The 1145159-nt window shown below is 40.6% G+C and overlaps 15 protein-coding genes and 3 long non-coding RNA genes across 35 annotated transcripts; 6 read left to right on the top strand and 12 right to left on the bottom strand.

The window, feature by feature from the left end:
• Positions 1-44690: 44690 nt before the first annotated feature.
• Positions 44691-94071, bottom strand: LOC126639845 (uncharacterized). The gene is made up of 3 exons (XR_007628893.1): positions 94036-94071; positions 46270-46430; positions 44691-45705 (listed from the first exon to the last, which is right to left on the bottom strand). It is a non-coding gene; the product is annotated as an uncharacterized LOC126639845 (long non-coding RNA).
• Positions 94072-102249: 8178 nt separating this feature from the next.
• Positions 102250-114377, bottom strand: LOC126639846 (uncharacterized). Its single transcript, XR_007628894.1, has 3 exons — positions 114247-114377; positions 107793-107836; positions 102250-102361 (listed from the first exon to the last, which is right to left on the bottom strand). It is a non-coding gene; the product is annotated as an uncharacterized LOC126639846 (long non-coding RNA).
• Positions 114378-132704: 18327 nt separating this feature from the next.
• RNGTT (RNA guanylyltransferase and 5'-phosphatase) lies at positions 132705-312758 on the bottom strand. The gene is made up of 16 exons (XM_050315090.1): positions 312528-312758; positions 305963-306072; positions 300946-301049; positions 300724-300812; positions 297149-297224; positions 293728-293977; positions 287160-287269; positions 286248-286349; positions 267666-267801; positions 261462-261533; positions 244336-244500; positions 224796-224864; positions 193875-193975; positions 165956-166022; positions 138337-138460; positions 132705-135518 (listed from the first exon to the last, which is right to left on the bottom strand). The coding sequence occupies exons 1-16, from the start codon at positions 312589-312591 to the stop codon at positions 135355-135357; spliced, it is 1803 nt and encodes a 600-aa protein (XP_050171047.1). The 5' UTR covers positions 312592-312758; the 3' UTR covers positions 132705-135354.
• Positions 312759-326999: 14241 nt separating this feature from the next.
• Positions 327000-330276, bottom strand: BORCS6 (BLOC-1 related complex subunit 6). The gene is given in 4 exon segments (XM_050315712.1): positions 327000-329896; positions 329898-330092; positions 330094-330172; positions 330263-330276. Coding segments are annotated over 4 exon segments (1095 nt in total). The 3' UTR covers positions 327000-329089.
• On the top strand, positions 330092-332365 carry PNRC1 (proline rich nuclear receptor coactivator 1). Its single transcript, XM_050315098.1, has 2 exons — positions 330092-330655; positions 331230-332365. Exons 1-2 carry the CDS (start codon positions 330275-330277, stop codon positions 331668-331670), a joined length of 822 nt encoding a protein of 273 aa, XP_050171055.1. The 5' UTR covers positions 330092-330274; the 3' UTR covers positions 331671-332365.
• A 1194-nt stretch (positions 332366-333559) lies between these two features.
• LOC126639844 (uncharacterized) lies at positions 333560-354311 on the top strand. Its single transcript, XR_007628892.1, has 3 exons — positions 333560-333617; positions 334160-348250; positions 352296-354311. It is a non-coding gene; the product is annotated as an uncharacterized LOC126639844 (long non-coding RNA).
• A 313-nt stretch (positions 354312-354624) lies between these two features.
• On the top strand, positions 354625-371991 carry PM20D2 (peptidase M20 domain containing 2). Of its 3 annotated transcripts, XR_007628891.1 has the most exons (8): positions 354625-355119; positions 355199-355347; positions 358933-359075; positions 362021-362175; positions 364525-364660; positions 366360-366495; positions 368859-368966; positions 369804-369840. XR_007628891.1 is itself a non-coding variant. In XM_050315097.1 (7 exons), the coding sequence occupies exons 1-7, from the start codon at positions 354691-354693 to the stop codon at positions 370004-370006; spliced, it is 1323 nt and encodes a 440-aa protein (XP_050171054.1). In that variant the 5' UTR covers positions 354660-354690; the 3' UTR covers positions 370007-371991. The 3 variants fall into 3 exon arrangements, 1 of the variants encoding a protein (XP_050171054.1); XR_007628890.1 differs by having other exon boundaries at positions 366360-368966; positions 369804-369844; XM_050315097.1 differs by lacking the exon at positions 366360-366495 and having other exon boundaries at positions 354660-355119; positions 369804-371991.
• Positions 371992-375245: 3254 nt separating this feature from the next.
• LOC126639838 (gamma-aminobutyric acid receptor subunit rho-1) lies at positions 375246-404842 on the bottom strand. Its single transcript, XM_050315096.1, has 10 exons — positions 404552-404842; positions 392684-392737; positions 390860-390966; positions 389444-389511; positions 385849-386072; positions 382555-382637; positions 381286-381426; positions 380688-380840; positions 378839-379035; positions 375246-378001 (listed from the first exon to the last, which is right to left on the bottom strand). Exons 1-10 carry the CDS (start codon positions 404671-404673, stop codon positions 377717-377719), a joined length of 1434 nt encoding a protein of 477 aa, XP_050171053.1. The 5' UTR covers positions 404674-404842; the 3' UTR covers positions 375246-377716.
• A 27402-nt stretch (positions 404843-432244) lies between these two features.
• GABRR2 (gamma-aminobutyric acid type A receptor subunit rho2) lies at positions 432245-465389 on the bottom strand. The gene is made up of 9 exons (XM_050315100.1): positions 464582-465389; positions 456505-456611; positions 447691-447758; positions 443806-444029; positions 439654-439736; positions 438187-438327; positions 437769-437921; positions 436134-436330; positions 432245-433123 (listed from the first exon to the last, which is right to left on the bottom strand). Exons 1-9 carry the CDS (start codon positions 464998-465000, stop codon positions 432815-432817), a joined length of 1701 nt encoding a protein of 566 aa, XP_050171057.1. The 5' UTR covers positions 465001-465389; the 3' UTR covers positions 432245-432814.
• Positions 465390-466612: 1223 nt separating this feature from the next.
• On the bottom strand, positions 466613-492904 carry UBE2J1 (ubiquitin conjugating enzyme E2 J1). The gene is made up of 8 exons (XM_050315442.1): positions 492744-492904; positions 483405-483478; positions 481641-481772; positions 480977-481061; positions 480015-480120; positions 477500-477629; positions 473521-473652; positions 466613-467648 (listed from the first exon to the last, which is right to left on the bottom strand). The coding sequence occupies exons 1-8, from the start codon at positions 492772-492774 to the stop codon at positions 467379-467381; spliced, it is 960 nt and encodes a 319-aa protein (XP_050171399.1). The 5' UTR covers positions 492775-492904; the 3' UTR covers positions 466613-467378.
• An 11400-nt stretch (positions 492905-504304) lies between these two features.
• On the bottom strand, positions 504305-524229 carry RRAGD (Ras related GTP binding D). Its single transcript, XM_050316786.1, has 7 exons — positions 523964-524229; positions 517033-517328; positions 516423-516622; positions 515340-515454; positions 509471-509613; positions 507515-507663; positions 504305-505601 (listed from the first exon to the last, which is right to left on the bottom strand). Exons 1-7 carry the CDS (start codon positions 524106-524108, stop codon positions 505450-505452), a joined length of 1200 nt encoding a protein of 399 aa, XP_050172743.1. The 5' UTR covers positions 524109-524229; the 3' UTR covers positions 504305-505449.
• ANKRD6 (ankyrin repeat domain 6) lies at positions 523071-620725 on the top strand. Of its 6 annotated transcripts, none has more exons than XM_050316782.1 (18): positions 523071-523092; positions 529192-529324; positions 573743-573898; positions 586264-586520; positions 595139-595237; positions 603432-603530; positions 604061-604159; positions 607480-607578; positions 608649-608747; positions 610351-610449; positions 610686-610763; positions 611573-611677; positions 611924-612058; positions 612296-612472; positions 614234-614386; positions 614950-615063; positions 616811-617153; positions 618481-620725. In XM_050316782.1, the coding sequence occupies exons 4-18, from the start codon at positions 586401-586403 to the stop codon at positions 619053-619055; spliced, it is 2394 nt and encodes a 797-aa protein (XP_050172739.1). In that variant the 5' UTR covers positions 523071-523092; positions 529192-529324; positions 573743-573898; positions 586264-586400; the 3' UTR covers positions 619056-620725. The 6 variants fall into 6 exon arrangements, with proteins under 6 accessions (XP_050172739.1, XP_050172738.1, XP_050172740.1 ...); XM_050316781.1 differs by lacking the exon at positions 523071-523092 and adding an exon at positions 528729-528842; XM_050316783.1 differs by lacking the exon at positions 523071-523092 and adding an exon at positions 528752-528852 and having other exon boundaries at positions 573743-573884.
• A 1547-nt stretch (positions 620726-622272) lies between these two features.
• LYRM2 (LYR motif containing 2) lies at positions 622273-623948 on the bottom strand. Its single transcript, XM_050316787.1, has 3 exons — positions 623865-623948; positions 623587-623727; positions 622273-622662 (listed from the first exon to the last, which is right to left on the bottom strand). Exons 1-3 carry the CDS (start codon positions 623907-623909, stop codon positions 622582-622584), a joined length of 267 nt encoding a protein of 88 aa, XP_050172744.1. The 5' UTR covers positions 623910-623948; the 3' UTR covers positions 622273-622581.
• Positions 623949-624061: 113 nt separating this feature from the next.
• Positions 624062-719144, bottom strand: MDN1 (midasin AAA ATPase 1). Its single transcript, XM_050316778.1, has 102 exons — positions 718994-719144; positions 712442-712668; positions 711619-711843; positions 709957-710064; positions 709685-709877; positions 707596-707808; positions 706243-706374; positions 704663-704766; positions 702938-703052; positions 701021-701214; positions 699895-699976; positions 699114-699209; positions 698051-698163; positions 697365-697513; positions 697199-697259; positions 696503-696714; positions 694983-695086; positions 693842-693986; positions 693209-693305; positions 692649-692762; positions 691883-692030; positions 691612-691722; positions 690780-690931; positions 690170-690348; positions 689609-689817; positions 688615-688761; positions 687727-687868; positions 687465-687599; positions 687250-687388; positions 686165-686303; positions 685940-686070; positions 684772-684916; positions 683713-683842; positions 682939-683169; positions 682323-682520; positions 680657-680865; positions 680002-680124; positions 678800-678997; positions 678601-678708; positions 677829-678017; positions 676967-677056; positions 676592-676852; positions 676180-676450; positions 675502-675661; positions 675081-675197; positions 673699-673907; positions 672983-673128; positions 671922-672124; positions 670113-670333; positions 668648-668761; positions 667965-668097; positions 667214-667323; positions 666437-666570; positions 665730-665890; positions 665254-665374; positions 664618-664828; positions 664245-664476; positions 662987-663113; positions 661938-662108; positions 661580-661794; positions 661100-661481; positions 660784-660893; positions 659057-659753; positions 658487-658648; positions 657498-657771; positions 656415-656650; positions 655672-655767; positions 655361-655455; positions 654549-654673; positions 653286-653432; positions 653001-653110; positions 652494-652567; positions 652112-652307; positions 651155-651314; positions 650818-650964; positions 649740-649866; positions 648718-648823; positions 647505-647620; positions 645819-646298; positions 644939-645165; positions 644461-644607; positions 643627-643799; positions 643092-643253; positions 642823-642964; positions 642452-642589; positions 641144-641319; positions 640768-640911; positions 639985-640120; positions 639017-639336; positions 636944-637105; positions 636477-636578; positions 636116-636317; positions 635466-635636; positions 633808-633965; positions 631884-631973; positions 630868-630983; positions 630156-630330; positions 629780-629853; positions 629572-629686; positions 628595-628658; positions 626405-626547; positions 624062-625018 (listed from the first exon to the last, which is right to left on the bottom strand). The coding sequence occupies exons 1-102, from the start codon at positions 719108-719110 to the stop codon at positions 624830-624832; spliced, it is 16737 nt and encodes a 5578-aa protein (XP_050172735.1). The 5' UTR covers positions 719111-719144; the 3' UTR covers positions 624062-624829.
• Positions 719145-719292: 148 nt separating this feature from the next.
• On the top strand, positions 719293-740500 carry CASP8AP2 (caspase 8 associated protein 2). 3 transcript variants are annotated; one of them, XM_050316400.1, is made up of 10 exons: positions 719293-719714; positions 720870-720945; positions 722078-722158; positions 723441-723541; positions 724630-724704; positions 725802-725917; positions 728454-730945; positions 731945-734888; positions 736424-736523; positions 737838-740500. In XM_050316400.1, the coding sequence occupies exons 2-10, from the start codon at positions 720897-720899 to the stop codon at positions 737892-737894; spliced, it is 6015 nt and encodes a 2004-aa protein (XP_050172357.1). In that variant the 5' UTR covers positions 719293-719714; positions 720870-720896; the 3' UTR covers positions 737895-740500. The 3 variants fall into 3 exon arrangements, with proteins under 3 accessions (XP_050172357.1, XP_050172359.1, XP_050172358.1); XM_050316402.1 differs by lacking the exon at positions 719293-719714 and adding an exon at positions 720082-720096; XM_050316401.1 differs by lacking the exon at positions 719293-719714 and having other exon boundaries at positions 720591-720945.
• Positions 740501-747752: 7252 nt separating this feature from the next.
• GJA10 (gap junction protein alpha 10) lies at positions 747753-749318 on the top strand. Its single transcript, XM_050315711.1, has one exon. The coding sequence runs from the start codon at positions 747753-747755 to the stop codon at positions 749316-749318; it is 1566 nt and encodes a 521-aa protein (XP_050171668.1).
• Positions 749319-760615: 11297 nt separating this feature from the next.
• BACH2 (BTB domain and CNC homolog 2) lies at positions 760616-949061 on the bottom strand. Of its 6 annotated transcripts, none has more exons than XM_050316405.1 (9): positions 948698-949061; positions 906492-906578; positions 904483-904660; positions 863903-864011; positions 844677-844824; positions 809402-809656; positions 779271-780815; positions 770083-770289; positions 760616-763648 (listed from the first exon to the last, which is right to left on the bottom strand). In XM_050316405.1, exons 6-9 carry the CDS (start codon positions 809642-809644, stop codon positions 763169-763171), a joined length of 2475 nt encoding a protein of 824 aa, XP_050172362.1. In that variant the 5' UTR covers positions 809645-809656; positions 844677-844824; positions 863903-864011; positions 904483-904660; positions 906492-906578; positions 948698-949061; the 3' UTR covers positions 760616-763168. The 6 variants fall into 6 exon arrangements, with proteins under 6 accessions (XP_050172362.1, XP_050172361.1, XP_050172365.1 ...); XM_050316404.1 differs by having other exon boundaries at positions 904559-904660; XM_050316408.1 differs by having other exon boundaries at positions 863907-864011; positions 904559-904660.
• Positions 949062-1041499: 92438 nt separating this feature from the next.
• Positions 1041500-1087124, bottom strand: MAP3K7 (mitogen-activated protein kinase kinase kinase 7). 4 transcript variants are annotated; one of them, XM_050316410.1, is made up of 18 exons: positions 1086970-1087124; positions 1075670-1075780; positions 1073682-1073747; positions 1072728-1072773; positions 1071931-1072069; positions 1070668-1070792; positions 1067002-1067130; positions 1064999-1065129; positions 1064519-1064600; positions 1063266-1063417; positions 1062466-1062625; positions 1059791-1059871; positions 1053442-1053506; positions 1047866-1047974; positions 1045908-1045994; positions 1045032-1045093; positions 1044385-1044500; positions 1041500-1042337 (listed from the first exon to the last, which is right to left on the bottom strand). In XM_050316410.1, the coding sequence occupies exons 1-18, from the start codon at positions 1087057-1087059 to the stop codon at positions 1042157-1042159; spliced, it is 1932 nt and encodes a 643-aa protein (XP_050172367.1). In that variant the 5' UTR covers positions 1087060-1087124; the 3' UTR covers positions 1041500-1042156. The 4 variants fall into 4 exon arrangements, with proteins under 4 accessions (XP_050172367.1, XP_050172368.1, XP_050172369.1 ...); XM_050316411.1 differs by lacking the exon at positions 1059791-1059871; XM_050316412.1 differs by lacking the exon at positions 1045908-1045994 and having other exon boundaries at positions 1086970-1087121.
• Between the last annotated feature and the right edge of the window lie 58035 nt (positions 1087125-1145159).

The following is a 1145159-nucleotide window of genomic DNA, read 5'->3' as shown; positions in this document are numbered from 1 at the left end:
ACACTTTGGTCAGAGAGCAACTGCGAGCTCAGGTTTTGTTACTTCAGAATATTCACCTTAAATCTTGTGGCACTTGTGTGACAGAGAGGTCACCTAGCACTCTGAGCTCTGTAAAACAGTGGGGGTGCACTCGTGTGCTTTACAACTGCTTGTTTAAACAACAAAACCCAAATCACAAAGCTCAAGCCTATTCAACATTGTCTCTACTAGGGCAAGGGGGAACTCAGTGCCATCAGCTGTTCACATCCCCACACTGTCGCTGGATCCACTGGAAAATAATTTCACTTTAATGGCAGTGAGATTCTGGACACAGATCAGCCTGGGATCAATCCATGCAACTTGACTTGCAGCATTAACTCAAGAAAAAAAATGGGACCAACAGCCGGTGGAACAGGGTTTCTTCCAAGGAAACCTTCCTGTAATTGTGTTTTGGCACAATCCCATCTTGCAGCTCTGTTGAAAAGAGTTAGATTTTCTCACATCATTTTGTGGTTGAGAAGGGAGAGTTGGCTTCCATAATAAATTCACTAAAAAGATTAAGGGACACAATATGTGTTTTGTCACATGGAAAATCAAGAAAATTATATGTCCCTAAGAGAGCACTGACTTGGAAGTGTCCTTTGTGGTTGGCTGGGGAAAGTTGATGTCTGAACTCCAACCTGGGAAGCAGATTTAGAAATGAAATGTGTTTTTTTCATAGCTACTGAGTATTTAGATTCATAGCTCATATTACAAAATATTAGAAAACAACAGGGCCATTTAAGGACTAGGATATGGACTAGACTATTTTATTATCTATGATACAATTTTCTTTTTGTATTTCTGAGGCGTGAGCTTATCTTCTGTTCATCTGTATTGGCTCCAGCTCAGAGTCATATAACCAGCTGAGTCAATAGCAGAGCTTTTAGCACCAGCACCAGGAGCCATCTTGGATAAAGGGAATCATGGATAAAGTCTTCAATTTCCCCACCTCCCTCAGCCATTTATAAAAGCTATTTTTATTAAAACCTTCTTGAGTACTTCTGCTGCAGCTGGGAGACCATGTGATGACCTTTTTCTGTTAAACCATAGAAGAAAGAGGCAGAAGTGCTTTGTTTACTTCAGAGTTGTCTTTTCTTTGTTTCTGCAACGATTGTTTCCTTGGGGGTGACCAAGAATACTAGAATGTGACAGAAAAGCCCTGACAGATGCTGCAGCAGCAGAATTTCTCTGTTCAGACGGTATTTTTAGATGAAAAGGTGTAAGACACGTTTAGCTTGTTTGTCAGGAAATTGTTATTTTGTTAACTCTTTTTAGGAGCAGCACAGAGAGACCATCTGTTTTAGCCCATTGGGTTACTTAGGAGGCTAGCGTGAGGGACCACACTTGTCTATTGCACAGAATAAGACATGAAACAGTGTTGTGAGGTGTATTACTCTGTCACCACAGACTAGAGATGTCTTCTCTCATTAGCAGTGATGCAGTTGTGGTTAAGTTAATTCAAGACCGAAGAGTGACAAAAGACATAAAGCTTCCTCACCTATTCCCACTGTCTAAAATGTGAAAGAGTCTTAGCCTGCACACTAGCTAAGTTAGTTTTCTGCTGCTTTCAGTGTAATCGGATGACCTTAAAAAAAGGAATTTCTATAGCAAGGATCAAAAAATCAAATTCTCTTGTGCCTGATTTTGTCCTTTATGCAAACCGGTGTAACTGTGCCTCCCATTTCTTTGTACTGTCCCCCCCAACACACACATACCTTCACCCCCTTAGAATGGGTATTACTATGGAAACAATTGTGTCCTTGCTATTGTTAAGGGCAGCTGAGTGACATCCAGAAATCCCATATACCCACAGAAAATTGTAATAGTAAATCATCTGACCAGCTATTCTTAGCCATTCTTTTGCTCATGTAAGAGAGGAATGATATATAAAGGGAGATTATATGAAGGAGCTTTCTTTTTGCTTGTAGGAATTTATGACCACTCAGCTGAAGCATAAGAGTAAAGGTAAAAAACCCAAGACATTTTATGAGTAGCAGAACTAATGAAGCCTAGTTGCCTATGGATTTGCACCTGTGGTTGGATTCTCTGATGACTAATACAACGCTGGTCATCTGAACATATCTTTTCTTTTAACAGGGACATTCAGAATGCCTTTGTGCCATGTGGATCCTCAGGTATCTAATAGCAATTGACTTCAAACTGCAGCTTTTTGTCAATGAGGGTACTGACGATGCGCTCTCTCTCATCTGCCCACATAACAGTTTTCATCAGACTTGTACAAATCTATTGGAGATTGGTATACTCCATCATACTTGTTTGAAACAAACTATCAGGTTCAGAAAGTATCAGTGGGGAACAGACAGACATAAAACCATTGAATATGTCATCTTTGGAACCTCTTCTCCTTGGGAAATAAACCTAAAATGTTGCCATGTTCTTCAGGCTAGTGGGCAGTCTTTTTTTCAGTCTTTTTTAAAAAATGGTTAAAAAAGGCAAAGTTGGAGCAAGGGAAATTCACATGAAATATATATTTAGAGAGAGAGAGTGCATGTAGATACTCAAAAGTTACCTAGTGAAAGCCCGGAGCTACCTTCTGTAATGTCTGCTTTGAATCGGGACTGGACCAGATAACCTCCAGAAAACCCTTTCAGTCTAGAGTTTCTGTGCTTCTGTATTATTTATTACTTTAGATTTCATTTCTGTAGGCCTCTGTTACCCAGGGAGAACCACAGTCAAGGTCAAATTCTTCAGGAACATGATGTTCTGATAAACCTGTGTATGCTGGCATGAGTAAACCCTCCATGGAAAGGTTCAGATTTTATTGTCTGAGACAAACTAGAGCTTTTCTGTTGAGCCTTCAGTGTTTTTCTGAATATCAGTGTCCTCATTGTTTTATTTTAACTGTGTCTAAAGTCACTGTGAAGCATCATATTATATAAAAAACCCCTCCAGCTCTTGACACCTCCCTTCCTGATAAACTGGAGAGTGCAATACAGGCAGCAAGACCACTGGAGCCAGTGTCTCTTGCAGGAAACAGTTATTGCTTTTATTGCATAATTTTGGATAGTATGCTCTGGAAAACTTGGCTGAAGTAGGATGAAGTCTTATTTTTATGAAACACAACATTTTGTAATGTGATTGCCTGTCCCAAGTGTAATCAATCTGTCCATTGAGTTGGCAGGGTTTAGAAAGTGTCTACAGATCTGATGATTCCAAACGTCCCAGAGCCCAGTATTGGGAATATACGACACACAAACTTAAACAAAAATGCATACAAAACCATTATAAATTTATTATTTCTCCTTACTTTTTTTCAATCCATTGACATTAGTGCAGTGAGAGATGGTGAAACAGTACATCAGTAATGAGCTGCAGGACCATAAAAAAATATGTCCAGCGACAAATCTTTCCAACAGAAATCCAGCTTTACTTAGCTTAAACCTTTTCACCAACTTCTGCAGCACTGCTCCTAAAATAATTGGGTGCCTCATTTTTGCTCACCCTGTGATAGCACACAGGGGCCCTGTGGCAGAGTTGGAGAGAGCACACTGGAAAGCAGCAGCCCTTTAATACAGGGTTTAGGAGCTCAGACCAAAGGCAACAGGTGGATACAACAAGCAGCCAGAGGCAGCTTGAGGTATCAATGGGGTGATTATGAACAGCATGACAAGCAGCTGTCACAGCACACCAGCTGCCTTGTCACCTGATGTCTCACACTGAAGAAAGGCAAGAAAGGAAACAAACCCCCAATAACTGACCCTCGTTCCTGAACCTCACTGGCAAAGCCAGTCTAACTGGAGGTGTTACATCACTGTGTTTTGGTGACTCATGTCCTTTTTCACCCCTACCCACTTCCTAAGGATGTTGTACCCTCATTTGCCTGTCATATCTTCTATTTGGAGGCTAGGCTGTTAAACATGAAGGGCATAAAGCAAAACTTTCCTGACCTCATCAGGAAGGAGAGGGAGATTTTAGATAATGGTAGGTGAGGGAAAGGAACCAACACATTAAGGGCAGGAATAGGGTGGTAATTTTTCCCTATAGTACAGCCTAAAACTATGTGAGCATTTGCAGAGGTGAGGTTGGTAAAGATCTTGGGGGCCCCAGGGGGAAGGAAGGGGGAAGAGTGAAGTACCTTTATTTGTGTACTGAGACACTGCTGTGGACCAGAACAGGAAATCACTATGGTCTGGTCCCCAGTGCAGGCTGAAGTGTACATCTATCCTTTAGGGTCATCACTGTGATGTACTTCATAATCACAAACTGGGAGTAGTGGACACCTCCACATTAAGACACCTAAATGTAGCTGACTATTTGTAGGTGCTGACCTCCCATGGTAGTCTGTGAACATCCATGGCAGTTTGTGATGATCCAGTCAGTACAGTCAGGAGATCGAGTCAAGTGATCAGGTGACCCACTACTGAACACAGATAACGACACACCTCAGGTGCAATCCGGTATATAAATTTTTAGTGTATCCCATTTTGCAGAAGTGCATGGATCTTCTGAAGGTCCTGATCACACCAGCTGCTCCAGGGCAGACATTTCAAATGCACCCAAGTTTTGAGCACCTGCTCAAGCTCTATGTTTGTCAGCTGGAGCTAATTGAAATACTCTCCAAATTCAACTGATTGCAATGACTACCTCTCTGCTGAGTTACCCTGAGGCTTGGACACCTATGGTTAACACCTAAACACCTGCATGTATGTACCAAAACATAGGTGTCTTAACCTAGAGCTGATTCCATTTTGGCTTTTTTTGTAGCGAGACTCTAGAAAACAACAGGTAGAAGTCATAGCAATTAGTGCAAGGACACAGCTGTTAGCTGAGAAGCAACTTGAATTAGTACATGTAGAGCTCAGTGCCTCTGCAATGAATCAACTTCCAGTACTTGAGCTAAGGTGCTTATAGCTGTGTGATATCCTCATGCTGCATTGCTGCCTGCAGTGGAAGTGCCCTTGAAGTCTGGTGGTCCTTAGGCCAATGTTGCTGTTGATCCACCTTCTCCAGAGTAATAAGGTTATTGCATTCTGCAGAAGTGAAGATTAATTTGGTGATATAACCTTGAGTTTTTACCTGGTACTGAAACTATCAAACATGTAAGGCGAGATTCAACCCAAAGTGTCCTGTGTTTCTCCTGCAGTTTCTTTTGGAAAGACAGAAGGAAAATAAAATAAAATAAAAAATATATTAAAAAAAACCAAACCTGCTACTAGCATGGAAGGTGTCCCCAGCCAGAGGCAGCTGAGGAACACCAGCTCTAAGATTAACTTCAGGTTTAAAATAGCTTAAAAACTATATGCAAAAGGACAAAAGATGAGCATTTAGTGATGCTGGGGGAGAGGTTAATTCAGAACTTGAGAGATGGGGGAAGGTAGAAACTGAGGTCTTTACTGTTGGGGGTTTTAATAAGACTTATATGACAGAAATAAGGTAACAAATGCTCCCATACTCCCTGTAGATTAATGAAGGACAAGCCTAGCCCTGCAAAGGAGTGTGGTATGATTTGCCCATACTAATACTTGCGCTGGATCAAAGAGCAATACAATACATCAATAAAGCATGGAACCAGAATAGTGCACATGGGCTTTATTAGGCACTGGGGTGCATAGGGTGGCTACTTCATGTTTTTGACTCCAGCCAGTGTCTTTGCTGTGTAGGAAGAAGTTCTTCAGACTTCTGAATCATCATTGATTTTGAAGGAGTCTCTGCTGTGGGCTCCAATGTAGACATAGCCAAAGCTCTTACAGGTGAATAACAATTAACATGTGGCACACATACTGACCAGAAGCAATATATCGTGTATTTTTGATGTATCTCAAAGTATATACATCAGTCACACAGAGACGCTAATAAATGTGGTTTCTGAAGAGGCAAGATTAGGGATTGAAGGCTATAAGGGCATTTGTAAATGACTTGTAAATGTCAGCCATTATTTGCAAAAACTAATTTTCAAATCAGAAATAAACAGGTTTTGTTTGGCTAAATTAAAAGACTTAGGAAAAGAATATGAGAAAGGAGAAGCATTTGAAAAATGTAGTTGTACACTATAAAATCCATGAACATCACATAACAATTCACAAATCAGCCTTGAATTACTAGTTATTGGAGACAAGCATTTTGAGTTGTTTTGCTGAAACCCTCATGGAGTTTGAAAATAATTTAAGAAAGATAATGGTGGTCTCAAAAATTATGTTTGAAATGCACCCCAATATTTCAGTTTGTAAGGAACCTCTTAAAAATAATTCCCTGTCCTTGTTATTATTTGAAGTAGAGGAGACAGAAGGAAATCTTTCTTGGAATCCATGTAGGTGGAACTACGAGCAGAACTTTACAGTTTGAAGGTCAGACCCTCAAAATGTCAGTCTTAACAACTGAACTCTCATCAAAATTCCTGCTACCAGCTAAAGGACATTTGGTTGATGGAAAAAACTCTCCCAACTCTGAGAAATTTCTGTCTTGTACTTAAAGGTCCAGATTACCTACTGATTATCTGAAAGAGAAGCAGTCTCAAAAATTATACTCTCTCATTAAGCAGTGGGTCTTTTACTTTGAAACACAGGCTCTTTGTAATCAGTTCTTAGTTTTCTTTTGGCTGCTTCCTCTGTTGTTGTTGGGTTTTTTGTGGGGTTTTTTTTTTGTTTTTTTTTTTGGGGGGGGGTTTTTGGTTGTTTTTTTTTTTTGTATGTACCACATTGAAATCTTCCTTCTTATAACTGGATGTAATCCCAGTCCCAGTTTATAATTATGGTGGCCACTGGTGGTAAGCAGTTTTCCAGGGGAATCCATTATCTAAGTAATTTATAACTGGGCTGAATAAAATGGTCAAAAGTGTATAGGAGGGAGAGGGAACAATTCCACAATGCCAGGGGTTGGGTTGGATGACCAAAAGGGTATTTTCTATCTTGGATTTCTATGCTAATCATGGAAGCATGCAGTCTAATGAGCCAAATATTCAAACATCTTTGGGCAAAGCATTTTGGAGAGGAAGAATGTGCATTGGATGCTCAACTTGATGCATCTGAAAGAAAATCAATAGTTTTCCAAAGGCCATAATAGCACAGAAATAGTGCTGGCAGTTCTGGGTATTTTTCTGTGAATATTTGTACCATCCGTTATATAAGCAACCAAGTATTTTTTTGCATCAAAGGCTGTAGTGAGCAATTTTAGTTACTCTTCCCTTTAGATCTTAGACTTGCTGTCTTTATATGGATGATATTAGCATAGCAGCACTCCAAAGCCCTTTTTTTCTTTAAAAGAAGTCACATGGTTTCCCACTCAGTGGAATGAGTATGAATTCCTTGTATTGCAGAATGAAAAACAAAGGACCTCCAGTATTGGAAACGACCATGACTTATATATGAGAAATTAGGAACAACCTGTTTGATGACCCACCTGTTTTTACCATGTCTGACTTCCTACAGCATTAAATATCCTAGCTGAAAAGCAATCTTGGGGAATGTTCTGCCATGTCTACAGGGTGATGTGATGTTCAGATGATTGTTCAAACAGGGTGTTTTGAAGCTGAATAACAAGGAAATGCTCTTTCAGGGACTATGTCCAGGGTATGTCAAGTGGGTACTATTGGGTCTGGGTTTCAGCAGGACTAGGTGAGCCATGGGGCTGATCTGCTGCTCTGTGATTACACACATACTAAGACTTCTTAATAAGAGGAGAGAAGACCCCTCACTCATTTCCCCTGTAAACGTAGTTCAGCAACAGTTAGGATTTTCTTCAGTCAACTGTGCTGATGCCATGGGGTTGTGAGTGATGTAAGTGGCTACAAAATTGCCTGTGTAGCTGGGGAGATGCTTGACCACATTATATTATCCCACGAGGGCAGCAGGCAGGCGGCACACCAGCTCTGTAGCAGGTTTGAGTGTTGATGCCGCAGAATGGTAGAGTTCAGCCAATCACAAATACTACAGGAGAATACTTATTTAATGGAAAATAACTATTTTCTGAACTTGAAATATTGAAAGGACCTTATTGATGTCAATAAATTTCCATTATTAAAAATAAGTCCTTAAAATTAGGCATTTTTTAAAAAACATTTTAGGAAGAGCTTTTTGGTTTGAAATCAGTTGATTACGAGTTTTGTAAATTAGATTTAATTTTAAAATGTTACCTATTTTACATTTTTTAAGAAATCAGTGTGTTTCGATCACTTGTTTTGTACTTTCTACAGTGCCAATTGCTGAATCAATTACCAAACTAATTATCTATTACAAATGACCACTTCGTTCTGTTACCAATGAGAAAACCAAATATGAGTTACCAAACCAATTAGAATATCAATTAAAAATTTCTATTGTAATTACCAGTTACTAGTAAGAATTATCCCAATGGCCATTTGGAACAGCAATTGCCAATTAAAATACCAATTACCAAAGCAAATACCAGTTACAGTAACACTTAACAATTAGAATACTAATGAATTATTGCATTACCATATCTCATATTGTTTATAATTAAAATCATTGTTATGCTCTATTCATATATAAAAATTAAATTACGAAATTTAAAAAGCTCTCCAAATCAAAACGGAAACAAAACCTTTTGATTGATGGCAATTATATTTCCGTTTTCTGCACAGAAATATGCAAGATAGGAGGTTTAAACCTTGGGGCCATTTGTGCTAACGATGAATGAAAAAGGTTAGAATTCCCCACAGAACGGATATTTGAGGTTACCATTTGTAGCAGCAAACTCCGTATCCATTGGAAAGCCCACCTGCTCCTGGTGCTGAGGCACCAGACCTTGGCCTTCCTAGTCCCAAATCCCAGGAGCCACTTACCATGGGGAGATCTGGGCGGTTGGGTCACAGCTGTCACAGCTGTCACTCTGCCCATGCATGACATAGAGGTGCATGTCTTATGTCAGCACCAGCAACCCACAGAGAAACACTCCCCCTTCTAGAAAAACAGCTGCTGGAGGCATTGCTGTTCACTGTCCCTGCTTTCCTGTGCCAAGGTGGGGCTGCAGACCTGGGGTTAGGACAGATTTAGCTGTTTGGTGCTCTGTGTGTTTGAGTGCAGAAATCCCCAGTTACAGGATAATTTTGTGGGTGCTGGGGTGTTAGCAAGGTGAGGGAATGCCCTTCGTCGTGCTGGTGGAGCAGCCTAATTTAGGGCAGTGTAGCTCATCAGGCAACTGCGGGTGGGCACGGAGGAGCTCCAGGGCTGAACCATGCTGATGCTCCCATGCTTTAATCCCATGTGTATGGAATGCCAGGTGCATAACTCAGAGCAATTAAATTCTTTGCCCTCACAGTGACCAGCCATGAGAGAAGTTAGGCCTGTGTCAATCTGTGACCCTGGCCACTGTCTGGAAGAGCACATTTGACCCACATCAAAACCTTTTCAGGGCCCATACTAACTGTCTGACAATGCTAAGAAAAGCATGAAACTCCTTGTGCCTGTGTCCTGGGCCTCTTTCACTAGAGGAGATGTAACCTATGCCAGTTTTTGGTTAGACACCATGTGGAGCTGGTGTTTATCACTGCTGTTTCTAGAATGGACTCAGGGACTTAATGTACAAAGACCTAAAATTGGTTATTTATTTCAGTTGTACAACTCTGAGCAGCCTCACAACCAGCAGTATCACTGCAGGGCTGCAGCAGCTCCTGTGTTTTTGGTGAGCCATATAAGCTGAGGGATTGCCACATCACACTATATGAATATATAACCTACTCCCCAAGCTATAAGAGATCCCAAAAATACAGACTATTGCTCATTACATAGAATTTGAGAGTCCATATGTTCAAACAGTGATGTGTGATGTATTATTCACTCTTGCAATTACTTTATAATTGCATATGTTTGGCTTGCTGGGGCACATAACTGTTCCTAGGTACCAGTCAGTGGGTTGGAGGCTTCTCTGAGAAATCCAACATATTGGAGTTTCATGTAGCTGAGCTGCTCCATTGAGGTATTTGATACAAAACATAAGCCTCAACAAAAGTCTATTGGTGCCCCTGTCTCAGGGAGCTTCTTGGCAGATGCCAATTACTGACAATTATAATCATCCATGGCAGAGCTTGGGAAATGACAGACAAGTCTGTGTGTCCAACTCAGGGATTTAGGTATTAAAAAAGTGTCTGAGCCTAATGTCACTTGGCATGAACACAAATCGCAGCACAGTGTGTGTGGGAGGCAAGGAGTGGTGTGGGAGGGAAGTGACCAGTATGGTTACAGGTTACACTTCTGCCCTCTGGGTACTTGGCTGCCCTGGAGAGCGTTAAGGTCCTTGGCAGTGTTTTAGCACTTCTGGAGGGCAGTATGGCATCATCTTCATGCTCTACTGTGGCTTCAGCCCTGCCTTGAATGCCCACAGCATCTGAGCAGAGACATTGAGTACGTGGCACAGACACCTTCTGGTGGTCTCTGCAGCACTTGAGCTGGGAGACTGCTCCAAGAGAAGGGTAAGGGACTTCTGAAGCCCTATAGCACCACTGTATAAAAAGTGGGAAAGGGTAGGAGCAGAGCAGTCACCTCCAAGTCTCGAAGTGTTTAGTAACTCCTGGAGAAAAGTATCTAAGAAGAGAAAGATTTATTTGGATTGGAAGTGAATGAGTGCCAAAAAAAAACAAACAAAAAAACCAATGTTCTACTGCTGTTCTGCCTTCACAACAAGTACATAATCTCTCTCCTAGAGTTTAAAGAACCTTTGTCTCTTTCCAAAAAAGAAAGTATTATTCTCTTTTTTTTGGTCATTTCCTCCTTCAGAATCTGAACCTTCTGAGTAAATTCTGGGACTCCTGAAATTCAGCAGAACTTTGATTTTCCCTGTGCAAATTCTAATTGTGACCAGCAAGTCAGCAAAGCATTTTCCTGTAAGCATTTGACCAGGAAGAAATACACCATTACCTTTTGCTGTCATAGTAACTTTCATCCAGCGTCAGTGATGTACAGTAGTAACCTGGTGATATTATCCACATCTTCATCATTAAAGACAGAGATTAATTGTCTGGTCCAATCTCTCATTAAAAATTAAAATGTATGCCTATGCAGTATCTCTTCAGCAGAGCTCAGCCAGGATAGACCTTCCCTGGACTCCTTAAATTGAGGCATGAACATATATATTTTTATCTCCGCAACATCAGAGTATGGTCACTTAAAAGAAGTGTTTACAGTGCTCTATTATTTCCTCTCCAGTTTATAAAAAGATGGTTTGGGATCTACAGAGCAGCTGGCCAGCTCAACTAAGTGATTCTGCAGGATTTTTGGTGTCTAATGGTCTGCTTCCTCTCTGCTTTTAAATATTTCTTTTAGAAATATAAAAGGAAGTGTAATGGATTCTTGCTGCTAATGGATCCATTCTGGTCTGCTCATTGTTATTGTGTCTCTGAAAGACTGGCCTTCTTTGTCATATTTGCAACTACAGTGCCGCCTAACTTCTTTCTGAGGTCTGTATTTGAGCATCTTTTTTCATTAGAGAACCAAAAAAAATACCTCTTGCCCATCTCTTGTTTGGCAAAATGTGGGATTGCCCTCTAGGTTTATATACTGCAAGATGATTTATCAGACTGAAAAGAAAATATTTTGCCCTTAGAAGGACCATACACTGTGGGCTTACCAGTTTACAACACAAGCATTTATTGTATCAGTGGCTTTGAGGGCAAAATTTAATTCAGCAACTTCAATAGACTTAATAAAACTGATAGGTGGTGGAACCCTATTACTGTGCAATGAATAGGGCAAGGCTCAAATCTGGAAAAGGATAAAGGCAAATTCTGGTAACCCAGTACAGGAGTAAGAGCCTGTGGATGCCTAAAATCTTTTGCTACATTTATTACAGCTGTGTTCTCTGTACCTGAGTACCTTCCCACAGTTTAGCAACTCAGCCCTTATCACATGCTTAGGCCCAGTGACATCCACAAATTATGTATTTTCCAGATGGTCCAGACTAGAAAATGGTTTCTTAGCATAAAGTGGGGATAGGAATAGCAGTCATATTATTTTCCTTGTAGCCATGTGGTGAAGGCACTTACTCTAGCTGCAGCAAATACAGGTTCGGTTTCCTCTCCTGCCTTTGGAAGTTCAAATCCACATTTTCCCAACTTCGTAGGGATTACCCTGCTTTTGAATCTTGTCTAAAAAAAGAGCCTCTTGGAGCAAGGACTGACACTCACATGTCCCCATGCTAGGAGAAAGTAAAATTTAATAGATTTCATATCTGGTTTTGAAGAGTGACCAGTTTTAAAACGAAGGAATGGTGATTCAGAGAAAAGGGATTTTTGCTTGGGATCTTCACCATCCCAAGTGCTTGTCATGAGGATACTGTGCAAGAGGGGAGGAGGTAGGAAGAGGAGAAGATCCCAAATGGATTTTATTCAGAGGCGCAGGGAACTCAGCACCTTGTCTCTGCTTCTGGATGCCACCCCAAGAGCCAAGCACCTCAAAATCCAGCATCAGGATTCATAAATCATCACCAGCCCTAAGCCTTTGCCTATGTCTAGCAGAGCTCACAGCCGTTAAATCAGAATCTAGGTTCATGCCTACAAGGGCCTTGCAAGAGTCATAGCAGAAGAGAAACCATGCATGGGACTGAGCACCAACACTACCAGGAAAGGGGCTGTCCTTTACACTTGCTTTCCCTGCTCCTAATGTCTGGTTCTCATCCCAAGTAACTAATTCTGGTTCCCCAGCTACCCAGGAAGGATTTAATAAGCTGAACCTGGAGCAGCTGCCAACAGGGTTTGAACCTGTGCTAAGAATATGGGTCAGCAGAAAAGCATGATTATACAAATGCTATTTAAGGCTTTTCACTAAAGTACAAAGGCCTTGGAAGAAAGGAAATGAATCTGCTGGGTGAAGTAGAGAGCTGTCTGTCCATCCATGAAATAAAAAAATCTGTTAGAGTTAGAAGTTGGTGCCAGCAGCTGACAGGCGAGATGCCATGTGTGAGTGGTGTGTCTGGCCAGTCCTGTGTGCACTTCCCAGGAGGTGACAAGAGCTGTCAGCACCTGTGAGCTCCTGCAGCACTTTGCAGGTTTGGGTGTGGGGTGCCTGGTGCTATAAACACCCACTGATGGCAGCTGCAATTGAGGAACTGTGAAGTGTAGGACTGACTGTGCCACACATCCACCCCCTCATTTCACCACTACCCACCAAGCACCCTGCAGCCAAACTTGCAGAGAGCAGCAGGATCACAGGCACGATCTCCAGGATTGGACCCTGCATCAGCAGGCTGCTTCTTCTCTGCCTGCCTTTGCCTTCGCCTTTGTGGCTGATGGCCTTCCAGAACAACAAATGCCACTAATTTTGTACTAATTTCTTACAGGGACCCTGCCAGGGTCAACAGGGCTAAAATTTCAAACACATGTCCTACCCTAAAACCATTTAATTTGGTGTTTGTTCTTTTTTTCACATCCCTATTATCAAGGGGGAAAAATACCACCTTCCAAAAGGAGGGATGCAGCCGTATTAAAATCCCAGCTGGGTGAACTGCTCACAACAGATTCAGCAGATGTGGGCATGCTGATGGCAGGGTTTTGCATGCCAGCTGTGCCCTCTCTTGCCTCTCCATGTCAGTTCTGTCACTGATAGCTGGCAAGGGATGCAGGATGCTGTGTGCAGAGTTGGAAAGACTTGTCTCCAGGCGAGTTTCTGCTGGCTCACATTGGGTACCAGGAAGGAGAAGACGACCATACCACTGAGGCTTGTCAGCAGCATAACTGTGCTAACGGAAAACCCAGTCTGCTGTGACTTAACTCATCAGCACCAAGCTGATGAGCTGGAGTTTTTTATCCTCCTGCAGCCTCAATCTCACTACATCGTTCAGCCCAAAAGGGGATTCTTTCTCCTGCTGCCTCAGCTCGCACTTAGAAAAACCCAGCAGGTTGAAGGAGGATCAAATTTTGCTCTTGTCAACCTTGAAAATGTTCCTTTAGCTTTCTCACCACCCACATGTGCTGCATGTATTCATACACATATGCAAATAAGCAAATGTGGTCATATGCAAGTGCATACACACAGAAAGACATATACTTGCATCTACATGGGTTTTGTATAGTAAGCATAACATTAAAGCACAAAGGACTTGTATAAAGCAAGAAAGTCTCTCAGATCAGTGCAGGAGATTTAAGCCCACCAGTCTGCTTTTTATCTTAATTCTCCAAATTTTTCCAGAAACTATGCTGCCATCTTCATTCCTTTTTTTTTTTTTTTTTTTTCCCCCAAAGGTCCTGCAGTTACCTGTGGTGTGTACAGGTAATTACAAATATTGACTGGCTTTAAGGTAGAGAGCAATAAAACATTGCCTAGGGGATAAAAACCCCTGCTCCTCAAGTTGTCATACACTGCCTGAAGGCAAAGAGCCAGCAGAAAATACACAATCAAAAGGAACTATTTTTATCCAAAGACAATTTCATTTCCCACTCTTATCCGCAGAGACAGTCACTATTTGCAGTTATTACCTGAAGGTTTGATGTGCCCAAAAGCCCAGTCACATCATGGATACACTGTGCAAGGCACTGTACAAAATATAGTAATGCTGTTGATTTTCTTTTCTCTGAAGATTACCTCCTAAAGCAGACTCCAGGGATGAGGGCAAGCCAAGCCACGAGGTCTTATCCACTGCCAGGAACATCCTGTGATGAGAAGAGGAATAGCTGCATTTATCTAATACTGCCCTCTCACTCCTTTCCCATGTGGATGAAGAGTCTCTGTAGTTGCAAGAGGGGAGCAAGAGGGGATCAGAGTTTTTGGATCCATCTCAGAAGGGGCAACCCCTTCACTCTCATTGCCACGGTTCTGTGCTCCAACTGCAGGTTGAAGAGCGTGCAAGGGGACCTGTGGAAATGGCAAAGAAATTGTGTTTTCGATCACCAGTGGTTCTTTCTGTTCCCAGTTCTGGTCTCCCCAGACAGCTGATACTTTGCAGTCCCACAGAGCTGCTATTTCTTAGAAGCATCTTCTTGCTGCTGGCACCTGCACTTTATGTTCTGAGTCAGACATCCATGCTATATTGGCACACACACTACCTTTCTCTATGGCCAATAAAAATGTGTTTGTGCCTGTGTTCTTGGAAATGAGTCCCCATCTCGCCTCGACAGCTTTTAGCTTCTGAGTTAGTGTTCAGATGGGAGGTAATTAGGTCCTACCGAGGGTCTGCATTTACTGCTAGCTCTGAAACCAAACAAATCATGACACATAACTCATGTTCTCCATTTCTGAAAGCTGTCTCCAGCATTTACCTCTTCTCCCCTCGGAGTGGGTACCACCAGTCTCTGTGTCTCAGCTGTGGTTAAAGCACCTGGGAGAGAGAGTGAGCAGGATGTTGGCATAGATCTAACATATGTTGTTAGCACAGTACACAAGCATATCCCTCAGGCTACTTTACTGCCATCTCTAATGCAACCAGTGAAGTCTTTTATAACAGAAATACCATGCTTGTTCCCTTAGCCAGGCAGAAGGAGTGCAGGTGCATTAGCAAGGTTTGCTCTTTCATCTCTCTGTCCAGGTTAAACAGAGATCCCACAATATGCCTGTGATCCTGCAGCGTGGTCTTCGGATCAGAGAAGTATGGCAAACATCCACGGACTGTAAATCCATGGGATATCATTGGAGGCCTACCGTGAGTTCCCAGACACCTCAGTGGTGAGTTTAAGTAGTCTAAGTGCTTGATAGATAGAGATCACGGTCCAGGCAGCTAAACAATTAAAAGCAAATGCAGAGTTATTACTGTGAGCATGTGAGAACACTATCAGGAGTAGTGGATACAAAAGAGCCCTCTCGTGCACTTTAATTCCTCTTACACTCATCGTGTATGCCTGTCTGAACTCCCACAATAAATTCTCATCAGCTGATGCTCAATAGCTTGTCCTGCCCTAATGATGCACATTAACATTTTTTAACCTTTCTGATTCTGCTTTTGTAATTAACCCAGCATTTGAAGCCTCATTTGCCAATTCTGTCTGATATGCTCATCAAGTAATCTAAGTGCTTCCTATATGAATCTGCAGAATGTGGCAACCAGAACAAAACATTATTTCAGCTCCGTGTACAGTTATTCTCTTTAATTTTCATAATGTATAATTGCGAATATTCACCTGCATATTTGTGCACGTTTATGCACATGCACATATTTACACATGCATGTGTACATTTCTTAGAATGGATGCTGAGGGATAGATAGACAGATACGTGGTGTATACAGAACCTACTATCCCAGGAAACCCAACAGGCATATTAAATTCCTTGCTGGGGGAGACAGCTTAATCAAGACCTGTATTTTTTGAAGTTAGAAACTACTGGCCAGATAACAAGCCCATAATCTCCCTCTTTTGCCACTGAAAGAGCAGTGCTGGAGCTCTGACATAAATACACAAAAGCAGAAATATTTGAAGTTAAAGCTTCCATTCTCTGGATGTGTGCAATATATCATACTTTAACCTAAAGATTGCTGCAGTATCTAGACATGGCTAACAGAATTAAGGTCACAACAGACAATGAATCTCAGAGGATTTTTGTACTGGGCTTAAGACAAAGAATATTACTGACTTTTCAAAAGCAGAACTAGTGGGGCAAGATATTTCTTTGTATATATCAAAGAAAAAGAGATGCCCTTGCTTTATATCTCCATGCATATGTGCAGAGACATGCAGACACACACAGACAGACACAAAGAAACATGTGCTTACACATAGAGAGAACATAGATCTATATTTTTAGCCCACTGTATTTAAATCTGTATTTTTTTAGGACTATTGTGCGTCAGCTGAAAATTTGTTAGCCTATTTTTTAGTCTATTGTATTTGTGACTGCAGATTTTAGTGCTGTTGTGCATGCATTTAAAATGTGTTCTTAAGGGCCATTCACAGACTTTTTTCCCCAATCCTACCATTCACCTACTTCTGAAATTTTTCCTATGAGGATACAAATTTCTACCACTAAATTATTACTTGCGTGGTATATTCCAGCATTATACTTTAGTGCCCAGTTTGATGTCAAATATTTAAGAAGTGGGCAGGCATGATGATAAAGGATTGACTCTCCATACCCTAAATCTATCAAGGGAGTTCTCATGGGAGCAATACAGCCCCATACGTTTTGAAATGTAGCATTTCTTATTCATTTCAATCATTTCACCTTTCACCAGTTGCTAATGATGCTTAATATCACATTCAAAGCATTTACCAGCTAACCAAGAATGAAAATAAACATCTTGGGCACTTTGTTTAAATTTGGGAAACTGTCCACATTTCAAGAATTAAGAGAATCTCATTTGACTGACTGTTCAGCTCATACAGTGTTGACAAGTTGCATGACTAGTGCTGAAAAAAACAATCCTCTAGGATCTCCATCCTGCTGAAAATGCAGATATCTTGATGCTTTTTTAATACTGCAATGAAACAGAAAGTTTTGCCATGAAAGTGTTGATTGAGAAATATTAAAGGTTAACTTTCCCCATGCTGCAGAAGGTCAAATGTACCCTCTTCCTGGGGATTAGCTCTTTGGTAATTCAAGCTACAACAAAACATATGCCTTTGCCTTGCTTCTCCTCCAAACCTGGCTCTTCTTAGGGTTTCCTGTGGGACTCCCATCTGTTAGACCAGTCATTTTCCTGGTGTGTATATAGCAAAATCTATAATTATCTATAGATATGTAAAAGATAGATGATACATGTAAATGATACAGATACATGTATTCATACACACATAACTCCACATTTGTAATTCTGGACTGTTTGAAGCCTCTGACAGAATCATCACTGATTTCAACAGAGCCCAGATGTGTGACTTTATTTGCAGGTGCAGCTGAGCAGTGTGTTAACCATAGCATTGATTTGAAATTTTCTAACAGAATATTTTCCAGTTAGAAAATGCCAGTTTGACCAAAGGAAAATATTTCATGAAAATGTGCTAATTGCACTGACATTTCTCTCGCAGACAGAAATTTTTAAAAAAACATTGATTGGGTCAGATGTCATCCCATTTTGGACATACTTGGAATGGAACACACCGATTCTTCCTCCAAACTATTTTGCATGCATTTAGAAAAGTTAGTGTAGCATTTGGTAGTTTTTTTATTAATAGAAGAGAATATTGTTAGTTTACAAAAATAAAACCCATTAATAATTTTTTTTTTCTTGTGGAGAGATTTGAGGGAGGTTTTTTTTAGAGTTTACTGCAGCTTAAGATATTTTTTCTTTTTTTTTTTCATGATGCAATTCTGAGTGAACCTCAGTTCCAAAGAAGCTAGTTCAATCTCAGCCACATCTAACATGGATTTTCCATGAGATCAGGCTTGAAACATCTGATATGAAATTGAAAGATGAAGAGAAAAACATGGTCATGTGATCATCAGTCCTGCCCAAGGCACTGTAGAGATGTCCTGACTTTATGCTCTATGCAGCCTTTGGATACTCTGGGAGCAATCTCCAGAGAACTGCTGACACCAAAGGGAGCCTTAGGGTCTCCACCTTGGCTCAGAGTATCTTATAAAACCTTCAGTGTATTTTCAGTGCTTAGCCAATATCAATATCATATGAACAAGAAAGAAAGAAAGAAGCTGCTTGCAGTGCTTTTTTAAAAATGGTATAATAAAGCAATGGTCATCTTTTCTGAGACAACAGCCAGTAAAAGACTATTATATTTTTCCCTCTATCCTTTAGAAACCATGTGAATAGATTACTTAAATCTCATTTGCTGTGAAATGTGCTACATGGCCCTTTGTAAGTGGGTTGTGTTCAATGCTGAATAAAAGAACAATATGTCATGATCCTCTCATTATTTTAATTTTGAAACCTATAGTTGGCATTTCAAGTTAATGAAAGACATGCACTATGCACAACAAGATTGTATTGTTTTACTTCATTTTGAAACATTTTTGCAGTGAAAAACATGACCATATTGGAGTCCTCAATTTTCCATTAGAGATAGACAACTTCATTGTCAGGCTGATAGTTATGGGATTATGTCTTTTCTGAAAATGTTGAAAAACCTGCCACATTGTAGATAAATTTCAAACTTGCTGGCAGCAGAAATTCCAAAATAGACTTCAGGTGATGCTGCTATGAACAGCAGAATCAATCCAGTAGTTCAGAAGGAGACAGGATTAGGGAAAAAAAAAATTTAAAAATAAAAGAGCACTGCTCACATATGGAAATTGAAATAGTCACTGATGACTCCACAAAGAGACAGCTCAAATTATCCTCACAATTATCAGGTAGAAGACTGCAAATTATACTCCCAGTTCACAAAGAAAAAGCAATCTAGAGGAGAAGTGCTGATTTACATAATCAATATCATCCAAATTCAGGGAGGCCGCCTTTCAGCACATACAAAAAAAGAAAGCAGAGTAGGAGACAGGATTTGCACCAGGCAGATAATGGAAGAAGAACCCTGCCGAGAGAAAGCTGAGATAAAAGAGAAAGGACTTTAGAGAGAGGAGGCAGGACAGCACCACATTGCCCGTGTGCCAGTCCAAGTGCCAGCTCTAAGAAAGCTGAAGTGAGGGAGGATGAGTTAAGACAATTTTTAAGTTTCTTAATGTCGTCTGAAACAGAGAGTAAGACCTTGGGCTGGCTTCTTTGAGTCTAAAATTTGACTTTCATTCTGGAAGTTGCAAGCACATGAAGGAGTTATAGGTAGATCCTGAACATATCTTTTAACTGCAATATTGAAATTCTAAATTATATGTTCAGCTGGAAGCGTAATGTTCAATTACAATATTCAGAAGTCCTTTGAACTGTGATGATACAGTGAATCGAACCTCTGTTTCCCACCCACCTCTTTTTATGGTGCAGAGGCTCCAGGATGTGGGTCAACAGGTCAAGCAATTGAGAAGTGTGCCACGAACTCAGTCACACTAAAAGAGTTCTTCCCCTGAGCATCAGACCATCCCCTGAGCAAACCTCTCACAGGTGTTCTCATATGGATATTTCAACCTGTAACATCTTGCTGCTGGGGAGAAGTTGAGTGTTCCCAGACAACACTGCAGCCGACACCCGCTTTGCAGATGTGACCTAAAAGTTGATGAAAGCATTCATTTGGGTTTGTAACTGTAACTGCCAGACCTGTAAATGGAACAGACTCAATTACATGGGTCCTGATCACACTTGGCTTGCTCCAAAGGCTCAAGGTGATTCCCATGGGACTGTGAGCATTGATTAGCAGAGAGCTGGTCCTGCAAGATAGGCTTTGGACTCTGTCCACATTTTAAGAAGGGCTTGGACGCTTTTGTAGCTTTGAGCATATTTTCATGGCTTAACAGAGTCACCGGGACCTGGTGAGCTCAAAATTGGGACCAAACCAGAGGAACTTCTGGAAAGCAGTAGTGATGGGAAAGGGTACGACAAAGCAGGATGCCAGCACCAGGATTCACTGCTTTACTGCTGTGTGTGGATGGAGAGGCTGTAGCCCTTGCAGGGTCCTCCCAGAAAAGCTGTCACAGGACAGAAGGTGCAGGAGTGGAAGTGTGTGCATGTGCAGATGGATCACTGCTGTCGCAGCACAGAAGCACATGTGGCCGAGTGCAGGGCATCCACTTCTGCTCAGCTGCAAAGACATTGTCCTTGTTAGGCTTCTTCCTTTGCTCAAAAGCTGAAATGAAGTGCTGGAGTCAATAGACTGGGCTGTGAAAACATATTCCAGTGCTGAAACTTCCTCCTGCTTCCGTTGGCAAAACTTCCTCTGACTGCCATCGGGGGGTCCCAGCCTGAGCATGGCATGCTGCATCCTCTGGAGTGCTGAAGCAGAACCAGGGCAGGCTGCCAGCCGCCAGAAAGCTGACCACAGCTCTCTGCTGCTCCAGGCCACAGTGAATAATGCAATATCCACAACCTTAGAAGAAAACTAAAAATAAATTTACAGGGAAATAACACACTCTTTCTAATCTCAGTCAAACCTAAAAATTAAACAGCTATAATTATCAAACCTAATTTAATTAAAACTAGCTGCTCACCATCTGGCGTTATTTGTAAAAATTTGGAAATCTACTATTTCATATTAAATTCCTCCATTTAACAAATTATGTTAGAGAATATATTTCTCCACTATAATCATTATGTAATTGATCATTCTGCAAATTATATTTCCGTTCCACTTGATAGAAATATATTTGGTATAATAATGGGGCAGAAGATCAGCTACTTTTTTTCGTGAAAACTGGATTTAAAATTAAGACTTGCAACATCAATAAAAAATAATTCACTGAAATAGAAAGATGTAGGATGAGGTAAGATTTTTTTATTTCTCAGTTTGGTCATCGAGAGTGAAAATGAGAACTCCATGGAATTTTTTCTGCAGATGCAAGTGCATATGAAGACATATAATACTATATGCCTATTATGTTTATGCATACATTCTGTCATAGCTAGTGAAGAACAACTTTGATTTGAAGAACACTGTGCACTTTCCTCGGTTAGTGTGGAAATGTACCATTGAAGACATTTAAAAATGTATTGTCAAAAATGTATTTGCTTTTCTCTCCAAAGACATGTAATGATCATTTATACAGCATTGTGTATATTGTTGTAGAGACTGGTGCTAAAATAATGAGAACACCATGAGAACACCACACGTTGGTTAGCACCTAAATATGAGCTAGTATGGGAGTCATGGATTTGTCAGTGACTTCTTATAAAATTCCCCTACTTTTTGACATGCAGGTATTTCTGTAAGAAAGCTCTTCTGTAAGAGCAAAGTATCATAAAAAATAATCCATTGAAAGGGGCTCAACTGGATGTGTTCACAGAATGAAACAAACAGTGGGCATCCATAGGAGGCCACAGGATGGAGAGGAATCACAGCAAAGTGTTGAGGCAGCAGAATGGAGACATGGGGTTTATTCCAGTTTGCCTGCTGATCTGCTGTATGAATTATGTTAGGAATGAATTAGCTCTGTGAGTTAGTCCATTCACATTTATGCAGGCTGCAAGCAGGTCTGGGCAGTGGAGGGTTCTCCAGTTGCATTTGGATCAAGAGCCAGGAGCTCTTAGTGGTGGCCTCAAGACAGCATTGTAAAAATAAATAAATAAATTATAGCAAAACACAAAAGACCTAATGAATCATTCAGATTGGATGGTGAGAGAACAGAAAGGAAGCAATGAAGAGAAAGCAAAGGAAAAAATCCTCCCTAAATCTTAAAAAGACACATTTTTCAAAAATGTTTCCACCCACAGATTTGGCATACTATCACCTGTGGCTGCAAAAACATGAGTTAATCTGTAAGTCACCTATTTGCAATTCCCTAAAAATAAATGCAGGGAAGTCCCTAAAAGTAAATGCAGGGACATACCTGAGCCACCCTCAGTGACCAGAGGCCTTCTTCAGAGTGAAGCATTTGTTAGTCACACTGGCATTTAGAAACAATAAGGGAAATAGCACTCATGTTTACCTTGTTTGATATACAATTAACTTCCACATAGAAATCTTGGCTTGTCTAAGTTTCCTGGGGCTCACCAGCAAGCAAGATTCTTTAACCCATCTTTCCCTTAAGGAGCACCCAGGCTTTTCCCTCACCAGCCCTGGCTTTGCCCCAGATCTCCCTCGTTGCAGTGGGCCACTCCATTATACAATAACTCTTTTTCACTGACAAAGACTTGCAAAGCTTCACCCCCTTTTGACTCATCAGTATTTATAGATTAGCACACAGCAACATCCATTCCATCACATTCAGTACTGTGCTTTTAAACAAGCAAACAAATCTAGAATGGCTGAATTTTGTAGTTCAGCTGCTGTTGGATTCTACCCCGATGGGAGCCTAAACCCACTGATGCTCTTTGAACAGTGAGCTGCTTGGTAGCAGAAGGGGACGAGCAGAGGAGCACAAAGTAGCCCGAACGCAAGATGCTCAGATGTATGCAGAGGATGCAACATGACAAACTGCTAGGTTTGGTTAAATCAGGACTGTTAATTATAGCAGTTTAAATTGGGTTCTGACTCAGATTTTGAATTTGTAGTGGCAATATGACAGCCTGGAGAAGGTGTTTGCAAATGGCTGACTCAGAGGATGATGATCAGCACGACGATGCCTTCTGCCTGTGCTAGTACTATGTGTTTATGGGAGCGATGTTATAAGGTGACAGTTGCCAGTTCAGCTCCACCCCTTGATCTGTTCACCAGAGATTATGGAGACTGGAAAGAGAAAGGGAGCAAATGGAGGAAGGAACATATTAATTGGGTGAGTACAAAATGGCAATCTGCCATCTCTTTTGGTGCTCTCTCCTCTTCTGTCCACATGTAATGCTGGTTTTCCAGATTTTTCTGTAGGCATCCAGCTGCTTCTGACTTGACTTGATGAAATGGCTTCTAAGGGAAGAGTGACTGGGAGCCCGGTGTCTCCCTATAAGGGCTTCCAAGAGAATGGACAACTGGGAGAAAAGCTTTCTGATAGGAAGGATGGGAAACCTGCTTCAATCTCTGACTGAATGATGCAAAAACTGAACACTGGTCCTGGAAATACCAGATCTCCAGTGTTGTGTCTCCTTTCCCAAAAGTGCTTTTGTTTTTTTTCTACCAGTTGTCCTTGAAGTCCTTTCATTCATGCTTTTATGCAAAATAAGAATGTCCAAGATTCCTTTCCCTGTGTACTCATGGTACAGATTAGCTCAACTGTTCAATCGGCTGTTGAAATTCATTTGCAAGTGTTGTAGGTGACTAAGTTTTTTAACTGTAGTGTAACCTGAGTTACAAACAGGTATCAAAAATCTAATACCACATGAATAATGTAGCTAAGCCATGCTTTGATCTTAGAAATCCTTATACCTCTTCTTGGCTGAGTGCACTGTCAGCCAGCCTCCAAACTGCAAGTGGGGAGGATTTGTTACAAACTACTTGTGACTGAGCCAGAAGCCAAGAAGTACATGCACCAACCCCACTTACCAGTTGCTTGTAGAAATTATGTATAGCTCCTGAAATTATTGTCTTCAGATCTCTAACTCTGCTCCAATAATTGCTTGAATTGAGAGACTAATATATTCAGTGAATTACTTTTTTCACCCATTGAATAGCTGAGAACAGGTTGTGATTCTCCAGTCTATTTGTTATTCAAATGAATTCAACAGATACCTTTTCTAATCTTTAGCTCTGTGGACCGAGAGCAAATATCCATGGTATGTAGTTGCTGGTGTCCTGATAAATCATATACATTGCTGCTGTTTCCTGACAGGAACATTGTGCAGATACTTAGGCTGAATCCTTGTTTATGCAAACATACAATTGGGTTTTCAGAAGAACTTCCTTATGTGGCTTTAAAAACTGTTTCCTTATGCCATTTTTGTGTTGTTGTTTTGGTGCCAAAGATCTATTTCCCAAACTGGAACCGAACACAACAGGAATTTAAATGGGACCAAAGCAAACTTATTTACTTTTTTTTTTCATATGAAGTATCTGATAACAGAATGTGATTGAGGCCCTGATGCAGAAAAGTATTTATGATAGGCATAAATATGCTGTCCTGCTCCCATTAAATTCAGTGTGACTGTGCAAGCAAAAAATGAAGAATGAGCATTGTCTTGAGAAGATCAGGACCTAAGCAAAGATTATCTGAAAACTTTCTGAATTATTCAGCTCCAATAACCACTGTTTGAATACTATGCCTGAAAGAACTAAGTCTCCCATCACAGTTTCACTGTCCTCTAGACAACCTGAACACTGGAATATTGACACTGTTTCCCTGTGCAAACAAAACAACAAAGATACCAGTGAGCATCCACAAGTATATGCACTCTGTAAAGGAACATGCCTGAGAGACACAGGCTCTGGACAAAGGAACAGTCATGGATTTCCAGGAGGTGGCCAATGGTATTTTTTACAATGTAACTTATTTCACCAACAAAGTCTTCCTTTTGTTTGTTTCAGAATAAATTATGTATTTTTTGGAAATAAGCAAGAACATGTAGCTGAGAGGAGGAGAATGGGCAGAGACCTATCTGTCTGAGATCATGCCATCCCATTTATTAATCCACAGCAGAATACCTGCTGGTGACATCAGGGACCCTGACTGCTGGCAAAGTAAAGACACTGATCTTCATGTGTTAACTGAACTGTAATTATAATTTCCACAGCAACAACACACAACTTCCTGAGAACTGTTCTTGTTTTGGATGAACTCTTCTTGGTGTTTTTTGTGCCACTGCTTTGTGTTCTGGGAGCCCATCCTTACAACTACACAGACACAAATGCACTGCTTTCAGGCTCATGCTCTGTAGACCCTGCTCTGTAGAGAAGCCGTACATACAGATCCATCAAAGAAACTCAATCCAGTTCTCAGCCCCTGCTGTGAAATAGGTGTTCTGAAGATGGGGAGATACCCTCTACCAAAGGCATAAAATCAGAGCGTCTTTCCACAGACACAAGCTTATGCTTAGCCATATGAGAAATGTTCTAACCTACATTTGTGCCTGAAACAACTTAGCTGGAGGAAGGAACAAGGCGTAGTTACAGAGATTTACAGTTTTTTATGTCCTCCAGTGTAGAGATGTAGTGACAGCTTTACCAGCTGGGGAGAGGGCTGGGAGGGATGGAAAGAAAAGGCAGGGTGTTAGCACCTTCAGCTTGCAGCCTGGATGAACAGCTCCGTTACTGTCTATGGCCATCTGTTTTTTTTTTTCTCCTACTCATACTATCCATCCAGTTATGGTATATCCTGTTGACATGTCCTGGTAAATCATCTCTGCCTTTCCTCTCACCACTCTGAATACAGTTATGCCTACATTTGTACGCAGAAGACACTCATAGGTTATTTAAACAAGGGATAGCCAAGCCCTTCCTCTTAGAAGCTACAATCAACATTGTCAAACTCCAAACTGAAATGCTTCCACCAAAGTCAGTAGTTTGAAGCACTCTGGGAATGGTTCCCTGTGCCTGCTGCAGGCAGGGTTACTCCTGCCCAAAACTTTGCTGTGGCAAAGAGGATCCAAGTGGTGGTGGGCCTTGAGAGAAATCAGTTTCTGACCACTCACTATGATGAAGCAGTGAGGTGAATTGGGGAGGCTGATTAGCTCCAGAAGCTGAATGCTGCTCTGGAGAATATAAAAAGGCAGGTAGGCAGGGGGCAAATAAATAAAAAAGAAAAAAAAAAAAAGCAGATGGTTAGGAGGCAAATGGGGAGACCGCTGAGAAGGTTTGGCAGGTGCTGGGGGTGGTGTGAGGATGCTGGAGGGCACACTGTCAACTCTCAGTGCTTGTTGCACCTTCTCGGGGCTGATAGCCTTTAGCAAAGCAGCTGTAAAAGTGGGCATTGTTTCAAAGTACTTACCCAGTCATGTACCTGTTTGTTAGAGGTTGGAGGGAAAAAATGTAACCTAAAAAACAGCAAGCCCTCAGGGTACCCTGTGAGGAAATGTAATCTTGTCCTGCTGCTGAACAGCTTTGCACCTGGTTTACTCTAGATCAGAATGAAATTATATAGTCAGGAGTTATTATTCATGACCCCAAACAAGAGCATAACCTTTCTATCTTTAGTCTCTATTGAAATGGCAATACCCTGATTATGGAATTTTTCTCAGCTGATTAGGAATGCAGGCTCTACAGGTCACTGGGAGTTCATACTATTCCCTTGGCCTAAGCAGATGTCTTCAAGATAAACTAGTACTAAACACATCAACAGCTCAGCACTATCTACTGTGCACTAGGAAAAAAAAAAAAAAAAAAAGAAAAAAAAAGAGAAAGAAAGAGAGAGACAGCCTCTTTCCAAAGGCTAAAGAGCCAGATGACTCCAGGAGGTGGATATTAATTTTTGAACATTAAATAAATGCCTTTCAGGTAGTGGCTCCTGGGCTCTGTAGTACATGGCTACCAATATGTAAGCAAGACTTACTGGAGAGGCGCAAATCTGAGGCCAGGAAGGTATGCTGCACAGCCTATAAGTCCTGCAGGGCTGTGCTGGATTCATGCAGGGCCATTGTGGGCATCTGTGCTGTGCTTACAGCGTGGAACTGGTGGGGAGCACAGCGCATGGGCACTCGGGGAACCATCATCGCAAGAACCTGTGCAAACTTCATGAAGCAACATCTTCATTCCTGTTTCTATCTGCCAGGGTTTTTTTTTCTTTTTCTTCACATTTTTCCCCTCTCAGACCTGCCACAGGCTTTCTGATTGCCTTCTAACTGCTAACCAAATTCTCCATTCCCCTTTATACTTCCTTCATCTTTCCTTGCCTACCTTAAGCGAATCCTCTCATCTTCTCTAAACATTATTATTTACTGTTCCGCTCTTTTCCTGGTCTGTTTTCTCATTTCTCATTCAGAGGTTTGCCTTATTCCAGTTGCAGTTTATCCAATATACTCTTCTACTTGTTGTTCTTGCTATAATTTGCCCTTCTATAGCAAAGTTCTCTCTTTTCCAAAGACAACCAGCCATGTTCCCTGGTGAAGTTACCTCCCTCTGCGCTCCCATCAATCTTCTTTGTACCAACTGCTATGATTCAGCTAGCAAGCACCACACAGTCCTAGTAGCCTCTTCCCCTCCTCAAATAGGTGCTCATGGGAGGAGAGTCCTGCTGGCATTGCAGTGCCAGTAGAGAAGCTGAGTAACCAACTCTATTTCTCTCAGCAGCCACTATGGCTGTACCATCAAAGAACTACACCTTTAGTTTCCCAACAAACAGCAAGTATTTTATTTTGTTGGCCAAGCAGGAGAGCTGAATCTTTCTCATCCACGTGGCTTATAAATCTTCATGTGACAGGTCATGATGGTTAAGGCATCTGCCATGCTTTGCTCTTTGGGAAGCAACTGGCTGAGTTTCAACTGCTATAGTACAGAGTGCTGTTTAATATGAAGATAGCTGATCTCAGAGTTGCTCTCCTGCCCATTTTCTGGAAGGATGATAAACTGCCCAGCTACATCTAGCCTGCAAAATGGACGTTGTAAGCATACTCCATGTATGATTTTATCCTGCAGGGTACTAAAGAATTTGCACTTAGAGAGATGCAGAATAGGATCAGCTATCCTTCAAGTACTAAACTGGGATTTTGTCTGCACTGCTGCACAGCCGTTCTCACATGAAAATAAGTGATAAATAACAGCCCTTTATGTGTCTCTGCCTGGAGATTCATGGGTCAATCCTCCCCACACGTCTGTGGCGTGAGCAAGACTTAGATACACAGGGGGATACATAAGAAGGCCCCACAGGGTAAGGGACCTACGCAAAGTCAGTGTTAGTTGTGTATAGTGGGCACTGTGCCTGTGAAGTGGCAAAAGAATTGCCACAATGTTGGAATTACCATTCTGCTTGAGCCATAAAGAAACCGGGACTTTGTGTGCCATGAAAATGCTGATGTTTTTGGTGGGGCCAGGGGAGCTGGCAGCAGAGGGTAGGTGACTACAGGGAGCCATGCACCGCTGCCAGAGTTGGGCTCAAGCAGATTTCTACAGGCTGGTAACCCCAGGGTGAATACATTCACTGCCCTTTCCCTTTTCCATGCAGATGAACAGGCTCCTCTGTCACCATACCTCTTGCTCAATCCGGCAGATACATCTGTAGAAAGCCGGTGGGGAGGCAGGAGGGACAGCCAGGGATTTGCTGTGGTACCTGTATTTTCCTTTTCATTAGCAAAAGCACCATCCCTGATTCCTCCTTTATCACCTCGATTTCCTTAATACCATTGCTTGTATGAATGATAACATTGTAATACCAGCAGTATTGAGGCACTGCTGTAAATAGGGGCATTTTTAAGTCTGAGCACTTTTTCTGTCTTCACCAGGACAGTTAATGTATTGTTCAAAACAGGAAAAGAAAAAACGAGGCAGGAAACCGATTTCTCAGTGGCACCTGTGATATCTGTTAAAAATGCGTTAGTTACTGAAGGGGAAACATCTTCTCATCTGCTATGTAAAAGAAATTCAGAGATATCCTCCTCTGAGAAATATGACCCAGTCACTGAACAGGTCTTATTCTATATCCTCAGATATTTACAGGATACAGTGTAGTGGCAGAACTTTTTCCAATTGTTATATTTATATATGTTATCTCTTTAAACATACACAAATACCTTTTCACAAAAGATGACTGTGCCTCTCCTTCTTTACTGTTAAGAAAGACAGATCTATTTTGAGAGGCGTAGTCATTCAGGTGGGGAGGGACCCCAGCATGCATCATGACGGCCTCCTCACGGGTGGTAGGTGGCTGTTAGGTGCCCCCAAAGTCATCTTTTCTTCAGGCTGAAAAAGCCCAGCTCCCTCAACACATCCTTATGGGGCAAGTGTCCCCAGCCATTTTGCTGGCCCCCTGCTGAATTTGTTTCTGTTTCCTGGTGCCTTTCCGGTGTATCAGGGAACTCAAAACTGGATTCAGTAACCTATGTGGTCTAACGAGTAAAGAGGGATAATCCCTTGCCTTCACCATCTGCCTCCCCTGCAGCAGGGAGTGACTCACTACTATCACCTGCATCACATGGAAATGTATTTCCATGATATATGCAAGTAGTAGGCAGATAGATAATGATGTACCAGTGATTTGTTTGTTGCCCTCAATGGATTCCCACTTCTCAAGGCCTCTGCATATTTTGGGGGGAAGCATAAATGTTTTTTTTCCAGGGTCATGTTTGTCTTTTGTAGACTGCCATCACTGTCTGCTTTTTCTGCCTCAAAGGGAAACTGCGTATAAAATATCCCTCCTTTTTCCTTTGGTACTAATAGCCTTAAATAGCCTTTGGTATCACAGTACTAGGGTAGGTTACAATATTTAATATCGTTTACTTTTCATAGTGGTCCCATGAGACAATAAACTAGTTTCATTTTGAATTTATGAATATGCAAATGAGGCATAGGGAAACTAATAGACTTGCCCACAGGAAGGCTGTCACAGAACAGGAGCCTGAACTCATACCTGCTCAGCTGCCATGCTCTGCGTTCTGGCTATTCCTTTTTTTCTGCTTCTATTTTGGTGTCCTGTTGCCTTTGTGGATGAGCTGACCTGTATCAACTGCACTCTGTTGAGATGTGTTGCAAGATACAATCTGATCCCACACACCTATGGAAGTGGGAAAGCACTTAGGCTAATCTATCAGCTCATCAAAACTGAGAGCCCCAAGGGATGCTGAACTTTAGCATCTCTTTTTTTTCTTACTCTGTCTCAAAATGAGCTGATTTTTCATGCTCTAACATGATAATACAAAACATTGCAGAAAGTTAATTCTTCAAATGCTGATTCAGGAATACTAACAAAATAAACACAATATTCCTTTTATCTATTCTGCTTTTCTGTTTGATTTTGGCATTGAACTTTCTCTGTCCCTCTTTGCTTTTTCTCAGTGCACAAATCATACATGGATCCCTCCAGCCTCCACTCCCCATTTCATTAAAAAAATGGGATATGAAAGGTGTGCAGAAGCCCTGGAGGGAAGTGACACAAACCCAGATGTTGTACGATCTATGTCCCAGCTGCAACGAGCCTGCATGTGGCAGCTGCTTTTGCACAGCCATCAACAACAGCAGCTGGAGGGGCTCTGCTGTTAATGGCTCATCCCCCAGGAAGGAACTAGTGTGAGGAAAAACAGCAGGCTTTATCTACAAGATATCGCATCACTACACTCTATGTTTCCTTTTGTTATAAAACAAACAAGAACACAGTGAAAAAGAAAACAAAATTGGATGTGTTCCCTTGCCCTAGAAGTGCCATGAGACAATGCCTCCCCCCTGAAATTCTGCCCTTCTCTTTCTGATTGAGTCCATAGGAGATCAAGGTATTTCTTACTGTGTAAACTACTCTAAATACCCTTCCTAAGGTAGTAATGACAAAATTAATAATAAAAAAGTGGCCTATAAGCAAAATGAAAATGAAAAAAGAATCGCGAGCTTTGGAGCCTGTCCAGTAGGTGCATATTCTTAGTGGGTTTTTTTCTCATAACCTGAGAAAAAGACATACATTAGAAGAAATAAACCAAAATAGAGGTTTATATCCTCACTAAAGAAAAACTAGTTTCTATGTTCATTGTCACTGTGCTTTGATATATGTTTCCTTGTATTATGTCCTAGGATCATCTAATTTCCATATAAAGTGTAGGTACTTTCAGTTTTACTATATAGTGTTCATGGGAGACTTTGATTTGTGTGCCCTAGGGTAGACCTGGGAAATGCATTATTTTCTTTAAGTCCCTTCTGTCATGCACCATCAGTAAACTCCTGTACAGATTACAACATGGATGTTTAGTCAGAGGTCTGCACTCCCACAGAGGAGAGTGGGAGGGAATAATAAATGTGTGGACCAAATTGGAAAAAAAAAGGGTAAAAGAAAAGAGAGGAAGAGAGAGAGAAATTCCATTAAGAAAGGTTACTGAATCAAGAAGAATTTATCAAAAGTAGACTGGTGAGAGTGGCTCTTGAATTTTTATGAATTTGTGGGGCACACAAGTCAGTCTGCTTTGGACTGTAATTTCAGGTAATAGCAGAATTGGGACCACTGGGGCATACTCTGTCACTGTTTCTAATCTCCACTGCTCTGGAACACCAGTTACACATCAATTCAATTAATCATCGGTGATAACAAAAGTTGTTTTTTTCCCACTTTAGAAATGTTCCTTTTTTTTTTTTCTTTAGTGCAGAACTTTATCAGACATTTCTTTTTCCCTTGCGAAGAAAAGCTTATGAAGTTCATTTATACAGAGAGCATAAATCCTATCTCCTAGTGTTTTTCCCCGTAACCCAACATGAAATATGGCTTATGGCTGCGCTAATTCTCACCATTTAGTGCAAACTGATGAAAGTAGTTCATCACTCACAGGGGTGCACCAGGCTTACAGCAGCACACACAGACCAGGAGGCACACATATGTCAGACCAGCAAAGGTGCATATAGCAGTGTTGTGGCATGACATGTACACTCTCAGATATACCTAAAAAGCCAGGTATCTTCATGCTGCTCGTTGGGGATACATAGCATTAAAAAATGAGTGCTTCCCATTTTACAGCAGCACTCTTTCCTGTCACTCTTCCCCATCCACAGATTTATCTCCTTCTCTTAATGACTCCCTTTTTTCAATTTGTGTGTCTCTCTGACAGATTATACTTTGTCTCCTTGTTCTCCTGGCTTGGTGTGCCTCTTGCTTTGTTTGCTGCTCATTATTTGCACTATTTATTTGCAGAATGTATATACAAGAACTTGCCCATAATCAGTTCAATAATTCCACTTCAAATCCAGCCATTCTGCTGCCACATATAATCCTGACAACTCATTATCCACCAGCCCGGGTAGGTCTGGCTCTTGCATATTAGCTGTACTGTGACCTCAGCCTCTTTCCCTTGCCTTCTACATTTTAATTCACTATTAAATCCCTCTTGCCAAGTTTTACCCTGAGTTGCATCAGTGCAATGGGAAGGAAAGGAGCAATGTGGCAGAGATGCCTGGCTCTTCCTGATTCCCAAAATGCTACTTTTCCCGGTGGGAACACATGAAACTGTATTTCCAACTTGTTACTTAAATTATTAGAGCTGACATTTACAACATCTCTCATCTGAAGCCTTAAAGATAACATTTGCCAGCCCGCAGGCAGGCAGGTGTGATCATCCCCATGTAATTGAAAGGTAAACTGAGTCATGGAGTGAGGACACGAACTTGCCAAAGGAAGTCAATTCTGCACGGTAGGTTATTATGAGCAGCTCCAGTATCCAGTGGCATTGGAGTGAGATGCACCTCTGTTGGATTGCAGGTGCACTCCAACACCAAAGTCCCAGTGCCAGCCAGTGATCCCAGCTGAGCAGGCAGTGTGGTGTTTTACACTGTCTAGAGATTGCCCGGGAGGACTGACTAGGACCAGAGCAGTCATGGCCCCACAGGGACCTCCAGGCGCTCCCTGGAGGGGAAAGTTTCCTTGCTGCAGCACGCAGGAGGATCTCAGCTTGATAGATTAGACAGGGGTTGGTCTCCATGGCAAACAGAATCTCTTGCTATGTTCTTTAGCAAGAGACAGGAAAGTCAGACATTTAATAAGGTGGGCAAGTACCTAAACATATCCTTCATAGAGAAGCAGGAGCATACACATACAGTTACTGTATCAGTGTGAAAGGAAAAGGTTGAAAATGAAGTTTATGAGGCAGCAAATAGGTCTGTCTTGTATCTTCCCCTCTCCTTCAATCAGGAAAGAACAAGTCTATTTCTAGTCATGGAGACCCTATATATAACTAACCAGAATGTTTCTTCTCGTGCAGTAGAGGACAGGGAAAATTTCACAGCCCGATTGCTCTCAGATGGTTTGTGTAAGAGTCAAGCGTGAGTTTGAAGCTGAATGTTCACATATAGCTCAGAAGATGAATCAGGGTTTTGGCTCTAGTTCCTCTGTAGAGACAACAGCCCTAGTGATGACCAAGGTGATGGCTCTTACATCAGCTCCTCAAAGTGGAAATGTCTCTGACTCAGTGTTTGTGCCAGGCCATACAGCACCACCTGGCTCAGGATTCAGGCACTGTCACAGCGTAAACAACGGAAAGAGGCTCTAATCTTCGGACAGGCATTTCAGCTATCATCACCCTGAGATGCCTGGGAAGGTCACGACCACGTGCTGTGCACTCCAGCACCTTAAAACATTCAGCGCATAGAAAACGGCTCCCTTTTGTAGCACCAATACATGTGTCACCTTCTCAGCAGCCATTCAGTATCCTGCCTTATATAAAGGACATGCTATTTGACCAGCACCATTCCTCTTCATCCCCAAAAGTGCAGAGGCAGCACTTGGACCATCATTTCCAATTCACCACTGATGTGTGACCCCTGCAACAGTGCCCAGCATGACAGGAAACCCCAACACTTCTGACATGTCAGTTCTGTGCAATCCTGGGAAACGTAAGGCAAGCTCCAGACTTGCTTCAGCCTGTCCTTCAGCACAGATAGGCTGCAACTTACATCTGGAAAGGTGGGAAACAGCTTTCACTGTGCCAATGAAACACTAATCGCTGGTGGGGCACAAGTCCCATCATGAATTGCATATACATAATTAGCATGATCTTTTCTAAGAGGGCCCTGCAGCTCTTAGTCCATTTAAGCAGAAGCTGCAGATACCCAACTCCAAGACATTCACTACATCAGCTTTTACCATTCTTGATGGTTCCAGGAGCCCTTGTAGCACTGACAGCCCATACCACGTTGGGCTCAACTAATTACATAAGCTGCAAGTGCCTGCTCCAGACAGTGTCCCAGGCAGATAGGTCTCAGGAGGAAAGAAAAGAGGTGGTATTTGCTCTGTAGCCCTTATTTTTAAGGGCTGCAACTGACAATTGCCTTTAAAAGTAGATTGATTCACTGGTGATTGGAGCCATTGAGGCACTCAAGCCAAGGACACTCCTCTTCTTGGCTATGTGTCTGCTGGGGACAGTACCGCCTAATTGGAGATAAAGCTCTTTGTTCTGGGAGAGTGCAGGCAGATGACTTTAGGACACCTGTTCACACCTCTTTTATACCTTTGAGTTCTGTTTGTTGGGTGCTATTAGCTGGATTTGGTGCAAATGCTTGGGTCAGAGAAGACCTGCTGGGTGAAGAAATGTTCTCAGCTCTTTCAAAGTGATTCAGTTCCCATTTGTTGCTCCTAGAATGGGAGGGTCTGACGGCACAATAAAAGTGGTAACTTGAACAATTGGACAAAGCTGTGCCTGCATTGAAAATGCTCTCAGAGGGCAATGATGTCTCCACTCTTTCTGCTTCTTTTCTGTCTTAATCTTTTTGCACCATGGACTTTTATTCTTCTCTCTAACTGCTTCCTAAGCAGTGATATGTGTGCCAACTGACCGCAATTTTCTCCATATCTTCCCTCAAATTCATAAGCTGTGTTTTCCTAGGTCTCTCTTGTGGTTGTTCTTGCATGACCTTTACAGAAAATGTATGCAACAAGAAAGGGCTTTATACAATAAAAGAGCAGGGCTGCTCGCAGCAAAAGGCAGTAAGTCAGAAGGCCTGGAGTGGTCAGTGGCTGGCTTCACATGAAAAACAAAGCAGGATATTAAGCAGAGAGCAGCAGCAACAGCTGCCTGCAACAACTGTGGCAGGGCTCACCACAGAGTGGGGCTGCGGCTGTGGCTGAGCATCAGGCAAGCTGAGAGCATCTTGCTGTGAGCTGCAATCAACACTTCCTGGCCCAGCCTCTACGCCTCTCCCATGGCAATACTGCTTTGTCCTACCCTCCCTTTCTTCTTGGGGGTGCATCTGGCTGTGTCCCCTCCCCAGAGGAATAGGGCTCATCACACCACCAAGGCACATGCCTGACTCTGGTTAGGGACCTGCTGCCACAGTGCTGACTGCCCAAAGGATGTCCAAGGCTGACTAGACCTACCTTTCACAAACAGAGGCTTTTTCAACATTTTGCTCTTGTCAAGTCAATGAAATATATTTTTATGGAAAGGTCAGAATAGCGCCAAAAAACCCTCTTTCCCACCCCTTCACATCAGCATCTCACTGTAAATCTTGGTGATGTGCCTGTTTGTGTCCTCCATCCTTCCTCTGTGAAAGTGGTTTCACTAACCCATATGTCTGATTGAATTCTGCAGCTCACCTCTCTCTCTTCTTAACATTGCCTACCACCTCTGCCTTCCCCATTCCTCATCCCCACCTAAGGGTTAGGCTTCCCAGGCATCTCTCAGAGGCCTGGTGTTTCTTGAGGTGTCTAAGAGAAATCTATGGGAAGGAGTGAAAGAAATATTAATATAGAAATGACCCAACACTCTGGCATAGTAGTTAATAATCTAGGAGCTACTGCAATGACCTGCATGAATTAGAGGAGCTGTGAGGAAGGAATGAAATGTAACAAGTATAGGAACAGCACAGTTAAGAGAATTGCAAATGCAAATAGAAAGCGGGGTATCCATGAGTGGACAAGAGCAGTGCAGGAAAAGAACCTGGGGTAATCACTCATGAAGAGATTAGGATGAGTAGCTAATAAAAAGCCATAATTAAGAAAAGGCAAATACAGTATTGGGATGGATAAGAAGGAAAATCATTTGAAAAATATTACCCACAGTGTTTTGCCAGAGCAGCTATTATCAGCTGAGATGCAGCTACCGACAGTGCTGGGTTTGTACCTCTGAAAGGTGAGGGCAGGAATCTGTGGCTGAGAAACTATGCTCGAGACCTCTCTTCCCTCCCTGAGCCAGCAAAGCCTCTGTTTGTGAACTAACACACGCACTGCAAGGTCAGTCAATGTTCAGGAGCTGAAAGAGCAGGCAGAGCTTAAACCTTCTCTTCTCGATCAGGTGGCTGTTTTCACATCTTTATACTTGATGCCCATTTTTCAAAATCTCTTGCTAATGTATGGGGAGGTGAGCTGTAGAAAATGTGTGTGGATGAAGAGTTTATCTCCTATTCACAATATGCTCATGTACACACTGTAGAAATTATGATGGGCAATGCAAAAGGAGATGTGACATTGCTGAAGTCAGCTGAGCTGCAGCCAGGCAGCATCTAATGTCTGACTCCTAATGTTGACTTCTCCAATTTTCATGGAATTGTTGCATCCAACAGCTCCCATATTGCATGACCAGCAGGATGAGGAGAGACAGCAGAAGAGCTGGCAGCAGGCAGGTTGTCAAGCCTGTGAAGGTAGCTGATGGTTGGAGGAATTAGAAGGTGGAATGTCCAAAGTCCATAGCTGGCTCATTGCAACTGCTTGCCTGCCTCATCTCTTCTGGAAATCCTCTCCACCCACAGGAATAATTAGGCGATAGGATCTTTGGCTACCTGAGCCAGCACTCTGGGGTTGGTGGGAGACTGACCCATAGCATGCATAGAAAATGTGACTCAAAGAGAAAACAGCTACTAAACAAAAAAGTAATGGGTTTATCATGAAATACATATCACTTGAATTAAAGTAAAAGCAGTATGCGTTATGGAGAATGGGTAACTGGCAAGAGAGGTGCTGGCTGGGTCCCAAAAGCAAATAGACAAGGTCATCTAAGAATGCAACTGAAGTGAAGTGCCAACAACACAGTGAACGGAGCAGGAGTCTGTCTGTCAATGGAAAACTATTGCTGCCATCTGACTCGGGGGGAGCATGCACATTTCCCAGATGTAACCACGTTCAGCTATGCAACCCTATGAACCCTTTCAGCCCTGTTCCCTGAGGACACTATCCTGGGCTGACTGTGTCTTGACCACCTGTCCATCACTTGCATTGAATCTGGAGTTGTGCTGGGACATGATGATAAAGAAGAAGGGCAAGGGTGCCTCAGACCATATTGCAGGAAAGCCCATGGGACTGATTTTTCTTGCTCTCTTCCTTCTCCCTGTGTTGCCATGTCAATCTCCTCTAAGGAGATGAAATGAAAAGAAAAGTAGTCAGTGCTCAGGAGAAGAGGAAAATTATGAGGAAGACAAGGTGACCATCTACCTACCCCACTTCCTTAATCCTATACAGGCAAGAAGCTACTTTAAAAGTCAATATTCCCTCTGTTTCCTCACCCACCTGTCTTTGAAGTGAGCTCTTGCATGAGTTCTTTAAATCCTAAAAGGGAATGGAAAGGAATAGGGGGTTGTCTTACCTCAGGAAAAACATCCATGCTGATAACTGTCTTCCCTTTGATGTAGTGAAACTTGGGTATCTAAGTACCACTGCAGTAAAACTGGACATGTTGGGCCCTGTGTCCATTTTAATGCCTTGCTTTGCCTGCAGCTGTGGAGGGGCTGGCATGACAAAATGTTGCTGCTACTAAACAGGAGGTAGATCCTGTTTTTCCTGTCACATATGGGCTACAGCAGCTGACATTGTCATCATAGTAGTGGCTTTTTGCCCTTTGGATGTAATGAGTCCCTACCCTCTCTGACATGCAGAAGGGAAAACTCAGATAAGTGTTTGCACATCTGAAAAGCAAATATGATTCATTATTAATACAATTCTGTTAAAAGTGTGTTGCACTTTGGAGACATTAACTGATTGACAGGACCCTGACCTAAGGAGATTTCTTCCTGTGTTTAAGCATCACAGGACAGGTAAGCATGGCAAACAAATGAAGGGTTTGATGGAAGAGGCAGAAGGGCTACAGAATTAATAGTATATGCTACCATGGTTCATTACACATGCTGAAACATTGCTGACACCAAGAAGTCTGTAAAGTTCAGGAAAGGATTCGGTGTTTTACTGTTATGAGGAAGTTTGAGTGGCTCCTAGGGAGCCTGTCTAACCCCAAACCTTGCTGGAACAACTGGAAAGAGCAACAACTTTTCATGAGATGTTGATTAAGTACCCCTTTACTCAACAGTAGCTGACCAAAATGATGGGCTTATGTGACAATCAGGGCACATAGTGTGAGGGTTTAAAAGCAAATATTTGAGGGCATACTCTGGGACAGTGAGTCAAAGGTAGAAAGATGACAAGAAATCCTTCAAGAAGCTAGGGTCTGGAAAGAGAAGGGGAGCAAACCACTGCATGGCCTGAGGCAAAGGCAACAAGGCAGGCAACCTCTTTGGGCAATATGACAGCTGAACAAAGAGGTCTCAAATTTTGCTCAGGAAAATGCTTCCTGTGTTCATGGTGCCTAAATAAAAAAGCATGCTTCAGAGAAATATCTGATCATATATCTATATATATGGTGGGGCAGATCATCTGCAGCAAATAAGAGCGCAGAAGCTGCAGGAATTAATCAAGGAGATATCCAAGTAGCAAGGTAATAAAGTCTGTCTGAAGTTATCGCCACACTGCACACCCACCTAGGGCTCCTAATCATGCTTTAGCTCCAAATTACCTATTATTCATATACAAAATCCCTAGAAACCTGACTTAAGCTCTTAGGCTCTCCATGGCTGAGGATATAGCTTAAATCTGTTGGGATGCCTAAACCAACTGGCTTTGAAGTGGGGAAACATCTCCTTTCCATATTGCAGATTTTGTGCAATAGTCAGTGGGAAAAAGCAGATAATGTTGACTGTGATTCTTTCAGCTCTTTTAAACTCTTACCTTAGCATGCATGAATCAGCCTCTAGAGTGGCTCATTCTTTTCTCCTCTTCATACTGAGACCCTCAGGTGCTCAGTTCCAGTGTACAACTAACCTTTGCTAATGTGCAGACCTCTCAGCCCTGTGAGGCAAATCCCACCGGAGCTTGGCTGGCCGGGGCCAGGAAGCCTTTTCAAATCTGCTGAAGAGGATGTCACACACAGGGGTGTTCTCTCCTTGTCATGGGCAGCTTTCACTCCGTCCTGTACCTTTTATGTTCTCTGTCTATCTAGTCTTCTGAGACACACATGGGCATGTTTTATTTTCATAAGCACAAACCACTTTTATTAAAAAAATAAATTTACCTTTTTTTAATGGGAATCTGAATGGAATCACACTATATTAACGTGGTCTTAATTGCCCTTACAGACAATACAACTGTTTTTTCTTTGCTTATTTTGTTTCATTTTGGTGGTGGGTTTGCTTTTTCTTTTCCATACAGCTATATTATGAGGAAATATTAAGTCTACACAATGTATGCAAACATATTTAGTGGTTTGAGCAAGAGGAATCACAGTTTGGTGACATACTGTAATTCATCAAGAGGTCTGACACTGTTATGAAAAGATACTTTTCTGTATCTCGGAAAGCCTTTTTCCCAACAAACATTGAAGTGCATTTTTTGATCAAGCAATAACAACACTGTAGTCTACCTTGTGCACTCCCTTCAAAATAAGAGGTCAGAGAATAATAGTTCTCTCTGGTTTTAAAATGAATCCTTTTACAAATGCTTTTAGATGCAAAGATCTGGTGGCAGAATATTTTTTACTCAGAGAATTTAATATTTTACTGGAAAAGAAACCATCTCCTTGGAGTCCAAGATGACAGATAATGGAACTTATTCTTTTGTTGTCACAGATATGCATCCCACACAAATGTACTGTTCCGCTGTCCTTCAGCAGAATCACTCTTGAATCAAGGTCTGATGAAGTTAGCCCTGAACTTCTCCACTGATGCCAATCACCTCTGGATTAGGCCTTCAGAGGATAAAGGAAGAAGTGTCTGACCCTGACTGTTTGTTTGCATTCTGCCCCCTACCCCAACTCCCCTTGACTTGATATGAAGAAAAGGAGACTTGGCACATGGTACCAGGAACTCAGTACCTTATATAGAAGGAGTGAAACAAGCTGGAAGGTGGCTAAAATACAGCTGTGGAGCAGACAAAGCACTGTGGAATTCACCAAGTTCAGCCTCATTCACAGATCTAGGGTAACATGTGGGTGTGGGAGGAGACCTTGATCAAGCTGGTACAGGATTCTCCTGTTCCTCACCTACATGTTCAGCTCCTGAAAATGATTGCCACAAAATATTGCTGATGTCAAGCACTGATTTAGGAGCATTTCAAAAACCTGGATGTTTCCACCAGTAGCAAACAATCATGATCCTTTGTTTCTTTTTTGTCAAATTGGTGCTGGGATTAATTTCTCCCAGATTTTGAAACTGAAAAGTGCCAGTTCTAACCTAGTTCTTCTGGACTCCTTCTGTTGCTACCAGGCAGAAATGGATATTTCACAGACCACTCCATCCCACCCATCTTCCATAACGCCCTCAGAAATGTAAAGTACTAGTTAAGGCTTTTAGGTGGGCAACAGTGGGTAATATAAATGTCTCCTACACTGACACTTTGCTTGATCAGGATTTCATTTACTGTACACTGTTAGCCTCAAAACTGCATAACATAATTCTTTCTCTCTTAGCTGTTCCTCTGAAAAAGATTAGATTCCTGGCGGTTTTCAAATTCATTTACAAGTCTAGAATGCAGCCAGATAGCACAACAGTCAATCATGACTGTTTTTATCAGGACCTCATCTGTTTCAGGATGTCAGTGGAAGTTCTGCTTAGCCAAGCAGGGCAGAAGTTGCCCTATGCATTCCCCCCTCCCTCTGGCTATTATGCTTCTTTGTCAGAAGCTCCTGTATTTCATCTACAGTTTTAGGAACAACTTTTGCTGGAAATAAGAAAAGTGAAAGCAAAACCTGGAAATTCAAGGATAAGATACTAAGGATAATTAGGCAATAGTGTAGTAAGGCCACCATTTGTCCAAATCAAAAGCTCTGGATATATATGACCATATTAGAAAAGGCAACAGTCAAAATAATATAATATAGTATTCTGTAAAGGTACGGGGCCAATGTGGAGAGCCAAGATGATCTTTTTCTACCTGTGATTTTTAAGTGGCACAGGATTTTTAAAGGAGATGGGGAAAAAGGATCTTTCAAGTTTGCCATTTGGCAGACATTACTCAGCTGAGCTAAGCAACTTACAACTGGAGCTGACAAAGTCTATTATCCTCAGTGATACGATTTTTTTTCTCTTTTATTTTTAATGAACAGAAGAAGGACCCAAAATTTTTCCCACAGAAGACCACATCTGGGGATTTGCCAGAAAATTCAGGGTCACTGATTTATTTAAGGTGGAGCAAAATAGAGCTACCTTAATTTTTAATGAGGAAGTAAGATCTGCACAGACCACAGTTCCAGCATGCCATGCTGAGCTGCTACCATTGCTCCTCTTGAGGAGCTGCAGCCTTGGATTAAACCTGTGTGTGTCTGCAGGACTCAGCGGTACAGGCACAGTGGTACCATGAAACATCAACCTTGGCTAATCCAAAATCTATTTCCACTCAAAAAGTTGTTCTTTAAAATTAAACCCGACTCATCAAAATTATTTTTCTCTTTATATCTTTCAACAGAAATGAGCAATTTTTTTTTTCCAAATGGACAACCATGATTCTAGATTCTACGCAGCATTTTAGGTAAATTTCCATCCCTTCCATTCTGTGGAATACGTACTCCTGGAAGGACCAAGTGGAGATAATTGAAATAACTACCATGAATAATTTTATGAAGCTGAAGTTGATTAAAAAACAAGTTCTAAGGCAAAAGCACCAATGCACTCAAATGTTTGTGAACTTCAGGTTAATTTCCACATCATTGTTACTGGTGCTGCATATTGCCATTCTGAGATGGCCTCATGTCTCCTTGATGTTATTGATTGGAGAAGGTGCAAAGATGAGAACCAGGCTCAGCACTTTGCGTTTTAAGGTAATTTTTAATAACTGAACTCATTACCATACAAAACTATGCTATAACATCTTACCATAACAAACATAATAATAACTGTAATAAGTAAAGCCCCTTGAGTGACTTTCAGGCATGGGGCAGTTGACCTTTTTCTATAGACTTCAAAAGGTTTGATTGTGTAGGATCTTCGTGCCTATCTGCTAGACCATACCTGAGGATCAGGACCAACTCTTCCACCAGCCCTGCTCAGCAACCTGCTTCTTCTCTTCTGTCTTGTGTTGCTGGGGGCCACATCCACTTCCTGCTAGCTAGGCATCCTATGGATGTTGGGAAAAGGAGAGCAACCAGCCACCATCTGGAGCTGATCTCAGAGCTCATAAAGCTTCCTCACGTGTGCAGGATCTGGGTAATCACACGCAACCCTATACACAGATGGTGCAAAGCAGCAGGCATTGAAAAACCCAATAGCACTCAAGGAAAACCAGGGATTTTTAATTTCAAGTTGTTTATAAGAGCACATGCATCTTGGAAATTTCACAAATGATGAAGTAATTTGCATTTAACTGAGTTATTATGTTGTGGGATTCACCAGAGTTCTTCAATTTAGGTTACAAACTGTATTTTCCTAAACAATCAGGACAGGCTGCATGTTAATCACCAGTCGATCTCATGAATGCCTGGACCTGGCTGGAGAAGAAGAGGCACCTGCACAGTAGTCCCATCTCACAGGCTCCATCAGGTAGCTCCTTGGGACTAGTGGGGATTAACAAACAGTATCAAGCTGATGAGGTGGACTGAAAACTGTCTAAAAAATGGGGCCAAATGTAGAGAATTGACTAGCGGTGCATCCCATGGGTCTGTACTGGGGCCAGTACTGGTTAACATCTTCATTAGAAACCCAGATGACAGGAAGCAGTGCACCCTCAATAGCTTCACAGACAATATGGAACTAGGGAGAGTGGACAATACATCCCAGAGGTGTGGTGACATTCCAAGGGACCTGCACAGGCTAGAAAAATGGGCTAACAGGAAACTTATGAATTTCCACAAGCAGAAAAGTGAGTCCTGCCCCTGAGGATGAACAAACTCAGGCACCAGTATATGAGGAGAGCTGATCAACTGGATGGAAAGATGCTTTGCTGGGAAGGACCTGGAGGTCCTCTTAGACACCAAGCTGAGCATGAGGCAGCAATGTGCCCATGTGGCAAAAACCCCCAACAGTATCCTGGACTGCATTACTAAGAGCATTGCCAGCATGTCGAAGGAGGTGATTCTTCCTCTCTTCTCAGCCCTGGTGAGATGCCTGTAGTTCTGGGTCCAAGTCTGGGGTCCCCAGTACACAAGATATGTTGACATACTGGAGTGAGTTTGAGAATCATCTTTTTGTCCTTTTTCTGAACTCACTGCAGTAAAGCCTGGTCAAAGGAAAGCATCTCACCAGCTAGGGAATCCAGTTTCTGCTATAGGGACAGGACAACCTATCTTGAACATCAATGCAGTTTTCCAGACGGCATGGACCCTTGAAAGTTGTTTGGCATAATGAACACAATCTGCATTTCCCAGATGGATGGTAAAGAAAGACAAATGCCTGACACCAAGAATCTACATTTTTTAGAGCTAGAAGATTGTCTTTGTTAGAAGAAATCCACACACACTCAATCCCCAGAGATGCCCCAGCTTGCCCAGGAGATCCCAGCTGGCAGCAGGAGCCCTACTGCCTCTGCGCCTCCCTGAAATGATGACTTGCTTCCAGTGTCAAGGTGTCCCCAGGTTAGCAAGCATTCAGCTGGGCCTTCCCAGCAAACCAGGACCTTTGAGGCATCTCAAAGCAACAGACACTCAGACAAAACCTCCTGGGTGTTAGCAGAGGATAGAGCAATATCTATAAAAAGTTATGAAAATTTTACCATGTAATAGTAATTCTTGCCATGGCCCATAACTTTGCAGGTATAGTGGGGTGATGGGGTCACTGTCAGTCTGGGGTAGTGATGTGTCACTTGAACATGTGACAAAGCAAGTGTTGCCTTATTTTCCTCTAGCTAAAAAGTATGATGACCTCAATATTTGCTGTATCATAATGGCCTTGTGTCCCAGTTTCCATTTCCACTTAAAAAGATGGTGAGTTGGCTGCACTTACTGACAAACTGCGAGTTTCACTGCTACAATTACTACTACTACATCCTTTCCACTTAGAGGTTCTGCTATTTACTTGTATTTATTTTAGATTTCATTCCTCTTATCATGGGAATTGTTATAAAAATTCTAAATGTATTTGGTATTCTCTAGTTTGGTAATACTAGATTACATCTGTGGAACAATACATAACCTCTTTCTTATAAACTTAGAATAGTGCATCTAGGCAATGTATCATCCAATACATTTCTTTGTTTGTCTCTTCCCAGTGATGAATCACTTTCTTCACGCCACTGTACTCTAACCTCATAATGGCATTCATTATCACAACATATTCAAAACCTCTGCTTGTGTACGTAGTAAGGAGCAGTTGTTATAAGAAGGATAAATAGCACAAGAAATCTGGTGGTTAGTGCTGAGCTGAGTTACTCTTTAGGATGAGAGTTCTGCATTCATTTGGCCATTGGAAATTAATACAGAGTTTGGATTAAAACCAGATGCTAACATCTGGGTTTTCCCAATTCTATTCTTAAAGACTGCATAGAATCATAGTAGAGTTTGAGTCAGAAGGGATCTTTAGAGGTCATCTAGTCCACGCCCCCTGTAATAAGAAGGGAGGGACATCTTCAACTAGATCAGGTTGCTCAGAGACCTGTCCAACCTATCCTTAAGCATTTCCAGGGATGGGGCATCCACAACCTCTCTGGGCAACCTGTTTCAGTGTTTCGCCACCCTCATAATAAAATATTTCTTTCCTACATCTAGTCTGAATCTACCCTCTTTTAGTTTAAAAACATTACTCCTTGTCCTATTGCTACAGGTTCTACAAAAAGTCTTTTGCCATCTTTCCTATAAGCTCCCTTTAAGTATTCAAAAGCTGCAGTAATGTCTATCCAGAGTCTTCTTCAGGCTGAACAACTCTCTCAACCTGTCGTCATAGGAGAGATGTTCCGTATCTCTGACAATCTTTGTAGCCCTGTGGCATCGTGCCCCCAGCAAAGATATTTTTCATCCCAAATTCAAACTTTTCTCTGTCCTGGCCTTTGAGATGTGCCCTACCCTGCTATAATGACCTCTGCGTTTGCTGTATCATGACAGCCTCGTTTCAGAGGCTGACGTGTCTTCCCTGCTGCAGACATCAACTATCTTGTGATTTTTAGCAATGTAGTAATGGAAGTAAAGACAAATCAGGCTGCTGAGGAGTCCAGTTAAGCAGGAGGAGGTTTTTGCATTTGATGTAAGGAATTGGCTTATGGTAAAGATGATGTATGGAGTAATTTGTTCTCTACCCAGAAAGGGCAAACAGCTTTATTTCAGCAGAGATGTTCAAGCCAACTTTGTTTTAGCTGGGAAAGAAATCATAAAAGATACAAATGCTTAGTAGTTTGGGATGTGTGCAGAGTAAGTTCTGGCATCATTTTGCTTTAGGGAACTTTGGTAGGATATCTGCAATAGTAATACAGCAACACATACATACAATAATGATAAGGTAACCATGGCAATGATGATAAGACAGAACTGATTCCAACACATACATGTAAGCCATCGAGGAAAGAGCCATGAAAATATACAGTTTGAGGAAATGAATATGTCCAATTCATATGCTCAGGCCTAAAAGCCACTTGTGCAAAGGCTAGTTGCTTTCCCCATTGAAGTTATCTTCTACTCTCTTGTTCCTTTGCTTTCTCCTGCTAAACTGTAGACATGATGGACCTGGAGGGGATAACAAGTTTTTTGTTAGTTTTGCTACCTTAATTTTAGCAATAGAGTGAGTTAACAAGGATTTTGGCTTCTGAGAGAGCCATACAGATACCACAGTAGTAATTTCTTTTTGACTAGACAGGTGAAGCAAGTACAGAACAAAATGTTTGAGCGTTTCTACTTTTATCTGAGAGTAAAGCTCAAGTCAGTCCCAGAATTTCCTTGAAAATTAGGGGCAGCAGTTTTTTCTGGGAAGCCTGTATTATCACCAGAAGTGAATCATGAAGTAGCAGGTCTGGGCATGGGGATGCTGGTAGAGCCATGGGCTGTGTGAGCCAAGCTCAGGCACATGCACGGCCTCTTACTTTACAGCTCTCAGTCATAACACAGTATATCATCATCCAACTAGCACACTGATCTTACAGAAGTAAAGGAGAGAAGCAGGTAAAGAAGAGGAACCCATTAGTGAGGGTCTTTAGGGGTGAAGTAGTTCTTCAAGCAGTAACAAATCCTATAAAACCTGATAAGAAAAAAATCTCATTGATTTTAGAAGGGATTTCTTATGTTGGACTTAACACTACTCAGCCCACTGCAATGCATTTCATAAGCTTTTGGTTGCAAAAATGGTTCACAGGTCCACAAGCTTGAATTAGCATCGTTAAAGACATTGAAGTTTCCATTCCTCCATCTTTCAGGCTTACAGCTTCACGGCAGTATCAACTGTTGCCTTTTTCCTCCTTGAAACAGAAAGAAAAAATACAAATTTGGAACATTACAAACATGTTTTGCATAAGTCCTTGGGCTAAAGCCATCTCTGATGGAACTCTGTTGCCTTGAGTTGTATATGTTTCCTTCCTGCATTTCACTCCAGTAGTGTCGTCACTGTAGGCAGTAAGGTGATTTGGGGAGAACGATTGCAGGGATTATCACAAAGAGATCCTGATCTCAAATCTAACCAAAATCTCTGTCTAATATTCTACCCAGTAAGTCCAAGCCTGAAGTACTGTGCACTAAATGATGCACTTGGCATCTCTTGGACCAGGCAGCAGAAGTAGGAGATGAATACGTATAACAGAAAATGGATCGTGGCCAATTAGTGGTGCAGAAGCTGTGGCAGGTCATTTCCAAAATAACAAATGAGCCTGGCAGGCTGGCATGCCTTTGTGCAGTGACCTGAGTCGGGTAAGTGTTGAAGACCTTATCTGCATGGGCTGTTTTTGGTGCTGCAAGACAAGCTTAGGAGGCTGTGCTAGTCTGCAGGCACAGAGCAGCTGGGTAAGGGAGAGAACAAGAGGAATTTGAGATGTAAGTCAAACTTGTTACTGCAAGACATTTACAAATCATCTGAACTATGGTCCCCATTACTCAGATCCTGCTTCTGTCCAAGGGGGATATCTATCCAGCAGGGAGGAGGGAAGAAAAGTCAAAGCTCAGATTTCAGCCAGTTCTTTTCCCTTTTTTTTCCCCCTCAGCTTTCAAGAGATAAAAAAAGGATTTGAGGAGCTAGGAACATCTGGTCAGTTAGACGTCCATGAGCCCAGCTGAGCTCAGAGCCCACCAGGCCAGGCAAAACCCAAACAAACCACACAAGATGCTTCCTGCTACAGTGGGGCTGCAGCATAAGGAAGTGAAAGGGCAGAAGGGGAAACAGAAGCAAAGCATGATGATGGAATTTACCTTGGTTTGCCGTTAACCACAGCTCTGGGCACTGACCTCCCCGGAGGAGAATGGTGAGACAACATGACACCCCCAGCTCATGGCTGTCCTGGTGGGCACACAGTGGTTGGTAAGAGTAGACACCCCGACATTCAGAGAGAAGAATCTGTTCTCTAAAAAACCCATTTAGTAACAATAACACCAGGGTTTTAATGTTAAATGAGAATGATCAAATTAGTCCATTGTAACTTGAGGTCAAGGTGAAATAGCATAAAAGATGAAGGGATCAGAAGCTCTTTTTTTTTTTTTTTTTTGTGACGCAAGAGAGCATGTACAAGAGAGGCAAAAAGAGTGAAAGAGAAGAGAACAGGGAATAAAGACACTTCAAAAGCTTTTCTTTGCAGCTTTTGTTTAAAAGAGAGCTATGTGTTTTATGTACTTAACATTTCTTTCTTGTTTTCCGGGCAAAGAACAGGGAACAGGGAACTCAAAGAATTGGCTACTTAAGTCTCATTATATCTGCTTTCTGTTTTGAAATCTTATTAGTTTTGTTATGTGGCTCAAACACATTTGAAAACCCTCTTATAACAGCTGTTCTTTATATTTCTTTCCATCATCAAGGCTTTCAGCAAATAGTTTTCCCCACAGAAACAATTGGGGACTGGGAATTAAAACCTTTGATTTCTAGAGTCTGATACATGAATTGGTAAGCTATAGGTGGAAATGAAAAAAAAAGCAACCTTCTTGCAAAAGAGGGAGTTGAAATCACAGCCTGGAATTAGTCTGTACGACACGTATTCCTGACATCAGACAAGTTTTACTCATTCTTCTTTCTGTGCTTGTTATTGAGTCTATTACAAATAAATATGTTGACAGCTCGTCTTAGGAAAAATAACATTCCACTCTGCAGAGAACCACCTGCAGGATGGGGTGTGTGAATGCACAATCTATACAAATCCTAGAAAACTGCATCTGCCTAGACAGACAGGCAGAAAAATCTTCAATATTATTGTCTAGATCTTCAAGTTTTCACTAGGAAAGGGACCCAGGACTGCATTTTTGTGTTAAGATTGAAGCTGTGCAAAGAAAAGAAATTCTGATTAATGTAAATTTTCAAGGTCTTCATGTAAATGATCACCATGGTTAGGCATGAAACCCTTATGCTTCAAAATTCTCCACAAAAACTTTTAGAAGATTCATTTTAAGTTGCTAAAAATATATTTCTGCAACGATCTGAGAAGCTGGGACACATCACCCTGGGAATGAGGATCAGGTTCAGCTTTCCAAAAGAGTGGGTTAACTGAAGGGCTGTGTTAACTCACAAGCTAGGTGAACAGAAACAGGGAGAGGTGTGATAGCACACAATGTGAGTTTATGCACTTAAAAAAACAGCTGTGAATTGAAGTTTGCTAATTGGAAATGACAGAGAAGAAAGAGCTGTGTGGACTCAGTTAACCATAGCTATAGTTGGCACCTGGACAAGTGATAAAAACTGGTCATGAGCAAATTTAGTACGGAAATCTGAAGCAGGATTTTTAGCAGAAAACTTAATTGATTTTACAGCTTCATCAAACTGGAACACAATTAATATTTTAAAGGAATTTCATGGCATAGCTCTCTGAAATAATAGAGATCTAGATTCAGTGATCCAGAACACTGTTTTTAATTCTATCTTACTAAAATACAGCTATAAATAATATGCCCAGAAAACATGAAAGACGACCAAAAAAATCCTCAGAAAAAAAAACATAATTAGGAAAATAAAAAATAGGTGCAAAGGGCAACATCATGGTCCTATGGGAAAGGAGAATCTGAACTGGATAGAAGATGCATAGGGAAGGGAGAAAGCACTAGGCAACACAACAGAGCTACCTAGTAAAAAAAAAAATTCTTAGAAACATTGTGATTTAGGGTCCTTATTAATAATCTATAGGGAATATTAGCTGCACACAAAGGGCTCTCACAGGTGACCCTGGCTTGGGACGAACTGAAAGGTAACTCAGGACACGGAAATAACATGAGTGATCTACTGAGTCCGAGGACGTTACAAGAGAAAATATTACAAGATGAATTTCCACTTGTAAGCATGAAAACATACCTGAGGCAAAATCCTCCAAAACACTTGTAGTCAATGGCAAACTGCTAGCAGGAATACTGAAACACTTTACAATGAGAGTGGGTGGCCAATTGAACATAAGTGCATATTGCAGTTTGGCTGCAAAAATGCTGATGCAATTTCAGGGTGTAGTTCCCTCCCTTGATTTTGATTCAAAGGCAATAGAGATCTATTTTCTGCATCATTTTGATGCAAATGTATCTGGAATAATACATTCAGTTGGGGGAGTTGCTGCGCATGGACAAATGGGACCGAGGAGGGTGTGAAAAAAATAAAAAACATCAGGAATCTCGACAGTCTTGCAAAGCAGATTTAAAAGACCTGTGTGTAGCAACAGCAAAGGTCCTTTCAGCCCTGTTTTTCTGTGACTCCATGCTAAGCAGGCATAGAGTCAGAAAACGTGAATGCCAAATGGAAGGTAACAATTCAGACTGCTACATAGATACAGAAGTGCCAAATGGGGTGAAATTAGCAATATGAAACCACAGGCAGACTAGAAGGAAAATCTTTCAAGATATATCCAGCTGCAGAAAAGCTGCTGGGGGATCTGGTAGAAGGCTGGTCACTCATGATTTTTACAACAAGGCTGGACAAAACACTAGAAAATATACCACAGGGGAGCAGTTCTCTGCTGGCAAAGATTGGTGGAGCAGATGATCTAACAGGCTTCTCGCATCTCTAACCTCTACAATTCTATGATTTCTTACTGTAAAGCACAATATTTCAAGAGGAAAAAAAAAAAACCACAAGGTAAAATATTAGATGGTAAGAATAAACCCCCCAAAAAGCAATAAATACAAAAAAGATGGAGAATGGATGGAGTTCTGTCCTCTTGTTTTTCTGTATTTAAAGGAGTTGCTTCTGGCACATTGTTTTCTTGTCAGAGGCATTTCATTTTCTCTTTCTCTCACTTACCATTTTCTCTCTCACTACAAAAGCACAAATAGCCACTTGGGACTGCTGATGTCTTTCTAAGGAAAGATGCTGCTCTCATGCTGTGGAAGAGCATCAAGGCTTCAGTCAGTCAAAACATAAAAATCTCATTGTTTTCTTTGGAACCAGATTTCTTTTTAAATCAAGCCCCAAGCAAGTGCATGCATCACAGTATACGCCCCAGCATAGCAGCCCTGCTCCTCTCCCACATTCCTTTCTCCAGTCCCCCTTCCCCCCACCCCACCCCGTTCCACTACAGACTCTCATTTTACCAGGTTGTTCAGACCCTGGTTTTTGTGAAAGCTGAGCATTTCACAAGTCCATATTACCTTCAGGGAAAATTATGTGCAAAAGTCCAAAAAATAAGGACAATAGTTCAGTTTTTTCAATGTGCATTCAGACTCATCCCATTCATAATTAGTGGGAATTGTGAGACCTCTGGTGACTTTGAAATCTTGATCAGTATGTACGTCATGATGACAGCCAAATGCACTTTCAAAGAGAATAATATACTGATTTGCAGAAGTCATGGCAGCTTTGACATACAAACGTCATCTAGATAGATATGTAACACAAGACTATGCACCTCTGGTCTGCCCTGGGGCACTTGCACACAGCATGTGGTCTCCCTCAAACACCAGGGCACCATCCATATAAGTTCAACAGGGTTAGTGAAACCTTCAGGCACTGTTTTAAAATGCTGTTTGAGCAGGCTACTTCTTTGCTGAGGTTTGATTGTTGGGAATTTTTGGAGAGAAGGAGCAGTAAGGGTGGTCAGTATGTGAGGGTCATTTGTAATCAAAGGTGGCAGAAAGGCTTGCCCAAAGTGGAAGCTTCACCACACCTTCTAGAGACAGTCATAATATTACTTCCTCAATAACAATCTAACTGTGGTTTTGGTCATGGCAATACCTGTAAATTGGGTGGGCTTTTTTATACAGGGAACTATTACTTTTATTTCTTGTGCAAATCACACTTATGTTCCAAATGTAGACTAGAAGTACCATATCTGTCAACAAACTGCATCCAGCTTCTTCTGAGTAGCTGTGATGTACCACAGACCAAGGCTGCACTCACACCATGAGAAGGGAGCTATTCAGCCTAGAGACATTATCAGAGTGGAGTTCCTGCCTTAAATTGCCAAGCACATGCTGGGATAGGTAGCCTGTGAGAACCAGCTGCTTCCTGGAAAAATGCTCTCCAGCACATGGCTAGTTTTCAGAATGTAAGCAAACCCAGTAGAGGTGCTGTCAAGTAGCAGGAGGTGTCCATGCCCTGGGTCCCAGTTTCATTCTTCCCTTTGCCATGGGTCAGTCCTTCCCAACCTACTTCAGTTCTTTAACAGTTTGATATCTGAAGCTGGTGCCAGCCCCACTTCATCTCAGGTCATGATGGGAAAAAAAAAAAAGAAAGAGAGAGAATTAAAATCAAGCTGAACGCTGAAGTAGCCTACAAAAGCACTTGTCACTGGCTGTGGAAGCGTGGAGCCTCCTTGGTGGCAAGCTTCTCATCAAAGAGATGTATCTGGAGGAGGGATCTGCCTAAAATGGCTGCCTTACAAGACATAGGGGAAAAGAGATTCCTACTTACCTTGGAAAATCACTGTCAGCACATACAGATTTATCACAGTTTGTGATATTAATGACAGCAAGGGAATGCGGGACATTTAGATTTTACACCTCAGCTTCACATCAGTACCTTGCTGATAGCTCACTGCTGACAAAGTAGCTGGCTCTGTTCCAGTTTGGGGGATCCTCTCATCTATTTTTAGGTACCTGAAGATTTGATGTGTGGTCTGAGCTTGTCATTTTCCTTTCCTTTAGAATCAGTGAGAGGGCCATGACTGGTAAGTTACCCCATCCTGCCCTGCAGGACTCTGGGCTTGGATGGGGATGTTACACTGCGGACAGCAACGCTCATTGATCTAAAAGCAAAGGTGCTTGAAACAGGCTGTGAAAGTGGCTTTGCTCAGGCATTTTGGGAATCTGCTCTTGTGCTCAGCTAAAGCACTGTACGTCAGTGAGGGAAGATGTGAACCATGTCTTCACTCTCAGGATTGCCCAGTGTCTTTAGCAAGTACAATGGAGTATCTGGTATTTTTATCTAGGCATGCCAAAGCACGAACACCTTGTTTGCTCAGAATAATTACAGGCATACAAAAAACAATACAAGCCAGGAAGATAGAAACACTTGCAAATATCTCTTCAGTCAAAATGGAAAAGGAAATGTACTGAGTCTGGTTTTTAAAATCCTCATTTCCTCACTCCTGACTGGTGTGAATAGGATACCATCCTGTTTAGTGACCATCCCGTAAAGGAAACACATGCAGTAAATGAACCCTGATTTTAAGTTAGGGAATTACATGCATCCAAACCATCTGGCTTGCAATACAGCTCCAGCCTCCCTTTTTTTAAAACTGAGGCTCAACGTTTTTTTGTTGCTCTGTGCACTGTCCTTGCTCCTCTTCAGGCTATGTGGCCCTTGCGTTCATACAGCCCTTGGGGAAAAAAAAAAAGTAAAAATTTAAACCACAGTAAAACAACCCAAAATTCAAATATATCATCCAGGGGATAAAAAGGAATGTGTTGGTGACTCGTTACACCACACAGAGTGCCCATTACTTTTGTTGACTTCAAGGCTGTAGTCACTCACAGAGAACAGGGCGATAGTATTTACATTGGGATTTCAAGGAAGACTGCTCTTATAAATTAGTAAAAGGCATGAGTCATCCCAGCACAGTGTTTGATCCAAGAGATGCAGTTATCAGCCCAGCATAACACTCTAGCATCTGTCCAAAACACTGCACACCCTCATTAGCACACTATTCCTGGGAGCTAAGCAGGCTGAAGGTTGCAAAGAGGTGCTATTGTTATACCAGGAGTAATTCTTATGTTTTATTGATACCCAATAAACTGTGTGTTAGCCTGAAAGCAGAGAGAGAGAGAGAAGGAGCAGAGAGGTGGAGTTGCCTGTTATATAACATTTGAACACAAGGAGTAGAACTGACCAAATCCTTTTCAATTACTTTTTTTCAGTAAATGTCAGGTCTGGGGAGGAGGGCCATCTGAGCGATTTAATAATTAATAAGAATGTATTCATCCCGTGTACAGCTGGACACATCACCTGTGAATAAATCCCCCAGATAATACATTTGTGATCTTCATAATATTTTCTTCCTTTCACTTTTTTCACTTTTTTTTTTTCCTTTTAATATCAATCCAGTCCCAATTGCCCTAGGATTTTCTTGGAAAACCAACCAGAGAAATAACCAACAGGAGGAAAGGGAACAAGCCTGCCTGTTCAGGAGCTGAAGTGATGTTTGCAGTGAGTAGGGCTTATGGCAGTGCAGGGAACCTGACGGGTGAGCTGCACAGATGAGGTAATGCTATGGGACCCTGTGAAAGACAGAACAATATGGGTGCTGTGAGCAAGCTGGGAATTACTGTGGGTGTCAATTAACCTAGCAGATCACAGGGTTTATTAGGCTGAATTATTTATCCCAAAGATAAAACACTGAAAGAAAGAAAGGCATCATTAAACAGCACAGCCTTGCACAGAGTTTAGGTAGTGAACCAAGTTTCCGAACAATTTAATTTATTAGGGACTTAAATTGTACTAGATTATCAAATCAAGCAGAATAGAGGGAGGCAATGCATTTTATGTTCAATGCCCAGAATGTAATAAATGTGTTATTCCATTCATGCCATGTCTCAGCCTGAGTTATGAAGAGAAGGGGATATTTCCACTGTAGGGTAATTTTCCATTTTTTATCCATTTTAAAAAACTGTCAAGCAGTTGTCATGAAGGCAAAACATTTTTAGTTTATCACTGAAGCTTGAAACCTGTTAAATGTTAATGTAAAGTGGAGCACTACATGTAGTCCCAATACAATGGGAAGAAGCTTAACTGTTTGAAGTCTGTCTTTGTGGAGATTATACCCTGGCAGAAAAAGACAATAGGAGAGTTTTGCCTTGGGAAAAGGGAGATTGACAGGTCTGCATGTTTTTCTGCAATCAATATTGTAGACTGAGCTCTTCTTACACGGTGGGGTTCAATTAAAGAAAAAAACACGAGAATTTGGGGGAATTCCCTAAAGAGTTCAAATCCTTCCCGGGAGGAGAGAATGTTTTTTTCAAGATGAGCTTCCATGAAAAATTAATGCAGTGGATGGATACATTCATACAAAAAGAAATTTGATAAATAAATAATTGTCTTAATTCTTACTGCCTCACATAGCAATTGCACGTCCATGCTGACCACTTCAGTTTGCAGAACTAGTCCTTAGTGTAAACACGTGTAAAATTAAATCATCCAGAAAAACAAAATAAGGCAAAAGGTCACACATGTTAACTGAAGCAAGTAGTTCATACTAAAGTCTCTCACAACATCCAGGAAATAAGATATTGCCACATGAAGCCAAGAAGCTGGTACAGGGATGAACACAAAGAGGCAGACAAAACACAGCATGAAAATGGGTGATAAGCAGAGATTTGCAGCCATCAGGAAGGAGAGAAGAGGAGGCAGCTGCAAAGACAGGAGGCCGGAAAAGATAGACGAATTGAGCTGGAAATATATACAGTTATGATAACGACTATGAAAGCAATTGCATGAAGCTGCAATTAGCTAGCTGTTCTCGACTGCTATTCAGTCATGCTTGCATCCCTCTCCTCCTTTTTCCCCCTGTATTGACTGCATGGGAAGTCAGTTTCCTTTGCTGGAGAAGACTTAGTTACAGAACACTCAGGTTAGGCAAATGAAGTGCCAGCCTGGTCTAGGGTCTCTGCATATCCAGGCCATGGAGAAATGCTAGAGCGCAGGACTTCAGGGGAAGATCATCACCAAGCCCAGCCTGCATCTCCACTGCACTCCTTTCCCATTAGGAAAACAAAATCCAAGAGGAATAACTGCAACACTTTTTTCTAGTCCTTTCTGTGACTTTGGTCCATGTCAGTTCCTCTTGCTCACCTTTTTTCCACTTTTGCGTGGTTGTTTTCTGTATTGTCCCACATAATTTTCTTTCCTCAGCCAGTTCTTTCCTCAGATACTTGCAGCTCTGTTCATAGTCCTGGAAACCTCTGGTTTATTTCCTTTTCTGCACCTTGCCCCACCTGCCTTCTCCCCTACCCATGCCCAATGCTAAAAGAAAGCTTCTTTTGTGTTTCTTTCACAATCACTCTCTTCACAATCATCATCTTTGGTTATGTGATTCTGTTTGCACTAAGGACACAAGGCTGAAATGGCCTTTTCTTCAGTCACCAAGGTGAGCAGCTCCAGTGCTGGCATGACCCTGAGAAATTATTATGAAGAGGCAGATGAAAAATTCTAGCAAAAGTCTCACAGTTGCTGGGCCTTGTTCTCAAAGGGCACTTCGACTTATCACATGTCTGCTGGAAATATAATACTGGGCAGAGGAAACAGTCTAGGAGTTTCCTGACACAAGTGGTGAGTGAGCCAGCTGGGGAAGGTGACCATGAAATGGTTCAGGTTTTGACTGCTGCAGAAGGAAGAAGGGGAGTCAGCAGAACTGCTAACTTGGATTTTCTGAGGGGCAAATATTGGCCTGTTTAGGAGCCTGGTTGAGAAAGTCCCCTGGGAAGTAGGGTCCCGAGGGCAAAGGAGTCCAGAAGAGTTGGACATTCTTCAAGAAGGAAGTCTCAGAGGTGCAGGATCAGACCGTCTCAATGTGCCAAAAGATGAGCGGGTGGGGCAGTCCAGCCTGGCTGAGCAGAGAGCTTTGGACAAAGGAACTAAGAACAAAAATTACCTTTGGAAGAAGTGGCAGCAACTTAGGAGGACTACGAGGATGTCATGAGGTTGTGCAGGGAGAAAATAAGAAGGGATAAAAACCACCTAGAACTTAGGGATAGTTTACTGGTGAACTTGGCAGTGCTAGGTTAATGGTTGGGCTCAAAGATCTTAAAGAACTTTTCCAGCCTAAGTGATTCTATAATCCATCTTATTTTCCCTTCTCCGAAGGGGGCTCCCAAAGACTTGCTCTGAGTGTTTCTCTTGAACTGCTTCCAGTGACAATGACCTTAGCTTCCCAAGCAGACCAAATAAGCATGAGGAAAGTCATGCCTCCTCTCCTCCCCCCTGCAACAGGAAATCATCTTACAAAATAATCTTTTTTCTATTTTTTTAAAGACAAAACAGAATCATCTCTCCTTCAGCCTATGGTGCTACAAAAGCCCATGACTGGGTTAGTCACCCTCAAGTGAGAGAATAGCACTATGTAGTAGAAAATACTAATTTTTAAAGAGTAATCTAAAAACTAGAAGCTGATGGCTCTGTTTAGTTATAGGATACATTCAAACTGCATTGCCTAATCCCAAACTATGTCCCTTACTACACTACATGTTTCACCTCAAAAGAGCTCCTCTGGGAAGGACACTGGTGGGTAGGAGACCTGTATGGTCAATGCAGTAGTGAAAAGAGTTTTTGGCAAGTAATGCTTGGGCAGCTAGCTTGATTTATGTGAAAAAACTTGCATATCTGGTTTATAAATCTGTAAAATTCATCCTTGCAATAAAAGGAGAAAACTCATGTGCTTTTTAAGGTCTTGTCCAAAAGACCCTACTACAGAAAACCCATTTAATCTACCTTAGAGGGATGAAGGGCTCAGTCAACCCTGCCAGGATTTGAACCTATCACTCCAGGGAGCCTAATTATTGCAAATGTGGTGCTAAGGCTACTAAGCCCTTCCCTCCTGCTCTAATCACCTCGCAAAGAGTCCCTTTTGATCCTGGAAGTTTACGCAGCACCTGTGATAAAGGCAAAGTATTTAACAAAGTCTCTGTAAGCGGAATGTAGCATTATTCATATTACAGCAGGCTTAAAAGAGCTGGGAAAGGATGAGAACATTGTGCTGCAACAAAGATTATAGTAGCAGCACTGTGCTTCACTCAGCTCCGCTCTTTCTTTTCCTTCTGCTACACAATGGAAAAATGGAGCAAGAGAAGAGCTGAGCTAAATTGCGTTTTCTCCCACCTTGTCGCACCCTAATCACATGTTTACTCGAAGGAGGTTTCATCTCGCATAGCTCAGCCACAGGCTAGTGGGCTGCATGGTTGGAGAGTGACAGCTGAGCGAGTCTTGTCCTCCTCTGTACGCATGCCAAGTGTCTCCAAGAGCCATGCAGCTGGGAATGTTCCTGATGTGGGCTTATTCTTGCACATCTGTGCTGCAGGAGCACAGGAAGCTTGGTGTGTGGGCACTGGAAAGAGCACAGGTGCTGCAGGGTAGGAGCTGAAAAAATATCTGTAACAGGGAGTGCTAAAGACAGCTCCTTGAGTTTCTTTGCTTATCTCAGGCTGTTGGTAGTATTTCTGCACAGTTTAGAAGGCGGAAGTGAAAGCTGATGAGAATCTCTTGACAAGCTCCTGGTTGGAGGTGGAAGGAAAGCAGGACTGAAGAATAAAAGGAAGACATTTTTTTTCAAACTCTGAGCTTTAAAAAAAATATATCCCGTGCTCCTCCTCGGTGATAACATTGCAGCTAATGATTTTGCCTCTTATTCCCTGGGAGAAAAGGGAATTTTTGTCCCTCCCTTCCTCCTTCCATTACCTGAAGGGTATACACTCCTTCTACTGACATGCAGATAGACTAAATCTGAAATGCTAATGGACTGGCAGTGTTTGCAGTGGGGTGAACAGTTTTCTGCTGGAAGGCTGGTTGGCAGGATACCGTCCTGCAGTCATTGAATCATTGCACTGAATCACAGCCATGCTGGCAGGATCCCATTCTGAGGAAGTTCACAGTACTGTCAAACACCTGCTGTTGCCATTGAATGGTATTATGCAAGATCTGAAATTCTATTTATCGAGATCCCTATTCGATTTCTTCCCCCCCCCCCCCCCCCCTTTTCAGTCACCAGTTTCAAATGACTGCAGCAAAACCTATTCCCAAGAGCATTTTAACAGCCTGATGCCAGGATACTAGTTCCCAGGATATATAGGGTGAAAATCTGTTCTTTTTTGTGCTGATGCAGAGATGCCAAGGTAGCACAGGATACAAAGACATGCAAGCATTCCTACAGTATATGCTCTGTAGTGTTACTCAGGAGAGAAGACCAAACAGACTTTGACTCACAGAAGCCCAAACATCTTTTTTTGCCCTTGAAAGCCCTGGTTGTACAGCCTGGTGGGAGGGTGCACTACTGTAAATAAGTTTCATCTCCTAATCTTAGAGATAGTGATTGTTCCAAGTTTGAGCCACCATGATGGCAAGCTTGGTTTATGCACATCTAGGAAGTGAAGAATGCCAGGTTATGAGAGGTAGAGAGCAAGCATATTCTACTCTCTAATAGCTTACAAGACATAGCAATTTAAAGTGATACTTCCCTGGCTTGACCCATACCTTCTGTCCTGCCATACAGTCCATTTCACCTTGATGTTTTGGGGCCCTATCTCAAAAGCAGAGAATCCCATCTCCAGCCTGTCTCTTTGGCTTTACTCTCAGCTCAGCTGACATCAAGCACCTCCAGCACATCTAAGCTCCAGGGCAACACCAGCCATCCTGATTCTCCTGCAGCCACCCGTATCTTGACCAAATCTTCTATTTTTTGTTCCTATGGATCTGCCCTCCTTTTTCCTGCAATCCTCTGATTTTGGATATTCTACTCTGCAAACACCACTCCCTGGCTCGTTCTTTCCTCAAGTGACTGATCTCCTCTCTTCACAAGAAAAGTCTCTTCCTGTCCAAACTAAAATATCTGCTTGGGTAGCAATTCATTAGGGATCTCAGCAAGTTATGCCAGACTGCAACAGAGCTCTTCCTGTCAAAGCCCAGTCCTTCCTGCTTGTTCTTGCTTAAGCAATTGGATAACACTGTTACCTTGCATCAAGCTCTCAACTGGGGTGTGAGTTTCTCTTTGGCTTCTCACATTCAGAGCCTAGCTTAAAGTTTCACCTCTTTTTTTTTAAAGTAAAATCAAAATTCAGACTTGCTTATCCAGTTACACAATAAAAGTCTCATTAACTTGGGTCTTGGTTCTTGCAGCATCCTTTTCCTTAACACCAATACAATTTTGCTTTGCCAGTATTCCTCTGAGCACCACTGTAAAGATCCTTTTCATACACTGTCTGCTTGCCCGTGTCACCTCTGATTGTCAAACCTTGTACTGGCTGCCCTTTCTCTGTTGTGTAAAGATATTGTTTGTCCATGTGCTGTGATTTTCTTTTTAACGCTTAAAAGGTGATTTCTGTCTCCAGTTTGCCCATAGTTGTAGTCTCTGCTGCCCTCCTTGAATCTCAGACCAGTCCCTTTTCTTTCATACCATGTTCTCTCCCATGATAACCCTTGGAGTTTCAAACAGCATCCCCCCAAACAGGTGTAAAAACCACCTTATTGTTGTCATTGAAATCCTTCCTCTACACTCACCTTGTACAAAAGAGTTACAAAAGCCTTCACACATGTTAGGTTGGCAAAAAGTTCTTCCTGATGACCAAGAATCCCTCTCCAGCTGTTCATTTCCCCCTTCCTTCCTTTTACAAGAAGTCAGAATATCTACAGCAGATTGTGACACAATAGTATTTAATGACAAAAAAAATTTCAAAAAGGTATCTTTAAAGCAACCCAACCCAACCAAACAACGAACCAAAAAAACCCCTATGAGAAACTACAAGTCACACCCACCATTTTATATATATATTTTAGAACACAGCCCCGCAATTAGTTTGTGTTTGTTGGGATGTGACTGAACCTGCAGCAGGAGTAACAGATATCACTTGCTGGGTTATCAGCAACTAAGATATCAGCAGTGCAGAACTGTGCCCAAAACCATTTGCTCCCCCACAATCATGTGTAGGACCTGTGGCAGTGCAAGGACTTGAACCTCTCTCACAGATCCCCAGTTAGTGACAAGCACTCAGGCATTAATCATCTGCAAACTTGCTGCACTGTCTTCAAGCTCATACAAGCTATTGACTTCTAAGTAATAGCTAGGAAACAATGCCTTTTAAAACCAGGAAGCAAGATGGTAATTAACATGACCTGTCTATCACCCAGATTATTAAACTGCATTATAAATGTTTTGTTGCTGAAGATTAATTATGTAAATCTTCACAGGAGTCTAACACAACTGAAGGAAATATTGATATTTTTCAATCAGCTCTCGTTTTTTCATCTTAGCTGCTTCCTAAAGGGTGTTGGAGTTCTAGTCTGCTGTCAGCATCACACAATTGCCATTAACAATAGCCACAATACTTTTTGCTGCAAGTAGCTAACCTCTGCAGTGCACGTGGCTGACTAGAGCTTGTAATGCTGTTTCAGGCAAACACTGCCTGAATCAAAGCTCTGGCTATGATCTCATCAACTAAAACCTGCTCCTAACTCTATAACCTTGATTTGCCAGGTGATGAATGGAAAATATTGATTTTTGAAGAATAAAAGACCCTGAATGTTTAAGACCATTGGAACATTAAAAGATTTTTTGATTACTTTTTCACTGTGTAATATTGATGCCATTCAGAAAAGCAACTCTGAAGGCTATCATGGACTTCTCAGAGATTTTTATGGGCTGCTGGCCAGCAGAATCAGCTGAGAAGTATTATTTCTGCTGAAAGTTTCATAAAGTTTCATGCAATTAATTTCAGGATGTGCAAAACTCATAGGCTCAATAGAAAAAATATTTTGACAAGATGGTATTTTGTAAGCTCTAGCTTAAGTGAATAAGCAGAGCAACAATGCTTCAGTTCATAAGTTCTATATCCATAAACTATTACTCTAAATATCATTCACTAGAACTCTTTGAAAATGCTAAGGCAGGATTCTGGCCTCAGAATTAGTGGGTTATGTATATGACAACTGGAACTCACCTCATTTAACATTCAATTTCCATCATGCAAAATCCATGTACAAACAAGCTCCCCCAAGCCAGCAAGCCTCTCCTTGTACTCAGGAGAGATACAGGCACCCTAAAGGTCTGAAGCCTTTAGGGTGAGATGAAATGCCTATTCCAGACCATTAGTCTTAGAGAAAACTGAGATGTGAAAAGCAGATGTAGATATTTACATTTGGCTAGAACAGCTGAGCTGTTTTAGTCATGGACTATCAGGAGTATACCAGTGTTCCAAAGGACCACAAAGCCCATAGTTTATACCTACCTTCCAGACAAGGCCTCTTTCTCAACAACAGTGCTAACATGCCGTGTTTTGGGACTTGTTGGAAATGTGCTAATGAGTTCAAGCTCCAGCTTCAGTTTTTGCCACCAGCACCTCCACTGCTCAAAGTTACAGGAATTCGCAACCCAAGAAGAGCTCTCCTGGACAGAAATGAAGCGGTAGGAGGGACAGCCCATTACAAAAGCACAGTAAATGCTATAGCATGAAAACAGCATTTCCACTCATCTGGAGGGGACCTCAATTCCTTTCTGATGTTAGGAAATAAGGGAACAACTCTGCATTTTAAGTGACAAGGAAAGCCGAGCATAGTTGGCCACACAGTTTCAGATTCAGGATTTCTCTTCTGTGCTCTAGACCTCACAGCCGTATGACAGTCTATCTTTGCTGCAGAATAGATCTAAAACATGAGAAAATAACATGAGAAAACTGTGGGTGATCCCATGTATCTCATTACATTGTTGCCTCTGAAACATAAGGACAGAAATAAAAGATATCATTGATTTTCAGTCCTTCCCTAATGATGATGTTAACAGAAAAACCTAGCTACCCTGTTTGTTTTATATAATCCCCAGGCACCTCCATGGCTCCTCAGGTGCCAAACCCAGCACTTATTAACACCCTGTTCCCCCGGGCTCCTTGAGGAACACTTTGTCACTGCTGCTTGTGGCTTTCAGGCATAACGGCACAAAATTAAAAAACAAGCGTGTTAAAAAAAAAAAAAAAAAAAAAAAGAAAGAAAAGGCAAAATTAACATGTGAACAAACAACAGGGGCCACTCAACTGATTAGATTTTCACTGTCATGTTGTATTAATTAAAGCTTCCCATCCCTTAATTAAAACGAAGCAGCCAGAGAAACTCCACCGTGTTACACAGAGTGGCTGAATCAAAGGGTTGCTCTGAGGGGTTTGTAATTATGCTGCCAGGTAGTACCCAGGGCTTTGAGTGAAGAGATCATCCTGATCAATGCCATTCAGAGCCTGGATCCAAATTTCCCCAAGATATAGGCTTGTGACCCAAGGTTTTGGTCTGGTCCTGTCTTTAATTAGAACCTGCTTTGGCTTTCCCTAACTCAGCTGCAATAGTTGGCATGGACCTCCTGCATATTTAGATGAAAACTAATGAGGATTTTTATTAAACTTGAGCCTCAGCCAGGTGGGAGGAGAGAACAGCTTTTTAGCATCAGATGGAAAAGACTTTTGCCTCTGGAATATTTCTCAGCACGGAGCAAAGAACTGGGGGAGGAGATGGTGATAGGAATGCTGTCAGTGCCTCCACTAATGGGGTCTGCCTGGGGCATGATGTTCGGTATCCTTTGGAAGGTGACCTTGACTGCTAACATTTACATTTTAGCAGCCATTTGGCATATTTGATTGTGTCTACAGCAAAAAACCACACAGTTTTTGGAGACACATGTAGCTCAGATCAATGTCTTCAGAGCCTCTGTCTCCTCTTGTCCTGCCATACTCTGATGTTTGCTCTTTAGTCTGAAAGTGCATGCTACACCGTGGCACTGCCCCTTCTTATCAGTGCAGGTAATCGATCTCATCAGGCACTGTCCGTACCAGCTGACTCAAGGTACAATCTGCAAATAAAAGGACTTCTCAAAACAATTAAGTCATTAAAATTGGTAAGAATAGTGATTCTTGTCCAGTCAACCAAACAGCTGGCCATTATCATTTCCATTTGGTGTGATTTATCAGCCTTGGAAGTGTGGGAGAGACTGTAGGTGTCTGCCAGAGGTATTGGTGGGTCAGATCCCAGGAAGCTTTGTCACTGCGGCTCCTGTCATTTCCTTACCCCACAGAATCTGTCTTGCATAAGGTGGAGATTTGACAATAGCTCCCAGCCCTTATTGCCACATGTTTCAGAAGCTCAGCAGATGGCCGAGTGCTCCTACCACCTGGACAAAGGGTGCTGTTGCCCTTCCAAACAAATGGCATCAGCACCTCTGAGGGACAGGCCAACCCACTGATGCTGATGTGCTCCAACTCACGATATAAGGATGGCTAAGAGCACACTTGGGGCTAGATATGATGGCTTACCAGATGGGTGGTAATTTGTTATGCTGCAAAAGCTTTCAACTGAGTAATCATAAGGTAAGATCTTCAGCCAACATTTGCTTTGTCTTTAATATAATTCTAAAAAATAGGAAATGAAATTTTTAGGCCACAGTGTGTACCAATCCTTTTATTTACTTTGAAAATAAGAAAGTCCCTCTACCTTTCCTCTCTGCTGATGGAAGTTCAATCACTTACCAAAATAGTGATGCCCTTTGTCCTGGCACATTATTGTAATGCTAAAACATATGTTATATTAAATATTAGCTGACTGGTAATTGGAGCATCATTTGGCCAAGAAAAGGGGTGGCTGCATATTGTCAGTGATCATTTTCAGTCTTCTCAGTACTTTGTTCTACAGTCAACTTACCCTGTTACTCTGCCTCTGTCAGCCTTGAGCTTGAGGAACATTGTGGCATCTGAAATCAGTTTTGTGCTCCCTTTTGCATTCCAATTTATGTACATTGAGAGTCCCTGTTGTAGGCAATATTGCCTGGGCTGTGAGCTGGTGGATTTAGCTCTGGATTTCAATTCAGTGTCAACTTTCCTCCTAAGTGAACATAGGAAAAACACTTAATTTACCCTGTGCTTCTTTTTCCCAAGTATAAACTACAGGAGGAGAAACATTAATGTTGAACTTATTAAGGTTGTCCTCTCACTGCAGGTCATAGGAAAAAATGTGTTGTAAAATGCTTTAATAGAAAATCTTAGTCAAAATCATTGCATCCAGTTACACTGTTGACAAATTCTTAAATATGAGATTAGTTCATTCAACATACCTTGAGATGATGAGTGGCTTACAGGCTACAATTACAGTGTGAGATGAATAACTGACTGATTAACTGAATGGAAGTGATTTTTTCAGAACAAGATGCATAACACACCATTCTTTGCATGGCAGGAACCTCAGGCCTTAAAATAGTTTCCAGATTCCTGAGCAAAACAGCCTTCTCACTGAGAGCTGCAGTTGGGACAGCCACAGGGAGCACCTGGTGGGAGGATCTGCATTGTTCAAAGGATGACAGAAGTTCAATCTGCTAGGGGAAAGCAAAGTGCACGTTAGGAACTCTGACCCTACTGCATCAGAGACAAGATGCAAAAGTTAGCAGTGGAACTAATCATTAAAATTCCCCAAGCTTCTTGGATATGATCCTGGTTTTTTGCAGCTCCACATGTACCAAACTGGGCAACCTCTAGTCTCACAGATCTAGTCCCTGTGGCCCATGTTTCACCATAATCCTAATGGTGCAGATAAAAACTCTGAGGCTACAGAGCAGAAGTCAATCACTGGCAACCCAAGGTTGGAAAGAAACTCTCTTTATAAAAAGTTTGTCCCCCAACTGGGAGCTGTCCTTCAGGCACTAGATACCTTTCTTAGTAAGATAACTGAGTGGGGTGGACAAGGGTTCTCTGTCTCATTTTGTCCAAAGTCCTCTACTCTGAATTAGAAAGAACAGGCATAAGTTGAGCCTCTCTGTCTTCACCTCCCTCCTTGCTGCCCTAAGGCATGGATGAGAGAAGACCCACTGAGGCATCTCTGTTTAGGGCAGGAGCCTGAGCTGACCATCCTGGCCACACAGCCAGGCTTGGCTATCAGTTCAGAGCTGAGCCAACAAAAAGTGCTGATGGCTGTAGTCAGGAAACTGTGAGGCGTTATGGTCTGAAGAGTTATCCCTAAGTTAGAGTGACTGAGGAGCAGCTCAACCCACAGAGTCTGTGTGGCCAGTTCCACTATTAGCCCAGCTCTGGGTTTGCTTACTCAGCACAAGCTGTTATAGGAGGGCAACATTAAGCATTAGCCTGGACACTTCAGCGTCTAGAAGACCTGGGCTTTTTTTTCTGTTGTAAAGAACTCAGAAGTCCAGTTCTGTTCCTGCAAAGGGTTAATTCTATGTTAAGAAAAATAATGGATAAAAAATATTTCCATTGTACAGGCCCCAGACTTTTGAGGTAGTTCAGTGGGCTATTGGGAAATGTCTTTGGGATAGAGTCTGGCTGAGCTGTCAGATTGACTGCTAGAGGCGCAGTTGGGTTTCGAATGGACGAGCAGTGTGCATGCAAGACACATCCCAGAAAAGGAAGATGTTTGACAAGTGAAGTGGGTTTATTTTATGATGGAGAACGAGCAGGAACATCAGACACGTAAATCAGCCTGCCAAGTATGAGAGTTTCTGACTGACAGTCTCATCACCTGCCCTGACTGCGCAAGAGGATCCAGCATTCATTCTACTGGAAAGCAAATGTTGAAATTTCTATTTGCTGACTTTTCATTACTGATTATAATTGCCATATGCAGGTTCAGAAGATCAAAGGGAAGCCTTTGCTTTGCAGTCAGGGGAAAATGGGAAGTGACTCTTCTTGAATCAAACAGAAATGAAGGAAGCTGGAGCGAGTAAATAAAAAGCTGCAAATGGTCAGAAATTGAAACCAAACAATCTGAGGGAGAGAAGCAGGACTAACACTGACATTTACCAAAGTTTTCAATTAAAATCACAACATACCAATTAGAATATATGTCAAGGATTGACTCCTACTAATACGATATGCTCTAGCAATGCAAGTATCTTTATATCAGAAATTTTGAAAACATAGCTCTGTAATTTGAGGTTATTTACTACCATGCTACGATAAAAACATGTCTGATTTCATATTTTGCTGAATACTACAATATAGGTGTCCAAATAAACAAGCAGACTAAAAGGAGTGCATGAGGACATTGGATAGTGTGGTGGGAAGTTGTTTACCCAGCTGAATGTGAGATGTCTTTTTTAGTCACAAGTAGCAAAGCCACTAGTGAATGTGTACTTTCAGCCCTGAACGAGTGAAGAAAAAACCATGTAGCACAACATCCTGTATTTTGTACGGACTGTATTCAGCAAAGTGTTTAAACATGTGCTTTAATCTATTACTATTCAGCAGTTAAGTACTTAACTTGTACTAAAATCCAGGAGAAAAGATGTGCTGAATCAGATACTATGCACTGAATATTTTGAAGCAAAACAATTTTGGCAATGGTTGTAAACACAGTAAAAACTTCATTTGGACCACTTTGAGATCTCAAGCCCTGGTTAGTGTAAGGGGAACTGTACACAGCTCAGAAGGAAAGAAAGATTAAACTTAATCAATCCGAAGTGATTCAGAAGATGTCCAGAATAACTTTCCTGTATGTAGGAAAGGGTCTCAGCTTTGGAGTCTGCTGTATGGAGAATACTCAGGGCTAAAGGAAAAAGCTAAATACCTCAGTAGAAGTCTTTGAAGTTCCCCTTTCCACCACTTTATACAGTTCACATTTCTAATCAGTAAAATTATAAGGTATTTGATCCTCAAGCAAAGCTTGGCTCAAAACTGAGCGCTGCATGTAGCAGCAGTGAAAACAGAGTAACCCCAGGGATGAGAGCAGGGAGGATATTTGGAAAGAAATAAATAGGCAGGATATCCAAAATGGCAGCAGCTGGAAGCTGCTCCGAGGTGGGATGTCAGGGTGAACCCCCTGGGAGATGTGATACTGCACACAGGGCAGGGGAGGAGGTCAAATGTGCAGGGCCCTGCAATTTGTCAGAAGGCTAACACCATCATTACCTGTGTGTGTGTGTGTGCACGCGGGCATGCTTCCCTATAAATTACACTCACAAATTTGCAGGCTAAATGTCCTCTTATTGGCATCAGAGAGTACTACACCACTACCCCTCAGCCCCCCTAGACCCATGAGGACATATTGTCTCATAGTGAGAAATAAAAGTTAACGGTCTCAATGTGAGCCTGAAGATGAGTCACTGCTGAAATCAGCAGTGATGTCAATAGTTTGGATTTTCCTGCAAACTGCATAGTTTTTCTTTTTTTCTGACATCACTGGGAGGAAGAGCATAGGAGAAAGTGTAGGCTTGAAAAATGACATAAGAAGCCAAGAAGAGGTCTGAGGGTGGAGAAAAGGAAATAGACATCCGAGAAGAATAGGTCCATTTTTACTGTCAATACCCCGTGTCAGGTTCAGGAGGGAGACATTCAAGAGCCAGATGTTTCTCAAGGCTGCTTGGTGAGCAAATTTCCTTTCTGGAAAGAGCCCTGTTATTAGAGAGCAGCCAGCTCTTGGTGCATCAGCTCTTCATGCATCATACACCAGCCTCAAACCATAGGCACCACTGGCAGAAGCCAACTGTTTAAAGACATCAGTGGAATAAAGGAGGTGAGAGGATATGGAAAAGAGACAATTAGAGTCTTCCTGTTTCCAGTGGAGACAGGATCAAGCCCAGAAGGAAGGAAAACCAGAAGCCACTTCCATAAGGTGACTGCAGAGAGATTTGTCCCACTGCCCTGCTGGCTCCAAGAGCATTGCAATTGTATCGCCTTGGCTTTCCCACAGCCATCCTGGGCTCAGGATGAAGGCTCTTTCTTGCAGCTGGCAGCTGCCACTCGCAGCACTTCCAGAAGTAGAAAACAAGGAATTGCAGAAGATGCCATTTACCCAAATTAGATAAAGCAGGAAGCCCTGGCAGTGGCATTGTCACTCCTTATGCACACTGCCATGCCTCAGTGAGCCTATCAGGAGTGGGAATAGGAGAGGCTGGTGAACACAGCAAAAACATCAACACTGTGAAATGTAAATATGTTTAAAATTTCCTACATAAACTGCACCAGTGTGCTTTCCTAAGAGTCCAATACTCCCATTTCTCTGGACCTCTGCCTTGTTACTTCTGAAATGGCCATTTCTTTATACCTTGTTGAAAAACATCAGCCACTGCACTGGTACCTCCTCTGATAACCAATGAGGAGAACCGGCAGATAACAACTGCAAAGTAATGCACACCGAGAGACACCATTTGTATTACCCATATGCATTGCTGGGTTCTGAATTAACTGTAACCATTTAGAAAAGAAGCCCAGGCAGCTCACTGAAAACTCTGCTGTTTTATGCTGGTCATTTTCTCCGACTCTATGGGGGAGAATTTTTAGTATTATTTTTGTGCCGTTATATAAATTGAAGACCTTTGTTCCATTCTGGTTATTTCAGATCCAAAAAGAGATACTGTAAAAATAGCAGGGGCCTGGGGACAGGTGACAAAGAGGATTATAGGGATGGAAAAGCCAGTGTGTAGAAGAGATTGAGACATAGGATTTGTCACAGTTCCAGGGTTAGCTGCTCCTCTGACCTCTTTCTAACATTAGAGGCATGCTCTGCTTCTTCAGGCCCCTGTGGGAGTCTGTCTATCTGCCTGTCCCTTCCCTGCTAACAGCTCCCTGACAGCTTAGTGAACATGTCTTTCAAGGAACTTGCTCTTTAATGTTCAGCATCCTTGGGATCTTTTGACTCCTGGCCTTGGCAAAAGAAATCTATAGCTGAACTCTGCAAATAGCATCCTCCCAACTCTGGCTATCTTGTCATGACCCCTGACATGCTAATTGGTAACCTGGAGGCACTGCGCAGACTTCCAGCTATTTCTCTGCTATCAAACTAAGCCAATGTTTGCATAAAGTAATCTTCACTGCCACCTCACCACATACACACATTCTTGGAAACTTACAAAGCAAACCAGCATCCTCCACAGGGTGGTTCAGGTGTGGTGACCCACAACTGAAACTTTTTGTCCTTTTTAAAAATGGGGGTTATGTTTCCACTTTCCTAGTCAGTGGGATCTTCACCAGACTCCCATGACTTCTCAAAAAGGATGTACGCTGGCTTAGCAACTTCCCCCTCTAATTCCTCAGGACCCATAGATGCATCTCATTAGGTTATGGAATGATGGAATCATAGAATAATAGAATGGTTAGTGTTGGAAGGGACCTCGAAGATCACCTAGTTCCAACCCCTCTGCCATAGGCATGGATGCCATTCACTAGATCAAGTTGCTCAAGGTCCCAATCCAACCTGGTCTCTAACACTTCCACAGATAGGGCACCGACAACTTCCCTGAGCAACCTGTTCCAGTGCTTCAGAACCCTCTGAGTAAAGAATTTCTTCCTATCATCTAACCTAAACCTACTCTCTTCCAGTTTAAAACCATTGTCCCTTGTCCTGACACTATCTGCCTGTATAAAAAGTCTCTCTCCCTGCTTAGGAGCCCCCTTAAGATACTGGAGGACTGTAATGAGGTCTCCTTGAGGCCTTCTCTTCCCAAATCCCATGGACTTGTGCACCTTTGAGGTCCTTAGGTGGTCTCGAACCTGATGTTCTACAGTGGGCAGGTCGTCATTCCCAATCCGTGCCTCTGCCTTCTGCGACTTGAGTGGTGTGGCTGGATCACTTCCCAGTGAAGATTGAGGCAAAAAAGTTGTTGAGTATGCCAGTGTTCTCCATGTCCTGGGTAACCAGGTATCTAGTTTTGTTCCATAGAGGGCTCACATTTTCCCTATTCCTCCTTTTATCACTGATATACCACTAGAACCTTTACTTTTTGCCCTTGATATTCCTGCCCCAATTCAATTCTATCAGGGTTTTAGCATTCATAACCTGATCCCTGACTGTCCAGACAATTTCTCTGTATTCTTCCCAGGCTACTTGTCCTTGCTTCCTGTTTTGCGTTTGAGTTTGTCCAAGAGCTCCTTGTTGATCCATGCAGGCCTCCTGGCATCTTGGCCTGAATTCTCCTTGTCAGCATGCATCTCTCCTGAGCTTGGAGGAGGTAATCCTTGACTATCAACAAGCTTTCTTTTTTTCTTTTTTTACTCTACCAAGCAGACCCTGAAGAGGCCAAAGTCTGCATCTGGAAGTCCGGGATAATGAGCCCTGAGGAGCTTGAACTCCACAATTTCATGGTTGCTGCAGCCAAGGTTGGTCTTAACCTTCACATTCTACACCAGCCTGTCCTTGTTAGTGAGAATAATGTCCAGCATAGCATCTTTCCTCATTGGCTCCTGTATCACTTGGAGAAGGAAGCTGTCATCAGTGTATTCCAGGAGCCTCCTGGATTGCCTGTGCCCTCCTGTGCTGTCCTTCTGATAGATATCAGGAGACAGTCATGGGGCAGAGATAAGGGCAATGGAGGACTGATATTAAACCCATATCTCAGAATGAGACAAGATGCATTTATCTCTTTATGGATGTGGAGGGAGGCCAGATGATTAGCCAAGGTCAAGGTCAAACTTTTAATAGAGCAGAGTTTATGTATAGTTAAATTTCTGTATGGGTATCTGTAGGTGACGCATGTTCATTCCCATCTCCTACAGCCCTCAGCAGGGAAAGGGCAGAGTTTCATACTGACTGCATTGGAAGGCTGCAGGACTCAGGGTCAGTCACCTCCATCATCTAAGATACGGACTGTCACGGCTTGAGAATTAAATCTGAAGGCTTAGGAAGTGACAGACACATCCATGAAAAGCCTGGTTTGGGGGAATTACATATCCTCTGCTACTCCTGTGTAACAGGACAGGTATTGGCAAGCAGGCAAGGGAAATTGCTTTGCTCTTGCCCACTCAAAGCTGCACGGATGAATGAGCATGACCAGGAGAAGCCTGCCTGAGGCTGTTCTGGTCCACATGGAAGGTGGACTTGAGTACTCCCAAGACACTAAAAGACAGCCACTAGGCTTGTTTCAAGCAAACCTAGAGGGCTGAATCAAAACCACCTAGTGCCTCTTATTGACCAGGATGTTCCAGGTAAGCTGACTTTACCATCAAAGGTAAAGCAGGCACTGAAGAGTGAAGAAGTGTTCAGTAATTTTGACAATATATAAACTTTCTAGATCTAAATGCCCTGGTCTGTAAATGATTTTGTAACCTGACTTGGTGTCAGTTGGTCTCTCAACCAGCCCAAGAGAAAAAGCTGTGTTGTAGGTCCACTTTCAGATCCCAGTTGTTTACATGTGTCAAACATCAACCTGACACCACTGAGGTGTTAGTGGCTGTCTTCACAGGAAGGTAACCAAGAAAAAATTCAGAAGAGATCTTCTTGTAGGGTCAACCAAATCCTTATGAAGAATTAATAGAGAAAGATGTTACTGTAAAAAATAAAGAATGAGTTGTGCCTTCAAATGTCTTCAACTTTGGAAATGTAAAATCTCATTTTTCATTTTTTATATTAATAAACCTGTTTTGCAGAACTGCCCTTCTTTTATACAGACACTTACCATGGTACATACCCTTCCTTCCTTTGCTGTCATAAATCATCTTGTGGATGCTCCCTGTGAAGTTACTAACTGCATTTTTGCTATTAGTCTTGGCTCTAGCTTTTTCTGGAGTGCATCTCCTTTGCCAATCCACCTTAGGCAAGAAAGACAGAGCTTTGGTAAGGGTTCTTCTCCCCTCAAGGGAGCATCACTCTGTTAGCTCTAAAGTGTCCATAACACTGCGCCTTTTAATGATGCTTCCCCTTTGGATTTTACTGGGCTCATTGCAAGACTTGTACTCCATTTTCCTGTAATAACTCAGTTGGTGCTCCTGACAGTTAAATCCTTACAAAGACTTTGCAGACTTGCCCCATCTGGAGCAGGGAGATGCAAAGTGACTGCCATGCTCTGGGGAAGTGATAAGGGCTCACCTCTTCAGTGACCTGGAGGATTTCCACTGGGGATATGATCGGCAGCAGCCAGCAGAAGAGCACATGAATCAATGCTCCCTGCAGCTCCCTGGGGTGGTGTTATTCACTCGTTTTCCTACACATCTTTCTGCAGTCCTGAGCACATATATGGTTTGTGCCATGTTTACCACCTTAACCTCTTCCTTTGGTGGACAGTATCAAAAAAAGAAGTCAAAGAAAATTCATGCCCTATACTGGATGCTCAGATAAATAAGGGAACTCTTCAGTTTAGTGATTTCAGAGGGTAAAATAATTGGTGTAACTCTAGGTGGGATAAATATATGCATGCAGGATGCAGTCAAAATATTTATGCCCTTTACCTCCAAAGGACACATCTCAGCACAATAATCTACAAGAACATTTTTTCAGCTCAGCCACTGGAAAGAACTGATAAACACTTGAGCAACCCTCATGTATATTTAATCCGGTAGGCAAGGGTGATGGGTGTGCATGTGCACACACACACGCTCGTACGCACCAGCTGGTACCTAAAATTCTTCTATTGCTATATAGCACCTCTGAAATATTTTAAAATATTACAGACTATACAAGCACCTCCCTACCTTGCATACCAGCATGGAAGAGGCAAGGAGGAGCATCATGATAAGGCAAAGGCCACGTGTGAAAATGTAGTCTCTGGAATTATGTTTTATTTCCACAGGTCAGTGCCTGATTTTGGTAAAATATGTTAGGAGGTTAGTGTTCTCCCAGATGCAAGGAGATTCAGGTATGTTTGTTTCAGAGATGAAGGTAAGGCCTGCAGGGCAGGATGGAATTGAACAGCAGCCATATCAAGAACGGAAACCAGTATTTTTTTAAAAACAGAACAGAGCAAAACAAAACATTCTTTCTCTGAACAGCAAAACATAGAAATGTGAGAAAATCCCTTCCTGGAAACATCTAGCTTTTGTGAGTCCAGGATTCCTGTCCTCATCCAGAAAATTTCTGAATCCACCAGTTTGGCATTAGCAGACTTTCTCCCCCTCTTTTGCTCTTTCTCCATCACTCTGTATAACAATTAATCACCTGTATTGCAGGGTATGTTACACCTGTATATTGATAAAGCAGGCAATATCCCATAGATGTTCCTCACCTTCCTGTTGCCTTAATATGAGCTCTCTAAAAAATCTTGAAATTCAAAGTGGTGTGCTGAGACTGTACACCACCGTGGCTGCCATAGAAGTCGTGTGGCTGACTGAGGTCACAAAAGTGACCTCTCAGACTTCCCCTTGCAAGGCCAAATCACCACCCTCCTCTATCACATCCTACTAAGCAAGGTAGGTGGTCAACCATAAGTGAAATATAGAAACTCAATGCTTAGGACAGGGCATCAGTAATGTTGGGAACACTACAGCATGATGCTGAGATTTTGCTGAAAGAGGAGGGTGTTCCTGGAGCAAACTGAGCTCCTTTCCTTTGCACATGGTCAATGGAGGAATGACCCTGGTGAGCCTTCCTTCACTGGCCTATTCCCTGGTGACCCTGTCAACCCATAGTATACAGAGAAGGGCAGTAGCAGTTCCTGACTTGTCAGTGGTTACAATTCTTCCAAAGTTTTATAAACCTCAGGGCAAAATTTTTCCCTAATAACAGATGAGTGCATGCAAAGCTGGTAGCCTTCAAAACTAAGAGTGTGTTTCCTTCCTACCAAGACTCAGTTGGCAGCTGCAGACACAAGGTGCAAATTTTAGGGAAGTTCTCCCCAGAAAAATCCAGAAAAACTGAAGTGCACTTTCTCATGTTTGAAGAGCTGAATCCATTGCAAATGGGGATAAAATTAATGATAGGCAATATTCTTTTTAAAGGAAGAAAAAAATCCACCCTGACAAGGCAGACTTGCAATAACTAATTGATAAATATATCTGGAGCTTGAACAATTTCAGTCTTCTGGAGGAGGCCAGTGGGTTGCTTTTCCCATCATGCTGTAACCTTCCCTCTCAGTCTGAGACTATTAATTTTTCACAAGGTGCAAGGCCTGATTTAGACTGATCTGATCTGATGGAGTGACTTATTTCTATAACCTGCTCCCTCACTCCTCCTGCTGCTCACCTCTCTGATGGCCACTCCAGCTAACTCTCACAGCTCTGCTAACAGCTTTTTTATTTCAGCTGTTGAAAGAATATCCATAGTGGTGAGAACTGAACATAGTTTCTTAGCTCACAGGAATTTTTAAAGCCATTTCTCCTGTCTCATACACCTCACAGGAAACTCTTACACGATATCTTTTCCTTTCTTCACTTCATATTATCACTCACTGTAGCAGAAATGCCCCTCAAACATGTAATGCAATCCAGCTGCCGGCTAGCCCACCGGTTCTTTACACTTCTCCTCCCTTCCCTCCACCTGGGACCAGCTGAGGGTCACTTCTCCTGTAGGATCCGTACCTGGGAACATGGAGGGGATGCAGGAAGCACAGTGGGATGAGGGTGTCTTTGCTCTTTACTTGGACTACTGCAGGCTGCACACATCTTGGTAAGTTTTTTTCTAGAATGACTATGCAGCATCCTGTCAGGCTGTGAACTTGACAGAATGAGTCCATTCTTGGACTTCTTTTATGACTCATTCTGAGAAACAAGCCAAAAGCTCCAGAATATCTGGGATTTTGCAAATCCCCCCCTTTTTTTTTCTTGGTTTTTTTTTGTTTTTTTTTTTTTTTTTTGGCCTGGGATTAATCTCCTTTTATTTGTTTGTCGTTGGTTTTTTGTCTGCACTCTGCAAGCTATTGCCCTTTTCAAACTGCTTGACAGAACACTGCTCCGTGACCCAGTCTCCACGAGCAAAGTATTGAGTGGTTAAATGCTATTTTCTAAAACAATATGGGACAATTCACCACCAGAAAATGGACCATGGCCAGAGACACTGGGAGAAACACCATCATCCCCTCAAGTCAATGCTGGCACTTGATATAACATTGGGATTTTTTTTTAAGTGTCTTAAAATGGGATTTTGAGTCCTAAGAGATATCATGGAAAGGTTCAGTTTTTTCATATCTGGTCTTCAAAATAAGACAAGCTGAAAGAGCTTTGTTATTGATTATGACCTAAAGTGATATTGATGTGAATTTTAAATGCTGTGTGAAGATAGAAAGGGTGCAATGATCAGTTCAAATATAGTTTATTAATGCTACTTCAGGCAATTTTGTATTGTATAACATGATAAAAATTGGACAAGACCTTATCTGGACCTTATCTGTGTGAAGCTTTAGCAGGTATGTGCTTTTAATGTTCTCATGTCTAATCAATATATCCTGTTTTTTGGATGGGTCACAGAGTCATTGCCTAAGGACTGATGAAGCTTAAATGCTGAGACTTAACTTCATACTGCTGTTTTCCCTTCTATTTCTGTATAATCGTTGTCATTCTAGAGAGATGAGGTATTGTATATGGAGGAGCATATTCACAGATCTTTTGTGTTTGCCTTCCTAATGATAATAACAATAACAAAAGTACTGGTGGTAGCAATAATACAACCAGTAATAAAAATCTAAATGCTTGTCCTGAATAGCACCCTATTGTGTCTGTGCTCTAACCTTTGTAAATGCTGATCATCTTTTGTCTTCCTAAAGCTAGAAGATACTTTACACTTTCAAGTTTTCCTTCACAGAAACTCCTTTCAAGGTTGAGGCATTGTGTGGCTAACAACAGTGGCTTTGAAATGTATCATTTAAGCTGGAGAGTGACAAACACTCTACTCCCTGCTCCTGGGAGAGTAGCTGTGCTTTCATTTAATGAGGTAGCTGAAGACAACTCTGGTCCTTTTCCTACTTTGAGCCCAAAAGCCAGAGGCAAAATGGTGAGCTTTCCTTGCATGTGTGCAAAGATTTCAAGGTCTGTGTCTCTATGCAACTTGCAGCTCTTGTCACCTTTCTGGAAAGGTCATTTTGACTTGCATAGTTATTAAATCCCACCTCCTTTGTTCTACCCAGATCAATTCTAGGCCAACGCATTGATGAAGCGAGGTCTGATTCTTTGTAAAATGGAGTATGATGGTGAATACTGTTGGCAGGCAAAGGCAATTTAAGCTTGACTATATTCTGCTCCCTTTTGAGTGCATGGGATCTCTTGGTGGTAGGGTAGCTGGGTCTCTGTGACCATTGTGCCTGTTAGTAACATGCAGAGTAGGAAAGTAGGAATACAAGTGTGCCAGTTCAGTGGTAGCAGGGTGGGTCAGTGGCAACAAACACCAGCAGACAGAGAAGTATCACTTAGTGATTTTTGCATGCATGGTAGCAAGGAACTCTCTGTCTACCCCAAAAGATGCCTTGACTTAAAAAGCTCATTTGCTTCGTAACCATGGCTGTGTCTTCTGCACTTCTTTACAATACACACTTCAAATATTTGCTCCAAAAAAGGCTCCTGAAAAGAGACCTTGTGTAGCATCTCTCTATGTTACATTCAGAGCATACACCCAAAGGGAATTCTTGTAAAGCCTTCTTCATGTAGCACTTGGATATGAAGTATGCCTGAAACTCTAAATATAGGGTAAATGTCACATGCACATGGAAGAATTCATCCATGACATATGCTACAGATTTACGATGCACAACATATTAGGTTTTGTTATCGGATTCACCAAGGTTTCAATGAAGACAGATTGCCAAACAGAAAAAAGAGGCAAAGAAAATCCAGTCAATTTACTCTGAAGGATCCATTCTTTCCATAGGACATTGTGTTGGAAGAAGCCTGTTTTAAATCAAGGCCTATGCAATTGGTTTATGCCACAGTTTGATTTGATGGTGCTTGGTTGTCCTTATCAAATGGTATTTATTTCATCAAAGCAAAGGAAACAGAAACTTGTCCAGAAATTGGAAGCCTCACTCATTAATCTAACGAGAGCTGTTCTTTCTTCCCATTTGACTTTCATGCCTGTTGGGGACAAGAAGGCTCATCGTTTTATCACTGTTGTCCATACAGCTATCCCACACCACAGAATCCATGATGACTGCGTTTTTGAAAGAGTATCTCCCCAGGGACTGTAATTATTCATCTTTCCGGAGACACAAGATCTATAATACACAAGTGCTGCAGACAAGAACTAGTTTACAGGTTTATCTCATGACTGAAAGTATAATCCATCTTCCCTGGCATGATTTAGGAGGTGCCTCATAAGAAAAGAAAGAAAGTGGGTCGAACCCATTTCAACTTGTATTTCCCTGTTCACATAGGTCTTATTTTTTTTATTTCTCATTGTAGAGAATTAATGCTTTAGTGAGCAGAAGAAATGGGCCTTATTTCCTGTATCCTTTAATATACCTCATAACCATCAGGGCTATGCCTGCACCAGGTTAAGACTCCCAGTGAACTTTCTTGCCCCAGCACTGATGCAGCCTGGGATCTGCTCTGGTATGAGCAAGAAGAACAAGAAAGCCCTGCTTCTGATGGAGACAGTGGCTTGAGATCTGGAAACCTTGACATCTTCATGAGGTAAGAGAACTTGAGTGTATTAATGGAATTTTCCTAATGATTACATGGTAGGTCTAAGCCTCTGAATAGGGATTCCAAAATTTCCCATATTTCCTCTACTGAAGGATACCTTAAGGCACTTGCTTGTGTCTCATCCTTCCCCTTTTGCTAACAAGTCAGTCATTTTTCACTATCACCACAGAACAGCCCTACAGCTATCAGTACGACTCCTTTCCTGGGAAAGTTTGTTCTGAAAGTGGGACTTAAGGTAGTTTAAGCTTCTTGAAATGCACTTTAGCACCTAAAGACACAATATTACCATCTCTTCATGCATCTCAGTTTGGAAGTCCAGGTCAGCTGTTTAAAATATGACCTGAACAGGCGTGGCTCCAGACTGAGAATTTGTCTGCGTAATAGTATGATATATGTGATCATATTTCCTCCTAAAAACTTTTTTATTCACCTTCATCCCCACGTATTTCTAATTTCCATGTATACTAAAATCCTCTTTGGAAACAACCCATTCATCTGTGTTTGTTCTCCCCACACCCTACAATAACCATCTGTTGTTCCTAAAGGGTAAACATAGCTTGTCTTTTTCATTGAGACATAAAACATTGCTCAAGAACCCTAAAAGATGTACATTTTCTACAAAAACCTTGGTCAGATCTACCTTCTGTAGTCTTGTATACAGCCTTGCCTGCTCAAAGGGCTTCAAGTACTATCCAAAAGCTAATAAAGGAGTGTTACCATGGAGAGCACAGGGTCTCTAACACTGGGTACATTAGGAAGGAGGCAATAGTCCTGGGTGCTCACACTGCAAAGTATTTCAAATATCAGAGTAAGACAGGTAGGAACAGCTAAACTGTGCTCCAGACATCTAAATTTGAAGATCTGTGTTTCAGCTGGTGTGGTAGATGACATTTTTGGTTCTGAAAGCAACAGAAGGAGCACACCTCTCTGCCTTGCTTTTGCCATTAGAGATTAAATCAACTCTGCTGTGTCTTTACAGATAAAAGAGACCAAAAAACTCTTGACGAACCAGTTAAAAATTACAAACAAACAGCAGTCTTAAAGGGCCTAAATCCAAAAACTGCAACTTTAGCTGCAGTTTGTAAATACCTCTAAAATATACTAAAATGGATGGATGGAAAACTTAAATCTAGGATTCTTTGAACATGTAAATCCAAATATCACTGTTACTCCTTGAGGCTGTCTCTGATTTGGAGCCTGTTCCCCGATTAAAGCCATTCTAGGTAGACAGTGCTGGTATAGTCAGCAAGTCATCAGCCACCAAGCTTGCCAGCAAGCCACCAGTCATTTGTGAGGCAGAACGACTGCTTTAAGTAGGGAGTCATCCTTTGAAATCAGTATCATGATCTGGGCAATATTTAGGAAGAACATTCTCATCTCTAATATTTCTCATTCAGTTACTAGCAGCTGAAGTGAACTAAGTTAAAAATAAACATTATTTATTTTTTACCATTTCACAACAGTGAGTGAGCTGGGTGATTTATATGATCACTGCTATCACTGTAATGTCTAGGAGAACTTGCTTACAAATACCTTAACTTTCCTGGCTCATATGGACTATTGTGCAATTGGAGCTTGCAGACACTGAAAGGAAAAAATCACAGGAAAAAAAAAGTTAATTAGACATTATTCATGAGTCCTGAGTCTTGCAAGATACAAAACCAATGCACAACTAAATGAAATTTGTGGCTTTACCTACTCTGACCATGTCCATTAAACTGTATAGTTCTTCCAAAAATCTTATTTTAGGTTTTCAGCTCACCTTCATTTTCATACCATTTTAGGATGGTAAATTGTGGCAGGAATTGATTTGTCTGGACTCATACATTGCCTCCCATGCTACTATAGTTTCTCCCTGATACCTACCCTTCTTTGACATTTTTGCTGAGAAGCTGACCACTGTGCTTCAATTTATTAAGCTCTTTCTATGAAGATATCAATTGCTTCCTGGCAACAGGACTATTATTATGTGTCTTTGGGGGACAGGCATTTTCAAGAAAATTTTCAGAGTGAGGGACACCACTTGCTGTTAGCTCTTTACAAAGGAGCACACTTTTACCCTTTATTTTATGAAAATTATTCAAAGGCAGAAATACTATCTTTTCTGTCAAAATGGTTACTCAAAGAGAGGTGAAGAGTCAGTTTTAGTGCAGGTGTGTGTACAACAGCTGAGCCCTGTTTTCCCAGCGCATAAAAAATCTCTTCAAGGGGAAAAATCATACATGACCCTGTGCCTCATACTTTATGGTTTTGGTCGTGAGATTTGCCTGAAGCCCTCCCTGATACAGCCCAGGACACCCAGACACCAGGGGCATGCTCACTGGCTTCTACATTCTGTCCCTTGTTTACAGGAAGGAAACCAGCAAACTTTAGTCTTACCAATGATTTTAAAGAAGTGAACTGAGGTGTTTGGGTTATCATTAAAGGACTAGACACTAATTCATTAACAAACATGCTCTTGATTCAAATCTGTTAGTGACAAGATGGTCCAATCATTGCAGGGTTGAACATGTACATTCACATGACTATAAATTACAGAAGATAATTTTTTAAAGACTATACATTGCAAAATTGACACTAACTGGACACCTTAGTTTTTGGGCACCAGGACACAGAATGAGCAATCAATGGGCAGAAGGGAAAGAGAGAAGATCAATAACAAGACAAAATGATGTGACACCACATCTGGAGAATTTTTAATCCAGGTATGGTGTCATATAAAAACTTATATATAAATAGAGCTGAGACAGAAAACATCCTGGTAGACATTAACTTCGAAATCATAAGCCTGCTTGTCCCAAAACTGCAGGTCCCACCCCTTTAGGACCATTGGCACACTAAACCTCCCTCACAGCTGCCTCCATTGTCCCCTTATTGCCCTGATCTCTTGTGAGGATATCCCCACGATGTCTGGCAAAGAGCAGCTCCTTGTCTGTGCAAGGTGTTGTTCAGCTGCAAGTTTCCCCACTCCTGTGCAGCTTGCAATCACATTTAAAAAGAAATCAATGTTGTTATAATGAACAATAGTGGGGAGACAGCAAAGGTGAATTGTAAACCCAATGCTTTTAGTGCCCAATGCAAAAAATTTCTTCCTGTAGCACGTTTCTACAGCATTGAGCAGGATGGAGGCCAGGATGAGGACAGGATATTCTGCTAAGGTTGTGACAATGGGGAGGAGCACAGGAGGAGCTGCCAGATGAGGTGAAATCCCTGGAGAAGCAACAAGAGGGAGACATTGTTTCTTCTCAGTAGCAGAGTGGCATGGCAGAGACTCTGGGAACAGAGTGGGCAGTGCCACACTGCAGATGAAGAAATGTCTATGTGGATAGAAAGGACTGCCTGTAGCAGGAAGCAAAGCCTAAATCTCAGTTTGAGCTTGTAGAAGAAAGGAGACTTTCCTAAGAATCTAGAGAGAACCATAAGAAATTCATAGATCTTGAGTAAAAACTGAAAGTTACTGGACAGAGTGAGGAGTGAGCACCCCTCTGTTAACCAGATATGCTTTCAATCCTTTTATTTAATTTGTCTCACCCATCAGTATCCTGGTTTGTTCTGCCACTTTTTTCTTATTGCGGTTCAATTTGTTTCAGGGATGTATTTATTTATTTATTTGTGCACATCTATGTAACAAAGTACAGCTTTGGATCCCAGTAACTTTTCTGCTTGGTTAATAAGCTCGCTTAAAAGAAAATGAGAGGTGGATCCTTCTGAAAGTGTCAGCTACTTTGCTGGGCCAATCCAATGATACAACTGATGGAACCAAAAACAAAGACAAATCAAAACAGCTTTGCAAGGCTGTACATCAAAGAACAGATAGTAACTGGTGTGTAAAGCTTTTCAGTAGCTTGCCACTGTGAGTTAACCCAGTAATACACTAAATCTAGAAATACCCTCCTTTTCACAGGCTATTGAATCTGCTTTAAATGGCAGCTAACTGGAAAAAAAAATAAGATGAGATGAGGTGTCCATTCATGCATTCTTGGAAGAGATAGTCCCTGAGTATTAAGTCAAAGGCCCTACGTGTGATGGTACAGTGAAAGTGATTTCTTAAGACAAAATGCGGGCCTAGATATCTTGCTGACCACCCATTTGTGGTTAAGTGAAAGGACATACATCACCGGAAAATATTAATAGCTAGTCTTCAGGGAAAAACTGTGGAATACAGTCAGCATTAATCACATCCCTGACTTTATCTCAGGAGCCAAGAAGAGGTCATTTTTTTTCCATCAGGAACATCTTGGTACTTAAAAAAAAAAAATGCATTCACACTTAAAGGTTTCTGTGGTGTAACCATAGAGATGTGTTAATGTAATAATCACACACAGCCATGTAGGGGCTTGTGCTGTTTTGTGCAAAGAGAGTTAGCAAAGTCCAACTTTTCTCTACACAAATGCACCTTTTATAAATAAAGATAAGGAAATATGCAAGTTTTATAAAAGTAGAGGTTTTATTTAAAATTTAATAAACTTAGTTCCCCAAATAATTCTTTTCTTTGTGGTCTAAAACTGTGCCAGAATCTCCACATGGTGCAAATCAGTGCACTCAGGGTAGCTCTGGGGATTTACTTCTGCTGAGAAACCAGTCCATCACTTCCTCAAGGTTCTGACATTTTGAGGACCGTGCTACAACACAGAACAGCGATTCTGAAATGCCAGAGCAATCCCACTTTATCACTACATGATCCTGCTGAGCACAATAACAAAGCTCAGTTTCTCTGTGCGCATGCAGTGTATATTTGAGCATGCAAGTTTATTTTTCTGCAGTGAGGGTTTTCTTCCTCCTTTAGTTTCACCAGGAACTACTATGGTCCTGCTTACTCATCAGGTGATACTGGCTCAGCAAACTGATTTGTTACCTCTTCTGGATGGAACCAAAATTCATTATACTAATCAGGTTCCTTGATAGTTCCATAGAGTACTGCTCTCAGGTGTGGTGTGGAACCATAAATACCAATATTCTTAGTGTCCAGGAGCTTTATACTATGGTGAGATATCTTAATTGACAGTTTCTTTGCCAATGTGTGCACGTGTACTGTTACAGTGAGCCATACTGAGCAGGCATAGTAAAACCCGCCAGAATGTGTTATTTTCCATATTTGTAAGAAGTGAGCCCACCTCTGCGGGAATCCATCCCCAGCACAGTACAGAGACATCTGGTAGTTAACAGCAATGCCACAAATCATCTCTAAACCCACCTAAACAAAGACACAGATGATCTAATTTATTGTAGGTGACAGTCCTGCTTTGAGTTGCTCTAGGTAGCCCCTAGCAGCTCTCTAGCAGTCAACAGGAAACAAAAAATCCCTCTAGAATTGAAATGAATGGAAGGTATTTGGGGAGATGAGTGGAGAAGAAGTTTAAGATTTAGACAATTACACAAAGATTTCCAGTTCGACCAGGAATCTCTCCCCTTTAATCTTGAAAACATACTTCATTTTCAGCTCACTGATGTTTTAAAAAAGCATTATTTCTCTTAAAAGTGAGAAAATAATTGCCTATCTGAGCATGAAAAGGTATTGTGATACCTTGAGCTGGTTTTTATTCTGTATATCCACATAACTCCTGTGAGTTTGGGCTTGCTGATATATATGGTGCACTGCAACAATGTTTTATTGGGTTTCTGCTACTAAAAGGATTGTTTGTTGTTTCTTTCCTGGATATATTCCCCACAATATACATACTGTACTCAGTGGCAGGCAGTTCTCTGATCTTTCACCATTTCCAGCTTATAGTAGCACTATTGGCTTATTGCTGTATTTCAGAACTGTGCATGCATGAGCCCTGTGTCTGGAGCTGTCCAGAGAAGGGCAACAAGGCTTTGAAAGGTCTAGAAAGCACGTCCTGTGAGGAAGGGCCGAGGGAGCTGGGTTTGTTTAGTCTGGAGAAGAGGAATCTTGAGGGGGGCTCATTGCTTTCTACAACTGCCTGAAAGGAGGTTGTAGTGAGGTGAAGATCAGTCTCTACTGTGCCTGAGAGGACCAGAGGAAATGGCCTTAAGCTGAGGCAGGAGAGATTCAGATTAGATTTTAGAAAAACATTTTTCACTGTTAGGGTGGTCAGGCATTGGAATAGGTTGTCTGGGGAGGTGGTGGAGTCACCATCCCTGGAGGTGTCCAAGAGGCATCTGGATCTGGCACTGGGTGATCTTGTTTAGTGTTTTAGGGGTTACAGTGGTAGTGCTGGGTGGGTGTTCGGACTGGATGGTCTTAAAGGTCCCTTCCAACCTTGATGATTCTATGATTCTGTGATTCTACATATACAAGACTGCACTTCTATATGGGTCCAGCTTGCTTGCCCTGGCTCTGAAGTTTGCTTGATTGCTCATTAGGGTTGCAGAGTGAGGAAAATGTGGATAGTTTTCCAGAGACCAAGAACATGCCCTACACAGGGGTCTGCACAGATAATCCCCTCTAACCCAGATTGTTATGTCCCCACTAGGAACATAATTTGTCCAAAGCTACGGTCATAAAAGGTCAAAGCTCTGAAAGACCTGCAGTTGAATTGCTCCCAGCAGTTAGGAACAACAAGGAAAATCCTACTTAGTGTTTGTACTAAAGCTGGGAAGCTTTTCCCGAGCTTTATTTTCACAAAGGTGTTTGAACTCCTAATAGTGGCACCTGAAGGACTGAAAAGGGAGAGAACTTCCTTCAAACATAGACATATTTGGGAATTTTGTACCGTCGCATTGTTTCAAGAGAACTGCTTGACAAATGAGAGCACGGTGAATGCTAAACAAAGGTGATCTGTTCCAATAATGTCACAGCCTGAAAGAAAACACCACCATCAGAACCAGTCAAGTGTGCATCCGTCACGACTAATGGCTCGTGTCAATCCTCTCTGAGTGACAAGCCGTGTGCTCTGGGGCAGGCGGAGCAGCACACCAGCCCAGCGGAGGCTGGAATGCTCTGCACGGCTGCAGAGAGGCAGCACAGCAGCTGGGACCCTCCAGCTGGCTGGGGCCCTGCTCTGGCCCCCCGGCTGTGCACGGGGAGCCATGGGAGCAGGAGCTGGGGAATCAGAGCGCTGGTAAGGAGCCTGATAAAGCATCCTTGAAAATATGGGTCACGAGCAACGCTAAACTGACATGAGGAACCAGTTCATTTATTACTTGACAGCGGTAATGGGTGGGGTTGGAGAAGAGTGAGATCTACTGGCCCCTGAAGAACTTACGCTTCTGCAGTCCACAACAGTATGGATCATATCAACAAACACACAAGTATTAATGACACTGAAACTCCAGTAACTTTCATTAAAACATTTTCATTAAAAACAAAACAAAACAAAACAAAACACAAAAGCAATCAATCAATCAAACAAAAATTAAGATAAAACCTTAGCTGAAAAAGATACAGTGGAGAACTGTAAAGTTCCTTCCTTTTCTTGGTTTAAGTCATGCTCAGGACAAGCTATGTGAACACATGTATCTTGGATCTGTAAGGGTTTTGTTGTGGCTACCAAGAAAATAGGGAGAAATTACTGTTCTGGTGATTTTTTTCCAATTATAATACAAAGAGTAAATGACTATAAAATATGAGTGACTTGTACAGAGAATATATGATATCTTTTCTCCTTGTCCTCACTACTGCCCTTGTAATCAAATAAGTAGTTGTGCAGAGACTGCACCAGCCCTTATAATCCTCCTTCAAGGCACTTAGAAGAGATGGGAACTCATTTTGTTTCATTTTCAGAAAAACTTTGCAATTCTGAAGGTTCCTATCCTAGAAAATCAGATTTATGAGATAAAACAACCATAGGGGGAATGTGAGTCAGATGGAGGAAAAAGGTTAATGGTTTGTCCACAGTAATAATAATGTTTAAACTGGAACTGGAACATGGCAATGTCCTTAACAGGCCCCCTTGATCACTCCCTCTAGAAAGAAAGTGGAAGCAAGGGAAAAAGATACAAATTCAAGGAAGGAACATGGCAGAAATAGCGTAGAGCAAGACAAAAAGAGAAAGGAATATGGGAAGAGGAAATGCTTCACCAAAAGGTAGGTAATGAACCGCACAATTTCCCACATAATAGGGATAAGTCAATCCAGCACACAGTTTGTTCTTACACCCCTCTTAACTGCACAAGGGTGCCTGCTCAGTGTATTACAAAATGAGATGTGTTTCTGCATTTTAGGTGAGTTTTTAAGCTCAAACCACCTTTAAAGTGTATTAGCAATCCTGTAACATCTGACAAAGAGGAAAGGCTGGGTACAGTTCTTCCTCCCCAATACACCCAGTCTTCTGCACTGCACTCTCTGCCCCCAAAAAGACATGGTAAGAAAGAGGCATTCTATTCTTTACGGACCATTGACTTCAATGGGCTTTGGATTGCGTGAGCCCTTCACTTTTGTATTCTAAAGAAACCAAGAGAAAGCTCGTGAAGATCAGAGGCAGCTGAATGTCTTTATGTGTAAAATAACTTGAAAGGCAGAGCTTAACCCAGCAGAAGAGAGAGAAAATTCACAGTCCACCTACTCTATCCAGCCATAGATTTGTAATTGTGACACTTGTGATAAAACTAAAAGAAAAAATGTTAAAATTACATGGGGAAGGGAGAAGAGTCATGAGTCTGAACTAAAAGCCTGAAAGAAATAATTTCAGGACTTCAATTGTCCCTAGTGATTTCCTCTAAAGACTGACAGCATGTGGCACTATCTTACTCTAATTTTCTCCAAAGAGAAAATGTGGCATTGTATTAACATTGAATTAATCAGAGAAGCCAAATATATCTGAATGCACAACATATCTGTATCTCTCTATCTCAGAAAACTTTCTACCCCATCTAAGCACCAGCTGGAAGAGAAATTTTTACAGTGGAGCCCTTTCTATTTAATCCCGTAATCTTCTCAACAGTAGGGGTTCTCTCTTAAACCCGACTGGAAAGTAACATATGCACTTTTGAAAGAGAGGAAGCACCAGAAGGCAAGCCACAGAGGTCTCAGCTCCTTCTCTCCCACTCAGTAGTTTTCTCTTGAAGATGCCTGCTTAAGGACAGTTTACATTTAATGACACAGATCAGCCAAAACCCAGGGGTTGAAATATTTTCTGTTTCTGAGCAGTTATGCCTCCCCATTTTTATGCTATGGCAAAGGCAGGGGTTAACTTGAAATGCCAAGGAGACCACAGAGATGGATTAACCCACAGGGACGCATTAACCTGTAACTGTTGTTACACCCTGGAAGTTACTACCTTTCCTCCCTTCAACTATCCCTTCTTATTATTCATGGTTAGTATTTTGACAGCTTAAACCACAGTGATGTTCCTGTCTGTAACACATCCTGACTGTCAGTCCTGGGGCTTTATTATGGGTTTCAATGTCTCTTCTAGATTTGAGGCTAAGTGACATGATAGCCCAGATTAGCTGAGAGGCTGCTTCCCAAATGCTAGGTCCAAGTTTCATGGGTCTCCTGGTTAACCCAGCCTCAACAAAATTCCATGAACAGCCAGACACAGCACTCACAATCTAAGTCTTCTTGCAATCATCTAATAGAAAGGGGAAAACATTCTTCTCCAATTAGAATTAGATGTAGAATATATATTAATGTATAGAACTCCTATGTATTAATGTCTCTGAAATCTCAAACCACTATAAACTCAGGTTACCAGATGGGCCATCAGTGTCACTCACCTCATTCTGTTCTCTCTTTGAATATCTGTCTTGTTTCCTCCCTGTCCCTTTTCCCTCCCTTTTTAAATTCTCATAATGCCTCAGTACAAGTATCTGCTGCAGAAAGGAGAGGTGATGGCAGCTAGTTTTATGCTGTTAGACTGGCCTGTTTCTGAAACAGCACTCACAGCCAATTATAAAGCAAACTTTTTACCAGTGGCCAAGAAAATGTTCACAGGAATTCTTCACACTTACTTCTTTTATAACCCTTCAACTTTATAATATTAATCACTTCCTCTGGAGAAAAGAGAGAGCCTGACCCAGGCGATACTTTAGGTCAAAAGCTACTTTTTGGAAGAAAGATGAAATTGGGAATCCAAATCAGGCATATGCTGAAAAAGGCAGGTGCACAGTGATAAGAATGCACCTTTTTGATCTTTGACACTTTCGTTCTTCCATCTGAAGTCTGTAATTTATCATAGGTTGTACTGGATATACTGTGACTTCTGGTGAGGATTAAGCATAAAGAATGCCCTAGTTTAGCTTTCTGGACTCAGAATCTGTGACTTGTTTCATGATTGCAGAAAAATTGGTGCACAGGCCCAGAGGTTCCTTCAGTCTCAGATGGAAGCTTCTGGCTCCTCGCCAGGGTGAGACCTGCCCAGGAACCACTGAGTCACCAAACTGTGACACTACAGTAAAGATGCTCAGGTGAGACATTAGATGGTACTGCAGTTGTGGACCAGAAGGGGACCTAAGCCTACAAGCACCCCTGGAGCCCTGTGAGCATATGTAGGGCATAGTACCTGTGTGTATTCTCTTTATTCAAGTGATGCTGTTAATAGCAACCACCTTCTCTATTGAACACACCCTACTTTCTTTCCATGCTGTGTGTGTCCAAAATGGACTAGAGCCTTGAAGCATACCTTCCAATCTCCTCTCTTCCAGCTGAATCCATCACACAGAAGATATGAGATTATCCCAGACTCTCACAGAATTAGGTTTAATAAAACATACAAACAATCACGCAAAGATAGGTACATTATTTCAATAGGGAAAATTTAGGTTGAGTGCCTGAAAAAGGTTTACTAGAAAGGCTGGTAAACAACCTTCCCTTTACCCACTGGGTCCTGGAAAGGTAGGCACATTCCTCCAGTGCTTGGTCAACTTTCATTGGCTTTCTGAGCCAAAAAAATCTCACCAAGGTTTGGCAGTAAGCCTGCTCCCCTGTCAGACAGGCCTCCTTCTTCTCTCACATGCTTCTTAGTCTGCTCCCTGCTTGATGCCCCTTTTGGCCACTGCATATCCTACCTTCATTTGGGAAAGCTGTACCATGCCCACCTTTTCTTAGGGAAAAAGCAATTGTCCTCCCTTCATCTCCTCCCCCGAGGTTTTGGCTTGACCCAGAAGGCAGCAGTAGGAAACTTCTCACTCTCATAACCTCTACAACATAATGTATAATATACAGTAGTGGGCAACAAATAAATTAGAGAAGGAATAATTCTGTTCCAAGGTTGTGGTGTACTCTGGTGGTTTTATGTCTGCAATGTTTCTGGTGGGGCCCTTTAGAAAGCCAGAGTTAATGCAATGGTTCATGAGAAACGGAGTGCAATTAGTGAAGGCCCCTGGAAGCATGCAAGTCAGGAAAATCAATCTTTGTAAACCTTGGCCTTAGCCTGGAAAGAAGTGGTTTATGAGCAAGATGCTTTTTGACCTGTCAGTATCATGGCAATATATTACAAAGGCTGTTGTTGTTCCTCCCTGAAGCTGCATTGGAAAAAGAGGGGGTTAAGGGGCAGAGGGCACTGTACTGCCCCCTCAACTGCCCAAATACAAAAAGATATATGCTGCATGTTCAAGAAGAGTTTGTAATGTAACAATTTAGCCCTGTTGTTGAGACACCAGCCCAATTAAGATCCCCCATGCTGTTGCAATCTGAAGGTCAGGTACCTTCCCTCACTGTATCTTAAGCATGAGGGTCTGTGGTATACTCAGGTTTGTGATCAGCATTTTTCATCTCTGTTTTGATGCAAATTCTGATTTTTTGCTCCTAACTGGCATGAGATTGCAGGGATCAAAGGCCATTTGCTCTATTGTTGGCAGCTAGGTACAAGACTATCCATGGAGAGGTGATATAGAGGTGTAGCAGAAAAAGACAAGCCTCAAAAATAGATACCTTTACCTGGGAATTCCTAAAATGCCACAGTGTAATCAGGTGGTCCCAGAGACACTCAGTACACTGCCCTTGGGAGCCAACAGCTCTGCTTTGCTCAGAGCTTTAGTGGAATAGCAGCCAAGTAGGTAATGATGTAAGCACATGCACATCTCGCTTCCAGTTCTCTCGATCCCATTGCTTCGATTTGTGGGTTCAGTATTTTGAGGCTGAGGATAGAAAAGAACAAGTTGTGAGAATATCTTCCTTCCTTCATTCCTTCCTTTGTTCCTTTCTGCCTTCCTGCCTGCCTGCCTCCCTGCCTTCTTTTCTGCCTGCCTCCCTGTCTGCCTTTCTTCCTGCCTTCCTCCCTCCTTCCTTCGTTTCTTCCCTCCTTCATTCCCTGTCAAAATCTCTGCAAGTGTGCTGAAAAGTGGGGGGAGGGGGGTGTCTACTGCAAGATTATTACTGAGACCACTTGTGACACTTTCTCATTAGCCTGTGTAATGGGAAGCCAATCTGCTGCTCAGGAAGCAGCACTGCAAATTATTTTCAGCCACAGATGATGCAGCCTGGCTTTGAACTGCTTAGGCCTTGCTGTAACAGAAGCACCAGTAACATTCATTTAATGTGTGTTGACCTTACCCTGACCTAGGAGACAGAGACAGCTCCTGCTCTGGCTTATCAAAATGCCTTTTCCTGTACAGGTTTCTGCTTGGCAGAGTACCAGGAGGAAAATATTATATTCTGTCTGCAGAAGGGTGGAAAGTTTGTTTGGCTTCCACGTGGCTGGGGGGAGAAGAAAACGTGTTTATTTTTCCCCTCCTATAACCCTGCTGATGACACATGCCAACTTTTGAATCTTAAAGGGCAGTGATATGGGGTGAGGACAAAGGACTAATCTGGACAAAGGGTGCCCCCAGGGCATTAAAAATAACTATTCCCCTCACCTTCTGTTGCTGCAGTAGGCTGACACCACTTGTCACTCAGACAGAGACCTGTATCAAACAGGATGAAACTGCAGATGACGGGAAGTCCCTGAATGTAGACAAACCCATCAAGTCTCACACTTTGGACATGAAACTCTGGACCACCGCCTGCTCCTAAACTGATATCACTTTCATATGCAGTCATAGAGGCACAAGCTTTTCATTTTCCATGACTGCAGAAAAGAGACTGCGGATGTGCCAGGATCCCCCCTGACCCCAAAGCTTGACATACTACACAGCAGCAGACCAGCACAGCCAGAGGACCCAATGCACCAAAATATGAGTACCCAGTCATAAATGAGAAGAAGACGAAACATGAGAACGATGTGGAGGGGCATGACAAAAACATGTCTTCCTTGAAAATCAGCCAGAGCTCAAGGGAAGAGATTGTGAAGAAGCAGACCACAAGATAAAAGATTACTGCTTGCTCAAAAGTGTAAGACTTCATACTTGAGTTAGCAAAGCCTTTACTGACAATACTCTGCAACCATCGCAGTGCCCAACTGGGTCAAACGTACCTCAAGACCTGGTCACAGAATCACAGAAACACAGAATTGTTAGGGTTGGAAGGGACCTCTGGAGTTCACTCAGTCCAACCCCTCCCTCAAGGCAGGGTCACCTAGACTGGGTTACACAGGAAGTCATCCCAGTGGGTTTTGAATGTCTCCAGAGAAGGACACTCCACGACCTCCCTGAGCAGCCAGTTCCAGTGCCGTGTCACCCTCAGTGAAGTTCTTCATTTTGAGGTGAAACTTCTTGTGTTTTAGTTTATGTCCGTTGCTCCTTATTCTGTCACTGGGCATCACTGAAAAGAGTCTGGCATCATCCTCTCAGCAACCATCTTTGAGATATTTATATGCATTAATGAGATCCCCTCTCAGTCTTCTCTTCTACAGACTGAACGGGCCCAGCTCCTTCAGTCTCTCCTCATAAGAGAGATGCTCCAGACTCCTCATCATCTTTGTGGCCCTCTGTTGGACCGTCTTCAGTAGCTCCTTGTCTTGTACTGAAGAGATCAGAACTGGATACAGTGCTCCAGATGTGGCCTCACTAGGGCTGAGTAGAGGGGGAGGATCACCTGCCTAGATCTGCGACCTGCTGTCCACACTCTTCCCAATGTACCCCAGGATACCACTGGCCCTCCCAGCTGCAAGGGAACACTGCTGGCTCATGGTCACCTTGTCATCCACCAAATACTACCAGGTCCTTCTCTGCAGAGATGCTCTCTAATAGGTCAGCCCCTAACCTGTACTGGTACTTGGGGTTATTCCTCCCCAGGTGCAAAACCCTACATTTGCCCTTGTTGAACCTCGTAAGGATTCTCTCCGTTCAACTCTCCCACCTATCAAGGTCCCACTAAATGGCAGCACAACCTTCAGGTGTATACCTAATGGTATACTTTTAAATAATTTGTCATTAGAAGGCAATTTTTGTTCTATTTATTAGCACTCCACCTTGTTTTATGCCTCCTTGCTCTACAGATTACTCTGAAAGAAAAACATACTGCAGTTTTAGTTGCCTCACTGGAAGAAGGTCATTATATTTCCTTTGGCCTTTCTTGCTTCTCCAATTTATGGATTGCTGACATATTCACGTGGCCTTTGTTTTGATCTCTGCCCTATATGCCAGGGCTTGAGAGAACTCATCCAAGTAGCAAATGGACATTTGTCAGAATTATTTATGAAAAGACAGAACAGGATGAAGCCAGTGATGTCTCAGAGACCCTGCCCTGGATGTGAAAGGGTTGTGCCTTGTTGAACTGCTCTGACACTGGTTGTCACCTTGGCCAATCATGCAAGCAAATGTTGGATTGGTGCCCACTGCAAAGGAGCTGTGCTGAAAGATCTCACTTTTCCAAAGTGCTGGCCGATTAACTGCAGGGCTGTGAATCCTTCCTCTAACAAGTTTGCACAAGCTGTGAGGTTTAGATGGGGTAAAGGTTCCTTTCCACTATTTATCCCATGTAGAATCAGAAACCCAAAGAGATAGAGATAAATGAGTTTCTGGTTACAGATCAGTTTAAACAAATTACAGTCGCAGGACAAAGCCTTGCTGCGTAGAAAGCCCAAGAGGGGACAATACTAGAGCCAACTGCAGTTACCTGCCAGTGCTGGCAATTCTAAAGCTCAGTACTCATTGCTCTTGCTGGTTGCTTTTTATTTTGACAGCAAGCTTGAACGTTTACATTGAATTAATAAAAACCAAATGTTTGTGCCATTAATTTCTGGGCTTGGTAATTCTGACATCTCTGGTATTTCTTCTCCAGCATGCAGAAAGAGTTCCCCCTCTCCCTCCCCCACCCCTGCTCAGTTCTGTAAATGCTCCAAGTAGCTCGGTATAATAATTTCTACCCTCTGTTCTGAGATCCCCTCACGGGTCCTTGCCCCAATTTGGGATGAATCTGAACATATCCTCTGACAAAATTACTATACCCAATCTCAGCACACTCCTGCTCCACATTCTGCTAAGTTGATTATACAGCTAATTGGACACAGGGAACAAAGCAATTTAACTTCCCTAGAAGATGACAGCACTGAAATGCCCAAAGCCGTTGAAAGTAGCTCTATGCAGGAGCTAATTCTTCCACCTCACTTATCACAGGCAGCTTTCATGCACTGGAAGTTTTAGGGCAATACTTTCCATCAGAAAAGAAACCAAGTGTTCAGAAGCACCCTGCATCAGCCAGGGACATTAATTTTCTTATTTTCTAATCTATATTCAGGTGTGCCCCAAATGGCCCCTTTTACCACTGGGAAACGTAAGAGCCAGCAGCATTACAGCTCGTAGGAAAAATGATGCAGAGGATGGAGTGAGGTGCTATTCACTAAAGACAGATGAGGAAAATGGGATGAGAATGGACAAAATAAGAGGAAAGACTGAGCATTTGGAGAAAACTAAGCAGAGGAACAGGAAAAGAAAGGCAGACAAGAGGAGAGGCCTCTCCTTCACTGGAGTTTCTCCGTCCTGGACACATAGAGCAATGGAACTTTGGGAAAGGATTTCTGGTCTCCCAGCAAGAGCCTGCTGAGAAAGAGGAGAGCTGAAGGCTGCTCCTGATATCCCTATGGTTTTGAATCCTTTCAAAGGAATTGTTTCCTCTTGGTACTCATCAGTGCTGGTTTCTCATGGTTGTGACAGGGAGGGGATCCCCTTTTAAAATGTTTTAGCCTCTTGAAGGTCACCTCAAGCACCACTCCGAAGACAATTACAGAGGTGAATGTTGTTTCAGCCTCACCTGTGCTCCAGTAGAAAGAGGAGAAACCCTGTTGTTTTCTGTGGTACCAAAGAAGTGCTCCCTTGTGAAAACAGGAGAGCCCATATATACAAACATTTCAGATTTTCACGTGACTTGAGCCCCACCAAATGACTAATCCCTGTTCATAGCCCTCCTTCCACGACGGCGCAGGGCCCTGTGGTGGGGACAAACAAGCACTGCCCTTGGAAATGCAACCTGTTGTGTGACAGCACGCCACCCCGTTTCCCAAACAAAAAGCAGCTGGGAGAAAACATCTACCCCCTAAATGTAGATTTATTAACACCCGGCACCAGGAAAGTCAAGGTCAAGGGTTAAAGCTCGCCTTTATCCATCACCTCTTGATATGACCTTGGTGGGGCTTTTTGCAAAGGGCAGGGACAGTTGATGCGGTAATGAGCTGCTCTTCCCAGGAGACCCAACATGATGAAACAGTACAGGACATCCACTTTTATGTATCAGTGCAAGAATACAGGTTTGATTGGTAATAAGTTTCCCATTAAAAATACATGGGAACTTACCTCAGAGAGACAGGGAGTAGACCCCACAGGATAAAGACTATTCAGCCAGCTTTTAATGAAGGCAATTACATGCATGTATTTGAAGCTTTCCTTCCTCATTCTTCTCCAAAGAAAACAGGCTCATTTCATGGAGGAAAATTAGAATGAAAAATAAATTCTCGATTGTTGTTTTTTTAACTGGGTGAATTACATTTTAGTATTTGAAAGACTGTGGCTTTAATACAACTGAGATGATGCATAATAATATTAGCTTACATGCAGGTATAATAGCCACTTTTCAGAATAAAACAGTTTTTAAATTCTGAGGAAATTAGTAGTTTCAAAAGGAACAAGAAAATGCAACTTGGGTGTTCACTGAGACCTTTCATTTTAATGAGTCAAACAATATATTGAATCATACAGCAAGGATTTAATTCTGTTTTATTCTGAGGACCTATTGAGCTATTTATTCATCTCTCAATCAAGACTGGCTGTCACAAGTTTTGTCGTTTGTTTGAACTTATATTACAGGCATAGTAAACAAGGTGCTCCTCAGTGCTCTCCTTCACTTTTTCCTGTTCTCTCCCTCCTGCTCCAAGCACACATGGAGAACCTGTAGCACTTTGCTCATTGGATCTTTGGATTTTGCCCAGTGGATCTGTGGAGTTTGCTTCATGTATCTGTATTTCTGAACTTGAATTCCAATCTCATATGCATAACAAATGGATCTCGAAGCATGGAAATTCACAGCAAACAAAACATTCTCTACTGGTCCACTGGTGCTCTGATACCATTGACACTGTCACAGAGTCTTTATATTTATGCAGGTAAAGGACAGGGGAGAAGGCCACTCAGTCATCAATCCAGTCTGGAATAGTGCCAAAAATTACTGGCATTTCATGTGGGATAAAGGCATAAAGACTATGCACAGAAATCAGTTTACACCCCTGTTTTTTAGCAGATCTGACATAACAGGATTAAATTGTTGTCATCTGTGAGCATGCACATTTTACCTTCTGTGCATGACAGCATCTCCTGAGGTGAAGTTAGGGATGCAGATGGAGTTCAAGCATCAGTCTGAGAAAAGAGAGTTGCTTTGGAGTACTCAGATCATTATACCTTTAAAGATGCCCAACAAGTTCAGAGCAGACACTATGAAACTGTCTCCTTTAAAATTGCCTCCAACAGGGACTCCTTTAAAATTGCCTCCAACAGGGAACCAGAAAACAAAGGAATCATCGTCACCAGCATTTTTAAAAATTTCTGGTCTTGGTTTAAAGAGCTGAACACTGAACATGGTGTCATGTGGACCATAACAGCTTCATAAACTTGAAGCAGACCTGAATCTGCAGTATACCTAAAATGGCCAGGGTCACAGGGCCAGTCCTTCCTCCATGCACCTCCAGTAGCAGCACTGGTGAAAGCAGAGGCACAAACATCTGCCACAACACGCACACGCTCCCATCCCAGGAACCATCACACCAGATGGTTACAAAAAACATTACACAGCCCAGGCAAGACCCCATAGCCAGCAGACACTACAGAAGCAGCAAATCTCAGCTAACTCTAAAGCTTGGTAGATTTGGACAAATGGTTCTTCCATTCACTCTGCCTATCACGCTGCCCTTCTGTGAAGCAGCCACAGCAGGCCACCATCATGGCACTGGGCTCTGTTCTCCTCCACCACCAGAAGCTGCAAGAAAGCCCCACAGGGGAGCTCCCTTGATAGCACCCACCAGTGCCCAGCCCTGCCAGGACAGGCTTTGTGTTCAAATAACATTAATCTGCAAAATCCTTTGATTTCTCTCTGGGTGCTTTCTGTGTTGTTTAGGCAATGTGCCTCTTGTAGAATACTCTATTCTTTCTCAATATTTCATTTATAAGAGGAATTTCCTTACCCAGAACTAGCAGATACTCCCCCTGCTCCACCCTCCATTATCCTCCTCCCTGCCCCCATAAAACTATTATTTAAAACCAGGAAAAAATACTCTGGCCAAACAATCTTCCCTCCACCCTCCCTGCTATCTGTTTAAATATCCTTGACTGCAAGACATTCAGTACAGAACAGTCATCAATTTTTAATTCATTTAATCTCTTGGTAACAGTGTTCTCGTGAACCGAAGGGCCCCTGAGGAAGCTTCAGAGAAACGTCAGACTAGCATCTTTCACTGGATCCAGGCATGAAATTTTGAGGATAGAGTAGACTCTGTGCAACTGTATGGGTTAATGGAGGAGAAAAGATACTTAAAACTGAATACCTTTCACCCTCAGATAAATCAAAACGCATTGTAAACCAGGCTCTGTACCCCTAATGCAGCACAGATTGAAACAAGCACCAGGGAGAGAATTCCCTGCGTCAGAGTAGTTCATGATTCAGCAAACTTGGGAAGGAGCCCTCTGAGTAAACATGTGGGTTGTCTGTGCTCCTGGTCCTGCTACTGCTTCGTTCTTGTTCCAAGAAGCTCAGAGAACATCCTAATACGCTGTCAGTAATTAAATTCTGCCTGCTCAAATGCCCCAGAAGTCTCAGGAGAGGATAGTTTTTCTCCTCAAGCCTGTAAATGGCAGGGAATCTAATACTCTGTGTAGCCGCATTGTTCTGCAAAGAACAGTCTTTCAGGAATGGACCAAATAGTACCTGTGCACAACGTGAATGTTAATTGGCTCTGCAGGTGCTTTAGGGGAGGGAGCAAGAGGGTTTTTGGTTGTATTCAGTCATGTCGTATAATTGTAGCATCCAAAGGCCCCAGTTGTGCTGAGAGTTGCATGAAAACAGAGAAAGAGCAAAACCTGTCCCCACTATCTTATCGTCTAATAAAACAGGTTAAAAATAACCTATAGCCCTAGTTCTGTGACAGCTAGAAATTACACATTTTATCTGACCCCAAGTCTTCTCATCATGGGGTGTATAAGAATTGCAGCTCTCTGAGGAGGCTTTTGGAGGGAGAAACAGGTTTGATCACACTATGTATGATACTGAACTTAATGCATACATACAGCATCACCTCTACAGCATCCAAGCAGCAAGAAGTGTGTATGCATGCACAGCTCCAGATATCTAAAGGGACTGCCCTGTGCCGCTGGCCATCACAGAGAAATGCAATGCTAACAAAGGTGGTGGAACAAAGAAGCCTCTCTCCCCACCTGCCTCAGCTCTCCTCCCTATCAGAGATCCCTGTCCAGTATTTCCTTACCCATAATACCTGGCAAGCTGCTCTGCAGGGGTGGGTATGGCCAAGTCCTGCTTGGCTTCTAGAGGTTGATGCTGAATAACTTAGTCAAGCAGACGCAGTTGTAAAGAGGCTGTGACTTGTTACACTAAATCACACCATTTCCTGTCTTCCCACATGCACCTTAACGTAACAGGCAGGCTGCTACTGTAATGACAGGTGGCACAGGAACACAAGGCATTACGCTGCAGAGCTACTCAGTAAGTCAGTATGTTTTTCACAAGATTATGCAACGTATAGGACATTTAGGGGTCTATTTTTCCAAAAATGGTGAGCAGAAAATCGTGATGCAAAATGTAGCCTCGATGTTTAGCACTAAAGCCCTTTTCACGACACCCACTGGCAGCACTGCAGCTCAGCCAGACACAGGGGTGCTGGGACAATTTGCATAGTTGCTATTTCTCGCAGAGACTTTCCCTAATTTGCGATGCCTTTTTCTAACCAAGTTATTTGTCGTTAGCTGTCAGCAACCCCTAATTCTTTGCCTCTGAACCTCCTGTTCTCTTTCACACTATTAAGAACATTATTTTCTATTCTTCTGTCAGCGGAGAGTGCTGGTGATTATCACTGCAATGTCTGGTCCCCTTTATTGAAAATGTTAATCCTTCCTTTTTACAGGGTTTCTTTAGCCAGAGGTGCTAATACTTGGTTAATAGAATCAGGCTGCCTTTTTCTTCATCTTTTGTGTGTATGTGTTTTAGGGAGGGAATTCTTTTTTATCTCTTGGTCAGAATTTATTATAGTATCTTTTTTGATTCTTCTTCTTCTTTTTTTTTTTTTTCCTCCAGAGAGGCTTCTTTGACTTCTCTTGCTTTTTTTGCTGTGGTTATTTTAATGCTTTTCTTACATTTATCACCCAGAACACTCATTACTCTGTGTCTTTTTTGGTTTCTGTAGTCTTAAAAGGGAACTTAAGAATACGTCCTTCAAAGAGGAGTGACCTGTGTTCATCATCAAGAAGAGGACTGAGAGCTGGGAGTCTTTCCTCACTCAATGCACAGAGAAGGCTTTCTTTGGCATTCCACACACTTCCCTCCAACCTGAAGATCTTTTCAGCATTTAGGTAGTAAACAGCACCAAATATTACCACCACCCCCCACTGCTCATAAGACATTCTTCCATGAAGAAAAGCATGATGTGCAGCATGGGTCACCTGTCGTAATTTCAGGAATTACAGATTCTGCCCCAGGGGAGAGGTGAGGTTGCCAAGATTCAAATGCAGACCAGAGTAGGCTGCAGAATACAGTGCAGGTAACTTTGTGTTATGTTATAGTAGTACAGTCTTTTAATGCTGATCAGGTAGCAGTTCAGCGAAAACTCCTCTTGTTTTGATGTGAAGAGCACAGATCCCATCTTGCACAAACTGCTGTTGTGATGAGTTTCTTTAAAAGGAAAGACTTCACCTGGAGCAATGTAATTACCCAAGAGAGAAAAGTGCCAGGTCATCTGAAACTTTGTCTCTCCTGATTGCAATCATATTTTATTCTCAGGTAAAGCAGAGCTGCTGTGGCAATGAAACTAGGAAGCAGTGACTGTTCAGCATGTGTCTATTGTGGACAGGGGACTCCAAGACCATTTTCAAGGTTGCCCCAATACACAGATGTCCTCCCACTGGAGATTGTTTCAGCAGGCATACCTAAAACTGGATGGAGCTGTTGGAACTGGTTGACTCCCTCCGTCTTTCCATCCATCCAGCCAGTCAACCAGCTGAGGAGGACAGTGGGAGGACACCAGGGACCTTCCTTGCATCTTCTACGAGCTAGAGCATCAGGCTGGCAGAGCTCCAATTTGACTCCTCGCTTCTAAATTCCCATTAGTACGCCATCAGCGTTGCAAAGGAAAGGGCAGCCCCGCACACGCGAGGGTGAGGAGGGAGGCGCTGCAGCAAAGGGTCCCCACCCGCCCTGCCGGGCCCTTCGGGCGCCTGCATGAGATGCCACCCGGTGGCAGCAGGGCCGCATTGCACGAGCAGGCAACGAAACATCCCTGGAAAAGTTGTTAACCTGGTCGCGACTTCACTGCGCAGTCGAAACACCCAGGATGTCCGTGGGCTGTGGTGAATATTTGAGTGACAGCCATCTCCAGTTATGTTAATTGGACAGCTTTTTGCCTTTTTTTTTTTTTTTTTTTTTTTTTTTTTTTTTCCCTCTCCAGAAACCCTTAGGCTTTTGTTTGCAGGGAATAAATAAAGAGGGATTAGTCACGTTTATCTGTGTTTTCCTAAGTCTTTACAGAATAACTGTTATGTGCAATTAAGTAATTTGTCTGTCTTTGACCAAGCTGATAGCAAATTACCAGACATTACTGATGAGGTTCCATTACATTTTAAGAATAGATTACACGGATCTGGAATTTATTGATTTTTATTTATTTTTTAGGCAAGAACAACTGGCAATAATAGTATTATGAAGGTGTAAATTCAATGTGCTTTGACAAGTTGTCTTTATCTAGCAGCATTACTTGGCTACATGATTGTCTTCTCCACAAAGGATCTGCATTGAGCCAGCTGCATAGCAAGATTTTCATTCACAGCTTTCCCTCGCCCAGTGTCAAACATGTGCTGGTGGGATATATTCAAGTAACCTTTGCTAAAAGCAATATCATCCTGGATTTGCTCTCTGTGATCCTGTTAACTGATACTTAAATAATTCAGACTCTTCAAGGATCCAGCTCAGCTGCTTCCCCTATGCTTTGCTGCATTTCAAATCACAAATCCATAAGTGATTTTCTTAAAATCCACTTCCAGTGAGGTTTCCCATATAATTATCACCACAAATTGATGAGTTTCTCTTCAGGAACCATGAAGCATCGACATGCAGAGAGCATGTAATATCATCCTGTCTCAAAATAGATTATCTTGTCCAAGATACAGGTATCATTTAATTTAACTACTTTGAAAGTACTTTACTGAGCATGCCAGACTCTTACAGATTCCCAGGAAATATGTTCTCCTTACAATTGAGACCAGATACTTCACATTGAAATGAACCAATCTTACTACACCTTTGGTTTTCAGGTATATATTAACTTACTATAATCACACAAATATTGTTCATACTAAACATATGCACCACTCAGCCAACAGAAGGCTTGGAAGCACGTCCACAGCTCCTGACAAATGGCAAAAAGAAAAAAATCTTCCAAAGAAACACTGCACTGATACATTTGCCAAGAGGCCTGGCCAGACCTGATTACAACAACCACCGAGCTCTACAAAGTGCGGCATCAAGGCTAGGTCGTCAAAACTGAAAGGCAGCAACTAATCTTAATTAAAGGGTGGGGATTTTGCTTTTTTTTCTTCCCCTGAGAAACAGCACTCAGGGTGGAAAATGAAACTCTTTCACTAAACCCTGTTGCGTGGCTTTGTCTTCCAAATGCACTGGGGAAAATAAGGGGAGGAGATTCACTAAGTACATCCAGGAGAAACTTGGGATACAGCCAAGAGTCGTGATCTGGACAGTGCCAAGACCGTCAGCAGCACAGAGAGGAGGGGTTGCTTCCAAAAGACTTTTTGCTGAGATTTTATCCCTGCCAAACTCTCCTCCCAGTGCTGTAAGTAAGCCATGATGGCTATGCCTGTTTTTAGAACATGCAAAACCTCTGTTACCAGAAATTAGAATGTCACGATGCTTCTCTTTCTTGAGGAAATCTAAGTCGTTTCCTCAGAGAAGTAGGCATCACTCAAGGACAGGTGCCAATGCACAGAAAACATTTTGGGTATATTTGGTCAAGGTGGGCATGGGTCAGCCCATGTCTGTAAATACATGGACTAAACTGCTCTAGCTTCCCGGGACATGGGATTTCAGGGTTTGTTTCTCTGACAACCTGGCCTGGCACACAGTCAGCAGAATATGCTCCAGGGAAGGCAGCTACTTTCAACAAGAGAAGTGGGAAAAGGTGGGAGTCCCTCAGCCCAGTCTGAGGAACACCCAGCACTGGTTACCTACCCCCTGCTTTCAGTGAGATCTACCAAGGGGGCATGAGTTGACTCTACCTGCTCACTGTTGTGGCTAAAGGGCAGTCGTCCTCCCTGCTCCTGTCCTCCTCCCTTCCCTGCTTGCATTCGGGTGTGTGTCTGGCTACTTCCTTCAAAACAGCTCTTGATCTCAGTCTGCCCTTGGTGAACTGATTCAGCTCATTAAACTGCATGAAAGATAAATAACCATACCTGTGAGGGGAAAAGGGCAGGACACCCTCCTCAGAGACAGAAAGAAGTGGCCTCAGAGACATTTCTTCAGTCTGTGAGTGGCTAGTCTTGACTAATCCTCCCTTTTAGGTGGGCCAAGGAGGGACAGGCAATCAGAATTCTTGTACAGGTTAGCTTTCTTGAGATTACATGCCCTGTCCCCCTGCCTACATCCATGCTGGCAGCTAGAAGCCACCAGGAAAATTTGTGGGCCACTCCACACTAGGCAGACCACCTTCAGCATGAAGGCACCCCCTCTCTTTTACATGCAGCATCACCAGCCCTTACAGCTTGCCAGGAGTCCATCAACAAAATCTAGTAGTTGTGCCACCTTAACCTGAATAGAAAAGACCAAGTTTTATTCCCACTGAGATGTATGTGAGGGTTTCACACGTGCCCCTAAGGAAGGATATTTGTCTTAGTTTGTCTTATTTTAGGGCGTTTTGTAACACTGGCCTATCCTTTGTCAAAATCACACATCCCACAGGTCATAATATTAGATATATTGTCATTTTTCATCAAAGGGAGCACAAACTTAGTTCAGTTTCTTTTTTTCTCTGCCGTGGAGAGATACAAAACTTGTAGCCCAGTCATTGCCTCTTTTGTCCTGTTTATACCAAGCAAAATACAAAGAATTCTGAAGAAGCAACCAACCACACTAAACTATTTTCATATTCTTATTGCAAAGAACAAGCATGTCAGAAACCTTTTGGTTTTTTCCCTTGGAACCTATCTTTTTATGTAGGCACTTCTTGAAAGAGCATAAAAAAACCAGTAACTCCTCACTTCATTTCCCTTTCCATTTGGATTGGGCGGAGAGTCATACAACAGAAAAGGACTGTTCATTTTCCTGAATGTTTTTTTACAACCAGCAGCACAGCAACTTAGAGCCTACACTGTCCCTTCATGTCTTCGGGTGCTGTCCAGTTGTCTGTAGAGAAAAAAAAAAAAAAAGCCCAATAGGTCTGGACTCCTTGCAACAGCTTTTCTAAGTGGCTGCTCCTGCTGTTCTGCAGCTGCTGCCCTGCATGTCACTGGAGAGCACTGATATCCCAGGAGCTGCTCACCTGCTCCCCTTCCCTGCATGCTCAGCCAGGCAGCCTGGCAGTCTTGCAGGAGCGCTGGGCAGTGCTCTGGTCTCCTGTGGGCTTGCCCTGACGTCACACATTGACTGCCTCCCCAGCGTGCAAGGGGACATGGACACGGCACTGTGCTCAGGTTTGGGTCTCCTGGACGGTGCTCCTTTCATCTCTGAACCCCTCAGACAGCAGTCTCATTCATAGTGGTACCCACTGGGGGTCACTGACTGCTGGCTCAGGCTCTGGTCACTGATGGGCCTGGACATTTCTCCCTGGGCAGCATTTACCAGACCCTACGCTGTGGGGTTCATATCTGCTCCTTCACCTGGGGGAAAGATCACTGAACCACAGCTCTGTGTGAGCTTGAGCACAGATGTAAGCTCAGACTGGTCAAAAGCATTCAAAAGCACGTCACTGTGCGTCTCATTCTTATCACACAGGCTTTCTTTGCTTGGCTGCCTGAGAGCCTTGCAGAGCACAGCAGTTAGGCTTTAGTTAGTCCCTGTGTCTCCACACTGCCTCTGAAAGGTTCCGAAGCTGGGAAGATGATGTGGAGCAGCTCTGTCTCTCCAGACACCTAACCTGGGTCTCTTGACCTCATTATCTGTGGAATAGAGGCCAACTATAACAGATTTTTCATACATCTGATTGATGACCGTGTGGAAACTCTTCCTGTAATACCATCTCCCCACTTGATTTTTAATAGATTTTGACAAAATTCCATTTTATTCAGAGATCCTTCTGAAATCCTAGGTGTTTGAGCATAGCTTTTAATTTGCAGGGATGCATAGGCTCCCTCCTGGTTTTGAGATTTCAGCTGGTGCAGGGGATCAGGAACAAAAAACAAATGGATAAATGCTGAGTTATGTGCTTGCTGACTGAGCCTCTCTCCTACTTAGAAACAGTTTCATCTTTGTAAAGATTTTGTTCTTGACAGAGATGCTTTTCTCTAACACTGTTAATGAGTATTTATTACAATAGTTGCATTTGTCAGTTCCTAGTATGCACTGGGCACTGTGGAGATTTGATGGAGAGAAAGGAGATGATTGACTGAATTTCTGGTGAAATATCAAATACTTTTAGTCTCCTAAAAAAAGAAAACTTCATTTAGTTCTTCAGTTTTTCTTACATGGCAGCACCCATTCTGTTTTACGTGGTGCCAACAAGACACTTTATAATTTCTGGACATAATACCCCCTTCTACCTTGGCAGCTCAGCAAGAACAGTTTCTCTGAAACATCCCGAATCAATTGACTTTGCCAAGCCTTTTGCTAAACAAATCTGCAGTTGCTTCCAGCATTTTCCCACAAGTGATACCAAATTAATGGATTTGTAGCGTCTTGGTGAGTCTCTTGGCTTTTCATTGTCTGATTAGGCACACTCTGGCCTGCTGGGAGAAATGTACTGCATTGATAAAGATGCTGGATGAGGTTCATTTCATGCCCCACTTTCCTGTTGCATTCTTGGACTCATGCATGTCAAAATGTTACAATGAACATGGATAAGATTAAAAAGCTCGAAGTCCATCAATATGGACACATCTCATGTCATGATTAATCCAGTACCCTAAGTGCCCAAGGAAGTCACGCATGCTATTCCAAATCTGTCTTGCATTTAAAATCTTGCCTCAAATGCATAAGAGAATATTCTTAAAATATATTTGGCATTTAACTATCCATGCAAATAGAACATTCGTAAGAGTAATCTAAGAACCCTATAATCTAACTCAATGCCCCTGTCAAATGATACAAAACAAATCTATGTATGAAATCCCTACATTTTTAAGTAATGATATTTTGAGCACACAACTGCTTTCCAAATGCCATTTTCTCTGTCATATGTTTACAATAACTGTCCTTAAACAACAGACTTCTCTTAGAAAGAGCAACAAACAGGGTTTTGTTGTTTTTCTAAACAGTTTCAGTTCCATTCCTGCCTTGTACGAGAAATTGTTTATTTTCCAGGTAATTCAGTAAATCTCAGAAACAGCTAATGATTGCACTCCCACTGCACATGAGAATACTCACACTTCACTTTCCACACTCTTCCCTTGACCACCAGTCATGCTACATATATTACAGTGTTCACATCATCTTTCACAGAATCTGTGTTCAGACTGCTAATAATTTCCAATTCCCTTAATTTGGGAATGCCCAACCTAACTACTCCCTTAGAGCTGGCAGGTTCCTCTGACCCTAGGCTTCCCTTAGGGACAGATAATGATTGTTGGGCTGGAGAGGTGCTCTAGGACCTGAGGATTATGAAATCACCCTCTTCAGCATCCTTGGACAGGAATTCCACCACCAACCTGTTGCACACCCTGGGCAGGAAGGCTCCCCACACCTTCTTGCGTCACTGAGCCATCTCACAACCAGGAGTACAGCCACGACACAGTGAGAAAGGGCATGCAGAAGATACTTTGGTCAGCCCAGTTGCTGAGGTACCAACCCAGGAGGGGAGAGATGCAAATGTCCTGGGTTGTTCCTGTTTAATTTCTTTCTGACAGTAGTCCAATATGTACATAAGAACGCAGCAACTGATACTCCAGTTCTGGTGTTTTTGTGGATGTCACCTGCTCAAAACAATCTTGGATAAGATGGGAGATATAAACCACAACATTAGCTTTGCATGCTAATCATACATTCACAGATCATAAACTCTGATTTTAAGTCCTGTTCTCCAGCACTCGTCAGTCAGCAAATTACTTCATTCTCCCTAAACCATTGGGCTGGAGAAAATAGGGATTTGAAGCACTCACAGGTACAGCTGTAGGCAGAGTATGTGAGGTAAATGTCTCTATTCTGTTAACAGCTCCTATGAAACTGATCACTCTTCTTTGTTTCTGGAAGTTGGTAAGACTGATAGAGCTTAGCAGCTCTTGATATTGCTATGAGAAGTTTCCTTGGTTCATCGGGGGTTCTTTTCTGATTTTTTTGGTTTTCTTCCGAAAGGCTTATTTCTTCTGTTCTTATCCCATCTTCTCCAACACTCTTAAGAAGAACACCTCTGAGCAAAAGGGACCTGACATCATTCTCTCTTGGCATTATCTACATTCATCCTTGGGCACTGACAATATTAGACAATCACTGTAATCACTGTCACATCCTGAACAATGTCTGGCATCACAGCAGAGCAGCACCAACCCAGGCAACTCTTATGGCCATTGGGACTTAACAGGTACATAACCAGGACAAGAAATGTCATTCAGTCCCTCTAGCCATGTATATGTCTCCTTCCTGTTGTATTTCACCATGCAGGATATCAGGGTTTGCTTCTGGCACCAGGGCAAAAGAAAACAGGTTCACCAGAACCTTCCCCTCCTCTCTCAATATGTGGAGAAAGGAAAAGATAGAGCAAAAAGGAATCCCACTGAAGGCATCAAGATGCCCTTTCTATTGTCAAGACTGTTGATGCCTGCATGTTCTGGCAAGACAGGAAAATCATTTTAACTGCTGGATATTTCTTTCCAGTCACTGGCTATTATCATGCCTTGTGCCTTCTTTGTACTTCAGGCAGCTCCATGATCTATTTCTATGTGTTTGTGATTTGTTTGGTTTTTTTTTCTGCAAAGATATTTCAGATTATGTGCAAATCAACATTACTGGACTATTAATATTTGCTCTAAACTTTAATATGAGCTAAACAGCTGCCCTTCGTGCAAGAGGTTTTGGTTTTGTTGTCAAGTGTTAATTATCTTTACAGTAGTACTTCTTTGTTTCCCACTCTCACTATCTTGGAAGTTGAAGGGTTTGGGGGGACTTTTTTTGCTACAGATCACAGCCTGCTGTTTTACCAGCTCTGAAATTACAAGATTGACTCAGAAACCTTAGATCAATTACAAACTGTGTTAGACCTTCACCTTCTCTTTACATTATCAGTTTAAAAACATACTGCTCATTTCAAAGGCAGTGCAACGTTTTTCAAATATCTGTAACAATTTAGTGGATAACTGTCTCTGTCTGAGTGGATAGAAAATGACTAAAAACATCTTCAGGATCACCTGTTGACAAAAATAAAGCTGCCTACTGTCTTCTTTTTCCTCTGCAGAGATGACTTGCAGACTTTGTACTTTCCACAGTTATCTACCATTTTCCTGGAAAACTCAGCACTGGCAGTGCTTCTCTCTGCTTTATAATTCCAGAAGTGCTGGTTCATGCAGCTGATGGTGTTGTGTGCTGTCTGGACAGTGCTCAGAGCCAGGGAGTATCCCAGAGGCAGACTACCTCTGGCATCTCAGGCTCTAGCTGGTCAGTATGGGGTTAGCCTGAGAGTCCGAAACACACCACAGTTTGTTCTGTGTGGTTCTTGGCAGACTCCCTCAAAGCTATCATTTCTTCTTGCCTTCCGTGATCATTTCCTGGTCAGATTGAACGTGTGCTGCCACCTCCAGACATACTTTTCTGGTATCAATCTCCTCTCAGTTACTAGCATTCACAGTTTTGTCAGTGTAATGAAAGTCAGCTCTCTGGTGGAGCAAACTGGCCGATCCACAGCACCAGAGGAGACCACGTTAATTGAGATCTTCCGGGACAAGAAGACAGAACTTCAACTGTGGAACTGTTTGTTGTCTGTGCCATTTCAAAGATGCTGCCTGTCTTCCTGCATTTGAGTTTTCCTGTTAAAGATTTCCGGTAACTTTTTCCCTGTCCATCTTCTTTGATCCAAGGGATAGAACATCTATGTATTTGTCCATTGACACCAGTTTCGGTCACATTTTCAGCCTAACTACAAAAGGTTACAAAATGGAAAACCTGAGCAGACATCTGTGGATGCTCCAGACATAAACCCCAAATGGATTTTTCCCAGCATATTTCCCTTAGTATGAAGAGATGCTCTCCTATGTAGCAGCTGACGTGCTGCTCAGCCAAATGGAGAAAGACATAAGTACACGTTACTGTCAGCAGAGAAATCTTAGACCATTTAGCTCATTACCAGTTACGAGTTTCACAGCACTGCATCCCCTGTTCCCTGCAGAAACAGGACTGGGATAATGTTAGCAGGCTGAGGAGAACAAACCAGAAGATTTGGAGCACTACAGCAGACTTCAGAAGTAAGAATCAGGCTTTCAAGTATCAGGTTTTCGCCTGCTCAAAACATCAAAATGTTGGACCTTGAAATAGCCAGCAGCTACACTGGGTCATATGGTGAAGGTTCTGTCCTGGAACTGTGACTCTGAACAGGTCACTTTGCTCTGTTACCAGCAAGGTCTCGGCACAGCCTCTGCCCTGCTTTGGACCCCAAATGCCAGCTGAGTCTGGTCAAAGAATGACTGAGGAGGCTTACCTGATGCACATTGTCACAGAGCAGTGAAAAGTCCCAGTCTTCAGCTGCAAGGGAATGAGAAGCAGGTTTGCCTACCATCCAGCACAGAGTTCAGAACCAGCTGTGTGAGGCTCATGTCCAGCTCAAGAGACCTTCCCTATTTACTGAGATAGAGGAGCGGTATGTTATCTCAGTAGACTTCTGAAGAGAAGAACTAAAAGCATTTTGGGTTTCATCAACCCATCAATGTAAGAGGACTTTTATGCAAAACACCCACTGACACATTTAGTGATAATGGTTGTATACCTGACTTATAACCTACATTTCTGAATATTTTCTTGTGTGGTTTCATTGCAGTTCCACGGAGCTGCAGCACTAGAAAAATCTTATGCAAGTGTGTGCCAGGTTTACAATTCTACAAGTCCCAGCTGTTGAAGAGGTCAGAGAACTTCTAAATGTAATTGAAAATCCAGTTCAGCTGGGAATTGCCAGCAAGCTAAATGAAAAAATCCCAGCCCCTGTAGCATATTCCTTACTAAGTACTGTGACATATCACCTTCTGTAAACTTCTGGTGTCACCAAGTCTCATCTACAGGAAAAATAGCCGGAAAAGTACCACAGATTCTTCTAATAAAATATTATTGTGTTTAGAGTGAACTCCAGTATCAGGAAGTATTTTTCAAGAGTGTCATGAAAAATAAATTTCTTGCAATATTCCCTAATTGGATTGCATTTTAATCTACCATTTAACCAATAATGCAAGACATTTATATTTTGGGATTTTCTGTCTCAAAAACAACTCCTTCTCGCAGATCCCACTTCTTCATAGTCATGAATAATGACATCACAGTCATTTCCATGGAAAGACACTTACCTCACAATCTTTATTGTGTTATCAAACAGAAGCAGCTGGGTAATGTGGGTGAATAATCCTGTTCTGTATATTCAGCAGTAGAAAAATGAATACCGAAAATTACTAACAAACTAAATAGCTACTTCTATAAATACTCCCCTTCCAAAAGTTCACCCTATTTTAAAAGCCACTTGTTAAATGCTATTTAGTATATATATAAAGACTAATGGATGAAGACCAAAGTCCTTGAAATAGACATAGAAAAAATACTTCATAACTAAGTGTAAAGCAAACATCTCTATCTGTTTGCCTTACCTGTATGACTTTTTTTGTTCCCATCAGCCATAAAGAGGTATTTTGCTTTCTATCACTACCAGCTGCTGGGGCATTTTGTTTAAAAAAAAAAAAAAAAATGGGGCAAACAAATGTCTTGTACATCAGTTACCATAGCACTTTCCACTACTGCCTTTCATTCCATTCAATCTCGAGAGGCAAAACTAAGCCCTATTTGGACTTAGAAACACCAGCTTTCTCCACAACAGTGGAGACAAGTAGACAAGTAGACAAGCAGTGAGTGATGAGCACAAAAAGTCTTCTCTGGAGAGCCAAAGAATTCTGTTTAATCAGTATCAGTGGAAAAGGATGTGAGCTACAGTGGGAAAACACCCCAACAGTTTCAAACCAACCTAATTTGGGCCAAATTTAAAGCCAATACCAGTGAGCACAGCAGCTTGAAATGAAGAAAATTTCTGTACACCATGACCTGAATTGCTTGGATGCTCAGCAAGGTGACCCACCCTGGTGTTATGACTGAACAATAGCACTGTTAACAAAAGAAGAGAGGCCAACAGCATCTGGGCATCGTGATACCGCTCATCCTTTATCCTGTCTTACAAGTGGACTTTGTGCTACCAAGACTCTCTTTGCACTTTAGATGGTAAAGGAATACTATCCGTACAGCATGCAAATCCAAGCTGTAGCCAAATGATTTGTCACTGAAGGCAAATCTGTCTAAAAGTGGATAGAAAATGTGCACAAGTAGCACTGAAAGCTCTGGAGGAGATTTTGGATAATAGCTATTCCCCTTCCTTCACACTGAACAAGTAAATGGGATCTTTTTGCCCTCTTCTCTCTTTAAAATATTAGAAATCATTACCAAAACTTGTCTATTATATTCCCTGTGCTTAAAAGCATGTTTTCTTCTTCATGTGAAAAGAACGTTGAATGCATCACATTTGCAGCTGAACAAATACATTCACCAGTTCTCTTAAATGCCAGCACAATTGCTTTAGTAGAGTTAATAAGGGGGGGTGGTAACGTGAACAGCCTTATTTTTGTCCTTAGCGCCCCAAAAGGAAATGTGTTTCTTACTAATAATAGTGCATGTGACAGAAAATACCAAGTACATGCAACTGTTCTCATTCACTTGCCAAGATGGATAATTCACATCAGGGCTTTAAAAAGTAAAACAAAACAAACAGCAAAACACCCCAAGTAAACAAATTAACCCTTCCCCTTCTACCAGCAATTCCTCTAAACCAGAAGTTTTAGTCTAAATTATTTTGCTAGTGACCAGAGGGTGAGTTAAAGGGAAGAAGAACAGAGCTCGTGTTTAAATTCCCTGAGGAGCTTGTAAGAAACCACCCTGTCTGTCACTTTTTTTTCTCTCCAGTCAACCGTTAAGCACACCCTGCCAACGTAAACCAGACCTGCAGAGGAAACAGCTTATTCACACCCAAATTTATTTCTAGCCACCCCTTTTTTTGTAGCACTCAATACAATTCTGACAGGCTCAAACATTAAACAGTCATAAATCTACTTTCCTCCTGCTTCCCCCTGGAGAAATCATGTAACTGGGCTTGAAACCAGGGAGACTTAACTGAAATTTATTAATAAATGTTGCAGGGTTTTGTTTGTTTTGGTTCCTGATTTTTGAAGCTACATGTACTCATAGTCACACATCCAGGGTTTTCTGTAACCACAATGACAAGGAGTGACGTTCTTTACACCCCCTTATTTCCAGTGGCTGAAGCTGTAGGGGGAAAATAAAAGTGATTCAGTATCATACAACTCCAGATGGAACAGATGTACCAATGCTGCTGCCTTGTTAATTCACTCCCAGTATGCTTAAATTTCAAACTCCCATCACACTGCCTTCAAGAGTGCTGGAAGTGAATGCCACACCTAATTCGAGGGAAAGAAATGGTACAAGATTGTTGGATCAGGGCATATGCCTGCATCTCATTAACATCTTATCTCAAATTAGCAAAAAACTCTCAGAGCAAAGTGCACTGCTGAAAGTTTAACAGATGATAGCGTTCCCTCTGCGACGTGACCTGGTGTTTCTTCCCTGACTTGGGAGACTTCACCACACTGGGAGAACTGTGTCGATGGAGAGCAGCTGGGGGACCCCGTGCCTGGGATGCCACTTGCAGTGCATGTACTGTTTAGCAGGAGCCTGTTCTCACAGGCTGGGACACGGGTCTGCTGTGGGCTTGGCTCAGGGGGCCCATGGCAGGGCAGGGCAGGGCTGCAGGGAGCCAGGGACAAACCCCACTGCAGCCTTGATGGGGCAGGGGCTGATGGCCCTGGGGGGTGACATGGGGACCTGGGCCTGGGGTGGTGGTGGGAGCCCCAGGAGTGGGCAGGGCAGGCAGGAAGGGAAGGTTTTGGTGTTTTACCCCGTGCCCACAGATTTCTGCAGATCTATAAAGCCTTCCCCGAGCCACTACAGATACCCCTGTGCAAAAGATAAACTCCTTCCTAAATAAACCCTGGGTTTAGAGAGGGACCACAGGCTTAAAACAAGTACACCAAAGCCCTGCTGTTTGCTCCAGGAAGCTCACTTTGTGTCTTTTACTCACCTTCTGGCCCAGTGTCCAAAGGGAAATTGTAGTCAGTATTTTCATCCATGGAGCAAGGGCTCTCTAAACCCTCACAAGCCTCTGGTTGAATCCACTTAAGGACCTGAGGACAGATCTTTCCTTTCCTCCCGCTTGGTGGTCTTTGGAGGGCAAGCATGTTCTCTGGGACTAGGCACCCCTTCCTCGCAGGAGCCCATCTGCTCTGAGCATCAGTGGGTCTCTACCTGCCCACCCAGGTTTTTGGAATGGCAGGTTTGCAGTCAGACCAAGGCCCACTTTTCAGCTACCCTCTGTCTGGAAGCTGGACACTGAATCCACACTATTCTTCTCAAAGACTTATTTAATTTGTGCAGCAGGACCCCAAAGGCTGACCACAGCACAGGTCTGAAGCCTTCTAGTTTCTGGTTCCTATGATATATTTATTCCCTGTTGGAACACTGCTTTCTAGTTTAATCTTTCAGGAAAAACATACCAAAATAAATGACAAGTAAAGGCTTACTAAATAAAACTCTTAATGTTGTCACATTAATCTTCAATAATGGAAAGTATTATCAACCAGTGGTAGGAAAAGAGCTGATCCGAATCTTTCCTCCTCTCCTTGCTTGGACGGAGTCAGTCCAGGCAGTGCTCAGGCCTTCTCTTCTTTCCAGGCCACTTCAGAAACATTTGGCTGCGATTCTGTGATAATGACAGTTTTAAAAGAAATTTGTTCTACATCATGTTTTACATCTGCCTTACAAAGTATGGATCTGAAGGCTCTCTTAGCTTGGCACACTTGGATCTACTCTGCTACAAGGCTGGAAAGGCCACTAACAAACATTCGAAGGCATGGCCTGTGATGGCACGCTCCCTCTGAGATCTCTTCGGGGCATCCCACACATCATTTTGAGTGTACAGTGGACAGAACAAACTGACACCATGTAGACTGGATTAACACCTAGGCAGAGGCAGCCTTGCAAACTACACGTTGCTATCAAAATAGCACTAATAGTCCAGCAGAGAAGTATCTCCATCCATCAGAAATGGACTGTCTTATTTATTCACCCTTCGTTGAGCTCCAAGAATTAACAAAAAACAGACTGATCTCAACAGCTGCCTAGATTTTGGGGGAGGTGGTGAGGATCTGAGATCTACCGGGCTAGAGATATGCCTGTGGGCTTCTGCGTAGTGTTAACAGCCCTCCTTCCAAAAAGCATGGGGTACCAAATCCAGCAGTGAAAAAAATGCCCTTTTCTCTTATGTATTTGGAATAAGAAGTCAGCACAACTGACAGCTTTCTGGGGGCCCATCTTACATCAGCCTCTTTAGGCTTACGATCATTCCCAGTTTACATATAATGCTAACTAGTCTAATAATTTTCATTGTCAAGTGTGAAAATGCAGTAATCAAAGCCACCTTCTTATTTAAGACTGAGAGTGTGAAACGAGGAAAGTGCTAAGAAAAACAAATCAAAACAAAACAGAAAGAAAATTAAAGCTTTGTATGTCTTTTTTACAATTACTTATTTTCGGTTGCTGAGGGTTTTACAGACTCTCTTTCATCTTTTTTCACCTTCAGAGACTAGCCTGTTTTTTGTTGCATTCTGAAGGTATTCGTTCAATGTGAAGTAGTGGCAGGGCTCCCTGGGCAGAGAGCTGTCAGCAAAGCCAAAGAAATGCCATGCAAAACCAGGCCCACACGAAAACTTGCCACACGTCTCAGGAAGCTGTCTCAGGGAGCAACCATTTTCTGAGAGGAAGGTTTCCTCCTTTCCCCGTTACTTTCACAGCCCATATTTTTATCTGAGCCCTTTTAGCACAGTATTTATTTCTGAGTCATACAAATCAACTCCAAAGCTTGGGTAATGCCAAAAATGGGCTATTCATATTCATTCACGCTCTTGTACACATCTCTGCTCTCATAAAATGGAACATGTGTCTGATGAGCTTATTTACTTTCTAAATGTGTGGCAGAGAAGGATAGAGAGTGTGCAAGAGATAATGGCAGTAGCACTGGAATAACATCAATAAGGCATTTGCAAATACAAACGTCACAGTTTGCCTGACCTCTGCCAAACTCTGTGCAGTTTGGTTATAATGGTTTGTAAGAAACTCTTTGGTGCAGAGTTCATTGTTATCCCTTTAAAATAGGCACATGCTCCGTTCGTGAATTCCCAAAACAAAGATGCTGCTCAGAACAGAGATAACTCATGCCTAAGATGCCTCTTGACTGGTTGCTGTTCACTTCCACAGGGAAGAAAACCATTAATGTCATCACCTGTGCTGTCCTCTTAGGGTCCAGGGCTTTTAGAGTACCCCCATCTGCAGCAGGTTGAGTCTGCTGTGACTGATCCTGCACACAAAACTCCCAGTCAGCTCCCATGTCACAGCCCTGATGGATAATGCAACACAGAAAATGCTTGGGGAGCAAATCTCTGCACTCCCTGGTGCACACACGACATACAACACCTTGCAGCACTGAGAGACTACCCCAGTGTACACGGGGAGTGCTCACCATGCTGGCCTGCAGCCAGGAGGCAGTCCCCCTAATAAGACCCCATACTCAAAAGGAAGATGGTCCCCACCCAGCTGTCTTATGCACATGGGACAGTGCTTAACTGATCAGCCCTCAACCCTTTCTCTCAGACCTCTCTTTGCAATAAGCAAGCAACCTAGATGAACCTGTGTCTACCAAGTTACTACAGCAAAAAAATTACATTACTGTCCTTTCTTCCAAAACCATTAAACATGATTTCAGGTTTTAGAAGTGTGTTCCTTACCCCCATTCCTGTCATGGTGTCCCTCGTGTCACAGGCATTCTTATATTTATGGTAAAATTATGATGGAATTAAAGTGCAGGATTCTAGAGTACCCTTAGGGAATAATTTTGTAAATATGCATTCAGTGCTATGAGTCCACTTCAAAAGTAAAAAAGAAGAAAAAAAAAGAAAGGAAAAAGAGAAAAAAACCCCTCAGCTCTTCAGAAGTATTTTTATGAACCTCAGGGATGAGTCATCTCTGGCAGAGGAGATTTAACAAGATGCAAAGAGGGGCTGATTCCACACCAAAGCAGGGAAATAACCATTCCTTCAGTTTGGTGGCTGATTTTTTTGACTAGAGCCCCCCTTACCACCACAAAGAGCCCCCCACTCCTCATACACGACTGACAGACAGTCCTCTCTGTCAGTCATTGTTCATGGACAGCCCTGCCCATAAACCTGGGCTGGAGGTGTTGAATAACAGAGACAAGTACCCTCTGCTACCTTGAGAAGGATCCAGAAAGGCTATTTCCTTTTTCTTTTTAGCTTCCCAGAAAAATGCATCTTCTCCAATAAACAACCTCCCCTTTCTTCATCAGGCGTGAGAATTCATATCATATGGAGTCATCTCTAATCTCTCAAGTACCTTTCAATTTTACTTGCTACTTGGGCACTAAGATTCCCCTCTCTCTCTGTGACAGATAAAACGTTTTCAGGGGTGGAGGTCAGTTCCCTGATATATCTAGACAGAAGCCTCTAATCACTTGAGTTTTTATCCAAGTGAGAGCTGAGAACATGCTGCATTCCTAAAATCTACTTATTAACACGATAACTAATCTAATGGATGCCTTCAGATGCTTGAAAGTTGAAGGCAGAAGCGAGCATGCATACACATCAGGACAGCTTCTACATTTTTAAGCCAATTTACTACTCGCCTAGAATTAAAAAGAGGATGACAAGCCCAGATCTGCAAGGAGTTTAGTGGGAGTTAGCAGACTCTTAACTGCAGCTGACAGGGCAGAGTTGGATGATGTCTTCCCTACCACACACAGGATTTTCTTTTGTGCTCTTAAATCTTTTGAGTCTAAATTTTAAATAATCTATTACTCTCTGCCATTTTAATGTTTGCATACAGATTGCTGTGACAGAGTTGCAAAAATCCATTCTGCATCATTTTTCAATTAACAGGTAAAAGAAAAGACAAATTGTTCCCATCTACTCTTTCACTTGTATCCAGCATTTGTAACAGCAGAAAGTATATTCTAGGAAAAGCCCTGGTTTTGTTGTGGGCTCAACAAAATATTCCAGCAGCTCACTCAAAACAAATTGGTAAGAGGAGTTTGCTGAATGAAGAGTAGAACAGTTTCAACTCCTTTGGCGGAAGGACCCTTTCCAAGTGTGAGTCAGGAACAGCTTTTCTGTTGTTCTCAGCGCTGAAAAGCAGACATCCACTTGGCTTCCCGTGAGTCCTGGCCCAGAGTCGACACTGGACTGTTACCTGCATGACACACTCAATTCAGCAGGAAGGGAAGAGAAAAGATCCTTCCTAACACCAACACCACACACACTTTTATACAAACACGTCGGTTGAGTTGAGGGTCCTCGGGTTCCCAAGCCTTCTCAGTTTTAGATCAAAGTTCTACCTCTGGGGGTAGAAGCAGTGTCTCTCCTGCCCCAAGTACAGCTATAGAGTGCCATATGAATAAACAACAGAGCAAGGCAAGAGATGAGAGAAATATAACGCTGCTCTGGCACCTCAAGTTTGGATTACTTAGAAACTGCACCAATTCCTGGCAAGGCTGACCTAACTTGTGATCCTGAGAGCTCGATAAATTGAATTCCACAGAGTTCACCATGTATTGGTTTTTGATGAAAACTTTAAAAAACAGGCTTGGTTTTTTTTTCTCTCCACAGCAGTATAGTTCTGACAGTGTTGTATAAGCATCGTGATTTCTCTTGCTGCTTTGAGACAAGTTTCTTTCCAAGCTCTCACCATGCTAGGCACTGAGTTTTCCTTGGCTTTTCTCTCCACCCCAGAGGATGCTATGTTTCCATGATGTATTATTAAAGTGTATATGTTGTTTATGAGCTACCCTGGTATCTTTCAGTAGGGAGACACAATCTAAATGTAAAGTAGCATCACTGTGATAAATAAGGAGAATTCAAAGCTCTGGCACCTTTACTGTATGTATGAGATGTGCTTGGATGCTAAAAGCTACCCTCTTTTGCATGTAAAACACTAGTACCTTGTAGTTTCTTCACTGAGATCTGTAAGTACAGAAACAAAATCTGACTTCTAAAGGATTAATGCATGCAACTGCACTGCAGACCCGAGAAGATTCTTCCACAGCCACCTGAAAACAACTGAGTGGTTCGTAGCAAACAGTATTTAATAACAAGAAGAACCAGTATTTAGTAATGAGAGGGAATTGGAAAATTACCCTACCCCATCAACTGACAGGAAGATTATGAGGTGTTTTGCTGATTCATTGCACTCAAAATGCGAGAACTGGGAGAGACAGAGGCACAAAACCTAAAATGCCTCACTGGCATTAGCCAGGCGTATTGTAGCACAATGGGTATAATTCCCTCCCCGAGAGAGTTCTTTCAGGACCATGTACGAGAGCCGCCGAAAGTGAGGTGGCAATGACCCTGCTCTGCGGCACTCTTGTGACTTAATAGGAACAGCTGGTCAGTGAAGTGTTCACTAGAAATTTAACAGGGCTCAAACAGTGAGAAACGTCTGCCAATAAATCAAAAGTGAGCACCAAGCTAAATGAGGTTTAATTTAAATTCGTACCCAGGGCTGACAGATGAGAGCTTTGTGGCTCTTCTGCATTGCATTAGCACAGGCAGGTCTGTGTCCACATCAGCAGCAGCAGCTCGGGGAAGATGATTCTGAGTGGCAGCCTGGGGTCTTGGGTTAAGTGTACGGTAGTCGTGTGAAAGTGTACATCAAATGCAAGGGGGGCCAGTGGGGAAAGGCAGTGGGAAGTCATTTCTCCCTAATGGCACATTTTCCGAGCCGTTTGAACACGATGAAAGCCACCTCGGCCACAAATATTTTCAGCTCTGCTGTGCCCCATTGCTGCCATCAGCTTGGTTCCACTGTTCCCTGGCAGAGCAAGATGCCAGATCAGAAAAGGCTGTTGCCATAGGGGCAGTACCCCCACGACGACAGCTGGGGACAGCCAAGGGAGGGAAGTCATCTAGCATTTCTGTTTCCTTGCCAGAGGAAGCCCTCACAACCTTCAGTGAAAGGCCAGCTTTCTCTGAGCCCCCAGGATATGGTGGGTGTGGGCAGAAACCTCCAGAAGGTCACCTTGCAGTGGGTCGAAGGTGGCCATCACTGGCACCAGGGGTTCATGCATCCATCCTGCTTCACTGGGCAGTTTCCAGTCTGGCAGCAAGGACTAGATTTCACTTTGAGACACTTTGAGGCAGACTAGGTGCCTTTGATTCCCTGGGAGATCAGGAGAGTCATGCCAAGAGAAGCATGAAGGTTTGCTGGTTGTGCCCACATGTTGCTCTGCTCTACCGTGAGCAATGCTGACTTATTTTCAGGCAAATGCTCAATCACACCTATGTGACTTCAGAGAAAAGCTTTTTGGCTGCTGGTGGGCGACTTCAGCAATTGCAACAGTGGCAATGTCACTTGAGGCTTGGTGCTGTAGCCAAACCCATTTGGTACCCATGCCTGGTGTTTTGCCTGGAGAAGGCTAGAATTGGATTTCCAGCTATGCTGCGCTTCATCAAACGGGCTTCCTCGCATTTGCGCTGGAGGGAACTGAATCTGCTGCTGAAGCAGCATCCCATTTGCCAGGAGGCCTTGGGGTGCCATCAATGGAAATAATCACTTTTCAGGCCATTGGGGTAATGCAAGCAGCCACTGCAAAACTGCACAAACAAGAACAGTAAATGGGATGTTGCCGCACCACAGATGTGAGAGTGATGGACAGGTGCCAGGGTGGCTACCTGTGTGACTCCATGAGACAGAGTCCTGGGACCAGTGCAGGGCCAGGCAGAGAGAGGGTCCTCTCCCTCCCCTTCTTGGCCTCTGCCCGTGGCTGGAAAGCACTGCAGAGGTACATGGGCAGCCCACTGTGCCTCGAGGGGTCATTTGTGTTGCCCGGTGTTGGTTGCTTTGAATCTGCTGGAGTGTTTGCTCACAATTCTCAAACCAAGACACAGGGCTGGTTGTCCCTTAGTCTGAAATGTGGCATAACTGCAGGGGCAAAGGAGAGAGTGAAGGTGGGGAACAGTGGAAGGATGAGCTGCAAGGTGAATTTCTTTGGGCTGGGCTGTCTCTGCATTCTGCATGGCTACTCTTTGCTTAAATGGGGGAATCAGTTTTGCTCTTTTTTTTCCCCTTCAAATGAAATTAGAGATATCCAACGCATGACACATGCTACCAAACGTACCAGGGGCTATTTCCCGTCTATGAACAAATCTAAATAAATGCATCTGTATGAAAAGAACTGTGACCATTTCCTCACATACTCACTGATGTTCTGACTTGAAGAAACCTCAACAAACTTCTTGTTTTTAACGTTTTCCAGAAGTTTCAAATAAAAGAGACTGAAAATAGCTCACAAAATGCAAGAAAGAGGAAACTGGGAATAACTGACTTATACAGATATACTGGTATATTCCAGTTAGCATTTCACATCCAAATACTAACTTGAGTGCATGCACACACACATATGCACACATAAAATGGATTAGATTAGTTCTGCAGCTTTTGAAAACCACAGCTACACTTTTCACAAGACAGAGGCAGCCATATTCCCTTCAGAAATCATCTGGTAGGAAAATATCAAAAGCAGAATGTGCAGGCTTTTAAAGAAATGTGTAGGAGCAAAACAAGCTTATTTCTGTTTTAATCCAAATTGAATCATATGTCTTATGTCAAAGCTATAAAAAACAAGGAAGGTAAAGAGGTAATTCATGTACTACAAACTTAAAAAAAAAAGTATTAAGTAATTTCCTTCTCTTTACACAAAAGAACAACAAAAAAAAAAAGTATCAGTTCCTAGCAAGAAAATTTCACCTTCTTCCTACCATTAAGAAGAAACTAAGGAGACACATCCTCTTCTGGTATAGTCTGCTACAGCTCCCCAGGATTCAAAGAAACTAGGACAGTTTCTGACAATGGAGGACATGATCCTCAGATCTTTAGTAAGTGAAAAAGCATCCTGTCTGAAACTATTCTGGAGACGAAGCTTCTCCAGAGACAGCTAATAAAATACTTTCTGGGCTCTGTAAAGGAGATCAGTTGAGCATGAGTAAAGGCCGCCACCATTTACTGCCCGCTGGGAGAAGTGTGGTGTCCCCTGGCCCTTTTCCCAAGCCCCAGTGGCGCAGTGTGTAGGTCAGATGAGTTGTCCAGCTGGCAGCAGTCACCATCTGTCCCGTTGGCCACGTCTGCCATTACATAATGGCCCAGATATGGTCATCTGACCGGGAGGCCCTGGAGAAGGAAAGCTCCCAGATGGCAGTCTGCTGCCACCACAGGTACTTATTACATTGCTCCCTTCCTCAGGTCTGGGGAGCTTGGAGGAAGGATAGTGTCCAGAATGGGGGTGCATGAAGTCCTTAGGTACCAGGAGCTTGCTTCTTCCCTCCATTTTCCCTCAGATCCTATTGGAGCAAGGGCTGTGCAACAGACTTGGCTCTGAAAAATTGCAGTGAGCCAGGTGGTTCTGGAAAGTACAACACACTCTGCATGCACATACTCTCTGCATGGACTCAACATGCCTAGCCAGGATAGTCAGACACCACACAAAGGAGCCTGAGACTGAGCTAGGACACAAGGAAGGTAAAAGACCTAAAAATCTGCTGGCAAGCTGAAAAGCTTCCAGTAGCCTTGGAGCCATATTCAGCTGTATGACCTCAGGCACTGATGCAACAAAAGGATGATGTCTGATGCAGAGAGGATTTAGAATGTGTAAATTAGGATCCTGTGGGAAACACACACCTCCCACTGATATTACATACAGTTTCAGAGCAACCAGGAGGCTGAAGGCTCCAACAGGGAGCCATATCCATGCAAACAATACAGACTCTCTGCTGCCTGCTTGGTACTTGTGTTGGTACATGAGGCAGGACATGCAATCTCTCCCTCCGTTGCTGCAAATCAAGGTGAATCCACTCATTTCTCTTGACACAGTGTGGTGAAAGTCCATGTCATTTAAATGGCACCACTACTTTGTTTTTACCTAGCCTCCTTCCCTTCTTAGAGCAGGCTGAGAGCTCTTCACAACACGACTTCTGTCAATGGGTCCTGGGCCTCAATGGGGGCTCCTAGATACAAGATCAAAAATTTATAAAATAATAAAAAGCCAACAACAGTTCTTGCAACTACATCCTCCAACCTCTTGCTTTCTCATTCCCCTCACTCTTGGGTTCTGCAGCAGTAGAACTGAAGAGTGAACAGAACAATACTGCAAAATTCAGGTTATCTCTGGAAAATCTTCCCAGAAGAGCCTGAAATGGCCACATGATTTTAGAGGAAGTGAGAGGATGTCACTTTCACTTGAAGGCCAAGACTAATTGCTGAGCTGGATGCATTAATCCTACCTGAGCTGCACAGGTCTCCAAATCTCCTGCTTCTTCTGGGAACATTGAAATATTAGCAAACTAATATTTCAAAAACTATCATCACCCCAAGCCATGTTCATCCAGTGCTAGGAAAAGATCGTTTGGCAGACCAGAAAACTGTATCAAATCACTACCATGATGAGAAAGACATTTCTGAGCTGCTATGTATTTATTTTCCGCATATGGAATCAGTCATTTTGAATGCTTGATAAAATCAAGAACAATTAAACGAAATTGCTTTAATTTTAGATTGTAACATACATCTACAGCTAAGTATTTCTTTCTTCAGTGTCTGGAATTACTAATCAGCACCACAAGCTAAGTTCAAATATCAGACAAGGTGGGAATAAATTCATTGTTTGCCAAAAAGCAGACAAAAAAGGTGTTGGTATACTTTGTACTACTCTCAGAACAGAAGAGTTGAAACAAGGTCTGTATTCCAGTCTGGTACATATTTAGGATGAGAATAATGTTTCAGGAGTTGAGGAGGGACAGGACAAGGTCAAACAGCAATGACCCAGCTAATGAGGAATCCCACCATTCTGTACAAGAGGATGAATGAGCCCCATTGAGGGCTGAGCCCTCAGTATTTATGAACAGCATCACTAGCTGTGCTCTCAGCTTCCTATACACTCAACATCGCTTCTCTGAGCTGCACCACTGGAGATCTGTGGAGAAATGATTCTTTATTGCCAAGGGTACAACTGCAAAAATGGCTTTTAATCCCAGTCTCAAATCCAACTTTCATATCTTAGAAAAGCAAACCTATTTTTCCTCTGTTTTTTATAATGTCTAATGTACCTTCCTCTAGCAGGGTGTGGCTCTTCTCCTCCAAGCAACTAGTGCTTCCCTGTGAACTGACCAGACAATGGATCCTCCTGACAAGGTCTGCTTGTGCAGCAGCCTTTATTTCCACTGCACATTAGTTCTCAGTTTGACTCCAATTCTGAAAGTTCCCCACTCCTACACCTCTGATGGCATGTCTGGGCTGGTTGTTAGCCTGGCACAAAGTGCTGTGCCTGCGTGATTTTATCTTGTTTTGCTCTCAGATCCTCAGATGACCTATGAGAAGAGCAATGCTTTTCCAAGCCGAGCAGATGGCTTGCAAGGTGATACTTGTTCAGGAAGGGCAGGCTCTGTTAATGACTTCTCCAAAGTTCCACTGTCCCATTGCCAACGATGTCATTTCCAGAAAGCGAAACCTGTGGCAAGACAGCAAGAAAAGATGATTTTAACAACACTATCCTGGTCTATTTTAAAAATCTGTAAAAACTTTATGGCCATACAAACATCAATCAAGCTGATTTTTCTATAGGTTCTGGATGGACGAAGTCCTACAGAGGGGGGATGAAGGGAGATGACTTGTACTTTCTGGAAGAGTCAAGTCAGTTGAGACCAAAGAGGTTAAATGAATCATTTAATTAGAGACCACATGGAGTAAGAAAAGAATTTTGATACCATCCAAACCTCCACTTATCATAGGAAGCTAAAGAGAGGGATATCACACAGCTTAGGGGGAAAAACTAACACCAGTATTTTTATGAAGCCCCTCATTTGTGGAAAATCCATTCAGCTCAGCCTCTGAAACACAATGGCTGGCTTCTCAGCAAGTCACTATTCAAATCCTCCCCATCCAGTGGCAGCTGCAGAGAAGGTGTGAGACGTCTTACTAGAGGTTGGCAGAGCAACTTACACAGGGAACCTGTGGGTCCTACCATTTCTCCCTCATCTCAAATGAACACTCATGTCTAGAACGTCTCTTGTTAGTGATCACTTGCAAAGAAAAATACAGCTTGCAAGCAGTAATACCTTCTAATGTTTATTTCCATCTACCTTTGTAATGCAGACTGGTACGTGGGGGCAACCAAATGTCCTAGTTTAACCTCTTAGATGGTTATCATATCAAAAGGAAGAATAGTGAGAAATTCAGCAAATCAAAGGCTTCTCAAGAGGGTTCAGGGACTTCAAAACAGCTTCTTCTCACATGCAATACTTGCATGGGAGAACAGGGGGAAGAAAACACTCCATCCAGATCTTCAGTCAGTTTAGGAGTTATTCCTATCACTTTCTGACAGCTTCTTGTATTATAACAAAATTTGATCCACTTCACAGAAGTGACTTATTATCAGTTTTGTTTACAGCACAGAGTGCTAAGCAAAAAACTTTCCTACCCAGAGATCAGCTTCCAGTCTCCATTTGCAATAACTAAAGTTACCAACAAAATCTTTTGACAATAGGAATTTTTTCCTTTTTTTTTTTTTTTTTTAAAGAGACGGAAATGCTATTTGAATTATTAGTTGCCCAAGTACATCAGAGAAGAGAAGATTCACTTGTGAAATAGGAGGTAGAGCCAGGCACACAGAATATGTCAAAAACGATTTTAAATTATGTTCTATTTTTAAAGAGTGACAAAACCATGCCACTGAAGTCTGCAACCCAAGTATCACAGAAGTTTGCAATTCAGTAAGGTTGCAAAAAGTATTTAATTCTGCACTATGCACAGATGTGGTTGAGAAATTACTCCAAAGATTTGTCAAAGAAACATCAAAATGAAACATCAACTGCAATCACGTTTTGTTGGGACTGATACTCTCATTTCCAGAAAGTTTAGGGAATTAACAATGGTCTGGGCAACCATTTATTCTGATAATTTAGTAAGCAGTCCTCCTAGTTATAACAAGAACACTTACTCCCTATATCTAAGTTTACACATCATTCTATCTTCCCAGAAGCATTTTGGAACACATCCTTATGTGTTGAGGAAGTTACAGCAATAGAAAATGCTACCCCCATACCCAGTCACATGGATTTCATGAAGCTCAACTCTTCTTTATCCAAAGGATAAAGAGGAGGAACCAAACAAAACTAGATCAGCTCAACAGGATGTTTGTAAGGTCCTGCTGATCCTGTTTGGAAAATATCACACCTTGAACTTAGTTGAATGATCTTCCTTTCAAACGGATCCATCATGATCACCCTGTTTAGGACAGTCTTCCTTCCTTCCTTCCTTCCTTCACGTCATCAAAGCCCTAGACCAAAACATGACAACAGAAGATCTCACCTTCACATCACTGTCTTTTGATTTTAGGTAATTCCCTATATCTGGAGCAAGTGATTTTTCCTCAGTACTGAGCAAAACAGAAACAGGTAGTCTTTGAGAGCCACCAGAAGCTTTGAGCTCCCATTTAGGGAAAGTCAGATGTGGCAATGATTTAGGGATGACAGCTATGAAGGAGTAAGGCTGGGTTCTTATTTGGGAAATTACAGTGCTTTAAATATACGCTGAGATTGGAGATATTTTTAGCAAAATCATCTTCTAATTACTCCAGGCTCTATGTATGTGTACTACAGTCCTCATGTCCTTGAAAAAAAGCAGAAGAAGATTCTAGGTTGTCATGGAGGATAATTTTGTACTCTGTCACAGGAGCATGGCTCGGCAGTAGGTTTTGCCATGGAAATGGCATTCTGTAGTAACACCTCTGACTTTTTATCCCCATTTTCAAAACAGGACAAGGACCATCTTGGAGGAGCATAATCCAATGCCGCTACCTTGGTGGCCCCTGGATGGGGGAGTACTCCAGAAACACAGAATATTATTTTAATTTTATATTTTATATAGTTATATATAATATATAAATATACATTATATAAATATATAAATATAATTTATATACTATATAAATATATAAAATATATATTTATATATTTTAATTTATATTTTTATTGCCAACAAATGTATTTGAGAGACCAATTAAAATTCCCTAAAAGATCATTGGCTTGAAGAACTCTGAGCTATGATGAACATTCACAATGAACTTTCAGATTTCATCTGCATGTGCACAATGTGGCATGTGCTGCTGTCCCTAACACTGCACAACAGCCATTCACTTTTGTGAGGAAGCAACTGCAGTATTCTGGATGATGATTTGTTGACTAGTTAATGGCTGTCACCGAACCTACTGTATGTACATTAGCTGTCCTCTTTTAATGAGGAACAGAACTCTTTAACGTTCCTCTTCTGCCATTTTTTCATTTTTAATATGCAATTAAAAAATGACAAATGCAACCCTTGAAAGGGGTGGGACTTGACACAATCTCTAGAGGTCTCTTCCAATCTCAGCTATTCTGTGACTCTGTGAAAATATCTTGAAGTCTTTAAAGAGCGTTAGAGGGCATATCATCACCTGTGCATGAACAGATAGCTGAGACACTGACATGGCTGGTAACACAAATGAGACTGTAGTGAGTTACTTTTGTCTCACACTGCAGCAGAATTGCCTTTACTTCACTACAAAATGTGAACATGAGAGCTCCCTGAGTGCCATTTCAGACAGGTGCTTGTACCATGTAACTTGTTAATACTTCTCCTGAAAAACAGGTCTCAAAAGCCATTACTTGGCTGGATTTCAGCCGGTCCCATCTTCCTGTGCCTTACTGAACACCAGCACACTAAATGTGCTTCTCTGTAAAGGACTGAAAGAAAACTGCACATTGCCATCAAAAAGTGCACAAGGCCAGGGCTCAGGCATGTGTGTCTCTGGGGAAGCTTACATTCCTGTCGCTGCCTGCCCTCTTGAGCTCCTGGACTAGTGTGGCTTGCCACAGCAACAGTGGTGATACAAGCTGTGGTCTGCTTTTCTAAGTCTAGGCTTGGTGTTTCATTTGGCATGGCTGAGGTTTGACATCCTTCTCCAAAAAAGGGAAAACAATATCCTCCTCTCCCCTGTGGTTTCATGAGGACCACATGTGTTAGGAAAAGACCAGTCAGTGACACATACGCTTCAGTTACCTGGAAGCTGCCTTGGTTGTTGCTTACTAAGACTTCTGCTGTCCTGTAAACTCACGTCAACATGATCATCTGTTCCATGGAGTTCATTCTGAGTAAGTCTGAACAAAACTTTCCATTGTATCTGATAAACAAAATTGCTGTTGTCTGATTCGAAATGGCTTGGCTGGCATCCCACGGCCTAGTCCAATTCATGCAATCTTGTGTTTTAAGTCACCTTTAGCTGGGATCACAGCACTGATCACTAGCCTGAATCTCAGACTGAATCTTTCCACTAAGCTACTTGCATCTGGGTAGGAGGGAAGTGATGTGACACATCTGATACCATTTCTTTTAACGAACAACAGGCACTCTTTGGATGTGAATTGACTTCCATTGTCACTTAGAATTTGACAAGGAACTTGAAAACGAGAGTCTTAACACTTCCAGTATCTGGGCCAAAGTAATTTGCACGGAGTATTGCAAACCATTTTCAAGGCACAGCTACCAAAGCTGAAAAAATAGAGCTTATGAAAACTGTAGAGAAGGTTTTCTGAATTCTACCTGCTGACTGTTGCTACTGCAGAGCACATTGTGTTTGTGGATAATCTTGACGTTGCATTGCCATTGCCAAACATCATTTACCCCACAGACTACCTGGCCAGCATTTAGTTAGCAAACAGTCATCACACGCTTTTTGTAGCACAAAAAAACTGGACTCTACGATCTTAAAGGTCCTTCCCAACCTTAATTACTTTATGATTCTAAGGCACAATTCAAGAGATTACAGTTCACTCAGCAGTCAGTTCATTTGCTTTAGGAAATGCTAGAGCAAAAGAGTGGAGAGGGAGTAAAGGACCAACAGCAGTTCACTCAGGAAAGGCAGCTCTGCTGCTGTGAGGGGGGAGGGATCCATAGTAAGAAATTACTTCTTGAGAAAAGAGCATAATTGTGAGACATTTTGTAGTTGTAATGCCTCACAGATAGAATTGCATTTGCATATTATACACTAACCAGTCCCTCGTGCGTCATTGAAACTCTCTTCACACAGGCAATGCTCTGTCAGTTTTCATGGCCCAGCTGCCTGTACAGGAATTGTTCTGTTTTCCTTCCCAAAACTGTGTGTGAAAGCAGAACTGTTCTGTGCTCACAACTGGCTTTAAGAAATGGGTATTTTTGTCAAATCTCCACAAACTCAGAAAATATTTTGCCTATGGATTGAACAGGAGCTACTACATAATGCAGTAAATTTTGAATTTCATACTGAGCGAGAGCTGATTATTTTTCCTCTTTGAAGCTATCATTAGCAGATGTCCCAAGCTTTTGGTATCTGCTGCACAGTCCTCAACAGAGACATGGACACACAGGCTCAACTCTTTTCTCCATCAATATGGTGAGGAGTCCCAGTGACACAGGTTGCTGTTCTCATTCCCTTTTTGCAAGCCTTATGATCACTCACATGTTCCTTCACAGCTCTAGGCCAGCATAACCAAGTCTTAATGAGTGTGTCTCTAATTTTCTGTAAGCATCAAGAAGCCTCAGTGACACAGACAGACTCCAAAGGGACAACACTTATTACATACAAGGCCTTAGTACTTGCGCATCTCCTCCATGTCCAGGGCTTTGTGGCTCCTGTAAATTGAAGAGATACAAGAGTTACAGGAGTTAGTAACTACAGAGCTGTAGATAACAGCGACTTCCTTTTTGCTTCAGACCTGTGTGCCCGCATGGTTGTTACTGGCAGACTGTCAGCCCATTTCCACCAGTCAGGATGACTCAGTCATGCACTTCACCTCTCACTGGAGCTAAACAGCCTCCCTTGCTGCCCTGGGACCAACCTGCCTTCCCTGCTGATAAAGTGGTGCTCTCTGGGGAAAGGAAAATGGGTATTTTTGCCACCCCATCAGACCAAAGCACCCCCTTCAAAAACCTGTGCCTTTCTTCTGTAAAGTCTTGAGCCCTGGTCTGGGGGACTGAAGAGCATTACCAAGCTGTGCAGTCAAAAGCTGTGCAGTGGGGGAACACGCACCCGCCTGGCAGTATCCAAACGTCTCGGCTCACCTCCATGGGGCAACACTCTTCTAAGGTCATGCTAGAAACGGCTGAGGGGAGTGGGGAATGCCTAGGGAGAAAGGCCATATCCAGGCTCTCTAGTCCTTCCACTGCCCCAAGTTCATTACCATCCCCAGTAAAATTCCGTGGTTAAACTAAAAGCCCCTTGTGAAAAGGGAGGTGGTGAGCATGCCCACGTGCAGCTACAGTGCTGCAGGAGTAGCAGTGCACGCCTTCTCCATCCTCCCTGATGGGGACAGGGATGTAGGGAGCACAGAGCAAGACCTTCCCTGCAGAGCCAGCAGTACAAGGCCAGCCACAGGGAGTGTCAATAACAGTTTCAAGCCATTTTCTGCTTTTACTGCTACTAATGCTGGAGGGGATTGGGATGGATATGTATGTCAAAAGGCTAATTTCAGATATTTGAGGAAAGGAGGGTGCAACACCAGCCTTTTCCCTAACACGCTGCTCTCACTGTGCCTGGGAGACTGCACCAGGCAGCTCGCCCCACACAGAGGGAGAGTCCAGCACTAACAGGTAAGCCAGGCTCAGCAACAGGAAATCACCATCCTCATTTAGCTACGTGCACTCTTGAAAAATGACTTGGCTGTGACACAAGAACCGAAGGAGGGTGTGCTTTAATGCTTCACATTTGTAAGAGGAAGCAAATGGCCAGCTGCTAGTCACACTGGCTGGCACAGCCTCTTCTTAGTTTCAGGGATAAAACAGCTTTGATGTAAGCAGCAAACGGTGAAAAGCACAAAGCCAACCACAACTGCTTCAAACTTCAGCATTTATCTGCTGTAGATTATTTTTGCAGAATACCAGCAGGTCACTGACTCACACGGGTAAGTATTACCTGGCAGCAAAATTATCATTGATTTCATACAATTGATTTCTCAGCCAAAGAGTAACATACTAAATCTTTTCTTTTAAGAGAACAAACTACCATAGCAGGAGAAAGTAAATTATTCCAAGAGCCCACTGCTTTAAAGACCAGAAAACGTTTCAGAGATGCTTTTCACTGCCTGACAGAGGAAAGAGACTTGTTTTCCTCCTGAATGCTTTCCAAGCAGTTATTTTATGGGTCTCAAACCTCCATGTTGTCAAACCAGAATTCTTCATTAAAAAGATGTTGCATACAATAGTCTATAAACTGAACCAAAGGAGAGGATTATAAGTACTTAAATACACAATGAAACCCCATCAACTGCCAAGCAAACTGAGAGGGGGAATTCAAACTAAGATTGTTTTTCTATTCTTATCTTACCTCATTATAAGTCAGAGTTTTTGTTTACCCTAGAGAAAGACATGTTTCTGGTTTTGCACTCCTGTGGTGCCACTCTTAATCTACCCCCTCGTCCCTGTAATGCCAGGGCTCTCAGCAGACTTGCTTCTCTCGTGGTCCACTTGATCAGAAAAACTGCCTAGGCATGGTTATGGCCTGTTTGTGAGGTTTCTTAGTCTAGAGTTCACCAGAACAGTGTTTAGCAGAGACAGCCCCCTGCTATTTATTCTCTTACCTCTCCAGTCCTGGAGTCTGTTCAGTCCTAAAGCCTAAATTAACAAGTACACAGGTAAAACCCATGTGTTTCTATTGGCAGGATATGAGGTAAAAGGAAAGTGGGGTGTGTAATGCCCTGGTTCCACATGCCCCAACTCAGAGTGCAGTGCACCATGCAAGCCAAGGGCACACCCAGCTGCTGCAATACTAAAATCTGTTAACAGGGAGCTCTATTGGCACTGCACGTGCGTTTATATGGCACTGGTTTACCTAAAAAGGGCTCAAAAGTGCCCCCATGCCCCTGTCCTGTGATACAGGGATGTGTCTCCTGCATCTGCTACTCGCAGTGATCTGGGAGCATGCGCATGCCTGAGCACATAATTGTACCCCAGAGCTTTTGGAGCTCAGGGACAGTGCAACTGTTAAGAAAAGAAAAATGGCTTACCTGTTACTCTGCTCCTCTGGGACCTCAGCCCATACAATTCGGCTCTTGGTCCTTGGCCCCCTTGAGAGGCAGTGCATCTGAGTGTCCTGGCTGAAGGGTAGGTCCTCACCCTCACACCAGCCCTTGCTGCCTTCACTTGTTCTGCCTCCTCCAGTCACCACCTTCTTTTCTTGTGTAAAAAGCCCCTTTTCTCAGTGAAACTAATGTCTGCTCTCCTGTCATCTTTCCACTGGAGTTCCCTGTTCACAGCACCACCTCACCACTATTCCACCTCTTCTGTTCCTCTTTGGTACACCACCTACCACCAGTCCTGGCTGCCTTTCACACCTGTTCCTCCACAAGAGCTAACCTGTAGCATCTGCATGGTGTCCTTTGCGTTGCCGCCTGTCTCCAGTCGTTCCCACTGTAGCTCCTCGCACTGATGACTTGCTGGCCACAGAAACACTCAGCATCCCCTTCCCAAACCCACAGCTCAGTCTGTACTCTTTTCCCAATCTTTTTCTGTCTTACCTTTTCAAATGGAATTTTTTACTATTTGGATTAAAGTTTCCCATCCATTGATGATCATATTAGTTCAGAAACTCTTTGAAGTATGTTTTGATACTACCAAAATACTGTTCATCCAGTGTTACATACTTGGCATTTATACAGACCTATTTAATATAACCTTATTGCCTTCCCACGTTAGAGGAAGTTCTGAGTAGAAGAGTTAATAAAAATTTAATTTTCTCAAAGTATCATAGATGAATGCTCCTGAACCCAACTTGTGTGCTTTCTGCTAGTCAAAGAGACAGAAAGATACTTAGGGTGGAGGAGGAGGGAGAAAGAGGAGATGAACAGTACTTCTGATTAAATAAATTTCCAACATGGGAGTCAATTTTACTATAATTTGATTTTATTAAAAAATACCTATCCTTTTTATATCCAGTGCCTTCTAATAGAAGTGGAAACAGGCTGCACTTAGATTTTATTTTAGTTTCTTTACAAACTGAAAAAACCTGTCGTTACTGTTCCCTAATCAAGTTCAATAACTGTCTTCCACATTTTCACACTTCTGGATGCACCAATATCACTGAAAGGTTTGTACTCATGTACCCCCACCTCTACTGCTGACTATGGATTGAAATAAACCAGATTAAAAGGAGCCCCGACTGAGGGAAAACTGTTTGGTAAATATCTCAATCAACCTCCAGCCTCAGCCCTACAGATCTCTGCAAAAGCTCAGCAGACTCTCTCACCAGGGAAGCAGAAAGAGCACTAACCTATACTCCCACTGCAAACATTAACTAATTTATCCAGATGTCAGTGCAAAGAGTACGTCTTGCCTTTGTTTGTACATGAAAATAGGGAGACAGGGTCATGAGGGAGGGAAGGGAAAAAAAGGCTTCTTGCTCATATGATGAATACTGTCACAGCTGGCAGATGCTGCTTTGATTTCCCTGTGCAAGCATGACTTACAGGGACAGTACTGCCCTACCCATCAGTTCTCAAGGCTGGTGTCATACAGGGATGAGCATACGGGCTTGGAGTGCAGCCCTGCCCTCAAAGAACACGAGTGGAGGGTCAGCCACAGGAAACAGTTTCTCTCAATCTCACATCTGATGGTGGGACAACTGGAAAAGCAGATAGGTGTAACGGAGCAACACAAGCTTGAAGAACTGTGCTGTAAGCACACAGGGTAGAAATTTGACACTGAAAACACTGGGATACAAGTGAAATTTAACCCCTGCCGGGTTTGTGAGCCTTTGAAGGTGCAGCAGCTCCCAGGCAAGGTGAGATCAAACCTTATACTATAGTGTAGGAGGAAAGCGGTCTGGCTACTTTTAAGGCATTTCAGCCAAATGTTACTCCCACTCAACCTAACAGAACTGCTTGGATTTAGGATTTGATTAGAGGTCCAAAGGAAAGTAATTTAACAGACGGAAAATAAATATTTTCAATGACCTTATAAATTTAACTGACTACTGCAAGAATTTTGATGCTATGAAATTTACCCTAAATAAAATATTTAACACTTTGATCACAAAATCCTAATAACACAGGGGAGTAACATAAAATAATACATCATATTCACTGAAAAACAACTGAGAGGAAGTACTGTGGGACAGACAGAAATCTGCAGGAGAGGTGCAAGAGAAACAAACCTGTCTTTGGCTCTCATTCTATAGATGAATCCTAGGAAATCAGATTGCTGTGCCATCACCTTTGTGAATACTCTGAGGTCGTAAGAGACAAGTAAGCCCTACACATTATGAGAATATAAACTCACACCTCTTAGGCACAGAACCAGGGAACTGCCATGCAGAGAGGTGGGGATCCTGAAGGACTGCTTTAGAGATCATGCAAACCAACACAAACTACACAATGTGATGTGCTGTCCCAGGCGCATCAACCGCCTTCGCTAAAGCACGTGGAGAGGAGCACTGAGGAGGGGTTGCAGAAGTTAACCATACCTCTCCTGGTGTGCTCAAATGCCAGACCTGGTTTGCATTTGCACTCAAACACTGCAAAGTCAGAAACGCTTGAGACCAGCCCCACAAGAATTGCACACGTAACAAGAACATACCAGGAGTGGAGGCGGGATCTTAATTAGAAGGAAATTTCAAAAATCAAGATGGGCTTTTTTCGTTCCTGAAAAATGCCAGCTACACAGTTGCAACCTGAAAAAGGAAACTGCCTTATTACAACTCGAATCCAGGAGCTGGTCCAAACAGTTGGGCTACCAGCTCTAGGGTCATGCTGAATGATAAATCATCAGGGAAGACTTGTGCAGACCTCTTGCACAACTTTTTTATGCAGTAGCACTAAACACTGAACGGGATAAGCTACATAACTGTTAGACTGTCATACAATAGTTACTTCAGGCACCATTTAGTTTCTTTCTGGTTCTAGTTGCAGGAAGAGCAAATTGGACTTAAAAATGGTATAATGGATCATGGCCACCACCAGGCTGGGGGGGCTCCTACCCGAGAGAAAAGCCACTGACCTCTGAAAAGTGTGGTTCCTTTTCTTGGAGGACAGAACAGCAATAGCAATAACACTGTGGTATCCTGGTGCGTGCACTCGTACCAGGAAAGCACAGGCATCAAAAGTAAACACATCTTTAGGAAAAGTATTTTAAACCATTGACTTTATTAAAATACTTAATACATGGTTTGTAGAGGAATGTACTTACATTTTCTGGAAACTCCACTGAATCCAAATTTTAATTATATATTTAGCAAATGACAAAACAGTGGATGAATTCATGCTGTACACCAAAGAATAGACAAGTTAGGGGTTTTTTTTTGTCATCATTATTTTCCTGGCACAGACTCTTCTTTGCTTTTTAGCTTCAATCTCTTGAATATCTAGTAACAGAGAAAGGAGGTTTACGTTTCTCACAGCATTAAACCCATCTGATCCAAGCGAAAGTCCATTTGTTTTCACCAGATTCTTCATTCAACCCTTCCTCGGGAGCTTCCTCTTCCAGAAAAAGCAAAAGCAATTGACCTCTCTAAAACGCTACAGGTCACACTGCAAGAAGAGTTTGACACTCAAATGTGAATATGGAGCTCTAAACCTTCTCAGAGTCATTACTCTTCCAAAATATCCATTTCAAGCTGAGAGTAGAAAAAAAGACACTTTCAAAATACAGGGGCCACAACACATTCGTGGACTTGGTGGAATGCACATGGAAGACAGCTTGCAGTGCTGCAGCTCCGAAGTAAAAGATAAACCAGAAGCCAGGTCTTGTTGAAATACAAAATGCAAAGGCTGGGAAGGAGAAAGACGGAAATAACCCAGACACATCCTTACAAAAATGAAATGCCCTAAGATCAGAGAGAAGGCTGGAATCATCACACACATTGCAACTGCCATGAGCCATGAAGATCAGTGACAAAGTGTATGTTATGACAATCTGAATGACAAGTATAATTTGCGGGAAATTATTTATACTGAGTAAAGAAATAATTGACCGTGTGTTTCAATGCAAGATGCACAGAGGATGCATAGGTTTTCACATCAAATTAATAAGGCTCTTTTTTTAAGAGATCATTTTGCAACCTTGCATAGGTGATTTAATATTTTTCTATAGATAATGTGCAGAAACTATGTACAGTTGAAAATAAGAACACTGATGAACACATTATTTTCCCCTCGAGTTTTATCATAGTATAAAAAGTAACTTATATAACTCCTTCAGTTCTCTAAAACACATATGGAATATCCCAGAAAGAAAAGCCAGGAATGCCATCTAAATGATGCCGTGTGCATTTATACAACAGGTTGAAACAACCAGGGAAGCCATCACAAAGCATAGTCGTAAAGTTTCCATACAGAAAAAAAAATGCAGGAGTAAACTTTGCTTACCAACATGAAAACTCATTTGAACAGAAAAGTATTTTAGTTATAACAAATTAATGACCTTCACCAATTAGACTGCTGAATGGATGGATGACTCACAGGCTAAGTAAATGATACAAAGAGCCAATTCAATCCCTGCTTGATAAATGTACAGTAAACTTTAAAATCTGCATTTGGTTTCCAATTAATCCCAGAAAAGAACAACTCCTCCTGTAGACAACCAGACGGCAGCTTCTCAAAATTAATATTATGAACATCTGCCAGTGCACTGCAACAAAAGCCATCAAGGCATTCATGCGCTTCTTCATTTGGTAAGAAAGTCAGACAGAGGATGAGTACGGTACCGCAGGACAGCCAACCCCACATTTGAAAATGAGTGTCCTGTTCCCTGGGACACTCATCCACCACCCCCAAATGACTTATTTTTGTCCTGCAATTACCTAAACCAGGAGACTCTCTGTCTGATGTGGCTCTCTTCCACTGAAACCACCTTCTCTTTTACACAGGAGTTGCCTGGCATTTCTTTTGCCGTTTTGTGTCTGGATGCAAGACATCATTATTACCACTGCTTATTATTCTTGCATATCACAGTGATGTGTACTTTTTAGTAGTATTTACAATAGTATCACTGTGGAGAACTAAGCCCTGTACTAAAAAGTCTCTTTAACAGAGACCTTAATACTAAGGATTTGGTATATTTCCCATCTACAGACAAACTTAAAAGGCAAAGCTAAAATTAGCCCACTATACATTTGGCGTTAGGTTCAAACATGGGGAAAAAGCAAACACCCACCACATTCCCTTTCAAAGGGATGCTATTTACAAGAAGGATTCACCTTTTAATATTTCAACAACAAAAACCCAGCTAATTTTGAAATTATTGTGATCTAAGGCGGCTTAGTTTTCAATCAACAGAGAGCACAAACAACGTTGCTGTTTGCTGTTAAACACAAGTCTCAGAAATGCAGGGAAACTATGATCATAGTTATACTATGGGTGACAAATCACAACCAGTTGAATAACAATAGTAAAAAAACACTTCTGCTTTTTTTAAATACAGCTTCTAAAAAGTACAGCATCCCAATGTTTCCTCAGTTCCAGATCGCTGACATTATAAATTAAAGGTGAAAAGAGATCCATATATAAACAAGGCAGCTTTCCACTGACTTCATTGTACTTGGTTCTTGTCTAAACCTTTGGAAATTTATTCTTCAAATACCATAAAGTAAGGTTGAATTTAGCACTTACAAAACAATGTCCATTTGTATGTGGAATTTGGAAAAACAGAACAAAAACCAAACTCAAAAAACACACACAAGTATTTACAGCAAAATCAGATTTCTTCTTTTCCAGCCTTCACGCTTGCAGATCACCTTCAGCAGAACTGTAAACACACCATCCACTGAGACCATGGCCCTACGTTATAGTACGTGGCCTTTTGGGTGGTGGGGGTGGCATAAGTTCAGTGTCAGGATCAAGGTGGTGTTTTCGTGTCTGTCCTTGAGAAGCTGCTGCACATCTGTCAATGAACTCAAACAGCATCTCCTTCGTGACTGGATTCTGGATGCTGTTGCATACAGCTGGGAACAAAGAACATATTCTCAAGTTACGAAACCAATTTGTAGTAGTTGGCACTTCAATAATTTTATCCCCTCTTTGCAAAATAAGTAACATATTCTGGCTCGAGTATTCAGCCTTATACATACACTTTCACAAGATGGTTGCGTCAGGAGTCACGAATCTCTGCTTTGTCCCCCAGAGAGCAAAGCAATGTCATGGGCCTTAAGATCATGGAAATCTCTCTTTCTAAAACTAGCAAAAGGCCTGTGTGTGTAAGGCTTCATGAAGCAACTATAAAACCACCAAGAACTGACCTCCTACTGAGGCCAGCAACAGCAACAAAGGCCTTGTGAGACACGGCTTTAAAACATGCATCAAATCCAAGTAGATAGAAACAAGATAGGTCTAGTACTGAAAAACCTCTGAATTATGGTAACTTATTTTTAATCATCAGTAAATCCTATAAATACCACAACCCTGCAGTGCACAGTCATTTTTTTTAACCTATATACTTTCATGAGACAGAAAAACTTGACACCAAGCAAGCAGCATGTCTAGCACACCGGGCCATATGATGGAGAAGAATCCATGGTGCCAAGGCACACACGTACAAGCACCCCTGGAGTACTGAACTGACTGCTCAGGACACAGTTTGTAAATAATGGCCCATAGGACTTTATGGAAGACATAAAAAGGCTTGCTTCACTTAAAAAAAAAAATTTAATATTTTTCCTATGTAACTTTATATTCCCCTAATTAATCCTCCCGAGAGAAGGAGAGGGAAAAAATAAGGAGAAAGAAATTCAGTAGGAATCCTACAACTATCTTGGAAGAAAGCACAAAATGATTAGAGGATAATTGATAGCATGTAAGCACAGATGTAATTTTCATGCAAAACAATCTACTGACACCCTAAAGTACTAAACAACATTAAGACTCCTTAAAATGTACTTAAAATATTGCATTGTTACGAATAACAATGACTCTCAAAACCCTTCCTCTCTATCTGCAGAACTCCAGAATCATTCAAAAGATTACTTTGTAATTAATAAAACACTTTCCTAGCATTATTTACAATTATCTCATTACTTTTGGTGAGAAGGTGCTTTAAGAGTCGCACTGTATTTGACTGTAGCGTTTGGGAAGCATTACGATTACCAGAAGTTTAGGAACAGAATTTGTGCCACAAGGGAGCTGGTATAGATCTACATCAACTTTTAAGGGCTGCCCTAGTGTAATCACTCAAAAAGCCCTTTTCTTTTCAATTTGACACTATTGAAGTCCAAAGCAAGACACAAATAGGTCCTTATTTTGTTGCTATTTCAACAATAGGGAAAAATAAATAGTATTTTTCATCAAGAAAAAGCAAATAGGGGAGAGAGGATCTAGAGAAGGACACAATGGAAGTCTCAAATAAGAAAGTACAACCTTTGGAAATTTTGAAAAACCAGTCAAAAGTGAAAATTTAAAACCAAAAGAAAATTTTCTGGTTTGAAAATTTGTATGGAAAAATTGAAATACGTCTTACAAAAAAGTTCTTCCTGTAGCATTTAATTTTCTTTTAATTTTAATTTTTAGGTAGTTCATTATATTTTGGCAGAAAAAAGTCAGTAATAACTGCTCTACAAATGGAGAAAATGAGAGAGAAAAAAGGCAGATACATAGGCTCTTAAGAATGAAGGAAAGAAGAATATGCTACTCAGCAAAGAAGAGAACACTCCAAAGGAAACAAACTATTGAAACACTAAGATGAAACAGAGAAGAGAAATTTAGGTCATGGTCACAAAGAGATGTTGTTGTTTCTTGTGGCCCCATTCCTCCTTTACAACAAGACTGCTCAGCAAGCATTTCAGCTACATTGTGTGCAGGTCCCCTAAGGTGCCAACAGATTTATTATCTCCTGGCAAAATGACCACATTGTGTTTATTCAAGAAAATCTACTCACTGCTCAGGTAGAAATACAAGGAGAAGGTTTCAGAGAAAATCCTACATCATCTATGCATGCCCTAGGAATTAGCATGGTCTTAAAAGTGATTAAACTTCATTTTGAAACTAAACAAATTTAAGCATCAACATGACTATTGTTATTCAGCCTTGCACACACTTCTCAAAACTTTTACACTTCACCTGAAAGTAAGTAGCACTTAATTTAGAGTATTTGAGAAAACATTTTTTGGTAGATGAACATAAAAGTCTCACAATTCTGCAGGGATATAACCCCACTTTTCATTTGTTTTCCCTCTTCATTGTTTTACAGCTATTGCTGAAACCTAAGATGACATTTTTCTCCTATTAATTTTCTAGCCCATCTGCCAAATAATGGTTTTGGTATTTTAAATAGAGGTGGAATTATAGCAGATTTTTTTGGTTCAACAAATGCCACTCATAGTGTGCCAGTTTGCACTGCATCCCAGCAAGCCAACACAATGCTAGGAAAGGATGTTAGCTAGTTAACTGCTGTTGCAACCCCACTGTAAATACAAACTTTCTTGGCTCTGACTTAAAAGGCATGCCCTGCCATTTAAAGTTGTCTTTGTGCAAGTGTTTGCAGTTCTACAAAGACTTAGGCACTTGTTTCTGTTTTATCTGTTAAATACCGAATCAGAGTATTGGTTTAATTGACTTCCTCAAATAACCCTGCAGTCAAAGGATTTGTGCTATATAAAAGCTAAAGCTGACATAGCATTTGCAAAATGAGGCATTACTATAATAAGTTAGGGAAGCCAGGAGTCACACTAGAAATGAGAACACCGAGTGCCTTTCCTCCTTAAACCGGAATGGGGTTAAAACTTTAAAATTTCAGCCCGAGAAACTTTCAAAGCAAATTATTCTACTCACCCATGGCAGTGCTGTAGGCATTTGGAAAGCTTTTGTCTATCCTCTGTCTCATGAAGACCCAGCTGTTGTTCTCAAACTTGCACTCTATAATTTTATTGTCATACTGTTTCAGTTCTTTTGTCACCTGCATTAAAAAAAAAAAATTGTTTGGGATAAACAGATTTTAATTAATTTTTTTTTTCTTTCTTTTAGGGATAAATAATAGAAGATCAAAAGCTGCCTTGCATTTTTCAGCAACATGCCTCCATCCTACACAGAAAAACTGCACAGACTACATCTCCATTATACATATGCTCAGCTACTCAACATTTTAAAAATACTTTTCGAATCTGCTGTCAACATAAAGCAATTATATTATGCTAAAACATCAGCAGTGCTAATAGAGGGGGAAAAAGTCACTTCTGGCCCAAATGCAAATAGGTTTCCATGGGAATAAACTGCTTCCAGTATAAGTGATACTGCCAGCCTAAGTGCACGAAATGTATTATCCATGTTTTATCAACCTTCTTTGTTGAAGGTCTCACAGCCAAATGTCAGATTTCAATACCAGAAAGAGCTTAGGGAAAATCATTCCACTCTTTACATTACTGAGTTTTTTTATTTTCTTTCCTTTTTTGTTTTTTCTTTCATTTCTCTTTAAAAACTAAGATTGTAACTCCAAAACAATGCAGGATTTCAGATTACATATATTCCTTCAGGCCTCTCTTCATTGATTCATAGATTTGTCAGCAGTCAATATTCTGAGCTATCTGTCTTTCTATTTGTCAACACTGTGTGCTTTGGAAATGTAGTTTATATGCATTGGACTTCCTAGTTGTTTTGGCTACTTCATCCTATGCATCATAATCTACAATACAATGCAAATTTTTCAAGTAACCATGGTAACCCGAGAACCTTATCTAACGCTTTAACAATTTTCCCCATATACTTCACTTTGTTCCAAAGGGCCTCTTCAGCAGTACAAAGCTGTATTTAACTGCTAGCTGTGTTTAGTTGCTACAGTTTACTAATGCAAAGCTGTACAAGGTAATATATATATAACACTTTGGATTCAGGATCTTATGCATAAGCACTCTCATAAAAAGGGACAGGTTATTGCAATTCATTAGCATAATTTTTCACCTCTGTTGTCTACTTGCTCCTGAGTGGTGACACGGGAATTTACTACTGTCAGAGGGATGCAGATTTGAAAAAGGCCATAACTGTCTCCAGACAGCTTAATAGCACATACAGTGGAAAACCCCATGAACCTCTTTTCCATTAATTCCCAGATAAAACCAAGTAATTAATGAAGTAGTCCTGAGCATGGATCAAGCCCTCCTATACCACATAGTACTATGTATGTATTATACATACATACAGGATTTATCCCTAATTTGATAAGCAGAATCCTAACATTCTTCTTGGTGTTTACCCTGAATACTTGTGTTCACTCCTGGACAGGAAGCACTGGGATTTTACTTGTCAAGTGAACATAGTACTATAAGAAAATTTTGTTAAACTCGCTCCCAACTGAGTCCTGTCCCGCTTGCAGGACTGACAGAGTTTGATTCAGGTTTTCGTATCACACGCTATTCCTTCATCAATTCCATCACCTGCAAAAATGACTTTTTCCTCAAGTGATTTACTCTTTAAGTGAAGTTGGTGTCTTTTGCTGATGATCACTTGGATGAAATCAGCCGACTGCCGAGATCAGCAATCTTTCCCTTTACAGCACAGCACTGCACTTCTTCCAACCATGCTGAAAAGCTATATACAGTCCAGAGGTTTGACTGACACACATTCATTTATGTTCCATCAGGTGTACGCAAGAAAACACAACATCCTTTTTCAGCACACTATGGAAACATAAACGCAGGAAGTAACTCTTGGCTGTGCAGTGCATTGGGAAGACACATTATTTTGAAAACAGCTGCTTATTGGAAGTGGGGGCAACAGGGGGTACAGCCATGCCTGTTTTTTAGCCAAAGCAGGGAAATGTTAGAAAGATCACCTGCTAGACAAAGAAATGTATAAAACTGCAGGTAATGACTTCCACTAACCACCCAGCTCATAAGGCTTTCTCATGGCTTATCATTCTTCTAATGTTCAGATGCTCAGAGTAGCAATAAATTAGATGGCAGCTTTATCTGACTGTGGCAATTAAGCAATATTATTAACTATCGAGAGACTTGCTTGGCCATTCATTAGCAATCTGGAAGATACATCTTTCCACAAAATATGAACACCTGCCAAAGCATTGACTTAAATGAATTTTCCCTTTAGAAAACTGGTGATAACAGTCTTTAACAATTGCAAGTTGTAGTAATTACTTTACAAAGGAAGAAATATAGCACCTACTTTTCCATGTACTTTGTTAAGTGACCTTAGTCTTGTAAAGGTACTTACTGTAATATTAAAGAACATTTTAGGAACTGCTGGTCATTTGACTAAGACTACAAGTATTCTGAGCAAAACACACTTTGCAGCATTAAAAACACTCTTCCCCTACTGCATCCTGGTAGATTTCTAAACAGGTATTGTTTACACAGGACTGAACCTGTCCATAGTGATACTTGTATCCATAATTCGCACCTTACATCTCCCTGTCACGCCCATGCTACTCTGTGGTATTGCAGCTTCAAAGTGAGACAGGAAAGCCATCGAATTTAACTTGTCTTGAAATTCCTTCCCTTTGGGAATTCATTCTGAGCTGTTTAGGGCAGTGTCTTCTGGATTCTGCTTTTGCAGTATGGAGTTCATCCCTTCTTCTTCCCTTAAAGTATTACACTCCACAGCACTATTTGAATAGTGCACCATCACTTCTCTTCCCGAGAAGTACTTCTCTAGCTAGTGCTTCACAGAAAATGAATTAGGAACGATGGTTGTTCTCAGCCAAAATGCTTATCCTCAGTTCTGGTACAGTGCCAACGCTTCTGCCATACTGTTGATAAAATGCCTTGAACCAGCATTCAGCCATTTCAAGACGGAAACTCCCACACACTAAGGACTCCATGGAGCCTGCCTTTATTAAATATTTATTCCTTAGCCTATTTTCGGACAGCCAGTCAGAATTAGAAGCCCAGAGGATCAGGTCTTGGACACAGGGTTGTCAGAGGTGGCGTGCATCGAAACAGTATCATTGGTCAGGGCAACAACTGTATCCTCGGCAAGGACAAACACCAAGCTGTGCACCACTCTCTTTTCAAACGGAAGGAAATTGTTCCTCAGCAGCAACGTTCACTGTTCCTGCCTGTATTTGATCGAATTATCAGGAGCCAGCCTATTTGCACAACAGAAATAATTTCAAAAAATACAGATGAGCATCCTCTTGGAAGCTTATTCACTACATTACTGCTAGATCGCAGGATGTGATTGGAAAAAAATGGGCTTGAGCTGCATCCCCATTTCAGCAATAGTTCATTATCAAATCAGACTGGATGTAAGACAAGACATTGCCTAAGAATGTCAGATTACATGAAGATGACAGCTATCTTCCTCTCCCTGCTGAGAAAGGCTTCCCACTGCTATCATCATCTGGGCCATTCACTAGGAAAACCTTCAGTGGGGTAAGCTTATTTCTTTTTCTAAAAATGATGACACTCAAGGCTTAGGAAATCTCCCATTTTGCAGTCTCCTTCCATCCCCTATGTTCTGAAAGAAATTCAAAATATATTAAAAAAGTAAAATAGCTAACCCATCTCAAATTATCTTGCCTGGCTGAATAATGGAGTCATTTTGAGATGAGTAACAACATGCAGCCACATTTTATGGTAATTTAGAGTAAAATGTGAAAAAAACCCAACCAATATATCCAGGTGAAAAAAGAGAAGAAACCATTTATATTGAATGTAGTCAGCTCTAGTCCCCTGAACATGCCTGTATTATCTCTGCTGACTACCAGCTACTACTCTGCTAACACTTTTCTGTGTATATCCACAGTGCACCTGATCATTAGACCTGGTCCATCATTCCACTCTCCTTAATTCCAAAGGAGAATGAAATTCCTGGCCAAGCTGCTACTTTATATATGAGGTATTAACAATAAAAATTTAGATTTTAAGGTAATTGAGTTAGTATTTCAGGAAGCATGTCTACAATGGACAAGTTTAAACTTTACAAATACATCTACCTTCCCCATATCTTCAGAAAGAAAAATGGAGATAAACTTTTAAATAAATAAAGACTTGGCTGAAAGAAGCCCTATGTTTCCATACCGAGGGTTTTTTCAAAGCTATTGAAATGATTTTAGCTTAGCAAATAATCCCCTTTCAAAAACGTGATGTTTGTAAGCAAAACCTTAAAACATTCTATTTCAAATGCTTTCTTTCTTTAAATGTCTTTTTGCTGCACTTTCCCCTCTATTACCAAACATTTATAGAAAGAAAAATGTTCTTCAATTCACCTATTTCTATTCTTATTCCACATCCCCAGTCATCAGCCTATTTCTAAGATCCCAGAAGATCATAATAGTAGACACAGAAAATGTTAACTTCCATGAGAGAACAAATGAAAGAAGGCAGCAGTTGAAATCTCGTGAAATTTAAAAGTTCTTTATTTCTAAATACAGAATTCAAAATTAAAGGGAACTATAGCACACAGGCAAGATACATTCTAAATGTAATGGCTTTCTATTTTCTGAGAAAAATCTGTCTTGTCTTTTTATAGCTGGCATGTGCAATGAAGGCATTTCTTTTTTATATGCTCAAGTACACAAACTGTTTGTTTTCTTTTTTTAAAAACAACTTCCAATGCCTGGAGGGGAGAAAAGTTTAGAGCTGCTACATAAGGCCTGGAAAATAATTCTTCCTCTCTCTGATATCATAACTATATTTTCTCCATTAAGATACATTCTCACAGCCAAAGCAAACAAACAAGTGAAAGTTGCTTCTTGGTCTCCTATTGCAGGAGAACTGAAGTCCAACACTTCCCCTAGTAGGCCACCCTGCAAAAATTAAACCACACTTTTCTAAGAACTATCCAAAAACATGACATTTGTGATCTCCTTGTCCTGAAGGTATTGGGATACATTCAGCCACAAATGAAAGTGTAGAAAATAAGCTAAACAGCACATCTCAAATCCTGATTTCTGCATTAGTCTCCAATGCTGTGACTGCCCACAACTGCAAAGTACCACAGACTTTATCTCCAGACTTCTCCAGTGATGTGGAATGTCCAGCCCAACAGAAAGAATTAAGCTCCCCACTCGTACTATGATTCCACGGAACTAAGAGCAACATCTGAAGATCAGGAAGATGCAATGACAACAGTCAGGGAACAAAAAGTGGAATTACATGGGAATTTGAGGAAACCAAGAGGTGTCAAGACTTCATGATGGAATAGGATGGAGACAAAAAAAATAAAGAAGCAGCAATAACAAACAGCTTCTGAAGATAAAAAGATAAACCAAACTCAAAGCAAGATCATGCAGTTATGAGAGCCCCAACAGTTACAGGGCATAGGGCAGCACCTAACACACATCCCAAGTTGTTCATTCAGTGCTTCTTCCTAATTATTGGACAGTTTGTTCAGATGCTTTTAAAGAACTTTTTTCCAAACTCACATAAAGTATCTCTTGACATGTTTTTCAGAGTCAAACTTCTCAAAAAATATAAAAATGTAAGAGATAGTTACTAAATGCCTGTTTACATCATTAGTGTACACTGAACCACAAATATGAATACTGTAGACTGCAAAAAGTTAATCAGTTAATCTGCATCTGCATTTTTGTTCAAGCCCAAACAGATTGTGGAATGGACTGCCCAGAGAGGTGGTGGATTCTCCATCCCTGAAGGTATTTAAGAAGAGACTGGACGTAGCACTTAGTGCCATGGTCTAGTAACCACAGTGGTAGTGGATCAAGGGATGGACTTGATGATCTCAGAGGTTCTTTCCAACCCATCCAATTCTTTGATTCTAATGCAGCTTAACATCTATTTCTTAATATGATTCAAGAGATTATTTTACCAAAACCATAGATTTGTTGCTAAACTAAACACACTGATTGTGTTTCCTTTTAAGTAATATATTACCCAACAAATGATTATCAGCTTGGGTAAACAGAGTGCAGTTGATACGGTTATTTAACATTAATGAGGCCTTCTAAGTGTAACTACATTGCTTCTTGTGTACATAGGAAATGGAAATGCTCCAATTTTGAGATGTCATTCCTGAAAAGGAACATTAAGAAATACAGAAATTTTAGCATTTTTGTTCATGCCTAATTAAACCACAATGCTAACACCAAGTACTGGAAAATCAGGGGAAAAGCCAAAAAGAAAAATCACGTTTCAAAATCATGAGAATGAGGCTTTTTAAAATTGTGGACTTTTTTTGTTTATTTTTGACTTCCAGGGTCTAGCACTCTCAGTTCATGATTTAGTCTTTCTTTTTAACATACAATATTTTCTCAAAGAATCTCTCATTCTTACAGGTAGCAATTTAAAACACGGATACTGTTTTCTGATACATAAAATGGGTTGGAGTCCTGGGGTTTTCCTGACAACTGACTGATGGAAACATCAGAAATAAAAAGCCTTCCTCTTATCAGTGATATTACAAGTTTAATGACTTCCAGTGCCAGCTGGAAATAGATTTCTTAATGTATCCTGGAAGATCTCCGGTACACCCGACCTTGCAACACCATTTGAACTATCTGTAAGAAACCAGTGTTTCAGCAGAGCACTGGTATCTCCAACCAAGCAGGTAACTGCTTAGACCATGACGTGGAAATAATGATGTTGTTCAATGACCACTCTTCTAGATAATGGTTTTTTTTATACTTTTATACTTCTTTCAGTCAATGGTAAAGCCATTTGCCACAGCAAACCAATAAACTCTGAACACTTTTGGGCATTACAACTCAGGCATCTACATTACTCGAAGAGCAGCTGACCTCCCTGCTAGACGTTATCATCACCTAACTCCTGAGGGAACTTTGAAGCTTTAAAAAGTCCTGTTTTCTTTTAATCATCATCAAGAATGGGAGGCAGAGGTTTAGGGATCCATACACATCTTGAACACTTCAATGAAAAAAAGCAATAAATGATTGTCCTCCTAGATCGATATCCCTTGCCCTGGCATCCTAATCATCACAGGTTTCTGTACTAAGGAAAAAGAGATCTCTCTGCACAACTCCTGTAAATACTGAGAAACAGAAAAATTCTGTGCTGAGGACTTGTGAACTTGGCATACCTTTGCTGTGATGAGTTCTTAAATAAAGTCTTATTTGAAAAGTGGCTCATGTAATTCTGACCCTCAGCATGCTGATGAAAGAGGAAGAAGCTCTCAGGGGAACTGCAGAAACACCCAGGCAGTAAGAGAACAGCAACAGAGTTCTTAAAGCAAGTTGTCAATGTGACCTTATTGCAGAGAGGATGCATGTTTGGCACGAAAGAGCTTCACCTGCTTTACTACTCATGAATTTGCAGGTAGAGGTAAAAACAATGCTTCTCTGTAAGCACCTGGGTTAACTTTGCAGAGGCCAAAGACAGCCTCCTTGGATTTGGCACATCATAAATAACTGTGCCACTAATAATCCGTGGGCTCAGTACTGAATCTTGAAGGTGTTTGTCTAAGGGGAAGAGAGAGCTACGATATACAGTGTAAACTGATCGAAAAAATCATAATGTAGAAATGATTCTGTAAGAAAATATTCTATTCACAGCCTAATATATTTTGAGGACTGTACCCCTGCTTGCTTCTGAAAGCCAGACTTAACCCTCATTTGTGCTTTATTCACACTGCTTTTGCAAAATGGTGGCAGCCCCAAACAGAGAGCACTGCATGGTGAGACACAAAAGATCCAGAAGACAAGAGTTACACATCACTAGTAAAGAATATACTTTGAAAACACCACTTAGCTCATCCATAAATTATGAATTTCGTAAGGCTTATTATTCTCAGTTTGCAAATGGGGAAGAGAGATGGTTTGTGGTCACACCACAGGGAAAGCATTTACCCCCCATTAGGTTCTCTAAACCCAATCTTAATTACCCCTCAGGTATTTACAGTCATGCTACCAAGAAATCTTGTGACACAGGGCAGCTGAGATCTCGTTAATAATTTATCAGTAGAAACCCAAACAAATCTTCCAAAGATAAAGCAATGCTATCACTATTTTACAAACCTTGGCAACACTATTTCTATACCTCAAAATAAATGAAAGAGAGCCTAGATGATTGTATCAGAATAGGATGAAAAGTTTTTCTGACATTAGCTGCCTTTCACATGTTGGACTTCACCTCGACAAGGATGGCTTTTCTGACAAATGTTTGTGCTTACCATACATAGATTTTACAGTGTACTTTCTCATATGACTTTTTCATCTGTTCTCTGTACCCAAGTTATTGCTACTGTAGGAGTCTAAATTAATCTTGTTTTACCTGTACTTCTTACACCCTACAGGGGTTCTGTCACTTGCTGTCACACTGCTGGGGAGGGGTTAGAGGGAGACTCCACAGGGCTAGGCTATCAGGAGCTTCCCAGAAGCCTGTGTCAACTGAGGAAAAACTACTTTTACAAGTTCAGGCAGTATCTGATGGCTATTCATGTAGGATCCAGGTCTACAAACTCTTATCTTGTAAGTTACACTCCTTTGAGCAGCTTCAGAAGATCAATTAGCCTGCACCAGTGTTATCAGGATGAGGCCCTAAACCTGATTCTAGTAATTTCTTATCTGGCTTCTGAAATGTTCCTAGAAACCATGGGTTTCTAAGATGCTAAATGACATCAGAATAAACCAAAAGAAATTTAAAGTAGAATCTAAAGTATCAAGTAATTGCAAGTGAGACTTTTAAACCCTCTTTTACTGTGAACAAAATACAGTTTTCAAATTACAGCTGTTAAGAATCATATTCCTTCCTTCCATTCAGATCCCAAACAACCATTTTGATTATGCTTAAAGTTTTTTTCCCCATAAATCAAAATTCACCACTGAGAAGAACTGTGTCAACACTATAAGGAAATTCATTTGCTGTGTTAAATTGAGCTTCAAAAGCATGAATTGAACGTACATTTGTGATTACAAGTAATGCCTCTTCTTATATCCATTCAAAGTGTTTACTTTATTGCAGCTTATTATAAATGTACTGTCTAAAATGCAGCAGCATGACTGTTCAATTTCCAGGCCATAATTTTATGATAATCATATGTAATATATTCATATGTCTACTTCACTGCCTAACAAAGCCCAAACTGGTTTGTTAGCAGATCTGCTTCCCCCATGGTTCAAATTTCTTTGCCTCAGAACATTACTGAATAACAACATTAAGAAAGACATAATCAAAATTTTACTTTGTATTTTGCACTATCATGGGCAAACAAAGGAAAATAACATTGGAAGCTGAATTTATCATACTGACTTTATCAAATACTGGTATCTAAGTGATACGTAAATTATTAAACATGCTACGGAAGCATTATTAGAAAGATGGGGGTAGGGAGAAAGATTATAAATTTATAAATGTTTTTAACATCTAGAAATCCTATTAATACTTGAAAACATGGAGATGTACAGAGAGAATGTGCATATAAATTAGGACCAGAACAAAGCAAACTTGCTTTTAATCTTCTGTATTTAACGTGTTTCAGTTTTTGCCTACAACATATTTACCCAAAATAGTAAATTCTTTTCTTCATAAATTTCAGAGGCAATTCTTAGTTACTCATAAATATGATGCTAGAACATAAAGAGATTTACAGGACTTGCAGGAAATACAATTCTGATGACCCCCAACTACTTCATTAGGCTGAATAGTTTGTTATCAATCACGTCTCCTATGAACCAAAGGGTTGAGCCAGAGAAGAGCTCAGTCTTGCTCATCATAGCTTTTATACAGTCTGTGTAACAGTTTTTTTAGAAGAATATCAGATCTTAAAATCACACAAGTCTTTTACAGCAGAATAACATCTTATTTTTAAACAAAATTTTCAGGGTTTGTATTTGTGCTAGTTTTGGCTGGGGTAGAGTTAATTTTCTTCACAGTGGCTAGTGTGGGACTGTGCTTTGGGTTTGTGCTGAACACAATGATCATAATACAGAGATGGTTTTGTTATTGCTGAGCAGGGCTCACATAGAGCCAAGACCCTTTGTGCTTTTTGTACTGCCACACTGGCAAGAGGACTGTGGGTGCATGGGAGGTTGAGAGCAGGCACAGCCAGGACAGGTGACCCCAACTGACCAAAGGGATATTCTAGACCATATGACATCATGCTCAGTATATCAAGTTGGGGAAAGAAGAAGGAAGGAGGGGTATGTTCAGAGTGATGGCGTTTATCTTCCCATTACATATGATGGGCCCTGCTCTCCTTGAGATGGCTGAATACCTGTCTTACCAAGGGAAGCAGTGAATTAATTCCTTGTTTTGCTTTGCTCATGTGCATGGCTTTTGCTTTTCCTATTAAAATGTCTTTATCCCAACCCACGAGTTTTCTACCTTTTACTGCTCTGATTCTCTCACAGATTCTGCTGCTGGGGGAGTGAGCGAGTGGCTGTGAGGGGCTTGGCTGCTGGCTGGCTTAACCCACGACAATAATAAAGCATGAACTTCGATTTTTCTAATACAGGATGACAACAAAAGACAAACTACAATGATTTTTAAAACCTTGCCATTTTGAGGGGGCATTTTTACACCTGATGGCCGAGGTTCGACATCCCAATCCTGCTGACTCAACCTTCATTTTCGTAGCTAATTACTTTTAATAGGATGAGTTTTAGGTAACTGTTAGAACCACTTGAATGAGGAAGCTGATGAATACCTTGACGAAACACTGCAATAATACAGAACACAAAGCCAAGATGAGCCAAACAACAATAACAACAACAACAACAACAATAATCATCTCAGCAGTGCTATGAAATCAAAATAATAGAGTAAAGATGTGTTGGGAAAAAAGCTGCAAAAGTCATGTTAGGGATTTTTCATCCTTCTAAGATTTCAATTAGAAGGAAAATAATCTTTTTTTCCTCTTACTGATAATACACCACAACAAAAAGATTAATGGCTGCTGACTTAATGCAGACTTTCAAAAATTAGCTTTGATCAAAGCAAGTGCTGTAGTGAAAGTCAACTGCCTTAACCCACTTCTCAGCTGCCTTTATAGCATTGAGCTGGCTTGAACTCCCTCCCCTTTCCTGAATGGTTTCCTTTAAACTTCAAAGCCTAACTGGCTTTGAGGCTTAAGACACAGAAAGCTTTTTTCCTCCTCCTTCAAAAGCAATTAAAGACGTGAAGTATAATCTGACCTATAATCTAAAATCTACGCACGCAGGTCTTCTTGATCACTGTGGGGTTATAGAATGGAAGAGGCTCCATAGGGAAGTTAAGAGTGGCTCAGAAACTGCAGTTTTACAATGCCTGCCAGCTGATGAGGTCAGTCTGCTGAAAGAAAGGTAAGCAAGGGCTAATCTATCAATGGCAACATTTGTCAGTACCTTTCATTGCAGGCCCCTCCTTCCTTTCCATTCCTTGTTATTAATGAATCTGCAGAGTTATGAAGCCAGATTTCCCAGGACACCACAGTAATGGATGTGGGGTGGAGCAACAGAGACTGCAGTAATCATGAGGCAGAGGAATGGACAATATTCTTGAACTTGGAAGAGTCACAACTGGCTTCAGAGGATATAACAGATTTTGCCAGATGTGGTCTGAGAAACTTCTTGGCCTATTTGGGCAGCAGTGTTTCTAAACAGATCAATAAGGACAGTAGAACAAAAACTTGTGTACAATTAGCTAAACAGGACTGCAACTTTCAGTGGTGAATGCTGATAAGAGGAAATAATGGTTTGATAATTGGTCTTGCCAAAGCCAGAAAGATAGGAAAAGATAGGAAATCTGGGAAAGCCCACTGCACATGAGCACACTTTTCACGGCTTTGTCCATATATACTTTGTTATTGTATGGCAGATGAATAACAAAATAAGCAAGCAACAACATTTAGTCTTCATTTATATTTCACAAAATTTACCCACTTAGCCTGCAAAAGCTAAGGAAGCAAAGCCAAGAAAAGTATCTTGAGCTTTCCAACCATATGACCACTCCAAAAAAATTCTTGTCATAAAGCTGTGGCCTGCAAAGACCTTCTGCATGGGCCCATTCTGAAATTTCAAGCTTAATCTGAGCACTCTGCTCAAGTGCTACGCTTGTGTTTGAGTCCTGGACCTTATCTGAGGTCCAGGACTGAAACAGCCTTAGTTCCCTAACAAATACAGCCAAAACCATCTGGTTTGCTTTTCACATGATGTCACAGCATTGCAAATAACCTCATAAAACCCATTCTAGAGCCAGCCAATGACACCAGCAATTCCAGCCAGGACAAAATAAATCCTTATAGGCTCTTCTCTAAAAAGAATAAGGAGTGGGAAAGAGAGATAAGAAAAGAAAAGAAAAACCAGGTAACAGTAATGGCAACTCTGTAAACCTGTTGCCCAATAACCTCCAAATGTATTCTTATTCGTTAAACCAACTTCATTAGCTTGCTTTAGATAAAAGAGCTTTCCATACATAATTCTGCAGTTGAAAAGCCCAAGGTAAAAGAGAGCTCATTTGTCAAGCAAGAGTGCACACAGTGGGGAAATTCATGAACTGAAGCAGAAAGCCTTGGTTTGCAGTTTCCTGCTATAACTGCTAACACTAATTACTAATTACAGATTTTTTTTTCCTTTAAGCTCTGAATGAAATATTAACAAGCTAGTAATTAAGTAATTCAGGGTCTGTTTGCTTTAGTGTTTGCATTAGTGTTAACTTTAGTATTGTAAATCCAAAACCTCTGACTCATTGATCTATAAATGTCCTGCTAAATTAATCAGAAACATCCTTTGTTTTCCTTGTACTGAAGTTAAAATACTCTGAAACCTCTTTCTATGCATTAATGGCATCCAAAGTGTAACAGGTGGAAAGAGAATGTAATGATGCAGTAAAATGCAGTAGTTGTATCTTGCATTATTGTCTAAAAGAAAAAAAAACATTCTCGTCTCTAAACCTGAATATTCTTCTTTTGCATATTCCTTTGCATTGCTGCTACCATAGACCAGACTGTTCCCTATGCCCCACACAGGTTTAAAAGAAATGCTACAGCACAAAGTTAATCTGCTACTCCAATGATCACCAATCAAGCACGGCTAACCATGACCCACTAATGAAATGAAGCAGAAGCTGGGTTGCACTTGTCTGCATTACTGTTAAATCACAACTGGGTAGTTACCATACAACACTAATCAGGCATTTTATTTCTTGTGTGGTTCAGCATTAATACACAGGTAATGGGCAGCTCCTCAGGGCAGTGAGGACTATGGTCAGTATTAACCACCACTAGAAGAGTGTCTCGAGTCCTTGCAGCTGGATCAAGGGGCTCAACAGCACTGTTTTGCTATAGCCTCTCTCCCTCACAGCTGGAGCATTCTCAGGGTCTCGGCTGACCCAGGGGAAGAGAGTCCGTGGATGACTTCTGCAGAGTTTTAACTGAGACCATTGTCTCCAACAGAACCCAGGTCATTACTTCTGTTCTGTACCAGTGCTGACTTCTCTACTTCAGGCATGAAAAATAGACAAAAATTTCACATCATTGCCCATACAGAATCCAGCACAGCATCTCATGAATCTACCACTGAGAACATGCTCAAATATTTTTTATTACAACACATTAAGCTAAAAATCAATAGATTCATTTACCGAAATGGATTTAGTACTTCAGCTAACCAAGGGAAAGTAACATTTTTTTAAAAGAAGTGACATTTCATTATAGCATTCGGCTGTAAAGTCATTGGCAGAAATTTTTCTGTATACCAATTAAACAGTAACTCACTGAAGTTAGCAACATAAAAAGCAATGTTGCATATTTACAGTTCCCTTCCCAGTAAATGAAAACATCTACGGTTCTCAGCAATACAAATAAAGTGTCTGCACAATGGTCCTAACAATGCTGCCGCATCTCTGATCTTTTCAAATCTTTCTAAACTGTTTTCCCCAAAGATATAACATGCTATTGTCTCTACAATCAACCTTCTTTTCCTTTGGAGAGAAGCAGAAGTGGCATTTTGAAAACTTCAATTTGTTGAAATATAGTGGCACTACCGAGCTCTATTGTTCCTCACTTTTATTCTCACTTTATGCTGGAAAGATAAAACTGCAGTGGTTTTACTATTGTCAAACAAAAAGTAAATAAATAATGGTTTTGTTGAATATTATATAAAAAGATACTGCATCACTATTATTCAATTGAGTTTCAATATCTATTTCTCTCTCAAGTGTAAAACTTTACCAATACTATAATCATTCTGGAGTACTGCCAAGCAGAGATATATGTGACCCTTGCCAGGAGAATTGTGAAACCCGATTCGATGAAGAAATAATTTAAGTACTTCACTGTAAATTATACAAATAGAAAAACAAATTAAGAATGAAACAAGAAATAATCTTACCTGATTAACTGTATACAGCATCATTTTCCCCTAGGATTACTGCTTTCTTAGATACCAAGGGCATTCTTTGAACTGTGCTCATGATATTCATCATTACCTTGGGTAAGAGATCAGCATCCTTCTGCTTCTACTAGTATGGAATCTCATCTTCTTGCCTACAGGCCAGCCTTTCCTGGGCACCATCTAGTTTAGTTCCATCTTCCTCCTTATTTGCTAACCTTCTGTAAGAGCCACCAACTTCCTCATCAGAGGTCTAATGGAGCCTAAGCTTGTAGGACTTATCTGGCTTTAAAGATCTTATTTGAGGATAGAAATGGTGGAAAAATTAGATATCTGAAAATCAATTACCAGTAGCTGAAGTGACAATTAAGCCACAGTGCTTGTCTGTGGGGAATACTATACTGGAAATGCTCACTTGCAGTTAAAACAGCTGCACCATAAGAATTTGGTTTTACTCCAGCCTTTAATCTCATAATTAGAAAAATCCAGAGAGAATGGCAAGATGAGTATTTGCACCATTATTTTAGTTATTTAAGATAAAGGAGCTAGTTTCCTAAGTAATCCACAGAGAAAGACTAGCACCTCTAGAAAGCAATTTAAAAGACTCAGTGAGGCAACCATCAGACTCTCCTTAGAGGTTCCCAGATTCCCCCCTGGATTCAACTGTCTTCTACCGCCTATACAAGGAGTCAGTGGGGTCTATGCGGCTGAAATTAGTTCATGTGACTATCTTTCTTTATAGTTATTCTAATGAGACAGGATATTATCCACAACCCCTTTTCCTTTCAAAGCTGATGTCCTGCATAATTATCTCATTTGATATTTCTTCTACCTTCTGTGTTATTGTTTGCAATCCTATTCTTTTTCATTTATCTAAATTTAATCTGCATTTGCCTTTTACTAGCCCTAAGCCAGCACAGTACCTCTCAATACGATAATTTTTGCCATCAACTGTTTTTCTCCTTATCTTATCAGTATCTGACATTTAAAATATTTCATGATATTCACTATGCATTTTATATATGCTATAAAGAAAGGTCTCAGAAACAATTTCCTAGTCAAAGAATTTCCCTGTTATACCATCTCTCATCCTTTGCAACTTCAACATCTTGATTTATTCATGACTAATTTATTTTAAAGACATTATCATCTGCATTTCACAAAGGTACTACATGTTCAAGCTCATTTATCAAGTTCAACCTCATTTCTTCAGTTCAGATTCAAAATAATTCACCTCTAAAAAGCTTAATAAATTTAGATATACTCTGCCTATAAACTGTACAATAACAATTTGCTTTCTTTTCCCCCTCAAGCCTGATTTTTGCTGGTGTTCTATACCTTAAAACAATTAATGACTAAGAAATGGTTAAAAAAGGCCTAAAATGTCTTTTGTTGTCTCTTTTGATTAGAATAAATTTCTAACAGGGTCTGATTTTTATAATTGATTTAGAATCTATTTTTTGTATCTATTCTTTCACTGTTATCCATTATACTGCCTTTATTTCACTTGCCTCCACTACCAACTAAAGCCTCTGATACAGAAAGAAAATACGAAGAATTATTTCAAAAATCAGAACAGACTAATAAAGAACAATTATGATCACAAACATGACATGAAATGAATAATTTCTGAAGGAAACAATAAAGATATGCAACTTTAAGACACTACTTCCTCCAAGAAGATAATTATCTACGAGTTTCCTAAATTGCCTAAAACTCCAAGAAGCTTGAGCACACTGCTACATGGTTTGGGTACAGTCTTCTAGTCAAAAGAAAATGCAAATGCAATCACATTTATGGAAACTAAGCATGGGGATGTCTACATCAAAGGAAAAAACAGTCCCTGCTGCCACTCAGTCAAGCACGGGAGCTGGCCCCACAAACAGCTGTTGTCATCAAGGTATCCTCAATTACTCAGAACAAATTATGCTCTCTATGTGCAGAGGCACACCCAAACCAGGTTTGACAATGCAGCTATAACACAGGAACAGCTGCAGCAACAAATTACCATGTTCAAGAGCTTAAAATCATCATGGACAAATCATTCTCTCTGCCAGATGATTTTTGTAAAACATAAGAAAGCAAAACAAAAGATGGTGCCAGCCCCAAATCACCCACATACGGGAGCCAGAACACTCTCAAACACTGAAGCCTGAGGAAAGAACAAAGTGACAAAGAGGACGAGGACAATAGCAAAGCACAACTTGCACTACATCACAAGAAATCTGGCAGTTTTACAATGACCTGATCAGTTATTCCACTGTGACAAGTATGAAGGCTCAATGCAATGCAGATGAGAAATATCTGCAATATCTATGCTCATTTATTGCTAAAACAAACCTCTCATTCTCAGGATCTTTCTCAGCAATTTTTAGTTGGTAGTAAGCAATAACTTTATGGTTCAGAGACAGAGCTTAAGCCTTTTGTTTTGCTCTCTCTTCAGTATGGAAAATAAACTGTCCATTAATGTGTTATTTTAATGAGACATAATCTGCATGTCCTAATGCTCACATTTATCACAGTATGCTTTCATACCACTGGGCATAGGAAAGCTACCAGAAGCACAATCTGCTTATCGCTTTGTAAATACAGTTTTCAGTACGACTGTGCCTCTCAGAATGGTGTCTGTAGGGGGTCAACGGTAAATACTTGGAAAATTACTAGGAAGGTAAGAAAGCAAATGAATTCAAGACGAAGGAATGCTAGGTAAAAAAAGAAAATAATGAAAACTAAGATCTGATGGCACATATATTAGCTACTGCTGGTTTCAAATCTCATTATTTATCAAATGAAAGGAAATAGGAAACTCCAAATCAATCCCCTCTAATGTGATAAAAAATTGCTTGTTGGCTTAATCATTGTAATTATGACAGAAGTGCCCCGAACAAAAGAATCGAAGGAGAAAATAGGAATGGTCTTCAGGGATTAACTTTGGAGGCTTTTCCTAAGAGTCATAGTAGGTCAGCACTGCTGCTCAGACAGGGGCAGCAGACAGGACTGGAGGGGAAGGGAAGGTGTGAATGTTACATAACATGACTGTGACTTCCCAGCACAGATGCAAGTCTAGTTTTGTCAGGTGTCCTGTGCTGTACGCTGTTACCCATCTTCCCTTACTCGTGCACAAGAGTTACACCCCATTTCATGCATTTACAGAGTCTCTTGGCTTGTTTATATCCAGCAGCTACCTAAGAGCAGCACTGGCCGCTCTTCTTCCAGCCTGTTAACTCCTGAGCTTTGCTACTAATGTAGCCATTGCTGCCACTTTCTAATTTCTTTTCTTCTTTGCTATCATTGTTTTAAAATTAGTTATATGGCTCTGAACAGCCTATAAACCTTTGAAGTTTTAGAGGTGTTCCTAAGAACACCAGCCTCTCTCAGTTCCAGTTAGACTCACAAATTTTTAGTTTAAACCAGAGATGCTTTATTGTTAACATATTACCACACACACCATTAAAAAATCCATACTGTCATTACAGGAAAACAGCTGAAGAATGACTTCAAAGAAAAAAAACCCCATCTTTCTTCTTCTAAATTAATATTTCAGTGAAGAAAACACAGCATGTTCTTTGAAAGAGGACCACAGCATCTCTGATATATAATGCAATTCTACCCCTTAATGGAAAAAAAAAAGATGCATCTTTTCATATTTTTTTGTATTATGAGGAAAACAGGCACTTTCAAGGTAAACATTTAACAAGAAGAAAACCAAGATACTAAGAATGGAAGTACTGAAAGCCTTGTATAATGCAAGTTGTGGTCACAGCCATAGGAAAAGATAAGAAGGAAGAACTGACTGGAATACTGTATGTTAGTATTACAGACTGAAATTAAGCTCTATGCAATCAGTAACAGCAGAAACTCAGAAACATCCAACTGTACAATTTCCCAATAGACACAATAAATGATGCAGTTTTATATATCCTTATGAACTAGTTAAGTCTTACAGCCATGACTGCTTGTACTCTAAAATGTTATAAAACCTGAAAAATTCAGGTCAGAAGGGCCACCCAGCCATCACCCATCCAGTCTCCTCCTCTCAGCTGGATCAACTTCAAGGATGAGTCAGGTTGCTCAGGGTCTTTTCCAGTTAAATTTTGAAAATCTTCATGGACAGAGATTTTATAATATCTTCAGGCAACCTGCTGCTGTGCCCAAACAACCTCACTATGAAATTTTTTTCCTTACATCCAACTGGAATTTTCCCACTTGTCTTTCCTCAAGCCTCTCTGAGAACTGTCTGCCTCTCTTTTTTTCTGCCATTTCACTTTAGGTGATGGAGGACTGCAATTAGGACCCCCTCTACTCTTCGTTTCTAAACAAACCCAGTCTCTTTAACCTCTCTTCATAAGTCAAATGTTCTACCCTTCGTCCTGACCCCCACAGGAATTGCTCCAGCAGGGTGACTTCTCATGCACCAGGGAGCCCAGAGCGGTGCACGGTTACCCCAGATGACTCTCATGAATGCTTGAGCAGAGAACAGCGACCTTCCTCAGCCTGCTGGCAATGTTCTGGCTAAGACAACAACCCAAGGTGTGGTTGGCCTTTACCAGTGCAAGGGCACAAGGCTGGCTTGCATTCAGCTTGTGGCCACTGGGACCTTGGGATGCTTCTCTGCAGAGCTGCTGCGCAATCACTTAAGGCTCCAGCTCACCCTGTCCCTGATGCACAACCCTGAACTTGCCTCTCCTGAACTTGTCAAGGCTCCTTTGTCAGCACTTGTTTTCCTAAGCTTTTTGAGAAATGAGGTATTATCATACTGATTTTGTATTGCTAGGATGTATTTGTAAGCCCAGGAAATGGAAGGCTTACAAAGCTTCAATCTGTTCATTTTTACAATACTCATTAAAAGCATTTGAAGTTTTTTTTCTTATATAGTTAATCTAGAGGTAAATAGAAAACCAAAACCCCTCAATAAATGAAGATCTACAATCAATTAGCTATTATTTTAACCTTCCCAAAAGGCTTCATTTACCCTATGCTTAGCAAGAACAAACTTGGATTGATTTTCAAAAAAAACCTACTAGGAGCTGAAATAACAAAAGCTGTCCCCACAAAAAAAATCATAGTCCAAAACCAAGCATCAATTATTCTATCTTATTGGCAGCAACAGAAAACTACAAAGGTAATCTTCCTAATTATGTGGACTTCTGTGGAACACCACATGCTTTACAAAGAACAATTTTTTAAACTGAATTTATAGGCATAATCATGACAAAAAGCAAAATGGGTGGGGACTGATCCATCAGAACACGGAAAATTTACAAATTATAGCTCATTAACATTTTGTTCTTAGGGGCAGTAATTGTGACAGCATACAAAATCACTGCTTCAGTTTTTGCAGTGCTAATGCACATTTTCTAGCTATTCTCTTTCTGTTTACATCGCCAGTTCCAAGGCTAGATTTTTTTTATATATATATATATATATATATTTCCCCTTAATATGTCCACAGGGAATAAATATGCCTACTGTATGCTGGCTTTTACTGTAACATAAATGCACATATATACAATATATTACTATTTTATTTATGCTATTTATACTGTTGGTACCAGGCAGGATTGAGGGCCCTAATATTCCAGGGTCTACACAAAAACACAGGCAGTCAAGATCCCTTGCACTTAAAAGAGTTAGCAAGTGCTACTGAGAAAAGCTGCAACAAAGAATGTCAAGATGTAGAGAAATATAAGGAAGAAGTCAAGGGATAAAGAATATGCTTGTTGTCTTTCCTAATTAATTCTTAATGTAATGGTTCAAAAGTGACTTATTTTCAAAATGAGCTAAATTTAACAAACATATAACTTAGGAATGAGCAGTGGGTGATTTCTTGCTAGCACCTTACAACATTTTCTAACTTGCAGTTTGTTCAGTAAATTCTCTCTAGCACCTCCCTCACCTTCTTACAAGATACCCACTGCGTGGGTAGGGTAGAACCTCTCAGATTCAGTTACTGCTCTCACAAATTCAGAATTTAGTTACTGAATATGTTCAGATTATTGTTTAGGACACAAAGTCCTTGAACCCGAATTAGAAGATTTCAAGATGCCTAAGCACTCCAGGTTCTATCAGGTTCACATCAAGTCCCAGGATGCCCTCCTGAAAACTCTGCTGAGAATTAATTTTATTTTTTAATGTAAAATATTCCATCATTCCTGCCGGAGGCAAACACCATCCGTAACCCTGTGCCAGATAACTTTTCATGTATCTCAGAGTACCCTGAAGATAAAAAAATAGATGCTGAATTTTACTCAGTACTTTATGTGGAATCAGTGCAGAAGAAAGGAATGAGTGGAAAAGAACAGATTCAGGCTCCAGAAGGGATTATTCCACCATTGTATGACTTGTCATGAGAAGACTGTACATTGTCATCTTGTACCAATAAACACAGGGAACAAATCCTAGATTCCCACTACATTGAGAAATTTCTTTTGAAATCAGCCCCACTTTTTAAGTGTTGGTGCTAAAACTGTTTCCACATGTTGACTTCTGCATGACACACAAATATAGGTTTCCACAAAAGACAAAAAGAAAAAGAAAGAGAGGGATTTCCTTATGTAGCTTCTCAACAGCCCAATATTAGTGATTTCAACGATGCCCAGTACAGTTTCCACAACTAAAAAGAGGTTATGAAAATCCTACTGCAACATCCCACAAAACTCTATAAAACATAAGAGCAACCCACCAATTCTGTTAGAGGACTGTTAACAATAATAAATATATATAATTCATGTTGATTACTTTATCCTAAATATGCAGTTTGAAGTTCAGAAAAGGTAGAAAATTATAGAACTTTATCCTCATTTTGTGCCTTTTAATTTAGAATGACTGTGTTTAACGAAGTGTAGAGAGACAGATTATCTGAGTTTATCTTCTTTCACAATCATTAAATCATACAATTATCACATTCCTTCTCAACGGTGTCAATGTGTTTGTTCCTAGTGGGTGTTGGATCTAGATCTGTAGCTCTGAAAGTGCTCTTCAGTTTTCAGAATAAAATTATTTCTGTCCAGCATAACCCATTTACTCTCCCATCATCGCTTTCCCAGCTTAAAATCATCTTCCCCCCTTCTTCTTCCCCTCATTACCTGTGTTAATTCTGCTAAAATGAAGATAAAACAATCCTCCTCTGACAGTATCTTGCTAAGCTAACCAAGCAAGTTACCATTTGTCTTTGACAGGCCTCTGTTCCACCTGTGAAGTCTCTTCCAGTTTGAAATTATTTGTCTTCACTGTGAACAATCAGAATCAGATACATCTGATAGATCTGTATTTCCGTTTTCTCAGAAACATCTCACTTCAGAAATTCTAGGGCTATATTTGTTGTAATTTTGAAGCTGAAGACATGATATCCTTATGTCATATTCTACAGCATTTCACATCTCAAAGAATACAATTACAGCACAAAACAGTAAGAAAGGGAGATAGGCAAGAGAAACACAATTCAGATTACAACTTCACTACGATAAATGCGTAATCCTTTCTTGCTATGGTAATGAACACAAAATCCTCTGTCAATACGCATGAAAGTCCAGTAAACAAAGCATCAAATAATTAAGGCACCAACATACTCTTAGTGGCTGCCAACAGGCACAAATGGAGAACTTTCAAACTTTTTTTGCTACAAGACTGTACAGAGCACACGGTTACTGTGGAGCTATGTCACGACAACAGCTGAGCATATGGCGAAAGTTGGACTAATTCTCTTCCTAAATTTGGAGTGGTCTGAAGAGCTGTACCCTAAGCAAGGGTAACCCAAGCTTTGGGGTCACTAACTGGTAGTAGAAGTCATTGTCACTCAGGGAAGAAAAACATGCCAGCTTCAGTTGAGAAATCAGTAGCTTATCCTAGGTTAAAAAATAAGCTCTTGAGAGTAGCAAGATCATAAATTCATTCCTTTTACCTCTTCCTTCAGGAAAAAATTGTTTGGTAAATTGTGGCCAATCACTTCAGTAATCAGCTACAGATGTTTGACACTGCCGAAGGAGTCACGAATAATGATGTCTCGCCTGGTTCTCAGACATCACTTCAATTCAGCCTGTGTTGTGGACAAAGGTAAAGCAGCTGTGCTGAAGATGTTTCAGCTACTGGGAATATTGCAGTAAAATCTCTGAGGTGCTGAAAAGTTGCCCTGCAGATCTTAAAGGTGGATGAATTTGTATCTGAAGGGTCTACAGGTTTTGATGTGATATGATCAGAGAAATAATTTTGGGGTGATTGCCTGCTGCAAGGCCTCTTTCTGGCAGAATTCCACAATGCTTTATCATGTTTCAAGTTAACAGTGTATTTGCTGAGGGAAAATGAGGCAGTTGGGCAAATAATAGCCTAGAACCAAACTGCATTCCAAGAGTGTAGGCAGTAAGCTTAGCTGCCTCAGCAATCAGTAATACTGTTCCCAAGTTTAATAAAATCACAGATAATGGCTACTGAGCTGCAGGTCAGAGAAGAGACCTTGATTTCTTGCTAGTCCTTGACAGCAAGGCTGCTTTAACTACAGCAGCAAATCCCTCAGAAGCAAACTTAAAGCTCAGAATCTCTCCACTGGGCTCCTATCATACTAAGAAGCAACTACTATTTCCAAAATATTCTATTTCAAAAAAACTGTCCTCATATTCTATTAAACTGAACAATTCTATTCTGAACAAAGTAGTCTTTATTATGAAACTTTTTAATAACTGCTCTTAAAACACTAAAAATAAAAGAGTAGTAATTAATCTTTATTTAAATGGTAATGTTAAGAGCCCAAAAATGAAACTAGTCATTAGCTTATAGTAAAGACTGCCAGAAGCTTCATTACTGATTAATAATGGAGAACACAGTGTACTGAACAGTTTCCCCTAACCCCAGAAGCAACCAGGAACCAAACTGCAAAAACTTACAATCCTAATAAATTGATTAAGCAATATAATTTTCTGTACAGATATAATTACTGCATATAGTGTAGCTCAGTTTTCACAGTAATCTACACTGATCAAATCTCTAGTTTAAAAACAATGTGTCACGCATGTTACGAAGAACTCTTTTTCTGTGAACAGGTTAAAAACTCAGTAAAATACCCTTCCATTGGGTGACTATTATGTATGCTGGGATAATAAATTTATTTACTTCTAATAAACAAAAAATTTCTATGTTTTTGCTTTAATAGATTCACTCTTAGTAGAAGAATACCAACAATATTTAAGGAAAAGACATTGAAGAAAGATTTCCAGTTAATTCCAGCTGATATCAATACTTTATCTTGCTAATCAAGATTGTCACTCAGACAAACCTTTCTCATTTCATCAAATTTACAGGAGATATTTAATAAATACAACCACTTAAGATATAAAGTGATGCCAAAGAAAGCTACAAATCACTGAATTGCTCAGAGTTCTTCCAATGAAAGCAGACGTGTATGACAGTAACTACTATTAATGCTACTACTAACATAGCTTAAATGGAAAAAGATACAGAAAGCAAACATTTATGGTGAAACTGTTCTACAATACTTTGAACAGACACTAGAACTGAACAATAACTTTGAATAATTTTATTTAGAAACAAAATTAAATTATTAAGAGCAACTTCTATATAAGCTTAAAGAATAATCCCCTGGAAATAAAATGATAAGCCATTACCACAACAGAATCTGAATTAAAGGATGAATTAATTTAAGAGTCTCAGAAGCTAAGTGAAACAGCCATCATTCTTTTAAGCCACTGAACTTATTGAAACTCATTAAATATTACCCTAGAACAAGAGCAATCACAAACACAATGCAAAACTTCAAAGTTTTATCATGAACTCTGTTCAAAGTAGCAACATAAAAAATCCTGCAATACCTATGAACTGGAACATTATTAGAAAGTTCCAGGCAGATCCCTCTAGCCAGAAAAACACTGTTTATTTCCCATTTCTTCTACCTGCTACCAAATGCAAGATTCAAAAGCTTGAGGAGTGAATGTTTCACATTTCTTTTGTATAATGAAGTACAGAGATCAAACACCTATCAAGCACAACCACCAATACCACCTAAAGCAAGTTGAAGAGGAAAATCAGGTAATTTCAGTTAATCTTACCAGTGCAGCTATGTCTCAGAAACATTATAAATATTAATATATATTAATGAATTATTAATATGAGAACGAAAGACATAGAAAAATCATCCTAGAAGAGACATTAGTATTTCAGACTCTTTTCCCAGAATTGCCATCTACAGTCTTCATCATCAAAGACACCAGTGCAATTATCTCCCGCACAGTTCTGGAAAATCAAACTTGTTTGCTTTTGGGAAGGGATACTTTGATAAGGAGCTTCTCTTTTGCAGTTTTGTAAATGCACATAAATTGAAACATGAATTTATGAGTACTAGCATGGCAGTTTATATGTTTACTATGAATATTTCAAAGCCCTGGTAACATTCTTACTTGTGCAACTGCAAGTGCACTAAAATGCACTGGAAGTACTACTGTCTAATAATGGTCCACTTTGAGTAATAAATCTACACTGACAGAGGAGTGCAGTGGTTTGGGGCATTCCTTAATGCACACTTTTAGCAAAAAATGCTGTATCTTAATAGAATATATAATACCTGGGATGTTTGCAAATGAACATGAGTGGGTAATTTATAAAATGAGAGAGATCGATCCATCACACAGTGTGTAAAAGCATAGCTGAACTAAAAGGTTATAAAGACTCTGCCTTATATATATTCCAAGACAAAATGTGTTTCAGCGGTCTTTTAAATGATGGAATCATTGGTAAATGTGTATTAAAGACCTGAAGAGCTGCTGGAGGAAGAATGAAAGAAATGCTTTGAAGACCTGAAGAACCGCTGGGCGAAGAATGAAAGGAACTTGGGTGTCAACAGTTACGAAAGACCACTGTATATCTTCAGATTACACAAACTCCTTTTCCAAGTGCCAACTCTCAATGTGAATTAATACTCCCTTTCTTTTTGGTGCTGAAGATCTCTACGACATTGTGACCCCATCACTCTACAGCAGTTCCTCCTGCTGTTATGCAGACAACATCCTAGAATCTCAAGCAATCAGATAGGAGCCTCAATTTCAAAAGCTTTTTGGTTTTGCCAACTATATGCCACTTTCCAGTTAAAATTAATAACACAAACAAGACAGTTTACAACTTCAGCATTGCCTTTAGCGTCAGAAGCAAAGCAACAGTGTGCAAACATACATTCACTCATATATATGCCCATAGCTACAAAAATAAAAGTTATGTTTTATGGAGTACAGCTCACAGAATTATCTTATTCAAACTTGGCTTATTCAAACATACCAATGTAATCTACAGTAATTAATTACCTACTCAAATTTAATGTATGTCAGATACTTATCAAGCATTGTACCATATGTAAGGCAAGAACTGAGAAAGAACAGAAAACATTATTGTGCCCATATCTTCAATACTGTGCCATCCCCTACCATAAAAAAGGCATCAATAGAAATACAGAAGGGTATGTGGAACAAAAAAAAAAGGGGCAGTGATTGGAGATACAGAATGGTTGGATACAGAAAGCAATTAAATAGATTAAGTTTCTGTAGTTTGAAAGATGCAAGACTGGGGTAATGTGGAGGAGAAGATAAAAGTCAGATTTTTCACCAGTTCTCTTGACGTAAGGCCTAGGTTAAACCAAAAAGTTTCGTTGGGCAACAGATTTAAAGTAAAATATCTTGTGATAGTATGGCTTTGTATGTTGAAAATTTAGTGGAAAGTCCCTTAGGCACGCTCAGAGACGGAAGTCCAACCGAGTCTACTAAGCAACAGGATGCATCTGTTGCATCTGATGCATCCACAACTTCCAGCAGAGAAGACCCTGCATGCAAATTGCAGGAAACTGCATTTGATCTGGCACAGCAGCTGCTGTGCAACTGTCTCGTGAGCAGAAGGGCCTCTCCCTGGTTGCAAGTGATAGGAGGGGCACCACTGCTCACTTCAGGTGGCTGAAAATGAGTGCAGTATTCACCTCTTCTCTCACACACCCACCCAGTAAACTTAAACTCTTCCCAGCCACAGGGAAAACCTCCCATTTTGCTGCTTATTATTCTTGGAAGTGGATGGAGCAGGCAGAAATGGGCCTCATTTGGAACAAGAGAACAGTTAGAGAACTTTCAGAAAGCTTTTAAAGAAGCACTATTCTGAAGAGTTATCATCACCAAAAATATACAGTCATATTTTTGATGAAACTTCTGGCAATACGTTTCATAAAAGAAACATCTCAATTCTTTGATTATTAGCTAAACTGAATAATAAACATGTAGGAACTGGGAAAATGAAAGAAAGGGAAATAGGAAGATGAAAAGCATGCATTTGTTATTTTAAAGTAATTTTAATACAGTACCAAGGTTTAAGCTATAAAAAGTATTTGTTAGATATGGTTGGGAGTACTGTTGTTTCGTAACATAGTTAGGGATGGTAGAGGAACACATCTGAGTTTCAGAAATTGAGTTTCATTTTGATGTGAAACAAAACCAGGCTTTTAAAATTCTGAGAGGCACAAGCATATGCACACGATGGAGGGAACAATGCAGCCAAGAGCACAGAATATGTAGTAATTACAGGTATCAGCTGGGAGATGGGAACATTTCAGCATTCTAAAACAGATACCACATTTCCACATCCCAGTGTAATGACTGACATGCTAATGCCTCCCTCTCTTTGTTCTAATACAATACCCAGGAAACTCATCAGAATTAGTCCATATATTCTTGCAAAACATTTTTGTTTGCAAGTGACATGACAATAATTAATTAGTAACTGGCAATTAGAAACACGAAACCATTATAGTACCACTGAAGGAAAAGAAACAGTAAGTCATAAAAGACAAATGATTTTCCAGCAATTGTATGAGTGTTTCATAATAAATCTAATAATACTGGGAAAACAATCTGTGCTTTTTACTGTAGTCTCTTCCCTGTCAAGGATCACTTAAAGAATTACAGGGCTCCAAAAGTGGCTTTGTTTTGAAATGTCTCTGACAAGACAGCCTAAACCAGAGTCAAAATTAATCAAAAGATGATAGGAAAAACTAAACTTCTTTGACAAGTTAAGTGCACAGATTAAACTAAAAGCAAACCCAGAATATGGTAAACATAATCAAAGTAGCACTATTTCCCATTATTTTTCCTGAAGCCATATTGATAACTTGAAGCCTGAAGTTTTCTAAACCATACAGAAGTGAAATAACTGAAATAGCCACCTCCCCCCCCAGCTTATCAATCATACCTTAATTTGTGCAAAAGGTCTGTCAAAGTTTCCAACATAAAGAAGACCAACATTCTGGGTGAGAAGCCTAAAAAAATGAAAAAAATCTTTTAAGATATCACTTTACATCCATAAGTTTTTTTCTGCATCTCCAGTAGTTGTTACCAAACCCTTGCAGGGTAACAAGCTTCATCACGACAGCAAGAGCTACCTTTGCAAATCTGATTACACAACCTTTTCTGAACTACTACAAAAAAGGAAGGATGTGAATTACAGATGGATGCACACTAGTAATTTACAGTGCAAGCAGCTCTTCAATAAAATCATTTCACAGGCTTCCTTGTGATGGATATCACTCAGTAATGTGGAAGAATGGCAGGTATGTGCTTCTTTTATTTATTAGAGACCATTAGAGACAAAGAGACAGCAAGAGAAAAGACTAGTAAACACACAGTTGGAGAGCAGGCCCAAAAGCTAAAACAGATTAGGACATGTAAAATTATGCACAGTAAGACAAAAATGACATCACTACAAGTAGAGAAATAACACAGAATCTCTGCAATATTGTCTAAGAGCTTGGTAAATAAAAAGAGCCCCAGATACACCTTGTGCCTGCTGTTCTCTTCAACTCTATAAGTTGTTGCGTACACTGCTAAGATCCAGAGGGACAGTGGCATAAGTTGACTCAGCTGACTGTTGATACTTCTGGAAAAGAGTTTGATTCCTGCAAATACCATTCAAGCCAATGCTATCATTACACAAACTCCAAATCTCAGAGAAGCATTAGGGCACTGCTGTTACAAACAGGTTGACAAGAACATCACTGGCCAGCAAAAAGGGCAGGAGAGCACTGTGCTGTTCCAACTGGACAACCACAATTTTCCTCTTGCCCACTGGTCATTCACTCTGACAAAGTCAAAACATTCACATATATAAAATGAGTAAGAAGGGGTGTTGAACTACCATCTTCAAAAAACCCTTCTGTAATTTGATATGGTATACAAAAATTTCCAGGACACTTACAGAAATACCCTGAGGAAGGAAAGAACAGTAAGGATGAGACCAGATCAGCCACAGTACAGACAAGCAAGTGGTTTTCTCCCTTTGCCCATCAGTGTGCCGGACTAAATTGGGAAGACTTGTACTGTTTTGCAATGGTTCTGCAGTATACGGAAGTCAGGATAAGCACATCAAACTTATTTCCAGGCAAAATTAGTCAAATTTATTCAGAACTCAGGTGTCTGGAATTGGAATATCCAGCATATTGATCAAACCTTCTCCTAGGACTATAACGTAAAATTAGAAAATAGTAAAGGGTTTTCTAAAGCGAAAGAAACATATGGGAAGTAATTAGTGAAAAATGTTTAAAGAGGATCTGTAAAAAGGATTCAGGGTGTGTCACCATATTTCAGAGAGAGGCATCTTAAAGCAAAAAAGTATTCTTAAAAAGAACTGCACCTAATTATTATAAAACAAAAAAGAAAAACAAAAAAATCCACTAGCTGTATTTCTAGTAAGGGACCTTAAGAAGAGAAAACATACAATGTGATTATTCCCACACAGTTATTCTTCATGTTTCCTTTACCAGATAAAAACATAGGACCATTAAAAATCTAAGTCTTTGGATGGCTTTAGTTAGAAGTAATGAACATCCAGGGAACCTTAAGACTGGTCTTTCCAGGAGACTACCCACCTATCTACGCTGTTTAACTTGCTATCACTGCTGTACACTCCAAATGAACTGCAAAAATTGGCTTCCTTAATCAGACTGATATTGACACAGTACAAGCTGATTACTATTTATTCACCTTTCACTGCCTTGGCCAAGTATTTTACACATACCTTTTTATTTGTATTTGCATGGCACTTCGAAAAAGCAATGTTAATTCAATGCAGTGTAAGCAAAATTTTTACGCCATAGAGTTATTTGTAGCTCTCCCTTGTTTAAATAAAAGGCTGCATTCTGTGTTTCTCTATTTTACCCATTCCTCTTGAGTTATGAAATTCAAAACTGTATCACCAACATGCAAAACCAGTCGGTTTTCACATAAGAACTTGACACAGTTAAAATGAGCATCCCAATATGATGATAATTTAATGTCCCGAAATACTCTGGTTTCCTGCCCCTAAATGGTCTGAGCAACTAAAAAATTCCAAATCTCGTCACTCGTATAAACTCTTTTACTCAGGGTCTTTCATATGAGCATAATCTCTGTATTTCAGAGACTGAGGTCACACAGAAGAGTCTGGAGAGGTAAGCAGGCTGTGACAAGAGACTGCTGAGGCTGGGGATAAGCCAAGCTACTGCAAGAGTCCTATGAAACAGTGGTGAGAGCTTCACAGTAGAATTATCATATTTGAATTTCACTTCAAATAATTACTTTAAAATTATGAAAAACAATTCTTAAAAATGCAAATGCCTACCAGCACTTCAGTACGTTTTTTTACTTAAAAATATGTAGCAATATACAAAACTTCCTAGCTTTTTTATTTGTAGTCCCTTCCATTCAATATATTATCAATACAAGTCCCTTTTTTCTGGTAAGTAGATGAAAAGAAATCTCACTCCAAGAAGCAGTAGTTCTTCAAGATGTGCTGTCTATATGCAACACTACACTCCATGCATTCCTGTCCTATACACCTGTGAGCAGACTTCTAGCCCAATGTGCTTACTAGGCCTGCACTGTTATATTTCACAGAAACAGCATAAAAACCCAAAAAGTATCAGGACAAACCATTTCAGAGTTTTGCCAATATAATATCAAGGTCTTAAAGGCCTTTCTAGTACCAAGAAAATGCTGCCACATAGTTATCATTAAATTTCCCCAGATTTGGTCTTTTCTGGGATGTAAATGTACTCAATGTTTTCAAAATCAAAACTGCAGGAGGGAGGCACTGCTGCTTGTGGGAGAAGTTGACCATAGGAGTGAGCATGGTCAGACACAGTGTTCTAAAAAATGTGGTGGCCACAGTGATGTGAGGGTGGTTAAGGCAAATAAATACAGGACAGGACTAAGAACCTGGGTAAAAGCAATCTTGGAGTAAGGCACTGTGAGATGTCAGGGAATGTGGAACACAATGAGAAAAGTATAAAGGAGTGACAAAGCAGCCCTCTATGCTGGAAAGCACTGGGGTAGAACTCTGGGCTGGAAAAGAATAGTGGATTATGGAATGTGAGCAGCAGAAACCAATTTATCATGGAGTTCATCTTCCCTGAGCACAGCCAACCTTGTCTGGGGGCTGGGACATTCCTAGTACCACTTCCTCCTTCCTATCGTCTTTGGCCATGGGAAGTAGAGTGACCCTTGGCTATGGACTTTATTAGGGTAGCATATTTCAAAGAGGCCTAATCATTCCCTCTTCTCCACACACAGGTTGCGTAGTAACTCACATGTCTGTTAAGATGAACTGTCCTTCCAGTACCTAAAGGGGAGGAGGCAAGAAGAGCACTGGAGAGGGACTTCTTACAAGGGCAAGTGATAGGACAAGGGGGAATGGCTTCACACAGAAAGAAGGCGGGTTTAGATTAAATATTAGGAAAAAATTCTTTGTTGTGAGGGTGGTGAGGCACTGAACAGGTTGCCCAGAGAAGCCGTGGATGCCCCATCCCTGGAAGTACCCAAGGCCAGACTAGATGGGGTTTTGAGTCACCTGGTCTAGTGGAAAGTGTTCCTGCACATGGCAGGAGTGTTGGAACTAGACGATCTTTAAGGTCCCTTCCAACCCAAACCATTCTGTGATTTCAAGACAATATTGACAAAGATTCAGGCACTGCTCACCAACACGTCAATGCTCCAACCATTAAGCAGTATTGGAAGGTAGAAAGCAGCCATCAAATAGTTCTTCTGTATTTGTTGGGAGGTATATCTTGAGGACACCACTGCAGCTTGATCTCACCCCTTAAAATTCAAAGACTGCCTTTGAGGTCCATTCAGGTTATCAAACAGGGCCACGCAAACTAGAGCTGAAAACATAGATTTTGGAGCAGTTCATACACAAACTGATTGTGAGTTTCCCTCTAGGCTACCTGGATCCTAGTGCAGTTGTGCAGATTATGGAAGGAGGTTTCCAGAAAGGAGCATGCATGGAAATAAAGAAGCAGGGTGGAGCCAGGAGCCGCTGCCTCTCACAGGAGCAAGTTACTGCAGATTAGCTGAACGCAGTAACTTGCTCCTGTGCGAGGCAGCAGCTCCTGCGCTTGCTCTGTTGCAAGACCGGCAGCACATCGTGCAGGAACACAGATTGAGACTTGCAGCTCTAGCCAACAGCACAGAGGCCAGATAGGTTTGCAAAGCAGGGAATACAGCAAGAAAAATGCAGTGTGTGCAGCAGAATGGCTGAAAAGAGGTGACTGGCACTGGAAAGATGAAGTGTTCTGAAGGAAAACGATGAGCAATGAACAGGCAAATAGGTTTGAGGTGGCTGGTTTCTCAGGAGGAACGCTGCCCTGCAACAGGCAATGGCAGGAAGCTTCCAACAGCACTGCTTCAAGTTATTCACTACCCCCATGAAACAGAGCCTGTAACTCCTTCCTTAAATTTCAGTAAGAATGCTCACAAAATCCCAGAACTGATGACAATTTATCATATAATAGCTTGCAGTATTTTGGGACACAAGGATTAAGATGCACGGATTACTTTCACTTTACAGTCAGAAGCAGCAAATAGCAGCTACAATGGTGCTGGGAACTGATCTAAGGACTTTATCCTTCATATGCTGTGGGCAGATTTGCAGTCTTCAGAGAGGCTGCTGGTGAAAAGATTTCAATCCGGAGAAGATGTGTCTCAAAAGTGGAATAGTTGTGAAGCAAAATGGAAAGAAAAAAAAATCCTGACACTCAGTGGGGCTACTGACCCTTGTGCACGGTTACATCTTTATTGCTAAGAACAACTCAGCATACACATTAGTGGCTAATTAAGGCAAAAAAATGGAACACACACTGTTTAAAGTATACACTAGAATCAGGATAAAATTTTAGGAAAATCTCTGTGACCACAGTTACATTTTAAATTCCCATATTTAAAATAGCTTTATAATAGGGATTAGTATTAGCTATGGTCTGAATGTTTTTATGTTTCATTTAAAATATACCTTTTGTGTAATAAGCATATACAAATGCTTCCACTGATATGGTCTGTATGTGCTTTTAACTGTCTCTAAAAAATCACTCTGGATGCATTTGCATTTCAGGCAGAAATGACTGTTAGAAGTCATGAACACAGATGAATGACAGCCCTGAGAACAGAAGCAACACCTCTGTTAAGTTCAACAGTGGTATTTTCAAACTTTTGAAGTTCTTCACAGATAGCTTTGAAGGTAACTTTCATACCTAGTTTTACAAATTTTGTATTTAATTATGCAAAGAAATTATCCCAGAATGTCATTATTGCACACGATGACACAAGCACAAATAAAGCACTATGACACAGCAGAAAGGCCAGTAAATTCGTGTGATGCAGTTGATGTCCTCTTAAGAATATAATAAATATTCTGCATTTATCCTGTGGTCACTTAAACTGGAAGGGGAAACTGTGCAACTGTACTGCAATATCATAATCCTAGAAAGAGAAGCTGCTTCGTAAGTAGCTTCTTGAACAGTCACTTTAATCCCCCTACAGTGACATTCCAATTATATTTTGCTTCTTGCTTATGATAATCATTCCCCATTGGTTTAAAATAGAGAACGATAAAAAATGATGTTAGGGTCAAAAGAATTCAGTTCTTATATTCAATTTTTTCCAAGATCATTAATTATTTCATTAATTTAATTCACTGACTATTGTAGGATAAGAGTAAGATAGTGAAAATAATACACTAGCTATTATGAAAGATAAAACTACATAAAAGGATCCAACAAGTTCCAGAAAAAGGCTAAGAACAGGGCTTGTGAATTTAGGCTGACATGTATATATGGTCTGCAAACAACATGTATTTCATTTTGTTCTGGAAATACAAAGGGTCAAAGAACTTGACAGTTCACAGAAGCAGTAGTGAACCCTGCATGCAGAATATTGACAGTGGCAACACAGGGGCTTCCCAGGCAAGACAGAAGAGCTGCCTTCTGTTTTCCACGCTGCATTTATCAAACCACTTTTTCAGGCTATGAAAATATTCTAACAAAATTTCGTACTCATCAGTCAAACAAGGAAACTTTTTTCATGGACAAATATAAGCTATTCTAGTATAATTATCTTAGTAAAGAGTAAGTAAATAGACTGTATGTCTGATTTAGGACATTCTCCCTCAAATTAGAGCACAAATTGAAAAAAGTTATGAGGGAACTGGAAGAGATATTATGCACGCTGGTTAAATAGTAAAGATGCAAAAAACCCTGGGTTTGAACATGAGGTGGAAAAGGTTGGGAAACAATACAATAAAGTGCAAAAAAGACACTGTAAACAGTTTTAAAACGCTAAATTAACCTCTGCAATAAACTACCCCACAGAAATGTAAGCAAACACCTTTCATTCCATGAATTCTGAATTTGCAGGATAGTCCATGACAAGTTAATTGTGATGGCAATTAACATAAAAGTGTATTCTAAGTAATATTCACAGGGAAAAATGCAGTAGATTGCACAAACTGCAGATCTGAATTTAACATCCTCCTCCTTCCAACAACAGCACTCCAGCAGTGTGTTCCATTAGTCATATTAATAAGCATGGTGCTTTCATACACATGAAACTCAGGCAAAAATACCAGTGTTATGTATTAATTGCCCTTCAAGCTCCTATGTGTGATACTTGAAAGGCTTCAGTAAACTACCTCACTCCCTACAGTAAATCACTATCTGTCACTGACTATTGATAATGGGAATCTAGGAAGTAACTGATCCCTGAAAGACATAGTTCCACTGAATAACGTCACCACGGTTATACACCAAATCAAATAAAAATTACATTTAGAGGGCTTGAAACTGCAAACTGAAATGACCTCATATATATGGTAATGGCTTGAAAGAAATTCTAGACTGTCAAAAAGAACAAACTGACCAATATCAAGGTTTACTTTGAGTTAGTAGGATTTGTGTTATTTTTTGAAAAAGTGTTCAGCTGTTATGCTGGTTATTTGGGGGAGAGAGGGAGAGCTTGTACCAAACACTTCACTAGAGACAGGGAGATTTTTCAAGATACATTCTTTCACTTGATAAATAAAATCACAGACATTTCCAAAAAGCACTTCTTTTTGTTTGCTGCCTTTATGTCTAGTGCTGATAATATTTTAATGTTTGTCCAAAGCCTCTGTGGCTTTGTCTTACAGGAAAATCACATAAAGCAACATTTTGACTACATTTACATATAATCTATCCATAAAACATATAAAGGAAAAGTAAGTAGAAACAAAAAGTACCTATTAAATAATCATGCCCATTCCTCCACCAATGGAATATTACTCCCTGTAGTATAATAAGCAATTTGGCCAGGCTGGCCATAAATTATCTGGAAAATGAGGCTGCTTGACTTCTCCTTTGAGAGATTATTACGTAGTTCAAGAGATTTCACTATTAGAATCTGTTTCTAACAGTAAACATCAATTTTCCTTTCTGAACATCATCCCTTTCTCCTCACTGAAATATGGGACAGGAGTTAGGAACTATTCCCAATTTGCTGAAAGACCTGCCAGACACAGGCTGTGCTGTAACTCTGCCCAGATTTATCCATGTATCACAAAGCAAGAGCACTCATACAGCTCTGTACTCACTGGAACATTATAAATACACATTATAATCTAAGACCCCATAGGGTCCTTTCACCTTAGCCCTCTTTAAATATAACAGACACCAACAATATCAGCAAATTCAACTACCAGAATTAAGTGAAGAATTGACACCATAATGTGAAGCTTTGTATCTGGAGACTTCAATAAAGTAAGAAGTGTCATTACCTGTATTTTGAAGTCAAAACAAAGACATTTTCAGTGTCTCAGGACTTACTTCAGAAAACTGTATTTCTAACTAATAAGATATAGAAGAAATAAATGAGATAATGACAAAGAAAATCTCAAGCATATCATTCAGTAGATTCACTTGATCATGTGGAAATACAGGAAGCAACTAAGAAAGACAGGGAGATTGCTAAAAAGCTAGTGGATTTGTTTGTATCCACTCTAAAATTAAAGGCATCTAGGCAGGAACCTGCGGGTTTTTTAGTTACCAAAATGAAATGCCTGAAGAAACAGAGGTACTAAAAGAAAAGCTCTGGGATATATTGATAATTAAGGTGAAATAAAACACCAAACCCTGTATGCAACATATCCAAGACTTCGGATGTTTCTTAATACGGACGGTCTGAATTGCTATTAAAAGACAAACCAAGCCAATCTTTAACACCCAAATAGAGTAATTTCTGCAAACTTCTCGGAGTCCTACCCTTTAGCACAGCGCTGTTCAGCATGCCTACCTTGGCCACACATGGCAGTGCTACTTAGGAGGTTGCACATCCCCTGCACTCACACTGTGGCTGCATCTGCCTCTCCTTTGATCGTTTTAATGAAAGAGTGCTTAAAAACTAATGGGGGACAGGCGGGACACCACACTGACATAATCGATTCAGACTGCCAAAAGTCTTCTGTTACAGTCTTCTTCCACAGTAATTTATTAAAAAAACCCATAAAACTAGGCAGTAAGTACTTTTATATGGAAGACACTACTTACTGTTATGGATTGAACCCTGATTAAGAGCCTGGACAGGCAGAATAAATGGTCAGTTTTCATCCTGGCAAAGGCCAAGTAACTAATCAATTTATGTAAGAGACTGTTTAATATATTTATTAGTAATCAGAAAAAGTCGTGAACAGAAGAAGTCTGCCGATGCAGCAAGTTATGAAGCAATGGCTGGCAACTTTAGCTAGATTACAAAGTTTATCACTTTGAAAGGAAGCTGATATTGTATTTAGAAATATCCATACAACCTCAGCATTACTTTCCTCTGTGGTGAAAGATACGTGCTCTTTTGTGTATGAATAAGCGAAAAGTACTTACACCATTTAATTAAGGAATGTGTCATAGTGTGTATGAGCCTGGCAATTAGAACCCTGTAATTTCCTAACATTTAAATGTTTGACTTCAAAGTTCACTGAAATTTCTTTCAACATAAGGTTTTGTCATTCCTTTGTCCTTGGTCTTTCTAATTAAAAAATCAAACCAAACCAAACCAATCACAAAACCCCTGCAAAAATCCAACAACCAAACAAAGAAAAAAACCCCAACAAAACAAAACACAAAATACCTCCAAACTCCCAAACTTCTGTCCTGCACAACTATTCTAAACCACCTAAGCAGAGCTGGAAATTTAAATATTCAGAAATTTTAACACAGGTTGTTACCACTGAAAAACCATGACAAAGAACTGGCAGGGAAGCTATGATGGGGTGATCTCATCTGGCTATAATTTCCCCCACTCTGGCCTTCATTTGTCAGCACAGATGCTCCAACAGTTTTCTGCTTTTCCCAGTGCCCTGCATGCTGCACCACCGGTGGTAAGACCTCATGGTTACCCCGAGTAAAGCAGTTGGTACCAGTATCCTTTGGACAATGTAGGGCAAACTAAAGATCGATCAGGTGATCTGTATTTAATTTCTTGAAACAAAAGAATTATGCCAATTGAGTGAGAATTCAAATCTGATAAATACTTAATCACTGTACACATAATTAGACTGGAACTCATTGATGCCGCCCTCGTGTGCAAGAAAAACAGGGATTGAACATGCATGTGCATAATAAAAATACCTAGAAACTAAAAATTACCCCTTAAAATAAAACAGTAGAGAATATAAAATTCACTTGTCTACATGGATCACAGATATAACCAGTATGAAAATTCCCGTATTCTTTATAAAGATCCTCCATGGGAAGGTATAATGAAAAAGTACCCTTAACCATACATATGCACACTGCCAGACCACTCCAACCAATTTCTTTTTCTTCCTGTTTCTCCACATCACTTTAATAATTTATTCAAAATAAATGCTTTATTAATTAATCATGCACAACCAAAAAAAATCATTGAATTACAGTCTACAAACCATTTAGGTATGAGTTCATGGGGGACTATGCAGATCACAATCCCAAGGTGAAGCCTGTAATGAACAACGAATTGTTTGTCTGGAATTAGGATATGCACCCAGCTGCCACTCTATCCAGACAAAAGTGCCACCAGCAGAATGCATGAACAGCCATCTGCTACAAACCTACCACCCAAAATAAGGTAGGAAGGCTGTCAGAGACGTCAAGAACTCTATTGAATGCTTCACTCTCATTAATGAAACCTGTACGGATGGTGCAAGACTTAGCTTCTCTGTTCATTATAAAACTAAATCCCTCAGCATATTTATTACACAAACTTGTAAATGAAATTTCTTTTACAGAAATCATTCAGTAGTAATAGACACAAAAGTAGTATTCTGCTTCTAAAGTATTAAGAAATGCAGCTGAAGTACTTTCCTGGGTGTGACAAAAGAAAGGACTATCATCTTGTAATACCAACTACCAACACTGTAATGCCGATTATTGCATCTGTAATCTGGGAGGCATTTGCAGGAAAGCTGTCCTGTCTCTCTGGTGTGTCTGCTTAAAAAAACCCCATAATCTGTATCCTTATCCAAAAGGCTCCTTTCTCTAAAAGGGAAATCACTGCTTTGCTATCAGGAAGCTCTGCCTCACTTCAGAACTGCCACATATCCTCCATTAACCCCTTACTCCATTTCTCTGTCTTTCCTTTATCTCTGACTCTAATGCTCAGCTGCCCTTTGGGTTTTTTTTGTACAGACTTTTTAAGCTGGTTATCTCACTCCAACAAATTTCTCCCTTCTCCCTTCTTTTTTCACTCTGAACTTTATCAACATTTATCCAGATTCCTAAATTTAGAGGGGAAGCATCCTTTTGTCAGAGCCACCAGGAGGGGAGTGGGAATGCACTGGGATGATAGGAGCTTGGACAATGCTAAGAAACGGAAGGCAGACAGGATTAGGAACAGAAAAAACACCTCTGCAATGCCTCTGCTCCACACACAGCATTTGCTTCACAGCAACAGCTCCCAAGTTGACCACTACTGTTCCAGTTTCTTCTGAGCAGCTGTGATCTCCAAGCCAACATAAACCTGAGGCAGAGACTAAAAACACACAGGGCACTAGCCAGGCTCCATCTTCCCAGGCACTTGGAGTTCGGTCACATCCAAGTTCACTAACACTCCAGAAAGTCCCAAGCAGCCAGACACACTTCCCTGTTGAGGGTTGAGGAGCAGGGCCAGGAAGCATCACCTCTCCTAAGAAGCTGCTTCTACAAAATTTTTCATCCAATATAATCATATTGCAAGCTTCTCATATGCTAATCAGTACTCTTCTTTTCCAATGCCAGCTTTTTAGACTTCATTTAAAATTATTAATCTATTTTGTCACACACACTAAAAGGTCTAAAAGCTGAAGCGTGCGTGAAGAGCAACTTGCAAAAATGTATCTTTTCTATAAACTGTAGAAAAAAATTATTGAATTGTTCATAAAAAATGATGTATTATTATTACAGAAAGAGAGCAGCTTTTAATTTACTGTCCCGAATGATGAATTTTTATTATGTAGGGCACAAGTGAAAGAGCAATTACGATTAAATGCAAACTGCACAGGACAAAAAAACTAGTTACTTCCAGATCCTGGCTGATAACTACTACTGATTTAACTGGTATCAGGACCTGCTCTGTCTCTTCTTTCACCTCTTTCTGAGAAGATTTATGTAACATAAATTATTAAGTTATTAATTAATAAAGGTACAGTAAAGCAGGATTTTTTTCCATTTTGCAATTTGCCTTCAAGATAACATTTTTTACAGCAAGCAATTTTCATGTTTCCTTGGACTATAATTTACATTGGCCACAAATGCCTGCTTGAAAAAAATCAGTGCAACATGGTTCGGTATATTTTGATTTTTCCAAGTAGAAAATCCTCATGGAGGTTTATAAGCTACCTGCTTGGATAATAAGCCTTTTAAAGTAAGCTAACTGAAATTAATTACAGGCATTACAGAAAAAAAAAATTCACCTTGTGCATTATAAAACCTGTGAACTTCATTCAGGTCTTATTTAAGGTAGGACAAAGTCTCTAAGAAAAAGCAGTATGTTTCCTTAGACTAAGTGATAGAGCCAGGATAAAACAAGGACTGGAGCACACAGGTAATCTCGAGTATGAAGAAAGACTTTGATGTTTCAAAATTTGGCTATATTTTTAATACCTATATGATAAGCACAACAAAATAACACAAGCTATTGCCTTTCCCCATATACCCAGTTTTAGCTACATCTTCAGACCATCCAAGAGAAAAACTTATCAATCAGCATACAGGAATGCAATTTCAGCTATTTCATGGAAATTCTATGCATTTTAACCAGGACTTTAATCACTTTGGAGTAGTGACTGATAGCAAATAAAAAATAATCACCTTAACTTGGAAACCAACCCTCAAGACTCACATGCAAATATGGGTGAGAGAAGTAAAGCAGAATGAATAAAACTTGAGCAGGAAGACAAAACTGAATCTATCTGGGAATAGTAACACAGAAATGAGAAGACATAGAAGAGAGAAAAGGGCAAACTGGTAGAGCACATATTACTGTAACAGATGAGGGGAAACCTACATTTTAACATATCCCTCCTGTCAAGTTTTATACCAGCTAGGAAACCCAACAGCTGAGTGTCTCATATCTTCTTTTACAATCTTGTTTCTTAAAAGAAAATTTAGGAGTGGTTGCAGTTACTCTGTTTACTCAGTTACTACAGATCTGTGCTCTGGGTCTGCCTGTCCCAGCAAAGCCCCTGGGAACAATTCTTTTTGGAGGAATTCAATTGCTTTTGGACATTCTTCTGCTACATTTTACATGCACAGATTAGTGACATTGGGATTGCATTGACAATTTCTGCAATTCTACTTCTTTTTGGTCTAAATATTTCATTTCAAATTCATAATATTGCTTTAATTTTTCACATGCGACACCTACACTGGAAGAAGACTTATCCATGATTGATTTAAAATGCACAGAAAAAGAATTAACTCTAGGTTAACTTTATATGCACACACCTTCCTGAAACAGTAGAAAAATATCTATCAGACAACAATTAATACAAATGCTGCAAAATCAAATTTCAATTGTTTCTTCGAGGAATCCTTTATCTGTTAGGCCATTCCTTTTTTGAAGCTACTTTCAACACCACCTTGTTATTATGGCAGAGAAAATTTATTATCAAACAGCAAACAGGCATTTCATTCTGGTATAAATCACTTAAAGTTAAGACAGAATGTAATTATTGTATTTGACATTTGAAAACTAAGAGAAGGAAAAGTGAATTGTTCTCCTTAGGACCAGAATATAAGAAGAGGTGTTTTTAGACAAGTTAGAGAATTCTTGATCACTGTTAACGTTTTATGAAGATACCCTGGCTAAACTAATCTGAGGGAGAAAAGAGTGTGCAACCTTGTCCTTGAAAGCTTGTGGGTAAGAAAAAATTTCTCAACTTTCAACTTTCTCAAGTTTGCACACATGGTACAAACAGAGTTTTTTACAATTGCTCCAATACCCCAGCCAGTTCTGTAGGTCCAAGCTAGCCTGTTTTCAATGCAGTTGAAATGACAGTTATTCTAACTATACATTATCATTTCTCCATTCATAGGTTTTAATAAACCTCACCTTTCTCTAAGCTTATCAGTGGTCTTGCATATACAGAAAACTGGTTGGCATGTACAGAAACTCAGAGTTATGGGGGTCAATCGTGTTTTTGTTGTTAGTTTTGTTTCTGTATATCAATCTCGAGGAGAAAGCTGCCATAGTTTGCGATAAATAAATTGCAGATTATCTAAAATGAGAGTAGAGGAGGAAGTTACCTAGAATTAGGTTTCCTCCACCCCACTTCTTCCTTCAACTTACCTTTCCCACTGCTAATATCATTCTATAACTTTTGTATTTCTGCCTTTTCAAGTCCCCTTGTTGATTAAACTTAAGGATGAGACTTTGTCACAAAAATCCAAACAAACCTGCCAACTTCTCTGTTGACAGAGTTGCTGTTTTAGAACCTCAGAAATCCATTTCATTTGTTGTAAGTTAAAAAAAACCAATTGTGATTCTGGAGCTATTACATCAGAGGAGTTAATTTTAAATAACTATCAAATTCTTGCCCTTTTGTCATATCCATATCAGTTTTTCTGTCTATCTTCTGTACATCTTCTATGCACTTTGTTTTGCAATAAATTCATATGAATCCAAACTGAGTGAATCAAAGGAGTAATTCAGGCTGAGCAAAAGTAGAGATATATTTTCTGCCTTAAATGAGAGTAAGTACTAGACTGCACTGTTTAAATATTGGTAAAAAAAAATGCAAAACAGAAGTAATTTTGCAAAGTCTATATCTATAGCATCTTTATGTTATGTGTTTCTGGATTGTTTAAAAAATCTTTCTGTATGAAACTTCCATTTTAAAAGAGTCATCAGTTTCATAACATAGCTTTCAGCAACAAACACAAAAATTTGGACCAAATGCTGTATAAAATCCTTTGGGAAATGAATGATCCTCAGTCTGTGCAGCCGAAAGCAGCAGAACAGACAATGCTGTATAACTTCAATAACTTCTTTTCTGCTGTCCTTAGGGTTCATACCTCTTCCTCAGGCTTGCCCAGTGAACTTGTCAACACTCTTAAGTTTTTAAGTAATTGGTACAGGACATGTCGTGCTTTTTTTTCACTCAAATGAAAGTGTTTTACAAGTGTAAAACACTGGACACTCCTCTTGCCACAGTCTGCACAAAGGCATGTCTTGACAACAGAGGCTCTATCAAACCACAAAAATTTACCAGCCAAATAACATCAAAGAATCTTAACTTTATCCCTGAAAAAGGCAGGATATCATCTTCAGAAGACACATGGAAAATTCCTCCATGCTGCATGTATCTGAATATTACAAAGAAACAACAGGCATACGATATATGAAAAAAAATTAACTGCGTAATAGCTTCCTCTTATTTTTAATATGAGAGAGAAACTAAGGTAAACAACAGAGAAATTATCCTCATGCAGAAACATTCATCATATCTTATTATATGGCTGAATAAAAGAGAAAAATTATCAGTTTTGAATATCTCATTTTGGTGACATAAATAACTGAAGCTTAATACTTCTGCTGTTAAAACAAGCTGTATTTATGACCTATCTTAAGTGGAAGAAAGCATTTGCTTGTTGTACCATTGTCTCTTCTAAAACCAAAATATTTTTCTAGTTTATCATGATACAGAATTCATCTTTTGAAACACAATTTTCTTAACACATAAGTAATTTGTGAAGATTTTTATCAAAGTCAGTATTGTGCAGAAACCAAGTGCAAACATCCTGCTCAGGAAGACTTGAGAGCCATTTCTGCTTCTTTTCTTGAATAAGAGCAGAACGACCAACAGTGAGTCCTGAATCAGAACTGTGTAAAGGTCATTTTAATCACAAATCAACAAGTCAGAAGTGTTATCGATGCATTAGTTGAGAAGAGTTAACCATGCCCATACCAAATCTCCCCTTCTGGAAGGGACATAAAAGTTCAGAGCCTTCATTAAGAGATATCCAATTCACTTGTGAGTGTACCTGTCTTGCTCTACTCCACAAATCCAGCAATCTCCTACAACCGAATATCCACTTTCATGCAGAATTCTGTACTCCTAAGTAAAAAGACTAAGAAACTGATAATTTGAGATTTGATGCTTTAACATTCACCAAAAGAGTGAAGTGCTTTTATAAACATTTGTGCAAATGACGGTTTTGATATGCAGACTTGAGAGGGAGGGAAAAAAGTAAAATAATCAAATTCACTATCTAGTTGCACTCTCCTCATTCCAATCTTCTCCATCCTATAATTAGAGATATACATTATATTTCATTTATAATCCACTGATAAATATTTGCTCACAGTGCAATCTTTTAATACTTTGTGGAAAAAAAGGCTTAAAGTATGAAAATAGCCCAAGATTATAGCTTTGAAAATATTTAGTTGTCGTAAGGGGGAAAAATGCCATCTGCTGGGTACAGCTGAGGACTGTCCTTTTCTTATTAACACACCATGATGCCCTGAGAGTTTTCTCTTCACTTCAGAATTCATTTTTCCCCATCTTGAAAATTGAAACAGATACATGCATTGCCTTTGAGGAGTATGTAATGGCAACCTCGTTAAAATTCTGTAACAAAAACTTCTTACTGTCACACCTCTCAGAGGTTGGGAGGTCTGACAACAGATAGGATTACTAGCATAGGAATAATAATGCTTTTGATCTTTCAAGAACATTACAATTGTGTCTAAGCACGTCCCCAAAACACTTTTTTATCTTCAGATACTAAAATTTTCCAGTTAGGCGATTAAAAAATTATTCAGCTTATACATAAAAGCAGAGCAACATGCTGGCATTCACTTCTCTATTAGTCATATACAACTTTTCTACCATTCATAAGCCAGCGATGGAACATTGGTTGGTGGAGTAGAGATGCAGAATCAGTTATTTACCTAGTTCAAAACCACGAAACCAAGGCACTGAAAACCACATTATTAAGGCAGTAAAATACCAACAAAAAGTGTAGAATGTCCAGTTAAGAAATATCCTTGTATGAAAAGACTTAAAAATTAGAAATAGCAAACTCTAATTTAATAAAATGGGTAAGTTTATAAATTAAGAAGTATGACAAAAGGTGAATAGGGTTTCCATACATAAACATGAGGAGGAAAGAGAAGAGTTATTTTGATTCATAACATAAAATGTGATTCTTTTACAATTTTGTTTTTGTTTTTAATTTTATAACAAAGTAGCAGCTGTCACCTGTGTGTGTATACACATACATATGCATATAGGTATATATATTTATAAATAAAAAATTCTGATTCATTTCATATGAAGCTGAACCAGCTTACAGTCTAGGAAATCTGGGTTTCGAAGTTAAAATAAAGTCCTATTTCTCACACATGCTAAAAATTAAGTAGCTGCTGTGAATGTACATATCTTCTTGTGTTTAAGATAAAAGCCTTGAAGTTGATTTCAGAATAGAATTCAGTACAAAAACCATGTTTGTATTTCACACTCACTGTCATAAGACTGCTTTGTAAAAAGTAAGGGAGCATAAAGAGCATGACAATAAGGAATTTTGGCCTTTTTAAGATTCTCTAGCCAGATGACGTGCTTACATCTGTGTTAGATGGAAACAAAATTACTGGAAATTGTTACATGCTTTCTACAAATTCCTAGTCAAAGTGCAGTATGCACACAAGATCTACACCTCACACTTACTGTTCTTTTCCCTATCATTTATGTAAGTGTGAATTACCAAGCCTAAGGTAGATCCTAAGTCACTAAACAGATACCAAAAATTCAATTTATTTCCTCAAAACACAAATGTTCCTTAAAATGCTAATTTTAACTCATCATATAGATATATAGAGAGAGAGATATATTTAAATCAATCATCACAACTTGAATCCCTACAAAACCGGAGATACTGAATAATTATCCTGAAAAATAATTAATTCGGTTTCTTTTCTAATGTCTCTGAAGTTGTAAGATAAGCATGTGTACCAAGACTTTCTTTTCACTATCAAAGAAGGAAGGTGAAACTGATGATAATCTCCCAGTATTTTAAAAGCCCACAGTTGCATGCATACCATATTGATAATACTGTCATGGCAGAAATGCAAACCATCTGCATCAGGGTCATTTATTTTGTTGACACATTTTGCTGATTCCTAAGTACTGGTGAATTCAGGAAGACACAAAAAGCTGGGCTCCTAATTCCTAAACCAATTTCAAAACATTCTGATGGTATCAGAGTAAACAGAATGGTACTCTTGGAACTCTGACTGTCATGAATTATTTTTATCTTTAATATATTCATTATTTAGTACTTATATCTGTTCTTTTATGATTTGTGAGTTTGGCATTATCAGAAAATTAAGTAATAAAATGCTCAGAGTAAGACTGATGAAGAGTAGAAACATGTACAGTATCTTTGTCTGTCCAGATTGTTTGCTCTACTCTACCATGGTGATAATTTATTTTTCCTCTTAGTTTGCTTTATTCTTCTTTGAAATGTACCACAGCACACAAGGAAGCCATCTGAGCTGGGTTTTTTTCTCTTAAATGCATGTTCCATAGAACCACAGAATGTTTGGGTTGGGAGGGACCATAAGATGATTTAGTTCCAACCTTCCTGCTATGGGTAGGGACACCTTCCAATAGACCAGGTGCATCAAAATCCCATCCAACCTGGCCTTGACCACTTCCAGGGATGGGGCATCCACAGTTTCTCTGGGCAACCTGTGTCAGTGCCTCACCACCCTCACAGTAAAAAGTTTCTTCCTGATATCTAGTCTAAACCTATCCTCTTTCAGTTTAAAGCCACTCCTTCTTGTTCTATCACTACCTGCTCTTGGAAATAATCCCTCCCAACTCTCTCAGCCTGGGTTCACAGGAGAGGTGCTCCAGCCCTCTGATCATCTTTGTGGCCTCCTCTGGACTCATTCCAACAATTGTTTCTTTAATTCCAAACACCATGGAAAAATACTTACTTTTCAGATCTGTAATAATTCTATAATAATGCTCTCTTCCAAACATGGTTTAAAATGTACTAATCTATAAACTCAAAAAATAGACTATAAAATCTCGTTAAGCAACAAAGAAAACCAAAACACAAACACACATTTCAAAAAAACTCCCAAGCAACAGAATATTAATTCATATCATAAACAATTAATGGAGAAAAAATATTCTACATTAAAATACCATTCAAGCCATGCTCACAAAATCTAGAAAACATCCCTTGTTTGAAGAAGAACAAATAGTCACTACACACGAAAATGCAAAAAATGTATTTCAAATAAGCTCACACCAATTTCTAAAATCCATTTGAAGTATTTTGAACAGGATGTTGACAAACACTCTCTAACAAGTCCTGTAATTTAAAAAACTTATATGTACTGGTGGAAAAGAAAAATATGTTCACAACTGAGTTTCAGCAAGGCTGAGAGCAGCATATCTACTGTTCAAGCTATACCAAAAGGAAGATGAACATTTATTGTCCTTATTTAAATTAGACAGTGCTTAAATTACGTATCTGGCAAACCTTTACAGCACATAACAAAGAACAATATCAAATTCCTGTTTATAAAAATGCATGCTATTTTACTTTGCAACTCAAATATCTTTTCAAAAAAGACAATCCCACAATTTATAAATTAAATACATGTACAGTGAGTATTCTGAAAAACCTCTATTTAAAGTAAGGAAACCATGAAAAAAGAAAAAAATGTTTTAAAATATGTAGTAGTTAAGTGTCCAAGTTTTATATGATTTGCAAAATAAATTTAACATCTGATCTGAAAATAAGCTTAGAGTAATTCTGATTAGCAAGGACCTTTGCAGGTCATCTACCTCATGCTCAAGACAGGGTCAGCTTCCAAGTTACATCAGGTTGTTCACAGGTACATCCAGTTATTATCTGAATGCCTCTGAAGATGAAACCTCCACAACTTCCCAGACTACTACAGTGTTTGGCCTTTCTCACACTATTTCTCCTCTTGTCCTCCTACAATTTGTGTCCTTCGATTTTCCATTTTTGCACGAACCTCTGAGCAATGTGGCTTCATCTTCTCTATAACCTGCTGTTAGGGAGTAGTAAACAGCAGTAAAGTATTATCTAGCCTTCTCTTATTTGGACAGAGGAAACCCAGTCCTCTGTCTCTTTCTTTGTATGTCATGTTCTCCAATCCCCTCACTGTTTTAGAGGCCCTCCACTGGACTTGCTCCAGCACATCAATGTCTTTATCAAACTGGGGAGCCCAAAACAAGATGCAGAACTCCAGATGCAGTCTCACAAATGTTGAATAGAGGCCAAGAGTCATCTCCACTGTCTTTGCCAACAAGGGCTAACTGTTGCCCCAGTTTCAAAGTTTTGCCTTCCAGTATCCAGAGGTCCAGTTTGAATAAGCAGTCCCTAACTTAAACTTCCTCACCCAGTTTCCCAGCACTCTGCCATGAGAAAAGCCTAAGAGCAGACCTGGCCAGTCAAGACCAAAGCAAAGGTGGCAGTGTGTACTCTCAGCCCTTTTGTATCTTATTCACCCTCTAGTGCTGCATCAGCATCACACCATTTCTTTGAGCCTTCCTTTCATTACCAAGGTACCTGTAGACATCCCTGCAACTCCAGCTGAGTTTCAGCTTTCCTAATTCCTTCCTTCTACACACAAACATTGTTCTTATGTTCTCCCACGGAGGTCTATCACCGTTTACAACTTCCACACATTTCACTGCTTGGGTGAGTTGACTTAAAAATTCCCCATTTGAGTAAGCTGTATCTGTCTGCCATACCTGCTTGTCTTTTTGCATAGGGAAAAGTACGTTCTGGTACATTTTGAGGAGGCTGTCCTTGAAGATCAATCAGCTGCCCTGGTTCTCTCTGCAATTCAAGGGACCTGCCATGAGATACTGCCTCTGTTCCTTGAAAAAGCCAAAGCCAACAATTCTGAAGTCCAATATAATGTCTCCACTGCCTGCTTCTCTCACTCCTCTCAGATTATACCACCTTACAGTTGTTTAACTGGGGGTGGCATCAGTCCTCCATTTCCACATTCACAAGTAGCAAGAAACCTAAGCTACATGGCCAAATAGGAATACAACATCTATCCAAATGTAAATTAGGAGAGAGAAGTACATGGGAGATAAGAAAATTTTAAAGACATGGTATCTAGGAGCTTTTCTTGATCTCACTTAGAGATAGAAGTGGATCCTTTAACAGAATGGATAACCATTATGATAGCTTACACGAGCAACTGGAAAGACTAAGGCAGCAGTTAGTTCAAAAAAAAAGGAATAGGGTCTATAAAACGTACAAGGTTACATTTACATCCTAATTTGCAAGCATATAGATAATTTTAGGATGATATGAGGCAAAGCTTTTAAAAATCTGGAGAAATGAGTAGCTAAAGTAGAATAATCATCTGACAGATGGAGATTGCCCAAGGCTGCCACTTGAACACATAAAAAGATGAGGCTGAGTTCATTTTTGAAATTCAACATTAGAAATTCCAAGAGCATCCTTAGTATTAGTTGTGGAAAGTACAACATTATGCTCAGTGTAAGAGAGGTTAGATTCAAAGCCTTAGGTTGAAAATAGTTTTTAAAACCTGAAGCTTTACAAAAAGGTTTTAAATATCCTCCTATAAGCAATATAGCATAAATATTTACAGCATAGCACCCAGGTAAAATGTCTGTCTACCAGTTTCCATTGCAATGCCAATAGTGTAAGTAGCACATCCGTATTTCTACCATGGTGGTATTTGGGTTTCCCCCTCCTGTGCCACCACACTGTTCTTTCTACATATAACATCCTCTTCAATCAATTTGCACAACCCTGTATTTTTTTCAGAACCAGTAAGATCTACTCTGGTAACAGCTGAATGCCTAAAGGTAATAGCTAAACAAATTACTCATTTACCTTCACTTGTAACTCTCACAGTTCCACAAAAAAGTAAGCAACTTTGAAGCACACACGCTTCTTTTAACAACAGTACAGCCATAAACACACTTAATATATTCAAACCTACACTCCTCCTGCTGTCATCCCCACACTGCACATCTCTGCCTCTATTTGCAACATCTTGTCCTTATTTGTTCCACTACTGCTGTGCAACATCATCTGCACTCTGCCTCATGACCCCACTGTAATCAAAAGCAATCCAGCTGCGATATTGAGTGTGATCTATGGAAACTAGAGGAATATGGGATTATTATTTTTACTGCTTTTACTATTTCTACAAGTCCCTTTCTGTGACAGATGGCACGTCTAAGAACAAGTTTGTGCTCTTTGATAACCGACATTCTGCAGATAGGTGAGAATGTAAAAAGCTCACAGCCCAAACCAACAAATTGAGAATCTCATAAAAGTGGGAATGGAAAGAGAGAAGGAATCAACAACGTATGGGCTAAACTGTCATGTCAGTTCTGTTGATCTTAGCTGATTCAATTAACTTGAATGATTTTTCAGCCAGTTATCAATTTTTTTTCAAAGCAAAACAGTAAGGAAGACTAGCTTGTAAACAGGATAAACTAGCCTGTGACAGACAACATAGTTATATGAGAGCAAATCAAGAACATCACAGTCATTCTGAATTAGTTCTGAATTAGTTGCAGCTTTCCTTTAACCCCAGTCCTTTCTAGTTTACAAAAAAAAAGGACAAGATCAGTTCTAAAAAGAAAAAGAAAGCATCCACTTGCCTGTAGTCATGATATCTATATCTTATTGTTGATTTGTAATTACTACCGTATCCAAGAATTTAAGCCCCCACTGTCCTTGAATTTACTGTATTTTATCTCCCATTTTTTATTACTTGACAATGTCCAAGCTAAACAGAACTTTGCCTAAATACTGTTTGTTTGGGGTTTTTCCCCATGTGGTCTAGTTAATCACAGATACAGTAAAAAAAAGGCAATACAGACTTGACACTTGCAAATAGTCCATGTCTACTTCAGATTACTAACTTTTTAAAAGAGGAGTGCATCTTAGAAGATGAGGAAAATCCTTGATGCTTTCCAATACTTCAAGGTACTATATAAAATGTATATTATCCTGTGATTTGAAATGGTATCAAATTCACTTGGTTAAGATACTAATTCAAAACCAACAAACCCAAAACTTTGCTTGTAATTTGATTTTAGCATCTCTGATTCAGATAAAATTAAGGGACTTGCACAAGCTAATTAAAAATCTGTAAAAGGAAGCATGGACATTTAAGAAATTCTGGTTATGGAAGCTACCAGAAATCTGGCACTATGTGACATTTTCAGTTGATATTTGTGACATTTAAATAAGACTCAGAGTTAGTTTGGGGTTTTTTATTTTTTTTTAAAGAAATATTCTTAGAATCAGACATTTTGAGAAAAAGCATCTCTAGTATTTAAAAGCAGTCTTCCCTCTAATATAAGTGCGATGTTGCACACAGCAATGAAATATCCTCCACATTCTCTTCTGGTATGGTCACTTAACCTGTACATTATTTGGAAATACAGTTAATGTGTTTAAGTCCCTCTTGTTTTATTTTCTGTGAGTATCATGATTTGGGAAAAATACAAGGTACTGTTATATGATCAAAACGGCTTCACCTTGCATTGCTTATGTGAGAACATTATACTAGTAAACCTGAAATGAAAAAGAAGTGTTTTACCAGAGACAAACAATGAAGTACTCTCCTGTTTAGCTGATTTAATCAGTTCCAGTTTGTTATTGGGGAGGTTGTGTGTTTGATTCTTGGGTTTGGTTTGGTTTTGATTCTTTTTAACTAAAAGTAACTATTCTGATGCAATGAGAAGAGACTGAGAGAGAGCATAAGCTGAAATTCTTGCAAACACAACGTAAAAAGAGTTAATTTAACCATTATCCTGATGCTTGGAAAGGTTGGACTATGATAATACACAGGGGACAATTACCAAGGCTCAGCTGATCAGCTGTAACTCAGTAAGGTGCAATAATGCAATTTTTTTCAAGTATGTGCACTGAACAGGAGTGTCAGTACTAGGTTACTGAGGTTACAGAAACCCTGCCTTTCTTTGGGATGCAGTAGTATCTTTTCTCTTTATGTTTATTCTTTGTTATGAAATCTTCATCTTAATAGGGCTTATTCTAAAAATACTTCACAGATTGTAAACCCAATACTTCTTTCTAATTCAGTGGCAAAACTCCCTCCAATATCAATAGTGAAATAACTGAACCCTAGATAAAAACAACTGGTCATTCATCCGTAACTGAACTACATCTGTGGTGAAACAGCAGCTATTTTGCAGTTAACATTTCTATTGTACACTAATCTGTGGATGGCAATGCTCAACTCAAAACACAGGGGAATTCACGTAGATGGAAAATAATCATATTGACTAAAATCTGGCAAACTCCCTGGAGGTAACTCTTGTATTCAGATGAAAAATGCACAAGATTGTTTACAATTGTTCAGGATCTCAATTACATATGCTAGCTAAAAGACATGTCCAACAGCTGACAGAGCTCTAATCTCATGCTACTGAATAAATAATGCTCCTATATGCTTTTTTCACTATTTGAGTGAGCAGGTAACTATAAACACAAGGGCTGCATGGTTGGAGTTTTGCAATGCAGGTTCACTGTATCACTACTGACTAGGCTGTAAGCTGTGGTAAGATCACACATAACTGTAGCACAGGTTTAGTTGTCTCCATTTCAAGTTTGAAAGATGAGCCTGTAAATCAGAACTGAGGAATTGGAAACTACAGACAATCCCTGTTCCCATTATTTCAAGCTGTTAAGTATTTGAGATCAATACTTTAACTTCAGTTCCTCATTTGTCAGTAAGAGAGCAATACAATGGCATACCTTCTACTTTCATAAATATTACTTGCTTAACTGTGCCAAAACAACACACAAATGCAGTCACATCTGTGTTACTCTGCTATCAAATGCCTGACAAATTTACAATATCAGATCCCACAGGGTCGTGATCAACGGCACAGGGTCCAGTTGGAGGCCTGTCACTAGTGGTGTCCCCAAGGTTCAGTACTGGGCCCAGTATTGTTCAACTTACTCATCAATGACTTGTACAAAGGGGCAGATGCCTCCTCAGCAAGTCCATTGACAACACCAAGCTAGGAGGGGTGGCTGATACCTCAGAAGTTTGTGCAGCCCTTCAGAGGGTTGATAGGTTGAAGAGATGGGCAGAGAGGAACCAAATAAAGATCAACAAAGGAAAATGCGGAGTCCTGCACCTGGGGAAAAATAACCCTGGGCACCAGTACAGGCTGGAGACTGACCTGCTGGAAAGCAGCTCTGCAGAGAAGCACCTGAGGGCACTAGTGGACAACAAGGTGTTCCTGAGCCAGCAGTGGCCCTGGTGGTCAAGAAGACCAAGGGTATCCTGGAGTGCCTTAGAAAAAGCACTGCCAACAGTTTTAGGGAGGTGATCCTGCCCTTCTGCTCAGCCCTGGTGAGGCCTCATCTGGAGTGCTGTGTCCAGCTCTGGATCCCTCAGGACATGAGAGACTTGGACGCCTGGAGCGGGTCCAGTGGAGGGCAACATAAATGATTAAGGGACTGGAGCATCTCCCTTATGAGGAAAGGCTGAGGGAGCTGGGCCTGTTCAGCACCGAGAAGAGACTCAACCGAGAGGGGACCTCATCAACGTCTACAAGTATGTCAAGAGACAGTGTCAAGAGGATAGAGCCAGGCTCTTCTTGGTGGTGCTGAGCAATCAGACAAGAGGCAATGGGCAGAAACTGATGCACAGCAAGTTCCACTGGAATGTGAGGAAGAACTTTACTGTGCAGGTGACTGCACCCAGAGAGGTTGTGGAGTCTCCCTCACTGGAGATACTCAACAACTGTCTGGACGCAATTCTGTGCCATGTGCTCCGGGATGACACTGCTTGACCAGGGAGATTGGACAAGATGACCCACTGTGGACCCTCCAAACCTTACCCATTCTGTAATGCTGTGACTTCAGATTACTGAAGAAGAAAGCTTTTTTTACCTAAAAAGTTGAAACCAGTATCAATGCTTGCTTTTAATCTTAATGTGGTGGGAGGAGGCAGGAAGCCTAATTCATGTTAGAATTGCCAGTAGCAAAACATTCAGTTCATCAAAACAGATTTTTTCGTTATATCACAAATCACTCATTTTATTATGGCAGTGCTCAGAACTCAGGAACTGTCTTTAGACAGTCTAAAATTAAAGATGCTTCTTTTAAAACCCTAGTCAACAACTTAAAAATCTGTATAATTCTGATGTTTCTTCAAATGAGTTAAAGATTTTACCCAAATTAAAAACTGAAGCAGGCAAACCTGAAGTGTTCCATTCACTGTTTGTGTTTAACTGGGTAGAAGCTACTATTTCGTAGGTCATTATTTAAGATAAATACCTCTCTCCCAACAATAGTAAGTTATTATTTTCTACCCCATACTTCACTAGCTTTTCTTTTTGTTGGATGAATGCACTTACATTACTAGTAGCAGCCAACTGTCATGTGAGATGAAGTAAAACTTATCTGGAAGAACACTACTTTATCAAATAGCAGATTTCTAAGATTTTTTTAAGGCACGTGAGAGTAGCATAAACAGTGACATATTTAAATATTACAATAATTACAGACTAATTCAGGCAGTTATTTCTGCAATATGAGCAATGCACTTATTTTCACATAGCTGAAATATGATAGAACTTTTCTAAAAGCAAGTGTTTCCACTTCCACAATGGATCAGCCACTTTTTAACAACTTGCTACTAACTGCTACTAACTTTTTAGAAATATTTTTTGCTGATTAATGTTTTATAACCTTTTCATGTTCCAATATATTACATCTATGATGTAATATATTAAACATAACACAATAGCACTGACAATTTTGTATTTTAAATCAGTCATAACTAATCAACCAACACTCATTTATTAATGGGAAATAAAATTGTGTTGTGTTTTACTTTTGAATCAGAGGCTACTACTGTATATTTCTAAACTCCAGCAGAACTAATAAGAATACTGTAATAAAAATAACTTCCTATCAAATAATGGATAATTAAAAAAAATTTTTTACATAAATCTTTCATATTACATTATCCTATGATTTAAATAAAAGCCAAACAAGCATGAAATGTTTGTAATGAGCTGATTCCCTGAAGTAAAACTTAAAATATTCCTGTATATTTTCTGAAATAGCTATGTTGTTACTAAGGACTTAATACTGCATTTTCAAACAAAAAAATTTGAACGGATAATTATGACCTCATGAAACGCTGAGACGTTATCAGTTGAGTACATTTTGCAGAATAAATCCCATATTCTTAAGATTGTCTCTATTCACCAAATATACTCATTAACATGACATGCAGATGTATTAAAGTTAAATGGGCCATTATTAGGACACTGGAATATGCAAGCAATATATGAATTAATTGTTTAATCATATGGAGTTGCCTGTGGCACTAAGAAAAAGAAAAGCTAAATGTCAGTATTTCACACTGTCAACTGAAATTGAGTCCCAGATGTTAAAAGACTAAGCAACCTAAAAATCAATTAACTTCATTTCAAACAGAATCTTTTCCAAAGCAAGCTTTAATCTAGTGATTTAATCTTCCCCTTCCCCTCCCTGGCACAAAAAACCATGGAAATTGCCACTATTTAATATGTGCAGTGACTGAACTAGGCAAATAGTATGTAGAACCAATGTAAAATTTTCATGTCTTCTGCCATTACAATTTACTGTTTTTGACTAAGATTTTAATGGCTTTTAAAGATAATACCAAAGAATTTTGGAATGGGCTGCCCAGGGAGGTGGTGGATTCACCGTCCCTGGAGGTTTTTAAGATGAGACTGGATGTGGCACTGAGTGCCATGGTCTAGTAACCACAGCAGTGTTGGATCAGGGGTTGGACTTGATAATCTCGGAGGTCTTTTCCAACCCGTTTGATTCTACGATTCTATGATTCTATGAATGCCTAATGAGTAAAATGTCAGACATTGTTTTTCTCTAAGAAAACAAATGCCGTTTGTCACTGTGCACAATTCTGAAATAGAAGAAAGCTTCAGTTGTTATTATTTTGAATAAAATCAATGAAAAATAGTTATTTTGTATTAGAATTTAGGCTAATACACCCTGCCTACTCTAGAAAACATGTGGGTTAGTGCCAATCCCAAATGTGACTTTTTTTCAGAAATTTTATGAAAGTTAATGTAAGAATGAGTAAATTCACCTTATAAGCATCTGCCATTGTTTTCAGTACAACACTAATTACAACAGTTGCTTGTATTTTGAATGAACAAGATCTAGAGAATATAAAAAGGCTTAGCCCCAGTAAGTGTCAAGAAAAATCAGAGGAGAGATTAACTGCTAAGGGACATTCACACGAGTGTTATAAATTTAAAAAGGGAAGAGATTACATACCCCTCTCCACCAATTCTTGTTATCTTTAGACGAAAATCAACAGAGTTCAGGCTGGGTGGCTTCCATTTCAAAATATCGTCACATCGACCAGGCTTGTATTTCTGAAGTAAATTAAAATGCAGTTTAATTATGTTTATTGGTTTTCACTGGTTTTAAAAGTAACAATTCAGCCTTTCAGACTATATTAGTTGTCTCTAATGAATTACAATACTTAGTGACTGAAACAATAAATTCCATTACCATGGAGGTAGTTGTGCTTCACTACTTTATTTGTTGCTGCCTTTTGAAACTGCTTAGCACTGTAGCTACACCACTGAATACAATAAAAAGCTGAAAATGGAAGTAAAAATTAGCATACTTCATTATCTCTCTCTGCCCAATGGAAAATTTCAAAAAAAAGAAAATAAGAATGCACAGAAAGAAATGAAAACACTGGCAGGACATACAGAAAAGACACATTTAAATTAATCTCAGCATTGTTGAACAACTTTATGAGTGGTATTTTTGTTATCCATGTTATTGGTTGACGCAGCATGAAAAGCCAGCAGCCACCATACTGCCACCTATCAGAAAGGCCCATCACATGACAGAATGAGAAATTTTACTTTTTTGATATTTATTCATCTACAGTGAAAAAATACATCCAATTTTACATGAAAAATAAACCAACTATGAATATTCACTATCTTTTGGAAACACAGCAATCATTAGTATCACACTGCACCTAGGCTGTGTTCGGTATTCTCAAAACACAAAATTTACAATGACAAACCTAACAGTTCTAGATTTAAAATGACAAAAACAGATGAGTTTTCTGTTTTCTGATGTAAGAATGTAAAGTTATTCTTCCCAAAATAAATGCTGCACATCTTACCATTTCTTGTTGAAAGGACAGTGTGTGACTTTTGCTAGACATAAGCAAAGGCAAGCTTCACATAATCGACACTCAAATCAGCTCTAAACATTTTTAGCCACAGTTCTGCTACGTCATGACAAAAATAAGCCACTAACAGCTTCTTCTGGAATTTGAATGTGGCTGGCTAGAGTGCATTATCTTTTCATTTTTGATCATCACCCTTAGATCCTTTAAGAGCAATGGCTTCAGGAGTTCAGTTCTGGTTACAAATTCAGGGCCATATAAACCCATCTCCAATACCAATATTAGAGTCACCTGCCCAACTTACTATTCTAACCAGAAAACCAGTAAGATACAGTGTGATAAAGTTATGAAAGTTTCTTTCTTTTTCTTTCATTTTTTCTTTCTTTTCTTTCTTTTCTTTTATTTCTTTCTTCTCTTCCCAATTTCCCCCCTGTATGTTTCTGTGTATAGTTACCTATACACCTTTCCAAAATGGATTTAGAAAGGTAATGTTTAAGCATTGTACAAACCCCAGAAAATCTTTCAACAATAAAGAAATATTCCTTTAGTTGCTACCATACTGCTGTTCCCTCCCTCTTTTCTTTGGCTCTTTTCCAGTCACCTGAAATATCTTAGAATTCCAATGATCTAATCTTTAGATTTTTATAGTAATGAAACTTATCTTGCTCTTTAGTTCTTTCCTCTACATTCCCAAACTAAAAATCTGCTATCATGCAGTATGGAGTTCAAAATATTCAAGGACTCATGGCATACATACCAACTGATATTAAATAGATAAATCAGAATAGACAAAACATGATGCTTGGTAAAGCAATTAAGCTTTTCTCATCATCATTTTTATATATATGATGTTTTAAATACAGTTTATGCACTTAAATATATTTTGAAGTATTTGCTTTCAATTTTACAGAAAGGCAGATGGTACTGAAAATTCTTTTTCAGCTAACTTTTCATGCCATTTTCTTGTACTTATGCCTCACATAGAGAGAATATGGAGTTAAACCCTACATAAATTTTATTAATGAAATATGTCCCAGGAATAACAGGACAGAATACAATGTTTGCAAAAACATTATTTGCTTTCTCTTATCTGTAGTTTCTAATTTGGCTAAAGACAATTACAACTACTAATTATTTGTTAAGTAGTTTTATGAAGAAATACAGGGAACAATCCTATTTGTGACAAATTTCTCCACAGATACTGAAAATTTAATTTATGAAACAACTGCCACAGCAGGTATGAATAAACACAGAGTAGAGCTGAGTAGATGAATTTGCTGAAACAGGTGTGATTTTGCTGAATGGAACAAAAGATTCATCTTAATAGTTGCTCTTTGGTCTTTTAGAATGACTGAGGACTTCAACCAAAGGTGGTATTTGTCAATCATACACAAAAACTAAAATCTTATATTAAGCCTCTGTGTTGCAAGGCTTCTAATTTATTGGCTTTACTGTGAGGGTTCTGAGACACTGGAGCCGTTCGCCCAGAGTAGCTGTGGATACCCCATCCCTGGAAACATTTAAGGCCAGACTGGATGAAGTCTGAGCAATCTGATCTAGTGGAAGGTGTCCCTGCTGATGCCTTAAGAGTTTTTGATTTTTTTAAATTTTTGTAGATTTTGGAAGTAGTTGTGTAGCGAAGGTAGATTTTAATGTAGCTGTGCTTTCCCACACACTGTAGCCTAATGTTTACACATACCCAAGCCAGCTGCTCTATTCCATATCAAGTCCTCTAGCATGTTTTTGAGGTAGAATGGCGGGAAAAGCCTCCTGAGGCCTCTACCAGGAGATATCACACAGGCACAGTGACCTTCAAGCCCAGAACTTGGAGGAACTCTGAAGACTGCATGTGCGGCGAAGAAGATGAAGATGAGGAAGAGGGGGTCCCAAACTCCCCCAGACTCAATTCCTGAAGGGGCATGTCAGGAGGCAGAACAGGGCAGAACCAGGGGGTGGACAAATTTGGATTGGATGGACATCATTATAAAATCATAGAACCTGTGTCCGAGGCGCACACGGCCGTTTGTATTCCTGGGGCCTGGAGGCTCATTAAAGCTTCTGCTCTCCTTACCTTATCTCCTATACCAAACTGGCTCGGAGTCTTTTTCTCCGCTGTCTTTTAGGCAATGCTGCCCATGGCAGGAGAGCTGAACTAGATGATCTTTAAGGTCCCTTCCAACTCAAACCACTCTAAGATTCTTTGATTTGCAATAATCTTCCAACTAAGATTACTGGAGTGTTTACAATTACTGATTTATTAATATACACTCAAGTAATTTCCTTTTAAGCAGTAGGCCATATTTTAGTTATTAAGACTAGACCAAGTCTAAACTGTCTTCAGAAAAAAATCTCAGCTGGTTTACTATATGACTCCAAGCTATTCTTTTACATATCATTCCTTTAAAGCAAAGATAAAGAGAGGTATTAGTCTTCAAGACAGAAGAAATTTTCTCTTTTGTACCAAAATATCACTCTCAATCAAAAACCACCTCATATTTTGTGTCCAAAAGATAAATTTTAACTGCTTTTGCATTCATGAGTACTAAGTATTTCCATAAACAGAAGCCTTACTTTCTGGAGGAAGAGATAACAGGATTAAACATACCCCATCTTGAAAACTAGAGGCCAAGATTTCCCCTCAGCAATATGAGAAAAATCAATGGCCTTGAAGAGAGGACCAAAGGCTTCTTTCCAGATAGCAGACTGTCCTATTCATATTTGCTTCTGCCTGGACCATATACCCTGAAAACATTAGACATCCCTTCAGGAAATTAGTTCTTACCGATGCAAACAGAATGAACCAATCTCTATGAGTCATAGCACTGAAATTCTGAGGAAGACCAACTTCTGATCTAACAACCTTACCTGCTAGAGCTCTAGTGTCCTGACTCTGACAACAGCCAACAGCATGTGCTTGGGAAAGATGAAAAGCAGGGCAATTATATGTGGTATTTTCTACTACTACTCTCTGAGAAACTATTCATTTTCAAGCTCAGAGACTTCCTGATATGGATGTGATTCAAATATGATTCCTATGTGTTTAGTGATTTTCAGTTTCTCTGCATGAGTTTGTACAGCTCCCCAGTAAGACCTTCACCAACGTGGCACAATGTTTCACACACAGCCCAACTACACTGTGGGGAAAAAAACACCACCTTTTGTTTATTTTGAACCAGTTTTTGTTGGTTTCAAAGACTTGAACTCCACAGGGCTCGTAGTAAGAAAGATGCTGAACAATCAAAACCCATTGTTTCCACGCTACTCATAGTTTCATATGCGTCTCTATGCATGGAAATACACTCAGCTCAGAACCTATAATTTTATATATGCAGTTACAAAATTTTTCTCCACTTACTTTACTCTACATTTATCTATACAGAAGTTTACGCACCGTTTTATCACTCAGCCCCTCAGTCTTGTAAGAGATTACTACAGTTCTCCACATTTAGGACCAGCCGTTGCTGATCCATCAAGAAAACAACACTTTACAATTCATCCAATTTTCAGACTTGCTTATGTGCAGTACTGGCGACTCCCTTCCCTGGTGGGGAGTGAATAGCACCCCCATCCCTTCACTCCTACTTTTTAACTGATTAGATATCTGTGCAAGAACCTTTTAAGTCTCACATCTACTTTAGTTTCTTTAAGAGTCTTTTATCAGAAATTTTGACAAGAGGCTTTCTGGAAGTCTTAAGGAGGAAAGCCATATGATCCTTACTCAAATGAGTTTTGAACCCTGTGCTGGAAAGGCATAATGTTCCTTTCAATAATTTATGTAATTTTCACCAACGATATCATGTTCACCCAGATATCAACTACGGTATTCCTTATTGTTGTTTCTACTCCTTTTTCCAGTCCAGATACCAAGCTTACAGAACTTATTTCTTCCCCATTCTTTCATGACACCTGCCCCCACCATCATTTTTTTTTAAATGATATTGTATTTTCTACCCTTACATGCTTAGGCAACAATGTATATTTTTTATACAGGATCTACTATCCGATTTTTTCAAACCACTTCCCAGACTGACAAATTACACCCTCCTAAAAGTCAATAAGAAACCAATTTCACAACAGACAGGGACAACTATTCCAAAATCAGTAGTGAAAAGCAATGTTTTGACAGGATATATCTGCATACCTGTAATTACACTGCTAGATCCACAATTTTGACTCAAGTTTAATTATAAATTTAATTGGTTGACTTGCTTGAAGGGCAGTGGGGGAGGATTTGCTCTTTAAGATGGAGATATTTTCTTTACCTCTAAAACCAGCACAGTCTGAAACATGCCTCAGCTAAACATTTTGTCCTATCAATAAATAAACTGAGGAAGGATAATTTCTACCCCATTTCAAGTTAGGCAAAAAGAACTTACTTAGAAAGCAATGGCAATAAATATACTCTTTTGACTATTACATTTAATTTTGACCATTATCAAACAACACCCTTCTCACTTGACAACTATTTGTTAATACTGAACACCTAGCAAAAGTAACAGGTAATTTACAGGTATCTTTCAGAAACAGTTACAAAGGCTTAGATAAGCAATTAAGATTTCAAAACTCATATTAAGAACAAGCTACCCAGCTCCCCCCTGCCCCTCCCCAACTTCTGTTACCAAGAAAGACAGAAACTCGCAGAAGTCTAACTTAAAATGAGAATTCATCCGAAGGATTAATAGTCCCTGAGAAAAAGATTACTTTTTGTAAAAGGTGAGTGAGTCCATACACACAGTACAGCAGTAATAAGTTATTGAGTTTGACTGCTAAGTGCTAAATCAATTTCTTTAAACATGAGCTGAAGCCAAACAAGAATTCTGCTTGTTAAGTATGTGAAAACTTCACCTTAGATGAATCACTGCATACTGCAGACCTGTTCTGCCTGAAGTTATTCTTTATTTTAATTCCAAACCAAAATGTGAAGCAATCTGTTTGAGATCAAACTACACCCTAGCATTTTAAATATAGCATTCATAGCAATGATATCCTCAACACCACCCCCCGACAAATATGTATGTACATGACTACTTCTAAAACATGTCAGATCCCCTATCATCTCAAAGTTCATGTTTCAATCTGAAACCTTTCAACCTAGTCTAAACACAAAAATTAGAACTCCACACCAAAAAAGGTACATCGATAAATCAGAAACTACATCAAATAGCTTTAAAGAATTGGACTAAGTGACCTCCTGAAGACCTTACCAACCTAAATTGTTCTACAAAACTGTATCTCTCTTCAGTTGTTTGTTCTTTTAGCAACCATGCTGGGTGCTAAATTACACCAGCATTTTAGTTGGCCAAAGTAACAAGCTTTCAACACAAATTCCCCACTTGCACCTACTAAGTACAGGTTAGTTGCAATAGCCCGGCAGCTCTTGGTGCACGCAAATTGGATTCCATTAATGTAAAACCAAACTTGAAGTTTCACCTCAGGAACACACCTAATGCACTTCACACCAAAGTACAGACTCTGGAGGCCAAGGCAAAGGCCGTACCATTGCTGTGCCACCTTACACCTACACAGCACCGATGAACCTGAGCTGTGAAGATGTCCCGTGCCATCCTGAAATGCTGCTTCAAAGAAATAAGGGTATCAGTGCTTTCAGTTAGCTATGGACCATGAGCTCTCCAATTTTTACAGCTTTGTCACTCACTCACCATCTACCTAACTTTTCATTTATCTTTGTATTATTAAGTAGTATTATAAATAAAAATGATGGATTGTTGGTCATACTGAACCTCATTCCCCTCCCTCCTCTATCCCAAAGTACTAAGTCTAGTTCCACCCTTCTTTCACAGCTGCCCATAGTGGGAGAAACTCTTTTCTCCTCTCCCCTCAGATCAAGAGAAAGACTCCCTCAAAGCCCCAAGTTCTGTTATTCGAACTTTTGCTGACACATTTCTTATTTGTTGCAGATAGTCTCACACACGGGTTTTGGTTTTGCCTAATCTTTCAGCATTTGCATTCAATGGGTGGCTCTGAAGAAAGCTGAAAGCCTGGGCAATGGAGATGTTAGCGGCCCACTAAGAGGATAAAATTTCACTCCAAATAGCTTCTTCTGCATGGGAGAGACGTTTCTGCTTTGTATTTTGTAGGAGGAAGAGTGGGGTTGGTTTCTGGGACTGCATTCTGGGCAGACAGTCTGGGCTGTGGGGTGGTGTTGAGTCACCATGAAGACACCCACCTGGAAGATTGAGTAACTTCAGTCTAAGTCTAGACACAACAAATGATTTCTCCTAAGGACTGAAAAGGAAGAGGTGGTGGGATGATCAAGAGAGAAGTTCGTGCCTCATCAAGAGGAGGAAGAGAAGGTTTCCTTGACAAGGGTGGGTGCCTTACTATCCTACAAAGCCTAATCAGCCAGTTCTACCTCCCTAACCCTTAATAAATGCAATCCTCCAGAAATGCAAGCAGCAGCTAACACAGGCCACCTTGCATTTCCCTTCCTCCACACCTTCCCTCACTCCTTCCAAACGATAGGAAGCCAGCAAACAACCCAGCTCTTTCTTTTCTCCTAAATGACACAGTGCTGCTACTTGTCAGCTGTAATTTACCCTCAGTAAACTGGTCAGACCTAGCCCTGCAAAGTATCCAAGAGTTGCAAAGCTGGCAGCTGCAGGCACACACTAATTCAGAAAGGAGGCTGAAAAAAAAGGGTACAGAGAGCTCAGGGAAAATTTGTTTGCACAGCCATGCTTGCCCAAGAGGTATGGAAGGCTGAGTACCTTTGAGGGGTGAGGGGCAAAGCAGGTAGGTAGGGATGAGTTAACAAAGACAATTACTGGGAACCTACCTGAGTTCTTTTAAATCATTAAATGTAGTTTGCCATGTTGCAAATGGCATTACCATCTAATTGCATCTAAATGCAACAAACTGCAATTAAGTATACCTGAACATGAAATATACATATTAAATACAAAACTTTACACCTCTAATAATGTAAGATTCAAATAACATATTTTAACACCAAGAAAAAACTTCTGCCATTACATCAATGATATTCTCATATTTAGTTAGACCTACCAGGAAGAAGACATTAAAAGCACTTTCAAAACATTCTAAAATGCTTCAGGTTCACAAACCATAAGAACGACTTGAGCTGTTGTAAAATTCACCCATATCCACTATCAATATTTTTCCGTATTTTAATTAAATGGTTTGCAAGCAATTTTATTCCACACGATGCTTAAGTTTTCAGTTGAAAGCAAAGAGTTGACTATAGCAAACTTATAATAACAACAACAAATCTGCTTCTCTTTCCCACTCAAAACAGCGTTAAACGTTTTCTCTGAAGAGCTCTATTTAATTCTGAGGCCTCTTAATCCATAGATCAGCTGCTGGCCTGCCCAACCTAATAGTTTGCATTCAGCTGGGTAAACATAAAGACAGAATAAATACCCAAATGTGTTTTTATTTTCTTGCAGTACAGACTTTGGATCATTTTAAAGAACCAAAAGGATCGATTAAAATCAATTATTTCAAGCTAGGCTTTATAAAGAGATGAGCCAAAAACACAGAAGTTGCTAATATTGTTGACAGATTATGTGAGTCACAACAATGGATCACGAAACCACAAGATCAAAGTCAACCATTGACTTCAATTGTATATTCATAGATTTTTAAGACTGGAAACTATTACTGGGATCATTGAGTCAGCTCTCTTGCATATAGGATATAGGACAGAGAAACTTGAAGAAACAATAATGTTTATATCAGGCTTATACCACTCATCCAAACTACAATGATGTTTCAATCAAATTTGTAATTCCTGTTCAAAACCAGCACCCCTTTATGAAAGATATCAAGTGATGAAGAAATCACAACACATATCTAGGGATGTTAACACAGCTATTTATTACACTTGTGCTTAAAAATGCTGCATGCTTATTTCTACACTGAGTCTTGTTAATGCCTTACTTTAAACTGAAGCCTGGCTCTCCATGTAATTACCTCCCTTTTTTAAGACAAAATGAGTAAGTCTCAGTCTTACTGCATGGGTAATTTTCCAGTTGGCTGATGTACACATCCTCATAGTGTAATTGCACAAAAGCCTTTTGAAGAGTGGGCAAAACAACTGAACCTACTATTCCAATATTCTTTTCATTGCTTACATATACACCAGTACACAAAAATAAAGCACATTTGTACTTTGTATTCTTTTGCATTGCACTGAAACATTAAGTCCCTTGAACCGGGACTTAATACACTTGCTCTTAGATATATTGCCCACATCTGGCTGTATTCAAGCATCACTTGAACATCATAAGTTTAAATGATTCAGGTTAGCCTACATAATTGATTCTTTTGGGAAAATATGTAAGTTTACTGAAAAAGTTCAAAACATTAACATGACCATAAAGACATATGCAAAATCCCAACCCTATCATTAAAACCTTTCATGGCAACATACTTCTTTAACTGTCACAAAAAAGAAAAAAAAAAGAAAACTCCAAACACAGGACACTAAAATATACTTGAGGAAATAAGCAGTTACACTGTGACCCTTCAAATATTCTGCTTTCTGCAACTCCCAGCATCCCTTCTCAGTTCCAACTCCTGTTCCTCAGAGCACCCATACAAACAACTTAGATTCTCCCTATATTTCCCATGGACCATCACGGCAATAACCTCCGTTCTTCTCCATGTATTCTAATTTTTTTGTCTAGTAAAAAGCTAAACAAAAGGTAACACGGCACCAGAAGTCTCTTGGTCATTGATAGGTAAATGTGATTAATGCTTGTTCTTGCTGTATAGTGAGCAGCACACTGCGAACTGGAAGAAAGAGATATACTAGTCTGATCACAGGCTTATAACACTCCCTGGCTGAGGAGCAGAAAGTCCAGATTTTCTTACTGAAGTCTGAGGCAAACAGATTCTTTAAGAAGTCTACTTTGGGAGTACTGGGCTCATCCCTAACTCACATCCCTGGAGGTGAAGGCAAACTGTGTTGTACACTGCGGCATTTATGGTGTTTGGTGGTGATCACTGGTGAAGCAGCTTCAGAGACTATTCATCATACCCACACAGAAAACTGCTTTGCATGTTGATTCTAGGAGACAAAGGAGATTAATGTCTAAGAGTAAAAGCCTCCAGGTTCAAACAATACGTGCCTGACTACAAAGGCTGATGCACAGAAAAAGTGACTAAATTAATGTATTGATCTAAAGTGGACAATGGAAATAAACATCTGGATAACACTATTGACTAAGACCAAATATCAGAGAATAACAGAGAAATATAATTGCTTATTCTTGCATTAAAACCATCTTATTTAAAATACTTCAGAGCTGGCCAAACTGACTATCTGTTACACACCAAAATCTCTGCAGATGTCAACATTTGCCAAATACATTCCACATTCAACAAGAGGCAGGAAAAGAACTCTTAGAAAGTCTTTCACTGGGGTCTGAACATGTGAAAGGACACTGCACATCCCACAGACACTGGCCACACTAGTTTTCACCTGGCTCCACTCTTTAAGTAGCTAGGAATAATCACCAGTGTATTTATCACATCACTGTTGTCCCATCCTGCCCTTGTGCTGCATCTCCTTCCTAGAACAACCACTGTACTGCTCACAAAGTACCACTTGGCTGTCCATTGTGCACATCCAAAGACTCTGAACTAGGTTCACAAACAGCTGAATTACAGATTAAAAAACCAGGTTAATTAAAATAAAGTTCTACACCATAATTCTGCAGTTTAGAAAATATTACTTAGCCTCACAAGAACTAATGGGACTAATGTAAGTAACCATGATTGTTAAGGAAAAGAACTTCTCAAATTGTTTCCAATTAGAAATGTATCTGCAACTGCTCCCAAGAGAAAGTATTTTTCCTACAAATAGCTTGGAGACATTCAGACATATTAACAAAATGTTTGATACCTCTGAACCCAGCTGAGACAACTTATTTCGACTTCTAGAATGCCTTTTATTAAAAAAAAAAAAAAACCACAACAAAAAAACCCAAACATTTTTTCACTGCATAGGAAAAAATTAATTCATATGGAGGGCTTTCAAGCCTACAATGGCAGTTGCTATTGAACTGAAATGCTCCTTATGTCTTAAGATTGAGAAACATACTTTGGTGCTTAAAATGTGCACTTAGGAGCAGCACAAATTATTAAAAGGCAGTAAAAAAGAAGAGATGCTAAAGCTGAGATATGAAGTATTGGTTAATCAAGTTTGGAGCGTCAAGAATTCAGAGGCACCTAAGAAATTTCTATGAATCAGTGCAGTAGATGAAACTTTGACAAATGCAGGTCAGCAAGGGAAGATGTGTAACTTCCAGCTGAGAAAAGGTGCTTTAATAAAATCACTTCAGTGGCACTTAGTGTCTCAAAGACTATCAGGATTCCTTTGTTCTTTAGAAAACCAAATCAAATCTACCACGTACTGATTTCTTTCTTGTAGATGTTGGACACAATTCCTGTATAAAGTCTGGAAATTTTAAAGCAGGCTTTTTTAATATATATAACTGTCCCTGTATTTATAAAGAAAGACAGGTAGATGTGATTTTAAGTACTTCTAAGAGTGCTCAGGCCAAGAGAAACTCCTCGATAAATACTGGACTTCCAAACACCTGTCAGTTGTGAAAAGCATTTCCACAGTTGAGAGAAAACAGAAGAATATAAACACTGAATGGAAAATGTACAAGAACATAAAATGGTGCAAACTTTGTATACCGCTCCAAAACACAATCCAAATGCTTTCCAACTTCATGCAAACAGTTTATATGTGTTGTATTCAAGCCCCTCACCCAGCACAACTTGTGCCTAACTATGGAGAGAAGGTCATGACGCCCGGACTAAAAGATGACAACAAACAAAAGCAAATTACTTCCCTTCAAAAAAACTCTTTTAACAAAAAGAAATTAATAAATGCTGCTTTTAATGCTTGGTGTTCTAAATTACTGATTCAAACCACCTGAACAATCAAAGACCTGCAGTCCTCACTAAACATCAGCTTTTTGCCTGGTTCAGTGATTTGATCAGAATAGAGACACATTGATGGTCAATAAATATTAGATCAGCTTGAAAATAAAGTTGTTAATGAATTCCAAATGTTACACAATGAAATGCTGTCACATCATCAAAACCAAATTTGTAGACAGTAACTTTAGAGGCTCAAAGAGATGGGGAAGACAGGTCCCTTGGTTAAGTTCAAATCCTTTAGTGTCAACAGTCAAGTCAGAAGGATGATAGAGCCAACTCCAGGTAACACAGCTTTAAATAACTCATTTCTTGACAGTGAAGTCACCATACTGCTTTAATTCTATGTAGTCAAACAAGTTTGTGTCAATTCTTACATTCCTCTGCTTTAAAAATCAAAATAAAGAAAAATTAATGTGTTTTAAGGCACAATCACATCAGTGTATTCCAGAAACTTTTCCTTTAGAGAGCTAAAGAACTAAGTAGGAATGACACTTCTTAATATGTTAGGTTAGCCAGAAGCAGCTGATTTTATTGTAAAAATGTTATACCATGATTTGCCTTTTATGAAAATGTGACTTGAAGCTATGTGAAGTAGAAAGACAATTATTATAACCAAAATTACTTCTGAAATATTAAGCTTAACTGTCATAGCAGACTGAGAAGCAAAACATGCTACTAATGTGCATCCATTTTAATAGTGTTAGATTATGTCCCATACTAAGGATTTTAACACTTGAATGCAAATCAGGTTTAGAAGGTTAACCTGTATACAGAAATTAATCTCTTAATATGTTAATAGAAAACTGCTTTTTCCAAAAGTGCCTCTGAACTTCAAGTTAATGTAATGCTTATATTGGACTTCTTTTGTAATTATTGGGCTAAACATCCTCTCCTCTTCCACTTTAATTTAGCTTTATACCTCCAGTTTCATTAAACATCTTGTTTCACAGCTGTACTAATAGCTTTTCTCAATATTCCATTAAGCAAGGAGAAAAAAATGAGGACATTTTATTCATAACTAACATAATTTACATATTAATCCTATTAATATTTGATAAATGAAGTTCAGATTACAGCCAAAACCCCATGTTTATAGCTATCAGAATGTAGCAGCTCCAAAATTACTCGATAGTCTTTCCTCCTCTACCCGCCTGCACATTGCTGTAGGCAGCAGAAACCTATTCTTGGTCACTTCTGTTTGTATTTGTCCTTTAACTCAATATTATGATCTCGAACCAGAAACTTCACCACTTGGGTCTGAAGCAAAACCTCAAATTGTTGGCTAATGTGTATATGATCCAAAACGGACTAACTAGAGTCTGCCTGTGATTCTAAACTCTACTTTTGACAAACTGAAGTAACTGTTGAAAAGCTACATACTCCTACCTTCATGACAAATAAATCCTCTAACAACAGAGCTATAGCACCCATGGACAAAGGAACTGATGATTGTCCATGGTTGCTACTTGAGATATTAGATTTATATTGGTATTGATTATTTTGGAATTCTCTCATCTTTTTACCATCACTATCTACTATTTATAATCTCATTAAGTATGTGCTGTGTAATTCTGAATTCTGAAAAATTAACACAATAATAGAAACAATCAAGATACTCCTGTTGCTGTATTTCACTTTCTATGATTAACTTGAACTGAGATGGCCTCAGCATGTACCAACAGTGTAAGCTGTCACCAGGAACTATTGTATTTACTCCTCTAGATGAAATTTTCTTTCAAATTAAACTTCACAACTCATAAACAGCCTTAAGTAGAAACTAATATAATGGAAAAGCTCATGCCTATAAAATTTTTCCTCAGCCATACATTGTTAATTTCCACCTGTCTAGAAACACAGATAAACCCAGAGGTAAGAACTAAATAGCTTCAACCAACTGTCCAGAAAGATTGATGAGAGTTAGGTTAAAGTAGAGTTTCACCCTGATCTCCAAAAGGCCCTAAAAATATGGACTGAAATCAATCTTCCTTCTTTTCCATCCACCTTTTTGCCCAAAACAATCAGTCATTTCCTCTTGTGTGATCAGGAAACCTTTCTCTTCTTGAAGTATTCAACGCAATCTTTGCTAAAAAAATTAGCTTAGCACTAAGTCCAAAAGTTATGTTTACCAATACAGACTGTGGTGAAATGCAGTCTAAATTAGGCAAAACAGCAACATGGGTGCTCCTAGGTGCTTAATAAAGCATCTCTCCAAAAAGCACCTGTTTCCCACGTGGCAAATGGAGACAGATTTGAAGCTCTGCATGTATTTACAAAGCTAATTTAGGAGGACAGGACTCCCTATCACTTGCTCTGCTTCACTGAATATATATAGTACTTGGGCACTTCCAATACAAGTTCCCTTACAAGATTATACACTGCTCTCTATGTTTTCAGGTTCAGACACCCTTCTTGAAGTGATTACATTACCACGTATTTGAAAAATTCAAACATTCCTTAAATAAGAACATTTGAGGTCATTAATGCTGCTTCTTTCTGCTATCCCTTCAGACTTCTCTAGGTATTAATACATCTAATAGAAATGCAATGTTTGCAATAACAACCCACAGTGTGAACTGGGAAAGGCAGAAGGAATTTTAACTCTGGTTTATTTATTAGATTATTTGTATCGTTTTCAGTCAGCACTAATTAAAATTTAGAAAACAAAATAGAAAAACCTTTGGACAACTGTATTGCTAGATACCATGACAATGTTCAGATGATGCTTCCTCTGTGCTCAAACAATAACCTTTTAAAAACTATTCTACAGTTGATAACATTTCAAATTTTAAAGTTTAATACTCTCCTTTAATTGTATGTTTAACACGACACTATCCAAATGCATATCCAGGGAGCTGTTTGAGACATCAGTTCTTAATTCACAGCTACAGAAGTTGCTGACAAAGGCTGAAGGGATGAGTCTGAAGTAAACTGCTGGGGCAACTAAGACAACACAGAAGCACTCCTGGTCTGCTCCTTTACTAGTTTTTTGTTGTTTCTTTTTTTCTTTTAGCCTCCTAAAGCGATGCTTATTATTCTTCTCTTCCCCCCGTGACACAACAAATCTTTGAAAGACTCTTAGGGATATAATCTTCCTTCTAATATTCCTTTCACACTTTTACTGTGAAAAAAGCTGTGGCTGCATGAAGCCAGTGATGTTGGAGAAAACATTAATTTTCAATGCATAAGGTGCTAAATGTAGTTTCTTCATTGCATTACTTGTTTTATGAGCCTTACTGTTTATGTCTCTTTACATGTATTGTGCATATCAGCAAAACCTTCTCTCATTTCTCAAACCTGAGGGCACCAATCTCTCTTCACCTTTTGTCCTTTCATTTTTACTACCTCTTTCCCAACTTGAATTTAAACGTAGTGATCATTGAAACCAGAGAGATCACAATTTACACCAGAGAGAGAAGGAATTCAGTCTCTCAGAGGACTTATTTCTGTGGATAGATAGTTTGTGATCAAAGGCTTCTAGAAATCCCACAAAAGTTGGGTTGGATCAGCAGGAAGTATTCAGTGCTTGAAGTCTGACAGCAGAAGCATCCCTGGTGTAACAAAAGAACCTCCATGAACTGAGCAGCAGTGCTCTTGGCTGACTCACTACGATAACCCAATTTGGAAACCGGGTAATTTATCAGTATTAGAGAGACCACATTTGCAGAAGCTACAACCTGTAAATTTAAGGCTGCATTATAACATTGGTTTTGTTAACATTTTTCATAAACTATGATGATAACCAGTATACCAGGAATAACATTTCAGCAAATAACCCCAGAGCCCAGCATGATTAATGGAAACTATCAACCCTAAACAGAAAGATGCAAAAATATATATCAAAATTCTTCTTGATAAATGCCAATCTTGAAAAAAAGAATGAAGCCTTACACCAAAAGGCAATCAGTAGGCCAGAGCTTTAAGCTTATCTAAACATAAGAGGAAATGTACAGGTACTAACTAAGAAATTGCAGCATGCTGGTCTCAGACATAGTCTAATTTCTCTTTATAATTTCAGAGCTAAAAAGCCCCTAGAGCTGAACAGATATGCATGAAAAATGATGCACAGAATTGCCGGCAGGATTTTTTTCTACATGTTGCCAAACGTATGTTACACAAAATTGTCATTACGGGCTAGCTTATTACATTTTACAGGGCTACAAATCTCCTTGAATTAAATATTCATGAGTCTTGCTTGGAATACAAAATACTGGGGTATTTTGTAAGAAACAGAAACTAGTCTTTTCATATTTCATATTGTAGTATATAAATTATAAAATTATGATTTTAAATCATATTAAATTCATTATTAGCTATGGACATTAAAATAGCAAATCACATATTTTACATCCATAGTTTCACAAGAAAATATTTATACAACGTGAGAATAAGTTCAACCAGTAGAACTCATCATGTGGTTCATTGTGCTTTTACTTTGCAAATAGCAAGCTGATGTGCTTGGAGATGAAAAGCAAAGTGGGAAAAAATGTATATTGAAAAAAAATCAGTATGTATTTTCTCTTTCAAGTCTGCTACAAGACTAATACAACTTAAAACTGCGTTTTCAGGAGAGTAATTTTGATAATGAACAGGGAAAAATCCTCCTCTAAGAAATAAAAGTATAGCATTCCAAAGGAGAAAATGAAAGGATCCTGCCCACTCTTTGTAAGAAATTAATCCTTGTAGTTCTCACTTAGGAACAAGGAAGTCAGTGGCTCTGGGTAAGAACAGATGAAGTTGAATAGGGTAGCTTTTTGCTGAGCACTGTAAGTAAAGAGAAAAGAAATGTAGCTTGTATTTTAAAAACATTACTCAAAAAACTCCAGTTACTGTGCAATTAGCTGTTATCCTTCTTAGGAAGCACATCCTCCCATTAAAAGCAGTTGTTCTGATATTGGTTGTTAAAACTGCCTTGTAACCAATCTGAAAACAGAACCAAACAACGGCTTCTGCCTCATCAGATTTTTTTTTCATCTCTTCTACAGAGCACGACCACACAAACAACAATCACACACGCAATGCAAGATCTCTGCTGCTGGAAGGGAGCTTTCATTCTGTTACTGGCAAAAGGGTTACAGACAGACTTTTTTCTCCTTTCCCTTTTCTTAAATGTTTCTTCTTTAATTATACCAAATGTTAAAATGTTAATAGAGCTATGCTTTGAGCAGGAAAGCAGCTGAAGGGCCAAAGAATTAGGGGAGGGGGTAAGAGACAATTACCATTTACGAAAAACAAATGTCATCAGGTTTAGCTGCTATTTAACAGTTTAACATTTTAACAAGGGGGAACAGAAAGAATGGTTAAGCACAGCTTTTCCATAAACAAGTATAAAATGTATTTAAAAAAACAGAATTATACTTCATAAAGAAGAGAACTGCAACTCATGGGTACAATTCACCAGCATCTATCAAGTGAATTGAAATGTCTGATGTGCAGTCACTGGAAAATTCTGGAAGAAAAAAGCAGACAAACCTGAGCCAATGCAGAAGAAGCTTCTTTCAAATCTGATATCCCTCTAAAAGGTTTTATGACTTATTTAGTTTCTCATGCATCCTTTTTGCTAATGTCATAAAATGATAACAGTCCATTCTTTAACCTCTAGAACATAAAGCTTTGTGTCTCTGTCACAACTGGGAATGACATAGAGAAAAAAATATCATCATTGGTTCAAGAAAGAATCTGTGATGCTGTTTGAAAAATAGTTTACAAATCTCTTCCCACCTCCAAGATTTAGCGAGTCTATCATTTCAATGTGTTAATAAAATGTAGAGATAATAATAGGCATGCTAGTATGAACTCTAAGCTAATAAACTAGATTACTGTCAAGCTCCATCCTACTTGTAATACAACTTCAATAGAATCCTTCAAAAATTTTCTTATAGCAGAGTGAGAGGAGAGGTACAGACATGGCAGCAAAGTGAACAAATCCACCAGTCACTGATCCAGTTGGTACTCCAAAAGAAGAGCTACACCTCACTTGACACCAAGAACGGTAAGTACCATGCTCATTCAATGAGTCACCTTTTAAAAACCTTTTCTATTGTATCCTCAGCAGAAAGAGAACATGATTTCTATAAACCAAAATCATTCAATCGGCTATTTGTTGAAATAAATAATTTTAAAGTGGGGACAAAGAACATGACCCTTAGAGTTAGCAGATGGGGTGTCAGTGGTACTGGTTTTGGCAGAAAGATCTAGAAATTCAGTTCAAGTGGAAACTAAAGACACCTTAGCTAAAATAAAGCTGTAATAATCATTATACTGGAAGCTGAGGTGAAGCACCATTCCTCATTTACCAAAACACTAAAATAGGTGGACCAAAGTTTTAGTTGCATTAAATAGACAAAACTTAGGTTATTAGGCTTCTGAGAATATTTTCCCCTCTGTTGCACATATGAATTTGTCCTTTCAAAATGCGTGAAATTAGTAAAAGCTCTGAAAAGGTGGATTTCAAAAGAGGTATCAGCTGAGGTCCTGACAACCGTTTGTAACTGTTGCAAACACATTACAGAATAATATGCTCCAAGAAGGTATCACAAAGAATCTGAAGTTTTAGACTCCCACTTGCAACTGGGGGTAAAAAAGAAAGACCATTAAAAGTACAAACCCACTCTAGGATACTAAAATCTAATTAGAGCATAAGAGTGGTGTACAAAGGGAACAACAGTCAGCTGTTCATTAGGAACAGAAGGAAAGCAATTTCGTCTTAGAGGTGGCATAAGAATACTGAATGGTGTTTAACTCACTGCATCCCTCCTCTCCAGCACCCTTTGTACAGGAGAGAATAGGTCACACCATGGCGTTCAGCAACCAGCATTGTTCCCTAACTCCTTCTATTCCAGCACCTGGGGATCATACCCACCTGTATTTAAGTAAGAACAGTCTTGCAGAAGAGAACTGTGACCATATGTGACCACAGTTAGAAATGCAGGACTGCAGTCAAAAGCTGCCTGCAGCTGACCATGACACTGCCCTAACAGTTACTAGAGAAACTCCCCTTCATGAATAGCTACCAAGACTTTCATGTCTCAAAAGCACTTCTTTCATCCTAGGAAAAATTAGTTTTTGCAATTTACCCCTAGGCCAATAACTGATTCTTAAACAGTGAGCTACATCGTGACTTGATTTAAAATTTTACTGCTATTCAAAATTCCACTCCAGTATAAGGCAGTTCTCAGAGTAAAAAACCATTAGCTGTACAGCTAAACATAATCTTTTTCTAAAACCAGCAAAATTCTGCTTTACTTCTTTGACAGCTGTAGGCTTTTCTAAGCAACTATAACGTATACAAACAGACCTGTATATATGCAATTAACATCAATATCTATTCTAGTAAATATCTATTCTAGTAAAAAAATACTATTAAAAGAAATTGCTTTATGCATGATACAAGTTCTAATAACTTTTTCCCCCTCCACTTTTTTCCTGGTCAGTCACCATTAATATTCTTAAGAAATTAATTCATATACGTTTGCAGTGAGACACTGCAGAGTTTCAGAAGTAATGGGATAACATCAACCAAATTTGATAGAGGACAGAACCCTACTTCTTTTGAAGGCCTAGCAAAATATGCATGCAAATGTCATGGAAACAGAAGCTCTCTCCATAGTAACATCATCTGTGGTACTGTAGCTAACCACTTTAATTTCTAACACGCTCCAAGGAAGGTATTAGCTTAAATCCAGTTTTCATTTAGTATTTGTTCCATAACATTCCACATATCTAGCAGCTGTAAAGATTTATTAAAGACATTAATAGTTCACAAGCATGCAGTATCAAAGCCAAAGTCAAACATAAGTGTAAGGGCAAACTAATTAACTGTGACAAAGCAAGTCTGACTAATATGGTCTTTTGAAAAAAAAGCCAAGAGACTGATGGTACCATAAAGAATAATTATATTAGAGCTGGTTCCCATTATACTCTCCGACTTCATGCAACAACTGTCAGATGTGCAAGAGCATCTTGCATGAAACCCATTGAAGGAGCTACAGGATAAAAAGACACACTTCATAATTGGACCTAAGCAACCCTTGTTACCTGCAGCTATACAGAATCTTAAATTTTTTACCAACCAACCCAGCAACCAAAATTCTCAAAACCAGCTGAACAAAGACTCTTACTAGCATTGTAGCTGCTCTCCATGCAGATGGACCAACATAGTACATGGTAATCAGAGCCATGGGAATGATTTTCAATGAACAATTTATTTGACAAATTAGGTCTTGTTTGTGCACTACCTGTGCACTCCAAAAAAAAAAAAAAATCCTGATTTATTCTACAGCAATGCTTACCAGCCCATTTTCTGATCTGATGACCAATGCTAGGTTTCACTTCCCTGACAAGGCATCTGTGCCACCCAGAAACTGAAAAGGGTCAGTAGTGCAAATATACAAAAATATATTACCCATGACATTTCTGCAAGTAAAATACCAGGTCTTGCATAAACAAGTACAGCAAGCATAGAAAATATAGCTTATCCTGCAGTTCTTTTAAAATGTGAACAAACAATCACAAAATTACCTGGTTGTTCTTGTTCATATGCAAATTATAAAAAGTTGGACTCATGTTCTTTACTGGTTCCAATATTTTAATGAAATGTAAAGTTTAAACCAAATCTGTAACAATGAAGAAAGCATCATGACTGTATTACTTAAGCTGCCTGAAAATAAAAAAAAACCTTTACCAATATCCCATATCTGAAAAATTACACAGAAAATCTTCAGGTTTGTTTTTACACCTTATCTAATAGAAGGGAGAGGTGTATTTCCTACAGTCTTCATACATGGAAATAGTAGTGTGCTCTATATTTTAAAGACTAATCCTGATTCTACTTAAAAAAATCAAACATATTCTTCCAAAAGCATGTTAATCTGAAGCTCTGAAAAAAAAAAAGCATGGAAGGTTTCAGAAATACAATATAGCTGACATAGTGCACTATATAAATACATATTTGTCTAACAGAAAAATCTGTATTACTTAAACCTGACACTTTTTAAAGTATTCTCTAAATAACACACAAAGCAATAACAGGTGTGCCTACTTTCTTTGTCTATTGGCCTTTGAGCCATCTGGGGGCAGGAAGAACCACCCCCAAAAGCCAAATCTGATTTTGCTTTGCTTGACTTTAGCTGATGCGAGGACAGCTACAAAGGAGTATGCTGGCTAAAAACTAGCAAATACTGACCTCTGCCATTCTCATCTCTAACTAAACTTACATTTTTCCTCACCATCATATGCATCACACATCTTGCAGAACAGATTTAGATAGAAAAATAAACTTTACATTTTACACATGAAGGCCAAAGGAACAACAAAAGGCTTTGTTAACCATGCAAGGGGTTTTTTTTCTGTTTTTTGAACTCATCCTATGAGCTCTGGATCCTGTGATAAACTTATGTTTGTTAAACAGTTGAGTGTTTCCAAAACTATTTAGAATTATCTTTCATTCCTCTATGGTTCCTTTTCCTCATTACCAGCAGAACAAGCCATATTTTCCCTTAACAATGGCAAAATCAATTCACTGTCTGACAAGTCCCAAAGACATATTTTAATTGCTCTCATAAGTTAAAAATTCTCTCTAGAGAATCTTGTGTTGCATAAAACACGTTTCATTACAGTGCTTGAATGAATATACAGATACTGGATTTCTTGGGATTTCTAATGATCACTGCTTGGAAACAAACACTTTGGAAACATTGTTTGTCAGTTCAAACTTGTCAAAACTTTCAGATAGAATGTAACAAGTGTACTAACTGTTTCTTTAATGAACAATTCAAAGCGTACACAACCTCTGCAAATTCGAAATCTGGGATATTTCCAGCTAAGATTCCTAATCATTTTCCCCTTCTGGAATGAACCAGTAGACATGTTGCAGTTGTACATTCCTCTATTTCACGGACAGCTTCTAAAGTAACGTGGAGAAAATGTGAGTTTCATTTCAGAAACACAAATAGCAGCCTTAAAAGAAAGTAAGCTTTTGCCTTAGGAATATCTGCACTAATTACATAAGAAATTTTCATCAGGTTTCTGATCTCTGACTTCTACAGTTATGGCACGAAGTCCATCACTGTCCTTTTAACTGTACTTAATAGATTATAGAGTACTAACTTGTATGATACAATCACATTTAAATTATTCACACGCATGTCAGTGGAAGAAAATGAAGTTTTCTTAAAAGCAATTTCTAGCTTTCATATCAAGCTCAAGACTTGCACTCTTAATGGACTTGGTTCTCTATCTTGGGAATGTCAAAGGCTAGGAGAACTAATGAATGGAACAGGGAGTACAATCACAACTGAAACTAAAGTTACTGTCAGTCAAAACAAGACTGAACTATCACAACTGTGTTCTGATGTACTTCTTCAGTACAGAACACTATTCTGCAGGTACCTCTGAGCCTTGCAGAGCTACTGTTTTGCACAGGACCATGCATATGAATACTTTAATATGTGCTGTCACCAAATATACAGTTACCTTTAAAGGTTTATCTAATAATAAATGCTACCTAACAGAATTATTTTTATAATTAAAAAATTCAGTTAATTTCTTTGTTATACTTATCATCCATTTTCAATTCCACTCATTTTAAGAACAGTGACCCAGTAAACGTTGCAAATTATGAATAACAGAGCAATGTAGAGCAAAACATTCTACTATTTAAAGGAAGTGTCTTTAACTGTTTTGTCCAGCCAGATACCACAATACAAGTGCTGATACACCTCTGAAAGCCACTTTGCTTTCTCACATCTAGGGTACAGGTGTCATTTTCCTGAAATGCTTGGCTACTGCTTACACCAAAAGATCAGGACGAAGATCCAGCAAATATTCTGCCTTATTCAGATACCCCTAGTTTTGTTTTACTACTATACTCATGACTAATAGAAAATAAAAACATTGTATGAAGGACCTTCATGGAAACTTAAGAGGTTAGTTGGTTGTCATGTTCTAAAGACAGTACTGGGAGAAAATAATCACAACAACATAGTTCTTCCAGATACTTTGCCGAATCTTTTCAGTTTGACAGAAAAAGTATAAAGGAATCACATGAGGCACTCTTGTTTATGGATACCTATGCTGGGATCTGAAGAAAAGAGAGTGTTGACAAAACACGTACCACTACATTGTCCGGTTTCCAAGTCATTCCTGATCTAATAACTTCTCAATCCTGGAAAGATTACTGTAAAATTCAGGATGAGTTGAAACACTGCCATGAAGACAAGTGGCCACTTCATTAGCCTATGTTAACCATCAGGAGATGAATCAACTGCTCAGATGATTCAGTAAAGAGTTCTCACTGATGTAAAGTAGAACCTCTCCTAGATTTCCCTATCTGGCCATAAAAGAGATTGGTTTTTCAAAACTGTTGCACAACACACATAAATCAATACAATTTGTGGAACAGAGACTTACCCTTTTATAAGCAGGTATGTTTTGCAAAAGCTGAATGACTGTGTTGGTATTCTCACCCAAAATCATATTTACAGTATATATTCCAAACACTTATCTACTTTAGTTAGAAAGTATGTCCAATCTGACATAATTAGGAGCACGATAGCAAGTGCACTCATCAAACTCCCTGACATCCAGCTTTGAGATGAAGAAGCTATGCAAAAATCGTATTTGAAAGCCTTTATGAATGACAATTCTACGTCTTTAATTTCCCAACATTCAGAACAGTAGCACCCAGAAAAAGCCTTCTATTTTTCTTCTCCTAAACAACACATGCACAGACACCACCATATTAATGTCAACTGACAATCCTGAGGATGACTAGTACACATAATGTAAAAAAGATCTTTCCTAATGCCACTGGCAGGCAGAATGATTAAACTGCACAACAGAAGTTCAAGAACCTATTTAAATGGGGCCCATAAACGCAGCCTGAGAAATCAGAGAATGTCAGGCGGTATAGGTCATTAGCAAACAAATGAGATAACATACCAATTAAAACTAACACTCTCTTTAGGTAATCAGACTCAGGGCAGTGACATCTATTCAGGCAGACACAAAAAGGAAGTCAGGTTAAACAATTCTGGCAAACACCAAATACCTTTGCATCTCAATCTAATGTACTAGAGGACCAAGAGCAGAAAGCTAAACAAGAAAAACTTTTGTTACACCCCAACCTCCCTATATTCAGAGCTAAAAATTACTCATAAAGGTGGGGGAGAGGAGGGGATGCGCTCTTTTTTTGTCCATTTTTTTTTCAACCATGGATATAGGAGTTTACACCTGTAAGAGATGTTCAGATTTCCTGAGGTGGAAATTATTTCAGGTTCTTTGAAAGTGGAAATCATAAAAATCTAACGTGTTTAAAAATCATGTTACTTGTATCTAGGAGTCTAAATAATTAAAATGAATGAGCTGTAATTAAATTATTAGACCTTACTTACTGGTGTTTAAGTTAGCATTTCTGCTGTTATTGTTTCTTAATTTTCTTCTCTTCTCTTAAAAAAAAAGCTAGAAAACAGATCACCTCAAGACAGCAAAGACAAATGTGACTTGGTGTAAAAATTTTACTTGCATGGTCACAGAAAATCTCTCAAAGAAATACTCTGTATCGCTAATAAATTTTGAGTATATTCATAAAGCAGATGATAGAATGGTATATTTGAGATAGGACTAGCTATTTAAGAGATGAATTGCAAGCAACATTGCCATGGAAATTGAATATAACAACTATTCATAGGCAAAAAAGAGTTGCAAAGCTCAGTGGCATTTCAGGAGATTGACAGCAAGTTCTCTGTTAAAGGAAAACCTACAACTGCACAAAAAACACACTAACATGACAACAGCATACCCTGACTAGTTAACAGATTCAGTCATGAACATTCCTCTTACGGAAGAAATCACATGTAGCAAAGAGATATTCTAAAGATACATAAGAGGTTTTAGTAGAGTGGATCAGCACAAAGACTGATGAAAATTTTTCTCTCTAGATTCTCCTTCCTTCTGCTGCAAACTCTAGAGAAAAACAAAATATTAGCATCTGGTAACAAATTGTATTTGTATTCCCTGGTACGCAGTGATAGGACATGTGGGAACAGCTCAAAGCTGAGCCAGGGGAGATTTAGACTGGACATCAAGAAGCATTTCTTTACTTCAAAAGGCTTCCTGAAGAGGTGGTTAATGCCCCAAAGCTGTGAGTGTTTAAGAGGTTTTTGTACAATGCCCTTAACAGCATGCTTTAACTGTTGGTCAGCCTTAAAGTGCTCAGACAGCTGGGACTAGTTAATCCTTGTAGGTCCCTTCCAACTGCAACAGTCTATTCTATTCTACTGTATTCCATTGCCTCCAAATCTTACATGAATCAATGCAAAATTAGAAAGCTAAATCCAGAAACATATATATTTCTTAGAAGCGAAAATATATGTTATTATATGATTCTTCCTAAGCCTTTATATATCAGCTTTAGTACTGAGACTATATCTGAGACTATCTAAAGCCATTACTTGCTACTGCAAGAGAAACATGTAACAATGATTGATGCCCCTTCACTGGTAAACAAGATGTCTGAGTTTCAGAAATAAGCCAGCAACTGGCTTGGTCTATGTTTAAAAATGCACAGACCACTTGATAAAATATATACTGTGGAAGAAAAGGCTTATGAATTGTACAGGATTTTTTAGGAAAAGCTGGCACTGCTTAATGAAAGAAATAATGGAGATACTTTATTAGGTGGCATCTATTGGAGATATTTCATTCAGTGTTAACTTCAGTGACTTCGGGTGAACTTTTACAGTGACAGAAAATAACACAGCCTATTATACAATGGTAATAGCACAAATAATTAACAGGCAATCAAGCATTTCAGATCACCACAAAGTCTGCCAAGGGGAGGGAAGGAAGACATATTAACGACTCATGCAATGTTAGTCAGTTATAAAAACCTGTCCATTATTCTTTCATTTTAAAGGCTAATCTTTATACTAGTATTCAGTATGGAAAGTTATGTGTTAAATAACTCTGCAATTATTTAAAATAACATTTATCCTAGAAGAACAGAGCTTAGCAGCTGCCCTTCATCCTTCCCTGTAAAAATCCCAAATCCACATAACTGGACTTAATTTCACATCCATAATAAAAGCACAGCAAAGTACCGAAACAGAAATCAGACTGAGCCAATGCAAAAACATCAGAGAGCTCAGGAGGCAAAAACAGAACAGAAGATAATAAATTGTGATACAAGCTTTCCACAGATGTTCAAAAACTGTCATTAGGCGTTCCTAACTGATGGCCAGCAAACCTTCTTTTAGTTGGCTAGAGTAAGAAAATAATTCCTACACGCTTTTAGGGAAAAGCAACAGTTTAAGCCAGAGAGAAAGCTGGTTATTAAGAGATTACTAGCATAAAATCAGACAATCTGAGATGTCTAGCAAAGGTATGATTTACAAGGCACACAATAAAATTAATTTCACTGATGAGTGAGCATAGGTCAGAAAGCCAATTCTGCCATCAGAGGAGGCTATTTCAAAGATTTTCATTAAAAACCCACAGGCTGGCAAACTGAAGTGTTCTAAAACAAATGCAAGAAGTTTGCTGTTTTAAAGTAGCCTTTCAAAAAAAAAGGACTGGAAGTTTCCAGTCTTTACGGAAGCACAGGCTCTCAGAATCTGTGAATAAGGCATTTGGATTTTACCTTCAAACTAATTCACTCATTGTCTGGGGCATGATCCCAGAGTGAAGTTTCCTGCTGGTCTGTTTCACTCCTAATTAGCACTCAGCTTTGGTCCCTGCCCTGCCAACCCGGTACAGGCACAGGGATCAGAAATCTGATCAGATGGAATGGGACTGACTTAGGCATATGGGAATTATAGTGGTAGCATCTTAGATGGGTAGAAAATGAGGCAAGGAAAAGAAGTGTTAGGAAGATGCAACATAGAAGGTAAATCAAACAGAATGTGGGAAACAGGCTGTTGGATAATGAGAATGCATGACAAGAGCATTAGGACAAGAGGGCACAGGTTTAAGCTCTGCCAGAGGAGGTTTAGGTTGGATATTAGAAAGAAGTTCTTTACAGAGAGTGTGATCAGGCATTGGAATGGCCTGCCCAGAGAGGTGGTGGATTCACCGTCCCTGGAGGTTTCTAAGATGAGGCTGGATGTGGCACTGAGTGCCATGATCTAGTAATCACAGTGGGGTTGGATCAAGGGTTGGACTTGATGATCTCAGAGGTCTCTTCCAACCCAGTTAATTCTATGATTCTATGAAAAGGAAAAGAGGAAAGGAAAAGACTACAAAGGGAATAAGAGAAATAATAGTAAGAAAACATTTGGAAGTTGTTAAAGAGTCTGGTAGGAGATGCATAAGAAGCACACATCACATTAAATTACCTACAAAGCATTCTTAAATCATAAACAAGGCAAAAATTTCCATCACTTCCACTAAACATGCTCTCCTCATGATCTGTGAAAGCTTTCAGACTGAAAAGGGAGGAAGGGGGAAGAAGGAGGCCTCAGTCACTGCCTTGCTACTGTCACTGTGAAATTAGGCACTTGTATACCCCAGGCAACAACCAATGTAAGGAACTTGAGTAACTGGTTAATTAGTTAGGAATAATACTGCTCAGTATTATTATCTCCTCATTTATCGTTGCTTCTACCATCACCAGTCACAGTGCAAAACAATTTCTTCTTCAGTATAAGAACCTTGCTATTCATAATATGAGTTCAGATAGAAAGACTAAGAGAAGAAAATAAACCCTCTTGTATCCAAGTGAAACCCTATATGCAGTAGTAAAACTTTTTCACAAATCCCTTTTTATTAAAACATGCCAATTTCTCAAAGCTGAACTAGTATAGAGGCACTTGATGTCAAATCTCTTCAAACCAAAGAGAAAAGTGAGAAAACCCAGAGCTCTTAGAGGCTAAAAGCGTAATTCCTATTCACAGATCATTTGAGGCATTTTTATTTTTATTACAAATCAAAATTAAACCAAGCTTAAAATCAACAAAATATTTTTTCTCCATCCATGTTGACTCCCAGTACAAATGCTGCCTATAACTGGTGGAGAATACATCCATATACTCAGGTCTAGATACCTTTGCATAAGAGCACAGACCAAGGGGAACATCTCTGAGTAAATGGGGTAGGTGGGGAGAGGAAACACAGAAAAGACTTTCAAACAGACTAAACTATTAATAAGCTCAATATTTTTTATATTAGATAGCTATGTTCTGCATTTTGTTTCAACTATTAAAAATATGGAAAGTGTGGGTATTTTACAAAAAAATTTCTGTCTGTAAATGGTGACATTTCACTCATCTTCCTCTACAGCCACTTTATTGTTCTTTGTGATTTTACTCCGATTCCTGTCTATTTTTGTGTTCGTCTCCTCAAAACACACGTGAGACTTCAGGAGCTCTCAAAAGACATTCTTAAATTTCCCTGATCTTCTAAAATGCAGTATCATTTCTGGGTTTTTTTTCTGTAGGATCAATTATGTCAATAAAAATGGTTGTTAAGAACCGTTTGCTTCTGGATTTGCCATGGTCTCTGTACTTGAGACAAACTGGTTTCTACCTCAATCAACAAAAAGGGGTTGTTATTTTCTCTGTGAAAAGTAATACATCATGCATTTAATTGCAACAAAAAATTATTTCAGTTAGTATTCTCAAGAGGTCATTTATGCACCGTTATACTGTTGCCCTTGTATTGTTGTCTATTAATTTATTTCCTCTGTAACACACAAAATAAAAAAGCAGTATCAGCTATCTCTATCAGCTTCATCCTTTTCCTACTTATTTCCCAATTAACAGGTCTACAATAATATCTTTCACTCTAAATATATTATTTATGCTTTGTGAACTACAAAAGTCACCACACTGAGAAAACTGCATATTGTTTCATCCAGGAAAATCAGGTTTATTAATAACAGATGAAACAAACTTACATTCCATAAACTGAGAAATACTAAATTTTGAACATTAAATTAGACTAAACAAATACATTAAAGATGAAAAACCTTTATAAGTATCTTTCAGAAGGAAAATTAGGTTTTAGTTGGGTTATAAATTTTTCAGTATGTTAAATGAGAAAACACAAGTTCTAGAAACACAAAACATATCGCATATTGATTTCCTGTAACAACAGTAAAGAGACACATTCTTCAGAAAGTCCATCTGAACTAGAAAAGGCAATTTCAGATTTATGTGTAGTAACTCTGCATGGCTTAACCTCTAATATCCAGAGAAACCTTTACAATTGCTTTAGATTTTAACAATATCATCAGGACTTCCTATGAAACTATGAACTTTCTTTACCCTAGCAATTTTGCTTTAAATTTGAAATAGCTACATAATAAAAGAAAAAAATAATATATGTGGTCTAATTGCTCCATTGGTTTGTGAATAATCAGCTGATATAGAACTTGAAATAGAGAAGTTAATCTTATTTCCAGATTGGAGTGTCACCATTCCTTGCTAAGATCTACAATATAGGAAGTAGACCAGGAAAACTGTTTTAACTGGAAAACTAAATACATGTATTTTCCACAAATAATTGTGGAAAGGATAGAAATATCTGCCAAATTTGAAATAATCAAAAACAATTCTTTATTTGATTCAGTAGACACGCTGGAGGGAAGGGATGCCACCCAGAAAGACTCTAACAGACTTCAGAGGTGGGCCAGTGCAAACATCCAAGTTCAACCAGGCCAAGTGCAAGGTCCTGCACCTGGGTCAGGGAAATCCCAAGCAAAGTATAAGCTGGGTGGAGAAAGACCTGGGGGTGTTTGTGGATGAAAAGTTCAACGTTAGCTGGCAACGTGAGCCTGCATCCCAGAAAGCCAAACACATCCTGGGCTGCACCACGAGAAGCATGGCCAGCAAATCAAGGGAAGTGATTCTGCCCTTCTATTCTGCTTTCAGAGATCCCACTTGGAGTGCTGTGTCCAGGTCTGGGGCCTCAACAAAGAAGGACATGGACCTGTTGGAACAAGTCTAGAGGAGGGCCACTGAGATGATCAGAGGGCTGGAGCACCTCTCCTACAAAGACAGGCTTAGGGAGTAGGGGATGTTCAACCTAGAGAAGATAAGGTTCCTGGGAGACCTTATAGCAGCCTCACAGTACCTAAAGGGGTCTACAAGAAAATGGAGAGAAACTTTTGACATGGCCATGTAGCGATAGGACAAGGGGGAATGGCTTGAAACAGAAAGAGGGCAGTTTTAGATTAGATATCAGGAAGAAATTTTTTACTATAAGGGTGACGAGGTTCTGGAACATGAGGTTCCAGAACAGGTTGCCCAGAGAAGCTGTGGATGCCCATTCCTGCAAGTGTTCAAGGCCAGGTTGAATAGGGCTCTGAGCAACCTGGTCTAGCAGAAGGTGTCCCTGTGTCCTTTTGTCAGGGGTCTGAACTAGGTTATCTTTATGGTACCTTCCAACCCAAACCATCCAATGATTTACAAGCTAAGAAAAAAAAGTCAAGATGGATGATGTTACAGTCATGATCTCTGCCAATAAACAACACACACTGCAGTGTATCCCCTGTATCAGACTCAACAGGACCAGTAATAGGATGAACGAGGCCAGGCTACTGACTTCCTTTAAAGCCACCTGTGCATCTTGAGAACCATTTACCTTTTTTTTTTTTTCTGGTTGTCTACAGTTCTTCTGCTGACTTTTCCCCAGCTCACTCATATACCTGTATACTGGCAGACACGGTTCAAGAATTTATCATGCTTCAATTGCAATTAAGACAACATAAGTCACAAATTTTAATGAAATTTTTATGTCTGAACATCCTTGAGAAAGCAAAATAATATGATAGCTCAAATCAATGTTTGAAAAATTCATGGAACTCATGCAGTCATATAAAAATCTGCCTTATTTAGCAGCACATCATAGTATATACACTAAAAAAACATGAGCTGATTCCTGAAAACTACCACCATGAGTTAATAAGGAGTCACACATACTACAAATGAGATAGAAACCAGTTGAATTTTAGTACTTTGAGGAACTGGAAAAGTCAGAAACAACACTGCAAAGTGATCCTGATCGAAACAAAGATGAGGGAGTAGATGGGAGGATGAGTGGAGAGGGAGAGTGGGAATTTCATCTGTGATGAAATGAAGGGAAAAAAAATCCATTTTTACGCTACTTACTCCTGTAGGCTGAAATATTAGTCCATCCACCTCATGGCTAACTTCTCTGGCAAAATTTCCTTCCAGGAGCTGTAGAACAAAAGGCAAAGAAATCTTTTTTCCATAGAGAAATATTTCATTTGTGATGACTGCACATCAAAGCAGATTATACCCTTCTACTGCAATCATTTGCTAGTAAACTCTACCCAAACTAAAGCATGGGAAACGGCTATGTCAACAAAGTAGCAGTTTTTACAAAGAATACTCAAGGCTAAAACAAATTCAATTCAAGGAAAACACCACTGTCCAAAAAGAAATACTTAGAAACCAAGATGATTCTATACACTAAGAGATGAAGAAATATCAATTCTGATACAGGACACTGAAGTAATTTGTGGGCAAATTAAAAAATCCATTTGCCACTTTAACACACAGGTAGCACTTACTGTAGACTGACATTATCTACTGAAAAATATTTCAGGGCATCATTCATGTTTCAGGACATTCATGTATGATAGACTTCCTAACTAGGGCATAACCCAGTAACACAGCTACACAACTGTAAAACAACTCTGAGTTAATTTGAATCTTGAATATTCTGATTTACACTTTCAAAGACTGAATTCCATATGGAGGTGAATACATCCATCAAGATGCATTTACTAGAGGAAAAACATCTAATTAAACAAACTACTGAAACCAGCTAGTCAACAGTTATGAGAATTAATGATATACTTCCATAATAAATTATGACCTGCCTAAGGAAAAGCAAATAAAGAAGAAGAATTACAATTGACAAGTAACAGTAAAAATCAGTTGAATTACCAAAATACCTCTTTATTAATTTCTATTTATATTTTACTGTAGAGACAAAGAATCTATCCTGAAGTTGTAGGTGCTTTTAGTAACATTTGAAAAAGCTTTGATGTATATGTAACCACAAAGTGATAAAACATAGCAAATACAGAACTCAGTAAATCACAGTCAATTTTAAAACCATCATTTTGGCCTGGTCTGCTAATTTTGTGCTGTTTCCTCTCTAGAGTCCAATTTAAACTCAATGACCCACTGACCAAATTATGACTAAATTATTCAAATGAAGTCAGTAAAGAGCAAAAGTATGAAAGGAGTTGAGAATTAACATTTGTATCCTACTATGGCTGTACAACTAAAAGTAATGCACTTATATGTTTTATGGATCAAAGGCGATGCCCAAATATTTCAAACAATAATAATTTAACATATTTCACTAAAACCCATAACTGCTTGCACAGATCATTTTGCTATTAAAAAATATTTTTTCTTATGCAGTCATTAGCATATTTGTGCCTATAGTTCCAACAACAAATAAAGTTCTCACTATTCAACATTTAGATACAACTTTATTGAAAAAACACACTACAAAAGTACTCTCAAGTGATAAAATACTGTAAGAATATTTGATTCGGAGTAAGAAATCTCCCAATGAAACACTAGAGAAAGCCTCTACTTGGAAGCTGTAGTTCACGTTTATCTGTTGTTATTTTGAAATTTACAGCAGAGGCACACAGTGTAATGAATCTGCCACCATATGTCTACATAAAATAACAATAAATGATCCAAATTCTTTCATATATTCATTGTAGTCCTTGCTTCACCAGAGCAGTGAATGCATTGGAAAAATACTTAAAGAAATGTAAAAAAATTTTTAAAAATGTGGGGTTTTTAATTTCTACACAAGCTAAGTTTCTGTAGATCACTTGAAAGGTGACTTTGCAGTTCCAAGACTGACTGGGCAGTGAGAAACCTGTAATAAGAATATGCTTCAAAATCAAAAAAACACACCAAAACTATTTCATCAAATTCAAGTATCAAAACACCTCTCTCTGAATAATAATAACAATATTTAAAAATTAAAACACAAACTTCAAATTAGCTGAGACTATACTTTTTATAAATTTCTAGCTAGCTCATTAAAAGGCCCTAACCAAAGGGGCAAAGAAAAACCAATCACCTCTGTTTCTGCTTATTTGAAGTTATTAAGGGAACTGTAACTTGAGGACACAGTTAATTTGGTGTTGGAGCTTACACAACTGAATTATGCATTCCTTCCCAAAATAAAACTGAAGAATATAGAAATAATATTTTATTTTGGAGCACATGGAAAAGCATAAAATTATTATTGTGCACTGTTTGGCCTGTAACTCTCTCCACTCTGGTCCATATGCAGTTTTAGAAAACTCCATTTAGAAAACTCCTATTACAATTTGATAAATGGAGAGGAAAATATAAATTCAAAATTTACCATTGCAGAAATACATTCCGATACTCCTTTTCATTCACTGCTTCACCTGAATTATAAAATGCAAGGCAATCCATCTCATCAAGCTGCCACCCAGTTTCGGACTAGAGCATGTACTCAATTTGGAGGTCCACACTGTTGTCACTCAGACAGCTCTTCTGAAGTGTCAGTTAGATATCAAAGAAAAAAGGATTTTAAAACCAGAACAAGCCTCAACAGGTTTGTTGTAGAAGTACAACACTTCTTTGTACTCCCAGTTATTCTGCTTTCATTCTCAGTTATGTTACTTTCATTTTCATTAGGACAATTACATGTATAACACCCTAGAAAGGAATTTTGACTAGAAAAGATGTGCAATTTGAGGGAGGGAAGGAAGGGATGGAAATTTTCTCTAACCCTCTTCCCATACAAATTTTCTTGAGAATTAAGCTACTGGGATGTTGCATGTGAACAGTAGGATACATGGGTATTGAATATTGCATAAAGTTTGGAATGACAGGAAAATGAGTAGAAAAGGAATATTTGACATACAAGCAAGTATTTTTGACACTAAAAAAAAGGGGGGTTGGTTTATGAACTTACAATGCAAATATCATGGTTGATCTTTTAAAAAATGTTGTTCAATGTTCCACATGTTAAAATTTCTAATTAACTTGAACAGAACACTCTTTTTTAATTGGTGCCATGATAAATGGCACACCTGCTTGACTGGGATGACTGCCAGGGATCAGACAAAGTGCAATGCATCCCAATGACATTTTATAAAAGATGGGTAAATGATGCATGTGAACCAGTTCTTCTGGCATCCAATTCCTTCTAACCTTGTGGCATCTATTTCCACTTGTGACTCCCTTTGTTCACATCTGGCAGTTTCCTGCTTCTCCGTGAACACTGCAATAAGTCATGTACTCGTACTACAGCTTATTATTTAAAACTTTTTACTTTTTAACAAAAACGAAAAATCACTGCTACATCTAATAACATTCCTCTAAGCAAAAGAATGGTATAATTGCATGGACTGAGTAGAGCTGTATGACAAGTAACAGGATTTATCCTTGCTCTTTAACCACTGAGATGAGGAGCAGCAGTATGTCACCAAGGCAGCACTAAGAACCGGCTTTTTCCTTCCCCTTATGATAAAAACCCCAACTCATGGAAACTCAACACACTGTGAGAGCTATGTAAATTCCAAAGCATAACAATGACTCTGCAAAGTCATACTGACTTCCTACAAAATAATTTGGCCACGGGCCTTGCACGCAATGATTATCGATCTCCTGTGTCACAATATGCAAATATCGCTATCCATTTTGTCCATATTCTGATTCAAAACTGACATTGCTTGTTAGCCTCATGAAATACTTGATGGTACAAGAATAAATCCCTTGAATGCTATAATACAAGACAAACATATGTCCATTTTCCACGCTTTTTCAATTTCAGAACTGCTATATGCTTCATTCAGTTCCAAGTCAATCTAGAGCAACTCTGCCTGCACCAGTCCCCACGCAGTTTTCCAGAGCCACCTTCAAATTACTGATCATCTTGACCTGTTCACTCTATGGAGAAAGCTGTGAAAGAGAACATAGTTCACTCAAAAGTACTAGTTACAAATAAACTACAAACCAAATTGTCAGTTAGCCAGGATGTAAAAACACCTTCAGACATGAGTATACTGTCATTCCCAACTTCCCAGAGCCAACATCTTCATCGACTTAGGTTTTAGCCTGGCTTAAAGGACAGACTTCACCATCAGTGACAAAGTAATTCTCACACACTGGCAACTGTTGAGTTTTATAAACATGAGGTCATAGGTCCCTCTAGACACTACACATTCTTTAAACTTGTTATACAGTCTTCAGAAAAAGATTCACAAGTTCACCTTTTTAAAAAGGAAACAATTATCACCCCTTTCCTTACCCTTCTCTAAAAAGAGATGGACTACTCTGATTTTAAAATAGGATATCACTTCTCTTTTATTTTTACATGAATTTGTTTCATCGTTTTTGACAGTTGCTGTATTTTTTATTTTTACATGACAATCTCCTCAACAGCCCTGTCACATCTCAGTATACACTCTTCCATGAGCTCCTAATTATCCAAGTTCAATATAAAAATGATTTACTTTAAAACTGGTTGATGGCATATTTAAGACATCTCAAAAAGTTTTACACACAAAGGGAGACGTACGAGGGCTTTCAAATATACAGTGATTTAACAACAGTCAGTAATAGACACCTGAATTTAATGCTTCTGCTATCAAGAGAAATATTTTAATCGTATTTCTGCTAATTCACAAGACAGAATTTATCTCTATTGTTACACAAAGAAGTGTTTGAAGAAAGGATCTACAAATCGCAAATCCAGCTGAAGATCTGTTTTTCTATTGGGTAACTCTCCTGGATTTAAGTTAAAAAAAAAAAACACACACACAAAAAAAAACCGAAAAACCAAAACCCAAACAACTAAACACAGAAAAACTAAACTCCTTTTGAACAAAACTAATTTTCTTAAAAATCAGAATTGAAATCTGGATCTCCCCTGCTACGGTAGAAAAAAATATTTTGAAAATAACCTACAACATAAATCTTCATAAATCCTGTTTTTGAATTACATCAGAAATCCCACAGAATGATTTCTATGTTAAGGTCAGTTAAAATAATGTAAAAATTGTCTGCCTCAGGTTCATCCCAAATATAGTGTTTCCCCCTCAAAAAAATCAAACTGTATCAGGCAATGATGGAGCCATCATTCAAAGTACTAACGTTCTAAACTCCAGCTTTCAAACATTACATTTTGAAAAGGAGGCCTCCTGGAAAAGAATTAAGCATGCTGTCAGTGGGATATAAGCTTCTGTTCAGATTATAAACAGGTTGCTGTGCAATGCTCAAAAATATTATCAAAATGCAGCTTAATGTCAGGTGAGGGAGGATGGTCCTCTAAGCTATGGCTGTGGTCTCCGCTCCTTCCTTCTCACCAGAATCTTTCCCCTGTCCTGCAGAATCGTGTCTTTTTTGGTTTGTTTTGTTTCTAAAAGCAGAGTAGGTATCAAGAACTGAACAGCTGCTTTCAGTCTCAAAACAAAAAATACCATGTGAGTAACTACGTAAGCAGGGGAAAAGGTTTCATATATTACTTAAAAATAAAACTCAAAATCTCAAAACTTCCCACAAACAAAAGTTGGGTAATTCATATTTTAAGAGAAATAGAGCCCAAAACAAAGCATTAAGAGAAGTTTTGATTTTGGTTCATTGATTGACATTACTACAAATATACAGCAAAACTTTCAATACAGCCCTTAGTGAGTGTGGGGGATTCATGGTTTTTGGAATTAAAGAGAACACACAGCTTCTGAAAAATGGAGGGGGGGAACCGACAAACACACTTCAAACTGAATCCACACAGACTTTTATCTTTTTCATACTCAGGATGCCAATCACCTCACCCAGCACTGCATTACAAGTAGAAACAGTTAACCTAAACAAACCTAATGTAAATTAACAGTTTGGGGGCAGATGGGGAATGATCAAAGACGTATCTCTGGCAGTTCCACTGCTTGCTTCCCTCCCTGCTCCAAACCAGACATAGCCTGGATCACCAGTTCAGACTAACTTTCAGACAGCTATGAGGATGAAACCCTCTCCTCTCATGCATATTTAAATTCCTCTTCAGGTGATATGTTCAAGTGACAACTAATTTTTTTTGGAAAATTGTGCAATCTCAAATTACACCATGCTGTGATGGGAGAACCACAATCTTCATTAAGCTGTCCTATGAAGTACTGCATGTGTAATTTAAAAATTAATGCCTATTTCTCAGTAATTCTTTTCATCCTTCAATTTTTTTCCCTTTTTCCTCTATTTAGACACTGCCCACGGTATCTCTTCGAGGTTTTTTCAGTAAAAGGAACAAGCTTCACATTTCAAACATTTCACCAGCAGATGTGACTATTCAACTATTTCAATAATGTCTTGAAATATTTCAATAATGTCTCATCAAAAGTCACAGATACCATTTATTAATCAATTGAAACCATCCCATCTAGAATAGACAGAATACTCTAGAGGAGCCACAGTAGCAAGAAAAATATGCACTCCCTGTTTTCCTCCAGGGGAGTCTCCTTTCAAGGAGATCTCTGGATACATGAGCACTTGTCAAAGTATTTCACCAGCCAATGGCTCATTACAACTTGCTGCTTTACTCAAAGAGGCTCCTTCCAAGCAACTGTGAAGGTCCTGAAATCACAGCCCATGGTCTCAGGAGTATGACAACACTAAGTCATACAAGTAAAGATTTCTGCTTCAACATTAACATTTACTTCCCTCATAAACCCATGAATAATCTGTCTCTCATTTATACAATTTTCTTCCAAATCATATATCAAAATGATGAGGAGTAGATTTTTAATAATTTAACATGACTCAGTTTCCTTTGCATTAGTCTGATTTCCTAATCAAAGTATGATATGCTACATTAGGTCAAATAAGTGAGGTAAAAATGTATCTTCACAGCAGAGTAAACTCCAATTCTATAATTCATCCTCTATTATTCACTGTATTTGGCTATATTAAAAGACTTTGCATTTTTGTTTGCTAAGAAACCAACACCAAAAGGCAAGAAAGGAAATGCATCATGGTAACACAGTACAGTCAGAAAACCACAGCTTATATTAAATGTTATTAAGCTAATATGCTAAAAAAAAAGCATGAAGTTATAAAATATTTCCTGACCCACGCTAATGGTCTAAAATATGCATAAAGGAAAAGCAGGATCAAAAACTGTAGAAAATAAATTAAAAACTGAGCTCCCTAACAAGTAATCGCTAAAAGAAGTGTCCTATGCTAATTAGGAACCAACACATGTTGAAGAATAACTGCTACGTTTTCAGCAAACCAGTGAAATTATCTACTTTGCCCTAACCGCAAAAGGAACACGGAGTACAAAATTCTCACTTGCTTATTACTTAAAAAGAAATTTCATTCTCTTGGGCTGTAAAATCAGGGCTGGAAAACTGGATGAGAATCCTTTAGAAAAATTTATGCTCAAAGCTCAAATCCTAGCTTTCAAACAGCCATCCACTCAAGATGCTAATTCAAGATAAAAACAGAAAAAACGCTGCAAACTGTATGAATAAGTACATTTTGAAAGCACTTGATGTCACCCAATAACTCAGTACTAAACAAGAAGAGAAAAAAGTAAACTTGAAAGGTTCACCTGTTTAACAAAATCCCAACTATTTTAAACTGTGTAATCTGTGGCAACAGCTGAATCATACTGCGATGAAAAATATACCAAATGACTGTGTAAAGACATGAGAATTTTTTTCAGTTGATAAAATCTAAAAATATCTACTTTTTATAAAATACTATTTTATGGAAAGCCTTTGGTTTGTTAATTTACTAGAAGTTCTGAAATCAATCATCCTGCAAGACTAAAAATAACCTCTTTGCCAAGTTAACCATACAGAACATATTGGTTCAAAATACATTAAAAACACCTAATTATTGCAATGGATTTTTTCCCTGTAAGAATGAGAGCAGATAATGGCAGCAATGTGAGACTGATGTTCACTAATATGATCAAGAGACTAATTATTATCAATGAATCATTTGTAGCATTCAAAACTTGATTAATGTCAGGTCAAGTTTAACATGTGATAGGTTTTATTAGTAATGCTTGGCTATCCCACAGCTTGTCAGTGTACGTGAGTGCCATCTGTTAGGTGTAGGAATAGCCAACAGCCACAACAAAAACACAGTGGCTACAATTGGTCACTGAAATACGATTTAAGAATTCCATAAGGGAACTACCTTAATAATTTTAAACACACTAAACCAGAACCCAGCACAAAAGACCTGCTAAGGATGGGAAATTTGTAGCCCAAAAAAGAAAGAGTTCAAGGTATGTTTCTCTCATTTTAAAGCTTGACCAAAGGCACGTTAAGTAATACTGAATTTAGCTTCACAGACTGACCAGTTTCTAGTAACAAAGAGGAATATGCATAGCTTCCTCTCTACACTCCTTTATCAACCTTTAGCAAGCATTCCTGTACTGAGTACACTGCTTTACCCTTTAGAGCATCACTCATGGTATTCAAATACATATGGTCCTAACAGCTCATGTAGCAAAACACTGTTAGAAGACACTGAATCTGAAATTCATATTCCACAAAAAATGTTTATTGACAGTTTTTTAATTTGTTCTAACCAGAGATAATGGCAAGAAGAAATCCTTTCACAGTAGGCTCACTTGTTAGTATTTCCCAGCACTTTGTGGGTGGCCAGCTTTACCAGGAGTCACCTCTCCCATGTACAGCTTTTTGCAGCAGGCCAAGAATTCACCTGGACACTTCCACTGAACCTCCACGAGCTCTGCACTAGTAACAGCGTGAGCAACAAGGCTGAAATAACATGAAGTGGCAACAGACAGGTGCATGCACAGAGAGGAAGGAAGGTGACCTAATTCTACCTGGGTTTGCTCCGGCAACTACGTACTCTCCTCTGGTCTACAACTAGCTAGAAACTCAGCAGGAGCATTGAAACAAACATTTATTTACCTCATAGCTACAAGAGCCCTCTCAGATGTATTATAAACATGTTCTCATTTGATGGCCCTCCTGCATTCTAAGTGGATGAAGTTGAAAGGCTGCAGATTCAGCTAGCACTAGCACCTGCGATCTGTACTTCAGCTCCAAGTGTTCTGATTCCTGGCTAAGAGTGTGACCTGCAGGGCTCCCAGGCTCCTTGATGTCTTGATGTAAAAGCCAATATTCTGAAGACTTGATGCTAGGAGGCCACAGACCAAAAATAACATCGTAATTCAAAGAACCAGAACTGCAGAGTGTCTTCCTCAACCATTTGCCCATTTAATTTCACAGCTGGCAACTGACAAGGAACCAAACTACCACTGCCTGGTCATTAGCATTCTAATAATGACACAACACCTCATTATCTTTTAGAAGAGCAATTCTGCAGAAAAGTCTTTACTGAAGTTTATATATTCTTTCCAGAACAGGATGGCAATAGAAATCCCAGTTTATACACATCTGATAGGGAATGAGCAACACCTTCAAGCACTAAAGCCAAAGAGATTTATTCCTTCTGTCTGCAACTTGCTTTGTGTCATGACTGATGCACCTCTGAAAAAAACAAGTTACTCCACATATTGGACTTTCAGTGCTTTCCTCATCTCTACTAGAACTGCTGCCAGTTTCACAAGGGAGTGTTATAGTCTGCTTTCTTCATAGAGAATTTAAGAGAAGCCATATATATCATCTGAAAGCTGCTTCTTAAATCTTTTCTACTATGCCTCTAAAAGACGTCAAAGAAAAGCAACTGCCAGATACATGTTTAGCTGGAAGTCACTGTAGTCTGTGTTAGGATGCAACCTCCAATGTTAAGGTCTAAGAACCACACTAGCTTGCTTTTATTACTCATCCACACGGGAAGAAATGTCATTGTGAACAACAGTAAAATATATTGTGAGGGTGGCAGAGAATCAAGTTGGATGGTTTTAATTTTTTTTTAATATCTTTTTGGTTTTGCAGCTAATTCATTAACTGCACTCTTTCAATACAAAATAACACTAGCTTCATACCATGTCTTTTAATTATTTGGATAGAAACATTTTAGAAAAATGTAGAGCACACTGAGTAAGAGCCCCACTGAGCTATCATCCGTGTGCTGGTTCTGAGTGAGTAACTCCAAAGGTCAGGTACCTAATATATTCAAAACAATATCCAAGAATAACACAAGCACTATGTGTATTAATGCTTAATTTGACAGCACATCTGCATTCCTGAATTCAAAATAAGCATGAGGCATTTCTCATTGTCAATCTCTTCTCAAAAACACAATTGAGAAACTGACATCAATTAACTACGATGTTTTCAAATGCTTCTTTCAAATAAGAGAAATAGGCTGCTTCAAGAAATTTTAATTGACTTTTGTGATAGCTTCAAAATAAGAGAGACATGGACTCTTCAAAGCTGTGTGGTAATGCCCGTGCCAAACAGCAATATTTCATATTTATTTTACCTGATGAAGAAACAGAGCAAACAGAGCAACATATTTCATAGCTTGACCATTGTCTGTGCTCTTGACAGTTCTCTATTTCAACCTGCAAGGTACTTTCTTTTTTTTTTTTCTTTTAGGAATTGGGATTACGTCCACATCACTTTCCCATGCTCTCCTACCTGGCAGAACACACCTGTCTGAGATTACAGTCCTGTTGGAGCTGAAGGAGATTTAAAAGGTTCCATTAGCACATTCTTTGACTTAGTTACAAATTATCTGCAATCTATGACATTCCTGAATGGATGGAAGACACTCAGTAAAGTCTATTACAAGCTGTCTTCAACTGAGCAAGGTTCTAACACTGCTGTTTACAAGCTCCCTAATGTGCTGGGTTAGACCAAATACTACATTCAGTAGTTCTGACGTCAAAGGAAAAAATTACACTGACTTGAGTGCAATGGGACCAAGTAAATTTTAATATGTTCTCTAAATGATCTTGCAATGTTAAAAACTTGATAAGGTTTATCTGTTACCCAGCCCCTGTGTCAACTGTTACAACATAATCTAGTCTCTGGTTGTCAAGAATGTGGACAGGTCTGTTTTAATTAAATCAGATAACTAAGGATTTTTTTAAAGCATTTCTACTAAGACCTAATAACAAAGACAAAACTGTATATACCATAATTCAATTAGACATAAAACAAATATTCAAGAATATAGTCTTCATATATTTACCGTTACAGTGCCTGACTCAAAGTGGGCTAATATATTGCACTGGGAACCGATGATTTTAACACAAAAATTAAGGTTTAAGATTATATTCTGGACGTTTAATAGCATCTGATTCTTCTGCTATGCAGTGGCACTTGAGGGCTTTATTTGCTACAAAGTCAAAACTAAAACTGAAAGGCCATAAGAGTAAAATGCTGAGATTTTATTATTTCTTGATTTTAAGGATGAATTCTGTATAGGAAGGTTTTTTCCAAAATTGGGTATATCACAAGAAAAGGGAGAGCTAGCAGCAACGTCCTATAATCTTGCATCATAATAAATTTCTTTAAATGTCACCCTCATCTTTACAATTTTCTTTGTGCTTTTATTCATTTTATCCAAATTAAGCGCATGTCTCTTGCACGTCATTCCAACAGGAGAAGGCTGATGGCTTCCCTGCGGAGCTGCATTGCCAGGAGGCAGTTTGGAAAGTGACAGGCTGTGAAGTGGCACAACGGACAATATTAAACAGTTGCCCCTCAATTAATGAGTGGAGTGACCCACTTAGTCACCACAGCTGAGTCCTCTAACTAATTCAGAAGATATCAAATATACCAATTCAATTGCCCATACTGGGATACCAACTGGCAATTAGGTCCAAACAGATTTGCATTTCCCTGGTTTGGTAATACACCAGAAAACTGAAAGTAGAAATCGCTGTTAAAGACACTATTAAAGGTATACAGTATTTCCAGTGCACAAAATACAGGAGAAGTTCAAAGCTAAAGTTTAAATGCTAAAAGCTAAACTGAATATGTACTGTCCTGATGTTTCAACTTACAACGTGCACCAAGTGTAACACTTCATCCATATGCCTTTATTTTTCCACTAGTTTCTTTGTTTGCTTTCCCACACTATAGTTGGGCAACCCATAATTTAATTACATATTCCACATCTGAATTATTCTACATTAATTTAATTTGTACCAGTAGCAATATCTAACACGGGTCACAAGTTATGAAAATAATCTTTCATGGAAATCTTTGAAACTGTTTGTTTTAACTTCAGTAGATCACTTTCTGAAAAATGTGAAATGTAACTAACGTGTGAAAAATTTCTTAAACCAAAAGCAAAAAAACTTTTTTCTTTTCCTAACCTAAATTATACTGTGTTGAAATATTATACCTGACCTTCAACACCGCAAATAATAATAATCAAAAGCAAGTAGCCTAATCCTCTTTTGCTTACACTAGGAAATGAATACACATTCCTGTGTGTGAATGGGTCTCCTTAAGTGACTCCACCAAAGCAAGGAAGCTGATAAGTTTGCCATAGCTGAGTCAGTATTTTCCCTAGCATGAGGGAAAACTTTTGGGTGTAAACCAAATCTAAGCAAGTAACTGCAGCCTTCCTGCCCCACAGGAAGCAAAGGTACAGTCAGAGGCAGTTGGACACCCCACCAGCCCCAGCCTACAAAGTCTGTGCTACCCTCATCCTCCAACTGACGGCAATTATATTTACTAAACAGTATCCACATCATTGCAGTGCAGCAGCTGGTTGCATGAAACAGCACCAGTTCAAGCACTGAATTTCAAGTGGCAGTAACCTACATTCAGATCAAGAACCACAGTTTGGTCATCTATTCCATATTACAATTTCAAAAGCTTCCACTTGGGCTGGCTGGCTGTACTTACCTTTACAATTCGTATGCTAAAACCATTTCAAACAATGAACAAGACAGCTGCCAAGTGAAGATTTCAAATTCTAGTATAAGCATAAGGTAATATTTTTCCAGCTTCTTATTCACTACTTACTTAGTAGGTGCCTGAGCTCAATAATTATTTGCATTTACTGGAAGAAAAGTCACTCCAAAAAGAAGATTCAAGTGAAGATAACCATCAGCACAAAAGAATCTAAGGCAATAAGGCAATTTTGGAATAAGGCAATAGTGCCTTTACACTATTTAACTTTCCATTCTTGGGGAGATGGAACTGGACAAAGTGAGGAAGAAATTTAAGAAATAAAGAAATAAAACAGAAACAAAATGGTAGAGGGAAGGTAGGTTAGAAGATAATTAAAAGGCAATGCGATGATAAATAGGCCAAAAACCTGGAACAGAACAGATGGAATGAGGACTATGGTGTAGGCCAGACACCAAAGAGTGACTGCCAACTCTAGGTCAGGAAATGTAGGATTGAAAGGTGAGCCAATTAAGCTACTCCTTAAGGCATAGAAAATCAAAACAAAAATAAAAACAAAAACAGAGAAAACAAGTCTTTTTGGCATTAAAACCTCTCCAGATGGTAACATTCCCTCTCCACTGAGATGAGGAATTCAAGATCTCCAATAAACAAATTATTTGACACTTTTGCTTCTGCCATTGCTGTCATGGAATTCTTCTGTCTTCTCTCCCATGACAGCAAAGCTTCTCCACATTGTTGTCTGTAGGAAACTTGGAAACACCAGACAGGGCTTTGTGATCACTTCCAGTCAGTTCTGGGTTAGCAGCTCTCTCAGTAGACATGGATGAGCTCTGTCTGCATATTCTGCCTTTAACTGGGGTTCATTCTTTCAGGGTATGCAAATACCAGCTTACAGCTGCCTTAGCTGCCTGCAAAATACTTCACATCAGCATCAGCAAGGCATGTACTTGGAGAATCTCCTGCACCATCAGAGGTTCACAGACACTTAAATATTCAAAGCAAAGCACCTCAACAGGCGTTATACCTTTGGTATAACTAACTTCTAAACGTTACACCTCTCTTAACTACAACAAAAGCAGTTTCAAGAAGTAAAAGTAAAAATCCAAATGTCAGGTAAACTAAAAGAATAAAATAAGTCATCTGTCAGTTCACAGATTTGACTGAAAACTTTAAAGAAGATCTTAGACCATTTAATCTTCCAGCAGAGATAACCCACCTTCTTTCTAATCTCTCTAGGACAAGCTGTCATTTTAAAACTAGATAACAGTCTAAGAACTGACAAGGCATTGACACCCAGAGTGCTAACATTTGAAAAGCGTTGTTCATTTGACCTGTATCATTGTTTAACCTTTAGCCTTATTGTTCCACTGAGAGTGATGGGCAATTCTCCACGGGACCACAGACTGCACAAAAAGGAACTTTTATCCTACTCATGCTAGACAGCATTTTCATTAGACAATGGGCTTTAGTGATGACATCCAGACTGAGGCTGTCCACACAAAATAGCCTTGCAAAAGAACTGTGGGTTGGTTTAAGCAATGAAAGCCAAGAGTTGAATCATTTCCAAGAATTCAATTATTTCCATGTACCTGTACTTTCTGTTCAATATAATGAAAATTGTTGAAAATCCTAAAATATTCATATAAATAAAAGGCTAAGGCTCAAAGGCTACGAGTATGAAGCATTTAAAGCACTAACCTCACTGGTCTTTAATACTTTAGTATCAAGGAAGCCTAAAATTCAGATTCTCTCACTGCTGCTGTCCTCTCACAATGGGTGAGAGACCCGGTAGATTTGACCACCTCATCTCCTTGAATTCCGATGGGAACCAATGAATGAAAAGAAAGCAAGACATGAAACAGAAGTGACCAGTTATGCAAGTGTAATGACAAACACCAAAAATACATCTTTGCCCAAAAATGTTTTTCTAAAAGAACTTGGAAGTTACATTAAGAGGTCAAATAGCTCATAGAATACACATGCTACCAGCTAACAGTAAAAGAGTAATCTGTGTTTATTAGATTATGGAGGAAAAATAAATTTAGTGATACTGCTTTCTTCATCAACATTGAAGTTCAACAAGGCAACATTTTTAGATATTCTGAGACTACACAATGTGTCCCACAGTGACAATCCCTTTCTTTCCTTCCTCTTACCACCAAAACCCAGTCTTACAAAAAATAAAAAAGTCCATCAAAACATCTTAAAATAATGTACAAGGCAATATTATAGAGATACAGTCCCTTATTTACAAAATCTAGTACCAACAACAAATGTGAAGGTACAACTCTAAATGCTACCATACTTTATTACTGCACTTTAAAAATGCATTTCATTTCACAGTAAATTGATCTTCAGATTAGAAAAAAATCAGTCAGTATACTAACTCTGATATTAAAGTCCCAAATCCATAACTCTAAGAACAATTTCATTATTGGACATATTATATAACACAGTACAAAGTTTACTGCTGTTTCAAGTAATTACTTTCACTTTTTCACTGAAAAATAACTAATTCTATGTGGACAACATTCATTTTTCCCGGTATAATTAAAAGTTTTAGCCATTTATTCTGGTATTAAATATTGTGCTGAGACTCCTTGCCTTTTGAGTAATCTTCCTACAGTCCACACAAGCTAATACACATGTACTGATACATTACTGTTAATAAGAAGAAAGAAATGGAATGTCTTAACTCCGGTCATAGAAAGGAATGATGAAGGGTGGCTGTGAAGAGACAGGTCTACAATATTTATTTTTGTGAGGTTCAAACTGCATCCTGGGAATATTTTTCAAAAATTGAAGCTCCTCAAAACAAAAATGTGATGAAGTACACTTCATTCTTTTCTTGACCCTAAGCAAAACCCAGTTACACTTCAAAAAAACCAGAACTCCAAAACATACTCCAAATATTTTGATGAAAGACATTCTAACCAGTGGTATGGGGATTTTCAGTCTTGAATATGCTGATGCAATCAGAGATCCATCTTACTGGTGGCCAAAGACTGTTATCTCCATTGATCTTTGAAAACAACAAGCCTTGAGCGTGGTCTGAATGAAATTAATGACTCTCAATGAAACACACTGAGAAGAAGGTAGGGAAGAAACCCACACTTAAAAAAACCCTCCCAGTTTCTCTGAGACCACTCAAGGGTGTAAATCTTTAGGGATCTTGTCACAGTTTAACCCCAGCCACTTACGAGGCACCACAAAGCTGCTTGTTCCAGTCAAGAATGGAAGGATCCTGTTAGATCCTTTCCACTGTTCTTGGAAAAGAAAAACTAAGAAAAATGGCTAATTAATCATAAGGAAAAGAACTACCTAAGCAGGTCCCACTTGGCAGTGCTTTAGCATCCATTCAGTGCCCCCCAGCTCTGGAGAGAGATTGGTAAATACACTGAGTCAATCTTAGGATAGCAGATCTTCCTGCAGACCTTGCTGTGCTGTACACAGAGCTGGTAAACTCTGTCATGACATTCATCACTGATGCAAAAGGAAGTCATCCTGCTACACTAACGAGGTATTCATCACTATATTTGTTGCTATAGTTGCAGAGATGACTGAATAAAAACAGGATAAAGATCCTTTGGGCAAAGCAACACTTTTTAAATAGTCCTCTCTCAGAATAGGGTAATGCTTCAAACAAATAGCCTATTCTGACCATATATAATGAAAAATTCACAAAGTTATGATGAAATATGAAGATGCAATCCCTTTTTGATTATCTTACTGAAGTGTTACAGGATCCACACTTATCAAGTTCACAGAAGTAATGAAATTAAAAAGGTATTTTTGAGGAAAATAAGAGCAACAATAATCCTTAGTCTAAATATTATTCTTTTCATTATTCTTGTGAGAATATATTTTTAAGAAAATTACTTTTTGGAGCAGACATATATTTGAAATCTCTTTTGAATCTATAATTATTTCTCTTAAACATTTACCAATATTGTCTTAGATTAAACTTCACATCAATAAAGGTACTACTACCTAAATCTCCTTACAGTTATCACAGGGCACACAAACAGTTCCTAAATATTGACGTAAAACTTCTTGTTGAAAACAATGATTAGATTTTAAACCTCCTAAGAAACTTTCTTTTATGACAGTAGTAGTAAAAAGAACATGTTTCACTAGGTAAGAGGACAAAAAAAATCTCTACAATCTCTTTTGTACATTGTACAAAAAGAAAAATGGGAAATTCATGGCTATTTCAAACCCAAAATGCAGAAAGCTTCAGTCTGTCATGATTACCACTTAAAAAACCTACCCAGACCAAATAGGAAAAAAACACCCCAATAAAAACAAACAAACAAAAACCAAAACAAAACCCACCAAAACCAAACCAAACCAAACAAACAAAACAAAAAAAAACAAGGAAGCCACATCAAACCCAAATTCCCCAAATAATTAAAAATGTACAGATACTCTTATCCCAAAATGTTTTTAAGGTGATGATAACATATTAGGGTGACAATTTATTGACTGAACTGCATTTGCAACATAATAATCTCAAATGCAGACTGCAATGTCCTTAGTATTTTAGCCAGAACTTCAAAGCTACCATTATCTTCAAATACTGCTTTTAAAAAGCACGAGATAAGTAACAAAACCAGAAAAGATAGCTGTGTTTCACACTTTCAGATGGCTTGCTTTCTCAAACTAAGTGACCACTGTATCTGCTTGAAGGATATATTCACTGCTCATAAAAAAAAGCAGCAAAACTCTCTGAGGGAAAGGAATCCTCAGAGAAAGAAAATGTACTATAAAACTGTAGTGGAAACCAGCCATTGACTTTTATTCACTGTAACTGGTGGAAAAATTTACTGACAAAAAGAAACCTAGATCAAAAGAATCTTTCAAAACATATAATTTGATAAAACCCAGGATGTTACTCCTACTTGCTTTATTTTCCTACCAATTTGGGCTAATACATGTACAGAGTAGGGAAAGCATAAATGTTTGAAATTACTAATGTAAGAGAAAAATAACAATAGGTATTCACTCTGTGTTGCAAATAACTCTACCCCTCCTGCTCTTTATGTCCCTCCTGCTGCATTCAGGAATATTCTTTACAAAAATCAAGAAAACTGGCCAGGTAACTACTTCATTTTGTAATTCACAAGCTAATCAAACCTGATGGCAAAGACAGGAACAAAACGAAAAAATATTGTAGAAATCTTATGTTAAAAGTAGTTATAAATTTATTATGAAAAAACAATTCTAGCCATGTGTAATTTTTTTTTGCCATCACCAACATATTTGATGCTTTACCGCTGGGTAATAAGACAGTCGCTGTCTTAAAGTGCTTATGCTCAGAGTTTGAGAAGGACAGGAAAAGGCGAGTAAAAAGCATAATTTCATTTCTGACTTTAAAAAGTGCCTCAGTCCAAACTGTTAAAATCCCATACAGTGGAATGCACATGGACAATTCAGAAATCTCCTTCAGACTGAAAAAAAAGAGAGCCGTTGAGAATAATTTTTATTTCCTAGGTTTTGGCAAGTGGAGGATCATTTCACTAGTCATGTGCTGGCAATTAGATTTAACTAGCATGACATTTGCTCACAGATGTGTTTCACTAGAAGTTTTTCTAAGAACGCTTCCAATCACATTCTTTTTGCAATTTTTAAATGAGGTTACACAACCTGGAACTTCACAACTCTTCAAGAAACTAAAAAATCATGTAAAAAACCTTTTGCAAGACATGTACCTTTTGTTCTAGTTTCCTTTAATTTCCAGCTCAAACTTACATGTTCCAGACAAACAGCCTTCCTCCCCACCCCATGAAAAATTTACTTCACATTCACAGTGTTGGTCTGAAACAGACAACCCAAAATGCAACAACACAGAGAAGTGATCACAACATTTATAGTGCTTTATCTACACAAACCTCTTTCATGTTTGTTGTTCATGACTTAAATTTTCCAAAGACTGCTAATCTCTGCCTTTTTTTTTTTTTTTTTTGAAAGTTCAGCTTATGCTTTATCTCTTTATTTACTTTTCAGCCACTCCTGGTTATCCAAAATACAATTACTGCTCCTCTTGGAGCAAGATTCATTACCTGCAACAGGATCAAGGAAACAACAAAAGGAAATGAAAACCGACAATCTGCTGTTCATTGCTCTGTGCTAATGAGACACGGGACTACTTATAACAGCATGCTGAGAAAAACAGGTTCTTCTAGAAGAAAGTATTATCCAGGAGCCATTTAATTCACAGAAGAGAACAAAAGTATTTTACAGAATGTTAGGACATGTCTATACTGAAGGGAGCGCTATGAAAGATAGGAACTCATATATATGTATCTGCAAGCCATATGCATTACTTCAGAAGACCTAGGGCAGTATTTTAATAAGTAAAATGTGAAGACATGAACTAGAATAGGTTCTTAATCATCACTGCTGAACATGAAGCAGGAGTTCCAGCACAGCTCACGATTCTTATCCTATGGCCAAATGGGGACTGGAAGTAAAAAGAACATTATATTCTTACCTAAGAAGGCGGATCATGTGAACAATATAGCTCTCAGACATTCCCTTGAGCACAGAGACATTTCCAACCTAAAACTCTTAAATTCTATATCATCATTCAACATTATGAAACTAAAGAATCAGGTTTTGCCGAAGTACCTGTTTTAAATATGAGAAAATAGCAGTTGAGCGGGAAGAGGTAGCCTAAAACCACTTCTCAAAGAATCCTAAGCTGCCAGTTGCCCCCAGTCATAGCTGAACACTTGGTTAGCAGAGGAATTGGCTGGAAACAACAACAAAAAAGTTGAGGGAAAACCTATGCCTATCACTGCTTTGCTGCCTCCAGTGCCACAACATAAAACAACTGAAATCAAGCTTACCTTTCTTGAAGTGTAGATGTCAAAAAACGGTTTGTTTCGAACACTGAAGGGTTCCTGTGCTTTGTCAATAAGACCACTTTTCATCTTTTCATGTCGTGGAAATATAATCTCTTTCTCTATACATGAAAGTCGAACATTAAAATCGCAGTCTCCAACAGGCTGTCCCTGCCAAGTTACAAAAACCACTATTAAAACAAAACACCAAATTATTTGAACAGTCTAAGTTTTCCTCACTCAACATTTAGAATCCTACAGATACTGTCGTGGGTTTGCTGACCAGCGCCCGCCCCAGGGGCTGAACATAGTTTTTCCAGGTGAATTTCCAGAGCAAAACCAATCAAAACTTTTAGTAATGCCTCTGCCAATTACACATTTCAGAAAATGGAAGAGAAGGTTGTGGCGCAGAAGAAAACAGGAGAGCCAGTGTAGCAGCCAGCCCTGTTGGGCCTGGGTGAGCACCCCCCACCCTTGGCCAAGTCTGGCCCGGGCAAGGGGGGACCAGGCCTCCTTCTCTCCTGTAACAGAGTAGAGGAAAAACTTTAATGAAAACGCAAAAATGGTATTTACACAGTTAAGTGAATTCCTTGCTTCAAACATAATATATTGATGCCTTGAAAGAAACATTAATTAAATAAATGTTCATTTTTTCTGTCATAGAAAAGAGAAAAATATAGCTGCAGTGGGAAAACGTGCCAGTAAACAATGGTTACAAAGACCTGCAAGATATGTGATGGCTCAGGCACAAAAAGGTAGTAAAAGCCCTTTGCTAAGTCTCAGTAGCATACTCTGACCTTTCAAGATGTAAAATAAAACAGTAGCTTTACATTCTCTTAATACATTTGATGTATTGCGCCAGATAAGTATGAGCATTCAAAATGCGCATTTGTCAGATTAATAATGGCTTGTAATGGAGTTCATTATATTTTGAACATTAAATCGTAAGGAAAACACACTGTGGATATCACTAGAACAAAATAAGTAACTGTCAACTTATAAATTCTAAAGCTCTTTTCAATCAGACATGCCACTTTTGCAGCAATATGGCACAAAAGTTGTAGATTTGCATTATTACAAACATGATACAGCACTGAAAGTTATTTACCTGAGATTATCCTTCATTTAGCCCCCCCATTCACAGAAGAAAATAGTTTTCAAAACCCATTCCTTTCACAACTGATAGGGAATAAGCTCAGAGAGCCTTGGCTTCCAAACCAGATTTTTCAAAAATTGAAAGCAATGAGTACAGGAAATTGAGGAGACATGGGACTCAAATCATTAATGGTAACAGTACAGCTGAGTAGGAGAATTGGCACCCAGGTGTTTTCTGCAGCTAGAAGACAAAAAGCCGTGCTCTAACATGCATAAGAAAGGATCTGAACTGGTCAACTGGAAAGAATGCCAACAAAATAAATGGCAAAATTGCATTCCAATGAGGCATACAAAAGTAAGAGATATAATAAGTAATATCTGAACAGATATCTCAATTAGGAGAAAAACAGAGTGCCAATTTTAGACCAACACGAATTTTATCAGTTCTTTCCAAACTCATGTTGGTTTTCACCAGAATCTTCTGCATTTCATGCTCCCAAAGGGGCATTAAGTTTGTCTTACATTTCTTCCCTAGCATTAGGTCCTTACAAGACCTCTAACAAAAGTCCTCAGTTGTTCATGACAATAGCTTTAAGAACTACAAATTGCTACCAAACTACATGTAATTCACAACCACTTTCTTTCAGGACTCTGCTTCAGTCTATATAGGAACAGGCAGAAAAGCCAACATCACTCTGAGGGGGAAGCACGTCCTGTACAAAGCCTGTGACAGACAACATGGGTGAAATGTCTCCTAATCTCTGTTCACTGATCCATAATTGTGAAAAAGAAAGCTTAGCTGGTGTTAACCACTGCCTTTAGCATTGTCTTCCTTTCAAACATGAAGGTGTTGTTAGTAAAGAGCCATTCAAATAAATGGAAAATTAGAGTATGGAAAAATCCCAGGCGCAGGAGAGTGGCTTACTCTTTACTCATTTGCCACAGAATACAGCTGCATGATCTACAGATTTTTAAGTGCCACAGACAAATCTTTCCTTCTTTCTTTCTCCCCCCATGTACAGCATATTTGAGTACTCATCTGTACAGTGACTGAGCTTATCCTGGTTTGCACATCTAATTAAAACACAGAAAACATATCTTGACCCCTGTAACAACTGACCGAAGAACTGATTGAAGAATTCTTTCCTGGGAAATGTGTATACATATTTTTTATTACTTCAAAGAATACCATAATTCTCTAGGTACATTTCAGATCTAGTGCACATGCTCTCATTCCTACAGAAGCTTTTCCACTCAGCTGTAATTTATTAGTAGGTCTGAAAGAGTAAAATTAACTAATTAGTATTTCATATATTTGAGCTTCCAATAAGCAGTAAAGTTATTTAGAAAGCTTTTTTTACAATGACTCATTCGAAAATGCTTCTGTACAGTGATTTAAATTTATTTCAATCTCTTAACAGTTAAATTAAAAGCTAGGATGACTTCATACGCACCATAAACCAGCTGAATCACTTTCTTTTCCTTTAAATAATCCTTTTACTTTTTTCATCTGCTTGGAACTAATTATTTCCTGCAGTTCTGTCAATCATATATTTCTATTTCAAAGGTTGTTAAGCAGAAGGGTATATTACAGCTAGGTTCCATCACATAAAGGTCAGAGCTAGGTTGACATAAGATTGTAGGAGATGAGAAAACACAGACAATGCTGCCGAGCAACTTCTTCATCAGCCTAGAAACTAAGAAGTCAAGGAGTAGTTAATTCTCACAAAAGCACAGGACATTAACAATAGGAAAATTAGCATAGCATTGAATTTAAGTGAAGGACATACTGAATAAAAGTAATATTGGAGGAGGGCAGCTTTTTCTTTGTTATTAGACAGTTGCCATAATTTTGAAAAATGTTGCTAATAAAAAATGTATTTATCCCAGACATATCAAAAAACTTGAAGCGATAAAATTCTAGCTTTTAGAAAATAAGTAGGAGGGTAACATAGGCTGTAATAAATAATTCAGACCTTGACAAAAACAGGAAGAGATTATTTAGTGTACAAAGCACACATTTAAAAGTTGTCAAAACCTAAGACATTGATGCATGTATAATCTAAACCCATCCATTACATAATAGCATGTTTTTAAGCAATATTGATGTTTTATTAATTTAAACGTTCAGATGTTTGAGATTTTATTTCAGTATGTAAGTTTTTACTTGTTCAAGAAGGATGAGGGTCACCACTGCTCAAGTGCATAGTTACTGGAGTACGTTACATGATAATTCCGGTTCTGGACATTTTTAACCTAAACCAAGTTTTTTTAGCAAAGGGTAAAACAAAATTAAAAAATAGCATCTGTCTCCTATCTATGCTAGAAATTTACACGTACCTCTCACTGCAAATTAAATGTATCCTAAAGCAAAATATCACTTATACAAGACTTAAGAGAAGAGTCATCTGTTGAATCAACACCTTTTCCTTGAGCAGCTGAGCTCTTTTCACCTGTTTAAACACCATGCATTGCACTAAGGTCACAGCATGGAGTGGGCTTACAATAGATGTGGCACTTTAAAATATGGTTTTGATTTTAAACACAATCCTCCACACAACTTCAGAACATAAAATGAGATTCCTACTGAACTTCAAAATCCATCCAGGACTCAACATTCTAAATTTAAACTTATGTTCTTGAAATTAACTTCTTAGCAGAACTCACACATAATGTCACATAAGAACCTAGTGTACCACCAAAAAAATACATGTTTAAAATCACCAAAAAACAGGGTCTGCAAATCATTTAATATCCATTGTGTTGAGCGGATGGCAGAAGACAGGAGATCAAAAAGAAACAAAGCACAAACAAACAAATAAACAAACAAAAAGTCCATCACCAAGAAAAACACACCCACCCACCAAAACCACAGCTCCTATAACAATGTTTCAAATTGCTGAGAGACTGAATTTGTACAAGTGTCAGACTGTGCTCCTGCCCTCCACCAAGTTCACAGACACCTTGACCTTGAAGTCACAACCTCGTGCTACATCTGGTGAGTAACTCAGATCCCAGGTCATTATACATAGGAGGACGGTAGGAATTGCTGAGACAGAGGTAAGATGATAACATGATTTCTGCTGCACACCCCGCCACTCCCTCTTCAAGGAGAAAGGAGGATCTACTATTACCCCCACGTTTAAGTTTCCCTTCCCCTCTCTCTATGGCTGACCTGGTGGCTACAGCTCAGCAAATTCCATGAGCATTGCAGAGAAAGTCCTTTATCTAATGGATGCAGACAACGTGCTGTGTAGGTGCTACATACCAAGAAAGTACTCTCTCTTTGATATTGGTATTTATCTGGCTTTTTTCCCAATGCAGCTTTATTAAAAAGAAAAATAACACCTGGGCCTCTATATAGGCAGATAACTGGCACAGTCTGGGATAAACTGAGAATATTTATTCTTTTCCTCACTGAGATATGGTTGAAGCCTACCTACCAGCAAAGCACGCTCCATTTGCTTCTCCAGAGCAGTACCTGAGACATGAATAATTCAGAACACACGCATATATACGTTCCATGCACATCTTCACTTATTGAGCCATAGCAGAACATATGTCACAACTGCCTTGGCTTTAATGATTTTGAGAGAAGAATAAAGGATAAGTTCAGCCTGATATTCTACCCTGTGTTTAACACTATTATTGACAATTCCAGGCACCCACAGCTGACATCTGCATTTCCAATGAAAGCCCATTATTAGTTCTCCCATCTTCTGAAGACCACGCAGCCTAATATTTTGCATTTTATATTAATGATCTGGCACTTATTTCTTCTGATCATCATTTTATTGATGCAGATTTTTTTACATGCATAGTCTTATATAAAAACAATCTGAAGCTGCTGTTTGAGTTTCCAAATAATATTACTATATTCAATCACCTAAAAGGTTTTTTTCATTTCCTGTGAATCTTTCTTTTTAAAGCAGGATTAAAAGTAAAGTATTAGAGAAATTAAAAATTTTATAGAATTATGATCCTTAGGTTTTTCATTTCTAAAAGGCAAAAGGCAGGACAATCAATATAATCTAAAAATAAATTTTAAAATTTGGGGTTTTTTTCTAATTTTTATCACTCAAATATTCAAATCCGATATGACAATGGCAAGGTATTCAGCAGTCTCAAAATGGTTTCTAAAATTTATCTTGGCATCAGTGAGGTACAACATGTGAAATATTGTTTCAACTGTAACAATACAACCAACGTGCAGCAGGACCATAATTACTATTATATGCTGATAGTCTATAAAATGGAATATCACTTTGATTTACCAAAGAACAAAGATTGTTTGGAGGATCAGATCTATTAAAAAGATTGCTTATGACATATATTAAATTACTGGTATTTCCTTAAAAAAATAATCACTGAATATAAATAACGTACAAATCAACAAAGGAAGGAAGTTTGTAGACAATGGTTAACACTAAGGTGCAACAGAACATACAAATACAGCTCCACAGGGGTTTTTTATTAGCAAACATAAATTGAATGAAACAGCAGGACTATCAAAGCTGTGAGTAAAGAGATAAAATCAAAACAGAAAAAGTAGATTGTAATACAAAACATTTCTCCCTTCCTTACTCTTCTTGGATTGCTCAAAATTCAAAACAAATTCGAGAAAAAACCCATAAAACTCTGTAATTTCAAGTGGATGATAAGTTTGCATCACCAGTGTAAAGGTAACATATACAAAGCAGAATATTTACTATCATCAGTTGAAGTGACTAAATCATGATTCTCACCACTAACAGTGGGCAATACAAAGGCAGACTTATGGAAACATGCATCTAGCATGCATGAACCCTAAGCCCCATCTTTTGATTACAAAGCCCCAGTTAGGCAACGAAAGCTTAGTAGCTTCTATTTTGGGAGCATAGACATCTCAGTCCAATTCATTGCTTGATTGCATGTACAGTGACTTCATTTAGAAATCTTTCTGAGCCCTCAAAAACAGAACTCAATACGGGGATTTTACTGAGACATAAACGATTGGAAGCAAAAGGAATTCTGTTCTGCCTAGACCAGCTGCCTCCCCCTCAGGTAATCCGAGGAGTAGATGAACTTCCCATTTCAATTATAGAAGTAAAAATCATAGTTCTAATAGCCCGTAACTATAAAATAGACATCTCATCATCACCATCGTATATTTACACAAAAAAATATTGAATATGAGAATATAAATTTTAATTATTCATTTTACACTGAATTTAGGCTACCCGCAAAGTCAAACAGGATTTGACTCTTTCTGTTTTTTCCAGTTGTTCTTCCTAGTGCTTTTGTTGCATATAGTATGGAGGCATTTTTAATCTTAATTGCAACAGATGATCCAGTCACTATTTTCTCTGTCTGCTTCTACTCACCTCACACTGCCTTCCTTTCTACCAGCCATTCACAATGACTCTTCATAGGAACAGATACTATGGGTTTTCACACGGCTGTCTTTAGACAAAGAATTATCACTCCAGTGAATTAAAGAACTGTGGGAAAATTCCTTCATCTTAAAGACATTATTCAAGGTATTTCATACTTGAAAAGATTCTGGCACTGATGTTTTTAGAATATAAATCACTTCACGGTATTTAAAATAAGAGTGTCTAGTACAGTAAGTATGAAGGCTCCTAAAAACTAGAAATGAGAACAAAAAAAAGAGCAGTAACAATCAGCACTTATTCACAAATACTATCTTAGGAAAGGAACTACCTATGTTTCCTAAATTGTGATAGAACTAAAAATTAAGTACCAGCTTGTAATAGATGTTATACTCCTGAAGACTTGCAAATATCTATCATTTCAATACACAACCTTCCTTTAAGAAATGTGTGCATGGTTAGCTTATGAATAAGAAATACTGATTAATATAATACTCATTTCAAAAGAAAAGTAGTCTTTTTCTTCATATTTCTTTTAAGTAAGAGAAATATTCTAGAAAGAATGAAGATACGGCCTTCACGTTCTCTCCTAGATCATAACACTCAGTCAGGCTATTCAAACGTATTAGAATCACAGAATGGTTTGGATTGGAAGAAACCTTAAAGATCATCTAGTTCCAACCACCCTGTCATGGGCAGGGACACCTCCCCCTAGATCAGGCTGCTCAAAGCCCCATCCAGCCTGGTCTTGAACACTTCAGGGATGGGGCATCCACAGCTTCTCTGGGCAACATGTTCCAGTGCCTCACCACCCTTACAGAGAATAATTTTTTTCCTAATATCTCATCTCAACCTACTCTCCTTTAGTTTAAAGCCATTCCCCCTTGTTCTGTCACTACAGGTTCTTGTGATAAGTCCCTCTCCAGCTCTCCAGTAGGCCTCCTTTAGGTACTGGAAGGTGCTATAAGATCTCCCCAAAGCCTTTTCTTCTCCACGCTGAATAATCCCAATTCGGTATGGAAAAAAAAAATACTAGAGAGGTCCTGTTTTCACCTTCATAAAACCTACCTTGAACACTATTGCTATTTCATATTTAGTACATCATTTCGATTAACTTTGACTATTTTTTTCATCTAGTTTTTTTCCACTAGAAACAAGAAGAAGATGGGAAGGTAAGAGACAGGGAGAAAGATGAAAAAAATGAAATGTTATGGCTACGTTAATTGCAGAAAAGGAGTAATTAAAACAAAGTTAGGAAAATAAGATATGACAACATTTGAACACACTCTCACTGCTTCCATACAATATATTCCCAATCATACTCCATTTTGCTTATAGTTTTTTTCTGTTTTGAATTATATTTAACAGGAAAAGCCCTGTGTTAGACTTCATTCCCACTACATAGAAAACTGGACATGATAATGCAACTGCAAAACCTGCCCCACTGCAAATTTTTCACACTTTCCACTTCAGCTGTGATTACTGCCACATTTTTGAGAAATCTGTATATATGTTTGAGACAGAAGCTGGGTTTAATTCCACTTGGCAGTTCCTATGGGAATGACTTCTAAAATGCAAGATGAGGGAGACAGTTTTTCTATTTAATCATAAGCAGTTCCTAAAATAACAACAAGATTAAAAGATACTGCAAATAAAAGTGAGGGGCTTTTAAGGCTAAAAACATGAAAGGCAAAAAAATGTTTAGCAAAGACACTGAGAAAAGTTCTTTAAGGAGATCATCTAAGAACAAAGAATTTGTTTGTGGACATTATTCTCCAAACTGTGTTTATTTTCATTTACAATGCAACTTAAACTTTCAGGTCTGACTTTAGATTTTTCGGAGCACGTTTCATGGTTTCCTGAGAAAGTATCACATCAGAGTAACCAAGTAAAACATACAGAACCCAAACACCTGAAAAATATAAAGGATTTAATACCATGGTAACTTCTAAAGTTACTCTTGGACAACTGCTTGTCCTGTATCTCTCTCCCAGAAGCAACACTTTGTGTCTCTTCCTCTGACAATCGTACTAGTGATAATCTGCCATTCAAAAAGGTTCTAATGAGAGTAACACTTACATTTGGAGAATGAAACGAGACATGACAAAATTTAATACGCTCCCTTTGCTTTTATATAATATTCTATTAAGCATTCTTTATTTTGGAAAATGTGGAGAACAAACCACCTTCACTGTGATCTACAGTGCCCCCTGGGTCAGGAAAAGGAGGATCGGAGATGCAAGGGAAAGGAAGAAATCAACGTCTTTTTCACACAATCTGACCAGCAAGTAAAACAGTCAGGTTTCAAACTACTTACAACTAAACAATGCTCCCCAACAACAAGCAACTTATTAGACAAAAAATACAAAATTAAGAACATGAAAACAGCAAAGACATCCTGTTCAGCATGTACTAATTATCACTCTTGAGCAATAGTTTCCTTTATACATGCATCATAGCAAAGGAAACATTTTTTAAAAAGAGATGCAAAAGTGCATAGAAATGTTACTTTTCAGTTGCAATGCACTTTACTCAAGCACAAAGAGGAACAGTGAAGAAAACATAAGTTAAATGTCTGAGTTTACAGAAGAGGTATGAAGATTTGCAACTTGTGCTGCTCAGACATTCAGGTCAGGTTTTTAATGATGGACAAATAATGATGAACTGAGACTCTGAAAAGACAACTAGCTAAGATGTATTTCTGCCAATCCAACTCCATAGACCCAAAAGCATCACTCCCTTACCGCGTTGATTCTCCATCCTACAGGCCCACCATTTGTTGCTCTTCCTATACTGCAATGCTACCCTTTCAGAAATTGCACAATACTGAAACACATTACCTGGCCAAGCTGCTGTTGCTCTCAACAAACAGTATCACAAAAACCAGAGGAGGAAAAGAAAGCAAACTTCTCCCAGAATGACCAGAAGGCAAAGTGAGACACAACTGAGTGGACACTCATTTTATTTACCTGACATCCCTGAGACGTGAAGGAATGAAGCAATATATACAGATGTCTAGAACATAACACACAGTAAGAGAACCACTACAAACATTTGGGTGTTTGTTAGGTAAGTCTCTGCAATAAATAATTGAGAGGGTGCAAAAGCTAACATGAGTATGGCATCCTTTTGAATCTGTATTTTCAGGTGGTACCTTCTGAAATAGAACCTCAGAATTAAAATTAAGAGTGGAAGGGTGACTGGCAGCCAGGTGCATTTGTAAACAGAAAAGACATAATTAAACACCTGCAGCTCTTAATTGTGCCCTCAAAACTTTCACAGTATTTTTAAGATAAGGCTAAGAGGCTAGCAAGTAAGAGACAGCACATGCTGTGATTCTTACATTGTTTTAAAATAAAGTTCGTAATGGAAAAGTCAGACAGGGTAATATTTTACTGGGATTTAAAACAAGCATTTTTCATGCATTAATTCAATGAGCACATTGGCTGTAAGCAGGATTTATGACCAGCATACCTATTTACCATGACAAATTTTATCTAATAGCAACAGCATTGCTATGTATAATGACAACCAGAGGAATCTTGATCTTAAGTCAATGCACAGAGTATTAAGAAATCAAATCAAAATTCTATCTCCTTTCTAAACATCTGAATAATTATTCTTTTTCAAGCATTCAGTCTATTCTTACCGTTGCAATCTGGTCTCATGAAAACTTGGCTAGAGTTTAAAAATTTAAAGGCCAGGGTTAGAAAGGAAAAGTAGTATTCACTTCCAGCATCTTTGCTAAGAATGCACTAATTAGATCCTACATCGTGCCAGTGTTACTTTTTATTACTTAACTAAGGAAAAAAATAGTTGCTTAAGTTTAGTGTCTATACATTTACATGTAGCTACTGAATATTATCTCAGAAAAAGCTTCTCAAAACAAGGTTTTTCAGGAAGAGCTCTCTCTAAGATGACTGGAGAACGAAGACACCTTCTCTTGTGGATTGTTTCAGACAAAAAGGGATTTGGATTTGCCTGTATTTGCTTCTGGGGCTATTAACTGTCAGTTTCCTCTATTACACTAGAATTATCCATCAAATTTGAACTTCTTATTCACTATTCAGGTGAAAGAGCTAGTGCAATACAGCTACTCTGAGTTCACATTAATGAACTCAACTATATACAGAGGCAAATCAAGAAGTTGAAAAGTAACATGCACTGCAGGGATTTAGCTCTGAACTCTGTTAAAACTAAACACCATATGGAATGTTGGGTGCCATTAGCCTTTTATGTTCAGAGGAATATGAAAAATCCAGATTTCAAGTGTGTGGAGCTCACACATAGCCAGTTACATGAATGTGGGGAGAAACCCACCTCAATTAGAATATTAAAAGCTAAATAAACATAAGAATTTTTATTAAATACTTTGTCATTTTTCAGTGAGAAAAAGATTTTTCTTAGGAAAAAAAAAGTCAATAAGTTGTAAGAAAAGATAAAACTGTGTTATAATTGATTCCCACTTACAGAAACATTTCACGTGCCAAAAGTGATTTGAGATGACAATGACATCTTTCCCATACTGGTACCATCCTCTCCATAGGCAAGCAGAAGTGGCATACCAGTTTTCATTCTTTTTGGATCTTCTTTAACTCTCCACAACAGACTTCTACTGTCTGTTATATCAAAGTACATCATGATATAATATTATTTTTTATTTCACCTTATTCCCTCTCTTCTTTTCCATGGAAGGAGCCTCCATGTCCTCTGCCCTAAGCACCTAAAGGCACATTAATAGCAGAATACCTGATATTTCACAAAACAACACTTTCTGAACTTCAGAGAGGTGAGCCCCAAGAATGTAAACTAGAACACACTCTGGGTGCATCCACACTGGTGAACCAACAGGGCAAAGGCCTCATCTCCATCCCTGAAGCCATCAGCTATCTGACCATGTTCATACTCTCTAAAAAGAGAACTGTGAGATCTCAGAACATCTGACAAGAACGGTTCCTGAGCAATGCTAAACTTTAAACTACTCTTAAAAACTGCTCAGTAGTTCCTGAGTTCTTGAGAAGCAGCCAGACAGGACCAAAACTGTGCCAGGGACCATTTTAATTACTTTAAAACAGGACAAAGACTGAGTAGTAGGATCCTGCCCCTCGCACAGTTTCATTTAACAGCCTCTCAGAACAGACTTCGGTTACGTGTATAGACTGGGAATGAGATGTTCGAAAGCAGTGCTGCAGAAAGGGAGCTGGGGGTCCTGGTCCAAAGCAAGTTGAACATGAGTCAGCGGTGCCCTGGCAGCCAGGAGGGTCAACTGTTTCCTGAGGGGCATTAGGCAGCCAGTCGAGGGAGGGGATTGTCCCGCTCTGCTCTGCACTGGGGCAGCCTCACCTTGAATATTGTGAGTGGTTTTGGGCACCACAATATAAAAAAGCCATTAAGCTCTTAGGGAGTAGTCTAAAGGAGGGCCAGGAGGATGATGAAGGGTCTAGAGGAGCAGCTGAGGTCACTTGGTTTGTTCAGCCTGGAGAAGAGGAGATTGAGGGGCGACCTCATTGTGGTCTTCAACATCCTCACGGCAGGAAGCAGAGAGGGAGGCACCAATCACTTCCCTCTCATGATCGATGACAGGACTTGAGGAAATGGCATGAAGCTGAGTCTGGAGAGGTTTAAATTGGCTATCAGGAAAATGTTTTTCACCCAGAGGGTGGTTGAGCACTGGAATAGGCTCCCCAGGGAAGTGGTCACAGCACCAAGCCTGGCAGAGTTCAGGAAGCGTTTGGACAAAGCCACCAGGCACGTGGTGATTCTTGGGGGGGTCCTTTGCTAGGCCAGGAGTTGGACTCTATGGTCCTGATAGGACCCTTCCAACTCTGTATATTCTATGATAATTTTATATCGTCTCAGTTGTTCTTTAAAGAAAGAACCCAACAAAACAGAAAAGAAAAATCAGTGATTGCTCCATGGCCTCTCAAAGAGTTGAGGCCAGAGGCAGGCTTATTTCACTAGGATACAGCTTCCTTTCCATGAATTTGATTTTAGCATGTGAGATGGAAGTGGTGAGACAGCAATGTCAGATTTTGAGTTGCTATTAATAACAATCAACATCACAGTTCAGACTGAAGAAAGTTACAATTAAAAAAAATGCTTTTAAATGTCCTGAAGCATCATTTGTTTTTCTTGACACAGGCATCTCTTGTAACACAATGGGAAGTGTTACCACTTTCTAGAAACCAGATGTCACAGAAACAGTAAGTAAAAGACACTGAGTTAAAGGATTCCATCAGCATTCCTGAAGATTGACTTTTGCAGAAGCTACACATGATAAGCATCAGAATTCAATACAAAATTTATCACGGAAAGAGACAACCAAGATTGATTATTGGCACGTTTTCCTAAAGTACTCCAGTATAAGTCTCTCCCAATCACTGAAATTCAATTTTTATTTTCCCTTCCTCCTAAGACTTTTCCTGTATAGACATCTAGAGCCATATATACACTACGTATATCCATCAGTCTATTCTCTTAGTTTCCTTTGGTTCTTTCTAAAATGCTGCTGTGGTTTATTCTTGATAGACTACAGCAAAATCAAAAAGCTAAGTAACAACAAGCCTCACTGATAACAATGTGGATTAAAATTTGTAAAAGGTAGGTCTTTGCCCACTCAGTTTCTTTTATTTTACTCCCTTACTTTTCTCCTTGATTTGTTTCTACAGCCTTTACTCACCATAAACTTTCCATTACCATTCTCTTGTGATGGACACATTACCCCTGACTTCCTTACCTCCTCTATGCTCATGCTAAGGTGAATTCCTAAGAATTGAAGAAAGATCCCATGATGTACTGTGAAGCTCCATGATTCCATGTCGGATTGCTCTCCCAAAATCACAATATTGCACATCAAATGAAAACCACTATTTTTACTCACAGCTGATTCATTACTAGAAGGCCACTGCTCCTTAAATCTCAAATTGACACTGGTCTCTTAAACACTACAATTTTCAAATGCCAGAGCTCCAAGGCAGAAACTGGACACAACTATTTATAATTTGAGATCTTTGGTTTTTAGGCTGAAACTTTAAACATGCAGCTTTAAGAATAAAAGTACCCTCTCACAATTTCTGTACACAGAAGGCAACAGTGTTTAGTTAACTTGGTGTTTAGTTAACTTGGACACAGAGAAGTCATGGTAAGCATTCTGGGTTTCATTTAGGTGTTAGTTTTCAGTCCAACATATCCTCTTAGTAAAAGCTTGAGAAATAGGGTGTAGAACAGAGATAAGGTTGCCTGGTCTCAACTGCTACACTTCCAAACAGGAACTTTAACACTACTTAGCCACCTAAGGCCAAGATAATGAAGAACTCAAATAAATACAAGAATAGAGTACACTGTAATTTTGAAGCACAACAACAATGCTGGCCAAATACACTGAGAATCATTCAAAGTGATATTACAGAAAATTACATTGGGAAATTTTAAATTATATGACATTATTTTACTGTGACCTGAAACTTAATTCCTTTTTTTTTTTTTGTATACATGTTAATAGCTTTCACTGTTACATACATTATTTACAGTCATCTGGAGGGGTATAAGTTGACATATATCTTACTATACTACATGATGCATTCTGAAAAACTACACATTTCCCTATTTCAGGACTAACTTCTGTATTTTTGTGTTAGTACTGGTCATCCTAGCACACAAATTCTCATCAGTATTAATAGTGCACATAAGTCTTTGGGATGTACTGTAAAATCTGTGAATGTAATATTTCAGAAGGAATATTCTGACAAAGCCAGAAAACTTTGCAACACTCGGCTAGCAAAATAGGTTGAGCATTTGAGAATAAGCTCAGGTGAAAATATCTCTAGTTTGCTATATCTGACTAAAACATGAGGTTTGCCTCAGCAAAGGTGTTCATCAATGGGGTTTGCATGTGTATTTCCACAGACTGCATTCCATGAAGTTACATTTCCAAGAGCAGAGTATCTGGTCACTGTGAAGGGTGAGATGGGGGACTTGCTGGAAATCTTGTCACATGATGGATAGTGAGTACAGTAATTCCACCATTCACCCTCAAAAAGACTCAACTACTTTCATAATCCAAGAGAACACTATCAAATTTCAGACCAACCTCTTACGTCAAGTTGGTTTTGGGGATTTTTGAACCAGGGGCAGGGGGCATTGTTTGTCTGAGAAGACAGGGACAGGGCGGAGGAAGAATGTTTTGCTTTTGAACTGGACTGGTGCTTTGTGTAATTATCTGATTTGAAGATCTGCTAGAAAAATGAACACAAATCTAACTTACACAACTGAAACAGGAATTTATCCTTTCTCACCAATTATGAGTTAATACATTTTACCTCTCTTGGTGATAAAATTCTGTTGATCATTTCTTGCCAAACCAAACATCCTTGGGTGCCCATTTCTATAATTAAGTTTCTAAAATTAACCTAAAAATCGCTGTGCTTTTTAATCTTTGTAGTAGGGCCATTGCTAATGACTTCCTGCAGCTAAAGTCCTGCTTGTACTCATACTGATAACATTATCTTACTTTGTCCTTCACATTAAAAAAGTGTTACGTAGTAACTAAATCCTCTGTCTCATTCCCAGTGCATTTAAAAAACCAACAAACAAACAAAACCAAACAAGCTTTAAAGCACTTAAAGCCCTGCTCAACAGAAGACTTTTCCCAAAAGTTGACAATCCTCTGCTCATTTTTCCTGTTTGCCAAGTAGGATTCATCATGGTAAGTCTGGGCACTTCATTACAAATGTGGGTTTCCTCCCTTTCAGCCAAAAAAAAAAATCTCACCAAAATAATTACAACTCCAAAAAGTGTTATTTTGCTAGAAGAAACTGGCGGACAGAGGAGACTGTATGCTTCTTAACCTTGCATGTTTATTTTAAAGGAAGCGCAACAGCAGTGAATGGCAGGTTAGACACAACAGAAGAGCAGAAACAAGGAAAGACAGGAAGGTAAAGAAACATGGAGTCACAGGAGGAGGAACAGGTAAGAAAACATAAAGGAAAAATGAGAAATAATCATAGGAGGAATCCAGGAAACTAACACCTACTTTACAGGAAAGGTTAGAGAAAGGACATCCAGATACAGAATTTAAATGTGTTAACAAAAAGCATCTAGTCCTAATCTAACACTTATTCCCACAAACTACTACTTTTAAAAGCAGCTGTCCTAATTCACAGTATGACTACACTTCCAAGAATACCAAAGTAATTTGTGGTGACTAGTACCATGCCTACATTTGCAATTCCCACTTACACTGAGTGATTGATGTGACTAGTACCTTACTCAAGACTGTAGTTGAGAAAGTCTGAAATGCACTGTGGTTTACTAATACTGTTTTTATCCTGTTTGGTGCACTGAAATAATAATTTTGTTTTTCCAGAAGCACTACAAGATACTAGAGTGTTTTCTCCACGGGCTATTTAGTCACAGGTCTAGTGACTAAATTTAACACATTGTTGTGGGTTAAATATAGCAGGTGGCTAAGCTTCCCACAGCTGCTCACTCACTCCCCTAGAATAAGAGGGAGGAATAGAAGGAAAAGGATATAAGTGAGAAAACCCAAGGTGGGAATAAAGAGAGTTTCAAAGGTAAAACAAAAGCGGCACATGCAAAGAAAGACAAGTAAGGAATTCATCCACCACTTCTAATGGTCAGGCAGGTGTTTAGCCACCTCCAGGACAGCAGGGCTCCATCACACACAATGGTGACTTGGCAAGGCAAAAGCTTTAACTCCAAACATCCCCCTCTTTGCTCTTCTTCCCCCAGGTTTATATGCTGAACATGACACCACATGGTATGGAATGTCCCTTTGGTCAGCTGTGGTAAGCTGTCCCAGCTGTGTCCCCTTCCCAACTTCTTGTGCACCCCAAGCCTTCTCACTGGCGGGGTAGGGTGAGAAATAGAAAAGGGCTTGAGGTTGTGCAAGTGCTGCTCAGCAGTAAAAAAAACCATACCTGTGTTATCAGCACTGTTCTGTGCTGATTTGCAAATCCAAAACACAGTAACATACGAGCTACGATGAAGAAAAAAAATAAATCTACAAAAGATGCCAACAAGAGCCCTTTAGTGACATTCAAACCTTAACCATATTTGAAAGCTGGTTTACAGAAAACAAATTTCCTATTTTCAGTGCTGTTTAACAGCTCTTTCTTGTGACCACAAAGACTTTATTCTCCTTTTCCACAGCTTCCACAATATATTTCTTTCTTATATACTTTTCCTACAGCCTGTGCCATCAGGAGAGCCTGCTGTTGAGGACTTAGCAGAGGACCAGCTGCCTGGTTTCAAACAGAAATTTGAGAAGGAGGTGACAGAGCAGCCTAACAAGTACTGTGATGCTCTGGTAACAAATACACCACTTACAGGCTAACTTCTTCATGGCCTATTGATTTCACTGCTTAAATAGTTCAAACATGCTCTAGAAATGGGAAATATTCCTACAGTGTTTAGCAGACTGTTTCAAACCACCATTTTTTTCTTGAGCAGGTGGAAATAAATTGACACATCCTGTAAGGCTGCTTTCAATCTTAATTCTGATGCATTGCTTGTTATCGAGTTGCAAAACCACCCAAATGCTTTTGGTTCTCAAATTTACTTTGAAGCTCTTACTTATATAAACTAGATTAAAACTAAAGTAAAAATCAATACCTAATGATAACCAATACAATTCAAAATACTTACATTAAACTTGATAATGTCATATATCAAGTACCGAGGGACAACCTGTCCATTAACCTTGTCGATGATCATTTCCTTAAAAGAAAAGAGATGACACGGACATTTATTTCATGAATATAGAAGAATGTCAGCACATTTATACTTAGTGCACATACCTGCAAGCGTGATGTAATCAAACACTGGCCACACCTTTATTACAGAAAATATTATACAATAGGATAAGATTATAAAAATATTATTGTAGTCTTAAAAGCCTCTCATGAAGCATACAAAAAAACACCAGGAAGCTGTACTAAGGCTTCTGATCTGCAGCATTTATACATTAGTTTCCCCCCAGCTTTTGAAATCACTACCTTTCTTGAGTGAATGAGTTTTGAGAAATCGCAGTAAGAACTGCAATCCTTAATCAACCAAGCACTATTGGAAATCTTGACCACAATAAGAAGTACAACAGCAAGGATGTAAACAAGCATTCACATTCATTCTCTATGCTCAGGTTGGACCTTTTCATTTTAACAGCATCCTTGGCAGCAGTGAGAGCTGCAATTTGCTTAAGCATTGCACTGTGACTAAACAGTATGGTTCCTTCAAATGGAAATATCACAGACACTCTCTGTGTCACATGGAGTTAGTTAACATTCAATATGTACTGGAAAATCAACTTGGAAATATGTCAGCTAGGGAAAGAATATTGACAATCAACATCCAAACACAAAAGTGTTTCCTGAATTTAATAGTACATACAAAAATATAGACACCCTACATGCTGGTGCTTACATCTATAACTCAGTCTTCCTATGATATGAATTAGACACAATTTATTAGTTTGATAAACTAATACAGAATATTTAGTTTCATATCAATTAGTCATGATTGAACACAGTAACAATCAACCCTAGGTAGTTGTCTTTTCCAGACAACTCCAAAATATTCACTTCTCTAAACGCAACCAATCTTCTCCCTGCCCCCCTCCTCCACCTGATTCTTGGCTAATAAGTTAGCCAAGTTAATAATCTGCTAAGAATTTTTTCCTGAAAATACCAAGTTAAAATCCAAATTCACACATAAAAAATAAAACAATTCAAAAACATGAAAACAGTTCACTGTAACAAGATGAAAACCTGAGATCAAGAATTATTCCAAAAAACAACATTGCATCAATTCAAATTACTTTTGTTTAGCCAGTTTCTTGATAGGTTAGTAGCAATTTTATGCCTTACAACCTTTTAACTGCTCTTAGAATCCATACATTTTACAAAATAAACCCAAACAAGAGTCTGACTGACTCATGCAAGATTGATTTTCAGTCTGCACAACAATAACAAGCTTCTTCAATTGTACCTAGTATTTAACCGCAATTTGCTTTGAAAAATAAGCAAGCAGTTGTAAAAACATAGATTTGTTTTAAAGAAAACACAAAGCTTGAAGCATTTAAAACTACACTAGAAGACACAAACATGTTGTTCTCAAAAAACCATTAGGAACTTTAAGTTGCCTACTTTATATTTTGGAATCTCATCTTCTATCAACAGAACACTGAGACAGAGGTTGAGCTTTCACAACCAAATGCTGCATTCACAGGTATCGTGAATGACTACCTGAACTGACCTTACACATCTTAAAAAATTCAGAATAAAAAAAAAAATTCAATGACTGAAAAACATTCATTTGTAACATTACTATAGCATATTCTTGACTCTAAAAAATATTAAGTCACAGGTACTATCAACTATCAACTAACATTTGCAAAAGAAGTTCCACATAGAAGTAATGTAATAAAACACCATTCTGTTAGTTTCCACTGGTGAGCTATCAAATGAACAGCTGATGCAACATTGTAATGCCTTCTTTGACAATAAATTTTATAACTAAGTGCAAGAACAGATGGACTAGGTACAACTCAAGAGACAGAAAGGATAATGTGCAAACCTGGAAGAGTGAGTAAAGATATAATGTGAGGGGTATGTGCGTGTTGGGGGGAAACAGGGGAAAAAACCCACCCGATAGTAATCAGGTGAAACAAAGTAAAACTAAAACAAAAGAATGCAATTTCCTTAATGTTTCAATCTAATTGACAGGTGAAACAAATTTTTGAAACATATTTAATTGAACACGTAGTTAAGGTTTAAGGACTCACTTCCTCGGCATGCACATTCAGAGCCTCAGTTTTATGCAAAGTTAGCATTTGTACACAAAACCCTGAAAATATTTCAATGCCTGGTATTATGAGATTTTATGCCTGACTTTCAAAATCTGAATCTCTGGATATTCAGTTTAAGAAGAATTATAAAATACATCCAAGAGGACCAAGAACTACTTTTAAACATCTTCTGGAATGTTCATTTTTAATACAGAATTAATTTTATAAAAAAACCTTTTCTCTACTCCAGACATGTAAACCTTTTTGATTCTATTACCGATTAATAAACTTCCTTCCTCACATACCCACTTTTCTTCCTCCCCTGCCTCTTGTTTTCTTTGACATCCTGACTGAAATCCCGGCTACCAGAACAAAAAAGCAATAGCACAATATGTCTTAGAAGTAGGGATGACAAACTCCTGCACTGCTCATCTCCATCATGACAACAGCATTCCCTGCTCCATTAGTTACGCCAATACAACTGTCATAAAGCAAAAGCTGTAAAGTGAGCATAAGGTTCAGACTGGAAATGCTCTAACACATAATTATTTTACAGTCTGATTTCAGAATCTTCCTTGAAATTATCAGAATTGAAAAATACCCCAGGGAATAAACCTCCTCAGAGGCCAGTTCAGAGAGGATGGGAAAATGCAGTATTTAAGGACTGACCACAATCAAACTTACTCATTCTGATCTGAGAAATAACCTGACACTGTAAAACTACATTTAAGCCAATTTTTAGATAAGTCAACACTTAAACCCAAATCCACTCACTTGACAAGTTAATAGAACATAAAAGTATCCATGAGGCACACTTGCATCCATGCATTCCCTTCTCCACGTTGACTCCATGTAGATTTACAGCCAGTTTAAAATTTCCTCTGTTAGTCAGTATGATCTTTACCACTTGTCCATTAGCTGCTAGTTTAGGTATTCACTTAACCTGTGGGCCTGCAGAGATTCTCATCACTGTTATATTTCAGGAATTAAAACAGCTTTTTTTTTTTTGCCTTTTTTTTTTTAATCTATTTTGCACAAATCTATTTTTCACCAGCTTTTGCAAACTCAAAAAGTTTTAAGTTATGCCATTTCTCAGAGAGCTTAAAAATAAGTGAGGTCCATACTTATACTAAAACATAAATAAATCTCTACCTTGTTCTCCATTTTTTGAGTTCTTGGCCATCCTAAGTCTTCAAGTGTGAACAATATTTTATATATGAATACAATAGATTAAAAATTGTATTAAAATTATAAAATGTAATTCAAGCCAAAGAATGCCTCTGCATTTTCTACTCAACTGTTTCAAAGCTATGCAGAATGCCAAGAAAGCTCCTGAAAATAACTAATTAGTTTTCTTGCATGACAGCCAAAACAGTTGAACAAAACTCTATGCATTCCCTCCAATAAACAAATGGATACAAAACACTTGGCTTCTACAGGAATAATTCATATTATAGTAGTCACCTGTAAGTAATATTCAAATTAGCTTTAATGAGCTTTGCAGAAAACTTTCTTCCATGCCAGGAGAACAACTGAAACTGAAGAGCTGGAGATGAGCACGGAGTATTGCAGGAGAACTGTCATCATCAAAGATGTAACTGATCACACTAAGAACTGTTCGCAAGTAGTTTCAGCCTGAAGTGAACCATAAATACATTTGAAATTCTCAAAGACAACCACATGAAAGGCTGACACCAGAACCGTTAAAGCAAGTTAATAGATCCCTGAATGCATGAAAATTGCCTTTATGAAAGTTTCATATAGACTGTCATTCTAAATCAAGTTAGGCGGAATGACCTAATCTTAAAACCAGTGGTTTTGCCACATGGCACTGATATTTCTGTTTTCTCTTTCCTTCTTTCTCATATTTTTAAGATTACTGTAAAGCAATGTCAATTGGGCTACCACATTCTATATTCACTTCCTGACAGAAAGAGAGCTACTTCAAGGACAGTAAGAATGAACTACTTCAACCTGCAGTTAAAGAATTAACTCCAACAACCCTTCAAGCACTAGTTAGTATAATACGTTAATACAGAAAAAGACATCTTCTTCTCATTGATTTAAAATATAAAATAAAATCAATCACGCCTATATCCCAAGTAAAGGATCATTCACAGAAATTGTCATTTGGCACCAACATTCAACAAACATTCAATTACGAATTGAAGTTAAGCTGTTCTGATGCTTCAAATAATAGACAAATCTTATCCTCAAATCTGTTGAAAGGAAATTCAATTGAAAAAAAAAAATTCTATCAACAGTCAGTTTTTATTTAACTGACTATATTAAAATAAATTTAGAAATCTGTACTATGAAAAGTATTTATCCATTGAAAGGTTTTAGTTTTATCTCAGAGTACTTCATTCAGAGTACTTGTTGATTTAATGTCATTTTACTTTCCACTTTATGAAAAAAACATGGAGGGGGGAAAATCTGACTGATTTTATGCCAGTAAATACCAAAATGCATTGTTACAGTCAAACTTTAACAGAACAACAAATTAATCAAAGTTATAATTCATGTCCTGGGTACATGACAGAATTTATTCTTAAGACACTTAAATCTGGGAAACACAACACACCAGATCAGAGACCTTCTCCCATGCCCCACAGCCACATAACACACATATCTCAATACCCTCATCTTCTACCACATCCATATTCACTACCTTCACTAAAATATCTGCTTTGAAATACAAATAATCAATAAATAAAAGAAGAGCGATTTCCCTCAAGAACACCTAGCATTGCACCGTATGGACACCGGCAAGTCATTACTTTCTCAAGAGCCTTAGAAGGAACATCATAATAAAAAAAGTTCCAGCCTTTTTATCTCAACAGTATGGGACTTAATGTATGTCATTAAGAATAATATTATGTATGTCCTTAGGAAGCTGCCTGGCTGAAGAGGCTCCTACCAGACATGATAGCTTGTGCAACCACTTCTGAGCTGACAGCATTGCATTTCTTGCATTATGCTCTCAATTTTTCAGTGAAGCAGAGATGGTGGAAAATATTCCATTATCTGCTACTCTGTCCCTCAGACAGTACATCATTCCTCGCAGTAATTATCCTCGCAGGTTCAATTTACACATGCTTCACATGTAAATGTGTGTTCAGTAAGACAGATCATTCACAGAAGTGACATTTCAAGAAGAATATTGACATTAAAGGCCTGACAAAGGAAAAAAAGTTAATAATGACAATATGGTCTCCTGTGTTTGAGAAGTGCACTAGGCTTCAGAAGACCAATATGGAATATCATCTCAGGTATTCAATACTTCAGAGCACGAAGGAGTTACAGCAATGTACAGAGCCTCCAATACTACTGAAACGTAACAGGAAACCGCACTGATCTGCACTGAAAGGGATTTAGCGTAAGAGCTAATGAACTTCTTTTGCTCATGTAAAGTAAGATGGTCAAGAAAGGAATAACCTCTTTTTGTGGCTACTGTTCTGAAAAGCTTACCATGAATACTCCACCCCAGCCTTCAAACAAAAAATACAGACATTTTCCAGCTTGTTTTACAACTGTCTCAAACAGATCATTAGGAAGTTTAAATAATTTAAATTAGCATGACAGCTTAGAAATGTTTTGGTCTTAAATAAAAGCAAGCCATTTCTAAATAATTTAATAATTCAGATCAGCTGAAAATAAAGGTGACAGAAACAAAGACATCAATTCACAAGTCTAACAAAAGATTATGAAAATTTTAAAATTTTAGAAGTATTTCTATGAGCTGTATGAAATAGACCATGATTACTGTTTAAAAATATAAAGCTGTAGCAAGAGATGACGTTCTGCAATCACCTCTTTAGATTCTCTTCAAACCTTTTCTCATATTCAGAGACTGTCATCTCAATACCTTGATTTATTTCAAAGACAAACAGCTCCCCCCTGAGCAGTCATCGCTGCTATTCTGCAGGTAATTTCTTATGGAATGCTATTCCCACATTCAGCCAGTGACTGAATCCATATTCCTCCTGAAATCCTATGATGGCCCCGTTTGAACAAAAGCAAACAGCACTGAAATTGTTACAATAGCTATACAGTATGCTCCTTACCCCATCCAGAAGAGTGTTTGTTAGATGTGTGCGAAGATCTTTACGAAATGGAAATTCCAGGTTAGATACATGAAAAATGGAATTGTCTCTATCAATCATATAAACTTCATTCTTGCCATCAATCAGCATCATGTACCTGCAAATGCAATTTTAAGATATTACAGTTAAAGGTACATCCCCAAAATCTCTATTATTTTGTTTTATATTAAGTGCTAAAAATAAGCAATAATGACAGATATTAAGCCTGTTAAAATAACTTTTTTACACTTAAAAGTTTAAACCTATTGCCTCAGGAAAGCAGATGATTTAGCTCAATGCAATTATCACAAAATATATTTCAAAGATAAAAGTTCAGAATGTACATAAATACATGCACGTGTATATACATATATATATGTAAGAATTTTGCTGTGTCCAGCTAAAGTTATGCCTGAAAGTCTATTAAAAATAACAGAGTTTTTAATACTGTAAGAAACACATGAGGCTAACTCAGATTTCAAGCAAAGATCTTTTACTCCAGCTTTTCCTTTATTAAGTGGACTAGAACTTTGCCAGGTATAAATCTGGAGAATTTCAGTGAAAGAACCACCCTTCCTTTGTATCGCTGGCTATCTGTCACTGCAGCATTGAAAAGTCCCAGCCAAATACTGAGCCACTTCTCATTAAAACACCAACAAATTTAGCCACGGTACATTTCTCTCACAAAGAAAACCCCAAACCTTACTACACTATCACCAGTAGCTTGTGAGCTTGTTTCAGTTGCAGACATATGCATTTTCTACAAATTTCTTTACATTATGACAGCACTTGGGAGCCCAAGTCATTAATTTAGACCTCTCTGTGCTAATCTCACAAAAGATTGTTTTATACAGGTCTACAGGTACTATATAAAAAAAAATTGAACAAATAAACAGAGAAAAAAGAAGGACAAAACCCACAAGGGATGTTAAACAGCACAATAGCTGTAACACACCTAAGTTACCTTTGTAAAGTTTTCTTTGATCTTTGCAACAAGAGTACTAAAGTAGAGTTTCAGGAAGAATAACAAGGCAGCTGTGCAGACAAAGGTCTTCTCAAACTTGTGCAGCAGCCTAGGAGTACATACACCTTCTGACTGGAGACAGGAAACTGAAGAAATTTCAGTGGAAACCAGTATCAAAGGCCAAGTGCAATAAGTCAACATCTTGGCAGTGAATAGAGAACTAATAAAGGTGTTGAGCGTATTCTCTGTGAGGGTGATGAGGGACTGGAACAGCTTGCCCAGAGAAGCTGTGGATGCCCTATCCCTGGAAGTGTTCAAGGTCAGGTTGGATAGGGCTCTGAGCAACCTGGTCTAGTGGAAACTGTCCCTGTCCACGGTAGGGGTGTTGGAACTGGATGATCTTTATGGTCTCTTCCCAACCCAAACCATTCTGTGATTCAAATACCACAAGTGTTGAAAGTGAAGACTAGCACCTTGAATCTGATGTGATCAAGATAGAAACTGTTGTGGGACTCGAAAGGCTCAAAACAAAAAACACCAGAAAAATGCCTCTTAGGAACAAACAAGATGCTACTGCACTTAGTAGGATCAGTGAAAAGAACAATCTATCTCTGAATATGTGTCTAAATGTTCAGACAGGAAACACCATGTCTGAACAGCAATGCAAAATATAATCAGACAAGAGCCAAAGTTGACATGCAAAATTCAAAGTAGGTCCAAGTTCTGTGTCTCAGTCAAATCTGAGTTATGTCAGTTTTACTAATTATCACCTGAGCTGCTGTAAACAAACTGATGCCTGATCATGCCATAACTGACCATGTTTGTGTTCTACACCAAAACTAAGAGTGTGACCCTATACTGAGCTTATTCTTTTAGTGATCCATTCATTTCACCCATGCCAAAAGCAGCAGTGTTATTACACAAGTTCTATTCTGCAAAAGAAATCAAAATCACGGAAAACCAAAAATAAAGAAAATAGGAGCACTACGGTCAAGATAGTTCAAAGGTTCTAAAACTTCTCAACATTTAATGTTCTTAAATAGCCTCTGATAAAAATAGGGAAGGGACACAGATCTTCCCAGAGCAACTAACACATCCAGATTGCAATACAGTTGCTTTGACAGTACAGAATAGAAAAATATGTGATTAAAAGTAAAAGATTATAGTAGTTTCCCCATCCACACCACAATATTGTGAAAGCTAGCAAGCATATTTTGAAAACTTATTTGGCAAAGAACTTTTCATACTTTGGACATATGGGGGGGGAACAGTACTTTTCATAATTTATCCATTTCTCCTTGGAAAGTCCTGGTTATAAAGAAATAACAAGCTATCAGTAGTTGTTTCTAAAATTCACCACTGCTCTTACAAGTAATGCCCACAGGATCTCTGCTGCCAAAACAAAGCAGCAAGCATTCCCCAGAAGCCCTGCAGGCAAATGGTCTACACAGGCAGCTGTCCTGTTGTCTGCACAGATCCTCCCTCTAGAAATCAGAAGATCTGACTACAGGAGCGCAGGACACCCTGTGCCACTTAAATAAATAATTTCTTTCAGTATTACGACTGTTATCATAATTCACTATATATCAGTTCAACTAGTGTTTTTCCACACACAAGATGAATACTTCAAGATGGCACAAATCAGTTGGGAAAAAACAGACATATATGAGCAGAAAACCTAAGCGGAGGGAGTAGCAACATTAGAAGAGCTGAAAGTTGTACATGAGATGCTTTATGGAAAAAAACCCTAATATACATTCAGTTAGAAAACACAGTACCAGTTCTTCAGAAGCAAGAATACAGAATACATTCATTTTTCAAACCAAGCTAATTTATTCAAAACTAAAACTAACTAAAAAGAACGTGTGTTTTTCTCAAAAATAAAAGAAACCATGGGAAGAGAAGAAGAGGTGTGTAAATAACAGAAATAAAATCACTCTGCTTCGATTTTAATTTTATATATAAACTTAAGCAGCAACCTCTGGACTCTCATATTCTCTGTTGGTTTAAGCACATGCTTTCATTGTAACCTGCTTCAAAGAGAAAATAGCATCTAAAGCTTCACAAGACCTAGCACTTCAAAAAACCCCATTCTTGTATCTTCATTGCATTTGTGGTGCAATAAGTGATCTTTCAAATGCTTTGAAAAAAATGAAAACACAAACAGAGAAAAGTTTTGTTTTCAGCCACCTAAAGCATCTACGGGTTGAGACAAAAAGATTTACTCAAAATCTATTACTTGAATATTGAAATGAACTTACCACCCTGTCTCTAGTCTAGATCTTTCACTGAAAATAAAATCTATGGGAATTTACTTAGAAGTTGGTAGCTGGATACCTCGACCAACCACTAGTGGGAAGATCCCTTCTCTCTGAAACCACAGCACAAAAGTTACATCTCTTCTTCCATGATTCCTCTCTTCTTTAAAATTTGTCAGTGTTAGCCGTTTATATCATAAATTCTAAATAAGAAGGACAATGGTAAGTCTTATAATAATAATAATAATGGCCAGTCTTCGCGAGCGAAGATCCGGGGAAGGTCTTTCCACCTTCCAGCCTGCGCATTGGATTTTTTAGGTGAGACACAGTGTGCGCGGAACTGAGCCCACCCTTTAATCCTAAGGTTCATCTGCCGGGGCCAAGCGAGCTTGGACAGTGGCAGCGAGGTCCTTAGGACGTAGGTGGGTTGCCTTTAAGGGCTAACGAGCCCCACCTGCCCGGGAGTGGCCCTGACCGGGAATCGAACCCGGGTCTCCGCGGTGATAGCGCGGCGCCTTTACCCCCTAGACCACCAGGGGCTCCTAAGTCTTATAACTGAACACAAAAGACTCCTAAGCAAAGATCACCAGGAATCTCAGTTATGTAACTCAGAGGATGGTGAGGCACTGGAACAGGTTGCCCAGAGAAACTGTGGATGTCCCATTCCTGGAAGTATTCAAGGCTAGGTTGGATAGGGCCCTGAGTATCTTGACCAAGTAGGTGACATCCCTGCCCCTGGTGGGTGGGCTGGAATTAGATGATCTTTAAGGTCCCTTCGAACCCAACACATTCTATGATTTGTACAATTCTATATCTTACTTTAGAGAGCTACTGAGAAATGGTATATGCTGATTTGGAAGACAAAAAAAAGAAATCGGTATAAGCAGATAAGCACTTAGATCAGAATACAGAGCATGCCTCTGGGCAACACCACACAGGCAGAGAAAGAAGAGCCATGATTTCTCAAATACATTTACCAGAGACAGCACACAGGAGCTTAACTGTCATGCATTGTGCTGCTCGATGTGAACGATACTTGCTATTACAGCTGTACATTTATCACTAATTACCTCTATTATGCGAGCACCCAAAAGCTCCAATTAGTAACCAGGCCCTATTGTTTTAGATTCTGTGCCAGTACACAAGATGATGTGCTCCTGTTTTAGATGGCTCGATCTGAATATAAAACCAGATAAGTGAATAATAGAGCAAAAGCAGAGCAGCAATAAGAGCAATAACAGAACTGCTCATTCACCTTTGAAAAATATACATGGAAGCACAGAATCATGTTTGAGCTACAACCATCATCTCTTCAACTGTCAGTCCAACCACTACAAACCAGTTTCCACTGAAACAGAAGTTCTGACAAGTGAGTTAAAGAAAAAAGGGTCACACTGTCCACACAGATTAATCTCACAAGCAGATAAAAATGCTAAAATCCGAAGTTTCATTGGAAGATACTTTTCATTCAGTTCTGATCCTGAGGCAAGGTCCGTTACTAATTTTAATTGGACATTAGTATTAACATGATAATTCAGGAAAAACGATGAGAACTTCATTAGCAAAGAACTACAGCTCTTGGTATTAGACAAGCAGATCTCCAAATCACCTACCAGAGTATTAATAACTTTAATCTTTAAACTTTAAAAAATGTCAACCACCAAATAAAGTTTTCTCTTTGGAAATCAATTATTTTTAGCATACCCAAATAAAGACAACTCTTTCAAAGGCTCATCTGCCTCCACATATATCCTGTTCATGCAGTCCACATCAACTGGGCCCCAAATACATGCTATAAAAATGATTTTATTAGACTTCCATTTTCAGTGGAGTTTGTTTTGGTGGTAGTTGTGCATTTTTAGTTTTTACACAATTTTGAAGCTGACATGAGCTACAATAAAAATGCTAAGTTAGAAATCTAAGGCTTCTCCTTATGTGAATCTTTAGCATTTTTCATCATTAAATTTGAAAGTACATTTCAGGAAAATATTATTTAATGCAAAATAAGGCAAATTACTTGGTGTCCCATAACCTAGAGTCATTGAGACTAAAGAACAAGAACAGCACTGTATCTCCCAAGCTCCAAATCCAATCCTGTACCCACCACAACACGTGTTCTCTACCTCCTTTCCCAGATTCTTAGGATTCACAATACTGGCTCTGAAAATACCCCCTCCTGGCGCAGTACGTAGCTACACTACATGGTGTAGTGCCTGCCAAAACATATCTACAGTGAAACTGATCTCCTACAAGTTCACAGAGGTTTCGTCCCTGACTTCAATTTTGTGATGTGTTTTATGCATGTTGAACTTCTTTCTCAGCCAAAATCACAGCAACCATCTTAGCAATAAGGTTATATATGTTAATTTGGTGCTTTATAGAAGTTTTAAAACCTTAAGTATAATATAAAAAAAAAAATACAGCACAGTTTCCTCAAAACTTTAAGACCTCATCTTCTGAGTTTAACACAAAAGTAATTTTCTGAAAAAAAAAATCTAGAAGTAGAAAACGGATTAGAAATATTGTTTTAAAGGAAGATTAAAAATTCAGCTCCTTTAGGAGCTTTCTTTGCCCTCAGTATTTCTTCAGACAGGCTATATCAAAGAAGATTATTTATTTCGACACAGTACCGCTGTTGCTGCTTTTTATTCATTTTCCTTTTTAAATATGCCTGTGTCTGTATTATCACATTAAAGAATGCAAAATGTAAGAAATTCCATCATCAACTCTGAGCACAGAATACACGGCAGCTCTCCATTCCCAAGTGAGTTCATTACACAGCCTAGAATTCAGTCTTGTGAAAGCGCTGCCCTCCCACACAAATAAGCATTACCCAACTCTGAACAGCAATTAGCATCACTAATATGCTCGCTGATGCAGAGGCAACAGCAAAATCCTGTTGCAGATATGATTCTAATTTCTTAATTTCTTGTTATGACTGGCAACACATCAAAATCATGAGCGTGTCGCCTCTCTGGAGATTGATCACCCAGGATGAGTCCAAGCCACTTGAGCACTTTACTTTGGACCTGCCACTCCCTCTGGCAAGTAAGCATTGACTTCTGGCCAGACACATCAAATGCTGCAGAAAAGGCCAGGAGAATGAAAATTAATGACTGCCCTCTACCCACTGACAGTAGGAGATCATCTGTGTCACTAAGCCACCGCAGTTCCACGTCCTGACCCAAATCCGGACTGTGCTGGATCTAGAGTAAGTTTAAATTAGACAAGTTTGAAGTTGGCTTGAGGCAGATGGAACAATACACACTGAAGTCCTGATAAACTGAGGAAGGCTCAGCTTCCTTTCTTCTATTAATTGCTGCTAGCAATGGTTGCTACCTCAAACTCTGTCTCCTGGAGGATGACAAAGCCTGAATACAGGGACACAAACACAAGGAACTTACATGACAACTTATAATATTATTTTCAATGTGTAAACAAAAGGAAAGCAATGTCTTTTTAATCTGCACACTGACAGCTATCACAAACACCTTCTCCAAACTTGTACATGTTTTCATTTGCACGAGTACACAGTGCATCAACCAGCAAGAAACACTACTCACTACACAAAAACTGCTGCAGAATCTTGTATTCAGCTTGACAGTTCAAATTCTAAACCATTCTTTTTAAAACCACACACACAGGCCTTTGGAAGTTAGTCTGTGCTAAGTATTACAACACTTTATATTTCTCTCACATATTTCTAGGTTAAAGTCTGCCATCAACAGTCTCCACAGCATTTTAAACCAAAAAATCCTTTAGATTCTGACTGACAGTCAGTTACCAATTAACAGCCTCCAGCTTCAATATTTCTCATTCATGACCCTGCATTTTCCACAACTAAATATCCTTCCAGTTTTATTATTCTGCTCCTCAGTGAATTCAGTGGCTTATCTCCCTCATTTGTCAGAAGATATTTGGGTTCTGTTTCAAAATTCTTAATGAAAATACAAAATTAATATTCAAGATCTCCACTTGGGGCTTTTTATGTATTTTCTTCCAAAAGCATCCACTGCCATTTTCTTTCAATCTGTTCTTTACCTCTCTTACAATTCTAACAAATGTCTTAGAAAAGAAACACAAGAAAATCCCAAAATTTTGTCAAAGTGCAGAAGTATGAGATCTACCAGTATTCCTAGGTCAAAAACTCAATATTCCCTTATACAAACTCCTACCAAAATGGTATATTGAACTCAGAGGAAATGCCATTCCTCATCTACATTTCTGACTGTGTTCCTCAGTCTTTCTATTAACTACTTCCCTTAACTAAATCTGTCATTTTATAAAGAGAAAACACGCATTACTGATCTATTTTTGTCTCTCGTTACAATCATGATGTTTTAAATTTAAAGCAAAGCGTTTTCATCTACAATCGAGATGTTTTTCCCCCAATATTAAAATAGTGTTACTAGGCTGCTGTTTAGTAAGTAAATGTACCCTTGTGTATCTCTTGCTATGTTCAGAAGCACCTGTATCTGTCACCTGTCATAATTCTCCACCAATTCTCCACCCTCAAAAGAGTTCAGCCTCTGGTTAACTTTCACAATTGTAAGGTGTCTTCTTGGGGTGAAATGATCACTTCCCTAAGGCTTTAAAACTGTCTTGGCTAAGCTCTTATTATGGAGATCACGCATTCAGCTTGCATTAGGTGTTCAACTGTGCTCACATTGACAACTCTGATCAGGTTGAGTATCTGCAGCAGATTTAGCAGTAGCCCAGAAGTTTATCTTAACAAAACTGTAGTGATTTTTTTCAAAACCTGAACTCTCTAACAATTCTTTTATTCTTCAGCTTATTAGGAAAATAAAATGTTATTCCTCATATTTTATTTTGCATCTTTCCTAAACAAAATTAATGCTTTCCAATATTCATGTTAGAGTCATGAAAGTTATTCTAGTGCATCTGCTATGCCAACATCTAATTTCATGAGAAATCAGAAGGTTTCCAACATTCAGCCTCATGTTCTGAATCACTTGTTCAATATATCGCTGCCCTGACTCAATGCTAGTGTGGGAAAAATAATTTCCTTGTCTCATGGATCACCTCATGTATCACAGTGGAAGGGCTATGCTCAATTCTGATGTTCAGTTGGAAAAGACCTTTAAGATCATTGAATTCAGCTGCAAACCTAACACTGCCAAGTCCACCTCTAAACAATGTTCTTAAAGGTCACATCTACGTGTCTTTTAAATAATTCCAGGCATTGATGAATTGACATCCATCAATTCACTCTGCTTATCTGAGAAAAAAGAACTTGATTTCCATAAGATTTGTTTAGGTGGTATTCCCTGCATATGGTGTAACTTTGTGCAGATAACCACTGTAGGATAAAAGATACCACACAGCTTATACAGGTATTCCGTCTCCATAATTTTATTACTCATCAGTCTCCTCCACTGTTACCTCACTCAGCAGAACAATCTTTTTCTTATTTTTGCCTGACACCACTCTCCTTTAAACTCTGAATGCAAGTTTCCCCTTTCATTTGCTCCCCTGGACAAGCCAAGGTCCAGAGAGAATAATTAGTGACTGTTATGGCCCTGAACATCATTAAAAGTGAGGCAGTGGATCTGCAGATGACATTTACTACAGAAATCATCAGAATGCCCAAAACTACAGTAATAAACAATACAAGCTTTGATATCTAAAAGGTACCACAAGCAGGAAGAGATGTGACCGCACTTCCCCGCCTTACAAGGTTCTAAATTAACTCTGTTGGGTGAGAAAACTCATATAGCAGCTACTTTTCAGCGGTCAGTGAGAGCAAAGAAATGTAGCTGCAGCCAAAGAAAAACCCCAAACCAGCAAAGAGCATGAGTCACATAACTAACAGGTTAATGCAAAAGACAGAAATACAACTTTATGGCATCCCCTCACCAGGTATACAATGTGCACCAGCATTGAAAGAGAAGTCAGGTTTTGAACGAAGGAGACAACAGTAATACCAAGGACCATGGAAAAATGCTTACGAAGTGTGGAAACTAGTATCATTCCTCCTAATAAAGTATCACAGTTCAGACTTAGCTCAAACTTTATTTTTTTCTGTTTCATAATTCAAAGATAAAGATGCCTTTAATTAATTTAACAGATGGCAAATCCAAAACTAATGTAAAACTACATTTTCTATCTAAAATATTATTAGACTGTGAAACTCTGCTGGTAAACCCAAAAATTTAGCAAGGTTAAAAAAGAATATCCAGTTACAGTGTTTTTCTTGTCTGTCTTCCAGGGTTTTAATTAAGTTAGAGTGCGGGGGGGGAGGGAGGGATGTTTCTTTATTTCTAGAAGGATATTAAACATTTTGGGTTAAATTTCAAGTTGCCTTGTAATCATGATTTGACCTACAACAAAGGGTAAATTAATCTAAAACTACTATATATTGAAGAGTTCTTAGAGCATATTATGACATGTCTGGTGTAAAACAAAAGAATTATTAACAAGCTAGAAAAGATCTGACCCATCTTCCGACCCAAAAAGATCTGACCCAAAAGATCTGACTCAAAGATTCTCTTTCTTTCACCCAAAATGTAACAATCTCAGGTGCTCAAGTGTATATTGAAGTACATTTCTAAATTAGCGATTAGAACACTATTGGAAAACAACTTACAGTGTAATGCTCTGATTACTTTTTGTAAAAAGCTTTAAGAGTAATGGAACAAGTTTGATTGAACTATTGAATTCTTTCATAATTTCTTATTGTTGCTACTATCACCTTCATTATTTATTACAGACAGACATTCAAGTTTGCTTGAACTTGTTTGACCCCACCCCTCTCCACAAATCTTAGAATCTTAGTCTGAAAATATTTTGGCAATTTACAGAGAAATTCAGAAACAGGCTAAAAAAAAGAATATATATATATATGAAGGAAAAACAAATTAATTTCACACCAGATGACAAGTAGTTACATTCCTTCTTTCCCAAACAAGAGAACTGTAAGGTCTCTCACAGAGGGCTATAACGTAGCAGTCAAGGAAAGAGTAATACAGCTTTGAAAAAGGAGATTCCCTTAACTATGAACTGATTTATGCCAGAATATATGCTGGGTCAATTCTGTCTGCATCACCGGCACAAGCCTCAGAAGGAACACAACTACCATTTGTGCTCACAGAGTAGAGGATCAGCTCCAAGGGCTGCCCTAGATATTTGTATAGTTAAACTTCGCAAACTGAATGTCATTCTTCCCTGAATGAGCTGAAGCCATTGCACTTCATGGATGTGTTTGTAACCCCTCCCCAGGAGAACCACAAGCACAGGATGCACCGTTCCACTATTGGAAGTGGTCTGGTAGAAAGGAAAATAAATAAATAAAGCAGTAATCACTGATAGTGGTCGCTTGAACATCAGGTACCCATGCAGGCACACCATTTACCTTGATCTAATTAGAACATTCTAGGACTACAGCTGAATATTCTAGGATTAGTATTCATAGCACAAGTTGCACAATAAGCATTTTAATGCATTAACTATTTATAAACAAATGAAAGAGCTTGCTTAGAAGACAATCTGTCCAAATACTCAAATTGTTATATATGAATTATCAGTTAGGTAGTACTTTTCAAAGAGCTCAGAATTGTGACCATAAAACTGTCAAAAGCCTCCTGCTTCACAAAATATACTTCCTTTATGGTATCACATTAGCAGTGCTCCTTAACCACTTAATAAAGGGACACAAAAACAACAGATCCCTTCTACCCCTTCTTTTCAGAGTCCTGATGGTGCTGCTGACAGAGAAACCACAACCTAGAGAAAGAATGCTTTATTTGGCCATTCAAGTAAATCTGGATCCAGACAAGGGATGACATATTCTGTCACACCTACTTACTCATTTCACTACTTTGATTCAATGATTTTACAAACAAGACTTCATGAGATGGAGAAGCAACGAAGTGATATGGACATGCCTTAGTAACAAACACATAAATACACCATCATCACCCCAAAAAATCCCACAAAACCCAGCATATTTTTGTACCCGATGGTTCCAGATATTAGTCTAACACCTTACAACATTCTGTGCTGCCTCTTTTGACCTACCATCTGCCACTCAGGAGAGACCTCCCCTGGTTCCTAATTAATAGTTAAACAAAACTGAGGAGTTATCCAGTGATGCCCATGAGTCTGGCTATCAAAACCTGACAGCCCCTTTTCTGCTGTCAAAGTCAGTCTGCTAGCCAAAGTCTAGACATGCTCTCATTCCTGTACAGTAGGTAAAACAGGAGAAGGGGACATCAGGTCAACAGGTGGAGATGATGAGGCTGCCTTGTACTGGAGCCTCTTCACCTTGGGCTACGACATCTTTACCTAGAAGGGAGGACATGCTAAACAAGCTGAAAGTGCCCTTAATCCGAACTCAATTTATCAAAGCTTTGTTTTTTCATTCTCAAATGAAAACTAAAGTAAGCATGCCATATTCACAGGTTTAGATGCTGTGGAAAATAGGCTGGTATCAGTCTTGTAACTCTAAATTTACTGCCCAACATGACTGTACAGGATTATTAAGATCCAGAGTGAGTAACAACTCGCATCTTGGCTCCTAAACACATCATTTCTGCCTTCCCATCCCATATCATATCCTCTTTCCCTTCTACCTAAATACACAAAACAAAACCACGAATTAGGCATCTGTTTTTTAGAAAATAAGGAGGAATGATGTTCAGAGTGCTTAACATCTACAAACTGCTCTTTTCAGCCATCATTAGAAAGGCAGTTTATACATTATAATCCATAATCACATATGTGACTTTTATATACTTTTGCAGAATCTTCTGACATTATGTTATCACTAAACACTTCAAAAGTTAACCTGCAGGTTCCTAACAACTGACTAGTATGGTAGTCTATAAAAACTCTTTATTTATATAACTCTTTTAATCTCGACTGGAGGGGAGTAAAAGCTTTATTACAATCATTTTAATAACTTGCACACCTTCAGTTTCCAGCCAAAATATATACTATCTCCAGTTAAGAATATTATTCTAAATATAAAGTCAGTCAAATAAATTCCACAGGAACTGCAGACTCCTCCTAAACCAAAATTCTTCCAGCTGTAGAGGTGGATGTACAGAACTAGTTTGAAAACAGGTGAGCTTCTTTTCCCTTAACGAATAGGCAAAATAACTATAAAGAAGTACCACAAAGGACTAGGCCATGTAAACAAAAACTGCATTTCTTTTAAAGACCTTAAATACATAGCATAAAACAAGACACTGCAGAGACCGAAGGAGTGGACTAGCAACAGTCACTTTAATCTTTCAACTGAGGTTTTTTGTCTCAAATGTCTTCTTTAAGTACCATACCATTTTGACAATTTCACGCAAATAATAATGGAAAAACCATTACAACTATTTTTTTGAGACTTTCAATGAAAATAATAACAAACGTCAGAAGAGTGGCTGTCCTACACACACAAATGATGTATAATTACCAATTGAGGCTTTGCCCATTGCTGATAGTTACATAAGCACGATTTGAATAAAGCTCATTTAACTTGGAATCAAGTAACTTGGGTTGTTCACAAAACCTGTCACTCCTATAAAAAAAAACCCATTTGGTCCTGAAAAGTCTATTTGGTACATGTCCATCCCCTGAATATTTCTGTCCTTTAAAATTTCACACCGCTGAAGTATGCCACGACCGCAGAAGAAGGGATACACAGAATTACCAACTGATCATCAAAACTAACTAATATTTCAGTCTCTTTCTTTAGATAAGTGGGGTGAGGAGGAAGGGAAAGGAAAGGAAGGTGTGGTTTAAAAGTACCCAGACCATTCCTGTGTGGTTCTTCATCCCATCCGATGGTTAGGAGGCAAACATTTCTTCCTTACTCCAAGACCATAAACACGTATTAACCCTAAACGTGACTCAAAGACGAGACACTCAAAACACAATTTGTAATTCACCTTCTCACTAGCTATCTGGGTCAGAAGGCAAGGTGCCCAGGAAGCGAGTATTCATATCTTGAGAAAAACCCTTTTACTCATAAATGCTTTCCAGTGATTAACAGCCCTTAACTTCTCTCCTAGCACCTTTTCTGAAGATGTCTGAAAATCCCAACATCCTACATTTTTGTCCCCCTCCTATAAATAAGAAAGAATCCCCTAACAATTGTGCAGGCCTCCAATTCAGGCACTTCGCCCAGTACTGGGCATAAAACTCCACATCCATGACAATCTGGTCATGTCATTTGTACCAATCTAAAAATTAATCTATGGTTTCTTTCTCAATCTCAATAGAGTCTCCTTCAAGTTCAACTCCACATTAATATTCTTGCTCCCAGGAGACAATCTTTCCATTCTCTAGGTCTGCTTTCATGACAAGCTGGTCTCTTGTTCTTAATAATGAGATCTCAAGTGCATAGATTTGTTTTTTAATTGGATTAGTACTACTCTCCAATGTTCTCTGTCCTCCATCATTCTCGTTATTATCCCAGCTTTCTCTATAACCTTCGCCTGTCTCTCAGGGATAATAGATTTTCATGAACCTATTCAACAATCTTTTCTTTAATCCTTTACAGAGAGGCAACCATTTTGCTATCTTGCCACCTAATTTTGAGCTAGTATCTTTTACCTCTTAGTTTCATAAACAAACAAGTAAAAAAATCTGTTTCTCAGTTCTCTTAATATTTTTTAGAGTTGTTCTTTAGCAGTGATCATATTTTCACTAATTACTCTGGACCAAATGACTTTTGGATAACTTTTCATATAAGGAATCTGCAATTTCTGTTATGTATGTCAGCTTCATCTCATCACATATAGGAAAAGAAAAAGTACCGAGCCATGGAAATTCAGGGAGAAACTTCACCCTCTTCCTCATTACGTTTTAGGAAGATGCATGAAAAGTTATCTTAAAACATACTGACTAGACTTCCTTCTAGTAAGGGCCACACATCTGTTTCTGAAGAGGCTGCAACTGCCAATAATTTTAAGGTTCTACTTCTAAAATCTCTAAAATCTAAAAAAAAATCAAAAAAAAAGCTCTGAGGCATCAGTAAAAATAGAAATTTTCTTCAATTTGTACAAAAAGCTGAACTGAAAAAGCCTAGGAAGCTATCACAAGAATGATAATATAGTAACTAAAAAAAAGAATTATATTCAATATAAATCAATATTATATATAAATATTGATTTATTGGTTTATATATTTGAGATAAACCTATTTGATTAACAATCAAATAGTTTTATCATACAGTAAAGTGTAGCTTTACTATTTTTATTCTGTATTGTGATACCAACAAAATGTGAATTATTTAGGCAACAGGGCTTGTTCCTAAAATGTAATTTGCTAATCATGAAAAAACAACGAACTTCAGAGATGTTTTTAACTATTTTGTTACAAAGACAAAATTTTAGACAGTTAGCAGCAATTCTCAAAGAGCTGTTTTACATTCTGCACCTCCTTATTCACATTTAGATATCTGTAAGCCATCAAACTTGCACGAATATTTTCCAAATTTAAGTCTTTCACAAGAGCTACCTGTTCTGCATTTTTTTAAATAGCTGCCTTACCATAACTGAAGAGCCATAGTATTTAGGTATTTATTATTTTTTACTAAAACTGCATGTGTACAGATGTGAAAAATAAAAAAAGGTATTCATACAAATGTAGGAAAATAAATTACACCCCTTAATGGTTTGCATTTAGTGCAGGTCACATTGTATCATTATAAAACCTAGTCTTGTCTGATTGTATTGATTTTAATTATTCCACAGACATTTTACAACTTTTTATTATTCTTAGTGGTAGCAGTCCTTTTTTCAGTACTGGTGTCTCATTACTTTACCAGCCCTACTCCTGTCTGAACATTCAGCTCCACTCATTAGAAGAAGCATCTGCTATAAACAGCATTAACGAGACACATATGAAGGGACACAACGAGCCCTTACCCACCTGGGTTAATCATTTTAAGAGTACAAAGCTGATAATACAGAATCACGCAGTAAACGCCTTGGACATGCTGTTACAACTACCTTATTCAGATAGTAACTACTATTTCAGAAACACAGTACTGCAAAAAAGTAAAGTTGTACCTACCTTGTAGCTACTGTTACCATACAACGTATATTTCGTCTCAGCAAAGCCAAAAGGCATGATTTTAGTAGCTGAAAATTTGCCCTTTGGATTTCTGTGCCTTATGAATAGATTAGCGTTAAGATTATTTATAAGACGCCAGAGGTTTGACAACTGTTCCAATAAATATACAGGATAGAATTTACACCAAACCAGACAGAATAGCTGCAGAACTCAGTGACTTTTTAAAAAAAATTTTAATAGTAATAATTTAAAGCACTATGATTTTAGAGGTGTTTTTCCCCAAAACGGAGTGACTTTGCATATAGTATTTTCATATACCCAAATAGCTGGTACAAAGGAAATATTTTACCAGAAAGTGCCAATGCTAAGTGAGCTTCACAGATATTTTAACTTAAAGTTCACTTCTCTAAATCTAAGATGAAAATGTACACATCTTTACACATAGGCAGTTATAAAAGGGAGGGGAGAAGTATTTGTTCATGCTGCATCTTTCCTTTTGGGGCAAACATGCTCCAGAAGCAAAGCTGGAGTGAGAACAAGGAGGTGTGCCCTGCTAATTCTTACGGAACAAGGGCCCTGGAAACCAGGTACAGAACAAGCAAGACCACAGCGTAGGAGCAAACTCCTCAAATCAGGACAGACTAAGCAAGGATAAGTAAAAGGACTTTGAACTCAGGACTCCAAGAGAATGGAGGAGGATGAGTTTTGACCCAAACCACACTCAGAACCCACACATTTACAAAAATATATCAGATACTAAACGCTCCAATAACTTTCTCCAAAATATTTCATACTGGAAGTATTTGACAGAATTCTAATCTATTTTACAATGTTTAGTCAACATAAGATGATAAATAATGCTTTTTTATTTAGAGAAATACTTTCTCTTTTCATAAAATCATGGGTAGAAAAATATAACAACACTAAGATATTAAGAAAACATGAATTGTTCTACCAATTGAAAAAAACAGACAAACAACAACAGAGGAGAAAAAAAACACAAAAAAACAAAACACCACCACAACAACAAAAACAACAACAACACAGCTCTTAAACCAGAAGGGTGAAACTTCAGCTCGGGTTGAAATCTAGGAATAACAAACACTTTTGTAGAAAAGTAAAAGTCTTCAAAGAAATTACTGCCACTGCGTATCGGTTAAAACAATGTGCAAATAAAGGCTTCAGTCATGAACCCCCTAGAGAAAACTACTGCTGCGGGAATAAAATTCAGATATTTAACAAGGATGAAATTCAAGAAGTTTGGCTAAGCTGAGCAAATATTGCTATTAACTGAGATGAAGGTGTTTTATTTCAGTGAGAGTATAATAGAAAGTTATTAGTTATGCATCTGCTTTTCTCTAAGTCCAATCAGGTCGATGAAACAGCAGCAAAGAGAGAGAACAAAACAAACCAACCAAAAAAAAAAAACCTGCATGCCAGCCTAATAATATTCTAATAGGCTAAGTCTAGACTACTGCACCTAAGCCACAGTTAACAGAATAGCTTCAGAGATCTCTGATGACAGGGGCTTCATCTCCAGACAAAGTAAGCAAGGGATCCATAAATGGGTCTCACTAACTGATGTCTTAATATTAAATTCAGGAAGGTCACGCCTGTCAACACAAGCTTTCAGAATAATTAATGAAAATATGTTTAACTGCATATGGAGTCTGGATCGTTGAAGAACAACTAAATAATTAGAAGCGTGTCCAATGTAAAAACTATCACAGCCATTTTTCATTGTTGATTAGGGTACATACCATGCACAGTGTCTAAATGTCCGAATAATAGCTCAGGTTTTCATCTTTAATCTCTCTCATTACCTCGGCTCAATTTCACTGACACTGGATCTTTGTAGCTCCGTTTTCTTCTCTGAATATACCTATCAGTCTGTGTATCTCCACAATCAACTGCAGGTTATTATGTTTTAAAAAAAACCTAAAATTACTATTTAGTTCCTCCTCCTCCCCCTATTTTATTCTTCATCCATTCTGTTTTGTCACAGTTCTAAAACATGGGATAGAATGTTCAAAATTCTGAAAATTCCTACAAGAAATTACATGTACATTTTTACTTTCTTTCACAAAAGGTTATTTTCCAGGTGCCCTACTATCTTCTATGTAAGTGCTTCAGCACTCAGAATATAGGCATTCCATCCATACATTTGAGTAAGAAAATGAGAATATTCCATAATTTTCCAAATTAATAACATAGGATATGACAAAGCAAGACTTTTCAGGTCCACTGAAGTTGGCCGAGTTCACTTGTTCAGGTTCAGCAGCTTTTGAAAGCCCTGTACTGCTCTAAGGATATGCTTTGATCTCCCAACACCACCTTGCTGTAACTTCCCACCCTGGGAATACCTGAACTGCACTACCCAAGTGTTTGTGTGTATATAGCCAGCCAATATTAAGAAGCCAAATAATCCCACCCATTTCTTATGTCATACAGAGTGCAAGTTTACTTTGTCTTTTCACACCACGCTCTGCCCGAGATAATAAACCCTCGAAGCACAAACTCCACAGAGGAGAGACATCTGAAGGGTTGTTTGGGGTTTTTTTTATAGGAGACAGCTTAATTCTGGCTGAACTGTGCTGAATCCTGACTGACTCTATGTGGAGTCACTTGGTAATTCTCGTAAGACACCCAATTCCCCCTATATTTTCCAGGATTTTCAATGTCTAGGATACTCCACTCTATTACTAAAGATAACAAACCTAACAAAATAAAGAACGCACAAAAAACTTTAGAAGACGTCCAATCAGTCCAATCAGGTTGTAGTTTGTTATTTAAAAAAAAGGCACCCCTACAACAAATGTAAGAGAACTGGCGAGGCAAGATAAAACTACCAACTCTTTAGCTGACGTGAACTACGAGTTTGTACAAAGGATCACAGTACGAATAAAAAACCCTATGAAATTTCCACTACTACTTGATCTTCTGAAGGATCAATTAGAAGTTTTAATTCAGCTTTCATAAATAAAGTCTTCAGCTTAGTGTTATTTACCATCTTACTACTGTTTAAGATTATTCTAAGACCTCGGTGGCAAGTCCTGGCTGACAGACAAGCAAGGAAGGGTTAGCGAGAAGAATTACATTTAACAATCAGTCTGCAGAACAGCTGCTAAAAAGAAACTTGGCCTCAAACTTCAGCAAATGTTGTGTACCAAGACAGAAAAAAATTTCATCTCTGAAGCCAGTTTTTTTGTTATGCTTTGTCCTCTGTACAAGCAAATTCACTTTCCTGAGAAAACACAAACTGTCTACCCAATTTACTGTGTGGTTCTTTTTCATTTAAAATTAACTTACCGAGTGCCGTCTGCTTTCCAGCTAACTTTGTATGGCTTCTGCTCCAAAAATTTAATATTTTGCTTGTCCATGGAAACAGGCTGTGCTCCAGGGAATCCAGACCTAAGAAGAATGAACCATGTTTATTAATGTTCTGCAATAAATAGTCACACAAGGCAATGCATTTTTTACATTACACTGAAGTCACACCTCGTATCAGGCTTGTTGCAAGGTGAACTCTAAGTTAGAACATCTTCTCCAAATAAGTATTTTGCATGAGAAATCAAATGCCTATCTGATAAGAAAAAGGATATTTGCTTATGACAAAACACTAAATTATGTGGAACTTCGAAGTATCAACTTTGGAGGAAGAGATATCTGAATTCAAAATTACAGGCACTAGAAGAAATAAAAGCATCAGAAAGTTAGGAAGCACTGTGAGCAACTCACTGCATCATCAGCTTCAGAATGGAGAAGGTCAGAATATGAGACGTTAAAGCCAACATTTTAATTAATATTGGACACGAATTCAAGTTGGTGATAAAAATGAGTATAATACCTAAATATTGAAGTGAAATACCAGTTGTATAAATAAATCTACTGCTTGAACAAGCACTAAATTTTACACAAATACCTACACTAGGTTACATCTGGAATTTGCCCAGCAGTAAGTCATCTGAACACATCTTGTTATCTCAATGGAAAAGAAATTCTAGAATCTTGCTTCTTAACATCAACAGTCGATCATTCCACTTCATAGTACAATGCAAGACTGTTTCATTGCCAAGTGTGTTTGAGGCTTCCTTTATTTTAGAAACAGCCCATTAAAAAACGGTCACATTTTTTCTCATTTTTAAAATGAGCTGTGTCCTTCTGCAAAACATAACACTTATTTCTAGATAGTACAAATAAACAAGTTCTAAGTTTTCATACCCTTCCCATCCACAGAATTGCTGACATTTTTGCTGTATTCCTCCTAACTTTGGTTGTGTTGTCACTTGGGTCACACATTTAACTGTTATTCCTTCCAAGAAAATTGCACCCTAAATAAATTAAAAGAAAAAAAATTAGTATTTAAGCATTCATAAAAGCAGATCAGAATGTGTCAATACAAGATTAAGTCTGTTTTTACAACCCTCCCAAGCAATACTAGCTTAAATATTCCTTAAAGATTTATGCATAATAACAAGATATATCAGCTGAGCTTTGCCAGTAAACTCACAGGTGAGCCATATTATAAACGCAGTAACTGAGTTATTCATGGGAGAAAAAAATAATTAAAATACAAAGGAGGTAATAGTAAGGAATAGCTAGGTACTTAGATGTTTACACTGTTTAGCTAATACTCTCAAGAGAGTTCCCACATCAAACTACAGCATCAGTCTGACTTATTTTTCACTTGTAACTAAAATGTTGTTATTTAAAAATAAAGAACACCAGTATCAGGTATATAAAAGTAAATTGGTCACATATAGAATTTGCAGGGATTAAATTAATCATCCTTAGTACACAAACTATTATATAATAATAAGATAGTGTAAGACATCTATTTGTGGATGAGAATCTGAACCTAAAAACCAAATAGTATTGTAAGCCTGGAGCAAATCACTGTACATTAAGGGTCACAAAATTCTTTCTAGCAGAAGCCTTCATAACACCACTTTTAAGTGTGTCAAAAAGCATGGCCAAAATAAGTAAACAGGGAACTAAGGAAATAATTGACCTATGAAATGTTAAATAAAATTTCTTAATATATAAATAGTACTTCAAGATTAACAATTCCATGTTTACCCTGATTCATGGAAAGAAAGAGCTGCTCAGTAACAGTAGAGATGTGAGATAAACATATGTAGTTTAATAATTAGTGAATTAAAGTCACTGGGAAATTTAGACATGAGTGGCTTGATTCTTTTTTTTTTTTAAACAAGTATCTCAGCAGATGAAGATGTTAAGTCCTACTTTTCTCCTTTCAAATGTTTGAGATGCCTATTTTCACATAGTTATGTTAATTTTATCAGTCCTAGATGGCAATTCCAGTATAAGAAGTTCAATTACACATATTTCACCTCCACCTCAGTGATCTATCACATTACATGTCTCAAAGCTCAAGCTTACACTTGTAGGGAAAGCAACTGAAAGAATGGAAGTGCTTATGCAGCAGCAAACTTAAATGGTTCTCAGTCGAGCTAGGACAAACTTTTTCACAAAAGAAAACTATAAACAGCAGGCCTTTAACAAAATATTTGTGTAAAAATATATTTGCATAATTTTATTCTCAATCTAAACCAGGTTACTAAAGTGGAGTTGTTATCATGAATGCCACAGAAGAGGCTAAGTAGAAATCACAATAGAATACTGAAAATAAAACTTTAAAATAGCTTGTATATTCCAGAAAAAGTTTGATGTCAAACGGAATAAAAACAAATCCTGTATAACAGAACATATTAAAGCCATCAAGTCTACAAAGCTACAAAATTAAAGATTTCTACTGAGACCCCAAATCAACCAGAATTATTTCAACAGCATCTCAAATAAATTTTCAATGCAGACTAAGGAGATCAAACCATGACTTTTCACTTGAGCTATGAATCCTGCAAATGAAGATAGAAGTATTTTGTGTCTGTTCCCTAAAATACTTGAACCTAGCCTTAACAAATCCAGCTGCATACTGCTGATGAAAGGAAACTTTAAGCTCCCTTTCCTTTCTACGCACTGTGGCAGTCATCTGTTCTACTCTTGAGCAAGTCTAGGAACTAATTTAGCAAAAATAACATCACAAATTAGTAATTTTCCGCCAAATTAGTATCCTAAACTAACTCACCATGGGATGACTCAGCACTAGTGCCAGCACAAGGGAAACAGAAGGAACGCAAGGAGTGCAGGGAAAGTAGGACCACGGTTTTCAGTACAGCCTGCATTTAGTTAAGATTAGCTCAGTCACATCACCAAATGGTATTCTGAGAGCAGCACATCCTAAAGAAATATACTGGTTCATAACCTTAATTACTTTGAGCTCCCCAGACTTTCAGTGTGTCGCTCTGCCGATATTATCCACGTGGGCATCAGCAGGTGCAACGGCACACAGGTGAGTGGGCGAGGGAGGCAGACAGCTACTCGTGCCTGGCCAGCACATTGTCTGAATTCTGATAAGTGTTTAAGAGCACCATGAAACAAAGGAAGATGGTTGTGCCTTGCTTCTGACAGTAACGGCAGAGTGCAATGGCACTACAACTGCTAAGATTAAAGCAAAAGGCCAGGAACAGGAAAGATTTTCCAGAAGAGGAAAAGTCATAAACACAAAATTCATGCCTGCCATTTGAAAGTGTCTCTTGCAGATTATCTGCTTCAAGTATAATCACTAGCTAAGGCACAGCACTATGAAAACAAGGTGAGTCACTTGGCATTTGTGCTCGGCTAACTTAGCACTCCAGGTTGCATGAGGATATTCCTTGGATAAGGTGCTAAAACTGAGCCAGACTCGTGTAATTTCTGCACCACTGTTCAGCTAACAACCCCTGTGAAAACAGGACATCGGAAAACATGGTCCAGATGTGCCACGGCACTCAGATCCCCAGGAGTAACTCAAGTCCTCTGCTAATAAGCCAAGAGTTACAATTCCTAAAGGATCCAAGGAAACGACATGCACTTAGTAGTTACACTCTGCACAACCTTCATACCATCTGCACTAATCAAGTTTGCCCCACTTGCCACTGTATTTCTCCACCCATCACTTCATCTGAAGAAGTAGCATTGTGCATCATCTTGTGTTGGTTCAGATCCTTAACACCATCTGGAGGAGTGGGTGAGTGGGAACAGCCCCACACCTTCCTGAACCCAGTGGCTATCACCAGCTACTCAGAGTTGACCCAGTGCCAATATGCTCTGAGACTGCCTTTCAGAAGACAAGAAACATTCCAAAGCGTGTCAGGAAGAGATATCTTCTAAAAGAAAGGATGTGAGAGATAGGGAGCTACGTTAATCAGCTTAGATTTAATACCAAAATACAGGACCAAATCACAGTAACTACCTCTAGGCATGTACAAACAAAAAAGACACAACAAAATCACACAGTAACAAAGGTGTTCAACTAATCATTTGGTTTTGGTGATGAAACAGGCTTCACAGAATTGGAATTGCTTGCATTTGTCTTGGTTTGTCTTTTGTTTGCTTGTCTTGTCCTCATAGTGGGAACTCAGAAAACATGGGATAGATGTAACTTCTATAAAATAGACGAGCAACTGTTTCAAAACCAGGTTCAGAGGAGTTAGCATTTCACTAACACAATGGAAAAATTATATTGAGAAGGATCTCCAAGGTCTGGTTTAGGTATAAGATAATTAATTTATTTCCCCTAAACCTCCTAGTAGAATATTCTTATTTTTGTGACATCTGTGACTTTAGTAACAGGGATATAGACTGTGATGGTAGCTTAAGAAGTTATTGTTACCCTTAAATTTTAAGAATGGGCTGAAAACGACTCAATGCAATTCAGTATAAATGAAGTTATACACTTAATAAAGGGTAAGAAATTATACAAACACAAACTGGTAGATAATTAGAGAAAAAGATATGGAGGCATCGAGAGACCAAAAGCTGAATTAGTATTGTTCTGTCTTGTAAAAGGCAATTATGTTGAGATATATAAACAGAAGTATTTAGCCTTAAGACATATGAAATTATTTTCTCCCTATTAAACCCTACTAGGATGGCCTCTACTAGAGGCTTGTGTTCAATTATAGGAACCACAGTCTCAGAAAAACATGATTCAACATGACAGAACACAAAGAATGACAACAAAGGTCAGAAGTACAAAAAATATGGACTATGGGGAAAAAGTGAACAAATTAGCATTTAATGTGGATAAGGAAAGGATATTCATATTCAAGTACATAAAATGGTGTTGCAAAACCAAAAAATAATCTTTTTCCCATATCCATCAAGATGCCCATGGGCAGAAAAATAAGTGCAGGAGTTATCCTTTGCAAAAAAGAGCAGGTTAGGCAGAAAAAACCCGAAGGCACTAATATTTAGAATTGGTTTAATCATTTCCCTCTGTCTCAGAGATGACTACAAGACAAATGTACTCAAAATCATGAGGAAAATCATTAACAGCCACTGTCTCTTCCAGACTGTTTGAGATGACCTCTATTCATTTTAGAAGCACTACATATTACATGCTGTACTATGACACGTACATGGGACTAGAGGAGAGGGCATTCCTTAATAAACACTAAAAGTTGCATCTGATACCTGAAAAGTTCAAAGGCTCTTGCTCAGAATTATAGCTCTTTGTCCTATTTGCAAAATCAAGTATTTTTCCGTGAAGTGAGATTCAAAGTATCAATTAACAATGTTGCTTCGATGCTACGAGCATTACAGCATGCACTGGTAAAGTCAAAAGTGTTTGGATTTCCAGTGGAGCACCTCAGACTGCAGCAAACAGCTTTCCTGGTACCTGTCAACTGTGTTCAGGCGATGACAAAGGAAACTGTAATGGCTTTATGTTCTAATGGTTCCCACACTTTCTGTAATGCAGGAAAGAATGTCAAGATTTTTTGACATCAAAATAGAAGTTTTACTGAGAGATGCTGCAGTAAAGTTTCTCACATCAAAGTTTCTGAAGTGGACAGCATGCTAACTTCACAGGCTAGCTAGTAGTCGCTTCTGACTATTCATTATCCTAGCAAGATGCCTGGGGGATGTCTCCTCCTCTACTGCTAAACTTTTCTTCTGTCTCCACAAAGATTTGAGTCAAAACGAAAAAAAATTCAGAACACTGCTATCACTACAGCTACCTCTAGTTTGACTCTGCCTACCCCTAAGCGTTTAGAGAAAGAAACAAATCAGAAAGCTGAAAACATCTGCTGCAGGAAATCAATATAAAGCTGAAAATTTAGCCCTTTAGACAGTAAAATAAGAATATCTGAGCAAGAGGTATTTACCTGATACTCACTCCCCCTGTAGATCGCATATTTACAGGGAATCACAAATAGATTGTATCCATCTCTACTGAGTTAAGAAGCAGTCCAATTTGCCAGCCAAGAACCATGGTAAAGAATTCTGCCCGCTCCTCCTCTTCGTGTCAAAGAATGTTCCTTCAGAGCTGCAAAACTCAATTATACGAATATGCATATTAACTGGATGATTCTTTCTTTCATAAATTCTCTAAATCATAATTAACTTTTAGTTATTAATATGCTTATTCGTATAATTTAGCTTCCAGCTTTCAAAAAAAACTATGGTGGCAGATAAGACAGAGCCTGGGAAGTCAGAATCATTCCTGTTAAACTGACTGGTTGAGTTTCATACTTGATGAAAAGAGGTTGTCCCTGGAATTCATCATAACATTCAAGTTTCTAGTGCATCAAAAGGCACATCAAAAGAACAGCTTTGAAGTTCCAGCCAAAAAAAAAATTTTAGACATCAATGTTTTACTGCAAGGCTAATGGAGGCAATTGCCATACCCCTGAATATACTTTTACTATGGCTTTTTACAGTGTGGGAAATTTTTTATTCCAGCTGAGGGACAATTTGAGTTTTCAAAGTTCATGTTGCTTCTTTAGATTGGATTTTGTATTCCTTTCAGGCTAATATTTTCCACATTCCATTTGTAAAGCATGCTGACCAGCTGCAGTAATAACAAAATGCATATTCGCAGCATATTTCAATATGAGGATTTCCAAGTGTTTGCAAACAAATACATCTCAGCACAAGTAAAATAATTCAGGATTATGAAAAAAAAAAATCTATTTTTTCACTCAGAAACAATCTACTTTATTTATTTTGCAAATAAAAAAGAGAGTAAGGAATTTGAAGAGAACGGAACCATTAACCTTCAGATGATACAAATATATTCTTTGTACTTGAGTATTAGTTCCATACCATGGTAACACGAGTAATTTATTTCATCAAAATTATGCAAATGTATGTCAAAAGTCACAAAAAGTGATCAGCCACATTTCTTAGACAGTTAAAACAGCTTTGAACAAAATATGATTTCAAAGCTCAAGCCTTGGGTTTTTTAAGGTCATACTGCTTTTTGCTAATCTAATTCTCAATCCTATAAAATTTCCAAAAGTAAGAATACTTACCAAAATGAGAACTGAATTAAAAAAATTCTGAATTTCTTCCACACGGCTACAAAAAAATAATTAAGAGCTGTTTCCATACAACCTCAATAACACTTAAATCTCTGAAAACAAACTGAATAACTAAAAAGAGCTTTTAATATCTCAACTCAAACTTAAAAAAAAACTGTTATTTTAGAAATCTTATAAGTTGCTTTTACAACTGGAATAGTTGAAGTGTTGATCATTAAAATTCAAGGTTTGTATAGGAAACATAGGAAAGCTTGCAATGATGGTTCTACCAGTTTTTCCCAGTTGGAAAACAACACTTCCAGTTCCCCTTTGCACAAGCAAATAAGTATTAGTAACTGATGAGTATGAGGTTATGAAATTATGTTTGGCAATTAAAATACTAAATTCCAAATCAAAATTACCAGTTTTAGGCGTTCTTTTCTCCTCTTGCCAAAGGAAGAGCTTGATGATCCAGGTTCTGACTCTTGGCCTCCAGTTTTACCATTGTCATCATCCTCCTCTTCATCGTCATCAAAGCACCATTCTGGCAGCTCTGGTGGTGATGGTGCGTCATCTTCATCGCCGTAACGACGAAATAATTCCTTCAAATAGTCACCTTTATAAATACCTGGTGGTCGAGCCTGAGCAAAAGTAGCCACTGCAGCCTCGATACTGTCAAATAAAAATTCAAAATCACTCTGGATGCTTAATTTACATGTTTTAGTCATGTCATGCCTTACCAAACATAAGATTCATTGGGCCTGAGAAAACAATTTCCAAAGTGGTAATTGCAAAAACATCCACTATACTGGAAACATCATGCTTAGATTAGTCTGCTAATAGTTGCTCTTGTACAAGATTCTGTATAACTCTGTAGGGACTGCATATGTTTGTTCTCAGAAACAACTGCAGCTCACGCTGCTTCAACTCCTTATTGTAACTCACAGTGGTCTGCTGGTCATCTAAGTAAAACTTTTGTTATTGCTACAGAGAAGGAATGGGTGACACACAGGTATGTACTTAAGGACTGAATGAAGACAAAAAAAGACCCAAGAAAAATATCAACAAATGTTATGAAGAAAAACACAAATGCTCAAATTCAAATATGGCTACATTTTTCCCCCTTAAGAATTATCTTTCCTCTCATTAGAGGTTTTGCCACCGTACTGGGAAAAATCATCCTAATCTTTTAAAATTACTTCTCTTTCCAGAAGTTTCTCACAAAAACACTGTCATTCAGAAGCCTTTTACTACGCAGTTAACACTTAATTTTAAGTGCTCTAATAAATTGGAGATTGGATCGCAAAAAAATTAGAAACCAAAACTAACAGTCAAGCACCTTTACCAGACAATAGGAAAACTCTAAGAATGTACAACAGCAAGCACAGCACAAGGGGTTTATTGTTGCTATTTCCATAGATCCTATGAAAATGCTTAACAGAAAGCATTAGACATAACAGAAAGCATTAGACATAATTCTCTTCCAGTTATTATGGCTATGCAGAGCAGTAATGGTCCATGGATCGACACTTAGAAATCTTGCTAAATAAAAGAGAGGAAAAATCACAAAAGGTAGATGCCCTGGTCAGGCTTCTTGACAGGCACATATCTTAAAACTGGAACAAAGCACATACTACATGCTGTGAAAATTTTTCAGATAAGAAAATAACCTGCCACTGGAACAAGGAAAGCATATAACTGAAATGGAAAAGAGAAATTAAATTTAAAATGCAATTTTTTTTGTCTGACTGTAAACTACGGGAAGGAGCCTAGAGTTTTATGAGGCAAAATTGCCAGAATAGACAGAAACACTGCCTAAGAACCAGTAATTGATTTACTCTAGTCTTTGATAAGAGGAGAAAACAAAACATTTTCCAGAGTAAGACTATCAGATGGTCAGTTTAGAAGGAGCTTTCTTCCTTGTTCTGTTTTCTAACTATTTCTTACTCACAAGTTTTCTAACTAATTTCTTACTTACAAGACATTTTTTACTTTGCTATCTCAGATTATTTCACATCTCCTGTAATGAATGGGACTGAAAGCACCCAACAGGCCAAAATAGATGGGGTCTGAAAGATGCACAGATTTGTCCATGATGATATGAGAGGAACGCTATAATCTTCTGGAAAAGATGGCAATGAAAGCCAAAAGAGGTGGAAGGGACTTCAAGTACAGAAAACTAGCTGGAAGAAAATAATTTTCCAAGTCCTAGAAACACAGCAGTCTTTGGGTAAAACGAGTTGTTGAAAATCAAATCAAGTAAGGTTTCTGATCACTAGCTGGAGAGCTTTCAGGCTGGGTGACCTTTCTTAAAACTAACTTTAAAATGCACCTCAGTGTTCACAATACATAGGAACACTCCTACATCGTATCTTAAGGAATGTTTAAAATAAGGTACTGTTATTTGTTGATCAGGAATCCATCTATATTCATTCCTCATCAACAAGTAACAGTGCCTTATATTAACGAATGATACAGCAAATTAGATTTATCTTGATACAATGCTTAGCATTAACTAGCACCACGCCAATATTCTTTCTTTTGCTGTGGACATTTTTCCCTACCAGGCGATATCTGCATGTTATGTCAAAAAAATCTGACAGAGATGAACAAACTTGATACAATTAACTACCTGAAGCAAAGGAAAAAAAAAAAAAGTTGAGTTTTAAGGCTTTTCCCACAGAGGTTTGAAAATAGAGATTGCATAAAGGCAGGAGATTCAAACAGATTCAAGTGCACTTCCTCTTCAAAACAAAGGACCAATTCTAATTATTGCACGCTACTTTTAAATTGTTAGATTAAAAGCATCCAAATTTGCTAGTTCATAAGAAAAACTAGAACCATACTATAAAGATATCCATGTCTGTGTCTACTTCCCAAACTCAGCTGGGATTCTACAAAGATTCAACCAGCCACTGCTAACAGTGTTCTGTCTCCATTACTCCAACATCTTCATTCCAAGTTTACTAACAGACAGCAGTGACCGAGTTCTTTGCAAACAGTTTGCATGTGCATGCCAAGAACCAAATAACTGTATGTCCAGACATATGAATAAGCTGCAACAGGTGCAGAATTTTCTTCCCTTAAAGGACCACACATGAGAAATATCATCAGAATGCTTAAGGGGCTTGCTAAGAAATATGACTTTCACAGGAAGCTGTCAACAAGGAAACAGAGTTTTGTGAATCCTATCCAACCTGAAAAAGTTATGTCCACCAGCATGGTACAGGCATTGTTCTGCTCTTTTATGACAATGTTGTTTGAAAAACATAACTATTCTATATGAAGGCATCAACATTTTTAAGAGAGAGAAAAAACAGGTAAGTCTGCATAGAAGCATGCTGTAGACTTTGGTCAAAAAACAAGCTGGAAACAAGGACTTTGTCTGCCCCGATCCTTCCGAAGTAAGTACGTTGCTCTAGATAACCTCTTCAGATTCAAAAAAATAATTAAAAAAAAAAAAACCCTACATGCAAACCTACATGAAAAGGATGAAAAAGTAAGGGAAATAACCTTTCAGGCATCTCTGAACTCTACATTCTTACTCAAAATGTGGGACAGGTCAAGCAGAAGAGACACAATACAATAAATGCACTACTAGAAGCCCAGACACAGCAGGTACAGCTGACCTTTGACCTACCAGACCTTGCTTGATCATAACAGGCTAAGTACCCAGGGATATGAAAAATGTTAATTATGGGCTGTTTGCTCAAGATTATTAGGCAGTTTTGAAATAACATATAGTGAAGACATTAGGATAGCTGTCAAGACAATGAGTGAAACATACTGAAGATGCCTTCAGTTACTCTCCACAAATCCCTAGGAATTAACATTCAAATTTACCTCCAGTCCAACTTCTCAACCAAAAAGGCACAGATCAGAAATCCAGTTCTATTGAAACCATGTGTACAATGGACACCTAGACAAGACAAGAAAAGGGCATAATCACTCGCAAACAGTTTTAACAAACATGAGTTAGTAGCACAAGTGTGGGTGTGGATCCTTCCACCTTCATCTGTAACATTAAAGGGTTATCTCCCTTCCCATTACGGCAGCACAGACCACATAAGGCACACAAGCCTAAAAAGGCAGTTTATTACATTCTTTCTGCAAATTAGCAGCAACAGGAGTATAGGATACTTCAGTTTATCCCAATCAAGAGCACTAACTTAATGCAACTGAAATATGGCTAATATAGATAAGATTCACAAATCTGCTCAAATGTTTATCAAAAGGCAATACAATCAAATTCAATAATTGTGCTTTCAGTGGATTCAACAAGCATGACATTCATTTCACACTATCAGGCAGAAAAATCATACCCAGATTACCCTACCTCAAACTTGAAAGCAGTGCCAATAGACCACAATTCTGTCTCAAATTTGCTATTATCATGCTAACATCAGACTTATTAATTTTGAAAAAAAAAAAAAAAACCTACAAAAAGAAAACTATACAACAGTACCTTGAATTACTTATCTTTTCAATGTAAGAAAAAAAATAATTAAGTCTTCAGCCTCTATTTTACTGAATTCATCCCCCGGTGAAAGCAGGGATGCCCTGTCAAATGCACTGGAAAATTTTTTTTTCCTCAAGGCAACAGCACCACCTAGTGATAAAGAGATCAGCCCGAAAATTTGTGCTCTTAAAAATGTCTTGAAGGATTCAGGCAAAATATTGTCTCTTTTTCCTACTGAATTTTAAATTTTTAAATTATAAATATCATTACAGTTTCCACTAACAGCAAGCTCAATTATTCTTCACATATTTTTCAGTTGTTACCCTAGAATCATAGAATCGTTTAGGTTGGAAAAGACCTTTAAGTTCATTGAATTCAACCACTGGCCCAGCACTGCCAATTCCACCACCAAACCATGTCCCTAAATGCCACATCTACACAGCTTTTAAATACTTCCAGGGATGGGGACCCAACCACTTCCCTGGGCAGTGTGTTCCAATGCTTGAAAACATCACCTTTTGGTGAAGAAATTTTTCCTAATATCCAATCTAAACCTAATTCTTTTTTTCTAACCAGAGATCCAAAAAAAAACCACCTACAAAGAGTAGAGTGATAAAACCCAGAAACTTTAAATGGGTAAACGGAAGCATGTATCAACTGCAGCAGGATCAGATTTCATGCGTGCCCCACCAACCTTCCCTTCTTTATAAAGCAAGGCAAAAATTACTATGAATTTCTTGATTTCATCCCTTCTAACCATTTAAAAATATTAAAAACTGTGCAACTTGCATAAAATTGAATTAATTTTAGCTTCATTATAGAATCTGGTTTTAGCAGTTTATTTCTCCTTTGTTTTCTTCTGAAGCAAAATTTTTGCATTTTGCTTCCTTAAAGTTGGCAGGCATACTCCAGTCCTTCAGGCTGAAAAAATAGTTTCCATCCTATATTGTTATCGCTGAATAGAAAATCTGGATCACTTATCACTCACATTTCAGTCTCTTTTCCTATCTAATCTTGACACCAGGAAAGAAATTGCACAGAATTGCCATCAATAAGTCCTGCAGCTGTTACTGCTACCGAGAAGGTTAAGTCAATAATTTTATACACATGACAAAGATAAGCATCTCAGCAATGAGACCAGTGGCTTGGAAGGGAAAGGTTACACAGGGTGCAGTACTAGCACTGCTGTAGATTGCTTTCACTTCTGATAAAAACATCCTCCACACCAGTCCCTCTGAGGCTCTATCAGAGGAAACAAGTGTCCCAAACCAGAAATTTCAGTAGTTCATAAAAGGGAAACAGAAAGTCCCAACATTTCTCTTTTACTAGGAAAGCCTAAATCACATGCTATTCAAAAGCTTAGTCAACATATTATTTTTTCCTTGACTCTTGTTTTTTTTTCCATAAAGGTGAAACGTCTACCTGATAGAAAAACATTTCAAAATTCATCGAGATCAAAAAGTTATTGAGTCAACACTGAAAATGGCACTTTATAAGTTGAAATACCTATTAAATGTGTTTGCTATTTATAGGATGTCACCATGATACCCATCCTCCATATAACTGCTGACCATAACCAACATTTTAAGTTCTGCAGTATTATTGGGGATCAAATGGAAGAACTATGAGAGGAGAGTGATAAATGAGGAGCTGCTAAATGAGAGTGCACCAGAACCTGAAATATTGTTGGTGACTAATCCCACTCAGTCTCATTTAGCAGATTCTCATTTTTCATATCACATAGTTGCATTACAGTTAAGAGAAGAAATTACAGGTCTCAAATTTAAATTGCATTCTGTGTGAAATAAAGAAATAAGAAAGTACCTAAAAGAAACTTATGTGAAAAAAATACACACCCATATTAAATCTCCCAAGCACTGAAAAAAAAAAAGATTCTCAGTGGTCTCTTGGGACAAAACAAGAAGCAATAAATACAAACTGAAACACAATAAATTCTGTTTAAACATGAGAAAAAAAACCACCTGTATATTTTAAGGGTTATCAAATACTGCAAAAAGTTGCCAGATGATGTTGCGGAGTGTCCAAGCTTGAAGGTTTGGGCAAGCTGCTTTAGCTGGCCATGTTCTAAGGAAGGGAAGCTGACTAGCTGATTTCCACAGGTCCCTTCCAACAACTTCAGCTAATACTGTGATTCTGTACAAATCCTAAACTGCATGAACATACCAGCTTAGTTTACCAAGTTCTTAGCAATGACACCTAAACAAACAACTGTCCCATGAACTCCTAAGTCACACAGACACTCAGACTCAGGAAGGCCGCAAAAATTACCATCCAAGAGGACTGAGGACAACACCCATTCTGACTCTGGAAACTCATCTGCAAAGTAATTTCCTGTGTCTGACAGTTTGCTGATAGAGCTGAACATCAATACGCTTAACAGACATCAGACTAAAACGGTTTTACCTAAAACTAGAAGCAATACAAATTAAACTGAGAACTTATATCTCTCTGGGTAAAAAAAGTACCCTTCAAACATTCAAATATGCACTGCAAGCCAGTATACCACAGAAGAAAAACTTAGCCTAATATCTACTACCAGTTTTGTGAGATTTACTGAAGAACCTCTAACAATTCAGCTGCCAAATATGACTTCAAGTAACCCAGACCATCAAATGTCAACACAGTACCTGCATTTGTATCAGCAGAAGTTAAAAACCACAATGCAAGTATCATGTATTTGTAGACAGTTCTTAAGCCTGTACATTTTTCTGCATTAAGTCAATAGCTGTAATCAAAGTGATGGATGCAGAAACATACTATTTCTGCAAAAATCAGAAACATACTAGTTTCTGCAGTAGAAGCAATCAAATCTAGTATGCATAGACATTGTAGGGAGGAACTTCCTTTGCTCAGACTTTTAAGACTACGAGACTGCAATTATGAGTAAATATGAAATAAACTAAGAGTAAAAACTAACAACGGATATAATAAGATGTACCTATAAGCTCTGAGGGATTCTTATCACTGAAGTGTTCACATACACGGATAAATGTTTCTGTATTCTCAGGTGTAGGGCACTCACCGTGCCTGAAAAACACAAGAATACACAGATCAGAAGACAACTGGGGGAAAGGGAAGAAGAGAAAAAAAAATTAAATTCTTCAGTGTGATCTTTCAAATTAAAAGCCGAAGAAAGGTACAAAAAGTGCATACAACTTACCCTTTACACTGGAGCTTTATGTATTTAATTCCCTCTTTCTCTATATCATTCCTATCGTAGAATCTAGTGGTGTTGGTCAAGTCTACCAGCAAGCCCATTTTAACCTTAAAAAAAGCAAAAAGTTAAAACCAAACTTATATACGTGGTTTAAATATCAATGGGTAAACACTAAACAGCTAATAACATCCAAATTAAAAGCAAGTACAGGCTACATTTGTAAGTTCAAAAATTCTTGAATATTGTATTTGTTCATAAAATCTGTGTTTTACCACCATTACAGACATCTGTGTTTCTCTGTGAAAGTTGGTGTCTAAATTAGCACTAGCCATTAATTCAAAAACTTCAGTTTTCAATTATTCTAAATAAGAAAGATCTGCTAACAGCAGGAAAATATCTAATAAAGAATTATTTTAACATGCTAAAAAGATAAACAAGGTGGAATCAGGTGCACTTACACTTTAATTAGAGCAATATTAAGCACTGGCACAGTCAAGGCACCATAAGAAAAATTAACTACTGACACATATTATATATAAGTACTTTCAGAAAAAATAACCCATTGTAATTTACCCATTTATTAGAGTGAAAAACAGTGCAAAACAATGAACACATTTTCAAGTTTAAAACAAAAATTCCCTAAATTCTCAGAAACATCTTATTTAAAGCTAAATAAAATGCAAAACAACAAAGATGTTGTCAGTAATTATGGTGGCAGCGTCAACCACTCAGATGTTACAATGTACCTGAATCCAGGCTCCCTTGCTACCCTAATGTGATCCCTTGTGCATTAACTTACTTTTTTTATTGTTTGGGGTTTACAGCTTTTAAAGAGCCTTGTGGAAGTTACTAAGTTTTTAAAAAGAATGATGGAAAGCAGAAATTCCACTGGGTGGCACAAAACACACAGAGAACACGGGCAAAGCATATTCTACTGATCCCTGGTCCAAATAAAAATTCCACCAACAATAACCTCACAGTATCACTGTGCAAAAACAGCTCACTAACACACCTGTGTACTGAAAGGATTCCTGGTTTTCTGTCTTGTAAGTGCAAACAATTTCTTTTGGTCAAAATGCTCGATGTCCTGCTTTCAAGTAGGATTTTCCACAGTTTTGTCTTTTTTATAGATACATCAACAGTGCACTTAAAAATACATTAAAGCTGAAGCAAATTACATATGAAAAATTCATAGAAGAATACTCCACCTTCAATATATTTAAAACTCCAGCATGTACTCAAAACCAGGATTTTGATCAAGTTTTATTTAGCTTAAGGTCAACAGACTGGCAACAATTCAGCAGTGCAGTTGGAAGAATTACAAAGTAAAACACTGCTTTCACACAGTTTGGAAAAGGTAAATTCCAATTATAACTAGAATACAGTTCAGAAACAGTTGTTACACATAAATATGTTGTTCAGTAGACCCCTAAAGGAAAATTTCCAATTATCTACAGAGATAGATGTATTGAAAGCTCTGATGATATACTTTGGTAATACTAACATACTTTCATGTTACTTTTATTTATCAAATATTAAAAAGCATCATGATGTTATGTTAACAGTATTAAGCATTTGTAAAGTAATATCCAAATCAGTTCTGAATTTCTCCTTGTTTACTTTAGCTTTGTATATTGTATTCAGAATACTTTATTTACTCTTATTACTGTGTTTTGCAGAAATGCAAACTACCCCAGAAGGGGGCCCACCTGAAAACAACGTTGCATCACCTGAAACTTCAAATATATAGTTTCAACCAAGCTGCTAAATATACAGACTGACAGCATCCTAGCCAGGAATAATTTTGTAGGAAGTACGCAAGAAGCAATTAATTCAATTATTACGTTCCTCCTTCTACATTCTCCAGAGCATTTTGCAAATACCTCCAAGACTACTTAATTCAGGACTGTAGGACTTCTGGAGTGCTCTTCTTCTGCCATTATTATGAATCATTTCAATCACAGACAACTGAAGATCTTGTGAGGTGGCACTTCCTCACACATTTCAATGGAGCACAAAATCAAAGAGGCATCCAGTGTAATTTATCCAGAGCTTCAAAAGCATGTATGGCATATAGAGCACATAAGGCCTGAAAGCAGTTTTCTTGCTGTTACAGAAAGCATAAACATTTTCTCTCTCAGTCCATGGGGCTGGTTGCACTTAACACACTACAATTTAGAGAGTGCAAGGCACAAGAAAATGATAAAGAAATTTCTAAAAAGCAGGTGGATCATGTAATATACCAAAGTATACAGCTAGGATTTTCAAAAAATTAATACAAAAAAAAAACAACACTGGTACCACAAACAAAATAAAAGCCTTCCTCCTCACTTTCTCACATTCCAGCTATCCATGCCTTATGTATGTGCTCTTCTGCTGCTGTGCAACTAAATGGGCTTAGCTAGGTTCCCCTGTATGGCCACAGAAGTTTCTCTTTAGACATTGGAAATTGAAAACATCCTCCCCAGGAAGGAAAGAGCACACTACAACACACTGAATGATCTCCAGTTTCAGGATCTTTTTCTTGCATTTCTTATTTGAGGACAGTAGTTTAGATCACTAACTGAATTTATCTGCAAAAATAAAAATGTGGCTGAAATATGACAAAGTAGTTTTCCTAACAGGAATTCTATAACTTGAGCATACTAATTGCCCAAACATCCTTTTGAGCTAACTAATGTCCTAGCTCTTTGTGATAAACTACCTTTATAAAGCATAAACTGTACTAACCTACATACTCAGGAAAGAAATTAAAAAATAAAAATCATTCATACAGTCACCAATTGCTCCTGTAAATTTCTGAGACCATTAAGATACAATGTCAATACTGGCAATCAGAAGAAAAATGGGGCTGCCATGCCTAATCAAATCAGTTTCTAACATTCAGATTTTAAGCAACCAGTTCCATGAGAAAAGGAGGAATTACACAGGAAGCTTGTTAGAGAAAGTTTTGTCCAGACACACGAGATGAACTTGTACCTTCAAAAATCTGTGGTAACAGCAATATCTCACTAGTACCAAAATTCAGTCTGAAGTCTTTTATTTGGGAGATAAGTTACATGGACTCAAGTAATATCCAGTTTTCAGAAGTGATTCATTCTCCAAAGTATTAGCAATAAAGCCCACTGCAGTAAAATGATGAGAACCAAGTACAGTGAGCTATTTTTGCCTTGGGAAAATCCACTTTTTGAGGTCGCCTCAATTTCACATTTATTTCATTGCTGACTTGTTGGTAAACTGCTATTCTACAAATACAGCACTCCAGTAACCCACTACATATCTTGGCAAATAAAAAATCATATGTTTTCAAACAGCAAACATTAAGTAACAGTACCAGGGTTCAATACAATATAATAGATTTGACAAGAACAGAGAGTTTGAGAGAAATTGTATGTTATGCATGTTAATCAAAATTACCAAAATATAAGTGGGGATCCTTATGCTACTAATTTTGATATCAGATTCTAATAATCTGATGTCACTCAAGACATGATGAATTTGTAGCATTGCAACAGAACTGACAGATCTGACAAGTGGAAAGAAAGGCTATGTATGAAGGTTCACCATGACTTCTTTTTCTGGTGGCAAATTACTGACAAAGTCAACATTTAGAAATTCTGAGTAGGTCTCTGAAGTTCTCTATAACTTCAAAATATGCGCAGAATTTTAAATTACTTTAAACCATGCGTAAGATCGGTTTGAGAAAATTTCTAGGGATGCCTTTCAAAGCTGGTCAGAGTCAAAAACAACATAATGCACAAAAGAGGAACTCAAGTAGAATTAAAACGCACAGATCCAAGAATTCAAACAAAAAAAATCCTACCAGTTCAAGCACCTGAGAACAGGCACGTATGTTTCACTGGTAGTACTTTATTATCACATTACTGCACAGGTACTTCTACTCTGCTTCACTGAGTAGTTCACCACCTACTTCATACCTAAGCCTAAGTAAGATTCATAAAATGAGGATTCCCATCTTTTAGTCACCTGATTCTTCTGATGTTCAAGGTCTGTTACTGTTAAGCGAATTCAGAATTAATTTAACTTAGATCAACAGCAAAAAATAATGAAAAAAAAACCATGAAAAAAGGTCACCTGCATGATTTGTTTTATAAAACACACAGTCAAAACAAATGCTGCTAAACTTCTATATAAAAGTTTAATAAACTGATTAAAAGAACTAGGTGGTAGGCCTTTCTTTACCTGGTAGGTTCAAAATCTCATTTCCCACATCTCCAGATGCACTGGACTGTGCACAACATTTCAGAGATCTACATGAAAGGCTGGAAAGATCCTGTTCCCCACCTTTACTGTCACAGTTGTGCTACAGTGCAGAACAACAGGCAAGCTGAAGTACTCAGACAGAAATGGGTAAAACAGAGAATGATGAAATAAGCTAGAAGCACAACTCTGTAACCCAACGATGGAGGCATCCACCCACCTTCCTGGGTCCCAATCCATGCTCCTAAAGTTTTTTTCTATTTATGCAATTTTTGTTTTCCAAGAAGTCAATGGATAACATTCATAAATTGTTTTCTTCTATAGTTGAACCTGATGGGTTAGATACCATAAAGCATTCTAGACATCAAAAGAAGAAAATTTTGCATGGAAACTACAGGAGAGTTCAGTGAAGTTCTCCCTTCACTTTTAAATGCATTCACTCCTATAAGCAAAATCACAACTTAACATATCCATGCACAAGAGTCACCTATAAAACTACAAACTCAGACCACCTGAATTTTGACGATAACATCTCTCCAAGATGCAACAGTTATAACAGAGAAGAGTGAGATTCTTGCTACTAAAACATGAATGAAGAGTGTGCACAATTTGCATAAGAAAGGTTTTTTGTAAATCTATGAATCACAGAGAAAACCTGAAAATGTAAACAAAAAAAATTTTCTGTAGACATGTCCCAAAGGAAGCCATCAACCACTTTTCTCTTAAATCTGAAAAGCAACACTTGAATAAACATTAATAATGAAAGTTATGTTTCAATTACTAGAAAATTTAACTTTACCTTCAGACTCTTCAAGTAGTTGGATAACATACTCGGGTGAAAACGATTTTCTTCAGCAACCTGTTCATCATATCTTGGTCCTAACATTGTCTTCAAAGGTAAAAACTTCCCTGTGAATGATAATCAAATTTTACAGTATTTTATGCATACTCATGTATGTACACTTACAACTTAGCAATTTCAAAGCAACATGCTGAGCAGATTTAGAGGTACACCCTCAGTAAAAAATAATGGTAGGAAAAGTATTAGCAGCAGTTGAACTGGAATATTTTTTAGTTATGAGTTCTCAGAATTCACAAGTAAGTTTAGAAGCTTAAAGGAAACACAGGTCAGTTCATCTAAAACTGAGTAACTCAACATTTTTAACTAACTTTTAATGTGATTTAAGCTGTGGAGCTACAACGCACAGAATACAGAGAATTTAAACTCAGTACAGACAAAAACATGTAAGTGGCATTTAAATGACAGTTTGCCACCCAACCAAGATTGCTGCAAACTGCTCAAGAACATCTGTGCACTGCAGATCTTTCTGACATCTTTCTACACTTGCTCCTTAGGCTTATTGGAAGAGTCCTGCAGCCCTCTCCAACCTTCTGTCTCAAATATAACACCTACATGTGCTGCAGACATCAGGGAAGCTACAAGCTGCAACTAAAACTTGACCTGAAGTAGTACTTACCAGACTACACCCATTGCTCCCTAGAAAACCCAAATTTTTTTTAATATTGATTTTGGTTTTCATCCATCACATCCACCACAGAAAATCTGAAAAAATTTCATTAGAGATCTCTAGCTCTTTCTTTCTGAACCCCAGCAATCTTCCATATAAACATAGAATGGTTTGGGTTGAACAGGTCTCGAAAGATCATCTAGTTCCAAACCCCTGCCATGGGCAGGGACTAGACCAGGTTACCCAAAGCCCCATCCAGTCTGGCCTTGAACACCTCCAGGGATGGGGCATCCACAACTTCTCTGGACAACCAGTACCTCACCACCCTCACAGTAAAGAACTCCTTCCTAATAACTAATAACTCCTAATAACTCCTTCCTAATAACTAATCTAAATCTCCCCTCTTTCAGTTTAAGACCATTATCCTTTATCCTATCACTAGGTGCCCTTCTACAAAGTCTCTCTCTGGACTTCTTGCAGGCTCCCTTCAGGTACTGGAAGGCTGCTATAAACTCTCCCTGGATCCCTCTTTTCCCCAGAACAACCCCAACACTCTCAGTCTGTGATTTCCTCATAATAAAAGAAACAAACTCCTCTTGTTTTCAGGAAAACAAAACTACACAGAATGAAAAGACACTAAAACATCCATTGTTTTCAGCTAGAAATCAAGATCTGAGAGAGAAGCTCACTAGTTTTGTAAAAATAGAAAATGCATACCATTTCTACTACATGAGGTTTCTCTATACAATCAAGTTCAAGTTTGGTGTAGCCTTAATTTCTACCAAATGCCCTATATAGTCTCAAATAATCATTTACCTTCCATGAAAGAGACATTATAAACCACAAAAGATAGACAGATAATATGAAAACTAGGAAGCTTTACACAACTTGTTAGGTCAGGTTTGATGTTCATGAGAAACATGAGAAACAACATCACTCTTATACTTGTCTGAGACTCTTCCAAAATTGACAGCTAAAGGGAAAGTTATTCAGTCATATAGTCAACATACACATTAAATGGTAATAAATTATAGTCACTTCAACTTGTTTGACTGTTGGAAAAAACCTTCACTTTATTGCCCTTTGCCTTTTCATTCCAACAGCTGCACATCCATACGCTGGTAAAGATTGTTGGGTTGGCACCTCCCCTCCATTTCCCCATTTCTTCAACTATCCCATTTTCTTGCTTCTTTGTGTTCCTTGTCACTTCAACACTATCATTCAGATTCTCTTTCTATTAACCCTTCCACTCTAACTTGTAATCTTCCTCTATACAGGCTGATTATGCAAACACTAATTTTAGATGATCTTAACTCTTAGGAGAAAAGACAACGCAGAAAGAATCGCGTCTTGTCGATATCACTTGGGGAGTCTTTCTGCTGTGCCTTCTGCAACCGGACTTGTCTATCTCGCATTGGCCTTTTTAGCCATCAGCGCGCTTGTAGCAAGCGTGGGTAGAGCCCTTCTCAAATCTTCGTTCGCGAAGCCTCGCCATGATGATGCAAAAATCTATCACCGCCATAAGTTTTGCAAAACGTCATGCTTGAAAGTTTTTTAACTTCTCCACTTGTCACACCCATACTACACCCACACATCCATTACAGAACATGAAGAATGCAACTAAACTTTTTTAGCCAAAGCACTCAATTAAGAAAAAGAGCTGCACTGACTAAGAGAGTCAATGGATTCATAGGAAAACCACCATCCTTTATAAGATACTGGGAAAAGAGAACAGATTTGGAAAAGTGCCTGGAGGTTATGATTGTTTCCCGTAGCATCTGATTAGAGCCTGTACAGTTGCACTGAAGACTCTCCTGTTCTCCATCTTCTAGAACAGAGAAGTTCTAGAACAAGTTCATTCTCTTCTCAGTAGCAGACCTTGATTTAGCATCTGATTTGCACTCCGATTTCCCTCTGAGCAACCAAAATGCATTCCTGTTCATTGCCAGGGAAAGACAAAGTAGTCTAGTCAACATCCCCGGCAGCATTTGAATACCTTCAGACAGCTGTGGAAGTGATGTGTATTTCATACAGAACCCATTTACTACCATTTCCAAAGCTCAAACACAGGACTTTGGAAGTATTTAGGTGCTCTGCTTCTACAAATTCCACTTTGGCAGTATTATTGAAAAACAGAGTTTACATGGCAGCAAAAAAGTTGCCTGCCAAGGTTAGAAGAGAGCTATGAATTCATGTAATTTGGTTCCAATTTAGGGAATTTCGTAATTGATTACGAAAACAATAGCTCTGAGGTTTTGGTTGTTTTCTTTTTCTTTGTGGCTGTTGGGGGGTTTCTGTTTGGTTGGTTGGGGTTTTTTTAATAAATTAATTTCTCTGCAATATAATTTCACATTTTCCCATGCAGGAAGCATGAAGTTCTTCCTAGTTTACATTCTTGTTTTTTCCAAATTGTGACTGACACACACGTATTAAAGATCTTGAATATGATCTTATATTGTGTTCCTCTTATAACAGAAAAGCAAATTTTCCCACTTGACAAATTTGCTATTTGGTCTTTGTATACAAGCTTGAAAACCCTCCTTCCCTGCATGCATACAAGCCTCTCATTAAGTGTCATTAAAAGCTACCGAAAATCTAAGCTTTAATTCTAAGAAAGATTTCTAACCTTTTTGAGTAACATGGAAGAGTATAAATGAGGCAGTAGTTACTGTCTCTTCTACACTTTTGCCATACATCTTATGCTAAAGAAGTGATGTAGTAACAACAGACTGCAACTCAACCTAAGCCACCATGCATAAACATTTTAAGATTAAAAAATCATATGTTGAATTAAGTGATCTGATAGTGACAAAGTGATATTTCACATGGATAACAAAGCATCCCAAGTCATTGGTGTAACAAAACTACGTTATGACAACAATTGCAACTCCTCGATAGAATTTTCAAATTAACTTCTAAGTGTTACTGGAACTTTGACAACTGACTATTACCTACTTCCACAACTAAGTTCAAATTTGTTAAATAGTTTTGGAAAGTGGCTATGAAAAACCATTTTTCAAATTAGTTACCTGTCTAACAGATGGGATTTCTTTAAGTTCAAAAAACAGGAAAAAATTCTAAAAACAAGAGCCCAGTATGTCAGAGCACAGACATCAAATGGATAAATCCGAGAGAAAAGTGAACAGCACATGATGTCACATTTTTTACATGTACATGCTCTAATTTTAGCACACATCTTCAAATTCAAATTCTAGATCATATCAGTGAAAAAATACTCTTAACTTAGTATAATTTTCTGTGACTATCAATACGTGACATACATAACTAGGTATGACTATGGTATGTTTAGATTGAGCATTGATTAGGAAGGATAAACTGTGTAAAGTGGTCAAGGTTAAGAAGAGAAATTGGAATCAAATTAAAGAATAAAATCCACAATTAAAAAACCCCTAATACTTCCTCTAAAAATTAAAAGTTTTCCAGCTCAAGAGAACTATGCTGGGTCAAAGCATCCATTTCACCTAGTATCTCATTACCAACACAGGTCAATAAAGACCACTAGGAAAGAGAGTAAAACAGTGACAGCCCATTATCAGACTATTCTCTCCAACTACAAGCTATAGTTCAGCAACTTCCTGAACCTGAAGCTTTACTCTTATTTAAGGTGCTTTCTCAATAACTCTTTTCATCAAGTACATGACTGAAGTGCTACTACAATGCAATTAATGTGAAAATGTGCCATTCTGAACAACTGCTGTACTATCAGAAGACTGATGGTGCCCTATTACTTCTGGTAAGTTGCAAACACTATAAAACTAGAAGTCAGGTGAACGAGGATAAGAATACATTCTGATAAAGCAGTCAAAGTAATGAACCAAGCACTTTCCTTTTTTTCCACTGTGCATTAACTTCCTGTGCACAATCACACGAAATGGAAAAGAATTACCTTGCAGTTCCTGAATAAACAAACACACAAGTAGTGATGGCACAGCAGATGACACGCTGATGACCTGCATTCTTGCTTACTCTAGGTTGCTATTTCTGAGAAGCCATGGCTCAAAAGACAGACAAACAAAAGCCACAACTAACAGAGATCAAGAACTTGCTGAGAAGAAAAACAAAGAATAAAGAGTCATTACTCTGTATTTGTCATGGTCAAAGGCTAAAAAGATAGGCTATGAAATCTCTCATTAGATACAAAGCAATGCATGTGCCAGTGATCAGGAAAAAGAGAGAACAGAGATGAGCAAAATCATAGTGGTGTTATTTAACTGAGTCAAGTTCAGAGAAGTCTAAGGAACTCTAGGGAAACCCACAAAATTAACAACTGAAATTAAATACTGGTAAATGCCAAATAACACATACTGACGATGACTGAAGACTAAGCCTACTGAGATGTCTCACCAAGTTCTAAAGGGTCCTCTGTGGGATAAAAAATGCAGGAGTTTTAACTACTATGCAAATGATAGCACAATGCCATCTAAAATAGCCAGTGAGTAGCAAGTGTTGCTTTGAAAACATACCTTTAAATTATCACAGATAGGGAGGTGAAAGGAATGAAAACTAGAAAATAGTGGAGGAAAGGAAAAAAGTGGGGGTTGGAATTGTTAGCATTATAAAGGAAAGAAGAATTTGAGAAAACTGAGAAGAGAGACATTTGTTTACTCTATCTCATACCAGGCAGCAGGGAAAACATTCATCTGAAATCAGTGTGTTGGTTAACTCACAATCAAAAATGTGTCTACTCGACACACAATCACTGCTCAATTCACTGCCACTAGATGCCAGCAAACTAGATATTTAGAACAACTGAGACTGACAGCAACTTTTAAGCAAGAACATCCAAGATGACAGCAATCCCTGATAAACCCTGAAATACATGTGAAACACTGGAGTACAACACTTAAACTCATCCTCCAGCTAAGCAGCTCAGGAAAAGGTTGGTGGCTGGCAGGTCGCTGTCAGCTGGCTAAATAACAGATCGACAGTGATAGACATCTGAGCCTCCAGGAAAAAAAGAACTAAATGTGGAAGAGACTGCACAGAAGCCTGGCATCACAGAATCAGAGTGGAAGGGACCACACCGGGTCACCTGGTCCAGCCTCCCTACTCAAGCAGGGTTATCCCAGAGCACATGGCACAGGATTGCATCCAGATGGTCCTTCAGTATCTCCAGTGAGGGAGACTCCACAACCTCTCTGGGCAATCTGTTCCAGTGTGAGGTCACATGCACAGTAAAGATCTTCCACATGTTAAGGGGGAGCTTCATGTGCATCAGTTTCTGCCTGTTGCCTCTTGTTCTATTGCTTGGCACCATTGAGAAGAGCCTGGATCCATCCTCTTGAAACCACCCCCCTCTTTGGGTACTTATACACATTAACGAGGTCCCTTCTCAATCTCCTCTTCTCGAGGCCGAGGCCTTTCCTCGTAAGAGAGATTCTCCGGACCCTTGACCAACTTAGTAGCTCCAGTAGGCACCTTACTCACGCCCAGCTGCTGCCTGTCTCACCAGATGTGACAGACAGTTAAAGTTTTAGCCCGAAACTGAAGCAGTGCAAAGCGAGAACCCAGCCCTAGGGCTGCGGCGAGCAGGGGAGGGACTGTGCCCCTGCAGGGGAACGGGGCCGGGTCGGTGTCAGACGCGGCACGGGCCGAAGGGACGGCGAGCCCGGCGCTGAAGGCAAAGTGCTGCTGCGCGCCGGGCTCTAAGGAGAACCACCGCCCTAGGGGAGCCGGCTCCGGGACAAACACCGGCCAGGAGCTCGGGGGGCACGGCACCGCCGCGGCCCCGGCACAAAGAGCCCCCTGCCGGGTCAGAGGGCGAGAGGCCCGCGGCGGTCCCCGGGGTGCGGAGGAGCGGGACCGGGCAGCGCCGCCGAGGGGAGGGGACCGCCCCCGCTGCCGCCCCGGGGCCGGGCAGGGCCGGGCGCTCACCTGCCACGGGCTGTCCCCTCCTGGGGCAGTGGAGCCAGCGCGGCGGGATCTTGTTGTAGGACATGGCGGGGCCCGGGCGGCCCCGGGGGGAGGGAGGGAGGAAAGGAGGGAGAGGGCAGTGCGGGGCGCGGGGCGGCCGGGGCGCTCAGCCGCGCCGGGGGCCCCTCGCCCGCGGCGCCTCCATTCAGACCCGGCTCCGCCTCGGCCGCCACCGCACACGGAGCGCCGGGAGCCGCTTCCGCTTCCGGGTGCCCGGGACCAGGGGTGGTGCCCGGGCGGGAGGGGAGCAGCCTAGGCTGGGGCTCCTCAGCCTGCCCAGAGCGGTGGGCTGGGCTGGCAGAGAGGTGGTCACGAACCGCTACAGGCTCCTCCTCTTGGTCCAGAGCAGGACCAGAGGACACAGTAGTCTTAAGCTGCGCCGTGGGGGGCTGGATTGGACGTCAAGAAGGGCAGACTGAGCAGGTGCTTGAAGGAAAAAGTTACTGAAGGCGACTAAAGTAGTAGACTGTGTCAGGCTCAGGAAATGTCCCGAGCTGAAAACAACTGGAGGCTTGGACAGACGTGATTCCTCTGCTTTTAGTTTTCACCGGATTTTCCCTTATAGCCAGAAGTGGAGGTAGAAATAGGTGGGTCCCTGCTCCAGCTATCAGTGCAACTTAACTCTGGGTATAACAAGCTTGTTAGTGTAGCAGAGATGCCTCTGTGCCGGACTTTCTGTTTCTTTTGTAAGAAAAAGCACAGCCAGGAAGACAGTGTGCAGATAGATTCGCGTAAGCAAAACTGTGTTTCCATACAGAATGCCAGCGAAAATTCTCCATGGGCTTTAAGAGATCTATTTACATGGACTTGTTTGAAGAATTGTAGCCTGGCAGTGTTTGTCCATGTGAAAGGAATACTGAAGGTGTGGTGTGTTTTGACTCCTGTAGCAGCTAAGTCACTCACAACCACTTGCTTGCTCCCCCCTGAAGTGGGACAGGGGAGAGAATGAGAAAGGTAAAAGTGAGAAAGCTCATTGATTGAGGTAAGGATAAGGAAAAATTAGGAATACATTCAATACTTCCCCATTGGCAGTCAGGTGTTTAGCCATTTCCAGGAAAGCTGGGCTTCATCATTCACATTGATGACTTGGGGAAAAAAAAACACCACAACTCCAAATGTCCCCTCCTTCCTCCTCCTTCTCCCAATTTTTATTGCTGAGGTACCATCATAAGGTCTGGGATATCCCTTTGGTCAGGTGCAGTCAGCTATCCCATCTGTGTCCCCTCTCAAATCCTAGTGCACCTCAAACCCGTTTGCTGTCAGGGCAGCGTGAGACACAGAAAAGGTCTTGACACTGTGCAAGCCCTATTCCGCATTAACTGGAACATCCCAGTGTTACCAACACTGCTTTGGTCACAAATGTAAAATACAGCATCCTATGAGCTACTCCTACAAAGAAAATTAACTATCTCAGCCAAAACCAGTACAAGTGGCTTCAGTGAAGCATTGGGAAACAACAGCAACAGATTACTTTTGTAATTTATTTTCTGGTTACTTATGTTTCAGTACTGTTCTGTGTGAACAGCTGTGCTGTCTCTGCAAGTCAGTGGGTGCCACAGCTTGCAGAACTAACCACTGTTATACATACAGGTACAATAGGAAGCCCTTAGGTTCTGTGAACACATCAAAGCAGTGGAAATAATTTCATTTGTCTAGAATTTATGACAAGCTTAATTATACAGTTACTGCCTTTCATCCTGCATTTTATCATTCTAGATTTTATTAGACATATTTTTTCCCTAGAATATCCTCTCATAGTAACTAAGATAGTCAGTTAAGTAGTTTGCATAACTGACTCATTAGGTTCTCATTACTACATTAGAAGTTTCTGAATTTTGTCCTCTAAGGTTTTTGCCATTATCAGATATTAATCTTCTCATCTTGCTAAAATTGAAAGTCTTGCTACATCAAAAGACTAATTATATTATTTTCCCTGTTAAACGCACTGCTGTTAAAATGTAACTTTATAATATTTGAAATAAAGTGACGATTTTTCCTCTGCAGAACAAACAGGCATCAGTCAGACACCAGGTGGTGCTGAAGACCAGCCAGAAAAGAAAGTGAAACTGGAGTGCAAGGGATGTTCAGAAAGAGCAAGAAGCAAAGAGAAACTGCAAGATACTCAGTTTCTAATTTCCGTAAATTAGGAGCAACATACAGTAAAGTCAGCAGTATGGAAAAATTAGGAACGAAACCATTTGCAGAGGGGGAGATTAGTACAAAAAGATATCATGAATGAGCAGTTATCTGTTCTCGTCACCTAGATTTAAGATTCTGATATGGTTTTAAAACAAGCTCAAGAGATGCAGATCAGAAATACTGTGTAAAGATGTATAGTTAAACTGGGAGGGTATGTACAGCTGTTTTTGCTTAGCAATGCACAGGGCAAATAATTCGTTACAGCTGATGTTGCACATCGTGCATATATAGTTTTCATTGGACTTTGCCACGTTAGACACTTTGAAACTATTTACGCAGGCAGAAGGTGATGTTTGCATGTGACATCAAACAGTCTTTGTGAAGGACCGTGTCCTGGTTGCCTTTGGGACATTATTAACTCTTAATCTGACTCTCCTGGTGTACCAGCAGAGGAATCCAGAGTCCCTCAGGTCTTCCTGTGACTTCCCAAAGACAACATGGCAGTGTCTGAACAAGGAGCTTGAGGGCAGCCATAGTAGTCATTTCAAGGATTGCTTTGAGAGAACAACTGCAAGTGTTTTAATAACCTATGATAAAACATTTCCTCTTTACTGTATATTGATTCTCTTTTATCTTAGATGTATTTAGGTGCCCGTACCCTTACTCTGGTTTCTGCTCACCAATTTAAATCCTTTTCGTGTCAGAGCAGACGCTACAGTCAATAAGTCATTTTCCCAGGATGCAGGTCATCCTCTGTATCATGAGTATCACTACTTTGGTTTCAGCTCAGACACATTGTTTTAGGTAGTGGACAGCTGAGTTTATGTTTTTCCTTGACCTAAAACCAGTACAAAAATACCACACAGGAAACCCCACATGCACACTTTAAATCTTTTTCCTAATTACAAACTTAATACATTTGGGTTTGTTACTTTTACCCAAATGGTTGCTGATGAATAACCTTATACTTTTAATGTCATAGATTATCTAGCTACTTACAACGTTAATGTAAGTTACTTGTTGTACAGGAAATTGATAAATTAGGTATTTTGCCTGAATAACATTATTTTCCATGTGTTCATAAAGAAACAATGAATGTAGTAAGAAAAAACAGAGACATTTCTAACTCTATCTAGTAAATATACTTTAACAAAAATAAACAAACAGATTATTTGCTAAACTGAGACTGCAAAGGAATTTATTTAATTTAAAGTAACTGTGAAAGATGCTAACTGTATAAAAGCATGATTCACATAATATTATTTTTCCACTTCTTCATATAGGGATTCACGTAGAAAGAAACTTGATGCCATAAACTTTTAAGTTATTGTATATAGAACATAGCAAAATATATTTTTTATATACTGATTCAATTAATTTATTACTTGCTTATTAGGTTCAATGTTCAGGGCAAACTGACTTAGAACAAAATTAATGACTAGTACAAGGTTCCTTTCCGACTGATTTCAGCATGCATGAAGTTTTTGTGGGGACAGGTGAATACTGTCTAAATCTGAATAAATATTTTAACTTTGTTACTGTAGTTGTATTCTATTCCGATAGTACTTACATTCTAATGGTATTAAGAAAAAACTCTTAAAAATAGTAAAATTAAAACGTACTTTTAGATTTCAGTGAAAGTTAATATTTTGTTTGCCTGTAGTTATGTTGTCTAACACATGTAGGCTTCTACATTTAAGACATTTGAGAAAATGCCATTTGAAGTGTTCTTCCTGTAGAGAGCTTTTAGAAGAACTGAGAAACAAAATTACCAGTCTTTAGTCTTCAGGACATTAGGGGGCACCACGACCTTACAGACTTAGAATGATGTAAGTTAAAGTACAGTTACTCTTCCTGTCCAAAGTAAATAGGAAACAGCATAAAATAGGAAAACCAATTCCTGGACTCATTCCCTAGTGCAAGGTTATGGCACAGTTCTTAATAAAATTTCCAACAGAAGACAACCCAGACATTTTGTAGTATATAGACTACACCTTCCTTTTTCTAAGAGTAGTGAAACTAAGACTAATGGATGCAATATATGCAGCCTGCTTTCATGTCTATTTAAATTTTAAATTTTCATTCAGAGCTTCATTCTGGGAATATGACTTCTTCAGCTCAAGCCTCTAAGGTATTACAGTGTTAGTTCAACATGTGGAGTAAATCTCTCTATAGTCAGGGAGCATACAGTGAGCTTGGGATGGAGCTGCTTTAAATCCAGGCCCCTGGATTGGGTCTCATGCTCAGGATAATCACCATAAGCTATCAGACTACACCACCAAACACGTGTGTGCTGAAGTAATGACGTGTAAATCTCACACTACTACAGGGGACATGAACAGTCTTAGATGCAGACGTGGCAGATGATTTACTTAGCAGGAGATTTCCTTAGCAGATCTATCCGGGAAGGAATCAGAAAGACGTGTCTCTGCGCAGAGGGAAGAAGGTGTCTATCCAGAGGGTTGGTGCCCTTGAAGAGGGATGACAGCTGTGACTTCAAGCACTGATTTGCAGGCCTGAGAAACAAGGTGTCTTGCTATTGTACCTCTGCAGCTGAAATGATGGTGTGTTTGATGTAACAGAGAGAAGGAGCTTGACAACAAGCTTATAAGCAGGATGCCTGTCCTGGAAGACTAACCCTGGTCTCCTTAGCGTTTTTATAGTTTGACCTGGACAACTGAGGCCTTACTCACATCAACTCTGGAGGATGATTTTCAGTGGAAATCTACACTGTAAAAAATACCCAGATGTAACATTGAAGAATGTATGTTCTACTGCATAAAATGAAATCATATGGTATTAGTGTGCTTTGAGTATGGATGAAGTAATCAACCAACTAAAATGTCACAATGGAAGATGACTAGCAGTAGGGCAAAGTATGACATAATATATGAGAACCTCATCTAATTTATTTAAGTGGAAAGTATGACTCACAGTCTTTGGAGCTGGGCTGGGGAGTGACTGGATTCCACAAAGTAAAACAGCGTTCCGTTGCTACACTTTCTAGTTTCTCCACTGCCTGAACATGGACACCTTAGTAAAAATCTTGCCCTGACTGGAGGCTGTGGTTAAAACTAATGGACTAACTGAAGTCCTGGTTAGTGCAGTCAGTAGCTGGGAAAGGGTTATGACTCCTCTACAGCCTGAAATAGCCAAGAGAGGGTCAGTGTTTCAGCCTACAAAACCTGCTTGCATGATGATTAAGTTCTGGGTTGCTATACTGGCAGAAATCTTTTTCTCATGTGATTGGTCGCATAAAGAAAAGAATATTACTTGTAAGTACTTTCTCAGACTTTCTGCATCATACTTTTGTGCCTACAGACACATATACTATGATTTTCTATGTGTATATAAAGCCCATGAAGAATATGACATGTATGAGCTCTAACAACGTACCTGAGAAAACACATACAGACCTGATTCTGTTTATATGGCTTTATTATACAAAATACACGTAACATACTGTACAAACATAAAAGAAGACCACAGTCTCTCTCCCAAGATGCCTGCAGTCCTGAAATACCCCAAGAAACTGGCCAAAGGCAAAGGAAGGGAATACGGAGCAAAGCAAAGGGATCAGCGTGGCAGCCCCACAGGCTTTTAAATAATCAAATCTGAATATATATATTCTATATAAATTAAATTATGGTAGTATATATGGTTATATATATATAATCAGATGCTTAAATGTTGCCCTTGTGAGGTTAGTTCTGCTTTCTGTTGGTATGCATTGTGGAACAAGCTTTACAAGAACACATGCTACTTGTTCCCAAAAAAGCCTCACTCGAAAGTAAAGAGAGGGAGGAGTATCCTACAATATACATCTGCAGCATCACTGATCTAGACAACCTTAAGAATAAATTGGCATATGTTATTTTAGATAATTACGTTGAATAGGCTGTAAATTCTTGTCATCCAAGCATTTCTTAGAGAAAGAAAATGAATTTTATTTTTGTTTGAAATATGTTTGTAATTTCCTAGAAGTACTCTTTTCACATTCTTACCATTTTAGGCTTAGTAGAACAATGTCAACTTGTGATGGACATGATGGAATGGACTTTGCTTCAGAGAATGTAGTGCTTGTGGTCCATTGGTGTTCATACACCTACAGTTGAAGTTGATGCCACTTCTTTCCACTGCTGGTTTTACTTGGTGTGACTAGGTTAAGATTAATGAAAAACAAAACAAAACAAAAACAAAACAAAACAAGACAAATATTATCCTTGTACTCAACCTTCACTTAATATGGGTATGAAACTGTCCTTGTCCAAATGGACTTCTAGGGAGTTACTCAGAGAGATTAAGGTCCTCAGGAAGGGGAAGGAGGTACAAAAATGTCTCTGTACTTGCCTGAAATAAATTTCCTAGATCTCTGAGTAGTTTAAAGTTTTGAGTTTAGATAGCAATCTTTATACACTGAAAGTGTGCAAGCTATTACTGGAAAATGTTAACACTTCTTCAGAAAAGTTGCTTTGTGAAGTCCTGTTATTCTAGCTGTGATCTACGGAAACCGCTCCTCAAAAAAATCCCCTTGCTGAGAAAAATCTTCACATGTCCCTCCACTTACTGGGAGTTAGATACACTAAAATGAGTTTAGTATTGTTTTTTTCTACTATAATTAGATGTTTTGTCAGAGATCCACTATGTAACACATTCTAGGCTTTCTAAACTTCAGTGAAAGACCTACCAGTCTTGGTGAGCTCAGGCCCTACCTCTACATGCTCTCTAACAAGGAGGATTAGAAAAACATGCCAACATATGTTGGTACCCAAAGGGACAGAGACATCAACAGAACTAAAAACGATTAAATGTAAACTGTTGAAAAATTACACTGAGATAGAGAGGCTCAAATGAATATAAACATCATGAACACAATGCTGGTTATGGACAAGGTTATGCTGGTTTAAAATAGGAAGCCTATTTTGATCATTTGTATCTCAGATGCAAAGTTATATTACCACAAAGGGACCAGGGAGAATGAAAAGACAAGACATTTTGTCCTGAAACACAACCCACTTCATTATTTTCTATTCATCTCTGTACTGCAGTTGTATCAGTTTGTTGCTAGGTAATCTTTACCCACTTGGTAGCTGAAATTTCAGCCACACTAAAAAGAGTTTTTATAAATCTAACAGCATAATATTAAATTATAAGGCATTAATAACTGTTTTCAGCACAAGCCTGCTTCTGAGTATGGGCCTCTTTCCTGGGAACAACCCAACTACCAGCACAAGCAAAGAACTTTTGTAGGCTACAGGTCAACATGATTTAAATGGTAGCAGCTGCAAGCCCTCCCTGAGCACTTCCCTTATCTCAGCTGTGCGCATCAGGCTCACACACCCTTTCTTCTCCACAAGGATTCCTCCCTCGTGCTGAGCAACTGTCTGTGCAGTGAAACAAGGCTGGGAAGCAATGCAGCCAAAAAGCAAACAAGTCTTCCACGCCCTTCCTGCTGGGCTCAGATGGGTTGAGTTCCTCACTTTGTTTTCTCTTGTGGCTGCACAAGGAGTGGATAAACTCAGAAGGAAATGCAGCGGATGGCCAGGAACCAGTGGGCAGGGCTTGGGCATAAAAGGGGCTGTTCTGGCTGCCTTAACATATGCCTGGCCTTGCTGCCAAGCTCTCAAACACAGCCTCAGATTTTCTTAGGTTTTTGATCTACCAAGGATATGAAAGAAATTTGAGTCAGCTTACGTGTAACGTGGAGCTAATTAAAGTACACAGTTGGCATTATTAATCCCGATCTCAAACACTTCACTTCAACAGAAAAACATGTCGTAATTTTATTGTTGTGTCTTTTAAGATTTCCAGTGTAGAAAAGACAAGTAAACTCGGGATAGCTCTCCCGTAACTACAGTCAGCAAACTATGGTTACATCCCCTGTTGTTCTTGATCTAGCTACATTTTGTTCCATCTGTAACTGACACCCACTGTCACCATGAAGAAGCTTTTTTTTCCCTCTGGGTGGTAAAACCACATCTACAAAATTTGGTAATTGCTTTCTAAAAGGCATGGCTCAGTTCCATTCATCATCTGCTTAATGTCAAATGTTATTCTCTTTCACATGAACCATGGCATCAAAAAGCATGGTAAGTAAATGTGTATCCAGTTTCGACAGCATTAATTACCTCAGAGATAAAGCCATTTCTGTCACTGAAGGAGATGATGGCTGCACTGAGTACCTGCCAGCCCCAGCAGATCCACTCCAGCAGATTTAAGGCGATACAGTGAACTTACCACCTGGCCTATTTATTCTTTCTTCTTACTTTTAGAGAAGCAACCTGGAGCCAGGCTTGCAGATCTAACTGTGGGATCGCGGATCTTTTTCTGCCCTAAGGGCATGCTGCTTCTGCAGCTACTCATAAAAGCTCTTCTGCTGCAGTAAAAACTCACTTTCAACCACGCCTGCTATTAATAAGTTTCCAAAATACAAGTATTTCAGCCTACTAGCACACTGGCTGTGCCAACATGATGTATGCACAAAGTATATTTGTTAATTTACTTTCTTAGAAGTTGTTTAGAGCAGCAGTGCAACCTAGAAGAAAGGATCCACTAACCAGGAAGGAAAGATGGGAACAGAAAAAAAAGGCCTCTGTAGTGGCATTCCCTGAAGGAACTGATAAGAACTGAAAAGGGATCGGAAAAAAAGCCCAAACCCTAACACATAAAACTGTGTCACAGAGAAACCATTTGATATGACTCCCCAGTGTTTGCATCATCCAGCTGCCCTTTTGCAGAAGTGATACGTGCTGTTAAGATAGGCTATCTATCAGGCAGCAGTGACAAGTCATGCTGCTGACCGTAGGTTGTGTGACGTGAACTTGATTGCCTATGTTAAACCCAGGAAGCTTTTATTTCCAAAGTATTATGCAAGTGGCTATCAGCAAGATAATTAATTCAAAGTCTCACAGATTGGTAGAGAAACAAATACAGTTTTGTCCCAGTGTTGTTTTGTCTGTTAGCCAAACTGAACGACTGAGACAAAGTGTTCGTCCATATCTTGAAGCAGAGCTCATAAATAATCAAGGGCAAAGAGTACAGGCATGTGATTTCACAACCCGTAAAAGCTGATGAATGAGTGCTGCAACCAAAAATTCCTACAGTGCTACATAAATTCCCATAGTTATCAACAAGTTACACAATTTTTCTGGTTTATATTAGCACATAGGGGAAACATGTTCTATGACTCCTACTCTGTTGAATATCGAAACCAGTTATGTCACCTACAATATAGTTAAAGTGTAAGAAACAAACGCTAATGCTTGGCTGAAGTCTTTGTAATTGTTGCTGATATGTATTTTAATGAAAAGATTGTACATACTTACTAAGAACTGCCTAGCTGACCAATATTAAAACCTGAATTTTAACAACTTTTATGCTTAACTTTTTACAGCTGTTCAATCCAGTACAGTCCAACATTAATTTTTGTTTCAAAACAGATGTTTTAATACTTACGTAGAATTAGTCCTTTGGTCATGACTTGCATTTGTCCATTGAATGTGCAGCACTGACAGGAAGAATGATCTTGTTAAAAAGGAATTTATTTGCCATACTAAAGTATGTACATGTGAAACTTAGTGAACAAAAGAAAGGAACTGTTTTGGCACATCCTGTACTCCTAACATTCCATCCCATCCATCCCATCCTTCTTTACCACTATTCCTTTGAAAATAAACCTAAACCTTGGAAAGGTTTATTGCAAGTAATAAATATAACACATCACATTTTGGTTTTGTAACTTCCACAAAATACATACAGCTCTTCATAAAGTCAGCAAAAGCCCTGTGTGCATGCATGCCAAAAGGAAGGCAGGGAGACCAGAATTTCATTTAGCAGTAGCCTTACTACAGTATTTACTTAGTCTTTCTATGATTAAAAAGAAAAACATATAGTTTGCTTTGGGAGCTTGCCTGTATTGCATCACCTCACTGTGTCACATGCTATTTAGCATTCTATAACCCTGTTCCCAGGAGCCTACGTAAGCAGCAGGTGATTGATTTTCCTGTCTCTTGCCAGATACATCACAGCATTCACAGTTATTCACGGTATTATTTTGCAAGCAGTTTGTTCATTTTTATTTGCATTTGTTGGCATATTATGAAAATAGATCAGAATCAAATAATGAGACCTAGCTCTCTTCTGTTAGAAGTGTTTAATTTTTCTGTGATGCCTCCTGATTAGTGTAATAATCTGCTATCTGTGTAGTTTCTGACTTGGCAATGCCTAAGGGTTGATTTTAAAACAAAACAATTGGTGGTGGCTATTCTGGATACAAGAAGCATTGCAGAAGACACCAGCAAGGAAGTCACAGAAAAAGAAAGCATAAGGTAATTCACGGTGATATTTTAAAGGATAAAGGGATGGATGACATCAGAAGAGAACAGGTCAGGTAGGCAGCAGAAACCAGGACCTGCAGATAACCATTTTGAATCCGAGGCATAACAGGAATCAAAAACAATGACAGCTAAACAAGGATGTAACTGAGCTAAATAAGAAGGCTGATGCCTTTGGCAGTACAATAACGCCAATGTAGTAAGTCATGCAACTGAAGACAGAAGATAAGTGGGATCAAGGAATAGCATTTAGAACTGATGAGGTCCAGAACAAGGTTTTGCCAGAAGAAAAGTGGTACAGCTGGTGGCTGTCAAAAATGGTGAATGGGAGGGACACTGTCGTAACTTTCCAGTTGCTCTCAGCAGAGAAAAGAAACCTGATGGCATCAGAGCAGGAGAGATGAAAGGCTTTTAGTTGCACATCTCTTTCTTTAAAGAGGGAAACAAAACCAAACTGTATCAGTATCATCAACTATAAATGGCATGCGGGAAGAGTATTGGAAAATGGAAAATCACAATGTTGCTCAGTGGTGAGAAACTTCCCTCTCCCTCCAGCTGAGGACACGTCACTGGAAAGTCCCAGCCTGGAAAAAAAAAATGCAATGAGTAAACAAATTGCGTACGCAGTTAAAACAGAAAGGGGAACAAAGTCAAATGATACTTTGACTTTGAAGGAGTTTATTTTCAGGTTAGCATTTCCTTGAGTGGCATCAGTTCAAGTTCAGACAAGAAAAATTTCGTTAGAGTGAAAATGGCTGGCAAACACCATGGCTGCTGATATTAGACCATTGAAAGAAAGCTCATTTTTAAAAAATCTAAGATTTCAATCTCTGATTTTTTGAATTTTCTGCTACTGAGTGTAGTCAAATGATCCCAGTGACAAACCAGATACTTAGGATTATTACATTGCTGAGAAATTAGGAATGATTGTCTGGCAAGTTTGTGGAATTTTCTTCCCTTAATTTACATATACTTCCAGACAAGGAAGCTGTCCTTAACAAAACCCTTCCCAACAACTCACTGGGCATGTTTCTGTTTTACAAGCAAGATCAGTGGTGAGAATTTTTCCAGCACTGTCTATAAAGAAAACAAGGAAAAACCATCATTTGTCACACTGAGACAAGAAATACAGTGTTGGATAAAATTATAGGATTCTTACTTCCCTAACTAGCATTCACAAAAATTCTGACATAAATTAGCGTTTTCTGATATAAATCTACTTACAAGAAAGGTACTTCATACTAATTAATCACAACGCTGTTAACTCAAATTCTGGAAACAATTACAGTGACAGTATTTTCCAGCTGTAATCTAAGAAAATAATCAAGATCGTTTTAACTCTGCTTTTCTGTTCTCCCAGTTAATGAGTGCTGCTGCACCCTGACTGATGTACATGACAGTCCAACCCTGATGGCAAACAACAGATGCCAGCTGTGCAAGTGTTGCATAGACTATCCCCTTTCCAACCCTATCAATAACATAATAAAAATGTAGTATTTCATTTTCTTTAAACTCAGGTTCTTTTTAAGTCTCATAGGGACTCAACACTACTGTGAAAGCCATCTCAAGCATGTTATCCTTGACAGCCAGTAACTATTACTATGAAACTGCCAACCTGTTCACATCCTCTAAGATTTGCGAAGAGGATCAATAAATAGTTTTTTGGGGGGAGAGGGTTATGGGGTTTTGTTTGGGTTTTGTATGGCTTCTAATGTGTATAACTAGTAGAAGAGAACAAGAACTTCAGGGAGGTTTGAAATTTTGATTCTTTATCATTTTTCCTGTTACAAGATAAGAGTGTAATGTTACTGCTGTTGTAACAGGGGGCACAAGATCTTGAACTGTTAAGGTGGAAGCTCAGGGCCCAAGTCCATTGATCACATCTCTAATTCTGAAGCTTTGAACAGAGAACCACAATGACAAAAGCATTCCCCAGGCACCAAGCTGGAACAGCAAACTTGAAAACCGGATGAGTTTCAGTTCCTGCATCTGCTGCAGTAACTGCACTAAGCTTTCTAAAAGAGAAATGTCATGGCAGGAGGTTCCAGAATGGGGCCAGGCTGGGGACAGAAGTAGAGGCAACGCTAACAAAAATGTACTAACTGGACTAATTTATTATTTTTATAGGAATGTTCTTTTCTGAAAGTAATTTCCTAGCAATAAAAGCAGATTGTGACAGCAACATAAACATGATCTGCTGTTCTTTAAAAGTTGTTCTTTTCATGTGCACATACCAGTGTTGGTCAGGACAAGGTAGTGTGGCATCTGACAGCCAGAATCTGTCTTATGTTGGATGACACCTATTGCAAGAGGTCTCTCTCTTAACAGATGTTTCAGTTGTGGCTAACAGAGTTTGCTAGAAGAACTTATCTTACTCGTCTGGAAAGCTGCTGATAATTTGGAAGCTTTAAAATTGTTTGTCTTCTGGCAGTAAAACCACACATTTGAAACCATTTCAAACCAGTTGCATCTCTAATGCTAAGAGGTTTTCTCTTGGATTCAACTCACATGCTGTTCCTCATACCGGTAACTCGGTCAAGAGCTTACTAATGAAAGTGCCATCATAAAGTCGGACATGGCAGCCAAAAGTCTTGTGTATTTCAGTGTCTGGCTGGCAGCAAGACACACACAAAGTTGATGTACTTACTTACTGAACACCTCATGCAATTAAGTGACACTGAAAAAAAAGCCTTAAAGGTGAAATGTTAGTTCGTGCTTTGGGTGACTGGTTGTATTTTTTTTCAGCTGCAATTAAGGTTTTATCTGGTAAAGCTCCCATAAATAGCATGGATATGGAACTGGTTTGGAGTCAGGGAATATAGAACCTCACGAGTCAGGGAATACAAAACCCCAGAAAGGATGGAAGGCTAGAAATTATCTGAATGAAGCAGAACCAACCACACCTTGATCAGAAAAGTAATTTCCACAGTCAGATCTTCCACTTGAAGAAAAATTATCAAACTTAGATACTTCCTAAGAGTCACTGGTGGTTCTCAGAGCAGAAAATTCTGTATCTGGCTTTGCTTAGTGCTCTGCGTGTCATTTTGTTTTCTTAATTTTGTTCTTTGCCCTTGCCCATCTTGTTACAATGAAAGTTCACTTGGCAGCTGATGAGGAAAGGAAAACAAGCCTGTATGACTAAGCAAGAAAACATATGCAAATCCATCTGAAGGTCTTGGAAAACCCAAACATGGTTTTACAGTCCTCACTGACAGGTTAAGCAAAAAAAGGCTAAAAGAACCTGAAAGCTTTCAACATCCAGAAGCTGGAAAATGCTAGAATTAACACAGAACATGCACAAGAAGGCCTGGACTAGGATCAAAAGGGCAGCACAGAAATCTATGGCTGCTGGACAAACTTCCTTGGAGGCTACAGAGCTGCACGTAGCTCACAAGCAGTTCACACAGGACACCAAGGGCAGGGCTGGCACCAGAGCTGCGCTGACACAGACGCTGGCAAGTGGCATCATTCCTCCAGCAACAGAGGTTAGTATGGTTTCCAGGGGCCTGGAAACCATAGCAGCTATGCAGTTACATATCAGTACAGATTGTGGTAGCACAGAACAAGCTGACAACACTTCAGCCATGCCTGCCCCAGGGATGCCAAATGTACAAGGCAGACACCTGGGAACGGGAGCCACTTCACCAAGCTCAGCTAAATAGGCCCTTCAAACAAGCTGATGTGTTCAGACAAATATTAAAAAACAAACCCCAACAGTGTAATTATGCTTTCTTCATGCTTGCAATTCACTAGTCAGCCATTCCTTTTTCATCACATGAATGACATCACTGTCAGAAATTACTGCCTGAGGACCTAGACTGAAACCGGCTCTGCAATCACATTAAAGGGTCTCTGTGCAGATGCAGGAGCGGAGTTTAAATTAGCTTTCAAATTATTTTACCAAATACTGAATGCAATAATAAAGAAGTGGAACACTTAAACAACCACCAATCACTCACAATTAAAAACATAAAAGTAATAATTTTATTCTACAGACCTGACCATTTTAGCAGGGAATTAGCATTGAACGTAGATGCCTACAAATAAATTGCTGTTGGAAAACGAAAGCATTGGTTTAAAAGGCTTAAAGGCTTCACCTCAGCTTGCATGAATAAAGCGTAGCTGTACATATGTGGCTATACAAAAAAAGGTTGCAGGTCTTTCCTGTACATTTCAACAGTACTCAGAAGTTGAGCAAGATCAACCTTTGGTTTTCACTCTTGACATATACAAAACATACTCAGCAAAGCTACTGCATCTCCATGATAGACAAGTTCAAACTTTCCCAAGAACAACACCCCAAAACTACTAAGAGTAAAGCTGTTGCTGTGGTGTTAAGAAATCTTTAGTGTTTTCTAGGCTCATGGACAGGGGCAGTTAAGTTCTTTTTCTCTCCCCTAACTTTCGTTAAGCCTCTGCTCCCCCTCTGGAGCCACAGCTATTCCCCAGCAGACAGACCAGTACAGCAGACAGAGTGCTACCTTGGCACTGCTCTACTTCCAGATTTCTCCCATTTGTTAGGGCAGCAAAGCCACACATGAAAGACACCTCTGTGCTGAGGGGGGAAAGGCGTGGCCATGCTGAAGAGCCCAAAACAGGCCAGAGACTGGCATTATGCAAACCAAGGTGGCATTAAATTTAATTATTTTGTTACAATTCAGTATTGTCTACATGCAGAAGCACAGGGTTTCACGGTGTCCATTCCTCACTCAGTGTTTTCAATGAGATTACAGTGGGGTAGCAGCTCTGCCTATCATAAACCTACCTGCTCTTCAACCAAAGTTACAGGACTTGAATAGTATTTTTGGCAACCTGCTCTCCGAGGTTTTTGGGGAGCTGCTAGTAACCAAAAGCACCATTACACATACGTAATATCACAGTGATCATTTCTCTGCTGAAATCTTATTACAGGGACATTTGTGAACTAAATGGATTGCTAAGAGCATCATCTAAGTGGCTTGTTGCATAGGAACCATAGTGAGCAGATAATTCGGCTACTATCAGGTCTCAAAGGAAACACTTACTGATACAGCAAAATCAGTTCTGCACACCTTCATGCATATACAAAAGCTTTAAGTTACACAAATAAATTATCCCACAGTACCCATTTTATGTCAGTCATACACCTACATAATGTCATCACATATTCGTGTGATGTTCTTCATGTAATTAAACAGATATTTTCCCAATTGGAAGGAAAAGAAACAACAACAAAAAAAAGCAAACTATAAACCCATAGCATCATTTCACAGTGATGCCATTTAAACTTTTACACTGTGAAAACTACTGTAGACTAATAAAAACAAAGCGTATTTCATCTGAAGGCTTTTATTTAGAACTTTGCATATGGATTTGTTCTTATCTGAATCTCATTTATTCCACGGATTTTATATTATTCTCGGAAGGCAAATGTCTTTGTTATAAACACGTTACATTTCCTCTTATCTTCTCTTACAACTGTGTCCTGTAGGAAAAAGTAGCGTTCTGCGTGTCTAGTTGCTGCAACAGCAGAACTTGAGTTGTCAGGCAGAAAGTCAACTACAAATAAGCACGTTTGCCTGTAAGCGTCAAGCAAGTATTCACAGCAATTTCGAGTCTGGCTAAAAAAAAAAAAAGGATTTTTACAGCTACTTTTAATTAAGATCGATCCGTGTTTTCCTAGCCCTCAATAAATAGAAAGCGTAAGGCATGTGGAATCCAAATTCTTTAATGGAGCTGAAGCTTAAAAGCACCATCTACCATTTACCCCGCGATTTCAACTAGGACCTTTTCCTTTATCGGTCGAAGAATTTCGCTTCCTCCAGACTGACAGCAGCGATGCGGCCGCTGCCGCGGCGGGTCACGCACAGGGGCAGCGAGCGGGATGTGCGGGGGGGGCTGAGGGCCGTGCGAGGAGGGGCCGCGGGCAGGGCGAGCAGCAGCCCCGGGGCCCCGGGCAGGGCGAGCCCCCGCCGGGCCGGGCCCCCCAGCGCTGCCGGCACGGCGGGGGCAGCGCCCAGGTCCGTGCAGCCCCAGCGGCTCCGCGCAGCGTCCCGCCGGCGGCGGGAGCAGCTACTTGCAGAGCCCCTCCAGCCGCTCCAGGGTGCCCTTCATGTCGCGGATGCGCTTGGCCAGGGCGGGCACGGGCTGCATGGCGCGGTCCAGCTCCTCGCAGCGCGCCACCAGCGCGTACATGGCGCGGATGCTGAGGTCGGCCGCCTCGCCCAGGCTCTCCACGCCGTCGCGGTAGGTCTGGATGCAGCCGACGCTGAGCGCCGTCAGCGCCTGCAGCCCGCAGTGCACGTTCCGCAGCAGATCGTCCACCTGCGCCGCCACCTGCCCAGCCAGGGCCACCACGTCCTGCAGCGCCCCGGGGTCGATGGCGGGGATGGACGACCCGCCGCCCCCCGCCGGGGGCTCGCCCCGCGGGGCGCCGCTCAGCCGGATCCGCCGCTCCAGGTTGTTGGCTACGAACTGGGTGAGGCGCCCCTCGCGCAGCACCGTGCCCTCCAGCTCCAGGGCGCTCGCCAGAGTCGCCCGCCGCCCCTCCGGCAGCTGCCGCCCCGCCGCCGCCGCCTCGCCGCCGGCGGCCAGGCTGAGCGCCTCCAAGCTCCGCTCGTCTCGCCCCCGCCCCTCCGGCAGCCCGGCGGCCGGGCCCGGCTCCGCCATGGCGGGCAACGCGTGCCCGCCCGCCGCCCCCGCCCACCGGGGGCGCGCCGCCGCCTGTTTACGTCCCTCGCGATTGGCTGCGGGGCGCGCGGGGGCGCGGCCGAGGCTGCTTGCGCGAGCCCGATTGGCCGGCGGGGCACCGCCCGCCCGCCACGCACGGCGAGCCCGTGACTCGGATACCGGGGCGGGCCTGCCGGCCATGCCCGCCCGTGATTGGCCGGCCCGCGGGAGCGGGCGTGGCCCCGAGTGTTTGTGTCTCTTCCGATTGGCCTGGGCGGGGGCGGAGAGGGCGCTGCTCCGCCGCAATTGGCGGCGAGCGGTGGAGAAGGGCGGTGCTCGCGCCGTCGGCGCTCGGCGGTTGGCGCGGAGGCGGAAGGGGGCGGACCCCGCCCGGGTAACAACACTGGGGCGCTGCTGGCGGCTCTCCTCACTCCCCCGCCATGTTATCCTAGCGGCGGCTTCGCTTGCGCCACCACCTCCTCAGCCCTTCACAAAGCCCGGGCAGACACTCCCCAGCGACCCGACCTGCTCGTCCCCGCCTGGGCTCGACCCTCTCCCCGGCACAACTCTGGGTACCCACGTCCAACCATGGTCACCACCACGGCGCCGCCGCCCTTCCTGGCTCGGATCTCGGCAGGCACCGAAGACCCGCGGCGGTTGCCGCCCTCCGCCCTGCTCCAGCGCCTCAGGCGCGGGGACAGCAACTGCGAGAACCAGCCCAGCTGCTGCCTTGCGGGCCCGGGGGGCAGCGCCCGCCCCGCGCTGAAGAGAGTGCGGCGGAGGAAGGGAAAGATCCGACCGGGCCCCGCGGGGCTCCTGCCCAGCCGCTACCAGCAGTACCAGCAGCACCGCGCTGGGCTGGGGAGAAGGACGCCGCTGGGAACCGACCTGGTGACGGACCCCCCTCCGGAGGAGCCCCCCGCGCCCGCCCCCTCGAGACCCGCGCCCGGCAACCCCCTCAGGAAGGAGGTAAAGACAGGGCTGCGCTACTTCTGCTCACTTTTCCGTCCCCCCTCAGCCCCCCTCCCACACCCCCTCCCCGGCGCCCGGTGAGCCGGGAGGCCGCTCCGCTCCCTCGGGGTGGCCGGGGGTGGGGGTGGCGGGGGCGCCCTCAGCGCGGTGGGGGGGAAGGGGGGCGGCAGAGTTTCCGTTACGCTCGGACGGGGCGGGGCGGGGCCAGGAGCGGGGCCGCGGGCGGCGATTGGCTGCCCGGCGCCCACCAATGGGCGCGCGCCGCTGCGCCCCAGCAACAAGCCGGATTTAGCCCTGGCGCTGGCCGCGCGCCATCCCCGCCCCCCACCCCGCGCGCGAGGCGGGACGTGCGCGGCGCGCAGCGCCCCATGGCGGCCGGGGGGGGCTCCGCGCCCTCAGCCCGCCCGTGCCGGCGGAGCGGTGGGAAGATCGCTGGGATAGTGGGGAGGGCGCGGCTCGGTACCCTCTCCCCTGCCTGGGGCGGCCCCGTCGCCTCGCTCCGTGTCTGAGACGGTGAGGGATCGCGAAGGAGAGGGGTCGTGGTTGACGTGACTCTTCTTTGTCTGCGCAGTTTTTAAAGAACAAGATGGGAAAGACAGAGAAGGCGGCCGTACCCTACGGCCAGCCCGTTCACGGTTTACACCTGTGTGAACAACCAAAGATTAACAGGCAGAAGAGTAAGTGTAATGCGCCGCTGACGAAGATCGCCTCGGCGAAAAAGATAGAGAACTTTTGGCAGGATTCTGTGTCGACGGAAATAATTCAGAAGCAGGAGAAAAAGCCACTTAAAAACACAGAGAACTTCAGAAATGCCAAGTCCAAGAAACCTGTTGCCCTAAATGAAGCGAACCAAAAAGAAAATTACGCTGGGGCAAAGTTCAGTGACCCACCATCTCCCAGTGTCCTTCCAAAGCCTCCCAGCCACTGGGTGGGTGGCACAGCTGAATCTTCTGACCAAAACAGGGAGTTGATGGCAGTCCATTTGAAAACTCTCCTAAAAGTTCAAGCATAGTTTCTAAGATCTCTTGAGTAATTGGCAAGAAAACTCCATCCAGGAAACTTAAAACATGCCTTGTTGCAACAAAAATTGCAAAAGACTGTCAAGTCTTATAAACACATAAAAAAAAAAAATCCTTGTATTATATTTTTTATGGTTGTGTAAATAGTGTACATCATGTATTATGTGTATATTCTTGTTCATACTTTGAGAGGTACATTTTAGTTTTGTTATGAAAGGATGTATTTTGCACTGCCTGATTGGTAGATGTCTTGTATATAAAATATGGACAATTTTACGTGTGTGCTTGACACATGAAGACTTGACTTGCTTTGCACAAGGTAATGAAAATTTTGGAAGGAGAGTACAGCTTTCTGATTTTAAGGTTCCAGATCAAATGTGAATGTTTTATTCATGCACTACTGACAATAGTTTTACGTTCTGTCTCCTAGTTAAGTAAAAACATGGAATTTTCATACAAATGTGAAGTTTTGCTCTCTGCTCTGGAAACAATCTGGAATTCTGTTCATCTGTTTGTTTTCAAAATTAACTGGAATTTGAGTAAAATTCCAACCCATCAATTTGAGCACTGCTGATTTCTTTAAAGAGAAAAAAAAAAAAAAGGAACAAAAAAGGAAAGAGCAGAGCTTTCTGCCAAAAATCCAATTGGTCACTAAAAAATTAAATAAAATAATTTGGCCTCCCCTTAAGCATGTCTTGGTTTTCTTTTGTGACTCTGTGTGTGTGTGTGTGTGTGTGTGTGCGTGTTAATTATCTGATTGCCTTCTAGTGCATCAATAGAAATACTTCATGTTTCTGAGCTTTTAACTGTCTCAGCCTTAATTAAGAAATTCAGTAGCTCAGAATTTCTTGTGTTTCAAAAAAAAAATTTCCTTTTTGGTTTGGTAAGTCATTTTACATTCTTTTTGTTTACTGAAAATTCAGATTTCAAGAAAGTTGGGCAATCACACATTCAAATTCATACTTTGATGCTCCTTAAATATTTTCATAGTAAGCAGATATTAAACTAGTTAATAGTGAATAGTAGCAGTGACAAAAAGGCATGGATGGGGCAAGTTAAACTTCATATTTTGCAACAGATTTGTCTCTTCCTGATAGCTGTGTCAGAAAACACATTCTGACATTTAAAATTCTAAAGGAATTGGATTGTAGATTAGTCTTGACGTGATGAGAAGGTAACGCAGATTTGCAGTTACTAATCCAGTGTTTTAAAAAGTAACAAATTTAGGAAATGTGTGAAATTTATGTAAGAGAGAAAAGCATTTTACTGGAAGAAAAGAAATCTCTGCTCTAGTGTACTGAGAACAGTACATAGGAAGAAAACGCCAGCTTGGGTCCCAGCTGAGGTGGCTCCGCAGTGTGGATGATGTTTTCAGAGGTACATGTTCAAGTAACATCAGCCGTGTTTGTGCCTTGTGCGCTGCAGCTGCAGAGACAGAGCAGCACAGCGACCCGTGGGGGGGAGGATAGGCAGTATCCATTAACACAGCCCTGGAACAACATGGGTCAAAAGCTAATAAGAAGTAAGGGAGGGTTTCTTGGCTTATTTATAGAAATTGATTATATAACTGCCAAATTTTTCATTATAATGCTGCTAGGCTATTTACATGTTCTACACTCAAGAGTTCATACAAAATTTGTTTCACCCCAAAGACTTGAAGGTTCATTGTCTTGTAAAATAGACCCGTATTGATGCACTTGAGGTAAATGTGTGGCCTCAACAGCCCAGTTTCTTGCCTAATCTAAATACTCTATAATTTACTGTGCCCTAGCTTATCTTCTAAAAATGAACAAAACCACTCCTCCACTCCTCTTTTTTTTCTTTTTTCTTTTTTTTTTCTTTTTTTCTTTTTTTCTTTTTTCTTTTTTTTTTTTAAATAAACAGTATTTGGCCAAAGAAGAATTCCAGTGGCATCTCACCGAGGATGACTCAAGTAGACTGTAAGTCCCAGTTTACTATATATGGTATATGCAGTATTGATCTGCTGTTGTACTTCCCTTTTTTTTTTTTGGCCTGAGTGTCACTCAAGTGCAAAGGAAAATGCCTTAACGATTCCCCATAGCTTTAGGCAATAGTTAGTTTTGGCTAGTCATCTTGCCAACTAGCTTGACAAGAGCGAGTTTCCATCAGACCTGTGGGTTGGTATTATTTAAAAGGAGTGTCCTTTTCCCATTGCTTATTGTCTCATTACCATCAGCCTTTCTTCCGCCCCTTGCAGCTGATGTGAAACTTCATAGTTTTAATGCTAGCTCTGATCCTCTGTAAAAGTTACCAATGTAACACACTTCTTTGTTTCTGCCCTGTTTTACCCATACATCCTCAGGATTACAGAATTTGTTAAATGTAAAGTGCTGATAACTCTCAGCTCCTCTTTTAAAGCTGTTGGATGAGACTTCTGAAGCCTTGAAAATTTAAAAATTCCCATACCTTGTTGCACTATGAAGGGTAAGATGACAGTGTTCCATCTGGTCTTTCCTAACAGTGGGGAAAAAACCAAAGCTTACGCACCATACCTTGGTGTCAGTGTCGCTGGTCCTGTGGTCATCCAGCAGAAGGTCTGGGGCACTTCATGCTTCTGGCTTCCTGAGATCTTTGCGTTGAGCCCCTTCCTGCACAATGGACTGGTTTGTGAAATTAGACCTATGTGCAATACACACTGCAGCAGGATCACTTGAAAATCCAGGACGTCGCCATCTCTTAGGACTATATTCTGCACTTAATTTGTCACTTGCCCGCTTTTGTCTTTCTACAGTATCATCTTACAGGGATTTTCACTTTCAAGGTTTCCTTCACTTTGACAGGTTTCTCAGTCGAGTTCCCTGAAAACAAGGCATTGTATTACATGAACATATTGTTTGAGTTTAGAGCCAGGAAATGACAGCAAAACATCAGTGTCATATTTGGAGGACTTCCTTGCAAAGTAATATAATGCCTTGTGAAGTGAACAGCCTCAAAGGAAGAAAATTAACAAAATTAGTGGATATGTTATCAGCTAGTCATGTGTCTGCTGTACAAGAATTAAATAAAGTGGTTATTAAATCTTGTGAGATCAGGAAGGAAACAAAAGATACTGCACTTTGGTTAGGTAATGAAAATCTTTTCTGATAAAAATCTTTGGTGCAATGCTGCGCAGAACTGCAGAGGGATCAACTGTGCGAGTTAACTACCAGCTTACTTTTAAACAGTTAAATGTCACGTGATGATGGTCCTGCAAAATTAGCTCTCTTGGAGCGCAGAAGTATCTGTTGTTGCGTCTTCATGGGTGGCTGAGTCTCAGCCCATTAGACACCTTCATTAATAACAGCTGGCTTGGTGCTCTACGAAAGCTAAAATCCTTCTGTCTCCTGATGCAGCAGAAGATAGAAATCCTCTGTATTTGAACTCTGTTACACCAGCATCTCTTCAGAGATGATACTGAATTCTTAAGCAATCTGTATATGAGGCTGTAAATTTAATTTTATTGGATTAATATTTTATCCAAGGCATATTATTTTAAACAGTTCTTTTAATTCTTTTCAGAGGCTATTTTTTAAGCTTTTGCATTATAAAGCATTTGATACCTGCCACACATTAGGGTTTTCTTTTCTTCTTTACTCAGTTTTGAGATCTAATATGAAGCCCTATAGATTATAAGAAGCCCAAAGTTTATAGATATGTGTTTCATTGTGATTTTGGAAATAAGTTTATTTCTGCATAGAAGGTCTTGACACTTCCACCACACAATTGAACACATTCCTAATTTTCTTCTGCAGTCTATTGTGCTCTTTGAATTTTGATTTCACAACATGTCCTTTAAATATTTTTTCATGATATACGCCTGACTGTACTTTTTAAGGGGAAATATTTTCTGTTGTAATTTCTAAGATGGTTTTATGTTGTGGATAGGCTGGTGCTTACCCAAAAGAAGCTAGGAGGTAAGCAAGAGGTAAAGGTTGTAAAGTATTAGCATTTACCCTGAAAAACTGACACTAGCTCGTTGAACAGGAACCAGAGTGTTGAATATTTTTGATAGAAATAAATATTTAGCAGCTGTTTCACTAGAAAAGATAGATGAAGGGCACATAAATTAAGGAGAAATACATTATCCAATAAAGGGACCTAACTACTAAAGTTGAGCAGCAGTGTTATCAGCAATTTTAAGGCTGTGAACTTTTCTGTTTTGCTTTGAGAGCATAGAATAATATTATCAGAGCTAAGACAGGAAGGTCAAGAATTCCGCTGAATTTGAAAAATTTTCCTGAGGAATTTATTTGTACAACAAACATGTCCTAGCAGAGGTACTTCTTCCCTTGTGTTGAAGTCAGCATTCCTCTCTAACATTTTTTCCCATGAGGTAATAAAATCTCATTTGTTCAACTCCCAGAAAGGAGGCCTTCAGATCTCACAAAGCCCTGACTCGGTTGGAAGGCTGCTTTCGTACTTTTGTTTAACCTTAGCTCAGTGACACAGTGTGTGGCAGATGCAGTCACTTCATCCGAGTGGTTCATAAACCCTTTTCTTCAGTTTGAGAATTTCACTGGTTACGTGTACTTACTCTGTAGGTTGTCACTGGTCAGTGAACTGGCGTGATTTCTCTAATTTATACCTGAAAGAGGAAGTATTTGGGAATCAAGGATTTTTTTGTATTTATATGATGTTGATGAGTCTTTAGTTGTAGTTCAGTAAGTGGCTATATGTATTGCAAGAAGTGGTGTAATCATCGTTGCCATTTTGCCATTCTTAAGGTCGTGAAACAAGGTTTTGAGTAGATGTTGTTTCTATTAAAGATGTAATTTGCTTCTTTAATGAAGCAGTATGCTTTCATCAGCACACTTTAATTTGCAAATGTCCTTATAAGCGGTGACGGCAAAGGCCATGAAAATACAAAATTTACTTTGTTTTTTATTCCCTGAAACAAGACCTGGAGCTACATTCAGTCAAGGGCTTAATATACGGAATCAGGCTTTTCTTTTGTTTTCTCTCACCACCTGAATCTTGTGTTCTTTAGTGCCTGGTGACATAGCTGCACAAGAAAGAATAAGGTGTGTCCTTACTTGAACTAAGATACAACTTGAGATGTGTAATTTGCTTTTATGTGTATATAGCATGAAGCTTTTGTAAGTTTAATTCCTAGCATCAGAATATTCAGCAATTACATCTTGTCATATCTAGAATATCGATAGGTCATTGTAGGAATTAATGAAGTTGTAAATTGATAGACTTTGTCCAAATTTTAAACATTCTTTGTTTGCGTGCACTAAAGAAAGTGCTGGTATTTTTTGTGCCCTATACTAGGAGCAAAAGGAAAACAATTGACCAGACGGGTAGAAAAAAGTACCCTGTAAAATAAGGTCAACTACTAGAGCAAAGCAGCATAGATGTCACCATGAGTTTATGTTGGAAGGAAAGATACTGCAAGAAAAAATATTATCTCCTGAAGTACCTGAAGTCTCTTTAAGAAATTTAAGGGATTTTAATGACTAGATGAAACACAATTTGCTTCTTGACTGGGACCATCTGGGAACTGACAATGTGAGTTGACAGGTCTTGCAACTGACTTTTCCTCTGACTGATCAGTACCTCTGTATATTACTATAAATTGCACCTTGGCATAGCATTCTTAATGGCTAGCGCTGCTTCAGGAGTCACAAACTGCTGTATGAGCACTTACTGCTCTCAGGTTCCCACGAGTTTTTAGAAGTAGCCAGATAAACTATGTATGTGCATGTTAGCAGCCTTCATGTTTTACAAATGGGAAAACAGGCATGCAGAAGTGAACTAGCTTGCTTGAGATCCCCCACCCAGGAAGAGAACCATAGTGCCTGGAGCTCCAGCCATGTTTTGCCTTTGCTAGTACACATGGTTGCTGTGTGATCTGCAAGTCTTCCTTGCCCTGCTGTGCAGCATGTAAAATGCAATTAATACAACGTTCTGCTTTGAAATGTTTGTAGTGTGATAGGACAGGTGAGGTAAATCAGGCTGCATTCAGGTTTTGTGTTGTGTACAGTGTTATTACACATAGTTTCAGTAATTTGCACATGAAAGATGACATTTTTCTCCACCCTTTTTTTGGACCCTTTGATACAATATATAATCTATACACACCACTGTCGTCTCCCCACGACCAGCAGTGGGGAGGCTGATGATAAGTCAGCAGCTTCTGCTCTCCATTGCTGTACAAACATGCTGCAGCCAGCAGCTGGCTGAGAGGGCCAGGGACATGCATGGTATCTTCATAGTTTCTTGAGTTTACATTTGCTTTATCCTTAGGCTTTCACTAGATATTGAAAGAAAGAGGCCCAGTCTTTCTCAAGAGAGGATCTTCCTCCAGGAGGACAGGAGGTGAAGTTTACAAGTGCCCCAGTCTCTCTCTACTGCCAGCCAGTCCTTCTTAACCCCTCAAGCCATCCCTTCCCCAACTGTTTTCTTTACTCTTCATTGCACCTGTGTCTTTTCTTTTGGATTTCCCCCTAGATGTATTTCATAGTTCTTAGTTTCCCTCCCTTTGCTGTAAATGTTCATACATGTGGGATTTTTTCACCTGAAAAACCAGTATACCTACTGTGTTCAGGGTACACTTCCTCTGAGACAGTATGTATTTTTTTCTAATGGAAAGCTAGATTTTTACAAGATGCAATAATTCTCTTGAGATTTCTCCTATCAACCAGGTATGAATTGAACTGTCAAGCCTCAATAACCGTAACATACCTAACTTGATGTCCTGGAGGACTAGAAATGACTGATGTTCAGGCCCACACAGATACCATAGAATTTATCTGTCAAACACCCAAACAATTAAGAGTTTAAGAACTGTTTTCTCAGAGATCAGGAAGTCTGAGAAGTCTGACCGTGGCTGGTTGCTGGCAGAAGGACATGCCAGGAAGATGTAAGTATGATCTGCAGCTTTGAGGCTCATGAACCAAGGCATTTTGTCTAATTTGCCAGGCTGGGTCTGCTGTTTGGGAGCCTGTCAGTCACAGGTACTGCCTGCTTGCTGCTTGTGTCCTCCTCAGCCTCCAGCTTGTAGGAAGGTGCCTTCCTGTGTGTCCAGTGGTAGTTCAGTGGTTAGCTATACATTTCTGACCTGGTTGTGTCATAGGCAATTTAAGGTAAGAGTTTACACTGCTCCTTTGAAAGTTTCTTATGTTTTATAATCCTTTTTTAAATTCATTACCACATACCAGATTGGTTCAGTAGTACGTACAAGGTCTGCATTCCCCTCAGGTACCGTGGCAGAGTTAGGAAGTGCCTTCCCCAAAGCACTTCCATACATTTTACGGCAAAAAGAAAAAGAAGTATTATACACGCCACAATATGCACCAAGCATACTGTTTATGCTGTTCATAGCCTGCAAGGACTGTTCACATCTGCAGGGTGATGCTCTGTACCATTTGTGCCATTTTCCTTCCTTCACTTCTCAGTCTCATTCATCAGTTTAATGATAAGGGACTTCCTTTTCCAAGGAAAGTTTAGTTTATTACCCATGTGGCAGTTTAGTTAATTACCCACTCACCTTCCCATAAAGTAGATCTCAGATAAGGTTCTGTTTGCTTTAATATGTATCTATATTTTCTGTCATATGTTGGTAAGATAATCTTTTAGTTTCCAAGACAGCTCTTATAACTGAATTCCAAGGGGAAAGCTTCAGACCCTTTCAAGAGACCCCCCAGTACATACACAAGGCAGGGGAGATGGATGCATCTAAAAGCCAGATATAAGTGGGAGAAAAGTGTCAGCCCACTTACTCCCCATACCCTGGGCCCTAAAATTGCAGCATCCAGTGCCACATCTCTTTGTTATATTCCTCCTGACCTGTGCCACCTATTTCTTTGGCCTTCCCTCTTAATCCATAGTCCTCATTTATGCCAAATTATAACTGAAGGAAATTGTTCTCCCATAATACCTTATTCAGCTGCTCTTTTATCACACACTGATCTACATGCATTTCATTAATTTCAAAATTATTTCCAATGTCTTTTGAACTCTTATGCTGAAACTACATTTCCTCTGCATAAATGAAAACAAGTACTCCAAAGGCTTTAACATGGAACCTGCAGAGTTTTCTCCCATTTTGATCAATGGTAGAATTTCAAATTTATAACCACCAAGACTGAATTCAACAGCAGCCATATGACTGACTTCTTGCTGCATGTAAGTTAATGTCCATAAAAAGAAAATAGTGACACAGGCACCGTTACTTTATCCACACAGGAAACTGATCAATGAACTATGCCTGTGCAGAACTAAACTCCTGTTTTCAAGACTTCATTTTCACTCTTTATTTTTCAATAGTGAATTTTAAAAATATTTATTTTTCTTTATTGTTCTGACTACGATGCTGTTTGGGTTAAATGTTGAAGCTCTGGAGACCATAGCTGGGTACACAAGAATGAACAAGCAGCATAGGCATTGAAATTTCTGTCTCTAGAAGTGTTGGGGTGAACGAAGGAGTCAGGTAAGGACCCCCAGTTCTTGTGAGCCCCCACCTGGATCACACAGTCAGCAGCCTCTGTAATCTTGTGAAACGTGCCAGCACTGATGGCAACATCAGTGTATTTCAGAGTGTTTAGAGACGGCAGCCTTCCAACAAAAATGGGGTTTCCCTTCACAGCATCAGAAATAGCACCAGTGAGAGGGCAACCTTCACACCTAAACAGCCTTGAGACAAAACAGAAACTTCTGTACAGGCAAGATGGCCTGTTTTAATTCCTTCCCCCTGTGACAACACCGAAGAGTTAACCTGTATTGCTGTTACAACTGATTATTTCCACTTTTGTGGAATGTTGCATCATTTTTAACACAAACATGCCCTACTTTTCAAATACTGTAGGGGCACACTGTGAACATGTCGGGGAAAGTAAAAGTAGTCTTGATAAAGTCTTGCAGTCTTGATCCAAATACCAGCTCAGTAACAAATTTCTTAGGAAGGGCTTTGCTTACTTTTAACATTACTGAGATGGTTATGTGGGTGGAGCCCTTAGGACTGTGAAGGATGGTGCTTTCCCTCTGGGCTTCATTTAAGATGCTGAAGAAGGAATGGGAAGCTGATACCTGATGACTAAAGGAAGGAACTCTTTGCTGACATAGAAACCCATCTCCATATTGTTTTCCTCAGTTACAGCCAGCCCCCCAGTCCTTGCTTTTCAAGGACCTCTAGCACGCCTCCACCCTTCCTTAACTTCCTACTGCCAAGTCCTGTTCTTGCTAGAAATGCAAGGAACTTTTAAACACACACTAGTAACCAGAAGCACATTCAGTATCTTTTTGTTTAATTTCCAGGGAGCACTGACCCCATTTAGACAAAGAGATGATGAGGAAAGAAAAGAATTAAGAGATAAAAGGTTTAAAACCCCACATTACTACTAATGTAAAAGATTAAACATGCTATGTGCATGTGCAACACAGAAGAACACTGACTGGTATATTTGCTTTAACAGATGGAGTTACTGTGGCAGGTGTCTTTAAAGCATATGCATATAGTTTTAGTTATGTTATCCATTGCATATAGCTTAAATGTCCAAATAAGTGAATAGTAGGGAAAGTCCAGTGCCAAGGCCTCTTAGGGAATAAGCTGAGTTCCCTCTAGTGGCTTGCTGTGGCATCTCGGAGGGGTGGCCCTGAAAGGACCCGTTTGGGGAGCAGCAACTCATCTCTCCCTGTTACAGCTCTGCCCAGAACCCATACTTGTATTAGGCAGCTGAAGGGTATAATCACTGAGTAATTCTTAGTGAAGGCCTAATTGCAAGTTAATTTAAAGTCAGTTATGTAAACAGATTAAATCAATCCTTCCCTGTATTTATTTTTCATCACGTCACAATCAGATTCAATGACCCTTCAAAATTCTCTCTCTGCTTTACTCTACTGCTGCATTGAGTTGATGTCCACTGCTAATATTTGCTGCTGCTAATACCTGTGTTAGGCAGAGGCTTTGTGAGATGACAGTGAGTCATAATCATCTGTGTGATGTCATCAGGCACTCTGGGGGAAGGCTCTGCAGATGGAAAACACAGCCAGCAGTAGCTCAATCTGTATACGTGGCCCAGTGTAATACACTTATTTGTAGTGAACATCAGGCATTAATTTATTAGGCAAAAATATTTTTGAATTATTGTTGTACTGGTGCGTCATAACACTGAAAGGATAGCAACCAAGAAAGAAGAAAGCAAAAAAGAAGTTAATATTTTTGTTTTTCTTCAGCTCATGTATTACCAAAAATGCAGCTGGAGATTAGGACAAGTGAATTAGGCAGGAAACCTTTATTTGTAAAAGAAGAAATCCGGTGCACTTTTGGCAGTGCTCAAAATATTCTAAAAATAGTGTCTTTTGTAAAACATAAAGTTATGATTGGGTCCCTGGGGTTTTAAAAATACAGAAAAATCATATTCCCTACTCTGAACTTATGAACTTTGGAGGAAATTTCAATAAATAAAACTGTATGCTGTTGCTCTCTATCCTATGCTTTTATCATAGGAAGCACAGTTTAGAATATGTCATAAATCAAGGGCCTAAAAGCTAGACACCTATGTCTAACCCCAGGTAATTCATGTCCAAAGAAACCTCCTACTAAGCTCTTACAGAGTAGTATAAAATCTGATGCTTTTTTCATCTCTCCTCCAAACTCTTCTTTTTTAAAAATATTTATAATTAATTTGGTTAATTATGGTATTCATAAATGCAAATAAATTACAATACTTTTCAGGCCTGCTGCATTTCAACTTCAGTGATATTCTTCAACAATATATTCCATAGACTAGACAACCATTAAGTGACAAATTAAAGATTCACTGCTACATGAATGTACAGGATATGTACATGTATGGCATAATGAAAGCTATGACTTGGTTAGCAAAAATATTTAAGACAAAAGAATGAGTCCTTTTAAAGTCCCTTTTTTATTAAAAGCATCTTAATTGCTGAAAACAAGTTACTTGTAGTATACCATCTCACTCTGTATGAAGTTAGAACTAATAAAATTGTATTCTTGGACTGTGCTCACACTGTATAACTAACACCATCTTGATCAACACATTTCAATTAAAAGCCATACATTAGCACAACTGAAAATCCTCCTCTACTTAGAATAAAACAAAAAAAATACTACAGCTTATCAAAATGCCCTTAATGCTTTTCACTGAAGAAGATTCCAATATTTCTTATTTTCTCCCAAAATAACTATCCAATTGGTCAAAACTAAGGTGAGGTTAAGTGTAAAATTTGCTACTGGGATGAATTCTTTCCCAGTATGTAGACGTTTGCCTTCTAGTGCAACATACTTTCAAAAATACAGTTATAATATATTGAAGACATCATTCAGCAATATGTAAAAGTGATGTGTTCAGATACCGGCAAGGCTTAATTGCAGCAAAATATGAACTTATATGCATAAATACAGTTTTTACTTAATTTTGACTTTTAAAATAGAATTTCTATATGACATTCCAGATGATTACTGGGTTTAGTGTACCTGTGCCTCACCTTTCACTGTGTTTAACCTAAGCTTTTTAACAATGCCCTATGAAATTAGCCTGACTGTTCACCTAACGTGAATGAACTAATTGAAGTTCAGAGCATGGATCACATTTCAGACTCAATCAGCCCAGCCTTTTGCCAAGTTAGCTATCATTTGGAATTGGCAGAGCATTAGACAGGTTTTGCAAGACTTGACATTTTAGCCTCAGCTCTGTTCTGGAGGCCCGCATGACATGAACACATCATCTAGGTTCAGAACATCAGAAACTGAAGTTCCCCGTCAACTCTGCTTCCTCACACGAACAGTCATTCTGATTTAATGGAGGTCTGGTAGCATCACTGTGTCAGGCCAAATTTTCTCTTGCCAGTGGAGAGACCTGTTCCTGAACTGGAGGACTTTTCTTGGAAGCTTGACTCTGAATTTTCCATATACTTTGCCCTTCCCCATAATGACTCAGACTATGACTTTGTCCTTGATCACTGTGTTGATCTACAGCATCTTGGAAGCGATCTGTACTGAAGGAACCGAGACTGTCATCTCAGTTCACACATCTTAGCTGTGAAAGCGTCATCTATACTCTGATAGGCAAACCTGACACAGTATTACTGCAGCACTTCTTCAGGAAAACTACAGTATTTTTTATTGCAGAAAGTACATCTTTGGCATGCATCCTTGAGCTGTCTTGTCAATTCTGTAAACTGTGTTCATTTTTATTGCTTGGTCTCATATCTACATACCCCAGTACACCATTTTTCATATTTAACAACAGCTTCTTTGCATTCAAATTTCTGGTAGCTCTGGTTTTGTGTTACAAAATTAGTCACGTGAAGAATAAAAAATATTGCTGTGAGTCGAATGATCTCATCAGCAGAATAAATATAAGAAAACATTTAAAAGATAGTATTACCCCTACCATCTCCTCCAAAGAAATTAGATACTGTCATATTTTTGTGAATCTAGAGCTTTGTTGAAAGAAACTTTGTAAGAACTTTTAAACATTCTGCATGCAAACTGAGTATTCCTGTCTAAGCACAGAATCTGCAAGAGATAAAAGCAAAGGAGATATGTAACAGATGAAAATTTAGGGACATCTTAGCCATGAAGCTAAATGAAGCTTCATTAATGATTTAATCCTTCATAATACTGAGATAAAGTGCCCCTCACCCTGGGATCTCGACCATGTGTCCAGACCAATCTCCTGCCCTGGCCGCTTAACTAAGTGTGGATCAGACAGCAGGACTTCTGCAGTACCCAGGAGAGGAAGGTCGAAGTGCTGGGAGAGATATTTCCAAGAGAAAGCAAGCACAAACATGCACTCCATATGCAATCAGTCTCAGAAAACTGTCACCACAGGTCTAAGGCCTGACTCTACAGACACTTGCACACATGCCTATTTTTTCTGTTAGTGAGTGGACTTAGTGATGTGGCAATTCATAACAAAATTAAGCAGGTACTGAACCTTTGTTCATGCCCAGGACCTTACCAAAGATCCATGTGTGCCCATTAACTATGAAGTTACTAATAATTTCTCCACAAACTCTATATACCCCTTCATCATTTTCATTCCCACTACACAGTGTGCATCCCACAAAGGGCACTAAGGAGACAAATAGTTATATTATAAAATATAGATGATGGTCACCCCATGGACTAGGGCGAGACCTGCCCCGTGAGAAGGGTGTGTTGTTCCTCCACCATCACCTCAGTGACGCACTCATGCAAAGGACTGTTTGTGCAGTCTTTCAAGGCAGGAAGAAACATGGTGTGAGCTGCAGGCCTTTATTTGTGAACTCTTCATGGTCTCTAACCCTCCCCAGCCAAGGAGGTGATATCAGTTCTGCTACCATGGGAGGACAGCAAGGATTTGTGCCTGCTTGATGGGAAAAGACTGTGCACGGCATGACATGGCTACAGTGCCAGTGTGCTTCTCTGGGAACTCCAATGGTGATGGCTGATAGCTTGTATTAAATGAAGGAGCAGAAAGAGATGTCACAGCTGGTGCAGGAAAGTGAGATGTAGATTCTGAGGACACAAGAGGAAATAATTTCTTTTCCTTCAAGGCAGGTGTGTAGTTCCAAGGTGGGATATCTGAGATGTTTCTCGTGTAAGCTGAATAACTACACCATGGGGAGAGCTGCACACTTGGAGGTTTGGAAAGTGTCTTTGGTACTCCAGAAAAATTGCTTTGCTAAGGCTCACCATATTAAAGTCTAATGCAAACAGTAGTTCCCAATACCTGACCATAGAGCAATCCAGGCTCAAAGGAACCTTGGGAGTCTTCTGGCCCCACCTCCTTCTCACAGCAGGGGCAGCTACAATGTCAGACCAGGTTACTCAGAGCCAATTCTGATCATCTGAAATGGAGCCTGGCAGAGGGTTGGATGGCCGAATGCCTTAAGTCTTTTCCTATCATACAGGATTCTCCCTGTCAGAGAGTTTAAATATAGCTCCATAATTCTAATGGTTTGGGAAAGCTCTGACATCAATCTGTCCCTGTTATCTGTATGTTGAGTTCAAAGGGCTGAAAGGTCTAAAATGTTTAAGAATGAGCTAGAGGGATTAAAAAAATCACAGTGGATCTTGTGTAAAGTCTTTTAATTCTTCAATTGTTGTCTAAAAACAAATGGTTATTTAGTCCAGTGTCCCTAGAGAGAATTTGTCCCAGATTCGTGGGAAAGCATATCCTTATGTTACACACAGGCAACCAAGTACACACACTGTATTCAAAACTGAACTGAATGTTTATACGGATTTAAATTGTGAAAAATTGAACAGATGAGAAAAAACTAAGTGATCCATCTTGGATAATTAATTGGTTATACTGTTCTACAAACAGAGTGCCCAGCAGGCTTAAGATAACCCATTACGTTTGCCAGGTGGCAAATTTTGCATTAACCGTTCATGAAATCAAGTGAATACATGCTGGAACCACAAGTTTCACATATATGTTACTCCACAAGCAGAGGTCAGTAAAGCATCTGACCTGTCCGTACATTGTGTCCCACAATATGAAACATTATCCAGTTTATTTTTGCTTTATACTTTTGAAAGGATCTATATGCTCTTTGTTTAAGAGAAGTTCTGGAAAAGGCCAGATAGGATAGTGAAGATAGGTGGAATTTACAAAATAGCTGGTGAGCAGAGTAAAGACATTTGATGTTACAAAAATAATACAATTCAGAGGGTTTTTTCCATTAAAATTAGCAGTATACCTTAAAGCAAATAGGAGAGTGGAAAAAATATGACAATTGCTTTTGTCTGTGGTGTTGATTAAAAGTACTTGACTGTATTCTTTTCTTTGGAGAATGAAGTAATTTTTTCTTTACTATCTATTAAAAGTAAAAAGTGATACTGTAGAATCAATACTCTAACTCCAGAGAAGACATTGCTAAGGTTCGAAATTTAATTTTGCTCTCTCAAGTCACTTAAACCTTGGACTTCCTGCCAATTTGCAAACTAATCAGCCTAGAGAATCTTATGATAGAGGCACCTGCTGCTAGGGAACACAGATTAATATTACCAGCACATATTGAGTAAGCTACAGAACAGCCAACACATACTAATGATGCCTGGGCTGCAAAGTCAGCTGGCAGCCTCGAAACATCCCATTGTCAGTCCCCTGTGCTCCACAGTTGTCGCAGCTTCCCAGTACCAGCACAGGCACTTCTTGCCAGAGCAACTTTAGCCTCTCTTTTTTTTTTATTTATTTATTCCAAAGTAGGTCATGCTGTGCCATCTGTTGACACTTAAAACCCACAGAAGTTTCCAGATTCCCTATGGTATCCCACAGTTTAACATGTATTTTTACTACCCTGTTGCTCTACCTCGCTGTTGTATGTACTGAGACTACTAACCACAAGAGCTCATTCAATCCCCTAATGCAACTGAGCACAGGTCTTGAGGTAATACACTAGAGATAAGTATGACTGAGAGGGGAGGGAATACAACAAAAAGGGTCTGATATTTTGCTGATGGTGAATCCTGGACAATACTGCTTTCAACAGAAGTGCTCATGTCCACCTGCTTTCTACTCTTCAGCAGCCTTGTTGAAACCTAGGGAAGCAGTCCTAGAGAGGTATATAGTAGGTCTTGTCAGGCTGCCATTAAATCTGCTTCTCTTGTTTTCTAAAGGTGAGCACGTGAAATGAAGAGCATTTCACATCCACGGTTGTCTCTGCCTTACTTGCACAGCACCTTCAGCATTCTGCCATGTGCCTGTTCATTATGAATTAATCCACATACTGCAAGGATGATTTTTTTTTTTTTCAAAACTAGTGGTCTTGATTTTAAGTAATGACATTCAAGAACGGCACATTGCCATGTGGGCGAATAGGGGATGCATCACTGGCATCGCACACAAGTCCTAACAAGTGCCTTTAGTATGTAGTACAGTAAGCAGCATTGGTAAAGAAAGGTGAGCTCACACCCATATGATATAAAACATACACAAAACACAGTACAGGGCACACAGACATCTGTTGGTGCATGAACATTGTGCATTAGAATATAGAAGATGAACTTCTAATTAAAAGAACTAGTCCTGGCCACCCTGCTACTAGATAACAGGATGCTTTTTGAGGCATACCCACCTTCTACATGATAACACTGAGCCACCTCTGTCTCCTGTTTCATGAAAAGATTTGGGATAGTAGAATCAGAGTCAGATCTCTATAAAGTGCAAATGCACAGACCAGATCTGAGGTTTATAACAAAGTATTATAAGGTAAGTAATAAAGTACCCAAACAAACTGCAATGCAGAATCTCTAATATGTGCTTAAAAACAAAATGCTTACCTCTAGAGAACAACAAACAGTCTGGAGTAACTGAAGATCAAGCTCTCTTGGGCTAGAAACAACTAGAACTCATCACTTAAGTTTGCCAGATGGCATTGGGCAATGTATGACTTCACCTTAAAATCGTTTTAACCATTAGTGGAAACCAAAATTGATTGGACTTGCTTGTTCAGCAATACAGTTTGACCTTCACAGTTTGCAATTGCCAGTACTTGTTCCCAGGTCTCTGCCTATACTGCATGTCCTGGTTTCCTCGAATTTTAAGAATACAAAACCATCCTTGCTTAATTTCACAGTAAACCCAGGATTATATATCGCCCAGTATATATGGTGAGTGCTATTGCCACTGTGTTGTTGCTTTGTGTATTCCCACTGTGAATAAAGTATAGTTTTAAAGTATTATTTTGAAATTAATATTTTAATCAAATAATCATTATTAATGAATGCCCATAAGGCATGTTGTGGTCATATTTGCATAACTGGTACAAATGAAGAGCAAAAATAATTACTCTTTTTAATGTAATTTCCCAAGGTATTATGAAAAATGTCAACACTTAATACAAGTGTATTTATGATTATGCAATGTATCATACTTCAGATTTTGAAAAAATAAGAACAAAAAACTTTGAGGGTAAAGAGGTTTGCAATTAGACACAGTAGGCTGCTGGTTTTCTGTCTCAATAGCTCCTCAATGCCACTCAATCCACAACAAAGTACTTAATAGTAATTTGTGATTCCTAACAGAAGTAATCCGTTTAAGATCCCTGTGGATTGCAAATATATCATAATTTTGCTATCTGCAAAATAGTATATTCATATGAAACAAACTAGAGGCTTTCACATATTTTTTTATAGATGAAAATTTCCATCTATATTTAAATTGAAATTTAAAAATAGAAAACTGGATATTGAATTGTTTGAGTGGTCATCTTCTGTCTGTTTAACCCAGAAATAGATACTGTCTGTGAACCAACAGCTGTTATACTTCAAGGACACAATGTATTAAAAATAAAGAACTTTAAGACCTGCAAAATACTTTCTTCATTCGAGGAAATAAAAGAGCTGGGGTGCGACGGTGGTTCTGTTTGAATCAATAGCAAAATAAAATTGTTTCTAACAGCATAGGATGTCATTGTAAATTACTAGTGGCATATACGTGCGAGTAAAGGAATATTTTAACATCAGGAAAGCTTTGCAAAGTTTAGCCCAGTCTAGATTTTGCTTTTCACTTACATTTGCATTGTCATGAATACAAAAAACATTATCGACCATTTTTAAATTGGGAGCTGAGAGGAGCAATTAAATGTGTGGAGATTTGTGGAACAAGTTTTTACATTCTCTTCAGCTCTAAAGGATTTTACCAGGGCAAACACTTGGCCTTATCTATACAGAGGTGGATTAACTGTCTTTTACTGGTAGTGGGGGTGAAGTTAACACCAGTGACAAAGTGATTCAAATACATACGTAAGTGTAACTGTGTAGGACATAAAAGAGCATAGTTGAGGCAGGAATTTTTATTGGAGGAGTGAGAGGGGTTCAAGACATTTTTAGCTAAGATCTCTGACACTTTTCTTACTGTTACAAAAGTAAAATTTGAGTGGGAAAGAGAGAGCAAGTTGTCAGTAAGTTTTGTGTTTTAAGAGTCTTGGATATCAGTAACACCAGAAATTTAATGCTCTGTTTACACTCTGCTGTGCAAACCTCAAGGAGCCCCATAACAGCTAGTAAGTTTTATGTAACTCTTCATAGAGCCAAACCAAAGAAAGAAATGTAAGTTTATCTAGCCCTGTCTTTTGCACAGCTAGCTGCTCTAATTGGCGGTGTTTAAGTCAGCCGATTTTTGAACTTTTCTTGGATTTAAATGATGTTTCTTGTTAAAAAATCTCACCCCAGATGGAAAAAAAAGTTTTAAAAAATAGCAAAAATACAGAATACAACTAACCCCTTGCTGTATTTTTGCAGCGTTCAGAGTGCAAATGAAAATATGGATCAGATAGAAAAGCACTGTTTGTTAAACCAGTCTAAAGCTAGCAAAGCTTATACCAGCCTCTGTGGCTAATGGTGCATCAAAGTGATTGTTTTGAAAATAACTGTGTCGGTTTAAAATATTATTGCCTGTCTCCCAGAGGATACCACCCACATAGTGGAGTCAGCAGACTGAGAACACAGATAACTAAGCTGCTTCAGGATAAACCCCAGTGTCTAAAGCATAAAATGCAAAGAGGGGGTGGGGACAGCTTGAGTTAAGCTTTTGGACTTTGCCCTGAAACAGCTCAGAGGCAATTGTGTCTAATTCTGCCACCAGAGCTGGGGCCAGCATTTTTGGCAGGCATAAAGAGCTAGGGCCAGTAGCATCTCAAAGAGCCACAGCTGCCTTCTCACTGAGAATCTCTGCTGACTTTTACCTTCTCTTCTTTGGTACAGGTTCACAGCATTAGGGCAAATGGTGAGGCCTTAACCACATAGCTAATAAAACATGCTGTGTGAGGAATTTCAGATTTATTTCCAAGTATTGTACATGATGTAACCAAATCTGAAGGGAACATTAAGCTCATGTTTTCTGTCTCAGTCTGCTCTGAATTTTGCCCATAGCATAATTAACTCTTAAGTGACGGGAATGATTTGTCTATGATTTGTCTATGGGGAGAAGGCTTCACTTTTTTGAACACACATATCCTGTATTTCTTTTCCCTTAATAAGAAATGTATAAGACATATAGTGGCATCCTTAATCCAGTTAAAAAAGGCAGTATGCTTCAGCAACTTCAGCCTTTTTTCTTCCTTAGCTCTTCAAAATTTTTCTGCTCTATGTTAACATTGATACTGTGATCTGACCAAAGAAGCCCTTATCATGCTTTCTTTTTAAACACAGAATTTGCTTTTGTAGCATTGTATGTCTTGACACATACTTCCTGATATAAAACTGTTTGTAAACCAGGTTGGAATGTTATTTTAGGCAAGCCAGCGTATAGCTCCTACACACAGCAACAGACTACTTTTGTTTTTGATACTCACTGTGCTATTGTTTTTAAAGCTTTGGATTTTGGCTTGAAATCCAGGCCACCCGGAATTTAACAGCAAAACTTTCACTGAGTTCAGTCTGATCTGGATTTCAGCTTCAATGCCTAATGTTGCTAATGTGGGATGTGGTAAACTTGATCATTGAGTTTTTTATGGCCACAACAGATGTTCCTTCTCTTAGACCAATGGAAAGCTAGCAAGCCTCATCCACCCTCTAAAACAAAAATAAAAGCATTTGTTTATAGCTTGATTCCAGGAATATGAATTGAATTAGCAGCTGTGAGGTTTGTTCCTGTTTATTTACGAATAAATATATGGACAATTCTTGCTTTTCCCAAAGAATCACAATGTTGCCTGGATTGTATTTCCTCTATCTAGTAACAGCATTTTAAGCAGTCTTATAACTGCATTATAATTTGTTTAGCACAATCAAAATATCAGCATAGTATTTTTGACCTAGTTTTTAAAACATGCATTTTTTCATGACCCAGGCACAACCCATAGAAAATGAACGTACTGCATATAAATGTTTTCTTACTCCTGATGACATGCAATGAATTTTCAAAAGGGCATAAAAGGTTGAAAGACTGGTGCCTTCTCCTAAAGTAAGAGAAAAAACATGATAGTGTAATAACTGAGAACTGAAGCTTAAGGAGCAAGAAAATTATTGTTAATTTAATACATACCATCCCATCTCTGGGGTAAATATCCAGTCTGTTCTTCCATACAAACAGTACATACTGAGGAGGAGACAGGATAGGAACAAGATTAGAAAGGCAAGGGCTCTTTATTAAAGGAATGGAAGCCTCATTTAGCATGCATCTGGTACTTATAAACAAAAATACCTCACACCTTTTCCTTTGCCTTTCCTGAATTGGTCTGATTTCAGGAGTCACAGCACTGCTTTTATTGTGACAAAGAAAAAAATTCTTGCAGCCTTGCTTAGTCTTCAACTTATGTGAATATGTTCCCTTGCTTTGCTCACAGTAAGACCCCCACTCTGCTCTAATACCTGCAGCAGCTGTAAATGTTTGTTTGCTCACTGCTTCCACACACCCAGTCTCACAACACCCTCCTTGCCCTGGCTCTTCATGGAACCTTTGCCCAATTTAACTCACTAAAACAGTGGGACCTGACCCAACTTTTTGGATAAGCTATTTTTGTGCCACTTTAATGAATTGCATAAGCTCCGGTAAAGGTCCAATAAATACCAAAGGGTGAATAGCAAGTAGGATAAATTTTTTGGCTGGGAGAGGGAAAATCATGGTGGAACTGGGAACTTTTGGAAGCAGGGACCTACTGTGTGTCTTGTGAAACCATATTCCACTGAAAAATAACCATTTTTCTTTTCTAAGATGACTTTACTGACTGAAGTAGCTCACTGAAGACAACACGGTTGCCAGACCCTCCACAAGAGAAGCAACAGCAGGAGCACATGCCAGGAAGTATGGAAGGAGGTTCTCCCAGTAAGCAAGACCCTCTAAAGGAACCACACTTACAGGTTGTGCACAGAGTGTGCAAATTATCTGGGACTGTGAATTGGAAAATGAAAAACAACATACCCATTATTATGTTAACTGATGTTAGTGCTAATTATGTTACATATTACCAGTTTTCAAACATGCAAGTTGAAACTCTTAGGCTGGCATAAACTCTGTAATGCTTAAATTTATAAAATTATTGGGTATCTTACTGCTGCATGTTTCATAAATCCTCATGGCAGACAAAGAGGATTCCAAGGATATCTTAAGTGGTCACATAAGTAAATCAACCCTCTCATTATCTGAGAAGTCTCAGTTGGAAAAGAAAACAGCAAGCTGTGAGTAGATAACATAATCCCTAAAAGTAATTTAGCTGCTCCCCGTGAGTGGTAAATTTTCCTGGATGAGCCAGAGCTAAGTTTGTCCCACTTTCAGATGCTGACATTCCTGTGCACTCCACGCTCCTTCTTCAGCCTTCCAAACAAGCAGCTGGGTTGTTTGGGGGCAGCTGCCACAGTGCAATTTGCTCTGTGGCCAAGCCTTGCCATTCCTATTAGCTGTGGCTTGACATCCTCAGTTGTAGTGCCAACACAGCCTAAGCCAGTCGTTAGACTAGAACAAGGGCTTTGCCCTTTGTTTCCCTGCACCCTGGCCATGCTCTGGAATGTCCTCTGCAGCACTCTGTGCTGACTGCTCTCACCTGACCCCCATTTCAGTGATCCGGCAGAAAATAACTCAGCCAAAAAGCCCCTCGGTTTTAAATTCTGTAATCACAGGCTGCATCATACGGGGCATTCTCAGAACCAGGTGGAGGAGAGACTGCACAAAAAGTACAGGAGAGGTAGGAGCAAGGAGGAAAAGAAAATAAGCTTTAGGGAGACTGGGGCAGGAAACAAGTGGAGAGGTGAACTGTGCTGGCTGGGCAACAAACTGGGATTGCAAAGACAGAAAGTTGTGAGAAACAGACTGGTGCCTAGTGGAGGCAGAGAATACAGCTATGAAGAGGAACAGGACAGGAGAATTAGGATCAATTAGGTGAGGAGAATGGGACTGTGAACACTGGTTTGGAGCCTGGTGGGGCAAAGTAGTACTTTTTGGGATGATGCTGAGTAGTGAAGACTAGAACTGGCTAGATGTGGTAAGTGGGGCTGTTACAAGCACCCAAGGAAAAGGCAAAGACAGACTGGGAGGGCATTAGTGGAAGGAGGTGATGGGTGGGGAAGCAGGGGCAAAAGAGAGTCCTGTAGGGTTTGGGTAATCAATAGGAAAAGGACCTTGCTCATCTTCTTTGGAGAGGGGAAACTTGCAGTTCAGCACACCAAAGCACCTCTACAGGTGACAGAAAAGTTGTGGGGAAAGGGTACAGTGGATAAATCATGTCTAAAATGAACAAAAAGGGAATTTCTGGTAATTAAATGAATACCACCAGAAATTTGTCATTTTGTTTCTGTTGACTTCAACTTTTGTCAGGTATGGGTTGGTTCAGTAGGCACGGTCCCTGCTATATGGTTTGTATCTAAAATCTCCCAGTGAGCACTTCACACCCATTCCAGCTTCTGAAAAACCACTGTTAGCGCTATGTGCACACAGGATTTTAAACAAATGTCATGTCACACAACACACTACCGACGGGACTGGGGGGTGAATGGGAAGCTGGGAGGAGACACAGCCGGGACAGGTGACCCGAACTGGCAAAAGGGATATTCCAGACCATAGGACATCATGCTCAGTATATAAAGCAGGGTAACATTTGCAGTGATGATGTTTGTCTTCCCAAGTCCGTGTTACATGCGATGGGCCCTGCTCTCATGGCGATGGCTGAACACCTGCCTGCCCGTGGGAAGCAGTGAATTCATCCCTTATTTCGCTTTGCCTGTATGCATAGCTTTTGCTTTTCCGAGTAAACTGTCTTTATCCCAACCCACGAGTTTTCTACGTTTAACCTTCCGATTCCGTCCCGGTCCTGCTGGTGGGGGAGTGAGCGAGGGGCTGTGCTGGGGTTAAACCAGAACCCACCGGGACCTAAACCAGAGGACACGGCGGGATCCAGCACCGAGCACCGCCCGCCTCGGGATACGGGCGGGCCCCCAAACTCCGCGGGCGCCGCGCTAGGCACGCTGGGGCGGCGAGTTCTGGCTGGGCGCAGCCTGCGGGCCGGCACGGGGTGACGGACTACACTTCCCAGCATGCCCCGCGGCGCGACGGAGGCGATAAAAGGCGGCAGGGTCGGGCGGGTGCGGGTCCGGCTGCGGTGCCGCGGCAGGTGCTCATGGAGCCGCAGGAGCCGCCGCGGGGCGGCCCCGCCGCGCTGGAGGCGCTGAAGCAGCGGGCGTGCGAGAGCGTGGATCTGAACGCGGCGCGGCTGGGCGCGCTGAGCCGCGACATCTGGAGCCGGCCCGAGCTGGCGTACGCGGAGCACCAGGCGCACGACACCCTGACCCGCTTCTTCTGCGGCGGGGACCTGCCCGGCGCCGCCTGGGCCGTGCAGCCGCGCTACAAGCTGGGCACGGCGTTCCGCGCCGACTGGGGCGCGGCCGGCCCGCGGGACCCGCTCCGCATCGCCTTCCTGTGCGAGTACGACGCGCTGCCCGGGCTCGGGCACGCCTGCGGACACAACCTCATCGCCGAGGTGGGAGCCGGCGCCGCGCTGGCGCTGAAGGCCGCCCTGGAGAGCCTGGCGGAGCCCGCGCCCGTGCAGGTGGGAGCCCTCCCCAGGGAGGCGGCGGAGTCCCCCCTCTGGCCGCCCCTGACCCCCTCTCTGTGCGTCTGTGCTGCAGGTCACGGTGCTGGGGACGCCCGCGGAGGAGCAGGGAGGAGGCAAAATCGACTTGATAAAGGCTGGAGCGTTCGATGGCCTGGATGTGGTTTTCATGGCGCACCCCTCGCAGGAAAACGCGGCTTACCTGCCCGATGTGGCTGAGCACGAGTGAGTGAGGGGGGTCAGGTGGAAAGAGGTGGTTTGTTATTAGCCCTTCGTGCCCTCCCTCAGTAGAACACCTGCTTTGGCAGTGTCTGAACATGGGGACCTTGCGGATGCCCTTCAGACAGAGTATTTGCAGTCAGCTAAGGAGCCAGGTCTCTGGTACTGAGTGGCACTCTGAGCCGTTCTTCTAAAGTGCAGTGTTCAGCATGGTGCTAAAACCCCTGACTGCTCTGAGGTAATCTTGCATGTGTCCCAAAAACCGATTCTGTGTTCTGGTGTTTCTAAGTGTTTCCTTTTAAACATCCATGTGATTATCCCATCAGTTAAAATAAAAATAGAATTTGAAGGTGCAACTGGAGGGTGACAAGAATCATAGTTCCATGCTTTCCTAGTGGCAGGTCATGTAATCCTCTGTGCATTTTAATCATTTTGGAAAGTGTTTCAGGTTTGCTCTCCTGCTTTTGAAAAGATCTGACCAGCTAAGCTTGACTGCAGTTTGGATCCATATTAACTTCCACCCTAAATTTAGTCATGGCCATGTTGTGTGTACTAACTCTCATGTCAACTTTTTTTTTGATCCACAGTAGTTTTTGGCTTTCCTGGCCCTCAGTATCTATCTAGACAGCAGTCCTACCCTCACATAGCTGCTTTTCTTTGCCAGCTAACCATATAACTCTTTGGAAATTATGTCTTGTCTTCTTTTTAGTGACAGCACTTGCTCGTTTGTACTTGGAGTCACTTGTCTTGTGTTGAAGTACACGTTGCTGACTGTGTATACCCAGAATTGTACACAGTACATGAGGTGCAGTTTCCTTAGACCTTACTCAGCTGATGCAGGCACCATAGTGTTTCCTTGTATTTTTGGAGATAGCCGGCATGTTTGGGATTTCCTGCTCAGTCGTTTTCAAGCAATCAACTCTTACACAAACGCTTAGTCTTTAAATACGTGATTTTTTTAAAAAATACTTTTGAGCTTCATTCTTTTTGTGCTCTACCAGCTGTAAGGCCATGCTCTTCTTCTTTTGCTCTTATAAACTTTTTTTTCCATGGTGTCCCAGCAATAGTGTATCAGCAGGTTTTGTTACTACGTTTTATGTCACTGTTACTAATGATTCTTGATCCTAGGATCTTTCCTTGCAGAGACCCCACTGTTAACCTCCCTCCAATGCAACAGGTTTTTCAAGTACTACTTTTCCAGTCTCTGACCACATTCTGTAACATTTAAATAACTGTTTTTCTAGTAATTTCTGACTTGATGTACTGAGAACTGTTTTCAGCTTGGTTGTGCTACCATCCAGCTGCAATGTTCTTGGGCATTTTGCTTTTGTCAGGGTTCTTCCCAGTGGATAACTTGCTTCTGTTACTGCCAGATTTTATGGTAAAAAAGACAAGGTTAGCAACACCTAGGTTTTATTAGCCATAGCCTCTGCTATATTCCTTTATTGTGTTTCTAAAGAGTCTTTACTGGTTATTGCAATCTCTTTCAAGACTTAGCCCAGCTTGCCTTTTGGTTGCTGTACCTTAAGATTATATTTATAATGTTCAAGATTCAGTTTTCGTTGATAGTTTCGCTTTTCTGCTTGCAATAGCCTTTTGAGTTTCATACAGTAAGATTTGGAAGCCTCTCTTCAGAGGTGATGATCTGCTGTAGGATGGAAGTCCCAGATAGCCTTTAAACCGTGGAGGAGGCACGAAATTGAAGTTCTGAGTGAAACAACTTACTATCTTCAAAACCTTGAAATACTCAGTTTGTGTCATGTTTTATGTAATGATGAGATTCCAAAGGTACAAAGACAGTTTTGCCAGTTCATATTTGTCTTTGGTTGTTCCCAAGGAGTTTAAGGACTGGTGATCACTAAATTGCTAGTATAACTGTATCTGCAACTGTGAAAGCTGGTTTGTGCCCAAAGTAAGATTAGCATAGTGGGATAACTGGTGAACACATTCCAAAGTTTGCTGATTCTTATTCATTTATCCTTCACTTAATCAGCCTATTTATTGTTGGTCAAACAGGATCCACATTCTTCTGCTGGTATTCTTAAACTGGCTTAGGGTGTTGTTATTCTGCAAAATCTCTTGGGTTTCTCTGAGACTCTGTGACATTAATGTAGCAATAGAAGTACAAATAAAGGAATGCTGAAAGAACTTTTTTTTAATAAGAAACACATGTTTCTTGTGGAAAAAAAATATTGCAACATGGCATTCTGCTGTATTTCGTGTTCTTCCCATTTTTTGGAGAATGTCGAGGGATCTTTGTGGGTTGTTTTGAGGAGTTGCAGTCTAATAGTTGTGATATTAACGGATAAGTTTTTTTATATTGATTTCTTAGCGATAATAAATTTTAAATAAAACTCGTGCTCTAGAGAAAGGGATCTGTGGTTGTCTTTGAGGATGAAGGAGGATGGAAAAGGGCGTACTTCGTTTGGGTTGCTTCAGTAGTAGTAGATATTTCCTGCTGCAACAGTGCACTCCATTGTGCCCCTCTTTGCTATCAAGTATTTAAGTACTGATATTAACTTACAGCTGTGTCGTGGTTTTGAGCATGGGGGGTCAGTTGAGGATAACTGGTTAAGTTGGCATTTGTGCAACACAGAGGGACAAGCAAGTTACCATGGCTGGGTAAGAGGCAGGTTGTGCGTGCCGGGGTGGAGGGGAGTCTTTGAGCTTCAAGATGGATTTTTTGGTGTAAAGGAATGGGTATGGAGTACAAACAGATGTAGTTAAAATCTCTACTCTTGGCAAAAAAATATTTGTATATTTTATAATAGTAAGACCTTATGTAGTTGTCAGTATTTAGTATTTTTCTCTTGTGTAAAGAGTTTTCATATAATCCAAAGTATTATTTTGTAAGGCTAATAAAAATGGCCCTCAGGTGAAGCAAAGCATGAATTCTTACTGGGTATGTTTAGGTATATTTTTTAATGACTTCTATGAAATTGGAGGATAACCCTTGCACTAGGTTTCCTCCTTGTTGCAAACCTTTCTACCACTTTTTTTGAGGTATGCAGGGGAAGAACATCCTTGCTGTAGCATAATAATGTGTATTTAATACTAGGCTATACCATTACTACACCTGTAAAAATTGACTTTTGGTAGTTAGATGTGGGTTGTGTGTGATCTTACGTGCTTTTGCTGCCTTACTGTACACATTTTGTTTGACAAGAATTAGGACAGTCAACTTCTAATTTTGAGTCGGAGAAAAGGGTTTGTTGTTCTCTGAGAAGAATGTTAGTAACTTTAAGTCTCAGAACAGTCAGACAGTGTAAAAAAAAAGTGTTGGAGAAATTTAATTAATATATGAACCTATACTCTTCAGGAAAAGGCTGTGTAGTGATATGTTACCAGTAGCATTCTTACCTGACTGGCTCTTGACATCATTCTATTTTATTGGCTTTCTAGAAATCTTTCAGCAATTTTCTGTACTCAGAGATAGTTTAACTACGCAACAGTCTAGTGCCAGGTAAATTGTTTGGTGTTCTGCTGCACAAAACTTAAGTAACGTATTTGTGTGAACAAAAGGAACTTTTTTCTTTTAGGGTTTTTTTTCGGTGAACAAAAAACAAATAAGCAATGCCTTTTATTTCCTAGCGTGACTGTGAAATACTATGGAAAAGCTTCTCATGCTGCTGCTTATCCTTGGGAAGGAGTTAATGCATTAGATGCTGCTGTTCTTGCGTACAACAATCTGTCTGTTTTAAGACAGCAAATGAAACCAACCTGGAGAGTTCATGGTGAGATCTTCTTTAAATCTAATGTCCAGCAAGTAAGAGTTTAGGCTGTTGAAGTACTAACTTAGGATATCACATATTTCAAAATATTGCATTAATGCCTTAAATTAGTATAGTCACTTCAAATATTATGAAATAACACCATTTCATTTAAATGGTATGTCAGTGTTCAGAACTAACTGCTGAAAATACACTTGTAGATCAGATTCAAAAGAGGACTCGGGTACCTAGATAGAGGCAAGACAAATTTTAAGTCTTTGGACTTGCAGTTGCAGTTCAGAAAGGAAGAAAAAAGTGCCAAATTTATTTTGGTATACGACCTCGAATTCCTTAATCTGTGTGTTTTTGCAAAGGTGTAAGATTAAACGTTTCTGAAAAGTGAAGTATTACTGCATCACTTTTTTTAATAGGTATTCCATTAATTAGATGACATATATGGGAAAGGTGTAGTGGTCTGGAGTGAAGTTTATTTGCTGAAGTACAAAAAACAAGTGATGGCACAAGCTTATAGTTCTGGTTAGTAGCCCAATTAACCAGATGTTGACTGGATTCTAATATTTAATATCTAGTAGGTTTTGGATTAGAAAGGTCATTTTGCGCTGAGCTTGACTTGGGCTCCATCAGCATAATGTATCAACATTGTCAAAGGTTTCATTTGAGGTGAAGCTGCACTTTAGCTATAAACCCAGCTTTCCTTATTACACCCAACACAACTTTTTCCAAGTTGAAGTTAATAAACTTTGCCAATTCTACAGGACTTCTGAATGTAGAGCTGTTTATTTGGAGTACTTGTTTATGAGCTTAAAACCCTTCCAAAAGTTCTGAGCTAACCATTATATGTCTTGGTTGCTTGTGCTGTATGTAATACAAGTGTGTATTTCTCTCCAGGATATCTGGGTAGAGTCCTAATAATTTTGGCTCTAGATGAAGCTGTTTGCAGTTGTGCTGTGCAGCATGCCCAAAAGAATTTCAGACAGTAGGCATAGCTATTGCTCTGTAGGAAACAAGGCACATAACTATGAGTTTTGGTGTCTGAAATGCATGTGTTGCCATTTTAAGCTTGGAGGTGCCTAAGTCTTCTGTTGAATCTAAGCCTAAACCCCTAAATACTGTTTTCTTCATAGTTCCTAAAGGCTGCATGGTAATGTTGGCAAAAAAACTTAAGTATCCAAACAAGCTTCCTACAGATAATACTGCCTGAACAACAGCAAAACTGAAATTACTGTGTTGATAAAACTGCTGTCATAAACCTGGTTTTCAAATTGGAAATATTGAAAATACTTCAGGGAAAGTATAAGCAGACAGAATGAAATTTAATTTTAGGAATACTTTCTTTACAACAGTGTGTTGCAGGTCTTGTGTTGCAGACTTGCAGTATAACCAGTGGCTGAATTAAGTGATCCTAAAAATGGTAGTGTTAACCCACTAACAAAAGCTAATTTCCCTTGTTTGAAGTCTAGGATTTCTAACTGATGTTTCATGTACTGAAATACTGTTGGTTTGAGTTCCTCTGAGATTTTGATATTACCTTTCTTCCCTGCTTATGAGTGGAGTAGATGTTACCTTCTTGAAAAACAGGAATGTAGGGTTTTTTCCTGTTCAAAAAGTTGTATTAAACAGGTTGTAAAAAAGCCCAAGGTTTCCCTCCAGAAGGGCAAACTGGCTGCTGCTTGTACCGTTTAGGCAGCCTGCTTTTAATCTAGGTCTGCTGTACAGTCCGTATTGCAGTTGCTTTGAAATTTAACTGTAGACAGACTCAGACTCTGTCCAGTTCCATTTACAAATGTGCTGGACAAGACAGATGAAAGTTGTTTACTCATGAAGCTGCTTGTTTTGAGAAAGCGTATTACGGTATGTGTCATGAAAATTTGCACGATTACTTACTCACTGGTTCCTTTCCTGTGACGTCTGTCCCTCTCATCTGAGCTGTTCCTTTTGTTACAGACAAATACTGAATTATTTCAGCACTTTGTTTTTTATTTTGTCTGTATTTGAGACTGGAAAGGTTTTTCTTGAGGTGGAGCTCACAAGAGGTTTTCAGCACCAAAAGTAAAGTTTTGTTGCCCATTTGCATCCTGGTAGTGTTGTCTCTTCAGGCCTCAGTGCCACACATCAGTAACTTGTGCAATATTTCCACTTAAGGTAGAGAGTTTCTCAGGTTCTGCGAAAAACAAATCTTATTCCACATACATGAATTGATGGTAGGAGGCCAGAGAAACAGCCTCTTGAAAGCGCCTAGCTGTTAATGCCTTAAAATCTAATGTAGAATTGGGCTCTATATTGTTTTATTATTGAAATATCTAAATATTATTGTCTTTTATGGTAATACCTGTGATGCTGTAACTAAAAAATATGTAGTTATCACACATTTCCTTGAGGGAGCCCTTTCAACTCAGACTGTACTTGTGAACAAAACTACTTATATTATACATTCCTGTATTTCAGAAGAGTTACTATGAGGCATCTAATGAACTTTCCATGCACTGCCACACACACATTACTGTAGTAGCTGCTGAGAAATGCAACTTAATTTTTCTCCAAGCTCACAAAGTAAGCTGGAAGCGTTCTAGCTCAGGAAATGTTTAGAGGTTGGAATCCAAGTTAGCCTTTATAGCAATTTTTTTCTTACTGGCAGCCGGATTGGTTTAGGACTCTGATGAACTGAATTTCAGGGGATTAATTAGAAATGCTAGTTTGGCTTGTTGCCAGATTTATAACAGATGTCTAACCAAAGAATGCAGTGAAATTGTGCTGAAAAACACGTACATGCTCCACTTAATCTGATGTGATGAAGAAACTTTGTCCACATACTGCATTTTTTTAGTTCTCTGTATTTCATGCTCAGCTGATGTTTCGTTGTTTTCCTTTCGACCAAGGAGTTTCATGACAGGGCTGAAGGTCAAGTTATTGCATTTAACACTGATAACACAACTTTTCCCTTTCTGCAGGTGTAATAAAAAATGGTGGTGTGAAACCTAACATCATTCCTTCTTACACTGAACTAGAGTTTTACCTGCGTGCACCTTCAATGAAAGAGCTTTCTGTTCTGACAGAGAAGGTTGAGAACTGCTTCAAATCTGCTGCACTGGCCACAGGATGCAAAGTAAGAACTGTGTTTCTATTACACAGACTAGAATAGGAAATTGAGGCTTGCATTATTTGTCTGCATGGTGTTTAGCCAAAGTAAATCTACATTACTATGATAATCTTTGCTGTTCCGTTGCTTTGTGTCGTGAAAGCAAGCTTTGATTTATAAATAGAACGCTGCAGAATCCTAGAGGAATCTCGGTTGGGAGAGACCTCCAGAGGTCATTTGGTCTAATCCTATGTTCAGAGCAGATTGCTGAGTGCCATGTGGACTTTTGAGTACTTCCAAAGCTGAAGTTCCGCAACCTCTCTCAGCAAGTGAGGTTCACCTCATGGTGAACAAGGGTTTTCCTAATGTTTATGCTGTGACAAGCACTAGCACAGGTTACCTGGAGAGATTGTGATGTTTCCATCCTTGGAGATATTCAGATTCTGCTTTGATGTGGTTCTGGGCAACCAGCTCTAGATGACTCTGATTGAGCAGGGGAATTGGGCAAGATGACCTCCATAGGTGCTTTCCAACATCAACCATTCTGTGATTCTGTTGTATCTAATGGGAATTCCCTTTGTTGCCTGTTGGCACATGACTTTGACCTCCAAGAAGTCTGGTTCTGTCTTCTCTGTACCATCCCATTTGATAATGTAGACAGCAATAAGATGTCCCACTAACCTGCTGTTCTGAAGGCTCAGCAAATCTAGTTCTTTCAGCCTGTCCTTGTAGGTCATGTTCTCCACCTAATCATCTTGATGGCCTTCTGCTGGCCTAGCTCTCACATAGATCCAGTCTTGATTGGAGGAGCACAAATGAACACAGCGCCAGATGTGGTCTCACAGGAGTTGTCTACATCAAATAATAGAAATATTGAAACAGTAATGGCACCGGTATTGGTTGCAGATGACTGCTAAGGTAACAGGCAGCGATGTGGATTTTTGTGCCACTGATCATAACACTTGGAGTTTGCACATCTCGTGTCATCTGAGCCAGACATGTTGTCATGAAAAGCTAAGCTTGGTCATGCACTCTCTGCTCTTCCATGAGTGTATACATGATCCCCTTGTGATTCATGAGCCTGGATGTGGGTCTCAGGAGGATTTATTTCGTTTGTAATCCCTCTGGGAACTTGAGGATAGGACAGTCTGACGAGTATGTAATTTTCAAGATCCTCCTCTTGGCCCTTCAAGGTGGATGTGACCTTTAGCTCTTTTTCAGTGAGCTGGAGAATTCCTATATTTCAATGACACTTAGAAAATGATAGGTCCCAGATTGCATTTCTGCTTCTGTCTTACTCTGCATCCTTGGATGCATCCTTCCCAATCCCATGTACATACGATTTCCTTAAGTGCCCCACAGTTTTTTTTGTTTTGCTGGGGGTGATGTTTCTATCCTACAGACAGTGCTGCCAGGCTCAGAGACCTGGGAGGCTTGATGGCAAACCTTACTGGTAGGGACAAGCAAAACAGGTATTGGGTGTTTTGTCTTTTTTTTCCTTTTTTGCTATTTTCTTTGTCACTAGATCCTTTGCCCCACTGAATAGCAGGCTCACGTAGCAATCAAATGTGGAAAAATTGAGTGATTTTTTTCAGTTAGCATTCCCACTTTTTTTTTGCTTTTAGTAAATGGAGCTATGTCTCCTCTAGCTGGTTGTGACGTCCTTGCATTGTATTGCTAAGGTGGGTGGTTCTACCTAGTCTGTAGTTACAGCTTTATGACTAATAGAGCTATGAAAAGAATGTATGTGCTCATCAAAACAAATAGATATGGTGTATGTGAATGTGAGCTTGTCAGTGTTGTAGTCTGTTTGAGGCATTAGATGCTGTTTTCCTACTGTGGCCTTCTCACTCTATTTAGGAAAGGGTTTCAGAAAGTGTACTTTACGCAGAATGAAAGTTAAAATCTCTTTTGAAATTTGACATTGATAGTTTTTTTTCCCATTTGTTTTCAACTTCTCGCCTGTGTGAAGTCACTTCATGAACGGGGCTGTAGTTATTGGAAGTGTGCTAAACAAAGGTAAAATAGAATTTGGTAAAAGCCTAAATTGATTTCTGTGTAGTTTAATAGTGTCTGCAGTAGGAATCATTAGACACTTACAGGAAATGTTTGTTTCCTATTTTTGGAGAAAATTGTGACATCCTTGCTTCTGGAATTTGACTGTCTAGTGCAAGCTGAACAGAATGCCAGCTGTGTTTTGATCAAGGGTAATATTTGGCAGAATGTTGTATTTTTGAAAGGAACTTAGCACTTATGTCTGTTTTGCCTTGGACTTGAAGTATGAATACGTAGGGGTTTTTTCTAGCCTTTAGATTGCTTACATTGAACTGGCTTATGTTGGAGAAAAACTTAAAATAATTTGGTTTTTTTGTCTAGGTGGAAATAAAAGGTGGTGAAAATGATTACTACAACGTGCTTCCAAATAAGAGCCTCCAGCAAATTTACAAGGAGAATGGAAAGAAACTTGGAATAGAATTTATATCAGAAGATGCTATCTTGAATGGTTTGTCAGGTAACTCCATCTGTGTTTTTCATTATGACTGAAGCTTAGGTTGATCAACCCTAAAGTGTGTAAAACAACGAAATAGAGCTAGGTTAAACACAGGTTGGTCAGGAGGAAAAGCCAAATTACAAAAGTGAAGTTCTGTAAAAGGTTTGTATCTCTGGCCTGTGTTTTTGTATTTGTTGTAGAAGCTGAGAACAGGTAAGAAAAGCATTAATTGTTTTCTGATAATAGTTCTGAAAATATTTCCAGTAGTAATCAGTTTGATTGGGGAAAGGTTGGAGAGCTAAGAACTGTTTTACTGAGAACATGAGAATGTGTAATGAGTTGTGTTTCATTCTGTGGCTTTGAAATACAGAATCCTCGTTTCCTGTGCATGGGGATGAGACTTTGTTTCTAGGAACCTTGTGTAATACTATTTTACAAGCTTACATGTAAACAAATCTAATAGAATCTAACAAATATTTCAGAGGGAATTTTTTGAGGGATTTATAAATGGAAGTTTAAGCATCTCACCATAGTTTAATCTTTTCATTAACAGGTCTCTAATTTTGGTTCATCAGTTCAACAGATTAGTTTTCCAAAGGGTGCTGTTCAAGTAGGTGTTTACTTTTGGGTCTGGACTGTGTCTCAAATGATTTAACTTTCTTGGTCTCAGAGCTGTAACAGGAATGTGAATGCTTAGGTGAATTTTTCATTATACTTAACAGGTTTTTTTTTCACAGTGTTCCAGCAGGAGCTCTGTTCAAGTCTTAACTGCTGCTCTTACTTTTAGCCTTCACTACTCATCGTAACTCTATGTATGGACATTTTTACTCCACTTATGCTAATGGTTTTTCTCTTAGAAAGAAAATACTTTTCTTGGTAAAAAGTTACTCTAATTAGTTTGACTGTGGTATTTATCTTCTCTATATTAAATGCATATTATATTTGGAGTTTGGATAAGCTTGATGTTTGGGAACAGATCTTTCCAGACGTTTTTTTTGTGGACATGAGAGACGTCATGTCCCATGGTATTGTGGAGGGTTTTTTTCTGTTTCTTACTTCTCCTCCAAATTAAACATATTTTTTTCAACTGGTTCATTGTCTTGTGTTTAAAAACAAATTATAACTAAAGGCAGATTTCTTTTTTTTCTTTGATGCAGTACAAATAAGATTTATTACTTTGCTGGTTTAGCCAAAGAAAGGAGCAGAGGAAACTTAGAATGTTTACTGTGGTGCAGCTTTCTGGAGCTCTGCTAGTTGCTTCCTTTAAACCATTGTATTAAGAGTGATCGTGAATATTGATGATCTTGCTTTTGTTCAGAGGACTTCAAGTAAACTTAGCACAGACACCCACTTGTAATGGGGCTTTCATATGTAAGTTACATGATTTACTAAATGTGTTAACCGTTAACTTGCATAAACCAAAACTTCCCATATGCCTGTTCCGTCCTTGAATTGCTTGTCAGATGTCAAAATGTGCTTGAGCAATTGCGTTTTTATCTTGCACTGCAGTAGGTTTTACTGAATTTTCTTTCCACAGCTTCTCCTCTGACTTTTTTGCAGTGGGAATTCAGGAGTGATACAAAGCACAATCTCCAATGCCATAGGAGTGGAACTTTGTATGCTACCCTTTTTTTGGGGGGGTGTTCAGTGTTTTGTGTCATCTTTTTCAAGACCTCTGTTTCTGTTTAGTTTTCATATGGTTTTCAATGTTTTCTTTTAGGATATCAGTTTCTTCTGTTGAAAGGGAAGGAAGATAGCTCAGTTGCTTCTCCATGTCTGTGCAGCAGAAAAGTCGTAAACAGATGAGCAAACTCGCTGCCACCTCTACATGGGTATTGGTATCGGTCTGCTCACAGGTATCGCTCTAGGCAGCTAAGCGTTGCAAAGAGTCTCTTGAGCACATCAAATCACACTACTCCGTGTGTGCCTTGTGCCCGCTCTGCTCACTTGGCACACAGCCAGGGTGACATAAATAACGTGAAACTGAGTTAGTTCGGACCAGGTGCCTTGGCCTGTTTCTCCTCCTACCGGCAGTAGGGCAGCTTTACTACAGGATGCCAATAACCTCCCAAAGAAGATGGCTTAGTTGAGCAAGCCTTAGATGAGGCACCCACACTTGTGATAACTTTGATGTTTTTAGCATTGATGGGGTTCATTGGCTCCCTGTGCACAAGACCGATACAGGCAATATTAAGAAGGAGCCAGTATGCTTTGAAAATGCCGCTCTTGAAGCTTGGGACTGTATATAAGTGTTTCCTGGAATCTTTTGTATTTTCCCCTCCATTCATGTTTGTGGTAATACTGACTTCTAGTAAGTAAATATTCAGTGACTTGAAGAGGCTTCAGTATTAGCTTCAGGATACGTTTTTGAGTGGCTGGAGATCCCAATACCTCTCTGTTGAAGATAGTGCAGAATTCTGTATATTGCAACTGCAATTATTTATACTTGTAGAAGGAATCCTGATCTGTATGTGTCTGGCAAGCATACAGTTTCAGATGCTTTTATGGAAGCCATTGGAACACCTGATGTTGTAAACGTGCATCTAGTTTATTACCACTAAAGGGCATTTTTTCTGTTAGAGGGGAGAATTTGACTGTCACATTTTTATTAAAAGCTGCCTGGATTTTGGTTCTCTATTACTAGAAAATACCCAGTTTAAATCCCTCTATTCAGCAAAAATAATTTGTAAACTGGAATTTTACATGACTGAGAACTGTGATGCACTGACATTTCTGATGTTTCATTCATTAATTAAGAGCAGGGAAAAGGGCAGCACAGTCTTTCCAGTAGTTTATGTATTAGGACTTAGTAAGGCAAGTCTAGAACTCTTGGTTTAGTCTGGAGTATGCAGAACTTTTAGACTTCTGGTTTGTCTATCCAGGTTGACCAAAGAACGAATCAGTAGTGTAAACTACTGGAAATTGAAATAACTTGTTACTGTGCCAAGACTTGGGTTTTCTTCAAATGCATAATCAATTTATTGGAAAAGATGTTTTTGGACAAGTCTTGCTTCTTCCGTTGTCTGTAAGCAAGGCAAATAGCAAACTCTTGTCCTCATAATGTCGGCTCTGTGGACTCACTTTTAATAACTGTATACTTCCAAGTAAAATCTATATTCTTCAATCATTTTATTATTAAATCTTAAGGCATTAGCAATATCTTCTCTCCACAAAGTATCATAATGTGGAGGCTACCTGATAAAAATAATTTTAAGTCTTTGGAACGGTCATTTTGTACTATAGAAACAAATTCTTGCATCTCTGGCCTGAAAATAGTTAATTGAGATTTTAATTATCATCCCAGTTTTTCCCTGCTACGACTTCCTCTGATATCTGGATATCACAAAATGTCATTTTAACAAATAATGAGTGGATTGCTTGTGTGGGTAAAAAAAAAAAAAAAGGCACTTCAGTTGTAGTTGTAGACTCTTTGTCTACAGATGAAGGATCTACTACTTTGGGATGGTATCATTCAACAGTTAAGGCAGTATTGTGAGATAGATCCTATCACTAGATAACATACTGAAAGTGCTAGTCAGACATGAAAGAATCATCATTAAAATCTGAAGCAGGTTTTTTTTTCTTTTTATATCTGCAAAGCACTAGCATTTTGTCTGGAGTTTAGTTCTGATTTTATTTCAAGAGTGCTTGTGCTGTTAAGATTTCCATAACTGAGAATAATCAAAGGGCATGGGGGGAAGAACAGTTGTCTTCAGTCTGGTTTTGTTTAAAGATAGATTGTTTCTACTTCAGAGTCCTCTGTCTAATCCTGAATGTTTGCATGTTGGTGAGAAGTGGGAAGTTTTGGGCCTAATTTGAAGGGCTGTAACAGAAAAATTGCTGAACTGCCAGAAATGCCAGGGTTTGCAGCTTTCATTGTTTTCATAATTAGCAGTTTACTATTGGGAGATGCTTGATAAAAAATTAACAGTAAAGGGAATGGGAACATGCTGATACATCTTCTGGCAGTCTGGAACTGATCACTGATCAGAAGCACACTGGAGAGCAGTATCTGGAGATGACTAGTTAGGGAAAGCACCTTGGAGATGGGAAGTATTTATGGATAATGACTCATTAGAAATACTTTTATTTTGTTATTTGGGGCAAAGGATATTCTGTTTTAGAAACAAGCAGGAGGTAATGTCTTTCAGGCATTTTCTTACAGCATTCAGAACTGTGCAACACTTGTTCATGAAGAAAATCTCCATGCTCCTTCTAGGTTCCACAGACTTTGGAAATGTTACATTTGTGGTCCCTGGGCTTCATCCTTATTTTTATATTGGCTCTGATGCGTTGAATCATACTGAGCAGTACACAGAAGCTGCAGGTGAGTGAAAGTGAAAAAGGTTAAAGGTTTACATTTGGAACCCTTACACATTGTAGAGGCTGCTTGCTGACTCTTCACTAAAGCAAACCTAGAAATAGAGAATATTTCAAATTACAGAGAATTAAAGGTTTCATGTGTTTCTGTGGTATTCAGGGGTACTGTGTATAATGTAGCTTTGTATGTGTAATGTTTAAAAGTGTGAATACTAGATATGAAATGGGCTGCATGTGTGAATACATTATAGAAACAAGGTTGCTTTTGTCAAGCATGATTGAATTTGAGCTGAATATGGCCCCTGAAACTGTTTAACTACATTAGTAGTAGAGTTGCAGAAAAAGCTGACAAATGTAGAATTTCTGGGTTTGTGTCTAAAGTTAAATGTATGTGGGAAGGATGATCACTTCTCATATGAAAAACCTGACTTGGTATACCATCTAAACACAAGAAATTAGAGGGATTTCCCCAAGCAGCATATTCAGAAGAGTTTCTAAACGTGAGCCAAAAGATAAAATTTTTACTCCTAAAGCACAGTGCTTTGGAAACATAACAGTGCTAGCTGGAGAAAACTCCACATTGTCTAAAAAGCAAAATGCAAACACTCATTTTCCTGTTTTCAGTCTTAGTTGTTTATATCAGTATCAGAAAATTAAGTGCTTGCATGTGAAAAATTGTTTTGAGGCATGAGAAAATGGGCATATACTTCATACAGGTAGATTGTTAAGAAACTATTCTTGCCATTGAAACTTAAAGATCTTATTTTACAGACTATGCCTTATGCAGTAGGATAGTGGTTTAATATTAGTAATCTAACCTGAAATTCCTCTTTGTTTTCTGCAGGGTCACAGACTGCTCAGTTCTATGCTTTGCGCACGGCAAAAGCTCTGGCAATGACAGCACTGGATGTCATTTTCAAGCCAGGCCTGTTAGAAGAAGTCAAGAAAGACTTTACAGAGACGAAGCTAAAAGAAGAGGGGCAAATAAATCCAGTAGAACCTAAAAAGGAATCTGGTGTTGGTGTAGGAGCGTGTGCATCACACTAAACTTCATCAAACCTCTCTCAGTAGGATTCAATTAATGGAGATGCTGTATTTAAATCCTCGTAGGGGCTGGATAAATGTATAACTGAAGAAATGTTGATTTTTTAATTTTTTTTTTTTTAACTTTCTAGGAAAAGCAAATAGTATTGCGTTCAAAAATGTGCAGTTTCATCTAGCTCTAATGTTTGTGTTCAATATGGTGATGAATTTCATAAAGAGATCTCAAGTATGTTGTCTTTCATTTGCTGTGTTGAATGAATTATAGTGTTTAGATCCCTTGTCAGTGATTTTCTGTGCATTGCTAAAGTAATATTCCTTACAGGGGTAATATGGCAGTTTTTCTAAAATAAGTACAGTTCATTCAGTAATCTTAGGCTGAATCTGATCTATGAAGTATTTCTCTCTGGTCGGTCACTTTTCTTGGCACAAAATGGAGATGTAAAACCTGAGCTGGTTTCACTGGAGAGAAGGGGCTGTGTTTGGAAACATGCCTAGTTATGACAATAATAGCTTCTAGCAATGGAAGAGAACTGTTTGTATGGAGATGCAATCTGTGAAGCTTGATCTTCCTGTAATGCGTTGATCTTCCTCCTAATAAATTTTGGAGATGTTGTGGAGAAGTCATGGATCACAAAATTGGAAAGCAACTGAATGTTTATTTGTTTAACACATTGAAACTACTGCAGGAAAAGTTCTGCTCTAAGGCAATACAAGTGTTGCACCAGCTTAACTGATCTGAAGGATGTGTCTAAATTTAGCTAAACCAGTGGAAATTTTTTTTACGTACCATACAACCATACAAGTGTGGTACCATGAAGCAGGAAATGAAGGTCACCTTAAACTGGTTGCATGCAAACCCCTCTAGTAATCTCAGGGAAGCTTGGACTGAGGATTGCTGGTGCAGTAACTGGCTTCTTAAACATGTTTGTTCCCATATCCTAAGCACAGATCTGTTAAATCTTGTTTCCGTGTCCTATGTGGCAGATCTGTTAAGTCTTGCCAGTTGTCCTTTCTGTGTGTTGTGTGGTTAGTCTGTTTAATCCTTGTTATTTTGCTTCCCAGAGATTTAAATACTGCAGATTTTATCTAGGTGGTGTTCTGTGTGCCCGAGCATGTTATGATTTTTTTAATTCACTTGTTAAAGGGTCTCATGAATCAGTGGAAAGCGGAGCCAGTGGACAGACTGAGTGAGAAAGCAGGTTACTGGTTAGTGTTTTCCTAAGCATAGGTATTACAGTATGATTCAGAAAAAAGTCAGATAAACTGTATTCCCCAGGAAGTCATAATGCACAAGATAATTGCAGAAACTTTTTTTTTTTAACAGCACTAGTCTCTAAATGATGAAGTCTAAAATTCTATTCAGAATTTATAGTTAGTTAATTTCTACATTTAACTTCCAATTTTACACCAGTATCCTTTCTTACATTAGCAGACAGTTTTGACAGATGAATGCATGAAGCAGATGAGGCTTGGACTGGGAGCCGTAGGTACGTCTGGGATTGTAAGTTCAATACTAAATCCAACTGAAATTTGTTCCAAGATTTGTCTAAGGAACTTTCTCCTTAACTTTAAATTTACAGTCTGCCTTGCCAGGCACAGTTGCAATTCATTAAGATCTACTGGGTTAACAATCCAGTTCATTAATTTCCTTAGCACATGTTGCTTTTTATTTCTTCCTGCATGAACTGCTTGGCCAGTTGCTTTCCTGTTTTTAAGATGGGATCCCAGTGTTGGGATCCCAGTGATGGCAATACATGCTGTGTCACTGTTTCCTACAAGCTGATGTGCGTTACAGCCTTCTCAGTTCTCTTTGTCCAGACTTGCTGGCTGCAGCGTGTCCAAGATCAGTTAATTAAACTTTTCTGCACTAAAAGCATATCTTCATTTTGTTGTAATCATTGCTGGAATTAAAATGGAATTGAAGTACTGATTAAAGATGAGTTGATACTAATAAAGCAGTTTAATTGTGATTGAATTCTTTTGTCCTTTCCTTAATATTGAGATGCTGCATGGCTTCATTTGATTTTTTTGTCCCTCTAGTTTGTTATGATTATGTAAGAGTGAGGTTGTTTTAAGTTTTCCGTTTTGGTCTGCCTTAGAGAGGGTTCATGCTTTTCCAATACAATATTTAATGTTAGTCTTTATAATCCTAGGGCTGTTTTAACTGTTAAAACATGTTAGAATTGATAGAATAATAGGAATGGTGCTTGGGAGGGCTCTCTGTAGGATCTCTGTCAGGCTAAACCTGGTCCACCCTCCTGTTTGAAGTGGGATTAGTACCAACACTAGATCAGGTGATCTTGGGTGCATTTGCTGAATGCTTGAATCCTCATTCAGCCTCCTTGTTCAACTCCCCATGTGACCTAATCCTGATTTGTGTCTCAGGATATTTATTCTTGAGGTTCAGAACTAAAGCAGTTTGAGAATTAACATTGCAATTATACTATCACAGTGATACTATATATGAGAGAAATTCCTTTCCTGTGGGAATAAAACTCACTTTGATTTTCAGTCATTTGTACTCATAAATCACATGTATATGAAAATATCTGGCATGTTTTTTAAGTTGCCCTAACTGCAGTCTTCCCCAGACTGATTATAATTCAAGAATATTGGAATATTTGTCAGGAATAGTATTCTCAGCAATGAATCAATGTGTAGGTAATAAACTGTAATGGCTGAAATTATTCTGAAAAGCTGATGGCAAATCACAGATACATAAAGATGAGCTGATTATACCCAGATGATGTGAAGAACTTAAAGCCTCTGATGGTCCACCAAGCTACTGTATTTCCTTTTTTAATATCTGTCCTAGAATTTGAGTGAAAGATAACACCTGGTTTCAAGCAAAACAAAGCATGAAATGCAATTAATTTTATTTTTTTTAATGAAAAGGCTCAAGGAGAGAACTTGCAACCTGCTGTGTTCCTGGTATACAAGGGCCCAGAAGCCTTTTCCCAAACAGTAAATGGGAAGCAGGTTTATGTTCTTGTGAATCCGATTTCTGTAATCATTTCCCTCCCATTGTCTGAGTGCTCTGTACCTGATCCCATGGCAATCACAGGGAGCAGGACTGTATTTCTGTGAAGAAGGGTCATGACACATCATTGAATTAAGTCTGGCTAATATTCACTGAGTGATCTCATAACTTGCTAAGAGCATTCTTGAAAACAGACTGTGGTTTAGAGACAAGTGTTCAGGATTAAATAATATTAAAATAATGTAGACTGACTTTTTATTTCCTTTTCCCCCATAAGGTTCGCAGTTTCCTTGCCTTAAGGTAGCAGCTCTCCACGGAGCCTTTGTCCACCAGCCTGTTTGGTTGGCTCGTGCTACCTTTTGTTCTCCTAAGGAACAGAAGTGCGTCTCATGTAAAGAGTTCTTACCCAAACTCTGCTAAGCTAAAGTTGGGTAAGACTGCTGCCAGTTTAGATTCCTTTAAGCACTAATGGAAGCCAGAAGTGTCTGACAAACTCCTCCAGAATTTTTCTCAACTACAACTACATCTGAATGTTCTTATGCTTCGGTCCTGGAAAGAATTAAGCTCACATGGTTGAGGGTAGTGTAAACAGCCATTTATATGGTGCTATAGTTTGTGATTATAGCTACAGAGTATCATAGAATAGTTTGGGTTGGAAGGGACCTTAAAGATCATCTTGTTCTAGTCCCTGCCATGGGCAGCGACACCTTCCACTAGACTAGATTGCTCAAAGCCCCATCCAACCTGGGCTTGAACACCTCCAGGGATGGGTCATCCACAACTTCTCTGGGCAACCTGTTCCAGTGCCTCACCACCCTAATATCCAATCTAAACCTACCTTCTTTCAGTTTGAAGCCATTCCTTCTTGTCCTATTAAAACAGGCCCTTGTAAAAACTCTCTCTCCCATCTTTCTTGTAGGCCTGCTTTAGGTACTGGAAGGCTGCAATTACATCACCCAAAGCCTCCTCCGGTTTGAATGATCCCAGTAGCAACTGCTATGTCTGCTACAATCCAATGAAAGACTTAGGCACTCCCTACAGCCTGAAGCTTGGATAGCCACATGTTTTTTTGGGAGCTCTGTCTTGGTCGCCACATCCTTACAGTGAGCTGAGTAGATACCATGGCTGAGCTCCTGGCTGCCCCTATGCAGTTATCTTTTCAGCTGTTTAGTCTCAGAGTTACCTGGCAAGTGTAATAGTGGCTCATCTCTTCCTAACTTCCCAAGAAGCTGTTGAAGGATAAAAGGACACAGCTCTGGTGCATGTTAATCATAATTACAGTACTGGAGTCTTGTTTAATAAAATTCATCAGAAGTTGTAATTTTCCATAGTTTTCCTGTTTATATATACTTTTGGTTCTTGGAGATTGAAATACGCTTCCCACTCTACCATTTGTTCAGCTTTCACAGATTTGTTTGAGATCTGAATGACCTCATGTTGTACTGCCATGAAGCTAGTGTGGAACGTGCAGTGCGTGGGGTCTCACGGTTTCTTACTCCTTGATTCTTCTCTAGGGCTCCCTCAAATACCACACTGCCATATGAGCAGATGCAGGAGAGGGAAGTCCCAGGAGTTTCTACTTGCTCATCAGGACTTGCAGGGAATTTGGATCTGTTTTGTACTGCATCACTCGATTGCGCAGCATGTAGAAAGAAACATCCATTGATTTGATTACTAGCAGAATTTTCTTTTACTAGGGAAGAAATCATTTATCATTGTTCACACCTTCTCAGTGTTCGGTCTGTGACAGACTGAACTTTGCCTTTTTGCTGCTTTACCCTATCAGTAATTAGCATATCCTTAGAAACTGCTAAATGTCTCAGTCTCCTGCCCTCTTCATCTAGACATAGATCTCTTCATTTGCTCATAGGCAGAACTTGCATCTATCCAAGATCCACACAGACCTGCCCATACTCTTCAGCTTCTGAAAAGAGCATCATCCCAGGCCGGGCTTTGGGTTAACCACTGAGAAATGGATCTGAATTATTTTGCAAAATATCACCCAAAGCAAGAAGAACAAGGACTGTAATGTACACAGTCTGGGGTGGAAAGCTTAGTGTCATCATCGTGGTGATTGTGAGTTTGCATGCAGGCTTCTTATCAGAGCCCTGCCTGTGAAATCACAGGGATCTCCAGCCCTACCAGCATAACCAGATTTGAGGACATTTTGTACTTGCCTGCATCAGGTCCTGAGCAAAAAGGTCTTACATACATCTATAAACTCATGGAGATCATTCTTTTGAAGTTAGAAAACACGCAGTTCTGTACAAATGTGAAGTTTTATTGTGATTTTGAGTGTTTCTAGAAATAAACAAAAGCAAACAAATCTCTCTGATTTATTGTGGAAATGGAAAGCAGCAGAGTTGAATGATTGGATACAAAAAAACGTACACTGAAAGGTTAAAAGCCAAAAAATGTGTATGTAAATATGTTTAATGAGTACAGTTGTTGATAGCAAACACTGACTGTATATGACATATCCTGTACTTATAGAATACATCTATATACACATTTATATAAGACTGAAAAGGCACTAGAGTTTCCCAAGTAAAACACAAGTAAATTAACAGTGTAAATCCGAATACTGAGGTTGGGGAATCTGGTTAGGGAGTTGTGCTGCAAGGGAAACTTTGAAAAAAATCACATGGTAAGTCAGAAACCAGGTTCCCACTAAAAGCCAGGGAATCCAGAAGTCCAGCTCCCATTTGTATCTTCAGAGTCTCCCTTAATATACTGATCAGATGCCAAATAATGTATGTAGGATGAGATTAATGAGTCTCTAAAGGAATGTACAGTACTGCAGCAAACTACATAACATTAAGCTTCTTATGAAGCTGAAGAGCTTACTATGAAATCTGGCACTCCTGTTCATGCTATTCTTAAATTGTAGAAATAAATGAGTTCTTAAAATACTGAGAATCTAAATACATTCCTGTGCAAGTAGTGCCCAAGAAATCTTATAGTTACTGGTCGTGGAGGGTGCCATCAGAATAAGGGAGGGTGGGCAAACCCGGTGGCCAGCCTTTCATCTGCTTTTGCCAGAGTGACCTTTCCACTTTCATTTGATTGAAATGCTTGTGGTTTAAAAGAAAAAAAAAAAGGTATTTTTTTTAATCTAGTGGAAAAACTAACAGGAGAATGATATAAAGGGAACTTGATAAAATAAAGCTATGACAGTTTATGTATGTGAAAAAAGCAACTCTGTAGAAATGAGTAGTAAAATCTTATGGATGGGTGTGTCTCTTAATGATTTTTAGCTTTTGTGATTTTACTGCCTTACCTGTGGGGTGTGAGCTATAAGTGCGAGATGAGTGTAGGTAGTTTTGCTGGTCATGGTTTTAGCAGTTGTAAGAAATGCCGAGTATGTTTGCATGACATTTATTTACATTGGAAGTGAAAACAACAACCAGCAGCGTTGAAACAACTGCAATGTCTGTGTCACGCGCCTGATGGCAGTGGCAGAACAGGCAGGCCACGGCAGATGTCATGTAAGAAGATTCACTCTCCTTTTGGAGTCACAGCTGCTTTGGTCTGATGCTCAGAGCAGCTCCACCTGTAAAAGGCAACAGCGTTTGCTGTGCAGGGAATAATTCTGCAATTGTGTGCAAACTGCATCTGTAATTGAGCTGCTGTCCTATGGTGGAAGCTTTTTCTTACTTAATTCCAGAGTTTTTGGCATAGTATCTCTAGTAACTCAAATAGAAGGTCCTTCCTACTGCTTTGCCAGCTGTTGAGCACCTTTCTGTTATGCTTTTACTAAGAACAGATGAACTTAGCTTTTCCAACAAGCAAGTACAATTACTGGTAGCTTTACAGGCTGCAACAGGTTCTCAGGCTGTACAGACTGGTAATGCTCAGGCTACCTCAGAGGAGAGAGGCTTTTCCTGGAGTAGTTTGGAAGGTTTTTTGTAGACACATGATTGTCTTCATTGGATCATTTTGTAGAGAGATCTGTATCCCCTCCCAGGAAAATCAAGAGCAAAACTTCCAGTGACCCAAAGAAGCACATCCAAGGACAACTCCTGTGTTTCCCAGAGGATTTGGTTAGCATTGCAGAAGTCTGGCTTTTGTTCATCCCTTATTAAATGTGCATTGCAAGTCATATTTTAAGAAGTTACTCAAAGCAGTTTGGAAATATTTCCTTGTTTTAAATACAATCAAGACAAAGCACAAATCTGAAAGTATTCCTACTTGGACCTGTCAGTGCAGTACTGTTAATGCGGCATGCATTAAGCTGTGGATATTTTGTGTTTGTAATTACCATTTCTGACCTCATCCTGCAAACATGCAAGGATTTGCAATTCTTTTATTTATTGGTATCAAACGTGGTAAGTCTGCTGAGTTGAGAGATGTATGCATGCACTCAGGTACTCAGAGAATTAGGATTTCAGGGGCACAAAATGAAGGATGCACCATATATAAGCAACTGGCAATTATAGTCACTTGTTAAAATAGTTTACAGTGGCCTGTGAGGCACAAGAAGGAACATAGCACAACTTCAAATAAGTATAAAATTTTAGATTGTATATCCTATATTTTGCTGTCAGTGAAACTTGCACAGTTATTTATGCCACAGATGAGTTGCCTCTAATAAAAAAAAAAAAAATTAAATTTTGAAAAAAAATCTATCTTCCTTCCCATTAAAACAATTCTCTATTTTCTTTCAGTTAGCCTATGAGACTGTACTTTCATTTAATGTCACAACGCTCTGTGACTGCAAAAGTTATGAATATCTATGAAAAAATGGACCAGTATATCAAGTTAAATAGAATGTATGCACCAGGGAATATTATCCTGGAGTACTTGTCGATGGCATGGGTGTCAATCCGCATGCTGATGTATCTCTGGTTTTTCCTCCTGCCCGAGCCCCTCTCAGACCCCAGTGCCAGCTGCACCATCATTCGGTCCTGTTTGTCTCCATTCTCCGACATGTAGTGCCCCAGCTCGTTCACGTCCCCATCGTTGTAGCTGCCGTCCATCATCATGGCCTGAGGCTGAGGGCTGCTGGCACAGGCAGGCTGTGGGCACAAACAGGGGCAGGGTGGGTTTGGGTTGTGTCCAGATACACACATATCCTTTCCTCCTGACAGAAGCAGAGGAGGAGGGGGAAAGCTGGGAAAACTCAGGCAGCTGGGACCCAAAATGGAGAACAAGAGGGTGGAGCTGAACAGCAGCCTTCTCTGTCTCTGTTTTCATGTTTGCAAGACACAGGCACAGTCAGGGAGAGAGCAGGGTTGCCTGTGGAAAAGCTCATTTGGCTTATGCAGAGGTTTTCAGGGTGTAAATAAAGGTTGGACCTGTACCTTGAACTGAGAAAACCAGAGAGGGAACCCACAAGAAGGAATGTATGAGGCTTGTCCCATTTGAAGAGAAGATTTTAGGCTGAAATTTTAGGTGGTTAAAATTTAATGTAGTGTGGGCAAAAGGGGGAAATTGGGGCAACTGTGTAAGTTTAGACTGGGCATGGTGAAAGGTGGACGATATCTGCAATGTTGTCTGAAACCCAAAATGAAGTATCCAACTAATTCTATTCACAGGTTTGGATCTTTGGTATAAAAAAGTATCTAAAGGTAAAATCCTCAAACCTATCCCATCTCTACAGGCAGTGGAGGACTGTGTGTAGAGGGAGTTTGTGTCCTTAGACTCCAAAGAAAGAACAGAGAACTTGGTTGTGGGTGTTTGTGGCAAATGTTTATAACCTGGAATGACTTGCTGGTGGTGTTTTTACAAGCACTGCATTCTCCCCCGGCAGCTGAGAGCAGCACACTGTAGTTGCAAAGTTTTGAATATTTCCAGACTTTTGCCACACTTTTTCCCAGGGGCATGAAGCTTTTTGGAGAAATAGAAAACCTCACCTTGTCCCGAAGTTTTCTCTCCTTCCACTCTTGCACCGTGGTCAGGTAATTCACAGCTGCGTATTCCAACACCGAGAGGAAGACAAACACAAAACTGACCCACAGGTAAATGTCCACTGCTTTGATGTAGGAAACACGAGGCATGGAGGCATTCACCCCAGTGATGATCGTGGACATGGTCAGCACTGTGGTTATCCCTGGGAATACACCAGCAGAGAGACCACTTTCAAACCAGACTCTTCAACACAAATACAACTGTTGTTACGATTTCCTGACATCTGAATTTACTTTGCAGGATTGTTTTTCTCATTTGGGCGATAGGTTTCACTGCCTGAGGACGGTCCAGGCAGCCCTAATCTCTAACTGGGATTTTCTTGTCGTTTTGGTGAGCACAGCTCTAACTCTGGTCTCAGGGTTGTGCTAGCCTGGTTCCTCATCACACCACCAGCCTCCCACCCCATGTCCAGGCAGCAGCACTTTGACCCCATGCTGACTTCACTCCAGGCTCTGGACAGTCCCTGGAGGGGTACAAGTACATGTATTTGAACTCAGTGATCCTTATGGGTCCCTTCCAACTCGAGATATTCTATGACTGTACAAGTCTGAGTATCTCATATTCTAGTTCAACTCCTCCAGAGCATGGACACAAGCAAAGCTGCTGCTTCCACCAGTTTCCCCTGTGTTTTCTATATGCTGGACTTCTCCTGGGAAGTCCTGCATCATGGGAAGTCGCAGAAGTCACCAGCCAACTCTCACACTTGGTCTGTGCCCTCACTGGAGCAAAAGCAAAGAATAATGGTGCTCCACATGGCAATGCTGCCCCACATTACCCCATAGACGAGCACAATGAGCCCATCAGCAAGGACAGGAGCCACTGTAGCTCAGTATTATCCTGGCTCTCAGGGAGGCTCTCTGTGGCCCTCTTATTTCAGAGGCTAATTATGTCACATTAGTAATCACTTTTAAAGTTGAAACACAAACAACTGATTCTACAGGAGTACCTAGGTGCTACAAAGCTGCTAAGGCAGTGCCTGTATCTTCTGAAAGACCGTGGCTAAAAACCTTAAACTCCTTTTATTGTCTTAAGGCAATAGGTGCTGTTTCTAAACTCAGACATGGACAATTGCCCTATCTGTTATGCCTCTATATATCCTCTCCATTGAAGAATAAATAAAATCCTGAGGTGTGTTGCCTAGAACAAGAGGAAGCAAGCTTGTGCTGAGAATCTGCAAAAACACAAACAGCACTTTGGTAAGGGCAAAGCATCCACTTAAGAAGAAGATTTCTGCTTCCATGATGACTCCTCTGACATACAGCTTCATCTGTCTGAAAGATGCTGCAAAAGGGGAGTCTGAATCCCTCACATTGCAGTGCGAACTCATTTAACACATTAATTGGCACAGCTCAGCTGGCTGTGTTACCTCCACCCTCCCTCCTCTAGAAAAACTCAGTAAACTGAAATTTTGTCAGGGATGCTGATACTGATTTTCACCTTCTCGTGCACTGAAGTCTCTGAAGGATACTGAAAACCTTGTCTCTGTATGTGCCCTGTCTCTGCTTACAGGGATCTTTGCTCTCTGATTGGTACCATGTGCCTCTAGGGCTTGTGTGAACAGGGGAAGCAATTCCCTTGGCACCTCAAGGCAGATGGAGAGTTTGCACCAAGGGCAGTTCCCTGCCCATGGAAGGACACGTGCCCTGTCCCTGGGAGAAATGTGTGACATGGCTGATTTCTGTGCCACAAGGCAACATGGGGGCAGTGCATAGCACAGGGCATTTCATTTTGGTGGTCAAGGCTGTGGTTGCAGCAATTGTCTCTTAGATCTGCTGACTCCAAGATTGTTTTTACCTAGCGGTACTCTGGCAGGGACTGCTCGTCGATCGATCCAGAAGGACACCCAGGACAACATGACCATGAGGGTGGCAGGGAAGTAGGTTTGGAGCAAGAAGAAGAAGATGTGTCGACGTAAAGTGAAGTTTATATAGAGGCGATTGTACCACCCTGTATGACAGAGAGAATGAAAACATCAAACTATTTTCAGACAAGGTGATGTTGCATCAGGAGAAAAGTGTCTCATTTTCTTTTAGAAAAACACAGTTAATGACTGCAGATCATGGCAATTTACAGAAAAGACTCCTTACTGAACCAAGTATGAAAGCCAAAGCATCTCTCAGGACAATATATTCAAGAGAATATAGCCTGGGCAATTGGAAAGTTTAATTAATGTTAAAGCTTGGTGTGATCTTGAAGAAGGATTGTCTTTCCAGACCACAACTGTCAAGATGGAAGTCTGTGGCAGGGACAGCCACCTTGCCATAGAAGAGCGCCAGGTCTGATGGGCCCCAGAGAGAACTCCCAATGGACAATCCTCCAAGACCAAGGTCAAGAAAGACAGTTTGCACCCCTTCTTCCCCCAGCCTACTCTGGCAGGCACTCTGGTACCCACCTGTGCTGCTGTAAAAGGCAAGCTTTGTGGTAGTGTGAAACTCCTGAATCAGGAACTGGGACAGTGATATCCTCTCATCTGTTTTTAAGGAATCGTTCCCATTCTTCCAGTAGAGCATAAGGTCATCTTCAGTGTAGGCATCTAGGGGAGCAGAGCAAACCTCAGTGCCCTGAGACAATTGCTGTCACCCCCACATCCCAGGGTGTGCCCACACAGCCCTCCCAGCTACCTGAGAGCTCCTGGCTCAAAGGGTTAAATGCCCAAAATGCCAGTCACCTAGGTGGTGGGGATGGTTGTGGCAGGGAGAGGATGTTTTGTAAACCCTTCTGTTTCTCACACACATAATGTGAGTGTCAGGTAACCCACTGCATCAGAACATGAAAAACCATCCCTTACAAACCTCCTAAAATCAGAAATAAAAATAAAAATAAAAAGGAAACGTAGAGGAAAGAGCCTGCTTGGGGTAACATGGTGAACAATCTATCAATGAATGGTCTGAGGCATGCAGGAGGAAAAACTCTTGGGCAAACTTTCTGCCTATGATGCAAACACGAACATTAGAGGTCTTGTTTTTTTAATGCAGAAATAATAGGAATGTTAATCCTTTCAGATGGGTTTAGTAGCAGCTTTTTACAGACAGGGAGAAAAAAATCACATGTAAATGTATTAAAACCAATTTAAGATTATAATTTCTTATTACAAGCTTAAGAAGAAGAAGAAAATCACTTGTAAAAAGCCAAAAGTTTAAAATGTTGTTGTATGAAATCTAGGCAATTCATATGTGCATTATACTTGGGACAAGGGGTATAAGCTTGGTTTTATCTCAAATAGGAGTAAGCAAAGCAAGAGGAAGGTGATTAATGTCTCTGCCCCGCTGTGGTTTCTGTACCACGGAGGAGCAGACGGTGGCGTAGGGCCATTTATCTCTGTGTTTGAGGGCACCTGGACAAGCGGGTGCTATTGGAGATTCCTGACCTGCAGGCAAGTGGCCCAGGTCCTCGTGGTGTGGGGAGGCAGCTTGACTGGCACTCAGGGATACTGGCAAGACAGTGCTTACAGCCGGTTTTTAAAATCACTGTGTTGGTACAAAGACTATCCAGTTCCAGTGAAAAAATAGAGCCAAGGAGTTTTCTCAGTGTTGAAGTCTGCCGACTTTGGTTAGAGCTCCCATGAATGTAGCAGCAGTTTGATTAATGATATAATTAGTTATTGGTATAATTAAATGCAGTTTGGGTGCCCTTGGCTCCTCAGCATCTCCACTTTACTTACAGCTTTCGATCTCCAGGGAACATGTCTGCGTGTCCAGGGGAAAGCGACTGAAATCCATGTTGCACATTGCTGTTACTGTAACTCTAGGAATAACAAAAATCACTTCATTAAAAACTTGTCCTCTTACATGACTAAAAAATAATAAAGCTGTGAGTTTGGTCTTTTATTAAGTGACTACGGCCAGTACCAGTGAACTGAATATATCTCTGCAGACATCTTTCCTTTCAACAGATGCTTTTTACAATAAAATAATTTCCATTTATCAAAGCCATCCTAGTGCCTTGAGGGATCCAAGTAATTTTCTCCACACATCACGAATTTCCAGCTGCTCGGTGAGAACCCGGTAATCATACATGGGTATCAGCCACCAGAGGGCACAGACAGTGCCTCGAGTTAAGGCTGGAGCTGGTATGCTCAGTGACCACCGAATGCTCTGCCCCATCAATCAAAAGCTCTGATCTTGCTATAGTCTGATTATCTCATTTTTAATAGCATAATTTTGTGTTTGAACTGGAAACATCCATAAATCTTGACTCGACTGGCTTGAACTCTGGGGAAGTAAATGAAAAGAATCATTCATAATGGGGAAAGAATTAATGAGTTACAGAAGGGCTAATGGCAGACAGATGTCTCTCACATAATGATAAAAACACAATGCAGTCCCTTATGTTAGTAGTCCTGCACATGTGGGTTCCATCTGATGTTGCTTTCCTATTCAGATTTAGACTTCGAGCAAAATTGCTTGGCTCAGATTCATTGTTTAGGTGCCTGTGAGGTCTACAGTGGTATCCAAGAAAAGAGAAAACAAAGTCTGGCAAAGAACCTTAAAAAGGCAGGCACCAAGGAAAGATATAATCTATAGGCAAAGGTATCCAACAAAGGCAGACAGGCAGTAATGAAGGACCTGTTGGCTCTTAAAGAGAGACAGCCTTTGTATTTCCCCAGCATTCATGAAGCACTGCAACTTGCAGTTGCTGCTGAATAAAAATACTGACACTCTGCCAATTTGCTATTGAAGACATCCGTGACCATTTTGTACAGAGCAATTGTTTAAGCACAAGACTGTGCATGGTAGGATCTGGGTAGTTTGGTGTTCTTCTCTTCCCGTCTTCTTTAGATAATCATAAATGCTTGCAACACAGATGCTTGATATCATGCAGCTAAATGAAAGAGTATATAGGCATGCATGCTATAGCTGAATGTTAGGTCATAATATTGTCCTTTTTTTATTGTACTGATGACCTGAGCAAACTTTGCAAAGGCCTAAGGAACACCTGAACCTTGTCTAATATGCTGAGTGAAGAAAAAGCTTTGATAATGAGAAGGTAGACACTGTTCAGGCTGTGAATCCAGTGAACAGTAAGATAAAAATATCAGAGAACAAAAGAATTCTTGTCAAACTGGTGCTCCCTAGGGAATCAAGAATTTCTTAGCTTGACTTACTTTCCTAGAATCATAAAACAACCTTGGCAGGCTGAGAAGTTGACCTCCTCACTTCGTGGCAGGCTCAGCTCCACCTTTGCCACTACTAACATTCCCTAAAGACCCCCACAGATTTCACAAGCAGTATATTCTGCAGCTTTATCACTAGTTAAATCTATGAAGCTTGCTGAAACTGACCTCCTATCAGTCAGATTTTCCTTCTTTTTGTCCTTCAGAATATACTATCTATCATCTGATGTTTTCTTTATCTATCAGGTATTTTGTTATTTCAATGTTGTGGAGCTGATGTCAACATTCTTGCATCAGAATATTGTACAGCAATTTCCTCTCTGGTAGGTTTTTATGGGTCATTTGGCAATACTTGTTTTCTAACTGGATGGAGCTGCAGCCAAGAAAAACAGAAGCACAGGTTTTAGTTTTTTTAGGAGAGACATATCATGCTGGATTTGTCTGGGATAGAGTTAATTTTTTTCACATTATCTAATGTGGGGATATGTTCTGGATTTTTGTTGAAAACACTGTTGATAAAACAGGGATGTTTTTGTTATAGCTCAGCAGGGCTTGCACAACATCAGGGCCTTTTCTGCTTCTTACCCCACACCATCAGTGAGGAGACTGGGGGTGCACAGGGAGTTGGGAGGGGACACAGCTAGGATAGCTGACTTCAACTGATGAAAAGGACATTCCACACCACATTGCATCATGCTTAGTATATGAAGTGGGGGAAAGAAGAAGGAAGGGGTGGAAGTGTGTAGTGATGGCCTTTGTCTTCCCCAGTCACCGTTATGTGTGATGGAGCCCTGCTTTCCTAGGGATGGCTGAGCACCTGCCTGTCCATTGGAAGTGGTGAATGAACTCCTTGTTTTGCTTTCCCTGTGTGTGGGGTTTTTGCCTTACCTAGTAAGCTGCCTTTCTCTCAACCCACAATTTTATTTCCCTTTTACCATTTTAATTCTCTCCTCTATCTCACCGGGAGGGAGTGAGCCAGCAGCTACCTGGGGCTTAGTTGCCAGCTGGTGTTAAATCACGAAGCAGATGCTCCTCACATAACTTTTCCAAGTATGAAAGTGTTACTTATTAAAAAGAAAAAAAAATCCTGGTTTAATAGTGTTCAGACTTACATCAGCTGATTAACCAGTTGGAAAATAAGGGAGAAATCCAGGCCTGGGATCACCTCTCAAATTAGAGGACAAAACAACGTTTACAAAAAATATCCCCTTCAAGGGGCTTTCAGGCATTTCACAAGAAAAGCGAGAAAAAAGCAGGAAGAGCCAAAGTCAAGTGTTTGGGTTGCTGTAGCCATACATGCAAGTTACCAGGAGCTATATACCCTTGCTCTGAATCTCGTCTCTTCACGTGGAGGATGTTCCTTCTGTTTTGTTGCATACCATAAAGTTGCCCTCGGTATAACTTATATTCTTTATAATTGCCTATAAGAATAGAAATTGCATGTTTTGCTGGGCACAGAGGCTTGTTATATAATGAAGTGGATAACTATAGCTGCCCCAGACTTCTCTTTGTTACCAGACATTGCCCTTTTATTTAGATTGTGCCCTGCCTCTTCAGCATGCCCCATGGGGATTGCAGCCCCCTGCTCCCTGTTGAGCTGCCCCAAGAGACTCCCACGTTTGGCTGCAGCAACATTGGCACAGAAATTGGAACAGAAATATTCCTGCAACAGGCACTTAAATGAACTCAGACAGGCACTCAGATGTCTGTGGGTTGTCAGCATATTCATTCTTCTTTATGCTTTTTTTTTTGGTATGAAGTCATGCAAAAACACAATACAGGAATCAATTAAATCACTTTCTCACTCCACTAATGGCTTTCATTGACCAATTGCAGCTTTACCTGAGGCTATAAAGTACCTTCCCATCTGGCTGGACCCGCAGCATGACATTGTCTGTGGTGGTGTCATGGATGAAGGAACGCTTGGAGTGAACAAAGAACATGTCGGGAACCCAGATCTTCTTCACCAGTCTGCCATCAAAGGTCATGCTTTGGTTGTTGGTGCTGGGGAAGGACAGCCGCTCATCCTTCCAGTAGTGCCTCAGATAAAGCGTCATGGTGAAGTCCTGCAACAAAACAGGCTTGTGTCACAACTTATACCTTGTCAGCATAGTAGTGATTGCTTCTCTCTGGAACAAACCATGAACTGGAAAGCACCACTCCCGAAGGCACATCCACTCCCCAACTGCAAGGGACATGACCGACTGCAGTTTGTTTATTCCTCAGGTCAGACAGACTCTTGGGGTTCAGAAATCAGAGGCCATCCAGGTGGCAAATCCACCTCTGAAACGCAAATGTTGCATTTTAGTGTCTGTGAGCCACTCCAGGGGCAAAAGTGCAGACATGTCAAGGCAGCAGTGGATGTGGAGTGCTGCCAACTGCCTAATCCCCCAACCATGAGATGCTGTGTTCCTGGAACAGGGAAGAAGCATTTACTGCCTGCACTGCCATCTCTGCTGCTCCAGCAGCTGCCTTACCCCAGGCAGCTGGAATAATGTGCTGCAGTGGGAGCTCTTCCTCCAGCCTTGACTCTGAAGTCTTTTTGACTCAATATTTGACCAAAATGCTTTGGGGTTTTTTTGCTCTTTCTCCCCACGTATTGTACTCTTAGATCTGAGGCACGCTCCTTGTCTTTGAGCTCTATTGTATTTGGATTCAGACCCCGGGGACATGTATACTTGGGTTTGCCTTTTCCCTTGTTTCAAAGGAAGCTGTCACATATCTGAAGATAAGATCACACAGTTGTTTATAAATATGTTCTCTTTGAGTGTAGTGTAATATGTTGCCCATAAAGTGGGGAAGTGTCGAAGTCTGAGCAGTCTGCCCTAGCGTCTGGAGTAGAGGAGGTGAGATGGGTTTGCGGTGGAGTTTTTTGACATTTGATTTTTTTTTTCCCCCACAATACTTTCCAAACATTTTGAAATATGGGGAGTTTTGTTGTCTTTTTTCAATAGAAGTGATTTTTACTTGCCGCCTATGGTACTATTATTACACTAGAGGCCAATATAAATCTTGGGAATGCTTTACATTGCATCTAACTCAAGCTCCCAAAGCCACTGACCATGTAATTTCTTCTTTTTCATTAGATTCATTCTCTAGCACTTGGCAACAACTTTTCCCTGTTTAATTTAAAGACTTTTGATCTGGGAAAGACTTAAATTTAAAGACATTTGATCTGGGAAACCTTTTACCCTGTCTCCTGTGTGTTAGTGTGTCCTTTAAACAGCAACAAATTGGTAGATATTTGTTCTTTAGTGAGAAGCTAATGCCTGACTTTTTTGCATAAATTTGTAATTATAGTTGCTGTGGAAAAATCTGGTATTGTCAGCTTTCATTAGGAAAGATTTATTAATACTAGTTTTAGGCTATTGAACTGGGAACCACAATATTTTATAACACATCATCTGAAAATCCCTCAAGCAACAACCATGTATCTCCCTTCTTCTTTTGATCCAGTTCTCAGCGACACTATAACTCTTCCTGTTATGTTTGCAAATGGATTTCCAAAGCTGAGTGACGATCTCTTTTTTCCTTCTTGTCGTCTTTCATCCAGATAATACAGCTGCCCCACACAACATGCAAAAGCTCTGTAATTTCAGGATCATTAGCCTATAATAATATATAGGCTACCTATAATAATACATATTTATATTATTTTAAAATGGGTTAGGAAAAAAATTGGTTTTGTGACATCCTAATGAAGTTTTTATAACATCCTCTATTATTTTATCACTTTCTTGTAAATAGTAAGAAAGTAACAGAAAAAAAGAGAAAAATTGATATAAGTAACTTCTCAAGCTTAAACTTAGTACAGAATAGATAACTGTCACTGATGTCTCTTCATTTTAAAAAGCAAGCAATGATCTTGCAAAGCACCATGGCTTTTTTTTCCTATAAAGCTGCACGAGCGGAAAAAAATTTATTCTGACAATATCAAGTCCTCTCCATCATTATTTTTCAAAGAGCCAAAATTGACCCTGAATGGGATTTTTTTAACCCAAGGCCATACAGTGTTGCTGAGTATTGAAACATGCTGTTAGAGGAGGAGCAGGGGCAGTATGCGAAAGCCATGAGAACTATGTTTGTCCAAAATGTTTGTTTAAAAAGAAAGAAAAGGTTTGTGGTTTGGGTTTTGTTTGGTTTGGGGTTTAGTTTAGCTTTGTTTTGTTAGGTTTTTTTTACTTCAAAATTCTCAACACTAAATTCTTTCCCTTTAATCAAGTCCCAAAGCTTTTCAGGTGCTCTCTGGCCACCTTCAAAAGCTTTCTCCTCAACCAGATGGGTTGGACCCATCCCAGGAGAGGTGAAAGCTCAGAATCACTGTGGCTATCTCTCAGGGTGCCAAGAGCACCAGAGACTGGGGGATCAAATGGAAGGTTCCCCAGCACTAGGGAGAATGCTCACCCCCTAAGTGCTGTAATCCTGCTATACACAACAAGTGATGGGATGATATCCCAGCCCACTCAAAAGCTGAAACAGCTGCTGGGAGAGGAGCCTGGTCTGCAACCAGTGTGGCTGCTGAATGGCAACTGTGCTGCTACACAGTCATGTTCCTGGCTGAGACATGGGAGGTCAAGTGCAGGCTCTTTAACCCTCTGTCTGTTAATTAGGAATCCAGAGAATCTGGGGTTCTCCAGAGAAACCTTCAGAGCTATTCGGTAAATCTATTGAAGGATCAAGACATTTTGAAAAGTATTCTGTATTGGGGAGTGATTTTTTTTCTCTTTCAAAGCAAAAGCTGAGCTATTGAGAGACCCTGGGCATCACAGAATGGTGACTTTAAAGATCATCTAGTTCCAACTCCCCAACCATGGACAGGGACATGTTCCACTAGATCAGGTTGCTCAAAGCCCCATCCAGCCTGGCCTTGACCACTTCTAGGGATGGGATATCCATAATCTGGGCAACCTGTTCCAGTGCCTCGCTACCCTCTGAGTAAATTTCTTCCTTATATCTGCTCAAAACCTACCCTTTTTCCATTTAAAGCCATTCCCCCTTGTCCTTGGGAGCTCTCTGGCCCCTGACCACCTCAGAACATGGCCAAAGTGAGACTATATCTACAGTATGTAAAAGTGCCTTAAAGCTAACACATTAATTTGCATTTTCAGACCTTTTAACCTTGTTATCATTTTTAAAGAAAATATAAACCCCCAAATCCTTTGAGACAGTCTTAGTAGTGTTCTATCATTTTGTCCTAGAGAAAAGAAAGTGGCAAATTTCTTCCTTCTGCTTCAAGGGACATGAAATGGTAGCATGAGGTCAATAGAATTCATTGTCAGCAGATTCAGATCAAGCCTAAATCTGCCTCCTGGAGGCTGTGGAGTGTTTGTCCTTGGAGGTATTCAAAACCCATGGACACAAGCCCAGCTAGCCTGCTGTAGTTGGTCCTGCTCTCAGCACAAGTTTGGTCTCCAGAGGTCTCATCTGTGACTCTTACCATGTCCACCTCAGAAATGCTGTCCAGACTTTCAACTTGGACATCCACCCCAACAGGAATTGCAGGGCCTGAGGGGAAAAAATTAAAAGTTGACAAAGTACACACCTAGGGAGACAAAGTAATCCCCTGGCTTTAGTATCTTAGAGATAGAAATAGATACTTGGTCTGAAATAGAAACAACAGTTAACAAATTGAAATTAAAAGCCGTGGAATTAATAATAAAAGCCTCTAATAACAATTAAAGTCAGTAATGTGGCTGACCTATTAATGGCTTTTTCTTTTTATTGTGTCCTCCTGCATGTGTTCCTTTAAAATTTAAAAGCAACTTTAATTACTTTTAGCTCTAGTGCTTGGGTCCAGGACTGGTGAGACAGATACCTGGTGGAGCATCCATTCTGAGGGAAAGCAGTGGCAGCACAACTGAGGAAATGTGTGAGAGTTACTCCAATTTTTCCCTCACTTCTGCTCCCCCTGTAGGCTAATAAATCCATGAGAGCTACTCTGTGTATTTGACTCAGTGCCCGGCCATGGAAAAGACAGGGTGACAGGAGGGTATGCATTGCAGGACACAGGCATGTGCCACTGAGCTTGGGGTTCCCAAGGGGAAGGATCCAACTGTGACCCCCCGTAATAGGGATTTTGATCTTTTTTCTCTCCTCGGGGCTTTGACTAGTCCCTCCTATACCTCTGGCAATTACAGTGGAGGAGAGCTGTCAAGACAAATAATGCACACATTAGCAAACTGCTATGAAACTGAAACGTTTTTAAATTAATTGAACATGCTGGCATTTGGTATATTGAGCATTTAGCAATAAAATCTTCTTTCATCAGAGTATATAATGGTATCCTGGATTTGAATGACCATCTGTCAGCCAGAAAGGATAGATAAATTACAACATTCTCTAATCCGACGGGCTGAAAGAAAACGTGTTCTCCTCCATCCATTTCCCTGAAAGCTTAGGTTGGTCTCGCACATAGCCACAAAACTGTAAGCAAGCATTAACACAGGGGAGTCAAAATGTTTTCTTTTGGGTTACAAATGAAATGGCCAGTCAATAGGTGTGGTACGTCATTTGATTATGCACACACATCATGCATTTCCGCATCATCCAGAAATAAACATGAGGTGTGTTTGCAGATTTTTGTCAGAAGAAAGTGTCAGTCCTGAATACCAGGAATATTATGTTGCCTGTAATCACACTTCCATGCCTTTGACTATGCTTTTTGCTCATCCAGAAGGCTATTTCTCTGCACCCTGTCCCCCTGAGCATATCATGAATTCACAACCCAAAATAACAGAAATTAGAGGCAGAAAGGGCTCTGCTTGCCAATCTGCTTCTTAACCTCAGTACACGTTACAGTACAAAGAAGTGACGGTGTGAAACAGGAACAGTGACAAATGTGCACGTTTCATACCTCCGAAACCTGGTCTCATGCTGAAGTCGTGGTCGTCTATTCGCAGCAGCTGCTCTGACTTTGTCAGGGGAGACTTGGTGATGTCAGGGCTTCGTTTTAAGATTGGGCTACCAGGAGGAGAGAAGCACAGCTATGAGCCCTGAGTAGTGCCTGCGAGAAGTATGCGCTCATTTCACTCCATTACCCCTTAGAACATTCAGAACATTTGCTCCTTAGACCACGATCACGCGATTGCTTGCAGTGGTCAGTAGTGTGTCATTAAACAGTGATTCCTGCACTCAGCATACAGCTTAGGCACCTGTGTGAATTCTGGCAGTGAGAAAACCTTCTTTTGGTGACTTTTTGTTGGTAAAATTATCTCTGCTTACAGCAGTTTGGAGACAGTCATTCAAAAGTGTGGGCTGGAGGAACGGTACGTATGGATAAGTGGGGAAATAGAAATGGGGGGGAGGCACTGCTGACATGTGATGGAGTGTGAGGCTAGGAATTAGGGAAACAATATATCAAATAAGCTACTGGCTGTTGCCCAGGAACAAAATGGAGACAGTCTGGGAACCAGGCCAGGAGGCAGGCCATCCCGTAACTGCGGATAAAATTATTAGCTCCTGCCCCAGATTTCTATCAAGGATAAAAAGGAGCATTAAAGACCTGGGAGGTCTCTGAGCGTTAAAGAGCCTGGGAGGGTCATTCCAGAAGCTGCTGGAGCTGCACCAAATGCTGGACAGAGGATGCTCTGTTCCCCCTCCACATCCAAGGTGCAAACTGTTCAGCCCTCCAGTGCTTTGGCTGGGATGTTGGTGGCAGCAGCTCCTTGGTTCCTCCCTTGTGCAGGCGGAGCCTTTGCTGGCCTCAGAGCTAGCTGCACACCAGCTGCTTGGGTGGCAGGAGGGCTCAAAAACAGGAGGAAAGGTTTTGCTGGTTCTTGATTTTAGAAAAGATGGCACACTCAGAGAGGCACTTGTCATATACACAAGACAAGTAAGGAATAGATTCAAGGAAAGCAGGTCAGTGGAGAAACTTGATGGGAAATATATTCCTAAGATAAAGCTTCTCCTAAATGAGACTGTTTAGCCATGCTGTAACTCATGGGCAGTTGTACTACAAGAAGCCAATACAGCAATCTCCTAACAGAGGCCAGCAGTGTTATCAGTGACTCCTCTCTCAAACCCAGACCTTTATCTATGAAACATCTTTGAAAGATTCTTAGTCTCAGTCCATACTTTCTAGGAGAGGTGAGTTGTCTACCTCCACCATTGAGTTCTTCTAGTCATGAATCATCCCTTAGGCATTTTAAAATGTGGACTCTGCTCCTTCTTTAGATTTAATTCAGCCTGTGTGAGACTTGTGAGTGTACTTTGGGAAAGGTTTATGCCTGTCTGAGACTGGGAAACAAAGTTAGCAGGCTGCTGACGAAGCCAACATTTGTGAGCAGGTTTGACTGTGCTCGGAAAGGTGTTTTTTCCCTGGTAGTGGCAGTGGGAAGGACGAGTGGAAAGCCTGTGGAGTGGGCTCAGCTCTGCAGAATGGATTCTTGGAGGGAAATGCCCACTCACACAGCATGGGCAACACAAGCTGTGTATCAGTGCCACATGAAGCCCAAAGGAATGCGGCAGATGGCCATAGCAACCCACCTCACCTACATGAGAGTGTCAGGCCACAGGACTTTCTCTGGGGCCTGCTGGATCCTACTAATGGCATGACTCCTACCTAAAGACAATTGGCATGCTCAAGGGGTGCCCCCTTCCCCTGCCACGGCGTCAGCCCAGCCACGGGGATGTGGCTGGCAGGGCTGGGCCAGCAGCAGCCACCCAAGGTTTTGCTTACCTGCCTTGCTTGTGCCCCTCGCCGTGGGCTTCCCGTCTCTGCCGCTGCGGCCGGCTGCACACAAACGACAGGAAAAGGGAAAGCTGAGACAGGTGGACACGGACAGTAAAAAACTGTGAAAATATTTGTATCTGATTTCGTACTGCCTTCCAGCTGGCTGTCAAGAAAGGTTCTCGCAGGTCTTTGGCCAATATTTTATTTAATCATCAAAGGTAAGAATATTGCTTTTGGCAATGTAAGTGGTTTTGGCTCGCTCGAACAAAAGTAACATTTCAAACATTTAACACTTCTAACTCATCTTTAATTAAAAATGAAAGAATTAGCTCCTCTCTGTAATAAACACTAACTCTAATCAACTCTACTAATGAGGCTTTTTGCCCATTAGCATATATTTCAAATCCCTTTGTAGAGATTTACAGCAGCAAGACTCCTTTTGCAGTAATGGGTGTCACCACCTGAGAACCATAATCCCTTTGGTTAGCGGTGTAGGAACCTCAGGCCTTGCGGGACAGTTCCTCCCTGGGCTGGAAATATTCTGAAAGCCAAGAGTATAAGAGGAAGATTCATCCTTCTGCTGCCCCAGACAAGCAGACAGCCAGGCTAGAGGTGGGCATGCAGGGCTGTATCACTGACTCACCCTGAAGTAAAGCATTGGCTGAGTGGGATTGTTTTTTCCAGAATCTGCTCTGTGATTCCCAGAGGAAGGCTGGGAATAAGCCCACAGGCAGACCACTGTCTGTGGGAGAGCCTTGGACCGTGCAGCACCATTTCCACTACAAAGAGTAGCTTCTTTGGCACTGCTTGGACCTGGGCAACACACAGAAAAACACTTGCAAATGCAAAATGCACTTTCTGGAGTCTTCTGCCTTGGGCTGCTGCTGCTATGTCTCACTACTGCCTGTGTCTCATCTGCTGGCTATCAGGAAGTAATTTCTCATGTTTTGGGCATAAGCAGATTCTGGTAACAAGCTGACCGATTTACAAGACTTTAAAGTGCCCTAGTAAACTCTTGGCTGTTCAGGAGTAATTCTGGTATTCAAACAGGGATGAAGCAGGCCATGTTCTTGCAATTTCTAATTTTCATTTCCTTTGTAGAGCTTATCTAATGCTTCATGAAAGGCCCTGGCCCTATCCTGCCTGTCAAGGGAGACTTCAAGCCATGGCCATCAAAGATTCATGGCCAAATCCTCCCCATCCTGAGCACTCAGCAACCCTGGGTGGTTCCTTTTATTTCCTTCAGGTGTTTCTCACCACCTCTAAACCGAACTTTATTTCCTTGTCAAAAGCAGGCATGAGATGTCCACTGTACTCCAGCCACTGTGAAGTACTGTGTTCATTTGAGCTTTGGTTCAGGTACTTCACTTCTCTTTACCAGTCCCATTCCCCTTGTCACAGCTCTGGGGTCACAAGTCTCTCCCACTTTCCTGCCTCTTCCTATGGCAGCAAAACATTTTTACCTTTTACCCAGTTACTGCAATATGAAACCCCATTTCTTTCTACTCAATAAATAGCTTTTCTAGTCTGATTCCTAGGGAGTGCTCTGCTGGCTAATTGATTGATGACAGCTCCATCATGGGCCCCCATTACCCTGCCCATTTGAAGGGTGAATCAATGGAAAGCTGCCATGGCTTCCCTCACATGTCTACTGTCCCTGGGTGTTTGTGGTAGACATTGGCACTTGGGAGATTCAACCCAGACATTGCTCACAGATTGCTCAGCACAACCCTTTGCCACTGTGGCCACGCACTGTGACAATGTTACTCCTGCCTTCACTGGGGTGGCAGGCTGTCTTTAAAACTAAACAATAACTCCTGAGGTAAAATATACTGAATAATGAACAACTTTTTTTTTTTTTTTTCCCGAATGTCAATATTTATCTCTGAACTGTTACAGTGCCAAAAGGCGTTTCATGTCTCATGAAGATCACAGAGACGCTTTGTGAAAAAGCAGCAACTGGAGCAGGGTGGCATTTTTTCACAGTGCTCCTTGAGCATTGCTCGAGTAGCTCTCAGGCTGCTGTTGGCTGCTGGGGTGATACAAGCTCTTCAAAGTCATTGTTCTCCCCCAGATCTACCCACTGCTTCAAGGGATCTTGAGATGCCTCTGCCTCAAAGGCTGAGTCTTGCTGTAGCTGGGAAGCAACAAGGCAACTGAAGTTTAGGATAGCTAGGGAAAAAAATCAGCAAACCCAGCTTTTGATCACTATTGCTACAGACACAAGGCAAAAAGCAGTTATTCTTATTTGCATTTTAAAGCATGAGATTTCCTATGGCTCTTGTAGTGACTCCAACACAGCAAAAAGGGTTGCAAGGCTAGGGATAACAATGTCTGATTTTCAGAAGAAACAGTCCAACCATGACATCTGAAGGTCCCAGCAGGCATTTCCTAATGCCCAGCTTCACAGGATTTGTGCCAGAGGAGCATCACATCCACACTTGCAGTGTGTGCCAGAAACCCCACAGTATCCTTCAACTTTGAAATAAGAGCTTTTGGAAGCAACAAAAACAAATGTGAGACAAGTCATCACCCATTGTAGCATTTTAATTTGTAATTACTTATGCAGCACACATTTCCCACCTATAAATCGTACTCTCTTTTCTCTGTGGGAGGTAATATACCTGTAGAAGACAGTGACCTATTTTACACTCTTAGTAGGATAATCTGATTAGGATTTTAGTACACTTCTTCTTTGAGGAGTTAAATCAAGATACAGTTTAGTTCAGAAAAAAAGCAAGACCAGTGTATTTTCCTTGAGAGTAAGGTGAAAGTTGCTGAAGTAATGCAGCCAGGTTCACTCAGTCTTTCCTGGGTCCACGGGCTGACATACTCGAGGAACAATGCTGGTGGGTTTGGCAGACTGGGCTAACACTAATGTTGTTATTATTATCAGATTTCATTAAAATCTGGGACATTCTGCTCTCTCCTTCCCTTTTGGTGTTCTTAGGTCTGCACAAAGGATAGCAGATCAGATTCTGTCTCAGGAAATATTGTTGAGATGCGGCTATTGCATAACCTCTGTCCCTTCATTTACTTGTGTCATTAGCAATATTTTGGCAGGGGGTGTAGCTGCAACTCACTCCTACCCTGAGCGAGGTGCCTACTGCCCCAGAAAGCCTGGCAGCCAGCAGCTGGGGCTGAAACTCCCAGGGAGCCCATTTCCTATCTGCTTATCTCAAGCTTGGGAGATGCCACCACCCCTTCTCTGGTGCAGAGACTGTGGAATCCCCATCATCACCCTTTGAGACAACCACATGCTTAATTTTGTGAGGTATGAGATCACTCTGTGCTGCAGCGCAGCTGACCCACGGCCTCTCCTACCACTGACACAAAGCAACAGGGTGGGTGGAGCTTGCTGAGCTAATTTTCAGCGGGACTTCTAATTGGAAAGAATTAAAGTGATCTGCAGGGGGAATGGGGTGAACAGCTTGTGTGGTGCTCCCTGTCCTACACTTGCTGTGTTTCACAGCCCCCGTGCCTTGCTGAGTAGGGGAATGGCAGGGGCCATGTTCTCCTTGGTTTTTCCATCACATTATATCTGGGCAAGACAGGAGAGAGCAGTGAAGGCAGCACGGGTCCCTGCAGAGGACAAAGTCTTTGTGGGGAGGACCTGGGATTGGTGAAGGTGTAATAAAGAGCTATGATAAGTTTAAATGTCTTATTATTATTAAATACCTATACCTACATATTTGACTAGGTTTTGTTTCTCCCTCTGTTTCATGAGCAGTTAGTGGCTTGGGTTCATACCACATCAGCATCATGTTAAAGGCAGAAACCAGGTGGGGGATGCCTTGATGTCACAAATTAATTGGCAAGACCTTCTCTGCAAGCAGGAGATGCTGACGGACAGGTGGTGCAGCAGGTCCAGGTGAAGACTGAGAAGCAGTCTAGAGCCCAGAGAAGGAGGAGGAAAAGTGAGGTAGCTAAATGGAAAGAAAAACCACCCAGCACTTAGAGCAAACTTGCCATGGGAGGAAGCTGCTTTTACCCAGTGACATGCACTGCATGGGACACGATCCAGTGTGTTACACATTAATTCCCTGGGATGATGTAAGATAGAAACCCACTTATTTGTACTCAAATTGAGAGACTTACAAAGTTGTGAGCTGTGTCACAAAATGTATTCTATTTTGGCATTTGTCAAGCCCTTGTTTGTTTGTAACTATGTTGGGTCATATGTCCTTATGATTAGTAGGTTTAAAGATGGTGAAGAAAGATGACCTATTGCTATTACAGGTTGTTAAAATTATGAAAATTAATTAGAAAATAACACTATTTTTGATGTTTACATCACAAAGTCTGAAAAGCAATGGGATTTGGAGCTCTTTTACTATCTTTTTGAGTGATATAGAAAATTCAGCGAGAACTCCTTTTTAATCCATTATTACTTGAATATAGGTCAGTCCTAGAATGCAAAATATGCAGAGGCAGGAGACATATATACACCCTTTACATTTTGGACTTCTTTTGTTTGTCTGGACATAAACACTGGAAAAAGAAAAAAAATGGAACAAACCTACAGATATTGATTATTCACAGAAATGTCATGCCACCTGGGGTGTTTTGGCACAGGACCTGATGTTGCAAAAATGGAAGTGCCCTTCTGTGGAAGGAATTGCATCCCATGGGTGGGTGTTTCTGGGGGTTTTGTGTTATATATGTTGAAAGGAAGGGTTGGAGGAAGCAGAGGGAGAATGACTGAGGTCAATCCTGCCAGCCAAGGAGGAGGCAGGTGTGGTGCCAGGGCTCAGTCAAGTGAGAAAGGGAAATGGATGAAGGGAAGGGGAGAACAGATGGGGTGATGCAGAACATGCTGAAAGGTTTCATGTCTACCCAGTCTTTGAAGAAAAGTTGACTTGTAAACAGATATCAGCACAGTGCAGATAAGGGAAGGAAGCTGGAGTTTTGACATTTGGAAATAAATTGTGACAGACTCCAATGATCCATTTGTCTGCCCCTCCCCTGGGGAATAATGAGATTATAAAGATCACTCAATGTGAATCTTTGCAATAATTGACGTCAGTCCGGTCTAACGTCCTGTCTGACGGTGTAACTGGCTGCCTTAGTGTAAGCAAGACGAAAAGTAGATTTGAGTGAGGCTTTTAATATTTCATTACTAAACAGGGGAAATACGGTTGAGGTGAAACTGTGACTTTGAACACAGTTTATATTGAATAGGAGCAAGAGGCAGTTTGACTTTTCTTTGAAGGATGTTATGCACTACAGAATCAGAGAATAGTTAAGACTGGAAAAGACCTTTAAAATCAAGTCTGACTGTCAACCTAGCACCACCAACACGTTCACCAATAAACTATGTCCTCAAGTGCCATATCCACATGTTTTTGAGTACTTCCAGGGATGCTGACTACACCACTTCCCTTGGCAGACTGTTCCAGTGCTTTATAACCCTTTCTGTGGGATTTTTTCCCCCTAGTATCTAATCTAAGCCTCTCCTGGCACAATTTGAGGCCATTTCCCCTCGTCCTGTCACTTGTTACCTGAGAGAAGAGATTGACACCACCACTACAAGCTTCCCTCAGGTAGTTGTAGTAAATACAATAGCCTTCTCTGAAAAGCTAATGACCATGTAGACAAGGGTGAGCAAGATGATACACTGCACCTCAAATTCCAAAAGTGTGTTGACAGGTCCTTCTTGTAAAGCTCCCCAGATGTGAATGGTTGCAAAACAAGAAACGGAGGAATAATTGAGAGGTTTCACCGTGAATAAAGTTCTTCGGTATAGTCCCATGAAACCTATGAAAGGATCACTATTGTTCAGTAGCTTTATAAATTATTTTGGATGAAAGAATAATTACTGTAACCAGTATTTACTGAGGATATGTAACTGTTCAAGGTAGTTAAAATCAGTACTCTGGATCGGGAAATGCAGCAGAATCTCACAGTGCCAAGGGACTTTACAAGAATTCAGTGTTATCAGATTCAGAAAAGTGTACATTGTTTTCCACTGTGCTTTCAGAAACAATGTTAAGATGCTGATGGCCTCCAAATCAACTGTTACTGCTGAGGAAGGAGGTCTCAGCATCATTGTGGTATTTCTCAGTAGACATCAGCCTAATGCTGCACAGTGCTCAACAAGAGAAACAGGAGCTCAGGCATTATTGGGAATGGAGAAGCAAAATAGAAAGCATTTCAATGATGTTGGTAACATCAGGGCACGTCTACATCTCACATATCCAATGTCCAAGGCTGGAAAAAACCGCAGAGCGAGAGAAGAGAGCTTGGAGGTGGGGAGATCTTCCAGGCAGCCTGAGCAGGGCTTTCTTAAGTGGGAAAGGAAACGATGGCCAAGTGATACAGTGCAAGGATTATATCCCGATTTTATATAATCAGGAGAAGGTGAACAGGAATCTGTTCCTCAAGACATTCCACAACACACACCAAGGAGAAGAAATTTGAAACAAAGTGCAGTATGTTTTCACTCACTCTCACCAAAAGCTTTAAGTGCTAAAAACTAAGTGAAAGACCATCACCATTTCAGATATGAACTGTGCTGCACACAGGATTTTAAAGCCTGTTATGTCTTCTCACACCAGGTCATAAAACACATTGCAATAATGGTGGGCCAGAAGACAATGTGGAGCTGCTGATTCTTAGCAAGTTACGTGGTGGCAATGTTGACTGCAGATTTTATCACTGTTGTCCCAGTAAAGTTGCACAGCACATGGGTTTATGAACACAGCTTCAGAAGTAGCAGTAGAGACTATGTTCTGCCATGAATCCCTTGAAGAAAAGTAGGAAGCTACGTGAAGCATAGACCCAAAGTAAGTTCTAGAAGGGATAAAAGGAACCTGCTGATAATGATGAAAGTAGAAAACGTAATTTTCAAGGCATCATCATTTCCAGTGATAAGCAGAGAGAGGACAGTTTCGGTTGGGCCAAGAAAAGTTGTCATGCAGGCATGAATTTACTTGAAAGAACAACAGAGGTGGAAAAGCAAATGAGAGAAATATCAACACAGTAAAAAAAAAAATAATGTATAACAGGATAAAGAAGAGGAGCACTGTTGGATAGAAAAAAAGGTTTTGAAGGAAGCCACAGCGTAATGTGAAGTTAAAAGCAACAGGACTAACCTTGGCAGAGATGTGTGACAAGGGCAAGAGATGTGGCTAGGGGCAGATAAATGAGGCAGATGAAGCACTGGGATGAAAAAAAAAAAAGAAACAGCTAATTGGAGAAGAGGAGAAACCTTGAATGAGGAAAAGAAAAGGAGTGAAGGACATGAAGGTAAAAGGAGGAAAGGCAAGTTACCAGTGGGAAAGATGGAGATACCAGTTGCACTGGCCTGAAGCCCACAATGGGCCTCTTGTTGCTCTCCTGAGACCCAGCACTGCTGGAGCAAACGTTGTCCAGCCACAGTGCCAGCTGCTGATCTTAGCCAGCAGGTGGTCGGTGCTCACTGGATCTGGTTCAATAATGACAAGGTGCCTCCACAGGCAATGCTTTCATCGGGCATTTTTACAGGCTTACTGTGCTCTCCCAAGATCTGATCTTGCATTAGTAAAATTTATTCGTGCAAATGAATGGTATCAGGATCAATCCTGAACGTACAAAAAGAAAGTCTAAGACAAGAGAGTAGCATAAGGATTGCTGGGAGGTAAAGGAAGAAATCCTGTTAGGAATGAGTTTATAAGGCCAGAGAAAGCATTAGGAGGGCAAGAAGGTAGGAGCTGCCCTCCATATAAGGGGCACCCTCAGGGAAGGTACCAGGATAGCCACATGTGATTTACAGACCACAGACAGCTCGCACCCAGTGTGGCCAGGGTACAGAGGAGCTGGCAACAGGGAAGTCCTATCCAAATTCGAAAAAAGCAAGAGAAGGTAACTTTAATGTGACAAGTGTTTATTATGATGCAGGGTAGCTCCTATCACTTAAGAAGAGAGTCACTAATTGTAATAACATCTGAAAATGTCATAAAGAGAAAGATCTTTAGTCATGAGAAAGACACTGTGATAACAAGCCCAAGGCTTATTGTAGCAGTTGCCATTCAACTCCAGTAAAAGATGGCTCTTACTGACAGAGATATAGTCAGGGCACTCTAAAGGAGCAGAAAAAGAGTTACTGTTTGGAGATTAAAGTGAGGTAAAATTGTTATAACACAACTAAGGAGTGGTAGGAATATGACTAAAAACATGAAGTCAGTCTCTTAGCTAAGATTAAACAAACATGTTCCTTAGATCTTTTACAGTGAAATTTCTTCTGCTGAGAGCTGTTTGTCTGAAAGGTGGTTTTAATGCTGTCCAGGGAGATTTTAGTGTTAAAAGAGATTTTTTTTCCCCCCAGGAGTTAGTTTCTGGCAGAACAATGTGGCTCAGCTCCAGGTCAGTTCTTTTCCTATCGCTCATCCTCTCTAGCAGATTCTGCAAGTCTAATTAGCAACACAGGCTTTGGCCCTTTTGTTGGCACAATGATGTTGTGACTTTTAGTGAGCCTTTGCATCATTCTAGTGACCCCCCTGCAGCCTGGTGGCTTTACAAGAGCCTGAGCAGTTGGGAAAACAGCAGACAGCCCTTTTGCCAGTGCTCCGGATCTCAGCTCCTTCCTGTAGGAGTTTTGGCACTTTGGATTTAACAGGAGTAAACAGCCTTGCAAACACTGCAGGATTTGCACATGGCTGACTGCAAACTGCGAACAGGTCTGCAAGGTGAGAAAGCTTTTATTTTTATATTGCTTCTCTTTGAAGTGAAATTCCTTTGAAGTGATTTGTCCTGGAGATTAGCAAAAATAAGTAGTTGAGTACTTGACTGGCACACAGACATTTTTATAGTGAATTACAATATTGGAGGGCTCTGCAGTAAGTCCTATACAATAAAGCTATCTACTATGCTGCTTTCACTGACTTTGAATAAGACTGGTTTGCCATTTTCTCTTCACACTCTGCACTATGTCCCAAAGCCTCAGCAGCTTTATTTAAGGAATTATTTGTGACCTTTTTCAATATTCCTGTCATATTCCTGTCATGCAAACCCAGTCCCCATAAGACTGTGGTGCATGCATGAACTCTCATGGGGAAAACCGTGCCTGTCTGCTCACACTTCTTTAGGGCTCTTGTATCTCATGATAGAAAGGCTGCCTTGGGGTACCTGCCAGAAACTGTGACAGAGATGTCTGACCCTGTGGGGCCTCATTCGCTCCATCCACCATATCAGCAAGGATGCAAAGACAAAGTGAGCGTGGGCTCAGCTGGATATGAGCAGGTAAAAGACAAGCCCTGGGGCTGAAAACTGCACATCCAATAGTGAGTTTTAATTAGAAAGCAGAGTTCAAAGCAAGTGAGTCTCCTTGGAAGAGACTAATACAGAATCCAAAGAAACAAGCTGAAAACCTATGTAAGTCCTCGAGAAGTTGCACCATGAGAATCAGGAATAAAGCTGGACATGTCTTTCAGGGACAGCAGGATGCTGGCAGCACACCTGGTGTGGCAGGTCTCTACAACAGGTGCCTTTGCCACCTGCCAACACTGGTGGCTGATGCCGGGCCCTGGCAGTGGGGCATATATGGATGTTCTCATGGCCCTTCTGAAGGCCCTTCTGGGAGAACATGGGTGCAAATCAAGCCATCCTGAGCATCCTGTGGCAGTGTGGAGCCAGCCTTTTCCACTTCAGGTACACTTCCCCATCAGTCTCCACTGAGGTCTGTGGCTCTCTCAGAAGGTAAAGGCTGCAGTGAAGGAATGGAATTACTGGTCCTTACCACAAGCCTTATGAAGCAAGAGGTAACAGTGTTCAGAGAGGAGTAACAAGGTCAATTATTCACACTTCTCCTTCTGCATAATAGCTATTCAGGGCTGAGCGTTGAAGGGAGGGGAAAGAGAGTCAAACCCAAAATGTTCAGGAGCAATGTTCTCTGCAAGCTTTTTCTGGTGTTATATAGCATCTCTCCTTATGTGTTTTGAAACCAGGATCTAACTCTATAAATTAGGGGCTTTGTCTGTAATTCACACAGGTTTTGTTGTTTGTGCTTAGCAGGAAATTAGATGGATGACCATAATCATCCTTTTTTTGCCTTACAAATTATAAGACTGTTGAAAACATGGGTCTCTTGCAGCCTATCCCATCACAGGGCGAAGTGAGCACTGGGCACCACACCACTGATGGACAGCTACAGCCACAGGCCAGCTTTGTTTCTCTCTCCCTGTCAGCCCTCCTCAACGTGGCTAGTGCTTTATTGAGGGAGAAATAGGCCAGAAATCATCTCCCAGGCCAGCGTGGGCATGCTGGGAGGGCAGTGGAGCCAGCTTCCCAGAGCCACAACACCTCAGGGCTTTCTGATGGGCTTATCCTGGCACAATTACACCTTATATGCAAAGTATGAGTGAAGAGGCAGTTCCTGCATTAACCAAATAGGTATTTCTTTTCGATTTTCACACATTTTTAACACTTTGCCGCTGTGATTTGTTATGTTGTCACTTCATTGCACTGATACTGTTAAGCGTTTAGTGCAGTGGGAGTTTTTGTTAAAGATGCATTTCTGTCAGCTGGATGCTTTACAGCTCAAATGTTGGTACCTTGCTTCTCACCCCTTTCTTTTGCTACAGCCAACATCTGACCTCTGCTGCCACTGCCATGAAACCTCAATGAAAACAGGGCTTTGTGGCTGTCTTATATCCATACTGTCTCTGGTAATGCGTCCCCTGGGTGCTGCTTATGAACAGAGCCACTGCATTAATTTTGCCAGTTATAATTCCATGAAGGTGATGTCACTGCTAAAGCCACTTCCTATGTACAAAATGGTTCATGTACCCCCAAGTGCCAACCAGGACGCTGCAGTCACTCTGCAATGTAGCCCTCACTTGCTACAAGGGGCTGCAAGAAAATAAAAAGGTACTTTCCATCCCTTCCACCTTTCAGTCATTTTTCTGAAGGCTAATTGGGGTGGTTTTAATTCCTCAGGACTGTGACATTCCTGCATTTCCAACCTCATACGTTTTACGGTATTGATGGTGATAGTCATTACAGAACATACATTATAGCAAAGCCAAAACTACATAGGTTCAGTCTGTCACCAGAAGTATGCAGCCTTTGAACAGAAAGATTCATGTGTGAAACATGATAAACATGTCAGCTATACTTTTACCAAAAAATAAAAAGTATTTTTACTCCAGTTGTACCTTGCTGTGTACCTGAGTATAAAAATCCTCATACAAAGTTCCAAATATTCCCCAAAGTAGAATATAAGTAATCAGAACTCAGCTGCAGCAAAAAACCTTCCTTAACTCAAAACCTCATAACATGGCTGTCTACAAGATAGTGGGAGCAAAATATCACATAGTCTTTTTGTAAGAAAGAGAGAGAGAGAAGAATAGAAAATAAAATTATTTTAAATAATTTTAATATTTTAATTCAGTAACTGAATGCTCTTTCTGTTTCCTCTGATAACTGAGCATAGCCTTGAAGCTCGCTGAGAGACTTTAATTTTTTTCCTCTGAAAAGCTCTATAAAACAAATGACATGGAAGCAATAAAATAAATTCTGAATGTTTTCATCTGAGATCTCAAGTCAGTCTTATCTTCAGTGAATGCAACAATTCTCATGGACCTAAATTTCATCTTCACTGTCATGTAAATACTCTACCACATTTTAACCACCAGAAATATAAATGTTTATTTTTTTGCACCCTTAAAAGTTTGAGATATCTCACAAAACCCTTTTTTTGAGAGAAGCAGTGATTTTCACTGTAGAAAATGCATTAAAACTTAGTCATTGGCAAAAGCAACAACAGAAAATATTTTTGCCTGAGAGATCACAATCTGCAAATGCAAGCTCTAATTATCTATTAGTCATTTTATCATCACCCAAAACATTGCACTTGTCCAAACTGTAGCCATTTGAATGTAAAAAAATGAGACTCACCTGCCTTTTTTGTATACCTCATGTATTTCTTTTCCTTGTCGGTGGGTTCTGCATTCAGTGGATAAAATCCATCCCCACAACAGCAGGAAGATGCTAAAATGCATTTTATGGACAGTCAACATGTTACCTTAAGGTCCTGTATCCAGAAATAGTCCATACAAGAAGAAGAAAACCTAAATGTAGATCCTTTTCCTCTTTTTAAGACATTATCGGTCTGATCGTTATTGGAAGGATGTTTACTCATACAAAAAATCATCCTGCAGTATTTAATCTGGACAGTGGGGAAAGCAATTTCCACTAAACCTATAAATCCCTCTACGTCAGATGGCAGGGATTTTCTAGCAGTGTTGAATTCACGTATTCTCAGAGAACAATTATTTTTTGTCCAAACAGGCTATTTTATTAATTGGTTTAAATTGATCCCTATTCAAATACCTGTGATATGTATATATCTTTCTGCCTTTTTAAGCAAAGTAGTGTAGTTGGTCAGTCAAGTGTCAAAAGTCATTCTTTAATAACCAGACTTACCTGTGTAGCAGTAATAATTTTTACAAGCATTGCAATAAATTGAAAAGTGTTAATAAACATGTATCAGTTTCCAGCAAATATTAATTTTTATTTAGCTCTACAAACTGAATTTTCCTTTGTGTTCTTCTACGTTACTTTAATATACAGTGGTGTTGTGGCCAGAGGAGTTGGTGCTTGCAGGACTTGTGCTCTGCTGAGCACTGTGTCTGGAAAGTATCCCAGTGTGCAGAGGAGTAGGAGAGGACGGCATGGGGGAGATAACACAGGGCTGTTTGGAGGGATCCTGCCAAAACAGAGCAGCAAACACCCACCAGAGCTGCAGGAGAGCTCAGGGGCCTGCTGTGCCAGACAAGATCCTCATTGGTGGTAAAGACAGTAAAAGAGCACGGGCAGAAATATGTGGTCAAGCCAGCCACTTCACCTATCAGTTTGGAACTCAACGCCTCCCTGCATAACCCACAGCTCTGTGTTTACCCTCCTTCTCCTCTGCACCTTCTCTCAAGGCCTTGCAGCTCTGGTCCTACTTGTGCCTTATCATGGAGACCTTGCCCCCATGCCCTGCTGACACCACCAGCCTTGTTCCACCCCTTTGCTGCAAAGGCTCTTCTTCCTCTACCTGTTACCCATGGATTTCTATTTCAGAGCAGTTTGTCAGGTCACCCACCTCTTTCTAAATACCCTAGAAAGCAAATCTCTACCTGGTCTAAGCTACTGTGGCTTTATTGACTTCAGTGAGCATTTACACTGCCTTGGGATCCACAGAAACAACACGCTGAAAATCAATAAAATTGCATTCAATCAAACAAGATTCAATTTTGTGATTTGCTGGGGTATACAAAGTCATGCAGGCCTCAAGAGATGGGCAATCGGTCACCACTAGTTTGTTGCAAGGATTAATTGATGCTGCTGTTCAAAGAAGTTGCACCCATCTTATATTTGAAAGTTTTGTGCATTCCGTTTCCACTGATTCCTGGTAACCTTCCCAAAGAGAATAAAAGGTACCTTAATAATTGTTCTTTTCACCTGTGGTGGTATTAGATATAGTCTTCTTAGTCTTTGCAACAGTCTATATAAAGTTTTATGATGTCTTTCATCAAATTCTCTGAAATACATTTTTGTTGTTTCATATACATAATTAAAAAATGCAATAATTAAAAAAACCCCTTTCTTACGCAACAGGGGAGCAACGGGGATTGACAAGCAACGGATAACTATGAATTCACTGAGCCGCCCTAGAACAGCTGGAGGTCCCTTAGCACACATGAGAGGGGGGAAATATTTGTCCTCTCAGTGACAGAGGGAATTTGCTAAAGGAATATATCAAAAAAGCAAAAAATGCATTCTATTTCCCTTTTTTTGAATAGTTGCTCATAGAAAAGTCCAAATATGGGCAATTCATAGAAAAATCCTGGAACAAATCATCAGACAACTTCTAAACTCCTGAAAGAAAATGACTAGATGAAGATGGGCTTATGAAGAATAAACATCTTGATCAAACTTGTTTCTCTGACAGGCCGACAGGTTTCAGAGCTTGAGAAGAAGCAGCAGGTTTAGGTAAGCTTTCAACACCATCTCACGCAATATTCTTACAAGCAAGATGGGGAAGCATGGTCCTGGTGAAGTATTTATAGGACTGATGCAAAACATTGCTCGTTCAGTTTATCTTGCTGTACCTCAAGAGCACTTACCTGTGACTCACTACGGATGTGCGAGAAGGTAACACGTGTAGCAAATGATCTGCAAGGGGGCTGTGAGCCAGCTGGGTTCATAACCCAAAGTGAAGGCTTGAAAGGGTGAAAATGGCACAGTACACCTCTTCAGGAGGGTAAAAGTCACTTCAAAGAGAAAAATACTCTGCTCCAAATGGCCATGGTATAGAGAACAATAAGTAACTGATAGATTAGTAAGGGAAAAACGAGGTTAAACACTCGATTAGATACTAGGAATATTTTCTAACAATAAGGACAGGGAAGCATTGCAGTAGATTACATGGAAAGGGTTTGCAATTGGTGTCATTAGAAATAATTAAGGCAGTAATAGCAGATCTTGTCTTAGGACCAAAGGTTAGACTAGATTACTTTTCAAGGTCACTTTCAGCACTATTTCTTTCTGGATTCCCAGAGAAAAAATTATGGAAAGTTCACATATCAAAATTAGAAAAAAGTGTCAATTCAAATATCCAGGAACAAGAAAAAAAAGAGGGCTATGTGCCTTAGATATGACAAATAAAACAGAAAAATTGAAAAAACCATCTTTTTTAAGTTTGCCCTCAAATTTTGGCTAATCTTGAGCTTGAGTAGATGGACAGTTAATTTTGTCTGCTTCCTCCATGAGAACAACTAGAGAGTAAAGATACAGCACTATTTCAGTTCGGTAGATAGAAACCCTCTAGGTATCAAATATGAAAAGAATTAGTAATTTTCAGTGAACTGTATTTTCAACAAGTTGATCTGCTTTTATGGTTTGTGGGCCAGCTGTGAGCTGGCTGAAGTCTCCTCAAAAGACTTTATTATTTGTCTTATCAGCTGATATATTTTGGGGGAAAGATCCTAGAGATTTGTGTCAAAATCTTTTCATTTTGAGTTATTATTTGTTTTATTTGTTTTGGGAATCCCTTGGCATTTTTTCCTGTTCACCCATCAAATGAGTGTTCACGAAGATAAAATTTAACATACACTCCACTTTCCAGATACCCAGCTAGTAATAATGTAAGTACTAATTTTTCACCCACATCTGACATTCACCAGAATTCAGAGCAAATTTTAAAATTGAAAAGCTGCAATAACTTTCACTTTCCTAGCTTACCCCTTACTTCCCTAATTTTAACACCAGTTCTATGGATAAGAGGCAGCCATCCAATTGCAAAATGATTTCACCAAATCCCTCACAGACAGACAGTGCTGATCCAGGAAGAGATCAAGAAATGGGGACGGACCATAGACACGAAGTCAATGGAGCAATCTTGAGTTTTGCAGTAGGAAAGGACAGCTATTTCCATTTCACAGCTGAAGCCATCTTTCCTGGAGGGCTTTTGTGCTTGAAACCAGATACCTGTACTTTCAGTGCCCAAGAGGGCAAGGCACAATGTATTGTAATTGTCTGCCACAACCATAACTCCAGTCAAACCATGAACCAGGCCTTCTCTTGTTTAACTAACCACTCAAAGCGTCAAATAGGGCAGAAATACACAGCATGTATCACATAAATACCTCTGGAGTTACAGCATGAATACATAAAAAAGCCCATAGTGTTTACATTTTCTAGCCTGTTCCTAGCAGGTATCTTGCCTTTGTCTAAAGGCTTTTAATGCAATCATGGGCTCGTGTATCTCTGTTGTGATTTATGTTTTCAGGAGCTGGAGGAGCACAAGGGTGCTAACAGATAGGACACTGCTGTCTCCAGGGCACAGTGGTCAGAACATAGTGTTTTACTTCTTTAGTGTCTTCCTTCAATCATGGCTGTTATCAGAGACTTTAAAAGTCAGGCTCAATATGAAGTTAGTGAGGGTTCCATTACTTGTGTCCCTTTTTAAGAAGTATACTTCCATTGTTTGGAATGTTCACGGAAGATCCATGCTTGCTCTGTGGAAGGTGAAATTTTTCAGCTGGATTCAGGGAATAAGCAGGAAAACACTGAGTGTCATTGTGGTGGTGTCACCAAAGCTGGTGGCTATTCATAGCACTCATAGCTCTGTTCTTTTATTACTCCCAATCAAACTCTCTGGGAAGCTGACAGGATGAGAGAAGTATGAATATCCAGATTTACACTGAAATGATTAAAACTAAGGAAGCCCGCACAGAAAGGGACTGTAATAACAGCTGTAATAACAGAAAGTTACTTCCTTTGCAGGCACAAGAGGCAAATACACTCTTTCCCAGTCTGTAACTTACTGTAACTGTAACTAAAATTTTAGTTTTCAGTGTTAAAGATCAGTGTATGATCTGGCCTAAGGGTGTACCAAGATGGAAATCATGTCACTTTGTACTGGCCAAGGTTTATGCCACAAATAACTTTTGAACTTTGTTATCACATTTGTTTTTATGCCCTTGCACCCTTCTAGTCTCTGTTGCACCCCTTGCTTATAATATCACATCAGAGCAGATTCACATGCTTCTTGTGGCAAACCCTGGAACTTCTCCAAGTGGTGATGAGGACGTTGGTGGGCCTCAAGAAATCATAACAATTAATGAATAATTAGATTTCCATGCAATTTGAATGACAGGGAGGAGACAAGTGCCAGTGAACCCATGACCTCAAGCCTTCTTATCACAGAATAAAAATCAGATAGAGGCAAGGCAGTGTACATGGGCCTCTAAGCCGCTATAAATCCCTAAATGGATTGTGCACTGCATGAAAGGAAAGGGAAATAGGCCAAGCCTGCACTGGGCAGAAACCTGAATGGCTACAGCAAACAATGTGCCTGAGTGAAATACACTGCTTCAGGACTAATGCATTCAGCTGCCGCTCCTCACTGCCAAAATGAATAACAATGCTACAGCACCCCAACGAGGCACATCTTTAATACCGCTCTGGTTTCATTAGAGCTCTTACCTCAGGGGTGTCTTTGTCCACCAAATGCATCTTTTCTCCTCACATGATGTGTCGTTGTTGCCTGTGGAGACATATTTGAGTTTGCAACTGTCTCTATGTGGCCTTACACTCTGCCTGAGAGATTATGTGCATTGCGTGCTGAGCTGTGTCCTTTTGTTTCAGTCCCTTCTGCAATTTCCCCAAGCTGCGCTAGCTGGATTAGGCGGCTTTGTGTGGACTTGGCTCTGGGGCACCTGGCCTTTTTGCATGGAGGTTCTGCTGCTAAAACTCAAGAAAAGACATCCCCTAAAAAATTAAAGATAAATTAAAGATAAAAAGACACTTTTAGAAGTATACTTTGCTGTTAGGAGTTTAACGAGGCTGAATTAAAATGTTGAAACATGTACTAGTCCCTAGTGCAGCCTGGTAGAAAGTATTTTTGTCTGCTACTAGCAGACAGATTATACTAGGGAAGGCAGACGTGGGATGCTACGGATGTCAAGGATTTCCCTGATGCTCCTCAGTCCAATCCCCACAGCACACAGCACATTCATTTACCAGGGGGAACTGCTTCCTTAAAGGGATCTCGGTTGGAAGATCCAGAACTAAAAGATATGAAAGCATTCAAACTGGATTGAAATTATGCTCTGGACATCCAGGCAGGGACTAGTTTCACTCTGCCAACTAGGTTCTCGTCCTTACCCCTCCTATCCAGCCCATGGCACTTCACATCTTTGCAATAAATACATTTCTTACCCATTCAATCCTAGCTAAAAAGGCTTTCCCCATTTCCTCTACTGTTCTCACATCCCATCTGCATCACCCCACAGGGAATTTCATCAGTAATACACTAAGGGGCTCTGCCTGTCCACCTAGAAATAGTTCAAAATGCTTTTCAGAAGAGAGCAACAAAGTGGAAGAAAAAAGAATGGTGATGAGACTGAAATTCTTACACACAGAAACTCCAGTGGGGCCATATCAAGGCAAAAGCTAACACAGGTATGAATAACAGCTACAGAACTGTCAACAGCAATTCAGAGAAGGCAGTAGTGCTTAATAGGAGAGTTGTTCTGCCAATATTCAGAGGGGATTAAAGGAACAACTGGACTAATTACAGCCCTTAGCCTGACAAAATATTGGAAAGGCTGATATGGCACTCAATAAATGAAGAGTTAGAGGGTAATTTCATTAATGTCAATTAGCATGGCTTTAAAGAAAAATAGATCTTTCCAAGTTAATCCCTTTTTGATTAATTTAAAATGTGTTTGCTGGAGGAAATGAAGCAAAGAGATGTGCTTCTGTAAGGCGTTTAATGTTGCAGCACATGGCATTTTTATTAAGGAACTGCAACAATACAGTTTCAAGATAAAAAAAGAAAAATATTTTCAAAATGGATAAAACCCTCATATGGAATATGACTGTAAATGGCAAATTTCCATCAGGTAATGTAATTATCTCCCCAAAGAGATTGGTTATTTATACTGCACTGTTCTTGACAATAAGCAAGAACTAAAACGTAGGCTGCTTCCTGTGCATGCAGTGGCATGAAGGAGATCAGAAAAACTGAAGGATCGCTGACAAGGAGCAAGTGGAATATCATAGGGGAAGGCCCAGAAGCTACGAGTGTCATTTCACTACAGCTTACTGCAAAACTATCCTGTTTGCAGATACTAGACTGTATCTAACAGTCAAAAATGTGGCTCATGATTTTAGGATAAGGAGGAGAAATTCTGGACACCGATGGAGAGTTCTCTTGGAAAACTAGCTGATCAGTACCTTTTTTTTTCTCTCTATCTCTTTATATATATATATATAAGAAGGCCAGAATTTACTGGTTTTTGTGTTTAAAAAAAAGGAATATTGTAAGAGTATGAAGGCTATATTACCTCTTTATGTGCAAACTGACTGAATCTTGAAAGTGAGAGTTCTCTATCCATCAAGTTAAATATTCATTAAAATATCCTTATTAAATCTTACAACATTCCAGTGGCTGGAAGACCACAGAAGGCAAATTTGAAATATAATTTTTTAAATTATTTTTAAAAAGTAGCAGTGAAATTTGTTTCATTATGAGTGTATTTATTAACTGAAGATAGTATGATTTTCTGGAGGATATGGGCTACTTCTCAAACAGGGATAAAGCTGGGGAAATCCAATAGCCAGTGGCATAAGCTAGAGCTGATTAGATAATCAAACAGTCAGTGAGGCAGGCTGAGAACTATCAATTATTGGCACCAGTTAAGTGACAAATCTGAACAATGCTTCGAAAGACAAATTTGTTTGGATCTGACATCCTCTTCTGAATTTGGCAGTGAATTAACTTCATGTGTTATAACAGTTGAGTTTACAAAATTATTGGTCAAAAGGCAGTTCTTAAATAAATGATGGATTATAGGAGTGTGTATTTTTTTAAAACAAAGACAAACAAATATTACAAGATTCCCCCTTGATCAATGTGCTCTGAGACACACAGTGGTTTTCAGTAAGCTGCTTCTTGGAGTCACCCACTTTTGTGGGTGTCCCTCTGGTGGACCCACCAGCCAGCCATAAATGATGTCTGGTCATTGTGCAGAGGACTCACACAGTTCATATATGGCTTCAGTGCCACTTTAACACTTTCAGCCAAGCACTCAGCATCTGTATAGCTTAGCTTGGATTTATTCAGGGATGAACAAATGAACAGGAAAACTGAGACACTCAATTTAAAGCTATGTAGTCTCTGGTACCTCTGGACTGTGCCCGAAGCTCCCTGCACATCCCAGTGTGTAAGGAATTGGGGGTTTGCCTGTCCAAGTTCCTTACCTGCAATATGGACAGCTTCATTTGAGCCAGCCATCAGGGGCTGCTGGGGAAGTGTTTCTAGGAAACAGTGAGTTTTATCAGGATGTATCAGCTGGGTGCACTGCCTTTCAGCAGAGGCTCTCTTGTTGGGGAGTGCAGTGCAGCAGGCTGGTGTACAGACTTATGCCATTGGATCCTCCTCAAGAGTCTCTGAGAGTACTTTTTTGAAGTGTGCAGAATCGATGAGTCACTGCAACCTTCTAGTTTTGGCACAAAGAAATCCAGTAGCTTTTGGTTTTCTCTGTGAGTACGTTGCAGCATCTCCAGCTCTGTCAGTTCTGAAATATTTCACAGTTTTTCCACTAACATCAGAACATGACTGCAGACTGGGACAGCTCTAACAACAATATTCCTTGAATTTCAGAGCTGAAATGATGTTAGCTGGCATTTGGATGTGCTGAAGCTCTGTGAATTATACATAGTCATTTGGAAAATTACCAGCTGGCTGCTTTTCCTCTGCTACTGATATTCACTATAACAATGATGCCTCAAAATAGCAATAAAAAGTAAGCTGAAAAGGTATTATGAACTGCATTGGCACAGCAGGAAGAGAACAGCAAACAGGAGCCACAAATCTGTCTCATGCAATTCTGGTTTCAGTGCCCAACTTCTAAAACCTGCTAAGTGGGCTGTCACAAATAAACTTCTCTGATACAGTTTCATCAGCAAGTCTGGTTCTGTTTACTGCCTCTAGATCTCAAACTGCCTGCAGTCCTTCTAGGTCTTCAGGTCTGTGATGAAACAGGAGTGCCTCAGCAGACTTTTCTCACTGTGTCACTTTTTAGCCTGTTGCTAAACGTAACCCCCTGGTGCTCAGTTGCTCTGTCCTCCAGATTTACAGAGGCGGAACTGGAGTTACTTTAGACCACTTTCTCAACCAATGAATTCCCTGTCAAAAATTCTTGTAGAGGATACAGCTGGGATTTGGATTGATTTTTAAAATTTTATTTCATTGACTTCCTTATTGTCTCTCAGGATCCCGATTTAGCAAAATATTTACTTACTCAGTTTGTCTTACTGCTGTTGCTAGTGTCTTTATAGAAAACATGGGTTGAATCCACAGTGAAATACTTTGTGTTTCTCCACCAGATCAGCTTCTGCCTCTTGTCTGCAAATACCATATGATGTAATATGGGAAGAGACATGACTGGACAAGACTGTAATTAGTGGACCATTAGTCTGATTACAATATTTAACTGAAATAACCTGCTAAGAAGAGGCCTTGTTTTGCAGCAAGAGACCACAGGTGTACAGGAATCAACAGATGGTTGTGTATCATAGAAGCTACTGCCATTGGCAAATGGGCAAGTGTAGTACATCTGTAAATAATCCTGAGTATCAGAGCATCTTACCTGTCCCTCTGCAGAATGAGAGGGTTCCTCTGGTGTCAGCACAGACCATTCTTGGAAGTGGCTCCTGACAGAGAGAGAGACAAAACAAAACACCCGAAGAAACCAACAGGTTGTTTGGCCAGTGATGTAGGGAAAAGCTGCCTTTCAGATTACTGAACTTATGATCAGACTAGTCCTGCGCACACATGAAAAACTCATCAAGCAGACACTTAAAATCTTTCCAGGACAAGTCTGAAGGGGAGTTCTCAGTGCCCGATGTCCTGCCCCCATCTGTCGCAAATCTCCACTTCATTATCAGAAAGAAAAAAAGCAAAGTCCCCCTGCCCTTTCTCTCTCCCAAGTTAAATGTATGAAGAAGAGTAAGAGTGGTAGTGTCCCAGCCTTTGAAGGCGACTGGATCAGTACTGAAATATGTGTCTTAAATCCATGTAATCCGAACAAATTACAAAGATCAGTTTCCCTCACCAGCAACCTTCCTTGCAGCACCTTGTAAAGTAAGCAAGCAAATGGAGGGATGTGCAGAGCCTACAAACTCACCTCCATAAACTCATAAAGCCCCATCTTATAACACTTTAGCTTCTCTGATTCACTTCTTGGTGGGTAACACAGGTCCTTGACACTACTGCTAGCTAGAAATCTTCTGGTTTACAGTTTTGTATTATTCAGTCCTATTCATTTGAACTATACCCGTTTACACTTAGACATCAACAGTTCTTCTTGTCTGGTATTTATCCTTCCTGAAGTGTCCACAGACTGCAATCATATGCCTCTATAGACATGATTTTACAAGGCTCAACAGGACAAGTGCTTTAATTCTTTTCTTGTACAACAGTCTCCCTAACTATCCTAGGAGTCCTTACCTACCCCTACACCTGTTCACATGCATATTTCTTCAACACAGGTAACCAGAATCATACAAAAATGAGGTACTACTAAATACTTTACACCTAGTGACAATATTTTCTACCTTTATCACAGAAGTCACCTGCTAGAGCATCATTAGCAGTCTATTTAGTATTTAATTTTTCCAGTGTTCTATTAGTAAGGAAGGGAGAGCAACTCACACTGCTATTAAATGCATGGAACCTCTGCTTGACCAGCACAGTCATTCCTCTCTTCTCAGCACTCAAGAGTGGTGTATCTGCCTGTCCAAACCTTGTGTGGGTTTTCCAGGTACACAAGTTTCATCAGAAACAGCAGATCTAAGCCTGATGCCACACACTGGTAGTAGAAGAGTATGTAGAAGTAGTAGAAGTAATGAAACTCATCTGGGCTCTCAAAATGACTCAAATGGTGAGAAGGGGTTGATGAAAGAAATACTGTGTGGCAAAGCCCTAGACCTGGATGGCAGGGTCTGTTTCCACTGAGGGTTTCCACTTACAGGTATCTCTGCTTAAGGGTGATGTGCACAGTGCTGTCCAACCCTTACGGGTGCTCCATCAGGGTGGGTCTTCTGGTGTTGGGAAGCTTTACTCACAGTTAGGAGGTGTCCCTTTGCCCAGCCCAGCCTCTTCTGCTCCTAGTGTTAGCTCCACGGAGGCTGCTGAGATTTCCCAGGGATTCAGCAGAGCTACCAACTCAAGACTTTTAATCCTGTCATTTCCCAGACTGCATGGTCAGAAGCAACTACTAATTGTCAAGTCTTAGTGGCATAATAGATTTGTATCTTGTAACAGAGCTTTTATTAATTTTGGTCTTCATATAATTTGTAAATTTTTATTAGTGTAATTTTGATGTTCCTTTTACAGCACAAATTATCATTGATCTCTTGAGATACAATTGAAGGATTTGATAGGCTCATTTCACATCAAAGTAATAAAGCATTGGGGTTTGGGTGTGAGACTACCAGCCTTGGTATGTGGTTTCTTGCTATACCAAGAAATTGTTTGGGACACAGGCTTGTTATTAACATAACCACTGATTAGAGCTGATGTATTTATCCCATGCCATTCTCCTTTTGGTTTGCAAGAATATTTGAATTTAGTATTTAGTTCAGCATGAACCGAGCCTTAAGAGGAAGTCTTGATGTTTGCATTTCTTTTCTGATGAACATACAGTGATGAACAGTCTTACTTTCCTGTACAATCTTCTAAAAAGTTTTGATGGTACTTTCTGGTCTTCAACCCAAGGTAAGTGATCTAACTTAGACCAGGTTCCTCAGGGCCCTGTAAAGTTGACTTTTGGATACGTCCAAGGGTGAAGTTTCCACAGCCTCTCTGAGTAGCCTTCTCCTTGTGCCTTGCTGCAGCTTGTGACTATTGCCACTTGCCTTTTGCTGAGCATCACTGAGAACAGGTCAGCACCTCACAAAAAGCATAAAAGCCTCCTAAACGTGCTGTCACCATTACTGGGTGAAACAGGGCTTCCTGCAGTGACCTGGTAACAGTGATTAAGCAGTGAACGTCCAGCTCAGAATCACAGAGTCACAGAATGAGTAAGGTTGGAAGGGACCACAGTGGGTCATCTGGTCCAACCCCCCTGAACAAGCAGGGTCATCCTAAAGCACATGGCACAGGCTTGTGTCCAGACAGTTCTTGAATATCTCCAGTGAGGGAGACTCCACAGTCTCCCTGAGCAATTCCAGTTGTGTGGTCACCAGCACAGTAAAGGAGTTCTTCCTCATGTTCAGGTGGAACTTCCTGTGCACCAGTTTCTGCCCATTGCCTCTTGTCCTAGTGGTTGGCACCACCAAGAAGAACCTGACTCCATCTTCTTGGCAACCTCTCTTTAGATATTTATACACATTAATGGGGTCTCTTCTCAGTTATGTCTTCTTGAGGCTGAACAATCACAGTTCCCTCAACCTTTCCTTGTAAGAGAGATGCTCCAGTCCCCCAGTCATCCTCATTGCCTTCTGCTGGACCTGCTCCAAGAGCTCCATGTCTCTCTTGTGCTGAGGAACCCAGAACTGGACACAGCACTCCAGACATGCCTCGACTTTCTGTGAGCAGAAATTACATAGGAAAAATAAAGAGTCAGATGTTGAAAAAGAAGGTGTACAATGTTGGGGTTGTAATGTTTGAGGTGAGCTGCATTACAGAAAAAGTCAACCCTTTTTTTTTTTTTTTACCTTTTCTGCATGATTTCATCATTTTTTCTTCTTTTCCCCTTCCAAACCAGGTCAATGCCAATTATATGAATCCGTGCATGTACTACTAAAGTCATCACTTGTGCAGGCTATTGAAAAGAGTCAGTGAAGTGCATGAGCAAGCATAAGGCACAGTGCTGGGGGGAGCAGGGTACAAAAGATCTATCAGAAAGGTCCCAGCAGCTCACTGAGGGGGAACAGACAGAAGAGGTAGCATTTATTTTACACGGTTCTATTTCCAGATAAAATAGAGAAAGCTGGATGTGCACTTCATTGCAAGCACACTAGCAGAGTGGTAGAGTTTAAAATGGATTAGATAGACCCATAAAAGAGGAAAGCCTTCACAAAAGTAAAAACGTAATTAATACAGTTTTTTCTATGACCATTTAGGTTTCTCACATCATTGCTTTCTGCACATTTGTCCTTTTCCAGCATGTTTGTCCTCTTTAGCCTCTCACAACCAGCACCTCCCCTTCCTAGTTCAAGCTCATGCTCTCATTTTGTTGCACTTTCAAGCCCAGGTAAGCAGAAGCAAACAATCCCCATCCCCAGGACATGTGTCCTCATTGTGGCTGCTCCAATTCTGTCACCAGTGCTGTTTGCTTGGGTCCCACTTGGGACGGGCCTTGGGGACCTTTGGTGATGAGACAGGATGGGAGATGGGCCTTACACCCAGCACTGCAGTCTGTGGCTGGTCCTCTAATTGCAGCCAGGGCAACAGGATCATCTGCAATTTTTATTTCCATTGGGGTACAGGGACATAGAGGATCAGCAAAAGAGAGGAGATATTTTTGTTATTGCTTACTCTATTTTTCATGTGCTTTTCCATCTGGAATACCAGCTTGGGGTTTTTTTGTTTGCCAGAGCCTCGAGCCTTGCCATAGGCAGCTGCACTGGGAAGACGACACCAACCCAGGATGGGTCTCTGTCTCTTGGAGAGCAATGTGGGCAGTGGGACACCCAGGGGCATGGGAAGCAGAGGGGACAAGGTGATAGGCAGGCAGGCAGTGGTTGGGGCTACAGAGCTGAGTGGTGCACGCAGGCAGGCAGTGATGGGGACTGTGGGGAGGCAGTCATCCAGGCAGGCAGTGTTGTCGGTGGGTAGTGGTATGAGCAGCCCTGTGGGCAGCAGAGCAGGCAGAAAGCGGTGCAAACAAACAGGCAGCAGAGCAGGCAGACAGCAACGCAAACAGGCAGCAGCGGTGCAGGCAGGCTCCCACCTGCTGGAGACAAGCAGCTCCACAGCTACTTTTCCCGGCTGCCTGACACGACGTTGCCCAGCAGATGGGGGCCTGGCAGGAATGATCACGCTGTGAAGCCCAGCGTCATCGCCCAGGGAGCCAGGGTGGGGCACGGAAGAGGTTTTTCTCATGCAGTTTGGTGTATCAGGGAGTTTAACCCCCAGCATGAAAAAGACCATAAACAGATGTGTGTTGTATCTGGAAGGAAATGACACCTTCCTGGTATCTTATGAGGAAGGGAGAGGACTGGGGAGGTCCCTAACTGCTCAGGGTGGGGTAAATGTAGAAAAAGTCCTGGTTGCTACAGTTATGGGGAAGATTATTGTGGGAAGTATTGAAAAACACCTGAAAGGCAATGCTGTTACTGGTCATAGCCAGCACGGCTTCATGAGAGGAAATTTCTGCTTATCAAACCTGATTTCCTGCTAGGATGAGGTAACCCACCCAGCTGATCAAGGGAAGCCAGTTGAAGTAATCTTTCTGGATTTCAGTAAAGAGTTAGCACTGTCTCTCATAGGATCCTTCTGGACAAAATGTCCAACACACAACTGGATAAACACATCATGTGGTGGGTGAGCAATTGGCTCACAGATCGAACACAGAGGGTAATAGTGAATGGGGTGACATCAGAGTGGGGACCTGTCCATCTTGGGCCCTGTGCTCTTCAACATCTTCATAAAGGACTTGGACACAGGACTGGAAGGGACACTAAACAAGTTTGCAGACGACACAAGACTTGGAGGAGCTGTTGAGTCCCTGGAAGGCAGGGAGGCCCTGCAGAGAGACGCTGACTAGGCAATCACCAATTATACGAAGCTCAAAAAGGGAAAGTGCCAGATTCTGCACCTGGGATAGGACAGTCCTGGATGTTTGTACAGACTGGGGAATGAGATGCTGGAAAGCAGTGCCATGGAAAGGCATCTGGGGGTCCTGGTCCAAAGCAAGTTGAACATGAGTCAGCAGTGCCCTGGTAGCCAGGAGGGCCAACCGTGTCCTGGGGAGCATCAGGCAAAGCATCACCAGCCGGTTGAGGGAGGGAATTGTCCCGCTCTGCTCTGCACTGGTGTGGCCTCACCTTGAATATTGTGTGCAGTTTTGGGCACCACAATATAAAAAAGCCATTAAGCTCTTAGAGTGTCTAAAGGAGGGCCACAAGGATGGTGAAGGGTCTGGAGGGCAAACCGTATGAGGAGCGGCTGAGGTCGCTTGGTTTGTTCAGCCTGGAGAAGAGGAGACTGAGGAGAGACCTCACTGCAGTCTGCAACTTCCTCTTGAGGGAAGCAGAGGGGCAGGTACTGATCTCTTCACCCTCATGACCAGTGACAGGACTCAAGGCAATGGCATGAAGCTAAGGTTTAAGCTGGATACTATAAAGAGGTTCCTCATCCAGCGAGTGGTTGGCACAGGCTGGAACAGGCTGGAGCAGCACTGGAATAGAGTCCCCAGGAAAGCGGTCACAGCACCAAACCTGACAGAGTTCAAGAAGCATTTGGATGATACTCTCAGGCACATGGTGTGACTCTTGGGGATGATCCTGTGCAGTGCTAAGGGTTGGACTCAATAATCCAAGGATGGGTCCCTTCCAACTCAGCATATTCTGTGATTCTGTGGTTTTGTGATGCATGGCTAACTGGAGACTTCAGGGGAGTCAGCTGAGCACTTCCCATGGGTGGTAAAACTCACCCAAAGATGCAAAAAACCCCAAAATATAATATACCTATCCCTTCTTCCCCAGTTCCTCTTCAAAAGGCATCATCCTCTAGATACAGAAAGCTGCCTAGCATTAGTAAGTTTGGTTTGAATGACAGTTTCACTGAACTCTCAGGCACCTGAAAACAGGCTCTGATTTCTTAGGCCAAATCCTTTCCACTCCCTCTCTGGCAACGGTGAATTTGTTATTGGAGGTTTGATACTAATAGCTTTTGAATGGTTTATCTTTAAAGGAAAATAATGTAATTATTTCACAGAGAAATCCAGAGCAAATAGAAGAGGAGACAGTGGTTTGAGATACTCTGGGCAAGGACCCAAAAAGCAGACTATTAGCATGTGCAATAGCAAGTTTATGGCTTTGCAGCACAGCGTGCTGATGTCAGCCCAGAAACAGTCCAGGAAAATCAGAAATCTTCTCCAGAAATTCAGTCCATGGTATGTAGGAATACAGTGGGTGAATTTTGTGCTGAATATATAAAGCATATTGTGCATAGGAAAACATCATGACCTTGCCATGATTGTCATCAGTGGTCAGTGCATAGTGTCCTATGCTACCACCCAGAGCCGAGCCTTGAGAATGCTGCTTCTCCAACATTAAAAAAAAAAAAAAAAAAAAAGGACAGAAATCATCTTCCCCTCTCCATTAAAATATTTCTTTTGAAGCTTTTTCCTCAAAATTTTTCAGACTTTTTCCTTCTGTTCACTTCCCTAATTTCCCTAGCTTCTTTTAATAGTAAGGCTGAGGAAAGAATTTAAATAAACCAAGAAAAATCACAAAACAAAACAAACATTTCTAAAGCAGCATGTTTTAAGACACAAAATGTTGGTGAACTTCTCTTTAAAACTTTATTCTTTTAAAACCCAAAAGCCCAATAATGTATTGGGATTTCTGCAAAATGTTGTCTGTCCTTTTTTGTCTCTATTTAATGATGGAGCAAAGAAAAAAATAATTATTGTTATTAGTCTGTACATGTTTTTTGCACATTTGTTTTTGCATATAGTTTCTGTAGCTCTTTGGAAGAGCTTATCTCTCCATTTGGCATTAAAGACATTGTCCAGTGTGCAAGAGCCAAAAAAGCCATTAACAATCTCCAAACTGGCATCCCTTTAACAGTAACTTCTTTCATAGCCCAGATAAAGTATTAGAAAACACTCAGCATTTTTGAGAGATGATTAAGATGATCTAACGGTCCTGTTTCATCTCTGATGTCAATAATCAGATGTTTTCATCTTGTCTCTCACTTTGTATTGGTGTCGCAAAATTTTCTGTTGTATATAAATGTGCTCTGTAATTTCCATTATAGTACATGCAGAGCTGTCCATGAATAAAAAGCAGTTGGATTTTGCTTTGTGCTTAGAAGCTGCTCGGGGACTTTAGTGATAAAAAAAGGCTCAGAGAGGGGGTGATGACCATTTTCTCTGCTCACATTAGTATGTAATCCCCATTGCTTGCATGGCAGCCTGCTGGGAAGCCTCATTTGCATAACGTGAGTACTCTCAGCTGACAGACCTTTGGTTGTCAGGAATTTCCCGACATGTATTCCCTGGGCAGCAGCCCCATGGAGTTTCTTTTCACCACTCCCATCTGCCAAGGGGGGCTAGCTTAAGCTGTGGAGACATCTGGGAGTGCTGCTGGCCAGGCTGTTGCACTGGAAGCACAGTCCCTCAGTGGTGATGCCCTTGCCCTCCCATCCTTGGGAGCTGAGGATATGGGAAGCCCCTGGGGGAACATCGCGCTGCCAGACAGCACAGGGCTCTTCCAGGTCCCCTTAACACAAGTGTACATAAATGGCAAAAACTCTAAGGAACCATTCCAAAAGAAATTTGCAGAGTTCAGCCTTGCTCTCGCAGCCTGTGTGCCATGCTCTGGCTGTGCCGATTAGTTGCAAATTTAACCACCTGCTGTGTCTCTTTTGAAGTCTCTGCCTGTGACAGTATCTACACCACCAGTCTTTTTCCCCTTTTGAAGTCCTTTGCCTGCACAGAACTTACTTTGTTCTCACACTTCTTACAGATTTAATCTGCTTTCTGCAGCTTGGTATCACTGCAGAAAAGCAGGTGAAATGGAAAGGAGATGAAATAAAACCTCAGCACCTGAGAGATCCCATTTTACCTGCTGAGCATCCATGCTGCTCGGGAGATACAGGTCTCCTTTGCCTTTTCCCATTCACGTGCCACAGCTTGTGGGGCTTCTCCTGCTTTATGTGCATTTATTTTGTGTAAGTCCATAAAATATAAAATGCTCGAGTAAAGCGGAATAATTCTTGCTTTAAGCCATTACTGTAAAATGCCTTCCATTTTTTTTCTGTAAGAACATCAGTAAATCAGTAGGAAGATTCCTATGAGATGATGAGTAAAACTAGACACAGTAAAAAAACAGTCCTCACAAGTACAAGTCATGTGAAACAGTTTTATTATATCTATATCCTTAGATCACAGGATAAATAGAGTGATTTTTCTTTTTAACAGTAATTACTGACACTATTTATTGATATTCTAGTGGACTTAGCTTTCCAGTGAGTTTTGCTTTTGGTCTCATGACTTTGGGACAATGTCTCTGCTGGGGTGGGGTGCTAGTGCCTCTGTAAGTTCCTCCTACAAGGGTGATGCTGGCACAGCCTGGAGAGAGGGTGTCATCTGCAGAGGAGGCTGGGAACCAGCTCCTAAGGCCTCCTCTCAGGGAATGTCTTAAGGGAAGGAGAGGAAAATCAGTGAGTCAATGTGGAATGTCCATGGAGACTCCTGATGGCTGTGAGTGTGAAAATCTGCATGTGTGCATCCATCACAGCATTGGCTGCTGGGATCCAGGCAGCTGCACAGTCCCCTGCCAAAACCCCTGCTGCTTAAGCTGGGTTTGACCTCCTGCTTTTCACAGCTGGTTTCATCCTGGCTGATGGAAGGTGAGGGCTGGATACCCCGGCCTCTCGTGCAAGCACAGCCTAATACAGTTGCAGCCCTGCTCCTAGCATCTTCCCTGGACAACTCCCTGCAGTGCAGACACACGCTGGCAGAGGTCAGGGAGTCGACATCATCCCTTCAGATGGGAGAGCCCTGGTGTGCCTGGGACTGCACAAGGCCATCTCCTGCAGCCCTGGGGCGCAGGGTCCACACAGTGGCCCCCTCCCTCCTCACACCACCTCCTCTGCCACATTTGCATCACCAGTCTATGGTGCAACATATTGTACTCTTCAGGAAACAAGCTCAGTGCTCCTGGAATTAGGATCTGAGTGACGCTGGCTGAATCATAACCTTTAAAAAATAGCAGATTTTTTTTTTTGTTCTATTTTTCCCACAGTGGAACAAAGCCGGATTTAAAGGTCTGCTGTGGGTGGATGATTGCAACCCTTGATCCCCAGCCAGAAGCATTACATTACATAAAGAGTTTTTTTCTTCATTAGGAATTAATCTGTGCTAACCAACTGTCAACTGCTGGTAACGACCGTTTATTAACATGCTGCCCTCCCCGGACTTAGGGGCATTTAACTGACTTATTACATTAGATGTAATATGAAAATGCACTTATCCATGTCCCGGGCATTCACGTAGCCCAGTTTTCTGCCTGCCTGCCCATGCATGTGCTGGGGCAGGGGAGCGAGAGCAGCCGGGCAGGGCAGGGCAGGGCAGGGCAGTGGCTCAGCCTTCCTCCTGCCTCTCCGCTGCCTGGCTGTGGGATGTAGCCTCAGCTCATCAAAGCCTTCCCCGCTGAAGAGGTGAGCTGATGAAACAGACCTGCCTGTGAAAAGTCCTGCTTTGGATTATACAGGGAGGAAAGTTTGCAGAAATGCTGTAGGCATGGAAAAGCCCTTCTATGCATTTATGGAATGCATGAGTTCACTGATGATTAAGTCAGGAGAAGGGTTTATTCTGCCTCATTGGATTTTTGTAAATGTTCAAAACTAGTCACTTCTAGGCTAACAGGTAATTTTAGAAGGTGTTACAGAAAAGATGGAGCTGTTGTTCATGAAGGAGTTATCACCTCTATGCAGCTTAATGAAACATTTCAAGAAATAGCTGAAAAATATATAACCCCACACACATACACAAAAAATCATGCCTCTTCTTCTGCAGAAGGAAATGTTGGGTGCAAGCAGGGCTTTTATGGTTTGATAGTGGTAGGACAAGGGGTAACAGTTTTAAACTAAAAGAGGGTAGGTTTAGTTTAGATGTTAGGAAGAAATTCTTTACTGTGAGGGTGGTGAGACACAGGAACAGGTTGCCCAGAGAAGCGGTGGATGCCCCATCCCTGGAAGTGTTCAAGGACAGGTTGGATGGGGCTTTGCACAACACGGTCTAGTTGAAGGTGTCCCTGACAATGGCAAGGTAGTTGGATGGATGGGCTTCCAATGCAAACCATTCTGTGATTGCAGTAAGGCTGCCCTGAGGTTTTTCTGTAAACAAACTCGGGGGCTCTGAGGAGGGTCACAGAGTGGAGGTCACTTAGTCCAGGAAAGTGAAGAGGAAACCTGAGATATATCTGCACAATCTTAGGTACATAAACTTTGCTTCATATCCACAGGGCTTAACAGATCCAGCAAGGGAGATTCAGCCTGGCTGCTGGTAAACACTTTCTAATTTTAAGGCTGGTTAACCACTGGTAAGAAGTCCCTGGGGGAGGCTGTGGGGTTGCAGGTTCTTTGAGAGCAGTCTGCACAAGCACCTGCCAGCAAGGGTTTAAATGCAGTCAATGATGCCTTCAGGCACAGGAGCGATTGGCTGCCTGGTCTCCCCGTGGCCTGCTAAACCCGATTCACCTGACTGTTGTGGCAGCCTTGTCCTGGTGGTGGGGATGTGCCCCAAGATTATAATTTCTTGGCCAGAAAGGTGTCATTGCTGGAGCTGGGTTGAGCCTCGCTGCTCTGTGCCAGAGATCTGGCACACACTGAGCCCTTGTGCCATGTGTGTGCCCTCTGCTCAAGCCCTCAGGGACCCAGCTCAGCAGCTTTACCCTCTCCAGCCCTGAAAAACATTTTTCAGCCTTTGTATCTCTTCTGTGACTGCCATTAGCTTCTTTCTGGGTGACTCCTGATCTCCTCTCCCAGCCTTGTGGGGAGCAGAAACAAGGATCAGGGTAGACATTGGGAGACTGTTGGAAGGGTGTCTGCCTGGCAGCGAGTGTGAAGTCTTTGACTCCATTACCTGCTCTAGTGACAGCAGAAGATGGGGAGGCTGAGCTGGGAGATGGGTGAGGTGCTTGAGGTGTTGAGGCACATCTGGGTTCAGGAGGTAGCTGGGAAATGGCATCAGGGTCAGTTTAACATTACAGTGCTGAGCAGAACTGGACAGACAGCTGGGTGCCTGAGCCTGGAGGTTCATGAGAAATGAACTTCAAGGCATTTGGCTCCATATAGGCTGAGCCAGGGACCAGAGACGTGCCTTGGAGTGGCCATGAAGCTTTGGGACAGGCTCCATACCGGGAATGGATGTGCCTGGAAGCAACTGTGAGCATTTCAGGGCTTAGCATCCTATGCTCAGCAGCATGGGATGGAGAGACTGAGGAATGACACTGGGTCTAAAGTGCATCCTGAGTTGCTGCTCCAGTCCTGGGTGTGCTGGTAGGTCCTCCAGTGGGCAGCCTCTTGGACCTGCACCCAGTCAGCTGGGTGTCAGTCAGCTGGGCCATGATGCCTCTCACAGCTGTGTGTCATTCAACTGCATGGCCTTGATAGATAACTGAAGTGAGGGTAAGCCTTGGACTGCTTTCTGAGGCTGATTTTTCCTCCGTGAAATCAAACTTTTTTTTCTTTTTCTTAAATTTGTACCAGGCTGTTTTACCTCTTCCCAAGTAGATTGCTTCAACTAGTTGATTTGTTGGATTTGCAGGGTAAGTAAACATGTTACAGACAGCATTTGCACTTGTAAAGCAGCCTCGGATGGTTCCTTCCTTTGGCAGAGCACCAGCACAAAGGTGGTTTGCATGGGAGTTGTTAGTCACTTATTTTCATAGCTTTTGTCACCAGCTGAGACGTGGGAAGAATACTGACATGCTGTAATGTTTATGTCAGCTGCCAGAGAACTAAGGGAGAGAAAGCACAAACATTACAGCCGTGATTTAAGGAGAGCTGGAGAAGTGAAAAGCGGTTAATGGCTTGGTAAAATACTGCCTTTGGCACAGTCACAAAAATGCTTTAATTTTGGGGGGACTTTTTACCTCTTCTTGCCTCTTTCCCTACTTTTCCCTCTTTTTAAAGGAAGCCTTGTCCTGCATGGCTGCATCTGCATGAGGGTGAGCAGGACATGGGGAGAGCCCTTCTATGGGAGGCTGAGAAGGTAATGGAGAGCTGATGGCAGCACTGTTCCTAGGCAGCATCACTGGTGGGTACCATTATCACCTGGCTTATCACTGGCAGGCTGCAGGCATTCCTGTACACGTTAATGAGGTGCAGAAGGACACACACAGTGCTCCTGCCCCAGCCTTACTGTGTGAGTGGCGGTGAAGGCTCTCAGCAGCTCTGCCAGAGCCATCTCCATTTAGCAGCTCAGTTCAAAATTGAGTTGCACAGTTATTGTGTCCTCTGTCACTTAGGGCACAGAGTGCCCAAGAGCCTGGCAAAAACCATTTGGTCCCAAGTAATCAGCAGGGCCTCCCATTTCAATCCTTTCCTTTGTTTTCTGTGCATACACCAGCCCTTCCCCAAACAAAGGAGGCCTTTGAAGCTGGGGCTCCTCCTCCTCCTCTTCCTCCTCCCCACCCCTCCACCCCCCTCCCCGGCTCACCACTGGGATTAAAGGGAGGTCTGATGTGGCAGGAATCTGGCAGGAAAATCCTGAAAACAGACACAACCTCTTCATACCAGAGCACCAACCACCGTCATGGACAAAACACACATGGAGAGCACCCATCCCAGCCCCAGAGTAAGAGAAATACTTCATTCAGTGTGCCCTCCTGGGGCCAGACCAGAGCCCTTTGGGGCAGGGGGGCACTGACCCCATAAAAAAAGTGTCTTATAGAGGCACAGAACATGGAGCAAGGCCTGAGGAAACATCCTTTGTCACCTTCCCCAGGGTGGCAGTTTTCATCCATGACACCATCATCGATGGGAGTGACGACCACCTCAGTGACGACCACCTAGTGTCTCCAGATCTGGCCCAAATGGCAGTTTCCTTTTCTCCTCAGATATTCTTACAAAGTGCCCCTCAGCACCGCACCTGAGCACCCAGCAATATGTGTTAGATGTCAAGGTTTCTGTCTGGTGTGACATGGTCTTTCTCTTGTGCAGCTCCTCAGAGAGTGTCTTGTCTCCCTGCCTAGAAGCTGAACAACTCTGCCTTTCTTGTTCTGTAGAATGGCAGCTCTCCTGAAACTCTGGATGCAAAAAGAGCAGCAATTTTACTTGGAGGCTGCTGCAATTACAATCTGTGCACAGCACTGAAGGTCTCCTCATGACTGACCCTATAAAAATGTGGTCATTATGTACCTTAATAAGAAAGGTTTAAAATTTCATGGTTGAAATTAATTTGGATCCCAGCAAAAATCCAGATAAAATGGAAACAGCCAGGAGGCTAGAGAGTTTTACAGCTCCAATGTTCTGTCCCATTTCCCAAAATATATTTGTTCAAGTAATTCAAACTGTCGTTACAATTAACTTGTCCTTTCATTTCCCTCTCTGAATTCCCTCTAAGCTAAACACACAATTTTCTTTTATAAATCTGCGTGACAAGTAGAGCATTAAAATCTTTCCTTTTTTTTTCCCCCACATCATTTGTATGCATTTTGCAGAGGTTGAGTTGCCAGGCGCTTTTCCTAAGCTAATTTCTATGGTTGCAAGTCATATATCCACACTCAGAGACCCTCTAAGAGACTTGTGGAAGAAGTCCAATTTGGGCAACTGGCCCAGAGGAGTCCTCAGTATTTTCTCAAAAGGAGGAAATCTTAAAATTCAGGCACCAAATTGTCTGCTAAGGGCTTTGCTGCTTGCTCCGAGGAGCGGGCAATGCAGGGCTGTCCTGGTTCCTGAGTACCTTGTAAAGGGATGGCTGTGGGACACATTTCATGGCATGCCAATGATCTCACCCATCTCTGTGGTGCTGGCCAGATGAGCCAAGAGGTTGGGCTACATCTGGGAGCTGTGCAAGTCTCTTTGTGTTTGTGTGCAGGGGACTCTGCCCGTGGCTGCCACAGGATTTGGCTCCCACATGAAACTCTGGCTAAGGACCAGCTAATGACTCACATGGCCAGAGGTGAACCCAAATCACTAGCCAAAATGGCTGTATCACCTGCACTGCGCCATCTCTCATGATTATGCTGCAGCTGGTGGGGATCCCATCGCTTCTGGCAGAGGATAGCCTTCTCATGCCCAAATCGAGGATTGCCACATGGTGATGTGATTCCCAGGCACTGAATGCCTTGGAAAAATTGAATCCTCTGACTCTTGCCACTACAGCAGGCTCTGCTCAGCCTGGCAGTTGCTCCTGTCCTGCTGCAAGAATTGGATGCCAAGAGCAGCACCTTGCCCTTGTTCGTGCATGATTTCCCTCCCCACCCTTCTCGCTTCATCTGAAATGATAATACCTCTGACCAGGAAAGTAATGACCCTGATATATAATTTCAAATGTCATTTTTGCAAAGGCATTAATCAGCTTAGTATGAGACTGGATTACACTTTAATTTTAATAGTGCTAAATTCTTGCTGTTTTTAAAATGCATTTCCTGCTCTTTAAATTTCAGCAGGGCAGTATCTCACTTCGTTAGACTGTACCTTGCTGTAATCTCTCCATTGTGGAAATTTGACAGACAACAGCCATTATTAAGCCTCAGCCATGCGCATTTACTTCAGTTCCATTGTCTGCATTAGGGATAATAGATGAGATTGGGCAGATGGAACCTCAGAGCGGTTTTATCTTCCATCGGGACGTGTGGAGACAATATTTTCAAAGGCACAGAGGAAGAATTAAGTGACAAGTTCTTGTTTGTAGTCAAATGGAGATTGAGATATATACCTGTCATTTGGGCTTTTGAGAATGTGCCACTAATTGTAAAGGAATTATTACAATTTCTTCAGCTGTGGGCTGCAGTTTTCACAAAATGTCTCCATAGTTTATATCTGTAATTAACGGCTCGTTTTTCCCCGAGGAGCTTTGCATACTTCAAAACCCTTGCAGGTTTGCACTACATTTCTTCCACCTTTTGAGATGCTTTTTACTTAAAATCAATTACAAATGAGGTGTTTATTCAAATCTCCAAACAGAATTAAAATAAAATTTAAAGTTCAAACCATTAAATGGACTCTTTTCCACCCTTTCCATCTGTTATTTTATTACCAGGTTTGATTACAGCAATCAGCACAGTGTACCCATCGTACAAGTTTAGCATCAGCATTTCTTGTATCCTTCTCAACACCTCCTTTTTCAGAAGGAAAACGTGAGTGAACTCATATTTTTTGCTAATACCTCATTTCTTGGGACTTGGCTGACAAAAAGAGCCTCTTCTCCATTCAACGTAGTAAGTTTTCTGGGCATAATAAATAGTAATTTACATACAATATATTACAATTTCGCATATGTACACTATTTAACATAGGTACACTTCCCAGTGTCTTCCTATGTTATACATTACACCTGCATATACATTATACATATGTGTACATATCTATGTAGTTACTTTTTTTCAGAGACATGATTTGGTTAGAAGTAAGTAAAATGACAATGGAGCCGGATGTAGAAATAAGCAGAGCTGACATTTTCTCTCTTCAGAGTTGGACAGCGTTGTCTAGAGAAGGCATATTCATCACTGACCCCAATCTCCTCTGCTCAAATCTCCTGTGCACTTCTGAAAATCCTGCCCTTCAGCAGGTTCATTGTCCAGATGCTCAATGCTTCACAGAATTGGGTTGTATCCATCAAAGAGTATTCAGAGCCTAGGTTCAGGCACTGTTTCTCAAAACATTGGTTGGATCTTGCAACTGGAAGTTAGACAACACTCATGGAGTCTCTTGTAATCCAGAGGAAATCAAGAGTGAAATATATTGTCAATCTGCACTTCAAATATTTGTTCTACCTCCATGTCTAGCCAGTCTTCTCTTAATAAGCAAAAAAATACAATTCCTAATGCTGCCTGAAGAAGTCGTGGCTTTATTTGCATCTATATTTTTCATCTGTTGTTTTAATGAATAACAAGTGTAAGCAGTGCCTAAGTTTGAGTATGGATTTTTTTTTTGCTTTAATGGAAAAATGCCCCCTTGATGATTTTATAGGCTGTGTAATTTTGTGTGGCAGAAACAGATATCAATCTCTATCACTTATGTGCACATGCAAATAAAATAACAGTAAGATATCCTCTCCAAAAGATGCTTATTAGATATTTAAACTACAGGCAATGCTAATACAAAGAAGGGTTGGATTTCATGATCTCAGAGGTCTTTTCCAACCCAGCTGATTCTATGATAGATCTAAAGGACATCTGTTGTCGTAACTTCTAAGGGAACAGGAGGTGTAATAAAAACAAATGGCAAAGTAAAGCACTAGGACTTCCTGTTTTTTGTATGCCAGGAGGCAATCATTGACAGCACTCGCTATTTGGCTGTTTGGCTACATAATAATGCAGGGGAGTTTTAATAGCATTATAAGGCAGGGGAGAAACCTGCTTTCTTCCACCTGAACTGATTCAGAGGATGCATTTGAAGAACTTGCTGGTAACTAAGATAAAATCGGATTCCCACTGGGTGACCCACTCAGAAGTCATAACCACGCCCCACACGTGCTAGCTGAGCAAGTTAAGCCCCTTGGCATCTTATGAGGTAGGTAAATCTTACATCTCCTCACTTTCTAGATGGAGGAGACGAGGCACTGAGAGGTTAAATGGCACGGGCCATGGGCAATGCAGAAAGACTGGCAAAACAGGAGGGCACAGGAACCAAGTTTCTCACTCCCTGTGCTCTCTGGTGACTTCATGGTGCAGTTCTGCTGCCTTTCCCCAGCAAAGGTCCCTTTGCTGCACTGTCCTGCTGCCAGCTGGGGCATTGGCTCCTGTTTTGCACTCCAAACTGCTAATGCCGAAGAATGCACTGTTATGTCCAAGCTTTAACCTCTCAAAAAAAGGAGTGGTCTATTTCTTTAATATTTTTTACCTCCTTCTTGCAGTAATCTCCACCTGTCAGTGTAAGAAGTATCCAGGTTTCAGCTCCAGAAGTGATGGGTGGTAAATGCACTGACCTGGTGGATCAGGAGACAAGTGGCAGGCTGGGGTACAGTGCAATCCATCCTCTCAGACACTTCCATGTCCTTACATGGCTCCTCTTCTTGCCAGCAATTTCAGGGACGTATTTTGTCACTTTCATGATCAGACAGAACTCCATTTATGTCAGTTATTAACAGGGCTGACAAAAAGGGAACATGGTTGTTAATTTTAGTTTCTCTCATTAATTTTGTTTTCAGTAAATCAGTGCCACCATCTGCTTGACTTAGGCAGTGATATTTGAGGGAAAAAGTGGGTATTATTGACAGCCAACAGGGTCGTTGACAATTCTCTCCCACCTTTTACATCCCTTGAGACTTAGGACATAAGAATAACTGCTATGGTAAGCAAAAAATTTCACATGCTGACAAATAGTTACGGCTGCATTGGTATTTTTGCTTGCTTTTTCTTTATTCTAACCTTCACGTTTCAAATTCTGTCCCTACTGCTCAGTTTCAGCTTGGTAAACAAGTATTTTGATGTACATAATCTCCAACACAGCCAAAAAGTCATTGTGTTTTCTAAAAATAAGGAGCACACAAACCTGAGCATTGTTGTCTTGTTGCTATAATATTTCTACATTTGGATTTTGCAGTCAGTATTGTTAGCAAAGGAAGGGGAGATATCATAGGATGAGAAAAGAACTGCCAAGCACATAAGCTTGTTACAATGCTTTGCAGCAGCTTCAAAGGCCTTACATTGACCTTGGACCCCACGATATTATTCCTGGCCATTTAATCTCTGCCATACCTCTGTTTCTGCAGAGAGAGGTTCTGGCAGACACGTCTCCCTTGTGATCCCAAATGCCTGAACGCATTCAGAAGAAGGGCATTGTGTTGATTGGGAGAGGCACATACACAGGAAAACCTTTGAAAGCCATGTGTGCTGCCCTCAACACTGTTTTCTGTTTCTTGGGAGGGAATGTGAAGGTCCCAGTCCCAGGGGCGCTGCCCACTCACCATGTGTGTGAATGCTACACATCAGTTCCCCTTCTTGTTTTAGAGAGTAGGTGCTACACGTCATGAGCTGTGCTCCATTGATATGGAGAACACGTGCCTAAACCTCCCCACTTCCATTAGCCATGTACCCTGGGAGCCATCTTCTGTGAGTCTGTGGGCTTCTTAGCTCTGCTTCATCATTGCTCCTTATAATCTTACCACTGACACAAACATACCACCTGCACTCTGAACCTGTCCAGCTGATCTGGGACAGTAGGCTGCCCTAATGGTGTTGATGAAGGTCCTGTCCAGAGAAAGCAGAGTTTGGACCCTGAAAGGAGGCGTTCTTCATAAAACAATTGAAAAAGCCACAATGCTAATATGCCAAAGAAAAATAAAATAATTTGCTCCAAAGCAGAGATTTTGAAAAGGAAAGGCTTAATTCAGTTCCCCTACAGGAGGTGCGCTGCCCAGACCTCCCATTGCAAGTTGCATTTATCTAATTCCTTACAGCTCACATGAGCACTGTTTCTAGTTGTCCATTGCACAGCAGGCACCACCAGCATGGCCAGCCCCAAATGAACATACAGCACTTTTGGGGTGTAAGGTGAGCACATATTTTCAAGTATGAGAAATGGCATGTGTCTTAAAGCGAACAGGAGCTGGGGTGTGGGTTGAAAATCAACCAGCACAGCAGGTTCCTCCATGATGCCTGTGCATGGAGTTGCCTACTGGAGTCCTCCCCTTCGCCCTTCGAAGAAGCAATAAAAGAATCCGTTTATTGGCTTTGCATCCAGATTAGACTGAAAAAGTAAAGAGAGTTTTGTAAATGTCTTCTGATTCAGTCACTGCTGTGCCAGCATGCCTAGCTAAAGACAGACCAATATATCAAATTAAAAAATATATAGGTGCCTGGGAATATTAATCTTGAGTATTTATCAATTGCATGAGTGTTCTGGATGATGCGCAAGCCCACATGACCCTTCAGGCCTCTCTTCCTTGATGAATTAGATTCATTGCTCATAGCCAAATGCACAACTATCTTTTCTTGTTTTTCTTCTTCTGGTACCATCTGGTTTCTTGTATATCCTGCCAGGCTGTTGGCATCAGGTTCACTGTAGTTTCCATCCAGCATCATAGTTTTCGAGTGAGGTATTCCACACGAACATGAAAACTAGAAGCATAAACAAGAAACACGGCTGAACACAGGAAGAACACATGAGCAACAGAAATTATGTCTTTCTATTAACAGACAGCTTGTAAACAGTTGAGCCTGAAATTTTAGTTGAGACGTTGTTTCTCTTTGAACAAAAAAAGTCACTTTGGATTTTCGCTTTTGTTCCAAAAGTAAGAAATAGGGCTTAGCTCCACTGCTTGGACAAGCAGCTTCAGAAAAGGTTTAAAAAATGCTTAGCAGACATTTAATCTAAGCAAAAAGTTTTCTTAACTACCTCTTGTTCAGCCTTCCTGTCCTGAGATTCCCTATTTTTCCATCTTGATGTTTATAAACACTCAAGGACAAGATGCAGTTTTATCTGTGGAAATAGCTTATGCAGTAAATGTTATGCAAAAAAACCCCACCCAGTTTCTGGTTTCACAGATACACTTTTTCTTTGTAAATCTGATTTTAAACCAAAGAGATGACCTGCTAAAAGCCTAACGTAAAATTCCAGCTCTGTTGAAGTTAATGTCAAAACTTGCATTGACTTGAGCAGCACCACCATACATCCCACAAGCTTTTTAGACTACAGGTAGAATTTTGAATGGCAAATGCCATGTTCCACTATTTAAAATCTGAAGTTTTCCTGTTCTGGCAATATGGATGATGCATTTGTATGCAATGAAAATGGACTCCCAAACCTTCCTGCCTCTGATTCCCCACAGACCAATTTCCTTACCCAATAATCGTTTGCACCCAATTCCCTCCTCCACCAACTCTGATCTATGGTTTTTCCAAAGACTTGTTTTCAAGGATATGTTCAGCTAAAATAATTAAATATATATGTAGAAATTTATATATCAGAATATATAAATATGTATATATTTATCAGTATGGAATATTCAGGATACCACTGAAAAACTCTTGCAGCCAATGTTTTTTTTTCAAATTATTTAACCTACAGATCACAGGAGACGGTGTGTGTGTCTAAGGGACAGTAGTTAATGACAGTAAGTTAATTGCTGCAGAACTCAGCAGAGAAAGAAATTCTGCAGGTTTGCTCTCAGCCTCCAGGTCAAATTAAGTGTCCCATGGCTTCATGGGACAGCTGACAGCCACTTGCTGGCAGCCACCTCTGTGGACAAGAGACCCTAAGGTGCTAGCAACCCACCTTCACAGAACCTAAAATTACACTTATCCTCAAAATAGGCATGTAGATGGAGAGGCATGCTATATAATTTCACCCTATGTAGTCTGTGCCTACAATAACAATTCAGAGACTGCCAAAGAGCCTCCTCGGTCATGGGAACTCAGCTGACAACACTTTTATAAGTCAGAAATTTATCTAGCCTGAATTTTGTCCAGCTGAAAAAGCACTGTTTCTACCACTGTGAATTAATATTGTCACATGTTGAAGACTGGATAGAATATTTTCCCTCGGGTAGTAAAAAGGCATTTGCTGAATGTGGAATTCAACATACAAGACTCAACAAAGGGCAGATTTATGACATAAATAACAAGCTGGATGTGGGAAAACATTCCTGAAAACTTAGCAGACAGTAGCAAAACCATCTCAAGTGCATTTTATCCCTCCAGTATAGTGAAAGACAAAGGAGAAGGGTTTTCATCTTTAAAAATACAGGTTTATTCTAGGCAAGTCAAACCTAGCAAGGATGTTTTTTGTTACTTCATATAAAGTGTAAGATGATGTCCTTTTTGGACACTGGATGTCTGAGCAGGGCTGGCTAAAATGCCTCATGTGCAGCAAGTCAGACACACTTGACTTACTGTGCTTGCACAGAGCATCTCTATCTTATGTTGCAGAGAAATACTGAGCCTCAGGTGGGGACTAGGATGGGGGATAGATAAAGTTACTCAGGACCTGTTCGAGTAGCTTTCCAGAGTCACACTGCTGTTGAGAAGGCTTTAGAGAGAGGTAAACATTTAATCACAGAAGTCTGTTAAATTTATTCCAATTGCTTTTAAAAATATATCTAATTACATCTTTTATGAGATGTCATCTAGGATTGGTGCTGGGCTGTTAGGTGGCCTATGCTGTACTCAAGGAGGTCATAGGAAGAAGAGAAAGGGGAAAAGAAGGACATGCAAAACCAACAGAGTAGTTCAGAGAGGGAAATATCATTCTCAAATCATATGAAAGATGATATCAGCGTTGCCGTCACCAAAAGGCTGATACAAATTTATCCAGAAATCAAAGGCAGCAAGTGACCAATGGTACCTGTGAAATAATGGGGAGAGTCCCTCCTGGGAAGAAAGAAGCTGCAAAACATGGTGATGTCCTGGGTGTATGGGGACTGAAAAACATGTGGTCCCTAAGCCTTAGTATTGAAAAGCTGATGGTGTTTTGCCTAACTGCAGAGAAAAAGGGCTTACAGGTCTAAGAGATCATTCAGATTGGAAAAGATTTCAGGGTGTCTCTAATCTTGTGTCCTGCTCACAGCAGAGCCAGGCTGCTCAGGACTGTATCTGGTCAGGTCTTGAAAAACTCCAGGCACGCAGGATGAGACCTTTCATACCGCATTAAGAAGTACAAGCATAAACTTGGCTGACTGTTGTTTGTGCTTGGTAATGGAGAACACCTCTACTATTAGATCCATTGAATCCAACTTCCAGAGTGCAGCTGTCTATAGAGAGAGGAAATTAATTTGCTGCAAATAACAGCTTTAGCTTAAAAATACAGGAATCGTGGCAGCTGCAGTGGAATATCAGATATTATACTTCCCTCTCTTGCCTATGACACCACTCCCTCACAATTCCAGGTTGCAGTCTTCTCCAGCTCAGGTCACATTATCCTCTTCTCTGATGTTTCTATGAAGACCCATGAGGCCAAATCCTGTTTTTCTGGGGCTAGCAATTCAGTCTGAGGAGGAGCAGTCTAAACAGACCCAATTACACACATGGTTGTCGGTGTTTTCCCACTTACAGACACAAATCAGTCAATACAAAGAGCAGATCAGCCACAAGGGAAAAAAGGAATAAACGGATGAACAAAAGTTTTTCTCACCCTCTTCTGGAGTTTCCTCTCCTTCCGCTCTTGCACCGTGGTCAGGTAATTCACAGCCGCGTATTCCAACACCGAGAGGAAGACAAACACAAAACTGACCCACAGGTAAATGTCCACTGCTTTGATGTAGGAAACACGAGGCATGGAGGCATTCACCCCAGTGATGATCGTGGACATGGTCAGCACGGTGGTTATCCCTGGCCAGAACCAAGAGAAATAAATGTTATTGACTGATAAAGTATATAAGGCTTTTTGTCTCTAGAAAAAAACCCGGAAATTATGGTTTACATGATGCTCTCAAATATGTTTAATATCAAATAAATATGTGTTAAGTATCTCTTTTGCCAATGCAGAACTGTTCCACTGTTCTACTTCTGTGCTCGTGATGGGTTGAGTTTCGAGGGGCAATGATTTCTCTAGGAAGAGGATTTAACTCTCTTCTCAATCTCCAGGGTTTATAACACAGTGCTGCTAAAACACATTTTTAACACACCTAACCCTAACGTCAGGTCTGCTAAAACCAGTGGTGACAGGGACCTCTGTTTCCCAGCTGTACCACTCTGTGTTACAGGCACTGCCAGGAAGCAAATTAGTATTGACTTTTGGTCACAGCTAAAGAGGACTTGATGTAAATCACTGATCTTAAAAGGGACAGGCAATAAGGATAAAATGTTCCACATGAAGACATACAAAAGAAAAGCTTTATGCTTTTAACTCCAGAAATATTTGTCTCCAGTTAAAGCTGTGGAAATCAAAACATTTTGAACAACCACCATTGTATTATATAGATAAATGTGTGCATATGTTTATAAATAAATATATGTGTTTATATAGGTGTGAGTATGTATATATATTCACACATGTGCATATGTATATATACTTAGATAGGTATACATATAATCCTGCAAAATAATATATCCTTTGCATTGTCATGGAGAGAATATTGACACGTTCCCAAAGCCATTTAAACAGAGAAAACAGAGTCAGAAAGCATTCATCGCTACTTAAGCCATTTCAAAACAATGACTGCTGTGAACACAGCTAATTTTGTTCACTTTTTATCAGGATACAATTTAAAAAAAAAAAAAATTGAAAACGAACACATTTCTTTCAATGGAGCAGACTTCTGACTCCCTCTTCTCATCTGTTTTCTCCACTGTGTAGCTCTCTAGGGGAAATAAACTTGTGGGCTGGAATACTGTGTTTATGCTTCTAGTATTGGAAGCCTTACATATTAATATTCAGAGATTTTTTCTATTATATTTTTGCCTTCCTTTAACCTATGTGTGGAGTGCTAAACAAATCAGTGCCTGAACTCCTGTGAAACTCTACCCTCACTAATGGGAATGTGTGTCTTAGAACTGCAGGGCTGGACAACAGGGAAAAACTCTTGATTCATCAACTCATAAGTACTGAAATGTCTCTGCTCTACTATACTTTTAAGACCACAGCCCTTTCTGTTCTGAGCAAAGTGTAAGTCAGGAAGACTGCTTAATGAGGAAGGACTTCAGACAAACTGCAAGTTTTATATTACATTAATCATCAGGTAAAACCAACACTTGATTGCCCAGTCCTGCCAAAATTTTCACTTTCAAAGATTTTCACACAGTCATGGCTTTTTGCATCTCTTCTCACCCAAAGAGACTCTGGCAGGAACTGCTCGGCGATCAATCCAGAAGGACACCCAGGACAACATGACCATGAGGGTGGCAGGGAAGTAGGTTTGGAGCAAGAAGAAGAAGATGTGTCGACGTAAAGTGAAGTTTATGTAGAGTCGATTGTACCAACCTTTGAGAGGAGGAAACCCAGAATCATTGAAAAGAGCCTTGACAGTAGGCACAGAGAGGTAAAATCTTCCTTTTGTTATTTTAACTCTAAAGAGTAGTGAAAAAAAGAAACTTAGCTTTCAAAACAGGTATTGTCCAGACCATGTAGACTACATTTCAGTGACATAATCCCAAGAGCCCTCTCACAGTTAATTAACTGCCTTAACAGTTAACAGTTAATACAGCATTAGTTTTAGCAGTAGTATTAAATCAGAAAAGATCAATACCTGTGCTACTGTAGAAAGCCAGTCTTGATGTAGTGTGGAATTTTTGTATCAAAAACTGAGACAAAGAAATCTTTTCATCAGTTTTCAGAGATTCATTCCCATTTTTCCAGTACAGCATCAGATCTTCATCCGTGTAAGCATCTTAGAGAAAGAAGAAACATGATGTGAAGTGACTTTAGTTGGGAGGTTCAGCAGAAGCTAACAGATGCAGTCTTTGGCATGAAGTAATGCCACAAATAAGTTTGCTAACAGCACTGAGTTAAAAAGATCTCGTCATACAATATGTCATGACAAAAACAAAGATCCAGGTCATCCTGATTCAAGGAAACACATCTGCTTTTTACTCTACATTGATGGAATGGAAGTTAGAATGGTGCTCTTCTGAACATCACAGATCAAAATTAATTGACAAAGTATTGCTAACTGATAAGAATAGTTAAGGAAATAATCATGGGTAACACACTGGAATTTAGAGGAAGGAGGAAACGCAGACACCTCAAACACAAACACTCAAACTGTTTTAGAATGATAAAAGCAAAAAGGATAGGTATGATCTGAAGCAAAAGTCTAGAAATATTTTTGAAGTGTATGTGAAAAACTTACAGAATTTGTTATCACACTAGGTATCGGGAATGGGGAATGAGAAAAGGGTTATCAAGATGGTTAGGGGCTGGAGCACGGGGCATAAGAGACTGGGGGAATGGGGTTTGTTCTGCTGGAAGAAGAGCAGTCTGTGGGGTGGGGTCCAGCTCCTGCCCTGCTGAGGGTCACAGAGAGGATGGCAGCAGGCTTTTCTCAGACTCTTCATCAAGATGGAGAATGAAAGGACAAGAGGCAAGGGACGAAAGTCACAGCAGAGGATTGTTTCCAAGCAGGTAAAAGTAAGCTTTTTCAGGATGAGAGCTGTTAAATATTTGAACAGGTTGCACAGAAAAGTTGTGGAGCCAGCTTTACCTTGTTCAAAACCCAACTAGACACAGCCCCGAGCAACCCAGCATAGAGATCTCCCTGCTCTCAGCAGGGAGCAGCTGAACTCAAGGAGCAGCTGACCTCAATGCCAACATAAATTACCCTGTGATGCTGTTGTTTGTAGAGGAGTATTTCAGTTAAATAGCTGGGGGGACCTCAAAACAACTAGATGTTAGTCTACACTGGAGAAAGTTTACAGAACAGCCATGAAAATTTTACTGTTCACATCACTTTCTCCACAGAACAAATCCTTCCCAAAGAGGCTTAACCCAGGTCACAGTGTTTGCAGGATCAGGATTATGTCATAGGATGTTTTTCTTGCAAATTCCCTTGTCTAGCAGCATAAGGGCTAGACACACAACACTGTTGAGTCAATAGAAAGTCTCTTAGTAACTCTGGTGAGCTATCTTTTCAGGCTCTGAAATAAAAAGTATTCTCAAATGTGTTTGTGCAGCCAGCCATGAAACACATCTAGCGAGAAACACAGATATGACATACAGCTTTCCAGCTCCAGGGAACATGTCTGAGAGTCCAGCGGGAAGTGGCTGAAGTCCATGTTGCACATTGCTGTCACTGTGACCCTGGAAGTCGAAAATGAGAAGAAAAGTTGGTTTCTATGAGGAGCAATCAAGCAGAATGTTATTGCAGATAAGTGCTCTGCAGCTTTGAAGCCAGAAATTATGCATGATGTTAGCATAAAATCCCCAGGAAAATTCCCAATTATCCAAGTTCAAGCGAGACGGATTATACACAGAAGCTCCAAAGGAAGATGTAATTTCAATATCTACAAGGAACTAAAGCACTATCTTGAACATTACAGTTATAGTAATGTCAGTACAGTCAGTCCACTGTATTTTATATCCATGTATTTCCCTGCAAAGCAATAGCATAAAATAACTTCACCATTTATATTTGAAGTTTCCCTTATGTACAGCTTGATTAAGGTTTCCTCATTTCCCCCATTGCTCAGTTCCCTCCATAGTCACCCCAAGAATGACCCGAGTCTGAGGAACATGACCATCCTTACTGCAAGCCACAGAACTGCTCCAGTACATATATTATTAAGGAAAAAAGCAGTTTATTTCTGTTCTCAATCAAATTATTTTAATCTGAGGGGTGTATTTCTGGGGCAGGGGATGTAAAATGGATGCAGCTGGTTTTCAGGAAGTGAGATCTGCCTGCCTCTGTTAAGTTTATGTCTAAGCTAAAGAGCTGAAGCAATCACAGCTCCAGTTTTTAAATTAGTCCAGTTGTGCACGTTGTTACATAAGAAATTTTCCAGTGGGTCAGTGAACTTTCTCTTGCAGACGGATTTGCAGTGGAGCTCTCAGTTTAGTAGGCGCAAATCAGCTGTGACTCATCGTTTCAGAAGCCAACTTACGTTGACTGTGACCATTTTCTGGATTCATTGCAGATGTTGATAAAGAACTCTTCTTCTGTTGCAGGGATTGAGATCCAAATCCTACCCTGACCTACACACCCATCACCCCTGAGAAGCTCACACTGTTCATTTTTACCATAAAACTACAGCAAAATTTTGCCTTATGAGCAAAATTTAAAGAATGTTTCTGGGGACATGTTCCAGGTGTACTGAGGCAACGACCTCCCCTAATTGTGTGTAGCATTTAAGCATTGTATAACTCAGCCTCATTACAATGTGTTATTTTCTTTCCTCAGCATCACCTGAACTACGACACAGCCTGTGGTCAATAATAATTCATTAGTCAGTGACAGCACAGAAAATCAGCTCATCAGTAAGATATTCCTCAATTAGAGCGCAGTGTTTAGATGCTCATGAAAGCCCAAGGCCGAAATGAGGAATGAAATGTCCCTCAGCCCAGTATCAACCCCTTGCAGACATCTCAAGACATCTGAGGGCATTTCCAGTACCACCAGACACCCCATGTTTTGTCAGCCAGATCTCGTTTTGGGTGTCCTAAACACCACTAGACCCAAATGCCATGAAGATTATCATTCTTCTTCATTTTATGTATTAAATTATCCATTTAACTCTTGTGCAGTCAGCTGGGGTTAACTCACAGTCTTTTCTCTTGTGGGTAACATTAAAAATTCACATCACCTCCTTGACAGATCACAGAAAATTTTGAAAGTAAATACTCTGCACCTGTGCAAATGAGCAGATCTGAACAGAATCAATGTTTGCCATTAAAAATACTCATTCCTTCATTCTGGTTGTTGAGCACTGCTAACAAGTGTTTTGCTCCTGGCTGCAGAACACAAGAACTGTAGGGTGTGAGGAATGGAAAGACATACTCAGTTACACGGAGAAACAGCTGTCAAGAAGGTCCCTACCCTCCTCCTGGTCTTCGCCTCTCAGTACTGACCCAAGCTTCCATCTAACCTCATTCTTTATTTTTCTTTCTGCTTCTTGTCTCTCCTGCTTTATGGTACCTTCATCCTGCCTGAGTTCCAATAAAATACACAGTGTCTTTAAGTGCTTAGTTAAGGTGTGAGTAATCAGACCTCTCATGCAATAAATGGATTTATTAAATGGGTTCACAACAGGGAAAGGGCTCTTAAGTGTTTGGTAAAGTTGGGACTTTCATCATTAAATCAGGCAAAACAAAGTAGCTGTATGACACATAATCTCTTTCTTACACACACACACATATTTCTTTGTGATTTTACAGGTTTGTCCAGGGCTTTTAAAATAAATGCAGTAGAATTTTCTTTGGACTATGAAACTTTGCTTTAGAGTGAACTTTAGGACACCCTGGTTCTGTGGGATATTGTCCTACTTGGGACAATATTGCCCACTATGCTTATTGCTCAAAGAGAAAGAGCCTCCTGAATCAAAATTTATAGAAACCCTCTCCTAGTTTTTGAGAATCATTTTGCCATAGCTGAAGTGAGTAAGTTCCAGAAAGATCCTAGAACAGAAATCCTTGGCTACAAAACATTCCAAGGTCTCTGTACATTGACAGCATGTTTTCTGTCCTGGGGAAATATCCTTTTGTTTGGGCTCTTTAGCTTTTCTCCTCTGGAAGTGTATTTTTCTCCACTTCTCTTTTTGCCTTCTTTTGAAGTAAATGAAATCTGCTGGGATGCTGATGTGAGCAGCCATAAAGGTGGCCTGGTTAGAAGGGGAAACTACTGAGCACAAAAACTGTCTTCTGAAAAATATTGACAGAGAAAGGCCTGCCAGCCTGGCAACCAGACACATCCGTGAGCAGCACAGCTGGCCTCTTTGAAATGCAGACATATGTACCTAGAAACTGGAAACGTCCTGGAACACTGTCAACAACTGCAAAAAGAAAGGGATTTAAAAGGCAATTTATTGTCTGGAAAATAAAAATTTGTCTGACAGAACAGAAAACATCCTTATCTATTGGCCATCACAGGTGAAAAATAGAAATTAACAACACCTATTGGCTGCTCAAAGTGGTAGCATCCTACACCCCCTTATAACTCTTTATATAAGGAGGACATGACTTTTACCCAAAATGAGGCCTTATTCTCTGAGACCTTTTCATACTGCACATACTTTTCCATTCCTAAATGGGTTGAATTCACTGCATGAACTTTCTACCAGGTCTTGGGCTCTCACTGGGGATGCCTGGCTGACTCCAGACCCTATGACTCAGAGCATCTCTGAAGTGCCACTCTGTCTGTTGTCTGGTTGGTCCCCTCTGGGCCCACTTTGGAGGCTGTTTCAGTTTGTCCTTCATTCATAGGATGACTTGGTTCACCTGATGATGTGGAATCACTTGATATCAGTATTATGCATTCATACAAGCAATCTATCCTAAGTGCACCTGCTGGTATACTGTTGATGAGTTGCTCCACTAATGATAAGTAACCCGTGAAAGAATATACCTAGTTAGTTATTGCTGTTATTGACTGCTGCCACATGATTTATGGATACTAAATTATTGATTGCTGATGGTAATTTGCAATAGCTTGATAGGTATATTAGTGTTCACTTTATTAATCATAGGTAGTGGTGATTTTGTGGTAGTTTACTTGCTAGCGGTGATTTTTGTGGTATTTTTGGTAATCTGTAATAAGGTAGAGAAGTTTAGAGGATTAAGCCTCCATGTCCTTGTGTATTACAGAATTCTGCAAACCCACTGTCACAATCTGTGTACACCCACAGGATGGGTAACCCTCCAGGTCATGACAGACGAGCCTCAGGATTCTTCCAGCCAACAAATCTACTAGAAAACCAGGCTGTCTTTAATACTGCCATTTCAGTGTCAATAAATTTAAACCTTTACATCGACATGAAAATACCACCACAACAACAACAACAACAAATTTCCAGACAAATAGGAAGAAAAATAGGATAATTATGGAGGTCACCATCTGGTATATCAGCAGCTTCCAGTTTAATCACAGACTGACCCTGGGATGAACACTCCTGCTTGACTAAGCCCTCCACTGACTGCAAAGAGTTGAGGGCATGCTTGCCCTGGGAGGAGATTATCCTGTTACTCCCCATAGCATAGTTTCTTGCAGTTTCCTGCAAAGCATTTTGTACTGCACATTCTGGAAACAGGGCTCTGCATCTGCAGTGTGAGTAGCAGGATTGGCCGTAGCAGTCCTAGTGATCACCAAAAGTCAAGCCAGGAGCAAAATTGACAGCAAAGCCGCAGGGAATGCTCAGGAGCAGCAGGACTGCACCGTTACCTCATGCTGTAGAGGACATGACCATCAGGGAACACTCGCAGCATGATATTGTCTGTGGTGGTATCATGAATGAAGGACCTCTTGGAATGCACAAAGAAGACATCAGGGACCCAGATCTTCTTCACCAGCCTGCCATCAAAGGTCATGCTCTTGTTGTTGGTGCTGGGAAAGGAGAGACGCTCGTCCTTCCAGTAGTGCCTTAAGTATAAGGTCATGGTGAAATCCTTCACAAAAAATGAAGAGAACCAGGGAGAGGTCTGTCAGTGCTGCACTCTACAACCGGGACACATCAGAAAGACAGCTCAGTCCTACCAGGTAGATGAAATCTCTCCACTCTCAACTCCTGATTCTTTCCTAGGCCAATGCTCTCTGTGAATAGATTTTCCCAGCAAAATAATTTCAGCCAAAACAGGGCATAAACAACCAATGAATATATTACAGCACACGTTCAGTCACAAAAGGGATATAAATATGCCCCAGGTGAAATAATGCCCCACAGAAACAATTCTCCAATCCTGGCAAAATTATCTTTCAGGACTATGGAATCAATGGCATGATCTAGAGGAAAAACTGTAAAAGTTACCTTAATGATGAGGCTAAACATTAAGCAATTTATCCCCAAAGGAACTAAATTGTTGCAAACAGCAACCAAGTGACTACCATACAAGTGTATAAATAAAGTTCCCTTTTTAAGCTTGTTGAGTGGGCAGGAGCTTCAGTCACATAAAGGAAAACATCTGTTTGTTGATCCCAACCTGACAGCTGTTGCATTCAGAGCTGAATCTACTCTCATTCTGAGAGATCAAATACATTTTGAGAGATCAAATACATTCTGAGAGATCAAATTCTTTTCTTTATATTCCCAATTAAACGAGGGGTTTTGGGAGCTGCCAAGCCTGAAGAGGCAGCAACACAGCCCAGGACCTCTTCCTAACCACTTTCTAAAAACAAAACCAAGCAATCAGTTTGGTGAAAAACGGTAACAAACTGACTGTCAGTGCAAGTTACAGCAGAAGTCAAAAAAGGGGTAGAAAAGAGCCTGGATGTTCAGGGTCACCAGTCCCTTGCCCATGACATGAGATGGAGGGACGTGAGCTTCCAGGTGAGGAGGACCATTGTTGTAGTTTAACCCCTGCAAGCAACTAGGTACCATACGGACACTTGCTCACTCCTCCTTCCCCCCACCCCTAGACAATGGGATGGGGAAGTTAATCAGAAAAAGTTGGGTTGAGATAAGAACAGTTAATAATTGAAATAAAGTAAACAATAGTGGTAAGATTAATGGAAAGGTTCATAAAAAGAGAGAGTGGCAAAACTCCAGAAAAAAACAAGTGATGCACAATACAGTTACTGACCAATGCCCAGCCCATCCCCCAGCAGCAATCGGCCCCTCCTGGCCAACTCCTGCCAGTTTATATACTGGACATGACCTTCTGTGGTATGGAATATCCCTTTGGCCAGTTCAGGTCAGCTGTCCTGGCCATGTCCCTTCCTGTCTTTCTGTGCTCCTCCTCACTGGCAGAGCATGAGACACTGAAAAGTCCTTGACTTAGGGTAAGCACTACTTAGCCACAACCAAAACACTGTGTTATCAGTATTATTCTCATACTAAATCCAAAACACAGCACTGTACCAGCTACTAAGAAGAAAATTAGCTCTATCCCAGCCAAAACCAGGACAGCCAGGCAGCTGGAGGTTGCAGCTGCAAAATGCCTCTGGGCAGCTCCATCATCAGAGCGCAGGGGAACAGGGACCGATGTGGCATCAACCACAGCAAGGCTTACAGCCACCACAGAGGAGGTGGAGGAGACTGTGTGTAGGGACAACATGGCAAGGGGCACACCACATTCCAGGTCACCCCTTTCCCTGTTCTACCAGGCAGGAGCTTCTGCTCTCTCATCCTCATCCCCTTTCTCTCTCCAAACAGGCCAACACAATGGTCAACTCTCCTCTCTCTCCAATGGTCAACCAAATGCTGCAAAGGCACCAAAGGCAAAGTGACAGCTGACAACAGCTTCTAAGTATAAAATCTAAATTAAGGAAGTTTTTCATGTCATGAGTCAAACAAGGCAGTTTGTTGAAAGCTTGTTCCTTTCTGACCAGCACACATGCTATTTACAAGCAAGAAAAGGGGTTTATTTCAGCACTCACAAGTAGGAAAATCCCTTACAAAACAAGTTTTTAAAAGAAACTGAGAGAAGGATAGTGTATGCCGGGGCACAGCAAATCAGCATACACAGTTACCTCAGTTTTGCACAGAGCAAAGAGCACATTTCGTGTTTGTGCCATGCTCCAGGCAGCCCCAAGAGCATGCCCTGTCAGTGCACACAGCAGCAGCCCATCCATGCTGACCAGACAGGCATCAGTTTTAAACCCAAGTGCCTTAAACATCCCCTGGGCTGCTCCCATTGACATGCCCTGCCTTGCAGATATGGTGGGTTGTGGCTCCTGACAGAGCTTCTGTCGGATGCTTCTTTGGAGCACCAGGTGCTGCTCAAGCAATGAGCACGTAAAGACTGCCCAGCTGAGAGTACCTGATCTCCAGGGCCACTCACCCTCCAGAGAAGTTTGAGATAAGCCCTGCCTGCAGCTTGGCCCTGCCTGCAACTGGCAGCCAAGGAGGGCACCCTGCTGCAAGCACAGGTAGCCCCGGTCCCCTGGTCATGCTGACAGCTTACTGCCCTCTCTCCTCTCTGCAAACACCCATGCCAGGACAGTCTGTTGGAAAAACAAACCAGCTTAACTCAGACTGACCTGAGAGACCGTTCTTCCACCCCAAATACGTGTCAGAAACTGCTGTAGGAAGTGCTTGTCACGTGCTGGGAAAATAGGACTACGGAGCTATCAACAGCCAAGGGAGAGAACTGACCTCAAAGCTTTCTGACAGGCAACATTTTTGTTGAAATCAGATGCTCCTGACAGAAATCACTGTGAATTATTTACTAATTAGGTCACTTTGCTGCTCTGACATTATCTTGATGTACTAGAGCTCCAACACTCCTTGTGGGGGCCATTCCCTGTGCTGACACCTCCCTCCTACACACCTCATTGCATGCATACCCCAAAACCCTCTCTTTCAATATCCAGGCAGCCAAGTTCCCTTCTTTAATCCTAGAACATAGAATAGTTTGGGTTGGCAGGGACCTTTAAAAGTCATCTAGTCTGACCCCTCCAAAATGGGATGAAGACGAAGATGTAATTGCACCGTAGTAAAAACCACTCAAGCAAAAGCTCTTCCTTTGTGTTTCGTCTAGACCAGAGAAGATACCCAAGAATAGGGAGGAAAAGGCAGAAGGAGGAAGGAACTAAGAAGCTTCCTCTTCTCCTCTATGTTCCTCTTTCCACTTCCCTTTCCAGTGTTTTTATTCCATTTCCTAGATTAAAAAACAGAACAAAACAAACCCAACAACAACAACAAAAAAAAAGACCAACAAAAGCCAAACCAAAACACAAAACTAAACCAAAACACACACACCCCCCACAAAACCCCAAAGAAACAACATCCCTCCCAAAATATGAACATTCATGTGAACTCAATGTTTTTCTAAGGAAAAAACTCCTGCAGCAGTTTATGTGAACTTCACCTTATACCTTCAAACCTTTATATGCAGCTGTTTGTATTTTTCATTGTGATAGATCTTTCATAGCACTGATTATTCTCCCATTCAAGGTCGTTTTTTTCCTTCATGCTTTTAATCTTTATCTGGAGATACAGAGCCTTTGATCACCTGGTTTTATCAAGTCTGCTTCTGAATATCAGTATCTTTGAATTTCACATATGCTGCTATTACTTTGATCTGACCAATAATTTGAAGCCCACAGGTTGCAGGTGGGAATGGCATTTTATGACTAGAAGTAATTGAGGCTTAGAAGAGGATTACATACCATGTCAACTTCAGAAATACTGTCCAAGCTTTCAACTTGCACATCCACCCCAACAGGAATTGCAGGGCCTGGAAGAGAAGGAGATTAAGATATGAAAATAACTGGTCTTTCATATCATCTGCATTTAATTAGCATTATAAAGTGCAAAACATTTCTAAATTAAAGTTATACACTTCTGTCCATGGCTCTTTATGAGGGGGCTGGGGTAAGAGTCAGTGAATAACTGTGTAAGGCCCCTTTTGAAACATTTATTATCTTCCACTTGGCATATACTGCAATGTTGACACTCTGCCCAGTTAATCCAGAGCTTGGATGAAACATTTGCATATGTTTTTAAAAATTGAGTGATCCTGTCTTAAATTTTAGGCTTTTATGAACAAATTTAGCTCCAAGAAGAGGGGACTGAGACGAAAAAAATGGCAAGCAATGAACACTTCCTTGAAGGTTTCTCATTTTTTACCAAAAAGACAAGCTATATTAATCTCTCAAGAGCCCATCACCATTCATATGACTCACTGATGATATTACCAGTTTTCCACAGCAGCTTCAAAATTAGCAACCAAAGAATTCAGAGAGTAAATAAGAAGAAAAAGTCCCATAACAAATGCACACTATTCTATTACTAGAAACCTTGTACCAAAACTTCACTGTAGACTGATGCTCATTAATGACCAGGACCTGCTCGATCCAGGTTACTCGATGCCCACAGGGCGCCCTCATGCAGCTTTTTCCCATTTCTCGTGGTAAGTGCCTACAGAGACGTGCACACCAAGCACAACTCACCAGGGCAGGCCAACAGGAACTGCTGAGGAACAGTCCAGGTGTATCCACTGCCACCTTGTGCTCTCGGTGTGTGGCACTCCCAGGGCTCACACTGATGAGCCGATCCAGCCTGTCTCCAGCCTGGGCTCTGCCAGTGAGACAGACCGTGCCAAAGGAAGCAGAAGCTCTGCAGTCACGTCTGGGACTTGCCCAGCAGAAATGAATTTTCCAAGGACCATAGTGGCCTCCGTGAAGATTTGTGAAGATTTGCCAAGTTTTTCAGCACCTAGATTTTCAATCTGATTAGCAGTCAGATGGTATGTAAAAGGCACCACAACCCCTTTGTAGACTCAGACCCACACGTAGCAGGGCCAGCTGCATGCATGAATTTAGCTAGAGTAGCATCTTCCTTGAGACCACAACCAAGCTCTGAGTACACCATGAGCCTGACAAGACAGCAGAAATGCTGTTCTGAGAAAGAAGGGCACTTTTACAAGCTGCCATCCGTCCTGCTCTGGTACCTGCTGCCGCTTGTACACACTCTCACACATCTTCAGGGCTTTTGAACACAGCTTTAGGTTTGCCTCTAAACGGAGGAGAAAGCAGAACCAACTCAGCTTCAGTAGGGAAAGGCTAGTCACCATGTCCATGAGACAAGCTGCAACTGGCCCTAGTACAGGTTTGGTAGGGCTTTGATAAGCCAGCCTTACCAAATTACAGTAGAGCGTGCTGATGGTGACACTGTCCCCCTCCCTCATGCACAGCTCCAGACTGCTGTGCCCACACCCTCCACCAGTGGCTGTGCTGGGTACAGGCACCCTGAAGCAGGACCAGGCTCCTCAGAACCACCAATTCCAATTTAAGTGACTGTTTCCCCAGCAACGGAGCTGAAACATGGCTAATCAGCACTCCCAGATGCTCACAGACACTTACATGTCACGTTCAGACACACAGCTGTGCACTTCATACATCAAAAAAGTTGCCAGCAAGCATTTGCAACTGAGAGAAAGAATTTCTATATAGCATCCCTCCTGCTCAGTAAAACATGTTTTGGTTTGTTTCTTCTAAACAAGGTAGCAAAAAGTGCTTTATGTGTGGTGATAACAAGCATCTGTTTGTAGCCAATTTTTGGAGGGTTTTTTTGCCTTTTTGCCTTTTTTTGTTCAGATACCATACCAAAGTCATACAGGGTGAAGAAGAGTCATACATCAAGAAGAGCCTGGGCAGTAATTTAAATACTTATCTATTTGCTTAATGTCTTTAAATACCTAATACCTCTTCAGTGGGGTTATGTTTGTGACACTTAACTTGGGCCTCTGCTGCAGCAAGGCTCAATGCTCAGAGAAAAGTCTCTTCAGAAAGGCTCCACAGTCCAACACAGTCAGGGCAGGCACAAGGATGCCCCCAGCACTGCCTCTGCCTTTTACTGGAGAAACCATGTGTCATTAATATTACTTATTGTCATATACAGGTGGGGACACTGCAGTAGTGCCCACAGTGCTCCCAAAAAGCCGTGTCATGGTAGGCACAGTGCTATTGGAGGAGACATGGTGTCTGCCAGGATGGCTTCGCTGTGCAATCAGGTTGTGCCAGAAGAGGATGGCAGGGGTTGGCTGTGGCCCTTCCCACTGCTGCTCCCTGGTGCCGAGGGGCTGTGGGCCCAACACATGCTGGGCAGCCCCCCACAGCTTCCAGACTGCAAGAGAGACTCTCAGTGTCTGAATCCTCAATTTAGTCTTGATTCAGGAAATCAACACCCACCCAAAGTCTATTTACTGCTGCAATTTCTATGCCTGTCTGAAAAATAATCACAGATTAAAAACAAACAAGCAAATAACAAACAAACAAAAACCAAACCCACAAACATAAGAACACTGCCAAGCTGGCATATGTCCTGCTCTCCTACTCCTTCCCTATCCACCCTTGAAGATAAAAGACTGTGTCCATGCTCTTTTTTTTGTTCACGTTCCTGCATCAAATGCTCAATAACCAGCAGTTACCTCATTCAAGGACAAAACCTACAGTTCAGTCTGGACCTGCCATAAAGCTTTATTAAACCCAAAATAAAGGGTGTTCTGTGTTAAGCAGGATGGTCTAGAAAGATGCCTTGAGAGAAGAGGCACTGCTAGGTGTCTGGTACATCAGTGAAACTGAGGAAGCAGTGCTACTTTGCTCGAAGACTGCAGTCCAGCAAAGCTTTTCAGCTTATAGTTTAGAATATCTGAAAAGTATCAGCCAAATTCATGGCATTATTCAAATTAAACAAGTATTTACAGATCAAGGTCTAGAGGTAACTTGTATAAACTTCAACTAGAGCATTTCTTCCAGAAACGGCAAACATGTCAGCATTTATTATCTCCATCATTGTCCACAGAAATGTCTTGCAGAACACAAATCCTAATTCAGCAGGACTGATACAACCAGAAAACAAATGGTGAACTCTTACAGCTTCATAAAAATCACAGGCTTCTACTTACAACACAGAAATGAACCAATAAAGAATTCCCCTTGCACCTCAAACACAGAACAGTGGCAGCTTCCAAGTAAGCTCAAGAGACTCACACAGTCATTAGCAAATATGACAATATAAAAATTGAAAATGGAACATAGGAGATTTTCCTTTTGAAGGAGATATTTGTGTGTAGAGAGAGGATTTAAGTGACCTGAAGCACAGACCGAGGCTTATGGGAGTGCTTCTGCTTTCTCCCTTTATTGGACAGTATCCATTAGCCCCACAGTTTCTGCATGGGGTTTACATATAACATGATGGAGCATCCTTGCAGCTTCTCACTGTAAAGGTACCGCCTTCTGAAAATGAATTCACATTTGGAATCCACTCACAGACATACGCCATGCCTTATTATTGTAAATTCCTGCACATCACTGTTCTAGCCTCAAATCAAACTTTGATATCGAAAAGATAGTTCGGAACCAGCCTGTAAAGGTGTTTGTGGCTTCATGTGTTTATTCATTTATTCCTTTGCCAAGTTCACAACTTGGTGTGTTGAGAATCAGTGGCAAGAGTGTTCCCTCATTTCTTTTTCCCCTGCAGTAAACTGCTCTGTTTTGAGACCTACTCTTCAGTGAAAGCCACCTCACATTCAGCTTAGGTGCTGCACATAGAAAAGGTGGTGTTCAGAATACCTTCACGGAAAATGCATCTGCATTCAGTGGTTGTACAAGGAGAACAGATGGACACGAAAAATCTTCATTTTGTGTGGGTTCTGACTCAAAGAAGAGTTTGTGGCTTGTTTCACCTTGCAGAAGCTTCCAGTTTGAATATCAAACTATGCCCTAGGTTGAATGGGATGCCTGGCCTAGGGCTAACCTGTCCAGGGAACCCAGGAGGTTTCCACAAGTCCTGTTCAGGAATGACTTCAGAAGATGCCCAACACTAAACTCAGTTGCACCCCAGTCTCTGCATCTAAAAACACTCACTGAGAAGAAGCATGAAATCTTCAAAGTCTGAGGCACTTCCCAGTCAGAACTGGGCACAAACATGGTTTTTATTTCTGAACACTTGAGCAGGCTTTGGAAGATAGGGAAGAGCGTGCTACCATGAAGATGCCTGGAGTCAGTTTTCCACCCAGCTCTGAGACTAAAGCTTTATGACATCTCTTTATTTTTTTCTCTTTGGCAGTACTTTCAAAGGCCCATTGTTTCCCTCTGAGACAGTATCTTTGTTCGCTCATCTATCTGTGGAGTAGTGAGGCAGATGTAGGCCCTGGGATAAAAATATCTACATGGGAAATGAGTAGGTTTGAGACTTCTTTACTGACAGACATCTCGTGCACACCCAGGAGGGCTGCAAACGTCCATAAGAGATCCCATGCCTGCAAGCTGCAAAAACAGTTCTCAGTGTATCTTCGTGTGTGTGTGTGTGTATTCCTATACATATATATTCACTTTTTAATAAATGTATATATGAATGGGACCTCTTACATGTGGGCAGCTTCCAGGCAGCCACCACCAGGATATGTTCATCACCTGCCTCGTGACTGCAGAGAGTTTCGTTCCTCTGCATCTCACTGGCAGCTGTTCATTAGCAGAGAAGCAAGTTTTATTCTGGCCCTTGATTGTAACGCTACGTGAACTACTTATGCCTTATTCACCCCACCATTCATCCATCCTGGCAAAAATACTGCCCAGAAAGTGAAGCAAGGACCAGCTGAAGTTAGGCTACTAAGCTACGAGCAAATATAATAAAAGAAAAGCATTAGGCTAGCCCTCAATAAAGAAGATACAGCTATTTTAAGTATCAACTAAAGCTGCTTATTCATGGGCTCCCTGTAAAATATGAGATGTCATAGATGAAACGCTTAAAATGGGTGTTTAAGGAAGGCAGCAAAACAAGCATTTACATAATCTTTAAAAATTAATAATAGTAAATAATACCTGAACATCTGCTAGCTAGAACAAGGTCACTGACATGGAGATAACTCCCGAAGGGTCAGAAACCCTGCAGTCTCTTTTAGCTTATGGAGGCTCTCTTTGACCATCAACAAAGCAAAAAAACTTTGTCATTGCCTCTGTACTCAATCGCCTGTCTCTAATGGGCTGGGAGCAGGCAAGACAACCATGCTTATTGGGCTGTTAATAACACAACTTACACAACATTTGTTTGCTCACTTGCTCTTTACAAAGGTACTTCTTCTTGGAAAACCTTTCAGCTTTCTCTAATGTTGTGTTGGTTTTTTTTTTCATTTCACCTTGCATAACCCTACCCTGCTGTGCCCAGTGGTCACAGCTGTGTTGGGCTGGCAGCTTGCTGACTGTCCTCTGCACACCACCAAGAGTTCCCATGGCCACCGTTAAGCACGTCACACCCCAACCCCTTTTTCGCTTAAAGTTCAATAATGAGATTGTAAACTGGTCCACCAAACTTGGGAACCATCACGTTTACAGTACTGGGCTTCTCTTTAGTCTGATGTCACTCACAATTTCCTCATTATATTAGTTATGTTTTCCAGAATTGAAGTACCTTTCCCACCTGCATCACAACATCACAGGCCCAGTGCAACGCCACAAGGCTGGAATCTCTACTAGACGATGGTCCTTGAGCTGCTCTCAGAGAAGGTCTTAGGGCAGCGACCGGATACAGCCACATGCCATCCCAGAGGCTCCTCCTCTCTGCTTCCACAATACAAAAGCCTTTTTTTCTATGCAGGTCAGACCCCATCAGTTTGACTGACATTGCCACAGCAAAAAAACTGGAAGGACTCACAGTGCATGACAAATCACTGTGACTGCCTGACGAATCACATTACAGATGGAAATATGAGGATTGCCTCTCACCAGATTTTTTCCCATCAGGCTTATCATCTGTCACTAAAAATACAGTGCATAATTCTGCAGGGGTGCAAGAACTTGTAGCACCCTCTATCTCCGTGTAAGCCATGCTTTCCAAGGTTGGAGCCTCAATGAAACTGTTTCCATGCTTTGTTCCTTGTCACATGCAACTTCAGCACAACTTTGCTGATCCCACACCTTTGTCCCAAGAACCTCTGGAAATTAGAGAGGCTTTAAGCAAATATTAAAAAAGCTTCATGTTTTTCCTTTATAAATAAAGGCACCTTCTCAGTAAAGGCTGTTAGGATATATCTCAATTTTATAAATATTAGTCCAAGGCTTTTGGCTCTAGAAGTATCTTATGCTGTGATGGGAGTTAGCATGGGAAAACAAGAAAAGAGGGAGATTAAAATGTAGTTATATTAATGCTGGAAGAGTGACTCTGTAATTATGTATGTATGTTTGGTGTGATGTGCACAAAAGTGTTCCTCACAGGCTCTGTGATACTGATGAACATAGTAAAGATTGGATGTGTTTCCAGAAATATAGTGCAGTGGTGCCACTGAGCATCAAAACCTAAACCATCAGCACAACAGAATAAATCCCCACTTCTGAGCTTTTAGCCGGGCAGGGCATACCTGACATTTAGGGAGGCACATACACTTCAGTGAACTCACTCAGCAGAACAGAGTATCTGCTTTTCAGTGCCCAGTCTGTTAGGGAAGTTGAAGCACGGCAAATTAGCAATCCCTCTTCCTGTGTGTGAAACGACACAGCTGCCTATCCACCTTCAGAACACAACATACTAGTGAGAGAAATCAATGAAGTGTTGATCAAAATCAGTGAATTGTTGATACCACCATTGCAAGTCTTCAAGGTCAGGCTGCATGGAGCTTTGAGCAACCTGGTCTGGCAGAAAGTGTTCCTGCTCATGGCAGGGCATTTGGAACTAGGTGATCTTTAAGGTCCTTTCCAACACAAACCATTCTGTGTTTCTGTGGCAAAGCACTGCTGTGCCAGGCAAGCTGTGTGGGGTCACCACTATCCATGAAGGAGCAGCGTGCCAACAAAACAAAGCCAGACTGAAGGCAGTGGACATCCAGCCAACGCCTCACAGGTCCAGGCTTTGCGGACAGAAGATTGAAAAAAAAAGAAGCCTAGAAAGTCAGGTAAAGAAAACAAAGACCAATAAACCAAAAAACAAGGGGTTAAGCCAACAAGGTGGTTGGCTGGACACTCCTGACAGTGACCATCTCGTCCTGGAATCAGGAGGATATAGGTGAGTCCATGAAATCAATCTCATATCTCCCTGGTCTTTTCATTTTTCAGAAGTCAGGTTCCTTCCCAAATCCACTCTGCTGAAAGGCTCACCTTCCCAAAGAAGCAGCCTGGCAGGAGAGGCCTGCCAGGCCTTATCTCCCTTTCCCCAATCAGAGACTGGTGCAGCAGTACCACTGGGGTATCACCTGCTCCATCTGGAGCAGGTGGAGGACCTCAGAGCAGCTCATACAGCATCATTTTTACAGCTGATTCATAAAGGAGCAGGAGCAGGTTTCACGTCCATCGCCTCTAGAGCCAGCTCCCAGACATCAGCCCTGAGCCTCAGCTGCACCCTATGGTTTGTCAGGTGTATTCACACCAATCCCAAGGAGATCTGCCTATGCTCCACCCAGAGGGCAATTCAACCCCAGAAATAGCAGATCAAGTTTCACACTGATTAGCAAAAGAAGTTTTACCTCCAATGGTCAGGCTGGACTGCAACTTGCTAGTGAATAACAGTGGGGGCTGGGCAAGAGTCACTGGTGATGGCACATTTGAACTCTGGAGTCTGGAGATATATACATATAAATTGTGAGAAGGGGAAAGCTCTGTGCTCTTAGAACAGCACATCTACACTGTGGGGAGAGAAATATCTTTCAAGTCACACCAGGGATGAGCAGGTCCAAGAAGCTCTGTTCTACATTTGAGGTGCAAAAGACAAAACATCTATGTGTCTCACTGGACAGGGAGAGGTAGCACTTCACCCTAGATGGCCAATTGACAAAGGATGCAGTATTAGCCATTCAATGAAAACTGCAGAAAACTGTCCTTAGCTCTGAAGGGGCTTGGCTATTGGTCTAATCAGAAGAAGGTTTTCCATACTGGTATTCCAGCACATTTTTATTCAGGTACTCTCTTACCTCTGCAGTAGAGAGCCTAGAAAGGTCAGCCAAGCACATTCCTGTAACTGGGTGTGACAGAAGAAAGAAGTGAAGGACACAGAGGACTCTTCTCCCACTCCTTTGGTTGCTTTAGAGAGTTTGAGACAAGATTTTGTCTGGACGAAAGTACTCCATTTTCTCCTAGCAAGGATGGGATGTGATCCACCTAATGAGTTCTTTATTTTGCAACTTGATAACATCAGCTGAAAAACTCACTGAAACTTCACAACTACAAGTGAATGCTAAAACCTGCAGTTTGTTCCTCTTCTCAGTAGAGTGAAACACTTACTGGCAGGGTCCATCCTGAGCTCTGGCGAATGACAGCCAAAAAAAGCCAACTGCAGCAACAGGAAGGAATGTAGGAACTGTTCAGAGCACAGAAGGCTACAAGATGAGCATAAGGCCTCTCTGAATTGGCACCAAGTCCCTTCCCTTCACACTGATGCATTTGGTCAGAGGTCTGGTGTTTTGCTTGTTTCTTTTTAAATGAGATGATTAATTAGATAATTAGATTATTTTTAATTAAATGAACATGAAAATAAGAGAACCATTTTATTCTCACCTCCAAAAGCTGGCCTCATGGTGAAGTCATGTTCATCAACTCTGAGAAGCTGCTCTGTCTTTCCTTTCCAGGCTTTGGTCAAATCATGATTCTTCTTAAAGATGTGACTGCAAAAGACAGCAATAGCATTGGTCCAATGTCTCTGTGCCTGAGCTGCAGCCAACTTTTGGACCTGCCAGCAGTTTTGGACCAGCAGGAGCAGCAGCTTTGGAGGCACAGTCCGAGGGAGGGAAGCAGGGAGGCTGCCAGAACCACGGCATAGACACAGAGCCACCTTTCCACAGCATTTTGTGCCCCCACAGGTGCCCTGCTGTCTCTGCCCCACTCCAAGGTGGGCACGGTGCTCCCTCCACCCCAGACACCGTGGTTCCCAGGGAGGCACAAGGCTGAGAGCACAGCATCCCGTGGAGGAGCTGGGATGCAGCAAATCTCACAGCTCAGAGCGAGCAACAGCAGAAGCAGCTGGCTGCCCCACATTACCTGGCCAGGATTTGGCCAGGTACCAAGGAACACGGTCATGAGAAAGCTCTTTTCGATGGTGGTCACGCAATGTCATACACTATACTGAGACCATCTGCTCCATGAACTTCAGTTCAGTGGCAGCAGTTTGTGTGGACAGAGGATTTGCTTTTTCTTCTGGCTTTCAGCAATAACAAAACCACTTCATTCCTCCCTTCAACAGTGGGAAAAGAGGAGTTTTAGCTAAAGAATTCTGCAATCCTTCACTTTTCTGAATATTAAGGTAGGAAAAATTCTAACCTTTTATTTGATACATTATATGATAACAGTAGAACAAGGATGTCAACAAACCCCTCAGAAAAGTGCAAGATAGTCACTAAAATCATGTTAGGGGATAACTAACCAGCAGATAAACATACATTTCTGGAATAAAATCCAGATCAGCATCCCTGGATGTTCTCCAGTGGTGCAGGATGGAGAACTTGGACCATTAAGGTTCCTCAACCCTCTGCTCTGGACATAAGATCCGACAAAGTTACAAATATTGCTGCAATGAGCTGTTTGTCAGTAACTTACTAAAAGTAATAATGATAAAGAGAAAGAACTTTATACAAAAGCGTTCAGATTCCTTTGCCTGTGTGGAAGAAATATTACTGAAAATAAAGAAAAAAAACTTGGAGAAAAAATAAAGAGACTACTTAGGCTTAAAATCTTGGTCAAAAATTCAGAGTTTACAAAACAATCACCACACTCATAAGCATGGCTGAGGAAAGTGATGTGCTTGGCCTTGTTAAAATACAAAGCATGATGAGTGTGAGGCAAAGGAAGCAAAAAAACCATAAATCACAAATCAGAAAAGTTTCCCATCAGAGCACTCATTTCAGGAAAGAAACTAAGAAACCTAGGGGGTGTTGATATCTGCTGCTAACATCAATAACCCATTTACTTTAATAAGGAGGAGAAAAGGAAGCAACAGAATTTGAAAATAAATATGTCAAATGGATTATTTGAGGGAATATAACCCCTTGTGCTCCACGACACATGCTACATAGAAAACGTTGGACCCCTCTCTCATCACTTTGGGCTCCTGTTTCAGTCAGGATGTCAGAGCATCTCTCTCCCTGCTGGCTGTGAAAAAGAGCCAGCTGGAGCAAGCGTGCTTGGCACAGCTGCATTAATGGTTACCTAAAAGCAGGGTGTCAAACCAAGCACAGCCAGTAATGGGAATGGTTGGAGGCAAAAGTTTAGCTTTTAACTGCTTGCTGCAGGGGGAAAACTTTGCTTCCCTGCAAAGGTTAGGGCTGCTGCCAAAGTGCTCCGCTTCGCCACCCGCAGTACTGCCCCTATGCCTGAAAAGCTGGAAGTGGGGAAGCAGGATCTCCCTGTGTCTGCTTGATTTTCATTATCAGGGAAAGGCCAAAGTACCACTGAATGTTCAATCAAGTCTCTCTCCTCAAAGAATGGGGAAAAAAATCTAATTAAAAATCCAATAAAACTTTGGATTGCCCTCTGTATGAGGAATTAGTATGGAAAACCCTGGCAGTATTACAGTGCCATCTCGTAAATCGATGTCTCAGCCTCACTGAAATGCTCCGCTTTGATCAATTCTTTTAAAAATCATCAAACAGCAAAGAGCACACGGGAGAGCTGCTGAGAACAGTCTGTGGCCACAGAGGTTTCAGAGGGCTGGCTGGGGACACAGACACTGCCTGAGGAAAGAAACAGGCTTTCAGGCACTTCCTTCGCCAGGGGTTGCATTTAATAGCCAGCATTTAATCACCAGTTCATGCCCAATCCTTCAGGTATGTGATGGACCCTCCGGCAGGTACCCCACGCCTCCCCCATCGCTGACTGGCATGGGGAGCATGTCGTTACCTGCAGCAAAGGTGGCAGCAGCTGCCAGTGCTTCTGCAGAGCTGAAGGATGCACTGAATCCTGCTGCCCATCGGGCGCCTTTACTGACAATCTGATCACCGCTATCTCAGAAATCCTCCCCGATGTAGTTACGGTCTTTAGCATTTCTGGTTACAGATTTCTCAGGGTTTCTTTCAGCTTTATGCACTCTCTCCTATTACCCACTACTCATTTAAAGCCACCCATCACCCCAACTCTTTTTTTGCCAAGTTATTCGTATATCATTTTACTGCTGTTTGTATTTCGTTCAAAGGGGATGAATTTGACAAATCTCACTTTTGTGAGGAATTATTCCTGTTTACAGAGGAGAGAAGGGGACAGGTATCTCACTGAGCTTCAGTAAAGACTTCTCTATTATTGCTCTATTTTTTTTTTATGTTTTCCTTTCCAGTCACTTTTATTCAGAATTGAATAATAAAATGCTTCTTATATTGCCAAATACATCAGAGAAAATTAATTATTGATGGCATGAGAAATTACAGGTAACAGCTCAGCAGGACTCAAAAACCTGGGTATCTATGCAGACATTCAGATTTTTCAGAGCAAGATAAAAAAGCTTATCAAATTGGAAACAGTCCTCATGGCATAGTGTGTAAGGCATTGGCTAAGTGGTGAGCCTGAAAGCAAATGTGATCTTCATCATGAGCACGGCACAGTTGTTGGCAGCCAGAGTCAGTGAGGTGTCTCCACCTTCCTCTGGGAAATTCAGCGTTGTCTTTGGTCACGAGGTGGTATCTCATGGTCATGGGACCTTGGTTCCAATTACCTCTTGGGATTCAGAAAAGTATTGCTACAGTTTCAGTGAAATCTTACCTCACTTCAGTATATTCTCTGGGGAAAAAACGTCCCAAAATGCATTAGTTGAAGGTGTCATTTACTTTGTGTAGCAGCCACAGCGAGCTGGAGGAGACCCACACACTGTGTAAACTCAGCATCAAGAAAGTCTCAAACCTCCTGTTTTTCTAATCAACTAAGCATGTGACTGCTGCAAAGATCTCTTAGAAGCTAAATGAAAAACAGAAGGTAAAAGAACAGTTTGTGACTGTCACAACCACCAGCTCCCTCCTAGATGAGAATTCCAAATTTATTGTCTCCACTGTGCTGTGAGTGTATCCCACATAGATGTGTATCTGTAATTTTAATGTACATGGATCACATGGGATCGGATGCAGCTAAGAAATTTATGACAAGTTGGAAACCTCAAGGTCCTCGATTTTGTCAGTCTCTTTCCATTGCCTGTCAGGGCCAACAATTCAAGTCCTTGAGAAGCCCTCGCAGCCCAGGAAGCCCTGGCATCTCCACAACAAGACAGGTCTATCTTGGTTTGCATGGATGGCCACACCCCATTGCTTCAAGAGTCCCAGGGGAGAGAGACTCTGTTGCCCAACTTTTGGATAGAACACTTGACTCATCTGCAGGTTTATGTCCAAAGCAGGAAAGAAGGTGACTTTCCTTGCCAGCTTTCTAGAAAAACTAAACCAGACTCTGGAAAATGATGACACAAGGTCAACAGGTGTGCACAATCACTGCTATCATGCCCATTCTCTCCCTCCTTTTGTTTCACTGCTGTGATGCTGCAGTGTTGGGGAAAAGATCCCAGGAGACATCAAACCTCGCACAGCTAGAGGTTCTGCAATGCCCTGAACTTGAGTCCCAGACGAACAACACACTTCCAAAAAATGTTTGTCAACATTTTAACCACTGAGACACTCAAAATTTTCTGAGAAACCACCATGGAGCAGAGAGATTCTGTAGGGGCTGGGAGGCACCAAAGACTACAGGACATGCCTGCATTATCTGGTTGAAAAATGTGATTAAAAATGCAGCTCTGCAAGGAAGCAGAGGGAAGGCACTGCCAGCAGCAGCAGTTTCAGCAGGGATCACTAGACAAGTCCACTCCAGTGGACTGCTGTTTGGAAAAACAGTCTGTGTGTGCTGAGCCTTGTGCTGCCGTGCCCTGATGGTTGTCTTCTGCTTCTGGGTCCCAAATTGGGACTTGCATGTAGCATACCCTGAAAATTGCATCTCTAATGAGATACTCCAAATCCCTGACCACTTCCAAAAATCTTGGCAGGAAGTCTTCAGCTAACAAAAGCTCAAAGCCACTTCTATTTCAAAGGCACGATGTTTCTGCTGTTTGAAGCATGAGGCTTCGCACAGCTGGTGGGAGAGAGGAACAGGCAGACTTTGAGCTGGCTGGGTGTAGGTTGCTGAAAACATTGCATTCACTGGCACAATCCAGGTGGTAAACTGAGTTCTCAATTTATGCAGAGCAATACGCATTACCAGAAACATTATCAGAAAATTTTATAGAGAAATAAATATTAACAAAAGTAGAAATTCTCAGAGCTTCTTTTTCTCTGCGCGGAAATTCAGTCCAGCTGGATAATCTAGGACTGCCAGCACTTGTTTGCAGTTCCTGAGGGGCAGCCACTGCCAAGCTACTGAAGAGTACCCCAAACTGTTTCAAAAACTCAGCGTTGGACATTCCAGCAGCACTTGCTTGGCACTTACAGTAAGGTCGATGTGCTGAGGAAGCTCCAAGCATGGATCCATACGCTGTGTACAAGCTGGTACTACTCATAGCAAGTCGGACATGCCCTGGCAGCATCAGCCTAGACTGTGTACCCAGCTCTCTGGCAAATCCCAGCCCCATGGCAGCAGAGACCACCCAACACCTGCAGAGACCACCCAACACCATACACCTGCACCTTTCCACACTCACACCGTGTCTTTCAGCACCAGTCTCTTCTCCCTCTCTGGAAATTTATTCCCTGGTGCGCAGGTAAGGCAGGGGCCAGCCTGCCCTGCCCAGCAGTCACCCAGGGGACTCGGACAAAAGGCTGTGCTTTGAGGTTCACTTATCACTTGATTTTTCCAAACAAAATGAAATGCAAAAAGTTTTAACCAACATAGTTGTTAGTTATGAGCCCTTGGTTTTGTGCACCCTTTGTCAGCTTGCAAATCAGCAAGAATGCCCTCAACTTCATAGAAACCACTGATATTCTTTGGGGTTCACAACGTAAGTGGCAGAGACAGCACATCCTGGAAAATATGAAAAACTACTATCAAAGTACAAAGCCAGGACCCGCTACTTGATGAGCACAGATCAATTTCCCATGCAAAGCCTGGGCTCTCCAGAGCATAACATGAAGCTGCACTGGGCAATGATCAGGGCAGTGATGCACAGAAACAGTTGTTTCTTTAGGTTATACCTCAATTTGTAGAAGAAGAGATGTGTTATCAGTGAGGTGGGGGATGCAGGATTAAGAAAATATTAAGTGCAACACAGTTTCTAATTAAGCAAGGATTATCCCTTCTGCACACACCACTCATAAAAAAAAAAGTAATGCGTTGCAGTTCAGTATTAAAATAAACCAAGGGGAGTAATTGAGGTTGCAGAGGCAACCCTTAACTTGGAATTTCTTAATTTGGTTCCTAACCTGACTCACCCATATTCCTTTCCCATAAGGCACAGGCTCAAGCACCTCCCTGCATAACCTTGGCAGACAAGTGTCTCGGCACCTGAGCGACAGCTACCCCGAGCCCTCAGAGCTCTGGGGGTAAGGACCTCTATAAAACGCGAAACTCTATACAATGTTCAAGTGATAAACTGCATATCTGAAGGTATTCTGCACTTGCACGACCCCAGCCATCTTCTTGAAGCCAGCACAAAGATCTTTGATCAGGTTGATTTATCCTCTTAATGGATACAAAATATCAAACTTATCATGTAGATTCCCAAATATAGGAACACGTTTTTCTTGATTATTATGTTTACTGTAAAATTTACTCTGTTTCTTGTGGTAAGTCAGCAAGAGAAATGCTAAGCAGAAAATGTGATGAAATTATTCAAAAGATCATTGTTTTAATTTCTTTTACATGATAGGGAAACCAGCACAAGAACTAGCTTTAGTTTCCTTTTACTGGATGAGTCCACCATTTATTGCTGGTTTAGAGACAACTAAATTTTTTCTACGTAACTGGAAATTTAAAATATTAATGACACTGTTCCATACACTACTTTTTGTCCTAGCATTGCAGAGCTCTTTGTATTAAAAATATCGTTCACATTTGATAATCCCTACAAATTCCTTTTTTATACTTTTAAATAACCACATTGCATAGGAATTGTACGTAGGGGTGTATGTGTGTGCATATAAAATATATAATTGTGTGTATATACATATATATATAAAATATATATATATATATATAAAAACTATATATAAAATATAGTTCCTCAGGTTCTACCTGACTGGAAAACTGTTCATGAAAACCATTACATCACAGAAAACTAAACAGTATCAGTTATTCTTTGCAGTATATTTATAAAAATAATTTTAGCAGTGCTTTGACTGCCACTCTACTGCAGCTCACAAAAATAATGGCACTGTAAAAACAGTAAATTATTTTGTCCATGTTCAAATGAAGTGTAAAACTTTTAACCCAGAGAATGGCACTACTTTTGGGCAGAGTCATATTTAAAGGATTTATACTATTCTGTTACTTCAAAGCAAATGATCTTTACTACACACAAGCAGTTGGCAAGGAAATGCTACTGTTGAATCCTGCAGAGTCTTTGAAGGTAGACTTTGAAATATTTTCAGTTATATGAAAGATCTCATTCAACAACTGAGATTCAGTAGTAAAACTTCAGTTGACTTCAGGACCTCAGGATCAAGCCCTGGTTGTTTCAGCTTTATAACATTAACGTCACTAAAAGCATATGCCACTGCATTTTTGAATAACTAGTGTAAATCTGACAGCATATTATGTATTCTTTGCTTCCGATTACCTCACATTTATTTGCAAAACATTCAAATAACAACATACCTTATAGGTGTTGAGTGTTAAACCAAAAAGCCCAATAAAATAAATGAAAATATGAAAGTTTACAGCCATAGTGAGGCCATTTAATAAGATGGATTAACCCAATTTTATTTTTGAGCCCTTCAAACAATGAATAGTCTTGTAAGATATAATTGCCACTGGATGACATAACCACAAAAAAGGATAACATACTTTGGACAGTCTGGCAGGTTTGGAAGATTATCTTTTCTAATGTAAACCTCCGGACAAATCTCAGCAATGGTAAATCTAATAAACTTTACTAATACCTTTAACTCTTTCTTGTGCCTTTGCTTGACTTTAAATTTTTTTTTTTTTTAAGGATTCCATGTATTTCTTCAGAACGTATTTTTAATTTTACAATTCCTGTGTAACTTTCAGGGTTTAATTTACCACTAAGTACCATAATGGATGCTCCCCATCTCAGATTGTTAGAAAATAACAGGCGATTCCAAGTAAGTAGCACAGACATTCCAGCGAGCAGGTAAACAACCTGCTCTTGAAACAGTGCTGAAACGGTATGTACATGTGAGCATCTCTATGAACTGCAACTCTGAATTCTCTCAGTAATTTGCATATATGGCTAAGGATAATTTTACAACAATCCATGCTGAGGTGGTCAACCTCTCTGCAAAACCTGCCTCGCTCAGAGTTAATCAATATTAGCATTAGAAGTGTCCACTTACAGTTAAAACTGATTATACTACCAGAGACTGGTATAAAAACATTATCTATAAAGCTCTTTACACACACAATAGGCACCGAGACATTGACAGAGTAGGTTTTTATGTCCGTGTAGTTACGTATTTGTAACATTCCAGGAAAAGAGACACAGTGTTTTAGTAACGCTTACCTTGCCCTCTGCACATCCAGCTGGTTTGTCCACCTCCTCCTCCTGTGTTTTCTGCTTTCCACAAGAAGAACTAAACAAAAGATTAATAAAAGGAGTTTTGCAAAATAAGGCATCTTGCTGAAAATGGGAGCCGGGCACTCTGCACTCCAGTGACCTCCTGTAGTACAAGTCCCCCCGGGCTTAAACATTGAATCAACTCCAATTCCGGCGTCGCGCGTTGGTCGGCGATCAGTGGCAGAAACGCTGCTTTTCCCGACGTGATGCTTCCGACAGGCTTTCAGGGGCTTCGCACTCAAAGCTCTTCCCTCATCACCGCCTAATGATTGGCCATTACTCACCAAGTTTACCTCATAAACATTTCCACTGGGTCCTAAAGGATACTTACTAAAGCCATTATATAAAGACCCGCAATTCTGCATGCGGCTTTTTGCTCAATCCCCTAATCTCAGTGCTATCCTCCTGCCAGACTGTAAAACCAGGCTGTCCCTTTTCATTAGGCATTCCACGTTTTTTGATCCTTTGTATGGCATCTCTTTCAACTGGAAAACACCTATGCAACATTTCAGACACGTATCTCATTTGTAAAATCTATGTACTTAGATGCATTATAGCAGTTGAGGGTTTATTTTCTGATTTAGTCTGGCTCCTCATGCCACTGAACGTAGAATATGAGCTATTTCCTCTGAAAATGTTGACTTTATTTACTGTTAACTTTTAAAGGAAAATTAAAACAGTAAATCCCAATCTATGCATGCAACTGACTTTACATAAAACAAGCTGCCATTAATGTTTTGTTGTGTTGTTTTTTTTCTTTAATGGATATTTTGCATAATCAGGCATTTGAACTCCTATCAAAGATTTAAATGCAAATTTTAAAGTTACAAAGCAGTTACTTCTCTAACTTCAAGGAAGAGGGTGTTTACAAAAAACCATTGGGGGCTCATTTCCTCACAGCTCAGCCGCAGGACAATGCTGACTGTCTCTCTGTCAGTCAGGAGGGGAAGGGGAGTTGTGTATTGGGGTTTTCTTTTTTTTTTTTTTTTTTTCATTTCTAATGAAATAAAAAATTAGGTAAAAAGATATTAATGTATCAACAACAGATTTTTCTACGGCAGAATGTGTAAGTAACTGCTGAACAAATGACATACTTTTGTCTGAACTTCTAAAAAACCCTATTTTTTCATCCTTGTTCCATTGCACCTGCAAAGAAGATTATCAACAGTGCACAGAAATGCTAAAAAAGAGGTCAGATTTTGGGTCTTAGAAATGGTTATAGCTATTTTAATGTAATATATGCTATAAAAAACAAAATCTAGGAAGTTATAGGTAGCTTGATAAATACTTGCTGAGAAACGGGATGAGAATCTCCCTTAAGTCAGTGCTATCGTCTTTGGCAGCAACAAAATGAGAGCTAGCTAAATTTCCTTGTCTTTGAAACAAACACGTTAAACAATACTTTGAACAATAATACCAGAGGAAAACTATCCCACCCATCGCTTTCTTCTACTTCAATCCAATATTTAAACAGTCACAGACAAAACCTCTCAAAACCCTTAAAAATTATAGGTCTACTGCTTGTATATCCATTTTCACAGTATTCATGAATATTACCAGTGACTTTTTAAATACACTTAAAATGAGAAAGTCTCTGGGTCCAATGTAGATTTTAGGTTGAAAAAAACCAAAATAAACCAAAACCACTAACCCCCCCAAAATAAGAAAAATAAACCCCAACTAACCAACCAAACAAAAAAACCTAAACAAAAAACAACAACCAACCCCAAAAAACAATCCCCAAAAGAACACCAAAACAAAACAAGAAACAAAACCCCCAAACCAAACAAGCAAAAACAGAATAAAACAGGCAAACAATAAACAAATGCCATGTGATATTTGAAACATATCCAAAGAGTGGCTTGAAACTTTATTATTAGTAGGACTGTAATAAATACTTCTCTTAAGCATATTCAAATATATAAGTGTTTAATAAGGTTTAAATTTTCTTTAGTAAATAAAACCACATACGAAACATTCAGTTCAACACATTACGTATATTTCTGGTATAATGAAAAGACCATAGCTCTGGGTAAATAATTATAATACATATTTATAACTATTGCAAGAATAGACATGTTTTGTAGTATTGTCAAATTTAAAAACAAGATATACAATTGAAAATACTAGAAGAGGACATTCAAATTTCTCAAAAGATTATCCAATCTTTCTTCCAAAAAAACAAAAATCAAAATAATAATGCAAGTAGTTTTCTGGCCCCTTCTTGCCTCCCTTTCTCCTTTCCCCCTTCCACAAACACAAAGCAGCTTCACAACTCATATGTGTTCCCCCTCTAGAAATGTGTCAGGGTAAATAAAAGTGGTTACGGAAGAGTTCACTGGACACAAACACATAGTACTGTTTCATTTTATAATTCCTTCTCCAATTTAAAATCTTATACTAACTTAGATGGGTGATTAATTGCATTTATGTTCCATAAAAAAATTAATCAACCATTTTTTAAAAATTGTCTTTTTTCTAGTTTATAAATTACTCAAATTTAGGCCCATACCACATGCCTTAAACATTACTATTCCACTGCACTGTTTCTCTAGTGGGCATTCAATTGACACATGTCCCACCTTGCTTTTCTTACAAGTAATGTATTTGTAGGTACGTTAACAACATTCGTAAGGACTTAAGCATAAATACAAAAAGTAGCCTTTGTAAACAGTTCTCATGTCATACCCAATACAGAATGTTCAATGAAGCATTCAGGTCCCTGTTGTTAGGACAAACAACCTTATAACTCGAATATATACTCGTTAGCCAAACATATTCTGCGAAATATAAGAGCTGCCAACGCAAAGGTCAGCAGGACGATCAGAACAGTGGATCCAGTGTGGTTGGTGTTGACTCTCGGCTGCTGCGCCCGGTTGAAGTCAGTGGAGGACGGAGCCCGTCTCTGACTCTGCTGCTGGGCACGGCGCTGCCGGGGACTCAAGGATGTGTTAGTGGACACAGCTGAAGTGCGCTCCTGGCCGGCCGCTGCACTGCTGTTCTGAGTTTCAGACTGAAAAAGGAAATATGGAAAGTTCTGAGAGAAGACATTGCATAAGATTAGCAAGAAATAAAATCAAAAGGACTAAAATGTACTCTTCAGATTGCTTTTAATACTTGAAAGCCTGATAATACATGTCACTAATAATTACAAGATTGTTATAGTTGTCCATTTTGTCCATACACTATCTCAGAAGTATATTTCAAGCTGCAAACTGGCAGTTCTATGGACAAGAAAAGGCTGAAGAAAGACTGTTAAACATTATTTGTCTTAAAAGGATTTCAAATATCTTTGTCTAGGATTTGTTTAACTCTTTGTTGTTCAATAATCCTCCTTTAATAATCCTCCAGATAGTTATGTCTCTGAGCGTTTGTAATATCACCTACGCTGAAAGGGAAACAAGCTGGGCAGGCCAAGAAAGGAAGAAGTCCAGAGAACTGTAATTAAGCAGTGCTGCCCTGCTTCCTGTGGACAGCTGGGTCCAGAAGTCTTTTCTCATCACCACCAACACCACTGGAAACACAAAACAAAAATCATCCCAAACACAGACGGCCTACGTGATCCCAGCAGGAGTTCCCAAGCACTGCACATGTGCAGGCACTCACCTATTGCCCTCTACTGGGCAAACGTCGGTCTGACATTACAAGTACTAAAAAAATAAACTTCGGCAACTGATGTTCATTTTTCCAGTTTGTAAGATTGAAACTATGATCTCTGATCTTCCACCGGACTAATCCTGCTTGCAATACTAAAAGGCTCAAATTTCCAACGTTTTAGTATTAAAAATAATGATACAGCACAGTCATTAGAAATAAACATTTTGACAAGGTTCAATTTAAAAACGCTTAAAAAAATAAAAGCTGCTCTGAGAAAAAATTGCAGGGTTTTTTTAAGTCTTATTGTCAGTTCTCAGAACAGTTTGCTAGTGTTCCTAACTTAAAGCAACTTACAGCTATTTTCCAGAGTTAGCTTTCTCCCCTTTTCCTTCTAAAAGATTGATTATCATCACAGCAGGTAAAACTAGAATTCTGGACATTTTATATTTGCTTACAAGCAAAAGCTCTGTAATGGACACAATATCCATAACCTCAAAGCACTGTTTCAGCCAGCCACTATATCCACAAAAGACACCCATTCCACATGGCCAGATAGGGAATGCCCTCAGCTGTGTATCAGGTTTGAGGATCCATAACACAGGAAGCAGCACTTGGTCTCCCGACTCTTTGGCCTTGTATTCTGCAAGTGAGAGAAGAATTCCCCCACATTTACAACCAGTCAGCGATTTGACCAGCCCAGGAAGAGACCTTCCTTTCCTCATCATTACTATTTTCCCAGTTTATCATCAGAAAGGAAATACTGATGCAATAACTCGCCACCTTTGACAACTTGCCTGTGTACACAGGTTTCTTGCCTAAGTAAGCAAGCAGCTGGGGTAGCTTCAATGAGAAGTGTTTTTAAAAGATACATTTTATCAGCAGAGACATCAAGAATACCATGAGCAGCCTGCCATGACTTCCACTACACTGCAGAAGAAAGTAATTCTGCTTCATTTTGAACTCACTTGAAAGCTCCTCGTGCCAAGGAAAATAAAGACTAAGAGAAGTCAAGTCTTTGAAAAACTAAGTTCCTAGATTCATCATCCCATCTTCCAGAAGGGGAGAGAGAGAGAGAGAGAGAGGAGTGAATTCAGGACACAAGAACTGCCAATTTAGCAGGCAAAGTCCTTTCCTCTTCAAATAGTTTTAAAGAAATAAAAAGGAAAAAGAAGTCTAGAAATATTCCTGATCCTTCATATTACTAACAAAAACAACTAGCACTGGCTGCCACACACATCTTTCCAACACTGCAAATTTTAAATTTAAAAATGAAACAGAAAGGTCATCTTCTGAATAAAACAAGGTGTCATACACTGATATGAACAGATCTGTGATTCAAGAGAAACCTCACTGAGAGTTTCAAGGCTTTAAATTATTTTTTTGAGGAAATTATAGATGGATCATGGCAGCAGCAGACCAATTGTTTCACCCAAATCTCAGCTAATGCACTGCCTTGGGATTCCCAACATAATCAATGACATGCAGAACTAAGTTACATAAGAAAGGAGTGATCATTACCTGATATAAATCTGGGACCAGATGCTACAGTATCTTAAATAATACATACATGTATCTCCAGATAAAGATTTGTTTTGTTTGAACACTTAATTGTTAAGAATCCCAAAAGTGGCAGATGGGCTGTATTATAAATTTCTTAAAATATCGCAATCATCTTGTTTTCAACGTAACGGCAAGTCTTTAAATTCTCCTTAAGTAAAAACGTCAAGATTTTTAGAGTAACACAACACCTCACATGACACAACTTCCATTAAATATTAAGTCATTTTCTGCCAAACCACACTGGAAATGTTGTGGATGAGGGCTCAGTAGACTAAAAATAGAAATATTTAGTAAGACCTGCATTGTAGCCATCTTTGTGGTCTGATTTTTACAGCCATTTAATACAGATTCGTGTCATGTTACTTATAATTTGAAGCTTCTGAAACTGTTAGGACTAGTAGAAAACTTTGCTTTAAGGACATTTGAGTTTGATGAATAAGGCTATTTCAGTAAAATATAGTTATATTAGAATTAACAAGAAGTTATATCATCTAACAAAATGCAGCTGAGGAAATTTGGACTATGTTCAGTCTACTGAAGAATGGTAACATTCACTGCACCCTTTACATCTCCAGGCCATTATTTTAAAACTTTTTATCAGAACGGTGTAAGTATTAAATCATCTTAGAGGAGATGTTTTAAAAACATAACAAACTCTAGGAACTCAGAACCGTATAAATCCTCTGGGTTACTGAAGCCTCTTTCAGTTACACTCACGATCTCGAGAGAGACACAGAAATAAAACAAGAGGAGAGATGGAATATTTGTCTGTATATCTTCCAACTGAAGAAAAGATGAAGTGTGACACAGCACAGCTTAATGGCTGATATGAAAAATGTCTTTTTTTTAATGAACCAAAGTTAGGCCAAGTACTTCCGACTGCCAAGACATTTGAAATTGTTGCTGTAGTATTAAGAAACTTAAGACACTATTTGACAGCGATAAAGGGAAACACTTTTTACCAACATATCATTCAGAACACATAATTAAAAATAAGGGCTTCTATAAGTCTCATGCACCAGAACACAGCCTTATTTTCTGACAGAAGCCTCTTTCATCAGTTGAAGATTAGCTGGTTTAAGTTACACCATTTATTTTATCACTCCTCATAATGCTTCATCCAGCCAGCACACTATTGCAGGTCACTACTATATCATACTGTTTAAAAACAGGTGTATTGAGGTTTGATGTATTCCCGGCTTATCAAGAAAACAGTCTAACCACAGCTTTTACCTTATCACTTTGTAAGTCTTGCCAAGTATCAACTTTATTCATTAACTATAAGCACCAACGTGGGCCATCATTCCACATCAATACACCACGTGTGTTTCTGCAGCTTTGGTAGGAGTTCAGACACCCAAAACAGTCCACATGGATTTAGTCAAAGCAATCGTGGGGCAGACAGAGCAATGCAGCCCACCATCTTCTCAGTAAGCTGCAGTGCTCCCCAGCCTCCACTAACAAGTCCCACAGACTTCAAAGAGAGTTTTGCTACCTAAATTTAGGTGACCACTAGCATACCAGATGACTTCATCTGGACCCGAGTCCAACCTCAGTATCTATAATATATTCTTTCAAAAACATTCTTTTGCTCAGATGTGGAAGGATCTCATCTTCTTAATACTAAGGGCAATTACTTTTATCAAGTCAACTCTCAGCAGTACCTTGCTTGCAATTTGAATACTCAAATAAAATGTACCATTACTTTGCCCTGAGTACACATCAACAGCTACTACAAATTTAAAAGAATAAAAAAATATATATATTGTCAGAAGTGTTCTCTGTGCTGGCTTCAGAGTCCTCACAAGTTTTATGCTGCATAATGCTTTAAGTAGCTGTTTGTTATTAATGCCTAAAGACTGTTCTTTGCAGCTCTGTATCCTTTTACACAAGTTGCTGTGGCAGCATTTTCCAGAGCCTTCATGGTAGCATTGTTCCTTTTCTTGTTCTCACTCTGTCGGACTCGATGATCCTTGCAGGTCCCTTCCAACTCAGAATATTCTGCAATTCTGTGATTTGACTTGTACCTGCAAACCTCAATAATATTGTTGTGGCAAGTTTTCCTGGGAAGCAGCTACCATCGGTGTGAGAATCAACCCCTTCCCGCCTTTTTTCTTCATTCAAAGGTAAGCCATTTAAAGACTTGATAAACATTCTCTAATCATATGGGTGCACAAAATCTTAACAGCCAATATGGAATATTTTATCCAGAAAAAAAGGAAAAATTAGTTGTGAAGTTACCTACATCTAACACAACTTAATAAGGTAGAATTAGCTCTACACAAGAACAACTAACCTAATAAACTAATTTTACACATGCAAGAACCCCAGTCAAGTGGAAAGGATCTGATGTTTGCATGGATACTCTTTCACACCTATTAGCAGATCAAGGCCCACAGTTCCCTACTTTGAAAAGATTTCTATTAACTTTTGCATGAATAAGAAAACAAAAATACCAAGATCGAATTCCTTAAGATAGTCTTTCCTGTTACACATTTCTTTTTCCACTGTGTGACTGTTTTCACTCCCAAACAGCTCCAGATAATTCCTAAGACTCAAAATGTGACAGCTCAGAAACATAGCTATTGCTTCAAATTAAAACTAACAATCATTAATGAAACACTCTGATCCCTTAACACGTGAACCTACATATTTATAGCAAACCACATACAGAAATGTTTTTAAGTACATTTATACATTTAAAGATCTCATTTCCCATAGGACTGTTCTGCTGAAAATTAAGGTAATCATTACTTATTCAACCAGCATAATCGATTAAAACAATTTTCTTTAAAATGGGATTAATCATAAAAAGTCTGTTTTTTCTCAAGAAAATGCCAGCAATGCCTTTGTGTGTCAGCTAGTTCTAGTATATTAGCCAGGATTTGTAGTAAGAAGAATAAAATACAATGGTTTTAAATCCTGAACAATCTGGAAAAATCCTTATTTTGGGGGGGAAAAAGTATGCTATTAGCATGTTTATATTTCTACATAGCTTGAAAATATGTTGCAAACACGCAACAGATGGTCTGATGTTATTTGACATGTTTTAGGTTTTTTAACCAATCTGCAGCCCTGTCCTCTCTCTAAAAAAGGCAGCTTAGCTGGGATTTGCCTGCAATTTATCAGTGAATTTAGATTGCATTTGCCACAGTCGTAACAGCAGCTGCCTTGGCCCACCACCAAACCTCGGTCACTTCCGAAACCATTATGTAAGCCCTACACCTAACAGTATTAAAACATAAGCGTCACACTTCAAATGGTAAGAGTATTTTAGACTTACTGAAGAGGTTATAAAAAACAGGAAGACAATCTCAATTAATATTTAAAAGCTACAGGTTATCACTGAAACATTGTTTGCCTCTGGCTAAGAACTCTATCAAGAAAACCTGTGCTACGTTATGCAGATGGTAAATTGCAGTACTTCAGACACCACAGTATTTTAATGAACAGTTAACCCATACATTAAAGGAACTACTGGGAACAAGAATTGTTAAAAGAACATTACTTATTGCTTTTAAGAGAAGGAAGCCAAAGTAGAGATGGTTATTTGTAAAAGTGATTCAGCATACTCTTTGATAAAGTTTACACAAAGATTTCATATAAAAGTATGCAGTAGTTCTATAGAAATGTATGAACTACATACTTTTAATTAAGACTCCAATCAGCTTGATAGGACCAATTTCATGTTCAGGCTATGCCCAGTAAAGCTCAAAGATGGACCATACCATTGCACTTGTTGGATCCTGGGATGCTCTCACTGCACCTTCCTGCTGGGGCTCACGTGAGGCGGCAGAGTGGTTCAGTCCTGACATGTTTGAGGGTCCAGCATCAGACTTCCTGGATGAATTGACTTCTGCCTACAAGAAGTACATATGTACACTTCAGAGACAAGATCAAAATTGCTCCAAAAAGATCTGGCTTATTTTGGAATGTGTATTTCAATGTGAGAGAAAATGAGGCTTACCGAAATGTAATAATCAGGTATGCCAATTGCCTTTCAATCACACACCAACCGGTTCAAGAAATTTTCATTCTTTAGAAATAATTCTAAATGTGCAAATATCAGTAAAAGCAGTTTTAAGGTTTTTTGCACATAACAACAGATCTGACATTCAAAAAAATGCACAGATGTATAGAGGGGGAAAAAAAAAATTCTTTATAAGATCCAGGATATTACGCCAGAAATAACACCCTTTTTTAAAACTTCTGTTTCGCATGTCCTTAAGACAGTGCTGATTGCACTGTTCCTGCAAGTGAACTAACACTGCCTGTTCCTCTGCAGGACTAACGAGCCTTTGGTGAGTGCTAATTTAATGTGGCTATGTTGGTTCTAGTACGAAGTTGCCTCACAGCCAGAGTGGGCATGTATGCATGACACTACACTAGGGTCAGACATGCATATCAGCTTCCAGTATTTAAATTTCAGCATACAACAGAGTAAAAGAAAAATTACAAGTCCTTATAATACTGCTTCCATACACATTTATAAAATGTCTATGAGGCAGTATTTCCCAGAATTTAGGTTTCACGCTTTGGGAAATTTGAGGCAAGACACAAGTAGGGAGGTAGAAGAGGTAGAAGAACGTGAAAACCAATTTATGCCTGCAACAATCTCGTGGGAATGGAAAAGGACACAGCACCATAGTGCTGACTGAAATTCATACATGTCAAAAAAAAAAGTCATGATCGGATTAATTTTTATCAGTAAGCACATCACTTTCCCAAGTCATGTATCTATATCCCAATTTATTATAAAGATGACAATTCCAAATCTAGTAACTGTCTTCAAATGCAGATGTAAGTAGTAGTGGTAGCAGCAGTAAGAAATAAAAACAGTGTATTAGAAACCAACCAGTTATGGCGATAACAAACTGATAAGATCACAATATAATATTCTTTCATGATACTATTTTGTGTGGGGAAATTAAATTCCCTGTTTCTTGACTTGTATTATCTCAGGAGAATCCAAAAAACGTCACTGAAACAACCTGAAGATGAATTTAAGACTTAAAACCAGAATCTGACAACACTTCTCTCCCTTTGCACTTGACTGTTATGAACTGTAATATTAGACAGGATAAGTTGTGACTCAAACATGGATCATCCAAAAAGCAACACATAACTATGAATAATTTAGACTGGAATGGACCCAACTCTCACTAGAGTCATGTCCAGTCAAGTTTTGAGCATCTCCAAAGCTGGAGATTCCACAGCCTCTCTGGGCAGCTTGCTCCAGCATTTGACAACCCTCAGGGTGAATTTTTCTTTCCTATATCCAATTCTAAGTTCCTTCCCTCAAAGGGACCCTGTGACCACTGCTTTTCATAATTCTCGTTTTTCCAAGATGAGTTTATTTCATCTTTACTGTTAATCTCTACAAAGCACATACACTACAAAATGTGCATTTGATTTACTTTAGTTTATGAAAATATTAAGTCTACTATCTAGGCTGAAGTCAGACTAACATTCAAAAAAATGACACTTGAAAGTTCCAAAACTTGAAATATTTCTTGTCACCCTGACTCTCTTTACTCCAGCCCTTACCTCTACTTCCAGAAAAGCTCAAAGGAACACAGACATCAAGGAATGATGACAAACATATTTATAATCAGGCTGAGTGGAGAATTAATTTTACTGTGATGGCAACGTGTAGGTAAAACATTTGTTTTACAATGATACGTATGCTATTAGTGCTACTAATCATCTCTCTTTCCTGTTGGTTTTTTTTAATGCAAAATGGAATTTATGGTATATAGCACCTAAAATGTACAAAACTGTTTGCAAGTCAATACAAAGCTGATAAAAAATGTAATTTTCTATTAAAGCAGACGGGAACAAAGGTGGAGGCTCACAGAAGAAGAAAAGTGTAATGACAAATGTGTTGGTTTTTTTTTTCCCTCCTGAATTTCATATTCCTATCTCAATATCACACTGGAGCTTTTAAGAAAAGTTACCATTTTGCTTAAAGCTGGTATGAAACAACTTCTCATAACACCAGAATCCTCTAGAAAAAGTTAGGAAATCTCTTCTTTAAGGACAAAGCTAATGCAGATGTTGCTAGTATGTTTGCCAGTAGAGAGACTCTCTCAAGTTATACACTCAATCAGCAATCTGATATTAAATCTTATCCCATAAATTGACATGGAATGTATCCAAATTATTTAAATCCTCTGTATTCCCTGCTAGTGATTCATACCATTAATTTACTACAAACACATCAAGTGAATACCTCAACCTAACATCAAACAAACAAAAGTCAAGAGAAGCAGAGAAGTAGGAAGTTTAAAAAAACACCAGTCTCTAAAATTTGATTGGAGAAGGGAAGAAACATGCAGGACACAGAACTGATTTATCTTGTAAGAAAAGTTGAAATGGATTGTAAAAGGCTTGAGGTTTTTTGTTCATTTTTCCCTTGATAACTGCTTGTTCTTATGGATACATGGAAAGCACCAATATTCTTTAAAGACTGATGTCCCTAGGTCTTTAATTTTAAAACTGAAGATATGAAATGTAAGTAAAGAGTTCTTTCTTAAAAACAAACAAACAAACAAACAAACAAAAACAAACGAAAAAGAAAAGGATTTGATATTTCTAGAATTTCTTTGATGAAGATTAGGAGTTCTTAACTGAAAATCAATCCTACGTTTGTAACCCTTATATATTGTAGAAAAGCCAGGAACAGGTAGTCCACTGCTTCTCCAAGTGGCTCATCTTAAAACTCTGTCCCTAAACTTAAACTATCTCCTCATCTTTGTAAAATATTTGTAGATGTTTTAATCACAAGTGTTATTACACACAGATCTAACCATGCCAACAAGATGGCACAGGAATACCCAAGTCCTGCAAAATTGGCAGTAATGCTCAGTAGAAGGCAATCTTTAATTTCATAGCACACAAAAAAAGTAAAAGTAGTTCTAAGGAGAGTGTTAGGAGAACATTGGTGATAAAAGGGGACATATGAGCATCCCTAACCTTAGTGAGGACGTGTGCTGTACCAATGCCACACTGTCATTATATATTTCACTGCATTTCCCTGCCATCATGCACAGAAGTCTTCCTTAGTGGTTGATTTAAGAGTTTAGTGGAAAACCCAGTGAGAAACAACACTGTGCATGCAAGACATGCAATTCTCTAAGGAATGTATTTGTCTAAACAAACCTTGCTTTCACTGAAACACAAGCTAGAGAACACATTTTTCGGTCACAGCAACTTCCATACCAGAGTTCAACTTTCAGTATCTTCAGATAGTAGCAGGGTAGTTCAAAAGAATTTGCAATCATTTTTCAGTAGTAATATGTTTTATTCCTTCCATAAGCCAAAAGGAGGGAAAAAAAAATCACAAAGGAAAAAAATTTAGGTTAGCTTTGCCCAAATTTTCCTAACACTTTTCTGATAAGACTAATTCTGGAGAATTTAATAAAGTTATTAGTGTCTGAAAATGTGGAATTAAAAGCAACATAATCAAGAAGTTTTTACCACAGTGCTTACTACTAAAATTAAAACTGATCAATCAGTGCTTGAGATGTGCAGTTTATTAACTGGCAAATTGCAAGAGATCCACTTTTATTTTTCTCTTTCAGACTGTACTAAAAAAAGAAGCTTCTACATAGCAACTGATGAAGGTTTCTGTGGTTTACATGTTCTTCCTCAGTATTTTTTCTAAATTCTATACAAGAGAGATAAAAGTTTAAACAGTGACTTCACCTTGAAGCTAATTTGTCTGGCAAGTTCTTTAGCCTCCTTGTCCGCCTGGCTTGACACGCTTCTGGATGTTAGTGGTAAGAGGGCTGTCTTCATAGATGTGCCACACATTTCACAACAGAAGTCTTGTGACCTGGCCACAAATGACACAGCTCAGAATAGCATGTTCTCATAATGTTCTTGTGTGCTTGTTTAAACAAACTACTTGCAAAACAATCCACAGAAAGACAAGTGGTGGCAAGACCAGTGGCTTAGAAGTACTTCCCCCCCCGCCTGCTAAAAACACTGTCTTGAAAAAATATTTTGGGAATTACCTACACTACATACACATATTCTCTCATGTAATTTAGGAAAGTATTAACAACTGACTTACCTACTACTATTATTTATACTTTACCAGTAATTTCTTACAATTTAAAAACTTATTTATACCTATAGCAAATTAAAATTATAAAGATCTAACTATTATTACAAATACTATGTCGGACCCAGGAACTTGCACTTCAAATCCAAGAATTTCAGCTTCTGTGACAGCATTTCCTTCCCTCTCTCACACACGTGATTTGTCTATAGGGCACACTGCAGGCTGCTCTCCAAACCAGTGAGAAACCACACAACCTTGATAGCACAGTATCAAGGCCAACCCACTAACCCTACCTCTGAGCAGAGTTTATTAGCTTTGACTCAGTGCCATGCTAACAGGAGAACTGCAGCTTCCAATAGCTCAGAGTACAAGTGCAATAAAGTCACATCTGCCCGCAAAATAACGTATTAATTACCATTTGGAATTCAGTAACTTTGCCCACCGGGAAGGGATATGGCCTTCCAGGTACCTTCTCCTTCCCAGATGGGAAAAAGAGAAAGAACAAAAAAACCCCCATAGGTATAAGATCATGTAAGGATAATCCTGCGTAGCTGAGGTTGGGATGGTCCTCTGGAGATAACACTGAGTTATGTGAGCAAGCCTCCTTGCTCAGAGCAAGGTCAAGTAGAGCATGTTGCTTATATCTTTCCAGTCACACTTTTAACACTCCCAGTGAGAGAAGACTCCACCTCTACAGGCAACCCGTGCTAGTGCTTTGGTCACCTTCACAATAAAGATTGTGAAGATGGCATTCAGACGGATTTTTGTGGGTTTAGTTTGTGCCTATTGCCTCTTGCATCTTGTTACTGGATGTCACTGAGGAGACCCCGGCTCTTCTTTACACCTTCCTTTCAAATATTAGGACACATGGACATGATCCCCTGAACCTTCTCTTCTCCAGTCTGAACACACCCAGCTCTTCTAGTCTCTCCTTGTATGAAATATTCCCAGGCCCTCAATCACCTTTGTGTCCCTGTACTGGATTTGCTCCAGGAAGTCCTTCCTTCTTGTACCCTGACCTGGACCCAGGACTCTCAGTGTCTCATCAGTGCTGAGTACAGAGGAAGGATCACTTCCCTCAACCTGCTGGCAATGTTCTTCCTCATACAACCCAAGATACCATTAGCCAGGATACCACTGTGCCCTTTGCTGCAAGGGCACACTGCTGCCTCATGATCAGTCAGCTGTCCACCAGGACCTCCAGGTCCTCCCCCTTCCAACCTCTTCTCCAGCTAGTCAGCTGGTGTTATTCCTCCCCAGAGGCAGGACTCTGCTCTTCTTTGTTGAACTTGATGACATTCCTCCAGCCACAGTGTCCTCCAGTGGCAGCACAAACTTCTGGTGTATCAGCTACTCCTCCCAGTTTTTTATCACCTGTCAACTTGCTGAGGGTGCACTTTGTCCCAGCATCCAGGTCATTAATGACACTGAATAGCACTGGGCCCAGTACTGACCCCTGGAGTGCACCAGCCTGCAGCTGGATTTCATGTTGCTTATCACAATCCTTTGAGCCAGGCAGCTCAGCCAGTTCTTAATCCACCTTACTGTCCTCACTTACTTAGGCTATACCTTAGGAGTGAGGACGGTAAGGGAGAGAATGCCAAAAGCCATGCTGAAGTCCCTATAAACAATATCCACTGCTTTCCCTTTCTCCACTAAGATAATCATTTCATCATAGTCACAAATCTAATCCTAAATTAATTTCCCGAAGATCATTCAGAAGCAGCTGCTTCAGAATTTTGGAATAATTTCATTATTATAATTTACTAAATTTAACACAATGATACACCATTATTTTGGTTTTCTCCCCCATTTACTCTCAATTCCATCATACTCCTTTTCCCTCCATGCTGCAATTATTGCTGTATCACAGTGTTAATTACAGATCCGAGCCTGCATTTTAGTCAAACCTCTAATATGACTACTACACAATGCTGGAAGGAACACAGCCCTCTCACTGTATTTTGTTTGACTAAGTTCCAAGTTCGCACAATATTCAGAGAAAAAAAAACCACTACATATACAAGGCATTGAACTTGGTTTATATTTGGAATAAATGTAAAAGAACAGACTGAAGTGGCTTACTCTACTCAATGCATTACCCTAAAAGTGAGTGCATATATAGGTACCTATAGCAACAAACTTAGTACTTACTTCTTTGCAAGAGCTTTTCTTTCTTCTGGTGTGTAATCTAGAGATCCTATTGCTCCTTCACCTTTGGTTGGCATAAATCCAATAATGGCCAGTAAAGCTGTTCTTACTAAAATGGGAAAACAGAGTTAAAAACAAGGTGGCAGAAACAACTGTTATGTCATCTCATTCTAAACTCAGAAAAGTTGCAGTTCCTACTGCAAAACTTCATTTTGTCCAAAGGAGCAGTTTGAATTTCATACAATCAGCGCTGGGGTTTTTTTGTTACACTGCTAGTTTTTCTTAATTTTTTGTAATGTCATATTGTACACAAAGGTAAGGCCATCAGCCAACACAGAGAAGAAAAGACAAGTTGCCACAAAAATGTTGCATCACTCTAAAGACTAGAGTTACAGACTTTAAAAATAGGTTCTGAAGATAAAATGGTAAGGCAGAACTAACATATAAATAAGATGTAATTGTGCCAACTCCTAATTTCTGTGATAATACTTTAAAAAAATAAAGGTAGAAAAGTCAGTTATTCTGAACTCAGACCACAATGTCTTTCCTCATGAGTGTTCAGAACTACAGCATTAAAATTTAAAACCCCCTCAATTAATATTCAAGCGGTTTTAGTGATTATACAAAAACAGGGTAAAGTAATAGGATTTATTTTCATAAGAACAACTATAAAAAAACCCACAAAGAATATTCTAATTAGTCTGAAAATTCTTAATGCTTATGCATCCAAATAAAGAAGAGCTCACCACAGCCCCTCAGTTTATCAACCTTTTCACCCTTTATTTATTTAATACCATGCCCAAATCCTCCTATGTTACTCTTTCAAGACGTTACATTTCTCAAATTCTCCCATACTTTTATGCCTTAAAATGTCTCCTTTCCCACATTCTTTGAGATTTTTTTTTTCAGTTTAAAGACCAAGTTGTTTGACAGGGGGTAACATTTTCCAAATAATTGTTACTTACTACTCCATGAAGGCTGCCATGTTTCAGGATGATGCCCTGAGATGCTTAAACAAATTTTCTTTCCCACTTCAAACCTGCCATTGGCCTGCAAAGGAAGAGGAAGGATACAATAAAATATGCTGGAAGTTAAATATTGAGTTTTGGCACAAGTTGTAAAAATTGTAATAAAAAAAATTCTATATGCTAACAATAAATGATAATTATATTACTACCAACCTCACAAAATTGGCATTCACCTTTCTGAACAAAGAATTCTGTCATCTGACTCCATTAATGCACGAAGAAAACCACCTACAAAACTATGCACAAAGGAGAGCCTTTGCCTCAAACTACAGGTCTGCCTTCCTACCTTTGAGTAATGTTTCCAATAGAAAGCAAGAGGGCTCATGGAGAGCACAGAAGGTTAGACAATCACATCAGCAATTGATGTGATTTCTCCTGGAGAAAAAGTTTCCATTTATTAGGTGCAAAGCTTCAAGCAATTACAGATTATCAAAGCCACTTTGGAAGACTTCTGGACTTCAACTGATAACATGAAGTGTACTATGTCACCTTTCCTACAAAAATAACATTACGTTAAATGCCAAGAATCTCTCTCTCTCTCTGACACCTATGGTTAAATTGATGACATAAAAAAGAAAAACTAGTAAGCTTGCTTACTTACCGTCAGCAAAATAATGCTGGGTGGTTTCATGGGATATTCAGGTGGTAGCACTATTCGCCCATGATAAATCCCTCCATCAAAATCTGAATCTGGAGGGCCTCTAACAGTGAAGTGCCATTCAAAAAGATTATCCTAAAATGCCCCCATCAATGGAAGAAGAAGAAAAAAGAAGAGTTTGTCACAGAAATAGTCAACTAAATGCCATTTTCTTGAACAAGGATAGGCTGAAGAAATGGTGCACAACAGAAGTTTTACGAAGCCAAAATCAAATGGAAGGTTAAGAGAAGCAACACAGCACTGAGAATAAAATATTGTAACTTTCTGGCAATTTGCTTACACAATGACTTCACTGAAACCCTCAAAATGATTATCCAAACTCCTCACTCTAGTCATATCAATTATGACAACAGTCTTATTACCCGAGAGATGGAAAACTGAGTCAGTTAAGAGAAAACTGGATCTTTGCCTCAGTAAACAATAATTTCTAGAGAACAAAGGGGATTCCTACCCCAAGAAAGTACATCAATGACAGTCTCCCCAAATTCCCTTCCATGCACAGGGACTTGACTCACATCGCAGAGAATTCCACACCCTCTTTTGCTTCTCCACTAACAATCCTGAAACAGCTACCGTGCCTTACTGCAAGAGGAACACTTTGAAATTTAGATTATTTTCACCGGACATATAAATAATTTCTCATTATTTCTCTGGGGTTCTGAGTTTGGCTTTGTGTATCAGAACCCATGCTGCCCACAACTTCCCAAACATTTACAAGCAGAACAACTCCTCCTGTTAGGACAGGAGTCCAAATGAGGCTTGCTGTCAGTGAATGACATCTCTCAACTAAAGCTGAACCCTGGTATGACAGGGTTGGGACTGCCCACCCAGTTACAACGTTTTCAAGTACCCAAGGTGACTGTCAACATTTCCAGCATTTCCTCTTATCTGCTGCTGTTCTCTTCCCAGCAAGTCACTGTTCTAATACAGAAATAAGACCTTCACGTAAGTTACAAATAGTAAGGGTACAGATAAAAACTAGTTGATAGTATGGTACATTTTACAGCACCTTGGAACACACATTATTATGCAAGCAAATTAAGCGTGTTCTGCATTTCTGTGAACAGTTAAATCAAACCTCCCAACTGAATACCCCAGAACACTGCCCTTTTAATTAATCCTGTGAAGTCAGAAGGGGTTTCTGTTTAAGCTTCTATCCACCAGAACATCATTGTCCTCTCAGCCCAAAAACTTCTGTGGGTGTTAGGAGGACTTCCAGAAGCTTCTGCTTAAGTGAAATTGATGTCTCTTACAACGCATCCAGAATCATACTCATTTACATTTTTCACAGGGTTTTTTTAATGTAAAAGAGCAAACCCTCAGGGATCACCGCGGGTTAGGTGTTTCAGTGAGCAACTCAGCAACTGAGCCAGATGTCAGGTTTGGGTGTAAAAAGCTTAATTTAAATATTATGCATTTAACTAGTCTCAGGAAAGAGATGGGAGAATAAAACATACTCATGCCATAAAGCCACTCAGGTGTGAACCTGGTTTTGTGCACTTTCACTAAAAACTTGGAACTATAATATCACTAAAGTGGAATTCTCCTGCTGATTTCCCACACAGGAAAAAAAAAAGGAAGGTCTGCTAGCATTTAAATATGTACATTTTAAATACCTATGCAGTACAGAGAGGTATATATTAATTAGAGTATATATGAGTAACACTGCCTAACTAAAAGTTCTTGCAAACATATAGAGAAACAAACCTCCAAAGGCTGTGCATGATAATGATCTGTAGGATCCTTCAGTTCTGCAGCCTCTTTCATCAAACGTTTAACAGCTGAAAAAAAAGAAAGTGTAAGACATGGAAATTAACAAAGTAAATTAATATGCATTGCATACAAAAATACATAAACATGTCACTCTTTTCCACTAACTAATCTTTTCCAGCATATACCGGCTTCTTCACTAGAGTTCATAGTTCAAGACACAATATAAAGTATTCACAATTAAAAAACCTTAAATTAGTTATACAAGCATAAAGTTATGAAAAATATGTTGCATGATCACAGAGTTTCTCAACAAGGAACTAAACACTGGGACTAAAGTAGTTTTATATTAATAATTGCATCAAAGACTTCAGGAGAAACATAGGTGTTGCTAATGGAGTTTCAGACTACAAGATGTACAAGGTTAACAACCTCAATATTTTATTATAAAGGACATCACGTGAATCTTTAAACAACTGCTGAAAAGCTTTATGCTGACACCTCCCATAATAATCACACGACCACACCCTCACAGTTGTTCAAAAGGAGGTCACAGCAAGATTTGAGAGAAACCGACACACCAACAGAAGAAGGAGATGAAGTTTTATAATAGATTTGAAAACGCATATGCCTTGCCAGAAAAATTTACCCAGGGCCTTTTCAGTTTGAAACTGCTACTGGGTGTGGACAGACAGGTGTCCTTCTATTCAGGATAGTGATCAGTAATCCTCTCTAGTCTTCCACTTCAGAGATATCAGCATCATCTGTATCTTCTGCATCTCCTTTTTCTGGAACTTTAGTAAGTTCCATTACATCACCTGTCCTGCCAGGTGCCCTAATGTGCATCATATGTTAAGAAAAAACTCAGCCAAAGTGAAGAGCAGACTGAACGTAAGAACTGCAGACAAGAAATTCAAGGATGCCACCTCGTGAATAAAGTTAGGTAGAAAGTTCTTCCTCCCTCCTACATACAGGAAAAAGTGCAAACACCAGTTACCTCTTTAATCAATGACATAGGAAGAGGATACCTTAATCCATCCTCCACATTCAATTCAAACACTGGATGTCGCTGCCACTTATGTAATTATTTAACTACAAAGAACGAGAAATACTGCTTAAATTTCCTTAAAGTGTAAGCATTAAGATATATAGTGAAAGTGAACTGCAGTTCCTTGATTTACAAAGCCTCATATCACCAGATGACTGTAGGCTTTGTAGCATGCTCAGACTCCAGGGCTTTACTCACTTTCATGATGCTGTGAGAAAAGCTGCTCTAACCTAGCCACTGAGGAATTTAATTCCAATCTACTGTGAAAAGTTCTTTTCCTCCTTCACACTTCTCGACAGCTATAAACAACAGTTCAAAGTTTAATAATTTCCATTATTACAACCCAAAAAGAAAACAGATTATGTGGAAATTTGCTGCTTCAAGTTGTCCCAATTATGCTGCTGCCAGGGGGAGGTGTAAATCAAACACCCTGCAGAGCCCACCCTGTCCTGTGGATCCTCTGAATAACAGTTTGTCTCCTTCATCTTCATGAAGGTTTATCGGTTCATTAGCAGGGAATAAGAAAACCAGACTGGACCAGAAAAAGCTTCAGACCCAGCACGCTTCATAGCCAACAAGCCTAGGCGTTTGCCTTCAGAAGAAGAGTAGCATGCACCAGGATGAGCTAATTCAGGAATGAACACTCAGTGAAGCAAAAGGGTAACCATGAGAAAACTGAGAACACACGTAACAGAGCCTAATGAAGATAGAATAGTCATGGACAAGGCAGACAACTGTTACTGAGATTTCCCAGATCAAGAGGGACCAAGACAGAAATACAGTCCCCCATATCAGCATCATGTGCAATCACCCATGGTAACTGAGGGACAACTATCACAGCAAAGTATTATTCCACTCCTGGGGCGTACGATACAACAAAATCTAACTTAGGTTTTGTATATCATAGAGACAATTTGCTTATAAAAAGTTTTCAGTATTAACCAACCTAGGGTATCTTAAGAATGTATCAGGTGACCCAATTGCAGCCTTCCAGTATCTGAACGGAGCCTAAAAGAAAGACGGAGAGCGACTTTTTGTAAGAGCATGTAGTGACAGGACAAGGGGAAATGGCTTCAAACTGAGAGTAGGTTTAGATTAGATATTATGAGGAAGTTCTTTGCTGTGAGGGTCGTGAGACACCGGAACAGGTTGCCCACAGAAGCTGAGGGTGCCCCATCCCTAGAAGTGTTCAAGGGCAGGCTGGATGGAACTCTAAGCAAGCTGGTCTAGTGAAAGGTGTCCCTGCCCCTGGCAGGGGGGTTGGAACTAGCTGATTTTAAGGTCCCTTCAACCCAAGCTTTTCTACGATTCTAAGAAGCATATGTATATGAAAAAAGGCTGAGAGGTGGGGTTGTTGAGCCTGGAGAAGAGAAGGCTCTGGGGAGACCTTACTGTGGCACTTCAATACTAGAAGGTGCTTACAAGAAAGACACTTTCTACCACAGCCTGTTGGGACAGGACACGGAGCAATGCTTTTAACCTCAAACAGAGTAGCTTTAGATTGGACATATGGAAGGAACTCTCTGTGGTGAGTGAGGTGAGGCACTGGAACAGGTTGCCCAGAGAAGCTATGGATGCTTCATCCCTGGAAAGCTGAAGGTCAAATTGGATGGAGCTTTGAGCTGTGATCTAGTTGAAGGCATCCCTGCCTGTAGCAGGAAGGCTAGACTAGACCTTTAAAGATCCCTCTAAACAAAAAACATTCTGTGGTTCTCTCTCGATATTGCTGAAAAATGTCAACTGACAGGATGCAGGAAAAGCCTGGAGCGATAAAGGTGCGTTATGAGAATGTGTGATCCAGTGAAGAAAGCATTAAATTGTTTCTTCTTTAAGCACTGCTGCAATATTCATGAACACAGTCCCTCCTTTGGCTACTGAAAACCTCGTTGGAAGAAACAAACAAAATTCACAGTCTGCCTGCAACAAGTACATGACATACTTATCCAAACATCATTAAAAAGAGTTCTGATGCAAAATGTGGTATTTCAACCCACCTAAAGTCACACTGAATCATCTGAGTAAATGTTTGGCAATGGCAATTCTGAAAAATGAGAATGGTTTGGGCCCATTCAAAATAAAAAACTGCAAACTGTCAATAAGTCAAAGCAAAATGCAGCCCCCCAAAAAATTTAAACCAAGATATTCAGTTTATAAAAGACAGGTTTTAGAGACATTACAATCATGTTATTTTTTAATGTGGCATGATCATCAGCATGAAAAATAGCCATGCTTTCTCAGGTACACTCAGCAACACTTTATCATAGTGTTCATCAAAATTAAGTCTTCAGGAAACTTAGTGCCTGGACTAACACTAGGGACAAATTAGAGTTCTCACTCTGCAGGAAGTGTGGGAGTCCTCCACTGCTCTGGAAGGGAAAGGAAAGAAAGAGTGGGTGCTATGGGTCAGAGGCTCTGCCTGACAATCTGCCTGTTCCATTACACTGAACTTACCAAATTTTTCCAAAAAAGCAAAACATGGATATTAAAATCTGAGAACCAAATTTAAAGCCTCCAGCTTGCTTTAGGATTGAGCGGTGGTGGAATAATTAATGAGCAAAAATTGCACAATGTATGCATGTCTGATTTGTAGACTTATTTCTAACAAAAACTGTGTCTTGTCAAATCTCACTTTTATTATTGTTTACTTTAAGCTATCCTGAAACTTCTGTTCCCACAACTGTTTCCCTTGGCTATCTCTTGAGGTCACGTTCAGGTACTTCTGCTATTGTGCACAAGTCTGCACCACGTGGCTGGGAAACTTCTGTATACAGAAAATTCAAGTGATCAGTCTTCAAAAATGCCAGTGTCACTGCTTAAAGTAATTTGAATGTGGGACATGGGTGGTGCTCTCTTAGTAAAATATTATGTCTTTAAAAAAACCACAAAGGTTGTGAATGACAGGATCTTCCTCATATGGACAGCAACCAATTCATTCTACCAGTTTTCACTTTTACTGTTTGAAAAATACATAATGAACAAATAAATACAGGAACCCAAAACAGCTGGCATACAGCTAGAGATCTCTTAATCTTTCAAGCTGACTTATCTGATCTAGGAAAAAAGGAATAAAACAACCTGACAGCTTTTACTGCTTCAGCAAATGCTTTCTACCTTTTTTTTAATGTCTGCTATCATATTTTTTTCTTCATTTTAAGCAAGATTTAGAGGTCTACTCAGGAGAAAAACAGAAAAAGTAGAAATTTTTTCCCATGGCTCTGCTGACCAGCATTAGTAAGGATGCAGTTTACTTGCTGAACACAGGTTTTCCAAAAGTAAAATTCTTATAAAACCCTTCATCCCAGAGAAATTTTTATAACTTCTCAGTCCACTTAAGTTATTACTAAAATACAAGCCATCTTTATTACGTGTTTGGGTATTAATGATCTTACTATCTACAACTAGGAAAAATATCAGGCAGTAATTTTAGAAAAATTAAAATTGAAACATCACAAAACAGTGTTTCCCCCTCCATTCTATATCTGACCACCGAGCCAAGAGTGCCTGACCCATGGCTGGTGTAACCAGCATATGACTTCAGAGCTCACAGTGCAGAGTCACCTGCTGAATCACCACCACCAGTCCTCCCAGCAGACCAAAGCACCCGGAAAACAGTTTCAACATTATTCTAAACGTCATAAAGTATGGAACACAATTCCACACACTAAAGAAATCACACTCCTCTGTATAAATGAAAGCACATTAAGACAATTAAGTGGTTCATCACTGAACATCACTGCTTCTGTGATGTTCTCTCTTAGTCAGGCTCCCATTTTATGCCGATCTCATGTAACACAACAAAACAATTGTCCTTACAAACTGAAAACGTGTAACTGCAGAACTATAACAACTGTCTGGGGTAGCCACAGGTTCCAAAATTGCTTTTATTTTCAAATTTGGTGTCTTGGTTTAACCCCAGTTGGCAACTAAAGACCATTTCCTTCCTGTGCTCTACCCTGGTGGGGAGGAGTATGGGGGAAAAACAGTGAAACTTCTGGGTTGATAATTAATTATAATTATGGTAAGGAAAAAGAGAGAGAGAGAGAAATAAAATCCCAGAAATAAAAAACAAGGGATGCTCACTACCCACTAACCAATGCCCAGCATATCCCCAGCAACAATTGGCCTCTCCTAGGTTTCATACTGGGCATGACATTCTGTGGTATGGATAGTTTGGGTCAGCTGTTCTGCCCTTGCTCCCTGACTTCTTGTGCCCCTCCTCACTGGCAGAGCACAAGACACAGAAAAGCCTTTGACTTTGGGTAAGCACCACTTGGCCACAACCAAAACACCAGTGTGTTATCAACATTATTCTCATACTAAATCCAAACCACAGCACTGAACCAGCTACTAGGAAAAAAAAAATGAAATCTATCCCAGCCAAAAATGGGACATTTGGTTTGGCAGTTCCTTTGACTTCTGCTACAAAACAAATGGAAATGCCATTTGCCAAGAAACAGGCCAGCTGCTTTCCACCCTCAGGGTCTCAGATAGACCCATTCTCAAGACCCTAAATAGCTGCTTTACATCTTCACAGTTTCACATCCACTCTTTCACAAGACCCACAAACCTCCTGTACTCACATAAAGTTTAACAACTACAAAAAAAAGAATGCTTTTAATTAGTCTCATCCTGCTTTCTTCTCACCCTCAGAAACAATCGACCTTTAGTCCTCATTTCCCTCAGGGCAGCAGGAAGTACAGCACTCTTCTTGTATTTACAATTCAAAGTAACTGTTCAGTCAACACAGAAGGAGATAAAACTTACCAAATGTAAGGTGCTTACTGAACATGCTGAGATCAAACAATGTCTTCAGTCTTAATAAATTTTTAACACCTGTTCAACTTCTTATTTTTAAACAATCTATCCTTATTTCATACACGGAAGGTACTAAGCAGCTCAGTAGCTACTGGCTATTTGCTATCAACTGTCTTATTAACAAAGAATAGATGCACGCTTGTTGTCAAGGAACACTTGTACAAAGTACGGAGTGGAGAAAGAAGTATAGTTTGTAGGAAAAGCAGCAAATGTATTGAAGATGACAGCTAAGTGGATCACAATCTCGGCATCGTTATGTTCCCTGTATATCCAAGATCCCAAAGCACTGCAAAACAAATGCAGGATGCATGTGCCACGCCTCCCTCCATGTGCTCCCCCCAGGCCTCCAATGCTCTCCCTAATCAAATTCTCGATGAGGTGGTCTGCTGAAAACAAAACCAACCCTGCCCACAACAAAATAAAAAGCACTGTTGTTTGTGGGCTCTGTGTGAGGCACTGTAAGGAGCTGGTCATATTTCTTCAAGTGTCTGTGCTAATACCTGCACAGATGCCTGGTAACAGCCTACGTGAAAGAGAGAGACTGTCACTACAGAAACAGTGACTACAAGATTTGGTGTCTGATCTTGCAGCAGGCTAAGGGTCACAGCTCTCAGGGGAAAAAAAAAAGTAAAGAGATTATTCCAAGTAGCTGTCTTATAAATTTCAGAAAATAGGGATGTTCCTGAAGCATGAAGAGGATGAAGTCTGTGCTTTAGTCAGCTGAGCTCTAATATTGATGAGAGGTTTATCAACCATATGGCAGCAGGCTGATATACATTGACTAATCCATTTTGAAATCCTAAGACAGAAAATAGCTTGCCCTTTTACAAGTGCCAAAAATACACACAAAAATATGAAGCAACAGCTTACAAGGCTTTGCCTCATTGTAGCAATACAAAGAAGCCTGAAGTGCGGAGTGTGAAATTTCTTCCCTTCCAAAATTAATGGCCTTTTGGGGAAGAAATAAAACAGGAAATCCAAGTTCATAGGCAGTGTTAGAAAACAGGGTCAGGTGAACGTCCCCATAGCTTCTTGCCCTTATAAAGGGTAACTGAGAGGAGCCAGCAGCAGCTTGGCTGTGCCCAGACCTGCAGAGGCCATGGGCTATACCTATGGCAAACCCAGACCTGCCAGAGCACCAGCCGTGCTGCCTCTCATCGACAGAGACACAGTGCGCAGGGGAACAACTTGCTTTGTGTTGTGGAGAGTTACCATCTTTTAGATATGTTGGGATGAACTCATACAGCCATAGAAACCAGGATAAGGAAGGAGATGAACACACTGCCTAGGAGCAATCAGCAGCAGGACAAAGCTGTGCAGCACTATTGCACTTTACGTGGTCTGCTTGAGAGAACACAAAAAGCACAGCACCAGAGAGCCAAACTGATCCCCATTCATCAATGTGGTCTAGCACACCCACCTACAGAAGAGGGATCCATATATAACCACAGATGAACTTCAATTCCTGACATAGCTCTGCAGCAGATTTTGGCTTAAAAATGAAGATCAGTAAAAGCACAAGTTGATTTTAACAAAATTTTCCTATACAAAATTTGTTTTCCTCTATGATATTTCAGCTAAAGCCTACTATAATCATTAAAACAACTTATACTGAAATGAAAAGTAGCATTTACCCTCTTTAAAACCGCTGAGCAAACAGGAGTCACCATTTGGAAACAGTTTGCTCAAGTTCAAAAGCAGATTTCAACAGGAAAAGCCTCTTGTACAGGTACAAAATAATCACTTTTTCCACTCTGTCTCAAGATAGCACATTCCAAATCCCTAAAGCTGACCTAAAGGTTAGCAGCTTGGGTCTTCCTCTATTCAAGTCAAGGCAACAACAACAGGCACAAGGACGGCTACCCGTTCCAAAGCTGTAGAGGGCTCGAGGTATCAAAATAATCCCTTTAGTCCACAGATGACACAACTACTTTAAATAGGAAATATGGTGGATTTTTTTCATGTATTTTCAGTGCATTTACATTAATTGAAACCATCTTAATGTTAGAATACTCTACATTCATTTTCCTATGGAACAGCACGGGTGCTGAAAATCAATTCCAGTAAAGGCAGTTTTCTCTTGAAACTAAGGGAAACTAGTAACAACAGAGAAAAAGAACATTTCTAAATTAAACCACAAATATTCATCCCCTCCACCCAGATCTCAGGTGCTTGTCACACAGCACACCAGCACTGTTTCCAATGACGTGGCAAACCACAATTAGTGAGCATGTTTGTGTGGCCTTGTAAATTCACATATGCCACATATCCAGCCCTAAAAAAAAAAAAAAAAAAAAAAAAATCCTTCCTGGTATTTTAAACTCATAGAAGTTCATTATTTGCTTAGTGATCCTTCTTATCTCTCAGTTATGCAACTTGGGTGTGAGGGTAAGGGACATAATTTAGCAACAGACGCATCATCCACGTGAGGCACGTTTGTAAACAAGCCTGTCATTGGCATATGTATGGTACAAGTCACCACAGCATTCAGCTTCTCCCCACCTTCCATGCTCCCATACAGGACAGTATGATTAAGGAATAAAGCCACTATTCCAAGCTGATAACGCCTATTTTTTAAAACCAGATATGGGGTGAGCAAGGGCAAGACAGTGAGTGACACACAAACCCAAATGGACTTTACAAGCTGCGGAAGAGGTTTTGCTCCAGCAGTGTCAGCCCTTCAGCTGCGCCAGCAGCTCCCAGGGGGGGAAGCCCTAACACAGCTGGTCAGGGGCCACTGATCCAACACAGCCATACAGGAGGGACACGACCTGCCCTCCACTCCCTTTCCTGGGAAGCAAAACCTTCCCCTCCAGCACTATTTCTCCTGGCATCGCCCCCATCTCTTGAGGCATCCCTCTCACTTCAAGGATTCAAAGGAAAGCCTAGGAATTGTAGGCATGAATTCTAAAATGGATACTTGTCAAGTCAAACGTGTGAACACACACACACACACACACGTAAATACAGCCTGTACAGCAACCCTTCAACAAAACACACTGACGCCACACAGTCTAAGTGACCCTTGGCGATCCGTCCCCTCAGAGGCACCTGCTCGGACAGGAGGTGATGCCAGGAGAGCAGGGCACACACAGCCATTTACCTCTGACTGAGGGTTCAAAGGTACGTTTCCAGGAACCAGCAAAAAAAAGCGTGGGCACACACACGCACACAGAGACCTGGCAGCTGGGGTATTTCGAACCGAATTAAGCTCGGGAGGGCGGTTCCAGCGCCATCGCACTGCGAAGGAGAGGAGATCGGGCCATCCTCAGCCTGAACGCCGCCGCCTCCCTGGCCCAGCGGACCCACCACCGCGGCACCGCCGCGGCCCCCTCCCTTCCCTCCGCCGTGACCCCCGTCCTTCCTCCCCGCCACGGCCTCGGCCCCGGCTGCGGCCCCCGAGCCCGGCCGCATCGGCCCGGGCAGCCCGTCAGGCACAGCCGCCGCCGCCCCCGCCCGGCCCCGCCGCCTACCCGGGCTCTTGAGGTTGTACCGGGCCTCCATGGCAGCGGGCACCGCTCGCTGCCTCTGCGGCGGCGGCTCCGGCGGCCGGGGAGGAGGAGGAGGAGGAAGCCGGGCCCGGCCCAGCCCGCCTCGCCTCGGGAAACTCCCCTGACGTGGCAGCGGCGGCGACAGCCCCGCCGGGCCCGCGGGGGAGGCACCTGCCGGCCGGCACCGCCCCGGGCCCGGCCCCGGAACTGCGGCCGGCAGGGCACGGCTGCTGCGGTACCCGGGCCGCGGTTCGGCCCTGGAGGCTGCGGGAGTGAAAACGCCCCCTCTGCGTGCCCGGCTCGTCTCAGCCCCCACCCACAGCGGTGATGGGGTGAGGTGCTCAGGACTTCATGGTTTGAAAACCGTGGGTTTGAAAACCGGGAATTTAGAAAAGGGGCTTCCAAGACCCCACAGACCCAACGCACACCTCCGCCCGAAAGACTTAACCGTACTGTAAGACTTAGTAGCATCTTGTTTGTTGGTTTTCAGGATCGTGAAAGACTGAAATGGTGTCATACGCCAATGATTGTTAGTTTAGGCAAGAATTATCAGCAAGAGCTTAACTTGATTGCCCCTTTGCTATGCCACAGTGCCAGAGGGATATTTGTTTGCATCTACAACTTGATTGCTCTGTCACCTGGTTACAGGCACCTCAACTTGGATAGCACTTTTAAGAATTTATAGCTAAGGAAATATCTAAAGTGGTCAGAATATCAGCAGTCTCAGTTTCCCTTTGATTCAGTACAAGCTGTAAATAAGAAACCTGTCTGAGCTCTTATGTTTGTTTTCAATAGCATAAACTTGAAATTCACATCTAGCTCGTATTGTCCTTAATTTCATTAATGAAATGAATTGTCCTTAATTTCATCTATGTTACTTTTATATTCTTCATAATAATTTTAAATATTTTTTTTCATGTTTTGATATCTTAGTTTTATTTTCCTCTTTCCCTCTATGATTGAACAGAATGGAAAAGAGTTGTAAACAGAAACCTTTGAGCAGGCATATTTTTTCACCTCCTTATGTTCTCAGAATTTCAAAACAAGGCGTTACTCTTCCCTTTCCTGTTCTGTCACAGAGTGATTTAAGTAAAGAAAGCAACTTTATTCCACCTTAACAACCACCAAAATTTTTGAAGGGGCAAAGCGATTGTCCTTTTTACAGGGCAAAGCGCTGTGAATAATAAAGAGCATCAATAACGGATAGCATCATTAATGTGTAGCAGAAGGGAAGGGACGATGTTAGACATTGGGGTTCCCTCCAGGGTACATTTAATGGCCAACAATTCTTTATGACATCTCAGCATTTCTAGCTAATGATGGCTGATCTGACCACTCCAGATGAAGAGCTGCAGGCACTGGGTGTCATGTTCACAAAGTATTTTGGTTGTTCTTGGCAGATACATCCATCCCATCTTTCCTTGTTTCCGAGAACCATCTTGATGTGCTGCGGGAGAAGGGCTCTGGGCCCATCTGTCACTAAATTGTGCCCTTCCCTAAAGCAGGAGAGCAGTATTTTGCATTCAGAAACCTGGATTTCCATGGAGAAAGTTCTGGGATCCATATTGGTAGAAGATAATTTTTGAAGCGGTTTTATAACATGAAAAATATAAAGTGATAGTTGTTACAAAATTCTTAAGGGCACACTGTGGAGTTCAGCTTTGCCTTCTGGTCTCTGACCCTGGCTGCCCTTACAGTGTCACTTTATATAGTTGAAGGAGGAAGCACCTGCAGTTAACATGAAACTTGGGTTTTTAACTGAGAAGGATATATAGTTGCTGTAATTGCGTGACAGCTAAGCAGTATTGAAAATAAGCTGAATAGACTTAAAGCAACAGAAATTCACTGGGAGGAGGTGCGCATTTTCCCCCTTTAAGTAACCTACAGTGTGGCCTGGCTGGGCGCTGGGAGAATCACCATGAGATATTGTGCAGAGCTAGCAGTACAAGTCTGCTTTCCTTCTCAGATGTACTGTTAGTTGAAAGTCAGAGCTGCAGGATGTGAACGCTGCCAGATGAAGCTGCTGATTCCTGTGAGATAGTCGGCATACGGGTAGAGATCTGGGGATTAATTCCCAGCCCCACTGTCAGCAGCTGCTTGGGACAGACGAGGAGCAGGCACTGCAGAGCTCTTGCACAGTCAGTGTTGCCAGTCAAGAAGTAGCAGCCTCCCTCCTCTTCCTGACTCTGGTTAAAAATGCTCTTTGGATTTGTGTTTTCGTCTGCGTTTTGTTTAGACTTTTGCAGGAAGGAGCCATTTTGTGCTAGAACTTGTGGGTTTTTAAAACCAAATGCCAAATATAGTAGCAAAATTGCAGTCAAATCCTACATGCTGGCAGCACTTCATGTAGCTTGTGTATCCTGTCATATGATCTAACTTGGTGAAAAAATAAACACTCTCAGCTGAAGCACATAGAAACTGAAAGTTTGCGTGAACACTGCTGCAACAAAAGATTTTATTATTTAATACTGCACTGAATCCTTGCAGAAAGATTTCGTACAACTTCATCAAATTGGTTGCAGCACAGCAAGAATCAGCAGTTTTGATAACTCAAAATATTAAAATTGTGTGGTTTTGTTAAATGCTTTACACTGAAGTAAAGCTTCAGTCTGACTGAAAATAAATCACTAATAATTTCTAAATTTTTAAATTTTCTGTTTTCTGAGAAGACGGTTTTACTCATGTTTCTGTTTACTTTTCTGTTTACTTTACTTTCCTTGGATGAAAAGAGAGACTCTGATAGACCCACTTAACTTCAGAGCAAAGGAGCATATAGGCCCCTCTGTTGCAAAAAAATTTTCGAAATTAATGACAATCATAAGGTTTGATAAAATGCATAATTCTTCAATTGCAGCCATTTCCACTGTGAAAGAAAGGCCAGATCATTTGGGCAGGATTCCACTGAACACTTGCAAAATATGGATATACATTACTGAGCTGATTTATTGAGGCTTACTTTATACCTAATGGAGAGAACTAGGAGCTTAAACACTAAAGTTCATGTTGTCTGGAATAGATGTTAGCTGTATATCCAACAAAACATCCTTTAAAAGTTCCCACCCTTTTCAGTTAGCTGCAAAGGGAGCTTAACCTAAGTCATCTGTGTTCTAGACCACTCTAGTTAGGCATTTTTATATGTGTATATATAGCTCCATCTGATATAGTTCTCTATATCTGAGAGAAATATATCCTGCATTTCCCCTCAGTTTAGAAGAATTACAAGCCTCTTATTTTAACAGTAAGATTCTAGATGAACTGACTTTAGAGGTTCAAGAAGGGAGCTCAGCTAGTAGGAATGGGAATCACAAAAGTCAGCATGTGAAGTTGGGAAATGGACACCAAGAAGACGGAGTTACTCTCAAAACCTCTCCTTTCTCTGGGAGGCAGGACCTCTGTGTGGCACAGGGTTTCAGTATTTGCACAAGGGTCTGATGCATCAGTGAATATTCTTGCAGATCTCTGGAATTATGCTAGTTAATGTGACACTGAACATTTATTTATTTGTGCAGGTCATATGGCTGTATGAAGTAAGGTACATTTCAACAGTGCTGAAATCACTAAACTGTGTTTAGTGATTACCTAAAATCAGTTCAGAGTAGGGTTTGTAAGCTTTGTAGGCTGTCTCATAAACTCAGCTACAAATTATTTATTCTAGAGACGGTTTGAGATCACAAAAGCTTATGATAATACAGTAGTTCTTTGTACAAAGCAATCACACCCTGCTTTTACCAATTCATAAAATGTAGAGTGGTTTGCCTCGTTTGTAATGCTACCCTTTCAATACAGGCAGTTAGCTGGACAATTAAACTCTAATGGAATTAAAGAATCTAATGTTAATATGCCTATATTGTCAGTAGGAACAGATATGACTCACTTGTAAGATAAATCATTACTGTGCTCATCAGTGACTAATACAGTCTCAGCTTTTAAAATCCTTTATGAGAATTCAGACCTTGTATGTCTGGATTCAACAAGTGCACCTCCTCCTCACCGATGAAAACAAGCATGGCATTGTGTAACCGGTGCCCTGTAGCAATTGCACAGATGCATGGTGCTTCTCAGGAAAGCAATTACTGTCTGTTCTTCAAGCTTAGTTCTAAGGCAACCGTCTCACAAAACCAGTGGCTTTGCCAGCTGCCTTTCTAAGTGACATTATTTCAGAAATGGAAGAAAGAGAACGGGGAAAGAAGTTCCTGGATTGCTTTAACTGCCCAAGCAAGTGAGTGCCCAATCTGGACCATTGGTGCAGAGTTGGTGTGCACTACTGCAAGATGTTCCACAATGTGAAGTCAAAAGAAAGGTACACATTTTTCGTCTTTTTTTTTCCTCCCTGAGGAACAGAAAGAATCACACCAGTTACTTGACTCACAGCCCTCTGGCATCATTGCTATAATAGTTCGGATAGCTTCCTGATTCAGAAGACATGTGCAAAGGCCCAAGTTAAAGCTGAAGCTGCTATCCAAGTGACAGCTGTTTGTGGCTCTGAACTTCCCTGATCTAATTACTCTAGCAGCTATAGATATTAGCAGAAATTTTCTCTGGTGCATACTCTTAACCATGCAAAATGCAGAGCATGCTAGATAGTGGGAGAGCAGTTGCAAACTACTCAGATTAAAAATATAATCTCCTGTATTAGGATAAAAGGCCAGAAAAACCTTTGAGTCATTCAACCAGTTTTTCACAATCCTTCCTCTTCAGAGCTTCAGGCCCCAGATTTTCTTTTTGTCACTTTTTCCTTATGTGAGTTGCTCCCTATGCCCCTTCATTTTAACTTATTCCCATAAGCTTCCTTCTGGGAAGGGAGCACCTGTCCTCACAATTACTCATCAGGCAGAGGGAAAGCAGTCAGGGTCACATCTGTTGGACTGCCATCAAGTAGTCTTTCCACCCCATCCATTCCAAAAACGTTACTCACTACTTTAATGGGAACTTGCATGTTCCTGCTTACATACAGCTGCTTGCATACAGCTCCTACTGACTCAGCAATAGCAATAAAGGACTGATGATCAGGCTCTTAATTTAAAGCTCCTCAAAAAGTGTTTACCCATTGGTGTAAGGATGATTAAAGCTTACTGTGTCATTAACCAAGATACACTGAGGTAACAGCTGTCCTCACCAGTCAGTAGGTATCTGGGACACGCAGAAGTTTCTTAAGTGGTTAGTGGAAAACTATGGCTTGATTCAATAGCACACACATAAACATCAGATGCCATATGAGGTATCTAAGGTATGCCAGATATCTGTATGGAGCAGAAAGGTGTGATAGGGGATACTGGTGTGGATCTGAACCAAGCAGCAGCACAAGGCCAGGTGAAGTGCTTAGAGCACCTTCAGAGGCATGAGGAACCCATGTGGGCACCTGGACTAAAGCCCTACCTAATCACAACAGTCAAGAGAGCCCAGAGAGTGGCTCTGCTGTCAGAACATGCCTTCCCCCTGGCAAATTGCATTGTTCTTTGGGCTCCAGCTAACTGTACTGAGCTGATCTCCTCTGACTGGTAACAAGTCACCTCCCTCTGCAGTTTCAGCTACGTGGGCTCCACAGCCCAGCCCTGATAGGGCTCAGCCCCATAGTCCTGGCTCAGCACACTCAGGGGATTACTGACTCTGCTCCATGAGAAAGAGCTGCACAGCATAACCAGGCAAGATAAGGCAGAACCAGAGATAGAGGTAGGGCTGTTGAGATGAGGTCCATGGAGAAAAACAATTATGTGAAAAGGCATGAAATTCTGGAAGGAAAAAGCAGAAAGTCAGACAATTAGCAGTTTGGTGACACTTGGGCTGGGGAAGACTCATTTGGTATCTTACAGGGGGAGGTGAGCATGTTAATGCTTAGTCTAGTGGCTTACTAGCCATAGCTACCTGTATTAACCAATAAATTATTACTTTACAGTCTTAAATTGTCTGTATCCCATTGTAGGCTTTTTTTTTCCCCTGGCTGAAAAGTTGTCTAGCACAGTGACTCACAGGGGTGCAGACTGGCAGGGGGTGCAGGCTGCAGAGGAATTTGTTATTCTGAAAGAGAAATAACAAAAGCTGCAAACACGTAAAATATCTATTCAGATTAGAGGTTTATAGCTTGGATTTTATGGGGGCTATTAATAGTAGTAATACAAAAAGGGGAGATAAGAAAGTAACAAAATTCTGCCATACTGAGGAACTTTTATGAATGCACTCACTTCATAGAAGTGGGAAGCTTTCATGGGAGAGGGTGGACTGAGTAAAGCAGGAAAGGCATTTATAATCTGTCAAAAAACACTAAATTTAAAGCCAATACTGAAGTTTCTGCATAATGGACTTCATGAAGAATACAGAATTTGGAATAACTGCTGCTTTACAGATAGAAAATGCGGAACTGAAATATGAAATTACTGAAGGAACAGAACTGGAAGGAGTGCTGAGCAAGGGCAACAGGCCTGGTGGGAGTGAGCTGATTTGTGTGCCTCTGCTGCAAAGCTTTCATTCAGCACTTAGGATGTGAGACCAAGACAGCATGATGAATGGCACACTGACAGTCTGAGGAAGTTCAAGCAGCTGCAAACGAGTATTGAAAGAGAAACAATTTGCAGATCAGACCATTTGGCTCACCAGAGGATAATTTGGTCTTGGAAAAGGGCATTGTAAAGAAGAAGAGTATGGTTCTACCTCTCAGTGCAGAGTTGAGACAAAGGCGTTGGCCCCTCTGACCTTTTGATCTGGCTCTGCTGGGTTTCCCAGAAGGCACACCCCTGCTCTCTCTGTATATTGCTTTGCAAAACGAGTTGAAGCAGATTACTGTTTCCACGGCCCAGATGGCTCTGGTTTGTATTAAAAACAGCCCCCCAAACTGATGTGGATGTGCATGAATAACGGGGAAATTCAATCAACAACTGACTTAACCTAGGAACAAACTGGAATTTTATCACTGATATCAGGTCCCTTGAATGATACCATGCAAAGTGGATGGTGGGGCTTCTAGAAACCCCAGGAGGCTGCTGAAAGATCTTAACTTTATTGCTCGGGCATCCACCACATCATCCAATTATGCAGTTTTATCAGCAGCATTAGAGGAACCCCAGCTGCAGAAGAGTGATTGGAGTACCAGGTGTGAAGGAGTCTGAAAGCATTACTGGCTCCCAAACTGTTGGATGATTGTTTTATCTGGCTAACAGAAAGCTGAGGAACAACTAGGGTGGTATTTCTCAAGGAAGCGTGCACAAGGTATGAGATGTGGGGTTTGTGTGGGAAGGAGTAAGGAGGCAGCCCAGTTCTGAGGACCAAGAACATAAATTTGTGGTGATGCATGGATTGAACTGGCTGAATGGACACCTACCTGACATCCACGGCAAACGTCTAAATGCAAACATTGAGTTTATCTGGGTCAGAAACAGTGCTGATGAGAAAGTGAGTTAAAGACTATAGCTATTCCCTGATGCTAGCACTCTCGATGAACGGACACACTCACCACAACTTATACCCCTTTTCACTGACAAGCTGAGGTTCTGTTTGGACATAGTCAGGCTGTTTGCTCTTCTTGCACTGAGCAGACTCCAGAACATTACTGCTCTCTTGCTTTACGGTTCACTTCCCTTTAGAGTGTGAATGTGTTCATGTGATTTATACTTGCATTTGTACCCTTTAGCTTAGCACAGTTCAGAATGGCTTTTTGCACTGAGCGGAGATGAAAACCTATACGAAGGGTAAATCCTGCTAAATAGCAAAGGCAGCTTTGATACTGTCCTGACTCCCTGCCAGGGCACTACTACATGGGCCTTTGAGGGCCATAGGTGGAACTGAGCTCACCCAGACCACCTCCACGTGGTTGCATCCAGTTGTAATAAGCCCATTGTTTTTCCTTGGTCTACATTTTGTGAAAGGCAGCTTGAATACACTGAAACATTCTGGCCTACACACTAAGTGACTCGGTACTTTTTTCTTGTCTCTCACCTTTGCACTCATCTATGAGGTGTTTAATCCCAACTCTTCTCAATTTAGGCTAATGCATGTTTAGTTGTTGGCTTGGTTTTGGTTTTGTTTTTGTAAGAAAGGACATCACTGTAGGTTTGGGGTTTTTTCCTGGTATTCAGTAATTCTGAAATAAATAGTCCTTCCTTCTTGTAGAAGGTCCAGTATTATTAAGGAAAATAATTTAGTGGAGTATCTCCTCTGACTAGTCTCATGAAAATCTCTTACCTTATCAAAAATGTTAGTTTAGTGCAAGAGATTGTGATAGACTGCTGCACTAGATTTTTTTCCTTGGCATATTTATCTATATTAACCTTTTCTTTTAAAATATCTTCTGGAGATGATTAAGAAATGTTTTAAACCTGATTGCCAGTATAAACTGTAACTCGAATTTGAACGTGTATTTTATGGTGTGCATACATACGAGGAATACAGAGATAAGCTGAATCTTTTTAAGGACGTTAACAGCATGTAATGGATTTTATATGGTTTACATATTTTTCTACTCAGTAATTTTTCAATGGCTTTTTCCTCAAGACCTAGCCTGTAGTTCATAATGCTTATTATCCAAAGACAGTAGGCTGGCAGGAATCAAGGAGACCGGGTATCAGACCTGTTTATGACGAAACATGAAATACGGAGATAGCAAACTGAGAAAGGTAACACAGAAAATATCAGGGAGAAAACAAATTAAAATGAACAGTCTGATAGAGTCTTTTTAAAATGTAGCTACTTGAAGATATGTGCATGAGCTAACGTGCAAATATTAATACAGTGAGTAGTAAAGTGGGATGTCAATCATATGCCACTGTATCAGAAGAGCCCCCAAAAACTTCCCAACTAAGCTTGTTTCTCATTTTCCACACAGCTGAAACAGGTGAAATTGATGTGTTTATCCGTAATTGAATCGATTCCCATGTGGCTATTGACCAATATTTAGAATCAGAATAAGAAATTTTGGTGTTAATGATCTGCCCACCGAACAGGACAGAGATAAAGCAGCAGCATGATGTAATAGTGTCTTGCACATCATTCAGTACAAAAATGGAAACCCCTCAATGCTCAATTTAGAGAAAAAAATACTCCTAAATGAATACTGCAAATGACAGGGACAGTAAATATGTTGTTTAAGCAAACAGTCACTACTGTATACGATGTTTAGGGTCGTTTTCTTTAACTCTTCAACTTAACCTGATGATGCATATAAAAATGGAGGGAGTTGATAGGTTCTTTAAATTTTCTTTTAAAAATCACTGCAGTGCTTTCAAATAATGAACTCCCTTAGTATAAAACTATCAGGAGTGCAATTTCACATTCAAGAAAACCCAGAATCTTTGCTTTAATGAGAAAAAAAAATTGTTCTATCACAAAACATGAGATCTCAAATGATCAATTTGAATTATGTTTTATCAGAGTAGTTTCTTCCTGTCAGTTACACTTCCATGATAATGCACAGCACGTCTGTAATCACAGATTTTTAGAAACACAGTCCAGCACTGTAACATTTTAAATAGCCACATTCCAGTGCATGCTCAAGGATGCATTTTAACTTTTCACAGAATACATTACATACTCTGGGCTGCTGCCTCTTAAATTACTTATAGAGATTTCCTCAATTATAACAAGTTGTTTGAACCAAAGCGTTATTCAGGTCTTGACTTTAAAATGTCTACGGGATACTAAATTGGTCTGTGTTTATTGTAAAACAGTGCTTTTAAAGAGACGTGGTTAGCTCAGTAATGGTCCCTACAATTTCTAGGCAACTCCAATGATACGTAAAAAATGGGGACTCATGGATCAGGCATTTTAGAAATACTGGATTATTTGGGAAGTAATTACTTCTTGCACAATTTCTAATTTTAGAAAAGGTATCTCAACACTGCTTTGTCAGAAGTGGGTCTTGTAGCATAAGGGATATTTCATTCCTTTAAAATAAAAACTAGAATCTCAATAAAATTTAAAAGAAAAAGCAAGAGTTTTAAAATGTTTTTAAAAAGAAAAGAACCTTACATGCCTCACTCAGTGCTCAATCACTTCAGCTAGAATGTGAAAATCTGAGGTACTAATTAGAAAAATACTCAGAAGTGAAACATGTGAGTTATTACCTAACCTGAACATAACAAAGTTCAGTAGTAAAACTAAAATGCATTTTTAGCATTCAATTTTATAATTATATGTGAAACATAACTAATCTGATAAAAATTATGCTTATTCTGATAATATCCAATTAGAAAATGTTATACATTAGCTAATATCACCTTCACTAAATTATGCAACATAGTCTATTCCAGATTCTAGAAGGGACTACAAGAGCTAACTTCACTCTCTTAAGTAAGTTGATAATCTCTAATACAAGGTTATGCATGACTATAGAGAACTCAGACCAAATATATGGAAGCTACATTCAGTTATGAGTCATACCATAGCCATTATGATGAGATACTTTGTTTACACAGAGGAGAAAAAAAGAAAAGAAAAAAAAAGTCTGGCCCCGCCTGGTAGGTGTTCTTAGTGCCACACAGTCACCTATACCTGAAGGAATGAAGGGAGAGGACAGAGACTATGACCAAGTGGTAGATCTCAAAAAATTGAAAGACAAAAGCATGGCCAGAAATTATGGCAGCCTTTCAGTGAAAGTCCTGTGGACTGGAAAGCTGCCAAAAGGTGGCTCTTACCCACCATTGCTTTGGTGAACTCTGAAAACAGCTTTGCATTACTCTTAACTGAAGGGCTGGTCAGAAGAACCGACCTCAACTAAGTTGACGGGTGGTAACGGTTCCAAAAGGAATTTGAACTCTGTAGTTTTGAAAAATTCTGATTTCTCTACGGCCGCTGTCACTATCCTTCACACTGGCACCAGGACCAGTACGTTTCACTATTATCAATGTTTCTGATCTTCCTGAGCACCTAGAACTGCATTACTTATCAGTGAGTCTTGATGGAGCTACTGATTAGCATCTTTTTCTAAGAACTCCTCATATATGTAATAGACTCATGCCAAAAGACCCGATTTGTTCCTAAAAAGCAAAGCCATGTGAATCAGGCAGTGGTAAAAGGTTTGGAAACTACTGGTCTCCCTTTTGGCAGATGTCTGTTTGGAGAGCTTTTGCATTCATGCAACTGGCTCTCCCAAACTGTGTATTCAGTATGGTACTAGAGCTTCCAGGTGTGTCCATATAGCAAACAGCAACTGTATCTGCATCCAAACAACTCAGCCTTGCCTACCACAGGTTAAACCCTTCTTTGTTCAACAGAAGCCAGCAAACTGCTGGGGGCTCATGACTCACTGATAGACACAAAGCATTATGCCTCACCTTGGCTAAGACAAAAACTTTCAAATTCAACCTTCCCCTGTCTCCAGAGCTACCTCGGCTGGTGGCAGATCAGCTATGAAAGAGGTATATCTCACGTTACCTGTTTCTGGTGTACAGAAAGCTGCCTCCATTCACGTCAAGTTCTTCCCACTCTCAAGAGCTGCCACCACCACCACTGGACTGTGCATGCAATTGGTTTGTAGCGAGACTGGTAAAAGAAAAGAGCTGCTCTTCTGACTAGAAACTATAGTTTTGTATCACTAATTAAACAAAAACACTGGATAATGAACTTGGAAAGCATTACTTCTTTTTATGTTTGAGAGTGCTCTGCTGTCCTGGGCAATCCTGTGGTAAATCTGTCCATATTCAATTTTAAAAGTAGTGATGTACGCTGATTACTACAGCAGACAGATTGTCCAGTCCTCATTTTAATGGTCTCTTCTTGATTTCAATCACAGATGGACCCCTGTTAGAGGGAATCAGAACCCAGTACTCACATCTTTACGACTTCTTATCAGTACATCAGAACGTCAGAGTGGAAATACATACAGAGTCTTCACTGCGCCAACTGTACATGTGCAGGCTCTCAAGACAAACTTAGCAAGTAACTTCAACTTACAAATACAACACACTTCTCTGAAGCCTTATAAAAATACCAGTGCAACATAGAGCCATTTTACAAAACAATTGTCTTTATAGAAAGGTATTTTAGTGGTATATGCTGAGGTAAATAATAAAAACAGACCCAAGAAAGGGCATGACCAGTGTTATGGAGAACTCCAGATGAAATTTGGCCAAAAGCCTGTTTTATAAAAGCTAGTATTTACCTACCAGTTATGATTCCTGGTAAGGTGCTTATTGCTGTAATACTTCAAAATTATTCTTCAGTTTACAAATTGAAAAATATACGAAATTAGATCTGTATGAATGTTAGGTATTAGCTGTCACAAATTTTAAAAGGCATTGTACCAAGTTTTCTTAATTGTTTACTAACCAATTTGATTGTAGCAGGTAAATAAACTACAGCATACATTTTACCTGACACCATGCATCAAAATCACCATAAAAACTAAGTTTATCAAAGTCCAACTCCACAAGGAAAACATGAAAAAGTGCAAATTATGTACCCAGTATTTCTGTCACAGCTGTTTTTTCTTAATATGGCATGAAAAAGGTTTACAGCATATATTAAGAAAATTCTTACAAGTGTTCACCTCAATGTTTATATACACAACATTTTGCTCAAAGTGCTCACTATATGAAAAAAACTGATTGAATAAAAATATTTAAACAGTGCTTTCTGAACGTTGAGGGAAAAGTCTTATAATACATCAGTCCCATTTGTTTTCCTCTTCACTCAGTGCAATGAGATGCAGAAGTCACATCAACTTCATGAAAACTTCGCTTGCCATATTGCCAGAAAACCGCAGTTACAGTGGCATTCTCGGTGTCCCATTGGGAGTGGGTCTTTTATTTTTTTGCATGTGGCTTTGATGTTTTCGAGATCTTACTACTTTCATTCTTACTTCAAATACTTCTTGTATGGCTTTTCGAAAACAATGGAAATTGTAGTCTATTAATCCTACAGAGAAAGAAATGTTTTACATATTAATAAAGAGATTAATACAAAATAAGTAATGAAAAAATTGCTCATATTCTATATTTAGTGAAATACCATACTCTCTGGAGGTCATACTCAGTGAACTGTCCAGGCATTTTTTAATACGCTAAGCAAAAGCACATTTGATAAATACAAATAACTCAGTCAGCATTATAGCTTAATACTATGTCCAGTATTAAATATACTTACTAATTATAAGAGAAAACAAAAAGAAATTCATTGGCAGATATTAAGCTTTAATTTAATAAAGGGCTTTGAAGAACTGCTCAATACACTAGAAGAAAAACCGAAATATTTCATAAAATATGGTGCCATGTTGGAAATCTGCTTTACAGAATAACTGTGATAAAAATAAGTAGCATCTAGTAATCAAAGAATTTTCATTTTTTGACAATATGTGAGCTTTGAAATGGATACTCAATAGAAATATTACCAAATCTCAGCCATCTATACTTCATCTTACTTTGTAATCGAAAAATAACGCAATAGACATGCTGTTAGATTACATACATACGTAACAGGCAGATAAGATTAGCATGTGAGTGGGCTGAATGTGATCCCACAGAAAAGCTGTAAAGCCATACTGGTAGTCAATTGGAAGACTTACTGAGTGCTACAATTGTGTAATACCACAATAAAATTTCAGAATTTTGGTACTGAGCTCATGACCTCACTCAACGTTAACGCCATAAGCTTTCGTAAATACTGCAGCGCTTCTCACTTCAGTTTCCCTAACAGGAGATGACAGGTATGTAAGTGGTTAAAATCCACTATATTACACTTTATGACTTTTTTCCCAGGAATTATTTTCCCTCTCCCAGTCAAAATATTATTGGGAAGTCAACCAGGCACAAAAAGTTATGATAGAACTGTACTGTTATAGAGTGCAAGCTATGAAGTGTCCCAACTATGTAGACACAACAACCTGATGCCGTTTTGGACAACCCCCAGTGGGTGTTTATTGAGCATGGTGTCTTTTCTCAAACAGAACTGTCAGTAGGTATGTGGCAGTAACACTTATGCTTAAAACAGAAAAAGGAAGTGACCACATCCCACATTCATTTGTAATAAAAGGCCGTAAGGGTATGAAAGAGACATTTGACCAGTTGAAGTTTTATAAAAAGCTCAATGGCCTGTCAAACAGCCCAGCAGACATGGTATGAGGGCTGCGTTCACAAACACACCAACACTGACTGGTGAATTAATATCACAAGATGGGGAACATAAGCCCAGATCACAGCTTGTTCTTCTGATGAGTTCTGATCTCAGGGCATTTCACTAAGACCATTAACTCAGTGAACATCTTGCCAGTGAGCAGAGAGATCGTGAACTAAGCTTTCAGTATTCACATTGACCCATGTCAGAAAGATAAGCAAGGAATTTTAAACACTTAAACTGCAAAATATGAAAGCTGCCTAGTCCTAAACATGTGACTTTCCAAAAGGTTCCTTTCAGATACAAGAAAAGCAAGAACAAGTTTCTTTCTATCAGCCAGTTTCAATAATGTTACTGTGTTTATGGCACACAACCTGTTCTAAATGTGTATGCTGATGTCAACAGGTAAAAATCAATGTCAGCCAAGAGAAACTGAGACATTCTGCTGTTGCAGATAGAAATTTTACTGCACTGGATGTAAATTTTCAAATGATTTCTTATCAGAAAGTTGTCGAATACATTTATGATTTCATCTTATCTTAATGCCAGCACAAATTCTTTATGCTTTTAAACATGTTATATAAACTTCATCAGGCTGTACTTATCTTTAATATTTATGATACAGGTAGAGAGTATTGTTGGCTAATAACAACCACAGTTATTCATTAAGTTGCTAATAGAAGGGAAAAGCAATGCATTAGTAGAAAAAGGAAAAATACCTTTTCTCTCAAAGCTTTCTTCTCTGACAAAACAAACAAGAGCGAGGAATTTTGTCACCTCTTTTAAATAAAGGACAGTTGTATTGTTCAGTTTTATGATTGCCATTGACTCTTTGTCATAAGGAGTTCCAGTGCCATCATCTTTAAGCCTAAAGAGCAATATTCAAACAAACAAACAAACAAAAAAAGATAAGCCACCAGATGAGCTAACAAAAGTACTCCTATATTGGTTCTTTCCCCAAATACTCAAAATTTATGAAATTTTCACTTTAACCTTTCAGGGAGATTCTTCTTCAAACTACACACTCTGTAAACTAAGACAAAAAGAGATTAAATCGTTTATCCAATCACACACCAAATCTTAGATCTGTAACTAGAATCAGATTGTTTGACTGCCAAGTACCTGAACTGGAGCCTTATTTTTACCTCTGTTAGATACCAACCATTTGCCATACCACTTGCCATAATGCTGTTTTTTTTCTAATCAATGCACTATATTATGGCTTATCTAAAACACATGAAACAGTGAGTCTGTACTGATAATTCCAAACCCAGAAATCTTGCTTGAGCAGGGGCAACTGACTGATAGTTTAAGGCTCATGAGACTTTGCCCATGAGATGCTGTCTTTTGCAACATCATATAATGAAAAGGGATTTCCCCTTCACAGATGATATGTCATAATGATCAGTGTATTAGTTTTTGTGCCTTGTAATTTTATCCTCATTCCTGAATGCACACACAGATATTGTTAAATGGATAGTTATTACCAACCTCACAGAACAATTAGTCTCAATATGATATTAAAGTGACAAGTTCCACAGATGCTCCAGGAATACAGGACAAAAATGAATTGTAATATCACGTCTTTAGTCTGTAGCTAAAAAAATGGCGAGCAGATTTGTGGTGATAAATGATAAATGACTACACATTGTGGTGACATGACATTTTGTGAATAAAGAAGCCCATGAGTGGTGCTGAACAGATACTTATTAAATGCACAGTCTTTTGAATTACACAGCATCATCCTTCTCAGTACAAAAATCAGCATCCTTTATTTTATACCTCTGTAAAACACAAGTTCCTATACAGTTACTGAAGTGACTACTACAAAATCTGAAACACACAATAGAATGTACAAACTTGAGAAATTTTAGAAAGGTATTCAACAATTCGTTGTTCTTTTGAAGTTCTAATGCTTATTGCACATCTGCACCAGGACTCTCCCTTCTACCTTCTCCAAGAGTGCAGGAAGTCTATCAATGGATACAAATGCAAAGCTACCAAAGCCTACCACACTCTAGGCATGCTGTGCTTGGGCTTCCAAGTGTATGCAACTTAATGCACTAATTCTTAATATGCCCCTGCCTTTCCCTGGAATGGCTGGCATTGCATCGAGGCAAGAGCCAAACCACTGAAAACATAACTTGCAAGAAAATATACATGACACCCCATCTCCAGTTGCTAATGTATTAGAAGGAGAAATTGAAAAAAACAAAACAAAACAAAACAGAAAAGTCACATAGGGAAAAGAGGACAAACAGAGAACTGAAGCAAAGAGTGAAGCAACTCTGTGAGGCCATTAGAGGCCACTAGCTATTAAACAAAACTAAATATGGCCCCATTTCTTTTAAAACAGGATGCATCCTTCTGTTGACTTTGTCCCTGCGGAAGAAAAAGATAATGTTTCCTTTTATTTTAGGTTGGTTTCTTCCAACTCTTTCCTCCAAGTAAAATTATTAGCATAGAAAGAAGAAGATATTCACAAAAAAGGCTGAGAAGGAAGCTGTGTTTGTTGCTGGGAAGGGATCTCTACCTCAGAAGCCTATCGTTTGTTTTCTGCTTCTCCCTTGTCCTGACAAATTGCACATTGTTGTTTATGCCCACATCACTCTAATTTTGAGGCTATTCAGATTCCAGGTACACAGTTTTATGGAAAACATTCACAATTTACTTACCCATATATACAAGAAATGTCAATCACAACATCTATCATATCACAGCAGAGCTCATAAGTTTGCATATCCACTGGAGTACTGTCCGTTGCAATATAGATCTTACTGACTACATCAAATAAAAATGCTTTTTCAATCCCAGAATTCTATTTAAAAGAAGAAAAAAGAAAAATAAAGTGGGAGCCAAGTCTTCAAATTAACAACAAGCTTTTTTGTTCCCTTGCTTAATACACAAAAAGCTAGGCTAAAGAAGTAGAAGTTAAACTGCAATCAAGCTCATTTTGAAAGAACTGTACATAGAGCACTGTCATATTTGTAGCAAACCATAATGCTCACAGACCTTCCAATAGTTTCTGCCTCTGATCACACAATGCTTACTTACACTCCCAAACTTCCCCTCTCAGGAACACACCTGGAGAGGTTACATTTATTTTCACTGGAAAATGCAGGGGTAGGGAAAAAGTCTTCCAATTTCGAGCTTTTGGATTTTTGATTGCAGCAATGGACATAAAAAGAGAGCTGCAATTTAAAGTTCTTCTAGCTGGACAAGTAAGAAGGTAAAAACAAAGGAAAGAAAAAGCTGATGCATAAAGAAGGCAGTTAATGTTCAGGAACAAATTTCTCAAGGAAATTAAAAAATTTTCTCATTGGGGTCTGTAGCTGTTCTACTGTTTGTAGAACACCTTTTAGGATCACAGGACAAAGACCAGTATTTTGATGATGCATTCACTTTTCATGTAGCATAGCTGGTTAAAGCCATATTTATAATGCTAAGGCTTGCTCAAGTGATGACAGCTATGTTCCTGACATCCTGCCAAGCTGATTAAGGCTCTCTCCATACTGGAGACGTATCATATTTACAGCTCTGAGAGGCTAACAGGAATGCTAGCTCATATTCTTTGTGCAGATAAGGTCAACTGCCATAAGCCTCTGCTTCCTGGAAAAAAATGTGTACTGCTTAACTGAAAACAGTAGCCTTGCTTGCTGATATCAAGGGATTACACCTGGGCAGCTGTCCCAGCATGAAAAAAAGGGCAATTTCCCAGTATTGCTAAAGCTCATACTACAAAAAATACGCTTCGGAATTCACCTATACAGGAAGACAAGCAAGTTTCTCCATCAAACCAAATTGTCTCCATATATGGGTTTCTCTTTTCAGCATGGTTTGGGACTGCTGCCAGAGCAGTTTTGTAACTACCAAAAACCACACTGTAAATCCCTAACAAGTTTTAATAGTTTTAAAGCTTCCTTTGTAGTTATAGAACTTTTCCTTCATCTTCTTTCTTTTCTAAGTCAACTGTTCAACACATAGTTGAGAGACTAAAGTGATGACTCTGCTTTCTGTATTTTCCTGAAATAGGTAGAAAAATTTCCAACACTATGTATACTATTGAACAATGGCCATCAGTATTTTGGGCACTTCCCTCTTAAAGAGGCATCACTCTTCCACCATCACACACAGAGCTAAGGCTGGGAACATCCATTAATAATAACAGAGTACAGAGGTGAATTTCCTGCATTTCCTCATGGAAAAGACTCTGTGAGTGGCACATTTCAGTAAGTCATTTATTAAAAAATAGTCAAAACATACACTGTGGATACTTTGGGTAGATGGGCTGAAGCACAGGACGTATAAGGAGATGCTCAAGAGAACTGCCTTTGTTCAACCTGAGAAGTGGAGGTTCATTGCTATCTACAAATATCTAATAAAAGGGTGCAGGGAAGACACAGCAAAACTCTTGTCAAAGATAGAGTATTGAAGGACTAGAGGTAAAAAGCACAGGCTGGAATTCTGACTTGATACAAGAAAAAAAATAACCTAAGAGTGGCAAAGGACTGGGAGCTCGCTGACCTGAGAGTTTGAAGAGTTTCCACCCTTGAGATACACGAAGCTGAACTGGACTCAGCCATGAGCAACTTGCTCTGACTGGCCTGGCTCTGAGCAGCAGATGACCTCTAAAGGTCCCTTTCAGCCCATGTGGCTCTATGAGTCTACGTTCTTTGAGCACAAAGAACAAAAACGTATGCATGTTTATGTTGGTTATTCTGGGCACACATGGTAATTCTGTAATTTTAATTTTTAAATAATAATAATTCTGTCAGCACCTCACATAGTTCAACTGTCAAAAAAGTTGAATCCCAACGTTCACCTAAAATATCAGTATGTAGCTGTAATTCATTGCCAAAATACATATTTGAAAATACAAATAATTTCAGACAGAAGAAGTTGGAACGTGAGCCCTTTAGTGCCATTCATGAGAGTCAATTACAAAATTTTGTATTAGATGAAGAGAGATATAGTGACAATTTCAGCTGTACAGGTAAGATGCAATTTAAATTATTAAGATGCCAGTGACAATAAAATTAATAATGAGAAGTGATTTTTTTCATCTCAGAACTCCAGCTGCTGCAGCCTGCCTGTACTTGCAGTGACAGTTCAGAAAGTTTTCATTTTGAGATGTTTGCCATGCCAGCAGTTACATCTGTAGTAAGGGCAGAAATTTGCCTCTTAACTTAAAACTATACTTATCTTCAATTGCAACTACTCCACCTGCTGAAGACCTACACATATTTGCTTCTACAGAACTTTGTATGGTAACAGAAGTCTTTGTGAAAGGGTAGGATGGACTGCCAGGAGCAGTAATCACCAAACTGTACCCACGACTTCGAACACCTCATTTACCAGTTTTTTTTAGTACAACCTTAACCAAAAAAAGCAAAGGATTTACCAGAATTGTTGTGAGGAAATTACTCAAGGAAGAAAAGCCAAAATCGTAGAAACGATAATCACATGTTCTATAAAATCAGGAAAAAGGTGGAAAAAAACGTACTATTCAAAGACACATTACATCATTAATGCTCAGTCAGGGAAAATGACAATAAGAAATTAGCTGTTTCTGTTACTAGAGTAGGTGGGTTCCTTATTAGAGACAAAAAGGCCAACAGTGGCCTTATGCAGCTGAATGAAAGGCTGCCATGGATGTCAATGAGAGGAATGTCAGAATGAGCACTAGTTCTCTCTGACATAACCCTACAGTCTGCAGAGAAAATGCTACATGCAGTGTGCTAGAAACTCTATCAAGCACTCTGAATCAATGTAAGAGTATTCCATGATTAATCTGAACCAAGATAGTCATTGTGAAAAATCTGCAATGAATATATGAGATTTTATTTTGGATAGGTAAACCCCACAAGGTAGTTGAAATTCACACCATGTTTCTCAACTATACTGGATGTGATGATGTAGAAGGCAGATTCTATTCTTTAAATGGAATGGGTTCAGTAAAACTGGTTGTATTTCTCCAATTCTTAGGTTAAGTAAACAGGCCTATTGTTTTCTTTCTTGAAAGTATGAAGTGTAAGCCAAGATTTGGTCCTAAAAAGCATTTCTCAAAAGAACTTAAGGGGCTATCTCCACTCACATACACTTAGGAATGAATTCTGGATAGTTATTTAAACAGGCCTAACAACAAACAGATTTCATTAATTAAGTACATTTGAATTTATTACAAAATTTAAATCATTAAATGAACAGAACTGTACATAGGTTTTTATTTTTACCATAATAATTCATTGTTTGTTTTTAAAACATGCTTTTTAATATCCCTCAAAACAAACCAAACAATGCTAAAACAAAAATCCACATTCACATGTCACACAACTTGACTGCTTGGTAAGGCCATGGTAACTAAGAAACAGGCATCCTTCAATATGAAGCTGATTTAGATGGATTTTGAGTGCCAGACCAACTGTTATTTTATGACTTACAAGCCGTTACATTAAAGACTGTAGAAGCACTATTATCACACTGATGGTTCCTCAAACGTACAAGCTCACACACCGTGGTGTTATAAATTTAGGCAAAAGCCTGCAGTGAACTTAAGAGTGATCACAGATCTATTTCTGTAATCGTCGGCTTTTTGTGTTGGAAGTCCCCATGGCTTAAAGGAAATCACATCCTCATGAATACTGCTGCAAAACTGAAAGCAGAACATGAATACACCCACACTTTGTATCCACCACACTGGCTTCCTGAGGTAAGGCATGACCAAAACCCATGTCAAGATCTGTTGTTACCAAGTTGCTAAGGTAAAGAGGCACCCACTAACTAATTCTAGGCTGGAGAAGGATGTTTAGTCTTCCTGTGGTTGCAAATAGTCATTCCAAGTCTCTCTGTCCACAGACAGAAGATGCTTGTGAAAACAGACAGGAAGCATGAGGACACAGTGATGCGGCTACACTCGGCTCCAGGTCACTCACAAACTGGAGGTAAGGAACAGTCTGAGATTCTTTCCCCTACCAAACAGGGGAAATAAGCACAACTCTCTCACTCTTTGGACTTCCCGTTCATTCGAAATACTTGTTCTTCCTTACGAATTATACCTGATATTGTAGATATGATTGGAGGTGGGTGTTGCAGACACATGTGCAACTGTCATCAGTCACTCAGGAAAGAGCTTGTGATCAATTCATGTAGTGATTTCATACAAACTCTTCACCAACTCCAAACAGTGAGGAGACCTCATACAGAGATCTGACTCACAGTAATGAGTGACTGGGATGATTCTGGCACAAAGAGGACCATCACTCAGACAGCCTTCTCATTAAGACTGTAGCATATTCAGTATCTAATTGCTCCAAAACTGTTGTCATCGCTCTTTCATTACTTTTCTGTCATAAGTGGAGTTTGAGACTGGAAGATAACTAGTATACAGTCCAGCTATTTTAGTAGAAATAGATCTTTGTAACAAATCATTCATTATGAAACAGCATAATTTGTTGCTTAGTAATAAGAAAACAAGTTTTGGAAAGATCTTCCTCAAATCCTAGCTCTGCCTTTCACATCCAACTTTTTTCTCTCTCCATTTTCACACTCTACACTGAGAAACTGTGAAGTCTAATTTTATTTTACAGGCTGTTGAATGACATTAAATAATTTCATTATGTCAAAACCCCAAAAAGACATAATAAAAGACCTTGCTTGGAAATTGCAGTTGGAGACATTAATGCTAGATGCAAGGTAAAAAGTTAGAATACTGTGAGAAAGGGTGCAGCTTTAGGAACCACTATGATCTGATTTAAGGGCCACTAAAACAGAGAGTTTCCCCTTTTCACAACCTATTCACTGTGTCCCCTGTTGCTCATTGCTGCATGTTCCCATCTCTTACCTTGTGCCAAAACAAGAGCATGTTGGACTCCTCCATGATCTGCTTTTAACTACATTAAACAGTGCATTAGTGTGTGTCATAGTGACTCCATGAGGGAATAGGTGAGTGTCAGAACCAGTACAAAGGAAAGGAAGGATCAGACATACAGGAAGACTGGAGCAAGCCATTGCCTCCACAGTGGTAACAAGCCACATTTGTAAATATACAAAGCTCCCTAACTGGCCTTCAGAGTAACTATGGAAGCAATGAAAGTTGTGGTGGTGGACTCTAAAATTTCAAGACATGAGAAACTTTTCTTCTTCTACAAAGTAGAATTAATTCTAGGAAACACTACAGACAGCTCTACATATGAGGTCAGACTAGATTATGTTCCCGTAAGAATTTATCCATACAAATTTTAAGTACAACTTAAAAGCATGCAGCACAGACCTTTGCAATATTCAGATTAATGTATGAGCAGAAAAGTGATGGTTGTGTACACATTTTAGGTGATTCAGGAAATACTGTATCTCAGCAGCTCAGCAACACTGTTTAATAGACAGGGAGGTGAGGCCAAGCTGCATGTAGGTGCATTTCAACTAAGTTCTGATTATTTCTCTGGGAGTTCACATTGCTCATGATCTCTCAGAAGGCAGTGAAGAGTATCTGAACATGCATGTTGGACATAGCCAGATCTACAAACAAAGTATATAATAAGTACTTACTGAAATAAAGATGTTAAGCAGGTTTTCCAGTGTTGGGAGCTGTGGAATCAGTTTCTGTACCACTTTGCTAAACGCTTCAAATATAGAATGATCATATATGCTTGTCAGATAAAAGCTGGAAAAAAATGTCACCACATTTTCCTTTTAGCCACATACTGTGAACATGATGTACCTTTCATAATATGAGTGAAATGAAATATTGTCAAACAGTAAGTGCCTACACTTATGCAATTATTCCCTGTGACCAAAAGTCACGTTACAACTGAAGCACAGGACTTCCATCTCTATACCAGAAAAAAACCCCAAACCCTAGACACTGAAAAACTAGACTTGGATGTAGAATTTCATGATGCAACTCCCATCTTGGTATTCTTACAAAAAATACTTTTCAAATTGAGGGAGAGGAGTATTACTGAGTATGTCTGTTGTGATCTACTTTTTGAAAGCTGTGGACCCATTTATCAATGCAGTGATGCAGTCAAGTAGTTAAGAGCTCTAAAGAGCTAGCATTTTCATGGAGCAGGTCTGTCTTTTTAATATGTTTGTATTTGGCTTTAAAGTGCTAAGAAAGCCATGACAACTTGATGTCCTCTAGTTCCCAGTCTGCAGAAGTCCACTATTTTTCACTATCCCCTAGAATAATCTCTTCAGCAGACATAAGGCAAAGATACAGGACCTGTCTTCCCAAATGGCTCCAAGCAGGCTGCAGCAGTGACGACTAGTGACTGGGAGGGCAGAGAGGTTTCAAAGAAGGCAAAAGTGATGTAGTGGCCTATACACTCTACAGCTGGAACTCTACTGATTGTTGCCACTGTCCAAGCAACTTATTTCAAGACAGTAGCTGCAGAAAAAACTGGTAGGACTCCAGCGTACTTGTCATCTGTTTTTAAGCACATCTCTCCGTCTTTCCTTCCGAGACAGCAATTAGAAATAAGATACTGCATTCAACCTGAGCTGAAGTATCTCTGATTATCCCTTTCCTTCATACATCAAAGGCTTGCTACTTCAAGAGAACAGAAGACAGTAACTTGTCAAATAAGCTGCTCTCCTCTTTAGGATTCTCAGCACAGCAGCTTTTCTCACCTGAGGTGAATCTTCTCCAATCCAGCATCTGCAAGGTCATCGTTTGCCCTCTGGTGAATATCTCTCTGTGTTTCAATCTTGTGATCATCAGACAAACCATCCACTTTATGGATAAAGATTTCAAAGTTGATATCTGGATTCACTTTATAGGCTCTGGTCACAGTAAGATGCAGCCGAGCTAATGCTTCCATATAATCATCCTGATGAAGGAAAAAAAAAAGAGCTACAGCTTAGCAAAGATCTTAAAACAGATATAATGAATTTTCTGATACTTACGTTTAGATAATACTACAGCTCAACAACAGCCTAATTCTTTTATTTTTTATAAGTAGCCTGTGCCTACATCTAGCATGTGCACAAATCTTATGCTATCAGCACTTAGGAATCTAAGCAAGAACCCTGAGATGTTAAAGCAAATTAGTTAACTTCTGAACATACTGCAGAGAGAGATTAAAAACAGCCAAGCAGCTCTTCAAGTTTTAATGACTTCTTTTAATATGTGTTTGTGATGCAGATTATTTATTTGCTTTGAAAAAATCTATGCTTTCCAACCCATTTGTCTATTGCTGAAGGAAGAAAAAAGTAGTTTAAAGCATCCCTTTTATTTTACCTGAGAATCAATAACAAATATTAGTGCTCCAGTGCCTCTGAAAATCATCTCATAATCAAACGTAGGGTCAAAGAAGTCAATTTGCCCAGGAAAATCCCATATCTGAAAGTTGACAAAGGAGCTGTTGGAAACATCCTCTCTGCAGATCTTGTTTGTGCTCTCCAAGAAGAGAGTCTCATTCGGCGACATTTTGTGAAAGACAACTTTCTGAATGGAAGACTTCCCGCTTCTTCTCAATCCCATGAGCAGGATTCTTGGCTTAACTTCAGTACTGAAGGGATCATTGAAATCCAAAACTGAATAAAATCACACAAGAAGAAAAGTAATATACTATGGCAATGGAATTAGTAACTGCCAGAAAACATGCATTTGACATTTACTTTCATGATATTTTCACTTGGATTTATGCAAATGTTACCAGTTTTTAAGTTTAGAGAGCAGTGCTGCAGACGTTTCAACTTGAATTATTTGCCCTTCAGGCTATACTATCAGAAAATCTACTTCTCACCTTTAATCTGTTTGTATGTGAAAAATGTGTTATCACACACAGATATCCTAAAATACCTCATTTTACTCTAATTAGCACTATCCCATGTATATTCTTCTTTAAAATAGTATCATCTGAGAACAAATACCCTTGTCAACTGATAGTCACACAACACTGCTGGATTGTGTTAAGTACTTCTGTGTAATCTTCCTAAGGCTACCTGAGGGCTTCCTTCCTCTAAAATCAATCAACCAATAAATAAATAAATGAAATCACACATTCAAGGAGTTACAGGAAGACGACAACTCAGGAGGCACACAATTCTTCTACGATGGAACTCACAACAGAGTACTGAGCTCACGAGGAGTTCTTTTCTAAGGTGCGTAGAATTTCACCTATTGTTGAATAATTTCTGTTACAATCTGTAAAGGTTTATTATCCAATAAATAAGATGACAGCACATCATCTGCCTATTTGCAAAACAAAGGCTCAGGAACAGTGATTTCACTGTGTTACCTACAACAGTTTGAAACTGGTACTACTTTTTCTGGTGCTGATAAGTTATATTAGAATAAAGGTAGTTACGGGAGTAAACTATGCTGTTATATCTGTAAGGACATGAATGTATAGCTATCCATACCTGCAGATACACCAACTTTAGCTTCAGGTATCTGTAATCGAAACAGCTACAGCAGTCTAAATTAATGCAATTCGTTGGCCTATAATTTTGAAACGTCCTTTGGTGCTGAGGTGAAAACAGTACTGTTCTTAGATGTAAAAAGCTTTCAAATACCTCTGTGATATTCTGTCTGCACTGTCAAACATAAGCAATGCAAAAAACTGAGTTGTCAATGATAAATCCACAGAGTACAGCTCAGAGTACACAGTGGTCAGGCTTAAAATACTGATCACACAACAGGCTAAACACATCAGGAGTCAGACAGACCTCCTCCCCCCACCCACTGCACTGCAGACTATTCAGCATACTTCATCTTCATCATCATCATCATCATCACGGCTAGGCTTCGGGAACGAAGATTTGAGAAGGACTCAACACACTTCAGCTCACAACTTAATTGCATTTCTTTCTTTTTTGCTGGGATAAAGTTTGAATTTCAGAAAACTGGCACACATTTATTCACATGCGTCATTTCTGCACGTGGCCTGCATACGTTAAGTGATCAGCTTTAGTCCCAAAGTATGAAAACACAAAACAAGGAGCCTCAGCAACAACAGTTGCAACCTGTCAATTTATTACATAGCCTTATGGGCCAAAAAACATGGAAAGCTTGAAGGAATCCTTTGCCTAGGAGCATGTTTGGCAATCAGGGGTGGTGACCACATCCATTTTCTTGTGTCCCTCAAACCTCACTCACAACTTCCAGAAACACAAGAGCAGAATATGCCTGCAGAGATAAGGGCACAGAACCTTGCCCAGGTTTGTTTGTGCCTACCAAGCTTGAGTTACAGAGAATTAAGACTTCTCTAACTGAAGGTGTTAGCATAAAACATCCCCTGGCACCATCTACTGGCTTCTGAGTGCTTGTGCCACTCTGTGTGGGCCGGTGTCACCAGTGACAGACAGGAAGGAGTTTTCAACTCATTATGGGTGGGATCCTCTCCATTTCATTTCAAGGCATTAGGAATGCCTTGGCAGGTATTACCACTTCCTGCGGTCTTATCAATTATCACACATGAAACACTGCCAGGAGGGAGCAGTTCACAGGTGAAACTCCTTCAAGCAGAACAGCGACAGTAACTCCGGTAACTCTATAAGGATCTCATCCTCCAAACACAGCAATGGCCAACTTCTGCTGATCCACAGACAAGAAATTTAGGAAGTAATAAACTGCAGTCTACATGCTGCTCTACTCTTCCTATCAACCTGAACAGTGATGGTTTCCTGTGGCTGCCAGAAACACGTGCCTACAATACTTTGCACCTACAGAGAAATAACAAACATCTTCTCTAGGACAATGTAACAGTATTTTATGTTTTGGGGGTACACTCTTGACAAGAAAGTAAAACAAAGGTACAAGGTTTAATGGTATCTCCTCCATCCCACTCTATCCTTTAATGCACAAATTTTCTACAGCTGTCAAATGCATAATCAAAATTTCATTAATATGTGTATATCCACACATCGTACAATCTGCATTTTGGCCATTAGAAGGGAAAATAATGTATTCAAAGCTTTACATGGACTTTATAAAAGCATATAATGAACAGTCTTCTGGTTGAGGTTTTATTGCATGTTTCAAAAAAATTAAAAAACCTCCTGTTTGTTCTGTACACAACAGAACTTACAAAGTCTAATTTACTATGGATTTGTACTTTGTGTCCCCTTCCTTCTCCAACCACAATAAAACCAACTTCCTCCTGTGTATCTTATGACATATCCTCCAAATAACAGATACAACATGCTGTGGCTGGTCTGGAGCTCAACATACACTGGTTGGCTAAACCACGTACACATGTACACCGGTTTGCCAGCTGCTGCCACGGAGAACACACAAATCTGCTCGCCCATCCCTCTGAGGACACTTCATTTAGGTTTCCCTCTCTTCTGAGTGCCAGTTTTCATCAAACTTGTGGGAACTTAATAATCTTTGAGACATCTTCCATTCAAATTTGGTTGGACAGTAGTTTCCAAGGTTCTGACCGCTGATGAGACAACCAGAAGACAGGCTAAATACATAACTCCCTTTTCTTTCAGAAACAGGCTAAAAACTCACATATATCTGAAGAAATATTTTACATAACTTGGAGTTTTACACTGTTGTATTTAATTATTCCAAGCTGTTATACTTTCATGGATTTTAATACTTACTAGAAAGAAAATGCTTTCTATTAAAGCCACACTAAAAAAAAAATAGAGTTGCAAGTGCAAACAGAGATACCTATGAGAAGAATGAAGACCAGCTCTCCTGCTAGTAAGACTGTTATTTAGCTTTTGAAATTCTGCCAGTTCAGAGACTGGGAAATGTAAAAGAGTATCATCCAAACCTGACTAGATAGCAAGGCTTCTATAGCACTTCCCTCTCAGAGAGAGTTAAGAGATTACCTTATATGTAAAGGAATTGGACGATGTGTTGTCTGCCCACATTCCTCTGCAGGAGTACATGACAACTCCTTTTTTAATTTGCCATAGAAATGCCAGCAGATGTATCACTGCAACTTCCCAGACTAGGTTACTGAGTGAGATCATAATATGCCCAAGAGAAACACTGAACTCTTCTCTATTCTGTAACAGCGAAGATAATTTTCCCTATTGTGAGATACAACACATTTCCTGCTTCGTTCACTTTTGCAAAGAGTAAGTGCTGTAAAATGCCAGTCTCCAATGCATTATCAACAACCCTTCATATTTCAACTTTTCTAAGCAGCCATAAAAAACAGAAGCCATGTTGGTTAGAGGCTGTATCCATTGAAGTATTCATAGATTAAACTCAACAAACCCCAAAGCACTTTCCTCACAGAGAAGCATTCAATTCCTTACAGAACTTTTGTTCACTGCAGTTGCATCCTTGCTTATGGAGTGCACTGTGCAGGCACTGCAACACACAGAAGAGCACAGCTCTGAGGAGCTGAGAACTGCCCCTCTGTAGTACCAACCTGTCTCAACAAGATGCATACTTTAACATCCCCTTTATGCTATTAGAAATATATATTGATAACTAAAATAGTTTTTGAAGCTCATCCTGACAGATCAATTGTAATTAATTGTCAAAGCAGGTGACTACCAGTGCTTTGCAGGAATATGTGATGGGATGCCACATTCAAAGGTATATTTGTAGATCTCACCAGCTTTCAAACATCCAAATAAAGCATCACAGCTTAGCTGTTCAAGTGACATCAAGCCAAAAAGAATTATTTAGCTCATGTTACATCCATAAGGTAACAAGCCTCTAAGTCTTGTTTTGAACTATTGCAGCTAATAACAATTTTTTTGCCCACTAATGCACTTATATTAAGTTTTAACCATTTTGTGTAAAGAAGAGTTAGCAGTCCCAAACTTTCCACTCTCACCTCCAAGCCCATTGATCTTGTAGCATTTCCAGTACTACTGTGACTGCGATATTTGCAGCACTTTGGAGCATTGTCAAGATAATAGCCTTACAAAACACATGCAATTCAAGGCTAACTCAGATGGCCTGAGCCTAAAGACTTAACAGAAAAAGCTAATATGCAACGAAGAAGGCTGTTCAGCTACTGTAGGTTCATAAACATTGCAGAAATGCCTGGTGGAAGGAAATTCCTGTGGCTAAAGAAAAGACTCAGAACCAGAAGACCTAGTTCCATGCTGCCACAAGTGCTGCACTCTGCAATGGTATGTCTTAAAGCTACTTCCTTGGATGTTCTGCAGAGGGTTTCCTGCTTCTAAATACTTTTTAATTGCATCTATAAAAAAAATTAAACTAGGCTTTATGTAAATTTTAGTGCTTTAAGGTCTCTGAATATGACCCTGTGTGTAGAGAGAAGGACAAAAGCCATGGTTTCAGCATTCAGGCTGGAGTGAAGTATCTAGTATGGGGTGAGAGATGACCAATATGAAGTTTTGAAATCTTCCTCATGCTTAGAAGAAGAAATTATGATTTTACTTTAAAGCCTGGCTTCTTGCTTCACTTTCAACAGCCATGCATTGAAGCTGTTCTTCTAATACTGCCCTTTCCATTCTTTCTTTGTAGAAACGTGGAGGCTGTAACACTGAATTTTGGACTACTTGCTGTACAGATACTCCAGAGGACAGAAATTAGGATAAGGAAAGCCCCTTGCCCTGCAGCCCAGTGTTACACTAAACACAGACCCAAATCCCAACCCCTTCCATTTCACATGCTCTATGCCTCTTTCTCCAGAGAATTCCAAATTAAACAGAAAGCCAGGGGATCTGGACTATCAAAATGGACTTTGTTTTAATCCGGTGTAAAAATTGTCTCTACATGGACTGTCTTCTCCTGCTATTCAGGATGTAAAGATTTGTTTCTGTTACGTACAATACTCTGGTGTTACTATGAAGAATCCACTGAAATTTCTGATGTCTAACAAAGTTCCTACTGAAAAATATCCAAATTTGAGGAAAGAGTATGGATTACTTCTCTACAAAGAATACTATGTTAGTTCAGCACTACAGAAACACATTAAAATATATTCTCTCTGCATCAAAATGAAGGCAACTCTTCAGCAGGTTCAAATAAGACTTTATTTAGTCTCAGCTACAGTTCTTACATTCTAGCATTCCCACAGATTTTAACCATGAAGGCTTATACTCAAAGCACTGACCTTCCTCCCCTCCCCAGAATTATATTAGTCAATGCAGCACCTCCCATGGCAGCCTGTAGGACTGGGCCTTTGACGAGAAGGGTTCTGCACGCTAACATCAAAGTAGATTTAAAACTCGTGGCCTTTTATTATGCTCTTATAAAAAAAGCAATTCTTTTTTCATCCTGAGATATCTGAGAGTTCTCCAAGCTCCTTTGTGAAATATGTCTCAGAAGAATGAAGTCAGGCTCTGAATGAACGCAACAGGCTGAGCTGGCATTTCCTTTTTCTACTGAATGAGACTACTTTTCCTGGTAAGCCTGTCCTTCATAGCATCACCATCCATACTGACACAGATACTCGGAGAGCAACGTGGGTCCTCACATGCACAGACAGACGGACACGGGACATTTAGCAGAGCTTGCCACCGTGGGAGTGACACCCGCAGCTGCGGAGCAGCCCCGGCCACAGAGCCGCGAGTGGCAGCTGCCTTTTATAGCCCGACACCCAACCCCCCAGCCTCCTTGGCACACTCAGGCCACATCGTCAGGCTGTGGCTTCTTAATAACTAATAACTCTCCCCCGAGACATCGAGAAACTGAAGGGAGATTACACACACACACGCACACTTCGCCTGCACTCCTTTTGCCTCCTCCCTCTTTCCCAACGCTTCCTGCTACCTGTCAGCCCTTGCCCTACTCCTACCTCAGAGCTCCTCCCTGCTCTCCCTGACCCCACGGCAGCACCCCACGAGCACCTTGTCCCTGTTCCGGCCCCTCCCGCGGTCACCTCCGCGGCATCCCCGCTCCGCCCGGCCCCTCACCGCCCACCCCCGCCCGCAGCCGGGCCTGCCCTCCCTCCGCACGCCTCGTCTGCCCCGCACCGCTATTCCTGGCTCCCCTCGCCGCGTCCCAAACCCCGCGGGGAGCCTCGCCTTCTCCCTGACCCACATCCGCGGGCAGCCAAACCTCACCTCCCGGCGGTGGCTCCGTGCCGCCCGCCACCGTCCCGGCCTCACCTCGGCGCCGGCCCCGCCTCACCCCGCACCCGCACTCACTGCCGGCCGCTGCCCCTCCGAGCCCGGTGCTGCCCCCCGGCTCCCCGGGAGCAGCCGCAGCCCCGCCGCGGCCGTTCCCCGCCGCCCCCGGTGCCGAGGCCGCTGCGGCCGCCGCGGGCGGCACTCACACGCCTCATCGCCGCCGCTCTCCGCGTCGCCGTCCGAGAAGGACTCGGCCCCGTCGGCGTAGCCCGCCAAGCCCACGATCTCCTCCTCCTCTTCCTCCTCGTCCCCTTCTTCCTCCTCCGGCAGCTTCCTCGGCACCTGGCTCATGCCTGCCGCGCTCCCGGCGGGGCTCCGCGGGCCCCTCTGCCTCCGGGCGGGCTCGGGGCGCGGGGGGCGCAGATCCCGCGCTGGCGCCGCGCCCGCCGCCGCCGCTCCCCACCTTCCCCCCGCACGGCGCTGGTGGAGCGCGGCGCGGCTGCCGGCGGGGCGGGCGGGGAGGCGGCGTGACCCGCGTCACCTGACGCGCCCGGTCACGGCCGCCGGGGCCTCCGCGCCCGCCGGAGCCTCCGCGCCCGCCCGGCCCCGCTCCCGCTCACCAGCCCGGCCCCGCCGCTGGCTCCGGGCGCAGGCGGGCAGAGCCGGGCGCTGCGGGGCTCACCCGCGGGCACTGGGGCCTGCCGGGCGCCGCCGCGGCCGCCCTGGCTGCGCTCCCGTGGGAGCGGTGCACACGGGAGGCGCTGCCTCACGCGTGCGGGGCGCCGGAGTAGGTGAGCGAGTGGCCTGGTGTGCCAGGCAGCAGCACCGTGGCGACAGCTGGTGTTTCTATTACAGGCAGCCTTCCTCAGAATCAATTAGGTTGGAAAAGACCTCTGAGATCATCGAGTCTCCAACCTGTGACCTAACACCACCATGGCAACTAGACAATGGCACTAAGTACCACATCCAGTCTTTCCTCAAATACCTTCAGGGACGGTGACTCCCCCAGCTCCCTGGGTAGCCCATTCCAATATCTAGTAACCCTTTCTGTGAAGAAATTCTTCCTAATATTTAACCTAAACCTACCCTGGTGCATCTTGAGGCCCATGTTGTCCCATCCTGTCGCTGATTGCCTGGGAGAAGAGGCCGACCCCCACCTGGCTACAACCTCCTTTCAGGTAGTTGTAGAGAGTGATAAGTCACCCCTGAGCCTCCTCTTCTTGGTCACATCCTGTAGCCTCACCTTGCACAGAGCCCAGAAATGGTCTCAGGACTGTCCTGCATCACCCCTACATGCTGTCAGCATGTGGGAGACTGTGGGACCCAGGCAGAGCCTGTGTGTACCTGGTGCTGCTCAGCTCACACATCTGCCCTGCCTGCTCCAGGGCCAAATGGTGCTGGCAGCACTGCTTGTACCTGCCCTGCTGTCCTTCCATGCTGGCTCAAAGTGTTAAGCCAGGCACTAATAGCGGGTGGTAACATATTTGCAGTACAGGTGAGAGAGATTTTTTTAGAAATAATGATTAATAAGGAACACTAAAGAAAGCCATAGTAGTGAAACCTTGGAAGAGGATGGAATTTTGATGCCCTGGTCAGACCAAGGTGCACTCAGTTGCCTGCCATTGCTTTCTGCAGGCCTGTTCCATGAAGACAGACCTTCTGTCCCTCAGCCAGGCCCCTCCTCAGGATTTTCCAGTGCTGCTCTTGTTGTCTTGTACCAATCTAAGTACCAGAATGTGTGCGTTAGCCCCTGACTGTCATCCTAAGCTGCCTGTTATGGTGACTAGCAGCTGAGTTCCTGATTCTCCAGCAGCAATTTTTCCTCTTTTACTACTTCCTCCTGTCCTGTTCTCCCTCCTTGTATTCAGTGTAATGGTTGGATTTATGTTGGAAGTCTCCACATGTTTTCTGCAGCTGATTATTTTCCCACCTTTATGCTGCATGACAGTCTTCTCATCGGAAGGCCTTCCAGGTTGCACTAACCCACTGGAGATAAGGGAAGCACACATTTTGTCTAGAGAGGGAGAAATCCCCCCCTTATATTCCACATCATGACAAATGTACCCATACACAATTTTATTCAAATACTTGTCTTTATTCTCAACTTATCAACCCACTCCGAAGTTTTGCTTGAACAGATTAATAGTGTACTAAAAGATTATGGGAAACATGTCAAATTTAAATCCTTTACAAGGAATTAGGACTTAGGTTTGCAGCAGGTTTTTTTTGTACCAGTCATGTTTTCAGCATTGTGTCTTGGGACAGCCCTGGGAGGAATTAATCTGCTGAAAACTTCTGATGAAAAAAGGAGGAGAGTTTCCAGGTCTGTAATGAAGGGCCACCTATCTCACACACCATAGGAGCACATATGTGCAAAAAGGGCTGTTGGGTTTCAAGGTCAGCTATGGGAAGTGGGTCTTGCCCAGAAATCTGACTGTCTGTATTAGGTTTCTTTTATACAAAGAGCTATGAAACATCACCAGCAAGACAGAGAATAATTTGGAGGTATTGAAATACTAAATCAGGGTGTGGAAACTCAAAAATGAGGACTAGTTAAAATGCAGCTCTTCCCACAACCTTCCCACAGCTGATGTCAGTGACCTGCCTGATGACAGCTTCAGGTTCAAAGCCACATAGACTCCAGGCCTATTGCCAGATAGGTTTTTAGGGTAAGGCTGAAGCACTTCTACCAACCCCTTGATAATATAATCTATCATGGAATCTACATAAGCCTCCTCTGTCCCTTTGCCTCCAGGTGGTTTTCTGTCCCCTCTGCACCTGGCCTTTTTCTTTCCTTCTTTTTCTTTTGTCAGGCCATTTGATTTTGAAGCTGGTTGCACATAATGAAACAGCGCCCAGCCTTCAGTCACAAGACTTGTAGTAAGGGCAGGTAGATGAAGGGTTGAGTACTTGAATATATGATATGTACAGTATTAGATGTGATTGAACTTTGTCTGTGGGGAGCTGCAGTTCATAGACATGACATAATTTCTGGTTTATGCAACTGACGGAATCCCTCTTGAATTTCTCTTCCCAACAGGAAAAAACATCCAGAATACAAAGTTGTCTGTCTGGATTAAAAAAGGTTAATGTTAATTAAGCACAGGGAATAGCCCCACTGACATCCACACTATCTGCATCCAAGTTTACAGGATCATGATACCATCTCATTCTGTTCCTTTTAAAGAGGGAAAACTCCCATGAAATAGATTGCTGGCTGGCAGATCAGTGCCAAGAAAGCCTTTTTCTGCAATGTGTTAACATCTTGTTTCTCAGTCGTAATGATCAAACATAGCCAAAATAGTCCTGCAAACTTTTACATATATGGAACTTATTTAACATGAGCTTAATTGTTACTCACACAAATACCTCCATTCCTACATCAAAATTTTACAGTTTCCAGTAGAAGAAAATTCACATGAAGTCAGCCTATCCTGAATATGGAAACGAGCAAATGAAATTGTAGTGTGAGGAATCACAGTGTATTTTTATGTGTTTTAGTAACTACATTCTAATTTCAGTAATGACACCAGACTTCAGACTAATGTTGTCGTTTTGACAAAGCTTTGCTGAGATCAGAGAAGCGTCAGAACAATAAATCCAGTCAGCCAATCTCCTGTAGAGCACCAAGGGTTTTTATGTGAACCTATGGTGTGACTATTGCCACAGAGCAGTGACTACCATATTAATTATTTAGTGAAAAAGGCATAAGTAGATTTATCTGCAAAAACCTTCAAAAGAATGTATTCATCACTAACATGTGATACTTCAATGTCTAGTTCATTTAGGGCATCAGTTCATTTAGGGCATTCTGAGAATGCCTTTGAGGCAGAGAAATGGCCTTTGAAAGTGATGTGCCTGTGGGATCAAGGATGGTATGAAGAGCCACTTGCTCTCTGTTTTCTCCTTCTAATCCTGCTTTTATCATTTTTCTCAGCCTACTCACACAAACTCCTTTCTCCTGTACTGGTGTCTAGGGATGGTCCCATCTAACTTACCTCCCCTACCAGTTTATGAATTACTGACATTCGCCTGTAATTGCCCAAACACATGACTTGGATGAGCAGAAGGTCCCTTGGGACATTGTGATAGCTGGAGGGTTGGGTGAGGTAGTGAGTAGAACCAGCTTTCAAGGCATCCCTCTCTGACCTTCTGCCTGCACTTCAAAGCCTGCTGGCTGGCTCCCTGCTGGAGGCAAAGGCATCTGGCCTCCCTGAAATTGGGAAAATTTTACTGTGTCCAAGTCTGTGCACCTCAGTAAAAGAGAGACACAGAGCTCCTGGAGCCAGTCCAGTGGGGGGCAATGAGGGTGATTGGGGAATGGAACATCTGTCTTATGAGGAAAGGCTGAGCGAGTTGGGCCTGTTCAGCCTCGAGAAGAGATGACTGAGAGGGAATCTCATTAAGGTGTATAAATATCTAACGGCGGGGGGGGTGCCAAGAAGTATGAACCAGGCTAGTTAGTGGTCCCAACTGCTAGGACAAGAGGCAGAAATTCATGCACAGGAAGTTCCACCTGAATATGAGGAAGAACTTTTACTACCCAGGTGACCATGCACTGAACAGACTGCCCAGACAGGTTATGGAGTCTCCCTCACTGGAGATATTTGAGAACCATCTGGACACAGTCCTGTGCAATGGACTGCACAGGACGATCCTGCAGGGAGGTTGGACCAGATGACCCACCGCGGTCCCTTCCAACCTGACCGATTCCGTGATTCCGTGGGTTTTTCTGCTCCTACTCAAACTATTACGAGCTTCCGTAATTAAGTTGCAAAGGAGCTTCGGTTCAGGAGCGCGTCCGGCCCGTGTGGAGCCCGGCTCCGGCCAGAGCCCGGCGTTCCCGGCCGGGGGGCGGGGGCGGGTCCCGGCACTGCCCCTCGCCGGCGGGAGGCGGCCCGGGCGGCGGGGGCGCTGCCCGCCCGCAGTGGCCGCTCGGTGTCGCCCTCGCAGCGGGCACGGCGGCGGCGCCACCTCCGGGGCAGCCCCAGCGCGGCGGCGGAGGCGCCGCTGGAAGCGGCAGCGCCGTGTCCGTGTCCGTGCCCGCCGCGCCCGGCGGGTCGGGTGTGCTGCGGGGCAGCGCAGGTGAGCGCAGGTGAGCGGGGCGCCGGCCCGCCCGCCCGCCGGGCTTGCGGGTGGCTGCGGCGGGGCGGGCGGGGCGCGGGTGGCGGGGCACGCACAGGTGATGGCGGGGGTGGCGGGGCTGAGCGGGAGACGGGCCCGGCGAAGCCAGTGCCCAGCGCCCGAGTAGGGAAAGTGTTCCCCTATTCGGGCCCGGAGCAAGGTCCGAGGAGGGACCCCCCTCCTCCGTCGGGCAGACACGAACCCTCCGGGCTGCCCCGTAAGTGCAGCAAACCTGTGTCGACGTAGGGGTTCAATTGCAAATTTGGGAGTATAGACGAGGATCCTTAACGCACTTGTTCCAACTTTTAAGGCCGAGTCTAATGGGAAATGGAAATCTGGCTCGAAGTCATCCTTCCTGTTGTTGACATCACCTGAAAACTCCACTGGAAATATTTCCACTAGTGTACTGCAAACATCAGCCGTCCCTGAGGTCTCAACGCCTTGTGAGTACACACTGGCTGCTGGTAGAGCTCTCTGATTGTGAAAATCCATGGCTATGCCGTGTAATTGTTCTGCAGTGTTCATTTTATTGCAAACATTAATAAAGGGTTTATCATGCCCTGGGGTGTTGTGTGCATTACAGCATAATCTGTAGACAACACTCTGTTTTTTGTTTTGGGGTTTTTTTTCAGTCATAATTTAGTATCTTCATATTTTTGTAATTATGTGGGAAGCGATTCTTTGGGTTCCTGGTTGGTATTTCTGCAATGCACACGACCAAAAGGACATGTTGTCTGCCACTGGATACCTTTTGTTCACAGGGAAAACACTGAGAGGGGTAGAAAGTGTCCTGCTGGTAGGTGGAACAGTTGTTTAAATGAACTTAGAATGTCCTAGCAATGTTAAAGGAGCAATGTATTTGGAATATTAGTAAATCTGTCTCTATTCAAAGATGGAAAAACGTAACCGTGCCTGAATTCTTATGCAGCATTGGTTAGGCATGGACCAGATCCTCTAGTAGGACTGAGGTTTATTATGAGGAGAATGTTATTTACTTGCTTTCAACGTGTTATGTCTGGCTGGGCAGCTGGTTTTATAACAACTTATTTTGGCAGGCTCAAGTTCCAAGTATTGTGTAATCTTCACTCTCTAGATACTTGGAAAACAGTGTTTCTGGAGATCTGTGATTACATATAGGATCTTCAATTGCATTGCAGACCCCAAGACATGGTGTAATGACACTCCTTCAGAACTTCATAACAATTTCTTAGCAGAAAACACTAGTTGAATACACTGCATGTAGCAAAACTAGAGCTGGTTGGCTATATAAAGTATTTAGATACCTGGTATGTTATGTGTGCCTGTTTGTCAGTGAGGACCTGTTAGTCTGCACTAGGGAATAGGAATTCTGTAATGGCTTATCTCCCTGTTTTTTTGTTTGAAAATAAACTGTAATAAAAGTCAGAAGGGGCTTTGTGATGGTACTCAGGAAATTTTTCACTTTTCCCCACTCCTTAGTATTTACCCAGACAGTGCTATCAACCTCATGTAGGAGACTGGCTTTGAACACTAGAAATGAAATGACCAGTAAATTATGGGTAAAAATAAAGTGATCAACTCCTAATCATCCAGGTGCTTTCTTCAAGCTTTTTGCAGAGCTGTTTTCTTTTTTTGGGGGAACAGAAATTGTTTGGACTAATGGGACTCCAGTGTTGGCTGCTATAATATAGTTGCAGTGCCAGGCTTAGCATCCTGACCTTGTCACAGGTGGCATGTTCTGGAGTTCAGATTATCAAATGTATGATGTTCTTTGACTAGATTAGATGAATGATATCTTAATAAATCAGGTGCTTGTAGGGTGTGGTAATGAGCCATTGAGCCTCAAGCTGCATTTCTTCATCTGTCTTCAACTTCACCTCTGCTTGACTTTGCCAGTGAGTCATTTTGTGATGTAAGAAAAAGACTTTGCTGCCCCTTACTCACTAAATCTGTATAACAGGTCTAACAATACTTATCAGTTTGGATGGCTGGCATAACAGTGACCGTTTCTAAAGCACTTTTAGGTTCTTAAATTAATTTTACCATCTGGTCTCTTTCTAAACTTTTTCTACTCTTCTTGCCTCTGGTTTATCTCATGCTGCCCTTCAGAAGGTGGACTTGTGAATGCAGGTGTTTAAAAATGAGGAAGAGGTGGAATAAATGTGTGAATTCCAGGCCTGTTTGTTGTGTTGCTTTGAAACGCATCTGTGTTGGGATGTTCTCCATATCCTGCTTCCTTTGACAGGTTTTGATGACATGACACAGTGATACTCTGTATCAGAAGTGGTGCTAGCTTGGCCAAACAAGTGTTTTTCTTGTTTTCCGGAAACCCCTTGAGATCCAGTTGCAGATGTGCACGTCTTGAAACAGGGAAGGATACTGTTTGGTACTAGGATCAAGAGTGTTATCAAAAAACAGTAATTAAATGAATAAATGTCAATTTAGAAAACATTTTTGAGAGGTGCGTGATGAATGAATGAAGCATTAGGGCTACACAGGACTTTGAGGTTAAAAGAAATGTAGCACATTACTACTAATAGTTAATCAGGTATATTGGAAGAGGAAGATGTCTTCTGAAAATAGTCCTGCTGTGGTAAATGAAGCCACACTGGGTGGGTAACCAATACATTACATCAGCTTGAATTCTTGCATTATCCAGTTGCGCAGGGTTGTCTCGATAGCCTCAGTGATGCACTTCTGATGGAATATCAAGTGCACAGCTAGCTCATGATATGGTGGAGGACTGTAGATTGCTGGCTTGTTCTTCCACTGTTTTACTTTTGAACCTTTGTCAGTGATCCTGCCATGTGTGACATGAAATTCAGGGTCCTTAGAATCTACAGGAAGACTTTCTCTTAGTGCCAGCACTCATGTCTTCCTGTCTGCTCCTCTGTGGCTCTCTCCTTCCTGCTCCTCAGACCTGCTGCTGGTCCTCCAAATCCTAGCTGCATCTCATCCGAGCCATGGCCATGGGGGAAGCTGGCTGTGATTGGGAATGGGATTTGGGCACATCTGTGGGAATTGGTAGATGGAAGCATTTGATGTAGATGCCAACCAGATGGAGTGTACTGGGGCTATGGGGTAGCTGGGGTGTGATGTGCTGAACATGGGCACCCTAGTGGGTTTGCCCTAATCCTGAAAAAAATTTATCTGCCCCTATGCCAAAAAAGCCTAAGCTTTTTTAATCTTATGTTGTGAACAAAAACATATTTGGAGCACTCTTCAAATCATGAGTTTTACTTCCTTCAAATCCTGGTTTTAAACAAGCTTCTTGAAACAGTGTATCCCTTACTTTCCCTTTCTCTCTCATGACTTGCCACCTTCCCCACCTAAACACCATCCATTTTTGTGAAGTGAGCCACTGAAGATGAAGGTTCTGTGTGCATGTGCTGGCGTGCTGTTGGACAAAAACATTTTCATTTGCATTATAGAAAATGCATTTGGATTTGACGAAAATTAATTCCTTAAGGGTGTGTATCTTCATTGTGTCTACATTGCAGTGAGCTAATTTCCTCTTCCAGTGTGAGATGCAGATTGCTTTAAGTCAGTCAGGAATATCTTCTGTTGTTTTAACAGCATCTGCAATGTGACATCTTAGCAAGACCTGTTGCCAGTCTATTTTTATTAAGGCAATACACTTCTGAGTTAGAATTCCCTAAATTGTCTCAGATAGGTCAGTCACTGAGGAAAAGTGCCAGCTTTATAAAATAAAAAAGCACCATGAATGCATGGTAATTATATAAAAGTGCAATATTTAAATAGCTTTTTAACAGTTATCACAGTGAATCATTTTATGTATGTTTTACTTTTATTAAGAGTTTGGTGTCTGCTTGTGCAACAGTTGCAGAAACTGCAGTTGGTTCAGAGTCTTGGGCAGGATATGATCTTTTCACCATATCAAATAATTGCACTAATATCTGCAAGGCATGCCCACTGCTTAAATCAATTAATTAGTATTTTGTAAAGCTTACATATGAGTAATTTTCCTTAATTTTCTCTCTGACCACTTTTGTGATTAGACCATGTCTGGCTGAAGTCTTTTGAGAGGATTTAGGGATGGGGGCACGAGGGTTGTCTTTCTTCTGGCTGTGGAATTATCTGCCTGCCATCTGCAGTCTTTCATTGACATTATTGTTCTGGTTTAAATCCAGGTTTTGAAAGGACAGCACTTTGTTATCAGTTTGTCTTTTCCAAACTTTACAGCAGCTCCTGAATTCTCGAAAGTATGTTGTTTTCCACTGCTTCTGTGGAAAATCAGGCCATGCTCTTTCCATATGCTCTTGTTTCCATTTCTTTCTCTAAGAGTGGTATTGGGCTTAAGTCTTTACATTCTTTCTCTTTTGTTATACTGTGATGTAACTTCAACCTTTGACTAGCTCTCAAGATCTAAAATTTGCGTTTGTGGAAGCACATCAAGTTCGTATAGACATTTTTTATGGTAACAAAATTGCAGAAGTATGTCTTTGATGTTACATTTTATCGCTGTAGAGTGCTGAATGATGGAGTTGCAGGCAGATGTCACAGAAGATGCTGACCAGCTTTTTTTCATGTCAGAGTCAGAAGATAGAATAAGAATAAATATTGTGCTTTAACTTGTATCATTTTATTATTTGTACAGTAAATAGGAGTCTCTGCCCTAAAGACTTGATAGCATGGAAAAAGCTCAGAGACAAGATGTAGCTGAAAATTGTTTTTCTTCCCTGTGTTACACTGCCTGCAATATCTACTTCTTTCACAGGTTTAGGTTCTCTTAGACATGCTGAAGTCCAGTCTCTGGACTTGTTAGATTTTATGTCAGATGCCCCCCCACCCCCAAAAAGAGGTTGTAGAGGATCACATGGTTCCAGCCCCTGAACAAATATAACTTTACTTCAGCACAGGAGATGGTGCCCCAGTTTTGATTTGTGATGATTTCTTCCAGAGGTGTGTTAGTTTCCTCCTGGAACAACTGTTCAATATGGTTGAGTGCCCTGCATTAGTGCAGCCATGGTTTGTCTATTGATATGAATGGCAGACTCATGTGTGGAGTAAGCTGAAGCATGAATTTGAAGTACAGTATTTTATTAATGAACAGTCAGCAACAAAGCTGGATTCTTTTCTTTCCCTGTAAGATTACACTTAATCAGTCTGGGGAAGCTAGGGTTTAAGAAATCCTGACCTGGCATGCTGGGTGAGGCTGTCATCCGTTTCACTTTCTCTGGTGTCTTGGCAAGTGGAGGTGCTCCTGCAGATGAGCAGCTTAGTTACCAGCATTCCTGATAAAGCAGAACTGAATTTGGGTGAATGAGGGCACCTCAGTCAAGAGAGTATATTGATGTTAGCTGTCTTAGTTTCTGCTAGCCTCAAAGTAAGACAGATCAAATCTAATTTATTTACATTCTAATAATGTAAAGAGTGTTCAAAAACTTACCAAGTGACATAGATGCCTTTGAGATCTCTTTGAAAAACTGAGTGCCTAAAGTTAGCTGCTTCTCTGTGGGACCATCTTCACAAATCACAGTATTTCATATAACCTGGAGGCAGGGAGAGTTGGACATCTTTCACTGACTAGGACAGGACTGTCCATGTGGGGAGATTTCTTTCAGTTCTTCCTGCGAGGTGGCCAGGAGCTGAGCAAGTCACATGCCTGCAGATATGTTGAGCCTGGTTTGGAGTGGTAGGTGAATGCTTTCATGTCAACCTGGCTAATTCCTATATCTCTGTTATGCTGGCTCCATTTAATACACAGGGAAAAATGACATATATTCTCCTTAGTGCCTTTTAGTCTTTTATATCCGTAACTGTCAAGTTTATGAGGGAACATGAGTGAATGGGAAAAAGACTGAGAAAACCAGAGCAGAAAGGTTATGGAAACCACAGCTTGAAAACTGCTTTATAATAAGAAGAGCTATTTCTTCTCACTTGCTATAAGCCCAAAATATGATGGTTTAATATGATGCCTTCTAGTAGTTCTCCAACCTGATTTCCCTCTATTTAAATTATGTGTTGCCTTTGGTTGTCTTACATTCTCCTTCCTTGAAACTTCCGTAGTTTTGCTAAACCTTTTCCAAGAAGAGAGGGCAGAGTTACAACTTCCAGGATGCAGTTGAACTTCTTAGATGGTTGAATAAAGGTGGTTTTGGTTCTGCAGTAATAATTTTTAGCACTCTCCCTGCTTTTTAAGTGTGCTGATGCTTTAGTAAGCACAGTCTCACTATAGATCCAGGATCTCATTTCTGAATCATCCAGAGCTCATCATTATGCATATGAAGTTGACGTGTTTTTTCCCACCACAAATATCACTCTGTGTTTAAATGGTATTGAATTCTGCCAGTCATTTTAACAGTCATTTTAACAGTTGTTATCTTTCCCTGTCTCCCTGTGATTCTTTAGTGGCTATAATGAACTCCATAAATTCTTAAAGCAGATGGCTGTGGAGCTGCCGGGTTTGTTTCCTTCCCTTCTGAAGACTGACATTGAACCATTTGTTTCCTGTATAACTGGTTCTCTATTAGATGAGAACTTTTCCTGTTATCCCATAGCTGCCCATTTTTTATAATACGGAGGGGGGAGTTTTGTTTTGTTTTGTTTTGGGTTTTTTTGGCTTTTTTTTTTTTTTTAAAGCAGCCTTCCTTCCTTTGTGGGGAGTCTTTGGAGATTGGACATGAGTTATTGAGGAATAACTTTACATCAGTGAAACGGTAACAGACTATGTATAAACTCACAACAAATGTGAAGTAGCTTAATTTAAACATCTGTCTTCTGTCCAAACAATCAGCATTCAGCTCTAACTAATCTACATTGCAATCACATCTCAACTTGCTTCATAAAATTTTAACTTTCAGTATTTTCTTTGGGATGTAGTTTTGCTCAAAGAGTACCCTGGGTGAATTAGAGTAACTTACTTCCACTTCTCGTTCTTCCTATTTGTCAGACCAGATTGACTATTTCTATATTTAGTCCTGCTTTGCTTATTCAGAAAAGATCCATCAATTCTCCATGAGAATTTTACACTTTGTTTATCTGGTAGCAAGGTGAGACCCAATGTGAAAAGTGAATGGCAGAATTGAAAGATTGGTATGAACACTTGCACCAAGTAGCACGCCACATCAATAAATCAAAGCAGAATTCGTAGGTATAAGCTTTGGTCCTTGGCAGTCTCTTAACTGAAAAAAGTCGTATTTTTAAAAATTATTCCCAGATTTACTGTCTCCCTAGAGGAGTAACTTAGGTTGGAAAAACCAAACCGCAACTTTTCTTCTACCTCCTCTCTCTTCCCCTTATTTTTGCCCACCAACACATGTGTTTAAGGAGTTTAAAACCAAACTTCTGGGTTCCGTATTCTTTCAGAGAATTTAGCCTTTCATGTCTATAATTGCAGACATACAAATGAGGAGGAAGTTGCTGCTTCATTTACTAGAATTTTGTCAGGTTTTTCTTCTTTCTGTTTTTAATCCTCAAAGTGAAATACTTGGCATGGAACCTAGAAGCACCTTTTATTCAAAATCTAGCATACAGAACTTGGATCCACGTATTTCCAGCTTTTAAGAATATTTTTTTTAAATAATATGAATTTCTTTACATGTCATTTGTGATTTTGTACATCCAGCAAGTGTCTGAATATAATTACATGGGATGAACTGGTTTTGATAACATGCAGGTACATCAAGAAAACAGGTAGGGTTGCATTCAGGAGACCTGAGCACAGTACTTCAAAGAAAAAGCAAAACAACATTTTAAAGGGTTATTTGTTCTCCTCATAATTTGAAATTAAGGCTCTCCTCGACTAAGCTGAAAAAAGTGTTGAGCTTCTCAGGAGGCTACGGTGTAAAGCCAGTTTTGTCTGGGACCTGGTCTCAGTCATTCCCAGAAATGGCATAAAGAGTGTCAGTGAAATGGAGAACTTACTCTGTGTTTTAGCCCTCTGTCGCTCTCATGAAATACCCAGGAACTCCACCTTGGTGGAAAAAACACTAAATGCCCTTTTCAAGTAAGCTAAGCCAGGGAGGGTTATCAAAGAGAGTGACACTATAATAGAATTTCTCAGCATACTATTAAATGTGTACTAGAGTGTTTCACATTATGATGATGGATTTTTCTATCATTTTCAGGAGCTGTATAGTTGTCCTCTTCCCCAAAATACTAAGATTTTGGAAAGCATTAATTATATAGGCAGTGTCTTAGTTCAGTTGTTAGTAATAAAGTCACCTTCTAAATTTTAATTTAGCAACAAGCATCTGTTGTATGTCTGTCCTTTTTATTTGTAAAAAACAAACTAACCTTCAATCAAATAGTTCTCATGCTTCAAATTTTGAATATGAGTATTCTCTGCTAACAGGGAAGTTTCTCATGGTTTTGTACATCTCAAGCTTAGCTTGAAACATATATGGCGTTTGAAGAAAAACAGGATCAGGCAAAAGTGTCTGTAGTGCAAAAGTTAGCAAAGTTTACCAAGTGCCATTAAAAAAATCACTTCCTTGTGCTGTGTAAGTGGGATTTTCAGGCCTTGCTTATTTAAGGATCAAGAATAAAATTATACTTAAGTAATGACTCAACAAAATTCCCTTGCTTTATACTCAAATAACAGTATGACCCATAAAGAAGTAATTATCAGCAACTTGTGTGTAGCAAAATTATAATTAGTTTACTATATTAAATCTCAAGGGCTAGACCTGAAAAACAAAACCTTCAACTAGTTTTTGCATTATTAGATAGTTTAAAGATGGATGCCTATTATCCTGGGATTTTTTTTAAAATCAAATATTATGTTGTATTTTGTATGGGTAAGGCTGAATCAAAACTTGATTTCCCTGCTTCTGTGGCGGATCTCATTTAATTCAACGATTGTTTATGTGAATAAGGTACAAAGAATGTGGCTTTGTATGAAAAACATCCTCCCAGAGGGAGTTGTAGTAGGCTCACACTTAATGTGAAAAAAAAACAAACCAAAAGAAAAAGAAAGCAATGTTTATGTTTCCTTGTCTTGTTGTACAATGATTTTCAGTGAAGTTTCATATTCCGTGAAATTAAATCTGCAGCCAAGATGATAAGATATTGGACAATTTTTATAATTCAGCATGCAGGTCTGTGCTGTTGAAACAATAGGCTGAGTGTTTTAAGGGGCAGATAGCCTGACTAAAATAACATGTGTTGCAAAAGAAGTTGCAGTGCATTTTTGATAATGTCCAGCAGAGAGATACTTGTGAACTCGGCGTGGTGTGTTACAGTCATGGGAGTAGTTAACACGATAAATAAAATCTCAGTTTTCCTTCTGTTTACAAAACTAGCCTTTCTGGAAGGACTGGAAAACAAGAATACAAATATATAATATGTTTGCCTTCTCTTTCTTCCCCTCTGTTCTGGCCTCCCTATACTGAGACAAAAATAAATGGGAAGACTAACTGTAAGAAAATGCTGCTTAGGGGAAGTCCTTCTTCTCTTCCTTAGTTTTCTCTCTTTGTTTTGTACACTATTGAGAGCTGATGGTTGTGTGGCAACGCAGCTTCTGTGATAAGGTATGATTCAGTCCTGCAGTGCCAACGAAGCAAAACTATGCTGTTAACACTTCCGTACTCACATTGCAGCAGCTGCAAGTCCAAAGATGGATCTGCATAGTTCAGGAGTGAAGTTTTATCTTGTCTGCACTGAAATGCTAACATGTGTTTTAACCATATTTGGCTACTCTTGTGGTTTTAAGGTAATGAAGATGTCCTTGACCTGTTTTCAATTGCATTTTCCCATGTAAAATTTCTCTTCATTTTGTGCCACTTACAAAAGTTCTGTATCGTTCTCCCCTCCTTTGTCCTCGTACTCTGCATCCTTGTTCTGAGAATCATCTGATCTTCTTTGCTCTGTTCCTCATCCCCTACACATCTCCTGTTGTTTTGCTAGTTGTGTTCTGACAGTGGTTGATGAGTGTTGAGTCACCACTTTGAACCCAGAGGAGCTATGAATACAGCAAAAGGTTGTTTGGCAAACCTTTCACAAAGAATTCGTGAGACAGTGAAAAAGGATCTGTGTCCTTCTTCCATGCCTTTCCAAGTGCTCTTTACCAGATTGGTGGTTGTGACATATCTTCCAAGGCTTTCTAAAAGCTCTGTGTTCAGGAGTTTTTCCCTCATCCTGTCTTTTAGGTTTTACCTGTCTCAGTTTGCAGTCTCATTTTTTCTGCTTTCACTTCAACTTTAGTAATGTTTGGATCTTGAGGCATATTTTTCTATATCTGCTTTCAGCTCTTTCTACTTCAACATCATCAGCTCATGGGCTTTTCTGGTTGCTCTTCTGGTTTTATTAGGCTTCCAGTCCTTATCAGTGCACTGGTTTTTTTTATAATATTGGCCCACTGTGTTCCTTGGTAGGAAGGATGATGAAGGAATATCTATTTCTATCTTATTGGACAGGAACTGCCACCTCACTGAGATTTTTGTTGGGGATTTTTTTTGTATGTTGTGAAAGTGAAAATGGGATCTCTTTTGGAAGAGTGTGGTGGACAGGTACAGGGATGCTAAGCTTCATGAGGGTAGGGAAGCAGAAGACCAGGAGAAAAATCATACCTAATTCTGGGAACATGGCCCAGGAACATGATATCCCTGTAGCATGACCCTGCCCTTCTCTGTTATTCCATTAATTTTGCTGGGGTTTAGCTTTGTATTTCCATTCGGGACTTGGGCAGCCTTTGTGGGCAGGTAATATAAATAGTGTTAGCATGATCTTGCATGAGCTGGTCTCTTGTAATGTGTGAAGAACACTCAGATATGCTGAAATTTCAAAATATCCATTAATTATAAAGCATAATCTATTTCAGTACTCAAAATAAGGCCAAAACATCTATTTTGGCTGTAGACAAATTAGAAACATAAGGAGACTGACACGGGTGCAACAAATAGCATAACCCCTCATGGTACCTATCAGTGGCTGACCAAGGAGTTTTTTGTACTAAGGGACCCTGACTTTTACCAAGATGCAGTAGGCAAGCCTATACAGTAAGGCTTTTCCAGATTTTCCTTTCTTGCAGGCTGTGGAAAACCTCCACAAGCATTGAGAGGCTGAGTGTCCTTAAACCCAGCTTCAGTTCCCAGAGAGTTAGCTTCCACTACAGGGTTACTCCTTTGGGTTCCTGCAGGGCCTGTGAGCACGCAGGAGAAGGCAGGGGAAGAAGGAGCAGTGAGGGGGAGTCATTTGTGTTTCTCTTGCGCTCTCAGCTCCCTGTACGTGGCACAAGTACAAATATTTCTGGATGATGAACTTATGACTTCTAATGTGTAGCCATGAGGGCAGTGTCTTCACTGGGGGCTGAGGTTCTGTTCTGCAAGAGGAGCAGCTTTCAAGAGATGCAGTCTCTGTACTGTAGACTCTTTAATCACCTAAAATTACATTAGTGTTGTTCCTTTTAATCTGTGCGAAGAGTCTGCTGGTGTGGGAAATTTTTATTTTACCTGGTTGGGTATCGCATTTCGATGCAGCAGATGGCATGTGTATGACAAGTGCCATTTAGTAAGAGAGTAAACACAGCAAGAATACACCCTAACCCACTGGTATTTTCTTAGGTCTTTTATAACATCAAAGCACCCTTGTGCAATACTTATTAGAGCCACCTGATGCAAGATCCAAGGTTTTGTGATATCTACTTTCTTCTGTTGTTCCAATGTTAGTACAGCTGGTGAGATTCTCAAGAGATATATGGAAGAGCAATGTGATATTCAAGGTGAGTTGTGTTAATTGAGCTGTAGCCTGCACTGAGATTAACTTCAGTTACTTGGCCTGAAAGTATTTTGTGTCGATGTGTAGCTTTTTAGAATTAATTAACTGAGATTCTGGTTTGCAATATAAGTAGAATAGGACAGAAACATATGATTTAGTTTATTTTGAGCTTGGTGCAGAGGCATTCCTTGTGAGTTAAATCCTGAGCTGACGGTTGCTCTGCATGGCCTTACCCTGCCAGAACAAATGAGGAAGGGCTTTTTGAGAACTGGACTGTTTGATGGGTTGGAACAAAGGGGTAGGGAACCATAAATCAGACTTCTGTTATCTGACTGAGATTCCCACCATTGGACTCCTGCATGGAGTGGGGAAGAGTTTTCTGCAGAACTTGGAAAGAATTTAGCAAGTATTAAAGAAAGCATAGAGGGTGTCCACAACCCACTGAGAGATCACTCAGCTCCATGTCTGCCATGGGGTCAGGCAGGAGGATCAGGATTTCCAAAGTATTGTCTGCATGACCTATTTGGAGATCACTGACAAACATCACATATACAGATACAGCTGTGAAGGGCAACTTGACCTTGTTGTATACTTCATAGGGGGATGAAGACGACTTTTCACAGATGCTGTTTCTTATGATAGTCCTTCTTCTAGAAGAACTTGGAGCCCATCAGTATCTGCGTGACATCTCACTCTTCCTGTCCCTGACTTTTGGTGATAATGGTGAGTCCATTAAACATCAAAGTCCTGTTTCACTGGGGAATCAAGTCCCCAGTCCGGTCCCCCAAGTCCAGAACTTGTCATCCTTGATGACCTTTTCTCATTTTTTAATTACTTCAGACATCTGCTTTCCACTGATACTGTCTAATTACCTAGGGGCAAAGTTAAGCTGTTCCTTTCTGTTGTTCAAAGTATCCTGTGGGAATGGCTACAGAAAACCTTCAGACATAAGGACATATAGGGCATAAGACACGTATATGTTCCCTCTCTGTACTTTGTAAGTCTCATCCATGTAACTTAGACTTTTTGAAAGGATGTGTTTCCCTTGGTTCATGAACCACCCTAATGTGTGATTTGCTACACCAAAGCAGGTTATTCACTGACTTTAAAAAAATAAGACTGAACTGACTATTCAGGTAGTAATTGCCAAGTTTATCTCTCTATATATGATAATTCCCATGGTGTTCTGTCTTTGCAGCTTTAGCGATAAACCCTGTTTCCATTTTAATTCATCTTCTTTGCATTAGCTGTATTATCTTTTGTTTCAGTAACAAAACCTTTAGGAATTACAAATCCAAATATAACCCTATTGTACTTATCATGGTTATGCCACTCACAGTTAGGTTCATTAGGCTGGTGCATTAAAAACCTCACTGACAAACTGAATGCCTAAGTGGAGCTAGAATCATGGAGTTTTAGACTAGTGCCACCGTTCTCGACTACCAGTGTCTATTTTGCATTGTGTAAAATACCAATAAGAACACCATGCGAGAGAGATCTGAGTATCACAGCATTGTATCCTTGGATATGAACAGTTGATCAGGAAAATCAACTTTGATGAGCCCACTAAAATCATTGATTTAGTTGTGTTTGCTGCAGAGAAATTGCCTTACTTTGTGTTGATTTGGATATTCTCAGATTTGCATGGAGAAGTGTCATGGTTTAACCCCAGCTGGCAACTAAGTACCACACAGCTGCTTGCTCACTCCTCCCTCCTCCACTGGTGGGATGGGAAGGAGGATCAGGAAAAAAAAGTAAGAAGAACTCCTCATGGGTTAACATAAGAATAAGTTTAATAATTGAAACAAAGTAAAATATAATTCTAATAATACTAATGATAATAATAGTAATTTAAAAAAATCAAATTCCAGAAAAAACAAGTCATGCACAATGCAATTGCTCACTACCCACTAACTGATGCCCATCTCGTCCCCAGGCAGGGATTGGCAGCCCTCAGACAACTCTCCCCTAATGGTATGGAATATTCCTTTAGCCAGTTCAGGTCAGCTGTCCTGGCCACGCTCCCTCCTCACTGGCAGAGCATGAGACACCAGAAAGTCCTTTACTTAGAGTAAGTACTACTGAACCACAACCAAAACATCAGTGTGTTATCAGTTCTTCTGCTAAATCCAAAACACAGCACTGAAACAGCTACTAAGAAAATGAGCTCTATCCCAGCCAAAACCAGGACAAGGAGAACATTGCTGCTTCTTCTTCAATAGTTAAACAGCTCCAGATGAGTTGAGGGAGTGGAGTGGTTAACGCTACATGTGTGGAACGTTCTGGTCTGGTCCTTGTTTATGTGGTGGTTGTGTCTTTGTTTTGTTATGAGAATAAGTGCTTGAATACATTTCTACGAATGTTTAATTTTTAACATAGCTACCCAGTTTATTCATCTTGATACACTTAACCAAGAATCACTAATCTGTATTGTGTAAACCACTGAATATATTTTACATGTATCAGGTGGGGTTGGACCTCTGGAGGTCATTGGGTCCAACCCCCTGCTTAGGGTAGGGCCATCTAGAACAAGTTGCCTCAGTTACTAAGTTTCTTTGCAGAGTTTTGTAATGGTGTTACATATGTAAATGTATGTGTGATTGTTCTGTATCTTCAAAGGAATTCATGCACCCATATCTTAATGCTCTGTAGTGCTTAAGAAGGATACTTTAATCTCTGGTTGAAAAATCATTGCAAGTTTTGCAATAAACAGTGTTCCATTAGACAAGACCACATGTCAGTTTTGGTACTGTACAATTCATAAAAACTGCAAAAAATGGGTACACAACTTGATTTAACAGACTGATTGATGCATAAGCATAGCTGAGAAGGACGGAGCTGGATTGGAGTGGGAAAGACATTTGTCTCAAGAAGTAATTCTACACATAATGTATGGGTTTTGTGGTTTAGATGTGACTTAGCCTTGGTATCTGAAATACTTGGATGTGAAGGAGTTGTGAAATGACTGAAACCTTGGCAAACGATTTCAGCTTTGCTGATTTCGTGCTGAAGGTGGAACAAGAGTGGGCATGGTGTGAAACGGGTCAGAGCAGCAGATGGCCTTTTGCAGATACTTCTTCAAACTTCTTGGGCAACGTTGTTCCCCCAATGCTGGGACTGTCTTCAGAAATAAGTGTGTATTGTATAAACTAAGCTTATTCCTGGATTCTCAGCTTGTAGCATCTGGGTCAGCAAATGCGTCCTACTTAATATATTCAGCCCAGTATGTTTTGATGAAGCAAAGATCTTGTACCAAAACTCTGCTGCTGTCATTGTTGTGCAGTCTGTCCCAGCACATGCTTTTTCTCAAGAGTAACCCCCCTTATTTCCCCAAAATCTGCAATTGTAAAAATCTTACTGGAATGCCAACACATGTCTTCAGAGAACCCGAGGGGCATTTTTAATGAGAATTGCTTTAGGATTCCTTGCTTGATTTATGAAGAAAAGAAAAAAAATAAACATAGAAACAGTATCCTCTTACCTCTTAAAATGTACTTAATGGTGGTAACAGCTTAACTTTTGCAGATGCAAATGGCATAACCAAATGTTTACCTGTTTTCCACTTAGAAGTACAGACTTTCTTTACTTAAATGCAACACAGTTTGAGAGGGGCAGGGGAAAGGTAAAGGACTAGAGGTCTTTGTTCTAAATTTGTAAAAGAAATAAAAATTCAGAGCTTCAGGATTGAATATTTCCTTGAAAATTTTCCTGTAACTTGCCTTTGAGAAATAAAGCTGAAAAAATTTTAGGAGTTTGCTTCATGGTGCTACAAAGATTTTTGTAACTGGAGACAAACAAGGCAGCAGGTCTTTGCTTTTGGTTTCCTTTCATCAACGCAGCTGTGTCAATGTATGCATTTCTTTGTTTTTGAACAAGACTTTACATTACAGCCACAGAAATAAGGCAGGTACAATCATTCTGCATTATTTATATTCATAATTTGTAATCACAACTCATAACGATGTTTACAGGTATAGAAACCCACTCCAGCCCATACTGAGGTCACCAATTACAACAGGTGCTCGAAGTCTTATCAGCATCTACACTACTTTTCAGAAAGTGCCAAACCTGTTCTCATTTATGCTGCACTCAGCCACTAGACATAATTTCTCACTGAAGTCACACCTCCCTTTCCTCCCCCCACCCTCCAAAAAAGAAAAAAAAAAAGCTTGAATCCCAACATTCCTCTCATGTCTTAATGTGTATTTGTGTAAGTCCTTGGCAAGAAACTGACTCTGTTCCTCACAACTAGCCAGTCTGCTTCTACTGCCTTGTATTCCTGTTTTTTCCAGAGTTTATTCCTGTAGTTCAAGTACTAGAAGAGGCGTGTACTGTGGTTTTAAACACCCTGGGTACAAGTCCTGTGGATCATTAGCATAGGCAAGTAGTATGAGGGAATGCAGAAGCATGGGATGATGTTGGATGTTTGGTTTTCTGTAGCTTTTATTTGAAAAGGAAATTAAACTTTAAAAACCCTAAGAAGAGCATGCTGTGGTGTAAACTTTAAAGACATCATCCTGTATTTGCTACCCTGTGGGAGACATGCCTTGTGTGGTGCATAGGACAAGCAGTGACTGGGCAGGGCTCTGGAGAGGTAAGAATGTACTTTTGTGTGGAAGCTGTGACCTGGAACCCAAGAGCAGGCTCACACCACTGGAAACAACAGTTGACTAATCCTGGCAGTTCTTGCTCTCAATATGATTTCCTTTGCAGCTTTAGTGTTATATTAACTCCTTCTCCTTAGTGTTATGTTAACTTGGGGCGAACAAGTTCCTTAGGTTTCTCCTTGCACTCCCAAATCGACACATTCATCCAAACTAGGATGATTTTTGGTACCTCTGTTGCTTTTACTGTGTTCTTTCACATAACTTTACACTGCACATAAATCTGGAAAAAAAAAAAGTTTCAGGATTTTTGTTTCCTCATTTTAATACTTATCACTGTAGTACTATACCGAGGGGTTAGATCTCTGGGGAAGTTTGTTTGCATTACGCTACTGATGGTCAATTCACAGGAGTTTAAATCCAGGGAATGAAATAATGAGATTTTGTCCCTCATCTGATCTAGAGCAGAACTGCCTTCTGGATGGAAGTGCAGAGAAGGTATTCTTTGAGAGGAGACTGGCAGTCTGTTGCACAGGTTGCCCAGATGCCATGTCCAGTACTCAATTAAGACATTTCTTGCTCATGCTGGTTCCACACACTTAATGGGTTTTTGTAAGCTTTGGATCAGAGCAAGCAAAACCAATAAAAACAGTGGTAAAACCTCCTGCAGTTTCTGAAGTGAATTCCTGTGTATCTTCATCCTAGCAGGTCTGTTAGTAAACTATCATGCAGTCTAACAAGGAGGAAACTTTTCAAGTAGAACTTTTCCTAGATGAAAATGCAGATCTGTAGTTCTCAGTCTCTAAATCTAGTTCATATAAAATTTCAGATGCCTTATAAGAAAACAGCTCCAAGTCTGTTGATGCAAAATTACAAGTATTGTTCTCATATGTAAATAGTTTGTCAATGTTAGTGGAGGTAGGTACAAAGGCAGAAAAAGTAAAAAGAAAACTCTACTCACCAAGGGGACAGTCCTGCTCTGTTTGATGCTTCTGGCAGAAACTGTGCTTTGTAGGACAGGAGCAGGATCGATTTCAGATTCTTCATTTCTTTAGCCTCTGCAGCTTCCTGCTGAGCTACCTTTTTTTTTTTTTTTTCTCCCCAGTAGTTTGAAACACATTCCAGAAATGTCTGTGTGAGGTAGAAGAGTAAGAGTGCCAAGGCTGCTGATGAATAAGGGACTTTGTCATGAATCTTGTAAAATTGGACCTTTTCATTCAGAGACTGTTTCTCCATTACTGAGACTTTTATTCCTTTCTTTTGAATTGCTGGGGAGAGGAGGAGATGTTAAGTGTTGTCCTGCAACATTTCCCTCTAGCTTACCTGAATTACCAGAAGGATGAATTGCTTTGACAGTGAGAGCAGTGGGTGGGGAAAAATGCAAAGATAGTTGATTCACTTTGTTAAATCTGAAGATGCAGCAATGGTATTACTTCACTTCTAAGACTACCCAGTTTTGGGAAATTTAAATTTACATTGGAAGTTTGACTTCAAACTTACTGATCCAAGCTGAGAGATGATAATTAAACTTTCAGGTTTGAAACCAAATTTTTTACATGACTTTCAGGTCTTACTGATTCCCAGTTCCTTGGAATAAATCTCTCTTTAAGTTAAATGGGATTTTTTCAGTTCTAAACTATTTTGCAACGGTTTTGTTATTCTAAGATTTGTTTTGTTTGTTGATACTTCCAGTTTGGAGCTTCCTGCAAGGTGAATTTGTATTGCATGTATATTTTATCCCAATGTCAGAATCCCAAGCATACTTTTTTTCCTCTGCTTTACATAACATACTTAAGAATTTTCCTGTAATAACAGCAGGAGAACTGTGGCAGTTTCTAACTTAACAAGGTGCAATGAAGTGTGTCAGGGCTGCAGCAGCTGTGTCCCAGGAGTACACCTTGGTAAAATTAGCCAGCGCACCTCAGATGATAGCATCTAATTAATAAGAGGTAATAATAATACGTAAACATAATGTGTGAGCTGTCACTTCAAGAAGGGGCACTTGGTGTAATGGAGGAATTGCCTTGCAGTTTGACAGGAGTCCTTGCTCACAGTTAGCAGAACTGAGTCTCATAGACTTGTCTCCAAAACCTTAGTTCTTCATTATGTCTGACAGGGTATCACACAAACATCTTTGAAATTAATGAGTCCATTATTTGAAATTCCTGTGGCATTTGTTAACTTAAACACTTTGAGAGAGAGAAGTGTCTTTAAATAGTTCAGTAATTTTACCCCTTCAGTAATTGCAGGAGCCCCTATTGTGCCCATGTGCAATGTCCATCTCCCCAAGTTGAAGCCTGCAGCTCTGCTGCAGCAAAAACTGCAGCATCCTTTCAGCATTGCTGCCAGAGCCATCAGTCTCCAGCTTCAAGAGAGCTGCCCTGTCTCCACAGATTGCTTCCAGATTTTTGTGTTGGCTGCTGGTGTGTTGGCTTGGCAGCCACTCTTGTCTGGGAGAGCTTTTTAGAAGACTTTAATGCTTATGTTATATGAAAATCTTCCGGACAAAATATCTAACTTGGGAGGTAGGCTGCTGCTTTCCACGGTGCACCCAAGTTCTGTGTTTCACTTCTTTATTTTTACGAGGGATTTGGCTGGGAAGACTGTGCTGCCTCTCTGTGCTGCTTGTTCTGAACAGTTGCAGCAGTTGGTACGCCTTCAGATCTCAGGGGGAGACCTTGGAACTCAGTGGCAAACATCCAAATCTTTTCAGTGCTGGGGGAATGTCCTGGCAGGGTGCTTGTTGAGGAGCATAGCAAGATATGTGGCTAGATGGGACTACTTGCCTTAACCTTTTCTCTCCCTAATCAAGCAAGAAAGGAGAGGAACCAGAAGAGGGTATAAAAGTTCCAAGAGCAAGGCAGCCTCTCCTTCCCATGCCTGTGGGGTAGCACCCCAATAGTCCATGCCACCAGCAGCACCTGACACAGAGGTGCACTGATGCCTATTCCCTTCTCCCTGCAGACTAAAGATGTCTGATGTGCTCTCTGCTCTCCATGGTGGTTTTGTTGTGGCAGGGTGCCCCAGGAACACTGTCCTGAAGAGCTCCTCAGCTCCCCACATTTATAGAGATAGTAGAGGTCTGCCAGACTCAGGCACCATGGATGAGTGAGTAGTATATGGGCATGTTGCTCCTGCTTTCCAACCTGATGATTTTCTGTGTAAAACCTTACTGACTGATGGGGGGGAGGAGAAGACAAGCACACTCTTCTTTTCAGAATGCTTTTTGTGACCTGTGTTGTCCTCCAGCCTGCAAAAGCTGATACTACAGGCATTAAGCCTTTTAAGGGAATGAATCCTGTCATAAACCATAATATCTTCTTTTGCTCATGTGAGAGAATTCATTATGAAGTCTGTTCTTCTAGCTGGGGAGCACAGCACTGGCCTCTTTGGAAGCAGACGGCAGATCCCTGCAGAAGACAAAGCTTTAGACACATGGCTCTCTGCAAATGTGCTGAGATACCCTTTTGTGCCAGCAGGTAACAGTCTCTCCTCCAGCAAAGGGACTCCCTCAGTCTTAACTCCTTAACATTACTGTAAAAGTGAGGCTTTGTTCTTAAGGCAAGATGGAGCTGGTATCCTCAGTTCTCTTCAGACTTTTCCTTCTTTTCTTATGGGATCATAGAAACTATTGATTCAAGTCAGAAAATATTGACTATTGTGAAAATTGCAGTGTGCATGTGCCCAAGAAAATTTGCACTTGTATATTACACATCCTGCAGACTAGCATGGAGGGGAGGGATTTTCTACCCAATCTAAAGGTTTTGGGTTTGGGTGTTTTGTTTGTGTGTTTTTTTAAAAGGATTGTGCTGTTGCCTAGTGTTGTCACTACAGATCTCCAAGATATAGCGTCAGGACTGAACATGTTTTGCAGGCTTGCTAGCTCTGTCATTGCTGGCCCTCCTCTCCCTAACCCCAGCTCGCTACTTCCTCATTCATTTAACGAAGACAAGGGGCTCTTTATTGTATGACAGTCAAAATGTAATATGATAGTGTTGCAAGAGAGCTGGTGGAGTGGTCATTACCAGGTGTTTGATGTTTTCTGTTTCAGGGAGGTCTGTAGCTGTAAGAATGGTTTCTGTCTTACTCAGTCCTTGTGCAGGAAGGGACGGCAGGTTGGGAATGCTTTGTTGTGTGGCACCATCTGTGCAGCCATGGGCCTTTCAGGGACTGCAAGTCCATGGGTATGATGTAGTGAGTTAAGTCCCTCTTGACCTCCTGAAGAGAAATGATGCTTACTGCTCGAACAGAGGTGAATGTGGAGCTGGGTCTCACAACAGGTGGAAATCTCTGAGTTGACAAACCAGATAGATGTGAAAACCTGTACAGAATCTCCTAAAGATACAAATTTATAGCACATTTTTTCCCAAAGGAAGTATGGGCAGATTTGTTGTTATATAAAGTGATCAGGATTGTTCCTGATTTTGTTCCTGGCGTCTCATGGAAGAAGCAGCTGAGGTTTCACTACTGAATGTGCTTTTAGTTTACTGCTCAGATCATCTGATGTAGATATTCCTGCCCTTTCTGTTTCACCTTCTGTTGTACTCCAAGTGAGCCAGCACTGATTATAGTATTGTCTTTTCTGGTGGGCAGACTAATAAAGCAGGACTGATCAAATTGTTGTTTCAGAACTGCTTCCTGAAAGACACATCCATCATTTTGTGGACAAATTCAATAACCAGAACATGCTTTCTTCATTTTTGGAAATGCGTCTCATGAAGCATGTTATCCAATGTGTTATCCCCCAAACACATTGTTCTTTGGAAGTGATATTAACGGACAGGTCCTCATACACCATGCTGATTAAAAATGAAACCACTTTTGGCTCTGTAGCTTTCAGATGTATTGCTGATTTCCCAACAAGCACACTGCTATTGATTTCATCCCTTACATCATTGCTATGTTTTTGTCCTTCACCCTTGACTGAGCTTTTGAGCAGTGAGCATCTGGTAAAGGTGATGACAGTGGTGAAAACGTAACCATTCAGAGAAAAACAGCAGGGATGTTTACACCAAAGGCTTATGCTGGCTATTCAGCTTCACAGGTGAAGCAGTGAGATCCTGTGAGGAGGCCAGTCATTCCAAGAGTGACTGGACAGGGTTTGGTGTCATGTTATGAAGAGTGGTCATGCTGGTCAAACTTAAAACTAGTAAGAGGTCATTTCTTGATTTGTGTTCTAAAGACAGGTCAGCATCTCCTGTTGACACAAAGCAAACCACCAATCATTACTAGATGTTGAGTTGGCAGTTGGCTATCCTGATGCTCCTGCTCTCGTCTCTCTTTTCTCCATGGCAAACTTACAGCTTGGGTATACTTGAAAGTGTGCCTAGGTCTTGGGTCTCTGTAGGCATTCCCTCCTCTCTTGCCTTTGTTTCTTTGCTATCTGTCAAATCACTAATTGTCAGATGTTTACAGAATGAGTGAATGACACCTTGATGGACTTTAAAGACAACTCCATCAAGGTACAGTTCAGGGTACAGTATCAGACACCAGACCGATAGCTTATTTCTAAGTAACAGCACAGTAACAAGTAAAGATCAGTAGTACAATTATGTGGGTTTAAATGACAGCAAACCCAGTAATTCAAGCTTATTATCCAGGTGCATAAAGACTTGCATGGCCATGGTGACCAGGGAAGCCAGCAGGAAGCTGGGAATGGCTCTTCTCCAGATGAGTGTATTAGGTTTGCACGGCCACGTTTTGGTAGCAGGGGGATTACAGAGGTGGCTTCTCTGAGAAGCTGTTAGAACCTTCACCTGTGTTTAGTGGAGCCAATGCCAGCCTGCTCCAAAATGGACCCACTGCTGGCCAAGGCCGAGCTCATCACTGACAGTAGGAGTGCCTCTGGGATGTCAGAGATAAGAAGGGGAAAAGTTATTGTGTAGAGGCAAATTGCAGCCAGAGAAGAGTGAGAATATGTGAGAGGAACAACTATGCAGACACCAAGGTCAGTGAAGGAGTTGGGGGAGGAGGTGCTTCAGGTGCTGGATCAAAGATTCCCCTGCAGCCTGTGGTGAAGACCATGGAGGTCCACAGTGGAACAGACTCCACACTGGAGGGAGCGGTGGATGCCCATGGGAAGCCTGCACTGGAGAAGGCTCCTGGCAGGATCTGTGACCCTGTGGAGAGAGAAGCCTGCACTGGAACAGGTTTGGTGACAGGGTTTGTGTCTCCATGGGGGATCCACACTGAAGTAGCCTGTTCCTGAAGGACTACACCCCCATGGGAGGGACCTACGCTCGAGCAATTCGGGAAGGACTCATATTGGAGAAGTTTGTGGAGGACTGTCTCCTGTGGGAGGTACCATGCACTGGCTCAGGGGAAGAGTGTGAGGAGTCCCTCCTCTGAGAAAGGAGGAACAACAGAAGCAATGTGTGATGAACTGACTGTAACTCCCATTCCTGGTTCTCCAGGGGAAGAGATAGAGGATCAGGAATAAAGTTAAGCCCAGGAAGAAGGGAGAGGTAGGGTGAAGGTGTTTTTAAGATTGGTTTTACATCTCATTATCCTACTATGATTTGATTGGTAATGAGTTCAAGTCAGGCCTGTTTTACCTGTGACAATAATTGGTGAGTGATCTCTTCCTGCCCTTAGTTTGACCCACAAGCCTTTCATTATATTTTCTCTCCCTTCTTCAGTTGGAGTGGGGAGTGACAGAGTGGTTTTGGTGTGCACCTGGCATCCAGACAAGGTCAACTCACCACAAAGAACGACTCGGACCAAGGGGCTCAAGAAATGCCAAGGTCTCCAATTAGATGACTTTTTTTTTTTTAATGCTGAGCTGCAGAAGCTGTGCCTGGACTTTTTAACCAATGACTGTGTCCCATCTCTGCTCCCCCTCTGTGCCTGTTCTGTCCTTGGTTTGCACTGGTGAGGAAAATGTGCATAAGGCAATACTAGTCCAACATTTATACCTCTGTCAATATCAGTTGGGAACTGATTATTCTGATTTCGGAAGGTATTGGTGATGATGTTGGAGGCAGATGTTTCCCTGGTGTCAGAGTTAAGGTCTGCTCCCACGGCAGGTGGTGGTTGTAATGGATGATCTTTGTATTTATTGTTTATAGAGAGGAGATTTATTTTATGTAAGTGTGTTCAGTTTTCTTACTTTCAATTTATACACTGGAAGGAAGGCAAGCTTTCATTTCCTAATATTTTTAAGGAAAAAATAAGTGGGATAGTGAAGTGGGTAGTTTAGTCAGCCATTGGAAATTTGGTTATAGGAATAGGGTAACCAAGGGGTGCCAGCCATCTCTAGACACCCAGACTTTTCACAGAAGCACTTTTGACTGTACTCATGTGCTTTACTTCATTAGCTTTTAATGTTAGCATCCTGAAGGCTGGGGCATAAGTATAAAACATGTTTCAACTTCCTTAATCTAGAAGGGGGTCAAATTTAGGATTCCTTCTCCTTACCCATTATAGGAAATTTTTGATGCATTTGTGGCTTTCCAAAATGGACAAGGAGAGGGTGATACCTACTCATGAGGATTGTTGTTACTTCACTACTGATTTTACAACCTGTCCTGTGTATCTCTTTACCTTCTGTATGCTGACATCAGTTGGATCCAGCTGTTGCTGAAATAAAAAGCTATTTTGGATCTGTGTTCAGCTGCCTGAAACGCTCCCATAAGCAGAGGAGAAATAGAGAAATATTTTGAATCTGACAGGTTAGGAGGGCTGTTCAGTCCCATGGTAATCATTGCTGTGGGCACGTGAGAACTAAAATAATGGTTGTTACAGTCTAGTTTCTTTTACAGCCTGTCAAGGCAAGCATTTGTGATTATGTGCTGTTAGATACAAATCAGAAGCAATTCGTGCATTAGGAATTGTGGACCATCACATTACTCTAGTGTAAGAGGCAATGAAGAGCCCAAGCAAATTCCCTGAGGGAATTTCTTGCAATACCCATTATCTACAGCATAAATGTCACAAGCTGTTTAAAAAATGATACCTGTTGAAAACTAATTGCTGAATATCCATTTTTAGTCGGTGGATCAGAAGGGCTTTACTCCCGGCTCCAGTATCCTGTATAATACTTTATCCTGCATAGTCATTCTGCTGGGCAGTGGAAGGCGCAGGAGGAAGGAGGGTCACTGCATGCTATGAAACCTCTCCTCCAGCCCTCCATTAACAGGCTCCTTTTTTCTGGCCTGTATAATATCTGTTAGTTGCCCCTCATGCCATATTTGCCCAAGGATCATTCCTGCAGTGCATTTGACCCCAGTTTTCCCTGCAGCTGAATTAGATCAACCCAAACCCACGTCATACCAACTAACACCAGTGTAATGGGTTTGATCTTGGTATGGACCATTCACTTAAGAGTCGGACTCTGTGATCCTTGTGGGTCCCTTCCAACTCAGAATACTCTGTGGTTCTGATAAGATTTTTTTTTCCCTGGTTAGACTGATTTTGGGAGTAAACCTGTTCCCTGGGGCTATGGCTGTTTTAAAGTATGTGCTGGGCCAAGGTATTAACTGTTAGTCAAAGTTACTATCTAGTTCATGGTTCATTAAAAATAAAGCAGACAAACTAACACTGAACCACCTGTCTAAAGCTGTGCTAATGTTTTGCTTCCTGCCACAGGTGGGGGACTTGACCTCTTTCCTCTTACCAGTGATTTTGTATGCAAGAAGCTTAACTTGTCTTTATAATCTTACTTATTAAAAAGATCTGTGCTATGAAATATGAAAGCCCATCTTGTCTGGTAAAGAAAATACACTCTTTTACCCTGTTACACAGTACATAACAGGGCAATATAGAAGTGCAGTCCCTCAGGCTAACACAAATTAGTAGGTCAGCTCTGCATCTCTATCAGATGCCATTTAGAGACCCTTGGTGGCTTTCTCATCTCCTGAGCATGTCCCCCAGACAGTCTGGGGAGTTGCCTGGTGCATTAAAAACAGCATCAGGCCTGAGATGCTGTGTGGTCCCAGGCAGTGCAGCTGCTTTTGTGGGTGCAGTGGGAGCTGTGCTCCAGTTTTAAGACTCCTTTTACCCTGCAGGGGTAACAACAACATCTGGCGCTGATCCCGAGCACCTACAGCTGTGAGTTACCTCCAGTCTTGCCTCTTCACTTCTGTTTGGAAGCGGTGGTGCCATCTTCTGTATAACACAGATGGTGGGTTGTGAGGATTCCTTATGGAGGTTGAATCTGCTCTGTAACTCCTTCTCTACCCAGAGAAGCATCATTTTGTGACTGCTGCGCTCTGCTTTTATCACAGTGGTCCTTACTGTGCCAGAAAACATCCAGTGAGACCTCCGCACTTTTTTGGCTGCCTCAAGGTAGATGAATTGCACCCTTAAAGTAGTAATAAATATGAGTTTGAAATGGTTTATATTTCTTTTTAATTCCTTCCTCAGTGTTTCAATTAAGGCAAATTAAAAATTAATCATGTCAGTGGATCCACTAACAGGGTATACGATAGGGTCATGCAAGTTAGAATTTAAATTCATTGTGTATGATGAGACAATAAGGAGGTTTCAGGGGGTGTTACAAATGTACCAATTTATTTTCAGTGGGATCTGGGATGATCAAACCATCCACAAATCTGGAATCCTGTACACTGGGATCCTAGATAAACATCCAGAGCTGCATGCAGATTGTTAGATCATCCGTATTACATTGTCATTTCTTTGTCAGTGCAAAAAAAAAAAAAAAAAAACCACCACCCAAACAGGGACAAAATACCACGCACACTTCCATGTGTATGACCATATCTGCAGTAAGTGTCCTGTGCTTGTTTTAATTCAGGTGGTCAATTTGCTGGCTGGAAATTTGTGTCTGGTTTCAGTCTTTGGAAGCTGAGATATTGACACCACTGAATACTTTTTGAACAGATAAACTAAATGTTACTTTTTTTTTTTTTTTTTTTTAAAAATTTGAGGCAGGCAGTCATCTTCTTAATAATAATGATAATGTATTTTTGTAAAGTATCTTACGTAATTTTCTAAAATCAAAGCACTGGGTCCTAAATAGCTGAGCTTCATTAAGCAGATGAAGTGAAAGAAGAGAAGCATCTGGCAGAAGAATGGAGAACAGTATAAAAATAGAGGCATATGTTAGTTTGAGTAGCATTAGTCATTTCTGATATTACATTGCCTATGAACCTCTGCTCCATTCAAAGCAGAAGACTGAGCAAACAAAGCCAGTTTTCAGGACATTCACACAGTGTTCCTTTCTTCCTGAAAATAAGTGGCTGAAGCTTGGGGAAATTGGAGGTGCCTTTTGGCCAGCAGAAATCTTTGCCACATGGACAATTTGATAATGTATCCCTACATAAATCTCCAGAAAGCAAATCAGTAATGTATTGTACTGCCTTTTTTTTTTTTCTTCTCAATATGATGTTTTCCTAGAACATGTGTATTGTGATTGGTCAGTATGAGAATCCTGGATAACATTACTGAAATAAACACACCCCTTGTTTTTACATATTTATTTGTATAGCCTATACAAAGAGGCTGACTTGCTTTGTGCTGGGATGCAGAGTTTTTGCCTTAGGCTTAATGGAAACCTGTATTTCAGAAACATTAATGTTTTTTACTCTTGAGTTAAAGAGTCAATTTCAAACTTCCGTTGCAAACTCCTTGTTTCAGGTTTTGGTGGGTTTTTTTGTTGCGTTCTTCTTTGTTTTGTCCTTTTGCTCCCTTACACTATTTTCCCCTGCTCTCTATTTTAATCTGTTATGTTCCTTCTAAGAAACTTAACTCAGTGTAAATGGTAGTGCATTACTTCTTGCAGTACCACTGAATGTCACAGTAAATCTGGGATCAGCATCTCTATAGCTTGTAAACCAGAAGTGTAGGAAAATAAAGTAACTTCTCAACAGCACAGAGAAAGGCGCTGTCAAACCTGGGACTGGAATATAGGTATTCTAGTGACATCACTGGACCCAGCTACCTCTGTGTCAATTACTTCTTTATTTGTCTGTCTGACTTTTTCATCTTCTTGTTCTCATTGTTCTCCTAATTTGAGCTCTTCTCAAATGGTCTAGGTTGCTTCAGGCCTGGCCACTCTGGAACTGCTTTGGTACACATGTTCCTCTGGCTCTCCATAATGCCTTCCATCATGACAGTAACATAGGCAGGATACTGGTTCTTCTGATATCATAAATATGCTCAATAATAATATGATGGGATATGAATATAATACTTATTGAGAAAGACTACAGAACGTATAACTGCTGCTATCTGTGGAGAACAGGGACTTCAGAATTATTTCCAGTTTATATAACTCTGTGCACCATTACATTTAGAGATTGTTTCCTAAAGTAGAGAAAGTCTGTTTGACAGTTCATTGAAAATTCCGTGGTGTCACTGACTGTATTGTACAAATAATGTGGTATAATCAGCAGGAGATTATGTTAAATAGAAAATGCACATTTTACTTTAATAGTTAAAGTACAAGAGCGCTTTCTTCCACTGTAGTAAGAATGGCAATTGACAGCTTGCTAAAGGGATTTTTTCATATTTTAAGATTTTAATAGCAATAAATAAAATAATCCTATATGCTGAATGCTTCTAATTGTGAAATAAAAGGCACACTAAAGTCAGTTTTCTCACCTAAAGGTGGTTAAAATTTCTTTCTGAAATGAAGAAGCTGTTTAGCCCTTTAGAAAGTGGAAAGACCTGTGCTGGTTTGGAGTAAACACCAGACAGTTTCAGTGCTTACCTCGTACTGGTTTCCATCAGTCAGTTTCCAGTTAGCAGCTGCAAATGCTCAGCTTTCCATGCACATTTTTGAAGTAATTTGTTTAGCAAAAATGGGATGATGTAGAGGTTGCTTCGCTCAGAGAGAAAACTCACTGGTGAGCTGTACTGTAATTTAATATTGTCTAGTGGCCACATTCAAAGTTAATAAAGTGAAAAAATACGCATTATCAGTGTTCATACTTCACTTTGTCCCATTTCTGAGGTGGGGTGATCCAGAGGAACATGAGTAACTTTGATAAGTAGCCTAAAATTTCTTTATCAAACTATGCTAAATGAATTAAACAAGGCTTGCTCCACAACAACATCACTGTATTTTTGGCATCAGTTTAATAAAGTTGGCTTTAAAACACAGTCTACGTCACACTGGCATATCATATTCACACAAAAGAGTCTCTGCATTTTTCTTCCTTTGGCTACTCAAATCTGCAGTTCTCTAGCCATTACTAACATGTCCAGCCTTAGAGGTATCTTTTATCCTTCAGCAAGATAGTCTTTATTTGCATTTAATTTTTGATTCACTGTGTCTAACAGGTGGTTTCTTCCAGTACTGGTACTTAGTCAGTTCATTCCTATTTTTGCATTTGTAGAGTTGATTATTCCTATCTGTGGGGAAATTTGCACATTATTGATTGCATCCTCTTTATTCCAGACAATATCTGCAATTTGAAATGACTTTGAAAAATGAATCTCTCTCTAAAGCACTGGAAACTTTACCTCTTCTGATGTTAGGCACAGATTTCACAAGTGTCATTTCAGTTCCCTTCATCTCAAATGGGACTATTGAACAAAACTGGACCCAGAATAGACTTATACAGGAGCCTACTAGAAAATGCAGGACAATTTGAGAAGGAAACAGTCTGCGATAACTACTGAGCTGTTGATTTTCTGAACCACTTGGGCACCTAGCTTGCACCCATAGGCTGTATTTCCTCAGTTCGTGTGTCAGTGTCAAAAACTGTACTGAATTCAAGATGTATACAATGCTTTTCTTTTTGCCTACTGATAGGTTACCCTTGCAAAGGAGAACATTAGATCTGATGTAATTTTTGATTACTTTCTTGCTATTTGGGTTTTGTTAGCTTATTGCCATTCTTGTATTCTATTTGTGACTAGTTAGCAGTGTATTTCTGGGTGCTAAAGGCAGGACAGCAGTTTGCAATTCTTTATTTTTTCTTCTTTCCACCTCTTCAATGGCAGTCTTAACCTATGTGTTTTTATGAAGCTGGTAATTGGAAAGATTAGGCTCTGCAAAGACCTCACCAGGTCTAGGAATCATTGCCCCACCACTTTATTTGCTCGTAGTTGATCCGTGAATGAAAGAAGAAGACTGTATATTCTTTTATTTCAGTGTTGCATGTCACAAGCCTGAAAGGGTCTGCTTTTGGCTTGACTGTTTTACTTTTCACCATAGCAGTGTTGCAAACACCGAAGTCTTCTCTGAATGTGTTGGAGGTCTCCATAAAGGACCAGCATGGTTAGGATTGGAGTTTATCCAGCTCTAGGCTGCACACTGATATGGTGCAGGAAACACTTTGGCATTTGTCCTGAAGTGATGCATCTTCCTGAACATAATCCAAAAACAAACAAAGGAACAAAAAGGATTTTTCCTTCCCTTTGGCACGTTTTCAGTGATGCATACTCCTCTGATGTGTCCTTTCCAGTCATTCATGAGACATCCCAGGAGAGGCAAGACACAAATTTCTAATATAAGTAACAAACAGGAGCTTTCCTTCTCCTCACCTAAACATATATATTAATATTGCAGAGGCAGAGGGTAGTTTTTCTGTGGCAGGTCATTTTTAAGAGCCTTTCACACAATTTTTATGCCAAAAGACTCCACTGATTTAAGTAATACTATTAAAAAGAGACATTAAGAAGTTCAGGCAAAAAAGGCAAGGCACATTTTCTCCTTTGGTTTGAGACGAGATGGAAAGTAGATGAGGCAGGGACACATACAAAGGCTCTTCCAGATCACATAAGCAGCATAGAAAAGAGTTTTGTACCAGCTGTGCCTATGTGATTTTGGATGGGCAATGAAGATGCTTGAGCCAAGAGGCAGGAACATCCTTTTGGGAAGAGGTGAGAGCAGGATCGGAACACAAGGGATTTGAAGGCAAAACTGCACCATGGAGCCAGGCAGGCTCATGCTTTGTGGTGCTCTGTCTCTGTCCTACGTGGGTACCACTGGTCATGCGGGCAGCAGTGCCAGAACAAAATGTGGCCCCATCTGAGTTGCTTATATTGGGTCACTGTGTTGTTTTGTGTGTTTAAATTTGTTAATGCATAATAATGTGAGAATTCAGCAAGAAATCCCATTCCTTCTCACTTCCCTCTTCATTGAGGCTGCTGCCTGTATTGTTTCCTTTCTTCTTTTCCCTCTTTGTCTTCTAATGTTCCCCAGAAACCTTGGATAATGGAGTTTTACACTGCTACAGCAAGTACAGCACCTGCCATGTGAAATCTTTTCTCTTTGAGTGAAAGCTTTAAGCAATACTTCTTCCAGATAGAGATTAAGGCCTTGTCATTGCTGTCTGGGCTGGACATTTGATTAATTCAGGGTCCTTTTATTGTCACCCTGCCTTTCTGCTCTTCCTCATTAGAAATCAGTGACTCTTCCCCAATTCATTCATGACATGGAGAAAAGAATGCCTAATGATACACATAGATAAAGAAAATATATAGCATGCATTCAGCTAGTAAAAGGAGCTGTTTTCCCACGTGGAGAAGGGATTAGGCCAGGATTGTATTTGCCTCCTGCAGCTGCTAGTAGAAGCCTCTGACAGACAGCAGCCTAATATATATGTATATGCATGCATGTATGTGCACACACACATAGAAAAACTGAGCACAGTTGCTGTTCATACATAATTTTGTTGTGTGTTTATGTTGCAGTGAAGGGATGTGGTGGTCTGGAGCTGTGGGGTTTTTTTCCCTCTGAAGGTTGGAAGTGGTTTTGCTCCTGCATGCTGCTGTTTCCGTTAGCACTTGGCAGCACCATGTCAGCAGGGGTAATATTTATTTGCTGGGGATTATCCAGGGAGGCACTCCAAGGAGAGGTGTGGGGGTGTGTTTTGGCCAGAGCACAGTGCCTTGGGGACATAATCTTTCCCGTAAGGAATTGCACAATATACAGAGATAGGAATGGGTATGTTGATAATTTGCTGTAACCCTTTTAGCACTTACATCCAGGGTTTTCTCCACTTTTTAGTGATGTGGTCTTTCCAGATGCAGGCATTGTGAATGTATGCACCAGCTCACCTGGGGTTAGGGTTCCACAAGTGATTTTCTGCTGTCCTCTCCCTGCTGCCTCCCAGCTGAGCTGCTGCTGGTCACACCAGGGCTGGCATTTTGGGCTTGCTGCAATTCCTTTCAGCCTGGGTGGGAACACAAGAGCAAGATGTGGTGCAAAACCAAGCCAACAACAAGCTCTCTTGGACGCGTGTGCCAGGGCAATGTGGATGGACTGCAAAGAGAGGTGGGAGTTACTCAGGGGAGAGACATCCCAGGTCCAGCTGTTACTGAAGGGGATTTGATGGGGAGCAGAAGCTTTCTTCTATGATGGAGAGCAGGTTATGTGCAGTGTTGGTTGAGAGACCAGTGTAGCCAAAGTTTGCCTTACTCCGGGGCAGAGATGCTGAAGCTTAGGGCTGCAGGGTTTGGAACTGGCTAGAGTCTGGCTATAGGCACCTATGTGGCAAGGGTGCCTGGAGCAGGGTTAGCAGGTCCAGTGTGTTACAGAACGGAAGAAGGGAAAACTCCCCTTAGATGTTTATAATGTAGAGTGTAGAAAGTAATGTGAATTAAAACATACATATATAAACATATATATATATAAAGGTATCATATATATCAAATTGATACATATAGAAATATATTCTGAATGTAAGGAAAGCTTCGCTTTGCTCACCTTGTTGGTCTTCATGGTCAGCCTTGGTGGTCTTGTGCTTTTGTGATTCAAGTATCTGACAGAAGTAAGGATAAAGATGAGTTCAGGTGAAATGAACGTGGATGAGACAAATGTACTTGGACAGGTGCTGTGTGAGTGTTTTCTCAGTGAAAGATGTTTGTCTGTCCACTGCCTTGGTGCTGTTCTGCCTCCAAAATGTACTGGATTCACCCCAAATCATAAAGTGGTAGTGGCCATAGCATGCCTTCCTTTATCTTTCAGTTGGTTTTACTTCTCTTTTTGACGTTTTAGCATAGTAAAGCTTTTTCATCACAGCAGCTCCCTAAGAAACTTATTTTACTGCTGTATGAACTGATCTGGTTAATAACTCAGTTTCAGTATTAATTTTTATTTAATGCATTGTTATGTGGGTACCTGAAACTGTCAGCTTTCTTTGGTAGTGGTGCTACAGATCAAGAAACCAAAAGTTAGACCTCATAAAGAGGGTATTTCCACAAGCACCTGGTCACTTTGTTTATGGAGGTACATCTTCACCATGGAATGAGCTTCATTCTTGCAGCTCTGGCAAATGAGCTGTGACACTCTCTTACTGATGCTGCTGCTGCAAGTAATCAGCTAGAGGTTACTTTCCTGGATGAAATACATTTAAATGGCAGTGAAGGAGAAGACTGTGATTTATTTTGATTGCTTTTCTCTATGATATTTGCGTACTGCAGTATGTAATATGAACAGCTATATATAATGATTTTTTTTCCATATGACACTATAAATCAAGAGAGAGTTTAAAAAAAAAAAAAATTGCTTTTACTAACATTGCCTTTTCCTTTGAAAAACCCAGGAGGATCCTAGATCTGAATGCTTCAAATATATGTTCTATTTATGTTGAATAGAGCAATACATTTTTCTGTTGGGAAGTGTATCTCTGAGACAAATATCATCACCTGAATATAATAAACATTTAGAGTCAGTGTTCTTTGTTATATTTTTATTCCTATCTTAGTGTTGAAGAAATAGTTATAAAACTGTTCATCAGAGGTTTTGATAAATATGTTTCTTTAGTTGCAGTGTTATTAAGATGTAATAATGTGTTTGAGATGGGCTTGGGGAAAAAAGCGCTTAATAACAAAGCACTATACTAGCTATTACAGAACACCTGTATTTTTTTTCTTCTTGCCAAAGAGTTGATAAATTAGTGTGTTTTACTATGCAAACTCCGTGCTTCTTCTTAAGTCCGACCTCTTTTAAATTGACCAGGACATGGAAATAAAAATGTCAAAAATAGTTATAATCGCTCAAAATTCTGCATCAAGAGTGCATGAATGGGAACTGAGGGCACAGGAGTCCCTTTGGAAAAACAGAACATAACCTGTAAATCTGCTTGCAACAAGCTCAAATGATATCAGTTTCAGAAGTGTGAAAGCTTTGGAAGGAACTTAGGCAGCTCTGGAAGAACTTGACTTGCTCGCTTGCTGGCTTGTGCATGTGCGTCTGGTTGTTTTTCAGACAATTGTGCCAGCACTGGAACTGTTCTTGCTTGGCACAACAACAATTCAGCACACTGAGACCGTGCTGCTTGTTTCATCCCAGCATCTGGCGGGATTAAGTATTAGCCCTGCTGTTTAATGAACAGTTTGAGGATGTGCATGAGTGTTTGGGGTTGTTTTTGTTTCCTCTGGTTTGTAGCTGACAAAGCCGTAGGAATGAACAAAGCCTTCCAGACCGCCTACTATATAGATTAATTTACAGCTGCCAGTTTATATTAGTTGTTCTATTTATTCTGCTTGGGTGCTTTTTTGAGGAAAGGAGTATTTCCTAGTCAATTGTCTGGCAAAGAGAAAGGAATTCAAGAAATGTGAAGCAAACAAATTCCCACTAATTAGGCAAGTTTTTGGCAGCTGAACTGTTTGCTCCCTTTTCTTATGATATTATGGAAGGACTGAAGTTCAAAACCAGAATTTCAGTTGACGTCTGAACTTTGTCTTTAATCTCCTGTACTCTGCTTTGGTGATGCCGAGGCTTGGTGAATAGCAGCTCTAAACAAATTTCTACCTACTTAAAAGCTTGGTCCTAATGAAGGTTTTGACAGCAGAGCAGCATACATCTCTTGCCTCTGCATCTCCTACGATGCTGTAGGTTTATCAGGAACCTCTAATGATCTTTACTTTTGTTTCCCTATAATTCTCCTTCTCTCTGTCACTGTTTTGCACTGAGTCCCAGCTCTGTCTGCTGAATGCCTGACACATCCAGGGACTGCTGGCCCTGACTGCTGGGGATGTCCAAACCAGCAATCAACCCTACACCCCCTGAGCTGACCCTGATAACCACCATTTTTCCAGTGAGGGCAGGAAAAATATATCTGAGAGTTTATCCAAGAGCCTAATGGACATGTCTGGATATGGATAATACAGACTGGCTGATGTCTTTGTTTGTCTTCTAAAATAATTGCTTTGCTGGGCTCAAGTAGTTCAGGAGGGGGATTAGTTGGTTTACTTAGGGCAGGATCAGGCACGCTGGGAGATGCACTCTTCTCCCCTGCCCCCAGTGGAGCCGCAGCTCTTTGTTGCCAGTATTACTGAGAATGGGCTCAAACTGGGCTAAACATAATCTTCAGTGATCCTGTACAGAGGATTCCTTTTCCTTCTGTCTGCTGGGTTGCAGGGTGGGGAATAATGCACGGTGGGCTTCTGGAAAGGAGGAGGAAGATAGTAAGACATGAGACATCCCAGTGTTAAGAAGAGACAGGAGTAACTGCTCTGAGGACCCCACAGGGTCAGGGGAGCCCACTCTCTGCCAAGATGTCCCCAGTGAACTGTCAGCTCTGAGGCAAGGCAAGGAAGTAAAGTCTCTGTAATTCATTCGAAAACCTGGGCAGGTAGCAATTACAGTATCTTGTGTACTTTGATGCAGGTGTGTAATGAGGGTTATGAGAGATATATCATGCAGAGGTAGATACATAGGCATATATATATATACACACACACAGGTGTCTGACTGTGGCGACGGTGCAGGTGTTTGCTGTGCAATGTGCAGCTCCATTTGAGAAATGCTTTCTACTCCTGTTTTGATCTTTACTCTTTCGAAGGTCTTTAAATTGATTTGGAAATACCCAATTAATGAACGTTGTTCTTTTAACTGTTTCATATCAGATGCGATAAGTATATGTGTGCTCCATTTCATGCAAATTTTATTTTTTAAATGTGTCAGAAGTGACTTAATATGTCCTAAGTGAAAGATTTCAAAACCTTATTAGCTAATCTTGTGTTTCTAAGATTGTGTGGGGAAAATGGAGCTTGTACTGGATTTCTTCAAAGTATGCTCTGACATACAGTGGGTACTTAGAGTTAAAAACAAAAAAAACCAACACTCTCAAGTGTACTAAACCCCTAAACAAATAATCAGTGAACTATCAAAAAGAAAAATGTTGTATGTGTGTTTTTTGTATTGTAACCAGTCTTTAAGGTGGTTTGAAATAATGAATAAAACTATTTAACACCACTATTTTTCACCATTGTGATCAAAATACCATTCCCTCTAAAAACAGCTCTGCACAATATTGAGAAGTAATAATCATGGTGTATAAAGAAATATACCAAGCAATTAACTGTTTTCTAATACTTTTCTTTGTACTGAGTGGACATTTATGAAAATACAGTATCTTTTTGATTAAAAAACAGAACTGTCAAATTTGATTATAAAGTTTAGATTTTTTTGCAAATTGTTGTGTCCTTATCATTACCAGAGATGCCAAGCTTTCATATTTTTTAAATCACATGTAAAATTAGTTTTTTGTAATTAAATCCATTCCTCCCAATGCCTCACATATATGCCAGTTGAATCTGCTGCTCAAAAAAACCTCTAAGGAATCTTCTTGTTGTACATAAATCGTCTTGTTGTACATAAAAGCCCAGGGCTTGTCGAGTTCTCTTCAGAAGGTGTAAAGCTGGGTGAAATATATTTTTTTCTGTTGTAGTTGTGGGATGTTTTATTCCTGGGGCTAAATGCCAAAACTTCAGCACAGCTGACTGGTAGTGCTTAGATGTTCAGAATTATTTGCTGGATGGCTGGGATGGGTTTACAGTTGTGCTGCTTTGCTCTGCCCACATCCAGTTCCTCTGCCATGGACTTCAGCTCTAGACAGCTGGGGTACCTGCTGGCTGCTGCTCTTCTTCCCTCTTAATGAGATGTTACAGCAGATATAGGATAATTGTGAATAATACTTTGAGTCAGTATTTTTCTTCCTGGTTTTAGTACAAACAAGACGATCATAAAATGGTTTTTACCTTAATTTGTGAAAAATATATGGACATTTAAATCCTCTTAGGGACCTTTTTGCCTATTATTAAATCACTGGGTTTTGTTTATGGAGTCACTTTCAGAAGTTCCCTATGGTTCTCTTTTGTCAAGGAAGTTTTATTTATTATTTTATTTTGTGTGCATTGCTTTATGTTACAGCTGAATAAAGAATCAAATTCCTCCATTACTACATGTGCAGCAGCAATCAGAAAACTTTAGGATCTGAGTAAATGGGAGAAAACTAGAGTATATCTCAGTACCTGTCTTCTTTATTTTGTGTAGTTCATGCTGGTTTTGTAGGCATCTCAAATCATTACTCTTGTTTTGATTCTTATCAGTAAGTTGAAAAGTCTGACAAAGAACTGCAGAGATACTTAATTTCCTTCTTTTTCTTTCATTCTGCAAAAACATTTATCTATTGCTATCTGTTACAGTATCTCAGTCAACAGAGGCTTCATCCTTGTCTGTGTGTGAAAGGGAAATTGCCTTCCTGTGCAGATGAGCAGGGACCACGAATCAGACTGTATCTTTGTTAAGCTTCCTTAAACATTAAGTAAGAGCTTTAGAGTAAAACCTTTGACAAATGTTGTGGTTGAAGACCTTCATATCAAATGGTCTTGTGGGTTTCCTTGTTTTCTTCCATGTGCATAAATGGCTTAAAAAAATAATGACTGTTGACTATATTATAAAAATGTATATTCATAGCATACATAATTAATAAACCCTTGTAAAGTGATTGGTGTCAATAAAAACCCACACCCCCCCCCAAAAATATACTTTAAATTACATTTATATTTTTCTCTTGAATGTTTTCCTTCCAACTCTTGACTTTATTTCCCCCTTCTTCTGGTGTTTTTATTGGAGCTGATGACGATATTGTTTGGAAAAGCAGACCTTTTTACTCACTGTTTTCATCATCACATCTATTCACTTTAGTGAGATCTGACGGACTAACCTCAAAAGAGTGTGTTTGCCGGTTTCTCTTAAGAGACCAAATAAAGCAGAAGGTATTTGGTAAATTTTTGGTTTTGTTTTGCAAATATCCAAGTTGTAGCTATCCAGCTGTGTTACCTGATTTTGAACCTTCTCCTCTTTTTATTCATGCCACAGATGGGAAGCTGGCAGTGTACTGAGCAGGTGTGCACTCGCAAGCCACGGCGGGTGTACCTTCTGACAGACCCTGCCTTGCCTGTCCAGATCTATCTGTGCATCTGCTCTGAGCTGGATTCTTGTGCCAAGACTGGAAATGGCCAGTTGTGGAAGAACAGTGGGAACCACCGAGGTTGAATCCCAAATTTGGGTTTCGACATTCAAAAGACAAATGGGACTGATTGACTGCCCTCACAAACGTATATGGAAAGCATGCATTTTACTTTATATTAGGTGATGGAACATAGTTCCTGTATTTGCTAATGTATTTTAAACATGTTGATTTAGTGAATGTGAGAAACTAAATAGGTCATTTTACGAAGTCTTTCAGGTGTTAGTGAAACATCAGGCTGTGCAAATTTGGACACTTGACTCTTAAAATGACTTGTCTACTTGGGACTCTCATTGAGTAAACGGAAAGAGAAGTATTTCCTCCGAAGGGATGTACAAAATCTCCAACTTGGGTGTCTAGTGTGGATTGCCTTCTATCTCTGTCTCCATAAGCGTGTCTGCAGTCTTTCAAGACAATGGGTCTGGGCAACCTGAGGATATACTTCCCAGTCTCTTGTCTGTACTGCATGGTGGTGGTTTGTGTTCCAATATAGTGGTGTGGGAGAGAGGTGGGGCGGTGGAGACATCAGATTCTTCTACTGGGAAAATTTAAGAATTTGCTCATTTGCTTTAATTAATTCCTATACATGATGGTCCTAAAACTCCCCATATTTTAGAGGCAACTGAATAACTGACATTTCATAGGCTAGCCATTCTCTTATCTAAAGAGCCCTGCTGTTTTCATTCCCACAGTCATGCTGCTCCGGAGCCCTTTGTTCATCTTTGCCTCTCTTTTCACCCGTTTTGGATGGAGTGGCATAAATCTCATAGAAACATATAGCTAAGATGTCAGAGTACCTAATGAAACAGTGACACAGCTACTTGTGTTCATCATGAAGCATTTAAACAGAGAAAAATCAATTAAACCAGTAAGTTCATAAATATAAAGGTATGTTTTCCTGCAAGAACAGTAACAGTTCCCTGGTGTCTGTGCATTGTAGACTGTTACAGTATGTGATTTTAATGTCTGTGCCTTGCAGTGGCTGTGCAGTTAGCTGAATTAACGTTCCTTTGGCAGCCATAACTTTAAATTTACTAACTCCCATGTGCTTAAACTTCCCTTCTACTATTTCTCCCCTTTCTCATTTGATTTTCTTCTGAAAAATGTTAAAGAAACTAGCAAATAAGAGGAAGGAAGATATAATGGAGAAATGCTATAATTCAGTTGAACACATATTTGAATTAAGAAGAACCATTCTTTTTTATATTCCTGTTCTGGAGTTGTATTGCAGGGTGGCCATCCCTGTTCCCTTAAAAGAACCTACATGGATTTTAATAAACAGACATTACACTTAGCTTAAGGAATTCTTCAGCATGTTATGTTACAGATCAAGAACATCCACAAATTAAGTGTTCTAAGATCCCAAAAAGTAGCCTAAAGATTTAAATCCATTTGTAACATGAACAATAACAAGCCTCATATCTCTCTGGATATCACGAGTTGGAGTGAAATCCAAACCCCATCAAAAGTAACAGCTAATTCCCTGTGGTATAATAGGGTCAAGGATCAAACTTATTTTCTACTTAAGGTTTTGCATAGGTAAGATTAGATATACTCGAAGTGGCATAAGAAATGGCTTTCCTGCTTTAAAGATACTAAATGATGGAAAAATAAACTGTGGTTAAAAGGTGCTGGAAATCTCGTAGCCTGCAGAAGGGGGCTCAGGGCTATAATTACAGTTCCGAAGACAGCCTAGAAACAGTTTCTAGCTCTTTCTGTAGGAACATGGAATCCTTGACATAGCAAAGTACTTTCTTTAATGGATTGCCCGTTTGTTGTGATATATGGGGTTCACACCATCTAAGTGGAGGTGTGTGAAAATTAGAGGTGAAGTCCCTTTGTGGTCTGAGGAAGGGGCCAGCAAGAACCTGGGACACTCATCCTGTGTTTTTCTTTCTCCATTGACTGTCGAAGGAAATTAAACTAGTCTAAACCGAATCTTTTATAAGGTTTAAGTTAGGCAAGATGTATCCAGCATGGGAACTATTGCAAGGCTTTGAGAGGGACATTTATGCCCAGTCATTAACTTCCAGTTAAGAGAAAGAGTTTGAGGGAATGACTAATGTATTGCCTGTAAATAGTGTAAAATAGGAATATAATGAGTGGGAGGAGCAGGAAACTGCAAAGAATTGGCTGAAGTCTCCAGGGTTTTGTCTTTTCCCTTCCCCCTTGCACCTGGGTGGATCAATAGAAAGGGAGAGCAGTTGTGTAATGGCTTCTTTTGCCCATCACAGTGTGCTGTTAGTTTGACACATGCAATTTACTTGGAAAAGCTTAAGTAGCCTTAATAACAGAAAGTCCCAGCAGAGCTGACACTAATGGTCTCCCCCATTGTCAGTCTCAACAGAGAGATTAAAAACTGAATGAACAAAGAGACCCAATTACCATCTCCCCACTCTGGATGTTGCTGCATGAAATCAGGTATGAGCTAAGACAGTGGGTCTTTGGGAAGATTCTGTCTCTCTGCTGTGCCCTGGTGTGAGAGGGGGCTTTACTGTGCTCAATTTAGTGCCATTACTGAGGGATGCTGCAACATCATCTAGTCCAGCTATTTGTACACAAATAGTGAAATCCAGTCATCTTGAAAGAAATTCAGTATATTGTGCTGTGATAATGCATGTTATTAAGTACTCTTCAGACAGTAACCATCTGATACACAGTGTTAAACCCAGCCCAACTAGGTCTACCCTTTTTTTCATCCAGTTTTGCCCAGACAAACCATCTTTTCTCAGACAAAGCTCTCCGTGAGGTACAACAGTGCAGCTCTGCAGGGTGCACAGCTGGGGGGGCACATGTCCCCAGTTCTTTGGGTTGAACTTGCAAAAATCTCTGAAAGAAAATAGGGCATCTGTTTCTGCTTTCATTCAGAGCTTGGAGGGACTTAATGATACAAGCACCGTCTGTGAATGGCTAAACACTTCCTTTTATGAATGCTTTCCTCAAATATATTATAAAGTACAGTGCCAGCTCTCTTTTGCCTCCCTTTTCTAGAACAGGTTGAAAAAACTTGCTGCTGAATGTGCTATATATTTTGTGTCTGTTTTTTATGGCTACTGTGTGGAAGGCTTTAATTGCAACTCACTTCTCAGTAAGACTGTTTGGCCTTTTTTTTTGGAAGCGTTGTTCATTATCTGTATCTTTGGAGTGGCAGACCAGAGATTTGTCACCATTAGGAGGAAAAACAAACGTGTTTCAAAAGGGGTCTAGGTCAGTTTTATCAACATAGGATTTGATCGATGATGATGATTGTGAAAAGTAGATCCGCCACCTTACTCAGTCTCAGTATTGAGAAAAAAACAGATCAGCTTTCAGTGAACAGCTGATTTTCTAAGATACTGTTGTGTTGACAAATGAGCTGTTAAACCAAAACTGTGTCCCCTGGATTTAGACGATTAACATCTAAATAATAGTTACAGCATCAGTATAAACATTGTCTAGCCTTATCAGTCTTTGTTTTTTAACTCATTGTATTTTCCTGCATCACTTATAATACTTTACCAGGTGAATGGTGGGGCTTAAAATATTTGTCTTTCAAACGTAGTGAAATACATGCCTTGCCTTTTATTAACTGAATGTAAGCATATGAATATATTTAATTGATGATTCTACAGTGAAACGGTTGTTCTTGTATAATATAATAACTAATGCTAAAATATATGTAATATGCATGAAAAATACTGTGTTTGGCTAAACGGAGGTTTGTACAGATTTGTATGTTTTTCTGTGTGCATACAGTGTACAAATGAACTCTGCACATCGGATGAATACAATATTTAATCTGAAGTGAAATGCGTAACACTCTTAGCAACAGTTCAAAGATGAGGACAGCTTTATTAGTGTTCTAGAGTCGTGCTTTCTTAAACTCAAATTCTTGTCTTACTGTGGATATTTGACAGTTTTGTTGTTGATTTCCAATTAGAAAATTAGCAATTAGAATTTGCTCCCTTATATGTCAGCTACAGTGTTGTTTTTTTAAGTGACTTGAGCATACATCAAAAATGGGGGGTGGAGGAAATAGAAGTGTTAATAAAGTTCCTTAACAAAGACAGGAGTATATAAACCTTCTTTTCCCACTTAAAGAAAATTAGAAATACCTCCTCCTATATGGACTGGAGTGCATTTTGGGAAATACCTGTGTGTTTCTGAAATCATGTGCACTAAGCAAATGTGACAGTTTATAATTTCTTATAAATATTTACTCTGCTGCCCCAGTGAGGCTTTTGAGAGTGTGGGCTTGTCCTTGGGAGGTTCCCTTTTTTCTCTCTGTGTAGGAACTGAGCAGCTGTTTTGAAGAGAATACTGATAAAAGAAGCTTTCTCATTGCTTGCTCTCTCTTCACCTTTCAAACCTTTCACTCTTCAGTAAAGGCAGAAGTTCTTCACCTGCTCTCTTTTGCTAATCGCTCTACTTGCCCTGCTGATCATGTTCCATTTCACTGTTTTTTCACCTTTTCTGTTAGCGTCCACCCTCACCTCTGTTCCTCTGGTTTTGCTTACAACATAAGCTCATTGGAACCTCTTCCAGCTTGGATAAAGGTCCAGGCCATCGCCAGTTACATTTACACTTCTAGATACCTTCTGCAATTCTCTTCTTCCCCTCATTGCTCAACATGCTGTCAGTAGTTGTTGGTGGAGTGCCTTTTCCAGCCCAGCTTTGCACATTTGATTCTGGGCAGCATCTTTACTGACCTCTTCCTTATCCAAAGGTTACAATATGCACTGCCTCCTCAGCCTCACATCACCTGTCATCTGTCTGCAGTCCCCAGTGTTGTTCTTGAAATCCTACCCATTCTTCTGTTCTCTGATCATGTCCTCTTCACCAGTTTGCCTGGAGGATCTTCCCCTGACCATCTTTCTGGTAGTTGTTCTCTGAGGTTGTGCCCTTGGTAATTCATCTTTGTTTTCTGTGCCTTCTGGATGAGTTTATCTTTAGATAAATATCAGCTCAACTCCTGTGTCTATGCTGAAGACTTTGGTGCTGTGGACCAGAAATCCCTTTCTGCCATGGAAATGTTAGCTGACATTTTTTTATCCCATAACCTCCAATTTTTTTTCTCAGTTACATATTTTTGATCATTTGGACAACACCATCACCTTTCTTGCCACTCAGATTTCTCTTAAAAAGCTCTTTAATTCATAGAATCATAGAATTATAGAATGGTTTGGGTTGGAAGGGACCTTAAATATCATGCAGCCCAACTCCTCTCCCATGGCTTTGAACACTGCCAGGGATGGGGCATCCACAGCTTCTCTGGGCAACATGTTCCAGTGCCTCACCACCCTCATAATAAGAATTTCTTCCTAATACCTAACCTAAACCTGCCCTCTTTCACATTGAAGCCTTTTCCCCTTGTCCTATCACTACATGGCCTTGTAGAAAGGCCCTCTCCAGCCTTCTTGTAGGCCTCCTTTAGGTACTGAAAGGGTATTCAGGGTTTCCCTAGGTGATTGTGACTACACTGTACTTAAAACTTGTCAAATTCTTCTGCATTCATCTCTTTTGTATACTTCTGTACTGTTCAAAATGTGTCCAGAATTTATGTCTTATAATTTCTGCATCTGTAAAGGAAGCATGCTTTGGTGATGTTGGTAAAGTGAGAGTTTTTCCCTGCTGCTGCTGCTCTGGGGAAGCCTGTGGTGATTTTTCATCTTCTGTTCACTGTTAAGATCTTGACTGCATCCCTTTCTGATCCAGAATGTTGCCTTCAGTTCACTCCTTAGCCTGTTTTGAAACAAATGCTTGTGCCCAGGGAGAATGATCTGAAAACATTCATGGTGCTGACTGGGAAGCCTCACTCAGCACCTCCCTCTTACTTTACTGTGATGCTTGCAAAAAACCCAAAAGGCAACCAAGAGGCTGCTAGCATTCCTAGGCTCTTAAACTGTTCACAGCTTTGCTGCTGGATCCCTCCTACATTGTCTGCCAGTCTGTCCAGTTGCTGCCTCCTGATTTTTCTCACAAGTATGGGATAGGGATCTTTTTCACCTTTTGGACCCTTTTCTTTTATCCAAGTTTCAGAATATGAATAGCCTTTAGTAAATAATGTGTAAATTAGCAGCATGTTCTGCAAATTTCATACATTGTAGTCTGCATTCTAGGTATTATTTGCCAGGTAAACTGTTTGTGTAGAGGTAGAGTTATGTCTGTGTATGTCTATATGTCTATACAGTTTTCAAAGAATATAGATAAAAAATAAGGCACCCAAGTGAAATCTCACTAGCTGTGTTGCTACTGAACCTGGTGAGGTGAACAACTCATCAAAATTAACTTGAATTAGGCTTAATCAGGTTTACAGCACTTACGTTTCTGGTTTGCTTGTGTGTTTGGTTTTTTGTTTGTTTGCTTGTTGGTTTTTTTTTGTTGTTGTGGGTTGTGGTTTTGTTTTTTTTTAAAAAAAAGAGAACCTTTTATTTTTCCATTTCCTATGTGCAATTGTAACAGCACATAATCTGTGGAACTTCTACCACCTCTGAGACACTGGGAACCTGTTTTCAGAGGAGACCGTTTATTCCTAAATAAAAGTAGTGTATAGGTTCATCCAAGCTGTAAGAAGGGATTAAATGAACTCTGAAGTTCTCTCTTCAATTTCCATTTCTGTGATTCTAACTTTAGGCTATGGTTTTTTGCACATCCTCTTCATCATGGATATTAATAGTCTACTTGTAATTTAGATACAGTTTATTTATTTGGGTTTTATATTTCAATTGTTATTTCTAATTAAAATGAAACAGGTGTATTTGCAAGACAATGACATTGTCAGCAAAACAGTACCAAAAGGTCAATTCACAAACATAACTAGTGTTTAGTTATCCAGTGCCTTCATGTATTATCAGGTAGTTTTTTGTACATAAACACATCTGCTGATCTGAATGCATTAGGAAAAAGGATAGGAAAAGCAGCTAAATTATGTGGAAATTTTAATTAGTAAGAAAGAGGGATAGTAAGGTCTTCCAACAGCATTTTCTAATTGAAGTCACTGAACTGGCATTTCAGCAATCATTTCTGCTTCAGAGATCAAGAGAGATTATTTATCCTTAGCAGTTTTCAGCTCTCAAAAGTTCATGCAGGCCAAGTGACTTCCATCAATTATGAACACTGTTGTGAACTTGTCCTTTTCCTGATTTTATTGATTAGTCACGTGATTTTTGGGAAGATACGAAGGTCTCTGTCACATTTTCCTTGTTCTTACAAAGCAGTGGGAAGTGAACAATTTTATTTTCAGAGATCAGTTAGTGGGAATCAAACTGGAGAGCCATGGTTGGAACTTGTTTTGTTTATAGTGGGAAGTGGGTGTGTAAACCTCAGGAGGAAATGTCTGGGTTTGCCCAGGTGTTTGCAGACAGCTGAATGCTGCAGAAAGCATTGGTATTAAATTTCTGTATTTCTGCTTTGATGCCCTATTTATGATTTGTTTCTCCTCACCCAGGAGCAGTGTACCATACCATGGTACAGAGACTCACCGTTGCTGTCAGCACTGGAAAAGACTGAAGCTGGAATCCCTCTTGTCCTTCACCAGAGGTTGCCTTGCAAGACACAGCTGTGAAATGTTCATCAGAAAAAACTGAATGGTAGATCCTTAAGAGTGAGTGAAAAACAAATGACCTTTTAAAATTTTTTGTTCTAAAGTGTATAAAAATAATGCCATGCAGATTTGCATGTAGAAACGCATTCCAGTTCCTGGGTAACTAGGGATTGTGAGGAACTTGAAGTTTCACCTGTGGCACTGGGTTATGGTCACACTGCTCTGTCCTTTGTTGTACATACTTCCTTGCCTCCTCTGCTGTCCATGTACACCTTCTAAGGACCAGTGGCTCAAGGAATGTAAAACAACCCATTGAAATGGGATTTTCCTAAGCAAGAGGCTGGCTTCTAAGAAGGAAGGGAAAAGATCACCTGGAGGGACCAGCTCCTGTGGCTGATATGAAGGTTGCCTGGGAAAATACCTGGACAGCTATATCAGGAAGGGAGATATCCTGTTTCGTAAACCATGTACACCTGCTCAAACAGGGGAGTCATGTAGGAATTAGAAGGGCAGTGCACTGGTTTGCCTTCTTCAGGAAACAGGTGGATAACACTAGTTTCTAATAGCAGAGGGAGACCAAGAGCATCTTCAGAATGCTTGCTGTTTTCTCAGTTATTTTCAGTTGTCTTTTACTTTTGAATAGTGAATGTCTGTGTTCGGAAATCCACTGCAAAGCACAGTTTTAGTGCATTATTTGAATAAGTTATGTATTTGATGTCATATAAAGTATTCCTGCCCTGGTTGTGTAAGCATGTTACAGTACTGCGCTGTGCACCTGCTGGAATAAGGTTTGTGATGATGTTTTCAAGACAAAGTCAGAGACTGTCCCCTTAGGAAATCCCATCCTCTGCACAAGGAGGGGCTTTGCATGCACTGAAGTGTTTCATTGTTTCTGGGAAATAAATTCTTTCTCAATGCTAGAGGATGAGCCAGTCTTTTGGGATCATCACCAGAAGCAGCTTAGGGCTTAGAAAATTAAACCTGAGAGTATGGTGCGATTTCTGAAGTCCATGCAGAAGACAAGTCATTACTGAGATATGTTGATACTTTCCGTATCAGTTGATTTTTGCATTTGTTTTCCAGTCAGTGTGGTTTAATTCCGAATAAATCAAAGTGACAAGAAATGTCATGGTGAAGTCAGGCAGATAAAAGTCCTCAGGCAAATTGCAGAAAGTGGAGTGTTTCTCATGGATACCTTGGATAAGATTCATTTAATCTATCTTTGGATGTTTATAGTGCATGTCCGAGATGATGATTAATAAGGTAAGTAATTTTAGTGTTGTTTATCTGACAGTTGAAATGTACTTTAGGATGGCATAGACTATGTCTTTTGTTCACCGTAAAGGGAGCCCAGATAAGTAAGTCTGTGGTAGGTGTCTGCACTGCCCAGTGGACCTTTTTCTTTATGTGTGCTGTCCCGGTGCTGTCCAGAGAGCCCTTGAGATTTGGAGAGTCCTGAAGATTTGCATTCAGTTGTAAGTGGTCAGAACAGACAGAGCACAGGCAATTGCTTCTTGCAGTCAGTTTGGTTTTTAGTTTTGCTCTCATGAACCTGAGATTTGACTTCAGTTGTCAGAGACTGTCTGGAAAGGAAAATCATGTGATAGAATGGAAGTGATGATTTTTGAACTGTTACCATGAATAGTAGCTCTGTGGTAAAAAAATAGTATCTCTGTGGCTGAAATGTGTAGACTGTGCCATACAAGATCTAAAATAAGAATTTATGAAAATACAACTGTGATTGACAGAGGAATCCCTGTTTTGGCTTTTGATCCTTTTGTGAAGTTGTTTTGAAATTTCACTGAAGCTGGAATGAAGCTGGAATCAACCTCATTGTTTCTTACATTTATTTGGAAAATCTTCATGCGTAGAAGAGATGCAGGGTGGAAGATATGAGAGTGATCCAAACATGCAGCACACAGGGCTAAGCATGGACTGGCCACGTGGGTGGTGGACATGGTCTGAATATTGAGTTTGGAGCTCTCTGCATGTGAAAAGAAGCAAATGACACCAAAGAAGCTAACGAGAGAGAGCAGACAAGAATGTCAGTAGTGCTGAGGAAAAAGCATGAGCATTCTCCAGGTTGGTGCTGTACTGCAGGAGTGTGTTTGCACCAGGGATGCTGTCCTGCTGTTTGAGTCCCACTGATGGAAATCTCTAGGTTTCCTAATTTCATTCCAAGAATAACCACTTAGATTGCAAGTGTAGTGAAGTAGTTTGTTTGCTGTGCAAACTGTTCTGTGAGTAGAACATACTCTGGTGTTTTACAGACTTTCCTGTTCTCTGAATGAAGAAGTAATGTCGTGTTAACCTTCACCCAATGAGCACGTGTGCAGTTTTAAACATGTGGTTCATTTCAGTGGCTTCAGGTGACTATAGCTTAATAAATTTTCCAGTGAAGGGCCATGAAGGGATGGGAGTCAGGGCATTGGATTCATAGATTTGTAATGGCCCTAGTTACACTGATTATCAGTGAAGCAGAGCAAATACGTTAGATCTATTCACAGATACACAGAATGGCTTGGGTTGGAAAGGACCTTAAAGATCATCTAGTTTCAACATCCCCACCATGTGCAGGGATGTCACCCACTAGACCAGGTTGCTCAAAGCCCTATCCAACCTTACCTTGAATCAGGGATGGGGCATCCACAACTTCTCTGGGCAACCTGTTCCAGTGCCTCACCCCTCTTTCAGTAAAGAATTTCTTCCTAACATCTAATCTAAGTCTTCCCTCTTTCAGATTAAAACTGTTCCCCCTTGTGCTGTCACTTATCTGTCCATGCAATAAATCACTCTCCCTCTTTTATATAAGCCCCCTTTAGGTACTGGAAGGCTTCTATAAGGTTTTTCTTGAGCTTTCTCTTCTCTAGGCTGAACAACCTCAACTTTCTCAAGCCTGTCTTCACAAGAGAAGTGCTCCAGCCCTGTGATCATCTTTGTGGCCCTCCTCTGGACCCACTCTAACAGGTCCACATATTTCTTGTGCTGAGGACCCCAGACCTTTGTAGTACTTCAGGTTGGGTCTCACAAGAGCAGAGTAGAGGGGGACAATCACCTCTCTTGACTGGCTGGTCACACACCCCTCTTTGGATGCAGCCCAGGATGCTGCAAACACACACTGTTGACTCATGTCCAGCTTTTCATCTACAAAAGCACCCTCATCTCTTGGGCCCACATCTCAACATATTTACTGCAACACGAATAACACAGTACTCACTGGCGTCAGTGTTTTACATGAAGAATTAATTGTGCAGTTAAAGCTGTTGTTTTAAAATGTGTTTTGGTGGTAAAAGTCCTATGTGTAATACTGAAATTCTGCTATTAGACGGACCTAGAGATTCAGGAGGTGGTGGTCACGGTATTTTTAAAAGATACTAATAATTATCTACCCGTTCAAGCTAGCGGCCAACAGTTTGACACAGTAAACTTGGCCTTCTCAGGTGGAGCAACTGGATGAGAAATCAAGACATCTGCAGAAAGTTTTTGAATTGATTTATGATCCTCTTTGAGGAAATATATGTATCCCATAGTGATTGATTTTTTGCAACTTGCAAATAAATGTATCAAGCAAACAGTCTTTGCTGTCTTTGACCTAAACCCATGGATAGGATAGTATAACCCACACTTTTTCAACAGACTTTGTAGTCACTAAGGCTAGGCTCTCTCCTTACTAAGATCTCCCGAGAGATGCTTTAAAGTTGCTTCCCAATATTTGGAGACCGTTTTTAGGGCTCTTCCAAAGTCTGCTGAGGTCAGAGAGAGCCCTCTGGCAGATTCAGCAGCTTTGGGACCTTTCCTAAAGTAGTTCCCTGTATGAATCAGGTGCAGCTAGTTTTAGTCCATCAATAATATTTTTGTCTTGAGAGTTACAGCCAGCTTCTCAACAGCAGTGCTGGGGGATCAGCACGTGGGATTAGGAAATGGGAATTACTGCCCCAACTGTGCTGACTAGTGGGGTGATACTGTGCATCAGAATGTGACCACCATGTTTGCTTCCCTGCTGCATGCAGTTTCTCTCACTTGCCTATTTTCCAAGGTGTGCCAGATCCCTGGATATTTGTTCTTCCTCTTGCTGTTGCAGTACCCTGTGATGGGATGTAACTGGAAAAATCATGTTCTTTTGATGGTAACAGTATGTACCATAACAGAGGCACATACCTTTCCATGGATTAGAGTGGACATACTCAGCATTTCCACCCATGCTGCTCTGAATACATCTCTCTCCCACGCTGGCGACTCCATCCCTAGGATTTCTTCCACTGACTTTCAGCTTGACCGTCATTAAGGTTTTAATTGACACTCCACCTGCCAGACTCTTGCTGTCAGGCCAGATGCCTGGCAGTATTGAGGAATACTGTGATAATACCCTAACATCTCGGGTACTTGTGTCATGTCTGTGATTTGGTGCTGCACTGGGTGGCACTGGTCCAGCTACCTCACTGCATCTCCAAGTGCTCTCCCAAGACATCAGCTGTGATGGGACAGGAGGGACTGTGTCATCACTGCTGGCAGCTCCTAAGTCGTGTTTTTCTTGAAGAGGAAGAACATCTCCAATGCACTTTTGCCAGCTGGAAAACATTTCAAAAGCTGGTAAATGTGTTTTCTTCCCTGCTTTGTCAGCCAGAGCATTTCCAGATAACTGCCTGGTTGCACATCTTTAATAAAGTTTATAAAAGATAAGATCTAGCTCAAATAGACATTTTTGCCTTGGTGTTGGTTGGCATTAGATTATCATAGTGGTGTTTTTTGGCCTTGGAAAAAAATCTATAAATGTAGGAATTAATTTTTTTAATTAAATTTAATAGTGTGGCTTTTGCACTGTTAACCTGAATTACTATTATGTGCTGACTGGGAGATTGTGGGGTTGCTTGTGCTAGCAGTAAAGAGAGTTCAGCTCCTACATGAGGGGGAGGAGACCTCTGCACCATCACTCTGACATGGGACCAGTGGCATCCCCAAACTGAATGACAGATTCTGTCTGTGCTCTAGGTAATTTGAACCCTGAAAATGAAGGACATACCTTGGGAAAGGAGGGAAGAGCAGTGGAGAAGCAAAGGGAGTTGGTTGTGGAAAGGATTATGGCACTTCCTGGTCCCAGTGAGGTGCTGCAGTCAGCTTGGCATTTTAATTGATTGGCAGGTGGCTCCTGCACAGAAGATGGTGAGGAACAGTTCTCCCATCCGGAAGCCCCACTGTGTGCGAGCATGACATAAACCTCCACTCTCCCATGAGCACAGCCGTGTGTCTGCTTCGTTCCCAAGGTTGGGCTCCAGCACTTCTGTTTAACAGCAGTCAGCTGGAAAGATCTCCTAACTGGTTTTATGCAAATGGCAGTGGGATATCTCATGCATGTGCCTGTTTGCACACAGGCACTGTCCCCTGTCAGACAATAGACATTGCTTTGTCATGTAAATAGCGCTCAACTAGCAGGGTTTGCTGAGAGTTGAGCTCACTTATACTGAATGGTTTTGACATGTGTGTGTATGCAGGTGTTGAAAGGGAGGGCAGGGAGAGTAATAAAGCTGTGAAACTTCAACGAGATAAACCAAAGGAACTCCCCCCCACCCCCCAAATCACGTTATATGGAAAGTGGTAAGTATATAACCTGTGTGTTGGATAAAGGTGGTCAGGGCTACATGGCAAAGAGATAAATACGAGGGGAAGTAAAACAGTTTTCTTTGTTCAAGATTAGTGATGTCTAATCAATGACTTGAAACTGCCTCTGATCGTCATTGTTGGTCTCCACGTGTCTGGAGGAGCGTTCTCCTTGGCAGGTGCAACTCTGGAGGTTGGTTTAGGTGATAACAAGGCATCTCCCAAGGGCTGCCAGGCAGCTGAGGATTTATATTCGGTGGAGCCGACAGTGGAGGTCAGGGGACGGAGATGCAGTCGACAGAGCAGTTGGGGAAGCTGCGGTCGCTGTCTCCCCATGTTCGTCGCCAAGTGGGGTTGGCTGTTGGTCCGTCTGCAGGCGGCCACCTGCAGTGGAGCAGTGACATCAATCAGTCTGGTCTGGTTGTGGGGGGAAGCGTGATGAGCAACTGTTATGCAGATGCTCCCTGGGAGGCTACTAAATAGTCATTGTTGAAGTAATTAATAGCAACAAGTGAAGAAAAAAAAAAAAAAAGGCCCAGAAAATGTTTTCAGATGTCCCAGACAGTGGTGATACTTAGGGTGATGAATCATGCAACTGTCCATATGAAAACTGAATAGTTTTACTTGCCACAATAAAATATGCAATGAAAACAATAAAAAAATCAAAAAACCAAAGACCAACGTATAATCTACCAAATGTCTATGGTGTCAAGTTCAAACTGTTGATTGGCATAAAACCTAACTCCAAAAATAGTATTGATGATATTGTAAAGAAGAGTATAATAAAAAGCATATTGTTCTTGACCTGGTGGGGGGCTTTGCTGTTTTCCAGATATAGCTGCTGCTGATGTGGTTTTCACAATGACACCTTTGACTGGTTTTTAACTGTCTTTTGGGGCAGGAAAGGGTGAGAGGCAGTGTCCTCTCTTTAGCAAAATACTTAGATCTTTTTCCTTAGTAGTTTATATTGGATCCGTGTTGGAACTAGGGAAAAAAATCACTGAAAGGGAAGCAATGCTGCAGGTCTTGGACAAACCCTCTTAAAATCAGTTCAGAGAAATGGCAGATATATCCTGCAGTAAATGATAAATGAGTTCCAGGAAGCTCACTCTTTCTAATGCAATAATCCACTCTGCTGAAAAATGCTGCTATTCTAAAGTGAACACAATTTATGTGTTTACGTCATATTTTATATATGATAAACTGCTTTGCCAAGAGGAAGAAAAAGAGCATTTCGTAGATTTTATTATCCTGTTATGTACTAATAAAAAAAGAAACCCATTTTTCTCTGAGAGCTGAGCAAAGAACAGAGGGGCAGTATTTAGACATAGGAAGTTTTCTTAGAAAGGCTGTTTTATTATTATAAAGTAGTAGCTACTGTGTACCCTCCCATAACAAAATGATCTGTCTCCACATCTTAATACTGGGGTATTCTAAAATAATTTGTTTTATTCTATTGCTTATGTTGCATAAAATGAAGCTACCAGGTGCTGAGAGTTTTTCTTGGACTACATGCTCCCAAGGGAAGTGGTCACAGCACCAAGCCTGCCAGAATTGAAGAAGCATTTGGATAATATTATGAGATACATTGTGTGATTTTAGCGACTGTCCTTTGAAGGGCCAGGAGTTGGACTCAATGATCCTTGTGGATCCCTTCCAACTCAGGATATTCTATTATTTTATGATTCTATGAATCTATTCTGTGCAATTTCTGGTGATAAACTAGAAAAGAGAATTTGGGGTCCCTTGCAGAAAACTGCAGTCTCTTTTTCTTTGTTTTCCCCTTTCATCCTGTACCTTTGTGCACACAGAAACTTTTTGTTAGCTATGTAAGCATTCTTTTTTTCCAGTACTAATTTAACTTGGTGATTGTACTGAGAGTGACCTGTGCTCTGGCATTGCATCTTTTCCATTTAGCGCAGGGGACTTCATAAAATTGATTAGCTCATAGCTCTTAAATCTTTCATAATTTTGGCTTTTTTTCTCTTCCCTCAGAGAGGAAGCTGGTGTTTTTAACCATTTCCATGAATTTAGGAGAGTGTATTGCCTAGCCTTTCAGTACCTGTGATGTGTGATGTGTCCTGGACTGTCCTTTGACTTTTGAAAATCATTATTCCTGTGGTTTTTTTTGTTACTGACGTGTAGGTGATACGGCCACTGAAGCAGCCTGGCAGCAGTTTGGAGGGGAGGGAGCTGGGGAGGGGGAAGGTGCGTAGAGTATTTTTTGCCCTCTCTGCCAGTTGCACGGGAGAGAGGACGGAACTGTGAGCTTTAAAGCCCTGCCACCGAGCAGCCGGCTGCCCACCCGCACCGTGCTGTGCCATCCCAGACAAACATCTCCTAGAGCATCTGTAGGGCAGTGTGACTCACTGAGCCAAGGGCATAATCTGTGGGGATGCAGCTGGACCTCAGCGCCGGGGGACAGTGCCTCGCTGCTGCCAATCGGGAATACTAATCCACAGTCAACCTGTCCTTTTCCACACTCCACTGATGGGGTGAACACATTATCCTCAGGGGTGAGCAGGTTATCCTTGGAAGGGATTGCCCTGCAGTGGAGCAACTGAACCTGTGGGCAGCACATCTGGCCAGTTTCCCTGGAGAGGCTTGGGGAAGTAGGTATTGCTTTCCCAGCCTGCCCCAGGTAAGTAATTTGATCTTAAACAAAGAAGCACAGAGATGGCTGTTTCTTATTTAAAAATGCATTAAATGTTTTTAAAATAATTTTTGTTACTGTTTTGAAGGCAGAAGGTTTGAATATTCCCATGCTTTGTGTCTTCCCTGAGCTTCTGGATCTGGGGGGTGATAATGAGGGATTTAGTTCTGGGCAGCAGGTGCTGGCAGCAGGGATGTGATGCAGTGCCTGTAATCATGTTGTCGGGTTAATTTTGCACCATCTGGGTGTGAAAGGAGCAGTCAGGCTTCTAACTGTGGTCCTTGGGCATCTGGTACCTTCTTCCTGCTGCAGACGTTGTCAAGGAAAGACACTGTGTGTCTGAGGCATGTAGAGGGTTAAAGCTGGTGGGGAGCAATGCCACTGCCAGTGTAGCCACTGTGCCAGGGAAGGGTCCCTTGGGAGAGGAATAAGAAGGTTGTTCCCGCTCACCCTGGTCACCCATCTTTTTCTACCAGCTCAGGAGAAAAGGAAAGTTGGTCTTTCAGTTGTCTGGGCTTCCTATCCCTAATCGGATGCACTTTTATGAATTGCAAATAATCCCAGCGGAGGAGATGTAAAGCAGATGTCGTAGGGAATGAGACCTGTTGTGGGAGCAGGAGCCAGGCTTGTGCAGTGACTGCCCTCTGGGAACAGGAACTGACAACTGCTGGAAACTTGGATGAAGTGGGAGATATCTGTAAAAGACTGATACCTGAATCAACACCATGCTTTGCTTTTATGTATGATGCAAGTGGTGGAGAAGGGAAGAAGATAAACTACGTGATAACAGCAAGGCTGTCACAGTCCGTCACTCCAGCATGGCAGGGCATGGCAGGCTGAGGAGGCTCGTGGTCTCCAGGGGGGAATGTGCTGCAGTAATCGCAAGACAGCGAGAGAAAAGGAGCACAATCAAACTAGGGAGTACAATTTCCAGCATTTACCTTGCACAGGTATGTACCTGTTATCCAGGCTTTTCCTTGGCAGCCCTAACTGTCCAGCGTTGTGTGTCAGTTCAGGTGTTAGTGTGTTGTGGTGAACATACAGAGTTTCTGCAAATTTGCTCAGAAATGTCAGTGTGTCAGGAAAATGTTTCCATTGAGATTTTTGCAGTGAATATGGAAATCTCTCAGTGACAGTGATGTTACTGCCCTTTTTTATTATTATTATTTTTAATTTAAAGGGTAAGAAAACCAAGCAGAATCTGACCACAAATGTTTTAAGATTCACAGAGTCGTAACTGTACTGTGCATGACTCCATCCAAAGTGTAGGCAGACAGCTTTATGGGTAAGGTTGGGGACCAACAATCGATGGTACAGTTCACTTGGAAACCACCACTGCACAGGCAGGGGCTGGCACAGAAACACACCATCTCACTGCCTGAAAAACTCACGGAGAAAGATCGTTGCTGGAAGGCGTGCCCTGGACTGTGTGCCAGTCATGGAGGGAAGGAGTAGGGTGTGCTCCTGGGTTATGGAGGTGCAACTCTGGATGTGATGGGAGGGTCAGGGACGTGTTGGGAGCAGGGGGGCCGGAATCACGTGGTGAGGGACATCGAGGAAGGGGGAGTGTTCATCTTGCTTCAGTAGCATAAGTCACTGGAAATTAAGTACTTAAGGAGGTGAGATTGAAACTTGTGTTGTTTTTCATAGATCAAATTACTAAGTGTTGGCCATCTGTATTTCTTGGCTTTTTTTACATGATTTGTACTATACAGTGCACAGCACTGTGCCAGAGGAGCAGAGAATGATATCAGCAGTCCTAGTGAAGCACATAGGGGATTTTCCATCTCTGTCTTTCATACTTTCTATGTTACCAGGACGTCCAAACTGTGTCCATTGAGGGTGTCTGTTGAGGGTGTGGGTAAGACTAGTCCAGTGACACAGCACAGCACCATTCCTGTGTTGTCCCATGTTACACTGCCTTTGAGGCCCAGAAAGTTTTTATCTGGTTTCTCTGAAGAAATGTGTAGCTATTTCCGTGTTGCTCCACACACATTTGCAGTTAGAAAGCAAGAGAAAGGTGAGGAAAAACTAACCTGCTTCTTCTATCTGGAAATAATATTGCCTAATGCTTATACTTAGAAATCAAGAGTCATTTATCTGGAGTTATTTCCTGGCTTTTACATAACTTGCTGTTCTCAGAGAAACCAGTAACTGTCCTGCGCTTTCAAGGGCCTTTTTCTTAAATGCATGTGATATTCTTCAGCATATTATTCACTTCAAAGAGTGTTACAAGAATTAAAGCTCATAAAGCATTTTAAAATTTGTTAATATAAATTACCATAGGAATGAAAATTGAATTCTGCTAGTATCATCTACTACTACAAATGAACCAATATGGGTTTAATTTCTATGATCAAAAATTTTTAGTGTAGATCACTGATCCATCAGGTTCCAGGGACTTTGGGTACCATTTTGGTGACACAGAGTTTCACAATATGCTATTAAGCAATCAATTAAACAGGGCTACAGCATCTCCTTGTTGCAGAGGTGTACTGGTGAATACAAGCTTGTAACGTTGGAGTGATGTTCACTGAAGGGTCTCGTCTCCAGTATTTAGGAGACAGGGAGTTCATGTGCCACAGCCACCCATGCATTTTGCCCTTATTGCTGGGAGTGTCTTCATGGTGTGAGGGTGGAAATAAAATCTTTCTGCTGTTCTGGTGAGGATCTCCCTGCTGAAGCTGTTAGCAAAAATGTCAGTACTCTGATGGGTGGGATTATGGTGGGAAGGGCTTTGTACTATCAGCTATACTGAGAAAAACAGATCAGTTTAGGGGGGAGCAAAGCCATTAAGCAGTAATAGCTTTTAGTTATTGCTGTTTTGGGATGGATTCAGAGGGGTAACATAAGGGTGAAAGACATTGTATTCCACTATCAGTCTCTAAGATCATCTAGTCCTGTACCTATTACTCTTAGACTATGCGGAGTGTATCGCACTAGTAGCTGTTGAGGAGCAGTGCAGTGATATTTCAAGAGAGAGACAAAGACAAATCATCTGTATACATGCTGGATAGCGTGTTTTCCCTGTACTGAAACAATTAAATAATAATAATGGCCAGTCTTCGCGAGCGAAGATCCGGGGAAGGTTTTTACACCTTCCAGCCTGCGCATTGGATTTTTTAGGTGAGACACAGTGTGCGCGGAACTGAGCCCACCCTTTAATCCTAAGGTTCATCTGCCGGGGCCAAGCGAGCTTGGACAGTGGCAGCGAGGTCCTTAGGACGTAGGTGGGTTGCCTTTAAGGGCTGACGAGCCCCACCTGCCCGGGAGTGGCCCTGACCGGGAATCGAACCGGGTCTCCGCGGTGATAGCGCGGCGCCTTTACCACTAGACCACCAGGGGCTGCCAAAACAATTAAATACCAAAGTGGGAAAAGCACAATAAAGCTGGTATCTTCCCCAGATGGGCAGGCTCTGGATCCTGTGTGTCAAAGTGATCCGTAGATCCATTTTCTGGGAATTGTGTCAGAAATCTCTTTTCAGCTCTGGTGGCTCATTGGGCGGGTCAGTGGAGCCCAGGCAGATGAACATACTGTTTGCATGATGAGTTCTAAATCTGAATTGTTTCTGTGGTCAGTGGAGCATGATGTCAACACTGTGGGGGGAACATAGTTTCTCACTGACAGCAAAGATGGCTGTTTCCCAGTTGCAGGTTGTAATCCCTCCCTAAGGTGTCCTTGGGATGGTTCAGAGGAGGCTATGAAGCATTTTAAACTTGTGAGGGAACAGTCAGCTGCCTTTAATTGCTGACTGCACTCTATCCTTCCAGGGCAGAGGTTTGTATATTTGTATCAGCAACCAGTATCTATAACCTGTTTTGTTCCCTTGGCCAACAGTAGTTAACCCATCCTTGGCTAATTAAAGTCTGGGAAACCTTGGAGGGAAGGAGAGGATGAAAGGGGGCCACACAAATGCAGTTTAGGCCTAAAGAGAGTTAAGCTCTCAGAAAGTTTAAGAATTTCTGTCCCAACCAAGGGAAATGAGGGCACATTCAAAATGTGCTATTGTCTACACCCCTCTGCACTGTAACAGAAGTGCAATGTCTTCTTGAGGTTCCAAGGCGTTTTTGTGACCCCTGCCCAAACCAGTGCAAAGACAAACACTCAGGGAGGAGTTGCTGCAGCACTTCTGTTTCTGAAAGCTTGCTGACTGCAGTGTTGTTTTCTGATCCATAGGTCCAGAGGATGGCATAGCAATAACGTCACTGCCCAGGGAGCTGGAGTCCTTCCTCGCCTGTTTGCCTGCTGCTTGAACTGATCCCAAGCCTTTGTTTTTGGACTGAAGAAACCTGAAAACCTTTCTCTCCTAATTCATGAGCCAGCAGGATGTGGTCGCCGTGCTTTCAGAACGCCTGCTTGTAGCCGCCTACAAAGGCCAAGTGGAGAATGTGGTGCAGCTTATCAACAGGGGTGCCAAGGTAGCGGTTACCAAGGTAACGAGAGAAAAACGCTTTGCGAAAGCCCTGGGAACTAATGTAACTCCTAGACCATTGTCTGTGAAAATGCCTTTGTAGCTTTAACAGTCTGAATGTGACTGAGGTTAGTGTTCAGATTTCCTTAAAGTTTATACTTAATAGCTCAGGTAAATTTGCAATATAGTGCATGTCTCGTCTTTATACACTTCCCAGCAGACGCAGCTGTGATGAACGCTGAGTCCCCAGAAACACGGTGTGTTGATGGACGGGCAGCAACATTTTTCAAAGCATGCATTGACTTTTGAACACTGTGTGACCCGATGAATGGAGCGATTCATCACTGTCAAGGGGAGGCGGTTCAGAGCACCCAACTCTCTGGGTGAGAGGATGGGGAAAAGCCACCTCTGTGATAGGGTAAAGGTACACAGAAAGCGTTTCTTGTCGCTGAAGTCTCTTGGTACAGCAGCCTCGCTTATACCCAACATCCTCATTGATTCGTTCTGTGTTAGAACCCCCTTAGTTCCGAACTTGGGGGTTGCAAAGTGTGTTCCCCATACCTTCGAGGCAAGGCCAGCATCAAAGGATTTCTGCTTAGGTATTAAGAGAGTTCAAAATAATATTCACCTATTCCTAACTCTAAACATGTTGTAAATAATACTAGCGTATAAAAAATGAGGTAGATCTGGCTGTTGCAGAGAAGGCTTGATCAGCAAAAATCCTTAGAATTAGGTAAGTTAAATCTTTAGAGCTGTAATGTAGGATTTGGGGTGTGCTGTTTTGACGAACTGTTGTTCTCCATTGTGTTTATTTTTATTTGCCTTTCCATATTGGTTTTGAACATTATATATGTATGGGAGCTAATATTTACAGATAGAAAGCAAATGTGAGTACACTTGATAAAAAGAGGAAAAGACAGATTACTTATCTGTCAGTGACAGTTGTTTTCAGTCCCTTTGCAGTGTTTAAGTTATAGATAATATTTATTTTGAAAGCTGGAGTGATCCAAGGACAACCTGTGTTTGTGAGTTTTGTTTGCCAAAATAAGTGGCAAAGATACAAAGCTAGATACAAAGCACAGATGTAATAAACATGAATAGTCCCATAAAGATGCCTGTTTGGCTCTGTAGTCCAAGCAGCTCTGTAGCTGATATACAGCTATTAATGGTAGTCAGTAATAGACCAGGAAATACTGACTTACAGATGCCTGACTTGTAGCTCAGGGTTTTGTGGTTCCATGTTTTCTTTTGTTTGATTTTTTTAAGATCATGAGCTTTGAAGACTACTGAGGGACCTACCTGAAAATACACAAATGTTAGAAAGGATGCTATACTTTGTAAAAATTTGTGCATTAATGTAATTTCAAATTTAGCTTCCACACTGGTTGAACATAAAATGTGATATCCCTTGGTTTCCAGAATAGTTATGCCACTGATTTAAGTGCTTTATGGAACTAGTTGCCTTAATCCACAATTCAAATGCAAAATTGACACTTTCTCATTTCTAAGGTTGACTATTGTGCTACTGTCAATGCCTTCTGTTAATTACAGTAATAAACAAGTTGTGTAGATCTGACTTTGAAACACAAAATCAGCTTAATTTGATATAGTGCAGATTTGCTAGAATTGACAAGTTTTTCTTTCCTATATGACATAGAGTGGCTTGCTTGCTTTGTTGTTCAACCCTTGTATGGAAAATCAAAGCAAAGCTAATTTGGCAGCAGAACTGCACCCAGGTGCAAAGAGTTCGTGTTTCTGTTGGACAGCTGTGAACTCTGAGGCCATTCCTGTAGCTGACCTGCTACTACAGAATTGTAGCTATTCTTTCCTAAAAGTTGTGGGTTATCTCCATGGAGTCCAGGGAGAGAAGATGACAAAAACTGTCCCTCTTGTCATTCTGGGTGCATCCCAGCACACTGCCAGACAGTACAGATGAGGTACTTGGGTAGCCTGGTGACAAGCCCTGCTCAGAAGAGATGAAGTCAGATCAGCAAGACTGTGGAGGAGTGACACAGGAGTGGAAATGCTCTCAGAGAAGCAGCCAAGGCTACATGCAGGGGTATTTTGGAGGTGCACACACACTCATTCCTCCCATGCTGAGAGCCAGGTAGAGGTGAGTGCAATGTGACCCAAGAAGAGTGAGACCAAGCTGCTGCCCTCATCAGAGCCCATAAGTTCAGGCTCTGTAGTGTCCTATACAGGTCTACACAGCGTCCAGTTTTCATCTGGCTCTCATCCAGCCAGCTAGCTGTATAGAGAGCATGTGCATATTTGCTTATGAAAGGCTGTATAAACATACCCTGGGAAGAGCTTGCTAATCTGATGGCACACGAAGGCTGGAAGGAGAAAAAGATGTGCAGAGTTAAGGACAAGGTTGTTGCAAGAGCAAGAGATGTATAAATTAGCCTCAAGTTTATTTAAACTGGAAATTATAAGGGATTTTTTAGCCATCACAGCAACAGGTTCTTGTGCAGTCTTTCAATAAGCAGAACAAGTGCAAAATAAGAACTACTTTCAGGATAGGGGTTGTTAATTTTAGAATGGAAATTAGATGGCGGGCTTATTGTAGCACCCTATTATAGACCAAGCTTTCAGATGAACTGAAATCTAGAGCTGTCTCCTCCCCCAAGATAAAACTCATTGCACAATGGAGCATAGAAATAAATTTATTCATGTGCATGCCTTAGTTCTCTTTTACCTGTATTTCTTCTGCTTTTATTCAGTTTTCAGTTTGTTCTGTAAAATTAATTTTAAATTATAGAGATTTGCATTAAAAAAACCCTGGATCTGGTACTTGAAAACCAAAATTCCTGCTGGATTCTGTGAGTTTTATTGGAGAAGACAAAGCTCTTTGGAGGGAGAGAAAAAGTTCCCATATCACTGTAGGCTTTAAATGTATTTTTGATATGCATCTGTAAGCACAGACCAGTTCTTGTGAATAACACTGTAGAGAGCCACAGCTTGAAGTGACTAAGATCTTGAGCTAAATGCTAGAGAGTTCTTTGGATTAATTGAGCATAGCTTAAGGAAAACGAAGGGCATTTTCTGTAACAAGTCAAGTACTAGTGAATGCCAGATAGCTGGCTTGTCCAGTTCTGTTTTTGTTGTATATGGAAGGTCATATGATATCGTTAATTGTCGCTTCAGTAAACAACAATTCAGCTGTAAAATAGTATTTCATTTTTGTCACCTCCAAGTAGATGATTTCAGACAAAGAAGAATATGAAAGAAACCACTGGAGAATCTGTGTGTCCAGGTGCTCACTTTAGTGTTTCCTTGGGGATGCACTTATTTCATTTTGCCAGCATTGCTAGCAAGGCATCTGTGCAGGTGAAGTTCAGTATGGAAATGTGCACCTCCTGTGACTCCAGCAAGGGAGACTTGGGCTTGTTCCAGATCTGGGGCCTTTTAAAATATGTAAAGAAGAGCCGATGGCCACTCGGTCACCCTGCTGCTGCTGACCCTCACCACAGTGGATGGCACTGCAATGCACATGCACTGAGTGCTTGTCCTGGTGCTGGGACCTCTGCCACCAGCCATGTGGGACTGGTCAAGAGAAGGTGTGTGGTGCTCAGCAGAGGCTTCATGGCTCTGCTCTTCTCAAAGGACACCTGCTCAGTCAGGGTGCTCTGTTGCCACCCTGCCCAATATGACAAAGAGATAATTTCCATTTTTACGCCTTTTTGTCTGACGTTCTTCAAATGTGTAGCTGTTTTCTTTATGAAAAGGGGAAAAAAAAATCCCCTGAACAACCAATCACACATATTGGACTAATCCAACAAGCAGGTTTCCTTAGCAAGTACTTTGGTGAATAAGCTGCAAAAACTGGAAACCTAGGAACTGCACCTGCTATAATTAAGTCTTTTCTTCCAAGCAAGAAAGCTGGTCCCTTCTTTCAGTCTTTTTGTAGTAGAGCTCTCTTTCAGTGACATTACTGACAGCTGCATCTTTGACACAAAAGCACTGGGACTTCTGCTGAGCTGATCTGTCTTGCTGTCCTCCCAGGATGTTGCTATCCTTTTCCTGGGTTATTTTTCTTTTAATTTTGTGAGTGGAGGTAGATTAGGAAGAGGGCTGTGGCCACTAGAAATGGCACAGGAGGAGCCATGGTAGTGACATCTCAAATCAGGTCAGGTCTTCTCTCAAGCTTGTTTCCAGAATGCTGCCTGGAGGATGGAAAGCAGTGGCATGTCACCTCAGGCATCTACTTCTGGTGCATCCCAAGGATGCCTGGCTGAAACAAGGCACTTCTGGAGCTGAAATGTCCAGGTATGAACCTCTGTGCTCCAGCTCACCAAAACAAAGTGTTACTGGGTGTTGGGGTTCACCGGGGTGTTGCAGCACAGGGTGTAGCATTCAATAGCAAGGGTTAATAGGGCCTGAAAAAGCTGTGTATTAGCAAGCACACACAGAGGAGTGCACTGTTTCTCTGGTAAACACAGAAAAGATTGACAGAAGAAATCATAAAGGTAGCACAGGCGCTTTTAGTGTAATTTGTGTAGCGCCATGGGTTTTATGAGTATTTTCAAAGAGAAGCAGAATATAGCTTTTCTGCAGAACATGGCATTAAGATTATAGCTATAAAATTGAATTCTGCAGAGAAGGGATGATAACTTGGAAAAAAAGGCCCAAGGAAATGCAAGAAGTAGTGCTTCTGTTTTGATTCAGTGATTCTGTGTGTTTGATTTAACTTTTGAATTAGTCATGTTACGAACATGCCATATGGCAACACTTTAGTCATACTGGGGTACTTTAAGTCTCAACTTCAGAGCATGTCAAGTTCTTTAAAGCAATCTCTTTTTTTTCTTCTAAGTTAAGACAAACAACAAAAAAAGTATTTTGGTGCTTTCACATTTTTGCGCTCCTTCAGTTTGAAGAGCTATTTGTGTCTGTTTTAAACAATAAATAAAGATAAATGAAAAGGGACTAGCAAACATTTAGCGACTTGCTGAATGCCTGTTGAGGTCAATGGGAAACTTTCTGCTGACTTGAGCAAGCAGGTTATTCATGGAGAACAGTCTAACAAATCAGCAGTGTGAACAATGTGACAAGACTTGGATTTTGCTTTCAAGCTTTCCAATAAAATGTGGATAGGCGTTTTTTGTATGAGTGCAGAATGGATGAATAAATAACAGTCCTTGTGCATTACAAGTGCAGGGTGAAATGGAGAACTGAAGGTACTTTTATAAAGTATCTACACATACACATACATAAACACAGGGAAAGATCATGCAGCTTGGGGTGCTAAGGCACCCCTGTATGGTTTGGTTGTGGAGGGCATTCATTGGCATACATACTCTTCTGAAAGTTCTGCTTTTAAATGGTATGTATTGACAGGTACCTGACAATGTCTGAAAGTTGGAATACAGATTAAATACAAACAAAATCCTACCCTTGCATTTTACTGCTGAAATTCATGTGGCTGTTTACAGTGCTTGGCTGCAGCCTGATACGCCCCACAGCTATAGCAGCGTGTCATGGTGGTTGGAAGTTGCAGCCTTAGTCAAATAGGTCCCATTTATTTTGTCAATAAGTCCGTGACGCGGGACCATTTGTATGATTTGTTGCCTGATGAAGCAATTGTTTACATTTGAATAGAAGTCCAAATTGCTTTTTTTTTTTACTATATGAATGACTGCTTTATTGGTTCATTAATCCCAAGTTGTAGCAGTCCCTCATTTATATTTCTAATAACCCCCAAATCATTACAGTTCATATTTGGCAATGCTCACAAGCTTTTAAGTCAGTAGTCTTCATTTTGAGCAGTCTCTGGGTTTAGCGTTGTCTCCTTGCAATGAGCATCCAGGAGACACTCGTCTTTGTACATATTTCCTTTCCCCCTTAGACCCTCATGTGTATTCAGATAAATCCCCTGTGGTGGGTTGACCTTGGCTGGATGCCAGGTGCCCACCCAGCTGCTCTATCACTCTCCTTCCCAGCTGGACAGGGGAGAGCATAAGGTAGAGAAAACAGCTCATAGGTTGGGATAAGGCAGATCCCAGGATCTTGCCCTCAGTTGAGGAAGGAATGTTACAGTGCTGGTGCTGTGCTCAGCAGTGGCCAAAACACCGGTGTGTTATCAACACCCTTCTAACTACCAATGCACAGCACTGTGAGGGCTACTGTGGGCAACTGAACTCCAGCTCACCCAGACCCAATACACCCCCTCTTTGGTGCTGCAGTGTTGACTGCAAAATGTCTTTATGGAGGAGATACACAGAGGGAGATTTGTCAGTCTGCCTTCATCTCTCTTCCACCTATATATTTTGGGTAGGGTGCATTGCTGTGAGAGAAAAACTTTGTGGGCTGTCGGTTTGACTTTATAGACATGAAGGCAAGAGCAGCCCTGACTGTTGCTGCTGTGGCAAGGACTCGTTCAGTGTTTCTTTCCAAAGCTTGCTGTGCTCCAAGTTTGTCATCACAGCATGAGGGGTACCCAAACTCCTTGTCCCTTCCTCATGGTTTGTTCTGGATTAGTGTGGGCATGCATATGTACATACCTACCTATGTGTATGTTTGTGTGGGGAAATGGGTGGGAATGTTTTTCCAATGTTTGTGTTGCCCACACTGGAACACTGTATCATCTGTAACCACCCATCTCTGCTCTCATTTTGAATGTTACTGGGAAGAGAAAGAAAATCTGGCATTGCCAGTTTTTGCAGGGTTATGATTAATCTTGAGATGATCGGTGCTCTTCCAAAAGCCTGAGCCTCTAATTATTGTAATGTGCTGGAATTGATTCTCCTCCCCACTCTCCTGTCCTAGGTAGTGTCACAGTTTTTGTTTATAGCTGTCCCTTTAAAGTGGGAAGAACTCAAGGACTGCAGCTGTGCAGAAGCTCTGGTTACTGAAGGTCTCTCTAGGGGTCTCCAGTAGATGAGATGCCTCTGAACCTATGTTTCTGGATAGAGAATCTGAAACACACAAACCCTCTGGAATAAAAGTGATTCTTTAGCCTTTCAACCCAATTTTTAATTTATTTAAAAAAAAAACCCCAAAACCTGAGTTTTAGGGACCTGGATAATGTTTTTGAATGCTTTGGGGATGACGATAGGGGAAATGCACAGTTAGCATGAACCTCTATTCACTGAGTGACAGGAACATCCACGCAACCCTTTCTTGCAGCTCTCCCTGGCTCTGCAGTGGCCTCTTCCAGCAAGTGCCCTCTCCTCCTCCAGCACCCATATCCTGTCGTGTAGGTTCCAGGGACAGGACAACAATGCTCCCTGGGGTGAGGGCAGCCTCCTCCGGATAAGTCCATTCTCAGGGGCAGCTTTATTTTAATGTGACTTAAGGCACTGAATGGGCAGGTGAAGGGTATGTGATCTGGATCTTTTGTGGTTTTGCAGCCGTTTCCTGCGCTTGTGCCCTGCTAGCAGGCACAGTATGTCTCACAGTTGCCTAGGAAGGTGTGATGGTTGAGGAAAACATGCCCCTGATATTTATATAAGCTCCTATTCTGTTTTCATAGTTTACTTTTAACTTGGTATCTCTGGCTGCATGTCAGCATTTTTTTAGTGGCTAGAGCTGGTTATCTTATCAAAAAGTTTCCCTGTTGGGATATACTCATGTTGTTGACACTGTTTTCCTTTTAACGTACATGAGCTGGCTTCAAGTTGGGTTGGATTGGGATTTTTCCTGATCCATACAGAGATTGCTATAAATTGTTTTCATGATAATTCATTAATAACCTGCTGGGAAGTGAGATAGATGCCTGGATTAGGCGATTTACGTATTGGCATTAAGTAATGTAGAAAAGTCAGAACCTGTAAATCTGAATGTGCTGGCACACGTATTCATAATCCAAACATATTGTTCATAGACGGGAATTGGTTGTCAATTTGGCTTCATTTTGTTTTCTTTCTTTTTTTTTTCTCCCCCGTGTTGCCTGGGAACTTTTATGCCTTCTGCTATTGAGTTACCTGGAACAGTGACATAGCCCTGGCTCTCCTCCAAGCTGATGGAAACGTGGTTGGTGCAGCTCAACGCCTTTCCACGTAGGGCCAGGCATTTAGGGACCTGTGACCAGATCAAGCAAGAGGCACCCAGGCAGCAGGGTGGATGGTGCCCAGGGGCAGTGGTGACAGCTGAAAGTGAGCTCTTCCCACACCTCCAGCAAAAAAGGAATGGAAGTTTCCCACACGGGAATGAACTGCTGCTACTAACAGGAGACAGCGTTTGGGCTTTTGAGAAGCCCATGTGTCAGAGTGGATGAGAAGGTGCCCACTACAACATATGAATTAACCTGCTGTGGCAACTTTGCTGTACAGAGGGAAGTTGAAAGTGGTTGACAGTTTTGTGCTCCAGAGGGATAGAAAGAAAAGGGTCATGAATTCTGCTTAGGCACAGGCACAGAGCTGGATTTGAGTTTCTAAGGAAGTACCCTTACATGAATGTGATATCCCTTTTGTAGAGTGTCATTGGGATAAACTGAAATGTTACAGAAGGGGGGGGAGAATTTTCAGCATACACAAAACTAAAGTAAAGCCTTTGATACACTAATGTATGTCAGTTGCTGCTGTTGCAGGTTTCAGAGGGTGAGGTACAAACAGAAGAATGATGAAAAGCAGATAAAATTATATTTAACTGCCATGTATAAAAATTCACCCTGAGGTATTATTATTTTCTTCTCATTCATAGCATGGCCGGACCCCCCTGCATCTTGCTGCCCACAAGGGTCATCTCCACGTTGTCCAGATTTTGTTGAAGGCAGGTTGTGACCTGGATATTCAGGATGATGTAAGTAGATAAAACTTCCTTGCTTGCAGTGGAGGGGAAGAGGTGATTTGCAAGTAACAGTGGACCTTTGCTTCTTTGAAGTGGGATTAAACGAAAGCAAAATCTGTCTCTCTCTTTTCTAATTCAGAGATGCAACCTCCAATTTGCAGATGCAAAACTGCATGGGAGACAATGTAAAATGTGGTGGTTTTCAGTGAATAGTTTGGTCCTCTTGCTCAGGCTGCAGAGCTTTATAAGAGCTCTGGTTGTGCCAGGTGGGTGTGAGTAGCAGTGAGAGTCATCATCTGCTGCTTTTTGTAGAAATGCAGTAGGAGCTCATTGTGCTCTGTGGGAAACCACTGAAGCAAGTCAGGTAAGGACCACAATCAGTTGTGATGTTGGCCTGAAGTGGAGATGCTTTTTGTGTAGGCACATCCCTCAGCATTTAAGGTATTGAGCAGCTGCCCAGAGCACTGTGCAGCGCCGCAGGGAGAGCATCCTGTTGGCAGCCACACATGATGTGGGGGTGGTTGCATCTGTGAAACTGTTGTGTGGTGAAGCACCAGCACAGTGAAACCAGCTTTCAGCAAATTTGTTTTCATTTGGTAAAACATTTAAGTTACTGAAATTTCTCAGGTTTCTGTAAGATTAGTTCTAATCTTGGAACGGGCTTTGAGGCACATTGGAGTGCGTGGTGACATGGATTTAGTTACCTCACTCTGATGAAAAATGGTATAGACTGAACTGTGAAATAGCAGTCAAATAACCATGATTTCTACAAAATAATTACTAACTTCTGATGGCATGCTAGAGCAACTTTGAGTTTAGGGTTGCTTTTTTCCCCCCTGTAAAGGTGGAGAGTCCTCAAAGCACCTAAAGGTCCAAAGGTGGTGAGTAGAGGCATCTGTATGACTATTAGAAGGACACTGGAAATTTCTAGGTGCCTTTTGAAAATCCCCATAGGCATTTGTTTGCATCTAGAGAGTTAAATATCTGTAGAAATTAGAAAGCTGGTTTCTTCCTCTGCATGAGTAGCTGATTCCCTGTGACACATGAGCAGCTTGTCTGACGAGCTTAAGACTGTGGTACTGATGTGGCCAGCCTTTCACAGGGAAACTTGTTTTTCTAGGAGGAACATTTGCTTCCTGCACTCTTTATTCTTTCACTGTGCCCATCTGTGAAATGGAACATATTTGCAAGTGCAGTAGAAGTATCAGTTTATTCAGATGTATCTTGGATATGTTTTTTGACGTCTCCCAGCAAAAATGATTCATCAGGTATTTAAGACAAAATTGCAGGTACTTTACAAGTACAGTCAGTTTTCCTGAGAAAAGCAAGTTGCTGCTTTAAGAAAGCAAGAGCTGCCACTGATTTGGTCGAATTGGGTTTCTGTGGAAACTGTTTTTTGAGTAAGTCTGGTTTATTATTTTTAATCCTCTAGGAATAAAATCTAGGCTGTTTATATGTAAACTTGATAGCTGAAATGGAAAAACAGTAAATCAATGTTTAGCATTGTTTCAGTTCAGTAAAGAGTCTTGCAGCTGTAGAAATATTCAGCTTGTAGAAGACCTATTTCACTTGTCTTGCAAACTTCTCAGGGACTTTGCTCACTACAATTGGATATTACTTCTAAATGTGGTGATTAATATGAAAGAATAGATGCATGCTGGATTCATAGATTCTGTTTTTGACGTATTTTGATTTTTAGCTTTGTATTTAGTACTAGTAATTTGGTTGGGATTGAGGAGAGCCTCGGGACTTGCTGAGTCTCAGAGGATATGTTTGGATTTGTATTGTAGGAGAAGGAAGTCTAAAACTTCAAATGAAGATTTTTGCTTGTGATAGGTATTAACTAAAATATTTCTGCTTTCCTTTCACATAGGTCTTCAAAGAAAGTTCTCTGTTTATGGTTTCTCCTTGTGTAATTTGTTTTTACAGTTTATGCTCCACAGAATATGTTCATAGTCTCTTTTAGTTGCCATCTATTGATTATCCCTTCTGCCACTCCTACTGTGTGCTTATGTGGCAGTGAAGGCATCTTAGTTTCAAGTGTTGATTAACATCTGTCCATTTCACTGCTGTTTTTCAGGAATACAGATTTAGGTTCGGATATGAAAATGCTTGTGAGAGTGGAGAGTATAATATTTATTTGAAAAGTAAATTACTTTGTTGATTTTGGTCCATGTCATTGTGACAACACACAAAAATCCAAAGAGACGATCTACATTTTATTTTTCTAAATAACAAGAAACATAAAGACTTTATTTTGGAGTTTTGAACAAATTGAAGACCAACTTTTAATTTGCCACCTGATAAGCAGAAACTTAAAAGTCTTAAAAATGCTGAATGTTGTGGAGAGATTAAAACGCTCCCTTCATGTTCCACAGATACATTCTTTAAACATGGTTAAGAGCCGTAAGAATTAGTTGAAGAATGACCTCCAGTGGCCTGGAGTGGGATTATTACGAATTTCAGCCGGTGGAGTCCAGCTCTGTAGAATACGCCACCCCGGGAGCTAACTCCTTCCTTCTCCCTGCCAATACTGAAAACTCTTACTGGGATCCCAATGCCATCTCTGAGTGGTCAATGAGTATCCATACAGCACACACCTCAGAAATAGTCAAGGAGAAAGTTGTTCCGGTGAAGGAAATCAAAGATGAAAAAAATAAGAAAAACCAGAAGAGAAAGGCTAGGAAGGAACCTAGAAGATCAGAGAGAGAGAAGGAGGTTAGAACTCTTGTGCATCCCCCCTGCCTTGAGCCTGACACCTCGCACGGTGCATGCTGCGAAACCTGGCCGGGCGGTCTGGCGCGGCCGAGCTCTGCGGTGCTGCATGGCTGCATGGCCAGCTTGGGGATGGGGGCCCTGCATCAGCTTTCCTGCCCTGTATGCACTCTCTGAAAATCTAACTGGGAAAACAATGTGATTTAAAACAAAGGCCAGAGGCCCCAAAACTTCCCTTCTGGAAGCTCCAGTTTAAGAAGCAGAAAATTAGCTTCAAATAATGGAGCAATAGCCCAGGGTTCATAATCGTTTCTAGCTGAATGAAAATATGCAAAGTGGCTTATTCCTGTGCTTCCATTTCATTTAGACACTAATTTGTTTCATTCATTATTATTTTTTGTGCCTTGATCACTTCTGCTGGTCATGCATCATCATTTATTGTTCAGAGTGAAGTTGTTTTTCCTGTGTGTCATGACGACTGTCTCTCTTCAGCAAAGGAGCAGCTGACACACAGCGCAGACACACTGAGAAACATGAGGGCATATTCAGTTGCCCTTGTGTAGGGTTGGTTGCTTTGGGATATCCACATATACTTGTATGATCCTGCAAGTATTCAACACTTGGTTATATTTTAACTTTAAAATATTTTGATATTTCTACAGTGAATTTACTGGCTGATTTTATAGCATATGACTTTCCAAGTGCCATCCAGCACTTTGTATCAGGAGTTGAAGCCATGAGTTTTTGGTTGTTATTTTGGTTGTTTATTTTTTGGTTGGCCAGAGCTGTGGATGCCCCATCCCTGGAGTGTTCCAAGCTAGCCTGGATGGGACTTTGAGCAACCTGGTCTAGTGGTGGAAGGTGTCCCTGCCCACGATGGAGGGGTTGATGATCTTTAAGGTCCCTTCCAATCCAAACCATTGTGTGATTTTGCTGCAAATCTCCAGCAGGAAGGCAGTCTGTTGATTTCTGCAAACATAGAAGGACAGCAAGAAGGTACAGTGGGGCACTGGAGAAGGGCTTTAAGGGAAATTGTACAACTGATGGCTGCTCTGGAAAATAGGAGTGTGCAGGAGAACAAATTATGGTGGTTATAGGTTGTTTTTTTAAATCAGAGAAAGGAAGAAGTAACATGTATTACAAACTAATATAAACCAAATCTCACTCGTTTTGGGCAGTAGAGTCTATAATAGATACTCCAGTAACACAGAAGAGCTGTTCAGAAGTCTACCTGAAACTGTTTTGTAAGTCGCTTGTATTGTTTCATTTCCCTTGGGGTGAACTGCACATGTAAAATAGATGCCTGTCCAGTTTCCAAGTGCCTGGTCCCAGTGGTTGCATTCACTGTTTTAAGTCAGTCAAGGAGGTAGTTTCCAAACACCAGGACACTGAGCAAATGCCACCAGCCTAGCCAACACACAAGTGCTAAAGGAAGGGTAATGCTGAAGTCCATGGAGAGGTCAAGCTTTAAGTATCTGCCTTTCTTCAGAACTCCCAGCCTGTAACCCTCTCCTGACAGCAGGTGTTTCAGCTCTCTATAAAGAACATGGTTTCATCCTTTGGAAATTTACCTGCTGCTGTGTAACAGCCCCATTACAGGTAGAGCTCTCAGATGTGTAGTCCTGCATCCTCTGCATCAGGGGATGCAGATTTCTATCCCAGTCCCCCAGCATCTTCCTCTTTCTATCCCAGTGAATATCAAGATTTTTCTTAAAAGTGGAGCACTTTCAACACTGCAGTGCTGTCAGGGCAAGACAAACTGCGCAAGTGACCTCTGGGCTGCTGCAGAAGAGCCAGTGGTAGCTTTCTTCGCTGGCCTCATTTCGAAGGGTGGTGGGCATACCTGCAACATGCATGGAGCTTCTTCCAGCAAGCACGTGAGGAGAGCACTTGTAGAGTGAGAGAGAGGAGAGATTAGGGGCTGCATTAGGGGCTGTGGTGCCACCGTGACTGCAGTGCCCTGTGGCAGTGTTGCACACTGAGATGTCCAGGGCATTGGAGTGGAATGAGTTTGAGTTGCCTTTAGGGCTAGGCAGAGTAAGGGGGTTTAAGATTCACCAGTGTAGATCTTAGTGCCTTACTTCTATCAAGCCTCACTTAAGCCTTTTTGGCTTTGGGCCCACATCTGCATTTAGGCAGACTGTTTTCTGTCAAGGTCATGTTTGTGTGACACAGCACTGGAGTTATCCCTCTTCATTGCTGCTGATCTGCAGTCTGTTCCTAAGGCATAAATCTCTTGCAAATAGGATCATAAATTGTGCCCAGCATAATAGTCTGGACAGTTAATACACATTTACCGCTGTAATTGCTCTCTGAGCCTCTGGAAGAGCCCCGTAATGCCTTGCTAAAAGCAGAAATCCGATGAGTGCTTTCAGAGACAGTTATTTTAGCAATTAATAAAAGATACACAAGTCAGTGATTACACTGTCTGAAAATTCATGCTGTGAAAAAAAATGTATCTGTTTTCTCTGACTCCATAAAAGGCAAGGTAGGGATTTGCTCTGCTGCTGATGGGAAGGCACGACAGGTTAGAGTGCAGCAGTACAGGCAGTGTTATTTATAGGTGAGCTATGCCATCCGTGGCTGGGGCACTCAGTGACTCTCACACAGAGGGCATTGCAATCTGGTGATTCAGCTTTCACAGCACCTTAAGCAGTTTAAGGTTAATGTCTGTGCTGAGGTCCGAGGGAACAGTTGACCGGGTCCTGCTCTGTCCCGCTGGCTGAGTGGCCAGGGGATGGTATGGATGGACCTACACCAGGACACTGATATGTGCCATCTCTTCACTGGGAGGTGCCTCCGTCGGTGATATCCTTTGACAGTCCCTGTTACAGGGATGAGGTGTTTATTTTGCCCAGTCAGGGTGTGGGTTGGACCTTACTCTTAGACACTTGACTGTTCCCATGCTGTGTAGGGAAGATGTTGGCACCAAAGCCCACACCTTGGACAGGAGGGACCTGAGTCTGCCATTTGTGGGAGTTGTATCCTTTCACCTACTGGGGCTTCCACTTCAGGGACCAGAATTGAATATGGGACAAAGCTTGGGCATGGCTGAAGCTATCTCAGTCCTGCTCCAGCACATGGACTGGGCTCCCCAAGGGAGACCTGCTCTTGCAGCAGTGAGGTGTGCTTCCCGCTTTCCAAATAAACAAATATCTTTGTTTTGAAATTAAATGAGATGGCATTAAAAGTAGCTGTAATATCAACACACTCTAAAAAGCTGAATGGCTTTGACCTCACTGCAATTGCTGTGATGGGATTGGGCTAATGACAGGAACAGCCTTGTTTTAAACTGACCCAGTGAGAAGATCCTTAATTACAAACTAAATCCAGTTAAATCCATGCCTGCCCCCAATTTAGTCTTCTCCACAGTAATTTCCTAGACTGTGAAGAAGTAGCAACCAACCATTCATTGTTCAAACTCCATTCACTGCAGTGGCATTTGCCATCTTGTTTTAGTCTGTTTTATAGTATCTTCTGTAGTTTCGCTGGTGCAGCAATACCAGTTGGCAGGGATGTGTTGGTGGATTACTTTCCACTTTGTGACAGTCAGATAAAATGACTTTTGCACTGTCCACATTACCCATTGCTGCAGTAGCAGCAGCTACTGGCCAGTCATCAGTGCCATGCATTTTTAAAAAGGGTATTAAGTTCTTCCTTATCTTGGTGAGCAAATTTCCACTTAGTCGAAGTTACTGGTAACTATTTGACACTTGCACTTGTGAGATGGTATAATTCAGATGTTTTCCATAACATTTTGATTGTCTTTGAATTTGGAAAAAAATACAAAAGTTCAGAGCACTTGCAGTGCTGTCAGTTTTCCAACACTTTGGGCTTTTCTGAAAGTCCCACTTCTTGGAACCGTTACTGTCTTTGTTCAAAATATCTTAAAATACATTACCAGTCACAAGAACAAAAAGCCTCTAGAGAAAAACCGTAGATAGTAATTTTTTAAAAAAGGACCTTCAACACAATTTTTTAAAATCAACTTCATGACTATAAGCCAATTTAATGATTTAGGAATTATTGAAAGGTTGTAGTTGGCAATGCTTATTTTTTTCTATATAGATTAATGACTAGTTTGGTGTCAGCACAAAAGAACCCCATGAAGAGCAATTTTAAAGTCAGCTGCTAATTACCTTGAGAACAAATTATTCAAATTAGCCAGTTTTCTGAAGAGTTGTAGACTGTAGAACAGAAAACACAGAAATTCCTCTAGTTTTAGTATTTAATATAATATGCCATTATCTGATAAAGATTTGTAGCAGGGAAATTTTGTTCTATTTAGGACTAGCTTCCTGCGAGCCTTTTTTCCCCAGGATAGATGGCATATCTCTGCCTTGCGTGTGTTTGTGGTGACCATTATCTGGATAGGTAGAAGTGGATTGGATTCCCACTCTGTTTATTCATCCCAAAAGAGGCTGTGTGTAGCTTTGAAGCCTGTCTTTGCTCGTGGACTCAGGCTGTGCTTCAGCATTGTAGGTTCAAAGTGATTTCAAAGAAAAGCCAAGACCAGTTGTTGTGGCAGCAGTGGAGCTACTGCAACTCGTTTTCCCATCAATCGATGTCTTACATCCCTACATGCTGCTGCATAAATCCTTCTCTTTCCCCTCGTTTATCAGGGTCTCACCAACATGCACATAAAAATATATAGAAAGCCCCCACTGGGCAGGGCCAGTGGTTTGCGTCTCCCTGGTCTTCAATTTCTGGAAGGCTTGTAGAAAATTAATCTTGGGCTCTCTAGGTCAGCAAATGAGTTCAGCAGTTGCTGGAGGAGAGATAGATGGGCAGTCAGACAAGATGACCACATCGGCATAATTTCTTACGGAAACTTGGCCATAAAGGAAATAAACTGTTGTAAGAAACTTGCTTATTGCTGCTATGTGGCAGGTCAGTGAGAAATGAAAGTTGTTTGGGCCTCAGGATTGCTCAACTCCTTGAGTGAATTGAGTCTTGCAGTTGTGGTCCTCATCATAAAGTTGCCTCCACTCTTAGCACTAATTGGTAGATTCATCAGAGGTGCTGATTCTCATCTTGTGCTCCTTATCCTAAGCAGGGCTGATGGAGCAATCAGAGTCAAAACAGGAGAGCCTCATCCAGTTAGTGTAAGTACAGGAGGATCATTATGATGAATTGCGACAGCCTGTAGTTCCCTTCAGTTCGCTGCAGATACTGTTGATTATTAGACGCGTCGTGCCAAACATGTTTGATTCACTGCCTTCTAGTACCACCAGTTTTAGAATGCTTCAGCGCTGTGTATGGGGTTGTGATGACTTGCAAAATTCTGTGAACAGTTGGTTTGATACTTTCAATTGCTTCACTGATCTTGTGAACTTTAATGGTAGTTGTTTACAGGGACTGTTTTCAAAGGCAGCTTGGATTTAAACAGTATGTGCGCTGAAGATGCAGCCCCTGTGTGTGTTGCCTGCATTTGTAGTGAGTCAAAATGAGGTGGGAATGGTACCAATTACAAATTTGCTTCTTTTTGCAGGGTGATCAGACGGCATTGCACCGAGCTGCTGTGGTAGGGAACACCGATATCATAGCAACTCTGATTCAGGAGGGGTGTGCTTTGGACAGGCAAGACAAGGTAACAGGCAAAAGCAAAGCCCTGTGGGATGGCAGCCTTGCCAGCCAGTAATATTAAGGTCTCAGAGAGAAAGTTATAGTTTATACTCCTGAGTAAATATCTGATGCTTCGACAGTAATTGCAACAGTTACATTGAAAAAAAAAAACCCTGTACCATTTCTTTAATATAAGTTGCTGATTTAGTTATGCTTTTATATTGGGTTGATAGTTTTTGGTTTAAGAGTCTGTTCTCAGCTCATTAAGGGAAGAATTAAATTAATGTACAACCATACTAGGCCCTACTCAAAACACTGAATTTTACCATGATTATCTCAGCAACTTGAGAATCCCAGGCTTTAAGAATTCCAAGCTTTAAAGTTTAGTTTGGGAACAAATATAACTAATTTCAAGTTCCAGACAAAAGAAATAACACTATCTTGGCCCTCTTCTAAAAATAAAACAAAAAATAAGCTAGAAGGAAAGGAAAATATTTTTTAAGAGAGCAGGTTATGCAGCACATAACCTTCTCCTCTTGTGTGTGTGCTCATCAGGATGGGAACACTGCTCTTCACGAAGCTTGTTGGCATGGATTCAGTCAGTCTGCCAAAGTGCTTGTTAAAGCAGGAGCCAACGTTCTTGCCAAGAACAAGGTGAGACCCATGCAGGAGGAGCTTTCAGTTCTGGTATAAGGTGGCTGATTCTCAGAACTGGACATTTCTGGCCATGGCATTTCTCAGCAGGTGGGGGGACCAGCTCCTAGTGGGATTTTTTTGTGGTGGTTTTTTTTTTGTTTTGTTTTGTTTTTTTGTTTTGTTTTGGGTTTTTTTTGTGGTTTTTTTGGTTTGTTTTTTTTTTCTTTTTGATGCATTTATCATGCCTGGATGGTTCATCCACAGGCATTAAGAAATTCATATTTTGACAGCTGATACAGGATAAACTCAATAGCGCATTGAATGATACATTAATTACAGCTGAGGAACACTGCCATTCCTGTGGAAGTCTCCATGGTGCTCTAATTTATACCAAGGAGATTCATTGTGATTGGTATGATTTAAAATGGAAACTGATTGTACTAATAGGAAAATGGTGGGGTTTTTCCTGAAATTAAATAGCCAAAGGAATGTAAGCCACAGGGGGAGGGAGGGGAAATGTATCGTTTGTTACTAAGTTCTTCCTAATATATTAGCATGGTCTCTTCCCAAAATCTTGTAATGAACCTGGATTATGTTCCTTTAGTTATTTATAATACTTGTGAGCCATTTAGAGGAAGGAATAACAAAGCATGGGGTTTTAGTTCCACTCTAGTTGTTGTAACTGTGGGACACTTTAATTCACTAATTCAAAAGCTGATGGAATAGTCTAGGAAATAGTGGTAGCAGTCTCTGCTATGAGTGGAGTCCCGGTTTGGATCCCTGTGCTGATGGGTCAGTCAGATCCCACAGCTGGCACTGTGCCCTTCATTAGAGGTAAGAGGACTTCGGGATGGCTTTGTGGGATCTCTGAGCATTTTTTGGTAAATGTGTCACTAAAACAACAACTGAAAGGGACTGGGGAAGAGCCAAGACAGCTGACTAAGATTTAGAGTAAAAAGGCACGTTGCCTGGGCATAGTGTTTCTGTATTGCACGTATGTGCAGTGTATAACCATGTGTTTGTACAGTTCTGGTGACTTTGGTCTGTAATTACACAATCTTTGATATTGTTTTATGTGTATTCCTTCTTTCATATTATTTCAATTACTAGTTTTTATTTTCTCTAGTTATTTTTGCTGTAATATCCACCTAGATTTGTATCAAAGGTACTTCAGAAAACTTCCCATGCTTGACTATAAAGTCAAGACTATAAAATCTTATGAACCATTATGCTCCTACCCCCAGATACACTTGTCTATGTATGTGCATACACTTCTGTACAAAGGTGTGGGCTTAAGATGCAAGTCTGATTATCCTTGCATGCTTGGATGCCTCAGGGAATTAGAAGATTTAGCTTACAAGCCAGTCTATATCAGCTGGAGACAACCTCTCTGGGAAAGTATGTGCACAGAATAGCTCAGCAGGGTTGATGGCTGAAATATGACTGGCAAACTTTAATATTGTGTGAACAGCTCCTCTGCTGGCCTTTGATGTCGTACCCTCACAGTCCTCTCCCCTTAGCATTTCACTCTTTGGGTGGTTTTTATTGGATAAGATCTGTTCTCAGGAGCTGCTGAAAAATGTGGGAATTATGCATGCTTCCACGTGCTTTTACCCCTTTTGATTTCAAGAAAAATGAAGCGCTTAAGTCTACTTAATCCCCAAATGGTTTCTCTGGTCTCTCAGCTCTTTGTGTTACTGATGACAAGGCATAATCATTCTGACAGCTTTTCTGGCAGCCAGGGCTGATGCCATGTGCCGGAGCATCCCATGAGCTGTTGACTTACACCTTGGAATTGTGTGATTTTGGCTGGATGGGACAGATGCAGGCTGCTAGATTTGCCAAATCCTGTGAAGAGTTAGGAGGGATTTGACTCTGTATTTTCCATAACTCATGGTTAATATCACCTGGGTAGCTGTATTCCTTCTGTGCAACAATGACTCTGGATAGGCAGTTTGTTTTCAATCAAGGTGGTTTAATGAAAACTCTTCTACTGTGATAGATCATCCAGTGAGATCAGTTATAGCCTTGTTTTTAGATCCTCCATTCCACTCCATTTCAGTGGAGATTCCCAGACTGGTACTACGCAGACCTCCTCTCCCTCTCCAGAAGCTGATGAGAGATTTGTCGCTCCATGGGAGACGAGCCAGATGAGCCGCTCTGTGATCCCTGACCCTCAGCACCAGCACTGTGACTTCTCCCAGCACTGAGGTCCTCACTCATCACATGCTGCACAGGACCTCTTCCCTTCCCACTGGGGTCAACGTGCCAAACAGCAAATGATAAAGGCATTGCAGATATTCACAGATAAACCCGGGAGGGAAAAAATTTACACTCAAATACAACTGAGCTGAGAAGGAAAATGTTCATGTCTGCCACAGAGCTTGGAGACTACATTCAGGTCTGAAATAGTCTGAAACATGGGAGTGAAGACCTAGGACCACATCAAGAGTTGGCCTTTTTGTAATTCAAACCCTGCAGCTTTGATCTGTTTTTTGAAAGCACAGGGGACAAATTAAAGGACATAATCAAGGTGAACAGGCAGCCTAATAAGCCCGGGAAACCTTTTTACCTGAGGTGATTTAATTTCTAGCTTTTAAGAGCAAAAAACTACAAACGTTTTCAGGCCCACAAAAGCCAAATGCTGCCAGAAAAACTTGTCAGACCAATAAAATCTTTCACAGTGTTAGAAAGACAATACACAAGCAAATGCTTCTTAGATTTCTGTCCATAAATACTGGATGTTGGCTTCTTTCAAGAACAATAGCATGTGATTCTCTGGGGTTTGGGTGGCTTTTTTCCCCCCTTCTCATCTTTGTTGGAGACTCATGTGCTTTCTGAAGCTTCTTGATAGCCTAAAATCTGCATCGTGCCCTGTGAGACCACCTACAGCTCCAGCCAGACTTAGGGTTGTGTTAGGATCGTTAGGAGATGGGAGTTGTAGTGACCCTTGATGCCTTGCCATGACAGAGTGTTCCTTTGTGTGTGTGCATGGGGGAAACCCCAAACACAGGAATTATAGTTCTTTAAAGGAAATACTTGATATTAATGAATGAGACAGTTTCCAGAGTCTTTGCTTCCTTTAAGCAGACTTGATCAATGCAGATATCATTAGACTGTCCAATTTCTGACTTTACTATATCCCAGGTAAGCTGTTGCCAGGATGAAGAGGGGATTTCAGTCTCCAGGTTCATTCAGCTCATGTCTTTGGGAAACTAACAGTGATAGTTTCCCACCACTGGGTAGATCTTCTTGTGGGAAGACCTGTGAGGTTTTATTTTTAATGCTTATGTCCAATTTCTAAATATGGCTTTTATATTTTCTTGCATTTCTCTAAGGCAGGTAACACACCTCTTCACCTGGCTTGCCAGAATAGCCATTCTCAGAGTACTCGCGTTTTGTTACTTGGAGGATCTCGAGCAGACCTCAAAAATAATGTGAGTTTTGAAAACAACATGTTCATTTTTGTGTGATTTTGTTCTAGCTATATTGCTTTAACTTGTAGAAATACTCAGAAAGGTTTTAAGCTGTGATTATATTATAATATTATATTATAAATTATATTATATTATAAATGATATTGAAAAAACCCACTAGTCAACCATTGTATACCTCATGTACAGGAATGCTTTTGGTAGGAATTAGTGATGCACTACTTTTACCCATCTCTTGAGCAGGGATGGAAGGAGCCAAAAGGGTTTTAGCTGTTGCACAGACTGAGGCAGCTGGTCTTTCCTGCCTTTTGGGGTCCTGATGGCCTGAGCCAGACACTGTCGTGCCATTCTGCAAAAGGGCTCCTCTCAGAAAGATGGAAAACCTAAAGGGGTTTTATGCCACAGTGGTGAAAGTCTTCAGACATGCAGATCATATATACTGTGTGTCAGTCTGTCAAATGAGGTAGATTCAAGGTGACTTCAGTTTCAGACAGCTTTCCTCCTATTTTATAATGATTCTGGCATGACAAAGGAAAAAAATAATCTACCAAGGAAGCCAGATGTTTTTGTCTCTGCTTGATAACAAAGTAGGCAGAGACACACAGAAGTGGAAACCTATGGGGCTCTGTTCCCAGCTCCCAGTGTCAGCTGCATAAATGCCACCCCTCATGGGAATGCTGCTCTGGCCCCCATTCCTCATGTTTTTCACATTATGTACAACCCCAAATTGAGATTCCAGGTGACACTGGTTTGTGGTTCAGAAAAACAGATCTAATGGAAAAATGTAACTCAGGTTTTGTAGTGAAGTAAACCAGCATTTTATAATTCTACTATTTCCCATCAATGGTTAATGAATTCCTGCCCCCACGTTGCCTGACCCCACCACTTGCCAAGCTTTCCCACCCATGACAGCAGATTTTGTTCTGCAGAGAAGACAGCGTAGTTATTCAGTGGAGGTGTGTGGTATTTATGGGTCTTTCTGGTTTAATAGGATTATTTCATCCCCGAACAGCATGACAAATGCAGGCTTTTCCACTGTGATTACATGCTCAGAGCTTTGTTTCTGTTTGCAGGCAGGAGATACCTGTCTGCATGTGGCTGCTCGTTATAATCACTTGCCCATCATTAGGGTGCTGCTCAGTGCTTTCTGTTCTGTCCATGAAAAGAACCAGGTCAGTGCATGAACCCCATCGTGACTCTGTGCCCTTTGCATACGGCCAGTTGTTGGGAAGAGGGATTCCAACCCAAGTAATCCCACTTCACTCTGTGTTCCACTGTACCGCCAAATGCCTAAGCTTTTAAGAACAGCCTTAAAGTAATGGCATATCAGTGGTTTATTGTTTTGCCATCGCATTTGCATCATTTCTTTAACACGTTTCTTATTTATGAGGTGATTTAATGATCTTATGGCCATTACAGAGACATCATGAAGCAGAACTCACGGACATTTAGATGCTACAAAAGTGTGAATTCCTCTGAAATACTTTTCTTTGCTGCATTTTGCAGTAGGGGGGAATTAAAAGGACGTAAAAGTGAAGGAAAAGTACGCTCTAAGTTTCAAGTAATGATCAGTCCAGCCTAGGATTAATCATCTGTAGTTGTTTTACAGAGAAGTAATTGATTCCTGTACCTATAGCATACCCTAATTGGGTGGTAGAAGGGAATGAATTTAACACATTAAAATGTATTAAATCTGCTAAATAGACAGATTATGTGGTACTTAGCCACATTTTCCCATGTTCCTGGGAAGTTTTGCGTGTGTAGTTGAAGATCATAAAGATGTTTTCTGACCTGTACGTTTAATCTTCTTTCTTCGCTATGAGATAATACAGCAAACAAAATGGGTTTCAGCATATTAAATTTACTATGTAATTTTATTTGGAAATTATTTTTTTAACTTGCAAAATGAGTTACTGAATATTAGAATCAACGGCTGTGAACCTGGCCCAGGGAAGATATTCCTCTTCTTCATTCCTGAGCGCTACATGAAGTTGTTCCATATTTGCACATACAATGATTTGATTTAGGAATATGCCTTGTCTAAGTTAGCATCAAGCAATAGAGAACCACAAGTCCCACGGAGATTGAAGTTTATTAAGACAAAATGCAAGGCAAGGGGGACAGGAGGGCATTATATACACGTGTAGGGTCTCCCTTGAACAGCTGCTGGCTCTGTTACTGGTGCTTAAATCTGATCACGGCTGTCTTCACCTCACTGCACCAGGACAAGGGCAGGGCAGTGTGTTAATGCTGGACCTGGATTGCATCCTGGCATTGGTCCAAAATCTGTTTTTCCTGAGGAATCTTGTGAAGAGAATGTCAACCATCTTGCTGCTGGTACTTATCTAATTATTTTTGAGTAATGTGATACACGGCCACCTGCACACCAAATAATCAAACCTAGGGGAAGGGAAAAAAAGGGAAGGTTGTGGTGGGAAAACTGGTTCTGCCCTCAGATATTGTATCCGTTTGCTGGAGGTGGAGCTGGGCTGTCTCCAAGCTGCATCATGTATCAGTTGGTTTAGTTAGATCACCAGCACCCCTGCTGCATTTCTCAAACCCAAGTCGAAGTAGCTCCTGGCCCCTCCTGTCACCTTCCTCCCAACTCATCAGTTTTTTTAAAATTTTTTATTGACCGGGCCTTATTTAAGCTTAGTTGTCACATCAGTAAGTGTAGGTCTTTTCACCTCTGAGCATCTTTTACATCGGTGTGAATTCTGCAGTGAGACCCAAGGACTTGTGTGACAAGTTTGTTTCCTGCTTTCTGCCCTGCAGGCAGGGGATACAGCACTCCATGTAGCTGCTGCTCTGAATCACAAGAAGGTGGTGAAGCTGTTGCTGGAGGCAGGGGCCGACGCATCCGTTGTCAACAATGTAAGCAGGACATGGAGTTTCTTTGGTATTTTATATGAATGTAGAGTCCCTTCAACATTCTCCATAGGCTTGGTAGAAAATACTTGGTTGATATGTGTTGAATTATATCTGGGTAAATTAAAGCAGTTAGTCGCTTTACTCTTGTGCACAAAGTATGTACTGAACGTGGTTGGAGAAACTCCACATTTCCAGTAGTTTGTGTTTTAAAGGAAATGCTGTTTTCTTTTTCTTTTCAGGCAGGTCAGACCCCTCTAGAGGTTGCTAGACAGCACAATAACCCCGAGGTTGCACTCCTCCTCACTAAAGCATCACAGGTATGTTACACACCTCCCCCCAGCACACACATACACAGGGAGCTGAGGCCAGTTAACCCTGGGAGGCCACATCCCCTGCTCCTTATCTTGTGCTGTGAAAGGTGCCTACATTTCTGCTGGCACTGTGGGCTGGCCTTGGGTCTATTGATGCAGAGCCTTTCAGCCCCCAAGGCCAGCAAGGTGTGCAGATTAAGCCTTAGCATTAAGTGCTGTCAGAGGTCCCACTGTCCTGACTGGCAGAGCATGGAGCAGTCAGAGACACTTGTTCCCTGCAGCGGCCTAGGGGTTAGAAAGTTGCCCTGTACCCAAAGGCTCCTGAGTTGCGTCACTCTGCTGCCTGCCTCAGGCACGTCCCATCCCCAAGATGGAAGATGCTTTGAAATGGGGACAAAATGTCCTGTTTATACGTCCCAGCTGTGTGTGAAATGCTGCAAAGCTCTTCAGGCTGAAAAGGAGGTTGGAGGGTATGAGACCAGATGCTATCCCTTCCTTCACCTCTGCATGAAAAGGGCTAGGCTTGGCTTTACAAACAGCCCAAGGACACAGGAGGACACGGGAAGGGTTGCTTATCCTTCTAGGGGACAGCAAAGTGCCCCAGTAAGATTGAGCTCAGTGGTGTGTTTTCACAGGCATAAATACCCATGTTTCCTGGCCCACCAGCATCCATCTGGCAGTGCACTCTCTTTTATCCATTGCCCTTTGTACAGATGTGGAAAAAGTCTGCTCTATTACTTGTCTTTTGTGGTAGGAAAGAGCATGACATCACTGAGTCATGGTCTGCCTTCAGGTCTCTCGTGGTCTGCCTTCAGGTCTCGCGTTTTAACCGTGGGAGAAGCCTGAGGAAGAAGAGAGAGAGACTGAAAGAGGAAAGGCGAGCTCAGTCGGTGCCACGGGATGAAGTGGTACAGAGCAAGGTACAGCCTGGTATTACCAGTTGGATCTGCTGTGAAGAGGGAGTGTTACTAAAAACCCATGAGCACTCAGTGTGTTTGGAGCCATCACTTGTGCGTGGCCGCGGCAGCTGCCTGAGGCAGTCTGTCATGCTTTGCTGCTAAAGAGTTTCCCAGGAGCAGAGCACCTTAAAACTGGGCAATTGACAAAGGGGTTCCTTTTGCCCACCTCTGCAACTGCTCTGAACTCCCTGTCTTTGCTTCAAGCAGGGCAGCGTCTCAGCTGCTGACACACCGAGCAGCGACCAGCCCCCGCAGAGGAAGAACAATCTGAAGGATGAACCCCGGTCAACCTCACCAGATCCCAAAGGGAAGAAGAGCAAAAAGAAAAAGCCAAAGGAAAAGGTATCAGTAGATTTAAAACAGCAAAGAGAGGGAAGAGAGAGTTGTTGAGCAGTAGGTGGGTGTTCCTTTGGTGTGTTGGTCAGTCGGGGCAGGAGCCCTGCTGTGCTCGTGGGGCAGAGATAGTCTTCAGACAAAACCAATTTTTACTGTAATTGTCAAAATGGATTTGTCCCATTCCCACCTGGAACAGTTTACCAAGGGGCTCATAAATAGGGAAAACATCCGTATTTTATGCAGGTTTCCGCACTCTCGGACCCAATCTGCCCAGCTGATCAGCAGACACTCCCTCAGCCCCAGCAAAACGTGCCTAAGCGCAGAAGCAAACATCACTGCTCCTCCCCACCCCCACCCCACGAGGTCCGAGCCTACCAGCTCTACACACTGTACCGAGGAAAGGATGGGAAGGTGATGCAGGTGAGCTGGCACTGCAGAGGAGGGAGATGCTGGGAGCAGCACAGGAGCTGGGGCACAGTGAGGTAACGGATAGAAAATATGCTCGATTAACTGCACTCTCATGACTGGATTCATTTTCCTTGTTTGGGTTCCAGCTGCATTTTGGCCCGAAGTCTGGCAAACAATAAGCTGGTTTTGTGCCTGTTAAAGAAGACATACTTCAGTAGTTTTGATCTACAAAATAGTTCCTTTTTGGAGATAAGGTGTGAACAGTGACTGGAAATGACACAAGAACTTTTATGATATACTTTGAAACATTAGGATTTCTGACAGGAAATGCAAAGAACTTTTCCAAGGGAAAGCATCATGTGAGCACTGAAGGCTTACCGCCTAAACCAAGAGCTTGAGTGAGCTCAATAGATTTTGTTTCAATTCTTTCTGTTTACTGCAACATGTCTTTGGGGATTCTATGTTTCCTGGGGGCAGAATCTGTAAAGAAACTGATTCACAAATAAACCTGGAGCTACCAACTCATATGCATTTATTCCAGTTTTGAGACTGAAATTTCCAGACAGGGGCACTATTATAGTTTAGTAATTATCCCATAGCAGACATCAGAAAGGATGGAGGACCTTTTATACATTAAAAGCAGTATCTCCCTGCCCCGAGCATCTGATGGTAGGTGGGTAGGCCATAGGAAGGACTTGGGAAGCAGAAAGAGAGATGCAGAGAGCAGATAGGATTTGTATACAAATCTCATCTACTCACAAAGATTAGCTTAATAGAGCTAGACTCCCATATAGTATTTCCTGAAATACATGACACTCCTCTCTTCTTTTTTTTTTGCTTGTCTGTATTCTTTGATGCCCTCAGGCCCTGAATAGCAAACATAATTTCTTAAGTAAGTTTACTTTGAAGCTTTCTTTAGTGCTCAGCAAACCACCCACCTTTCCCTGCCAAGGGAATAACCCCCAATTTGTGAAACACTGCTGCCAAAGGAGAGGGAGGCTCCTCTGCAGGCAGATTTAGAACAGCTATTTTGGGCTATTGGCACAACCCTCTGAAGGAGCCAATTTCTGCCTTTGGGCTGCAGAGGAGGCCGATGAGGATTAGCTGTCCTCACTTAAGGGAGCCTTTTGTGACCATCTCCCAGAGAGATTTAAATGCTGGTCAGTGCAGCCCCCCTTGCAGGGGCGCCATGGGGTGGTGTCATGTGAGTCAAAGGCAGGCAGAGCTGTGCCCAACAGTCCGGGAACAGCTGGATTCCAACAGGGTGAGAGCAAACAGAAGCAGTGAGGCCTTGCCACTTAGTACAGAAAAAGGGCAGAACACATTATTGGCATTAGGTTAAAAAGCAAAATGCACACAACCTACACACATCCAAAAAATCAGATTATTTTTTTACAGCAGAATTAGAGAATTCAGAATTACAGAATCAAGACAAGGGTTATAATAGTAAGGCCTGTAATATGGTATCCCCTCAGACAGCACTCAGTACCACAGCATACACGATCTGAGCTCAGTGCTCCTTGTAGCCCCAGTGAAATCAACACTGCTGAGTGTTAGGATGTGTCCATAGAAATCAGATCAATCTTTTATTCTAGTCTGTGCTTTTTCAACTAATAGCCTGTTTGCTGAGCTACCGTAAGATATTATCAGGAGGGTGAGATACATTATGTGGTACAGAAAAGCCCAAGACTGACTCAGGGAGGCTGTGATAATGTTCCAAGTGCGCTAAGAGGATGGTGGGATGTAGCAACTAAATTGTATTACCACTTTCAGGCACCGATAAATGGATGTCGTTGTGAGCCCCTGATAAATAAACTGGAGAATCAGCTGGAGGCAACAGTGGAAGAGATAAAAGCTGAGTTTGGGACAGTACAAGATAAGATGAATATTAAGCTGGGCCAGATGGAAAGCAAAACTCAACATCAAGTAAGAATTTGACCCAGAGCTCTGTTTGTCCATAGGACTATTAGAAAAGTATCCTAAGCTTAACGACTGTTTTCATTGTCTTGATTCATTTATTGCTTCTTATGTTGTAAAAAAAACACAGTGAAATCTAATACTCAAGACCAGGGAATTGTGACATTCCACAGGGATCTAATGTTGCAAACTAGGGTCTTGAGAAAAGACACATTTAATGTGTTAAGTGGCTTCTGGTGCTTCCTTAGACAAGGAATCTTAATGGCTTGAGCCATTAAGGGGGAAAGAAAGCAGCCCTAGAGCTGGTTGGTTCATAATTGTAAGAATCCCTCTTGCTGACTTACGTATGCACTGAGATTCAAGATCCTCTAAATTATTTTTTATTTAATAGTTATTCATTGATAATTTTGTGATTGAACCCCTTTGCAAGCTACATCTAATTGTAGTTGGCAGAGTTCCTAGAAACAAAGACTGAAAAGGCAGACTGTACTTTGACTTACAAGGTTCACAGATGGGAGTTTTGTTTGGTTTTTAATGTGATCATCTCAGCTGAATTGTGGTTTTCTCCACAGCTCCGTGTTTTAGACAAGCTTATGGCTGAGCGGCTGTCCGCAGAGAGAACAGAGTGCCTTCACCGCCTGCAACAGCACACTGAGCTGGAAAAGAATGAGGGGGAGAAGCGGCAGGTAGGGCTCAAAACAGCTACTCCCTGTTAGCTCAGCTCAAGAATTTCTTTCCAGTAGGCAGAGAGAATATCAGAGATTTAGCTCATCTGTTTAAACAGGGAAAAGAGCTTGAAAGACCAAGTTATTCCTATCCACCACCTTAATCTCTAAACCAAATTTATAAAGTTTTTGCATTAGAAATGAGGAATGTGAAATCCAGTCCCACTGTTGTAATTTAACGTGGTGTGCCTCAGGTGTGGGATCCATAACAAAATACTGCTTTTCTAACATAGTGCTTTGCAAAAAGTCCTACTGCTAAATTTTTACAGTTGTGTTTTCAGTTTTTGTTTCATTAAAGGACATCTGCAGGAACATCTGCAAATGGTAACAAAGGCTAAGATCTATGTTGTTCCTTTTACTTCTCATCCATTAGGTTGTGGGCCCTGGGAATCTCTCCCTTCTTCTCTCTCTGATCTTTTTCCCCCATGTATTGAAAGGCTGCAGTTCTTCCCTCTGATGTTAGCAACACGACAGCACCTCCAAGCTGTGTATTAGTGCCATTAGGCAAATCCTTTTTGTATGCTTGTTTAACCAGTAGTACAAGAATAACTGCTCCCACAGAGATCCAGCTGATCCAGCTCTTGCCCTTCTAGCTTCTACAAAAATTCACCACTAAAACCTGTGAAGAAATTTGTGTTTCTCTACTCACATGGGTAAATTTAAAATACAGTTCATTTTCTCATTACTGGTATTCTTCCAAGAATTGGGCAATACACTTTGTGCTAGTAAAATGTCATGAGTTTTTGTAAGACTCTTCCAAATCTGCTTTAAAAGACTGGCAGCTGTGATAATCCTTGCATAAACCACTGATTAAGACATTTGGGTCTAACATCCACAAAACACTGTTCTCCAAAGAAAAGTACTTACCAAACTAAGGCAACTTTAGTTTTTATTTCATTGTAAGAGGCATAAGTATTATACTGGCTGCTGAAAGTCTAGGCTTGTACTCCATCTCCTTGTAATCTCCATTTAAGAAACGAGATGCTGGAGTGATAGATCAGATGCACTGAATTAAGCAATATCAGCTGTTCCTGCTCTGTTGGGTCTAATTGAAACTGCTGGAGAAAGAGAAATGGGCTTTACTAAACACATTGACTAAATGTCCTTGTGCCTAGGAGGGCCTGACCTAAATTCATGATGTCATATGAACAACAGGGTGGAAGAGCTACTCCTATTTTAAATTATTTAAATGACTCTGCAGCTGACACTTATTAAGCACCTTTGCAATCTGAAAGCTGTTAGTGATTTATAATTTAGTGTGGAACTTGTCTTTATCACTGAATGAACAGAGAAGCACAGGTTGGTAATGATATAAAACTGGATTCCACAAGTGTCTAATTTAAATTTCAGCATTAAAAAAAGTCAGCTTTGACCACATGTGACGTTCCTTGCACTTAGAAAGTATCATTGACTGTATGATTAAACAAGTCATCCCTGATCAGAGGACTTAGAGTTGCATTTGAAGTCGTATCTAAGAGGTGGTGGCTTGGAGAAAAGAGGGTGCCTTTCGTTAGCTAATGCATAGTTTTTCACCTTTTCTGATTTGCAGTCCTTTAAATACCCACAGTGACAGCAGGCGCATCTGTACAGGGAGTCGAAGCCCAGATACCCAGCTTGCTTCTCTTTGTCCTTGCCACACGTCTTCAGCAGCCCAGGAACCGTAGGATCTCATCACAGGATCGTCTAATTTGCAGTCTCTTTCTCATAGATTTCTTTGGTCGATGAGCTGAAGACTTGGTGCTTGTTGAAGATTCAGAATCTGGAGCTCAAACTTTCTGGAGATTCCAGGTCATCAAGACCAAAATCAACTTTGTCCACTTGTGAGTCTCTCACCGAGACCCTGGATACAGACAACCACCCCCACAGTGCCAAGGACTGTAAAGCCAACCAGCCTGTGCTGCAGTCAGAGGCCTCCCACCAGCATTCCTGTATCACACTTCCCAATAGCCTCTTGGAAGATGGGGGAAGGAGCAGAGTCCAGATGCCAGAGCAGAGCTTTGGGAAACACTTTTGCGTTAAACAAGACGGTGCATCAGGTACAGCCATGCCAGGTACTTAGATGTCATATTTATTCAAGGGCAAGCTAATTAACTGAGGGATGCTTTAACATCTCATATATTAATTCTGGCTGTGTGCTTTCCCTCATCCATATGCCTAATGTTTTGGGATTAGAATATGCTTTCAAGGAAGCCAGTAGGAAATTTTAAGACATGACTGGGTGGAATTCTGCTGACTCATCCTGGTACTTCTGGTGTCTTTGAAGCCAAGTCCTTTGGTGCTCTGAATAATTCTGTTTTCTGAAATTTCTCCACCTTCTCCAGAAATGCTTACCACCCTGTTGTCTGTCAGGAAAGCGGGCTTGTGCAGATTATCCAGAGTCTACTGAAAAAAGTGTATTGTTATTTAGTGCTTTTTAGATGTTTGGAACCTGTAAGGGCAGAGATGTGAACCTAAAATACTCATTTCCCATGTTAATATTCAAACTGCAAGTATATAGAATAAGCCTCCTTTTCCTCTTCTCTTGAACCAAAGTCTGTTTAATTATTAGTTCATTTGGCAAGAATAAAAATAGCTGAGAACCTCAAAGCCCATTCAGGGATCAAGGCCACCTGAAGATATGGTTTAAGCCACCTCTATGTGCTTGGCTCTGGAAACTTTTGAGAAATAATAAAGATGTGGGCAGAATGGCCAGGTCTCCACAGCTAAGTATAATGCAGAGTGAACAGATGTGGACATGGATGCCCCATCAGATTAGAAAGGCACATAGGAAATCTTGTGGTACGTGAGTGTGAGCTATTCTGCAGTTTTTTGTAGTTCAAAACTACAAAATGTGAGACCTTTTCATAATTACCGGGGCTTCAAATTTTATAGAAGGAGGGTGTTCATAAATATCAGCAGACATATCTTGGAAATCTAGACTGATCTTTGTTACACATCCTTCTGATGAAGTCATAGAATCATAGAATGGTTTGAGTTGGAAGGGACCCTAAAGATCATCTAGTTCCAACCCCCCTGCCATGGGCAGGGACACCTTTCACTACACCACATCGCTCAGAGCCCCATCCAACCTGGCCTTGCACACTTCTGAGGATGGGAAATCCACAGCTTCTACAGGCAACCTGTTCTAGTGCCTCATCACCCTCACAGTGGTCAGTGTGTAGACCCATGGCCGCAGTGCAGCACCTCCCTGCCTGAGCCAGCTTTTCTCTTTGTTACATCACCTGACTGTGAAGATGTTTTAAACTAATATAAGCCTGTACAACGTACACAGCATGGTACGTGGGAAACTGCATCATTCATCAAACAACGAGGGCTTCTGAATGCTAAAATAAATGCCCAGAGCTTTTCTTAACACACTGTCTATATTTTATTCTGTAGGTACAGAGCAACAGTCAGTGGCTGGTGGACCAGTTTCTTCCTCTGCCCCTGCTCAAGATGTCAGGCCAAAGGACAAAGCTGTTAGTGCCAGCACGTTCCAAAAGTTCCAGCAGGAGCTGCCCTCCTCCGAACTTCTGGGCTCCAAATTAAGACATGTTAAGGTTCAAGCTGCTTTGCAGCCATTGACTGAACCTGCAAAGACCGAACCACAGGGCGGATACTTCATCGACAAAGGAACTCAGACAAAAAAGTCCAGCAGAAGTGGGCAGTCGAGGCACAAAGCTCTGCACCACGCCGGGGCACACCAGAGCCAGGAGCAGCAGCCCTGCCCCCCGCCTGCAGGACAGCCCCCTGCCCCTCCCCTCAGAGACACCTCCCAGGCCCTGGAGATAACACAGTACTTCTTCGAGGCTGTTTCCACACAGATGGAGAAGTGGTATGAGCGGAAGATAGAAGAAGCCCAGTGCCAAGCAAACCAGAGAGCGCAACAGGACAAAGCTGCGCTCAAGGAGCACATTAAATGCTTAGAAGAGGAGCTCAGCAAGTTAAGGACTAAGGTGCAGAAGGACAGCTAGCAACTGCCGAGCAGGCAGTCAGGCAACAGGACTCATCTCGGAACCTTCTGTATGGGAATCTGGAATATTGATAGATATTTGTAGTGCCTGTTATATCCAAACAAAACACTCTTTTTCAGGAGTAGGAATAACTCTGGAAACTCCATAACTGAGGAGGATTCATATGCAGACTATACTGATAACAATGAGATGCTGCAGATTAGATCCTTTCTTTGTTATTTCCAAGAGCCTGTTAATATTGCACTCCCAGTTTCCAGATGCTGCTTGAAAACACATGCATTAGCAACCAAAACTGCTTTCTGAAAAGGGAATTCCCTTATTTCCACATAGGTCATGTGTGGCTAGAGGGTTCCACTGTATGCTACATGTAAACATGTGGTGATACCAGTACTGAAATAAATCCAGGATGTTTGAGAGTTTTTGACAGAATTCCTTAGTGAGGAAGGGCTATTGATCCTATTTTAGATACTCCCCAGGGCCTGTCTCTAGTCAGTGAAGAAAAGCTACAGAACCCACTCCAATTACAAGCCCAGGTAGGTGACAGATGCAGGCTTTCAGCTGGAAGAGGGCAGGCAACCACGGATAGAGATGCTTTACTCTTGGTTTTACGTTATTAAAATGAATGCTATATCAGATTTGTCTTTTTTTTAGTGGTGTCCTGGTTGCAGAGCTCCTTGTGGTTACACAATTGTTGGGGCTGTGATCTGACAGAGAAGTTTTGTTTAAGGCACGGATAGCAAATATTTTACTGTAACCATGGTCTACTTGTTAGGTATAAGTTTTATATGAATCTCTTTTCCTTCAAGCAGCACATGGCTGAATTCTCTACTGTTGAAGAAGCTTGAAAAAGTCTTTTATTTAAAGAAGTGAAAGCTTGGTTCCTTGTACTCCAGTATTTCTTTTTCTGCAGTCTGAATTTTCTCCCACTTTGTCCAGACTGTCTACCTTTGTTCTTCTGAATGACTCCTCTGTTTTTTTTCCTTTATCTCTACAAAGGAGACCAGGCCCCGATGAGTTTGCAGGTCTTAGGACAAAATCCCACAAAACAGATAAAAGCTTGAAAATGTTGTTAAGTTCTATACGTTTTGATATACAATCAAAACTTACATTGACCAGATGTTGTCCATGCTGACAGATTCCAAATGATCTAGAGGCACTGTAACTCATTGTCTCTGCACCCTTTTAGGGTTTCCTCCTTATACCTCTGAGAAGGCTCCATCAGATTCTGTTACAAAAGTAAGTTTACTTACCAGATCATGATTGAACCGATTCTGAAGAATTGTTCTAGCACAGTATGGTACTGTTATGCCAAGGAAAAAATAGTTTTGTACTGGGGAGCCCTAAAATCAATACAAAATACTTTATACAGCATTGAAGACACCACTGACTAATTAGTAATTAAGCTTTTGTCTTCTTAGCAGATGTATAAAGAAAGTTGTATCATATAACAATATTTTTTAAAGTTCCTATTAATGCACTATCAAGACAAATGTATCTGCAGCTATGGAAATAACTAGTTTTGTTGCTCTGACTTCTGTAGTCTAATATAGACACTTCCTTATGTTTACAGTTTTGTTTAAGCTACTGTAGGAATGCAGAAGCATGCTACTGAAGTTTTGTATCACCTGAATAATGTTTTGCCAAGCAATTAAAGTTGAGTGTTGCTCAGAGATCTGTGGCGTTAACGTTTTCTAGCCAGGGAAAACTGACAGGATCCCTCCCTTCCCTCACTTCACTTGGAAGGGAGAGCAAAAAACTGGACTTCAGCTTCTGAGCTTTTGTGGCTGTAAACCATGGGAACAGAGCCTACCATCCGTCCCGAGGGAGGCTGCAGGGAGTGACTGCTGCTTCTTAACTGGTGCAGGCACCCACCATTTCAGAAGTTACTGGCGCGGGGCCGAGCTGTGCAGCTGCTCACACACACTCCAGAGCTTGCCCAAGCACCAGGGAGAGGCCATGGCTTCAGCTCATCTGTTTCACATACGGACCACACTACTAAGGTCATATGTACAAGTAATTTAAGTAAATCCGAAGCAACCTGCCTGCAGGTTACTGATATCAGAGGTTCTCTGAAGCCCATGAGTGAATGGTAAAAGAAAGAGAGGTATTTTATCCTAAATCCTTGGACTTTACAAAATACCTGTAATCCTCAACACCCTAATACTGCCAGTGTATCCCACCAGAAAATGTTAACAGAATATAAACTTTTATCAAAATATTTTTACACGTGTATTTTTCACTGACTGATTGAAGCTCAGAGGCTTCTGTCTATACAAACCCGAACCTGTGAGCAGTCTTACTGGTTGCCTGAGGCACATTCTTTACTGCAAAGCTAAATAAACATCATAGGAAAGGATTCTACACTGACTTTCAGAAAAATAATCAGAAAAAAAGGCATTCCATTTTTGCAAAGCAGCTTTGAAGACCCTTTGTTTGGCTCCAGCAAGCAGCATACTTCCTGCTCCCATCTGGGGCCTATCATCCCTCCTGCAGCCTGGAGTAGCATCCTGTCCCTTCTCTTGTGCCAGTGGTGGCACTTACTGGATTTGCTGTCCTGCTCACCAATCCAGCAGAAAGCCACGCTGGCGTGGGAGGGTGGCTCCCTAAGGGAACTGTAATAGCAAAGTGGGAGAGCAAGGAGTTCTGCATGTCTTAGAACCACAACCTAAACTGCACACAGTACAGTAGTAGTCAGGTATCTCTCTACTGCTGCCTGTCCAGTTACGTGGACAAAACCCCCTGGCTCATCTAGGTATTTCTAAATTATGTATGTAAGATACACTGCAGCTCAAGGAAAGTGAGAACAGCTGCAAGCTAACAAAACTGCAATATCATAATATTTGGAAAACCAAACCACAATATTTGCAGTTAGCATTTACTAGCTGTAATTCTACTTTAAATTGACTTTTAAATACTAGCTTGACGGTTAATTCCTGTTGGCTTGGTAATAACCGTCTCTGGGGCTAAAATCTCTCATTTTCATATATAAACACCTCCCATTTTAAGTTTTATTCAGCTACTACTGAAAACCAGCACCTACATACAAAACACTTTCTTCAAAGTTTTGTCACGTTTATATTTTCTGGGCCCATTTATTTATCCCAAATGCTTTTTCAATCATAAATTTTGGTAAAATCCTTGGCACAGTATGTGGACAGCTGTTAGCACTATGAATGTTGCCACCTACAGTTATCACAGTAAAAAACAGACAAAAAAATCCGGTTTGTATTTATTTTCTATTTCACAGGTGTGTAACACTGCTGTTGGAATTTTTGGTGCTTTCTGCTTTTCCCAGAGCAAATGCTACATCATCCATTCTGTTCTTTATGTCTGAGTGATTTCCACATAGGAAGGTAACCAAACCAAGAAGTGAAAGGGGAAAACCCAAACAACATCCCTGCTGTGGTAGATTCCCCCTTCAAACTTTACCAGGTTGCCAGCAAAAGCTGCCATTATAACCACATTCTGGAGAAAACACCATTCTTCTTTACAGCAGATGAAAGTCCAACTGTAAACAAAATCGGTATCAGGATTTTGCCAGCTTGAGTGTTCTCTGAAGTTCCTGCAGTTGCATGTTGCCCTGAGTAATCATCATCCTGATTGCATCCTGTAAAACCAAATGGAGTCTACTGAACTGAACATCCATACACAGGTTGTACACAGGTTTCACACAGCCACGCAGATTTTTAATGCACTAAAATACATACAATTCTTACTGGCACTACCGTCATCTGTTTCTTTGTGTGAAGTAACACTAAGGTGGTTAAGAAACAGGTGACTAAATGAATTAATTTTTCCCAGTTTCTCAATGATGTGCTTGGTTGTGGCTTTAAAACTCAAGTTTCTAACTGGATTCAAACTCCTAACAATCATTTTCTTTATGTTTCTGTGTCTACTGCCTCTGCACGTCAGTAGTGACGAGTTAACATGGGCATTATGGAGACACGGCTTTTACAGAGCAGGTGGCTGTTTCTCCCAACATTATATGTGTTCTCTAGAGCTTTGTCTGCATAGCTCAGCCACAAATTCCTTGGGCCTTGGCTAGAAAAAGGAACAAACAAGAAAAGAGGACTGGAGACATACAAGAAATGTGAAGGTTTCTGCATTTCATATTTGTTTCATATCTCAAACCATCCGATTTGATTGTATTCTGCTTGAATATGCTTGAAATTAAAGGTTTTTTTAAAAAACCTACAGAAAGCTTAACCATTAGTAATTTTATGTTAGTTACTATATTACTCAGTACAATTTTCCTGATCTGTGGTTTGAGTAAGCAGAATTATTTGTTTTTTAGCTTTCTAATTCCAGATTATTATCTGGAAATTAAGAGAAACATTACTACCGCCAACAGGGAGGATAATATTTATAGATATGCCCGATTACTTCTTCTATAAATGAAAAAACAGTAGCAGGAGACTTCTCACCAGTCTGGAAGTGACACCTACAAAACCCCTCCCAAGCCACAGGACAGCACAGCAGGGTGACCATTCCCCAGGGCAGGCGGTCAGGGCTGTGGGTTCCCGGTCCTCACCTCTTCTGTCGCATCCTTATTTCTCTTGAACTCCTCCCTGGCCCAGTCCCTCAAGTAGCGGCGATCCTGTTCAGCCGGCACCTCCCGGATAGCCCGCAGGATCTTGCGGTACAGCTGCAGGACCTGCTGCCGCCTCAGGAACTGGGGAGCAAGAGAGGGAGGTCTGCCCGCTGCTCCGGGACACTGCTGCGAGCCGCACCCTCGGCGGCTTTGCTTCCAGGGACATTTACACAAACACAGAGGGCCCCGCCGCCCCCGGCCCGAGCCGCCCCCCGTACCTGCCTGAGGCTGAGCGCGCCCGGCGGGAGGCGCCCGGCGGCCATGACGCCGCTCCGCCCCTGCCCCGACACGGGGCCGCCGGGCCCGCCCCCCGCGGGCGGGGCCACCCGCCGCCATTTCCTGGGGTGTCCCCTCCCTGTGGGGAGTTCGGTTCGATCACTGAGGCTTTGATCAATTCCAAGAACAGACGTCGTAATTAAAAAGAGCGGCACCTCTTTTTATTAGTACAGACGATACAAGATGCATAGCCTTTGCACTGAAAAATCACGCCCGTGCTCTTAAGACATCGGATTTATGAAGCGTCCTCAATGTCTCCCTCAGACAGAGGGGCAGACTACACAGTGTAAACTGATAGAACAGAGATCGGCATATGGCATTATTCAGAAAACTCCCTCTTGATACCGTCAGACAAAAATCTGCAATAATTAAATAGGATGTGTTAAACTGCAGAGTACTTTTAAGTATTCAGATACTCATTTTTTTTGGTCGTTTAAAACCACCTGCTTCCCTGCTCCTCCACTCCTTCCCAGAGGCACCAGCCACACAGGTAAAGCTAAAGAATGCTTTTTTGCCAGACACCTCGAGTTCTAACACAGAAATGCCTTCCCAGAAGCAAGACTGATTTTTCCTATGGCAGCAGAGACTGCCAGGAATAATTGTACCTCTGTGAATATTACAAATACTTTTTTTCTTTCTTTTTTTAGGTAATAAGTTATTACAAGAGAAGTTGAGGAAAGTTTATTTGTGGGAGTAGCAGGAGACAGTCTCACAATTGCATAATTGTCCTCTGACAAACATGGGAGAGTGCACCTAAACCACTTAGTTCTGCGCAGTCTGACTGCCCAAGGGCAGCTCCTGCAGGTTAATCCTCCTTAGGAGGGGCCTTATGATCCCTCCACTGAAATGCTGTTCCATGTATTTCAGCAGTTTAGCAGCAGTCGGGTCCTGACTTTGTCTACAAAGCCTACAAAGTGTCTGAGGCAGTCACCAGTTCAAACCACTGTCTGAGTGCATCACTCAGAGTTTCTGGAAGTGCGTTCACATCTCTAAGGATCATGTAGAACGGGAATGGGAATTCTTCCATGTAAGATCTGATTTCAGGCAATTCTCCAGGTCCTTTGAATATAGGTACTTTAATGTCCAAAATGGAATCCTGTAAAAAAGTATTTATGTTACTGCTAAATGACATGCATCTTTTATGGCCACTGATATAATTTATCCTTTTTTTCAAATACTTAGAATTCCTCCCATTAGATTAAAAGTTAATAAAATACTTCTAAGATTAAAAGCTGTAAGTGTTCAATGGTAAATCAGACCAAAAGCTGAACAACAAAGAAGTTAAATACTTTTGCCCTTTTTAGATGAAAGTGCTCTAATCCATGAATTATAGGCTAGAAGAGACTAAGCTTATGCTTCTGCAATTTATTATTTAGTTCCATAAATATTGTCTTTCCTTAGCATTTTATGAGTTGAGTTTACTCAACTGTTACCAGTTTGGTTTATATATTTGATGCCTTTCCGACACTGTCGTCTTTAAGCTCTTTAGGGCTGAGTTCAGCTTGCATTTGTGCAGTGCTCTAAGACAAGATTCTTAAGCAACTTATTTCATAATATTTCAACAAATACTACAGAGACAAAAATCAGATTAAACTCCAGCTGTGCTTCTTGTAAAAGTAACTTCTTAGTTGCTCAGTGTAGCAGTTCAGAAAATTAATGAAGCTTATGAAAAACCACCTTTTTTGTCCCCCAGAAAAAACGCTTATGAAAAACACCCAGAATTTTTGCTTGATATCAGGCCACAGTATCTGAACAGCCAAGCTTCATCAGAACTTTAAAACAGTTTGTCAGCAAGAGAACTGGTAGTTTTTCAACACTAAATATAGCAGATGAGTTTTGTATGAAAAAATAGAGGAAGAAAATGTGAACTACAAAATTAGTCTTCACCGCATAATTCAAAGTAAACCTTAGGTTTGCTCACTTATTGCACTCAGAGTCTTCCTGAAAAGTTCCCAGGTATTTCAGCTACCCATCCAAGGATATCCAACAGTTTTTCCCCCCTACTACCAGATACAGAACTCAGCTTTCACAATTCAGGCACTAAATAACTCACATACTCCTTTCTGTCTATGTTTAATCTCATACTGGCTCCAGCTGTCATGTCAAATGGAGACTGCTGTCAGAAATTATCAAGCTGAATCAGAACTGTGATGGAACAAAGCATCTCTCAGACTCCAGATCTGTCAACCTGCCAGCTACTTCCCTGGTGGCCAAGATCTACAACCACTACATTTGAAGATGGGAGCTCTTACTTAGCCTTTCTGTGGCATGGAAGCTGAGGTTTTTTAAAGTACAGAAGAGGATAAGAAGCACAGTAGGAAGAAATCATAGATCTGACAGACATGAAAACCTGAAATTGGGCTAAATGTCTTTGACCTCTACAAAAGATAAGGTAGCTGTATGGCACTACAAAAGACAGGAAGATTTGTATCAGATTCTCATTCACTGCAGTTGAATACCTCTCCCTTGCTCCCTTACTTACCCTGGAATTAGGATTGTCCAACACTACAAAAATAACAAAGATATTGGCATTCCGAGCTGCTTGAACTGCTGCCGTCACTCGTTCCTTGCCTTCCAAGAAAAGGCCTCTTCCATCAGATACAATCAAAAGCAGCTGCGCCGTTTCTGAGCACAAAGGACATTTCAAAGTCAACTAAATTAGTTTAACTTGTTCAAAAGGTAAAAAAACCCTATTCTTTTGTTTGCCCTGTGGGTATAATTGAAAAAGGAGTATTCTTAAGGAAATCAAGTCTTTATCAAATAGAATGCAGTGACTTAACCAAATTGCTTAGCTGCAGTTAACAGTGGATCAAGAAAGAACGTACCTGCTGACACTACTGAGAATACCGGAGGGAGGGGAACCCACCACCCATCAGTAATATAATCAAGGATGAAATGCATGGAAAATACCCAACAGACTCAGTCATGGTCTTATCTTTCATGCCTGGTAAGTGTCCAGGGGTTGAATACTGGCTGTACCATAAGAGTCCAGCCACTAGCTCAGTAGAGCTCCCTGATGCTGCCGTGAAATAGAGCCCAAACCCAAAGCAGGTACCTATGGGTTCATCACTCTCTTCAACTACCTGAAGGGAAGTTATAGCCAGGTGGGGGTTGGTCTCTTCTCCCAGGCAACCAACAACAGGACAAGGGGACATGGGCTCAAGCTCTTCCAGGGGAAGTTTAGGTTAGATGTTAGGAAGAAATTCTTTACAGAGAGGGTGATCAGGCATTGGAACGGCCTGCCCAGAGAGGTGGTGGATTCACCATCCCTGGAGGTTTTTAAAAAGAGATTGGACATGGCCCTTAGTGCCATGATATAGTAATTAGAGTTGGATCAGGGGTTGGACTTGATGACCTTGGAGGTCTTTTCCAACCCAATCTATTCTATGATTCTATGATTCTATGATCTGTCTTAGCATTTCACCCTACACTAAAACTGGGCTTTTGAAACGTTGTCCTTTTGACCCCACTTTAACAGGCGTGGCTTCCATCAGAGAACAATCTTGGACTGCCCAAAGTGGGTGATTTTTGGATGAAACTAAATGAGAAGATTTGCCTCAAAGGCACAGTCAAGGCAGTCCAACCACTGCAGGGCATTGAGCCCCTAGGACCAAAGGAGCTGGTCTGAAGTAAACCTCCTGAAACATACACAGCACTGATACTGGGTTCCTCAGCACCAACCATCTTCTGGAGACACGTTATTTAACCCAAGTTGCCCCCAGAGTCAGAGATATATCCCTCTAAAGGAACATTCTAACTTATGTATCTATCATCTTTTAATTACATGGGAAATAACAAAAATTACAGTCAGGAGTGCAAGCCCCAAGGGTTACGGAGGGATGCAGAGCACACTTCTGCAGACAGGCCCCAAATGTGACAGGGCTTTGTCTTTTTACAGAAAGGAGTGATGGATCCTTCTGCCTTTTCTCTTGCCAGCTCCCCAGTTCTAGCGAGCTGACTGCTGCTGCATCCCAGCATAAGTCAACAGGACTGGATGCTGCTCCCTCTCTGAATATTCGTACAGCCTGGCCACCCTGTGGCAAAGCAGTGGATTTGAAATGCCTGACTGTCCATTTCTTGGAGTACTTTAACAAGAACTTACAACAAATATGTGTGCCTCTGTGACAGGCTTTTAACTATCACAGAGCAGTCTCTTAGACTAACTATGGGTCAGACGTGAGGCAAGCAGTCTTCCAGCTTTTCTAGGAAATTCAAGCAGCTCATGACCTAAACTTGCAGCACAGTGAAGGGTGGGTAGGAGGCAAACTCTCTCCTCAGAACACTGTGCTTCTGGGTACTTAGAGAACTCAAGCTCTCAAGCAAGAGCAGAAGTGTCTGGAAAGTCAAGGTCACTAGGAAGCTGGACAGTGCTCTAAGCTGGCAGTGTCTAAGACTTAAACACAGTCTGGAGACGTAAAGTAAAGGGAGATAGGTAAGCTGTGCCTTTTTAAAAAGTCTTACAATTTGAATTACTGACAAATATGAAGTAGGTGTCTCTTGGGTTTTGAGCTACATTTCAATCAAACATTCCTTTTGACAAAGCAAAACCCAAAGCCCTAATGCAAGTTATGTTTCGGTGCTAGGAGCCTTCCTGGCAGGATCCTCCTTTGGGACTGTGGTGAGCATTCCACCATTGCCACAGCAACAAGCATAGTAACAAAAAAAAACTCACCCGGATTAATATTTTGAGACAACTGCTGTGCTGCAGCAAACATATTTGCTGATGATTCTAGAAACTGCAGAGGAAACAAATAAGAAGATTAAGTTATCATCTCATAATAAAAATAATAAACTTAATAATGAAAACATTTTTAAAGAACACACTCCTTTATTTTAAATGCCCAGGATAGTCTGATCACCCAACACAGATACAGTCCTTGGCATTTTCCTATATTAACTCCTGCTTCAAATTTAATAAGTATTTTTGAACTAAAGAATCTCCAGAGAAGCCTTGGAACTGGATTTAATTTTTTTCCAATGCTAGCAAAGCCATTGAAACAGTACATTACTGAAGTGATTAATGGAATAATTAAAAGTATATATCCTATTTCTAGCTTGAACTTCTTTAGTTTCAACTTGAAACAGAAGTATCTGGTTTCATAATTCCCATTAAAATTAAGAAAATCAACAGTTAAGTCCTCCCAATTTTGGTTTATAAGACTGCCATTGAGCTATTTGGGTCTTCTCTGTTTCCATTTAATATTAACAAAAGATCTTATTCGAGTTTGGAAATGTAAGACTGCTAAAACCTTCCTAAAAGAAGACAACTTAGCAGCTCTCTGGGAAGTATTAGTACAGAAAGTTATTTTCTTCAGGAATCATCAAATCTGACAAACTTCCTCCTACTACTACATGGAATCCACGGCATGAAAATCTCCTCAAAGTCCCACAAACTTTGATGGTATTTGGCACTGGGGTACTCAATAGCTTGAACCCAAAATACTGTTTAAGACCCAATACAGAGAAAGCTGAAGGATTAAAAGAGAAACCACTCTTCCTGTTACAAAATTATGACCATTGTATCTCCTTGTTATCTCAAATATAAATAACTGGTAAACATTACAAAGTGATCATGAAACCATGAAGCTGCTGATAGCCTGGTCTGGAAAAGATTGGCAAACCTGTTACCCTAGAGGCATTCTCGTGTACCTGGGCTATTTTTGTTTTCTTCTGCTGAAACTTGCAAAGACGCAATATCCGTGTCCCTGACTGGTCATTGAACTGCTCATGGAATGGGTGCAGCAGCTGAACACTCTCTCCAAAGCTTTAGAAAAGAAGAAAAAATTACAGCACAAAACTGGTATTTACATTCTGCTCTGATGTCTTGAAGAAAAGCCAGTATTTGAAATAAACTCACCTACACACAGCAATTTGTCCCACTTCTAGAAGAGTCAGCGCATTTCCAATAACTGCCAGGGATTCATATGCAAGCTGTTAAAAAAGTTACATCAAAAGGAGGATATTCAAAGTTTTACTCAAAGCTCAGTATTAAATATGAAGAATGCTACTGAAATTAGTTTTCCATCATCTAGGAAAATAAATTAAGAGACTGCCTATCTTTTTTTGCCTGCTACGGGTTTGTAAGACAGTCACTGCACTAGTTCTGCATGAGGGCTTCACCTGATTGCTCTGGAATTACCAGTCAGACTTTCCAGCAGCCACAAGTCAGCAGCTGACATACTCATCAACAAAAGATGAGTATTCTTCATACTTCTTCCGGGGTCTCATTTTACCTGTTTAGAGTGGTTGTCGATCATACTAGAGGAATCATCAATAGCCAAGCAGATCTGGTACTGCCGTTTACTGGGCTTGGTCCTTCGCAGCCAGATCTTATCTTTTCGGAACTGACTGGCGATATATGGGATCACTTTGCGCATGTTCAGTCTCTTCCCAGTTCTGTAGTCTCCTCTGGAAGTTAAGGAAAAAGACATGGGGACAAGGATTATCAGCAAATATGTCATTCTGGTAAATCCCTGGCCTATGCACTATACACACCGAAGTAACATTTTCCCTGTAAACTACAACAAACACCAAATTAATAGTTTATATCTAGGTGCCTAAAATGGAACACAGACTGAATTTAGATTCTTCCAGTTTGAAACAAGCCTAGATCTCTTAAAAAATATTACTTAATGTTAAAACCAACATGTTTTGAAATTTAACACAATCTTTGACTTATCTTTAAATGGTTAAGTTGATTTGATCACCTCTTGCACAGGAGAAAAAAAAGTAGGAGGCAGTATCCTCAGGATAGGTGCCTACTACTATATCGTATTTGCATTTCATAAAATAACCTAGTGTTCCCTTACGAAAGGAAAATAAATGCAGTTGCAAACAGGAATAATTACTATAAAGCAAGAATAACAAAGCTGCAGTCTTACAGGTTAAAGCTGCCAAAACCCAGGCATTTAAAGAATCCAGAAGCCTCAGAAAGACCCAACTTACTTCAGTTTGGCTGCCTGAGTGGGTTCCAGTATGAGTCTCAGCTGTTCACAAAGCTGCTGTGATAGAGGAGCTGTCAGCACTAAATACCTCTGCCACAACTGTGCTGCCTCCTTCTCCTAAAACATTACACAAAGAAATAAAAGTGAATTATGAAAAAACCAAAAAAGTTGGGAAGTACTGTCTGAAAAAAGAAAACAAGCCTCAGTGTAGGAGGGAAGGCCGTAGGCAGCCTTTAGTAAGCAGTAAGCAGCTAAAAGTGTGAGGGTGTCTCGTATGACAATTTGCATTCAACTTAGGATGCTCTTGGCTGCTACGAAGCTGCAACATGCAATGATCTTTTCTCTAGGGGTACCCAAAGCAACTCTGACATTGCTGTTGATGCAAGATGATCTTGGAACAGCCAAGTCCTGATAGCTGGTATTACAGAAAGGCAAAGTGTGAAGTCCTCTACGTTCTTCACTGACCATCAAAAATTAAAATTAATTAAAATTCAGCAAAATTCTTGAGCCTCTACACTGGCAATTGCATTCAAGAAGTAATTCCAAATATGGTTCGCAATTCATGACTAGGACTAGTCTGAGCAAGTACAATATTCTGGTTTTGCTGTTGGCTCAAACTCCACCACTGCAACTGAAGGAGATGGCTTCTCTTTATCATCATTTTGTGCAAGTGGTGTTTCCAGCATTTAACTGCAGGTGACAACTCAAAATGGAAGGACCTTGACAGGATTAAGAAAAATGTTTCTACCTATGCAAGTTTTAGAAGTCATTATCAACAGAGTAACTTCCTGCACATAGCACGTTCAAAACAAGATCTGAAACATCATCCTGCTTTAAGAGTTATGTAATTTTTTTTCAGAAGAAGTTATAATAACAAAAATAGCATCTAAATCATGTGATTTTTAGTATTTAGATTCCAGCCTGCTTGGCTTCCTCAATGTTTTAGCAGTAAAACAAGATGAAATAATGCAATACAGGATTCTTATAACGGTTTTATATTAAAATGAGGTCACAAACCTCCTCTGGAGTTCCGGGCTGCTGTGTCTGCCAAGCTTCCAATTGCCTTTCAAGTTCCTTTCTTAGCTCTTCAGGATCTCTAACAATGTGCTAGAAGTGGAGTTATATGATTTATGAGACAGAAAAAAAGTTTACATGTCTAGTGACCCCCAAAATACAGCAAACCATTAAAAAAAGTATAAATGCATTGTTCTTTTTCTTTTAGACACAAAAATACCTGAAAAAAACCACTTGAATGAAGATTCTAAATATCTTCTTTTTCTTTTAATAGTTTCCATGTACAGGAAGGATAAGTATCTCCCCTCAAATACCTCCATATGTGACGTTATCGACATAGAAAGAAAGCTAGGACGTGTATGATACCAACACTGAACATAATAAAATACAGAACTTCAAGATAAATCAATGAAATTATATTGACAAATTCCAGATTTAATGACAATATAATGGAGACCAAACTATCGAATGCTACCTATCTAGCATGCTGCAAAATATAGCATACCTCACTTAATTATGTTTTTTTAAAAGCTTCATTCAAACCACTCGAAGGATCAAAGGACATCTTCCTCTTTACCTGCCAGCAAATACTCTTTGATAAGCCCTTCTGTTAAAGGACACTCAAGCTTTACGATACTTCTTTTACTTTCACTGTGCTTTCAGTGACAAGCTCTGCTCCTGACTTACAAAACCACAGTTTAGCCAAACAGCAGTATATGGTCTGCATAACCTGCAGGCTTATGGATTAAGGAAAATAAGCCCATGATTGCAAACTGAATAGTCCCTTTAACTTCTCATTCCTCAAGAAGCAGCAGCTGTCCCATTGGTCAGCGACTGCAGGTTCAAGGAAGGGAGGAAGAATATACATGGAGGGGACTTCCTTCCTCTCCCTTTTGCTGAAAGGTGACAACCTGCACTTTTCCCCCAGCAGTGTCTCTCCCCTCCCCTTGAACTGGTGCTGCAAGAGCTCCCCCTCCTGTTCCACCTTTTGCATGTCAAGTGGAAAACCCCCAAAACCCAAAACAACAGGGACCTAACCTGACAACAGGAGAACACTCCTGCATTCAGCAGCCTTTTTCCAAACAGCTGCAACATTTGGCATTAAGATGGAAACACTTGGTGTAGCTGGCACACAATCTTTCATGTGTTATGTGTAGAAACAGTAAAATGCTGCCCTCCAAGTATGTACTGAGGACACAGTAATGTTAGAATGAAAGGTCAGTACTTCCAAAAAAACCAGACACTGAAAATATTTTTACTTTATCAACTGGTTATCCACCACCAAGTGCTTCTATGCCTTAGTTTTTATGATAAAATGTGCTTTTTCACAGCCAACAGTTTGCACTGGGAAACTATGAGTGTCACGTGAAGCTCTAGGATTTTCTAGGTTATGATAATATTTTTTGAGTTGAGACATTCATAAAAAGCTCAAAAGGTTCTACAATACTTGCAATCAGCTTTTATGTTGTATACTGTGATGAATTAACTGAGGTGAATTCTTTGTCCACAACAGTGTTTTAAAGTCACTGATGCCAAGCTCTCTCATCACTCTGAACCCTTCTGTTATCTTCAGGCTACACACTCTTGTCTATTGATTTCCACTCTATCCCAAGCCTTTCCTCTGCAGATTCATCTGAGCAAAGCAGTTCTTTACAGTTAGGAAAGAGAAGGTTTTTTTTAAAAAAGTAACATGGGGAAGTTCCATCTTAAGGATGGGGAGGAGTTGTCATTTTAAAGGGTCTTTCAGCTGCATATACAGCAGTTAGGTGTTACTTTTCGTTCTGCTATTAAATAGTAGTAAGCTACTCAGTTGTCTGAACACAAGTAATTCTAAACTTTTGCATGCAGAGAGCTCCATTAACAAAGGTCAAGTAAAAGAGCCTATTTCTGCTACTGTATCTGTAAGAAGGCAGACTGGGTATCATACCTGGGGAGTGTCCATCAAAAACTCATGGGCTGTATGTATTGTCGAGTCCTTGCTTCTCTCTGGCTTCTCTTCAGTCACCTTTGGCAGATTTTCTGTTGGAGAGTCATTGACGTCCTCTGAGTCAAAAGTCTGGATCTCTGGCTCCACATCACCTGGTCCTACAACCACAAAACTAATTACTAACTTTGTGGATCGCACACCATGCAAGAAGTAATATTGTATCCTGATTCTTTTACAAAGCATCTCACATGCTTTGTAATGCAGCCCAGACACAACTTTGCTTAAGAGAAGTTCCCAAATTTTAAGGCATTTAATTCTAGGAATAGGATGAATATGTCTTGCAACTCACTGGAACAGATAAATATGCATTTCCTGAAGGAAATTGTTTTTCTCTCTTATAACCTGTTTGCCAAATGAGCAAAATAAGAGTGAACAGATCTTTAACACCTGAAAAATTACAACAGTGAAGTATTTTTTTTGAGCTTCATAACCTCTCTGACAGGATGACAAGAAGTATAAAGTAACTGGAGAACATTCAGAAAATTATAATGAAAAAATGGCAATCTTTTCTAAGCTTTTACGCTCTTGATTTTAACAGAACAGTTTTCTATAAATCAAAAATCAATTTACAAATACAGGAATTGATTAAAGATTTTCTTTTATAATTGTTTCTACCATACTACACTGTTTAACTACTAATTTTTACAGAATTATTTTAAAGGAAAAAATATGATGCTGTAGGAGATGTTTCAAAGATTCTATTTTTTCGAAACATACTGTTAGAGAATCATGGAAAAACAAATAGACTGATTACATGCACACCTGTACAGTAAAGCAAATGAGTCTAGCAAGATATTTAAGTGATTAAACCTGAAGTGAGAGGAAAGCAAGACTACAGGCTTGTAAGAATTATTTTCCCTCTCTAGCCAGCCTGTGTGTTGTTTGAGAAGAAAACTTCAGCATTCTAAGCTATGCTGCATTTACTTAGATTCATCAAAATTAAATTCTTCTGTTGCAATTGGCAAGAAATACTTTTATCTTGCTTATTTTGGGAGGTTGGGGGTGGGGATGTGCGACTGACAAACCAGACCTGTCTTCTCATCTACCAACCATTTGCATCCAATAGCCATTTTCTGTTAGCAGTTTGGCTTTGTTTCATTCCCACTTAAGGAAGAAACCAGTGAGACAGTGACAATTTGGTGCTTCCTCACGAGATGTTGTTCAGACCAGCCCCTCAAATTCTTGCTGGTTTTTTTTTTCAGAAGTTTTTAATTAAAAAGTTGAGTTATGTGGTGCTGATGGTGGTGACACTGGAATGCATTGTTATATGCCAATTAATTAAGCGAATTGGCATTGAGTTGAACAGCAGGGAAGTGTTTGCTTTTTATTTCTTCAAAGTAGTGGATAAAGATTAGAGACCATTAACTTGAAAGAAAGCAGCAAACCGCTCTGTCACTCAACCAATTTAGCAAGGCTTATGCTAAGTAAGAATACGTCTGCAGAAAAATCAAGTAAGAGCAGACATTTTAGTCTCATGAAACATCTTATGACAGATGAGTCTTATGAAATTCATCCATTACATACAAATGGAAATAACTAAATATACATTTAAAGAACCACATCAGCGTATATTTGGAATGTTTTTTAAGTGAATGTACCAGTAGGTTTAGTGGCAGTAGACTTCTTTTTTTCTGGTTTCAGCTCTTCTGCATCTACTGCTGTGAGATCTTCATTCTGCATTTCTGTTTCCATAGCTGCATCTTCAGAATCTCCCTCTTCCTTTTCTTCAGGAGGCATAATAGGTTTCTCTTGCTCCTTGCTAGCTACATCTGTACAAAGACCACAATACTTATTAAGTGAGCAAGTGGAAGGAGAAGTAGTCAAGTTATAAAAAAAAAAATGCTGCATTCTGAGGCCACTGAGTATCAGTTTTAGTGAACTTCAGAAGAAATCTGAACTATTGTCTCAGACCTCGGTTTTATCTTTCACTGTGCTGTGCCATGTTGTCAGTGAGCTCTTGCCCTGTAAAACTTGATATACTGAAGTAAGATTTGGACAGAATGGATTTTAAATATGTTAATTAAGCTAAAATCAATTTTATGAGTCAGTTCAGTATTTTCAAAAATTTTAGTTTGAATCTGACTGCCAAAGAGTAGCATTTATCATAGTGAAATGGTGCTGCATCTTTAAACAAAGCAAGAATTGTTAAACATAACTTTAAAAAGCAAACAGGGAAAACTACAGCAAATTGGAGGGTTTCAGGATTTGATTCTGCAGTAACTCTTTATGCCCAGAAATGCCACCATACCGTATGTCTGTGCATCGTAGCATTCAGAACTTTGTTTAATATGTTCAAATGCATCAGCCTCCTCCACGTTTTGTTTAGGCTGAGTTGTATCCTGCTTTGCTTCGCTGCTGGATTCTATGGTTCTCAGTCGCTTGTGGATATGTTCATTGTGATCTCCCATTGAGCGTTCATTGTCTGCCTGGCCAGGTTTCCTCTTGAAACTCTGAAAAAGCATAAATTAACACCATGAACTTCAAGTGAGTGTAACCCAACACTAATGAGAACAGTGTTCTAACAAGGAGAAGCTGAGTCCTGCCTGTTTGCTGGTTAATATTCAGACATTTAAATAAAAATTGTAAAAAATTAAAAAGAAGAGATGAACCTGTGTATTTTTTCTGCTTTGCTTCTGAGAAGCCATCCGGGCCATGCGTGTGGATTCATGGCCTTCTGACTGGTTTGCACTTGCAGCTCCAGTTCCACTTTCCTGAAAGAAGAAAAAAATTCAACTGTAACTGCAAATAGCAACTACTGTAAACAAATTTCAGAAGTTAAACTGCAATGCTCTGCTACCTTCTGTTCTGAATGACAAATGGCTCATATAAGTATTATTCTTATGGAGAACAGACAAGACAGTTCTGCACCTCAATGACTACCCTAAACTTACCTTTATAGCAGTGAGAACTGTAGGATATATACACGGTCTTCAGTTTTTTTCAATGAATTTATTATTGGTGTAAACTGAATCTTATACACAGTTCTTTAAATTTATGGCAGCAATTCCTTGATTGTAACTCGAAAATGTATTCACAAATTTAGCATTTTTAACTCAGGCACTTCCATGTAATTTACCTCTTTAGACTGGTCTCTTTCTGAAGCCTCTCCAGCCAGCTCAACAGCACTGTCACTCTGCAGGTTTTCTTGCCCAGTTTGCCCTTGTGTTTCATGTTCCATTCTTTCCTCAGCCTCAGGAATCTGTTCATCCACCTCTGAATTATCTTTACCATCTTCTTCCTGAAATAATGATTATTTTAACGTTCTAAAAAACATCAGGAACTGGGTATTATTGAAGGGCATTTAAAGAAGAATGCAGTCACCAGGCACAGTCAGGATGGGTTCACAAAGGGAAAGTCCGACTTAACTAATTTCATATCCTTCTGTGATGAGGTCACCAGCCTAGCAGATGAAGGGAAAGCAGTGGATGTAGTTTTTCTGGAGTTTTAGTAAGGCTTTTGTTACTGTCCCTCATAGTATCCTTTCAGACAAGTTGTTCAGCTGTGGGATGAGTGGATTCACAGTGTGCTGGGTGAATGGCAAGGCTGAAAGGGTTGTAGTGAATGTGACTATATCTGGCTGGTGACAGTCACCAGTGCTGTTCCTCAGGGCTCAGCTCTAGGACCAGTCGTGTTCAATATCCTTATCAATGATTTGGATACAGGAGCTGAATGCACTGTTAGCAAGTTTGCTGATGATACAAACTGACAGGTGCTGTTGACTCTCTTGAGGGACAAGAGGCCTTGCAGAGGGATCTCACAGATCTCACTGGGCTATGATCAATGGGATGGAATTTAACAAATCCAAATTCTGGATTCTGCACCTAGGATGGAATAATGCTGGGCACAACTGGGAAAGAAGTGGCTGGAAAGCAGCCCTGCAGAAAGAGAACTGGGGGTGCTGGCTGACAGCAGGTTCAGTGTGAGTGAGCAGTGAGCCCTGGCAGCCCAGAGGGTAATCCCTGTCCTGGGGTGCATCAAACACAGCAACACCACGTGGTCAGAAGATGTGATTGTTCTGCTCTGTTCAGCGTTGGTGCAGCCTCGCTGTAAGGCTTGATATGCACCCAGGTAACCCAGGCTGTGGCTAAAGCTTTAAAGAAAATCTATTTTATATACTGCAATATATATATCTATATCTATCTAAATGATCAATACAGCTGTCTGAGAAGATGAAAACAGAAACCAGTTTCAGTTCTTTTATAACAACACCTTTTGCATGCGCAATAAAAACCCAGGCTGAATTCTCCCCTGTGCTTTATGGCCTGCCTGGCTCCCCTGCAGGGGCCTCCAAGCACGTCTGTGAGAATTTTATTACTTGTAGCAAGGGAGTTACCTCTTGGCAGACAGATAAAGAGAACATACACAGCATCCTGCATTAGAAAAAGTTCTTTCCCACATTAAAGCTTTTCCCTGGCAACAAAAGCTTCCTTGAGCAGAAGGAACTCTCCCTCCTCACTATTTCTTCTGAAGGTCTCTTGCACTGATGCTCACGTTGAACACTGTGTGCAGGTGTGGGCCCCACAATTTAAGAATGATGTGAAGGTCCTTGAATGCGTCCAGAGGAGGGCAACAAAGCTGGTGCAAGGGCTAGAAACAGTGTCCTATGAGGAACAGCTAAGGACTTTAGGTTGTTTGGAGAGAAAGAGGCTGAGGGGTGATCTCATTGCTCTCTACAGGTTCCTGAGGGGGCACGGAGAAAGAGCTGCTCATCTCTTCTCCCTGTACCCAGTGATAGGATGCATGGGAATGGTCAGTAGGACATTAGGAAGCATTTCTTTAGCAAGAGAGTGGTCAGTGCCCCAAAGCTGTCAGTGTTTAAGAGGCATTAGGACAATGTGTTTAATAACATGCTTAAAATTTTTGGTCAGCCCTGAAGCAACCAGACAGTTGGGCTAGATGATCACTGTAGGTCCCTTCCAAGTGAAACAGTCTATTCTGTTCTAACATAAGGCCAAGGAGGTATCAGGAATACAGATAGCAGAAATACATGTTTAATAGTAAGCACAGCTCTTATTCCAATGAAGATTCTCACTAACATTACATCTATTTAATGTCAATTTTGTTTCAGAGCATCACAAACATCATCCATTACCTAAGTCTCATACAAGGTAATTAAAACAAAGAAAATCATGCTTTTATTTCTCTCTACCTGAGGTTGAAGGCCTTGGTCACCAGCAGGGATCCCCTTGTCTTCAGCAGATTCATTTTTTTCCTCGTCAGGTGGCTGTGACTGTTCCTCTTCTTCTTCTGCATCCTCACTGTTCCCTGCATTTTCTTCTTGATCATCTTGAGCATCTTTGTCCCCTTCATCTTCCTTCTCCTCTTTATCTTCAGAAAGGCCTTCTTCAGCTGCTTCTGCATCTTGATCACCTCCTTCTGTCTCACCAGTATCCTCTTGATTCTGTTCTTCTGTCTTCTCTGCCTCATTTAAATCCATAGGTTTCTCATCTATTTCAAAAGCATTCTCTTCTGGATTAAACAAAAAATCAGAAAGGTGTATAAAACTTTCAAGTGAAGAGACACTGAATATTACAGATATTTGGAATAAAACTGCCCAGCCTATATAAAAAAAAAAAAAAATCTTAAAATACTGATAGTTCTATACACAGAATCTGTGATTTTCTATTGCAAGACAATTCCTTTAAATTAAAATTGGTTTCCAACTAACAATACAGCAGGATGAATTCCAATTAATTTCCTTTAACCTAGTATTTCTGAGGGTCAGTTGACTTAAGAGTACAAATACTTTTAAGTACAACAGAAGAAAAAAACCTCAAACCACAAAAGCAACTGGCCAATTGAAAAAGGCGCTTCCAGTGTAAGACAGGGTGTATCACTTGGATAATGTGAGAAAGGTTGCTCCACAGAGTCCATGAAAGGGAGGTAAAGGAGAATGTTGTAATGTTGAGTTCTTATCTGGCCTGCATTTGGTATGTTGCTATTTTGTTACACAGAAATTAATTTGCAGCTTCTTGGTGGTTATACAGAATCCTACCACTAATCCTAACCCTAACCTCTCTTCTTTCTACAGAGAAAAAGGGCTTATTATCTCACTGTTCCTCCCTATTTCCATCTGGCTTTCATCTAGAAATTTGTAGAGAGATTTTTCCACTGTACCTTCATCCTCTTCCTCCTCATCACTCTTCTCATCATTCTCCAGATTCAAATTATCAGGAAGGTCCAAAGGTTCAACTTCAGGCTCCTTTTCTTGCTGGCCATGATAAGGATCTACTTCATTCTCATCATACTCACGCTGTCAGCAGAAAGAATGGGGGGAAAAAATAGCAGCCATGTAATAAGTGGGAGGAAAGGCAAAGATAAGAAGTAAGATTCCATTGTATTCTCTAGGACAAAGAAATACTGGGTACAATATGACATTTTGATCAGTTAAGAACAGATTTCCAGTGGTACACATCCTCATGCATAAAGAGCAGAAAGATTCATTTAAGCAGATGCATTTACATAAACTGGTGGTACTTAAAACCAGAATGTTTTGTTTTCAGAATCCAGTTTTCCTAGCTGAAACATTCTAAACAGAATTGGCACCCTTGAAGAATCTTTAAGCATGCTGTATACAGGTTTTAGGAAGAGCTCGCTTATTCAAGGTGTTTCTCCTGCTAAACACAACAGAAACATCAACTCAGTGTAAAGCCTGTTTTGGCAGCTGTTACAGTTCAGGTTAGTGCAAACAAAAATTGCTTCTGGAATATGGATCAGAAAATATATTTATAATATAATGGATACAATATGGTTTACTTTTAGCTCTGAAATGAACTAACGTGCACTTTTCAGTGCACTTCACTATTAAGTAAAGAGCATTTCAAATTCTCAGAAACATGTTATGAGAAACAGAATGTGGTTTAACAGCAAGATACTCCATGCAGTCCAAATAATTTTTACCTCATCAATTTGTTCATGGATTTTCTCTTTGTTTCCACTGTCCTCTTCCTGTTGCTCTTTCTCCTCATCCTTGGGAGGTTGTTTTTTATTATCCTTGTTTCCTGTCCCCAAATTGTCATCTTTTGCAACGAGCTCTGAATCCTCCTATTAACCAACAAATCCAAAAGAAACTCATTTATACTACCTGCTTCTCAAAGTCTCAGTGACAAGACATCATTTCCTACAGAAAAAAAGACAACACTAAACAAAACTTGTCCCCTCAAACTATCCCTTTCCAAGATCAAGAGCTATGAAAAAGAGCTCACACTCTATGTCACATTAAGTTAATAGACTTTAATTCCTTCAATACTTTTGTTCCCACTCGTTTTCTCTTTACCTCATCCATTCCTGGTCCAGTTTCTTCTGTTTTACTACTAGCATCTTCATCTTCATCATCATCATCATCTTCATCCCCCCAGAGCCTTTCATCTAGTTTATCATCAGCTTCAGCATTATCAAGATTTCCCATCTGCTTATCAAGTTCTTCCTCTTCATCTGAGTTTTCCTCATTTTCTGTGTACAGTTCAGAATGTGTTTCAGTACAGAAGAGATAATGTTTTCATTAACTTCGTAAACAAATTTAGCATCTTAATTTCATCACCCTAAACAGTTGAGATAGGTGGAAAAAGACACACATGCACCAACACCCAAACAAGCAGGGTCCTAATTAAGTGCTGCCAAGTGTTGTCTTCACATAGAGATTCTCTCCCTCCAACTAACAAGTCCCATGTGTAAAACTTGGATGATTTAAATTCTCTGTTCCTTACCTTCAGTATCCTCCATTTTCGAATATTTTTTGCATTACTGGGTTGGGGAAGGTCCATTCCACTTTACCTGTTTATTAGTTTGGGAATCTCCCTTCTTGTGCAGATGAAATTATTCTTAGCATTTTCTCAGAGACTTGGAAGTGGTTAACATTACTATAATTTATAAGCTACATTTAGTTTCAGATGTTCAAGCTGTTACCCTTCAAAGTGAAGAATTGCTACCTTTTGGGTGAGTAGCAACTCGAATCTACCGAATGTTCCTGATTTATCTATTTTTAAAAAGGTAAGCTTACATTCTTTCCATTGCTCAAAAGTTAGCAATAACTCCATAGTCACATTCCAAAATTAACTGCAGCCATGTTCTCAAAATATGCTGATGATCTTCATCAGTTCCACAAAGTCTGTGACTAGTTTTAAAAGGTCAGTTTACAATAGGAAGAGTGTCTACCTTCATTCCAAAACCATCACAGTGAAAGAAAACAGCATTTCCTTTGTACACTTCTTTGCATTCCTGTTAATATTTCTAGTACCGAAATGGCACTACTCTGTTGTGGTAGTGCCAAATGGCACTAATGGGAAAAGGTTTTTTACCCAGAGGGTTGGCTGGGCACTGGACGAGGCTCCCTGGGGAAGTGGTCACAGCACCAAGCCTGTCTGAGTTCAAGAAGCATTTGGACAGTGCTCTCAGGCACATGGTGTGACTTGGGGATGGTCCTGAGTAGGGTCAGGAGTTGGACTTTGATGATCCTTATGGGTCTTTTCCAACTCAGCATATTCTATGTTGTTGAACACAGACTTTTCAGTATATGCTGTGTTATATAAAAGTATCAACCATCTATAACTTTTCTTACAGGTCTGCCAAAGTGGAAGAACCAAACCTTTTTCCTCCTGTTCTCCATCATGCATTTTTCCTTCAAAGTCTTCCGACATTTCAATTGCATTGTCTTCTCCTTCAATGTCTGGTTTAGAATCTTGATCCTCTTTCTCCTTCTCTTCACCCTTCCGAAAACTGTCTTCTATCTGAATTATTGGTAAAGTCAAAAATTACAATGGTTACGTATTTAATGTTTACGTATTAAAGCTTATTTAGCTACTGCAACAATATTTATAGCTGATATGCAAAAATAAAAGCCTACAGAAATAGGAGACTGAAGGTAACTTCATATTTCTTTCACCCGAAACATCCACACCATGGATTTCAGGAGCTTTTTCAGTTTTATTTCAATTAAACAAGACCAACCCAAAACACTTGCCTGATCTTCACTCTCTATTTTGTCGCTCACATCCTTTGTGCCTTCCCCATCTCCAATACCACCATCCTCATAATCATGAAACTCTGTTGCTCCCTCTCCAGCCTCATCTTCAAGTAATTCTTTTGGCAGACAAAAACCCTATAAAGGCAACCAGAAACGCAAAACCTTCTGTAGTAGTAAGTACATCTTTCAGCTTATTTTCTACTTTAAGACTTTTGTACACAATAAATATATGCTTACCATATATCCACTGTTAATAACTTACTTTTTGGGCAAGCTCTGTAAAAATGCTGGTTAGAACAGAAAGCAATTTTCCAGTACTCCTGTGAGACGCCAGTGAAACAGTGAGGTAGAACAGGAGAAGATCTGAATACTTGCAGAGCATGGGCTTCAGACGCACCAGCAAATAGCAGGACTGGTTGAAGAACTGCAGTTAAAACAAAAAACAGCAGTTGAACATAATTTGGTCATACTGAGATGCACCTCAGAGAGGGTGATGATACTGACAGAAAACCGATGCTCAAACCAGACATATCAGTAGACGAGTTTAAGTACAATTCCTAAGGTTTCTGGAGCTTTTTTTAGATTTTTCACCAAAACGAAAGCTTTGTCTTCTTACTAAAGGAACATCTGGTTTTTGCACTACAGAAGACTACCTATATTTGACTGTAATTTCTCACATGCTTCTAGTTCTGAGGTACTGGGCAGGAAGAAGCAAGGCACGTTTAATTGCCAAAGTTCACAATTCCAAATCTCTTGAGACACTTAAGCCAAAAGACTTTTGAGATGAACAATTTTACCTTATGTTTATTTGAAGTGTAATCTTCCCCATAGGATTTCAGGATTTCAAGGAGTTCTGAAACCTCTGAAATTGCTTTTTGCACATGTAAAGAATCCAAATCAGCAGAGAGATCTTCATCCAAAAGTTTAGTTATATGTCCTGCTTTAATCACATCAAATGAGGCTGCATCCTCTTTGTTTGAAATACATTAAAAAAATGGAAATCAAGTCAGACATTCTAAAAATGCTACAGCAAGCAATCTAGAAATACCCATTCTATCTATTTAAATAGAATCTTCTACTAAAATGGCAATTTCCTTGTGTATTTGTACCTCTGTTAGACACACAATTTAAGAAATTTTAAGGTTTGCATAGTTTAAACTCTTTTCTCCACTCTAAAATATATGCAGGTATTTCCCCAGAAATGCTAGGGCAGTGGAAAGGATTCAAAGAGGTTTATTTTGGAGGCAAGGACACTAAAAACTTATAAAAACCTCACAGTGCTGCAAGACAGCACCAGGCCTCAGGGAAAAGGCAAGTTCCCATGCTCTTCAACTGTCTTTTTATCTTCTCTGTGTCCTCCCTGGCCCTCTCTGGCCTGAGGAGGCCCTGTATAGTCTGAGAACTTATCTCTTCTGCACACCAGAGAGACAGAGGCTTCACTCACCGCCCTCTCTGCAACTTTCTCTGAAATGTGGAAGGGAAAGGGAAAAAACCATCTACGCCTCTTGAGAGAGGCACTTTGCAGGCAGAAAAGGGCTTCCTGAGAGAAAAACAAGTTCTGGCTTCCCATTACAAATTCTTCCGAAAGCGCACCTACCCCTACACCCACTGAGGTAAATTAACAAACTTACCATCTTCCTCTGGAGATTTTTCTTCCTCTTTTCCACTTTCCTGTTTCCTCTCTACCAAACACTGAATGGCATACAGAACAACACGGATCACCGTTTCCACTTTTGTCGTGAAGTGCTCCACGAACTCTTCATCCACCTTCTGATTTCCTTTCAAACCGTAACACAGGCACAATTTTACATGGAAACACATCAGACTACAGGTTCCTGTGTTTCCCTTATGCAAGGACCATGACAGCATTATGCAGTTTTTTCTACTTGCTAATTTCCTTGCTAGTCCTGACCTACAAGTGTGGTCTAAGATCTGTCATCAACAGTGAGGGTAAAAAAAAATTATACTGAACAAATTAAGTCTGGACAAAATTTTGCAAGTTTGAATTTCATGAAATTTCATTTCAAATTCATTTCAGCAATACCCAAACTAATGAATTCTTGTGTCTTTATCTATATTACAAACCAAGCAGAGAAAAATTGTCCTTACCACTGCAATTTGACATGGAAGCAAGAAGCTGCGTTCTCCAGGCTGTGAAGTCTGCAGATGTATTACTAACTTCTTCTTGAATATAGTTTAGGCTCTTGATTAGGGCCATCTGATTTGCAGCTTGCCTGTCTTCCCCATTTGGAAGAAACAGGGACTCTATGCCTTGTAACTGAGCTGAGACTTCCAGCAAACAACTCACAGCTGATGTGCAAACTTCAAAATCTCTCCTGCAACAGAAATACCGTAACAGTGAAAGAAGAACAAACAGTTCAATTTAAGATTAAACCTTTTCTTGGGGCATGAATAAGGGAGAGGCAGCAGATATTGGTAAGAGCATGGTGCTAATAACAAGATTGTGGGTTCAATCCCTGTATGGGCCATTCATTTAAAAGATGGAGTTGATGATCCTTGTGGGTCCCTTTCAACTCATTATTCAGTGATTCTGTGATCTCCCATCTTGAATTTATGAAAAAAAAAGTTTGACAACAAGCTTATACTCGCCCTAGTTTGAAGCAGAGAGAAAATGAGAATTATTAAATAAGCTACAGTTTTCTTTCAAAATAAAAATTTCCTCACTAAATTGAGGAAATTACCTCATTAACTAAGGAGCTATGGGGATAAAATCCTAGGAGACCAGAGACAAAGGGAGAGGTTGAGATGGAGCAGTTTTTCTGACTTGTCAGGGGAGTGTGAGAAGACATAAACTTCCCTAAAACGTCAGGCACTGCATTTTGCAAAAAAAAATTAACAGAAATAAACGTTTCAAAAACACCTGAACCCACGATTCAAGATATGCATAGGCAAACATTTACGAGATGACTTCAAAGTTCTTATACGAAAACAGAGGAGAGATTCAATTTAATGCATACGTAGAACTCACCAGGAGTAAAACGAGGTCTCACGTGACTGTTGTCTTACTTTGTCCACTTCTGCTTTCATTGCCTTCACATTTGCCAGCATTGCAGTCAACTGCGTAGTCACCTGCAGCCATAACTGATCCTTACTTCGCATCCTGCATCCGGGAGGCAGTTGCTCAGTTGTTACTGGAGACAAGTATTTTAGCTCTGAGGGAATTAGGTCAGATATTCCCGTAAAAACGTTTCCAATTTCAGGTTCCAAACTCTGAGAAATGTTTGTTTTGACATCTGTCCTTTCACTGTCACTGCACTTGGCTAACTCTTCTTTTGGGCAGCATTGGATAAACCAAGACAGCTCCTCGAGAACCATCATGCACTGCATGGAAAGTTGCTGCAGTTTGTCAGTCCACCGCTGAATACTGTCTTGAGGAGGAAATGCGACATTATATTCTCTGTCAGCAGTCAACCTAGAATCTATCTCTTGTATACAACTCAGGAGGTTCCTAGTTGAGAAGAAAGAAAAAGTTACAATCACTGATTTTTATGTTAGACTTCCTTTTTGAAAGCTCAACCTTCAGTTTAAATTCATAAAAAATAAAATAGATAATATGGACTCAGTGGAAGCCCAACTTTACCTGGAAAAACTATAATGACAGGGTTGTTTTTTTTTTTAAACTGTTTAATTAGTAAATTTTTCTCTCCATTGCATTTTTTGAGTTGTCCTGAAAACAGGACAACTTCGTAATATTTCTCAGAATCTATGCCATTTTTTCAAACAATCTCCTGGCCTGATACTCAAATACTGTTCATTTTCCTCACTATAAAAGCAAATTAGATTCCAGCACCCCTTCATTCTCTGAACTGCTGTGTAACAGTCAGCTCATACAAATGGTTATTCTGATTTGTGATGAAAGTCACAGTAGTGCAAGTAAGTATCCTAGAAGTTTTACTATTCCTGCAACTGTAATGTTGAAGCATTTGTTTTGCTTGATTTTTCATTTGTGTGGGGTTTTTTTCCAGGTTTCATGGGGCTTAAATAAATTTTGCACTAGTAATCTCCAGTCCAGATTTCCTTCTCCATACAAAGGTACAAGCTCCTAATCTGACTTCAAAAAGTTTCATGGATTACAGTAGTGGTGAGCACAAATATACTAAACAACGGTGGAGTTTGCAATGAAATTGGTGAGTCAAGCAATGGAGAGAAAAATCACAGCAAGTAAGAGAGATTCCTTATACATTTCTCCTTTTACAGTTTTCATGCAAGATTTAGAATCTTCTACCCTTCTAGAATTCTTCTTTGTAAGCTCTTGATGTGGTTTTTTGTTGTAGTTTTGGTTTGAAGTACCATCCAGATCATTTATTTGCTTCAGATCAAGCCAACAACTTGAATGTAACCAAAATTAACTTAGGCCAATACCAAATGAGAGAGATTTAACAATCTGTAAGTTTAATGGTTTAATTGTGTTATTTCATGGTCTTCATGTATGCCTAACTTGTTTTACAAAATTATTTTGATTCCAAAATACTGGCTGCAGTGATAGGATCAACTTTAATCTTTTCTACTAGGCTAAATTGAGGGGAGGAGAGAAATGGGGCAGCGGAAGGAATTCTTTTATTTTCTTCTACCTTATTTTCCATCTTTATTGAACTGAATTGCTTACTGTCAAGACTCCTTGCCAGCATTTAAAATGTTGGAAAATGAAAAATACCTCAGTAAGACCCACTGCTCTGTCAATGCAGTAAGAGACCGTCTCTGTCTGACAAGCATCTGCAAGAGGTGTGCAGTGAACCCTCTGCATCGTTCAATGCTTCCTAGTCCAATATCCTAAAGAAAACAGATACAGAAAAAGTGGGAGGGAACAGTTAGATGAACAAGCAGATAATAGCCTTCTCTGTCCCTCCATTTCATTTCACTGAGCAGGCTGAAAGGTTGTGGTTTATTTGAAAAAGTCTTAAAACATAGACAAGAGTTATAATTATTAGTTTCCCCATCTTTTCTGCATCTTCCATATACCTGCATACAATTTTGATTTTCAAGTAGCTTCTGCAATAGTCACATTAAACTTCACTGCACTTCAGCAATTCTTATCAAGAATTCAGTTCCAATAGTAAAGCTACCTTACATAAATAATGAATGAAATCTAAAGAGATACCAGTCTAAATGTTTTACATTCATGACTATTGCTAAAACCCCTTCCATAATTCATTTTACCAGATATACTGACAATTACTTTCCCTCCTTTCATTAGAAGTGGTCCCATTTGAAAGCCCAGAATAAATGTTTACAACACAGAGCATAACTGATCACAGCAAGATTCCATTACGGGGAATTCCAATATGGCCATTATTAGCTGTGCCTTTGATAAGATCACGTTGTAAAACAAAGGGTGAAGTATAGTGAGAAGAAGAGCATCTGGAAGAAAACCTCTTTTTCTGGAATGCTGGAAAAGTTGTACTGGTTTGGCACAGCTCATTCGTCTGTTCTACTGATTTCAGACCTATCTTCAAATAAACAAATATATTGGCACTTTTTGTGTTACAGACTCCAGTTATGCCCAATTACAAATATCAATTGATTTCTTCACGAGCACCAAATAATGTTGAGCTTATTTTCCTAACAAGTTTGGATTCAGCATTTCGTGAGTTTTCTTCATGCACAAACTTGAGATCTGCTGGGATGAAAGATACTGTACATTGTACATTAACTTCGTTCCCTAAACGGATTTTGTTCCTTCATGGAACAACAGGTTTTATTTAACATGCTGCATTTAATGAGTGGTCCAAAAATGCCATATTTTGTATCATATTACAGAACATAGCACTAGCTCACATCACCTTTTTGCTACCAGAGCATTTCAGTCCAAGCTGATAAAATGAAGTTAACAGAAGTAGGATTTTGTATTTTCACTCAATTGTTTTTACCTTGGCAGGTGCCAACAGTGCTGTCTGGAGCCGTGAGTGACGTGCAAGCGACCGATAGAAGTACTTCTGGCATCCATCCCAGGCAGAAGAAATCTCTGTCAGCAACCTGACAGAGCACAAAAAGTCTGGTATTAGAAAGTACCTCAGCACACTGGAAGGCATCAGGTCAGCTCTTCAATCCAATAATTTTGCTAGTAATATTTTGTTTTGCAAATGCACTGATATTGTAATCCTTCATTTTCTCTACGAGTATCCTAATCTTAAGAAAACATTTAATTTTTATAATAAATTCTAAGGAAACCCTAAATGATAGCATCAAGATCTCTATTTTTGAATATCATTTAATACTAAAAGAGTGATTTTCTTTCCCCATGCAGCTAAATCCAGCTTGATATGTAAGCCTTTATTTTGGCCTTGATGAAAGATACCATAAACTAAACCCTAACATCTGAGGAGGATAACAACCAGCATGTCCAATGACAAAAAAAGCACATATTGACTGGAAACAGTAAGAAAATATATTAAACAGCATCTTTCCTCTAGGAAAGTTTTTCCAGAAATGCCCACTTTGAAGTGTATGTATTTTTCTCTTGAAAAATTCCATTACTTAATGAAGACAAAACAATTAAGTAATCCCTGCAAATCACACTCTCTTCAGTAAAATCATTAGCAGCTTACACTCTAATATGATGCTAGGAAAGCATCCCAGGCAATGCAGGACAGTGGAGGAGGGCTAACTGAAATCTAATTCATGGAAATAATTAAACTGAGGGTACAGCTGTCAAAAGTGCAACTTTAAAACAAAGCTGAAACACAAAAAAAACCAAACCCTCGCTCAGTTGCACGTCCCAGTGCAGTATATACAGGATTCTTAAAAGGAGAAGTAATAGGAGGAAGGAAATATGGAAAATCCAGAATTAATTACAGTCCAGAAATCCCCATCTAAATCAACATGCAATGAATTCTGTATACTCCAACTGCAATTATCACAATCTAAAGGTAAAAAATTGCCGTGTACATACGTGTCATCCAGTTCATGTGCACAGCTCAGTACACCCAATGCACTATGCAAGTCCAGTGGCCGTAGGTAGAGCACTTCATGATAGTCTTTTGAACGGGACCATGAAAGACCCTTCCGGTACGACAAACCTGGAATGACATTTGAGCACACATCCCTTTATGACCTCATTCTTTTATATGAAAAATGTTACTCCGTTATTAATGGTATTAAGATATAAAATCTTCTGATGTGGTTTTCTTCCTGATGCTGTCTGATTTTGACACGTCTTTGAACACACTGCAAGTTTTGTAATGTAAGAACACATTGTAGCTTAGCTATCTTCACCTGAACAATGCAGCTGAAATAAGACAAACATAGACCTGTGTGTATAAAGGACTTTTCACCACTCCTGGTCCTTTAAGAAAGTTGACTTAGGGGTCATCACCTCATTTTTAAGACATGAAAAGGTTGATAAATGAGGAAGGTAAAGGTGTCACCTGAAATCAAAAACGGAGCCCAGTAAAGAATTTGAATCCCATGTGTTAATTAAATATTCATAGGATGTCATTCCTCCAGCACAGACTTCACAGGGCAGCAATGGCAGACATTCCTTTGTCACCACTGGGTGCAAAAAATGCCATCAATAGATCATTCAGTGTCCAGGACTCAACCACACCTCTGCCAATCTGATCTCTGACAGTCTGTCAACCGAGATGGGCTCTCCTTTTTTTTTAATGAGCTAACTTCATTTCACTTCTAGATCAGAGAAGGGATAAAAGATAATGAGCTTTCCTCTTGTTTCTAGAAGCTGGGCAGTGACTTCTGACTAGAGATAAAGAAGATTTATGATACAGCAAAGCTACTGTTATAAATCTAATGGAATGTAAGAAGAACAGAAAGGGTACTTGAAAGGGCAAACACACCAGGTCTCACAGTCAACACCCAAAGAGAAAGAGAGACTTAATTGCTTCTGAATTTGTTATTTATTTAATGACTTTAAGAAAATCATATTATGGTGGGTTTAGATGTATTGGCAAAACTAATAAAATGCTCAAGAACTTTGTACTTTTAAACCAAGCCTACTTTTAGCCAAAGCTCACCTGTTTTAGCAAGACTTTTAAAGAGATCAGACAAAGCCCGTTGCTTTTGCATCTGAATATGCTTTGCCTCTGATTTCTGCTTCTCCTTAGTTGCTGTCCGATCAAATGTTAAATTTTGCAGTTCAGCTACAGAAACAATAATACCACCTGTATAGAAGACAGTGCACAAAGAGATGTGAAAATTTAATGTACAAAAAGCAGCTGTGAGAAGATAATCTATAATCTATAGATTATCTTTATAGATAATCTATAAACTATATATCTGCACATTTTCCTGATTTGTTCCATTTATTTTACAAAGGTCAATTGTGGTATGGAAATCACAAGAATACCTAACCTGTGAACTGGTCAAGATCTTCCACCAGGCTTAAGAATGAATTATTTTCTGTAACTGCTGTACACATCTTCTTCATTTTTTTAGTAAGCTTAGGCAGACGATACTGAAGAGATTCTGTATGAAATGTAATGCCATCCTGACATTCTTCTGGGAGTGCCCTCTGAGAAAAAATTGAAAGCAAATTATACACACATACTCAAAGTTGTCTTGTTTTACCACTTGGGGTAAATCATTGCCAAAAGAAGGACTGAATTCTACGTTCATCTGAAACCCCAAAACATTTCATGTGATCCTTCAAACAGTTCAGCACCAATACTTGAGGAAAATCGCAATACATCCATGTCAGGCATACATTAGTTTTGAAAAGAGTCAATCAAATGGAGGATGTTATGATCCTACTGTCTTAGGTGTTTGTCATTACCTCTTTCACAGAGGTTATCACTGCTTCAAGTCAGCTTCCTCTGCCTGACAAGCTCAAAGGCACTAACCTAAATCACCAAAGCCCTCAGGGTGTTAGATAAGAAACACCCTCACTTACGTTTCACTAGATACAAATTTTGTTCCCAAAGAACAACAAAACCAGTTTGCAAGTAGAAATTATTAAATAACATAAGCAATTTCCCAGCATGTCCAAAGCTAATCCCTAGAGTTTGTTCAAATTAGGTTTGCATGCATCTTCTTTAAGGAATGAAGACAACTTGAAACTTCTAGAAGGAAAACCAATAACCCCTATTAACTATCTTGGAAGTCACCTTGGAAGGTGACTACCTTGGAAGTCAACTAACAAACCAAATCCTCAATCAATTTCATAACACTGAACACAAGTAAGACCAAAAAGTTTATGATATATTCAACAGATTTGACACTTACATAAGATTTTCCTGCATAAATCAGTGAAAAGCAACATATAGATGAAAATAGAGAAAATATTCTACCCGGAATAAAGAATGCAGTTACCTTGGCAACATCTGTTCTAGCAGACAGAATCTTTCTTAATGTGTTGTTTAGCCTCTGAACTTTGGTTTCTTTGTTCTCAGATTCTTCCTGCTTTTCCACGCAGTCCAGCTGCTCTTCCTTACCAATTTCCACCAAGGCAGGCTGACATGGCTCATTCAGAACAACTTCAAACTTCTTCATGAATTTAAAGAGGGTTCTGATTACCACAGGAAAGCAGAAATGTTACTGGGTTTTATAATCCTAGAAATCTCTCATCTGCTGGAAATAAATGTTTCTAGTGTGTTAAGAACAGACATATTCTTTCATTCAAATTTAATGTCATAGAGAAATCATCTAGAAGGAAGTTTCTAAGTAGGGACCTTAATTTCAAGTTCTGAGTTACCTGCGTATTTTTTCAACTGACTGCTTTATAGCCCAGAAGCTGACATCATTCCACTTCGAAATTTTCACAAATTCCTATTAGGAAAATAAATAATCAATGGGATTACTTATATAAATAAAATGAAGTACTTCCATATCAAAGATGATCTTTAAAGCTGATCAGCTATGATGATCGGGTAGTCTTAAAATGCAAGACATTTTAGTAAGTGACCAAATTATTGCATATGCATCTTATTAAATTAATATATGTGTTTATGCTAAAACTGCTGTGAAATCTGAATGGGCTTCAATACTGAGCAGAAATTTTCATGGATAAATGGGACTGATCAAACATTAAAGCCTTCAACCAGCCCCCCTCCCTCCCTCTCTAAAATAAATTCTTGCCGAAGAAAATGTGTAGTAGAGATTTCAGTGGCCAACAGGACTATTATATACAAATTCAAATAATATCTGCTCCACTCTTCCTTTGATTAGATCAATGCATTGTCTGAGCCAAGTTTCCTTTTACCTTAAGTTCCTTTTCTATGGGTTGACGAAGTTCAGTGATTCTCGCCTCAACACACGCTGAAAACTGCTTATAATAATGGTACAGATTCCACAGGATGCTGCACAGGACATCTAGAAGGGAGAGACAATAAAAATCTTACTTTACAATAGGATATTCTTCAGTATCACGATGATAAATGCAGCCCAGTTCTTTCTGGAATCACGAAGCTTAGCTTGGAAAGTCTGGAATACCCAATAGCCATACTGCTGTAAAGATGATTCAACACAGGTCATGCCAACAACTTACCCTTTTCTGCTACTTGAGGCATCAGCAAGATATGGCAGTGGAAAACCAGTAGCGCTTGAAGCCGTGCATGAAACTCTCCCAGAGTAGAGCCTTCAATGAAAGCCTGTAATGTGCTGACCAGGGTTTTCAGATCCATTCGCTCAGTTTCTGAACATTGCACCAGAAATTTAGAGTAGAGGTAAGAGAAAAGAAACCAAAGATCAACATGAAAATTGTGGCCTGCTCTCTCTTTGTAAACCTTCAGTTGAAACATCAGGTCTTTGTTAGGAAAGGTTCCAAACAAAATAGGAAAGGGGCAGGGAGGGGAAGAATTCTAATTTAATAATAAGTAAAACCAACAAACATCACACTGGAAGAAAGGACAGAGAAAAAGACAGCGACTGAGAAGGTCATTTAGGTGTCCAATTTCAGAGTCCATCAGGTATTTAAAGAACACTCGCTATTCTCTATGAATGATTGGCTTTTTCAGTCATGGTGAGCCATACTACAAATTAGTTGCTGCCAGATCCTTAACTCCTCAACATCACGAGGACAGAAATAGATCGTAGACTAATCTGGTAGAGAATACAGTGTATTACCTATAGAAGACATACATAACATATATTACATAACCCAAGGATCTGAAGCTCATCAAGTAAGTGCATTAATTAATCCTGAGATTGGAAGAACTCTGCCTTATGCCAGAGGGTACTGCTTTCATCTTTATAACTCCACTGAATTGTCAGAGGCAAGGGACTGAGAGCTATATTTGTTACCCTATTTTATGTAACATGAACAGCTACAGACAGAGTTGCTAAGAACGGTATGTACCAAAACATACCAACTGTAAGAATTCTTTAGGCTTTATACACAATGTTCAAAGCAGTTCAGCTCCAATATGAGTAATGCTTTCTGTAGCTAAAAATGAGAAGCCTTTTTGAGTTGCAGTTGGAGGCATCCTACCCTCCAAATCTGTTTGAAATGTTTACATGTGCACGACGTACAACTGCCATAGTTCTATGTTCTTTCTGATGCTTTTCACACACATCCTTTTTTCTTTACACCACCTACAGTGTTGGCCCTATGAGCCACAGGTGGTTTCAGAAATACATACAAGCGAAGTTCACTCCATACATAAGATCTTATACAGTCACGGAATTTATTGTAGGGCAAAGAACTACACTTGGAAGTGCACTGTCAAACTCTGGTGCTTAGGACTTTAATCATGCATCCTTAGTAATTGCTAGAACAGCATCACACATTCATTCTAAAGTCAGCACTTACCTTCTGTAGTTGCCTCTGTCTGTTCTTGAACATACTTCTCAATCATCTGATAGATTGAGAACCAGTGCTTTGTGGATTTCTCTACATGCTGTTTCATAATATTGTCCAAACTTACTGACCAGCAACTGGAAACAATAAGGAAGGGGAGAAATGAAAAAAATTAAAGCAAAAATATCATGGGTAATTTGGGCTTCAAAACAACACAAACTTTATTCTCTGTTTCTACTAAACTAATGGGAAATATTACAGGATGGAATAATTTGCACATGTGCTTAATATATACATTCAACTCTTGATAATCACTGCTTTGCCAACATTATTAAGTTTAAGAGAAGTGTGGGAACTAGGGATGGTAAAACAAACCCCATCAGAGGCAGGTTCAAAAATTTCTTTTGCTCAGAACTTGAGGCAGGCTTGTGGAATTCCCGATCGTGGTGTAGTGTGGCTATAAACATTTTACATGGTCTTTTAAGGAAAATTTAATGTGGGGGTTGTTAAACAGACAAAAAACTGCAGGCTTAGTAAACCCTACGATGAAAACAGGAGAGCACTGGGAAAATAGTAGGATGAACTGCAGTCATCTGTCCTGCTTCTTCTCTCCTGAGGCAAATACAAAGGGTCCCCATGGGCTGGACATGCTCATTCTGAGCCACTGCAGCTGCTAGTTGGGTTTTTTCCCCCACATTTTTACAAGGACAGGCATATAGAAGCATTTTCCACAATTAAGGCAATTCAGAATTGGAATGTGCCTCCATTTGGAGATGAAAGGTTACAGTATCTAAGAAAAAGCAGTATGGAAGGACAGTTCTTACTTCAGCTCCAATCTGCGCCACTGAATAATCAGTTGTGTGACCAAATCAAGATGTTTCCGCAAAGACAAAGCTCGACTAGCATTTTCCTCCCAGTCCTGGAAAACAAGTAAGTTATCCTTTATACAAAGACAGAAATTAGTCTGTGTATGGCAAGGTTTGCAGTATTCTGGATACTTTAAACTGTCAGCATGGAGCAAGTTCACTTCCTCAAATCCTGGCAAGCAGACAGCTTTCATATTAAAAACATGGTACCCATATAAATAAGGAATCATGAAAGAGAAAATAAAACTTCCCCTTAGCTTTTTTCTTACCTGTGCCTTTGCAAGAAGAATTTCCAAGCCATTCAGGAACTTTGAGAGAGGGCTAGAGAGTGGAAAACTCCGGATTCTGTCCATCACAACTAACAGCTGCAGAATAAAAACACAAGCATTCCACCTATAGTAACTGTTTTTCAACAAAACTAGTCATAAAGTTAAGTTAATTTTTATAAGTGTAACCCTCCCCTGCAAGAGGTAAGAATGGTTTTGGGTTGGGTGGTTTTGTTTTTTGTGGTTTTTTTTTTTTAATTTTTAAACTGCTTTCTCAATTTTTGGGGACAGGAGCACAAATGACCTAATGCAAAGACTTCCAATAGCATCTGAGTTTCTGTATTACTCTAAGAAATGTAACCGGATAGCCACACAGGTCCCATAAGGGGGACTAAAAATAAGCATTCTAAAGAATTAGGAAAGAAAGAACTTTGTTAAAAAACAGGAGCACAAACAGCAAAAGACCTCATGGATCTTTAAGCTATGGTAGACTGAAGATTGCTTAAAGCTCTAAGATGAGAATAGGTAGAATATCACTTAACATTTCATAGGTAAAATAGAACAGGTAGTAATACCTAATACCTTTTAAGAATAAAGAGATATCGCTTCAAAACATCCACATAAGTAATACAGACAACATCTAGGCAAGTATATGAACATCTATGCACATCTATGCTCATATTTACACATAAATGCAATCCTAAAATGCTTCAGTTTCCCCCAAATACTTGTTGAGGTGTTTTTACCTGCACGAGTACTGGATGCTCCGGCCATTCCTGCAGTAGCCCATTTATTTCTTTAGCAAAATTATCAAGTACAGGTTGGCACTGTCGGACTTGCTGAATATTAGGGTGCTGATAGAAGTCATATGGGCCCTCTTGCTGTAGCACAAGGTCTGAAGTCAATTCCTCAAAAAAGGTATTGCGAAGAAGAGTGCTAAGTAGAAGCTGGCTTCCCAAAAGATGATCATTCATTTCGGCACCTAGGAGGCAAGTAAGGAAGACATCACACATGAGACTAATGCTTTTTCCAGCTGAATAGATGGAGCTGGGGACTTTTTTCCCCTGTATCTCAAGCCTTAGCATGTTAGACTATGCCACTCATAAATAATGAGATGGGAGTACGGAACAAAAGAGACATAATAAGAGTTTATATTCTCTGTGTTATCAAATTTTTCTGTAGAAGTAAAATCAGCATCCTAAAGGTGGGATGTGATCCTGTCAGAAGAACACAGTTCCCCTGTGCATAAATTCACATCAAGGAGATATTACCACAAAATTAGCAGGAAGGTTCTGCGGAAAAGTAACTCAACACACAAAAAAATCCCACATACCTCACACCTCAGGTACACACACAAAAATAAGGTACTGTAGAAACAGCAGCCCTTACGTGCTTCACTTTAATTGCAGAGATACATTTATTAGATCAGAATTGAAATATACAGCTCTGCTATGTAAAGTGATGATCCTGAGGTCTTGCACAGTTGCTTGAAATGATTTAATTTTAATTCTGGGACATTTCTGCAAGTGTATCATCTTCCATGGACTATACAGATTCATTCATCAAAATTTCAATTAGCATTGAATTTATTTTAAAACTCTATTGGTCTTATATGTTCCCAAATGGAATTAAAAAAATCCATAAAAGAATAAAAATCAAAGCATTCCACAAGACAATTCTGAACACAGGACAAATTCTTTGGAAAAAGAAAGTTCAGTTTTGTGCATTTTCCCCATAATAGACCTGTTTCACGACTGTAATGCAATTAATTTGAAACAAAACATTACAAAGCTAAACCTGCGTATCTGAAATATTGCCAGCAATCTTACCAATTAAAGGATAGAACTGCGACACCAGGCATGCACCAGTCTGATAGCAGGAAATAAATGTACTGAAATAATGCTTGGCTTGATGAGAAGGCAGCCTCTGCTGATACCACGGGGACCGAGCAAAGTTTAAGCACAACTGTTGGTGAACCATCATTACTGTTTGCATAGAGCTCTTGGACAAAAGGGCTCTGTCAACTTCCAGGTGGTCTTCCGATGGTTCTTCAGTTTCCATTTTTTCTTCTAGGCTTGGCTGAGCTGTGATATCTTCAAAGTCCTGCATATTACATGATAATCAAAGGTAAATTATAATTTCTTCCTTTAATGCCTTCTCTCCCCATCTCCCTTTTTGCACTTTTTGGCATTGCAGCAACATGCTCATGATTTGCAGCTGGTACCGTATAGAAGCACTGCCTGCCTCTCATCTCAGATGTCAGTCTGAAACAGAACACAGGTCTACAGAACGTTTCACAGCACCACCACAGCAGGCAAGGGTGCAGTACAGTGATCCTGGAGCTGCTGCCAACTAAAACTCTTTCAGAAAAAGCAGCAGCAACTGCGCATGCTGATGAAACAACTCAATGCTGTGTGGTCGCTTGAAAACCTGAACTGCTACATCCCAGCTGCTTTATTTAATCAAGATTACCTTCTCCCTAGGTAATAGAACCTCATATGACCTTACTTACTAAATTAATCAAATTCCAGAATTTTACAACAAATACCTAATTATATTGTCATGCAATTATGTAACTTGGCATTGTTCCCTTGAGCCACAGCCTGCTTCAAGTCAGAAGTTAATTCCAAAAATTTTCTTAAACCACAATGTAAAATAAAATAAAAGCACAATACTTAATATCTATCAAAATCTGCCCCACATTTTGCTTTTGGCTAAAGAAAAAATCGTTTCAGTCCTCATCTTATTTCTTGCATTTACTTTCAGGAGCTACTTACGATGTAATTTTTGTATCTCTTTACATAGTTACAATTTTTACCTTTTCATGAAAAGGAAATCTCCTCCTGAATTCTTCTTCTTCCTCTTCTTCCTCACTCTGTCTTTTCCCATGACTTTTACTTCTGTATCTGTACAGACTGCGTTCCATTGCCTCCTGCTCTTGGGCACGGCGTTCCTGTTCATCCCATTCATTTACAATTGCCTAAGGAAACACAAAGCAATACGCTTTTACACAAGTCAATGTCTAAAATCATTTCATTTTTCATCAAAGGGGCAGCATGTACTTTGCTTGGCTCTTCCCTTTTCTACAGTCTACAACAGTATAAATCAAAGCCATCTAAGATTTGTGAACTGCACTCTCAACAAGCTAAGAAGAAAAACACAAAGTCAACAGTGTGCAACAGAGCGTTTGGTCAAGTTCTAAACCCTTTTCTTAGCCATTTTATAAAGTCTCTACAAACTTTGCCCTGTCATTCTGTCTTCACAGGAGGGGTTGCCTCCTGAAAATGTCTGTGGCCCTCCTCTAGACCTGCTTTAAGAGATCCATGTCTTTGACGGGGGACAAGGTAGTTTAGTGCAAGAACCCCAGCTACTGGCATCCAGATGTTACCTGACACAGATGTCTAAAAAGCTGCAGAGATTTCTGGTCCATCTCTCCTTTGGATAGTACATGGCATCGAAGATGCAGCAAAGCATTCACTAGGAGCTGTTCCAGAGTTGGGCAAGGCTGCTCAGCTCCCTCAGATTCTCCTTCAGAGTGCTTCAGAGAAAACTTCTTAAGTCCATGAAGGACCTCAACTGAATTCACTGAGCATAAAATTTCTGCCCGAGTAAAGTAGGTAGGGAAGGCGTGGCCAACAGAAGGAAATGTCAACAAAGATTTGAGGAGGTTGGTGAGGTCAGCTGGACACACAAAAGTCTGGAGTACTCCGTAAACTTCAGAAGCCACTAATCGCATGCCATGTTGCAACTGTAAGATGGCAGCTTGCAGCGGAATGACGGCATCAGGAAATACAGCATACTCCTCTGCCAGGTGTTTTCTAAACTGATGGTGGGACTGTTGCCACGATGCTTCTTCATTTAACAGGTTTTGTACTGCCTGAAGCGATTTGGGTCTTTCTCCGCGGAGGAACTGTAGAAGGCGGCTTACAAGATCTTGGACTGAAGAAACTCGTGCTATGCTGTTGATGTACTGGTGAACCTCCTGGAATAAGCAATCATACAGCGGAGCTGGAGGCCTGAAGGCCTTTTTTCTGGAAAGATTGCTTATTTGTTCCTTCAATTTTTGCATTCTTTCATGCAACAGTCTGTTAAGAAATAACATTGACCAGTTTAAACATAGAAACATGTTTCATATAAACTTCTTAAATATATCCAACGTAACAGTTAGATATATAAAAAAGTTTAATCAGAAATATTCTGCTAGTTTTTGTAAAACAGCAAATAAGGGGAAAAAAGGAGCATCCTTATAACATGCAGATGTATATTTCTTCCCACCACCACTTCAGCAAACTTCAGTTGCTTTTTTTTGCTTGCTACCTGACAGCTCTGTGAGCATTTAGAAAAAAGTAATATTACTGCAGGCAATTGGTAAGACACAGCCATTCAGAACCTGCTTTCAGTGACTATCATTCTCTTAAGCAATAGCATAGAACTATCTCTACGTGTATCATAATGAAATCAAAAACTTCCATTAATCATGAATAATAGGCAGTTTTTATCTCCATGTACAAGGAACACACCTGGACACCTGCACAAAGGAGAAAGCTCTGTTCACTTAAAATCTCCGTCAACAGTGTACTCTATGTGGTAGGAAATTTCATTCACCACAGCGCCACAGGCAAAGGCTAGTGCTAAAATACACATATGGAGATTTCTCCCCAGTAAAATCAGCTGAAGAACTCTCCAAAATAGCACTGGGATGCAGAAGGGCTTTGAGGAGGTACAGTGATAAAGATAAAACAATCCATCTAATTTCAACTCATTGATAACAGGGTCACATTTTAAAGAAAGCACTGTAATTTAGATGTATGGCATTATTTTTACTTCTGGGCCTAGCTTCAACTTTATCAATATACAAAGGCCACATCCTTTAATTGTTCTATTTATAGCAGTACAAAGAGTGTACAGACAATTCCTGAGTCACTGCAAGCAAACAGCACAGCCTCTGCACTTTTCTTTACCACAGCAATATGGAAACTGATACTTTAAAATCAGCAACTCTTGTTTCTACAGAAAGACATACATTGTAAAGCCTTGGAGAAAGCCTTCAGAGCCTGAGCATACAAAGATGACATGTCTAATCTAAAAGAGACAAGTTAAGTGCCTGGATGTTACCTGATATGTGGATGAATATAGTTGCTGACTGCTTTATCTTCAATACTTTTTCCTGTATGCAGCTGGGACGAAAAATCGTATGTTTTCCATTCACACTCCAGCTGGTGTAACTAAAAAGAAAAGAATAAAACCATTTGCAGAGGTTTTTTATTTTGATAACCAAGTAGGTACACCATCTTCTTGGACATTAAAAGAAGTTCTAACTGTACAGTTTAAAAATCACGATCAAATATTTGCCCAAGAATACCCAAGCCAAACTCCTCTGTGTTGATTTTGTACATTACAAAGGTAAAAGCTAATTCAGCTCCATACTCACCTCTTCCTTTGCATACTTGAGCTTGTATTCTCTTTTAACAGCTGGATCAAACCTGGTCTGCGGGACCCACACCTGGATCTGCACCAAGCCAATAATCACCCAGAGACTTCCTCGCCAAGCTGTCTCTGGTAACTCCTTAAGCCCTTCTCCATAGAACTGATGCAAGCAAGAGAGCAGAAGAAACAGGAATTCTTTAGGAAGTAACTCCTGATCAGTGATGCTTCCAAGTATCCTGAGAAGGTACTCATATGCAACAGGATCCTTGAGGTAGAGCTTCTCACAGCACTCCAAAAATTCTTCTTGAAGATCCACTGGAACCAGATCTATCAGGGCAGAGAGTTGTCTGCCTATCATTATTCCTTGTAGTCTAGCATCCGTGTGCCTGGAGGAAAAGGAATGAGAGAAGTTTACATGTGGTAAGCAAGCTTCTGTTATGTGCATGATTTAAATAACACAGATGTGGAAGAAAAGTCTTAATACCTAAAATCCACTATTGAAGAGACAGCCAGGTTGGTCCATAGTGCCGTGCTGACTTTGTGAAGCTGCTGTGCTCTCTCCATCCATTCTCCCAGTGTTACATGGGATGATGACAGAACAGGAAGCTCACTCACATCCCACTGGCTTGTCTTGCTACTGCTAGTTAGAATTTCAAAGAAGCACTTTGAGAAAACGGCTCGGGTCAAAATGCCTGGGCCCTAAATTAAGAGATTAAGAGTTAGATTTTTCAGATGCAACTTGCACTGACTAAGCTAGAACTTACCATATTGTTTTAGAAAACTGCTGAATTATTCAATAAGAGTATTCAGCCTAGAGTTTGATAAGGTCAGAAGAGACAAACCTTCATAGAACGGTTCATATGGGATTTAGAAAAGTTCTTTTCCTCTGTTGCAGGCAGTGGCCTCCAAGTCAACCAGTACTCTGGGTCTGTGGTAAAAGTACTGCTCCAAAAGGAAGCTAGCACAGCGTTAACTAGTTGAGATGACAGAACAGACATTTCTTCAGGGGTTATCTAAGCAGAAAGAAAAACCCAGAGGTGAGAATAATGTACAGGAGTAAAAGAGAATTAAGTGCATACACTTAAAAAAAGTACAAAAAAAGTATGATACTGTTTTTCAGTACAGACAGAACAAGATATTCCTCTAGATCCTTTTCAAATTGATTTAGTACTACTGCTTGCATCTCTTCTCAACAAAAAGACCTGAGGTCTGCACTGTCTCCTGTCTGTGAAATATGCAGCATGTTTACAGAGCTAGTAGTTTGAATATAGCCTTTAGTCTGACTGTAAAACCTTTTGTTACAGTACACTAGGGTGCAGAAGCATAAACAGGTAAAGCTATCCAATACTCTGCTCTGAAGCATTTAAAGTGAACTTGTGGTTTACCATGCCTTATGGGAACACAACCATTGTATCATAGATATTAACCAGAGTTATTAAATATTCTACAGAAAGTGCATCAAGTAACTTTATCGGTCTATCTGATTTGCAACACAGAGCTAAGAAAACTGAGATGCACAGGAACAGAGCTAAGTATTTTTCAGCATAATGCTACTTTGAATACATAGATACAACCAGGCTGGCACCTGCCATTCAAGCAGTTTCCTGTTTTCCATTAGGTCACAGATGGATGAACGGAACAATACTACCAAACAAGATCATACAGAGCTATGTTCTTTAAGACTTCATTGTATTTTATTTATATTTTAACATCATATTTTAATTGCCTTTTCTGAAGGCTCACAGTTAATAACCTTCCTTATTAAAAGAAGGAACAGATTTTGTCAGCCACAGGTAGGAAAACTGCATGTCAAGAAGCTTAGAGATATACATATTTTGAATAATCTGTTGAAAACATCTGCAAGGCTAATTAAACTAAAACTTGTCCTTACTTCCTTAAGGTGTAACAAGTGCCACAGTCCAGAGAGCTGATGAGAAGCAGCTGGTGTCATCTTCAGAGAAAAAGCTATAAACTGAGCTAGATCTGAACACATGCTTAGTTCTCGACTGCAGTTCTCCCTGTAGCAGGTAAAAAAGTACAACCTAAGTAACGTTTAAGCAGGGCACGTGAAATAAATTATTTTGATAGCAAAGCAAATCAAGAATGGCAGGCAAAGTCACTGAAAGGTTAAAACAGCAGCATTTTAAACACTGGAGAAGAACAAGCACTCAATACCCAAAATACTTGAATCCTTCAAAGCTGACAAAAACACAAGAAAAAGACGAAGAAGTGGAAACATGTAGGTATAAGCTACATGTTTGGCAAAGCATACAAAGCATTTGGGAACAAACTGGCTTCTAGTTTTATAGTTTTTGTAAAAAATCAGAACTTGGCTGAATTCAAGAGTGAACCAGTGATCCTAAGAGTCTCATCGCACAAAAAATTACTTTCACTGAAATCCATAAATGAATAGCTCTCTTTTAAAAATTGGTAAGCCAGATAAAAAATAAATACACTTGACCCCTTAAAACAACACTAACACTTCCTAAATTAATAAATGTTAATTTAAACTATGATTCTATGTGTGTATAGTTCACACAAAAGGGAGCATGCATGCCAGTGTACTTTCTCTATCTTCATGTGTAATCCAGTCTGCAGTAGCCCCCAGCAACACGGTGATAAACATCTTCAAGTTGATTCCTAACCTGAAGGACTTTTCTATTTTATTAATAAAAGGCAAATATGTATTTGCAAAAGAAAAAATGCTACATGCCATTTACTACATAAAAGGTTTTAATTTTCATTCATCTGTAACCCGTTCTACCACTAATAAGGCAACTTCTGGAGTCTCATGTGTTTACTTCAAGGGACTTTAAGTATTTGCCTTAAGTAAGTAAGCTAGAAAAGAAAAAATTTACTTCCTTAATATAACACTAAACCATTCCTCTGCTGATACTTTTTATATTTGCCCAGGTGCAATTCTGCATGCAGACAAGGAGTGCACATGCATTTGTATACACAAATACAAGTATTTGTGTCCTACAGAGATGTACATGCCCATACACACAGCTATACAGATATATAACATACGGGTACACACATGGAGATTTACATGCAGAGATGTAAAGTACCAAAGCTGCAGCTTCTAGGCAGGGATTCTGAATCATATGAAAGGAATATTGGATTTCTTTCTCCAGCCTTCTTCTTACCTTCTTGTACAAGCCTTGGCCACAAAATCTGCTGTCATTTTGTACTGCCAGAGCATGCCTATGTATTCCATTGCAGGCCACAGCTGAACTTGACTGCAGAGCTGATTTAGCAAGGCAGGGTCTAACTGGTTGGAGATGGTGTCTTCAGGAAACCTTTCTTCTGAACGACTATATTTAACTCCTTCTGCTCTCAGGTGTGAATGCACAGCTTTCAAAAAAATCTGTAGCTGACCTGATGACAGAATGTAAGAGGAACGTTAACGCATGTACCGTATTTCTTGCCAGTGAACATTTAACATCCTTTCCATTTTTATACAGAAAGAATGGAGATGACAGAAAACATCCTGTTGGGCTCTTCAAAAGTGTCACCTACCCAGACTAACATCTTCTAAATGATTGGCTCTTATTATCAGACCATCAGCTTGCAGCAACGCTTTCTTCGTCTTCATTCCAGTGGCAGCAATTTTCAGACAGCACATTTTTTCCTGCCATCTGCTTTCTCCAAGGGCCAATCTTAGCTCCAAGATGTTAAGTGGTTTGCTGAGGACTTTTAACTGAGAAAAACATTCCATGCCCAGTTTATCCTGGAAAGATGGAAAGGACAATTTGTTTCAGCAGCACTAGCAAAACAGCAAACAAGATCTGTGACTGCAGTCAAAACTAAGATTTCAAAATCACATGCACACAACAACTGTAAAACAAGTTCACAATCTTTTAGTAGCCCTACTCAGTACAGCAGAAAACAGAAACTGAAACTGTTGGCCACAATTACTCCTTGTCAAGTTGTTTTTTCTATTTTCTCATGAAGAAACTACATTGAGTATGCAGACAAACAGCACTTCAACATGGCAATCTAACTAAACCAGGGGCAACAAATACACAAAATAATAAAAATACCAGCACCTACTGTCATTTATAAGAAAATGCAGTTTACCCCTGCAATTTAGAAAAATCTTCTCAAATTCTTAGTAAGCATTTAATGTTCTTCAGAGTCCCACAAAGTAACTACCTTAAAAGGAAGAGGTCTTCCTAGGGACTTCTGTAATATCTTCATATTGGCAGAAACACCAGTAGGATTGACCAAGCAGCTCTGAATCTGCTGTGAAACAGACTGAATTTCCCTGGAAATCCTTGTAGAGAGAGAAAAAAAAAAAGAGGGGTAGGGGGGAGAAAAAAGCCCACACAGTTAACAGAAACTTGAGAAACAAGGCAAAAGGATGCATAAGAAAGGCAAGTCCCTCTCTTATCCTTTCACTAATGAGGTAAAAATTCTAGATGATCATCTGAGCAAGCAGAAGCCAATGTTAGGAACCCTGAATTTTAAAAATGAACAGCTATTTAGTATACTGTACTTGCATCAGTGATGGAACACAACTTGGACACTAATGGCAAACAATGCTAATTAGCTATAATACTAAAGAAAAGAGTAATTTATACAGACATTTAACAGAAACAAATCAAGAGCCTCTACACAAAGACACTCACTTGCTCTGGTCTGATCCAATAAGCATCTGAGGAATTCTGTCAATGAGGTGTTTCATAACCCAGTGCCAGTGCAGAGACAGAAGTGACAACCCTGGGGAATCCACTGTCACAGTGTCAGAGACTGCCCAGAACCGGTCACGCCACAGCAAGCAGTATAAAATCTAACAAGCCAAAAAGGTTACAGTTTTACCACTGCTGCATATTACAGAATACTTTGTACTTCAAGCAAGAGAAAGAGCAAAACCACCAGCACTTCCATTAACTTCAAACTCCCACAATGTTTTGCATTTAGTGCTCCACAACCAGTACTCAGCAACAGGCTCTCTAAAAATATCACACAGCTCTACTGGCAGGTGGAACCACAAGCCAAAAGCAAGGAATCCCTGCACCATGCCATCCTAAGCAGGCATTACAAGGCTTGATGATCAAGTTCTGACTATCTACATCCCAGGTGCATACATTTAGGTAAGATAATTCCCACCCTAAGTATCTGCAGGGTGAGAACCTACATTCCACACAGAACAAATGAGAAGAAAGAACACAAATACAGCCATTAAAGCAAACATGATCATTTGCCTGCTGCCAGGCATATTCTGAATATCTACAGAAGCACTGTGCTTTATTTCATGGTCTCTGAAACTAAAAACAGTGTTCTGCACACAATCTGATTTCATTTAACTTCCGTATATGACAAAAAGTCTACTCACATCATGCATGTCATCATCACTTAAGGCCACCTGAGTAGACTTCACCCAGTGAAGTGCAAATGCATCCCAAAGTTCAAAGAAAGCAACGAGGTTGACCACAATTGCATGAGGAAGACAGTTGTAACTTCCTGGATCTGAGGTTTGGAGAAGAGGGAAAGAAAGGCAGAGACAGACTGAACATTCCAGCCACATCACATAGGAGTCAACTTCTGATCACTAGATCCTCTCTAAGGCTGAGAAAAAAATAACAATCTGAAAAGTTCCAAGAATTGAAGTAATAAACGCAGTCCTTCGCTACTTGCACAATTCTCTATTTCCTCTATGCATTTTATATATATCTATAGATATAAAACCCATAATTAAGGAATCATTGATCAACTGCTTCTACGCAGCACAGTAACTTCATCACTGAATTCTTACCCTTTGCTTTAGAAGTAAAACTTCCTACTTACATAAAACTAAAGAACTTGGCTCTTCTCACTAGCTGAAGACAAAACACTATTCTAATTTCTCTCCACCATTATCCTAAAGTTTAGATAATTAAGAGAGAAATTGTATTCACTCATTACCTAGTAAAGGCAGGACATAAATAAGGTATATCTAATTTAAGAATAATGTGTTAGATACCACATTAGTCCTCATCTGACTGCTTTACATTCACACATTCTTTGCACACTCAGGACACACCATGTTTAAAGTACGCATTTTGTAATACTGCAAATTAACCATATTTCAAATTGAATATAAAACCAAAGGCAACAGTGAAAATCAACCCACTTTTGCGGAAATCTAGAGACATTCTTAAGACACTGTTTCTTGGCTTCTTGCTGGCAATCAAACTCTTCTCAGTGTGACTTCTTTTTTCTCGGTCAAGAAATAACGCTGCCCTGAAGTAAAAATACAGTTGTTAAAAAGGCAGTACTATTTTAAAGCCTCAGCCTTATGAGAGTGGTGAAGTACAAAGTGAACCCTATTACATTTACTGTATTATGAAAGAACCAAGTGCAGCACAACTAATTGCTTGAATATGGTTTCTGTAGAGGCAAGCTTCACAAAGGGCCGATTCCTGACTTCACCAGGAACAAAACAGTAGTGAGCTACTAAACACATGCAACACCATGGCCTGTAGGATATGTGAGCAGCTGCTTCCTTATGCTGCAACCTCAAAATCTGTATATTTTTTACTTTATTAGGAAAAGCAGTCTAAATTCAAAAATAGGGCAACTATTTAAGTTACATCAGCGATTTCACCCTGCTGCTTCAGTCTCTTTACTGCTTTGTCCCACAGTTGTGGTTTGTCTCTGAAGTACTGCAGCCTATATGGAATGCTGGGAGCTCTGCTCCTCACATTAACTGATTAGTTTTAGTATTCATCTACAGAAAACAAACTGTACAAAAACTCTGCCTGGTATTTTAGATCACATCTATCAAAACCTAAAAACATACTTGGCAGACAGCACAAGTGTTCACTCAGCACTGATTACAGTCACTGGACAGTCTTTACAAGTCGTGGTTTTTTGTAACCCACCGATTTGCTGCAGACTTCAAAAGGATTAGAAGCTGGTCTGTGTGTTCCATTTCTGTATCGAAGTTCATTGAATTTCTAATGATCTCCAAAAACTGCATATTCCATCTTGGGTCCAGAGGCATCACATGTTCATCTGGAAAGGCAGACAAGACAGAACAGCAGTGAAAACATTACTCAGTGAAAGACTTTTCTTGATCCTCCTGCCTATGCAAGAGCATCAGAGAAAGGAAGAAGGAAGCCTAAGAGGAAGGCAGAGTCTTGAACTCTCTCACTCCAGATATCCAAAAAGAAAAACATCAAGTTGACTGCAGGTTCTGTAAAACAGAACAGTGACAGTAAACTAAACAGCAGTCAGAGTACCCAAACAGACAACCTGGAAACAAGTCCAACCCATAACCCAGGCAAGAGATCGCCAACCACCCGTAAAAGGTCCAGTGTCACTGTATGTAGCTTTCATGCACCTAACAAGCTTGGAAAGGAAACTACAGGCCTGAACGCCCCACAAAACACCCAGGGAAAATTAGAGGCCACAACGTGGGTTTCAGGTGGGCTAACACAAAAAATCCTGGGGAAAAACAAGGTGCCTAAACTACCAGGTCAGAAAGGCAGTGGGCATCACTCTTCAAAATACTGCTTAACTCTGGAAGCACCAATGTCTTTCATCATTTTGTTTTCAGAAGTACCTGTCATATTTGGCTGTAGCAACTTGATCATGTTACTGACTCCAGATGAGAGGGGACTGGCATAGAAACAACCAAGGGCTACAGCACCTGCTTCCAGCTGAACCCGCACTGAATCTGTAGGTGAAGAGGAGAGAACATAGGCATAAAAGAGCATTTAATACAAATAAAGAAAAATAACTTCAACTGAGACAGCACAAACAGACTGAATCAAATCTGTGCATGCACTCTGGATATGCTGGTTGATACTATTTTATATTAGCTTCAAGCAGTCTTAAAAGCAGTCAAAACGCCATGGCTGAAGACATAAAACCAGGAAAGAGTTCTAGTTAAACTGGTGATAGTTTACGTATGCTTTAAAATTATGGCTTGTGAAAATCCATGAGCTTATACCTTCAAATCTTTCTCTCAGTACATCTATTTTTGTGATTGTTTTTCTTTTTCCAATTAAAAAAAAAAGAGCATACTTTTCATTAAAGTAATTTTCTAGCTATTTTCTAGTTTATAGACCTACCTGCCTGAAAAGACAGCAAAATAAAGGGGAAGCAATCCCATTAATGTAGGGACAACACAGACTGAAATTTCACACCATAAAAGGAAGTTAAATGTGTGAATTACTTGGACTAACTCCTGTCTAAATTCTCCATAAGTTTAATGTGATGAATCATGTTAATTAATTTAATGGCCAGTCTTTGCGAGCAAAGATCCGGGGAAGGTCTTTCCACCTTCCAGCCTGCGCATTGGATTTTTTAGGTGAGACACAGTGTGCGTGGAACTGAGCCCACCCTTTAATCCTAAGGTTCATCTGCCGGGGCCAAGCGAGCTTGGACGGTGGCAGCGAGGTCCTTAGGACGTAGGTGGGTTGCCTTTAAGGGCTAACGAGCCCCACCTGCCCGGGAGTGGCCCTGACCGGGAATCGAACCCGGGTCTCCACGGTGATAGCGCGGCGCCTTTACCACTAGACCACCAGAGGCTCCGATGAATCATGTAACTAAGCACTGAATAGCTCATCTCAGCTACTATCCTGCATGTTCAGTGAACACTGCTTCAGTAAATCTCAGTTCTGCAGTTTCTCAGCTTTCTAACCATTTGTATTTTAACACCAAATACACAGAGACATTTTACTGTGTTTTACTATCACTAGAAGAAATAGTGAAAAGAAAGGCATATTTGCATACATAGACCAAGAGGGATCCAAAAATAACTATAATTCAGAAGTGGTACAAGTTACACACATGCTTGAATAATAAAGGACAGTGTTTAGCCCAAAGTCTCCTGCTGTCCCTAATATGCACAACCTGTTTCTGTCCCTCTGTGGAGCCTCAATGTCCTCAATTTAGTGTGGATAGTTGAGAGTTTTTATGTCTTATAATTTGAGTGGTCTGAATATTTTCATAGAAGACTTACAATTTGTGAAAATATAACAAATCATCTCTTAGGCAAAACAGAAAGTTAAATAATTACATACCAAGCACCTGTGACAGATTTTTGGCTAAGGAGTTAAGCCATTTAACTCGTAATTTCCAATCTTGATTGGTTGCCTTTTCTATGAACAATTTGATTGACGCCTGGAGAACTTCCATTTTATCCATCCAGTTTGTATCTATCTCAACAGGATTGAATTTGAGATTCTCAGGATTAGAGGACTGCATAATTTTTTGAAGATCTTGCAGAGTAAGTGGCAGTGTCCTGAAACACAAATAAGTCCTGTAGTTAAGGGCTTGAACTGCCAGATCCAAGAAATAATATATTTTGCAAGTCAAGCTACTCAGGATGCAACCATCTTCAGGCAAGAGGGTAGCAATGCAATAATCTCTTCTCCTTTATTTATCTTTAAAACCAGTTTCCAACTTCAAATCAGTTGGGGGTGTCTACCATTAGGAACTCACTATTGCCAAAAGTTCATGCAGTAGCCAAAGTGAATATGCACAGTGGATCACTGAGAAATTCTGACTCGTGCAACAGAATGTTAGGCGAAGTTAACTTTAAAAAAACAGGCAAAGATAAGAAAGCAAGTGTCCTTGATTAAAAAACAAGCAAACAAAAGCAAACAAAAACGCAAACACCACAGAATGCTGCTAAGGTTTTACAATTTCAATATTATATCTTCGTACTAACTTCTACCGCTTGCTCTTTCAGTGGAAGCAAACCACAGTACCTGTCCAGAGTAGGTTACTAAACAAAGAAGGCAGGAAGGAAGTTTTTGCACCAGTGTTGTGAAAATAAGTTTCATGAAAAATCATTAAAAATAATTCTTGCATATGCCCCCTGCACATGGGTCTCTGCTTCTCTCAGACAGCTCTGTCTGAAGGAAGATGTGGTTTTTCGCCTGAAGCTACAGGACTTAAAATAACTGATGGCTAATCGATTATACAAAAACACAAAATACCAACAATCATTAATATATTCACAGAATCATAGAATCAGCTGCGTTGCAAAAGACCTCTGAGATCATCAAGTCCAACCCTTGATCCGACACTGCCATGGTTACTAGACCATGGCACTCAGTGCCACATCCAGTCTCATCTTAAAAACTTCCAGGAATGGAGAATCCACCACTTCCCTGGGCAGCCCATTCCAATGCCTGATTACCCTCTCTGTAAAGAATTTCTTCCTAATATCCAACCTAAACCTCCCCTGGCAGAGCTGGAGACCATGCCCTCTTGTCTTACTGATAGTTGACTAGGAGAAGAGACCGACTCCCACCTGGCTACAACCTCCTCTCAGGCAGTTGTAGAGAGTGATGAGGTCTCCCCTGAGCCTCCTCTTTTCCAGACTAAACAACCCCAGCTCCCTCAGCCTCTCCTCACAGGACTTGTGTTTGAGTCTCTTCACCAGCCTTGTTGCTCTTCTCTGGACCTGCTCCAGCACCTCAACATTTTAAATTAAATACTTGGATTTTTTTAAAGCTCAGAAGGAAAGTGAAGGAAGAAATTTTGTAGCTCTTATTACCTATTAAATCCAATGTTTGCATTTGCTTTTTCTGCTAAATGCATACACTACACAACTCTCAAAATGGGTCTAGTGTACAGAATAAAGAACTAAGTATTTTGAATATATTTTGAGTATTTTGAAGACTGAAGCCTAAACCAGTAAATAATTAAACTTTTATTTGTAGTGGTTGCATGGAAAGGTAACAGGAACACAGTTATAGAGCACGAGGATCACAATCTCTGCCTGTGCAATCTGATGAAGAATTTTGCAGGGAACAATGACATGCCATGAGTAGTTCACATATATCACTTAATTATTAGACAAAAAAATGTTTCCAGTCTACCTGTAGTTTCTAAGGTTTAGTCTATGCAGACAATACATTAGGACCTGTGCATCACTCCGGACTGTCGAAAGAAGTGAGTCTTCAGCTGCAAACAGACCCGTAGGTAGGGAGTCTGGCCACAGTCCCATTCCTAGCAGGGATTCACCCCAAGTTTCATGGGAAGCCAGAGAGGAAGCATGCTTTATAACCAATTCTAACACAAGCTACAACAAACAAGCAAAAAGCACTTTAGAATCATATTCAAACATGTAACATGTATTCATGCCTAGAAGCTCAGGAAACTCTTTAATTATGTGTATTTATTATGAAATCATTATAAACCAGATGTTCTAGAAACACTATATAACCTACACAATAAAAGTGCCAAAACATTCCTACCAGAAGTGGAATAACATACTGTACAGTTTAAAACATGAAGTGAGTATGTCTTCAGATGACAGTGTGCACAGTGTTACAGGCTACAGGCTCACCAGTATTAATATCCCAAAGTCTCAGCTGAAGCTGTTAAAAACCACAAGCCTCAGAGTCCAAACAGGATATTCTCCAGCTCCCTTATGCTGCAAACGAGTGAGCCACTGTCTACAAAATGTAGGACAAATCATGTTTATCCCCTGGGGATTATCTCCAAAGCACATCACAAATTCAGAGTCTTTATGCAACTCTCACTCATCTGACCTCTGTCTCCATTAGCACGCCACAAGGCTGAGGAAATATGTCATTAGAGGGCAGGTGACAGCTGAAATCCACTGTACTTCACCATTCAGTACTAAAAAGCTCCAACTTCTGGAGCTTCAACCAATCTGTTAGTTACATGGAGAACTGTACTGCTTACACTGGAGCCAAAAAAGGCTCAGTATCTCCAATGCCACTTAACCCCTTTTCTTCATCACTTGACAAACAATTAGAAAGATGTTCAGAATTGTTTGATTCATCTCTCCAAGAGCACAATCTTCATCAATCCCTTGCTCTTAAGCACTTAGGAAACAGGATCTAGCCTCACGACATTACATTTTTCACTCATCTAGATATACAAGAGAAGCTTTCAAATACAGGACTTTTACCTTTTGGTTAATCTGGAGTTGTTGTGAGTGGCCATAAACTTCCCAACAGGCTCTGTAAAAAGACTTTGCTAATCCAAGGCCTCTTTGCATTTGCTGCACAATTAATACAGCAGCCTGAAGCAAAGGCGATAAAGATGACACAGAACCTGAAAGATACACAGCATTTAGGGTGATATGAATGTTTAGCAACTGTCAGCCCTTTAACCCTCTGAGGACAAACATCACTTCATATGCCAAGGATGATTCAAAATAAATGAATCCTACTGTGTCCTGAAAACTGAATGGATTCTTCCCAAGGTTAGTAAGCAAATCTGACAAGACTGTAAATAACAGCTGACTAGCTCAAAAGAAGACATCAAGCACCTGAGATGAATGAAACAGCATCGCCTTGCTACAAAGAACAACTTGAATAGGCCCTGTGCCTATTTTGCTGATTTTTACTTAGAATATAGGGATTGCTTTCCCTATAGCAAGACAACTGACACATGCCAGTATCTGATGTCTCCTTAAAAAAGCACTCTGGTTGCCACCTTCTTACGATTTGGGCCTACTCTCTGAGAAACCTAAGAAACAATACAAAACTACCCAAGTAGTACCGTGCACTTGTATCAGCAGGTAACACGATAAAATAACCAAGATTTAATACTGAAGAGTTTGTCCATATGTATGTAATGAGCCCAAGCTGTTAATCAACACTGAACTGACATTTTTTTTACCTGCTATTGCCGCCTTGGCTTCTGAATGCACAGCCATAAGTGCGTCACAGACGCTATCTCCAACTAAACCCAAGCCATGCAGGAGTAACTTCAAATCCAGACTGTCCAATACATTTCCATCATTCTCCCCAGGAATGTAAATTTCAATCCCACGATTCCGCATGGCTCTGGATATTTCCCCATGAACTGGATCCATAGAAAGGAAAAGTCTGTTGGACGTTAGAACAGAATAGTTCGAGTTGGAAGGGATCCACAACGATCATCTAGTTCCACTGCCTTACATTCTTAAGATGTAACTTAGGTCCTTAAACTATCGCTCCGGAACCACCAAATCTGCTCTTCCATAAAGTAAATTCATCTTTATAAAAATGGGGACACTAATATCTAGAAAGCTGGAGACAGCTACTGAATTTAAATAAGAAATCTGTATTAATAGTTATACTTTGAAATTAGACACAGATATTCTGCATGACTTTTAACTCATATCTGAGTTATGTCTGTTTTATCATTTGCCTCTGAGCTATAAAGATTTTTAAAATTCTTAGCAGCAGCTTCAGATAAATCTGTGCTGTTTAAAAACCAAAGTATCCAACACCCAAGTAATTATTACTGTCAGTAGACATCTCTTAAAAGCAAGGAGGAAATATACTTCTGAGATACAATGCAGTGAAAACAGGTTTCTGAGAAGTCAAAATGTTGTTTTCAATTTAGAGGAACCAGAGCATATCAGTCCCAATATTCTTTTCATGAATTTATAAGAGGTAGGAATTATACAGAATACTCTATATGCTCTCCTCCCATCTTCCCCAAAGACTGCTTCAGATCTGAGACAACACACTGCCTGTTTTGGTTTGAGTGGTTTGTTGGGGTTTGAAGTTCCATCACTGCAGGAAACTCAAATTTATAGATGGGATGGAAAAAGCTGGGAAGAAAATTATTATGTCCATATACCAGCTTTCATTACCAGCATATCTAAATACTTCACCATCTTCAACACATGTTCCCTCAACTTCAATTACAGTGAGACAGGGAAGTGCTGAAATCCTAATTTAGAAATGGAAAATCAAGGCAGTGGTACACTGCTATGAATTTTTCAGTGTAATAGTCTGTGCTGCAACAGGGATATAAAGCAAAGCCTCTTAAGCTCTCTCTCATATACTCATCACAGCACAGTTTTGTTCCTTGCCAGACAGTGTTACTACAGTACATGGAAAACTGAACAGCATTCCAAATACCAAAAGACTGGCTCACTGATGACATTTTTATTCTAAACCTGCTATTTGGTAAGGGGGGGGGAACATAAAATGCCAAAAAAACAAACAAAAAAGAAAAACAAAAACAAAAACCCCCCCCCCACAACACCAAACAGAAATGCAATGCACCTGAAGTTTGGATGAGGAGCTATTGTAGGAATTGTGCCATCTATGACCCCTCTCTCACTCATGGTAAGAACACCTCCTGGTTCAAGTAAAGCATTCAAGCGGTCCAGCACAGAAGGGCTGTATTCAAAAGAAATTCATATGGTTAGGAAAAGGTAACAATTTGACCCCTTTCTGATCTGAAATCAAAATGGTACCAGTCTTAAGCAAAAAGCAAAACACTTAATTACTTAATAAGGTAACAGGAAAACTATCAGCTGCTAAGATGTCTAAGAAGGAAGACACTCTTCAAAAAATCTAAGTTACTACTGCTGTGTATTATCAAATGCAAAATGTTCAGCTGTGAACAATACAGCGAGAGGCAAAGTCAATTGGATAGGTCAAAGGATTCACTCACTGACACAAGGTCACTAAAGTCTCTTACTTGCAGAAATTAACATTGTCCATTAAGAGCCAATCTCCAGATTGCAGGGCCTGAACCAACATTCCATCCACCCACTCAAAAGTGCCATGGTTGTTACAGTCAGCAGCCTGGGCCTGCTGCAGCTTGAAGCGCCGGAACTCTTCTACCAGGTGAGCAAACTCTGAAAGGAAGTACACCTTACACTGAGACTTACATTGCTGAGGAAGCTTCCTGTTCCATTCAAGAAAAATAGTCGTTATTTTGTTCATAAACATATATGCTTCCTACTTTTTAGGGGCACATAACAGCAGAGGCTCCAACTCTTCAAGTAGCCTCCCGTGAGCCAAATCCACATGAACAGAAGGGGTTTGCAAGCGCAGAGACATATAACCCAGACTGACACTTTCCTCCCTAAACAGATACTTTTCTCCACCCCTTCATCCTATTAGATGAAATTTGATGGATATTAATGCCTTATGTTAAATAATGATTAAAAAATAAAAAAAGGAAAACCAACCCATACGTTACTCTGCTGACATGCATAATGATCAGCTGATAAGTGCTTCAGAGTAAAAATGCAAGAATAGCATATCCCAGTTCTCTTTCTTAGGAATACAAGAGAAAAGTTTGTATTGCATCATATGTTGAGTAGCTCAATACAGGAGAATTTTGGTACTTTAAACTGCCCACCATACATACCTGCCTTTGAGTAAGAATTTATTTTGTTATTCAGTCGCTGGGTAAGCACAAGTATTCCCTCCAATTTGCTCACTAACTCAGCTGTGACACTTCTACCTCCTTCACCCAGAGATTTGGGCTTGTAATTCAGGATGAAATTGCTCCAAGCACACAGCACAAGTTCAGCGTCATCTGCACAAATTTCTGTCAGGAGAAGACTGTCCCTTACAAGTGTGCTGACAGCATTCTCCACTTTTTCCAAGAGGCGCTGCCATGGCCTATTGATATCAACCTGCAAACAGGCAATTACAGAGTGAGCTCATGCAGAAGACCGTGGTGACTTAGGTTCCGTTTGTAAACACCAAGTTCACAGTGACTGGCCACTGTTAGGTAGGAAGGAGAAATATTATCGTATTACCAAAACAGCATTTACCTGTTCAAATCCACCCAGGAGTTCAGTTGTATCCATTGCACTGTTCATTGCCATGATTTTTAGTCGATGGCCAGTGAGATGGGCCAACAGCTCAACAAGACTGGTTTTGCCAACAGTTGCTGGGCCCACCAGGATTACCATCCAGCTCATGTGTACACATTTCATTATGGACTCGAGGGACTGCAGTGAATGATGCAGAAATGAGAGATTTCTGCCAGGATGAGGAATATAGTTGCCACGAGAAAGAACTGAATAACCAATCTGAAAGGGATGAGAGACACATGGATGAATACTCCAAGAGGCAAACGGGAGCATTTAGCTGTGCGAGTTGCTTACCTCTCTCTCCCCTCACAAAATCTCTTATCAACAGTTTACCTGAACATTATATGGATTGATGTGAAACGCCCTGGTTCCTGTATACACATCGGCCCCCTGGCCAAAAATGTCTCTAAATATGGAAATAACCTAGAACAGTCAAAAGAGGAAAAAAGAGACTTATCAGTTCAAGGTATCCATTGTTTCAAATATTTACTTTTAGAAATTTACTTCTAAAGTAGCCTTTCCTCTCAGCCCCACAGCCATGTGACAGTAACTAACACAGTTAAATCACAAATCTAATTCAAAGTACAGCCAGCAGTTAACACGAGTGTGAGCTGCCCACAGCAACCCCTTCATTAGTCATGGTTTCCTGTGACTTGAAATATGTTTCTTTTTAACAAAGTACTGGGACAGAATTCACCTACTAAGTAAGCTCTTTGACAACACACAAAAATATAACAATATTACAGGGAGGGGAAAATAAACTCATGAGAAAAATATGCAGTTAAATACAATCAGTAACTTCAGCCTTTGACTTCTAGTTTAATACCTTTTAAATGCTGTGAAATTAAACAAAAGCAAAAGACTTCCAGGCAAGAGAGGGAAAAGTGGGTGGCAAACATTATTTAAAACAGAATCACACAAGAATATGTTGTGTTTTGCTCTGTTTTGGTCCTTTGTTATTCTACTTGCCTTCACTTACATCAGCTTTCTACTTTTATTCTAATTAAATTGATATTTCAAACAGCAAGGAGAGCAGGTATGTATGTCAAACATCAAAATACCAAACAAATCAATTTTTCTCTTCTAAGAGATAATGTCTATGAATGAATTGCAAGGAATCTTCAAATTTACACTTAGATTTCTGTAAATACTTCCTGACCATCTGAAGTGCAAGGAAGGAGAACACACAGCTCACCTTTTCTTTGTCTTCCTTGGTTCTCATTCTTTCTCCATATACCAAAAACACATGCTGGCCTGGATCATAACATCCTGGTGACTGATCTACAAGCATTAGCTGGCACCAGCGGGAAAGATCACGTAAGTTGAACTCCCAGGGTCCTCCTTTCTGTCCCCACTTTCTTTCAGCCATGACTTCTTTGTCAATCTGGAAAAAAAAGAGCAGTAATTAAAAATATAATCTTTTATTCTACACACGAGGTAGTTTCAAACATTTTTTCAAAAAACTCAACTGAAATTCTGCCTTTGGGACTGCCTGCAAGACAGATGACAACCAAAAGAGCAAGTTACATTCACTTTGCTGAAGGTATGTCAGAACTAAAGCTTGATTTAGTTTGTCTGTCCTCTACTATTTCTCCAACACTCAGCTCAATTTCCTGTTCACTCTTGCACTCTTATAAATTAACATTCAGTAAGATGCTACTGTAGGAGACTTTACACAAGGTCACAGAATACTACTTTCTCTTAAGATTGCTACTACTGTGTATGCATGTTTTCTCTTCTGTGAAAAACAATGCCTCATTAATTATCAACCAAGAATCTGACTGTCAAGGTACAAGAATTCAGGTACTGGGTTTAGTGGTATTCTTTACTTTCTTCTGCATATACTTCCATCCCTCTTTTTTTACCTCTGCAGCTCTCTATAAAAATGCATAACACGAGACTTAATTTTTTTCCAATTTCATTGCATTTTGCCTACTTCTACACAAAAGAAATTAAAATATATTTACCTTGTTATTGAAAGCAACCATTTTAGCAATAACAGTTTTATCAATAGCAGGAAACAATGTCTTTGCAATAAACTTCATATCTTCTGCTGACAGTGGATCAACATACACCTGTAAAATCAAGAGGATTCAGAGTGTTGATACAATCAGAAAACTACAAGACCGGATCATGACGTAGTTTAAACCAAACAAATAAGCTTGCCTGTGTAAATCTATTAAGAAAGGACTTGGGCAGACCCTTCCTTCCACCTCCTTGCCTGTATGGATTCTGGCATCCAAAAATCTTAGTCGTCTTGTGCTGTACGTGAAAATTCATTCCCAATTCTGGAACGTAAATCTCAGCTCTGTGGTCAAAGCATGCATTTAGCCCCTCTAATACAGACTGAGAAGCCAGATTCAACTGGGGAAAGAAATAAGAATATAATATTAATGCTCCACATAACATTTTTGCATAGTCTCTAGTTTAACAGTCTGAAGTACACAGAGAAAATTCAATTTCTTTGCTGTTGTAGAACTATGACATGTTATTACCTCCAGCTAGACTGCTATTATTACACTGGGGCAACTAGCACTTTTCCTTATGAGCACTTGTTATTTGTACTGTGTTTTTTTCATTTTGATATCAAAACAATTTTCCATTGTAAAACCTGCATGTTCAAGATATTTCTTCTGAACTTCCATGACATTCAGTGCTTTGTTGGCTTGTTTTTTAAAAAGTGGTAGTCTAGGCTATTTAAATATAATGGTTGTTTAAAGTGGTATTCTACTCAATAGGGAGGAAAAAAAAAGAGGTATATAAGAGGCTAAAAAGTTCAAGAATTTGCACTGTGTAGTAATTAGAATGCACATTGCCAAGAAGGTAGATCTGTGCACACGTATGCTTGAAAGCATTTGCTACGTGGTACATGGCCAAACCTGTGGTGACTGGACAGCTTATACTGGCATGATGGAACTCTTCTCCATCTCAATTAAATCAGTACCCAACACGATATATTTGTCCCAGCAAAACACCTTCTATTTCAGTGAAATTATATTCATGTAAGAACATGTATACCAAAGCTTCTATTGATACTCTTCCCTAAAAACTTTCAAATGTAATTCAAATATGTCCTTGGTTTTCTGCAGTAATTTAGGCTGGTATTCAGCTCGTTCTACTGTGTCAAAGAAGTCTAGTCCTTGCCTCCCTCTATGGAGGGTGAATGGGCAAAGGGAATTAGTAGAGGGACATTAATTTTCTCATGGGTGAAATGATCACTTTCAATGTGGCACTACATGCACATAACAAAAAGTATGCAAAATTTATTTCTATCATCAACCTCTGTAGCTATTTCTCCTACATGCCAAGACATCAAGTTTGTTCTTCTAGAATATTCCATTTTATTTGTCCCCCAAACCTGAATTTACCTCGTCTAATACAATCCAATGTCCAGCCTTAAGTGCTGCCAGCAGCGGTCCATCACGCCAGGCAAATTCTCCTCCCTTCCCACCTTCCACAGGCAAGTCTGTTCCAAATAAGTCTGTCACATCCTTTGGGAGTAGAGAACAAGATGGGGGAGTTGGGGAACTACAAGACTTCACAAAAGTTCATAAACAGCCATTGTTGACTTTACTTAGCATTTTCTCCCTTCCCTTTTAATACCTACATTTTAGGTCTATTTAAAAACTTTCAGTAATTGCAAAATGCTAAAAGGTTTTCCATTGCAGTATTCCAGTGACCAGCTACTATATTTAAAAAAAAAAAAATTAAACTGGAACAGAACAGCTGAAAAGCCTTAAAACTGTTTTCAAGTAATGTCGCAGAAGCCAAGAATAACATAGTACACAAAGATATGCATGACTTCACTTGAAAAGAACAGAAATGTCTGGGAATTGGCATTCGCTCAGAGAAGCTTGCTGCTCTTTCTGGTTCTCCCTCTCATTCAGTTTTATCTTTAGACCAAGAAGGAAAAATTGACATTTTAGACTCAGTGCCAAAGTTAAAAAGAACTGCATTTTCAAAGTTAAACAAAACTTCTACCCCGCCATAACACCAAGTTACAAAGATGGTACTTTACTCTACCGTTTGTTCAGACAGGTTGATTCGAACAAGGCAGTTTCCTGAGGCTTTTGCCAGGGCAGCAACCAGACTGGTCTTGCCCACTCCTGGTGACCCCTCCAACAAAACAGGTTTGTTAAGCTGCAGGGCTCTTAACAGTCTTTGTGCATTCACTGCTGTAGTCCCAGCATTTAAAGCATAATCTGTCATGTTGCTCCTCTGGAGAACAGGACCTAAAACACAGGAAAGGTAAACCAGAAAACAATTCAACCATAACATTTATGCTGGAGTTGCTGACACTGTGCCTCCGAATGAGATCATTATGTCTGTAAATTGCTGATCTCAGTACAATGAGCGATGGAGATCAAGCTTGTATGCCATTCTCAGAGATCAGGCACGTACACTTTCTGTTTGACCTACAGCTGCGACTCAACCCATCTCTGCATATTTATGTTGAATTTTGCAAAAAGCATATGAATGTATAATTTATTTTGCCAGGAATAATTTCAACACCTTCTAGTTCATGACCTACACTACAGAGCTATTACTGAAAAAAACCATAAATCTGTCCTTGTGCTTCAGACATGAGGATTTAAAACTCAAAAGCAGCTCTTGAAAAATTGGCACTGAAGGATCCAATTCAGTCATGCTACAGAATAATGTATTAATCTTTTCCATACACTGCTACTTCTGTGAAGGAAGACTGCTTTAATTAAAATGTGTTTTCTATTTACTGTTATTATGGCATACAGTGGGGATGGAGTACAGAGCTTGTCTGCCAAATTCCAGCCAGTATAGCTCACTGGGACATCACTCCCCCAAATCTGTAATAGAGCATTACTCAGGTATACAAGACACTAACCACCAATTTATCTTACACATCTTGATACCTGCTTAGTATGATAAGGATCTAAAGAGAATTCCTTTTGTGATCTACTCAGCAGAGAGGAACTAAGCAATTTACAAAAAAGCATTACCTTGCACAATTTTATGCATGACTAACACAATCCATGAATGCCAAAATGTTCAAATATGAATGATTAATATAGCATTAGGAACACATAGTTTCATGTATTAAAACCTAACCAGATGAATTAGAAAGCTCACAGTCATCACTGTTTAGTCCTGTCACTGTATTTTAAGGGTAAAAAGGACTATTTTGCTAGTTCCATCTGCATTAATTTGTCCCATGAAGAACTGAAATGCAAGGACTAAATATTTTTGCAAAGATTGCAGCAAATTTTGAGAGCCTACAGCAAGGCAGGGCATTAGTATCCATTCTGTTTTGCTTTGTACTCAGGACCCCCGCTTCCCATGCTTTACACAAGGGTCAGGATGAGCTGCAGCTTTAGTTACTGGAACTTAACAGGCATTCTAACCATGCAAAATTGACAGAAAATTACAACTCAAAATTAAAAAAGGTTTGTTAAACCAAAAAAGTCTGCAAAAATTAGGCTATTAACCATTAAGAAATCATCAAAGAAAGGAACAAACAGATATGTCTTCTTATAAATGTGACTGAGTTGCAACCAACACACTTGAAGGCAGACAAGGCATTTTTTTAAGGCTTGAGAACAAATAAATTGTTCTGTGATGGTTCAGGTATCCTATTTAGATTTAGTGAATAACAAGGCTACTGAAAACATAAACCACAGAATAAATATCCACCCACTCCCACAAAGTCTCTTGCCTCTTGGAATAAAAAAGGGGTGGATTCCCATGAAGTTGTCCATCCATACAAACTCTTTTTCCTTTGTTCTGTCATAAATCTTTAGTTCATTCTTCTGATAATCAGTCAGCTCAAAGAACTGACTCATATTCTCACATAAGAAGGTCAGGCACTTTTCACGAGCTAATAAAGCTGTATCAGCTGAGCAGGATGTTGTACCTGTAGTTAGAAAAGTTAAGTAAGTGTGTGCTTTACAAACATAACTAGACATGTTCATTTTATGACTAAGAAACTCAATTCCTTCTGTGCACACAAGTTTATATTTTATTTTAGTGCTTTTCCTTGCCAGTGCTTCCAGTACTATTTACCATGGACAAATTGTTCTGTGAGCACCAGAATTAAGGACACCTTATTTCCAAACCCCTTTCTTCTCTCCAGCTTTCTGTATTATTTAAACTCGTGCTATCAAAACACAAAAAGGCATATGACATACACAATATTGTTAAACGGCAGTGCAAACTTCTCCCAGAAGTGTTCCATGCTGGCCCAAAGCGTTTTGGTTGCATTTGAATAAAAAATATTAACACAGATATACAGTTTCATATGTTTTTGCTACTAATGAGCACAGAAGACTTACCTGATCCTATTCCATCAATATATACCAAACATGCAGCATGGATAAAAGACATCACTGGAGAAATGTGAGGAAGGCTATATCCCTTGCCAGAATTTGACTCATTGTCTACCATGACGTTCATAAAATTAACCCATGACAAGACATCTCTCACACTGAGAATACACTGGCGACCAAACTCTTGATTAGTGAGCCATTCAACGAAGTCCATCATGAGTTCTGCTATGTCTGTCCCTAAAAAGAGAATAAAATATATAAAAATCAAATAAATGTGAGAAAATAACTTTATTGCTCACATCTACTACACTGTTGTAAAAAACCCTCTGCAGTAGGTACAGCTGTAATGCAGAGCAACACGTGTGGGTACTCTATATCCTAACAGGCTAGAATAACTGAAGAGTAAGTTTATGCCTATGCTGTCATTGCAGATCCTTTCAAATTCAAGTAATAAGACAGAACCAAGTGATTAATACTAACAGTGAAGCTCCTGGCAGAAAGTGAAGTGCCAGCTCTTTTAACACTCTACAGAGAAACCAAACTGGGACACTGAAGGGCTGGGGATAGTTCAACTACCTAGATGATGAAGGAAACACAGCCTTGAACTTAATTTGGCTAGCCATATAACATACATATTAAGGGAAGAACAAATTCTAAAATATATCATAACTGTCCTCAGAGAGAGATGTAGCTAGAAGAAAAAGGGTCACGGTGTAAATTCTGAGAAATGGTTGGCAACCTTCAAACTCTTTTGAATATGAACACACAGAAATACTCAACCTTCATGGTTTGCTGCACCCAGAGACAATCCTGGATGAAGATTGTGTTTTACAATCTGTATCAGGTCGTCACGGCCATTGCTTTGTGGACACCATATTTCAGTAAATCTGTTGCGCAATGCAGGAGAAAGCTGCAAACAAGCAGAATGATACAGCAATTCAAATTACATTACATCATGTTCCTTAATGTCACAGTTAACTGATAGCCTTGTAACTCACTGGACTTGTAAACCATTAATAAAGTGAACAAGCTAGACCTTTCCTTCTAATTTTGACAAGGATGTAACAAAATCTTTGAGAGAATGCGTATTTTAAGATTTCTCGTAGTGGCATCAATGCAGGAAACGGTTGAAAAAGAAAGTTCAAAACAATATGGGAAGAAATGGACCTGGTTTGCAAGCACCAAAGTTCCGTTTCATTCTAGGACACCATGTATCAAACAATGGCTTTGTAATCTTCCTTTGCTTACAGACACAAACTATAGTTCTTTTTTTAGACCTAACTTCCAAGACTGTTTAAAAGTTGTGGGGTTTTGGAGGGAGTTTGTTGTCTTTGGGGTTTTCTTTGACCTGTTTTTAGTTACTTAAATCTGAAGTTTAGAAACAGATTTTTTCCATTTAATAAGAAAGGCCTTTTGGAATGGGATGTTCACATTTACTGAGGTAGACAAGCTGACCTCTACCTGTAACTTTCTGAACAGCATTAGGGAAAATAATCAACTATGTAAATATGTACTAACTCCAGACTCACATTAGAGCTGCTCCACAAGTCACAGTTCCAGTAGTCAAAATATCCTATATATCAGGCCTACCTAGAGTATTGAGAGGTCTGAAGCTTTCTTTGACATTTTGTTGAGTATTGACTTACAATGTCAAAATGATACCACACAAAAGTGATGGAAAACAGATACAACCTAATCCTCTTTTAGAGCAATGAAGCAGATGCCTACTAGACAGCACTAGATGCCAGAACTGGCACAATGCACCTTGTACCTCCAATCATTTAATGGTAAATATGACCTGAAAATGCATGCTGTACTTCCAGATGTTTTGACATTTACCTCTTTTTTCCCAAAGTCACCTCCTGGATTCATGGTCGCAAGGATACGAAATTTCTTTCCTGCAACTAATAGTTCTACCTCATCCTCCTCATCATCTTGACCTCCTTTTTCAGCAAGAACCAATGTCTTTTCAGCTTCAAGAACACTAGACAGAAGGTTAAAAAAATTGTTTATTTTAAATTTTGTTTCACATTTCAAAAGGTCACTTAAAAATGAAAATCAAATTAATTGGTCTGGTTAAACTTTCATTTGCCCAATATAATGGGTAACAAAAAAGACTGAAATGAGGGATACTGCTGCAAGCAGATAATGAAATTAAATTGATATTTTAATTTTTTATTTTTTTTTACACAGCAAGGAAGAAAATAACTGGATTTTGTTCCTGGGATTTGAGAGGGTGTATAGTTTTCAAAAGCTCACTGACAGGTTGAAAATATTAATATTGCAGATGCTAAACTGGAGCTTTTAATTTTAGTTTTATTTTCTAACTTGACTCATGGTTTGAAGTGTCTTCAGATGGTGTTTAAACTGTTTCAACTGAACTAAGGTTTATGTTCTTAATTTCTTTATCCAAGGACATAAGATTTTGAATAAAGCAAATCCTTTCATCATTGTATTTTTGTCCATGAAACAGAAACAAATACAGCTATTTAAATGCAGATTAGCCTGTAGCGGCACTATAAAGCCAAATATGAAGTAATGGCACCAACCAAAGCATTTGAAATCAACACAATCAGTGTAGCAACATATGTCAAGCAAATATAAGCATATCTGCTTTCCAACAGAAATACCTTTTATTTTTCCATATAAGTTAAGACATTAAGACTTCGGCAAGACACAGCATTTTGTCTTGTCTTAACCTACTATCCTCTACCCAGCTGTAATCAAAATTTCAAAGAGCAAAAAGAGCAAAAATTGTCTAAGTATTACTGTGATTAAAACTACCACCAACAGATGGATGACAATTAGAAGAACAAAGCCAACTGGCACAGAAGTTGAAATACAAAAAAGGTCAGTTATTTGTGCTATTGTCCCTTTCAGTAAGAACTATAAAACAGAGAGCAGTTCACCTAGGCCAGGAAACAAACATGCTAGACTTACCCCACTCAAGTTTATGTAATGAACTGACACACTGAGGATACTTCATACTAACACACTTAAGACATACCTGTTAAGTCGCTCCAGTACAGAATCATCAGCTAAAGAAATCTCATCAAGGAGGAAAAAACCCTCCTCTTTCATTGCTAAAACAAGAGGTCCATCACACCACTCAAAAAGTCTAGAACCATCAGATTCTTCCTAAGAAACAGAAAAGGAAATGAAAGGTCATAATAATTGCTGCTTTTTGCTTCTGTGGTCACACTATCCGAGCTATTACCGATGCAAGACAAACCTGGTCTTTCGACCTCTGCCTGACTGGGCGCAGTCCTCCCAGGAAGTCTGACGTCTCCATATGCAAGTGGCAATTCACCGAGTATAGCTTCTGATTTGTTAATGCTGCAAAGATCTGACAAATGGTAGTTTTACCACATCTGTAACAAAGTAATTTAATTGAAAGGGATTAATTAAAAAACAAAACAAACAACCCAATCAACTCACTCTGCACAGGATTCATACTTTCACTGAACACCTATGAGGTAAAGGCCCAGCATGCAAATTTCCTTCTGCTCCTTTCCTTGTAAGAAATGTATGCAATATAAAGGCATTTTTGGCACAACAATTGTTGCTGACTTGCACAGGAGGCCTTTAATCAAATTTAAATCAATATCTGCATTGATGGATTTTTGCAGGTTCAAATTTATTTCTGTCTGCCCTTATAGATATTCAACCAGCCTACCATTTCACTTAACTGGAAATGATACATGCCCAGATTAAGCCCAAGTCTAAGGGAATGTACAGCTGATTATCTAGTTTTCATTTACTACCCAAATAATTTTACTTCTCTCTTTTCTTGCATTTTTCTTTCCTTCTCTCCTACAAAAATTTGTTCTATGAATTTATACCCAGTACAAGAGCAGACAGCATCTACTTCCACAATCTCCTTTGCAGCATATGAGGTGGAGAAGTGGTAGCAAGGCTATATTCAAGCTCTTAAAATATGTAAAGTGAATGTACTCTTAAGCAGAAAAATGTTACAATTCCCCAAAAGCAGCCACTCCAGTGAGGCACAGTGAGATTCTACAGGGCACCTTGTAAAAGGTGGGGACAGAAGTCAGTTCTTTTTCATTTTACTACTTTTTGTATAACTTCTGTGTAGTTACACACAGTGCAAATAATTCCATTAAAGACTTGTGTTGAAAGAGATGCAATTGTTGCCCCACAGAAAGGAACTGTGAAAAACAAGAGCTGCAAGTCTGCCATGAGGGAGGCTCGAATGTCCCAGATCAAAGCAACACTAAAGCCCACACAATCATTTCGTGTCTGACTCAGTGGTTGGTGCAGCATTACAAAGAGTGGCATCATAAAAAGCAAGATTACCCAGTGTCTCCCACCAGCAGTACTGGTTCACCAAACTCCAGGGCCCGTCCCACCAAAACAGCAAGTCTCCTCATCCCCTGAGTCCAGACAACGTGGTTAAAATCTCTATCCATCACTGACATCCGCGTGGAAGATTTCGCTGCAAAACACAAAGCAATCCATCAGCTTTAGTCACACCTGGAGAACTACCAGTGGGGACCTTCTAGGAAACTCACCCAGTAGCTTTCTGACACTTTCCCCTGAGAAGAGAGATTCAGGATGTATTTTTTTTTTGAAGTGTTTTTCAAGGACACTCTGAATAACATCCACCTCCTCTTGTTTCCTGACTCTGCCTGCCAGAAGCATGAAACCTATAAAACAGAGGAAGAGAGAAAGCAATTACGATCTGGTTAATCAGCAACAAAAATTTACACTTAAGAACTAGGTTTGAAAAGCAATTCTACAGACACTCTAAAGAGCTGAGGCAGCAGAGCTCACCATCATTTGCTAAGTGCTGAAGCCAGTCATACTCCTTCTCCAGCTGTTCTGCCAATCTGTACCTTTCAGCCCAACGAAACAGATCCCTCAGGGTAATGAACCCATGCTTCCCTGCAAACACCGTTGAACCTCTGCGGTAAGACTGTCACAAGAACAAAATGTGAGCCAATTTTTTATGAACCTGTTCAAATACTTTAAGCAAAGCTAATCAGAACTCTTTGTTGCGACACTTCTACAAGTAAATTCTATGGGAAAAAAAAGAAGTCTAGTACAGTCATGACTCCTAAACACAAACCCCCTTTACACAAGTATCTGATAGGTACCAGGAACAAAATAATACAGACAGAAAAAAAAAAAAACACCACAAAAAACCCCACAAGAATAAAACAGGTACCTGGAATAAAAGAAAATCTAGTTTGTGCTGCTTTAATTGATTTTAAATACAGAGCAGTTTTAGCTACACGCTAAATGTCAAATGCCTGTTGAACACAGGAGTGTCCGAACACATCTCAAATTATTGCTTAAAAATAAAAGCAAATTTTGCATAAACCAAAGACAACTACAAATCCAATACTGTACTTCAGATTCAGAGCAAGTGATAATTCTGTGTATCAAATCCCAAGGTCTCTGGTCATTATTTTTTTTTTTGCTGCTAGCTTTCTCTCAAATCTGGCATCATCTTCACTATTCTTATTCACTATTTTAACCACTGGAATTAGTATCTTAGTGGATTCTCTTCCATCAGTTATAGTTTAGGATTTTAAATATCTTTCAGATAACAATACCTCTCCCCTCGCCCTCCCCGCCCCCAGAATTTCTATTACTTTATGCATATTACTTTGAAATATTTTTGCATTTCTTATACTAAAAGAAGAAAGACTCTCATACTTGCAGGTCTAACATGACTTTGACAAGCTTGCTGCAATAAGAAGGTGGCAAACTGCATCTCTTGTGCAGGATTGCTTCCAGTTCAGCACTGGGCAATTCATCAAAATGCAGTTCCACAAAACGATTTCTGAAGGCTCTGGACAAAACCTAAAACAGGAGACCATGTTGTGTTTTAACCACAGTAGCACCACAAAACCACAGGCTCATTCTCCCTACAGTGGGATGGGGGAGAGAATTGGAAGGGTAAAAGTGAGAAAACTTGTAGGTTGAGATAAAGACAGACAGTTTTCATAGGCAAAGCAAAAGGTGCATGTGCAAGAAAAGCAAAATTAGGACTTCATTCATCATTTCACATCAATAGGCAGGTGTTCAGCCATGTCCAGGAAATAAGGGCTTCATCACGCAGAAATGTTATTTAGGGAAACAAACACCAAACCTACTCTGCTTCCTCCTTCTGCCCCCACTTTTGATTGCTGAGCACAACTTGATATGCTATGGAACATCAATGTGGTCAACTGGGGTTGACTGTCCTGGCTCTGTCTCCTCCCAGCTTCTCGTGCACGCCCAGCTTACTCCACTGGTGGGGCAGTGTGAGCAGAGGAAAAGGCCTGGACTCTGTGCAAGCACTGCTCAGCAATAACTAAGACATCCCTGTTCTATCAACACTGTTTTGGTCACAAATTTGAAATATAGCACCATACCAGTCACTATGAAGAAAACTGGCTATTCCAGCCAAAACCAGTACAAAATGGACATCAACAGCCTAAGTAGAACCTCTTTTCAAGTGTTCTTTAACAAGAAATTTGGTATCTGCAAAACAACCAACTCCCCTAAACAGAACCCAGCTGTTCTGAAAGTTAGTCCACAGCCACTTCAACTCTTTCCCTCTGGAGAAATTCATGCATCAAAATATTTTCACAACACACTTTTATGTATGAGAGAGTTTAATTCCCTAAAGTTTTATCTACTCAAAGCAGATATGTATTATACAGACCTTTCTGCCACCATAGAGACCTGGAGGATTCTGTGTAGCAAACAACATGAAGCGAGGGTGAGCTTTGACAACTTCCTGGGTCTCAGTAATGAACAGCTCTCTGTTATCATCCAACAGACGGTTGAGAGCCTCCAGAACATCAGTGGGAGCCAAATTCAGTTCATCTAGAACAATCCAGTAACCCTTTCTCATTGCATCTATGAGAATGCCTTGGAGAGAAAAGAAAAAGTCCTAGTTGAAAATCTAACAAAACAAATCTAACAGAAGCAGGCACTGCAGATACTTTTAGCCACCCATTTGCACTCCGAATAAATGCTAATCTAGTTTGTTGAAGTTGTGGAATTATCTTCTTAATGTTCAACAGGACAAGCATGATGAGATAGACATGAACTCCAGAATGTGTCAAAATTCACATACGTGATTCTCATTACTGTGCAACTACTAACTTTATGACAGGTCATCTCTCCAGTGTAATAGAACAGACAAGAAGGAAAGAAGAAAAAAAAAAATCAACAGCAAAGTGAGACAGGACTTTGGAGTATATATAAAATGCCCACTCACCTTCCTTAAATACTAACTTCCCAGAGGCATCCGATGTGTAACAGCCAATATATTCTTGGATGTCCGTATGCTCATGATTGTTAATCCTTACACAGTGATTCCCAGTAGCAGCAGCTAACCAGCGAATTAAACTGGTTTTACCAACAGAGGTCTCTCCTTGAATCAGCACTGGATGAGTCCTAAGAGCCATAACCAAAATAGTGAGTTTGAAACATGAGCCTTACCTTTCTCCTATACAAGATGTCAACATTATCAAACCACACTACAAAACCATCATCACTTAACTCACTTGGGGTATCCAAGATCACAGACTAATAGGGTAACATAAGTAACTTTACTCCCAAATGCCAACAGCTACCCATGAAGCTTTTCATGACACTGTGAAATTTCTAGATTATAATTTACATAAAACAAGGTATGGCAGTAAGATGGTTTAATAAAACAAAAAATACATCTATAAATTCAAGTCACTCTATAATGAAAAGTTACCTGTAAAGTAGGAAAATAGATGTTATTCATACAAACAATAAAGGCTAGAGAAGCACCAAGACTAAAGGCCTAAATAAACATATTCAACTTATTTTTGTAATGAAAAAGTTGAAACACTTACCCTGCAGACACAACTCTGACCATGTCTTTCAGATTAAGCTTAACTGAGGGGGTTAGCACGTAACTCTCATCTACAGTAGGTTCTTTGTCCCCAGCTGAAATCCAGTATCCTTCTATAAGTATAAAACTCCCTCCTTGGGGTTTTGGTATTTGCTAAGGAAACATGACAGAGATAACAGACCGTATAAATGAGTTTCAATTCGCTAATGAAAACTACTGTTACACCACTGCAACATATTCTGTAAAAAGTAATTTTAAATTAACCCTGAGTACTCCTGCAGTAAGCACTGACCTCTTGTCACAGAATGCAAATCACAGGAAAAACCTGACCAGATTATTTCAGGGTCATGAAGTCAGTGCCATGAAGGTAAAAGTGATTCAAGAGCCCTAGCACTGAATTTCGAACAGAATTTCCAAGCAGGATATTTGCTTTCATCTTTTTATATTCATACATATTTTCCAATAGGAAGGGGTTTATTCTGAAACAAATATCTCTCTTAAACTGGCTTCCCCATCCCACTGCCCAGTCCTCCATGCAAACCCGTGCTGGGCTCCCAGCACTAGTGAGATTCTTTCTTTCCCATTAGAGACAAAGCACAAATGTGTGCTTCATATCCATATGTTCTCCATGCAGAGCCTAAAAATATAAAGCCTGTGAAAGCTCCTCAAAAGTCTTTACAGTTGCAGTCATTGCATTAAGCTGCCCACACTCCACAATGCTTTAATTATATATACAGACTCCAATATTTTTTTCAAATCAACAAATAAACTAGTTAACATATGGACATTTCAAGCAAAGTAAAAAACAGGTCTTTATAAGCTTAGTTACCTACCTGCTTGAGAAGGCTTTTGATGTTGCCAGAGACTATATGCTGGCAAATTAGCTTTTGAACTACTGGGTGAGAACCTCTGTCGAGCTGTGTCAGGAAACTCAAACAGAAGCCCTAAGAAGAAGAACTATTTTCAGTGATAAAATGAAAAATAAGGAAAAAATATACAGATTAAAGAACCATTTCTGTTCAACACTGCACTTCGAGAGGATTATCCTTTACTCAACCTTTGTTGTGAACACACACTGAAGCAAACACCAAGACAGGTAATCACCTCATACAGTGAGCGTGGAATGCTGCCACATGGATTAGATGCTGCAAATCTCAATGCCCTGCAAAGTGTACGGAGACTGTAGTGAGGTCTGTGGCCTGTTCCATCCACCAACTTCGTTTCTGCTTCCTTTCTCACAGACAAATAAAAGCTGCAAAAACAAGGAGTTACAAAGAGCTGTTACTGATCAGACCATTGCACTAAGGAACCTAACCCAAGCATGAACACTCCAGCTTATTTTCAACTGTTACTTTTCCTAAAAGCTCCAGGTTAGGGAAGGCATGCCAAGCTCTGCCATCTGTATACCCAGTAAAGCAAAGCAACAGAGTACTTTCAAAACCATTATTTTTCAGAGAGCTTGATATGCAGAGAGTGCCTATAAATTCCAAGTATTCTAAACATGAGATAGTTCACCTCATACTAGGGAAAAGAAAGGCAACTCTAGATAAACACACATGACTTCCATTGGTATCGTCCACAGAAACAAAACATTTTAGTCTCTCAGAGTACTGCAACAATAATGCTCTCTAACTGTTGCCACCAAGAAAACAATTCTGAATAAAAAAACCATAAATCTCCCCAGAAATACAAAAACCTTCAGAATTAAGAAGATGAATGTCTACTCTCTTCTTTTTCCTGAGGCTATGCAAATTGCTGGGTAGGAAGCATTATAGTGTTTCCCAAAACAGTCTAACCACAGACTACTGTTACATACTTTCTTTTTGTAACTTATTTCATCAAGAATTTAAAGATATTACAATCAACTTACTTCACAATTCCTTGTATTGTATTTTTGTTCACATTCAGGCCTCTCAGATAATCCATGATAAGAACTTGCAAGTCTCCCTCATTTCTCAATTCTTCTACATACAGTTCGGTAAACCTATAAGAATCAACCCATCAAAATAAAAATCAAGACATAATGCTTAGACGTCTGACCAAATTTTAAAAACCACATTATCTATTAATCTCATGGCACATACCATAAGTAGCAGAATACTGATTGTCAAATAACCTAGACTCAAGAACCAGAGTACATAAGAAAATAAGGTGTTTCTATTAAATTTGAGTAATTTATCTGAATTATTTTCACTTATTAGACTGAAAATGAACTATGGGACAGTGTTTTCTTAAATTAAAATTTTAAACAATCTGCAATAGATACCCAAATGTTACAGCCTGAGCACTGAAGCAGTGACACAGCTGGAGCACTTTTCAAAGTGGACTCTCTAATGATCTTTATTTTAAAGAGTGGACACTTCAGAGTTATCACCCATTCTAATTTTGTTATGACTGGCATATTCCTACCTTTCCTTCATTATTTCCTACCTGTTTCTTATTCCTAGAGGAAGATTTCTCTTTCCAACATCTGTAGCTGGATTCATGCATGCAAACAAGCGAAAATCAGGGTGACGGACAAGAGGCTCTAAAGTAAAACAGAAATGAGGAACATATGGTTAATGATAAACACAGGATATTTGTTATGTTAAATAAGGTATATTTTATCTAGACCAGTTTCTACTGCTGCACTACTAATTTATTTTAAAAATTCCAGTGTAAAAAATTTCAGAGAATAACCCTATATAATTTTAGCAGAAGTATCTGCATCTTCACAAGCATCCATCAAGCTACCTCAACTTCATAAAGAAAAAAAAAATTCAGTCCTTCAGTAGTCTGTAGAGACATCCATGCTTACTGGGAACACTGGAGAGATCTGCTCTTACTGAGTTCAGAGGCAAAAGCTACAATTTCTCCATGTGGAAATCTCCTGAGTCAACAGTGAATTAAAACTCCCACTTTTTGCATAAAAGTTTGAAGTCTACCAAGAGCACATTGCTCTCTTTGCACACTTTCATTTGAATGGTAAATGTTCTTGACTTATATATAAGTCAAGGACATATATAAGGATAGGGAAATCAACTAAATAGCAAGATGCAGCACAAGGAAACACAGAAATAGTACCTGTGTCTCCTCTGTCTAGTAACACCAGTGACCCAGATGATCCTTCCAATAAACCACTCAGGCACTCCAAAGTCTCTGCTGCAGCCAAGTTAATCTCATCCAATAAAATCCACTCTCCTTTTTTTACTGCTTGTGCCAGAGTACCCTAAAAATAAGATTAATTTGTTAATCACGTCACCACCAACTGAAGCAGTCTTATGCTGGAAATACTTGGTGTGCAATCTATGGCTTGATTAGACAATTGGCAATTCCAGACCTTTTACAGCAATAGCAATTTTACTGCTCTCTCTCAATAACAGCAATTATTTTGCAAGCCACAGAAGTCAGATGGTTATCACCACTCTATCAGTTATCATTTAGACTGGCTCAAATATAACAGAATTAGGTTCTCTTATTTGTACAATGCTGCCTGTCAGTGATATCCAACACTGTGGTACATACACTTCACTGACACCACACAAGAATAAAGACAGTTAATCCAAAGAAATGCAAAGACAAAACCAGTATTATACTCCTAAGGAAATGATATCTTATTAATTAAAACTATACTTCAGTCAAAGGTTCTTCAACTATTCGTAACATACACTTTTTATAGAGGACTGGTCAACATTTTACACACTTCACATGAAACTTGAGAGAATATACTCAGACAAACAGGGTGACAAGGAACAAGCATGCATAAACTTTATAGTTTCTCCTAATCACACCTAATGTCATTAGAATATACATAGATGGGTTTGAAACATTTTAAAAAAAGCACTTCTAGATAAACAGTACAGATTCTTAATATTAAATCCTTCACAAGAATCCCTAGGCAGAAGCATGTCCTACTAGAGACTGGTCAGGAAATTCTTTTCTAATCTCACACAGTTAAAATGATGATCTGACATACTGCTGATACTCTTTTATCACACCAGTCCTATTTCTATTCTACAGCATTGAAGTAATGTGCTACCACAAAACATTATCCCAACATCCATCCAACCACTCCCTCCTTTAAGCAGCACACTTTGTTTCACAGTGTTATCAAGGAATATGTTTTACTTCATAGTAAGGCTCTTGCCAGGAAATTATTTATATAATACTGATTGCAAGGTCTCTTAAATACTTCTCCTTATATCAAAATGCAACTCTTAAATACCTCAACAAATGCAAAGAGGAGAGCATTTTCTGTCATTTTCATCTGTTGATGAGCATGATTCAGTTTAAGACCAAATGCCTCCCACTTTTCCTTCAGTGGTGAGCCTGTAAGCAAAACAAATTCAAGTGTGTACCATCAGAACAGTATCATAAAACATGTTCAACAACACTATTTTAATCATGCTGTTTCAAGCACAGAGATACAAAAGTAAGCTTGGTTGAGCAGCGAAAACATTCCAGTTCTGCAGATGACACCTCAAGGATAAAAAAAAATTAAATTTTATTATTTCCATTTTGAGAAGGGGAGGGTTGTATTTTAAATTTAACACTACTGACATATGAGTACAGATAATTTGCCATTCATTTGTATCTGAGAAACAAATACTTATGCTGCACTCTCTAATTTCCAGAAACAAAAGATATGTCAAAAAAATAAATCAAAATTTATAAACCATATGACAGAGCAGATTAACAATGAACACTTCAGTATCAATTAAAAACACTGTTGCTTATCAGTTATGACATTATTTAATTTTGCACTGATTTCAGTTATTTGTTTAAAGTCACTCCCTGAGCTACATACAGCATCAAAGTTACTTAAGTGACTTTGCAAATTACAAATTTCAGCTTGTCTGTATTTTAGGATTGTCAACACTTGCAATAAGTGGTCTTTAAACATTTTTTTTTTTTTTTTTTTTTTTTTTACATTTGTGGGCATTTATTTTAGTATCTGCATATTCAGAAGAACCAGTTAAAAGAAGAGTGGAGATACAGTTCATGATTAATTTTACTTGGCCTATACTGAATGAAAGTTACAACTTCACTGGTTTGGCTGGTCTAGAACCAGAAACGACTCCATGCAAGACAAAGTATCAACACTGCCTCTGCCCCAAAATGGGTTGTGAAGTATAAAACAAAACAAAACAAACTTATTTGGAGACAAAACCACATTGAAACCAATTAAAGCACTAGGACAGTTACTGAAAGTGATGACAAGTCAAAAGTAAACTCTTAATATCATTACTGCCCTAAAAGAGCCATTACGTTGGGCTCAGGGTTTTTATGTTGTTGGTTTGCTTTGTTTTTAAATAGGATATATTTGTGAGATTTAAGGAGATTCCATGACTAAAAGTATGAGTGCATTCACATGGAAGACCAACACATAAACCACTAGGACTGCTCACCAGCACAGCAAATAAGTAATTGCTAAGTGAAGACCAGATGTGAAGGGCACCAAAGACCAGTCAACCTTCACACTGTCAGACATAGCTGACAGCAGTGATGAGTTAGAAAACGGAAAAAAATTAAACAAAATACAAATCCAATGACTATCCTAACAGTATTTTGAATGACTTCTAGAGAGACATTGCATTTTTCAAAACCAGAATGTAATAAAGGGAGACAACAAAAAACTACACCCCAAACCAACCCAAATTTAAAGGCCAAAAGAAATCACTAGTATTTATCTACTCTCTGCAATGGTTCAGTGCTAATGTGTGTTTGATCAGTCTCAATTCTCACCAGATGCATTTTCTTTTACTTCCTTATTAATAGCAGATTTATGAATATGCTGCATTAGTTTTAGTAGATCATGCCAACGTTTTTGCCTGTAGCAGGTCTGAATGTGTCCCAAGAATGTTTGATTTTTCTTCCTAGAGAACGTCTGAGAGAAGAGTTCCTCAAAAGACTCTCTCAGAGGCAGCCAGATCAGCTTGTTATCCACAGGCTTGTAACTGAAGAGAAGCAAAAGAGTATTCACTTATTTATGACACAGGAATCTGTCAACTATAAACAGAAAACCACCCCAAAACCAGTTACATGAAACAACATGAATAAACCCTGGTTTCCAAAGTTTTTTACTCAACTAATGAGAAAGTAAAATTGTACATATTTAAATGCACCTCATGAGGCGATTTCATGAAGACAGGACCATGCTGATAAGTAAAATATTTTTAATACTACCAACAACTATGTCCAGTGATTATTAGATCAGGTTTATACTGAACAGCTTAGCCATTTTTAAAGAAACAATGGGTTGTGCTTTTAAATGACTTCATCACATACAGCTGTGCACACAATCTAGTGAAACTGCTCTGTTCTTCAGCAAGGACAACAAGGTTTCTGAATGCAAACGTTCATTAAGACACTTATATTACTGTGACACAGATACTGCCAATTTGTCATGCAGAACAGACAAAACAGTGTTCAGTAACTCACCCCCCTAACAGATCTGCTGTGTCACTTTGCTGGTTCATGTTGATAACCCTCAAACGGTGTCCTTGAAAAAGAAATAGAAAGCACCATCAGCTTGTGGGTTTACTCTTTTTTTTTTTATTTTTTTAAATTATCTTCATGTAAGTTACAGTTTTCACACTTTATTTACCTGTAATATGAGCAAGGTACTGAACAGTTGAGGTTTTGCCAGTTCCTGTTTCACCAACCAAAAGCACTGGCTCTCCTTTGGCAACACACACTGCAAGCTGTTCAATCAATACTGCAGATGGCCGTGTGGCAGCAAAGGTTTGTTTTGCTCTGAAAAAGCAAAAGGAAGAAACTCAAAACTAAAATTTATCACAGAGATAATTTTAAGTTTATTATTTCTTTTGTGTTGTGGTTGAATTTAGGATCTTTTTTTTTTTTAATTAATACAGGTCTGAAAAAAATAGTTCTAAGGTACCCTTATAAGATACTAATTTTTTTCAAGATACAACCTAGAAACTCAGGATTCCTAAAGAACTTCCTGGAGTTAGCGACACATACTACAAAAATCTCCCTTTACAAACATAGATTCATCAAAATGTTATTGTAACAGCTGTGGATCCACACTGCTTTGAAGACACTCTCGTTCAAAGAAGCTGACAATCTTCATGCTTTGGCTGCCAGAAGTATGATACACACAAGCTTAATGATAAGCAAAGTAAAATTCAGATCACAAGAGAAAGAACTCTCACATTTCTTCCATTAAAGTGAAAATATCCAGCTTGGATTTTTCTGAACCCTGTGACTTGCAGTCTATTCTATTCTGCCACAAAATATTTCAATGTACATGGAAACTACAAGATACTCTACCTCTGTACAGTGAGAGCCTGTGTTTGTTTCTTCATGAGACACACTCTTCCGACAGAGACTTCTTGTTCCCGTATTAAAATTTCTGGTTTATAGAGTTCACAAAAGAACTCCACCTGTGAAAAAAGCATGAACATTTCCAATACTAATAATGCTTATATCACACTAAAAACACCCACTCTGCAGCAAGCTAATTCTTCATGGTAAGATTCTATATTTTGCAGGTTTTACATACTCATCACCAGAAGTACTGAAGGACCTCAGAAATGTTTTTATCTGAACAAACAATTTTCAACTTAGTAACTTCATAACAGGTCTATGCCACTGTATTTCTATACTTTGTCTGCTTCCATGGTAGTTCAACTACATAAACTTTAACAGTTATTTTTAACAACAAACAAAAAAACCTCCCTCAAAAAAGCTTTTGGGTAAACACGGATATTTTGCCATTTGCAGGGAATAATACATTCCTGTACTGAAATAATGCAAAGAAGGACAAACATGGAAGTTTCAGGGGATCAATCTGTCATCTTTTCTTTGCAAATTTCTATGCTCAGAAATAGTTGACAAAGAAATTATTTAGTTTAATTCTCCATTTATAGAGCATTACTAGGTTCCAGAGAGGTACTTGATTTTGTAATCAATGATTAAAAACAAGTAGTAGTAAAGATCAGTTTCTCTCTGATCTCTTCATTCAAGTGATTAATGTTCACAGAAAACCACCCAAGAAGAAACACATTATTCACTACTCAGTGCACCCAACAGTATCATGTGCTTAGGCAGCTGTGCTGTTCCAGCTGTGCAATCCTTTTTTTGCAGGATGAGCCCATTTGCACTGAAACAGGCTCACTGGAACTTTTAGAGTTAAAAAAAAAAGGCAGCTGAATATAAAACATGAGAAAAACAGATCCTGGAACAGAAAAGGAAGCAAAAATAATGTTTGTGACAGAGAGAGGGGTATAATTTCTAAGAAAAAATAGTGTAACACATATAAATTAAGCAGTAGAGAAATTGCAAGCTATAGAATACTAGTGATAAACATCATGTTAATTATAGCTCAACATACCTTTTTTTTGGAAATGTTCAGTTTACTTCCAATAACTTTTGCCATTTTCTGTCTGCTCCCTTGGTTGGACAGCATAGCTGTGAAACAGTCCAATGCCTGTCAAGAGGAAAAACAACTTCTTCAACAGTAGTTCAGTATGATTTGATCTCACAAGCACCATCTTAATCTAAATGAGCCCAAATCCAATCCAGCCATGGTAAGTAAAATTATTTCACAGTCCATGTATTGAGTCAAACAATGGAGTTCAAAAGGATGTAATAAGAACTTCTAAACTCTGTAATGTAGTGGATTTTTACCAAAAGTAAAAACCTTCCAATGCCCAGAAGCTATTTCGAGATGAATGGACCAAAATGGATAAGGAAGCAACACTATAAGATCTCACATCTCAGAACTGCCTCTGACTGATGCACACCGAAAAATTCCCAACCTAGAATGTAAAATGAAGCATGGAAAGTAGAAAAGATGCCTTATATTACAATAAAAAGGAAAGAACTTAAAACCTTTACTCTCGCTCATATGCAATCCCTGCTCAAATCAGCTGAAATTATTTTGTAGCATGCTGTTTGTATGATAGCAGTAAATATTTCAGCACATTACTGCAAACAACGTTCCTAGTAGCGATGAAAGCCTCCAATTAGACAGATCACAAACATTCCACCTACAGTCCAACTGCTTCAAACAAAACTAAATGTATATTCCCACCTCACATTCCCAAATAGAGTACTTTGTGAGACAAGGCTAGAATTTGGGTAAGCAATTTCTGGATGAAGTCTTACCGCACCTCCTGAAAAATATTCACTGCTGTGGTTGAAGAATTACTGTCGAAGTTGTAAGCAATCCTGCTGCACCAATTCAGGAGGTCTCTAAAAAGAAAAACCACAAAGATTTGGTACAAACAAGCTGAAACACATGGCATCTGCTTTCATGTTCAGCTTAGGTCACTACAGCATCTTCTGGCAGTTGTACATGTAATTGTTGTGCAAGTTGTACATGGGAAGACACATAAATAGGACAATAATTCTGAGCAGTAGCTGAACACATAAAGACCAACAGTGTTGCTTTCAGACACGCTTCTTAGAAATAGATAGATACACACTCAGTTGAACCATAAAGTACCTATGAGATTAAAAGTTATTAAAAAATGCAGAAAGGTATAAAACCCTATTTTTTCAAGACACAGACTCCTTATGAACAGCAAAATCTTCCGAAAGACAAGGAAACACATAATCCTAGAAAAATAACTGTTGCTTTAAAATTACTGACATTCTTACGCTCCACAAAAATAACAGGCATCTAGTATTTACTTACTAATTCACAAAGCACTACTGGTTACAGAAATTCAACATGAGCAGAACTGATACGGTATGGTATGAGAGGAAGAAATAATTGAGCATCAAGCTACATTTCATTGTAAAAATTCTGAAATTATTAATACACTAAAAATCTGGGTTTTTTCAGTCATTTGCAAGTTAGAATGCTGTGAGTGTTCAATATGAAATAACCTAGATAGGGAAATATATTCAATTGCTGAAAACATTATCTTCTAGCTGCTGTGAGAACACTATACAGCACATTTCAGTTCTTAACTAGTACTGATATCTTGTGTTAAAATGAATTAAGATTTAATTCATATGGCTTGATACCTACTGAGCACTGCATATAACAAAACCTCCTTTTTTTTGAGGGAAAAGTTTAAGTACAGAAGTCCTCAACAGGAAGTTTGAGTTTCTTAAAAGACATGTTAATCGATGTTTTAAAATTAAAAATGTATTTCTCTAGTTTTTACGAAATTCCAGGTTTTCAAACTTACATCATTATATTTTAAGATATTAAGAAAAATAACTAAAAATAAGCCTTTCGATCTCTGTAGCTAGCTGACCTCTAATAAACATAAAAGAAAGGACAACCTTAGAGATAGTTCTCGTCCTTCCAGATTTGGTTTCCTATGTTCTGATTTCGATTCTGATGAATCTTCTGGTATGTGACTGGAGCCATAAGCACTGTTTTCCGATGCCTGATACTTGTCTCCTGTAAGGTCAATGTAAATGTCCAGCAAGTGATCTGTTACAAGAGCAAGGTTGGGATATCTCCTTTGAAGGACCTGAAAGAAGAAACAAAACAAAACCAATAACAACAAAAAAAAATAACCATTAGCACTTGAAAGAAACCACTAGTCCCCCAAATTCTACTAGGAGATGGTCTCAATAGATACCTAAGCTAGGAAGCTACACAAAACTGCTCTCTTGCAATCTCTCATCTGAAGAAAACAGAAATTATTATGGCTTGTTTGATGCCAAAAGTTAATTTTACCAACTCAACTCTACTCAAATTCATTTAATACTTTCGCATAAATACCAACAGGAAAAGCAAAAGGTACATTCAACCCTATCAAATCCAAATCATGATCATGCAACTCTACAACTGATAACAGAAGTTCATACCTCTTGTCCTTCTTTATAACTGAATTTATTTGAGCATTCATGTTGTCTATTCGCTATGCTGACAAAGACACATTAAGGGGCTGATTTTTCTTCTTTAATTTTCTTTCAGTTCTCTCTACTAAAGCTTGCCAAACAAAATATTGCTTGCCAAAATTACTTTTCACAGGCACAGGCCAGGAAAACTGGTCCTACCCTGCCAGACTGATTTTAAGATTAACAAGAACATGAGTCTGTTTCCAAGGCAAGCAAGTGGGTATTGTATTCTCTAACCTTGTCTCTTCTATTACTACTAGGGAACCTTACAGTGTTTAATTTATGTGTTCTTGTGGCTTAAGATACAAACTTACAAAAAAAAGAACAAAAAGAACATAGTGATAAGTGACACATTTAGCACTGAACCCTCCTTTTTTTCCTGAGGTTCTGATAGCCAAGCTTTACTTTAAAATTGGTCCTTTCTGGAGGCTGTCTTTGTCATCAAGTTTGGCCAGATAACTGTTTTCAAATATTGCAACTCTGAGCTTCCCACATGGATCTTCTTGTAGCTATAGCACACAAGTGTGCACATCTCCATGAAACCATCTGCAGAGGCCTTGCCATGCATCTACGTGCTTCCCCTCCAACAAAATCTACAAGGATCAAATAAATGCTGTTCTTGCCCCATTCCTAACAATTAGCTGACAAATGACAAAAAAGGAAAAACACACAGATATTTAAGATCATCCATAACTGTGTTGGCTGCTGAACAAGTCCAAAGGAGTGAATAAATTCTCCTGCAAAACTATCTTCTTCATTCTAGAAAATGTAGCACTTTCTCCTCAACTCTTTTGGTAGAGACTGTCCACCCCCTTTTCCCTTAGGCAAGGTTCTTATAAAATCAGATTCTATTCTGAGCTCTGTATCAGAAGGAGAATCTCCAGAGAATTTTATTTTCATATGAGTCCTAGGGTCCTTTAATTTTCTAAAGAACTAAACAAAGTAAACACTTCCCAGAGATGCTAATAGAAGATGTCAAGCCGTTATTTTTAATTGATAACTGACCAACTATTTTGCAACTCTAAGCTTAGATCTCAAAATTACATTAAGTTCAATTTTTCTTTTTCTCTCTGCTTTTAAATCTCTCTGGGCTAATAAATGGCAAAGTAACATGATTCTTAGAGCCACACAAAGAAGAACTGTGTTAGTCAGGGCAAGCTCCAGGAATTTTTGTTCAATTAATTTCAAATTTTCCTGAAAAACCATCCATTTACTTCAAAATTGACAGCACAAAGCTGAAATTATGAGGGCGTATTGTGGAACTTGAAAATACTACTTAGAAACATTTATTACCCTTAACTGAAACTACTATTCATGTCACATGTCACAATAGAACAACATACACCATACCTCCTTAAGTTCCTCTTTGCTCATGTTATCCAGATGTATTTTGGTCCAATATTTGTCCAAAAGAGCAGCATGGCTGCTTTGCTGCCTGTACCAACCTCCACCACAACTGAATATCCTAATGAAGAAACACAGTACATTGTGTGTTGCTGAAGAATCCAATATTTTCAATGCATTCCTTTACATCAAAAAATGTTACATATTGCTGCTACAGCATAATGTGCATGCATAGATGACACTGTCTGTCATTTACTGTCATGTACCCTACCTTGCCTATCTGTGCTTTTCAAATTGTCTGTTCTTTTACCAGCGTTTTTCTCCCTGTAGTGCATAATCTCTTTAGAGATACTTTCAGAAAGACAGCTGACAATAAATTAAGTCTATATCAGAAGCAATATACAGAATCCTTTGTGAAGAGAGAAGCCTAAGAGAAGTGGCCTGGGAAATATCTGAAAGGACCTGTGATCTATTGCAGAGATGTAGGAAAAGCACTCTTGTCTACTCCAGTAGTGGGTTTCTGTGGCTGGGTTTCGGTAGCCAGGGGGCTACTGGGGTGGTTTCTGTTAGAAGCTGCGGGAAGCTTCCCCTGTCTGGTGGAGTCAGTGCCAGCCGGCTCCAGGATGGGCTTCCTGCTGCTGGCCAAGGCCGAGCCAATCAGGAGTGATAGTAACACCTCCGCGATAAGATATTTAAGAACAGAAGGTTGTTGTGCAGTGAAAATGCCTACCAGGGAAGAGTGCAGTGAGAACATGGGAACAGTGCAGACACCAAGGTCAGTGCAGAAGGAGTGGGAGGAATGCTCCAGGCTCCGGAGCTGAGGTCCCTGCAGCCCGTGGTGCAGACCATGGTGGAGCAGCTGTGCCCCTGCAGCCCATGGAGGACCATCGAGGTGCAGAGACCCACGTGTAGCCCATGGAGGAGTCCATCCTGGAGTGGATGGATATCTGAAGGAGGCTGTAACCCCGTGGGAGGCCCATGATTGAGCACAGCCCTGCCAGGGACCTGCAGCCCATGAAGAAAGAAGCCCATGCTGCAGCAGGTTTTTCATGGGTCAGATTTGTGGTCCTGTGGGGGACCCACACCAGTACAGCTCATTTGTGAAGGACTGCACCCCATGGAGGAGTGACCCACAGGACAGCAGTTTCATGAAGAATTGTTGTCTGTGGGATGGACTCATACTGGAGAGGTCCCTGAAGTACTGTCTCCCATGGGAGGGACCCCACAGGAGGAGGGGAAGGACTCCTCTCCCTGAGCAGCAGCAGAAACAACATCTGACTGTAACCTCCATTTCCAGTCCCCCTGTATTTTGACATCGGAGGCATGTGCCACTACTACAGTGAAACCTTAACCAGGGAGAGTACCTTAAATCTTTTTCTGGTTAGAAAACATTACAAACATCTATATTGACACAAGACTTTCACAAATATCAATAATAAACCTTCTTCACACAGTAATTCCAGAGAGTGGTATTCTGCTTTGGTGAGAGGCTGGTTTTGTAAGGTTCTCCCGCAGCGAGGTTCTCAACAAGACTGAGGGAATGGATTCAACTGGTAGCAACATAAGGCTGCTTATAAGTGAAAAAACCCATTTCAGAGTTTTTATGGCTTCTATTGCTTGTTAAGTAAAAACTGCTAAAATACTCCTGCCCAAGTACCTTGCACTTAAAATTACTTTGGACTTAAAAGAGGATATCCATACTCTCAATCTCTTTTAAGTTCACAAACCTACCTCCTGGTTGCAAAAAATTGGAATCCTGATGCTACTTTTAAACAGTCACCACGACCAGGAATCAGTAACTCTTTCTTCTCCAGAAGAGGAATCAGCACAGAGATCTGGAGATGAAAAATTACATTCTTTTTTGTGAAACTGTAACAGACAGCACAACCATCCACACTCATTTCACACTTGAGATGTTGGAGCAATTCCACCATTACATTGTCAGCAACTGCTGTTCCTGCAGATTGCTCTTCCAATTGATGCTAACAGGAATTGCAGAGCCATTTTAATCAGCAGTGGAAGTCACAGGTATAAAGTTTACCTATCTTCTTTCTCCTGTATTCAGATATATAACTTATAAGGGAACGGAAATTATAGCCTTTACACTGCAAGTCCAAATCAAAACTATTCTCAAATTCTTGAATTAATTATTAGACACTTTCACATCAGAAGCCTTATTTTCTTTATGTACCTGAACAAGGATGACCTGCATCTCCAAGATGTCATTCTCAAACATCAACATTTTTCAGTGTATACCCTGCTACCCTCAGGAGAGTTTGGTATCTGTTTATTTGGTATCTATTTATCCTTCCCTGAAGAAGGACAGTAACCGTGGTGGAAGGAAAAAAGGGAGGTAGGACCACAATGATCCCTCAGCACAGAGGGAGGCAAGCACAAACACTTTGATACAGAGAAAGGAGACAGGATGCCTGTAGGGAGGACCTGAAGAAAGGGAGAGTATGATGAATGCAGGATACTACTCGGGGCATGCTTATGGTGAGTGCAATGAGTTGAATCCACAGAAGCAAGTAAGTGCATGACCCCTGGCAGTGAACTGTCTAGTACACAGAAGCAGTACTTCTTAGCTTTCTTATAGATTTTCTGTATTTCAGAAGCCTAGAACCCAGTAAACAAACTGTCAGGTTATTCAGTCACACAAAGGATGCTTTACAGAACAGATGTTAAAGCAAACAACGATCTGCAGAATATCTGGCAGGCCTATACAGCACATCATTCTTGCAGATGACATGTTTTCAGTAGGCATTATTTCAAAAGGGAAGGACGACAGTCTAACTAGTTGTTCTGGAGCTGAAAACAGGAAATCCGCTAAAACCTAAAATGCTTAATGCAACCATACACTTTTGATATCCAAGCCAGAGGTAAAAAATGTGTAGGAAAAGAAAACAAACAAACAAACAAAAAAGGCAGCACAACACAACAAAACACTAAAAAGATCTTAAAAGCAGCACCACCCTAATACACTGATAATATTCTGTGGTGTTTAGGGCCACCTTTGTTTTCAAATACCAACACATGATCAAATAGATAGCTCATTATCAATGTCAATTCCAATCTTCAGAGTGAAATTTCACATCAGTGGCAGGATCATTACTACTCTGTAACAATGACAAAATCTAAGATGGTGTGCTAATATGTGAACAAAGACAGACAGGTTAGTTCTTCCTAAACCCTTTTTAGAAGAAGAGCAGCATTTTCACCTTGTTGTTACAGAACCCATGGTAATTAGACTGCCAAAATTGCTATCGTGGGCATTAAGACCAGTACCCTAAAGTGAACATAAACCTACATACCACATCCAGAGGAGCATAATCAATGTCTTCCAGAAGTATCCAATGACCTTTGGTAACAGCTTGTGTCAAGGTTCCAGGTTGCCACACAAACTCCCCTGGTACATCTGTACAACGATACATACCGAGCAGCGTCTATGACAGAAACAATCAGTAAATGAGAGACCTGTTCATGATATCCCTTAAGAAACTCAGACAAGAGAATTAGAAATATGGCCAAAGTTGGTATGCAAATAACACTTACTTAGCCCTCATATTACTAAACAATCCATCTAGAAATGTGTGCCCACCATGACACCTTTTTTCATTACAAAAAAGAAGCTTCCCCCTTTTACATGTATGATAATCAAACAAACATAGTAATTAAAACAAACTAGGTAACTGGAAGTGAATCTATAAGCTGTGTCACCATAACTTACAAACAGAAAACTGTCTAGGGTTGCACTGAACTTTTACATTTTTGAAAAGCCTATGACTAAGGTAGTAAAAGGAACTGTAAATCAAGATATTCAAAGGTAAAAATCAGTCAAGTGTTGCTTCTCTCTCAAATTGTAACTTCCATATTTAAGCATTTCTTAAATAATTAAGTTTATGGTTTCACCACTTTTTCTTAATATGGCAGTCTTAATCATGTATATGAAAAGGTACAGTTGCGAGATGGTGAAACCAGCTGTGCCATGCAAGTGAAGAAAGTGCTCGTGCATTCCAATAAAAACCTTCAGATAGCACTTCTGGCAGACACTAACCACCTTTGAAAACTAAATATAAATTGAGCCAAACAACATAAATCAATTCAAGCTCAAAAGTTATAAGGAAAACCCAAAAGAATGCGGAATTATCTTCACCTCTGGTTTTATCTCTACAGATAGAGCTAGATCACTATTAATTAATTCCAAATCTCCTCAACATCATGAGATTTTGCTTTATCTCATCCTTACCACAAAAAAGTTGGCATCAGATTAAAGTGACATTAGCTCACTTAAACTGAAATGAAAGTGTTCATATAACCTTTGGCACCAGCTTGAGTCATTTTAGAATCATGTTTTTTCCAATGTAAATCAATTTTTTTTAATTAAAGAAATCAATATAGGTCTTCCACACAGAAAACCCTGATAAAACAATTTGAATGACACAGATACAGTATAATTATGCAAAGACTTTAAAACCTATAGAAACTTAACTATTACTTTTCTTCACATTTATTTATTTATTCATTCTCATCAATTGTAAGACCAATACTACAGAGTTGGGCACTGAGGTCCTTCAGTAAAACATTAAATTATCAGAAAATTAAGCCCATGGTTTAAGTAAAAATGATGCCCTATCATTCAACAATAAAACAAATTCATCAGTTACCTTACTATCAGTTTGATCTCCAAGCTGAACTTTCAAAATATGAGGAGGTTTTGCTCTTCCTGTAACAGCTGCTAAATATTCAATTAAAGAAGTTTTGCCACATCCTATCGGTCCTTCTAATAAAACAGGAGTCTGATTTGCTACAGCAATAGCAAGGTTCTGAAGATTTGTGAAGGCAGATTCAACCAAAACAAAACTGTTCATGTTATTTTCCTGTTAAAACATAAAATTTGGGTTAATACACCGAAATTGTTACTTTACTTACAGGTTCTACAACACAGTACCATTAGGAAAGTGAGCCTGACAACTAGAAAAATTTTGGTTTGCAGATCTGCATATAAAATGAAGGAGTCTAAAGCTGTATTTAATTACAAATATTAAAACAGATTTAATCAAAAACCTATTAAAGGTGAAATACTTAATAAAAAGTATATGTAGAATCTGTTCCCAAAGGGAGTTCACACTAAATTATTAGTACAGGCATTATAACTACTCCATCATAACACATGTCAATCGAATGCAATTCGCAATGTAAGTGAACTTAAGTCATCAGAATGGATCCAAATCACAGGACAAATCAAACAGCAGTTAGATTCAGATGATATAAGTATGAATATTAATTGAATAAATATGAATATTTACTTCTTTCTACAGAGGCCAAAGTAAAAGATTATTAAACTCAGTGAGTGAAAAAAAAAGGGTTAATTCAGTAATTTTACTCAAATTAATGCAGTTTATTGAAAGCTAATTAATCAATGCTACAGATAGTCTCCAAATACTTTGACTTTTACAGTCACATATCAGTATGTGGCACAAAAATGAGGGCTTTATGCCAAAAGGTACAGAGGAAAGAAATCAGAGCACTGAAACAAGTGTCTTTTATTTAAGTCTGACCTTCTTTTCAGATAATAGTTTCATGTATTTGTCTGGTAACAATGCTAGTTTTTAAGAGTACCTGCCCCCCTCACAGTTGCTCCTACATCTTTGTCAGACCTCCTAAGCTGTTACTGGAACCTCTCTAAAGTAACTGGAACTACACTGGAGACCAGATCAGTGAAATACGTGTGGCACATAAAAATATAAATGCATGAAGTTCTGGGAAATTTCCTCTTCCCTCACAGACAGGGAGTATCCTTTGAGTAATCCAGTTTATAGCATGGCCTATAGCAGTGACACTGGAATGAGAGTAACTATCTTCTTAAACAGCTCTACAGTTTCTTCCCTGCCACAATGAATTTCAAACCATTCTCTCAATCCTATAAAAAAACTAAAAGGCTAGAAAAGAGCTAGAGATGCTACTCAAAAAATTCTGGACACTGGTAGTCTTCATTCATTTCTTTGTCCTTCTGCAGATCACTGTTGCAAAATTAAACAAGAAAACTCAGCTGAAGAGCTAAAACTGAACCTAAAGGAGGAAAACAATTGAGAACACAGCTGCAGCTACAAAGAGGAAACTGAACAGTTTAAGTCAAATTGCAATTGAAGAGAAAAAAGGTTAAATACTGTTTGTTCAAAGATATTTGATGGGCTTCCCAAAACAGTGAGGCACTATATTCTGCATTACACCTCACTCAGGTGGAGACAGTAAGTTCTCGCTCACTTCCTTGCCCTTTTTTCAGCCTTCTAGAAGACTACATAGCAGCTTTGTTTTCTTTTGTTAAGAGAAGAACTAAGCATATATTTGGAGAAAGACTGCTTATAAGATGCCTGTATAGCAAAAACACCCATATCGTGCAGGTAAAAGCAACTCCACCAGATCCTGGCTTTACTCAGCTATGGATCATCATCCTAACTTGGACTGGAGATACTCTGCAAGGGTGAACAGTCTTTTGCAGTAACTTGTACAAACTGCTACACAAAGATAAAATGAACAGTACTGTTGCTCCTTCATTACTTCATTCCACTTCAGAGGTTCTTTGCAGTGTCTGCATCATGCAACACTACCTTACAGCACACATGAAGAAAGCTATTACACATTAATTAAGAGTATCTCAATAGCATTTAATCAGGAAATAAAGTCAGTTCACTGTACTTAAGAGATTCTTTAAAAAAAAAAAAAAAAGTACAGATTTAACCATGGGTTACATACCTGCTCTTCAGAAACACGCTGTAGTCTAGGCAGCACAATGCCACATACAGATACTACATGTGCAGAGAGGTCACCCGACACAATATGTCCTTGTGTATACTGCAGTTCTTTCTCCTTTTGCCAAAATGAGGAGTCTGGATTGGCCAAAACAAGAGCTTGTTCCACATTCTGCAGCTGGGATTCTTCCAGTAGCCTGTGAAACCCGTGTTTATTAACTCAACTGAAAGCCATCAAGAAAAATAAATAGTATTCAAGACTTTAAAAGTCCTTACTTTAGTCTGAAATGTATCAGCTCCTCAGGATTGAATATCTTCTTCAGGAAAGATAATTTATGTTCATCGTTCATGCACGTAACCAGAGCAAGACAGTTCGCAGTATACCTAAAAATTATATTCAAAACAAAGCATGTCAAAACATAGGCTTAAGAAATGTAGTTTGACAACTGTAAACCGCAAAACAAAACATCAAGTTTGGAAAAATGTGCAGAAAACTTAATTCATAGAAATTATTTTAGCATTACGCTTAAAAGCGTAGAGAAACAACTCAGAACTGAGAAAAGCAATTCTATCACAGAACAGTTTACCATTTATACACCAATTAGCTAACATTCCTTCGAGGAATTGAATTATCAGTAGAAATATAATACAGGAAAGCACTTATCCAAATAAATGAACATTAACATATGAGAAAAGGAAAATGAGATCTTTGTCTGATTTTTTTCTCCTACCATTTCCCTTCCGAAATTGCTATTTCATGCTATTTTTAAAGTTACCCTAATGCAATTAAATCAATTTTCAGTACCAAAAGAAGACAACAACTCTCATGTCTTGACTTCATTACTACATAAAGCTGTCTTGTAACAAAAGGACATGTAACATAAATCATAAACCACTTTTCATTTATTATAATGCTTTGGAGGTAATTATTATAATTACCTTCCAAGAACTAAGTTTTTAATGAGCTCAGTGGGGGAGGGAGGGAAGGAAGGAGGGAGGGATGGAAGAATAGCCAGAAGAAGATTGGTTAAGGACAAAGTTTAAAAGTCAGCTCATTCACGTAAGATTACTAGCTGAACACCAAGTGAACCAGTTCTGTTCCATGTATTAGAAGTACTATCTCTTTTTCTAAGACTATCTAAGTGTATCTCATCCTGAAGAGCATCATAAATGCCTCATAGATTTGACAACACTAGTTTCTGCCCTTTCTAAATTATACACCCTACTTTAAAATTATGTGTTACTAACGTAATTCTGAATTTATGTTTTAAAAATTGAAGACTATTAAAGATCCTTTCTAAAATAAAAGGCACTATCAATACTATCACTCATATAAATAAAGTAGAACATGTGATTAGGTTGAAGCCCTGCAGGCAGACACCATAAAACATCTAACCAAAATCCCATGCAAAACCTGTAACAAGGCCAATACGGAGTATAGCTTAAATGTGCAAAGTTTTACAGTGGCTGAGAAATCTATATACACAGTATAGAAAAAAGAACCAACTTGCTAATGATGTATCAATGCAGAATACTAAAATATATCATTGTAATGTAAGACGGAGTGAGCGTACAATCATCTCTACTGTTTTCTAGGATAACTTGCTACAGTGCATGCAGTACACCAACAGGCTTAACAGCAGAGGTGAAGGGATAAGTTTACCAGCTTCCCTGAATCCAACTTGGGCAAACTGAAGTTATTCGAAAGGATTCTCCAGACCATAGCTTTAAGCACATCTAAGAGCTAGCCTAAAATTCACTTTGTGATAGATCACCACAGCTTTCAAAAGGTCAAGTAAGAGGTACAATTACAGATACCATTGGAAGGAATTCTGGTCTTATTTGAAGATGCTTTCTACTTGCATGTGAACATTGTTAACTACAGTTCAAGATATAGATACATCTTTTCAGTGGAGAAGATTTGGGGTTTTAACTTACCAGCGTACTAAAGTGTCGTGACTCCTTAGGAGTGGAATACACACACTCCAGTCCCATATTTCCCGGAAAACTGATTGCTCCTTTTGCAAAAATCTGTAGGCTGCTTCCATAAGGTCCCGTAACTTCATTCGCCTGCGCCCATATCGGACTGTGCTTGCATCTGAGCTCTCCAGGAAAAGCCTCTGGAAAACTGGTGATGTAGTCTTAAAGTATCTTAAGGCAAATCTTTAGAAGAGAGAGAAAAAGAGATGGAACAGAGATATTAAGCCAGAGGAAAGGAAACCAGCCACAGATAAAAATGCCAGGGCAGAGGTCCTAAGACAGTAATTGATGGTACTAAGAACTAAGGCCTGTAATTAAATTTGTCCACACTTGGAAAGAAAACCACTTCAGCAACCAGCTGACAACAGATACTTGACTGTATTAGAAATCATCACTTAATGATCAAGGGGAAACATTTGATGAAATCTCTTTGATTACTCTTTTTTACTGAAAAAGTAATGCCGATTCCTACTTATGTAACTTTATATTCCACTGATCTACAGGTCTAATTTTAAATACAGAGATTTTGGTAGTGAACAATTTTCATGGTAGCTCTTTTGCTCTTCTTTGGATCATAGATGAAAATCACAATAAGATCTTAGAATGCAATTTAATTTAAATAAGTTGTGTTTGAAACTCACAGGTACTAAATAATTCTTTCCACATCTGTTATTGTGGGAGACAATCCAAATTCTAACATCACCTCTCACCACCGATGAACACTGACAAACACAAACTCCCTGAGTTCAAACACTGCACAAAGTGACTTCATGTTACTCACGGCAAAACGTCAGGGTGGTCAGCAACCAGCTTGCTCATGGCTACACACAGCCTTTCATGCCGATCGTGGTTGATCTGGCCACCAGCTTTAATGGCTTCTGCATTTCTTTCCAACAAATCCAACAAGATTGGGCGAACTTGACGGCCAATCAACAGGGTACATTCTTTATCCAGCAGTAACTGTGCCAACGTATTGAGGATGCACTGCCGATCCTGCTGAGTCCAAATCTAAAGGAATGGAAAGTAAGAGCAGGTAAAATGGAAAATGAGTTGGACTTTTAACTCCAGAATTATACATGCAGGATTCAGACTGAATTTAACAGGAACAAATCACTCAAAATCAGAAGGGAATCCAAAAGTCACGATGCAAGTACTTAATTGACACGTCTCTCCATATTTTAAAAAACTGGGGAAAAAAAAAAAAAGAGTAACATGCAGAATGATACACTAAATAGGAATTACAAAACCATCCCCAAATACTTAATTATACTTTACAGTTGAAAAATAAAAAAATATTAAAATTAAAAAATATTAAAAATAAAAAATATTATTTGCTTTAAGAAAAAATTGGGACAATGTCATAACAACTAATACATCTTTGTTACTAGAATTTCCACTTTCTCAACAGCTCTGTCTCATGAAAGCCACAAAATACTTAAGAATTTGAAGGTTTAAATAGAGTTTAAGTTTCTTCAAGTTCACTATCTTTTTTCAAAAAAGAAGCATTCAATTGTGCATGATCACAGCCTTATTTCCATAGTCCTAATAGCAATTACAGCAAGCAATGCTCCTGACAATGAGCAACAGGTATCTGCAATTTTGAGGTTGAGATTACTTTTTTTTTTCCTTTACTTTTACATAAAAATGGCCATTTATTGTGTGTGAGAGACTGGAAAGTTAATAGTTAAGGATCAAAACAACTGGGCACTTGAAAAAGCAGCAGGGTGCTTTGCTGGCTATCTGCAAGGTAACAGCCCAGGTGCAGAGGGGGTGAGCACCAACCACTTGAGGCTACAAGCTGGGTTTTCAGCCAGACTTGGGAAGAGGCCAGTAAGAAGCAGATACTGTGAGGTGGGATAATGCTTTTTATCATGCCAATGTCCTCCCTTACACAAATCACCCAGGTGTGAAAACTCCCCTCTGGGGAAGTACTGGGACATCACAGGTAGATTCGAAGGTATTCACCCTTTCTGATGGGCCATAATTGGCTGCTGAAGTGAGAGGCAGCTATAATGTCTTAAAAAGGTGTAGTAAGCCATCAAAGACCCCTATGATCCACGTTATTATATCAGACAGTATAAAACTCCCCGCCCCCAGGGAAGTAGCCGTGTGTTCCCACCTGAACCTGAACATATATCAATCCATTGAACCGTGTATTTCGTGAGCCTCAACCCCGACTGATCAAAACTATGACTTCGACCGAGGGACATTTAAATTGCAACAATCAAATCTCATTGATGGATTCACAGGTGGCGATATCTTTCTACTCTTATCCTTTCTTTTCCCTAATATATTTTCTTAAGTGCTTTTTTTATGCTTTCATATTGTTATATTACTATAGCTAATAACCAAACTGGCTACATACCTCCTTTCCATGCAACCGAATTGTTCTAAAATAAAGCCTACATATATATATTTATAAACATTGATCGTTCAGTGTTGCTTCACTCTAATCCACCCCAAGTGATCTATTAAAAAGAACCTGAGTTACCCGTGCCTTCAGGGGCGCATCATAACTGTGTGAAACAAAATACAAGACTTTAGAATACATGTAAAACATATTCACCTCTGTCAGGAAAAAAAGAAAGAAAAAACCCCAACACATATTTCCTTCACGTGACCCTCAATCTTCCTAACTTTGTTACTGAAGAACAACAATCTACTTCTGTGGTCTCTGAGCTCATGTTACTACCTAAGCACCTCTCCAGTTGTACAATGTTTAACATATAATGCAGTATAAGTAATTCTGAAAATCAGGATTATGAATTTGCACTGAAGCAGTTTTGCTCTTAACTTGGATGCTCTCCCCCCCTTACTGAGTGAACCCTTTTCCTATTCAAGACAGAAATACTCTGTAATTCAGGTAATCTTTTGTTTTAGCAAGACACGCAGCCAGTTGCTGCTCCTCCTAGACTTTTGTTACTCAAATAAAACCTCCTGAGCCCACAGATGGGCTGGTTTCATTGTCACAAGGTATACAGAGTGCTGAGGTCCTTTGAATGGGTGACCTTCTAAGGTTATACCACCGATGACATCCTTCTACAATACATGCATACCTGTTCAAGTTCCTTAGGCCTCCTGAATTTGAATAGACATTCACTCCCTAAGAGCATGTAAGAAACCAGGAAAACTGCAGTATATATACACTATAAACATCAAACTTATCACATTGATTGCAAGCAGTTTCTTTCATGCCTTCTGGTTTGTTTTTTTTTTACAAACCATGATATAAGTTCATCTTCCTCTCATCTATCAGAGCAGGATCCAAAATAATTAAAAAATGGAGCAAAGAAGACACTGTTCGTTACACGGTATCAGATTTTGACTGGCAAAATGATTCATAAGCTGTTCAAAGGCAGCATGACTCTAAAGAAACAGAAATAAACTCCATTGAAAAAAATAAAACTGCCTTCAGTTTCCAAATCGATTATATCTTTGGCTACCCAAACAGGGCACAATAGGGGCTTAATTTATTAACCAGGTCTTTCAGTATCAAATAAAACCAGTTGACAATAGCAAAATAAGTAATATGACTGACCTGGTAAAAAAAATTCTGTAACTACGTGACTATTGTAAGACAAATTCATGACAACAGTAATTCTGTGAGAGCAAGCAGGTTTTTAATCATTGTGTGTAGTACCTTTAGGATGTATAAAACTGATCAAATATCAGTGGCAACATCTTCATTCTACAAAGAGACCGTTTGATTTCGGATACTAATTGAAAATTTAATGAAAAGAATACTGTCAGAGAGGGTTTTTTTAAGTAAAGATGGCCTTACTAAATACTCAGCTTTCTCAACCAGTAGCAATAGACAGCTGATCTGAAAATGTTCACATCTGGGACTGCAAATCTGCACATGCGGTTCTGAACGGCTGCTTTAAGAAAGCATCACAACAGACTGTGCCTCCAAACACAGAACATATCAAGCACATTGTCTATTATTTAAAGACACATGAAGCAGACACACAGCTAGAATCAGGACTCGAAGTCACACACACAATCCCATGCTCCAGCAGCACATTGCACACCTCCTTCACAACCTGCATGGCAATTTACTCAGTGCTCACAAGGTACAGAAATCTTCATTAATAACCAGCTTAGTCCAAACCCTGAGGTTCCTAGAAGAAAGGATCACAGCAATGAGCAATCTGGTCCCACACAAAATCCACATTTCTGCTCGTGACTCACAGGTTACACCACGCACAGATTTAACAATGGGATGCTTCTGAAGAGTGGGAGGGCATAAGAGGAAGCAAGGGAAATCTTTCTTCCCCTCCAACACAGGAACACCCGTTCTTGTCTCTATTCCCTCACACAACAGCTCTATCACTGTATGACTGTACAGCAATTAATTTTGCTAGATTATCCAAATTGATGCTTCTTACAAAGTTTTCCACTAGGTGAGAAAGTTGAATGGATTTTTCTTATCAGCAGACTCACTAGGTTCAAAACAAGCAACAAACAGATGTGTCTTGGCCTTGGGAAGAGGCAAAAAGAAAACAGAGCAGCACCACTCTTTTTGGCAGCTCTTCAGTTCAGAAGCAAAGCAGTAGCCTGCTTTTTCAAGAAAAAAAATTAAAAAGCAGAGGGGATATGCAGTCTCACAAGGAGCACAAGCTGGAACTTCCTTCACCTCTCCCAGCACATCGTCTTTGAAAGGGTTAGACAGATCTCTCCTTCAAGAACAGCAAGAATGTTCCCTTTGATTCTGTATCACTAACAAGCTGTTTCCCAAAAATCACAGCCCTTCAAAAACTAGATGCAAAAGATGACAATACAGCCCAGGATTGAACAAAAGTGCAGTACACCTTGCCTTATTTATAATGCTACATGATGTAAAGCCTAATTAGTCTTTCAAATAAAAAGCTGAAGTCATATTTTTGGAGAAAAAAAAAGGTCTGCCTTGGTTGCCAGGACATTTTTGTGATAGCCAATGAGTAGCTGTGTGAATTTGGGATAGATAGGTCACCTCTTTTTCCCTACATTTATTAATATAAATGAATAAAGGCATTTATCAATGTCAAATGCTAAGACTGAAGGACTATAAACAAGAGCTCAGAGTTGTTATTAAGACAATTTTCACTGCTACATTGCAGAATGGAAGGTAAAATGAAGGATGCCAAGCTAAATCACCAACAAATTAAAAAAGGAAATTAAGAATGGTCTGCTTGAGATCTCCAGTCCACTTAAGATGGTTCCACAGACTAAACAGAAGAAATATCAAAAGGGGTCAGGTTTTTTTATTTATATCTTTCCATATATGCACAGTGATAGATGGAAAGGGCAGAAATGAATAAGGATACTTTTGCATTGAAGTTCCATTCCTAATAGTATTTTAACCTTCACAGCAATGAACTTCTTAACTGAAATTACACCACTACAGGGAGCCAAAACATATACATTCGCAAAAAACTGAACTGAAAATTCTACACAGGAAGACTTCCTGACACACCTTTGGTGACACACCAAAGAACCAAAAGCACATTGTAGCCATCTGTGGACCCTACTGCTTATACAGTTTGCTTAAATTATTCAAAAACGGTGAGGCAGGAAAGAAAGACTGGTTCAGAGAGCTCTTCATCCTCTTTTCCTCATTCAGAGCACAGACATTTGCTGTACCTTTGCAGAGTTAAGTTATACACCAATACTCTACAGAAAAGGCTCTAGTTCTATTACATACTCAAGCAATGGAACAAGACCTTCCATCTACACATTAAACAGTGTCTTATTATGATCCTCAAAGGCCGTTCCTTACTCAGCAGTTGTGAGCAAGTTTTATTCCATTATGTAACACTGAAGAAATAAGTTGCCAGAAAGACATAATGAAGCTGCAGGGCAAAGGGAGCTCTGGGTTTCCAGAATGCACGCTTCCTCGGTTACACACAAAGTAACTTGTAGGAAATCAGGTATGACAACTGGAACCGGAGTTTGTTTATTGGCAAGATAAACCTAACATAATCCTAGATCTGTAGCTTCCAAGTCTGGAAATAGCAATTCACTTTTCAAAAGGATGCATAATTGCTCGTTAACATTCTGTTCCAAACTCCCCTATATAATCACTATTTAATAATTTCCACCTAGCAAGACTTTTAAACCTGAAATGTATCTCAAGGCAGCAGAAGGGAAAGGGCACGATCTCTTTCCCTATCTCAGCTCTCAGTGACTCACTTCTGGTTCACTGCTCCATCTGTCTGCTGCATCGTGTATCCACATCGTCCCCGTCTCTATTTCTCAGCTGGTTCTTTCTCTTGGATAGCAACCCTTCATGACTGCTTCCCACCAATTAGCATCAACTCTTCATCTCAGGAATATATATTCATGTCAATTTTACTTTGATCCTGTGATTTGCTGCGACAGAAGAAAAAGCCATCTGTCTACCAACAAAGAACCCTGACTATCAGGATGAAAGCCTTCCCCAACCATAAGTAAGAGACAGCAATCAGACTAAAAGCCAATATTCTGAAAAAAACATGATACTTTAGACTTTTCATCTTCAAACAACTGAGAAATTTCATAGACACTCAAAAGAGAAATATGGACTTTGAGCCCCAAAATGTGTACACAATTTCGGGGCTTCAAAAGCTTTATCATGAAGTGTATTAATAAAACAACATCTGATGCGCTGTTATCCTGTTACTACATCTCTTCAAGGATTTCAGAGACAGAAAGGAGATTGGCCTCAACTCTCCTAGAAGGCAGGTGTGCTTTTCAGAGTTCAGGCAGCCAAAGCATGAAAGTGAATATAACCACCATCTTTCGAGCATCCCTACAACTTGTGAGACTGTGATTAAAGAAATTCTCGAAGCAAACCCTGGAAAATCTAGCCCTCTGCCTTTTTATCCCACGTGTCTCACGTGCAGTTTTAAGGCAATTAAAGAAAAAGCACCAGGAAACAGCATCAGGGTAGGAACTAATACTGTCTCTGTGCTTGATAACAACATCCCACCTCTGGATATCACGCTTCCAGAGTCACCTCAAGGCACATGGGAGACACCGAAAATTTTAAATGCGGGGCAAAATGCCCCCTCGGGAGAGGAACCAGAACACAGGAGAGGACCTGCCTCACGGGCTGCACTCCTGCAAGGGGCGGGGAGGGCAAGACAAGACACCACAACAGGGAGATGGAGGGAGAAGGGGCAGGCAGAGAGCGGGGATTCAGGGCCGGCACGGGGCAGTGGGGCCGCAGACAAAGCTGCGGGGCGGACACGGCGGCACGGGGCGGGCAGAGGGGGCCAGCGGCGCGGTGCCCCCCCTTCCCCGCCACGGTGCTCCCCGCGGGACCCGCCCGGAGGGAGAGCGCGCGCTCGGGGGCTCCTGCCGAGCTTCCCACCTGCTTCGCCAGGAACCTGCTCAGCTCCGCGCTGCTCTTCTCGTTCCTGCGCGCCACCAGCTGCAGTGGCTCCGCCAGGCGGAACCGCAGATCCCCCTCGGCCGCCGCCGCCGCCATCCCGCTCTGCCCGCTCCTCCCGCACGTGCGGGCGCGACGCGGCCGCTCCAACTTCCGCCCGGCCTCCGTCACGGGAAGCGCGGCCCCGCCCCGCCCCCCCGGCCCGAACTACAGTTCCCGGCGTGCACCGCATCGAACTACAGCTCCCGGCGTGCATCGCGCCTCCCCCACTCCACCACCGGAGGGGTCCGTCTGGGAGCGGAGCGGGCGATCCCGCTGGGATCAGGGCGCTGGGAACGCGGGTTTGCGTTGGCCGTGTGCTCGCCCTGTCCCGCTCTTTGGTTCCCAGAGAGCCGACTGCTCCTGGATCTGCCCGCCTTTTAGATCTGGGTCACGGTGCGGGCGGCTGCGGCTCGGGCGGCAGGAGCGTTACGGCCCCCGGTGCGCCCGTCCGGCCGTGGCCGCTCGCGGAGCCCGGGCGCGGCTCTCGGGCGGTAAACGATGTCCCCGCAGGGCTTCGGAAGCGGGATCGATCGCTGACAGCAGCAGCAGCCGCCGCCGGAACTGAACCTCGGGGGTTTTCCCGGCAGCGCCGCACCGCACCTGCCTCGCCCCCCCTCCGCCACGCCCCGCCGCAGCAGCAGCAGCGGGGGAGCGGCACCAGGTGAGCGCGCTTGTACCGGGCGATCCCGGTTTGTCCCGCCATGGGAGGGCGGGGAGGAGGAAGCGCGCTGCTTCCCGGTGCCGGGAAGGGCGCGCGCGGTCGGGGGCGGGGCCGCTCGGGGGTGGGGCGGGCGCAGTGGCCCAGGGGCGGGGCCCCGCCCCTGGGCCACCGCGCCCGCCCCACCCCCGAGCGGCCCCGCCCCCCCGACCGCGCGCGCCTCACTTTGGCGCCAACCGCACGGGCCGGGGGCGGGTCCCGCCGACGTAACGGCGGCGAGCGCGCGGCGCGGCCGCGGTCGTTGGCTGGAGCGGCCGCCGGCCCCGCCCCCTCTCCCTCCCGGCCTGCGGCACCCGCGGCGGCGACAGCGGTGGTGGCGAGTTCGGTGAGTGCTCCGGCCCGGCCCGGCCCGGCCCGGCCCGGCCCGGGCATGCCCAACCCAGGCACAGCCGGCCCCGGGGCCGCCGTGTGTTGTGGAGGGCCCCGCGGCGGAGGTCCCGAGCGTTTCCGCCGTGGCGGGAATCGGAGCCCCTTCCCGCCCGTGGAGGGAGGGCGAGGCCTGAGGAGTGAGCATGGGGGCCGCTGCCTGTGGAGTGCCTGGCGGCTGCTCCGCGCCGCTCCGCGCCTTAGCCGTTCCCCACTCCCTCCCTGTCCCCCCCTCTCCGCGCTGCCCCTCATCCTGCCCCCTCCAAACCCCCTCCATCCTGCTTCCCTCCCCCACCCTGTGCTCCTTACTGGTTTGACTGGCGGTATCAGGCAAGGGGAAGTTGCTCTTAAATGATCAGTGGAGAAGAAATCGTGATTATCGAATCAGATTGTTTAGGGTGCACTTTCAGGTAACCTCTTCGTAGAAAGAATTCGAAAGAATGCGGTCCTTCTTTTTCATATCAGAGTTCTCTTTATAGGAGCTATAAGATATAACTAAATGTCTTCAGAATGCTTATTTGAAGAAGAGATGATTTCATACTTGAAAGTGCGTTTTGTTCTCTCGAAGTACGAGTTTTCTCTTGATGTTGGTGTTCTCTTGGATTTTATTGAAGAAGAAAGACCACGGGCAACTGAGGTGTAAATGTCTCATTTCAGGATGCTCCTGGTTTATATTGTTATTCTGAAATTGATAGTTAATCGGTTCTCTTTGCTCTGATGTTTTGCTTGTAGATGGGGAAGCCATAGGGAGTCTGTATCATGGCAGCGGATGAGGATGGACTGGGACTGTTCGATATCCGCTACAGTGGTAAGATGTGTTGGATTACTTTCTGGATTGCAGGGAATTAATGCAAGCAGGCGTATGAAAATAGATAGGCCCAAAAATAACTTTAAAAGTAAATTTAAAGTTGACACAAATACTGATGAACTTCAACTGTAATTAAACGGCTGTGGCAAAGTATCATTTTAAACTTCAACCCATTAGTAAGTTTGTGTATAAAACCATAACTGTGCACTTTGGATTTCTGGAACGTTTTGAGGGAGTGTCTGGGATCGGTCTCCCCTGTGTTTCATGGTGTATAAATTACCATTTACTGTACCTTAGTGAAGCTCTAATATGAACAGTTAGGGGAATTGCTCTTTTGTTTGCCACTGGTAAGAGCCTATGTGTTATCATCTGGTTAGCAAGGTGCTCCAACATTATTTCCAACTCCACAGATGGTTGATTTGACACATATTTATGAGATTCCCAGCCTCAGGAGGACTGTGGATATTGACATGTTTCTTTATAGAAATAATGTTTATTGCAGAACTGGAGAGGTTCACATAGAGGAGACGAGAGTCATAAGAGGCATTGGAAAAAGACATGAAGAGAGACTGAGGAGATTTAGATTAAAATACATTTACAGAACCAGTTAGTGTGTGAGTAGATGGCAATACTAAAGTGAATTGTTTCAATTATGATACAGACTGCTTCAGTACTTTCTTTTAACAAGAGATGTTTTTTTTAACGGTAGTGGTTTTATCACATCAGTTCTTTTGGTTTTTAGTTGTATAGCTTTTGTATTCAGTGTATTCTAGAAAACACTTTCAAATTTAGATCAAGTTTTTTTAATTTATCATTTTAAAATTTATTTGTACCTAAAGCCATATAATTTGCTTTGTGCACAGTTCTTGTATTTAGGGGCTGATCTTACAAGATTGTCCTTGCTCCCTGATGACTAAAGATCTTTTCTCCACAGTAGCAATAGATTACTGGATAAAATTCGCTCGTCTTTTACCAGTCTTTGCTATTACTCTTACTATTCTCTACTGCTCTAGGACCACAACTACACTTACTTTATGGGAAAGGTAGAGGTTGGAGTTTATTAAATTATTACTTTGGCCACTTTTTTATTTTTATTATTATTTTATTTTTTTTATTATTTTCATTGCTTTAGCTGAAGCTTCTCCCTTCAAGGAAGGTGACGACAGCTCAGTGGATATTTATGATGGCTTGGACAGCAGTTTGTCGGTTTCTGGTAGGTTGATTGTGTCGTGCTGTTTGGCTTAGAGGATTATATAGTCTACTTCTTAGGCTGATTTCAGGTAAAACAAGTGGGTTTAGCTTTGAATTACTTGTTAAAATTCAAGACATGTTAGATTGTTTTAATGAAGCACAGAATTCTTAAATCTCTTAGCTGAATGAATGAAATACGTTTTTCCTGTGATATTGGCTATTTTAAGACACTTGGACTTGATACAGGACATTTTTCCTTGGAAAAAACACCTTCATTTTGTGTTTTTGTAAGCTTCCAGACCAGATCAAACAGTCACTGGTCACTAAATCCCCAGTGAGAGAGCCAAAACGTACTTCTTGTGTGATATGGTATGTTCAGGAGACCCTTTTAACCTTTTGTTATTTTCCAAATAATTTGACATGCCAATGTAATTTAATTTCCCTTCTTTGAAGGTAAGAAAGAAATGAACCCAGTGTGTTCTTTTTTAGGAACCTGTGTATACTGTTCAATGGAAGATCATTTTAATATTTAAGCAATTATTCCTCTACTGACTTTACTGCTATAAGACCATTGAATTTTTATGGGAGGACTATAGTCTATGGACATAAAGCATCTATATATCTTCCTTGCTTTTCATTTTACATTTCTTAGGTCGATATTTCACATATGGAGATGTGTTGTTTAGTAAATGTAAAAGCTATAAGGAGGAATAAAAATGCAGTGAAAGCAGTCTATATAGTCCAGCTTTGAAGGACCTTGGTTTTTTGATTTTAAAGAGAGGAGTGGTGAGATTTTTGCTCTGTACAGATAAGATGTTATTTGTACGTCCTCTTGCAGTGTGATGTTACTACTTTTTGCATTATGGTATTGTCCAAAGGATTGGAGCACAGCTTTGATAGCTAACTTCATTTATTTCTCTGCAAATGAATCTGTGTTTCAGAGGTGTCGTGAACCAGGTCTTGTCGGTTATGCATATTTGCTGAACAGAGCACACAGGCTGATTTGCGGAAAAAGCACTGTTATCTAAACAATTGGGGCGCTTGGAGGTTGGGTTATTGGTTGGTTTTGGTTTTGTTTTTGTTTTTTTCATTTCACTTTCATTTCATTTGTGGACGACTATCTTAAGAAATCTCAGTGTATATTATTGCAGCATGGTATGTCATGAGCATGTAGTAGTTCTTTATTTTGTGTGTTGTTACCTTGTGAGTACAAAAAAATGCACAAGCAGTAAAGAACAGCATACACAATGCATCAAGACTAAAAAAATACCTTTATCCTTATGTAATTAATTTTCTTTACACAGACAATTTTGCTCCAAGTTCTACTCCATCTAGAATCAGCTTAAATTTATTTGATGAGATACTAATTGAAGAAGGGAATGCAAAGAAAGCATCCTACGATGAGGTATGTATTAATGTAGAAAAAAATTCTGTTTTGGGGTTATTTTTGTTCCAAATTTTCTTATGTGAAACACAGAAAATGTTGTCAGCATGCTCACATTGTTGGAAAAATAGGCAAACTGTTTTTAAATAAGTAAAAACAAAAGTGTGCTAATAAACTGTTATGTCCCATTAGAATAAGTGAATCTGTCACTCTGTAACCTGGTCCATTCTCATGTATCATCCTTTGCACCCAGCTTATGTATCAACTACATTATGGGAAAATGTAATTTTCCTCTAAACGAGTATCTGTTCAGATGTCTGACACAAAGCTAGTTGAGACATTGCTCCCAACAAATTTACCAGAGTAGAGCAGATAGGTCATGGATTTATCTTAAGTTCTGTCCTTGAGACTGAGATTAGCCATGCAGTCGGTAACTGCTTCTGGCAAATCAGCAGAACACTCACTTCTGTAACACCAACTCTCCTGGCCCATAAGACACATTTAAACGGCATAAAAGGGTCAGACATCCACAGATGTTGAAAGAAGCAGGAGCATAACATCCAAAACTGAGTGATGTCACTTTGAAAGTTTGACAGCAGTTGACTGAGTGGAAGTTGTCCATTCTTCTGTGAAGGCTTTGTCCCTATCTAATTTTAAAGAAGAGCTCATGCCAAATTTATTTTATTTAATTTTGTGCTCCTAACAGGATCACGTCCTTTGCAGCCCAGGTTTGTTTGTAGTAACTTCTTGTTCTGTTTTTCCTTATCTGTTTTGTGTTACATAAAATCTGAGAAGCAAGTCCCCATCTGTTTGGCTCTCAGTCAGAACTACTGCTCCTTGATAATCGTGTCATTTATTCTTTATTACTGTTAGGCAAGCAGATATAGATTTTCTCTTATTTGAGTGTTTGTGATGGTTTAAAGACCAGTATACCAGTTGGAGCCTTTGGTTTTAATATGGCTTTAATATGTTACTCTTGGGTAAAAAACAGAGCTTTGTAATATGCAGTACTGTGTTAACTAACCATAAATGTAGAGATGTAAGTTTTCTCTCTAATGAAACTAACATTTTCTGCACTTCTGTGCTGTGAATTTTTCTCTCTTTGACAGTTGCAGGCTGAATATGGAAAATGTCAGCAGCAAATTAAAGAGTTGATGAAGAAATTTAAAGAAATACAGGCACAGGTACTGTAGTTCAAAGGGAAACATGGTCAAGATTTATGTAAAGAAAATTGAATATTGCTTTGAGAAGGCAATTTCGTATGCTTTCCAGACTTGATCCTTGTGAGGTTGGTCGAGCATTCCTTTACATGCTAGGAACTTGGTCTGCCTAGGATAGTTGCTGGGATAGCCTACTGACAAAATTAGTAGGGACGTTTGTTTCTTTCATGATGTTTGGTGCAGTAAGACTTTATTTGCTTAGAAGCTGTATTCCATCTTCTTAATTAGAAAATAAGCATGTCAAATGAGTAGTTGTCAGAAAGGTATACAGTATTCTTGTTTTTTAATGCACTAGGGAGGGGGTTGCAAAGGTGCTTGAGCTGTTACTAGGACTGGATGTCTGCATTGCTTTGGACGTAGTGCCATTTTGGTAAATCTGAAGTGCTCTTCAGCTTGAGCTAGTGTTCCCATGCTGGGCCATTCTACAGAGGTAGATTATTTAAGGCAGTTCTACCATGTGCTCTACTGGGTATTACAGATAAGTCCTAAAGGTTCTATGCTTTGCAGTGGTAAACAGCGGCTGCCCTGTGACACTTGTGTATTGTTTTCTGCAAAACTTGTCCAGTCTTTCTGAGCAGGCTTTGCTGGGGACAATTACCAAGAAAAAGGACTGTCTTCAGGGTTTACAGTTATGGTTCTAGAACATCATATCTAGAAATTTTAGAATGATAGAGCACCCAAAGTTGATTTTTATACCTTGAAAGAAATACAATTACCCACTTTCTAAGAAAGTGCTTAAAAGCTACATCTCTCATTTGACATAGTGACCAAGAAAGCGATAAATTGCAGAAGCAATTTTAAATAATTACCAGGAACACGAACATGAGCATAAATGTGAGTGATGTTAAAAAAAAAAAAAAAAAAACAACAACAACACACAAACTTCTTTGGACCTCAGTAATTCTGACTTCTTCTCCAAAAGAGGTCAGTTTGCAAAGGGTGGGATATTTTTCTAGGGGTTGTCTTGCACTGTTTTTCATTACATGTTTGGATACCCAAGCTAATTCTTGTTTTTCTCTCCTTCTCTCTCTTGTTGTCTCTTTTGTGTACATTTATAATAGAATGCCATTCTACAGAATGAAAACCAAGTCCTCAAAAAGAATATTTCAGCTCTTATCAAAACAGCAAGGGTGGAAATTAACCGTAAGGACGAAGAAATCAGTCATCTCCATCAAAGGTACAAATAGACAGTGGAACTGAAAATATATTTTTGTCTGATCATGTTTATATACTTGTTGGAAATTTTTGTATGTATTATAAAAATTAGTGAAAAAATCATTACTTAATAAATAATCGTGTGGTTTAAAATTGGTACAATCAGAGGAAAGATTTTTGTCTGATGAGGTCTTTGGTTTCTAATTAAGAACCAAAAAGGAATCCAAAGATTGACCATTTGCTTGATTTTTTGTTTGTTTGTTTTGTTTAACTCTCATCCATCTAACCATCTCACATGGTTCAAAGCAGATACTGTCTTACACAGTTCAGCTTCAAAACTAGTCTTGTTTTATGGCCTCAGACATGAATTCCATGGAACTTTTCAGACAACAAGTGAAAGTACATAGATTATATAATGTTTTCATGTCAGTATAGGAAATCCCTGTCTCTAGTGGGTGGGATAGCAACTAGAGAATTCTTGGTTATTTCTGTGTACTACTGGTCCTACTGCAAGCATCTGAAAATAGTAAAGTATGGGTGGGAGAGTACCTGAGAGTATGGCTTCTGAACCATGTGAATCTAGAGCAGGGGTCCGAGATTCAGGACCCCTAGCTTGTCACAAGGTCACCTGCTTGTCACTTGTGTGACATCAACCACATCACTGGTTTGTTTGTATTTTATTTTGACCGTTTGATATTTTCTTGCGCCAAAAGGTGTCATAAAGAAGGTTAATTTGACAGTACCGGGCTAAAGGCTATAAACATATTAACTCTGGTGGAGGTCAAGACGTTTTAACATGTGTAATTCTTTCAGGTGATTGGCTTTGACACAATAGTTGTCATTTTGACACACTTGAGTGCATTGTTCTGAGTTTTAAATTAAATTGTTCGGAAAATGTTTAGTTGTTTTGAATATTTAACCTCATTAAATACTTTACAAGTTCCATTGCAATACCATCTGATGGTGATTAAAATTTATGAACAAGGTATTTGAGTATTTTGGAAGCATCCATCCTGGAAAATTGTGGGAAAAGTAGCCCTTTGAGATCTTAGAGACATACCATGCCCACTGCATGGTTTATAATAAATTACTTTATCTTAAACAATGCACCTAGATGTGAAGACTATTTTGAAGTTAATATCTCTGAGGGAATTGTTAGTGCTTATCTCAAAAATACCCCAAACCCAACTATTAAAAAACCCCACAACACCAAATGAACACCACTTGGATACAATTACATTAATCAAACGTGTATATAGATTTAATAGACAGCCTTAAGCTCAGCAAAAACTTACCAGTTTCAATGAAACAGAAATATAAAAAGGGGGGTTGTATTACAACAGCTGCAGCATTGTTTGTGTTCAGCCCTCAGTTCACATCACAGTGTTACATTTTTGGAGTAGAGCCAATTGTAAGCTGTACATTTCAAATTTAAATTTACTGTATTGGCCCATAGGAAGTGTTCACTTTTATAAAGTAAAATCAATCCCATTTTGTATTGGAGAAAAATGTGGAATTATTTTACACTTGCATTGAATCCTTACAACTGAATGCTGAATCGTCGTAGAATTTCTGGCCAAAACTAAATGTCTGTGTAGCAACCACTTCATCTTTGACTCTCTAAAATGGAGCCAGACATTGCATGGTTTGCTGCCATCATTTATTGGTGTGACTTCTGTTTCCTTCTGTATGGATTAGACACTATAATTCTTTCTATGTAGTGGAGAGTATATAAGAAGGTTGACATTGTCTTTAATCATGTTATTTTAATGAAAAGTTTTGTTGAATATGGTAGAAAAGTGTCTGTTTCTTTAGTGGGCTTTGTTGTTGGGGGTGGTTGGGTTAGTGTTTTTTTAGTAGTTTGTTTTTCCAGTAGAGGTAACTGATGCATTCTGTCAGTAAGGAGTAGAAGTTTAGGCCATACAGGCTACATGTGCCCTTTTAAAATTGATTTTTTATTATTATTGTTTTTAATATGATGACCTTTCAGCAGTAGCATGTGGCCTTGATAAGGCTTCATTATCTTAATTTACTTCTTGTTTACTGTAGCTTCCAGCAGCTTCCAAACATGGTAGTATATTTGCTTACTGGGTAGAGTAAGCACAGTCACATTATACCTATTCTTTTGGTTGCCAGTTTAACAAATAGTAAATAATTGACTTGCTGTTTTTTTAAATTATTATTACTTTAAATCATGAATACTGTAAAGAACAGCTTTTTTTCTTTCCTGGAGGGAAGCTCTTTGTAATGCTGGACAATGAAATAATAATTAGAGTTACTGAAATGGTTAATTAGGCCCTGTACAGCATTTTTCCACACACTTTGCCTTTTCTTTAGATGAATTTCCTTTGGAAAATAAATGTATAAGTTATATTCTTTTGTTGTGTGCTGATGGAAATTATTAAATTTCTTTCTTTTCCCCATTTTTTTTCAAAATTGAAACTGAAAGAAAATGTTAACTATTTTTAGAGATACATAGATTCATTGCAGTTCAGCTTTAGTTACATTTAAATAAATTCGAAAATAATATAAATAACTTCTTTTCTTTTTATAAACAGGCTAGCAGAGTTTCCCAATCATCGAAGTATTTTCACCAGAACATACCTTCCGGCATCAACTAAAACAAATGATTCCAAATTCAGACCTTCTGATTTAGGTGACAGTATAAGGATGGAACATAGAATGAAAAGTGACTGTTCAAAAGATACATACCACACTTACTCAGCTCATAATGCAGAAACTGGGAAGTCTGGCTCTGAAAAAAGTAACACTCCATATTTGCTGAGATACCCTCCTGAAGAGCCCTGCAGTGATGATACTCATATGTGTCCACTGAGCTATGACCATGCTTCCACCAAGGATAACAGAAAGGAAAGAAAAGACATTAAAAATAATGAACAGTGCAGTAGGGGAAATGTCAGCAAATACAAAAGAGAAGTACATCAGAGCACTGGAAATGATGGTGACACTGAAGAGGGGAATTCAGATCCTCAACAGAAGCTGAAAACCCTTTCAGAGAAGGCTAGTAAAAATGACTTGCAACAAAAAAGTCAAAGCATCAAACTCAAAAGCAGTCCAAGTGTAGAAAGAAGAGGAGAAAGGGGTGTTTCTTCCTGGGAGAAACAAACAGCTGGTAAAGACAGATTTCAAACAAGAGGTGATTTGTATGCTGATGAGAGACTACAAAGTGCATTAAAAAAAACCATTAAAATACATGATAAAGGAGAAAAGCATGCTGGCCAAAAAAATAAACCAAATGAAAAGCTACAAGGACATCCAAGGAGGCCTGGAAGGGGGAACAGTCCACACTCAAAGAATGAACATTCAAAGAGTCTTCATGAATCACGTAAATGTCGTCTGGAAGAGTCTAGAAAAGTAAAACATATTGACAGCAAGAGAGACAGGGGAACAGATGATCATATCTCTCGAGAAGGAAGAACTTCACCTTCTAATTCCAACAGCAGAGAGCATAAATATGCACACTTGAAGGAAAGCAGTAGTAGATATGAATGGGAAACAGCACATTCCAAATCAGAAAGACACAGAACCGAAGAAAAAAGGAAAAGAGGAAGAGAGGATCAGGATGAAAATAGGCATTTTAGAAATGAAAAAAAACTTGCAAAAAAATTTTCTCACCAGTCTGTAAAAGACTCCAAGAAAGGTACAAATGTTACAAAAAGTAAGAGAAACAAATTCTATAAGCTGGAAGAAATGTCTGCAGTAGCAGATAGCTTAAAAGACCGTAAAGTTCCCAAAACTAAAAATAACCACAGTCGGACAAAAAACAAAGACTTAAAACTTAGCTTTATGGAAAAGCTAAATTTAACTCTTTCTCCTAATAAGAAACAATGTCTCTCTGCAACAGATGGACTTAAAACACCTTTTCGAAAGGCCACTGACGAGGGAGGAACAGAGCTCACACTGCAAGCAGAACTCTTGGATTCTGCCCACCCTGTAGACTGTGGACCCACAGAGCAAACTCTGCACATTCTGGACAGTGAAGCTCAGAGCAACATGAAACCAGCACTGCCTGTTTCTGTCAATTCTGAAAATGAAGCCTGGAAAGTCACAGCAGCAGATCCATCACAGTCTGCAATGCTGCCAGCAGGGGCAACTGATGAACCGATCTCAGAAACCTTACCAGAAGCAGAAGTGGGTCAGGTACAGCCCCAAGTCTTGCCAGGAGCAGCAGAGGTGCTGGTTCCTGGTGTGGTGCAGGCTGACATGTCAGAGGCTGCAGAGGCTTGTGGTCCAGTTGAATCAGAAGTCTCAGTAACAGCAGTGGCAGTGACGGGGCTGAACCACCCTGTATCTTTGCCCCTGGAGGTGACAGGGAGTGTGACAGAATGTGAAAACTTACCTGGGACAGGGATGGGTGGGATGCAGGATGATAATATACCAGCAGCAGAAGTGGCACAACCTGAACCTACCAATGAAAGTATGGGAACCCTTCCAGAGTCAGCGGCAGGGAAGAAAGAGGAAGATGAAATATGGCTAACTGCTGACATAGAAAGCTCTGCAGACAAATATGGCTCTCAAAATGTTGTCTTAGATGAATCAGAAGCCAGAAGTTGTGGTGACCTGGAGTCCTCTGATGTTGCAGATGGTGTTACTGAAACAAAACTAGACTCTTTAATGCAAGTAATGAGGGATGATGGCAACTTGACTGCAGAAAGTGTTAAGTCTCCCACTGAGGAAAAGGATATCTGCAAAATTAGTATGACTACATCCCAGTCACAGGACAGAACTGTGATAACTGATAGGGATGAACCACTAGTTGATCAGAATGCTTGTGATCTAGAGCCAGACCTAGCTGATACCAGTACGCCAACGGCATCTTCTCTCAGTGGTGAGATGCATCCTATAACTAAAGAGAGGGAAACTAACCCAGTTCCTGTTGATGATGACAGCTCAATACTGAGCATTGATCTCAATCATTTGAGGTATATTCCGAAGGCAATCAGCCCACTGAACAGTCCGGTGCGCCCTTTGGCTAGAGCACTAAAGATGGAAAGTCCCTGTAAAGGCCTTGTGAAGACTTACAACAAAGGTATTTGAATGTGTATGTTCTATTTCTTTTCTACATAAAGGCTTAGAAGATTCACTCATGGAAAGCAGAAATTACTTTTTTTAACTCCTTTTTCAAAAATATAAATTGTTTCTTCTTAAGTTGCATATGTTTCTATGTTCCCTTTTTTTTTTGTAGTGGAACCACTTAATGTTGCAGCCAAGATTGTAGCCATTTAAATATTCATGCTATAAAAATTGGAGCTAGTCACTACTGACAGATGACTGGTTGAAATAAGAGCTTTGTATTAACTTACTAAAAAATGCATATAGGTTTCTTAATTTTGCCTAGTATTGGGTAGATCTCGTTAGATTTTTCTCTGAAATTATGGAGGCAGAACTTACTTAAGATCATATTCTTTCAAATATTTGTGAGAAAAATGACAAGAGTACTTGAAACTAACTTGGAAGTTTAAATTTTTTGCTAGAAGGCGAATGGTAGGGTGGCATTGAAATCTGTTTTCTTATGTTTCAGACCATAATCCTTTACGGGATTATTAAAACATTAATACATAACTTGTTCTCATTGTGTTTTCGTTGTGAGACTGTTAAAAGTCACTTATTGCATGTAAATGTCAGTTAAATGTATGTTAGTTCATAATTATGTGACTGTTATAATTTAGCTTGTGCAGAGTTCAGAGAACTGGTGAAACTAAATGGAAAGAAATTCAAAACTGATGGAAACTGCTATATTTTTGTGTTTTGAATTGATGTATTTTTGAGATAATTCACATGTGTTTGGTGAAACTGTTGAGGTCCTTTAAAGCTCAAAATTTGCACAAAATAAAGCTCCATTTGCCCCTTAAAGCTCAAAAAAATTCCTTAAACTAGCAGCTGCTGAAGCAAACCATCCAAACTTGTTATAGCTCAAACTTCCTGCCAGTTTCAAACAAACAGGTCTGAACAGTTCGTTTACAGGAGAAAAATACTTGTTTATAATTATATTCTTTATGATGATTAGCAAACTGTTTTTCTTTTATAGATTTAATTCCTGAAAGTACGGTTGTCATCTGTCCCTCAAAGAATTTGTCAAAGGAGGTAAACAAAGAAAATCAAAAGCCCGTTAGCATGTCTGATGAACACTTAGAGGTGGAGTCTCGGCTAAGTATCTCTTCAGATGAAGTAGAAGAAGGAGAAATTGTAAGTAGCGATGAAGATGAAGAAGATTCTAAACCACAAAGAGGTTCTCAAAATACGGAAAAGTCAAGACCAAAAGCTTCTTCTGAGACACGAAATTTGGCCAACAGTCCACAGAATCAAAATAGCAAAACTGTGCGTTGCAATGAAGATAATGGAAAATTCATTTCTGTGAAAGTAAGCACAAAGAAGAACGGAGAGAGGCATAAAAGTCAGACTTTCAGAGTCAGATCTTCAAGGGATATGAAGAGGAACAAAACTGTGAGCATTGCTTGTCTTGAAAAAATAGTTCATGTTATTGTTGAACCTTCAAATATACAAGAAATCATGCAGATGCTAAGAGCTGTACGAAAACAGATGAGGAAGAGTTACATGAAGTTCAAGGTACACTTCCCAGTTCAGCATTTTCACAGAATTATAGAATCTGGGATCATAAATTTTACAGCATTAATAAGATACTTGAACTTTTCCAAGATGTGTACATTAGGCGATACACTAAAATTGAGTATCTGTGATATTATAGAGTCTAAACTTAAAAAAGTAAAAAAGAATGCAATAGTGGACCGTCTTTTTGAACAGCAAGTATCAGATATGAAAAAACAGTTGTGGAAATTTGTAGATGAGCAGCTTGATTACTTATTTGAAAAGATAAGGAGAATTATAGTAAAACTTTGTGATGTGGCAAATGGGAGTGAGGAGGGGAAGTTTGAAAGGGCAGGAAAGCAAAACCACAAGATTGGTCTTAAAAATGATGTGCAAAGTTCAAGGAAAACATCCCTGAAGGCCAGTTCTCAAAAGCCTGAAGAATATATCATTTCAAAGCAGATTGTGGATTATCAACAATCCAAGTGTCACCATGAGAAAAATAAAGCAGGTGTGCCAAAAACTGCCTTTACAAAATGTCTTAACTCCATTGATAACACAAGGAATTCTCAAATGAAAGTGCACTTCTCTAAAGAGAATAATTTGCAAGGCACTCTTACTCCATTGAAGGCTGTAAAATATGAAAAAGAAGGATTCCAGCTATCCAGAGATGCCAACAAGTCTGATCTTAGTTATGAGCTTCTCACAGAGCAACAAGCATCCAGTCTTACATTTAATCTTGTAAGTGATGCTCAAATGGGTGAAATTTTCAAAAGCTTATTACAAGGTTCTGATCTCTTAGAAAAAAATGGTGGCAATACCAACAGAAATGAGTGTGAATTCAGGACTCCAGAAAAACCGTTTTTAGGCAGTCATAAATGCAGAGGTAATGCTGTAGAACTGGGGCAGGAGATTGCTCCAAAGGAGGCATGTGTGGAATCTAAACCAGAAGAGGATATTAACTGGACTGTTGTTTCACCTGTAAGAGCTCCCTCATTAGCATCCAGGACTCATATGCCTGTTGATCCAGATGTGCTGGATGAGAGCTGTATGTTTGAGGTTTCTACAAATGCAGCTTCATGCAAAGAAGATGAATGTAACTTACAGAAGAATAAATCATGTGTTTCTTCTATCCTCCTTGAAGATTTGGCTGTTTCGTTAACTATTCCATCACCTTTGAAATCAGATGCTCACCTCAGCTTCCTGAAACCTGAGAATAATTCTGGCTCAACTCCCGAGGGTGTTGTCAGTGCACATTACAGTGAAGATGCGCTTCTTGGAGAGGAGGATGCCACTGAACAAGACATTCATTTAGCCTTAGAATCGGATAACTCAAGCAGTAAATCAAGTTGTTCATCATCATGGACAAGTCGGCCCGTTGCTCCCAGTTTTCAGTGTCGCCCCACCCTACCAATGCAAGCAGTAATCATGGAGAAATCCAACGATCATTTTATTGTGAAGATCAGGCGTGCAATGCCATCTGCCTCATCAGCATCTGATCACGTGGCTTCAGTGAAGGAGGTGCAGGCATCCTCACCAAAGACTGGAAAAGAGGAAATAAGAACTGGGGGAGAAGAGAGGGGCAGTCAGAGTGCCACAGCAGCCACTGTGAAAGAAACTGTCAAACCAGATGTGGTTGAGATGGATCAGTTGCCTCATGTCTGGGCTGAACATGAACAAAATCGTGCCTTACCTCAGGTTCCGAAGGAGTCGCATAATAGTATTGGAAAGGAAGAAACTACTGGTTTGCTTGGACCCTCAAACACAGAGAGCTGCGACACTGAAAGCCCAGATAAAAGCTCTGAGCAATCTGAGGCACACAAGTTGAAAGTATCCAAAAATATAAATGAAATGCATGTTAGATCTCAAGCTTCTTTTCCTGCTGAATGCAGCATGAAGTCATACATAAACTTAGCAGATGATATTGTCAGTGGAACTTCATGTCATGCGGTGGAATCCGGAGCAGATAATGGGACACAGGCAACTTCTACAGGAAACGCAGAAGTCAGTGATAAAAAGGAAGAACTGAAAGAGTGTTCCAATGCATCTATAGACTTAACAGAAGAGCGTTCCAGTGAGACTCTAGCAGACGAATGTAATCTTGAAACAAAACCCACTTCAAAGACTGATGGAGGGTGCCAGTTAAGTATAGATGATAAAACTAGTAAAAAGAGGAAAATGGAGGCTGTCAAAGATAATTTCAACTCAAAAAGGCAACGAAAAGAGACTGACTCAGCAGGTGAGGGGAGCGATGAAAGTAATGCCAAGTCTGAAGAAATAAATTCACCACCCAAACAATGCTCCAATAAGAATGAGCTGCAGCAGAACAAAGACTCTTCTCCTTTGGTTTCATCTCCATCATCACCTAGCCTGTATGCCAAAAACATCATTAAAAAGAAGGGAGAGGTAGTAGTTTCCTGGACAAGGTAATTTCTGATTTGGTCTGTTTGAGTGGCTTAGCTTTTTTTTTAAAACTAGGTGATATACTGGGAAGAGGGAAGAGAAGGATATTTAGCCAATGACTGACATTTTTAGTTCTACATCCTGCTGTGAATAGTGGAGTGGGAGCCTCCTATCTATGCAGGATGGCTCTGAGAGATTGATGTCCATCACTTATCCAGAACTCCCAAAGCAAGTGTCCTCTTTTATTTGCTTTTTAAAGCTTACGTGCCTTAACAAATAACAAGACCTGTATTGTACTGTTTGTGCTTTTTATTTCCCCTGCCCATATTTTTTGCTGTCCAAAAATTCCAGCCAGGCTTGGTAGGGGATGGAGGTCTTTGATTTCCTCCACTAAGAAGGCATGAGAGCAGTTTTTTGTTTTGGGGCCTATGCTACTCAATGTGCAGAAATGTACCAGTCCACAATTCAGCTCATATAGCCCCAATTGGCAGGATGTGGGTGACAAATGAGATGACTGTATGTGTTGAAAATGCATGCAAAATTATTGTAGTGTATTCTTATTTTTCAGAAACTATAGTTGGCAGGTTTTGCTATTCTTGCTACAACTCGACGCAATCGATGCTTTATAAAGGGCTTCTAAGATTTTCAGAACAGGCTTGTCTAAACTATAGTTCAGATATAAAGTACGTTTCTGGGTAGCATCTTGAAAGAAAATTAACTCCTTCATGGAAAAAAGGACAGCAAAAGCTAATGTGATTTTTAACGTACAAACCAATGAGGTAGGAACAGACTGTTACAGTTTTCCACAGGAATATGACTAAGTTTTCAGTGTCACAGTTTTTGTCTATCTTAGAACAATACCTAAAAACCCCAACTTTATTTAAATAAATAGTCATTACATTTTTCCTTGAAATAGAAGAAATTATATTTAAATTTATTGGAATATGACAGGTTTCAATGGAATATAAAGACTGTGTCTATGTACATTTTGCCTCAATTCATTAATGAGACAAACAACAAATCAGTGACACATATTAAAGAACTGGCCTCCAGGTTCTTTATTCTCACGTGAACAGTAGATGTGCTCTGAGTATATTTGTTACAGTAAGCCACTTACAGAAGTCAAACAGCTCTCTGGTTAATCTATGAATGGCAGTGGGCACTAGGTGAAATCTGCTCTTTAGCCTTGCAAACTGAGGCAAGCCCACCTGGAACCATTGACCCGTGTCGAATTTATGACTTCCTTTCCATTCAAGTTTAAGTGTCTGCTTTAGAATCTTAAAACTCCAAAAACCTTGGCTTGTTGCTAACTCTATTGTAATAATCCTGCCCTTCGTATTTGTGGAACATAATCTTCACTACTGTTTGTTGGTACTAACTCTGTTTCTCTGTGCTGGTAGAGGAGAGGATGCTCTGTAAATTCGTTGCTGCTGTTTGAACTCCTCTTCTGTGGTTTGGAAATACTCAAAACTTCATATATGCCTGTATGTGTTATTTTGTTTGTGTGCATGTACACAGCTATGTGTATTAATATTTTAAAAATGCATTTTTACTATAGAAATGATGACCGAGAAATTTTACTGGAATGTCAGAGAAAAGGACCATCAAGCAAAACCTTTGTTTCCTTGGCCACTATGCTGAACAAAAGCCCGAATCAGGTAGGCAATATTGTTCTTATATTTGATAACAGCAATGGCCCTACGTTTACACTTGCAGTTGAACAAAAATCTCTGGAGATCTTCTGCAAATTTGGAGTTGTCTTTTCCTCATGTCTTTTGTTGGGGGGGTTCCTGGGAAAAAAAGAATTTTAGATTCTCCCAGTTGTGACTTCTTAAAAATGTACATTATAGGAATATTATGGTCCAGGGATTCCTTAATACCTGTTTGATTGATACCACTCATAAGCCAGGAACAACAGGATTGTTCTATTGTTGGATCAGCTATTAGATAAGGAAAGAGAACTTGGAGAGGTTCAAAGCCTTTGCACACATTTAGTAAATTAGAAAAGTATTAAAATTAGAGCTGAAAAAAAAGTATCAGGACTCTGCAGAAAGGACTTTTTTTAGTGAAAATGTTTTTTCCATGCACTTTTTAATTATGAAATTTCAAAAGACATAGATGTCAAATTGATGTAGAATATTTCCAGAGGGGTTTACATATAGCTCTGTCCATGCCTTGAATGGCTCTCTTAATCTGTATCCTGCAAATCTAAAAAGGGAGAAACCTCCATTTGACTTAAGTTAGGAAATCCTGCATGCTTGGGATTTGGCTTTTAGGATGTTGTATTGTGTGGTTGCAGGGCCTTTGTGAGGTTCAGAAGCTGTTGGGGTGACTGGTTGGATATAAGTGTTATCTGTGCATTTATACCACTCTTGTCAGTTAGCTTTTTGGTGAAGAGTCCATATGCTCTAGCAGTAAGATATACTAACTTGGAGTTGAATGAGTTCTCTACATGCTAAACAAAAGGATGCGTGACTCTCATCTACAGACCAGTTTTGTTAAATCCCTAGTAGAAACATTACTCATAATGAGACAAAAATGCCTGAAGCAACAGTTGTACAAGAGGGTAGAAAATAACCAATAAACTGTGCTTTTTGTGGAGTACAAAATAAGCTTTTGTCCTTACATTTGAATCTTACACATTGTTACACCTGGCAAAATTCTAGGCTAATTGACTTTGAGGCCTTCATTTTTTAACTCCCACTTGTAGGGAAACCTGTGTTAAACCAGTAGTTAGCCTCCAGGTTAACCACAGAGAGCTAGAGCCATTTCAGGTGTCAAAGGTGTAGGAAGACTTCCTAGATCCAGTTAATCTGTTAATAATGGTGCTCCTACAATTTTCCTACTAAAATTAACTGGAAGCAAATAAAATAGTGATGGTTTTAAAACACTTTATGCTGTCAGATGAATCTGTCTTAGTAGATATGGAAATCTGGGGCCTTAATGGTATGTCTGTTTTTTGTCTCCATTAGGTTTCAGAAAGGTTCAAGCAGTTAATGAAGCTGTTCAAGAAATCCAAGTGCAAGTAAACTCACACCAAGTTGCTTCATGATTACAGGACTTACTTGCTGTTACCTGCAGCAATGGAACACAACCACTGCATTCATATGATGGGATTACTGGCAGATATCCAAGCCAGAATCCTAAATTTTGTAAATCTGGTGCACTATTAATTATTTACTTGTCCGTATTTCCTCTGAAGTTCTTTAACAGAGTAATACAGAGGGAACTTCACAAACAAAGTGACCAGGAAAGAATGGGCTCATACAAATGGAGCAGTGTCATTTCAAGGGGTGACATCTCCTGTTGGTTAAATGTGTTCTGTAAGCAGAGGTAAGGGTGTGCAGTCAAGTCAAAATGGTGGCTTTTACTTCGATTGCCAAAGTACTGCACTGGAGATGTCAAACTGTGATTTTAAAAAGTAAGAGTGGTTTGGAATCAAATTGGTAGATAATCCTGCAAAATGACAGGTGTGTCATCCTGGTTACTTCGGAACATATTTTAAGAAGTGAGGCCTTTTTCTTTTAAAATAAGGCAGGGCAATGATAGCAATGATTCTAAAAGCTGCTTATCTAATAATTGAATTCTGATGCTCAGGAATAGGTGGATCTTGCTGCTTGTTCTTAACAAACATTTGTGACAACTGTTTACTTACTGGAGATTTAAATCTAACTGAGTCTGTTGTCAGAATAGTCAGTTTGCAGAGTAGCATAAATGTTACTTTACATGAACGCTACACTGTGAAGCCCTTTATGCTTTACTGCTCCAAATTACATCTGGTAGAGGTACTTAGTTTAGGTCTTCAACATAATAAACATTCTGTTTTATTAAAAAAAAAAAAACCTAAAAATTGAGAAGTGATTTTCTTTTAGAAATTAATTTAAAAACAGACCTTTACAGTTTTATAAAATGTGACTTCATACTTACTAACCAGGAGCAAAACTTCCATAAAAACAAGCTGTTTCAAAAGCTTGTCAAGTTGGCATGTTTTGACAGCAGTTGTATCTATCTTTACAAATTGTTTAGTGCATTAGAAATTCATTATGTTCTATTTTAAAGAGTTTGTTATAACTGTTTCCAGTTTTACTAGAACATACCTAAAGTGTGTGTGTATGTGTATACATATATATAAATATACACATCTCATACATATTGCTGTTTTATCCCAAATTTCTAAAAAGATTTTTTTTTTTTAATTCTCCATGAGAAACATTCCTGGAAGTTTGCAAAGATTTTGTTTTATAAATTCATTGATTTTTGAGGTTTTATTCTTTACTGAGGATCAGAATTGCTGTAGTCTTTATTAAGTCAGAGCATCTGCTGAATTTAGTTAGACTTCATTTAAGAGCCCCACTTAAGTGCATTGCCTTTCAACTTGGATTGAATTGGCTCTTTTTCAGAGTCCAGTGACCATTTCTTCAGTGTCAGCATGTTTTTTTTGTTCCCTCTTTCAACTAATGGGACAGACTTCTCTTTCTAATAAACTGTCATATAATTTATCAGTGATATTGTCACTGACCCCTTTGGAGTATTGTAAATGTGACCTGTGGAATGGATTGTTATGCTGCCAAACAGTGCATTTGTCCTCATTTTAGGCAGTGCTTTGGAAATTGTTACAAGGAATGACTTAAGTAGGTGATGATGTCAGTTCTGGCAGTCTTCCATCTTTCTTGCTTCCTTCTAAAACGTTTGCGTTTGACGATCAAATCTCACCTTTCATGCTATGCTGGCAGTGCCTGGTGATTTCAGTGGGGATTGGTGTACTTACCTGTGCTTGTTCTTAACAAACATTTGCAACAGTTGTTTATTAATTGGAGATTTAAATCTAGCTGAAACTGTTTTCAGAATAGTCAGTTTGCAGAGTACTGTTCATACTTGTGGAAAAGTCAGACTCTACCAAGAGTACGCTTTTAACCATATCCTTAGAGGTCGACACGTGCACAGTACTAAAGGCAATGAGGGAAGTCACTTAAGTGCTTCCTCTCTGCCTCAAAAAAGCAGGCAATATTTTATTACAAAGTTGTTTATTCCTTGTCTGTGTTTACTTACTTTCATATCTGTATAGGTGATGGGGGACAGGGTTTGACTGTTTTGAGTCTGACTTGGATTCCTTTTTTGTAAAGTGTGAAACTTGTTTAATGTTCTCTCTATTGTAACTATGTGTACAGGTTCCTACATGGTCATGTAAAATATCTGATGTTTGTATATATATAAATATATGTATAAAAATAGAAAGAGCTTTGTTTAGCCAAAGATGATTTTTTTAACTATATAAAACTACAGGTTTATTTTGTATAAACTAAATAGATTGCTTACTGTAAGGGCGATGCAAAAAATAAAACTGTAAAACTCACATGTGTTCTTGTTGAACAAAGGTTGGCTTGGAGTGGTTTTCTACCATTGTTTGTAATTTATTTCTCCAACAAGAATTTTGATACATACATGCAAAACATACTGTATGTAAATCTACAGTCTTCTTTGTGGAACCTCAGGTAAATGAAAATATTTTCTAGAATTGTTGGCTAATGGCTTGACAACCACACACGCTCTGAAGCAGCATTAAACTTTACTTCTGTTAGTTTGTATAAATGAGTAGCTATGTTGATGTTCTGGCCAATAAACATGAAACTCCTCAGCTGTTGCTCTGGTGTAATTACTACTCTCAATACTACTGCTGATTTCTTAGTGGATACAACTGGATCAGAAATTAGACAGTTGCACAAACTGCATAAAACCTTTAACTACTTACAAATCAGGACCTACAACTTTAATTTTTTTTTTCCTAGAAACGTTCAGTTAATGTTGAGTGGAGTATTACAAAGGAGAAGGACCTTTTTGTATCCAAGGCCTTTCACTGGAAAAGTGTTGCTGGCAGCCTTTTTAGAGTCTTACTCCAACTTGCTACTGAAGAATAGGTTTGCTTTTATCCAACACACATTAAAGGACTCTGTTTAAAAACTCTTGAGGGGTGCGAGTTTTCGAAACTCTTCCAGAGTGGAAATTCAGATAGCAGGGTTTATGAAGATGTGCATAATAGTGAAATGACAGAACACTGGGTATTGAATTTGGAGGGATTCTCTCTAAAGCAAAGTCTGTTGGCAGCCAGTGGTGTACATACAACAGTTGTCTTAACTAAGGGTGCTGCTCTTAGGTGTCAATCCAGCAACCTCTAGCTATTTCTATTAAGGCTTTTCTCTAATTGTCTTCACTCTAGAATCAGCTGCAGAATAATCTTTAGCAATTTGTCTTCATGAAGAGAGGCAGCAGTAATAAAGCATGCCAAGAAACAGGTTTAAGGATTTCTTAGAAGAATCTATTAAATCAGGCAGGGGCTGTTTCAGGAGCAAAATTGGCTTTGATGGGAAAGATGAATAAGTTTCAGTGGTGGCTGGCACAGCCTCTGCCATCAGAGTTTGAAAGCACTGTGCTGTGCCACCAAAAACAAACCCATATGAATCACAAGAGAGGATATGGGGAATTAAAGAAAATAGAGAAATACTGTAACGCAAAGGAATTTGCACAGCTCTTGTAAAACTAAAGGGCCTGTGGTTTGAATTTGTGAACTGGGACATAGTTGTCCATATTATTAAATTAATTATGTAATTAATTAAGTTTGTGATCTTCGATAATTAGTCCTGTCCAAAACTGCAGCTATCTTTCCTGGTCTAGACATCAGAAGGAGCAAGTTAGTACCTGTAGTAATAGTAATGTTCATCTGTAGTAAAATGGAAAAATGGGCAAGTTCAAGTGAGGTGACTTTTTTTAATAAGCCGAGGTGTTTCTAGACAGGGTACACTGTACATGGAGTGGTTTAAGCTAAAGGTGGTAAAATTCTGTAGTCTCATCCTGGCATTTCAGTATGCCTAGACCTGAATTCCTTTGGCTGCATCCTGTTGTCCAGCTCACTGTTCCACATCCATTGGCTTCAGAGTTTTATGATGGGTTCAGTGAGACAAGCAGAAAGCAAATATGCTTTAAGGTGGTTTTGACCCTGTACTGTTAACTATTGTGAATATCAGAAAAGTATAAGGAAATGCTACAGTTTTACAAGATTGCTACTGGTTCCCACATATATCCTTTTCTCATTTTCAGATCTGTGAATCCCTGACAAGAATATGAAAAGCTGCAATGCCATAAAAACTATTTGGACTTAATATTTTAAGCACTTATTTTGTATTAGCCACTACGTACAATTTTGAATCACAGAATATCCCAAGTTGGAAAGGATCCATGAGGAATCCTGCTCCTTGCCCAGCACAGGACAGCCCCAAGAATCCCATGATGTGTCTGAGAGTGTTGTCCAAATGCTTATTGAACTCTGTCAGGCTTGGTGGTGTGACCACTTCCCCGAGGAGCCTGTTCCAATGCCCAACCACCTCCTGAGTGAAGAACATTTTCCTAATATCCAGCCTAAACCTCCCCAACACAGCTTCATACCATTCCCTCAGGTTACCACACTGGTCACCACAGTGAAGAGATCAGTACCTTCCCCTCGTGAGGAAGCTGTCAGCTGTGATGAGGTCTCCTCCAGACTGAACAAATCAAGTGACCTCACTCTTCATAAGGCTTCCCCTTCCAACCCTTCACCATCCTCGTGGACCTCCTTTAGATACTGTCTAGTAGCTTAATGTCTTTTAAATATTGTGGTGCCTAAAACTGCACACAACATTCAAGGCCACATCAGTGCAGAGCAAAGCAAGACAAACACTTCCCTCAACCAGCTTGCAATGCTTTGCCTGATTCCTTCCAGGACAGAGCTGGCCCTCCTGGCTGCCAGGGCACTGCTGACTCATAATCAGCTTGCTGTCAAACAGAACCCACAGGTCCCTTTCTGTGGTGCTGCTCTCCAACTTCTTGTTCCCCAGTCTGTATGTACGTCCAGGGTTGCCCCATCCCCAGGTACAGAATCCTGCTGTCACAGGCAAGGTAGAGTAAATGCCCCTTACTGGATTTGCAAGCTAGGACTTACTGAAGAACCAGCAAAATTAGAGCTTTCACCCTCCTTGGTTGTGGCCAGCTCCTGCCCCAGCACTGTGTTTCCTGGGTCTCTACTTTCCATCAGGGAGGTCACTTGTGGTCCAGGAAGGTCAGGCATGAGGATATGCTGGTTCCCACTGTGCTGCTGCTCACTATTGCCTGTTCCAGGTGCCACTGGCCAAGCTCCCATCTCACTGATCTCCAGGATATTCCCTCCCAACATATCCACACATGCTGCCCACTGGCATTCACGCTGTAAGCTGATTTCACCTATGGCAGATGCTTATAGCAAGAGAGGGAGCAGAGGGGAAGGTGGAAGCTGTGGAAGCTACTGGAGATGTCAGGTCAACAACACCTTCTGGTGAGGCAGCACAGAGTGCCCAGGCCTGAGCCAAAGGTCCAAGACAGCTGAAGCAGCAAAGAAAAGCCTTAGGGACTTGGTGACCAGATTTGGAAAGAAGAGATATGAAAATGAAATGCCAGTGACAGGTACATGAGAGTATATGGATGAGAAAGGCTTGTGGGGGTCTGGATGTTTCAGATGAATATTAACACGTCTCTCAGGAGTAGAAAGTGTAGCCCTACTGCCCCTAAAACATTTGTAACATGTGCATAGACCACACATCTGCTGCATTAGGCTGAGACTAGAGGAAAGATGTGGTAGTGGCCTCATCTGCTGCAGGGCAAAGCTCTGAAGGCATATTCAAACGGGACTTTCAGGGAGACCAGTACAGCTTCTTCTTCGAGAGAAGGATGCAATGGTACATCAGTCAAAGATAATTCCAAAGAAGATGTGGGTCTACTGCCTTTGAGAACTGGAATTGGTTAGTGGCATTATCTTTAGGGGAAGAATCCAAAATGGAAATCAGTTATGTGCCTTATAAGAGGGAAGAAAAGGGCCAGAAATTCCAGAGCAAGAGAGGATAAAATGAATCTTTGGGATTCCCATAAAATTTAGATATGGGCAAGACTAGGTAGCAGAAGCTCTTAGTATCAGAATCTCAGCTCCTGTGGCCCTGATTTCCCACCAAATCCCATTTTGGCTTCTCACCTTTCTTTTTTTAAGCCTTGTCCCTCATAGATAACCGTTCTTAATGGCCTTGTGGGTGGCTCTTTAACCCAGCTGAAGAAGGGTTACTGTGCTGATAACCTGTGTTTCTAACTGAAGACTTGAGTCTCAGTTCCTGTGGCCTCCATTTTCAAAGACTCAGTCCAACACATCCTAAATTAACTCACCAGGCAACAGAGTATGAAATCGGACATGACCGATCGATCTTTGAGCATTGATTCAAAGCAAAACTAATGGAATGTAAAGAAAATGTAAGACTCTATTGTACTGTAAATGCTGACTATTTAGCCATTTTACAAATAAAATTTCATTTGGGAGCTGAATGGAAGTGTAAGGTTTGAAGAACTGACTAAAACAAGGCATAGGGACTTAACAAACTATTGACGTACAGATTGAGCCTTGGGGGAATGGCTTTGTTAGACGCCACTGACTAGAATAATTGCATGATAATTTTGGCTAGAGGCACCATCCAATCATCTGATGATTTTTAAACCGTGCATGAATAGTTTAGACAGAGCGATCTTGCCATCCAGCTACATAGAACTGAGAAGTCCATTCAACATCTATGCTTTGGCTCTTGGGGAAAAAAAGTGTCCGAGCATTATCAAAGAAAGGTCTCTGAGACACAACAAGCAGTGCTGCATGCTCCTTCTGCAATGCTCCAAGAGCACTAACCAAGGACTTTCTCCTAAGGTAAGTGGCAGAAAAATAATTCTTCCTAGGGCAGTATGGAGCAGGCAGGTCCCATCAGACTTGAAGCAATGCAAATTCAACCCTTAAGCATTTGCGTCTTAACATTTAACTTTTCCTGACAAAAACTCTGCTTTTTCCAACCACAGCTGATGAAAACCTGGCATAAATTTAGTATAGAAATTATTTGAATAATGGCAAATAATCAGATGAACTTTAAAGAAGAAACAAAACTGAGAAATAAAGAAATTTTGTCTGAATGAAATGTTAGATTTCCATCTGGTTCTAACCGATTACATGGATAAATTTTTATTGTTTGAAATAACCATATAAAACTGCTTGGGCAGTCACAAAGGTCATCAGATGGTATAAGAAATGTCTCAGGTATGTACTATCTGCACTAAAAATGGTGTGTTAGTCTACAATGATAATAGTCTAGAAGAGGCTGTAGTACTAGAGTACTAGAATTTCTAGTTTACTAATGGACTGAATATAATGACATCAGTCATATTTGAAATTGCTCTCTTACAGTAAACTAAAATTAGTCTATTGTATAGAATTCAGTTAAGACCAAGGAAGGGGAAAAAATGGAAAAATTTGAAGCATGTTGCTATGACAAGGTTGTAAAGCAGTTTGGACTGATTTCTTAGAAATGCTGGGTTTTGTGGCTTTAAATTAACTTCTTTAATTTATACACAATGTTCACTGTGTCTGTATTTGTACTGCATTTCTACCAGTGAGTTGAGGGAAAGTGACCTGGTATAATAGAGCAACTTAGAGGGTGAATTACACCACTCCTACAATTACTGTCCTCTGTAAGCTTTTATATAGGAAAGGTAAGGAAGGAGTTGTTTAAATACTGGTAGAAACAACTTAAGAAACAAACATCTGTAAAGCCAGAGTGATATGTTTATACTCGTCTCTTGCCCTGAAGGGTTACATTCACTTTCTCCTCCAAAACAGACAATGACAGTTCCTATTGCTAGAAGAATGTTAGCATTTCATCTTTGGGATTAACACAAGTCTCCTCTCCCGTTTTATTCCTGCATTTACATTTTAGATTCACACTTGGGTTTTTGTTGTTTGGTGTTAGGATTTTTTTGCTGAATCTATCGATTTCAGTGATGGATCAGCCATTTGCAAGGCAGCACATATACCCAAAGCTCCTTTGCTTAACTGTTGCATTGCCATCATTCAGTCACCTTTCAGGAGAGGCAAGTGTCACCCATTTGTACTCAGCCTCTTCAGTATTCTGGGTGTGGGAGCTTGCTCTATATAAACCTCTACTTTCCTCTTAACTGAAGATGAACTGTTCTGTATCAGCACTTCCAAGCTTGGAAAAACAACTTTGCCATGGCTACCTTGAGATGTAATATTTTCCAGCAAACCAATCGACAGATTAACATCTTCGCGCCCACCCAGATAATGACATTGCAATAATTTGATATCTGCTCTGAATAAAATCCATATGAAATCAGAAGAAAGATTTGATATTGTTATCTAAAAATGAGGAAAATAGACTACAATAATTCTTGCTGACTTTTTTTTCTCATATGTCTTATTTCAGTGATATACATGGGAGGGAATGAGTGAGGAAATAAGATACTACGTGTGTGTGTCACAGCACCTAAGAAATTACTTGACTAACGAGATTTCCTTAAGCAGTTATGTGTGTGAAAAAGAAAGTTGATTGTGAAAATTCACATTGCAGAGAAAAAACAAATACCAGACATATAATAATAAAATCTGTAGGATGCCTATGCTGAGAATGCTGGTTACAACAGGAAAACTTTACTTTCAGTATGGATAAATACAGCCTCAAAGCAGAATTGTACTACCTGAGATCATATAATAAACCATAACCAAGTCATATCTATAATGGTGATATCACCCAACTATGCTCTCATTTAAATTTGTGTAAGATTTTGGGCATGTCAACCACCCACTCTCAAAAAAAAAAAAAAAAAAAGGGTTAGAAATTGCACTTTACTAAATGTTGTAGTTTAGTGGAATTTGGGAAGTTTTGAAAGTACAGTAGCATAAAAAATTTAAGTGCAAACCCTGAGGTAGATATGATCCTGGATGCTTTATTTTATTTATTGCCAAATTAGAGAAAAAAAAAATCCAGGGACACAACACCAAATATGCAGTGTGTTCACAAATAAACAGTCAAATACTTCACATTTAAATTCCCTACATTACCTGAAGCTCCTAAATAGTTTCCAAAGCAGCAGCTTGGAGATCAAGCATCTGTATGTAGATCAATTTCCTAGTGAATCAAAGGGATCCTGGGAAATAGGTAGTTGAAAAGATCACTGCACATTCACAGCTAAAAACATCCATATCCCTCCACTGTATACTCCCTGATTTTTTTATCTTATATGTTGAAATTAATAATTAAGACAAAGTCTTGGTCATTCAGTAACACTTTATACATAAAGGTATTAATCGTAGAAGCACTTGTTTTATTTATATTATACTAGAACTGAGGCTACAAATGTACAGCTATGTGTAAATCAGCAATGTATTTGTAGTTTTAATAAGCTGAGAGAGAAACTTGTGAATCATTACCTTGGTAGATGGGAAGATATTGGATGGATGGTACTAATAATGCTACTACCTTGGGGTAAAAAGTGAAACTTTTTTTTTGTCACAGTTACAGGACACTTCTCAAAACTTTATCCAAGAAATTAAAGTCATGAGATTATATGTTATGGCAAAACTATGGCAAAGCCACAGTCAATGTGGAATGGAGTGGGTATAGAATTAAACTGTAGCTGGCAGAGGATTTGCAAATTGGGAAAGAAATTGTCTTTGTCTTCTTTTCTACTGGGAAGAAAATAGTGTAAAACTGTGGGGAACTACAAGCAGTGTGGCTTACAGCCGAAATCAATCTCTCTTAATCTTAAAACCATCTCATATTTGCATCTTTGATCAGTAATCATGAAGTCTGAATTAATTTGTAGACCCAGTAAGTAGAAAATAATTATGAACTTCTAAGAATTCTCTTGCTGTCAAAAGAATGTATGTGAAAGATCATTATTAAAAGGAAATGAAACAAAACAAACTTAAATGGGACATTTCCAAAAGGAAACCATCCTTGTATGAAAATACCTTTTTTGTTGTTTGTTTCAGAAATGAACTTCTGACCATGGGGGACTGGAACTTGTTGGGCAGCATCCTTGAAGAAGTGCACATCCACTCCACCATAGTTGGCAAAATCTGGCTCACAATCCTGTTCATATTCCGAATGCTGGTGCTGGGAGTGGCTGCTGAAGATGTCTGGGACGACGAGCAGTCCGAGTTCATCTGCAACACAGAGCAACCTGGCTGCAACAACATCTGTTATGACAAAGCCTTTCCCATCTCTTTGATCAGATACTGGGTTTTACAGATCATATTTGTCTCCTCCCCATCATTAGTGTACATGGGCCATGCACTGTATAGGTTAAGGGCACTTGAGAAAGAGCGACAGAACAGGAAAGCCCACCTGCGGGCTCAGCTGGAAGACCTGGAGCCCATGCTCGAGGAACACAGGAGAGTGGAGAGAGAACTGCGTAAGCTGGAGGAGCAGAAGAAAGTGAATAAGGCACCCCTGAGAGGGTCTCTGCTGCGCACCTATGTCCTACATATCCTGACCCGGTCGGTGGTTGAAGTGGGCTTTATGATAGGTCAGTATCTTTTATATGGGTTTCACATGTCCCCCCTTTACAAATGCACTCGGCCCCCATGCCCTAACACAGTGGATTGTTTTGTGTCCCGACCCACAGAGAAGACCATCTTTATGGTTTTCATGAACAGCATCGCCGCCGTCTCCCTCTTCCTCAACATCCTAGAAATCGCCCACCTGGGCTTCAAGAAGATCCAGAAGAGCCTCTGGGGGCAGCCGCAGTGGCCGGCAGGCCTCGCCGAGGAGGATCCCAGCCTGTACAACTCCAAGAAGAGCTCCGTGGTGCCGCCGCCGCCCTGCCTGGCCAGCAACGCGGCCCCGCCGCGCCCCGCGCCCGCCCCGCTCCCTCCACCGCCACCCGCGCCCGGCGCGCCCGGCCCGCCGCCGGCCCGGCAGCACCGCGGGCAGCTCCGGGGCACGCCGCCGCCCCGCCGCCGGCACCACGGACAGCACCAGCCCTCCTCCAGCAGCGACGAGGCGTCGCGGGCCGCCGCGCCGGGCGGCGGGGCAGGGGCGGCGGGGGCGGCCGCCGCCTCCAGCGCCCGTCGGACGCCCCGCAGGCACAGCCGGGTGAGCGCCTGCCGGGATCTGGATCTGGAGGAGCGCGGCGATTCCCCGGACAGCGGGCACTGCCCAGGCACGCGCAAGTCCAGCTTCCTGTCCCGCGTGCTCACCGGGAGCCGGGCGGGCAGCGACAGCGAGGGCACCGCGTCCCGCGGCGGCTCCGGGCCCGGCTCCGGCTCCCGCTCCGGCTCGGAGGGGAAGCGCCGCGAGGAGGGCGGGCCCAGCCCGCCGCCCGCCGCCAACACGGGACGCCGCGTGTCCATGGCAAGTAGCGCCCGGGAAAGCCCGCGGGAGGGGGGCGAAGGGGGAGCCCCGCACCCTGTCCCGGCCCGGGGGAGGAGGAGGGGCCGAGCCAGGGGGCAGGAAGGCTCGGGCAGGACTTCCAAGGCAGCCCCAGCGCCTCGCGGCCTCCCGGGCCGTGCCAAGCTCCCAAACGTTCAGGCTCCTTTCGCAGTGAAAGCAGAAACACCAGGGAATTCCTGAGTCCTGAGGAGCTCTAAGTCACCGAATCTCAGCTTATTTATACTCATTCCATCATCCCGATCAACTCGACCGGGACTGTGCCAGGGAAGTTTCCTCAGCTCCACCCCAGGCTGACACTGTAAGAAAGAGAAGTCTTGAATTCATTGAGTTCAATGACCCAACTTCTTTCAGCTTCAGGGACTTTGTCCCAGAGGTGACCACCAAGTTCAATGATTGTTCAATGAATAAATCAAAAGATATACATGTAACCCCCCCACCAAATAATTGCAATGCAGAGACAATGACTACAGAATTGCTTTTTCAGCAGCTGTTTCTCTTCTTTGTCCACATGCTCTAGGCTTGCTTACAGTCAGCGTTGATAAGATATAGTGCTTGCACTCAAGAATCAACAAGGCTTTCTTAAAATTCTGATTTTGTTTGAATTTTGATTGCCTCAAATCACAGGTTTTGTCCTCTGAGAGCATAGAGGCTCCTTGACAAATGCTTGCAAGCCCGTAAATATCTTTTTGAAGGGCATCTAATAAATAAGCTTACTTTACACAATGATCAAAGTCATAGATTCTATTAATTTTTTTTCCTCACTCTTCCTAAAAAAAACCAAACTCACCCTTTTTCCTAAATACAAAACAAACAAAACAGAACAACCAACTAACTTCCAATCTTCTGTGGCAAGAAACAGAAGGCACTGTTACACACTGCTCATCCAAAAACTGTTTGTGGGTTTTAGTTTTCATGGAGTTACGGTTTCTTCAATAAGCCAATCAGCATAAGCCATATTAAATTGTCACTTAGGTGCAATTTAACCCCTTTCCACTTCAATATTTCTAATACTGGGGGAGGGTTCAGAGTCTAATCTGTCGATCTACTGGTTTTTGATACTCAGAGAGAAGGCTCTTTGAAAAGGTGAAGTGCAGAAATTTATTCAAGCAGGACAGAATTTCAGTAGCACCCTGTTGAGAACTCACTGAAGTTGTTTGGTAGCTTTTCCTTTGTAATGACAATGACTTCCAGGGGAAATCTTCAGAGAAATACGGTCAGTTTGCAAAACAATGTCATTACTCTAGAAAGCAACACTGCTCTGGCATGCTGCCTTTGGGGATCATTGTGTACGGGACTGGTCCTGGCATTTTAAGATGTGACTCATGTAGGTATGCTACCTGGGTGTTTCCTGCTTACAGCACATGATATTTAAAAGTAAATGTGCTTCTAAACACAACTGAGTCAAGATTTTGGCAAATGCACTTTGGCATTGCTGCAGCATTTTATGAATATCGATTTCAATACAGAAATATGCTGGTGCGTCATAAATATGTTGAACCTGGGTATTAAAACTTGGATATTCTTATAATAGTCTGTATTCCCCAGTTCCTATATTAACTATTTAATTTTGGTTGTCAAAGGCAGTCAGCATTGGTTAGATTAGTTTTGATTTCCAGAAGACAATCATCATATATAAATGACAGAATCATAGAATGATTTGGGTTGGAAAGGACCTTAAAGATCATCTAGTTTCAACTATTAGACCTAAACAATCTATTAAATTCTGAGGACAGATCACCAAAACTGGACCTTCATTGCATCAGAAAAGCACACAGCAAAGCAAAAGTGGTGAGTCATTGCATGACATGAATGTCATTTCCAACTGCTTTCACTCCACCTGAACACAATGATAAGAGCATCACTGACTATACAGATGAACTAATTTCAATTTGATATGGAGCTAGGCTAAATAATGTTACAAAACTCTACATTGACAGGGGAACTCAGCAATGGTGTACAGCTGAAGACAGGCTATCTGCAAGTCTCCAAAACCTTTGTACTGAGGACCATATCTTTGAAGCGACAGCAAACAAATTGTTCACTGATAACTGTCTCCAAGCTAATCATTTCCAAGGCTCAGTTACAGGATTCATCTATATGGTATCTTATCTTCTAAGAAATATTGTGGGTACACACATAGTTCTGGCCTAAGGTTTGCATCTCTCATCACATTTTTACTTTTATTTAAGATGAGATACATCTATGGAGCAAAAGGGGACCGTCTACATGGTCATAGGCTGCCAGCCTCCCTTAGGTGAGCAGGCCTTAACTGGCAGCTTTTCACACACAACTCACTGAAAAGAGTGGAATGGAATTCAGTATAACTACAATCACAACTGACAGCTGGGAGCTGAATTCACAAACATTTGTAGGAATTAATGCTGCTGTCAATAGGATTCTGCACGCGAATGATAGTAGGAGAAAAACCCCTCATAATTTACACCAGTAAGGTCCTTGACTGGTGGATGATACATTTTTAACCCTGATAAGATTAACAGATGGGTGCAGTCAAAGGTCAGCATATGACTAGTACAGATACAATCCATGCTCTCTTGAAAATAGGCAGGGCCAGGAATTACAGCCTATAAAAAACACCTAGTTCTTGAAGCATTGCACTAAGGGGCATTGTCTCACAGCCTCTGCATGTAAGACTGTGTGAAGAAGCCATTGGGACCATTGATAAGTCTCCTCTTCTCTCTGGAGGGATGAAAATCACATCTGAGCATTCCAACTGAATGAAAGGGGCTTTACTTCCAAAGTCACCCTTTGCCAGAATCAAGCAGTCCCCTTTCTCATCCACTTTCTGCAAACCAAGGAACGATTGCAGAACATCAGAAAACTCAGTTGAGCATGACCACATCCTGACATTGCATCTTCAGAGTGTCACAGTGTCATCCCAATTCAACAGCTGAATGCAAACATTCCCACAAAAGATGGAGGCCATCTGGTATTTCATTGCTGGCTGCACTTGAAGTCTTTTGCTATCTCTGTCTCTTCCTGCCTTTCTGAAGCAGAAGATTCCAGTTGCATGCTAACTGAGCATGTCCAGCATGCTACCTGAGCATGTCCAGCATCAGTTCTTTTCTGTCTCTATGTGACAGTCTTCTAAAGAATTCTATTGCATGCTCTAAAGCCTATGAGGTTTAATTTGGTTAACTGGGATTGTGAGTATTTACATTAGATTGCCATCATCTTTCAGATGATTTGGAATTAATTCTTACATTTGCAACCCATGAGTAAGCCTGTTAAGAGAACTACTATGCTAGTCCTCTTGCTAGGTACCAAAGGGTACCAAGAAGATGGGGGGCTTGACATTATCTAGTGGTTGTATTTCTTCATGAAGCCATGAGTTCTTAAATCAAGTTCTTAAATCACAAAAAAAAAAAAAAAAAAAAAATTGGAAGTCATCAGAAGACGTATAATGTTCTTAGCAACCAAAATTTTCAGAATCAAGATTTTCAGAAAGAATTAGGCATTTTAGGCACGACAGATTTTTGTTTTTTCAAGAAGTGCTGCATTTTCCCCACACACTCCTCCAGAGAGACCTGTGCTTTCAGTATCATTTCTTTAAGTGTATATTTTTGGCTACAAAGTAACCTAAGTATCTTTAAGAGTAAGGCCCCCTGCTGGTGGTGAATGAGATGAACGAAGCTGATAATGAAGCAAGTGGCAACGCTGAACTCAGAGCTTGCCAAATCAGTCCGAGATAGGGCTGCTGATTTTACTTGTTTGCAGAAAAGAAAGTCTCGGGGACTGAAATCCTGGCTCTGCTGAAGTTGGGAAAATTTTACAGTTCACTAGGTTTGCTTTCCTTCACTGCATTGCTTTTTTATTCCTCTGTGTTGTTCAGTTCTTTTTCTGCTTCTCAATTCTCCATTCAGGTTTGAGCCTCTTACCCACTGGGAAAACACTCCATAGTGAACAGAATTGGAAAGAGAGAGCTGCTATTCAGCCTGAATGCTTGCAGTCTTCTTCAGACCAGGGCATGTTTACTCACCCTTTCAACAACACTCGAAGAATAAATATCCACTCATTTAACTGGTTGCTCATCCGCTCTCGTTCCTGGGGCTGGGAACAGCTTGATAAGAGTGAATGTACACTGAAATAACAAACCTGATAAGCACGGAGGAGTTATTTATACTGCTGAGCTGAGCTCCACTAGGAAAATCTACAGCTGGGGTACTGGACTGGCAAAACCCTGTGTTCCTCTAGGATTTTTGAGATTCACATTTACACCTGCTGGTAACTACTGCTGGTTTTGTACAGTTTTTCAATGTAAACAACTCTTTAAAAATAAATAAATCAATCCCACAGTACTTGTATTTTATTCTGCCCTGGACTACTCAGAAGAAGCTGGTGGCGATGACAGCAAGTGTACCAATTATCATGCTAAAGGTACTTGATCACCCAAAGGCAACCGTTCACCAGTTGCAGAAACATAGATAAACTCTGGGGGGTCAGCAGCAGTTGAGCCCAGAGTTCAACTAATGAACCCCTCTGAGGATTTGTGCAGTTTTAAACAAATAAGCTGGATTTTAGAAAGTGGAATTTACTTAATTGAGTCCACCTTTGTGTGGTTTTAAAGCATTTAAAATGATACAAATCCCCTTAACAGGTAAAGCAAGGGCTCTAGGATGGGTCCACTGATTTAAAACAAATTACTAAACCACAGAATCATAGAATCAGGATGGTTTGGGTTCTTAGGGACCTTAAAGATTATCTAGTTGCAGTCCCCACCCTATCATGGGCAGGGACACCTTGCACTTGCTCAAAGCCCTGTCCAGCCCAGCCTTGAACACCCAAGGATGGAGCATACACAACTTCTCTGGGCAACCTGTTTCAGTGCCTCACCGCCCCCATAGTAAATGACTTCTTCCTAACATCTAATCTAAACCTACTTTCTTTCAGTTTAAAGCCATTACTGAAGAAAGCCCTACAAGGTAAGTATGTTGTCAGCTAAACACCAGATTCCCTTAACTGTGTGTTGGGGTTAATTACTATGATAACATTTCTTTTTCTCCTTTAAGCCAATTCAGCTTTGTACTTTCTCTCTCTTGTTATCTTTCAGAGCATGCTCCTAGAACTATCGTCTATCATGAAAAAGTAATGACACTCTAAGGAGAAGAAATAAACTAAGGGATTGAGCACAAACTGCCTTCAGCAGAGAGATAAAAGCAGGTTTTCTGTTGCCATGTTCCCCTCTCCCACCGCTATAATGCCAAATTCATAATAACAGTTTAAAAAAAGCAAACACTTTATTCCTCCATTTTACACCAATCCCAACCGTACTGTTCTCTGATTGCTGGTGTTAATGGGTAGCTCACTCCATGACTCAAGATTTTTCTCATGTAGACTGAGCTGGATCTGGTCAGTGTGTGCTGCCAATGCAGAAACAGCCTTGTGTCTCCGGGAAACATTTTGGGATGTACATGTTGTTGTGCATGCTAGTAGTGTTCATATCAGAAACCAGCCTGATCCACAGACCTTCAAGGCGCTGTTAAGACCCAGGGCACCTACAAGAAAGGATTAGTTTGATTTGATTTGAAAGTAACCTGGAGGCTACTGGCCTCTATCTTCCCAGACTTCAGCAGCCAATGAATAAAAAGATGGAGGAAACACTCGTGGAATCTGAAAGGACAGAGAATTTAAGAGAGAGAAAAAATAACAACTGAAGAATACCTGCTGCTCCTCTGCGTGTGCTAACGCAATCCTCAAGCTCTGACAGAGACTTTCCATGCTAATGTAACCTTCTCACAGCTAAAGCTTTTGGCTTCAAAATTGAAACTAAGTGGTACCAGGCAACTTACTTTAAGTGCAAAACGTGTACTTTTCAGTTTGCTCTTCGAGAAGATCTGCAAGGTCTCACACTGGAGTCATGAAAATCTTATTTGCTTCACCATCTCATTAATTCATACAGAAGAACCAAAACACAAGCAAAGACAAAAAAAGCTCATTCTCAATTTGCTAGGACATCCCAGCTCTGGAAGGTTGGCTTTCTGGGTTATACACAAGGAAGCAGCCCAAGAAAGCAGCCCTTTCACTTGTGTACGTGGAATATAAAGCACCTTCTTCTGACTGCCCCTGATCCCATTTCTGGATGCATATTTTAGGCTGCTTTTCTTTGTCAAGCTTATCACAGTTCACATTTGCTATCACCTCAGCAGCAAGGGATGCTTGGAACAAACTCATTTGCTATGCAGCTTTCCCAAAGCATAAAAATTCCCTATGAATTGACAACTCTAAGGCAAGGCTAGCAGAAAGCAGGACAGCAGGAAAGTAAGTCAAGCATAAAGATTGCAGTGTTGTTTTTTTTCTTGTGCACATGATTTACATTCATATTCTGCCTTAGCAGAAACTCTTTGACAATTTGCCTGTGCATTTGTTTAGTATTTTAAGGGAAAAAAAAAAAAAAAAAAAAACACTTGAGATAGTGGCTATTAAGTGCCAGCAACAACTGACCAGGGATGGAGAAACAGCTTTGCTGAAAGTACATTCTCTACTGCCAGGCTGTATACATGTGGTGGATACAACATCTTCTGACAGATTTGAGGGGGTGGGAAGCTTTCTTCATATAGGCTCAGTGGGAAGATTCAGAAAACTGAGTAAGTCTGGAAAGTAACATGTTTGATTTTCTTCCCTGAGAATTTTCAGACTGAAAACTCGCAGGCAACTTGCACTGCCGCAGATGGAGGAGGATGCAGCTTGTATCTCCAAGGTTAGTGGCCTAGGGAATATGATCTAGGGTTTCCTGTCTGGTGATAAAAAAGCCCCGGGACCTCCACCTATCAGTTTGCCCTCCTTCCTACTCCACGGAGCATCATCCCAGCAAGTCTGTGGACCGGGGTAGGACAACTGGTTGTGCCACTTCCCCTTGCCAGGTCTCCTCCTGCAAGCCAATGAGCAGGCTCTCAGCTTGGATCCAACACAAGGAGAGAGGTGGCTGCTCTGTGTTCGGAATCCCAAAGAGCAAACATCCTCCACTAGACTGCGCATCCTGCTTGTGGCAACAGCACCTAAGGCTGCTGTAATTTCTTCTTTTCTTTCTGGATTTCCTGCAGTATAAGTGATGTTAATGGTCCATGGCACAAGTTTCCTCTTTCAGAGAGGTACACTACAGATATTTTTCAGCTATATTTTGTTTCTACAGAAATGTCTCTCAGTTTCTCTCAGGTTTTCCTTAGAGCAGAAACAAACCCCAGCCTCTCCCCTTACCTTCCAACATGTACACTGGCTCTTTAGAAGACCCAAAGATTTAGCAGAATTGCCTTAAGTCATGCACTGGAGGAATGGGTATAGATACAGTTTATTTGATCTTTCCAAAACATCTTTGCAACGAAACACCCTGGGCTGTTCCTCCAGATCAAAGGTAACTGGATCCCTGGATCAAAGACTAGCAGTGAACTAACAATGGGACCACGTGAGCAGGTCTGTTCATCAATCCAGAGATTCCCTTGGCAGTAACAACCACATCCAACCTACCCTCCTGAATCTCACCTACAACCGGCATGTTAACTGAGCCCTGCAGTATCAAGTTCAGAGTCAAGATGAGTCGATTTACAATACATAATGATATGTCTTTATTTCATCAACAGAAATGGTGTCTAGACAAAATTCAGTTAACACTAGCAATTCAAATGAATGAAAAGGGTTGGGTGGTTTAATTTTTTTTTTTGCACAATACTGTATTTACAATGAGTAAATGACATTTTAAATTCATTAGTTCATAGCAATGCTTTCTTCCAAAAAGGTAAAAATTCTTAGTAACAGAGAGTAAGCATCAACAGCCACCTCATTTATTTATACAATAAAAATCACAAGAAACCACAGTCACCTAGAAAAAAAATAAAGACAAGCTTAAGAACTAGTACAATAAAATGATGCATTGAATTAAGTTACATTAATCGCATAGAATTTGTGTAAAAAGTATGTAGAAAAAACACCTGATGTAACCTGTTACAGTCATTGACCAGTTATGAGAGGTACAGAGGGTTATACAGGTAGATATGTGTGAAAACTGTCCATACTGTTTGACCTGGGGAGGAAGAGAAGAGGGGTTGCACCCCCTTGCATACACTGATAAAACCCTGTTTTGAATATGGCCTCTGAAGTTTGTAAGGCATATATAAGAGGTGCACTTGTAACCAACTGGTTCTGGAACAAACTTTTAGGGCATCCCCACCCTTGAAATCAAAGGTGATGCTTAGAACTACGAGTAAACAACCATGCATCAAATACCACCAAAGTGTTTAGTATCATTCCTGCTGGTTTGAGGGATCCGGAGAGCTTCAGGCAGAGCAAATGTAGTAGTGAGAGCAGGACTGAAACCACGCAGGTTTCTCTTGGGTACATCCATCACAAATGCAGGGTAATGCTGGCCTGGGTGGGGGAAGCCAGTCACCACCCCCAGTGCAGGGTAGCTGCTCCCTCCTCTGCCCACATCCCAGGGTGTGGGCTCACTCCTCCGGCTGCAGGGACGAGCCCAGTTGGCGAACGCAGGCCCCACTTGGATCCCTCCGAAACACGGGGGGTCGTTTGGGTTCATAGCCTGGGACCATCTAAGCAATCAATGAAATCAAACACTGCCAGTTGCCATTTCTATTTTGGGATACTATTTTCTTTCTGCATGCCCTTAATTAGCCAAAAGGGATCAACAGTGGCACTGCATGAACCACACAGTGACTTTCACCAACAGAAAGGGCTCTGCCCACGGTCACTAACGTTCGTACAAGAACAGGAGTCATCTAACTGGCTTTTTAAGCAGTTGTTTGTTGGGGGTAATGACCTCATAAAAAGATATTTTTAGCATTCCTTCCTGCCAAAAAGCAATTTTCTTTGCAAAAATGGCAACATTATTTGAGTAACACCTTAAAATGCATATCAATATTTGACTTTGATATAAATAATACCTATCTTGGTGGAGTGTAGGAAAATACTGTACACTTAGTCTTTGCAAGTAATGCCATTAAATTTTTGAGAGTAAAGGAAATAATTATTCTACAAACCACCAACAATAGATCTTTTAAATATACACACAGTATTTGAACATATGCATATACACATATATTGTATTCTACAGCATCAGACCTGATGCCTGAGTCATGAAATACTCCGAGGAGTATTATAAATATACATATATGTATTATAAACAGGAAAATACACAAACACACACTCTGACTAGATTTATAGATGTATGTATACATACATACACATATTTTATATATGGATGCAAAATTAACCTGGACTCTGTTGGCAGAGACAAAACTGAAACAAAGTCAAAATCTGTTGTGAGAATTTCTGACAGGAAAGAGAGCAGAAGTTCTTTATGTTAATAGTTTTAGTTTCACCTCACTTTCGATAAAAATAAAACCGCTCTATACTTAGCAGATCCCCTCCTTATGCAAAATCGCTGCTCATACTGAGCTAAACCTTCTCTAGGCAGCCCTAAAATAGGGACTTTTAAAATGCTGTAGCCATGGGCTACAACATTCACCAGGAGGCACCTTCAAACACATCTCAGATCACAAAAAAAAAAAGGTGGAAGCAGCACTCCTTGTTGCAGTGGTAGAGGACGTGAAGTGGAAAAAAAATGTGAGCCTGTGGAAACCTTGCAAATGTTCACTTTGTCTCACTGCAAAATTCACTATGGGCCTTCTATTCTTCAAATGCACTCCTTGCTCTCTCTTCACTACCACAGCAGTGGATTACAAGACACAACTGAGGATGTGGTGTTGATTCTGGAATTGCAACGCCAATGTTTTCTCCTAGTGGATCAGTTTTCATTTTATTACAGGATTATAGTGATTCCAGCATGCAGATTTGTATTATTTACTAGGCAATCATGAAGTCACGTATTAAAAAAATTAACTATATATCTAGGCATTTTAACTTCTATTTAAGCACTCTTTAGAATACAGACGTGACACAGTGTCGCACTCCAGATTAACAACCACACTATCAGCATTAATCATTTCTCTGGCAGGAGTTAATCCACTTAGCAAAGTTACGTATCTAGTTCCCACTCTCCTTTTTAAAGAGAAATAGCAGTTAGCATACTAATCACTGTGGCTTGCCTTTGCAGCACATTTTACTTCCTTGGGAAAAAAAATAGTACAAGGATTAGATCCAAAAATATAGTGCATCTTAAAAGCAGCATATACCCTTAGAAAGATATTTAATAAATTACTTGTACAATATATAAAATAATAGTTTTATACTGCAGCATCAAACTCTGACGCCTGAGTCATCACTTTAGGAAATCTGTGACATAAATACTGGGATCTCCTGATAACACAGCCAACATTTTTGCTTTTGTTTTGTTTGTTTTCTGTTTTGTTTTCCCTCTCTTTTTTAATTTTTTTTTTTAATCTTTTCACTACCTTTTTGTTCCAGAATCAGCTTGCAATGAGCTTTAATTGTGTTCAAGGCACCCCTAGAGAACGCAGAGAAACAAACACATTATATAGTGTAGTACTCACCTGACAAAAGCATAACAAGCCTAAATGAAATCAGGTTTCCTGGCAATACAAGTATAGCACGGAAAAGGAAGAAAAGGAGGACTAGATACAGGCTGGACAGAGCTTTGAGGGCTCACATGCCCATGAGAGCGGTGCAGTGCTCAGCGGGGAGATGGGGTCCCACCGTGCCATTCCCAAGCAACGCCCGACAGGACAGATGCTGCATGTGCCCTCTGACAAAGAGATTCTTACTGAAGATCACAGTGACCACTGGCCAAATTCTTAAAATTCATAAATGCTGCAGTCAGTTTTTCTTTTCCCTCTTTCCAATGATATTTTGTGGTCAGTTGGTTTGAGCCCATGAGACAAGAATGGTTGGGTATGTAGACTGGTGTCCAGGTCTGAAACTAATTCTCCCAATATCTTCCTTTAACATTAGCCCAGTAACTGCTTTGAAAGCCACATGGTTTCAAATAGCAAAAAAACCTCAAAACAAAATAGAAACAAAAAACAACCACCACCACCAAAAAAACCCCACTGAAAAACCATGATACATGTAAATATAGGAAGCAATGACACAAAATCAGCCACTTCTAATGGGAAAGAATGAAATCAAACATCCAGAAAAGCTTGCAGGGGAGGGAAAGAGAGACGAGAGAAAGGTTGAGGAAGAGACACTTATTTGAGCAGTGGTTTTAAATATCAGTTCCCAAGGTAGACAAAATCAAGAGACCCAGCACCAGTATGAGGCCAGGTCAAACCTAAGAGCTGCAGCGCAATGGGTTGTGTGTGGGGGTTTTTTAAACCGTTGGAATGAGGTCAAGAGTACCAGTTGCACATGAGTTGTTAGTAGAGTAAATCTTCATGTAAGGAAGCAAGTTAAAACTTGGTTTTATACTCATAAAACATTCTATCTATTCATATATATAGGAGGTCACTTAAAAATAAAAAAAGGCAACAGAAAAACATCTTTAAAATACTGTGTCAGTTGACCCTTCCCTCCCGCCCACCCCAACTCCCCCAGTAGCTATGACTCTAAAATGTGATTCACATTTAGTTTTAAATTCTAGCTTTCACCATGGTCTCATAGAAACAAAACTTCTCTGCGAAGCACAGAACTGCTTTGCAACGTCAACAAATTCAAAGGAAAATCAAATCCTGTCCCCCCGCCAAAGAGCTTCTCAGTCAGTTACCTGCAAAAGATGGCTGGGGGTGGGGGGGTTCAGGTATTTTTAGGTTAAGCTCTTTTAAAAAGAAAAGGACAACTCCTCCCCCTTTTTCAACTGTGTGAACTAGGAGTTTATGGCATTTGTATATTTTTTAACATTTAAAGGTAAGGATTTTGTACAGTAAAGATTAATACTTAAACATAAATATTCTCCTACATTATATACTAGTTTTTCTTTGTACATGCGGGGAAAAAAAGTATTTTCAACAAACATGGCACATGCTATATGTATTTCCTCCTCAGTAGCTTGGCTACAATAGTTTGGATGAAGAGGATAAAAGCAAGACTTTGTGGCAAGTGGGCGATGGTCCATGAGCACAGTCTGAAGATGGAAGAAGTGGAGAGAGGGAGCTGATTCCTCCTCCAGGGTTCAAGATGCTGATCTACTGAGTGCCTCAAAAAACCACCAGCGCACACCTCTAGTGTAAACGTTAGCACAGAAGACCACATTATCGCTTAGTGCTTCTGAGAAGCTGCTTCCTCACACTTTTTTTTTTTTTTTAAACAGGTGTGAACAGCTGGTCATTTTTTTTTTCAGCGAGAACAAACAATATCAGCCAGTAAAGCACATGACAGTTGTCACTGATAAAGCCACGCAACCTGGCACACGTAGGGCAAAGAACCACAAAATAAAAACTCAGTACACTTAGAATAATAATAATAATTATTAAAAAAGCATTAGGAGGTTGTTTTTCTGTCTACACTGTACATACAGATGTTATGCTTGGAAAGCTGCTGTCTCAAACAGTCATAACATGAGTCAACATTGCGTAAGATACAAATCCAATACAGATACAACTAAGCCAATTCACTGAGTAGTCTCTTTTGAGACAGCGCTCTTTTAGCTGCAGTTTGTGCTGAGGGCAATGCTGCAGGACGAGAGGATCCCGAAACACAAGAATCTGATGGGTAAGCAACCAAATCGGGTGTTGGCAAATGTAGGTTTTACTCTTAGAGGATACAGTGCTAGGTGGACTTCTGTAAGGAAACCAAAGTCAACAACTAGGGGACTGATCCTGCAACTCCGCCTACCTGGGCAGGATCACCGACTTCACCAGACCCACCTCTGCAACTTGGGTCTGGTGGGGAAAATAGGTAACATCTGAGGACAGCTGAGGTCAGGCTCTGGGGACTAGCCAGAGCAGCAGTTGCTTCCATGAGTAAAGGATGCAGAGTGGGGCTGGAGAAAAAGCCCCCAAGTGTATTGATGTGATTTCCGTTCGCTTTACTTCGAGGAACATAGGATGAACCGATCCAGTTGTCAAATACACTTTTCTCTAAAAAGTGAAATATACCTTCCCCTGTAAAACTCCAAAAGCATCATTAACAGCACTTAAACTTGGTTTGTGAAACAGAAAGAAGTCTAAATATAAAAATAATTCAAGCAGATTCTCTTTACAAATTGTATAGTGAATTCAGTATTTGGCAAGACCGTTTTTACTACATAATGAGCTCCTGAGTGTTTGTCTATTAGCTAAAAATTTTCTATTTCCTTTAAGCAATAAAGCAAAGAAAACCATATACTCAAGTTATACTGAAGTCATGACTTCATTTATGAAAAGAGGTTTGACCAGAAACTCAGTGCAAGTGGCAAAGTTGACCATTACTGTACAGTATCTGCAAGAAAATAAAATAACTCCACGTTGCCCAAGTGGCACAAAATGGCTGTGCCAAAAAAAAAATTGTCTATAATAATATCTCAAATAAGTTTCCAACATTAAAATTTTATAAATAAGTACAAATTGAATGATATTGCTGAACTGCGAACTGAGAAAAAAATTATCGTGTAACAAGTTACCAAACTAGTTCTAGCATCGAAGACAAAAAGGAATGTTGGAACTTGTTTATACAATAGAAATGAAAGTTTCCAGTTTGTAGGATGAGAAAAATTGAGGCATGCAGGGATTCTTGCATATGGATATATATATTTTATATATATTATATATAATATGTACAGTTTAGCTATAAAACTTTGATGTGTAAAGAAGCTGTCTTCAATGAAAAATTGAACATTCAGAGGAAATTCCTGAGTTAGGGTTTTGTGACATGGGCCACTGAGAAAAAAGCTGCGGTTGGGTCCTCAGAGGTGTTATGTCCATCCCTGTTAAGATTGAAATCAACATACAAAAACAGACAGTGTTGCCACTGCTTCGTTCCCTGCCTGAGCAAGGGATAGCACCATTGTGAAGAGAACTCCTGCTTGTAGAGAGGAGGGAATACTTAAAAACAGTATTGCTGCTAAGACCACTGTAGTGTGCACCAAATACGTTCTTCTAGACAACAAATGAACCCTGCCACCGGCTGACTGAAGAACACCTGACCAGGTGTAATGTTAAGGTTACAAGTCACTAGGTGTAATCTTTCCTAGGTTGTTCATCTGTTGTACATTTATCAGTCATCTCCTGACAGAAGTCTACCGTGACCGTTTGGCTGCTCTGCTCTGGTGGAAGCTCTCTCTCGGGGTAAGTACCTGTGTCGGCTCCATCCAACCCCCCGCCGGCCGAACAATTTTCCGAGATGTTGTTGGGCAGCCAGGGTGCTCCCAGTTGCACTGAGCCTTGCTCCGAGCAGCACTGCATGCTCTCCCCGATGCACTGGGAGGTCACCAGGCTCTGCTCCACACCAGCTGGGGCGGGGCTGATGGTGGTGACTGGCTGTAGATCCATGGGTCTCAGAACGGGGCAGTATCGGTGGAGAGCTTGGATCTGTTCCGGGCTCTGCATGTCTCTACACACTTCTTGGGAAAGACATGAGAAGTTGTCTAACAATTCTCCCATGCTTGCTTTCAGCTGGTTCCTTTCTGAGAGCAGTTTCTCCTTCTCACACACCTGAAAAAGAAAGAAGGCATCTTAGGCTGAGGGCTCACTCCGGGCACATATGCAGCAGTACCCAAGAAGAACACCAACGTGTCACAGTTATTTTTGTAGGCCAGAGGAAGAGTCACAGAGACATCAGGTATTTAACCACCATAGGTCTGTGTGGACTACACTTTGGGAAACATCTGGAGAAGAACATTTGAGCTGGAAGAGGACAGAATCACAAGTTATTCCTAAGGGGCTCTTAGCTCCCATTATAGACTAAGGCTGCTTGACAGAGGACACATAAGAACTCCAAATGAAATATTTTGATGGAGAAAAGACATTTCCCATCTAAACAGCAAGAAAACAGGGATTAGTTCCTGAAGTGGGAATATGCTGCAGATGTTCAGTTCACCCTCTGCCAGGTTGCTCCCTCAGGCTGGGTGCACCTGCTTTGGCCCATGCACCAGCTAAACCCCTGTTACCACTGAGGAGAGATATATGTTATTCACAAGAGAGGATCTAAGTGTGCTCTGTGGCCTGCACCATGGCTTTGTTTTCTTATGTCCTGGTGCTTAATGGTTTGGGCTTGATCTAATCAAGCCATTTTTATGAAGACACAAGTGAAAAACTTGAAGGTTGGTGGACTTCTTAATACTCAGTACACCAAGCTCAGTGTCATTTCTCCTTTGCTCTCCTCAGGCTTTGCCACCTGTGTTCCCAAATGTCCTCCCTTACCTACATCTGGCTTGAGCACTTTCAGAGTTTCACTATGTCAGCAGGCTACTCTTGGAGGGGACCATGTGAAAAGCAGGACATTACTGGTGAGGAAGAAGAGTGAGAGAGTATGGTGGGATTTATTTTTTCATGCAGGATTTAAAAACCGGGAAAAAGAACCCAGTTTGTTCTGCATCCAACAAAGCACTGGAAAGGCCCACAGCCCTAGCTAGTGCAGGGTGCTGTGCAATGTGTTGTGGTGGGAGTAATTTCCAGGTTAGACCTCCCACGGCCAGCAAGTCCTCACTGTGGGGTGAGCACTGTCTTCCGTGTGCTCAGGAGGCAGATCTGGGGGGGGTTAGGCAACAGAGCCAGACCAGCCTGGGATTACACCTCTAAAAACTGGTGTTGACTCAGTGCAGACTAACCAGGATGTTCCTGCTGCATCTCCTTCTGTTTCAGGCAGGTGGGCATACAGCTCGAGAGAGTAGATGAGATTTTGTAGAGTACCAGAGCTATTTCCAGAGCTGAGCTGGCCCCAAAAGCAGCGCAGCCACGTATCTCACCTAGTAACACTGCTAAACCCAAGATGTCTTGGCATCTGAGGTGTGAAAACTCCACAACTCAGATAATCCAACTATGGGTGGTTGTTGACAGCAGATAGTATTGTCCTGGATCCAAAGCCCACACTGTAAGCATGCAGCTGTGTCAATGCAAAAGAGAGCAGTGCACATGAAAAGAACCAACTGCTAAAATATTGATAAATCTATCAAGAAAGCATAAAAATAATAAAAAAATAAACAGATGCTCAAGTACATCTTGAGATAATGAATTATGGAAGAGAATATGCTGTGAGTTTGCAGGGAAAAAAGGGAATATGAGTGGGTAGACGGATGAGTGAAGGAAAGCAAGCAAAAAAAATTACCTATCAAACTCAGAGGATACAACCATTTCACTCACTGTCTGCTGTGAAACCATCTGTGTCAAGAAGATGGGTGATTTACAGGAAGTAAGTACAGGGGGAAAAGGGGTCTTTCATAAAAAGGATGCAGTCAAATGAAAAACTCTTAAACCACAATACCATTATGTAGTTCAAGAGACTGGAAGTTACTGGTCACGAAGTGGACGAAAGATGACAAGGGAATTTCCAGTGATCATGTGTTGTTTGTTCATTCTGCTCCCTCTCCCCTGTCTTCCAGATCAGGGGGCTGGGTACCTGGAGAGTGACCGGTCTTACTATCAAAGACTGAGGCAAAGAAGGCATTAAGTACCTCATCCTTTTCATTTGTCACTATGTTTCCCCTGCATCCAATAAAAGATAGAGATTCTCCTTGGCTTTCGTTTTGTTGATGGTGCATTTATAAAAACATTTTTTATTGTCTTTTATAGCAGTAGCTAGATGAAGTTCTAGTTGGCCTTTTACCCTTCTAATTTTCTCCTGCATAAATTCATGACATCCTTGTAGTCCTCTCGAGTTGTTGTCCCTTCTTCCAAACAGGCATTTTTTTCCTCGAGTTCCACCCAAAACTCTCCATTTCAGCCAGGGTGGTTTTCCCCAATGGCTTGTCTTTTGGCACATGGAGACAGACTGCTCCTGAGCCTGTAAGATTTCCTTCTTGAAGAATGTCCAGCCTTCCTGGACTTCTTTGCCCTTCAGAACTGCCTCTCAAGGGACTCTCCTGAACAGGCCAAAGTCTGCATTCTGGAAGTCCAAGATGGCAGTTCTATTGACCCTCCTCCTTACTTCTGCAACAATCGAAAATTCTATCATTTTGTGATCGCTGTGCCCAGGATGTCCTCCAGCCATCACTTCACCTACCAGCACTTCACTGTTTGCAAACAGGTCCAGCAGGGCGCTTCCCTACTTGGTTCACTCAGTGCATATTGCTACATACTCAAGTCTATCTTGCTAAATAGAAATGTCAACATTTCTTGGAAGAATCCTGCACCTCGAAGAGTTTTTGATTCCTGAGAATCAGCAGGGATCAGACCCATGAGGTCACTCACATGCCTTTCAATAATTTCCCTAAGATGTGTGTGTGCGCTGGAGAGAGGACTTAAAAAAATTCTTTTGTCTATCCACAGCTGATTATGTCAGACAATAATGGTAATGTCACAGGATTGCGTAAGGTCAACAAACCCAAATTAATTTTCAAGTGAAGGTTACAGGTATCAAGCTGCTCCCACCTCTTGCTGTTAGTCCAGCTCTTAGAGTGCTGCTCCTCGTGCTTTGGAGAGCGAAAGGCATGTACTCCTCCCCTACAGCTCAGTGTAGAGGGATGGGCATGTACAGCCAAGACTGGATCTGCTTCTCCTGACAACATGAATGAGCAGCCACTCTTTCACCCTGAAAAACCTCTGACTCACCCTGTATACACTGTAGATTACACTCATTTCAGGAAGCAGTTGCTCACTATTTTGTTTATCTTTGATGTTTTGTTTGTTTTGCACCACTGAGTACTACTCTGAACAATGTTTTGATTTTTGTTTCTTTTTCTTCCCCTAGGGCTTCAGCAGCACAGCATCTGAAGGCTTTGCAAGCCTTGATGCTTTAAGCCTCCCAACCAGCTTGTGAGGTCAGTGTCACCTCCCTGTTACAGATGGGAAGCAGACAGGGAGAGGCAGCAAGCGAGTAACCCAAAGTCATGCGGCTTTCTGCCATTTTTGAGGTGATGATAACTCAGCTTCTTCCAAGAGATCTCTGCCTCTTTCACACTATGTTTGCTCCAGCTTGCACAGAGAATGAAGCACAATGAAGCCTATAGTAAAGGCCATCTCCAACATGCAACCTGTTATGACAAGTATCCGTCTCCCCAGACCCACCATGTTCAGCCTACAATGGAGAATGTTTTAAATGTGCACCTAGACATTTAAATCAAGGACCCCAAATAACCTTTAATTTTAGTGGAAGCTGGGTACACAGAGATGTCAGCAAGGAAATCAACTTCAGCTCCCTTTATCTGTGTGAATTTTATTAAACTAATTTATCACTCAAACCCTTGGATATTCGAAGGTTGGATTTAATGCAGGACTCCTAAACTATGCTTCATAATGCAATCAAGCTGTCCAGTCTTGCATGCTGCACACTCACACTTCTCGCAACAGCTGAATTTGCACTATTACATTGTTTTTGACATCTCAGAGAGCTTTTAGGACTTCTAAACAGCTGAGGAGCTCCTAACCTATTTTGAAGTTCCAGTGTTGCATTTCTTCTGCTGAATGACACTCTGTAGACATGTCTTCCTCCATAACCCTTGTCTCAAGCCTTTTTTCATTGTGTACCAGCTTACTTTCTCAATGGGCAAGGGATGGTGACCCGCCTAGTGGATGAGGGGAAGGCTGTGGATGTGTCTATCTGGACTTCAGCAAAGCCTATGACACTGTCTCCCATAGCATATTCCTGAAAAAGCTGGTAACCCACGGCTTGGACAGGAGCACTCTCTGCTGGGTTAAGAACTGGCTGGAGGGGCAGGCCGAGAGAGTGCTGGTGAACGGGGCTGCATCCAGCTGGCGGCCGGTCACCAGTGGTGTCCCCCAGGGATCAGTGTTGGGCCCAGTTCTGTTTAATATCTTTACTGATGATTTAGATGAGAGGGTTGAGCCCACGTGCAAATGACACTAAGTTGGGGGGGAGTGTTGATCAGCTGGAAGGCAGGAGGGCTCTGCAGAGGGACCTGGACAGGCTGGAGAGTCGGGCTGATTCCAACGGGATGAAGTTCAACAAGGCCAAGTGCTGGGTCCTGCATTTTGGCCACAACAACCCCTGCAGCGCTACAGGCTGGGCACAGAGTGGCTGGAGAGCAGTCAGGGGGAAAGGGATCTGGGAGTTTGGATTGACAGGAGGCTGAACATGAGCCAGCAGTGTGCACAGGTGGTCAAGAAGGCCAGTGGCATCCTGGTCTGTGTCAGGAACGGTGTGGCCAGCAGGAGCAGGGAAGTGATCCTTCCCCTGTACTCTGCGTTGGTGAGGCCACACCTTGAGTATTGTGTTCAGCTCTGGGCCCCTCAGTTCAGGAAGGATATTGAGGTGCTGGAGCAGGTCCAGAGAAGAGCAACAAGGCTGGTAAAGAGACTCAAACACAAGTCCTATGAGGAGAGGCTGAGGGAGCTGGGGTTGTTTAGTCTGGAAAAGAGGAGGCTCAGGGGAGACCTCATCACTCTCTAAAACTACCTGAGAGGTTGTAGCCAGGTGGGAGTTGGTCTCTTCTCCCAGACAACTATCAGTAAGACAAAAGGGCATGGTCTCAAGCTCTGCCAGGGGAGGTTTAGGTTGGATATTAGGAAGAAATTCTTTACAGAGAGGGTAATCAGGCATTGGAATGGGCTGCCCAGGGAAGTGGTGGATTCTTCATCCCTGTAAGTTTTTAAGATGAGACTGGATGTGGCACTGAGTGCCATGGTCTAGTAAACACGGCAGTGTTGGATCAAGGGTTGGAGTTGATGATCTCAGAGGTCTTTTGCAATCCAGCTGATTCTATATTCTATGATTCTGTGGCAGGGGAACAGGAGCAAGTCCTTCAGACCACAGGGGCACTGTCACAAAGGAAGGGAGTTTTTTCACATAAGGTGCCTATGGTTAAGAGGTCTGTACATGACATGGCTCTCGGGGTGATCTTGTTTAGTGAGGAAGCGGAACAGGCACTTCTGCATAATAATTCACCTCCTCTGCTGCAGGAGGAGGCAAATAGGACTCATCAAGTTTCTCTACACTGACTATAAAGAAAACCAGGACAACAAGGTCCAGTGCAGGTGTCTATATTGAAAACATCTGTGTTCAGCCACCCAAACCACACCTGAGGTGTCCATACCATGACTGAAAGAAAGAGGAATTTTCTGAGCAGCCACTTAGCCTTGCTCCAGTCACCTCACTCTAATCTTAGATTAAAATGTGGCAGCACTGTCCACTGACACCTTGGCACACAGGAGACACATCCCCTGACACGCTCTGGCCAGTGAGCAGGGCACGCTTTGCTCTTCTCTCTGCAGTGGACTACTGCAGATTCCTTGAATAATGAGGAGGGGTTCAGTCCATGGAACACCAGGAGCATTAGAGGAAACAAGACAGCAGGAACAAGGAGGAACATACCCTTGCCAGCTCACCAAACTACACCAAGGGATGCCCACTTGTCTGGATATTCACATTCCTGGCTTTTCCCTTCCCATGTAATTTGTGCCATTTGCTCAGTGGATGAAAGAGATGAAGACAGGCACAGCAAACTGAAATGTCCTGAAAATGCTGAGCTGCCTTCTAGAAAGGAAATACACAGAGATGAAGCTGGCCTTGCCATAGCCCTGTTTGGACCAGACAACCTCTGAAGGTCTCTTCATATCTACCTCTTTTGGGCACTCCATGAATCCCTGACCAACAGATTGTTATAGTGGCTAGGCAAGGAAATGGGGCTCAGATGAGGAAATGCCTTTGTAGATGAACCTGTAAGTAGTGGGATTAAATTAAACCGCAAGAAGGGAGCTGTGATACAGGTTTCCCTCCTCTTCCAACTCAACAATCTTCTCTTGAGAAAAACAGAGATATTTAGGCCTCATTTCACTGGAATTTTGTGCTTTCTGTATATATTATATATGCACATACCAACATATTTTTGTATATTAAATTTTCATAGTAGTGGTTCTGCTCACGTGTGCACCAACTGACTGAACCCACCAAACTCTGGGCAGGAATTGCTGTTGGTGCCCTGCAAGGTGCTATGTGAGGGTGAGCAGGGCTGTGGCGGGAGCACATAACTCACCAACTTGCGGATTTCACATTCTAGGTTCTGAATACAGTCCAGTTTCCTCTTGCGGCAGCGCTGAGCTGCAATTCGGTTCTTGCTGCGCCGGCGGACATCATGGATGAACTCGAGTTGCTCTGAGGTTAGCTTGTGCATCTTTATCATCATCTGGAAATCATTCCTTGGAAGATCTGTGATTTGATCAACAGGAAAAGGAAGTTTCACCTAAAACAAAGAAACACAAGACAAGAGCAGAGTCACATTCTGCTTGCTCAGTGAAAGCTGAACAACAGTGAGCGGAAGGATGATTATGCTGCCACCCCCTTCAACAAACAACACACCAAGTTTTACACTAGGCAGCTTTTTAACATTCCCTTGTGGCACATTGTAGAGGTCCAGATGGTAAGAATCAGATGATAATTGCACTTAAATCAGCAATATAGATGAATCCCAAATAAAAATGTCATCATTCTACAAAGCTCTAATAACTGATCTCAGTGCATTAAAAGAAGGTTCTGTCCACTAGGAGACATGGCCTTTTGGACAGTGAAGTACCTTGCTGCAATTAAATTCAAACTAGTTTCAAGGAAGGGGCTATTACCACAGCAGGAAACCTGTCTCTGTACGGCCCACAGGACTGAAAGTTTGATTAGGTGTGAGGTTAAAAATGCAACCTGACACCTCAAGTGGATGAAAAATACTGTACTGCAATTAGGAAAGGTCACCTCATCAGGATTTCAACTGAGCAGTACACTATATAAGAAGAAGGGGTCAAAGGAGTGTGATGCAGCATATCCTACTAAAATATACACATTTTGAAACCAAACAATATACGTTGACACTAATATTTTTGTAGATTAAACAGCACTGAACTTGTGTTTCTTGAAAAAGTCAGTTTCTGACTTCAGGAATTCTACCAATTATGCAGTAAAGCACAGCAAAAGCTGCAAAACACAAAGCTCCTAACAGTTTGAAGCAATGAACTCAATGAACTGTTTCAAAAGGTGAAGAATGGGGGATATGCTTAAAACCTTTTAGCTTTTCCCCCCCCCAAATCTATCAGCTAGATCAAATTAAAGTAAGCACCTCTCCTCAAAAATCTTGCTTCATTTGGAGCCCCAGTCTGATAACTACCGAAAACCTGATGCTCCTTGGCAGACTGTTGTATCTGTTGGTCAAAATTGACAAAATTGAAGGAGGTGGCAAATGAATAACTTGATTGACCTCCTTTCTGGTTTTGAGTCATACCCACACTGCCCAAAAGATGGCAGCAAACATTTATATTTATGTCCCTATTCGGTATTCTGCACGCAGGCTGCCAAAGAAGGTAAGTTGCTCCCAGTCAACCATAAGATTCCTTCGATATTTAAAACCACTGTTGTCTTCAAATTGTGAATTTTAATTATTTGGAGATATAGAAAGTAACAGTGGGGATTAGAAATAAGTTACCTTCATCAGAGAGCTGAGTTCTTCAAGCAGAACAGTTTGCTGAGGACATACCAACATACACCAACACACAGCAGTGGCCTCTGGCATTGACAGTCATGGACCCTCATCAAGAACCTGGACCTGCTGATAACAACCTCCTCGCCTCGTTTATGAGCATTCTTGGGCATTTTCTTGCACTATTCTATCACTGCTCTGTGCATCTCCAAGCCTGGGGTACGTGAAAGTCAGTGCAATCACCTACCACAATTTCAGATGGTTTCACGCCCTGAACATTCATTCATGCCCCTCTGCCACACGTGTCCAGGCACGGCTTTGTAACACACTACTTGACAGGACAATTTAAACCAGCAAGAAGCACCAGACACTGCCCTAATCCCCCCCGATTCCTGCTTGTACACACAAAGGCTGACCTTGGGTGCGGTGATGCAGACCACCTTGTTTATGGACTGCTAACTAATGACATGAAACCTGCCTGATTCCCCTCCCATGCCTCAACATAAACTCAGTGTCATCTGCTTTTTTCTTAAGCTTCAACCAGGGTCTGAAAATGAAAACAGTCAGTGCTTTCCTCTGAAAGACACCACAGTTTCACTGCAAAATCAGTCCTTTCATGTTCCCAGTTTTTCCTTGTTTTCTTAAGACCAAAGCGGAAAGCGATGTTAACTTTATTTCTTCCTCCCTCTCCCTTCGAAAAACATCTTTACTTGCAAGGAGGAGAAGTGCTTGCAGCTGAAATGGAAATGAAAGGGAAAAAACTTAAATCTGTCAGACAGAAGTTGCTGAAGGGAAATGGGAAAATAAATAGAAACAGATTCATTAAAAAAAAAAAAAAGGATTGAAAAGAAAACCATCTACACAGCAGACCAGAGACTGCTATCAGTAATCCCAGCATAATCCCACTCCTGTCATAGGCAGCACTGTGCAGGATTAAAAACGTGAAAGGGAGAGTGGAAGTGAGTCAGACTCATTTCCTTCACCATTCACAGCATTTTTATTGCCTGCCTCCCTCTTCGAGGGAGCTGTCAACTGAAAAAAAAACCAAAACCACCAAACCATGGTGAATAACTGCACCAGGGCACTGCTGCAGAGAGAGGCTAATGGTGTTTTACATCTGCACAGGGCAAGACTCTTAGCTAGTATTTATCACAACAAAGTGGTGAGTCATTTTGCAAGAACCTACGACTGTGCAATGGTTGGGATTCATCTGACCCATGCAGAGCTGCAAGAAGTGATGGGTTGGGACTATTTAGTTTCCATGTCCCTGTTGTTGTCATCGAGGCCTTCAGATGGCATTGCATGCTTCTCCCTCCTGGCTGCAGAAGGAGCGGAGATGAAACTCGGAAAAGATTCTGTATCTCACAGTATGTGAGGTAGGTGAGAGAAACTTCACCTGAGGTGTCTGAAAAAGGACAGTCAATCTTTTCTAAAATGTAAAAGAAAACCCAGTGAGCATGTTGTCCTATAAAATTTTCTTTCTAATAACTATGATTTTTTATATAGGAAAGTGGGGTCACTGCTCCTTCCAGGAGTTACTCCAGCCAGAGTCAGCCTCTCAGAGCTCTAAAATCTTCCCTATGACAATATGACAATAACTCTTTCCCTGCATTTTTACATCAGCATCAGCAGCAGCAGTAGAAGCTCATTTTCCACAACACAACAAATAAATTGGCACCTTCTACCACCACTGCAGACTCTACTGCCCCCTACTCTGGCTGATGCACTCCTGAGAGGACAACCAATCCACCTTGGTGAAAAAGAAAACCTGTTTATGATTTTGTGGCATTTTCCCCCCTGTAGTAGCATTAGGGTGCCACTGTAAATGTCATTGCTTTGAGTGGCTAAGTGAGAGCAGTGATGAGACAGACAGGGACAGCCACTGACTCAGCACATGCAAGGCCCATATATAACCAATTAATTTGTTCAAGCTTCACTAGTTAGTGCCAGCTTGGATCATATGCCAGTTACTGCTGTGCTGCTCATCTACTGTACTAGTTACTGCTGCTGCTGCTCTCCCCCTCTCTTTTTCTCTGGAATTAAGGAAAGGACTGAGGACCTTGTATTCACTCACAATAAGATACTGGAAATTTCTTTATCCCATTTGTAACATTAGCTTTTTTGCTCTCTTTAAATTTTGACATCATCTTCCCTGAGATGTCAAGTGCTAGCAAAGACAATGAACTCCCCAAGTCTGACTTTAACATTACAGTAACTAAAAGGACTTCTATATTAGACATAAGAAAAAGTAACCATTATGTATTGGGCATGGGAGGGGGGAACTCACAGTACCAGCCTGACCTTTAAAAGCAGTTCAAAATCCTTGTCAGTTGCCCCAGAGTTGTAAGAAATAAAACTGTCGCCTTAGTGCCCTTAAACTGAAAGCCAGTTACTGAAATCCTCTGACACTTTAAATTGCCTGGTCCTTGGAAGGCTCTCAGGACCCATCCAAGTAACCTATCACAGGAGCTGAATCCTAGCAATGCTTTTTTTGATGCAGAAAGGGGTTAATTTGCTTCACACAGAAGAGCCCAACAAAGTAGTGTTGTTTTTCCAAGTATCTTCCTTGGCATGCACGTCTGTCTTCCACAAACACTCAGAAAGGACAGCTCCCAGGACAGGACCTGAGGTGTGTCCACCTGTGTTAGGGGCTCAATTGCCTACATGCTATTTCAGATCAGCAGGTCCCACTGCAGACAGCATGTTGTATCTCACACAAGACAACTAATGGCCCCCTAGTTGCCTGAGGTCAACTCCAGCCTCACCTCCTGAGGGCCACGAGAGGTGTTTGGGTCAGCAAGTGCTGCCTGAGAGGGCACTGCTATGCACCGAGTGGAGACAGCCTGGGTAATCTTTTGATTTGCCACCTGCCTCAGAGAAGTGGGTAACCAGGCTAGTCCTGTAGCTAAGGGCTTTAACTCAACAATCAGATGTGGGTGGGGTTCTCATCCTTCAGCCCGTGACTTGGACTTTTATGCAGATCACACGCTGTTGGTGCTTACAATGATGGGCTGATGTCTTCCCATTCACTGCTTGCTGTGTCCCCAACTTCCAGCCCTTCCAAGGACACAACAGTACAATACTCCTGCCCTTTAACAGGCTTTTCTGAGACTAGGGATAGCACAGAAGCACTGACAGAAGCCACAGATGCATTTAAGAAGGGCAGATCAGGTGGTGAAATGAGGAGGGATGAAGTGCAGTATGTCTCTGCAAGATCTGCTTTTACAAAAGAAATTAAAAAATGGGAGAGTCCTTCAAGAGTCCATACAAGGTCTTCAGATCAGGGCATAACAGAACTGGTTGTAGGCTGTAGGTGCAATGAAATAATATCGTGTTTAAAAGAGGATCCTACTGAAATTTCAGACTCTCAGGGTTGTAATGCAGAAATTCTCCGCTACCAAAATGGATACCATTCCTACTGAACAGAGGAAAGAAAACAAAACTGCCATGAAGTGTATTTTACAAGACTGATGTTTGACAAGACCCCATTTAATCAGAAGTTGACCCACACAATGCCCAGTGAGGATCCTGGTCAGGAGAACACCAACCAGAAAACAATATGCAAAGTAATTTTGTTATTTTCAAATTTGCAAACCTAGTAGGATCAGAAAAGCTGGGCTGACTGATCACCAAATTCAGGGGAGGTACCATATACCAAAGCAAGTCAACACACGTATTTTTCTTGGTTACCCTTCATTCTGTGTAATACTCTTCACTAAGTAAAAATATTAAGCACTGAAGCAGACTTAGCTTAGGTAACTCAGCACGGTTCCAGTAGATTTCTGGTAGAGCAACTTTGGTTTACTCCTCTTTTCTGGGGCTATGACTTCCAGTACTTTGCAAAGCATCAGCAGAGAAACAGAGAAAGGGTGGCTGCCTGTCGCTTAACATGGAAGAGTTTCAACTCTCGCTGAAGGTTATTTACCTACAATATTCTCAATGGTCTAATTTCATTAGCTTTGTCTTTATGAAAATGTTCTTTGAAAAGTGAGTCACTAACCCAGGCGGGAAATTCTTTTGAAATACAAATGAAAGGAGCATTGAATGCAATTCTCTAGATAGTAACAGTTCTTGGAAAACTCCACCTCTTACCTCCTCCTGCCCTTGTTTATTCTTTTCCTAAAAATCTCTCTCATCAAATTAGACTGAGCTGAGATTTCTTTTTAACTGGTTTAGTAGTACAATATTTTTTACAAATTTTCTAGCATAAAAAACATAGGTACTTTCTGAAGAAATGGAATATCAAGAAAAGTAGGTAGTGCTGAAGTTTCTGTTCCTAAGTAGGTTAACAGATTGACAGACTACTTCCTTCTCAACAATTCATTATTTCAAAGCTTATTGTTTTGTTGTTGCTATTTTAAGCAGGATTGTCAGAACCCACATGCAAAGCACTGAGCTTTAAGTCTTCTCTCTAGTATTATATCCCAATACCTGATTTTTAACAACCTGTGGAAGCCTGAGAGAGCTGAGCGAGAAGAGAAACACAGACCATTAAATATTTCTGTGAAGTCCTAATGGCTCAAGTAACAGCCCTGTTCCTCCAATTCGGTAACATGGGGACACCCTACATTGCACTTGCTGCCTCTATCACAAAGCCTTAACAAAGGGAGATCACAGAAGAATCTTGGAGGCTCCAGGAAGGGAAACAATAGGCAAAGACATCTTGGAGAAGATTTACCAGTGGTGTTACGAGGACTACCACCTCCTCTGATGCTTGTGACTGCCATCTGCACCCCTGATAAGACAGGGAGGCTTGGTAACAGAGTGGGGTCACTCTCACCCAAAATGGTACTCATGATGACCCCTAGCACCCCGCTTTTGGCACCAATCAACTTTGGTCATGTGCTCCTGAATGGTATCTGTCTCTGTGGGAAAGCAGAATGCCCAAAAAAACCACAGAGAAGAAAGCTTTCACCTACTTCTCATACAATCAATACATCAGCAAATGACATTTTGTGACATTAATTCTGGCATTGATAACACTCTGGGATCCAAATTAGGACCAACAAGGTCCAAATTCCAGGGAAACTGAGCAGCCCTGAGATAACTGAGGGTCAGAGTCCATCAGGCTTTTTCCTATCAGGCCATCCCATCCAAATGAAAGCCCACTCTCAGCAGAAGAGCTTGCATGGCCACTCTCCAAAAGGGCAAGTGCCTGTGTGTCACCCCTAGATACTTTATCACATGCTTTCTGAATAGAAGCCCAGTAACACTGTGAGTTCTGATATGGCAGGGGGAAAGGGACCTGTCTGTGAAGTCATCTGGACAGCAAGGGCAAACTGACAATTTTGGGAATGGCAAAAGATTCCCATGCAGCCTGCAGGGAGATGAAGGACAGAAAGCTGTCCATCGCAGATGGCTGTGAGTCTCTCTTGCTGTTTTAATTGCAGCCAAACTGCTAAAAGTAGGTAGAGCAACTTATACAAGAACTTCCTGCTGCTATTAGATACCTTCTCCTGCCTGCTTTAAGATATCCTTCACTGAGGTTCCCACAGCAGCAGATCGTGCAGGATACACACCTGAAGTCACTGTATAAACACAGTGTTGTTCAACGAGGCTGCAATACCCTTTCTTGCATTGGTAACGACCTTCAAAAAATCACTTCTCAGACAAAATCTGTACCAAAGCACTGGTGTGATCTGCTTACCCTTGGCTTGTTCAGGACAGTGCAGTGCAACAGAGCCATTAATTTTCTCACCACATTTTTAATGCCTAGCAGCCCTAATAAAAATGCTCTGGGAAATAATAATAATAATAAAGCTGTATCAGCAGTCCCAGGGAGAAAACTTGCTCAGCACAGTGCAAAAAAATCTTCCCAGGAGGAAACCAGCTGCAAAACCAGGAGTGGGACAAACCTTTCCTAGCAGTGCCCCAGAACCAGGTATGTCTGCCTGCCAGTGGCACACCAAAATAGCCTCCTGTTTGTTCCTCTCATGGATATTGCTCTTCTCATCCATGGTCTTCTGCATATATTAGCATACCTTTTTTTTTTTTTTTTTTTCTGGAAACCACCACCAGTCCCCTATAACCTTCTCATTTCACTCTTCCAGGTTTCACTTCTGCTGCAGCATATCTCCACAGGATTAGCTAATTATGACAGCTAATTAATCATCAATCCCAAAAAGGGTAACCTGCCGCACTCTGTGCTGCCTCATGCTGAGTATTAGCCCCTGCTGAGCAATCAGCACACGTGGGTGGACACCTGATGCTCCCCTCAGTCCCACTCCCTGCTCCCTTCTGCTCCTTGTCAAGGCAGAACTTCACTGACTAATCCTGGTATAGCCAGGCAGAGCTGCTGTATGGCTTCCTGAATGAGGTTCTGTGCACAGTATCCCAGGAAGCCTCCCAAGGAGACTTCTTTCCCTTCTGCATTGTCCCCAGCTCAGGACATGGGGACAAAGAACTGTGCTCTCAGAATCGTTGGTATAGTGTGACCAAGGATAAGGACAGCAGAGGCTCCCCAGGCTCTTCAGCCCTTCCTTAGAGCTAAGCAGCCAACTAAAGGAACCACCCACGTCTGTCTGAAAGATATCTTCCAGAGCCTGGGATGTAGTGGGATATGGACTGAGGGATAGAATAAAGTTTACTCTTTTCATCCCTACTCCACAACCTGGTTCTGAACTGGGTGCTGTCAGCATATGAAACCCCCAAACTTGTCCTTGCTGTACACAAGCTATACAGAGTGTTTCAGCATTACTAGAGGAATTTGATATGTGATTACGTCCACCTGCACTCTAGGTCATGCAGCTTCCTAATGAAGCTCATCCAGTCTTTTTCAGTTTCTGGGGTCCACAACACATCTCTACGATTTAGGTCTGCTCTCAAACTAGTGACTTCATAAAGACAGTTTATTCAATCACGCTTAGTCAGTCATCACTGCAGCATCTCCAGCTGGCCCATCTCTAGTTTTAGAGTGGCCCCTCTCTCTCCTCCCTCTCATGGGAGAACTACATGGGAATTGACACATTGGTCTTCAGCCCCAGATCATTCCCCTGTCATTTACTTAACAGTCCTGGAAATTAAGCAATAACTTCTCCTTGAAACCATTTATGTACTGCCTGCTAGAACTCACCACCAAACAAAACGTCACAGGCAGGGACCATGATCTCAGTTGTCACAGAATGGAGGCAAAACCACACTACCTGCTTGTGTGACACACACACATACACACATGCAGACGCACACACAGAAGGAAGATGACTTGAATATCATTTCCACAGTGCAGGGTGGCCAGCTATGCAACTGTTCAAGTATGTGACACCTCTTTCTTCTCCCACTCTATCTCCCTCCTCTACTCTGGCTGTTGGCAATGTGCAGCACTGGCTCTTCAAAGGGGCTGCTCAACTCTCAGTGTCAGTGAAGGCACAACTTGAGGTTGCTCAGACACCAGCAGCAACAACAGGCAGAGCTGGAATCACCTCAGCAAATTAGGTTAAAGAACAATGCTTTGTGTCACACAAGTAGGCTAGGGAGGAAGACAGGACACTGCCAGCAGACTCCTAAGAACATCAGTGCACATCATTCAGCAGTCTGCTGTTGTCCCATACCCAAATTTTCAGAAGAGCCAAACACCATGGAGGTCAAACAGGCCTTTCTGTGAAGTCAATCATGTGCACTCAGCTGATGAGGGAATAACCAGAAATTCCTCTTTGCCACTATAAACAAAGAAAGTGCTGGGGAAATGCAAAGTCATTTGAGAGAATCAAGGAGCGATTAATTGTGTCACAACAACTGTGATATATTTACTTATCTTAAATCCCTACCTCATGCCCTCTGTCTTGCACAGGACATGATTCACTGTCTGCTTCTGAGAATGACCCAGACTCATCGCTGGAGTTTGTTCCATAGGATGGCTCACATTTAATCTGGGCTCGGACCGGGTTGTACAATCCATCCCCCACCACGCCTGGCTCCTGGTGCTCGGGCGCCAGGAATCGGGGGCCTTGGGAGCAAGGGGAAGAGGAGAGCTCGCAAAGACGCAGACTGCAGGGAGAGCCACCACTGCCGTCCTCTGCATACGAGTAGGAAGAGCATGAACTGGAGGTCCTGGTTCTGGTTTCCAAAGGAGGAGAGCGAGGGCAAACTTTAATTGGCACAGGACAGCTGGTGTTCGGCCGCATCCTTCCCGGCAAGTGATCAGCTGTCAGTCCGCTGTGCGAATAGGTCTGAGAGCTGGGGAGAGACTGGCTACCGCCAGCCCACAGACCCTTTGGCACAGTCTCAGTGAGGTCTTTGTCCAAGCTGCTCACACCAGAATATGAATGCACTGAAGTGTTTACTTGGTCACAAGCGTTTGAAGAGAATATAACACTCCTCCTGTCCAGTTCCCCTTCTTGCTTACAGAGAGTTTCAAAGCCGGGCCCCCTGAGTGGCGATCCCACTGTGAAGTTGGAAGCATCCTTCTGCATGGCATGGGACTGTCCATAGTTCCCTGTGAAAGGGACGTAATCAGTTTTGTGGTCACCCTGAGTTGTCCCTTTTTCAAAAGGGCATGCTGGACTCCTGCCAAAGTGCTGTTGGGAAGTGCTGGGGAAGCCAACCAAATCCATGCTTTTTGTTCTGTTGAAGAAAGATCGCAAGCAAGAAGGAGAAGACCCACTTTTTGGCCTGTCGATACAAGTGGGGCTTGGCTGTTTCCTGTCCATTTCAACATCCCCTTCTTTATCCCTGATGTCAGGTTCATCTCCAGACAGGCAAAGTGTGATGCTTTCTTCATCGTTCTCTTCATTCTGAGGCTCACTTTTTATCTGGCCCATAGCAAGTCCTGATTTGAGGCCATTTCCAGAGCTCTCTTCACTGAATGTGCTTGCAAAACCTGAGGTACTGATGTGTGATGTGTTGTAGACATTCTTGGTACAAGCAAGCTGGTATTTCTTGTATCGGGGGTACCGTGTTACTGCATCTTTATCTAAATTGTCCTTGCTATCTCTCAGCATGTCAGAGTCAGGCAGCATCCCTTCCCCTTTGTCTGCTCCAGCAACAGTGGTTTCAAAATTGAAGGGCTCTTGGTGCATCCTCTCTCTTGGGCAAGATATTTTTGATGTCTCCGATTCCATCGTCTCCTCCTCATCGCCATCCGAGTTCTCCTCATCGTGCATGCGCTGACAGGTGGTATCTTTCTTGCACAGGAACAGGCCATCTTCATTGTTCAGCAGTTGTGTCTGAAGGAAGCTGAAGCAGGAGTCCTCCAGGTTGTGCATGCGCAGGAATTCCGCGCAGTGGATGACCTCCTGGATGTTTTCTCTGCTGAGCAACAGCTTAGCAGTATAGGCAAACTGTAACAATGGACCAAATCCCCTGACAGTGACCTGCAAAAAAAGAGAGGGAAATTGCCAGAGTTACCATCAGATCTTGCTATCATCCCAACTCATTCATCATGTAAAGATAACCTAACAGATCTGGCATTCAGAAATAAATACAGCTCAGCACCAGTTATTCTTCTATCACACCAGCAATGATGATACACTCAGTACCTAGCACTGCTCCCTTTATGCTGTACATCATTGTACAGGCTGAACTGAGCACTATTTTTCCCAAATATCTCGAAGACCTATCAACTAAGCCTCTGCCCCAATAAAAGACTGAAAAAACTAGTCTGGTGTAGACACTGCTAATTCTTGGATGGATCTTATTTTAACTGTGCTACAGCGCAGTACCATGGAAGCCCAAATACATTTTGATTCTTCTGCCCTGATGGAAGTTCCAGTGAACAGTGGTTTCAAGATTAAGATATCACTTAAATCCAAAAAGCGTTTCGTGAAGGAAACATTTAATATCACAGCGAAATCCAACAGAAATCATCTTTCTGCCTCTTTCAAGGACAAACTGGTTTCTTTTTTCTTCTCAAATTTTTGCAAGCCATTGCTGAATACATAATAGGTAAGTACTGACTCCACAGCTCTTTCCTCCACCCCATGGAGATTATTGTCCTCATACTGTTCCTGATTTTAGTGAGTCTGAGGTACAGCTAACAGGAAAGAAATTCCTATTTGTAGTTCAAATGACGCAAATTACCCTGAGTCCCACCTCATTACTTAATTTTCCACCATTTTATTTGTAGAAAGAGGAAAAACTATTTGCAGGACAGTGATCTCCAACCAACTGTTCCAGGTCTGAGTTATACACCACTATTCATGTTTTTTTTTCTCATCATACCATCTATATTTTACATTAATATACCACATATTAAAAAACGCATGCTTTCTGCCACCTCCTCCCATTTCTCCCATTTTTTACAGTGGTATCTTTATATAGAACAATCAAATAACTTGCTAAGCCACATGGTAAACTATAGATATTACCTATTTTTGACCAAAAACACACTGGCACTAACTTCTGTTAAATTTTTTCTGTTGACGGGCATGAAACAAAGGTACTGGAAAAAAATCTATTCTTCATAAAGCAGCAAGAGACTGCTTCAAAACTGGGGCTTGCAATCACCAATAAAGGCTTCTCCACAGGTCGATTCAGTGGTTTGGCCACAAAGTTGAGATTTGGAAGACCACAACTCAATTTCCTATTGCACCAACCACCTGCTACATGACCCTGGCAAGTCACTTCAGTGTCAATTCACTCAACTCACTGTCTTGTCTAGCTTGCAAGTAGATTTCACAAATCTGACTTCCCTGTGCTTTGTACACCGAGGAAAGGCATTTAGATGGGATGCAGTGCAGTGAGCACCTGCACGCCTATGCGAGGCTGGGATGCATGGCCTGCAACCTCTTTTTGAATTTAGGTGTCTCTGGTACATGCTCTCAGCTCAGTTTCCTCTTTTCAAACAAACAAGAAGAGGAAGCACTGATGGTTCCCTTTTTGCAAAATGGCCTAAAGATCAGAAGAGAGACCTAGAAAGGTAGATGAAGTCCCTTTCCCAGGCTGTGGGGATTGAAACTCACATTTCCCAGCTCCTCAGGAGGATAAACTCAGGATGGTATGGGATATGGTATGGGATATAGGATACCCTGAAGGTGAGTTGCTTTTCCCTGTTCTTCCAATTGAATTAATGCCACCAATCAAGAAGGTGCTCAAGAGGTTGGCGAGACATCAGGCCGTGAATTTGAGATAGTCTGATTCGTGACTAGAATGTATCTGAGTAAATAATATGGTTCATCTCAACAAAAAGCCTATAAATTCCCTACACTGCCTCAGGACCAGTGGTACACAGATTTTTATAGAAAACCTTGACTTCCAGAAACAAGCCTTTGTTATTCATAGACCTGTACTTGTGATGCTGTATTATGAAGATACTTCAAGTGGTGCAGACTTAGGTAGAGACAAAAATATTTTAAAACACCTCTAAAATTTCTCCCAATAGCTTTTCCATACATAATATTACTGCTTTATCTGCTATTTTAAGAAGCAGTGCATTTTCATGCACGTACTTACACACTTGCACATTCCCGTTTTACAATACGCCTCTGGTACAGAATTACCAAGATTTACAGCTGGCTATTAAACTGATCTCTGCTTTATCAGTGTTACACTTTCTGCCTATTTGTTAGATTATCAGCTCACTAAAGGCCTATCTGCATTTTATCTATGAGGCATGATTAACGAAATTGCTCGGGAACTTAATGAGCTACTTGCAGGCTGATGTTTGGTAAGATCTGCAGTGTGGGGGCTTACATTCCTGCATATCTTGTAAGCTCCACAGCAGCAGCGTAGGTCTGGAGGGACTCTGAAACACAAATCCAGCTCTCCTGGCAGTGGTGCCATTTGGCCACTAGGTGGAATGGCTGGAAAGCAAATTAAAATTCTGTGCTGGGCCAGGGTTTCACCTGCCTGCCTGCCTGCCACCCCAGCGCAGGCACTCCGCAGAGCCTCGGGCTGACTCATACAACTCCACAGCAAGGCTGTCTCCCGCGCTGACTCAGGTTTTTGCACCAAATAAATCACCATGATAACAAACAGCAGCAATACAGCTGGTAGAGCTGCTCTGCGCTGGATGCATCAGAAGCTGAGCCTGAGACTGTGCTGTGGGCTCCCCACAATGCCCAGTAGATACTTCAAGTGAAGGATGATGAAAACCCCATGAAAATCTGTGTCTTTACTTCCTTACAAGACATTAGCCAGTGACACAACTTTCCCTCTCGCAATCTTCAGATCCAAAGGGGGAAAGTTTCTTTTCAAACACCCGGCGCTTGTCATTGCCCTCAGGGAGAAATCTCTCTAGTGCCAATGCTTGAAACTGCACAAACAATAACTTTGGAAACAAGTGGGTGCAAAGCTTGCTGCCAAGTGTGAAAGCCAGTGCAAGCTCTGCCGCCTGAAGCTGTCTAAATATTGATTTGGATCCGGTGTCAGGTCCCCTGCCTCAGCCCCACCAGTTTTGGGACTGCTTGCATCTAATGCATTCTGGCAGAAAGGCTGGAATCGAGCCGCTGGAGTGGGAAAGAAAAGGCTTTGAAGCTGCATGTACTACTATGACACACACATTTCTCGAGGAAGAGATAAGGTAAGGACAATCTTTTAAAATGATTTGATCTGACTGAGGCATCCCAGTGAAAAAAGCTAGTGAAAAACAAGTTGATCTGCATTTGCAGAAGGAAATAGATAATTTCTCTGATGTAACAGTCTCCATTTACATGTGAGAGAGACCTTTGCTGGATGGGTAAAACACCAGCAACAATCCCAGCTTATTTCTTTTCCTTACTGTAAATAAGATGCCATATGTCAAAGAGCTGTTTGCTTTTAAACCCTGTTTTCCATATAAATTAATGTTTAAGCAGGCAGGTCAATTTACAGAAACCTCCACTTAGCACCTTGTCCAAGCTCATATGCCAAGTCACTGCTTCCTTGCCTTTCAATCCCTTTGACTTATTCCAATTTCTACCCATTTCTACTTTTTAAATGGAATTGACTGGCTTCTAGAAAACCAAGCAGAGAAAAAGGAAAACACATATATAAAACAACAGTGCCCACACAGAGAGGAAAGCAAAGCAAAGATACCAGCTTCTCAGAGGCTTGATTTCTTTCCATTATCTCTCAAGGCAGGGCAGTAGAGGACTTCTGGGTACTTGGAACACGCCAAGCAGCCCACCAAGACTGAGGACAAATCCCTTTGTCCTGCTTCTGTGCCCAGCTGGTCTCATATGCATTTAAACCCTTCTGTACACCTAGTGCAGAGAGGACATGGACGCTGTAGCCCTACCTAAGCCATCTGGCACATCTTCTTGCTCTACAGCAACCCAAGAAACCAAGTCCATGTGCAGCTCCTGCCCCTGCCATCCTGCCCAAGGGATATCTTGCTCATTGTGCAGCATGGAGGTCTGTGTCCATTCAGCGTTCTGGAGACAAGAAGCCTGACAAATGCTAAGGTGAAAGAAAGCCACTTCTCAAGTCCTTTATCTGCCTTGTGTCTTTTAGACTGAGCTAGCTGAGCTAGGGGATGTTTTTTGTATGTCCATACCCTCATGAGTTTATGATATTGAGGAATGGGCTGGAAATAAGGCAGTGATATAATCACCATCAAGAGAGTTGTTAATCAGCATTAGCCATATTGAATTTACCAGCAAAATACTGACAGCAGCCCTGCAGAAAATAAGCACGCAAAATCTATTTTATTTCAGTTCGACACTGATTTTCTCTTTACAGAGTCCTGTGGAGAGCAGTCCTAATTGATTTAAGTGACCAGACTTCCACTACTTCCTTTGGGAGATCATTGCCAGACTCTACTTAAAACCTTCTTGTGAGGAAATATTTCCCTTATTTTCCTCCATCATCTCTCATTATATTTCCTTGATGCATTCCGGGTAATGCTTCTTCCTTTTGGAGAAGTAACTGTACTATTGTTATACCCTCTGCCCTCCCTTCTTCTTTGCTTAGTATTGTGTCATTAATGAAAAACTGGCTAATTCAAGGAAAACAGTATTGATCACTGTCAGATGGGAGAATAAGATGCTGAGAAGAGATTGAGCAATGAGAAATGCTAGTAAAGAAGGCAGTGTTACAGATGCAAATAGAGCATTTTTAGCAAAGCATTTTTCTAGTATGGGGCACGTACTTTTCTAAAATTAGGAGGAGGGTTAGCTCACTTCCACATTGGGAACATCATATTTTCATAAGGGACTTCTAGGGCAGAAATTCTATTTTAAATGTAGTTGTACACACAAACTTACAGCCACCGTGGGAGACGTGGCACTGTGGGTGAACTCCCTTTGGCTCCCTGTCGTATCTGTGTCCTTCTGTGAGGCTGACCAAGCATGCCATGGAGGCCTCTGTGTTGTTCTGAACACACAGGACACAGCCTCAGAGCACACACAGAGGTCTGTGGACCCATTTTTGTGGACAGGCTGGACTCACTGTGTGCTGTGGAGTTCATCAGTGCATGCTCATTAGCTAGCTTCCCAGACTTCCAGATGTCTCAAAATCCCACATAAATAGACAAAATCCTCCAATTCTGCACAGACAGTATTTGTTAAGGGGGTGGGGGAAGGTTATTTCCAAGGGAAACATGGATGTCTGGTAACCCTGCTCCGAATGGCATCTGTATGAAAAGCTGCATCTGGAGCGGGGAAGGTCAACCCCTGCAAAATGCCAATGAAGTCTGACTTCAATTTAAAGAGGGGAAAAGTGGTTAAGGGCAAGGAAAGATCACTGTAAACATGTAGGAATGTAAAACTTGGCAAGGCAATATCTAAAATGGAGCAAAAGAATGTTTACAGTAATCTGGTGCATACTAACATCAAGAACAGAGAATTGTCTCGTTGGCTATTGGATGGTATTGCTGACTGCAACAAGAAGAAAGGCTTTTCCAAGCCTAATTTCCACGTTAATGAGGGCACAGTGCCAATGATCTGCTAGAAAACAGCACCAAAGTTCAACAGCAAATGTACGTGCAGTTGTTCCTTTCCAAATAAAGCATACTTGGGGCATATGCAAAGAAAAAGCTCAGTGGTGGTGGCCTGAGAGGGCAGAGCCCTTTCCTTCCCTCCGGGGATACAATGAAATCTGCAGAACGTTGCTAAATCCTACTGAATTGGGGGTAATTTAGGTGGTGACACCTTCAGACCCACTGAGAACGTACAAGTCCTGACAGCAGCTTAGGTGGATGTTACTATCTTTATGCATTTGAGTATCTTGTTGAAATCAACAGGAGTACTGATAGGTTTGTAGCAAAGCATGCAAGCTGCCTGTAGGTTTATGGTGTATATTTGTAGTATTTTGATTTTCAGGTTGAATTCATCATCAGACACCTAAAACCAGTTAGAAACCCTTCATCTCTAATTTCCAAATGTCGATTCAATTATTAAGCCATTTTGTGGGGAAGGAAGGAAGGAAAATTGAATCATACCTCACATGCTGAATATCAAACCTCAAACTGAATATTAATCCAAAACAATTGGGTAGAAACATTGAAAAAAATGGGACTACTTCTTGCAACCCCCCAAATCAATCCATTATTCACATATGTTTTATATCGGGTCTACTGTGGTACCCACTTTGCTGATCTTTCAGTGTTGCTACTGTAGTCTAAAGGCATGTGTAGACCTCTTAAATCCATCCCAGCCCTGAAGTTTGTCTAACACACCCAAGCATTTAGCCAACAAACTACTAACTTCTCACTCTGCCAGTGTGTTCCTACCACTACAACTTATATAACCACACATATGCTAGAAAAATAGGAGATAAGATTAGTGACAGTTAACTGCTGCTATTTTTTTTCCACAGCCTGAAGAAGGTCTCTGAGATTAAATATTAACTCTAATCTTATTTGCTAAAATTAGCACACAGTGTATTCTTTTTCTTCCACAGTCAATTGCAAGTATAGTGCAGAAGTTATTTTCAGAGTGTAATCTGATAACCAAAATCAGTCACCAAAGCTGTTAGTCCATTAAGAATTAAGAGACTTCCTGGTTATTTACTTGGTTATTTTTACTTGGGATGGGGAAGCCTGTTTTTTTCCCAGCCTGGGCTTATTTGGTTTTGGAAAACTCTCTGAAAGATATAAATATATTACTAGGCTCAAACAGGATAGTCATGTGCAAAATCAACAGTGTTAGACATCATGGTTTGTCCCTATATATGCACATAGGCAGGAATTGGTTTGAAACTGTAATCCTTTTACATAAGGTGGGAACATGCAGGAGGGAGGAAAAAGTCAGAAGAAGAGATGATAAACAGCAGAGTACTTTTGTAAGCCAGTATTTTACTGCATTTCCCTCTCTTTAAATTTAACAGCATTTAAATGTTCTCCCACCAGCAGCTTACAGATATATTTCCTTATCTGCTCATAAAGCTCTACCCAAGCTGAAATCACGACAAGCTCCTAAAATGAGTAATCACTCTTTAAAAGCCCACTTGGGTGAGAAGCATCAGATGCAGGTATTTGTATTATCTGGGCTTGTAAACAAGAGACAAATGTACAAGTCACTGATGGAGAAGACTGAAAAAGAGAGGCCTTTGTTTTCTTTCTAAAACCCCTTTCCAAATTGAGCAGATACCCTGCTGGCCCCAGTTTAACATTCTGCCACTTCAAGTAGCGCATACAAGTTTGGGCATAAGAATCACCTCAAGTCCAAGCAAGAGTCTGGCATCTCCCACATTGCATCACATTGCAGGGCTGGGAGTCCACCACACCACCACCATGCATTCCCTGGACATGAACACAGACCAGAGAAAGGGAGAAAATGGACACAAAGCTCGTTTAAGAGGCAGATTTACCTAATTTGTTTATTTCTAAAGTACCACTGGAAAAGCTGCCACCTGCAAAGCCACACCAAGGCCAGTCTAAAGGGCATCCTGGCATCTTTTCAGTGCATCCTCCACAACAGCCTCAAGGCTCTCAGGTTGAGAGATTCAAGGAGATGCTTAACTCCCTTTAGTGGTCGTTCTACAAAAGATGTCACATTGGAAGTGCTTGTCCAACTTCCACTTTTGTGCTTTTGAAAGAAAAAAAGCCCACAAGTGCTCCTGCTCCACCTTCCCCCCTGAAGTCCCAGTTGCTGGCCAGATGACAGATTTACACTAGAAGCCCTGATTGCCTGTGTGACAGTATTTACAAACTGAAGGAGGAAACCAAGTGACCAGATTCTGCATCTGGGATGGGGCAACCCTGGTTGTGTGTATAGACTGGGGAAAGAGAGGCTGAAAGCAGTGTTGCAGAAAGGGACCCGAGGGTCCTGGTCGATGGCAAGTTGAATATGAGTCAGCAGTGCCCTGAAAGCCAGGAGGGCCAACTGTCTCCTGGGTTGCATCAGGCAAAACATTGCCAGCCAAATTAGGTGATTGTCCTGTTCTACTCTGCACTGGTGGGGCCTCACCTTGAGTACTGTGTGCAGTTTTGGGGACCACAATATAAAAGAGACATTAGCTACTTGAGAGGGTTCAAAGGAGGGCCGCGAGGATGGTGAAGGGTCTGAAGAGGAGGTAGTTTAAGGAGCAGCTGAGGATACTTGGTTAGTTCAGGCTAGAGAAGAGGAGACAGGGGAGATCTCATTGCTATCTTCAACATCCTCACAAGGGGAAGTAAAAGGGCATGTGCCAACCTCTTCACTCTCGTGACCAGTGGCAGGACCTAAAGAAATGGCATGAATCTAAGCTGGGGTTAGATCCTGACCTAAACTTATCAAGAAAAGATTTTTCTCCAGAGGGTGGTTAAGCACTGGAACAGACTCCTCAGGGAAGTGGTCACAGCATCAAGCCCATCTGAGTTAACAAAGCTTTTAGACAACACTCTCGGGCACAAGATGGTAATTTTTGGGGTGTTCTGCACAGGGCCAGGAGTTGGACTCCATGATCCTGATGGGTTCCTTCCATCTCAGCATATTCTATGATTCTATGACTTCCCATTTTCCTCTCTCTGGCATAAGGAGCACACCCAGGGGCAGCACGAGCACTTCAAAGAGCTTCCTGCCTCCGCACCTGAAAGGGGAGACTAATATCCCTCGGTGTCCGCACAGCATTATAATGTGGCAGGTGTGACCACAGGAGGTGAGACAGGGAGGAAGGAGAAGTCATTCACGCTGACTCGCCTACAGGATGGGAAGCAATAACTGCAAACTGTGCCCATCGCTCCGTGAGAAGTACGTCAGCACTGACGGCGGGGTGAGTGGCTTGGAATTGATTGCCAAGCGTAAAGATGGCGTAAACAGCCAGTGAATCAATGACCATGTTATTGGTTATGTCAGCCTTTGACCGCACATGACTTAGGGGTGGAGCATAAGAGGCATTATTAAGGCATCCGCATACTTGGATTTTTCTGAATCAGATACAGAAATGGTAATGCCCTCAGCTTTGAGCATTCTCAAAAATCCCGGGCCCCAAGTCTGGGGCCAGTTATGTCAGATGAAACAAGTGGGAACAGAGAATCAGAAGACGTCTAAGAAATTGAAACAGTAAAAGACAGAAAATAGTAAAAGTAAAAATAATTTCTGATCCAACTGCAATGCTTATTTTAATCCACAACTTCTAGTTTTCATTTCATTTCAGAGTTACTGAAGCCAAATTGAAATTCTTTCAACCTTTCAAGAGTGAGATATTGGTTTCAAATCAAAGCAAAGAATTTACTTCTGGAAATCCTGACAGAATCCTTGCACATTTTCAGCGTCTTTCCCATCCCTGAAAATTTTAAGGAGAAAGTAATTTGTTGAATTTGCCACACCTCTCAGTCTATTGAGAAGGAAGGTAGGAATCACCAAGTATAAGCTTCAGTACTTTGCTGCTGACACACTTCAGTGAAGGAAACAGCAGGCATCTTGCCAAACATAGATCAATACAGTTGAAGAACCAAAAGTCTACAGGAGACTGGAAGATGCAGTGATTTTCCACAGCAGGGACACGCTGCCCGCATCACATTTACTCTTACCATCGGTCCTTGGCAGATGTACCCACTGGGCAGCTCTGGGTGTTACCATCCACAGTGGTTTGCTGAGCAAAAGGAGATGTTTGCCTGCATGGCTGCTCCTCTGGGACACAGCCTGGCACCAGAAGCTCGGCAGCTAAGGGAGGCAGGTCTGTGCAGAGCTGAGGGGCTGCCGGTGGTACAGCCATGCTGGCCATCAGGCAAACCTCCCTCTGCACCCTCACAGCACCTTCAGCACAACCGCTCTTGGACTGCAGGGGAAAACCTCCTAAACCCCTGCAAGCAAACCTGCCAGAGCCCTTATTTTAAAATCTCACTCAGTAAACAGAAGTCAAACACCCGTTTATTAAACCACGAGGACAATGGTGTCTGTCATTCTATGCGCTGAACTGACAGCTGAAGTGCCACTGTTTGGAGAAAACACCGTAATGAACTTCAGCAGAACAAGACAATTTTTTCCTAACTAATTATGTGGTTTGGGGTATGTTGTTGATGTTAGAGGCTGTCCAAGGTATAATGAGAACAGAAAAAATTCCAAATTGTGGCCAAGAGAGTACCTGCAGGCAAGCCTAGGTGAAAAGGCTTGGAGAAGAACTTTCAGGCTGCAAAGGTCAGACTCTGGGTGAAGGTGTGAAAAAGAAAATTAGAGGTGAGGAGGTACCAAACAACCTTTTCTTTAAAGGAGCAACCTGGCTATGGAATGATTGAGCCAACAAAGAGCATGTAAAAACCAGTGGCACTAATTAGCAGTTTAAACACTCAGGCATGAACTGGAAGATAAAGCAAAGGGAAATACGGCTGTGATATCTGTCAGCCTGAAATACATTTGTTTTTCAAGTGTAACATGCACCTTAAGAAACCTGGAACACAGTAAAGAAGGATGACACAGGAGGGTGGCTCAGCAGAAATGCTGCCTTCCCTCCTCTGGTGTCTCTGCAAGCCACACTGAAAACAGCGGAGAAGAAACAAGCAGAAACTAACAGATTTTAACCCAAAAGCATCATTAGAATTAAAGTTCAACTGTAATTTAAAATTAAAATCAGTCCCACATTTTTGCAAAAGGAAAATTAAACTGACCCCCAGATTAAAAAAGAAAGAAAGAAAAAAAAAAAGAGTGTTATCAGTGAGGAGGGGTGAGGAAGGAGTGGGAAAGCTTTCACAGAATATAAATTGTGAGAGAGGAGTCTGTGAAAGATCTGTTTAGGTGCATATCATGAGCCAAAGTGGGTAAAAAAAAGAGAAAACAAAAATCAGTTTAAGAACTTTTAGAACGAAGAAAGAAAGCTCTAGAAGCCTCCAAGTTACATTAGGAAATATCAAAATAGAAAATTAGGATGTGTGTAGAAATTTTCTAATTCAGAGGGTGCTTAGAGGAGCGGTTCAGAGTTTCTGAAGCTGCAATTGATACAGAAGTAAACACAACGACACAGAAAAACTACAAAGACCTGTAAATTGCGCCAATACTCCTCTTTCGTAGGCATAGCAGAATGTATTTAAGTGAACAAACTATATAATAGTGTATTAAATACACAGTGCATTAAATACACTGTAATTACTTTATAAAAACAAGGAATACTTCACAGCAAGGCATCTCACTACAAGCCCTACTATTATACTTCGTGTAGTGTAGGAGAGGAATAAACAAGCTCTGTCAAATATGATTTAAGAAAACACAAGGCTGCACTCTGAAAAAGAGAACTGAATCAGAAGACAAAGGAGCTGGAGAAGAAGCAGGCTCATGAGACGGGGCTGGATAACATCCGATATGATGAGCAGCTCACAGATGCTCTGCCGGGGTTTCCATGGGATGATGCCCATGCTTTCGGCGCTGCCTGTGACCATGTGCTGGCATGGCACAGCATCTAAAATCACTGGCATCCTTACATCGGGGTAGCAGAGAGTGCAGTCCACCAAATACCGCAACATTTCAAACCCAGAGATGCTTTTGCTGGGCTGAACTGAATGTAAAAGGGTTTACTATTATGCTTCATGAGGTAACCAGGCAAATTACAATTATTAACTGATAGGCTGAAACCCTGTATAAATGACCCGGCTTCCTGCAGGCATCACAGTTTTAAAACAAAAAACCTACCAAATGCTGCATTTGTTCCAGTTTTCCTTCTCCTCCCCCACCCTGCTTTTTAATTTCCGGTATTCGGACATGCAATTTTTCTGCAATCACCTTGTTTTTGTTCTTGCATGGCTACTAACAGATCTGAGGATTATTGTGTCTTTTGTTCCACTGCTTGGTGTTCATGTTTTGTCAATGATGTCTGCTCAGCTCAGCAACGTAGGTTTCCAAGAAGAGCCAGCCACTGCTGAACTGGAAAAGTTGGTCCCCTCCCATCCTCCACGAGGAGCAGTTAACTGTTCTGTCAGTGGCCCAAAAGGTTAACTAGGCTCTGTAAATCCCACCAGGAAAAAACTGTGGGCATTTGCCTTCTTGCTGAGCTTTCATGTCTGCTATGAGCAAAAGTAAATGGCTTTTCAGTCCCTAAAGGAGTGCAGGCTCAGCAGGAGTGACCTTTAGTAAAGAGGTCAAGGGCAAGGAAAGATAGGAAGGTTGGGCAAAGGCATCCCAGAGCAGCCACAACCCTGCCCCTGGCTCCAGGTTATCCTCAACGAATTGACTCTCCCCTTTCTGCTTCATGTATGAGATTTTTAAGATCTACGCAGACAGCAAGGGGTAGAATATGCCATCTGCCCTAGAAGCCCCAGAAATACTCTTCCCGTAGAAAAATTATCGCCTTTCCAGCTTGACACGTGACTTCCGAGGAGGGTGGAAGTTGGGACTTATACAGCTATTTGTGTGTGTGTGTGTGTGTGTGTGTGTCTACATATGCTCACGTGCACCCACGCATGCTAGTGTGAGAAAGAGACTAGATAACGGGAGTGCGTGTGAAAGGGATTGAATCAGCCCCATCTGCTCCGAAAAGATCGTTTTCTCCTTGGATTTCTATTACCATCGTATCCTCACCGCACTAGAGTGATTCTAAAAGGCTACAGCTCTGGCAGACAGCATCATTACAGCTGCTCAGATTATTAACAGCATAAATAAACTCTCAGAGACACTACTAAGAAAATATTAACTACAATTATCACTGTCTGATAAAATAATGAACAGCAAAGTGTTATTCTGCTGCCTCAGTCACGAGCGTGCCGTGAGTAATGAAAACCAGTTTATGTATATACCGAAACATCCTGGAATTGGTTCTTGGTATTTTATTTTATTTATTTTATTTTATTTTTTTCTAAAGATCAAGCAGCACAGGCTGTATCTGCAGAATTCAGTGCACCCTGCCTCCTTTCCCGCCGTATATAATCCCATTAATTCCAAGTGAACAGAAAGCCATGCCCGTAGCCATGCACACATCTGTTGGAGGAGGGAGACGAGGCAGTGTGCAAGCTACCAGCAGCAACTCTAAAATCTCCTGACTGACTTTCATTTTGGGCCTCGCTGCTTTTTTCCCCGAAATGAGGTGCAAGGGTGCATATGATGTCAATGCCATTTTTGCTGAATAGATACTCCTTGCCTTCCTCTTTTCCACTGCTTTGGCTTTGTGACCTTGTTTTCCTCCTACTCCCCAGTGATATTCTCAAGTCTTGTCCGTTCTTGAGTGTAATGGGGAGATTGGACTTGGTTTCTAATTAATAGAAGTTATTAATTCCCTACAAGCACTGAGGAAAAAGATTCTTAATCGTGTAGAGAGCAGGAGAAGCAGCCCCTCTCCTCATGTCACCAGGCTGGGCTACAGCCTCAGTGCCCGAGCAACACCCTCTTTGGCAGTCCCTTTGTCCTCTTCACTGTCTGTTCTTTATTGGAGCTCACTACAAAGAGGAGAAAGGGCAGACATGATGCTGAAGCTCCACTTTGGGCAGACTGTTCTCATGGCCCCAGTGTGGGAGAGACTGCCTTCTTCTGAGCGAGGCCTTGTGGATTAATAACCACTCTGCCCACTGACACCTTTCATATCTGCCCAGGAAAGAAGGGTGATGGCAGCAGGGTGACAAGGTGGAGAGCAGGCACACTACCGAGCTGAACACGCACACGGGGACCTTTCTGCCGGAGCATCTGAGGCCAGCCCAGAGTGAGAACGTCTGTCAGACTCCTGGGGAAAGGACCACATCCCTGCCAGGTATGAAGGAAAATTAGCAAGATGATGGAGAGGGCAGTCACTACTAAAACAGGCAGAAAGGAAAGCAAACCAGCAATGCTGAGAGAGAGAAAAGGGAAGGGGGCATTTTGTAAAACAGCTTCCCCTCAATCTAGGCCAGAAAAATCCTGCACTGTAGTGTTTTTATCCCACTGCCCTTTTTTTGTGCCCTTTTTCATCATCTCTGCAGCATCTCATACTCCCTGCCTGGTCTCTTTTTCTCCTCTGCAAGCATTTTGTTCTACCAACCCCCACTCCTGTGCTTACTGCCAGCTCCCATCCTTCCATTTGCACACCCCGGGGCTTTCCTTGCTTGCACAGCGATGACAGCGACAGAGGAAGAAAAGTGAGGTGCAGAGGCAGGAGCAAACATCATCTTCAAGTGTTCCCCTCTGCCAGCTGTGAGGGAAGGACAGCAAGGAGGCGGTGACCTTCCCTCTTCATACAAATCACTGCTAGAATGAACCTCTGCTCCTGGGAGGGGAAGAGTCGAGCCACAGCCTTTCTCACTATTTTCCCTCCAGCATCCTTCCTCTCCTCATTCTCAGCAACTGGCCTCTTCTGGCCACCGAAGCAGGTTAAGATGTGGCTCGCCCTGAATAAGTGACCTACATTAATTTCTCTTCTTTAATTAAAGTGTTCTTCTGCGAAACAATTTATAAGAACTTCTTTGCCAAGGAAAAGAAAACAATGTATTGTTGCACACATGTTTTCAGAAACAAAAATGCTCTCTCCAAGTGAATTTTGTCCCCCAAAAAGCCTCTGTGGAAGGCAAAACACAGAGAATGGTAAAGGATTCGCTGAAGAAGAACTGAAGTTCATTTTAAATCAGTGTACCATGTACAAATGCTGTCTTACAAATAGGATTATTTAATTTGAACCTTAGATCTGTCAAGTTCCATTACTTCAAATGGAGCCTGTCGTTTCTTGACTTCATTATAAATCAGGGTTATATTACAATTTACGTTAGGTAAAGTCACTGCTTCCACAGGAGGCAGTGAAAAAAAATTACACAGCAGTCAGTAAATAGAGCAAAGTCATTGCACTATTCTTGAAAGGCAAAAAGTCATCTTGCTAAATGAGGGTCCAAGCTGTCCTGTACCAAGACTGTTCCTAATAAATAAAAGACCTCTGGGAAAAGTGCTGAGCATACGCTGGATCTATTTTCAGCTTGCATCAGCAGCTGCTGCCCCTGGGATCGCATCTTTGCTCATACCCTACACCATATGTAATCACTCCAGTGCTGCAACCAGTAAGATAATGAAAGAGCATGGCATAAATCTATACTTGAGTGGAATGCTAAATGAGAAAAATAATGCAAAAAAGGGGGAAATAAACCACATTTTCAAGTCATTAGGAAGAAAGACTTTGACATATGAAGTGTTGCAACCATTAATAGCACTTATCATATAGAGTGGAGACAAAGAGACAAATTAATCAAACTGACAGAACTGGGACATTTTATGCTAATGCAGGCTCCTGGGTTTTCGTTTGTATTCCTCTGTGTCTGGAAAACTGATACCATTACAGGGCAGGAAATTGCATGAATAACATGCAACAGATCATAAAAATTCGCACACCAAGTGCAGAAACACTGCCAAAAGCACTGTAAAAACAAGGCTAGAGACCTCAACAGAGAAGCTACCAACAGCTAATGAATGCAAATAAGTACAGGAATATTTCCCATCCATGCATAACAATGAGACATAGGCTGTGACTCCAGAGTCTCCAGTAGTGTAGGTAAAATAAAGCCTGGAGAGCAAACATGCAGATAGCTGAGGGGAACTGCTGGCCAAGCCAGGGTCTGACTTTGTTTGCAGTATTGCAGCCAGCAGTTTAAAGCCACTGGGGAACTGGCACAGCCAAGTGTCTCCTCCGTCTAAAAGTATCACTGTGTTAGATTTAATGTAACGTTTCAGGTAGAAGAAGGAGGGGAGGAGGATGTAAGAGGAAATAAAACAGAGCCACAAAACAGCACATAGTCACACAAACCAGAAATTCCCTTGCCCCCCTGTGCAAATCCACTGCACGTAGTAAAACTCTCACAGATAAAGACATTAAAAACACCATTCCTTTGGGAAATACAGAATGTGCTTGCTGTCCAAAGCTACAGCCCTACTGCAAGGGGCAGGAAATTGCAAGAATTACAGGAATGCTGGGCAGGGCATGGTGTAATGCAGGATCTTGCCAAGGTTCCTTCATTTGCCATAGAGGCTTCTCAGGGACCTTTTGAAACCCCTGGCAAAACAGAACACTGAAAGTGCAGAGAGCTCATCAGCCATATATAAACTCCGAATGACAAACACGTTCACTTGATGGGCAGCCACGGCATTTCTTATTGCTCTCTGTTTTTTAAAAAAGTGATGCTTCCCCCTTCTACGGTACCTACAACACAAACCTTAAGGGAGGACTAACTCTGGGGGATAAGAAGAGTAAAGTTGATGCCTTTTGAAGATGAGTCATTTCCAGCACTGCTCTCACCTTTCCCAGAATAGAATGATATGCAGCTGATAGGATTGAGCAAGAGCATTTACGTGCCAGTACTACACGCATAAAGAGGGTGCAGAAATGCCAGACTGCTCAGGGGTGCCTGCATTCCTGAAGACCAAGGAGAGTTCAAGTCCTTCCCACATTTGGTGCTGGAAGACCCCCATGTTCAGAGGGGGTAGGGCAGAAGCTGCTTCACCCCAGCAGAGACAGGCACGGGGAGCACACAACACGAAGTCCAGCTCTCCATCCCTCTCCAACAGATCGCTGTGGTGGTTTTACACAGTTTTACCCATGTGAACAGGGTTTATCGCCAAACCTCAAAATTTCCTTCTGTTCCTCTGATCGCTAGTAGAGTCTCAACACAGTGCTTGGCATGGTACCCAAAAATGGCACACACACACACACACAAAAGCAAGCTAGCCCAAAAGCTTTCCAAAGGCAATGACGGAGTAACCTTTGTTCTAAGGGGAGAAATTAGAAACAGGCATTCATGAATTCTTGTAAATATACACCCACCTGACAGGCGGACAAGGGCTGCAAGCTGCAAAGGGAATTACTTTCTCCCTTCCCTTAAATTTTAAAAAAGAATGATAGCACAGACAATTAGTTACAAAAAGGCCTCATAAAAACCTTGACTTTAAGAAATTGTAGTATCAGGAGGAAAAAGATTTGGTCAAACAGTTAGTACCATTTTGATTTCTTCTGCTCTTTACAATAGCAAAGACACCTTTGAAGTCTCTTGAGAACACATATGACACCTGACCTTTTCTTTTCCTCTACCTGCAATCAGAACAGTTTGGGAACCGAAAAGCCTAGTTAAAAGAGAATATTTAGAGAGGTCATTACTACCACCTTATCATTCAACCCAGAGGTAGAACACCGTGACAAGAAATGACCATGAATTCTCCCAGCCCTTTGGCTACGCAATTACTCTGCAGAAAAGCAGTTACAAAACCAAACTGTAACTTCATCAAATAATTCAGATTAAAACCATACCTGAGAACTAAGAAGAGAGTGCAAGAGCAGATGATGCAAACAGTCTGGGACCCCTGAGGCTGGGAATGACTTGAAACCCTCCAAAGAGGAGTTTACATGTGCAGCGCTGGTCTGCCCTACAGAGCTGCTTGTAGAGGTCCAGCACAGCTCCTGCTAGGGTCACCTTGGCTGTGTACCACCAGCTGAAGACAGAGGCCAGAAACATGCTCAAATGCTTGTCTCTAACAATTTACCTGCATATGCCCTCTTAACTGAGTTTTCCAATTGGAGAGTTCACGCGTAATAGTGAAATAAATCCTGTAAGGGAAAGATTAGGCTCATCTTGGAAAAGGAAGCAAAACCAAACCAAGCCTGAGGTAGCCCTTAATGAGCGTTCTTCTCAGTTTTCCAACTGCAAGATACGTTGACAACAGAGAAAGAAGAAAGGGATTTTGTAATTTAAAGGTTTATGCCACTACTGAAAGGAACTCTTTCTACTTTCTGAATGCTATCATGACTTTGTAAATGTGAACATGTTTCTTTGTAGAATGCCCCAATGCCTACATATGTCATGGACACCTTTTCATTCTTCACTTTCTTGGACAATGGTATAGATATTATTTAACCTCAATGGCTACTGCTTACATAAACTGAGCAAAAATGACAAGGCTAGATGCCTCTTACAAAAGACAGGCAACTCTCTGTTTTTTTGTGCCTTGCATTTGACAAATTAATTCAGACATTTAAAACACAGCCATTAAAACATGGTTTGATGTGTCCAGTCTCCTGAAAACTAACAAATTCAAGGAATAGACAGAAACTGCTTGATTTGGCTTTATGTCCAAACAAAAACGCCATATGCAGAAATCCATCCAAGGCACAACATGAGAATCTGCAGTCAGATAAAAATAAGGTCAAAAAATAGTTGAATTCAACAGGCAGATGGAAAGGCTGGAGACCGATACACCTCAAGTCCAGCCTCCCCTTCCGGAAGCAGAAATGAGCACTAGTCCTCTGTGGAAATCATAAGGGAAGTTGTCAGGTTTTGTCTCTCCCCAGGTTTTTCCTGACTTAAGAGGTTACTGGCTCAAACACTGTTCTTTGAGAGAAATAGGAAATAACTGAAGCTTATTCTGTTTTTACTTGACCAAGAATCCTCTGACAGGGAAATTTTCTCTGAAAGCTGCCAGTGTATCTGGGGAGAGAGGTGGCTAGGCATGTTGTACTACTGCTGTGTGGTCAGAGATGGAAAGATATTTTGCTTTCAGAGCTGTTTTAAGACATGTTTCTTACTAGCTGCAGGCCCTTGAAACAGAGAACCACAGGTCTGAATTTCAAAGGTAAGCAAAACCTAAGGCATTTCTCAGAAGCAAAAGCTTTCTCTACACAGCCAGAAAGGTAGTCTGACAGTCTCACAAAAATCCAGGAGCACTTCATCAAAAGTAATTTTTCCAGAAACTAAGAATTGTACTGCTAAAGTTTGCATGGACAATCCTTTTTTTCTTTAAATCTACTTTTTAAACCTTGAAACACTACCATAGACTGCATTCCCACCCATTCTGGGAACACAAAGCAGGAGGTATATGCAGAGATAAGGAAATTTGGTTCTATCGCAATTCACAGCAAGCAAGTTTCAAGTAAACTATTACCATGTGTTTGAAGCCCAATACACTGGATGCCCGTACCTCTTTAAACTATTACATTGTTCAGGTTCCTTTCTGTGTCAAATCATTTATTTGGATGGTCTCCTTTCTCTTTTACTGCCCCTATAAACCCACCTCAGCCCAGCCTTTGGGAAGTGCATCTGACACTGCAGGAGCAGAAGGAAGCACTGAGAACACAACAGAGCCCCTGAAGCCATCCTGGCTCACACCTGCCAAATCTCTCTGCAATCCTTACAGTAAGTCTGTACACTTCAATTTCTCTAAAGTGTTGTTCTGAAATGATGAGCAGCAGGTGCTGCAGGGAATGATGTGGACTCAATATGGTTACTTCAACACTAAAACAAAGGTGCGCGGTTTTTGAGGTCCTGAAAACCTACAACTCCCGTTTGCCAAGTCTGCTTAGCTGTCTTTGGAAGAGATCAAGTCTTGTTAGGTACCTGCTCACCTACTGTTTGGGATAAATGGCATGCACAAAATCTAAAATAATACTTTTCTTATTTTTAACCTGGGTCTGCAACTGCTGTCACTTAAGCAAAAATTCTTAATTAAGCACCCTCAAAGTGCCTCCTGCTGAGGGACAGGAGGTCTGCAGCAATTCGCAGGCACTTTCTGCTCTGCTCCATGCCTCCAAGTTCACTTTCCTCTTGAATGGGGTACTGTCAGAAGTTGTCAGCGGCAGTGCACAGGACCTCAGGACTGTGCAGGGAGAACAGGCAGAGGACAAAGAGTAGAGCCCATCTGTCACCCAGGACCAATCAGCCAGATAAGGCAGCAAGTGGCTCCATCCTACCCTGATCATCTTGAGAAATGCTGCAATTAGTCCAACAATCCCCTCAATGCCTTCTCCATGCTTAAAAGATACAGAGAGAAAAAAATCGAACCAAAACTCTGGCTGAGGACGGATAAGCTGGAAGCTCTGGGTCAGGTACACAGGCTGCTCTGGGGCCAGCAGCTGTGCCAGCTGTGGGTCAGTCTGTTCACCTCCTTTGAGGTAATGTGAACCAGAGCACTTAGAGAGAGGTAAACACTGCTCAGTGGTTCACACAAGGTGATTTAATCATCAGTGACCTGATGCACAGGTCTGTGCTGTAATTCCCATCTGATGCATCAACTTCCACCCCAGCATTTGCAGCGAGGTGATGACAGTATTTTATTTGTTCACAAGAGACCTCAGAAATCTGCTGCCGAAGGTTTTATGTTACTATTATTTGACTGCAGAGCTGATACTTCTCAATTCCAGATGTTTGGTGATACCTTGTTTATATATTGGTTTTACTGAAAGTGCCAGTATTGCAGTTTTCTGCTGTTCTCAGTCCAGCTCTGGCTATTTTGACTGCAGACCCACAGCTAGCAGCAGAGTGCCATTTCAATTAAACTTCTCTTCACCACATAGTCTTCTAAAGGTTTCTAAATTAAAAAAAAAAAAAAAAAAAAGGAAAATATTTCAACTACTTCTGGGTATGGGAACAGACAGTTAACTGCACACTTTGATGCCATCAACTTTTATTAGGTTAGACTAAACTAAGTTGAGAGACAGAAAGGTTTATTAGCAAATCTGATCTATGTTATCTTAGGATATTAAATTCCACTCAACTACACCTGTACTGTGCACAAAATTTCTTAAAGGGGTGTCTGATCTTTGTCCCTCTCAAAGGCCGTTTGCCTTGCAGTTATGAAACAATGTGCAGTCAAACACATCACTGAGCAGTTTGTTGATAAAAACACATGCCAAATTTTTCAGTTGATTTTAATCTGGCTCCAAAACAACTGCCACTGGCTCTCATATCTTTCCCCAATAAATTACAACATGCTTCCTAGAGTTATATCTGATACTTTCTTTTTGTTTAAGTCTTTAAACAGCCACACAAACCCACTCTCAAGCTCTTTCAGAGAAACTAAAACTCATTTTTAAAACAAACCACATCTGGGCTAGACAGATCTGTAGTTTGACCAACTGCAGCTGCTCCTATTTATTTATTTTATTAAAGTAAATAAAGTGCCCAAGGAATAAGCTTTCAGTAGTGTTAGAGTATACTGGGACTCAGAGGTGTTTGCTCCCTGTCTCTCATCAAAGTGGGTCAGATGAAAATTCATCACAGCACAAAAATCCTGGAATAAACCACCCATTTTGCTCTTCAGACTTTTGCATCAAATATAACAGAAAGCATGTGTCTACTTGTTCCTCTAAAAAACCCAACAGCCTGCCTGTAAAATTCACGAAGAGCATCTCATTCCCAAATCCTAGTACGATTCAATTGCCTTTTGCTCACCTAAAACCTGTATTTCACTTCCAAATTGAACCATATTTCCTACCCTTAATGTTTGTTGACTGCTGCAATACATCATTTGAATACATAGCATATTCCACCCCATAACATGCTCAATTTCACGAGTAGCTGAGAAAAACAGTCAGTCTGACATTATTCACCGGGGAATCCTTGTCAGAAAGTGCTGTATGAAGATAAAATCTTATTTTCTTTGGTTTTTGGGAACACTAATGAAACAAAGCCAGGTACTGAGATGAGAAAGTGCCTTACAAGTTGTGGTGTCTGATGTGGTGAAGCTGACTGGGTGTCTTAACTGGGCCTTATCTATCTGTTTAGTCAAATGGTAAATGCTCAGCCTGTATTTCTGGACTCTCAAAAGAGTAGATACCTAGTTTGCAGTCATTAAAGAAATTAAAAGAATTTTTTAGAGGGAGACAAAGCAAAGGTATGAGAATCATTGGTGGAGGGGGAGGAGAAGGGGAGATCTTTCAGTCTGCAAGGTCAGAATGCTCCTGGTGCTGAGACACAGTCATGGCTCAGCCATTTCATTTTTATTCATGCCCACATACATATTTGAATTAAAAAAAAAATTAAAAAAAAACCCAAACAAAAATAACCCACCTTGTATTGCACATCCTCATTGCTTCTGCTGATGCCCTTAGCATAGCTTACCTCTAGGACTTATTCATCGGGACATCTATTACCTTTTAGATCATGTTTGTTATGTTTGACCATGAACGTTTCCACACTGCAAACTGCCTTTTCAATAGTGAGTGCAATCACAGTCAATCAGCCCAATTTAGCAGTAGCAGCAGGCAGGAGTTTAACAAAGGCAACGAAATTGAGTCCACTTATTGCAGTGGTGAATTTCATTCTGTGCATTCATCTCCGTATCCCCTTTGAGAGTACATTTTTATATGCCTACTCAAATAAATAAGTAAATTGTACAGCTACCGTCAAAGGGAGGCAAAGGAGTTATTGCAAGATTTTCTCTCCTCAACATGCATGTATGCATGACTTTTGTTTTGCTTTTTTAAGCCTGGCTCTCACCACAACATAGATGTATTTTGGTTTTCTCCACTGGAGAAGATCAGAGAATGTTATGAATAGCAAGACAGCCCTCATCAGAAAATAATGGAAGCTACACTATACAGAGTGAGAAGTATGTGGCTAAGTTCTTCATCATACATGAGGCATGAAAAATCAGGCAGTGTCTTTGCAGTGATACATGGATGGAATTTCGTATCACATCTTGAAGATTTCATTTCTGTTTTATTGCTCACCTTCTAGAAACAACATATGTCGTTGTACTGTACTACATAAGCAACATACATAAAATGACATCCATTTCTGTCTCATGGTTTCTCCTGAATTAGTGTTCTGTCAAGTAAGACCTCAAAGAGTACCCAAATGCCCAGTTGTACTCTCACTACAGAGCTGCAGCCTCCAGTCATCCTTCTTTGCGGTCAGTGTCAGCACTGTGAACCAACACGAAAATAACACATTCCCTAGGAGGAATTTAGAAAACCAAGGACCCAACCTTCTATCTATATGGACTCCTTGAAGTGGCACTGCTGCGGTAACACTGGGGCATAAATGAATTTGAAGCCGGACTTTACTAGAAGCCTCAAGGATATAACCCTTTGCCACTCCAAAAAGCTCCACAGATGAAGGGAATAGTGGCTTTTAGAAAGGCTTTCAGGTTCCTGCCACCTCCTGAGACAAAGCAGAAATAATTCTGTCCAGTGCTGCTATTCCTGTGAGGAACATCCATGGCCAATAGTCATGTAAAGAGAAAACCACATTAATGCTTCCCATTCTCTAAGAACCCTAGCTACTCCTAATATATCTCTGTGGTGCCAATGAAAAAGGTTCTTTTGTTGTTCCCTACTGCATAATAACATCATCCAGCTGGGAAAAAAAACTTCTTGCCCTCTTACTCCTCTTTCCCACATTTATCACCTTTTCCACTCTATGCTCCTGTGCAGAGCAATCCCAGCTCAGCCCCTGCATTCCTCAAAGATACTATATTTATACACATAAAGAATACACAAAAAGGAAAGATTCAAAGTAAGAGAATACTGTTTATTTCTAGAGAGATAAAAAGGAATAGTAATTGCCTTTAGCCAGCAGGGTATGTAACAGCTGACCTCCTGCATCCTGTCTTTGATTTTCTCCTCATCGCAATCATCTCTCGTTGGCTAATTCCCAGCATTTTTCCCTCAGGCTGGCGGGTTGGCATGGATGGTTAGCAGCTGCCAGTATTTCTCCTCCTTGTCAGCTATGAGCCATGCTAATGTTAGATGCCTGGCTCAGTCCCACCCAGGGTGCCACATGCCTTCGCTTTCCAACATACTCAGCTTTTGCCAGCCTTGAATACGAATCGAGGTCCTGTCCTGCCTTTCTCCTTGCAAGGATTAACCAACCATGTGAGGGAGTTAACCCATGCCAACTGAAGAAGCAGATGACAAATTTCATAGGGAAAATTTCACAGGTAAATTTCACCTTGTGGGGAAACATCAGGTTTCACAGCAGCCATCAGAGAGCAGTAAAGGACGTGGAAAAATTCAGCCTCTGGTGTGTGCTTACAGCTACTCTGAACATCATTCTCTTAATAGTAAAGAAAAGAGCTGTGTGGATAAACAAAAAAGCTCCTCAAGTACATCCCGCACCCTCTTCCTAAAAAGAGATGCTGCTTCCCTTTGCCCTGTGGAAGGGACAATTAAGTTTAATCCCTTTGAAAGGCAACATTTCTAGCAGATAGTTCACTGCACTAAAAAAAGTGACCACTCTTTGGAACAGATTCAAGAAATTCCAGGGCTACAGGCAAAACTAACCAAGATATTTGAGAACCAAGTTTCTAAAATAACAGAAAGGCTGGTATTAGGCATGGGCTAAAGAAAGCTTGGTCTGCTGCTTCAGAAGACTTGTGTTGAACTTCACCAGAGAGAACGGCATTTGGTACTGCCATGGTTGCCATAACCAGGTGAAGGGTTTTTTCAAGTGCAAACCCCCAAGTCAAAAAAATGCAAGCAAGGTTGAGAATCTCATTTCTAACCTGCAGGAATCTAATGCCACTGAGGGGTTTTACTTGTTGTTGCTGTTTCTGTTTCTGTCTTTTCACCACGTAACTGCAACCTCAGCTTTCAGAAAACCAAGTGAATAAGGTATTTGCACAGACGATGCTCCTCTGTCCAGGGCCCAGCTTTCATCTTGCCCAGGCAGACTCGCTGTGCGCTCCTATTAGCAGAGTCAGGCAGGTAATAATAGCAAATAAAAAGCCTATTCGACGAAGCACTGGCTCCTTCTCAAGTAAAGTAGAGTACCACTACAGCATGAATGACTCAATCATCTACTCAAGAGCTATTACTTGCAGCGATGAAGCAATGTTAATTGGATAACGGCCGACTGCCAGCTAATATTGGCATGACCTACAATACCCCTGGCTGACAGCCGTGTCTCTCTCTCTATCACACCTTTTTTTGTAATCTGGATGGGAAGTGGAAACCATTAAAAAAACCTCGTAAGTGCCATTTAACTTCTTATCATAAATTAAAAACTTAATTAAGTGCCTTGTTAGAGGAAGGAAGACCAGTTTTCGTGATTAAATAAAACAAAACAACAGTTAGGGGTATGGAGTGAATAACCAACTTCACAGCTTCAAACTCAGTTCTTTGAAAGTTTTAATTTTGGGTTGTGTTTAACAGCACTTGCTAGATGAAAACTGCATAAATGCTAAAAAATATCCTGAGTGAAAAGCAGGCAACATTCTAATTGTTTAGCAAAATTGCAAATTACAAGAAAAACACAGAAGTTAAGAGCTAACGGAGTCCTTTTTCATTAGATGTAGGCAGCTGATACACTCCATTCCTCTAACTCTCACTGAGGGCTGATGGTTCACACACCACAGCCACATTTGGGCCCTTATTCTGCAGCTGTTTTTCCAAGCACTTGTCTACACATTGAAATACATTGTTTTAACAAAAGGTGTGGTATGAAATCATATTACCAAGGCTAGCACGGAAGAGTTTATGGAAACTCTCCAATCAGTGCAGAATTAGCTCCATACTGACTTAGTTTAAGTTGATTAGGTAAAGGTTTAAACAGAGACACATTAAGTCACGCTTGAACTGACCTGAAATGTCTCACACAAAGTTTTGCAGAGGGTTTAAAACCCTCTAAATTCAACTAGTCCCAAATCTGTGTGTGCACAATGTCTCCCTACTGAAATGACTGGCGTATCATAAAGACTGCTTTCGGTTGTAATTGGATATAAACAAGAAATAATGTAAAAAACATCTGTTCGCTGTTTAGCTAGACAGCAGTTAACAATCTCTGGATGCCAGATTAGCAAAAAGACCCCAACATGCTATGAAGGAAAAAAAAGTCTGCAGTTTAGACTTCAGAGGCAGATTTACTGTTTTGAATAATCAGAAATAAGTTCTTTCGTTTTGATGTTAAGCTCCCTCCCACCAACAAAACATGAATGTAAAAGCTTTACATATAAAGCTTTATCCAGCTCCAACATCAAATCTTTGAGAAATAATAATAAGAATAATGATGCCCTTTCTTCACAACATACTTCAGCAGTTTTCAAACCATGCCAGAATTTAATATGCAATGCCTGTATGGTTGACTTAAAAGTAGCCTGGTGAATTTATGAGTGATTGACACCTTTGGAAAAGTTTCGAACAATGAAGACTATATTTAAGAATTATTTTCAATCTCCATTTTTCTATAATGTTATATGCCAACATAAAATGTCTCTAAGCATGAAAAAAGTATTTGCTCAGGACATTCACTTTCAACTTCTGTTTGAAATTTTTCGATTGGAAGAATAACCCTCTACATGATAGAGTAAGTCAGTTTCTGCAGATACCTCTAGAAATAACTCACAGGCTGTCAGAGCCCTGCAGACCACGGACTAAAAACAGTAGCCTTGGGAAGAGTCGTTAGCTTGGGAACCAAAAAAAAAAACCCTGCTAACTTCTTTAAATGCAGTATAACTAAGGTGGTGTTTCCTCTGCTTTATCAGCTCTTAAAAACCAGGAGTGTTTCAGTTCCTCTGGTGGGGAGCTCTGACACTGATGGAGGCACTTCCCTCACCTATGCACAGACATCCACCAAAGCACACAGCACTCTGAAGGTGAGCAACACCAGAAACAGAGACACGCACCTTAACCAAAGAATAACTGAGAAATAACGAAATGCATCAGGCAGCTCTCCTTATCCCAAATGACTAGCATTTGTGAGGAAATTATTTAACTGACCACCTCACAGACAGCTATCCAAATAAAGTACCCGCTGAGCAAATTAAGATTCAATGCATTTAACAGATAAAATTTTGCATATTCTTTTCCAGGATGAGAAAGTTAAAAGGACACAGCAAAGTAACAGTGGTGGTCTTAGGTGAGGCATAACAATTTTGGGATTCTGGGAAAAACCTTAAGAACTAGATTCACTCCTTCTGCAACTTCTCGAACTTCACTGGAGCTGTAACGGCAGCCAGTGTAACCCTAAGTCACTAAAGCTTTTTGATCTTTTGTTGAGATACATTCTAAAATGTAAAACTACAATACTGCATTTATCCAAAGTGGATTCACTTAAACAGAAATAATTTACGGCTGGACTGGAGGACTTTTTCCTTACATAGCATCTCATATAAAACACATAGACAATCCTTTGTATTTTAAATCCTTACTGTTATATGAACATAGGACTGGGTCACCAAGTGCAGACACATAATGACCCCTCCACCACCCTGCTCCTCCCACTGGCCTGAAGCTCAGCACCTCACCACTGCTGGGATTAAAAATCTTCTTATTTCCAATCTATTTTTACTAAAAGCCAGTTGAAATCAATTAATGTTTGTGTCAACAGTGTCTTTCAGTGTTAAAGAGAAACTCCTCCTCTCAGCTCTTTCAGCTGGTCTGCCTACATAGTAGCATGTCTTAGTAGTCACACCAGCAGTATGAACCTCACAGCCCTTTCTACTCCTCCTTCAGGCCAGGCTCATTCATCTGAACATCTCAATCATTCTTGCACATGCTTAGTTGAATTTGCACTGTTTTTCTTTATCTAACAGGACCTGAATTATACAAGAAGTCTTCACAAAGGCTTTGTAGAAGAGCACTGATAGTCTCCTGTCTCTTCATACCTGTGCACCCTCGGGCATGTTTTGTCACCTCTCTACTCCTACCCTTGCTTTGTGGTGAGAAAGCTATGAGATACTGAGACTTGATTCTTCCATTGGAAATTATTAGTGGACACTGAAGAATCATAGTGTGCATCCTAGCACATCCTTTGTGATATCTCTAAACTCCTATGCAAAATGTCTGGGTTGAAATGTCTTCATGAGTAATACTCAGTGTCAAGACTCATGAAGTCACAGCCGGTGACCTACTTCTAATGCTCTCCAACTTGTGCCACGACAACATCACGATGCTGCTGAAGTCTCTGGAGAACTAAACCAGAGGAGAAAAACGATGTGTGACACTTTGGGACCTGTCATCATTTAAAAACACACCATGCCTCTTCATGGGCATTAAGCAACTGATGGTGAAAAACCCTCTGTACGCCAGGGCACTTACCCACTCGAGCGACTGCTGTGCTGTGCCCTGGGTACATCATCACCCTTCTCATGCCACCCCTCCCAGCTGGAGACACCGGGCAGGCACTGCTGAGGCAGTGGGTGATGGCAGCCCTGACCAGCAGGCACACACCTCCCCTCTGCAGGCAGCAAAGCCACCGGCATGTCCTACGGTAGCTGCGCTGTCACGCCTGTATGGCTGTGAGGAAATTACAGTGGGGGTGGAAGCCAGCCAGTGAGATTTTGTGGTAAAATAAAGTAAACTTTCCAGTGAAGTATGTATTTTCTGTGTCCCTTGGCTTCCTGCTGTGGGAGCCACGCTGCATGAGAAAAACCCTGCTTTCTGACAGGCTGAGTTCATTGTTTCTCAGTGGAAAACACAAGGCCTGAAGCAGTTAAGTCCCAAATTCTTTAGGAGGGGAGGTGACAGGAAGCAAGGCTGCATGAAGTGCAGGAGAAGGGAAATAGGAGGATAAAGATATGAGCTGCTGGAGAGGGGTGGACAGCAATGAGACTCCCAACAATGTGACAGCTCAAATGATTTTTCAACAATAACCTGCTGTGTAGTGGCCACATCACTCCTATCAAATTTCCTGTCTGGAAGAGCAGAATATCAGGGTCCTAATAACACCCTGAATGAGGCTGTGGTAATTAAGCATTTGGGTACAACTCCCTTGGTGACAGTGACAAAGGCAAGCTGAAGCATCTTAAAGCTCTGCCAACACAATCCTTAGGAGCTACTGCTGATGAGGAAGGCTGGCATAGTGTGAACATGTCCACCCTTCAGCGATCTGCAACTCACCCGAACACAAAAAGCACATTCTGCGGGGCAGGCACTGACACCCATGCTACACTGACACCTTTAGCTACCTTAGCAGACCTCAGAGGTCTTCCTCACCACGTGGGAAAAAGGGGGCTGATTTTTATGGTGGGGGCACGGTGACATACTGTACCTCTTCCGGCAGGCTGACCACCAGGTCATTTTCCGTCTGCCCTACCAAGGCCTGCAAGAAGTACTCGCTGCAGGCAGCCAGCACAGCCCGGTGGGCGCGGAACTCCTTCCCCTCCACGATCAGCGTCACGTCACAGAGAATGTCCTGCTTCCGCTGGTCATTTAAGCAGAGGAGAATATTGGTACAGTGCACTGTTGACTCATACACATACATGGGGGAGTCAGTCTTCTCATCCACAGACATGCCGTTCACACCCTGCAGGGGACAAGGCAGAAGAAAACACAAACAAGGTGGTGAGGAGCAAAACCATGACAGGAGCAACACAGTCGCTGGGTGAACGTGGTATGGTGAGATGCTGCCTGATATCTGGATAGCTCAGGACCAATGGACAAGCAGCCCATTAATACTTAAATCCGAGAAAGTTGCTAGGGAAAGATATTGGGAAGGGTATTCAATACCACCAGATTTCACCTCGCCCTCCCAGACTTCCCCTCTCAAAACCAAAGCAGAGAGTTTAGACGGACTGCAAAGTACTTTCCCATTCAACCACCTGCTATGCATCTCTAATTTCCAGTTTAGTAGAGGCAATAACATGGGCACATTGGAAATTTTAGAAGATTTTAGAAAAAAAAAAAGTAAGAGTGACTTTTGGGTCTTCTAACAGTGAAAAAAAAGGGCTTTGTTCTTGCTTCCAATATTTTCAGATTAAAGGGAAAAAACCCTTAAAACCTGCTCAAAACCCCAGTCTATTCTCCAGTGGACAGGCAGCACTACACATTTACACTGAAGACCTTGGTTCAAGTGAAAGGCAAGGTGGAACTGTACCCAACAAAGACAAGCCATTAACTATAGTGACTTAATTTCTCAATCAGAATTTTAAGCCTTAAGGGGAAGAGAAAGATGTTTAGTGGCTACAGAAGAAATCTACTTTCATGTCTGGCTAAAGCAATGTGCCTTCACCAGTGATTTAATGCCATTTACAGAAACATAAATGTTTCTGAACTCCAGACCCACAGACCCAAGAAAATCCCTTGACCTGTATGTACAGCCCCAGGCAGTACACAGGTGGTGGGGCTACTCCTGCCTGCAGGTAAGTCTCTCCCTTCTGACAGCTGAGCAGAGGTTGGAAGGATGTAAGACACCCATTACACACCCATTACAACTGTCTGGGTTAGGAATGTTCTCTGCCTGATATTCTAGAATTTCTGACACATTAGAAGTGGCCATGCCTCTGAACATGGGGACTGGATTAGGGTGGTGAGGGCAGAAGGGATCAAGCTTTTCCCAGCACCCAACACTGCATGAACCCCCTTTGCACTTGAACACACTGAAGTAATTCTTTAATCCAATACCTCTTGCTCAACACCACACTGAATCCTCTTTGCATTATCTTCCCATTTCAACTTCTCTGAGTAGGAAAGTGTAAAACCCTGTGCTGTGTCTGAACACACTATACACCCCAAAACAAACCAAACATGCTTGCTTTAGGACTCACATGGGAAAATGGATTATTCATATGTGTTACTCTATCTGCTGTTGAAGGGAAAGTTGTGCAAATGCACAAAACTCAAGTATTTTTAAGGAATTATTTTTCCTTGTTATGAACAACTGTCTTCTGAGAGGTAAGGTTCAGAGGCATCAAGGCTCAGGGCAATAGATGAGAGTATTTTTTTTGTAAGTATCTGACTACTGTAGCAAGCTGAAACAAAGTTCCTCCTCTCCTACTTTTAATGTGGATCTTTGCAGCATTTTCTTTGCTAATGCAGTATACAGGTACATGACTAGACACAAAATGACGTCAGACTATTTATCTTGTCATGAGTTCAGAATAGGGTAACATTTTTCTACAGTTTTGTTCGAAAGATGTGAGTAACCTAGACAAGAATGGACTTCAGAGGACCCATTTGTTACTTGTATTTACTGGACTTCTCAATGATAACTCCATCTTCCTACCTTTTAGGAGTATTTTTAAACCAGTGGCTATGACGACTTTTCTACAGAATTTTTGCCAACAGTACAAAACTGCAATATTACTGGAAGTCTTAATGGAATGCTTACAGTTTCTCTTTTACTGGTATTTTCAATCTTTATGCTGACTCATGCTACACTTTTGAGTGCTCAGCTGAAATGCTTACATGAACAGAAAAAAACCACAACCAACCAACACAGACTAGCCCTTCACCCCCTTAACATCTAGAGAGAAAATACACAGCTGCTTATTGATCCATATACAGGCAGGGGAGGGAGACACTTGAGGGGGGGTTATACCAGTTGGATTTCTTAACCAGAAAAAGATTTTTTTTTTTCTCCTCATAAATTGAGACTAATGAAAAGAATTAACAATCACGTTATTAGCACTCCAGTAAGGTAAAAGAGAAAACGACACTTAGCTCATCTCACTGATAGCTTTCTGCGTAACTGAACTGATGCTAACGACAGTGTTATAATTTATGTCCTAAGTGGTCACTCTTGTGTGCTATGAATTGCAAGAATTTACAAGAACAATCTAGTGGGAAAACCTGAGAGCTGCAAATGACAATGCAAAGGGGAAAGCATTAAGCTTTTTTTTCCCTTTTATTTTCCAGGCATGTCTTATGCCTGTAATATCTCAGATGACGAAAAAAAGGACAAGAAACCTGAAACTAGAAGATAATGAACAGAATATCAATTATATTTTCAGTGCCTTAAAAAAAACACCCACCAAAACCCACTGTTAGCCTGAAATTGCAATCTTTTCTTACAGTAATAGTGCAATTTGTGTGAATCAAACCCTGAATTACTTGGTTACTAATTAGTAATTTCCCACTTTTTAACTACAGCTCTCATCCAGTGTATTTTTTAAAAAAATTTGCTGCATACCCTGTGAAGTGCTGAAAACACTATGGTGTATTTCCCCTCTGGTGAGCAAGCCTGCCTTCTGTGTTAAAACTCCAACCAATGCGGTCCTGAGACGCTGGAGCAGTGACCTGCACCATCCGCTCCAGCGGATCTCTTGCCACGCTCCTGGGAGGGACCTCCACCCTTCATCCAGCTTGTATCACTGCTCTTTCCCAAGCCTACTGTTGTGACTCCAGAGGCTTCCCGAGGGCAGATCCACACCGTGCCCCTTCCCACAGCCACAGAGAGTCCATGTGGATGCCCTGGCCGGCGGCTGCAATCTCAGCCTGACACAGACTTCCCTGGTCGTGCCCCTGGCTGCTCCAGGAAGCACCCCAAGCCCTGCATTGCGCACAGGGAAACTGGGGCTGGGCTGCAGCTCAGGACCACCTATTTATCAGCTTTTAATGTTCCAACACAAGTGATTTATGGTCTTTCCTTTTCCACGATCTGCCATCCACTAAATGACCCCCAGACACGAGGCGTTTCCTCTCCAAGAGGGCTTTATCCTGCAGGAAAGGTGTAAGATGATGAAACCCTTCACTGGGAAGTATATTGTTCATTTGCACAGGAAAATGGTTTAGAGGGCAAAGAGAAAAGGTCACTGCAGGACTTTGGCATGAAGTAGCACAAAAATGAACAGAATTCAACTTTTTTTTTCCCCCCTCTCCTCAGAATTAAAAAAGCAGGGATCTGGTATTATTTCTGAACTCTGAAGCAAGCTGGGCTGCAAGCCTTTTACACAGTGTTAATTAAACTGCATCACTTTTTGCTGAATTCAGTATTATGCTGAGTTTGCAGAACCTTCTTCATGGAAATCATTGCTACACACTTGGTATTTCTTCGAACAGAAGAGAGAATGCCTTAGCAAGCCTTTCTCTGGCTCAAAAGAACACGCTGTGCATTTGTTTGCATATAGGTCACCATGCTGCCAGAAAAAGCCTCTTTGAAACAAAAGTTTCCAGAAACTGGCACAAACTATTGTGGGTAAGGAAAGCACCATTGAGACCTAGCCAAAAAAGGTTGCTGGTAAAGGTCAGCGACTGCAGTGAAGGGAACTGGAACACTGCTTACACTTTCCTTCCCTGGTGATGGGTGGAAGATCCCACCGAGCCCTTTGGCATGGGCAGCATGGAGGAGGCATGTGAAACCTCAGGAGACCAAAAATGTTGCTCATGGAACAGCTGAAACACTCTGGTTTGCAGCACGTTGTCTGTGCTGTCTGGCACTCATCCAAAACTCTCCAGGAACTCATACACACACTGACTGAGTTGCTACCAAAAATACAGTACCTATCACAAAAAAACAGCTCCTGCCTCCCAAGACTGGAGCACAGGCAATGTGGTGTCTGTTTTTAAAGGGAAATATGATGGGAGAGAAAATCTTATCAAGACAGACCAGAAAGTCTTGCATCAGAACTGGGCTAATTACGTGAAAAGGTAAATCTCGATCGTGACAGAGCTACAGAGCACTTAACCAGGCAAATTATCATTGTGACAAAGCAGCATGGCTTCTGCAAGGGAAAGTCATGTTTCTGATGGGCTCTATTAGAATTCCTGAAGTGTGTCAAATTAGCAGTGAGGAACACTGGTACGTGTAATTAGTGTTGACTTTCAGAAATCCTTTGACAGAACCTTTACAAATGGCTGTTAGAGAAACCCAGTTGTCATAAGATGAGAAGCTGCATCAGACTGGAAACCATTTAAAGTAAATTGTATTCAACAGAGGAGGGACACAGGGGCAATTTTTAGCAGGTTAACAGTGAAATTTCTCCAGAAACTGGCCCACATCTGCCTATGGTCATGCTGTGCAACATGCCTGAGCTGCTCTGATCCACGGCAGGGTTGGTCACACTTAGTACCAGGTCCTTCCCTGGCCGTGAGCCTAACAGAAGCCTGCCACTCCTACAGCAAGGCCATCGAGAAGATGGAGTCAAAACACTGTGAGCAATTTGAAACAACAGAAGTTTAGACTGGGCATAAGTAAAAACTGAGGAATAGGTTGCCTGGGGAGCCTGTGTCATCTCCATTCTTAGAGATTTTCAGAATCACACTGAATATAGTGCTGAGCAATCTGTTCTGATCTCAGAGCTGACCTGTTTTGAGCAGGAGGTTGAGCTAGGTATCTCCTCAGGTCCTTTCCAAAAGAAATTATCTGATGATCCTATACTGATTAGTGACCTGAAGTCCAAAGACCATGTTGGAGACATTGAAATTGATAAAATTAGTTTAAATGTCATAGGGATTGTCAGGAATTTTAAGAAGACTTAATATAAAAAAGAGTTAGGCACTAACAAGGTGACACACTAAATCCAGAGCACTCTGTTCACAAAGGTGACAATCAGAAAAAAATAAAAATTAAAGAATGGTTGAGGTTGGAGAGGTTGGAGGAGTCCAGCCCCCCTGCTCAAAGCAACAAGACTGTATTCAGAAGGAGTTTGAGTCTCTTCAAAGGTGGAGACTCCACACCACCTCTGGAAAACCTGTTGCAGTGTTTGACCACCATCACAGTAAACCACAAACTCACTGATCTGGAATCTCAATTCCAATTTGGAGTCTTTCACGAAAAAGACAGACTGGAGATAGACAGACTGTCATCACCTAGAAAGAGATTTTAGAAAGACAGAAATATTCTAATAAGGATGTGTTTTCTAGTTACTTTTAGTGCAGTACACTGTAGTGTAGTGTCTGGATCTGATTGATGATGCTGAAACAGGGACAATAGAAATCCTCAGAAAAACGATGAAAAAGATCATTCAAGGAAAGGAAAAAGCCCTTCCCAATGTGCATGATCAATTCAATAGACACTATACAAGTAATACAAAATAAAAGGTCAAAGCAGCACTACTATTTATTGTTTCTAGTGTTGCAAACAGGAGAGGATACATAAGTAAAAGAAGCAAGACAAACACAGATTTTCTAAAAAAGAAGAGCTGTGATTCCTGACCATTGAAATGAACTGAAATTGTACCCTGTATTCATAGCAAGATGCTTGTTTTGTTTTCCTTGAGAGATTTCACAGTCACTGCAATAAACCATATGTACAATTGACCACTGCTGCATGTTGCTGGGCAAAGAATTCACCACATATGCATAAGTATTAGTTACTCCTAATAAAAATATTCAGCGCCACATTACTGAGAGTACAAAGGTACATGGATGAAGGGTACATGGGATGAAGATTTACATGCTCCAGCATACTGTCCAACAACAAATGTGCCTCTATTATCCATTTTTCCTGACCTACTAACTACTGCGTCAGAAACAAATTATTTGATGGATGCCAACACACATGAAAACCCAAATTTATCACCTCCACACATGCCTCCCAGACTTCCTCGTCCCCTCCATCCCCAAATCAGGAGACAGTGACGGGCATGCTGCCTGGAGCTCCTCTCTCCAACAGGAACTGAAGTTGCATGGGACCAAGTTGTTGAAGGCAAGCAATAGAAAACATCTGTCCAAAGATTACATGTGGTGGGTGTCACTGACACCAGGGGCTCCTGCTCCCACTGGCTCCAGAAGAGCAGTCAGTTTAAGACATGAAAAGCCATATGACATAAAAGCTTAACTCATAAAAGGTGCATTAACTGCACCAAAAGCGTCTTTGTAGTTTATCCATGGCAAAACACCAGCAAGGAAGGGGATGGGAGTAAAAAGGGACCTGGAGGCATCATCTTATCTCATTAAACAAAAGCTCACTTGTATCCTAGGAGGTATAAACAGGACATTAGATCTACAACAACAAACAGAGGACTCCCAACAACTTCACAGCAAAGGCCTGAAAAGGTTTATCAGTATCTCCTCATTATGCCTGTAATGTTACATTTTAGTACAGAGGTCACCACATAACTGTGGTTCCTCATTTAGGAATTGCAGTAACTGACCTGGTGTGAAATGAACCACAGGTTTTGCTTGCAAGCAGAAGCTGGAGATCACATTATAGCCTGCTATGCAAGATGACTCCCAGCTTTCTCCCGATTGTGTTAAGAGAGGATCAATACTGAACTGGAGGTATTTCTAGTTCCAGTTCACAGTCTCCCAATCAGCTCCACTAACAGTAAAAGCAAGAATCTTAGAAATAGTTTGAAGTGGTTAGCTTGAACGCATCTAAGGCTTTTTGGTCAGAAGTAGCTGGAATCTGCACCACAGATTTGCCCATAAACATCTCACAGTATTCCTGTTCAATAGGATGCAGAGAGTGTGAAAAAATGCTCTTTTGTTCTGACATTTTCTATTATTTTTTTCCCCCTACCAATTTAGCAAAAGGTATTCAGAAAAAAATGGGAAGAATGACGATAAAATAATGAAAAAAGTTGAGAGCAACTTTACTTCTGAAAAATGGCAGCAAAAGCACATCAGACTTGACAGTTTTTAGGGATAAACATGCACTGTTTTTAAGTGGCAAGTGGGAGGAAAATAATTTTCCAGGCTTCCTTCCTCATCTCCTAATAGTTTTTCTATTAAAAGACTTGATCTGTGTAATCAACACTTTGTTTTTAAAGAAAGTTATCAATAACTGACACTTCAGAGCTTCTAAAATGACCATCCTTATAATTGGTTATTACGATCTCTCAATTATAGCTATAACAACAAAGCATATGATTATATTGTCACTGCTTTCCTTTAAAAAGAAACTATTGAAAGGCCTAATGATTAATTCACCATTTTTGAGAGCTCATTGTAATGACAGAAGACTATATACAAAGGTCTCTTCAGTGAGCCCATTATTCAATTAATAAATGCTGAATACTGAGCAGTCGTAGTCATATGAAACTCCCAAGAATTGTGTGAATTTTTAACCAATTAATTATCAATTACAACATCATAAAACACTAGCACAAAAATAGAAACAACGAAATTTAATTATAGATTATTCTTCTTAGTTGCTGCAAATACTATACAAGACTGATTTTGATTAATAATTCATACAGCAATAAAGTATCAGGAAAGATAATTATACTGTGCCACAATTCTCACACTGATTTCTGTAATTACAGATTACAAGAGTGTTAGCAATTTAAAAAGGTTAGGGAGCAGTAGTAATTTGCTATGTCATCCTCAGCAATATTAATGTCTTCTTCTTTGAGCACCCCAGATAATTGAAAATAGACTAGTGAGCTGCCAGGCTACATGGACTTGCCTCCTGCCAAACATACTGTGGGTGCCAGGGCTATTAGCAAGATTGTCTTAAGAAATGAGCTTTTCACATTGTTCAAGTAACTTCTGCTGTAAAGTACAAGATGTACAGACAAGTGGAAAAGGCACTGCAGAGCATTCCTGGCTGGCAGCTGTAGACCTGTGCTGCAGCTGATAGTGATGGCTGGTCCTTCTGACCCTACTGCATGAAACACAACCTTCAGCTGACCGTGAGTGGCGAGGGGGATAGCTAAAAGAAACCCAAGGGAGGATTTAGCCACGGGACTTCTAGAGAGGCAGGTCTGGTTGGGCACACAGCAGGGCCCAACAGACATCTGCTAACGTCTCCTAAAGGCAAGAATTCCCATTGCTGAGGAGGCTGCATGGCTCGAAGACATCGAGCGTCCACAGCCGAGGGACAACCATCAGAATTGCTGAACAGAGGCACGTGGACGAAGGGCCACAAACAGGTCCCCGATGAGCTACACCACAGGCAGTCGTCAGAACCATCAGTGTCTGGACTGGCTGCTGGGCTGGGCCATGAGCCCCATTTATGTATGGCAAGCTTCACATGCTTTTTCAAAATACAGATGACAATACTGGAAATTCCTTCCTTAGTTTAAACTGACAGGAACAGGGTCCTGCAGACCGTGGAATGGCTGGTTTTGAATAGGTCATATGCCGTCACAGCTTTGATGTAGGCAAGAAGTCCCACTGCAAAGTCACTCACTAGTTTTGTTATATTGGACCTAGACCCCACAGCACAACTGGATAGATACTAGGCAAAAAAAACAAACCAACAACAAAACAGGCACTCTGATCCTGCAGATCTTTAAACAGAACTGATGAATATAACTCATCTGTAGCATTTTGGTTACTTACAATGATTTTGCTATTGGCAGAATGCACATACGAGCAGAAATGTACCACAGCTTCATTTCTACAATGAATCTTTTTTTTCTTTTTACAAAAGTGCTGTCAGGATGCCCACAGTCTCCATGATGAATGTTTATTTAAACCCCAGGTGTCTACTCTAAAGAAATTGTGCTTCAGGTTGTTCAGAGATTGGTACCACAAGGAGGCAGGGATTCCCAGTGGAGGTTGCTTTGAAGAGTCCAAATAGATTTATGTTCCACATACAGAAAAAACCTATTTCTTGACTTCAGAGGGTTATGTTGTTATTGTCTTTTGAGAGAGTAACCCAGATGAACAAGGTAACGATAGCTCGCAGTCTTTAGGGACTTCAGTTAGCATGCAAATAATGTTTACACACAGTACATGCATTGACATACACATTCTATGCAGGCCTACTAGACACAGTATACACACACACCTTTTTATGACTCGGTAAAAATAGTATAATTACAATACTAATTTTCCTACACTCAGTGAGTCAGGCTTAGTTTAACACACATTTTCAACATTCTGTAAATAGTGATGATGCCAACAGGAGTGAAGCATGGTAGATGGGTGGGGGAAGACATAGAATCATAGGGTCATCGAATGGTTTGGTTTGGAAGGGACCTTAAAAATCATCTAGTTCCAAGCTCCCTGCTATGGGCAGGGACACCTTCCACAGAGACCAGGCAGGAAAACAGGAGGAGCAACAGAAAAACTGTCCCCTATCCTTATTTCTCAGAAGCTACTCAGCTGACATATATGAACATGGAAAGTGAGAAACACAGAAGATCTCTTTCCCGATAAGGTCTCCTCTCATGGCTTTCATGTTGCTCTTTACAGTAGTTGACTCTGGTGAAGGGGACCGGAACCAAGTCTGCTACTCAAAATAGCTTATTCAAAGTAGAATGGGGAATGCCCAACACTGAAACACTGCCAGGAAACCACCAAGCACAACAAACAACATATAATATTTTTCTGAAGCAGTCAATGGCCTCAGGACCTTGGGGAAAAGACACAACAACCTTTTGGATTGTTCTAGGGTAAACTGGATTGCCAGGTTAAAAAATTGAAGATGGAAAAATGACGTAGTGATTTGTTTTTATTTTGTCTTCCAGTTTGGTGAGCTCTCTGAAAAAGTTTAAAGTCTCCACACAGCTGGAGGCTGGAAATTCTGGCAAAGCCCCACTGATCTCTTTGCTTTAAATGAGTATTTTGGGGCTTTACTTGAGTAGTAAAATAGTGATCTGGCTTCGTTCTTTTCCCTACACCTTTAAATCATTTATGTGTACTTCTATGACCATATATTCAAATGTATGTATATATATACAATTTACACTGCAATGTCATCTGAAATGATGAAACTGCTGAAACACAAATGGTCTGTCAAATATCCATGTCACTTGACAGAATGACATTACTTTGGGATACTAAAGAAGGTGCCTCTGTATTTGAAATCTCTTTTGCTAATATGACTATAAGAACAAAGGCCAGTCTGATACGGACTCAATGCCACCAATGCTTGGAAGCTACAAATTCTGAACAACAGCCTTGTGCAGCTCCTTTGAGAAGCCTTTTAATTTGAAAGATTATGTTAACAAGTTATGTGAATAGAAGCTATTAATTTCTCTTATGTTTTATTCTCTACTTTAAAGCCCCAGTAGAATTCAGGGCTGAAGCTTTGTACTTGAAATTTTGGGTTGCTATCAAATGAGCATTGTTTTTGCTTTTTTAAAACAAAACAAAACAAAACAAAATTCAAAACAAAACAGAAAGTTCTCTCTCAAAATTATGTCTACTGGTTAATTTTTTTCCCACTAAGCTGCACTAATTACTGCTTTTCCAGCCTATCTGCAGAACTGATGGAAGCAGTTCTGTCTGCAGGTGAGGCTATGGCCAAAACCACAGTGAACATCTTCAACTACACAAATTGCAGAGGCTGCAAAAGCAACCAAATCCCATTTTCTCCTGTCATACTGCATAGTTGTTATGGGAAAAATCTGCTCTCTTTGTTTTCCCCCCTAAAATGCAAGCTTTTCATCTTTGCTGCAAGTTAGCAGGTGGTCAGAATATCCTTCATCTTTCCTTGGGACACAAACTGGCATGTCCTTTGGAACATGCCTGTTGTGATTAATGTGTGAAGAGCAGGAACGCATGCAGTAGGTCACTGGGTTAAATTTGGGACAGACTTTTGTAGGCTATAACTTCACACCTTCTGCTCTTGGGAAAGAATACAGGTGTTGCCTTCTCCTTGGAGACTGGGCCACTATCTGTTCGTGCAGCGTTTTCCATAACCAAAGGGATACCAACAGTAATGTTCTCCTTTGACAGCTGAAGGAAAAATGTTTCTTTATGGTTAAATCATTTTGACTAATCTATAACTAACTAACTAAATAACTAACTAACTATATTCTAGTGACTACTGCATTAGGGTCCACAAATTTACACATTTGAACCTTGAGAGGCCTATCAACACAAAACAACTGTTTTTGAAAAAAAAACCAGTTTTCATATGTTTTTCTAATGATCAAATGATCAGGAGGTCACTGAAACGACTATTTAGAAGCTCTCGGAGCATGGGGACACATGGATTACACCAAGGGATTCTTACAGTGGTTTTGATCCTGCAAGGATCTGAGAATTGCCATTTTGTTATCTAAAGGTTTAATCAGGAGTTGCAAGCCTTTCCAATATTCTCAGAGTCTGGCACATGCCTAGATTTCTATTTAAAGTCCCTTTATCCATGGACTGGCCCTTATTTGAGAACTTGACTGCCTTTCCTGTTGCAGACAATAAATCATCTGATGGAGAAAGGCGCACAGAAAGCAATCAATTCTGCTGCCAACACCTACCAGGCTGCAGCTGAGGTAAGGAGTGGATGTGAGACAGAAATGGGCACTTTTACTAAGTGCAACTGCAGTCTGAAGGAGCCCAGAGAGAAAGAAAAGATTTGATGCATTTGGGTTGTGGTTCTGAGGGTAAGTACAGCCAACGTAGCATCTGCACCTATAATTTTTTACAGGACTGCAAAGACAGCAGAAGGCAAACACAAGCTTTCCTTCTGTAAGATCCAGAGAAGCTTATGAAATCTTCTTTGCCATGGTAAAGAACGAGAGATTAAAGCTGCAAAGACTGCTATAAGAAGAACTTGGATTTTATCTTTGTTTGAGGATACTTACATTATTTGTTGAGCTTTTTATGAAGCTTTTTGAAGTTGGTTTGGTTTCTTTACCCCGACAGAACTACAATGCACTCAACACACTTAAAGCTGCAAAAGCCATCAAATCAAATCAAATCAAATAGGAGATTAACACTCCAAACCCAAAACTAAGCCACACTTTATCCCAGGGAAACAGAGTGGCTTGATTATTTTTGTTGAAACTCTGTCACGGGAGTTTTAGTCTCAAGGCATTCCTTATATGGTTCACAAACCTGAAAGGCAGAAAGGACCACCTAATCTGGCCTCCTAATGGCAAATCAGTAGCTGCCTTTATCACACAAACTTGCCATCCTGACAGAGCAAAGAAAACTAGTAAGGTTTTTTGACTAGCTCTCTCTTTAACTGTTACTGGAATTATCTGTACCTTTAGCCTCCAAGTTCTCTCTTGACAGATTCTGAAATAGCTGTTCCACTATTTTACCCTGGACTGACATCAAGCTAAAGCAGCCATCAGTTCCCTGGGACATCCTTTTTACCTTTTTGAAGTATGGGAAATACAGTTGGCAGTCCTCCAATTTTCTGGAATTTCCCGTTTTCTCAAGATTTATTATGAATTACCAGCCATTCAACAGAGCTCTTTGGCTATCTCCTTTAAGATTCCTGGATGTAGAAGTTACTAGGATGTGAAAATGTTTTGTTTCAACCACTCTAGCCTCTCAGATCCTGCTTTGCTATAAGCAGCAAACTTTCTCTTCTTTCCACATCCCCACACAGGATGGACACATCCTCTTCCACAGTTTCAAATACAAAAAACACCTGGGGAACCTTTCTGCCTTTTCTATTTTCCCTTTTTTAGATACTCAATTAATAAATGTTTTATTATGACTTTTATTCCTTCATTTAACCAGAATGGCTTCTCATTAGAGTAAGATTTTTTTTTATTGATGGCAGTGTAAAATCATAATTTCGAGAGCTGGCAGAATATTCTTCAACAATTCCCAGTGCGTTCAACGCTTTTTACTTTAAATGCAATGTTATGCCAACACAACAGGTTTTAACTTTGGAAAACATCTTTTTCAATTCTGAGTACAGTGCACACATAAATTTACAGTCTCCTGGTAGATGATGTACTCTGATTGCACAAGGTCACTGTATGGGATTTGAGACCCCGTGATTCACATTATTCAAGACTGTCCACAAATAATATGTTTTGACAAACTGCTTCCTTTCTTTCTTCATTTTCTTATGCAAAAAGTCAAAAACTTGTATTTTCCAGTTTATTTTTAAGAGAAGCACTCCAACTGAAAGTCTTTTGGCTCATATGCCACTCTCTCCAATGTATATCCCACAGTGCTAAGAACTGGATAATAAAACGTCAAACAACGTGATTCCTCTACAATCCTAATGATTTAGACTTACATATACTGGTTTAGAGTTATACTAGACTTGTATAAGGCTGGTTTATGCAGTTGAACATTCACTGATTTCACTCTCTCTCTCTAAGGTTCATTTACAGCCCCTGCTTGCTCGTTTGTCTTCAAGGGAATATACCACTGGTAGAGAAAGAGGCCACCGAAACCAGACACTCCCCACAGTTTCTGCAGACCTCAGCTTGGAGATCCACAAAATTCCAAGCCTTGTCCACCCTCAGCAGCATGGTAAGTGCCACCTGCAGCATGCTACTCTCTCCCTTTCCTCCCCATTCACAAGAGGACAGACAATTCAGGACACCTGGCTGCACCCTATCTGAGGACAACACAAAAGGCATCAGTGAGGATCTTGTCCCCACAGTGGTAATCACCATTGCCACACTACTTTCAGGACCGTGGCAGGTCTGCTCAGGGCTGTGTTTTGGGCAGCTCTGACCTGTGGAAGCTTTGCCTGGCTGATGAAATGCATGCCCATAGCTACGGTCTGGACAATCTTTAAGAGATAATGCTTTTTTTTTCTGAGAAAAAAAAAGTCTGTATGATTTTTCTGATGTGAATTGAGAAGCTATATTCTCCACAGATCTTAGAGACATGCAATTAAAGACTGTCAAATTTGCATGCACGCAGGATCCAATTGAAGGCTGAGCAGGCGATGTTATAACATTTCTCCCTTGACTTGACAACCTTAAACTCTTTTAACAGCTTTTGTGCATAATTTCCTTGCTTTAAACAAACTAAAAGTGCTATTGTGTAACCTGACCCCTGAGTCCATGCGGGTGAGGACAGGAGTAGGAGCCAGGAGATTCCCACTTCCGAAGCAGAACCAGCTGACCATCACTGGTCTGCAAATTCCCAACCGAGTAGTCTGCAACACCACACCAAATACTGATGGAGCACGCAGAGCACAAGCTCTGCAGGTCCCTCTGCTTTGTTAGAAACCCAACTTTTCAGATAGCATTAAGCAGAAGCCATCAGCTGCCCTGGGCTTTCTTTTCCAAACTTCCCAGCTGGTCTAATGGATTTCCAAGGGAAACAGTAACAGCTGCAGCATGGCCCCAAATCCACTCTCCAGATGAGATCTCATGTCTTTGCTCCACAGCATGGGGGCACCAGAGCTCTACAAGAGTTCAAAAAAATGTTGAACGCTGGAAAATCAACACATAATTTCAAGCTTTATTTTCCTTTTACTTCCCCCTCAGCTGAAACACTGATGGTTTTCCAACTACAGGATGAGAGAACATCACAGCAAGAAAAATGTGACCCCGTGCACCTGAAGTCTGGAAAACCTACTGTGGTTCAAAATAAGGCTTCGTAGAGGGAAATTACAAGATACAAGGCAACCAGTCCAGTTCCTGGTGCACATGTAGAGTGAGAAGCACCACAAGGTCTTCATGCAACAGGATGAATCTGACACATTCCAGCACTTACTTGGGTCCCTTTAATCCATTAATGAGATTTGAGATTGCCTGTAACAAGTGGGATCAAACCACAAAAGCTTGGAGACAAGGAGATTAAACTACAGATTAATAATTATATAGTATAAACAATATGGGATAAAACTCTTATGCTCCATTGGAGATTGACATGTTTATGTATAAAGCGGGGAATCTATAGAGCTCATTGATTAGTATTTCAAAAGAACCTAATCTAAAAGCATTTCTAATTATTAATTGAAATATGTAATACAAACAGCATGCTAGGAATCAATCAATACTTCCCCATGCTTGCAAATCCCTACAGCATTTTTGTGCTAAGAAGGGGACCAGCCGGGGTTGGCAAACCCTTGTGCTTGCCAGGGGGGTTGTCTCTCCATATACATGTAAAAGAGAACAGTCTGCAATGTAATAACAGGTATGTTTTTTTTTCTTACCTCTTCCCCCTCAGCTTCTGCCTACCCTAAATGTATCTAACCTACATCCCAGGCTGCAATAAAAAAAAAAAAAAAAAATTAAAAAAATCGCTCCACGAGTCTTTTTCTGGACTGTCAGAAGAACGCAAACATTGTTACGCAGGATGAAATCCAGTCCTTTCAGACAAACTTGACTACTTAGTGATACAGCTTCATGAAAGGAGAAGGCAATTTTGCTAAAAATTTAGTCATCAGACTATATGAAGACTTTGCCATTAGAACAATTCAAGTCTTATAGAAATAGACTCAATTTATAATTCTTGGAGGTCAAGATCAGGTAAGCCTATCTACAGATTTATGCCATTACTTCAAGACTTTAAAGTCCTAGTAAGACACAGTTTGGTTATATGTCCAAAGGAATGTTAAAATGCTTTGAATAAATACCTGTTGCTTGATGAAATACAGGTGACCACTAAGTTATGAATGACATGATGCTTTTCCATCACAGCATACTATGTTCCAATAATAATAAATAATAATAATAATATTATTATAATGTTTAATTACTATCTCTTACAAAAGATTTATTATTATCATTGTGTGTTTCTGGATTAGCCTATGTCACCTGGCATGAGCTTTCCAAACATTAAAAAATTATGTGATCTCTATTAAGAGTCATAGCTACACATCCTTATATCATGGAGGAAATCCTCCTTTTACTCTACCAGTTAGGTGGCTCAGTACTATTTGTAGCCATTATTCCATGTATTTCTCACCTGAAGTATGTATGCACACATGCATTCTTCTCTACTACATGTGGTAAGAATTTTTCCCAAAGAAGCATAAGAAAGAGAAGAAATTAAAATCCTGAATCCTTGTTTGCACAATCCTTGTTTGTGCAAATGTTTTCAGTAATAATAATGGAGGAAACAGACATGAAAAAAACTCTGAAACAGGAAAATCCAGAAGCAATGGTGAAAAGCTGAAGGGATGGGGAGGAGCCAGGAGCAACATCCATAAGGACACTAAAAATCACGTTATTATGGGTGAGTGGAAGGGTTCAAGAAAACAGAAAGTAAAGGACCAGGGTTATTTCAGAGGAAGAGAGAGCCGAAGAGGCCAGGGGCTCATGGATCAAGAGCTGCACAGAAGGAAAGGCAGAAGAGGGGTGGCTGGAGAAGTTTCAAGGGAGAAAGGTCTGTAGTAAGGTGGCAGGAGCCCAGTCCTGGCTCCATTGCCTCCAGGGGGGGTAGAGGGGCTGAAGTGAGAACAGGGGAACAAATTGTGAAAAAGTGTGGCTACTGTCCAGTGTTTTCAGTGAACAAAGAGAAACTGAAGAAGCCAGAGATAAAGCCACTGCATACTACAGTGAGTATGTAAGGCTGTCTGGAGGGAGCAGAAAAGAGGGAGCAGGCGGCAGAGGGAGAGGTTTCACTACCCAGAACAGAGAGGGTCACAACTGCCAAGGAACTTGAAAGAGCAGTGGGAATGGAGGCAACACCGAGAAAGAAGATTCGTGGAAATTTCTATTCTCCCCGTGGGAGGTAGGATGATGCTGGGAGGCAAGGGGAGAGAAACGTTGTGGACACTCACAAAAGCAAAGAGGGAGAAGTGTCACAATGGAGAAGGGATGAGATGGAAAAGGGAATTGCTGGTGAGAGGCTAGAGAGTGGGTGAGGACACAGTGCCAAGAGATGATAATCCAGATGATTAGAGAATTAGGTGCAAGAGATGTCAAGCAAAAGGCAGAGAGCAGAAGAGGCTATGGAGGTGCAAGAAGAGCCTGAGCTTAAAATAAAACTGTCAGGCAGTCCAAATACACCAGCTATGCACTTCTCCTCTGCCTGCCCCCTCCCTCCATCACACTGTCAGGGATAGAGTACCTTAGGGCAGGAAGCAAACAAAAATCCAGCTGCCCTCAGGCTGATCCTGAAGGAGCAACAGAATAGGAATGAGGAGAAATAAAAGCACGCTGACAGTAGCTGCCTGTGGATAAAAAGGAGGCTTTTAGTATAGCTGTGGCTGTATGCGATTTACGTGGGCTTCCTCATGCAAAACAGAGGCACAGCAGTGGAGATGGCTTTCTAAAGAAAGCACCGCGGACAGAAACTCCTTCACATTAGAAAGAAAGGAACTGCCGATGTCCTGGGCTGCACCAGGATGCACACGGAGCCGGGGATCCCGGCTCAGGCAGCCAGCACAAAGGCGCTCACATTGCGCCGTCCCCATGCAAGGCAGCACTGCGCCCCGCGGCGCACGGATTGATGTACACAAAGCCCTGAGCGCTTTCTTGGGCGGCTTTTACTGTTTTGAATTTGAGCGTGACATCCCCTCGTAACGAAAAGGCTCGCCTCCTTGGGAAAAGGACTACCAAATACTGTAAAAATCCTGTTCTTTGCGACAAAAGAGTCCACTTCCAATTTAAGGAACAAAACACAGTAGCCTGGATTGCATACTACACATTTTTGTAAATGTTCTTTTCTAGTAGCAAGTAATTAATCTTGTGTTAGAGCCTGAAAAGTCCCTACGAGTTTTTGAACTTGCAGACAGCTGGAAAATGCCTACTTAGGCTAGTGTGCACATCTTTGAGTAATTCCTACTTGCTAATTACTCTTCCAGAAGCTGCCAACAGCTATTCGAACATTTTGCTAACCAGGGAGGGATATCACATCGTATAATCATGTGAATTAACAATAGGATGCCAGTGAAGCAATGGGATAAAAACCAGGTAGTTGAGAAAGAAATTAAAGCTAATTGATTTGCACCCAAAAAACTGCAGTATGTAAACAGCATTTCAGAAACAAAGGACACGGCTGGGGAACAAATAAACAAAAGTGAAACCAGCATTTGCAGAAGTTGTCAGAGTAGATTCCTTCTCTTGGTGACAGATGGGATGAGACTTAAGCCTGGGACCCCTTACAAATGAGACTTGCTAGTACTCCACTAACCCACTGCAACCAGAGCAACATTGCCTTCTGCAACACAACAGATGTGATTCAAACTGGCAAGCCCTCGCACATAAAAGCACGATGCCCTACTCTGCTCAGCGAAGTTTCTGCAATATTCATTGCAGTGGCCCAGAGGGAATTCCAGCTCATGGTGTGCAGAAAGCTCCATGGTGCTCCTGCACAGCAGAACAGACTCCCCCCCCACGGCTGAAGACGCACCAAAGGGCAACAAGCGTGTGCTGCTGGAGAAAACACCTCGAGATGGAGCTGCTCGTGTGGAAGGCAGGGGGAGGCAGTGGAGGAAAATCCAGGAGGTACCTTTATGTATGTGTGTGCACATTTAACTGCAGCAAGCTAATGTAATAGGAATGTCTGCTCTGAAAATGGCAAAGGCAAGTTATCATCAGGATGAACATCTTTATGCAGCATCTCAGAGAAGGCTCTGGCCACCTTCGATCTGCTTTTTCTTGGAATGCTGTTAAGTTGTGGTCATCAATCCTATTTAAGGAAAGGGAAGAAAGGCTTCGTATCACCGCTTTCCCTCCTCACTTGATGTGACATAAAATACCAAAGAAACAGAGCTTGCCTGATAATGGCCACACTCACGTATTTATTAAGCAGCCTGGGGGAGAAGGCACCAGGCGCAGAATACGACCACGCAGCTCACTCATCGAATGCCTAGAGCAGCAGCTTCCTGCTACCAAGAGGTTTCCTTGAAATCCCTCCAGAAACACTCTGTAACCAAAGTGTAAAAGCAGCCACTTGCCTTGCTCTGATTGCCCACTTGAACTTTTCGAGAAGGTTTTGTGTATTTACTATCGATCTCCAGTGCTGTGTTGCCAACTGACTTGCGGTGGAAAGGCTGCAAAACCTGACTGTGGGTGGCACTTACGTGACCCACAGGCCGCTCTGCCCCTGTGCCTCGAAGGGCATGTAGGGAGGAGATATGGCCATACCCTCATGTACCGATGGGCCATGTGGGCACAGGCAACCCCCCTGATTTAGGAGCTTGTGCTGGCACTGCCAGGGCAGTGAGTAAAGGAGAGATGATCCCCCTGACTTCTCGGCTCTTCATCTAGATTGGTTAAATCTGTTAAAGAACAAGGTGATTTTCCTGATCATTACATTCATACAGAAGGGAGCTAGAAACTTGGCTCAGGCTGGTAGTTCACATGCTTCACTACTGGGCACTGCTACAGTGTTTAGCATTACTGCCTTCGTTATCTCTCCCTGGCTTCATCTTGTCGGTGCTGTGTATACATAAGGACACATGGACCATGAGACTCCCAATGAACTCTTGTAATACCAGCTGTCAGCAGCCTACTCGGAGTCAGGAAAAACATGCTTCAGTAAGAGGTCGTGCCTATAAACATGGCAAAACTAATTATCCCAAGAAGGGTTCCCCTTCCTCTTAAAATTAGCAGTGTATACAGTCAGATAGTTCAATGTAAACACATCACTCTGAATTTCACCAGCTTCAGTATCAAGCACTGTTGCACTGCTATGGAAGGAAAAGTATGAATCCTGTAGGGAGCCTCTACTATAACAGATACTAAATCTGACATGTGAAGACTTTTACTGTAGTATTTCTAAAAGAGTGAAATGGGAAAGGAAAAAAATGTGAAGCCTAAAACCTGCAACACACCAAAGGTTACAAGAGAAATGTTAAACAAGTCTCCCGGTGGGAAATGAAGAGGATGCCTGAAGCCTCTTCTGTGACCAAGGCAGTGGACAAGCTCCAGTGAAGAGTCCAGGAGAAAAAAGGGGCAGGTAGTCATTAGATAGAACAAGCGAGCTAGTCATTAGATCGGAAACAATGACATCCTGAGTTTGGGAACACGAAGGTTTTCCAGAAAAACTGCTCTAGGTAGTTTAAGTAATCATCTGTAAAATACAGGACAAGAGAGAGCCCCCAGGATCAGCCAGACCTGAGCACTATGTAAGCCATATTTTGCAAGCCAGAGGAGCTCAGATGGTTTTAAGTATTTCAATTCTTACAGGTATTCTTAAATTTCACCTAAATGCCCAGTTTTTCAGAGACAAAAGCAGAGTACTGCATTCACTCAAGTATGGCCATTCCTCAAACTGGTTAACAGGACATCTCCCGCAGTGCCCAGTGGGGCTGCACAGCTCAGCAGTAGCATAAGGATAAGGAGATGCATACATCCTTGTATTTAATGAAGGAACCTCTACAAAAGAGATGTCTTCCAGTGACCACTGCGAGACTGGAGAGCCCTTTAGCATGCAATAGGAGAGTGGAAAGAAAGGCTGAATGAATCATGAGCAAGGAAAAAAAAAAGGGTTGTGGCACACCCGCACACTTTTCCATTTCAGCTCAGTAAAGTTCAGCTACACTGAGGTGATGCTACTGGAACCACTGTTCAGAGAGAGAGCAGTGACCAAGCCTGAATCCATCAGAATCTGTCTAAGAATTGAGTAAAATCCTGCAGCACAACAGAGGATGGAGAACTTGTCATCATTTACAGAGGAGTAACAAAGAAAGGTGAGTCTGGCAACCTTACACTGAGCAAAGGAATCACCAGGCAAGCCTCACCCAGCGCAGTTGCTGGGAGAAAAGGTCAGGAAAAACACAGCCAGATTTCTCAGCAGAAAATCCACTCATCTTGCAAATCCTTTCCATGTCCTTGGGTGCAAACACACTGCAAGCTTCTGCAGAGGAACCCTGCTGTGTAGCCCGAGTGGAGTGGGGGACATGACAAGTGCCATAGGCCAGTCTTTGCAGCAAAGGAGCAACAACCACTTAAGCAATGCAAAACGACAGCCTCAAATGCTCATGCAACAACGAAGCATCAGCAAAAGCTGAACAGAAACATGCTCTCACATCCACAGCCATCTGTCCCTCTTCGCTTGTTCTTGTTGTTTTACAAATTGACCTACTGTTCCAAATCCCAGATTTTCAGAAATAGCTCTGGCTGAAGGTATTACCAGGAAAAACGATCAATGTCAGCTAACCAGTCTAGGAATTCTTTTCAGGAGACTAAGGCAGTAATGACAGAAGCTGGAAAACCAAAATCCCAGAAAGGGGGAAGCACAGGCCACTCAGATACATAGACAAGAAGCAACAGGAGCAACATTTGACAGTGCAAGTGATGTTCTCTTCTGCTGAAAGCAGTGGAAAAGTCTAACAAAGACCATTTCTGTTTTCTGGTAGAAATGGTGCATTTCATAGGACAACCAACCAAACTAGCCTTGGAATAAAGGAGACCAGAAAACCAAGGAGATTCCTAGAATCTATTACTGTACCAAATAAACAACTAGTATTCTCCCATGAACTGAAAACCTCTTCAACTATTCCCAAATAATTACTGTCTCCCCACGTTGTACCAAGATAAATTTCCTCTCCAATGTAATTTTTAATATTGTAAGTAGTCTTGGTAATAGCAACCCCCTTAATTTAATATCCTCAGAGACCTTTACCATCTTTCACCGTTGAGGTTTTCTGCAAAGCACCTACCCTCATCATTTTTCAGTCTTTTGAGCCCTTAATTTCCCATTAGTTTGGCATGTCTTCATTGGCCTTACTAGTTTTATTGTGTGCTTTCATCAGTGGTAAGTGAATAACCCCCTCATATGGCTTTTAGGGGGATTTCCTCCCAGCACTGACAAAGGAGCCACGACTTGCCACGTGTCCTCCCCCACCCCAGCTCTCCCTCTCCCTTTGAAATGGGGAAAGATGAAAACTATAAAATGCAACAGATGGTCTGAAATCCTCTTCCTGCGAAACCCATCGCTGCGGCAGCTAGCTTAGGCTATATTTCAAATATTTCCGCATGTGCCAACAGCGGTATCCATGACTAGAGATGATGAGGAGACTGCTTGTGAAACTCCCCCATAGATACTGTTTGCAACAGCCTAGTCCTCTAGCTGAAGGCTCTCTTCTTTTCCCTATTCTAAATCCAATGAGAAAACTAATCTTCTCCAGATTTAAAGCTGACAGGTGGTACATGCATAATTAAAGATGACCTAACAGAGAATGCTCTCATTTCTGGCATATTATCAGACACTTAAGCAAAGCAATTATCAGTAGGCAATCTTTTCTGTCAACAGAGATTGGATGAAATATTTTGCCAGTCAGGAAGATACTGTAACGATGATACATATGTATTTGCAAATACTCCAGCAGTATAAGATAGACTGAAATCTCTCCTCTCTCAGACAAATGTCTTCATCACCTGTGGAGGAATACAGTAACCTCTTCTCACATTTCCACGTTTCTCTGTGCTATTTCCACAGACTCGCAGGACATCACACATAGACTCCACCTTGCTCATGTCAACCTCTTCCTTCAACCATCTGCACTCCTTACAAAGCCTGTTGTTCATGTACACCTAGGGGAGGACAGCCTTACTGTCCTCTCTAATGCCTGCACCTTTTCCACTTGCACTACCTGGTAAATGGCTGACTTGTGGGCCAGGAAACTTTGTCCTCCTGCTTTGTTTTCCCCCCAAAATCAAGTAAAACCTCAGAAAACTTGTCCTCCCCCCTTCTTACTCAAAAGCAAACCAAACCCCAATTCCTCCAACAAAACCCAACCAAGTGTCTCCCAAACACACTCTTCTTCACCTGCAGGTAGCAGTCACCTGTGGCACATCAGGTGTTGGGTACTGTTGTGCCCATTGGGCACTATAAATTGCTCTTTTACTCCTCGTCACAGCTTTTAATACCTGCAGGGAGGAATTATGGACCTCATACATCACGATGGGCTGTGTCTGTTGTGAACAACCCACTCAGGACCATGAGCTTGATGATCTTTCCACTGGGAGCTGTAAAGGCAAAAGAGATGAGTGGCCTTGTTCTCCCTAACCTATAGAGGGGGCAAACAGGAGTGAAGTTCAGTTGGGAATTTTATGTGGAATCAACCCAAAAATCTACACTAGAACTAGGAATATCTTCCCTGCTTTTTGGTTAACAAGCAGATGGCACGGTCTCCCAAAATAGCAATGTCACCCATGCAGTTTGAAAGAAGCAGAAACTTTCTAACCTAAACTCATAAAATGCTTCCTTCAAGCAGTGTTTTGCAATGAATCCAGAAAGTATTCTGTGTCTTTTTTTTTTTTTTTTCTTCCAAGAAGGGATTTTAAAAAAGACTATTTTGGGGAAGAAAGACAGAGAGAACAAAACAATTAGGAAAAGGAAAGCCTAGAAAGGTTAGTGTTTTTCTTAATTTTGGGGAAGTTAGGGCTGTGCGAAGTATTATAAATGGCAATTACATACACACATGGGACTGCACTTTACCTTATGAAAGAGCTGCTCTTAGGGTGTAAAATTGCTTTAATATTGCACTAAGACAAATGCTTTTTTCCAAAAAGGCTTATGATAATGGATTTTCAAAGCAAAAGCAAAGCTGCTTTTCCCTGAGAACAGGGCTTTAGAGAAGGGAAACTTCACAATGCCAGTGGTGTGCGTTTTGCTGCATTTCACAAGATCTCTCATTATTTAAATTCCGATGTATTTATGTCATACATGGATAAACGATCTTATTGTTCAGAACATGTCTTTATATGATCATCTCTGCTGTAGAACTAGCGTTATTTAGCTGCTTTTTTTCCTCCTTACCAAGTCAGAACAAAAGTCTTTTTCTGCAGTTTTGTGAACTTCATGCAAATGGCAGTTTTTACACATCAATCGTCAGTTTAATAACACTAATGATAAGAGGGGAATTAATGGTAATGGGATGACTTTTTGGCAAGCAAATCAGTTTATAGAGAAGTTTCTACGATGTCAAACTTTGTAGCCCTGTGTTATCAAAAGCACCAACAGTGAGAATTAAGATTAAACCACTGATTTATTAGCAAGCTACATCTACTAAACTACAGCTTTCTTGTCCCAAGATTGATCATTTAGAAATCCAGTGTACAAGATTAGTAAGAGATAGCGATAATTTTCTGGGACAGCAGGGAGTCATTTACACAACAAAATACATTTGCAAGGGGGATACCAATCTGACTGAGCAAGCTCAATATCTCTCTCAGTTAAATCAATACTGGTAAGTCTCCCAAACTTCCCTACGGCACAGAGTTTGGTCATTCCTTCTCCTGCTCTATCCCACTCTTGCAATCACTGTGCTTTTCAGCATTTGAAGTCCAGTTTTGCACCTGTCACTCCCATGAGTGGCCATGGTGACTTCACAGGTGCTGGTTTATAGGCACCCACACTGCAGGACCAAGCATGGGAAGAGGAAAATGGCATTGTATGCGCACCTAGGGCAGTGAGAACTAATGGGTCTTCTGTGGACTGACTACAAAGAGCCACATTTTGAAAACATGGCTTGATCATGACTGCAGGAATGACACTAAATATATTAAAAAAGTGTATTTGCTTTCCCAATATGCAAAAAACGAGATGTGTCAAAATGCCACCTTTTGACACAAAGTACCACAGGAGAAGTGAGTGACAGAAGATTTTTAATACTTCTGTGAACAGGTACTTCAGCATGTATAGTAGTTTCCCATGACAATAATGGTCTAAGGATAAACTTCACATCTCTAACATCTGAATTCCCCTTTTTATCCAGACTGATAGACAGACAGACACAGTCCTACACCCTGGGCTACTCCAAATCAGTTCTAATGTGGGAAGTATAGATAGAAATTACACGTTCCTTCCTCCCACTCACCTTTGGCTATGATCAGGACCCACTAATAAATTTCTCTGCTATTGAATCCCACCCCACACAGGGCATCTTTTCCACAGATGCACTGTCTGTGGGTTTCATGCTTTGGTTTCCAGCTACAGGCTGTAAGGGCTGAATCCCCTCTATGGAACCATTTGAACTGCAACCTTCCTAAAGTCAGCACCTTTCAATTTGACCCTATTTCCTCGTTAATGTTCCCACAACTTGAATCAGCATTTCCATATAAAGAAGCCTGTGTTAAGGACTGCTAATTTAACTGTGCTGCATGTCCATCCTCCTGCCCTGTGTGGGCTTTGCTGAAAATCAAGTTTTGGAGAGGAGAAACAAAGCCCACTCCCTTATCATTACCTACGACATGTACTTTCTGTGATGCTTTTCATGAGTAGGCAAGTGGAAAAATGTGCTTTTTAAGCAGGACAAAGTCTGATGAAGTTTAGGAGAAGCCACAAGACAGGCAGAGGTTATTATGTACTGCAGGAATGAAATGTAGCATCATCGTCGAGTAGCCATTTCATCATCGAGCAGCAGTTTGGGAGAACTGTGGGAGCTGGGCTGTCTCACCCATGAGCAAACTAGGAAATTACAGGAGATTGCATGTGTTGTTTGCATGTGAAGTCAGAGACAGAGAAGCAGTTAAGCCCCATCTCTAAGGTACTCCCCTGTGGGGGTGGATGTAATAGGTCATACAGAGAAAAATTTGTCAGAAATAACTATTCCACTCAACACCATCACTGTGGCTGGAAGCAAGATGGCATTAGCAGTGGGTTTTTGTGGGCAACAAGCAGAACACTGTGAGGAACACACATATGATGCATCAGTGCATTCATGCTGAAAGGGCTGAAGTCTCTGGATTTTTGCTGCATTGTCATCATGACATCATGCTCTTACCTGCCCACATCACGGACCTCACCATGCCTCTAAATGACACCATAAAGTTTGTGTCCCATGATCTGCTGCTGCTCACCACGGTCCAGCCCCTCACTGCTAGTGACAACAGCAACAACCCACCTCTCCCCATAAACCTACGCTAGAATTGCCCCACAAGCAAAATTCAGCCCAAAAAGCAAGTTCTCAGTCCAACGAAGCAACACATAAAAACCACTGTTTGAGCTGGGAACATATGACTAGATTTTTCTCAAGTCTGAAGGAGTCCTAATGAAAAAAGGGGAGCTGTGCATACTCAAACCTTTAGCTTCAAGCTGGTATCCACTCCAGACACCATCTCAAAAAATACTCTTGCTTCATCAATACATTTGTAATTCAACCAAAAAAAGAAATTTAAAAGCATCTGAAAAGCTTTGCATGGTAAACATCAGAAAAACACTGCTTTCCAACCCCACAGCCAGTTGTTCTATAATATCTTCTGCTTTGTGCTGACAACTTTTTTTCTCTCCAATCATTCAGACACAATGCCTTCAGGTCTGTCTAAGTAATGTAATTTACTGGAGTGGAATTCCCTTGATACCTTCTGCAGCACTCAGTGACAGTATCATTTATACTCTACACTGTCATGCCATGACACTGATACATTGGCTTTCATCCCTCATTCAGCGCAGAGGGTGCAATTTCACCTTCCATTGTGCCCTTCCGCAGACTGCGCGTACAAATTCCCTCCATTCATTCCTAATTACAAACCTCTGCTGAAATACTCTTCTCAGATTTATATTTCTCACTCCAAAGTGTCAATCTTATTTGAAAATTCCAATTTTCTGGGAGATTCATCCATTAGCAGCAACCTCCAAAGCATTCCTTAACCGAGTGCATTAAAAGTGAAGCTGGCAGAGCAGAGACGCACTTAAAATACACCATTACAGCAAATCTCCATTGCTAATGTTTTTGCATTATTTGAGCAATGCAGTAAGGAGCCTGTGACTGGCCAGCTCTGCTCCTCCAGCAGCAACAGGCATAAGCCAGCAGTCAACTGCTGTGTCCAGCTCTGCTCCCACTGTGAGGATGCACCACATCCCACCTCACAGGATCTCCTGTACAGCAAGAGGTGGCTCTTCAAAGGACTCCAGAAACTGAGAGCCACAGAAAGAGTTTATGACAACAGTAAAAATGCCTGAGTGCAGCTTGTTTGCTGCGGTAAAGTTAAAAAAAAAACCAAGCTGGGGGTTTCCCGGGGTAGCAGTTCTGCTCTGCAAGCCAACAAGTTGTTAGAGCTCCTCAGCTGAAAATCTCAACCACATTGTTTGGGTCACTTACACTATTCCTAACTTAGTGGCCACATGAAGGACTGTTCACTTCAAACTGTTTGCAGAAAACACAACTTCAGAGATTCCCTGGAGCAGCTCTACAAGTAGTTAAAAAAAGAGATCCTTCCACCTCTTCAAGAGAGAGCTAAACACCTTAAAAACCTCATCACCATACAAGGGAAAAAATGAAGAGCCCAGCAGTGGGTACTGATAGTTGCACAACACGCCCTATATGCCATCTCTAAAAATAGCCTGTGTGGCGATACCTCTGGAAGAGACCAGCATGTCTCATCCAGCTGGAAAGTGCAGCCGCAGTGAGCGGCGTGAGTGCCGCTGCCACATGACACACGTGCTGCACTCTCTCCTGCTGTTATCTTCAAAGCCATCAGGTTTGAACTCACCTGCAGCAGGCACAGCAGTAGAAAAAAAAAGGCAGGTAGGGAGAAAAAAAACATGTCTACAACTGTACCGGAAAGAGAAAATTCCACTGAAAAAATATTACAACAAACAATTACACCTCTTGTCAGCATCTGGTCACCTACAGGACTGAGACGCGAGGGTTGATTACAACAGATGTAATGTAATTCCCTGCAGCAACCACCATGGGGGAAACTAATTATTGCTAAAGTTTTGACCGTTCCCACCTGAAATATTTAAAGCCTTGATTACTGCATTAGCTCTCTGCTGTTTAAACTTTGTATCAAGGCAAGAGCTGGTCCAACTAGCAGGCATAGATGTAAAACCAAAAAAGGCATGTTTCAGCAAAAAGGCAAAAGTAAGGCAGCAATGACAGGCACTGAGCTCTCCTAGGAAAAGGGGGAGGATTGCACCAAGCTAATTTAAAGGGATTTCATATTGCCTAATGAAAGACTCACCACTGACGGCATGACTAGTCCATGGAACAAGCGCGTGTGCCTCTAACTGCCCCCAGCACCCCACATCCTCTGCACCACGTGGTGTTACTCAGAGCAAAAACCTATTGTCTTACGCAGCCTGATTTTCAAGACCAACACCTCTGCTGCTCTGCCAAGCCTGGCAAAGCCAGGAAGGTCATGAAGCGAAGAAAGTGATGACGCCCAAGCTGCCACACAGCAGAAAGCAAGTATTCAGCCTCTACCTTTGGTCCTGCAGCTCTTGGATAGATGCTCTCTCTACCCATCCATTGCAAGAATGACATTAGACACACACATGCACAGGCACACTCATTCTCTGGAAATGCCACGGCTACTTAATGAGTGTAGCTGGGACAGCACCAAAGCTGACATCACGAAGCTGCGAATTTCCCTGCGTACACTGACATCTCTCTTTAATATTTCTCTTGGCCATGAGCTGACGTATCAATTAATGTGGTCAGAACAGATTAAGTGGCTCAAGATACTGCAACTAATTTAGTGGATTCCTAACCAGTGCAACTACCTGGAAAAGCTACCAAGGCAGCACATTTCAATACTGTCACCCTAAAAAGCAAACCAAGAATTTTACATTCCAAAAGCTAACCCTGAGAATTTGTTCCTTAAGCTCAACAAATCTGTATAGATTTCCTTTTTTTTCTTTTTTCTTTGCCAGAAGATGAGGTTCTGGATCAAGAGTTCCAGGTATACCAGTGAAAGGCTAACTTTAAAGATCTTTCAGTCCTCTCCAAAGCTGCTTTTTCCACAGAGTAGAACAATTCTTCCAAAATTCTTTCATCACTACCTCTTAATTATGCACTAAGCCTAACTACTTTTTCTTTTTTTTTCAAACAAAAAGTTGATGAATTAACACAGCCAGACCACACTGCAAGTAACCTCTTACTCTCCTTCCAACATAGACCCACTTACAAGCATTTAAGCGTAGGACTCACCCAGAGATGAAGCTGCAGGCGAGCCAGTCATCAGAGCTAAGGGAAGTATTATGCTTGCTCTACAAATGCTGAAGCATTTTGAGTCTTATTTTTAGTTGTACACAAAGGGCAATAAATGGAAAATCTTAATTGTAACCACTGCTTTTTCATGGCCACCCACACTTCCAACACCTACAGCAAAAGTATATAAATGCAAAAACTCCAGAACTCACGGCTCATCTGAACAAGGGATGCAAAACAAACTCATATGAAAAGGGGATGCCGTTACTCTTTTTCCAGTTTATCTAGAGTGCTATTATATTCTGTTAAACATCGAAGACAGCTATTCGCATGCTATCTGTATCTACTGCCCAGGATCCTGTTGGGTTTTCATATACTTAATAGGTTTTTTTTTAATCTCAGTTACCTGGTAGAGTCTTCTCTAAGTTAGCTGACCCCTGACTGATTTTCAAATGATGAAGTAGAGAAGATGCCTCCCCTTAACTTTCAGTTTCTCCCTCCACTGCCCAAACTACAGAGGTACAAGGAGTTAATGCTTCACTTACCTGTGAGAAATTATGCTGAATACTCTACCCAGAAACTGGCAATTAAAAAAAAAATCCCTTTACACTCATAACAGTAGAAGAACTTCAAACAAATTGCTGTCAAGGATGATTTCATTGTGTTTAAATCCACTTTACTTTAAGTCACTTTGCAAATTACTCTTTAATTTTATACCTAAAACTCTCAGGTCTACTATGATGCCAGTTTACTTTCCTGTGTGTCCTACGTCTGATTCTTTCCATTTACAGAAAGTAACACAAGTATGAACCTAATTATCATCTGAAAACCTGCGGACAACTAATTCAACCATCTGAGTAAAAAAGGAATAAAGGAAAAAAGGTCCATCTTAAAACCAGACTCAGCAGGATGATAGGTGATGGCATATCTGCGGATTGTGAGAGTGAACAATCTTGTGCCATTAATCACCTTGCTGTCGCTGAAATTATAAGTTGTTACAGCGAGAAAATCATCCAATACAACGCTTTTATGTCTCAACTCTTTGTACATCGTAACAGGAAACATGTCCTATCAGCTAGCAATCAATAATTAAATAAATGATGGAAGACAAAATGCTGGCTCCAGAAAAATGTGCCTTTACCTGCCCTTGCTCATCAATTGCCCGCTAGACCGAAAAGCGCATCACTTTCCTGCAGCTCCCGACAAGCCAAGGGCAGAGCCAGATGCTCTCCACGCACGCCGCTGAAATCAGGTGTGTGCTTTTCTGCCGAGGATTTAGGTCGCAGGACCCGTGTGCTGAACGCTGCAGAAGCACGGGTATCTAAGTATTATGAAAATAAATGGGTCATACACCGCTGAGCTAACAACCACACCACCCCCAAGCCGGGCACTGAATGACTGTGCAGGGTTCTGCCAGAGGGAGAGGAGATGTTGAACCAGCAGTGAAAACAAAACTGATGTGGTGAGATGGATTTTACTTTTCACTGGTTTGGGTTACAGAGAAAGTCGGTCTTGCCATCACCATCTCTCAGACTTTTCTGCAAAAAAAAAATAAATAAAGCAACGTAGGGGCAGGTATGTCCTGCAGAGATGGGCCAGCATCTCACCGCCCTGGGTAAGGGGAAGTGCCGCCAGCCTTTGTCGGAGGGAGTGCTGTGACTCAGTCCCTTGGGCTGGCACACTCACACACCCGGGCTGTCACCTGCCACAGCAAAAAATAAAAGTCCTCGCCACAACACGGCAGCCACATGGGAAACACCAAGTAAACAAATCAATGACACCGCGTGTCCACGCAGCCCGTCGTACCGCTGGGGTGACGAACAAACAAACCTGTGGTCAATGGCAACAAGGGCAGAGGTGTCAGAATAATTTGGTTTCGTATGGCACGCTATGCTTCAACAAACTCCACTGTCCTCCTTTGTTGTTACCAGCTAAACACAGGCAGAATGCTCCTCCTGGCCATACAGCCCATGGTTGCTGTGTGTACCCAAACGAGGATACCTTTGGCATGGGAAGAAACCTCTGGAAAGGGACGCTGGCTCACAACCCACACACACGTGCATGCGCAGCAGCTGTGTGTAAAGCTACACTGGAGTTTTTCAGACCATACTGATTATATTTGTCCAGATAATTATTTTATTTTAAAATTATATATACATACATATATGTAGATTATATATGTATGTATGTTAAATTTCTATATACATGCATATGCACATCTAAATAAAAAATATATTTACTCAACAGATATATTTGCAGCAAACACTTATCAAAAGCTGTCCCCAGCCACCCAGGCTGGGGGTGCAGTCTGCTTCAGGTACAGAGGCACCAGTGATGCCGAGGATCACCTGACCACACCGAGGGACTGACGCAGTGTTGGTAGTGGTCAATGGCTTTATGTATCCTCAAGAGGGGGGTATTGGGGCAGGAGGAGTAACCGGATTAATTCTTGGCAAAGAAGATTTCCCCTAGATCTCAGGAAAGTGCTTTTTGGCAGCTGAGAGCGTGATGCCCAAGACAGGATACCATTGGAGGTCGTGAAGGTCCCCGAGGCAGAAGATGCTCCACACACTAGTGCACAAGGTACAGAGTCCTGGTATGCCAGTACCATAAAATGTGTAAGAAAATGCCTTCGCTGCTGTAAAACCAGAAATATCATGAAATGCAGATGTGGTCACATCTCACATCCAGTAGGATAAACCCAACTATGTCTTCGGGTATGGCCACGGCCCTTGGGCAGAGAGTTTGGTACTGACAGCTAGCAGTGTTTGGTAAGGCAGGGTTTAAAGAGACGTGATTTTGCCTTCAGAAACCTGATTTCCTTCTTAATTCTGTCAAATTACCTGACCTTTAAGTGCAGATTTAAAAAAAGATACATTTTTCCCAGGCTGTGGTGGTAGGCGGGTGACAGACATTTAAGCACCAAAATCTGCACATTAAAATTTTTCATTATTTACATCTGCCTACAGATGGTCATAGGACACATTTCAAGAAATCTTTCTAAATTTTTTTTAAATACTCCAAAGAACTCATACCTAGAAAATATGAAATTGCTGTACAGAGTTTTCTGAGTTTTGGGTTGTCTTATTTTTTTATCCTGTATAAGGCACTTATTGGCCCTTGCTGAATTTTCAACTCTGGATAAGCAGCACAAATGAGGTCTATTTATTAGATGCAGAATGACATTGATTGGGATGCTATTTTTGACACTTTTAAAGGAAAACACACATGTAAAACAAAGCAAGAAATGTGAACAGAGTGTGGCCACCACTAGGACACTGCCTGTGTCCACTAGAATGCCAGCAGCCATGCCCCAACATCTGCTCCAAGGCACAGCCACATCCCCAGTGCCCGAGCAAAGCTCCGCCATTCCTGACTGTTTGGGATAACAAATGGAGAGCTGCTCACTAAAGAGCACAGATTCTCCCCAAAACCTGTATACCTTCATTATAACAGACTCAGTCTAACCTACCCAGCATTAAATCCCAGAGGACCTGGAGAAATGTTCCTTTTTAGTATCTTGGCACATGCATCAGAACAGGTTTTTTCAATATGCTCCATCAGAACAAGGAAAGTATCTTCTGCTTTGAATTCAAACATCAGTAAGTACTATTTTTATAGAGATCAATCAGCAGGTTTTATATCAATCAGCATTCTAATAGTATTATAAAAACTAAATAATAAAGGAATGGGGGGAAGGCATACTTGTTTATGAAATACACTGTACCCTGGGAAAAGCAAGAACAACACAGTTGTTACAGCTGGGTCAACCTCGTGCAACTGCTCTTTCCAGCAGGGCTAATTAACAAGGGAAAGTTCACTTCTTTCTATGGAAATTGCTATAACAAGGTAATTGTTACAAGCAGAGTCTGTCATCAAAAATAGCCAGACAGTGGGAAACACTGAGAAATCAAATAAGCAATCGGCAGCTTGCCCTCGCATCTGCCTGTGCTGGCACAGATCCGCACACACAACGGGTGCCACCGTGGCTAACAACCTGTGAGGTGATGCTTGTGTTTTCTAGGAGTTAGAGCACACAGCATGTTTTAAAAATTATCCATACCAGACAACCACAGTTAAAAGAGAAAGAAAAACAAAGGAAAAAAAAGATAAGGGAAGCACATATTTGGTGATGTCTCCTATATCCTTACACTGGTTTTCAAGTTCATTTAGTCGTCAGACCCAATTTTACTGTTGGAAATGGAGATGTCTGATTATTTGCAGCACAATAAGAATCAAGACAAAACTTCCTATGCACTTCTTGGAATGAGAGAGAGGGTTTTTTTCCCCATTTATGTCTACTCAATTTCTGGCTGCTTTTTCAAGTCCCTAGGAAGGATGATATTTTTAAAGTTTGTTTCTCTGGAAGTGTTTTTAATAGTGAATTTACAAGATGCCTAATGATAAGCTTTTCAAACATCATGAGAAAAGCCTGCAAAAAATTGTGAATAAGGCTTCCAAACCTCATGGGAATAGTGCTAAGTAGGACTAATGAACAACAAGTTATTTCTGCCTGCCTAGCTGTTACAACTCATATTTTCAAGTTTTCTTCCCTTAAGACAAGCACTAAAAACAAATTTCAAGCCAGATCCAAAATCTTCCCGTAGTCAGATGATTCCTGCTATTGGGGATTTGATTAATAACTGCACCATATACTGCCAAGCCCATAAGGAAATGGCAACACTCTCCCTTTTTCGGAACACAAAATTAAACCCACACCTTGTAAGGCCTCTTTGACAGTGGATTACTACCCAGACTTTCTCCACTGCCTACTTCATATTATTTTTGCTTATACTCACCATACCAGAAAAAAATTTTCCTTCTCTTTAAAACACCATCCTCCTTTTGCAATAGACTTTTCTTGTTTTAAATAAATATTCTAGTGTCCCATAAGCAAATAAAGCACCTCAAATGAAGGTATATCTCTAATGTAAATGCTTCAGTTTCAAAACACTTATAGTTTTTCAGAAGTAGTATTACAAATCAGTTCCAAAGACTGAAAGTGGTGTTACTAAGCATTCAAGAAAACTGACCAGCAAGGAGTGCTGTGGTCAGCTTCACTGCCCTGTTCTGATTAAACTGCATCGTATGAATTTGTTACTGCCATGAACGAACAAGGCCCCTTGTGCCACGCTGTGAATCATAATTCTGTATTATCTTCTTTTGCCAAGCTGCTCTACACCACCATCTCAAAGATAAAAACCTCTTAACCACAAGGAGATTTGGTTTTGTTCTAAAAAGCAATGAAATCAGGTTGTGCTCAAGCCTTGTCCTGAACTTGGCAGCTGTGGGGTATCCCACCCTCCAGACAGCACAGATCACCACATCCATGCCATCCTTATAATGGTGCAGAAGCTTCTTCCACCTCAGACACAGAATTAGGGTTAGAACTGCTGACAAATTACAAGGGGTCAAACGAACTTCTCTCCTCTAGAACAGCCCACCAATTCCATGCCAGGCTGATGCTATGCAAGGTTTCAGAGGAGGACTTAGCCATCATGGGATGGGAGATGAAATATATGCACAGCACCACGGTTGCTCCCCATCTTGAGAGAAAAATCAAAGCACAACATGCACTGGGAACTATGACCCAGACTGAGGAGACAGGAAGGAGTCTGCAGTCCCCTCAATCTCCTCTGGCCCTAGGAGATCTGTGCACAGCTCTGTCCACCTTCCTACAAATGAAATTAGGTGGAGCACCTAATTCCGCCTGGAAGGAGGCGAAGGTGTCAATGAAGCTGCTATTGATGCTTACAGAGCCTTTTGGGGCAGCAGGTTGAAAGAGGAAGCAGCATCAGGGCTCCTCCGAGGGAAGTACTCTGGGAACCCCAAAGGAGAAGGATATTGATTTTATTATGGGAGAAATACAGGGATGCCTGCAATCCTGCTGGGCAAATGATGGCCTCCAAACTCATGTGGAGCACGTGCAGCTTTGGAACAGCACACAAGGTAGGTCTACACACACTTAGCCGGTTGCAGAGAAAAAGTGCAGTTAGAGCAACGGGGTGAAGAGAGCTATTTTAAGAACTTCTATGGTTTACTGTCGTAGCAGAACACTTAGAAAAGCCTTCAAAATGACAATCATTATCTACGTTAAAAAGACAAGTAACTACTCCAATAACAATTTATTCACCACCTAATGTTTGCAGTTGAATTACAGCTTTTACAGTGTTTTTATCAAATGTGATATTTACTGCCTCCACCTTGACTCCTCAAGACCTTTTTTTCTCTTTTTTCTTTAATTTTTTTCTTCAAATAGAAAGGAATTGAAATCATGACTTACATGTAACTTTTCTAGGTTCTGTGCTGGCTAAAATGTTCTCACGATGCAGGGAAGAGGATCAACGGAGAAATTAAGAGGCTGCAGCAATCCATTAAGTGACCCTCCAAAGTTCTGTAGGGCAATGTTCGGGCAACTCAGTTGTAGCAACCTAAAATAAAATAAAGTCAGGCATTAAAAAAAATCAAGCACTGAATCTCCACAAATCCCTCTTTGTTTTTTCCTTTTAATTCTAAAAAAAACCTCGTTGCGATGCCTTTTTTTTTTTTTTTAAACACAGAAGGTCTTTATGTCAAACATGACAATTAGATTATGCCCATTACATACCTCCTCCAACCTTTAAGCAACAAAGACTGTTTACCTTGCATTTGTATAGTGCCCAGACATATTAGGCCCCTGAGAAAAACTGCAGAACAGATAAACTAACACTTCTGTGACCTACCAGATCATACCACAGGTATGTGCATACTTATGCATACACACTAAGGAATTCTTTACTGTGAGGGTGGTGAGGCAGTGGAACAGGCTGGCCAGAGAAGCTGTGGGTGCCCCATCCCTGTAAGGGTTCAAGGCCAGTCTGGATGGGGCTTTGAGCAACCTGGTCTAGTGGAAGGTGCCCCTGCCCATGGCAGGGGGATTGGAAACAGATAAGCTTTAAAGCTCAACCTAAACCTCCCTGTGGTTCTATGAAACTGCACATCACACCAGAAAGGTGTTCTAACAAAACCAGCAAAATTATCAAGCAGACTTTAAGTAATAATTAATACTGGCTTTGATTTTATCAAACATGAAATATTTTACTTTGTTTCTGCTTTTTCTCGGGAACTTCAGAGAAGAAACACCATTAGCGTAGTTTGGTATCCCTGGGTTAATGCAATGTGTGTCATATTCCTCCAGCCACCCTAAAGCAAAGCTACCTGTCATGCCATGTCAAAAGAAAACTGGAGAGAGAATAAAGTGTTCATCTGCCCACAGCAAATTCACTGTGCTGCCACAACAGTGCCAGGGGCTCAGGGCTCAGTCCCTGGAGGGGGATGAGGCACTCCAGGATGGGGAGAGCTGGTGAGAGCAGGGCTGGGGCCAGGGGTCTGGAAGGGGAGGGTTAACCTCCCAGCACCCGAGTCCTGGCATCACTGCACAGCCCAGATCCCACACAACACACAATCCCAATCCCAGACTCCGGAAAAGGCTTCCCCCATCTATCAAGGAAGCGGTCACAGTCTGAAGTAGTTGCGGAGGAAATACTTGTGGAAGGAGAAGTAATTATTTTTAAGCTGCAGGGGCTTTCAAGTTGCCAGCACCCAACACTTTACTGTTTTCCTGGTAAAAAACATTTGAATGCTTAAGTACTATTTACGTGAGTAAAGTTGGCAAATGGGAGTGGAAAGGAAGATGGTTTTCTTTTGAACAGAAGGGGACAGCAGCAGAACAAGCAGTGGCATGTGTCTATCTTAACAGGATCACTGCAAAGGCTGTGTCTGCAGAATTACCACAAACTAAAGCTAGATGAAGGGGGATAAACCCCAAAAGTTTAGTTTGGTTTTTTTTCTGTTGCTGTTTTTTGTTTGTTTGTTTTTGTTTTGTTTTTTAAAAACTACAATTATTTTTCTAAAACTTGCAAAATTAACTCTTCAGTAAAAGTTCTGGTTTCTCAAGAGATGTCTACTATGTCTATTTACGATAATGCTTATTTATGACTCCATAAAAAAGTAAAAAAATAACAAAAACCAGTGCAAATGAGGGAAATTTGGTTGTTGTATTTTCTATGCTGTTCCTGGTAAAAAAGTTCAATATTTTCTGAGCACTGATCCTACAGCATTCTACTCCAAGCTTTGCAGAGAATTGGTTCACTTACAAAAAGCAAGTTATTTCTTCTGGATGGCACCCTCCTAGATGATTTACCAACAGATGCTCAAAATAGTGCAATCTTTAAGGAAAACCTAATTGGGTACTTGAAAAGACTCATGAGGCTATGCTAGAAACACAATGCTTACGTCTCTTCAGTTTATATAGTTTTCTCCAGTTGGGTATAACGTTCATTGTCAGACTGTAAGAGTGCCAAATATTTATGGTCACAAATATACATTATCTAAATTGCCTATAAAACTAAAAATATAAACTCTGTTCAGTCATAAATCACTAGTAGAACAAAAATAACTGTTGCTTACTCAATGGCCAAAGGAATGAAACCAAGGAGGGCTCTATGTTTTCAAGGACAAGTTAGTTTTCTGAGCAAAAATTGCACTTGGCCCAGCATATCAGAAGGAAAGGAGAATAAACAGAACTGGGCAACAGGAAAACAGAAAAAAAAAAAAGTTGGGGGGAAGAGAAGACTTTCAGCACCACTGAAGCTTTTCTGAGAAGGGCTGATTGATGTTCACTGCTGTAGAAAGCATGAGGCTGCATCCCAAACATTTCATTCCCTTCTGCAAATGTCTCACTCTATATCTCGCCCCATGTTCCCCAGATATTCTTGCCCTATGCGCGATGATCCAGCCAGCATCAGGTTTTACACATGATCTAAAAGACTAAAGCAGGAATCTCTCTGCCCAGGGGTCAGCTTAGGGTAGAATGAAACCTAACCCCCGCCTATGCTCAACACGACGGCTTCTTCATGCTTTCCATTCAATAAAGGACTTTCTGAAACAGGCAAATTATTAAAGGCAAAACTGTTGTTACAGCTGCAAACTTAAAGCAATCCATGAAAATTGAGCTTATATGAAATGAAGAGCCAACGGTGCATCTACTGAAGGGGAGTTTCAGCAGTTTAACATGCTGACTGGCCAGGTTTAGGGCAGTGGGAAGAGCTGGATCTTATGCAGGGTAAGATGCACTCTCTGCTTCAAGGTTTGCTCACATCAAGGTCTCAGCACTCAGCACAGACCTGCACGTGTGGGCCATCAGTTACAGGATCACGAGAGGCCACAAAATCATTATTCTATGTCAATCTGAAGACCCAGCTCCTAGAGTCTTGGAGGTTGCAAGAAAACCTCATATTTATTTTAAAAACAAGCATTTGCCTTAACACCATGCAGAGAAATCTAGAAAAGTAACATTACTTCAAACTGGACATTATAAATTTTTCTGGTCTTTTTAAACTTACATTGTTTAACAACCCCTTGCACATTTTTGAACCTTTCTTCCTTTCTGATGGCTTCCAGTACTGCTTGGCAGCTGAAATCAGCATTAAGAAATGTAAATGTAAAGGAAGACACACCAGACACTCAAACTGGCAGAAGAATGCATGAAGTTGAAAAGCCTCTACTTCAATAAGACATCTTCCAGTTTGGATTACTGTTATATGGAGAGAATGTTTCAAAGAGAGGGTTTGTTTTTAATAGGGCTTTATTGCTTAAGAGGAGGAAAACTGCTAAGCTCTTCTGTTTGCAATGAACAAACCAAGAAAGGTGAGAAGAGCACAATGAATATGCCTGGGTATTGCTCTGGTTATCATGAAAGATGTTTCAGACACAGAAATTTGTGTAGTCCTGCTCAAGAAAACTGGAGAAGCTGGCTGAACAGAGACAGAGGTGAGCAACAAATACACAGTGTTTATCCCAATGTTCACTAAAGGCGGGTAAGATTAGGGCTAAGTAAAGTGAACCCATACAACAAGAGAAGCCAGTGAGCTTCTCTCAGATGTGGACAGGAGAAAACATAAAATTTAAGGAAGGCTGCACACCTGTAAGCAGAGAGAAGTGAGCACAGGTGTGCAAACAGAGCTGGTGTTTTCTGAAGCGGTGCCTCCTTTGGTGGAGTGCAATGATGTTTCTTAAACAAATGTGTGCAGAAATTGGTCCCAGTGAATTCAAGGATCCTGGTTTGTTACATGCAATACTATCACAGATTACCAAACGTATTTTCTTTACATTTTGTGAGTTTTTGAGTGAAGCTGAAGAATATTTCTTTCTATTTGAAATAGCTTCATTGGAACATTTGTAACTTGCAACTGCTTGAAGGGTCGCCTGAGGCTGAGAAGGCATTTGCAGTGCTCCTGACATCTAGTGTGTGATCTCTCCCTGAAATCTGTAAACTAAACCCAAGATGACATCAATACCTATTTCAGAAAAGACACATGGTCTGCTTCACCCTCAGTGCATTTAATTTTCTCATAATAACCATCTTGGTTATTCCAAAGGGAAGGCACCTGCTCATCCATCACTCCTGCTTGTGCCCACAAGCACCGTTTACCCTTGGGCAGCCAAAACCAGGAGCTGGGAGGGCACAGCAGCTTCTTCCCTGGTGCCCAGAGGTGGGATGCAGAAGGCCAGCACAACCAAGGATGTATAGACCAGAAACAGGGAGGTACCCATACCAGGACTGTGAGGACCAGTTCTGCAGTGGTCCCTATCTGGGTGAGCTGTGTTGACAGTCAGAGATGAGATTGAGTTGTTCCCTCAGATAATGGCAAAACAACACAAGGAACCAGTCTGGTTAGAAACCATGACTGAAGTCATCAGGAGAAGTATCAAGGCAACCATCTCTGACTGACTGCAGATGTAGGCACCTACTGCTGCCCTGTGCTGGCCAGGGAAGTGCTCAAAGGTCTGCAAACTGGGTTTTCCCAAGCTACACTAAACCAAACCAATTAGGCTTAAACAAAAAACCCTCAGAGGAGCTCGGGGATGTGCATAGGGGGAATTTTCCACCCCTCCTTCTCCTCTGGTTGCAGTTAGCTCTGTGACACACCAACCAGGATGGGCTAGGAGATGTCTTTAGTTCAAGAGTATCGCCATGGGAACTTGTAAATCTTTTTATGTAAAACCTGAATTACTTTCTCATTGGAATATACTTGACTTAAAGTCACCAACGAAAACATTTTATCTTGGGGGTATGACTCATGAAAGAATGGCTAGGTGTGAAAGGAAAGTTAATATATGCTGTGAGAAAGACCATTCCCCGAACAACAACATTAGCACATGATATGAGTATTTATACCCCACGCAGTAAAACCGATAGACAGCAAAAGTCATAGCCTAATACTTTGTGTCACATCTGATGAAAATTCAGATATCTGGCTTATTTCTCCTTAAGGGCTGGAGAACTTGGTTAACACGCATGCAAACAGGAGAAAATGAGATGGTTCAGTGACAAGGATGAAACTGCTGTCCCTGAGCCTGTCATCTTGGAAGATGATACTTATCTTGGAAGATAAGGATGCTTCCCAGGGCAGCACAGAATGATGCAGCTCACTGGGTTTATTCTCCAAGACTCCTGCCCCAACACATGTGAACCATGAGAACGCACCCCTGGCCCTGCCATGCTGAAAGGATATTCCAGTGTTGAATGATTATCACAGTCAGACTTTAACTGCTGACTGCTTTTAAAAAATGCAAATTGCAAAAAACAGTTAACATACAGAATGAAAGAACGGGCCACAGTCAACCACAAAAACTTCCCATAAGGTTCAGCATGTGGGAAACAGATAAGTAAATGCTGTGAAAGATGAACAATATTTAAGTATTAACACAAATGTTTATTTTGGGAAGGTTTATCTGGCATTTCTACCGGTTTTCCTCCAAGCTTTAATACAAAAATAACTATGTCTAACTGCAACTGGGAGAGATGGCAGCAGCTCAACATTGCTCCCTTTTTAACTCTGTACTCAGAAGAAAACTCTACTGTCTTACAACATCGCACAAACTAATTTTCAGGTGATTCAGGGTGAAGTCAGCCATGCAGTTCAGAAAGTTCCATCACTGGTCTCATTTTCATCAGCCTGTGAAATGAGGACATATATGTGCAACACGAGGGCAGGAGAAATACAACTTTTCTCCAAGCTATACAGCTGGCCCCCCAAGTTATAGCACAAAGTGAGGAAATTATCCTTTAGCTCACATAAATCCTGGATGCAACAGCTGCACATCCAACTGTGAAGAGGGAGCCTGTGCCGATGGATGTATGCAGCTACTGTGAGTCTGCACAAGCTGTGGTGGGGCTGAGAATGCATCTCCCATGAAGGAGCTTTTTCAATGCAAACACTGCATCTCCCATGAAGGAGCTGCCTCTTAGCTTCTCTGTCTTCACCCTCGCCCCAAGCAGGGGAAAGTCAAAAGACCTGAAAACGTTTTGTGGGTAATCTTCAGTGGTTGTTAGAAATATAAAAAGAGAAAGGCAGAATGCTGGTGGGAAAGAGCTTCAAAAATACATTCCGTCTTTGGTGAACTAAAGTCTGTTTAACAAAAAAAGCCAGAGAGGCCACGCACAGTAATGCTGAGAAAAAGGAAATGGTACTTCATTTTAGCCAGAGTCATAAATCTTACCAGCGGCAAAACGGCGAGTAGGGGAATTTTTATACACAGATAATTAGTTGTGATCTGATATCAGGTTTACTGTTCTCTGCACTCCGTGTGTGTAACATGTACTCAACCTGCAAGACACCGCTGAGGTTCTGGCTGCTGCTGGCTTCACCAGAAGGCATGCAGCTGAAACTCACAGAAACCCTTATGGAAAAAAAAAAGGTGAAAATGAAGATGGATCTCTGTGCTCCACAGAAGTTTTCCTGAGGTGAATCCAGAAGGATTCTTTCAATGGGGAAAATGCACCACACTTATAAAACCACATTCCTCTTCCACAGGAGAGATAGACCAACAGGACACTTTATGCCACCATTAGCATCCTCATCTTCTGGGCTACAGAGACCACTCACAGATCCTGCAGAGCTGGCAGATGCTTCAAGAAAAAGGTTTATTCACTGCAGTGAGAAACAAAATGTGGAAAATTACCAGCCAGAAGCAGCTGTGAAGATGCTTCACAAGGACCTAATTCAACTGGACTTTGTCAACTGTCTCCATCTGTGTTGGGAACAAGGCAGCCCATCTGTCAGTGCTCATTCCTTGACAACCTTCTCTGTTTCAGAGAACAGCCAAGGACTTCCACTAGCAACTGACATAAGCAAAGACTCCACCACATCTAATAGTCAGACCGCATTTCCAGCCAAAGAAAAGCCACTTTTCAGTTTCTAGATGAGAGGGCATTCTGGGCATATGTGCCAGAAGAACATGGGGCTTGCGAGGCACCAGCGAGTGCCCCAACACTTCTGATACCACCTTAGAACGAACCAATTTGGTCTAGATGAGGAGGTCTGGAAGCTTTCATCTCCAAAAGATGCCCAAGTTAGAAAACAGCTCACAGAGAACAGCAGTTTGAGGAGAGAGACCTTGATGAGAAGGAAAGCCCACCCTATTTGCATGAGGAGCTTTGAGGCTAGTGGACCCACAGGCTACCTCAGTGCTTCTACCTACTTTCTGCCCATTTTCTGTTTTCTCTTTCGTGCCCAACCTATTGCAGCAGGGCAGATACACCATATCGACTCGATAGCACTCCTCTGCTGATCCGAAATAGCTGGAGGCAGGTGGGGCTACAGGGCAGACCAGCTTGGTCTGCACAGGGTTAAGCAGCAGGTCTCTTGTCAGAGGCTCAGTTTGCTTGATACCGTATGTTAAACTGAAAGACCAATCTGTATTTACTGCGCTAAACTACAATTATGGGGTTTTTTTAATCATTCAGCCTAATGGTATGCAGCTGTCACAGAAATCTTTGAACACATCACTGGCTCTCTTTGAGCTGATTAACCAGATAAGGAACCATAGCCAAAAGACATGAAAGGATGAGTTCAAATTTCAAACTCTCAGCTGAGCAAAGAATTTCATTCAAAGGAATGTGAAAAATGGAGGGGGAGGAGGTTCACAATGCAAATGAAGGTTTTGTTTACTACTGATATAAACAGGTGAAATACCCGTTTTAGGAATCAATGGACCCAAGCCTCAAAGTAGCGATGACGAGTGTTACATCTGCCACACCAATCTGTGTGGATGCCAACATTTGTATTGTTTTTTTCAGACTGGAAATGATGGACTTTCTTCCACAGCTATGCTTCTTAGACTGAAGAAGCCTCCCTGCGATATTGAAGAGCTCCAAGGCCATAGCCCCTTCACCCAAATTGCTTCTGGTTCAGTGTGTTTCTTCAGATAGCGCAGCATTTATTTATTTTTTTAATTCAAGACAGTTTATTTGCTTTTATTTCTAGCATAATGTTTACTGTTCCAATCAGAAGATTCTGTAATCTCATCTAAATGTTTTATTATTAATTGCTGCACCCCACCCTTAGAAATTATCCTCGGGAGAGGTAAACATTTCAATATTCATGGTTAAAGCCATGAATATGCATTATTTATTTATATTTGTTTATTTAGGTAAACAGGATTTAAGAAAAATCACCAAACCACCTTCTCTTTGAAAGCAGCTCTACTTTACCAGCCTTGCCATGGGAATTGCAAGTCCCTTAAATACATCTATTACTTTGTCTTACTCCACCATTGTTTACACTGGTGGACCTCAGACCACACTACAGCTGCCAGGAAAGCAGTTCTTATGCCGTTTAAGGCTGTGTGACAAGTCCAAAGCATCCAGACTCGCTCTCAAGTATGAGCAGGAGATACCCAGATGCCAGCAGAGAGGAAAGATGTGCAATGAGGATCAGAATGCTGCTACCTATCACCCAATATGCTGATTTTTAAGTTTTTTTGCAGCAAGACCACCACTATTAATATGAAAACATTCATGAACTCCTTCTGGTCTCTCCCCCCAGAGGGCTATTTCCTTAAAAACAGAGGGGCTGTGACCACCACAGCCTCTCCATGCTAAGCTGGGGAGCAGCCAGATAGCCCCCTGTGCCATACATATATACACACACACACACATATATATATAAATATATATATATATATATATATATATAACCTATGCACTGGGTGACAAGCAGTTGAGTGACTCAGTTCTCCTGGTTTTCTTCCTCAGTATTACATTAACTCAAATATTACAACATCCCATCCTGCCTAATACTTCCACCACATTCCACTCCAAGCCATGACAGAATCAGGCAGCACCACAAGCAATGAGTCCGCTTACAGGGAATTCCATTTTTTAAACCAAAAAATTAAGACACATGAAGATAGTCCCGACACAGATGATCACCCAGCCTAAAGATCGCACCAGAGCTACAAGAGAGGAATCAAAATACGTCCCAAAGACAAAGGGATTTTCGCAGATCTACAATTGTTAAGTAAATAGATAAAACTGCGGTCTGGGCTTTGTTTCAGTTTTCAAAGCTAATTTCCGGCCACTGTTCAGAGAAATGCTTTGCATTTCCATTTCTGACTCACCCGCTTCAGCAAGTGCACTCGCTGGAATTACTAAGCATGGGATCTCATCAAAACACTTTGCCTTCTGAATCAAAGAGCTTTTCAGTTTTACTGATGTGAACTTATCTATAAATTTACCATGGTAACAACACTGGTGGTGTGCAGGTATGGTCTGGGTGTGCAATGCGATGTGTCAGAGGACCCTTCTTCCACAGAGTGCCCCACCAAAGCACAGGAATGCCTTCCAAATTCCACACAACCACTCAGACCGCAGCAATCTCTCGCATCCCCATCACAAAATGATGCACACTCCCAGAGACATGTTTAAATGTCAGGCATGAATGAAAAGCATTCCTGAAAAGAATCTGTTATGAAACCGAAATTCGGAGATCGCCGCAGTGCTGTGCCTAAGTTGAGTCATCAGTTCCCTTTACAGCCTAATAATTGACACTGCCTTGATCAGAATGACTGATCTGAATGTTGCTTTGTGTTTGTGTATTTTTGTTGGTTTTTTCTTTTCTTTTTTTTTTAATTAAAAAAATAGATTTCTTATGTAAACAAGCCGTCTGTCATCTTGCAGGAGTATTTGTATTCTTCAGATCATAGGAAACATCTGTCAAAACCAGATTTTGCTCTCCTCAGTCAACTCAATACAGTCTTAATCATACTGCAGTACAAACTAAAAACGTGTCTTGTTACGGAAAAAATACGCTGCCAACTCTCAGTGGAAGCACTGATTTTATTGCACTTTCTTGGGATTAAATGTTGCAAAGATTATTAAAGGAGTTCCCTCTTTCACCTGCGGGATCGATCCCCCAAAGGAAATCCTGGGAATTTAAGTGCTGTTTTTCTCCTCTCTTTGTGAGCTTCTCCAAAATTAAATATCTTCCAGGAAAAGATAGATGCGAGAAGAATCAAGGTTCAGTGAAACTTCAGAACATGCTGATTTCCCACCTTTTGACACTAGTACTTGGATAATGGAGTGATTCCCCTTCTGATGCTTTCAACAAACAAACACTCCCACGCCTCTGCATCCCACAGGTCACACCTCCCCAAAATGATTCATTAAGTATTTTCACATCTTCTAAACAGGGAAAGATCAAGTGAGGTTGCAACTGCCTCTAGTGGTGTTTTCTGAAGAAAAGGTGACACAAAACAGGGTGGTTGCTACTACCAGGATAAGGGTGATGTTAGACTGCCATATTGTGGGTCTTCTGCCAGGGAATCTGCCCTGGAATAGCAAAGTCATTATAACAGAATAAAAAATAAACCAACGGGAGAAACAGGTGTGAGACTTTAACAGGAAGAGCAGGCTACTCCATTAGCATGAAAATGAAGAGGAGGTGACTGGGGCAGGAGCATCAGGATCAATGGGTACCACCTAGGTGTCTGGGCTAGGACTGTACACAGAGCCCTGTTAAACGGATCAATAATTTACAGATTGAGGAGACAGCATTGGAAACATTTAATAGTGGATACATGGATCTTAATTAGAAGTCTGCCCCTAGATGGGTGAGAAATTAATGGCCATGTATATATGGCCATATATACTAGCTTTTATTCTTAGACCTAAACTGCTCCATTGAAACCATGTTGCTGATGCCCAATTTTTGTATTTGGTCCAGCAGTCCAGCCTGGCAGTGCAGACTGAGCACCCACTAGCAGCTGGAGTACATCAACAGTGCTGCTGGAGGCACAACTCTCAGCTTGTACCAGTAACTCATGGATTACACACCAAGCTGCTATTCTTAAAAACAAGGCACGGAGGTAGGAGAACCTTGATATACTTCGGAGAAGACAGAGGAGGACCCATCTAAACACTGAGTACTGAGAGTAATACAATGGTAGATTTTAAAACAAGAAGACAGGCAAAAGCCAAAGCTGTGGAGGAAAAGAAAAGATCAAACAAATGGCATGAAAAGGGAAAAGGAAATGATCTACTGGTTGAAGATGATGTTAGATTTTATTTTTCTAATTGTGGCAGGTAGTTGGACATGAAACTAATACTTAGTCGTATCTGCAAAATATTACTCTTTCAAATGTCAGAACTGGATATAAATGAAAGTCTTGCTTTTCAATGACAAAAAAATCTTCCCACAAGCAATTTACAAAGTTCTTTGAAATAAGAAATTACTGCAGAGCTACACTTATGAAACAGACCTATGACAACACTAAACAAGATGTAATCTTGACTATGATTTAGAAATAATGTCCAGAAGCATACAGCTTTAGGTCTGCTTGGCACAGAATCCAATGAGTATCATCAACCTTGCAACATTTTTGGGGACTCCCATATTTTTCTGAACAACACTTTTATCTCCTTCATGGATAGCCACACTCCCAAAATATGAGGTGAAACACTATTTTGACCATATTTGAGAAGAGACTGCACTTAGGTAGCACAGGGTTTATCTGCCAGATCTAAGACATAAAATGCTTTTCACCATGACTTTCTTTAACTCTTCGAAGTGTTATTATTCCAAGGTACAAGGGTGGCAATATGAAGACAGAGAAAACAGAGAAAAACTGAGTGGGAATTAAAAACACTTTGCACTCTCAAGCCAGCAAGCGAAAGAATCCTCTCTGGCTTCATGAGAGTGCTACCAATACTAACAAACCATTTGCTGACTGGCACTACATACCAGCAGGTTGTGCACACACATACATTAGTGGTTTGATGCATGCCAAGTGGACAGGTTTTGCAGTGCCCCTTGTACTTGCTTTTTTGTTAATTGTGCACCAACTTTTGAATGTCATGATGAAAAAGATAAAGGTGTGGGAAACAAAGCAAACCAGGATTCATCACCTCATAATATTAACCAAACAGCAAAGACCGTATTTCAAATGTCTATCTAGTTCTCCCTGACAGCTCAACTCAAATTGAACACTTAGACATGTCATGAATTTCTTCTTCAGCTTCATGTCACCTAAAACCAGAAGTTTAATATCAGTATTGTCACCATGCCAGTTAACTATTGCACAAAGCAACAGCAAGAACCAGCAATCATCAGGCCAGAAGCAAAGCCAACTCCATAACCAGAAGAAAAAGATTTATTTTCTCAGCAATCTCTTTTCTCTGCTCTTAAACTGTGACTGCAGCAGCTTCAGAGACATTCAGCACGATTCGCTCTCACTGCTTATTCCTGTAAGAAAGACGTTCTCTGCACTCAGTAATTACAGCTTCACTTTGCCACGTGAAAAGAGCCTCTTTTTACAGCTCTCATGACTTCTGGAGGTTTTGTTTTGTTTTGTTTTTAACTTGTACCACAAAACCTGCCTGTTCTGCCGTTATCTTGTTTTATTACTCCCTGTAGTCCTGGTATTTGTTTAAAATGATGTAAAAAATAGGCAGTTGCACAGAGAATGATTAGTACAGCATGTGCTGTAGCAAGCAATGTTATATATTTTATTGCTTATGAAGTCAGTGTACTGGAACCAGCCATGTCTGTTAGTTTGGTCTGAAAGTATGTTTTTCCTTTCCTGCTTGCAACAGGATAGTTGAAATTTGGAAGAAAGAATAGAGAAAGTAAGCATGGTGGTAGGTAAGCACTCCTAATGACAGAAGCTCACATTCAAATCAAGGGCTGTTGTTTGGGATATCTCTCTATGAAGAAAGAATAACAAAGTTTGTGCCTCACGTGTGTCAAAAGGACACTTGCCACACTGTCTGCTCAGCCATCATCTCAAATTATTCACTACCTGTGCCAGTGTTCTCATGCCACTGAAAAAGTCCGTACTTTTCCCTGAAGCTCTCCAAGTAAAAAAATTAAATCTAATGCTTTCCCGTTTGTTCAGAGTGATTACTGAAAAACTCGTAAACGATACCTGGGCAAAAAGGCTCCCCACACTTACAGCACACAGTTATAAAAGCCAGTGCATGATGGTCAGTGAATGTTTCTATATAGACATTGGCTTAACACAGCTTCCTACTTGGCAAACAGAGAGGAAATACCAAATAAATATTAGTTTTCCCGTATTTACTTCTACACTGGGTGAGGCAAGACAAAAAGATGTTTAGGCACTGAACTGATTTCAGGTCTTCTCCTCTGTGAATGATTTGGCCTGCAACATTATAGGGCTTTTAACCTCACATACCTCATGGATCCTATTATCATCACCATCATAATGAAACCAGACATAGCTTACTTCCCATTCCCCCAGCCCGACACCGGCGGGGCATGCAGAAATGAGAAAGTCACTGACGTAAAACTGACTGAAGGCGGCCACCCATTGTTTCATCCCCTTGGATTCATCTCCCCATGCCAAATGATGCCACCTCAAGCTGGTCCTGCCAATGTGCTGATCAAGCAGCAGTGTAACCCAAAGCACAAGGATCAGAAGACACCCAGCTCAGCTTGTCCACGGGAAAGGGGGAAAATGGTCCCTGTGTGTTTCTGCAATTCCTGTCGCTTTCAGCACAATCAGATTTTATTGATCTGTAATCCTAGATAAGTGTATTGAATCTTACAGCTGAAGTCAATTACACTCTGTTAAATAGCCTCCCTGATTTGCAGGACAAAAATCACTTTTTCTGTATAAAACAAAATTAGCTCAATAACTCATTACTTGTACCATGGGCACGTGGCTGAAACAGCAATGGACAACTAAAGGGTTGCTGTATTTTCAGGGATCAGTCCTTTAGAGCTGTAAGCAGCCTGAATTTCCAGTTTCATCAGCTGAGAAAAGGGACAATCACTGCAGGCAGAGAGGGGACATCCAATGTCAACAGCACCACATCTCAAACCATTCATGTTCTCTCATGGTCTTCAAGGGGCTCTGAGCTGACCAGCCTTGGAAGAAGTGAGACATTGCTTTTCCTGGATCAAGAACTCTTCATACTCAGAAGTCTGGACTAGACATAGCAGTCAACCCATAGCTTCACTGTGTCTCCAAGGGAGAAGTGGGCTCTTTATTTATCTCAAATGACAGTGACTCAACCAAAATCAATGGGCTTGCTTCTGGATCCACCAAGACTTCTGGAGAGCTCCTCTAAAACACAACCCTTCCACTGGCACTACCCATGCCTGCCTTCTGTCTTCTCATGCACTCTACATGGATGTTTATTCCTGGCCATGGCCAGAGGCAGGGCTGGTGGACCTCTGGTCTGCCCCTCATTCAGTACACAGGCTCAGAATTTAGACTGCTGCGTCGTGCCATCAAGCAGCATCCAAATGAGAAACCAGAACCACTTCAAACCAAACCATTTTATGAATGAGAAGAGAGGGAAAACGAGTGCAGTGAAATGGTGGGAAAAAATAAACAATAAAGTTAACTTGATGAGAGAGTTACTGAAGAAAATCCAACCTGCCCAAGACAAAGGTTTGGCTGCCATTCAGGAATAAGGAACTAGTAGAGGAGGGAAGATCTGGAAAGGAAAAGATACTTCTGTATCCTGACAAAAATGAGTCATGACAAAGAAGAAACTTCTTATGGCAGGGTCAGGACAAAGAGTATCAGTGGCAGAATGTGGTCCAGGTGAGTATGGATCTCAAGGTAAGGCTAAGGAAACGTTTCTGTGGCCACGGGAGGAGGACTTGAAATACATCAGGGATGGGAGGACTACACAGATCTTAAAGAGAAGGATTGCTAATTAACCTTGGCAGCTCAGTAAAAGTCAAGGGTCAGGTCAGTGGAAGGTTTATGAAAGCAATACTAAAAGAAAAGAGGAAGGCAGTAAAGAAGGTGGGTGGACAGGAAACAGCAAGAGCTGTTGTAGCAGAATCAAACAGAACATAAAGCATGGCTCTAGTCTGAATATGAGCCTGTCTGTACTTTCAAGATCTCATCCCTGTCAGGAGAAGAGCATTACTAATGTTTGGAGAAGGAAAAGAGTGTATGGGGCTCCACATGCTCTTCTCGGAGAAAAATAATCCCTGTAAGGGGTGAGTAAAGTTTAACTACCAACCCAAAGGAGATAAAAGGACACATCAAAAGGCACACGATCCATTGCTTCTGATTCCTTACAAATGAGTATTTGCCTATCAGGGACTGAGTGGAGGAGCAGAGGGGCTGAAGGCCAATGGTGGTGATGGGCTATGAGGACATCCTTAGAAGTCACGCTGTGCCAGCACACACTTTGCCAGGCATTCATGCGTGTGACATCCCACTGCCTTGTAACACCTTCCTCAGCTGCTAGGGTCACCTTTGGTAACCGGTTACTCTGACCAGCCTCAAGCACTCTTTGGTTTCTTTCTTACACACAACTGTATTTACATGTTAGGAGATCTCCACATAACTCGGAAGATGACAGAAGCCGTGTTTCTGATTCTGTTGGGTTGTGCAGGGTGCGCATGTTGAGCAGACAGGAACGACTCAAAGCCATAAGCAGACAGACTGAGAGGAGAAAGGTGAGAGACAGGGAATATTCCAAATGCCTGCTGCTGCACCGGGGCAGCCAAACTCCACAAGAAACAGGCCTGAAAGAGTTGGAAAGAAAAAAATCAACCCATTTTAGATCTGGAAATCATTTCCTCTACTCTTTAACATGGAAATGAAAGCAGCAATGGATGATTATCCCAGGCGAAGAAGCATACCCCTCTTGTTCTAGTCTCTGGGGCAGCTCCTCCCACAACAACATCCATGTCTTTCAGCAAGATCAGTAGGCTTTGCCCTCACAATGAATGTGAGGAAGGTTGGATATCAGGAGGAAGTTCTTTACAGAGAGAGTAACCAGACACTGGAATGGGCTGCCCAGGGAAGTGGTGGATTCTCCGTCCCTGGAGGTTTTTAAGATGAGACTGGATGTTGCACTGAGTGCCACGGTCTAGTAACCATGGCGGTGTTGCATCAAGGGTTGGACTTGATTATCTCAGAGGTCTTTTCCAACCCAGTTGATTCTATGATTCTATGATCTCCACTGCAAGTATGAGGAAGTCAGTCACAGACCTGATGAAGGAGGTTGGCCGAGAAGACACAGGAAACCTGTGACCAAGGCAGGGAACTGAACCCAGACCATGAGTTCCAGCTGGGTGCCCAGTCCAAGCTAGGTAGTTTACAGATCACCTCTTCTTCTGGGGCTTTGTGATTTAAGTTTGGTGGGGTTTACAGTGAACATTTTTTTTTTTCATTTGTCTAGTCACTACGTTTCATTTCACTTACACTTCTGCTTTGTGAAAGCTTTTTATTCTGCTTCAGTTTTGGCTAAAAAATCAACACAACTGAACATTAAACAGAATTTACCTTTCACTATTTGGTCTTTTCCCCCACCAACATCATCCTCTCCCTAGAGCTGAGTGTTAAGTGTCCTTTGTGCACCCTGTGCTCATGACTGTGGCTTCATCAAAACACATGAGTGATATTTAGAAGGAGATGTCTTATTCACAGCTTCACAGAATTACAGCAACTGCTTATGCAAACAGCAGCACTGTGAGGCAGCAGAGCAGATCTGGTGGGAAAACCAGAGAAAAGAGATGCACAAAAAAGGTAAGTTCCAAAGTGAATGTTCTGTGATGCTGCTATGCATCACGTTGACATGAGCAATCATCTGAAGAACAGCTACCAGTAAGCCACTGCATCAGACTGCCTAGGATATTTTACTGGGTTAGCTAATGAATCACTGGGAAAACGTGAGCAATGTGCTCACTGCCAGGGTAGTCGTCATGGTGGGTGAGAACAATGTCTCTTTCACTATCATCATGATCTGTGGTTTAATTGATATTTGAAAATTTTTTTAAGATTCTCTGTGAAAGGCACATAATACGTACTTTTAAGACAAAATTCTGTGGTATTATACTATTTTCAAGGAGGTGCAACAAGTCAAACCACTATTTCATGAAATAATTCACACTGTTTGAATCCTTCACAGAATGTCTCAAGATTTTGAAAGGGAAAAAATAACTCACTTCCACCTGTGTAAAAACTAACACAGTGAGAAAGAAAAAGACTCCAGACTTTTGTGAGAAAATGCTGCAAACCCACAAACTTTCAAACATCCCCAATATGCTATTTTCAGCTTATCTGGATGTGGTCCAAACTATCCACAGCTAACCAAGGTGCATCAGTAGATTGTCATCATTCCACTCCCACCACAGGCTTTTTGTGCCCACTGTGCATCCAAGGCTTTCAAGCCCTACAAAATAACATAGGACTTTTATGCTTAAATCAGCTGAGCAGCTGCAAAAATAACTCCGTAAAAATATTGAATACTTCGTCCCACTCAGCAGCTGGAAAAACAATTACTGAATGAAAAATTCAGTGTTTGATATTACTTAATAGTTGGGGAAAAACTATTTGTGAATCATAATTAACGTTTATTTAACCATTTAAAAGCACAAATCTACTGTTTGAGGCTTCATGGAGAGCCAATATGTGGCCTTCTGGCACCATTAAACAGACTAATACAGTTAAATTGGAAGGACATGAGGCAGAAAACCAGAAGTGAATCCTTCAAGGAACTGGTACAACTGAGATTGCCTCAGCAGCATGCACTCCAACCTAAACAACTCTGTTTCTATGACTTTAAATGATTTTATCATTCTGTGAAATTAATGGTGGCTTGGGTCAGGACATAAGTTCCAGAAGCAGACAGACCATTTACAGGCATGATACTAAAAACAAATATTATACCTTGTTCTAAATTTCTAATTAGAAAACCATTAGAATTTAGACTTTTTGAAGTCCTAATTTCCCCCAAGCAATTCCCTCACTTGTTCTCTGCCAATCTGTGATAGCTGAAATGCCCCGCCATTGACAGCAACTGGGTCCTTTTTCCATCTCCTTCACCTTCACCCATGCAGAACTGGGCTCAGCACCTCATGGGTCCAGCAGGCACAGAGCAAGGACAAAACAGCAGTTATTGCATCTGGCAGATAACTGCTGGCAGAGCTGAGCCAAAGAATTTTGTCCAGCACAACCCCACCTGGAGAGAGACCACAGCTGACCAAAAAGAACAAAGACGTGCAAAGAAAAAGCCTATTGCAAAAATCGACGTAACCACTGCATTTGAAGGACTTGCTGATGAGATTATGGGATTAGCATATATATATATATATATATAAATAACCTAGTTTATGTACAGTAAATGTCACCTGTAGGGAATATTTTGCAAGGTGCTGAGGAGTGTGAGCAGCCTGCATAATATGATTAACTAAGTGATTTGAACTCTAAGTCACTAACTCTCCCACCATTGCTATCTTAAGCGACCATGTTATCAGAGGCCATTTCAAGGAAAATGCACTTATGTCATAAATATTTCTCATATTATACTTCTCGTAACCTGCAGCAACAGAAAAATGAAGGCAATATAAAAAGAAATAAAAGATATAAAATTTCAGGTCACAAATATCCCCAAATGGATTATTTCAAAAGGAACTGTTTAAATAACATGATGAGGTTTTCTTGGTGTACATCTTGAAGTTTTCTAGGATGACGCCATTAATTCTAAATGCAAACACGTTCTAAATGTCATACTCAATGCAATTGGCTTGTAATATGAAATAGGGCCCTTTTCATTGAGACTCACTCATCACTAGGATGATCTCGATAATCCTTCTGAGTCCCTTTCCAAATCAGAATACTCTACGATTCCATGATCATGGAAACAAGATGCAGCTGACAAATTCACCTCCATTCACAGTCTGCTGAGGTTCCCTAGCCATATACCCGGCATGTCCAAAGAGACAAATCAGTGCTCTTTTTGGATCAGAAAGGGCAACTAGTCCTGGACCATTTCAAACTGAGTTAGGCAGATTATAGTTTACGAAAATCTCCACAAAACATTCGTGGAGGGATACACCAGCATAACTAAAATGCTGAAGTGTAAAAATGCAGGCAGGGATGAACACTCAAAAAACCATGTATGCCATAGAGTTAATGACAAAACAGATCAACATGTATTTGGCCAAATTTCTTCGTAGGCTTACATGTAGCTGTGTGTTATTGTAAGTGTTCAAGTACTATGCTGGGGAGTTTTAGAACAAGTCAGCAAAAAGCCTTTAAGGGGCTTTAGCTCTGTGCTTCAAACTCCCACATGCACTGCTAGTGTCTATTAGACGTTAAACTATGAAATTATAAGAAACAACCAAAACATCTCGAAACCACCCCAAAACTGAAGAAACCATTTGATGCTGCTTTTGCAAAAATACTTACTTACAACACAGTCCTGGAAGCAATTTCCAAGCAAGCCAACTGCTGCTCTAGGCAGTTGAGTGGATGGTGTGGCTCAGCTCTTTCATACAGGCAGCACCTACGGTTATATCTAGAAAAGGAAAGATAACAAAAATTCTTTATGAGCAAATACACAAATAAAGTAAAATCTTTACAACTATAACATGGTTAAAACTAGCCTCAGTAGGTCTCAATAAAGTTCTATTACCACGCTTCATGTGTGCTGCCTGCTCACAGGAACAAGCCCCAAGATGCAGCCCAAGCCAACCTACGGTGTATAAGCTAAGAGCAACTGTGCTTGAGAAAAAAGCCCCACACCGAGTGTATCAAAGCAGCAAACAAATGAGCGCAGTTGTTTTTCTCATCTAGTTCTACTTAAAACATTTGCAGGAAACACAAGATGAATTAGCGCCAAAAAAATGTAGGTGATTTCAGCAAGGCCAGGAATTCCAGGCACCAACTTCTATTTTCTCTCTCTTGAGTGGGTGTTCACTTGTAAGTTGTAGACATGCTAGCAATTCAACAACTGAGCGAATTAACGTTCAACTTAACAGTCATTGTTAGGTTGGGAGGTTATTACTGCTTGTTCTGCTAAAGTGACAGGTTTAAATTGGTTTGCATCTGAAAAGTTGTTTTCTACAATACATATTCCCTGTCTTTTTGTACCAAATAATTTTCTTCCGTCATGTCGACTCCTATTGTAAAAACCAACAATGCCAGTTCCACCACAGCAGCTGGGATAGGCAAGGAGAAACAGCAAAGTGACAGGTGAGAAGGAGAGACCACTCATCACCCATCATTTCTCTTCAGGCTGCCATTTTGGTTTTTTTCCAGGTATTTTATGTGGTTGATTCAAGACTTTTCAACAAAGGACCATGCTTGCATTTGCAGGACACGTTCTGTTTTTAAAGCAAAGAAAGGCAAAACACAGGAGCAAAGAGAGGGCTTTACTTTATTGAGCCATGGAGTCTGAGAAAGATGTTTGCTATCAGGCACTGCTTGGTGCACAGGATGAAGAGTTGTGATTTCCCAACTTTGCAGGTGATTATTATTAATGGAAAAAACAAGTTTTTAAGGTTGAGCTGACTGGTAGAGAGGAAAAAAAACATACCACCACATGTCGAATTTTTGCAGACTCAGATCCATTTTGTACTAGTAAACGAGCTTGCATCCTTCCCTCCCTCGTGGCTTTTTTTTATTTTAGGGTAGCTCACAAGCTGCTGACAACTCACACTGTACTAAGAGCTGTTCACACTGCACAAAGTGTTTACCACTCACAACTGATGCTAAAAATTAATTTACAGTACCGCTACAGCAAGCTTTGACAAATTGTCATGTGTTGACACAGTCATAAGTTGTTGGTTAAAAAAAGTAACACTTCCCTCTTCTGCCACTTCATGTTTGAGACCAGGGATGGGCACATTATGCAAAGTTTGAGGGTTTGTAAGCTTCACAAATGTTTGGGCTTCACAAAACAAGCTTGGTTGTGAAAGTTTTTTCTCTTACAGTTAGGCATGTGTTTATTGCCAAAAAGACTCTAGTAAGAAAAAAAAAATCCTTTCCCATCCACCAAGATCTGTGTGTTGTGCAAAACTAGGAGAAAAGGCTGTAAAATAAATAACCTTGCATGATACTTGTTCTAGATAAGATCACAACAGTGACAAATAGCCTGTACGAACTCCTCAGAGCTGTAGACACCACCCTCCTACTGTAGAAAGGAAGGAAAAAAATACTGCTACAAGTAAGAGTTCTAATTGTTCTCAGCTGTCACACAATGTTATCTTAAGCGAACGCATTTATTTCTTGATTCTCATGTGTAGCTCTATATGGAAAAAAAAAACCACCCCAGCAGTGGCATTCATCAGACAGGGTCCAAATTGATTTCCGTGTACTCAAGATAGTAAGTGTTAGTAAGCACTCGTGCCCACCACTGGCAGCTCCTAAATTTTAACTCCTTCTCTTCTTCCTCGGGGCAGGATAATTAATCTGTCTAGTTTACAACCTGGAATCAGTAATGGTCATAAAGGTGTTTCCAGCTGACATGAGCAGTGTTTCAGTGGTGATGCAAACTTAAAACCTTAGCCCCACACTAGCCTAAATCCAGGTAAATAAACAAAGCCAAGTAAAAAGAGCACTCAGAGCACCTGCCAAATGGGCTTCATGAGGAGCACTTAAAAGCCACTGCTTTACATTGTGCACCAGTGACCTGGACTTCCTGTGCTCCAGTACCTCTCCCTAAGCTCCAACAAATCTCAGAGCACAGACTCTCCATGAGGATGCACAGTAAATTCATTCAGGAAATTAGCTTGGCAATATAAGGAATTAATTTTCTCTTTTTTTTCCCTTAACAATTGTACAAAGTAGAGATGCTTTGAGTGGTTCCAAAGTCCTCAAGAGAGGCAATGCTGTACCCTTGTAGGACCAATCCATCTGCCCCATACTTGCATCAGTGCAAGAATCATCCACCTAATTTCTGTACAAAATCCAAAACATGTTACATCAGCCAAAGAGAGCTCCTGCAAAACATTAAGGGGGAGATGAAATTTCATAGTCTCTTCACCTCATGTACCCTGTACAGAATTTCTTCATCATCTGAGATCTAACTCTGACAAATTACATATTGTCAAATAGGTCTAATGGAAGCAAAGTACATTTACGTCATTACAGTCAGGATGGACATTACCTTGTGCTGCCGGCTGAAATGGTATCATCCATGCTTAATTAACTCAGATTGCTGTACATTCAGAAAAGCACTAAAGTGGCAACTCCTACCTTCCTCTCCCAAAGTAACAAAAATTTATAAATATTGTCTGTGCATCACATGAAATGCATTATTTCACTGGATTCAGTCCAAGAGTCAATGAGGCTGAAATAAAAATGATTCAACTATTAAGTCAAAAACTTCAGCTGTCTAGTTACCTAGAAGGTAACAATTTTCTCCTCCACTTTGGAAGAAAACTAATTTTACCATAAGTTATCTCAGCTGCCAAAATACGATCTCTCCTGTGCATTTTTACTTCTTTGCTCTATAGAGGGGAATATAAGGACCTTAAATTCCTGGAGTTTTTACTTTGGGGTGGAAAGAGTCCAAGATATCCCCACTAAGTGAGTGGAGAATACTATAAGGAAAAAAGTGGGACTTGGGCTTTTCTGAAGTTTTTTGTTTGTTTGTTTGTTTTGGAGTTGTTTTTGTTGTGTGGGTTTTTTTTTTGAAACAAATTATCTGTTTACCTGTGACAAGTCTTTTCCTGAGGGATCTAACTTGTGAGTGTGAAGAAACCACCCACAAGCAGAAGGGCTGTTCTTGCCAAGTCCCTTGTGTGAGCTTGTGCTTGCTCTAATCAGTTCAGGGCCAGTGCAGGAGGGTTCACTATCAGAGAAATGCAGACTGAGGATCTCCTGTGGTCTCCCTGCATCACACCTCTCTGCTCTGCCCTCCGGGTTTCATCACAAGGAGGATGGCAGGGTCATGGCTGATCCGACAGTCACACTCCCTCAAGCTGCTATCTGCAGGGCATCAGGAGAAAGCCATCAAGATGACATTGGTCCCAGCAAGCCACCACCAACATTTCAAAGGCAAAAGGAAATACATGTCCTGCTCCTTGATGATACACACACACAACTGAAGGGGTAAATACATGTATTGAATACATATATATATACACACAAAATATGTACTGGGTAGTCTCTGCTTGCATGGGATGCAGACGGCATGAAACAAATCCCCTGGCTAGAAATTCAAAAGGAAATGAGGACTGCAGCTTTCTTATTCCATGGGAACCATTCTTTCAACCAGTGAGATAAGACACTACCCTGAAGAATTCAGAGCTGCTGGGGTTTAGGAGGGGAGGGCCTCTCCTCTCCCAAGGCAAGCAGCATCAGTGACTACCTACACTGTGGGCAATCTTCCTGTCTCTGCTCTACGCCTGTCTTCACGTTGCTGCAAAGGTCACCACGTCATCTCTGTTACACAGAGCTTGGCCACCCACGAGCAACAGGGAAGCCACTTAACTGGCCAGCCTGGCAGGACCTCCTGGGAGCATGTGGGGGTGGGAGGAAACCTCCTAGCTTCCCACTTGGGGTGGGGACATGCCTCAAAAATAGTTCCAGTTCTTAAACTTTAAGAAAGGGTTGAGATGCTCAAATTGTCTTGGATGGAAAGGATTTCAGTATTGGAATACTGGAGGTATTTAGAAGATGTGTAGATGTGGCACTTATGGACATGGTTTAGTGGTGGACTTGGCAGTGCTGGGTTAACAGCTGGACTCGATAATCTCAGAGGTCTAAAGATGCTGTTTCCTTCCTGACTCTCCTCCCCCTGTGAAGGAGGGAGCAAGGGAAAGCAGTACCTCTGCAAGTATGAAACAGTGGGAAAAGGCATTAGATCTTCGCCACTCTGGAGCCCACTTTGTATTTCCAGCCCTTTTACGCAGAGGAAAAATTAGTGGCTCTGTGAAGAATGTAATGACTTGAAAGCTGGCATCTCTGTCCACCTTTGCCACTTCATCAGAAAGGAAGTGCAAGGATCCCTTAGAAGGTAGACTGGGAACTGCCTTCCCTGTGCACACAAAGTGTACTCACACACACGCACATGGGCATCTGTAGTGGGTTTCTGTGGCTGTGTTTTGGTAGCCAAGGGGCTACAGGGGTGGCTTCTGTAAGAAGCTGCTGGAAGCTTCCTCTGTCTGTTGGAGCCAATGCCAGCCGGCTCCAGGATGGGCTTCCTGCTGCTGGCCAAGGCCGAGCCAATCAGGAGTGATAGTAATCCCTCCATGATAAGATATTTAAGAGCAGAAGGCTGTTGCACAAAGAATTCCAGCCAGGGAAGAGTGCAGTGAGAACATGGGAACAACAAGGCAGACACCAAGGTCAGTGCAGAAGGAGGGGCAGGAGGTGCTCCAGGCTGCCAGAGCTGAGGTCCCTGCAGCCTGTGGTGCAGACCATGGTGGAGCAGCTGTGCCCCTGCAGCCCATGGAGGAGCCAGTCCTGGAGCAGGTGGATATCTGAAGGAGGCTGTGACCCTGTGGGAGGCCCAGGATGGAGCAGGGTCCTGCTGGAGACCTGCAGCCCATGTAGAAAGAAGCCCACGCTGGAGCAGGTTTTTCATGGGTCGGATTTGTGGCCCTGTGGGGGACCCACACCAGTACAGCTCATCTGTGAAGGACTGCATCCCATGGAGAAATGACCCACAGGACAATAGTTTGTGAAGAACTGTTGCCTGTGTGATGGACTCATGCTGGAGAGGTCCGTCCAGGAGTGTCTTCCATGGGAGGGACCCCACAGGAAGAAGGGAAGGACTCCTCTTCCTGAGCAGCAGCAGAAACAACTGACCATAACCCCCTTTCCACATCCCCTTGCACTGCTGGGGGGGAAGGAGGGAGAACATGGAAGGAAGGAGGGATGGGGGGAAGGTGTTTTTAAGATTATTTTACTTCTCACTCTTTTGCTCTGATCCTGTTAGTAATAAATTTAAGTAATATCCCCACTTTGAGTCTGTTTTGCCTGTGAAGATGATCAGTAACCTCTCCCAGCTCTTATCTCAATTCATGAATCCTTCACTGGTTTTTTTCTCTCCTCTGTGCAGTTGCAGAGGGGAGTGAGAGAGAGGCTTTAGTGGGTTCCTGGCATCCAACCAGGGTCAACCCACTACAGCATCCTTCTTCTTTGCTTTACCTTTTTTTTTTTTTAAATTGTATATACTAGTATATTTTTCCCTAGTTTCTTAGCATGACATCCATTATACAGTGTGTATATGACAGCATTATCTATAGCATTAGCACAGAAACATGTAATTCATTGAAACAAGACTTTCTTCTTCCCCAGCTTCTCCTAGCTAGTTTTGTTAAATAAATCCATCTGATTTCTTGCTTGATTTGTGTCTACTCAGATCGAACCTTTACTAAAGCCAGAAGCATTTTGTTTTTAAAAAATATATTCCCATCCTTCCAAATCAAATCTCCACTTCTAGCTGAAATAATATCATCCAGCTTTTACTGTAATGTAATACTTCTAAACAAATGAACTTAAAAATTCAGTTATGGCAATGCACAGCTGAAGGGCTCTAGAGGTTTATCTATCACATGGCAAAAATCCCTCCTTGTACACCTTGTACATACTCCTTGTATAATCATAGGATTCTCTGGATGTTTTTGAGCAACCTCAGGCCAGAAAGGTAATGAGGTAGTGAAGAAAATGATGTCAAGTTTTATGAGATCTTTAGCAAAAATGTTTAAATTGAGCCATGTGGTTAGTACATTCTGAAATCCTCCTATCTACTCTATGTAGTATCTATATTGTGTGTGTAATCTGGTTATAAGCAAAATAAGAGACTGCTGGAAACCTTGCTTGACCTTTTGATTCACAGTGATTTCCACAGCAGAAATCACTGCAGGAAATGTACCAGTCAAAGTAGTTAACTAGTAGTGTACAATCCACCTTTAATACCTGCTGATAATGACAACTCAATGAAAGGCTGAACATAATCCCATGTCCTCTGAGCCAAGTATTCTTTATGGGGTGTTCAAGGAGCCACCACCCCATTTATATGCACTTTGGTACTTCCTCCAAAATTACAAAAGCATCCCAGTTTCAGGAGTTGCTGGGTTGCAGTGAGAACGTGCTTAAAGAACCTGTCTGTTCAGCAACGTGGACACCAACACCGGCCATACAAACGTTGAAGAGGCATGTGCATATACACAAAAATTTCAGTCAGCACAAAGGAAAGCAAGACTAGGACACAAGGATTCTAAATTAATCCAGTTCCTGTCTTCCCACTCACTTCTCTTACCATTGGAAAGACTTTGGTTTGGATTTTAGTCAAGTCTGGTTTACAGTGCCCAACTTCGTCTGTCATAAAAAAACTCTGACCCTGCTGGAATGTTACTCATTACGCAGCCCTGCAAAAATTATTAGCTACATTACAAGGCATTTCCCTTTGGGGACCAGAAAGGGTGAAGAAAGGGGATGGAGAGTGACAGCTTGTGGTTTCTAATGCAGAAGCAAAAAAATAAATAAGCAAGAGGAATACAGGATATAATGTGTTTACATTTGTCAAAACAAGTTTCCTGGAGACACAGAGGGTTCATGCTGCTGAGCTGTCACTTCTGTTTGAAACTGCTGCCTCATGCTATCAGGAGGTCAGTCACTGACCTACTTTCTGATAGGACTGAATTAATTTGCTACTTCTGTACACAAACCTTTTTTATTTTTTTATAGGAATACTTAAAAAAAACCCAAACAAACCAAACAGAAAAAGCTGCCTTTTATCCAACTGGTACTGTGCAAGGTTACTACATACCCTGGCACAGGGCCCACTGTGCTTGGCCTGCCTATTCTTTTGGAAAAACCTGTACAGAATATTTTTAATGAGTTGATGCTGCAAGTAACATCTTTCCTTTTTGTACTCCTACACTACACTAATACCCACAATTTAACCCACTATGCACAATAATGGAGTCTAGCACTCGAATAGACTGTGCTTTGTCTAGGCTGCTCCTGAAATAGATGCCTACCACTACAGGATTAGCTCCCTAAACAGACAGATGCATGGTACAATATACTTACAGGATTAAAAAATGAAGTTATTAATAGAAAACAAGATGAGTAGGTGAAACTCATGAACTAAACACCTATTGATCCAATTGTTCCCTGCACAGAGCCAGCTGACAGTGCTCACCAGGAGATGTTGGTATGACAGGAGCCCTTAAAAGCATTCTCCTCAGAAAGCAAAGTGGCAAAAAATAGTAGCAAAAGAGGTGCCACCTACTTCCTCTCTTTGCTTAAAGGCTACCTACATGCACGTAGCTCTAATGTCACTACAAAAATCCTTTCATTAAAATAAAACCATTGGCTGAGGGTTTCACAGATCTTTCAAATACTTGGACCACCAAAGTATCAGAAATCAGCTCTTGGAAGCTTCATTGCTTGGGTGGACTCCTCTTTCCAGGTCTCTCGTGAGTAGCAGCAATGCTGTTTGGAAACAGAAAAGCCAGGTACCTGTGAAAGCAGGGCCATTCCGCATTACAGCTCTGGACTAACATTTGGAAGACGAGACCTCTTCAGCACCTTGGTCTCATGCATTCACCTCACTCTCCACCTGCTAAGCAAAGATAACGATCTTTGGTACTTGCTTAGTACCAAAACACTGTGGGTGAAACTCGTGCTTTCCTTTGCATTTCCCCAGGGTCCAATCTAATAATAGTGGAGGTAGTACTAACTACAGAAATACAAGACGACTATCGGGATCACAACAGATTTATGATCACTCGAGTTCCTGGACTTGATTAGGCTCGTGTTGCCAAAGATAACTATGCCAAGCCTAGCACTTGCAACTGCAAGTGCATTTTTGTCAACCTTTCTAGCTTTAATTTGTGCATATTTACAAGCTCTGAATCTGAAGTTCAAACACATCCAATAATTCACTCAAACCCACTAGGATTTGAAAACATTAGGGAAGTGTCAAGATGTCATCGAGCTTGTTCTGCAGAAAAGAGTGCTTTATAGTTTCAGAAAGAAATAGACAAGGGAGCTATTTAACGAGATGGTGGCATATTGAAACACGGACAGATAAGTAATTAATAGCTACCTTCTCTAAGTGAAAACTTTTCTGAGTGAAAAATCAGTTTATATGAAAAACTACAAGTCAATTGCTGCCATTTTTGGATGCATAAGAACTGTCATGCACGTTAGCATCTCCATTACCATGAAGGATTTTACTCCTTTAAGCAACTCACAAAGACTTTCACATAAAGCAGCATGTGGGAAGCAAGGAACTAACAGAAGGAGACACCAAAGAAATGTTGACATTCGTAACTAGAATTTTAATGAAAAATGTTATCAGGAGTACATGAAAACAGGAGAGAACTTCTGCCATGAGAAGCTGAAACTTGAGTCCCTTAGGATCAGGAGTAATTACACAGTTGTATATGTGCTATCGTTAGTATATATAATATTGGGCAAATAACCTCTTTATGTTGGTAGCCCAAAACATTTTCCTATATCAAAGGTCCAATATTCAACTAGTAGATCACCTAATTCAGAACTCTCTTAACCCTTACGTGCAGGGTGCTTTACCAAATTTCTATACAGCTTCAAGTGGAACATACGGCACCTTAAAGTAAACAAAACAGGAGAGAGGAAAAAAGTAATGCTCCGAGAAATAGAGTATAAACCCATTAATTAAGCATTTAATTCTTTTTATCCCTCACGTCTGTCTCCACAGTCTCTCTCGGCAATCAACCAATTTTGGGATTCACTGCTGTCATGCCAATCGTGGCAGTACTTCAGCTAAAGGCACTGTCAAACATAATGAAATTTCCCTTCAGCTTGTACCCACACTGTGTACAGCACACATGCTGCCTGACAAGGGAAGGTGGGGGAGTGAAATGGCTTTATCTGCTCTAGTTCCCAAGAACTGCAGACCTGTCCTAGGTGGCAACAGCACAGCTGAGTCACACTAATGGCTGAAACTACATGCTATGGGAAACCATCTCACACCCTCCCATACAAGAAGCACCCAATGGTGTGTTTTCTGTCCAACTTAGTGGTGGACTTGGCAGTGCTGCACTAATAGTTGGACTCAATGATCTTAAAATGTCTTTTCCAATCTAAATCAACCTATGATTCTGAGACTCTTTTCCAACCTGCCTCAGACTAAGGCATACTATAAACACAAAAAAATTTCCCATAATTTCACTATTAGAGCTCAATCTCTCTTGAATCTGAGGACATCATTCCCTGTCCTTCACCCAGGGATGCTGTACACAGAGCAGAAGGACATGGCAGAGGGATTCCCCATTGGGAAGGAGAAAATACATCTCTCTAACTGGCATCTCTGTTTCTAACAGTTTGTTTTCACTCTGGTCCTATTGGAACTAGTGCTGGCAGAGATCAAACAGTAGGTCAGGGCTTATAACGCTTTGAAGTATGTAATGAAAGTCACTGACAATGAGCAGCATGTCTGTATCTGCTGACTCAGGTCTGAGGAGGGCACTACTGATGTCCTGACTGCAAACTGCATTTAAAATGCAAGTTCGGCTGCCTCACCTGAATTACCCCTGCTTTCTGTCCCTAGTAACCTCTGGCCTGGTAGTCGATATTCCCAAGCAGCTTTTGGTAGTAGCCATCTGAAGCCAGTGCACCAGGCTACTGGATCCTGGCCGTCACAGAGCTGTCACCCAGCACGCAGCACAGCAGGGCCCCCATTTGGTCAGCCTCTGGGCATTGCTGAAGCATAAATGAGGATAACCCAAATGCCAAAGAAGGGCAGATATTCAGTCCTGGAACAACAGCACGCTTTACAGCAAATAACTCGTGGTCCAGAGCTTGAAATAGAAATGTCTGTGACAAAAACTTCACAACGTGGAAATCGGTATTAAAAAACCAGCAAGCTGCACTGTTTGCCATCTTGGTTTCCAACCCTTGTGAAAAGTCCAACTAGCTCAAATACAAATCTGTAATATCGGTCTCTGAGTAACAGCTATTTTAAACCAATTTTGGCAGACACTAAAAATCATAATCAGGATGCCAGTTGTATGACTTCTTGCTTCCTTCTCCTGGCTCCAGCTGGCCAGAAGCAGCGAGGGGACACCCAACTGCTCTGCTAGGGAAACTCTAACACCTCCACCTTCCTTCAGCCCAATTGTGCTGGGTTTCTGCAGCAAGGAGAGCCTGCCTTTGTCACGCCAAGGACAGATGAAGAACACCACCAATAAAAAACAGTATCTTCAAAGTTTCAAAAGTTCCCTTCCCATAAAACCAGCCTTAGAAAGAGAATAATCGATAATGAGCTGCAAAACCATTTTACAGGCACTCACTTGAGATGACCCACATAATTCATCCACTTTGCCACTTCACATTTCCTAAACTGCAGGAATATAAAAGCTTTTACAACCATGCACAATCACATCACTTTTCTCTGCTTTATGTGTAAGAGTGCCTGGCATATTTTTTCATTTATCAGCAAAAATTGACATCTCCATACAAATACATGAACTGTGATAGCCATTTACAAATGCCTGAACATCTAACATTTGCTGATCCTGGTAACTTCTCTGCTCCTCTCTACCTTTTCTACCAGCCTCCTCTGAAACATGTGAGTATGTTTCAGCTTTCCAAACACCAGCCAACCCAGAACAGCAGCTGGAGCACAACTTGCCACTTAGCAGAGTTTCTTTTTTCCTGGATCCTCGGGCTGCACAAAGCTCCTAACTCAGTTTCCTATGTGGGAATGCACAACAGGAGGGTAAAATTAAGCCTAGTGACCACGCAGCACAGGTTACAATGCATTAAACTAAATATAACAAAATATAAATAAAAGTAAAGAAAGGTCCACAGTAAGTAAATTGCACTTTTTCAATGCACATCACAGGAATATACACCAAAAAGGACTAGTGTACTGCATCTGTGTTGGATGGAAGGAGGGGGAGAGGTCAAGTCAGGAAATTTGGGAAGCAAGAGCAGAAATATCTGACAAGGAAATGGCACAGAAGAAAGAGGGAAATTTTTTGTACAACTGCAGCAATGCCTGCAGGGTCAGGGGGAAGTGGTGAGGGTGGGAAGGGATGCTGTTCAAACAGCATTGCTGGAAGACCATGAGGTCAGTCAAAGGAGGTCATGTCATTCCAGCAGAAAACCCTGCTGGAATTATCCTACTGGGCAAGAATGATCACTCTCACAGAAAGAGTGCAATGCATGGGCTCAGTCCAACTAAGCAACCCAGGACTCCGGCTATGGAAAAACAAATCCCAGGAAGCAAGGCTGTTCACAACAAACTGGACACAGATAGACTGCAGCTGCTGAAACACATAACTGGAGTGACATAATATTAGAACATATTTTTATTCTTACTAAGACAACAACAACCCAAAGCCTGAAGCTGTATTTTGGGCATGCTAGCTTAGACTATCTTTAGACAGGAAAAGTGTGTGCATACAGATGTTCCAGCATGCGTGGAGAGCAAAGAGTTGGAAAAAGTACTTGCTCACTTCCGAACCTTATAAAAATCATCTGTTGTAAATAAGGGTGGGAATAAATGCACCAGGCCATGCTGAAACAAAATAAAAATACAAAACCAGGCAAGAAGCCAGGAGTTGGTCAGGGACTGGTGAAGTATAATGGCTGCATACCTTCTCCAGTTTCACTTATCCCAATGAATGTTCCCAGGTGTTATCCCCTCCTGCAGTCTCCCCCTACATTTTACTCCTCCTGCCAGCTCTTTCATCCAGCTTTCTAACTATCTCACTTTCACAGATGCTCTTTTGGAATCATGATTGAAGCTATAAATTCACTTCTACACATCTGTAATAAAAATAGTTTTTCTAAAAGCTGTTCTTTCCTATCAGTGGTGACACAAACGATACAGAGTCACTGACAATTCAGGGGTCTCGCTGAAGTGTTCATCACTTATCATGGTGGAAAGTAATGCTCTGTCTCACAAAGAAAACATCAATAATGGAACTTTTTATAATATATATATATTACTGGAATCACTTCTACTTATTAAGGACTGAAAAATACAAGAATTGGCCTCAAATCTCTTGTTCCATGGAACTACTATTATTTTAAAGTAAAACATTATTATCACCGCACTCCAGGAAAAAACTCATGGGTCCATCAGTGCACCAACAGACCTAATTTACAGTGATCACTGCTCAGCTTGCAGTAGTAGAAAGAGGCGGGTGGCGACCCTATGAAGCACAGTTTAGATGTCCCTTGACAAAACCCCTATAAAAACAGGATATAGAAGACTGGGATGCTTCCACGTTAAGTTATGACTGAACCCTGGTTTTACCCAAGAAGACCCTAATGTGCTGTGGCAAAGTACTGAGTTAAACCTCAAGCACAGAAAGGCTTTTTGTCACCTCTGCTGCAGCCACAGACCTGAGATCCAGATGCAGCAAGAACAGGGTCAAATACAAATCTATAAAATCGGTCTCTGAGTAACAGCTATTTTAAACCAATTTTGGCAGACGCTAAACTATGACTAGATGTCATGTGCACGTCTAGATGCGCTCTTCCTTGCCCCCTTGGATGTACAGCAGTCCTTCAGCCCACAGTCAAAGCAAGCAATACTTTCAAGGTCTCTAAAGTGACCCAAGTGAATTAACAGTATAAAAGACCTTGCTCATCTCACAACCTCCAAATCTTTCTTAATCCTCAGCCTGTGCCAAAGCAGAAACCCCAAAGCTCGTGCTTTGGGCAAGATGTGGAAGTGACTGTTCCCGTAAGTAGGAACAAAAAAGCTTGTACAAGAAAGCTGCAATTTGCCTAGAAGCACATCTCCTTTGGGCTCAACTTAATTTGACTTTATCACAAATAAATTAGCCATGGGCGAGAATTGGGTTAATATTGTCAGGGCAAATTCCAGGCATAAAGTCCTGGGAGAGAAAGCATAGCTTTGGGTTATGGAGATGATAGGCCACCAGCTTGCCGGTGGCAGGCTGATGGAGGCACCAGATAAAGAAACACAAAAATGCACCAACAGGAGCAGAAAGAGATAGAAAAGAGACTGATTAAAAAAAACCAAGAAAGTGCCAAAGCAGGGAAGCTCAGCACACAGGGACAGTGCCTGAGGAAGAGGTTCTACACGGTATTTTTAAAACAAGGGTAGGGAAGCAGGAGCAGAGATCAGCACCGGATCTGGAAGGGACTGGTCCACCCTGGCGAGGGCCTCTGCCTCCAGGAGAGCTTTCCTAAGCTCCTCGCTTCCATGTGTGACCAGCATAAGGTTCTGCTCGCAACAGGCACGCTGTCCACTGCTACTACAGTGTGACAGCAGTTTCCCAATACGTTAAGGGGAATGTGCCCATAATTCTAGTGCTGCAGTAGTATTTGCCATATTTTTTTAAGGTTTTCATATTTAACAAAGCCTCTATTGTTTTTTATTGAAACTCACACATGCACACAGTGCTTAGAGAGAGTGTGTTGTGTGTGTGGAATAGAGGTTGAATTGCAAGTTCAGCTTCTTTCAACTTAATTTGTTAAGAGGTTCATCATCATTTTTTGACAGAATAATCTTTCCACAGTGAGTTATTTTCACTGGAAAAAAAAGAGGAGACCAACAAATTGCTGGATATAATTTGTGCCTTAAATAATAAAGCAATTAATGGCATTTTAGCAAGAACACATTCTTCTCTTCAGAAATAAAATCCCTATTTCATCTCACCTAAATTGCTTGGTCAGCTTCAAATAAGCGCAATATAAATCTCCTTCCCATACTGCTGCTGTTATCTATGATAAAGGGAAGAGACAGGAGGTAATCCTGTGTTCTGTATTCACTGACACATCATTTTCATGCTACACTACACTGTAATTTATTTCTAATGGGATAAACCCCTTGTAGTCTTCCTGCATTGTTCAGCCACACACACATCCCCAACTGGTACCAAGATTGTGGGACCTGGCAGGTGCAATATCCAGGGACCCCGCGTGGTGGAATTAGGATGTCTGCTGCACATTTCAGCAAAGCTACAACAGTGAAAATAAACAGAGAGACTGTATAATTAAGGTATGCTTTTATTCCTTCCCACCCACTACCTCCTGGAAGGAAGGCAGTCAAAGAGTATGACACTTTTCAGTACTTCTTGTAATTTCCAACTAGGCTTCTAATTTTTTATCGAATCGGTTTGAGATGCAAATTGATGCAAAAAGACATGTGGAGCTTTGAGAGATTAAAGGACATGGGAGACGGCTGAAAGTGAGAAGTCCTTATGGTCTTAGCCACAGCAGAGATACCGTTTCATACAAATGAAAATATCTTCAAACCTCTTTCTGCTGTCCTCATCAAGAGGAATACAAGAAATAAGTAAATCAATGTATGAAAATCAAATTGGGGCTCTGAATAGCTACATGTACTACTTTTGTTTACAACATTTTCATAGGATTTTGCAGAAGATAAAACCTGTGGCTTGAGGCTTATAAAAACTTTCTTCAAATTAAAAGTCTGGATGGAAGATCCAGTTATTCCTGATGCAATCCTGAAATGGAGAGGTGCAAACAGAAGGCTACCTATGACATTCCTGCAGAAATTAATATAATTTAGAGAACATCCCCATCAATTTGTAAAAACTTTTCTCTGCTAAAATGTGCAAGACCACCACAAATACTTAAGTTGCCGTCAGTTAATAAACAGTACGATCAAGCACCACAACTTGAAGATACCAGAATCTCAGTTTTACCATGCCTCTCATACCTAGCTCTCTACTTCTGCTGACTGCTACACTCACATAGAGAATGCACCTTACAAAGTAAAATATTGTCTCGTTAACTGCCTAGTACTTATCTGGTGATTTCTATGGCCCCATCACTCCAGCAGTTTACAACATGATTAATCTCTTCTGAATCAGATGGAAGGTAGAAACCTGCAGCTGCGACAGTCATCTCTCCACATCTCCTTTCATGCTGATGCAAAGTGACAGTCCCTTCCAGGGCACATGTCACACCACCACAGGTACCCATCTTCGAGGTGGTGAATGAACCCCTCTGCTGCCTAGGGAAGGGACTAAGAGCTCCACTATGGCCACCTGCACACAGACAAACTCCTCTGGGGCCTGGCAGGAGGAGAGCTGGGTCTGGTCTCCTGGCTCAAGGTCACTCACAGCAGCATTTTCACAGCTTTGCCATCTCTAGCTGGACTGGGGTCCTTGGTGTGCCCCACGCCCCTGGGAAGGAGGGCAACAAACAGCCAGCCTGCAGAGAGAGGGCAGGAAAAATACAATGCCAGACACCAGCAGCAGGGTTGCAGCTGCTTTATATTGCTTCTTAATGCAGATTAGGAATGTTAGCTCTGGTTTACCAACAATTCATGCTTCAAAAATTTGATAAAATACCCCAAAGGCCAATTCCTGCTGAACTCCATCCCTGCTGCCATGATCAATTTGTATTACGACTTTGTTCTGGGGAATATATCTGTGAGGGGCCCAAATGACTTGATCCAGGCCAGACAGGCAGGTAGAGCACTGCACGTCCACACTGGGTCATGGGCAAAGGCAAGTGGCCCCAGTGAGGCTGGATACCAGTTTAATGGGGTTTCCAGCTGAGATCCTGCAAGTGAAGCTCCCTACAGAAACCACTGAGCGGCCCTGCCAGATGGTCCTGGGGCTCTGTGGAGCACTGGTCAGGGAAGCCCTTGGGCAACCAGATCTGGCCCTGGCATGCCCCAAGGTCTCATAACTGGCCTCTGCTGCATCCCAACCTACCTACAGAGTTTGCTGACATCTGTATTCTGATGTCTGCTGATATCAAAATTTCAAATACAGCAGGTCCTGTGTTCATTTCGGTTCTTCTCATCTGAAACTCCCTCTTAAATGCAATCCAGATGAGCTCCTTGGCATGGATAGCACATGCCATGGCAGCCCTTGCTGTCTGGAGCCCCACTTAGCAGACTGTTTTCAGAAGGGAGTCTATCTTTTAGATAGACTGCCTTTCCCTGTGGTTGGATCCTTGATCACGGTCCCAAGCTCACACCCTGTTTTCTGAGCATCTCTGGAGAGGGAAGGCAGAATAACTCACACCACCAACTCAGGAAAAGCACTGTGCATTTACTAAGCTGCTTGTGACGTCTACTGGTTCTCTAAGGGAAAATGCATGGCTTAGCTCTTGCCTGCCAAATAGGTGACTTTGTCACTTGGCTACAGACACAAAAGGATGGTATCATGTGAAGCGTGCAGGTCTGTCCACACTACTGCCACGGCTCACCACGGCTCACCCTGCTGCTGCAAGGGAGCTCTGCTGCACCAAACAGGGCAGGCTGAAAGCAAACCCTCAAAACAGATGCTCGGTCCCAGGTCTGCAGTTACCAGCAGCCAAAGCTATCCTACAGGGCTACTGAGGAAGAAACAAAAGGGCTAAATCTGGCTTAGCTAGGAAGGTTGTGGTAAATGGTAACCCATGCCTTTGAGGGATGTGCAAGTAAAACAGCTAGATTAAATCTGAGAGGAAGGCACTGGGATTCTCACTGTGAACATGGCAAAAAGCTTTGTTTTGGGTGCTGGAACAGTCTCCCCAGGCCTGGTGCTGGGATCTTCTTGTCTCTACCTTTTAAAGCTAGGTTGGATGAGAAATAATAAGAGTCCGGCTGGGAACATGTGAGCAGATCATCAAATCAGTAGTTTCTGCCTTAAATTTCCAGCTCTCTGAAAAATCAGCTTGTCATCCAATAGGTAGGTGACACTGCCACTAGGAATAAACATTTGATGGCTGTTTGTACCCCAGTGTAGAAGTCAAAAGAGAAGCAGCAGAGTTGAGGTAACACTGGCCTAGCAAGAGGGATGCACACTACTTCAACCCTGACACACAAGGTGCTAAGCTGCAGTGATAAAAGCAGGGAGAATGAATAGGGTAACTTTGCTATGAAAGTAGTGTTTGCATAGAGGAACCACAGTTATAAAGAACAAATAACTGAAATTCTATTTGTACTAGTGAAGGAAGGATTATAAATAGCACAGGACGTTATTTTTGTCACCATGTTCTACAAACTGGTCTAAAACTCAGGTACCTAAACATTTTTTTACTGCAGTAACTGCCATCATCTAACACACCAATTTAAAAAACCCACTAAACTGTATTAAGTCTAACACACACAAGCACCCATGAAGCAGAAAGGTAAGGACTACCCTTCACCTCTGAAGACAATCTCTAGCTACACTTGCACCACCTTGGGCCACTTTTAAATAAAGCTACAAGCAACTTTACTCCCAGTGCAGTGTGTGAAACACATGCTTTTCTTCTATTTCCACAGTAACTTGCATCACCTACTAGACCCTGAGGACAGCTTGTGAAACCAGAAAAAGTAGTGTACTGTCCACTGCTCCTAATTAAAATCTCACAGTCCTGTGGTCAGAGAGCTCTGGAGAGCTGGTGAGGTCGCGTGATTTCCTTGAGGCCAGACAGAAAAAAACACTCTAGACCAGAGATGACAGATTTCTTGGCTTGTCCATGCAATTCAGCCCTCTGTAGCCTGGGCCAGAAAATGCCGTCACTGGGAAGCTCTGGTTCCTCTCAGTGACTTTAAATAGTCTAGATCTTTAAAGAAGAAAACCCCATGTAAGCACACACCCACTCCCCCAAGTGTACCAAGAGTAACTTTTTCCCCCAAAGCCTTCTTGCACCCGCAAATGTTGCTCTGGGAGCCAATGCAGCTCCGATGTCTGTGCCAATCTTTAGCCGCTCTCTGCAGTTTTTCTGTATCGAGTGCCAGTAAGTGTTCACACTCCAAGTAATATCTGGTCTGACCATTTGCATGTTCCTCCAGCTGCTCAAGAGCCCATCTGCTCAGACAGGCTTGCTGGCTTCACTCTCAGCACACGACCCAATGTTTCCATCGCTTACCCTGGAGAACTTGGGGGACACACTGGTGACAAAGTGACAGATCTTTGCATTTGTGACAAATTCACTCCGTCTGTTACCTAGTATTTTCCCCAGGTATTTACCTCTGGAGGCATGAGACATCTGTGCCTCTGGTGAGTTTCCAATACTCACATCCACATGTTAAAATGGAAATAACATCTGAGAGGAAGACTCCTAGTTTGGTCTTTACATTTGTATTTTCAATGACTAATTTTGTTTAAGTTGGTAAACGCAGCTGTTGCCTTGCCAGTTGGTGACATTTCCTTTTGGACTTCCCCCCTGGTTGGTGTCTCTCTGCCAAGACATGTAAATTGACTCATTCCTTGTATTCCTTTGCCTTTTTATACAATGCTTCAGTTGGGATTTGCTAAAGGTCTCTTGAGATTTGTTTCCTTAAATAGTTATTAGCCCTGCAATGCCAGACAGCCTTTACTTAAAAGTTTTCTGAATTATCACTTAAGCAGCACATGCTCAGGATGCTGGATCTAACTGATGTAACACTTCACTATATTATATCTAGCTGTATTTTTTCTTATGTTGACTTGGTCGTGTCACCATCCTCTCAACAGCAACCTTACAGAGGTGACAGAATGCAGGTTGGTTTTACACCAGCGTTATCCACAATGAGCTTTTCACTCAGCTCTTTACTTACTTCAATGGTTCAAGCTTGTCAAGACTTCACAGTCATTATAAATACATACTTGAAAAGAGCAGATTAGTCTCCTGAAAAAGGTAATAAAAATATCCTCCCCAAGAGCTCCAAACAAAAAACTGGCACATAATCTGCCTCAAACCAGGGAGCAGGAGAGGCAATTCAAAAATGTGGCCATTCCTTTATCTCCTGATCTGAAATGTCTGAACTGAAGCTGTAAGAGAAAAAAATTTGAATCTCTGTTGTTTTGGGTTTTTTTAATGACTGTACCACTGAAAGAAACGGAACTTCTCTTCAACTTTTGCAATTGCTTGCATCACCTTTCTAAAATACTTTAACTGGAATGCAGTATCTCAATCAACTGGATTATTAATTTTTTCATATTCCTGTATTTCCTGAAGAACTCAGCAACTATTCACTTAATCATTTTTCAGTAAGTCTCTACCTGCAGCTACTCCAAATTTTGGTTTTAATGAGTTTTTCACATCTGCCTTCGTGCTGTGAGACAGCATCTCCACTTTAGCATTTTCAGTTCCTTTGACAAAGTCACTGTGCTCATTGTCCTTCTCCTGCCACTAAACAACTTTCACTTGCTAACCTCAGGCAGGCCTACTGGGTGGTGGCACCTTGCCTTTTGAGCAAAGGGGATAGCTTTTTCAGAAACTAGATCAGCTTCTTGGGCAAGTTTATCTTCCTTTTTTTACCTTGGGGCGCTCTACTCTTATTCCAAAGCCCACTTTCCTGCTGTTTTTCCTGGATGCATTCATATGTCCAGTGCTGGCTTTGATATTTCCGTCCTTGGAAACCCCACTCTTTGGGACTGCTCAGCTAAAAACCAGTTGCATTTTTAGCAACATATAACATGTTCACTTGCTTAGCAAACACAATTTACTAATTATTGTTACTAATTCTCCTGTACATTGTTTCTTCTTTGTATTGTCACAAAAAAATAACAAGCACTTCTATTCCATGCTAAGTCTGCTGTAGATAAGTACTGTGCTTGCCTCCGATACACTCAGACCACAACAATTCCACCAGCTGCTCTGGGGACACCTTTACACTATACCCATGCATCACCAAGAGCCTAGAGAGCAGGCAGGACTCTGCCAGGCCCCACATTATTGCTTTGGAGAAAGAAGATGATGTTTGGCCATTGATTCCTCTGTTATGAAACCATCCCTAACCCTGAGAAAGAAGTCTCCCTGTTAGTAAGCAGATGTCAGGCTGAGGAACTTGGTCTAGATCTGCTGACAGCTCTTATCTCATCGCAGTAGTTTTCTGTTGGTAATACTGTGTAATTGTCATTTCATGTACTGTGTTTGAAATCTAGTTCAGAGCAATCGACCACTAATTGGTTCCCAGTCTACAAGCTATTTTTCTGCCTTGGAAGTCATAATTAATGCTACTCCCTCCGAGTCATCATCATCTTGCTTCATGAATATATTATAGCTTTGTTTTCATTCTTAAGATTGCTCTTCATCAATTCCTGGTCACAGACAGTTTGCTTACTCAAAGGATTTTACTTACTGTATTCCTCCATCTCTTTCACCTGTGCCTCTTTTGTTGTTGCAACCTTTCTTCCAGTGTTCCAGAAACCTACTTTCTGTGGCTGTTTTTTTCCCAAACCTTTCCCTGAAGAACTCCTCAGAGGCTTGCCTGGCTGATGGTTTTCACCAAAGCAGGTCGTGTCATTTCACCCATGACAGAATCTGCTACTTACCTGGCAAGCACTTTGCTAGAACAGCTACTCTGCCATCTTCCTCTGATTTGCCTCTCTTTCAAGGACAGATTTTTGCCCCTGCAGCTAAACCCCCAACAACAGGGTGTTGTATTACTGTTTTTCATCACGATCATGACTTTTGACCAGTTTGGTTTGGGTTATGAGACTCTGCAACCTCACCCTCAGTGAGGTCAACTGCAGCCTTGTTTGGGTTCAGGTGGTACTCGTGTACTGCCAGCTGCTAAAGGATTGCAGCTGTTTTCCTGTCACTTACATTCCACTTGATAAGGATGTTGTAAGATGAAAAGATTGCAGAATACTCACATTTTACAGTAACAGCAGCCATTTCAATACCTGCCTTAAAAAAGAAACCACATCTTACATCTCAGAAACAGCTGTGTTCTGTCTCCAGAGCTGCTGTAAATTGTTCATACCTTCTTCTGCATGACATTTTGCACTGCATCCCTCCCTCGTCCCCAGCACACTAATACGTTAGTAATTATCACCACCCAAATTTTATGCAGGTTCATGTTAGGACTCTCTAAATACAGTGAACCATAGAAACTTAACGCTTACCAGAGCTGGGAGAAAAAATTCAGACAATTTTTTTTTGGCTACTGAACCAGTTCATATTCTTCTATACTTACAGTTCTATTTGTTTCAGCAGATGGAGAGTGAAAAGGAAGATCCCTTTTGCCAACAATTTATACTACCTCACACAAGAGATGTTATCTACATTTGGGCCCCACGTGAGAAAGTAATTTTGGACCTGACAATGGGTAAACTGTAAGGGAAGAGCAGACTTTGCACTTGGATGGCCAAGCCACAGGCCTGAAATATTAACATTCAAAAGTCAGACTCAAGGGAGAGACAAAATGGGCCAGCAGTGTTGTACAGCATTGCAGAAACTCAGTCTTTCACAAAGACAAGCTCTACAGAGGGAAAGGAAATTTAACCCAGAGGACCAATACCTGGGACTTGCTTTTTTCCAGAGCAAAATTGAAGGGAGTAACTATCAACCAAACAGGAGATGAAAAATCTAGACCAAATCAGGATGTTATGGGTTGCTCTAGAAAACTGCAGGATGGACAATGGATTAGGTCAGCGCACTGTCTGCATGGAGGTGTCATCCTTGGCACGAGTCAGGTTAGTGAATGGAGTGGGTAGGGAAAGAGAAGAAGAAAAACAACAGTTCAGGGTTAAAAGGAGTCCCCTGGTTAAAAAATGAGGAAAAAAAAGCTATTATCCAAGATATTCGGAAATGAGTGTCAGTCTTTTAATCAGGACAGAAGACAGAAACAGGGAAGACAAAGAAGCCACATTAAGAACATAAAAACCAGATACCTTAATGGTATTTGAAGATAACAAGCTCTCGGGTAGTATAAATACAGGCTGAGCAACTGTAAGCCATTCATAGCTTGCTTTAAAAAAGACAAACCATCCCCATTTCACCTCTTCCTGTTAACACACTGGAATAAACAAACAGCCATGGAAAGACTAAAGCAAACAAGGGACATGGGCTGTGTTAAAAACTTTCTTGTATAACCCCAAGCAACTACTTCGTGCCTCAGCTTATATACACGTAAAAGCTGTGTACACTGCAATAGGTGTCTGTAAGATAGGTTTAATCAAAATTTATTGCTTAAAGCTTGCTGTTTAGTGTATAATTTTGAGAAAAGTTAAGTAATTTTGCCATTTACAGTTATCTGGCACATCATTTCTCCCTAGAAACATGCTTTTTTCAAAAGTACCAAGAGCATGAAAGTGCCCTGTGTTTCTGAAATGGAGAGACTTGAATCCACTTGTTCAAATCTAGACTTTAAAAAGCAGCAAGTGAAGACATGGAAAGGCAAGGACTGAAGCATCGGGAAGCCATCTGAAGCATCAGCTCAAACAGAGTCCCAACACCTGTTCCCAAAAGCAAGAACTTTGAACATACATGGGAAGCCCAGAGAGCACACAGGGTCATCTCCTCCTTAGTTAAACTCCTGCACTTCTCTAACTCTCCTACCTTCCATTTTAGCACCTGTTGAGAAGACAGAAGATGAAATACTTGGGGGAAGACTTCCCTGCAGAAGATTTTTATTTTGTTCTTCATTAGCAGGTAGGCGACAGCCATAGGTATCAACGTGGGTGAGCACATGGGGGTTTCATGGATGACAGAGCGTCAACGTTTATTCCCAGGAGACTCATCTCTCTTATTTGACGCCCACGTTCACACTGCAATCACAACTGCACCAGCTACAGTTGTCTTGGAGCCTCTGCTCTCAGTAGACTCAAACTCGGGATCCTTTATAGTAATGGAGAGCTTTACCAACAACTTTACCACTAATATCATCTCCCAAGAAAGTACTTTTCACCATGTGTTTTAAAATATATGTTAATCTGAGGTATTAGACTAAGCACTTATTCCTTACCAACTTCAATAACAACAGCACCAAAGAATACCAGTGATACACGAGATTTTGATGTTCCAACTTGCTTACAGGACCCAAATCTAAGAGACAGCAACACTGCATTGAGAAATGTCACATCAAGGTTTCCAGTAGCTTCAACATTTCCCATTTCATTAAATGAAAAAAGAGCTAGAGAAAGGAGGAAACCGTATTTCTGCTCCACTTACTTGACAAATGCAGGAAACTGCGTATAGATCAACTGACACAACCTCTCTGAATCTCGCTGAAACACACAAACAAAGCAAGATCAACCCAGGCAACTAGAATTTGCTGCCATGGTTTAGGCAAATGGCTTAAAAAGCAGAAGGCTTTGGATACCTTGGTTGAATGCCTCCAAGTAATGAATAACTTCACACAAGTATACAGTGAGCAGCAGGTTTCGGAATTCAGTGCCTATCTATCTACACCAGTGGTAATCAACAGATTAACTCTGTATGACAACTTAGCTACAAGTCTCAGCCTGGAAGCACTTCCCTCCCCCCTATACCTAAATCACAGTCAGAAATGCTCCAAAGGAGATTAGGGAGACGACTTTGCCATGCACAAAGCGCTAATCTAAATGTGTTCCCATTTAAGTAGGTGGAGGTTCTAAATTTGACTGAAATGGCGATGTTTGGTCTGGCCCTTTGTGTTTTTCAAGATTTGTGTAAGCTTTTAAAGCCTCTCTTTTTTTTAAAAACAGGTTTCACTATCCCTAGAAATGTTTTCTACTCTTAGCCCTTTTTGCTGGAAACATACTGACAAATTGCACATACACATTTTATGCTGAATCTAGGAAAATGACAGGGTTTGTGCTTTACCTGCTAGGTCTGAAACAGCAACAGCTGCAGGTGATGCTCTGGCTTGCGCCAGCATTCGGCAGCGGTGTTCTAGCGTACAAGAGGGATGGCTGCTTCATCAAACAACGTGCTCTGTAAGCTTTTACATTAGGCAAGGAGATCCCAAAATATAGGCCACTGCGTTTCTTATTTTTATCCATACAACACTGTTAAATCAATGGGATTTACATGGATTAGCAAAGGACAAACTTAGTCTATTTTAGTAATGGTAAAATGACATTAAGATTATAACCCATCTCCCACTCCCAAGACTAATTACTTCCCAACTCAATGTATCAGAAGGCTCTTTTTGCCTAACAGAGTCACGTCAAATGAAAATAAAATAGTGGTGGTTTTTTCCTTTTTTCTTTTCTCTCTTTTAGACATGATGGATTTTAAAAATGAAAGAATTAATTGCTTCATTTTATTAAAAGACTGAAAAAGCAGCACAGGCTGCTACGCTGCTTAGCTGGAAACACCAGACTGAGGCTGCTGTCAACTCACTGAACCCTAAATCATGACATCACAGCTGGCCACAATGTAATTCCTTTTGGAAGATGGGGCTCTCATACATCAATGAGGTAGCTGTTCTCCCCCCCCAGCTGCTCCTGAGATTCTCACATGTGAGCAAGGGCGCCTGTATGGGAACATTCAGAGAAAATGTCACCGAGGTTTTGAAATGATAACCAGAAAACACACTGTGGTATTAGTTCTGCTAAACATTATAAAAACTTGAATTTTAGTTTTTATTAGCTTCTGCAAGGCTGAATTTCTCAGAATGATGTAACTGCTGCCTCAAAATCATCTGAAAATGTTTTTTCGGTCCTAACACCAAAGCTCTACATCTCCCCTCTGCTGAGCTACATACGGAATAGCTAATCTGAGATCAACTCACACATTGGTTTCAAGGGGACACAAATATAAAGTGGCCTGATGAATATCTAAGACGATGCAGAGAAACCCGTTTTGCACATGCAGGGCCACAACTGCTTTGGCATTGTGTAAGGAATCACCAGCCACCAAAGGACATGTGGCCGCTGCCCGCCTGCACGCTGCTGCCAGTGCAGGGCCGCCACAGGCCCACTCAGCCCAGCCTAGTGCCCACCTAAAGTGGGTGACTCCATTTGTAGCTGCTGGCAAACAAAGGACTTACTTACTTTTAGTACAGTGAAGATTACTAAGGGCAGTAAGTTCTTATCGTGGAGCCCGCACGGACGGTGGTTCAATGGCTGCCCCTCCAAATACCTGTCCTCAAGTACCGGTCCAGGGGCTGTATCTGCAGCTGTGGCAAAGCCCAGGGCAGCTCAGGCTAACGGGGTCCTGGTGCAGGTCCACACACAGCTTTGTGGTCCCAGGGTGGGCACCTCTGGCAGCATATTGAGCTGAACTCCTGGCTGTCATCAACCAAGACTGGTGGTTTTCACCGCATTTTCCTCCAGAAGGCAGTTTATTCTGTCTGCTTTGTTTTAAGCTGCTTGCACTCACCACTCCCACACTCTTTGAAAATGAAGGGTGATTTACAGCCTCTGTCCTAAGAACTGCATCTTTGCAGGTCTGCATGTGTGCACTACAGTTTAAGTACTCTGGGATTGCTCAGAGTGAAATGCATAAAATGCTAATGTATTACTAGACTCCTACAATATTTTTAAATAGCATCTCCAGTATATAGAACTATTTTACAAGCAAGTCAGTGTTCTATGACACCAAAGATTTTTATTTTATCTTTTAAAGTTTAAATATCAGAGAAAAGTGGGTGTTGATAGGATCTGCCAGCAGCACAAACAAAATGTACGAATCCAGACTAGAAATGAAACAATCTCTCCACAACAGGCAAAGTAAGGCAGCACAACGGAAAAAATTCCACAACACACACCACCTTAAAAGTATTTAACAAGCAAGTAGAACAAAGATTTCAAGGCGTATTTGGACATGTGCTTCTTCAGGCAACATGTCAAACCCACTACCTTCTCCTCCCCTTCTCCTTGACAGATGGTCTGACTGGGCCCGAAGCCACACCACCAAGCTGTGATCCTGGCAAAACCCACAAGGTAAATAAGGTTGGGCATAAAGTACAACTGGATGGGAGGCATGTGAGTGCTCAAGGATGAGATGCTGGTGATTCAGCTAGCAGCACAAACTGCTCTGAAACAATGGTTCAGTGCAATGCCAAGAGTGCTCTAGAGGTAACCACTACATAGCTAGGGCTGTATCCATCTCCAGTTGAAGCTTATGTGTGTTTAAAAGGTTAAATGCTTCAAATTTCCTCAGTAAATTCTACTGATCTTAATTTTTGTTCAAGCTACTATAAAGAAACCCCAACAAAATCCTCAATTAACGTTTATTGAATTTTGTTTCTCCTGTGCTGCTAGTGTGGCATGAAGATGCCATAAAGTGCTCTTTTGCAAGACCAGACGTATTTCATGGGTACCAAAGCACATATACATGTGCTTTGTAAAGAGCAGCTGATTCCCTCAGAGCTAAAAAACACTGAAGCGATGCCAAGTCATATTATTTGGGCAATTTCTTTTGTTTTAGCATTGTGTAGTGGAACCATCTGCACAAGAACCAATCAATAATCAAAGCCAGCCACTGCCAGATGACAAATCTCTCTGCTTCTCCAGGTTTAAATGTCAAATTATTGGTGCCATTCGAATTTTGGTTCGCTTTTAACTTCAGATCAAAGCTAACATAGCTGGGAAGACAATACTTTCCACCCTCTGCCTTGCCCCCCTCCTCGCTGCTCTGAAATCATCTGTCTTGAAGCCAGAAGTCTAAATAGAGTGTAGGGCGAGTTCAAAACAGGGAAGGTTGATGGGAGTCTACTGCCAATTCCACTCCACAGTCACAGCTTGCTCCCATAGCTCCATTAGCTGCCTGCAATCAAGGGCGGACGACTCAGTCCTGCTTGCTGTCCAGGTTTAATAGGTTCAGCTAGTTAATGAGCAACGGCTAGATTGCATTCCAAGACTTCACATCATTCACAAAGCAATTAAGTGTACACTTCTTGGGCTCCTCCAGGAGCCCCAGAGGAGTGCCCTGTTCTACTGAGAGGATCACTGCAAGCCACAATTTTCAAAACTGAATAGCACAACACAGTGGGAAACTGTCAGAATATTCACCTTCTTTAAGTATCATGCTGAATGCACCATTCCTTTTCCACAAGCCTCTGAAGGGCTCCCGTACCTGTACATCCCTGGATTATAGATTGCTCTTGCCAGACGAAACCAAGATCTGTAAGCCACGGGGAAGCATCTCAAGTTAATGAAACAGATCTTTATTTTGAAAGCTGCTGCAAAGGTAGAGGTACTTCTTATAGATATACCTTTTACAGGTTCCCAGAAGGGAACTGCAAGACATCTTGCAAACAACGTAACACTTACACTCAGATTTACAAAGCTTAGAAAATAAGTGACTTGAGTCCTTGGGCATTCCTCACAAAACCAGGATCACATCCCCAGAGGACGAAGTTACCTCTGAGGACAGAACTGGAGGAAAAGCAAGTATTTCTTTTTGACTTGCACATGCTGATTCACCCCCAAGCTCTTGCAGGGCAAAGATACTACTTTTATAGGGAGGTAACTTCCCTGGAGGTACAAAGGATTCTCGGCCCTAAGTGGCTAATTCCCAGTTGGACCAAAGCTGGATCCTCAACAGACTCTGTAAGGACAACTTACATCTGCAGGCTGCCTTTTACAGGCTGTCCAGCTGAACCTGAGGGAGGAAGGAGTCCTGTTGGCAAGGATCTGTCTTTTAAGACATGCTACTTCAATGAGACCAAGAGAGCCATGACCACAGAGCTAGTGAGTAGATAGATGGCAATCACTTTGAGAGAATAAGGAAAAAGAGATGCTGATCATACATTCTTCTCTTCTCATCCCATATACAGCACTCACAGATGAGACTTAAAATAACCTGAATACTTACTGGTTTATAACATCGTTGCTAAAAATAAAAGAACAACGATAACAAAAAAATACCCAAATACTCAAGGTCCCTTCACAACTTATTTCTGTAAATCCAGAAATCAAATAAATCTACCTTGGACAAAGAGATCATTTGAATTTTTAAGAATCAGATTGCATTTCTCTGAGCGTATCTGCATAAAGTCAGATGAGTTTAAGGAGAAAACAACAAAAAAAACCCTCTCTTTACTCATTTACCAAAAATACTTGTCACTAAACTTCAAAGAAAGATTTTTCACAACAACACAAGACTGGTCTTTTTACTTTAAATGCAAAACCTTGGTATGGAAAGGAAGCACAGCTGAAAGGTTATATAAGTTTTTTCTTCTATTATTCTCCATTTCCTTTCCACATGCCAGTCAAAACTATAAAATACTTGTGGGAGAAATGCAGAAGGCACAGTTTCACATTCCAGAAGATCTATTTCCCTGTGCTGCATACAAGCCAGGCGACCACCCAGGAAAGTCAGGGAAACATGCTTTGGCCCACTAGTGCTGCAATCTCAGCAAAGCCCTGCTCCACCAGGGCTCTGCCCTGTATTTTCTATAGAAGTAAGCACCAAACCTGACAAGCGGCCGAGACTGTGGCACCATCACCTCTAAGCCTGCCCTGAAACAGTACTGACAAGCAGATCTGCATTTTCTCCTCTTGAGAAGTCGTGCCAAGTGCTGGAATACTTTGAATAAACTATTCAAAAAAAGAAAGAAAGAAAAAAAGGAGTAGATAACCGTAATACAGAAGTCCGTAATACTAGGTGCTCTTTACTTCTTAAAACCCTTCCACCCCCTGTCTCTTTGCCTTCCATCACAATACTGTCACCCCAGTTTTATCAGGGAATTGAGAGCAAAGATGGGTCATCTATAGTCTTGAGAAAGGGTAGGACCAGCTATTTTCTCTCCCTAAGAGCCCATGACAATGTTATTTTCTTTTCATACATCAATCACAGAAAGGTTTGGTAACTGTTTCAGACTCACTAAAAATTAATCAGCTGTCAGAGGTCAAGCTGGTTGAGAAACTGCTGGCTGGAGCAACAGAAGTAGGCATGACTTGCCTTCAACAAAGAAGGCAGCATTTGGTTTTAGTTAACTGGGTAAAGGGCAGTAAAACTCAGCCAAGTATTTATTTATTGGACTGGAGTGCCTTCAGCAAGAGAGGAGGGTGAGACGGTGTATGGTTTTGGTTTTTGTAGTCCCAATCTTGGAAGAGAGGTAAGTGAACTCTGGTTTCACTCTTTGAAATACAATAGCACAGAAAATCTTTGGTAGAAATGATGATTTATGAAGGGGATGTTCTGCGTGCGTGTGTGTAAAACAGAAAAGGTCTAAAAGCTCTAAACCTTTCCAAGATGATTCCTTTTCTATGACCTATAGGACATTATTTTTTGCCAGTTCATGACAGTCAAGAGCATGAGGAAGCAACAACCCACTAGTGAGATTGTTGCTTTGTAGAATGATGCTTTCAGTTCAGCAGTGGGGAATGTTGACTGTACCCTGGGTGTCACTAAAATGTACTCTTGGATCTCTCCAGCAGGAAAACCAAATAAATTTAACAAAAGTAACAGGTATAAATGGAGCTTTACGTAGTCTTGACCCAAACCTACACTCAGAGGTGTTGCTACTGGATAATACTTCAGTACAGGCTAATATGTGGACCTACCAGTTGTGACCTTATTTGCCCCCTACTCAGCATAAGGGTAACATGACAGGGGTGAGCAATAAGAGACCCACAACTCTGGATTCATATCAACTCTGGTGATCACAACTGACTTTCAGATCATGGCTGAGCAAAAACACAGGGAAGTCCACCTAGGGATGCTGCAGAGGCTCACTGGATGTGTGGCAGGAAGAAAGAAAAACAATAAAGAGGAAAACTGGAATGACCTTGCAGTGTTTAGCTGGGACCATCAGGCTCTTGCAATTCTGTTTATATTCTTCCACCACAATGAGGTGTTAGGAAGCCCAGGATGGGAGGGGCATGAAGATAAAAAAAAGAAAGAGGAACCACTTTTTTTTTTCTGATGTATTCATTCTGATCTATTCAGGTGAATCTTCTTTACCGACAGTCTCTTTTCCTGGAATCAGCACGGGTGCCCAAATGTCACACTCAGGGCCCTCTGATAAACACACAGCATACCTCAAATGTTTAGATTATGTTGCCTGTTTGTAGTAGGAGGTTTTGATGGGAATTCTGGAGGTATTAGGTCATTTTTAACAGAGACATTATTAAAACCTCCTGGCTTTTTCAAATTTAGAGTCGTTTGGTTGAGGTTTGTTATTTTCAAACTATTACAGTAATGTGTTGTAATGTTTCCCATCTGAAAAGTGAGACATTAAGGATGGATCTTCACTGACATCCCTCTCATTTCTTTCCTTGGTCACCTTCCATGCACCAATGGATTTTGTACAGAGGAATGCTTTGACCCGCAGATTTCTCTCCACCTGCTGCTGCTCCTTGTCCAGTGCCATAGTCACCTCTCTCTCTCTTGCTTCTGCTGCAGCTCTTTATTACTGAATGTCAGGGTCATCAGTGTCACTGGCTGACATGATTAGTGCATCTGACATTATACCACTGCTCTAAAGGAAACAGGCAGAGGAGTGCTCCAGTTCTCAGACATTAAAGGCAAAGATCAGAGGAGGGGGCACAAAATGGTTAAAAACAAACAAATGAACTAACACAAAAAAAACCAAAACAAAAAACAAGGCACCAAAAAAACCAACCCAGCATCAGACAGGAGATAAAGCCTGACCTGTGATTCAGCAGATTTGAACGCTCAGAAGTACAGCAGCCTGCGGACTATTGAAAGACAGCAGCAGTCCATTACACATATTGATTTGCAGCACTTTGTCAGCACTAATGATGTTACCTCATTAAAAGAGATAAATGCCCTACTGTTCTACCAAAAGCATCTGCTCCTTCCTTTTCCTTGCCTGTTCTCCAGCGCGACCCTCAGCAGCAGCACAGTGAAAACAAATCAAAATCCAACACTAAACTTGCTTAGAGCCACTTGCTAAGGCTGCTTTTTTGTTGTTTTAATATTAATGTATTTATGTGAATTTTTTTAATGGTGTTATTCTGTGTTTCCTACCAGGCACCTCTTCTCTTGATACTGAACCAGCACATCAAAGGAAGACAAAGCCCTGTGAACCACCATGGCCCACTGGTTGTCAAAGAACTTCTCAGAAAATAAACTAATGTCTACCTGGAATAATTCATTCACTGTTGGGTAAAACAATACAGGCTGCAACTTCAATCACAGCAGATGAAGTAAGTGCTAGGTAAGGGGGTGACAATGACTTCTGTCCGTTAACACCCTACAATGTGTTGCCACACTCAACAGTTTTCTTCCAACAGATTCCTCACTATGTGTGCAAAGGTAGCAGTTTATCATAATGAATGTTTTATGCATTATTCCTTTGTGTATGGGGTCTCCAAAGCACACATTATTAAAGTCTACTAAACTCTCTATTTAGCAGAATTACCAATATGCCTTTAGGGAAATTATTACAATGAAGCTGTACCGGTATTTAAATTCCAGTTGTTTAACAATCTTCTCCTAATCACCAATCCAGGTATAAACATAAAAATGCAGTCAGACTTCTTCCAGCGGGGCATAAACATGTCTATGAGCTGCTTATGGAAATTCATTTTTAAAAAAATGAGAATTTCAACTTGTCATGTTTTTCATAATTAGCCTCAGACAGCTACTGCTTTAAAGTAATAGGAACTCCATCCTGATCCTCTTCACCAAGCAGAGCCCTCCTTGGGTTCTGTAATATAGTTAAGCCTGGTTACAAAACCAATTAACTATTTGCAGCCATACAATTTCTATCAACCTATCAGCATCTGCAAGATATCAGCCTAATCAAGGAAAATGTGGCCAACAAGGTCCCATTCTTTACAAATGGCTTTTCTATGAGAAAGGACCTGATCTGGATACAAAGGATGGAGCAATCCAAAAGCTACTTCAACTTACTTGTATGCCCAGGTTCTTCTCTGGTCCAGATACTCAACTATCTGAGTTGCACGTAAAGCAACAACAGAGCAGCTACTAACTGTTGTTTGAGCCCCTCAGACCATTTCCAATTTTAATCTGCCCACTACAGCTGCAACTAACTACTCTCTAAATGTGGTGGTTTCGTAGCAAGGAGTCAAAGGTTATGAATTTGTAAATGTGTATCTGTATCCCTGTTATAAGAACAAATATTCTTCCAATGGGAAGTCTCATGTTACTCAGGGGAAGAGGACGCAAACTTCATCATACTAGAAATCACAGGATTCAGCTTCTGGGGAGAGAAGGGTGGGAGTAGAAGAGAACTAGGTCCCAACCTTTCACGTTTCCCCCATGACCTTCAATAAATCACTGTGTTCCTGCCTCTGTTTTTCATCAGTATGAACTGCTCAGGTTCTGTCTATGGGGCAGTCAGGCTCTCCTGCAAAGACAACCAAGCCAGTACCTAAGCAGATGTCTTGTCCTTGCCACTACATTACACTGGCAGTTATACAGTTTCAACACCAGTTCAATTCTCAGTCACCCTCAACAAAGAAAACAACACTAACATATTGAAAAAATGTTGACAACAATCTTACAGAACCAGTGGGCATAGAAACAGAATACAAGTCACAGAGTTGCTCAACAGGGTTTCACATTATATGAAGATGCATAATTTAGGCCATCATACAACTGCATATTTTGACATGCCAGAATTCAAAGTACAGATAAAACGGGGACTAAAGTCACCACTGGAAGCTGGTATGTGCACTAAACGTTCCTCTGACAAGTCTGAATCAAATACTGTCTGCTATTTTTGGCTCTAAGGCAGTCCTGGCCGATGAAGTTGTTTCCATCATGACCAAAAGTCCTTCAGGGAACAATCCTTAGAAAAAAAGCACAGCAAACAGGTGGGCATATTTTAGCCATACAGAAATTCCTCTAAATCAATGAACAAAAGTACTTCCTTTCTCCAGTTACAAACGCTGAGCCAAATCACCTTCTCTGTTTTACAAACACAATCTCATTGACTTTGCTCAAGTTACACATGCACAAGAGCAGATTTTGTTGTTGTGTGCCATGGGAGACCAAATCTCCCTTAAGTAAGAACGGAAACAATCTGTTCACCTTAAATGAAGTGGGATGAGAAGCATCCCTTTCACCTCTAAAAAGGAGACATATGTCTAACATACAAAGGGAAAACATCACTAATTTCACTCCTTCAGTTTGCCTCTCCACTAGGAAAGACTTATATGCTTTAAAAGGATATGTTTTTCAGGCTTTTAAGGTTACTTTATGTGACTGCAAGTCAGAAGACTAAAAATATCAGCTGTTGGCTTAGAGAAGTCTCCAGTGTTTACTTCACTATCCATTAAAGAAGTACCCCTTTCATCCTGTTTGACAGGCGTAGTAGAGATCAAGGGTGCAGCTCTAGTGCCTGAAATTGTCAGTCCCTTTTTCCTAGCACTTGCTTCTTTACCTCAACACTAGTTTCATGACCACAAGGTGAGATGCCTCCCTGAGTTGCACAAAATCCAGCTAAATCTTTGGTTTAGTTAGTTGTTGACTGGCTTCACCCCATTGAGCAGCTTATGGTCAGCTTCACAAGCACCAGTGATGGTGGCAAGAGGGAATGGGGGAAGTGCTGGCCAAGGACAATGTGGGGAGAGAAAGAAGATGAGCAGCAGTAATTAGGAATGGCTTAGGCTGCCACAACACCTCTAGGCCCTGACACCTGCCAGAAGACATAATAGGAACACACGACACAGCGCACAGTGTGGCATTTAACATGGGGACATTGCCATACATGTGGCTAATGTTCCCATCTTATGTTATTGTGTTGATCACACCAGATGACAGAGCTCACAAAAGCACCTGGCATTGTACTCAATGTCACTTCTCTTCCAAGGTATGGGGTGTAGGCCTTCATTCGTTAGTGTGGCACGTGGACCAGCAGCCACCCCAGACAAGCTGTCACTTTGTCTCTCCTGCCCCCTACTGTATGTGGTGGCATAATATGTGTCACCAACTCACGTGTGTCTCCACTTCTGTTTGGAAGAAACAACCTTTAGTTCTTCTAGAAGTGCCACTGCATGCATATGGGGACTCCCTGCTGTCACCACTCCTCCAGCAATGCTATCCACCGTTTCCTGATGAAGGCTAAACGCAGCCCTTTGAGCACTACTTAACTCACTGGTGCTTCAGGGTTAAAATTAGCATTAAATACTAAAAATTCTCCAGAGTTTAGGGCATGAACTTCTCTCCCCCTTTGCCCCATGGAGAATTAATCACAGAAGATTTATTTTAAACAGCAAACAGGCCACGATGCCCCATAAACCTCTGTCCCTTAATTTGCTGTTACTTCCAATGACAACACTCACAAGGGGCAAAGCCCAGCAGAAAAATAACTTCTCACTGAGCGTGTGACTGTCAGCCCGTGGGCAGGGGTGAAACTCCTGCTGCACTTGAGCTGCGTAACCAAATGAGTGTCACTCAAGAACAGACCTGCTAGATGCAAGAGTCTGTTTTAGACCGTGGTTTACCCTTGTCCTTTTAACCTCTTGCTCTCAAAACACACATCTGAGCGGGTCTGGCTGTGCCACGCGTACCCTCTGCAGCACAGTGCTACCCAGATGTCCTCCCCACGTGGTCCCCCTGCCTACGACATCAGTGGCTGCAGAAGGGTTTCACTGACACTTGTGCCCAAGCAGTGCATCCAAGGAGGAGAATTCTTTAACCATAACCATCTGGGTTCTGCCATCCATCCAGACACTGTTAACCATAGCGAACGGCATCGAGAAGGGCAGCAACAAGTCTGAGCTGGTCCAGACTACTCCAAGCCCACCACGGTGGCTTCAAACCCATTCACGGTACTATGTGGAAGCCAATAAACAATCAATCTAAAACCAATTAGACAGATATCCCATGTTAATTATGTATGCCGTCCTCCCAGAATACATGACAAGTTTATTTTCCAGTATTCCATTATTAATTTTGAGAAAGTATTTAAATAGAAAACAACAAGCTGAATTTTCTAAAAGAAATCTCATTATTTTCTAGTAAGAAGCTAGCTTGTGGGTGCTGGTTTATTTTCCCATATATGGCATTCCCTTTTACCTAATCAACAACTTGGGGCTCTATGACAGCAGCTATCTTTGATAAAAGCAGTATTCTGATGAAGAAGAAACACATCCAACATTTCCATGATCCAGTAAGCTATCAAATACATTTATTTATGCTGTGACCACAGTAATCAAGAGGTATTAAAAGTGGAATGGAGCATCAGTTAAATGCATTTTAAATCTGATTTTTCACTGGTTGCAGTATGGAAATTGTTGACTAGCAGGCTCTTTAGGGTCTTTACAGGCTGCAGTTAGAGAAGTGGATACAGAAGATAAATCACTCCACTCCTGCAAAAGCAAGTCTTACTTTTGCAAGTACTAGTGGTTCTTTCATCTTATCACTTAAAATTTGATCAAGTGAGAAAAAAACCATTCCTATAATTCAACTCACACATATACTTCTCTGAAAAATGAGGACATCTCTTTTCCTTAAACAAATCTGACAAGGCTATAACTAAAAATATTTGTGTAACACACACAGTTCAGTATGAACACAGGAAAACAACTGGCACAAGTAACCGGAGTGTCTAATTTCAGCTATTTAGCCATCAAAATGCCTCAAGAGCTGTGACACATCCACTTAAAAGCTAAATATGGCCCACAAATAGATATTAAACATGAATGAATTTATCAAGAAGCAACAGTATGTTTCCATTAATCGTACAAAGGCTGCAAACAGGTTTAAAAAAAGATATTTCTACAGCACGTGATGAGAAGAGGCTTTTGCCGACACCAATTTATTTTATTATGAAATCAAGGCAAAAAATGAAAGGATCACATTAGCAGTTAGTAATGCTACAGGGACTCTCAGTGAAAAGCTAATGAAGTGAACAGGGCCTTAAACCAACTATTTTTAACACAAACTTGAGAAACCTGCTGCTACAAAGGCAGTGTCAGAGGATGCTTGGACATCCTTGCTAGAAACTCTCAGACAACTTTTAAGGTTCCCTAAGGATGCTCCATGGGAATTCAAGAGGCCAATTCTATACACAGACATGTGGATTGATGTCTCACTAAACCAACAGGCAAAGTTTAATCTCCAAAAGAACTTTAACCTCTGCTGTGCTTGACCAAATGGAAGGCAAAGAGATGTAAGCTTGTTTCGTCTATGGCCAATGGAGACCTTCTAGTGAAAATGGAAGTTGGATGATGAGCAGGTAATAAGCTGCTCCCAGAGTTTCCCTTGCTTTGAGAGGAGTGGAGCAGATGGGAGGTCTTCGGAGCAGATTCTACAAACAAGCCATTAAGAGAAGGTGCTATCCAGAGGGCTCAACAGGAGGAAAATGGAAGCAGGAAAACCACAGTTAATGGGATTTGTCCGTATGCAGAACACAGCTAGGTCTCGAATACACTACAAATAGTCCTGTGCTTCACTGCTGCACCAGTTCTTTGCTGGATGAGAAAATTTACACAGATTTAAAGCTCCAGAGAAATTTAGATTAATCTTTTTAGAATAGATGTCGCCTCTCCCCTGGGATGCTGTCTAGGTGAATACATGAAGAAGAGGAAATTGCCACCACTACACTAGAAGTTCTATGATTTGCTGTTAGGGGGAAGGCGTCAGGCTGGAGATTTATTTATTTTGAGGTTATTTCCTAAGTCCCATAACTGAAGGCTTGCTGCATTCATTTTAGATACCACCGCAGACTACTACAAAATCTGCCTAAGTTTTCTGAGGGAGAGAATCACTATCCAGTCCTGTCAAGAGGATAATCTAAGGTCAAACATAAAGGGTTACCTCTCTTTCAGAGCATCTCTCCTTGGCACAACATAAGCAGATTGAGCAACCTTAGCAGGAGGTTCTCAGTGGCTCCCTCACCAAGCTTTGGTGGGAGCCTCCTGCTCATCCTCAAACCTGTATGGAGGGAGTTAGTTGCTTAAGGCAGCAATAAAAGAAAAATTGCCATAGATGACATCCTCTACCTCTGCAAATTGATGTCAAGCATGGGACATGATACAACATGCATGAACTCGATATTCATCCCTCCTCAGATCCCAAAGGAGGCAGCACCTCCTCTCCTCAGTACGTGAGAGGAGGGAAGAGACCAGCAGTAGAGAATTTTCTAGTCTAATCATGAGACAGACAGAAGAATGGAAATGATAGGAGAAGTGAGATAAAAGAATTAGAGGCCTGATAGCATCTGATAGACAACACACTTTTAGAAGAAGGAGAGGAAGTTGAGCGGCTGTGAAGGAGGGGGAAGGAAGAGTAAGGCTGATTTTCCCGATAGACAGGTCATGAACAGTTCCCGAAACCTGCCGAGCTGGGCTGGTTGTCTGACGTAAAGATGCAAAGAGCAACACACGTGGCATCTTTGAAACGGAAAAAGGAGACGTTGAGGAGCGGGGCACTCTGCAGGGGAATTAAAAACCTACAAGTCTTCTAAGTGCCATAAATAGAGATGAAGCTATTGAGCTTTCAACCAATAACAAATGCAAACAGTTAAAAACAAGTTCTGCAGAATTGTCCACTTGCACAAAAATCTTAAAAACTGGCTCCTCAAAAATGTCTTTTCTTTTGAAAATCCCACACCCACTGCTGGGAGATTAGCTTTACAAAGTGAGAATTTAACTGGAATTGCAGCTCTGAGTAACAACAGGAAATGTTGCTCACAGCAACAGAAAATGTAGGATAATTAGGTAGTTTAGGGAAGAGGGGAAAGAAAGTTACAATAACTATGCAAACAGAATAAATAACAGGACTCTTTGAGGATCTCGGAGCAATCTACAGCCATTCCCCGTTAAAAGCTGCTGTGCTACAGCCACAGCTTACTGCACCATCTAGGTCCCAAACCCGGCTGTATTTCTCATTTAACACTTTAACCCTTCTGCTGATCCTCCCACCAGACATCAGCTGAGGGGTAGGGACCCCATTGTGGGTTTCTGCAGTGCAGGACCCCAGCCGGGGCTTGGGGTGTTGTCAAGTGCTCCTTCAACATAAATAAGGTAGCGGCCTGATCAAGAGACAGGGAAGACAAAAGGTTTCCACCAAGTGAGAAAACTCGTAAGCAGAAGAAGTGAAGGCTCTCCCCACATTGAACGTGCTGTGCTCAGTGGCACAGCCCGGCATGGCAAACGGGCTGGGAAAGCCATCTTTCAGACAAAAGCGTAAAAAGAAGCAGGACAAGTAAAAGGGAAAGACAAGGTCAAGTTAGAGGGAGGCAGGCTCCACGCAAACCCTCCACTCCCCAGAGGAAATCACCTCAACAGGCACTGCTGTGGAGTCTGCAGAAGATGCTACTCAGCAGGGGAAAGGGTCATGTTAAAATACAAACAAACCCATGTTTACATGCTCCTGCAAGTTCTGTAACTGTAGCTGAGAATTTTAGGAAATGCTTTGCATGGGATTTGTTTTATTGCATGTTTTCCCACCATTTCCAATTCCAGTTTCTGCGCCTACTCTAGATTTTTAATCATCACTGGGACAAAACAGCAACATTCAGATGCTAAGAAAACTGGAGTAACTGGGAGTTATATTAACAATACTTAAACGCAGTCTATTTAAAGGTTTGAACGCATCTTGTTAGAACACTGCATAAATTAACCCAACCTAATTCTCTGGGATGTAACAAGATCTGAAAAGCTCCAAGTTTCATGTTCTCTCTTACCACCCACTTAAAAAACCCAAACCCAACATGCTGGGGTTAGCTCAGGTTGCAAGCGAAAACAAAATTCACATTCAACTGAATAAATGTAATTTACTCCCTGATGCAATGAAGATGATGCCACAGCCAGTTCAAAACCAAAACAAGAAGAGGTTCTCTCCCACCCCCCCCCTCCATGCACATCCGCCCTCATTTTCACTGTTAATGATGCCCCAGTCCAGCCTGCCCGCTCAGGATCTTTCATCGCTCCCTCCATCCCTCCCCACCATCTGAAACCATCGCCGGATGGAGCGAAGCGCGCCCCACTGCCACTGGGCTCCCAGTCTCGGCTGTCCTGCTTGTACTGGCGGCCAGACAAAGCAAACTCCAGTTGCATCACGGAGCAAACTCATTTTCCAGCAACCTCCCAGCCCGGAGTTTACCGCTACTGTAATCCGGTGCTGTCAACAACGCCGCCTTTGTTGCATGCCCGCGTGCGCCGCTGGCTTGTTGGTTTTTTAAATTTTTATTATTATTATTTATTTTAAGGAGAATTTTTGTTTTAAATGAGTAATCTGTTTTCGAGTGATTTCTCCTCTGTGCTGGCTCCACCCTATACTGTAAACGAGACATTACCTTATACAAGAATGAATCTGCTGCATTCCTCTGTCTAGCTGCCTCGCAGCACATTTCCTACGCTCACAGCAGCCCCGGCAGCGCACACTCTCCCACCCCTTCCCCCCCACCTTTTTCTCTTTTTTCTTTCCCTTTTTTTTTTTTTTCCTTTTCACTGCCTCGCTGTGTTTTTGTGTAAATGATCTCACATGACTCAACAAATCCATCTGCCTGGAGCAGGCCAAGTTTGGAGCCTTCCCAGGAGGGAGGAGAAGAATTGCTTTGTGGAAAGGACCTGGAGCTTTGCCCTTTCTCTGGCTCAAATTACCCGCCTGTCAGGCCTGACGGATTTGGCTAAAAATAAAAGGAAGCGGGCCGTGAAAAGGAGATGAATGAGCTCAGCAGTTCCTTAGATAACATGGGTCTGGTGTCGCCCAAAGATCCCAGAGCAGGAACTTCGGATGCCGGACATGTAAATGCAGTGCTGCAGCCTCAGTGAATTCAGCTGCTCGAGGATCAAAAAAAAAAAAAGGAACAAAAAAAGGCAAAACCAACCATATGCTGTTGGAAATAAATGGATTAAAGACACTCAGAACGAGAAAACTGCCGACTGTAGGATTTAGGCTTGTAAACGGGGAGATTTACAGGGTTCCCAGTGGGGAAAGGGGGTGTGGGGGGTGTGGCAGGGGGCTGTACATGATGTCAACCTCCCGCCCTGACCGGGGAGCCTCAGCATCCTTCCTGCAAATGCCTGCCCAGCGCCCGCAGCGGGTATTAAGCACTTAGTTTGGCAATGTAATGACACACTGCAACAATCTGTAATGCGAGGCAGTCAGCAAAGCCCTGGCTCGAAAAGCTCTTTCTCCTAACCATTAACCATATGTTTGGCTCTGCCGCCGCCCAAGCGAGCGGGTGTTCCAGCGCACCATCTGGTTTCTATCCACACAAGCAACTGCAAAGCACACAGTATTTCCCTCTGGAGCTGTGTCTTCCTCCCTGGCCCCTGCTCCCCGCCTGGCCCCCCACTCCTCCACTCCCCGTCTTCCTCCTTCACCCCCTTCCAGCGGTGACTTCCCCTCCCTGTCCCACTGATGCTCCGAAGGTGCAGCAGAAGAGTGGGGATGCTGTGCTATGCTGCCCTCCGTGAGCTTACACCCCTGCACATACAAACACACACACACACACACACACACAGAGGAATTGCATCCTGCATCACTGATGCTTGGGGTATCACATTAAAAAATGTGTTCTTGACGGGTTCAGGAGCCACCGCAGTGCCCATCGCATCGCACTTACGCACACGTGCACACAGGGACTGTTCAGTTTGGATTACATCCACTCCATGCTGACACTGCAGAAGGACTTCAAGAATGTACCTAACAACAGGAGGACAATTAGCAGTGTTATCTCCTGCTCCCAAGTAGGGTTTTCTATGCACATCAGGTGTTGGTCCCCAATCCCACCAAATTAAGAAGACTCTGGGGGGAAAAAAAGAAGAAAAAAGAAGGAGAAAAAGAGGAACGGAATGAGAGAGTGCTGAAGAAAAAGGAATGAAAATATTTACTTTTTCTGTGATAACTAAACAAGCTCTTTCTGGAAGTATAAAAAAAGCTTTCAAGTGTTGTATTTTAGAAGGCCTTGTACCATATGCTTACTTTACGATTTTATGAATTCTAACTACTATTTATGTTTTTAAAGCACTTCCATCATTCTCTTTATTTCTGAAGTACCTGTGGGACATCAGCAGTAATTTCCCCCTCAGGTTAGCCAATTGAAGATCAATCATGACCTATTGCAAGTAAGTATTCAGGGATGCAAGCAACAGGATATTCAGCAAATCCAACACTTGCTCCTTCAAAGTAAGTTTATACTCTGCAATGAGTCACACATACAGTGTTTATCCAAGTTACCAGTGCTACAGGAAAAAAAAAAAAAGCCCATTACATTTACAAATACATAAAAATCACAGCTGTAAGCACCCAACTGCTTACACGAGGACTTGTTTCTATGACTGGATATTGATTTTTTAGTAATGTGTCATTATACCAATGTTGATACAGCAACTATCTTCCTGGAGTATGCAGTTTAATACTAAAAAGAAACTGGATTTAGGAAATATCAAATCCACATCCATTCACATGCTTTTTAAATGTCCTTCTTGGTCATTACTATAGCAATGCAAGGCCACAGCTGCTTTTTTCCCCACCTTGCACCTAACGAAAAAAATGGACTTGCCAGTTTAGAAACAGCTCAGTCTAAGGCCTAAGCTGATTTGCTTCTTTATAAAATACTGCAGAACCTCTTCAATCGTTGCTGGAAACAAGAAGCTATGTTGGAAAAGACACACATTTTTCAAACTTCTTCCCTACAAGAAATCAGTGCATGAAAAAGCACACTGTAGGCCCTTATCCTGGAATCAAATATGTATGGGGAAAACCATATGCTTGTGAAAAGCCTGGTGACTTCACTAGGATTGCTTAAGAAGTCTGAGGGTAGGATCTGGCCCCAATTACAAATGTGGAGTGCAATTGGCACTGTAAACTCCCCTAGCCTTCATCTTTCAGTCCCCTTCAGTGAGGGAAATAACTAAACTGATTAAAAACATGAGATGCATTTTAGCTAGCAACTTATACTTCCTACAAAACAGGATGCAAATATGTTAAAGTCCATCATTTTAAGATAGTATGTTGCAAACATATTAGTACCGTGCCTAAACATCACACATTAGGTTTCCTATAATCATGCAAGAGAAATTGTTTTCATTCACACATAGAAAACAACCAGCAGTAGTCCTCTAAAGCAGTAAAGGTCTAGGTCTGGGTCTTTTAGCAGATAATGATCTGCTCTGATCCAGAAATCCTTTAAAAGGGGGAATTCAAGGGAAATATTCATAGATTCAGAGTTCTGCAGTCTGAAGGGACAGCTAATCATTTGACCTTCTTCCAAGAAACAGGCATGGAGCTTCCCCGCCTACATCAACGCAGCTGTAAAAGGTTGAATGAGAGACTCTCCTAGGGTTAAAAACAAACCCATTAAAAAAACCCCAAAACAAAATAGCCTCAGATTCAACAGCCTGACATAAAGAAGGAAGCTACTGCAGCTCCAGCAACATTCTTCTATTCAGCAACCACCAGTGCTGTGTGAACACTCACACCCTCTTGTCTGGTCTGAATGAATTAACAGCCAGCCACTGGGTCTTGTTATACCTTGTCACCTTCCTCTACTCCTCAGCCCCTGACAAAGGGCCACTGGCAGCCTGAAAGCCAGCCAGTGTTCAAAGCACAATAAAAAACAGTGTCACATTATTACCTGAATCCACTGAGTCCTCCTGTCAGCAACGACGTTTATGCAATCACATTTTTCTATTTTTAAAAACTTCTCTCTTGCCTCATCGCTCTGTGTGAAAAACAACACAAAGGAGAAAATTGGTTAATTGTACACAATTACCTATTATTTTGCATTATAGTAGTTTCCCAGCAGATATTTAGGTTCTTTATTTTCTGCTTCATCTCATAAAGACATTAAACAAGAAAAAGTTTGTTCCACAAAATCACTCATTGACCAAACAGAAGCAACAGACATCAATTTGGAGAGCTAGATGAGGTACCACAGCCCATCACCTGTAGAGCTTCACAGCAGAATGCAGCTCTCCCGGCCCATACCCTCTGCCCTCTTCCCAGGGCATCCTGCCTGGCAGCGCTGGGACCAATGCCAAACAGACACTCAGTGCCACCAAAAGCAGAAATACAGGGGGAGAGAAAGCTACTTAGGTTTCTTTCAGTTTCAACAGTAAATACATGCCTCTGATAACCACAGTAGTGACGTAAAAATAATACTTGCAAAATTACATTGACAGTAGATTACTTAAAGTTTCCCTGAATTTTGCACCTACATTACTGAAGTAGTGACCTCACTTAAAATTCTCAAAAGGGTTTTTTAGTGTCTGTGTTTACTCCTTACTTCACATATTAGTGGCTTTAAGTCTTAGTGTCAAATTCTCTTACTGATCCACCAATGCACCAAAATATACACTCCATAAAAGACATTTCTACGTTTAAATAAGGAAGAAAAAAGCCCATATGGTAGAAACTCAACTGAAGATACAAACTCAGCCCTCCACCCCACACCTCCCCAACTTCTCTGAATGGCCAGAAGACACATCATAAGTAAAGGAAACTGGATTTCCAGTACTGGAAATGCCATTAGTGTCATTATTTCATCACTCCCTTTGAACGCAAACAAAACAAACCCCTTTGCTTAAGGAGATGCAACTGCAACCATGTGTACATGATCCCTTGCCTACCTTCCCAAGGGCATACAAAATTAAATCCAGACACATAGCACGGGGTGGGGGATATACCTGTGATACCCTTCCTGCATTTCAGGGCTTGTGCATTTGGAAACATGGATGTCTGCCAAAAAGTTTTGTTGCAAGATTTTGGTCGCAGTGACCTGACTGAGCCATTCACAAAAAAAGTGTCTGGAAAGACAAAATTTTGGCACCCTGAGAACAGAGAGTTTAAACCTGTTTTTAGCCAGATGCCACACTAAGTAAACAGCATAGTCTAGTTCAGGGCTGAGAAGAAGAGAGGTGACCTTTGCCTCTGGCATCTGCTGCCAACCAGGGCAGGGCCACCTCCCAAGCAAGGACGGGGACCAGCCCTCTCTCCTGCTCCAGGTGACCTTCCTACTGCAGCCTGGAGCCATCTATGTTCAACACAGAGCAGCCAAGAGCTGGGCTAGGCATCAGCAGGGAAATGCATGTCAAAACAAGAAATTTCACTTAATGGGGACAGAAAATTGGAGGGAGGATGGGGAGAGGGTGAGAACCTGGTTAGGCACAGAGGGCTGCACGGTGCCTGTGCAGCTGCAGCACTGCCAATGAACCATGTTCAAGTCTCTATGACACCAGTGGACACTGTTTGCCATTGGTTTGCTTCCTGTAAAAATCTCTGGGGTACCACAGGTAAGCTGCAAGAGAGAACACTGATGAGTTCAAGCACTTAGCCCTCAAAATGGAGGAAACCGTGGCAGGTGAGTGCTGCTCGCTCCGGCTGCCTTCACTCTTGGCATGCGGGATGTACCTGAGCCGTGCATCAGGGCTGCGGGGTAAGAGCACATGACAGCTCTAACAGCTGTTGGCAGCAAGGATGGCAGCCGCCCTGACACTCCCTGCCACTCTCTCAGTGCCCAGGCAGACGAGCTGTGCCTTGGAGAGCTGCCACACAGCTCTGATGCAGCACTGTGCCAGTCATTTAAACCCAGCAATCTCTCAAGTGGCCACTAACGAGTTCCTAACCAACCTGAACTCTGGCTTCTCTCAGCTAAAGATAATGAACAGTCACAACAGAAGGGGACTGTATTTCCAGGACGTGAAATACTACATAGCATGGAGACATCTCAGTGGCAAGGCTGTAAGAACCTCAGGATCCTTTGTCCTCTTGTTTTAACTCTCTTCCTGTAAAGAACTGGTGGTGCTTCCCAAATCATTTGTCAAACCCTCAAGCCTGACACTGGTAAACAGAGTAAGATCATGAGGAAATGACAAACTTCTTCAGTAGGATTTGAATAGTGTGCCATAAATAAAAATTCAGGCCAAACATGGGACAGCAGGGAAAAAACAAGATGCTGAATAGGGAGTTTGCCCAGGGCTTGCCACTACAGCTCTACCCTTGGCCCTAGACAGGGGACTTGCAGAAAGAGGGAGACTTGACAACTGTCCATGAATTTACAACACTTAAAATTAGGTGTGCACAAATCTGTTTTACATCTGAGTCACACTCTGAACTGAGTTATAGAAGCATAGAATGGTTTGGGTTGGAAGGAACCTTAAAGATCATCTATAACGTTGCAATGTGCTTGTGTATAAAAATAAAATTAACATCAAATAGCTGAAACTGCCTTAGATATTACACTACATTAGATATTCATAGCATATAACATCAAATAACAGAGCATAGGTCTACAGTCAACCAAACGCAGAACGCAGGAAGACAGACCTTAAAGGTAAATAATTCAGGACTTGAATTCTTTAAGGTAAATAATTCAGGGCTCTAATGAATTCACTGACTGTAAATAGGGAGTTCCACTGCTAGGAACTCTCCAAACCGTCCTACATCCAATCCTCAGGAGTGCAGAGCAGAAAACTGTCAGCAGAAACATGCCTCAAACATTCCTGGCTATAGCAGTGAACACTCTAAGACAAAATGAGTTTTGGACAGGAAAAGGCGGCTTCAGATGCTGGTTCCAGTGCCCCATACTGTGCCCATGAGCTGCTAAAAAGGAGGTGCTGTTCCAGAAACACCACTCGGGTAAACAGTGAAGTGGCTGGGAAGCAAGGAAGCTGATTGACCCAACACAGGCATTGGAGAAACCCCTCAAGGATAGCCAACACAGCAGTTTGGTCTAGCAGAAGACTGTGGGTGACGCTATAAGCTCTTTGCTAAATATGACAGCCCATGGATTAAAAGAATCCAGACAAATCCCCAAGTCCTCCTCACTTCCCTTCCCAATCTCTCTTCCCTAACCTCTTCGATTGGTTATTATCAAATCCTTTTATCAACACCTGGGAATTCTTGTGCATCTGTCAAAAAGCATCTCAGCTAGCCAAATCCCACCAACAACCATGGAATAAATCCTCATAAATTCCTAAATTACCAGCAAGTCTCAGCCTTTTGGCCTGCACCCTTCTAGTTCCAAGGAGCCATTCACAAGCTGCAACTATTCCTGACCAAGCAAGGAAACCGTATTAAAGTGGACATACAGCAAACAGTCAGTTATACAGTGCTATTGCTGCTAAAAAACCTCAGAGGATTTTTATGCTGTCTCACACATGCAAAAGTAGTATGTAAAAACACCCTGGAGTTGCCTCACACCCTCTTATGAGACCTATATGAAACCAGACTGTGGAAGAAAATCCTGCCTTTCTCTGCCAGACAAGGGCACGTCAGCAGCAATAGCCAAGGCGCTGCAAGATCGCTGACGAGCCTGGAAACACTGTATGGGAACATGTCTGCAGATCAGCAGTCGAAAACACAACTGCTGTTCTTGCTGCATGCCCAGTGGAGACAGAGATCTCATCGCCAGCAGAGATCTGGGTCACCACCAGGAAGCTGGAGTTATCCCAGCATCATCATCTTTTAGGTAACGCTCCCAAAAGAGGAAACAAGTATGTGGTGAGCTTTCATCTGACAAGATGCCGGGTGTAAACAAAACTAACAACTGGGGGTTTCTTTGCTCCCTGGTGATACCATCCAAATGGGAAAAAAACCTCAACCATTATCACCCAATGCATTGTATGCAAACTGCTGTGCAGAAAAGAGTTCGCTGAAAATGCAAGGTTCAGTGTGCAGTGTCTCAAGAGCTGGCAAATGCACCTTGATTGCCAAAGTCTGCCTCCTCCCAAACAACAGCCTAAAAAGTATTTGTTTGCCTATCCTGTACTTGAAAACTGAAAACGCAAATGTGGGGAAGGAAAAAGCTAGAAAGACAATGAAGTATCAATTTTAAACCTATGATGTTTGTGAAAAATAAACGTTCTGAGTCTCCATGTATTTAAGTAGCTGACACTTATCCAGGCACAGGACTGAAAACTGAATCAACCTTCTATCTCTGCTAACCAAAGCTTTTGCAATCTTCCTGTATGCCATTTCCTTGTTTACATCTCACGGTACGGGAGTTCAGCTTCTGGAGAAATACAAATGGTGAACCTAGAAAGTGAAATGTGATATTATTTACAGAAAAGGCGAGCATGCCGTTCACAGGAATTCGTAGGCGCACACATCCCAATCCTGTTCCTCACCCACTCCTGAAATCCTGTACCAACCAGATTAGCCAATGTGCACATGCCTGCACTCTTGCGGAAACAATAGTCTCTTTCAGTCCATACAATCTTCTGAAGAAGCAGGCAAAAACGTCATGGGAGAAGTTAGGAAATATCTGCAGAAAACAGTACACAAGATGAAAGGCAGAACGAGCCTTTTAACTTGCACAAAGTGTACGTGGAGGATAAGTGCAGAACTTTGTTACCTAGCCCCTCTTTCAAAGGGTGCTTCCTCCCCCTCCCCCTAATGGAAAAGGGGGGTTGTTGAAACAACTTTAGAAAATAAAACACTGGGGTGCTGGAATGGCTCTCTTATAAACAGACCACTGCATGCAAATTTAAGCTCTGGGAGCTGTGTGGCAGACCTGGGAGCCAATAAGTGCTCCCCTTACATGCTGGGATCTCCCGCAGACAGCAGGAATCCTGGCTGGCATGATCAGCCCTCCTGCTCCCAGTGCACAGCGCTCCTCCCTTCATTCCCCTTCCAAACACCGCTCTGCTGCTGCAGAGGGGACAGAACTACTTTTTAATTAATCCAGCACAAGGATTGAGCTGCCTCAGGGTTAAGCTAAACATTTTCTGTCTTTAACCACTACAGTAGAACTAACTATAGAGAAAAAACATTTCACCATAAGGCTAGGGAACTGAGGAGAGAAAAGTGCAACAGAGCCACCCCTGACCTCTCAAAATTTCACCTCCAGAGGGCTCAAAAATAAGAAACTGAATTCTTAATCAGCTGGGAAATCGGGCAGGGAGACTCACTCTCGGTAACATTGTTGTGAATATCACATAAAAGGCATTATTGAGTTGTACTATCCACCTTCTGTTCCAAATTGTAGGCCTCCAAGTAACCTATCAGAAAAAATCCACCTCCCCACACCACCAGGAAAGCACTAAGCAGTCAGAGACATTTAAAAGGGATACAGTTCTCCAAATCCTTGTTTCTTCTCCCACAAAGGGGTGTAGCTCCTGCAGGAAACGCGTGCTTCTGTAACAAAGCAGGTATTCTTTGCATGTACTCACACTGCCTATTATTTTTTAATCATCTGGTTTGCATCTTCCTACAGAACTGCTTATGTTAAGGGAAATACTAGCATTAGCTCTACAAAAGAACACTGACCACTGTTCTGTGTGAACGTCGTGAAGGTTAATAGTGGCAACTGTGGCTTGAACTCTGCCTTGTGCTGAGCAGTCCATACAACCACTGGCATCTTTCCTCATGCGTGCTTCCCCTCAAATCATGCTTATTCTTTGCAGGATTTCAGTACATAATTCAACTAAACCTGATGGTAAGTATTTTTCAAACTGTAGGAACAAGTCAAAGCATATTTTGATGTGTCTGACTGCACAGAGACCATATGATTTTGTGAGAGCTGGTCACAGAAGAATACAAGTTGCTTTTTCGTTTCACAGCTCTGAGAGTCAAAAATAGAGTGCAGGACCCTGATACATACCAGATGTTTTGAAGTAAGGTGGAAAAACTGGTGTGGACACATTTGTCCATCATGAAAGCTTCCCGACAGCTACCAACTGCCTGTACTAGTGAGTAGGCTTGTTCTGCCTATGAAAGATTACAAGCCTAATGGAATGGGAGTATTCGCAGCCTTCATGCACATGTATATTCCTGCTCTCAATCCCGCTCTCTTTTCCTGAAAATAAATTTGACAGGTCCATCACTATGATGTGAGAAAGACTCAAAACAGAGTTCATTTTGCTACACATACAGAATCACAGAATATGCCGAGTTGGAGTGGACCCACAAGGATCATCAAGTCCAACTCTCGGTCCAGCACAGGACCATTCACAAGAGTCACACCACGTGCCTGAGAATATTGTCCAAATGCTTCTTGAACTCTGTCAGGTATGGTGCTGTGAGCACTTCTCTGGGAAGCCTGTTCCAGTGCCCAAACACCCTCTGGGTGAAGAACCTTTTCTAATATCCAAACTAAAAGTCCCTTGGCACAACTTTAGGTTTGGGCTGCAGCACATCCATGGTTTCACCAAGTTTCACACTCAACCCAAGAAATGAAAGAGCAAAATTTTTTCAATTGTTTTGAGCAAGTCTTGAGTCAGTTTCCTTCAGAAAGTTTTGTTCAGAATTTCTGTTTGGATTTAAAATAAATAAATAAATAAGGCTTTCACCTCAGCCACAACCCTCACTGCACTCTACAAATGCAACTGGGGACTCTACAAATACATACAGATACTTCACATCTCTGTCCTGAAAAGAAAAGTTTCACCTTGTAGTTATGAGACTGGAGGTTGTTTTATTTTCTTTTTCAATAAAAGGGCAACTTCATGGTTAAACAAAAAGAAAATAAGGAGAAAAAAAAAAAAGCAGCCCTGCAGAAATGCACCATTTCAGAGTAACAGGAATATGCACCTATCATTTAAATTGGTCCCTTGGGTAAAGCTCATTGCAGAGATCAAAAGTCTTTCCACAGACTTGGGATGAAGCCTGGAGAGTTCAAAATACTGCTGAGAGTGTACATCACTGTTCTTGACTGCATGGCATGGGTGTGTGTGAAGGCAAAACTTCTACAGCAGCTGCAACGCTTCCCAGCACGAGAAGCCCCAGGGACTTTGGGTACCACAAGAACACATACTCTCAAGAGCTTTCACACACTCTCAAGAGCTTTCAGACAGTATGGTGATAAGATTCACTGATGATAGAGGGAGACTCATAACTCTTTTGTTGGTGACTTTGCAGGTCCTATTTCCACAGCCCATGATGATTCAAAAAACACCACAGGACATCAGAAAAAAGAGTACCTCAGGACAGGGTCACATAAATATATACACAGGTGAAGCAAGGTGAGGGCCAGGATTGCTGAGGAATACATTTAGTGCAGGTAGTTCAGTGTGCAAGCTGCAGCTTGTGCTCCTATGGGGCAGGAGCCCAGGCAAGAGGCTGCAAACTGCCAATGACCCCTTGCACAACAAAAGGCACAGGGACCAGTGGCACCATTCAGGCGAACAGACACTTGGGAGACACAACAGGAGCCAATGAACCAGCAGGAAGACCTTAGACTATCTCGTGGATAGACTGGAAGTGTATAAAAGCCCAGGGTTTCCTTTGTTGGGGTCTCTACAAGCTGCTTCTGTTTCACTGCACCACGATTAAACTGCTTTCAGGATCCAGATGCCTGGGACTGTGCTATGAGAAACCTGGAGCAGAGCTGGTAAAGAAACCTTGTTTGACTGTGTGAGTGTGGTGTGTGTAGAGAGTCAAGCAGGGCACTGCTCAGGTCACTGGAGATTCCTGCTGTGAAAGGGCTTCAATCCCTACAGTTAAAGTCTCTGTTGGTGGGACTGTGCCTGCCAGAGTGCACCCTGAATGATGGGACACGAATACTAACTTAACAGGGATGTCTCAAGCCTCCCATATCCAATCCAAAGCAATTTCTTCACTGAATACTGCCTCAGTTCTTTTTCTACACAATGTTTACAATCACAAAAGAAGCTTTTGGAGATTTACCTAGGACTTGTGAGGTGACAGGATATTTTTCTCACAATCCAGTTGAACAGCATTTATGTCTGTTGTTTTCTTTTCACATTCCCTTGTGCACATACAATGGTCCCTTCTTTCAGCCTGGCTCTGCCTGAGGAGTAAGTAGAACTGTCAGCTCCTTCAGCACTAAGAGGGAAGCATTGCCTCAGATTCACACTGAAATCACCCATTCTCATACAGGACTGTGGAGATAATCCTTTGCCCAATAAATAGCCAACTTTCTTCCTTATTGTTCCAGAAGGATATGAATTAATGAACTGCACATTTTCTGAACACCACCTTCTGCTTTTATTGAGTTCTTCAGTCACTGGTTCCAGCTGCACCTCCTTGCCCTATGAGGCATCAGTTAAGTTTGCTGGGTCTGATTTCCAAGTCCCCAGCTATAAGTATCTTTGAGGAAAAAAGGTTGGATGCTATTAGCCCTATGAGAAAACATGCATTTAGTCCATAACCATGGGCTCCTGAAACACAGCTGTTAAGTGCAAATCTCAGTTTCTGAAATTTTCTTTCTGCTGCCTCATTATCTTTACTACATGCCAGCAGAAACCAGAGTCCCCGCAGGCAGAGGGAGGAAGTCTTTATGCTTCCAGCTGCATCTAACACTGGCTAGTCAACCAGATGCAAAATATTGCTTCAACCTGACGTTTCACTTCAAAGTTCCAAAATTTTCCTCTTAGTGCTGGGACTAGTGCTTGTGGTTTGAGTTACCACTGGGGAAATGGAATCTCACAGCCAACACTGCAGATTACTTCCCAACACTGCCGGGCTGCCCTCAAAAGAAAACAACAAGAAGATGCCAGACACAAAATGATTTAAATCAGATATTTAGAAAATACTCTGTAACAAACAAAATGTTAAGCACAACAAATTGAAATGAAGACTGAGCTCGCAATAAGTCATCATTTTAATTGCAAGAGTATGACAGGATCCCTAATAAGTAGTTCTGGCCAAGAAGTTCTGACCACTGAACTTAATCCTGCAGGTGCTGACTTCACGCTGTTGTTGTCTTCCAGCCGCCCTGTTCCAGTTCAGCAGCCTTGAATATTCTCATCAGAATACATAGACTGAAACTCCATTTTTTAAGTATAGTCATGCACAGGAAAAAAAAATTCAACTTGCCAAGGAAGAACAAAAATACCAGATCAATGAACATACAGTCTTAGAATTAAAACACTAATCCCACACTTGCTAAGGCATCTCTTTCAAAGAAATGTTTATGTTAAAATTTAAAGTTATGTTCAACATTAATCTTAGGGAATGTTACAACAGAATGTACCAATTTTAAAAGGATTCTACAGTCCTAATGAATTCCTAGAACCCACAGACAGAAATTAAATAGGGGGAACCTACAGTGTTGGCTAGACATATTTCAATATTTGTTACCATAGAAACAAGCCAGTAGATTTAGGGTTTGGCATTATCCTTGCTATAAAATATTAAACTTCTTACAGTTTTTGCATATGTATATTATGGTAAGAACACTGTCAATCCTGATAAAGCCCAAAGCATCTTAATTATTTAACAGGATTTTAGCTTTTTTCTCCTTTTTTTAACAGAGTATCTTTTAATTTATTTTTTTCCTTGATAAATTGTATTTTAACATCTTCCAATAGAAGACACTTCTGGCTGACAGAGTATTATACAGGAGATAGAGACTTATTTTTCCTCAGTCTTCTGGATAAGTGGTAGATAATAGGAACACACACATATTCTAATAAACAAGATTCAACAGTAACTTTAAAAATTTTATCAGTTAGCACATGTGATAATTTTACCAGCTAAAAGCACATTAAATGTTATATTTGATTTGAAAGACAACTCATACTTCAAATTTAGTGGTTATGTTTTCAAGCATAGCAATGGAGAAATGCTGAAGTACAGAAGAGACTGAGATAGCATCTCGACACTTCAACAATATCAAATACTTCTGGCAGATGCCTGAGAAATGAAACAAATGCAGTGTCCTTTTGTGCTTCAGATGAGCATCAACAGTTGCACTGAAGCCACAGCGCAACCAGCAGGCAAAAAGATCAGCAATTCCAACAAAGGGGAAGGACAGATGCTTACTCCAGCAACACTTCTTCAAGAAGGAAGGAGAACAAGCTTGTTCAGACAACTCGAGTGGTGGAGCGGACTGACAGCTCTGCACATTATCCAGAGGAATTCTGAACATTGCTTGTTTTTGGGACACGAGCTCATCCAGGAGCAGTGGGGAAGATCAACACTTGGGCAGGCCCGAGCCCACTGCTGCTGGGACTGGATGTGTGCAAGTGACTTTGACCCTGATAATTTCACAGCCAAAACTGGCTTCATGTCACAGTCTTCACTTTTTGTTTGAATTCAAGAAAATCTGTTTACAGGAGGCTCAACACAAGGCTTCCACATGATGAAAAAATGAAAAACTTGGGACTAAAAGCATAAACCACATAGTTGTTTCAACACTATGTTCCAGCACTGAAGTGGACAAGGAAAAACACTAACAAAAGCAAAGCAAACTAGAACAAATACAAAAACTGAGCAAGACTGAAACACCCTCTTCTTCCAAGAATTAAACAATACTTCTTATGAAGTGTAAAGATAAGCAGTGGCACTGCCATTTCCTAATGCCTTCTGAGGTCAGTCCTCAGGTTTTCAAACAGCCAATTAAATGTACACAGTTCTCACACTCACATGTATACCATCATCTTAAAAAAGCCCGACAACTCAAGTCTCTAAAAAAATAATGGAAAAATTTATTCTTGAAGGCCTGCAAGACAACCCTTTAACTAATGGAAAATCTTCAACACTTTAAAAGAGGAAAATGGTAAGATGGCTTTATTTTAAATGAGTAAGAATTTAAATGTCACTTCCTGCATGTGACATCAATTTGAATAACCTTGCATTTTTGTTTTCTTTGGTGTGGTTAACAGTGGAATCGTTGTAGAGTACATTTCTATGGCATTTACAGTTGCATGTTTATGTTTGGCAACTGCTTTGCATAATTCTAAACACAAGAAAAGCAGAAAGTGATTTTTCCTCCCTAAAGAAAGAGAAAGATCTAAGAAGTAGCACGCTACTTGGGCTTTCAAAGAAAGAAAGGCTGGAGAAAAACTATCCCAACACTCAAGGGAAAAACGCACAACTTCCTTTAACTGACAGCTGCAGTGAGGTGCAATGAATTTATTTTATCTGAGCAGTTATGTACACATGCTAAAGGCAGAGCAACACTATGTACTATAAAGGAGTTCACATAAGTCCACAAAGGGCACCAATATCAACCTGCAGTAGAGAAGTGGGAATTTATTCACATGTCTGAATAAGTCATGGAATGATAAGAGATGCTGGCAGCACATGTTGCCAAAAATAAGGCATTGCATGCATGAATTCAAACACAGAGCTATAAACCACAGAACTATAAATCCCCTCGACACACCATCTCGTAGGCTCTCCAGGCCAGGTTTATTCCATGGAGAGTCCTACTCTGTTGGACACAGGAGCTCCAGGTCTTTCCAACTGATGCTGCAGGTGTCAACATCTCATTATGTCTCCTCACCTCTCATGAAGCATTTTTAAGTGAGAGGCTGGTTAGGAGAATCACTTAAGAGACATGATGTGACTTTTATAAAGTTTTCTGTAGAATTCATACATACAAGTGAACTAAAGCCGTCTACATATGCCCCGCAGGTGCACCTTGGAACAAAAGAGCTATCATTCATAGATCCCCACAGCTGGAAGGGACCTTCAAGATCATCTAGTCCCAAGACACTTTCCACTAGACCAGGTTGCTCAGAGCCCCATCCAACCTGGTCTTGATGGTGCATCCACAGCTTCTCTGGGCAACCTGTTCCAGTGCCTCACCACCCTCACAGTGAAGAATTTCTTCCTAGTATCTAATCTAAACCTATCCTCTTTCAGTTCAAAGCCATTACCTCTTGTCCTATCACTATGTTCAAGAAGGCCACTCAGCTGATAGACATCTCTACCATGTTTTGTCAAAACAAAAACAAAAACAAAAGAACGAGAAATTCATCCACACAGTGGTGGCTTTTAAGTCAGTTGACAAACACCTCTCCAATTTAAGCAAGAGTCTGTGATGCCACCAGGGATGGCTTGCATTGCCCTCCTGTGGTGGCAGGACAGCACAGGACCACTGCCCAGCCAGCCCATGCCTGGGCTCTGAACAGGGGCATTCCATCACTGGCTGACCAAAAGGAAGGGGAGACATCAAAACCCTTGCCCCAGTGCTGCTGAGAGAGAGGAAGGTGTGCTCCGGTTCTGGATAACATGCTCCATTTGGTCTACTCAAATTACATGTTTTAGAAAATAAACTGGGAAGATAAAACAGGAGATTGTGCTTTATGTAACGTTAGAAGAAACAAATTTTACTCAAATAAAAACACAGCATTTGTAAAAAAAATACTCTATACAACATGCAATTTACCCAAACAGTAGTTCACTTCCCTTTATACCAGGGAGGCCAAGAGTCCATCTGGATTCAAAAAGAGAATAGACATGACTTTCCCATCTCAGCAAGACTTTGCAAAAGAATACAAACATCTCACATCTCTCCAGTCTTAACCCAATAACTAAAGGGTGAAGATACCACAGGCTGTCAGGATGTTGTATTTGCCATTCGAGGTGAGGCAGGAGTACTGCTCCTTCCTCTGGAGTATCTTGTTCCTGGTCACCAAAACAAAGAGAGGAAACTGGGGTATATGGACAGGGATCCTAACTGGCACAGAAATGCATGTGTGTCTTCCAATATTGGAAGATTAACACACAAGAGAGTTGATGAATGGGAAGGATTAAATATAGAACCAAAAATAAGCAAAATGATTAATTGCTAGGAAAGGGAACTGATGATTTATAGAAGCAAAAATTAGTAAGACTTAGGAAACTGAAGGGAATAAGCAGCAAGTGAGCTGCAGGGTGGGACCATCTGGTGCATACAAGCCAGCGCAGCACAGGGCACATGCCCGCAGCTTCAGCTGCCCCTCTCGCCTTCTCCCAGCCTCAGTGCACGCAGAGCAGACAGAGCAGAAATAGGCGGTGTTTAGAAGTTACTGGTTGAAAATAACTGACTTTGAAAACAAGCTGCAATTCGTTTCAAATAATATCCTACAACCTGAAAAGAAGCTAGCCTCTTCATTTAATTAAACACTTCCATGTGGTCTCGCAGTGGGCTGGTAGCACTGCTGCACTCATGCCCTTGCATTCTATGCTTTCTAGAAATTTCTAAAAATAACTGGATACTTTTTTAACACTGTTTTCATTTATTTTATGAAGGAATTGAAATGGAAGGCATTTTTAGCATATTTTTTTTTTATTTCTGGGTTATAACATCTCAACAGTAACCTATGCTTTTGGTCCTGCACGTCTTTCTTGCAACTATTAAGGTAATCAAACTCTTTCACAGTCAGCATGCAATCAACAGGCACCCTAAAGCAGCATAAACCTGAGGAATAATTCAGCACCTTAAAGTCTGTTATGATCAGTCATTTGCTTGATGTCTTCAATTCATTTGCTTTTGTGGGGAACAATAACACAGAGGAAAAAAACACAGATAAGCTGTGAAACTGTAGAAGTACTTCACGTTTTAGCATGGCACCTGCTTGATTTTATTTTTTTTTTTAAACTTAATGCCATTTTTAAATCACTTACAAAAATACCTTTTTCAGTTAAAAACCAAAAAGATACAACCAACTACATCCTCTTTGGGTTATGCTCATGAATGAGCTACTGTCTGCATTAGAAACAAGCACCTGGACCAACTCATGGGCATCCAGCGAAGCCCACTGGTTTCCTTTCAAAACACTAATTTACAAAAGACACTGTCAAATCCTAGCCAGTGAACTGCCTTCCTTTTAAATACAAAATCTCAAGAGTGGTAGCAATGAGGTGCAGAGGGGCTGCTCACTGCAGTGGAGCCCGAGGCTCCAGCTCAGACCAGGCAGGAGACCACTCCCTACTCTGGGAGAGGGTGTTAAGACACCGAGGCAAATACTTTTAATACTTTTCTGAAGGCCCATTATGACATACCTACCACAACCTCATTAAGAAACAATTCTGTGCTATCTTTAGGAGATCTTGCATTTCCTCACCCAAGTGTTTATGTCATTCCCTTTACGCCAAATACTTTCTGTACAAGGTAAACAGCAGGACCTGGATTTGAACAGCCAGCCAGCCAGGAAACAAGTGGTCTGAGACTGTGGAGAAGCATCAGCACCTTTCAATCTTAGCACAGTTATCTTATTAAACAAAACACCCCAACACTGTAGCAGGGACCCTTCCTGTCACCCTTTGTTTCACTTGGTCTGGCTCCCACAAATGCCAGGCAGAAGTTTCCCATCCTTCACAACCCAGACAAAAAGGGCACACTCAGAAGAGTTGTCATTGTGTAACCAGTGGATCCTGGGGGGCTTCAAGCTTTTGTAAGAGGGCTGAGATAAAACTCATCACCATCTATGTAGCTTTTTGTGCCTGTCATTCCCTTCTCACGGTGCCTTGCAACTCCTAAATTTTGCAGCATTCTCTCTGCCCCGTGTCCTCCAGGAGTTTTCTTTGGGACATGAGGACACTTGGCAGCAATTCAGAAGGACTCCAGCAGCTTCCCCTGATCCCCTGAAGGAAGAGCCACATAAACTTCAGAGTCAGGGACGTATTACCTTGATGTATTTTTCTCACTGAGGTCCAGTTTTACTTATTAGCCTTCTGAAGGAGCACCTTTTCATTCAATATGCACAAAGACAATTCTATAACCTTTTCTCTATACAAAGGCTAAGATTTAGGGGAATAGCAGACATCATCTGCTGTGATGAAATTCTGCATAAAGAGCAGTAATAAATTTTTTGAGAATCTTTTTATATATACATATATAAAAGAATCAACACACAAACTTCAAATTGCGAAAACTGTACCCGTTTAATGCTGTAGGTTACCACAGAGTGTATTTTACACTCAGTAGTGCCATACAGTCTCCCTATTAACTAAATAAACTCCCATATTTGATTCAATGAGAATCTGTTGTTCTAAACAAAATAAATAAGGCAAGAAGGTTTACTTAAGCTGCCAAGCATTTGAATAAAACTGAAGAGAAAAATAAGAACAAGCATAACACATTTCACAAAAGGGCAGCTATAACAATAATTTCAGTTGAAGTGGCCAAGAGATGAAGCAATAGAAAATTGGAAGCCATTAACATGTTAACATTCAAGAAATATTAAATACATATTGAAGACTCAACATAGCATTCACACAAAAAGATCTGGTGATGAAAAGCAGATAATTTGCATAATAAGCAACAAATATTTCAAATACGGCCATCAAAACAGAGAAGGTCTGTAATGCCACACTGAGAAGAGCTGCCTGCAGAACAGCAGTGCTGGTAATGCAAGCAGGGAGGCATGGGACTCAAGTGCTGGTACATCACCCTCACCACCAGAAAAGATGGTAACAGCTACACACAGCCCTGCAGCTGGGCTCAGGCGTCAACAGCATCTGCTTGCTGCCAGCCTGATGGGTACTTACAGCTTTGGTAAGTACTGTTCCCCTGAAGAAACACCTCTGGGTAAAACCAGGAGATCCACAACTTGTGCAACCACCAGAATCACCGCACCCAATCCATGCCCACTCTCGCTGCCTTGTGGAACCAATTTCATACTCTGGGTCTCTCCCGGCCCAAGTAGGTACCAACACTGGTCTCTCTCCTGACATCTTCTGAGGTCACCCTCCCCACTGGCTTCCTCAAAACAGGATATCATGGTCCAGCTTCCCTATCTCCACAGATCAGCACCATCCTCCCAGGCTCCCCGCAGGCCAGAGTTTAGACCTAACTCCAGGTCAGCAACTTTACTTCTTCAAAGGCACAGAGGAATAACTCAGACATGTGGATGGATTTTATGTAGGCTCTAGAAACCAGCTTTTACTTCAGTGAGTACCAGACATGTGTAGCCAGGCAAACCAGAAAGTTCCCTAAGTGCTCTACCCTTTCTTTCAGCTGATGCAGAGGGGGACACACTGAGTACTCTTTGGGCATCATTTGCTTGTCCAGAATCACAGTGCTCATCCTCTATATCAGGAACCAACACTGTTTGCACTTCATGCAGAAGGGCTACTTCTCACTGCATCTTCAAGTTCAGGTAGAACTTCAAGATGACAGGTGCCAAGAGAGGCTTTTCCTTTGTTTTTCTCCTATGCTAATATTTCAAGAGGATGAAATTATTTAAATTTTTTTTTTTAAACCAAATTGTCATGGGCTTTGAAGTACCATCACACTTAAAGCGCTATGCCTGGCAAATTCAGATGAAAATGACTAACGAACTTCAGATATTTTTGTTATGTTTGGTGTTCACACACTGAAACCTAAAAATGTTGGAATGCGCTTGTTATTCTTGTATGATAAAGGCTGTTTCTGTCACAGGCCTGAAATACTGCAGGGTTTACAGACAACATGCACAGCTCTATTACTTTATTGTATCAAGCCCACAAAGTTGTTACCTGCAGAAAATCAATTCCTACACTGTAGTTATTACAGACCATTAATTTGTACAAGGAAAAAGTGTGTTCTCCCTGGACTTATAAAATTATCTTTTAATATTACAGCCTTTTTTCTTCTTGTGAGAGATGAGAAACAGGAAAAGAAACCCAACCAAAGCCACCAGAAAACTGAGTTAATGTGAGAAACCAGCTGATTTTTAACCAACAGATTTGGAGAGCTCTGGATGCCCTTTCTGGGTACCCCTTCAGTCTGTGCAGTGTAAGGGGGAGCTCACTGCATCCCAGTTTCAGACACTGCTTTATCTGTTGGGCATTATCCAGCCCAACTACATGGAGTTAAATCCCAAAGGATGCAGAAGGGAATGGGCAGGAAGGAAAAACGGTCAGGGCAGCTTGGTAAAAGTCACCAGGACCCTTATGCAGATGATGGGGAAGCTATTGATGGCGAGGTCAAGCAGTGTGGGGCTGTGCACCCTCAACACAAGTTCCCCTGTACTTGGCACTGGTGAGGCCACACCCTGAGCACTGTGTTGACTTCTGGGTCCCTCAGTTCAGGAAAGACATTGAGGTGCTGGAGCAGGTCCAGAGATGGGCAACGAGGCTGGTGAAGGGTCTGGAGTGCATGTCTGATGAGGAGTGGTGGAGGGAGCTGGGGTTGTTTTAGCCTGGAAAAGCGAAGGCTCAGGAGTGACCTTAACACTCTCTACAACTACCTGAAAGGACGTTGTAGCCAGGTGGGGTTGGTCTCTTCTCCCAGGAAACTAGCAATAGGACACGAGGACACAGTCTTAGCTGTGCCAGGGGAGGTTTACGTTGGACATTAGGAAGAAATTCTTCACAGAAAGGGTGATTAGGTATTGGAATGGACTGCCCAGGGTGGTGGTGCAGTCACTATCCCTGGAGTGTTTAAAGAAAGACTGGATGTGGCACTTAGTGCCTTGGTGTAGTTGACATGGTGGTATTCAGTCAGAGGTCTCTTCCAAGCCAATTGATTCCGTGATTCTGTGAACACAGAGGCAACAAGGACTAATGGGAATGGCACAGAGCTCACAAGGAAAGAAACAATGCTCAGCTGAGTGGGAAGAGGCAGGTGAGCATTTATACCACCAATTCTGCTACATAAGGTTAATTTGTAATGAACCAAGTTTTGACTTACTCAAGCGGAAACTGAGCATGGTTTTCCAGGCAAACACCAAATTTGTGCAGGACCATGATAAGTGGTGAGGCCTTCCTGGTAGGCTTTTGGGGGGAGGCCCAGGGCAGGGTAACGGAGCCCAAAGGCAGCATCCCTCAACACAGGGAGGATGCAGGGGCCTGTACACACACCCACGCCAGAACACGAGCTCGCCCAGCAAGCCCAGCATGTGCAGGTCCCAAGTACAGTTCATTTTGCATAAGCTGATTAAAGCCAACACGTTTGTGCTCGTAAGCACTGAAATATTGTGGGCATTTTGCCTCTGCCTGTCTCATTGTGCTTGCTTTAAAGAGCAGGCTGCATGAGTCCTAGCAGGGTCAGCCAGCCCCATGCAGCTCCAGTATCCCTGTGGACATCAGTGGCCTTCCCTTCACCCCCGTGAACCTGTGCAGGGACTCTCCTGACCCTGTCCTCACCGGGTGATGCTCCTCCCTCTCCAGGAGCACCTTTGTGTCTTTTCCCTTCCCATCTCCATCAGAGCAGTCATACGTCACAACACCCTGCTTAGTGCTTCTCCTCTCCAAAGCCGTCCGTAAGGACTAACTAATCCCCTCTAAGCTCCGGGGAAGGCAGGTAGCCTCCATTTTACACATATAGAAACAGAAGAAGGGGTGAAGAGGTTCAGCCTGTTTCTTTCAGTAGATCCCTGAAGATCAAGCACACCCCTGGTAAGCGTTTTAACTTAAGCTCTTAGGCAACACAGGGTAACCTAACAAACAAACCTAACAAGCAGGCGCTGAATGTTTATGATCTGTTTGTTTACGTGACACACAAAAAATTTACTCTGGGCAATTTCTCTGGGTATGTTCATTGTTCTGCAAGCTTGTGCATGCACGTTTGTGGCTGTATCCTCTCCTCTAATCTTCAAGCTAATTTCAGCCCAAGAATTGACTGGAGGCAACAGGAACAATCCACGCAGCCTTCTGAGCCTCCTTCAGAAAACTTTGTGTGGACTGCACAAGCCACATTTCCCATTCTCCCAGACTAACTGCTACACAAGACACGAAGGAGGACAAATGAAAGCTGGAGAAAAACCACAAGGTAGCCAACTGCAATCCTCTCCAGCACAGGAGCTCGCCAGCCCACTGCCAGTATCACCACTGGACATTCCACGGATTACCTGTTCTCTGGGTTTCTCACAGGCGTGGTTATTATGTAATGTCATATGGTCTGACACATGTATTCCTCGAAGTGATGGGCTTCCTGGACTCCATCCAGAGGATCAATGAGGATTCTGTGATCAACAACGGCTTTGAGAGAACACTGCTGTTCAGTCAGTTGTACTTTGCTTGGACACTTACAGGAGATGACCTTACTCTTCTAGGAGGTCTGAGACCTCAGAGGAACCAATTAGCGCTGTGGAATTCCATATACACATCACATGTTACAGGAGAATGATCTCCAGTACCAACGCCGGTAGATATTATCCAGATGGAATATAAAAGTTGCTTTAAAAAGATGAAAACTTCTTAAACCCACTTCATAATAAGATTCTGAAGTAACTGAAATAAATGCTATCTGCTAACAACAACAACATTTGAAGTGGGCGGCAATCCTGGTTCCAGCATACTTAAGCTTTGCATCAGAACAAAACTATCATAAATTGGCTAAAAACCACAGTGATACGCAGTTGACACCCACGTATGTTACACTGGTTCCCAAGAACAAATGATGTGTATAACATCTCAGTATGTTCCATGTATTGTTGCTGTTAAGAACAGTGCAAAGTACTTAAAATCTAAAAAAAAAGTATAATACAGATAAAAAAAGCCTCTCTTGTACACATATATATTCGTTCACATTCTCTATAAAATCAATATTATTTACTGAAACATTCATTGCATAGACAGCAAAAGATCAACAAGAGATTAAACAGTAGTATATAAATGAAAGAGCAGTTTTAACTGTGATGTCTCCAGTCCTTTTTCCCTTATGTTGTTATTGTAATACACATGTTGAAAAATCGAAAGAAATGTTATTTATAAATATCACACACAGACATAAATACCACCTGAAACATAAAATATTAAGCTGACATAAGTGTCCTCTGAATATCAATAATTCCTTTGGATATTTCAAGTAACTGCAGTAACAGGAAACCAACTAACAAAACCACCTTGGTCAGGAGCAACTGCGCTCAACGGCAGTGAATACTACTGATGTGAAAGTGGTACATCATACAAATATTTCCTCTGTTTTCACAAAGAATGAACTGCTGTCTGACTCCTCGTCTGTAGCTCCACAATACAGTTATTCTGACTGACACGCTCATCTGATTTCCAATCCAAAGTTTCCTTTATCTCAATCTGAAGAACTGAACAGATGCTTCTCCCATGAAAAATGACATGCAGCCTGCTGCTGACACTTTGCTAGTAATCCCAAAAGCAAGAACTGTGGAACCACTGCAGTTGAAAAAAATGGTGCTTTCCTGCTAAAACCCAAGTATTGGTTCTGACAGAGACCTACATAAAATCATGTAATCCACCCTGGTCAAGGAAGAGACGCTCTGCAGGCCTTATCGAGCCCACACCCCACAGAGCGGCCGAGCAGCTCCTTACCTGTTGGTGTTGGGAAACTGCTCAGGGAAAGGTTCCCTGCTCTCACCTGCCTGCCAAGGTTTGGCAAAACATCACTTGCTTCCTTCAGTACTGGGGAACAGCCCCTCAGCAGAAGGCACAAGTAAACTAACAGCCATAACCCCTCTTCATTATTTGTTTTTCTTTTGTAGAACACACTCCAGCAGGTGATGCTGCCACGAAATTTCTCAGCGTTTGAATTATCTGCAAACACATTAGCAAAATAAACGAAGGTGAAACAGCATTTCAAATACTGGTTTCCCTGGATTTTATTCTATCACAGAGGAAAATTTCACTAGGGAAAAAAACTCCATATCAGTGTTTGGAACTAAACACTTGGACTAAGCCTTGGAAATAAACTTGAACATGAAAAAACACATCTTTCCATTTATGAAGGGAATTGATTATTAGCTTGCATAATCCCAAATTCTCCTCTGGGTAAACAAGTCATTCAAGACAGAGCATAGACAAAAAACAGACACCTACAGGGACAAAAAAAAAAAAAAAAAAAAAAAAAAGCACGTGCAAGAAAAAGAATCGTTAGTAAGACCACAGTAAATGCATACAAACCCCTTTTTCTTGAAGAATAGCACTTATTTTCCATGCATTTATTTTCCCACATTTATCAGATAATTTCCCAAACACCTCTGAAAATATCAACACTAATTTTAGGCATTTTTAATGATGACAGACTACATCTCCTAACTGCAATCGTTCTAGGCTGAACTTCATGTAGTAAACATTGCATTCCAGAGACAGATGAGCCAGCTTTCAGATAAACATGCTTGCTTAAGTATCAAGTATTAACACCCTATGGCAATCCAAGTCCATGCACAGTGACTCAGTGCAATTATTCTGAGTGTAACAATAAGTGGGCAGTCATGCAGATTTGTAACTTATTGGTTTAAGCATGAAATTAAACAAGCAAGAAAAATTAATGAACACTATTCAATTTTAGACCAGACTTGGGACAAAGTATGAGTAAATATTATAAACATGACATAATCCCATTTAAGGAGATGGTATAACACATAGGTTTTACAAATAGTTACAGACATTAATCTTGTTAAGTTTATTTCCAGAGTTTTATTCAGTAACAGGATTGATTGGCTGGAGAAACACAGGCTCAGACAAAAAACTAGCTGAAAGCTCTATTTTTGTCAGAGTGATGGATTCTCTTCTTAAGTAACTTGTTTTCTTGTCTTTTGTTCCAAGACTATAAACATTATTAACAATTCTCCAACTGGCAAGAGAGGCTGAGATGTTTCATTTTCACCATTCTCTATTGCTTTTTGTTTTCTTACACAGTCCAAGAGTCACAGAAGAGGCAATAACTTTGATTTCCCTTCCCTATAAGATGACCTTTCTTTTGCTCAAATGTGCATCTTTCCTTTGAAGCACTGCATATACATCTGCTCCACGGGCTCACACTTGCTCTGGGAGGAGATGGGTTGCGGATTCTGATAAGCAGAACTATTGCAACCTATGAGTTTACATATCTGACACAACCAACATTAACATCCAGTTCCCTGTTGTTTATTCACTTCCCATCATCACTGACTTCCCACAGCCAAGCCTCTGTACAGCTTTCATGTGGCTGCAGTTTCTGTTTGCACCAAGAGGTCCAGCAGAAGGGATACTGCTTTCTTCTGTGACTTCAGGCAGCTTTTAGGAAACAAAGATTTCCTGCCCTCTTTCCAACTAGAGGTAAAGGTCAATAAGTCTAACAATGAAGCACAGTGTTAATAGCTCGGTATTTTAGTACTAAAAAATTTACCCACAAAAGCAAAGAGGACAATTGCAATATGAAACTCCACACGCAGTGCCCTAAACATGTTCCGTCCAAAACATGTGCTTGTAGCCTAAGCAAGGATTTGTGGCCACTAAAACAATGCTATTATGTATAGGTTTTCCCAGAAAGATGCTATGTTACTAAGCAAAAGTCCAGCACATTAAAAATGGGTTTTTGTTAAGAAATGAAAAGTTCAATATATGCAGTATTAACAAAATAGGATACCTTCCTTGTTGGACTCAACAGCTAATGGTCACACCCATGCTTTATGTTCATGATGTGACCTTTTCCAGACTCTCTGCCATCCCTTTGACCTACCAAAACATTACAATGAAGGGGTGCTTTCTTTACATCAACATTGCCAGGTCAATTATCCTCCACTTTTCACTAACAAAGCTACATCTGATGTACCATCCTACCTCTATTGATGTGTTAGGATTCTTAAGATTTTGTAGCATATAGATATTCCCCATATTCAGGATCCAAGAGGAAACATATTGGAACAGCTTTGCCATACGTTTTTCAGATCAGTATAATACTGCCAGAGCACCAAGGCCTCCCTACATATTTATGAGCTGTAGATTTTCAAACAACACTATTCCCAGGCATAGGAAATAATCACAAAAAAACCACAGTGAAGACTGTTTCATTATTTGGAACAGAGCTTACAAGTGTGGTCTTAGCTGTCCCATGCAGGGAACGGCAGCTTTTTTGCTAATGTTCACTACAGATCTTCTTCTCCATTTGGAGGAGATGGGACCCTACGTCAGCACAGGCCAATGTGGTGTCTTACATCAACAGCAAGCCCTTTATCTATATCCCTGGATACTGGGATAGGGGTCTTCTGGATGTAATACACTGCATTTAATTTTGCTCATTTTCATTTCTGTAGAAGCTAACTGTTCCCCACAGATTGTGCTTTTTGTTTACACTTTTTTACAAGACTCCCAAATGTATCCCTCAGAGGAAATACTGGCAATGTAGTAACTTATTACTCTACACAAGTAAATGCCTTCTCAGATCACACTCATGATCCACCCTACTACCAGCTTCAGACAACACAGCTACAGAAGCTTCAGGGTAAGGTACAAGAAAATTAACACTAGTCAATCACAGGAAAAGCTACCCCATCCTGTCTCTTCTGTTCCCCTTACCCTGCTGGAAACCAAGCTCTTGGGAGGATGCCTATGCCCCAAAGCACTAGGCTGCCAGCTAGTAAATTTTTTCCAACAGCTTTCTATTGTAGAGAAATTGTATTGTATTTCACTCTTTTGGGTTACTCACCAGGATGCAGAAAAGGCTCATGGAAACCTCTAAGGCTTCTTCCATGAAAATAAAGCTGGGCCACTTTCCGTGTCCCAGAAGTTTAGGCACACTTCCTTCTGCGGCCTCTGCAATGAGCCTCCAGCCACTCACACAGGTGACAAAACTCACCACGTAAGGTCCTCACCACAGCACTTCCCAAACTAGTCAAGCATGAGGTGGAATAAGGACGTATGCAGAACAGGAATCCAGCTGTTTTTGCTGAGTGGCTGCCCTGCAATTAAACCCCTCCATCTACTTGCTGACTGCTTCCATTAAAGACAATTAGTTAAATCAACACACATCTATCACCGTAAAAACAGGTGCGTTGTACCCAGGATTTAAAGAAAGACAAAAAATATTTACTAAATAGATGGACTGCCTATATATGGGGAAAGTGAACTGGTATAGACTGAACTTGCTTGTACATCAACAGCCAAGAAGGAAGAGTTAGGAATGCATGGGAAAACTCTTACAGTTGTCTCTTCAGCTGCACAGAAGCAACAAGCTACATGCATGGCGGAGTCCAAGGACAGTGCACTGGCCTCGCAGCCAAGGAGACACAAGCTGGTTGAGGGTAGGTTCTTGCATCTCAGGAGAGACTACTGATGAGAATGCCAATAAGACAGAAGTAAAATAAAAAGCTAGGTCACTGAGACTACTAAATGCCAAGAGGCACAAAAAAGCATATGCAGAAAAGCTCATTAATCATGAAATACGCTCCTGTGCCTTGCACTAGGGATCCAAGATAAACAGTGGAGTTTTAAATTCTTTTCAAGAAATTACACCAAACGACATGAATTCTGGATGTATCCATGTTTGGGTTTCTAGGCAATAAGATTTTAGTATAACTCTATTCCATGCCAGGTACTAGTTTTAAAATGGAAGTCAGACCTCCTTGACAACAGATGGTGGGAGGTCTGAGACACTGCACATGACCAAATAAGTTTACTTCGCTGAAGACACTGTCAGATTCCCCCCCACACACTTATATGAAAAGCAGCTGCTTCTTTTTGGTGGTGTGTTTTTAATGTAAATGCATTTCCCCTTATTCAGAAAATGTTCCCAGGGTATTGTGGCACCCTGAGAGTAAGCCTTGCATGACATCTTTCTTGAAGGGAAAACTGAAGTTTTCTCCTCCAGAGAACTGAGGAGACTCCACAGCCAGAGTCCTCCCAGAGAAGAGCAGCAACACACTCCCAGAAGAAATCAGAGACCAGGAACTCAGGACTGACTTCAGGATTTCCAATCTTCCTACTTAATAAGGTCCCTAGAATTAAATGCTAAAGTAAGCTATGGTGAATAATCTAAAAAGGAAGACCCAACAGATTTTTGGAAAACTGCTCAACAAGGGCAGTTGGACCTACATAAGGTCCAATTTTAAGGTATGACTGCCATAAAGCAGTGTAAGAACAGTTTTCTCTCTCGCTTTTGCCATTAATGTAGAAAATAATTTTTGTTGTGGAGAAAATGACATTGCTGGAGACTAAGAAGAGTAAACAAAACTGAAGGGTGCAGGCCCCACTGTGCATACCTGCAGTAATGCCAGCTCAACATGCCTCTTCCCCTGTCTGCTTCATCTCATTTCTCCTCTGCCACAATGTATCCCTTACTTCTACCACTTAGGAGAAATACAGATAAATTACTGAGTTTGAAACATCTTTAAAACAAAGTTGCCTTCTTTTATTTTCTAACCTAAACATTTAATTGACAGCAGTTTTTTAAAAGGATAGAATTGTTTAGGTTGAAAAAGGCCTTCAAGATCATCAAACATTAAGCCAGCACTGCCAAGTCCAACACCAAATCATGTCCCTAAGCGCCACATCTACAGATCTTTTAAACTCCTCCAGGGATGGCCAGTCCACCACTGCCCCAGGCAGCCTGTTCCAATGCTTCACAACCCTTTCCATGAAGAAATTTTTCTAAATATCCCATCTAAACCTCTTCTAATGCAATTTGAGGCCATTTTCTCTTGTCCTATTTCTTGTTACTTGGGAGAGGAGACTGACCCGCACCCATCTACAATCTCCTTTCAGGTAGTTGTAGAAAGCAATAAGGTCCCCCTGAGCCTCCAGGATAAACATCTCCAGCTCCCTCAGCTGCTCCTCATCTGACTTGTGCTTCAGGCCCATCACCAGCTTGGTTGCCCTTCTCTGGATACGCTTCAGTGTCTCAGTGTCCTTCTTGTAGTGAGAGGCCCAAAACTGAACACAGTATTCAAGGTGTGGCCTCACCAGCACAGAGTACTGGGAGATGATCAGTTCTGCAGACTTGCCATTAATGGCTATTCTGATGCAAGGGGATGCAAAGTAAATGGCTGTAGAGAGGAGAGGGTGAAACAGGCGGCTTGAGGTGGAAAACTTTGCAGTCCTCTGGAAAAGCCCCATGTGAACCCACATTCATCTGAAGTTACCAGCTATAGATGACTACAGAGTCATGAGACATTGGCTTAACCCAGCAGGAATACAACTTGCCTACCTATGGTTTTACAGCAGCAGGTATGCTGGTGACTCAGTCTAACACAAGGCATGCCACAGTGCCACCAGAAGAGCAAACTCTGTGATGCTCTTTCCTCTGGCTGCTGCATAAGGCACAGACCAGTGTCCTCTGATCAAAGAGACCAAAAGCAAAGAGATGGAAGGACCCTTCTTTACTGGCTGGAAACCTACTGGAGTAATAACTACCTCATAAGGGGCACCACAAAACTTAGCGCGTTAATTGCTGATGTCTGCATTGTCACAATTCTGGCTCCTGGTGCCTTGTCCATGTGTATTTCAGACTGGGCAAGGGGAATACCTTTATTTTATTGACTAATTCAGTTATTGACAAGTCACATTCTCTATTCACTGTAAGTTTTCTTTGTATCTGATGATCGCAACTGTGAGGAGAGCGAGTAAAGGGAGGCGGGCATTCTGCATTTATGTTTCCATTAATTCAGCATGAGAGATAAATCAAATGTTCATTTATTCTGCGTTCCAGGACATTTCTTCCAGACACTATATATAGTTTCTCAGATACCAGCATCTCCCTCACCTACATATTCACACTAATCCATAAAAACTATGAGTCATTACACAAAGTTCCATCCAGAAGAGTAAGCCATTCATCCTTTGGGGGAGGAGGAGGAGAGGGGAAATTAAAAGCTGTTTCCAATTTAATTGGCAGACTTTACATTTTTGTTCTGCTTCCATTGGAAAGTGTGGTGCTAATTTTTCTGCCACAGCTTGCAACCATGGTGAGATCTCAATCTGGTTCATTTATGTCTACCAGTAGGACTGCTAAAAAAATATATCAGAACTGTATTTGCCACGTGCCACTGGTCAGCATGCAAGTTCTACGTGCTGAACTAAATGCTTGTGTTATTTTGGGGAGTTGAATGCTTTAAAACTCCCTGCAACTGTTAATGCCTTTTTCAACTGCTCAAGCCTGGTGTGGTATCTTGAGAGCACAATACCTTCAGAACTCATTTTGAAAAAGAGAAAAGTACCACAGATTCTCTTACAATGCTCTGCAGCATACTGTCGACTTTGATTTTCATACAATAAAGCACATTTATGCCCCACCCTGCCTTCTTACCATACCTTCTAGTCAAAAACATGGTTTCCTGTAAGCAAGCAGTTCTTTTTTGGGGTAATTTTGAAGTGAGGTTGCATAGGAGACAGCAGTTTAGAACAGGTAAATGTTTTAATTCTTACATCATCTACTTTGACACAGAAGTTTTAATTATGTATTTCCCTTTCCAATGTGACACAGGACTGGACTTTGACTGTCTTCTGATTTTTCACTCTTCATGTAATATCTGATTTTTTTTCTCAGCTGCTTCTTGGCTTTGCACCATCTTCGCTCTCATTTTCTAATCCAATGGCTCCAGCCTGGCAGCTGCACACAACATTTATGACTGTTACAACTCAACCTTCCTCATCTTGTCCCTTTTTGCAAACAGCCCCTAAATCACAGTGGCGAGTCTTTGCCTCATGAGCAGTTCAAGAGCCATTCCCACCAACTGCATCATCCAAGAAGTGTGAGTGTTCCGCTGATGCAGGGACCATCCATCACCCTGCCAGCATTGGGTTGGGTTAAGTCCACAGGAGTTGCTGAGCTCCTAGGACAATCAGCAAGGTAGCACCGAGCAGCAAATCCTCTGGAGAAGGACTGGAACCTTCTACTTGAGCTGCTCCTGGAGCTCCTGCCACACTCAAGGAGGGACACCTGGGAGACTTGATCTATACAAGGATTTTGGCAAGTGGACTGCAGGGTTACAAACACCATCAATCTCAAGTCCAAAGCAAATAATATACAAAATACACCAACTCAGCAGTCTTTCTGCAGGAGATGAACTTAAGCCAAACTGTTATGAGACTTTCAGCACCTTTTCCCAAATTAAATCTATTTAATTGTGTATGACATTACTAATGATTCACATATCTCACTACATCTTTGTGGGACATTAGATTTCCCTGCAGTTACTCCTTTTTAAAACATGTATCAAGCCTTAACCCTTCCACAATGGTTGCATATGAGCATTTTCTGAAGTGTCAAACACACAGCTGAAAACTACTGTTGGGTTCTTCAGTAACAGTCTCATTTGACAAGGACATACAAGGTGGCACAAACATCAGAAAGACTGGTTTACACCTCTAATATCTCATAGCTCCATTTGACAGTTCAACTCGCTCAAGCTCCCCTGGAGTCCTGTCAACCAAACTGATGCCAAATATTCCAAGTCCCTCCAAGGGGAAAACACACTTCATAAAAAAGAGGAGTATGTAAACTATATCCTGTTCCGTGGCAGTACAGGACATGAACTGGAAAGAAAAAAAAAAAAAAAAAAGAAGAATTACAGGCACTAAAGCAGCATAGTCTGCTAAGAAAGAAGGGTGTTACATCAACCAGATGAATGTACAAGCTTAAGTCTGCTCCCTTCCATGCCCACCTCCTCCCCAAGGCAGCACGTGCAATTTTATCCAGTGTAGCTCGCTGGGCTATAGCGTTTCATCTGAAATGCAAGGGAGTAAGAGCCACATGCAATACATTCAACAAATATTCAAGATAGTAAGCAGCGCCTGAACAGTTAAGGAAAATTACAGGCCCTCAAGTAAAGATTTCAAAATTACAAGGAAACAAATCTGTACTTGCAAATGTTAACACCAAGTTTCGTGGGATATGGCTGTAGAAGAAAGACATCTCATCTACAGAGAGAGAGTTTCCTCACAAATTGCAGGTATTTAAGCTTTCTTTTTATTTTGTTTTAAGGCTCACCAACAGTTTGTATTATGTACTTAAAATTTAAAGGCTATGAAATTATTTAATCTCAAAATGAAATCTTTAAAAGGCAAAACATGCATTCTCTTAGCTGAAGAGTAACAATCAGGGAAAGGTTTCTTTGTCTTTTAAAATGAAGTTATGCTTCTAAAAAATTATGCCTCCTTAAAAATTATGGAAACTTTTAAAGGCAGCAAATGCCATGGAGAAAAAAAAACAAAGTAAAAAAGAAGAATCGCAACACTAGATTATTTTAAACACTTCACATACCTAAAAAGGGCATATTAAACCACAACCTTAGTCATAAACCTACAGTAAGAGCAAAGACGAAGTACCACGGGCGCGACTTGCAGCCGCCTGGCTGTCGGCAAGGCAGAGTGCAGAGCACTACACCCCAAAGGAAGTGGGTGTCGTACCCTGCCTCAAGCATCCCCTACTCCGCCCCCCCACCCTCCCTGACCACCTGTATCAGCCTCAGAGGAAGCAGACATACTCCCACAGACTTTCCAGCTATGCTGTGCCAGCCACAAAGTACACATGCAGCCATCAGCATGTATGTGAAAATACATACATGGAGTACCAGTATCAGGTCTCTCTGCGATGATTAACCTAGTCTGCGGGTAAGCCAGGCTTATTTTCTCATTTTTTAATTTAAAAACCAACCAGAAAAGCAGCCGAAGGAGCAAGACAGATCCCCCCCTCCATCGCATTTGTGCCCTTTCCCTTTCTCCCCCGTACACACGCCTACCATCCACACCTACGCTGTGCTGGAAAAAGGCTGTAAGCACGGCATTACCACTAGTGTGTCCTGGGTACTGGGACCTGTGGTTTTGAGATTAAACACCCAGCAAAGAAATTTCACCCTTTTGACCAGAATTTTCCGTACGCAACTGAACACGGATTAGGAAAATAGAGAAATGTCTAAATCTCCTCTCATGCTCAGATATGGCAGTATGGGTGAGATCGCTTCTCTGTGATAAGCTAAAATTCAGGCAGAAAGGGCACACGCCAAGTGCCTGAGAGAAGATGCCCAGTCGTGCGATCGTACTGCTGGGGACATCAGAACTGGTGCCAGGGCAGCAGGACCCAGTTTGGTGGCTCTCTTTGCAGGTGTCAGAAGGGCACCCTTCCTCCACCAGCTTCAAATACGCTGCTATAGGTGTCTTTTCATCAGCGATCAGCCTTTCAGGAAAAAAAACACCCATCATATGACTCCCCCCCTCCCCAAACACCCAGCCACCACAGAAAAAGAAGTTTTACCCCTGTAAACCCCATATAAGAAAAGAGCAAAAGGAAAATATTCAGGGAAAGCAACTTGCTTTCCGAGGGTCCTCTGGAAACTCTTTGGGTTCTTTGCATATTCTGCAACGACGATTTTCTCTCTTTGAGCCATTTCAGCTTTGCCAATACGCTGGAGGACAGACCCATGGGTGGGGAGGGAGTTAAAAATAAAAACAAACACTGAAAAGCTATTTGTAAACTGTTTCACCCCAGCGAACCCTTCAACTCGCGGTTTCTCTAACCGACTGCACAGCACACCTGCAGAGCGAGTCAGGGCAGGAGACAGCCCTCTATAAATACTCGGGAGAACCCTCGCCTGGCTGCACCTCCTTGGGCACGTTTCTGTGCCTGAGGATGGCACTAGGGTGCCCATCTTCCTGGGAATATCCTGAACTTTATAGTGAGGTAACAAACTGGAAGGTGGACAGGGCACAAACCCAAATAAATATATATTTCCTCAGATAAAAATGCCCTGAATATGATTTCAGCTTTGCAACAGTCAACACTGCCCTTATCTGGGTTTCAACACTTACAAGGTCTCTGGCACCCGGTCATCTCTCCTTCACCCTACTGTCTCTAGCCAGCCACACAGAGCAGCTGTGCCAGGGTGTTAGACCAAGAACAGCTGTAAATCCTGCAGCCTCCTCTGCCCCGTCCAGGTGACCTGCAACCTGAAGTGTCAAACCCAGCACTTAAGCAATCCCCCAAACACTGCACAGCCCCACGAAAGTCAGATGTCCGTCTCCCCCGATGTCAGTTCAGCGCTCCAGGTCTGTTGCCTGGAATTGACCTACGGACATCTGGTACAAAAGGCTGGAAGCAAAGGCATTCCTTGCAGTGCTGGTTTACTCACAGTCCAACAAAACAGCACCAATTCTCACCTCTGGGTGGAATACTTTTTAAACAAACAAACAAAAGAAACAAAAAAAACCCAAAACACAACCCAAACCACCTTCAGGCGGTGAATCAGCCATCTCTTGAGTCACGCATGCACAGTGTGCACCAAACCCAACTGATAGCTGCACCGCCAACCTCGGCCTTTGCTCTTCTCTGCCTGCCCACCCCCTCCACCCCCACCCCTCATATCCCACAGCCGGCAAGGAGACAACCTTCTTTGTAATGCTCTGAGGGTTTAAATCGGAAAGCCAAAAGCAATGCTGGTGTGGGCACAGACATCCTATGTGCGGTGGGGGAGTGCATTAACTAATACTGCTGATATTGGAAAACGTGCAGATAACCAGCACGGGCAAATTCCAAAGGCTGGTGTTCAAATAAGCATCCCCATTTATGCCTATTTGTCCAAAGCTTAACCAAACTATCCAAACCTGCTGATGCCCAAGTACGACTGCGAAGGAAAATCTGTCAGAAGACATAATTCTTCTCACTGGAACATGGCTACCAGGACATTTTGGGTATTTATATGGAATGGAATTGGATTCTGGGAATCCAGTCTGGGAAAACAGATGTTCCTGTACCTTTTCCTCAAGACCAAATAATGTTTTTCTTATTCTGACAAAAGTAGAGCACGACAGAACTCTGCCATGGCCCTGTCATGCTGCAACAGAAGGGTGCCACGGGCTGCCTACAGATCCCACAACTAAAGGCTATTTATTTCTTCCCCTCCGTCAGCTTTTGCCTGCTTACAGAACTGTGGCACCAGGGACATCCTAAACCCATCTGCACTACAGGACAATCACACAGAGAGGACAACTTTACTGCAAGAAACAGACTGAAGCTGCATAGGAGGACAACAGGCACCTGTGGAAGGAACAAGAAAAATATGGGACTAAGCAAACCACTTTTGGCATTCATGTTTACCACCGCCACCTTGCCCTACCCCCACACGTGCACATACTCCCCACAGCACTCAAGTCTCTTTTCCACTTTGAATTCCTTTGCTGCTGAGTGCGGCAGTCAGCCTTTTCATATTATTTTAGAGCAGACTGTAAAGACTTTAGTCCTATAAAGTTCTCCTGTGACATTACTGACCTTGCTACTCTTTACACTACTCCAGTTTCCGTAAGAAAGAAAAAAGTAGCTAAAAAATTCTCAAGTGATTCAAACAACTACTGTGTTCATCTTCAGAAATAATGGGCATCACCTTGAGATAAAAATATCTACCCCACTGCTGTAGAAAGACTTTAGAGCTTCAAGTTCTACACAGATAACACTTCAACAGCACAATAATTTTGTTTCCACCAAAACTAATCCTGAAAGGCACCAGAAATATTTGCAGCAGGCAGCTAATACCAATTACTACTTTCCTTGCAAGCTATTTTCACTAAATTAGTCTTGATAGCATCACAATTTGTTGAGGTAGGAAACAACAGAAATTAGCAAATCATGGCAGTCTGGGGAGGGAAGGAGGGAAGTAAGGAGGCAATATTTACCCCTTGAAAGTAGGAGTTGCGAAGAAAAACATGAAGTATTACAACTGATTAAGTAACATGCTGGTTGCTGTACAACAGAACTTCTGCACTGCATCTGTAACCTTGTATTTTGCTTTAATAACTGTGACTAGACAAAACAACTGGACTGCAGTTGCACCACACTGCATGCCAGACCTTACTTGCTTTGATTATACGGAATGGTACAAAGTTTTAGGAGAAAGTTTGCAGATGATCTGAATGATGCTCACAGCTCTTTCAGCTTGGAATTTGCTGGTTGGCGCACAAGCATTACTCACTTTCTGAACAAAGTGGAAAGTTAACACAAATTGGCAGATGACTAACTGTCCAAGAAAGAGATTACTGAATGAATCACTGACTCTACTTTTAGACTAATAATAAGACAAATGAAGAGGACCAAGAAGGGGAAAAAGACAAACAAGAAATTTCCTTGCAGAGTGCTTAAATTTGCATTGCCCATGATTTTCCAGCCATGACAAACTATGCATATATTTTATAATTTACCACGAGTTTTATACTGGGGTTAGCTTATGCCTCATGATTACTTCACACCATCACTTAATGTGGATTTCTGTAAGAAGAACTCTACTCCACACTTTCCCTTGGTACACATTTAATAAGTTACACAAATAAATGAAGATACTGGAAATTAAGTTAAATTGCCACATTGGCAGGGTACAGGTTTCACACACACAGAAGTACCTCAGGCACAGCAGATACCTTAAATTGACCTGAAGCAGAATTTATGTTTGCCAGGTCAGGAGGACCTAACCAAAAGCCTGCAGACACTTTCATTTTTGCTAGTCAGATTCTGGTGAAAAGCTTGTCTAATATGCATGACTAGCACTCAGCTTTACAGAAAATCACCCCTGGTGCTACTCAGGCACTAAGGAAAATGGCAGCAGTACCATCCCCCTCCCGAACAACAGCCATCCGGCTCCAGCAGCCGTGTGGGGCAATGCTACACACAGCAGCTCCAGGCGATTTGGGTTTGCCCCTCAGCAACCTGCACCCCCACTGCTCCCCATGTCTTCCCTGCTTCAGCCTTGCTGCTCTTTGGACCTGTGGTCTTACTCATCAAATTGCCTAGGAAAATTAGCCAGGGTCAAGAGAACACTAAATTGACAGGTACTAGGTTGGAAAGCTGAATCAGCTCAGCAAATCACAGCAAGCACATGGCAAAGCAAGACCTCCTGATTCCCATAAAGTGCCACAAGCTTTACCACCTCCTAACTTCACCCGCTCGTTATAAAGGATGAAGTCAGACTCTCTCCCGCACCTGAGTAAATTCAAGTCACTCAGGTCATCTGCTGAACCTGTTACTCAACATTGCTTGCCATCACCCCCAGAGTGATAAAAGGTTGCAGGAAGACCTGAGGGTCTAGGATTGCAGCCATGTGGTTCAAAAAACTCCCCACAGTCACCAGGTCTGCTCATTGCCTCAGATGTAACAGGTTTAAAATTCACAAGAGCTCATCATATCTGGGAGATTGGTGACACAACCAGGTTGCATCAGGCCAGGAGAAGCCAGAATCAGGTGGGAATTAGTTATAGAATCATAGAATGGTTTGGGTTGGAAGGACTTTCAAGATCATCACGTTCCAACCTCACTGCCATGGGCAGGGACACCTCCCACCTTGCTCAAAGTCCCATCCAACTCGGCTTTGAACACTTTCAGGGATGGGGCATCTACAGCTTCTCTGGGCCACCTGTTTCAGTGTCTCATCACCCTCAAAATAAATAACTTCTCCCTAATATGTAATCTAAACCTACCCTCTTTCAGTTATTCGAATATTTGCAGAACATAGTACTTTTGCATTTTGCTAACATCGAAGAGGCATTTGATTGAGTTCTGCTTTCCCCTAGCTTCTTTTTAATTGTTTGTTGCAGACATAAGCCAAAATTAAACATCCCAAACCTCTCGTGCCCCTGGAAGCAAGCTCCTACTGCCAAGCTACAGGTTAGGCTGGGCACAGGCTGCTAATGGTTTTCTGCAGAGGTGCCACATTACCAGAGCAAGAGAAGAATGACTTCCAGATGAGGCATGATGCGGTGATGGTCAGTGCACTTTGGGGATCAGATGTCCCTGGGTCAGCTCTAGGTCTTTTAACAAGTTTTGATTTAATTTGACCCATTACTCAGGTCCTTGAGAGACTCTGCAGTAAACTTAACATGCACAAAACGAACCCTACACATACAGTGAAAAATTTCCTGCCAATTTAGCTCTCAGCATGGCCAACTGTGGGATGAGACACCTGCCAGGGCAAGCAAAGGCAAGGAGAGGAGATGTTGGGCAGAATCACAGTCTCAAAATTCAGTATCCACACTGTCAGCAGTCCTTTGCAGGTCCAGTCTTCAGCGATTTTAGACACAAATCTCGTTTTTGAGTCAGCAGAACTCAAAACATGGATGGGATTTAGACACATTATTCCTTTGTTGTGATCCAACACTCATGACATTTCTGATGGCAAGATTTTCTAAAGACAAGGTGAAATCAGAGCACTGAACCTACATCCTCTTGAACTCTGAATGACCACTGACACGTTATTTTGCAGTCAGTCCTTACCAATTATTCTTCTGTGAACTTCATTAAGAACTGTCCATAAATAAACCCGTTAAGTTGGAAATTGGCCTTTTCTGCTATACCGATTTGAAAATAGTAAAATCTGTCTTATTGTTGCCATGTAACAAACAACTGGATTTTCACATTTTTCAAAGTTTTATTTCCACAGGCTTCTGCGCCTCTATTTTTAGGGCATCTCCCAGTAAGAGGCTACAACACAAAGACTCTCCATCACAGTCTGGTTATACAAGAAACTGACCAACACACTCAAGGCATTTCAGCACAACAGAAATTAACGACATAAATATATTTAAATATTTAGTGGTAAACGATACCCCCTGACAATGAGGGAGCTGGGATAGGTCCAGATTTTCTGAGGATCCACCCCAGAATGGCTTTGGTAAAAAGCATACTCTGCTTTTAAAATGTAATAAGAAGAGTCAAAGAACCATCCCATCCTTATAAGGAAAAACTTACTAGTATAAATATTGCAACAACAGAGAAAGTAAACATGGTGGTTTCACAAACGTTGGAACTTTCACTCCACGAGGGTGAAAATTCATACTCACTTATACTCTTTAAAATCTTGTATCACAGGCAACTTGAAAACATATAACGACATTAAATATTAATGCAGCAGATGAGGAGACACTGATTGGACTACCATGAAAAGTACAATACCTTGAATAAAAGAATTAAAATTTGATATACTATAACACCATGAAAGGCATGCTCTGCTTACATGAACACAAGATAACCTCGCATTCTACGAGGCACAGTTTCAAACAAAAAGCAGTATGTGCTAGGGGTTGCTTTACTGCATAGAACACAGGGCAGAATCTTTACAAAAATATTTCATCCTCATAGGTAAACAGCTAAAAGGATTTGAAAACTATTACTTTTCAAAAGGCAGAGAGAGAGAGAAAAAAAAGAATTTAATAGATCACTTTCTGATTTGCCCTTTTTTCAGTATCACTTTCAGTACTGGAAGGCATTTCCTTCCAGGCAGTGACAGACACATCTTACAGTTGTCATTTATTCTTCAACTCCTATTTTCTGCTTACTTTCCTCTCCAGATCCTCTGATCCCAGCTCAAACAGCAATACAGATCACTTGGCAGTCTTACTGTCCCCTTCTTTACCAGATTGGAAAAGAGGTGGAGAACAGCAGCTTGGCAAGATGAGGTAGTGTGCCAAGTCTTCCCCCACTCGACACAAATAGATTATATTTTCCAGATGCGCATCTCTGACGTCGAGGCTAAGGATCGGCAATACTCTGCACTGAAAAGCAAACACTGAGGAGGAGACAGAAGACAGGAAGATTCTAGCGCTGTAAGCAGTGGTACAAGTGTAGGTTTCCTTTGGAGGGCGTAAGATCTTTCACTGTTGCACAGAAAAATCACTAAAACTTCCAGAAGTCTAAAAAAAAAAAAAAATCCCAAAGTAATATTTTCCAACCTTTCACTAAGAGTAGGGGCCAAAACCACATGTTTTAAAGGTCTTTCACAGTTTTATTATTAGAAGTAGAAACCCTACTGATACTGATGAGTCATTTGTATTGGCGGAAACCAAGAACACCCATTTTCTTCATGTGTTACAAAGCTCTCAGTGTGGTTTTCTATTCATTACTGGTCAAAGTAGTTGACTAAAAACAAAACAAGTGACAAGAACTCACCTTGTTATTAAACCCTGTTCTATACCAGCTGATTTTGTTTATCACACTTTCAAAGATAGCTTATTTTTCATCCCATTCCACAGGAAAAATACACAAAAGACAACTACGAATCTAAACGCCGTGACAGTAAATCCAGAACTGCAGATGGCTAATTCACTCCACTTCTGCAAAGGCTTTTGTGATCAACTAAGAAAGGAGGGAAGAGAAAAAAACCCCAAACTCACAACAAGAAGATCAGTTAAAAATCATCAGTCAGCAGAAGCTATCATTTTAGGATCCTTATGAGTAATCAGAATAGAGTCTGTAAATAAAGAAGCAGTTGTACAGGAGCGTGAGCAGATGAAGGAATCCTTTCACGCTAGCAGCCAGTGATGCTGCCACACAGGAGACAAAAAAAAAAACAGACTAAGAAATAGTAAAATTCTGAAAATTAAGAATAGCTAAACCCAGGTTTTCAAAGTTTAATCAGAACTCCTTGCTCACTTTAAAAAAGATTTCTGTCATAAAAAGGGGTGGAGGGTAGAAGCCCCTACAGCTTGTATTTGGAAAAGGTAAATACAGTTCAGAGGTTAGACTTGCCATATCCAGATTTGGAAAAATGCTCCAGGGGACCTTTTGATAACATTCCATTCACAAAAGAAAAGCAAAATAAAACAAAACAACAACACCAAAAAAAACCAAACAAAAAATAAACCCCAGAGGTTTAGCCTGCTGAACATCCACAGCCCCTAGATGCGCTTCAAGCACAACCCTGTGCACCAGGAGGAATGGCAGCCTGGCAAAACGACGGTGTATTTTGATGTTAGAGGGGAAGAAAACCACAGCAAAGCAGTGACCGAAGAACCGAAAATAACCTTTGAACAGCGGCTCGGCACTGGCGGTCTCTCCGCCCGCGCCTCCTATTGTGGATAGTTTATAGCCAGGGTAGCTCCAAGCTGCACCAGACACGTGAGTCAGCAAGAGCGGCTTGTAGGAAACTGCTGACATGTTCAATTGCTCTCACATACACCGAACACACCTACCCACTAAATAAAAAAACAGGCTGCATGCAAATCGGGGTGAAGGAACACCTCCACACCTACAGTTCCTGTTTTCCTAGTTCAGGTTTAAATTTTAAAGCAATCCCTAATAAAAAAATTTAAAAAAAAAAAAAAACCCTCAGTGGATGTCAGCTATAGTAAGTACCTGTGATTAAGTCTCAAGGGTCAATTTGTTTATTGAAGCTTCTTTTCCTCTTTTCAAAAAACAAAATTGCTGCTCTACAGCCCAGAAGCCCTGTGTGGTGACAGGCAGCAAACAGTTCCTGTTTTTCTTGGAGGGGAGGCTCCTTTTGAACCTGTGCGCCAAAACCCATCTACCCATCACAGGCTGGCTGAGTGTTTTCAAAGCACAGAAGCAAAACAAAACAAAAAAAGCTTTGGGCTTCTGTTTCAACTCCTACTACAGATAAACTGGAAATTCCCATATTTTTCGTTCCTAATAGCTTTTTAGACATCTTCCTCAATTGATACCATAGCAGAGAAAGTTGTATGCAAATTACAGGTCTTAGGAATAAATCTGGGAGAATCTGACCCTTTCAGGTCACCTTGCAAACTAAAAAGAAGAAAAAGGCGTAGCTCAGGTCCCAGTGTCTCTTGGTCCTGCAGCCACCACCACCACCTCCTCCATTTCCTTTGAGGCACTGATTTTGGAGTGTTCCAGCTGGCTCTGGGAGCAGATTTACCTCAACGGGTGTAAATAGCAAAGGGGAAGGCTGAGGGGTTATGCACAGAGGCATTGCATATCTGGCAGCCCCCTCACCCACACAGGAGCTGCAGTTCAGCCCCCACCTCATTAGGAGCTTTTACAGACAACCTTTTTCAAGCCAAACAGGGACACATCTATTGATCTGCAGAGATGCCAGTGCAGTGGAGCTGGTGTTCTTCAGGTTGTTGCTGTGTCTCTTTCTGCATGAAGATCAATACAATCAAACAGAGGAGTCTTCTGAGCCCGATTTTTGACAGATCAAAGGTTTCTTTCTACAGTTTCTGCCGTACATGTAAACTTTTAGTATAGGGGTTTTCCCGAACTTATTCCCTCATTCCTTTTTATTTACCTGTTCTGAACATGTGGTTGCTCTTTGATCGTTAGTTCTAGCAACTCAGAAGCTGCGAGCCCATCACTGGTCATAGAGGCATTTGTGTACATCCCCTGCTTTTATGCTTTAAAATTGTAATTCATAGTCCAAGAGTGGCATAGTAAGTAGTGCTCTTTTCATTCCACTACAAAGACGTTTCTGCCTATCTAAAAAGCAAGATGAGCACATTGCAACTCAGCTGGCTATATTCATACATTTTACATCTTCTTGATGCAAGCTTCAAATGAATGTGTAATGTTCAGACAGCTGCCAAGGTTAGTATCTTTGGGCTGAATTTAAAGGGATGACCATTTTTTTGTAAAAACTTACATGACTAGTTTGAACACTATTCTGGAAAACCTGAGGGAGTTACTGGGAGTATAACTCTACTGCCTGTTCATCTACTACAATAAAATCATTTAGGCACCAATTGAAATATCAGTAAAGAACTGCAATATCAGAACAACACCCTTACACATTCTCTTACAGTGTCTATAGTCAGAAGGAACACTGAAACCTGGAGGACTAACTTAGACTTGGAGAAAGTGTAAAGGTTAAATCTGAATGTTCTTCATCACAGCAACGGAATGATTGGTATAATTCCCCTAACAGTTCAACTCAGAAACCATTAATATACAACCATCACATGCAAAATGAGTTGAGCTGGAAATTGAGACAAAGAGGTGAAAGACTTAAACATGCCTTCAAATCTAAGTCAGATCTTCTCAACACTACAGGTGTGTTCTTAGTGTAAACTAAGAAGCCATTCAGAGAGCATTCCTTTGAGTAAAAAGGCACATACATTTTGTTTTGAATATATAAACCATGTTCATACCACCTAAATTAAAGCTACAAGAGACTGTTCACATCACACAAAAAATGCTATTCAATTTCACCAAACGTTTATTACATAAAAATGTCGTTAGTACCGAAATGATTACTTCGCATACATTAATGTTACACATCTCATTTTTCAGCTTAGTCCCATAAACGTTTCTTAGTTACGCTCTAAGAGGTCTCCTCATCTATGCATATGTGAAGTCTTATCCAAAAAGAGTGTCACAGGCACACAATGAGAAAATATCTATTTCTATTCTTCTTCTTCAAAAAAAAAAAGCTGAATTTTTTATTACACATTTTTAGAGAAAACCTTGAGGAAAATAACTAATTGGCTGCAGCCTCATTAAGAAAAATAGCTATTGCACTTCAGAACAGAAAATCAAGCAATGAAAGTTTTGAAATAAGCAAAGGCAAGCAACTTCTGTCACATATTCACACTACACATCATCTACACAGGATTTTATTTTCGGCTCTCTCTGTCATTTATTATGCACATGCAGAAAGAGATATGTAAGATCACTATATAGAGATTTTATTATTTCAGTGAGTATCTGAAGCCTTTTACAACGTCAAAGATTTACCAAAATCTCCTCATATTAGGAGCACTACATCAATGGCTATCTATTGTGACTTGAACAGTTATCCTGAGCTGGCAAGTCAGGTTCTATCCCTAACTTTCCTTGCTAACCAGCACAGAACAGCAAACAGCCAGTGTTTTCTTGCTGTAAAGAAGGTAGGTGGGATGCCTTCCTCCCCTTCATTAGTAGTGCATTCTGCCAGCATGCACATTATCACCAACATATGTTCCAGATGTGCCTCTGAGTCAGAGAAGGACTAGGAATACCTGTCCTAGCGCTGTTTCCCAGCGTGAGATACCTGGGCATAAACAACCGCTGTGGATTATCAACTTGGGATCTGTCAGCATGTGCATTACTCATGTATTTGCTGTGCGCATCTTCCCCATCCACTCTTCACGGTGCTAAAAGTTTTTAAAAAATTTAGTTGTTTAACCACAAGTCACACAGCAGACTTGCCCAGCGTTGCCCAGAAATGCACACTCTGCTTCTGTAGAGCATTTTTGTGAAAGATCTTTAAATATCTTGACAACCACCCTACTTCCAAAATCACTAGCGACCTTTCTTGCCCACTTGACAGCTCACTGTACGGGCGTACATCTGTTTGCATGGCTCGTTCAGTGCTACAGAGGAAAGTAACAAAAAAACTAGACCTATGATCCTGATTTTTCAGTTCTCTGCTTTTCCAATTAGTCACGGCTTCCTTCCATCCCTTGCAGAACACCTTCAGAACAGCCTTTGAAGCCAGAGGGTCAAATGTGAAAAACGCTGCTGAAAGCACAGGTTCAGTACACCACAGGGAAGTACAACACCGATCCATTCTGCCGCACAAGTGCCCAGATCCCAGTGACAGGGGGCAGACGGGTGGATACAAAAGGCAACACAGGCTTTTAAAAGCGCAAGCCCACATCTAAAGTAGAATTTTATTTCTATTTGTCAGATGTAAGGCTCCCAGAACCAGTGGTTTAAAGCTGTTGTCTACAGGGCTGTTGTAGCAACAGTGTAACACACCACCTTATCGTTTTAGTCTATCCATCTCATCAAACGCAATTATCTCAAATTTCATTATTTACATACCTGAAAAAGTCAATTTACCCAAGCATCACCACCCTCTTCAAACTACAGAGCATTCCACCAGCTACGGCAGAATCTCAGACAATTCCCAGCTCGAGTCGTTTCCAGCTCGAGTCTCAGAACACAAAATTAAAATATGCACAAGTTTAGCGACAGTTCCAAAGTCTCTGAAAACAGGCTTTCATCAGGAAAACCCTGACACGGCTTCAACTAGAGCAAACAGCAACGCTGTAATTTCCCAATCTTTCCAACATCCTCGGGAGTATTTCTAATCAGATGTCGCCCCTATCTCACGTTTATTATTAAAGACTGAAACCCAGGGTTTACTCCGGAGCCTCTGGGGCTTCAGCAACAAGGGCACAATGATCTCACGGCAACTGAAGCGATTTAAGCAAGACACCCGCCGCATGACCAAAATAGCCCGCTCCACAAAAGGAGAGGCACGATTTCACACTCAAGCCTCCTCCGTGACAGCCAGCGTCTCCGCGGCGCGCTGCCCTGCGCGCACGCCGCGCCTTCGCCATCCCGGGAACTGTTACCGGAGTTCGCATCCCTCTCCGGACCCAAGGGGACGAGGGGGAGCAGGGGGCTCGGCGGGGCCGGCGCCCATCCGAGCGGCTGCAGGTGGTGGGGCGGCGGGGCCGGGGGCAGGCGGCGGGGCAGCCCCGGGCGGAGGGGCAGCCCCGGGCTCCGGCCGTGCGGAGAGGAGCGGAGCGGAGCGGGGTAGCGCGCACGGGCTCACGCACCAGCACCGCGGCGCCCGCCGCGCACTCCCCGTTACGCAACGCGCGTATTTCCCACTTTAAGGAATAAGCACTAAGCGCGCCTGCACAGCCCGCGGAGCTCCAGAGGCGGGGGTGCAGCCCCCCGCCTGACCCCGCGCAACAGCTGCTGCTCCTGGGAGGAGGAGGAGGAAGAGGACAAGGAGGAGGAGGAGGGGGAAAACCACGCTGCCCCCACCGCCCAGCCAAGCCTCCCCCCAAACTTCGCCCTCCCACCCCCTTCCCTTCCCCAGCGGGGCTGCCGAGCCGCGGAACAGGCGCACTCACCTCGCCTCCGCGCAACTTTCGGGGGTCGCCCCTGTCGCTGCAGCCTGGGGGAAGGTGGGGGGAGGCGGTGGGGCAGGGTGGAGTGGGCCCGGGGCGGGGCGGTGGGGGACTGTTACGGCTGAGGAGGTTTGGGGAAAGGGGGTTGCTCTTGTTGTTGCTGCTGCTGTTGTTTCGGAAATTCTTATTAGTATTTCTCTGCGGTCAGAAACCTGCACCTCCCCCAAATGAAAAAAAAAAACCCGACCCAGACGATCATCACATGGCGATTGCTTTGAACCAGCTGTTTCCAGAGCCAAAGTCTTGCGGAGAAAAATAAAGGGGAAGGGAGGAAAGGAGGGGAGGGCTGGCAGGGGGCCGGAGGAGGAGAGAAAGCCGCAGCGGAGGGAGGGCGGGTGGAGGGAGGGACGCGGGGGAGGGGGAGCGGCACCGCAGCGGGCTGTGTCGCTGCCGGAGCGGCACCCGGGGCCGGCGGCGGTGGCAGCCCGGCCGGCGGAGGCGGAGGAAAGAAGGCGGCGCTGCTGTGCTGCTGCTGCCGCGGCCGCTGCTGCGCTGCCCGGCTCTGCCGCCCTCTCTGCCGCCGCCGCCGCCGCCTCCCGCGCCCCGGCCCAGCGCCGCCCCCGCCCCTCAATCGCTACATTGTTGACATTCGCAGGCTGACGTCACCTCCCCGCCCCGCCGCGCGCTCCATTCACAACAACGCTACGCCAGGGGCGCAGCGCCCGCCGCCGCGCCCGCTCCCGCCGCGGGCCCTGCGCGCGGGGAGCGCCGTAAGGCCGCTCCCAGAATAGCGGCTGCTGCGCCCGCCCCGCCTCTCCGCCGGCGGGCTGCGCATGCGCACAGCCACTTCACTCTCCCTCCCGCGGGAGCTGGGGTGGGGGGGAAAGGGGGAGTGTGCGTGCGTGAGCGCGTGCCGGCGGACCCCGCGCCGGGGCTCGCGCCGGCGGCCGCGGGGGGCTCTGGGAGCCGTAGTCCGCGGCGAGGGGCCGCCATGGCGGTGGGGGCGGTCGGGGAGGTCCCGCCGCGGTGGCCGGCGCGGCGGCGAGGTCTGGGCAGAGCGCCGAGGGCAGGGCACAGAACACCCACCCCGCTCATCCCGGGCCGCCTCAGTGTTGATGCCGGCGGTATTTTACGCGCTCCGCCCTCGCGGAGAATCATCATCCTACTCGTAGTGCGGACCGCGAGCGTCCGTCAGTTCTGAGTCAGCCGTGCCGGGCACGGCGAGGGGGGACAACAACAAAACCCCGTCCAGTGCTCCCAGCGCGGCAGCGCCGGTCTCTTCGCCTCCTCCCGGGGGGTGTGTGCCTGTGCCGCTCTGTGTATGTGTGTGTGTGTGTGTGTGTGTGTGTAAAGCGCCCGGCTCGGAGCCCTATTCCCACCCCGAGGCTTGGCGCCATGGCTCCCTCTGCCAAGTGGAAAGCTGTGATTCCTGCAAATTATCCCGGTGCCGGCAGCCAGTGCTTCTCTGAGCGAGACCCCAAATGTCACTGGACATGAAACGCGGTCGGGAGAACCCGTGAATGAATAAGCCGCATTCTGCGAGCCCGAGTTACTCAGCCGGGCTAGGACAGTAAAACATAAAGATGAAAAACGTCTGATAAAAAGGAAACTTGGAGAATAAATGATTCACAATAGGGGCCATGAGTGAGATTATCTCCGGAGACATCTCTAATTAAAGGGCGTTGGATAACTAGAGGGTTGCATTTTCCTGGGTCAGTGGTCTTGAAAAAGCAATTGCAGTTGCAGTAAATGTCAATAAAGAATGATGGTGACCTACTGCTAACAAAAGCACGTTCAGTAATTAACATGTGCATGTTTGTTATTTTTTCTGCGTTTGTCAGTTTTCGTTGTACATTTTCATCCTCTGTTTCCCCCTTTCACTACAGACAGATGATATACTGTGTTTTCTCTATCTTTTGGAGAGGAGCAATTCCTGTGAAGTTATCTCACTGATGTCTTCTGAAATTGCAGTGGCTTCGTCGAGTTACGTGTATTTTCAAAGTCTGCTAAACTACAGAAACCTATGCTGTCAACAAAGATTCAGCTCTTTGTATGTAAGGACAAGTATATCACCACTTCTCAAAAGCATGGTTCTGCCTGGGTTGCACTTTGCACTATTGTCTGCAAGTAAAGTGTAAAGTGAAAAGCATTTAGTTATGTAGAATTTTGTCTTTACTTTTTGTAGCTACATGGGGTGCAGAATAGCACCCCACTGAAGATTTTGACTCAAACTTCACTTTCCCTTTTGCAAGTAATGATCACAATAAAGCCTTGCTCATAAGTGCCATTTAGGTTCTGGTTCTGCAGACATATATGGTGTTGAGGGCGTGAAAAGTCCCACAGTGTGTAAGGAGACTCATCATGTGTTTAAATACTAGCAGGGCTGAATCTTATTGTTGCCTCCTTTTTTCCCTGACTCACAAAAATAATTTTGTATTGGCATGAGAGATAAAAATACTGTAATGAAAAGGACAGAGAGATAAAAATAAGCCATGTAGTGTTTGTAATGCTTTAGTTAGCACGCTACGTGCCCATTATGCCACTGCATTCAAAGTGCACGTATTCTGTTATTTACAACACACTACAGGAGATACAGCTCTGGATAGTCGGAGTTGCCCAGGTTGAAAACTCAACAAAGCACACTGTGTAACCTGTAGCGTGTGCTTCTGAAAGGCGCAATGATTGCCATTTATCTTACTGGTTGCTGTTTTACAATAAATGTTTTAAAATTAATGGTACTATTTGGCTAAAAGGAAGAGTAAAGTGCAAATATCCATTTTAGATTTTATTGCAGTGACATCAGTGTGAACAAGATCACACTTGTGAAAGACGAAGGTTGGCAGAGAGTGAAAGAAGTTAGAACCAAGCCGGAACTGGGCATATAGGCTTTTGGAAAACTCACCAAGCACCTCTATGCATCTTTGGGTACCCAAATTATTATTAATAATTTTATGATCAACTTAAAATAGAAGACAGAGTACACATTCCCATATATCACTCAGGTTTTGGTTTTATTCTGGTCATTATATCTCTCTATATTCTTATATATCTTTATAGCACTGTACACTATTATATCTCTGTATAATGCTAGAAAACTGGGGAAAAACTGACAGAGCTGTTTTCCAAATACAGAAGGAATATTAGACTAACCAAATAAAACCTACAATTTTAAAATGCTATTTTTATATCACTTATTTTATATTTTAATGCCTTGGCTTCCCAATTTGTTCCCAAAGTGTTTATATTCCAGCAAAAAAAATCCAGTCTGATCCTGTTCCCATTGCAATCAGCTATCCCCATGCCTCAGTTTTTGTATGTGTAACTATTTCTGGACCATTTTTCTTGAAGTGCAGCCAAACATATATTCCGGACAAATATGAGTTATTTGAAAAGACATCATCTATGATCTCTCAAAACAATCCACCACGTTTTGTCAAGCAACAACAACAACAAAATAAGGTGAGAATAAATGTGAAGAGGTACAGTTTGGAAGTTGACCCATGAATAAATACTTAAGGGGTAACTTGCCGTGAATGCAGGAATACTGTCCTCGAGAAAAGGCTGCATCCACACATTCAACAACTCTCTTCAGCTCAGCTCTACAGACGAAATTCCTGGTTACACATCACCTTTACTAACATCTTAATTAGGTGGTTTCTTCACACTGCCGTGACTTCACCCCTTTAGAGAGGACTGCCTGGTTGAGCTTATGGCACTTGACCTACTTTTCAGTGGTTTCTTTTTGACTAACACAAAACTTTCCAGAATAGATGAATTATGAATATATATTTCAATCATATTTCATATGTAAATTTAAAGAGATTTTAAAGTGAATCCAATATTGTAAAACATGTCCCAACATCCCTTTCTTAGATCTCATTTGCATATCAATATCGTAACTTGAATAGTCTTAATAGTGCCACTTGTTGGAGAGCTCTGTGTATTGCAAGGTATTTCAGTCACATATTTATAAAAACAAATGGCTTTTTCTTAATGGTAGGCAAATCCTAATTTAAAGTGCTACTGGAAGATAAGTACTGCAGTCTTGGCTTCAACCACTCTGACTCAAAGACTTCATGAAAGAGCAACACATTAGTGGATCTTATGCAATTTGATCTTTACAATGGTAATGAAGGAATGAAAAGGGAAAAATAACAAATTTTGCAGGTTTTAATTCAGGAAATTGTCATTTCCTTCCAAAGTACATTTTACCCTGCAGCATTTGGGTTAAAAATATCAGCTTTCCTGAATAGGCCCTGGTCTTGTGCACAGATCCAAGTCATTATTGGTAATTATGCACATATTCTCCTGGGTTGTGCAGGTAGAATTAATGACATTGCATCATTTTCTTCGCAGTGATTAAGAAATTCACAGTTGATTACTGATTATACTACAGGCACCATATGTCTTTTCGCAACCAGATTCTGACACACCCCAGGTACATTGTGTTTCCTGGAGCACTGACAGTACGAACAGCACGCCCTGAGTCAGGGGCTGTGACAGCTACGGAGGAGACATTGTCATGGTGCGCGATATCAAAGATCCACAGTGTAATGTCTCCGGAGCGTGGCTTGACATCACATCAAAAGCTCCACAAAGGAACATTTGTCATGCACAGAGCTTCAGATCCCTGGCATGATATTGTGAGGATCTGGCGAGATATAATATTTGAAATATATTGAAGTACTAACAAAGGATTGCTGCTGGGACTAAAATTACAGTGTGGGGGAGCAAGGTAGGAAAACATGGCAGGCAACTGACCTTTAAAAAAAATATAGATGCAGATTGCATAATAAAAAGGGAATATAAAAAACTCTTTGTATGTCACGAAATAGAGGGTCAGAGCGTCATTAAGGTTACACATCAAGTCCAAAAAGTGTTTTCTGGTCCCAAAGTCAAAAAGTGGAGTCTTCTCTGGTTTTTAGCTTAAAAAAAAAAAAAAAAAAAGGAGAAGCAAACTCTCAGATCACATACTTGCTGAGTTTGTCAGACTTTGATTTGACACATACTAATTTGGGAAATGTAATTGCAACACCTATGCTAGACAGGTAGGACCTAAAGATTATTCTTTACTTTGGTTCTACAGGAGGTCAGAATTTGTCATCCCCAAAGCAAACACAGTCATAACAGTCTACTGCTAACTTGAAGTTCAGTGCTGTGAGAAGCAGCACAAACATACAACACAGCAAGTCCTGGACATGGCCAGCAAGGTTAAGGCTTTGTCCTTGCTCATTTTGCTTTCAATCAGTGCCACCTTCTGAGAACTTCCTCAGGTCTATTACTGCTTTCAATTTTATTTTTTTTGTAACTTATTGTGCTCATTATTATTTACAAATTGTGAGCAGCATTTTAGAATTTGTATTAGAATTGTATTTTAAAATATAATGTTTTTATTTTTTGACAGTTCTACAGTTGACTTCTGCAAATTCCATGATTCTGCAGGTCAGGATGATCTCAGAGTCTGCTTCTAAAAGCAAGGACATCTGTAATGGCATATTTAAACTTTAGTTCATGTTCCCTTATCTCTAAGAATCAGCACAGGTGAATCAGCTCCAAAAATTGTTTCAGGGCAATTTTGGACAAAACCTTATTTGCTCAAAAGCTTGCTCAAAATCCACCTTTTTCAACAACACTTTGTTTTCATAATTGTTGCATTAAAAGTATACATATTTGTCAGAAAATACCCCCTTACTTTCCAGATAATTCTGAGATCAACGGGGCTGGGTGTGGCTGAGTTTAATTTCTGATTAGAACCAATTCAGCACTGTAAGTCTGGTTGTATTCATTAAGATCCCATATGCACAAATAGTTTGGGTGACATTGTAAGTCTGGTCTCATCCGTGATCACAGATTTGCAAATAGAGTGGTTTACTAATTCGGCACCATAGGTATGGTTGGGTTCAATAGGAACTTTCAAAAACACAGATTTACAAGTGTTTATTGGAGCAACATATTCATCTTAAAATGCTAGTGATAAATTCACTAGACCTGCAAAATATTAGCATTTAACACTGTGTACAAGTGTTCCTGGGTGTGCTGCAACTCAGTCAGAGATGCAAATCTTACCAAAATGCGTTCCTGGCTTTAGGAAAGAGAGAGGAGCAAGCCCATCGACTTGTTTGCAAGGTGGAGGTTTTCAAATGCCAGTTTCTACTTTGTAGGAGAAGTGGAGGTGAAACTCTAGTCAAATACTCTCTTACTGCTTTCATAAATGTGGGAGGGGGGACAGCCACAAGGAAAGTTACAAAGAGGAGATTATAAAGACTGTGAGTCTTGCTCAAGGTTATAGCAGAACAGTAACACCTTGATACCAGTCCCTCTTCCACTTGGCCAATTGATAAGGGTCATCCAGCCTCTGCCTGATAACTTATCCCCCCATCACTATCTCATGGAAATCCCTTCACCACATAGCTCATGGCATAGGTCGTGCCTGTAGGCCTCACTCCTACAACAGCTATCCAGAAAGTGAAAATATTCACAACAACCTGTGGGAATGGAGGCAAAACATCTGCTTTGGCCAGGCTGTCCTTCTGCAAATCAAAGGATGCACAAGAGGGTTTAGAAAAAGCTTCATTCTCTTGAGCAGCGCAAAGAGGGGGGAAACATCTGGTACTGGAGAACAACGAGGGTACCTGGAGGTTAATCCAGATGTGAGAGAGTGGTGTTTGTGTTCTAGATACTAAATATCAGGCTGGAGACTTTTTCCATTCAAGAGGTCAGAGATACATTTGACTAGTCTGGGCTACAGTTCTGACATGTTGCGGGACACCAGTTACCTGCCAAGATTTAATTCAAAGTCATGATTTGGGAAAGGAACAGAAGATAGGTAAGAAAAAACACATTATTATGTGGAAGTTGCTGTTTCTGAAGAGTCTTCTACACTCTCTCTCTCTCTCTCTCATGGAGTCTTCAGCATCAATGAGAGTTTATGCACATGTGCCACTGGCTGACTAGACTCAAATCTACTAATTAAGAATAAAAGCCTAGAGGTAATTATTACTCACAAAGATACTTAGTTGCTAACAGTTCTGACGTTCTAGCACCCATGATTCTGCTTTCAGTGCACAATTGTAAGAGGGACTTTGTGCAAGTGGATTTCTTTCCTTCCTGGCTGAATTGTGCAGCCACAGCTGCACAGAGGGCATCTGGCTGTTGTCACAGGGAAGTCACAGGGAGTTTCTTCAGAACTGGGAGTTGTGATGGAATGTCTGACTGGATGCCTGGCTGCCTCTTGTGCCTCTGGAAACACCTCTCTTGGTCCTCAGCTCTGGGCTGCTGCCATGGTGGCTGTGTGCTCCCTTTGCCTCTGCAGGAGGAGCCATACTTTAGGTGAGGAGGTGTTTCTGGTGATGAGTCACACACAGTGTAGAAGATGGAGCTGTGAAGACAATGCAGTGCTGGTGGGACTGGAAAAGGAGCCTGGAACACTGGGGGCGGACAGTGGAGATGGAGGGGAGGCCAAAACAAAGCACAAAGCCACCAAGCAGAGCCCAGCAGTGGCAGACCCTACTGGCTAGTGTGTTATGGGGGGTGGCCAAGGTGCACATCAGTGTGCCTTCAAAGGGAGGGGTTGGAAGTGACACACGGCAACATGTGGAAACAAGTCTGATAGCCGTGTAGTTTAATAATAATGTGTGCTTCGTGAAGCTGAAACATGAGTGAAGCATAAGAAGGCTTGTGAAGGTTGGGTATGGCTTCTGTCTGAACAGAGGCTGGAGAAGGACTGGTGGGAGTGCTGATGGAAAACAGGGAGGATGCAGATGTACTGGCACTCAGCAGGCACACACTGGCCCTATTAGCACGGTGGGTCTCCCTGCCTCTGATGGCCTTGGAGAAGCTATTGAAGTATTTTGGACTTGTTATTGCAGGTTAAAACCCTGACAGTCTGCAATTCTGAGGGGGTCGGTGTGTGTGTGGGTGTGTGTATTGGAGTGCTTCAGTACCATACTGAAGGTTTTGGCTTTTGCAGGGACAGTTTATTTTGCTTTTAGCTCTAATACTAACCAAAGACTTGGGATCCCAATAACGCTGTGGGTTTCCACTCGCATAATTATCTGTTTGATTCATTTATGGCTTATATCCATTCCTTTTGCTTTTTTCAAGAAGGCATCTTAAGCAAGGACCAGGACAGAAAACATATTTCTGTAAGGATGAAGATGGCTCTTTCCATGCAGAGGGATTTATAAGCTGCATTCATCTGTTTTTTGATGAATAGATAGTGTTGCTGAAGTGTTAACACTTAAGGCAGAGGTTAAGTCTGTTATTTTTCTGTCGTATAGGTGAAAGCAAAGTGCATTGGCTTGCAGCATGTGGTGTGGGGTTTTTTTGGTAGCTGCAGCAAATAATTGTGACCCCTGATTGTGGGAGTGATTTAAAACTGCTCTTTGCTGTGTTAACTTGAAGTTGCAAACTATAAAGGTTTGCAGTGAATAGCTTATGAATAGAAAAGGGACTCTGTTGGAACTCGCTATTATGTTTGAAGTTGTTAGAAACTAGAGATTGAAAAGACCTGCTGGTTCACTGAATGAATTCATTGCACATGCAAGACAGAAACTCCTGGTGCACTGATATCCTTCCTATGTTTCTCAGGAAAAAGGAAACATGTTGAGATGTTTCTGGACAAAATGCTTTGACACAGTTCAATCTATTAGGATGTCTAGATTTTGACCCAGTCTGCCATCTAGTTAATTTTTGCATCACAGTTTCAGTGTCAGTTGCAGAATGACTAAAAAATTAAAGCTTTGTGTAGAAGAAAGGTGATTTATTATTTACTTCTCTTTCTTAGAGTGTAAGAAAATGCTATTCCATAGTTGTTTCAGTTCTGGTTTTCTCTGAAGAATTGTCTGTTTAGTCTAAATGAAGATGTTGTGCAAACATACATGAAACACAAGGCTGATAATGTTGTGTTTTGTTTTGTTTTTAAATATAAGTCAGAAACACATTTTTAACAACCGGCAACAAAACAAAAATTGGTGATATTTGGTGATTGTGCCAAACAAAAAGAAAAAATAAACAAAGGCTGTAAAGAGTGACAAGCAAATTCCATGAGCAGAAACGTCACTTGTCTAATAATTGAACTTAATTTAATTTAACTAGACGTGTAGGCCAAGAAATCTTTTTCTTTTTTTTTTTTTTTTTTTTTTTTAATGGACTTTCATAGGAAGTTGATAGAGTTCCTCAAAGGAATAGACTTGCTAGATGCAATTTATATATGGTACAGCCTACTTTTGTCTTTAGCTTATGAAATTTGGTCTAGTTTGTCATGACTACTTTCTTTGTTAAAAGGTAAAATGCACATTGGGCAAATGTTCTATGGCAATTTGCATAAAAAGTGATGACAAAGAGCAATTAATTCCTCATTATTATGCAGTGAAATGCTACTTTGCTCCTAAGTGACTGTAGAGGAGGGTTTTTTCTCTGTGTGTAAATCTGTTGCGGCATTGTTCTAAAAATAGTACTTAAGAGCCCTCTGCACTCTTTATAAATCAGGGTCTTTGACACTCCATTCAGTTCTCCACAGAGATTCTCACACATGCTGAACATTACAAGTTTTGCCCCAAATATTCATCACAATAATAAGCATCAAAATTTTGTTAGATAAAGCAAGATAGAGCAATTCAGTATTTTGTCAAATTAGATCTCTATCCTTTTTATCTGGTGATCAGTATTCAAAGTACACTCAGATCACACACAAATAGAAACATATTCCTACCACACACAGCTAGTCTGTACAGAACAAAGAGTCAAGATATCGTTTTCTATGAAGGCTTGATTCTGAGTACAGATTTCATTACCAGCTCACCATAGGATAATGAAATTCCTTCGGGGCAAAGATGAGGTACATCAAAGAGGCAGCATGGAGAGGCAGACTTTGTTAGTGCATGCTCTGTCACCTGCATTACCGGTCCTTGCCTGCCTTTAATTTGTAAGGAAATGCTAGTAATTCAAACCTTTTTATTAGACCAACTTATATTTATATGTATATGCAGAAATGTATGTGTATACACACACTCGCAGAGAAATACATATTTTTCAATATACAAAACTGTCTGGAAGTTTGTGACTTTGCAGCTGAAATGGAATACAGAAAATAATTAATTTCTTACTAGCAAAAAGTTACCCATACAAGTCCTAAAAGCATCTTTGCATTTACTAAATAAATTCTGTCTGCACCATGTAGATAAATAACCCTTCCTGCAACTGTGCCTTTTTATTTCTGTAGCAGTTCAGAGTGACTTTAGTGCCTATGGAAATGAGAGGACAATGTTCAGCAAGACCAGGAGCTGCTGAAGACATGAATCACTAAAGCTTTCCCACAAAGCTTTGCTGATATGGGAACAAAAGGGTTGCCCTACAGAAACACATCACGGGTCCATCTAGCCCAGCATCCCGCCTCTGGCAGCGGCCAGTAACTGATGCTTCAGAGCAAATCAAAACCACAGCAAGCACCTAGCTAATTATGAGATGCTATGTGTAGAGGAAAAAAAAAGGTTGATCCTGACTCACAAGAGAGCAGTTTATGCCCTGAAGCATGAGGTTTGATTTCCCTTGTATCCGTTTGCTTAACTCACACAGTTGCAAATACTATTTATGCTTAAAAGAGTTTCTAATCCTCTCTTGGATTCTAATCAACAATCTGCCTCAATAACCTGAGAGTTACCAGGAAGTTCTTGGGGCTGAGCACACACTGGGTGGAAGCTCTGTGCTTTGCTAGTTTAGGGAAAGTTTTCGAACCTTGGCCTAACACCCACTGCCCTGAGGATGAGACCTAATTGTCTAGATGAAAAATACCCAAGCTACCGCTCCCTTCCCCTTGAGCCCTCCCTAACTGCAGCAGTTAATTCTCTCCCAGCCCCCACTTGCTAAACAATTGCTTTGGGTAGATTTCTTTTCTGTCGTTGGGCAGTAGCTCCCACTTTCTGTTCTTCTAGGAAGTTTGGACAGGTTCCCTTCTGTGTCTCACCTCTGTACTTGAGAGGTCTGACAGCAGTCAGAGGATGCTGCCTGGCCACACTGCCTCCTTCCCATTGTTGCAAAGGGCAGTGGCAGGCAGAGGGACAGGGCAGAGGGAAGGTTCATGGAAGCCAGCAGTGGTGCCAGCTTCTTTCTGCTCTTTCAGTATTTCCTCATGAAATAGAAGGAGTTCTGCTTAGGCTGCTCTGTGAAAACATGCGATGCCTATGACACTCCCTCTCCTTCCCAGCTTAGTCCAGATTTCTTCTCTCCTAAGCAAGAATGCAAGCAACGCTTTCAAATCATCCTTTCATGACCTTACATGACCTTGAGCATCATTGCAGTGTGATCCTGGCTCCATTACAGCAAAGTGATAATCCTCTCGGCACTGTCTCCATTGTGTGTGGTTTTCTTCTTGGTACATCACAAAATGGTTACTTCAATCCAGCACATGGACCTTAACAGCAATACCAGAAAGTAAAGGAGAATCTAAAAAAGGCTTAACTACTCCCCATGGGGCCTAAGTGCTCAAACCTAAAGGTGTGACCCTGAGCTTCTGAATAGAGAGGTGCCTCTTAAACAAAGGGGTGCCCAAAGTCTGTTTTTACCCCAAAGTTTTCCCTTCATGTCCTGAGGCTGTCATTGCTGCACAGGTGCAAACAAGCTGCAGTTTTGATGTGGCAAGCGGACTGGTGCCTAAGGGTGAGCTTGCAAGACAGCTCCGAACAGCTCTCATGACACCACTGCCATTTTGTCCCCATGTCTGGCCGTGTTTTCCTATCTCCCACCCACTACTTGCCCATTGGGCAGGCACTGGTGTTGTAGTAAGCTAGTTTGGGAGCTGAAGTGGCCACACATTTCTTTGCAGGATTAGTTTTCTGACAACTTGGCTTCCTGAGCCAGCTGACCAGATCAACCAAGACCAGAACATGCACAAAGGAGGAGTGGGAACGGAAGGCTGGGAACAGGGAAAAACACCTTGAATTGGCATGGACCTGCTGATTTGAGAGTCTAGCAGAGGCACCTCTGCCTCAGTCTGGCACCCCACAAGAAGATGTTCTACCTGCTTGACGCTCCCAGGTGTGGGGGCTCACCACATCCGACCTGGGGCACAGCTGTAGCTCTGGCAGCACCTCTGTGTTTCAGTGAGGGGCAGTGCTGTAAATCCAAGGAAAAGAGGCAGGTTGGTGCAGTGGGGAAGGGAGGAGTGGAGGGGACATGGGGGTCTAATAGTGGGCTCAGACTGTGAAGAAAAAGTTACGAGTCCAGTGGCTTATTGAAGGCTTAGAAACAGGAACTCTTGAACCTTGTGATCCCCTTCTGTGAGAGGCAGAGGCACTGGCCCAGTTGGGAGTGCAGGGAGGGCTGGGAGCAAGCTGCCTGTATGAGCAGTGAGGGTGGGCATTACGTGTCCATCTCCTTTCACGCTTTCTCCATACTTAATGTCAGCCATGCCTCTGTTTCCATCAGCTTTCTCAGGATCTCTTCAGCTACCACTTCAACTACGGTAAACAACAGAACAAAACCCAAATCAGAACCCTCATTTAGCAATGATCTCTAACACAGAGGATCCAGCCTACCAAATACAGAGATCTAAAATTGCCTTTGTGTGTTGGTCTGTTTATCTAGCATGGTTCATGCTGTTTTATTTGCTTAAGTGTCATTACCTGTGTCCTGAAAGAGATGGGAGGAGTGTCTTCTGCAAGCTATACTGGATTTTTCTGGAACCACCAAACGAAGAGAATGCCTTTTCATGTCAAGAAACTGTTATTTCACCTATGAGTATGTTATTTTGTATTCTTCAGGCTACATTTTACATGCCTGCAGTGTATATTTGAGATCTACTGAAATTGCTTGCCATCTTCCATAATTTATGCTGGTCTTTCAGTCTTAGCAGTGTGCATAAATTCAGTGACACACTGTCATTCCTCTCTAAATCATTGTGAAAAATCATTCCAGGTACAGCACCAGATCCAGGGTGTTCTGTGTTTCTCCTGCTCCACTTTCCAGACCAGGCTCTGAGGTGGCAGGGTGACACAGTAGAAGAAAAATCACTGCCAGCAATGAGTGAAATAATGTCCCTGAAAGTATGAAATTAGAATAGCTAATGTATTAGCATGAATCTTGAGCATGGCTTTTCAGCCTAGCAGTGTCATCCCAGGGGTGGTGGAGGCAAGCAGAACCCAGCTTTCCTGAAGGCAATTGTTCCCCCTTTTCTTCAGGCAATCCCTTCAGAACACCTCATGATGAACAAATAAATGTAATGGAAAAGGGAAGACACGAGGGTTTAACCTTTAAGACACTGGGGGTTTAGCATTTCGTATTGTTGTGCAGAACTGTACCGAGATTATTTGTTTCCTATTGCTTAATCCATTTATAACAGCAGCATACTAATCCACAATTTGTCATTTGATCCATTGCTCTACTATGTGGAGCTCTGTCAAAGGATTTTGAAAACCTGCTGACACTTTCTGCTTCCTTAATTCACTGGGACTCTTTTGCAGTGTTTGAGGGAGAGAGCTGCAGCCCAGCAGGACTGATCCTGCACCCCCAAACTGATCATGGCTGTGTTTGCACACAGTAAGCATTCTCAGCACTTGGGTGGACCTTGCCTATGTTCTTTTCAGTCTCATATTTTTGAAGAGAGATATTCTTTAGTCTTGGAAAACACCCTTGTTTCTCAACATTGCAGTCAGCTGCTCTATTTTAAAGTTTAGTTTCTGAATTCTTAATTCTTCTTAACTTCTTAATTCTTTTAACTTCATCAGTTTGGGTTTTCTCAACTTGCTGTAGTACCTCTTTTTCAGAAATGTTTATCTTTATAGTTGCATACTCCTCATTTCAATAAATTTCCAAATCCCTCACTACAGTGAGAACAAATGTAAATAATAAATTCAGCTTCTTGAAAATGTCTTAATCCTTGTAAATTGCGTCCTTAATTCTGTAATGACCTGGAGGGCCTACAGAGGCAAGCATGCAGCTTTATTTATGTTTAGTCTATTTGAATAACTATGTATTGTTTATCTTATTATCTTTGGCTGTTTGCTCCCTCTCCTCCCTCTGAATTGCTATCTATTTACGGTTTACTTGTGCTGAGCTAGTTTGGGCAGAATTTCTAACACTTCTATGTGAAAGCTCCCCGAGTGTTGTCCTGGAGGCAACGTCTCTGAAGTTCACAGCACCACACTCTTCTACTACAGTAGCTCCTGCCTTGAAAGAGCCTTTAAGGCTCTGGAATTTCTTATAAAGGTTTTGTTTGCCTCAGTTGAGTGTGATAAAGAGTACAATGTGAAATTTCAGTGAGGCATTTGATTTTTTAATATTGTTATCATTAACAATGATACTGGCTGGAAGAGCAATTTAAGGTTGCCAGATACTTTCCTCCTGTCAGCTGCTCATAAATCCCTCATTTTAACCATCACAAGTGATCTCTTCTAAGCTCTGTGTCAAGCTTATCTGTTAAAACAGTCCTTTTTTAAGGAGAGGAGTGTGCATTTTTGGAAGTGAGATGGACTGGGAGGTAAGGGAGCAGGTGAGAGTGGACCTGAATGAAGAGCTGGTAGGAAACACCAAGACTGCCTGACCTAAGGACCAGGGCTGAAACACAGCACCTGCAGTCGCCAGCCTCCCTTGGCTGCCTGAGAAGGTGACTTACAGCAGTTGCCCTCTTGGAGCTTGTGATTTGTACAGTTGAGGCTCAGGATGGGACAGCAAACTTAATTTATACATCCTATGTGAACCAGCAGTGAGACAAACCTGTAAAGATGCAGAGCTACTTCACTACCTTACCCAGCCTCTGATTCCAAGTAATTTCTATTTTTACTCATCACTGAGAAGGTCATGGGAGAAAAAGACATTTGACCAAGTTACCTTTGCCTTTTTTTTTACAGCTTTGGTACAAAACAGATTAATTTAATTGGAGAGAAAAATAATCTCTTCCTTTCTTTTGTCATGAGAACCACATGTCCTGTGTAAAGTAGAGAGTGAAAAGAAGCAAGTGCTGTAAGTAGTGGATTATTTTATTTATTTCATGGGAAAAAATCAGCCAGCTCTTTTCAAAGCAAACTGTGCCTACAGTACTTTAAAGGGAAGTAGGAGGAAATAATAATAATTATATCTGAATTGGCCGAAGGCTAAATTCTCTAGATGAATATGGGTGTAACTGGGCAAAATGTTCTCTTGATGTTAACCTGAATGAAAAATGAACCTATCAAGCCCAGATTCAGTTGCAAAAAGTGTTACGTTGGTCATTATATATTCATGCACGCATATTTGATTTTTTAATTTTTCTTGCTTGAATAGGAAAATTAGCCTACTCCTTATTAGGAGTAGGAGCTCCTTTGTAGGAGCATATTGATATGAAAAAGTATGATAATTTAATTTCAGTATTTCAGTCTTAAAGATCCCAAATGGCCAATGTAAATATTAGTGGAGAAAATAAAATAAAATCAAATAAAATAATGAGAACTAGAGCATTTGTGGATTTTGCTCAGAAGTAGAGGGGAAAGTGAGTATGGGCCAAGGAAGGGAAAGAGCTTATCTTTAACTGTGAAGTAAGTGATGTTATCTGAAGTTATCTGTAGGGCAGATGGGGATTATGTTGTTGATCAAGGCCAATAGCATGGTCATAAAGAGTAGTAAATAAGAACATTATTAAAGGGAGCTTACGATAGGAAAACTTTGTGAAGTGGGACATTATAGACAAATGGAGGAAGAAATAAACTATAAACAGAGTCTAGTCCTGTGTAGTGGAAAAGAGAGGACTGCTGTAGCTCTTAAATGCAGCAGTCCTGGTGTTAATGAAAGCAGGTTTTTTTTCTAGCATCCAGAAATATATGGGTTAAAAATTCTTCCTCAACTGACAAGGGCTCAGCTAAACAGATCAAAAGGAGAAGGAAAACCAAAACACAAGCTCAGAAGTTGCCTTTGCCTTGTACTGGGAGTCAGAAAGTGTCAAAAGATGTGTCATATCTTAAAAGGCTAAATGAAAAGTTATAGTTCCTCAGTACATGAAGAAAGAAAAGCTTTATTGAAATAGTTTCTTTGTCGCATCCTATAAAAATATTATGAGGACAGCATGTATAAAAGAGCAAGAAAAAGAGAGGTTACTGGAAATTCATGTAAAGACGAGTTTCTCTGTTTTATAGCATAACGAGAGAAAGCCATCACTCTCAATACTAGTGTTTCCAATTATATGGGGGTTTGGGGTTTTTTAATAGTTTCTAGACTTTTCTGCTAAAAACCTATGACACTTCCTGAAAACTGACTGTTGCAGATTTGTTACCAGAGTAGCTGGTTAACCAATCCATCTGTCCTAACTTTGATTAACAAACACGAATATTCATGTTCTCCAAAAACGCGGTTTTTGAAGTCAAGGGCCGAGGTTTTCTCTGATGGATTTTAACATAGCACCCACAAGCAGTGACATACCAGGAGCCTCTCCTTCAGCAGTGCTGGACAAAGCACCCTCCCCTGTCACGGCATGTGGATGTGGCTGCAGAGCTGTGTGGGTGCTCATTCACTCCAGGGTTGTCATTGCTAATTTCTGGACCACGTTTCTACCTTGAAAAAGGCTGGAGAAAGCAGTTGGCTCTGTCACATGGTCCTACCTGAGAGCCCTTCTGCCAGTTGCAAAACACTGAAATTTCGGTAGTTCCAGCGCTTCATCTTTTTGTCCCATTCACTGAGTTGGCTCCTGCTGAGTGCCAGTTTGAGATGAAAGTGGTTGACAGGGTTGGCCTGTACATAATTTCTGTAAATCTGGGAGAATTTCTTACTCCACCCCTTGTTCCACTGGAAGTACGTGGGAAGGACTGAGGGAGCTGAATGAAACCACATTTGGTGCTTTTTTTTGGGAGCAAGCATTGCAATATTTCCCCCTGAGACACAGGTTACATGTGCGTGAGCTACAACAACAACACACAAATTTACCCTTGACTGATTTGAGACTTAGTGAAACTTTGAATGCGTGCTAAAAAAGGTAAGGGGAAACATTTAAGGCTAAATATCCCAGTTGAGTTTGGACCTTCCTTCAAGATAGTTTTGGCTTCCACTTTTGGGGCCCAATTTGCTGAAGAACCCTGCTATTCACACTAAAAATTGGGGTGAGATGAAAACTGACCAAAGCAAGGGAGTACTCAGGTAGGTTTCTGAGCCTGTTTAGGGCTGTGCTAATGCTGGTGAGGAGAATGGCCATTGTCTTTGTGCCTTGTGCGGCAGACTCTCCCCTGCCACCAGCCTCCACAGCCATTATGCATGGTCAGAACTGGCTGGATGAGAAGACTTACAGTGTTTCTTAGAAAGAGCCCAAGATTGTTACTAGAAGGACAATGCAGAATTTGTAAGCTACAGCAGCCTACGTTCATGCTGCATGAAGACACAATAAGGATTTTGGGTAGTTAGGACATGGGTGTCCTCAAGGATCCCATCTCAGATATAGAATAGACCCTTTTTCTGACCTATGACCATGCTGAAAATGTCGTAGTTCAATTAAAGAAGGAGAAATTCTGCCTTCAGTTAGAAAAATTCTGCCTTCAAATTCTTCATGGTTTTTAGCATTGCTTACTCTGATACAAGTGCAAATTGGATGTTAGGTCACTTCTGAAATAGGGATGATTTGTATCAACCGTGCACTGGAGAAATGACTTTGCAGCCCACTGGAGACCCTGTCCCATTGACTTCACCAGGAGTTAAATGACTGTAACTGGAACTCTTGCTGACTCCAGAGACCTTTGTGAACACCATCCATTTACCATTGACTTTATTAGTTTCTTAACTTTACTAGAAAATGGGATAATCATCTATTAAGATATATCAAAAATAGTGTGTTTCTCCTCTTTGTCTAAGCACTGCAAGCCCTCCTTCTCTTCTTCCCAGCCAAGGAAATTCTGCTACAGTGCATAACTGAAAACAGTATTTCTGCAATTTTTATGCTACTGATATGTACTGTGGAGCAATTGCTACATGTCCTTCTCCCACCTGAAATCCAAGTAAAAGCAACCCTAACCATAATACTGGTAAATAACCGGTTATGATTTCTGTTAACAAAGCTTTTTTACACACAAAGTGGAGAAGCAGCAGACTGTGAGTGTTGTTAACAGTGTACTGTCTTCTCACTATTATTAGAGTGGCATTTCATCACCTCATTTTATTTGTTCCATCTGTTTCATGCTGGCTTTGCTATAATGCTACTTCAAGAATACTGTGATTGTTTGTTTTATTGATATCAGAAATAAATATAAAATGTTTTTGAAAGCACCATAAGGATGTAGAGTTTTATGGGATTATGGTAAAAGCAAGCAAGCTGTGAACAGAGACACAAACTGCTTCAAGATACAGGCTCCCTGGAAGAAATGAGTTAGAGGTTATTAAGGGAGAAAGGAGAAGAAAGATGTTCTTGTGACTAAGGCACTGGACTGATACTAAAGAGGTCTGGTCTTTGTTCCGGGATACATTATTGGATTCCTTTGCGACCTGTGACAAGTCACTTTATCTCTCATTGCCTCAGTTCTTCACCACTAAAATGGAAGTAAATAAAATTTCTTTACCTCACCAATCTATTTCAGAGAAAATCCATTCAAAAGTTATGAAATGCTCAGCTGTTAAAGTGATGAGCACAGGGGAAAATGAGTAAATCAATGAATTTTAACTCTGCTCGTGATAAGTTTAGTGAGACATTTCTCTGGCTAGCGAACCTGGTATGAAGACAAACATCAGCTTTGTCCTAGTCAGAGAAATATCAATGACCAGTTTTGTGTGAAGTCATAACAAAGTCTGAGATATTTTTAATTATATGTCAGTAAAGAAAAAAAAAGCATATGAAACCTACCTTTTTCTTATTACATCAAGGTAGAAAAGACCCAAGAGAGGGAGTGATAGATGTCCTAACTGTATAAAATGAAAGCTTGAATAGAGGAAATGTACAACTTTTCTATCACTGGTAAACTTTGAAAGATTAAAACATAGATGAGCTTGACTTTTCACTGCCAGGTACTTTGCACAGCCAGTTGCATCCACTAATATTGTGAATAACATGCCTCACGTATATCTGATTGTATTTTATATACCCCTTGCACCATAAATGACCACAAAAGACTCTAGACATGGAGAATCCATTTCCCGTAGAATTCCATCATATCACAACCCGAGGATGTTGCTTTACTCTTCAGTACCGTGTTTGTCACCAAAGCTAGAGAGATACGAGGTAAATTCTATCTGTGAATCACACCCAGAAAGCTTCCTAATCCGAGGTAACTACTACCTGATGCTATATGTGTTTGCAACTGATAAGGAAATCTTTTAAATTTCCTATTATCTTTGATTAGATATGGGTTTCAGTTTTGATTTAGTGTTAGGCACCTACTGTGAGGAACAAAGGAGGTGTCACAGATAACAGAGAAATAATTGTTTTTAAAAGTGAGATCCCTAAGAGAATAAAAAGCAGGCTGTTGAATTTCTTCTCATTTTATTGATTATCCTTTCACTATGGTTATCCATCTACGGAAACATATGCTTTCAAAGGAGATAATCTTATCTGTGGGATGACTAACATGCATCTAAATTTTCCATTGTTACATACCAGTGGCATGTCTTTAAACCAGATCCTTCTCCTGAACGTGTTCGACACCGATGACACTGACAGGTTTCCCTTTACGATGAGGACAAGTAGTTTTCTTAGAATCACTCTGTTCTTCCTTCATGGCTCACGTGTTTGAAAATTATTTGCAGGCAGATGCTGACAATTTCCTGAAGAAACTTCATGGTTCATTACCTCCCTTTATGATAGCAGCAAAATAAATTGCTGTAGAGTCAGTTAATGTGATAGAAAATGTTCGCATTTCCAATAATAATAATAATAAAATCTCAATCCTGCTTTCTAAACTCTTCCAAAACACTTTCCAAATCGCCTCCCTTTCTGCTTTTGCACAGAGATACTAAATATTACTTTGTGCTAAGTAGAACAAAGGTTATCTCTGCGATGCAAATACTGCTGGTTTATGATGCTGCTTAAAGAGATTCTTCAGGAAAAACAATGTGCATAATTTAGTATGACTGCTGGATGAGCAGAGGAGAAATAAGGGATGGGGCTTGTTGCTTCTGCTATGTGCTGCTTGCTAAGTCCCGAACATGCGTTGGAATCACTGCATGCAATGCAATATCAGTTAAATACATGCTCACATTTTCCCTAGAGAGGGATGGATGTAATATAATAGGTATATAACTACTGTGTATATTCTGGTGATCATAAAATGAGTACCAGCCATACGGTAAGCAAGAAAGAACAGACAATCAGGCTTTTCCAAGTTCCAGTGGTTTTGCCATGCTTGATATTAGTTCTGTTTGGAAGTAGCTACGCTGCTTTCAATTTTCCTGAATGTCCTGGTGGCAAAGTTTCCAAAGAGGCTTTAACTGAGCTGACTCTCATGTTCAGAGGGAAATAATGTCAGGGTGCTTTGGGGTTCACTCCTGCCAGTCAGGAGGTGGATTTTCTGCAGGGCTAAGCTTGGATTCAGGACCACGTTGACACAATCTTTGTGTATTATCCTAGCTCATGACTCTCAAAAGGGTAAAATGCAAGAAGGTGGACAAAAATATTCACTTCAAGTGGAGGGGAGGAGCATTAACTAAAGTGGATTCTCTTGATCAACACAGAAGACGTTACCCAAACAAGAGAATGAAGGTAGTGTAGCCAAATGGGGCATGACCCAATACAGGAAAATTGTTTTGAAAAATCAGTGATAAAGGGCTTGCATGGGAGTCAAACAGATCATATCCCTCTCTTTTTAATGATCAAGCAACAGGTTCTGTAAGTAGTGGTGGCTGCACCTAGGATGGGCAGGTAGTTATGACCTTTGTAATCTGTGTGCATATCAATGAAACACACAGGTAGCAAATCATAATCTCATAGTGAGAAAATCATTCTAAAGAGGAGATTTTCATTCTGAAAGCGTGCCCTAAGCCAGAAGATAAGTCTTCTAAAGCCTGTATTTACCACATGTAGCACATGTTTAACTCTGGGTGACGTGATTTCACTTACAGTTGAGGTTAATACCACAGCTTAAACTCTAGGGGTACACAGAGATGAGCAGTGTTTCAAAGGGTGTATCACTGGACTGGCTGAACATTTCAGATGGAAGAAAGAAATTGGGTTTCTGGGGTTTGGATGAAGACAGGGTTTGTGTCCTGTTTCTTTTTTTTTTTTTTTCATTAAGCCTGATCAGTATGTAAAGGGATAGAATCAAAATGCAGACCTGTAAGTTCATAGCTGAGATGAAAGAAGGCACTCAGCATGGAGGCACAAAGGCGCAAGAAAGAAAGTCGGGGAAGTAAAAGAGGAAACAAAAAGCAAAACTTCAGTAGAAAAACCCAAAGCATCAGAATGGCTGATTTCAGCTTCAGAGAGTCGCCCTGAGCATACATTAAACTGGGTTCAGCTGCTCTATGTACCATCAAATATTTCATATTAATAATTAACCAGTCACTGGCTGTCAGAGCAAGATTCAAATGAATGGAAGGGGAGTTCGGGTCACCTTCTCTAGGATTGAGAGTCTTAATGAAGGGATGGCTTTACTACACTGTGGAGGAATGATGAAATATTAGGCAGAAGGATTAAGGGATATACATCTTGAAGGATCCTTCCATGCTTGCTCCCCCATAGGAACATATTTCATTTTCTCTTTTTATTCTTCTTCCTGATACACTGCTAATGTGTACACATAAAGGGCTTGATTTTACCTGCCAGATGTGATGTACCCATTTGTATATGTCTGGAAAATTATCTTCCATATGTGCAAACTTCATAGCAAAGGTGCTGTGTATCAGGGACATGACTGCATGCAATGACTGTTATAGGTAAGAGTGCTTGCTGTGTCTTTGTTGGACACATTCTCATTGAGCTAGGTGATTTTTAAACCTGTGTGGAATCCCTATGCGTGAGAAATCAGAATTCACTAAAATCTCTTGCAATGCCTTGTTCTGGCTTTAGATTTTCTCCCCAGCACTCCTGTTCACCTTCAAACCTGCTTGAACATGAACATAAATGGTAGACTACGAGGCACTGGGTTTATTGCCTTTCCATCGATCACCGATGGGTGATTACAACCCATGACATCACATGAACAGCCCGAAATGGCACAGTCAAACCCCGAGCTTTCATTGTTACTATCATGAAGGGAAGAATGAGTCCAAAGAGACACCAAAAGCCTTTTGCAGGCTTGGCTGCAGGACCAAAAGTGGCCACTGCTAAAGACAACAGCCCCACAGGAAGCAGCAAGCAGAACTGTAGAAAAAAAACTGAGGAAACAACAGTTTCTTCAAGATCAACTAAAAATGTTTATGAAGTCAGGCTATCATTTGCATCTCTGGCTTGGGGTGAAAAATGAACATAAAAGCTGTGCAGAATTACCTTTTTTCTAGTCTTTCAGAAGGACAGACAGACACAATGACAAAATCTGAAAGCCCAGAAGAAAAAGTGGCACATTTCAAAGAGCTAATTACAATTTTTTTCCCTTAGAGATTAATCCACTGACTGTAATTAAGCTCCCCCTATTTTTGAGATCTTGGCAAGATCTAAGAAAAGCGTGAGCAAATGAGAGAGTGCCCTTGCTAGCCAAGCAGATTTTTTTTACTAAGCTCTATCAGCCCTAATTAATAGACCTTTGTGTAAAACCAACGAGAAATCAGATTTCCAATAGAGCTGAATCAAATGGCCTTGGCTACCTCTGCACACAGAGTTTGTTAGGAGCCTGGCTACAGCCAGGATTTACACATTCAGAGGATGAAAAGGAGGCATAGAGGGGAGGCAGGATGAACAAGCTCCCCCCACCCCAACTGCTTCTTCTCCTTCACTGCTGCTTTGTTCTGTTTGTAATCTTACCAGATGGCTAAGGCAGCCTAGAGAAGAGATTGCCTGAAACAGGCAGGTGATGAGGCCAGCAGCAGGGACTCTGTCAGCGATTGAAGAAACTGATACAGCTCTCTAACCCTTGCTGCTAACAAAAAGCTTTGTAATTCTTTTGCTCACAGCTACGTTGCGTTTTGTGCCTTTCTGATGGACAAGAAGGATGTTAGAAGCCAGATCCTCAGCTGGCATGGGCGAGGATAGCATCACTAACATCCCTAGAGCATGGCTGATCTGTGCTAGCTGCAGCTTTAGCCCTTAATTGCCGCACAGCCCAGCTCTACTCTTCTCCTTACGTCTTCTCCTGTAAGTATGCAGGCATGCTCCTTTCAGAGCAGGGAGGACCTAGCCCTTTCCGACAGCTGTACCTGGCAGACAACGTGTTTTTCTTTCCACCCACACCGGGATAATGCTGTGGGCAAACAGCGGTGCAACAGAAACTGAACTGGGTCACAGAGAGCATTCAGAGATCCCCAGAAATCTCTAGAGACAATATTGACTATGCCAACACCACCCTCAAGAGCAGACTTGACTGTTTTCCATATTGCAAGTCTGTAAGCGCAGCGTCTGCCTGGGCTCAAGGTTTGCTCTCTGCAGCAGCTGCAAGGATCGTGCTTGCCTGAGCTTGCTCCATGGGATGCTCCCAGGTGCATTTAAAGAGTCCAAGAGCAAGCTGTTTGTGAGGCAGCTGTATGGACTGAAAGTGGGTGGGATGTGGGGCAAAATATGTTAACAGCCACTCTGGGGCTGGTTTTCAAAGCCACCACCAGCTCTCTTCATTTCAGGGATCCTTTGTAATACAGATCAAAAGCATGGCACTGCCAGGAAAGGTTGAAGTAGCTCATTCTCCATTTCCATTGCAGCTTCCAGCAGTGTGAAGAATTAGCTATTTAGAAAAAAACCCCAAAACCAACATCTAACCTGTCAGGTATTTAATTTCATACAATGTATTTTCTGACCCTACTCTCATAAAAGTTAATAGTGAAAATTCTGTTGACTCGAATGAGAGCAGAATTGGGTCCTGGTACTGCACTGATTACGCTGTAAGAGCAGAGTAAGGCCCACAGCGCTTTCCAGTTATTGTGCAGTCAAAGACTCAGCTTTGTCAGTTCTTTGTTTTCTGAATCATAATGCCATAAAAGTTCTAGTATTTACCCACAATGCATGAAACAACAATAGAGAGTTTGTAGTTAAAAAAACAAGCTGAAAGTTGCAGAACGAAAGGCTGAAATACCATAAAAATAAGGTAAGCCATATTTTTTCATACTTAAGCTTATATACAGTATAAATGTATTTTGTCTGGGGTTTTTTCTTTCTGCAGAATTCAGTATTGAATTTAAAAAGTGAAGGAGAAACTATTGTTTCTTTTCTTAGTCCTCATTATAATTGTCTATTAATCCTTTTCAGAACATTTTTTTTTAGTAGGACCTTAGTAGTATCAGTTTCTCCCTCCATATTGCTGCCAAACACTATTAAGACTTCTTGTATATCTTTCAGAAGTGGAAGTGCTTCTACTTGAAATGTAGAAGTGTTTATTTGAAACAACAACTCTTGAAAAAACATAAAGTTTGGACACAGACATCTCATAAAGTAGGTTTTTCTATGGTAGTTTAAGAGCTTTCTTTTACAAATGCAGTGATCAGGATGAGAAGAACATTACCAGTTCTTTTTAGCGCTACCACATAATCTTTGTTTCTTACCTGTGGTCATCTTGAAATAGGAGCTACAAGATCTTCTACAGAGAGAAGTTAAAGGTGTTAAGAAAAAGCTGTCCATCTTACAAAAGGCCAGTAATACAAATGCTCTTCTAGAAATTCTCCTTGATCTGGCCAATATCACAGCAAATCTTTCAAGCTTTGGCAGTGGAGTTAAGTTAAGTTGCCCAGGGAACATGAGAAACAAAGAAAGAGGCTGGCAATTTGTCATGACCGGGAGCAGGAGAACCGGAACATTGTCATCACAACTAAAGGTATTGAATCACCACCAGGTGCTGAATCAGACACCTGAATGAAGAACCTGCAAGAATCAACTGAAAGAAAGGATATGCAGGTGGTGGAATGGGAAACTGAGAAATGCTTTTTGTTTCTAGCCAGACAAATCTCAGAAAAGCCCAAAAAGGCCTCCCAGCTTGTCCCAGTCAAGACAGACGTTGCAGAGGATCATCAGCTCGGGCTAGCAGTGCATACGGCTCTTGGAGGCACAGGTGGATCCCACAGCAGTTTTCTGCTTTCCAGAATTGAGGGGCAACATCACAATAATGAAGGACACTCATATGGGCATCCCAGATTTATGCATGTGGTGGAGATCTGCACTAGTGACATTAGCTTTATGTAAGGTACAGTGACAGAATGGTACCTTTTTTAGACCATTACAGATCCTAACCAGGCTATCTGAAAGGTTATAGGCTACACTTTCAAGTGGTGAATTAAAGAGATGTTTGTACTGGCAAGCATTTATGAAAGTGCATCTAATCTTACGTGCTCTTAATCTTTCTATTTAATGTGCAGTGAAACTGCATTATCACATGCACCTTCCTCTTGGGACACACCAAGCAGACTCCCTTGGCCAGTAGCAACATTTCCTGACTTTCCAGAAATGATGAATTATTTCTTAATGCAGAAGTGCTGTGGTTTCACTGCAGTCACAAAAGCAGATTAAATTAGTATTGACCTTGGTGCTGCAGTAGCCGTGCGGGTATCAGGAGAACATATGACAACTCCGCATACTGGTTCTCATTCTGCTTGAAGAAGATGAGATCATCTCTGACCTAAAAATTGGCAGCTGTGCCTGCACCAGTGAAATCAGCCTGGTTTCATTGACCTTGTAAAGAAAGTACCCACATCCATCACGCATATTTGGAACTTCCTAAGGAAGAGTTTTCCAAGGCTCAAACCTCTTGCTGACATAACTACTGTAATGTGGGAACCATTACCTTAAACTGAGGATTGTTGCATGCTATCCTATTGGTATCTCTCAGCCTTGCTTCTGCAGTCAAATGGGGAAGTTGTGCTGCTGGAAAGACTTCCAGGCTGAAGGTAGATGGACAGTAAATAATGCACAGTGATGTGGAGAGCTCAAGGAATCATTCACATAGCTCGGGCTTAAAGGGCTGGAGACAATAAAAAGATGTTTTTGTCATATTAGGAAAAAAATTTTTGGGTGAGGTAAGGGTGCACTGCTGCTTGCAAATGGTGGATGTGTAAGTCTGATCTCGAAAAAGTACACATTTTCAAAGAGATTTTCATGATGTAAGTGGGGTGGAGCAGAATGATATATCCAGCTTAGAAAAAGTTATAACTGGGAGTAGAAACCTCTGAAGTACAGAAAAAGGCATATGAAGCAGCATCTGCTAAAGATCAAAATTTTAAATCAGCCTATTCAGATTACGCATAGCCAAGAGGATGAAAGGAGTGAGTCAAGGTGCTCAGGGCTTGAACAAACTGGGATACTTGGGCAGTGAGCAAGCAGTGTAATTCAGGGAAGTATGAGACCCTGGTAAAAAATAGTAGAAGACTCAATTCAGGACTCTACAAACTATAAACTAACATCTAGTTACTTCTAAAATGATATCAAATGTAAGTCAGTATGGTTTCGGGTATGGTACATCTCATCACACAAACCTGTTGCCCTTTTTTGACAGGATTACCAGCCTGCAGACCTGCATCGATATATACACTTTATGCTTCTCAAACCCGTTTGACTTAATACCACATTATCTTTTGACTGAAAAACTTGCATAGAATAAAGAGCCCTTTCTTAGAAGGTGGCATTGAACAGAAGGAGACAGGGGTCATTGCGAATAATTGCCAAATCACAAGCACTTAACTCAATGTCGTGGGAAAAATTGGCCAATGCAACCCATGGATGTATAATAAAGGAATTTGAAATAAAGGAAGGAAATTGAATTCAAATTAATGGCTGCTATTGCTATACTTTGTCCACTTCTCATTTTCATGCTTCAAGAAAGATGTGAAATACTACAGAGAATTCAAAGGACAACTACAGAGATGACCCAAAGGCTGGAAGGCAAGCTCCAAAGATAAGGCTTATGCAGGATGAGAGGTGACTTGACTTGTGTTTATAGATATTTACACAGAGAAATGAGATCTAGGGTGGCGTTTTAATGCTGTATATAAAAACATAACAAGATTCAGTATCTGTAAGCTGAAGTTAAATGAATTCAAACTCAGAATAAAATCAGCTTCCTAACAATGGTGGTAAATAGTTACTGAAGTAGCTTACCACAGTGGTGATGGGCTTGACACTGCTTCATGTCATCAGGATGAGATCAGCAGCATTTCTAAATGATGCATCTTTACACCACTACTGTCAGAAGGTCTGTGGTGATACAACCATTTCTGGCTTTGGGAAGGAGCAGGCTGAGCCCCACACCTGAGATCAAGTGTAGCTGTGATTGAGGCAGGTTGAGGAGGGATGTAGCTCTTGGGTGGCGTGAAGGGTTGAGAGCCAGACTGGTAACTCAGGGCTGTGTGTCAGGGGCAGAAGTTTGGTGCTGGGCACACCTGAACATTACCCCCTGATTACTTCCCATCTGCAATGGTGGTCACACACATTGCAGGAAACTGGTATTCTCTTGCATTGGGCCTGTGCTTTAGAGTCCCAAGGCTCAATTTAACTTTTAAGACTTTGCCTTGCTCACATTATTGAGACTACATATTTTTTATAGAGAGGAATAAATTATTCGTGTTATAAGAAGTATTAGGGAGCTAAACCAAGATAAGTTCTAAGTGATGAAAAACTTCATGGGTGGAAGTTTAAATAAATAAAGGTTTGACAACTCTCTGTAAAGCAGGAACCTGTGTGATTCAGCCCAGGGAGCACAGTGGTTTTCACAGGCTGGCCTGAGGGCCATCCATGCAAGCAAGACAAGGCTCAGTTTTACGATATAACTAAGTCAATGCAGCCAATGCCTTGGAAATGCCCTGCTGCCTCTGGCCCTTTGTGGTCCCACAGTTTACTGCAGCATCGCCATGTGTGTTTTGCTGACCTGGCCCTGCCATGGCCTGGCCAGAGCAGAAAGCCATGAGAAAACTAACCCCAAAAGAAAAGGTGCCTGCTGGTTCAGCTCCTGTTCGGGAGAACCCTGACCCCATATGAATGCCAGTGCTCTGGAGAGAAGGTGACAGGAGTCACTCATGGGGATGATGATACAGAAGATTGCTCATTTTGGTGAAGGTTTGGCTTAGGTATTATGTCAGGTTATGCTCAAAAGCCACCTGGGTTCACCCATGCCACCTCCTAACCTCAGAAGAAGACCTTGCCATCACAGGGTAGATTTTCAAGGCACACAGTTCAAGGAATCACAGAATGGGTAAGATTGGGAAGGGACCACAGTGGGTCATCTGGTCCAAACTCCCTGTTCAAGCTGGCTCATCCTAGAGCACGTTGCACAGGATTGCATCCAGACAGTTCTTGAGTATCTCCAATAAGGGGGACTCCACAGCCTCTCTGGACAATCTGTTCTAGTGCATGGTCAGCCTGCACAGTAAAGAAGTCCTTCCTGACATTCACTTTCTGCCTATTGCTTCTTGTCCTATTGTTCAGCACTACCAAGAAGAGCCTGGGTCCATCATCTTAACACCCTACGTTGAGATACTTATAGACATCGATGAGTTCCCCTCTCAGTTTTCTCTTCTCAAGGCTGAACAGGGCCAGCATCCTCAGCTTGTCCTCATAAGAGAAATGCTCCAGTCCCTTAATAGCCTTTGTTGCCCTCTGCTGGACCCACTCCAGGAGCTCCATGTCTTTCTGCTACTGAGGCTGCTGGGGATCTGCAGCAAGAATTGCCTTGGAAGCTGGACTCTAGATTCCTCTGCACCCCTCTGGACTCCCAGCGCTGCAATGCCGGCCACTGCAGGAAAGTAAAACCCTGAACAAAAGGCACACGTTAAACTCTCCTAGTGAAGAATGATATTCTGCAGTGCAGGAAGCAAGCATGTACTGGTCAAGGAATTAGATTACTCAAGGTGATGACTCACCCAGTAACTATTCAGTGTTTGTGGTTGAAAGGGAAACCTTTGCCAGAAAATGACTAAAATCCATTGGCACAGGCTCTAAAGGAATCATGACTGGGCCTAAATGACTGTGTACGCAAGTGAGTTATTTTTCCGCCCCTTTCCACTGAAGCAAGGCAGAGGGAAAAGAAAAAAACAACAAACCCACACCATCCCTGTTTTACGTAGGTTATTACAATGCTGCAGTCGCCTCGGGGGGCCTTTCCAGCAGCCGCTGTCGCTGGGGCCAGGTTCAGGCTTACATTTCCCTGTTCAGGCTGGGCTGTGATTTTTGTGTTCATTTTAAAGGCTTCAGTTGGCAGTGCACAGCTAGCTCCAGGGCATTCATTCTTGCTTCGCTGAATGGTATATAGGAGGAGAAAGAACAAATTCCAGGATCTCGCAGTTTTGCCACAGAAATGAAAAACAGAACGACTGGCTTTTGCAGGCTGCACCGAGGTAATCTGGGACTAATCTCAGCTCAATCACTGCAGGCTGCTGAGTGTGGCTGTGGCTTGTTGCTCAGCATCCGACAGGATCAAACCAAAGTAATTTCAAATAACTCGGAGAAAGTACCACGAATGTATGCAAAAATCAAGAAGGACATGGAATGATTGAGAGATAAACGAGATGCCTTTTTTCTTCCCACTGATCTCCAAAGTTGTTTTCATGTTACTCTTTCCTTTGTTTAATTCTGAGATCCCCAATGCCCTGATTTTTTTCTTCCTTACAGCCTAGCAAACCTTATTTACTGCCTTTGTCAAAGGTCAGTGAAGTATTTCAGTGGCATGGGCTGTCAGCAAATATGCTTAGAGGAACCTGAGTGTGTTTGGTTGCTTTTGTCAGTTTTTTGTGGCTGTAAGGGAACTATGCAGTAAGGCAATAGCCTGGCATGCACAGATGTGTATTTTCCTCCAGTAAAGGTTAAAACACAACGCTGGCATCGTTCAGAAAAGCCTTCCCACACCTGCTTTTCATTTCCTTTTGCTATTTCTGGTAATGAAAATTGGAAGTGTTACCATAGATTTGGGGTCTAGAAGGCCGCCTACTTTTTTTTTGTTTTTAAAAGGCAAGCCTGGGATTAAATCAATATTTAAGACTCAAAAAGATGAAACCAGAGAATTTCTGGAAGGAGAAGAAAAGGAAAAAGCCTGCTTTCATTTATTATTTTTTACTACAGCTGGGAAGATCAAGTTGCCTTTCATTCCTTTCAAACCTCCACTGCTTTTGCAACCAGAGAATCCACTGTGTGCTGGAGCTGCCCCTTGCAAGAGGTTATACCAACACCATCCCTCGTGGTTTATGCCAACACTATCCTATGCTGCTTGCAGTTATCACTAGAGTTCCTTTCCTAAAGTCACTCAGAGCAGCTCTTAGGCACTGATTGCTCTTGTCTGAAGGGCTGAGTGGGACACTGGTACAAGGAAAATATTACAGGTTTGGTTGTTTTAAAATTTGCTGGTAAAGCTGCATGCAGCTGCACAATGCCTGCAGATATGACCAGACTTGCTGACTAAAGGCTCTCTGTCTGAAAAATTACCTTCTAACCCCAAGCTTGTCGCTCTCCAAAGGACAGCACATGCTGGATTTGAAGAGAGGGAGGCCAGTGAGCCACAGTGCCTCTCCTAGCCCTGAGGCTGCTGGGGATCTGCAGCAAAAATTGCCTTGGAAGCTGGACTCTAGATTCCTCTGCACCCCTCTGGACTCCCAGCCCTGCAATGCCGACCACTGCAGGAAAGTAAAACCCTGAACAAAAGGCACACGTTAAACTCTCCTAGTGAAGAATGATATTCTGCAGTGCAGGAAGCAAGCATGTACTGGTCAAGGAATTAGATTACTCAAGGTGGTGACTCACCCAGTAACTATTCAGTGTTTGTGGTTGAAAGGGAAACCTTTGCCAGAAAATGACTAAAATCCATTGGCACAGGCTCTAAAGGAATCATGACTGGGCCTAAATGACTGTGTACGCAAGTGAGTTATTTTTCCTCCCCTTTCCACTGAAGCAAGGCAGAGGGAAAAAAAAAAAAAAACAACAAACCCACACCATCCCTGTTTTACGTAGGTTATTACAATGCTGCAGTCGCCTCGGGGGGCCTTTCCAGCAGCCGCTGTCGCTGGGGCCAGGTTCAGGCTTACATTTCCCTGTTCAGGCTGGGCTGTGATTTTTGTGTTCATTTTAAAGGCTTCAGTTGGCAGTGCACAGCTAGCTCCGGGGCATTCATTCTTGCTTCGCTGAATGGTATATAGGAGGAGAAAGAACAAATTCCAGGATCTCGCAGTTTTGCCACAGAAATGAAAAACAGAACGACTGGCTTTTGCAGGCTGCACCGAGGTAATCTGGGACTAATCTCAGCTCAATCACTGCAGGCTGCTGAGTGTGGCTGTGGCTTGTTGCTCAGCATCCGACAGGATCAAACCAAAGTAATTTCAAATAACTCGGAGAAAGTACCACGAATGTATGCAAAAATCAAGAAGGACATGGAATGATTGAGAGATAAATGAGATGCCTTTTTTCTTCCCACTGATCTCCAAAGTTGTTTTCATGTTACTCTTTCCTTTGTTTAATTCTGAGATCCCCAATGCCCTGATTTTTTTCTTCCTTACAGCCTAGCAAACCTTATTTACTGCCTTTGTCAAAGGTCAGTGAAGTATTTCAGTGGCATGGGCTGTCAGCAAATATGCTTAGAGGAACCTGAGTGTGTTTGGTTGCTTTTGTCAGTTTTTTGTGGCTGTAAGGGAACTATGCAGTAAGGCAATAGCCTGGCATGCACAGATGTGTATTTCCCTCCAGTAAAGGTTAAAACACAACGCTGGCATCGTTCAGAAAAGCCTTCCCACACCTGCTTTTCATTTCCTTTTGCTATTTCTGGTAATGAAAATTGGAAGTGTTACCATAGATTTGGGGTCTAGAAGCCCTTCTACTTTTTTTTTGTTTTTAAAAGGCAAGCCTGGGATTAAATCAATATTTAAGACTCAAAAAGATGAAACCAGAGAATTTCTGGAAGGAGAAGAAAAGGAAAGAGCCTGCTTTCATTTATTATTTTTTACTACAGCTGGGAAGATCAAGTTGCCTTTCATTCCTTTCAAACCTCCACTGCTTTTGCACCAGAGAATCCACTGTGTGCTGGAGCTGCCCCTTTCTAGAGTTTAACATGGAAACAACAGAACTGCAGTCTGTTTTGCGACAAACCATTGAGCTTCCTGTAGCAACAAATTCCTTTCCAGCACTTTCTTCCCCTGCTTGCCAATCAGTCTTTTGTTCTTTGTCTTTCAAAGCTTGGCTGTGCAGCCTGAAGGAAAGGGGTTAGCCCAGCCAAATGTGCTTTTTTACTGCTTCCACTCCCATCCCCCTGACTGCTCCTGAGACACCCCCTTAGACTCTGGTAGCAGCTAGGGGGTTTAAATTCTCAGGAGATCCTTGATCATGTCTCCCCCTCCACTACTGTCACTTGGCTTTGGCAGCATCTTTGGGTGTGTTCTGTTTTTCTGGGAGGGATTTCTCAACCCCCTGAGGAAGAGAAGTACCAAATTCCCACCAGCCTTGGCAAAAAACTCTGCTGCCTTAATGTCCCTGTAAACAGTGCAGACAAAACCCTCAGGGCAACACTGTACATAAATTCGTAGCTCACCTGACTGTTGCCCCAGCACATACAAAACCCAAACTTCACTCTTGTGCTGCCTCATTTGGAGAAACCACTTTGAAAGCTCTCCTCCCGTGGGATCCCACCTCTCACAACAGGGTAAGGGGCATAACAACTGGAATGTCCTTAATAGAGGAGGTTAAGACTCAGCCAAAATGGTCATAGTCCAGCAACGAGGGCAGCCTGTGTACATGGCAAGTGTCCTGCACCCACAACCTGCTGACATCAAAGGTATGGGGTGATCAACACAGCTGCTTTCTCAGCCAGTGCTGTGTCTGTGGGCTAATGGGCACACAAAGCTGGCACAGGGCAGGAAAACTCTTTGCCTCTTGAAAGAAATGCCTTGGCAAGTTTGGGCAGACAGCTCCAGGCAAAACTTCCCAGTGGAGAAAAGGACATAGCTGTCTCTGAGGGGCTTCGCCTAGCCTGCTCTTGGCACTAATGGTCACCCACTTTCACAGGGCTGATTCATCACTCCTTGCTCACCTTGCCAGTGTTTCTAAAGACCCCTGTTCAGCTTTTCATCTTCTACATGTAGCCTGTAGGGAATGTGGGTTTCTGCCCTGGGGCTTCATTTCCTATAAATCTGAACGGCTAAGTCAGGCAGCACTGAGTCCGGAGAATATTTAGCCTCAGGTTTGTCAGCACCCTCCGGCATGTTTGCATGATCTCATCCTAGGACTCCAACCTCCTCTTTTCCTGGCAATGCTTTTGCTCCTCTGGGGTTTTTGGTCAAATGATAGAAATGTGGTCTCTGTGTCCATACGTGGCATTTTGAATATATGTGAATGTGTAGATTTGAGTGTTTTGTTTCCATCATGGATGAGATGATCTCCAGAGACTCCTGCCTACCTCAGCACCTCTGTGTTATTCACGGTGTGGGATTTTATACATGAAGCGACATTTCTGCTCTTCCTGCTCTCTCCACTTTTAAATCCCTTTTGGTGCCTCTCCATGCTTTTGCACTCCATTAAGGTTATTAGCAGACACTTAGGAAGAGCATAGTTTGGCTTACCCACTCTGAGAGCATCTCATCTAAATGGGAGTTTCATAGGCAGGTCTCAAACCCCGCAGGTCAGTTTAGTGTTTTTCAGACACTGCACGTTCCCTTTTAGCATTCATAAAGCAGACTGACTCAATCACTTTATCTCACAGCCCGGGAAGGTATTCTCTCTGCTACCTAATATCCTTATTTTAACATGTAGGACAGAATCCCAATTGCTGTATACAAAGAGCAAAACCAAAGATGACAGGCTTTGAAAAAATAAGCAGGCTCTGGTCCCCAGTTAAGTGCAGCACTGTGCTTAGCTCCAGGGAAAGCAGGAAGGATGCAGAAAAGTGTTCTCCAGTGAGGCATTCCTTTACTACATGTTTTGTAGCTCATCTTTATTCTCCATCAGGGTTTTCTCCATCTTCTTTAAACCACAGTGGATTGTGTGTGCTCCTTTGAAAGAAACATGCAGTTGTTAATCAGTATTTGGGATGCTAAAGAAATCTAACAGCAGAAGCTTTTAACTTTGGCAGTATAAAATTGTCCCAATTTACTTATGGTCTCTTTTTTTTTTTTAGTAATATATGCTGAAAATGTTCTAACATCCCCCATCACCGTAAGGATCCAGGCTTTAACCAACAACCCCACCCTTTCTGCCTTTGACACTATTTGCTGAATAACCATCTGCTGTCATCGAAGTCCTGGTGAAGAATCGTGTGCTCCGCAGCACTGACTGAGTGGGTGGCATTTGGCACTACCAACCATGGAAATACCCAAAACAGTGTCCATGCAAAACTGGAGCCCCAGGCAGCCTATCTCTTGCAGAATGGGGAGAAAGCTGAGGGCAGCACCAGGAACCCCAGGTGCTATGAAGGGCTCTGGTGACGGATATTGCCACTGTCTGCCTTGTCTGTGTTCTAAGATGAAATGTTTTCCTCACAGAGTGCCCCATGTGATTAGTCTTGCTTTAGTTCAAACCTCTTGGAGTATTACTGGGATATGACATCATCTTCTGCATTTGGCCTTTCAAAGAAATGACATTAGCAGGAAATAATTGCTGTGAATATAAATGATGTGCTGTCTAATCTAATTTTTTAGGAGGAAAAAATACTGAGCAAATGGCACTTGGTCAAGAACACTAATTTGTGCCAATGAAGATGCAGAAGTGCCGTAGTCGACCTCCTGCAGTAGAGTGTTGTTGCTCCTCTGCTTCAGGTGCCTGTTGATTTTCATTTGCTGTGGCACTCTTAACTCATTCTTTTCTACAAGAAAACAACTGCCGTTGACTTAGTGATGCTAGTCTAGGGAGAACAATAATAATAACAACATCACATCCAGAACACCATAATAATAATAGATTACAAAGACTTTCCACCAAAAAATACCCTAAAAAGGAACATTTGCTTGCTTATTTTTCTGATATGTACCACACACTCAGATTTGAAGAGGGGATCTGAGGATGAGATATGGATGTTTCACTTGGGCCCCTGCGTTGGCTCATAGATAAGGAAGAGGGGATGCTGTTCTGTGTCTCTCTGGGAGACTGCAGAGGACAGCAATGCCTCCCAACCATGGGCAGGAAAAAACTCTTTTTTTTGGTCCCAAATGCATAGCAAGAACACGGTTCACACCTGGGTAGGGCTCCATTTCATTGCTCCTCTCTGATGCCAGTGGTCTCTCTTGCTACAGGGTTAAGTAGGGTTCAGGATAGCCTGTTTAAAAACCCATAATTCAAGACCAAAGGCCGTCAGCCACTTTCTGCGTGAGGCTGACGCAGGATGCAACTGTGTTTGGGCTGAACTGTGGTAGCAATGTAATTATGTGCAGAAAAAAGATGTAACAACCTGGGACAGGAAGAGCAGGCTTTCCCCATGTCGGAAATTACCATGAGAACTCTAGGAAAAAGAGTCTCACCTTGCCCTTGGAAATCTGACTCAGGCATAGCATTTAACTCCTCTACTGAAAGCATATCTGATGTCTTATTTTCACTTTCTGGTGGCTCTTAACAAGATCTCTGTTGCACTTGAATCTCTATCTAATTGGGTCGAGATCTTATCCCAAAACCAAGAAAACAGAAAGAAAAGAAACCAGCACTGCAACCTCAGTAGGTGGAGAACATAAAAAAATCTTCATGAAGCTGTTAGATTGAGACAGAGCCCCAGAACACACGATGGGATGAGCAAAAGCATCATGAAAACTTAACACCCTCCCTGAATTTCTGAACCCTGAACAGGCTCAGAAATTTTAAACAATCTTCCAATATCCCTAGTGCTCCTATTTAGGATCAGTGCATTATTCTGCATTCTGGTTTTTAAAGCAAAAACAAACCCAAAACCAAAACCACAACAGAACAGGCATGGCTGAGTGACTGTAGGGGAGCCAAGCAGCAGAGACAGCTCCTACATTACTATACAAAGTAGCTATTGCCATTAGGGGATAAAGGGACACAGCAATTGCCCTTAATTTAGAAACACAGAGCAAAGGGATGACTAGCAGCTGGAGGAGTTTGCACGCAGGTGCACTAACACAGAATCTATAGCACGGGAGCAAGATGATGTGTTTTCAAGATGACATGGAAAGAACCCACTTTGAAGTTCCCAGACTGAGTAAAATCAATATCTAAATGCTTCAGTGAAATGTGTTTGATGTTGTCTACATGTAGAAACCCAATAGAGGCCACTTACTATTGACTAGTACTAGACGGAGCAAAGTAGGTCATATTACAGCTCTGTTTGGGAGCCAGCGTTGTACCTGCCAGAACAGCATCCTTCATGCTTTGTATCTGGCACTGGAGAATAGGTAGGATATGCACCCAAGCCACCTGCAAGAATGAGTACACAGACAAACAGATCTCATCTATGATTGTTTTCTGCAATAATCGTTGGTCAAATTGCCAGGTTCTGTCAAGTGGCTACTTGAACCCATCTCACATGCCAGGCATTTGCAAAGGCTATTTATAGAGTGACTGTGGTGGTGCTGAAGGTCTGTCAGCATTTCCATTACAGGCTCCTATAACTTGGCAGTATGATACTCACTCCAGGCTACATCCTGACGAGAAGGGTGGGATCTTGTTTTAAAACAAACAATGTTTCTCCTTACCTTTGGGTTTGTTTCCCTAAAGACATTAAGTTTTATTGGTGTCTATTTGACTTTTTTGTTCTGTTTTTTTTTTTTTTTTTTTAATAGAAGTGTAAATATTCCCGATTTTTTTAAACTGAGTATTTTCAGAGCCAAATATCAAGCCACATTTTCCTGTAGGGAAAACAGAAGTGAATAGAGAATTGGAAATGGCAAGTGGCTGCCCCTGTGCATTGTTAACACGGTCGCTGGCTGATGGCTGTATGTGACACAGGGATGTTGTGTTCCTGTGAAATGTGTGACACTGTCTTCTAGCCATGTGAAGGACTGTCAGGTGTTTCTCACAAACCATAGAGAGCTGCTCCACTGTTCTGCCCAATACCCTCTGACACCATCACATGTTGTGAGGCACAGTTGTTCAAGGTGTCTGCCCACACCTGCCTCTGGGCATGGCCCCTGCCCACATGGGCACATCTTTTTCTGTGTTCAGTGAAAGGGCTTGCCATTGCTTCTCTTGTTTTTCAAGACCCCTTGGATCTCACATCAGGGAGAGCCTGGGAAGAAGACAACCTAGCTCGCCCAGCCACTTTACACTGGGGTGTAAAACTCTTACCCTGGCAGCTGCCGGCTCAAGGGATTGTCTGGGGATTTTACTTTAATATATAGATATAGGGTTCTTTAATACCTCCAGACAGTGTTAGAGAATAAGCCACGGGCTTGTTCCAAAGGAATTTCTTTATTCATTTAGGGGAGCAAACAAGAGGACTTGGCCAAAGTTCAAAAGGGCACCACACAAGCTAGACAAAAATGTTCCACCACAATACTGACTCAGCATATACTATTAATCCACAACACTTAAGTCAAAATCCAGTAGACCAACAACACTTAAATCAAGGTCCAATAAAACAACAATGCTTAAGGCAAAATCCAATCAATTCCACAACACTCAAATCAAGATCCAGTCCCTCCAGCTCCAAACCACCCCAAGCATCAAGATAGGAGTAACGGAAGAGAAGTAGATGAGCAAGAAGAGAGAAGGAGAGAGAAGGAGAGACAGATTATAAAGCTACTACCGAAGCCTTGTGGAAGACCAGCTCTCACAAGGCCAATGACAGGACCGTGACAGGAGATAAACACATGCCCTTGGTGTTATTTGCTCTGGTCCCTATGCCCAACCCCTCCAAGCAGGGTCTCTAACCCACCAGCCACTCTGGTGCTCCAGGGTAGGGTGAGAGGCCGTGTCCTCACTGTCCCTGCCAATCTGAGCCTGGCTTAGGGGCTCCAGGAGGTGTGGGTAGTCGTAGTTTTGCTGGGCTGTGACTGACAGCTACTCTGGGGCTTCCCCATGTGGGCTCCAGGGGCCTGCCATGAGGGATATGATGCCACATTCTGTCGCGGTCGAGGTGGGGAGGCGACATGGGTTTCAGGATACCAGCAGCTTTTTTATTGCAACAGTACAGCTACCTTTATACAGTTCTGGGGTGACACATGTACACACAGCATTGGTTTACCACTTCACAACAACTCATGATTGGACACACAGCCACATGTCCTAACACAATAGGCTGACATTCCTCACAGGAAACCCACTGTGTCACAGTCCTACTGTCCGTGGTTAACCCTCTGCCAGGTGTAAGAAGTTCCATCTTCAGTATCTCAGTTTACTGAGAGCCCAGAACCAGCTGGGCTCCCCAACAACATTCCCTCCACGCTCCCCTTCCCCCACCAAGGTTGTTCTGACATAGTGTAACTCCACCCATGTGCAGCCTGAATTGTGGGTGACTCCAGCGGTGGTATGAGTGCTGTGCTCACAACAGGAGAGAAACATCCTATGCCCACATGTTTGGTAGCCACGTTGCATGGGTGTCTGCAAATCCAGTGTGGCTGAAGCCACCTTCTTTACAAACAGAAGGTAGAATGGTGGGGCAGAGGGTGCAGGATGCCCAGGGCACTGCCTGCCTCCCCTGCTCTCCACCATCTGCAGGCACCACAGGAGATGTTTTGCTGATGTGCCTTTCCTAGCTCACTACCTCACTCTTGTCGTCTGGCCCAAGACAGATTGCAGTGCCTGGCAGCCCCAGCTCCTCACTGCTCTCATATGGAGTCAGGACGCATATTGATTTTTCTGCTTTTCTCAGACTGCACTCATCTGTCATTTTATTTTACTGGAGATACCATTAACAATAAAGTAAAGGATGAAAGGCACAGAACCCATTAGAGAGCTTACTTCATGTGTATGAGAGAGTGAGTGAAACAATTAAAAGCATATCAGCTTATAAACATGCTGATACAGTTATTAGCACAGTGAATAACACTAAGAGCATGATACCAGGGGATAGAGATGAAATCTCCCCTTTCCTTTTTCCTTCCCTTCCTGGGAAGCAGAGAGGGTGATCTGATATTTCATAACCACACTGAATGTTTGCAGCCATAGATTTTGTACATGAGCAAGATGAAAAGCAGACTAAATAATAAAATCAAGGGACATTACACAACAACCAGTCCACAGTTGGCTTCTACATGAATGAATTTCAGAGCTACAATGTAAAACTAGAGTGACAGGAAGGTTAAATGTAAAAGGAAGAGGTAGCAATGCTGTCCTGGAACTAGTTTCTAGTAAGCTGGGAAAAGATTTAGCAAAGAAAAGAACAAGTTTTATTATTCCCATTCTTGGAATGATTTAACTAAAATCCTTCTGTGAGCCTGATACCCTGGCAAGGATGATACCAATGAGAAAAAAAGGTGTGAAAATATTAGATAATAAGCAGGAGCTCACCCACCATCCTGAACACTTCAGTGCCATTTGCAAGAAAAAGCATCTGCTGTGTGTTTTGCAGTTTTGTTTTAATTTTCTGTCCTTTTTTCTCAGCAACCTCAGGTGACATGGCTGGCATCTGGAGCCCCAAGTAACATCACTCCAATCAGTAGGAATGAGCACAACTCGTTGGCGTAGGCAGGTATTGCACTCTGGGGTTTAGGCCCACTTACTCCAAAGGGTTGTATGTTTGGTGTCTCTGTGGGCTAGTGTTCCCCACTGCAGATAGCCTTCTGGCACTCCCAGATATTGTCCCAGATAGCTGTCCTAGGAGGTCGGGCCAGGTTAGGACCAAGCCATTTTTGAGGCTGACGGTCCTTGAGAATTTGTACAGAACAGAAAGTTATTGAAGAGTTGCACTGCTATTTGGGGTGGGAGTTTTTTTTGAATGGTCTTTTTGATGAGGTCAGTGTTGAAAAAGCATGGACTTACTGTAGGGCTTACTGTATTTTTATGTTTCTCTTCCTCTTCTCTTTTTACTCTGTGACGCTGTAGAAAAGAGCTCCTACTGTGATAATGTACTGGATGATAATGTACGGATGTGGAGTGGGTGAGTCAGACACGACAGGGATGCAGAGCTGACATGGTTTGCCCAGCTGACTGAACCACATGGTGGGTCAACCAGTCCGCAGCTGCTGATGCACCCTCACCTTTGCACACTTTCCCTGCCCCAAGGCATGCTGTCCTTGGTCAGAGTCCACAGTCCTTGGTCCTGTTGATCCCTGTTTCTATGTGCCTGTGGCTAAGAGCTCATAAGAACTGGCAAGTCAGCTGAACTCAGTAAAGCATGAGTTTACGAGTTGTGTGAGCAGACATTGGTGCTCACAAAGTGTTCTCTGGGGCAACCACCTTCATTCTCTCTAGTGAATGGTACACATGAATACCGATCTCAGCTCTGCAGAAAGATAGTTGCTAGCAATTAAGGAGTTTGCACACACCTATACCTCCATGAGTTTAATTGCATCAGTGCAAATCTCTGTGGGCTGATTTAGGATGTGTTTATATCCATTTACCTTTCTAGATGGTAGGAGCCTGACTGAAGTGCTATAAGGTATATCCATGTACAAAAATCTACCCCAGGTTCAGTGAGTAGATGTATTCACACTGATCAAAACCTGCTTAAAATTTCACCCATAAGCTAAATGGAAACAGCGGTGAGTTTACATCAGGTTTAGTAACTCCCTATGGAGTAAAACTGTGGTGCCCCAATACATGAGTTCAGTCATGTTTGCGCTTGACAAGGACAGAAGTTAAAGGGGATACAGAAGAGAAAAAAAAAAAATCCCTCAAATGTATGAATTTGGTAAAGGGGGATCTCTGTGAGAAAAAACCCTGAAGAAACCAAACCTGCACAGCATTTTGTCCTTGCTTTGAACAACAAGCATTGCAATCCTTTAGCCTCTGATTCAACAACATTTGGAGCAGAGGTAGGCAAGAGAAGATGGATCCTGCAAGCCTGAGCGTGTTTTGGGAAGACGCCCAGTGTCAGGACATTTCCATGGCCCCAGGGCAGGTGGCAGGGTTGCAGCACACTAGGAGTGGCAGGAAGGCTCTCACCTTCCCTGTTGAGCAGGAGGCAACTGTGCACAGGGAAGGCAAATCTCAGCCCTGGTACACATGTAGCTCAGTTCCTGTTGTGGGATCAGGAAGGAAATGCTGACTAACAGAGCTGCTCTCAACTGGGTCGTTTTTGTCACCGATCCCCTAGCATTAAGCAACAGTGACTTTGCAATGACTGACTCATTTCAGGTATCCCAAGAATGGAAAAATAACTGAAAGATTCTAAATCTGTCACAAGGCTCGTTTTGATTCAGGTATTTGCCTACTCTAATATTTATATAGATCAGAACAGCTGCATACCCCTTCTTTATGCCTTGGTTTTTGTTCTTGGGGAGACTGCCAAATGCAACTATAATTTCCCTTTCTTGTGTGAAGCAACAGCGCCCAAAATTTTTAGGTCGCTAGGCCACGTGGTTCACCATTGTGAAAGGCAAAGATGTTCAGTGCAATGCTTCCATTTGACTATAGCTCTGGCAAGCTCCTGGAGCTGCATGTGTCCCAGGGGAAGGGGCTTCTTCGGGAGCCAGCAGTGCTTGTCCACAGAACTCATACAGCAAGATCTGAACCAGCTGCTTCCCTGGGTGAGCAACTGGATAATAGGGTGAGTCAGGTAATTTGGGATGGCAAAAACTTTTCATGACTCCTTTGGATGCTGGGATACCTCTCTGCTCCAATGCCATGCAGTGTCACTACACGGCTGTGTCAGGGTTGTGCACTCATAGGAAAAAGAAGGAGGTAGCATCTGGCTGTTCTTGTTGTCAGAGGATTTCTCCTGTTCCTTTGGATATCTGGGAAGGGAGTGACTAGGCCATCTGATGCATGATGAGGCTGTGGCCGGTCATCAGGGCGCTGCTGATAAATGGGCTGTGCAGTGAGCAACACACAGGTCATGTTAGAACGGTCAGCACAGATTCTCGGAGGGGGTTTCTGTGATGCCTAACTCCCCAGAGCTGTTGACCTTGTTTAACTGAAAAGAGCTTTTATGTACCTTATTTTATTTTATTTTTCTTCAGAACAAATAAGATTTTTGGAATAGAAAACTGCCAAAGAGAAAACCTCGTGAGTGGGAAAATACAGAATAAGAAACAATGAGAAGAAAAGTATGAGGCTAAGCCAAAGCCACTCAGCTCTTTGCTTTGCCACAATTATTTCCTGACCTGTTTATTGCAGTAAGTGCCTATTAATGGGCTGACTCCAGCTCTCAGATGTGTGAGCTCCTGCCCTGATAGTTATGTTGAGGTAAAAACAAAGTGCAAACAACAACCCCAAACCCTCCACAACCAGTTCTTGGCATTCAAAGCATTAGCAAGTGTTAATGTAGTAATTAAATGTACCCAACGCTTTCTGACTTCACGGATGACATTATGTGGTTTGCCTGCCCACCCAAAATGCGTGGGAGGGCAAACCCAAGTCCTAGAGCTCTGGCTGCACTGTGTGTCTCATCACTTTCCTTATCAAGATTTTCACAGTCACTGGGAAAGGGTTACACCTATCAGCAGGAGACATTCCAGGGCAGCAGACAAGATGACTCTCCTACAATTCAAGCTGCACAGGATTCCTGCATAATCATATTCCCTATCTCATCTCTTTCTGCTGTGCACCTTTTCCCTCCTGCGAAGTTTTGCATCATTTCTGCATCTGAGCAGGAAGGAAACTCACAGGAGAAAGCAGAAGTTTAAAGCAAAAATAAAGCACTACAGCTCCATGGATTCCTTAGAGGCATGGCCAGGACTGTTCTACAGTGACCCTGAGTACCTGCACTTTCAGGAAGCCTTTGACAAAGTCCCTGACAAGAAGTTCACAGAGCAACTAGTCACAGGACCAGGGGTGTTGCATTCAATGGCTGAGAAGTGCAGGGCAGAAGCAGGCTGGCAACTCTCAGTGTGGCTAAGTGCTATCAAGGAGAAGCTCCAAATACCTTATCTAGAGCAAGTGTTTGAAATATGTCAGTCTGGAAAGGAGGGGAAACCACTGCAGCCACAAATGTACACAACCCACCATAGGTTTGTGACTCAAGAGAGGGCAGTGAAGAGCAGCAGAAAGGGCTGAGACGATAGACCAAGGTGACAGGAGGGGAACGTGCTGCTGATAACTGTGGTGTAAAAATTCTGGAGGCTTAGCACTGCTTGTTGTATGGGAAGGCGAACTTTTCTTCTGCATGCCCTTAGCTTTTAGCAGTCAGGTAGTTTAAACAGTATTTCTGGCTTTGGAACTGTGGGCATGCACCTTTGCCAGTGTCCAGATACATACCCAAAAAGATTTGTGAGTATTTTCATAAACAGCAACAGCAAGATGCCAGGCAATATACCATAGCTATTAGAAAACAAGTAACATACTTCAGACAACAAAAAAATGAGTCAGATGATACCATTTACATATGCAAAGGCAGTATTAGGCAATCTGTCATGTCAGGTCAGTCTTTCTAGAGAGGATACAGAAACCTGGTGAAAAAACAGCTAAAGTGATGGGAGACTTCTTGATGCAAAGTCAATAAAAAGGGCTTGCTCCTCTTAGACAGGAGGTGAATAACAGGGGACAGAGCATTCTATGGCACACAAACAATGCATACAATACTGCCTGAGGTAAAAATGAAGTGAAACTGAAAGGTAACCATTTCCAGTAAGTGGTAAATACTTTTTCAAGAACCTGTCAAGTTCATTGCCACAAGATATGAAGAAAGTAAAGACGCTATTAGGTATTTAGACATTTACATCAATAAAAGAACATGTATTGCTATTCTGTGTAAGATAACTGGAAAAATTAAGGAGATAAATACTCACATTGCAGATGATAAGCTACTTTATTTTCCCAGGGTAGGTAAATTTGAAACTGTTTTGAATATCACACTACTCCACAACTACTTAATAAGATCCTGGCACCTTTTCCAGAAACATCTGGAAATGTCTCAGACATAAAATGCTTTCACCTTCAACGGAAATCCTCCTGTTCCTAGCACAATAATGAAATCCCATGTGAACACAAGTGCAGTAGATGTTGGAAACTCATTTTTTCTGACACCAGGAACCAAGAATGTTTGAAGGAATGGGTAGCGGTGTGACCCCATATGCCCATCTCTGTCTCCAAAACTGTGATTTACAAGGTGCAGTAGCAGCCTCTGAGCAGCATATAAAGGCATTCAAGGCCGAGTGCAAGACCCAGCCCCTCTTCTTCTCAGCTTTAACTTAAAAAATATTCAGCAAATGGTGTAACCCAGAATTATAACAGATTTTCTCAACAAATGGCACTGCAGGCCTATGTGATGCGAGGGTCTTCTTGCCATTGAAGCTAAGAGAAGAACAGCACCTGCCCATGAACAGTGTGTGCCAGGAAACTCAAATTAGGAAACCTGTTCCATGTTCGATTAACAGCTCTTAATGGCTTTTTGGTCTGCCAGTCCATATGAATTTATAGTAAAGAACTAACTTGTTTTGGATCCATAAATAATCATAAACAAATGTTGGACCAGATAATCTTGTTCCTCCACACAGAGAAGGATTTTGCAAACCTTTCGAAAACAGCATGTCTTGTTGAATTTGGGTAGAGAAATTAAAGTTGCCGTGAGGCAGCTTTAACTTGTGTGACCGACACTTACAAAGCGAATCACAGTAGTTTTTGCTGACCTTGGCAAAATCAGAGGTCATATTTTCACACATATAAACCCTTTTAGACATATTCCCCATACGTACTCACTGTGAAAAGGTTTCTTTTTGTACTTCTACAGAATGTAATGCGTGTCCTCACCTTCATTCTTCCCCCTTCAAAGTGTTACTGAGGCTATCGAGAAGGAAATTAAGTTCCTTTTAGAACATTTCAGTACAATTATTCAGGGTAGGATTCTCTGCCACACTCTAGGGTATTTTTATATTTATGAGTTCTCTTTAAGGCTTTAATGGGGCAGTAGCCATAGTAAGATGAATCAAATAGGACTCTTACAGAGAGACTTGGTACATTAGGGGCAGATTCTGATTCTTATTAGCCTTATAATTTTTAATCCTCTAAGCAGTGGCAGTGATTGTGATGTGACTTGTATTGGAGTGAGGTACAATTTAGGGTGAAAACAGTTTTCAAAGTCTGAACCTTCCTTATTCCATGATAAAAACTCAGACCAAACAGCAGTAATAACCTGCTGAAAAAGAGCTGACGGATGAGGAAGGTTGTCAGATCAGCAAATCTTCATTTTTTTCTATAAGATTTCAGGTAAAATAAGGAGGAAAACAAAGCACGGGAAAAGAATGAGGTCCAGAGGGCTTGCAGAAGCTTCCCTTCATACTCTCTGTGAGTTACCCCTTTTATTTTGAAGTAAAAGAGCACAAGATTCCAAGGCAGGATTGAGTAGTACCATAACTGTGTATGTGCTCTTATAAATTTACTATAAATCTGAAGCAGCTGGTGGTGATTGGCTTTCAGACAAAAATACTGAGTTACACCATGCCTAGCACAGCCTGAAATCAGTTCCTATGGCTCAGAAGATGCAGTATGAGAGGCCTTTGACTGCCCAGACCAAAGCCTCACCTAGCTCAGTAGCCTGTCTCTAATTAACAGTGACTGACAGTGATTAGGAAAATGGTTTTGGGGTGACAGTGATACAAGCATATTCCCAGCTTCTAACAATTTCTAACCTAGAAAATTCCTGAGCTGGAAGTGGCCTCTTTATGCAGAATAGCTCAGGATGGTATTTTTCTGCGACTTCGTCCAATTACTTTTTGGAACCCAGGTAAACTTTTGGGATTTACAGAGTCCTGTGGCATTTAATTCCTCAGTGTAACCTTAACGTTGGGAAGAAGTGCTGCATCTGTTTTGAAATGATCACCTGGTAGGTTCAAAATACGATGCTGTATGTTTCCCCTTGTACAGAAAGAGTGAATAATTGTTCCCTATCCAAGTCTTCCACGCCATTCAAGATTACCTAGATGCCTTTCATCTCCCTGCTCACCACTCTAGGTGAAAGACTCCTAGGTTAGTTACTTGCTTTTTGAATATTTTTTCCATACATTTAATCATAGATCTTGTGTGTCTGTCCTTTTTATATTTGTATCTTTTTTTTTTTTTTTTACCTAAGATTTATGAAGGACTGGAATTCCACAGATGCTTCAAGCTACAGGAATAACAAGGATTTTGGGTTGTCTTTCTTTCCTAATAGTTCCTGAAATGTCATTTTTCTTTGGTACTACTAAACCCTGAGCTAACATTCTTATAGCAAAGGCTGTCGTAACTCCAGGATTACTTTTCTGAGGGCCAATAAGCAGCTCAAAACCCATCACTGCATCTCTGAATTTAGGGTTGCTTTTCCCTATATGCGTAGATGTTGTGTTCATAGACACCAAATTTTGTCTGACATCTTATTGCCTTGTTGCTTTGTACCATAGCAGTGAATTGTGATTCTACACAGTCATCACTCATTTTTACAGCTTCAGTGGCTTAGTACCATCAATAAACCTCATTATCTTACTCTCCATTGCCTTTTCTGGGTGGTTAGTGAACATGCTTAATGACACAGAAGCAGAACGAATTTCCACAGGACCTCCAGGTTTATTCCTTCTCTTTGTTTCCTTTAATCCACAAGAGAACCTTCCCCCTAGTTTAGCATCTTTATGAGTGTTTGGTGAGGATTGTTGTGAAACCTTGTTGTAAATCTGCTCCTACTTTATCAATCAAATTAGCTACATCTACATGTTTGTGAGCGGCTTTAGAAAACTCTGGTAAATTTATTTGTTGGGCTTCCTTGCCCAACATCCATCATTATTCTTCTTCTCCATTTTATCATATTTTTCCCTGTTGTTTTCTGCTTTTCAAAAAGTTTCTGTTGATTTGTTCAGTACAGCTGGTGGTGACAGTGATAGGGCAGCTCCCAGTTTGTCCTTTCTTTACTTTGTAAAGCCACATGCCAAACAGCGATGTCTGAAACACCATGAAGAGAGGCCCAGAACACAGTCTTTCTGAAATGTCCAAGGGATGCAAAGATTGCTACACAGACATTTTAAGGCCTCCTTCCTGGAACTGCCATCTGCTAGAAGACATGTGAGCATCAGTTGCTATGGTAGCACACAAAATACTATGTCCAAACCCTGGAAACGTGGAGTATAGGTCTAGAACTGGGCTGTGCACCAAAAATCTCTACAAGGTCTGGAGGATGAGGGTTTTATCCCTTTCCTGGCCTATGCAAAAAAATCTTTTCACTGTTGTATAGTCTCACAGCTGCCATGGATTCAGTGGCAGATGTCGTCATCCTGGTTGGGGATGACAATATGTAGAACTTCTTGTAAAACAAGCCTTACTTTTGTCCTGCAAATCTCCCTATAAGGAGGCCTATAAGGAGCAGCACTGGGCTGCAGTGAGACATTTTGGTGACTGTTTCCCAGTAAACTTATGCAACATCCATTGTGTTTGTGCAGCCTCTTGCAAAAAAAAAAATGGATGCCATCCCCAGAATGTTGGCTGAATATTGATTTAGCAAATGGTGAGAAAAAAGGAATGAAATAAAAGGACATTGTAGCTGGTACTGCATACAAATAGCTGGGAGGTTAATTTATGTTATTTATGGAAATCTGGAATACTGGGAATGCTCTAATGCTTATCCCAGCTAGACTATTAGTGCTCTTCTCATGTGCATGCATCACCATGTTATCTAAATGTTGCTAAGCCCTCTTTAAAAGAAGTCAGGAAAGGCTTTAAGCAGACTAGAAAGGGGACTGTTAATAAAAGTATAATTTTCTGTAACTATTTATAAACCTAAAGGGATTCATGTAATATAAGTGCACATAAGCCATACTTTTATTTACCTAACAGTAGAGAAAAGCTGCAACAGAAGGAGGAGAAAAGAATGTCCCTTTCCCAAAAGAAAAACAGTTACACGTGATTTTTAAAAAAACATAAATATAGTTGGCTTGTTTTTTGTTTGTTTGTTTGTGTTTTTTTTAATTTTTCTGCTGAAAGGGTGCACATGTGACTAGTGGAATCTCTCTGAACCAAAGAAAACACTTCAGATCAATTTATGTTCAACACGGATTTGGCTTGTACAAAACTCATAGTCCTCACTCATTTGACTATGCAAATAACATAAATTAAGAAAAGAAAAATGCAAATGGAGTATGTATCTCATCTCTCACTGGAATGATAACTACAGCACTTCTACGAGGTGCACCATGATCTGCTCATGAGGCTTCTCTTTTAAAGGCTTGTAAGAAAAGGTGTAACAAGGAGATCCAGTGGTGAAATCACTGTTCTACATCAGCTAAAAATATTCCCTGGTCCAAGCAAAGAGCGGATGAGAATGTGCCAGAGGTGGGGAGGGAGGCGAGCCTGCAGTGTGTATGAACAAATGCCCCAGTGACAACTGGAATGTATACAAAGCCATTGTTGGAGATTTCCTACACCTTCAGGGGCTCATTCTTCTGCTGAGATGCACAAACATAGATGCTATTCTGACAGGGTATCTCAAAGAGTGTAAAAGCAAAAGCCACCGCTAAATATAGAAGGCTGTCACATGCTGCCTTTAGTCACATTTCAATTCATTGTAAACTGCAGCATGCCTCTCACCACGGTTCTTTCAACCTTGGTGATGTGTTTGAGGGGTTTTTCCTTTGTGCACATCCCTTTCTTCCCTCTAATTTGAAAATGCAAATGTAGATGTGCAGTTGATAAACAGGCAGTTTGGATGGTCCTGCTGAGCTTTAAAATGTACAGGCATGTTTGAAACAACATGGAAAGTGATGGTGAAAGGGGGAGCAAGTGGATGAGTCACTTTTAAAGCAAAACAGGCAAACTGGGGAAAAACAAAAAAAAAAAAAAGAAAAAGATCTGTGTCTTGACTCAGTGCCCAGACTCTTAAGATGATGCTTCACTGCAGAGTCTGAAGTTCAGCTTATTTTTCCTCTCATTTGTTCTCTTATTTTTATATCTTACATAATGGAGCTTTGATTCATAGAAATCTATTTATATAGTCTAGGATTTGGGCCAAACTCTGAAGTCCTAACTCTGTCTTTCCTCAGGCAAAATGGCCATTCTGGTTAGCGATATGAATGAGGCTTGCTGGGGCTGTGTGTTCAGGGCTGGACTCCTGGGGGCTATTCTTATTCCCCCTGGAATTTCTTATATCCTTGCTAGAATATGATTTCATGTAAGGAACTCTAGGCTGTATACTGTAACCAGAGGACAAGTTGCCAGAAACGGACAAAATATCCCAGCTCTTACTGGTGAGGCCAATATGAGCCTATGCTCCCTCCGTGTGCCCAAAGGATACCAGTCAGCACTTTAGGTCTCAGCTTTTTGCCTTATTCCCCTCTTTCCACATCAGTCCTGCAGGAGGACAGACGTGGAAGCTGCATGGAAGCCATTTGCTGGGAAAGCCCTGACATGAGGATGGGGATGTTCTCCCCATTACCCTGGTTCTGGCATGTGATATTTGGTGTGGAGAAGGGGTGGCTGGACCATAAAGCACAAGCACCACCCCTGCTGCAATATGTCTTTTTGAGGGCTGAGGTTGGATGGTGTCACTGAGGGCAGGTTTGCAGCTGAATAGGATCTTGGAAGTGGAGAGAAAGAGCTGGCTTCCTCCAGGGCTGCTTTGCTTGGGGCAGTTGGGTGTGAGCAGAGGACCCCATACCTTGGGTCTGTCGGAGGAGCTGGCAGAGTCAGCTGACCTTTTATCTGACAAGCTGGCAGTGAGGAGAAGGCTGCCAGAGAGAGAGCTCCCTGCTGACATCAGAGCTATTCTTGGGGCTAGATGGAAAACAGTGAGAGATAATGCCCTTTGCTGTAATGATGAGGCTGATTTCAAGTACTTCGCATGAAAATAGCAGCTCAAACCCGACTAAGTAGGTCAGAGAAGCAGAAATGAGGGAGATTGCTTCTCTGTGGCACTGTGACCAGAGGCTGGAGTTTTTGCTCTCTAACAAAGAGCAAACCCAAAAAGAAAACCCTCTAGGGGTGAGACATGCCCAGGAATATTCTTAGCAGTCTGCTAGTACCTCAGCTCATCATCAGGCATTTCTTGCAGTGTAAATGCTCTTATAATCCTGTTTGTTTGTTTGGGTATTTTTGCTTTATTTTGGCTTTTTGTTTGTTTGTTTGTTTATGGCTGCCAGTAAGAATGCAACAACTTTGATAATACTACCTCTTGGTCATATTTGATGACACAGTGTTCATATTTTTAGCCAGACTAGAAGAAATCACTGTAATGATTCAGAGAGAATCAGGGAAAATGTTTTCAGTTTATGCTAGAATACATACACACACATATATATATAGTTCTCTCTGTGTATACAAAAATTTTTGTCTTTTGACTGATTTGTCGGAGTTCATAATGCAAGAGCCATAGATAAAGTATGCCCAGACTTTGACAATACCAGAGTAATGAAATAGCCAAACAAGCACTCACCCTTCACTTCTTCAGCTATTATTCTTTGAACACTGGAGATAAATGTCATTTGTAAATCCCACTCATTGCTAACATTAGTACTATGCATATGTACTTCCTTTGACAAGTTATGCTACCAGTGAAATCTGCAAGGCAGCAAACTTTAAAGTTTTCTTTTAAGCATGGATAATTACTAACTGGGGGCATCTGTCTCTATGAGCACCCATACTCACTCTTCTGTAAGGTGTTCCAGGTTGGTGACTTACAGTCAGGGAGCCTTGAGATGTTTGACATCCTCTCTCCTAATTATGAACTCTGTTATCAACTTTCTCTCTGCTGGAATGGCTTTTTCCTTCCTTCCCTTTCTCTTTCCTTTTGCAGCACAAATTGTGCCTATGGTCCTTGGGCTATGCTCCTTTTCATCTACATCTCACCTAACTGAGATGACCCTCAGGTTCCAGGACAACTCTGAAAGATCTGAGCCTGTTGACTCAGCCACTGCTTGAGTTCATGCCAGCTCTCCAGCAGCATCTCACAGTGGAGAGTAAAGCCACTCCTGTGTGATGCTGTCTCATACCAGAAAATCTGAGGACCTCACCTGTGTGGAAGAAATCACCCTTTGTCACAAGACAGATGCTGTTCCTCAGGAGCCCTTTTCCTCCAGACTGAAGTTTGTGTCTGGTTATATTGCCACAGGAGGCATCATGAGGGGTACAGCCCATGGAAATAAATCATCCAGCTCTGTGGGCAGAGCTAGTCTGTCCCTCAGCCCAGAGAGAAGAACTGCATTTTCTCCCTCTGCTCCTCTCTTTGGCTTTACCATTCAAGAAGGGGACTAACAACATTAAAGTTACTCAAGCCAGTGTCACTTGTCTCCTGCTGTGCTGGAGTGCAAAGGGTCCAGAAGGCATTCCAGATCTGAAGTCTGCTAAGGCCCACTAATCGTCTTCTGGAGTTGCCTGCCTTTCCCCACCAACTCCAGACAGGCCCTTGGGAAGTTGGCCTCCAAAATCAGCCTAGAGAGAAGGCAAAACCTAGTCTTCGTACATACCTCTGCCTCTTGTCCTTTCCTTCCCATCTCATTCAGGTATCTTGAAACCTTAAAGCCATTGATAGAGATGAAAGGATGGAACTGGATATATTTTTGTGAAGATGTGAATTAAGTTTTCTTACTCTATATGCTTTCCTCTTTATTTTCCACTGCTGTGGCATTTTGTTTTATCCTATTGTATCTTCTGCAAACTCATCTGTGGTTCTAGTAAGTTTTTTTCCTAGCAAGAATCTGTTCGCGCTTCTAGGAGGAGAGAAGGTGTTAAACAGCTTTTGGGGTAGGTAGTGAAATCCCTTCTGGGTATTTAACCTACATTTGTTTACAATTTACAGGAGTGTTCATGTTAGAAGTCTGCTGTTAAAGATGAAACAAAGTAGCTCAAGTAGTTCAGTAGGATTTAGCTAAATTACTAAAGAGCTGTAGTAACAAAATTCTTAGTCTTTTCACAGAGGTGACATAGTCTTGAAACAGGGAGATTACTGGTCAGTTAGATTTCCTTGAAGCTGGCAGCCTTACCTTTCCCCAGTTAGCAGCTCATTTTCTTTGTAAAGAAAGATATTCTCTATTCGAAGCTCAGCATTTGACTGGCATATGCAACACCATACTGGTAATATTAGTCCCTGGCATCCCTAGGCAAGTTGACGGGAGACGCAAATTCTGCAAAACATGGAAACAAAGGCAAGTGGCAAGCCACACAATGCATTTTTTGTCTGCACATATGTGAAGTTCATTGTCAGAAGCCATACTTTCCTCCAACTGCGGGAGAAGGCTGCAATTGTGGAAATTCCCAACAACGGTCTTGAAGTAACAGAGGCTCTAGCACATCTAGGAAGAAGTACTGCATGTTCAAAGAGACAAAAGGGAAGGCCCTCTAAAGGCCAAGAAACTGGAGCAAGGAAGGATATACACATAGTTTTGCTTTATAAAGCTGGCTACTGAGCAGCTATGCTTCCCTTGTAACTCCCAGCACTTTAAACTCTGCTGATAGATCTGCTATACCTTAAATTCAGTATTCGGTGCTGCATCTCATAAAAAGGAACTGGTTAAAGGAAGGTCAACCTTTTAAAGTTCTGCTAAAGGATTTTACTTAGAAATTGTCTGTTTAGGAACATTTTTGCATGCTGCAGTCCCATCTGTGCTTTCGATGTGAGTCTGCAGTTTCACATCTAGGCTGTAAGTACAGAACATCTGTTGGGTCACGTATAAACTGTTACATAAATAGCTGACAGTGGACAAAGCAATTGCTTTTGTGAAGTAGGTAATTGCTGGGCAAGTTACCCAAAAGAAAAGCTGTCTTTTCTTCCCTGAGAAACAGGGTGTAACAGGCCTTCTGGCACAAGGATTCTCAGATATTAGTGGAAGCATTTTCTTTTCTGCCAACCTAAGTAATAAGTATTTTCTCTTTAAATAAACGTGCCAAGTTTATGCCTCAAAGATTTCTTGCTCAAACTCCATCTACATATAACCTTTCCTGTCTGGCTTAGCATGAAGCATCTCAACATTTTTATTGCAGCAGGAGCTTTGCTGCAGTGGTCATTTCCTTAGCCCATTGCTTAGACTACTCCACCATCACTTTTTCTTTGCTGGCTCCTTTCTCTCTTTGGTGATCACATCCCTGCTCTGGCTCTCATCTCATTGTGGTATCAGGCAGAAATAAATTCTCTTCACTTATAAGATCTATTAGAGCCCATCCCCACCCTGCCCATAAATCTTCGTTCAATGTCAAGAGTCTGACTTCCACCTTCAGCAGCCACAAGCAAGCACCTCTGCTATTTTCTCCTTGGGCTTGGGTGGAGCTCCTCATTTAAAATGCACAGTGTTCTCTCCTGCTCTTCCAGGCCCTGTTTTCAGAAAGACTCTCATTTGAACAATGCAGGCAAAAATCTGGTCTGTAGTTTGTTGGACCTGCAGGATGCTTGAAATTTTCCTATGCTCTATTTGTATCTCCGGGTCTAGTTTTTCATGTTTTTGTTGTAAGAGAGAACTGTGCTCTCGTGTGCTGAACAGTCAAGTGGGGATCCCAAATCTGTGGCAGCCACCAGTGACTCATTGCATGGGAGCGTGTTTGGGCAGAAAGAGAGGAAGGGAGGGGAAGGTACACAGAGATTTTAAGAAGCTCCTTTCCCTCCCTTTAAACACCCTCTTTGATACACCTCAGCACCGTCCCTCCAGGGTAATGGCATGCAAACTTCACAGACCTTTACTTCAACCTGGAGCTCTGGCCTGGTTTTCTCCAGGAATGCAGGGAGCTACACAGGATGCTTTCAAATATTGCATTACGTCTGAAACCAAGGCAGTGCTTTTGAGTGGAAAACCCAAGTCAGCCTCAAAGAATTGGGAATTTGGTTTGTAGCCAACTTTTTCTGTGTAGCTCTGCTTTTCACATTGTCCTGCCCTCCCTTTTCCTGTAAGTTTGGTCCTGGGGAGAGCTCTGTTCTTGCTTTCTCCAGGAGTTTTACTGTTGGAACAGAGCAGCATTTTACTGTCGGGTGCATCCTTCCTCTGCAGCTATCCCTATGAGGAAAAGCAGCACACACAGGAGAGAAAAGAGTGTTTTGAAGGACTGTTTATAAATTACTTCAGTGAGGCAGAGTGATGTGTCATTCTGGCAGAGAGCCCATTAAAGAGGAAGCGCTACTCTTGAATGCATTCAGCTGGGGTTTCTGAGAACTCCTTTATACCCACTCATTATCCATTTCACATTCTGGAAGTGGATGGTTATGTTTGCCTATGTGACGCAGATCTTAATAGTTTTCTGCAGTACTACATCATTTAGCTCTCAGCTAATACAAACCCAAGCTAGTAATTAACACTAAATGCTGAGAAATGGATCTGATGTGATGAACACTCAGCACATAATGAGAACGCTGTGATTTCTTACTGGGAAACCATCGGGGTCTTACAACATAACCAGTTGTTACAGATGCCCAAACAGAGTTGAGATTAACAGTAGGATCTGGTTACACTTGCAAACCTAATTGTTGCTAGTCTGGTAGAAGTTGCACTCTCGGGCTCCACTTAGATGGATAACAGCTCTGGCATCTATTGTCACTTCATAATGGTGTAATGCTATTTATGCCACAGAAATCCCAGCTGAGCCATGAATTACACGTAGATCAGACACACCATGGAAAATGCAGCTGTGCTGGGGGATGAGGCTTGCAAGCAACTGCTCTACAAGGCTGTCTTGTACACTGTGGAGTGGGACGATGTAAGTCAATCATAATAATTATTAACAAAATTATTAAAGTGCCAACAGCACTGGAACCTGAGCATGCCAGACACTGCAAAACCAGCAACTGGTTTCTGCTGGACAGATAGACAATCAGAAAGAAAAAAAAAAAAAGACTTAGCAATGGGTAGGCTGTAGACTTTTCCTTGATACCACAAAGAAGACAGGTGCCAGAGAGAGGTAAATAAGCTGCAGCCCTTCTCTCTCCTGATGCTGTTGGGGAACTGGTGGTGGTAGTGATGTTTGGACCACAGACTCCTGAGGGTTGAGGATGAGGATACAAAATGTTCTGCCATGAATTCAAGCCCTGAATACAAGGGCATGTTCCCAGAATTCTGTTTTTTCAGAATGAGCTGTAGAGGGGAGAGGCCACAGTTTCTTGCCCCACACGACAGTACTATAGAGCCCCAGCCTCTCCACACTGGGTGGTCCAGGCCCCTTAAAAGCCATCCAGGGGAGACTTGTGATAGAGAAATTCAGAGTGAAGTTGTCCCTCCCTGTGGGAGCCTTCCCCTCCCTGTGGGTGCCTTCCCCTCCCTACAGAGCCTTCACCTTCCCTAGTTTAGCTACTGTTGCTGTTACTGCTGCTGCTGCTGCTGCATTTCTCCGTCAGAGTGGAAGAACTTTGCTGGGGCGTTGAAGATGCCTGAGAACTGTGGGAAGGAGAGAACCTGCCCCTCAGGCCATGAAGTGACCCCCTGCCCTTTGTCTCTCCAGCCTAAATGCTCAGTTCTTGTGGCAAGGGAGAGGGGACACAAAACAATGTTTAAAAAAAAGGAGAGTAAGGTGGCCCCAGTTGCCAAAGTGTCTTCATTTAGCTTTGGATCCAGGAAGAAATGGGATGCTATGTTTAAGCACACCAGTAATGTGATAGCAGCAAATACAACTGCATACTAACTAACTGCATACTTCTTGTGTGGTTTGTGTCTTGGGTTTGAGTTTTGGGTGGGGGGGAGGTTCTTTTGTAGGGTTGCATCTCCAACTGGAAAGGCAAAATCCAAGTGGAAATAAAAGAGAGGTGGGAGAAGGGGTAAGGAATGAAAATAGGGGAGAAACTAGATAAAACCAGAGAGTGAACCCAAGGTGAAGAGACCACAAGCAGCTTACAAGTATTTGAAACAAAGCTTTGATCAACCCATGCCAGAGAAAAGCCAGACTATACTGTGGAAAATGTTGAATGCACTGTATCAGACTTCAGACTCACCCTGACCAAAATATTCCACGTCCATATCAGGCAGATAATAACAAAAATTCTTATGAAAGTTCACCTACAGTAGCGGCTTGGAAAATACAGTGGTGTGAATCCTCATATGTAAATACAGATAAAACACTGGTGGGTATTCACTGAGTTTACCCTGGAAAAATTGATCATTGCATTGATAATACTAAAATTGTAACTTCTTTCAAGCCCACAGGCTGGATCACAAAACTTGCCCCCCTTGTGAATGCACAGTAATTCCTTGCAAATGGTCATTAATATGACTTACCATGAAATATCTTATTTTCTTTTTTTTTTTCTGAAAAAAATACATTCTTTAAACTGCTGAGTACTGAGCTGAATAGAAACTTTTGTACCATATACAGGATGATTGAACATACTACTTCAAAGGCATCTCTCTTGGGCTTATGGCTTTGCTTTGTGTATTTTAAAGATTTTGTGTATTTTTAAGATTTTGTTTGCTTAGAATAGCCTGCAGTTGAAACGACAGGCATTATAATATATCCATAGTCCCCTCCTCGACTAAATTAATCCCAAAAGACACAGAAGCAGGTTCTCAAGGGGGAATTCTTCATGTACACTTTCAGTCAGTCCTTCTTTTCTCTGTGCTTTTATTTTTCAGTTTTTAGTGTAGAAATGTCACAGTCATGATCTGTCTTGTTTGTAGGCTGGTAATTCCATTTCCTAGCTTTGTTCAGTTTCCCTTGAGCTATTGGATCCAAAATGCACAAAGGAAAAATAAAAATATTTGAGTCTAGTGGGGTAGCTAGGGTCAGCTTTGGGCCCACAGTATGAATGGGGTAAGGATAGTCTCTGGCAGTGTGTCTTCATGTGCATTCTGGAATGGCATATATTAATTTTTAATCCATTAATTTTCTAAATTATTCATGTCAGAGAAATAGAATAAAGAGAGGAAAAGGAAATGGCAGACAGTAAAAACAGTGTTCCTGTGCCGCTAATGATCTCTTTTCTCTCTTAGTGTGCTCCAGTTCTCCTTCTCACCACCCTGGTACTCTTCTGGGAACAGCCATGAATGGGTATATGTTACCTGGCAGTAGTGGGAGTGCCCAGACCTGATGCTCTTGAGGCTGAGCTTTGCAGACACACCAGTACTGGTGTTAGCGCCAAATCAGGAGCCTCCACCCCACTTTCAACCACTGTTTTGTCCCCTGCAAGGATTCCTCCCCATAGCTGTGCTGACAGAACTGCTTGTGGATCTCCACTGTAAATTAGATTGGGCATCTCCTCTGTATGATAGAAAGAAGCAAATGTATATTTTTTTGATTCCTAGGCCAAAACTCATTTAAAACTATTGCCAGAATGGATACAGTGTATGGGAAGAGCTATGATTTGATGAATCAGATACTTTTTCTTTGACAATGTCTTGTTTAATGGTGTCAGTAGTGCACGCGCATGGAGATAACACTGAGCAGACCTGACCTCTGGCTCCTTCAGCCTCTGCTTATCTAGTGAGAGCTGCTGTTACCTCAGGGTGCTATACAGATCAAAGGCAGCTAGTTAAATATGCCTACAGATTTTCAGACCTGCAACTACATCTCTCTGTGTATCTGGGTGACACACAGCACAACTGATGCTGATCTCGATTGCACCTTTTTTGCATTACCGTCAAACAAACAATGAAAAAGCCGTGAGTTGAATCCTCTAAGGTATAGCTGTCTGCATGCCATCTCCCCACTTGAGTTCTTCAGGTTGGTGAGACTGTAAGAGCAACCCTCTGCAGGAGCTTTTATTTTAAATTAAAGATGCTACAAGATTATTATGTCATGAGGCATCATGAAGAATACCCTTTCAGGAGATCAAATTGATGCTTCCACCCTGGAACTGCACAGTGCAACAGCTACACAAGTTGCTAATGTTTGTGTAGGCACTGTGTAAGCTCCTCTAGGGCAGGCAGGGAGGCACTGCTTTGTTCTCTCACCTGCACTGAATAAAGAGTGTTGTCAGAGTGCCTATAAATCCTGCCACAGACTTTTGTTATGCTTGGAAGGAAAATAATACGATGTGTTACAAAGCCCGATAGGTGATAAGAAAAGGTTTGCTTTGTTTTGTTTTAAATAGGGGTTGCTTTGTGCATAGACATCTGCATAAGGAGACACAGCAGTGATGAAGGTAGTCAGGTGAGGAGATTGACCATTGTGTTTAGAGACCTAAATTTCAATATCTTAATCAGTGCTTTTCTCCCTAGCCATCTTCAGCATGGTCTTCAGGTTAAACACTATCTAACAAACAATGGCCCTGCTGGAAAACTCAAACCATTTTAACTGTGTGTCAAGACTGGTCATATCCTCATGCATCTTCTTGTGGTTGACCTCCACAGAACCACTGGGACATGGACACAAAATGTATCCTGGTGAATAGTCCATCTGTAATCATGGTCCTCCTTTTCATACTGAAAGAGTAAATACAGGACTGATGCTTTGGAAAAGCATTGCTCTATGGAGATTGCTGCTGGCAGCAACCAGAGTTAGGTATATTCACATAGGCAAATTCATACCACAAGTGCCACAGAAAAAGGGAAGAACTGAGGAAAGCCTACTACCAGATTAGGAATGGGAACATCCTCAAAAGAAGTAAGGGTGTGGGGAGGCAATTCAGCCACAGAGATGAAGTACTCCACCCAGCACCTAAGCCTGACCCTGCAGTTATCCCTGGGAGGGCTGAAGGGTCCAGCAGGCACATCCACAGGCTTGTAGCCTTTCTTCTGACACTGTCACACCACTGCACAGTGGAGACTTCAACAGCTGAAGCCAAGCCTCTGCCTTGACTTGGTGGCCTACTTGTCAGGATCGAAGATGGTTTCTGACTTTCTTACAAAGTTCAGGTAGACTAGACAGAATAAATGACAACCTGGTTGTTGCCGAGAAGGTCTAGAAAGAATTTTGTCTGGATATCTCCTGAAAGTCAAATACTTAAACAATTGCCTGCATTTGGACTGTTGATACGCTCAGGAACACCCCGAGAAGTAGTAACCCAGGCAATCGGTAAGGATGCCTGGCAGGAAGAAAGTGACTGCCAGATCTTACTCAAGACAATGCATGCATAAGCCACAGTTATCCCTGCCCGTCCTCAGTGCATCAAATATACAAACTTGCCTCACCTTTTGAGCCCAAGGGCTCTTACTAGGCAGCTCCATCTGTGGAACTTCGGCCTCAGAGCCAGGCAAGTTATCTGGCAGTGCTTCTCCAGGATACAGACATGACCCAGAGGAAGACGCCCAGGAATATTTTATGGGTTTTCTACCACTTTGGGTTTGGGTGTGGGTTTTTTTTTGGTGGTTTTTTTGAGGGGGTTTTTTTGGTAATGTGAACTATCCTGTCTCTGTTCCCTTATAGGTGATGGGAACAGATCCACTTTACCAAGATGATGGATAGATAGCTCATAATCTGGATTTGACATCTGACATAGTAAGTCAGAAAGGGTTAGTGGCTCTTATTCTTTATTTATTGTATTTCTTCAGACCTTAAGTAAGTGCTAAAAGGGTAGAGTATATTTTTTACTTATTTTTAAGGTTTTGATCACATTATAATTTTATGTTTTCTGTTCTTCTGCAGTGGCTTATTCCAGTCATAAACCAGCAACGGTCTGGGCACATTTAATATGAGAGGATTCCAGATGGGTGTCGTAATAGAAAGCAACTAGGTTTTCAGTGTGTGGTCTGTGCTTAATCTAAACTGGCCCCCAAAAAAGAACTGATATGAAAATACCTCTATTATCTGTGGATTCTCCAGCGAGGAAGTCTGGAACTTTTGTAAAAGTTTTATTTCATTTTTAGTTATGAATGGTGCCAAGCTATCAAATGTGGACTATTTTTCGGGTTTACCCCTTGGTAGTAGCCTTTCTGCAGGAAACCATTACAATTTTCTTGCACTGAAGAACAGAAGTTTTTGCACTTGACAATTACAAAATATTACAAATTTACACTCTACATCTGCTTGTTATTTTGATTTACTACCTTGGGCAAACTCTTAGTTCACACAGTGTCTTCCATCTCATCTGTAATGGTCAGATCCAGTGAGGGCCAAAATAGGTATCCTGAGCTTAACAGGTCTGAACTTGATGGAAACAGCCTCCAGAGATTTTCAGATCTCCTGGTGTAGGGGAGAGCAGGCCTGAGGCCCTCTGTGTCTGATTGCAACATGGGTGGTGGTATCATCCCCTTTTCTCAAAAGTCCCTATCCACTCACCTATATCAGGCTATCATAGCACCATGATCAGTCAGAAGCTGAAGTCTGTAGGGATTTGTACATTTAATGTGTCTATGCTTTCAAGGGTTGGGATCAGAGGAGGTAAACATGTCAGGTGTGGGGATAGTGTGAGAATGACCGTTTGAGGTAGATTGTTTGGTCAACCATATCCCTGATCTGATGGAGCTGGGGCGCCCTAAGGGCTTGCACTGTGGTGGTTTAAGAGGGACCTCACCAAACTGTGTGGGTATTACCTCAACCTTCTAGGCCTCTGTATAATGGAAGATAACAACACTTCCTCACCTCACAGAGACATTGCATTTGCATTTGTAAAGTTTTCTACAATGACAGATAAGTAATTATCTAAGTAAGAGAAACTAAGTACCTAACGGAAGTACATGAATCTTCTCATTTGCTTTGACTCATCTCTATCTGGACTAGCTCCAATCACCAGTTGTAATTCCCCCTCTCCTTATAAAATCAATATTCCGGTAAATCATTGTCTTTTTCAACTTCAAACATGGACATTTTATTGCACAATGACATCTACCTCAAATCCAGGCACTCTTTCACCCTGAATGCCCGTGAATTTCAGGGACCAATATTTGATGATGTTGAGAATGGCGTATATGAGTTACATTAAATATTTTGATCTATGGGTTCTGAAAAACACTGATAAACTTGAGAGAAATATTCTGTTAAAAGTACCACAGAGTGTATACTGATACGGCATAAACACACCATCTACTCACCCTGGAAATATGATGTGATAATTTACTAGTCTAGCATAAGGTTTCTGCACGTTACTGGTCAGCCCACACCATACAGGAGTCACCTGCTTGTATCTTAATTACATCTTATAGTCTGGCACCAGAACTCCCATCACCATGCCTCAGTAAGCAGCCCATATTCTAGGGCTGTCAGATCTTATCTACAGAAAGGAGAGAAAGCCTTGGAAAGCAGAAAGGCTAGAAAACAGTGATGGGGACTTGTGGGATTATTGTTGGCAGGTTTCAAGCGCTCAGGGTGGATGTATCTAGGTGCACTGTCACCATGCCATGAGATGGGGCAGTTCAGGAGACCACAGTATTACTGTGAGCACCAGAAATGCATCAGAGCTTGCAAGCTTGACCTGGGTTATCATCTGCTCCTGTGTGGCCACCACAGATGCATATGAGGATCTGAGGATCACTGCAGGACTGCCGTGACTAAAGGTTTAAACTCAGCAGCACTGATCACTGCCAGTGTTGGTGTCGTGGCCCAATGAAGCATCCTGCCTAAAAGCTACGTGACACTTCAGGACAATGCCTTGTTTGCATCTTTATCCATTTCTTTATGTGAAGATGACAAGTTTATTGAGTCAAACTGCGTGGCTTTTGTTCAGAGTGGTAGTGTCTCTGCTTGACTTGAGGGGAGCTTTGCCAGAACAAATTCTGAATGAAAAGGAAGGCAGGGATTCAAGTTTTGATGGAGTGTTTTAACTGACATTTTAAGTTGAAACATATTTGGAGGGGACTCTGACTGAAACAAAGGTTTAGTGGCAAATATAGCAATTTGAGATTCAAAACAAGTTGCAAAATTGTTGCCACGTGTGCTGAATTTTATCCCATACAAGAATCCTTCAGATAGACTTTGTCTAGTAGAGTGAGTGAGATTAATAAAGATATGAATAATTTATATCACTGAAATACTTTTGTGAGGGTTTTGCTCTTCCTAGACATGTCTCAGTTGGACTTTTAGCCACAATGTCTAACAATTTTGATTATGTGATGACAAATGCTTAAACTTATAAAAAGTATGTAATGCTTTTTATGTTATTCCCCCATTGTTAGACACCCAAAATAACAGAATCTGACCAGGGTATAGGACCTCCTTTCACAAGATCTCCTCTGCAAATATCTTCTGAAAACAAAGACATAATAAAGGTTTTATTATTTTCTCTTCTCATCACTTGCTCATGCCACTGAGATGGAAAGGAGGAAAATTTTACCAAGTAATGAGGAAAGGAAAGATTTTTAATGGGTCCTAAGTGGGATTCTTTTCTAAATAGGGCTTATTTGTCACTGCCTTAACACAGAAAAAGAGAGTAAAGACAGGATCTTGGGGTGGCCCTTCCTCTAGGCAAGCTTCAAATTAGAACTTCCACATTACAGGTTTGTGACTATGTGTACAGTGGCAGGGTGAAAGATGTGGCGCCTGCAAGACTTGGCCTGGAAAGGCAAGGAGAAAACCTGAGTCAGCTGCTGATGCTGTGCAATGTCCAGTGATAACCCACTTGGTAACATCACATCAATGCTGCGGGTCCCACGCTCTTTCCTCCAGACCTACCTCTCACGGAGACTGCCACTGTCATCCTGCAGCCTCACCTGCATGCTGCATTCACATCATTGCCCATCAGATCTTTGAAAGAGGGAAAGAGGCATGTTTTGTGTTCTGCTGCTGGAGTGTAGTGTCTCATCATATTATACCATGTTTCTCTCTAACACTTATTAATACAGCTGTAATACAAGAAATCTTTCTGCTGCTGTCAAAGAGAGCACTAGCACAAGTCTGGAGTTCAAAAGGTAAAGGTGAGATGTGGGCTGCATAAGTGATATTTCAGACATCAGAAAAGACCCAGACGTGTGAAGCCTCCTGCATCCTTGTTCCCTTCTGTCATCCCTATGTCTTGGAGGAGACAGGAGGACCTGGCAAGACCACATGAAAGAGCTGAGTGAAAATGAGCAGACGTCATTAAAATTATCCAGTGGACCTCAATAAAAATGTACTGAGTGGTCCTGACAGAGAGAGACATTTTTCACACTGTAATGGCCACACAGCTCCCTAAGTGGAAGAAGGAAGGTCATTTACTTCACAGAAGGGAAAAAAAAGTCTCTGAGATCATTTGTAACATTACTCACAACCATTATCTATCCCAAATCATTCTTATGCCTTGTCTGTGATATTGGCTGCCTTGCAGTGCTCTGAGTTGCTCTTAACATAAAAACCTTTCTTATTCCTTAATGGCATACCAGCTGAAATATTTAAAGCATTTGCAGACAAAGTATCTAATTGTATCCTAGATGCATGAAGACCCCAGGGAATGCTGACTGCTGCAACAGTCACATTTACCTGCCCTGGGGAAGGCTGTTGTTTCAGTAAAAACCCCCTCAAATACAGTTTGGTTAATAAGAAAATGCTTTTCCACAAATAGAGCATCTTCAGGCTCATATCCTCCACTGACAAATGGTTCTCAGTGATAAATCTCCCTGACCTCTCTGACAGCCCACTGGTCCATGGCACCCAGGTGAGATGGTTTCACCAGCTGGAGAGCTGGCAGCACCCACCTCACCTCCCATCCAATACCGAAGTCCCCCCTGCACCTGATGGAAGGGGGCTCATGCATTGGGTTGTCCTCCCAGAGCCTTCTGCATTCAAAACTAGACGTGAGTGTGGGATGGTGCAGAAAGAGAGACTTAAAAACTCAGTTAAGAAGAACAGGCAATGAAAGAAGACTAGAGCCTTTTTGCCCTTGAGCCATCCAGTTTCTTGCTTGATTTGTATTCTAGTCCTGTTTCCCATCCCCATGCGAGAGACACTGATGTGTGTGGCAATGGTTTTTCATGCATGACCCTAGCAGATATCTCTAAGCTCCAGCCCACCACGATGGCTGATCTGGTAAGAGTCTTGAATAGTTTCTTTTCTGTGAATGGTTTCTTTTAGTGGTTGGACTAGCAATTACAGAACGATGTCCTGTCTACTACATGAAGGGCTAGTAAGGATCATTCACAATCTCCTGAATTTTTTTCTCACTCACTGTCTGTATTTGCCTGTGAGTCCTACCATGCATTTACCAAAAACACTGGATTTGACTTCCAAAAACGCTGGGTTTGACTCTACATGCTTCAGGGCAGGATTGATGCATTGCCAGGCCCTAGGGGGAGTATCTGGGACCACCCTTCCAATCATCATATTTTCTTCAAGGTTGTGGTGCAGTTGTTTCCTCTGCCTGGGGCTACTGAATGGGTCTATTTACTGGTGCCAGAAATGTTAGAAATGGTCATGTACCTGTGTGAGGCAGACAGGTAGGTCATCCAAAAAGAAAAACTTTTTTTGATTTGTCCCACTGCTGAAGAAATCACAGCCGTTGCTAAAGATTTCTGCAAACAACCCGTGAACCCTGCTCATTCCCTAACACAATCAAAATGACTGCCACTCTAGTAAGGCATTACTTGAATAGCAGGCAACTGTGGAAATGTGAGGCAAGAAAATATGTGGAAAATCACAAAGCAATTGCAAACCTGGGCTGCCATGAAGTGGAGTGTTTAAAAATCCTGCCCAGAAAATCCTGAAGGGAAGCTGTTACACGTGGTGCCCCAGATTATTTCGTGTGAGACATTAAGGTTTTGATGGTAATGACTATCATTTTCCCCATACTACTGGCAGTGCCCTAAACCAAATCAAGGGCAAAAATAAATCGTCCTGCCCAGATCTTATAACTGTGAAAAAGCACGCCCTATTCCCCAGAGTAAAAGTGGTTGAATGATCTACTCGAAGAAACATGACTCCAGCTATTTAGTGGCAGCCATCTCAGGTCACGGCGGTGCAGTTCCATTAAAAAAAAAAAAAAAAAAAAAAAAGAGATAGGTGGGTGTGGAGAGCAGCTGAGAACACTGTGAATGAGCATGGGTTAGTCCTAAACCTGGGTTAAGACTCGCAGCCAAAGAATAAAGGAGCTGGTGAGACAGGGAACATGTTGTTCTCATTATCTGCCAGTGGTTGCACATCTGCACTGAAAGTCAACAAAAGGGCATTTTTTTGTACAATTGTACATTGTGTAATAAGATAAGAATAAAACTAATTCACATTTATCTAGAATTTCTCAGAATGGTTGTAGTCCCAGCAGACGTAACTGACTTTATAAAATGTGAAAGTCTGAGTCACACCAGCAGATTGTACATGGCAGGGAAACTAATCTGATGTAATAGAAATGTTTACAAGCCCAGTAACCCTTCTCCCTCCACCCTCCTCCGCTTTAAAAAGCCATGTAAGGCCACGGATCAAAGCGCTGCAGCGGCAGCATGCTGAACACTGAAACAATAACAGCACTGACTTCCTCAGACATCAACAGTACCAGTTACCAGTGGATTTTTGCATTCACTGAAGAAGGAGGTAATATAATCATATGCATCAAAGGCTGGAAGTGGAGCTATCACTTATCACTAAAATATTGCTAAACATGATTAAACACGGTTCAGTGGAAATATCAGAAGCTGACTACCCAGTGGGATCAAAAAAGCAGCAAACAGTTCAGAAATGTATACTCAGTTAATGCTTACCAGATGCAATCAATTTAGATAGTCAGTTCCAGTACTTAATTCATATCTTTATGAAATGAGTGCAGACACACTCCTCTAATAGTTTTCCTGCCTTTACATTTTAATTTCTTTTCTAAACAACACACCAGCTTTTGTTTTTCAAACTCTTTGCCATTTCCTAAGAAAGCTGGAGGTTCCTTCCAGATTAGCAAGTTTGCTATTACCTCCTTGAGCAGATCTCAGTTTTGGTAAGGGTAAATGTGATGACACAACACTTTTGGGGTTTCGCAAGACTTGTGATTTCACTGCAGTGATGCTGTGAAAATAAATGAGAACTGCAAAGTCAAAAGAGCCCATCCCGAACAGATTACATGTTGCCTCTAAATGAGAGTTTGTCACCCTGGGGATTGTTCCTTGCAGGGTCCCACAGGTTTCCTTTCTGGTCGTGGTGGAAGGTATGGAGATAACAAAACACTGTTGCAGAAATTAAGGATAGATCAGCTAGAAAAAGTGACCCGGAGTACTTATTGAAGGAAGGTCAGTTAAACAGTACACATTTTGACAGACAAATGAAAGACCATGAAGCTAGGGATAAATAAAGGCAGCTTACCTACAGGAATAGGGGCTTTATCCTAGAAAGTGGTGGTTTAGCAAGGGATTTAGGTGAATAGGCTGGTAACCAAGCCTAGGGGAGCTCTGGGGATAATTCATAGCATAAAGGCCAATTTGAATCTCAAAGAAGAGCAGGGATATATTTAGCTGCCCTACTAACATGCTGGAGAACGCTCAGACAAAAGCAACAAGAGTGATTAGAAGTCTAGTAAATGTGAACTCAGGGCAAAAATTAAAAAATGAGACTGTGTCGAGCATGGAAAGGAGAAGACAAGACAACAGTCTTCAAATATATAAAAGATAGCTGCAGCAGAGACTGTAATAAAGCACTGTCCATATCTGCTGGCAATAGCACAACATGTAACAAGCTTAATGTGCAGCAGGGAAGATTTATGCTAGCCATCAGAAACATTTTCTAATGATAAGGACAACTGAACACTGGAACATATTGCAGATTATCACAGGGTTAAGAACTGTTTAGGCTGGTGGTTTCCAATCCTTATTTTGCACCAAACTTTAACGGAGAAATCTCACAGGGTTCTGCCTCCCATTGTTAAATGGCAAAATTGTTTTATGGTAAAACAAAGAACCTTAAAGGCTTTTGAATACTGAAATAATGACAGAGATGATGATGACACACATGAAAGTTATCAAACAGAGAACTCACCAACTCTGTTAAAAACAAATGAAAAGTCAGTTTGGGAGTTACTCATCTGCTTGTAATGGTCTTAGGAGTGGGAGAGCGCTGGAAAACTGACTGGGATGTGTCTGGGACATGAAAGAGGTGATACAGTGGTAGACTTTGTGGGGCTGTGCAAGAGGAATCATTGCAGACAACTGCAATGAGTCCATCTTAAAGCAAGCAAGAAATAACTGGGTTTGGGATGAATGGAGATGAAGGGAAACTATGGCCTCTTGTGAGTGTCCATGGGCTTACTGGCATGACACAGGGCTGGGAGCAGAGACGACCAATGCAAGAGACATGAGAAGATAGTAAGGCAAAAGGCACAGCTGGAGGTATTTGCTGCTGGGTTGCACCAGCTTTTCCTTTTCCCTTCCCCCACAGCTGTCGTGACCCCATGGTGTACACCTCACTGGGGAGAATCCCAACAGAAGCAGCTGCACATCTCTGAGGGAGGCTCAGACCCAGTCCTGAGGCAACTTTATTCAAGTAGACCTTTTTATGGTTACAAATACCTTCTGAGCAGCCTTTGTCAGATAAATTGACCTTGCCAAGCAAAAAGCGATGCAGAGATGCTGTCAAAGGAAAGGGGGACATTTTTTTGTTTTGTGTGCTTCTTGTGCTGTTCAAGCTGTACCTTTCTGAAGCCTAGGCAAATGTATCTGATGTAAATGCACACGTGAAAGCATGAAGGTCCTGCTCTGCTGGCCATTGAGGGGCTGTGCAGATGGTGCCCTCCCTTTCCTGAGAGCCCAAGGACATGTCCTTGCATTGTGTCACTCCTACCTTTCCAACTGCAATCCTGTATTGCTCATGTTTGGGAACTGGAGTCACGATTTCAAATGTCGTCACTGTAGCGGAGTAGAGAAATGCCAAGCCTCCCACTGTGTTTGTGTGGGTAGCACCTTTTCTTTCATTAGCTCAGAATACTTTCTAATAGGAGTTCACCGTCCTGACATCCTTGGGGGACTGGCCCGCTGTGATTAATCTTAATATCTCTATCTTACAAATAGGAAAATCAGTACTAAAGCTTGCCTAACATCATCCTCTAAATCGTTGCTTTAAGCCTGGGAAAGACTATGCTCACTCTCTTTTTTTTTTTTTTTTCCTCTCCAAAGAGTTGCTCTAGCAATTTAAATGCACAGCTAGATACAGGGAAGAAGCCAATCTGGAAATGCAACTCCTTAACAATATTTGTATGTTAAAGAAGGCATTACTGCTATTGTAAGCCCTGCCCAGATGGGTTTTACATCCTCTCAGTTCCTGGCTCAACAAGGACTTGAAATATGTCTGGCTGAAGTCACAAGCTTCCAGTGCTGTCCCAGCACTGTACATACAGTGATTCCTCTTGGAGGGAGTCCCAGCCCGTGCTCATCATCCTGAGACTAAGAAATGCTTGGAACTGCAAAAAACACAAATCACAAAACAAACCTGGTGAAGTTTGAAGAGCAGTTTTTGAACACCCCAACGTGGACGGTAAACCACAACAACAGTAACAGGAAAAGCAGCACCACAAATGAAAACCCAGTACTCCATTTGAAACTAAATTCATTTAATAAACTAGAAGAAATTGCTCAGCAATGAAAATCTCCAGCACCACCACCCTGACCACATAAGATACATGAAAATAAACAGACTTGTGGGCACACCTCAAGCAAGCTTAAAACAGCAGCCTCCTCCAAAACAGTCTCCACACTAACAGGGTGATTTCACTGCCTGGTAGAAAAAAATGTTTGTCAGCCAACTGTAATGAATCTGTTTCACAGGAGTTCTTGCTATATATAAAAATTGTGGTTGGTAACATGTACAGGACGTTTGTGCCAGACCACTATTTTCTGACCTCGATGAACAACAAAACTGAAAGTATTTCTCACAGAAACCAGTTATAAGTTATAGATCAGGTAATAACTTGGGAACGTCAGCAGAGGACAAGCCACAGTTCAGCAAAACCTCCAGAAAATATTTGCAGTGATTTAGTTTTAGATTTAGTACCAAAACACCACGTGAGGTCTGCTTTTGCAGAAGCATCCAGAAAATTAGTTTTATTCTTACACTGGCAAAAAAACTTTGAAAAGTGGGCAATCCATGCTGGGGAGACAGGTCATAAAGGGCATGAAGGTCTGCTTGCTGTAATGGGTGGCAGGTAACCAGGAGATCCTTTCTGATGCTCAGGCACAGGACCAGATGATTGAGCAGGGGAAACATCTAACTTCTCAGATGATAAGCAAGACTGTAGGTATAGGCACATACATGTCACATCAGCAAAAGGTAAAAGAACTGGAAAATCAATAAAAGGTACACAATACCAACATTTGCTATTAATAAACAAAACCCCAACTGCTTTAAATGTGTTTCGTGCTTTGTGGGGAAGGCTGAATAAACCAAGCATCAATACAAGTTTTGTCCTTACATCTAACGGATGTGTTAAATAAGGGAAGTAGTAACTGTACTTAATGAACGGACAGGCTGTTTCTGGTCACTGTGAACTAGATATTTAAAGACATGTAAGTTCTCAAAGATACAGATGAGCTCTCTGTGGCATTTCCCAAAGCATATCACTGGAAATTAATGACAGTTGTGTGAAGTGGGGGATGCTACCTGCTCGAGTTGCAGTTTGGAAAATCTCACCCACATCCTTCATGTTTCTAAAATGAGCATGTCTTGACCTTGTCCACCTGCTTCTAGTCACAGGCTGGAAGAGGAAATGAGCATTGCTGCTTCTTCCACTCTCGACTGATTTCTTAACTGTGAATGAATGAGTTCAAATGAAGAAAGTGCTCTTTTCACACCCATTAGCTAAACTGAAACCAAAAGTCACTACACTAAACATGTTCCTGCATAACAGAAAACTAAACTCGTCACATTTAAAAAGAGCAAATACCTAACAGATAAAATATCAATAATGTGACACATGATGGTGCAAAACAATCTTAAGGTTAGATTATTTTTTTTCCTGTGACTTTGCATATTGACTTGAAAGTTGCCACTATCAAGCTGGCAAATCAAGGGCAACAACTGCCAGAGCTAGAAAGAATGATTTACCTGAAATCTTGCTTCTCTGTGTGACCTCTTCTTCTGGGCAGTGCAGACCATCTCTACAAAAGAGCAGGGCCTGATGGCACTAGGCCTTCTCCCGGTGTACAAGATGTACTGGAGATTGCAGATGGAAAGGAAAAAAAGACCAGGAATGGAGAAAAGGAAGCTGATGGGAGGCTGGGTGCATTGTCTGAGGCCACACAAGGAATTTGTGGCAACCAGGTTAGCCAGCCTCTGGTGCTCATGGAGGAGGTGTGCTGATTTCAGTGACTCTTCCCCAAGAAACTGACAAGGTAACGATACATGAGTTATCAATGTCACCCATGTGTCCCTTCACAGTGACAATTATTATTCATCAACTCCTGATAGAGTTTGTCCACACATGATTTAGAGGGGGAAAAGCCCGTCTTTTGTGCTAAATGACATTCTGCTGTATTTTGAACCAAGCAGGAGGTATCAGAACGTCTACCAAAAATGGAAAAAAACTGGAAGTCACTTAGTAATACCATCAAGATACATGTGATACCTAGCAAAACCCATTTCTCTCAGGTTATTGACTAATTCAACCCAACCCAGGCACACTCAAACTGCTGGTCTACATCAGCATGTGCAGGGTACTCTTACCATGGTATAAAACTTGGTATTCCCCGTGGAGGTCATTTGACAGAATATCCTGTAAACTATTGTATCTCTTGGCAGCCAATGAGGAAGGATTCTCTATTTTGACAGCAGCTCTGCTACTATGAATCTGGATGGGAGCTTGGACTACAACCAGTGAATAGTCCTAAAGGAATTTCACCTTGTTTAGAATGCTTGTTAGTGTAACTATTCTTGTTCAGTAATTATCATTATCTGGGGAAAGTGAGACAGGCATTTATCTGCCTTTGCTAAGGCCAAGGAGGTAGGTAACAGTCTAACCAAATTCCTCTGCCTGGTTTGCAGAGATCCCCTAGGTCTCTTTGTATCTTCTTCACACATACTCCACAGCATCAAGGCGGGGGACCAGGTGGTTCCTATAGGTGAACTTCGCAAAACAGTGACGCATCAGGGATCACTTAAATTCTACCAGGTTTAGGAAGAGGAATGAACAGGGAATGAAAGAAAAACACTATACACTTTCCTCAAGAGGGATAGGGCAGTGCTCACAACTGGAAAATGGTGGGTTTTCTTTTGCAACGTGCATAAATCTGAACTCCCTTCCCTTACTACCCACACCCTCCTGGGAGCGTCTGCTGAATTGTAGCTCCCTTGCCATGGCCTTTAGAGCAGTGTGTGGCTTTCAGCCACAGTGTTTCTAGCTCTCTTTGGAATACAAACTTTGGGCTTCATTCAAGAAAGCACTTAGGCATGTGTAATTCCTTAAATTTCAATGTGACTATTCATGAGCATAGAGTTAGCACATATTTAATTGCCTTCCTGAATATGAGCCAAAATAAGAGAGTATCCCAGGAGTGCGTGGAAAAGAAACTTAGTTTTCATTGCTTTAATAGAGGTAGTTGCTCCACTTAGCAGCATTTGCAAATAGGAAGGTTTGGGGCTTCTTGCTAGCACATCTCTAGAGGGTAAAGCAGGCAACCAACCCTACTGCCAGTGCCATGGGGTTTGCTGGTATGTGCAACCACCCCAAGGGGGAGGGATCACATGAGAATTGATACTTTTTCTCATTTTTTGTCTGTCTGCCCAGCAATGTTCTCCCTATCCATTTCTGAATTTGTCAGTTTTTATTGATGTCCTTTGGTTGAGAAAAAGCTCCAGATTTAGAGTATTCAATTGTGCAGGTAAAAATAGAAAACTTTTTAGGTGTCTCATTTTTAAGACTTTGCTTTCCTTTTTAAAAATAACTGGAAGATTATCAGAAGAAAACCATGTTATGTTAACTCTAACATGGCAAAAAATGGAGGTACAACACCAGTAAGGATGGTACATTTCCTCCTAGATCCCACAGACCTCCTTTGTTTTCAAATGAAGTAGTTATTGTGTGGGAAAACCCACCAAAATCTTTAGTATTTACCACCAGTTCCTGACCAAGGTGGGTGATAGCTCTATCCACATTTCAGAAGCAGCTCTAAAACCTTATGTGGGTTTTCAGTGAGTAGCATGAATTTCCATTTGGCTTTTCAGTAGTAAATAGTGAAATCTGAAATTGTGATGGAATTAAAAAAAAGAAGCATTTTTCCTTAGATCTACATTCATTTCTCCATGTATTATGGTGGATACCTCCACATCTATGATGAGGTTCATCTCGTCTTAAAATAGATGTCCCTCAGATGGCTAATGGAGTCTGAGAAATCGTTGCTTAGTTTTCGGACCCCAGTTTGCAACACTTGCAGCTAGCAAGAAAAACCTTCTTTCCTCAGGGTCATTTTCATTGGTAGCTTGGCCCATGACAGCCGTGACCCCTATATGCACACGCCAAGCTGGCTGAGCCGCACTGCAGATTAGCACACTGACTGCTGCTTCGGGGTTTTGGGTTGAGTCATGTGTGGGTGGGGGTAAGGCTTTCTCCTTCACAACCAGTGTTATTTTCACTGACTCTCTGGGTGAGATGATGGAGGAAGGAGGTTAATAAAACAGTGTGTGTGTGTGTTCTGCTTGTGGCAGCATCGGATGTGACTGCTCAGCACTCTGGGGCTGAGGGAGAGCATCTGGCCTCGGTGGGTGAGAGGCTGCTGAAGCCTGGAGAGGGCATGTGGATGGTGCCCTGGTGGCATGGGGTGCAGAAAAGTCCTTTTTTGGGGAGAGAGGCACAGCTGAACCCTGGGATAGGGCTGTTCCTCTCCTACAGCACTGCAGAATTGCTGGGATATGATAGGGTCTTGGCGTGGTGCCTGTGTATCCCACCCCTCCTTCAGCACTCTCCATAGAATGTGCTGCTGTTCATAGCATAAAGATTCCTTCACTTAAAGGATCCTGGGCCATTCCCAATTTTGCAATGGGCAGAGCTGCTTTGGGCAGTAAGGGTGAGAGCAGATTAAGCCACAGCCCTTCTCTGCCGAGTAGGAAATGGGGTCAGTGTGCACAGGAGCACGTGGCTGACGATGCTACACATCAACATTGCTGATATTGCAATACGCTTCCCTGCCCGAGGTGACACGTGAATACGGAGGGCAGAGAAGTGCTTTTGAAAGACGTATGAGAGAATGCCAAAAGTAATTTCTGCTTCCTGAGGAGGATGGCCCAGGAAAGGCAAAACACAAAGACATACTCACATTTACAAAGAAGTACGTTTTTATATGTTGTATGTCAGGATGATGATCATGATGGAGACAGGTAAGAGAAAGTTTGCCCAGGAAAAAGACAATTCTAAAGCAAGGCTGGCCTGTACAAAGGAAATGCAGTACAACTGCAAGGACTATTTTCAAATTAGCAAACCTTGACGGTTCACTTTGTTTTTTAAAAAATAATCTTATTTCTAAATATAAAACCATGCTTATAGTGACATCTAGTGGCTATTGTGCTTATGGAGCTCTGCTCTGCTGAGAGGGTAGGGCCAGGAAAGATTTGCAACACCAAGTTGTTCATTTCTTTACTCTCTTGACCTGCTCCCCAGTTGTGTTTTTCTCTTTCCAGTGCTGTAGACATCACTGATAGAAATATTAGGGTGATGTTAAGTTTTCCCAGTGCAGGCTCCTCTTCTGTTTAATTTGCTAGTTGGTCTCTCCACCTTCACTGAGCCCTACACCAGGAATTTCAGCTCCTGCTTTGGCCCGTGCTTATCTCTTCCCCTACTGCAGTCCCTGCTGTCCCTTCCTGCAGAGCTCTGCAGGTTTTGTTAGGAAAACCAGAGAGCTATGCCGTGACCTACCATCTCTTCTGTTTGACCCACTCTTTCCCTTACACAAGCACAGTTTTGACTAACATAACAGAGGTATTTTGGGGATTACAACCTCTTTTCCTGTGAAGGTCAGACACAATAGCCATGCTTCTGCTACAAAACTCAAGAGGTCAAGGGACAGGGCCTGAGCAGTGGCATGTCATGGTCTGTATGGTTAATTAGAAAGGTCTTGACACACAAGCACTCTCTCCTCAGTTCTGAGGCATACTCCAGGAATACTCCTAAAAGGCTGCAACAGCTGGACAGGGTTACCTGTGTGGTATGAGTGGATGGGTGTCAGACTCGGAAAGCAGTCTCAGGCCCATTTTATTTACTAAGGTAGCTGTAATCAGCATGATCAAAGAATGACTCACTCATCAGCCAGAGGATGACACAATTCCTCACTGAACAGCTCTCTGCTCCTTTCCTCTCAGCAAGCAAGGGCTGTACTGGCATGGCTGTGCACCTCCCATGAGACCTGCACTTCTCTGACATGCCTATTGAAAAGGTGCAACAGATTTAGGGAAGCACTGAGAAGAACTCATGTCAGAAAGATCCACCAAGGAGCTTCAGACCCTTCATTCTTTCTTCAGAGATTCCCAAGCCCCAGGTGACAGTGACCTGAGAGGAGGATCATCTTATACCTGCTCTGCTTCTGACGTGCATCCCCTGCCAGCCACTCTCAGAATGTGGATATCCCCTTCATGGCTGTTCCTCTTTGCTTGCCCTGGATGCAGTAACACAAGCAAGTTCAAGGACAAGAGCAGTAAGGGGGAGGTTTTCTTCAGTGTGTGGACAGATAGAATTATACACAGAACTGCTGTGTTAAAACAATTCAGGCAACAACACAAGGGAAGACCTAGAAAGCTCTTGTGCTGCAAAAGCCCAAGGGAGTTTTTTCTTATGTGCATACCTTATACTGTAATGTATGAAATATTGTAGCTAATGAGTCCCATTTTCCTTGGATGTTAATACATCCACATCCTGTACCACTTTATCTTTTGACATTTTAGAGGTTCCTTTTTTTTTAATGGAAGCAATAATTTTCTTGAGTATATTATCATAAATTAATTTAAACACCTAAAAGCTCAGCTATAGTTTAATTATGACATAGATATTGGCAATATGAAATCTGCTTTTGCAGTGCAACTTCCTGGCTATTAGCAGAATATTGTAAATTTGGTTTGGAGTTTGGAGCAGCAGCTGTTTATTCAGTTTGCAGGTTTCTTGTGGTTTGTGGTTTCTTGTGGTTTAAACATTCGCAGGGTGTAGACACTAACGAGAGCACTGAATTGTTTATGGTGATCTTTGAAGCAGAATTGCAGATTTGTTACGAATTTTTGCCAGGCCAGCAGAAACATATTAACCTCTCCTTATGCAAAGTCCCATGTGCAAAGAAAACCTCACTAATCCAGCACTTTGGGACTATGACATCATTCAGGTCAGTGAGAGTTTATACTGCTACCTTATGGCAGCTGATCACTTCCTTTCTTCAGATCTCTTATTTGGAGGATCACCTTTTCTCCAAAATGCACCATTCAGGCATAAAGCAAAAAATCCTAACAAACCAACAGCCCTGCCCCACCCCTGAAACTAATTTTAAAGCCCCAGTGCTCACAGCAAAAGCTGCAATGTAAGAGCACTGGACAAGGCAGCAGGTTAGTAGTCATCCCAGAGACTCAGGAACTAGCTTTGTAAAGCCAGCTGTGCTCCAGGAGTGCATGGAGAGATACTTCTCATTGGAAACCCACCTCTTACAGAAGCAATCTTCTTTCAGAATCTGTGAGGCAGAGATTCTCTCACATCTTCTCTGTACTTCTGCTGCTAATTCCACCCCAGTTCCACCACTGCCTGTTTTCCACTTCAGTAGTCAGCAAAATGACTTTCCGGGACCCTGTCCAGCTCACACCAGGCTCCCTTGTATGAGCTATGGGTAGAATGGACTAGTTGTCACAAACTCAGAGAGCAAGTGGCCAGACTTGTCCTAATGACTCCTAACTTTATAAACATCGATTGCAAAGTGACCCACTAGATCGTTGTCAACTCTACAGAGAAGGAGAGGAAGCTTAGATGAAATAGGTTGAGCAAGCCTGTAAATGTATAATTGTTGAAACAATATTACATGAAGGAGTAATAAGAAAGTTAATCTCACAAGTCCTTTCTATGTATTTCTTGACGACATCATGTCTTCCTTAGGTACATGGCAAAAGGGAGCCCTCTAGAGTAAGTGTTGTCATAGGAAGATTTCAGCTTTCAAGATGTTTTGCGGTTGGTTTCATTTTGTATTTATGCAGCTACAAAGGTTCATGAAACATGATGATTTATGTTGCAAACTCCAGCTCAAGGGAAGCACAAGCTGCTCTCGCAAGCCCAGGACATTTTGCCAGCAGTAAGATCTCATCATCTATGCCCTCTTTCTCGAAGCCTCAATCAAAGACAGGCTGGGAGGGCTGGGACACTAGCCATTCTCACGCTCCGCCAAAATGAATGAGTGAATGAATGCTGGGAAGTGGTCACCCCTCTTGCCATGCTGGTTGGCTTTTACTTTTTGCACTCCTATTGAATGTTTCACAGCTGTAGAAGCCCCATGTAAATGCAATGCTTCTCCGTTTCCCTTTGTTATTATCCATCATTATGAATTGCTCCCAATCCCACTTACCTATGTGCTGCTGGTACTGCCAGCTATCATGTCCTATTTGTTTACTTTTTTCTGTAATTACCATGTCTCTTCCTCCCCCTGCTCTCACACTCCTTCAATAAACAAGCAAAGCCAAGCTGCTTGGCTTGTGTTAGCTGCAGTGGGGGCGAGGAGCACAGAAGGGCAAGAAGAGAAGAGTGGTCATGGTGTTAATGCTGTGCCGAGGAGAGAGCTGACAGAGGACAAAGAGACAGCTGGAAGGAGTGGGATTAAAAAATGCAAGTAGATCTTTGTGTGTGGCAAGTTAAGTGGCTTCTGGTTTATGTACAGTCTCTCCCTTGCCATTGACTGAATGCCAGACTCAGACCTGCCCTGTTCCTGTGACAGCAACCCCAAGTACGGGAGGCTACGAAAGACCCTCAGTGCCCTATGGGATGGACATCCTTCAAATGGGGTGTGGCAGACCCTAGCCCGCTACAGCCTTCCTGTTCTGCCCTGTCCCTGCACCCCTCTTGGAGGCACCCCATCTGCTGGGCTCTGTAGCGTCCTGACATTTCCTCAGTACAGAGTTACTGTTGTGCCAAGTCTAACAATACTCCCTTCATTCTCCCTGCCATTTTGCTAAAGCACACAGTAGCAGCTCAGGTAAATTACAGGCCTGCAATTACAGGGTGTAACTTCTTGGCCTGAGTTGAAAGGATGGTAGACCTGGGGATTGCAGAACTTCCTCCTGAGCCTGGGAAACCATGAATGGCCTGTGGAGCCTGTGGCTTTATGCAGTCCTGCAAAGTCGTCCTCTTTTTCCATCCCTTTTGTTTACCACCCCAGTGGCAGTGCTTTTACCATCTTGGGTAGCTGCATACCTAAAGGGTTACATGTCTGTATATTCTCTGATCTTTCCCTCTAACACAGAAATACCACAGAGAGTAAGAAATTCTTGTTCAGAAATTCCTGTCAGGGAGGCAGTGTAATGATTTTAACGGGATATCCCATTTCTTCTTTTTCAACTCTCACATCAAAGAAACAAGCGATTTTTCCTTGGGTCCCTGCCTGTGGTGCCTTCTCCATCACACGTGGTAGCTTGGTCTTACACTTCCACTAGCACTGAGTTTTCTGCACAGTGCCTGACTTCAGGCAATGAAATATGTAAGAGAGTGCAGTTGTTTGGGTGACAAAGGCACCACAACTCATGTATAGCTGTGCTTGTTAAACTGGACTACAGGAAGTGTAAGAATAGCAAAATTAATTTACATTTCTTTCCTAATCAGATGCCACAGCAGAGTCAGAGATGGTTACGTGAACTCTTCCTCTCAGACTTCACTGCTCACCTGGAATGTGTCTCAGATTTCAATTTTTTTTAATTCCTCTAAAATTCTCATCCATTTTTGAACTGGTTTAGCTTGGGAGACATCCCTGTGTCAACATGCCCCTCTGCTCTCTGCTGGAGTGCAATGCACCAAGCTCATCGTGTTTCACCCTCTGCAGGGATGCTTCGTTCTCCCTGCCCAGATTACAGCTCCTATCATTCCTCACTCTTGCATCTGACTGAATTTCTCGGCTGCATCCTGGTAAACACACAAACAGAGGGACTCCAGGCATGGGAACAGGCTCACAGGATCTGCAAGGGCTCCACTGGTACAGTTTATGATGAGATCCATCAGGAAGGGAAGCCAAAGGGAGAACTGACAGGCAGGGTAAGACATTTTCAGGAGCTATTCCCTGGCACAATGCCCTTACCTTTCCCTGATGGGAACAGCCTGTCTTCATCAGAAAGGAATGAAGTCTTCGTCTTGAGTCACCAATGGCATCAGTCTCCAAAAATACCTTCCTGCTTCTAGCACAAACCTGGTTATTAGGTCAAGCATATTCAACACCCAGTAACTAAAAGAGGAGTTTGGCTGTGACAGATGCTGATTGCAAAAGACTTCACCTGATGAATTGCTCATTAGTTGATGTGTTGTTCTGAAGGAACAGAGAGTGGCAGAGGATCAGATTTTGAGGTATTGGCTGCCACATCTGGAGTGACAGAAATGAGACCACGTAAAATGCAGCACACAGAAAAGTTACACAGTGTTTCAAACAGTGTCATGGTCTCTGGACCAGAAAGGGAAGATCACAGTATGACTGCCTTTTCTGTCAAAACAGCCTTTCCATCCCAGCAAGCTCAATGTTCCCAGCATTTCTGCTCCTTTTTATCCAGAAGACTCTTTCTTTGGAAAAAAATCCTTTAAAAAGAATTTGGCCAAAACCTATCCAACAACAACCAAATACACTGGCAAGCAGGAAACTTGGGAGCTCCCTGAAGACAACATTTCTATTGCCTCTTGAACTTGGGAGACTTGTTTCCCATGGCAGTGGGGCAGCTCTCTAATGCTTAGCTAGGTAGGGATGATGCTACTTGTAAATTAGTGTCGTTCACTGTATAACAAAGATTGGTTTGTCAGATGCTCATACAGATGTTGTAGCTCCAGAGCATTTACAAGAGGCAAAGCGTAACTTAACAGCTCCAAATTAGCTTTCAGAAGAGAATACATGGTGCTTAAGGTTTGCCAAAAAAGCAGCATGCAACTCTTCTGAAAAAGCAATGCTGCTATGCCTCGTGATGCTTCAGCCTCCTGTGGTGCCAGATGTAGCTCGTATTTTACTATTTCTTTCTTCAAATAGCAGTGCTCAGGGGGGATAAACTTTACTTAACCTAATTAATTTTAATCACAGCTTTCAAATCTCATACTGTGCAAAGAATTACAAATTGGGATACATTAATAGAAGCCATGGTTTATGCTGCAAGCTAATCGGGAAGTGTGCATTTACATTTTCTGCATGAGTTTGCAATTACCATTAAAATAAAATTCAGTTATGTCCTTTTAAATTACTAAAATGTGAAGAACAGATTGAGCTGGTCCCATTTGTTGTAGAAAATTACTTGAAAATGGCCTACATTTCAAAGAATTAAATGATTCTTACTGAATAAGAGGTTTTAGAAAATGATTTCCAGTTGTCTAGAGTTAAGGTGCTTCCAGGCATTCTGGTTTAAACAATCTTTCTTTAAAAATAATGGATTGCCTAATGTTTCCTACCTGCTTCATTATAGATTCAGCTACATCTTCCTTTAGGAGTAAACCAGAGAAACGACGACATCTAACCTAATCACATCCAAAACCTAACTCCAAAATACCACAGCAGTCAGCATCAGCCCAGGAAATTTCCTTCCCAATGGGGAGGTTCCTCCTTATGTCATGAACTGCTCTTCAGCAATGTCCACTCTTGTATCTGGAAAGTTAGGGGCCAATTTTCTGTGGTCTGTGTCACCCCAAGTCCAGGGGCTTCAATTTCAGGAGTGCCAATGACCACAGAAGAAGTAAAAATAAAGTGGCCCTGGCCTTGCTGATATATATGCCAAAAGACCTTATTTGTTTGTGTTTTTTTTCTTAATAGGACTATATGTCCAACTAGATTTCAGATAAAAATGATTTCGCCAACAAGCACGCATCTTCAAAAACAACTTGATCTTTCAGGAAAGCAAGTCCCACTGACTTCAGTGAAACCTAGTTTTCAGGGTGCCAAACACTCTCCCTGAGCATGGAGCTCAGATCCCTAAGTTACCTGGCTCTTTGAGAAAGTGTTATCTCACTAGAAATGGTCTCATCTGAAAGAAAAGTTAAATAGTTCTGAAAGGAGCATTGTCCTTGGGAGTTGTTGCAGTGTTGCAGTCTGACAGTGTGTAAAATTGGTTTTAATATAAAGCTTTACGTCATAATGACAGCGTTCAAGAGAGTACAGTGGTGTTTGTACTTATTTTCTGGCACAAACCTGTTGAAACTATTTTTTTTTTTTTTTTAAATTCAAGATCATGTAGAACAAGCAGTGCAAAATCTAGAGTAAAACCACAGTGTCACCATAGTTTGTGCAGACACAGAATCAGGTTAGCCTTTTGTATAGCTAAAAGGTCAAAATGCATGGCTCTCAGGAAAATACAAGCAGATGTATCTATTATAGATGATAACCTTTAGCTAAATTGTAAACCCCATGCTTATTAAATAATTGACAGTACATCAGAGCTCCAGGAAACCTATGTTTAACATGCTGAGTTTAAATAAAATGGCTTGTGAAAATATTTTTTACTAAAACATAATATAAAGTACAAATATTGACACAGAGACCAACAGGATGAAACATTTCCAGGTTATTCAATAGATTGCTATATCTAAAATAGCCCTAAACCTCATTAAAATCTCTGGAAGAGGAAAATTAACCATGTTCTCACCATGAAATATCACTTCAAACTTGAATTTGCAAGAGAAAGCTTGTTGAGGGTTTCTTCTCTTTAAAAATGCAGCTTAAATGCTCTGTAGAGTGCTCATAACCACAGAATGTTATAAGTAGCTTTAAAGGAAATGATGAGCTGACTCTTAACTGATGTAAATCACCAGAGCTCTGCTAGAGTAAGTGGAAATTTATTCAATAGACAATTTTAATTTTAAATAAGATACAGATTGCTGTTCAACCAAAATAGTTTCCATATACTTTCTTTAAATTGCAACGAGAAAAGGAAAAATCGCTTTTCCACTCTTCCAGTTTCCATAGGTGACTGTGAGACTGTGTGCTTGTTTGGCAGAAAGAAATGTAAAAACATACCTCATTTCCCTCAGGTAAATCACTGGTAAGTTTAGCAAGGTTGCACTGCTGCAAAAAGAGGGATCATATGCGTAAATGTAGAGATACCTCACCTCCTGGTGATTCATCTGTGTCTTTTATGACAGGTAGTAGGACGAGAGTGGTGCAAATGCCACACTTCTGCCTTCCATAGCACCCTGCTCACTGCTGAAACAGGAGTTGGACTCCAACAGGCATTTCTTGAACTCCCTCAGGGTTAAAGGTTAGATTCCACTATGGGTATGAGGCTTACTGGAGGGCTTATGATGGAGCACCTGCTCTTCGGTGGCTGCTGTAAATACTGCAAGCATCCTTTGGTCTTTTCAAAGGCTACTCTAGTAATTAATCCAGATGACCTAGGTACTGTGTTGTGATTATTTTTTTTTTTAATATGGAAAATTTTAAAGTAAATTGACCCCCAAGGTGTTTATTACAATAAATAAAGATCAAGTTCAGATACTTCTGAGATTACTTCTTCTTAACTGCTATAATCCTACTTCCTTTCTTGAGTCCAAGTCTGCCCAGCTGCAATCAAGGTCAGCCTAGATTTTCAGTAGGTTCTTTGTAGTAGCTGCACAGTCCAGCCTCTATTCAAGAGTACATTTTCTTTCTCCTACATTACTAACAATGTCTGATTTCAGACACAAAAAAACCCCAAAATCGTTTTGCACCCATTAGAGAGGCTTTGTGCATTGAATAGGCTCCATGTGATGTCCCTTCACAACAATTCTGGACCATAAGGAGGAAACCACTGCAGTTCCCATTTCCAGGCTGTAAAACAGCTTTCAGCACCACCAGCTGACTACTTAGTGCATTTTAATTAGGTCATGAAGGTTAGCAGGCCACTGTGTTGAAACGAAATGTACACACAACTGAAGACTTGCTCACTGGCAATCAAATTTTTAAGTTACCAGGCCTACTGGGCTCTCTCTGCAGAGCAAAGTCACTTCTTCAAAAGCAGCGATATTCCCTTTTGGGTAAGAGGAAAAAAAAAAAAAGGCCACATTTTTGCATAATCACAGCTTTTAGTAGTACAAAATTCACTGCTCTGTGGGAAATTGCAAGACAAAAAGTCTTAGTAAGTATGAAGTCCTCAGTGCTCTGACATGTTAATGCAAGGGGAAAATTGCCTTGCACAAAAGATATTATGAGGGTTATTTGGCACCATTTTTCTGCTGCTGGGTCATTATTCAGGGTCTCATCCAGTTACAGAGCAGAGCCACTGAGGTTTGAAGGCCTCTGAGCAATATAGCTCAAAAAAAAAAAAAAGAAAGAAAAAGATTTTCTCCTGCTGCTCAGCCCTCCTTTAGCAGAAGTCTGTCACCTCCAGGAAACCCAGGCTGTAGCATGATGTAATTTAGCCCCTGCTTGGCAGTCTCAGTATTGTTTAATTAATTTTTCCAAATTTATTGTCATTTCTTGCAGATCCAGCGTAAATGCTGTGTCTTGGCTACTGTAAAGCTGACACTGAGAAATCTTGCAGAAAAACTAATTGTACTTATGACCACTTACATAGTGAAAAAATGTTACTTTTGTCTACTAGTGTGCTCAATGACAAAAAAAAAATAGCACATTTTTCTTTTTCACTTTGCTTAAATTTGGAGGCTAATATGTGTCTACCATATATTTCTTTCTATATATTGACAAATAAGGTCAATAATTACGTAGTTTAAAACCCATGTGTGCACATATCCAGTCTTACAACAGAGATTACAAGCAGAGGATGACAGCGTTAAGTCCTCTGTACTCGGCTAAACTTCAGCAGTGAAGAATACGGGAAAAAGAAACCTGAGCTGAGCATGAAGTAGACATTGATCATTGAAAAACTGACTGGTCATTTCAACCATAATTTAGGGTGTTGGTGGTGAACATCATGGGCACAATCCAGGACAGGCATTGGCCTTGGCTGGCTCCCTGGCCAGGGCTCAGCAGGAGCCCCAAGGCAGGGGGTAACAGCACCCCAAGCTAAGCATCTATAGAAATTTCTACAAGACTAGAAAAGGTGACTCTGCCAGCAAGAGATGACAAATCAGATCTTCACTAACCCAGCAATGGTACAGTGAGAGTAAACACAGCACAATGCCATTCTCTAGTGTGCTGGGTTCTGGCTGTACCCTACTGAATTCAGCTGTTCTCTGGATCATTGCAAGAAACTCTGGCATTATTTTTTTTTTTTAAGTAAATAAATAGAGTTTGTCCTGGTTTTTCAAGCCAAGTAGGCCACAGTTCTTTCAAAATGATGGGCCTCCAGGGAGCTAAGAGTAACTGAGCTAAGTCAAGAGACTTGCACAGTTTGCTATTTTGTAGAGCCCTAAAGGTTTCCTGCAGATAAAAGTGAAACATGCATTTATTTAATTTTTGTCTGCCCTCTCACTGGCATTATGAGAAATTAATACATTTTTATTTACAGCTTTGCAATCACTGCTAGATTCATAAAAGGAAGATGATCTTATATTTCCTGGGTTCTAACTAGCAGAGAAGAAAGAATTTGAGCTTGGTGAGAAATTCTTTCTTCTTATGAGCACTGCATGTGGAGATACAGCTTTAGGCACATTCTTTCCTAACTGCACAGCATTTAAATGTAATTAAGCACAGTCACTTGTACCAACCAAGGATCATGAAGTGTATAACATAAATAGATCTCTGTTAACCTCTTACATCAATTAAAAAATGATACCATAATTTTTAAATGATTTTGCAGAATTTTTAACAAGTAACAATGTGTTTTGTTTCAAGTATTTTACTCTCTCCTTGAACTATAAAGTTCTTTAGAGCATTACCAGAAAGTTGTCTCTTAGGTTTTTTTATGTCATTAAACAGTTATGATCCTGAACAAGATTAGGCACAGTCAGCTAGTTTGTAGCAAGCCCAAAATTCATGATCATTTATTAAAGTTTTTTATATGTAGGAGACACATTCTCTTGTATTAAGATTCTCCCATATCAGCCTGCTATGCATATCCAAAAGATGTACCTATTCATTCTTTGCTATCCCACTTTCACAACAAGCAGCTGATCTGGTTTGTAATTGGTTTATTTCCATTTGCATCAGTTTAATCAACTTAGCTACAAACAGCAGTTAAAAGTAATTAAAAAAAGGACCCAATCCTTTCTAACTAAAAGGGTGCTTCCTGGATCTAGCTTGGCTAGATCCAAGACACCTCTTCTGAATTGTACTGCTTAACTAATACTTAATCAGGGACAGAATCACTGGAGCCCACATTATTGGAATGACAGGTCAGCTGTGCTCCACTGGGCCTCTATTTTCCTGTAATCTTTCTTTTTGGAAAGTTATTTGAAGCCTTCAGGTGAGAACCGCTCTGCAAGTGTTATATATCAGTAATAAAAGTAGGCCTAACTGCCACATCTTTTTCCCCTTACAGGCTTCCCATGGGGCCAGCATCACCCAAGGAGATGGTTCTGCCGTATTTTGCTGGTGTTTTTACCCTATGATGCAAGATGGGCTCCAGTTACTGGTTTATTGTTGTAAGCTTGTGCCGAGACTCGGGCATCTAAATACTGGTGAAAATTCAATCACTGTAAATTCTTTTTACTTATGCTCTGCACATCTTGCCAAACAAGCTGTTGCCTCCTGGTTGCTGCAATGACATTTTTTACAAGGCGCCGCTGCCTGGGAGACCAGATGACAGTGCTAATGACCCATGTCCTTGTTCTCTGCTTCCCTTGCTTATGCTTCTTGTTTCTCCACACTCAATTAAGGAAAAGGAATTGAGGTTAATATTCCTGTCCTTGAAATTAAATCTACCCTTGTCCCACAGTGCAATTAATGAAAATAACTTGGATACAGAGCCTTTCATCTGTTGTTCACTGGTTTATTTAGTAGGAGTTGACAATGACTCACACCATTAATTTGTCTGTTGAGTGGCAAACACAGCGAATTAGCCTAGATTGTAGACATAAACCTTGCAAAATCACTGCCATGAGTTAATACCTCTGCTGCTCTTTGAGGTGAAGAGTTGTGGTGACTATGAGACTTCTCCTTGTGTCACAGGTCCTCCTGCAGCCTGCCTGCAGACACACCGAGGGTACACATGGCCTGTGCTGCTCTTGATACCAATAATTCTAGGGGTAATTACATAAAACCGGCTATTATACATCAAGCATCAGCCATTAGATGTCCAAATAACAGGGCAAGTTATGCTATGCACTCATACTGTGAAAAGTGCTGGTTAATTATGTATTTGGCTATTAAATGATTTCAAGGTTCAAAGAAAGTTCAGCAGCAGAAACACAACAGAAGGTCAGAATGAGTGTAGGTATAGTCTCTGATTTTTCTCATTGGCAGATGCTGCCAAGTGGGGAGTTCTTGTGGTATTCACAAATGTTAGACATCTGAGAGTTATCTCTCCCATATCCACTTGTGTAGTCTAACTTGGGAGGCAGAGAGATTTATGCTCTACATCATTCACTTCACGACCATGAATTAGGCTCAGGGTTTGAATTACTGTGGAGGAACACATCTCTCCCTTGCCTGTGAAGCAAGTGGGAGAAAGTGTCTTTGTGAATACTTCTATGACCCCTCCAGCCTCCTGCTCCAAGGCTGAGCTCTGAGAAAATAGTTGGCACGTGAGTAAAGACAGCACCTTCCCTCTACAACCCTGATCCTTGTTATGGAGGAGGCTGCATATATTCAAGCTCACAGCCACAGGAATATCTTCCACTCACTGCAGCTCTGATACATTCAGGTAGGCTTTCCAACCCTGACGAGCACACTCAGCTCTTGTAAATAAAGTGTAGTTTTCCTTCCCACATTTCTTCAGAGCAAAACAAAATAGATCCCCAGAGTCAAAGCTTACTTCAAGTTGAAAATTTTTGAACTCTGCTGAGCCTGAAAGAAAGGGGAGCCGGCATCAATGTGTTATCATCACTCACACAACAACCATAATATCTGAGCTGACACCATGGGGAACATCAGTCCAAGTAAATACCAGCCACTGAATCATAAATGTTCAGGAGGGCTCAAAGTGCTTAGTGTTCATCATCTGATTCTTAAGGTAGTTGAATTTATGCCAAGTTAATAAGAGAACAGCATTCCCTGCAATTCATTGCTACACGGTACAGCAATATTTTATGCAACTGACTGCAATAACACTGATGCTGTACTAAATTTTTGACTGGCTTGAGGAGGCAGCCACTTTTCTTCTCTTGACGTGCTCAGGTTGGAACACAGACGATGGAGTCAACAGCACTGAGATCTGAGAAATCTGTTGTGATGATCTTGCAGAAACTTCACAATGTAGTGTGCTGCTCTGGTGGCTTGAATACAGATGAATAAATGCCTCAGCTGAATGCTTCTGTAATTAAGGCACATTTTAGAGCTACTGCACACTTGTCCATTACACAGCAGGAGGGACACTGAACCAGAACATAATCAGTCAGCACTTTTAAACTTCTTTTAAGCACTTTTAAAAACATTCAGCTCATTCATCCTGCAAGCAAACAGGGCTCTTGGGACCTAGCAGCACTGGTTGACAGAGGGCTACTACAGATAATATATATTACACTGCCAGTATGGACAGCTCTTTTGTCTAAACAAGTGTTCTAAGCCTCATATTTCTTAAACCTTTCCATTGATTCTAATATGTTTTCTTTGGGGGAGGGGAGATAAGTAATTATGAGAAATGCTGTCTTGTGGTGCAAGAAGCCAACAGAAATGAAGAAACCTTAAGCAACTTATTACCGTAAAACATTTGTAAGAAACTTGGTCATCGCAGCTGCTGCTGTGATTTTAGTGACACTTTCCTGGGAAATGCGGAAGAACATTATCCTCCTCCTATACCTGCATGTTAGTGATCAAGCACTGTATTGTCTTGGGAGCCTGATGTTTGTTAAAGAGTGCAATACTGTCTATAGTTCTGACAGTGAAAGGGTCTCATGGTTGCTGGGAGCGTAACAGTCTCTCAGGCAAACTGACAGAGTGGGAAAAAAGCCTAAATGGTCCTAAACCCATTGAATTAAAGCAGCAGAGATTGAAAATGCAGTTTGACTATAGCACTTTTTTGGGGAGGTATAGCATAATATGCAAAATTATCAATAAACTGGGCACATTCAGCTACCCAGCTGTGTTGGTAAGGCTTTTTCCTCTTTTTCCTTTCAGGTTTGAGAACTCAGAGCAGTCAGGGAAGCAACCAAGAAAGCCTTCACCATACCACTTTTTTCACCATATGGTTCCTTTGGTATGATGTCCCACATCTTCTGGTGTGTTCCCTGGATCCAGAGATGTGGAATACAGTACACCTAATGACCCTCACGCACATTTGGTTTTGTTTGCTTTTCTAATTCACCAAAGCAAATCCCTCCCCAGCCATCTCCTGCGACCTAGGGTTTTTGATAAAATTATCACCCTAGATCTCACACTTCACTGGAGCTTTGGTGTCTGCCAGCACTCAAGGACATCCGGAGTGGTGGTTAAAGGTCCTTAATGAAAAGCAGCAGCCTGGCTCTCACCATTAGCCCTGCTCACACTCAGCCACAGCACTGTGCTCTGATGCAGAGCACAGCTGCACTGACCAAAATGGCTCCTTGCACCGTCTCTGAGGTCGTATCTGAGCACTTTACTGACAGAAGCAGTTTGGGCTTGGCAGCCCCGCAGACCCCAGGCAGCCCTCAGAGGACAAGCTAAATTAGCTTCACCTCCTACCTCATGAACAATTCCTGGCTATGCCCTACCCACATTGCTAATGATGATGATGATGATGTAAGAAACTTTAATAAGAATGTGATTTGCACGTATCAGTTTAACTTTTTAGAGACATCTGCTTGAGGAGCCCTTTAGTGACAGGCAAAGGCAGGCTCCTGTGGGACCTTGGAGAACAAAGATGCTCACGGGAATACTTCCACAGCACTGGTTTCACAAATATGGATATCCCCAGATGACAGGATGACTTATTCCCTCTTAACAGCCTAATCATCATAACTTCACCTGTTTTTGGAAAGGACTCTGAGAAGTCTTAAACATCATCTACTGTACAGACACCAGCAAAGCCGCAGAAAGGGTTCTCTTTTTCTTAAGCACATTTTTGGCCACCCCCCTTTTCACACTGCAGGAGCTACCAGGACAGTCATGGTGGCTTTGCAGATGCCCCAACATGTGAGGTCCACATTGCTACTCCTCATGAAAAAGGAGAGAAACAGATCTAAATAGAGTTCTTAGGCACATCCATCTCAGCAGAAAATGGTTCAGGTTGGAAGGGACCTTAAAGATTATCTAGTTCTAAGAGCAGGTTACTCAGAGCTCCATCTAACCTCGTCTTGAACGCTCCCAGAGATGGGGTATCCACAACTTTTATGGGCAATCTGCTCCAGTGCCTCACCACCCTCTGGGCAGAGATCACATAAAGATCATATGATCTTCAATCTGCCTACAACTAGGATGGTTTTTCCTAATTTTCTGCTATAAACTAAGATTTTGTCCCATCCCATATGCTGAGCACACAGGTTATAGGAATGCAAGTCACTCCTTAGTCCTTTGCCTCAATATGAGAGGAGAGCAGCCTCTGTGCAGTTGCTCCATAGCCTCTCCTGTTCAACACCAGTGGGATGGAAAAGCATGATCAGGAAGAGGGAAGACCCTTGCATTTCCACCAGTCCACATGTGAGTGTTCATCCAAGTCATTGATGAGTAAGTTAAAACTGGACACAGTATCAACCCTTGGGAGACAGAGCCAGCGACAGCCTCCAACCAGAGCAGGTGTCACTGATCACAAACCTCTGATTTGTGTTCATACAGGGACCACTCACTGCTTAAAGACAGAAGGAGGTCCAAGAGAAGCCAAAACTTGCATATGCAGTCTGCACACTGTTAGGGAGACACAGCTGGGGCTGCACTATCCCCTGCCTCTCCCCCCGCCTTGGCCAGGAGCTGTGGTCTCACACAAAGGAGGCGGGGTGCTTCCACCCACCAGCTCTTCCTTCACACAAGGCTGCATATGCTTTAAACTTCTTATAATGCAACTATCTCAGAAGGAATTTCTTCACTCAGAGGGTGGTTAAGCATTGGAACAGGCTGCCAGGGGTAGGGGTGGAGTCCCCATGCCTGGAAGTGTTCAAGAAACAACTGGACGTGGCACTTGGTGCTATGGTTTAGTTGACAGGGTGGTGTTCAGTCAAAGGCTGGACTCATGATTTTGGAGATCTTTTCCAACCTCAGTGATCTCAACCTCAGCCTCTCCACCCACCCTTAAAAGGCAACAGTTCCCATCTGGGGGAGTAGCTGGGCTGCCTTTATCCAAGTTGGAAGGCAGGTATCAACAAATCGTGTAATTATGCAAACAAAAGCCTGTTGTATCCCTTGGGGTATCTCAGATTTTTAGCTACTTAGTGTAAAGCACACAGTTATGAACAAAAACTAATTTTTTTCATGAATGCTTGTTTAAGTTAAGAGCCCTAGGATTAGGGCTAGTATTTTAAGAGTATTTTATAAATAATTAAAAATTAAATCTATTTGGACTAAATTCAGTTTTGCTCTTTCATTAAGTACCCTTCCGTGACCAGAATCAGGATGTAGGTTCCAAGTTAAAACATTTGTAGCAAGTCTCTCCAAGTTCAGTGGGAGATCTCAACTGTCCCTGCAAGAAGCAGAAAACTGCTACAGGAGCATAGAAAAAACCTGATGCACTCTCAGATACACACAACTGTATTTATCTGCCTCTAGGGAAGAACTTGATCTTCACAGGCATAGAGCATAACCTACCTAGTGACATTATTAATGTAAATAAAAGTTAACCACAGAAAGGTCTGATTATGGAAAGAAAAAGATATCTATCAATTCTGATTCAATGTGCATCTCTCTACACCTACACAGAATCAATTAGGTTGGAAAACACCTCTGAGATCAAGTCCAACCTATGACCAAGAACCATCACATCAACTAGACCATGGCACTGAGTGCCACAGTCAGCCTTTCCTCAAACACCTCCAGGGACAGTGACTCCACCACATCCCTGGGCAGCCCATTACAATGTTTAATCACCCTTTCTGTGAAGAAATCCCTCCTCGTGTCCAACCTAAACCTCCCCTGGGGCAGCTTATGACTATTTCCTTTTATCCTGCCACTAGTTGCCTGGGAGAAGAGGACAACACCCACCTGGCTTACAACCTCCTTTCAGGGACGTATGAACGTGCAAGTACATAACTGCGTTTATGTGTGCATATACATGTACACAGAGGTTTTACTTTCATAAAATCCTCCTCTTCAACCAGTTCACCAGGGATATCTGTATTCTGAGGGCTTGAGTATGCCACACCTTTTATTTTTCCCTTACCCTTTCAAACCTTCCCTGCAGGTTACAAGCAGGGCACCTGAAACAGTAGAGTTATTCAAAATACCTCAGAACAGATCTGAAGAACAATTCTGTGTTCTTCACAGGCAACAAAATAACTAAGGGGACTGTCCCTCTGTGGCACAGCAATGGAACCTCTCAAGCATTAAAATCCATTATGAACAAAATAGGGAAGTTCCAGGGAATGGAATTTATTCGTCTGAACTGAAGAATGGAAGATGAGAATGTATCTCTTTGCTGAACATCCATAAGGAAGATGTGGCATTCTTAGAATATCTTGATACTCACTTATGAGTAGGACTATTCATCCTACACCCTACTTCTGCACACAGGAAGGGACGAGCTCATAGCAGAAGAATTTTTTTCGGCAGTGGGAACAACTGCACAATGATCATCTTCCACCCAGTGTGGGATTCCATTGGAGACTACGGATGCCCCAGCAAGTGTTGGGGCATCACTACGTGTTTGTGGAAGGCTCTCAGCTTTTATTAATTAATTCCTGACAAAGCAATAAAACCCTGTAGCAGAAAGCCACACTGCTCATTCCTGCATCATATGAAATCATTCACCATTTTATGTACAAGTTTTGAATTACAATCTTCAACTCCTTATCAGAAAAAAGAAACCAAAAAGCCTAGAAAAGTATTTTGGAAGAACTGCATAGTGTACAGAAGCATACTTTCCATTACACAATATTTTACAGAACACATACTGCAACAAAAAGCAGAGACTGTTACTTTTTCTGAGAAGGCAATGCCCAGTCAAAACTAGATGTTTCACCTCTATTATTAGAGGAACAGCTTTACTGGACAAAAGAGTACATGAAAAAAGTTCCTGAACAGTCCAGATACTTTAACAGAAAAAAACAAGTACATTTGTAAACAACTTTAAAACAAGAGCCTTATGAAAACAACAAAGGTCACTGAAAATTAAGTTCTTTACCCTAGAGCTCTTTACTCTCTTCTTTACCCTAGTAAGTTGGTTTTGTTTTTTCAATGATACACAAATTTTGCCACATGGAAAACTTCAGTGAGAAATCTGGGCAAATATTTTTTCATTTTTGGTGGAATTAAGAAAGGGACAATTTGAAGGCAAGAGGTCAAACTCCAAATTCCTTCTGAAAATTACAAGAGCAATATAATTTAACTACTGAATGGAGCCGACGGTGCATGGTAGCACAGTACTTATTTTATAATCTGAGACCCTTTATAATGTAAACCCTGAAAAGTCATAAGCAACTGCTAGAACAGACTTTTGTATTATGTACCATTAATTTATCACTGCATTCACCTTCATTACTCAAACCTTGCCATAAAGTGACTTTTCACATACAAAATGGATTTACCCTAAGCGTGCCTGTTTTACGACACGCTGAAATGTAAAAACTGTCCTGGTAAATGATTTTGTGTATGTAATTATCAACCATGCACCTGAAGTTGAGCATCAGTATTTATGCTGTTCTACTTAATGCTTCAGCATATGTTAAGTAAGCTACTGATCACTGAGTGTCTCCATTTTGGTAGATGGACAGATGCATTCGAACAGCAATGCTCTGGATAACTTGTGCTATTCCTAATACTACAGTTATTTTCTCTCCCAATTACATTTTGCTATAAATATGTGTGCCCTTAAGTTGATCCCAATATCAGTTTCAGCTAACTAATGAAATTATCTGCTAAGGTTTTGGAAATGATAACCCTTCCTTTATTTAAATAAAACGAGGGAAGGGTTTCTAACTCCCCAAGGTTTGCCAACAACAGATTTATTTTCAAGACAGGATGACACTGTTTAGTACATTGTTCATCATCTTTGCTGTTCACAGATAAGCACAACAGTACTAATGGTTTTTATCAAGTAGGCAGGAAAGAAAAGAGAAAATACTGTAAAGTTTTTACCCTTAAGGTTTTTCTAAGTTCTGCTCACGGGCTCTTATTCATTTAAAATAAGTGTAAGGCAAATTTTAGACTACTTTTCTTTCATCTGGAGGGCTCCACAGCTCAACTTCAATTTTCTACTTTTCTTTTTCAAAGGAGTGTTATTAAAACCCTGCCCACAACTGGGTACCTCAAGAACTTACACAAGGAATAATTTACCATTATATTTAGAAGTGCCTCATTTTTGTACCAGTTAATTCATAATCCAAGTAATTAATCTGCAATGTAAAACAAGCAGTTATTTTCTCCCATGTAATAACAGTGAATAACAACACTAAACATTACATATTCTGCTTGAGTTCATTAAATGCAACTCTTCAGTCACAAAGGCAGCAGGCATTCTGTGATGGACTTCCTTTGAACTATGATGAGACTCCTGATGGAGATCTAAGCCATTTTCCTCACGTTCTTAATAGCTTCTGCTATTTGCACAGTCAACTCCATTTCATAATTTGCTATTTAAAATAAATTCATTTCCCCAAACCCTTCTCTCCCTATCTAAAACAAACTTATTTACATTCATGGTAAATGCTTTTCAGCAAATCAGTTGTAAGAAAAACAAAACAAAACCATTAAGAGAGTAAAACTACAAAGGGAGCAAGTATTTCAAGTTTTGTAATAATTTTCTTTCTGAATTTCCATCCCATGATGCTACAGGGACAAAAGCTTTAAAGGTTTAAAACATGCTTCCACACATTCTTCCTCTCTTCCACAGATTCTTCCTCTTTTCACAAGGGACCAACTTTGCCCAGTGAATCAACTTTTGCCCGGTAATTAAGTGAAACTGCATGTCATTCACCGCAAGAAAGTAAACAAAATACAGTCTTTTACTTCAAATATTTTATGAAAGCAAGATTACAAGAAACATATTAGTCAAAATGCAGGGCTATCAAGCACTGAACCAAGGATGCTGGCATCAGTGTGCCTACCATTCTGCATGTGGAAAAAATACACTATGTCTACAGGTAAAAGGCATCACTAATTACTGTGGTCAGCCAACACCACCTCTGCAGCCTGGCGCCTGTTTAAGTCCTGAAAACAATCAATCATCATAATAATAGTTTGAGATGAGACACTGGAACAAAACCATTCTTAAACAGGAAAGTCTTTTTTTTTTTTTTGCTCTTATCGAGGTAACACCAAAAACTAAAAACAGGGTCTTTAAATTTAGCAGCCTCCTTAACACTTGTTAGGCTAGCCTTCACACAAGGAGCATGCAAGCAGCCACTCTTCTTGCTTTCAACTGAGGGCTGTTGGTTAATTGAAGTCACTGTTTTCTCACCTTATTCGATTAACCTGTTGAACTGGATGTCCACCATAGGAAAGAGAAAATTAAATGATGTTAAGTGTAGCAGACAAGTACAGATCACACCAAGAAGCTAACACTCAGGAGCTGTCATAATAAGGGATAGTAATAACAATAAAAAAAAAAATAAATCAGTCTTTTCTGTGCATATTTTTCATTTGAAAGGTCCCAGGAAATCATGATGTGCCTGGCCGTTTCTGTTGCTGATTTCTGATGACCTCTAATTGTTTTTTGCATTGCTGATAGTATGTTGAGAGACTTTTGTTTTCATCTAACAGCTTTTTATGTTCTTGTACCAGACGGGATGTGTTTTGCTGGTCTTTTTCGTCCTGGTCCAGTTCTGCTATTAGTTCTTGTCTAAAATGATAATAAAAAAAAGTAATTGCCATTTATAATCTATTTCTATTTGTGTGTAGATGATTTCATATATTTCAAATCAGTAACTGATTATCAATCTGAACTCACAGCTGGTGGTATTTTGTGCAAAAAAAGTTGACAAAAAAAGTCTTATTCTTTAATGTAGTCTGGGGAAAAATTCTCTTCCAAATCAAGTCTACATTTATACTTAAAACTAGCTGCAAGACATAGCCTCAATCTCTAAAACTGTCCTTTAGATAATGTCTTTCAGACATAGTTCTAAAGGTCACAGCAAAACATCTAAGGAGCCACATAAAATTTCATATATATTTTCAACTCTTAATTTTGCATAAATATATGCACATTTTAAATCTCTAAAGACAACTTAAAATACAAAATTGCAGTAATTTTTCATAACTTTTTAGTGAAGTGCATTTTCTATTTGTACTTGAACTTATGAAAGCAGTGGAAACACAGAATCAATGAAATTATTTTTGTAATTGGCATTTCACATAATTTACACCATAAATGTACACTGTTTTTTAGCAGAAATTTTAGAAGACCAAACACGCTGATAAACTGGTTATAATTTATTCTGCAAAACTGCTGTAGCAGTTTGTTTTACTATTTGTTTACAAGGCAACAAGGAGGCAAGCTGCCAGCAATATTTTTGCAACAAAATAGTAAAGGAGAAAGTTCATGTTAATTAATTGTTGCCATATGGTTTTTAATTACAGTTGAAGAAAACTTAATAATTCTTTGAGGGCTGAACTAATAACTACCTTAACCAGCATTAAATTAATCCATCACAACACTATTCTTTGCTTTAACATCCATGAACAATTACATTCTGACTAAGAAAAACCAGTTTGGAAGAAAATTCAATACAAAATTACTACAAAAGAAACCCCTAGCAGGAACCGAAAAGCAAAGAATTAAGAGTTTTGAAACAGAAACACATTTTTATATAAGTTATTGACCCTTAGAAATAACACAAAATCAAAATTAAGATATTCTCTCTAGCTTCAGTATCTCCTCATCAAGATATTCTTCCTAAAAATTCTATTTGCATGTTAAAAAATCAAATTGTTCTCAGGATACTAAGCCAAAAGTGAATACATGATAGGAGTTCAAACTTACAGTAACATTTTCCCCACCGTTCAGTATGCTATTTCTAACGTACAAAAGGTTTACACAACACATTTTTCTCATTAACTAATCCATAAACTCCAAGGCAAACCCTGTATTAACAACTGCCTGCCTGCAGTGGCTCAGACACTGATGGGTAATGAGCTGATAACTTGGTCTAGTGTGGGAGTATCTGTGACCTCTCAGAACTGCTCCCCAGCATCATGAAACAGAAAGGGTAGGTAGAGCACAACAGAACTTACTGTGGACACGAATTCTGAATCAGCAATAATTTTCACTCTAATACAAGCATACACGCAGTGGCTTCACTTATACATGTACACAGTGTAAGAGGAAAGAGTTTATTTCTGATGCACAAGGAGAAGGTACATAAAAAGGTCAAAGTATTAGGTCCTAAACCTCTGGTAGAAAAAAGGTAAGATGTGTGTTGATAACACTGTTGTAAATGCAATGCTTGACAAAGGTCAGATAAAAACTAACTGCAAAATGAGTAACACTGACATAGTACTCAAAATTCTATAACCCATTAACTAATTACCCACAGTTATAACTGAAAACTCGTTAATGGACAGTGTTGTAAATAAAATTCCAAGGTTCTTTAACAGTCCAGATCTTTCACCTGAGATGATACAAACAAATATTACTAGTCTGCTACATATACAGATGTGCCACACACTTATCTAGGACATGTCCAGAAGAAGTGTCTTGATATTGATTTAAACTTTCAATTATCTCATCTGTACTGAGCAGCTCAGTATTTCTGACATTAAGGGTGGAAAATAATTATGCTCTATGAAATGTTACTTCATAAAGCCAGATATAACAGTCACAGAGAACAGACTTTGTGTAAAAAAAAAACACAGAGAAGAACACAAAAGGTAAAACACATTTTACTTACTTTCTCTGCAACAACAATGCAATTTCTGTCTGAACTTTCATATATTCTTGTGCCATTTTGCAGTGCTGTTCAAACACAGCCATAGATTCTTTGGAGTTTGGGCACGGTGCTAGAGGCTGAAAATAAATCAGACATGTTAAAGACTAATGAACTGATATCTTAGTAAGTAGTGTGTTAGAATGTCTCTGCAGTGTATTTATAACATCTTTTAAAAACCAGTAAGCTTTTAAAAATAAGCGTTAAACCATGCCCTGGAAAACGTTACTGCACCTATGTCAAAGATGACTCAAACCTCAAACCTGCAGTTTTTAATCTGACACCTGTCACAAAAATCAAAGTAGTGTTTGACCCAACATACAATAAATAAAGTGTGTACAACAATTTAATTCAGTAACACTCAAGCAAATAATGTCTTATTTTGACAGTCAAACTCAGCTTACATTTGGTTTTAGGAATCATGTTTCCCAGGGCTTGTTTTTAATAGCTTGATCAAATCTGAGTCAACCAATCTCAGATTACGCAATACATTTTTTTTAGCCTTGGTCAAAAATTAGACAGAATATAAACCCAGGTAAATATCTGTCACTATATTTTGCAGCCCAAAAGTCACACGTTAGAATGAATCTAATAAAGTGTCTATTTATTACCTGTAACTGATGATCTAATGTAAGATATGCCATTGGGATGGAGTTATCTGACCCATTGGTCTCTGTAACAATACCAAGAAAATTTTAACGTATTTTCAAGAGTTAATTCTATTCTTATAGGACAAAAACAAGAATTCTAAGTAATTTCACAAAACACAATCTGAATGTGGACAGGCAGATGGAAATAGCAGCGTTTCAATCCCAAGGCAGATGAATCATTTTGTTTTCCTGATAGTTAAAAACTTCAAAAGTATGGTCTATCACACCAAGAAGAAATAAAGATTATGGTTATCAACCTACATTTCTAGAAGCCATGTAACAGCATACAGATTTTAAAAATACTATTTTTGTACAGTTTGTAATCATTTCTGTTTATAAAAAAATTGCCATTTCATTCTTGTTTATGAAGGATCAGCCAGCCAGCCCATGCATCTAATCACTTTAAAATTAGAAGCTGTGCAAATCGGCTCTGCCAAAATAACATAAGCACAACCTCCTGCTCAGTTTTGAAACCTGCTCCCAGCGAGGTCTCTAAGTTTCCTCCTCACAACACGCTCTAGGGCATCTTCTCTGCTCTGTAGAGATACTTTGTGGGTAGCATGGAAGCCAATCTGTCTCCTGGGCTGGGCTGCTCTCTTCTTACACTGCAGTTACTCTAGATTTCTCTAGTGCTTTCATTCCAGATTTCACACATTTCTGAGTTCTTACAAATCCTATCTTATAGTAGCCCACACTCTGGGGATCACAAGGTTACTGTTAAGCTTTAAGAGACATAGAGTAAAGACACATGGAGAAACTACTGATTTTACAGCCGCATTATTGCTACTAGAGGATTATATGGAGGAGGGTAGGTGGGAAAAAAAAGGGGCTGCTTACCCATACCCCAAAAGCACCTGCCACAGAGTAGTCGTGGTAGAGAAACTAAGGTGTTGCCCTCAAAGACTATGCTATCTCCAAGAGCAGCTTCAAAAGGAAACAGAAATAAGAGGGTGGGAATGAAGAAAAAGTGGTTAAGTGTATGCTTGTAAGGAAACTGGAAGGTGGTAAAAACAAAAAAAGAAAAAGAAAACAACCCTAAAACCAAAGACTTAATCACTACAGCATCTTAAATGCGATCAATATAAAAAAGTCCTTCCCTACGTTAGACTGTTGCTGTAAATGGAAACTGCTAAAACAAAGCCATCACTACAACGCTTCAAATACATCAATACATGCAAAATACTTCAGATGACATTCTTGAGCATTTCAACAGTGTCACAGAACTGCAACTTTTCCTGTGACTGACCAGATTCAGCTGTATCCTTGTTTTATCATTTTGCCTCATTAATTAAAAATGCACCCTCTTTTTCAGAAAACCAAAATTATTTCCCTCTTTAGAAACTCAAACAACTCTTTGTTCATGGACTGCATAAACCTAACTATGTACGGCACATTCTGTATTTACCTGAGTATAAGGTGAGGGATTTCTGTGGGCCAGAAAACAGACCTGACTTTTAGCTCTAGTGTGTGCTGCATTTAAGAACAAAGACTTGGCACAAACTGTCCTTGCACTGGCATAGGACTAGCAGCTTTCAGTTCCCAATGAACTACTAACTGGTAAGACCTTGCTTTCATGTGAGGCAGCAATTCCCTTAAGTGCTCAGTGCCCAAAGATCCATGTTGTACAAGAGGGCACAGGGTGGGCTGCAGCAATGGGCAAGGGGCTTTGGGAAATTATGAGTGATAGGGCACAGAGTGTGACCAGGCAAAGTAACAATGGACAGAAAGAAGAACACACAGAAGCTAAATGCAAGGGTATGATGTCCTCCTCCCACTAAAGCAGGGGGAAAAAATCCGAAGTACAAGTCTTACATAATCACCTTATATTTGGTAAAATACAAGTGTGCATATATATATACAAATGTATGTATATATACATATGCCTGTGTAAGAGTTAGTCCACAAGTGAGTTTCCATTTTGTACTTGGTTAGAGGAAAAGAATAAGAGACTGATCAGACAGATGAAATGGATCACAAAAAAAAGATTTAAGAATTTGACACATTGTGAAGTACCAGCTTGAGTCTAAATTTAAGATTCAGTATGTACAGTTTGGTAACAAAACTGTAATTTTTATTTACATTCTGAAAAGGAATTTGTGGGATCCATTGTTTTCATGCAGTCCAGTACTGGTTCTTTTCATTATGGAACGCACTATGACTTTTAAAATCGAATTCAACTACTCAATTATGCTCAGTCTTAATCCTATTTCATAACAAAAGAACGGTGATGCTACAGTAGAAGTTTTTACATTTCTGCAGACACATTAGTTCATTGAAAAAAAGTAATTTTGTGTGCACATGTACATTCTGCATAAGCAAAATTAGAAGAGAGATGATAAACAGAATTAACTTATTCCTGATACTCACCTGCATAGCATTTCACTCCAGATGTCAGAGTAACAAAAGTTTTAAATGTACATTCCTAATATGAATGCACAAGACTAAAATGTAACAAGATGTCTATGCCACTAATTTCCTAAAACCACACTGTAGTCAAAAACTGGTGCTAACAAGATCTTTGTTAAATATTAGTATCACTGCACATGTACAGTACTTTCTTACAAGCAAAATACTTACAAGTCTATGTAACTCAATATAATCTATAAAAAAGTGTTCTCAAAGCCTACATGAAAAACAAGTCAGTAATGTAATGATTTAATTTAAGCAGAACTAAAATGGACCTTGACTTTCATTGCTTACTTTTATTAATGCCCAAGCAGACACCCCACAACACAACCAAATAAATATTTTATATTTTTTCCAGGCAAAAATTTAAGTAATGAACAAAGGATTACCTGCATCATCAGGTGTCCATGGATTACGAGTTGGTTTTTCAGAGGTTGGTCCCGAGGTAGTGATCATTCTCACACTAGGACTAGATGATCTACTGCTGTTTCTGCTCTCCTGAAATGACAAAATAAAACAAAATGACAAGTTAAAAGAAGATTTTTTAGAAGTTAATTAAAAAAGAAAAAAAAAATGGAATAAATCTGAACCTATAAACCTCCAAAATACCCTCCTCTCCAAGCTTTTACTCTGAAAGCTCTCCTGACAGTTTGATCAACTTTACATGCAGTGCAGGGATAATTTCATCCCCATTTGTACTCCATCTGTACTGTGTAAAATAAATTGATACAATTTTGCTATTCAGTATAATAAAAGCAATGCTGAACAATGTGTTCAAGGTCTTTACAGAAAAGCATGACAACATGTCTAGGAATTTTCACACCACCATTCAGTGAAATCTAGCAACTCCATAACATAAGGAAGAAATAGTTTGTTTCCAATGCTTAATCAATGAATGAAACTACATTCAACTAAAGGAATACAGCTTAGTAACTGCACTAGACTGCAGTGTATTAATTTACAGTTTTCTTATGGTTCTTCTGTTTAGCATGTTCTTTTATATACCGTTTGACTCCTCCAATCCTTTCGTTTACCCAAGCACAAAAACACAATACAGATTTCATTATTCTACTGAGCTTCTTTTTCAGAACAATTATTTACAACATGTATGTTTGTATTTCACATATGCCTTCACTGACATAAAATTAACACAGTAAAAGACTTAAGACTATAAGCCCCAATGAGTTTTGCTGAAAAAAATGAAGTAAAAAGAAGTAATTAAAATACAACTACTTTCAAGATGGTGCATTTATCATGAAACAATTAATTAAATGTCTCCACTTTTCAAAAGAAGCACTCAAACACACATTTCCTGGAAACTATATTTCTTTATGACTCTTTATGATTTCCAAATATCCTACCTTAATTTAAGTTTTAAAAGCCAAGATTTCAGCCAAGTAACAATTCAGACTAACAAGATTCTACACACTGAAAGATCCATTATTTTGACTGCATACTGTTTCTTTTGTAATGCTGATTAAGCGTTTAGTGTTTTAAGTTAACGGGCAGAAACAGGGCAATGAACTACTCTAGAAATAATCTGATGGATTTTATCAAGATATGGCATCAGACATTTTGAAAAAGCTTTTGTGTGGGTGTCTGTTGATATTAAGCAAAGTTTATGTTGCTGAGTTTACTGTCAGTGTCCTCAGATATGAATGATAAACACATGCTGCTGATGTGAAAGACCAGAAGACAGATCACTTTTAACAGTATGTGAGTCTTCTAAGTAAAAAGAGATTTGCTGAGTATCTACAGTTGATAGCAAAGGGTACCTGAGAACTACAGTAGTTACAGTAACTTCTCAAGGCTGTACCAGGTTGTTTTGGTCCATCAACCAGAAAAAAAAAAATTTCCTTGATAACATTATTTAGATGAAATAACTAGAGACAGAAATGAAGGATTCATATAGGAGGTATATCTAAAAAGTACTACAAAGTCAAAGGGAAGTTCATAAAACTGAGCACCAGTTAAACTGCAGTGTTTGAGTGTGTGTTGAGTGAGATGTTTTAAGCCTCCTGGACACCAGTCCCTCTGACAGGGAAACCACTGCCTGTACTTTAGCAGTTTCTGCTACTCCTTCACCAGTATCCTTCCATCCTTGCTTCCTCCAGGTATCTCATCATGCTTAACAGACTTGTTAGCAGGTTACTCTCAAATCTTCTCTTCCAGGCAGTCAAACTCAGATGGCATCCCAAGCTTTTAGCTTCCACTCCTCAAAGACTTGCAGTCTGGAAAAGCTCAAGTGCTCTGAGGAATAACAACTCGCAGCCCAATTTAATTTCAGTGGACAACACAATTTAAAGAAATCATCATTACTACCCTTGTCTCCTCATTGCCTCATCTATGAATTTTATCTCAGCATGAGAGAAAAAACCCAAATGCGCATCTGTGACAAATTTCACTATCTCACAGAGAGAATGAGTCATCTGTATAATATCAGATCCCCCAAATTATCCCACTTAGCTTGCATGCATGTGGGCATGCACATTCTGACCTTGCTTCTCAACTGTTCAACACAGTACATGGTTTTCTCTAATATATTTTTTTACACTTCAAAGTAAACTGTAAGAATTATGAAGGCCCAGCAACTGCTACACCACCTCCCCTCCCTCAAAACACAATAATCCCAAAACAAAACAAAACAAAACAAAACAATGTTTAAAAGAGGTAGTAGGTAGTTTTGATATTCCGATTGTACTGTGAAAGATGATGTACCAAACCACAAAATCAATACACGACTGAAGGAAGGAGGGAAGAAGATGGATACCTTACTTGGCATCTGATCAGTTCTTGCATGATTATGCCAGACACGTTTCTCAGTATCTGTACAAAACTTCAAATTCTGTTAAGACTCTACGCAGTGTAAATAGCTGTTCGCTGTGTTCCTTCAAGTCCTCAAAAGTATCAATGGCAGCAAAAGTATTAATGTGCATTTCAGAGTCTGCACATGTGTTTCTGTGTTACAGAGTGTTTAGTCAAGTGCAGTAGTGCTGGACAGATGACACAATACAATGGTTTAAAATGTGTGTACAGGGAAACAGAAAGGCAGAATAAACAAATCAGTCCAAAAAAAATAAGTTATGTGGAAAAATGAATAAAGCATCACAATATATGGATGGAAAGAAACAAAAATGTAGTATCTGACTTTACAGAGATGGTTGTGTCAGTGCCGCTCCTGTCACTTGGAGTAATGACCAGTCTAAGGTCACCAAGTACTAGAGAAACTCATGCAAATTCAGACTTAAACATACATTCTCAACACCAAAACACTCCAACAGCTGATCCAATGATGGAAAACCTTTGACTTAGCATATTTTCCTACCTAAATGGTTGACGCTGATTCGTAAAACCATCTGCAATGCACTGCTATTGAGAACCTCAGTAATATCAGAAAGTGCCTTAAGTGTCTCAACAACATATACACAGTAATCAGCAGCCATACAAACCACACAAAAAATCTCTCATAAGAGTACACAGAAATAAAATAGCCATACAGTCATAAAACACAAATAGGTGATTGAATTAAAACAGATAAGCAGTTAAAAAGGAAGACAAGAGTCTTGGTCCACGTGTTCAGGTAAGCACCCAAAGTTCAGTATATTTATCATTATCAAACCTGGTGTTTTCCTTCACCTGAAGAGAAAAACCTTAAGAAAACCTTCCTGATTAAACCCCAGTAGTTATAACAGAATCTTCTATAACAGAATCTTTTCTATTAACACAGCACCAATTTTCAGGAAAAATATGTTCAATAAAAAGATTTCTGACCAGCTTTAGTGTATCAGTCAAGCAGTTAAAAACCAGAAAAGAGGCACCGTGTCAATCCTCAGTTCTGAGCGGGACAGGGACATGCACAGCCTGGGTGAGGGAGCAGAGGCACGCAGGGCCATGGCTGCCTGGTGAAGAAGGCCGTGCCGCAGGGTGGGTGTAAAGGAGAATGGAATGCAGGGAAGAAGGATGTTTGTAATGAAGGGAAGGAGGGGGAAGGGGATTTTCACATTAGAAAGGATACCCTATATATGGTATGGTGCATGTGGGAAGATAGGATGAACTGACCAGAGCTACGCTAGTCAGATGTTTTTTCAGCTTTGGCTAGTAGATTGTCTATACTGGCAGCAGTTCAAGATTGTTAATAAAAATTCAATGCATTGAGGTCCAGAGCTACAGAAACCCATAGAGAATAATCTTAAGTCTTTAGGCATAATTACTTTCTTCATAGTTTTCCTTTTTTTTTTTTTTTAATATACAAACATATGTACATCAAAAGTTAGCATTGGCTTCAGTGGATTTTTCAATCCCTTCTCACACCAAAAAGGGCATAAAAATTCACTATTCGTTTATATGGACAGAGCAAAAATGTCTTTGAAAGTGTATTTTCCCTGCCAGTTAAAATATTACGTTTTCCAGATTTACCATAAGGTTTCCAAAAACTGCAAGATAGAAACAGATAACTGCAATTCTTCTTACATTTCCAATACGTACACTATCAGAAGCAAGAAAGTAAAATGTGATTCTGGTACTTCTACAGACCCACATATAAAATTGGTGAGGTAAACATAAAAAAAAATTTTTGTATCCTCCTGGTCACAAGGACAATTTAGCTTGAACATCCATGCAAGCAGCAGAACAACTTTCAAAGAAAGACTGTTATAATAAGTTATTAAGATATGAAGCAAATGCTGAAAATCTGTATTTTTAAATACTAACCATTCATTAAAAAGAGCAGAATGAAAACTTCTCAGTAAAAAATGCTATAATTAAATATATCCACACAATCAGCACAATTTGGTGTAACTGATGTACTGTCACTTAATTCCTGCCACCACCCCCCCAGTCTTACATAATTTTAGTTCGACAATTAACTGTATAGGCTAATATATTTCTTTCCTCAATTTTGCAGATTCATTTCTTTCCTTTCTAACAAACCTGTCTTCTCTGAGGATATTAAAATGTATTTAAGACTCATCTGTTATTTTCTCATAGATGCACAAAGTAAGTTCTACTTATACCTACAGGATTGATGAGGTTTCTGTGGCTATCATACTCCACTGAATTAAGGATCAAATGTTCATTTCCCTGATAACTACACCCCCCAAGAATTACCACCTATTTTTGATTATTGCAGTCGGTTGTTTAGTATGCAAAACCTGATTAACCTGATGAATATGCTAAGCTCCAGTATCCCACATCCAATTAATAGTAGGGATCTCAAAATTGCCCATTCACACTAAGGACCAAATAGGCCCTGTGAATTATTGAAGCAATTAAAAACACAAAATAAACACATCTGAATGAAGAATTAGCTGTACTTCTCTCATTTAAAATTGAAATTAAACTAAGAGCACGTTATGTAGCATACCACTGTTTCTGTTACCATGGCAGTTAGAATATCAGACAAGGAGCTATGTTATTATAAAATATTGTTTTGAAATAGTCTTTTTTTAAAACAAAACTTTGTGACAACACCCTGCTGTAAAATCTTTCACAAGAAATAGAGAAATATTACTGTAAGTTACTATTCAGGATTCAGAGATTGGTAATAAATAACATTTATAATAGTGATGCACATGCTTTTTGTTTTCATGCAAAAAGTGAGTCTAATATATGTGTAACTGCTTCAGATAACAAGTAGTAATTACAATTGTTTTCTACATAGAGAGAAAAAAGGCTTTCCTGAGTAATATCCGCCCTCAGAGAAATTAAGAGGTACACAAAAACCATGTGTATGCAAAAATGCTAAATACTGCATAAACTCTACAGAAAATGCTTCTCATCTAGAGCTCATTCATAGATTACCCTCATGGAATCTCATTTAAATTCAATACAAGCAATGCTACAGTCTGCCAAGCTTCCACATCATTTCTATGAAAGCATCAAAGGTGAAGATTTCCAGACCAGTTCCCCAATATGGATTTGGTGCTGACTTTACTGAAAGGCAAAGAAGAGAAGAGAAGCACATTACCTGACTGGACTCAGTTCCAGCAACACTAAGATCTTGAATGGATCTGCGCCTCTGCTGTCCGTTTCCTGTTGGGAAAAAAAAAACAAAACAAAAACAAACCAGTGAAATATATTCAGAACAAAATAAGAAGGGTGCGACTGTTGCAGAGGAGCTTGGAATTTGTACAAATCCACAGAGACAAAGTGGGAGAGGGAGAGAGAGAGACAGCTGCAGAATTTTAACTCAAAACATGCTGGCCTGTCAACAAAAAGTATACCCTAATACAATAACCACTCCTACCACATGAATAGCTGCTGCACTCTACTCCACCATCTTCTGTCACATGTATTTGGTCAGGCTTAGTACTTGGGGCAGGAGCTGATGACGACATCTATTTCAAGTGCGTTACGTTATGGGGATTTCTAAAAGCTAAACCGCGAAGATAACAGGCTGCCAGCTTTAACCTGTTGCTCTTTGGCTTGCTCAAGGAACACAGCAAGGACTTCTGTCTGTGTGCAGCTCCCCTCAAGAAAATTATGAAACGAAAGTGCTTTCTTCTGGTCTTCTGTCTCCTTCAGAGGAACGAAACTATGTCCTATTCTCATGCTCTGAGAAGTGTGAAAAGGGGACTGTTCAGCTAAATCACATCTCACCATCAACCTACGGAGCACAATGCTGTAATCTTTTCCTCTTCTCCTTCCACCTGTTCACAATTATCCACCAGTGACAGCTACATAAAACAGTTTAAATTTTAACACTGACACGCAATCAAAGGCATTTCCAGGAAACAAAGTCTCCTTAAAAATAAAAGGAGATTATGCAACAGAATCTCCCTGGCCACTTTGATTTTTATTACAGTGATTGTTTATATTATCTCTTGAGAGCAGGTCAGCTGTCCAAAAGGAAACACCAAAACGCCCTGAGTAACAGCTGACAATGCTCAAAATTCTTGCTCTTAGCTCTGCATTACGTAACTTCGCTACTGGAGGGGAGCATCTGAAACATGTACTGCAGCCGTGGCAGCCCCTCGCCCAGCAGCCCTGCACTCAGCAACCAACCCAGCTCACTTAAAGCCCTGGAAAAGGCATCGCATTTTTAACCTTTTAGATACTTCTCATTCAGCATCATTTCCATATGACTCCACAGCCTATCCTGACACAGCCTATCCTTTGAATTGCAGCAGTTACTACAAAAATGTAACACTATTTAATACTGATCAATACATTTAATAATCTTTTAAATTTTTAAATATAGGTACTATTACGTTTAGGAACACACTAGCACAAACCAGCAACAAAAAATTTTCAGTCACTCTACTGATTTGTCATGACATTTTATCATCTCACATTTATAGCAAGTACTATAAGAAACAAGCACATAAGAAAATCAAGCAGTATTCTAGAACACGAATATATTCTTTGCTCTGACTGCAAATGAATTTGAATTGCAACTGCTCTGTGGTCTCGATCTTTTGCTTCTGAAATTCAGGGAAAGTATATACTTACCTAAGCAACAACGGCTAAGTATTTTTAATACTTTGATACTAGGGATTGTGTGAATGACTAATCTATGTCAAAATGTCTGAACTTGTTCATTTGTAGTGAACTTTTTCACTATGTAATCGTTTTAACAAACAAGATTATACATTTAATAGAATTCTGTGCTGTGGATACTTCATCTGGCTGCCACAGCTCATCTCAGTATTCGAGATATGTGCAATCCACCCACAACTGACACAAAATTATGTGCACATTTCATTCAACAACATTGTTATAAAATTAGCTCAGCTGAAATAGGCTTGCAAAAATATCTGAAATTCTCATTTCAGATTAGCAACATTTGTGAATTTAAAGAACCCAGCACATCTGTTGCTGAAATATTAGAATGTGGCTGCCAAAATGTTAAAATAATCAGGGTGGGGTGCAAGAAAGAAAAGAAAATGCCTTGGGCTGGGGGGGAGGGAAGAGAGAAAGAGGGGTCAAAACTACTGTGTTGTAAAAAATGAATATCTTTAAATGAAATATCTTCAACTTAGTAGCATGAGGGAAGAGCAAGCTCTACTAGGCAATGCCATTTTAATTAGTGTAACTACTGCAGACATCTGGCAAATAGCTTAGACAAGGCAGAAACAGACTACGAATCAACAAATACTTATTGCTCCAGATTCAAGAAAAATTTCAATTGAAAAATATACAACACAACATAAAATATTTATTTGAAATGATCACTGGTACTTCTTAATGCTTTCCTCTCACAGTTATGATCTTGTTCTTACCCCTATGACCATTTAAAACAAATTTTTCCTCATTATAAAAACTAAGGGATTTGTACATGTACAGAAGTTCATCTACAGTAGCTTGATGCACAACGTCAGGCTTTTGGTGGTTTACAGGATTTTAAGACTAAAAAGCAAATGTCACAAACACACTTCCTGGCCTCAAAAAAACCCCATTTCGCACACTGTTGTTTATTTTCTAAAATTAAATTCTAGAGGAACAGGAAACTTCCATTATGTCCTGCCCCACATACTGCAGGCAAAAATAAATTCTACAACTTATTTGATCACCACCCCCACCCCACTGCCAAACATCCAGACCAGCTATGACCTCTTCTCCCTGCCCTTTAACAGATACTGGCGTCTCCTTTTACACTTTCTTATTTACTCACAGTACGCTCTCTTCCTTACACACCTACAAGACTCAAACCTCTCTCTCAGTGCAGGATGATCAGTGACTCTTAACAGTGCTAGAAGACATTTTGAAGAAGTTAGAACATTTATCTGAATTCCAGAAGAATGAAGTGATTTGGGAAGACAAGGGTGGGATTTCTGGTATATATTGGTTTTAAAAGTAGATAGCAAAATTACAGACCTAAAGCATCCATAATTCCTAACCACTTTCTAAAGACCCTCAACAAAATGTGTCCATCTTGAGTAATCATTTATGCAGTGTCAATGCTATAAAAATCATAACGCTGTGGTAGAGTTTCAGATGACAAAATTACAAATCCAAATGCACACATGCTAAATGCACGAGATGTCTAACACTGCCAGCGAAAAAAAGGCTGTACTTGAAGGTTTGTTGCTTGACTGGTTTGTATTGAAAAGGTATGCAAACTATAATTCAGATTTTTTTTGTTTCTTTAAACATAAAGATACATAAACCTTTTGCACTTACTAGGATTTTCATTTTTCGTATTTATATATATAAAAATAAAAAATAAAATGTTGGTGCTTATAACCTATACTATATATACACTGTAAATTAATAAAAAGAATTGATACATTGCTTGTCTATCTGATTGCAGGATACTATCTGCTGCAAACTCTTGCTAAAGCTGTTAGACAAAATGGAATTATTTGATTCATTTTTCAGTTTCTAAGTTTGTAAGCTAGTAATACAAAACAGCATCTTAACTGAACAAAAAGTTCTATTCACCCTTATTGTACTAACTTAGAAAGAAGAGCAAATATATATCAAAAACTTCCCCTTCTGCCAATATTTTACCTTTAACTGATAAAAACGTGTATTTTACGACCTTGGCAGCATAATCAGTTCATGGACGAAATGCAGTTGAGGCAACACATTACGAAAAGCCCCAATGATAGCAGATGTAGTACTCATACTTCTAAAATAGCCCTGCCCCAAAGCAGCTGACTCACGGTAACATGCCTGCGTGGTGCCTCCCCTCTCTGGGCAGCAGCTGCTTTACCATGTGCTCAGCACAACTCCAGGCAGCAGCACAGACCGGCGCTTGTGCTGCTCCAAGGACTGAGACGAGCTGCTCGCCCCACCGAGGGACATGCCCAGGGAAGTTCGGAGGAGCTGGGTCTGGGGTAGAAGTGCTATGGAACATAACGGGGTGGGATCGATATGGAGATGACAGTTTGGGGGGAACTGAGAGAGTAAGGAAAGAAAAGAAGTGAGAAATCCATTGTTTTTAAAAGAGTAACTGAGCAAGGTATTTTTGAATAACTGCTTTAAGTATACAGATGACTATAATTAGTTTACTGGGCAGATAATCATGTCCCTGTCATGTAATGATTAATCTCAATTTTTTCTGGCTTTGGGATTATTACAGGAAAGCTGTTCTGACAACCAAGTAGCTTTCAATATACAGCCCAGATGTATTTGCAGACAATTTACATATTTCTTCTGTAGTGCCAATACAGTCTTTTAGCTTAAGTACTTCTCTCTTCCTAGTTTTTAGCTGGAGATTCATCCATAGCAAATAATTATTAATTTCTTAGCTTTCATTTTGTGGGCTAAAAAAGCCATGCTTTCAGATTCGTCTTTATACTCTCCATAACATCCTATTAGGTCTTCTTGATATTATTTCAGAGTGCATGTATGTTTCTTTTATATGGCTGACCAGAACAGTATATTGAATTCCTGATTAAAATTCAACAAGGGCCTATAAATAGCATCAGTGCTTCTTCATTCTTCCTGGAAATGAACTTTAAGATTTCACAGTTTTTCACAACTGCATTACATTAGTGGCTTATACTACCTGGGATTCATCTGCACACAACTGCTATGGTCCCCTGTCATCTTACTAAAAGAAACAGTTGCAAGTATGTGACCCACAGTGCATAACCCTAGATTTTACCCTATTTCTTTTCCGTCACAGCAAAATTCACTTTATGTAATATTCTAATCCTCCTCTTTATGAACAGTTGCTTCTGATAAAACATTAACAGTGAATTTCATTATTGTTTCTTTGACTTAAATACCTCAAAATTTGACTTAAATTTTGAGAAAATTCATCAATATGCTTGCTCCAGCCCTATAACTTCTGTCATTTCTACAAGCTGCTATTTCTCTCATGTATTCCAAATAATTCATCTTGGAATTCCCATCCTGTCCAGTTCAATTAAAATAAAAGAATTTCTAATGACTCCTCTGCCTAACAAAGAAACCAATAGACTGGTACAACCAATTTAGTGAAAACAACATGGCATTTTATTTAACTGACTTCGTCATTCCTTTAAAGTTTCAAGGTTTCTTGGAAGGCTCAGTGTTGTTATGTGCAGACGGTGTGCACAGAGAAGAGGCACTCATTAGCTTCTAGAGCTTATTTAAGAGGCTCTCAGCATGTGTTAGTACTGTGAAAATTGACAGATCACTTTCGCTTTCCTTGCTCTCTCAGGATTTCATTTATGTCATTGCAGGCCAGGACCGTTTGAAAGTTACAGTGGAAAGCTACCCTAGCAAACTCTTTTGCCAATTTGTTAGAATCAATGCCAAAGAGGTTTTCTTTTCATGACTTGTGAAAGAGCATTCTATTGCTCTTTGGAATCTATTTTTTCTGTATTTTTATATGTAACCTTCAATAAAGTTATTTAAAAGAAACTTTTGTATAAAATTGTCTTCTGCATTCAACTTTAAAATACCAAACGATATCAAGATTTACAAGGTAACTTCCTCAGATGACACCAATTTAGACTCAGAGGTCCACAGTTTCTAGTGTATTTCTAGATTAGCAGTAGATACTTAGTAGATTAGCATTTCCTGCCTGTGACAAATAGTTCTGAAGTGTCTTGCATACTGCTAACGGTATACCTATAGCAGTTTGGGATTGATTATACTTATTTTTAGGTTTTGAGAAGTATGAAATGAAAGAAATCTATTTTGGTTGAAAAAAAAAAATGGAAAGGGAAAGGAAAATGATATGCTCCTAACTAAAAATAGACCTGGGACACATGAGAATTATTCATTAAAGTCCCAACTGAAATTATCATCTATGGTGCCTGATTATACTGATTTTCTTCCTGTCAGAAGCCTCTCCTAATAATTTTAGTTTGCATTTACTTAAACACAACAGAAATACCTCATGCAGACACATTTTAGCTCTAGAACAGCATAATCAACTATAAGGATTACACAGATTAAGTGTTAATGTTTTAATCACAAATATCACACGAATTTGAAATTCTGTACCTAATGTATTTAAGTTTTTTGTTCTACTAATATCTGATTAAAAATGGGAGCCCAAACACAACAAAGATCAGGGCAAAATAATTACCTAGGCAGGAATTTTTCAACTTAACTCCATTTTCACCAAATGAGGCGCTGTAATAAAAGACTGCATATATACAGTTTTGCTCTATAAGAAGATTCTAAGCATCAAGATAATAAAGGAAAAAATGCTTTATCATTACAAGTAAGTTTGAACCAGAAGACTGAATCCTTTACTGATAAAAGTAAGCTTGTAATAAAATATTATGCTTCTCTTTACAGAAGCATTATGAAAAATTTTATGGGATAATTTCTGGTTCTGTCCTACAGCAACTGGAGCAAGAAGTATTTTAGCAGTCTGATCATTATTCCGGCATCTTAACCAACTGACCCGTTCACCTGGTCTGCGATACCTGGTATGATGATCTCAGGGACATCCAGAATGTTGCCAAATGAAGCAGTTTTACGATGGCCTCGTTTAGGCTTGGAATAGGCTGAAAAAATACACATATACAATACACATGCAAAACACTAAAATGGCAATAGCAAAATTATTAAATTCCTAATACTGCACTTTTCATATACTTGGTTAAATTAGAGTTCATGCAAAAATGTGTCATGCAGAATAAACTGCATTGCCTTCCACTCATGCTTACACATAGTAAAGCAACGGTTAAAAAGCAAAAAATGCAGAACTAGCCATCATTACAACACGGTGTAATTAGTTATAGTTAGCAACACAAAAGTCAAACACAGAAAGCAGCATGGCAACACAGAAGAGAAAACCAAATGTAATTATCCAAACAGAGAAAAAATGAAATTATTTCAGTTGACCTGCACATTCAGAATAAATTCCTGACTCTCTGAACTTACATAACCTTTTCTCTTTAGTGTTGGGTACAAACTATTTTATAAACAAGTTTAATAGTTAGATACTTCTTTAGATCACTTCCTTTTAAAGCAAATCTCATCTGTCTCTGAAAATTGCTTACTCTTACTACATTTGACAATCATTCTTGCCACTCACTCTTTTGTTCCATTAGTGACATTTTTTTTGTTTTGGGAGCTGGATATTACTACCAACTTTGTAATTTTTGAATGTTATTCAAGAAATGTCATACACTATGAATTTAAATCTAATAATTTTTTTTTTATTTTGCTACTTTTGTAGTTTAAGGTAATTACTTCCTATTTAGAGAAAAAACTGAATACATCTCCCAAAAACAGATCATTGTAGCACATTCATCTCAGTAAGTAATGGTGTTGTGTATTACACGATTTACTCTTACACTTAATCTAGTGAAAGCTGAAACAAGAAGATTAACTGATTCTTGACTTGATTAACAACAGCCCAATTCTCACCCAGCCACACAATTTTTTTTCAGATTCACAGCATATTACTTCTGTCACGCACTTAACAAGACTGAAAAAACAAAACAAAACCAATACAGTGCTTTTTCAGCTTTTTCTGAAAAAGTTATGGTCAGATGGGTTTGACCTCATTTGTAGTAGTCTACTGCTGCCTGAAGAGATTTCTTAAGAAAACACTCAAAGAACCCCAAACCAAAAATAGTATATATAATAATCAAATACAGTTTTGTTTCAAGAAAAAGAAACCCTACAGTGATAAAAAAAAAAAAATCTTAGAATATTCTGAATAGTAATTATTATTTCAGACAATTATTATTGTCTTCCTTAATGTACTTAAGGAAGAAAAAATAGGAAAATTAAAAACTCTCCAAAAGAGGAGGGCCAGATTATCTCCACTAATGTCAAAAACTTACATTAAGAGTGTCAGTGACCAAAGTGAGTCCTGACATATTTCAAAATAAAACCAGCATGATGTTATTACCAGGTAAGTACACAGCTGCCTTCTGTGTTAAGAAACCTTTAGAGATATTCAAGGGTGAGATGTGCTACACAATCATCCAGTCAAAGACTGACAATACAAAAGACAAATTTTGGAATAAAGCTTTAAAATAAGAACATGAAAATAAAATGTGTTTAGGGTAAGGTAAATATTATGTCATGAGTAACTTCAGTATTTAGTAAAACAAGATTCTGGAGTAATCATAATACAATGAAGAACAAAAATGAAATAGTCATGGTGCAAAACAAAGCCATAATTTTGATACATAATTCCTTATTAATTGCAACTACTCAATTACCCTAATTTTCAGATTGGTAGAAAAATACTCAAACAGCTAAATAACCCTGAACTAACCAAAGTAATTTTGTTTTATTATTTAAATGCATGGTTACATACCATAACAAAACAAAACTTTCACATATAGAACATAAAACCTGAAGTTTACACAGATTTACAAACAATATCTTTGATGAAGAAAAGAGACAGGAAAGTGTTTGCCAAGTATACACATGTTTATTAATTCACTTTTCTGGGAAGAATAGATATTGCTTTCACCATAAAATTATGTATTTATACTTACAGATAAAGTCCAATTCTCTCAAAGATTTAATGTTTAGAAATAACAGTTTATAGCTGAAGCAAACCTGGCAAAACACCTGTAGCTTTTTTTTTTTTTTTTAAACAGAAGACACCATTGCTTTGTTAATCTCATGAATAAAAACTAACTATGTTCCTCTTTCTGAAATCTGTCAAAGTGGATTTTAAAACTTATTTGGGAACATGCTGAACTTTAAACCTACCTCTTAATTTCAAGAATATTACAGAAATAACCTTGAAGAAAATGTTATTATATAAATAATTATGCTAGCAGAGATGAAATAACACTATTTCAGATGCAAAGGTGAAAGTTGTGCATTTGGAATAGGATTAGCACTTATAAGTCTTATAATGTGCTTTTAAAAACAGTAAAAATCTAATTCAACAAAATCTCTTCCACAACCTTTAAAATATTCAATTACAATAGTCAACCTTGCTGATAAAGAAAGCCATTTCCCCCTCACAATTAATAAAAGACAATAAAGACTACACGAAAAGTTAAAGTATTTTCATACAGCTACTGGTATTAACTTTGTAAGACTATGCACATTTCACATTTTCCTTCCTCCTTTCTTTCCTTCCAATTCCTTAGTCTCCGCCCCACACATCCTTTAATTTTACCTGTGATGGAAGCTATTCTTGCTTCTATTTCAGACATGTCAGCACTCATCCTTTTGGCTTCTCCGGAAACAAGGGCTGACGGCGGTCGTGCGCGAACATCTGACAAGCTCTCCACGCTGCTCCCACGAGATGGGGGCAAACTCAAACGGCCAGGATCACCCTGTTTCAACAGTCACATTTTTAAAAAGAAAATTCTGCACAAGCCCCTCCATGATACGCACCAGCATGCAGGTTAAAATCTATTTCTATAATGTGCATTTTAAAAGTGACATGATTTAAAATTGGTAACTTAATAAATGGTAATAATTGAGCTATTATTGGCACATAAAACCAAAATACCTGTAACTTTGAAAATAATCTCATATACACAGATTAAAAAAATCAGTAGAATTAGCCCAATATCTCCAGAATAGAATCTTTGTATTTTTACATTCTACTTGAAATAAGCCACAGTATTTTCAAAATTCACATAAATGTTTAAGCCTTTGATATCATACTAATATTTTGGATTTAAATTAAGGGCAGTGATTTTCAAACACGACTTTTTTAATCTAATAAATCCCTTTAAATAGAATAAACTATTTTTTACATTTCATTGGAGATCTTAATAGAGCCTTCCAGTTTACGTTTTTGGAATCATTCAATAGTTTTCCATCCCTTTTCATGTTCTCCTATAAGTACCTGGGTCCAGTTTTGTGCGATTTCTGAAGGAGGACACTAATGTTTCAGAGCAGATACAACACTTTCGTCTACCACATCCACTTCATTATTATGGTTCAAAACTGCACACGTTAGCTTACCGGCTGCTTGGTTGTGTTTTTGATTTGTTGTGCCAATTTTGACTCTAAACGTTTAATAGTGTCATTGGTAGAAGCTCCTTGGAAGTCACTTGGTTCCATGTTAGCATCACTCTTGTTACTTGTGTTTGTAGAAGTGATGTCCATGAATGAACCTAAAAACCAGTAACAAGGAAGAACATTTGGGAATGTTCACTAAAAATACTGAAGTGCGCCTCTTCACTAGAGCATTCTCAGAAGTCTAACTTGGCTTTAAAACAACAGTTTTGAAAACTTTTAATGAAAGGCAAGTTGCAAGACTGCAACAGATCCATTACTGTAAGAAGAGGAGTGAAAAAGAATACACAAGTACCTACTGCGATAACATTCAGAAGTCAATTTTTAGCTTTCTTTGAAATTGTTAGGGTAGTGTTATATTAAAAACACAACCAGCAATCTCATTCGCAATTAATGACACAGACCATCGTTAACCACAAAAGAGCATAAATACGTGATAAATAACTGTCAATATATATTCAGTTTGAAGTGATAAATTATGTCTTAAAATCATGTGCTGAGAGGCGGAGAACAACTAGTAAAGTCAGTGAAATGCTACAGCTGCAAAGATGTTGTTAATATATAGGTCACTAAATTGTAAAGAAGCCAATGAAACTTTATCCAAAATACCAGCAATTTCTTTGGAGACAGAAAATAAACAAACCAAGCAGAGAAATTTGAAGACCCCTAAGAATAAAAATTACTTAAGTGGAAAAACTGTACTCTAAAAAATGAGGAGACCAAATGATCTTAATTTTCTATTGTTAAAAGGATTTACCTTAAATCAAGACTACGTGAAAGTCTAGCCAATGTTTTGTTTCATCCACCTTTCTGGTTATTTTCTTGAACTTAAATTTAAATTACTGTATTTAATGTCTCTTAACGTAAAAAAAATGCAAGTTTAAATTGTGGAGATTATAATTGAAAGAGATGCAGCTTTAAAGAGTAGTGAAAAATTTTAAATTGACAACTCCTACATATTACATATTAGTGAAAAGGTGTTAATTGCTAGCAACATTCATGGGAAAAAAGAGACCTTAAACATGGACACTTGGAGACAGTTTTTACAATAAACTTGTTCTCCATTACATGTACACTTCATCAAAACCATTTGACTGAGAACACTGAATATGATGCGGTAAGAAGTATTAACAAAAAAAATTGATCCCTCTCAATGCTTATGTTGCTGTTCTTTTTCTCTAACTTATATACAAATGTACCTGTACTAGTGGCAGAGTTGCTTTGGCCTTCATCTGAATACTGGCAAGGATACTGCAGAGGTTCGTCAGCTCCTGGAAAGTACTGTGAAGAAAGAGCAATGATTTGATAAAAACCCCTAATTAACAATTGTTTTAAAATTATTTTAATAGTATCTCATAATTTAGAAATACAATTTATATATTTGTAATAATTTATTTTGAAGACACGTAAGTGCAAATATTTTTAGTCATACATTAAAATACACCCATGAGTATTTTTTTAATTTTCTCAAATCTCTTATGAGTTGGTATACCCCTCCCATAAGGAGATGAATTATTTCCCTTCTCTACTGTAATTGATAATTTTTATCAAAAAGAAAGAGCAGAAAGAAAACATGCAAGTCCACCTTTGGAGTGTGATGAAAGGCATACCTTTTGTAATTCAATTTCCTATCTTAATAGCTTAAGAAATGATTAAGATACTAAAATAAATTTTTATACCCGCATCAAGTGTGTCATTATTTTAACAATTTCCTCCATGGATGGTCGTTGCGAGGGATCCTTGGACCAACAACGGGTCATTAAACTCTCAATTGGTTTAGGTAAGTTTTTGATCAGCGGTGGCCGAGTACCTGTAATTGAAATTAGAAAACAACCTTAATATTTTAGGAGAAATCCCTAATTTTTTAAACAGACTATTATAATAAACAACTGACAGTGACCAATCTCTCTCCAGTATTTTGCTAAACAAATACACAGAAAGGTAGAGTTAATTGTAGGCTGAAAGAACTGGCTTGTGCTTAATTTTCTCTCTTATAAATAAAAACTGATTTAAAAAAATGCCTTTGCACTACATAGAGGCTACAATTACATACAAAGAAGTAGAAAAAAAATTAAACTTCTTCAGTAGAGGCCTGAATAAATACAGCACATTACAATGGCTAATGCTACTTGTCTCTGAAGAATGAAGCTCTAGAACAAACTAGGAAGCAAGTAGTAACATTTCCTAATGCTGTATTCACAAGAAAAAAAAACATGAAAAAACCCCAAAACACCAGATGTATTTTTGAGAGCTGATTTTGCCCTTAAGAACTCCCTTAAAAATTACAGGCACTGGAAGTACCAATTTTGTGTGACTTTCTCATGCCTATACACATTTGTAATAACATATTTTACTTCAACTATTGTATAACCATTCACTTGTTTTTAGTTCAAGTTTCTCCTCTTTTTACAATTTCAACGAAGAGTACAATTAATGGACAACCATTTGTGTCTGATATATGAGGAACAGTGACGGTTTGCAAAGAAACCAGCAAGTATTTAAAAATATATTAAACAGAATGAGTAATACATGAAGAAAGAGTGCCACAATAGTTTTAAGTGAGATGAAGTGTACTAACGTTTCCTCTTAAGAAGGAAAAAGAAAATGGAAGAAGATAAAAAGGATAAGTGTTTGAAGCAAAAGTAGCTAAAGATGGGGAATTTTTCTTTCCCTCAAGGATACTCCCCCACCTTATTGAGGCATCCTGATTTATGACTATTAGATTTACACTTGGTTTCACAGTTTATGCTTTTATGCAAGGCACTCATCACTCCTAACCTTAATGACCTGTGTAATCGAAAAATCAGCCTTCATTGTTTGTTATTTTTTCCTTACAAACAAGTTTGTGCTTGCTTTGATGTCTCTCACAAATGGCAGAAACTCTTTGTAGCCACTGAACTACTTCATTATCATTACTTAATTGTTTGTAAAACTCTGGCCATGGTACTTAAAAACACAGCAGTAAAAAAGTTACACCACTAGAAAGAAGATACTACAATCTACTACCCTGACGAACATTATACCACTGCTTTAAAGAAAAAGATCCATTTGAATACAACCATTGTGTCCTGTTTATAGTCTAAGCTCATGAAAATCTGTTCTGTATAATACCTAGCACAGCAGAGTGCTGCCCCACGAGTGAGGGTAAAAAGGTAAAGCCATTCAAACAGCAGAACAAAAAAACCAAAACCCAAAACACCACAGATGAAAAACCAAATGACATTTTTAATGCCTAATGGTCCTGCAGGAGTTTGACAGTTTCTAGCATTTCTAAATACAGGTCAAGTTACACATTTATTGTAGACATTTAATTACAAAGAGTAAAAAAAATAGAAGAGACAACTTGGCTAATAAAAATCACCATCCATCCAGATAGAGGGGTTGTGGGTTTTTCTATCGTACCTCTCAGATCGCTTTTAAAATCGAGTGTCATAACAAAGAAGACATGGCTCTTTACCCTTCTTTGTTCATACACCAGTTACACATAGCAGCCAAATAACACAAAACCCACACTGACACAAAAGTGGAAGTGCTTAACTATGTAGTCTTTGTGACAAAAGTGTATATTTAATGAAGCATAAAATGGAAACACTAGTAATTTAAAGCTGCGTGGTTAAGACTGTTTAGCAAATTTATAGGTCAAATACACAACTTCAAATGCAATAAAATATTTGCAACTCACCATTGTGAACTGCCCACATTATTCGGAAAGCTGGACCACCAATCTCATCAAAAGGTTTCCTACGGGTGATTACCTCCCAGAGAATAATACCCCAACTGAAAACGTCACATTTTTCACTGTAATTGCTACCTGGAAGAAAGCCATCAATATAATTTGTCTCTTTTCTATGTAACACATTAAAAAGATGTACAGTTTGAGCTGATCATAGAATCATTAAGGTTGGAGAAGACCTCCAAGATCATTAAGTCTAAACTTTTGCTGAACACCACATCACTGAGTTCCATAATGAGTTGTTTCTGGAACACTTTCAGAGTTGGTGACTCCAACACTTCCCTGGGCAGCGTGTTCCAATAAAGAAATAGCTTTATATGCTTCCTTTCACTTCATATTTATTTTGTTGAGAAAAACCCCAGTTTTCTAACACTTGTTGATTCATGCTAACTTAAGTCTGCAATCATTTGACAGTCTGGTTGTTAAGAATGCCTCTCTCTGGGAATCAATCCTTTTCACTTGGAGTCATTTTGAAATGCCAAAATGCATCAGTTTTCTTATATAATCTAAATGACAATTTATTAAGTTTAAAGATCTCTGCATTCACAGTTTAACTGACTATGTTTGCTCCCTCTAAATATTCTTCAATTCACTTCTTCCAACATTAGTCACAATATGCCAGGCAGTAACATCTGTCATATCCACTGTTCTTTATTAATTACAGGTCTTCAGCAGAACTAATCAGCAGAGTCCTCAATTCCTCACCATCTTATTTCCTCCCTGTTTATTATTCTTACTCTTTCTGTAATGTCATTACTTAATTAAAACTCTTTGACCATAACTTGAATATTTCTGAGACTCCTAAGGTGCAGAAGACAGGTAGGTGATACAGAATAATAAATGTGTTTGGAGATGCAAAAGAATGTATGCTCAGTAACCACTATTCATGCAAATACTAATAAGAAATGTGAATGGCTAATGACATCAGAATAAATGTGTGATTATAAATGATAGATTTGCTCCCCTGTGTTCAAACAAGGATTAAAATTGGCATACAGTGGTCAAGAGATTTTTTTTTGGTTAACACATAATCAGAAAGCATCATTCAGACAAATAATTTTATGAACAGTGGGATTAAAGAAGTCTAGTTTCATGAATACTCACCACATAGCAACCAGCTGCAACAGGCTCTACCCTATTTGTGAGCCATCTTTCTCTGCCCCCATCCCTCTGACAAACTGTGCAAGGCAGTTTTTTCTCTAGCCAGTTCTTGCAGTCCAACCAGTTTGCAAGGCAAACACAAGAGACAGCAGCATGAACCTCAAGCCCTCTCTTAGTGAAGGCACTAATTTGGACTTCTCGCAGTTACTCATTTTACAAAACTCTCTAAGAACTCGGCATCTCCGAAACTCTTTACACCTATATCAAAGTAGCTGAATGTGCTAATGAGTTCAAAAGGTACTGAAAAATAATAAAATCCACTTTATCAGTCAACTTATTTTCAAAAGTTCTGGAGAAAAAAAATCTATGTAAACAATGGTAGATCACTAAGGGAAGCAAAACAGTCTCATCTATGCAGTCACAACAGTCACAGCACTTCTGTGACACTAAGACCACGAAAGGAAAGCAGCGCCTTCCTGTTGGTGCAAGGAAATTCTATTCCGTGGTCAAGAAGCCTTGGACTAATTCTGAAAACAGAGCCCAGAAGAAGTTACAGAATATTCTGTATTGTTTTATTATGTAACAGACCAAGATTGGATAGACCCAATCATTCCTCAATTATCCCAAAGCAATTTTAAAATGGTTTCTGATATTAGAATTACTCTACCTTTATCCTGATCTAAGTCATGTTATTTTCATGTAGCTTATTTTATCTGTACAAGGTTTTAGGGGTCCTAATGTTTAAAATGGGAAGGAAATCTTAATATTAGAGCAACCGCTTCAATAGATGGTTGTCTTCTAAAACAGATACTTCTCATGCCTTTATTGTACTCATCTAAAAACATTAGTACTAGAACAGCACCAAAATAATACTAGCCTTTTTTACATTGTTGCATTCTGATTCAGTAGCATAGGCAAACACATTTTTAACAATTTTGACATTTGACACAGTTATTTTAGTAGCTGAATAACTGTTTCAAGAGTATTTTAATATGCTGCATCATAGAAGCTACAAGATTTCTTCCTTTCCTTGATACTTGTCCTTTTATTGATTTGTCTCTTTATCAGTAAATGCTTTCAGGTAAAAGTACACAAAAAACCCTGTAAACTGAAAGCTTTTGTTGCTGTCCAAAAATACAAGTGTAATACAAGATTTCTTTGTTCTGCCTTGCTGAATTCATACATCAGAGGAACTACGATATGCACTGCAAATCCCTACCATAATATACTTATTTATATCCATTTCAGATTAAGATTTTTCACTCAAAAAAAAAACTGCAACATTAATTGTCCAATTGATTATTTCTAAAAGAAAAAAACTCCCATCTGTACAATTTAATTTAATAATAAACAAATGGTAAGAAAAGAAGCACTCCTAGCTAGAGTAACTGAAATACAGTAGGTGGCTCAATATAAAGCGACATAATGGAAAATTTTCAGGCACCAGAGTGAAACATAACCCTTGGGTTGGTACTCTAGGCAATATGTGGAAGAAAATGGAACCTTCAGAACAAAAGCTCCAAATGTGATGTTTGTGACGAAACACCTCCTAAAACTGTATGGGAACAGTCTCTGGAATAAGGACAAGTAAAGTAAATAAGTAAAAGAAAAGAGGCCACTTGGATCCAGAACTGGGGAAGCCACTGCTGCACACAGGCACTTCCTAAAGCAGAGAGATGACTTTTTCCAGACCACTGCTAAATCATATTGATAATTTAAGGTACTGACTGGCTATAAGGTGTTTAATTTGCAATTTAATATAGACTGGATTATTTCTATGATAATCATGCAGCAATTATACCTATCTAATTATCAAGCGTCATCAGTCTTTCCCAGTTACGCTCCAAGAAATAGCTTATTTTCCTACTTAACTAAATTAACTGGTAATAACAAGTTCCTCAGTATGTAGGAAAGAGGAAGTACAACAAATCTCTAGATTACACAAAAAGCAGATGAAGATGGTTACAAGAAAGTGGGGGATTGAAGATGAAGGCAATTATGTTTAATTTAGAGATGCTAACAGGGAAAGTCTAAAGTTAAAAGCTGATCAGAATAGAGAGAGAAAGTAATGACAGTGTATTTAAATGCCAGAAAAGTTTGAAATAATTTAAGAATCTTGGAAACACGAAAATTGTGGGGAAAGAGCCCTCTGGCTGTATTTGACTAACTTACAAAAAAAGAAACAGCAGCTGTCTAGAGGTACTCCTTATGTAAATCTTAGCCATGACACAAATAAAGGTTCCACATCTTAATCTAATTCAATATCTAACACTAATATGAGAGAGTCGGTTCAGTGCTGTTCTTTAAACCTCTGCATAATTATTTGACAATATACAATTGTACAGATTTTTAAATAAATGTTAGAGTTCTGCCAAGACTCTTTCAGTTGTTACCTTAAACTTTAATACACATTGAAATGAAGATTACATGATACTCTTATTTCCTACAGCACACTAATTCACAATTGCATCCCTGAAAACAACATATAATAGTGACACTGTGAATCTTTGTTACCTTCAAAAACTTCAGGTGCCATCCAAGCAGCACTTCCTTTATTGTTGGTCATGTGTGTTTGAATATCACAGGCTGTACCAAAGTCACAGATTTTTAGAACTGTCCCCCCAGCTACCAAGAGCAAACTGTCAAAGAAAAAAAAAATATTTAAATTGTGGGATGAAATAGTCTGGTAATAAACCACTGATTTTTTTTTTTTAATCCCAACAACTATAATTCTAATACAGTTGAATGTCTTAAGGTTTTGATTCTCAGTGCTTTAGTTTTATAATTTGGGAAATAAGTAAGGTCACTTGTTTCTAATGTGAACATATTAAATATTTTAAAATACTCCAATATATACTGTAATTTACTAATATTCCTACATGTCAGGTTTTACTTAAGTATCTTTAGCCATAGTAAATCACTAAGCATATACTGACAGAATTAACCCTTCTGATTACAGAGGCTGAAAAAACAGTGTTGTAAGAATTTCAGCAAAAGAAGAATGGTCAAGATGCCTGCTAATGTCTGTCAATATAGACATTTATTTATATGAAAGCACTGAAGTCCCATGTTGACAGCTCTCTAGACAAAAACTGGGGATACAAGAAAGAACTAAAGATTTAAAGTTTGGCTTCATGTTAGGATTTTATCTGGTAATAAGTGCAGGCTACCATAAAAAAGAGATGATTCTGCTCATACTCAAATATTTGTTTCTACCTAATCTGTGCAGCCAGATCTGAAGCTGTAAAATGAGTCAGATTGAACAAACTGACTGGATAGAAAACTACTAAATTTTGTTTCAGTGGAAAGTGATGGGGGCTTCTGGTAGGGGTGGGAGAACTGGCAGAAGGGGTGGACAAAAGAGGATGGCCATGTGGCAAAAGAACTCTAATATAATAGATTAAATATGATGTTAGAACCAATCAACCAAACACCCTTGCCACAATGTTCTCTTACTAAACAACAAAACCATTTCAAAACTGGAGGATTTTAAATGCCTCTGATTAGAAGCCTTACTTCTAACAAAATCCTCTTACATGATACAGGGCAGGAACAGGATATTTTTCCAGTTTGACAGAAAGTAAGTGAATACAGTCCATTTTCTGTATCATACACCATCATTCTGTAACTGAAGTTTCAAATGCATAGCTTTCATTTGGAATACAGTACACCCAAAAGTTAGCATCAATTAAAGGTTCTTTCCAAATGCAATAAATATTTAAAAATTACCTTAACTTCCAATTGTAAGAAAATATAAAATATGAACCATAAACCTACTTTGGTGGTTTCAGGTCTCTGTGAATTAGAGCCTTTGGTTTCATGCTGTGGAGATATGCCACTCCTTGGGAACACTGTAAACACCAACTCATGGCATGTGCAGCAGTATAATGAGGCAGAGGTTCAGCACCATGTAGCACTGCAAAACAAAGGCACAAACTAAAAAGAACTTTATTGCATATTACAACACATATGATGGAATTAACAAAATACCAGTTAGAAAGCTCTATGGAATCTAAGTAATTATCAACACCTCATTACTGCAACTGAAAATATCCTTCTGGAGACTTTTAAAACAAATGACAAAGTATTTTCTGTTTTTTAGTATGCTTTCCATAAGTTTTAATGTTAAAATTCAATATGAAAGGTGTTCCTTGCTCTTAGCTATCCCTGGTAAAGTCTATGTTAAACAATTGGTCAGGGAATTTACAAATTAAGCAAAAACCTTTTCAGATGTTCCACTGGAAAACTTTAAATTAGTTGTATAAAATACAAGAAACCAATACCAAGAACAAACCAGTGGATTGAAAAGCGGCTTTAAAAAGCACACTCCTTTCTCCTTAAAACTATTTAAAACATTTCAAAGAACCACAGAATGGTTGGAAGGGACCTCCAGAGGTCCACCAAGCAGGGTCAAGTAGGCCACCTCCAGCTGGTTGCCAGGACTTTGGCGAGGTGAATTTGAGTATCTCCAAGGATGGAGACATATGTATGAAACAGTTTTACAGTTTAGATCACGTTTGCCCTAATACTAGTGCTTTAGGTCCATGAAGACACTATGTTGAAGTGATACTCACCATTGTATAGAGAACCTCCTTCAGCATATTCCATAACAAGACACACCTTTGCAGGGGAGGGAACAAAGAACAGAGATGTCTTAAATGTAGAGGCAGAAAACAGCTTCTATAAACTGAAAGTTCTTTGAGAGCAACTGCAAAGCCTCCATACCTAAGCTAATGGAAAACGTATCTATGAAGTAAAACGTCAGTTTGAAGCGTACGTATTTATATGAAAGAAACAGAAATCAGTTTTATACTTAGTTCCCACTGTAAGTTAGGAGAGAGGAGAATGACCTCCCTGCCTCAGTCTTAAAAAGCAAATGCTGTCTTCAAACTGCAATTCACTTGTTCTTACTTTTTTCCTTTAGTAGTTTACAAAAAAAATTAAACACCATGTCAAAATAATTTCACTAGTACCAAGAAAAAAAAAGGGATGCAGCAGCATTATTTTAAACAATTAAATAGCCCATATGAGAATTAGTTAAGGATGTACCAGTCCAGTCACAGTACTTGCTTTTCTGCTTTGAGAATTTGTGGGACTGTTTGTAGCTGCAGCAAATCCTGAAAACTGCATACATGAGAATAGGAACTGATTTACAAGCTATAATCATGTGCTGCTAATGCATTTGCTTTTTGTATTGCTAATTTGCAATTAATAAGACTGTAAATATGAACATAACTACATATGTAATACATCAGATGCCATTCTAACAAACTGAAGTATAATCTGTGCTTAGAAATGGTTTTGGGGTCTCCTTGAAAGAATTTATTTTTCATAACAGTGGAAAGAAAAAACCCTAAAACCTGAAAATATCAAGCACCCTACATATCTGTACATTTCCTTATTATAGCCAAAACATAAAAAATACATATAAAATATACATTTTTAGTGCGAAATGCATGTTTTGTGCACTGATGCTTGCACATGCTAAGTTAGTCACTTGCTGTTACACTGACAAAGCTATAACTTACTGGGTTTAGACAGGCTCCATATAACTTGACAATGTTGGGATGGTTCACTCGTGACAGCTGTCGAAGCTGCAATACAAATTACACAATTTCAAACCATGGGGAGAAAAGGTTAATGCTTTATTTTCACAGCTACGATTAATACACCACAACAGCAAGTACAGTTTTATATGTCTGCATAACCCTAGATAGTGATTTTAGGAATTACAAGACCTGTGTCCCTCTTTGCATTTTAATTTATGTAATTAGGTTTGAGTCTAACTGGAACTGTATTTTAAAAGAAATTTTTAAGAAGTTAAATGTAAAGAAAATATTTTGACAGGTTGTAGTAAAATCACTCAAGTCACAAGCACTCTGCAATGAAGACCTCTGTAGGTCTGATGCTCTTCCTGGAGCCTGCAATTTTGGAATCCCTGTTGTCTGGCTACATAAAAAAATCAGAATCATATTGGCTTTATTCACAATACAGAATATTACTGTTCTAAAAAACCCCAAGCCCACAACACTAGAAATTAAGCCAAACAGTTTAATTTTAAAGTGACATAGTTCGAAGAACCTACTACTCTGCTTGTACCGACAATAACTCTATTTTGCACTAAGTATTTTTTTTTACCAGGATGTAACAGAAGGGAAGGAAAAAATAAATTTTTTTTCCCTTTACACAGACTTCTGAAGTAGTTTATGCTGTCCACTGTCTATAGAACAAATGCTACTTTTTCTGTACACTTCAGAAGACCTAAAAAATCAGAACAGAGTATTACACTGTGTAGGTTTTCCAGAATACCAATTATTTAAGTGTTTTTAGGATTATCTACTCAAATCTCTTTAGAACACAAAACATGTTAAGAGACAAATCAGATCTACTGAGTATTAAATTAGACTCAGATTATTAACATTAAAAACTTTCCATGGTAATAAACAAAATATAAATATTTACACAGAGGCCTATAACAAACATGCTTCTTTCAACCCTTCAATGTGTTACATTTGAGTACATTTAGATCCAAATTGAAGAGATTTATTTTTAACATATTTTGCGTATCTCGAATATACTAAATGATAACTGAATAAATACTAAGCAACATGTCACAATATATCCCATTTACACAGTAAACTTTTGATTCTAATACATGTTATGTATCTTGCGAAGTTTACCATTGTATCTGAACTACTCAATGTTTTTCTGAAGAAGTAGACATGGAATGAAAACAGTGACTGCCTTTAAATGAGTTACAGGTAGCAATATATGTAAGAAAAAATAATAAAATCATTAGAACTGATAAAACTCAGAAACAGTTTCAAGTATGGACCTGACTGTACTGAAGAACCTATGCTGTAGCCCCTGGAAGTGTTAATCATCTCCAAGACTTTGGTGGGTATTTCAGCTGCACCCTGATTCCAGACTGGGACAGAACCTAGGAACTGGCATTTCCCCAATTGTGTGCCCTTCTCTCTCTCCTCCTTGCCCTCCCGCTTTTTATGGGAAGCTGCAATGTTCTTTGACAGATCTCTTGATCTGCAAGACAAGGGGTCCAGGCCTGAACTGGGTACCACTAGGTATAATAATAATAAATAATAATAATAATAATAATAATGGCCGGTCTTCGCGAGCGAAGATCCGGGGAAGGTCTTTACACCTTCCAGCCTGCGCATTGGACTTTTTAGGTGAGACACAGTGTGCGCGGAACTGAGCCCACCCTTTAATCCTAAGGTTCATCTGCAGGGGCCAAGCGAGCTTGGACGGTGGCAGCGAGGTCCTTAGGACGTAGGTGGGTTGCCTTTAAGGGCTAACGAGCCCCACCTGCCCGGGAGTGGCCCTGACCGGGAATCGAACCCGGGTCTCGGCGGTGATTATTATTATTATTACTAGGTATATTTATCTTTTAATAGACTTTAGTACTTTAAATAGCTTTTAGTACACTAAAATGCACCCATGAATTTAAGAAAACAAGCTCTACCAAACCTGGTATTTCCCATCAAACTTACTGTACCTCTACAATGAAGGCTTTTCTTTCAGATTCACTTTCTATTTGTTTAATGGCTACATCTTTAGCTCGCCATTTTGCCTTGCAGACCACACCAAAGGCTCCTCTTCCAACAACCTAGAACAAAACATGAAACACGAGTTAAAACTTGAAATGGTTTCATTTGTTGTGCAGGACTTCGCAAACAGAAAAGAAATTAAACTTTGAAAACTGAAGACACACAGGCTCAAGTTTTGTAGCGGTGACTGAACACTACAGTGTCAAAGCATAACTGGTGCTTAGCTAAGCTTCCTCCAAAGATCTTTTACACAGAAGAATTGGAAAACACAATTTACAAAAAAATTGCAAACAAAACAATTTATTATTAACATTCAGTACCAGTATTTCAGAAAAATATGATCTCCATTATTTCAAACAAGATTTGCTCAGAACAAAATTAGAGGAGTGACAGAAAATTTATTTATTTAGATTTGACTTGTGAAATTATAAAATTATTTGCTGCATTCCTTTATTCTTGTTAGGAGTAAGAGTTTAGAGTTCTGAATTTCAAATGCATACACAAACAGTTGCACAGGATTATGATGAAGTTGGGATGAGCTGTTCAATGTGCTCAAAGTTATGTTTTCATTTTCCCAGGGATGACTCAATAGTGTGAGAGCAGTAAATTCTCCTGCAAGTCCTCCAAAGAAGCACAGTGTCTGTACAAACTAAGCTTTCTCTGTTTCTTCTGCCTTCTAGTTTATTTGGAACTAACATTGCCCAAAAATATAAAAAAACCAGACAGGAGTCATAACTCTTCACTGTAACTTCACAGAAGCAGTAGTAGCAGCTTCTGCATACTCTATTTTACAAGAAACCTTTAACCTTTGCTGTGAAGGAGCTCCAACATCACCATTGTTTAGAGCAGCTCTTTGAAACCAAGCATAGAAATGAAAGCAGGGTAGAGAGAAGTGTCCTTTTTTCTATGAGGTCACTTTTAGTAACTAGTGAGTTACAAACTATGGTAAACTGAAATTTTACCTCCTTTAATCGTGTTGTTTAGGGGAAAAATGGCAACACGCAGAAAAAAACATGCACATGAGACGTAAAGTTGAAATGAGAGCATCACCAACACAGAGACTCTAACTGTTAAGGGAAAGCATACACAAGCAAGTTGTTTTACAAAAGAAAGGTGGTGAGAAAGAGGAAATGTAAGGCACACAAAGGTATAGAAGCAGCTACAGAAAAGAAGCTCCCCCAAATCCAAAAAATTCAAGGCAAGGCAGATGAGAAGGAAGGGAGGGGAGGAGAGACAAGGAGCTAAGTCAGCTGGTCTTGGATTCCTATTTGGCCCTTGCAACCTTTCTTCACTGTTAGTTTTAACAGCATTGTGTTTCTGTTCCTAGTCCTTGATTTCAAGTAATATCATATGTATCCCGAGGAACAAAGCAGACACTCCGAATGAAACAAACATATTTCTGAGAGGTGAATGGGAAGGGATGGGAAAGGAAGGGAAACAGTGAGAGGGTGAAGTGCAAGCACTTAAAAATATGATTATCGTAGCAGTTTATTATGGCTTCCTTTATTAATGGACAGTTTATTAGTGCCTTCCTTAAATGGGAAAAGCCCAAACAAGAATATTATTTTGAATGGAAAAATACAATGCCTAAAATTACAAAGCTTTTCACTAGAAAGTCATAGTTATTTATGACTTTACCCTACAAAAAATGGGAAATATTATTGATGGGGGGTATGAAAAATGTATACAATAGAGATGCAACGTAATTAAAGGATCTACAAAATGTTCAAACATAATGTTGCATCCACATTATAAACACTATACCAATCTTATGAGGTCACTGGTAAATTCACTTCTTAACAGGATGGTTTCTTGAAAGAAAAGTGTGATTTGTAGGAGATCAGTGAATAACCACACACCCCATATGCTGAACCAATGCAAACTGCCTGCTGCCCACATACTTACCCGTTGGGGAAATGACATTTAATAGTTTTGTCTTTCTTTTTTTTGAGATGCCCTGCAATATATCAGCAATTCAGGTCATAAAGAGTGCTGATACAGGGAAGGTAACTCAGTATCCAGGAACGTACAAGCACCAGACTACTTGTCAAGGCTTCAGGTGGGAGCAAACTGACTACCACTTATGTAAACCATGCTTGGGTTAGGTTCTTACTACATGCTTTCCTAATATATAAATAACTAATACAAATATATAAATAATAAATAAATAAATAGTAAAAGTGATTTCCCTCGGGAATGGAGTGGAAAAGGTTGCAGGTGCATAACTCAAGACCTGATAAACTGTCATGATGAATAGGAGGAAGTCTGCAATCAAGGCCCAATTTGAAGAAAGGAAAAATATAAATTTAAAAAAAAAGCAAGATCTTGCATTAAAAAAGATGAGAAAAGGGAAATTATGCTCAAATCTTTTTGAAAGGTTACCTATGGATATAAGAGATGGCTGTCCAGCAATGGTGATCAATGGCATTTTCCTCTTCTGGTTTCCTAATTACACAAAAAACTATTCTTCTATTACACATTACAGTACATACTTCGCCTTCCAGGAGTTCCTGCCTTCTCACCTTTATCCTCCACAACAATGGTTCATAGACTGAGTCTGCACAAGATATTTGTAGGAGATAGAACATGCCCCATTCTGCCCCAAGTGAAAAAGGGACCTGTTGATTGTAACCTCCTCCCCTAGCTACAGGGCCTCGACTCTTCTCCTGATGTAACACACACCAACTATTTTCCTGCAGTCCACAACAGAGGTTTGAAACACCAGGCCATGGAATGATAGTTGAGCAGCCTACAAAAATAGTACGTATAAACAAATTGGAAATAATGAGTCACTGGAAGACACACAAGTCCCAAATAGTCTCCCTTGGTATTTCCTTTTCCCTCACAAGACCACTTTTTGAATAAAATTGCCTAAATAAAATAAAATTTGAATAGAATTTCTTGGCAATGGTGGGCCCCTCACCTTCTACTGGCACAGGAGAATGGTGCCTTACAACCCCTTTACCCACCTTACACAGTTTGTGAACAGAACTATGGTAAAAGAAAAATCTCACCAGGTGGTGTGTGTGTCGTTAAGTCTACACTTCACAGCAGTGCTGATTTAGTGAGCACATAAAAGTCCACCGTGCAAGCACATGGAACAGCATCCTGCTCACACCTGGGAAGTACTAGGGACAGTTAAGGAGAGAAGGATGCCACAGAACAGCTTGGGTAGGATGAGGCATACTGGTAGCAGCAACACAGTATGAATGAACCCAAACTAGGTTACCCAACCAACTGGGAAGAACTCTCCCCTCCATATAATGCATATAATGAATTCTCCTAGGTGGATATAACTGGCCTTTGAGACTTCTTTTAGAAGGTTCCTTTTCTTAATGTACCTTTTCTCATACTGTTTTCAACTACAACTCTGTAACATTTAATCCAGTGACAGAGACAAAAAAATGCTATTTGAAAATAGTACATACATGTCAGTTAAAAGATTGGTCTTGGATACATATGATAAAATTTAATTAACTTTAACTCTTTTTTTACTTAGCCCGAATCATTTACAACAGTTTGTGATTTATAAGGTTTATTATATACTATATATATTTTTATTAACTAAATATATTAATTTTTTGCATGGATAACAAAACAAAAAAAAGCCCAAGTATCTCTTGCATTTGATTCCATATGGTTAAATTCAGTCCATAAGTCAATATAAATCCATGACTGCCAGTTTAATCCTGAGAACTGTTATAAGTATTTCCAGTTCATATACTAAAGAAATCATTACTTTTCAATGTTGATATATTTTTAATAACATTTCTACTAAATGAAGAAACTAACAAAATCAAGTACACTACCCAATGTCATGTTTTACCTGTGCCATGAATATCATAATACTCGGGCTTTAGTTGTAAAGTGGAATAAATTCCATGAATCAGGTTCATTTTAAAAGAAGTCCCACTGATGACTGGGAAAAAATAATTAAAAAAAATCAGCGTCTAGCACCAAGAGGAAGAGTTTACCAGGCATTCTAAATCTTAATTACATAATAGAAAGCTGTGAGAGACCATCAGGTATGTAAATTTTATGGCTGGTGAAAACAGTTTGATAAATGACTACGCAGTCAAGGTTTCATAACAATTTATCAGTGACTTGGTGCCTGCTTAGGCAGAGGGTTGAACTTGAGAAGAGGACACGAATGCAGTGAGTATTTACCTAGGATACAGGGAAAACAGAAGAGCCAATCCTCCATTAAAGCAGCTCAGCCTCTTGGCCAGCATACAAAGGGAGTAACTGTCAGAAGCAATGACAAATCTGATCCAAACTGACGCTTACCATACATGAAAGCCTAGTGTGTTTGTCCTAATTAACTGGAAAAAGTACCTTACTCATAGTAAAAAAACCCTCTATAATCAACAGAATGCAGCTTGTGGTGGATTCCACTTACTTATCATTTTCTTCCCTTAAGTTTACGCTGAACTGATTCTTTAAAGGAGTGAGTCTTAGATTTTGTCAGAACTGTTAAACACTATGTAGTTTCCTTCAACATGGTGTGCTGGAACTAAGTAACTTAATAGCACAGGAGGGAGGCGCTGCCTGAACTTCAGTTTCTTCATGCTCGTTCCTTCTTGTCCTCTGCTGCTGGTGCCACACCATATGTTTGGGCACTAGTGCATATTCGGAATTATATGAAGTACAGTTAATGGAATTATTGACACAACAAATCAATAAACAGCAGTTGATCTCTAGCACCATGTATGTTTGGAAAATGATCTAAAAATAAACACATTCTTTTGGTAAAAGATTTTGTCCCTCTAAATATCTTCTGGGAGAAAAAAGGAAAATATAGGGCAGATGACATGTTTAGAAATAGAACAAGAGTGCCTCTACTTTTCCCACAGAAGAGAACCAAGTTTGTTGAGAACCCGTGAGTACATCACACAAACACATTTTAAACTGGAAGAAATGCTTAAAGAGCTTTAAAGATTGAAAAGTATGTATGTTCTTCTCCCTATAAAATTTATACCAGTAGAAGTTATGTTTTCCTGTGCAGCAAAGCGACATGGCAAAGTACAGTGCCACTTGCATGTTTTCCAGATAATGTATTTAGAGTCTTATTTAAAGAATATGAACCATACAAGAGCCCTGGAACAAGCACTACCTCTGTCTCTGTGTACAAATAGTATCAAATGCTGTACATAAACAAAGATACATGATACTGACTTGGAAGTATGTAGACTATACTGACTGGTAAGTTATGTAGACTAGAAATCATGCAGGAAATAGAGACTGCAGATATGTCAAGACCCTAAGGATGTATTTTGTCCTAAGGGATGTGACCAATAATTTCCCCTCCCCCAGTAAAACAAGAAAAATGCATCTCTGTTTATTTAGATGCACCATAATACCCTATGAAATGCCAAAACTTTGGAAGAATTAATTTCAACTCTGCATTAACTTCATAGGTTTCTGAAAAACATAGAGATGCAAAGTTTATGTCTCTGTCCATGAAGTTTCTATGTAAGGTAGCTCTGCATGCTGGATACCTAGTGCTTTTCTTTCTAAAAAAAACTTGCTGGATATATAACACTGCAATAAAATATAATAGCTCCCTGGTTAGCAGATGTAGTATTCTTTGGAGAATTGACTAAATAATTTGCAGTATCTATGGTGTGACATGTTTGGTTTTGATTTTAGGAAGCAAGACAAGCAGTTACAAAAACTCAACAACAGAAAAGTCAACCTGCTTCCAAACAGACGGCAGGCTCTAAATTATCTTTAATATCTATGTTGCATTCCTTACTGGTATATTTGCAAATGAAAGGCTTATTCAGACTGAACTTTTGTATCCCTCAAGCTTCAGACAATACGCAAGACAGAGTGGAATAAAAAGAAATATTCTACAGTGCTTTGTAAAAACAGAATAACATTTTTAAATTCAGTTGCTTCTATTCTTTCTAAGAGAGTTCCAGCAGTGGTAATACAGCACAGTAATATTTTCCATTTTTCACACATCTGCCCATATGATACAAGGTACATAGATTTAAAAAAAAAAAAAAAAAAAGTGCCAAAAGAAGCCATGAACAACAGTTTACAGCTCCTAAAAATATATGCCTACACTTCCTACCCTTCATTCAACCAGCTTCAAATTCCGACTTTGGTTCCTCTGAGTGTGCTATGCTTTATTAAGCAGGTTGAAGCAAATCGGCCCCGTGCCACAAATGACTGTGGCCAATACCCTGGCAGCACTTTTAGGAAGGAGTTCACATCTGCCAATTCTTACAGCTATGTTCTTTGACTTATTAAGTTTATTTGTAGTAGTGTTGAGCCAATTCTAAATGCTGCTTTTCCTTTCTTGGATGTAATGAAAAATACCCGAAATTACCTCCACACAGTAATGAAAAAAACCCCAAATTACCTCCACTCCCCCACCCCCAAAACCCCTGTAAACAATCTTACCTTAGTAAACTAAGTCATTTAGTTTACATTTAGTTTCCAACTTTTAAGTTATGCAAAACACCACAGGAAAAAAATATCCCTTAATGATGTTTTAGCATGAATCAATTTGTTTTGTTACAGTAGCCCAGACAGCAGATTCTAGTTTTAGACACAAACTGTTGGGTACTGAGGCGCTCATGGCGAAGGACTCCAACAGGAGTTGGGTTCACTGAGCTGGTGCTGTCTAAAATTATTGGTCTTTGAAAAACAAATAATCATTCTGCAGTCAGTCAAATACTGCTAGAATCCACTGTGTGCAATAAAAAAGAGACGTGAAACTTGTTTTTAGTTTTTTCCTTAGGGAAAGGCGTTAGGCAGGGAACTTGATTATTATCTCATAAATACGCATCTTGCTTTCAGCACTGGAATAGAAAAGCCTGTGAAGTTTCTTTCCCATGTGCTCTTTAGGAGAGTAAAATATAAGTTTATTTTACAGGACACAAACTGATTCATTGAATATATCTGCTATATATCTGCATGTGTAGAAATAAATGTAAAGTTTCACGTTAACAGTTTTACTACCTTTTCAGCCATCCTCTAACTCACTGCACACTGAATTTCATCCTCATGGAATTGGCGTTGCGTAACTTCCACTATAAATTCACACCCCAGAATGAAGAGAATCTTCCACTGGTGTAACAAAACTAAATTTAAATAGTGACTTGAACTAAATCAGGAATTTATTTAGAGTAAAATCGAAGAAAATACTGGCATATGTTTTCACCATGTACTAATTTTTTGCCTTTGTTTTTGGGATACTCAACTTTGCATCTTGAAGTCTTATTTACTGAAGAAGGTTGAGAAACATGACTGACTTCAAATGGATTATTAACTACCATCCCTTGGCTCTTGAGCACCAATCCTTTCGTACTCATGAAATACCCAAGACTACTGTTAAGGTTTCAAATCGCACCTGCAGTTCTCATCCAAACTTCTTCCAGTTTTGCAGACTGGTATTTTATAGCTGGACATGATCTCCCAGGACATAAAAGCAATGGAGGCAGAAACAACTCCATGTTCAGCAGCAGCTTATGCATATCAGCTATTCCTCATAGTGTAATGGACATAATCAGTCACCACAACTCATGAACTTTTGAAAGTTAAGTGCTATAAAAGGGAGCAAAATTCAGTTGTCTCAATGTATTGTTCATTCTCTTGCCTCTGAACTGCTTTGCTTCGTAATTCTTAAGGAACACATGTAGTTCTCAGCACACTACACAATTAATGAAATTATTCAACTGTGTGAATGTGCCATAAATTGCATCTCCTTAGTTGCTGGGACCTTAAGCAGGTTTTCTAAAAAAAAAAAAATACTTACAAAGTTTAGCTTTTCATCTTTAAGAAAACATTACCCTAAATTCCGTTAGAATTAAGTACTGTTGCCCTAACACATTGTTGAAAATAAACATCAGTGTAGACTGCAACATACCAGCAGTATTCAAATGACAGTTTTCAAATAATTTACACTTCCACACTGTTCAAAAGTAACTTGCAACTGCACAAATATGGCAATGATTTTCGACCTGGATAAATCAGCCAGTGGCTGGGCAGAACCACAGCATACATGACCAGACATGTACCTTTGGCTGTGTGATCCAAGGCATACACACATCATGTGATGAAGTCTACGTTTTGGTCATGTATGGCACTGTTATCCAGTGACATAATGGAGGAAGGGTTGTGGAATTTTCAGGAAAGACTAGCAGGGATCAGGTTGCCAGAACAAGTCAAAATCAAATTCTGTTGCTTAGATGTGGAAGCTCCTCTGGGAAGAAGACACAGGAGTATTTGGGCTAGATTTAAAGGTGAGTTTTAAAATAAGGCTATTAGGCTTGTTATTGCTACCTTAATTTCAGTTATATTAAGTTTTATTTCTTCAGTTTCTAATGATTTGTCTATCTAATATGTAAAAACTTGCGAGGACATTCCCACAGTCAAAAACTTGCATGGTAAAATAGGGAACATTTCTGCTGAACACAAGTTTTACGTTGTTTTTGCCCTTCTTGTTTTGAAGATGCTCCTACTCTGTCAGAAAAAATTTTTATTTATAATTCAACTCATTCATAATAATTGCCTCTACATTTTACTTCATTTTAAGAACTTGAAATAACAAAAAGGCAGCCTGAAGCTGGAAACATGTTTGACAGGGAGGAAGTAACACAGAGTACATATGTATGGTAGCTAATGCAAAATATGGTATATTTTTTATATTATCCAGTAGAGTTCAGGCAAATCTAAATGAAAGTGCACTTACAGATCTCACATTTATTAGCAAGGACTCAGGGCTTGCAAGTATTCCAGAACTTCAATATCTATTAATAAACCAGTGGCAGAGTGGGACTGCTATCTGCTGACAAGACAGACTTGATAATACAACAGCAAAGCTATGATTATAAAAGCATTTGAGTTTCCAGTGTAGATCTCTTGACACTCCATTTTGAAACACCTGAAGTTTGCCAAGCATAAATCTGACCATCTTGAGTCACTACAGCTTGAAGTGAGAGCACAGAAAATCCTTGGAAAGGATGTATATTTTGTTATGACTGCAAAGTTGACTACTTCCACTGAAACTGCATCGTGAGTGAAAGGTGAACACCCACACCTGAGAGAAGCAAGGTCTAAGCAGGGTCTCCAGTTCATCTGCATGGTCTTATTTCTTCCTCTGTGCAATGACATTTAGACTGTGTCCAGTATAAGGAATCTCCATTGTCTGTAAGAACTTCTGGTAGGACAGGTACACTGAATGTAATCTAAAATGCTATGCCAGCTGTCATCAGATTCTTCATGGAGACAACACATTATCAGAGTTCTCCTGCTTATACCATATGAGTTTTGTCATCTCCAACAGAGATACTGCTTTGAGAATAATGCAACAATCACATTAAAGAAATTCTTACTTAGGTATCATCTCTACATACATTTCTGTGCTGTACAAAGTCCCACCTCTGCAGGTGCTAGGCATGGGTGTGGGATGCAGACAAGCTCCCAATGCCAAACCTTAATGATAAAGTCGAGTCACACACTATGCAGGTCCACACTTCCTATATGTAAAACAGCAGTATAATCCTTGTTAGCAACCTTCCCAAGGGTGTTGTGAGGAGTAACGATTTGTATAGTTCTTTATTAATTCAAAGTGTTATGTCTTTATTAATTCCAAGTGCTATGTCCAAGATAGCAGATGTGGTGTTCGCTTCTGTGAGCCATCCCTGGGCACCGTTTTATGATGGATAAATTCTTATCCACTTGAATTTTCTTCTTTGGGTGAGAAAAGCCATTTCTCCCAAAACATGCGATTTGATCACTGTCTATCAGTAAGTGTTGCAAAAATGTTGGCAAAAATACCTTCACTTCGGAAGAATTAAATCCATAAAGGGAAGCAGAACAATTAAGACTTTGAGAGACAAAAATCTTTATGATTGCCATATTCACAGAAAGGGATAAAGGCAATCTTTTGGAAGATACTGTATTCTGAAAACTTCCACTGCCCACTATGATGAAAGCCAAAGTTACCATAAAACACTAATATAGCTGAAAGTGCCCTGGTGTTCATTGTAGATTTTATGTTCTGTGAACTCACCCCAGGCCATGTAAGCCCAGTATGATAATTATGAACAAACCACGATCCAGTAAACTACTTTAAAAATGTGAGACATGAGTCGTCATACCTCAAAGAGCTACTACACAAAACTAAATTCACTTCCACATAGACTTGTTTAGAAAAAGAGGGCTATTATTACTGAAAGGGAAAGATGTTAATCTACATATAAAAGCACAGAGACTGTTTCAGTGGTCTTGGATGCCTGTTAGGTCCAGACTCTACAAGCTGGTCTCATCAAATTCATTATGGGTCTACGTGAGGCAACTTCATTCCTGCAGAGAACTTAGCAGGGGAGGAAGGAAAAAAAAAATCAATAGCAGCAATATTTTTGTGTGATTCGGAGAGTTAAACAAACATTGTAGTATATATACATAACTACTGAGCCCTTCAGTAAAGCATGCAAACTATCCCAGATCACCCACATCCTAATTTCACAGGAAAGCCTGACAGATGAAAGGTACATCTGAAACTCTGTACTTTATCCATCCCATCTAAGCCTCAAAGAATTTAAGGCAATAGTTTCACTGTGAAACTTTCTACAGAAGAAAAACTTACATCCAACTATGTTATACAATAACTTGTATATGTCACTTCCCAGGTCACATAATCACATCACAAATGAAATTTTACATACCCATGAGTGCAACATCTTTAGCCTGTGTAAAGGAAAAAACGCCCTGTTCATCCTTACAGGTTATAGAGCTGTAAATTTAGCAAATCATTAATAGTGGTACGATGATTATATGTGCAATGGTGGCAGAAGGCGAAAGCAGGGGCATAGAGAAATAGAGATCCGAAAGAAACATCAGTTCCCTCTTGTGACAACGTTTGACAACAGTGTTTGCCACCCATACTAAAGTGGGTGGCAAAATGGGCGGCGAAACTTTAAGTCCCGAGTAAACCTATCCCGCTTAAATAAACCCCCAGTAAACGCCCAAGGCTGGCAGAAGTAAGTTGGCACCTCCACTCCCAGCCGGACAGCCTTTGTTCGCCGGTGCCAGCCGCTGCAGCATCCAGGGGAGCACAGAACCCCGGCCAGATACACGGGGGGGTCCCAGGAAGCAGTCGAGGAGTCTCCGTGACCCCTCCCAGGGCCGTGGGACGGCGCCGGGCACGGGAACGCCGGGGGGAGGCCAGGCTGGCCGCGCCCGGGAAGCGAGGGGGGGGGGGTGTGCGAGGGGCGGCGGGGCCCTCACTCACCTCTTCCACCTCGATCTCTTTGTAGTCGATTTCTTCGAAGTTGAGGACCGGGGGGGTTTCAATCATTTCAGCGGAGGCGGCAGCGGACATGCCTCCTCTTTCACCGCGGGGAGGAGAGGCCCGGGCCGGGGCTACGCGAGGGTCCGGCACCGGGCAGCCGAGGGCCGGGGCTACGCGGGGCGCGGCGGCGGCTCCGGGCGCAGGTCGGGGCGGGCCTGGCCGAGGCGCCGCCGGGGCCGCATTCGCGTTGGCCGCGGGGCTCACTGGCGGCGGGCAGAGGCCCCGGCGCCGCCGCTGCGCATCCCGAGCCCGCCCGCACCCCCGCGGGGCGCCGCGCCGGCCGCCCTAGGCCGCGGCCTCTGCTCGGGAGCCGCCTCGGCCGCGCGTCCCCAGCGGAGAGAAGGCGGCGTCCCCGGGACCGCAGCCGGGCGTCTCCGCCAGCCCCAGCGGCGGCAGCGGGCGAGGGGGCCGCGGCGGGGTGGGAGAGCCGCTCAGAGCCGCGCCGCGGCCGCCGCTGACATCAGAGCCGCTTCCTGCTGCCCGGCCGGGGAGGGTGGGACGGAGGGAGGGAGCTCCGCGTGGGGGCGGGCAGGCAAGCGCCAGCCCCGGCGGCTCCTCGGGCGGCCGCGGCGGGGCCACGGCCTGGCGGCGGCACCGCCCCAGCCCAGCCGCCGCCAGGGGGAGCAGGCGCGGCCCGGGCCCGCTTCCTGTGCCTGCCGCCTGCCGGGAGCTGCCGGAGGGGCGCATCAGCCCCGAGGTAGCCGGGACGTGGCCGCCTGGGCAGCGAGTCTCCTCTGGCGCTGGTGGGGGGCAGAGTCCGGCCGGGCTCCCCGGCCTGCGGGGCGGCTGCCGGGCACAGCACACCCCGAGGTTACTGCCGAGCAAGTGCAGAGCCTCACACCTTTTCTCTGTATATGCACCTCTTCCCTATATATACACATTTTCCTGTATATATACCTTTTCCCTACACACATATACACACATATATGTATTTTTCCAGGGGAAGAGGTATCCTGTGGGGCACACGAGCCTTGGGAGCAGCGCAGCTTGGGCTCTTCAGCAGCGCTTTCCAAGGGGAAGTCTTGTGTGTAGGAGGGTGGCTGTGGAGCGCGAGGTAATTAAGCAATTGATGTAAACACATAGCAATAAAGGGATAGGACTCGGGAATTAATGTGTACCTTAACCGCACTATTTCTATTCTACAGCTAAAGGGAGTCTCACTCAACCCACTCTTTCCCAGGAGTAGCTCCTGCTTCCCTTTTAGGCTGGGGCAGGGCATCGGTGTTTTGGTGGTAAACATCCCAGGCTGACGCTTTAGGCGGTCCCCGGTGTGAAATCAATGCTGGGATGAGTGAACAGAGCTGCTGTGTTCCACTGAAACAGCTGTGCTTCATTTTGATATGTTTAGCCTTGGGGCTATATATAAAAAGTTATGTTATTGTACAATACTATTAATAGTATGTAATTTTAGTAGATCTAGTAAGCTTTCCTAGATCTTGCTCTGGAAATGGAATATCTGTACCACACAAGGAAATCTCATAAATGTCGATAGATCTGGTTTGCAGAGCTAGCCTGAGAAAGATGTTTCAACTGGGAAAGAAAAGATCAAGGATGAATAAGGGCAGTGGCTTAATGTCATGGTGGGTCAATTGCTGTCAGAAAAGCTCATAATGAAAGTACCCCTGTCAGAGATGCTGCAGTTTGTGACAGGTTGCCATTACAGGTTGTTTGCTCCCCTCTTGCATTTTTCTGTCAGCTTTCACAATTGGTCCAGGATTTTCAAATGTGTAGCAATCCAGAAATCCCAGACAAGCAGTCACGGTGCATGAATATGTTGACTGTGTTGCATGCAAGATATAACTAGTATGCAGAGCCGGTTAGGTTGGTGAAATTACATTGCCCTAGTGATCTGTATGTGCGTGGGGAGCAGACTCAGATCCTGAATGTGCTGTATTCCTGTTGCTTTCTTATTTTCTGATATGGTTTGGTCTAGAAAGATCTAAAGAGTCTCCTGTTCTACATGGAAAGTTTCCAGGTACCACAAAGTCTGACTAATATCTGCTTCATACAGCAGTGGGGTTGTTCAGAGCCTCTAGTTTCTCTGGTTGTTTATAGGTTTGGATGTTCATGTTGTCCCTGGTACTTTCCAGATATGTAGTCTCTGGATGCTTTGGACTTAGCACTCTCTTATACCCAGAGGTGCATTTGAGTTTCATTTTCTTAAAAGCCACCATCTGTGCACATCTTGGTCATGCTATGACAAAGAGTCATAAAGTACCATGTTTATACCTGGACCTGACAACTTCTTAAAGGAAAGTGTAACACTTTTGTGTAAACAGCTGCTACTGTCTCAGCTGCTGAGTGTGCAATATATTGATTTTTGGCAAATGAATATGGATTTCTGAGGCACGGACAAACTGCAGGCCAGATGAAAACCAGACTCCTCTCAGATAAATTCATACTGGTGGATGAATTGCTTCAGTTCTCTAAACACTTTTAAAAAGTGTGGTTCAAGACAACTAACAGTCAACTGAAGCCAAAGAAAAGGCATGAATGAGAAAAACAGAAACAGCATGTGAAAATCTATCACTGCTGGTCTTGATGCCTAGTTGTGATCATGAGCATGATGTCAGGCAGAAATCTTAAAACTGTGAACACATGCTATGCATTGGGGAAGGTGAACTATATCAGTGCTTTTTAGAAAGATGTCCAAGTGGGTGGTTGTGCTTTAGTGAGTGGCCTTTGGTGATCTCTAGTAAAAGTAACCCAATATTTCGCTTTTTGTTATTTTTCACAGATCTGTCTTGAGAATATATATCAAGCGAGTGGCAGTTGCAGTCTTTACATTGCAATTGAGAGATTTTTCTGTCACTTTTGTTATTTTTTGTTGATGAGTATTAAGAGAGAAGAGGAGAGCATTCTAATTATAGTTGCTTGTAAGGTTCATTTCCTTTCAGAAATTGATGTAGAAATATGTATCTCAAAAATAATGAGCTCTTTCTTTGTTAAGACAGAGTTGTCATCATTATCAAAATGTCATTGTTGTGAATATGAAGAGGGGTTTTAAGGATGTTGTGCTTTTGATGTTACTTCTTTTTTTTTTCTTTCCTGACTGACACAGTCTTAATTAGCTATGTTGGTGACTGGGTATAAGTTGTACAGACCCAAACACAGAAAAAAAAAAGAAAAGAGAATCTGCATCTACTGTATTTATTTTGGCAAAAAGCTGCTCTTGTGTTTAGAAGGAAAACCTAGAACCTGTGAAGCCCACATTCTGGGTCTCAGTCGGCTTTCTCTAACATTGGGAAAACGTTCCAATGCCTGGAAGGTGACCACTTAAAGATTATTGGAAATGCCAGGACACCATAGTTAGAGTAGGCACAAATGCTGAAACCTGAGACAACTGCTGTGGAGCCTTTTGTAACACCTGTCATAGAGCAGGTTTATGAGCTATGTTCTTCCTGAAGGTGAAGCAGTAGGTCTGTTGAAAAATATAAACAAAGACTACCTGGCCAATTAAAAAGGCCCGGGACTTAGCCCTAATATCTGCATATCTGAACTAAAATTTATTCAACATATACATAATTGTACAGCTTAGAAAAGGGCATGAGTACAGGTAGAGGTGCAGATATTTTATCCTGACTACTCTTTGTCCAGCTTCCTTAAAGTTACTCCATGTGACAGGTGCAGAAGTTTTTTTAGGAGGAGTGAACCAACATTATTTTTCACTAAGTTAATTTAGAAAAAAGCTAAGTTATTTCTTTTTTTCAAAAGATTGCAACTTGTGTTGTATTTTCAGTATATGCAGGGTTTTTTTCAGTTGATTAAAATGTCTCAAGCGATGGAGGATCGATTAGAAAGCAGTGGTGAAAGGTGTTGTATATACCCACAACAGGAATACCTACAACAACAAGGAAGGTTATCTGCTAGATTTAATCACAGGAAGAGTTCATGTTTCTGCCAAGACTGACTCTATTTTTTCCTTGTTAAATATTGTCCTGTAAATATCACGTTATGTCATTTCAGTTTGTGGGAACCCTGTGTGATTAAAGATCTTGACACCACTTTTTAGAACAGATTGCGAGTCATCAGCCTTAACTCACCTGTGCATGGTAAAGTGGGTGCATGCTGTTCATAGGAAACCTGCAGGAATTATAAGGAGAGGAATTAGCCCGGATGACTGAAAGAACTGGTGGATGAACTATCTTGTGCATTGCCTTGCAAGTGTGAAGCCGGAGTAGGTCCCTGGTGACCAACAGTATAGAGCATACCATGAAACACATGTGCCATACAAATTCAGGTCCCAGCTGGGAGAGACCCCAGAGGAGCCCACTGCTTGTTCCAAGGCAGGTACAGTGAAAATATCTCATGAGGACAAATCACTTGATGATCTTGAAAGATTTCTGTTGCTCAGCATGGCAGACTCGTTGCCTAATCAACTTTTCTTGTGTAACTCCTTTGGCTCTTACATTAAAACTTCCCAAGAGTAGGTTGCAATATTTTTTGTGTCAGATTTCACTATGAATCTCAATGATTTCTCCAATTCTGTCTCGCATTAGTGGTTTCGAAGTTCTTGCAATGCAGCACAAGGGCATCTTCTACCAAATACAGTGAGATGGCAGTCCAGCATGCTTCATGTTCTCTTATTGCTTCTTTCCTTTTCTGAAAAGGATTCCCCATAGTATGTAAAAAACTGAAACCAAAAAAATCCTCTAAATAGCTTCAGTTGTGCTGTGCCTTGTAATTTGTGATAAAATGCATACATTAAAAAACAAAACCAAAAAAAGCCTTGCAAAATAAATGCATGAGCTGCCTTGCTAAATAGCAAACACAGCTGTATGCAAGAAATCATATTCGCTTTGGTAAAAGGAAAAAGAAGTTCTCTTGCGTGAGAATTATAGAAACTCAAATGGTCACAGTTGTTTCTGGACCTTATTTTACCTTCTAATTTGAGGTCTAAACCACCAAGAGAGCCAGGAAAGAAATGTAATGTGCAATAAGGGCAAAGTAAAGGCGAGAGATTATCTAGATGCCGTCCTGAAACCAAACAAACACATTTCCTCTGTTGCAGCTTTGAGCAGCTGGGCTTGGCTAAGTGACCAGTGGGAAAAAGATAGGACCAAATTTAGCATGCAGAAGAAGGAGACAGATGGCAGTAGACTGGCCAGTCTTGAACTGTGGGGTTTGAAAGATAGGGTACATGAAATTGCTGGTAGATGTGTTAGAGATAGGCATAAATGTTACTAGTACTTTTATGTTACTAGGTAACTGTAAAGTAGCAAAGGTATTTTAGAAAAGTGGGAAAACTGATCCAGGTATCTAAGTGTCCATTGGTCTGCTCTCAGTAGGCTTTAAAATAAAATGTGAAGGAGAGAATAATAAAGAGCAGGGAGGTAAATGGAATGAAATGTCACATCTTTTTAATCAAAGGTAGATTATCTCAGATTAACAAAAGATCATTTGTGATAAATTTGATGATATTTTTAGGCAAGGGGAATGGATAGAACTTTTCTATCTTGAATGTATTTGATATATTGCCTTGTGGGAAATCGTTAATTAAGCTGGACATGACAAGAATCATTAAAAGGCCTGAAAGCGGGTAAGGAGAGTAGGGGAGTAGTGAGGAGACTGTGGGGACAATCAAAAGGAAAGTATTGGAATGAAGTTACTAATAGATTTCTTTTTTTTTAAAAGATTGAATTTTGAGAGGAACCTTCTTAATAATTTCATTAACAATGTTGATAAGAGAATTAGGAAGGTGACAGTGATTCTGAAGACATGAGTTTAGACAGCATAGTTAATGGAGAGAAGGATAAGAATATCAAATGGGAAAAATTAGATGAATCCAAAGACAAGAGAAATAAAGCAGTTAATATTTAAAATATTAAGAGTGCAAGTTCATGAATTAATTTTAGAACTCATAATATCTTGTTATCCTGTAAGAGATTTATTAGGAAGAGATGAATAAGATTACAACTTGCATATTTTAACTGGTTTTAGGAGGACTGAATCCTGTAGATAATGCACCTAGAAAATGTGCAATCTTTTATATCCTTTATGATATGTCCAGTAAAGCTTATAAACTTACAAAGTTTATGCAGACCTCATCTGAAAGACTCGGCAGTGCTGGTTATCTGCTTTGCAAGAAAAATGAATTGAGACCTAACTAGTTGCAGAGAAAAGCTACAAGGATGGTCAAGATAAGAGAGGGCTTACCACAGAAGGGAATATAAAACAACTTGGCATGTTTAATCTTGTGAAACAAAAGACAGAGAGGATATATGTTGGTTGTGTTTAAAGAGATTGGAAAGAGAAAGATACTGTGCAGTAAACAGTACTGTTGGAAAGTGATGTTCAAGTAAAAGGAAACTTCTTCTTGCACAAAAATCCTGTTAATGCATGGAGATTAGAGACATATAAAGACTCCCTGCAATTGGGGCAATTTGCTTCACTGGATGATACCTCATTACTGAAATAATTTATTTGTCATAACTATCTGTGAGAGCGGAGTACTGTATTTGTTGGCTAAGAAGGTTTCTTCCAATCATATGTTGACCAAATGTGCTAATAAATGTAAATAAATGTAAATAATGTAATGAATTCTTATAAAGGTATTTCTTTAGCTGAATATACATAGATACAAACTGGTATGCTCTTAAGATTAAGTAAAAATGACACTGAAGTATGTGAATAAGGCCTTGTTCTGAAGTAGGAAGTGAAATCTGGAGGCAGGGGAGATTTTTATTTTTTTATTTCTTGGAGAAGGAATATAATTCTCCTTAATATTTTAAAGCTTCTAACTCATCAATCCGAGCAAGTGAAGAGAATTCTTGCAGGTATGATTTTGATATAATATTAGGAAATGGAGATGACAGCCTTGTATGTTTTATGCAAGACACACAAGTGGGTGGAATATCACAAAGCATGGGAGCAGTGGACTGGAAGTAGGAGTGGAAACTGTTCATGACCATCACATAATGAGAATAAAGACCAACATAGCTTGACTGCATGTACACTGAGGCTTCTGTTTATGAGGAACTTGTCTTCAAAATTTTTCTTCTAGGAGATCTATTCTGCTATTTAAATGAGAAACAAGAATAGATGCTCTGTGTGCTTCCTTTCTGGTTTCATACCAGCTAGAAGTGACTGAAACAAGGAATTTATAGATCTCTAAGTCCAATGGAGAGGACCTATGAGGAAAGTCTGAAGCAGTTTTTTTTTTCTCCCGGGGGAAGGCCCAAGAGAACCTCATCACAAGTATTCTGGTACTTAAAGAGTGTCTACAGGGAGGATGGAGTCTCTTCTCAAGGGGAAGAAGAAGTACTAACTGTGCCAGGAGAGGTTTCATCCTGATACAAGAAAGAAATTTTTTACCATGAATAACCATTGACTAGAACAGTGTAGCTAGTGTCACAGCGAAGTCCCTGTCACTGAAAGTTTTCAAGACACAACTGGACAGGGTGCTAGATAATCTCATCTAGCCTCCCTTCCCCACACAAGGTTGGAACACATAATCCTTCAAGGTCCCTTCCAATCTTGGCTGTTCTATGTTCTAGGAGATATGCTAGCAGACTAGAAACACCTCCGCAGAAGGCACCCTGATTCTTGTGTGGTTGGCAATAACCAATGGCATTACTGTGAAACATGGACCTGCAGCTCCAGCCTGGTCGGGTGCACAGGAGTGCCCCATGTGTGGCTCTGCCTTCTGGCTGCTTGTGGATGTGTGTTTGGCAAACAACCTACAAATGCACATGGAGGACCCAAAAATGCTGCCAGGTAATCATATTTCTAATTGATATGTGATTCACATGTTATATATGCTGAAAGTCAGTGCTCTGTAATGTAAAATAAAAATTGCAAAGATCTGGTTCTTTTAAAGAAGGACTTGTTAACATGCTTTACCATGAGTCATTAGAATGGTATTGCTTTCTAGAAGGTATCTTAAAAAATGATCTGTCAAAATCATCTGTAATGAAGATAACATATTTCTATCGGTGGAAGAATAAAGCAAATACACTCACAGGCGAAGGAAGTAAGTGATTTATATCATTGTATCACTTGTTTGGTAATGAAATATGGGCATTGACTTCTGTATTACCAGGAGCATGAGACACATGATGCTCCCAATTAAATGAGATCACACAGGAGCAAAAGTCACAGTAAAACTGGAAGTGATAAATCACCAGAAATTTTTCTGTTTCCTCTAGAAACTTCCAGTCAGGTGGTACTTGACCACTGTCAGTAACCTAGTGTTTCATAAAGACAGTTTTCTTCAGGCCATTACTTCAACATGTAGCCATTACTTCAACAGATCAATGTAATAGAAGTGCTGAGCCAGGTAACTTGTTAAGGTGTAAAATAATTTTTGGCATAACCCCAACAAGTTCTTCAGTAAGCATAAGTATCTCTGTCTCTTAGTATCAGACCAGTAGGTTAGATGTTAATGACCCTTGTGAGAATTTCTTCTTCAAGCTGCTGAATGCAAAACCATTATTGTCTTTTATACCTAGTAATTAATAAATTTACTCCCTGCAACAAGGCTGAATTTCTTTAAAATTTGAGAGAATTTTGACCCACAAGTGTTGCCTTCTAGTGGAGAATCTAGCCCCAGATGCTGAGTGTTTTATCTGGGACTAGTTGTTCCCCTTGGTACTGTTCCACTCCATGTGATCCACCATTTGTTGAAGCAAGGGAAGGAGGCCAGTGAATGCCTTGACTGAATTTTCAGTGTTTCACACAAAGTGGAACAAATGAGGATGGAGAACAATCAATTCACGTTGTCCTAAAAATGGTGTTTAATGACATCTTTGGGAGATAAATGTATGATGAATGTTTGAATCCCCTCAGGCAGAAGCTTTTGAAAAGCGGTCTGTTGCACAGTGACTGAACTATTAGATAAGAAGGGCTTGTGATACTTCACTTCTGTCTCCTGTTTGTCAGTCCAACACAGAATTTGGTTTGGTTTTCTTGCAAAAAACTCTAAACCAGAACATTAAAGCTGAGCAATAAAAAGCTGAAAATAAGACACAGTGCAAATAATTCAGATCAGGGGCTGCTTTGTAAAGCTGAGAAACTCGTACTGCCTCCTGTTGTGTGACGGAGGAGTCTAGAGGCAACTGCAAAGGCCCTCCACCACTGCTATGGTTACATGGTGCACTGCAGCTGGCATCTCGGGAAAGTCTGTAAAGCAAAGAGAGGCCATTGCCCATATATCTTCTTTCTGTGGTCAGGTAGGTCAAGTTTTCAAAGGCATTTCATTGTCTAATTCATTTACCTTGGTGAGACTTGGAGGCCTGTGCTCTCTTGGGAATCTAAATCTGTGTCCATTGGCTCCTACTTATAAAGAGGAAGGAATATGAACTTTTGTAAAAAAAAATTAAGGACATAGATCTTATGACTGTGGAGGAAAACTCCAAACATAGCTTCAAAGCCAGCCTGAAATGGTAAGTTTGAGACTTGCACATTTTTTAGCAGAGAAAGTCCCAGATTGAGGGGCATATATGGCCAGTGGCACAGCATGCACCTAAAGTCAGTGTGCTGGGTGGTGGCAGCATCTTCTAGAAAGATATCTACTCCTGGGATGTGTCACACCTCCACCCTGATGGAGACTGGGGATGTGGAGATTGAACTTAGGGAATGTGGGGGACACCATGGCTTAGTTTGTGGAGGTGGAGAACATGCTGTGAAGGAGGTGTTGGTTTTGATGTCTTTCTGGTGAATGAAAAGTGGATTTGGAGAAGAGAGGTACTGCCTGTGTTGGGAAGAGAGGAGGGGATCCTAAAAGAGCAGCTGGGTGCAGAGGCACTGTTCATGCATATGAGCAGTCCCTGGCAATCAGACCTCAGTTGCTGCTACTGCTGCTGATTAAGGCAGGACTCACTGCCACCATTAGTGATGGCAACTGAGCTGACTGGTATCCTAAAATAATGTATACATTATAGTTCAGATCACACTATACAAATCATATGTACAACATACAACCCAGAGTGTATTGTTGAGATGCAAAAATAGGGACAGAGTCCCTATTAAATATCATATTAATTATAGTATAATATTATATTATGTTATATATTAACTTTCAGTTTAATCTCAACAGAATGTTATCACCTGAAAGTTAGCTGGTTTCAAAGTGCCTTCTTTGATCAGGAGGAAGACACAGGCACCTTCAGGGGGTATTTCTTCCCAACTGTCCTAGACATATGTGTTAGGACATGATGAATTACTCTTTCAAGATGTCTCTTTCTCTGCTGAATGTAAATGGAACCCGTATGACAAACTTCAGTTAGGCACCCAGGGCTTGATTTAGCTTCTCATTCATAGCCATCTAGTGACTTTGGAGGCCCCTAAGGATTCTGTGACCTCTGCATGGGGCTGGTAAATGTGATGCAGGCCATGAGCTGAAGGTCCAGGAAGCCTGGGAAATCTGAGATGATGCTAGGTAGGTATGTATGGGCAACTGGACTGCTTGCCTAAATTCTAGTTATTTAAAGTGAGGCAAGTGGAATCCCAGAGAAAGCCGGTGTCAGTCTCACCTGCAGAATACCTGCAGTTGGATGAGTCTCCAGACTCTAGCAGGTTTAATCTTTGGTTTTGTATTGGAAAAACAAACCAACAAAACAATAAAATCCCCAAAAGAATATTGCCCCCCTACATATGTGGTGGTCAACACTGAAACAACCTGGGTAAGGAAGAACTAGTTCCTCTGCTTTATTAGGGGACATTACATTCAGAGATACCTATAAGAAGATATATTTGAAAGTGTGAAAATTGCACTTAATAGAGCTCTTAAAATATGATGGCTGGGCAACTATTTTTTCTGACAACCAGTAATTACTTAATCATACAAATTTCTTTCACTATGTGAAAGAAATGGAGAAAAGCAGGTGATAATTCCCTTTAGGCATCTGAGGATTTAATAACCTTATTTCTTCAGATGTGCTCAGGAATATTACTGTCTCTAATATCTACATCAGTTACAGAAAAACAATAAAAACAATAAAAGTAATTTTCAAAGATCCTGGCATTAGTTTGTTTGTGTCATAGCCTTTAACTTTATGGAACGTTTTGTGGGGGTGGAATTTGACATGCCTTATGCAATTGTTCTCCTGATTCAGTGTAACTAGAGAAATAAATTTGCGGCAAATGGATGTCAAGTAAGGAATGCAAGCAAATGTGAAAGAAGACATTTTTCTTCTGGGAAGCTTTTACAGTAGACTTCTGAAAGATTTTATCTGGAACACAGATTCTTCAACAAAAGTAATTTGACACTGAGAGAAATCATGCATCACATACATTGCTGATGTTTGAGTCTGTTTCATTTGTCTTAGTTACAGTTTTATGTTTATATGATGGTATCTCCTGCAACTGTGCAGTGGAATAAGTCAATACTGAAGCTATTTTTATTTCCCCACAAGGTGGTACTGTGGTACTGACTATAGAACTCTTATTTTTGCCATGGTTGATTTATATCTGTACCCTCTTCTGCACATGTTTTAAGGACAGATTTTTGTCTGCAGAGAAGAGAGTTTCAGTGTGAGAATCAAATTTCTTAGCAGAATGCTTTTAAGACTCTTTTTTTGGGTGCTTTTTTTCCTAACTTTTCATCTCATTAAAAATAGATTTTACTGCAAGTTGTGATTGTCAGAAAATCTCCATTATTCTTGTTTGGACTTTTTCACTTTTCATTGCATTTTTAAAATCTAATCAGTCTATTTCAGACTCCTTTGTCTTTCAAAATGCAACAATAGCTCTTGTAAGTTTATCTGGAAATTCATCCTTTTTTTTCCACTCTGTAGTTACATGTAAGTAAAGAGGCACCTACAATTAATTACAGAAAAGAAAATAAATAAAACCCTTAAATATTTAGGAGCATGAAGGTTTTTTTCCCCTCTGAAAACAGACCTAACCACTATCAAGTACAGAAGCAAAACATGATTAATTGTTTTAATCAGTCTCTGTTTCAGTACATAGGGTTCTTCCAGTTGCTTGCAGAGGTCTATAAGATCTCTTGTGAACAGGTCTGTGTTTGCACACCCACCATCACATTTCACAACTTGCGTCATTTCAGTGCTCATGCCTATACTACTATACAACTATAGTTTATAGCTTATATTAGAAAATAGAATAAGGCGAGGGGAGAAGCCTGAGCCCTAGCCTGGGAGTCTGCATGCTGTTAAATGGTCAACATAGTCTTTGGCAGGGCTCGGAACTCCTCCAGACAGACTTTATGAGGGTTTGGCCATAGCCTGTACTTTACGTGGAAGAGAGTCAAGCTATGTATTGACATGTGCTGTGCAGGGATTACTGGGCTCAAGACTGGAGCACAGGCCCTGGTCCATTTCATTCCTCAGTATCAATGTAGCCACTGGGACCCACCCTTATGCTCAAAGCTAAGGATGGACTCAGGTTTGCTCAATTTTAGAAACATGAACTGCTGTTTTTATGACCTAGCCTTTTCATCCATTATGTTTCTCTGTTTGGCTGTTTCTGTTCACCCCACGTATGTGGATATACCACAGACAGCTTGATAAAGCAGTTACCCCACAGATGCTGGTCATACAAGCTTTCAAGTGTCACGCACAATCTGTACTTAAAAGCAATAGGAAACATCAAAATGGGCTCCAGTGTATAAACTAAAAAGTTTTTTAATGCATGTAGAGGCTCACATTTAAGTGGTATTAAAAAAAATTTCAAAACCAGTGGTCTATGCCTTATTTAGTGATATCTAATAGTTTTTTTAAAAAATAAGTTATGTAGTTTTCTATAGATTTTCTATATATTCTTCATGAATGGAAGAAATACATTGAAGAGCTGAGTGTGACTACTACCTTTCAAACTTTCTCTTCGAACAGCTTCCCACTTGAGGTTCTTGTACTTTATGGCAGGCAGGGACTATAAGGTAGTGATAGAGACCCCAGGTGAGTCCCAAATTAAGGGGGTGTAACCGTGTGGCACAATGCAATCCTATAGGCAGAATGCTCTTCGTGGCCTCTAGGTCAGAGGATAGGTCCTGCTAGGGTGAAAATGGGACAGAAGATACTCCTCATTTTAGGAATATATGACTTCCCAACACAGGTGAGAATGTGGGAGGCATGGGAACAGCAGAGAGGGGCTAAAAGAAGAACTGAAGGGACATTAGTATCCTGGCAAGTAGTGCTTGCAAAGCAGATCTGGGGGGTCTGTTGTCAGTATTAAGGTCATATTATTGTGCCAGAGGTAACATGAGAGCAGGTTGGGAAGAGTTACATAGGACACTTCTGCTCAGACATTCTTTACACTCTGCAAATGGGAACCCTTTCTTTAGGCATCAGATCCCAAGCAAAAAACTTCTCTATGATTATATTTTCTCAAAGCATAAAGTTATGGTCTACTGAATATCTCTATATCCTACCTAGAAAATTATCTATCAGCATCTTCAGCTTTTGGCTCCACTTTTGAGCAATATCCATCTATTATTGTTGATAAAGTCTTCTTTCTTCCTACTATTTTCCCTCATCATGAAGAAGTCTCCTGAATCCTGGGACTTTCCTACAAATGTGCATGCTTAAAATAACACTTTCAATGGGCTTTTTTTTAGATTTCCTTTTTTTTCTTCATGGCAATAATAATATTAATTCTACACGAGAAAAAGTATATCCAATGTCCTGGGAAAAGCATTCTGGATCTGGGAGCAATGTCTCAAATGTGCTTCAGTGAGATCTAACAAGAATAGGCATGTGTCTTAGGCAGGCTCTTGAGACTGCAGGATGGGAGAAATATGCTTGAAGGAATCACACTGAAGTGGTTTGCCAGTAGTACATAGATAGGATTGCTGGTAGGGATATTTAATAACATGGGTATGGTTCTTGTTCCCGGGACTTAGAGTTCATAAAGAACAGGTGAAAAGAGATTAAATGCTTCTCCAACATAATCTTTCCATGTCAGAATTTGTTGTTGCTGCCACAAGTCATCTTTGCAGGGGAAAAAGTGAGCTACATAGCTACAAGCAGGAAAGGGAGTGTGCCCTATAAACTGAGAATCTTGTTTCCCATGACACTAGATCCCAGTATACAGCATTTCTTTGTTATAAAAATGCACTTCAGAGATTGAATCAAAGCCATACAAGATGATTTTCAGAATCCTACTTCTGAAAGCAGAGGAATGTCACACAAAGAGTAGCAGAAGTTGAAAATATTTGCCCTCTGGCTTCCAGCTTTGGTTTCTGTTCCTAAATGCTCCTTTTCTGAAGCCTAAGAAAACTATTAACCTGGATTCACACCTGCACAGGCCAGACACGGCTCACATGCACTCTGAAACATCTGCAGACTCTGATGTAAAGCAACCAGAAACCCCAGTGTTTTATGAGCCATTTTGGGCTTTAGGGAACCTTTACTAAAGCACAGCTTTGGTACTGGAAAGAAAATGAAGGGTCAACAATTTGACAATTTGATTTGGAGGTGGCCACCAACAGGGACAGCAGGGTCAAGATTAAAAGAAATCTTTTAAGAATGTATTTAAGAGGGAATAGTTCCAATTAAAAGACCTTTGTAAAGTCTCTTATTCTCCTGTAATTTCTTTGTTAGTTGCTTTTGCCAGGTCTACATGATGCTTCAGGGTGAAGTAGCTGACCTTCAAAGCTTGGGAGTCCTTGTACTTTCCTCTTCTACTGCTTTTATAATTTTTTTTGGAAGAATTGAAACATATATTCTAGTCACCCACTGAAGAATGGATTCTGGTTTATCTAATAAATGATAGAAATTGCTGGTCTGTTCTATCTGGAAATGGAAAAGACCTCAGATAAAAGCCTCTCTTTATTAAGGAACCGAAGACATTTTAGATCCAATTTGGCCTTCATGCCTTACTCATTTGTGGTCGTTTTATCTAATGGTGCTTTGTTGATACAGCTATTATCATTCTCAGTTACTATAAACATATAGTATTTATTCTGCAACTCTCTTTCTACCTCCTGCCCTTTTAATAGGCACTAGAATCCTGTAAGGCTAATTACCCTATGATCACCCTGCATGTTTCTCACCTGAGTGGGCATACTCTGATTCCCTCTAAAGGGCCCATTTGGGCCATCCTTTTCTTGCTCTCTTTATTCCCTTGCCTTCTCCTTTCTTCTTACTTCTTTTTACAATTTACACCCCTTCTTCTCCTGTGTCAGGAAAACCTCTTTGTCCTCATTTTCTGACTTTTTTTTTTTAATCAGGAAGCAAAATAGGCAGAGAAAGAAGTGAATAGACTTGGAATTGAATTCCACCTGTGAGGTGGGTTCAAGACCTAGGTTGAAATATTTCATTGACTCTCCATTTTGACATTACAGCCTGCTTTTAGCATCATATAAAATGGTTGTCCTAGACTATTGTAATGGTCATAATCACTGGTTTTAAAGTCATGGATTCTTCTTTAAAGATTCACTTAACTAACTCACTACTTCAAACAATTACTTCTCTCTTTCTCTCTTCATTAGTAATCCCCTCACACTCTCTTTGCTACACTGTTGTTCCATCTTGTGTTTGTTTGTCCTAACTAATTTAGATATTAAGTCCTTGGTGACTGACAATGTGTCTATCTATGCAAAGCACACTTAAATAAATAAATTTAATAATAATTAATAATAAATATGCCAGCTGAAAGCTGTGCATCTGAGCTAGCAAGGACGACACTGACATTGATGAATTTAGTTTCAGGAACAGTGCTTGCTGTTTCACTGCTTTGGCTCTTTGAGAAGTGTTGTTGATGGCTTTTATGTTCTGAGGGCTGTCAGGTCCCCCTCTCAGAGCCCTCCCCACTTGAGAGTCACTTTGCCTTGACCCTCATCACTTGACAATTTGAAATCCAACCTTTGGAGCTACCACTCTCTTAAAGCTGGTTGAAAACCAAGAGAAAAGCATAGAATCTGTTTTGGGGGAGAAGAGCCTTCAAATTCCTGACATCTCCCAAAAATCCCTGTGCACAACTAGTAGCAGTTACTTACAGATAGAAAAATGTTTACATCTTTATTCATTCTTCTGTGTGTGGAAAATGATTTCTCTCTCTTTCTCTCTCTTTTTCTCTCTTTCTTTCCCTTCCCCCTCTTCACCAGTTTCTTATACACAAAATGTTGGCAAAGCAACTTAGCAGTTTTGTGAAACAGGCTCTGTAAACACTCAGACAGAATCATTAAACCTGGCAGGAAAGAATTTTTGTGGTGTGTGTGTTAACAGTTGTCTAAGCTTGAATAGTATTTAATCTGTTATTCCTGGTGGGCACTACCAGGAATAATCTTTCAGTTAGTAATAAACCTTGGGAGTGGTCTGGTGGAGAAAGGGGAGAAGTGAGTCCTTTGTAAGCAGAGGTAAACTGGGGAAAATCTGTCCTTTGTGTGTCTACGTGAGGAATTATGGCTTCTGATAGAACAAGTTAGTCACAGTATATTGACTTTTTATTTCATTATGGATAGAAGAGATTATTTGCCTATACTTCCTCTGGTCCATTCCATAGCTCTAACAGCAATAAAAGTCAGGAAAAGAACAGCTGAATAACATGTAATAAAAGAAGATGAATTATTGTCATTTCTATGATTATTAATCCATCTGAAGATGACAAGTTTTATCAGAGATGGCAACATCTAGAATATGTTCATTGTAGTAGTAGTTTTACTGCCATCAAAATCCTAAAGTATTTATTGCCACAAATAGCATTTGTTCTCCCAGTTCATCCCTGGGGAAAAGGGATAAATGTGCATGAACTCTGTTTTTTGTAGAATCTTAATTTTTTTACATAAGTATAAAGTACACTTTGGAGGAAGTGGTGGGATGTTTGGTGGGATTCAGGAGCTGCAAAATAGACCATGAAACAGTTCTTTCTCAGGCAAATAACTTTTCTTCTTACCCCATAAGGCTACATTGTGACAGAACTTTGTGAGGTCCCAGGAGTACTTTGAATATAAACACTACAATCTGGAGCTTAATTCAATATTTTGCAGAGTCAGTGGAGAAAGTAATGTAATTTATTCACTGTAATCAGCTAGTAGGTGTCTCTGAAGGTCTGATTACTTAATGTTCAAATAAAATGTACTAGTACAATCCAGATGGGAGTTGATGATGGCATATATAACTAAGATGGACTTGCTTAGTATGGAGTCTTTTAACCAATCAGAGATAAAAGAAAGCATTATCGATGGATCCAGCTCCTTGGGAGCTTGGTGTGAATGAGAAATACAAACCTTAACTAAATGCTGTGAGCACACAGTGTCAGTTTATTGCACAGTGATGAAAAACTTTTTGAAGTCTGCTGCAGAGCCTCCAGCTAATCCTCTGTGTCTCGCAGGTTCCAGGTCGTCCAGTAATTTTTCGAATACAAGCTATTTTTGGCTTGTGGGGGTGAGAGGCCAGTATATCTGCCCTCAGCTATTCCCCAGCTTTTTCCTTATCAATAGCAGAGGCATGGCCACTCGTGGCATCTTTTCTACTTTATAGTGGTGTGTGGCTCGTTAGCAGTTTGGGGACACTGTCAGTGGGCTCAGCCATCACTCACATGCATCTGTGATTTGAGCAAGAGTGGGGGATAATGAAGGCTGCACTGCGCTGTGTGTCATTGCTGGATTATTGGCTTTTTGGCCCATATAGTCTGACCCCACCATTTCATGGCTGCAAATAGATGCTGACAAAATCTTGAGAGAGAATTATTTCCTACAGAACTCTGTTTTGTAAGAAGTCCATTGAATGCGTTTTTCTCATTAGTACTTGTTAGGTGCTTCTAACCCTGAAATAAGCAACTATTTTTACCTGTTCCTCGTGATGACTTTCTCTTCTAGTCAGGACAGCAATACCTGTCAGACCCTTTAACAGGTTACATTTACAGCTTATTCCAGGATCTCATACTTGCCATATTGAAGATCCCCTGAGCTTTATGTGAAGCAGAGCAATGCTACATAATGCTCTTCTAATTTTGGTTCCTTTTGACAGCTAAATACCAAGTCATTGTGAATAAGACTCATCTGCCCAAACACAGCTGTCTGCAGCTGAGCTAATCGCCTTACTTCATTAATTAATGAAGAAAACTAGGCACTTCTGGGATGTAATTTGTTTCATACCAAAGTAGATACCTCAAACATACAAGAGGTCTTGAGACCTAGTAGTTTCAAAAATTGTGACCTAATTAGGTCACTATAATTAGTTCAGGCAATGGAACCAACTGTTAAGGGTAGGGGACAACAGATGACAATTTATAGCTTTACTTATTAAGAGGAATCTTGGTAATCAATATTTCCATGTTTTGCAGTGCTTTGCAACAGTTGTATTTCTCATAATTTCTGTCTTTTTTTTTTTCTTTTTTTTCCTTTGGGAGAGCAGCACCAGGATTCCTTTCTTTCCAGCTCAAATCTTTCCATCCATATTTTTGAAAGGCAGTTCTACCCAGGGATCCCTCAGAATGAATGAGCTGAAACCGAAAGACATGTGTGACTCAAACAAATGCAGTGGGCTCAAGACAGGACTAACTGGATGCTATTTTATGAGCAATGCAGGAGGTCAGATTAAATGATCCAGTAGTCCCTTCTAGGTTTAAAATCTATTAAAAAACCTGAACAAGTTCAATAAAAATATAATAGCATTTTACAGAAATTACTCTAAACCCTTTAAGAATTAATAGTCATTAATAGCCTTTTTATAATGTTTTCACTATGTATTTCTAGAGCAACAAATCCTACAGAGAGGGATTTATTTCTCTTTAAATTGATGATGTGATGGGTAAGAAATGTCCTTATTTTAAAGGTCAGCCCTGGTATAGCAAAAAAGCTTATTTTCTTACACTTGCAATTAGGAAGAACAGTAATTTAGAAATAAGAGGGGGATCTCATTTTAATGTGAATTTTCAAAGCATCACTCTGTGTATCATTTAGACAACCCTTGGCTCTGACTGCTGTGTACAAATGCATCAGCCAGTGCGTGTGGGCAGTGTAAGTCATTCAATTTTGCTACTATATAATAATAAAAACCTAAATGATGGTGGAGCCAGCATTTAGGTCTAGAGAAGGAAGCTGTGATAATGCCACGAATCCTTGCACTCAGGGATCAACAACGATGGCATACAAAGCAGACACAATGACAGGCAGATTCTTGCTTAACGGATGTTGATCTGAGCTGCAGGCACATTTATTCAATCTTATTTTTATCTCACAGCTCCTGTACCTTGACTAATACCTTTAAGAGAAAGAGTGGTGCTTTAAAAGATGGTAACTCAAGCCTATGGGAATTAAACACATTTGAAAACAAGTTAATTCTTTCGGGTTAATATCACAGATTTCTGGCCTTTCTTCCTTCCCCTTATTCCCCTCAGTTATATCTGTTTTACATTTTAATGTAGTATATTGTACTGTAGAGGCTGTAGTTTCAATTCATGTTAGTGAAAAAGAATAAAAACCCAGAGCTGCTGCAATACTGTATGCCTTCTGGGGATCCCTGTAGCCAAATGTGTCTCGAGAACTTCCCTTCATGGAATATAACTTCTTCATCATCCCTAGTAAGACACATGAATAAGCATCCCATAATAAAGTTAAATACCTACTCTGCACAAACAAACAAGTTTTTTGTGACAAAAACCCACTTTTTTATTGCTTTTACTAACACTACTGCACAAAGACAGAACTAAGATTTGTTCCTACAAATTTTATTTGTGGTAAGACATGGGTATTTTGGGAAGATCAAGCGTGGAAATAGAAGATTATTTCAATAATTTTTAATAATCAGACCATCACATTCAGGTTTACAGGTTGGTTGTAGATAATGTAATGGTCTAAACTAAGAAAATTAAGAATGAGAACTGTCAGAAACAGACTATTAAATAGGGAAAGAGTCAAGCCTCTAATCCCATTACAATATTCACAGATAAAAGATAGCAAATTCAATGGCACATAAAACATGGACATGTTGACTCTAGATAAACTTGTCGAGGCCAGTCAGTCACTTGAGTAAAATATTAATTCTGATGGCATGAACTCTGTGTGTAAAATTGGCTCAAGAAAGATTTTCTGAACTGCTCAAGACTCAGAAAAACATTTCTGTCTGACGTGCTTTAAGGGTAAAGCATTATTTTTAGGTCTGTAATAACATCCATGAACTATGGAGACTCTAAATGCTAGCAAAATTAAAGTATCTTTTAGGAATGTGCCAATGATGATGCTTAGTGATGCAAAGAGAAATGCGATAGTGCTGATAATGATACTCTTGCATAGTTTTTTCCTCCATGTAAAAGGGACCAGGATTTGAATGAGAAGTATGAGTATGCTGTAGCAATGCCCACAGTACATTCCCAGACCTGCGACGGTTAGAATACTATCAATATTCCTGTGAGATTTTGGTCCAAAATGGAGCAAAAATTATAGGACTGTTTATTGTTGTCAGAGAAGTAAGATACAAAGAAAGCAGCAGCAACAAAATGCTGCTGGTCACAATTTGTGATATAAAATTGAAGTAGACAGCCCAAAGGAGCTACTGACAATAAGTAAATAACATTTACAAATATGCTGAAGGAAAAAATAAAAAAGGCAAAGGTAAGAGAAGCAGTCAGTCTCTTGATAGATGACAAGGGTAACGAAAAACAGGGGGATGAGTCTTTGCACAAATCTCTTATGTTTCTGTCCTCGTTCTCACTCATGCATCCTAAGCTGGAAATGGGATCCTCTCATGTCTAATGAGAAGGGACATAGAGTATAAAGAAAATAAGAAAAGCAGACATATTCCAGTGCCTTCACTGCTGCTGTGTGAACTTATCACCATATGGGGAACACAAAATCTGCAACCCTATAGCAAAGCTCAGCCCAAATGACTGGCAAGGCTCACAACACTGCAAACAAATCCTACCTTTTCCTGCTGGGTCTTCACATCTGGGCCCACTATCTTCCCACAGCACCTGCATCCTGGTATAAATGAACACATCACAGCCCTGCATGGGTGCTCCAGGACTGGACAGGTCAGGAGGGAGCAGCTCTCAAGCTTATTTCTACCTCTGGTCTGGTTCCTCATCAGAGTTCATCTGCCTTTCTCCTGTAATGTGCTCCTGCACTGCTAGTTGTCTAAAACTCTTCCACATCTGCTAGAGATGTGTATCCCATGAAAAGGGCATGACACACTAGAGTGACTTTATTCGACTTTGCAGATTCCCTCCTAGTGTAAGTGAGACTTTTTTTGAGGAATAAACTACCAGTATAATGCTCCAGTCCTTGTGTTTTCCTACCGAGGTCTCTCTGGGTGCCTTGGCATCAGACCCCAGGCTCTGCCAGGATTCCCATGGCAGCATTGCCACAAAGCTTCCTTGAGCAGTCTGCCTTCACCCCTCATTGTCCCAGTATCTCTCTATTACTGCTTTTCCAGGAATCAGTGCCACTCCTCTCTCCTCTCTCTCCCTTCCCACCAAAACATCATTGCCCCCTGCCACATTTTCCCAGCAGCAGCAGCTCCTATCTCCACGTCAGCTTGGTGCCTCTGCCTGAGTTCTGTTGTTAACAGAAGTCACTGGTGTAACGTGCAATGACATGGTTACGGATTATGGAGCTCTATTTAGTAACCAAATCTTTGTTTTTCTCAAGTGGCAGAATATAAGTGAACTCAAAGTTTTGCCTTCTGTGGAAGTTTAACAGTGGAGGCAGAGAGCCACATATGTGTGGAAAGGAAACTGGAAAGATTTATGGGAGGAAGGTAACGAGAGCTTGACAAATAGGGGAATTATCCCATAGAGGCTCTCTGCGCTGCTCAGACTGCCTTCCTCTGAGCTGGAAGAGCGCTGGCCTCCAGGGCTGTTCAAAAGGGGTCTGTCTGCAGACCCACAGTGCTGCAGGAGTGTGACAAATGCAGCTAGAAATGTGCTGGCAGCTGGGACCTCCCTGAGCCTGTGAGCTGCTTCCAGCCAGAGAATAGCGGGATGGAAGGTCAAAGGAAATAATTTGGGAGAAACTTCAGGTGAAGAAGGTGCCTGGGCTGTCTGGCCAATGAATGCTGGGTATTGATGGAGCCCAGGAAGGCTGTCCCACCTCCAGGAAAGCAGCCAGCCAGTGGCTAGACTTGGATTGACTCGAACAGGGCTAGGTTCCCTGATGGAGCCAGGAGAAAGCAGGTTGGGTGCCTGTTGCCTGCAGGGACAGCCTCCAGGAGCCTTTGTAAGGGAAAGTATGTGGAGCTGCCCATGGCTCAGCCAACCTCAGCGGACATACCCACATACTATGTATGCCATTTGACCCTCCCTAGCTGGTATCAGCCTAACATAGCTACTCTGCTCTTGATAATGTAGCAAATTTATGCAGTAAAGATTGCCATTGTTGTGGTCTGAGTTAGCCCTAGGAGCATGATCAGACGGTGAACTTTAAGAGAGCAGTGAGTGATCCCAGCAGCTGGTTGTTCACATCTGCATGGGCTAGTGCTCTGTAGCCTCTGCCACCTTCACTCACTGCAAAGCTTGGAATAATAGCAAATAAAAAAATAGCAAAACCTGTAACATACTGAAGTAGATTAACTAATGCAAAGTGCTCTTCCATCCCTGATGCAATTTTGAGTTATTGCTCATTCTTCATTTAAATAAACACATTAAATTTTGTCCCACTAACATGCAATACCTCCAGCTGAGTGTATGAAAGCTCCAGTTTGATCACGCATTCGTGTCCCTTGATCATGTGTTTGGAACATGTAACATATATGCATTGCTTCTGTCTATAGAAAAACACAGAGAAAAAGTTGTAGTGAAATGAAGTGAAGAATTTCCTGAAGTGAAATTCTCACAGCAATGTTGCTTAGCAGGACTAAGAACACACACAACATAGAAACCATCCCAAAGCAAAACATATTATTTGTGTTATGCAACATGATAAAGTTAATACCTGTCTTGGAATCTTAAATTTTGGATCTCATGATTTCTGTGTGTGTAACATTTTCAGAATTTGTACTGTGATAACAATCTTTTCCATTAATTTGCCATCTAGTTGCAAAACCAAAGCACTGCTTTTGTTTTATTAGTTTACCTTTTATTTACAACATTCCTGCTTTACCAGAGGTGTGTTAAATTATTAACAGGTTATGTCTGTGTTCATAGAAAAGCTAAATTGAATCCAGTACAATGTGGGCTTATTAAAGGACTGGTTAACAGATTTGCTTTGCCCACAAAACTGTGCACCGTGGTTTCAAATATTCTTTTTCCAATTAAAACTATTTATTTATTTTGATTTCTGGCAGTCATGGTGAATTCTTGTCAGTGGGGTTTTTTTTCCACAGAAATGTTCTGTATTTTTGCAGGAGTAAAAGTGCATGTTTAATTGGTTATTTTAACACCTTTAGTGCAATATCTCCGTGCTTTAATAGGGCTATAATTTTTAAATGTAGGTCCATTATTTTCTATGGCATGAATATTGGCAGACTTCTCAAGTGTCTTACTTCTCACTGGTGTGTTTGATTTCACATTAAAATCCCTCTTTGTCCCTCTTTAGTCCCTGACGATGACCCTTATTAACCAGAAGGATTTCTAGAGCTGGAAAATTTATCAGGTTAGAAAGGGGCATGTTGAAAAAATGTGGGTTTGTTGGAACTTAAAGTAACTATCAGGATAAGAAAAGAAAACCTGTTGTGTTGCACTGGGCTGCATTAAGATAAAGATAAGTATGCCATAAGTTGGATGACTTTTTTTCTAAGTATTTTTTTCTGCATGATGGGATGAAGTGCTAATCACAATCATTTAAGTTTGCTCCACTAAAGGATGTAAACCTGCAGCATCCTGCTTTCCTAGGAATTGACTGACCTATGTCAGCAGGTGAGATCTCCTAGATGGTGACAAGCAGGTAATCTACCTACTTTCTGTATGTGTTTGGGGGAAACTCTCTTTGAGACCTGGCTCTTTAAGTTGTGCCTCTTTAGATGGCAGAGTTTCATTCAGAATGACTCGCGTTAGCAAAATTTGGCCAACTGTTGTAAGCAAAATTACGTGTTATAAAATGCCGTGTGGCTGAAAAAGGCTAGGGTTTGTGATACATTTAGCCACTGAATGTGGAACTCAGTGGGAAATGCTCAGGACAGAGGGCAAACGTGATGTTTAGGTGTGTAAGAAAGGAATGTCAAGTATGAATGGGAAAACTGCTGTTCCACATTGTTCAGCGTTGGGGAGATACTTGCTGGAAAAATATTAAATCAGGCCAGAGTATCTTCCAAAAGGATACTGAAAATGAAGGAAATGTTAGGGACCTCATCACAAATCTTTCACCAAGAAAGGTTTTAAGTCTATAACATACCATAAATTTAGAGATGTCAGAAGCTTCGTGTATTTTGATGCTCCAAAGAAGGTATGAAGAGGTGAACTGATTATGATTTACACTTATGTACGGAAGATATTTTTGGAGATAGGTCTTTAATGCAGTGGAAAGCCATAATGGGATACAATAGCCAGAAAATAAGATGGACAAATAAGATTTGTGGTTTTAGTCTTGAGGGTGATTAATCCACAAAACTACTTAACTTGGAATATGATGTCTTTTCAATTGCCTGATGTCTTTGAATCAATAGTGAATATTTTTCTGAGATGCAGGCCATAGCTCACTCAGACATTATAGACTTGATATAGGAGTCTGTTTTTAAATTTCTATGGGGAAAGCTCTGATCACATCATATCATATAACCTATGATTTATGAATACTCTTGTGATTTATGAATCTTGGCCAGTTCTTCATTTTGATTCCTGTTTTTATATGACCTATGTTTGAGTATGGAACCCTCATGTACAACAGTCTATAAAATCAGGCAGAGTATCAGCAACATTTCTTGGAAAAATATATGACCTACTAATTTTTCTGCTTTTCCAAAGGAGTCAAGCAAATGGAAGCAATGTAAGGCAAATGGATGTTGAAACCATTGCCAATCCCTTCCTGCTGACCTGATCAAGTGGTCAGCTGACATTTGACCCATTGTGGCTGGGTTCAGGGTCAACTGTCTCAGACTACACAGCGATGCAAAGAAGACATTTTGGCTCAGTCTGGACCCCTATGAGAGTAGTTCAGGCTGAGCAGAGTATACAAAAGGATCTGTATTTCTTCCCTCTTTAAACTGCATTCCTTTTAAAGTATGTCCTCTTTCAAACAATCCTATAAGGGAGAAAAAAAGCCCAATCCTAGGAGGGTTTTTTCTTTTTATCCACTTAAACTAAGAACATAAGTGAGGATTAAGCAATCTGAACAAATCGAAGGCTGAGTCTCCATAAGTTGAAACATGAATGAAAAAAAAAAAAAAGAATTCCTCCTTTGCAAAAGTATGTCATTATGTTGCTAGTGCTATTGGAAACACTTGTTTTGTTCAAAAGCCTTGTTATAAAACCTTCATAAGAGCAAAAAGATGGTTGAGAAGCAGTCCCCATAAGCCATAATTGGAGAATCATAAATGTAACAATTTATTTTTGTGCTCCTGTATTCTGTGCAATTTCTTTCTCTCATCAAGGATTAAAATAATGAAAAAATTGTAGTAATATTGTCAGAGCATGGTTCATACTTTAATTCAAAGTTTGTGAGCTAATCCTGGCAGTGGAATAACTACAGTGAAGTTTATTGAAGTTACTCCACAGAGGGATTAGATGCTGTTCATCTCCCCATGCCTCTACTTTCCACTCTGCTAAGATACCTTTATGTAATCAGTCAGGTTTTTCAACCATGGCTGAAATATTGACAATATTGTTTTTAACATTTGAAGCTGCAACTTAATTTTTATTTTGTTTCAGTAATATCTTTGTCAATTGGCAACATAGAGTGGTGAGTTTGTTAAGTTTCTGTTTAGGTTGCCAGTGGGTAATGAATGTATACTCCCAGAGTAATCAGAAGCTGAACTCTAGTAATTATGATTAATACTGTTTGGAAATAAATTGTGTTAATTTTAAGCTTAATGAAATTTAAATAGTCGATTTTACACTAAAAATTATGCTTGCAAGATCTTGAACCAGCCCCCATCTGTGATGAATGCAATCACATCACCATGCTCTTATCTGTGAGAAAATCTCAGCTTCATTTTGCTATGGAATGCAATTTGTGGCATCAAAATGCTATGTCCCAGAACTATACACTCCTCCTTTCCAAATGACCAATACATGATTTTTGTTTTGCAGGTAATCCACTGGCTAAAATAAGAAAGAAAAATGAAAAAAACAAAACAAAAACAAAAACAAAAAGAAAAAAGAAGTGGGGGTATTTCCAGTTCTAAAGGTTTTTATGTATTACCAGTGAGGAGTGAGGAGAAGCAGTATGTTCTTAGACCCTGAGCACAGTAATATCTTCTGTGTCATCATGTTACAGAGGGATTACATGTATTTAGATATCCTTTATGAAATTTGTGGCTCATGTCATACTGCTCTTAACCCTAAGATGCAGACACACCTAGAGAAGTAAAATTGATAGCTGTGTACGTATATATATGTCTTCTGATGCTTGGTCAGCTATGCAGAAGCACAGCACAGAGAGAGTTTCCTGGAAAACATAACTTCCCTGAACTGTTCCAGTAGCAGCACAGAGTGCTTTTGCATCTCCCAGGGATTGTCAGTAGGAAATGAAATGGCCTTTTCTGGGTCAGGTCTGCAGGTATTTGCTTACTCTAGGGCAAGTGCACAGTAACACATTAGGGTGGGAACAGGGGGAAGAATGAACTGTGTACGGCCACAACACGGGCCATTTACATTTTATCTTCTTCTACAGGCCAGGCTGTAGGGTGTCATAGCCTATTTTCTTGTAGCAGCTCTAGAGCTCACCCATCAAGCAGGAAGGGGAGTGTTACCTGACCATGGAAGGATAGCAAGGGATGGTCCCTTGATCTTTTGCAGAAAAATAGGATTGTGGCTCTTCTTTACCTGTAAGGAAGGTTCCAGACTCTGGTGGTTACTCTAATGTCTATTGAGCATCTTTTTCCCCTGGTAGCATTATTTACCTTTTCTACCCCTATGTCCTCTTTGTCTCAGGCTCTTGACAATGCTGTCAGTTGGTGTGGCAGGTATGTTTACTCTCTTCTGTACTTCACTTTGAAAAGAAGAGCAGGACTTGGAATTCAAGTCATCAAACCCATGATTTTGACAATATGAAAAACTTGCTCTAATAAACCATATGTAGAAAAAAAATAAATTCAATGCAGCAAGTGAATGAGTGAAGTTTTGTGTCACTGGGGAAGTGTTGTGTAAAAGCTGTGAGAGGGATGAGCAATATTCATTTTATCCTCATGTGTCTCAGTTTCTTGGACTGCAGTGCCAAAAAGGCCTGTTAGGATCATCTAATTTGGACCCCTTTTGCATTAATAGAATTTCACCCAGTAATTTCTGAGTCAAGCTTGATAATCTCTTTCTCCAAAGATATATTCTTTCAGCAGCTTTGTGCTTCTTAATGGTTATTGATTTAGGAATCTTCCATCCTGCCCTTAAAAATGCATTGTTTAGGGGAAGAAAAAGTACACTTTGTTTCTTGTCTGAACAAAATAAGCTTCTTTACTCAGCTTGGCATTTCTCTTCTTTCTCTATAGCAAGAAACTTCTGCATAGTAGCTCAGGGCATTTCAGGGAATATTCTCAATTGTTAGTGGAAAAACCCTATTGATTTCAGGTAACAATTGGGGGAGAAAAAAAACCACAAAAAAAAAAGAGAAGAGAAAACCTGAATACTTGGCATATGATTAGCAGATTCAGCAGCTTCATTCACTACTCTGATTGTTTATAGACCAAAGGACAGGTTAATAGCAATCATTCACTTCTTCCAAAATAATTATACTGTCCATGTCAGCTTTGCTTATCCTCAGAAAACAGTTTGAAGAGGTGACTCCCAAAAATACTTATTCCTCAGTCAAAAAGATGGAAAAAAAGCAGTAATACTGGCATGGTATGAATTTTCTGAAGTGCATTTGTGGAACAAGAAGGATGATCTGGAAGCATCTGTGAGGTCTCAGAGCTATATCATTGGTATTAGTGAGACTTGGTGGAATGAGTGCTATGATTGGAGTGCTGGGATGGAGGGTTATAGGCTGCTCAGCAGGAATAGGCAGAGCAAGTGGGGAGGAGGTGTTGCACTGTATATAAGGGAGAGATTTGATTGCACAGTCTTTAAAGTTAGTGATGATGTAGTGGAGATCTGTGTGAGGATTAGGGAGATGGAAAACAAAGGAAATGTTGAAGTGAGTGTCTACTACTGATTGCCCAGCCAGAATGAAAGCACTGATGAGTTATTCTATAGGCAATTAAGAGAAACTTCTGAATTGGTAGCCCTTGTCCTTATGGGAGATTTCAACTTCCCAGACAGCATCTGGAAATATCATACTGCTGTGATGAACAAGTATTGGAAATTGAAGTTTATAGGAGATAACTTCTTGTGACAGGTATTCAGTGAGCCAACTAGGAAAGATGTTCTCCTAGACTTGCTATTTATGAATACAGAAGGACTCATGGAGGATGTGATGGTAGGTGGCTGTCTTGGCCACAGTGACAATGAAATGGTTCAGTTTAAAATTTTCAGTGTGATGAGAAAAAAGGACAGCAGAGTTGCTACCCTGGACTTCAGAAGAGCAACTCCGGCAGTTGGACCTAGATGATTATAGGTCCCTTTCAACTGGAATAGGCTGTCATATTCTATTTGAATAAATGTGGTTGGGAGGAGATCATAAAGGACCTCCTGTCAAGGGCTCCACATGTATACCATCAGCATGGCCTAAGGAGCCATAAGGTTTGTTATGCTCCACTTAGAATACCTTTTTAGAAGGTTTTATAGGTGCTACAGTCACCCTGTCCCTGTGAAGCACCATATGTGCCTGAAAGGCATTAAACACTTTGAATATGCTGATAGTGGCAGGAGTGCCATTTGGAAAACATCCTTCCTAACAAAGGCCCAGGACTGGTAGGACCAAAATAATATGCTTCAGCAATCTAAAATTTTCAGATCTGAGTTTTGCAATGATGGTTATTTGTGCTGCTGGTTCCTGTTCCCTTTTAGACTGGAGTCACTCTGGCAAGAAGATGGAAGAAGCAAGGAGGTCCACAGCTCTACCTAATCAGTCCAAAAGACAATATAAGACATAGAAAAGAAATGGAAAATGTCCGCTGTGAATACTCAAGGCATTTATAGTAATAAACATTTTCATACATTTCTTTGTATTTCAACTCTAAAGTGGTGTAATATTCCAACCTAACCCTCTCTAGAGTTAGGGCAAAAAATCCCTCAAAAACCCAAAGGAACAGCAGAGTAAACAGTGCATGTGGACAGCTGTGCTGCTTACACTGACTTTTGGTTTTACTCATTGAGTTACAAATAGGAAGAGAAAAGAACATAAGGGATAGCAGTTGGCATAAGCCATACTGCTTGTCATTCTTCATTGCCTATTTCACATCTGCTGGGAAGGATGCAACAGGCTCGGCTGGACCTGATAAGCAGGAGTATTGTCCAGCAAAGCAGCCCATGATAGATATCACCACTGCATTTGTGACTGAACACTGGTACATGTGCTATCATATTATGAGGTGAATTCTGTTCTACAGATTTGTAGCTAACAAATAGTACGAGACCAAACAGCTGCTGGTAAATACATCTTAAATTTCACCAAATCAATTTGCAAATGTTTTTTTCTATTAGAATTTGATATTGTTTATTTAGAGAATTGTAGGAGCCCCTGGTGGTCTAGTGGTAAAGGCGCCGCGCTATCACCGTGGAGACCCGGGTTCGATTCCCGGTCAGGGCCACTCCCGGGCAGGTGGGGCTCGTTAGCCCTTAAAGGCAACCCACCTACGTCCTAAGGACCTCGCTGCCACCGTCCAAGCTCGCTTGGCCCCGGCAGATGAACCTTAGGATTAAAGGGTGGGCTCAGTTCCGCGCACACTGTGTCTCACCTAAAAAATCCAATGCGCAGGCTGGAAGGTGTAAAGACCTTCCCCGGATCTTCGCTCGCGAAGACTGGCCATTATTATTATATTATTTAGAGAATTTGATATAAATGATGACTACATAGTGAATACAAGATTTTATTTCTCTGGAAGGGCCCTCTTAAGTCATAAACTGCAAACTCCTTGTGTTTTCATTTGTTTTCATTATGGGGCCATCTGGCGTTATTTCTAATATATACTTCTTAGCTTTCACCTTTGATCTTTGCAAATTCTAGGTTTTTAAACTTTTAGAGATCATTATTACATGTTTTAGTGATGCAAATGAAAGGATAATATCACTTTCAGTGACCTAGTGGGAGCTTATTAGTTTACTACCCTGAGAATTGCAAATAAATAAGCCAGTAAATAAATATTATGGAACAATGGTTGTGTGTCCATAGCTAGAGGTTGTGACTAACTCTCTTCCAAAGTTGATTATAATGTCCTCCTTCACAGGAAACTTCACTAAAACCAAAACAAGGTGCCTAATAAATTACACATAAAGTGTGTTGCTGGAGGTTAATTCACTGTTCAGGCTTTGAGGACACTCAAAACAAGGCTGTACTGGAGTGCAATGCTAGTATTTTATCTCTTCATATAGTAACTCTTTCTCCCTTTTTTTTTTTTTAAACTGAATCCTCAAAATTATTTTCTTGAGTAGTGCCAAATTTATGTCTGTAAACTAAAGCAGAAAGAATCACTCTTACAGTAGTCAGAATCACTCTTACAGTAGTCAATGGGGCATAAAATAATTGGTGGTATAGCAGTTAGCACTCAATCTTTTCTTCTCTCTGTCACTTCCCACACTTCATTATAAACTAGTCATATCCCTGAAATGAAAAACATACCCTCCAGAAAAGGGCAAAGAAAAAGAAAATGTTATTTATCTGTCTTTCATCCTTTCATTGTTTTTTCTTTAGTCCCGGTCTTCATTAGAGAGGATATTTCAGTATTCCTTTATCACTAGTGCATATTCTCATTCACATCACTATGCAAACTTAATGCTTCAAATGCCTTTTTTTTTTACTAAAACACCTTCCTTTTACCTTTGCCTAGCCCAAGCCACACCCACCCAGAAAACCTGAAGCTATGAACATAAAGCTCTGCAGCTCAGGTCCCCCATCACTCAGAAGGAGGCAGAATGCACCATTTTGTTCTTATACCTTTGGTGTGCTCCAGTTTTGATCATCGTGAGCATCTGGCCCTATGCCAAGAAAGACACGGGAGAGCTAAAAGAGATGCAGAGAAGGGTGAGCAGAGTAATTAATAGTCTGGGGCAGCTGCCTGATGAGGAGGGGTTAGAAGGTGTGAGATACTTCAGCTGGAGAGGAAAAGGCTGAGGGAGGATAAGAATTCGGTTTCTGAGGTCACTAAGGTGCTAGATAAGATAAAGGCACAACTGCTGGTATTCACCAAGTCCTATGCTGTTGGATCCAGAGGTCAGTATCAGAGGCAGGAACTACTTTCTGGTACACCTACAGCAACAGCTGTGAATGCTGGGAGTACATGAAGAAAGGGCAGTAGAAGGTAGCCTGGCTTGTGTGTTTTCCTTAGTAGTGTATCTCGTCTTGTACAAGTCAGAAGCATGATACTGGGGTAAATGGGTTACTGGTGAGACCCAGTGGGGCACATCTTAACATTTCCCTCCACTGACAATGTGAGGAACGAAGAATGGCTGTGCTCCTAATTTCTGTTTCCTGACCCTTAATGTTGTTTGGCATCAGTTCCAAGTGGAATGCTCTGGAAGCAGCTACCTCTGATGTAGGTCTGACTTTCTGGAATTGCAGGAGTTCACCAAGAGCTCTGTCTTTACTAGTGAGGTCAGCCTAAATGACCTGGGAGAGAGAGAGTTCTCTCTCCTCCTAATGAAATCAATGAGAATTATGGGCACTGAGTGTATTCCAGCAGGTGTTCAGCATTCCACAAGGTCAGGCACTTGGTTAATAGACTGAGGCTATGTAAAATGGTGTATGCTATTAGCAGCCAGGGGAAAAAATCAAAAGGTAGAGAAGGACATTGGGCAGAGCTGTCAATTACATATTGGAACAAGAGAGAAACTATCTGTAGCACTTGAGAGCAGAAGGGCTTAGACAAAATAGAAAAGGCTGCTAATATTTGCTGCTATCAAATTTATTCTGCTTTTTGGAATACTAAGTATTTTTAGAAGTGAAAAAAAAATTCTGTAGCATCAAATATATTAAAGAGTTACCAGTGCACAGTCATGTTGCTCAGTGATACTGAATACTAACCTGCCTCCAACTTTGCACATATTCAGGCTCATGTTAGCCTTACATATTTAGGTAAAGTTGACTTGATTTTGAATGCTTACCTGCATGAAATAAGCAAGTCTGAAAAGTCTGTTCAGCTCAGGTCAAAACAACAGTCCATAAAGTCTTTGAAATTACTAAAGCAACTTCATGGAGCTGGTAACCTCCATTTAACCATTTGTCACACCAATCATACTTGCTAAACTTAATTTATAGCATCTATACAAGACTGTGTCTCACAGTAGTGTAATTAAATTCATAGAAGCTTGTCATAGTTTTAACTTTGTAGCTGGGTGTAGCATTCAATAAATAGTACCAATCTCATACCACAAATTGACTCTAATGCAAACAGATACAAGAATCAAGCCTGTTCAGAAAAGACCATTAGCCATATAATGGAAACAAAAACTGAGTTAGTATGCTTAGCTAATCAGCACACTTTTTATTATCCCATTCCTTTTTTCTCCAAGTTGTAAGAGACCAAATCAGAGGTAAAGTTACCAAGTTCAGATTAATTTTTCTTCAAAAACAAAAGCTTTGGCTGTGAAGGGCTGTGGAAACCCATCCCATGCCTCACAGTCTGGGGGAGGCTGAGCATTCTCTGCAGGCAGCAATTGGTAGTGCGGAGGTTCTCAGCATCTGACAGCAGCAGTGGAATGCTACTGGCAATATTGCTCTCTGAGAATCAATTAGACAAGAAATATTGGCAATTAGTAACACAAAGCCTGATATTGCTGTGATATTACTGTAATTGGTTTGGCAATATATTAACATTGGTACATTCATAGTTCCCTCATTAAAAGTGGCTGTGAGATACATCTACTTTATATCAGAACTGTAGTGGTGGCAAGTGCACCCATGCTCTTCTCCTGCGCTAGGGAAATGTTTTCCACCCGTCTCAAACTCTCTGGGCCAAGGAGGACATCCCTCAAATGTCCTTCATTTTAACTCTTCTCAGTACTCCTTTCATGGTGCCAGGGCAATGTAGCTCTTTAGCTTCGCAAGATCAGGCAGGTATTCCTTTAGGCTCATATTTGATTACTGAGCCTGTGAACACTTCAGGGCATGCAATATCCATTGCTATAGCACAATAGTTTTCTCACTTGTGCTGAAGCTGCTGAGTGCTTCTGCAATAGGAAAATGATGATATTTTTCCAGTTTCCTAATCATCTGATATTGCATTCTGGTATCAAAACTCCCCTGAAGTAATTGTTCATCTTTCTGATCCCTAATTGCATTTATCAACTCAGTATGAAACCTATTGCTACCTGGAGCTTTGGTTTTCTTTATCCAAATATTTCCTCACAGCTATTTTCATAATCTGCAAAAGCACCTACAAAATATATCCTCACAGGAGGCCCTGTTAGTATTCTTCTTAACAAATAAAGAGAAAAAAAAGTCATTGAGTTTTTATGTTACATTCAAAACTACTGTTAATATGAAAGAATGTTTTTTCAGCATACAAATCCCATGCAGCACTATAGTTTGTGAGATAGAAATTGTTTCTGTATTATTAAGTTCATGCTGTTTTGAACTACAGAATCACTTCAGTAATATTTTTCTTGGAAAATCAATTATATATAAAATTGTGTAGCAATTTAGTAACATAAACCCAGGTAATAATATAATTAAATATTTGCTGCATGGGGTATTTTGTATGCGTCTTAATTATGTACCTTTGCTTGCTGACTTATGTCACGTTTATAACCTTTGGGTAGGTTTAGCATCAGGTGGATAGAAAATTAATCAAAACTCAAAACATATTTAGGTTTTAGTTGTAATTTGAAAAATTATTGGTATCTAGATACTTGCTGCCAGTGGCACTATGAATTGACGAAACAGATAGAAAAATATTCCTCAGCATGTAAATTTTACATGATAATGTGAACAATCAGACTGTAAGCATCCAACTAAGTACGTTTTAAATATTTTAGACCAGACTGATCCAGGTGTTGTAAATAGTTTGACTGCAGCAGAGTCAAATTCTTCATAATATTTCTCTGGTGTGAGTCAGCTCTGAATTAGGTCCTTTGCTTTACTGTTCATAATGAAAAAGACTTTGGGAAATATTCTTCCCAGATAATGTACAATAGTAGACATGTACAGTGAGTGATTCCATTTTTCTTCTTTTGTCAGAAGTAATTTCTTCAGTTTTTAAACCAGAAAGATCCTCTTCATACATCTTGGGCTAACTGTTTCATTAGGAGCTGTAGATGATGTCACCACAGTCATTTTCAGCATCACTGAAGTAAATGAGACAAGACTTAGCCAACTAGCCAAGTGAGGATCTCAGGCTTATATATCAATATTTGTCAAAGTATTTACAGACTTCTGGAGTCTTTAATTAGCTGTTGTATGTTGAGGATACAGTTCAGTGAAGACAAACACACTGTATTCCCTTCAAAAGTTGGATGAGGTTTGCTGCAGTCCTAACTGGAGGATTTGTTCTGTGTTGCAAAACAAATCAAGCGCACGGTGATTATAGCTCCTCATTAATCACTTTCTGCATTGTTGCCTTACCAGCCCTAACAAGTTTTTTTCTCTAAACTTTTAAATTAAGCCTAAAATCCCTCAAGAGGACATGTCTCCAGTACTCAGTGAGCTTGGGCACTTTTTTAAAGAGGACTACTTCACTACTTTTGTCTGATTTCAGGTGGAAATGTTCACTACTGAATAGGTGCCATGTTTCCTGTTGTGGTCACTGCTCATCTAACCAAGACCAACCAAGATCAATGGAATTTATTCATCTGGCCAAACACAGGCTGAAAAGGTTGCTTTCTGAACTCCTCCGATAAACTCAGATGTACTCATTTATGTAGTATGCTGCTGGACCTAAGCATGAGATGAATATCACTTTTGGTGCATAAAATATAGGCAAAAGTCAGATATCCAAGTTAGATAGAAGTGATCTTTAAACTTTACCATTATAAGAGAAGCCTGTTGTTCAAGGGTATATGATCAATACCTCATGTGGCAAAAACGTGTCTCAAGTACTGGTAGGGTTGGTTCTGTTGTCCACATGCCCATTTACTAATTTTGAACTTACTGCCTTTTTTAATTATGTAAAGTTGATACATTATAGTTTCCTTCCACCCCTAGGTTTGACATGCCCTGCTGCTACCTTGATGTTCATTGATGATTTCTTCATTGATGATTTCTTCACTGCATTTCTTCACTGCATTTCTCCAGTCTTACATGTTCTTGATGTTCATTGATGATTTCTTCATTGATGATTTCTTCACTGCATTTCTCCAGTCTTACATCCTTATATAAATCTCCAAGACAAGAAAAAACCAGGTTTGCTTTGTGGTCCCTTCCTTTGGGAAAAGATAAGGAAGGGAGAAGAATTTTTGGTGACCTTCCAGCAGCAACACACTCTCCCTTAGAACCTATTTTTTCTATAACTAAGTCCAACTCACAGTATCCTTGCTATTAGAGACCAATGAACTATTCTATGCTGATACTCAAGTGAAGTCATTGTCAAATGCTGTAATGGACAACTGCCAGGGCTGGCAAGTCCTTGTTTTCTGTGGAGAGACCCCTGTGTCGTTTCATTTATCAGTATTACTAAAGGTTTCTTCTGCAAGTAATGTTGGATTTCATAGATTCTCAAAAGGACAACATCTCCTGTAATAATGAGTAACCCAATTCAGTTTTATGCAGAACATCCTGAATGCACCCTTCTTTTTGCCTACTGCCTTTGTTTAGGCTTTGCTTTTTTAATTAGTAATGTTTCTTTTATTTTCAAGTATTGTTATCACTCTGTTCTATTTCAGTGTAATCTATCCTGAGAAAGTTCTATCAGTTTGTTCAAATTCTTGCCATCAATCTCCTTCTAAAAGGTGTTGGCTTGAGCTGTGGCCTGTATTTTTCTTTCAGCTTTAATATTTGAAAGAATTAAATAGAGCCCAGATGTCCTAGATGCTTTTTCTGATGTAGGTATTGCAAGACATCTCCTTCTCTCCCCGTTCATCTCAGTCCTTGATTTGATATATTTTCTCTTCATTAAGTATAGTGTATCAACCTTAATATCCACCTCCAGCTGTACTATTTAGCTCTATTTTAAGTGCATCTTATTGAATTTTATTCCATTATCTACAGTGCACACTTATGTACTTTCTTCTAGGCATCTTTCTCCTTTTTAAAAGTCACATAACTGCTGGGTTATTTTTGCTTTCCCCCTTTTGGCCTTTTGAGTCAGCATTAAAGTGATCTTTTAAATTCATAATGGATCTTGACTTGAGTCAGAAGAAAAGAAGACTGGAAGAAAAATAACTCACTACTGCAACATTTTAGATAAGTCAGCTTTCTTCCTGGTGACCGTCTACAATACAACATCTCTTTACTTACTCTTTTAGCCCTTTCTAGTAGTCATAAAAATTGCACGTGCTTGATGAGAAAATGAATGACCCTACCTATCATTATGTAAAAAGGAGAGGTACTAAAGAGTAGTTCTTTAAATCTCTGCCTTGATTACACCACCTATTAGGAAAAGAAGCTACGAACAGACTTTTGGTTAAGATAATCAAGTACACAAAAATCTTCATCTCTTTGTGTCTACGGTCAAAAATTTGTATTTACAGATAATGGAAAAGCTCCATACAAAAATCTGCAACAACTAAACTTGCTTTTTAGCCAGTAGCAAACTAATTTATTTTTCTGATCCAGAGGAAAGAAGAAAGAATTAATGAAGTCAAGACAGGTATCAGGACATCATCTTAAGTTCTAGGACATCATTTTAGATTAGATAAATCATTCTTCAAGTGCCACTGCATAAGAAGCGTATGATGCTAACCTGTTTCTCTGACCTAAACCAGAATGCCAACAATGGTAGATGCACTTATGTGCCCCAATTTTCTGTTTGTTGGAGCAAATAAACATTGAATGGATTTCAAGCAGTTCTCCAGTTCCAGGCAGTTGGGCAACCCAGTGCGAAACCACACAATTAGGTAAACACAATAGATTGATGCTGAGGACATTTAGGGTGAATGAGATCTTCTAGTTTATACATGAGGCAGCCAGGTAAATTAATAAGGGAAACTGACAATCATTTATACATGTCAGCATCAGCAGGCATCTCAGCAAAACTGTCAGTGAGAGGTTACAGCTCATCTGCCACTGGGACGACCAGCAGCCAAGCTAAAATTATTCATTTTCAGACACTGTTTAGGTACTTTGTTCACCATGGAGGCAAAAGACCTTCTTTTTTTTCTTTTTTTTTTTTTTTTTTTTTTTTTTTTTTTTTTTTTTTTTTAGCAGGCAGAAGCAATAAATCACCTAGTTTAAGAAGACCCAGCTAGCCCAACACAGATCGATTTCATGGGTAAGTCGATGGGCTGCTAATAGAATTACAACTACCTGTCAAAATAGGGAAAACATATCTGTGACAGTGACAAAGGGCAAATCAATTGAAGAAGTGTTGTGGGCTCTCTTTACTTTTTTTTTTTTGAGACATGGATGCAAAGTACAAGTGTGTCTTTCGAAGTCTGCAACTGTGACAAAGAGCAATGTTTATCCCTTTGCAGGAGCCACTAGTCCTGCAATACTGAATTATGTGGTCACTTTATTTCTACTGCAATCACTAGGTTACTGCCATGAAACAAATCTAAAGAGCTGCAGCCAGAGCTATTTGAGCAGTTTCTCATGTATTATGAAAGCTATTTAAACAGGTTTTATTAACAGCTGTAATAATGTGCTCCAGGTGAAAAGCCTTGGCACATTTTGTTTACAACAAACTGTTTTTTTCAATTAAGCACATGAGTTTTCCAGTTTCAGGTGTTTTTTAGTGTTTGTACAGCTCAAGCAGAAAATCAGTTACAACAATATTGTTGGCTCAGAAATGGTGTTATAATTTGCTATAATTAGATAAAAATTGAGTAAATGAGCAGTAGAAAGTTGCCCTTATTCTGCAACACTACTCTGCTGCCTGTATAGCATATATATCATATCTTACTTTGGTACTTTACCTATCTATGTTAGAGACTAAAATGTTACATGGAGTTGAAAATGTTACTACAATATATACATATTGATGCAACAGTTTGTGATGGCTCTACAGATATCATGGTTGAATACTGAAGTTGTGAGATATTTACCGAGTCATGCCAGCACAGGCTTCTGCTCTGCTGGTAAAGCTCCAAAACAATGAAGAAATAGCACTGGAAAATAAGTAGGGTGGCAGTCCTTATTCTCTTCTCACTGCAGCTATTCCTGGGTCTAAAGCTATCCTCTGACTTTCTGTGGAGAACTCCACATATTTTTATGAACTTTGTATACGTGTGTGAATGACAACTTGGAATAAAACTGTAATCAAAATTAATTATCTGGGAGTCCTATCCCATTACTTGGGTATATAAACTGAAGAGGTATGAGTTATTTCATTTCTTAGTGTATACCAGTTTGGACAAAGATTGGGTGCCAGAAAACTCTACTGCCAAAATCAAATAAAGCAAACAGTTCCATTCTCCAAAATTCATTCATATAGTTTCTTTCAAATATACGTATATGTGTACACATACTGACTAAACTGGGGAAGCTTCCTTGAAGTCGATTGAATTTGCATTTAAATAGGTGATAAAACTTCCACTGACTCCCAATGAGGGCAGGATTTCATGCAGTGCAATTAAACCAGACTATAAGAGGAGGCAGGGTCAAAATTCTCAGACCTGAATATCTTGATTTTCTTACATTTCTTTACTAGCTTTACCTATATAAAATCAACACCCAGCTGTGCCCTTTGTCATAGGCTGCAGCTTCTGTTGACTTTGTTGGGTCCTTCAGGCTTCCGTGAGTATGGCAACAGTGTCTCTGGAGGCAGAACTGTGTTTTAAATTCTTTGGAGCAGGGAATAAATCATAACATTAATCTTTTTGTAGAGCATTCTATGCATTTTTAACACTGTGATTTTTAATAGATAGGAATAATAGCAATTTTGAAGTACCCTGCAGACTTTAGTAAAGGACTTTTCTTCAGAAACACTATCCCCTGCTGCTATTTTGCAAATCTTCTAATTCATTACCACATGGAGCGTCCTATGTGTGCAACATTTTTTTACTTCAAAACAGATAAATCTGTATATTTTACCAACAAAAGTTCCCCAACAGCACATTACAATTTCTTCTGTGTGGGACTACAGCTACTTTAAATCATTTCTAAATAATGTTAGTAGATAATTTAAAGATCATGAATAAGTCATTTATTTAAATTAAGCATTTAGATTAACCGTCTGTATTTCTAATCTTATAGAGCCATACTAAGCTAGAATATTTCTCCTGAATGGTGTCTTCCTGTTGTGGGTTATTCAGTGAGTCACAGAATTCCTCAGGAAGCCCCATCATCCTTAGATTATATAGGTGTGAGAAGTGTCTTCCCATGCCCAGCATGACATGGCTGTAGATCTTTGGGCTGTACACACCTCAGAAGCCCAGTGGGCAGTGGCTAGACTGGTGGTTCGCAGCTCCTATGGCAGGGCAAACAATGGGAAAGCTGTTGCTGAAGCTCTCAGAACAAAAGGTATGAAGTTAGATCCAAGCGTTGAGTGATGACAGAGTGAGTGTCTGTCTGCCATAGACCGTGGCTCTTTCTGGAACTTCACTCACTTCAAAAGTGGGAAAACTCCATGAAAGAGGGCAGATGGTCCATTAGTTTCAAAACAGATCTATAAAAAACTAGGTAGCCGAGAGGGGTTTAACAACAGGTTTGTATTGGAACTTGGAAAAGAGCAAGTACTTAGGGCTTTGACATCATGGCTTCAGAGTGCATCTGGTTTATGCAGCCCAATTTACATTGCATATGTCACTTCAACTTTGATATATGTTTTATAAAGTAAGGCTTAGAACTCAAATCCTTTTGTGGGAGAGTTGCCACGAACTTTTAATGTCTCACAAATAAGAAAGATTGAAGGAGAGTTTGTCCCTCCAGAAGTGCCAGAAAACGTAGTTTTACACGTCTGAGGAAAATGATTAGGGAAATTAGTTATGGAAACACTGAATCCTGAAATATTAGCAAAACAAATACCCTGACACCACAGGTCTGTGCCTCAAATATTTGGCATCTTTGTGGAGGATTGTACCTGGGAGAGAAATCTACTGGGCACAGAATGTGTAAGCACTGCTTTCTGCTCAGTGTTCAATCACTCTTGTGGTTGTGTTTGGCCCACTTTTGTAAACTATGTTTTAATAGGCATTATGAACACTTGACTAATAAAGGTATTCACTTTTATTAAATACAATTTCAGTGAAATATGTCTTGAGAGGATATATGACCCTTTTAGGGCAGGAACAACTATTAGTTACTATAGAAGCCTAGAAAATATTTGTTCAGTGCTCTCTTAAACACGTAGCCTAGAATGCCTCAGAAACACAGTGTCACTATTATAAATTAAGCAGAGACAAAGTGCCTGACTATCTTCTATTGTTCTGGTTTAATACACAAAGTCCTGTGAATCCCAGGGCTTTTCAGTACCATCAAGTCAGCACAACACAGTGGAAAATCAGGTTGGAGGGGTATCCCTGGTATTTATTAGCTCTTTTGAGAAGAGGTCATGCTTCTACCCCTTTGGACGATTGTGCTTACTAGATAAAGTTTTAAAAGGACTAATATTTTAATGTTTTCATTTAGCATGTATAGCATATACTGAAAATATTCTAAAATACCAAGGGTAAAAACCTGGAATCCGCTTTTAAAATACATCTTTGGAGACTATTGCACCATTCAAGCTCTCTGAGGTACTCAGCACTTGCAGTGCAGATTTACTCTGCATTTTGAAGGAGCTGAAGAGCTCTGTGTCTCCTCTGTGTCAGTATTTGGTGGATGATCTAAAATGACACTAAGCACTAAATAATATCAAGTATATCTGAAGGATTTTAGACATCTTATCTGCACATTTAGTTTATTTGGTCATTTCATTGCAATTTTCAGATGAAAATGAATTAAAGAATGTGAAACAAAATGAGGAAAATGTTCTTTTTTTTAACTGTATTTTTCAGTTGTACTGCTACTTATGAAAAAAAAAACACAACACCTCATTCCACTGAAAAAAATTTAAAACACGAAAAGAAATGTCAACATTTGAGCAAAATTAATGTCCCTCTAAAAAAAGTTCAAAACAAGGCAAAGTCATTCCAATTAATGTAGTTTAAGGTCTACCCACAATGTGGAGAATTTGTCTTCTGCAAGATTTTTACTCTAATTCATTAATTTCTTCATAGAGTTATAAACTGCTTTAACTCTCCTGTGGAAAAAATCAGCACTGTTAAGTAGCTCATGAGCAGATGTGATACAAGAAAGCCTTTGGATTTTTTTTTAAACTCAAAGAGTAATGACACCGCAATATCGTGTGGTGAAGGAGCAGTAATTTGATAAACATTGTCTTTCCATTAGATTAGAGCAATTAATCTGATTCTAATTTAGCTGAAACATTACCATACTGGAATCCCTACAGCCCGATGAATAATCTCTAAACACATTGACACACTCAGCAGACAAACATTATCTCCACTCATACTGTTGTTCCATATGGTCTCCTCCCATTCTGATGGAGGGCACCCTGCTGTTTCAATCAAATAAATGTCAATTATCTGAGATAGATTTTTTTACTTCATAAGTGCGGGCTTACAATTCAGCAACAGCGGCTGTGGAACAATTGTCTGCAGTTCTTCCCTGATTGCTGCTGCCTCATTTTTCAGCTGCAGACCTTACTCGATTGCAAAGCAAACTTTACTGCATCATACACATTTTTGAAGTCTCTCTCTTGAAAATTGTAGGCACAGAAAATCATTTGTACCTGGGGAGAAAGCAGCAAAACATAGAAGAAATGGTAGAAGGGTTTGCCATGTAGACTTCTTTACCCTATTAGTCGGGATGGTCTTTATTGCCTTTTCTATTTGTTGATCTAGCAGGGTGCCAAAACTCTATGTGATTAAAGGCTGCTTAGAAGATTTAATAGAATCTTACTCTTCTAAGGCAATATCTCACAAGCCTTTTGTTGGAGGTTCACCGCAAGATGCATATTCATGGTGGAGAAAAACCTCTGAAGAAAAAAGAGAACTGAAGAGAAGACATGGAATGTAGCTAAACAGCTGGACAACAAATAACTTCCTACCTCAGAGACTGCTTTCATGTTATAAAAGTGTTATGTTTATTCAATTTAGTAACAATGTTGTTAGAAAAATCCTGTTTTGTATGTAATCTGCGGTTTCAATTATTGTTAGCCCTGTCCCGATCTGCTGATTGTAACCCCTATGCTTAGAGGACCCTGTCAGCTAAAATTTATAGCTTTTCCCTGTCTTTCTCACCCATATTAGGTTGTGTTTAGCTTAATTTCTCCATTTATAGATATCCCTTGCATGAAACTCCCTAAAATCCTCCCAAATTCCACACATTCCATGCTCTACCACATATAGGCTAGCTGACACCCTGAAATAAACTCTCTCTCTCGCTCTCTCTCTTATCCATTCTGTCTCACTGCATGTGATTTCTAGGAGAGTGGACCACGGTCTTAATATTTTCGGAGGTGTAACAGCTCTCACCTCTGATAGCCTTTTGCTTCAGGGGGTTCTGGGCACACTTGCCACATCTCATGGACTGTCTTGCACTTTTATTTGAAAAGACTATAAGAGAAGACAGGCTGAAAAATTCAAGCCCCTGCAAGCCACAGTTTTGACCACTGCTATAAGGTTCAATGCTCATCCAAAATATCTCTTTGGTATGATAGGGCAGATTTATACTAGATATTAGGAAAAAATTCTTTACTGGGAGCGTGGGTAGGCACTGGAACAGGTTGCCCAGAGAAGCTGTGGGTGTCCCATCCCTGGAAGTGTTCAAGGCCAGGTTGGACAGGGCTCTGAGCAATCTGTTCTAGTGGGAGGTATCCCTGTCCATGGCAGGGGTGTTGGACCTAAGTGAACTTCCATGATGAAGTTTCCTTCCAGCCCAAGCCATTATATGATTATGTGGTAATCAGACTGCTTCATATATTTCCTGAGTGTAAGCCTTGTGGCTACTATGGTGTCTAACAATGAGACAATGATGTGCAATTCAGATTGCTATCAGTAGAGAAAAACAGTCAGAGCACCTGAGGTAGAACCTTCTAGTGATGGTCTGACACAGCACTTTACAGGCTGAATTCATTATTATAATATACCATATGTGACCCTGGTTTTCTTCTCCAGATGTATCATGTTAGGCAATGTCATAGTTCTGATTTTAGCAAGGAATTTTTCTTTCCCTTCCCCCTGCCGTGTGTGTGTGTTGTGTGTGTGTGTGTGTGTGTGTGCTCTGTATATGGGCCATCAGGTGAACAAAGGAATCAGCTCGTCCACTAATGGCCGAGATTAGTCTCCTTGACAATGAAGGGTGAGGAGTTGTGGGGCGTTGGTGTGTGGCTGGAAGGAGGTGGGGAGGTGTGGCTGGTGTGTGTGCCGGAGAGGGGAGGACCTGCTGCAAGCTGCAGAGCTGCCTGGTTTCTTCTTTCTTCCTGTCGGAGAGGAGTTTGCTGCTGTTCTCTTCTCAGCTGTTGCTGGCTGCAGGCCCTGCTTAAAGCTAATCCTAATCTACTGAAGTTCGTGAGTTTTCTTCCATTGGGAGAACTTTCTGTTTTATTGCTGGTTTGTTTTTTTTTTTTTCTCCTTCCCCCTTCCCCCCCCATTCCCTCTCTCCTTTCCCAGTGTGGGAAGGGAAGGGGAACCAAGTTTTTTTTTTTGTTTTTGGTTTGTTTTTTCCTTCCCTCCGACATACCTGGAGAGTACTTTTTTTATCCCCATCCCTCGGGGCCATGACTAGGTGACACAGCACTGTCTGGTGATGGGCACTGGACATTACAAGTTCTGCTCCTCCAGTGATCCAACAGCACCACCTGGTGAATAGTACAGAACATTAAAAATTTTACATCTCCAGTGACCCGACGGCGCCCCCTGCTGACGGTGGTTGGAACTGCATCAAAGGGTGCAAAAAATTGAACTGTTTAAATTTTCCTTTTGCCGGTTTATCGGTTTTGTTCTTGAAGGGGATTATTGGTGGGTATAGGAGTATTGCTTAGTTATTTGACTTGGTTTTTTTTGTGTTCCTGTTAATACACACATACCTTTTAATAAAGGGCTGTTATTTTCCCTTTTCCATAATTTGTTTTCCTTCAATCAAAGCCTCTTAATTTTGGATTTATAATTGCTTAGAAAGAGAAGTTTGGGTCTTTTCTTCCTAATCCATCCTCAGCAAAAGACCCTTGTCTCATTTAAACTGGGACAGGCAAATACACACAATGGGAAGGGCTGTTGGAAATGGAAGATTTTGTTGAACTGTAGCTTTCTTCAGCTTTTGGTTGTTTGTATGCTCAAAGTAATGTAACAGAAGATACTTTCTTTTAATCAATACACATTAAACAGTGTCAGATAATCATATTGCACCTACTCCAAGTTCTGTGACATTAGTTAATTACCATAGTTGTTTATATAGATATGCAGCTTTAGAGAGGACGTCTATCTATATGTGTTAGAAACACAAGCTGGATCACTTGGCAATCTGGCAAGGAGAAAAATTTAAAATTTAAAATTCTGCAATTTTTCAATGATACTTGGCATTCAGCTTGACCTAAATGATATGGTCAGTGTGAGAAGAAAAGTTTGTTGAATTTAGCATGTGATCTGTGCGAGAAACTGCTCCTTTGATCGTGTGCATGAGGGTCAGTGCAGCATTCCTCTAGCTGAGAAAACCTTTAGCTTGTAGGCCCAGTAGACTGAGATAGTCAGTACAGTGTGAATAGTTTCACAACATCTTTAAATAATGACTGAAACTGGCCTATTTTGACTCACTCACATATAGTATACCTGCTCTTCCCAGCTCCCTTCCCTGTTGCTTTCCTCACCAGAGTCTCTCTAGCACCTATCCCATAGACTTGAAATGATATAGCATCTTACTGCTTAGAAAAAGTCTTATTTTTCATGATGCTGGCCACCTTCCCTTCTTCTTAAAATCAAATGGGCTTCCAAATACTTCAGTACCTCAGAAGCTAATTCATTCACCCCATTTCCATCAGCTATACTACTTCTCTATCACACAACTGGAAACAGGGCATCTGTCAATAGTGGTGTGATTTGCATGCAGCAGTTATCCATAGATTCTCATGGAAGACAGGGCTTTCAAGAAAGGGGTATGGTTACCAATTTCTAACATAGAATTTTAGGCTATCTGTAATTGCATTTTATAGAAATAAAAAGTATCTCTTACTATGGATTTGGACATTCTGTCACCATTAATGTGCCAGTAAAGGCTTTGCTTGAGGACATTTTGGAACAACACACTTCTGTTGAGGTTGCTCAATAAAACTATTAATACGATCAATTTGATTTGAAATGTCTTGTCTTGTAAAGTATCAGATCATTAACTTTAACAATGTAAGAGAGTTCTAACTATCATATTGAACTATATTATTGTCCAAGGAATAGCTAAGACCTCACATTTCATAGTGGAAAGTATTAATGTACTACTGGAGGTAAATAAACTGAGCAACATTCAAATGCTTCAGGAGGGATGTAACTTACACTAGTACATGCATAAAAACAAGGCAGTAAGAGACATGAGGCAGAGGAGGAAACAATAATGGTTCTTGTACTGAAGTCACAAGGTAAAGAAAATGGCATTGAATATCTGAAATTTGCTTGTAATCACAGTGATATGTTGATTCTCAGGGTCTCAGAGTAAGGCATGTTATATAATGATGTTTAACATTCTTATCTGTTTTGTTTCTGTTTGAATGCTGTTGTCTCAATTTAAATGAGACACAGGGGTTTTGCTGAGGATGAGTTATGAGAAAGACCCAAACTCCTCCCTCTAAGCAATTGTAAATTTGAAATTAAGAGGCTCCGATTGAGGGGGAAAAAATTGTGGAAAAGGAAAAATAACAGCCCTTTATTAAAAGATATATTTGTATTGGCAGAAACAACAAAAAGAAAACAAGTAAAACAACCAAACAATATTCCTATACCCACAAATAATCCTCTTCAGAAACAAACCAATAAACAAGCAGAGATAAAAAATAAACAGTTCTGTTTGCGCCCTTTGGTGCAATTTTTACAACAGTCAACAGGGGGTGCTGTTGGATCACTGAAGCTGCAGAGCTTAAAGTGCCAGCTACAGGGGGTGCTGCTGAAACACTGGAAATGCAGAGCCTGCAGTGTTCCAAGCTGGTCAGCAGGGGGCACTGTGGGATCACTGGTCATTGCCACATGGAGTGACACCCTCCAGGGCGTGTTGGAGAAACCAAAAAAGATGGGTTTCCCCCCCCCCCCCCCCCACTGGGAAATGGGAGAGAGAGGAGGGAGACAAAGCAACAACAATAAAGTTCCTCCCCAATGGGGAAAAACTCGCTCTGTCCTGCTGACCGAATCATGTGGTATATATTCTTCAATCAGAAGGCCTGAGTTCTATCAGAAGTACTTTTCATGCAATATTTGCCTTTCCCCTTTCCATTAACAGGCTACCCTGTGGTGTAGTCACCATACCTGGCAGTATTTAAAAGCCGTGTAGATGTGGGACTTCGGATGTTTTAGTGGTGGACTTGGCAGTGCTGGGTTAATGGTTGGATTCAATGATCTTAAGGTATTTTCTAACGTAAATGACTCTGTTGTTCTTACTATTGAGAGACAAAGAATAGGGTCAGGAAGTGCACAAAAAGAAAGTCTACAAGTACCTCTGCATTAGCATTTTAGTTCAAATCAGGAGGGTACCTCTGGAGCACAAAAGAAAGAGGTGGTCCCAGTTTGCACCTAATTCACTCTGTTCATGGCTGATCAAATCCATAGGAATAGACTGGAGCTAGTCAGAAATAAAATGCTCTGAAATTCTCATAAAATGTAAAGTGAGTCCTCTGCACTAACTGTTTCACTCAACAAATCCTCCTTTATTGGGCTTCCCTACTTGCTTGTGTGGCCATGGCAGTGAAATATACTGGAGACTCCTTCCCCTGCACTGCATGTACATTCTCACCCTAATACACTGTGGCTATATGAACATGTATGAGTAACTGACCAAGCCAATAATAGTTGTCCTGATTATATTTGGGAAGGTCATGATTTTAGGCCTGTTTTTAAAAACACTGTGGATGCTCTGGTACTGGCAGTTCCTACAGCTGGATTTGATAATCACATGGGGCAGAGCCTAGTGTGGGTAGTGTGAATACAAAAGGGGGAAGTAAGGAGATAAAGGGAACTGAGCATGTTATTTTTGAACTTATGTGGATGTGCAGTATTTAGGGACTTTTTTTATCCTTGCTCTGGTCCTCTGCCTAAAATAAACTCACACACCAATAACACCGGGAGCTGACTATCCAAGTGACAACTCAGCTGAAAAGGACAAGGTGGATGCCAAAATGAATAGAAGGTGACAGTGCACCCTCACTGAAAGGGAGGCACACCATGCAGGGTACATTAGGAGGAGTATGGCAGGTAGACTAATAAAAATTGCTCTTCCCCAGTCTGCTCTGGTGAGGTTGCATCTAGAACAAGGCAAACTGGCTGAAGGCCAATCACAAAGATGATACGACTGCAGGGCTTTACAGTGGTGGCAGGTCATACAATCAGGGGCAACAGCCAGAGACTGTACTCAGGTTTGTCATTAAGAAAGAGCTTTTGCTCTTTGTAAATGTTGCACTGGAGCAGGTCACTTAGAAAGACTGAGTCATCTCTAATGTTTGATACTTGCCCATAGCTGGGCAAAACTAATCTAGTGCTTGTGGTAGCCCTGCTTCAAGTGGGATGTTCGACAAGATGACCTCTGGAGGTCCTGTCCAATCAGCATTGTTCTGACTAAAGAACGCTGTGAATCAGACTTCAGTGAGTATTAGAGGACTGACAAAATAAATAGATTTGTTAACTAGAATGTTTGGCCTGGCCTGGCCTGGCTTTGCAGAAGGTCACAGGTAGCATAAGCTGTTGCACTCACTGAGACACCAAAATCTGTAGCAGTTACCTGGGGAGAGTCTCTCCTTGCATCTAAGATTTCTTAGCGAGGAGGGGGTAAAACTAAGACAAAGAAAAATAGAGGGAATGCCTTGGAGAGCCTCATCTATCACTGCTGAGAGGAAAAGAGGAATGGTAGTTGCTTCATGAATGAGAGCTGTCATTCTCCCACCTAGAAGTCTCTGCTGCCCTTCATGTTTCCAGTTGTAGTGATAGCAAAGGCTGAATTCCACCCTGGCAGCCTGCTGCCTGAGGCAGCTGCCTACATCACCTCACCTTGATGACTAGCTCTATTCAGGACATGCAAACTTGCTCCAGGGAACAGAGCAGCTGTACTCAAAATACTGAGCAGACATCTTCACCTCCACCTCAGTACTGAAGGTTTGCCTCTTCCTTCCCATGGGGTGACTCAGTGCTATAGGATAGTAGCAGAGGCAGGTGTCAACATGGCCTTAGTGAGACATCTAAATTTTCACAGCTTTACTGATATACTGGGAGATAAAGCCACAATCTGGCCTCAGAAATGTCACACATATGGAACAGCAACTAGATGTGACCCACAGAGGCATAGCCGAGCAGATGTCTGTTTAAAAAGCAGCTGCCTTGGTGATGGCTTTTCTTCACTGCCTATGTCAGTTTTCTTGTCCAAAGTCAATGGGATCAGTGGCATTGAAATGACTCAGTACAGTGTTTCAGTTCTGATTTTAAAATTAAAAAAAAAAAAGAAAACTTTTTTCTTTCCAGATAAATTTATTCCAAAGATTGACTTTTATTGAGGATATTTTTTTGTTAACATCACAATTTTGCTTATTTTTCTTAGAAATAAGTGACTTTTTTGTTATTGGGTTCCTTCTGAGAGTTTTAGTGAGGCAAAAGAAACTTTCTGTGTTGTGTGACTGGAAAAGCAGGCTCCATTCACAACACAACAGTCTGTTAGTGAATGGTAAATATGTCCTATGGCTGTAACAGTCTAAATGGATTTTTTCCCATGCTCTACTTTCAAGATGTGACAAAATTACTAGGTAGCCTATGTATCCAAAGTTAGAAATACAGTGGGAGCTGAATACTGTCAGCAATACCAGAGAAGCCTGACTTTAGCTCCATTGCAACACAGAAGAGTTCTGCTTTCATGGTGCATTAATTCAACACCTGCAGGTGCTCTTTTCCCTTTCTGAAATTACAGGCTGTCTAACAAGTAGTTAAGGTTTGGGACTGAAGTGTAAAGTAAAGTCGTGAGGTCTTTATTGATCAACACAGTGACAGATCCTAATAGCTTGATGTAAGTTACAGATGCTCCCTTTTGTTGCCTAAAATGGAGACAAAGGATGAAACGTAGCTGAGATGTTTTACTGACATGTCCAGTTTTTAGACTTCTTCTCTTTTAAAAGAGAAGTTTCTTTAAATTCAAAATTATGGTGCTGGAAAATGATCAGCATTCAAATCTATTTTTTAGCTTATCCATTGAAATAGTAACTTTGAAGCCACCTTGGCCTCTCAAAAAGAATTTTGAAGCCCAGGACCACATGAATCAGACAAAAGCCAAACCAAAATATTTGCTTTTGTTGTGCGCATTAATACATTAAATTAGAAGCATTAAGGAAGCTTAGTTTAATTTTAAAATAGGCAGTTGACATTGTTTGGCTATTGGACTATTGAACCACTCTGATTCCTGTGCTGGTAGGAGGGGCTGGAAGTAACAGAGAGTCTAGAGAGGATACCATAAACAAAAAAGACACTTATTTCAGTATCTTGGGTAAATGTTTAACAGTCATAAAGACACTACTGTGGGGCATGTTAATATGCTTCAATAGGCAATGTGGTGTTGTTATTTCTTTGGTTTCCATAACATGGCAGTTGAATTATAAGGTTTCTGCCCAGCAGGGTAGAAAATGGGGCTGTTTCTGAACTCAGTGGAGAGCAAGAGCTGCTGCCTCATTCCAAGGGGGGATCCCACTCTTCTCGTGTGTCTGGAGCAGTGGTGCTGTGGGGTTCTTACAGTGCCTCATACTGCACTGACTTATGTCTCTTGACTGGTTTTCTACCTTCAGGCAGACAGTACCTCTCAAGGCTCTGTGCCTACATCACTGGCAGTGCGTGCTTCATGGTTTCAGGTCTCTGTGGTGGAAGATCATGCCAAATTCCTACCAGTGTTTGCAATCAGGCAGTTACCCAAAAGTCTTGATGCTGTTCAGTTGATCAGTGGAGATGTGCATGCAGCTACATGTACTGTTTCACTCCGAGTGTTGAACAGCTTGCATAGACTTAGTGGGGACTAGTTGTACATTGTAAATTTAGGACATAAAAACCCAGACTATAAGAGCACTGAACCGGGTTGTACCATATGGCTCTCTAGCTCTCTGTCCTGTCCCCAGTGACCATCAAAAGGAGGTGTGTAGGAAAGAATATAAAAACAGGTTGCATGATTTGTGGTACTTCCCTAGGCTCTCTCTGCTTCCAATCACTTGCAGCTCAGAGACTTCCTGGCCTGGAGATGTTTCTTTGAATTTATAGCCTAAAAATGTTTCTGATCTGTGAATTTGCCCTACCTTTTCTTGAATCCAAGTAAGCTTTTAGCATCTGCAACATTCTGTGGCGTGGTGTTCATCAAATGCACATGCTTTTATAAGGTCACAGCCTCAGAGGTCGGGCTGACTTCTTATGTCAAAAAGATTCAGTCCCCCATTGTCATCACACCAGGACTGGGCTCCAGAAACAGCTCTTCTTCAGTACCCTCTCTCTGTACCTGTTATTACACGTTAATATTGATTAATGCACTCGCCACATATGGTGTAGGCACTTGTCTTACTTCCCATCCACCTGGGATACACATTAATCAACAGTACAGCATGGTATACTATGTCATGTCTCATTGCTTAAACATTTTCCTGCTCCCTTATGTTGTTTTTAAATTGAAGAAAACTGAGTGCTCAAACAGAAGTAATAGATCAGTGTAACTAGATTTGTCTTAATACACCCTAGATGAATTTGCCCAGAAGAGTTTAACAGAAAATCTTTTTCAGCATACAAAAACTTTTGAGGAGTTATATCACTGAGGATTGCTTTCTTCAGGAAAAACAAAGAAGGTCCTTTGTTCTGTACCTGTGTCTCCCACAAGATGAAGATATTATATCTCTCCCATTAAAAAAAAATTAAAAAATGGTTTACTGGCTTCAGAAAGCCTGCATTTAAGTTTCCCAAACTTTTAGTCACCGAAACAGTGTTCCATAATTAGTTATGGGCTAAATATAACTCTGCTGTAGCTGAGTTCAGTTAAGCACAATGATGGTGGCACTCAGTTTCCCCAATGTTAAGACACCAGAAATCAGGTGCCTGGTCTGAGCAACCAAGTCTGTAATGGGCATAGAGGAATAGGTGCCTACTGACACAGATTTATTTCACCCCGTGGTAGGTGTTTAAAATGAGCTTCCAGAGATGTCTTTCCTGCACTACTCATTAGAGATTATTGATTCATTGAAAACTAGTTTGGACTGCACATTTCCTATGGGAAAAGTTGAAAAGTTAGACCCTGGGACCTGGAGCTTAGAGAACAAAACCAGCACGATGGAGAACAATTTCAGTTGTGTTTGGTGTAACAGACTTCAAATATATAAAAATTCATATTCAGTAGACATAAAAAAATTGAATAAGACAAATTTTCATGGAAGTCTAACACACAGAACACAAGGCAAAAGAGCTCATGGGGCAAACAGAAGGTCCTTCCAGTGTGAGTGGTTACTGTTGCCTAAATGGCTGTGGGGAAAAAAAGACTCCAAGCCAAATTAGATAGGAGATAAGATAAGGATACAAAAGTTTTAATGAGCCCCCAGGCTTTCTAGAATACCCCAGCGCGCGCGCTCCGAAATACAGATGTCCACAGTTTTTATAATGATTTTCACCCAATCCAGTCCAGCCACCACCCAGGTTCTGCCCCCACCACGCCTCTTGAGAATTGGGTCTGGGGGCGTTTTGGGACTCCCTCTTCTTCATCTTCATCTTCCTCAGAGCACGTAATGTCCTTGGAGGTCTTCCAGAATTCTAGGCCTGAAGTTTGTTGGGTCTATGGTTATATCTTGTTCCGTAGGGTTAGGGTGTTCTTCTACAATTCTACCTTGAAAAAGAGACTAAACAGGCTATGGAATTTAGGGAATTGATATGGGAATGGGTAACAGGGGTTTGAGCTGGTGTGTTAAGGGTAAAGGGATAATATGCTGCTACTCTAAAATCTACATTTACTACATAACTACTTCTAAGGTCTACAAAAATAAAAAAAATTAAAACATCAAAACTCCAAGGTATCAGTCCCCCTTTAGAGACTGGACAAAACTCAAAAATTTTGTCTAATTTCTACTACTTACTTCTAATCAACAATGTAAGATCTGCTCTGTTATAGGTCATATGACCAGTTTGTGCATTAACTGATCACTAAATCACTATTTTGATGGTCTTAGTGTAAAGTGAGAGCAGGAAGTTGTGGAAACTATCCTGTGACCAATATAGTTACTTGGTGTACTAGTGAAAGAGTAGAAGAGCTGAAGATGGTAACCAGAGGTTTTGCACTGTGTTCTGTGCTGTCTGGCTTGCCTCTTGGGCACATAAAGTTTCTTTTTACATTTGTTTTGGAGATTATGGACACAAGTGTGTCTTTTATTACTTAAAATATTTCTGAGCTCATACACAACCTGCAAATGATGTGGTATGTTTCAGTGTGTTTACACAAAATGGCGAGGGTTTTGTTGCTTATACTATTTTATCCTTTCCGAATGCAAGTTCCATGGCCCATTAGTGCAGTTTTTGAATTTTTTATTTATTTTTTTTTTTAATTCTGTCAAACAATCTCACAGCTTCTATGGGATTTTTTAAAATCTTCTACATGTCAATATGCCTTGCAGATTATTGGTACTATATGAATACCAGATACAAACTACGGATTTCTTACATTGGCTGCGTATCAGCTACTGTGAGATAAAGAATACAGTCAGACCTTCTGAGCATTGCAAATATAGCTTGTGATGCGAAGAGAGAGAGAGAGCTAGAATAAGTTTGATGCAGGAAGTATTTTGATGCATTATCAAGAGCTTTTTCACGGAACGATAGTTTCCAGAATATTTATGCAGTGCCTTCATCTGTAAGCAACTGTATAAACAATAAATTATCCTTCTCGTCAGTGTCACTACATCCTACTGAATAAGTCCCCAGGGCACTATAAGTAAAAGTTATCTTGCAACCATTAATAACAAACAGAAGAAGAATTTCCTTACTGACTTCTATGAAGTTTTCAGTAGTGTTTTGATTTGATTCGACATTTCTAAAAGTGGCATAGTGTTTGCCTGCCTGCCTGCCTGTCTGAGATGTTCAAAGGCAAGCAAGTTTGTTAGGTCCACAAATCCCACAAGTGTCTGAAGGACTTCAGAGCTTGCTGGGCTGTTTGTTAACATCACCGCAATCTACTGCTCTCCAGGGTACATTTGAAACTGTAATTGAATTGCAACATACCAGAACTGTCCCTAGACATGCCTATTGGTTGAAAACAGGCCAATCTGCTCTTGCTATGCTTATTCAGGTTCAGGACAGCTTGGGTGGCTTTTAGCCAGCCCAGAGTATTATAAAATCTTAGAATATTTTGAGTAGAAAGGGACTTTAAAGGTCATCTGCTTCCAGCCATACTGCCATGGACAGGTACACCTCCCACTAGACCAGGTTGCTCAGGGCCCCATCCAACCTGACCTGGAACACTTCCAGGGATGGGGCATTTACAACTTCTCTGAACAACCTGTTGTAGTGTCTCATCTTTCTCACAGTAATGAATTTCTTCCTAATATCTAACCTGAATCTACCCTCTTTCATTTTATAGCCATTCCCCCTTGTCTTATCACTACACAGCCTTGTAAAAATTCCTTTTTGATATACATAGTATGCCAGTGAAACTCTTAGCATAAGAAATGGACCTAATTTCACTTGAAGGAGACTTTTAGATGATGTCAGGAAATGACCCCTCCTTACTAAAAATCCTAGATCAATTTTATTATCACTTTCTTGCCTTCAGTTTAAATCAATTGAAAGGAAGGGATGGAAACTTGTTTAGTAAGAAAATAAATGTTAATTATAAATCCATGAATATATTTTCTTTTAACTTTTTCATTTGTTCTGCAGATGCTTTCTTGCACTTACCAGTGAAAAAGCTGAGAACTGACTATCTTCTGAGAGCACCTTTTGGCTTCAGGGAAGGGAGTGATACAAGAGGTGAGTGCATTTTTCAAGAATGAACAAGAAGCTCTGGGCTTAAGTCTCGTAGACTCCCAGGTATCTAAATTGCTTTGGGAATAGGACTTGGGGTATGAGAGTCAATGGAAATGGTTGAGGCTCTGATTCCTCAGGCCTCTTTCAGAGTTTGCCACATTTGTAATAGTGATTAGTGAATTGCATGTTAAACAACTCTGAACTGCCTTAGTTTTGAAAGCTATATATTTAAATAGACTAAAGTTACTTGTTTGCTCTGACAAGCCACAGGAGCTTTTCAGCAGTGATCCTGGCAATGGCAAGAGCAGCTATCACAAGAAGGGTTATAATCTACCTCTGCAAACAGCACCACTGACTTCCAGTTACTTTGCAGATCAGCTTTTCTGAAACAGCCCGAGTCTTGTGCAGTTTTTTTAATGTTGAAATTGACATTTAATAGCGTAAGGACAGAGAGGCAGTGCCTCCTCCATTCACCAAGAACAGAAGTTCAGAGTGCACAGTGCAGAGACCCATAACTGTGGCCATGGATTTACCACATGTAGGATGGAAAAGGTCCTGTCAGAGATGGACCAGTGAAGGAAAAGAAAACAGCTCAAATGTTATAGAAACAGAAAGTTTTAATGTTGTTTAAACATATCTTAAAATGGCTTTTCTGTATTTTTGCAAAGTCACTGCTCCTCCTTCTCTTATTGCAGGAATGTCCTGGGAAGATACCCTGAGGTCTTCTCATTGACCTTTGTTAACCCTTTTCTATTGGCTATTAACTCTTTACCTGATTGTTTTTTTCTGTAGTGCCCTGACTCTGTAATTGGTTCCCTTTTAATCCACCTGAAAGCCTTATAAGCCCCCATCCCCACAATAAACCTCTCTTTCGTCCATCCCTCTGCTGTGGTTTGTGTGAGCTCCTTACGGGCTCATAGAGCCACGTGCTAGGAGGGCAGGTTGGGAGACCATTACATCTTCAGAGAATGGCTTAACACCCAGGACCTGAAGGTTCCCCCTCCAACCCATCCATCGTACATAACAGCAGGATAAGACTCAAATTAAAACTGACCCAATTGGAAAAATTAGTTTGAAGTGGGCTAGTGGACAGTACTGACATTTTGAGATCATTGGTTTGTGTGCAACAGGGAGCTGCATGCAGTGTGATTAAGGTAGATCAATTTGGGCAAATGTTCACTGCTTTTTGAGCACATCTGGCATGGCAGAGTAACACTCAGTGAACCAACCTGAATAACAGACACTCTGTACATCCATGGGAACTCTTGTTCACTTCAGTGTAAGTCCTCTTATGCAGTTTATGTGACAGGACAGGGTTTTGGTGTCACACATGAGTGCTGGGATGGCTCTTCCTGGTGACTACCCTCTCTTATCCCAATCTGTATGCCAGCTGAGCTGCAGCCAGTCAGCAAGAACTCTTCACTCTTTTTCCTTTTTCCACCTCTCTTCCCAAGAAAAAGAGTCTTCCTTACCCCTGGTGCTATATACAAGAGGCCTGCCTTTCATGCCTCTTCAGCAATAAATACAGAGGAGTGAAATTCAAAATTTCCAGAAGACCAAGTATTTTATGAGACCTGTTTGGAAATATTTTTTACCTGTCCTAATTTCCTTACTTATTCCTCCTTATGGTTCACTCACTCTCTCACTGATGGTGAAGGCCCTCATTACTTTGGATGTAAATGCTGGTTTGGCTTGTTAGATCATGGATGCTAGTGATCACTGCAAAAGGCTTTCCCTGGTCCTACCTGAGCAGTGACTTTGAGGTGCCATCATTGAATCTCTAGTCCCTGCCCAGCATCATACTTTGAGCAATGCTTTCCCACTGCTGTCACTGGGACATTGTACTTGTTCTGTTTCTTATTTCTTGGTATGTTTCTCACGATGGAGTATTTTGTTTCCCAACAGTGGTACATGAAAGAGAAAATCAAAGCTCAAACAAAGAACAAAACTGAAAAAAACACTCAGGTGTGCTAATCAGACAAGACATAAGTAACCAGAAGAAGAGGTGAGTTGTAGATTTCCACATTCAGAGGACACTTCTTGCCTTGTACCTGTCAAACTTGTTAGTGCCACTGCTGATCAAAGCAATATTTCTGGAAATTCTCAGGATTCTCCTGCCAAAAGTCAATGGACTTCCTCTATCACAGAGTGCAAGGACTAAATTTGCCTTTGCACTGCATGTACAAAAAATGTGACTGAAATGCTACCTGTTCATAAGAGAGCAAAGGAGTCAACAAAATAGCCCATGCAGGACCTAGTCTGATATTAACTCCTTCCATGACCTTTATATCATGAACATCTGATACCTCTGAGAGAAATAACCTTAAATGTTTAAAAAATATTTTTATGAATTAATATGAGGCGTAACTTTTCAAGCCCTACAAAAATGTTGATCCCATTGCCTTTTATTAGCTCTAAAGAAGAATTTTATGGTGGCCTTTCACTTCTAAATTGATAATTTTTTTTTGAAAGAAAACAAAGCAAAACATGAACAGAAACACTATAGGTCTAGAAATGTCCTGATTTGTTTGCACAGCAGAAACTTCTTGTGCTTCAGTGGAGGCCCATGTTGGGTTGTTATGCCCTGTGCTTTTGTTATGCTTTGTCTTTCCCTGTTTAAATTAAATCCCAAAGCTACTGTTGGATCAATTTTAGGTAAAGAAGATGTGGCATAAAGCCAGCTTTTCTTGGTTGAGAAAATACTTTCCCCCTGTGATAACATCTTTAAAAAAAGGCACTATCAATAAAGTAATCAGTAAAGTAAGAAACATCAAGGTAGAGCCAACAGCCACATCAGAGCGTTTACTAATGTGTGAGAAACCCACCTGCTTCTCATAAGATCACCATAATAGACTGAATGTTTTTTGGTTTTAATTTTATATCAGCATGAGCTCTGCTCTCTTTATACAGTATAGCACTCTTCGTACTGAGAAAGCGGAAATTACACCTATCCAAATGCATTGGCTCAATGAGTCTTGGTTTTGATTACCTTAATGCCTTTTTGGTCTTCTGGTTTAACTGGTATATTTATTGTTGGCTTTGAAGCAGTTAAATGTAGTCTGAAAGTCTTTTCTTATTTCCTACTTTTTCTTTTTTTTCCTCTTCCTCTTTCTTCCTTTTCAGTGTAGAAAAAAAAATACTATGTAAAGGAAAAACACTTAGCTTATGGGTTTTTTCCTCTTCTATTACTGTTTTTATTACAAAGCAACCCTGAAGACCTTTTAATTCTCTTGATTGTTTAAAGACACTTCGTGAAAACATGACATCGCAGATGTGAAGATAGGTATAATTGAGTGCAAGATTCTGTTTGCCTGAGTCTACTACAGTAAGATCCTAAGGAATTCAAAAAAATGGAAAGAGTCAGTAAGGGTTTAGTGGAATTTGATAGGAGGCCCCACACAAATATCCAGATGAAACTATAACCAGTTATTCTGTGCTGAATATTATGCCTTGATGAAAATAAAATACCTGAGTTTAATCTTTCATTCAGAGTAAAGATTTGTAGTATAATGACCTGATATAGCTGAAAAAAGGAAAAAATAAGTAAGTCTGACAGCTGAGAACAGAGGGGGATTAATCTCAAAAGTTGCTAGCCTTTGTTTCCCATCCTTTCATTATTGTTCAATCAGAGCAAAGAAAGGACTAGCTATCCTGGCACAGCTCTAATTTCATTGCTCAGAGAAAGGGGGAGGTATGGTGGAGAGAGATATTCCATTATTTACAGACAGAGAAACTGAGAAGAAAACAGAGAAATGGAGCCAGTTGATCCTCCTTTGGGTCTGCCTGGGGCTTTGGGCAGAAACAGACTGACAGTGCCTGCACTCATCAGCGAGTGCAGCAAGGTCAGCTGAAGGTGGGATGGCACACAAGGTGCAGCCCAC

The sequence above is a fragment of the Myiozetetes cayanensis genome, unplaced genomic scaffold (genome assembly GCF_022539395.1).
Source record: "Myiozetetes cayanensis isolate MyiCay16 unplaced genomic scaffold, myiCay2020 scf2-11, whole genome shotgun sequence".
In the NCBI taxonomy this organism is placed as follows: domain Eukaryota; kingdom Metazoa; phylum Chordata; class Aves; order Passeriformes; family Tyrannidae; genus Myiozetetes; species Myiozetetes cayanensis.
This window is presented reverse-complemented; position numbering and strand designations above follow the sequence as displayed.

What these genes read in the sequence shown, in the direction of transcription:
- RNGTT (XM_050315090.1), bottom strand. Translation starts at nt 312,591, where the DNA reads ATGTCCTACAACAAGATCCCGCCGCGCTGGCTCCACTGCCCCAGGAGG. An exon ending in GAATCCCTCAGAGCTTATAG is followed by an intron (nt 297,225 to 300,723) that starts GTACATCTTATT and finishes TGTCTTGTCTAG; the next exon opens with GTGTCCATTGTACACATGGT. An exon ending in ACAAGAATTGGTGGAGAGGG is followed by an intron (nt 166,023 to 193,874) that starts GTATGTAATCTC and finishes TCATTTTTTTAG; the next exon opens with GCTTCTCACCCAGAATGTTG.
- PNRC1 (XM_050315098.1), top strand. Translation starts at nt 330,275, where the DNA reads ATGGTCACCACCACGGCGCCGCCGCCCTTCCTGGCTCGGATCTCGGCA. An exon ending in GCAACCCCCTCAGGAAGGAG is followed by an intron (nt 330,656 to 331,229) that starts GTAAAGACAGGG and finishes TTGTCTGCGCAG; the next exon opens with TTTTTAAAGAACAAGATGGG.
- PM20D2 (XM_050315097.1), top strand. Translation starts at nt 354,691, where the DNA reads ATGGAGCCGCAGGAGCCGCCGCGGGGCGGCCCCGCCGCGCTGGAGGCG. An exon ending in ACCAACCTGGAGAGTTCATG is followed by an intron (nt 359,076 to 362,020) that starts GTGAGATCTTCT and finishes CCCTTTCTGCAG; the next exon opens with GTGTAATAAAAAATGGTGGT. An exon ending in GCAGTACACAGAAGCTGCAG is followed by an intron (nt 368,967 to 369,803) that starts GTGAGTGAAAGT and finishes TGTTTTCTGCAG; the next exon opens with GGTCACAGACTGCTCAGTTC.
- LOC126639838 (XM_050315096.1), bottom strand. Translation starts at nt 404,673, where the DNA reads ATGTTGACTGTCCATAAAATGCATTTTAGCATCTTCCTGCTGTTGTGG. An exon ending in AAGGTACTTTATAGCCTCAG is followed by an intron (nt 382,638 to 385,848) that starts GTAAAGCTGCAA and finishes TGTTATTCCTAG; the next exon opens with AGTTACAGTAACAGCAATGT. An exon ending in TTCCCTGGAGATCGAAAGCT is followed by an intron (nt 381,427 to 382,554) that starts GTAAGTAAAGTG and finishes CTGCTCCCCTAG; the next exon opens with ATGCCTACACTGAAGATGAC.
- GABRR2 (XM_050315100.1), bottom strand. Translation starts at nt 465,000, where the DNA reads ATGCAGAATTGCGGGTCTTTATATAATGGCTTTAGTAAGTATCCTTTA. An exon ending in CTGGATGTGCAGAGGGCAAG is followed by an intron (nt 456,612 to 464,581) that starts GTAAGCGTTACT and finishes TGTCTTTTGCAG; the next exon opens with TCACATCTTTAAGAAGAATC. An exon ending in AGAGGAAACTCCAGAAGAGG is followed by an intron (nt 433,124 to 436,133) that starts GTGAGAAAAACT and finishes TTATGCTTCTAG; the next exon opens with TTTTCATGTTCGTGTGGAAT.
- UBE2J1 (XM_050315442.1), bottom strand. Translation starts at nt 492,774, where the DNA reads ATGGAGGCCCGGTACAACCTCAAGAGCCCGG. An exon ending in GTACAACCTCAAGAGCCCGG is followed by an intron (nt 483,479 to 492,743) that starts GTAGGCGGCGGG and finishes CTTTTTTTTCAG; the next exon opens with CTGTTAAACGTTTGATGAAA. An exon ending in CCAGACAAATTAGCTTCAAG is followed by an intron (nt 473,653 to 477,499) that starts GTGAAGTCACTG and finishes TACTTCTTGTAG; the next exon opens with GCAGAAGTCAATTCATCCAG.
- RRAGD (XM_050316786.1), bottom strand. Translation starts at nt 524,108, where the DNA reads ATGAGCCAGGTGCCGAGGAAGCTGCCGGAGGAGGAAGAAGGGGACGAG. An exon ending in GAGCGGCGGCGATGAGGCGT is followed by an intron (nt 517,329 to 523,963) that starts GTGAGTGCCGCC and finishes GATTTTATTCAG; the next exon opens with TTTTGGATTTCAATGATCCC. An exon ending in TTGGAGAAGATTCACCTCAG is followed by an intron (nt 515,455 to 516,422) that starts GTGAGAAAAGCT and finishes ATTTTTTTCCAG; the next exon opens with CTTTTATCTGACAAGCATAT.
- ANKRD6 (XM_050316779.1), top strand. Translation starts at nt 597,650, where the DNA reads ATGACCTCCAGTGGCCTGGAGTGGGATTATTACGAATTTCAGCCGGTG. An exon ending in ACGTTCTTGCCAAGAACAAG is followed by an intron (nt 604,160 to 607,479) that starts GTGAGACCCATG and finishes CATTTCTCTAAG; the next exon opens with GCAGGTAACACACCTCTTCA. An exon ending in AAAGCAAAACTCAACATCAA is followed by an intron (nt 614,387 to 614,949) that starts GTAAGAATTTGA and finishes TTTTCTCCACAG; the next exon opens with CTCCGTGTTTTAGACAAGCT.
- LYRM2 (XM_050316787.1), bottom strand. Translation starts at nt 623,909, where the DNA reads ATGGCCGCCGGGCGCCTCCCGCCGGGCGCGCTCAGCCTCAGGCAG. An exon ending in GCGCGCTCAGCCTCAGGCAG is followed by an intron (nt 623,728 to 623,864) that starts GTACGGGGGGCG and finishes CTTGCTCCCCAG; the next exon opens with TTCCTGAGGCGGCAGCAGGT. An exon ending in ATAAGGATGCGACAGAAGAG is followed by an intron (nt 622,663 to 623,586) that starts GTGAGGACCGGG and finishes TTGGTTTTACAG; the next exon opens with GATGCAATCAGGATGATGAT.
- MDN1 (XM_050316778.1), bottom strand. Translation starts at nt 719,110, where the DNA reads ATGGCGGCGGCGGCGGCCGAGGGGGATCTGCGGTTCCGCCTGGCGGAG. An exon ending in TCCATGAACAAATTGATGAG is followed by an intron (nt 640,121 to 640,767) that starts GTAAAAATTATT and finishes TTCTGCTGACAG; the next exon opens with CGTGAGTATGATGAGAATGA. An exon ending in GGACAAATTGCTGTGTGTAG is followed by an intron (nt 629,687 to 629,779) that starts GTGAGTTTATTT and finishes TCTTTTCTAAAG; the next exon opens with CTTTGGAGAGAGTGTTCAGC.
- CASP8AP2 (XM_050316400.1), top strand. Translation starts at nt 720,897, where the DNA reads ATGGCAGCGGATGAGGATGGACTGGGACTGTTCGATATCCGCTACAGT. An exon ending in CAGCAGTTTGTCGGTTTCTG is followed by an intron (nt 722,159 to 723,440) that starts GTAGGTTGATTG and finishes TTCTTTACACAG; the next exon opens with ACAATTTTGCTCCAAGTTCT. An exon ending in GTAGTAGTTTCCTGGACAAG is followed by an intron (nt 734,889 to 736,423) that starts GTAATTTCTGAT and finishes TTTTTACTATAG; the next exon opens with AAATGATGACCGAGAAATTT.
- GJA10 (XM_050315711.1), top strand. Translation starts at nt 747,753, where the DNA reads ATGGGGGACTGGAACTTGTTGGGCAGCATCCTTGAAGAAGTGCACATC.
- BACH2 (XM_050316405.1), bottom strand. Translation starts at nt 809,644, where the DNA reads ATGTCTGTGGATGAGAAGACTGACTCCCCCATGTATGTGTATGAGTCA. An exon ending in TGCAAGACAGAGGGCATGAG is followed by an intron (nt 770,290 to 779,270) that starts GTAGGGATTTAA and finishes TCTTTGTTTTAG; the next exon opens with GTGAAACTTCCTTTTCCTGT. An exon ending in AATGTGAAATCCGCAAGTTG is followed by an intron (nt 763,649 to 770,082) that starts GTGAGTTATGTG and finishes TTTCTTTTTCAG; the next exon opens with GTGTGTGAGAAGGAGAAACT.
- MAP3K7 (XM_050316410.1), bottom strand. Translation starts at nt 1,087,059, where the DNA reads ATGTCCGCTGCCGCCTCCGCTGAAATGATTGAAACCCCCCCGGTCCTC. An exon ending in GAAAAGCCTTCATTGTAGAG is followed by an intron (nt 1,073,748 to 1,075,669) that starts GTACAGTAAGTT and finishes TTTGTATTGCAG; the next exon opens with CTTCGACAGCTGTCACGAGT. An exon ending in AGAGACCTGAAACCACCAAA is followed by an intron (nt 1,070,793 to 1,071,930) that starts GTAGGTTTATGG and finishes TTTCTTTGACAG; the next exon opens with TTTGCTCTTGGTAGCTGGGG.